Source organism: Kogia breviceps, chromosome 3 (genome assembly GCF_026419965.1).
Source record: "Kogia breviceps isolate mKogBre1 chromosome 3, mKogBre1 haplotype 1, whole genome shotgun sequence".
NCBI classification, from domain to species: domain Eukaryota; kingdom Metazoa; phylum Chordata; class Mammalia; order Artiodactyla; family Physeteridae; genus Kogia; species Kogia breviceps.
In genome coordinates, this window is record NC_081312.1 from 98,566,840 (window position 1) to 99,470,981 (window position 904,142).

The 904,142-nt window shown below is 41.7% G+C and overlaps 4 protein-coding genes and 1 pseudogene across 14 annotated transcripts; 3 read left to right on the forward strand and 2 right to left on the reverse strand.

Annotated features, from left to right (window-relative positions):
- Positions 1-47,884: 47,884 nt before the first annotated feature.
- On the reverse strand, positions 47,885-85,040 carry LARP6 (La ribonucleoprotein 6, translational regulator). 2 transcript variants are annotated; one of them, XM_067029268.1, is made up of 3 exons: positions 84,978-85,040; positions 53,429-53,639; positions 47,885-49,472 (listed from the first exon to the last, which is right to left on the reverse strand). In XM_067029268.1, the coding sequence occupies exon 3, from the start codon at positions 49,329-49,331 to the stop codon at positions 48,405-48,407; it is 927 nt and encodes a 308-aa protein (XP_066885369.1). In that variant the 5' UTR covers positions 49,332-49,472; positions 53,429-53,639; positions 84,978-85,040; the 3' UTR covers positions 47,885-48,404. The 2 variants fall into 2 exon arrangements, with proteins under 2 accessions (XP_066885369.1, XP_058912903.1); XM_059056920.2 differs by lacking the exon at positions 84,978-85,040 and adding an exon at positions 68,673-68,954.
- A 5,731-nt stretch (positions 85,041-90,771) lies between these two features.
- THAP10 (THAP domain containing 10) lies at positions 90,772-104,639 on the reverse strand. The gene is given in 5 exon segments (XM_059056921.2): positions 90,772-90,953; positions 90,956-91,048; positions 91,148-91,243; positions 91,246-91,291; positions 104,155-104,639. Coding segments are annotated over 5 exon segments (759 nt in total). The 5' UTR covers positions 104,581-104,639; the 3' UTR covers positions 90,772-90,855.
- LRRC49 (leucine rich repeat containing 49) lies at positions 104,640-240,004 on the forward strand. 9 transcript variants are annotated; one of them, XM_059057065.2, is made up of 17 exons: positions 104,872-105,224; positions 105,871-105,927; positions 108,688-108,775; positions 113,226-113,423; positions 113,767-113,869; positions 115,194-115,397; positions 131,360-131,426; positions 136,457-136,600; positions 154,786-154,847; positions 185,037-185,184; positions 203,003-203,086; positions 206,711-206,871; positions 221,017-221,254; positions 222,463-222,648; positions 225,530-225,639; positions 232,724-232,877; positions 239,326-240,004. In XM_059057065.2, the coding sequence occupies exons 1-17, from the start codon at positions 105,177-105,179 to the stop codon at positions 239,527-239,529; spliced, it is 2,256 nt and encodes a 751-aa protein (XP_058913048.1). In that variant the 5' UTR covers positions 104,872-105,176; the 3' UTR covers positions 239,530-240,004. The 9 variants fall into 9 exon arrangements, with proteins under 9 accessions (XP_058913049.1, XP_058913048.1, XP_066885362.1 ...); XM_067029263.1 differs by lacking the exon at positions 113,226-113,423 and adding an exon at positions 105,292-105,390 and having other exon boundaries at positions 105,092-105,224; XM_059057066.2 differs by lacking the exon at positions 113,226-113,423 and having other exon boundaries at positions 104,640-105,224.
- A 90,839-nt stretch (positions 240,005-330,843) lies between these two features.
- On the forward strand, positions 330,844-887,617 carry THSD4 (thrombospondin type 1 domain containing 4). 2 transcript variants are annotated; one of them, XM_059055985.2, is made up of 17 exons: positions 330,844-330,947; positions 343,025-343,094; positions 390,404-390,768; positions 422,743-423,190; positions 436,072-436,174; positions 571,706-571,842; positions 789,987-790,191; positions 854,783-854,958; positions 857,377-857,473; positions 863,327-863,602; positions 869,564-869,693; positions 870,638-870,842; positions 871,413-871,586; positions 873,239-873,412; positions 878,758-878,937; positions 883,775-883,919; positions 884,839-887,617. In XM_059055985.2, exons 1-17 carry the CDS (start codon positions 330,919-330,921, stop codon positions 884,979-884,981), a joined length of 3,057 nt encoding a protein of 1,018 aa, XP_058911968.1. In that variant the 5' UTR covers positions 330,844-330,918; the 3' UTR covers positions 884,982-887,617. The 2 variants fall into 2 exon arrangements, with proteins under 2 accessions (XP_058911968.1, XP_058911970.1); XM_059055987.2 differs by lacking the exons at positions 330,844-330,947; positions 343,025-343,094; positions 390,404-390,768; ... (1 more) ...; positions 436,072-436,174; positions 571,706-571,842 and adding an exon at positions 688,623-688,866.
- Positions 887,162-892,266, forward strand: LOC131752867 (protein transport protein Sec61 subunit beta pseudogene; annotated as a pseudogene).
- The last annotated feature ends 11,876 nt before the right edge of the window (positions 892,267-904,142 follow it).

Genomic DNA, 904,142 nt, shown 5'->3' on the forward strand with positions numbered 1-904,142 from the left:
AGAACAGTTCCTTTGAACCTTAGGAGGGTGTGGTTCATAAATTAGCCTAAGATCAAGGCGTAGCATTTTAAGCCTAAACTAAAAGGCATCTTTCTTCCACTCCTGAGACAGGAAGAGAATAACAAACTCTCAAGATGCAGCAGCTTGTCGGCTCATAAATCTGAAGTGACACTTGTCAAGTCAACAAATACAAATAAGCCTGACAACCCAGAGGGCTGGGATCTGATTAGCTAAGTAAGTCCTAATTAAAGTAACCTTAGGGAAACCACAAATATGAATCACAGCAAACCCCTAACAACAACAAAGCTCACACTACCACATGAACCCTTATGTCCAGAAAGCTCCCATCCAATATCACATTGCTCCAAGTCAACACTAGATGTCAATCCTTTCAATGTTTTCATTTAAATCATACTTCTCTCCAAAAAGAAATGGAGGTGACAGAACAAATCTCACTACCATACTTCCCATAACAAAAGTAGGAAATAAACTAGAGGAAGGCACTGTTAGAACAACTACTATTGCTGTCTTGGGTTTGAAATTTGGCTTTCCACTTCCTAACAGCCAGGGCAAATCAAAAATGGAAACCATTAGTGACAGCTCTAATATGGGGAAAGAAGAGGTACAGCAGGTTCTCCACAGAAGTAAGTTTTCCTGATGCTGCATTCTAGAATACATTTCTCATACGGGTGTGGCATTACATACAGGACAGTGAACAGCGTAGCAGTCGATTTCTCACCTATATTTACCCTTGTAGTATTTAGAAATACCTTGTTAAGTGTCCAGAATGGTCATGCATTCACTCAGCAATTGTTGGTTAGTCACAGGTGATGTGTGAGGTGGTGCAGGGGAAACAAGGGAACAAGGTAGATGAGAGGCTTTGTTGTCATGGAGCTTAATTCTCACAAGCATGGTGGAAGGGAGGAGAAAATGAAAACACACAAATAAGTGACCAAGATAAATTCAAATAGTGGTATGTGAGGAAAACAGAAAGAGTCACGTGTTAGAGAGCAAGAGAGGAGAGGCTACTGTAGAATGAATGGTCAAGGAAGGTCTCTTGGAGAAGTGACTTTGAACTCAAGTCTGCAGGACTGAAAGGAGCCTGCCAAGTGTCTATGTGGAGGCAGAACGCTACAGGCAGAGGAAACAGCAAATGCAAGGGCCCTAAGTGGAGGTCCAACTTAGCAAGTTGAGGAGCACATTGAAGACCAGCATCACTGCAGCATAATGGGGGAAGAATAGGAGCAAGATGAGTTTAGAGAGGCAGGCTGGGGCCAACACAGCCTTGTGGGTCAAAGTAAGGATTTTGGATTGTTTTCTAACAGGAAGCTAGTTAAGGTTCTAATAGGAAGCTAATTAAGCAGGGGACGTTGGGATCTTATTTATATACCCCAAAGACCTTTCTGTTTCTGCAGAAAAAAAAAAAATGATCATAAATGACCAAGAGGGAAAGCGGAAGGGTACAAAGAGGATTGGGTTATAGTCTAGGGATAGAACTGACTTGCTAGTAGATTGGATTCAGAGAGGATAATACCTTAGGCAACTAGGTGGATCGTGGTGCCATTTACTGAGTGGGAATGACTACAGGAGCTGTGTTTCAAAGGGGAAGTTAAGAGTTTTATTTTGGTCATGCTGGTTTGAACTTCCCACTGGGCATCCAAGTGGGGATATATTAAGTAGACAGCCTAAACAGCAACAATGAAACTCATTGGAGAGGTGGGGCTGGAGACACAGGTTGGGGAATCAAAGGCAAAGAAATGGACTCTAAGGCCATGGGACCAGATGAGCTCTGTTATGGAAGAAGAGGGCCAAAGGCCAAGACATGGATCCTGCAACATTTAGAAAACAAGCAGAGGAGAAGGCAAGGAGGAGGAGACTAAGAAGGAATGGCTAGAGAGCAGGCAGAAAACCAGAGGGTGGTGATGCAGCAGCCAAGAGAGGATGGTTTTTCAAAGTTCAGCCCTGCCAAGTAGCACTCAAAGTTGGAGAAGCATGAAGACAGATGAGAGCCCATTGGGTTTGGCATCATGGATGGTACTAATAGCCTTGACAAACAGTTTCTGTCAGTTTGGGCTAAAGTAGGTTAAAGACAGAGTGGAAGGTAATGGGGTGGAGACAATAATCAATGTGGTGTGAAGGGGAGCAGAGAAATGGGGATAGTAGCTGGAGGGTGACAAGAGGTCAGTAGAAGTCTTTTTAAGGTGGGAGCTACTAAAACATTGTTGTAAGCTGGGAGAAGAATGATCCAATAGAGGGGGAAGGACTGACGAAACAGAGAGAAGGGGGATATTCGTACAGATTAAGTCCTTGAGAAGGTGAAAAAGGGGTCTGACTCCTCACATAGAAGCTTGAACCCATCATCTGTAGTAACAGGAAGGAAGGCAGAAAATACAGGTACAGATATGTATAGGTTGGAATATTCAGCAGAAAGAAAAGAAGAAGGTCTCAACTGAGTTGCTTCTATTTTCTCATGAATCATGATCATCAGTTAAAGGAAAGATGGACAGTGAGGAAAGAGGGCTTTCCGACGTTTGAGGAGAAAGGAGAAAGTATGCAATAGCCAATATCTTTCAGTCTTACAGCTCCAAAATATCAACTTGCTCTTCCTGATCTAAGAGATCCTCAGTGCTATTCTGGGAATATGAAGATAACTACTCAACGAATCTCTTTCTATCAGCAAAGGGATCCACTCAGACAGGGACCACCAATATCTAAACCACCAAGCAGAAAATATTGGTTAATTTGTGTTCCTGAGCTGTATAGGGATTGGTCAAAATATTTGTCCACCAAAATACCACATCTCACCTTTTTGTGTGTATGTACCTCACAGCACAAAGTGCTAGTGCTACTGTTACTACATGATAACTAAAATTTATTGAGATACTACCATGTACCAAGCACTGTGCTAAGTTCTTTACATGTGTTATTTCTTTAATACTCCCAACAAGTAAGTGAATAGCCTGTACTATTATTATCTCAGTTTTATAAGTGATGAATCTGAAGTTTACAAAGGCTAAATTATGTCAATATGAGAGACCATGAAGTTGTCCATGAGATGGGAAGGACAGAGAGTTAGCAATTATTAATCATGCCATGTAATTAGAAAAGAAGTTTGTAAATAAATGTAAAACCAAATCCTAATCAGTTATTTATGCTTGTTAATAATTTGCCCATAGAGAAAAAAAAAATCTATAAAACCAAAACTGAAATCAAAGACCTATGCCTGTAGATGGATAGGATTCTCTATAGAAAGTTAAAATACTTCAGAAAGTCCAACACTGAAAAATGGGAATTTAGAAACCCCTGTTGACTCAACAAAGTCTGTCAAAGAGACTGAAAGACTGAATCAGTGGTGTAGTATTGGTAATTTAACAGCTGGCATTTTTTTTTGGTGGGGGAAATCCTGGTTTGCAGTAACTGCCAGTCTCCATGATATAAATACTCCCACCTCGGAGTTCAAGCTAGCATGGAGTTCAACCAGCTCATAAAAATTCCTTAAAATTTACAAATCAGCTGTTATAGGTTAGCTCCGGCACATCGCTAGAAAAAACTAGTATGAGCCCTACTGGCACCACCAGACCTCATGCTTCCTTGGGTATGTCTAGCAATGATAACTTTGAGATCTCAGAATTTCAATGGGTCTGACATTATAGGCCCTCTCCTATGAGCCAAATGAATGAAATAAAAAGAAAACTCTAGGGCTTCCCTGGTGGCGCAGTGGTTGAGAGTCCACCTGCCGATGCAGGGGACACGGGTTCGTGCCCCGGTCTGGGAAGATCCCACATGCCGCAGAGCGGCTGGGCCCGTGAGCCATGGCCACTGAGCCTGTGCGTCCGGAGCCTGTGCTCCGCAACGGGAGAGGCCACAGCAGTGAGAGGCCCACGTACCGCAAAAAAAAAAACCTCTAGCCATGAAGAATACTGATTCTAATGTATTTTTGATATTATGGTTAGGAATGGGTGCAAGAGACCATCTTGTTCCAGTATTTGTCTTTTCTCTCTTTTTTCCAAAATATTGAAATAATGAAGTGAATAAGATATAATCACATATCGAGATTCAGAGAGGTCACTTCCTGTGTTTCAACATCCCTGTATAATTCCAGGCCTATAAAGCAGTAGTTATACGGTTTCCTCAAGTAAGTGCTGAGAAGTTGGTGTTGACTTACTGGATAATGTAAGTGACTGAGTTTTCTGTATGAAAACAATTCACACACAGAGATTTAGCTTAATATCACCTTAAACAAAGGATTCATTGACCTTCTAGTTTCAGGTTTAAGACTATGAATATTTGGTGCATTTATGGGGAGGGGGAAGGGTAAGCTGTGACGATGTGGGAGAGTGGCAGGGACACATACACACTACCAAATGTAAATTAGATAGCTAGTGGGAAGCTGCCGCATAGCACAGGGAGTTCACCTCTGTGCTTTGTGACCACCTAGAGGGGTGGGATAGGGAGGGTGGGAGGGAGGGTGACGCAAGAGGGAAGAGATATGGGAACATAAGTATATGTATAACTGATTCACTTTGTTGTAAAGGAGAAACTAACACACTATTGTAAAACAGTTATACCCAAATAAAGATAATAATTTAAAAAAAAAAAGTCACGGGTGATTGTTATGTGAACTTTCAAAAGTATGTCTTCCCAGTTTCATTCCTGGTTCATGTCAGAACAAGTATGGTTTACAGTCCAGGGCTGAAACAAGACTCTAGGGTGGAATCAAGTTTTCTTTCAGACATGTTCCCCAGATTTTTTTTTGCCAGTGTTCCTGATATTGTAGGAGCACTGCATTCTCTTGTCCACTTTAAACAAAAATCTAGTCAACGCTGTCCAAAATTGAGATGCTAAATACATATTTCAAAAAACAATTGAAATAGCAAACAGCATCATTAAAAACAGGAAAAATTAAGCAACATGAGAGTTTGTGATTGAGAAATTAATTAATTAATTCAATACTTACTATCTTTTTTAAAAGTTTTTTTGATGTGGACTATTGTTTTTTTATAAATTTATTTATTTGGCTGCATTGGGTCTTTGTTGCTGCGCGTGGACTTTCTCCACCTGCGGGGAGCGGGGGCTACACTTTGTCACGGAGCGCGGGCTTCTCGTTGCGGTGGCTTCTCTTTGCAGAGCTCGGGCTCTAGGCACGTGGGCTTCAGTAGTTGTGGCTCGCGGGCTCAGTAGTTGTGGCTCACAGGCTTAGTTGCTCCGCGCCATGTGGGATCTTCCTGGACCAGGGCTTGAACCCGTGTCCCCTGCATTGGGGCGGATTCTTAACCACCGCACCACCAGGAAAGTCCCTGATGTGGACCATTTTTAAAGTCTTTATTGAATTTGTTACAATATCGCTTATGTTTTGGTTTTTGTCCGGGAGTCACGTGGGATCTTATCTCCCTGACCAGGGATCGAAACTGCACCCCCTGTATTTGGAAGGTGAAGTCTTAACTACCGGACTGCCAGGGAAGTCCTATATTGAGTACCCTTCAAGTGCCAGGCACTGTTCAGACTCCTTGAGATTAATCATTGTTCCTGAAGGACAAAGAACAGAAAGTGAGAAGTGCCCATGTGGCTGGAACAGAATGAAAAAGGGCAAGAGATGGATATGAACTGAGAGATGTAAGGTGGAGTGGAAAGCTACATCATGTAGTTCCCAGTAGGATGTTATAAGGGCTCCAGACTTTTCTCTGAGGGACATGGGAAACCACATCAGGGCTTTGCGGTAATCCAAGTGAGAGGCAGTAGTGACCAGACCAGGGTAGTAGCAGTGATCAGATTCTGGATATACTTTGAAGATTAAGCTGATAAAAATTTTGGATGAATTGATAGGAAAGATGAGAGAGAGCCAATTAGGAATTGGAGCACCTAGAAGTTGTCATCACTGAGGTGAGGAAGGCTGTGGGTGGACCAGGTTGTGGCACAGGGACTAGAGTAGGGTGAAAGCCAGGAGGTGGATTTAAGAGATTTTTGGAGAAAGAATTAATAGCCTTTGATGACTGACTTGGATGTAGTGGGTGGAAGAGTGGAAAGTTAACGATGACTTCCTGGTTTTTAACTTGCACACCTGGGTGAAATAATGTTACGTTTTATTGAAAGGGCACAGAAGGAGCAGCAACAAGTTTGTGGGGTAAGACAGTTGCTCAGCTTGGGATATGTTGAGCTAGAGCTGCCTATACCGCATCCTTATCTAGCAGCACAGAGGCTATTCCGGTCTGGAGCTAAAGATAAAATCTCAGATGTTGTCAGCAAATATAAATGGTAATCTGAGCCATAGGAATAGATAAGAAGGCCCAGGAAGGGTGTAGAGTAAGCCAAGCCTAGGGCAGAGCCTAAGGAATGGCAGCTTTTAGAGGATGGATGGAGAAACCTAAGCCAGCAAACTCTAGGGTCACGGAGGCCAAATGTCAGTAAATATTAAGTGCAAGTGATACAGACAGAAGCCAATAGCCACTTTCCTGCTGACATCCTCACGCAGAGCACAGCTTGTCAAACACTCAGAACACTTCTGAGCCACACCTCTGCCCAATCTTCACTCAGGAGAGAGCAAATAAACCCGAGGGGCCGGACACAGCAAGGCTCTGTTTGCACCATTGATCACAATTATTTGGGACATTTATTTGCTTTTATATCTTGGTATTTCAATGAAACGAGGTGCAGAGAAGTTGATTATTATAGCAGCAAATCCTCTATACTAGCAAATGCTCAACCCATTGATATGAGAACCATGGGTTTAGCTACATGATGGGGAAGGTCTGTATAATGACGTTTCCACAAAGAGCTCACATGAGATCCAGTGACTCTTAGAGGTCCTGCATGCTGATCTCCATGGCCTCTGTACTACATGGATGACATATCTGTTGGCAACCGAACGGCTCAGTTCAAAGCTGAGGCTAGCAAATTTGGGGTTGAGGGATCATTAGTCTGTTTCTCATCTGTAGCCACATCTTGGACTATTCTCTTTGCACTTAATGTACAACTTCTGTCCATGGTTCAACATTCTTCTCAAATCTGGCTGCCATCACAAATCCTTCCTTCCTTGACCGTTTCAGCCTATGGATCTTTTTCCTTCCTATGAACTTTCATCACAGTTTCTTTGTTCATCTGGTTCTTGATGATATCTGGTTTGAGATTCACTTTACTCTTGATCTTATTTCACCTCTGAGTTATTTGCTGTCATTAGGAAGAATATGGAAGGCCTTGACATCTTCTATTCATTCCCCTGGAAACTCACATCCACCTCTGTCCTTGGCATAGGTAATAACTAATTACCCATTATATATATAATATAGACATATATATATAATCATGTATAAATATGATTGTGTCATGTTTATAGTGTTAAGGTCAAAAGTCACCCTACTCAGGACCAGTTACAGTCTGAAGCAATTCGTTAATTATTGAGGAAGGCATAGAAAAATAAGCTAAGATCATGTCTAGGCTAGATACAATACAACTGATTCATTTATTTCTTACATTTTAATGTAAAAATTCAACAAGTCAAAGAATCACACATTACATAATTATGATGCCCCAGTTATTGATTTATTGCTTCTCATCTCCAAATCGACCCTTCATTGCCCAGCAAACCAGACGCTGTAAACATTTCTCTTTACCTGATGGCATGATGTTAAGCTTTGTCAGTAGAGGGTTCTGGAGGGATACTGCAAAAAAGCAGGAGAAAGGGACTTCCTTTGCTGGTTCTGGTGTGCTTTCTTTTCTTCTTACTCTTGTGGCTTTCCTGTGGCAGGGGAAGAGGGGCGGGGTTGGTGAAGGCATACTCACCTCAGGCCAGTTTCCATGGCACCCTACAGGCACTTCTGTGGAGTTCCGCGAGCACCTTAGCTGACTTTCCAGTGAGACCAGCAGCACTCCCATGAGCAGCTCCTCAACAAATTTTTCAAGAGCTGCCAGCCCCAGCCTGTAATACCTCAATGGATTTCTGTGCCATCCACTGGTCTTTATCTCAGCCTTGGGAGTGGGGACTCTCCAAATTTGTCCCTTCCTTGGGTACTCTGCCTCAGCCCTGGAGTAGGTTCTAGGCTGCTCCCTGTATCTGCTGTTCCAGTATTCTTCAAAGTTTGCTCTATCCCTGAGTTGCTAGTTCTCTGTTATGAGTTAATAATTCTTTATATTAAACCTCCCCTGTTCCTAGTACCATGTGGTTTCTGTCTCCTACCCTGAATGACAAAGGTAGAAGGAGAGAGGATCATTTCATACAACTCCCTCACTTTATAGGTAAGGAGATTAGACCAGAGGGACTAGAAAAGTAAATGCCTTGCCCAAGTCACACAGCTAGTGAGCAGTAGAATCAGAGGAAGTGACATCACCTAATAGTCCTTCAAGTAGTGACTTCACTACACTAAACAGGCATAATGGATACATTGAGTGAGTGGATTAATGAATTAAGGCTCTGAGAACAAGGCTTTGTTGGGGTAGATCAGGAAAGAGAAAGTATAAAGGCCCAGGAGTGTTTGATAGTAATGAAGAAACTTATCATTGAAACAAGAAAAGTACACAGTTCAGAGAGGCCAAGACCTCTTAGCAAAGAATTTGCTAATTGCTTCACAATGGAACAGTCTAAACCAATAGCTTGACTTCAGGCCACAGATGGCCAGGGGGTTGGCGGCAGTTTCTTTCTTTCTTTTTTTTTTTTCACATCTTTATTTGAGTATAAATGCTTTATAATGTTGTGTTAGTTTCTGCTGTACAAGAAAGTGAATCAGCTATAGGTATACATATATCCCCATATCCCCTCCCTTTTGAGCCTCCCTCCCACCCTCCCTATCCCACCCCTCTAGGTGGTCACAAAGCATGAGTTGATCTCCCTGTGCTATGCAGCAGCTTCCCACTAGCCATCCATTTTACATTTGGTAGTGTATATATGTCCCTGCCACTCTCTCACTTCGTCCCAGCTTACCCTTCCCCCTCCCCGCCCCCTGTGTCCTCAAGTGGGTTCTTTGCCTGTGTCTTTATTCCTGCCCTACCACTAGGTTCATCAGTACCACTTTAAAAAATTCCATATATATATGCATTAGCATATGGTATTTGTTTTTCTCTTTCTGGATTACTTTACTCTGTGTGACAGATTCTAGGTCCATCCACCTCATTACAAATAACTCAGTTTCGTTTCTTTTTATGGCTGAGGAATATTCCATTGTATATATGTGCCACATCTTCTTTATCCATTCATCTGTCGATGGACATTTAGGTTGCTTCCATGTCCTGGCTATTGTACTATTGTAAATAGTGCTGCAATGAACATTGTGGTACATATGTGTTTTTGAATTATGGTTTTCTCAGGGTATATGCCCAGTAGTGGGATTGCTGGGTCATATGGTAGTTCTATTTTCAGTTTTTTTTGTGTGTTTTTGTTTTGTTTTGTTTTGTTTGCAGTACGCGGGCCTCTCACTGCTGTGGCCTCTCCCATTGAGGAGCACAGGCTCCGGACGCGCAGGCTCAGCAGCCATGGCTCACGGACCTAGCTGCTCCACGGCATGTGGGATCTTCCCGGTCTGGGGCACGAACCCATGTCCCCTGCATCGGCAGGCAGACTCTCAACCACTACACCACCAGGGAAGCCCTAATTTCAGTTTTTTAAGAAACATCCATACTGTTCTCCATAGTGGCTGTATCAATTTACATTCCCACCAACAGTGCAGGAGGGTTCCCTTTTCACCACCCCTCTCCAGCATTTATTGTTTCTAGGTTTTTTGATGATGACCATTCTGACTGGGGTGAGGTGATACCTCATTGTGGTTTTGATTTGCATTTCTCTAATGATTAGTGATGTTGAGCACCTGTTCATGTATTTGTTGGCAATCTGTATGTGTTCTTTGGAGAAATGTCTATTTAGGTCTTCCGCCCATTTTTGGATTGGGTTGTTTGTTTTTTTTTGATATTGAGCTGCATGAGCTGCTTGTATATTTTGGAGATTAATCCTTTGTCAATTGCTTCATTTGCAAATATTTTCTCACATTCTGAGGGATGTCTTTTCATCTTGTTTATGGTTTCCTTTGTTGTGCAAAAGCTTTTAAGTTTCATTAGGTCCCATTTGTTTATTTTTGTTTTTATTTCCCTTACTCTAGGAGGTGGGTCAAAAAGGATCTTGCTGTGATTTATGTCATAGAGTGTTCTGCCTATGTTTTCCTCTAACAATTTTATAGTGTCTGGCATTACATGTAGGTCTTTAATCCATTTTGAGTTTATTTTTGTGTATGGTGTTAGGGTGTTCTAGTTTCATTGTTTTACGTGTATCTGTCCATTTTTCCCAGCACCACTTATTGAAGAGACTGTCTTTTCTCAATTGTATACTCTTGCCTCCTTTATCAAAGGTAAGGTGACCATATGTATATGGTTTTATCTCTGGGCTTTCTATCCTGTTCCATTGATCTATATTTCTGTTTTTGTGCCAATACCATATTGTCTTGATTACTGTAGCTTTGTAATATAGTCTGAAGTCAGGGACCTTGATTCCTCCAGCTCCGTTTTTCTTTCTTAAGTTTGTTTTGGATACGTTGGATATTTTGTGTTACCATGCAAATTGTAACATTTCTTGTTCCAGTTCTGTGAAAAATGCCATTGGTTATTTGATAGGGATTGCACTGAACCTATAGATTGCTTTGGGTAGTATAGTCATTTTCACAATATTGATTCTTCCAATCCAGGAGCATGGTCTATATCTCCATTTGTTTATGTTATCTTTGATTTCTTTCATCAGTGTTTTATAGTTTTCTGAGTACAGGTCTTTTGCCTCCTTAGGTAGGTTTATTCCTAGGTATTTTATTCTTTTTGTTGTGGTGGTAAATGGGATTGTTTCCTTAATTTTTCTTTATGATCTTTCATTGGTAGTGTGTGTATAGGAATGCAAGAGATTTCTGTGCATTAGTTTTGTATCCTGCAACCTTACCAAATTCATTGACTAGTTCTAGTAGTTTTCTGGTGGCATCTTTAGGATTTTCTACATATAGTATCATGTCATTGGCAAACAGTGACAGTTTTACTTCTTCTTTTCCAATTTGTATTCTTTTTATTTATTTTTCTTCTCTAATTTCTGTGGCTAGGACTTCCAATACTATGTTGAATAATAGTGGTGAGGGTGGACATCCTTGTCTTGTTGCTGATCTTAGAGGAAATGGGTTCAGTTTTTCACCATTGAGAATGATGTTTGTTGTGGGTTTGTCATATATGGCTTTTATTATGTTGAGGTAGGTTCCCTCTATGCCCACTTTCTGGAGAGCTATTATCATAAATGGGTGTTGAATTTTGTCAAAAACTTTTCTGCATCTCTTGAGATGATCGTATGGGTTTTATTCTTTAATTTGTTAATATGGTGTATCACATTGATTGTTTTGCATATATTGAAGAATCCCTGGGATAATCCCATTTGATCATGGTGTATATCTTTTTAATGTGTCGTTGGATTCTGTTTGCTAGTATTTTGTTGAGGATTTTGGGGTCTATGTTCATTAATGATATTGGTCTATAATTTTCTTTTTTTGTGATATCTTTGTCTGGTTTTGGTATCAGGGTGATGGTGGTCTTGTAGAACGAGCTTGGGAATGTTCCTCCCTTTGCAATTTTTTGGAAGAATTTGAGAAGGATAGGTGTTAGCTCTTCTCCAAATGTTCGATAGAATTCACCTGTGAAGCAATCTGGCCCTGGACTTTTGTTTGTTGGAAGATTTTTAATTACAGTTTCAATTTCATTACCTGTGATTGGTCTGTTTATATTATCTAATTCTTCCTGGTTCAATCTTGGAAAGTTGCACTTTCCAAGAATTTGTCAATTTCTTCCAGGTTGTCCATTTTATTGGCATAGAGTTGCTTGTGGTAGTCTCTTATGATCTTCTTTATTTCAGTGGTTTCAGTTGTAATCTCTCCTATTGAATTTCTAATTTTATTAATTTGAGTCCTATCTCTCTTTTTTCTTTAAATTACATGAATGAATCAACAGTTTTAAATTTTTATTTATTTATTTATTTATTTTTGGCTGTGTTGGGTCTTCGTTTCTGTGCAAGGGCTTTCTCTAGTTGCGGCGAGTGGGGGCCACTCTTCATCGCGGTGCACGGGCCTCTCACTATTGCGGCCTCTCTTGTTTCAGAGCACAGGCTCCAGACGCTCAGGCTCAGTATATGTGACTCACAGGCCCAGTTGCTCTGTGGCATGTGAGATCTTTCCAGACCAGGGCTAAACCCGTGTCCCCTGCATTGGCAGGCAGATTCTCAACCACTGTGCCACCAGGGAAGCCCTCTTTTTTTCTTGATGAGTCTGGCTAAAGGTTTATCAATTTTGTTTATCTTCTCAAAGAACCAGCTTTTAGTTTTATTGATCTTTGCTACTGTTTTCTTCATTTCTATTTATTTTATTTCTGCTCTGATCTTTATGATTTCTTTCCTTCAACTAACTTTGGGTTTCCTTTGTTCTTCTTTTTCTAGCTGCTTTAGGTGTAAGGTTAGATTGTTTAGTTGAGATTTTTCTTGTTTCTTGAGGTGAGCTTGAATTGCTATGAACTTCCCTCCTAGACCTGCTTTTGCTGTGTCCCATAGGTTTTTGGATCATCGTGTTTTTGTTGTCATTTGTTTCTAGGTATATTTTTATTTCTTCTTTTATTTCTTCAGTGATCTCTTGGTTATTTAGCAATGCACTGTTTAGCCGCCATGTATTTGTGTGTTTTACATTTTTTTTCCTGTAATTGATTTCTAATCTCATAGCGTTGTGGTCAGAAAATATGTTTGACATGATTTTAATTTTCTTAAATTTTCCAGGGCTTGATTTGTGACCCAAGATGTGATCTATTCTGGAGAACATTCTGTGTGCACTTGAGAAGAAAGTGTATCCTTCTGCTTTTGGGTGGCATGTCCTAAAAATATCTATTAAGTCTATCTGGTCTATCGTGCCATTTAAAGCTTGTGTTTCCTTATTTATTTTCTGTCTGGATGATCTGTCTATTGGTGTAGGTGGGATGTTAAAGTCCCCCACTATTATTGTGTTACTGGATGGTTGTTAGCATTTGCCTTATGTTTTGAGGTGCTCCTCTGTTGGGTGCATAAATATTTATAATTGTCATGTTTTCTTCTTGGATTGATCCCTTGATCATTATGTAGTGTCCTTCCTTATCTCTTGTAACAGTCTTTATTTTAAAATTTATTTTATCTTATATGAGTATTGCTCCTCCAGCTTTCTTCTGATTTCCATTTGCATGGAATATCCTTTTCCATCCCCTCACTTTCAGTCTGTATGTGTCCCTAGGTCTGAAGTGGGTTTCTTGTAGACAGCATATATAAGGGTTCTGTTTTTTTATCCATTCAGTGAGCCTGTGTCTTTTGGTTGGAGCATTTAATCCATTTACCTTCAAGGTGATTATTGATATGTATGTTCCTATTATCATTTTCTTAATTGATTTGGGTTTGTTTTTGTGGGTCTTTTTCATCACTTGTGTTTCCCACTTAGAGAAGTTCCTTTAGCATTTGTTGTAAAGTTGGTTTGGTGGTGTGAGTTCTTGTAGCTTTTGCTTGTCTGTAAAGCTTTTGATTTCTCAGTTGAATCTGAATGAGATCCTTCCTGGGTAGAGTAATCTTGGTTGTAGGTTTTTCCCTTTCTTCACTTTAAATCTGTCCTGCCACTCCCTTCTGGCTTGCAGAGTTTCTGCTGAAAGGTCAGCTGTTAACTTATGGGGATTCCCTTGTATATTATTTGTTGCTTTTCCCTTGCTGCTTTTAATATTTTTCCTTGTATTTAATTTTTGATAGTTTGTTTAATATGTGTCTCGGCATGTTTCTCTTTGGGTTTACCCTATATGGCACTCTTGAGATTCCTAGACTTGATTAACTATTTCCTTTCCCATGTTAGGGAAGTTTTTGACTATAATCTCTTCAAATATTTTCTCAGAACCTTTCTTTTTCTCTTCTTTTTCTGAGATCGCTGTAATTCGAATGTTGGTGCCTTTAATATTGTCCCAGAAGTCTCTGAGACTGTCCTCAATTCTTCTCAGTGTTTTTTCTTTATTCTGCTCCCCAGCAGTTATTTCCACCATTTTATCTTCCAGTTCACTTATCTGTTCTTCTGACTCAGTTATTCTGCTACTGATTCCTTCTAGAGTATTTTTAATTTCATTATTGTGTTGTTCATCACTGTTTGCTCTTTAGTTCTTTGAGATCCTTGTTAAACGTTTCTTGTATTTTCTCCATTCTGTTGCTGAGATTTTGGATATCTTTACTATCATTACTCTGAATTCTTTTTCAGGTAGGTTGCCTATTTCATCTTCATTTATTTGGTCTTGCTCCTTCATCTGTAACATATTTTTTGTTGTTTCAGTTGTTTTTTTTTTTTTTGATGGGTGGGGCTGTATTCCTGTCTTACTGGTTGTTTGGCCTGAGGCATCCAGCACTGGAGTTTACAGGCAGTTGGGTGGAGCCAGGTCTTGGTGCTGAGATGAGGACCTCCAGGAGGCCTCACACAGATTAATATTCCCTGGGGTCTGAGGTTCTCTGTTAGTCCAGCAGTTTGGACTCAGGGCTCCCACCACAGGAGCTTGGGCCCGACCTCTGGCCTGGGAACCAAGATCCCAGAAGCCATGCGGTGCGGCAAAAAAAAAAAAAAAGAAAAGAAAAGAAACAAAGGAGCAGTACAATAACAAAGAATACAAAATCAAATAAAATTAGAAAGATAAAAAATATATTAGGAAAAATAAAAATATAACTGAAACAACTGCAACAAGGTAAAACAAAACCACAACAGAATAAAGAGAAAAATAAAGGAGGGGGAGCAAGCCAAAGGAGCAGAACAAGAACAAAGTATAAAGAATAAAATAAAATTAGAAAAATAAAAGATGTATTAGAAAAAATAAAAATATAAATGAATCAACAACAACAAGGTAAAACAGAACCCCAACCTAAAAGAAAAAAAAAAAAAAAGGGCTGGGGCTATGGTGGGTGGAATTTAGGCGGGGGTGGAACTTAGGCAGGGGTGGGGTTTAGGGTGGAGCGGGACCTAGGCGGGGTTGGGGTGGTGGGGTGTGGTGGGGTGATGTTTAAGTGTGGGGCGGGGCCTCTGCTTAGGACCTGCACCGAAGGGGAGAGGCAGCACGTCCAAAGGGGGGCTTCCGGAGTGTGGAGTTCCGGAGTTTGGCAGTAGGGCTCTGGGTGAGGGTGTGTGGGTGGGGTTCAGGCCCAGCACAGTTGGAGAGAGGGGGTCTCCGAGTGTAGAGGTGGGGCCCTGGTTGGGGGTGTAGGGGCGGGGCTTGGGCTCTGTGCAGCAGGAGGGAGGCTCCGAGGGCAGAGCATTAAGCCAGGTAGCCCAACAGGCTTCCTGCTGCCTAAGGGGACAGGGAAAGCACTGGCCGCATTCCCTTCCGTTCCTTAATACCCCCCACTGTCTCCCCCAGAGTCTCCCCCATTGCCGCTGGACCCCTAACTGTGGGTGGGTCCCACTGGGTGTAGGAATTCCTCCCCTCCCCCAGCCTCCCTTCAGGGGCGCCAGTCCTATCCCGCCTCCACTTCTCCTCCCCCCTCACTTTCCCCCATGCCCCACTTCCTACCCGGTCGCTGGGGGTTCTTCCCGTCCCCTTAGGTGTCCATGGTCCCCCAACGGTGCCTGGTAGGTGCCCTCGTTGTGAGGAGACGGGAAGTCCGTGTCCACCTAGTCTGCCATCTTGACTGTGCCCCTGGAGGTAATTTCTTAAGGGCATTTGCCTTCCAGGTTCCTGAGCCTGGAGCATCCTTGGCCAAAAGTCATGTCTGTGTATCCCAGTGCCTACCCACAGTCTTTTCAGATCACCCAGGCTGTCTGAATCTGTCACCCGATGGTGACAGCTTCCTGGAAGGGTCCCAACCTAATTGGTCTGTGGTATCCTAGAGAAGGCAGCTCTCTATTGTAGGTGAAACCTAATGGCACTGGAGAGGGGCCCTCCAGAACCACCCCCATCTCCCACAGACACTCGTGAGATCCCCACAGTCCAATCCACAAAGCAATGGTTTGGATTTTGTAATTAATAGTTTGTCTTTTATAAAATGGTTTTGGCATAGGGGGTGCCAATACACAGTCCTTTGAAGCATTGGCTGGGGTCCAGGAGTTGCTTCTAGTTTCTAATTAGGGCATGTTTGGATAGCAAGAAAAGAAAGGCCTGTCTAGCATGGTGATTAGAATAAGAAGGCGGTAGGAAGGGTTAGCCTCAGGGAAACTTATTTTATACAAGTTGTTTTGGCAAGTTCAATAAAAGGGAGGGAATTCCAGGGGTAACAGGATAGAGTGGAAAGTACACTAGCCTGGAAGTCCAGCTCCCACATGCCAAGTCCCGGCTCTGCTACTAAGTGGTTGTATGATCCTGGGCAAGTCACTTCACCATGGGAGCCTCAATACTCTCCACTATGAAAGGTTGAACAAAATGATTTCTAGACCCCAGCAACAACATTCTACGAGACTATGGGATTCAGAGGCTCCTGGAAGGAAATAGGAAAGCCCCCCTCCTCTTCATCCACTGCTCCCTTCAAGAAGTTGACGACTGTGTGTTGCAGAGTGAATGTTATTCTTTAAAAGAATGAGGATTTCGGAAGAGATATGGGAACATACGTATATGTATAACTGATTCAGTTTGTTGTAAAGGAAAAACTAACACACTATTGTAAAACAATTATACTCCAATAAAGTTGTTTAAAAAACAAACAAACAAACAAAAAAACTAACAAAAAAATAAAATAAAATAAAATGCTAGAACCCTACATGACAGTAGAATTTCAGTCTCTGCAGAAAAATAATAAAACTCAAGATTTGAAAAGAAAAAAAAAAAAAAGAGAATGAGGATTTCACTTGTATCTATCTAGGAACAAATGGCCCAAAATGCTTTTTGTGCCCATTCATTCATTAAATTATTCTCTGAGCACCTTCCGGGGTTGAGGGAAGCCGGCAAGTCTAAATCATCTTTCAGGTTCACACTCAAAGCTCTCCTCTACAAAGCTTTCCTGCTCATTAGCACACTTCCCTTCTCTTCTGTAGTCATAGCATTTAGCATCTGTTCAACTCATTTCATAATTCATCCTATAACCCAGAGTTTACCAATTAAATTGTTACTTTATGTATCTCAAGCCTTGCTCTCACAGCCTTACTTCATTAATTCATTAATCAATTTATAGAGACATTTGTCATGTCTCTGTAACTAGACTGTGAGAGCTCAAGGGTAGGAACTGGATCTTATGCTTTGTATCTCCCAGAGTCAAGTTCAGTGTCCTGTACACCGTTAGTGCTCAATTAATGATCCTTAACTGATTGGTTCATTAGCACTGTGGATGTACAAAGGCATGTAAGAGGAAGCTCTTGTCTTCAGGAAGGATTCAGTGTAAATGAAGGATACAGTCTAACCTGAAGAGTTACATGACAATGCAAGCAATATCCCTTGGCCTGTGATTCATTGTAAATAAATGCAATAGGCCAGTGATTCCCAAACTTTGGACTTTGAATCCCTTGTAATTTATGGGTTGAACTGAGCATCAAAAATCCATATAAGATGACTCAGACACATCTCAGAAAGTGCATATATTTGCTGTTCAAATATATATTATGATTGGCAAAATATATAGTTACTTAAAAGCCTGGGATTCTATGCTATCCTTTGGTCATCATGAATTTTTATAATAGGTTCTAAAAGAACAATTATTGTCACGTGGGTTATGAGAACACTTTTTTGAAGTTAAAAAAGAGAAATTATCATACCCAAATAGGTTTGTTCAAACCACTGGCATAGACAGCCAAAATTTAGAAAAGAAAATGAACACATTAGCCTAGGTGGGTCAAAGGATGTTTGTTGTTTTTTTTCTTCCTGAAAGAGATGGGATTTGAATTGATCCTTGAATAATGATTAAGTTTTTAACAGCAAGGGCATATCTGAGGTTCAACCCATTTCATGTGTCCCAATGTATATAAAAGAAGAAAGGCCACAAGACTCATACCTACATGCTACAGTTCTCTCCATGACAGGTCATGATACTTCAAGAGCAGAAAGTACAGAGATGAATTGGATCATAGGTGGATGTAGACCTCACGTTAATTAACTTAAAGAACATCCAGAAAATTAGCAAAGACATGAGAAACCATTCACCTTAGCAATGTATACCAATCAATCAGACTTTAAAACTTACTTGTTTCTGATTTTTTAAAGTGCATCTTCTAAGCACTGTAGACAACTGTACACATCCTCAAAAGTTAATAAGGGAGGGGCTTCCCTGGTGGCGCAGTGGTTGAGAATCCGCCTGCCGATGCAGGGGATACGGGTTCGTGCCCTGGTCCGGGAAGATCCCACATGCCGCGGAGCGGCTGGGCCCGTGAGCCATGGCCGCTGAGCCTGCGCATCCGGAGCCTGTGCTCTGCAGCGGGAGAGGCCACAACAGTGAGAGGCCCGCGTACCACAAAAAAAAAAAAAAAAAAAGTTAATAAGGGAAATGTGTACAAGGAATTATGTATACAGGATTGTACTGAAATACAATGGCTTTTATTTGTCATCAAAAGTGGATGGAGAAATGGGTATTAGTCCAAGATTTTCCAACAAACTAGCTGTGAATCACTTCTTGGGCACAAGTCACATCATTTTTCTAGGCTTTGATCTGATATAATGAGGGGTTGGACCAAAGAATCTTTCAGGTCTCTTCCTTTGGGCACGTTTCTGCCTTTTGGTTGATGACTGTGGTAGGAAGAGCCATCTGTCCGCAGGGGAGCTGGCTGGTACCACTGCTCAGGCCTCTGTCCTAGGGGAAGTGGACAAGGGAGTTACCCAAAATGGTGAGCAGAGGAAAAGCAGATGACTTTCCCAACGCATCTGCAAAAAGTCCCGAGAGGCTCTCATTCCTACAGTAATCCTTTTGTGAAAGTTGTTCTTTTTGCAAGAGGTAACACTTCACGCTCTCCCTTTCTGACTTTTTCCTTTAGGTTAAAATTTGCCAGGGAGCCCGATTTCTTTCTTTCTTTCTTTGAACTTGGTTTCACTCACATCAAAATGCTGCTTGTTCATTCCCCTGCACTCTGGGAGGAGATCACATAAATTGACCTAGGTCTTTTGGAAAACTTTTCTGCATGAAGGATCACAAGCTTGAAAATATTCATCACCCTTTATCTTATAATCCTAAGATAGCAATCTTAAGGAAGTAATTCTATAATAAATGTCATTAAACATTCAGGCATAAAGATGTTCATCATCAAGTTGTATAATTTATAATTGTAAAATATTAGAAGCAACCTCAGAAGAAGGGGATGGTTAAGTCATAGATTATTGAAGCAATGAAATATTGTGTTGACAAATGGTCTTAAAGAGTTTGAAATAAAAACTTAGAGACTGCTTATTTTCCAAAGTGATAAGTGGAGAGGGTGGGAGACAAAATTGATTGTATACTATGATTTTAACTCTGTAAACCAAAAAAATGAATTAAAAAATCCAAAAAAAAATCAAAATGTTAGCAGTGGTATTTCTGGAGGCTGGGATTCTTTCTGGCTCATATTCATCTATTTTTTTTTATCAATAAGCTTTTATTATTATCAGAATAAAAATATGATTCAAATATAAAGAAACAAAATGGGACAAAATATTAACAATGAAACCTCCTAATGAAGGGAATACAACTGTTGTTTATTTTCTTCTTAATATTTTTCTGCATTTTCCAAGTTATATATTATTTATATAATCAAGGAAAAAAAGTTTAAGACAGCCCATGGTGCAGGAGACCCTCCCAGGCTGATTCTCATGGGGCTCCCACACCAATTCCCCACCTCCACGGTGGCCCTGATGAGATGGTGGAGTACAGCTCATCAGCAGCTCAATGGCCTGCCAGAGTGACCCAGGCCAGAAGGTGCTCTCCTGTGCTTGTCTCTAAATTTAGACTACAGGTGGCAGGAAGGACACAGGAAGAAGTATAAAGATCCAAGGGGGTGGCTGCTTAGCAACTCTCAGATACTTAAATCTGGGTTGTGCTGTTGAATGGAAATGGCACTTCTAAACATCTTGGCCAACCAGTGCTGCTCGTTTATCCTGAGAACTGGAGGTGGACTCACCAGTCCACATGAATGCCCAGCCCATGTACCACCAGCAAGAGTCAGTGGAGGTCAGTGGCCAGCTGGACGGGTGACTCCATTAGAGATGTAGGGGTGTGCTCTGCCCCTTCCCTCTCTGCTGCTCTAAAGACAGGCGGACTCCAGCTGCTGGGAGGCCAGATTCCCAGCAGATTCCAGGCCGGACACAACCCAGGAAACACCCAGGGGTTCTGCCCTTCATCGCAAACATCTGGCTCTGCGGTGGGAGTCACATTTGTCTTCCAGCTCCTCCACTAACTAGTGGGGGGACCTTGGACAAGTGGCATGATTTGTGCCTCCATTTCCCCCTTTAACCTCGAGATGGGACCCGGCATATAGCTGATGCTTGATAAATGATGATAAAGGGTAAGATAGGGTGGGTCTCATCCAGCAGGCCCCTGGGGAAGGCTCGTGTCAGCTTCTCCTCCTTGAGAAGAGACATATGGTATGGCATTCCCTTGCCCTACCACACCCATACCCCACTTTCCTCTGACCAGTTCTCTTCTGCCCAAGGAGGCACTTTTCTGGCTTTCCTCTTGGTAGGCAGGCACAAAATGGACAACCCAGCCTACAGTTAGACATTACTCAGTCTTGTCTCCAGTGTCACCAGCCCAACTTCATTCAATACCTGTTCAAACACATGTTAAAGAAATAGGTAGACTTCCCTGGTGGCAGTGGTTGAGAATCCGCCTGCCGATGCAGGACACACGGGTTCGTGGCCCGGTCCGGGAAGCTCCCACATGCTGCGGAGCGGCTGGGCCCGTGAGCCATGGCTGCTGAGCCTGCGCGTCCGGAGCCTGTGCTCCGCAATGGGAGAGGCCACAGCAGTGAGAGGCCCCTGTACCGCAGAAAAAAAAAAAGAAAGAAAAAAGAAATAGGTAATAAGCAGAGCTGGAAACATATATGAAAGACCCAGTACTTGCCCTTAAGACCAAGCTCACTGTTCAGCCAGAGGAGAGAGAGCTAGTTATGATGGAAAGTGCTAGGTATAAAGAAGAAGCCTGTACCTAGTGCTCCCTGGGGGCCTCGGGTTGGGGGAGGGGGATGGAAAGGGTGAGACAAATCTTCACCTTTGAACGGATGCTGGAGGAGGTGCAATTTTCCTGACAAATGGTTCACAGTTGAATGAGAACTAAAGGAAGAGGACCTGGTGCTGAGAAAGGGAAAATTTGCCTGTTCCAGGGATAGAGTGAAGGAAGCCGGGTGCCGGGAGTGGAGACCCTAAATGTCAGCCAGAGAGTGTGTGCTGTCGGGGAGAGGGGCTGGAGCACCTGTCCGGGGGGCCAGGCATGGGAGACGGTGCAGAGATGCTGTTAGGAAACCAGTGGAGGCTGAGGTGAGCCTCTAAGTTGTCATGGGGTTAAACAGAGACACACTGCAAGAAAGACTGCAGGTGCGGGGAGCAGAGGAATCCTGGGAAATAAACCCCAGGACTCTTAAGAAATCCCAGGGAGAGCTTTGTTGTCACAGGCGGGGGGGCTGGGGGGGCTGGTCAAGAGCTAAGCTGGCAGGAGCCCGCCTAATGGCAGGGTTGGGGACAGCAGAGCTGCTTTTCTCCATCTGGCTTACAATCTTGCTTCCTCTAATATATTTCTGTCCTCGTTGTAAGTGTGATGTTATTACGTTATCCTTAAAGATCTGAAAAGGCCCCCATCCCCATTTCCCACCAGCCCTACCCTGCTACACTGCCTCTGGTCACACACAGTGGAGTCCAGGCTTGAGCCAAGTGTAACCAGCCCACAACAGCCAAGGGGACCCCAGGGGACCTTACACATAAAAGGAAAAATGACAGCACATCAAGGCATTCCCAAGGGGCCAGCCAAGTGAATGTTGAGCCCATGCACACTTCTCAAAGCACACGAAGATGGATAGGCGAGCTCCCCTTGGATGGGCCTGAGGGAAAAGATAAACAGAAAGGACAATCAGCATTCAGGCGAGACAAATGCAGGGAAAATGTCAGAGCGCCCTGTGAGATGGAATAGTGTGCCCACAGCTCTCTGTCACTCTGGATCCAAGGCTACAAGTGTCGCTGGTACCACAGGGGCTTCCTTTCAACCACTAGAGTAGAGACAGGGGCATGTCAGGAGCCAGCCCTGGTGACCAGTCCACCCTGGGAATTCAAGCAGAGGAGGGCACATGTCGTCAATGATGCATGGGTTTTGTGGATGTAGAGGGCAAGTGTGTGTGTGTGTGTGTGTGTGTGTGTGTGTGTGTGTGTGTGTGTGTGTGTGTGTGTGTGTGTTTAGGATGGAGTTTGCCTACCTGCTGATCAGGCCCACCAGTAACAACTGCTCCAGCAATTGGGGATTTGGGGGCTTCCTCTGAGCCCATTGTAGCTTATTTAAGTCATCTGTCTGCTGGAACTTAGTTACAATGAAGGTTTAGTAGGATTCTTCCTGTGGCTGCTGTGGTTAAACAGAGATTCCTTTTAAATGAAATCTGAAGAGTACGTCAAAATAAGGCCGGAAAACTAGGGATGAGTAACTCCAGGACGGAGCATGTGAGCTGGGCGGAGAGGATATCTATGTGGAGCACACAGGCCAGAGTCAGGAGGCGGTGGCTTCCTCAGCCCTGAGCCCAGGGTGTGGCATCCTGCCCTCTCCCCATCCCACCACTGTTCTATAGGGAGTGTGTCTTCTTTACAGAATTCTTGAGCATCACTGAACTTTAGTAATCATAGTCAAGCCCCCTTTTTTGTCAAAATACAATTTTTTTATTGCTTTCTTTTTCAAAAGCACCACTGCTCATTAGAGAAAAGTTAGAAAATATAGACAAATAAAAAGAAGAAATGGTAAAATATCCATAATCTCACCTACTTTTAGCAATCACCAATAACACCGTGTTAGATAAATAAAATATTCCCCCTAGATAAATACAGATTTTTTTTACAATTTGTATAACATTTTATACCATTAACACCATGTTTGATAATTAGAATACCCTCCTCAGGAATATATATGTTATTATATATAAGAAATATATATTGTACTATATATAATATATAAGTACTATATATATTATGTATAATATAATTATATACACACACACAAATGTATCTTTTTAAAGCAAAAATGGGTTCATCCTGTCTATACTGTTTTTGTGATTTTTTTTTCCCCCGTCTTTTACCTAACATTTTCTGTGGTTGTAGATACATTTCTCAACATCATTTTAGTGCCTGCATACATTTCTATTACCTGAAGTACTAAGTTTATTTAACCAGTCCCCCGTTGCTAAACACTTAGGTCATTCCAACTTTTTCTCTATTAATAACAGTGTTGTAACGAACATTTATGCAGCTAAATATTTGCATAAATTCTTAATGCTTTTTTGGAATCCATTCCCAGAAGTCAAATTGCTTGCAGCTTCTTGATTTCCATATGTTAGGAAAATGAAACCCAGAGACTGGCCAAAAGTACTACAGAAAGAATAAAAGGTGGTGGGATGGCAGAACAGACAACCCAGGACCAGAGCCCAGGCCTACCGGCTCTTTGCACTGTACGAGATGAGGAAGGGACTCGCCAGATTCCTCTGACAGTTGGTGTCAGAGGATGGGGGCCAGCTGTGCAAATGGGGAATACAAATGTACTACAACTTCTTGTAAAAGCAAAGGCTCTGAATTCAGATTCATCTATGGGAGTCTAGAGACCCAGGTCTGGGGTACTCTTGGGATGTGTACTACATGTATCAGACCTGTCAGTATTTACCTCCTTGGATGTTGCATCTCCATACTTTCTTTCTCTCCTGCTGGCCACCGGCAGGATGAATTGGGATATAAATGTTTTCTGAAGTTTTATAGGAATTTCCTTGCCTATTACAGAGTGGCTACTTCTCACTTAACATCTCTGCCCTGAAGGTATTTGGAGGACAATTCAAAGGCCTCAGAACAGAAAAACAAATTGTCATATTTGTTAGAAAGCAGGGTAAGATTTCTCCCATCCACGACCCCCCCACCCCACCTTCCTAGTACAATTTAAACTGAGCCACCTAGTGACTAAATCTGTAAACGAATGACTGTCCCCACTGAGGAGGGAGGTGGCTGGGTAGGGAAGGTGTGCTGGGTCAGGCAATAGAGGAATACATAGGCGGGGGTAGAAGAAAGGAGAGGGCATGCAGTGAGTCGACAAAGGGTTAGCCTGGGAGTGAGCAGACTGGGCTCCAGCTCTGCCAGTGCTGTGTGGCTTTGAAGAAGTTGCTTTCCTACTCTGGTCCTGTTTCTTCCTCAATTAACCAGGGGCACCAGACCAGATGAGTTCTAGTGTCCCTTTCTGCTTTAGCTGCTCTACTGTTTTCCTCCCTCATTTGATAAATGTGTTTAGTAACATGGTTTAGAGCATTCCTTTTGTGACTTCTGACAATCTTTTGTGTTTTCTGAATCTTATAGATGAGTATTAATCCTGCACTAATGCCATGGAAAGACTCCAAGGCAAACTTTGATGTTCTGATGCCGGTGTCAAAGTCCTTCAGTCACCTCTCCTATAACAACAAGCTCTCGTTTTCTAGTTGACCATGCCCCCTGTATTTAAAACCTAGCACATGGGGGTCCCTAAGAGCGAGGAATGTCCGCATCACACATACTTGGATATTTCCCCACTTCTTCCTCCTTTCTACAATGCCTTTGTGTCACCAGGGACTACAGAGTTGGCAGGGAGATTTCATCCAGCATGGCAGCCTAATCAAGGGTTATACTGAAAAGGGCTCTAAGACCCTCCCATTCTCAACCAGAAAGATCACCATGTCTGCCCTGAGGAAGGAATGTGGGAAGCAGTGACATCACCATTTCTCACCCTCCCCGAGCTTCTCTATGAAAATCAGCATGTTTGCTCCAGTTCCAGCTTTCCGAAGGCTTCCTGTGCTCCACGATGGAGATACAGAAAACCAGCTCTCTCAAGGAAGAGGAGCTAAGGGAGAAGGAGGTGTTGTAAAAGCAGGGCTGCATGGGCAAGTTGTCTCCTATCACCTGTACACTTGATTTCCTCAAATTGTTTTCTCCTCTTAGGTGGTGGCTTATCCTCTCCAGGCCTTCTCTTGATGTTAATTTAAAATTTTCTCCTGTATCACATTTTGCTCTGTGGAGGTAGGGTGGGTACTCACAGAGCGATTGGCTCCAGGCCTCTGTTTTTCCATCAGGAGGATGCTGGCTGGATCATTTATGGCCCGGAAATTGGAACTTCAAAGAGAATCCACTATCTTCTGGCAACAAAAGATTTAGAAGCTGGCACACAGGGAAATGTTTGATATTTCCCCTCATTCTTTCCATGGGAATGCAAAGTAAAGCAAGTTTAAAATGGCTATTAGTGGAACTGTAAGATGTGGAGTAGAAAACCCCAGCAGGGTTTTAAAGCAGACTTCAGAGACCTGGAAGGAGCATGCAGCTCAGTTCGTGGCTGTGTGAGTATCGGACACGCCAAGATCTAGAACTGGGAAGCTGGAGCTATACTTTCAGCCTTGTCACTCACTGAGAGAGTCACTTCCCCTCTCTGGGCCTCAGTTTCCCCATCTGTTATCTGCCCTGACCTCAAAGGGTCTTGGCGATCTAATGAGAGAAAGGATGTGAACATGCGTTGGAAAGAAGGCTCAAGAGCTATATAAACGAAGGGAATGATTGTTTGTTTTCATAAGTGGAGTTGTCTCTTTGCCATCACCGCTGGAGAGCTGTTTGGACCATAAGTATTTGGCCTCTGAACTTTCCCTCTGGACCGGAGCAGCTGTGGGTGGCAGGAATGTGGGGAGGGAGGAAATATCAGAGTTAGCAAGCATGGGCCTCACAGTCTAGGACTTAGCCAGGTTTCTAGGGGAAAAAAAGTCTCAAGTAGCTCTTTGTGGTCATGAAGAACACACTTATGTGATTGTTTTGAATGTTTTAGAGTCTGAAGAAAATCTTTAAGGGACATATCACAATGGACAACAATAAATTTACTCATCCAACCAAGGTTGCACAAAACCACACGAAATAGAGAATAGAAGAAATTATCTAAACAATTCAATACTCCTCATCCTTCTAACATGTACACACACGCAGGTGCAGAGATTATTTCATCCACCATGATTCAAATAGCAGTTTGAATTCTTCCCTCTTTGCACCTACTCAGAGCCTTTCCAGTCTTCAAAGTTCGTCCCAATTTCTTTGTCATTTTATACTCTGTGCCAAGCACAGTATCTGGCACTCAGTAAGTTTCTGATCAATGAAGCACCAACCAGTCTGGGGTATATGGTTACAGAAATGGCCCCCAATGAATCATGCCTCTCTGAATCCATGTCCTTGTGTAGGCTCTTCTACATTGACTCTGGGCTTGGCCACATGATTTGCTTTGGCACCAACAGGACCTTAGCAAACGTGATACAAACAGGGGCTTGAAAAACACATCAGAACATGCACACCATATGAAGTAGCCTGTGCCAGGCGGCTGGAGATGCATGGCCAGTCAACAGCCAGCTCCAAGTACCATTCATGAGAGTGAGGCCGTCTTAGACCCTCCATTCCCTATCAAGCCACCAGATGGCTGCAGCCAAAGTCAGCAGAATGCTTGCCCAGGTGAGCTCAGCCCAAGTTGCTGACCCAGAGAATCATAAGAAAATATAAATGTAGTGTTAAGCCACTGAAGTTTAGTGTTGGCATGTTACACAGTAACAGATAATTGAGATACTACTTCTTTTTTATAGACACCTTTAGATTAGGAATGATAAATACGTTACATCTCACCTATTAACTTTATTGATTCGTAGTGTTTTCCTGGAAGGCTGTGTTGAGAAGAATTTGAGGACAACTTAACGGAAAAGAAAGCCAAGGGCTTCCCTGGTGGCGCAGTGATTGGGAGCCCGCCTGCCGATGCGGGGGACGCGGGTTTGCGCCCCGGTCCGGGAGGATCCCGCATGCCGCGGAGCGGCTGGGCCCGTGAGCCATGGCCGCTGAGCCTGCGCATCCGGAGCCTGTGCTCCGCAACGGAAGAGGCCAACAGCGGTGAGAGGCCCGCGTACTGCAAAAAAAAAAAAAAAAAAAAAAAAAGAAAGCCAAGATTCCAGTAATGTGTGCAGAGAACATGGGTGGGAAAGTGGCAATATGTCTGGTTAGATTTGCCATCCTCGTTCCATATTATCAATCAGAGATCAATGAATAACGAAAGCAGAATAACCAAAGTTAAATATTAAGTGGGCTAACTGGAAATTGGATTTTCCAATGAATTAGGTAACATCTCCCTGGAACAGTGATGAACTCAACCAGATATTATTGACACCACCAGTGAACACAGTTCTGTGACTAAGGAAACCCACAACGTGGGACTCCAGCTGGTGACCCAGGTTTCCCTGGGATAGTCACAAGTGGCTTTATTATGGCCACAAATCTCTTCATCAGCTTCATAGGCCCAGAAACTCAGTCTTGCTAGTGCATCCGGAGCTGACCGGGCTCTTGGGAAGAGATCTACAAGAACCGCATTCATGGGATACTGACAGCAAAATAAAATGTGAGGACATTCCAAGGGTACAACAAAGCTTATCTGCTCCCCAGACTAAATTACTCATCAAAAAGTCTCAGTCCCACGAAGAGGATGGAATGAGAGGAAAGGAAGTGGGAAGGTTCAGAGCGAATATTTCACACGAGTCAGGAAAGGCAGATAAAATATCTTCTGTCTGACAACAGCGCCCTCTCCCCAGCAGTGGGAATACCTCAGACCCTCAGGTCCAGTGCCTGTCTCCCTGGAGAATACTGGAGGCACACTGCCCACTTGTAGATGTTGATTCCTCTTTTGCAACATCTCTGCAGATCCCAGTCCTTCTGAGAGGCATGCTTGCCCAGACAGGTTAATATAATTGACTAAGCCATTGCTCCTTTTCTATTCAGAAGCACCTTCTGGGGATTCAACCTTAATTAGAGTTTGTTTTCCCAAGTTCCTAACTATCCATCTCCACCTGGATTTATAAGGTATCTTGCCCCTTCAAAGATTTCTACGTAATGCATTGATTTTGTCTGTCCATCCATCCATCCAACCATCCATCCATCGTTTCACCAATTAATTCTGTAAATACTTAATATACACTCAGGTGCTGGGAGACACAAAGAGGAACAAGGCATGGGCCCTTCAAGGAGTCACAAAGGTGAGAAAGGAGACAGGAATCCAGGTGGGAGACCAATCTTAGACAAGTCCAGGGAAGACATGAAGAGACTCTGACCAAGACTGAGCAGAGGTGATAGGGAAGATGGGGCAGATATCAGAGGAAGAGAGTGTTAAAGAGAGAAAATGGCAGGTGACTGCCTAGTGGGCAGGTAGTGAGAAGGAGGAGACCAGGGTAATAAAAATGATGGTTAACTACTAAGTATTATTAGTGTCATCATTATTATTATTAATAACCGGTGTTTATTGAGCACATGAACCATGCCAGGTACTACTCTAAGCCCTTTATATGCACGAATTCACTTAATACTCACAATCCAGAAAGACAGGAACTGTCATGATGTCCATATTTCAGGTGAGGAGGTGGAGGCACAGAAAAATAAGTAACTTGTCCAAGGTGACACAGCTTGTAAGTGTCAGGGGTAGGATGACCCTCAGGTGACCAGTTCAGTGTCCACAAAGATAGGAAATATAGGAGGAAGATACACAGAAAAGTTTTAGAAATGGGCAATTTGGGAGGCCTGGGACCATCCCAGTGGAGGCTCCCGTAGGGAGGTGTGTGTACAGGACAGAGGCCAAGGAGAGCGTCTGTGCTGGAAACATGAACTTAGACACCATCAGTGTCTACAAGCAGTGGTGGAAGCCATAGGTGTGGTGTGGAATGTCAAGGACAGGGCTGAGGTCAGGACCTGGGAGAGGCCCCAAGAGTGAGGGGGCATTTGGAGAAAGAGGAGCCTGGTGGGGAGTATGGGAAGAAATGATTAAAGAGTTAGGGTAGGGCTTGCCTGGTGGCACAGTAGTTGAGAGTCCGCTTGCTGATGCAGGGGACGCGGGTTCGTGCCCCGGTCTGGGAAGATCCCACATGCTGCGGAGCGGCTGGGCCCGTGAGCCATGGCCGCTGAGCCTGCGCGTTCGGAGCCTGTGCTCCGCTATGGGAGAGGTTGCAACAGTGAGAAGCCCGCATACCGCAAAAAAAAAAAATAGAGTTAGGATATGAACCAGGAAGAGGGGGTGTCAGAGAGCGTGAGGGAGTGAAGAGTTTCAAAAAAGAGGCAATGTTCCCGAGTCCCAAGCCAGCAGGGAGCATATGAAGAGGCCTGAAAGCAGCCAGTAGATTGGACATTCAGGAGGTGTGACAACTAGCGACCTTGACAAGCACGGTTTCAGTGGCATGGACTCCAGCTCCCAAAGCACCGGGGTTAGTGGTTCTCCAACGCTGGTGCAAAAAACCCTCCCGGTAGTTTATTAAAATGCAGATTCCTGGGAACTACCCCCAGAGAGTTGGATTCAAAAAGCTTGAATTTGGGCCCCAGAGTCCAAATATTTAACAAGTCCCATCTCCCGACCTCTATTCCCAGGTGATTCTGATATGGTTGATTCACAAGCTCTATTTTGATAAGCACTGCCCTGAAGACACAAGCATTTCTTTTCCCATCTGCCCCAGGTTCTGGCTTCCCGTTAAATGGGCCACAACCTCCTGTGAGAGATCAACGTTGTGAGCGACCAACCTTTTCAGTTCACACCTTCCCACAGGGGCCTTGGCCAAAGGCCCTTTGGCATAAATCATATTTCAACACTATAATTAGCAGGACGTTCATACATACTACAGACGCATACACACACACACACACACATTCATATGCACACACAGAATAGGAGAAAGAGAAACGTTTATCTCAGAGACTTATAAGCAAATAAATACACAGGACTAATTCAATGAAGGAAAGGAGGAAACTAGAACAATATAAAAAGGCAATGCTCAAATGAATCAAATACCACCAAAGAGAGCACATAAATGAGGTTATGGAAATTTATATTTACTCTTATAATACATTTATATTTACTCTTAGGAAAAAAGAGCCAAAGGAACACAGAGGAAGGGGTAACAAATTCAGCTTGGAGGACTTGGTTAAGGCAGCCTTGAGAAAGTGACATTTGAGTTAGGCTTTGAAGGGTGAATAAGAGTTCCCAAGGAAGAAAGGGAACAGAATTTCAGGCAGAGGAACAGCAAGTGGGAAAGTAGGGAGGTAGGAAGGAGCACTGTGTTTCCAGGAAAGATAAGATTAGTGTGGCTGGGATAGAGGAAATAAGGTGGAGGGAGGGAGAAGCAAATGGAGTAACAGTGAACTAGGGTGGAAAGCTACCCTGGGCCACCCACCCTTTGGAGGCTCTCTGATACATGCTAAGGAATTTGTACTTGATCTTGGAAGAAATGGAGAGTCCGTGTGGTTTTGAAGCAGGGGCTCTGTCTTTCGTTTCCTGGAGCTGCGACTGTCACAGAGGGGAAGCTGTCAGATCTCGTCCCTTCTGCCTACTACAGCGTCCAATAGAGGGGAGATCTCTGGTAGACAACAGAATCCTGAATTCACATGGTACTTGCAGACAGAACTTTTTTTTTTTTTTTTTTTTTTTGTGGTACGCGGGCCTCTCACTGTTGTGGCCTCTCCCATTGCGGAGCGCAGGCTCCGGACGCGCAGGCTCAGCGGCCATGGCTCATGGGCCCAGCCGCTCTGCGGCATGTGGGATCTTCCCGGACCGGGGCACGAACCCGTGTCCCCTGCATCGGCAGGCGGACTCTCAACCACTGCGCCACCAGGGAAGCCCCAGACAGAACTTTTGAATTTGCTTCTCCTGAGCTGTGGAACCTGAAGACTATCATTTGGGAAATAAACCATGGGGAGTGAGGAGGGAGAAATGGAGTGGGGAGAAAGTACCCTCGATTCCAATTCCCCAAATGGATAAAAAGAGAAGTATAACATCTCCTTGGCTAAACATGGATTTAAAATAATCACAGAAAATAAAGTTTCATTTTTGCAGGATGGGCTAGGGGAGGAGAACTAAAAATGATCAAAGAACAACAAAGTAGAAAAAAACAAGCAGAGGAGGAAAGAATATAAAAACAGGAAGTCAGCAGGCAGTAGTCCTCCATGAGGTCATTAGCACAGGCCCCAGGGGCTGATTCTCTGGAGGTCATGGGGTGGGGTGGGGGGAGAGAAAGCTGGGGTACAGCCCTTTTCTCATAGCTGTGGGCACTAGAACAGGCCAGACATGAGATCAATGCCAGACACACCTGGGAAATTCCACAAAAGATTTATTTCTAAGTGGTCTGGGGGAGGAGTAATCTCAAAGCTGCCCACTGGGCCTTGGCGTGAAGTAGGAGGCAGCAGCCGAATTCAGGTCAGAAACTGAGCCCTGTGTCTGGGTCTCTGTGGCTCTGGGCAAGGGCCTCTCCCTCTGTAGGCCTGTTTCCTCATCTGGAATTTAATGTGATTGGCCAAGCCTCCATGCATGTGGTGGCTAAAGGGCACATTAAAATCCAGCTGTACACTTTGGGGTGAGCTGTGACCAGGAAAAGAGTGTTTTACTTTTCTAATTTACACTCAAACCTCATTCTGCCAGCCAAAGCCAGAGCCATAGGGCTGTGACCACTCAGAGAGGTACCTTTTTCTCATTCATATGTAGGTGCTTCATGGGCTGATGGTGGCCCTGAACAGGGGTGTGAATGGAGGTGCAGTGGACTAGCTTGGAAAAATCGGCTAAGGCCTCCCCGTGGAGGGTCTTGGATGCCATGCTAAGGAACCTGGACTTAGTATTAAAGGAAATGGAAAGCAAATGTGCTCGAGCCCACTGGCCTCCCACCAAGCTCTTTTCCTGGCCCTGCTCAATGGAGAGGCTCTACTGAGGCTGTCACCCACCTCCTAACACAGCAGGCTGCCTCAGCCACCGCGGAGTGAGCCCTGGGTTTGGGCATGACCTTTATTATGTCCCCTGTGATGGGAGGAGCTGAAACAGCCCCCGGACCCATGTCCACCCTGACCTGGACCCACTGAATTTGGCCCCATAGCTGCCCAGAGGGCCCAGCTATACAACCCGTAAGTACAAGAGAGTTAATGCCCCACAGGGTGAATTTTGACCAGAGAGAGACCCACAACAGGGAGGAAGCAGCTGAGAGATTCCTAACTCTTCTCCCCAACAGACCGTTCCACAGTGCCGTGGTTTCATGTGGTCTCCTGGAAACATCCAGCATGGCTGAACCATCCTTTTAATTCCTGTGGTGCCACAGCCCGCTCAGTAATGGACCACTTTGCATCTATTCTGCTCTTTGTCTGCCCTACTTCCTCTTTCTCTCAGTCTCAGCCGTGGGATTAACTCCCCTCCCCATAAAGCTTTACAATATAAGCTTTGCCTCTTGTTTTTTAGAGAAAATGGGCTAAGACCAGGGCTGGTATTGGCCCTCTTGCTGACCCTGGCCAATGAGAACTTGCCAATTAGCACACGACTCTTCCTGCCTCTGAGTTGTTGGAACAAACTCATACTTGTTACAGCGATTTGGGCCGTAGAATCAAGAGGGCATGGAGTCAAACAGACTGGGGCTCAAATTCTGGCTTCATCGCTCACTAGTTCCGTACATAAACTTGGGTGATGACTTCTTTAAGTCTTCGTTTCCTCTTGTGTGAGATGGAGGTAATAAAACTTCGTGGAGTTGGGGATGATTAAATGAACTGAGAGAAGGTATGCAGAATATTTAGCATATTGCTGGGCACATAGGATGAGCTCAGACAATGCTGTTTTTGTTGTAATGATTGGGACAGTTGAAGAGTCAGCATCCAGGAGGCCTTTGAGTCAGCGCTCAGCAACAGCATCTGCAAGAGAGGGACATACCCAGCCTGAGGGAGGGGCGTGACTGTGACACCACCGAGGCCTGTCTGGAAGACTTCCCAGACTGGATTCTGAGCATGGGGGTTCTCTGCTCTTTGAACATGGCAGGTGACATGAACATTAGTCCAAGTCCCCCCTCGCAATGTTTCCTCCACAGGCTGCACGTGCCCATTGGCTGCCCACTCTGACCTCGGCCCGGAGCATGTCCACCCCTCAGTGCTGTTTCTGCTGCCGTTCCTGCCCCCATTTGATCCTCAGACAGGACGGCCTTCTTGCCTGGCTTGTGTCCACTCTGGCCTTGGTCTTGGAGACAGAAGGCACGATTTGGCAGGAGGTGAGGCCCAGGGCAACCTAGGACAGGGGCTCACTGCGCACAGTCTCGGCAGCCTGCAGAAGCCTCTGATGCCAGCTCGGATGTCAGCAGCTCAACCTCAAGGTCACTGTCATTTTTGCACAGTAGTGCTGCTGCTGGGGTCCTGCGTCTACTTTCACTGCTCCACTGCTGAGTGGTAACAGATCACTGGTAGGGTGGGGAGAAGAGGGGAAGGGGCTTCCCCTCCTCCCTCACCCTGCTGTGTCTCTGCACCTGCCCCACGTCTGAAACTGAGCACTTAGGTGTGAGGGAACGGAGACAGGCTGGAGGATGGACTTCTACAGGTTTTGTTTTGTTCATGTTTTGATGATGGGGGAGCTTGCACATGGAAAGAGCCAGAAAGACAGAGAGACATGAAAGTTGGTGGAGCAGAGACCCACAGAACCCTGGGAGGGGTCGAAGGCTCTGGAATTAGGACACAGGTGAAGAGATTCTGGTCTCCATACAAGCGGGACACCTCTGCTCTCCGACGTCGGTGGGAGGATGTAGGGGTGCAGACATAAATACATCTGTAGGAGGGAGCTGGAAGTTGAGGAATTTCATGCTGCGCGATGTCAATTTTCTCTGGGAACCAGGAGGCAAAGCCATCTACTGACAGGGGAGTTGAAGTAAGGGTGGAATTAGAGAGTAGTGGTGAAGATCTGGAATAGCCATCACAGGGAAGGGACGGGATACTTTCTAGAGACATGTCAAAGGATGGCCCCTATGCCCTGAAGACTGTGAATTTACGATTTCCTCTTCAGCAGTATGCAGCAGTAGAGGCCATCCAGCAGTACAAAGATTTTAGTCGCCATGTGCTGTCTGCCTCTTCTCCCCTCCAGGGTCAAGTGACTGGCTTTATGGACAGTGTGGGTATGGCATTGGAAACATGTTTCCTGGAAGAGGATTTATTGGCAGAGCAACCGAACTGGGGCCACTTACTGACCTTATACGTAAAGTAGCTTAGTGCTCAGCCCTGGACTACCTTCCCGAGATACCACGAGCACACAGATGTCAACCAAGGAGCTCAGCCTCTTAGGAGAGAGATGAGTCCTGTGAATTTAGTGTGTTCTCACTTTTTTTAAACCACCTTGAATGTGTTGATCCGCTTATCTAAAAGGATAAAGAACCAAAAACAAAAGTCACCGCCCCCCTCCTTCCCACACACCCATATGCCCACACCTATGCTCCGTTTTTCATCTCTAGGTTCTGCTATTCCTCCCTTTCTGTTTTGGTAGAGTTGAATTGTTCTACAGTGATCTTTCGTAGGTCGCCATCTCGTGGTAGAAGAAGGTAACTGCCCATTTATGCTCTGTTGAAATAACGCGTTATTTCAACAAGTACTGTATTTGTTGAGAGTCCACTCTCTATGAGGCGCTGTATGCTAACTGCAGTCATCTCTTTACATTAAAAATAAGAGTCTGCATATGTGGTGGGAAACTTCCACTGGGGTGGATGATAACTGTCATTCCAGACCCTCCGTAACAGCTGCATCGTAGGAACCCGATATCTCACTCTCCACTCTATTTAAAATTTCACTGAGAATCTTGGACGCCGAAAGGAGCCTGATGGAACAAGGCTGCCTGGGGCTGCAGAATTCATTTCAGGCACAACAAAACGTGACCTTTTCCAGCTGTGATAATTTCCCATCCCTACACCTCAGTGGTTCTCAGCCCTGCTGCACATCAGTATCACCTACAGGCTTTGACAAACAGTGATGCCTAGATCTCATTCTCAGATATTCTGATTTAATAGTTCAGGGGTGAGGCATTGGTATTTTTAAAGCTCTCCAGGTAATTCTAATGTGCATTCAGGATTGAGAGATGATATAAAAATTGGTAAGCACGGGTCAGGCATCACTCTTTTTATTGCTATTATAACCGGGAGAATTTCTCCCTTACATACGCATGCCTTCCTCACTTGCACCCAACTCAGGGAGGAATTGCGAGCAGCAGGGCTCCATCACCTAAGAGTTTCATCTGTCTCTCATATGACAAGGAATATTTCCCAAGTTTCTAGTAGGGATCTTTGACAGGCTACTATTAAAAGTTATATGACCAATAGGACCCCCCCCTCTTTTTTTTTTCGGTACGCAGGCCTCTCACTGTTGTGGCCTCTCCCGTTGCGGAGCACAGGCTCCAGACGCGCAGGCTCAGCGGCCATGGCTCACGAGCCCAGCCGCTCCGCGGCGTGTGGGATCCTCCCAGACCGGGGGCACGAACCCGTGTCCCCTGCATTGGCAGGCAGACTCTCAACCACTGCGCCACCAGGGAAGCCCTAGGCCCTTTTTCTTATTCTTGGCCAGACTAAGGGAGTACAATTTGAAAGAAGAATGGGTGGGGGAAGAGTTGAGAATAGAAGCATATTCTGGACCCCCCAAAGAATGTAAAGTAAAATTTCAAGGGGGCAGCCTTGCAAAGTACAGGCAGTTAGGGGAAAACAAGTTTTTCTTTTCTCCTTATGGGTCTAAAATTACTCTATGCTATCCTGTGAATTAATGTTTGTCATTGGCGGGGGTGTGTGTGTGAATCAACTCTTAATCCACGGGTATTTGAAAAATAAAGAGGTCCATTTTCTTTTTAAAAATTTATTAAAAAAATAAAACATAATGGTACAAAAAGGTTGAAAGTAAAAGAATTTGAAAAGATATACTGTGCAAATATAAACCCAAAGGTAATTAGATAATAACAGATACAGTAGACTTGAAAGCAAAAGCGTTACTAGAAATAAACAAGGGCACTTCATATCAACAAGTCCAATTTACCAGAAGTTTTAAATTTGTATGCACTTAACTTCAACTTACATAGAGCAACAGAGCTACAAGGAAAACATAGACAAATTCACTCTCATAATAGGAGATTTAACGTACTGCTGTCGTTCACTGATGGAGGGTAAGGAGGTCCATTTTCAGGCCACGTTTCGGTGGAAGACCTTAAATAGGACCAGGGATGGGGTTCCCACATACCCCACAGCTTACCTGGCTCTGGCGGACTTGCAGAGCCCACGTACAGCTTGGACGATTTGGCTGAGCCATTCTGGATGGAATAACTAAGCCTTGTCTTAAATGAACTCCTGGGGAGTTGGGTTGGGGTGGAGATCCTTGTGTGACAGACCAGTCCCTATAAGTGGGAGGTGGTATTTCTTAAACATGGGAAGGGATGCACACCCCAGTGTCGGGAGGTTTGCAGAGGGAGGCTGTCTCTTCGAAAGGAAGGCAGATATAAGATCAAGGGAGCAAACTTGGGTTCTGGAGAGCCCGCACAGAAAGAGTTTCCTCCTATGAGACATTTAATTTCTTGGATTCTTTTCCAAGAAAAGTGGTATTGATGGCTGCTTAAAATTGTCTCTCTAATTTGTTGTAACTTTAGTATTTCCAACCTTTAGGAAAGGCTGAAACATTTATTTATTCCTGTTTGGTGATAACATTGTGAAGAGAAAAGAGACGCATTCGTCTGCCTTCCCCTGCACGTAGGCCGTTATTCAGGAAGCGGCAGGATGCTGGGGGCGCCTGCCCAGTGTTGACCTGAGTTGTGACCCACACAGAACTCAGAGTCACCAGGAAGAGAGCCGGACTCAGAGGGACAGAGACCAGGGAAACTCAGACATGGGAGAAGGGAGACAACCCTTACTTCTCTCCCAAATATAGAGGGAGGAAGGGAACGCTTAAGAAGGAAAACTATCATTTAAGTTGTACCATAAATTCCTTCATCACTGAGATAAAGGGGGAGAGAAGGATGGCTGACTGAGAGCGCTGATCCAGAGATGTGATTTTAACTTAACTGGTTTGGGGTAATAGCAGGACATTCAAGTAGAGACTTCCCAGAGACATGAGGACATATATGGTAAATAGAAGGTGAAAAATTTAAGACCAAAAATACAAATTGGACAGTTTAAGCAGTATGGAAATGTTCCAGGCATAAGAGGTTTTGGAGATACAGACCAAGTCGTAGCCCTTTATTTTCCACCTGAGGAAACTGAGACCCCCGGAAGGGCAAGGCTCACTGACATCTCCAAAGCTACAGTTATTTGACCTGAGATCCATGCCATGGACCCACCTCTCTTGACTCCCAGTTCATGTCTTGTTTTTGTTTATTATTTTCCCAGGTGTCATCTTGGTCCGGGTCATTTTAACGTCGAGGCTGATGAACACATGAAAGGCAATGTGTTGGATGTTCTGGGGAACTCACTGACCAGTTCTCCTTCATTGGGTTTTCTGGTGTTAATTAAAGGAAATTTTTAGTTTGTTTTTTTAAAGTCTATTTTTGCCTTGTTTTGTTTTTAGTAATTACCAATGTTTGTGTAGGCAGAGAATTAAATCCCTTAGTCAGAGTCTCCCCTTTGTTTTCAGTATACACAAAGACTAGGATTGCATGGGCAAAGTGTATCCGATGGTCCCATTTAAAAGGGAATTTGAAATTGAGCCACAGAGCTTGGCTGTGGTCCTCACGCTAAGTGATTTCAAGAGGAGACATTCGCCCCTGACCAAGGTGACCAGGGCTTTGAAGAGGAGAATGAAGGCAGGAAAGAGGTGCAGAAACAACCCAGGAACCAGATGAAATGCTTCCTTTGAATGGGAATTGGCTTCCTTGGGGTGGCAGAAAGGGAGTCAGTGATTCTCAGAGCTCAGGCTTAAACCTCTCTCTCTCTCACACACACACAGGATTAATATCTGTATAGCCATTTTGTTGGCATTTGGTTTGGCATTTCTGCCGCCAGCCAGAGTCCAGCAAATAGACACCTCTGTTGGTGCTCAAGTATCATCTCTTTTCTGCGTTAAAAGAGAAGGCATTTCAAGTAGTGACTCATGGGCCTCTCAGTAGCCTCATTTTCCAGTGTTTTCTGAGGCTAGAGGTGCTAGCCCTTCCCGTGATGCACTGTGCTCCGTGGTTGAGCCTCACTTGTCCGTGAAGAGTCGAGATGGCATAAAAACGAGTTCCAGGAGGTGTTCAAACTTGCCCCGAGTGGTGTGTTTATAGCAACAGGACCCAAGCGGTAAGCTGGCCATAAAGCTTCTGTGGTCTGGATCGGGTCACCCTGTACCTGGGACCTTCAAGAAAGCTTGGAGACACCATGTTTGTTTATTCTGAGGCAGAAAGCCAAGAAAACACATTGGGAGGAGCCCTGACCCTTCGTCATCAGAGTTAGCCAGACATGGAAATTCTCTCTAACCACAAGAAAAAAAAAACATTTTTAAATGCAAACTGTTTTCTTGTCCCACCCAGTCCTCAGTCTCAGTTCAATGTTCCAGTTATTTGGAACTCTCTTCTCAAAGAATGATTACTTTCCTCTTGAATTAATCTTCTTTTTTTTTTAATGAAAAATCCCTTTTTCCGTTATTCACTGTTACAGACCCATTTTCCACCTAGCAGCCAGGACAGATTCCTTTCCAACTCTTTCTATGGCTCTACATGGGCTGGCCCTGCCCTTCTCTCTGACTTCACTGTATCTCCTCCCAGCCCTTAGCTCCAGCCACACTGACCTTTGTTTATTTACTAAGCACTTCAGGTTTGGGGGACTGATACATATACACTTGAAACCACGCATCAATCATTTTCATTACTTTTTAAAAATTTACATACGGTAAACTCCATTTTTGCTGTTGTTCAGTCCTATGAGGTTTTACACATACATAGATTTTTGTAATCACCACCACAAACAGGATACCAAACAATGCCTACACCCAAAAGAATTCCCTCATGCTGCCCCCTTGTAGTCAGTTTCTGTCCCCACTCCATGGCAACCACTCATCTGTTTTTATACTTTTGCCTTTTCCAGACTGTGATGTGAAGCACACCATGCAGTATATTATCTTTTGAGGCTGGGCTCTTTCACATAGCACGATGCATTTGAGAGTCATGCACATTGTTGCATTGTAGCAATAACCCATTCCTTTTTTTTTTTTTTTTTTTTTTTGTGAGTAGCATTCCATTCATGGATGTATCACAGTTTTTTTTAAAAATCCATTTACTCATTGGAGAATATCTCAGTAGTTTCCAGTTTGGGGCAATTATGAATAATGTTGCTATTAATGCTGCTATTAAAAATTAATGTACAGGGGCTTCCCTGGTGGCGCAGTGGTTGAGAGTCCACCTGCCGATGCAGGGGTCGCGGGTTCGTGCCCCAGTCCGGGAGGATCCCACATGCCGCGGAGCGGCTGGGCCCGTGAGCCATGGCCACTGAGCCTGCGCGTCCGGAGCCTGTGCTCCACGACGGAGAGGCCACAACAATGAGAGGCCTGCGTACTGCAAAAAAAAAAAAAAAAAAAAAAAATTAATGTACAGGTTTTTGTGTGCATATAAGTTTTCACTTCTCTATAATAAATGAATACCTAGAGGAGATTGCTCCATCAAAAGGTAAATATATGTTTAACTTTTTAAAGTATATTTTTAACTTCGTAAGAACATATCAAACTGTTATCTAGAGTGTCTGTCCTGTATCATATTTCATTCTCATCAGCCACGTATGAGAGTTCCCTTTGCTCCATATCCTTGTCAGCATTTTGTATTATCAGAATTTTTATATTAGCCATTCTGATAGGTATGTAATGGTATTTCACTGTGGTTTTTAATTTACATTTCCCTGATGACTACTGATGTGAATAGCTGTTCATATATTTATTTGCCATCTGTATATCTTCTTTGGTGAGGTACATGTTCATCCTTTTGTGTGTTTTAAAAAATTGGGTTGTTTGCTTTCTTACTGTTGAGTTTTGAGAGTTCTTTGTATACTCTGGATACCAGTCCCTCTTAATGTGATGCACAAGGGATGAACAATCAGCTATGAAGTATTCTTGACAAAAAATTGAACCTGAGACTGACCAAGACTCTAGCCAGAGCTGATACTAGGGGATGCCAAAAAAGTCAATGATCAAGATAAACAACATTTTAATGCAATGGTTTTGTTTGTTTGTTTGTTTGTTTTGCAGTACGCGGGCCTCTCACTGCTGTGGCCTCTCCCGTTGCGGAGCACAGGCTCCGGACGCGCAGGCTCAGCGGCCATGGCTCACGGGCCCAGCCGCTCCGCGGCACGTGGGATCTTCCCGGACCGGGGCACGAACCCGTGTCCCCTGCATCGGCAGGCGGACCCTCAACCACTGTGCCACCAGGGAAGTCCTAATGCAATGTTTTTAAAAATAGAAATTAATGCAAAACATTTACAAACAAAATATCAGAAATTTACATAAAGACAGAATCAGAATTACTGGTTTTTCCTTTGCCCCAGGTTCCATTACGGCTCAGCTGTATTACTGATCTTGACCCTGGTCTACAGTCTGGATCTAATGACCATCTTACAGAAAACATAGGAATAGAAGAAAGGTTGAATGAATCTGGTATGTGGGAAACAATAGGATGATGATAAATTTATTCAATAAATAAGGTGCAAAACAAACAAACAAAACCCTGGAGTGCCAGAGTGGTAGTTACACAGATGTGTTCACTTGAGGACACTTCAGCAAACTATATAACCTTATGTATACTTTTCAACAGTCTGTTATATTACAATAAAAATCTTTTTCAAAAGATGGAAGAAAAAGCACCTAAATTCAAACAGTTACTAAGTTTGGGTGATTAGATTATGGCTATTTATACATATATATATTTTTTAAATTTTTATTCAAGTATAGTTAATTTACAATGTTGTGTTAGTTTCAGGTGTACAGCAAAGTGATTCAGTTATACATAGACATATATCTACTCTTGTTTAGATTCTTTTCCCATATAGATTATTACAGAGTATTGAGTAGAGTTCCCTGTGCTATACAATAGGTCCTTATTAGTTATCTATATAATTTTATTTTTAATGTTTTATAATGTTTAGTAATCGTTTTATAATTTATAATTTTATAATAGTATGTTATATAATTTACATAACTATAATTACTATTAAAATGTCAGGTTATGTTGTATTCTCATATATTTATAATTTTATAATTTACACAATTTTTATGAATTATAACTTTATTTCAACAAAAGTTTAAAAAAAACCTTACCTAGTTCTGAATTACTAGAGATGCATACTGAAGTATGTAGGGGTGAAGTGAATGAAATCTGGAATTTGTTTTAAAATATTTCAGAAAAAAAAAAGAAGAAAGGAAAAGGGTCAAATGAAATAAATGTGGGAAAAATTGAAAATTGTTGAATCTGGGGAATGTCTTAGAATCATTACACTCTACTTTTGTATTTGCTTGAAATGTTTTCATTATAAAAAATTTAAAAAAATAACCTTGCCTTTCACCCTTAGCTGTTGTCATTTTCTACTCCATTACATTGTTTTATTTTTTAAAACTATTATCTGAAAGTATCTGTTTATTGGTGTATTGTCTCCCTCTTCAGAGAAGAATACAAGCACCATGAAAACAGGATGTACCTGAGCCATGTTCACTCCTTTACTCCCAGCAACTAAAACAGTTAAAAACAATGAACTTTACCAGCGTCTGACTTCTAATATCATTTCTCAAATAGCTGATGCGTTGTAGTTGACGGGTATTTTATTTTTGATATTATGTAAAGAATAAGATCTCAGGATAGCCTCACTTTTTGTCTCAAAGGGATCCCAGCTCTTCACATATATGTCCCAGCTCTTTTCTCCTTGGATGGATGGCAAGATTTTGATGATGCAGAGACTATATCCCCTCCAGGAGTTCTTCACAATCATTTCATGGCCCCCAAATCTGGTTATTTGCCAATATGTAAAGGCTACAAACCCCAGCACTTTAATTTCACCTACTGTTACATTCCCTTGTGAAGTTGTTAATATCAAAAATGTTTGGGTTTTATAGGCTCCATCTTCCTTACATTATTTTAAGGCTATAAATGAAGAACAGATGGTACACTCTATAAATCTTGCAATTACCAGCTTCTAATCAGTTCTCAAGGTCAAAGTCAGCTTCCCCATCTTGTGAAGGGGCTATGCAAATCAGAAAAAGTACGTTTCTCTTCCAAAATTTAGGTCCTTAAAGGTGAAAACACAGTTGACATTTCTCGCATACTTTTTGTGCTTAAAACTAATCTATTTGTTGGTCTCGTTTGTTTTCTGTTCTGGGTTGTGTCTTTGTGGACTTGGGGTATTAGAAGAATCACTTTTGGATAAAGAAAATATTCATGTTCCTAACAGTTACTGTCTGTTCTCTCTGAAGTCTGCCCAAGATGACATTTAAAGACGCAAGTACATTTGTATAATTGAATTCATCTAGGTGCTTGTTAATTGGGTCGGCCCTTCAGAGTGTACTCCAGGTGCTTCAGGGTAGGACCATCACCCTCATTTTATGTTCAAGAGAGGCAGCTTGGGTAGTCTCTTGGTCCTGACTTCCAAAAATCTCTACTCCATCATTCCTAAATTCTTCCACATTCGTCCTAGGTACTCATGTTCCTTTTCAGATTCCTCGGTGGTTCAGAGCTCAGCGGTCCCCATTCTAGACTTAATCTTGCAAAATATGCTTTTCCATACTTTATGATGGGATGTATGGACACTCCAAGGTGGATTCCAGGGCCAGAGAATTTCAGGACAAGGTGAAGTTGTCAAACAGTGCTGAATTATAGAGCCCTTAGAATCTATATGGCCTACTTGGACGTTTGGAAACACTAAATTTACATCACAATGTATGGTATTTTTAAGACTGAGGAAAATAAGTTTTTATTCAGTATCCATTCAACAATTATGTCCTGAGTTCCAGCCATGGGCAGATGCTATAAGAAGTGTTGGGATAGTGGTTCTTACCTCCCGGTTCATAATCCAGCAAAGAAATGGTGCATAAACAATCGCTATAATGCAAACTGATTAGTACTATAAATAAGCCTTTCCCATCCTTCTTTGAATGAGTTTATGGCCGGGAGTTATAATGACGATGTATTTGGGGGAGCTATTTCCTTATGCGGGAGTACCTTCCACGTATTACAGTATCCCCTTTAATCCTCACAAGAACACTGATGTTGTAGGTATTATCATTCTCATTTTACAGGTGAGGAAACTGAAGCTTAGAGAGATGAGACAGGCCCCACAGTCTGACAAGTGGCAAGTCTGGTATTTAGGGTCGTTCTTATTTCCCAACCACGGGAACATAAGCTGGACTCTGCAGGTACCAGGTTATGGTCCCTCTAGACAGGGCTGTGTCCCAATTTGGACACTAGAGGGCACTAAGAGAGTAAGGTAATGAGAAGAATTTGCCTCTGGGCGATCTCTCTGAACAGCCACAACAAATTGACCTCCCTAAATTCATCTTTGAAGGTGGATTAACTATAATTGCAATGGTGAGAACCTACTGCACATTCCAGTTACAGAAAAGGGCAAGGGTCACTTAGGAGTCATCATTCATCCAAAGCCCTTCAGCCTGCTGCTCCTTTTACCCATATTAGGGAACGTTTGTGGAATGTATTGACGTCTGTGGACAGTCACAACACATAACTCACTTGCTTCTGTTCATCCTATAGCTGATTCCAAACCAGGGCTGCTGTGCAACCAGCTGCTCAACTAGAAACGGGTCCAAGTGAAAGGAGCGCGGTTCACCGGTGGGCTGCATACACACTCCTGACACGCCCCCCACGACCCCGTTTATTCCAGCTCCCAGAGCAGTGAGTGGCTGGCATGGCCCCTGCTCCATTGGCTCCATTGGCAGGAACGCAAAGGACTGATCCATCCGCATGACCATCATCCTGAAAGATGCTTCACGAGGAGGAAGTTCCCAGGCTGTCACTTACAGGATTACCTCTTCACTAAGGGAAGGAGCACTCAGCAGCATCAGATGGCTTTGGAAACAAGAAGTCAACCCTCCCTGCTGTTTCAATCCTTTCCTCCTTAGAGTTTTGCCATTCGTTTCTAGGTAGCTTTTCCAGCATGTTTTACAACTCATAGGGAATAGAATATGTAGCTGAGAACTACTGGAAAAAACGAATTCACATTTTAGGGAAAGTATTTAAAAATAATCACTGACCAGTGTGTCTTCAAAAAGTACTTTCTCGGGCTTCCCTGGTGGCGCAGTGGTTGAGAGTCCGCCTGCCGATGCAGGAGACACGGGTTCGTGCCCCGGTCCGGGAAGATCCCACATGCCGCGGAGCAGCTAAGCCCGTGAGCCATGGCCGCTAGGCCTGCGCGTCCGGAGCCTGTGCTCCGCAACGGGAGAGGCCACACAGTGAGAGGCCCGCATACCGCAAAAAAAAAAAAAAAAAAAAAGTACTTTCTCACGTGGTTCGGACCCACATGAGACTAACCATGTTTGGTTAAAACCAAACAGAGCCTTTTCAACCTGGCCACACCCTGGGGTGATGCAATAGTAAACACGATACAGGCACGGACACGCTTCTGGACGTGAAGCTGGCCTGAAGCTCAGGTCACCCTACGGTCGAACAGACTGTGGATCAACCGAGCTAAGGTTCAGAGAGATTTCCCTCCAAGATGCACTGCACGGAAGGAATTTGAGGCAGTTTGGCCCTTATTCTGTGTTTAGGAAAGGGGCAGCCAGCAATTTTTTTTTAAGTTAGGAAAGTTATGCAAACAGAGCTCTGCTTTAGTAAGATGGGTTTGGTGGCATGATGGGGGATAGATTAAAGACGAGGATTGAAGACAGGGAGGAGGGTGTATGGACATAATTAAGCATATGGGGAGGAAAAGGACATGTAAGGAACATTTCAGGGCTGGAACTAATGGCTCTGAGTTGTTGACTGAATGTGGGAAGAAAGGAAGAAGGTATAAATCTGACAACCTCACATTCTTTGAGCTTTTACTATGTTCAGGTTAGCAAGCAGTTTACAAAAATCAACTCATTTAATTCTGACAAATTGGGGGTAGGAATTATCATCATCCACCTTTCCTGGGACAGGAAACTGAGGCACAGAGAGGCGTCACTTGTCAGAGGTCACTAGGATTTGAACCCAGAGAGTCAAAGTCCAGAACCTCCATTCGTCACATATGCTACAAGGTCTCTCCTCCAGTCTGGGGGATGCGGAGGACGGTGACGTCACTGGCTGAGATGGGAAGTCAGGAGCAGCAGGTGTGTGTTGGGGGGGGGGTCAGTGGGGGTGGGGGAGGGCGGACAAGGTGGTGTTTTGGATGTGTGTGGAATGTGGATGTTCTACCAGCACCACAAGTGGAGATGTACAGCAGGCTTCTGGTGCCCACATGGAGAGGGAGCTGGTTTTCATTAAAAATAATGAAACATCTGTAAAAAGACTGTTGTCTAACTTTCCCAGTCAAACTATTCCAAAAAGTCCTGCTGTGCTCACAAACAGGAATTCCATGCCCCAGCTAAAGGTCTGGCCAGAGATTTAGGAAGATCAGGTTCATCAGAAGGTGCTCAGGGTCTCTGGGCCACACCGAGGTCTACAAAGGAGACCACACCCCAGCCTTGAATAAGGAGGAGGGATCGGTGTCTCTGAGACTCCCTCAATTTATCCCAAGTCCCCTCCTCATTCCAAGGAATCAGTGCTTCTCAGCACTGCCCGCTCCTCAGAATCACCCAAGGAGCTTTAAAAACCACCAATGCCCAGGCCACACCCCAGAACCAATTAAATCAGACTATGTCAGGGTAAGCATAGGCAGTTTTTTTTTTTTCTTTTCTGTACGCGGGCCTCTCACTGTTGTGGCCTCTCCCGTTGCGGAGCACAGGCTCCGGACGCGCAGGCTCAGCGGCCATGGCTCACGGGACCAGCCGCCGCGCGGCACGTGGGATCTTCCCGGACCGGGGCACGAACCCGTGTCCCCTGCATCGGCAGGCGGACTCCCAACCACTGCGCCACCAGGGAAGCCCAAGCATAGGCAGTTTTGAAAAGCTCTCTAGGTGACTCCCATGTGAGGCCCTAGTTAAGCACCAGGGCACAGAAGGAGGATTTGTCTTTGGAGATGATCAGAGAGCAAGGTAATGACTAACACCTATAAAGTACTTTTCATTTCACAGGGCACTTTCACATACATGGCCTTGTGGCCTTATTTAAGGAGCATCTTACCATTATTCACTGAATGGAAGGGGAAACCATGACTCACAAAGAGAAATGACTTGCTCAAGGACAAGCAGTTACTTACCGGAAAAGCCACGACTAGAATCCAGATCTGCTGACCTCAAGTTCAGGGTTCTTTCATAAGGTCACATGGGGCAGTGCCACGGACGGAAGGCCAAGCTCATCTGTATTCACATAGAAAGGTGAGAGTGCAGGTACTTTTAAAAGTAATTATGATCCACAGGAGAGGATCTTAAAATAGAGCTGCAGCTGTGTGCCAGGGTGTAAAGGGGTGGAACACCTGGAACGTAGCCAGGCCAGTAAGAGCTGGTGAAGCCCAGGTGTCCCATTGGCAGGTGGCTGTGGGAGGGACCAGGCAGGGGGTGAGTGGGACTAAGGGTAAGAGAGGGAGGCCCAGGGCAGGACCTGGAGTGGCACTGCTTAGGGTCAGAAGGCCTGGGCTCCAGATATAAGCCTTTGGGCCACCTACAGTTGTAGTGGTGGAAATAGCAAATCTGAGTAATTCCTGAAGGCTTTTACCACTTAATAGGAATTCTTCTGGGACTTTAGGGACACACTATCTTACTAACCAGATAACAATCACCTGCTAATTTGTACAGAGCTGTGTAATTAAAAATACACTCTCTTTTCCTGTTTTCACAATGGCCTGAGGTATTATCCTACCTCAGCAGCTTCATGAGTAAAACTGGTACAATAATACCTCACAGGGATAATAAGAGGATAAATGAAAGGATGTGTCTAGCCAAATGCCTAGCACATAGAAGGTGCTGCATAAATATTAGCGCCACTTAGCGTTTCTTCTTTTTGGAATGTGGATGGTGAGGTTCCACATTCTGAGACCCATCTGGTGTTCAGAGTGTGGGATCCAGAGCCAGACTGCTAGGTTCAAGCTCCACCAATCATCTAGCTTGTAAACCTTGGACAACTTAGTTACCCAAACAAAGCTTCTGTTTCTTCCAGTGTGAAACAGAAATAACATGTGAACCTTTCTTGTGTGGTGGTTGGGAGGAGTACATGAGATAATGCATGGAAAACTCTTAGGATAGTCCCTGGCATCCAATCACTGTTCAACAGTTATTAACGGATCCCATTAAACGTGACTTGCCTAAAATCCCCCAAGGTTCAAGTGGATAAGCCAACCCTGGAATCTAGGCCAGTACACTTTCTGCTCCACCCAGGCAGCTTCTACTGAAAAGGAGCTAACACTGATGGAGGGCCAGCTGCATCTCAGAAACTGACATCAAGGCAAAGCACTTCACAGGGATACGACGAGGCCGAGGGAGGGCGGGTAACTCTCTTAAGGTCACAGAACTAGTAAGCTGGGGATATGGGAGTCAAACTGTCTGACCTCAAGTCCCACAACCATTGTCCATACCAGTGGCTCTCAGATTCGAGAGTGCATCAGAATCACCTGGAGGGCTTGCTAAAATCCAGATTTCAGGCCCTTCTCCCAGAGTTTTTGACTCAGTCAGCTGATGTAGGGCCTGAGAATCTGCATTCCTAACAAGTTCCCAGATGGTGTCAATGCTGCTGGTCCGGGGACCACATCTAGAGAACGTGGTCTATACTAAGCTGCCTTTGTTCGGTATGATTCATTGTGATGAAAGACTGTAGTGCTGTAACATCTGCATGAGCTCTGCTGACCTCTCAGGCTGCCGGGAGCCCCAAGGAGAGCCCTGGAGCACACTCAAGAAATGTGTCCCTGTTAAGCTCCTCGGAGCCTCATGACACCACCCACAGCCTTGTCAGATGCACACAGATTTTGTCAGGCACAGTCTATGGGGTCAGAGCCAGCACTCCCAGTTAGGTGTTTTATTATTTATTCACTTGACAGGAAACATACATTTGGTTGTATAAAACACCATGCTACTGGCTTAACTAGTTGCTGTTCTACAAAAGAACTCCTCTGGACTTTCAAGAAGCCCTTGCATGGCCAACTGAGGATGATGGCTCAGTCACTGGAGAGAAGAACCCTGCCACGAAGAAGAGACCCACTGCCAGGCCCTCTCTGGGCAGCCTCTGTCCCACAGCCCTGCAGAGCCATTCACACACGTTGGGCATCATCAAAATAATGGTCATGCTGGGAGGAATGGGTGCTCTGAACTAGAAGAGGGTCTTAAAACCAGAGCATACCAGGCAATTCATATATATTACAAACATATAAGTTAAGAGGTCTACATGTATACAAAATCTTTCAAAGGGACTTAATTTCATTCTGTGTCATGCCAGGCATTTGTCAGAACCTTGAAAACAGAGGAGGTTTTCAATGGAGCTGGTATTAAAAATAGAAGGTATTTATTTATACACAGGCCCTGCTCCTCTCATGTCCACTGTGGAATCCTCTGGTGTTGTCAGGGCCTCTGGGCAACCTCAGCACCCCCACAGGTAGCCTATCTGCAGTCTGCATCTTCCTAGAGAGCAGGGGACTCACTCTGGGGCTCTTCTCCTGCGTCCCCATCTCAGCCTGGCGGCGCCTCCGAACCCAGGGGCTGCCAGAGGGAGTGACACTGCTGTCCGAGGAATAATCCATGCACTTGCGAAAGATCTCAGGACTGGCGCTGGAGTTCGGCCTACCTTCTTCGGCCAGCGGGGATTTTCTGGAAACGCCTTTTCGTTGAGCCAAGGGGCTGCTCCAAGGACTTGAGCACGGGGAGGCATTCGGGCTCAGAAAGAGATTCTGGTGGCCAGAAGGGCTGAGCTTGTTGGTGACTGCATGTCGCCGGCCAGCCATAGGGGACGTGGGATTGCTCTCGGGGTCGGAGGAGCTGTTGGCGGAAGACTCATCCCCCACGTACTGAAGCTCCTCAACTCTCCTGTTTAGGGACTTGTTCAGGTGGATGCTTGAAATGGGTTCTTCGTCCTGGTTCTTCTCTTTGGTTGGTTTCTTTTTGGGTGGCTTCATACCAATCAGGACAGCTTTCATGCTCTCCCGGCCCTGAGATTCTGTGACCATGAACTCATGGGCTTTGATGGCCGCTTCCACCTCCTCGAACTCCACAATGGCACACTCTTGTGTCCCCACCTGACTGTACCGGCTGCTGATCCTACGGATATCAGGGGGCAGCTCTCTCCCGGGTTTGAGGATTCGCACTGACGAGATGACTCCAAAGGTCCCGAAGAGCTTGAGCAGGTGTTCCATCACCTTCTCCTGCACCCTTCCATTCTTCTGGGGGGTGGCCACGGCCCACAGCTTGGGGGACAGGTAGAGGTCATAGACCAGGAGCATCTTGCTGGGGAGGTTCTCGCTGGGGAAGAGTGGGACAGGGGTGGTCCTCCTCACCTTCCGGTGGTCCTCATTCAACTCGAGGGTCACTGAGTACTTCAAGGCATGTGCTGTGGTTCTCCAGTCCCGTGTAAGGTGTTTCACCTGAAGAACACAGAGCAAATCAGAGATGGTACCTATTGTCCTTGTCCTCCCGGTGTCCTCTAAAATCTCCCTCCCTCCTTTCCTTACCCCTGGAACATCAGTAACTAGAATTATACCTGGTGTGTGCAGGCACTCAAAAACCTAGTGAGTGACTGAATACACTTTCTACACTTACAAACAAGGCAGCACGGTTTAGAACAGTGCTGTCCAACAGATCTTTCCAAGGTATGGAAATATTCTATTCTGTGCAAGTTTAAAGGTTAAACCCACAGGTTCTGGAACGAGGCTGTTGGAAACACAAATCCAGAGGCCACCTCTAAGAGTTATTCAGTCCCTCAGTACCTCAACTTCCTCATCTGTAAAATGAAGACATTAATAGTGTCTACCTCATAGAACTATCATGAGGATTAAATGAATAAAGAAATATATACATATCTACCCCCAGACACACATTTTACATATATAAAACTTAGGACAGTGTCCAGCTCACAGTGAGTACTCAATAAATATTATGTGCTATCATTGTTTCAAATATTACATGCTACCATTTTGACAGGATCTGGAGATTTTAACATTCAAATCCTTCTCTGAAGTGGTGCTTCCACATTTCTGCATTCAAGACACAGAAGGTGCCAAAAGATCTTTCAATATCTCCTGAAGATGATGTGGGCTGTTTCAACTTGGAATTAAATGCAACTTGGGTGTCAAGGAGAATGATGAAACGGTCCCTCACTCCTCCTCCTTTAGTGGAAATTGTGTGTATCAATGTCGCAGCACATGGAAGCTATATTTATACTGTAAAACAGTAATTTTCGAGAGGCCCACTTCTGGTGAAGGGAATGCCATGGAGAATGAGTCATCCCGAATAAATGGTGGACGTGGGTGGGTGGGTAACCTGAGCCAGGAATGGCGAAATCACCCGGAGCCAGTGCAGCTGCTCTGCAGAGGCACCCTGACCCAAACAGGAACTTGCCAGAACTCAGAAGGGAGGGCTCCCAAACAGGGCGGGGTGGGGGGAGCCCTGGCAGAGCTCTGAGTAGTACCGGCAGGCTCCTGGAGAGAGGGCACTCTCCACTCTAGGCTGTGGCCTCTGGGTGAAACAGCCCAGACTGGAGCTTAGGGTATGGGAATCACAATTCACCTACACACAGAATCAGTGGGCTGATTACCGTGGCATGAGCCAAGGGCAGAGAGAAGCAGGTCCCGGCAAAGAGTTGGACTGCAGGTGGACAGGGTCAATGAGGGATCCAGAAAGGGTGAAGAAGATGACCACAGGACAATGGCTCTGTGGGGGTGAAACATGGGGGGGTCCTTCTCCATTGCCAGTCAGGGAGGGAGCACTCAGGAGAGGAGGGGAAGACTGGGCAAGGAGTGCCTGGGGGAAGGCCAGGGCGGCCTTACTCAGAGGGCCGGAGAAGCTGCTGGAAGGCCATGGCCAATCCAGAGAGAAGCAGGACCCAGTACCCCCCGCCCAGAGCCAGGAGTCAGGGCCACTGGGAATCTCTGTTAGGTCTGAGCATCCCAGGCCTGGGTCTGTGAGCCTGGGGAAGGAGTGTCCAGGCACCACCCAGGAAGAGGAACCATACAGCTGTCATCTTTGTGCAATTACTAGAACTTGGTAAGATTTTCCAAAACTCTGTGATGGCCCTGGTCATATATGTTTCCTATTATGATTAGCAGGAAATGCTTTAGAATGAAAAGGGTCTTTGCTGTCATTTTTGGAGGTGTTGGGGAGTCTGTGTCTACTCTGCAGCCAGTTTTCAACAGAGAACTCACCTAAATAGATCCAGTAAGTGGCAACTTCAACAGGAAAGAAAATTAGGCTCACTTTTAGGGTCCCTGGGGAGGAATAAAGGAATGTATAGGGAGAGTCCACTGGCTGCTCCATTCTGGGTTCCCCCACCAGCACTTCCATGTGAGGGCTTGCTCACTGCTCTCTGCACATGTGTGATACTGTGATTTATACTAAGAAATATATATATTTGGTCTTCATTCCTGTCACTGGCACTGAGTTCCTAAAACCTTTGTAAACTCCTGAGCGATAAGAGCAGCATCTTTTGCTCTAATGAGGCAGCTCTGCGTGGGCTACTGGATGGGACCAGCCATGATTTGAAGCTTGGAACTTTTAGCCCTGACATTCTCCAGAAAGGGTAGAGGGGCAGGAAATGGATATAATAATATCCATATTATTATTATAATATAATAAGATAATTATTATAATAATTGATTATATTATAATAATTAATATATAATTATATATTATATATAATTGATATAATAATTGATATATAATAATTGATCATAATTATTATAATAATTGATCATCATGACAAAGACTCCATAAAAATCCCTAAAGTACAGGGTTCGAAGAGCTTCTAGGTTGGTGAACACATCCTAAGGAAGGTGTCACACCCCAACTTCATGGGGACAGAAGCTCCCGCACTTGGGACCCTCCCAGACCTTGCCCTATGCATCTCTGCATCTGGTGGTTCCTCTGTATCCTTTATCATATCCTTTAATAAACTGGTAAGCCTAATTAAGTCTTTTCCTGAGTTCTGTGTACAGCTGTAGCAAATAATCTAATCCAAGGGGGGCGGAGGTCACGGGAACCTCTGATTTGTAGCCAAATCAGACAGAAGCTGTGGATCCCTGCAGATGTACTACTTGTGATCGGCATCTGAAGTGTGGTGCAGAACCCTTAACCTGTAGGGATCTGATGCTATCCCCAGGTAGACAGTGTCAGAATTGGGTTAAACTGTAGGACACCCAGCTGGGTGTCACAGAATTGCTTGGTATGGGCAAAAACCTCCCCCACATCTGGTGGCAGAAGTATTGTGAGGAAGAAGAGTAGGTTTTTCCTCTACAACATGAAATGCCCTTTCCCTTCTCCTGTACCTTGAAAACTCCTATTCATCCTTTAAGATCCTATTTCAATGTCACTGCTTCTGGGAAGACTTCTCAATTCTCCAGGCAGGGTTAGTTGCTCTGATCAATTAGGTCCAAACAGTACTTTGTTCTTGATGGTCATATTGGGATCCTTCACTGGTCTGTGTCCCTTATCGGACTTTGCCAGGGCAGGGGGGAATGCCATGTTCATTTTGTATATCCTGTGCCTAACACAGCACTCAGCATACAGAGCAAATATGTTTGATGAACGAATAAAGCAAAGAAATCAAGAGAAGAGGGCAGAGTATTCCAGCGGGCGAGGCAGAGAAGAGCTCCGGGAAGAAAGCTCTCCTCCAGCGCTCTCTGACAAAGCACACAGACAACTTGGCTGGGACCCACTCATTACACATCCTGTTATGCAACAGGCCACATGGGCTTTTCCATTCTAGTAAATACACTTTCCCCAAGGGAGACACAGAGCTCTTACTCCAACCAGCCTGTTAACTCTTCAAGAAGCAGGGAATTCACAACCCAGTTGCTGGATCTATACAGCAGAGACATGCAGTAGATATCCTACATCTCCATCCTACAGGTTTAGATGTTGGCATTACACAGCAAAGGCGGCTGGTGTCTTGGAGGAGGCTCATCTCCCAGAGCTCCTTCCTCCTCTTATTTATTCAACTTGGCAAATGAAAAGCTTAGATTTCAGATAATTCTAGGCCTGGTAGGTGTCTCTCAAGGTCACTGAGCCCCCTGTCCTGGCACAGCATCCTCCTGGCCACCCACTTGTCCGGCAAGAGTGCCTGAACTTTGCTAAGAACAAGTAATGTCATTTCATAACTGCCACCAGCTGAGACTTGTCCCAACACCCAGGACCCTTTTAATAGAGTGGGAGGATATTCTTAATAATGATCCTAAATCTCTTCTCTTGATCATTTTTCCATGTTTCAGGGCTTGGAGGAAATAAAAAGTTGTTAGTCATCAGGTTTCAAGGGGGTAAAAACTATTGAGAACCACAACCCAAAGCACCTCTGAAATCCTCATAGTGGCTTCTGAGAACGAAGCCTCACCTTTTTGAAGGATGTGAGTAGCTTGACACTCACATACCCCAGCTTGTTCCTCCTCACGTGCTTTAGCAGGAAGGCGTCCTTCTCCAGGTTTTCATCAGAAAAGTAGAATTCGATCTGATCCACCAGTTTCCTGATTAACCCCTCGTCCGGGGGCCGCCACTCCTGCTCTGGGTCCTCGTGCTCGTTCTCACCCCCACCTGTCGCGGTGCCACTGAGACCAGAAGGGGACACGGAGTATTAGGGGTTGAACGGTAGCCCCCAAGTTTCATATGTTGAAGTCCCGCCGCCCCCATATGTCAGAGTGTGATGGTATTCGGAAAAAAGGGCTTGCAAATGTCATTAAAGATGAAGTCACCCCAGAGTAGGGTGGGTCCTAATCCACACGCACACACGGAGAACACCACGTGAAGATGAAGGCAGAGGTGGGGTGATGCGGCAGAGGTCAAGGAATGTCTAAGATTGCCAGCCGGCAAACCATCAGAAGTTAGGGGACACTCCTGGAACAGACCCTTCCCTAGCACCTCAAGAGGGAGCAAGCCCCTGCTGATATCCTGATCTTGGACTTCCAGCCTTCAGAACTGTGAAGCAATAAATTTCTGTTGTTCTAAGCCACCCAGTTTGTGGCACTTTCTTACAGCAGCCCTAGGAAACTGTAATGGGTCACGTCTGAACTAGGCTCCTCAGAAGTGAGAATCACATGGCCACAAGGGGAGAGATTTTTGCCCCCAACTAGCTAAGAAATCAAGCTTTCATTTTTTAAAAATTTAATTTTATTTATTTTTTTATACAGTAGGTTCTTATTAGTCATCCATTTTATACACATCAGTTTATACATGTCAATCCCAATCTCCCAATTCATCACACTACCCCCCGCCCCCCCACTGCTTTCCCCCCTTGGTGTCCATACGTTTGTTCTCTTCATCTGTGTCTCTATTTCTGCCCTGCAAACCGGTTCATCTGTACCATTTTTCTAGGCTCCACATATATGCGTTAATATATGATATTTGTTTTTCTCTTTCTAACTTACTGCACTCTGTATGACAGTCTCTAGATCTATCCACGTCTCTACAAATGACCCAATTTCATTCCTTTTTATGGCTGAGTAATATTCCATTGTATATATGTACCACTTCTTTATCCATTCATCTGTCAATGGGTCAAGATTTCATTTTTAACAAGAACAGAAGATCATTAAAAAAGAAAAACAACACCCTCTATTAACATTTATGTTGCTCTGCCATTGACAAGATGCTTTTCACACATACTCCCATTCTCCCCTCCCCACAAATCCCGATTTCTAGAAGATAGTTTAGCAGAGTAACTAAGAGTCCTGGTTCTAGAGTTAGGCTGCCTGGGTTTGAATCCTGACACCACCATTTATTAGCTGAGTCAACTTAGGCAAGGAACTTCACTGCTATACTTCAGTTCCATTAGCTATCAATTGGGACTCATGATAGTCACTTTCTTGATAGACTTGTGTGAAGATTAATTAATTCATGGAAATATCTAGAAGAGTACCTGACATACCCTCAGGGCTCAGTAAGTGATAGACACACTCATTTGTTCAGTCATAAGGGGCAGATATAGGTTTCAAACTCAAATTTTCTGTCTCCAAAGTCAGCACACATGATACCGTCCACATTTTGTTGGGACACTGCTGGAAATTTGGAAACAATCTCATTCACTGGGACCCTTCTAAATGAACCCCCCTGCCCCCCAGCAGCTCCACCTGGACATACTTCCTCTCCCTCTCTCCGAGAACATTGGGACATGAGAACAAGGCAAAGAAATCCTGGGCAAAGCTTCTTTAGGAAGGCCAATCTTTCATGAAGAGATTATAAAATCTTCAAAACCATAAATATTTAAGGAATTTGTGATTATCCACATCATAGTTGACACCATTATTAGAAGTTATCAAAGGTGAGTTCCCTTTTGTATATTTAATTACCAAATTATGTATTATATAAATACTATTTTATTATTCAATAAAAAGTATTGGTTAAAAGTTACTTCCAGAGAAAAGAAAAAGAACTACTTTCCTTTGTGGCAGTTTGATGTCTAATAACATTGACTATCAGACCCAGAGCTTCCATAAACATGTTCCAAGCAGAAAGAGCATCTCTTGGGACAGATGCACAAACCTAATCCCCCTAAAGCATTCTAGTCTTCCTAAAGCATCCAAGGTACTTCCACTGTGTTGGGAGAACTTGCCAGGCTCCCAAAAGGGCTCAGAGAGTTTATATAAATAACCAATTTTTAAAAAAAGGGCTCATAAAGTAAAGGATCTATGAATGTAACAGTTTAAAGCCGGAAAAGGCACATACATTTACGTTCTTCAACTCCAGCAAAAATTTCACTGGCTCACAACCTTTAAAAAAAAAAACAATTGTGGGCTTCCCTGGTGGCGCAGTGGTTGAGAGTCCGCCTGCCGATGCAGGAGACACGGGTTCGTGCCCTGGTCCGGGAGGATCCCACATGCCGCGGAGCGACTAAGCCCGTGAGCCATGGCCGCTGGGCCTGCGTGTCCGGGGCCTGTGCTCCGCAACGGGAGAGGCCACAACAGTGAGAGGCCCACATACCGCAAAAAAAAAAAAAAAAAAAAGCAATTGTATAAGAGTCCAAATGAGAAAAACAATCGAATATTCTGGCAGGAGAAAAAAACCTAAATCTATCTCACAATTTTTCAATTTCAGAAATTATATTTAGCATAAAATACAGGCATTTGTAGATTTTAAAAATGAAGAGTTTTAGTTATTTGCCTGTAGAGAGTCTGGAAATGGTTTTTAAAATACCTTACTGATGTCACAAGACAAATGTGTATGTACTAAAGGAAAAAAAAAACAGTCTGAGAGACTAACTTTAAAAGTATGTTTCTTCAGCGCATCCCTGGTGGCAAGGTGGTTGAGAGTCTGCCTGGTGGCGCAGTGGTTGAGAGTCCGCCTGCCGATGCAGGGGACACGGGTTCGTGCCCCGGTCCGGGAAGATCCCACATGCTGCAGAGCAGCTAGGCTCATAAGCCATGGCTGCTGAGCCTGTGCATCCGGAGCCTGTGCTCCGCAACGGGAGAGGCCCACGTACCAAAAAAAAAAAAGTATGTTTCTTCAAAAGGCTTTTTAAAAATGGGATGATAGGGGTGAGGCGGGGGGAGGGGGACAGCAAAAAAAAAAAAAAAAGGGATGATAAACTAAGGGAATATGTTAAGGCAGCCCATTAGATATAACAGGTCAAGTGCAACTTAAACAGTAGATAAGCTGAATATTTTATAAGTCCCTAAAAGGTAGTTGTGGCAGACACCAGTCTGACTCACCCAACACCTAATAGCAAACTCTTTCTCACTTGCCCTCCTTTACTATGGAGGTTATAAAAACTAAATGCTCACTTTCCCAGTCTCTCTTACAGGTGGTAGCCATTTGTCATGTTATGGCCAATAACATACAAGGGAAAATCTCTTGGCCTTGGCCTTGCCCCTTCCCCTTTTATCTGTTTTTGAGTGTGGATGAAATGGTTGGAGCTGTAGCAGCTATTTTACTACCATAAGGAAAAGGTCAGGAGAATCAGCTTGGCCTAATTTATTGACATTATTGGTTCAGATATTACTGAGTTGCTGAACCAACTACTATAACTACATACTTGCAGAATTATGATTATTACATGAGAAAGATAAAATCCTATTTGTTTAATTCACTGGGTTTTCTACTACTTACAGCCAAATACTAGGATAGTAACACTACACTGAGAAAAGAGGTGCTCAAAACATGCCAACGGAAAAGTGTCAGTGGGAAAATCAATGAAATGAAAAAGAAAATGCCAGATGGAAAGTACAAATTTTCACTTTATTACAGAAAGTGTACACCCTAGATAGTAGTTAAAACTGATAGGTTGAATACACCAGATGAAATAACTAAGAATGCATAGGAAATTCTGGGCCCAGCTGACAAGGCTGACAATAGCAGGGGATGGGGTGAGGTGTGTGATAATGACCAGTGAAGAGCTTTGGGTGGACTCAGAGGCATAAGCAAAATGGCCCAACTTACTACAAATGGCTAGTATATCACAGGTGACCAGACCATTAAAGGGGCCCACAGACCAATAAGTCCTATTTCCTAACCAGATCAGTTGATACCATCACTAAAAGTAAACTTACACACAAATAAAACATAATGGAAGGAAGATGATGCAATTTCTCACTTTCTCCAGTGCCTATTCCAGACCCTCCCATTCTTCCCAAGGTCAGCCACGGGAAGACTTTACTCCCTGCAGATGATTCTACCTCAGACTTGATTAAGAAAATCAAGTTCATCCAATCAGACTTGCCCAGACCTTCCTCAGACTCGTTCTGTGTGTCTGGACATCCACCAAAGAATTCATTTGCTATATCTGGGCACCTTTTCTCCATCTTGGTCTCTTGCCCCTGGCTGCAGGATGGGACACAATTGATCACCTTCTTCTTGATATTCTCCCCCTGGGCTTCCATGGGTTGTTCTTTTCTGGGTTTTCTTCCCATCTGACTGCCCTTTCAGGATCTTCTTCCTCCTCCCATTTTGAAATGTAGGTATTTGCCAAGGGTCTTTCCTTGGTTCTTTCTCCCCTGGCAACCTCTACACTTCAGCCACTGGTTGGCCTACTCCTCCAGCCTGCTCTCACTCCTGAGTCCAGTCCTCAATTCCTAACTGCCTGCTGGACGTTTCCACGTGGATAGCCTGATACTGCTTCCATATCAGTATGTCCAGAATCAAGCTGTCACCTTCTGCGGAACTCAGCCTCAGGTAGGACCAAAGCCTGGGCCTGTTTACCAAGAGACATTCTACCTGGGAAGCTCATCTTCTTTTCACACAATCGCTCAGTAAATAATCCATAATGTGTTGGGAGGTGACTCTGTGTCAGTATTTGCACCTGGTGAGCAAATAACCAGAAATTCCAGAACAGGTGGGTAGTACTGGGAGGTGACAGAAAACCTCTGTGTGAGTGCAGAGGTGAGCTTCTTGCACCCAGAGGACCCCTCCCTCTGCATGGGTGCTGTCAGCAGCAACTGTGCATCTCTCCCAAGGGGAATCTTGGAAGATCAGGAAAGCCTGTTTTATATAGGGGAGCCTGCTGCACTGTTTCCTGGTTCTTGTAACAGCCTTTGAACACAAAAGACCATGTATCCTTCACAAACGTTAAAGAAGTTTATATTCTTTATATATGAACATTGACAACTTTTTGTCAATTACAACTATCCTATAATAACCACATTATCTTCCCTCCCATACTGTCCCACAAATGACTTTCCCTACAGTCTCTTCTATGTGCTTAGACTCAAAACCTAAGATGCATTTTTCAGCCTTCTCTTTGCCCCCACATTGAGTCAGTTATCAAGTGCTGATTTTATTCTGCACTGTCTCCCATCTGTTCTCTCTTTTCCATTCCAACTGTTCTCATTACTTCTCCCTTGGACCCTATTAATAGCTCATCAAAAAATAATTCTTAAAAATTAAAGTAATACATACACATAGAACCAACTGAAATAAAATAGTAGAAAACTTATAAAGAGAGCAATAATCCCCCTCTCCACTCCTCTTTCCTAGATGCAACCTCTATTCAACCATTTAATTCCTATGAGAGTTGACGTATAGGTCTATAAAATAAGTTCATAGCTCTATGTATCACTTGCCAGTTTCTGAAATTCTTTGTTGATGTCCTATTATACAAAAGAATGATTTGGGGTCACTGAAAAACCTCTTCTTTTAACTTGTAAATTTTTATATTATTTTTGGTTTTTCTATTAGCCTTCTCTATGTGTTTTAAATAATATACTTAAAATTCTGTTTCTTATTCCACCAACATTAAAAAATATTTCCCAATTCCTCACAACATATGATCTGCATATTATTACCCCTCCTTTTCCTTCATCTCTCCTTACATTTCCAACTTCCCAAATTTTATCAGATGTGCCTTTATTTCATTATGTCATGGCTCATAATATTTACAGTCTATTCTGGAACTACTATTTCATGCTTTGTCTATAGATAGATACTAAACTCTGAAAGTCAATCAGTTGTAGGTCATTATTTTTACTATATAAACATTGGTCACTGCAGGGAGAAGGCATTTGCTAAGATTACAGTTGTCTTCTTAAAATACTGTCAGTTGACTGACCACTTGGACTGATCCTCTATGCCTATTATTTTCTATCACATTGTCTGTCTGTGCCTTTGTCTTTGATTTATATGCTAAGAGATTTCCTTGACATTATCTTCCAACATTTTCCAGTGAATTTTTAAAATTTCAGTAATTACTTAGTCTTTAAAAATTCTTTTATGTCTTCAGATTGTTCCTCTTTAAGAGCAGCCTGTTCTTATTTTGTGGATACACTATCTTAAATTCTCTCAGGGTACTAACTGGAGTATATATAATTTTTAGCAGTCTATTCTGTTTCCAACAGTGTTGGCTCTGTATCTTCTGGGGTCAGTTTTTCCATTTAATTTTCATGTCACTGATTTTCTTCACATGGCTGGTAAACAAGTCATCTTTTTCTTTTTAAAAATATTTTAAAAATAAACTTATTTTGTAATAGTTTTAGATTTACAGAAAAATTGTGAAAATAGCATAGAGTTCCCATATATCCCACACCAGAATTCTTCTATTATTAATAGCTTGCATTAGTATGGGACACTTAATGAACTAGTATTAATACATTATTATTAGCTAAAGTCCATACTTTATTCAAATTTCCTTAGTTTTTACCTGATAGCCTTTTTCTGTTTCAGGATCCCATCCCATGTTACATTTATTCATTGTGTCTCTTTAGGCTCCTCTTTTCTCTTGGCTATGACACTTTCTCAGACTTTCCTTGTTTGTGATGACCTTGACAATGTTGAGGAGTACTGGTCAGGTATATTGTAGAATGTCCTTCAATTGGGATTTGTCTGATTTCTTTTCATAATTAGAATGGGGATATGAGTTTTGGGGAAGAGGACCACTGATGTAAATTTCCATTCTCATCACATCATATAAAGGGTCCATACTGTCTAATGACTGATAATTGTGGATGCTGACCCTGATCACTTGACTGAGGTAGTGTCTGTCATACGACTCCACTATAAAGTAACTCCTTTTTCCCCCTTTCCATACGGTACACCTTGGAAAGAAGCCCACACATAAGGAGTAGGGAACTATGGCTCCATAGCTATTCATTCTGAAGAATGAAGTCTGGGTTGCTTTTTCTTGGTGGTTTGTGAGGGCTCCCTAGGAATATGTACACTCCTATTGTTTTTCTTCCTTAGGTGGCTCTATATACATGGGTGGGGCATGCCAATTGGCAGGCTTCACTTCAGAGTGAACTGGAAGGGAACCATTAAGTAGGAGCCCTACATCAGGTACCAGCTCTACCTTAGCAGCCCTAGATCACCACTTAGTTCACGCAATTCCTTTAGGAAATAATCTTGTTTCTTTTTTCCCCTGGGAAGTAAAGGGTATATTGTCTACTACCTTTCATTGGCAGGTAGAGAGGCTGGGCAATTGTTCTAAAGGAAGAATTTAAATTACCTCTCAGATATTAGCATCCCTTTTCACTCTTGCCTCCGTTGCATATTTCCCAACCACAGCCTTTCTAGGGTTCTTTCTTCCCACCTCCTGTAACTTCCTGTTGTATTTTGGGCTACAGTCTCTTCTGTTCTGTGCCTTATTACACGTTTTCAAGAACAGCTATAAAATGCCACTGCTCTGCTTTCATACTAATAATGTCTTCTATTTCCTATTAAATAAAATCCAAAATCCTTAGCTCTTTATTCAGATTCACTTAGAATCTGGCTGTAACCAGCTTCCAAATGCATTTCTATTTCCTTGCAGATCCTTTGCTCCAAGCAAATAAAAGACGTATAGTTCCCCATATCACAAGGTTTCTGGACTCTATGCCTTTGTGCATGCTGTTCCCATCTCTTTGAAAGCCTTGCCCCTCTCTCTCAGGTCCGAATCCTAGTCACACATCAAGGCCCATCTCAAACGTAACTCTCCCAGGAAGGAAATCATTTCAACTTCTCTTAATACTTGCCTCTATTTGTATCAGAGCTACTTGTGTGCATATCTTATTAGTGCACTGAACTCTAAGTTCTGGGAGGGTAGGATTCATATTGGTTTCTTTCATTCTACCCAGAGCGTTGCACGTAGTAGGAATTTAAAAAGCGTCACCAAGGTAAAGTGAATTGTTTCTGTATGGGCAAATCACACCTAACAGAATTCTTTTAGGGAGAAAGTATGGTTCCTGGTGAATATGTTGCCAGTGGCCTTTCAAGAGGACTGTGAAAAAGTTTTACGTTTGCGTTACTGTTTTGCTTTAAATGAAGTATTATAAATTGGGAGTGATGATGAGTTCTTTCGTTATGACTGTAAACTTGCTAGAAATGGAAACAAAGCATAGAAATAAGGGGTATATTTCGAAACAGCTAATTGGGCTCCACAGACCAGTGTTGAAATCATCTATTATATTTGTAAATGATTTGGAGAAATAAGGGCAGGGTAAGATCTCCAAGGCTGCTTTTCTCATAAAATTTCAAGCTACTTTGGCTGTTAATTGAGTGGTTAATCAGATGATACCTTATGAAGGAATATACCCAAACTAAAATGGTGGAGTAATGAGCTCCTCACTAAGACTTTCAGTACAGAAAAATTTTTGGACTCATCATCTATCCTTGCCAATGGTCTAATATATGTTGGTTGGGTCACCAAGGCCAGGAAAATGATGGACAGCAACATGGAGGATAGTGAACACAAAGGAGAAAATAACATTTATGAAAAACACTAGGGTCCAGTACCATTGTGTGAAGTTCCCTTTGACTCGTCTCTAGAAAAAGATAATGAATCTGAAAAGGTTCAAAAAGGCAACCAAATTGATAATGCAATATAAAAACATGAGGGAAGATTCAAAAAATAAAGGTTCAGGAGGACAGGTTGAAAATATATATAGGTATGTACCAACTCTGGAAAAGGTATCACGGGAACAACTACATTTTGGATTCTACTAGCAGAGGCCATATGCTGTTTGGTTGGTCCATGGCTTCCTCCGTATTTATTACAGAGATCATGACCTTCCTCTCTAATCCTGTCTTCTGCCATGCTGTTCTGGCATATTTCCTAGGGCCTAGGAAAAGTACAACTAGTGGATGTCTCTCCAGGTCTACATAATGGTTTGTGGTGTGGAGCAGAGATAATGTACACAAGGTACTTAGTTCTACATACGGCACATAAATGGCATTAATAAATGAAAGCTTTCATTATCATCATCCAGAACAGGGAAAGGATGGCCTAGTGCAATGGCCCTGTAAAATCAGGAAGAGAAAGAAACCTAGATGTTTTTGTTTGTTAAATGAAGAACAGATGTGCTCAGTGGTTTTATCATTCATACTAATATTTAGTATTATAGTTTTAAATCATTTTTACACACTGTAAGACAAAGTAAATAAGTAAATGTGTTAATGTTATTAGGAATCAAGATTTTCAGTATAAAAATAAAAGAAATAAGGCAAATCCCCTGAAATGTCAAATTTGAATTGGAATTATCAACATAAACTTATTATTATTATTATTTTTTCCGGTACGTGGGCCTCTCACTGTTGTGGCCTCTCCCGTTGCGGAGCACAGGCTCCGGACACGCAGGCTCAGCATCCATGGCTCACGGGCCCAGCCGCTCCACGGCATGTGGGATCTTCCCGGACCGGGGCACGAACCAGCGTCCCCTGCATCAGCAGGTGGACTCTCAACCACTGTGCCACCAGGGAAGCCCAAACTTATTTTTTTTAAAAATATATTTCTTAGCACTGTCTATTGAAAGGGCCTGAAAGAAATGATGCCCCAGCAGAAATTAGCACTTTTAATTCCAGGTCTTGGTTTCTAAATGCCTTCCACCTAGCATTTGAAAAACCAGGGATTCCTGTGGGAATGGAGGGATTCCATGACAAAAGTACAAATTAAGCCTAGAATATCTAGTATCAGAAAGTAAAGAAGACATACAGATGGCCAACAGGCACGTTAAAAGATGCTCAACATCAGTAATCATCAGGGAAATGCAAATCAAAACCACAGTAAGATATTACCTAACAGCTGTCATTATGGCTATTGTCAAAAAGACAACACATAACAAGTGTTGGCGAAGATGTGGAGTAAAGGAAACCCTCATGCACCACTGATGGGAATGTAAGTTGGTGCAGCCACTATGGAAAACAGTATGGAGATTCCTTAAAAATTAAAAATAGAACTACCATATGATCTAGCAATTCTCTCCTGGGTATTTATTAGAAGAAAATGAAAATATTAATTAGAAAAGATAAATCCACCTCTATGTTCACCACAGCATAATTTACAACAGCCAAGATATGGAAGCAACCTAAGTATCCATAAACAGATGGATGAATGGATAAAGAATCTGTGGTGTGTGTGCATGAATATATATATATATATATACACGCACACACACACATATACACACAATGGAATAGTACACGGCCATAAAAAAGAATGAAATCTTCTCATTTGTGACAACATGAATGGACCTAGAGGGTAGTATGCTAAATGAAATAAGTCAGACAGAGAATGACATATACTGCATGATTTCACTTATATGTGGAATCTAAAAAACAAATGAACAAACATAATAAAACAGAAACAAAGAACAAACTGGTGGTTGTAGGGAAGTAGAGGGAGGGGACAAACAGGTGAGGGAGATTGAGAGGCACAAAATTCCACCTGCAAAATAAATGAGTAACGGATATGAAATGTCCAGTGTGGGGAATAGAGTCAATAATTATGTAATATCTTTGTATGGTGAGAGATGGTAACTGGACTTATCTTGGTGATCATTTTGAAGTGTATAGAAGTATCGAATCACTATGTTGTGTAACAGGAACTAACATAGTGTTGGTGGTTAATTATACTTCAAAAACAAACAAACAAAGTCAGAAAAAGAAATCAGGGCTTCCCTGGTGGCGCAGTGGTTGAGAATTCACCTGCCAATGCAGGAGACACGGGTTCGTGCCCTGGTCTGGGAAGATCCCACATGCTGCGGAGCAACTAAGCCCGTGAGCCATGGCCGCTGGGCCTGCGCGTCCGGAGCCTGTGCTCCGCAAGGGGAGAGGCCACAACAGTGAGAGGCCTGCATACCGCAAAAAAAAAAAAAAAAAAAAAGAAAAAGAAATCAGATTTGTGGTTACCAGAGGTGGAGGATGGGGGAAAGGAGGAGGAATTGGATGAAGGTGGTCAAAAGGTACAAACTTCCAGTTGTAAGATAAATAAGTACTAGAGAAATAATGTGCAACATGATAAATATAATTAATACTGCTGTGTGTTATATGAAAGATGTTAAGAGAGTAAAGCCTTAGAGTTCTCATCACAAGGAAAAAAATTTGTTTTCTATTTCTTTAATTTTGTGTCTATATGAGATGATAGATGTTCACTAAATGTATTGCGATAATCATTTCATGATGCATGTAAGTCAAATCATTATTTTGTACAACTTACACTTATATAGTGCTGTAGTCAATTATAGCTCAATAAAACTGGAAGAAAATAAAAATAAAAATAAACTGAGGGGAAAAAAATAAACTGAGGGGGGAAAAGGCAAGGAAGTGCTCATTTCTGTTTGCCTCTTTACGAGGGACTCTTGTTCAGTCCCAGATGATCAGGGAAAGCTCTATTTTACATACGAATGTCAGCTAATAAATGTACAAAGAATGATAAAATGAGAAAATCACCAATATGTAATCCCCGATGAACTGACTCAAGCAAAGATCATCAGTGGATGCTAACACCATTAGGTGAAAGGTCGTTGGTGAAACAATATTCACAAGAAGACCAGATGTTACTTGTTAATCACAATGAAGGGATCACCTTAACCAAGAAGTCAAATTTAGCATCACTAATGGAGGATGCTGCCTGAGGTGGTGCAATAAGTTTATGGCAGTGCCCAAAGAGTCTTCTTGCCAAAATGTTTAACTGAATCTAATCAAGCCTTCTAGCTAACTTGAGTTTTTGGGAAACACATGGTACAAAGGAGCAAGTTAAGCTAGAAGATGAGAACATAACCAGACCAGTTCAAACTGTGAAACATTCCAAAAGACATCTGGGCTCTTATCTAAAATAGGAAAGCGTTAAAAAAAAAAAAAAAAAAAGTGGGGATGCTCTAGATTAAAAGATTCTAGGGCTTCCCTGGTGGCACAGTGGTTGAGAGTCCGCCTGCCGATGCAGGGGACACAGGTTCGTGACCCGGTGCGGGAGGATCCCACATGCCGCAGAGCGGCTGGGCCCGTGAGCCATGGCCGCTGAGCCTGCGCGTCCGGAGCCTGTGCTCCGCAACGGGGAAAAAAAAAAAAAAAAAAATTCTAAAGAGATATATAATAGACAACTGTCTCGATCTGGGGTTCTGGTTTGAGGTGAAAAAGAAACAGCTGTAAAATACAATGTGGGACAATTGAGGGAAACATGGATGTGGAACTTGACTATTAGATTATTTTAGGGATTATATTAGGGAATTGTTAATTTTCTTAGTTGCAGCAGTAGTAGTATGATTTTATAGGAGAATGTCATTATTAAGAGCTACAAAATGAAGTACTTAGGGTATAAGTCTTGTGTACAACATACTTTCAAATAGTTCAGGGGAAACCACACACATATATCCATCAAACAAATATGGCAAAATACTAACAACTGTTTAGTCTAGATGGCAGGTTAACACAAATGCTCAGGTTACTACTCTTTCACATTTTATGTCTGAAATTTTTTATGTTAAAAAAGGTGAGAATAAAAGAAAAGACATCTTTTTAGTGAGCAAGATGGGGGTAAGACTAGAGAGATGGGGCTAGGTATTGGAGATATGGAGAAGATTAAGACAAGGTCTCTCTGCCTTCAAAGATCTCACTGTCTAGAAGAGGAGAAACACACAAATATTTCAACTTGATGGAGTGAGTGCTATGTTACAGACACACATTCATTCAACAAATATTTATAGAACGCCCACTACGTGGCAGGTGCTGTGTTGGGCACTGAGGATGCAATGAAAACAAGGTAAGCAGGGTCTCTGAAGTCATGGATCTCATTATTCTTATGAGGGAGACAAAACTATAGAATTACAATTGTGGTGTGTACAGAGTACTACAGCAACATGGAGAAGAGAAAACAAACTTGGCTTTGGGGTAGGGACTGAGGATGGTGGGGAAGAGGCAGCGAAGTTTTAAGGCTACTAGAAATTAATCAGAGGGATCTGAGGTGGGGGCACAAAGACATGTGGACACAAAACAGCACCCTGTGTTCAGGGACCTAGTGGGGGTCAGCACTGGGGGAGCACGAATTGTTAAAACAGACAGGGAAGGAAGCAATGGGCTGAGCAACGATGCGGGTGGATACCCATCTCAACCAGCGGGTTTAGGAACCTGGGCTTTCTCCTGCAGGTTCTGGGAGCCCAGAAGTGTCCACACAGGGTGGTGGCCGCTGCTGTGCCAGGCTGGCTCAAGCAGGGGGCGGCGTGGTTCCTGTTCTTGGCTGCACTCTCCCTGTGCTCTGGATGTTTGCCCGCTGGGGTCTGTCAGCTCCACCACCCTGAAGAACCCCAGGGATTTTTCTGGGGTCAACTCTATGCCAGTGGGCAGCAGGAAAGGCTTCAGAATGAATGCTCCATGAGACTCCAGCCCCTGGAGCTGGGAGAGAAGGGTAGCTCTGGGGTAAGAACCACCCCATGCCCAAAGAAAGGATCGTGTTCTTCTAGATCTCCATAGGGGTTCCCAAGAAATAAGTAGGGCTTTAATCCCTGCTACCGGTACAATCTCAAAATGTAATCCCCGGGATAGGGGACAGCTCTTTGCCACAGTTACAGGCAAATAGATTCAGCAGAATAAGCCACTCTGGACTATTTTACATGACCTCTGAAATGATTTGACTAAGCAACTGCCTTCTCAAGATTGAGATGTCAGTGACTCATTATTTTTATACTTTCAATACCTCAGCACACAGGTGAGTGAATGAATGAATCAGACTTTACAGTAAAGTGCTGATATTATGTACTAATGTACACAGTTATGTACTAATGTCATCTGCTGTGGCCCAGCTTTCCTGCACTAAACCACTGGGCTGGACATTCCTGCTCGAATACCTCTACCTGAATGCCCTGAAACTCTGGGTCCTTAAATCTAGACCTCTTCCACTAGGGAAGGGTCAGGCAGTGAAGGGGAATGGCTCTAGCCCCAGGATCCTCATGCCCTTGAGTTGAGTGTTCTCCCAATGAAGTAAATATATGCCTGCCACGGAATTATCCTGCAGAGCTCTGACAGCTCAAAGCATGTGCAAAGAGGACTCTTAATAGATGCCTCTTGGGATCTCCCATTATTTGCAAGTTCTGTCACTGCCCTACTCTTATTGCTATGGATGCTCCATACTGCATCTCCTTTCAACAGCAGGAAAAAAATCACAGTCCTGAAAGGCCTGGGTGTTAGTGGACACAAGGGTAAAGTCTCTCTCTGGCTGATAATAAAGCTCAGGGCCCAGAGGTGAGGTTAGACAGGTGGTTTCTTGTGCTAGACTACCCATTACCCAGGAACCCAACGCCAAGGCAGCAAGATGATGATGTAAGCTTAGAAGTCAGATGGAGAAGGGGGATGAAAATGGGAATCCCCATCCTCCCCAGCAGCGGAGGATGAAGCAGCAAGCCCTGAACTGATCCCAAATGGGGCAAATGAACTCTCTACGTGGTGAAATCACTCCTCCTTGGATCCCCCAGCAGCAAGTGTCAGCTGTGCCTGGCTGGCCCCCCAACCCCACTTGGACTGATAAACAGGCAGGGAAATGATGGCAGTGAAGGCTAGGTGGGACCACTCTCATGGGGAGGTGGGCCTGCTTCGGAAGTGAAGACAGGGCTGGGCTAGGCTTTTGGGAGGGTCTTTGGGTGAGCTCAGGGAAGGAGAGTCTCCCTCTGGGGAGGAGATGGTGAGGATGGCCCAGGAAGGACTTTCCCCTGGGTCCCAGAGCATGCCCTCGTCCAGGCCCCTCAGATCCTCGCCTCCAGTTCCGAGAGCCTTGGTGGGGTTAAAGGCTGCGGACCCGGGCACCAGCAACCGCCAAAAGCCAGTTCTGACTCCGTGGGACGGCTCAGAGCAGCCTCCCGGGGCGCGGGGAGGCGGGGTAACGACCCGCTGTGCCCGCGGAGTTGTGCTCCCCCAACTCGGGTTCGGCCGGGACTCGGGGTCGGCGGCTCCCACCTGGGCCAGGGCCCTGCCGCCGCGCTTACCTGTGCCCGCGGCTCGGCTCCTCCTCGCTGGCGCTGCCCCAGCCTGGGCTGAGGTACCGAGAGGGGTCCCCCGAGCCCCGCGCCTCCGCCCCCTCCTCCTCCTCGTCCTCCAGCTCCTCCACGTCCTCGGCCTCCTGGATGGCGACGCGGATCTGCACCGCGGTCTCGGGCCCGGACAGCGCCTCCTCGCCGGGCTGGGCCATGGCTCGCGGGCCGGCCGGGTCTGCGGCGCCGCCGGGTCCCCGCGCCGCGAGGCCGAGCCAGCCGGGCGAGGACTACGGCGACGAGGGGGTGGAGGCGACGCGAGCGGCTCTGCCCCGGAAGGACGGGGGTCGCGGCGCTCCGCCCCGCGCCGCCGTCGCCACCACCCCGACCGCCTACCGAGCGACAGCGCTGACGGGGTCGCGTAGGGGGAAGGTTCCTTCCTTCGCTCTCCTCCTGCAGAGCCCTGTCCGGGACTGATTCCCTGACCCCCCGGTCCTAACAGTGCGCGCCCGCTGCTCACGCAGCCCAAGCCCGAGTGATGTGCCAGGGCTCCCTCCTCCCGCCCGCTCCTTTCCAGACGGCCCCCAGGAGGGCAGGGGCGTGGCACATCTGACTTCACAGTTTGTGGATAACTCTGGGGGTGGCAGGCACAGACAGCAGCTTAAGGGGCTTCTGTGCCCCCTGCGCGTCTACCCTTCTGACTTGCACAGAAGACCGAAATCTCCACCGTAGGTCTCTATGGCATAAGCACCCTACACTGTGCGTCTTGTGACGTCAGGGACTTGGCTCTTGCCGTGCCTCATTCTAGTGGTTCCCAGAGTGTGGTCCCCAGACCAACAGCACCAGGTTTACCTACGAACTTGTTAGAATTGCACATTCTCAGGGCCCACCCAGACCTCCTGATTAAGAAGCTATGATTCAGAACTTTGTGCTTTACCAAGCCCTCCAAGCGATGCTGAAGTTCACTAAAGTTTGAAATCCACTGCCCTCTATGCCTCTTAGAATATGCCCTGCACATAGTAAGCATCCAAATATTTGTTGAATAAATAAAGGGAGCTATTGAAATGCCAGTATGTTTGAAACCCTGCCACCTTTTCACATTTAGCTTTATATTGAGTTCCATCTCAGCCCTTCAAATGTGACCCAGAAACTAGGGACAGGGGCATAGAAATGAATAAAACTTCCACCTGCTTTCATGAAGCTCTTGATTTAGCGCCTTATGCATAATCTGTTGTGTTAATTTGCCACAGTAGGGCTTCAAAAGAATGGAAACCTGGACCAACGCCTTTTGGCTCAAGAAATGGGGTCTTGGAAATCAGTATGCTTGTAAAAAGAACACCATGCACGGGGCTCTGGGCACCTGAGCTGGGCCAGGAGAGACCCAAGTGGGCAGTAAGGACAGCCCCTCTTTTTAAGGTTTGACTGGAATCTGCATCCCTTTCTTTTTCAGATCCTTCTTTTGAAAGAAGAGGTCCTAGAATGAGTAAGTGAAGGAAGAAGTAGACCCTTGGTGTTCTGCCCTAGAACAGCTCACAGCCTGGAGTGAGCTACTAGGAGGAAGAGGCAAGAAGTCAAGAGGATCTGTGCCTCCCTCCAGGACTACAGTGGTTATAGGACCTCTACACATCTGGTCCACCGCTACAATACAATGAAGAGCAAGAGGAGATAGATTTGCAAGCCCCTCCACGCCTCCTGATCTAATAACTTTAGTCCCTAAATTCACAAAACAATATGTGTCATCTCATTTAAACTGTTCTGTGTGGCAAAAACTACAGGGATTATTATCCCTACCCAGGATAATGGCTCCATTGGTACCAGGTTTTAATTTACGTAGAATTCATACATACCTTATATCAGGGTTTCCAATTGCCTGACCGTAAGAGTCCCCTGGGGACTGTTCTGAAAATATAGATTCCTAGTCCCCTATAGTTTGAAAACTGGCAGTTGGTGGGTGAATCTGATCTGCAGAGGTGTTTTATTTGGTTGGAGTTTTGAAAATATAAATTGAATTTATATGCCCTTAGATTCAAATATTTCTACCTATGCTGATTCTGGTATTATTTATTTCTGACTCCGTATAAAGGAATTTTGGATCTAGAAAGGATACTATACACCATCCAGCACTAAGCTCTTCCTGTTCTGGATTGGGTACCCTCAAGAGTACAAACCTTTCTGCCAGGGCCCCACTGAGAGAATCAAATGCAAAATTTTCATGAAATTTTTAAGGCAAGTTCACATTTCATTTGATTAGTTCTACCCACACACCTCATCATCTGTGTCACTGATGAAGGAACCAGGCCTTTTAAAGGGCCTCCTCTGGTTTCCAGCTCCTTCCTACACTGGCTGTGGACAGGGAATGAGGCTGCTTCCACCCAGGCCTGTGTTTAGCATCATTGCAGGGAGTTTGCATCAGTATGGGGATGATTAGCAAAGCCTCCTTCAACAAAATCATGACCTCAGCCCACAGTTGGCCTCGTTTGCTTTCCCTGGAATCTTGAGAGCTCATTTTTATAGTAAACTCAAACTGGGACATGGCTTTTTTCCATAGTTTCTGAGTATAAAACAAAAGGAAAAACACTGACAAGGCATCAGGATGGCCTACGGTTAAGTTAAAGCAAAAACTCAACCCTGGAGACTGCTCCAATAACTGTAGGTGAAGGAGGCATTTTATTTACTCATTTAATCATTTGTTTAAGTATGTAACAAATACCAGGCCCTGTGCTGGCCTCAATTTTGTAAAGTGACTAAGACATGATCCATGAATACCAGGAGATGGAGGGAGCCTGGAAAAGAGAGGCTTCAATAATAAGAATGTGTCCACTGCAATAAATGTTGTAGCAGAAATCTGAACAAAGAGGCACAGCCTGTAAAAACATCACCAAGGATGTCTTGACACTTATTAGAATAGCTTCCACCTAAGTAGCAGAGTATAGTAGAAAAAGCACCTGCTCTGGTATCAGATAGACCTGGAGTCAGACACCAACCTTGCCACATCTTAGCTCCATAACCTCCTGCTGTTGTTTTCTTACCTGTAAAATGGTCTGAATGATCCTTACCTCATCAAGCTGGAGACGTGGATCAAATTAGATAGTTTGTGGAAAATGTCTAGTACAGCACTTGGCCTAGATTAGATGCTTGGTGTATGCTGGTATACACTGTGATGTGGACTAAGTGCTTGGTGTATGCTGGTATACACTGTGATGTGGACTAAGTACTTTCATACCAGGAAAGGCTTAGCCTGTGTGGGAACACAAACACTAGCTGCTGCATATGTATCTTCCTCCATTGTAAATCAAGAAATTGGTATTTTTTTGTCTAAATGCAAAAAACTTTATAAATTGAGGTAGCCTTTCAGAGCCAACTTAATTCTGCATACACTGACAAAAGAGAACCTCTCTGGGCAGGAAATCAGCATCGTTCTACAGTTCATTTTTAGCTTCAGTAAGAATCAAGATATCCATCCACAGATATGAGGTGTTTTATGAGACTTGTACATTAATATACATTCTCCCTTTTATTGAATAATATCAATCCCCAATAGCCACCTAACAAGAAACACACTTCCCAGAATGCTTTGCATATTGTTCCAATCATGTGACTACATTCTGGCCAATAAGATGGGAGCAAAATGTTTACTCCCACTTCTGGGCTGTGCTTCTAGAAATGCAGATGTGCTTCCCTGGACTTTTACCTTTGCCCATTGGCAGGAGCAACCACGTTAGCCCCAAGGATGGAAGCCACACGTTAAAGATGGCAGAGAGAAACCCTGGACTTATTTAGTGAACCATAATCTGGATCATCATTTGAGAAAAAAAGAAAATCACACCTTGCTTAACCCTCTATTTTGAGATATCTTTGTTACAGCAGCTTAGCCTGTATCCTAACCAATACGTGAGGATTTACTAATATTGGATGAAATAATGTATGGAAGCAACTAGCTCAGGGCTTGGGACGTAGTAGCTACTCAATAAATTGGTGCTAAGTTTTAATTTTAAAAATTTGGTATATATTTAAGTCCATACCACTCTCTCAGTTCGTCCCAGCTTACCCCAAATGTAAAATAGATAGCTAGTGGGAAGCAGCCGCACAGCACAGGGAGATCAGCTCAGTGATTTATGACCACCTAGAGGGGTGGGACAGGGAGGGTGGGAGGGAGACGCAAGAGGGAGGAGATATGGGGATAAATGTATATGTGTAGCTGATTCACTTTGTTATAAAGCAGAAACAAACACACCATTGTAAAGCAATTACACTCCAATAAAGATGTTAAAAAAATCTGGCAACTCAATAACATTTATTGCATGACAAAAGTATACAAATTATGTGGTAAGAATGAAGCAGAATTCAAAAAGGGATAGAATATGGTCTCTCTTTCTAGGAGCTCACCTTCTAACAGGGGACTTGAATCCTTTATTCCTTCTTGTAAGCCGTTTGCAAGAATAGCATCACCAGCATTACTAGTGGAAGTCCAGCCATTTTTGCAAGTGGCAAAAACAGTGGGGGCTTCCAGAAGGCTCTCAGCTACTGTCTCCTACTCCCTTAAGTATGAGGTTCCCTCTCTCCAAAAAAGCAACATCCCAAGTTTGGGTCCCACCATTTAAAGATAACACCTTGCTGTTCTAACATTAATTTCTTTGTGGCATATTATCAAATTGTTTTGGCACATATTTCAGAGAGACAGTGTTTAAGCTTTGCCTGCCATTTATGCCTTGTAGGAGACTAGTTTATCAAACTGATGGGGAGTGCAACACATTAAAAACAGATGGATTTTACTTGGGGGGAGGGAAGTGAGAGGAGGGCTAGTTCTAGGAGAGTGTTCAGAAATTTCAGGGGTAAAGGTGATTGGCAGAAGTGCCAAGAAGCATAAGCAGAGGCACTCATTGAAGGAAAGCCTGAAGAACTTGCACAAAGCTGGATTACACAGAGCAAGAGAGCCAGTTGCATTCTCTGGTCAAAGAGGTGAGAGTAACCCTGGTCCTCCAATTCTTAGGAAGACACACAGCAGCCAAAGCTTCAACCTGGTCGGCGTGGGAGTTCTATTAGGTCTGAGATTCTGTACACTAGTCTCACCTAAGGAGCTCTTAAAAAGTCTGATGTCCAGGCTGCACCCCTGTCAATTAAGTTCTGGGGGTGAAACCCAGGCCTCAAAATCTTCCAAAGCTCCCAGTGATTCCAGTATGTGGCAAAGGATAAGAACCTCTGCATTAGATCTTTCAAGTTCATGTTCCCCAGACCCCTCTTAAAAGGTCTGGAGACTGGCTACTGGCTTGCCTGATCTCCAGGTGCAAGTAAAGAGCCCAATTCAATCCCAGCAGTTTCCTACAGTTTACTTTCAGACTAGGTGACAAGAAGGTGAATTTCTCAAGTGACTTCTCAGCAAAAGCAGACTTCTGACCAGGTTGCTGCAAACGGTTGTGCAGGTTGTACATAGTACAAGGATGCTTGGTAAAGGGGAGGAAGGGACTGAAACAACAGCCTAAACTCTGTTCACCAAGCTGTCGCCCTGCACTTGAACTTGATGCAACCTGAAGGAGAAGAGGTGCCTATTTCTAATTCTCACGAAGGAGCTAAAGGGCTAATAGTGTCTCTGTTTCAGGCCTGCTTGAGGTAGAGACAAAGGGAGATTTAAGAACCATCTGCATTGGAATTACCTGGGATCTTACTAAAACACAGGTTCCTGGACCCTTGTTCCAGATCTAATGAATTAGATCTCTGGGAAGGGGCTTAGAAATCTGTGTTTTAACAATATTCCAAGTGGTTTCCATCAAGCTGAAGTTGGTGACCACTGGCCTAGCGTATGGGATGGTCTTTCAATAAAAATAAATTGAGCACCTCCTACATGCCAAGGATACAAGTGCAAATAAGATCCTGTCCCCTCCTCAAGCATCCTGATCCAGTGGGAGTCACAAAGTGTGGGTCCCAGGAGGAGCCCAAGCTATGAGCTCTGCTGGGGTTCAGATAGGTCTGGCACATTCAGAGAACCAGTGAGCAGACCCAGAAATCTCTACAAGAGGAAGCTCCTCCCAGGAGAATAGTCATCCCAGGGACATAGGAGCCAGGCACCACAAGCCTGACCCACTAACAAAGCCTCAACTGTCAAAAAGGAGTGATTTGGAGGACCGCTTAGTGTCTGATGTATGTTTGCTCATGGCCCAAGGCCCTGTTACTCAACCCTGTTTCCGCCCTGTGGTTATATATCTGAGTTCCATGGAAAGCTGGGAACTTGTGCATTAAAACTGAAAACAGCTGTTTTTCTATAACCAATATAAACCATTTGGGCAGAAAGGAAATGACTTTGGGACTCTACTGATTGAACATACACATGAAGGGGGAGGCGTTCTTTGCCACTGAGCAGAACAACATCTCACAGCTTTGGCACCTCCTGTGCCCATCCTCAGCTGCAGGACGGAGACGGTGGTGCCTGGTGTACACAGCTGGGCCCAGGGGAGAGGGCACTGTCTAGCTGAGAAGTGCTGGGGCAGCAGAGAAGGGATGATCTACAGACACCAGGTGATGACTAGCTAGACTTGTCTGTGAACACATGTGAGACCTCTCTCCCACAGATACCTGGGGAGTCTTTGGGGTGGGTGGGTGTGAGGATCATGTATTAATAGCATTGGTGGGCAAGAAGGGACAGGTGGCAGGAGATTCAGAAGATTGGCCTTTCCGTCATTATCATCCCCTTTGCAGAAGGAACTTAGTGCCCAGTCAGAGTGACTTCTAATCTGTAGCCCAAACCAAGCACTCCAAGGAGCCCTGAGGCATAGGCACTGGCACTGGGCAGGGGTGTTGAGACAGAAGGACGGACCCTGGCGTTCTGGAGGTGGGGAAGGTGTGCGTCATTTCCTTTGCCCAGTTTGGAAGGTATAGCACATCCCGGCCCCTGCCCACTTTCCCACCCTTATCTCATGTCACCCTGGCCCTAGGTCTCTGCTCCAACCATGTGGAGCTTCTCTCAGTTGATTCCAAGGCACCAACACATTCTTTAGCTTCTGGTGCTTGAAGCACTAATTCTCCCCCCTTTCACAGGCCAACTCCTACTAATCTGTCAGCCAAAATGTCACTCACTCAGGTGGACCTTTCTGGAGTCACCAGTTTAGTGTCTAAGGCATTCAATGCAGCCCATAGACTAAGATGTGGAGAAAATGTAGCTCTTTGGGGTGATGGAAATTGAATCTCAGTTTTAGTTTGCACTCTTCCCATAGAAGACTTTTCGATCAAAATTCCACACTGTCATCTGGTCACCAGTCATCTGTTTTCCCAGGAATCTATCTACCAAAATGTCTATATCATCAGTCAGGGGGCTCTCTTGGCTGCCTCAATGCCAAGCTTGCTGCTTCAAGGCCAAGACTGGAACATGGGGAACTTTGCTGGGTTTGCCATGATACTGTGGGCCTAGAATCAACACCACTGACATACAACCATTTTCCTCCTTTTTCCTCTTGCTTCCATTCTAGAGGAATCATTTTCTGGTTCCCGGAGAAGTTACTCCCATCTCAAACCTTATTCTGCTCAATGGTTGCTAACTTCTTTCCCAAAATTTTTTATTATTTTCATAGATACAGAAAGGTTGAAAGAATAATAAAATGATCACCCTTATAAATTCTACTGGATTAAAAGATTGTTAATATTTTGCCATCATTGCTTCCTCACCTCTAAGTACTCCAGACTGTGTCTTCTAAAAATAAAGGCATATGCCTACATAACCACAACACCATTTGTTAGGTCACACCTAACAAAATTATCAGTATTTCCACAAAATCATCTAAAACCGAGTTCATATTTGATTCTCCCCAAATGTTCCATTCCAATAATTTTTTATGCTTAAAAACAAAAACCAGGGCTTCCCTGGTGGCGCAGTGGTTGAGAGTCCGCCTGCCGATGCAGGAGACACAGGTTCGTGCCCCGGTCCGGGAAGATCCCACATGCCGCGGAGCGGCTGGGCCCGTGAGCCATGGCCGCTGAGCCTGCGCGTCCGGAGCCTGTGCTCCGCAACGGGAGAGGCCACAACAGTGAGAGGCCCGCGTACCGCAAAAAAACAACAAACAAAAAGAACCCCAGCATCCAATTGAGTCACACATTGCATTTTCTCTTTATACCCTTCTAGAATATAGTTTTAATCTAGAATACTTTCTCTGCCTTTCTATGTTGTTGCTGTTGTTGCTTAATGAAATTGACTTTTTTGAATGATTCCCGTCAGTTAACCTGAAAGACTAAGGCTTTTGTAAACAAAAGTCAAAGAACTCCGCTCCAAACTTTCCCTAAGGCAAGAAGTGAAACCAACCGTCCTGGTTTGCTGGGCATTGAGGGTTTTCTCTGACCATGGAATTTTGTGCCAAGCCAAGAAAGTCGTGGACAAACCAGGATGAGCTTATCACCCTAGAGGCAAGGAGGCACAAAACTGGATATATGTTTTAATGGTTGCAAGGTGCAGGATAAAACCCTAAAAATAATAATAATCCAATGTTATGCAGCCACACTTGATTGATAAAGGGTTTCATAAGCTCCTATGGTTATACTTTTGCAACACTCATCATATTTTTGACTCTGTTTCATGTCTAATTTTTCAGTCGATAGTAAACTCCATGAAGGCAGAGACATGTATGTCTATCTCATTACTCTAATCTCATTGTATCCCCATAGTCCTGATACATAACAAGTGTTTATTAACTATTTGTTGAAGAAATAATTTAATGATGTCAAGGTACTTCGCAATTGAATAAAGTAGAATTTAGCATATATTTTATGAATGCCCAGCGAAGACAACATTAAACAGTAAGATTGCAGCCCCGGTTGGTAATCTCCATACCCCTAATCACCTAATAGTGTCAGGTTATGTTGCCTGGTGGAGATCTTAACAAGCATCCTGTGCAATTCCGGGTAAGACTCTCGAAGTTTAAATAATCTTCAACATCAGATTCAGACCTTACTTAGCTTCTAAGTCCTCAGAGGCTTCATGCAGTGAGGGTACAGATAAAAGTAGGGGGTATCTGGGAATCTGGAGATACTTAATCCAATAATAAGCAGCACTGGCCCAAGTACTAGGGTCCTAAGGAAATCAATTACACTGCAAGACAATTAAGTTAAATCAAGTAGAAATTAAAATAATAGTTCTACTCAGTCTTTGTCCCTTTCTCCAGAGTTGAACTCCTCAGGACCATTAAATGATTGGTCTCTGAGAGACCAAGAAGGAGGTGTTAGGGTTGGGAGGGCAGTTAAAATACTGTATAATTCTGGACCTGGCCTGAACTTCTGGTGGACTCAAGGTCACGTCTGGCCTTTGGGAAGTCTTCTGGCCTGGAGATTTGGTGACAGACTTGAAGTAGCACTGGATCAGTTGGAGGCTGATCTGAAGTAGAATCTTGAAGGCCCAGCGCCCTTGGACTGGCAAGTCCATATGGAAGACACCACAGCTCAGTGCATGCTCTCTCACTTTCTCCCTCTCCAGAGGAAGGTCTGGTTGGGACCCAGGCTAACTCATAAAGTGATGACTTAGTGGCAAGAATCCTTAGTTTAGATGCTCACCAGAGAAAGAGGTGTGAGGGATGCTATGAAGTATCAACTAAAGACTGATAGACAAGAGTACTTAGAAAAGAACTGCCTAACTGTGAAGGAATTTTTGAAGTGCATGATAAGATTTGGTTTTTTAAGCACCAGCAGAGTACTTTTCATGTGTCCTTCACACTAAAGTGGGGGACAGAGGTACTGAGAAGACACCAAAGTACGGTAAAGGAGATAAAGGGAATGACCATTTAAGGAGCAAATACTGTGTACTGTGACATGACCTTGCTTACTCCTGGTAGCAATCCCAATGAGGTGCTTTTCAGGGAAACTGAGGTTTAGCAAAATTAAGTGACCTTCTAAAGGTTACATGGCTGAGATGTGGCAGACGTTAAGAGTTATACCGGTACCGCCTGACTTCAAATCTACACCTTCCCCACTGTACTACCCTGTATTCTTCTGGAGATGCAATGGGACTAAGGCCTAAACAGTCTTAGAAATGGGGGAATTATTAAATCTGGGTGAAGAACACTCCCTACTGGGTATGAATCCAAACACGTGTAATAATGTGATTACACTGTTATAGCTTACATTTCAAGGTGAACATTTTTCTATATCGTTTAGCCCAAATGTGACACTGGAAGGAAGTTTTAAGCTAAGTTACCCCAGATGCCATATTCTATTTGAAGGGCACTGGAAAGACTCCCCCCCCCCAACTTTCTCTACCACTCTTACCACACTGCCTGAAATCTTGGCATGCATTGTTTCGAGACGAATACTGGGGTCATGGTGTTCAGACATTCTAAATGAACTAGTCTGATCCATAGGTCATAGCACAAGGTGCTCTGTATTCCTCCTCTCTGTCACCTCTATTCTGATACGTTCCAGATGCTCCAGCAGCTCCACTTCTCAATATTAGCTGTGAACTTCAGAGCACTGTGTTTTTCCCTTCTCTTTGGTGTGATTGTCCTTCGCCCTTGGGGGAGGGAGAGGGGTGCTAATAGCCTGGAGGGTGGCCAGATTATTCCATTTTGCAATCTCCAGCCACAGCTGCTAGAGAAAACTTATATTGTGTTTTCATTCAGTGGGGAAAACATGTTTTGTTTTGCACTCTTGCGTAACCATGAAACATCTGGGGTAACTTAGCTAAAAACTTCCCTCCAGTGTCATATTTGGGCTAAATGATATGGAAAAATATTCACATTGAAATGTAAGCTATAACGGTGTAATAAGGTGACTGGACCTGAATAGACACTTGACCCAAGGTGAACCTATCAGAGGCTCCAACACAAAACTGGACTACCAAACCCAGGAACTGTGGTTAGGTAGCTGAGGGATATATATATGTTAACTTAGGACTGGTGACCATCTCAGGTTGTGTGCAGGTAGAAGAGGCTGGTGCAGATCTGTTGTTCTATTGGGCTAAGCAGCACATGCACGCACACACAAATCCTCTTTAAAAAGCATGGGTGGGGAAAAGTTGTAAATATTAAACTGTAACACTTTTGTCCCTGTTACATTTCCAACAATCTCCCTTTTTTGCCTTGACCTAATCAGACAGGGTCTTAAATTAACAGGTGACTTTTGTTTATTCATGTGTATTTGTTTTTCTTAATCTCCCACACTCAATGTATTGTTGCTTTTATTAACAGGAAACTATTCTTAAAATTGAAACACTGATCTGCAGCTGGAAAAAAATTATTTACTGGAATGTTTCCTAGTTGAGTACTCGCCCTCACCCCCAAACCTTCCTATTTTTGACATGCTGAGCTTCAGCATTTTGAACTTTGGTTCAAAATCCAGGGGACAGTTTGTTTGGAATGTGTCCATGCAAAATTCTTGTCCTGTGCAGAGCGAAGCCCTGTCATTTCCCTCAGCAACTCTCTGAGGATTCCAACAGCAAAGAGTGATGCTGAATCAAAGATGCCGAGCATGGTTTTCCCCATTGATTTATAGACTCAAAGAATGGAAGGGGTGAGTCATCGGCAAATTGAATTGGGAGGCCTTGTTGCAGAACAGCCCACACTTTGTCATAAAATTCCTGCTTCAATATCACCCTAGCTCCACTGTGGTTTTTCATTTTTAGAAATATGAGTGAATGCTATATAGTTAGTTACCACTTTTTCATGACACATCAGATTCATGTGAAGTTGCATCAACCCCAAAGGGTAAAACAGTTCAGGACAGAACTATTTGGAATAAGCCTATTAGGTAATTCTTATCCCTCTCAAGGTCATCATCTCATCCTCTTCCCCACTGGGAATCAAATTCTAATTAAAACATGATTGGAATTGGTTTTAGGAATTTTTAGATATGCCGTAAGGTCTTTAAGGGGAGGACTACTTCTGTCATGTTTGATTTTATCCTCAGTTTGTTGTAATGTGTGAAGAAACATTCATATAGTGCTAGGAGATGAACCTAGGGGATGAGTACTCAGAAGTAACTTCCTGAGTGGTCCGGTTTGGGGATCTAGAATTGTGGTTTAGAAGCCTGGGAAGATGCTGGGGATCAAGCTGTGATACAATTTAGGGTTTCCAAAAGTGTGTGTATTCTACAAGGATGAAAAAATTTTCAAGGAGAAAATTACTGCCACTTTAATAAAAGAGGAAATTTAGACCAGAGAAGTTCCATAAGCAGAATCCAAGAAAGATGTTGTTTCCATCAGGAGAGTAATTCTGATCTGAAACCATGGAGTGGATCTATGCCTAGAGAGAAAGGGGACCTTATTTCCCAAGAGATTCCAAGGCCTGAGAGAGAAACAACTCTTAATGATGGATTGACAAGCAGAGGTAACCAAGTCTAAACCTGCAGTTGACCCAATTTTAAAACCAATTGTACTCCGCTATTCCCTCACTGAGGTTAAACATCACATACAGTCAAAATAGCTAACTAAACGATAGAAGAATAGGAGGATAAGGGTTAAGAGGAGGAGGAAGAAGAAAATACTGATTGCCTTTTCCTTAGGGAACCTTTATCAGGCTATATACATCAGGTGGTGTTTGTTGTATAGTGTGCTACCCCACAATGTAATGACTTAAAAACACAACCAATAATTTAGCTCACAATTCCATGGGCTGGCTGGGAAGTTCTTCTGTTTGGACAGTCTTGACTGATTCTACTGGACTTACTCAATCTTCTCCAGTCAGCTGGCATGTTGGCAGTGGCTGGATGATCTAGGATGGCCTCACTCAGGTGTTTGGCATTTACAAGGCTCTTGGTAAGGGTCTGGTTTCTTCTGCACATGGCCTCTCATCCTTTAGCAGGCTAGTCTGGGCTCATTCACACAGTAAGGTTAAGGTTCCAAGCACAGCACGAGGACATGCCCAATACTCAAGTGCTTTCAAAGCCTCAGCTTGCAACACTTTTGCTAATGTCCCATTGGTGAAAGTGAGGCATACGGCCAAGCCAGATTCAAGGAGTGGACAAATACATTTTACCTCTTGATGAGAGTAGAATTTATGGTCACTTAAAAAATCTACCACAACTAGATAGTAGGGTTGGTAAAGAAATAAACCAATCAGCCCTTAGAACTTATAGAGAAAGTGTTGGGATATCAAGGAAACAGTTATTGGATATAGAAAATTTTCCATTTCCTGGGTGGTGTTAGTAAAATAGTACCTGAGTGTCATTTAGTCTAGCTAGGGAACACTCTGTTTAGGGATTGCCCTGGGTTATGTCATCACAGAGCCCAACATAACTTTTGCAGCTCTAAATAGAACTACAAAACACTATCTTAGAACAGTCCTGGAGGTGTCCTAGATGTCTGCAATCTGTCTGTTCTGAAACTAACAAGGTAGGGACAACCTCCTTGGAATATCTGAAGACCCAACCCTACTCATTCAGGTGCAAAAGAGGACCTACTGTTTCTTTTCAAGGGCAGGGATTAAGATCTAAGAGGTGCAAAGGGTAGATGGGTGAGTAACAACGATAGGGTAGGTTAGTCGTTTGAATGGAATAAGGATAAGAAAGGATATGAATGGCAAGCCTGCTCCCAGAGGGAAGCAATCAAAAAATTGTTTTTCAAAATTAATAATAAGCTGGAGTCTATGACCTGGAGGAAAGGTGAGGGAACATTTAAAGGACAGGTGCAAGAAATCTGATAGTCTCCTGAGGCAGCTGAATTTTTTTAAGATGATGAGTTGGGTAAGATTCTCATCTCGGCTCTGCCACTAACCAGTTAGTTATATGACCGTGGACAAATCACCTTATTTGGTTTTCTCATTGACAAAATGAGGGATTTTGGCTGGATAATTTTTCCAAACTTCTTTCCAGCCCTAACATCTTCATGGAAGCTAGACAAAGAAGGATTGACATTTATGTCAAGGGAATGAGGCTGTGTCAGGGGAATCCACTTCAGAGAGCATTGGAACAGGTATTGAGGAAGATCTGAGATCTCTAGAGCTTTAAAAACAGGATAGATCCCTATCATTCATTCAACAAATATTAACTGAGGATCTACTATATGCCAGACAGAGCAGTCAGTGAATGACAGCAGCTTGGTCCCACCCCTGTGGAGCTTACAGAATCACTTGGGCTTGATCAAATTATTTTAGAGAAAAAGTTGGATTTGTAAACACATCCAGCTTCATTATTCAATCATTTCTGATGAAGAATGGGATGGGGTTTGCCAGAAATGGAGAGACTGGATTGCTGAGACAATTGCAGGCAGGGATTACATCAGATAACTACTCTGATCTTTAATTTCTTCATCTGCAAAATAGAAAAGGCAGACTGGATCATCCCTAAGGTCTCATTCAGCTCCAAAATTCTGATTTGGCTGCCCAGCCATTCTTAGGTGCTTTAGCTCAGCAACCCCACCTAGTGTCACTGTGTGGAGTTAGGAGAAAACCTCCAATAGTCCTATTGACTGATGAGAGGCCACTAAAGAGACTGGACATAACTGAAGATGGGCTTGAGAATCAAGATATACGAGTAAAGGGTTGATGGCGATTACAAGTCGTTGCCTATGACTGGGGCAGGGAGGGCACTACCCGCAAAGGGGAAGAAGGAAGTGTTTGTGGGCTGTGCAAGCATTATATATCCTGATGTGATGAAAGTTACATTGGTACACACAGCTGTAGTTGTGTAAATCATACCTCTGTAAAGTTGACGAAAGAAAAAGGCAATACGGCTAATTACCAAATGACTAATACAAGCAATACATTCTGTAGTTTTTTAAGGTAGGCTTCCCAGAATAGGCACAATAAGAACGGCCCTTGAGGAGAAACAGGATATAGATATGCTATATTTTTTGCATCCAGGCTGCTGCCATCTCCCTAGAATTTTTTCTCCTATTTTCTCAATGTCACTGCTTCATTATTCTTTTTTTTTTTTTTTTTTTTTTTTTTTTGCCATACGCGGGCCTCTCCCTGTTGTGGCCTCTCCCATTGCGGAGCACAGGCTCCGGACGCGCAGGCTCAGCAGCCACGGCTCACAGGCCCATCCGCTCCGCGGCATGTAGGATCTTCCCGGACCGGGGCACGAACCCGTGTCCCCTGCATCGACAGGCGGACTCTCAACCACTGCGCCACCAGGGAAGCCCATTATTCTTGGCATAGAAAGGGAAGAGGCAAGCGTTTTTTGTTTGTTCGGTTGGTTTTGTTTTGCCAGTTTTATCTGAAGAGCCAATTCCTGAATACTCAGAAGTTGTTAATTCGATTAATAGATAATGCAGGCTTGTAAAATTTTCTTGGTCTCTCCTGCTTATTTTGGAGCAATACTGCCAGGTAAGTAATGAAGACATTAAGTGCCACAAGAGGGTTACAAGTTCTCCTTGAGGGATTCTACATCATGGCTTCAACTATCACTTTTATGTAAATGCCTCCCCAGGCTACATCTCCCTGCCTGACCACGCTAATTGCCTAAGAACCGCATCTGCTTTCCTGTTCCATTATCCTCTCAAACTCAACATTCAGTATTCATTTGGCAAATTCTTACAAGCATGCCAAACACCTATGCAAACCCCTTAGACCTTTAGAACAGTGCTTGGCACATGTGAATACTAACGAAAGACAATCCTCACTTTCAAGTTTTATAGAGTCTAGTGGAGGGGGGAGAGTCGTAAACAGGGAGCAATGACTGATTTTCTTTTCTTTCTAGTTTTTTCTCTTTTCCAGAATTTCACACAAATGGAAATACTGAGTATGTACTCTTTTTTTTTGAGTCTGGGTTTTTTTCTCTCAGAATTAATCCATGGTGTTACATATATGTAACATATGTGTTACATATGTTTGTTCTCTTTTATTGCTGAGAGAATTTCATTGTTTGGATATACTACAATTTGTTTATCCATTTACTTGTTGATGAACATTTGGGTTGTTTTCAGGTTTTGACTCTGAAGAACATTTGTGTAAAAGTCTTTGGGTAGACATATATTTTAATTTCTCTTGGATATATACCTAGGAATGGAATTGCATGGTTGAATGATTTGGGTGTTACCTTTATGAAAGTTGGCCAAACTGTTTTCCAAGGTTGTTGTGACATTTTATGTTCCCATCGGCCATGCATGAGAGTTCTAGTTGATCTTTCTCTCTCCAACACTTGGTTATTATTCTAAATCCTTTGCACTTCCATATCGCAAGTGGTATGGATTTTTTCTTTATTTTTTCCTTTGGCTGCACCGCATGGCTTGAAGGATCTTAGTTCCTGACCAGGAATTGAAACCGGGCCCCCTGCAGTGGAAGCATACAGTCCTAACCATTGGACTGCCAGGGAAGTCCCATGTAAGTAGTATGGATTTTTAAAACTTCACTTTCCAGTTATTTACTACCAGTATATAGAAATACAGTTGATTTTTGTACTTTGACTTTATTAACTTACTTATTGGCTCTAGTAGCTTTCCTGTAGATCCCATAGGCAGTTCTATGTATATGATCATGTTATCTGTAGAAAAAAAAAAAGAGATTTGTATCTTCCTTTTAAACTGTGCATTTTCTTTCTTTTTTCTTTTTGCCTTTATTGCACTAATTAGGATCTTTAGCACAATGTTGAATAGGAATATTGAAAAATGGATACCCTCGCCTTTTTCCTGATTTTAGGGGTAAAGTTTCATCATTACCTATGATGTTATAGGTATATACTTCACAGCTGCCATTCATCAGATTGAGAAAATAAGTTCCCTCCTATTCTTAGTTTACTAAGTTTTTTTTTTATCATGAACGGATATTGATTTTTGTCAAATGTTCTTTCTAAATCTAATGAGATGATCATATGATTTGTACCTTTCATTCTCTCTTAATGTGGTGAATTACACTGATTGATTTTTTAAGGTAAAGCTAACCTTGCATTGTTGATCTAAACTATACTTGGACGTGATGTATTATTCTTGTAATATATTGCAGAATAGGTTTGCTAAAAGTTTGTTAAAGATATTTGCATCTATGTTCAACAAGGGATGTTGGTTTGTAATTTCTTATAATGCTTTTGGCCAGTTTTGGTAATAGAGTGATTCTGAATTCATAACATGAAAAGTGTTCCCTAGTCCATTTATCTTGAGAGAGCTGTGTAACATTGGCATTTTTTTGTTTGTTTGATAGAATTTCTAAGTGAAGTCATCTGGGTCTATAATTTTCTTTGTGGAAGGATAATAATTACAAATTCAATTTCTTTAATAGCTATAGAGCTATTCAGATTTTGTTTCTTCTTGTGTCCGTTCTAATAGCTTGTCTCTTTTCAGTTCTAGAACTTCCATCTGATTCTTTTTTTATAGCTTCTTTTTCTCTGCTGAGATTCCCCAACTCTTCATTCAGTACTGCTATATTTTCCTCCTTGAACATATTTATAATAGCTCCTTTAAATTTTTTGCCTGGTAATCACAACTTCTGGTTATCGTGGGGTTGGTTTCTTTTGATTCCTTTTTGTCTTTATTATGAGTCACACTTTCCAATTTCTCCACATGACTACTAATTTTTAATTTTGCACTGGATACTTTGGATGATAAATTGTTATCTTCTTCCAAAGCATGATGGATTTTGTTCTAATGGCCAGTTAACTTGGCTGGACCCAAACTCCTGTTTCCACTATGATGGATAGCAGCTAAGCTAAGGCTTCCAACTGCTGCTTTCTGCTGGGCCCCTTGAGGTCTCTCCACAAAACATATGTGTGTTTCAGTGATTAGTCAAGGATTTGGGTGGAGTTTGTAAGCAGATTTTGGTCCCCCTCCCCAGTGGTTTCTCTTTTTCCATGACTTGCCCCATCACTTTTCATTCTGATAGCCCTTAATTTTCACCTTTGACTCCTCAAGCCAGTAAGACTGCAGCTTTCTGCTTGAGTTCTACTGCCCGACACAGCATGGAATGGGGAGTGTACTCAGGTGGAAAGGCCCATAGAGGACATCTCACCTACTGAAGTTCAACTCTTTCAAGGTTGACTTCATGGTCTGCTTTTGATGCTCCCCAGTCTCTCCAAAGTTGTCTGGTATATTTTTCCCCAGAATGTATACGTGTTATCCATGGGAGGATTAATCTGATACAAGCTTCTTTGCTACTAACAGAGTAGGAACTGCTCTATTTGTTTTCATGAAGAAATTTGGGGAGATTAAAAAAAAAATGACACCATTCACCACTATCATCTTTCCAGAATTCCCATAGAGGAATATTTTTGACCAAACTTTATATTTACACGCTCTTGACATATCTCTCTTCTCTCACGTAAGTCTAATGGTTTTATGTGTGTATCCAATTAAGCTTTTTAAGAATAAGAAGGAAATACTGGCAGATTAGCCAGCCAAGTAATACATTTTAAAAAGAATTTAAGGGCTTCCCTGGTGGCGCAGTGGTTGAGAATCCGCCTGCCAATGCAGGGAACACAGGTTCGTGCCCCGGTCCGGGAAGATCCCACATGCCGCGGAGCGGCTGGGCCCGTGAGCCATGGCCGCTGAGCCTGCGCGTCCAGAGCCTGTGCTCTGCAACGGGAGAGGCCACAGCAGTGAGAGGCCCGCGTACCACACACACAAAAAAAGAATTTAAGACCAGAATAAGATAAAAAAATGTTTGACTGTGACCTCAAATGTCTTACAAGGTACGGTCCTATACATCACTCCAATCTCATCTCTTATCATTCTCTGCCTAGTTCATTATCTCCAGCTACATCTAGCCTTCTTGCTATTCCTCAAATACCAGAGCACATGCTGTTCCTATCATCTGGAATGCTCTTCCCTGCGACCATTACATGGCTGCTCCTTCTGATCATTCAGGCCTCTGATCATATATCATATCTTCAGAGAGACCTTTTCTGATTACCCTCCCTAAAAGGGCACACGTTCTCCCCCCACCCCAATTATGCTCTAACATTTTACTCTGCTTATTTTGTTCAAAGGACTAATCACTATCTGAGATTATTCATTCATTTCCTTATTTTTTGTCTGGCTCCCCACTAAAAGGTAAGCACCAAGAGGGCAGAATCTTTGTCTGTCTTGTTCACCAATGTATCCTTAGTGCCTAGGACAGTTGTCTGGCACAGAGTATGTTTAATAAGTATCTATTAAATAAATAAATGAAGAATAACACGGGAGACCCCCCCCACCACTAAACTCATCTGGTAACAAAAGAAATTCAGATAAACAAAAATACGTATGCAAAAAGTAAACAGTAATATATAAACTATAAGTTCCCTATATTCAATTTAAAATAAAGCCACAGCTTTGGCACAGCAAAGAAAACTATCAACAAAACTAAAAGGCTGCCTATTTAATGGGAGAAGAGATTGGCAAATGATATATCTGATATGGAGTTAATATCTAAAATATAAAAAAACTCATGTAACTCAGCAACGTCAAAAAACAAACAACCTGATTGATTGAAAAATGGGCCAAGGATCTGAACAGTCATTTTCCCAAAGACATACAGATGGCCTATAGGCACATAAAAAGATGCTCAACATCACTAATCAACACGGAAATGCAAATCAAAACTACAATGAGATATCAATCACCTCACACCTGTCATTATGGCTATTACCCAAAAGACAACAAATAACAAATATTGGTGAGGATGTGGAGAAAAGGGAACCTTCATGCACTGTTGATGCAATGTAAATTGGTGCAGCCACTATGGAAAACAATAAGGAGATTCCTCAAAAAATAAAAAATAAAACTACCATATGATCCAGCAATTCTACTCCTGGCTATCTATCTGAAGAAAACAAAAACACTAATTACAAAAGATATATGCACACCTATATTCATTGTAGCATTATCCATTAATAGATGAATGGATGAAGAAAATGTGGTATACACACACATACACACACACACAAACACACAATGGATGTGCTCGGCCATAAAAAATGAAATCTTGCCATTTTCAGTAACATGGATAGACCTAGAGGGTATTATGCTAAGTGCAAGAAATTAAACAGAGAAAGACAAATACTGTATGATTTCACTTATATGTGGAATCTAAAAATAAAACAAATGAACAAACATAACAAAACAGAAACAGAATTATAGCTACAGAGAACAAACAGGTGATTGCCAGAGGGGAGAATGTGGTGGGGGAAGGAGAGAATTGGGTGAGGGAGATTAAGAGGAACAAACTCCCAGCTGCAAAATAAGTCAAGGGTATGAAATGTATGGTGTGGGGAATATAGTCAATAATTACGTAATATCTTTGTTTGGTGAGAGATGGTAACTGACTTATCCTGGTGATCATTTTGAAATATAGCAAAGTATGGAATCACTATGTTGTGTAACAGGAACTAACATAGTGTCGGAGGTCAATTATACTTCAAAAACAAACAAAAAACACAGAAGAAGAGACCAGATTTGTGGTTACTGGAGGAGCCAGGCCAGGGGAGGGGGAATTGGATGCAGGTGGTCAAAAGGTACAAACTCACTGACCAGATAAATAAGTACTAGGGATACAGTGTACAACATGATAAATATAATTAGCACTGCTGTATGTTATATAGGAAAGTTGTTAGAGAGTAAATCCTAAGAGTTCTCATCACAAGGAAAAATTTTTTTTCTATTTCTTTAATTTTATATCTATATGAGCTGATGGATAGTCACTACTTACTGTGGTAAACATTTCATGATATATATGTCAAACATTATGCTTTACACCTTAAACTTATACAGTTCTATATGCCAATTATATCTCAATAAAACTGGGAAAAAAGCATTGACATGTTAAAAAAATAGATAAGATAAAAATAAAGCTATTATTTCATTTTACTTTAGGGCAGTGAAACATTACACAATTCATTATAAAATCATCTGAATCAACCAACCAAATCTAAATTTTCAATTGATAGGAAAAATAAAATTAACTTATCAGTAAAAAAAGAACACAAAGTGCTGTTACGGCTGTCAAAGTTGTTTAACACACAGAAATGAAGCAAACCCATGGCAGTGAAATTTGGGGATGAATGGGCATATAACATTCATTATGACTTGAATTAAGGACATACACTGTTTCAAAGTTCAAGGCAAAACAGGTACCCCCCATCCCCCGATAATATTTAGTTCCAGAAGATTTATATGCTTAATTTTAAAATATAACATTCTCTTAAAACATCAAATAGTTATCTTAAATTCAAGCCAAACCAGCAATAATAATAATAATGCTATGTGTTTATGTAATCGTTGTTCAGGCTTACAACTTCTATTAATACTTTATTTTATTGTTTTTTTAATTAAAATTGTACTGTTAAAATTAAGTCAGACATGAAATTAGCTTTGGAAGAAAATCACTTTGGTGTATTATTTAAACCTTTGAGGATAAAATGCATATAAGTTCTTCCAGTCATGCAGAACAGGACATGTGACATGTAAAATGGACATTTATTTTTATTATTTTCAATACAAGATCAGAGTTAAAATAAGTTTCTCAGAAACTATTGTAATAAATTACCTCATGGTACAAAACCGCCATAGAAATTTTCCTGGTGAATGGCAGATGGGGCAGCTAAGTTTCACGTGCTTCTCTCCCAAAGTGGTATTGGTAGAGGAAAACCTAATTTCTAAAATGGGGATATGTTAGAAATGTAATACTTCTTTTTGCATGCTGTTAATAATTTCTAACTAAATTAATCAAACTAATTAATTTGATGTAACAGGAACTGATGCAAACGGATTTCATTATCAAGGTAATCTAAGTATATAAAATTCTATCTCTATTTAAATTGATTCCCTTTGAAATTTTTCTGTAAATGACATAGCTTCACCAGAAATGCTCACAGGGACTGATTCATAGATGTAATAGTATTACAACTGGACAGACTAAAAAATAAATAACATAGAAAATAATAATCAAGGGTAAATGTCCTGGTTCTACCCTCAAATCATTGAGTAGTATCAGACCTAGCTGTGCTCACTGTTATGCTCTTCACCTTCAAATTATTTAGAACAGTGACATTCTAACTCATGAGTGTCAAGTAAGTCCCATATCAGCGTTGCTTCTGAACTAAGCTTAAATAGTCAATGCTTAATCTTGATCTGGCAATGCTATTGTGGTTTTGTTTTATGACTTGATTTGCACCAAAAGTATAAAAAGTAAAAAGAAAAAAAGGTGGGGAGGTGTGGGCGGGACTACCTTTATTATCTTGGCAGACAGGCAAATTTTTCCCTTAGAGTTAAACAAATTCTGCATACTCAACTGTCAAGTTATCTTGAGGTGAAAGATTTACAAGAGCAAAGAGGTAATTATGTGAGCAAAGATTTGAAAACCTAGAGCACATCAATCAATTTGATGTTGCATTAACAGGTCTCTTCTTTTACCTGTACAGCTATGTAAGACAAATCACTCTGTTCACTCTTGATATCCCAGTCCTCATCTGTTTCTGAGTCACTGGAGTGTCAAAGAGAGGGGACGTTCTAGACCACAATTCATCAGTCTGAGTAGTTGCATTACATAGTCGTGTTCCAAACACTTTCACTTTGGCCAGAATACCTGAAGGAGAATAAACACAATTACCTATGAGTTAGAATTTGCTTTTCATATACAAAAGACTAGTTCAATTGATCAATCAACTGAAAAGTCAAAACTTACCCACACTGTAGTGAGGGGGTCTCTTCAGAGGTATCTGTGTACTTTTGTGCACTGGGCCTTCCTCACAGTGAGTAGGTACTGAAGTGACATCATTAGATTATCAGCATGGACTTGTGTTTGTATGGCTTGATTTTCATGTGCAATCTAAAAATATAAATCAGAGGAGAATTATACTGAAGGTAAGGCCTTCTTTATATGGTTTTATCTCCTAAAAGTTACAAACAATGAAAGAGTATAGATAATACTTTTCAAGGTCACATATTAGGAAGGCTAGAATTTGAACCCAGGCAAGCTGGCTCCATAGTCCAAAATCTTAAGAAGTCTGCCATACTGTCCTTTACTATTTCTAAGTCTATTTCTAAGCATTGTGGTCAAGCAGAAATCTATATGCTATTAAGCTATTTGCTGACAACCCATTAAATTTTCCCTAAATCAACAGCTGGAAGAGATAATACTACTAGTATTAAATGATTATAATAGTATTAAGTATATTACAGCAAAGCAGTAGCATCATTCTAGAAAACCTAATCATCAGTCCTTTATACATGACAGAGAAATAATTTAAGATAATACGCTTTAATGTTTTTATGCTTTCCTGAGAAAAGTTACAACGTGAAATGGAAATTTTGATTTACGGGAGTAGTAAGAGGTAGAAAGGAGGAGAATTTGGATATTCAGAAGGTAATGTACGACTGAGTACCTGGAAATTATGTGGAAAAGGCTAAGAAAAGATATCTGGAAAATGTAAGAGGGCCTGAGGGAAGAAAAAATAAGTGACAGAGAAATGAAAAAAGTACTTTGTAATTTTACCTAGACCACTGAAAAAAAATTTTAGCAAGCATCCTTGGTTGCTGTAACTCAGGCTTTGAATGCCCAAATTAAAGAAACTTTATGAAGAAAATTTTGTGAAGAGCCCCTTTGTAACATGAAGAATTACAACTAATATTTTTGAGGATTTAAATAAAAATTGAAATCTTTATCTTTGTGTTTATAGTTATGACTAATTTTTTTTTTCCCACTAGGTGGGCCTCTCACTGTTGTGGCCTCTCCCGTTGTGGAGCACAGGCTCCCGACGTGCAGGCTCAGCGGCCATGGCTCACAGGCCCAGCCACTCCGCGGCATGTGGGATCTTCCAGGACCAGGGCACGAACCCATGTTCCCTGCATTGGCAGGCGGATTCTCAACCACTGCGCCACCAGGGAAGCCCAGACTAATTTTGACAGCTAATCTACTTCTACTTTTAAGCCAAGCATTATAAAGGTCTAGAGTAAGTATTTATTTCTTTATAAAACAGATGTACTCCTGATAAAATGGAGTTTTAGGAATTTATTCAGGCTTTAAAAAATAACTTTTGTTCCCTTTATAACAGTAATACATTGTATCACTGAGGAAAATTTGCACTATACAGAGAAGCAAAAAGAAAAAAAAATTAGCTGTAATCCCATCATTCATAGCTAACAACTTCATATTTTGGTATCATTTTTGTCTTTTTCTATGTATTTTTAAAAATTGGAAACGTGTTTTATAATCTTGTTTTCCTCTTTAATACATCATGTTTCCATGTTATTAAATATTCTACATATAATTTTTATGGCTGCATACAATCTGTTGTACAGATATACTGTAATTTATTACAACAATCCATAATATTAGAAATCTTTGAACAAAAATTTTTGTGTACATACACGATTATTTCTTTATATTAAAAATTTAAGAAACAGAATTTCCAGATATGTATTAATCAACTGGAACATGAATCAAAATAAAATTTTTAGAATGAGGCAGAGAAAGACAAAATGATGAAGGCTATAGAAAAGGTCATAAGAGATATAGCAGAAAAGATGAAAAAGCATAATATATAAGTTGTAGTCCCAAAGGAAAAGAAAGAAAATGGGACAGAAACAATATTTGAACAAATAACATCTGAGAATTTACCAAAATTAATACAGGAATTAACACATGGTTTTACAAAAGTACTAAATGTATTCACTAAAATAAAAACAAAGGAAACCATATCTTTGCATATTACAGTAAAAATGGAAAACAAAGAGAAAAACTTAGGAGCCAGAGGAAAAAAGATACATTGTCTTCAAAGGGGCAACCATAAGACACAGTAAGGCCTAAACTCTTAAGGATACACAAAGATTAAAATAAAAGGGTGTAAAAAAGATCTAATACGTTAACACTAACCTACAGAAAGCTGGTGCTGCTATATTGGTGCTATATAATAACACAGCTTCAAAATATATAACACAAAAATTGTTAGAAGACTAAACATGTAAATTAAAAACCGAGGCGGAAGATTTTTAACACACCTCTCTCAGTAACTAACAGGCAGGCAAAGATTCCATAGGGATATAAGAAATTTAAACATGATTAACAGACATATGTGGAGAAATGTACCCAACTGCAGAACACACATTCACCTCAAGTACATATGGAACATTTATAAAAACTAACCTACGTTAGGCCTAATACAGTTTCAATAAATTTCAAAAGATTAAATCCATATGATGTATATTCTCTGGCCACAGTGTAACTGACTAGAAGTCTATAACAAAAATATAACTACAAAATACCTGCATGTTTGGAAATTTCTAAATAAGTATATTTAAAAATAAGTAACCCATGATAAAATTACAGTGGAAATTAGAAGATATTTTACACTAAATAGTAATAAAAATATTCAAAATCTAAAACTTGTGGGATTCAGTTAATGTTACACTTAGAAGGGCATTTATAGTCTTAAATGTACACAATAGTATAGAAAAAATTAATTAGTCCTAATTTAGATTACAATTTTAACACCATTCAAAAAATTATTTCACAAAATATTTCTAACGCATCTTCATTTCAGGAGTTTTCCCTCAAACAATAAACTCTACTGAATTCTACATTTGGGAAATAAGCATGTCAAACTTAGCTGTCTTATCTGCCATTCACTATGAAAATTCTGGAAATCAATGATCCAATTTAATGCTCAAAAAGTTAAAGAAAGAATGGTAAATAAAAATTGAAAACATAGAGAGATGAGAGAGTGAACTGTAATCTAAATGATGGACTTCGAGTTATAACGATGTGTCAGTGTAGGCTCATCAGTTATAACAAATGTACCACTCTGGTGGGGGATGTTGATAATGGAGAAGGCTATGCATGTGTGGCATAGCAGGGGGTAATTGGATAATCCATCTTCCCCTAAATTTTGCTGTGAACCTAAAACTTTTCTAAAAAACTAAAGCCTTAAAAAGTTAAAGAAAAATACTGGAAATCTTTTATTATGCAGCTCAATGTTCATAGCAGCATTATTTAAAATCGCTAAGACATGGAAGCAACCTAAGGGTCCAGCAACAGAAGAACGGATAAGGAAGATGTGGCATATAAATATATAACATTACTCAGCCATAAAAAAGAATGAAATCTTGCCATCTGCAACAACATGGATGACCCTGAGGGTATTATTCTTAGGGAAATAAGTCAGACAGAGAAAGACAAATACTGTATATTTTCATTTATATGTGGAACCTAAAAAATAAAACAAATGAAGGAATATAACAAAACTGAAACAGACTCTTAGATACAGAGAGCAGACTAGCAGTTAACAGTGGGGAGAGGGGTGGAGGGAGGGGCAAAATAGGGAAAGGGGATTAAGAGGTACAAACTATTGGGAATAAAATAAATAAGATACAGAGGGCAGACAGCATAAGCAAGAAGAACTACAATCCTGCAGCCCGTGGAACAAAAACTACATTCACAGAAAGATAGACAAGATGAAAAGGCAGAGGGCTATGTACCAGATGAAGGAACAAGACAAAACCCCAGATAAACAACTAAATGAAGTGGAGATAGGCAACCTTCCAGAAAAAGAATTCAGAATAATGATAGTAAAGATGATCCAGGACCTTAGAAAAAGAATGGAGGCAAAGATCGAGAAGGTGCAAGAAATGTTTAAAAAAGATCTAGAAGAATTAAAGAACAAACAAACAGAGATGAACAACAATCTTTGAGAAGATAAACAAAAATTGATAAAACATTAGCCAGATTCATCAAGAAAAAGAGGGAGAGGACTCAAATCAATAAAATTAGAAATGAAAAAGGAGAAGTTACAACAGACACTGCAGAAATACAAAGCAACCTAAGAGACTACTACAAGTAACTCTATGCCAATAAAATGGACAACCTGGAAGAAATGGACAAATTCTTAGAAAGGCATAAGCTTCCAAGAGTGAACCGGGAAGAAATAGAAAATATGAATAGACCAATCACAAGTAATGAAATTGAAACTGTGATTAAAAATCTTCCAACAAACAAAGTCCAGGACCAGATGGCTTCAAAGGTGAATTTATCAAACATTTAGAGAAGAGCTAACACCCATCCTTCTCAAACGCTTCCAAAAAACTGCAGAGGAAGGAACACTCCCAAACTCATTCTATGAGGCCACCATCACCCTGATACCAAAACCAGACAAAGATACTACAAGAAATGAAAATTACAGACCATTATCACTGATGAATATACATGCAAAAATCCTCAACAAAATACTAGCAAACAGAATCCAACAACACATTAAAAGGATCATACACCATGATCAAGTGGGATTTATCCCAGGAATGCAAGGATTCTTCAATATATGCAATTCAATCAATGTGATACACCATATTAACAAACTGAAGAAGAAAAACCATATGATCATCTCAATAGAAGCAGAAAAACCTTTTGACAAAATTCAACACTCATTCATGATAAGAACTCTCCAGAAAGTGGGCATAGAGGGAACCTACCTCAACATAATAAAGGCCATACACGACAAACCCACAGCAAACATTATTCTCAATGGTGAAAACCTGAAAGCATTTCCTCTAAAATCAGGAACAAGACTAGGATGTCCACTTTCACCACTATTATTCAACATAGTTTTGGAAGTCCTAGCCACGGCAATCAGAGAAGAGAAAGAAATAAAAGGAATACAAATCGGAAAAGAAGAAGTAAAACTGTCACTGTTTGCAGATGACATGACACTATACATAGAGAATCCTAAAGATGCCACCAGGAAACTACTAGAGCTAATCAATGAATTTGGTAAAGTTGCAGGATAAAAAAATCAATGCACAGAAATCTCTTGCATTCCTATATACTAACAACGAAAGTTCAGAAAGAGAAATTAAGGAAACAATCTCGTTCACCATTGCAATAGAAAGAATAAAATACCTAGGAATAAACCTACCTAGGGAGACAAAAGACCTGTATGCAGAAAACTATAAGACCCTGATGAAAGAAATTAAAGATACCAATAGATGGAGAGATATACCACGTTCTTGGATTGGAAGAACCAATATTGTGAAAATGACTATACTACCCAAAGCAATCTACAGATTCAATGCAATCCCTATCAAATTATCAATGGCATTTTTTATGGAACTAGAACAAAAAAATCTTAAAATTTGTATGGAGACACAAAAGACCCCAAATAGCCAAAGCAGTCTTGAGGGAAAGAAACTGAGCTGGAGGAATCAAACTGCCTGATTTCAGACCGTTCTACAAAGGTACAGTAATCAAGACAATATGGTACTGGCAAAAAACAGAAATATAGATGAGTGGAACAGGATATAAAGCCCAGAGATAAACCCACGCACCTATGGTCAACTAATCTATGATAGAGGAGGCAAGGATATACAATGGAGAAGACATTCTACTCAATAAGTGGTGCTGGGAAAACTTGACAGCTACATGTAAAAGAATGAAATTAGCACACTCCCTAACACCATACACAAAAATAAACTCCAAATGGATTAAAGACCTAAATGTAAGACTGGACACTATAAAACTCTTAGAGGAAAACACGGAATGAACACTCTTTGACATAAATCACAGCAAGATCTTTTTTGATCCACCTCCTAGAGTAATGGTAATAAAAACAAAAATAAACAAATGGGACCTAATAAAACTTTTGCTTTTGCACAGCAAAGCAAACTATAAACACGATGAAAAGACAATCCTCAGAATGGGAGAAAATATTTGCAAATGAAGCAACTGACAAAGCATTAATCTCCAATATTTACAAGCAGCTCATGCAGCTCAATATGAAAAAAACAAACAATCCAATCTAAAAATGGGCAGAAGACCTAAATAGAGATTTCTCCAAAGAAGACCTACAGATGGCCAAGAGGCACATGAAAAGCTGCTGTCACTAATTATTAGAGAAATGCAAATCAAAACTGCAATGAGGTATCACCTCACACCAGTTAGAATGGCCATCATCAGAAAATCTACAAACAATAAATGCTGGAGAGGGTGTGGGGAAAACGGAACCCTCTTGTACTGTTGGTGGGAATGTAAATTGATACAGCCACTATGGAGAACAGTATGGAGGTTCCTTAAAAAACTAAAAATAGACTTAACATATGACCCAGCAATCCCACTACTGGGCATAAACCCAGAGAAAACTATAATTCAAAAAGACATATGCACGCCAATGTTCACTGCAGCACTATTTACAATAGCCAGGTCATGGAAACAACCTAAATGCCCATCAAATGGATAAAGAAGCTGTGGTACATATATACAATGGAATATTACTCAGCCATAAAAAGAAACAAAATTGGGTCATTTGTAGAGACGTGGATGGATCCAGAGACTGTCATACAGAGTGAAGTAAGTCAGAAAGAGAAAAACAAATATATGTGGATATATGTGTATATATGTGGAACAGATAAACCAGTTTTCAGGGCAGAAATAGAGACACAGATGTAGAGAACAAAAGTATGGACACCAAGTGGGGAAAGCCGTGGGTGGTGGTGGTGGTGGTGGTGGTATGATGAATTGGGAGATTGGGATTGACATGTATACACTGATGTGTATAAAATGGATGACTAATAAGAACCTGCTGTAAAAAATAAATAAATAAAATAAAATTCAATAATTCAAAAATAAATAAATAAATAAATAATATACAAGGATGTAATGTACAGCACAGGCAATACAGCCAATACTTCAAAATAACCTTGTATGGAGTCTAATCTATAAAAATATCGACTATGTTGTACACCTAAAACTAATATAATTTTGTAAGTCAACTGTACTTCAATTAAAAAGAATACTAGAAGTCTGTTAAAAAATGTAAGCAGTTGGGCAAAATTTGAAGTATTTGGTAATTCAATATTTTGTCTTCACATAAGCAAGTTAGTTATCCTTAAGGTCTCCTTTGTTTGAAATACTACATCTGAATATGTAAAGATATCCTAGTGTTTAAGTGAAGTTTTCACATTTTAACAAGTTTGTTTAATGTGAAAACATATAGGAAAAGGTCTATGTTAATCATTTTAGCTCAGTAATGCATAAATCTAGTGTATCAATTAAAAATCAAAGCTGAACAAAATAATTTGAAGGGAAGAAATAATAATAGAAATAAAAAGAAAATAATATCAGAGAGAAGATCAAAAGGCAGAGTTCATTCTTTGAAAAGACTAATAAAAATCGATAAAAAGAATGAAAAAGCAAAAATTACTAACAGATCATAAAGAATTTTAAAAGATAGAGTATCATGAACACTTTTGTGTCAATACGTTTAAAAATTTAGATTAAACTGACACATTTTTTGAAAAATACAACTTATCAAAATGGATATAGAAACAGAAATACTCTGAATAACCCCATAACTATTAAAGAAATTGAATCCATCATTAAAAAATCTTCTCATAAGGAAAACTCCAGGACTAGGTGTCTTTTTCAGTGAATTCCACAAAATATTAATATCAAATTTATTAGTGGACATATAATGCCAATTTATATAAACTTTTCCAGAGAATGATGAAAGAGGGGACAACTCCAAACTGTTCAGCATAATCTTGAAACCAAAACCTGAAAAAGGCATTTCAAGAAAGAACAGGTATAGACCAATTTTGCCTATGAACACATATGCAAAAATTCTAAATAGAATGTTAACAAATGAAATTAAACAATACCTAAAAGAATAATACACCTTGGCCAAATTGGGTTTGCTTCAGCCATGCAAGTTTGACTCTATATTTCAAAACCAGGCAATAAAGTTCACTACATTAACAGAATAATAAGCAAAATACGTGATCATTAATAGGTTCAGAAAAAGCATTTGAAAAAATTCAACATCATTTATGATTTAAATCTGTAGCCAAAACTTGGAATAGAGGGGAATATTTCTTTTTATGGTAAGAGCAGCTACCAAAAGAACTATAGCAAAAATCATATCAAATGGTGAAATATTAATGACTTTTCCTTTGAAAATAGGAATGAGAAAAGGATTCCCCATCACTTCTTCTGTTTCCCATGCTGTACTGGAGGTTCTAGCTAGTGCAATAGGAAGAATAAGAAACAAAAGCATAAACATCAAAAACTATATGCATATATTTTTTATACATGTAGAAAATCCAAAAGTATCTGCAAATTACCAGAATTAATAAATGAGTTTAACAACGTTTCTGGTTACAAGGTCAACAAAAATCCATTTATCCACATACATTTATAGAAAATAAAATTTTAGATAATACTATTTATAATAGCAAAATCAAATAGGAACAAATCTAATGAAATATGTACAAGACCTCTATATAGAACGCCATAATGTTTTTAAGAGAAATGTAAAAACCCAAATAAATGGAGGGATACATTATGTTCATGGATTGGAAGAATCAGTAATGTCAATATGCTCTTTCTCCCTACATTCACTTAAAAATTCAATGCACTCTCAGTCAAAATCCCAACAGATAATTTGTGGAAATTGATGAACCAATCCTAAAATATATACGGAAATTTAAAGAGCCCAAAATAGCCAAGACATCCATGAAGATGAACAGGTAAGAGGAATTAATCAACTGGATATTAATTTTTTTTGGCAGGGGGCTGTACAATGACCATGTGCTTTATTTCTTCTGCTCTGTGATTTTTAATTTCAATAGTAAACTCCATATACAGTAAAACTACTTGATTACCTCAACTTTGGTTTAGATTAAGGTCTCATAAAGAATTTTAGCAAGTACTTTTAAACTAATACCATAAAACACAATCATTATTGAAAATAAGCATCTGTCACAAAAACATGCCAACTGGATATTAATTCTTAACATAAGCTATAGTAAAGTATTGTGATAATGGTGTAAAGATAGGCAAACATAAATGGAACAGAATTTTAAAATGTCAAAACAGACTAATGTGTATATGAAAACTTGATTTATGACAAAGCTGACACTGCAGGACAATGAGGAAATGCTAGCCTTTTCAATAAAAGATGCTGAGTCAATCGCGTATCTATATGAGGAAAAAATGAAACAAACTCCACTTCATACACAAAAATCAATTCTGAATGGGTTGTAGATATGAATGTAAAGACTAAAAACAGTAAGTTTATGGAAAACAGAGAAGTAGCATGCTTTAAGCATTAAGTACACAGAAAAAGATGGTTAGGTTGGCCTACATTAAAATTAAGCACTAAGTACACACACACACACACACACACACACACACACACACACACACACACAAGAAAAGCTCAGTACATCAAAAGACACTATTAAGAGTGAAGAGAAGGTAGTTAAAGCATATTTAACTGACAAAGGACTTGAAGACAGAATTTATTAAGAACTCTATATCAACAAGAAAAAGACAATCCAACAGAAAAATCGGCATATTGCCAAAGAAGCTATCCAAATGTTCAATTAACATTTGAAAAGTTGTTCCCTTACTAATGTCATTTATGAAATGAGAAAGCAAAGTAAACCACCATTACACACCCTTCAAAAAGGGTCAATGTGAAAGACCGACAACCCAAGTGTAGGCAAGAATGTGAAACAACGTAAACTCTGATTATGCTTCTAGTAGTGTAAATTAGTACAACTATTTTAGAAAATTATCTGGTATTATTTACTGAAGTTTAATATAATAATATGTCCCAGAAATTCTAGGTATATATCATCAGAAACGTGTTCACATATGAAAAAGACATGTAGAAGGATGTTTACAGCAGGATTACTTCTAATAGCCCCCAAATGGTAACAACCCAAATGTCCAACAACAGAAGAGATTAAAAAATTTTTTGGTATATTCATACAATAAACTGCTATATAGTAATGCAAACATATTACTACTATGTGCGACAATATGGATGAATCTTACAAATATAATGTTGAACAAAAAAGCCAGATGCAAGAAATGCCTATAGTACGATTCTACTTACATCAAGTTCAAAAGAAAGCAAACTTGGTTGCTTTGAGGATGGAGGAGGAGTTAGGCTTGGGCTCTTGAGTTGCTAGTAATGTTCTAATTCTTTGACCTATAGTTGTTACACTTGTTCAGTTTCTGATAATTTAATCATTTAAGTACTTTCCTGTATCTTGCTATATTTGAATTAAAGTTTAAAAAATACAGTTGGGTTAGAAAAACAAGGATGCAAAATTAACAGTTAAGGAGAGACAATAATTCTAGCTATATGAAGCAAAATATCAGTGTATGGTGCTCATCAGAACCCCCTTTTTTCCTTGGAGGTGGCCCCTAATCTTTCCTCAAGCTCCCTAAAGATAGGCTACATTCATACTTCTATTTATCTACATATAGCACAAAACACCCAAAACAGTGTTTACAACAGCTCCTCAATAAATATTGTAGAGTGATTTGAAATTTGCTGTTTAGTCAGTTGGTCTTGGAAAGAAAAAGTGAGTGGGGGAAGGAGTGAAAGTTGGCACAAGTAAACCTTCTTAGAGATGCTATTGGGGTTCTCAATCCAGACCAGCTAAAACTTTATTGCTATCAAGTCTAAATAAACTTTTTAAACTTTATATAAAGTACTATTATTAAAACTTACACATAGTTTCCTAATAACTCACCATGTATATTAATGTAATATGGATTGTTAGAAGTGTTGGCTGGATATATTTACTAACTGGAAAACAGAGTTGGTATCTATTCTAGATTTCTCAATAGTTAGCCTTTGTTGTATTTTAAGATCTCTGGTTGTTTTATGAGCCTGGCTTTTCTTCTCACAATTTTTGATTAGATGATAGAATTATGAGGAAGAAAAATGGTGTAAGGGTGTGTGTGGCACGTTTAATATTTACCTCTTTTACTACATATTTATATATATCTATATATAGATGTACATATATGGGCTTGGGTGAAGGTTGGCTAGGCAATGATGGTGGATAGATGGTTCAAGGAAGAGGCAGATGTCTTGACTGGTATACAGCTTGGTGAGAATGGAAACTGGCAGAGAACTGAAATTCTACTGTACTAAAAAAACTGTTCTCATAGTCACATAATCATTCCACAAATATTTATTGAATTCCTTAAATTTGCAAAATATTGTTCTAGTTGCTGGCAATACAATAGTGAACAAATCAGATAAGATCCCTACTCTCACAGAGCTTACATTCTAATGTGAGGACAAACATTAAGCAAATTATACAATTATTTCATGACAACTGTGATGAGTGCAACTGAAGTATATGTGCTAATGAAGTGTATGAAGAATGAGAATACATAATTAGGGAAGCAAAAGGGAAGGATGTTTGAGCAGATTTTTTTTTTTTTTGTGGTACGCGGGCCTCTCACTGTTGTGGCCTCTCCCGTTGCGGAGCACAGGCTCCGGACACGCAGGCTCAGCGGCCATGGCTCACGGGCCCAGCCGCTCCGCAGCATGTGGGATCCTCCCGGACCGGGGCACGAACCCGTGTTCCCTGCATAGGCAGGCGGACTCCCAACCACTGCGCCACCAGGGAAGCCCTTTGAGCAGATTTTTAAAGTAAAAGGACTCAATTGATGATGATGGGAAATGGCAGGGGCATAATTCCAGGGCAGTACATGAAATAATGGAGAAAAGGCTTATTGGTAGGGAAGAATATAGTATGTTCAAAAATTGAAAAGATCAGCATGACTGGTACACAGTGAGCAACAAGGACGGTGGACTGGGATAGGATTGGTGTGGTAGGCAGGGGCAAACAGCATGCAGAGACTTGTAGATTGCGTTAATAATGTTATTCTTCATCCTAACAATTGCAGGTGTCATTAAAGGGTCTTAAGCATCCACCCCAATGTAGGAAACAGGTTGGTATGGCAGAAGAGTTTCTGATTGGCAATTAGACCTAGAGAAAAGGCTCTTGAGGAAATTAACCTCCCGGACTCGCTTCCTTGTGCATAAATATTGAGTCTGAACTAGATGAGCACTTAGGTTTCCTTCAGCTCTAAAATTCAACGAATACCTCTATATATTCAAAGTCAAAATGTCAGTTACAAGTCACCTGACTTCTTGGTGAATTCTTCCTATCTCTAAAACTGAACACAATTTAGATCCAATTAAGAGTCATAATTTAATCTATGTTATGGTGATACGGCTGAAGTTTGACTAACTCAAATTAGACTGAGAAGTCTTCTTTCAGATGGGAAGTGGGCAAGGCAGTAGTTACCAGATGCAAAATAAGTGTAATCGATGCTTATGAGTATCGAGGAAGTAGGCAGAAGAGAGCAAGCTAGGAAAATTCAGCTCATTGGAACGATTTAATTTAAAGGTAGCCAGTCAAGAGGTAGTTTAGGAGAGGGAAGGGATCGGTTATCAGCAAGCCCCATCCTCATCAGCATCTCGTATCCCCCTTCCCCTGCCATTTTGACAGTATAATTGATAATTCCTCAAGCTTATGTAATACGGTATGCAGAAACAGTTTCAAGCACCCCATTCCTTGAGATTTGCTCAAATTAAACACTTTCTATTTAAAAATTCAGGAGCGGAGAGTGAAGGCGACTCTATAATCTGAAGAACGAGAGAGAGAGAGGGAGAGAGACAGAGAGAGAGAGAATGAGTGTGTTTTGGGGAAGAGGAGGTAGAAGAAACTGTAATTCCAGAGTGTTAATGCTAAATTGGCTCTTAGAGATCACTGAGTAAACAGGAAGCTTCGAGGTGAGGTGACTTTCCCAAGACGACACTAAGTGGAGGAGCCTAGCCACAGACCCGGGGTCCTCCAACGACCCTCGGGGACTCCGGGGTGGCCCTTTACCTGTGAAGCTGCAGCCCTCTTCCTGCCCCGGAGGAGTGTACAGCAGGCTGGCCCCGGGGCAGTCTCGGGCTGCCTGACTGCCTGGGGCTCTCCTCTCTTCTCGGGTCCGCCCGCTCCGTCTCCCTCTTCTTGCCCCTTAGGTGCCGGGGAGGACACCCGGTGCACGGTGGGCACGTCGCCCGCCACGAGCCTCAGGCGCCGGGAGAAGCGCAGGTTCTTCTGGATAACCGAAGAGACGTCAAAACAGGCGGGAGCAAAGTGGTCGGAGCAGATGACCGACCTGTTGCCCTCGTACCAGTCGGCGCGGCGGCCCCGCACGAAGCGGTCCCACAGCACCCGCACGGCCCGGTCCTTGGGGAAGCGGAACAGCGACTTCCCGGAAGTGGTGGTGTTGCCGTAGTGCGCGGCCACGCAGCGGGCAGGCATGGCAGCTGACTCCGGGTTGGGAGATGAGAGCCCTCCGCACGGCCGCGCACTCCCTGAGCACTCACCTGCCGGATTCCGCTTATACCTTGTCTCCTCCCCCAACCTCCGGCCGGCGGAAGTGCCGAACTGCGGCCCCACCTGGGAAAGTACCCGGCTGTCGGAGATGATCCTCCTCCTCCTCCCTGCAGCTTCCCCCTGAGAGCAGGTGTCCACAGGCAGAGGGATACAAATTTCGCGCGGGCCCAGCTGAGGTGGGCCGTAAAGAGGGACGGACCGGAAGTGGTGGTTGTCATAGCTACCGAAGTGGCCGGCCTCTTCCCTGTCTTATCCTCCTCTCCACACTCCCGCTCTGTTTTTATGAGGCCAGGAAAATACTACTAGGAAGTGCTGACGTTTTGGGCCCCCCAAGTATAACCAGAGGCTCTAACGAGGGCATCGGCCAGTGATTTGGTGGAGGACCAGACCGGAAATGGTAGTTTCCATGGTAACTCCTGAGCGGGTTGCCTGGGAGATGACCCCTTTCGCTCTCTCTGAATCTGTGCTGTAGCGTCACTTCTAAGGCAGATCTAACTGATCTTCTTGGACTGTCTCCTGCCATGATTCCCGGGAAATACCGCTCTGTTTCTGGCCGGGCTGCGAGCAACGTAGGTTGGGTCTCCTACTGTTTCTTCCCATTCGTAGCGTCCTTTCTGACTGGCGTCTTTGTCCTAGGTGATGGGCTGTATTATTGGAACCAACACCTCTGAATCTACGCAAGCTATTGTTTGACCGAGGCTTGAGATTCCTGGACTGGACCAAGGCACTTGGAGGGTATTTAATATTGTGTGATGGGTATTCAAAGTCTTGTCCAGGATCTGGGCTTCCCAGAAGGTGGAGCTGGTCTGCTGTGAAAGGCTAAGCTTCATTTAAATTTCTTTAACCGGTCAATTCCTTTTTTTTTTTTTTTAATTAAGAAAATATTAACTGGCACCGCCACCTCCTTCACCTGCCTCACTGAGCTATTTACTTAGACCTGAAATAGCAAGTGTCAAAAGCTTTAGGTGCTAAGTAGAGGGTTAAATTGCTGCAGACATTTTGGAAGATAAATCACAGTGAAACCTTTTAATTCTTAGTTGTGATTTTATTGTTTTCAGCAGATCCTCAGAACATGATAATTTACCAGAAGCAAGCAAAAAGCGAGCATTCTGTTTTATTCTAATTTTTTGTTATATCTTTGTGTACTATTTTGGGGAGGTTTGTGTGTGTGTATAAGTTAAGAGCATATTTTATGGTTTAATTTTTACATTGTAGGTGAACTGTGGGCTTCATCTGGTAATTCAAACATCATCGCTTCCTGAAAAAAACAAAGTAAGATTCAAGCAGATTTGTATTTAAATTGAATATAAATTGTTTTATATTCTGCAAAATAGCATGATTTAAAGAGCAGAGTCTAAACTGGAAAATTTAAGTATATTTACTTTGGTCACTAATCTAAAGGTAATTTTTATTTTCTGCCTACACAAAGCCAACTAGTGGTTACCAAAGAAGAGAAGGAAGGGGGAGGGGCAAATTAGGGGTATAGGATTAAGAGATACAAACTACTATGTATAAAATAGATAAGCAAGAAGGATATATTGTATACCTCAGGGAACTATAACCACTGTTTTAACTTTTAATGGAGTATAATCTGTAAAAGCACTGAATCGCGATGTCGTACACCTGAAACTAATATAATATTGTAAATCAACTTTACATCAATTTAAAAACTCAAACAAAACAAAGCCAAAAAAACCACCACCTCTTTAAAAAACTGAATCTTATTTCATCCATTACAAGAGGTAAGGTTTTTTTAAAAATTAATTAATTAATTTATGGCTACATTGGGTCTTCACTGCTGCACGTGGGCTTTCTCTAGTTGCAGCAAATGGGGGCTACTCTTCATTGCAGTGCACGGGTTTCTCATCGCGGTGGCTTCTCGTTGCGGAGCACGGGCCCTAGGCACGCGGGCTTTAGTAGTTGTGGCTCGCGGGCCCCAGAGCGCAGGCTCAGTAGTTGCGGCAAACGGGCTTAGTTGTTCCACGGCACGTGGGATCGTCCCGGACCAGGGACTGAACCTGTTTCCCCTGCATTGGCAGGCACATTCTTATCCACTGCGCCACCAGGGAAGCCCAAGGTGAGTTTTTTGGGTTTTTTTTTTTTTTGCGGTACGCGGGCCTCTCATTGTTGTGGCCTCTCCTGTAGCGGAGCACAGGCTCCGGACGCGCAGGCTCAGCGGCCATGGCTCACGGGCCCAGCCACTCCGCGGCATGTGGGATCCTTACAGACCAGGGCACGAACCCTTGTCCCCTGCATCGGCAGGCGGACTCTCAACCACTGCGCCACCAGGGAAGCCCTTAGGTGGTTTTTTTTTGACATCTAAACATTTCTTAAATCAGGACCCTTCTTAAAACTGATGGCACATCATTGTTTAATTGGGAAAGTTTTTCCTTCTTAGTAGTGTGTAAAATGATGTCATGTCTTACTACTGATGGAATCTTATAATAGATAAAATGTGATAATTTGGGGGCACATATCTAACATTCCAGAAAAAAATTGATTAGCAGTGGAAATATATTAGGCCAAATGCTACTTAGAAGTTAAGATTTGAACATGAAATTCTTTTCCCCAGTTTGCCCTGGCATTTCCATAACTTCTGGCTTTTGATTTGATATGTGAGATACTCATATTCTCCCCCACAGCCCCAACCTCAGCTCTCAGATATACTCACCCACCTCCCACACAACCGTGTTTCAAGACACAACACAAATTTTCCTTCTTTGACCAATTTGGACACCTCCAACTGGCACAACTCGGGTTTTTCCTAAAAAGTTGTTAAATAGATGTCACTGAAGGAAAGTGAAGGGCAGAATTTACAGATAAGAACCTGAGAAGGCTAAGGAGGGGCATGAAGAAGGTGGATGGAAGGACGCCATTGGTCAAGGAGGCAGCTGTGGATTACATTATGTATCTGGAAATAAACACTTGGGAAATAGGCCATTTGATTATCTTGAATAAATAGTAGTTAGCTAGATTAATTGAAAATATTCTTTATTGTAATTGGACCTAATGGATTCCTTCCAAAGCTTTGCTGATTGATTTCATTGGATGAATCCTATTCCACTATTATACATAGTATGTTTCTAGGAACTATGTGCCTCATCCAGATTCTTTCCAAACCATTCATTTTCTCTTGTGTGGACATGTATTCTGAGAAAATACCTTAGCTCATATAATGCATAAGGATATAATGTAAATGCTATTATAATTTTAATAGTAGCATGAGAAACATCATAATTCTTTTATGATATGTATTTAGGGGTTTCGGTAGCTAATCGTGAGAGGTTGTTTTGGTTTTGTTTTTCTCAGTCCTCCTATCAAATAATTTAAAATAAATTTAGAGAAAACCCTTCTTAGAAGGTTTAGATATATAATATTATGTTATAATTGGACTGTTAAAGTTCTAATGATAAGAACATTGTGATATTTTTAAACAGAATTTAGTTTCTATTGTATGTTTTTTGCTTTTCCTTTTGAGAAAATGATTCTTGTAATCACTGAATTGTGGTGAGAGTATGGAGGAATTGCAAGTGGCTCAGACTGGAGCCTGGTTTCATCTGACCTCATGAGACTGACTCTGATTTGTGTGTGCGTGTGTGTGTGTGTGTGTGTGTGTGTGTGTGTGTGTTAAAATACACATCACATAAAATTTACCACTTTAACCATTTTAAATTGTACAAATCAGTGGTATTAAATACATTCACAATGTTGTGCAACCATCACCACTCTCTAGTTTCAGTTTTTATCACCCAAAAGGGAGTCCCTATACCATTAAGCAGTCACTCCACATTCCGCCTTCCCAACCCTCTTGGAAGTCACAAATGTGCCTTCTGTCTCTATAGATTTTTCTATTCTCAGTATTTCATAAATGGAATCATATAATATGTAACATTTTGTGCCTGGCTTTCTTCACTTAGCATGATGCTTTCAAGGTTCATCTATGTTGTAACATATATTGATTATTTTATGTTATTTTATAATTATATTCATTACTTTCTCCAAAAAATATTTTTCTTAAATAATGTTTTTTAGGTTGAATTCAAGCTAAATAAAGAAACGCCATCATTCCCTGGTCGACTCTTACAACATGATCTTGAAAGAAACTACTCAAGTAGGCAAGGTATTGTCAGAGAGTAGAGATCAGATATAGTTTATCTTCTTTAAGTAATATTGTTTAATAATGTTGAATTTCTAGATCCAAAGAGACTTGAATTAAAAATGACATCATTCATTGGTTACCAAATTGATTGGGAATTTGTTTAAATCAGAATTGATTTTATATACACAGCATAGTAGATTATTTCTAATACAGGAAAATCTGTTGTGTTTTAGTTTGGTGTGGGCTCTGCACAAGAGAATGGGAAGGAATCTTCCAAATAATGTCTTAGAACTAGGAAAATAGCTAATTAGTGAGGGTAAGAGTATGGGAACACAGATCTTTAGGGAATAAGGAAACAGTGGAAAGAATGGAAAGTCAGGAGTGGAAAAGAAGCTATCTCTTTCCCTTACCAGCACATATAATTATAGATATATTATATCAAAGGCCTTAAACTTTTGTGTGCATCCCCCAAGATCTTGTTAGAAATGCAGGTTCTTAGTGCTTCCCTTCCCTTGTGCCCATCCCCATTCTGATTTTGTAGGCCTTGGGTGGGATTTGCAAATGTGCGTTTTAGTAATGCCTCAAGTGATTCTGATGGATGTGGTTTGTGGACCACCTTTTGAAACACAGCCTCATATGATCTGGTTATATTTCTGAAATGTATTTTTCCATTCAAGGAGAGATTTTCTTTGGAACATTTGAGTTGTTACTTGGTTGCCAACAACTGTTAGCTATCTATAATGTGCTAGTGTTAAGCACTACAGAATCCTTACATACAGTACTGTCCCCATCTCCTAAGAGTTTATATGAGAGAGCTGATCAGTATAGGCCTGTCTAGATTGTTTATCTCACTACTGCATGAACATGTGGCGATTTTGAATATTTTATTAGTTTTCTTTTTTTGTTTTGTAACTCTGGACTTTCCTCTTGGGCCCATCTAATCTGACATGACTTTTCTCTTTCCTATATCCTATACTCTTGTCTTGGTCAATCGCTGGACGTGAAATCAACCTAACTGCTGTTCCACAGTGTAGGAAGCATGTGTCTTGCCTTTTTTGGTTCGATTCAGTACATATCTACTGAGTGTGTACTGTGTGCCAGACATTGTATTAGGCACCGAGCTATAGATGTGGACCTGAAAATTCTCAAGTAGGAATTTTTTTAATGTTTGCATTGTGAATTTCCTTCACATTTTTGATAATAAATCTTGAATTTGTTTTCTCAAACTTAAATACTTTTCCCAAGGTATTCTTGAGTTAGAGGAGGAAGTTGGTAGACAGATTTGTGTATGTCTGGCTAGGTAAGTTTATTTAAGTGTTAAAGTATTGCTAGATATTTGCTAATGAGAAAATAATATGGTAGCACTGAATTTTGTGAACCTGAAAGATGAATAAACTTGTACATAAATAATGACCCATAAAATACAAATTAATTCTTTAGGGAAAAATAAACGTATTTTTTACATTAAAAGATTTTATTCAAACTCATTCTCTGTGACATTTGTCCCTGATTGTTTCCAAATGTGCCTCCTTCCAGTCAGTTTCATGCAGTGAAGGCCACACAGTGTGTAGCTGTTTTCTTGACTTTTGTACTCAGTGTTCTTCTTCCAAAGGCACAAAACTTTGGAAAAATTGTAAGTAGCAGTTTATCAGGAAAAGTTGAGGAATCTCTATCTAATAGACTGCATCCTGATACCCAATTATTATAATTAATTTCACCTCATTCTTATTTTTTCTATTTTTCAAAATTAATTGGACATATATAATCACCTGTCACCATAAATGAACCAGTGGTACTCTCAGTCCAAAGTAAAGAAACTCTATGTTTTAGTTAGGCTACTTAGTCTAAAACTTGGAATGTGATTTTTTTAGGCTTTTTATATTAATGTTAAGAGTTAACCCCTGTATCCTTGAGATTTTGTAAGAGCCAGGGACTGCTATACAGTGAAACCTCAGTTAACCAGACCTTAATTGATTAAATCCCTTAATTAAGAATTCTAAAATATGTATATAGAGAGGAAGAGGCAGTGCTTGACTCTTAGGTCATGATAAATCATGAAAAATAGAGAAACAGGATTTTGGTTACCAAAACAATCTCAAAGGTAAGGCTGAGTGGACACATATATGACCGTGTACTGTATTATCCATCCAGCCAGCCAGCCATCTGTCCATTTCACTGCCCATCTCTTCATCCATCTTTCCGTCCATCCGCTCACCCATCCATCCATCCATCCATCCATCCATCCATCCATGTATTTAGAGTGCCGTGCAGTGAAGACTCTTACCAAACATAGACCATTATGCCTCTAAACACTTTGAGGTCCTAATTATGAAAGTATCCATTCAGCATTTTTATACTAAAATGCAAGAATATCTGATTTTCTTTTTTAACAGAAATAATATATGTAAAATGTATTTTGGATTTACTCTTAATAATGGAAAATCAGTTAGTTAATTTACTGATTGCCTAGTAATTTAGATTCTACAAAGAATATAAAGACTGTAAAATGAGCTCCATTTCTCAAGGAGCTTACAGATTTAATTGGGAAGACAAAAGCTACATATCTGGTGAATTAAATAGTGATATATGAAATCACCAATAACAGGAAATGCTGCAATTAAAATTTTGCCGCATAGCAGTGAAGTTTATATGCAGGATGAAACATTCCACATATAATGTGGGTGTTTGATACACACATATTTGTATATATATGTGGGTGTTTATATATCCACATAAATATGTGAATGTTTCAATTGCAGATCACTCTGGTTCCCAGTCATTTAGAGCAGCGCTCCCCAACCTTTTTGGCACCAGGGACCAGTGTTGTGGAAGACAATTTTTCCACGGCCAGGGTCGGGGGTGGGGGCATGATTCAGGTAGTAACGGAAGCAGTGGTTCACGTGGTAATGCAAGCTTTGCTCTCTTGCCCACTGCTCACCTCCTGCTGTGCGGCCCAGTTCCTAACAATTGAGGGTTGGGGACCCCTGATTTAGAGTATCTTGTTTGTGGATTTTAAGGCCTTTCTATCTAATCATTCTCTTATCCTGCTATTTATTGTATGATGTATGTCATACTGATCGTGATAGTAAGCTCATCATGCAGATAGTGATTTTGACTTCTGTGTATGATAAGAGCTGAAAAGTGTGAGGATGAAATTCCTTTATTCACTGAAGTAAGTGAAAGTTACTCCTTGATATTGCCTCTATACCCCAAGTCTTATTAAATTTAAATCTGCCTTCTAAATTGAGGAATGGCTTGAAGCCTTAACAAAATAATTTTAAAAACCTAATTCTGATGCTAACAAGGGAAATCAAGGTTGTCTATTGTTTGAAGTTTTTCCTTTATCACAGTTAGCTGACCAGTTAATCCTTAATCAGTTAATCCTTACACTGGTTTTTGTTCTTTTAACCATCCAATTTTTGATTTCCAAATCAGTTTACTGACTCGTGGTTGCTTGGGTACCTTGCTAGCAACTGGTCATGTCACAAGACCAGTTCATTTATGAACATGATCTCAATTCTGAATGCTTGTACTCTAGAACATCATTATTAGTTATCTGATATTTCATGATATTCAGAAAAGTGGGATGTGAGCAGTGATTATTTTGTTCAAGAAGCGAGGTATGTGATACTTTGGTTTATATCTTGCATACCTGGAGAAGTTAGCAAATACCACTGCTTTACAGTTCTTTAGTATGATATATATGGAACTTGATTTTAAGATGGCTTCCCAAAGAATATGTTAGCTTCCTATATTTGGGTTCATCTTTTTGCTTTATTGGTCAGTTTAAGCAGTAGAATTCTGTGGTGCCTTAAGTTCTATTTTACTGCTTATCACTCCCATCAGCATCGATGGCTGCTTTTAGGAAATTTTCTCTTTATAGAAGGAAATAGAGTTGATTTCTTCTGGTGTTCAAACTGGTACCTTTGACCTATTGCTCAAGTGTTACTTCATTTCTGGAACTTCCCAGCATCTTTTATTAACTATTCTACATTCTTCTAGGTCTTTAGAATATATCGTAATATCCACCTCCCCCAAAACTCATCTGTGACCATCTTCTTTAAGTAAAAAAATAACCAGACACATTTATGTGTGAAATTATAAATAGATATTGTTTTTTTATTCTGCATTTTGTGTACGTTGTTCTGTACAGTTTATTAATTTCATATGTGTTTGTCCACTAGATTGAAAGCTACTTAATGGCAGGGACAACATGTAACCAGCAACCTATAAACCTTACGGGGTGTCACATACCTTGTGGACCCTAACTACGAGCCTAACTACAAGTGTACAAGATTTATTGACATCCACTTTGGTCTCTGCAATATTCTCTACCAATAGTAGCTGAACATACAAAGAAAAATGGATGATGCGAGGTTTACATTTGTTATCCAAAACTACTTTCTCTGTATTTCCTGTAGCAAAGTCATGTGTTGTGTAGCTTTGTGATAAATTTTTTGATATTTTGAAGGAGATGGAAGAGTAATAAGCCCTTCACCTCGTAATAAATCATCCTGCATCTCATCCACAACAAATGTGACAGAATTATGTGGGCTGGAAATGAAAACTACCATGAGCTCCTTATCAGCATTTGGAGATTCTTCCATTCAGACACCTTCAGAGTCCAGAATCCGGCTGGGCTGTCATAGTGCTGGCCCAAATGTATCTGGTAATGAGGGACTATCATCTCAGTTATAAGAGAGTTAAAATTTAGTATTAGGAGTCAGGATTATAAAGGGATATAGATAGCACTAGAGTAGTTCTATACTTTCAACCAATCTATAAGGCAAGGGAAAAATTATTTGGTATACACAGAGCACATAGTTTTGGTTTGAGGAGGAAAGAAATGAGCTCAAGTTAAGTAACTAATTTCAAATATGAAGAGCTATGGAAGCTATATTTTCTAGAAAGGATATTTGTAGGTGCCAGAGTTCTCCAAATATAAGGTGACTTTAGTTTCAAGATTTTAAAGGTTTTTCTTAATCAAGTAATTTGTATATCATTTTCAATAGGTGATCATATTAATTTGGTGAGCTCATCAATGCCATCATTTCCCATTCTCCAACGTTCTTCTGAAGAGAAAATTCTTTACTCAGACAGGTTGACCCTAGAAAGGTGAGGACAACTTACTTTTTTGACTAGATAATTTATAGACATGGTACAAGATTTGAAAGGTACAAAAGTGTCTCTCCCTCCTCTTATTTTCCTGCTATTTAGTTCTCCTACCTAGGTATAATCACTGTTACCAGTTTTTAAATTTATCCTTCCAAGGGTATGTGGAGAAATTTTATATCTATATAATGTAAAAGAGCTTGACTATACTCTAAAACAGTACTATAGATAAAACTTCAAAATATAGTCCTCACATGGGCTTCTCTGCCCTATCCAGTTGAGTTCCCTTTTACCTCATTGGCTCACAGCCTCCTAATCTCTCCTTCACTCACCCTGCTACAGCCATATCTGCCTCCTTGTTGCTCCTTGAATACACCAAGCATGCTTAAACCTCAGGCCTTTTGCATTTGCTGTTCTCTCTGCCTGGAATGCTGTTCCACCACATATCTGTAGACTCACTGTCTTTACCTCCTTCAGATCTTGAGTGTCATCACCTAGGGATAGCCTTCCCTGGCCACTCTCTCCAAAGCTGTAACTCCTTCGACCCTGACTGTCCCCAGCCCCTTGCTCTGCTTTATTTTCCTTCTTAGCACTTATCACCCTCTAACATATTAAATATTTAACTTATTAAGTTTATTGTTTGTCTCCTCCCACTAGAATATAAGCTCCACAGACACTGGGAGTTTTGTTTAGTTCTGTATTTCCAGCACCTAGAACAGAGCCTGGGACAAAAGAAACTCAAAAAATTCTGATTGCATAAGTATGTTTAGGACTTGATCCCCATCTTTAAATCCAGGAAAGTATCAGCAGTAGAATGGTGGATGAAGGATTTCAACCTTACCTTAGCACTATAACCAGCAGGGAAACTGTCTCTGCTGTGCATACCTTTAGCTTAGCAGTGCATATCTAACAGCAAATGGTTAAGCAGACTTCCTAGCTTAGCAATGCCTGAGCAGTGGATTGATGGCAAATGCACTTCTCTGGCTATGTGACATGGTTCTTTGAATCATCTCAACCTCTATTGCAGAAGGCAATTACATTGTGTTTTATGATGTTAAGTTAATTTTATGTGAAATAATTAATGTTGGAGTTTTTATGCAATTAGAACTAGACTTAATTTTAATAATTACCCTGGCCAAAGTATATTGGCTTTTATATGAGTGAATTACACTTAGATCTAGAATGCTTAGTTCATGGAGGCAAGGAGTGGTTCTATTTATCTTTTTCTCCTCACAGCATGGGAGCATGAAGATACTATTATTAATATTTGTAAGAGGAGGAAGACTGCTAAATCAGAACCTTATTAACTTTAAAAAATATTTTCCAGGCAAAAGCTGACTGTATGTCCTATCATCGATGGGGAAGAACACCTTCGTCTGTTGAACTTTCAACACAATCTTATAACTCGGATCCAAAATATTTCTAATCTGCAGAGGCTAATATTCTTGGATTTATATGATAACCAGATTGAAGAAATTAGTGGGCTTTCTACTCTGAGATCCCTCCGTGTCCTTCTGTTGGGGAAAAACAGGTAATCTTTGCAGATCAGTTTTTGTTTGTTATACTTAGGACTAATGTTGAATCCTATGGTGTTTAGATGGCGACTCAAAATTGAATAATACTTAAGAAACTAATAGACTAAAGTTTTTGAAAGATTATTTAAATGGATTAAGATTCAGTCATAATTTGTTTTATGAGATTCAGTCTGACAATTATTCAAACCAAGTAACATTTATTAAGTGCATATTTTATTATTTCTGTTGCTTTCCAGTGCCATATCTTATGCGGAAGTAAATAGCAGACTTTGGCCTTTATGTTTTTTTTAAAATTAATTATTTTATTTATTTTTTATTTTTGGCTGCATGGGGTCTTTTGTTGCTGCGCGTGGGCTTTCTCTAGTTGTGGTGAGACGGGGCTACTCTTCACTGCAGTGCATGGGCTTCTCATTGCAGTGGCTTCTCTTGTTGCAGAGTACGGGCTCTAGGGCACAGGCTTCAGTATTTAGTGGCACGGGCCTTTATGTTTTATTAGGTTATATTTTAAAAGTGTATTCACATTAGGATTATGTGTTTCATTTGTGATTCTTCTCAGTGCTTGACTGAGGGTAGACATTTGATACTTTGTGATTGTCGAATTATAGTCAGTCATCTGTATCCAGTTTCTCATCCATGGATTCAACCGAGGATCGAAAATACTTGAAAAAAAATATTCCAGAAAGTTCCAAAAAGCAAAGCTTGAATTTGCCATGCTCCTGGAAACTATTTATATAGCATTTACACTGTAGTACATATTATGAGTAGTCTAGAGATGATTTAAAGTCTGCATATACTCTGCCATTTCACATAGGGGATTTGAGCATCTGCAGATTTTGATATCCATGGGGATCCAAGAACCAATACCTTGTTGATATCCAGTGACAACTATACTGATTGATTGTTGTTCAGATGATATTCTCAGTACGTATTTGATATTACATCCTACATCAACTTCCCCAGTTCCTTTTATAAGGCTCTATTGTGTAGTGCAGCTACATAATTCCTCACTAATTTCTTTGGGATTTGTTCAAGACTTTTCTTTCCATTCTTTTTTACTAGATAGCTTTTGCAATGCCTACAAAGAAAGACTGTTTAGCAAAATCCAAGAATGATTTTTATATTATCATGAAGTTTAGATATAGCATTATACCTAAACTTGGTTCCTTTCCTCCCAATTTCCCCCGCCACAGCATAGACCTTGAATTACCTCTTTATTGTTGCTGGCCAATGGTAATATAAGATACTTTTTCCAAGATCATGTCCCAGGGTTCTAGGCTCTTGTCTCTTTTCTGCGGTTTCCTGAAAGTTCCCATCAGTGTAGTTTATCATCTACAGTTGGTTCAAGTGTTAAACTAAGCATTATGGTAGCATGAGGGAATTTAGAGTAATTTTAGGATCATTGAGTATTAGAGTTTGGAGTGACCTCAGAGATCAACTCTCTTATTTACAGATGGAGAAATGGAGATGTGAATTGACTTTAGCGAGGTTAGACATGTCCAAACTATACACACTAGGAGTATGCCACCAGAGCATTCACTCAGTAAAGTGAGAAGTAAACTTTTCGTACAATTAAGGCATTTCCTTCTAGGTGCTCCCGGTCATCTGTCCCGGAGACTTCTTTACTAGTTTCTGATCCTTGGAGTTTCTGACTTGTTTGTCTAGCTTCCATTTATTCTTTAGTATCGTGGCTTTTAGGTCCTTCTTTTAGTCCTTGAGTAAGTAGTTTTTTGTTTGTTTTTGTCTTCTTCCAGTTTTCTTGAGATATAATTGACATACAGCACTGTATAAGTTTAAAGTATACAGCATAATGATTTGATTTACATAAATCATGAAATGATTATCACAATAAGTTTAGTGAACATCACCATCTCATATAGTTACAAAATTAAACAAATAGAAAAAAAAATTTTTTCTTGTGATGAGAACTCTTAGGATTTGCTTTCTTAAGAACTTTCATATATAACGTACAGCAGTGTTCATTATATTTATCATGTTGTACATTACATCCCTAGGACTTATTTATCTCATAACTGGAGTTTTGTATCTTTTGAATGCCTTCATCCAATTTCCCTTCCTCTCACCCATCCCCTGCCTCTAGTAGCCACAAATTTGATTTCTTTCTCTGACTTTGTTTTTCAAGTATAATCAACCTTCAACACTATGTTAGTTCCTGTTATGCAACATAGTGATTCGATACTTCTATACATTTCAAAGTGATCACCTTGATGATAAGTCTAGTTACCATCTGTCATCATACAAAGATATTACATAATTATTGACTATATTCCTCACGCTGTATATTTCATACCCATGACTCATTTATTTTGCAACTGGAAGTTTTTGCCTCTTAATCTCCCTCACCTATTGCTTTCCTCCCTAACTCCCGTCCCCTCTGGCAACCACCTGTTTGTTCTCTATATCTATAAATGTTTCTGTTTTGTTGTGTTTTTTATTTTCCACATATAAGTGGAATCATATGGTATTTTGTCTTTCTCTGTCTGATGTATTTCACTTAGCATAATACTCTCTAGGTCCATCCATGTTGTTGCAAATGGTAAGATTTCACTCTTTTTTATGGCTGAGTAATATTTATATATATACACAACAACATCTTTATCCATTCATCTATTGATGGACACTTGGGTTGCTCCACATTGTGGCTATTGTAAATAAAGCTGCAATAAAATAGGGGTGCACATATCTTTTCTTATTAGTGTTTTTCTTTTCTTCAAATATATACCCAGGAGTGGAATTGCTGGATCATATGGTAGTTCCATTTTTAATTTTTTGAGGAGTTTCCATTATGTTTTCCATAGTGGCTGCACTAATTTACATTCCCATCAACAGTGCATGAGGGTTCCCTTGTCTCCCCATTCCTGCTTCTTTTTAGCTTCTCTGTCTTCTTGGAAATAATGTTTTAAGTTTGTTTTTGTTCTGTTTTGTGTTTTAGTAACGTGTGTCTTGAAGACACCAGTCTATCTTTCTTTTGCTACTCCTCCATCTTTTTTAAAATTTAATTTAATTTTTAATTTTTATTTATTTATTTATTTATTTATTTATTTATTTTTGTGGCTATGTCACACAGCTTGTGGGATCTTAGTTCCCCAACCAGGGATTGAACCCAGGTCCTCAGCAGTGAAAGCACAGAGTCCTAACCACTGGACTGCCAGGGAATTCCCCTCTTTTTGTTTGTTTGCTTTTCGCTCACATTTTATTTTATTTTTTACATGAAGAAAATAGCTGTTTTATTTTTTACATGAAGAAAATAACTGTTTTATTTTATTTTTTACATAAATAAAATAGAACTGTTAGTGTTCTTGAATAAAAAAGAAAATGAGTCAGAAGACTACTTTCCACACTGTCCCAAATTGCATATTTCTAAAGTATCAGTACAATGCAAATCTGATCTCTAAAACATGGGCCTACTACTCTCCAGCCAGCTGACTTTGTCACAACAAGGGGCCTGTGAGCCTTGAAGATGCAAATCTATAGTAAGGCAGTACTTTAGTGAATATTAGGCAAACCTGGCTGAGGAATGCTAGAGAAGAGAGAAGTACACTTGCCACCCCTTGTGTTTGTCTTGGATGACTTGTTGCCCCCGACTGGTTAAATCCAGAAAGCACTGTAGTCTTTTAGTCCAAGGCAATGGAACCACATATGAAAATCCAATGGAACCATATGCCTTTAAATTCAAGTAGATCCAACAAAGATTTCTGCTCAGAAGCTAGAAAGATCCTGCTCAGATTTCATATGTGAAGTTTACATTGCTACCAAAGAACTCCCAACCCCTCTGTACCACTTTGCTATTGAAGTTCTTACCATCTAACTCTTCTGTTTTCTGTATCCCCTGTTTATTCTTGTGAGATCTTCTGATACCTTGATCACCACAGGCTAATGAATAGAACTTCTCTGGATTTTCTTTTGATCACCCAGGACTATAGATAACAGAATTCTCCACCAGATGCTGGGATTCCATATTCCCTTCCTTTTGATTTCTTGAAGGTTCCCACTTAAGGATTTGTCTTTGACACCTGAAAAGCCAGGCCCCGTATAGATCCTGTAGTGGGGTCCTTATTCTGGCATCAATCACATAATGTGGCCTGCAGAGACAAGCTGTGATATCCCTAGATGTCTGTATCTGCTGAGTGATGAGTGAGACTTGTCTTTTTCTAGTTCAGTTCTGTTTAATGGGGGAACTTTTAAAATTTAAAACCTTTCAGGTCACATTGGTATCAATGTAAAAATCTTAAGCTATTTAGGAACTGACTAGGATTCTGCAAATTCCTCATATCAATAATTAATCTGACCAGTAACCTCCTACGTCAACTGATGCCTTCATCTGCCTCTGAATTCCTTAGAATTAGATTTGTTTTTACGTTACTTCAGGTACTGGAGGGTAGGGAAAGAATCTATGGCAAAGGCAGTTCATGAGAACAAGAGAGCAAGATATTTGGCTGGTCTTGGGTTTAACCGACTGAGCAACTTGTCTATTTTTCTTCCTATTCACCTGGGCAATCAGAATCAAAAGTGAGAGTCATAAAGCCACTATGTGTCAAAGCTAAGAGAATGCTTGAAGTCACAACAGATAGTGACTGTTTTACTGGATAGCTTAACAGTGTGTGTGGCCCTGGTGGAATGCTTTGAGAAGACATATTACACATGAAGGTTTTTGTGATTGAAGTGCCTTAAATGTGCCCAGAGTTTCTGATAAATACAGAAACAGATTACATTCATCCTCCAAATCACAGAAACTTGGACTGAGACAATCTCCGTATCTTATGTATAATTTTCAAAATATTAAAAATATAATTCTCAGACCAATAGATGGTAACTACAGGCCAAAGTTTTAATTAACTCAATAGTGAGGGAACCAGTGGGATGACAAAGCTGGTTCAAAGGAGGATAAGAGACACTGATATATAGTCAATGAAAAATAAATAATGCTGGAATAAGATTAAGTTATTGAGCAGGTTAATATCCTACAAAGCACTAAACTCATAACACTGTGGGTTATCTTTTCTATTAGAGAGAACAAACTACATTCCTACTTGGCAAAAATTATCATTACATCTTATTAGTTTTCCACAATTTAGTATGTAATGTTACAGAGTTTGGGCTCTAGTTAGTTGTAAACAGTCAGATGATCCTTAGGTAGGTTTGTTGACAGTACTCTGATAGGACATTGAAAGGACATGCAGTCATCCCTTTGCCTTATTTCCAAGTTTTGGTTATCAGCACTTGAGTATACCCTTCATTCTATAATCACGTATCACAGTTTTACAAAACTGGTTTTTATACTATGTGTTTTTTACTTGAATATGTTTTATTATTTACTTCTTCTCATGTCATTAAGGGTTCTTTGAAAATACAATTTTTAAGAGCTACATAATATATATGGATATATATAATAATTTACTTAATAGTTCCCTTTTGTTAGACTTACATTGTGTCCTTTGTGTATGTGTGTGTGTGTGTGTGTTGTGATGAATATCCTTGTCTATAAATCTTTGTCTGCATCTCTGATTGTTTCCCTAAGGAATTCTAAGATAGGCTTTAGTAGATGAGTTCACCCTCATAAAGCTTATATGAGGGGGGAATTGAGATTTGATGAGGAAAAAAGTCTATATTTTAGGGTAAAAGTCTATATTTTAAGGTAAAAGTCTATATTTTAGGGTCTGGCTCACAGTGTGATTCCAGGACCAGCAGCATCAACACCACCCAAGAACTTGTTAGAAATGCAAATTTTTAGATGCTCTCCCAGAAACTCTGGACGTAGGACTCAGCAATTTGTGTTTTTAGCAAGCCCTCTAGATGATTCTGATACACAAGTTTGAGAACCACTGTTTTAGGGAACGTGAGCTTGGCAGTATAAAAGAATTGAGTAAAAGTCTTCTCTAATGCCTGTGAGGTCAAATTACTGTTAGAAAGCATCACTCTGTCCTAAGCCATATTTTTAGGGTACTGTAATTTTCTTCAACCATTCTAGTTATTTCAAAAAAAAGCAGACAGAGGAATTTTTTGTTCAAAATTTTGTCTATTTTCCCATGTGGTTTAGCTGCTGTTATTATTATTTTTATTATTATTAATATTCATTATTATTGTTAGATTTAAGTGTAAGGTGAGATAATATTAAATGCCTGAATGCCTGACTCTGGATGAAGGTTAATGAAGGTTTCGCATGAGTCCAGAAGGATGTTAATGGTTTGGATGAACTGACTTAGGGGTGTTCAGGGGTAGAGTGCTTTCTAGGAAAGGAACAGATTCTGCCAGTGTTGTGGTGTGAGAAAGAGGACTGATGAGGGGGTTGTGGTCATAAGAGAGTGGTGTGTGTGTGTGTGTGTGTGTGTGTGTGTGTGTGTGTGTGTGTGAATGAGAGAGAGAGAGAGTGATAAGGGAGAGGGGAAGAACTATAGTCACTCTGTGATGGAACATAATAGGTGTATAATAAATATTTTTATAAATTAAATTAGATTGGATTGGTTAGGATAATATAAGTCTGGATTTGGCTATCATGTAAGATGGCTGAGGTTAAATGGAGATAGAAATTCATGACATTTAAGTGTGCGTTATCTTTACATAGTGATCAGCGTATATGAAGCTTCAAGGTATGATCCAGGTTCTGGAAATATTTAGGAAGGTAGAAATGGTTCTTTGAGGCAATAAACAATGACAACAGAAATAAATAGTGATAGACAGATGATGATAAAGATGGATTGTATGAACTTCACTTTACCCTTTGTTTGCCATTGCTCCTTTCCCTCTACTGAATAATGGTAGTAGGAGAAAGAAGGATCTGTAGGAGGGAGAACAATAAAAGGGAAGTGGGGTTTTTTTTGCTGATGTTGTTTTGTTGTTTTGGTTTTGGGGTTTTTTTTTGCGATACATGGGCCTCTCACTGTTGTGGGCTCTCCTGTTGTGGAGCACAGGCTCCGGACGCACAGGCTCAGTGGCCATGGCTCACGGGCCCAGCCACTCCGTGGCATGTGGGATCTTCCCGAACCGGGGTACGAACCCGTGTCCCTGGCATCGGCAGAAGGACTCTCAACCACTGCACCACCAGGGAAGCCCTGTTTTGTTTTTTTGTTAGAGGAGAGTCCAGTTGGAGGCAGTTGGACAGGTAAGATAGCCATCGAAGATAGGAATGAGGGAGACAGTGGGTAGGCCCTAACCATTAGGGAACTTAAGAGGGGGTGTTTCATTTTATTTTATTATTTTTTAAAATATTTATTTATTTGGTTGCATTGGGTCTTAGTTTCATCAAGTGGGCTCCTTAGTTGCAGCTCCAGGGATCCTTAATTGCAGCACATGGTCTCCTTAGTTGCGGCTCGTGGGCTCCTTAGTTGTGGCCTGTGTGCTCCTTAGTTGTGGCATGCAGACTCCTAGTTGTGGCATGCATGTGGGATCTAGTTCCCTGACCAGGGATCGAACACAGGCCCCCTGCATTGGGAGTGCAGAGTCTTATCCACTGCACCACCAGGGAAGTCCCAAGGGGGCAATTTAGAGATAAAAATTCTGTGTTTTTAAATATATAGCAACATTTTAGCTTTCACAAGATGGCCAATCAAAAATTCCAAGTAAATATTCACGAATGGAGCAAACCTAGTAGAAAGCATTTAGGTGGTATCCAATTTTTCTCAGTGATAAATAACCCTGTCATGAATGCCCTTGTACATAAAACTCATCCATTTAGTCAGTATGGGCATTCATTGATTAAAAGAATATTTATTGGGTGCCTACTCGGTGCCAAACATTATCATGAGTGCTGTGGATACAGCAGAGAGCATATCAAAGTTTCGGTCTTCTTGAAGGTCACATTTTGCTTTGAGGAAGGAGATATAAAAAAGTATACAATACATAATATAATTTTAGGTAAGGATAAATACAATGAAGTCCATTAAAATAGGGAAAGGAGAGAGTGATGGAGACAGGAAGGGAGAGCTCTTTTTATTTTTAACATCTTTATTGGAGTATAACTGCTTTACAATGGTGTGTTAGTTTCTGCTTTATAACAGTGAATCAGCTATACATATACATATATCCCCATATCTCCTCCCTCCTGTGTCTCCCTCCCACCCTCCATATCCCACCCCTCTAGGTGGTCACAAAGCACCGAGCTGATTTCCCTGTGCTATGTGGCTGCTTCCCACTATCTACTTTACATTTGGTATTGTATATATGTCCATGCCACTTTCTCACTTCATCCCAGCTTACCCTTCCCCCTCCCTGTGTGCTCAAGTCCATTCTCTACATCTGCATCTTTATTCCTGTCCTGCCCCTAGGTTTTTCAGAACCATTTTTTCCTTTAGATTCCATATATATGTGTTAGCATATGGTATTTGTTTTTCTCTTTCTGACTTACTACACTCTGTATGACAGACTCTAGGTCCATCCACCTCACTACAAACAACTCAATTTTGTTTCATTTTATGGCTGAGTAATATTCCATTTATATATGTGCCACATCATCTTTATCCATTCATCTGTCAGTGGACACTCAGGTTGCTTCCATGTCCTGGCTGTTGTAACTAGAGCTGCAATGAACATTGTGGTACGTGACTGTTTTTGAAATATGGTTTCCTCAGGGTATATGCCCAGTAGTGGGATTGCTGGGTCGAATGGTAGTTCTATTTATAGTTTTTAAAGGACCATCCATACTGTTCTCCATAGTGGCTGTATCAATTTACATTCCCACCAACAGTGCAAGAGGGTGCCCTTTTCTCCACACCCTCTCTGGGATTTATTGTTTGTAGATTTTTTGATGATGGCCATTCTGACTGTTGTGAAGTGACACCTCATTTTAGTTTTGATTTGTATTTCTCTAACGATTGGCGATGTTGAACATCCTTTCATGTGTTTGTTGGCAATCTTCCTTGAAGAAATGTCTCTTTAGGCCTTCTGCCCATTTTTGGATTGGGTTGGTTTTTTGATATTGAGCTGCATGAGCTGCTTGTAAATATTGGAGATTAATGCTTTGTCAGTTGCTTCATTTGCAAATATTTTCTCCTGTTCTGAGGGTTGTCTTTTTGTCTTGTTTATGTTTTCCTTTGCTATGCAAAAGCTTTTAAGTTTCATTAGGTTCCATTTGTTTATTTTTGCTTTTATTTCCATTTCTCTAGGAGGTGGGTCAAAAAAGATCTTGCTGTGATGTATGCCATAGAGTGTTCTGCCTATGTTTTCCTCTAAGAGTTTTATAGTATCTTGCCTTACATTTAGGTCTTCAATTTTATGGTGTTAGGGAGTGTTCTAAATTCATTCTTTTACATGTAGCTGTCCAGTTTTCCCAGCACCACTTATTGAAGAGGCTGTCTTTTCTCCATTGTATATTCTTGCCCCCTTTATCAAAGATAGGGTGACCATAGTGTGTGGGTTTATCTCTGGGCTTTCTATCCTGTTCCATTGATCTATATTTCTGTTCTTGTGCCAGTGCCATACTGTCTTGATTACTGCAGCTTTGTATTATAGTCTGAAGCCAGGGAGCCTGATTCCTCCAGCTCCGTTTTTCTTTCTCAAGATTGCTTTGACTATTCGGGGTCTTTTGTGTTTCCATCCAAATTGTGCAATTTCTTGTTCTAGTTCTGTGAGAAATGCCACTGGTAGTTTGATAGGGATTGCATTGAATCTGTAGATTGCTTTGGGTAGTATAGTCATTTTCACAATATTGATTCTTCCAATCCAAGAACGTGGTATATCTCTCCATCTGTTGGTATCATCTTTAATTTCTTTCATCAGTGTCTTGTAGTTTTCTGCATACAGGTCTTTTGTCTCCCTTAGATAGGTTTATTCCTAGGTATTTTATTCTTTTTGTTGCAGTGGTAAATGGGAGTGTTTCCTTAATTTCTCTTTCAAATTTATCATCATTAGTATATAGGAATGCAAGAGATTTCTGTGCATTACTTTTGTATGCTGCTGCTTTACCAGATTCATTGATTAGCTCTAGTAGTTTTCCAGTAGCATCTTTAGGATTCTCTATGTATAGTGTCATGTCATCTGCAAACAGTGACAGCTTTACTTCTTCTTTTCCAATTGGATTCCTTTTATTTCTTTTTCTTCTCTGATTGCTGTGGCTAAAGCTTCCAAAACTATGTTGAATAATAATGATGAAAGTGGACATCCTTGTCTTGTTCCTGATTTTTGAGGAAATGCTTTCAGTTTTTCACCATTGAGAACGATGTTGGCTGTGGGTTTGTCCTATATGGCCTTTATTATGTTGACGTAAGTACCTTCTATGCCTACTTTCTGGAGGATTTTTATCATAAATGGGTGTTGAATTTTGTCGAAAGCTTCCTCTGCATCTATTGAGATGATCATATGGTTTTTCTCCTTCAGTTTGTTGATATGGTGTATCACATTGATTAATTTCCATATATTGAAGAATCCTTGCATTCCTGGGATATACCCCACTTGATCATGGTGTATGATCCTCTTAATGTGCTCTTGGATTCTGCTTGCTAGTATTTTTTTGAGGATTTTGCATCTATGTTCATCAGTGATATTGGCCTGTAGTTTTCTTTGAGACACCTTTGTCTGGTTTTGGTATCAGGGTGATGGTGGCCTCGTAGAATGAATTTGGGAGTGTTCCTCCCTCTGCTATATTTTGGAAGAGTTTGAGAAGCATAGGTGTTAGCTCTTCTCTAAATGTTTCATAGAATTTGCCTGTGAAGCCATCTGGCCCTGGGCTTTTGTTTGTTGGAAGATTATTAATCACAGTCTCAATTTCAGTGTTTCTGATTGGTCTGTTCATATTTTCTATTTCTTCCTGGATCAGTCTCGTAAGGTTGTGCTTTTCTAAGAATTTGTCCATTTCTTCCAGGTTGTCCGCTTTGTTAGCATATAGTTGCTTGTAGTAGTCTCTTATGATCCTTTGTTTTTCTGCAGTGTCTGTTGTTACTTCTCCTTTTTCATTTCTAATTCTATTGATTTGAGTCATCTCCCTTTTTTTCTTGATGAGTCTGGCTAATGGTTTATAAGTTTTGTTTATCTTTTCAAAGAACAAGCTCATAGTTTTATTGATCTTTGCTATTGTTTCCTTCATTTCTTTTCTTTTTTTTTTTTTTTTTTGTGGTACGCGGGCCTCTCACTGTCGTGGCCTCTCCCGTTGCGGAGCACGGGCTCCGGACGCGCAGGATCAGCGGCCATGGCTCACGGGCCCAGTCACTCCACGGCATGTGGGATCTTCCCGGACCGGGGCACGAACCCGTGTCCCCTGCATCGGCAGGCGGATTCTCAACCACTGCGCCACCAGGGAAGCCCTCCTTCATTTCTTTTTCATTTATTTCTGATCTGATCTTTATGATTTCCTTCCTTCTGCTAACTTTGGTGTTATTTTGTTCTCCTTTCTCTAATTGCTTTAGGTGTCAGGTTAGGTTGTTTATTTGAGATGTTTCTTGTTTCTTGAGGTAGGATTGTGTTGCTATAAACTTCCCTCTTAGAACTGCTTTTGCTCCATCCCATAGGTTTTAGGTCATCATGTTTTCACTGTCATTTGTTTCCAGATATTTTTTGGTTTTCTCTTCGATTTCTTCAGTGATCTCTTGGTTATTTAGTAGTATATTGTTTAGCCTCCATGTGTTTGTATTTTTTACAGATTTTTTCCTGTAATTGATATCTAGTCTCATATCATTGTGGTCGGAAGGGATACTTGATACGATTTCAATTTTCTTACGTTTACCAAGGCTTGATTTGTTACCCAGGATATGATCTATCCTGGAGAATGTTCCATGAGCACTTGAGAAGAAAGTGTATTCTGTTGTTTTTGGATGGAATGTCCTATAAATTATCGATTAAGTCCATCTTGTTTAATGTGTCATTTAAAGCTTGTGTTTCCTTATTTATTTTCATTTTGGTTGATCTGTCCATTGGTGACAGTGGAGTGTTAAATTCCCCTACTATGATTGTGTTACTGTCAACTTCCCCTTTTGTGGCTGTCAGCATTTGCCTTACATATTGAGGTGCTCCTATGTTGGGTGCATAAACATTTACAATTGTTATATCTTCTTCTTGGATTGATCCCTTGATCATTATGTAATGTTCTTCTTTGTCTCTTGTAATAGTCTTTATTTTAAAGTCTCTTTTGTCTGATATGAGAATTGCTACTTCAGCTATCTTTTAATTTCCATTTGCATGGAATATCTTTTTCCATCCCCTCTCTTTCAGTCTGTATGTGTTGCTAGGTCTGAAGTGGGTCTCTGGTAGACAGCATATATATGGGTCTTTTTGTATCCATTCAGCCAGTCTGTGTCTTGGTGGGAGCATTTAATCCATTTACATTTAAGGTAATTATCGATATGTATGTTCCTATTACCATTTTCTTAATTGTTTTGGGTTTTTTATTGTAGGTCTTTTCCTTCTTTTGTGTTTCCTGCCTAGAGAAGTTCCTTTAGCATTTGTTGTAAAGCTGCCTTAGTGGTGCTGAATTCTCTTAGCTTTTGCTTATCTGTAAAGCTTTTAATTTTCCACTAAATCTGAATGAGATCCTTGCTGGGTAGAGGAATCTTGGCTGTAGGTTTTTCCCTTTCATCAAATATGTCTTACCACTCCCTTCTGGCTTGCAGAGTTTCTGCTGAAAGATCAGCTGTTATCCTTATGGGGATTCCCTTGTATGTTATTTGTTTTTCCCTTTCTGCTTTTAATATTTTTTCTCTGTATTTAATTTTTGATAGTTTGATTAATATGTGTCTTGGCATGTTTCTCCTTGGATTTATCCTGTATGGGACTCTCTGCGCTTCCTGGACTTGACTGAGTATTTCCTTTCCCACTCTTGGGAAGTTTTCAGCTATAATCCCTTCAAATATTTTCTCAGTCCGTTTCTTTTTCTCCTCTTCTTCTCGGACCCCTATAATTCAAATGTTGGTGTGTTTAATGTTGTCCCAGAGATCTCTGAGACTGTCCTCAATTCTTTTCATTGTTTTTTCTTTCTTCTGCTCTGCAGTAGTTATTTCCACTATTTTATCTTCCAGGTCACTTATCCTTTCTTCTGCCTCAGTTATTCTGCTACGGATTCCTTCTAGAGAATTTTTAATTTAATTTATTGTGTTGTTCATCCTTGTTTGTTTGCACTTTAGTTCATCTAGTTCCTTGTTAAACATTTCTTATATTTTCTCCATTCTGTTGCTTGGTCTGTTGGGTTTTTACCTTGCTCCTTCATCTGGTGTGTGTTTATCTGTCTTCTCTTTTTGCTGAACTTACTGTGTTTGGGAGCTCCTTTTCCCAGGTTGCATGTTCGTAGTTCCTGATGTTTTTGGTGTCTGCCTCCAGTGGCTAAAGTTGGTTCAGTGGGTGGTGTAGGCTTCATGGTGGAGGGGACTGGTGCCTGTGTTTTTGTGGATGAGGTTGGATCTTGTCTTTCTGGTGGGCAGGACCACGTCTGGTGCTGTGTTTTGGGGTGTCTATGACCTTATTATGATTTTAGGCAGCCCCTGTGCTAATGGGTGGGGTTGTGTTCCTGTCTTGCTAGTTGTTTGGCATAGGGTGTCCAGCACTACTGTAGCTTGCTGGTCATTGAGTGGAGCTGGGTCTTAACGTTGCGATGGAGATCTCTTGGAGAGCTTTTGCCGTCTGTTATTACGTAAAGCTGGGAGGTCTCATGTGGACCAGTGTCGTGAACTCGGCTCTCCCATCTCAGAGGCATAGCCCTGACACCTGGTTGGAGCACCAAGACCCTGTAAAAAAGAAAGAAAGAAAGAGAGAGAGAGAGAGAGAGAGGAAGGAAGGAAGGAAGGGAGGAAGGGAGGAAGGAAGGAAGGAAATAAAGTTATTAAAATAAGAAAATAATTTAAAAATTAAAAAATTAAAATAATAATAAAAAGAAAGAAAGAAGAGAGCAACCAAACCAAGAAACAAATCCACCAATGATAACCAGCTCTAAAAACTATACTAATTAAAAAAAAAAAAACAAAACAGACAGAACCCTAGGACAAATGGTAAAAGCAAAGCTATACATATAAAATCACAAAAAGAAGCATACTCATACACACTCACAAAAAGAGAAAAAGGAAAAAAATATATATCAATATATAAAAATAAAAGCAAGAGAGCAACCAAATCAATAAATGAGTCTACCAATGATAATAAACTGTAAATACTAAACTAAGATAAACATAAAACCAGAAACAAATTAGATGCAGAAAGCAAACCCCAAGTCTACAGTTGCTCCCAATGTCCACAGCTTTAATTTTGGGATGATTCGTTGTCTATTCAGGTATTCCAGAGATGCAAGGTACATTAAGTTGATTGTGGAGATTTAATCTGCTGCTTCTGAGGCTGCTGGGAGAGATTTCCCTTTCTCTTCTTTGTTCGCACAGCTTCTGGGGTTCAGCTTTGGATTTGGACCTGCCTCTGCGTGTAGGTCACCTGAGGCTGTCTGTTCTTTGCTCAGACAGTATGGAGTTAACATAGTGGCAGATTAGGGGGCTCTGGTTCACTCAGGCTGTGGGGAGGGAGGGGTACGGAATGTGGGGTGAGCCTGCAGTGGCAGAGGCCAATGTGGCATTGCAACAGTCTGAGGCATGCTGTGTGTTCTTCTGGGGAAGCTGTCCCTGGGTCATGGGACCCGGGCCATGGCAGGATGCACAGGGTCCCAGGAGGGGAGGTGTGGATAGTGGCCTGTGCTCGCACCCAGGCTCATTGGTGGCTGCAGCAGCAGCCTTAGTGTTTCATGCCCATCTCTGGTGTCCGAACTCATAGCCGCGCCTCGCGCCTGTCTCTGGAGCTCGTCTAGGCAGTGCTCTGAATCCCCTTTCCTCTTGCACACAGAAACAATGGTCTCTTGCCTCTTAGGCAGTTCCAGACTTTTTCCCAGACTCCCTCCCAGCTGGCTGTGGCGCACTAGATCCCCTTCTGGGATCTGACCTCCGAAGCCCAAGCCTCAACTCCCATCCCCCCTGCCCCACCAGGTGTGCAGACAAGCCTCTCAGGCTGGTGAGTGCTGGTTGGCACCGATCCTCTGTGTGGGAATCTCTCCGCTTTGCCCTGTGCACCCCTGTTGCTGCACTCTCCTCCATGGCTCTGAGGCTTCCCCACCCCCACCCCCACCCCATCTCTGCCAGTGAAGGGGCTTCCTAGTGTGTGGAAACTTTTCCTTCTTCACAGCTCCCTCCCACTAGTGCAGGTCCTGTCCCTATTCTTTTGTCTCTGTTTTTTCTTTTGCCCTACCCAGGTACATGGGGATTTTCTTGCATTTTGGGAAGTCTGAGGTCTTCTGCCAGCATTCAGTAGGTGTTCTGTAAGAGTTGTTCCACATGTAGATGTATTTCTGATGTATTTGTGGGGAGGAAGGTGATCTCTACGTCTTACTTCTCCGCCATCTTGAAAGTCTCCTCAAGAGCTCTTTTTGATAGGGTCATCTGGAAAGGCTGCTCTGAGAAGATATTTGAGCCAAGAGTTGAATAATGTGAAGGAGTGAACCATGTTAACTTTTGGGGGAAGAATATTAAGGAAGAAGGAACAGCAAGGGTAAACACCCCAGGCAGAAATGAATTTGTCAAGTTAGAGATGACAAGAAAGTTCCTGTGGCTGGAGCAGAGTGAGTGGGTGCACTGGAGTCTCGGTAGGAGATAAGCTGGAGGAAGAGTCAGTAGTCAGAGTTTAGGGCCTTGAGGACTGAGGTAAGGAATTTAGGCTGTATTCTAAGATGAAAGGAATTGCCTTGAATAAGTGCCTTGTGCTAAAGTTCCTAGAAGTAGAATTGTTCTTTCCTAAAGATAGGACTTTCAAGCTGACTTTGGGACATTTCCCCAATGGGACTGTATCTTTAACATTATAATTAAATCAATGAAAAAAAGGTTTTAATATATAATTTTATATAATTTCTCTCTATATATATTTCTATGTCTGTCTGTCTATCTGCCTGCCTGTCTACCTATCTGGAAAGAATAAATGAAAATGAGTTATGCCTTAGAGTTTTTGATTTACAATAGATGTGGTACATCTGTATTTCTACACTACTTACTCTGATTTTCAGAATCAAGAAGATCTCAAATCTGGAGAATCTAAAAAGCTTAGATGTCTTGGACCTTCATGGAAATCAGGTATTGTTAAAGCCCTTTCATTTCTTTCTTATTTGAAAAAGCTCTAGGAAATTTCATATAAAAGTTTTAAGAATTATACTTTTGTTGAATTTTTCCAGAGTTACTTTACTGATTCACTGAAATTAGCTATGGTATTAAGGTATTAAGCTCATTTATATAAGGCTTGGTAATTCCTCAGTGGTAAGTGACAGATAAAACTTGTAAAACATTTAGAATTCTTATAGTTATGACAATTTTGATTCTTATTTAGTCTTTTATTAACTTATAGCCAACCCCAACCCAAGAACTAGAATATTACTAATGATTTTCTTCTACTTAAGTGTTCCTTCTTTATTCCAAGACAACACTATTCTGGATTTCACATTTATCATTCTTTTATTGATGTTTTTAGTTGGTTTTATCACATATATAAGTGTCTAAATAATATATTGTTTAGTAGTATTGTCTTTTAATGTAAAAAAAGGTGTCAAACTATATATTGTCATCCAGTGCTTGCTTTTTGGATACAACATTATGTTACTGAGGTTCATCTATTTTGACTACATAGCTGTAGTTTATCTTTATTGTTCTATGTTCCATGGTTTGATTACACAAAAACCTTTTTTTCCATTTTATTATTGATAGACATTTGGGTTGATTCCATTTTGTTTGGTTGTTTTTTTTTTTTCCTATTAGGATAATACTTCTAAGAACATTCTTGTACATGTTTCTTCCATACATCATATGTACTCTAGGGTATATATCTAGGAGTGAAACTGATGGGTCACAGGTTATTTAAACGTGTAACTTTAAAAGTTAATGCCAAATTGTCTTCCAAAGTGATTGTACCAGTTTATACTCCCACCAGTAACACAAAATAGATCCTGTTGCCTCACATCCTTTTCAACATTTGGAATTTTCAGACTTCTTAATTTTTGCCAATTGAATTGGTATAAAGTGGTGTCCCCTTATGGTTTTGATTTATAATTCCCTGATTAGTATATAACCTGGGATCATTATTCCATTTGATTAGTTTGTCTCCCCATATATTTGTCTGTCTTAATTTCTCTGTCTGGTTTGTTATGTTCCCTCTCCTTATATAATCTTCTCTTGCAGAGCATCTTGGCTGTTTTTTAACCCTTTGCTCTTACATTTAAATTTTAGTCTTTGCAATATGAGTACTTATTTATAAATAGCTACATGAGCTACATACTCATGCAGAAGGTAAAAACCTCTCCTGAATTGGTAAGTGTACATGGTGGGGTGATCTGGGAGTCCCTGCCTATTGAGAACAAATCTCCCACTTGCAGTTGGTCAGGCATAAACCTCAGTGCGATCTCTTTAGGCCTTCTAATAGCTGTTAGTCCTAATCATTTTGTTGAAAAGCTAACATAATTAATAAAATCTTGATAGATATATTAGATAGGCCACATCTGCTAGGTTCTAATCTCATCGCAGCCCCATCTATATGTCTGCCTGTGTGTGCACTCAGAGAGAGGAGTGTTGATGCCTGGGAATTGTCCAGCTCTGCAGGCTGGTTAGTATCACTCTAGTAGAGGGAAAGTTACCCAGTTAGTTAGATGGTGGTGGAAGAGGAAGAAGAATTAGAGTCTTGTCAGTAAGAGAGCATCATATATAAAGGCACTGAGACTAAAAACAACATAATAAATATGTTTTACTGCTGGAGAATTTAGCACATCTTGAGGGATGGTGAGAGATGAGGCAAGTGAGGTAGGTTTTCGGGCTTCCCTGGTGGGGCAGTGGTTGAGAGTCAGCCTGCCAATGCAGGGGACGCGGGTTTGTGCCCTGGTCCGGGAAGATCCCACATGCCGCGGAGCGGCTGGGCCCGTGAGCCATGGCCGCTGAGCCTGCGCTTCCGGAGCTTATGCTCCGCTACGGGAGAGGCCACGGCCGTGAGAGGCCCACGTACTGCAAAAAAAAAAAAAAAAAAAAAAAGAGGTAGGTTTAAGGCCAGACTGTGGAAGGCTTTATATGCCATAATAAGGAATTGCTATTTTATCTTTCTGTAACCCACTATTTTAAATACCATTCATCAGTGTAAGTGAAACATTTTATGGTAGCAATATTTTTCTTAAGTTTATTTTTAAATGTATATATGAGAAATAAGTATTTATGTGGTTTTTATATTATAATGTACCTTTAAGAATTCATGGACATTACCCAAGATCTATAAGAGCAGCTGGTAAATGGATAATGTATCACTTGGTCTATTAGACCAAGTCACCTTGTTACCTTGTTAGCCGACCTGTGTTATGTGTATGTGTTAAATGAAAATCTGAGTCTTGTTTCAAATATTTAAATCCAATAAACAAAAATTTGGAGTATTTCAAAGCAAAGAGAGTCTTGGTGACCAAAAAGTCAGGAGATACACTATTCAAGTTGAAACAACATGCAACTCTAAAAAAATAGCATCAGGTAGTTAAAAAACTAAAAGAAAATGAAGTGACTATTTTTTGTTTTGAATTTACTTCCATTGGAAATAAAAATGATACGTGGTGTACATTGTAAAATGAAATATAATTGGTTTATGGATGTGAAATCGTTGATAGGAATAGTGATAGTGTTCAAGAAACAGATTGGGGAATGTAAAGAGTTGAGGGGAGGTGAAACTGGAGACAGAAAACAGCTGAGAGACTAATTCAGTAATCTTGGTGAGAAGTGATGGCAACTTAAAGTTGTAGCTATAGGGATATAAATAACAAGGGGGCAGATTGGATAAATATTTAAAAAGTAAAAACATTAAGATTTAGCAATTGATTGTATGTGAGTAGTAAAGAATACAGAGGAATATGAGAGGTTGACTCTCAGTTTATGACCTAGATTTTTTTTTTGTCTACCAGAAAATGTTCTCTTGGTAAACGCTTGCTTTAACATGGGCACAGGTGTGCTTCAAAAAGAATCTGTTCTTTCAGTGACATGTTTTCCTTCAGGGAGAGCTGGCTCTTTCTGTGGTTGCTTGCCTGAAAGCAGATGTCTTTCCTATTGCTGAGTAGGAAGGTTGTCTTCATCCAGATAGAGCAGTCTGGGTTACTAGTAAACACATACATAAGACGGGAGTATCCAGCTTTCCTAGACGTACTAAAAAGCTCTGCTGTCTACCTTGAGACTCTCTCTTATCAGTGTGACCCGAGATTAGTCTTTTGAACATTCCTATCATTTCTTCTTCTGGCTGTGAAATTTATTAACTGATCAAGAACTCTGCTCTCACCCTACACCACCTTTTTTCTGAAATTTCTGTCATTTACTCTATGCCTGTGACTTTGTCCATGGCTGCAACAAGTAACAGACTATTCTGTCAGAGATGTTGCACACAATTCTGACCTGTCTGATTGCAAACCAAGAAGCTGAACAATATCCCCAGTGACTTTTTTTAAATTACAGATTGATACCTATATATAAGAGTTAACAACATTTCTTTTCAGAGTGACCAAACTAAAATGTAGGCATTCTAATTATATGTCCCACCAGGACCAAATAGAATTGGAGAAAGTTAGTTTTCTAAAAGAAATGTCCCAGGATTATTAGCAGAAGGGAGAAGACACCATATACAGGTTATGTACCCCTTCATTCTGTATATTTATCTTTCTTGAGTTCAGAAAAGCTTTACGTAACTGTATAAACTTATGTATACATTTACATATTGCTTTTCCATATACCTATCTCTATTTTTTTAGTATTTTAGTAGAATTTCTCAAGTTTATGCTGTTATTATTGATTTTCTACAGTGTCTATTTTACTTTTTTCTGATTCTATGCATTTTAAATTCTATCACCTATTTAGTTTTGAAATGTTTTTCTCTATATCTTACTGTACAGTTCTGTAATCTGAAAATACTGATAACCTTGTTTCTTCTTTTACAGATTTTATTTTCATTTTACATTAGTTACACCAAAAATCTCAGGATAAATTTTAAATCATGGTCATATATTATCTTTATATATTATTGAATTTGTGATAAATATACTTAGGTTTCTCCTCTTGAATGTAGATGAAATCTAGATGGTATTTCTTGAATATAAGAGAAGGTCCAAACAATATCATAGAAAACTGGATTATAAATCTTAAAAAAAGGCTATTTTAGCCAATATCTGCTTTGAAGTGTTAAGTAGAAAATTTCAAATAATATTGTGATGGCAATACAGATGAGAAAATTAATCTTCAGTGATTGTGAAATTTGTTTTAATGTTCAGAAGAAAAGTGTTGTGTATAACTCATTGTTACGTAAGTACATTACATTAAAAGGTTGAAGCCCTCTGCAAGAAGCCCTATTTCTGGGTCATGTAGAAACTCATCCCGTTGTGCTACGCTTACTGTATTACAGTAGTGGGGCTGAAAATCATGTTGAGCTCTCATCATTTCATAGGCTATACCCTTTAACATATCCTTACTTGTGCAACTCAGATTCAGTGCTTATGTGCATGTGTATATTCCATAATTCAAGTCCACCATATTGTACCTTGCCTAAACATTATCTGTATCCTCTCTTAAGCAGTTTCACTAATAAAGAATATCCATCCTCACCCTCTATTGGGGATCCTAGTTCCTTGAATCTTTTCCATTCAGACTCTTGATTGCTCTCAGGATCCTGCAGTATAAATGGAGAATTAACAAGGGGAACTTGGTATCATTCCTTTTCCTTGCCTTTTCTCTCCGAAGGTAGTCTTGTTTGATCAACACATTGTGAGCTTATTCCTTGGGCTCACAGTTTCTATTTCACAGCTAGTACGTATATTTCTCTTCACCTTCATGGGACCTGGCACAGTGTTGGGCACTTAGAGATGCCCAAGCAATGGACTTACTGATTATTTGATAAAATATACTTACCATGGTCAAATTATAAAATATGTTCTGTTAGTTAATCTTCACAAGTTAAGTAACTTCATAATATCTACAACAGAGGAAACTGGAAATAGATTTTGAAATGTCTTCATATAAACTTGCACTGAATTCAATGACTATGTCTTTTATTTTTATAACATGCACATCTGAGATTTATGCCTGCTAATCATCCCTTCCTCATTTTTTAACAGATTACCAAAATTGAAAATGTCAATCATTTGTGTGATTTGAGAGTTTTAAATCTTGCCAGGAACCTTTTAAGTCATGTTGATAACCTTAATGGGCTGGATTCACTAACTGAGCTTAACCTGCGACACAATCAAATCACTTTTGTGGTGAGTATTAAAATGGAATCAATATGTGATTTCTGGCTTTTCTTTTAAGGGAATGAAATAAATGTTATAACATTGCTTTCTGCAAAGTAAGAATCTAAAGGACTTTAGTTTTTTTCCTGAATTTAAATTGCAGATATAATTGTTAAGCTTTATAATATTTTAATTTGGGAAATGTGGTGTTTTCCATTCTAAAAGATAAATGTAAAATTAGGAGCACAAGTGTTATCAGTAAATGAATCATTCAGTAAATGAATACTGAATCCTTTCCTGTGTTGTTATAGGAATAGAATTAATAAGAAAGAAGGTTATTGTTGACTGAAGTTGATAACTTGTTGCACCGAGAGGGAAAAGGCACAGAGAGGAGTGGTTCAGGGCTTTGAAGACATGCATAAATATCATATTCTTTGCAGTTTTTCAAAGGCAGCTTGGTATGGTGGAAAGAGCATTGTTACATAGGACATGAGAGGCCAAGTGCAGGTCTACTTCAGCTCTCATTATCTGTGTGACCTTGGGTAAATCACTTTAACTCTGTAAGCCTCAGTTTACTTTTCTCTAAAATGAGGACATTGGGCTAGATCATCTCTAGAATCCTTTTTGGCTTGCTGGCTCTGAAAAAAGATATAAATATGGTAGAAATCTGGTGTGTGAGTAGGAGGAAGAGTTGGCATTATGGGGACAAAACTATAGAAAGGCTACTCTGGAACTCTGAGGATGAAGTTCATTAGATTTATAGTTTTATTCAAGTTTAGCAACTAAATAACAGCTTGATGCTCAGGTATTTTGAACTTGTGCATATATGAAGAGCTCTAGAAATACGACTGTCAGCTGTATGACATGATACAGGCCAAGAAGACATCTGAGGATTTATAAAAACATTTGTTCTTTTAACGAGTTTCCTTTGTTGACATGCAATAGAAAAACTACATTAGGTTTTCTTTGGGTATTGTTTAAGCACTTTTAAAGGTAAAATCTGATTCTTAACTTTTTCAAGACATTGAGTTCCTTAGTAAATAGTTAAATGTACTGTAAGTGGTACACTGGAAAAATCTGGGAGACAGATGATGCCTTATCTCTAGGCCTCATTTTACAGATTGGTTTCATTTTGAAATTTTCCCAGAAAGTCTGAGCCAAGTAATGCTCATATCTTCTAGGAGGTTGGGATAATTTCAGAGCCTTCTCTAAGACATGGATTTATCCCAGAACCTCTAAATTCTGCCAGCTGTTCCCCCAGATTGGATTTAAATATTGGGAATGGCTTGTTTATTTTAAAAGACACCCATATTGGGGCTTCCCTGGTGGTGCAGTGGTTGAGAATCTGCCTGCCAATGCAGGGGACACGGGTTCGAGCCCTGGACTGGGAAGATCCCACGTGCCACGGAGCAACTAGGCCTGTGAGCCACAACTACTGAGCCTGCGCATCTAGAGCCTGTGCTCTGTAACAAGAGAGGCGGGGATAGTGAGAGGCCCGCGCACTGTGATGAAGAGTGGCCCCCGCTTGCTGCAACTAGAGAAAGCCCTCGCACAGAAACGAAGACCCAACACAGCCAAAAATAAATTAATTAATTAAAAATTTTAAAAGACACACATATTAATCTGTTACATTGCTGTCTCTAGAACTGTTCAGACTGGACTTAATCTGCCCTAGGGACATTGGGTATGGTAAAAATCCAAAAAGCTTTGATAGAGTGGAGTACAGAAATCTATTGGCCTTAGCATATTCCTGTCTATGTTTTGTCTTTCATTTGGAAAATGTATAATACACATCCAGGAATTTGCTTACCGAATTTCCCATTAAGTATTATGTCTAATCATTACTGTTATAGATTAGGCAGCAGTAAACATCTTATGGAAAAGGAAATTGTCTTAATTTCTAAAAGTGAAAAAGATTTATTAAGTATTATGCATATGGTATAATTATCATTATAATAAGTATCATGCATATTAATTGATTGGATATTGTTAATATATGTGTAAGAAAAGATCAGAAACTTTTCCAGCTCTATTTCTTTTTTGAAGCAGCCTTTTCCTAAAAGAGCCAAGAGACTTTTAAATCTGAGGATTCTTTTTTTTTTTTTAACCGTCTCTTCTTTTTCCCAGGGTCAGTTATCATACTAATTCTTTTTGCTTTATTTTCTCTTATGGTTTTGATTTTCCTCAATAGCTGGTAATCCTTAAATGAAGGACTATGTTAAGGAGTGGCTGGCTCTCCTGTGCAGCTGAATAGGTCTTTTCAACCATAAAAGCTCTCCCTAGAATGACCACTAGATTTGTGTAAGTTGTTGAATCCCACACACTGGCAGGCTTCCCTTTAGTGTGAGTGGAAGGAAATAGGCTGTGTAACTGCCAAAATAAGAAAAACTACTTTGTGTATGTGTGTGGGTGTGGGTGTGGGTAAGGAGGACTTCAGTAACTTTTGCGCCAGCTGAAATTGCCATTCCTTTTCCCCCTCTGGTTCTACTGTAGCAGTTATTAACCATCTCCATAGATAAAATACCCATGCTGTCCATCCTTCCTTGATACTGTTTTGTTAGAGAACAGTTCCTGAGGCTCTAGATGAGGTTTTCTTCAGCCAGCTGCTGTGTACCCGGTTGCGTGTGTGCATGGCAGGGATGGGAGTGGGCTGGGGGTGGGGTGGGTTTGCTGGTGTTCCAGGAATGGCTGTTGAGTAGACAGATCTTTAATAACACATCTACTTGATTAGCCATAGTTACCCATAGTCCACGCCTGTTCTTTGTATGTACTGACTCTGAGCGTGGAAGATGGCATTCTTTTGGAAGGAATTGCTGCATTTGCAGCGCAGCATCTCTCCTGCTGGTTCTGAGCCGCAGTTTTCTCTGTTCAGGGTTATCTCCAGTAAGATCCTATCTGCTTTCCACCTTCCTGAAATTCATCAAAAATGTTGATCTATTAATAGCTCTCTTGTTTTTATCATTTCCATGGATTCACTCATTTTGTGTATTTTTTGTTTGTTTGTTTCACTCATTGAATCTTGGGAAGGAGATGAAACAAAGGCATTACCTACTTTACCATCTTATCAGAAACCTTCTTCACTGGTATTTTCGATATAAAAAAAATCATTGTTTATTGTATTAAATTCACTGATCTTTTTCTTGGAAATTTTATAAATTTCTAACCAAATGTCTTTAAAGTTTATATGGTATTTTTCCCTTTTAAAAAACTATGAAACATTTCGGACATTCTCAAAGAATAGGAAATAATATTACAAACATTTGTATGTCCACCAATGAACTTAATAAATAAAAACTTTATAAATATAGTTGAGGCCTACTATGTAACCCTCCTCCAACACATTCCCTCCCTCCTTTGCAGAGGTAACCACAATTACGAATTTGATGTTTACTCCTATGCACGTCTTTTTCCTTTTCCTGTATATATCCCTAAACAATCCCATATATATACCCCTAAACAATGAAGTAATTATTTTGCATGCTTTTAAGTGTTCTGTAAATTATATCATCAAACTGTACATATCTTCTGTAAGTTACTTTTATTATGCTTTGATCTATGTTGATACCTGTAGCTCCAGTTCACTAATTTCCGTTGTTATATAGTATCCCACTGTGTGATTGAAACTAAATATTTATTCTTCTCTTTATGGACATTAATATTATTTCTAATTTTTTGTCGTTAAGAAGAAATAACATTTTTGTACATGTCTTTTTGTGCATAATTATAACAAATTTCTCCAGGACAGTGGCTTTCAGACATTTTTTAGCCATAATCTATGGTAATAAATAAAATTTACATTGAAACCCAGTAATTAAATACATATTTATATAAGTACATTATAAATAATGGAAACAACCATTTCATGACTATACCTACCCTTACTGCAATCCACTCTGGTATATCCTAGTCTATTCTATCTCATTAAAAAATGTTGGTCTCCTGGAGTCTGTCATACAGAGTGAAGTAAGTCAGAAGGAGAAAAACAAATACCATATGCTAACACATATATATGGAATCTAAGAAAAAAGATGTCATGAAGAGATTAGTGGTAGGACGGGAATAAAACACAGACCTACTAGAGCATGGACTTGAGGATATGGGGAGGGGGAAGGGTAAGCGGTGACGATGTGAGTGGCAGGGACATATACACACTACCAAATTTAAATTAGATAGCTAGTGGGAAGCTGCCGCATAGCACAGGGAGTTCACCTCTGTGCTTTGTGACCACCTAGAGGGGTGGGATAGGGAGGGTGGGAGGGAGGGTGACGCAAGAGGGGAGAGCTATGGGAACATATGTATATGTATAACTGATTCACTTTGTTGTAAAGGAGAAACTAACACACTATTGTAAAACAGTTATACTCAAATAAAGATGTTAAAAAAAATAAAAAATAAAGTTCAGAGAACTGAGAAAAAAAATTTTTTTTTTAATGTTGGTCTCAAAAAAAGTTAGTCTCAATCTACTGAATTGATTTCTTGATGAATGAAAAATTGGTTGCAACCTGCATTTGAAAAATAATGCTCAGTGGTGGATACTTGGGAGAAGCATTACTGGGTGCCAGGATTATGCACATCATTTCATTTTATCAGCTAACACCACGTTTTTCTCAAAGTGGTTGTACCAAATTACATTCCCATCAGCATTACCCGAGGGCTCCTTTAACCTCACAACCTTAGTGACACTTGATGTTGTCAGACCTTTTCATTTCTGCCAGTCTTGTAGCTATGAAATTGTATATAGTATATTGAGATTTTAATTTTAATTTCTAGTGAGATTGAATGCCTTTCATCTTTTTTTCATTTTTGATATTGAGATTGCCTCTTCTGCAAATAGCCTTATCCTTTGCCCACTGTAATAACATTTTTTTCTTTTTCATATTGATCTGTAGTGTTTCTTTTGTTTCTGCTGTCTTTTGAGAAACAGAAGTAAAAATCATCAATAGTTTCCTTTATTGTTTCTTCTTTTTGTTTGAAAAATCCTTTCTTATGGGCTGAGGACATAAAGATATTTTTCTGTGTTGTCTAACAAGAGTTTTAAAGTTATTCTTCACATAGAGGTGTTTCATCTATTTGGAATTGACTTTTGCTTGTGATGTGCAGTTGAAATCCAATTTCTTTTTTTTTTTTCTCATGGATTACCAACTGTCCCAGCGCATTTTATTGAAAAGTGAATTCTTTTTGTTCTTCCCTCTCCCCTTGGCAGTTATCTTCCTTTAGCAAATTAAATATCCACACATGCATGGGTCTGTGCCTGGCCTCTGGTCTGTTTATTTGGTCTTTATCCATGTTCCAATATAACACTGTCGTAATAACTGTAACTTTCTATTATGTTCTAAGAGCTAGTAGAATGAGGTCCCCAATCTTCCTTTCCCTTTCCTTCCTTTTCCAGCCTTCCTTCCTTTTAAAAAAAATTATCTTGGTCTTTTGTTTTTCTGTATATACTCTAAAAATAGCATGTTGAGTTTCATGAATAACCCTACTGGTCTGTTTGATTGGACTATCTTTTAAATTGAAGACAGCTGACGTTTTTATGACATTGCAGGCTCAGTATCATAATGTGAACATGGTATATTAATATGAATGGCATAGTATGACTAGAGCGCATTTCTCAATTCATATGTCTCATTTGATGATTTTTATGCTTTTCTCCATAGATCACTTATTTGTTTTTTGTTAGATATCTTCCTTATATCTTAGACTTTTTTGTTGTCATTGTAAATTTTTTTGGTCAGAAATAGATTTCTTACTGTTACTAGTATATGGAACCACAGTTGATTTTGGTTCATTGACCTTAAATCCATAAACCTTGCTCAGACACTTAACAATTCTAATAATGTGTCTGTAGATTATCTTAGATTTTCTGGTTAGACAATTATAATTTTTTTCGAACAATGATAGTTTTTCTTTAATCATTATATATTTTGTTTCTACTTATTTGACTGAGCTAGACTGAAGTTTGATTTAACCTCTAGTACAAAGTTGAATCAAGAAACAAAAGTGGTCATCCTTGCCTTATTCCTGATTTTAAAGGAAATGCATCACTGTCTATGTTGCTAAATGCCATTTATCAGTCTGAAGAAATTATCCTCTATTTTTAGTTTGCTTAGAGTTTATATTATGAATGGTTGTTGGATTTTATTCAATAATTTTTCTACAATCCTTAGACTGATCATATGGATTCTTCTTTAATCTTAATTTTGAAAATTATATTACAAGATTTTTGTAATGATAAGTCATTCTAGCATTTTGGGTTGTTATGTATATTGTGGGCTATATATCATGCACATTGCTTTTTTGTTTGCTAATATTTGATTCACAATATTCACAACTATGATAATAAATGATATTGGCCTGTAATTTCTTTTTATTATTCTTTTCTGCTATCAAGGTCATACTAGCCTCATAAAATAAGTTGAAGAGTGCTTCGTATTTTAATATTCTGTGATTGCCTATTTTGATTTCCCATTTGGTATAAATCTCAGCTTATATGAGATAAAGATTATCTGTTCCTTGAATATTTTGGTAGAAGTTTTCCTGTAAAATAGTCTGCATAGTTTTAAACTGTTGATTCAGTATAATAGTGGACATCAGTTTTGATACATTGTAGTTTCCTTTCATCTAAATTCTTTTTTTATTTTATTTTTTGGCTGCTCTATCGTCTTGTTCCTCTTGTCACTTCTAATAATGCTTATTTATACTTTCCTTTTTCTTGATCAGTATTGTCTGAGGTTTGTTTATCTTACTAGTAGTTTCAAAGAACCAGCTTTTAGCTTTCTTGAACCCCTCTTACAGCTTTTAAAAATATTATTTTCTTGACTTTTGTTCTTATCTTTCTTATTACCTCTATTTAAAAAATAATTTTTCTCTCTAAAGTTTTGTGTTAGGTATTTGATACATTGGTTTTCAGTCTTTTTTATTTTTTTTTATTATTTTTGTGTGTGTGGTATGTGGGCCTCTCACTGTTGTGGCCTCTCCCGTTGCGGAGCACAGGCTCCGGACGTGCAGGTTCAGTGGCCATGGCTCACGGGCCCAGCCGCTCCGGGCATGTGGGATCTTCCTGGACCGGGGCACGAACCTGTGTCCCCTGAATCGGCAGGCGGATTCTCAACCACTGCGCCACCAGGGAAGTCCCAGTCTTTTTTATTTTTTGACATAAGCATATAAGGCTATAAATTTCCCTCTAACTGCCACTTCAGCTTCTTCAAAGAAGTTTTGAAATTTAGTATTTTTATTATTATTTAATTCTAAATATTTTCTAAGTTCCATTATTTCTTCTTTGATCCAAGTGCATATTTAAAAGTGTATTTAAACTTTTTGATATGTATGGATTTATTACTTTTTTTGTCATTCTTTTATTGCATTGTGGCTAGTGAATGTTGATTATATGTAATTGGTTTGTTAAGGTTTGCTTTATTGCCTAGTGTGCAGTTACTATTTATAGTCAATACTTACTATCAGTATATTTGCCTAGTATGTGGTCAGTATTGAAAGCTATGTTTCTAGGTGCTTACAAGATTTAAATTGATGTATCTTCCTGGTAAATTGTTTCTTTTATAATTATGTATTAACTGCCTTTATTACTAACTCCTTCATTTTGTAAGTATATTATCAGCATGGGCTACATGCCAAGCACTGTTCTAAGTATGTAGTATATATCATGAAGCTAACAGTACTTCTTGCCTTAACAGTTATTTAGTCTAATATTAATATCAGCTTTCTTTTGGTTGTATTTTTCCTGGTATATGTTTTTGATCCCTTAACCTTTTTAAAATCTAAAATTTTGACATAATTTCAGAAACTGCTGCACCAATAGTATAAAGAATTCCCAGTACCCTTCACTCAGAGTCCTTAAATGATAACATTTTAGTACATTTGCTTTATCCTCTCTCTTGATCATTCTCTTTCTTCCCTTCTCTTTATAGCTACCAATCTCTCTCTCTATGTATATATTTTATATACATATAAATATATATGTATAAAAAATATATATATTTTTTCTGAACCATTTAAAAGTTGTAGACATAATGCTTCTTTATTTTCATATACTTTAATGTGTATTTCCTAAAAACAAGGAATTATTTTACATAACCATATTATAATTATCAAAATCAAGAAATTAACATTGATCTGATACTAATATCTAATCTATAGTTCCCATACAGATTTTCCCAATTATCTCAGTAGTGTCCTTTATAGCAAAAGAAAATCCAAGATCATACATTGCTTTCAGTTTTTATGTCCCCCCTAGTCGTCTTTAATCTGGGATGGTACCTGAGTCTTTCTTTGTATTTCCTGACATTGACATTTTTGAAGAATATCAGTTTATTATTTTGTAGAATGTTACTCAATTTGGACTTGTCTAATTGTTTCCTACTGATTAGGTTCATGTTATGTACTTTTGGCAGGAATATTAACAGTAGGGTTGTTGAGCTCTTCTCAGTGAATCATTAAGTGTCCTTTAACTTTCAACCTTTTTCTTATAAAGAATGCACACTCCTTTTAAAATTTAAAATCTGAGGATCTGTCTTCTGACCAGAGACTTTTGTCTGTTACTAATTGTGATTACTGATATATTTACATTTATCACTTTGATGTTATTTCATGCTTTCTATTTGTCCTGCTTTTCCTGTGCTGTTTTTTTTTCTTGTGTCTTATTTCGAGTTGATGGAATTTTCTCTATTCTTCTTCACTTTAATGGTTAGGCTTACAATTTAAAATACACACTTGTCTTAAATTATAGTGTTAATACACATCCCTAACCTCTTCTCAAATAAGGACCTTAGAATCATTTAATCCAGTAAAGTCCTCCCATGTGGCATGCTTTTGTTGTCTAGTATTTCCTTTTTATTTTTTTACTACCCAATTTAGATATTTTAATTCCTATGTTTTCAGTCAATGCTTATTTGGATTTATCCACATGCTTGTTTGGGTTCACTACTCCTCCCCAAATACGTAATTTAGATAAAGTTCCTATGGCTCTGGTGGTAGTAAGTTCTCTCAGTTTGTTTGTCTAATAATTTGTTTATTTCATTTTTACTCATGACTGATTTGGTTGAATCAAACAAAATTGTTTGGTGTTTTTGTTGTTGCTGTTTTTCTCCCAGATGTTTGAAGCTCATATTCCATTGTCTTTGGCTTTTTATTATTGTAATTAAACTGTTTACTATCATTTTTTATAGGCAGTCTTTTTCTTCCTCTATTTTAAGATTATAAGATTTCCTTTTGAAGTCCTTCAGACTCACTATGATGTGTTTAGATGTTGAACTACCATATTTGACCAATTTGAGACATGCATTTTTCTGTATGTCAACTCTCAAATCTGAATATGTCTTAAAATCTACATATGGCATCTTAAAATCACTATTGGACAGGCTACAGCAATTTCACTGCTATATATGTGTGAACTTGGTTATAACTGTTTATATTGTTGTGATTTCAATTGTTGGTATTATATGTGTTGAGTTTAATTACTCTTCAAAATGTATTTTAAAAGATTATACAATGATTTGGAATTGAAATATTACTCTATTCAAAAAGGCATGGAGGGCTTCCCTTGTGGTGCAGTGGTTGAGAGTCCGCCGGCCGATGCAGGGAACACGGGTTCGTGCCCCAGTCCGGGAAGATCTCATATGCCGCAGAGCGGCTGGGCCCGTGAGCCATGGCCACTGAGCCTGCGCGTCTGGAGCCTGTGCTACACAACAGGAGAGGCCACAACAGTGAGGGGCCCGTGTACCGCAAAAAAAAAAAAAAAAAAAAAAAAAAAAAAAGGCATGGAAATAGAACAGCAAAGACCTAAATTTAATATTAGTGAAACATACATTGGAGGAATGACTGCAATTCCACATTTTTTGCTAATTAACAATCAAATACTTTAACAGGAAGATAACCACGTTTGACAAAGCTGTGTTACATTTTGCTACTGAGATAGGTTCAGAGAAGTTGCTTATCACATGCCAAGCAATATAACTGAAGGCAGGAGAAATTGAGCAAACTCCTTGGAATAGGTGAAAGAAATTTGAAAGCAACAGGAAGCTGTATGGATAATTAATGCTTGTGTCTTAGTCCATTTGGGCTGCTATAACAAGATAACCCAGACTGGGTAGCTTACAAGCAACACAAATTTACTTCTTACATTCTGGAGTCTAGAAAATCCAAGATCAAGTTGCCAGCATGGTTACATTCTGGTGAGAGGTTCCTCCTGGTACATAGCTGTCACTTTCTCTCTGTGACATCACATGATGGAAGAGGCTAGAGCTCTCTGTGGGGTCTCTTTTATAAGGCACTAATCCTATTCAAGAGGGCTCCACCCTTATGACTTCAGCACCTCACAAAGGTTGTACCTCCTCATACCACCATTCTTGGTGGTTAGGATTTCAACATGTGAATTTGAAGGAAACACAAACATTCAGACCATAGCACTAGTGTTTCTTTACCTTAACAATATCAAAACATAAGAATGGTTGTCAGCAGCTTGGAAGAAGCTTGGTAGACGATAATAGAGCACACTTTAGGATATGTTGCATCACCAGTGTTCTTGATGGCACAGAAGACAATATTGTGTGAAAAGCATGGACATTATTAGTTAAATAGGGATTCAGAAGTTCAACTCTAAATATGAAAACTTTCCCTCCATACTTTATTGAAGTATACTTAGATACAGTAAAATGCACAAATCTTAACTATACAGTTAAAAAAATATATTTTTTATGTAAGTGTACTTTCATTTGCCTACCACCCAGGTTAAGAGAGAAAACATTTCTATCACTCCAGAAAGTTCCTTTTGCCCCTTTCCAATCAATGCCTTTCCCTGCCCCAGAGGTTTCCTGACTTTTATCCCCATGGATTAATTTTGCTTGTTTTGAAATTTTTATTTTAAATATATATATAAATATAAAGTGTGTACACTTTTGTGTACTAAACATGATGTTTTGATATTCCTCCATTTTGCTGTGTGTATCAGTAGTTCTTTTTACTTGTTGAGTTGTATTTATTGTGTAAATACAGTTTGCATTTTCATTTTTCTGCTCACAAGCATCTTCGGTATTTCCAATTTGGGGCTCTTACAAATAAAGCTGCTATGAATATTCTTGTGGTCTTTTACTTATATATTTACTTTGGTGGACATATACTCTTATTTCTCTTATGTAAATATGTAGGTGTATCTTTACTGAGCCATGAGGTAGGTGGGTGTCTAAATTTATTAGAAACTGCTAAACAGTTTTATAAAGTGATTATACCATTTTACACTCCCACCAGCAATAAGTGAGAATTCTAATTGCTCCACATCCTTGCCAACATTTGACATTGACAGTCTTTATAAGTTTAGTGATACTATGATTTTCATTGTAGTTTTAATTTGCAGTTACTTAGTGACTAATGATATTGAGCATCTCTCCAATTACTTATTGGCCATCCTGGTATATCTCTTTGTGAAGTATCAGTTCAAGTCTTTTGCCCATTTAAAATAAATGGGTTATCTTTTTATCCTTGAGTGTGGTGGATCTTTATTCTAGATTCAGTCCTTTGTTTCATATAGGTATTGAATGTATTTTCTGCATGGCTTCCTTTTTGCTTTCTTAACAATGTTTTTGATATGTAAAAGCTTTAAATTTTAGTGAAATATAATTTATCAATTTGTTTTCTTTTATCATTAGTGCCTTTTTTGTCTTGTCTAGAAAGTCTTTGCTTCCCCCAATATCATAAATATGTTCTCCTCTGTTTTCTTCCAGAAGGCTTATAGTTTTACCTTCATTTTATGTCTGTCATCCACCTTTAATTAAATTTTGTGTATGGTGTGAGATGTAGAGATCATGATTCATTTTTCCCAAATAAGGAGGTCTATTTGCTCCACTGCCTTTTATTCAAAAGACCTTGCTTTCCCCATTGAATTAAATTGGTTTCTTTTTCAAAATTGAGTTATAATCAAATGAGTCTTTTTCTGAACCTTCTATTCTGTTACATCTACTTGTCTACCATTATGCCAAAACTATACTGTCTAATAACTCTAGCTTTATAATACATGGAGATATTTGGGGAGATCATTAATTTAATGAATTTGATTTGCTTAGATTTTATGTGTGAATAAGAATATTTGGTTAAAAGTATGGTTAAGTAAATCTAAAAGAGCTCTTTCAGTAATAAAGAAATAAAAATTCAAAGTGATATTTTATTATTGGTTAATCATAAGTTTATTTTCACCAGGTGTTACATAAAATAATTGTGAGATGGTATCTTAGATTTGATTAAATACAGTAATTTTATTAGCATACCTAATATTTGTGTTTTATGAATCTACAGATTCATTTCTTTCACTAATTATGGTAACATTCTGAGCCTTTATATTTTCAAATATTGCCTTCTCCCACTTTCTCTTTTTCTGCTTCTTACACACCTGCTAGACATGGTATGGACCTTCTTGTTCTAGTTTTGTTTCTTAAAATTTCTGCCATTCTTATTTTTCTCTGCTACATTTCTGCATGATTTTTACTTCTTTAATGCTATCTTTAAGTTCACTAACTTTCTCCTCAGTTTTGTCTAATCTGATTTTCAGTCCATCCATGAGTTTTTAATAATGACCATAATTTTTTGTTTCTAGAAGTTCTGCATGGATTTTTTAAAAAACAAATGCCCAGATACTTTTATTCATAGCATCTTTTTTTCCCTCATGTTTTGATTCATTTTATTTCTCTAATAATTTTAAACATAGATATTCCATAGTCTTTATCAAGTTATTATATTTTCTTAAGTTTTTGGTAATTCTACAGTTGTTGCCTAAAATTTATGCTTACTCTTGCTCACAGTAATTTTTTCCCATAACTTGATCATTTGGGATCGTCCAAATGCTGTAAAGTCTGAATTGAGTTTGTGTCTTTCCAGTGAGTTTTGCCAGGAGTGGTGGGGGCGAGAATGCCGGGGACCCTTTTTATGAGGAGTCTTGTTAGATCATGCATGTGATGTAAATTTGAACTACAAATTCAGACGTGGAAATGCCTATGATTGTGAAATTGAGACTTTTTTAATTTTTCCTCATAGCTGTTATATCTAGCTCTCTTAGATTGTAAAGACTGGAAATCTCTTAGTCAGAACATCAGTGCGTGTTTATTATTAGCTCCTTTTTATTTGGGGGGAATTACAACAGTGTATAAAAGAAAATCAGACTGAAAGAGTAGCTTGCAGCTAGGTTGACTGATATCCATTGTCATATAATGAGTAGTAAATAAATATAAAAAGTAGATACACGTATTAATGCCCTTGAATAATAGAGGCAGATAATGTACTTTTTTCATGGCAAATAAAAGTATGATGAGTTTTTGATATGATGGCTTACACATATTATTCCTCATATAATATGTGTCTGTGTTACAAAGTGATGGCTATAGCAAGTAGTTATTTTGGAATTAATTTTATAAAGCTTTTTATAGAAAAAATACTTTTTTCTTTGTTTTTTTAAAACTTATTCAGTGCTTTGTTAATAAATCTGTTTTTACTTCTCAAAATTAAAATAATTACCCATACATATTTTAACTCTGACTTTTTTGTATAACAGAATAGATAACAAAATGAGAGTAGCCATGATTTTATTATCGTCATCTTTGTGCTCCTTGATGCATGCCAAAGCCTCTATCTCTTTACCCTTCTTCTTCCTTATTCCTCTGCAGGAGGCTGCTCTAAAAATAGCTCCAGTAATAGATGTTCTACACGTAGTCAGACTGCTGAATCATTTAGTTCTTTTGTGAAGTTTAGGAATATGGAAAACTCTCTGAGTTGAGTAGGACAAGCATGTTTCTAAAACGGCAGGTCATTATTCTTTTGAAAAATAAAGAATTATAATCCTCTCATAATCTTGTAGTAAGTAATTTTTAAAGTCTATTTTTTTTTTTTTTTTTTTTTTTTTTTTTTGTGGTATGCGGGCCTCTCACTGTTGTGGCCTCTCCCGTTGCGGAGCACAGGCTCCGGACGCGCAGGCCTAGCGGCCATGGCTCACGGGCTTAGTTGCTCCGCGGCATGTGGGATCTTCCCGGACCAGGGCACGAACCCGTGTCTCCTGCATCGGCAGGCGGATTCTCAACCACTGCGCCACCAGGAAAGCCCTAAAGTCTATTTTTAAAGGATTATATTTTTTAAATATATAAAATGTTTTGGGGGCTTCCCTGGTGGCGCAGTGGTTGAGAATCTGCCTGCTAATGCAGGGGACACGGGTTCGAACCCTGGTCTGGGAGGATCCCACATGCCGCGGAGCAACTAGGCCCGTGAGCCACAACTACTGAGCCTGCGCGTCCAGAGCCTGTGCTCTGCAGCAAGAGAGGCCGCGATAGTGAGAGGCCCACGCACTGCGGTGAATAGTGGCCCCCCGCTTGCTACAACTAGAGAAAGCCCTTGCACAGAGACGAAGACCTAACACAGCAAAAATAAATGCATTAATTAATAAACTACTACAAAAAAAAAAAGGTTTTGAATCTTACTTTATTTTTTTTTTTTTTTCTTTTTTTTTTTTTTGGGGGGGGGTTGCTACGCGGGCCTCTCCTGTTGCGGAGCACAGGCTCTGGACGCACAGGCTCAGCGGCCATGGCTCACTGGCCCAGCCGCTCCGCGGCATGTGGGATCTTCCCAGACCGGGGCACGAACCCATGTCCCCTGCATCGGCAGGCGGATTCTCAACCACTGCGCCACCAGGGAAGCCCTGAATCTTACTTTAAAACATATTTTGAATGTGATTCTGGAATCGTGTTCTGTTAAATATAATAAATTTGACACTAAGGGAAGGTTAACAGAGGAGCTATAAATATTCCCCTATATGTAAATATTTTATTTCATCTTCTTTTTCTTATCTTAGGTATGTTATTGCCTCTTTGCAATAGTTTCACTGCCTGTGAAATAGTTACCTCCAGAAAAGAATTTCTGGTAGTGTTTGACACTTGACAGTGAAATAAATGTGCTGACTTTTTCTCAAAGTTATGAGGATTTAGCTTTCTTAAATTATCTTTAACCCCTTATTTCTCCTTTTCCCATTATTCCAAAATAATTATATATATTTTTGATAAGCAAATTGTTGAGTGCTGGCTTCCCTAAAGTAGTACCAGAATAACCTGCTGATAAAGAAAAACTGAGATTATTACTTATTGGCAAGAAGAGCACATTTCCCTGACATAGTCTTAGTCATGTCTTTAAGGGCTAAGGCAAGATATTTATTTTTGAGATTTCTTGGGGGTCTGGTTTAAGGTGGGTCTTTCAGTGCAGTGGCTTCACATTGATGAATTTATGATATAATAGATTAGGATTGTCTGGCACAGCAAGATGAGCTTTTCAAAGTGAATATTGGACCATTATGTTAAACTTTTGTTTTCTCTGGCATTAATAACTTTCTCACTTCTCCCATTAATTGAAGGTTCTATTTAAGTACCATTAATTAATGTCCAAACTCCCCAAGAGAACTCTAAAATTCTCCGTATTGGCAAAGATCTCAAGTAATCTATGTTTCATTTTCTCTCTTCAAAAATACCCCTTCTGGAGCCCTCTGTCCTCTGTCTCTAATGTAGACTGGTTGCCCTTAGGCCTGCTATGGAGATGACATCCTTGGATTTCTCTTGCCTCCCTCCAATAGTGAATCAAATTCCTGGATCTTATGTTTCTACATCTTTGGTTTACTCTCATATTAGAGCAACCATCTTCTAGTAGCTTTTTTTTTTCTGTAAATAACTCATGCATAGATAATTGATACAATAAATAGGATGTTTTCTTTTTGTCTATTGTAATGCTAGAAATTCATTACAAAGTATATTTTAGAATTGCTAGAAAAATTAAAGTTACAGTTTTCTTATAGGAATGAAATTTGGAACAACAAAAATTACTGTGGGCAATTATTTTGCTTTTTAAAGTTCTGGAAAGTTTATCTACTAAAATGGTTTTGGGGTATGTATAATTGAATTCTGATTTTTAGTTTTTCAACTTGTGAATATTTTTTATAGCTCTATCAGGTAATGAGAGTTAATATTTTGAAAATTTGATAAAAACTTCTGGTAAAATTTTGTTTCTTAAATGAAGATAAGTACAAAACACTATAATCAAATAAACTTAAAAACCCTTTTCTCACAATTTATACCTGATGTAATTTGAGTTTATATTTTAATAGCAAAAAAATTACATCTTGAAAGGTATCTTTGTGTCTGTAGTCTTTGAAGGTAGTAGGCTGGAGCTCAAAGAGACAAGTGTATTTTTTTTAAGGTGCCTTGATTCAAAGGAGATTCCGGCTACTGCTTCTCAGTTTCAACCAGTTAGATGTCAGCAAACAATGTTTATGCCCAGAAATATCTCACGTAGGTTCCAGGAGAAATTTAGGAAAAGGGGGATTCCTCAAACAGAGAAGGCTTTCAATCTGGCTGTGACTCTAAACTTCTAGAGACCAGATAGGAAGCAAGCTACCCTTTCCTTTGGAAATTAGGGCCCTGGAACAAAAAGAGGTAATCCAGCTCTCCTCCCCTCCTGCACTCTACTCTCATTTCTGGGAATATCAGAGAGAGGTAGTTGGTGGAGATGATTCAAGAAGTTTGCCAATATATAGAGCCTATCACCCAGTGAGGCAAATTTGATTGTCTTACTGTTTTCTGAAGATTTATTCTTTGACCATGGTTGAAAAACCCTCAGAATCACTAACTCACATCTGTGGAACAGGCTTTTCAGGGGTGGGCCTGAGAATGGTAATGCCAAGTGAATGGTATACATAGCCAGTGTTTTGATCACTGGTAGTTGTATTGCTTTTACATGGATTAAGGTCTAAGGGGTTGAGAGAAGGTTGAAGAATGGTACACAAGGGAAGCTCTGTGGGAGAATGTCATAAGCCAGATTCATTTCTCCTATGTCCTCTCAAAAATCAGTGAGACGTGGCTCTGCCACAATTCTATCACTTTTATGTTTTCTTGGTATAACAAGCTTTTAAAAATAAATAAATGAACTGTTTTTGGAAAAGCTGATCTTGTCTGTAATTTTAATGCATTGCCTAAATTTTTATTGGGTCTTGGAAATAATGGTAGTTTTAAAAGGGAAGAAGAAAAGGAGGGAGGGAAAAAGATGATGACTTACGCAAAAGTAAAACAAGTTTTGATTGGGTTTAAATATTGATCACAATACTTTTAAAAATGTACATACGTTTATTAGCATCATTCAATCTCATATAACTAGGAATTATTTTAAACAATATTGCCCTTGAAAATGAAAAACATTTAATATGAAAGTAGCACTGTGTGTAGTATTTTAAAGAGCAGAGCATTGGAAGTCAGGATAACTGGAATCTTGTCCTTTCTTGGCTTCTATATGTACGACAGTGTGTGTCCTGGGTCACCTTTCCACCCTTCTCCCACACTGCCCCTGTGACAACCTCAACTGTTTACTTTTTCTCATGTGAATAATATAGGTAATTACTAAGCTTCCTCTCAAGATTCTGGTATTCCAGAATATGTCATACTTTTCAGAAGGTTTGTGTCTTTTCGCTTAATAAAATTAGTAAAAAATCATTTGGGCCCAAACATTTCAATATTGCTAAAGGTAACTGTGTTTAAACAGCAGTGTTTTGCTCAGGGGTGCTGCACCTAAACAGAACAGCATAGATTTCCAATTGTGAGAGTCTCTGATTCTTGCTTACATTGGAATTTGTCCTTAACGATGCCCTCCATTGTCACTTATTATGATCTACTTTTAATGTTACAGGGGAATTGTCAGTGTACTGGTTCATTTGTAACTGAGTGGTATATTTCTGTGGGTTTGAGAATAGTGAGGTAACTAGCTTGGAAATTCTCAGTACCGTTTGGAAAGCTGATTGCATAAATTTAAAATTTAAAGCATTTGAGCAGCTTCTTTTTAGAAGTGATGTTTAACAAATGTTTGATCATACTGTATTTGTGCTACAGTTGAAATGCTGAAATAGCATTTTGGCTCCTTTCCCAAAAGCATGCTTGAAGCGGCTAGCAGCAGCAGCATCTCCCTCTGTTCTCTTCAGTGCTTTTTACCTTGTGAGTGGTGCAGCTTGTTCTGCGGATGTACTGAAACCCTCCCATTTAATCTGCAGTATAGAAGAATGGAGCTCAATCTCCAGTAGAAGTCAGTGGTCTATCAAGGTTGCAGTAAATAGAAATGACTATATATTTCAACAGCTGAGCAAGAAGACATTTTAAAATATTTTTCTTCTTTCAGCTGGTAAATTTTTACTTTCTGTTTCCTTCTAGAGAGATGTGGATAATTTGCCCTGCCTCCAACGTCTGTTTCTCAGCTTCAACAGTATATCTACGTAAGTGGAAACTCCCAACCTGTCATTTATTAATAACATGATTGTGTGGGTTCTAGTGCTTTAAATTAAGATTGTAAATACCTTGGAGTAATTTATTGGCATGTAAGATTTTAAGTTGGAAAATGATAGGGCTGTCTGTGACAAAGTTCATTGTGGAAAAACAAAGCTTTTGTGTATATTAGTGACTCTGATGCTAAAGTGATGAAATTAGTATAACATGTTTTTTATAATTATACTTTAGAGTTGTTCCTTTGTAAAACATGTACGTGGAAATTTCAACATATATTGTGCTGTCCTTTGTTTGACACTTAACTGCAATAGTCAGTTGAATTAGAATTTCTTTCATAAATTATCATCTACAATCAGTGTAGCTACTAAGCAATTTTGACATAGCAGGCTATATTTGTCACTAAGCCACTTGCATATTAGCCCATAACTTCTAACTTGGTATCCCTACTTAGAGAACTAATGCAGCTAGAAGACTGTATATTAGAATATATAAATGTATAAGTTTTGTTTTCTAAAGATTTGAAGCATATCATCCTTTCTGTTGTGATGACACATCATTCAGTGTCAATATGGAAGGTTTCAGAACTGGAGCTGAGACGGGCAGTCAGACTTTTCAATGCAGAAGGAGTAGCTACCCTTCCCTAATTCTCTCCTTCTCCTCCTTCCCCGTTGCCCCTCAGTTCTTTAGTTTCACTTCAAGACTGTTCTCTGAACCTACTTTTATAGGAGGGTCAGAACTAAGTATAAAAGTGTTGAAAGCACATCTTTTCCTGAGCTCTAGGTCTATGTTTCTGATTATGAAAAAACAGTTGAGCTTTTGCGCATTTTCTGTTTGCATCTTTTTCCTATGTTAACCCCACATCCCTGTACTATATCTCTAAAAGGTAGAGATTAAGTCTGGATGGTGACTTTTGCATATAGGCGTTGTTTCAAAGGAAATACCCATAATTTTTCTCTTATTACTCTTCTAAAGTTTTCTGAAAAACTTTTAAATATTCTCTTCAGTTTAGGTTGAAGGCTGTTCCAGGGCTTTCATATTCTTACTGATTGCTTTCTTTGTGTTTCTACATAGGCTTAGCCCTTTACCCTCCTCTAGTGCTTCCAGGTGATCTGCTTCTGAGGTCAAGTACATTTTCTGCTCTGTTCCTGTTGATGCCTATGGCCCAGGAGATGGTATAGAGAATATATTGGATCTGGGAGGAGAGTGCAAGCCTTGAAAACATTTCCATGAGCTTTACTTAAGGCATAAATATCTCAGATAGCTGGGAAAGTAGATGATCTGTAGTGATAATTATGGTATCCTCATGTCCCAAGTGTCCTGCTATAGTCCTGGCATGATACAGTTGCCTAATTTTACAGTTCAGTGACCCAGGAATAACATACAAGAAGAGTAGAAATAGCAGTATAAAGGTAAAAGTACCTTTTAGGACTTTCTCTGGATAACTCTCAAATATCATCCAGCAAATGAAAATATCCAACATTATATCCATTTTGGGGAGACAAAAATGTATTGACTGTTACATAGTAGGGCTTTTTGGTTTTGACCAAGTTGTTGGATTCTTAGAGGTCCATTTGCATAAACTATTACCTGGTGGAAATTCAGAAAGTTCCAAAATGTGATGGCACCCTACTGCATTCAGAGAGCTTCAACTTGGGATAAATAGGTACCTATATTTAATGGTAGGTTGACCATGGCCTTGGTGGACAGAACCATTTTTGTATGTTTTCCTGCAGATATTAGAACAGTGCATTTAGTTCTGCTAGTAGGCATGTAAGATATATTTAGAGAATGAATGACACATATCCACGTCTATGTATCTGAATAGAACCAGTGCCTCTGGTCAAAATATCCCTCAGAGCGTGAGGAAGACAGAGACACGAATAGGTACTTATAATACAGTGAGTTAAACTTAGTCGTGGTAATAGGCAGAGATACTAAAAAATGTAAATCACTGTGGTGAAGGGAAGTAAAGGAAGCCTTCCTAGAAGGAGATGGTCCCTGGGCTGAGCTCTAAAGCTCACTTTACCTTTAGTAAAGTGAAGGGTACTTGGACATTCCAAGTAAGGGCACAACCTGGGCAAAGTAGATGCAGAAGGCTCAGAGTGGACTCACTTGGTCCACCCTCTGGGCACCTGCAGTGAGATGCTTGCCCTCCTGCTCCCCTACTCCTATACTAGCCTCAGGTCTTCCTCCAGCTCATGGAATGCTGGAGGGACCTGCCAAAGTACATTTTATAATGACTACCCTGAGAGAAATATTCTGTGGCTAATCAAGAGGATTGGTTATATCTAATTCATTCTTCATATGTGTTCATTTCATTATTCAGCTCTTCTGAGGTGCTGTTGTCTGCTTGATTTGTTTTGTTTTTCTTGGCTCTCATGATCTTAATTTCCAAGTAGTCTGCATTTTTTTCTCTAATGGCTTATTCTTGTTTTATGAATGAGATAAATCTTTTCTTTTAATTTCTAGAATTTATTTTTTTCCCCTGTTACCTGTATTTGTTCTTTAAACAAAACAAAAATGCTTTCTTTCTTTTGTTCATTTGTTCTATGCTTATTTGGATGGCAGTTCTTATTTATAAATGAGAATCTGGATGAATTTGTTTACTCAACATAGGTTAGAAATATCACTGTGAATGCAAGTTATAAGGTCTCTGTCTGCAGAGGATATAGGAGGGAGGAGGAAGGATATCCACCCAGTTGGACTTTCCTTTATAATGTCCACAAGAAACTTGCCTTCTGGGAATGGGTGCTCCTTTTACATCTTGGCCCAGATGCACTTACCCAAAGCACTGCCCTTCTTCTCTCACCATTTTCAACCTGCGGACAATTCAGGAGTCAGCTGCTTTGAGGGGGAGAGGCTGGCAAATTGTTACCAAACCCTCCGATAATTACTGGATAACTGACCCACATCTGCTGGCAACATTTTCTGCCTCTGATCCTAGGGAATATTCTGAGGTTCTGCTGGCAACATTTACTTAACAATGATCCTGTTCATTTCAGGTTTTACTGATTCCATCTGCTTTATATCTTCCAGAAATTCCTTAGTGTTCTGGTCTCCTGATGGAACTCTTCCTGGTTTTCCAGTATTGCTAAGGATATTTTCATACTTTTATGTTTAGTCATTTCAAAGAGATTTTGAGAGGGTGGAGAAAGGTTAAGAGCATGTGCTCAGGCAGCCATTCTCATAAATGTCCTTACTTTGGTGATTTCCCCAAATAGGCTACACATAAAAATATCCTTGGAAGCTTTAAAAACACATTGTCCTTGGTTCACTGCTGGGTAACCTGCTCCAGTAGATTTGGAGTGGGGCCAGAGAGCTGTATTTTTTTAAGTCTTCTCAGAGAATTCTGATGTGCAGCTTGATGCTAGATTGGGGAACCACTGAGTTATGGCACCCCCCCAAATAAGAATATTTGTTAACTTAAAGATTACTATTTTATGTAAAATTTCCTTTCACAAGGAAAAGCTTTTAGACAAAAATATTTTTCAGGGATAAATATGTACTACCCTCAGGAGGTAGTTTATGATCTGTAGCGAAAACCCAGGGTGTTTCATCTCTTTTCCACAGAGGCAATGCAGAGTTCTGCTCTTCATTACTAGGTTAAGTTGTAACTGATTCTTCTTTCCTGTCTCTCTTTTCTTTCATTCTCCAACCCAGAAAGTTTTTACAAGCTTTTCTTTTTTTTAAAACAAAAGAAGATGCATTTATAATTCTAGTGCCTTCCTTGCCTAAAAGGGAATGGTTACTATTGCTTCCAGAACTGAGGGGATGTTAGTGTCATTGGGAAAGGAGTCAAATACCAGGACTCTTAGTCTCATATATTCCTTTTTTGAATTGTGGTAAAATATTCATAAAAGTACCATCTTAACCATTTTAAAGTAGACAGTGCAGTGGTGTTAAATACATTTACATCCTTGTGCAGCCAGTCTTCTGTTGCGTAGAACTCTTTTCATCTTGCAAAACTGAAGTGTAATACCCATCAAACAATAATTCTCCATCCCTCCCTCCCTCCCCAAGCCCCTGGCAACCACCATTCTACTTTCTGTCTCTATGAATTTGACTACTCTAGGGACCTCACATAAGTGGAATCATGCAGTATTTGTCTTTTTGTGACTGGCTCATGCCACTTAGCACGATGTCCTCAGGGTTCATCCATGTTATAGCATGTGTAAAAATGTCCTTCCTTTTTAAGGATGAATACTCATATATGATCCTTGAGGTGGCATGGAACTAGCTAGGAGAGGGAGCTGGCAGAATGAACCATGACTACCTCTTCATCCTCATTGTCCTCCCATAGTGCCCTGTGAACTTGCCCTGTTCCGCTGAACTTCCCTAAACATCATGCTCCCCCTTGCCCACTCAGTCTTTGCATCTACTGTGGCTTCTGACAGTAACATTTTTTTATCCTCTGCCTGTCTGAATAACACCTGAGGATCCTTTAGATCTCAGGTTCAATGACACCAAGGGTTCTCAAACTTTAGTATGCCTAAGGATCATCTGGAGAGCCTGCTAAAATGCCATGCTCGGGAACCCATCTTCCAGGGATTCTAATTCAGTAGTTTTAAACGGGGCTCAGGAATTTGTATCTTTAGCAAGTTGTGCAGGTAACTTAAAAATACCGTTGGTCTGTGTTTTTCAGACTTTGAGTCAGAACCCATACAAGGATCCTAAAGTCGATTAGTCAATTTTAGTTCAAGACCAGAAAAATAAAAACAGAATAGAGAATATCAGTTTGTTATGCATTGTAAGGGTGAACACTGTCTCATGAAAAAGTTGCAGTTTTAATATACGTGGGTGTATCTATGTATGCGTGTGTGTGTGTGTGTGTGTGTGTGTGTGTGTGTGTGTATTATTTTACTGTAGATATTTGGGAACTGGGTTGCATTGTAAATATATTTCTCACTATGGATTGGGTTTAAAAAGTTTAAAAAGTACTGTGGGGTCTTGCTACATTCTTTCATAGCTTCCTATATTTCTACTACTATCGCAGTGTTCATAATTAATTGTACCTTCATTTTAAATTATTCTCCCTGCTAGATTGTAAACTTGACGAAGGCAGAGGAATGTCTGCTTTGCTCACTGCAGTGTGTCCAGCATCTAGCGCGTATGTGCTCTTAGTTGAAAATTTGTAACAAGAATTTAATCCCTCAAATAGAAATATTTCTGTGTGTTTGGAGGGCCCTCTTTCTTATCATTACTAAGTCTTTTGGACTGCTTAATGTCTGGGTGTGTGAGGTTTAAAGGCTTAAGCAGTCAAAATTATTTTGATAGTTGTTTCTGGCTTCCAGGTCAATATACTGATTTGCCAGTAAGGATCTTGCCAAGAACTAGATATGAGACAAATCTATAGAAACTAAACCTTCCTGTTAGACAGTGGTGTATTAAGGGTAGGGTTGTTGATATGGTTTGTCCCAGGGAACAGGCAATATGGAGCTGCAGTATCTGCAGCAGTAGAGCATTTATATGGTCATTTATACTTTGAAAACAAATAGACAAACAAACCCATAGGAAGAGAGATCAGATTGGTGCTTAGCAGAGGCAGGGGGTGGAAGGAGGAGGAATTGGAGGAAGGCAGTCAAAGGTAGAAACTTCCAGTTATGAGATAAATAAGTACTAGGGATGTAATGTACAACAGTCTAATGAACACTGCTCTATGTTATATGTGAAAGTTGTCAAGAGAGTAAATCCTAAGGAAATCACAAGGAAAATGTATATATATTTCTATTTCCTTATTTTTGTATCAATATGAGATGATGGATGTTCACTAAACATCATTGCTTCTTCTTATCACTATGTACTGGAAATTTTAAACAGTACTCCTTCCTGCCAGTGTAGACCTCTCATATGTCCTTCTTCCCCTAGTAAGACAATCGTATTTGGACTCTGCTTTCTCTTTATGATGTCATGGAGAATTTTAAACTACGTTTCCATTTTCTTTTTTGAGGAAGGAATGCTTTTACACGTTGTCTAATGACCTCTTTTAGTAATTACAGTATAACTAAAGGTCAGTGAACTACAAGCTTTGGGGTGTGACTTTTCCTTTATTACAGGGCAAGATTATCCTCCAGGCTATTTTCAAAATTTTACTGAAAATGGTTCATGGTTTTACCTTTATCAGGAAGTCATTTTCTTTGCATTTTTCTCAAACTGTACTTCAACTTGGTAAGTCATTCTGTGTGAATTATATATTCAAAAAAGAACCTATGTTAGGCAAGTCAGAGAAAGTCTAACTGCCTTGCAGTTATCTCTTTTAGTACTAGTTGATATTTTGAGGAGTGAATTATTTCACTGACCTTCAGAATGTATTGATATTTGTTGTGAACTCAGGTTGTTACATAAAGTAGTCCTATAGTTGAGATGTAGGACAGTTGTTGCTATGTCATTTTGGCTTGAAGGAAATTAATTTTCCTTAGTTCTAGTATCCAGCAAACTGTTAGAATACTTTCATTTTTTTTCCCTTTGTGACTAAAATTAACAGGTAACCAACAGTATAGGAATCTTCTTGCTAACTGAATAAAACACAGGAAATCACCTATTGACAGATCTTTTCTGACCGCCTAGTAAGAGCTTTAAATTTGAGAAATAATTACATACTTATTGAGGAAATTTCCTTATCAGTATCCATTTAACTACTTAGCTTCTCTTGAGGTGTTTGCCTAATGGCTGACATGTGATTCACCTTCAGACAAACATTTAATTGCATTTTTCTAAATATGAAGACCTTCATCTAAAGAGAACCTACAGGAGAAAATTCTAAAAATAGTTGTTTTTTTTTTTAATCCATTGCTGTTTTACTCCTTTACCATGAGCAAAACCCCCAGACTATGCTAAGGCATAGTCCCTTAGTGGCTGACAGTCAAGCCTAGCTGCAGCTTTTGAATTCTTTCAGAAGGAAAATAGGTGAGAAGATATGTCTCCACAAGTAGTGACAGATTTTTTTCTACTACTTCAGAACAGTAGACTTTGAGGTACGATAAATTTGTTTTATCATTCTCATAGTTGACGTAATTATTTGATCTAAATTTAATTTATTTAAAACATAAACATTTTACTAAAATAATTTTAATGTAATTCTATTATATACCTGATGCCAATATCACGTTATTACAGGCAACTTTTCCTTTTAGAGATCAAAAGTAGAAATTATTCTAAAATATAAAAATGTTTAAAATGGACCAACTTCATTTTCTTCATTGTTTGTAGGGCACATTCAGTTTGTTAGATGACTGTGCTGTCTGAAATGCATTGCGTTCTAATACAAATGCTTTGAATTTTTCTATACTAATTTAATTAGTTAATTTCCTCTGCCTTTGTTTTATTTTTGTAATCAAAATGACTTTGTATTTCTGTTAGTTTTAGGTGTTTGCTGATCTCCTGTTAGACTACTAACTATGCAGATGGAATATGAACACTGTGATACTGTGTACTCTTGCCAAGTGGCAGTATTTATTATTGAAGACATTGGAGGTTTTTTTCTGATTTAAGGGAACTAGCATTACTGCTATTCACACAGTAAAATTGTAAGATTTGAAATGTAAGATTATCCTATTAAGTTCTGTAGATGAATGAGCATTAGAAATCAACAGCTTTCTATGCCTCGTACATGTTTATAGTATTTTGTACAGTTATAAAAACTAAAAGTGTTTTGCGTTAAACTGGATTTTAAAGTGTGTAGAATACATTTGCTTTATATCTTCTAGTTTACTCAGTTGAATATAGAATTTACTGTCAAGAGAAAATTACTGAAGTGACATGACAAAAGGCTAAAGGCTTCAGTCAGAGATGTTGTCAGGGAGCACCTGAAAACCAGGTGACTGACTGCAGCAGGGTCAGAGCTTTTATAGGACATTTGGCAAGTTGAGTATGTAATCTTGTGGTTTACCATATGAAGCAATTTTCAACTTTAACCTCCATTAGAGGTTGTGGATTATTCTTGTTTTCACGCCTCTTGCTTGAGGACTCAATAATCATTAGAATAGTATTTTTTGAGGACTGTTTTTGCAAGCCTTGTGGTTTATTGACGAGTCAAAGTTATAGGGCATGGGTGGTAGATAGTAAAAAGGAAAGAAAGGGGGGAATAGGTACGAGGCTATGGGGAAACTGGGGATCCTCTATCATATTTGTTTTATTCTTTTTGTGTTATCTTTGAAGGAGAGAAAGGCAGGAAAAATCTGTTGGGTAGTAGTTACTTTTTATTGTTATTACAAGCCGATTTTATTATCTTTCTTTCTATCAGTATCTGTAGTCATGTAAAACATTAATTCTGTAGGTACAATAATTCATACAAATGCTGTTATGGATTTTATTTATATCATTATGAAGGAACTTCACAGGAAGTTTTCTGGATATTCTTATTATAATCATAAGGTTTCCTTTTCATTTATGTAAGGGCAATTTATTTGTGTGTGTTTATGTGTGAGTTTTTCTAAAAGGAAGGATTCTTGAACTAAAATTAAACTAAGACCCTGTGAGCAGGCTGTTTGCACACATAGGCACATACTGACTTCACACATACATAGTTGAGAGGCTGATAGCTATTCATAGCAGTAAATTAACATTTTAAGGCACTGATGTGTCAAAGTCCCTTTTGGGCTTTACTGATGTGAAGGTTCTAGAAGTTGCAGACATTTTTGGTACATATTACTAAGGGGGAATTTTGAGTCTTAAAATTACTCATGATTATATGTTATATTGGGAGATTGTTTCTAGGTGTTCAGAAACACAATTATGGTAAATTGAGACCAATGTGTGTTTTATGATTTCCTTTTTGTTTTGTTCTACAAATTCAAGGTATAAGTAGATTAAATCCAAAATGCATTTAGAAATAAACTTAACGTATATAGGTAACTTCCACTGGTGCTCTTCCTTGTACTTGTAGAAAATACTTCTAAAAGGGGTTTGAAGTATTTTGCAATAAAAGTCTCAAATACAGTGAACATAAACATTTAAAACAAAGACAAGTGGCTGTAATAGTCCCTTCTTGTCTTTGTCTTGTTATGTTATGTTTTGTTTTCATTGCAGTATGGTTGATTTACAATGTTAGTTTCAGGTATATAGCAAAGTGATTCAGTTCTCATGAAAATAGAAATTCTAAAAAAAAATGTTTACATATCTGTTATGGGTTAATTTACATCCATTCCACCTCCCAACTCCCCCACCCCAAACCAAATTCCTGTGTTGATCTCTTAACCCCCAATACCTCAGAATGTGACCTTATTTGAAGATATGGTCTTTACAGAGGTAATCAAGTTAATAGGAAGACATTAGGGTGGACCCTAATCTAATAAAACTGATATTCTTATAAAAAGGGGAAATTTGGAGACAGGTATACAGGAAGAGTGCCATGTGAACATAACAATGGCTATCTACAAGTCAAAGAGAAAGGCCTAGAACAGATCCATCCCTCACAGCCCTCAGAAAGAAGCAACCCTGCCAACACCTTGATTTCAGACTTCTAGCCTCTAGAACTGTGAGATAATAAATTTCTGTTGTTTAAAAAAATAAAAATAAAAAATAAAACAAAGGTAAGTGAAAAGACACTGAAAGGACTGAATAAACTGGTTAGTTAATTTCAGGAAAAAAACAACGTTAAATTCAATCACGCCAAAACCCCAAGTATGTACTGCTAACCACAAAACTTTCAAATTTGATCTACTGGAGGAACTTTTGTTCATCCTTTATAAATCAATTCAAACACTAAACAAGAATTATTTTCTTCTTCTATGATCTCTACCATACCTCTTAGAGTACTATATATAATATATGTTTTGATGTATATCCAGTTATAACTTAATCATAGTATCTGTCATATTTGGCACATAGTATGCATGTAATTATTATTCTTAATTATTATAAGAACTGTATGTTTCTATAAAACCTGCTGACTTTTGATGTTTGAAGGGTGATTGATAATCATAACCTTTCTCTTCTGCTCTAAGTTTTGAATCAGTTGAAAGACACAGGAATCAGACAAATGGAGTATGAAATAGCAGAATGCAGTTTAGATATGCACCTACAATCAGGCTTCCTAATATATCTCTCCTGGATTGGATTTTCAACTCACTGGCAGAGGAATTGGAAAACTGAGATCTCCCTCTCTGGGAGGAATGGAGCTAAAGAGAACAGTCCCATCCTGGAGACTGGGTGGCCTGAAAGAAAAATAAGAGAATAGTATTATGGTATTCTGGTACTATTATGTATGCACTTCTCCTTTTGAGAGTTTACCTCCTAGGAATTCTGTGTGTGTGTGTGTGTGTGTGTGTGTGTGTGTGTGTGTGTGTGAGTGTGTGAATAGGTTATCAGATGGGGTAAATTACTTGCTTTCTCCATATTAGTTTTTAGTATTAAAGATGACTTTTATGAAGGGCTGAAACTTAGCTTGGTCAGGAAGGAAAATTATTGCCTGATCTTGATAGTCACTGAACTTCCAGTCAGGCCTTGGTTAAAGAACAGGGCTGGGCTTCCCTGGTGGCTCAGTGGTTGAGAGTACGCCTGCCGATGCAGGGGACATGGGTTCGTGCCCCGGTCTGGGGGGATCCCACGTGCCTCCGCGGCTGGGCCCGTGAGCCATGGCCGCTGAGCCTGCGCGTCCGGAGCCTGTGCTCCGCAACAGGAGAGACCACAACAGTGAGAGGCCCGCGTACTGCAAAAAAAAAAAAAAAAAAAAAAAAAAAAAAAAAAAAAAAAAAAAAAGAACAGGGCATTTTCCCCTTTAAAAAAAATCTTGCTTATATCCAAGTAAGGGAGTTGGGGTTCTCTATAAATAGGGAAGATATTTCTGGATTCTTGCCTTGAAGGGAGGTGAGTCAGTTAGGCTTGTTCTTCCTGAGCACCTAAAAAGATATCACAGTGGTGTAATTATATACTCCAAGATACCTTAATGGGTAGTTCAGAACTGTTGACTAGCATCTGGGAATTGGTTTTTGACAAAACGTCCTTCTTATGGTTTAAAAAGAAGTTGACAATGTCATTTGTAGACCCCGTGTTAGAGACCATAGTTTTTAGTTTAGGAATCTCCTGGGAAGCACTGAATAATGTAAGCCAAATTAATAATATTTTTCTGCTAGTTCCTTTCATCTTGTCTTTGGGGTTTGTTTTTTGCACTTCTGGGGTATTGGCTTGTGCATCTCCAAAATACCCCCCTTGAGGGATTATGAGAGTGTTTTTCATAGCTGCATGGGATTAGGATGTAGGACTACCTTAGAGATATCCAGAGGATGGTAGCTAATAATTGACCCTCATCCTTCACATCCTCTACCATTTCATTAAAATGGCTTCATCTCTTTCATTTAAAGAATTTAAAACTTCTTCCCAGTTGGTTTCTAAAGAACGTTGTTGATACATTTCTCTACGTAAAACACCAAATAAGGCATTGTGGGGAGTGACAGAGGATAAATATATGGCTTCTTTTTTCTATGAATGTATAATCTAATGACAGAGAACACACAAAGACACAAACGTAAAACAAACCACCACTGCTGCCTGTAGAAAAGCCAACAGCCCCAGAATCACAGTCTATCAGCTTAGAAGCTCTGATGTAAAGAGCACTTCTTCCCTGATAACTCTGGCAAAAAGGTGTTTGGGGGGGGTTGTTTTTTTATTGAAATATAGTGTTATTGAAGTATGTTGTGTTAGTTTCTGGTGTACAGCAAAGTGATTCAATTATACATATATATATTCTTTTTCATATTCTTTTCCATTATGATCTATTACAGGATATTGAATATAGTTCCCTATGCCATACAGTAAGACCCTGCTGTTAATCTATTTTATATATAGTGATTTGTATCTGCTAACCCTAAACTCCTACTTTATCCCTCCCCCACTCCCTTTCCCCTTTGGTAACCATAAGTATGTTTCTATGTCTGTGAGTCTGTTTCTGTTTTGTAAATAAGTTCATTTATATCATATTTTAGATTCTACATATAAGTGATATCATATGGTATTTGTCTTTCTCTGTCTGACTTACTTCACTTAGTATGATGATCTCTGGGTCCATCCATGTTGCTGCAAATGGCATTATTTCATTCTTTTTTATGGCTGAGTAATATTCCATCATATATATCTATATATCACATCTTCTTTATTCATTCATCGTCAGTGGACATTTATGTTGCTTCCATGTCTTGGACATTGTAAATAGTGCTACTATGAACATTGGGGTGCATGTATCTTTTTGAATTAGAGTTTTCTCCATATACATGACAAAAAGTTTTTGAAGAGCCCTAAAGTTCAAAAATGTGGTCCTGGACCAGTAGTATCAGCATCACTGGGAGCTTATGAGGAATCGAGAATCTCAAGCCCTACCCTAGACCTACTAGATCAGAATCATCATTTTTAAAAGATCCCTGGATAATTCAGATGTGCATTATAGTCTGGGAAGCACTGTCACAGAGGATTCTGATTGTGCTTGTTTGTTATTTAGGTCAAGTGCCCAGTTGGAACTAATCACTCTGGCCACAGGCATATAGGACATGCTGAATGCTCAAGGCTGGGACATATGTTCTCTATTCCCTAGCACGATATGCATGGGATCAGTTTGTGGATTGGGTTTGCTACAGAAAAGAAGTGTTCTGTTACCAGGGGAAGCAGGGAGATAAAAGATATCCGACAAACTTATTTCCTCTTTCAGATCTTAGCTGACATTAATGTTAGGGCCATCTGTTTACTAGCCTGTTCACTTTGGGTCATTTTATCCCATTTCCTCTGTGTGTGTGTGTGTGTGTGTGTGTGCACGTGAGTGTGTGTGTGTGCGCGTGCGCGCGTGCATGTGCATGCGCAGGCACGCGTGCTACTCCCAATCTCCCTCACCTCACAGTACCATCTGTCTGGCTGACCTAGATATCACAGATTCTTGCTTCTTCCACAGCATGGTTCTTCTATCACCTCTCACCGTCGTATTTATCAAATACATATGAATACTTTAGGATAAGCACACACAGACCTGTGCCTAAGTCTGAGTTCACTTCCTTGTAGTCTTGGTAAGCATGTATCCCTCACTTACTGTCTTTCATCTTTGCCACTAAGGAATTAATCCTTGGAGTCATGCCTTTTCAAGCTATGAATTGTTAAAATGCATTTATATTTACTAGAGGGAGTCATACTTTTAGCCCTCAGGAATTATAACACCTAGTGACTAACTTACAGAAAGTTTTCCAATAGGGAAAGAGAAGGTTATAATCCTTTACTATTGTTATTTACAGTTGACCCTTGAACAACACAGGGGTTAATCCGCTGATAATTTATAGTCAGCTGTCCTCATCTGAGGTTCCTCTATATCCTCGGATTCAATCAACTACACAGTACTACTGTGTAGTACTGAAGTATTTACTACTGAAAAATATCTGCTTATAAGTGCACTGTTCAAACTCACATTGTTCAAGGCTCAACTATATTTTGATGTTCATATTTTCTTGGATTTGTTAAGCTGTCTCCTATTATCTTTTGATATGTCCTCATTCTTTGAGCACTTTCTTACTTTCTGGCACCACTAGATGTTCCAGGCTCATCTTTTACAGGGGTTCTGATTCCTTTTAGTGGAAAACAGTATTTAGACATCAAGATTTGAGTGCCAGGTATGTTCATGGTTACTGGGATATCATTGCTTCTAGGCCTCCTCAGTGGATAGAATTAGGAAATGTGTGTGCCTGTGTGAGTGTGTGTGTGTGTTTCTATGAGTTATATACATTTATCTATTTGTCTGTCTGTATACATTTAAAACTATGGCTTTATACTGACACCTTCATGAATTCAATAATGAAACTTTCAATTACAACTCAATTCCACAGGGCTTATGTTAGCTTATGTTAAGTTTTTCTATACCTTGATACTTGAAGGACAGTTTGTCTAAATATAAAATTCTTGGTTCATTCATTCTTTCTGTGAGTTTTTTAAAAAAATATATTGCTATTGTTACTTTGCATTGTAAGTTGTGTTTAGGGCATCTGGTGCCAGTCTGATTTCAATTGTCATCTTTATGCTTAGAGGTCTTGAGGATTTTAAAAAAATTTTTTTTTAAGTCTAACAGTTTTATTAGGATATGTTTTCAAATTGATCATCCTGGTTCAGTTTTCCCAGGTACCTGTTGGTCCTTTTCAATATGTACATTTTGGTCTTTTCTTATTTCCAGAAAGTTTCCTTGGGTTATACTTTTAAGTATTAGTTCTGTTCAATTGTTCTGTTTTTATCTTCAGGATCTCCTATTACACATACTTGTTTTCTTCTTTGGTTTTCTTCTATTTCAACCACTTTACTTCTGATCCATTTTATTTCTTTGCCTTGTTTTCATTCTCTTGGTTGTTTTTTCTGGCTTTCTTCAATGTCCCTTAGTAAAATTTTATTTGGATCTAGTCTCCGTTGGGGACTTTGTAATTTAATCTTTGATTCTGCAATGATTTTGTCTTTTCCTTTCATTTCTTTCCTAAGTTCAATCAACTCTATTTTTATTTCTTCCTGTTATTGTCCATTTCTGCTTTTAATTTTTGAATTTTATATTCAAGGTGGTTTTTCATACCTTCAAATGCTTAGAGGATAATTAATTCAGTGTGGAATATCACGTTATAGTTTTCTTGTCCTTCATATTTCTTTTCGAGGTGGGAGGGAATTTTCATCAGCTTAAGTGGGTTTGATTTTGTATTCTTAAAATACTTGGTATAGATTTAGTCTGTTTTTGCCAGTTTATTTTGTGAGTTTGGGTGATTTACAAGAATCTTAGGTCAAGGGTATCTTCTGTCAGTGTAGCAAAAGCACAGTGCATGTGTGTGTGTTGGGGAGAAGGGGTTGTGTATCTTCTTTCTAATCTTTATTTTTGGGGTTCTCTTTTATCTTGCAAGCCTCTACATTTCCCCCTTTTGCCCCTTTGTCCATATTCACCTTCACCATCCAATTTCCAAAGACCTCCTTTACCTTCCTTTCTATCATCTCAAGAGCAATGAATTTTTGAAGACTGCCGCAGCGAATCATGTGCTCTTAAAAGTTCATTCCATGTAGTATATGCTCTGATCTAATGGCACTCTCCAGTATTTTTGCACCTAGTGTGGACTTTCTCTTTCTGGTGGTGATTGTAAATTAGTCTTAGTCCCACTACTAGTTCCCCTTTTCTCTCTTGGGCAGAGTTTTTTTTCCAAAGTGTCCTTCTATATTTACCTCCTTATAGGTAATTTGATACTTGGGCATTCTGTGTCTTTTTGTTATGTTATGGGCATTGGTTTTATGTGATTTGTCTGTTGTTCTTGTAGTTCTTATATTGTTTTTTGGAAGATGGACTGGGACATTCAGTTTATGCCCCTGCATTTACCTCACATATATGTGTATACACGCATGTATGCATGTATATACTTATCTCTCCTATCAGAATGTAATTTCCTTAAGAGTAGAAATTCAGTTTTACTCATCCTTCTGTCCTTAGCAATAATGCCAGTGCCTATCATACACAATGCCCTTTAAACCTTTCTTTTCCATATTAACAATGAAAACAAAATTCTAGTACAACATGTCACTCTGTTAATAAATTATCTATCCCTTTCCCAAAGGCTGCAGATAGCTAAAGGTTTGTAATATGAAGTGAAAACCCTTCTAACTGTGTGCAACTATGCCCATGTGGGCTAGATAACCAGCACAGGGAGTTATTATTTGAGAACCTGAATATATAGAAATTGCCATGTTCCTCATGAGTGAAGGAATATGATTTATATATAGTACTATAAGATGATGCTATTCAGTTTAGAGGAGAGCCCCAGGGTTCCTGAATGAATACATTATTGTTATTATTCTTGTGACTTGACTATAAAATGAAATGAGAGATTTCAGGAATCTTTTGTTCAAATGAAGAGATAAGTAGCAGTGTTACATTATGCTACTGTAGTTTAAATTGGTTGGGAAGGTCAAAAGTGCTACAGTGGGGGCTTCCCTGGTGGCACAGTGGTTGAGAGTCCGCCTGCCGATGCAGGGGACCACGGGTTCGTGCCCTGGTCTGGGAAGGTCCCACATGCCACGGAGCGGCTGAGCCCGTGAGCCATGGCCGGTGAGCCTGCGTGTCCGGAGCCTGTGCTCCGCAACGGGAGAGGCCACAGCAGTGAGAGGCCCGCGTACCGCAAAAAAAAAAACAAAAAAAAAAGTGCTACAATGAATATTTAATGTTCTGATGAAATCTTAAGGGAAATGATGCTGTCACCAATACCAGTTTCACACTGAACTCTTCCTTACAGTCATTCTGTCTGGATCATGTAGCAAATGAAGTTTAATGTAACTGCCATTTGAATAAGAGATAGATACTTTTGGCAGTTCATGATTCAGAAAGAGAAGTAAGTGATGGATAGGAATATAGGGATCAAACCTAAGAATATGCATAAAGACTTATATGGGATTGCTATGGGCTGAAGCGTGTTCTATCCTCCCCCCACCATTCATATGTTGAAGACCTAATCCCTGGTACCTCAGAATATGACATTATTTGGAGACAGGGCATTTAAAGAAGTAATTAAGGTAAAATGAGGTCACATGGGTGGGTCCTAATTCTGATGAGCATAGGACACCTCTACACACACACACAGAAGAAAACCCATGTGTGTGAAGACGGGGATAAGATATGGCCATCTACAAGCCAAAAAGAGAGGCCTCAGAAAAAATAAACCCTGCTGACACCTTGATCTTGGACTTCTATCCTCCAGAACTATGAGAAAATGAATTTCTATCATTTAAGCTACCCAGTTTGTGGTACTTTGTTGATAACCCTACCAAACTAGTCCTACAAGGATACTCATTACAGAATTGTTTAATAGTTCAAAATGGAAACAACTTAGGTATCCAAGAGTGGAGGCACAGATCTATTCTTATCCAAGTTTACCTATCCTAACCCCTCTGGCAGTCTCTTTGATGGCAGCAAAAGACAGTAAGAATCGTCAAGGATGCAGGCTGCCACCATCATAAGTAACCCAAGCCAACTCATGAGAGTTACCAGTAGAATGAGCACCACTATCTTTCATTCTATGGTTTCCTCTATGCAGTGGATAGTGTAGCAAGGCCCCATGGATTAAAACATTAGTTTTATTGATGCTGATCATGAACATGCCAGAGAGAAAAAGAAGACAGGTACTATGCCTGGAAATTCTAAGCACACAAGCTCAGTATATCACTTTTTAACAAAATGATTTCATTATTTGTTTTCTATACAAATTTCCTCCAGAACCTCCACTGAATTAAGCTTTAAACTGCTCAGTTTATTCTTGTTTATTATCCCTAATCTCAAATTACTATGCCAAGACCAAAATATATTTGCTTATATCTGATTAAATATTTCTGTTTTTTTGCCAACTAAACCTTACAATATAGTCCTCAAGATTCATTACCACAAACAAAAATCTTTCAAGGTTTATTTCTCATATGTATTATTTCTTGTAATTTCTCTCCATTTTAATATAGCAGATTTGTTCCATAGATGACTAGAATTCAGCAGATTAAAAAAATTAGGACATTCTAAAAACATTGAAATACTATGCATTCATTAAAATAATAATTTTAAAATAATGACATGCAGAAGTGTTAGTAGAATATTAAGGAAGCAGTATACAAAGCTATCTCATATAAAATGCTCTCCATTTTGTATATCTATCTATCTATCTATCTATATCTTTAGGAGGAAAGATTTCACATGGTTTTTTTTTTGTGTGTGTGTGTGTGTGTGGTATGCGGGCCTCACTGTTGTGGCCTCTCCCGTTGCGGAGCACAGGCTCCGGACGCGCAGGCTCAGCAGCCATGGCTCACGGGCCCAGCAGCTCCGCGGCATGTGGGATCTTCCCGGACCGGGGCACGAACCCGTGTCCCCTGCATTGGCAGGCGGACTCTCAACCACTGCGCCACCAGGGAAGCCCTTCACATGGTTTTGTTTCTTTTCCAAATTTTGTTTTTATACTTTTCCAAATTTCCTCATAGATTATGTGTTACTTTTATAATCAGAAAAAAAAGGAAGGCAGAAAGGAACAGATATGGAGAAGACTGCTGAGGTGGAGTGAGGTGAGGTTTATGGAGTGAGGTGAGGTTTTCAAAACAAATTTTTTTAATGCACGGACACTGATTTGGTCAGAATAGGTGCTAAACTGGATCTCGAGGCCCCTTCTGTGTCAAAGGTTAATCTTTTTGCTGCCAAAATAATAGGAAGTACAGGACACCTCAGGGCTGAGAGTGGAGCAGTGAGGAGGGGCATTTAGGTATTTTGAGAGTAGTGGTCTTTATCACCTGGCATGGAAGTATTTCAGAATTTTAACTAAGGCAGTTAGTTATACGAAGTGTATATCAGGCCTGCATGTACATCTCATTCTCTTTAATGGCTACATTTAATTTCATTGCATGGATTAATCTTAATTTATTTAATGAGTCCCTTATTGATGGTCATTTAGATAGTTTGCCATTTTTTGACATATTATATTTGTGAACATGGGCCAGTATATCACAGTGTGACTTTGGAGAAGTCATCTTTCTCCCTAGAATTGTGAATCCTTTCTTAATTTTAGCAAGGAATTGTGAAGTTCACATTAGAAATCTGTAGTTTTAAGAGGATATTGAAGTTTACCTCAATGGTCTCAAACCTTGACTTTGCATTAGAATCACCGATTAGAACTATTAGGAATTATTCATCTATGACCCTGCTCCTAGAGATTCTAATTTAGATATGGATGGGTTCTAAGTATTTGTATTTCTCAGTAAGCTCCACAAATGATTCTGTTGCCCAGCCGGTATTAGCAGCTACTGAAATATAGAAGAATTAATATTTTAAAAGAGGACAAGATTGTATGATTTGTCAATGTCTAACGTATTATAAGAAGCATTGGTGAAGATGTGGAGCTACTGAAGCTCTCATACCTGCTAGTGGGAGTGTAAACAGGTAAAATCATTTTGTAAAACTGGCAGTATCTATTAAGTTGAACTTAATAGCATACTTTATACTCAGCAGTTCTACTCCTAGGTTTATACTCCACAGAAAAGGTTAATATTCTTAGTTTCACTATTTATAATAACACCAGACTGCAAACAAGTGTCCACTAATAGTAGAATAGAGGAAGTAAATTGAATGCTATTTTTATATAATGGAATACTACCCAGCAATGTGAAATCATCAAACTACAGCTACATACAATATGGATGAATCTCAAAAAAACAAAACGTGTAGCAAGAGAAGCCAGATTCAAACAAATGCATATATACAATTTTATCTAAAACAGGCAAATCTATATCTATAGTGTTAGAATTGGGATAGTGGTTACCTTTTGCAGGTGTAATGGCTGTAAGGGGACACAATGGGAGGCACCAGGGTGTCGGTAATATTTTGATCTGGGTACTGGTTACATGGGTACGTTCAGTTTGTGCAGAATCATCAAGTTGTGTACTTGTGATTTGTAGTCTTTCTATGTATTACATGTTGATAAAAAGTTCAAAAATGTTGTAAAACCATCATTAGGAGGAAGTTCCTCCAAATAACAAAATTTTTTCATGATAGAGTAATAGCTGTCCTTCCATTAACTGTAAAAGAGGAATTTGGTCTGCAATGGTGTGCTGAGGCCAGCTTGTACTGGCTCACTAGACCAATTTGGGTGCATCTCCTCACCTCAGCAACATCATCTTCATAGCTTAAAATTGGCCACGTTGGAAATATTTACACCATGGAATTGGCAAATGCTACATCAGGCTGTTGTTTTCTCAGAGAGCTGCTTACCTACTTAGTACTGAGTTTGCATCTCTTTGTATTTGGGGATATTATTTAACCTGCTTTATAGCTCATGGAATTAGTAAACAGTATAAAGGTCTGAAGTGGCTAAAATGATCATGCCTTTTAGAATTATCATTATCATATTTGAGACTGCAAAGAATCCTTTTTTTCTTCTGTAATTCACATATCAATCCAGTAAGAGGAAATATGTCATTAAGAACTCACTTTGTCATTTTAAGTTTGGTTTCAGTGTCACAAATTAGCATTACAAGAACATTATCAGGGCCTGAAATCTACCCTCAGTAATCAGAGTCATTGTGAATCACCTGAGACTGCAGCTATGTTGTTTTTTTTTTCCATTTTTTCTGCTAGAAAATGATCATTGTAGCCTGGAGAAAGCTAATAGAATTGTCATTTGCAATTGAGACACTCAACTCTGTGCTGGTGTCTTCTGTCAACCAGATGCATACAGACATAGTAGATATTCTCTTTATTGAATCGTAGTCATGGCATTGTTGTAGCAAGAGATATGTAAACAGACAGTTTAACATTTTTCTCTGTTACTTCTGTTCAGCTCTTTAGGTCTCTATCTTCTCCTTTTCACTTTATTTTTGATTCTATCTATATCCACAGTCTTCTCTTTATTTCTCTCTGTTGTCACTTTAGCTTCTCAAATATTAAAATCTTTTAAATATTGTGATGAATGGGTTAAACTACTAATAGTTTCCCCAAGGGAAATTTGGAGTTCTTTTTCATGCAGTGTGAAAATTTTTTTCCAACATATTTTTGCTTTGTGACAAAAACATAATGACTTATTATTAGAAGGTATCTTGAGATTCTTTAGAACCATTCATTTCTAAGTACCCCCTACTACCATCATGTACTAAAAAGAATTCTAGTGACTAACATTAATTAACATATATCAAACACAGATGGTTACTGGTTATGGAGCACCAAAAGAAGCGGGAAAGTGAAAGAAAATGTATATGGAGAAAAAATATATATATGTATATACCTATACATATATATTGGGTTGGGCAAAAAGTTCGTTTGGCCACCCAATACATATATACATATATATATATATATATATATATATATATATATATATATATATATATATATGAAAAAATGCATGTTGGTTTTGCTTACTATAATGCTAAAACTGATTATGGGGTTCAACGGTTGTTAGCCTATTCCATTTTTAATAAAGTTCCCCATCATCTTTTCACCTAAGTATTTTAGTAGTTACTGATGATCGTTGTCTGAATCCATTACTTCTTTGGGGGTTACAAATGGTGATATTCTATCATTCTTCATTTTTTAAGCTATGTTTCTTCTATAAAGAAAACTTTTACTAGCTTTTTGGTTTGTGCAAGGAAAATAGGATAAGTGCTTGATTCCCTTTATCTCCATCCACTGCCTTTGACTTTTTAACTTTAGTTAAAAAAATTTTTTTGATCTCTAGAAGTTCTGTGCCTTTTCAGCTCTTCTTGGAGTTTACTCACATTTTTAAACCTGTTTTTATTTCTTGGAATATATTATAATTTTTATATTCTGCTTGATGATCCCATTATATGAAAAGTCAAAGCCAGTTTGACAGTGTCACCTGTTGTTTCTGCTGGCTGTTAGAGTGTTTTATTTCCTTTTGAACTGTGAACTGTTTATTTATCTTGGTACCTATCTTTGGGAATTCTTGGGGTCTTGTATAAAGGTAGGTTTCTCCATGGAGGAGTTTCATTTGTTTTTGTCAGATGTCTATGGACATAAGAAGCCTTCGACCTCTTCAAAATATCAATTCTCCTCCTGAAACATTTTAGACCACCCATTTAGTGTGGATTCAGGTTGCAAATTGTGGTTTGTGGTTACAAGTAAACAGGGAAGAATTTTCCTCCAGTTCTTAGCCCCAGGTTTTGAGATAGGCAATATTCCTGGGGTAGTAGGTAGAAAAGTTTATAACTCACCCTATATTGAGACCGTAACCCTTGGGGTAACAGGGCTATGGACAGGTCTCCAGTAGACTCTCCAACTTGGGTGGCCCCTAGGATTTGTCTTCTGTCCTCCAGCTTTGAAGATCATGTAAACCAGAGCTCAGGTTCATTGGGTTCAATAAGTACCCTCACAACAAAAAGGTCAGTTTCAACATTCTGCTTACCTCTCTGGCTTCCCACCTTTACTTTTTTTTTTTTTTTGGCTTGCGTATTTCTTTCTTTTTTTTTTTTTTAAAACAGGTTATGGATGCATTTGAGAAGATTTTTAAAATTTATTTTATGCAGCATTTTTAGTTGTTTTTATCAAGAGCCTCAGTCCGCAAACTTAGTTCATCATTTTCTCAGAAATACAAACACTGTCATTATATGCTGTTTTCTTTAACTGCGCTTCATTCTTTAAGACTTAGATATTATCTTATTGATCTTTCTAGTTATTTTATGTTTATTAATTGTGTATATTTCAGTTCTTGTGAGCACATTTGATTTATTCTACTGTTCCATTTCATTTTAGCCTGCTAGACACATAGTAACTATTCAGTAAAATTCTCACTTATCTGTATAAAATAAGTGAGCTTTTAATTAAGATTATTCCAGAGTACTTGATACTTCATTGGTATGAAAGAGTAAAACACTTTTTACTAGAGTACCTATCTTACTTTTGGGGAGAACTTTCTAATTGGAGAAATTTGATTTGTATTTAGGAATTCTTAGTTAAATGTCTATGTGATATACATGCATATATGGGAATTTTATATTTTCTCAGTATTTTATTAAGTAAGCATAAAATGGACTGAAATAGTTCATTTTCCTTTTGAGATGAAAGTTTTTTTGTGTGATATGCGGGCCTCTCACTGTTGTGGCCTCTCCCGTTGCGAAGCACAGGCTCCGGACAGGCAGGCTCAGCGGCCATGGCTCACGGGCCCACCCGCTCCGTGGCATGTGGGATCTTCCCGGACCAGGGCACGAACCCGTGTCCCCTGCATCGGCAGGCGGATTCTCAACCACTGCGCCACCAGGGAAGCCCAAATGAAGGTTTTGATCAGTAGGGACAGATTGTTCCTCTATAGGTTCTTTAGCAGATAGGAAGCAGATGTGGCATTGGGAAGAGACTGCTAGGGGAAGAACAAATGTAGGAGTAATCTGGAAAATGATTAAAGTCAAATTATGAGTTAAATGTCAGCCTTTGGACCAAAACCTTTCCATTCTTGGTACTTTGAAGAGACAAGCAACTGAGTGTTCTTAATAAAGGAGAGTCTGTTCTTAAAAGCCAGTACTACCCCATTATACTTAGTGTTGTATTTACAAGTGTTTTTGTTTTTTAACAATCTGATTTAGACTTTCTTTGTTTAGGTAGGATATAACCCTTCATTAGCCTGACATTTGTACTTAAGGAGTCTGGTTTTATTTGATTAGAGAATGTCTTTAAAATCATATGCACTTTGTCAGTGCATTTCTAGGAATGTCTGGCATGTTTACTGGTCAAATGCCTTGCAGATGGAAATGAAATTTTGTGAGGAATCTTCTGGATCAAATACGAATCTATTTTTACTTTAATAAAACTATTCAAAGCATAAAGACTTCAGTCTGGGTGTAAATGCTAGCTGCTGATCTGGGAAGGGTTGCCAGGAAAGTACCTGCTAAGGATTGAAATGATTTTCCCATTCCTGGTGCCTCTTTTTTGGTTGTGCTTGAATTACAGACATAAACCAGATGGGCATCAACAGGTCTTCTAGATCTCTGAAGTGCTTCATGATGACTACATTCACTAGGCATAATGTTTTCTCCTATATAGTATTTGAATTCAGTGAGGATACTGTTTAGTTTTGTGTTTAACAGCACCCATTTAGAAATTATTAGACTAATTACATTCTCCAGGGGAATACTTGAGAGGTAGAGCTGGGGACAGTTATAATCATTTCAGTTTAAAATTATACCTGCAAAAAGAAATAAATCATAGACTCTCTGCAATCCAGCTTGTAAATAAATAGTAAATAACAATAAAATTAGAATATATCTACAATGAATGAAGTTTTCCAGCTTCTCTGTGCTTCTGGACATATTTTTCCACTTTTCCGTGCATCTACCTAATTAGTGACAGATATCAGGTCATAGTGGTCATATCTGGTCATAGCTTACAGTTTAATTCTGTTCAGATATGCTGGACCATTGAAGAAAAATGCTCTTCAACACAGAAGAGCTATGTTGCCTCTGCTTCTCACATTAGTTAATATCTTAATGTTGAAATTAAGTTATCCCACCCTGTGGTAGTTGGAGGAAAATGTAATGAAAGCCTTTTGGAAACATGTGCTAATAGCCACTGGCCACCAGTGTAGCATAGTGTTCCTCATAAAGGAGAGCTGATAGAGGAAAAGGTAATCTGTCAGACATGTAGTTTTTAATACTTTAAGTTTCTTTGTAAATCAATTTATTGAGATATAATTTACATGTAATAAAATACACCCATTTTATGTGTAAAGCTCAGTGAATCTTGACAAACTGTACACCCTTGTAATCACCGCCTCAATCATTAACCCGAGAGAGAAACCTGAATGTTTTTCCAGATTCCTCACAGCCAAATAATTACTAATTTCTGTTCATACTACACTCTGAATTTCTGTAGAACCTATTCCCTCCTCTTTACTCTCATAGCTACTACCTTAGATATGCTTGACCCTTACTTTTTTCACCTCTATTACTTACTGCAATATACTTTATAACTGGTTTTTTACTCTTTAACTCTTTTTTTCCTTTATACCTTCCATAATGTTACTAAGTTATGATTATTCTAATCACATTAGCCCCCTACCTTGCTTAAAATCCCTTGATGACCCTTCAGAGTTCCCATTCTCAGTCAATTTCTAAGTAAGAGATTGGCTCATAGTGGCAACTGCCTTGATGACTTAGTCAGTTATGAAATATGCGTGGAGAAGCAGATTTGTGAAGGGAAGGTGATGAGTTAGTTCACTTAATAATGTGAAGGAGTAAAAGTTTGCCTTGTGTTTCAGTTTTAAAGTTATCAGAAGCATTTTATTTGATTCTAGCTTTACATAAAAAACTACGAGGGAATGAGAGAAGCATCTTTCAAACATTCATCTAAAACACTATAAACTGTTCTGAGATATTTTATATTGATGATAAAAAGAATTTTATCAATGCCAGGTAGGAAAAATTACAATGTTTTTTTCTCGTTTATTTATACTCAAAGCGATTATTAAGTCTAAATTCATGAACACTCATTTTATTTGCATATACTAGCCTTTTAAAAAGTGCCTTCCCTAATTCTCAACTACGTCTCAAAAACCATAATGTGTATATGAATTATGAGATTTACCTTTTAGGTTGGTAAAGATAAGCTCTGAGGTAAAATAATTGATAGCAGAGTATCTCTACCTTGAATGGGAGGAAAGCATAGAAGACATATTTAAATATGACAATAAAGAAACATAATGAACTTTATTTTTGCTACAGATATCAGCTCAACCTTAATTGTCAAGCATATAGGTTATTTTCTATACCATAAATATTCTATATCCTCTAGTTTTTTTTTTTCTTTTGTTTTTTTGTTATTGTTGTTGTTTTTCGGGGTACGCGGGCCTCTCACTGTTGTGGCCTCTCCCGTTGCGGAGCACAGGCTCCAGACGCGCAGGCTCGGCGGCCATGGCTCACGGGCTTAGGCGCTCCGCGGCATGTGGGATCTTCCCGGACCAGGGCAAGATCCCGTGTCCCCAGGGGACCCGTGTCCCCTGCATCGGCAGGCGGACTCTCAACTACTGCGCCACCAGGGAAGCCCTCTAGTTTTTCTTAACACAGAAAGATATTTAGTATAGTTCCTAAATATAAGTAAAGTAGTCCTAAAGTACTTTTAGGCCTGTTTACATTAGTTATTTGAATAGTCATTAAAGAGAGTGATTCTAATTTAAATGAGTTTTATCACTCTGCTCTGGGGTATTATTTAGAAAAGTGATTATTCCCTTCTTTAAAGAATGAAAGTCCTCAAAAATTAAAAATAAAACTACCATGTGATCCAGCAGTTCTTCTTCTGGGTATTTATCTGGAGAAAATGAAAGCAGTAACTCAAAAAGATATAGGCACCCCCATGTTCATTGCAGCATTATTTATAGTAGCCAAGACATGGAAACAACCTAAGTGTCCATTGATGGATAAATGGATAAAGAGAATGTGATACACACACACACACACACACACACACACACATACACACACACACGTGCACGCACAATGGAGTATTATTCAGCCATAAGAAAGAATGAGATCTTGCCATTTGCAACTGCATGGATGGACCTTGAGGGCACTATGCTAAGTGAAATAAGTCAGAGAAAGACAAATATCGTATGGTCTCACTTATATGTGAAATCTAAAATAAATAAAATGAAATACCAAGCTCATATATATATATAAAATAGATTAGGTAAGGGGTGGGTTAAATGGGTGAAGGGTATCAAAAGTAAAAACTTCCACTTATAGAATAAATAAGTCATGGGGATATAATGTACAGCGTGTCAACTATAGTTAATACTGTATTTCATATTTGAAGATTGCTAAGACAATAGATCTTAAAAGTTCTCATCACAAGAAAAAATATTCTGTAACTATGTATGGTAATGGATGTTAACTGACTTAATCATGGTGAACATTTTGCAGTATATACCAATATTGAATCATGTGTATACCTGAAATTAATACAGTGTTGTATGTCACCTGTACCTCAATAAAAAAATGAAAGTCCTGATCAAAATCCCAGCAAGCAGATATTGACAAATGGATTCTAAAGTTTATATGGAAAAGCTAAGACCTAGAATAGCAACATGATACTGAAGGAGAACAAAGTTGGAGGACTGACACTAACCTATTTCAAGACTTACTATAAAGGTATAGTAATCAAGGCAGCACGGTATTGGTGAAAGAATGGACACATATATCAATGGAGAAGAATAGAGAGTCCCAAAATAGACCCACACAAATATAGTCAAGCGATCTTTGACAAAGGAGCAAAGGCAGTTCAACAGAGAAAGAATAGTCTTTTCAATAAATGGCACTGTAACAATTGGATATTCATATAAAATTGAATCTAGGCATAGACCTTATACCTGTTGCAAAATTAACTCAAAGTGGATCATACCTAAATATAAGACACAAAACTATAGAACTTCTAGAAGAAAACTTAAGAGAAAATCTAGGCAGTATTGGGTTTGGCAAGTTTTCAGATACAACACCAAAAGCATGATCCATGAAAGAGAAAATTGATAAGTTGGACATAGTCAAAATAAAAAACTTCTGCCCTGTGAAGGACGCAATTAAGAAAATGAAAAGGCAAGTCAGACTGGGAGAAATATTTGCAAAACATATATCTGATAAAAGACATATTTGTGATATGACAAAAAAAACCTCTTAAAACTCAACAATAAGGAAACAAAGAACCCAATTTAAAATGGGCCCAAGAGCTGAAAATGCAGAGAAGATATACTGGTAGCAAATATGCATATGAAAAAAATGCTCAACATCTTTGTCATTTGGGAGTTGCCTATTAAAACAATGAGACCGGGCTTCCCTGGTGGCGCAGTGGTTGAGAGTCCGCCTGCCGATGCAGGGGACACAGGTTCGTGCCCCGGTCTGGGAAGATCCCACATGCCGCGGAGCAGCTGGGCCCGTGAGCCATGGCTTCTGAGCCTGCGAATCCGGAGCCTGTGCTCCACAACGGAGAGGCCACAACAATGAGGGCCGCATACCGCAAAGCAAAAAAAAAAAAAAAAAAAACGAGACCACTACAGACCTATTGGAATGACTAAAATTTTTTAAAAACCTGACAAATATGAAATGCTGATAAGAATGTAGAGCCAGTAGGAATGCAAGATGGTACAGTCACTTTGGAAGACAGTTTGGTGGTTTCTTAGAAAACTAAACATAGTCTTACTGTACAATCCAGCAATTGCACTATTGAGTGCAATTCAATACCCTATTGAGATGAAAATTTATGTTCACACAAAAACCTGCAGATGAATATTTAAGCCGCTTTATTCATAATCACTGAAAACCGGAAGCAGCCAAGATGTCTTCAATAGGTGAATGGACAAACAAACTGTGGTACATATAGACAATGGAATATTATTACTCAGTGATTTTTTAAAAACTAGAAGCTATGAAGCCACGGAAAGATACAGATGAACCTTAATTGCATACTGCTAAGTGAAAGAAGTCAGTCTGAAAAGGTTACAAACTATAATATATGATTCCAACTATATGAAATTCTGGAAAAAACAAAACAATATAGACAGTGAAAAGATCAGTGGCTACCAGAGATCCAGAGAGAGAGGAGGATGGTTAAATAGGGGGCTTTTTAGGGCAATGAAACTATTTTGTATGATACTTTCTCGGTGGATACATGACATTATGCATTTGTCAAAACCCCATAGTACTTTACAGTGCAAAGAGTGAACTTTAATGTATGCATATTAAAAAAATAATTTAGGAGGCTGGAGGATCCCAGGAAGAAATGAATATAGACTATGACAGGAGATTGTAACTGTATTTCAATTGTATGGAACAGCCTTCTTCAAGGTATGAGCAGGGAAGAGTAGGAGGGGAAGGTGCTGACCTAAGTAACTTTGGAAGTGAGTCTGTAAGACTAGATGCAAAAGGAATTGTACATTATCATTATGCTTTTGTTAATAAAGTTATTTCCCATGGGGGTACAAATTGAAAATTCTGATACCACTATACATATGTTCTGGAATTAATAATTAACAAAATGGATGAGAGATGGTGGGAGCCAGATTTCTCCTTGTTGGAGTAGAAATTTACAGATAAGTAAGGAAAAGAGGCTAGGATTATCCCTTTGGTAATAGATTAGACTTGGAGACATCACTTTGAACTCATGGTTAGCTTAATGTAGACACAGATGGTTTTATAGAGAAATATCGATATACGTATACGCACAGGTTGGTATACACACATATATTTCCTTGCTCTGTCATCAGAGGGCCTAAAAGAAATGACACCTAGTAGTAAATAGTACACCTAGCCACTAGATCTTTGTTTCTAATGCCATTACCCAATAAAGGGAATCATGGCTTCTTGAAGAAATGGCTGATTCTAGGACTGGGGTAGGAAATATATGAGTCTAGAGAATCTTACAATGCTAGAAAGTAAGGAAGTGCTTACAAAAACAAAACATCCATGTTAATAGGGGTATGTCAAATGGACATAGGAGCCAACTGAAAGAGGTCCAATGGCCAAAGCCGGAACAATTTGAACAATAAAATAAGTAAACTAGTACTGGATTATAACCCAAAGAATGAAATGAAATGTCCATGAATCAAAACTGAATAAAATTGAATCTAGGCATAGATTCTTTTTTTTTTTTTTTTTTTTGCGGTATGCGGGCCTCTCACTGTTGCGGCCTCTCCCGTTGTGGAGCACAGGCTCCAGACGCGCAGGCTCAACGGCCATGGCTCACGGGCCCAGCCGCTCCACGGCATATGGGATCTTCCTGGACCAGGGCACGAACCCATGTCCCCTGCATCGGCAGGCGGATTCTCAACCACTGCGCCACCAGGGAAGCCCTCAGTTTTAAGTATGATAATTTTAAATATGACAATAAAGAAACATAATGAACTTTATTTTTGCTACAGATAATGAACTTTATTTTTGCTACAGATATCATCTCAACCTTAATTGTCAAGCATATAGGTTATTTTCTGAAAAAAAAAATTATTTATATATAAATAAATATACAGGGAAAAGACAGACTCCCTGGGAAGAAGAATTCCAAATAAATTATGTAGATACTGTGCCCTCAATGAGAGGAAACTGAACTTTCACTCCTTAAGTATGGGCTACACATAATGACCACCTTCCAAAGAATTCAGTATGGAAAGAAGGGGAGAGAAGAGTAACTTTACATTGGAGAAACCTGACAAACACTGTTTCAGTTAGGTGATCAAGGTCAACTTCAACAGTGATAAGTCATATTAATTAATAGTATGTACCATAACCCTAATCTCATGAAAAAAAATATCAGACAAATTTCAATAGAGGGGCAGCCTACAGAATAACTGATCAGTACTCCTCAAAACTGTCAAGATTACCAAAAATAAGGAAAGTCTAAGAAAATGTCACAGCCAAGAGGAGCCTAAGGAGACATCACAACTAAATGTAATGTGGTATCCTGGATGGGATCTTGGAACAGAAAAAGGACATTGTGTAAAAACTAAAGAAATCTGGATAAAATATTGACTTGAGTTAGTAATAATATATCAATATTAGTTCATTAATTGTAAAAAATGTACTATACTAATACAAGATGTTAATAATAGGGGAAACTTGGTGTGGAGCATGTGGGAAGTCTGTACTATCTTCTCAATTTTACTGTAAATCTAAAACTGTTCTAAAAAATAATGTGTATGAAACAAAACAAAGTACTATTTGAAGGTCTCACAGTAATCCAGTGGTTTCTGTCTTTCCTGCAGTTTTGAGAGTGTTTGCTGCCTTGCTGATTCTACTTCTCTCTCAGACATCACTTTTGATGGCAATCCAATAGCTCAAGAGTCATGGTACAAGCACACTATCCTTCAGAATATGATGCAGCTGCGCCAGCTAGATATGAAGAGAATCACAGTGAGTGAGAACTCTTCTAAAGTGCTCACCATATTGTTTTAGTTAGCATGGGTTAGAACATTGGGGTGCATAGTCTTTGCTTGAAATGCTTCTTATTTTTAATGAACTATGGATTATCATGACTATATACTTCATAATTATAATGATAAGTTTTTTACCTCCTATCCGTATTCCCAATTTCATTGAATTAAATCCCTAGCCTTCTTTTAAAATTAGTCATCATGCTTGTTTTTCATTCTTGCTTAATATCCAGCTAATAATTTACTTTGAAATAAATGAATAAGAATTTCATTGATAAGTTATATAGTGTAATGGTCAAGAACATGGGTGCTGGAGGCAGACTGCTTGAGTCTGCATCCTGGCTTGACCATTTTCTAGTCATATGACCTTCGACAATTTACTTAACCTTTCTATCTAATTTTCCTCAAGGTAAAATGGGGATCATAATTATATTATGTCATAGGGTTGTTGTCAAGATAAAACGAAGCACTAAACCTTAGAACAGTGTGAGGCTCCCAGGAAGCATAATATGGAGTTATCATTATTATTATTATTACTATTGATGCTATACCTCTCAAAGTAGCTATCTCTTTTTTTATTCATTCTGTCTCCATGGTAGACATTTTCTACACTTAGTAGTTTCGATATGGCTCCTGATCTAAGTGAAATGCCGCATGTAATAATACCCCTCCTTTTAGGTGTACAATGCACATTAGCATACTTTAGGCTCCAAGAAGTTCTGTAATAAAGAAACTTGCCTTAATTTGTTTCATTGCATCCCAAATTTATTTGAACATTTTATTATCTCAGAAAATATCTGTTAATGATCTCATTTTGATAATCTCTGACCTAGAAAAATATCCTAAACCTCCACTCTTTTCTTACTTCTAGACTCCGCTAATTTTGATGTGGATTCTTTTTTTTTTTTTTTTTTTTTTTTTTTTGCCACACCTCACGGCTTGTGGGATCTTAGTTCCCCAACCAGGGACTGAGCTTGTACCCTCGGCAGTGAAATCTCGGAGTCCTAACTCCTGCCAGGGAATTCCCTGATATGGATTCTGACTGATCAGCTAGGTTTATTCAATTGCCAGTTGACTCATTGCCTGTCCACTGGTTTCACACTGTGGGCCATTCAAATTTCTACCTCAGCAATATTATGGATGTCTAAGGTGGCTAACAGTCAAAGTGTTGATGAATTTGTAAATACCAGCAGTCTTCTAGGGTTCTACCTCTCTCTGCTCCAACATAGAGGAAAGGTTCTTTGTCCTCTCAGTTTGTTTGGATCTATACTGGCAACCCTGTCTTGTACTTTTACCCTTATTTCCAGGTCTTTCTTAATTAAGCATCTTTGGTACTTCTAATTGATCTTCCTGATGAGGTTGCAAAGAACAGGGTGAGAAAAGAAGCTAACCAATTAAATAAATTAGTAATTATATAGTATGTTTCTCATGTGAATTTATGCCAGTCTTGTCTACTCAACTAATATACATAGTCCTTGAGGGCAGAGGCCATTCTTTGTCTTCCTTGCCTGATACATGCAGATGTTCTATACATTTTATTTCCTTTCCTTCTCTGTCTCACACAATGCTGAGAATGTAGTAATGTTCAGTAAAGTCTTGTTGATTGAGTAAAGTTTACCGACTTCCGTGCCTTAAATAAAGGAGAACAATACTGTCTGTAATTACTGTCCTTGTACATTCCCTAGGGTGTGTTTGCTTGGCAAGGAAATGAGGAAAATCACCTGGGATGGGAACAGGGCCAGCTCTTCTGCTAATACAGAGCAGTAATCCTTGCACATCTGCTCTTCCACTGTTCAATTTTAGAAATTAAAAAATTTTTTAATGGAAATAATCTCAAAGTTACAGAAAAGTTATAAGTACAGGACAAAGGACTTTTGTTCCTGAACCAATTGAGAGTAAGCTGCTGACTCAATTCCCCAACCACCCTGAACACTTCAGTATGTATTTCTTGCGAGCAAAGACATTCTCTCATGTAAACAAAATATAACCAACAAAATCAGGAAATAAACATTGAATAATTGCTAGTGTCTAATCCTCACACCACATTCAAATTTTACCAGTTATATTAATAATGTTCTGTGGGGCAAAATGATCCAGTTTGGAATTATACGTTGCACAGAGGTACATTTTATTGTCAGGTCTCTATTGTCACCATTTTTCAGGAACAGTTCCCTAGTCTTTCCTTGACTTTCATGACTTTGACATTTATGAAGATTATAGGTCAGTTATTTTGTAGAATAACCCTTAATTCGGGTTTTATTTGATGTTTCCTGTTAATTATTTGTTACAGATTTCTGGCATAAATATCACAGAAGTGATTTTGCATTCCTCTCACTGCATCCTATCAAGTGATACATAATTTATATTTATCTCTTTATTGATGTTGTTCACTTTAAGATGTTGTCTGCCAGGCTTCTGCACATGAAGTTATTCTTGTTCCCTTTTCTTTTGGTGTTCTGAGACTCAATTTCCAACGGGGTGGAGGCAGGGTTCCCCACAGCTCCAACGAGAAATTCTCAGAACACCATCTCAGTGTCTAAGAATTCAATTCAGTTCTGACACTGTCTACCTGGAAGATAGCACCAGATTCCACAGGTTGAGGATTCAGTCCTGTAAGACTGCACACGCACCCTTCTCCACCCCCCGCTCTAGACACCAGTAACAAGTCCAGGTTGTTAACTGTACTTCCGACCCCCTGGCTATAACTCAGAGGTTCCCACAACCCCCTCTCCTCAGGTTCGATTAATCTGCAAGAGCGGCTTACAGAACTCAGGGAAACATTTTACTTACTAGGTCACCAGTTTATTGTAAAAGGATATAACTCAGGAACAGCCAGATGGACAAGATGCGTAGGGCAGTGTATGTGGGAAGGGACACGGAGCTTCTAAGCACACCACTCTCCCCAAATCTCTAGGTTTCACCAACCCCGAAGCTCTCTGAACCTGTCCCTTTGGAGTTTTTATGGAGGCTTCATTACATAGTCATGATTGATTATATCATCGGTCATTGGCAATTTCTTTTTCTTTTAAATAAATTTATTTTATTTATTTATTTATTTATTTATTTATTTTTGTCTGCATTGGGTCTTCGTTGCTGCGCGCAGCCTTTCTCTAGTTGTGGTGAGCAGGGGCTCACTCACAACTCTTCATTGAGGTGCGTGGGCTTCGCATTGCGGCAGCTTCTCTTGTTGCAGAGCATGGGCTCTAGGCACGCGGCTCAGTAGTTGTGGCTCACGGGCTCTAGAGCACAGGCTCAGTAGTTGTGGCTCACGGGCTTAGTTGCTCCATGGCATGTGGGATCTTCCCAGACCAGGGCTCGAACCCATATCCCCTGCATTGGCAGGCAGATTCTTAACCACTGCGCCACCAGGGAAGCACAGCCATTGGCAGTCGATTCAACCTCCTGCTCCTCTTCTCTCGAAAGTTCCAACCCTCTAATTGCCTGGTTGGTTCTCCTGGCAGCCAGCCTCCATCCTTAGATGGGGTCCAAAGTCACCTCATTAACAAAACAAAAGACACCTTTATCACTCTCCACACTTAGGAAATTCCTAGGGTTTTGGGAGCTGTGAACCAGAAACTGGGATGAAGACCAAATATATATTTCTTATAATAAATCACAATATCACACCTTTGTAATTCCATACCTCATAAAAATTTCAATTTATTAACTTATTCATATCGGTATAGACTCATGGTGTTCTGTCTCACCTTTTGTTTATACCTTTTCAGTAACTTTAGTTTGGAAAGAATATACCTTTTAAAAGGCTTTCTATTAATTTGCCAACATGGGCTAGTGTTGACAAACAGTAGCCCATGAGCTGGCCACCTGTTTTTGTAAATAAAGTTGTGTTAGAACACGGTCATATCCATACATTTATATATCATTTGTATCTGCTTTGATGCTACAGTGGCAGAATTGAACAGTTGTTAAAGAAACTATATGGCCTACAACCCTAAAATATTTACCACCTGGCTGGCAAATTTTGCTGATACCAGTTCTATAACTATTTTCTCTTTAAAGATATCTTTTGATTAAGTTTTATGTAATTTACCGTATGGACATTCTAGCTGGGGTGGATTACACAAATATTTAATGAACTTTTATGCACTGGGGCTATGGTTCCCCAAACGGCATGCCAAGGATACTGCAGTGAACTCAGGGGGGCACTGTGGAATATTTATAATTTTCAAGCAGAACACAATGATATTTTATATCTGTGAGACACAGAAAATTACTAGCTTAAGGTAGTTTACCATTTCAACATTAGGTCACAGTATATTTCTCTCTATGGCATTATATACTGACAAAGCTGATCTTTCAGTGGTTGCAATGAAAACCAATACCATACCAAAATCAGTATAGAGCAAGGAAATGAAGGCGACAGTGTCCAATTTAATTCTAATGTTTGAGAACTTGTGTAATGTCTTACAGACACACACATTTCATTAGTAAGTAATTGTGGTTATTCAAGCATGGTATTTTTTAATTGAAAAGTATTTTTTCAAATGGCTACTAAGTCACTAGAACATGAATACTTACTAAGTTGTTTACTAACTACTTAGTAAACAGAGCTGTAACATATTTCTTTTGACCTAAAGTCACCATGAAAAAATTCCTGAGACATTCTTAGGCACCTTGAACTGAAGTTTCTGCACTGGGGTATGTATTACACTCTAGAGATGACAAGATCAGAATCATAATTCAGACCCTCAAGTTACTTACAGTCGAGTACAGAGGCAGGCATGCAGCCAGATTATAATGCAAAATGACAAGCTAGTTCGATGAGCTCGATCAATAGATATGTATGTGTTTATACACACACACACACACACACACACACACACACACACACACACACACACGGCACAATGAAATCAAAGAGTAAAGCCCACCTATGTCTGCTAGAGAAAAAGGAAAAGTTCCAAAGGAGAAAATACTTGACTTGAGACTTGAAGAGGTTCAAGAAGAAGGAGGATGTATCAGTGGAAAGTGTTCCAGGGAGAGAGAAGGCGTGCAAAATGCAGATGGGTGTGAGAATACAGCAACTGATAGCAGTTCAACATGGCTGAGCACTGACTGTACATGGGGGAGAAGAGCAAGAGGAAAAGGATGTATGACCAGCAAGGGCTGGGTCATGAGGGCATTTTATGCCTCAGGAAAGAGTTTAGATTTTTGTGTTGAACATAGGAAATCCTTAAAGAGTTTTAAGATACTTAAATTGGATTAGTCTCTTGAAAAGTTTATCTGAGTAGCAGCCCAGATGATGAATTGTGGAGGATAGGATGGGTGATAAAGTGAGAAGCAGGGAGGTTAGTCAGGATAAGAGCTTCTGGGGTCTGATCCAGAGTAATGGCAAGAGATAATATGATATCAAAAGATAATGTGACTTCCTGGCCTCAATTCCTATTTTGCTTTTGTTATCTCTGTTAAGAAGAATGGCTTTTAGTCAGTAAAGAGAAGAAACAAATATTTATAAAGTGAAAGTAAAGCCTAGGATAGGTGAATTAAAAGTTTGAGTCCAGACCCATTTAGATCAGGGACTGGAAAACTTTATCTGTAAAGGACCTGTTAGTAAATATTTTAGGGTTTTGGGGTTATACAGTCTCTGATGAAAACTATTCAACTCTCTCATTGTGATGTGAAAGCAGGCATGGCCAGTACATAAATGAGTGAACATGGATCTGTTCCAATAAAACTTTATTTACAAAAAAAAATGGTGGCATACTGGATTTGGCCTGTGGGGTAGAATTTGCCAATCTTTGATCTAGAGCAATGGATAAATGTAGTGAATAAATTGCTGGGCCTTTGAAAATTATATCTGGAAGCAGTATAGAATAGTAGAGTAGCTGAAAGATAAGATGAACTAATCTGTCTTTTTATCATGGAAAGAAAAAATATTGTGACAATAAACTTAAATGTAGATTATGAAAGAAATCTAAATTGGATTATTAGAAGATGGGTTGTGAGTACTTAAGGAATTGATCAGCAGGAGGCAGCATTAGTTACAAAAAACAATTTGTGCCCTACAAAATTAGGTTACTATTTTAGATATTATAAACAGACCCTCTCAGAAGAGTGCTATAGAGAGACAGTGTTTTGTTATTTAAGCAAAACATTGGACAGAGTCTTTTATGATAGCATGTTGAGTAAGTTGTATGACAACATGGTTAAGTGGATTTGTGATTCAGGTATACCTACGGAACAGAAAGTAATGGATTAACGCCAGCCTGCAGAGAAATCTGTACTGGAGTGCTGTGAGGTTTTTCCTCAAGCTTATTCTCTTCAACATTTTTGAATGTTGACTAGTTGAGAACATTAATATTATTCTGATAAAATATGTAAATGACAAACTGGAAAAGTTAGAGATCCTGATGTACTGGTTGATCAAATCAGAATCCAAAAGTAGCTCAATAGTCTAAAACAAGGTTTGGCAAACTACAGTTTGTGGGCCAAATCCATCCCACAGCCTGTTTTTTTCTTTTTACGGCTCTCAAGCTATGAATGGTTTTTATATTTGTGAAGCATTGTGAAAAAAGAAAAAGAATATGCAATAGGGATTTATATGGATCACAAAGCTTAAAATATTTACCATCTGGCCCATTACAGAAAAAGTTTGCGGACTTCTAGTCTACAAATATAAGCAGAATTTAGCAAGATAAAAAATAGAGAAATAGAAAATTCTGGACTTTACTTCACAACAACAAACATAACAATTCTCAGCCAAATGCAGTGTTTTGGGAAATGAGACTTAGCATATTTGAAAAAGACTTGCACTGGAATCAATAAGTTCAAATTGAGTTAATTATGAGATATGATTGTTAGAAGTTAATATGGTTTTAAACAATATTCATTTATAGAAATAGAGAATTCAGAAAAATGGACAATAGTCCCCTTGTTTTCTTTAATGGTCAAATTACACCTGAACTATTAGTTTTAGAAGGGTGATCACAAACTGGAAGTATTTCCAGAGAACCTGGCACAATTCGTTGACAAAGGAGAAGGTATTACAGTAGTCTTCAAATATTTTTACAACTGTCCAAAAAAGGAGAGAATAGACACATTTGGAGGGGCTAGAAGAAGGACCACTGTATAGAAAATTCCACCTCCCAGAATTTTTTATTTCCAAGGCAGTATTTTGTGAATGCAGGTGCTATTCTCAAACTTCTGAAATGGACACAGTGTCTAAAGTTTTCACCTCAAACTCACATTTAGTTGGCTTCATATGAACTTGTTAACAATTTGCCCTCCAAAACATGCAGGAGCCTATCTGAGATAGAGGTGAGTTTCCTGTCATGCTAGCCATTACTAAGGCTCACCGATGCGTTCTGGTTCTCCTCCTCTTTTTAACAGGTGGAAAGATGATATTTCCCTTTCCCTTGGAGTTAAACGTGGTCATGCAGCTTGCTTTGGCCAATGAAATGTGAGCAGAAGTAATGTACATAATTTTCAGACAGAAGCATTTAAAAGCTAAAGTGAGATTTTCCATGATTTCTCCCATGCAGTGGTCACTGTGGAATCATACATTGAGTCGAACGTGCCATCGGGTCATAGTACCCAGGAATACTTAGCCACTACATGGAGAACAGTTGCAGTGTTCTTTGCATGATCAAGAAATAAAATTTTCTTATTGTAAGCTAGTGTGAGTTTTAAAGTTGTTATGACAGTATAACCTATCCTGTTCTGGCTCCCCTCCCCACCAAAGTATAATATAGCTATTATCCATGGGCCAGTAGAAGTCAGGTGACATGGCTTCTAATCTTCACTCTGACATTAACTATGACCCTGGGAAATCAGTTTTCTCTGTTAAAAAAAAAAAAAAGATTGAACGAAAAATATGGGCCATTCTCTTCTAGACAAGAACTCTGTAATTTTAAATCTGTTTTAATATTTAGTGTAGTCAAGGAAAACAATATTTTGTATAACTATCTATTCTAAAGTATATGGTTAAAACCTCACATTGCCATTGTTTTTAAAATTCCACATAATAAATTGCTGCCTATATTAGGACTGCTATTATTTATTTGCAGCAAAATGTCTTCTCATATAATATATGCATTGTTTTAAAGCCTCAATAAGCTGCTAACAATATATTCTAAGTTATTAAACACCTATTAAATCACTGCACTCCCTAATTAATTAGAAATCATTTCTGTATTGGGTCTTCACGACAAACTGAAGTAAGGAAAAAAGTGTATGTATATTTTTAGTCCCAGATAGATCTGTTTCTTTTGTTACATAAAGGATATGGCTTTTGTCCCAGAAGTTGGACTATTATCATGAAGATACCAGAATTTTACAATTTTTTCCTTCTTATAAACAGATTTATAGCTTATCTTTACAGTTAGAGGTTTTTGTTTCTAAGTTAGGTTACTCTATAATTATTTGGGCTGAAATATAGTCATCAGATATATAAGTTTTTAAAAACGCTCAATATTTGAATTGATTTGGCATATATCCAGTTTTCCTAGGTTTAGCTTTCCTTTTAAAGTCGTACTGCCTTTAATAGAAGCTCAAATTCTTTCTGAAAATCTGATGAAATCATCTCTTAAGTATGTGTAGTACGTGATCCATACAGTTTCTAGTACTGTTTAAAATTGCTCTTTGAATAACCAATCTGTTTCTAGTTCACATTCAATACATGTGTCAGCAACTGAACATCAATATATTTTGTTCTTTTAAAAAGTTTTTTTCTGAAACAGGTTATACTTAACAGGTACTAAATAAGCATTGACTGAGCAAAAGAGTTTAATATGCTTATTAATCCAGCGATTATATAAAGCTAGTAATCAAGGTTCTGAATTTCATTCTTAGTTTATTTTTCCTCATTATCTCTATTCAGCCTTTAAATATTAAGAATAACTATTTTCCAAATTGGAAAATATACTTTATTTATTTATTTATTTAAAATCTTTATTGGAGTAAAATTGCTTTGCAATGGTGTGTTAGTTTCTGCTTTATAATAAAGTGAATCAGCTATACATATAAATATGTCCCCATATCTCCTCCCTCTTGCATCTCCCTCCCACCGTCCCTATCCCACCCCTCTAGGTGGTCACAAAGCACCGAGCTGGTCTCCCTGTGCTATGTGGCTGCTTCCCACTATCTATCTATTTTAAGGTTGGTACTATACATATGTCCATGCAACTCTCTTACTTTGTCCCAACTTACCATTCCCCCTCCCCATATCCTCAAGTCCCTCCTCTAGTAGGTCTGCGTCTTTATTCTCATCTTGCCCCTAGGTTCTTCATGACCATTTTTTTTTTTTTAGATTCCATATATATGTGTTAGCATACGGTACTTGTTTTTCTCTTTCTGACTTACTTCACTCTGTATGACAGACTCTAGGACCATCCATCTCACTACAAATAACTCAATTTTGTTTCATTTTATGGCTGAGTAATATTCTTGTATATATGTGGCACATCTTTTTTATCCATTCATCTGCTGATGGACACTTAGGTTGCTTCCATATCCTGGCTATTGTAACTAGAGCTGCAATGAACATTGTAGTACATGACTCTTTTTGAATTATGGTTTTCCCAGGGTATATGCCCAGTAGTGGGATTGCTGGGTCATATGGTAGTTCTATTTTTAGTTTTTTAAGGAACCTCCATACTGTTCTCCATAGCGGCTGTATTAATTTACATTCCCACCAACAGTGCAAGAGGGTTCCCGTTTCTTCACACCCTCTCCAGCATTTATTGTTTGTAGATTTATTGATGATGGCCATTCTGACTGGTGTGAAGTGATACCTCATTGTAGTTTTGATTTGTATTTCTCTAATAATTAGTGATGTTGAGCATCCTTTCATATGTTTGTTGGAAATCTGTATATCTTCTTTGGAGAAATGTCTATTTAGGTCTTCTGCCCATTTTTGGATTGGGTTGTTTGTTCTTTTTGATATTGAACTGCTTGTAAATTTTGGAGATTAGTCCTTTGTCAGTTGCTTCATTTGCAAATATTTTCTCCCATTCTGAGGGTTGTTTTTTCATCTTGTTTATGGTTTCCTTTGCTGTGCAAAAGCTTTTAAGTTTCATTAGGTCCCATTTGTCTATTTTTGCTTTTATTTCCATTTCTCTAGGAGATGGGTCAAAAAGGATGTTGCAGAGATTTATGTCATAGAGTGTTCTGCCTATGTTTTCCTCTAAGTTTGATATTGTCTGGTCTTACTTTTAGGTCTTTAATCCATTTTGAGTTTATTTTTGTGTATGGTGTTAGGGAGTGTTCTAATTTCATTCTTTTTCTTGTAGCTTTCTAGTTTTCCCAGCACTATTTATTTGTTTGTTTGTTTGTTTGTTTGTTTGTTTTTGCGGTACACGGGCCTCTCACTGTTGTGGGCTCTCCCGTTGCGGAGCACAGACTCCGGACGCGCAGGCCCAGCAGCCATGGCTCACGGGCCCAGCCGCTCCGCGGCATGTGGGATCTTCCCAGACCGGGGCACGAACCCATGTCCCCTGCATCGGCAAGCGGACTCTCAACCACTGCGCCACCAGGGAAGCTCTATGATCCTTTTAATGTGCTGTTGGATTCTGTTTGCTAGTATTTTGATGAGGATTTTGCATCAATGTTCATCAGTGATATTGGCCTGTAGTTTTCTTTGAGACATCTTTGTCTGGTTTTGGTATCAAGGTGATGGTTGCCTCGTAGAATGAATTTGGGAGTATCCTCCCTCTGCTATATTTTGGAAGAGTTTGAGAAGCATAGGTGTTAGCTCTTCTCTAAATGTTTGATAGAATTCGCCTGTGAAGCCATCTGGCTTTGGGCTTTTGTTTGTTGGAAGATAATTAATCACAGTCTCAATTTCAGTGTTTCTGATTGGTCTGTTCATATTTTCTATTTCTTCCTGGTTCAGTCTCGGAAGGTTGTGTTTTTCTAAGAATTTGTCCATTTCTTCCAGGTTGTCTGCTTTGTTAGCATATAGTTGCTTGTAGTAGTCTCTTATGATCCTTTGTTTTCCTGCAGTGTCTGTTGTTACTTCTCCTTTTTCATTTCTAATTCTATTGATTTGAGTCATCTCCCTTTTTTTCTTGATGAAAAAAAGGCTGGCTAATGGTTTATAAGTTTTGTTTATCTTCTCAAAGAACAAGCTCATAGTTTTACTGATCTTTGCTATTGTTTCCTTCATTTCTTTTTCATTTATTTCTGATCTGATCTTTATGATTTCCTTCCTTCTGCTAACTTTGGTGTTATTTTGTTCTCCTTACTCTAATTGCTTTAGGTGTCAGGTTAGGTTGTTTATTTGAGATGTTTCTTATTTCTTGAGGTAGGATTGTATTGCTATAAACTTCCCTCTTAGAACTGCTTTTGCTGCATCCAATAGGTTTTGGGTCGTCGTGTTTTCCTTCTCATTTGTTTCCAGATATTTTTTAATTTCCTTTTTGATTTCCTCAATGATCCCTTGGTTATTCAGTAGCATATTGTTTAGCCTCCATGTGTTTGTATTTTTTTTTTTATTTTTATTTTATTCTTTGGTGGTACGCGGGCCTCTCACTACTGCAGCCTCTCCCCTTGCGGAGCACAGGCTCCGGACGTGCAGGCCCAGCGGCCACGGCTCACGGGCCCAGCCGCTCCACAGCACGCGGGATCCTCCCGGACCGGGGCACGAACCTGCGTCCCCCGCATCCGCAGGCGGACTCCCAACCACTGCGCCACCAGGGAAGCCCCATGTGTTTGTATTTTTTACAGATTTTTTCCTGTAATGGATATCTAGTTGCATAGCGTTGTGGTCGGAGAAGATACTTGATACGATTTCATTTTTCTTAAATTTACCAAGGCTTGATTTGTGACTCAAGATATGATCTATCCTGGAGAATATACCATGAGCACTTGAGAAGAAAGTGTATTCTGTTGTTTTTGGATGGAATGTCCTATAAATATCGACTAAGTACATCTTGTTTAATGTGTCATTTAAAGCATGTGTTTCCTTATTTATTTTCATTTTGGTTGATCTGTCCATTGGTGACAGTGGAGTGTTAAAGTCCCCTACTATGATTGTGTTACTGTCAACTTCCCCTTTTGTGGCTGTCAACATTTGCCTTACATATTGAGGTGCTCCTATGTTGGGTGCATAAACATTTACAATTGTTATATCTTCTTCTTGGATTGATCCCTTGATCATTATGTAGTGTCCTTCTTTGTCTCTTGTAATAGTCTTTATTTTAAAGTCTCTTTTGTCTGATATGAGAATTGCTACTTAAGCGATCTTTTGATTTCCATTTGCATGGAATATCTTTTTCCATCCCCTCACTTTCAGTCCGTATGTGTCCCTAGGTCTGAATTGGGTCTCTTGTAGACAGCATATATATGGGTCTTGTTTTTGTATCCATTCAGCCAGTCTATGTCATGGTGGGAGCATTTAATCCATTTACATTTAAGGTAATTATCGATATGTATGTTCCTATTACCATTTTCTTAATTATTTTCGGTGTGTTATTGTAGGTCTTTTCCTTCTCTTGTGTTTACTGCCTAGAGAAGTTTCTTTAGCATTTGTTGTAAAGCTCCTTTAGTAGTGCTGAATTCTCTTAGCTTTTGCTTGTCTGTAAAGCTTTTAATTTTCTGCCGAATCTGAATGAGATTCTTGCTGGTTAGAGGAATCTTGATTGTAGGTTTTTCCTTTTCATCAAATATGTCCTGCCACTCCCTTCTGGCTTGCAGAGCTTCTGCTGAAAGATCAGCTGTTAACCTTATGGGGATTCCCTTGTATGTTATTTGTTGTTTTTCCCTTGCTGCTTTTAATATTTTTTCTTTGTATTTAATTTTTGATAGTTTGATTAATATGTATCTTGGTGTGTTTCTCCTTGGATTTATCCTGTATGGGACTCTCTGTGCTTCCTGGACTTGATCTACTATTTCCTTTCCCATATTAGGGAAGTTTTCAACTATAATCTCTTCAAATATTTTCTTAGTCCCTTTCTTTTTCTCTTCTTCTTCTGGGACCCCTATAATTCAAATGTTGGTGCATTTAATGTTGTCCCAGAGGTCTCTTAGACTGTCCTCAATTCTTTTCATTCATTTTTCTTTCTTCTGCTCTGCAGTAGTTATTTTCACTATTTTATCTTCCAGGTCACTTATCCGTTCTTCTGCCTCAGTTATTCTGCTATTGAGCCCTTCTAGAGAATTTTTAATTTCATTTATTGTGTTATTCATCATTGTTTGTTTGCTCTTTAGTTCTTCTAGGTCCTTGTTAAATGTTTCTTGTATTTTTTCCTTTCTATTTCCAAGATTTTGGATCATCTTTACTATCTTTATTCTGAATTCTTTTTCAGGTAGACTGCCTATTTCCTCTTCATTTGTTAGGTCTGGTAGGTTTTTGCCTTCCTCCTTCTTCTGCTGTGTTTCTCTGTCTTCTCATTTTGCTTAACTTACTGTGTTTGGGGTCTCCTTTTTCCAGGCTGCATGTTCATAGTTCCTGTTGTTTTTGGTGTCTGTCCCCAGTGGCTAAGGTTGGTTCAGTGGTTTGTGTAGGCTTCCTGATGGAGGGAACTAGTGCCAGTGTTCTGGTGGTTGAGGCTGGTTATTGTCTTTCTGGTGGGCAGGACCACGTCCGGTGCTGTGTTTTGTGGTGTCCGTGACTTTATTTTTTTTTTAGGCAGCCTCTTTGCTAATTGGTGGTGTTGTGTTCCTGTCTTCCTAGTTGTTTGTCACATGGTTTCCAGCACTGTAACTTGCTGATCGTTGAGTGGAGCTGGGTCTTAGCGTTGAGAAGGAGATCTCTGGGAGAGCATTTTCCATTTGATATTTTGTGGAGCCAGGATGTCTCTGGTGGACCAATGTCCTGAACTCGGCTCTCCCATCTCAGAGGCACAGGCCTGACACCCGGTTGGAGCACTAAAACCCTGTCAGCCACACAGCTCATAAGAGAAGGGAGAAAATAAGACAGGAAAAAATAACAAAGTTATTAAAATAAAAAATTATTATTAAAAATAAAAGAAAAATTTAAAAGTAATTTTAAAAGAGCAAAAAAAGAAAGAAAGAAAGAAGAGAGCAACCAAGCCAAAAAACAAATCCACCAGTGATAACAAGCACTAAAAAGTATACTAATAAAAAAGGAAGAAAAAAAAAAACGGACAGATTGAACCCTAGGACGAATGGTAAAAGCAGAGCTATACAGACAAAATCACACAAAGAAGCATACACATACACACTCACAGAAAGAGAAAAAGCAAAAAATATATATATATGTGTATATAAAAAGAGGAAGTGAGCAACCAAATCAATAAACAAATATACCAATGATAATAAACTATATACTAAACTAAGAAAAACATAAACCAAAAACAAATTAGATACAGAAAGCAAACCCAAAGTCTACAGTTGCTCCCAACATCCACCCCCTCAATTATAGGATGATTCGTTGTCTATTCAGGTATTCCACAGATTCAGGGTACATCAAGTTGGTTGTGGAGATTTAATCTGCTGTTCCTGAGGCTGTTGGGAGAAATTTCCCTTTCTCTTCTTTATTTGCACAGCTCCTGGGGTTCAGCTTTGGTTTTGGCCCCACCTCTGAGTGTAGGTCGCCTGAGGCCATCTGTTCTCTCAGACAGGAGAGGGTTAAAGTAGCAGCTGATGAGGGGCTCTGGCTCACTCAGGCCAGGGGGTGGTTGGGGGACAGAATGCTGGGCGAGCCTGTGGTGGCAGAGGCCGGCGTGACATTGCAACAGCCTGAGGCGCACCATGTGTTCTCCCGGGGAGGCTGTCCCTGGACCACAGGACCCTGGCAGTGGTGGGCTGCACAGGCTCCTGGGAGGGGAGGTGTGGATAGTGACCTGTGCTTGCACACAGGCTTCTTGTTGGCTGCAGCAGCAGCCTTAGCATTTCATGCCTGTCTCTGGTGTCCACGCTGACAGCCACGCCTTGCTCCCATCTCTGGAGCTCATTTAGGCAGTGCTCTGAATCCCCTTTCCTCGTGCACCCTGAAACAATGGTCTCTTGACTCTTGGGCAGTTCCAGACTTTTTCCCGGAGTCCCTCCCAGCTAGCTGTGGCGCACTAGCCCCCTTCAGGCTGTGTTCATGCAGGCAACCCCAGGCCTCTCCCTGGGATCTGACCTCCAAAGCCATAGCCTCAGCTCCCAGCCCCAACCCGCCCCAGTGGGTGAGCAGACAAGTCTCTGAGGCTGGTGAGTGCTGGTCAGCACCAATCCTCTGTGCAGGAATCTCTCCGCTTTGCCCTCTGTACCCCTGTTGCTGGGCTGTCCTCCATGGTTCCAAAGCTTCCCCGCTGCCATCCCCAGTCTCCGCCAGTGAAGGGGCTTTCCAGTGTATGGAAACTTTTCCTCCTTCACAGCTCCCTCCCTAGGTGCAGGTCCTGTCCCTATTCTTTTGTCTCTGTTTTTTCTTTTTTCTTTTGCCCTACCCAGGTACGTGGGGAGTTTCTTGCCTTTTGGGAAGTCTGGGGTCTTCTGCCAGCATTCAGTAGGTGTTCTGTAGGAGTTGTTCCACATGTAGTTGTATTTCTGATGTATCTGTGGGGAGGAAAGTGATCTCCACGTCTTACTTCTCTGCCATCTTGAAGGTCTCCAACCATAAAATATACTTTAAATTCATCAAAAATCACATAAATTTTCATTCCCTTTAAAACAACTAAATCATATGGCAGGTTGCTACTAAATTTTGACCTCACCTTTTTCATCTCTCTAAAATCAGTAAAACACATTTAAATATATCCTTATTATAAAATTACAAACTGCATTTCTCACAAATGATTTCTGGTCCTGATCCTGGCTTTGTCACTAGCTGTGTGACCTTGTATAATTTACTAAACTTCTCAGAGTATTCATTTCCTCATTTCTAAAATTAGAGTTTTACAGGAGATGCATTCTACTTTCCTTTTAAACTCCATGATAGTTTCTTTTAGTGCATTTTTTATTTACTTCTTTAGTCTAGGTCCTTTCTTTGTTTTCAGAAGCATTTGTAATGGCTCACACCCTAGAATACATATTTGTGATCTCTTTGACCTTCCTTAATTCTAATATAATATATATACTGATCATGATAGGCTAGATTATATTACAGTAACAACTTCTGTAACCTCGGTGGATTAAATCCACAAAGTTTATTTCATGCTCATACTGTCAGTCTGCCCATCGTATGTGATCTGGGAACTTTACTCTGTGTTGTCCTCATTCCAGGACCAAGGCCTTCAAAGTACCCAACCTCTGGAGCTTTGCAAATTCTACAGTAGAGGTGAGAGAGAGAATAGCTATGTCATCATTGTCTGAAATGTTCCACCCAGAAGTAAACACATGTCACTTTTGTTCATATGACATTGGCCAAAGCAAGTCACATGACCTCACCTAACTTCAAAAGGGCATGAAGTGCTATTTCACAATGTGGTCAGGATGTGGGAAGACACAGGACTATTTGGTGAACAACTCTTATGACTATCCATTATATTTTAAATCAAATGTTAACTTCTGGTAGAAGTGTCAATTAGTACTACCTTTATGGAGGGCAATTTGCAAACATATCAAAAGGTCTAGAAATATGTCTACTTGATTTAGTAGTTACAGTTTTAGGAAATTATTGAACAGATATATAGAGATGTACATTCAATAATTCATTCCTTGAATATATGTTTATTGAATATCTACTATGTAATGGGGAGCTGACATGGTCCATACCTTCATGGAGCTGTTTGCAGGAAAGGGGAGAGATAGTACCAGAAATAATTTAAATGAAACAGGTTAAATGCTATGATTGGCAAGTATAGGCTGGTATGAAAGCATACAGGAAAATTTCTTCTGACCTGTTTTCCAGTTGACTGATTCTCTCTTCAGCTGTGTAAAATCTGCTCTTCAACCCACCTCCATTAAATTTTTCATATCAGTTTTTGTAATTTTTTATCTCTTAAAAAGTTCTCCTTCAAATATACTGAATTACTTTTTAAATTTTCTATCACTGAAGATATTTTCAAGTTTGTCTTTTATGAAGAAATTGTTTTCTCAAATTGTGACATCATTTTGAATGCCTACAAATCTTTTGGTAATAAAAATTAAAACTTACATGGTTATAATTTACTTTATTAAAATTTGCTAATTTTCATGATCCAGATTTCATTTAAAATTTGCTAATCTTCATGATCCAGATTGTGTATACAGATTGCAACATTTAAAAATTTGCTCATAGTGAGTATTGTAAGGTGATACAGAAATGATAATATTTGAGTTAGGGTGTTAGGATTATGACTGATTTTAAAATTTTTTTTGTAAACTGCAATGTTATTACAGTAATATTATTTCATAGTTTTTAGAATGGAAGAAATTAGACTGGGCCAAATCAACTTAAAAACAAAATAAAAGTAATTATATTAATGGAGAATAATTTATTAATATCAATGGAGAGTTTTTAAAAGCTTTCACAGCTGTTTTGTCATTTTTAAAAAGCCTCTGATTTGCAACCATAAATTAAATAAAGATTGTTAGGAGTATAATTTTTATCCTTTTTATCTTCATGATAGCAAGTTTGTTAAGTCTCTCCATGTAGAACTACAGTACAAAGAAAAATTATATAAACCTGCTTCCCCTTTCTTTTTTCTCTTCTCATTCTTCTTTCCTTCTTGTATTAGTTAGATTTATCTCACATCAAGAGTGCGGAGCAGAGTTAAGAATGTACAGGTTTCTTTTAGAATTAAGACGGAAGAAGAAAATAAAGAGGAACATACTAACTTTTTCTTTGAGGGCATATTTTCTATTAGCAAGTAGTATGCCTCTCACAAAGAAAATCAGACTTGGAGAACTGAAGATATTTAGTATAAAAAAGGTTAAATAGTTAATAATACTTTTTTACATTTTTCTTTTAGGAAGAAGAAAGGCGTATGGCATCTGTTGTAGCCAAAAAAGAGGAAGAAAAGAAACGAGAAAGTCATAAGCAATCTTTGCTTAAGGTATTTTCTATGATGCCTACATTCATATATGTGCACATGCACTCACACACACTGAAGCTAGCTAGCTAATCAGCTAGAAAAGTAGTTTCCAAACTGTAAATTTTTCATTCCTATCAAGAGTGTTTTTAATAAACAAACACCCTTAAAACTTTATAAGTTACTACCTATAAACAAACTTGTACTTCTGAAATACAATATAATGTATATTATAAAACACATGCAAAAGATAGAAATTGTAAAAGAGATTAAAAATAAATATAACAGAAGTTATAATTTTTTCCACACCAGTACATCACCGTATGTATCCTCATGGCATGTGCATTTCATTTTGGAAACCACTGTAGTAGACTGTCATCTTTAGTGATATATTTTAATGAGCTCTGCTACATGGGTTTTTTTATTTTTTTTATTTTTTTTATTTTTTTTTTTGCGGTACGCGGGCCCCTCACTGTTGTGGCCTCTCCCGTCGCGGAACACAGGCTCTGGACGCGCAGGCTCAGCGGCCATGGCTCACGAGCCCAGCCGCTCCGCGGCACGTGGGATCTTCCCAGACCGGGGCACGAACCCGCATCCCCTACATCAGCAGGCGGACTCTCAACCACTGCGCCACCAGGGAAGCCCTACATGGGTTTTTTTAAAATGATGGCTTTTTGCATTTAAAAATTTCTCCATTAGCTTCTCTGATATAGAGGTGGTAAAGGTTTTGAGGAGTATAGGAATTAAAGGTTTTTTTAAACTGGTTTTAAATTATTTAACATATCAGATGTTACTTTCCTTAAAATGTTTTCTTTAAAAATATTTTATATTACCATAACAATGTATAATAAATAAAGACAGCTTAAAGTTTATAGTTCTTATTATGATTCTACTATGTTCTGAAACTAAGGATATCACCCTGATTATCATTACTCATTCTTGTCTTGTGTAGATGCTTTTCTTTTTAAAATTAAAATGGAATTCAGAATTTTTTAAAATGACTAATAGGGATACAAAGTTGTATCTTAGGGAACTTACTGGGGTGATGGAAATGTTATGAGTTAACAGATATATGCATTTGTCAAAACTGATCAAAGAGTACACTTGAACCTGTGTATTTTACTCTATGAAAACTACTCCAAAATTAACAAACAAAACAGAACAAAACAAACTTGCTCCCAAGCCCTCTCAGCTCCAGGCTGCTACTTCAAAAGTAATTAGAACTGTTACTCAGTATGCTAAAATTTTCTCACCTGCTGTTATTGGTGATTTAACTCTAAGGCTTCCAGTGTAAGTAGACCTAGTATAGGCAACAGATCACACTTGACTCCATCTTTGAACTGAACATTTTTTGTTATATACCCAATTCAGCTGCTTGTAACCATCAGTATTTTTGGAAATATGCCATTAAATTTTTAGCTAACATGTTTTTTAGTTGTTTGGAAAATTTTTATGAAAACTTCAAAAAATACCTAATGCTTCTCTTGAAGTTGCTAAATAGGACTCTTTAATTATGAGGGTTATTTAGTTTTAAAATTTTTTAGTAAGAGGAAAAGTATAGGAAATCAGGAATTCTAGCTCTAGCTCAGATTCAGGGTCATGATATTAAAGAGCTTCAACATTTACTGGAGATTGTTTCATGTGACAACACATATTGATCATTAAGAAAATGGGATGGGTGGTTATAGAGGGACAGGAAGAGTGTATGGACCTGTATCTTCAGCCTTATCGCTTTTCCATCTACCTATTTTCTTTTCAAACTTGGAAATGAATGGAAGTGATAGTTATGGGATATACTGGTGTGGTATTGCTTGGACTATAAAGAATAGACTCAAGTGGCAGAAGCTGAAAGTTGGCATCTTCTAAAATAATTGTCACTTTAACACAGACTTGGCAAATTGCCGTCTAGCTATAGTCATGATTGTACTAATATATGCCAAATGCATCTATGATCTTTGAGCATGAAATTTTGGGGGTGTACCCCCTTTTGCCTTACAGAATCTCTAGGCTTTCTCTTGCTTCTCTTTTTTTTGCTCCACAGACACCTAGAGCCCTTGTTTGGCCCCCTGGCCAACCAGCAATCCCCACCTGACTCCAGACTGCACTCTTGTTTTAAAATATGTCTTCCCTTTTCTTGGCCTCAGTAAAAATATCCATGCTCTTAGTCAACCTGGTGTTGATCTGATTTTAATAACGCAGTTAAAGAAAACTTAACTTTGGGATTGGTATAGGAAAGTGTTTGCATTTTCAGAGTATCTTGTTATAAATTTGTTAACATACTCAGTGGTGTAAACTTTTGTGCCTTTTTTCTAAGCATCACTATATCTATCTCATTTAGAATATTTATTTTTGCCTACTCCAAGTCAGCCAGAAAACCAAATGCATGGAAGCCAGCATGACAGCCATCCTCCATTTACTCACCGCCCCTGCCTCTTTCAAAGTAGCCTTGGTACTGAATAAAAATAGTGGTATTGCTTAGATTAAGAATTGGTTTGTCCCAGTCATTTGCAAATAACTGAAATAGAATTCTTTAAGGTAAGGTGCCTTTTTGTCGTAGATTTGGGGGAAAAATTTATAGTAGAATGGCAGATTCCTACTTTCTTTATATAAGAAGGACATACGTAAAATGTCAAAAAGGCTCAGAAGTATATACATATTAAGTATAACCCATTTAATTATATAAACAAATTTGAAATTCCAAGCAATAGAAAAAAGAACCCATGCTAAAAACATTTTTAAATGCCGAAATCGAACTTTTAAAATGTTTAGTTTTAATTAAGCTTTGTCACCACTTTTCATTCCTATCCAATGCCATTTCTATATCTAAAATTTTAGACAGGCAAAGAGGTGGAACTAAACATAAGTATTCTGCATGTGTGAATGCACTGAGGGAATGGGCAAAGAATCTTCCTAACAGCCTTCACTGGCTCCAGAGAGAGCAGGTGAATCAGTATCACACAGATGATTTTTCACTGGATGATTGTTCTCTTAGTAAAGAGAAAAGGAAAGTGTCCATTTTCAGCACTCTGATTTAATCAATATGCCATTTAAAAATGTTAACTTTTGATAATGGATAATCTAGGATGCTACTAGTTATCTAGAAATATTTCAGCCTAGTACAATTCCATTTAGTAGTCTATGTATGATTATTAATTTTCAGACATTGTAATTTATGCTGTGAAGCTTGGAACATTGATCAAACTCTCTCCTTCCTCCCTGCCCCCCCAAAGAATTCCACCATATTTGCCGTAATTATTGAGTAGGAAAATTAAAATATCATGAGTTTTTTCTTGCTGTGTTTAAACACAAAGGCATAATTTTCTGTCTAATTAAAACTTCACATAACGCTTGAAAATATAAATTTCTGTCAAATTAAACTTTCAAATAGTGAATTTTCTTATCTCCAATGGAAGTAATTATTATTTGTATATAATTTGTTAAGGATGATAGAGCATCATTGAGATGGTTGATTGCATAGGTTAAATAAAGGCCACTTATACTGTGTTTTAGAATACATATTTGGTAGCTACTTTTAAGTAACAGACTCCTTTTAAAGGTGTGATAAGTAGTACAAACAATATGCTCTTTGGACTCTCCTGCTACAAAAATTGCATTATGTAATTCTTGTCCCAATGAACTTTTTCATAGGAGAAGAAAAGGTTAACAATTAACAACGTAGCTAGAAAGTGGGACTTGCAACAACATCGAATTACCAATATTGCTACAAACCAAGATATAAAAGATTCAGACTCTCAGGACCACTGTCAGAACGATGGAAGCACCATCTCTGCATTTCCAGAGGAAACAGGGTAAGCAATGGTATTCTTTCCAGATACTATTATCTTTGGAGAACTGAATTTGGAGCAGAAACAGGAAAACATTTGACATATAATTATTTTAAGATAGTTTTCTTAAGAAAACCTACTGAAATTAGCAATAAGTTTTAAAAGTTAAGATGGAAATATTGAAAATATAAGCTGACCCCTAATTTAAAAACCCTTCAGTAGTTTCTTATTTTTCATAGGAATAAATCTAGATTACTTAATATAGCCTATGAGACCCTCTACCCACCTCACCTATTTTATCCCATACCATCAGCCGCTTTATTCTTGTGCTACAGCCTCAGTGATTTCCAGTTCAGTTACTTCCTACTTCAGAACGCTTCTTTTACAAACAGTTGTATTCTCCCCTGCCCTACTTCCCTCACCCTACCCTGGCTAACTACAACTCAGCCTGTAGGTCTTAAATTTAAACCTCACTTCCCCTGAAAAGCCTTCCCTAACGACTTCCCGGAGGCTAGGCTAGATCAGATACCATTTTTTCTCCCAGTACTCTGCACTTGCCCTTGTTAGCACTTATCATGACCATAATTAAATAACTAGTGGGTAAGTAGTTGTTTCATAACTGTCTCCCCCACTAGAATGTAAGTTTCTCAAGGAAAAGAATCCTGATTGTCTTAACCTCTGTTGTTTCCCCAGTAGCTATCACAAATCCTTACTCCTTAACTAGTAGTATTAAGCAATTCGGCATAAAATCTGAATAGTTACTCCAGTTGTGTTCTATAATATCTGTCTATTCCAGTGACTCACAGCCTCTTTTCTTCTATGACACATTGGTCAGATAACACATATCCCTTGATTTATGAGCGAGTCTGAGGATGCTTTCTAGACTTCACATATTTCTTTTCCTCTCAAGAAGGTATATTAGAATCAAGTAAATAAGAGGAATATAAAACATATATATTGGGCTTCCCTGGTGGTGCAGTGGTTGAGTCCGCCTGTCGATGCAGGGGACACGGGTTCGTGCCCCGGTCCGGGAAGATCCCACATGCCGCGGAGCAGCTGGGCCCGTGAGCCATGGCCGCTGAGCCTGCGCGTCCGGAGCCTGTGCTCCGCAATGGGAGAGGCCACAACAGTGAGAGGCCCACAAACTGCAAAAAAAAAAAACAAAACCACATATATATCGTCATAGTTTATTTATAATTTAAAAACATATACATATAATTTTTAAATAAAACCTAAAAATCAAAGAATGCACTGCAATTTTTTTTTTTTTTTTTTTTTTTTTTTTTTGTGGTACGCAGGCCTCTCACTGTTGTGGCCTCTCCCATGTGGAGCACAGGCTCTGGACGCGCAGGCTCAGCGGCCATGGCTCACAGGCCCAGCCGCTCCGCGGCACGCGGGATCCTCCCGGACCGGGCACAAACCTGCGTCCCCTGCCTCGGCAGGCGGACTCGCAACCACTGCACCACCAGGGAAGCCAAGCCCTTGCACTGCAATTTTGTTTCACTTGATGCACAGTTATCTAATGACCAAACCAAATTCTGGAACACATTTCAAACTAAATATAATATAGCTTTTATTTCAAGTTTTCAGCCAGTATTTAAGCTTTCCATATATGAAGAATGCAATAAAGTCATTTAAGAGGAATTAGAATAATATTTTGGAAGTTTACTGGAGTTAAAGAGTTTGACATGTATTTTAAAGACAAATATACTTTTATAATTTTAGTTATAAGATTAATTTATATTGATCAATGTACCTCCTTCAGCTCACTTGGGTATCCACATGATAAGAGTTTCTCAGATATTTTAGCTAGAAAAATAAGGAAACAAGAATTAAAATTCTAATTAAGTGATGATTTGTATAACAGATATATCACTTATATTAGCCTGGAGCTTTATTTAATATTATTTAAATGTCAAAATATAATTTTACTTGGCTAGAACTATACTTTATAGAATTAAAACTTTATATCATTGGGCTTTAGATTTATGAAATACTATACAAGTCAGTTCTACTTCTGATTTATCTTTTCTTAAAAAATATTTTTTCTATCTTCCTTAAGGTTTCCTAGTACCAAGTTTATCCAAATGATCTTTTAAATTTTGTTCTAAAATTTTAATAAGGTTTTAAAATTACTCCTTTAATACGTCAGATTTATTTTTATACATGGTGTTAGGTAAGAGTCTAACTTGATTTTATTTCAATTGACTAGTTAATTTTCTAATAGCATTCCTCAATTAAATTATTGTCTTTTTTAATGCAAATGCCATTTTCATGTTATAGTAGGTTCCCATAAATATTGGATATATTTATGGACTTTCTATTCCATGTCACTAATCTACTTTTATGTCTTAATGCCAATACCAGACTCTTTTGATTATTGTCATTTTATACTGTTTTAATATCTAGTAAGGGAAATACACTTTCACTATTCTTTTCAAAGTTTCAGTTCTCACACACTTGTTCTTACATATGAACTTTAAAATCATTTAATCTAAATGGAAATGTTAGAATCTTATTCAAATGGCATTTAAGTTGTTTATTTCAGTAGGATTAACATTCTTAAGATAATAAATCATTACTTTAAAAATCATGGTATATCTCTCCATACTTTTCAAATATACTAGGGAGATAATGGGGGAAGTGTTGCATTACTGAAGGAAAATCCTGAGGAACTAAAGGAGGTTATAGACCATGAAACTGTAGCAACTACAGTCTGAATTGTTGAGTGAGTATTCCAGGAGCACAGAGTAGAAAGGTGTATCAGTAGAGAAGCTAAAAGTCTTATAAAGAATAAGGAGATAAAGGATCAAAAATAAGGAATTTTAAAATTCAAGTATAATGACAAAAGGAAGAAATGATGGACCATATGGTCTAGGTTATTTTTTTTAATTAATTGCTTTTTTATTATGGTAAGAACACATTATGAAATCTACCCTCTTAACACATTTTTAAGTGTGCTATGCAGTATTAATAAATATAGGCACCACATTTTATGGCAGATCTCTAAAGTGTAACAGAAACTTTATACCTGTGAAAAACAACTCCCCGTTTCTCCGTGCCTCCCCCCGGCCCCTGACAACCACCACTGTATTCTTTCTTTTTTTTTAACATCTTTATTAGAGTATAATTGCTTTACAATGGTGTGTTAGTTTCTTTTTATAACAAAGTGAATCAGTTATACATATACATATGTCCCCATATCTCTTCCCTCTTGCATCTCCCTCCCTCCCACCCTCCCTATCCCACCCCACTAGGTGGTCACAAAGCACCGAGCTGATCTACCTGTGCTATGCAGCTGCTTCCCACTAGCTATCTATTTTAAGGTTGGTAGTGTACATGTGTCCATGCAACTCTCTCACTTTGTCCCAGCTTACCATTCCCCCTCCCCATATCTCAAGTCCATTCTCTAGTAGGTCTGCGTCTTTATTCTCATCTTGCCCCTAGGTTCTTCATGACCATTTTTTTTTTAATATTCCATATATATGTGTTAGTATACGGTATTTGTTTTTCTCTTTCTGACTTACTTCACTCTGTATGACAAACTCTAAGCCCATCCACCTCACTACAAATAACTCAATTTCGTTTCTTTTTTATGGCTGAGTAACATTCCATTGTATATATGTGCCACATCTTTATCCATTCATCTATTGATGGACACTTAGGTTGCTTCCATGTTCTGGCTATTGTAAATAGAGCTGCAATGAACATTTTGGTACATGACTCTTTTTTTTTTTTTTTAATATCTTTATTTGAGTATAACTGTTTTACAATAGTGTGTTAGTTTCTCCTTTACAACAAAGTGAATCAGTTATACATATACATATGTTCCCATAACTCTTCCCTCTTGTGTCACCCTCCCTCCCACCCTCCCTATCCCACCCCTCTAGGTGGTCACAAAGCACAGAGGTGAACTCCCTGTGCTATGGTGCAGCTTCCCACTAGCTATCTAATTTTGGTAGTGTGTATATGTCCCTGCCACTCTCTCACATCGTCACAGCTTACCCTTCCCCCTCCCCATATCCTCAAGTCCATGCTCTAGTAGGTCTGTGTTTTATTCCCATCCTAACACTAATCTCTTCATGCCTTTTTTTTTTTTTTTTAGATTCCATATATATGTGTTAGCATACGGTATTTGTTTTTATCCTTCTGACTTACTTCACTCTGTATGACAGACTCCAGGTCTATCCACCTCATTACAAATAACTCAGTTTCATTTCTTTTTATGGCTGAGTAATATTCCATTGTATATATGTGCCACATCTTCCTTATCCATTCATCTGTTGATGGACACTTAGGTTGCTTCCATGTCCTGGCTATCGTAAATAGAGCTGCAATAAACATTTTGGTACATGACTCTTTTTGAATTATGGTTTTCTCAGGGTATATGCCCAGTAGTGGGATTGCTGGGTCATATGGTAGTTCTATTTGTAGTTTTTTAAGGAACCTCCATACTGTTCTCCATAGTGGCTGTATCATTTTACATTTCCACCAACAGTGCAAGAGTGTTCCCTTTTCTCCACACCCTCTCCAGCATTTATTGTTTCTAGATTTTTTGATGATGGCCATTCTGACTGGTATGAGATGATACCTCATTGTAGTTTTGATTTTCATTTCTCTAATGATTAATGATGTTGAGCATTCTTTCATGTGTTTGTTGGCAATCTGTATATCTTCTTTGGAGAAATGTCTGTTTAGTTCTTCTGCCCATTTTTGGATTGGGTTGTTTGTTTTTTTGTTATTGAGCTGCCTGAGTTGCTTATAAATTTTGGATATTAATCCTTTGTCAGTTGCTTCATTTGCAAATATTTTCTCCCATTCTGAGGGTTGTCTTTTGGTCTTGTTTATGGTATCCTTTGCTGTGCAAAAGCTTTTAAGTTTCATTAGATCCCATTTGTTTATTTTTGTTTTTATTTCCATTTCTCTAGGAGATGGGTCAGAAAGGATCTTGCTGTGATTTATGTCATAGAGTGTTCTGCCTATGTTTTCCTCTAAGAGTTTGATAGTGTCTGGCCTTACATTTAGATCTTTAATCCATTTTGAGTTTATTTTTGTGTATGGTGTTAGGGAGTGTTCTAATTTCATACTTCTACAGGTAGCTGTCCAGTTTTCCCAGCACCACTTATTGAAGAGGCTGTCTTTTCTCCACTGTTATCTAGTTGTTTTATAGTTTTCTTCAAGTCTTCTATATCTTTTTTTTTTTTTTTTTTTTTTTTTGCGGTATGCGGGCCTCCTACAGTTGTGGCCTCTGTTGCGGAGCACAGGCTCTGGACGCGCAGGCCCAGTGGCCATGGCTCACGGGCCCAGCCACTCCACGGCATGTGGGATCTTCCCGGACTGGGGCACAAACCCGTGTCCCCTGCATCGGCAGGCGGACTCTCAACCACTGTGCCACCAGGGAAGCCCCCCTCTATTTCTTTTTGATCTGTCTAGATATTCCATCCATTATTGAAAGTAGGGTACTGAAGTCTCCAACTATTATTGTAGAACTATTTCTCCCTTCAGTTCTGTCAGTTTTTACTTCATATATTTTGGGTGTTAAATGCATATATGTTTATAATTTTTATGTGTTCTTGATGAATTGACCCTTTTATCAATATAAAATATGTCCTTCTATGTCTCTTGCATGTCTCCTGTGACAATTTCTTATATAACATCTCTTTTGGTTACCATTTGCTTTGAATATCTTTTTCCTCCCTTTCAATTTCAATCTATTTGTGTCTTTTAATTTTGTAGAAAGCATATAGTTGAATCATTTTCTTAAATCCATTCTGCTAATATCTGCCTTTTAGTTGGAGAATTTAATCTATCAGGTCTTAATGAGAAAGGTCTTACTTCAGTCATTTTGCTATTTTTTTTTTCTTGTATATCTTCTTTGTTCCTCAATTTCTCCACTACTTTCTTCTTTTGTGTTTGATTTTTTAGTGTAACATTTTAATTCCCTTATCATTCCTTTTACTGTATATTTTGTAGTTTTTTTTTTAGTTGTTACCCTGAGGATTACAATTAACATCTTAATGTAATACATTTTAGTTTGCATTAATACCAACTTAGTTGCAATAATATACAAACACTTTGCTCTTATATAGCTCCACAGCCCTCTATGTTGCTGTTATCACGAATTTCATCCTTATACATTGTGTGGACATTAACATAGATTTATAGTTATTATTTTATGCATTTGTCTATTAAATCATAAAGAGAAAAAAGGAGTTACCAACCAAAAATACAGTTACACCAGCTTCTATATTTATCTTTGTAATTACCTTTTCCAGTATTCTTTATTTCTTCATGTGATTTTGAGTTATTGTCTAGGGTCCTTTCATTTCAATCTAAAGGACTTTTAGCAGTTCTTAAAGGGCAGGTGTACTAGCAATGAACTCTCACAGTTTTTGTTTATCTAGAAATGTCTTAATTTCTCCCTGAGTTTTGAAGTACAGTTTTGCTTGATATAGAATTCTTGGTTAACAGGTTTTTTTTTTTTCTTTCAACACTTTAGGTGTGTCATCCCACTGCCTTCTGCCTTGCTTGGTTTCTGATGAGAAGTTGGCTGTTACTCATATTGAGAATTCCTTTTACAAGACTAGTCATTTCTCTCTTGTTGCTTTCAGGAATCTCTCTTTGTCTTTGTCTTTCCACAGTTGGAGTTGATTGCTTAGGGTCCTCTCAGGTCTTTTCTGAGCATAAATGTGGACATAAATGTTGCCCTCTAGATTCCCTGGAGTACACAGGAGCTTCTCAAAGTCCCTCTTCCCCTAAGTATCTTCTTCCCCAGCCTCTTGTTTCTCAGTCTTTTTGGTCTGTTTATGTTTGCCCATGTGGCAGCAGCTAAATATGTTTTTGCCTTTAAATACTTTTGAGGGCTTTCCTGGTGGTGCAGTGTTTAAGAATCCGCCTGCCAATGCAGGGGACAAGAGTTTGAGCCCTGGGCTGGGAAGATCCCACATGCCACAGAGCAACTAAGCCTGTGCGCCACAACTAAAGACCCAGTGCAGCCAAAAATAAATAAATAAATAAATTTGTTTAAGAAAAAAAAAAAAAAAACTTTTGAAAAATGCTGCCCGGGAAGCCACCTCAGCCATGAGGAAGCTCTGAGTCAGGAAAACAAAGGCAATCCCTTGAGCTGATCCTTTGGGGAGCTATTAGATGTATCAAAACACATAACAACAATTTTTTGATAGTAAGGTAGGTATGGTTTCCTCTGGTACCAGCAACCTACACAAGGAATGTGGACTGTCCTCTTCAAGGCTGCCACTGAGCTGGGGAGTGGGGAATGGTAGCAGGGTAAGTTAAAATGCCACAGAACTCTCTTAGTAAAATTCAGCACTTTTTTTCTTCATTAAGCATTCTCCCAGTTGTTGTAATTTTTTTTTAGACTCTTCTCTAGAATTCTGAAAAAGTTGATTCTGACAGTTTGTGCTATCGTATTTGTTGCCTTCTGTAGAGATGGAGTTTCTCTCCTTTGATATGCTAATTTTCCTGTATTCTATGAGCTATTCTTTTACATTTCAAGATCAGTATCATTATTATCTGTTCTGTAACTGAAACATTTGTCAATTGGTAGCATCTAAATATTGAAAACTGGTAAACAGTGTTTAAATTTCTGTGATTATATAACTATCATGTAACTATTTTTTACTTGAGAGTTAAGTAGTATACTATGATTATATCTCATTTTCTGCTTCCTAAACCATTCAAGGAGACTAGTCCTAGCATCAGATTCCAAGATTACACTTCAAAGTTTGTTCAAAACCATGCCACACTTCAGTTTGCTTTGTATTTGAGCCATGCCTTTCTTACATAGTTTCTTTGTATCTGGGGTTTCTGATGGCCTGTTTTGTTGTGTTGTTTTTGTTTGTTTGTTTAACAAAGAAATTTGTGCTGCCTTTACCACATTCCAATTTCTTTGAATTTCTTTTTTTATCTTTTGAATAGAATCCACTCTTATTGAAGCTTTCTATGTCCCTGACCTAATTTAGTCTCATTATTTCCTTTTGGACCATTGTTTACAGTTTATTATTTTACATCATATTATTAGTAGCCTTTGCTTTTTACTTGGATTATGTGTCTTTTTCATATCCTCAAGTACTTCTATCCTCTCAACCTCTAGATGGTAGAATTCCTCTGAATTTGGTGCTGGGCCCTCTTTTCACTCTCTGCTTCCCCTCTGAGCAATATCATATATTTCTTTGACTTTAAATGTCATTTATATTTTGAAGATACCAATATGTTTTATCTCTTTTTTTATGGTTTACCCATTTGGATTGCGTTTAAGGGAAAAAATCTTTTACTACATTGAGATTATAAAAATATTCTCCCATTTTGTCTTCCTAAAGGTTTAAAATTTTGCCTATCATATTTTAGTCTTTATTACACTTGGAATTGATTTTTAAGTTTGAGGCTGATGTCAAATTTGTTTTTCTCCTTAGGAATAACCAGTTGCCCCAGTGTTATTTATTGAGTATTCTTTCCTTTTCCCACTGAACTGCAATGCCCCTCTGACTGTTTTATTGGCAGTGGGAGAAGTAGGTAGTAGGGTCCTTTTGCAGATCTTCAATTAATGCTCCTCCCTCACTTCTCATTCCCATCTCCAATCATATTTCTGTTCTTTCCTTTCCAAAGTTCTACTAGGCAGCTTGGCTGCCATCTTTGTTCTTGTCTCCAGTTCATATTCAAAGCTATGGCTTCCTTTGTCCTTCTTCCTCACTCAAAATTCTTCACCTTCCAGCTTCCAGAAATTTGTTGAAACTTCTTGCTGAAGATTGTCTCCTCCTTTCCTTTTTACTTGTTATTGTGTGTGTATAACATTTCAATTACTTTAATGGGGCCTTAGAGGGAGAGGTTTCAAACACATGTGCTCATTCTGTCTACTTTTTTATCTGAAAGCACAAAGTGAAACATTTTAAATATTAGAAGTTATATTACTACATTCTCTGTAAGTCTTTAAAAATATAATTAAATTTCATCTCTTGAGAATGATATAAGCCTGGCTCTCTCTGAAGGTAGAAAGCTAGTCAGAGGGCCACAAAGTCTCTTCCTTAGGGTTACAATTTGTTTTTTAATGCTTCATAAGATTTTCCATTTTCAGCAATCACATTTATAGTCTTTAGTATTTCATAATGCCAAAAAAGTGGCTAATTCTTGTGTTATAATGTCTGTGACCTTTGGCTTATGGGTGTGTAACTAAACGCGTGGAAATAAGTATCCATGAAAAAATTACAGGCACATAAAGAGAAGAAATTCTGTAAAACTTTGGTATATCCCATTAATGATTTCACTATTCACTGTACTTGGGACATATTGTAGTAAAGTGACATACTACAGGTTTCTTTCCCTTGCCAGAAATGGGAAAGTACTTGGTGTAATGTTTTCTTTGCTTACATTGGATGTATGCAGTGAAGCTGGTTTATTTTTGGTCATTTCCTGTCTAGAACACTGTGGTATTTTAGCCAACACTACTATAATAAAATATAATGCATAAAATGAATTTCCACACCTATGAATGTTGTAATAGAAATTCATAAAATACGTTATTGTAGGAATCAGCACCACTTATTCACTGGGAAAAGAAACTTCTGAAATATTTTAAATCTTTCTGTTCTAGCCTGTTATAGAATGCATAAAGATTTTTTTAAAAACCTGTAGTCCTCTGAAATATTGTCTTTTTTTTTCCATATAGGCGTTTAAGAGTATATTCTCCATTTAGCCTGGCTTTCAGGGACTCATTACTGTGTTGCATTAAGTTAATCACCCTGTCTTAGTGTCCTCTACTAATCAAGAAGGCATGGAATATTTTTCTGATTAATTCTTATATAAAGATTGAGTTGGATAAATGAACATTTGGACTTGGAATTAACCAGTAAAGATCTTGAAGAGAATTCCTATTTGATGGCAAACTGCCAACTGTTATATAAATAATACTTGAGTAGGAATACATGGAAATGTATTGGGCTTCATGGAGAAACAAATTTTAAAGCATAGATCCTCCACAGAGGAATACCACATTTCTTAGAGCATAAATTTAAACTAGACAGGGGTAAAACCTAGACCAGGGTGACTCCATCACCTAGTCTAAAACATTTGAATAACACTTGACTCCTCCCGCTCCTTCCTTCTCGAAAATCACTAAGTCCTATTTTTATGATCTCTTAAATATCTGGTATATCTGTGTTCTCTTCTTTTATTAATAATTATCACTAAAATGTATTGAACTAAACACGGAGTATGGTTTAGAATATGATTTCTAGTTTTAATAACAACTCTGAAAAAATATGTATTATGATCACCATTTTGCATACAAGGAAACCGAAACTGCAAAGAAATTAAATAACTTGCTCCAAAAGTCATCTATTTATCACTGGCAGATCTGGGATTTGAACTAAGCTCTATCTGGTTTTCTTGCCAATGCCTTTTCTACTGCATGATACCCTCTTTTTTGTTATGCCCTTATGTGGTCTAGTTGACACTATTGCACTGGTCTTCCTACTAATCTCTCTCCATTCAGTCTCTCCCTGCTACATCCTCCACAAAGTTCACCAATTTATTATCTGTCTCAAGTAGGTCCTTGAGGGCAGGGAACATATCTTATTCATCTTTTTAATCCCCAGCACCAGAACCTAGCTCCATGCATGGCACATTGGAGATGCTTAAAAACTTGCATTGACTATGCTTCTGTTACTTTTTTATTTAAAAATCTTTTTCTGCTCCTCAACCTTATGGGATAAAATCTGACTTTTCAGCTTCATCTTCAGCTACTACTCCCCCATATGTTTAAGTGTTTAATTTCTATGTTTCAGTGTTCCATACATATTGAAATTGTTCTTAACTGAATATGTTATATATAATTAGGCTTCTGTGCCTTTATTCATTTATTTTTCTTACCTAAAGTGTGCTTCCTCCTTCTACTTCTGATGAAATTCTACTGTTCATCTTTCAAGGACCAGTTCAAATACTACCTCCTTTTGCAACCTAACTTCTCCCCACTAGAAGAATTAATTGTTCTTCCTCTGCATTTCCATAGCATATTGCTCAAATATTCATTATATGATAATAAACATAAATATTATATTAGGATTAATGTATACATTTGTCTTGCTTTCCACCCTCCATCCAGATTGGGAGCTCTTTAAGAACAAATAAGTATTAATTTATCTTTATATCCCCAATGCCTACCACAATGTCTGACATATAATAGGCTCTCCAGATTAACCTATTTGTTTAATGAGGTTGAGGTCATTTCAGTTTAGAAATTATACCCATGTGTTTATTAATTTAACTGCAGAGTATGATTAGAGAAGTTATATTTCTGGGAACATAGCCCAATAAAAGTGAAGAGAGTTTTAATATATTTAAAAACTTGCACATGATTTCTATACTGATTGTCCTTATCAATTCAGATGAGTTGGTTGCCTGTGACAGAATTCTTAGGACAGTGCCCCTGTGGGCTTTTAGCAAACGTTTGGTGAATAAGTGAATGAGGGAGCAAATGAAATAATATGTATGTATGTTTGACTAAAAAGATGTGGCCATATCTATTAAGCACACAGGGAAAACTGGAAGGACAGTCCCCAACATATAAACATGGGGAACAAAGTTCCTAAGTTATTTTTTATGGAAATCAGAGCACACCTTCCCTGAGGAACAGATTCCTCTATTCCATATTGGCCAGAGTTTGAGGCTAACCTCAAGCCTCATTCAGAAAATAACTGAAATGGGTTTGGTCTTGTATGACCTATTTAATAGGTGCTTTGTTTCCTATCTACAGCCCAGCAAACTTGCCATTTGTTGTTACTGAATGTCCTTGTGAGGTCTATAAAAGTTAGAAATTACTTCTGCTTTGTTTTATAACTATACAACTGTTTTGCTGAGGCTAGGTTTGTTTATTTCACTTATTTTCCTAACAGTTTGCTTGACAAACCTTTAAAGAAATAAATAATCCTTTTCTAATAATAGACATTTATTTTGTAGTTTATATTCTTAAACTTTTAATCATATGGAAAGAAGGTAAACAAGACACTTCCAAATAGATGATATAAAACAACACAACTTCTCAAAGGATTTATTCATGTTTTTGGCACATAGCTGTGATTCAACTTTTTTGTTGCATGTCATGACCATCAGCCATCACTACATCAACTAGCAAACCTTTTTCTTGCCTTGACTTTACTTCTTCATTATTTGCCTCACCTGCAGAAACCTTCTTACTAACCCTTAGCCCGTGACTATGTCACTGACTTGTCCCTTTGCTCAAACCACAGTTTATGATTGGAACACCCTTCTTAAGAGTCAATAGATACTCATAAGAAACTTCATAATTGTCTCGTTTCATTAATTCTTTGAAGAAATATTTATTGAGCACAACATGTGCTAGGGAACTGTGCTAGGTGCTGGATCTACTATAGTGAATGTGACAAAGTTTGAGCCCTCAAGCATCACAATGTTTAGTAAGAGAGACAGACAAGGAAACAGGTAATTTCATTGCAGTGTGGTTAAGTGCTGTAAGAGTGGTATATATTCTTTTCATTAAGCCCTCTTTATTTCAGTTGCATTGAAATGTAACTCCTATCCTTTATCCTATTCTAGAAATGATTATATGCTTTACATAGCTCAACACAAAGTTATCACACAAAGCACAATATAAGGAACTCTTAATTCTCATCTTATTTTTGTTCTATATTATCAGCCATTACATTTATAGGATTATCATCTAAGATTATTCACATACCACTGCTCATTGAATGTTTGATTATTGTCATATAATAATCATTGTCTTGAGCACTTGGCTGGCAGAAATCAGTCCTTTTATATTTTCTCAGTTGCATATTCACTTAGAGTTGATTGATGTCATTACCCAGCTTCTTATTGTGTCAACAAATGTGTTACATGTTAACTGGTACCTATGAAATAAGTACAGTAAGTCTAGTAAAGCATGATAAACCAACAGGGTGATGGTTTGTCAGTCTTACTCCCAGCATCAGCATTATAAAACTTTTGAAGATCTTTAATAATGCAGTCATTTACATTGTGAAAGGCCCATTGTGAAAAGGTCATAGATTCCAGAGCTCCAAAGCTGAAAAAATATAGTCAAAATTGTAAACACATAATTATGCTTAAGTATGAGAAGTGATGTATTGGAAGAGTGTACACAATTCCATAGGAGCACAAAGGAGAGCAAAGCACTAGTATATTTAGTAAGGGCAAATAAATTCTGTCTGAGAGCAGAATTCCAGAACGAAAACCCATAGAACAAAAACCAAGCATCGATTGAGTTTTGAGATTGGGTAAAACAAATAGTTATGTCTCTATTCACAAAGCAGAAAATTTGAATTGGATCAAGCCATTTCTTTTCTTCTTCAAAGAACTATCATTTAGGAAACCTTTTATAAAACATATGGCTCTAACTGAAAATAATAACAATGATCATATTCAGTAGATATGTGAAGTTATTTTGTATCTGTATGTGTGTGTGTGTATATATATATATATATATATATATATATATACACACACATAGAGTCAGTAGTGGATTTTTTTATCATTTCTTATTTCAAAATGGGGAGAAAATCTTCATTGATTTTACTGCTTATAACTGTAATATATATACACTTGCAAACTTTCAAACAACATTGAAATATTCAAAAATAGAAAGTCAAAGTTACCCTTTAATCCAGCTTCTGAGAGAGAAACTATTCTTAGCAGTTTTATATAAATTCCCAAGTGTTTTATAAATGTAGTTTTATATTACATGGTTCTTACTATAGAAATATTATTTTGTAAAATACAGTGTTTCTTCAGCCAGACAGTGGAATACTTTATAGATTAGGAAAACCTATTTGTTTTCATATGCAAAGATATCTATGATATATTAAATGGATTGTTTTAAAACTAAATAGAATATCAATTATCTTTCATTGATATAAATAATTTGGGTTTAAAAGTGGTATTTTTGTTGTTTACATGTGCCTCATTTTGAATTAAAGTACATGACTAGAAGAATACAAAACTTGTAGATATTCAATTGAAAATTAGTCTTTGGTGCTCTGGGTTTAATTACTGAAATGAAAAAAAGTGAATATAAAATTTCAAATACCTTTCCAACAGGTCTTTATAATCTGTTATTTACTTTGCATGATAAGACTTTCATTTAAAATTATATGTTGGGTATTCCAGGTCTCTGGACTCAGGACTCACCAGTGCTTTACAAGGTCTATCTGTCACAGACACACACCTTGTCGAAGTGGATGGAGACACACTTTCCTTATATGGCTCAGGAGCACTGGAATGTCTGGATCGGAATTGGAGTGTGCAAACAGCAGGAATGGTGACAACAGTGTCCTTCACTTTCATAGAATTTGATGAAATCGTCCAAGTGCTTCCCAAATTGAAGATTAAGTTTCCTAATTCTTTGGTAAACATTTCCTTTTAGTTGTATGTTTGAATTCTTCTCAGTCATGACTTGTATATTCAGGCCAAAGACCTGTTTTAACTTTTATTTCTGCAGTTTCTATATGGCAAGGAGACTAAGTTCTTGTGTTGATTTTCTGAATCTGGGATTTAAATTAGTATTCATAAATGGCCTTGCAGTCTTCTGTAAATATTAGAAATTATCTCCCTAGAAAATGCTTCTTTATGGAGTATAACGGACTAATGTAATTTTATTCAAATTATATATTTCTACTTTGTAAAACTTTCAACAGGACCTCACCCAACTGTATATTATATATTCATTTATTGTACCTGGTATTAATGGGACATATATATTTACCTATAATTTTTACAGTAGTCTCCTAATAACACTTAAAATAATTTTAATAGCTCATTAAAATTACTTTGAGAAATTAGCCCTTTCCAATTATGGTATTATTGTATTATTTATTCGTATGAATTTGCAGAAACTGTGATTTCCATGAATTCTTTCCTGAGTTTTTATTATCATTGTGTTTTTCTCTGTCAGCCAAGTGATTTCCCTCACCTACCCTTTATTAAGTGTTTTTTTTTCTTTTGTTATATCATCCTCCCTAAAGAAGATAGAAGTGGAAACAGTACGTTTAGAAAAGATCATCTAAATTCACATATGGAACACTTACATTAGCATTTCGGTTTTAGTGATTTTATTTTCTGGTAGCCAGTTTAATAGCCTACATAGTAATTAGCAAGATAAAAGTAATAATGGTTAACTAGTTCTTCTCAGAAGCACTGTGTGAGCCCTGCATTTATAAAATCCTGAAAATTTTACTTCTGATCTTTCCTTTGTAGATTTCATCTCAGTGTAAAGCATATAAAATCATTGTAATGCCTAGAAGAGTCTGAATTATTGTATATTTATATAATTTTTAAGACTCTTAGGTTGTTAATAAATAGGGGGATGTCCTTTGCAGAAGGGAAATCACTTTGAATCCAATATTGGATGGATTAATATATTCCATCAATAATTTTGCATTAGGTGGATTAAAGTGTATGTAAGTTTAATACATGCAGTTGGTTTAACGTAATTGAAAACATATTAGCTAAGCGTAAAGTTTACATTTATTTGGGGAATGATCAGTGAAGTTTAATGTTAATGTTTTAAGATGGTTAAACTCAATATTCACCTCTTTTTTTGTTTTATTATTGTAGCACCTTAAATTCAAGGAAACAAATCTTGTAATGCTGCAGCAATTTAATGCACTAGCACAACTCCGTCGAGTTGACCAGTTGACAATTGATCCTCAAGGAAATCCAGTTGTCAATTTTACACTCTGGAAATACTATGTTCTGTTTAGACTGAGCCATTTTAATATGCAGAAAATAAATGGAACAGAGGTAAGCTAAACACGAAGTCAACTGTAGAATTAAAATATTCCTTTTTAGGGGAAGTAGTCATAAAAATGGCCAGGAATTTATGTATAAAGCCATGATAGAACTTTTGAGAAATAATGTTTTTTTTTTAAAAAAAATCTTGACATTTAAAATGTTGAAAAGCTAAAACTATTTATCTAAAAACTTCTAAGGTACTTGACAAATTTTGTAAATAAAATAGTAACCAGATCATGGTGAATAGTAAATACTTTTTTGATAGTTTGTAAGTATTCAGAGAAGTAAAGTGTTGGTAGGATAATAGTTTAAAATTTTTAAAAAGCCACTTCTGTAAGTAATGTGATCTTTGTATTTTTCAGAGTGCTTTACAGACTGTCTGACATGGAAAATGGTATGGGGAAGTGATACTAAATGTCAATTAATTAGGATTGTGGTAGGGGAAGGGAAGAATAACATGGAAAAAAAGAATGTACATAGGGAAAGAAGAATGATTTTAAAAAGAAGAGATGAGAAGGAGAAATAAGCAAGGAGGAAAGATAAAAGAAGATAAAGTAAAGATGAGTGAAAAAGGAAGTAAAACAACCATAAGTCCATAAACGTCTGGACTGCTTAGTTTGTAGCAGATCCTTTTGGCATATCTGCATTGTATAACTTGGGCCTGGAGCCTGAATAACTGGAAAATTATTAGTAAAGAGTTATTTTTCAGATTGATTCTGCTAAGCTTGTCACAGGGTTAATCCCCTAGCTATCCAAAGATCATGTTCTCTTTAAATATTACTTTGGAAGAAAAGAGACAAACTATGCTTCTTCCTCTACTGTGGAATTCCAGAACTGAATTTAAATAATCCTCTAAAGGAAAAAATCTTTAATATGCTGTTAGTATTATTGTGATTATCTCTTAAAATTCAGACCTCCTTATTGTAAGATGAACTATAATCAACTTTGCTAGCATGGTGGTAATAGCAACTGTATTTCCCTGCAGCTGATACACTGTAAGTAACTCTAGCCTAAAACTCCAAAACTACAGCATACCATTAGGAGACTGGAGGTCTCTGGGTCATTGTACAAAAGCCATATGAAGTTTGCATCAACCATGGTACGCCCGTGACCACAATATCAGCCATCTGTTGAAGATGTAGGGTAAACCTGGAACCTTCAGATGACTACTAATTTCTCTAGCTAGTTCTCAAGAGATTTGTTTCAGCTTTATGTACCCTCTTGCTACTTCCCCAGAGAGGCTGTGAGTCACTGGTCAGATCGAATAATTAGTTCCAAAAGTTTCCAAAGCTAGCCTACACTGGAAGTAGAATAGTTGTTTTTGCTATGGGTGAGTAATTCTCCCTCATTAACGGCCAAATCATTATCTCAATTAACCCTAAACAGTGTACTTACCCACATGTGGATCACTACTGGAGATGTAATAATTATTATAAAACCTTGAGATAGAAAGTAATAGTATAATATAATTGTATAAAGTAGAGAAGAATGAGAAAGAACCAATGTAATTTATTCTGATTTAAAGTTCCAAAAATGTCAATGCCAGGAATACTTGACCCTTTAATAAAAGACCTACAATAAACCTGCTTATCTCATCCTTGACAATACATAATAATGTTATACTATATTTCTACTTCTCTTTGTGTAAGAGAGAATGGTATTGCTTGAGGAGACTTAAATTGAATTATGAGCATCAAGAGGAAAAGATGGAGTAGTGCCCGGCACTGGCCACTAGGTGACTATATTAGACCAAACAACTTAGTTGTCAGCTGAAGGACGGATTCCAGGGAGCAGCAGCCTCATTAACTATGAAAGTCTAGGGAAGGGAAGGGAGTCAGTCTGCACTGATTCATGTGTATAAGATGCTTGTGAATTATGGATTTATTTTCCAGAAATTCCTGTGTAGTGTATTATAGCTAGTGTAAAGACTAAAGTTTTTTAAAATGCAAAATTTAACTATACCAGGGTTTCTCAAACTCAAATGCTCTTTTGACATTTTGGATCAGATAATTCTTTATAGTGGGAACTGTCCTGTGCATTGTAGGACATTTAACGGCATCCCTGGCTTCGACCCACTAGATGCTGGTAGCACCCCTCCACCAGTTGCAATAAACCAAAATCATCTCCAGACATTGCCAAATGTTCCCTAGGGACCAAAATGGCCCCTGATTGGGAACCACTGCATTATGTTGACAATCTAATAGTATTTAAAATGCAAGCAACCTAATTTTATATTAAAAAGTATGCCCAAGTATTAATACAAGTCCTGCTTTTAGTAGTTTCTTGGTTAACATAGGAATGAGCCCTCATGGGGAATATATCTGTGACAGATTATTCCTTGTGGGGAGAAAGGCGGACAAAATTTCAGAACGATTTAGAGTGCCTTTCCTAATCCAATGTTCATTCCCTCAGAAAGGGACAAAATTATCCTTTTAGGAACAAGGTATGAACAACACCTTGTCTTACCTTTGACACATTATTAAAGTCAATCTATTCCACTGACACTTGAGATTTTTCCCCCTAAATCATTCTACTCAAAGAAGCTATAGGATTTTTGAAAAAAATTCATTAAGAATTTAAGGTGTCTCAAGTATAATCCTTAGGAACCATGGCTTCAGAGCTAACTCTGTTAGTCAGAGCTAACTCCTCACTTCCCAGCCATCATCCATCACCATGGACCACATTTGTATCAATACATCTTCATTCAAATCAAGTGCAAGGAAGAAAGAGAAATATCATTGAGAACTCACTCTCCTCTTACAGCCCAGGAGAATGTATTTTTCTGGACTAAAAGAAAATATTTAATCTGGAAATTTCTTTGGAATTATGTTTGTTATATCAAGCTAAGAGGCAATGTCATTTTTTACCCCTCTCCTTCATATCTCTTCAGGTGACGCAAAATGATATGATAATGGCTGAAAGGCTCTTTGGAATCCTAGCACATGTAGCATCTTCTGAATTACCCCAGTACCATCTGATTTCAATTCTGGGTGATGCCAGGTAACCTTTAATTTCTATAGCTTTTATAGAAGTACTGTTGCACTAGAAAAAGAAATATATTCCACACACCTCTTAATTGTGCTATTTATTCATCCCACAAACATCCTAAATTTGTTTTGTGTCTGGCCCTCTCCAAAGTGTTGGAGGTATAAAGATGAATAAGACAAAGTTCTTGCTCTTGTGTGGCTTATAAACTAATAAATTAACTTACTAGCTTATAAGCTAATAAGTTAAAGACATTTCAGATGCTATAAGAGAGGGCTGTAGGAGCATAGGAGACTACATTTTGGAAAAACATTGGTGAAGGCTTCACAAAGGAGGTAACATTTTTCTAGTTCTTCAGGAATGCATAGGAGTTTTTTTCAGGTACAGGGTATGAGGGAAGGAGATCTGCAAAGGCACAAGGAATTGTAAATAGTTCAGTATAATTGAAGCATAGGATGATTGTGAATTGTGATGGGAGATGAAGGTAGAAAGATTGATTGTGATCTGATTTTGAAGAGCCCAGAAATCCATGAAAAACAAAACTGAATACTGTGCTTTGTAATTAAGCACAACAATCTGTGATTAGATTCATGTTCTAGAAAGGCTGCCATTTAAGAGGACAGAGATGGAAGGAATGGAGACCAACCAAGAGGCTAGTCTATAGTCCAGGAAAGAGATTATAAGGGTCTGAACTAAGACAGTGAGAATGGAGAAGAGGATAATTTGAAAAATACTTAGAAGGCATGTACCTGACAGAAAACACAGACTGACAGGATGTGGCATAGATAGGAGAAAAATCAAAGATGGTGTGTTAGTCATGATTCAGTTATAGATAATTCAGTCTGGCTAGAGTAAGGAGAAAACAATTGATATATAAGAAATTAGTTCTCTACAGAATTGTTGGAAGGAATAGGGAAGCAGTCTCTAGACTGGGCCTGGAAAGGATCTCAGAATGATACCATGGAACCAGTCCAGCAAGGAAACTGCTACTTTTGCTATAGTCTGGGAGCTGGGTGATCAGGAGGCTTGTTCTGACCTTGACCTCCAGGATCATACCACGTTTTACTTTGAGGATCAGGAAGTTCCCCATTCCCCTCCCCAAAGCTTGGCTCCAGAGCCATGCTACCCTACTATAATCTATACCAACAAAATGGGTATCTTGTATGCTTACTTCCCCACTTAGTTCAGTTCTGATTGCACTGGTGTGAGGAGAAAAGGAGCAGAGTTGTCTCTAAGAAATTAAAACCAAAGCCAATCTTCAGGTAAATTTGCAGCCTGAGTTTATAATACATGCATAGTTTAAAATAATTTCAAAATTTAAACATTACTATCTCTAGATACCTGGTAAAAACAAATGAACCTTCTATCTGGAGGAAGTTACTCTCATCCTATCTCAGATAATCCCCATGGATAATTTTTAAGGACAATGACCAACACACAATGAAAAGAATTTTTTTTAAATAGCCAAGCACACAAGGAAATAAGGCACCATGTATAAGAACTAGCAGGAAAAAAAATAGACCACAGAAACAGACCCACAAATACTTTAGATTTGGCATTATCACTTATAGATTATAAAATGACTATGCCTAATATATCAATATTTCATGGTATAAAAAACAAGGTTGAGGGCTTCCCTGGTGGCAGTGGTTGAGAGTCCTCCTGCCGATGCAGGAGACATGGGTTCGTGCTCCAGTCCGGGAAGATCCCACATGCTACGGAGCGGCTGGGCCCGTGAGCCATGGCCGCTGAGCCTGTGCGTCCAGAGCCTGTGCTCCGCAACGGGAGAGGCCACAACAGTGAGAGGCCCATGTACCACAAAAAATAAAAAAACAAAAAAAACAAGGTTGAAAATATCTGGAGAAAACAGGAAATTTTTTAAAAGTGATCCATCCAATTTGAAGGAAAACTAAAGGAACTTTTATAAATGAAAAATATAATAAGCATAATTATTAAAGCTTAATTAAGAGGTTTAACAGCCAATTAGACACACCTGAAAAGAGAATCAGTAAACTGGGAAATAAACTAGAGAAAATTTTGCAAAATGCAGAACAAAGAAAAAAGAACAATATATGGAAAAATAGTTAAGAAATTTGAAGATGGAGTGACTTAGAAGATTTAACATATGTTTGACTGGAGTTTCAAAAAGACACAATAGAGAGCATGGGATAGAGATAACAGCAAAGACTTTTTTCAGAATTGATGAAATACACTAACCTACACATTAAATAAACTCATCCATTCCAAATTTGTAAGAAAAGAGTCATGTACCAAAATGTTCACTGCAGCTCTATTTACAATAGCCAGGACATGGAAGCAACCTAAGTGTCCATCAACAGATGAATGGATAAAGAAGATATGGCACATATATACAATGGAATATTACTCAGCCATAAAATGAAATGAAACTGAGTTATTTGTAGTGAGGTGGATGGACCTGGAGTCTGTCATACAGAGTGAAGTAAGTCAGAAGGAGAAAAACAAATACCGTATGCTAACACATATATATGGAATCTAAAAAAAAAGAAAAAAGAAAAAAATGGTCAGAAGAACCTAGGGGCAAGATGGGAATAGAGTTGCAGACCTACTAGAGAATGGACTTGAGGATACGGGGAGGGGGAAGGGTAAGCTGGGACAAAGTGAGAGAGTGGCATGGGCACATATACACTACCAAACGTAAAATAGATAGCTAGCGGAAAGCAGCCGCATAGCACAGGGAGATCAGCTCGGTAGTTTGTGACCACCTAGAGGGATGGGATAGGGAGGGTGGGAGGGAGGGAGATGCAAGAGGGAAGAGATATGGGAACATATGTATATGTATAACTGATTCACTTTGTTATAAAGCAGAAACTAACACACCATTGTAAAGCAATTATACTCTAATAAAGATGTTTAAAAAAAACAAATTTGTTAAGTTAAAAGAAATCTACACCTAGTCACATCACAGAACACTGACTATAAAGTAAAGATTTTTCAACAACCAGGAAAAGAGAGGTTATCTTCAAAGGAGTGCACATCAACAGTTGACTTCATAACAGCAACAGTGGAAGCCAGAAGACAGGGTAATGAATGTGTTCAATATACTGAAGTAAATTAATTGCCAAGATAGAATTCCATACAGGCAGAAAAGTCTTTTAAGAATGAAGGTGAAAGGGACTCCCCTGGTGGCACAGTGGTTAAGAATCCATCTGCCAATGCAGGAGACACGGGTTCGAGCCCTGGTTCAGGAAGATCCCACATGCCGCGGAGCAACTAAGCCCATGCGCTGCAGCTACTGAGTCTGCTCTCTAGAGCCCACGAGCCACAACTACTGAGCCCTCGTGCCACAATTACTGAAGCCTGTGCTCCTAGCGACCATACTCCACAACAAGAGAAGCGCACCGTAACAAAGAGTAGCCCCTGCTCACGGCAAGTAGAGAAAGCCCATGCACAGCAATGAAGACCCAACACAGCCAAAAAAAAATTTTTTTAATAAATAAATTAAAATAAAAACCTTAAAAAAAGAATGAAAGTGAAATAAAGACATTTTAAAACAAAATAATAAAAACAAAACTTAAGAGATTTCCCATCAGTATTCCTGCAATAAATGATAAAGCCTATAATTAAGGCAGAAAGAAACTGATCCCAGATAGAAATTCTGAGGTGCAGGAAGAGCTAAAGAGCAAGGCAAGTATCAAATTTGTGGGAGAAAACTAAATGAACATTGACTATATAAAGCAACAATAATAGTATTGTGAGATTTTAAAATGTAGAATTAAAATACACTACAACAGTAGTATATATATTAGGAGGGGTAGATGGAATTATAGTTTTCTAGGTCCTTGTATTATCTAGGATGAAGATACAGTAATTAAGTTTAAATGTTAGTAAGTTAAGAGTGCATGTTTTAATTTCTTTGGTAACCAAAGAATAAGAGTATATCGCTTCCAAACTAGTAAGGTCAGGGCAGGGGTGAGAAGTGGGGAGAAGAAAGCAAGGAAAAGAAACATAGAATATTTGGTCAAATAGAAAGAAAACAAAATGTTAGACTTAACCTGAATACTAGTATATCATCAATGACACTTGTACCAAGACTCAGTGACTTAAAACAAGAAACATTTTCCCACTGAGTCTGTAGGTCAGCTGGGTGCTTCTGCCCTCAGCTCGGGACCTCACGCATCTGCAGTCACCTGAGGGTTGGATAGGCAGCTCTGCAGATCTTCCCTAAGCTCTGTCACTTTTGGGGGGTCTGAGAGGTTGTAAGCTGGTCTAGAAAGACCTTACTTAAGACAACTTGTCTCTGCTCCACATGGTCTTTCATATACTGGAAATCTTCCTGGGCTTGTTTTCATGGCAAAGGCAGGGTTTAAAGAGAGCACAGAAACATGCAAGGCCCCTTGAGGCCTAGGCTAAGAACTGATACACCATGATTTCCCACATTCTATTGGTCACAGTCACAGGGCAAGATTTAAGAGGCTCCGAGGTATACTTACCTAACTGTGAAATCATATTGTAAAGGGCATGAATTCAAGGGAGCCTTTAATTATGACCAGATCTACCTCAATGATAAAATGCAAATGTACTCATTGTTCTGGTTAAAAGTCAAAGATTGTCAGACTCAATTTTTTAAAAAATGTTCAACTGTATGTTGTTGAAAAGAGACACATCTGAAACATAAGGTTACATGAAGTTTGAAAGTAAAAATGTGGTAAAAGAGAAACAACATCAATACTACCCAAATAAAAACAAAGTAGCCATTGAGGACTAAATAAACTAAGGTTAAAAGCAATACTAGAAATAAAGAGGATCATTTCAAATGATAATAGGTTCAGTTCACCAGAAATATCAATTTGCTAATTTAATTTGTCTGCAACCTATAAGCTTAGCCTTAAAAACTTATAAACCAAAAATTGACATTACTGCAAGCCCACAGCTGCAGTGGGAAGTTTTAATATACCTCTGATTAATTAATAGAAGAAGGATGTAAAAATACTTGAACAACATGATTAACAAACTTGACTTAGCCATTTAGAGAACATTACCCCAAACAACAGCAGAACACAAATTCTTTGCAAGCATACATGGAATATTTATAATAATTGATCAAATACAGTCCAGAAAGCAGATGTCAACAGATTCCAAAGGATTTACATGGACTATGCTCTCCGTTCAAAATGCAATTAGACTTTAACTCAGTTACAAATGTTAACTAGGAAATCCCCATGTATTTGGAAATTAATGCATTTCTAAGCAACCTACAAGTTGAAGACAATTTTATAATGTAATTTTGAAATGACCTTGAACTGAAATGTAATAAAAATACCACATTTCAAAACTTGTGAGATCAAGTTACAGTGGCTCTGAATGGAAATATTTTAGCCCTGAAATGGGTACATTAGGAAAGAATAAAGACTGAAAATGAATGAGCTAAACATTTATCTAAAGAAGTTAGGACAATAGCAAAATAATCCTGAAGCAAGTTAAAGAAAAGAAATAATGACATTAAAAACATAATTAATGAAAAATTGATTATTTGAAAAGACTAATTAAAAGTGATGGATAATTTGTATATTGCTTTTGTAATTAAAAATCAGTAAAATAAATGCAGATAAATACCTATATGTTACTTTCTTCTTCATAAGAGTGAGAAAATTATGCTACTGAAATATCCAGTAAAAGGGACTGATTATGTAAATTGATCTACATCACAATTGAATTTTATTCATTCATTAAAATATTAATTTTAATAACATAGAAAATGCTTATTATATACCATTAAGCAAAAACAGTATACAAAACTGGATGTTTAGTATGATCTTAACTTTTTACAAAAATTTACAGAAAAAGCCTGCAAAGAAATATGTGAACAATGTTAATGATTTACATAGATTTATATGCTATAGACTTATGGGTGATTTTACTCTATTTCTTTATACTTTTCAAAATGCGTACCCCTTATAATTTCTAAAATAGTTGTGTTATACTCTTAAATTGCGAAAAGGAAGACATTTTTAAAAGATATATTCCTTTTCTGCTCCCAATCTTCAGTTCACAGTTCATAGTAAAGTATTTATATCACTTCCCTGAGAGACACACTAAGTGGTAGAAACCAGAAAGTGACCTTCATGAAGGAGGAGTTGCAGTCCTCTGGAATTCTAGGCTTATGGGTTTGCAAGTGATGCTATGAGCACTGTTTCTGTTCTTCATAATCAAATGAAGCTTCCTGTTTCATTATTTACCTCCTAATTAGATCTTACCCTGATATGATAACAGTTAGAGGTTTTTGGTTTATTTGTGTTTTGTTTTTACCTAAACTTAAAGCAGTATTCCATTCCATTTCTTTTTTTTTTCTTTTTTTAATATATAAATTTATTTTATTTATTTATTTTTGGCTGCATTAGGTCTTCCTTGCTACACACAGGCTTTCTCTAGTTGTGGTGAGCATGGGCTACTCTTCATTGCGGTGCATGTGCTTCTCATTGTGGTGGTTTCTCTTTTTGCGGAGCATGGGCTCTAGGCACGTGGGCTTCAGTAGCTGTGGTGCACGGGCTCAGTAGTTATGGCACATGGGCTTTGTTGCTCCACAGCATATGGGATCTTCCCAGACCAGACATCGAACCCATGTCCCCTGCATTGGCAGGTGGATTCTTAACCACTGCGCCACCAGGGGAGTCCCTCCATTCCATTTCTAGCTACGGGTAATACTGCAGAGCTGCATAATGGAATTATGAACTATCTGTGTGCTTTATAAGATGTGTAACTAACATATGTTTTATGGGATATAAAGACTTTGAAAGTTTGGTCTACTACATGTGTAATTAGGGTTGGTCCTCTGTGATTATTTAAGTTTTATATTGTTTTTGTTTTTAGAGTTTTTTCACTTTAGAAATGCTTGAGACATGTTTATGTTGATGATTAGTAGTTGTGAAACAAAAGAATTTGAGTTGTATAGCTTAATTAGTAGAGAGATTGGGGTAGTGAACTGACTTAAAAAAAAACTCAAACTCATAAAACAGATATTCAAAAAAGCATATGCTACCCTCTAAAGTCAACAAAAACTAGACATATTTTCACAAATCAGATAAGTAACTCTCTAAATCTCTTTACTGTCTTTCTACAGGAAGAAGCAATTCCGGTATCTTCTAGAAACGAAAGGGAAAAAACCTGGTATTGTCAATGAAGAAAATAATGATAGCAAGAGACTTGTGGGAGAAAGCACAAATCGTGCTACACTAAATTATACCACTAGAGACTTTTATAATGAAAAGCTAGAGGTAAAACTATCTTTATCTTTGGAACCTATTGTCTGGATAAATCCCAAATGGCTTGAGATTTGGGAGTTGTACATTTCTCTCCTAATCAGTTAGGATAACCTTTTTTTGTTCTGGAATGTTAGCCAGCCTTATATACTGAGCTGGGGACAGTAGGCTCCAAGGCATTAGGGAGAAGTAGAACCCATAGTTTCAATATATTTAAGCAGAAAAAAAAAATGTTCAAAAGAAGTAGGTAACAAAAATCTAGACCAAAGTAGGTCCAGATCTCTCTGAATTAAGAAAACTGATATAGGCTTGCTCTGAGTACTTAACTAGCCTGTGCTGGACTGACAGAGGACACAGCAGAACCTCCATTTCTGTTCTCTTTGCCTAGGTCCTTGATGTTTTAATTCACTATTTTATTCTCCTACACCATTACCTTCTGTGTTCTTAGTCACATAATTTTAACCTATTCCATTTCCACTGTAGCTATTTAGACAGAAAAGCTGGAACCAATTCTTTATTCCTTTATGTATTCAGAAGTTTACTGAGGGAATATTGTGTTAGGGTACTGCAGAACTACGAAGAAGAAAACCATGCAGTGCCTGCCTTGATGGAACTCAGAGAAAGCTGAAGAAACAAGTCATCTAAATAACAATAGAAAGTTAAGATTCTACAAGAGATTTTGAGGGGACTAAGTGATATGTGTATATATATATATATATATATATATATATATATATATATATATATGGTGGATATATGTACATATACACAAAATGGCCAAACAGTTTTCAAATGTTTTATAACAGCAGTGAGATTCTTTATTCAAACCATATTGTAGCTGGAAACTCAGTATTTCAAAAGAAAGCAAAACAGCGGAGCTGTTCTTGTTGTAGATGGGGTTCAGAGCTTTATTTGATTGGATCTTCTATTCTTTTCCTTTCTCTCACCTCACCCCCAGTCCTGAAGCATCTTTTTGGAACCCATAGGGCTCTAAGGATTATAACTTGAAAAATACTTGAGAACTCAGTGCAACAATATTTTTATAGCATCCTGAAAAATGTTCAGATTCTGCTTTAAATTCTTCTGGTGCAAGAAAGATTACTGCTTCATGAGGTAGCTGTGTATCACTGAACAACTCTAACACTGAAGAAATTCTTACCCATGTTAAGCTGAAATCTGCCTCCTAATAACTTTCAGTTAGTGATCCTAGTATTATTGCCTCATGTAGAAAAGAGAACAAGTCTTTCTTATGAAAACTCTTCAAATACTTGAAGTTAGTTCCTTGAAGTCCTCTCTATAGTCATACTTTCATTCATTCAAAAATCATGTGTTGAGCACCTATCACACATAATACTTGGGCTGTAAGAAGTCACTGTCCTTATCCTCACGGATCTCACATTCTAATGGGGGAGATAGGCATGTGCAGGGATAAATGTAAGTCACTACGTCAAGAGAGTAGAAGAGTGATAGCTTATCCTGGTCAAGAGAGGCTTTCTAAAGAAGCTTCCTGAAATCTTAAAGGATAAAATACAGCTATATGATAAAGGGAAAAGGGCATTTCTAGGAAATAGCACAGTATGAATAAAAGACATGGAAGCATAAATTAGATAAGGAGAGGGCCAGGAACTTTAAGCAGTTCACTGTTGTTGAAGCACAGAGACTGAGGTAGATGCTGTTAAAAGATGAGACTGGGAAGGTAGTAAGAGGGGAAAGAGATTGAATTTAATCCCTTGGCAAATGGAGCTTCCTGATGTTGGGAAAAGGGAAAATGAAAGCCAAGCTGACAGGATTATGAGTCCTTGTCTTCCTGAAAGCAGTCAGTTCTAGGAGTCAAAAATTAATACTGATTTCAATAAAGGACATTTAGAAAAATATCAGAGAGCTGCTTGCAAAACAAGAACAGTTTCATAGAGAAATCTACCAACTCTTTAAGGAACAGACAATTCCAATAATTTTTGAATTGTTCAAGAGTATTAAAAAAAAAGGAAAACTTTTTCACTTTTTAAAGTCAGACAGTGTAACATTGAATCCAAACCTTCCAGAACTGCACAGAAAAAGAAAAGCCAGACCAAATACCTAAGAATATTGATGATGCAAAAATCCTTAAAAAATTATATCAAGCAAAATACAGCAGAACATTAAATGAATAATGAAACATTACAGCCAAGTATGGTTTAGTCTAGGAATGTGAGAAATATTCGATATCAGTAAATTATTAATAGATGTAAGGTAAAAATTTGTGATTATTTCTATAGATATTCAAAAGGCATTTCATACAAGTCAACATCTGTCCTTAATTTTTTCAACTCAATAAATAGGATAATTAGAAATTGGATAGATAGCTGTAGTAATTAAGGCAGTATAGGAATAGATACATAGACCCATGGACAAAATAGCCAGAACTATCCCACGTATATAGGAAAACTTTATACAGATAGCAGGTATTGCAGACTAGTACAGACAATCTAATAAATGCTACTAAGGAAATGGAATATCAAATCAGAAATAAATACAGACCCCCTACTTCACACCACACAAGAAAAATTAACTCCATATCAAATAACCCAAGTATGAAAAGCAAAACTTTAAAGTTCTCATTTAAAAAACAGATGAAACTATGACCATGATTGGGTAGGCTATGATTTTCTAAAATCCCAAAGGCACAAACTAGAGGGGAAAAATTTGAGAAATTTGTCAATAAAGTCATTTTTATTCAAAACTGGGATAGTTTCAGTGGAGTCATGTAAGCAGAGTCCTGATTAAAGTGGTTTGAGAAGTAAATAAGCAATCAAGAAGTAAAGACAGGGCTTCCCTGGTGGCGCAGTGGATGAGAGTCCGCCTGATGATGCAGGGGACACAGGTTCGTGCCCCGGTCCGGGAGGATCCCACATGCCGCGGAGCAGCTGGGCCTGTGAGCCACGGCCGCTGAGCCCGCGCATCCAGAGCCTGTGCTCCGCAATGGGAGAGGCCACAGCAGTGAGAGGCCTGCGCACCGCAGAAAGAAAAAAAAAGAAAAGAAAAAATAGAAGTAGACAGCGAATGTTGACTACTGTTTTGAGAAATATCAAAGGGAAAAGAAAAAACCTGAAGCCACATAACATTATAGAAAGAATACTACATCATTAGGAGACTCGGATTTGAGCCCATGATTCCACCACTTATTTATTGCCTGAAAGACCTTGCCCATGTCCCTTAATCATTTTGTCTTGACTCACAACCTAACATTCACCACTTCTTAAAAAAATATTTAAATCACTGCAACACAAAGTGCTCATTCTCTCCCCTCTGTATATCCTCAGTTGCTAAAGGAATTACTTGAAGTAAATTTCTCACAAATCAGGGTAAGCAGACCCTTTCATTATACATATGACATGTATAATTCTGTTGCTTGGTAGTTGTTCATTCAACCTCCTGACTCATTCTAAAAAAGATTTAAGATGGATGGAGAGCTGAAAGGGACTTTAAAGAATACAGTCATGTTCTTAGACAGGTAAGGAAAACTGGAAACTTAGGTGAACTACTGAGGCTCACATGGTGAGATCCTGACTGAACTGCCTCTAGAGCTCAGACCTTCTGATTCCTGACCTTGGCTTCTTTCACAGTATACCATGCTGTTTCCTGAAGTCTTCTTGACCACCCCAGTACAAAGGGCTCTCGCTTCTTTAAACACTGATTGTATTTGCCGTCTAAACATCTCATGTGGCACGTATTTACTGTTTCATTTCTTTCAGTTAAGCTTTTAACATGTGTAGGCCATCTCTCCAACTAGATTGCAGGTTCTACAAGGCCTAGAATAGAGTTTTCTCTAGGTTAGTATTAGTAGATGATGTCTAATCCTGAGCAAGTCTCTCAACCTCTGTTGACCTTAGTTTCCCATTTATAAAATGGAGATATGGATTAAATTCCTATACAAATACCATTATAGTTAACGTAACTCTATAACATATCTACCTTTGACCTACTTATTTTTCTATCTTCATGACAACAAAATTTTAGTTCAATGAAATAATATAAACAATATTGTATAGAGTTCACCTCATCAGGATTGAACTTGTAAAATACTTGATTTATGACCCCGCACAGGGATACTGTGGGCTAGAAAAAAATAAGTATATGAAAGCATTTGAGAATGGAAAAAGCATTATTCAAAGAGCAACAACTTCTTGACAGGTCAGGGCAAGAGAGGTATCTCTAATGTGCTCTTAGCAGGAACATTCTGGACATGCAGAGTGAGTCATCCTGGCAGACACCTGATGAGTTTTAGAGTATACTGTACGGAGAGACAGGGTAATTGGCTTAGAGGAGAGAAGAAATGATGAAGTAAAGATGCTTTCAAACACATTTACTAAATTAAGGGTTATTATAATAGATAAAATTCTGTACCAGCATGTTTATAAAGAAGTCATGGAAGAAACTATAGCAGGAAATTTTACACCACCAATAATTGCACTATGCCAATTATGAAAAGTTTAATGTGTATTATGTATAATTATTTAACAAAATTCATCATTTAAAAATTCTTTAAATTTTTGCTATCCCTTATTACTATAAAATTTTTCCAGCCCCTGCCTCTAGAACTTTTTTTAAAATTCAAAATCATGTTTTCAGAAGCTTGGAAGTCTGTACGAAAGGTGTATTTACTTGTGTAAATACATTGCCCATTGTAAAATATTGCTTATTTCAGTTATTGATCTCTGGTGATTCACATTTGGTCTTTCTTCCTGGTAGTCCCTTTGTAGCCCAGATTTACTGAGTGTTAAAAGGGAGCAGCTAAATGCTGTTCTCATCAACAAGCTAACTTAGTGCAGGTGATTAAGTCCCAGACTATATTTCAGAGTTAGTGAAGTTAGGTTCACCAGAGAAGTCGCCAGCTGGAACCATTTGTTGTTTATCGCCCATCAAAATCTGTACATATTTTTATGATAGGTCAATTCATGACCTATTGTTTTTAGCACATGAACTAAATCAGATTAGCATGTTGATCCCTGAATGGTGAGTGATTACTTAGAGAAATCTTATATGTCATAGGAAAATTTCCAAAATATGCCTCTGTTAGAGGATGTTAGTGACAACTGGGACTCACCGTTAATTTATATTAATTAATCAAGAATCTAAAACATTTATTTTGTTGTTTTATAAATTGTAAAAATTTGGAAAAGGACGAGAAATAGAAAAAAGGAGCAAAAAATACTCCCTGTCTCAATACCCAAAGACAATCTTAATGACACTTCAGTATATTTTTTTATTAATTTTCTATATATTTTTGTAACTTTTAAATGAAAATTTCAAACACACAACAAAGTTGAAAGAATTTTACAGTAAATACCCAAACCTAAATTCTACTCTTAGTATTGTACTGTACAGTGTACTGGCTTTGTCACTTATCTATGCATTTACCCATCCTCTATCCATCAACAATCCACCTTATTTTTTAAATTTATTTTAAAGTAATTGCACACATTACCACACCTCTCCCTAAATAATTCAGCATGCAGATCATTAGAGTTCAGTATTTCATAGTTTCTTATTTTGAGGTAAAATTTATATACAATAAAATGTAAATCTTAGGAGTACCGTTGCTACGTTTTGACAAATACATACACTTGTGTAACCCAACCTCTATCAAAATTTCATTTTGTATTTTTCTTTTTCCGCTTAACATTATAATGTAAGCATTTTCCGGGCCCAAAACTTCCTCTGTTGTGTTTTGAACCCAGGCTTTTCATTTGCAGACTGCCAGACCCAGAAGTTGAGTGGGAGCACTGTCTCTTCTGAAGGCCAAGTTCTGGGTCCCAGGCTTGTATACATGTCCTCTTCCTCCTTGTACACTTTTCCCCAACTTTGTCCAAATGGTCTTGGCCACTTAAGTTAGTGTAATGCATCACTACATGCTTTCCTAAAATACAGAGTGAATTCAGAGTATGGATATTTCAAATATGGATATGGATATTAACTGACCTCATACTAATTAAGAGTGTCAGCCTCAGTGCCCTGATATATTTACTACCAGAAGTCATGAATCTATGCATTCAGTTAATTTGTGCGAAGTAAACTACTTTCACTGAGAAAGGAGAAAGTCTATCAATGAAGAAATAGTTGTTATGACCCAGTGATTCCAATAAAGAAACACTTTTCTTAACTATAATTTAAAAGCTTTATTTCCCCCCACAATTAGCAAATGGGTTTCATATTAGTTCACCTGGAAGTTTTCTTCCTACAGCTGCCAAGAAATACATTTTTAACAGCGCTGTCCCACGGAGGTGGGAGTGGACTGGAAAGAAGTGAGCCCCCAGTTGCTGTCTTTACTCAAGCAGAGCTCTGTGTCCAGAGTGTCTAGGAAAGTCTTCCTGCTATGAGGGGTGGGGGTCAGAATAGATTACTTCAAGTTTCTGTGGTTCAGCTAATTGTTGCTTTGGTTTGGGGATTAATTATGATTGACTGTAAAATGTTCTTTTTTTAACAGGAAATAAAGGAAAAAAAGAAATTCTGCAAGATGTATATCGAGGATCTTGTGAAGGAAGCCACAGAAATCAACATGAAAAATGAAGCTTTGCAGAAGCTTTGGCCACAGATGTTCATTGAGCTTGTTAGGGATGCAGTCATGGAGATCCGCAATAAAAATTCCTATATGAAGCTTTGCCTACAGCAGATAACTGACCAAAAATAGAAATAGCTTTTAGTTACAGTTGATTTTTGCAGTTTTCTGTTTTTGAAGGTTGAAAATATGCAGGTTAAACATGTTAAAACAACAACAGCACTATCGTACAAACTAGAAAGACTAGCATCAAAGCATTATTGCCTACTGTTCTTGTAGTTAAAGGTTAAGAAGGAAAGAAGGAAAGAGAGGGCAAGGGAGGAGTCATTTCCTATGTATGTTGACCAAGCAATCTTCGGGAACTAAGCACTCTTTAGAGGTAGCCTGGGCCTTGAATGGGCCCCGCATCTTCAGTTGTTGCTTTGACTGGTGCCCCTGCTATAGCCCAAAGCACGTAGTGTTTGCTCCTGGTTCAGCATGTGTTGCTTCTGTCTACTTTCAGCTGATAATTTTTAGTTACTTGCCTCTTTATTTTATGTCATTATTTCAAAGCCAAAAATATGTTCTTTTTTATGAGTGAAGAATAAACTTATTAATAAATTGGTTTAAAAGAAAATGTGTTTGCCTCCTTAATCCAGTCAGAATTGTCATATTTATTATATGTTTCTCTTTAGCTGAGTGGGAGCCCTTCTCTTCACTTATATAAGAAGAGCCCTCATTATTCTAAGGATGCATCCTCAGGGCCCCAAAGGGGGTCCTGGGGGGTCACTATAGGCAGAAGATATGAAAATGAGTCAAAACAGGGGCAGGAAGAAAATGCTTTTTCTTAGGAGATCCTGAGTGTATGGAAAATGTGGTGACTAATCATTAAGTCTGCTTCTCTGAATGGTGTTTCTTTCTGTTGTTAGCTATTCTAAGGCTCTTTTTTTAGGTAGGCATGTATACCTGTACCTCAAAATTATTAGGGATTTATGAGTGAAAGTGTCTAATTTTTCTAATTCTAGTTGAAGGTCAAACAGGTAAATAAGATGTAAGCTGGGTGTTGTCATACTTCCTGCTGGTGAGGAGGGTGTTTGGAGCCCATTACCATAGCCAGAAGTGATACAACTTTAGAAACACAATCTTACAGGCCAACAAATAGGAATTCTCCAATCACAGCAGGACCACCAGGATGTGGGAAAATGAGAACAGAAGTTAGGGGACAACAAAGTCCTACGGAAATACTCGGAAGGAAGTGAGGTAAGCTGCCTTTGCAGTTCTAAGAAAGGCCTACATCCTTAATAGCTTGTGGTCACCCTCCCCCAAGAAGGAGTGCTCAAGTTTAGGAGGTTAGCATCATGTTTCAGAACGTGGCCTTTTAAGTCTCACTGTCCTGGGTTTGCATCTCAGCACTTCAGCTCCCCGTTCAGTGACCCATCTGCACCTCAATTTCCTCATAATAGTACCTACCTCATAAGATTGTTCTGAGGATCAAATGAGATAATGCATTTAAAGCACTTATCATAATGCCTGGCACAAAGCGACCACCCAGTAACAGAAGCTGTTCTTCGTCTTCTTCTAGAAACAGGTTGAACCACAGAGTTGGTGCCCCAGGACAGGAAGAACTCAGTGTCTCCTGATAATCCTGTCTCTAAACTGAAACATACGGACCATCTCTCATCTGTCTGGTAAAGGGTGACCTCTCCCGGGGTCTCTGTCTTATTTGGTATAGAAATGAGACCTACCTTGAAGGTGATGTTGAGATGAGAAATAAGAATATCTTGTTCCTGGGCTTCTAGGAAATAGGAGAGGCAAGAACATGTGACTCACCAGGCATGTGGGGAACGGTTGCTCGCTCGAGGCCAGGCAGGTGAATGCCTGGCTGTTTCAGAAATGACCTGTCTAGCTTCCTGAATGCTGCCTCTCTTCCCCTAACCCTCCCACCGCTGATGCTAAAGATACTTTTTTTTTTTTTTTTGCGGTATGCGGGCCTCTCACTGTTGTGGCCTCTCCCGTTGCGGAGCACAGGCTCCGGATGCGCAGGCCCAGCGGCCATGGCTCACGGGCTTAGTTGCTCCGGGGCATGTGGGATCCTCCCAGACCAGGGCACGAACCCGTGTCTCCTGCATCGGCAGGCGGACTCTCAACCACTGCGCCACCAGGGAAGCCCAATGCTAAAGATACTTGACCCTCACATTCACATGAATTCTTGGCCCTCCGCAATCCTGGGTATTTAAGGAACCGAAGGTCAGCACACACTGACTTGTCAGAAAGCCTACATGCACTGCTGCCTCTGCCCAGACCACCTGCTTCTGGCCTTCTCGTTCCTGAAACCAAACCTCCTTAATGCCCCAGCTTAGTCACGTGGTCTCTCATCCCTTTGTACCTGAGCCCCCTCTTGACTACCCCCACTGCCTCATACCGATTGATTTCTATTACTTGAATCCTTATCTTGCCTGGTCCCAAACTCCCACTGGCTGTGTCCTCCCATATAATTCTTGTCCCCTGCAGCTAAGCTTCCTCCCAACCCATGCTTGCTGGAGTTCCTGGGTGAGAATTACACCCAGATGAAAGGACAAGGGGACCTGGGTCTACTGTGGCTGGAATCAACTGAGGGCCCTCTGTTGGTAGTGGTGATCCCTGGAACAAGTTGTCATCTCTACTTGGGGCTTTCCAGGATCTTTGGGAAGGGGGAAGAGATGCACAGCCCACAGTCTGAGACTGTCAAGGCTAGTATGTTCTGAAGGATTGCTTTTTTCCAAAAGGGATCTCGAGCAGAAACAGAATATCACCTCAAAAGCAGAAATGTCCAGTATCTGCCATCTGGCAAGATACTGTCCCCCTGTTCTGGTTCAGCACTTAGGTTGTTACATGTGCTGTTACATCTGGGGATGGCTGCTAAGTGTGCTGTTGGATCTGAGGCTAGCTAACTGTGCTACTGTCTGAGGATGGTGCTGGTATCAGCTCCCCACTTCCAGAACTTCACTCCACTAAAGGCCTGGCACGTGAGACAGTGAAGCCTTACCCTGCTCCTGATCTACTCCTGAGGAGGGCAGGGACTACAGTGGAATTCATATTCTCCTCCACTGACTAATAATAATCATAACAACAACTAAGATTTATTGGGTGGCGTCTTGCATTATTCTAAGCTCTTTACATGCATTGTCTCATTTAATCTCCCCACACTGCGATATACATGTGCTATTACCCCTATTTGAACATTAGAAAACTGAGGCAGAGAGGTTAAAAACCTCACCCAAGGGTATTTCGGCCAGTATATAGTAGATAGGACCTGCATTCATAACCACTGTTAGTCTTAAGCATCTGGCATCTGAGTAAAATAAATGAAAGAATGAAAAGAAAGGAAGGAAAGGAAAGGAAGAGGAAGGAAAGGAGAGGACAAAAGAAGTGAAAAGAAGAACCTGGCTAGTTAGCAAGGCAAAAATGCAAAATAGAATACAGAGGTACTGCTCAGGAGAGTATTAAGTTAAATCTTGAAGAACAAAGGTTAGTTTTCCTAACCTGCTTTTATGGGTCAGCTGGAGATGGAATGGTTACTGTTGCCAAGAAGTTCAGAGCCAAGTTTGAAACTTGATCACGGTGACTGTGGTTAACCAGTATTGGTGGAATATTTGTTATCTTTGATCCTGATTTTCTACTTAGGTTTATGTTTTCCTGGCTCATTGTATGTATCTTTTGTTACAAGCTACCTCAAATCCTTTCTGGAAAGAGGATAAGGATAAATAAATGAGCTAAAGTATACCCCAACTCCAAAGAATAAACTACTCCTATATTTTGGGGCAATGAAATACTTTACAGTTTCTCTTCAGGAGACAATGAAACTATTAATTCCTTACACCAGTCTCTCTAAGCTTGAGTTATCAGAGAGTTGACTTCTTTCTTCTCTTTGTTTATCTTGAAATATATCAACATACAGAAATGCAGGTAGAATAGTATGCTAAATAAATACCCTGTATCCACCACCAAGCATAACAGATATTAATATTTTTCCACATTTGCTTCAGATTTTTAAAATAAAACATCACAAGTAGAAATGGAGCCTCTGTGTACCTCTTTCCCTAGAGGTACCACTATCCTGAATTTGATGCTTATCATTCATTCATGTTTTCATACGATTCCTATTTATGCATACATGCATAGGGAGTTCATTGAATTGACTTATATTTTCATATTTTATACAAATAGTATCATGCAGTATGTATTTTTTGCATATATTTTTTTCCATTCAGTATTCTGTTTCTGAGTAGCTCTACCCAGAAACATAACTGATGGGAGTAATTCTACTTTCTTTTTTACTGCTGTTTCATATTTGGCTGTATGACCAATGCATGATTTATATATCCATTTTCTTGTTGGTGGGCATTGAGTGATTTCTGGTTTATAACTATTACCCACAATGCTGCTTTGAATATATGTGCTCACATGTCTTGAGTTTTGGGGGTACACAATTGGCAGTGGAGTTTCTGGGTCATATGCACACATTCAACTGCATTAAATATTGTCAAATTGCTTTCTGAAGTCATTATCAGTTTACACTCCCACAAGCAGAGAATACAGTTCAGTTGTTTCACATACTCAATGACAATTAGATTTTTTTTTTAAGTCTTTATTGAATTTGTTGCAGTAGTGCTTCTAGTTTACGTTTTGGGTTTTTTTTTTTTTTTTTTTTTTTTGGCTGCGAAGCATGTGGGATCTTAGCTCCCTGATCAGGGATCGAACCTGCACCCCCTGCATTGGACTGTGAAGTCTTAACCACTAGACCACCAGGGAAGTCTGACAATTAGATTTTAACTTTTGCAATCTGATGTGTTAATGTGAAGTATTTGTGTGTACTTGAGTCCTGCCCCTAGGTTCTTCAGAACCACTTTTTTTTTTTTTTTTTTAGATTCCATATATATGTGTTAGCATACGGTATTTGTTTTTCTCCTTCTGACTTACTTCATTCTGTTTGACAGACTCTAGGGTCATCCACCTCACTACAAATAACTCAATTTCATTTCTTTTTATGGCTGAGTAATATTCCATTGTATATATGTGCCACATCTTCTTTACCCATTCATCTGTCGATGGACACTTAGGTTGCTTCTGTGCAAGACCTGTTTTTAAAGGTGAAATTTATATACAGTGAAATGCACTTAAGTGTAAAATCTGATTAATTTTGAAAATATCATCAACATCCCAATTAAGATATAAAACATTTTAATCACTTGAGAAAAGTTCTAGTCTATCCTTGCCCTCCCCTACGAGCAACTATTTTTCTAATTTCATTCACCATTGATTGATTAATTTTGTCTCTTCTAGAACTTCCTGTAAATGGAACAATACAGTATGCTCTTACGTCAGGCTTCTTTTACCCAACATATGTTTCTGAGAATCACTCATATTGTTTCATGTATCAGAAATTGATGATTTTTTTATTGCATAGTGTGAAGATACCACAATTTGTTTATCCATTCTATTGGGTTGTTTCTAACGTTGGGGCTATTATGAATAAAGACATTTTGTACAAGTCTTTTGTTCAGTGGAACTACTGGGTCAAAGAATAGTTTTAAGTTGGACTTTATAAGGAATTGCCATACGTTTTTTTGAAGTGTTTGTATAATTTTACACTCCCTCCAGCAATGTATAGAGAGTTCTAACTGCCCCACATATTTGCCAACATTTGTTGTTGTGAGCCTTTTTTTTAACAATTCTAGTGCGGCTTTTTCAGCCATCTCATTGTTGCTTTAATTTTATTTTCTCTGATGTCTAATGATGTTAATCATGTTTTTATGTGCTTTTTAGTCATTTTTATTTCTTCTTTTGTGAAGTAAATGTTCAGATCTATTGCCCATTTTTAAAATTTGAATTGTCTGTTTATTATTGATTTGTATGGGTTCTATATATGTTCTAGATAAAATACTTCTGTTTTAAATTATGATAAAGTCAATTCATTGATTTTTCTTTTATGGCAAGTGCTTTTTGATGTTCTCTCTAAAATGGTTTGCCTGCCCAAAGTTTGCAAAGATATTCTCCTCTGTTTTCTTCTGGAGGCTTTATAGATTTAACTATTACATTCAGGACTATTATCCTCCTTGAATTAATTTTTGTGAATACTGTGAAGTAGGGGTCAAACTTCATTTTCTTTTCCATATGGAAACCCAGTTGTTCCTGTATAACTTGGTGCAGAAAAGTTCCTTTCTCCCATTGAATTGTCTTAGCAATTTATTGGAAAATCAATTGACTTGTATATGTGTGGGTCTCTTTCTAGACTTACTATTCTTTTCCATTTAAAAATTTTTACATGAATACCATACTGTCATGATTACTGTAGCTCTGTAGTAAGTCTTCAAATCACGTAATGTAGTTTTTTCAACTTTATTTTTATTTTACAAAATTGTTTTAGCTAGTCTAGGTCTTTGCATTTCCATATAAATTTTAAAATCAGCTTGCCAATTTCTACAAAGAAAAGGATTTGGGGCATTTTTATTGGGATTATAGTGGCTCTATAGATAAATTAGGGAAGATAGATATCTTAATATATTGAATCTTCCAATGCATGGATATGAGATATCTCTTCATTTATTTAGATCATTTTTTCAGCAAAATGTTGCAAGTTTCATCAGACTCTACTACAAGGCTACAGTAATCAAGACAATATGGTACTGGCACAAAAACAGAAATATAGATCAATGGAACAGGATAGAGAGCCCAGAGATAAACCCACACACATATGGTCACCTTATCTTTGATAAAGGAGGGAAGGATATACAGTGGAGAAAAGACAGCCTCTTCAATAAGTGGTGCTGGGAAAACTGGACAGCTACATGTAAAAGTATGAAATTAGAACAATCCCTAACACCACACACAAAAATAAACTCAAAATGGGTTAAAGACCTAAATGTAAGGCCAGACACTATCAAACTCTTAGAGGAAAACATAGGCAGAACACTCTATGACATAAATCACAGCAAGATCCTTTCTGACCCATCTCCTAGAGAAATGGAAATAAAAACAAAAATAAACAAATGGGATATAATGAAACTTAAAAGCTTTTGCACAGCAAAGGATACCATAAACAAGACCAAAAGACAACCCTCAGAATGGGAGAAAATATTTGCAAATGAAGCAACTGACAAAGGATTAATTTCCAAAATTTATAAGCAACTCATGCAGCTCAATAACAAAAAAACAAACAACCCAATCCAAAAATGGGCAGAAGAACTAAATAGACATTTCTCCAAAGAAGATATACAGATTGCTAACAAACACATGAAAGAATGCTCAACCTCATTAATCATTAGAGAAATGCAAATCAAAACTACAATGAGATATCATCTCACACCGGTCAGATTGGCCATCATCAAAAACTCTAGAAACAATAAATGCTGGAGAGGGTGTGGAGAAAAGGGAACCCTCTTGCACTGCTGGTGGGAATGTAAATTGGTACAGCCACTATGGAGAACAGTATGGAGGTTCCTTAAAAAACTACAAATAGAACTACCATACGACCCAGCAATCCCACTACTGGGCATATACCCTGAGAAAACCATAATTCAGAAAGACTCATGTACCAAAATGTTCATTGCAGCTCTATTTACAATAGCCAGGACATGGAAGCAACCTAAGTGTCCATCAACAGATGAATGGATAAAGAAGATGTGGCACATATATACAATGGAATATTACTCAGCCATAAAAAGAAATGAAACTGAGTTATTTATAATGAGGTGGATGGACCTGGAGTCTGTCATACAGAGTGAAGTAAGTCAGAAGGAGAAAAACAAATACCGTATGCTAACACATATATATGGACTCTAAGGGAAAAAACTGTCATGAAGAGATTAGTGGTAGGACGGGAATAAAACACAGACTTACTCGAGCATGGACTTGAGGATATGGGGAGGGGGAAGGGTGGGCTGTGACGAAGTGAGAGAGTGGCAGGGACATATATACACTATCAAATGTAAATTAGATAGCTAGTGGGAAGCTGCTGCATAGCACAGGGAGATCACCTCTGTGCTTTGTGACCACCTAGAGGGGTGGGATAGGGAGGGTGGGCGAGAGGGTGATGCAAGAGGGAAGAGATATGGGAACATATGTATATGTATAACTGATTCAGTTTGTTGTAAAGGAAAAACTAACACACTATTGTAAAACAATTATACTTCAATAAAGATGTTAAAAAAAATTTTGCAAGTTTCAGTTTAAATTTTATTCTGAAATAAATTTATTTATGACATTTTTATATTTTAATGTATTTTAAAGTTTCACTTCCAATTGTTTTTGCTAGTATATAGTAATACAATTTATTTTTATATATAGCTAATCCTCATTATTTGTAGATTATGTATTTGAAAATTCACCTATTTGCTAAAGGATATTTGGAACCCCAAAGTCAATACTCACAGTGCTTTCATGTTCGTTCACAGACATGAGCAGGGTGATAAAAAGTTTAAGTCAACCAACACACACCTCCCAGCTAAGGTCACAGAAGGCAACATTCTGCCTTTTTGTTTTAATTGTCATAGTGTAAACAAGTGTCCTTTTCATGGTATATTTAGTGTCACATTTGTTGCATTTTTATCTTTTCTGTTGGTGATGTTGCTGTTTAAAATGTCCCCTAAGGTAGTGCTGAACTGCTCTCTGGTGTTCCTAAGCACAAGATGGTTGTGATGTGCCTAACAGGAAAAATACATGTGTTAGATAAGCTTTGTTCAGGCATGAGTTATAATGCTGTTGGCCATTAGTTCAATGTTATTGAATCAACAATATATATATATATATATTTTTTTTTTTTTTTTTTTTTTTGCGGTACGCGGGCCTCTCACTGTTGTGGCCTCTCCCGTTGCGGAGCACAGGCTCCGGACGCGCAGGCCCAGCGGCCATGGCTCACGGGCTTAGTTGCTCCGCGGCATGTGGGATCCTCCCGGACCAGGGCACGAACCCGTGTCTCCTGCATCAGCAGGCGGATTCTCAACCACTGCGCCACCAGGGAAGCCCAACAATATATATTTTTAAAGATGTCTTTAAACAAAAGCACGCAGTAAAAAAAGGTGCCTATTGATTGACTGTCAAAAGTGTTGTACTTAGGTTCACGAGAATGTAACCCTGCATTTTTCTTAGGAGCAAATGTTAGTATTTGCTAATTCAGTGTTCACAACACCTTTATAGGCTAAAACTTCAGCAAATAATGAGAATCTACCATATTGACCTTGTATCCTGTAACCATGCTCTCCTAATTTTGATAGATTCTTGTGGATTTCTTAGGATTTTCCAAAAATCATTTTGTCTTCAAATACAATGTTACATCTTCCTTTCCAGTTATTATACCCTTTATTTCTTTTTCTTTCTTTATTGCACAGGCTAGGACTGCCAGTTCAATGTCTAAAAGAAATGGTAAGAGTGCTCATCATTGTTTTATTCCTAATCTTACTGTAAAAGTTTGATATTTCACTATTATAAGTTTAGCTGTAGGTTTACATAGATAGCCTTTGTCAGACAGGAGAAATTCCCTTTTATTCCTAGTTTGCTGAAAGTTTTTTTATCGTAAATGAATATTGACTTCTGTAAAATATTTTTCTACATCTGTTGAAATAATCATATGACACTTTTCCTTCATGCTGTTAATGTTATTGATCACATTGATTGATTCCCAAAGGTTAAATGAGCTTTGCATTATCACTAGGATAATATAATGATATCCTTTAACATATTACTAGATTTTATTTGCTAAAATTTGTTTAAAGGTGTCTGTGTCTATGTTTATTAGGAATATTGGTCTATAATATTTTTCCTGTTGCATCTTTTTCAGGTTTTGGTATCAAGGTTAAGTTGGCCTCATAAAACTAGTGGGAAAGTGTTCCCATCTACTGTGTTTTCTGAAAAAAACAGAAGAAGAGCTATACCCTTTAAAATATATGCTAAATTTCCTTGTGATTTATTCTTTGACTTGGAGGTTATTTAGAAGTGTGTTGTTCAATTTCCAAGTAATTGGCCCATTATTTGAATAATAAAACTTTTCATGTCCTGTTGATATGTGTGTGGTATCACCAGTATCAACATCTGAACCAAAGTTTGATTGAGGAGTCTGTCTCAGTTCTGAAAGGTGACTATAACATCTGTATATCAATTTAGGTCAAAATTCTCAGGTATGTTGTTCAAATCATTTATCTTTTTTTCCTGCTTAGTCTATCGATTATTGAAAGACTCAAAATCTCTGACTAGGATTTTGGATTTATCTATTTCTCTTTGTATTCTATTATTTTTTGCTTTATGCATTTAAGGGCATGTTATTAAGTGTATACAAATTAAAAACTTACATATCTTACTGGTGAGATGATGTTTTTGACATTATGAGATAGCTCTTTTATCTCTAGAAATTCTTTGACCTTAAAGTCTATTTTGTTCAATATTAATATAGCTACATCAGCTTTCTTTCTTTTTTACAATTTGAATGAGATATTTTTATATACTTTAATTTCAACCTTTCTATATCCTTATGTTTTAGGTGTGTTTCTTTTAAACAGCATATAATTTATATTTTTATCCAGTCTAACAATCCAGCCTTTTAAATGTGAACTTAGTTCATTTGCATTTACTGTAATATAAAATTAACTGGGTTTAAATTAACCACCTCAATTTGTGCTTTTACTTATCCCACCTCTTCCATGTTTTATTTCATTCTGTTTTTTCATCCTTAATTGCTCCCTTTTGAATTACTGTGTATTACTGGATATTAAATTATGGGTATTTTTTAACCATAATTTTCTCTACATGGATTTAGAAGTTATACACTCTTCCTATTTTTTGAATGACTTCCCTAGAATATATATGTATGATAGTTTTATAATGAACAATGAATTGAGATTTAGAGGTAAAAGCACCACCAGTTCAATAAAACCCAAATTTTATATAGACTTAATAATGTACATTTGTACTTCATATTCACACTTTTATATTTCATCTGTTCATGTCAAATCATCATTTTACACAGTTCCATATGCCCAGCACATTCATTTTCTCATTCTTTATTTACACTGGAATCAGCTCACTATTTAAATTTATATAATTTGCATTAATTTAATACGTACATCATTATTCTTGACCAATAAACCATTTTTGTGAACTGTGGCTAAATACATTATAATAGAAATGAGAAATATGCAAATTAAGGAAACATTCATTCAACAAATATTTATTTGAGTACTTATGAGTATATTGAGTATATGCCAGGCATTGTGCTGTGGCTCAGAATATAAAAGTGAGCAATAATAGATATGGCCTCATAAAACTCATAGTCAAGTAGACACGGTACAGTGTGAATGGTGGGAAGTTATGTTAGCCCAGAGGAACTCGATGACTGATTTTCAGCAGAAAACAACTGTTTGGAAGAAGGATAATCTTTAAGAATAAAAATATAAGAATATGTCTATACTTCTGTGAAAATAATTTTATGTTCCAAATTTGTGGAATATATATATTATATATATATATATATAATATATATATATAGACAATTTTTAAAGTATTTTTGACCTCTCTGAAACTATCAGATTATCTGCAGCCCACTCATTTAAACTGCTGGGGTCCAACAATGGTCTAGAGAAAGTGATTTGAAAAATATACATATAGATGTGTTTTTTAAATATCCCCCTCCAGCAGTGTAGCAGAATTTTGGTTGGTGGAATTAACTTCACTTCCTTGCTCCAGGGTTGAGCCTTGATTGACAAAAGCTGGTTAACATAGTCTCTTATCTCTTGCTACAGTCCTTGTGCAGTGAATCAGATTTAAGCCAATCAACATATGGAATTTCTTTAGCATCAGTAATTGGTTCAGTAGGGCCAATCAGAGAGAAGTACAGTTTTGTTTTGTTTTGCTTTATGCTTTGAATGGTTGGGAATAAGAGAGTTGTCTCTCTCTTGCTCTCAATACAAGATGTACAAATCTGAAGTCTGGAACTCCTGCAGCTCTTTAATATCGTAAAAGAAATCACCCACACCCAAAAGGATTGCTGATAAATTAAAGAGGACTGGAAGAGTCCTGATGGAACTATGCTTGAAGCCCTCTCTACTGCTGAACTTTTTCTCTGCTGACTGATGTCTGAGGCCTCAGGAAGGAAGAGGCATAAGCTGGCATCTGGAACAATCTGAAGGATTATTGACTCATATGTCTGGTGGTTGACGCTAGACTGGGACTCCCCCTGGGGCTGTCACCCACAACACCCACACATGGCTTCTTCAAGTAGCTGATTAGGATTCCTCATAGCATGGCAGCTGGGTTTCAAGAGAAAGCATGCCAAGCTCTATCATCTTTTATGACTTAGCCTCAGAAGTTGCATAGCATCACTCCGAGATCAGAAATCACATTGATCCAGCTCTAATATGGTGGAACATCAAAGTCACATTGTCAAGAAAAGCATGTGGAATGGGAAATAATGTTACATCCATTTTGAAAACTACAATTTGCCACAGTACCATGCTGTTTCTTGTTTCTAAGGCCTTAGATATTTTGCAACATTTTTTTCTACCTTTTTCACTGGCTAAACCATACTCAGCCTCCTCTGGGTGAGAGGGCTCCCTATGAATGTACACACAGCACCCTGTATTTCTTTTATAGAGTTTACTTGTAATTTACCTGTCTGTTTCCTCCACCAGTCTGTAAGGTCCTTGTCTTCAAGTCTTCATTGCTGTAATCCAGCATATTTAGCAAAATATATGGATGAGTAATAAAGCTTTATCTTGCACTTTGTATAGCAAACCAGTTTCATTTAAACTGGTTTCTCATTTTTGAGACAGCCCTCAACTTCAGACTTTTAATATCCTTACATCCTGCATTTTTAAGCCCTTTGCACTGACACCTCTATGCACCTTCCAGATACCAAGTTCAGACTTTTATAAGCCAGGCAAAGAACGTTCTAAGCTACCTCATGGTGGCCATGCCTGGCAACTAATTGTTCGGTCTTAGAAACATTGCTACGTGTGCACAGCAGAGGGAGTGGAAAAAGGAAAAAAATATGTAACTCTGATACTAGTGATAAGAAGTAAAATCTCACAGGTACTATGATAGAGTCAAAGATGGAAATGATTAAAAATGATGAAAGTGCAATAAAGAACAAGAAAAGAACAAAATGGAAAGAACATGTACAAGATGTTGGAAATATCATCAAAGATGGAATCTAAAAGGTAGGATATTACTATGAATTTTATCTTTTTTTTTTAGCTCTCTGAGACTGAAAGCCCCTCATAGTATATAAATTCTTCTGTTGAACTTTTGATTTTCTAGCAGATTTATAGGAATATATTGTACACTAAAAGAGTAGACTGCCTATCCTAAAAAAGATGTGACGCTCATAATTAGATTACATCAACTCTGCAAGTCAAGTTGAACAGTGTATCCAGGCTGTGAACTGATGTTGGAGATGGCAACAGTAGGATATATGGTCCAGGAAGAAGATTTGAAGACTTAGATATACCTGTGCCTGACACAAGCAGAGGATCATACTGTGTTCAGGACTGGCAAGACACCTTCTAAAATGTAAGTAAAGACCTACTGTCATGACACTGGGCAATGTTTCTCAAGGAATAGCATAGGGAGGCCCACATCAGAATCACATTAGGGAGTCTTATCATTCAGATGCCTGCCCTCATCCCCTTTCCTCAGACAAAATCCCTGCGAGTGGGGCTTCCCTGGTGGCGCAGTGGTTGAGAATCCGCCTGCCGATGCAGGGGACACGGGTTCGTGCCCCAGTCCGGGAAGATCCCACGTGCCGCGGAGCGGCTGGGCCCGTGAGCCATGGCCGCTGAGCCTGCGCGTCCGGAGCCTGTGCTCTGCAACGGGAGAGGCCACAACAGTGAGAGGCCCGCATATCACAAAAAAAAAAAAAAAAAAAAAAAAAAAAAAAATCCCTGCGAGTGGATCCTTGCCTTTTTAACAGGCTCCCAGATAACTCGTATACATCCCAAATTTTGGGACCAGTGCTTAGTAGATGCTGATGTTGGAGCCACGAGTCACTTGGCCTATCCCTGCAGGCTGGGAAGGAGTCCACTTTAGTCTCGCCACCATGAGAAAGTCAACCTGGGCAGACTCCAGACCCCAGGTGATATAAGCCCATATTAACAAGAAGAAAAGGTTTGCCACAAGACAATGAGAAGAAGAATCCAAGGAAAGTTTTGGCCATCAGCTTTTCAAATGCTAACTTGATGCATTTTCAAATGTCTAAGGTCTCGGCCTTTGTCCCCTGGCTGACATTGGAATAGCAGAACTGGGTAGCCATTCTTCCAACAAATTTCTGTGAAGTGCTGGTCACGTGGTCTAGAGAATATTAAACTGGACTATGGGAAGAGACAGCGGCTAGTGACGGAGCATTTTGTGAGATTGTGATGCAGAGACGGAAGGCTTTAAGTATTTGTAAGAATAATAACACTTCTGACTTCTGTGCTGTGGTATAGCCGGTTGACAATGATAGAAATGGTGACATGATAGGATTGGTCAACCATGCGTGGGGCAAGTGAAACCTTTGACTTTCAGCTAACCCCAGCACTGAATGTAAGAACACAGAGATATTCCAACTCATGAATTACAGGAAGTTAAATCTAGTAGCTGAGCTTACAAAGCCTAAGATGGCCAACAAGATGAACATGAAGATGCTGTAGGCAAACAATAAGTAGCCTAATGATCAATGCCCAAGCAAAACTGAGAATGGAAATATGTAGCTCCCCCCATAGAGCTTACTTCTTTTTTTTTTTTGCGGTACGCGGGCCTCTCACTGTTGTGGCCTCTCCCGTTGCGGAGCACAGGCTCCGGACGCGCAGGCTCAGCGGCCACGGCTCACGGGCCCAGCCGCTCCGCGGCATGTGGGATCCTCCCAGACCAGGGCACGAACCGGTATCCCCTGCATCGGCAGGGGGACTCAATCACTGCGCCACCAGTGAAGCCCTAGAGCTTACTTCTTAATATGAGTTCAGCTAAAACCATTCAGATTCTGCTGGCTTTTTCCATCAATGAGTCTGTGGCTTGTATTTATGGTCTGGGAAAGAAATAGTACGAGCGAGCTTCTTTCTACTTTTCTTTCTCATCCTGACCATTTTTCTTTCCTTTACTGTCCTCATATCTCTCCCTGCTTCCCATATCTTGCTGTAAATCTTCTCTCAAAATTAATCATTTTTTCTATATCTGTCATTTATTTTTCTCCCTTTATTTTTTGTCCCAAATATTGCTGTAATCATCTTGCTATCTTTCCTGCTCCATTCTCTCAGTACTCTCTCTTTCCCACATTTCTCATCACAAAGACACATCTCCCTCCCTCTCATTCCATTAATCTCTTCCTGTCTTTGTTTTTTTGTTTCTGAGGGTCTCCAGCCACCTGTCTGTGTATCTTAGTCTTCCAAGACCTCTATGGCTATTTTAAAAATCTCTGTGTTGATCTCAATCTCCATCAAGTTATTCTCAGGAGTATTAAGTGCCAAGGGAAGTGAGATATTCTGACAAGCAATGTCTAAAATCCTATGGTGAGAAGAATAGAGACATGTTACATCAAGCTTATCTCCTACTAGACTGTGAATTCCTCAAAGCAGGGCTAGTGCTTAGACCATGTTAGGAGCACATATATTTATAGAACTGTTGTTACTGGGATTAGTCTTGATTTCAGGTGATACCAATTACTATAAGAAAAGTAGGGTACATCAATATAACACCATTAGCAAGAGTGAGGAGCTGTGGGGATATATGTATATGTATAGCTGATTCAATTTGTTATAAAGCAGAAACTAACACACCATTGTAGAGAAATTATACTCCAATAAAGATGTTAAGTAAATATATATATATATAAAACACCATTAATTTGAAAAATCACTGGAAACCATAGTTTATTTTTTAAAATCGCATTTTCCAGTGCAAGTGGCTCAACAGCAGTGTTGAAACTTTTGCCCATCTTTCATATGTGTCCTCCCATGACCACTATTCTAATACTTTTTTCAATTAAAAAAATAAAACAGGACTGCCCAGAGAATAGATAGCTCTTTGTGCTGGGAAAGGGAAAAGAACGATCAGAATGAGACTGGAATATCCTGTTGCCACCAGAAAGCAAGAATCTGATTTTTTTTTAATGTTAGGGGCAATATGAGAATGCCAAAGGACCCAATTTAGGGTTTCCATTGACCAAGCTGTAACAATTTGAGCACAAAATATTATTGTTATTATGGTTACCTGGAGCAAGTTGAGTCTATGAAAGACCATGGATTCATAATATGTCTCAAAAGAGAAAAGTTAAAATAATGAGTACACAAATATAGCTGTAATCAAAAAATGGATAACCAATTATGGATTTGTTTCTTGTTAATGGATTTTAACAAGCGGCTATTATTTATATATGGATGTTTCATTAATTATTGTTTTATATAGAAATGCATAAATATATATGTGCATATTTGTTTCTGAGGGAAAAAAAAGCTATGGAAATGAGCAAACCAATAATTTAGGAAAAAAAACAGTAACTCTATCAAGAGGAGGACAGACTGGTTTTGTTGGTATGAGATTAACATATAATTTAGATGGAAAGAAAGTCCAACACTTAATCAGGATCAGTGATCACACAAAATTACCAAGTAGAAGAAAGGGTCAACAGGGTCTTCCAAAAAGATGAATTAGTCAAATGTCCCAAAGAGGAAGAAACTACAACCCAGACCCAATGCCTCATCTTACAGGAAGTGAAACCACTAGATGGTCCTACTCATTTTAATAAAACACCAATAAGGAATACATATTTCTTTAAAAAGGTAACAGACCAAGTCAATATATCATACTGATAGGATATTGGGTTCTGTAACTCTGGTAAAGTGAGACTTTTAAAGTATGTTATTTCCTGAAAGACATCAGGTTGTAAAAAAATAAAACCCAAGTGAAGGTGTGACCTTAAAAATCATGTTGCAGTAGGGCCAGAAGTTATTGCAGCCTGATGATGTGTCCTGTACCCAGACCAAAAATGGATCAGCCAGTAATCCAGATTTTGCTGCCTTGGCTGGGCTGAGCACGTATACTTTTTCTTTGGGGTCTAGTAATATTACTCCACCCCTGGGAAGAAATAAAAATATATTACTAAAACCCTAGGAAGATATTAAAATAAGTATACTAATATTCCCTCAGAAGGTATAAAACAAGCACATAAATTATCAACGAAATGAATAAGTCCATTGTTCTGAGTCTTTAGAATACATTCAAGTATAAGTATAATAATAAGCTTTGTAGTCACTGCATTTGTGAAAGTTTTATATATTTGAAGTGTTCAAAAAATCAGCCATAATAAATCTGCAAATGCATTTAAAAAGATATAGGAGAAATTAATCAAATTATAGTCAGTTTAAAATGTCAAGATACTTTGTTTTTAAAATATTTTTATTAGGTATATGAGTTCAGTAATTTGAACATTAAACAAAATACAAGTTTCTTGCTCCTGACAGGAAAATTAAGAAACCTGGGCTGTGAGGTCCCGTCCCCTAAATCATCCCAGAAGAAATTGGAAACTTTTCTTGCACATTAAAATTACCCAGGAAGCTTTAAAAACTATTGATAATCAGGGGCCCTCCTTGGACCATTTGTATCAGAATCTTCAGAAGCAGTCTGGGCACTAGAGTTTTTTAAATATTCCCCAGTTCCAGCTAATATGCAGCCAGAGTTAAGGAATTAATAGAGGAGTTGAGAAGGCAGAGTCTGCGGAACTAACATCAACACTTTGAAAATGCCACAAGGAGACCAAAGACAGTTGTGAGTTGGTGTAGAAGCTCATGGAAGTCTGGGATGGGGACACAGTGGAGCAGTAGGTGTAGTTATGGTGGGTGAATTTTGCTCTTACTTATCCCCTACGTTGCTTTGGCGGGATTTTTTTCTGGCCCCATCACTTCCATGGACTGGGAATTAGCAAGAGCAGCCCGGTTATGCATATGGGGGAAATGGAAGGGTTGGGGAGATGGGGAGAATATCAGGGTAGCTTCAAGACCCTCCCAAGTTGAGAACCCTATGAGAACACGTGTATAACATCTAGCTGCCCTACGGCATTTGCTTCCTCATTCCCTTCCTCTCCATACCCTCAATGGCAGTGGATTGCAACCTAAGAAGTTTACCTCCTCTTGGAGATAACCTCCTTTTTTCCAGGAATTTAAGGAAGAGTCTCTGAATGGAGGCAATGCCTGGTGAAGGAACTGGGAATGGAGTTGGTCTGCAGGTTCTGTGATGTGTAATGCTCTCATTCCTAGAGACCTTCCCCAGCCTCCACAAATAGTCCCAAGGATCAATACCATATAGACTATATATTCTCTGACCACAATGCAATTATGTTAGAAATAAATTACAAAAGAATAATTATTGGGAGATGATTCTCCATGGGTCTCTTGTGTTTCTGTATGTCTTCTGAGCAGAGGCATTGTCAGCTTTTGACTACCTTTTCAAGGATGTTTATGTAGCAAACAGCCTTGGAAAATAAAGATAGAACCTCCCTCCATGGCAGAGGGCAGGTGTGTTTGCCCTCTAGTAAAACGAAGGTAATGTCTCCCTCTGGGGCAAAGATTGGGTAGGTTGGCTTATACTCCCTTATGAAAGATTGGAGTTTCCTAATCTCAGGGTCCTTCAACTGTGACTGAAACCTACTTACTACAGGTGCAGCATCCTCCTGGACCCATATATGCATCACTCTTGTAGGACTTAGGAGGCAAGGGGAACCAATGAGAAAATGAAGTCATTTGTCTTTGATCCAGGAGTCTCATGTCTTCTGCCATTGTTTTTGAAACTGACTGGCTACCTTGGTACCTTACAAGCAGGTAAAATCCAAGATTCTGCATAGTTGTTGATAGTAACTTTTTAAAATCCTTCAAGTCTAGAAATGAAATTGCATACAACTAAAAAATCTTTAGATTAAAAAGGAATTCATGAATATAATATAGAAAACAGAATAAACTGAAAGTATTTTAAGCCAAAATTTATGGACATAGCTAAAGCAATATTTGGAGGGAAATTTATACATTTAAATAAATGTATCAGGAATCAAGAAAGATTGAAAACTAATGAGCTAACTGTTTAGTTCAAGAAGAAAGAAAAAGGAAATTAGAGCAAAACTAAAGAAATCAGAAAGGAAGAAATATTAAGGGCAGAAATCAAAGTAAAGAATAAGAAAACAATAATAAAACAAGATATAATAATAGTAAGAACAAACGATACGGAAGATCAGTAAAATTAAAAGCTGATATTTAAATTGTTTTGAAAAGATAAGATGGTCTTCTGGGAAAGAAAGAAAAAGATTGTATAAAGCAAAATGCAGAATGATAAAAAGGGAATAACTGCAGATGCATAAGACATTTAAAAATAATAAAAGTATATTGTGAAAACTATAGCCTAATATATTTGAAATTGTAGATGAAATAGATTCTGCTCTACACGGTAGTATTTAAATAACTCAGCAACAAGTAAAGCTTGGTGGTGTCTAATCAGGATAGGCATGTGCCAATCAGAAAGCGTTCTGCCCGGTTGCCAGGCTGGTGTGTCCTGCCTGAATAACAGCTCTGTATTTCTGAGATGAAAATTAAATTCCCAATTGGTCCAAGGAGAGATATAAATATCAAACAGGCCAGTAAGCATTAAAGAAGCAAAATGGTAATCAAAGATTTCCTTTTCCAAAAAGCTGCAACCCAGAAAGTTTTTTAGATGAAAGCTTTACAAACTTGTAAGGAGCAGGTAATTCCCTACTTCATGTATTCTCAATGGGATCAAAATCCACTGGTTTGGGGAGAAGGGGAAAAATCTTAGGTATTAAAATACTGTGGTCCTCCAAAGGGTCACGGTACATAAACAGATATACAGTGTCTCTATGGTATTAACATTTCAAGGTGGGGGATTAGAAAAAAAACATATCTAAAGAGGCTCCAGGGAGAGGGGGAGACTAATGAAAAAGAAAAAAAAAGAAATTGAGAAACACTCTCTAATTTTAGTCAAGAAAATAGAGAAAGAGCAAAAACTTCCAAAAGGCTAATATAACTGAATACAAAACTGGATAAGAAATGCACACACACACACTACACACATATATATTTATATACACATATGTATGTATTTATATTCATAAGTGAAATGTCCCTCTGTGGATATACAGTCATGTTCAATTATCAAAATGCATGCAAAAATCCTCCATAAATATTCGTTAAATTAATTCAACAACATTAAAAATATATCTCAGAACCAGATTTACCCTCCTGCCTTAAACAATGAGAAAAACTGGACAGAATATGTAGAGCAACTGCTTTAAGATATAGGATGATATGAAGATGAAGACTGTGATTCCAGAGAGAAGGGAAACTAATGAGGTGAGTCCTACCATCACGGTAGCTTTCTGTCTGGAGGTACATTCTGGAGAGCAGAGTGTGTAGGGCATTCCCAAGCAGGACACAGTGTTCTCTCTGAGTTGAGGAGCAGAGATTGGAGTTCTGGGAGTCTGAGGGAGCTAGAAGCTGTGGAGGCAGAGTTCCATAGAGGAGAGAACTACAGAAAACCAGCTCAGTCTTTGGTTAATACTAGGATGTGTAGACACAGAGTGAAACTCTTCTATATACATTTATGTACATTTATATACATTTATGTACATCTATACATTTATGTGCATATATGTAACCAGAATATTACTATTTGAAGGTAGATTGTGATAATTAGAGCTATTTATTATACATGCTAAGACAACTACTGTATTCAAAACAAAGAGTTATAACTAATGTCCCCAAAGGAAAAGAAAATGGGTTCATAAGAATATTCAATTAGGGCTTCCCTGGTGGCGCAGTGGTTGAGAATCCGCCTGCCGATGCAGGGGACACGGGTTCGTGCCCCGGTCCGGGAAGATCCCACATGCCGCGGAGCGGCTGGGCCCGTGAGCCATGGCCGCTGAGCCTGAGCGTCCGGAGCCTGTGCTCTGCAACGGGAGAGGCCACAACAGTGAGAGGCCCACGTACTGAAAAAAAAAAAAAAAAAAAAAAGAATATTCAATTAATCCAAAGGAAGTCAATAAAATAGGAAAAAATTCCCAAATAACAGATGGAACAAATAGAAACCAAATAGTGAGGTAGAAGCATATGAATTATTGCATAAAGTACAAATTGTATAAGCACCAAATTAAAAGGCAGAGATTGTCAGACTGGATAAAAAAACAACACCTAACTATATGCTGCCTACAAGCAATCCATTTAAAATATAAAGACACAATAGATTAAAAATAAGAGAATGGAAAAGAATACCAAGGTATCCCTGATCAAAATAAAGCTGGAGTGGCTATACTAATATCAAACAAAGTAGAATTCATTGAAAATAATCTTAGCAGGGATAAAGAAGATTATCATTTAATAATGATAAAAGGGCCATTTCATTAAAGGACATAACAATGTTTTTTGCACCAAGTAACAGAGGATCAAGATACATCAAGTAAAAAGCTAATGAACTTGAAGGGAGAAATTCGCAAATTTACAATTACAATCAGAGATTTCAGCATCCTCTTTTAATAATTAATAGAACAAGTAGAAAATCTGTTTGGACATAGAAGACTTGAATAACACCATAAACCAAACCATAAAGGTAAACCATATTTATAGAACACTTCACCCAACAGCTACATAATATACATTCTTTTCAAGTGCTCAGGGAATATTGACTAAGACAATATTCTGGGATGTAAAACAAACCTCAATAAATTGAAAACAATTCAACTCATGCAAAATATGTTCTCTGACTACAATCCAATTAAATTAGAAAACAAGAGAAAAATACCTGAAAAACCTCCAAGTGTTTGGAACTAATATACTTCTAAATAGCCCATGGATCAAAGAAGACATCAAAAGTGAAATCAGAAAGCATTTTGAACTGAATGAAAATGGAAACACAACATATCAAATATTGTAGGATGCTAGTAAATTAGTGCTTAGAATTTGTCAGAAAGGTATCAAATTAATGACCTGAGTTTCCACATTAAAAATGTAGTAAAAATAGAGCAATTCAAGCTCAAAGAGAAAACCAATGTAACACTTGGTTTTTTAGAAAAGTCAATAAAATTAATGAATCTCTAGTCATATTGATTAAGACAAAAAGAAGACACTAGGAGAAGGAAGTGATGTAATCACAGTTTCAACAGACATTTAAAGGATAATAAGGGAATATGATGAACAACTCTACAGACATAAATTCAGCAACTTAAATGAAATGGACCAATTCTTTGAAAGACCCAGACAATGAAAGCTTATTCAAGAAGAAATAGATAATCCATATAGTCCTATATCCATTAAAGAAACTGAATTTTTACTTCAAAGCCTTCCCACCAAAAAAACTTCATGCTCAGATGACATCACTAGTGAATTCTATCAAATATTTAAGAAAGAAAACTAATTTTAAATAAACTCTTCCAGAAAATTGAAAACACTTCCCAACTCAGTCTTTAAGTTAACATTATTCTGATCCCCAAACCAAACAGACATTATAAGAAAGAAAATTACAATCCCAAATCCATCAGGAACATAGATACCAAAATTCTTAACAATATTTTAGCAAATCACATCCACTGATATATGAAAAAATAATACATCGTGACCAAGAGGATTTCATTCCAGGAATGTAAGGTTAGTTTAACATTTGAAAAATTAAACAATGCAAATCACTATATTAAGGACTACAAGAGAAAAATGAGATGATTATCTGAGTAGATACAGAAAAAGTACTTTATGCCATCATTCACAGCCTCCCCTGTGGCGCACGCACAAGGGCAGGAGAACATTAGGAGAGAGGATCTGTAACAGCTTTGCGAGTGACGAGAGTCACCCCTCCATACAGACATCCAGATTGCTCCTAAAGCGTTCTTGCCTCTGGCTGGCTCCCAGGAGTGGACAGAGAGGCCTTCCCTTTGCCTAGTGATCAACAATTCCCAGACCTGCCTATGTGATGGCCCCCAACTACTGCCTGATCCATCAGAGTTTTAACCCCCATATTAGACTACTGGTTTCATCCTATGATCTTAGGGTATTAGGTGGCCAGGTGCTTCACCCAATCCCCTCTCTACCAGTAACAGGGACTGACATGCCCACCACCCCTGAGGTACTGACCCCACCCCATTCCCTTGACAATGGTTAAGTGGTCAGTTTAGGGCTTTGCTACCGCTGGTGAATATTGTTTACCATTCAACCCACCCTACCATTTTGTCATCCCGGTTGGGTGATAAAAGTGGGTTTATATTTTCTTTTCTTTTTTTCCATAAAACTCTTTGTTTCTATTCTTAGACTATTAAGTTGAAATTTTAAAATCGTGTTTATTCATTCTTTAAATATTTATTGAGTGACTATGTGGGTAAGTTCTCCATGAATGTAATGTAAATACAGCCTCACAGGATATTTTTTGTTTGTTTTGTTGCCTTTTGGCCCTCTTCACCTATTTCTCCTAACCCTTACCCCTTGCCTCTGACAATGTCCAATCTGTTCTGCATATCTGTGAGCTTGGTTTTCTGTTTTTGTTTTTGTCTTGTTTTGTTTTTGTTTTCATTTCTGTTTCGATTCCACATATGAGAGATTATATGGTATTTGTTTTTCTCTGTCTTATTTCACTTAGCATAATACCTTTGGGGTCCATCCATGTTGTCCCAAAGGGCAAGATTTCATTATTTTTTATGATTGAATAATACTTCATTTTCTATCTATCTATCTATCTATACCATTTTCTTTATCTCTTCATCCATCAATAGACATTTAAGTTGTTTCCATATCTTGGCTATTGTAAATAATGCTGCAATGAACACATGGGTACATATATCTTCTCAAGTTAGTGTTTTCCTTTTCTTTGGATAAATACCCAAAAGTGGAATTCCTGGATCTTATTATGGTAGTTCTATTTTTAATTTTTTTAGGAACCTCCATACTGTTTTCCATAGTGACTGTACCAATTTTTATCCCTACCAACAATGCACAAGGGTTCCCTTTTCTCCACATCCTCACCAACTACTTATTTCTTATTTTTTATAACAACTATTCTAACAGGTGTGAAATGATATCTCATTGTTTTCATTTGCATTTCCCTTTGATTAGTGATATTGAGCATTGTTTCATGTACCCATTGGCCATCTGTATGTCTCCTTTGGAAAAATGTCTATTTAAATCTTTTACCTATTTTTCAATCAGATTATTATTTTTACTTCTGAGTTGTATGAGTTCTTTATATATTTTGGATATTATCTTCTTATCAGGTATATGATTTGCAAATATTTTCTCCCATTCAGTAGATTATCTTCTCATTGTGTTAGTTTCCTTTACTGTGCAGAAGCTTTTTAGTTCGATATAGCTCCAGTTGTTTATTTTTGCTTTTGTTTCTTCTTCATTTGGTGTCAGACTCAAAAAATCATTGCCAAGACCTATGCCAGGGAGCTTACTGCCTTATGTTTTATTTCCTATGTACTCTAAATAGGGCCAATAGCTTCTTGCTTTTACTCTCAAATCACCCATAATTTTTCTCATAATAATCTCCATACTTTAATATTTCCAGAGCCCCCTCTAACCTAAGTTTATTGTTAAGATAGTTTCTTCAATGAGGAGAGGGAGCCTGCTGGCAAGACTGTGGGAGGAGGACTGCTGTTTTACATTATAAACCTTGGAAGCACTATTTGACTTTTAAAACTGTATATATGTAATTCTTTTTTTTTTTTTTTTTTGGCGGTAGGCGGGCCTCTCACTGTTGTGGCCTCTCCCGTTGCGGAGCACAGGCTCTGGACGCGCAGGCTCAGCAGCCATGGCTCATGGGCCCAGCCGCTCCGTGGCATGTGGGATCTTCCCCGACCAAGGCACGAACTCGTGTCCCCTGCATCGGCAGGCGGACTCTCAACTGCTGTGCCACCAGGGAAGCCCTGTAATTCTTATATAAAATTAAATCAAAAAAGAAAAAGAAAAGGTCTAGAATGCTTGCTGTTCTTCTTCATACTGGGCCTACTGCAAGCATCACTAATCTGTAACAGTGCTCCTTTCTACTATCTCACAGCCTCACAGCCCTTCTCAACACAGTACTCCAGGCAGGTACTACCAACCAGAGTTGACATGAAACCAGTTCTCCATTCCTGATCTTTTTCATTGGCTCTCCTTAGAAATTTTGCTTTTGCTTTTCTAGCTCTGAACTTTGTGCCTTTTCCAGAATGAATCCAAGCTTCAGCTCTCCGGTGTCATACACCACAGCCTATGATGTATACTGCTTCTAAACCAAGCCATGCCTCACTGCCAGGGAAGCTTCTGTGGCCTCCCTGCTCAATGTGGGGTGGGGGGGATTTAATAACTATAGTGTACTGGAGCAGATTCATTTAAAGAGGTCCAAACAGCCAGAACCCCTAAGAAAAAACCCCTTTGGGAATAGTGGGTGCAGCTGACTGGACATCTTATTGCTTCAGAGGTCTGCAGTCCCTTTTGTCAATCTGAATCACCCTCGGGATAGAGAGTGACTTCCTACCTTTCAATACTTTCCTCTCTAAGAAGAGTAGCAGCTTCCTACAACGCTTCCAACTGTGGTTGGGTTACACCAGGTAGAGAGATCTTGTATTATATCCTCAGAGAGTGTGGTACAGGAAAATTACAGCAGTGAGAGCTGTTACTCCATGCTCCCTCCCAGTAGGAAGAGCACCGACTTCTTAAGATATTTTCCCTTGCAAATCTTCAGTCTCAGAAGCAGAACAATCAGTCATATTGTCAACACAAATAGGCCTCATAAAATTCAAAGTTAAAGTCACCTCTGACAGTTTCCTCACCCATAAAACGAACGAACGGGGTAGACCAGGTAATCTCTCAGGGTCTTTCCAGCTCTCACATCTAGTGACTTTATGGCTTCAGTCAACAATATAAAATAAGAGTGTAAAGCAAAGGACTCCCTTTAAAAGTTAGCACAGGTTCTGGAGAAAAAGAGGATTGATTTGAAACGTAAGAAGCCAGAATGAATTCTGAAATGAAGTAGAACAATGAGAACGTGCTTGTAAAATGTATCACTACCCAAGTGCCTTCCAATGGGCTCTGGATAACTTCCAGACTGGGTGATTACCGACTGATAAAAATCATTCTTCATGAATGTAACCGTGATTTGTTGTGTTTGCCAAAGGTCAGAAGAAAATTGAGCCAAGAGCTGGAGGCCAGAAGTTCCCACTCCTGCCCTACACATCTAGACTTTGCGTTTTTACATTTTCTACTACATTTCAAGGCAAGTAACTTTAACTTTGCTTCTCTGTCCTCTGTCACTGTGAAATACCACATCTCCATGGGAATAGAGGATGCCTTTAGCTTCAGCAAACCTGCTAAAATCCTTCTAGAATGTGATGTAGCAGGATTTGCTTTTCCCTTGGTGGAGCTTCGGGCCTGTACGAGAAGAATTGCTTGTTTCCAGAATGCAAACTCTCCAAATCCAGAGATACAGGAGATCTCTCATGGAGGAAGCAATGGCTGCAAAAATTAAAATGGAAAATCCTTAGGCAAGAAAAGCTTGTCTTAAGTTCGGCACAGAATTTGGGACCATTGCTTCGGGAGTCAATGACACCCGGATGGGAATGGAAGCCTCCGGCATGGGTGAGGCAGCTCAGCGAGAAAAAGTGTGTGCAGGGGGAAGGGATGACTTGGGAGAGGAGGCTGTGGGATGGGTACTATCTTGGGTCTGTTCCTAAGAGGCATGTTTTTCCAGCCTCTTCATGCCATCACACACCTCCACTTAGTAGAGTGTTGCATTTCTTTATTCACTTATTGAATCCATTCTTTCACTTACTCACTTGCTCATTTATTCAAAAAGCATTTATTCAGCACCTACCATGTGCCAAATATTGTCTGAGTTCACGTGGAGGGATAGGACATTGTCCCTGCCCACCAGGGCTCACAGCCCGGGTTGGGGAGGTAGATGTCATTCAGCATGGTCCATGCCACGGTGGGGTGAGCAGATGAGGCAGTGGAAGCATAGGAAAGTGGCAGCTAAGCCACCTTTGGGCGGGAGCTCAGCGAGCTTTTCAAAGGAGAGCCTACCTTATGGGTCCTGAAGGGCATGGTGTTATTTGAAGGGTCCTGAAGTGGTGAAGGTGTATTCTAGGCTCAGGGGGCAGCTTGCAGGATGCCTCCGAGACAGGGAAGAGCACATGGGGCTTGGAGGTCTGCAAGTGGTTCAGAGAGCTCAGATGATGAACTGACCACACACTTTGTGGGGAGCTGGAGCCCTCATCGTCACTGGAGGGTTTCCTGAGCCCCTCCTGCTAAGAAATCACCTTGTTTGTGCTGGCCACGTGAATTCATGTGGTTTGATTGTATTTGACTCTGTGCGGTTGGGTTCAATGAAAGGTTCCCTCTTCAGAAGGAACATGTGGATTTTTGAACCAGAGGATAACTGAGGAAATTGTGCAGTAATGGACAAGATGATTGCTCGGTGAGGGACTGAAGGGAGAGGCCCTCAGGAGAATCTGGCCGCCATCAGAGGCATTCAGAACGGTGCACACACAGTAGGGGAGGGAAGCAGTGTTAACTTTTGTATCAGGCACTGGGGGAAATGCTATCGACAGGCTACCTCAGCTCCTCACAACCACCTAATGGAAAGGGGTGTTACTACACCCACTTTACAAATGAGGAAGCAGAGGCCTGAAGTTTGTCAAGGCCACTTGCCCTGCATCACTTTGAGAGGTTTGTCATGGTTTTCTGACTTAAGCAGGGACTGAATTAAGTCCGCAGAAGTAAGATCCATGTTGGGGGAAGAAGCAGCACAACTGAGTGTCTACTTAGGTGTGAGCAGCTCAGGAGACCTCCCATGAGCTGGAGGATGTGACAAGTAGTGGTGTCACATACACGGCAGGGAACTCAGGAGAGATGGTGGATTTTTAGCACACAGTTTCAGCATTCTTCATTCTAGCGATTCAGTGAAAGATTTCACTAGAGATGCAGCAGCAAAAGCAAAGAAAAAGAGACAAAGATCTGTGCTATTATGGACCTTACATTCTAGTGGGGAGGCAGATAAACAAGATAAATACATTTACACTAGAGTAGGGTAAATGGTGACAGGCACTGAGGAGAGAAATAAAGGAAAGAAAGGAACACAGAAATGTCAGGGTGGTTATATTTGTTTGAAGGAGTGACCAAGAAAGCAGCGTGTGAGTTAAGACCTGAAGAAATTGAAAGGTGAATGATGAGGATATCTGGAGGAAAGCGTTTCTGGCAGAGAGACTAGCAAGTGTAGTCCCAATACTGGCTTTGAAGTCTGTTTAGTTTCATGGTCACTCCAGGGATCTCTTGGAAACTTGTGGGAGGGTGCCCTGTCCCCTGTATGGTATTTTTATGAGGCATTTATTTTTCCTGCTAAAAATATCCTGTGCCTTTCTGAAGGTGGGGGAGCGGGGAGGGAAGTGGAACGGAAAAATTATTTCAGCATCTTGCTTGCAAATCCGCTCAGTGGACTGGAGTTTTTACCTACTGTGGGTTTGAGCACTTGCTTTCCATGCCCATTTCTGGATGTCCTCACTAACATATTCCAGCCCAGGCCCTTCCTGTTTTAATGAAAGGAAAGCAGTGCAATCCCACCCACTCATCTTAGATACTCCCTCCGGATGGCCTGGCCAGTTTCCATTCCAGTAGATGGCACGAAGCTGAGTTCATGGAGCCCAGAAAGTCTGAACATCTGTTTCTATGGGTCTAAATGATGTCATTTGTCCTGAAACACCCCCAGCCCCACACACAGACAGCCCAGATTCTAAATTTGGAGGAAGAAAAAAACAGAAGGGGAATTCCTACCGGGCTAATGTTCTGGATGAGGAGGGGGCACCCAAATCTGGCTTCCATGAATGGACTGATTGAGCTAGGTAGACTCAAGAGGGTTAATCTCCCCTCACTGCTTCCCTAAACGCTGTCCTTTGAAAAAAGAAAAGAAAAATAAACTGGGAAAAGTCATTACTGTGTGAAATGGGGCTGGGGATTAGGATTTCCACGGGTCTAAGAGCAATTGAGTCATTACCATTGCACAGATTCAAGGTTGTTTTCTGGGTGGCTGAGTTCATATATCTGAGAAACTGTCTAAAAAAAATTTCACTGTGACCCAGCCTGAGCCAGAGTAACAGCTTGCTTCAGAAAAGCAAAAATAAGTAAATAACGTCCCAACTGTAGAAAGAGGTGGGGTAGAGATTGAAACATGGAGAAAGGAGGAAGCCATGTGAAGGGAGCTTTATGTGGCTCAGAAGGGGAACGGCTCCTCTCTGAGCTTCAGGAAAGTCCCTGAAACAGTTCTTCCGGGTGAGGGCTGTGACCCTTCCAGGTCTCGGAACCAGGACTTGGGACCACCACGCTGGTCAGTTTGGGTTTGGGGAAGCATGAGAAAGGGATATTCTGTGGATAGTATATAGCGTTCCAGGTCAGGTGGGCTGCTTTAAAGTCCAATTCGGGAGGGGGTCACAGTGCACAGGGCTGGTAGAAGGCCAGGGCGGGAATGGGTGGGGTATAGCTTAGGTTCTGTTTTGCCAACTTGGGGCACTAGATTCTCGATGGCAGCAGCATATGGGGTCCTCCTGGTAGCAAACTGTATCCACAGCATTATCTGGAGAAGTGCTTTATCTTAGCACTTTAAGAAGATAGCAAAAGATGTGTTTGAACCTATACTTGTGAATAAGAACTTTATGTTGTTACAGTATAGATAATGTAAGTTTAATTATATACACCTGTGCAGAAGGGTTACCATAACAAGCATGAGACTGCTGTCCTTAGAAAGGCCCACTTGTCATGTTGGCCCTTGGCTGGTGTGTGGGAACTTGGCCAGTAAACTGTTCCCGAAACTGATTACAAAACTCACCCTAAATGATAAGGGTAGCTCACGGTGCCTATCCTGTTTGTGTAATGTGGTTTATGCTGAACACCTGGTTTCCTTCTGGGAGTCTGGAATGTTGATACAATAGGGTGTCTGTATGACCAGCCCCCCAAAAAACCTTGGACGCTGAGTTTCTAATGAGCTTCCCTGATAGACAGCACTTCACATGTGTTATTACAACCTGTTGCTGGAGGAATTAAGCTTGTCCCATGCGACTCCACTGGGAGAGGACTCTTGGAAGCTTGTACCTGGTTTCCTCTGGACTTCTGATATGCCTTTTCCCTTTGCTGACTTGGCCCTGTATCCTTTCACTATAATGAATCATAGCCATGAGTGTGACCATATGCTGACTTCTGTGCGTCCTCGCAAATCACTGAACCTGGAGGTGGTCTTGGGGACCCCCGCAAAACACTAAGCCATACATACTATACGGCTGAGTTCTAAAATTAATGACCAAGCAGCTGCATCGCACAGAGAGATCAGCTCAGTGCTGTGTGACCACCTAGAGGGGTGGGACAGGGAGGGTGGAAGGGAGGCGCAAGAGGGAGGGGATATGGGGATATATGCATACATATAGCTGAGTCACTTAGTTATACTGCAGAAACTAACACAACACTGGAAAGCAATTATACTCCAATAAAGATATGAAAAAAAATTAATGACCAGCTTCCTCTGCACTAAAGAATCTGAAAAATTCTTCAGTTAGGTAGGGTCAAAGGAAGGTGTTGATTCCAGCCTGGATAATTCTGTTGACCTATTCTTGGTGACCCCTACTGTTCCTGTCCCGTGCCCTGTCTCACAGAGTAATTGCTTCCCTATACCAGGACCCTACCCCCATGTGCATGCTATTCAAAGTCTCTACTTGCCTATCATGGAGCAGAGGCAGATCAGAGACAAGGAAGGAGTGTGGGGACCTATCAGTGATTGCTGCTCAGAACTCCATGGGTGTTTGCAGTTCAACTCTTAAGCCAGCAGGAGAGTGACGATGATGTGCTGGCCTACAGCTCCAGTTCAGGACAGACCCCTTCAGCAGGGCGTAGATGGGCTTGTCCCAAGTGTGCCTTTCTGACTGAGGTTCTTCTAGATTCCAAGCTGACCTACTTTTGCCTGGTTTCCACACATTTTTTTCTTTAGATATGCTGATGCAATCAGTTAATTAACACAGAGTCATGCACTGGCCCGTGGGCCTCAGCTTCTGTAAGGTGGCTTCTTCTGTCCATAATCCCATGTGTTGATTGGCTCTGAAAGACCAAATTGATCCAAGCTTGGGGGCACTCCTCACTCATGGTTCCTTCCTCCAGCTGCAGTTACCACCTTGTATGAAGAATTGCTTAGAAGCCTGCTGTCATTTCTGGACCATCCCACAGAGAAAAGCAAGTTTTCAGCTTGTATGTGCTGTTCAAGGTCTTAGAAAGCAACTTGCCATGTACCGCATTGTGGTTCCCAGACAGCTACTCATATGTGGAGGCTTTCCTGGCAGGACGAGCCTATTTCTCCAGCATCATTCCCTTCTGCAGACACAGCCTACATCCGTGAGGATATGAGAAGGGGCCTTGGGAAGTACACAGGAGGCATACTGAGAGGATGTCATTCTCAGAAGTCTGGAAGATGTGTTTATCTTATAGACTTTTGACTCCAAGGGCTGGTTTTCTACATTTCCTAGTCCTGATTTGCTTTGGAAGAAAATAGTCCATGGGTCTGACAGGCCCTATAGAAGGCCAAAGAAAAGTGGGGTTCCTGGGTGTGGAGGTGAAGGGAATACAGGAACAGAAGTGTCTCGGTGGACGCAGGACCCAAGAGAGTGGTAGGAGAAGGAAAGAGAGATGTCCATGCATGAGGGGCCAGGAAACCCTAAGAGCTTTTTTCTGATAGAAGTCTTATCACTCCCACTGAACAGTGGAATAGGATCGAGGGACCACTCATGATTGTTGACCCAGCGTGCACCTTCATGGGTTGCTATAGGTGGGTTCTTACAGGTAGCTTCAGATCCAAAAAGAGAAACCACTCAACGTGTTCCGCCTCTGCATGATGGATAGGCTGAGTAACACTTTCGGCTGATGTGCCCCCCATCCTTCCAACATTACAAGCTTAGTAGGAAAATTGGAAAATCTCATAATTACCACTACAGGAAGTGCTAGATGATCAGAGTATATTAGAACTCCCGACTTTCCTATATGGCAGCTTTTCCTCATTGTTAACTTCAAAAGTCTCTTTATCTGAGGTATTTGGGGTCAGAAGCCTTTAAGGAACCATGATGTGAAGAAGGTCTCCTTTCATATCTAGAGGATCTGCTCCCCATCTCCAATGACTGTGAGAAGAGACCCCATCATTTGCACTGACACACACTGGCTGTGCACCTGGGGTGGTTGGGAGAAGCTATAGAGTACTAACTAAGACACAACCTCTTCCTTCAGGGAGCTGACATGGTAAGATCAGTAAGTAGGACTAAGTAAGTAGGACTAAGTAGGACTAAGAAAATGGCATATTATTGAAGAGAGGACAAGTCGACGGACCAATCCCAGCCCACACTGGTGGAGGGTTCTATCCTTACATGTTTCCCATCTGCAGACAGATTGGCTCAGTAGACTGTGGGGGCTATATTCATTCCCCAGAATTAATGGCTTTCTTCAGCATCTGTAAATATCTTTTAAGGAGGTCTTCAACAAGTGTATTTTAGTTTCTCGTAACTCAAGCCAATCTAACATTTATTAAGGCCTACAAGAATGGAAAAGAATGTGGTCTGTAACCTCAAGTCCCCTGGTTTTGCTTTCTTGAGATTGCCTATGAACCCCAAATCACTGCTTGGCAGGCAGCACAAAACCTCCAGCCCCAGCTGAGCCATTGAATAGGTGCTTAAGTTGAAATTTTAGAAATTTTGCAGAGGAAAAAAAAGCAATTTCCCTAAGCATACAGAAATATTTCATGTAGCTGTATTTGTATACTCTGCATTTCTTCCTGTTGCAAAGGATGACCTGTCTCTGCCTCTGCCTCTGCGTCTGTCCAGGGCAAGCCACCATCTGTTGACTGGGTCCTATCCCTTCTTTCCTTTCAAGGACTTTGCATCTTTCTCTGGTATCATTAACTTTCCCATTTCTAGCAGTTTATCCTATTGGCATATCAATATGTTCTAATGTCCCTTAAGATATTAAAAAATAAATAAATCTCTTCTCGACTTCTTTATCTATTCTTTATTTATTTTGCTTTCTTCATAGCAAAACTCCTCAAAACAGCTGTTGCTCCTATCTCTACTTCCCCTCTTCCTATTCTTTCTTTGACCCATTTCAGTCAGGCTCTAGTCTCCACAATAATAATGAAGCCAGAATTCTCACAGACCCTAACAGCTCTCATCTTGCTAAATGCACTGGTCAATTCTTATCTTCATATCAGTTGACCTCTCATTAGCATTTAATGCAGGAGGTCACTTCCTTCTTCTGGAAACCCTTTCTTTTCTTGAATTTGAGGTAGCCCATTCTCCTGGCTTACTTATACACTGATTACTCCTCCATGCCCCTTACTGGCTTCTCCTCTTTCTTCCCTCTAAATGTCGGGGTGCTCTTGCGCTCAGTCATCAGACTTGTTCTCCATCTCCCCTCACTCTTAGGTGATCTTACCCAGTCTCGTGATTTTAAATACTGTTCATACTCTAATGATCCCCAAACATGTTTCCAGCCCTGCCCTCTCCCCTAAGCCACCATGCCCACTTGGACACCTGCTGGGCAGTTCATAGTTTGTATGTCCAAAATAGAACTCTGAATTTCCCACCAAAACCCCTCCTCATGCCTGTGTCTTTTCCAATTTGCCCCTCTCGCAGTCAAGGGCACCACCATTTACCTAGATGCTCAAGCTCCAAGCCTATGAGTTGTAATTGAGTTTTCTCTTTACCCTACATTCCACATCTAAACCATCAGTGAGCTTGGTTGGTTCCATCTGCATAATACATCCTGGATTCAACCACTTCTCACCACTCTTACTGATGTCACCTGTCTGAGCCACGCCCATCACTCTCTGGAGCCACTCCAATAGCCTCAAAACTCATCTCTCTGCTTCCTCTCTTGCCATCCCTCCCCCAGTCTATTCTCTTCATGACCACCCAAGTGGATAGTTTTAAAATGCAAATCAAATCATGTCAACCCCTACTCAAAACTTAGAATGAAACCCAAATCCTTGCCATGGCTGCCTCTCTCACTTCTCTCTCTTGCCCTCCTATTCTCACTACACCAACCTTCTTTCTTTTTTTCAACCCACTAACTTTATTCTCACCTCATGGCTTTCATATTTCCTATACTTACTGCCTCGAATGCTGCCCAGGATCTTTTGCATTCTTACTTCTTCACATTACATAGATCTCAAGCACTTATTATTGCCTGATATTATAATGTTTATTAATTTGTTTACTTGCTTATTGTCTGCCTCTAAATTTCACGGCGAGAATTGAGTCTGTCTTGTTCACCAGTGTGGCACTAGTACCTGAAATAGGGCCTGACACACGGAAGAGGCTCAAGAAATGTTTGTTAAATAATGACAGCTAGAACTTATTGAGCATTTACTATGTACCAGATACTGTGATAAGGGCTTTACATACTCATTTAACTCTCACAGCAACCCTTTGAGACTTTACTGGTATTTTATCCAGTTTTACAGATGAGGAAACTTCCGCGTAAAAAGATGAAGAAAACTTGCCTAAGGTTACACAGCTACAAAGGGATGGAACTGGACCTTGAACCCAGCTTGGTCTCATTCCAAAGCTCCTGCTCCTAACCACTAGATTATACTGCCCCCCCCAGGAAAGCAACTTCCCTACCAGTTAAAGTCCCAATGAAATCAATTTAAGGTCCCCTGCTTAAGAATTCTGCATGTGGGCACCATCAGGTGCTCCTTCCATTGTCTAATGGGGCTGAAAAGAGCCATCATTGCTTAGGAAAGAGTTGTGAGGACTCTCAGCCTCCAATTCTCCTGCCCTGCCCCTATAAATGGATTCATATTTCAAATGCAGGGTAGACGGTGGGGAAGGGGAGGAGTACAGTGGGATGAGAGAGAAGCACTGTACTCCTGGAGGCCCAGGTTTCCAATCTTTCGAATCTAGGCTTTGACATGGGGCAAACTCCATGTGTTCTCCTGTTGTCTCAATTCTCCAGCTTCACTTTTGATGCTCGCCCTTCCTCCTTCTCTGGATGAGAGGGTGGGACTCTCTTTAGGAGATGTTCTAGGTCCCCCAACCACAGCCCCTGGGTCTGCCCTAGAGTTTATTTGTAGACAGGTCCTCACAAGGAATGTTTTCCCAGGTCTCTGCCTAAGGACAATTTCCAGCCCAAGAATGTGCTTCGTTACCAGTAGGGGACAGGCCAGAGGTGCCAGGTGAATTATGTTCCACAGTTTCACAGAGGGTCCCCAGCAGGACTGAGCCCCAGTTGCCCACAGTGGTAACATACTCATTAACACACCTTTCACCAGCTTTCCTTTCTTCCCTGTCTCACCTCCTCTCTCCCTTACATGCTTCCTGAGCTCACCCCCCAAGTAAGTTATAAGTGCTGGAATCCTCATCTCAGTGTTTACCTGACTCATGACAGACCATCTCTCCTAAAACTCTTGAGCAGAACAACATCCAAGAGTCATCGGAAGAGTCAGCCCACCTCCCTCCAAATTCAAGTTAAATTACATTTCAATGAGCTGTACATTGCCGCCAGCCTCGGCGGGTCCTCAAAGTGCAGCAACAATCGACGAGAGGGGGTAGGGAACTGAATGCACCAAGGTATGGGATCAGAAGGGCACAGACAACTGATGGTTGCAAGGCAAGTTTAATAACAAAGCATAGCCATATATACACACCCCTAAAGCAGGGAATTTGCTTAGTCACGCCTTATCGGCATCAGCTGGTTGATTGGCTTCTCGGCTTCTCCCTCAAAGGCACCAATTTCCCCTCCAGGGTTGCTTTTCCTAGCTTTAGGGAACAACCAGGGACTCCCAGTAACTGAGCAGGTCCCTGGAGTGATTTGGCCAAAGGCCATCTCCTTTTTTACGTTCATACCATAAAGTCCAGGATGCATACCAAGGGGAGTACAATCGGGCCCTGAGGCTTATGAGGGTCTTAATGGCGCCTACCTCAGAGGGCAATGCTCGCCACATTTCCCCCTCTTTTATTTTTTAAAGCTTGATAATGCAATTTCAACCCATACACCTCCTGACGAAGAGCAGCTAGACGGCCAACAAAGCGTAATAAACAAGGTAATGCAATTAACATCAACAATACACATGACCCCATGGTAATCAATCCTGTGAGTCCATTTTGAAACCAATGCATTGGGTTTAACCATTGAAGCTGATCCAAGAGTCCTTGAATTAATTGTTGGGGCCCGTCTTCTTGTAGATGAGCTTCTTTTTTTTTTTTTTTTTTTTTTTTTTGCGGTACGCGGGCCTCTCACTGCTGCGGCCTCTCCCGTTGCGGAGCACAGGCTCCGGACGCGCAGGCGCAGCGGCCATGGCTCACGGGCCCAGCCGCTCCGCGGCACGTGGGATCTTCCCGGACCGGGGCACGAACCCGCGTCCCCTGCATCGGCAGGCGGACTCTCAACCACTGCGCCACCAGGGAAGCCCATAGATGAGCTTCTTGAATTGCTTGTTATTTCCGCATTAACTTTTTGTATGTCCATACTAATGTGTCCATCAGTCCATACACTTAAAAAGTGCATTTTTACTTTGTTCCAATCCCAGTCAGTTTCATTATAAGCGTGTTGAGTCACACAAATCCAAGTATATTTAGCATGGCAAATCAAACTCATTTTCAATTTTAAAGCCATAATTTGGTCTCCTAAACCTATGAGAGCATTTTTTAACTCATCAACCTCAGTTTTTAGTTGAGTATCAATATGACTTTGTCATGCTAATGCAATACTGGTATTTTTAGACAATTGATTAACATAATGTGCTTGTTGTACAGTTTTACTTAATGCTAAACCGGCGGTAGCGGCTGTGGCTGTTAAAGCGGCTAAGGCTAATATGCTACATATTAATATTCCAATGAATCGTTTAAGTCTTTTTAAAGCTTCAGATAATTCTAGCCTAGCTTGCATGCTAGTACTATGATACCATGGTTCAGAAATATTTACAGGCAGTATTACATAGGAAGGTTGTTTTAACATCATAACAGAAAGAGTTCCTTTCATAGGCAGAATGCAAGTACTAAAAATACAATTCTGACCAGTTATATTATATCCTAAGGAACCAGAAGTAAACTCAATCTGTAAATCTCTATTAGCAAGGCATATGAGGGTGTAACACAAGTAATAACCGGTTGATAAGAATAAGACAATGCAAACTTCCCAAAATCCCAATGCTTATAAAAACCAAACTATTATTAGTAACAGAAACTGAAGAAATTAAAATGGTACCATTATTATAATTTAAGGTGCACCAGATTTGAGAATTCAAAATCAGATTGGGGAAAATCAGAAGGAAAAAAGGAGGGAAACTTCAAACTTGTAACAGCTTTAACTACCCTTAAACTATGGCCGGCCAGTAAAGTCCCTTGTCCTCCTACATATACTTCAACACAAAGATAGTATCTTTGACTTTGCAGCTTCTATTAGAGCTCCACTTTCAGCTTTATGATTAGACCCATCTTTGTTGCTGTAATTACCAGTCTCATTCTTTCCATTTTTGTTATTGTTGCCTTGTGAAATCATTTTTTCTAGAACAGCAAGAAGATGTAAAGCTTTCTCAGCTTGGTAGGTTAATATATACAGGTCTACAAGCAAAAAACACACTGCTTGGGCAAATTTTTCTTCAAAAGGTTCTATGAACTGATAAAGTTTTTCACCAACGGATATGGCTTCTGTATACTGTCAGACATGATACAGGATGACTGCTTGATTGTAATACAACATACTGTTTTCAACATCATCTAATCCATCCATTTCTTCCTGATTCTTCAACTGGTTAAGTGTCTGTCTTAAACTATCTGTTGTTGTCTGGTTACTTTTGAAAAACTCAGCTACTGCCGTATTCAAAATTATATTATAATCGTCTTTGTTTATATCTTGTAGGCAGGCAAGATGTTGCAGACAGACATCATAATTTCTAGCTGTGAAAGCCTGGAAAACACTGGTGGACAACTCCTTCTCTTGATCAGTAATTTCAGGTCGCTCCTTGGATACTTTTTGTCCCATATTTTTTTACTTCTGACTATTGCCCCGAGTTACCATCAACTTTACTATGTGGCCACACTTTCACTCTTCACTCTGGGGATTCACCTACCGAGATTCAGATGTCCCTCTCGTCTGGTCCCTGTTCGGGCGCCACTTGACGCCAGCCGCGGCGGGTCCTCAAAGTGCAGCAACAATCGACGAGAGGGGGTAGGGAACTGAATGCACCAAGGTATGGGATCAGAAGGGCACAGACAACTGATGTTTGCAAGGCAAGTTTAATAACAAAGCGTAGCCATATATATATATACACCCCTAAAGCAGGGAATTTGCTTAGTCACGCCTTATCGGCATCAGCTGGTTGATTGGCTTCTCAGCTTAGTCACGCCTTATCGGCATCAGCTGGTTGATTGGCTTCTCGGCTTCTCCCTCAAAGGCACCAATTTCCCCTCCAGGGTTGCTTTTCCTAGCTTTAGGGAACAACCAGGGACTCCCACTAACTGAGCAGGTCCCTGGAGCGATTTGGCCAAAGGCCATCTCCTTTTTTACGTTCATACCATAAAGTCCAGGATGCATACCAAGGGGAGTACAATCGGGCCCTGAGGCTTATGAGGGTCTTAATGGCGCCTTCCTCAGAGGGCAATGCTCGCCACAGTACATTTCACAGCTTCTGCCATGATTTCATTTAATGTTTTCAATCATCCTGCAGTGGACACTGGTTGGGGAGTGTCAGCCCATTACACACGTGTGAAAACCAAGGCTCAGGGAGGTGAATTACACACCTGACTAAAGAGACTCCAGGTCAGCTGCGGCTCCCCCTTGGAGGTTTGTGTAAAGATCCAGTAAACTGCACTCTATACCATACCCAGCAGAGAGCCTAGCCCTCAGCGGGTGTTCAACTCATGCAAGTTCTCTTTTCTCTTTTAACTTTTATTTTTCCAATAAAAGGTCTTAAACAATTTTGTCAATGGAGTTTGGCCCATATTTAATAGTCAAAAACAACAAAAAAAATAGACGTACCTCAAGCACTTCCTTCTCCTAGGTGAATATGAGCTCATGTTTCAGAAATTCCCCACTGGAGTTCATCCCCTTATTTCCACAGGCGAGGTTTCTGAATCAGCCCAAACTTGACTCTGGACAAGCTGCCCATTTCCAGGCTGGCATGTCAGCCTCCGCTGACTGCCACCTCTGACCTGACTCCAAGCCTCTTCTCAGGCTCCCAAAGGAGGCAAGCACCTCGATTCTCTCAAGGGCTTAGGTTGGAGCAAAACAGCCTGGAGTGGGAGCTCGGGGCCCAAGCCGAAATGTGGGCTGGTTCCTGATCCTGGCGTGGAGCACGTCTCTCCTTCCGGCATGTCTTTGCTGTGGGTCTGGAGCCAGAGAAGTTGGTGTCTTTTTTTGTGTGTGTGTGTGGTACGCGAGCCTCTCACTGCCGCGGCCTCTCCCGCCGCGGAGCACAGGCTCCGGATGCGCAGGCGCAGCGGCCATGACTCACGGGCCCAGCCGCTCCGCGGCACGTGAGATCCTCCCGGACCGGGGCATGAACCCGTGCTCCCTGCATCGGCAGGCGGACTCCCAACAACTGCGCCACCAGGGAAGCCCGAGAAGTTGGTGTCTTTAATGACCACACTCTGGAAACGTGTCAGCTATCTGATTACAGCTTCCTCAGAGGTGGAGCGTGCACCTTGCCCGCTCACGTGTTTCCCCCATGACTCTTCCTTTGCTGTTCCACAATAAGGCCCATCTGCCATAGCAATGTCTACAGCTAGTGACACCTTGCAGGGTGTTCCTTCTCAGCAGCGCAATGTTTCATTAAAGAAACACACCCCTTGAAGTGGAATTTCTGGAACGATTCTTGGATGGATGTTTTCCAGAGGAACCCTAGCAACATGTGCAAATACCCTTTTATTTTCCAACATGGCGACAAATATTTCCCATCTTTCTTTCTAGTGTGTGGACTGGGCTCAATAAGTACTCAGGTGACACGTTTCTGGGTGGCAGGGGTGGATGAGGCCAAAACAACACCTGTCCGTTCTGGGTCACTTCCACCAGCACCGAGCGGATTATTATTTTAATATCCCCGTGGAGATTACAAACTGAATCCCAGGGAAAAAAAGATGGAGATGAAAATTCTGGAGAGAGGGAATTTTAAGCTATGAGAATGGATGCAATCTCTGTAGAAGAGAAAAGAGAAAGGGTAGAGAGTGATAGGCAGGAGAATATAGGGCCTCAGGTAGCTTGATCATATAATTTGTTGCCCAAACTGGAACAACTTAGGGAGAGGTAGGAACCACTATTTATAATAACATTGGGAACTCAGATGTAAACCAGAATTGTCTTCGGCATGTGAGGACATATGGTTACCCTAACACGAGGGTCACCTCTACTGAAGGGCTGGTGATGATTGCCTTTGCCACAGCCCTGACACTTTCTTACATGACAGCAGGAAGTGGTGAAGAGGTGATCATCTGCTACAAGTCCAGAACATGAGTCCTTTCAGTAGGGTCTCCTGAGGGGGTCATTGTGAACTCTGGCAACTTGTCTTCCCTTGGGGCCTCTAGCCCTTCTCCCGTCCTCACATCCTTCCTTGGGGACAAGTGTGGTGTGATGAGGATAGGACACAGATGTGAGTGTGCTCTCCAAATGCCTCAAGGGGGAAAACTGTAGCTATTGGGAAATTAAAAGAATTGTCAAAAGAATAGAATCAGCTACATAAATCGTTTAACCAAAGTCACAGTGCTGTGATAAAAATTAAAATTGTCTTCATATGCAATTAAAACTGATACCACATCCATATAATTCCCGTCTCCCTCCAATCTAATTGCAACATACCTTTGTCCCCACTTGGTTTCTGACCCAGTCTCTTTATTCTAGGCCCTCCTACCTCTTCTGGGACCTTGATCCATATTTTAAAAAATCATCTCTTGACCCTGAGTCTCCCATTTTAACCTATAAGAGTATAGATGCAATATCTTCCATTCTCTCCCCCACCCCTTTTACTCCCTAACCTATGGGTTTTTTCATCCCCATTTTTTTTTTTCAGTGTTTCAGACTAGACTGAAGAGTTCTGACTTTATCTGAATAAGTGTGGTTCACAGTAGGCTCTGACTAGCTGAGCCTTTTCTGAATGTCAGATTTCTAACAGAAACCAACTTGTTTTCAGCGGTAACCAAAGTAGCAAACAGATTCCATATTGGTCAAAATCAGTTTTTAACTGTTTCTAACCAGGTCAAAACCAACATTCCTGGTCCAAATTGGATAAAGCCAGGTCAAGCAGGATAAAACATTCCAACTTAGGACAAATCAGATTCAGAGCAATTCATGATGATTGAGACCAGATGAGCCTGGTTCTAACTTGTCCTTACTGGGTCAGACCAACATGAATTGAGTCACAATGGTTCAGAAGGAGGAAACTGGATTCAGCCAGGTGACACTGCTTCGTATGAGGGAAAAAATGAATAAAAAATGATTTTCAGCAAAGCAAACAGATTCTAACTAAATTAAACCAGTTTAAAGTCACATTTGTTGGAATGAAATCCAAAAAAGAGGGGATATATGTATACGTATAACTGATTCACTTTACTGTACAGCAGAAACTAACACAACACTGTAAAGCAACTATACTCCAATAAAAATTAAAAGATAAAATCACATTTGTCAAAGTAGCTTGATTCAAGTTGGATCAAATCAGCTCTAATTTCAATAGTGTTGCCCTTGCTGATTAAAACCAGCTTTAGCCAATTTAAACCAGATCTGGCACCATTGCTTAAAAAATATATTATTAACTATTTATGGAGGAAAAAAAGAGATGGATAGGTTATAGATGTCATTATACATTATATCTTATAATTTACATTTTGCTTTCTTAGATCATTATTAAGAGGTATATAAAATCCAAAGCAAGCTCTTTACTGATTCAGCAATCTGTAATGTCCATTCATCTACAGATTTCTCTTGGCATTAAAATTATTTCTTATACTGTTGAGTTTCCCAAGTTTTAATCAAGTTGAGGCAGGTTGTCTGCAAAAAAAAAAAATTTCCCCAGTCACCTAGAGAAGAGATTCCCTCAGTCGAAGTGAACTACATGACCAGGCTCTGACCTTCTCACTGGTCTTTTGGGAGAACGGCTTTTTTCATGGGGACATTACCCAGATTTGAATTGCTTCATCAAAAATAATTAATGAGAAGCTAGACCTACAACAGCAGACATTTTCAAAGAGAAATGATTTCTCCAGATCTGTGGGGACTCTGTCCCAAGGTGGTGCTGCTTTTATGGAAAACATGTTAACTCATGAACTGTTGAACCATCTTTCCATGATCTAAATATAGCTCTCTAATAAAAACCTTTTCATTTTTTTTTCAAATAATTTCTGGATTAAATCATAATTTGATACTGATGGACAGTGCAAAAATGAATAAATTCAGAACTATGTTGGTGACCTAGGAGCCACCTGAACGGATACCTAATCATACTTATTTATCCAAATGGCAAACTAGTACAGAAGAAGAACAAAAAAGGTGTAGAAACTGAATGAGAATACAAGTTATACTACAATTAATAGTAAAACTGAAGTGCAATGGTAATTTATATGAACAACATTTTTAAAACGTATTTCAGAGACTGAAAGTAAATACTGGATTTTGTGTTTCAAAACCAGACACCTACAAACCTGCAGCCCTGGTCTGATCAGATCAGACTTGTTTCAACAATTTTATGCAAATGAATTTGTGCTCTATTCTTTAAGCTGCTTGCAATTGGATTAAAATGAGAACTGCCTTTTCATTTCAAAGTTTGCACTGCCCATGGTCGCACAGTGTCCTCTGGGAGGCTACATTGTGAAGTTAGAAAATGCCTCTCTGCTGCTATACTCTCACCATCCATCACATCTCCATTTGCTCCCTTGGGGAAGAGTTGTTTTGTGCAAAGGAGCCCCCAAATGATCCATGTGTACTTGAAAGGAATGTGTATTCTGCTGGTGGGTGGAGGGGTCTACAAATATCAATTAGATTCCATTGGTTGATGGCGTTGCTCAGTTCTTCTGTCTTTTCTGATTTTCTTTCTACTTATACTATCAATTACAGAGAGAGGAGTTTTGAGGTCTTCAGCTCTAATTATGGATTTGTCATTTCTCCATTTGGTTCTATCAGTTTTTGTTTTTGTATTCTGAAATTCTCTCGTGGGTACATATGCATTTGGGACTGCTATGTCTTCTTTGTGAATTGGCTCTTTTATCATTATGCAATGTAGTTTTCCTTGTACAGTAAGTCCTCTACATACGTTCTGAGGCAGTTCTTAAGTCCAATTTGTTCGTAAGTCCAACGAAGTTAGCCTAGGTACCCAACTAACACAATCGACTATATAGTACTGTACTGTAATAGGTTTATATAATAATTTTCACACAAATAATACATAAAAAACAAACACAAAAATAAAGAAAACATTTTTAATCTTACAGTACAGTACCTTGAAAAGTACAGTAGCACAGTACAGCAGCTGGCATACAGGGGCTGACATCGAGTGAACAGGCAAGAAGCGCTACTGACTGGAGGAGGAAGAGGAGGTGGGAGATGGTAGAGCTGAGGATCGTCAGCAATAGGAGACGGAGGGCAAGCTGCAATTTCACTCACGGCTGATGTTGATGGCACACGTTCTGGTTCCTTGCTGGATTCCATTCTATCTACCCTCTTGAAAAAACGATCCAGTGATGTCGGGGTAGTAGCTCTTTTCTCGTCATCAGTGAATGACACAGTAGCACTGAATTGCATTCTGAACGGCTACTGCAACCTTCATGTATCATTCTATGTTCGGGTCCTGTGCCTCAAAAACTAACAGTGCCTCCTCAAATAAAGAAAATTCCCTTAGATTTCCTGCATCGTGAATCTCTTCAGTTCTTCAGTTACTTCTTCTTCCTCGTGTTGCTCTTCGGCCTTTCTCTGTGCCTCCAATTCCACCAGGTCTTCATTAGTAAGCTCCTCTTGTTGCACAGCAAGGAGTTCAGTGACAGTGTCTTCTTGCAGATCTAGCTCCATCTTCTTGCTGAGGGTCACTAAGTTGCTGAAGACCTCTTTGGACACCTCATCCACCTTCCCAAATCCACGAAAATCGTGAACAAACTGTGGGCAAAGGTTCTTCCAAAGCACATTCAGGGTGAAGCCTGTAACATCACGCCAAGCAAAGTCAATGTTTTTTATGGTCTTGTAGATGTTATAGTCCTTCCAAAATTGTTGCAAGGTTGTTCCTGATTCATCTTTCGCCTTTACTGCCTGATGAAAAGTGTAACGTAAATAATATTTCTTGAAAGTCGTTATAACTCCATGGTCCATAAGCTGGATGAGCGACGTAGTATTCAGTGGCAGATGCACTACTTTGATGTTGGGATGAAAGTCATCCATGAATGGGGTGTGGCCCAGAGCATTGTTGAGCAGCAAAAGAATGTTGAATGGAACATCTTTCTCCAAGTAATATTTCTCTACCTCAGGGATAGAGTGGTTGACAAACCAGTCCTGGAAAATGGCCTGTGTAACCCAGGCTTTGGGGTTACTCTTCCACACAACACGAAGAGAGACCTTGGCTGTTTTTTGTTTTTTTCTTTGTTAACATCTTTATTGGAGTATAATTGCTTTACAATGGTGTGTTAGTTTCTGCTGTATAACAAAGTGATTCAGCTATACATATACATATATCCCCATATCTCCTCCCCCTTGCGTCTCCCCCCCCACCCTCCCTATCCCACCCCTCTAGGTGGTCACAAAGCACCGAGCTGATCTCCCTGTGCTACGCAGCTGCTTCCCACTAGCTATTGATTTTACATTTGGTAGTGTATATATGTCCATGCCACTCTCTCACTTTGTCCCAACTTACCCTTCCCCCTCCCAGTGTCCTCAAGTCCCTTCTCTACGTCTGCATCTTTATTCCTGTCCTGCCCCTAGGTTCTTCAGAGCCATATTTCTTTTTTAGATTCCATATATATGTGTTAGCACATGGTATTTGTTTTTCTCTTTCTGACTTACTTCACTCTGTATGGCTGACTCTAGGTCCATCCACCTCACAACAAATAACTCAATTTTGTTCTTTTTATGGCTGAAAATATTCCACTGTATATATGTGCCACATCTTCTTTATCCATTCATCTGTTGATGGACACTTAGGTTGCTTCCATGTCCTGGCTATTGTAAATAGAGCTGCCATGGACATTCTGGTACATGACTCTTTTTGAATCATGGTTTCTCAGGGTATATGCCCAGTAGTGGGATTGCTGGGTCGTATGGTAGTTCTATTTGTAGTTTGCTAAGGAACCTCCGTACTGTTCTCCATAGTGGCTGTATCAATTTACATTCCCACCAACAGTGCCAGAGGGTTCCCTTTTCTCCACACCCTCTCCAGCATTTATTGTTTGTAGATTTTTTTTTTTGTGTGTGTGTGTGATATGCGGGCCTCTCACTGTTGTGGTCTCTCCCGTTGCGAAGCACAGGCTCCGGACACGCAGGCTCAGCGGCCATGGCTCACGGGCCCAGCCGCTCCGCGGCACGTGGGATCTTCCCGGACCAGGGCACGAACCCGTGTCCCCTGCATCGGCAGGCGGGCTCTCAACCACTGCGCCACCAGGGAAGCCCCTGTTTGTAGATTTTTTGATGATGGTCAGTCTGAACAGGGTGAGGTGATAACTCATTGTAGTTTTGATTTGCATTTCTCTAATGATTAGTAATGTTGAGCATTCTTTCATGTGTTTGTTGGCAATCTATATCTTCTTTGGAGAAATGTCTATTTAGGTCTTCTGCCTATTTTTGGATTGGGTTGTTTGTTTGTTTGTTTTTTGATATTGAGCTGTTGTAAATTTTGGAGATTAATCCTTTGTCAGTTGCTTCATTTGCAAATATTTTCTCCCATTCTGAGGGTTGTCTTTTCATCTTGTTTATGGTTTCCTTTGCTGTGCAAAAGCTTTTAAGTTTCATTAGGTCCCATTTCTTTATTTTTGTTTTTACTTCCATTTCTCTAGGAGGTGGGTCAAAAAGGATCTTGCTGTGATTTATGTCATAGTGTTCTGCTATGTTTTCCTCTAAGAGTTTCATAGTATCTGGCCTTACATTTAGGTCTTCAATTGTTTGGTGTTAGGGAGTGTTCTAATTTCATTCTTTTACATGTAGCTGTCCAGTTTCCCCAGCACCACTTATTTTTTTTAAAACATCTTTATTGGAGTATAATTGTTTTACAATAGTATGTTAGTTTTCCCTTTACAACAAAGTGAATCAGTTATACATATACATATGTTCCCATATCTCTTCCCTCTTGCGTCACCCTCTCTCCCATCCTCCCTATCCCACCCCTCTAGCCAGCACCACTTATTGAAGTGGCTGTCTTTTCTCCATTGTATATTCTTGCCTCCTTTATCAAATACAAGGTGACCATGTGTATGTGGGTTTATCTCTGGGTTTTCTATCCTGTTCCATTGATCTATATTTCTGTTTTTGTGCCAGCACCATACTGTCTTGATTACTGTAGCTTTGTAGTACAGTGTGAAGTCCAGGAGCTTGATTCCTCCAGCTCCGTTTTTCATTCTCAAGATTGCTTTGGCTATTCGGGGTCTTTTGTGTTTCCATACAAATTGTGAAATTTCTTGTTCTAGTTCTGTGAAAAATGCCAGTGGTAGTTTGATAGGGATTGCATTGAATCTGTACATTGCTTTGAGTAGTATAGTCATTTTCACAATGTTGATCCTTCCAATCCAAGAGCATGGTATATCTCTCCATCTGTTGGTATCATCTTTAATTTCTTTCATCAGTGTCATAGTTTTCTGCATACAGGTCTTTTGTCTCTTTAGGTAGGTTTATTCCTAGATATTTTATTCTTTTTTTGCAATGGTAAATGGTAGGGTTTCCTTAATTTCTCTTTCAGATTTTTCATCATTAGTGTATGGGAATGCAAGAGATTTCTGTGCATTATTTTTGTATCCTGCTACTTTACCAAATTCATTGATTAGCTCTAGTAGTTTTCTGGTAGCACCTTTAGGATTCTCTATGTATAGTATCATGTCACCTGCAAACAGTGACAGCTTTATTTCTTCTTTTCCGAATTCGATTCCTTTTATTTCTTTTTCTTCTCTGATTGCTGTGGCTAAAACTTCCAAAACTATGTTAAGTAATAGTGGTGAGAGTCAACAACCTTGTCTTGTTCCTGATCTTAGTGGAAATGGTTTCAGTTTTTTACGACAGAGAATGATGTTTGCTGTGGGTTTGTCATATATGGTCTTTATTATGTTGAGGTAAGTTCCCTCTATACCTCCTTTCTGGAGGGTTGTTTTTTTTTTTTTTAATCACAGGTGGGTGTTGAATTTTGTCAAAAGCTTTTTCTGCATCTATTGAGATGATCGTATGGTTTTTCTCCTTCAATTTATTAATGTGGTTTATCACACTGATTGATTTGAGTTTATTGAAGAATTCTTGCTTTTCTTGGATAAACCCCACTTGATAATGGTGTATGATCCTTTTAATGTGCTGTTGGATTCTGTTTGCTAGTATTTTGTTGAGGATTTTTGCATCTATGTTCGTCACTGATATTTGCCAGCAGGTTTCTTTCTTTGTGACATCTTTGTCTGGTTTTGGTATCAGGGTGATGGTGGCCTCGTAGAATGAGTTTGGGAGTGTTCATCCCTCTGCTATATTTTGGAAAAGTTTGAGAAGCATAGGTGTTAGCTCTTCTCTAAATGTTTGATAGAATTCACTTGTGAAGCCATCTGGTCCTGGGCTTTTGTTTGTTGGAAGATTTTTAATCACAGTCTCAATTTCAGTGTTTGTGATTGGACTGTTCATATTTTCTATTTCTTCCTGGTTCAGTCTCAGAAAGATGTGCTTTTCTAAGAATTTGTCCATTTCTTCCAGGTTGTCCATTTTATTGGCATAGAGTTGCTTGTAGTAATCTCTCATGATCCTTTGTATTTCTGCAGTGTCAGTTGCTACTTCTCCTTTTTCATTTCTAATTCTATTGATTTGAGTCTTCTCCCTTTTTTTCTTGCTGAGTCTGGCTAATGGTTTATCAATTTTGTTTATCTTCTTAAAGAACCACCTTTTAGTCTTATTGATCTTTGCTTTCCTTGATTTCTTTTTTATTTATTTCTGATCTGATCTTTATGATTTCTTTCCTTCTGCTAACTTTGGGGTTTTTTTGTTCTTCTTTCTCTAATTGCTTTAGGTGTAAGGTTAGGTTGTTTATTTGAGATGTTTCTTGTATCTTGAGGTAGGATTGTATTGCTATAAACTTCCCTCTTAGAACTGCTTTTGCTGCATCCCATAGGTTTTAGGTCATTGTGTTTTCATTGTCATTTGTTTCTATGTATTTTTTGATTTCTTCTTTGATTTCCTCAGTGATCTCTTGGTAATTTAGTAGTGTATTGTTTAGCCTCCATGTGTTTGTATTTTTTAGATTTTTTCCTGTAATTCATATCTACTCTCATAGTGTTGTGGTTGGAAAAGATACTTGATATGATTTCAATTTTCTTAAATTTCCCAGGGCTTGGTTTTTGACCCAAGATATGATCTATCCTGGACAATGTTCCATGAGCACTTGAGAAGAAAGAGTATTCTGTTGTTTTTGGATGGAATGTCCTATAAATATCAATTAAGTCCTTCTTGTTTAATGTATCATTTAAAGTTTCTGTTTCCTTATTTATTTTCATTTTGGATGATCTGTGAAAGTGGTGTGTTAAAGTCCCCTACTATGATTGTGTTACTATCGATTTCCCCTTTTATGGCTGTTAGCATTTGCCTATGTATTGAGGTGCTCCTATGTTGGGTACATAAATATTTACAATTGTTATATTTTCTTCTTGGATTGATCCCTTGATCATTGTGTAGTGTCCTTCTTTGTCTCTTGTAATAGTCTTTATTTTAAAGTCTCTTTTGTCTGATATGAGAATTACTACTCCAGCTTTCTTTTGGTTTCCATTTGCATGGAATACATTTTTCCATCCCTTCCCTTTCAGTCTGTATGTGTCCCTAGGTCTGAAGTGGGTCTCTTGTAGACAACATATATACGGGTCTTGTTTTTGTATCCATTTAGCCAGTGTATGGCTTTTGGTTGGAGCATTTAATCCATTTACATTTAAGGTAATTATCGATATGTATGTTCCTATGACCATTTTCTTAATTGTTTTGGGTTTGTTATTGTAGGTCTTTTCCTTCTCTTGTGTTTACTGCCTAGAGAAGTTCCTTTAGCATTTGTTGTAGAGCTGGTTTTGTGGTGCTGAATTCTCTTAGCTTTTGCTTGTCTCTAAAGTTTTAAATTTCTCTGTCGAATCTGAATGAGATCCTTGCTGGGTAGAGGAATCTTGGTTGTAGGTTTTTCCCTTTCATCACTTTAAATATGTCCTGCCACTCCTTTCTGCCTTGCAGAGTTTCTGCTGAAAGATCAGCTGTTAACTTTATGGGGATTCCCTTGTATGTTATTTGTTTTTCCCTTTCTGCTTTTAATATTTTTTCTTTGTATTTAATTTTTGATAGTTTGATTAATATGTATCTTGGTGTGTTTCTCCTTGGATTTATCCTGTATGGGACTCTCTGTGCTTCCTGGACTTGATTGACTATTTCCTTTCCCATATTAGGGAAGTTTTCAACTATAATCTCTTCAAATATTTTCTCAGTCCCTTTCTTTTTCTCTTCTTCTTCTGGGAGCCCTATAATTCGAATGTTGGTGCACTTAATGTCATCCCAGAGATCTCTGAGACTGTCCTCAATTCTTTTCATTCTTTTATCTTTATTCTCCTCTGCAGTAGTTATTTCCACTATTTAATTTCCAGGTCACTTTCCGGTCTTCTGCCTCAGTTATTCTGCTATTGATTCCCTCTAGAGAATTTTTAATTTCATTTTTTGTTCTTCATTTGCTCTTTAGTTCTTCTAGGTCCTTGTTAAATGTTTCTTGTATTTTCTGCATTCTGTTTCCAAGATTTTGGATCATCTTTACTATCATTACTCTGAAATATTTTTAGGTAGACTGCCTATTTCCTCTTAATTTGTTTGGTCTGGTGTGTTTTTGCCTTGCTCCTTCATCTGGTGTGTGTTTCTCTGTCTTCTCCTTTTGCTTAACTTACTGTGTTTGGGGTCTCCTTTTTCCAGGCTGCATGTTCATAGTTCCTGTTGTTTTTGGTGTCTGCCCCCAGTGGCTAAGGTTGGTTCAGTGGGTTGTGTAGGCTTCCTGGTGGAGTGGACTGGTGCCTGTATTCTGGGGGATGAGGCTGGACATTGTCTTTCTGGTGCAGCCCAATTTTTTAATGAAACAAACATGAACCCATGTGTTTCATGAAAATGTGTCTCCTTTCTTGTCCATACAATTGATGTAATGTGTCACTCAAGTTTGCACTCTCAGTAGAATTGGGAAGTAAACTGGTCTATTAACGTTACTCCCTTTCTTCTGGTTGTAACACACAATTTCAGGGTAGCATAGTAACTTCTGGCTATGTGAGGCCTCTTTGGGGTAATGGCAGATTGTTAAAGGCTTCTCTCCCCTCCTGTCTCCCAGATGGTGATGCTGCAGGCTGCATCTCGCACACTATCTCCAGCCCTGGGTCTCTGTCCTAGGGAACGTACTGAGGATGTGCTGGGCTCACCCAGCATTTGGACCCCACCGGGGTCTCCCAGGAGCAAGGGGTAACTTCTAGGGTTTCTTTTAACCAGTTGTAATGGCCTTGTACTCCTAGGCTCTGTTTTTAAGGGCTTTGGGGTTCTCTGAATGATAAACTGACAGAGGCTTCACCTTCATATCATCAGAAGCATTGCCACCAAACAACAGAGTTAGCTTATCTTCTGCTGCTTTATAGCCTGGCATCAACTTTTCCTCCTTACTGATATAACTTCGGTCTGGCATCCTCTTCCAGTGCAGTCCTGTCTCATCCACATTAAAAACCTGCTCTGGTAAATACGTGCCTTCATCAATAATTTCTCAAAGCATTTCAGGAAATTCCCGGGCAGTTACCGTATCTACACTCACTGCCTCACCACTTGCTTTTATGTTGTGAAGGTTGGCTCTAGCCTTGAGCTGATGAAACCAGTCATGGCTGGCATTAAAAGATGTACCTTCGGGGCTTCCCTGGTGGCGCAGTGGTTGAGAGTCCATCTGCCGATGCAGGGGACGCGGGTTCGTGCCCCGGCCCGGGAGGATCCCACATGCCGCGGAGCGGCTGGGCCCGTGAGCCATGGCCGCTGAGCCTGCACATCCGTAGCCTGTGCTCAGCAGCGGGAGAGGCCACAACAGTGAGAGGTCCGCGTACCGCAAAAAAAAAAAAAAAAAAAAAAAAAAAAATAAAAGACGCACCTTCTGATTCTTCACCGTGTTTCTTCAAGTCTTCATAAAGGGTTTTAGCTTTCTTTTTAATTGGCATTAAGCTGAGCGAGACTTGACGCTTATGCTGATTCTGCATCCACACACTGGGAAGTTTCTCCATCTCCTCCATCACTTTTCTACACTTCCTCGATATTATTGTTGACATCATCAACACAGCAGACTTCACATGTTCCATGATCTTGTCCTTGTTCTTCAGAATCATGCTGATGGTTGAACAATTCATGTTATAAGAACAAGTGATGTCTACCATCTTTTTGCCTCGCTCCACTCTCTCAATTATTTTCACTTTTGTTTCCATTGTTATCTCTTGGCACTTCTTAGCAGTACCAGCTACATCACCGCTGCTTTTACACTTGGTTCTGGATACCCTGGGCTTGAACTAAGGATACAGTACTATTGTTCTCTATACAGTACTATACTACTACTACTGTACTACTACTGTACTACTACTGCTAGATACTGTACTACTGTACTCTATACAGTAAAGTACACAAAAGCACAACCACTTGTAGAGGATGCACTCATGTAACAATGTACACCAGACACGTGAACTAACTTACGTGACTGGACATGAGAATGCCCGTTTGTATCTTTGAAAGCTCGCAACTTGAAGGTTCGTATGTATGGGACTTACTGTACTAAAGTCAATACTTTAATTGTTGTACTTTTCAGTTCTAAAATTTCCATTTCATTTGTTTTTATATCTTCCTTTTTTTCCAGAGACCTTCTGTTTTTCTTTTGTTTCAGGAGTGCTTACCCTTACTTCTTTGAGCATAGTTACAATCACTGCTTTAAAAACCTTTGATTATTCTAACATGTGCATCTTCTCAGGGTTGATATCTGTTGATTTTCTCTTTCCTTGTTAGTTGAGACTTTCATGATTCTTCATATGCTGAGAAATTTTGGCCTATATCCTTGATATTTTGAAATATTATGAGACACTGAGTCTGGTTTAAATCTGGTTTAAAGAAACATTGTATTTGTTTGTTTCTTTGTTTGTTTGAAGCAGGCAATTAACCGTGTTGTATTCTGGCTGTAAGTTCCAACCTGCCTCTGTGGGCTATGGTTCCAATACCAGTTCTGTTTTCAAAGTGCAGCATTATTCACATCAGTCCTGTGTGTGTACCACCTAGTAGGCAGTTCTCAAAACCTGTGGTATGCTTTTTAAGGCAGATCCATACATGTTCAGCTTGGAGGTGAACCCAGGAGTTCATACATTAAGTTCATGAATTTCTTTCTTAATATCCCTACTCTCCATGATCTTGCCAACACCTTTTGACTCCTTGGAGCTGTCTTCCTAGTCCTTTAGCCAGCAGGCTTGGTCTATAGTTTGCTAGCTCTGCCACACACTTCCTGTGACTGTCATTGTGTCTGGAGTCGAGTGGCAGGAGGACAGAGAGAGGGAAAAAATGGGACGGAGACTTGCTCACCTTCTTCTGATCACCGCTCCTCTGGTCAAACAGAATGGTTCTCCTTCCTCCCTCAGCGCTTTAGGTGCCTGCCCGTCACCACTGCCACCACCCCCGCTCCCATCCCCCCCACCACTGCTGCCTGTGGGAGAGGCTGAAAAGAAGGAAAAAAAGAAACATAAACCAGAGGATTTCCCCTCTCTTTCTCTCTCTTAGGAGTCCCCTTTCTTAGTTCTTGGACCAGAAACAGAGGACTGACTCTCTTGGAGCTATTTCTGTCGGCCCCTGGGGCACACTTCTGAGTTTCTGGCTGCCTTTGAGTCCAGACTGGGCAACACTAGAGGAAAAAAAATGGCAAACTCACTGCTGACTTAGTGGAACTTTGAATCCTGGTCTCCTTCCCCAATCTGCCTGTTACAATTTATGTATTAGGGCCCTCAGAGAGCTACTCCCTCCATTCTGTCCAGGATTTATAGTTGTATTTATTTATTTTTTTTATTTATTTTTTTTTTTTGCGGTATGCGGGCCTCTCACTGTTGTGGCCTCTCCCGTTGCAGAGCACAGGCTCCGGATGCGCAGGCCTAGCGGCCATGGCTCACGGGCTTAGTTGCTCCGCGGCATGTGGGATCTTCCCGGACCAGGGCACGAACCCGTGTCTCCTGCATCGGCAGGCGGATTCTCAACCACTGCGCCACCAGGGAAGCCCTATAGTTGTATTTAATGTACCCTTCCTTATACCATCTTTTGTGGAATCAGCATGTCATTTAAACCATTGGTCTTTTGCTATGTGGAAAATGGTGTGTATATATACATACATACATATATATATACATACATACATATATATACATACATACATATATATATATATATATATATTGCCCCCCAGAAATTGCATTTTAAAATTTCATTGACCAGCAATAGCTCCTTATTATGGCCTGAAAGAATTAGGCAGTCCATGTCCTACTTTCTGAATCTACAATTAGAGACATTCCCCCCAAACACAAATTTTCAAAGGAACAAATTCGCATTAAGACTGAACCACAACCTTGCCTGGCCTGTACAGTACTTTCAGTTGTTTTTCTTGTTTACATTCTCCCCTTTCACATTAACAGGAAAAAAAGAGAGTGTCCCAAGAGGCCATAAGAATTCTGAGATTTTAAGCCTAAGCGATTGGGAAGACAGCTGCCCTTCACCCAGATATGGAGCCTGCAATAAGGAGACAGCGGTTTTGGTGGTGGGAGGTGATGGTTCCCTCCATCACACACTGACTTGAAGAGTCTGCTAGAATATCCAGGACATGGAAGCCTGGAGTTGAGAAGTTATCAGGGAAGAAAACTACTAAGGAAGAAAACTACTAAGGCAAGAAAGGAGAGACAGGGACCACATAACGAGGTGACCTTAAACTTCCCACTGCCAAGGATGGCCCCTCCCCCCCACCACCACCACAATGCAGGCCTCTTTAGAAATTGCTGCTCTTGGAGACCCCTCCCACTACTGTGTCTGCTCGTCCCTGAGCATGGCTCAATTCCCCAGAGCCTGTGAAATCTCCCTAGGCATCTGCCCTTTTAGAACATCGATTGACCCTTTATCTGGAGCTTATTCAAAGGTAGGTGGGGTATTCTGGTCACCAAGGCAGAACTACTGGGGGAGATTTTTTAAGATTTTCCTGATTCTGGCCCCTGGTGGAGACAAATAGTCTGGATTAAGCTGCAGCTTTCTGTGGCCTGCCTGACGCGTTCCCAGAATTTACCCCTTAACTTGGGCTAATCAGTACAATTACCTCTGGATAGTGAAATAACAATGTTTCTCGAGCACATTGCCACTGCCAACTTGTATCTACAAATACCATCATATTTTATTGTAACAACCACCGTTTCAGTCATGGTATACTAGGTTTTGCTGCATTAATAAATAAACCCAAATCTCAGTGGTTTAACACAGCAAAAGATGCTACACATCCAACAGGAGTGATGGGTGCTCTGCTCCTCAGAGACCCAGGCTAACCAAGGCAACATCTTAACCGTAGTTTCTACAATCATGGCACCAGTGGGAAGGAGATGTGATTGGTACACTGAGACTTAAAGCATCTGTTGCCTTTCCTCCCTCCCTCCCTCCCTCCCTCCCTTCCTTCCTTCCATCCTTCTATTTTTTTCTCTCTTTCTTTCTATTTTTAAAAAGAGAAGTCATATTCCATCAGCCAAAGAAAATCACATGGCCACATTTAACTTCAAGGGAACAGTGACGTTAAATCCTCTCTGGCCCCTAAAGGGGAAATAGTAATGACTGCCCAAACCGTGCCCTCAAGAATTGTTATCTTCTCTTTAGAGTTGAAAAACTCAGACTCTATTAGGGCACTTTTCCAAAGTCACACGGTTAGGAAGTGAGCAGAGCAAGGGCCCAGGTGCACACTTATTTAGCTCAGATGTCTCCTCTTTAGGAAGTCATTATATAGAAGGCGTTTCTTCAAGGGAACTTCAGATGCTGACAAGTAAAAAGCTTGACCCCCAATTTCACGAAGTTAATTTTTCTTTTTTGAAAAAGAATGAAAGAATGAAAAACACAAAAGAACAAAAGAAAGAAAGACAAAAAGAAAGAAATTGAGGGCTTCCCTGGTGGCGCAGCAGTTGGGAGTCCTCCTGCTGATGCAGGGCACATGGGTTCGTGCCCCGGTCCGGGAAGATCCCACATGCCGCGGAGCGGCTGGGCCCGTGAGCCATGGCTGCTGGGCCTGCGTGACCGGAGCCTGTGCTCCACAGCGGGAGAGGCCCGCGTACCGCAAAAAAAAGAAAAAAAAAAAGAAAGAAATTGAAAAGAGAAGAAAAAATAAAAAGCAACCAGGGCTCTTGTCCACCTGCACCAATATCTGATTGCATGTCAGGGTGATTTGGTTTCTTTCCCTCTGTGTGGTATTTTCCATTTGTAGGACTGGCTCAGAAGTTTGTATATTGGTCTACATGCTTGTTCTTGCTTATGTTTGTTCTCTGCTTGATCCCATACCCTTCATTCATCCTTGGAATGTTCCAATGACAATGGAAAAACAGCAATATAGCTAGTCAGACAGAAGGGACTGACCATGGACACAGCCCACCTTCTCTCAGAATTCTAAGAGGGAAGCTAGAGGGCATGAGAGCGCACTCTACACATTTCCCCACTTGAAAGAAGTCAACTGGGAGTGTTTAGTCTCACTCTTCAGATGAGAAAACTGAGGCTCAGAGAGGTGAAGACAGTGTTCAAGGTCACATGGCTAGAACCAGATTAAAACAAGCTGCTACTATTTTTCTGAATCGTAGCTCCAGACCAGCCCACTCTGCAGCCTCCCATCTACTCTCATACTCACGGTACACCTGCCCTGAAATATATTACGCCAGCTGATGCAGGGGTAGCTCTGCCTTGTCTGAAGACTTGCACCTTCACACAGCTTGCTCTTTGAAGGGCACAAGAGCAGGTGCAGTCCTTTCCCAAGGAGAAGTAGAGGTGAGGCAGCAACCCCACTGCTCAGGCTGCCAGCTCTGGAGGTGGTAGTCCTCCCAACACTTTAGAAGAAATGCTTCCCGGGCCTCCGGACTCTTGCTAAACAAACTTGAGATCCATAGATGAGTTCTAGAAAGAGGCAAGGCATGGGTAGTAGTAGAAATTTGTGTCCATACTGCAGGGCCGAGCCTCCAAACAAGCCCATGAGGGAGATCCAGCAGTGTTTTTGTTTTAACACCAAAGAAGGAAAAATACCACTTGATTAGATTAAATATGCTTTGAGTAGGGCCCGAAGTCCTTAGCTTTAATGTGTATGAGATGTGAAACTCAAGATGTTTTTAATGGCTTTGAGAGCTGTTTCTGACACCATGAGACCCCAGTTGTCTCCATGCATGAACTTACAAGGGGAAGGACGGCTCCCTAAAATAGCTCAAGGCCTGGCCCCCATGCGGTAATGGAAAGGGCAGCAGCCCAGCTCTTATCAGGGGCTCTTGCTGTCAATCAAACACACACATACTCATAGTATGAATGTTTGCCACTCGCTTATCTGGGTAAGAAGAAATGCCCTCTTCCGCCTCTAGAACTCCATGATTTGAAATAGGGAAAGGTGACCTTAGGAAGAATCTGGCCACGGACATGGATCCCATAGCCTTTGGACTGACAGCTACCTCAAGGGGAACATCGGAGCCGTTCCAGGGCTCACACACACAGCAGGCCTTCTCTCATCCCTCCCAAACAAATGAGCACAGCAGCTAAGTCAGTGAGTCTTAAAGCCTCAAGACACAGGCTGTGGGGAGTTTTCTCTCGAAGCCATAATGTGGCACTAGAGTTGTGTGGTAATTCTCTACATTGCAGGAATAGAAGAAGGCATTTCAAATGCAGCTTGAAGTTTTCACAAAAGAAGTCACATGCTTCTCTGTGTATGTCATCTTTTCCCAGATGGATCCAAAATGAGCCACAGAATTTCCCTGTTGCAGAGTTTCTGAGAGAATAATAGATCTGAGAGCTGGAAGGGGCATCAGGAGTGGGTGTGAGCCCCTTTTCTTCCAACATGTATAAATATGTTCTTCCTATTTTCTAAATGAGGGGACTGCAGTTCTGAGGTTGGTGATTTTTTTTTTTTTTTTTTTTTTTTTTTTTTTTGCAGTACGCGGGCCTCTCACTGTTGTGGCCTCTCCCACCGCGGAGCACAGGCTCCGGACGCGCAGGCTCAGCGGCCATGGCTCACGGGCCCAGCCGCTCCGCGGGATGTGGGATCTTCCCGGACCGGGGCACGAACCCGTGTCCCCTGCATCGGCAGGCGGACTCTCAACCACTGTGCCACCAGGGAAGCCCTGAGGTTGGTGATTTTGATATTGACACGGCCAGCGAGTGATGCTGGCGTGGAGGTTGGGGTTACCTGCCTTCTTCTACTACGCTCAACTGCTTCTCACAAGGAGAAGATGCCACCATCAGGCAGAGAGTAGGAAACAGGAAACAGGAAAGAAAAATAAAAGGAATGCAGGACCCATAGAAATCTTGGCAGCCAAGTCTGGCCAGATGTCACAAGTGGCACACAGTAGGTCTCTATCTATTGACAATAGAGGCAAGACAAAGATGACTAGCAAAGTAGAGCAATGAACCTACAGACTGTTTGACTTTGTGGTCTGTAGTGCCTGGGATTATGTACAAACCATATCTGGCCCGTGTTCATTGGATATGTGGTATCTCTGAGACTTTATAAAAATCAATTCATTCAACAAGAAAGCCAGTTTGATAAAAGAGGGAAAATTGCCAATGGGCTAAGGTGACAGCAATTTCAGGCATCGTGTAAGCTGATTAGCCTCAAACAGAGACACTGCTCTCTGTGCTGAGACCTCTAACCCTGCGGCCGTCTTAGAGACTTGTGGTGCTGGTCACGAGGGCAGCATGGGCAATGAGTGAAGGCCAAGACCTTATTAGGAGTGTCTCCCAGGAAGCAGGGTGAGGCAAACACAGGGCATTCCTTTAGAATAATGGATTTGTTTTATTTTGCATTTATTTTTGCATTACAAAAGAATTGTGAAATGATGTTTTTACATTACCTTTCTTTTTCTTTCTTTTTTAAATTAACCAAAGGATTATTTTTTTTCTCTCCCTTTGGATAAACACAGATCTGGTCAGGTCAGCCCCTGCTTAAAACACCTCAGAGGCTTCCTCTTGCTCATTTGAAAATAACCCAGCTCACGAGAATGACGCTAAACATCACTGACCTTTAACAGGTTTGCACAGGACAGCTTTCCCTATCGATCACGAGATGATATGTTTTTGGATTGGTTGATTAATAGCCACTACACGTGAGCTGCCCCCAACACTTTTCCCCTCTGGGATCCCTGGACCTTCCCGAAATCCAGCATCTAGGGCAGCAGGGGGGCCCCAGGACCCTGCCCCAGCCTGTGGCTTGTGTCTTTTTTTTTTTTTTTTTTTTTTTTGCGGTACGCGGGCCTCTCACTGTTGTGGCCTCTCCCATTACGGAGCACAGGCTCCAGACGCGCAGGCTCAGCGGCCATGGCTCACGGGCCCAGCCGCTCCGCGGCATGTGGGATCTTCCCGGACTGGGACACGAACCCGTGTCCCCTGCATCGGCAGGTGGACTCTCAACCACTGCGCCACCAGGGAGGCCCTGTGTCTGTTCTGATGGGACATGCCTATGCCTTTGTGGTTGTCAAAGGCTCATTAACCCCTCCTGGAAGATTCAGCACAGTCAAACGTATCCCCTGCCCCACTTCCCCCCTTTCTCTCCCTGAGCCCTGGCCACACAGCCCTTCTTTATATTCCGCAGGTGCATCATGCTTCTCTCGGGGCCTTTGCAAGTGTGCTTCCTTCCGTCTAGAACAATCTCTCCCACCCTGTCCCCTTTTGACTTTGGTTAACGTTTCTCATCCTCCCTTCGATCATTCATAGTCAGCTTCAATACATATAGGTTGGATGGATGAATGAAAGAATGACCAATCATGTGTGAGAGGAGCAGGCACTAGCAAACGGACTTCTTCCATCGCTCTCCATTGTCTTTGCCTAGTTAATCATCGCCAGAAGGAGAAAGGGAGCCTGTGGATCTGGATGCTGTGATGTCCGCCTTCTACTTTGCTCCGCATTGCTGCTCCTGGAGAGAAGCGGCTTCGACCTGGGTGATGCCTCTTAGCTGTGGGTATTACCTCTTGCAAAGAGGGAAAAGAGAAATAATCTGAATATTTAGGATTCCAAAAGTTGTCTTGTACCAGGTAACTTGAGGCTTCCTATCTCCTCTTTCTGGCCATGAGACAAGAAAGAGAACGAGAGTGAAGTAAGAGAGGTAAGGGGAATTAGATAACCTGAAGACTGAAGCCTGAAGACTCCCTGACACTTCATCGGAAACCGACATTCCACTGAGAAGTCATTTTACTTCTGTCCTCTGAGCTTGTGGTATAGCTGTTCTCTTACAGGTCAAGTGGGGGCCAGCCCCAGGCAGGCCCTCGGGAGGAACCCGGTTTTTAGGTCCATACCCTAGATACCCTGGAGGAGGAAGAGAAAGAAGTAAGTTAAGGAGGCAAGCAGGGGAGGGAAGTCTTCTTAACACTCACCAAAAGGTTCTCAGAAGCAGCTTAAAACTACATGTTTCCCAGCTTGCGAGGGACTGTGTTGTGTTGTTTTGTTTTATTTTGTTTTGTTTAAATCACGCTTCCCTTATTTCCTTATTATTCACTGGGAACAAGCTTGCCTTGACTTTACAGTCTACAAATGCCCACAACCAAAAAAATGAAGAGAACAATTTTGCATTGTTCCCGGTACCCGGTACCTCGCTGGAGCCTAAAATTAGGGGTTGGACTACATGTCCGCTTCCCTTCCTCCTCCAAATGTTAGCAGAGTAGGGATAATGGAGGGTTTTTCTTCCCTGCTTGGACACCACCCCCAGAAATGCCATTAGGATGAAAACATTAGTGTTTGTCAAGAGTAGACAGCAGTATTTTTTCAAAGCATAACTTCTGGAACTGTAGCCCCAAGAAATATTCTGCTGGTAAAAGGACTCCTGGTCAGTACTTATTAGTGAAGTGCAGAAGCTGTGTTACTCATATGTTCCCCCCAAAAGGTCCGGTTGTCCCAAGCTGCCTTCCTGCAGTCTGTTCACACTTGGCTCTTATTCCAGTCCCACATGCTCTGAAATCCCAGGAAGCTGCTCTCAGCAGTGTGCCATTGGCTCCCCCAACATTAGGAAGTCCTCACTAGTGCCGACGTTATGCTCCAGGCTGGGGACCTCCAGGAGGAATGGTGGGATGCTGGGCCTGTGGTGCCGGGCAGGGGGCAGGCTCAGTGGGGCAGGGTGGTAGCAGTCTTGTGCAGGATGACCAGGTCGTCTATCATAGCAACCAGGACAGTGGAGTGAAGGGGGCACTAATTATTCCTAATTATACGTGGCAGCAGGTGGAAACTAGGGCTGCCCTATATGTGTGGAGCTGACAGAGGGGTTATGATTTTTGTTTCTCATCTTAGGAGCCACTTCTAAGGCCAATGGGCAGTGGTCACAAGAAAAAGGTTTCAGTTAACAATTAGAGGGGGCTTTGTAACAGAAAGTCTCCAACAACAGTATAGGCTATTTTATGAGCAGTGAGCATCTTGACACTGCAGATATGCACGAGGGTAACTGACAACCTGCCCTCCAAGATGTTGTGTACAGAAGACACTGACATGCCAGCGAGCTGGACGACTGCAGGGTGGCCTGTGACTGGGATCTGAGGCATCCTCTCTGCTTTGTCCTCTTTGCTAGAGAGGGTTAGCTGTTTATACATGAGGACCAAATTCTGCCAATCTGATGCATGCACACACATACACTTGGGTAAAAGTAGAAATGCAACAGGACTGAAAGATTTAAAACTTGTTGATTTTGTATAATTAATATTCTCTTGTGTCTATACATAATGTAAATATCTCTGTTTAAAATGAGACTAGATTTCACAGTCTTGAATTTAAAAAAGAGAACACTCTGTGACATGTAATCAAAATGTGGTCACAACTATTTGAACAAGTTTGAAGTGGATCCAAATCAGTTCTGAAAAGCCAGCTTAGGCCACTTGGATTAAGTTTGGTCAATAAAAATTGCACGCTGGTTATGTAAGATGTTCACATCAAGGGAAGAAGGGTGGGACTATAAGGGAATTCTTTGTACTATTTTTGCAACTTGTCTGTATGTCTAAAATTAGTTTTTAAAAAACTCCATATCCTTGGCTCCTAGGCCCGGCTCATACCATGGCCTGACTGATGAACTTCCCTCATCCTTTAAGGCTCAGCTCAGGCAGAACATCCCAGATTTCCGATCCCCTCCCATGAGTTGGGGATCTGCAGATGCCCCAATTATACTTACCACCTACCAGTATGATTTTCTATTCTGCACCTTTCTCGCCTTACTCTGATCTTCTTTTGGACTGGAATGTTTTCTTCATTTTATCTTTACCTCTGAGTACCAAGGCCCTACTCAGCACTCGGTACATATCTCTTCAATAAATTAATAAATCAGTCAATTTTGAACAAGCTTTATTAGTTATTTTTTCTTTTTAAAAATTGTGGTAAAATGTACACTACATAATCTTAACTATTTGAAGTGTCCAATTCATTGGGACATTAAGTATATCCCAATGTTTTATAATTTTTCTATCATTTTAAATGGTTTAAGCTGGTCAGAGCTGTTCGAGCCACTTAATCTGGACCCAAGGGACTCATGACACTCAGAATTAATTTAATCCTCCAATTTAATTGTGCCTCCAATCAAAATCTGTTTGAGCGAGTATGGAATTATTTCATCCTATTTGAACTAGCTTGAATCAGGAAGAACTGGCTCTGCCCAGGCCCCAGCCAGTAGTCGGCACTCAAAGTTGGTGATTTTCTTTGGCCTAATCTCTTGGGTTGTCACTTCCTCTTTTGTTAATTTTTTTCCCTTGGAGCTATCTGCCCTGCTGCTCTCCTTTCTCCTCCCACATACCACACCCATCCCTGGTTCGGCCTGGCTCTGGGGCAGGGAGCTTACATTCTACTGCCACCTTCATTGTCCCACCCGTGCACCTGCACTTTCAAAACAACTCCTGCAGGCAGGCTTTGGAGGCAGTCATAATCAAACAGGCTGACTCATTGAGGGAGTCTACCTGTATCTGGACAACCTCTTCAAATATTTAAGGTCACCCTTACCCCCTCCTGGGAGAGGAGGGACATTTTCTCACAGTCATTCTGTTTCCTACCTCACTAGCTCTAAATGCCTCCATTTGAATGGAAAGAATGTAGCACTGCATTAGGAACCAAGAAACTGGGCTCTGGTAATTTTCCGGCCCTTAGCTAGCTGGGTAATTTTGGTCATGCACTCTCTGGGACGATATTTGCCAGTTAGTAAAAAAGAAGGGCTTGGATATAGAGATCAAAGTTTGATTTTTATTATTACTGCTTTGCAGCAGTTTTTTTTTTTTTTCTGTGTGTGGGGATACAGTATTACCCTAAGACAAGAAAAATGCCGAATCCTCTGGCTGTCAGAAGCGTGTTTTCTCTCTCCCCCATGCTGTCTAACCCTAGTTAGAATGTGGAGGGCTCTTGTCCTTTGTCCCTTGCCTTTAGAAGGAGCCCAGTGAGTCTTATCTTGTGTGTGAGTGTGCGCGTGTGACTGGGTGCCCTTTACCCGAGGGCTCTTCTTTCCTTATAGTCACTGCCTTCTTCTTGCTGGCTCCCTGCTTCAGCCTCATCCTCACCCTCTTGTAGCCAGAATGGTTGTCCCAAAACGCAAGGATGCCCCCATCCCTCCTGTGCCTCGGTCCTTCAATGGCTCCCACAAACCTCAGGATAAGATTAGCGCGGAATTCAAGGCCTTCCACCATCTGGCCCGAGTTTAATTACCTCCCGGTCTCACCCCTTTTTCCTCTTACTTGGCCAGCCCGGACCGCTCTTCCTTCCAATCTCGCCACCCTCCTCCCTCCTTTCCTCGGTCTAGACTGTCCTCCCCTCTACGGGATAATGTCTGTCCTCCAGGGATCAGTGGCGCTCATCCTTGTTAAGAGGCCCCTCTGGGGAGTGAGGGTGGGTTGGGGGCCGGTGCTTCCCGAGGCGGCCGCCAGGGGGCGTCAGGAGCGTCTCCAGATGACAGCAGGAGGCCGAGAGTGGGGGAGGGAGGAGGGACCGAGAGAGCGCGGATCCCGGCTCTCGGGATCGCAAACTCAAGCGCCAGAGCTCTCCGCGCGCACCCGAGCCTCTGGCCGTCCGCGCAGCCCGACGCGGAACCCGGGCGCAGCGGGAGCCCGTGCAGGACGGGCGCGGGGCGGCGGCGGCGGCCGTCCATGCGGCGCGCTCAGGGCTGCCCGGCGCCGGGAACCACGCGGGGGCGAGGCGAGGAGACCACCGGCTGCTCCGGGACACGGACCGCCAGGTGAGGCGAGCTGCCCGCGCCGCGCGCCCCATGCGCCCAGGCCTCGGGGTCCCGACCCGGCCCGGCCGCTGCCAGCCTTTCGGGCCCCCTCTGGACCGCCGGGCGGGCTGGCGCTGGTGGCGGGGCGCAGTGGGTGTGTCGGGGGCGCCGGGGGGCTGCGTCCGAACCAGACTGGGGGAGCCAGCGCGCGCCTAGTTCGTGCCGACGGCTGCGCCTCCTTCTGTCCTCTTCTTTTCCTGGGGGATTTGCTCTGTCCCAGCGCCAGCACTCACCCCTCCACCCTCCTACTTGGAAACTCTAGGGACAGTCAACCTTGGCCGTCCTGGAGTCGGGGCCCCGAGCTCTCTTGGTTGCGGCAGTTGGGGACCGGCGAGTGAACACCCAGCCCGCGCGACGCCCCGGCAGCCTCGCCAACCTCCTGCCCGGGGCCGGAGAGCTGGTCGAGTCTCGGTCGGCGCGCGTCGAGACCCAGCCTGGGGCCTCGGCCACATCGTTTTCTAGAAAGCCTCACATCCCTGTGTGTGTGAGTGTGTCTCAGCTAAACCGCTGCAACCTAGCGCCTCTGGGAGCCGGAGTGGATGGGCGGTTTCCGCCAACTCCGGACACTTCCTCAAGTGCAGCCCAAGTACCTGCAGTCCCTTGGCGCGCTTGTAGAATTAGCTTTTACAGAACTAGCCCACACTGGAGCTTTAGCGATCTGGAAGTTAATATTTTCTTCTTTGAAATAACATCAGCCGTAAGTTGGGAAGAGGCTTTCAGGTCGTTTTCAGGCCCACTTATCATCGGGAATTTGTGGGATCTGGGGTCTCCTTAAGCAGTCCACAGCCAGCCCCGCGCCCCACCCGCCTGCCCGTGCCTCCACTACTGCCTGGCGAGTGTGCGTGCCTGCGTCTCTTCCTGTCTCCTCTGTGACCCCCACCACGCAGCCCTTTGTCCCTTGTCAGGCAGTAAGTGAATCTGAAGCCTTGGTCCTGGGTAGCCAAAGAGATCATGGGATGCCTGTTGGAATTTGGAAAAAGAGAAATAGAGACCTGAGAGAGGTCTATGGAATCATCTCCTCCAACTGTCCTTTCGCAGCTGAAGGCAGCCAGGTACAAAAGAGTCTAAAGATTTTTTCAAAGATCACACAGCTCTTAAAACCTGTATAACCTGCGTATGTCTTCTACTTCTTTGATAAAAGTGATGCAGTGGTTGGGCTTAATAGGATTTTATTGGGTCTTAAAACACAAAGCAAACATTTAAAAAAGGTGATTTAAATACAGTGCTACTCAATTCCTATAGATTTTTGTTGGCACCATAGTTGAATTCCTTTAGAAAACAAAATCCTAGCCCTGAAATTAATGCAAGGAAGCAGACAGAAGTCCTGGGACTTTCCTATAAACCTCTGCAGGACTGGAACAGGGATTTCCCAGAGGTCCCGGAAACACGTTTGGGTGATCAGAATACTGGAGGCCCTAGTGAACAAGCAACTCGGGTGGCCTCTTGTGGGGAGGGCTGGCCAGATGAGCTTGTGTGGTCTCCTCCATGCCCAGCACCCAGCAGGGTGCCAGCTTGGTCTTATCTTCATTTCAGTCTTCTCTGCCATGTCGAAGTGGTTCCAGTTGGCTGTTCGGAAAAAACAAATAAAATACAGCCTAGAGTTTGGGCATAAGATCAGGATTGGATATTTTGACTTGGAGGGTTGTTGTTGACCTAGAAATGCTTATTGTGATTGTAATCAGTTATCCTAAAGAGAGTCTGGGTACTGATTGCCTATCCTTTTCCATCCCCCAACGTTTCTCTCCATGGTACCACCTTTCTCCCAGTTGGCTAGGAGTCTCTAGGGCACCAGACTCCGCATCCCAGCCCCCTCATTTATAGCTAATTCATTACCAAGCCCCGTCCACGTTCTTTTGTGGTATTCATTCCCTCTGCTCCCTCCTTAAACCATGTCCACGTTACAGTAAGAGTCTCCCCTCTTGACTTCTGGCCACGAGTCCCTTTCTTCATTTTAATCCATCGTTTTTCAGGCTGACGTTAATATTCCTAAAATTCTGATTGCACCACATCACTTCTTTCAAAAAATCACAATGGTTCCCCAGTATTCACTTCTATTTAAATCTTCTCCAGCCAATATTTTTGGGGGTCTGCTGTGTCAGGGAGTGTTACTACATGCTGAGGCTTAAACCAAGAACAAGACAATATCCTTGCCCTTGATTTGTTGACAGGCTAGCAGATGATGTATAGCCACCTGGGAGAGAAAGAGATGTAAAGAAAGAACCACAAAACAAAGCAAAACATTGGGAGCGTGCAAAACATTAAGGAGACACAGATGAGGGAGAAATATTTTCCTGCATGGGAAGAGCTAGGAAAATTTCTGCTGGGTTTTGAAACGTGGGGAGGAGTTCAAGGAGATGGGAAAGGCTGGAAGGAGGGGAAGCATGGCAGGCAAAGGGAAGATTTTGAGCAAAGACCTAGAGATGTGAAAGTGTTGGTATGGACATGGTGGCATCAAGGCCATTCTTCATCTGGATGTTTCACACTTGCCTTAATTTGAGTCTACTCTGTTGATCCAAGAGCAGCCCAACTCTTCCCTCTGTCTGGAATCCTTCACTCCACTTACCTGTTCTTTTTATCGTGGTCTTGTATGTCCCCTACCCCCAGCTCACAAATGCAGATTTCCCCTCTGCTGGTCTAAATTTTGCCAGGAAGTGGACCCCAGCCCTTCTTGCACATGCCCATCTCTCTCTTCCATGAACCCATTTTATGTGTTCCCTGCATTCTTTGCATGGTCTCTGTATTCAGCCTGGACATGTCCTAGTGGGCGAGCCGCATCTCCCCAGCCACCCCAGAGTTTCTCCAGAGCAGCTCCTGGGTTTCTGTTCCTAGGGCCTCTCCCAGGCCGTGGGGCACAGTTCCAGCACGTTGCCAGCACCAGCGAACTTGAAAATGTGACTGACTTTGGCCTTCCATCCTACTTTTCCCTCCTTTCTCTTCTTCTCTCCACTTGTCCCACCTTTTATCTTTCTCTCTGTGTGTGTGCAGAATTGTGATATTTATTTACATATGTGCAGATCTAAAGGTTGCATGTGTGTTTACTGACTGGCTTCTCTTTGAAGGTAATGGTTTAGAAATGCTGTGCCAATTGCTAACGCAGGGCCCAGGCTGCCACTGGGAGGGGAGCTTCAGTGTGAGGTTCTGCCTTGAGGCTGCTTTGCTGACTCTTGCCCTCTTTCAGGATTCCCCCCTCTTCACTCCCCTCTGCTTGACCTGTGCGCTGATGCTGGGCCACCCCTCATCTTGGGCCTGATTTGTCTTCTTTTCTTTCTCCAACCCATCAAAACTGACTTCTCTGGTTTTTGGAGCCTTGCTGGCCTGATGAACTCTTTCAGGTCATGTTTAATGAGCCCTGTGTGTGCTGGGCTTGATGCTTTCATCCTTCCAGCAAGCAACCTGTGACAGAGACAGTATCATCTTCATTTTATGAGGAAGGAAACTCTGCTTACTTGCCTGAGGTCAACAACTCAGGTTTTGAATCTGTCTTAGAACCCAGCTTCCTAAGTCTGGTGCTCTTTCCACTATATCAGTTTCCTGAAAGGGTTGTTTTCAGAACACCTGAATCAGAATTAGGATCTGGTGGGGAAAAGAAACACATTCCAGGGTGGAGGCAGGGCCTGGGGATGAGCATTTGAAAGACAGCCTCAGGTAATTCTGCACGGCTCAGGTTTGAGGACCACTGCCCTAGGCTGCCTTTACAATGAGGTTCTAATGACAGGTGGTGAGTAAATGAGCCACTGGATCCCAAGTAGCACGGTCCTTTTTAACAGAGGCCTTGACCTTGACTCTTAAGGAGTGAGCCATGGAGCAGAGCCCTCTTTTGGTCAAAAGGGTCTTCAGTTCAGTCCTGGAAGCATGCGCCCCACCTCTCCCCATCAGGCTCACTGTGAATGTATTTCTGGGCCTGAGCATGTCCTGAGGGAGAGGGACCAGGGTGGATTGCTTTGAGGACCCAAGTTGCCCGAGGTGACAGTGGACTGGGACTCCTCAAAGAGAGCTGAGCATGTGGGCGTGGTGAGTCCCACCTCCTTCCCCAGAGTGGGGTCTGGTCATTGACACATCTCCATCATTCTACAGGCCTTTATTTTGCACCCTCCCACCTCTAGGCTTGGTTTCCCCATCCGTAACAAAGGGTGGCCACATCCTGGAGGGCTGGTACAGGGACTGGCGCACAGGCACATGGGACATTCAGCAAAGGCCCGGCACCTAGTGGGTGCCCGGTGTCAGTTTTCATCCCATTTAACTGCTCTGTACCCAGTCAGCGCTTGGCAGGCAGCTGGTGCTCAATATATGAGCTCTAGAAAAAGTACGTCGTCTCAGGCCCCCTCAGGTCCAGGGGGTTTGTGTCTGAAGGGCTGAATATTGCAACCTTATATTCAAACCCAGGAGATGAACACCCCCAGCTGTGCAGGAATAATAGTGATGATGATGATAATGATGATGAAGAAGAATTATCCATTCAACATCCTCTTCCCTCTCCATTTCCTTCCTCCAATTTCCCTTTAGTTTCCTCCAAGAAGGACCTAAGAAACAGGTAGGCAGCAGTTTGCTTTTATTGATGGTTGCCTGTCCCGGGAGGGTGGTCTCTTTCTGCTTATCTCTTTTTCTTTTTCCCTAATCCTTTCCCTGAACGTACGGTGCATGCTGTCTTCTCCCCTGAGCCTTACTCAAGCGGATCACTGAGCAGTACCCCGGCCCCGGCAGCGTTCTCCCTTAACCCCTCTCCTCTCGGGCGTGGTCCGGAGAGCCTGCTTACACCACACTTGTCCCAGAAGGGTGGCATCAGGTAGCCCACGACCTGGGCTGGGCAACCCTCCCAGACAGCTGGCCGTCTGCCCTAGGGCTGGCCAGCAGCAAGGACCTAAATAATGAGTGATTAATGGGCGCCCCATCTAATCTCCTGCCAGGGGAAATGAAGGGCCAGCCGTGGGCTGGGGCTCGTCATGACCTGCTCCAGGTGGGCTTGGAATGCACCCAGCTCAGGATGGGGATTAAGGCTTGAAAGATGAGAGGAAATGAGATGTTAACCCTTTAGGCTGTGGCCCTCTGAGCCCCAGCAGGGAAATCGCAAGGGAATTACCTGTAGGCATCTGATGAAAGGGGAGCTTGGCCTTTGATTTACGGCAGGGATGCAGCCACATGACTCTGAGGGGAGAGCAGCAGGGTGAAACAAGTGATGTCTTTGACTTAACCATTTTTCTTGGAGGCTCAGGTTAATTTCTTATGCAAATGGATACGCGGACTGCAGGGAGGCTGCTCTACCTGCTTCCTTCTTGGAACCCTTCTGATCGTATCAGCACGTTACAGATTTGTAGTTGCCAAACAGACTTTTCCTTCTGGAACACAGTGCCTCTGATCCCTTGTCATTTTGAGGAGGATGGAGAAGGGAGTGTGGCACTGGCTGGACACCATCTTCGGCAGTGGGTCGACCTCCTTCCCCGGGTCAGGCAGCTGAGGGTGGGAGCCCTCCTGAGCCAGCTGCCTGAGTTCAGGCCTTGACTCAGCCATGCTGGGGGGCCCTGAACAGTTCCTTAACCTCTTGTGCTGTAAGTCTTCCCGTCTGTAAAATGGGCATAATACATACATACATACATACATACTGTGGGTGAGAGTCATGAGAATGTAAAAAGCTTAAAACAGCCTCAGGCACGTGGATGTGCCATATGAAGGTTAGCTATCACTTTTTTCTCGCCTCTCTGGGAAGGATGTAAGCAGCTTCTCTTCCACACCTCTCACATTTGCTTAGGGTGATTGATCTCGATTGTTTGACCTCTAACCCTCACATGCCTTGAATTCTGGTCCCTCTCGCCCCTCCCTTTGCTACTGGCTCCCTGGCCTTCAGCTGCCCTTTTGATTCCACTCCTTGCCCCCCCGCCCCTGCCTCCGTGCTTGGCGGCCAGAGCTGGTGGACTGGGAAGTGACACCTGCCTGGTCCTGTGGTGACATGGCCCTTCCACACCAGAGCTGCCCACAGCCAGCCTTGCTGTGACCTGACAGCCCGGAGAAAAGTGGCTGAGAGTAGGGAGGGCAGCTGCCTTGAAAGCAAAATTAGGAGCCACGGAGACAGTCTGACCTGGGTGCAAATCACAGCTTTGCCGCTTCTTCTGGTTTCTTTGAGCTCTGGTTGCTTCATCCTTGATTGATGCTAAGAATAGCAACACTTATCTAATGGTCGAGAGGGTCCCACCCGACAGTGGACATGAGGCTCTTTGAGACTGTCGGTGGAGGCGGAGAGTTTATTGCTGGTTATAAGGTGAGCCTTGGGAGTGGAGCTGTGCGTCTTCAAGTTTTGAAGTCTTGTTACAGAGTATGCACTGACATCCTAGCCTCTAGCTCTGTTTAGTGTCTTTTCCAGAACAGACAAGTACTCAGGTCCTGCTTGACTTTAGTGATGTTTTTGTCAAGGCCCAGAGTTTCATTCTTTTTTTTTTTTTTGATTAATTTTTATTGGAGTATAGTTGATTTACGATGTTGTGTTAGTTTTTGCTGTACAGCAATGTGAATCAGTTATACATAGACATATATCCACTCTTGTTTAGATTTTTTTCCCATATAGGTCGTTACACAGTATTGAGTAGAGTTCCTGTGCTATGCAGTAGGTTCTTATTAGTCCAGGGTTTCATTCTGCTTGAAGTTCAAAGGATCTTCTGACCAGCTAAGGGAGATGGAACTGCTGTTTATGGAGCTCTGTGTCAGGTGCTGGGATTTACCTGCATGAACTTATTTAATTCTCTCAACAATCCATTAAGCTAGACAATATTCTTGTTGTACAGCCTAGAAAACTGAGGCTCAGAGAGGTTAAGGAAATTACATGGGCTCACACAGCAAGTGGATGTCAGAGTGATGTTTGAATTCCAAGTCATCTGCCTCCAAAATATGTGCTCTGGGGGAACTACTGGGCCAGTTAGTGCCTCATTATAATTATAACCCACTGAGAAGTCTAATTGTAACCACTTAAAAGTCTAATTGTGACCCACTTGAAAATTTTAAAAATTGAGATTCACCATTTTAAAGTACATAATTCAGTGGTTTTTACTTTATTCACAAAGTTGTGTCACCATCACCACGATCTAATTCCAGAATATTTTCAGCACCCCTAAAAGAAATTCTGTACCCATTAGAAGTCATTCCCCACTCCTTCCTCTCCCAGCCTGTGGAAACCATGACTCTACCTTCTGTCTCTATGGATTCTGGACATTTTATATAAATGGAATCATATAATACACGGTCTTTTGTGACTGACTTCTTTCACTAAGATTAACGTTTCCAGGATTTGTCCATGTTGAAGCATGTATCAGTGCTTCATTCCTTTTTATTGCTGTGTAACCCACTTAAACTAAAAAGTAAGGCTGACTATTTTGCTTAGAGAAGGGGCGGAGTTACAATCGCAAAACAGTTGTAGCACAAAGGGGGGCTCATTTTTTACTGTGGGTAGGTGTGAAAGAACCGTGGATATGGGGGCAGGTGGAGTGAGTACGGCTGCCTGAGTGTGTGGAGGCGGAGGTGGGAGGGAGGTTGGCTGGGTTCCCACGTCTGGGAGTAGCAGGGATGCCCAGCTTCTCTCCTCCAGGCACTCGTGCTGCCCTTGGCTTGTGCCACTGGCAAAGCCTATTGAGATGTGCCCTGGAGAGGCCATGTGGGTGCCATGGACCCCTGCCTGGGAGAGGCGGGCTGGAGGGTTTTGGAGCTGTCTTTGCCACAGTCTGCCTAGTTTCAGTACAGTATGGACAGTTTAGCCCCTGCACAGTCTGCTGCATAGCTTTTAACTCCACGTGGACCCCGGTGTCAAATGCTGTGTGCTGATGATGGCACTAGTGATTTGCTTTTTAAGTTTCTAGATATAACACTTTATTTTTTTCTGATTACAAAGGTAAGATATATTTATTGCAGAAAACTTAGAAAATACAGAAAACACAAAGAAGAAAAATAAAAATCACCCATAATTTCCCAACCAATGATGACCATTATTTTCAATGTGTATCTTCCTGGTCTCTCTCTCTCTCTCTCTCTCTCTCTCTCTCTCTCTCTCTCTCTCTCTCTCTCTCACCCTGCACACACACACTTTCATAAAATTGGTATTATGTTAAACATATTGTTTTGTTCACTACTTTTTTTTTTTTTTTGTGGTACGTGGGCCTCTCACTGCTGTGGCCTCTCCCGTTGCGGAGCACAGGCTCCGGATGCACAGGCTCAGAGGCCATGGCTCACGGGCCCAGCCGCTCCGCGGCATGTGGGATCTTCCCAGACCGGGGCACGAACCCGTGTCTCCTGCATCGGCAGGAGGATTCTCAACCACTGCACCACCAGGGAAGCCCTGTTCACTACTTTTTTCACTTAATAATTCATCACAAACATTTTCCTTCTGTACTAAATATTCGATATTCTTTGAAGACATGATTTTTTAAATAGCTGCAGTGTATTTTTAAAAAATATTAATGTTTGACTTATGATAAAAACCCTCCAGAAAGTAGGCATAGAGGGAACTTACCTCAACGTAATAAAGGCCATATATGACAAACCCACAGCCAGCATCATTCTCAGTGATGAAAAACTGAAACCACTTCCACTAAGATCAGGAACAAGACAAGGTTGCCCACTTACACCACTATTATTCCACATAGTTTTGGAAGTTCTAGCCACAGTAAACAGAGAAGAAAAAGAAATAAAAGGAATCCAAATTGGAAAAAAAGAAATAAAGCTATCACTGTTTGCAGATGACATGATACTATACATAGAGAATCCTAAAGATTCTACCAGAAAACTACAAGAGCTAATCAATGAATTTGGTAAAGTAGCAGGATACAAAAGTAATGCACAGAAATCTCTTGCATTCCTATACACTAATGATGAAAAATCTAAAAGAGAAATGAAGGAAACACTCCCATATACCATTGCAACAAAAAGAATAAAATACCTAGGAATAAACCTACCTAAGGAGACAAAAGACCTGTATGCAGAAAACTATGACACTGATGAAAGAAATTAAAGATGATACCAACAGATGGAGAGATATACCATGCTCTTGGATTGGAAGAATCAACATTGTGAAAATGACTATACTACTCAGCAATGTACAGATTCAATGCAATCCCTATCAAACTACCACTGGCATTTTTCACAGAACTAGAACAAGAAATTTCACAATTTGTATGGAAACACAAAAGACCCCGAATAGCCAAAGCAATCTTGAGAACGAAAAACGGAGCTGGAGGAATCAAGCTCCTGGACTTCATACTGTACTACAAAGCTACAGTAATCAAGACAATATGGTACTGGCACAAAAACAGAAATATAGATCAGTGGAACAGGATAGAAAGCCCAGAGATAAACCCACACACATATGGTCACCTTGTTTTTGATAAAGGAGGCAAGAATATACAATGAAGAAAAGACAGCCTCTTCAATAAGTGGTGGTGGGAAAACTGTACAGCTACATGTAAAAGAATGAAATTAGAACACTCCTAACACCATACACAAAAATAAACTCAACATGGATTAAAGACCAAAATCTGGGCTTCCCTGGTGGCGCACTGGTTGCGAGTCTGCCTGCCGATGCAGGCGACACGGGTTCGTGTCCCGGTCCGGGAGGATCCCACATGCCGCGGAGCGGCTGGGCCCGTGAGCCATGGCCGCTGAGCCTGTGCATCTGGAGCCTGTGCTCCGCAACGGGAGAGGCCACAACAGTGAGAGGCCCATGTACCACAAAAAAATAAAAATAAAAAAATAAAAAGACTGTAATCTAAGGCCAGACACTGTAAAACTCTTAGAGGAAAACATAGGCAGAACACTCTATGACATAAATCACAGCAAGATCCTTTTTGACCCACCTCCTAGAGAAATGGAAGTAAAACAAAAACAAATGAGACCTAATGAAACTTAAAAGCTTTTGCACAGCAGAGGAAACCATAAACAAGATGAAAAGACAACCCTCAGAATGGGAGAAAATATTTGCAAATGAAGCAACTGACAAAGGACTAATCTCCAAAATTTACAAGCAGCTCATGCAGTTCAATATCAAAAAAACAAACAACCCAATCCAAAAATGGGCAGAAGACCTAAATAGACATTTCTCCAAAGAAGATATACAGATTGCTAACAACACATGAAAGAATGCTCAACATCACTAATCATTAGAGAAATGCAAATTGAAACTACAATAGGTTATCACCTCACCCCGTTCAGACTGACCATCATCAAAAAATCTACAAACAAGAAATGCTGGAGAGGGTGTGGAGAAAAGGGAACCCTCTTGCACTGTTGGTGGGAATGTAAATTGATACAGCTACTATGGAGAACAGTATGGAGGTTCCTTAAAAAACTACAAATAGAACTACCATACGACCCAGCAATCCCACTACTGGGCATATCCCCTGAGAAAACCATAATTCAAAAAGAGTCATGTACCACAATGTTCACTGCAACTCTATTTACAATAACCAGGACATGGAAGCAACCTAAGTGTCCATTGACAGATGAATGGATAAAGAAGATGTGACACATATATACAATGGAATGTTACTCAGCCATAAAAAGAAATGAAATTGAGTTATTTGTAGTGAGGTGGATGGACCTAGAGTTTGTCATACAGAGTGAAGTAAGTCAGAAAGAGAAAAACAAATACCGTATGCTAACACATATATATGGAATCTAAAGAAAAAAAAAAGGTTCTGAAGAACCTAGGGGCAGGACAGGAATAAAGATGCAGACGTAGAGAAGGGACTTGAGGACACGGGGAGGGGGAAGGGTAAGTTGGGACAAAGTGAGAGAGTGGCATGGACATATGTACACTACCACATATAAAATCGATAGCTAGTGGGAAGCAGCTGCATGGCACAGGGAGATCAGCTCGGTGCTTTGTGACCACCTAGAGGGGTGGGATAGGGAGGGTGGGAGGGAGATGCAACAGGGAGGAGATATGGGGATATATGTATATGTACAGCTGATTCACTTTGTTATACAGCAGAAACTAACACACCACTGTAAAGCAATTATACTCCAATAAAGCTGTTAAAAAAATATTAATGTTTGCTTAAACAGTCCCCTATCTTGGACATGTTGGTTTTTTCAGTTTTTCGATATTATTTGTAAATAAAACTGCTGCTTTTGTGCATTTCGTGTACATCTATTAATGCATAGCGCTCCTTCTGGGACAAAAGATATAAATACTCTTAAGGTATTTGATACATATTATCAAATTGGCCTTCCAGAAAACTATATAATTCCACAACTGTGCTATATTTTAACTTGAGTTTTACTGTACACGTTACTTTGCCAAAGTACCCCTCTGTTCCCCTCTCCCTCCCTTCTCTGTACCCCCTGGCTCACCCCACATATCAGCATAGTACACTAATTGCTCATATTGTTTTCCCCTTGATATTTGCCTATATTTTAATTTAAGCCTGTCTTTTTCACATAGTATGATTTTTACATTAACATTTCTCTTGACATAGTCGGGGTTCCCATTTTTAAGCTTAATGACCATTTCCATCATTTTGCCCCATCATGGTTTCCTTAGCCATTCCCCATCCTCTGTTAGAGATCTAGGTGGTTTCTAGTTTCTTCCTCATCAAAAAATTAGTACTACCAACTTGAATGTTCAGTTTGCTCTTTTGTTTTGTGTTTTTCTGATCTCTTGTTCCATTTTGGAAATTCAGTTCCTGGTCATGTAATTACCAGGTCCAAAGCAGGAGCTGTTCTAATAACATTAATGCTGCTGAGGGGCCTTCAGAGAAAAGGCACCTGGGAGGCCCAGGTGAGAGAACCCAGAAACAGAATGGATGCTTGTTTTGGCCTCCCTTTTCCCTTCCTTATTAGGTACTGTTCTTTCCTCGGGGAAACATGGGAGGAACTCAACACCTCACTCCTACAAGGGATATAAGAGGTGCTGCAAATTGGGACTTACCGAGTTCCATGCAGGGAAATTATGTCAGTGTTCATACGGTGTCCACATATAAATGGCATCATACGATAGGTGGTCTTTTGTGACTAGCTTCTTTCACTAAGCATGGTGAAGGGGAAGGTCTTGGCGGCTTCTGAGATTGTGCAAATACGCTTTCGTGGTTCTGCATGGGCCTCACCTTGCGTCCATTCACCCTGCTTCCAGTACTTTCCGAGCCCCGGCCACGCATGGCAGCGGGACCCTCCATCGTAAATGGTGTGAATTCCAGTCCTGACTTTGTCGCTTAGTGCCTGTGAACAGCTTAACCTGTTCCAGCTTCAGTTTCCTCGTTTGTGAAAAGGACTAATGATCACTGTACCTGCCGTCAGAGTGAGAGGAGACAGCGTTTGTTCATTCCTTTCTTGAAACGAAGGGCCTTCATGGGCGCTGGGACATCTGTCCGCCTTCAAGAGAAAGGAGCTGGCATTCCTGCCTTGGGGGGCACTTACAGCCTTAGAGGGGCCAGGAGGGGAGGCGATGCATGTGATAAAGAGAAGGCAGGGGCCCGGGAGAAGGGCATCAACTGACAGTGGTGGGAAGTCACAGCGACTTAAGAAGGGCCGCACGCTAACATGGGAAATGGAGGGAGGACGCAGAAGCCTGGTTTATGGGAGGGCTGTGTTCTCGAAGACCTCACAGAATTCAGATCTCTCATTCAGACTGTGGTTTTCCCCAGAGGATACATGTACAGAGCGTGCATGGGTGTGTGGTGCATTCTCAGAATGCATACTTTTGCTCGAAGTTGGCTTTTCACGCTGTCTCTGTTATCACCAACACTGCACAGAGGGCTCACTCATAAACGGCCCACTTGGTATCTCAGGACGGTTGTTTGGCTTCCTCAATAGCCAAGCTGCCAAATGGTGGTTGTTACTGTCATCATCACAGTGTGTTTTCAATCCAGCACCACCACTTGACAGACCCTCTAGATCAGAGGTCAGCAAACTTTTTTTGTAAAGGGCCAGTGAGTTAATATTTCAGCTTTGTAGGGTCTTTGTTGCAGCTAATCAGCTCTGCCTTTTGAGCACAAAAGCAACCATAGACGATACAGAAAAGAATGGGCAGTAAAACCTTATTTACGCGGGCTGCAATTTGAATTTCATGTAATTTTCATGTCGTGAAATAGTATTCTTTTTTTTTTTTTTTTTTTTTTTTTGCGGTATGCGGGCCTCTCACTGTTGTGGCCTCTCCCGTTGCGGAGCACAGGCTCCGGACGCACAGGCTCAGCGGCCATGGCTCACGGGCTTAGTTGCTCCGCGGCATGTGGGATCTTCCCGGACCAGGGCACGAACCCGTGTCTCCTGCATCGGCAGGCGGATTCTCAACCACTGCGCCACCAGGGAAGCCCAATAGTATTCTTCTTTCGATATTTGTTCAGCCTTTTGAAAATGTGACAAGAGCAGGCCGTGGGGCAGGTCTGGCCCACTGGCCAGGGTTTGCTGACCCCTAGTCTAGATGACTATAATATTTGAAAATTGTTTTCAATTGAGTGAATGTTTAAAAAAAAAATAAAAAGAGTGAATGTTAAAATAGCCCTGCAGTCAACAAAATCACTCATAGAAGTTCCAGTGATCATAAGAGTATAGCTAAGTTCACAAGTTCTATCAAAAGATTGTGGGTATTTATCAGCCTGGCTGATACCAATGTAGGCAAGTTATTCTAACGAATTTTAAAATTTAAATCATATTATTTTGAAATGTAGGCATCAAATGACTTTATTAATAGTTATATCATTCTATTTCATGGTTCAAATTGTATCCCATAACTTTGTTCATTACTGTGTACCATCCTGGAATCTAACAACTCTGCCTGCCTCTAGGCAGTCTGATGGTAAATGGTAAGGGGTTTGGACCTTAATTCTGGCTGGAATTGTTGTTGTAGAAGCATGGGAAGGAGCACCAAGGCGTATGTCTGGCACATGGTGAATGTGGGATAAACTTTGTTCTCTCTTTTCCCTTTTTTTTCCTCCCCACCCAAATGTTCTGTATATTTGGTCAGCTCCAAAACATGCTGAGCCTCTTTGAAATTGTTACTTCGGTTCTTTCCACATGCAGTAAAGTCACTAACCTTTTTAAATGGAAACAAAAACAAAGGCTGTTAGAAAGCAGTTTCCCCTCCCGGGTCACCAGCTTTCCCTTGCTGGAGACTAAGCAGTGCTGTGCTGAGACCGCGGCCAGGGCCAGAAGAGAGGCCCCAGGTCCAAAGCAGGCGCCTCCAGCTGGGTGCAGACCCAGCTCTCCAGCCAGGAGGGGGGCGTCTGGTCTGCTGGCTGCTCTGAGGTCCACAGCTCCTGGGTGTATCTTGGTTTCAGAGATTCCAACGGTAGGAAAGCCAGGATCCTCTCCAGATGGGAGACCACCAGCCCCGAAGGTGACTGTGATGCTGTGGTTCTTGGCTCTCGAGTGTGCTTTTGCTGTGTGTGTTGGATGGAAGGCCCGTCTTGAGGAGACGTGTGTTTGTGTTGTTCAGGGGGCTGATGTGCATAACCATGTGTGCTTTCTGGCCTGGTGTCTGGCAGGATGTGAAGAGAGGCAGCCACTATCTTTTAGCTGGTGAGACTTTGCACTGTTATGTTGGGGAGGGGGCTGGCATTCTTCCTGTGCTTTTGGAGCTCTTTGGTTTATAGATGAGTGGTCTCGGAGCCGAGGGCATGGACGTTGAGTCCTGACTTTGCCACCGCTTCGCCATTTGATCTCCAGTAACCCATCCTACTCTGTCTCTGGGCTCACTAATTCCTCACTCCTGAATGAGTGACGATAGCCATTTCTGGGGGTTCATTTCTCAGCTGAGACATGTGGGGAGCCTGGACTTTCACTCCCACCCAGCAGCAGCAAGGCGTCCTTGCCCCTCCCCACTGGGTGGTCAGAGGAGGCCTAGTGGAGAGTCAGGACTCTTATCACCACCCAGTAGTAACGAGGCCATGCATCCCCTCCTGCTTCCTGCCTTCCCCCAGTGGTGCCAGTGGAGGCCTTGTGAGGCACAGTGATGTGGCCCTCCTACCCCTCCCAGCCAGGGAAGTATCCGTGGAGACTTGTTGGGGAGCTGGAACCCTCTCCCCTGTCAGCAGTAGTGATGAGTCCTCCTCCCTCCTTCGGAGGCCAAGTGGGGAACCTGGACTTCTATCCCCACCTGGCTGGGATGAGGTAGGATTCCCCTTCCTCAGCTGGAGCAGTGTCAAAGGGATCCAGCTAAAATGGAGGATTTAAGTAAGTTCTAGAGCCTCATAACGTAATACCTAAAATGTCCAGGTTCTAATTGAAAACCACTCGTCACACCAAGATGCGTGGAGATCTCAAGCTTAATGAGAAGAGACAACGCTGAGGTGACAGGGAAGTGGCAATTATCTGATGAAGATTTTGAAGCAGTGCTCATGCTTCAGTGAGCAATTATGAACATGCTTGACACAAACGAGAAAAAAAATAGAAAGTCTCAGCAAAGAAACAAGAGGCATAAAGAAGAACCAAATGAAAAGTTTAGAATGGAAAAAGACAGTAACCGAAACAAAATCACACTGGATGGGCTATACAGCAGAATGGAGATGACGAAGGAAAGAATCAGTGAATTTGAAGACATAACCGTAAACATTCCCCAATCTGAAGGACAGAGAGAAAATAGACGAGAGGAAGAGAAAAAGAGCAGATCCTCAGGGGACCTGACATTTGGGTCTTTGAAATCCCAGTAGAGGGGAAAGAGGGTAGGACCGAAAAAGTTCTCAATAGACTAATTGCTGAAAACTTCCCAAGGTTAGAATGAGACACAAGCCTCCAGATTCAAGAGCTTGGTAAATTCCAAACAGGATAAACCCAAAGAAATCCATACTGAGATATGTTCTGCTCAAACTTCCAAAAATAATTTTGAAAAAGAAGAAAGTAGGAGGAGTCAGTCTCCCAGGTTTCAAGACTTATAGCCACAGTAATCAAGACTGTGTGGTGTTGGCACAGGGACAGAAGAGAGAACCTAGAGGTGTGCCCATCTGATTTTTGGCAAAGGTGCTTAGGGAAATCAGAGAAACACTTACTGCAGTGATCTGGATGGTGATTTGGAAGAGGCTGGTAGTAGATGGAGAGGAGAGGGGAGGGTTTACCTGAGAGACAGTTACAAACAAAGAATTGACAGCTGGCAAGAGATGGGGTCTAAGGCTCATGGGAGGGGGAAATCACAGAAGCCCAGGCAGGCTTTGAGCTTTGTGCATTGGAAGAATAGTGATACCACCATCAAAGTAGGAAAGCTCGGCAGGAAGAGCACTTTGTGTGGAGCTGGTGACCAGGTCCTTTTATCATTCAGCATGTGTGGGCCATCAGCAGGAGGAAACTAGAAGTACAGGAAAACAGTCTGAATGAGAGGGTAGGCCTTGAGACGTTGGGTTTTTGAGACCTCTGCATGAGATAATAATCAAAGAGGTCAGAGTGTAAGAGTGCTTACCCAGTGTACAGAGCTCATTAGCGGGGGATGGGTTGTGGTTGATATTTTTCTAGTCCTGGTTTGGGTCACAGGGGGAGCAGACAGAGGAGACCGGCAGGGAACAGACGCAAATGGCTGCTGACGATTGGGTTCAAGAAAAAGGGTACGGTAACGGTGTTATTCTTGCTAAACCCAATTGTCTTTTACTGTCTCCCTTGACCTTTGGGTGACCTTTGACTCCAGTGACTTGCCTCTCTTGGTTTCCTTGAAAATATTTCCTAATTCACAAGATGGCTGTCTGTTTTTCATTATCATAATCTTTTAATCATGGCACCCGATTTCAGCTTTACCTAATACCAGCCCATCACAGAGTTGTGTCAAGGAAATAAGACTAATTTGTTGAGTTTTTGCTTCCCTCTGTAAGGATATATGAGCCTTTCAGCCCACACCGCACAGCAGTGATTGCTACAAATCATTGACTAGATTTCTATTGCTTACAAAAATAATGACATAACTCAAATGTCAATGCAGAAGCCCCAAGAGCTGAGCAGGAAAAGGCAAATCCTTCTCTCTGATGTTCAGAAGCACCAGGGGCAGAGTGTGTGGCCGGCTGATTTATGGTGGCCGAGGCACACGGAGCCGGGATGTGTTCTGGACGGGTAAGCGCATGGGGGCACTGAGATGATATGCTGGACTCAAGGCCAAAGCTGCTGTGGAGTGAACGGGGCAGAGCACAACCTCACACACAGCAGCTCCCCTGGCTGGGCCCAGGCTGCAGCCTGCATTGTGCACCCGGTAAATGTGAACTCAGGCAGCTCTCCAGGAAATGTGTACCTGATGCAGTATGTCAGGGGACCTGAGAGGCAGCTTAAGGGCGTACTGACACAAGCCAGGACTCGACAGCAGGTGGGCTTGGGTTCCATCATGCTGCTGCCCTTTACTAGGGGCATATTGCTTCTGGTGACCTCGGACACAGTGCTTCACTGCTCGCAGCCTCAGTTTCCCTCTGTGTAAAATGGGTATATCAGTAGCACCTACCTCGTAAAGTAATGTTTGAAAAGTGTTCAGCGCAGTCTGTCAGGTATTATACACTCAATAAAAATTAAAAATCTGTAGTCTGATGTGGACGTGGTGGGAGGAAGAGGAGGGTGGGACAAATTGGGAGATTAGGATTGACATCTATACACTACCATGTGTAAAATGGATAGCTAGTAGAAACTTGCTATAAAGCACAGGGAGCTCAACTCGGTGCTCTGTGATGACCTAGATGGGTGGAATGGAGTTGGAGGGGGGAGGGAGGTCCAAGAGGCAGGGGATAAATGTATACATATAGCTGATTCACTGCATTATACAGCAGAAACTAACACAACATTGTTAAGCAATTATACTGCAATTTAAAAAAATCTCTAGTCTGAGCTTTGCCTCTAATTAGCTGCGATACTTTGCACCAGTCAGCTTATTTCATTGAGCAATCAGTTTATTCATCTGTGAATCATGATTACAAAATAATGGATTTGGACAGTGGGGTTGGAATCTCCCAGTTTTGTGTGCTTTGTGATTCTGTGATGAGATGTCAATCAGAAAAGTCACAAAGGAAAGAACTGATAGATTTAAAGACAAAATAAAAACTTATCTGCATAAAAGTTACAAGCAAAATTAGACAAAAATCAAACTGAAAGAACTTGACAAAATAAGGGTCAACGTCCTTAATATAGAAACAGCTTCTTAAAAAATCAACTGAAAACATTATGAGCTCTACCGAAAAACTGGCAAAAGAGGTAAAAAATGCACAGAAGAGATAGTACACATGACTAATAAAAATGGAAAACGATTCCAACTTTACTAGTAATTGAAGGAATACAGTTAAAATGATTTACCTTTTTTTTTTTTTTTTGGCCTATCGTGACTAACACACTGAATGCCCACCCTGTACCAAGCAAAGTTATTTACTCAAAGGTTTCCTGGGAGCATGGACAGGCCACATTTTCCACATGCTCATAGAATATGAGTGGCAGCGATTTGTTAACAGCTTCTCAAAGCTGTCAGCTCCATCCCCCATGCTTTCTCTTTTCCCTTGTTTGTTCCCGAGCTGGAAAGTAGAAAAAAACCAGCTGAGGATTCCGAGGCTCTAGACAGTGATGGAGCCGCTAGACGAAAAGAGACTAGGTCCCTGGATGCCTGCATGCCTGTGTGGAGCAGTGTGCCCCTTCCAAGCCACATCAGACAATGAATTGAGCAAAAACTTTTTGTTGTGTTAAGGCTTTGAAATTCTGGGATGGTTTGTTGCAGCTCTTAGCCCACCCTAACTAATTATGGATCAAATTTTGAAAGATTTTAATGCTAACAGTATTGGCTAGTATGTTTATGTCATCCACTACAGTGGGATTTTAAGTGGGTATGCTCTTTTTGAAAACAACCCGTATGTAAGAAGGACCTTAAATAGTCATACCTTTTGGCTTAGTGATTCTGGTTTTAGGAATCTGCCATAAGGATCTAAGCATAGAAACAGATAAAGAATTTCCTGTAAAGATACTTATCACAGGGCTTCCCTGGTGGCGCAGTGGTTGAGAATCCGCCTGCCGATGCAGGGGACACGGGTTCGTGCCCCGGTCCGGGAAGATCCCACATGCCGCGGAGCGGCTGGGCCCGTGAGCCATGGCCGCTGAGCCTGCGCATCCGGAGCCTGTGCCCCGCAACGGGAGAGGCCACAACAGTGAGAGGCCCGCATACCACAAAAAAAAAAAAAAAAAAAAAAAAAAGATACTTATCACAGGGCTTCCCTGGTGGCGCAGTGGTTGAGAGTCCGCCTGCCGGTGCAGGGGACGCGCGTTCGTGCCCCGGTCCGGGAAGATCCCACGTGCCGCGGAGAGGCTGGGCCCGTGGGCCATGGCCGCTGGGCCTGCGCGTCCGGACCCTGTCCTCCGCAACGGGAGAAGCCACAACAGTGAGAGGCCCGCGTACCGCAAAAAAAAAAAAAAAAAAAAAGATACTTATCACAAATTCCAACAATAAGGGAACTACTTAGATATGTTATCCAGCTTCCATGGGGTGAACTATTATACAGTGACTAAATGAGATGTTTATGATTTAAAGTCAAAAATAGAATGCAAAACTGTATAAGTGATTTTGTATATGTAGAATAGACAGCTAAGCATTAAGCATAGAAAAAAAACCAGAAGGAAAAACACCAAAGGCATTCAGAGTGGTTAACCTGGAATGTGAGGCTATGAGTAATTATAGCTTTCCTCTTTATGTTTTCCTGTAGTTTTCAATTTTTCCTCAATAAACATGTGCAATTGTATAGACAGTTTTTTTCTAAAAGACTGTCATATTAGCTATGTTCCACCCAGCCTTGAAGTCCCACCTAGACCTATCTAGTGGATGAATATGATGCTTGCTCTCTGTGAGTTTGTCTTTTAATGTTAGTGCACGTGGCATACCCACTTCCCCGACGTGTGTGTGTGGGGTGCATACATAGATGTACAGATGTTTGCCAGAGTGCCAAGAGGCCATTTGTAGATGCCAGGACCTTATATCGAAAGGAGGGGAAGGTGGACCAGGAGGGGAGCTCAGCCTGAGCCAAAGCTGCCATTAGCCTTATGGCCACCTGCCTTTGACCAAAGGTGGCTAGAGAATATATTGCTTTTTGAAATGAGATTTATCATCACCTTGGAGAAGGCCTGGGTAGCACATCAGAAAATCTGTGTTTCCTGTGCAGAGCTCAGGCTGTGGAAGTCTGATCTTGTTTCCTTTGATGACTGTAATCCAGGGATTACAAATCACTCTTGGCAGACGATGCTGGGGAGAGGTTGAGTCTGAGTGGGGAAGACGGCTGGAGTCTGTCTCTAGTTATCTTCGATTCCTAGGTAGGGTGGCCTGCATCACATCACAGCTGTTTATTCGTGTGTCCAAGGAGGACAGAGAAGGTCAGTGATGATGTTAATTTCAGAAACAATTAGCAGTCACTACAAAACAGGAAAGTCTCTATTCAGATTGTGGGCTGTGCATCAGTACCTTAGAAATGTAGTATGGTCGTGCTTGAAGAGAATGTCCTCTGAGTGAGATTGAATGTTAAGTTCTCTCTGTCATCACAGAACACCTATTGGGCCCCCAGCTGCTGTTCTAGGCACCAGGAATATAAAAAATAAGTCTTTGAGAAAAGTCTTTACTCTTCTGTACTGTCCTGTTAAGGGGAAGAAAGGAAAGCACAAACCATGATGATACACTGTGGCAGTTGCTAGGTTGGAGTTCTGCATATGCGACTTACACAGAAGTAAAGAAATTTAACCAAGTTTATCAAGTGCTGTAAATCAAGTGACTAAGTAATATTTGGAGAAGAGAAAGCACTCTTACTCCAAATGCATTTCTCCCTTCGATCTGCAGTATCATGTCATCCGAAATTGAAAAAGCAACTCTCTACAGAAACAGGAACAAATGGCTCATTTATTGAAAATATCTTGTCCGCCTGATATTTCTACCCTTAGTTTTCCTTAGTTACCTGGGAAGCTTTTTTTAGGACTGAAAACAAATATACACCACATCAATATTGATGACCATGAAAATGATGTAGTTTGCATTGAAATCCTTGACTAATCTGTGCTGATTACCTAGTTTCTCCAGGGAAGAAAGGAGAAGTAAGGTGTTTCCTTTAATGAGTTAGCAAAACCCACTGTAATGTGTTTGCTTAATAGTATCCAGGGAGTTTTAAGATCTTCTTAACATTTTTACCTAATTCAGATTCTCTGGGTTTTCAGGATGCTCTGGGCAAGCCAGCCAGTTTGCAGAATAGAGGTTCAATGGGAAGAAATGAGTTTTGTGGCTGGGTTTGAATGTGATGGGAAAAAAGGATGGGCTTTGCAAGGGGTAGGAGAAAAGACCAAAGATATACAGCAGAGGGAGTGTCAGGAGGACACACCTCTGGCTGGCCTCAGGTCAGTAGGGGGAGACTGGAAAGGTGAGGGGGGGTGGGGCTGGGGCTCCAAGGTCAGCTTTCCTGAATACCCTGCTGCCTGAGGCAGGATTTCCTGAAAGGGCTGTGGCCAGTGATGATGGCCAGCAGAGGGCTTGGGAGGGTCGGACCCTCCAAACTTTTTTTTTTTTTTTTTTTTTCCGGTACGCGGGCCTCTCACTGTTGTGGCCTCTCCCGTTGCAGCGCACAGGCTCCGGATGCGCAGGCTCAGCGGCCATGGCTCACGGGCCCAGCCGCTCCGCGGCACGTGGGATCTTCCCGGACCGGGGCACGAACCCGTGTCCCCTGCATCGGCAGGCGGACTCTCAACCACTGCGCCACCAGGGAAGCCCCATTCATCAAACTTTTATTGCAGGGCCACTCTGTGCCAGGCAAAGATGAGTAAAGAGGAAAAGATGAATAAACTTATCCCTGGCCTTGAGAAGCTCCTCATCCAGTGAGGGACAAGCGTTGACAGAACATAAGAGTGAGCATGCCTGGTATCTGTTAAAAGAGATGATAGATAATCCCTTCTCTTTTAAGCTTCTAGACCCTGTCCTGTACCTCCCATTGTTGTCTGGCAAATTTGCCCATCGTATTATTAATGGTGACTCTTTTGAGAAAGGATATTTCTTTCTCAAAAGAATAATGTAAGTGCCAATAATAAAAGTCCACTGTGCTATTTACTTCCTTGGACTGTTGGCATTCCTTTTGCCCGTACCAGTCATTGGACACTCAGTCTAGGGTAATGTATCGTTGTGAAAGAAATATTCATTTATGTATTTTTGTATTTATTTGTCTGTCTCAGTAAGAGTGTAAGCTTCCCAAGGGCAGGGATCCCCCCCTTGTCATATGTAGTATCTGGCACGAAGCTTCCTAACCCAATAGGTATTGAAAGCTCATTAGCTGGTAACCTGATTGCCCCACATACAAATGTTCAAGGACTTCAGGATCACTGGTCCCAGCCCTACAGGAGACATGGGACCACTCTGATGTGTTGCGACTTGAGGAATCCATTCAACGTATCCGTTGAGACCTAGAGTGTTCCTTTATCTCTAAACTAGTACTCGAGATGACACCTGGGAAAAGATGTCGACCAGCAGCAGACACAGACTCTGTTTTGATCCTTTAAGCCAGCCCTGTTCGTGTGTGGGTAGAAGGCAGTATCAAATGATGGTTAAGTGCATATACTCTGGGCTCAGGCTGCCTGGGTTTGCATTGTGACTTTCCCACCTACTAGCTGGGTGACTTTGGCAAAGTTATTTAACTTCTCTGTACCTCCATTTCTCAGTGGTACCTCCTTCATGGGGTTGTTGTGAGGATGAAATGAGTTAATATAAAGCACTTAGAAAACCATATGACACCTGGTAACTACTCAGTAGATGTTTGCTCGAGTCCCCAGCTACATTATTATTATTATTTTCTGAAATAATAGGTTATTAAATTGCTCATCTTGTCTCACTTTGCTATAGGTGATGTTCATGGCACAGTCAGGTCATGTCCTGAAATATTTCATCTCCCAGCAAAAGGTGAAGTACACCCAGTCCCCTTGGGGTAGCATCCATCCATCCATTCATTCATTTGTTGAGCGTCTAGCTATGATTCTCTACCAGGCGGGAGGTAGTGAGTCTAATAAAGTGTAAAGAGGGGAAGCCCTGTGGTTGGTGGTCTGTATTCAAGTCCAAGCCCTACCCTCCACCTGTTGTGTGGCCTAAGTTTTGCTATGAGAATTAAGTAACATGCTTATATCACATATCAGGTGTGTAGTGTAGTAAAAGTTGATCCCTGACTTTCTTGACTTTTCTTCCACTTTCCTGTTAATGGAAGACAAAGGTAGGTTGGACACACTGAGGTTGGGAGCTGACATCCTGGTACTTTGGTCCACAGACAACTGGACCAGTCAGGTGGGGACGCTGCACACAGTGGGCTGGGGTTCTGAGAGACGATATTTCTGGGGGAAGAAGTCTGTGTGTGACGGCGGGGAGGGCAAGAGGGTGATCTGGGGTCTGTGGTTGGGATGTGGCCGCGCGGTGGTCTTTCTGAACCCAGACCTGAGAGGCTGATCAGACCCTTCTCTTTAGGGTGCACTGAAATCAGGGGGCATCTTCCAGGGGTTCTGGTCAGGCCAAGAGGAGAAGGGGCAGGAAGGATACTCAGAGGTGGCCTGTGGGAAAGGGGCAGCACAACAGCGCCAATGTCCAGGGCACTGTGGCCCCTTCTGGGGTCAGGGAAGCCAGCTCCTGCCCTGGGTTACATCTGTTGTGGCCCCTCTTTCCGTCCCCTCCATCCCAAGCCTTCGTGCCTCCTGTCACATCCTTCCTGTTCCCCAGGTGTGTGGGGACTGTGACTTTGGCCTGAACCAAATCAGGTGACTTGTCCAGCCTTCCTGCAGGGTCTTTGTGGAAAGGAGAGCCGGCAGGGCCTACATCGGCCAGGGAACATATGTTTTAACAGAAACTAGATAGTTCGATTTTTTTGTTCACTGTCAAGAAAGGTTGTAAATCAACAGGAGAAAACCCCCAAAGGTGACTCGCTCCACAGATAGCATGTTTACTCAATCCCCGGCGCTATTGCCAAATGGATTTTTGGAAACCTCACTTTCATCAGGTGCCTCCCTGCTCCAGAACCTACAAGGGCTCTTTCTTCCCCATCTCGTCAAAATTCTCCTGGTGCTTCCCAGGGCTTGGATAGCGTGTCTTCGCCACATCTTCACAGTTGTACTCCTTCATCACAGTGAGAATCCTGCAGTGCCTTCTGATCCTCCAGAGCCAGGGTTTCTAAACTTTTCTGACCGGTAGCCACAATGAGACATACTTACTTAGCCTTACTGTGTGTGATAAATGCTGGTATTTTTTTGTTGTTCTTTTCTATTTCATTTTAAAAAGTGCAGCTCATGACTCACGCTGTTGATTTCATGACAGACTAATGAGTTGTGACCCACAGTTTGAAAAGCAGAGCTGATTTAGCACATAGTAATCATGTTAGCATGTCCAAGCTTGCACTGTTCACTGCAGGACAGGCCAATCAATCGAGAGACGAGCTGTTGGGGCGAGGAATAGCAACTTTATTCAGAAAGCCAGCAGACGAGAAGATGGTGGACTCGTGTCCCAAAGAACCATCTTACCCAGGTTTGGACGCTAGTTCCGTTTATAGAACAAAGAAGGGGAGGTGAGGAGGTAAAGTAAAAAAGGTAATAAGTTGTTAGAAATATTTCCTGGTTCCAGCCAGACTCCAGAGGGGATGTGTTAATTTCTTTCTTCCTGCAGCCATTCACAGGTAGGCCTGGTCAGGAAGTTTCTTGTGAGCTAAACAAAGGTATTTTAACTTAACACTCAGACATGGGAGGCAGGGTTCCTGGAGAATGGGCCATTATGTATACTTTAGGCTCTAGACAACATCCCTTGAGTGATCAATTTGTAGAAAAAGCAATAGAATACAAACGTTAAAGAAACAGATCCAACATGGAGTCCGATTTGTTCTTTCCTATTACAATCATAGAGACCCAAGTGAATATCAGGAAATGGCAGAGCTGCTACCAGCTCTGCCAGAACACGTTCATCAACCATTTCATAAGATAAAAGTGACCACTCAAATCTGACAAGAAGTTGGTCAAAAAACCATTCAAGAGTAATGGCCTCCACAAATTTTTTTTGATTGCACACCCCATCAGTAAAAAATGTTTGAGCATACAACGCTAATCTACGTTTGGTTATTTTTTTAACCTATCAATGTATGATGTGACCACATAAAACATATACTCAAAATATAAATTGTAAAAGGGTGACATAAAGATGAAAGGAACCATATTTTAAAGTGACATGCTAATTGTGATGGCTTCATTCTATTATCAGCAAATATCTGAAGGCAAAATACACAGAACGATTACGGTTCATGGTTATCAGCAGCAGTTGTAAATCTATTTTCAAAATGTTCTGATAATTTAAGATGTTTTTCTGGTTGACTTCTTGTCAGATTTGGAAACCACTGCTTTATAGCAAACCCTCCTCCCTCAGTGTTGCCCTTCCTTTCCTGACAAAACTAAAAAAGCTCAGTTAGCACCTCCTTTTGCTACCTCATTCCACCAGAAATCTGGAGGGGTTAGAGGGAGTCCCCTTTGACACCTCTTTCCCTTGCCCCCCTCACCCATTCATTTTCCACATTCTGGGGATTTTACTTCTCAGTAGGGGGTCAGCTCTTCCTGGGGTTTCCTTTGATTGCTATGTTCCCATCACGCTACTTCCTTCCTTCTTCCTCCCAGTTCCTCACATACCTTTACATGTGCGATTCCCTCTCCCTGGGATGCCCCCCTCCCTCTTCACCTGCCTGACTCCTGCTCACCCCTCAAGGCCCAGCATAAAGGTCTTCCTCAGAGGGACCTTCTCTGACTACTGCCCAGTATACTTTCTGAGGCACCTTGCACTTTCTTCTTGGCTTCCATGGGTCTTATTACAATTCATTTTTATGCTTATTTATGTTTCAGTTTCTTTAACATGTGTAGCCCTCTAGCATCTACATTGTAGCTTGTAATTTCCTTGAAGGCAGGCACCATGCCTGGCGTGTGTGTGTGTGTGTGTGTGTGTGTGTGTGTGTATCTAGCACCTAGGTCCTGGAGTCTCAGTAAATATCTGATATGCACAACAACCCTATGAGGTAGTTATAGACAGTATCCCCATTTTACAGATGAGGAAATTGAAAGCCAAAAGGTTTAATTGCCTAAGGTCACCTGCTTAATAAATGGAGGTAGTGGTCTTAGATCCAGGTCTTTCAGATTACAATGTGTACACTCTTACGAAACACTTTGGATTGTTCTTTTGTAACCCACATAGGCTGAGGGCTGATTTTCAGTCCTATCTTCCTTGCTGATACCTGACCAGCCCTCTCTAGTAATTCTCTTTCTCTTGAACAAGCTTGATTTATGCTCAGGGTCTCTGTATAACACTATTTACCCTGTGTTGTTCTGGATAACACCAACATTTTCCCACACAATTCCATGTCCCTAAATCTTATCCATGTAAGCTAGGTTGTAAAGCAAGACTCTGCATTGCCTCATCTCTTGAATTCCATAGCACCTTGGAGAGGACCTGAGCACCCCACATGAGTAAATAATTACTGATTAGTTGATCATTATCAGGAGCTTGGCAAAGATCTCATCTGACTCCCAAGTTAAATCCCGTCTTTGTGCATATCCGCTTCCCAGCCAAGAGCAAGAAGACTGTGCCTCGGATTCAGAGGAGTTTTAACTGTTCCAATTTGCACTTGTTGGCCTTCTTCCTGGTGGATCTCAGTGTAACTTTTGGCCGAGACCCAAGAATTTAAGGGTCTTCAATACCATGAGTAATTTCACAAGTTGCTGATGGCTAATTAGGGGTGATTACATTCAAGAGGCTTGATTTTCTTAATAACCCCCGGAAAGGGCTGGTGGTAGCTTTAAAAATCTTATTTCCCCCTGCAAATGGAATTTTATGATTCTCCTGACTGTCTTTTCATAAGTCCTTGTAATTTATCCCCCATCTCCCGTTTCTAGTGAGAAGGAAATTTGCAGTCCTGAGAAGAATTTGGAAACCAATGATTTTGGAAAACTCTGGGGTTCAAGCCAGGGATTGAACCCGGGCCACCGCAGTGAAAGCGCCTATTTCTAACCACGGACCACCAGGGAATTCTGCAGAGCTACTTTTAATTGAGCTTCCTCTGTTCCAGGCACTGGGCTAAGCATATGACATGTGTCCATTCATTTAATCTTCATAATGTGCCACAGTTCTTTAGGCCATATTTTTTGAACAGTTTTATTGAGATGTAATTCACATACCATACACTTCGCCAATTTAATGTGTACAATTAAACTTTCTTTAGTGTATTCACAGGGTTGTGCAATCATCATCACAGTCTAATTTTAGAACATTTTTGTCACCCCAGGAGGAAACCTCAGACCCTCGAATTAGCCCCTCCCCACCCTCCAGACCTTGGTAACCACTAATGTATTTTTTGTCTCTATAGATTTGCCTATTCTGGACATTTCCTGTAAATGGAATCATATAATAAGTGGCCTTTTGCATCTGGCTTCTTTCACTTGTGTAATGTTTTCATGGTTCGTCTGTCTTGTAGCATGTATCCAGACATCATTTGTTTTTATGTTAGGCTGTATTTTTACCCCTACTGTACAGTTGGAGAAACCAAGACACAGAGGTAAAATGACTTTCCTGTGGTCAAGTAGCCTTTAATGGATGGCGCAAGATTTCCAACGTGCATTTGCCTTATGCCAACTCTGCTCTTAGCTTAGAATCTGAGGTAGTCATACTGATGGGAGTTTATTAAACATCTTCTATGGGTCAGTCACTGTGCTGAGCATCCTGTAAATTTGTTACCTCATGTTCATACAAAATCTGCTTTCATTTGGGCAATCTGGTAACCATAATTGGGCATAACTGGGCAATGGTATTTTTGTCCTAATGTCTTCCATTTGCTCACTTTCGGTTTAACTGGCCAACTTAAGCTGCAGAGTCTTAAGCTCTAGAATCTTCCTAAGCAAACGATGCTAAAAATAGCACTGTTATTCTTCTGTAGGAGTTGAGGGCCACCCCCATCTGCAGAAAATCGGCAACATCTCTGAGGAGCCCTTGCTTTTCCTGGGATACCCAGCATCATGGTTTCCTGTTTCCTGGAGTCTCTCAGGTAAGTGGAGAACCTTTTAAAAAGAGAACAAGGAAATAAGAAACTTGATATTTGAATTTTACTATATATTTCCTATAATAACTAGCCTTGAGGGCCTGCATCTCACAGATATATATATTTTTTTGGTACGCGGGCCTCTCACTGTTGTGGCCTCTCCCGTTGCGGAGCACAGGCTCCGGACGCGCAGGCTCAGCGGCAATGGCTCACGGGCCTAAGCCGCTCTGCGGCATGTGGGATCTTCCCAGACCAGGGCACGAACCCGTGTCCCCTGCATCGGCAGGCGGACTCTCAACCACTGCGCCACCAGGGAAGCCCTCACGGATATTTTTTATATGCTGTGTACATATGTGTAATAAGTTTGTTATTCACAAAGGCTGCTGAGGCCTGGGGAACTGTGTGCTGTGGTGAGAGGTATTTGGACTGAGATTCAAGTGACTTAGGTTTGATGCTGTGCTCTGCTATTTGCTAGGAAACATCTAGGACTCAGATTTTTTTTTTTTTAAATAAAGATGTCACTGGATTGGTGGATATTTATCATGGTTGCACAATAGAATCACCTGAAAAACTTTAGAAAATATTGTCCTCTGGCTGTATCCCCACAGACTGTGACTTAATTGATCCAGTGTATTTAGAAGGTGACCTCTCTGGTCCCTTCTGTTCAAAACATCTATGACACACCTGTATGTTTTATTTGATACAGATATCAACCATGCAAAGTAAGTAGAACAAGTAGTATCGTCTCTATATGCAAATCAGAAAATCAGTGCTTAATTCTTGGTGCTCATTTCCCTCAGTGCAGAGTCAGGGAAAGGGCTTCATGCTCTAGAATCGAGGCTGTTTTCAAACTTTCCTTAAGATGATAGACCCCTTTAAAAATTCTTCAATCAAAATCCTATGTAAAAATCTCAACATATAAATAGCCAATGGCAGTATTTTATTAAGAGAAATTTATTTTAGATGCTTGAGTTTGTAATATTTACACATTATGAGATTAATGAGTCTGTTTGGATAAACATCAAAATTTGAAATCAGATTTATGGATGATGGCTTGTATATCAGTCTTAGCATCTAGTTTATTTTTTGACTGGTTTTAGCTGCATAGTATTAAGAAAATTTTGATCCATACAGATAAGTAATGGCAATTGGTAACAGTTCTTCAATGCAGCTCATTTTTCAATCTCAGGATACTCTTTAAAGAAATTGATTCAGAATCTAGAAAGGGAAAGGAAGAACTTTTTTTTTTTTTTTTTTTGCGGTACGCGGGCCTCTCACTGTTGTGGCTTCTCCCGTTGCGGAGCACAGGCTCCGGATGCGCAGGCTCAGCGGCCATGGCTCATGGGCCCAGCCGCTCTGCGGCATGTGGGATCCTCCCGGACCGGGACACGAACCCGTGTCCCCTGCATCGGCAGGCGGACTCTCAACCACTGAGCCACCGGGGAAGCCCTGGAAGAACTTTTTGTTTCAAAGTTGAGGCACTCAGGATATCTTGTAGTTTTTTATTCCCCCCTTAACTATATGTTAGTCCCAAATGCCCAGAACTTACACTGAAAAGTAAAACGGTCTGTAATATGTTATTATGATGGTGCCACATGTGATGGCCCAACCAGGGCTAGAGCATTTGCCAGGCAGATGCTCTTAGGCCCATGCCTGGCATTTCACTGAGTGTGGTGTGTGTGTGTGTGAGCTTAGTCTGTAACTGCCTGTATAATTTTACATGAATTGACGTGTGCAGGCCTGCAATCCAAAGAACCATGCAGAGCTATAAGCTTCTTCATCAATGACATAAACAAGTGTGTCAAAAAGAGTCAGAGAAGGCAGGAAAAGCTCCATCCTGAAGCTTCTGCAGAATCCATCCATGAACAGGCAGCCCAAGTCTCTTCAGGGTTAGTCTTTGGTATCTAATCTAAATTAGCATGGGTGCATTTTTTTAGCTATAGTTTAAAACCTAGTTTAAAAGATATTTCAAGACATAAAATATGTATCCAGTTTGTGGAAGCTCCAACATACTGCTGTAAAACCACAGGGGAATGAGAAATGCAGTTGGACCACTGGGTCACTTTAGGACCACAGCATATTTGAACACCAGGACCCAATGGGAGACACAGAAGTGGAGGTCACAGTCATATATTGAACTGGGTTGAAAAGAGCAGCAGATAAAACCTAAGTTTCCCCATGTGGTAAGCAAGTGTAAATCTAGCTGCCATCAGAAAGGCCCCTACGAGTACTGAAGACCCTCAAAATTGTGGCCACCCAGGCTGTACAAGAAGGGCTTCATTTGAGAGAAGTCCCTTTTGCAAAGCTTTTTTTTCCTTAATGTTTGGAATTTTAATTGATGCCCCTGCAGTTAATCTCTGTAATGATCTGTGATACGGAGGCCATCTCCCTTCGAGGAAGGCTTGGTGGGCTCACCTCCAAGCTGTGCATTATTTCAGAGAAATTGCCCACAGATTAGAAATTAGCAGGGTGGGAGTTGTTGAAAGCTAGATGTGGCCTTGCTACCCTCCGGGCAGAACTCTGGAAGTCTTGACAGGCCTCCAGGATTATGGTCCTGCTGAAGGGATTGTTTGAACAGAGCTACTCAGCAGGACGTTTCTCCAACAGTCCTGCTGTAAGGGCTGGGGAAAGAAAATGTGAGTTATGAGGACGGGAGAGTCTTTGGGAGAGCTCAGCTAAAGATTTCCATCAAGTCTCCTTCTTCATAAGCCAGGTACTCATAAACCATTTTGCATTCTGTTTCTAGGGCCACATAAATATATTTTAACCCAACAAAAACAAACAAACAAACAAAAACTAGAGTATCTTTTGTTTAAATGCTTTTCAAAATGTTCTAGGGGAAAGAGCTATGGTTACTTTAAGAGTGAGAGGTCTTTGATAAAATTGGTAGATGAGAAGCACACAGAGAAACACAAATATTAAGGGCTTTTTAATACTTATCAAGGCAACCAAATATATAAAGATCAATAGGAAAAGCTGGAGGATTTCTCTACCTATAGAGAAAACACCAGAGAAAAATTGGGAGTTAGCTGCCAAGAAAATCCCTGAGAGTAAAAAGCATTTAAGGGGATTCACAATTCTGATATGCAGAGATTTTGTTTAAAAATCCCTCCCCAGCTCTTGCCAAGCCACAGGGAAACAGAAAGCCAGCCTCCCCGTCATTGAAAGAGATGGAGAAGCCCTGAGTATTAACACAGCAAGAGTGTCTCTGCCCTCCTCAGAATCTGTAGTAATCAAAAGAACCACAGTTAAACCCAGTAGCAGAAGAGACACTAAGATTTTAACTCCAGATGGAGCTGGTTAAAGAGTTGCCATTGAACCTTGGACAAGACTTGGATGCCGTGCAAAACTCAGGGCAGGTGAAATCCGTTTGGACCAAAGGATTGGTCAAGGCTAGATTAAGGTTTGTCACCTATTACAAGTTAGAGAGGAAAAGGCACTAAGTAATACAGAAGTGTATATATTTCTTAAAGACTTGCTCCAAATTATTCACCTTTTTTTTTTGGATGCACAGTTACATCTATGTGTGTTTTTTCAGTGCTTGAGTGGAAGGAAACTCAGTTTTCTCCCTAGAAGCACTGTAACAAGTGAAGATGGCCACCTACCATGACCAGCCAACAAAGTCTCTTTAGAGCCAGTCTGCTTGGTCAAGGGCTCTTTACCTCATGGAGTGCTTTTGTATAGTTGATACAAGTTATCTTTGAAATGAAAACACAAAGGAAAACAAAACTATTGAAAATGCCAAACAAGTGGTTAAAGTTGATTGGGGGATTCTTATTTTGAATAGCAGTTTTTGAAGAAATGCAGATGTAATTAGAGGGATTACAGGGTTAGATGGTGATTTTTATGGCTCTTATGAAGGAGAGTTCTGGATCATTTTACAGGTTGATGGCCCTAGGTCAAGTGTCTGGTTTTAGTCTTCTGAAAAGTAAGGCTTTTCTTTTCCTTGATACACACAGTAATATTACTGTAATGCCTGTCAGCTACTTCGCTGAGAAATACAACCAGAAGGGATTGAGGAAATGAGAAAGAGAAAGGCGGCTGTTCTTGGGGAACTGAAAAAGATCCTGAATACAAACAACAAGAAGGAGGGGGGTTGAGAAAGTTTACTTGTAAGTGTGAGAAAGAGAATGCCCAAAGTAGTGATAGCTGAGGAATGAAAATTGAGACTCCCCTCGGAGTAGAGAAATATGTGATAATTGGGAAGGGTCATGGGATCAATTAGAGTCCCTACGCCAGTGATCAAGAAATGTGGTGAAGGAGGTGGAGAAATATGGGCAGGAAGAAAACAGGAAAGAGGAGGGGCAGGTGAGAGGAGGAGGGGCAGGAGGAGGAGGGGGAAGAGAAGAGGCCAGGCTGGGATCCTAAGTATTGAACTTCAGGTGTCAATAAGGTGGGGCTGAGTTGGTGTAGCCTGCATCTAAACCACTATCCAGTTGATGCTTAATAAGTATTTGTTGGATATTGAATGAATAAATTAATAATTATCTTTCGTGTGAGAGAAAAAAAGGAGAAGATTCTTCTTTCCTGATTAGGATCTTCAGTTAGCTATAAAAGTAGGTTAAAGCAGAAGATCATACAAATGATACAGACACACACCTTTAACAGTTTATTTTTAACTTAAAACACATGTACATGCACTCACCAAGTTTTTGATATGGGGGTCAATGACTTTTCTTTGAGCGTGAACCCCTGATTGTCTTTCTTGCACAAACCACACCCGTAAGCATTATCTGAGGTTTCCATCTGGGTTTCTTTAAAGTGGAATGGGAATCTAAAGACATTTGCAAAGCAATCTGAGTATAGAATGATTCTGGATTTTTATTATTTTTGCCCCTAATCATTTACAGTTGTCTCATCCACACCTAATTTGCCAGTTTTTTTTTGTTTTTTTTTGGGCAACTTGCCTTTATTGAGTCTTTCCAAAGCATTCAGCTTCCTTTGTGTAGAAACAACTACCAACTACTCTTTCTTTCTGCATTCTGCTTCATGGGCCTCTGTACTATTTGAATATTTTAATGTAATTACAAAGCCCTGGCATCGTCAATTTTGGGACCATGGTTAAACTCCGTATAAACACAACTCATCTGGTGGATGCAGAAGAGTACAAGTGTACCAAGGAAGAACCTGCTGGAATCTTTTATGGGAAGCCCGGTAGGAGCCATCTGAATGGTAGGCATAGAGGCTAGCAGGAAATAAAATAGTTTTTTGGAGGACTGCCCTGGCAAACCCACCCCTATAAAATGATGGCAGGCTTTCAGACAGTATTGATTTTTCTTTATGCCTGGCACAGTCCTGCACCTGGCACTCATCCTCATCACTCAGAACTTGACTGTGGGATTTGCTAGAACCTTCTGTACCAAAAAGGGTTCAATGGAGTCAAGGTGTGATCATTGTGCTGCCAACTACCTGTTCCTTGTATGCTCAAGTGAATTTATATGACTCAGGTTAACATTGACACCCCTCTCATCCGGGGATCAGAATCAATGTCTCCAACTTGTAGAAACCCACCTTTTAGGATTGTCTTTTTCCTTCTGCAAGTTCTGTTTTTCCAACAGAGAGTTCTGGGATGTACTTAGAAAACACTTTCCTGATGAAAGTGTCGGTCACAGCAGCACTTTGTATTTCTTGGTGACTGGCATTTCCTCTCTCTCATTTTTCTTTCTCCCTTCACTTCATTCTCTCCTTCCATTCTTTTATTCACTTGCTATTGATTAGCCCTGAGTTTGGACCAAGATGGCGCTGGTTGTTCTGCTTGCTGCAAAGATGTATCAGAACCGTTTCCTCAAGAAGCCTGCCACGGAGCAGGGGAATTTACCAAAGGGTCTTGTGTCTTAAAAAGCTGTGCTGTGACAGAACACCTCACTTTCCCAGAGACCCCAGTCCAGAAAATGCAAATGGCTGTGAGAATTGAGAACCTGGAAATAAGCAATAAAAACCAATATGCAATTAGAATAGGTGTCCATAAGTCCATGCTCTAAAATGGAAACATTTACTCCACGAAAGCCAGGCAGGCCTTTTCCCTGAGCCTGTTTGATCTTGGTTTGGCTGCAGCTTGGTTGTCTAACGGTTTCCGAGGCCAAGGCGGACCCGAAGGAAGCCGAGTTAAGAGGCGCAGGCTCATCTGTAGGAAGGTAAGCGAAGCCTGCCTGACGGTAGGGAGGAGCCGGCCAAGGGCCAACTGGATTCAGAAAGCCCCAGGCTTCCACGGTGCTCTCAGGCTGCTCTGCTCCAAGGCCGCCACCTTAGGCTGCACAAACTGATTAATACTCACTCTGGTGACTCTGAGCCATCTAAACAAGGTTGCTTAAACACAGCATACTCTGTATGAGAAAGCAGGGCAAAGAAACAGAATGTATTTTTTTTTTTTTAAGTTTGGGGTTTCAATGGTAAGCTTCAATTATTTTAAAATTTAGACTGTTGTCTAGTGAGAGTGGATGCATGAAGTTTTACTGTATCCACTTATTTTCTGATTATTTTTTGCAAGCAGTGACAGAAAGTAAAACAGACGTGTGAAGCCACAGCCTTATACAGACTGCGGAAGAAAAGTGGTGTAATAAAATGGCAAATGCTTGGTTTCAAGGTGTGTTGTGTCCTAGGAGGCCCCAGAGCACAGTGGTTAAGGGTCAAGGCCAAGAATCTGACTTTTGGTATTGAAATCAGGCTTTGCCACTCACTAGGTGTGGGTGCCCTTCAATAAATGACTCAGCCTTTCTGTGCCTCAAATTCCTCACCTGAAAGATGGGTATGATCAAAGTGTCTGATGGGATGGTTTTGACAATTAAATGAAATAATACTTGTAAGCGTTGAGATCAGTGACACCTACGTAGTCTTCTGGCTAATGTCATTTGTAACCCATCTCCTCTTGCTGCCTTTACTCTTTAACTGCTCTCAGAGGAAGGCAGAGGGTTAGTCGAACACAGTAAAATGCACGCTTAGCAAAAATTTTTGATCCGCAGAGTGCAGGTGGAGATTTCACTTCGATGCTAAGATTTTGGCTCTCTTTTGTGAAGGTCGGTATAATTTTATTCGTGATCACATTGTTCCCAAAATATCTCTTGGGTTGTATTAACTGAAAAGGAAAAAAGTGAGGTGTTTTTTTTTTTGCTCTTTTGCTTGTTTTGATATGCTCAAGTGGCATTGAAATCATTGAGATAATCCGAGGTACACAGCGGCTGTGACGTGATCCACCCTCACTGGAGTCAAGTATGATTGGGGGAGGGGGGGGGGAAGGGGTTGGCCCAGGCGAATACACAAGGGCAGAGTCCCAGTTCCATGATGTCAATCTTGTACCAAATTTCAATGGGCATTATTTTCTACAGGAAATGAAATGTTGGAGTGTTTAAAATCTAGAACAGGGCTGGGTAAATGGCATAACTTTTTTTGTTGTTGTTGCTCTGACTGGTGTGAAATGTTGGGCTGCTTCTCCTGCAAGGTGAATTGGAAAGTCTCGCTAGAAATGTGGCTTCCGCCACCGCTTGGAGGGGAGAGTGTGATTTGTTTGCCAAAGGCACTGGTAGCCTTCAATCTGTCAAAACGTTGCAAGCTGGGAGCAGTTTGCCAAAGCAAACTATCAAAGTGGAATAACACTCGAGCTGCACACACACAGACACACACATGCTCTCCCATTCCCCAAACATTAATTTCGAACTGGGTCAGGAGGAACAAGACTTTGGGCCAGATTGTCAGTGTTTTAAAGAGGTGTGGGCACAGCTATGGACTAGCAATTAGACAGGTATGTGTGAGCAGGCTGGGTTGTCCTAAAACGGAGTCTACAGAGTAGGGGTGGGAACCTTACAGCCCTTGGCCGAGTTTCATCTGGCCCCTGGGGTTATATATTGCTCTGGCTGCTGTGATTGCAGCCCAAAGAATAATTTCCCCTCTGGGAGAATTTAGTCTATTCCATTCAGAGCAGAGCCCATTTACTAAGGTTTTATTCCAGCAAGAATTTTATTGGGTATCCCTATGCATTTTAGCCTCACTGGGGCCCAGTTTGATGAAGAAAAGAAGCATCTGAACATCTAAACATAACTTGTGTAGCATTTTTGCAACCAAAGCACCAACAAACATTCTGCTGCCAGACCTTGTGTAAATCCTATGAGAATGAATTTTTGGAAAGTCACGTAGAGACTCAAAAGCACACTGATTTTTATAAATCCCTCATAAAAGAGCTTTGCAAAGCTCCCAAAGTTACTTTGGACATTTTGAAATCCATTCATCCACACTATTTCCACTTATCTTGAAATTTCACAGGTCAGAAGAGGACGAAGCCTCATTCATTCATTCAATGAATTAAGCTCTTCCTATAGAGCAGACACTTTCCTAGGTGCTGGGAGATAAAGTAGTAACCAAACAGACTCCCTGATCTCATGGACCTTATATCCTAGTGGGCAGAGGAAGAAATTTAAGTGAATAAAGACATACTATGTGAAATGGAAAGTGCTATGGAGAAAGAGAAATAGGCTGGGCTGGGAGAGGGAGTCCTGTTTTATGTAGGGTCAGGGAAGCCTTATGGAGAAGAGACACCTTTGAGCAGACACCTGAACGTGGGGAGGGAAGGAGCTGTAACCATATCTGGGGGTAGAGTTGACCAGGCAACCCTGGAATGCAATCCCTCCAAGACAACAGGAAACGTAGAATTTTCCCTTCTCCCATCTTTCATTCCCTTTCCCACTCCAAGTCCCCCGACTGTTATGGAAGTGCAGCCTGGGATGAGTGGTTATGCAAAACAGCTCCTGGTTGCATTACAAATATGTGGCTTAGGTGTGTGCCAAGAACTTTGAGGGGCTGAGGTGTAACGCATTTCTGGAGCTGCTGTTTGTTTTCTTAACAAAACCACACCAATCTGGTTTTCTTTTTAAATGAGTAAACAGTGCCAGAATGTGTTACAAATGATTCAGATTTGTAGGCATGGCTTCATAAGGTGCTTTCTTGCACATGAACTCATTTGAGGTAGGCAGGGCGGGTTCTATTATTCACATGGTACAGATGAAGAAACTGAGGTGCAGAGGTGCTTTGCCCAAGGTCATGTAACCAAGGAGCATAAGGTTGTATCCACTAAGGATAGAACTAGAAAAATAACTGTTCTTTTCCCATCACTCTGTTCACACCCACTCCTTTAGATACCCCTGCCCCGTGCCTGGAAGACAGCTTAGGCCATTTTCTGGTCCATTGCAGGCTTAATGAGCAGTCTCTCTTTCAAGTATCAAAAGGCCCCAAAAGATGTGTGTATGTGACGGAGGGTGTAGCTTTAATGGTTGAATGCCTGTGCGTCCTTCTAGAAGTTTTAGTTTTCCTTCAGTAGCTTTAGTTTTTGTTTTCCTTGAGTACTTTTTGGATGAATCTAAGGCATCAGTAACTTCACCATCCAGGCGTGCACCCTTAGCCCCCTGTGCGCTGAGCAGCACAGATCCGTGTGCCTGTGCATTGGACAGTACAGAGAGTGAGCATTTCCATTGTTGTAGAAAGTTCTCGGACAGCACTGGCCTAGAGCCTCAGCAAGGTATAAATCAACTCTTTGATTCTTTTCACCACTAATTTTATATTTTTCTGAATCGATTCCTTACTTGGAAGGATTTCATGTACAGATATGCTACATTAAAAGAAAGTCTAGTCAGATATAAAATCTTCAGTCTCTCATCCAATTTAAAGGTTCTTTCTTCCCCCCATCCTGGGCCTGGTCTGGCCTCAGACCCCTGTAGTGGGAAGACAGGGCTTGGCTGTTTCTTTGCACTCCTAGTTCCCCTCTGTGCCCACCTCCCTCTGGTCCTCATTAGTTTCTCCAGGACAGAGCAGGGGAGGGGACAGATAGCTGGACAAAGAGGATCTCAACAGCATCGGTGCCCGCTGTCCTCTGGTGTTGCTGTCCTGGCTTGGCTGATGTCTATGTTCTGAATTCTCCTCTCAGGGTCCTTTAGTTGGTCCTTTGGAGAACCGCCCCTTCACTAAGATCTCCTGCTGCGCATACCCTGGTTCAGGCTTTGCAAGTACTGGCTGCCTCTTTATCCCGCCTTCCCCAGCTCCCGGGCCCCGTGGGCACGCACCACACATCACCTGTCTTTTGGTGAGCGGTCTGCTTTGGTGAGGTCCTTGCCAGGGAACCTAAGTCCTGCTTTCCATGGGAGAACCCCAGCTTTTCTTGCACCTGTAAGCTCCAGGTACGTAGGCTGCTCCCACTCCAGCCCTCTCGCACTGCTCTGCCCTCCTAGACACTCCAGCCAGGTTTTGGCCTTTAAATATGTTTCAGGGGAAAATCAAGCACTGCTCCTTATACCCCAAACCCAGGGGGTCCAGATCAAGCTCTCGAATGGTAGCCCTCCTTGTTTGGCTGGGAAGAGCTCCAACTTTTCCTCCCCTGAGGGGGGTGGAATGGCTGTGCTCAGCATTCCTGCATCCCTAGCAAACTTCTCCCATTCTCCAGCCCACACCCCACTCCTTGCTCAGCCTGAAGGTTTAGGGTGAGGGGCTGCGGGACAGGATGGGTGGGGGCATGGGGGGGGACCTCCGTTTCTGGTCCTGAGTACACGGTGCAGCCCTTCTCTTCGGAATGTGTGTGTATGTCATCCCGTTGGTTTTTAGCTTTGGGACCTCAGTGCAACTCTAAGACAGCAACAAAAAGGATGCATGGAACACCTGGGTACATATCCCTTCCCCAGCTTCTTGTCCCACCACAAGGTCTCTAACCCATCCGGCCACCTCCATTCTGTGTGGTCTGCTAGGACCGGGCTCATTTTCAGGCACAGTGAGGGTTAGGGTGGAATTTCGGGTTCTCAGAGATGGTGGGAACTTTTCTAGCTCCACAGGCCTTACCCCCCAGATTCAGACAGGTATTCCTCATGCCTGCCTCTACGCAGTGAGTTTTCCTTGGACAAGGGCATGTTTCACATCTCTCAGTTATGTCAGGGGCCTCAAAAAGGTTGAGAAGCCCTGGGTTACCTGACTGCCCTCAGGGTTAAACCCTTAAAAAAAAGGATTCAGGGCTTCCCTGGTGGCGCAGTGGTTGGGAGTCCGCCTGCCGGTGCAGGGGACACAGGTTCGTGCCCCGGTCCGGGAAGATCCCACGTGCCACAGAGCGGCTGGGCCCGCGCATCCGGAGCCTGTGCTCCACAATGGGAGAGGCCACAACAGTGAGAGGCCCGCGTACCACCAAAAAAAAAGGATTCAAAAGACAACTAAGTAGGACCAGTGGCCTTTTTCCTGGGATGCTTCAAACAATGCTGTTGATGATGTGACCTCAGGAAACTTCAGGCATTTAATTAATTGACAGTACTTGCTTCTCCTCTGACTAACTAGCTGTGCTGGGCGTGTTCATCTCTGTTATCTTCAGTGATCCTTACAGAAGATGACAGTGTGGAAGGCTCAGAGACATTGGCTCACCCAGGATCAGCCAGATGGGAATGCAGAGTTGGGATTTTGGCCTTGATGTATTTGAATCCAAAGCTTCACGCTCTCCCAGCACACCCTGCTGTCTCGGGGGCAGCTGGCTCCTGTTCCTACACCTTCTCTTTATTTGATGACAAGCCCTAATCAGGGCTGGTGACAGTGGGGCTTAACACAGCTAATCCCACCCAGGGAGAACATATGTGACACTAAAAGGCCAAGGACGGGCAGAGGAATGGTTCCGAGGAAAGACTGGAATGCAGGAGAGGAACTTCCCTGGGAGAAGTAGCCCCCCTTCTGGCCTGACCTTACCACCTCCACGAGGACCAGGCATGCACGAGCACCTACTCTGTGCCAGGCACGGTGTGTTATCTTATACAGGCCTCCCCAGACCTCCAGCCAGCTTCTGTATCCCCATCTTACAAGGGAGGAGACTGAGGCTCAAAGAGGTTAAATGTCCTGACTTGGAAACCTTGCCAGTAAGCGGTAAAGTGGGGTTTGATCCCAGGTCTGCCTCGTGCTACAGCCCCGCCCGCAGCTGTCTCCTCTCCTGTGGGGCCCTTTGCATCTTCACTGGGTCACATCCAGGGCCTGGGTTGCACTGTGCTCTCCCTTCCAGTGATGAGACGGAGATGTGCCTTCTGCTGGATGCTGCTGCCTGGAACATACTCACAGCCTTGCCTGTTGCTGTTTTTCTTTCTCAGTGTCCTGGGTTCCCTCCTGCTTCTTGGATTCCAGCTCGTCTGCCCACAGCCCTCCACTGAACACAGAAAGGTAAGCCATGGCCGTTCAGAGGCTTTCCTTCTCTGCCCAAGGGCCTGGGGTTGAACCAGTCATCACCACCTTAAGCTTTGTTCTATCTGGAGGTTGAGTCACCGCTGATTCTCAGAGGAAGCGCCATTTATAGGATGTTCACCAGTATTCCTTATCCTTCTGAAGTTCTTGATCTTCAAAATGAAGCTGGTGCCCAGAGTCAGTCTCTGATCCAAAAGCAGTGCTGGCTTTGTAGCCCGTGTCCATTAGAGTGGGGCGGTTAAGGGGAGGTCAGTGAGCAGACTCTACCTCCCCTAGGGGTGGAAGAGCACCAGCATGGAGCTTTTACCTCCACTAGGGGCACCTTCAGGGGGATGCGTGTGGATGGTTAGAGAGAGAGCTGCAGCTAAAGCTGAGGCCGTAGCCATGTAAGAGCACCCCTCGGAGGGAGCCGTCCATGATCTTCCGTTAGAAGGACACTGCAGCCAGCGGCCAGGCAGGCAGGGAGCAGGGAAATAAGGACCCGGCCCTCTTTTTCTTCCTCCCCTCCATCTCCTGCTGGTGACTTCCTAAACCTGAATCCAACCAAAGGACAGAAGCCAGAAAAATCCCTTAATGCAGTGCTCAAAGGCCAGCCTCCTGGGCAACAGGGCTGGGTGGAGAAGGGTGGACAGAGCATCTGGAGGGACAAACGGACAGTAGCAAGCATGCTTCCCTTCAGGCTCTGTGTGTTTCATAGTAAAGGAATTACTCACTGTTGCCTAAACAAGTCCAGTGCTGTCCTGCAACAGAGCAGTTGTGTGATTAATATTTCCTGAGAAACAGATGCATGATATGACTTTGGGAGGGTCCCTAAAATCCCTTTCTCCTACTTAGGAACTCCTTATGTCTACAGGTAATGAAATGCAGATACTTCTGAGAGGACTGATAGGTCAGTCATTTGTATCTAACTGTGACTGAGTTCGTTGGGACCTTTCCTAGAGGGGCTTTTCAGAGGTGAAGTCCAGGAGAGGAGGGGGGCAAGAAAAGAGTATGTGTACAGATTTGCCTAGATATGCACCTTCTTGGGAGAAGTTCTTGATGTTCTTTTCTGATTAGTCTAATTTATCTTAGGTCTGTGGATTATGTTCTGACTTTGTCTTTCTGGGCCAGATGTGAACCTGTATTGTGTTGTGTCCCCCATCAGGGTGTCAGCTCCATGAAGGTGGGATCTTACCTGTCTTGTTCACTCCCCAATTTCCACCTCCTGGAATACAGCCTAGCCTGTTGTAGGTGCTCAATAAAATACTTGTTGAAAGACTGACTGAATGAATGGAAAACCTGGCCAAGATCTAAGCATCATTTTGTTGGAGTCACTTGGCAATTTACACCCCTATTACTATTACTATTACTATTACATCATCCCCATTCATGATTCCAAGAGTCAGAGAGGACAACTATGATAGATTGAATGTTTGTGTCCTCCCTGCCCCCCAGGTTGGTGTGTTGAAACCTAAACCCCTATGTGATGGTATTTGGAGGTGGGACCTTTGGAAGGTGATTAGGTGTTGGAGTGGGGTCCTCATGAATGGGATTAGTGCCCTTGTTAGCGTTATGGGAGAGCTTGCTGCCCCACCATGCGAGGATACAAGGAGAAGTCTGCACCCCAGAGGTCAGCACTGTGCTGGCACTCTGACCTCGGACATCTAGCCTTCAGAACTGTGAGAAATCAATTTCTGTTGTTCATAAGCCACTCAGTCTATGATATTCTGTTTTAGCAGCTCAAATGGACTAAGACAAAAATCGGCACTGAGAAGTGGTGGTGCTGCTATAACAAATACCTAAAACGTGGAAGTGGCGTTGGAATTGGGTAATGGGTAGAGGCTGAAGGAGTTTTGAAGTGCATGCTAGAAAAAGCCTATGTTGCCATGAATGGACTTTTAAAGGCGATTCGGGTGAGAGCTGAGAAAGGAAAGAGGGGAGCTCAATCTTCCTAGAGAATACCTATGTAATCCCGAATTAAATATTGGTAGAAATATGGAGGTTAAAGGCCATTCTGATGGGGTCTCAGATGGAAATGAGGAACATGTTATTGGAAACTGGAGGAAAGCCTGTGCTTGTTATAAAGTGGCAAAGAACTTGGCTTATTCCTGTTCTGGTGTTTTGTGGCAGGTAGAACTTGCAAGCGATGAAATTAGATATTTAGCCAAAGCAATTTCTAAGCAAAGTGTTGAAGGAGTGGCCTGGTTTCTTTTGATTCCTCATAGTAAAAAGTGAGAAGAGAAAAAATGACTTAAAGATGGAACTGTTAACTGGAAAGGAAGCAGAACACAGAACTTAAAGATTTTGGAAAATCTTTAGCGGATCCATATTGAAAAGAATGGGAAAGCCTGTCCAGGAAATGATACATACTACGGGTGTGGTCGAGAGACCGTTTGATAAGGCGATTAGTCAGTTATCTTGACAGATGCCAGGAGCTATTGTCCAGGACAGTAGAAGAATGCAAAGGGGGCTGCGGTGCCTTCCAGATCTGGCTCATCTCCGCATCACCTTGCTTGGTGGTTTCCACTCTCTACACTCACTCCGAGCTCCTCAGCTGCGCCAGAAGCTGCTCCAGTGGCCCAGGGAAGGGTGTGGGCTGTGCCCAGCAGACCCTTGGGGGCATGACTGCCTCTACCCAGATTTCAAAGGACAAGGCTTGAGCCCAGGTCCCAGGACCCCAACCTTGGAGAACCACAGTGGGAGTAGGGCAGCCTGGAGCTTTGGGGCCCCAATCTGCGCAGGTAGGACCATGGGTCCAGTGAGCGTGGAAGGCAGAGCACGGAGCCAAAGAGGATTATTCTTAAGCCTTTATGGAATTTCCCCGGATGGGATTTGGACTTTCTTCTTTCCGCTTTCTCCCATGTGGAATGAGAATGTCTCTCCTGTGCCTGTCTTACCATTGTATTTTGGAAGCACATAACATGTTTGATGTCACATATTCACAGCAGGAGAGCAATTTGCTTCAGGATGAATCATACATTGAGTCTCATCTATATCTGATTTAGATGACATTTAGATGAGACTCTGGGCCTAGAGTTTAATAATGATGCTGGAACCAGTTAAGAATTTCAGGGTTATTGGGATGGAATGAATGTATTTTGCTTGCAAGAAGGGTGTGAATTATGGGGGCCCAGGGATGGAATGCTATAGACCAAATGTGTCCCTGCAAATTCACCAGTGTGATGATATTTGGAGGTGGAGCCTTTGGGAGGTGATTAGGTCATGAGGGGATAAATGCCCTTATAAAAAGGGTACCAGAGGGATCTCTAACTCCTCTGCCATGGGAGGACACAGGGAGAACATTGCTGTCAGTGAACCAGGAAACAGGCTCTTCCCAGACACCAAATCCACAGGCCCCTTAATCTTGGACATCCTGGACTCCAAAATTGTGAAAAATAAATTTAAGTTTTCCATAAACCACACAGTCTATAGTATTTTTGTTATAGCAGCTGGATCAGACTAAGACAACTGTCTATTTTCATTATTATGTTGTATTATTTATTAGTGTTCAGAGTTAATCAAGGTTGTTAATCCTAATAGTTGAATCAATCTACTTATTCAAATAGACCATCATACCTGAAAATGCTTTATAAATTGTCAATTTGCTTTGCTGTTTCTCTTAATTTTTCAAGTTAGCCTGAATAATATAAATGTAGCCTGAACGAAAGGTTCACAGAAAGGTATTGCCTCCATATTTCTTTCTTTTGCTTTTTTTTTTAATGATGTTTATTCTCTTTACCAAGCTGTACCATAATGTGCTTGGTAAGCCTCCATATTTCTTAAAGAAAGTATCTGTTCTGAGAAATTTTTAAAAATGATTTATGAATTACTTTAGAATGTTGAATTTAAAAATTGAGCAAAAAGTTTCATGTCTTGGTGTATGGTTCCTCCTTGTCAAAATATTAAAAACTTTGCAGTAGAAAGTTAGATTAAAAAATTATTTTTTCAAAATAATGTATAGATTCCTTTACTTGGAAAACATGCATTTTAGGACAGTTCTTCAATATAATTATATGCATTTTAGCTGCCAGGATCATTGTCATTGTCATTCACCCCAGAGAAGAAAAGACTCAGTGCTTTCTTGGGTGGTGAATTTCTTCTTGACGTTTTATTGGAGCTCTGTGGAGATCTGTGACTGTCATCCTGCCTGGCTATACCCCCAAAATCCTGGAGTGCAAGCAGTACTGGCAATAGTAGCATCCATGTATTTCTGCAACATAAGAAATAAGGAGATACTCATTAAAACAGGGGTTGGAAATGTTTTTCTATAAATGGCCAGTTGTGACTATTCAAGGCTTTCTGGGCTACAAAGTCTCTGTCACAACTAGTCAGCTCTGCTTTTGTAGCACAAAAGCAGCAATAGATAACATGTAAATAAATGTACATGGCTGTGTTCCAATGAAACTTCCTTTACAAAAAACTGGATTTGCCCCATGGCCTGCCATTTGCTAGCCACTGCTCTAAAGTTGGGTAGAGAGAGGTTAGCTGTAATTACTGTATATGTGTTTTGAAGTTGGAAATTGTCTCCTCCTGGGACCTTAAGGAACACAAAGGATTTGAGAAAAAGAAAAAGTATACTTTTTCATTAAAACATAAGAATTATGATTGCTATCCAATTGTTTTCATTACTTAGATAAATCATAATTGAATTCCTGCTATTTTGTGGCAAGATCCACTCTCAATCTGTAGTAGAGAGCAGCAGCAAGAATTAGAAAGCCATTTATGGTAAATTCTTAAGGGACAGCATTACTGATTTGTGCATACTGTAGTTTAGTATGCGTATGAAAACTACCCTCTAAAAGACATCTCTTTTTCTTTCTCATTTATTATAGCGTGTCCAACTTTAGCATATGGAAGCATTTCTACAGTGTAAGTTATTCTGAGGAAAAGACATAATTTGTAAATGCTGTCAAGTAAACTATGCATTTCTAAATGCTGCTTGGGTGACTGGATACATCTCTGTAAAAACTGTCCCACAATAGTGCAGGAAAAGAGGACTCGGGTGCAGAGTGTAAGTAGCTCGTTTGAGATGTTTCTAACCAGAAATCTTTCTCTCTCTTCTGCAACATGGATGGCATCAGAAAGGATTGCTCAACTTCTGTTCTTGGTAGTTATTTAATGACACGTGGCAAATGATTTCATTTTTAAAACTCCCTGTGGCTTCATTTGCTGATAAGGTAAGACCAAGAGCAAAAAAAACTTGACCAAGACTTTAATAAAAACCATGTGTTATTAGTACGGGAAAATATGTAGATTGCAGAAAGCTTTTAAGTTAACGAAACTGTTCTGTCTGCTCGACAGACATTCATTGAGCAAGTTGCTTTATAAGTCATAATGTGTATGGTGAACATAATCTATTTAGGAAAGAATCGTGAAACATTGTATTTTATTCCCACAAATGGAAAAACATACATATACTTTAATCACAACTGCTTAACTTGTTTTTTCTTTTTAAGTTTACTTTTTAATTAAAAGTGTGCATGTTTATTACAGAGAATTTAGAAAACAATGAAAAACAATGAAGAAGGAAATAAAAACTCAGTCCTAGGGCCACCAGCCAAAGAGAAGTGCTCTTCAATCTGTTTTTTATAGAAACTTTAAAACAAGCAAACAAACTAAAAAAAACCCAGACACACTACAGAATGAAGAAAGGGTGAAGTAAAATATTTGTTTTGCTAACTGATTAGCAAGCCACAGTGTGAATAGCAGGGGACCTTGTAATGGGTTTAGAGCCTACTATTACTGTGTGCATCCGTTGACTTCAAATTGCCTCTTGACAATGTCCTACAACTGGATATTGAACAGAAAGCCTATAGAAGGACAAAAAGAAGTTTTAGGTAACATAAAATTTCTCATATTATTGCTCCTGTATTCAAGAACGGAGAAAACAGTAATGTTTCCAGAAGAAAATATCTGAAAATATCCTGATGATTTGAGGTAGGCAAGGATTTCTTAAACAACACACCAAAAGAACTAACCATAAAAGAACTGGACTTCATTGAAATTGAGGACTTTTGTTTATCAAAATACACCATAAAGAGTGAAAAGATAAGCCATAGACAGGGTGAAGATATTCACAATTATATATTTGACAAAAGATTCATACTCAGATTGTATAAAGAAACTACTAATCATTTAGAAAAAGTTAAGCAATTTAGTTTTAAAATGGGCAAAAGACTTGCAAAGACACACTTCATGTAAGAGGGTATTCTAATGGTCAGTAAGCATATGAAAAGATGCTCAGTCAAAATAATTAATTAAGTAAATCACTAGTCCCTAGGGAAATACAAGTTAAAATGAGACACCACCAGAATGGCTAAAATGAACAACACTGACAGTACCAAGTGCTAATGAAGATGTGGAGCAACAGGAACTTTCATACATTGCTGGTGGGAGGTTAAATAGTAAACCCCTTTGGCAGCATATCTTAAAACTAAACATAGGCTTTTTTTTTTTTTAACAACCTGGCTATTCTACTCCTAAGTATTAATATTAACCCAAGAGTGATGAGTGCATGCCTCACCAAAAAATACACATTAAAAACGTTCATAGAAGTTTATTTACAATAACTTAAAATTGGAAATAATCCAAAAGTCTATGAGCAAGAGAATGGATAAATAAATTATAATATGTCCATACAAGATAACATTAAACAGCAATTAAAAATTAGACATCTGTTTCCAGCCAAGATGGACCAACAGGGATCGGATTTACCCTCCCATCTAGAATAAGAGCAAAATGGCCAAGATAGAGCAACAGGGACCAGATTTCCCTAATCCTCTGACCTGAAACAACCAAAAGAAAATAAAACCAAACAACCTACATAAAACAGTGTTTTTCAAAACACTGGACATCAGGCAACAAAAGACAGTGATCCCTCAGAGATAAGAAACAAATGAGTTGAATGTGAAAATTTCCCCAGCTAACTGCTGTGGAAATGGGAATACAGGCAGAACCTTTTGGCTTCCTTGAGTTAAGGAGACGGACTTGACAGTCCAGCAAGATCAAGGTGGAGAGAGTCTGCAGGGCAGAGTACCAGAGAGGAGAGAACTACACAAAGGGAAGACTGCAAGAGATCTGCAGGACTTTCTCCTCAAGGATACAGTGCTGCACTGATCAACACGTGTGAGGAAAGAGCCTGAGGCCAGAAGAGAATTTTCAAACAGGATTAAAGGGGAAAATGTCTGGTACTCACGCAGGAACAGGAACAGTGACTCTTCCCAGTAGCCAGGCTTTATAAACTCATAATCCAGGAGGCATTGGAGAAAATACTCAGGAAGCTCTTGCCTTGGTACTGCATTGCTCTGGACATGACAAACAAGTCATGAAAGCACTACTGAAAGGGTCAAACTGTTTCTAAGTAACTTAGCTATCCTAGCACAAGTCTCAAGAATATAGGAATATGAAATATCCAGCACCCAATGAGGTAAATTTTACCAACAAGGTAAAATTCAAGATGCCTGGCATTTAGTCAAAGATTACCAGGCATGCACAGAAGCAGAAAAACATTAGCATTATTCTCCATAATGAGGAGAACAGTCAATCAATTGAAACCAACTCAGAATGATACAGATGTTAGAATTTGAAAATAAGGATATTAAAAGTTATTAAAACTGTTTTCCATATATTCAAAAAGTTAAGTAGAGGCTTGGAAAATATAAAAAACACCCATGTCAAACTTCTTGAGATGAAAATGAAAAATACACTGGATGGGATTAATGGAAGATTAGACAGTGCAGAAGAAAAGAGAACTTGAAGATATAGCAATAGAAACTTTCCAAAAAGAATCTAAAAAAGATGAGGAGTATCAGTGACCTCCGGAACAACTTCAGGTGAGTTTTTATATGTACAATTGGAGTACCAAAAGGAGAAGAGGTGGGAGGGGGAGGGGGTGACAGAAAAATTTTTTTTAAAATATTAGGAAATGTTCCAAATTTGACTAAGACTATGAACCCAAGACTATCAACGAACTCCAAGCACTAGAAACATGAAGAAAATGGTACCCTTACAACATTATCAAACTGCTTAAAATTAGTGATAAAGAGAAAAATTTAAAGCCCTTAGGGGAAAAAACATTATATCCACAGAAACAAAGATAAAGATGATAACAGATTCCTTGTCTGCTGTCACGCATGCAAGTGAAGCAATATCTTTAAAGTACTGAAAGAATACAACTGTCAACCTAGAATTCTATACCCAGAAAAAACAACTTTCAAAAAATGAAAGTAAAGATGTGTTCAAACATAAATGCTGTACCACACCTGTACCACAAAAATTGTTAAAGGAAATTCTTTAGGCAGAAGGATAATGATATCAGATAGAAATATAGACCTATACACACAATGAGATGAACCAGAAATAATAACTGCATGGATAAATATATAAGGTTTTGAAAATTATTTAAATCTCTTTTAAAGATTGACTCCTTAAATGAAAACAATATAATGTGTTGTGGAGTTTATAACATATGTATAAGTAAAATGTATGGCAACAATAGTGTAAATGCCAGAAGAGGATAAATGGAAGTATAGTATTGTAAGGTTCTTATAATATATGTGAAACTGTATCATATTACTTGAAGGTAGACTGTGATAAGTTAAAGATGTATACTATAAACCTTGAAGTAACAATTCAATAAACACAACAAAGAATTTTAGCTCAGAAGGAAACAAAATAGCATCATAATAATACTCCAATAATTCAGAAGAAGGCAGAAATAGAAGGAAAAGAGATGGGACAACTAGAAAACAAATAGCAAGATGATAGACTTAAATATAATTATATTAATAATCACAGAAGCACCTCAACTAAAAGGCAGAGTTTGACAGGTTGGATATAAAAAAACAAGACACTCAACTGTATGCTGTTTACAGGAAACACACTTCAACATAAAGACAGAAATTAGGTTAAAAGTAAAAGGATGGAAAAAGATATACCATGTTAACTCTAGTCAAAAGAAAGCTGGAGAGACTCTATTAATATCAGATACAGTAGATTTCAGAGCAAAGAGTATTACCAAGGGTAAAAAAAAGTCATTTCATAGTGGTAAAGGGGTCAATTCATCAGAGCACATAACAATCCTAAACATTTATGTACCTCATAATAGAGCTTCAAATTACTGAAGCAAAATCTGATATAGCTGCAAGGAGAAACAGAAAAGTCCACAATTACTGTCTGAGATTTTAATACCGCTTTCCTAATACTGGTAGAGCACATAGACAGAAAAATCAGTAAGAATGGAGAAGATTTGACTATGAACATCAATCGACTTGAGCAAATGGACATTTGTAGGACATTCTCCCAAACAAAATCTGATATGTATTCTTTTCAGGTGCATGAAGAACACTTACTAAGATAGATCATATTTGGGGCCATAAAGCAAGTCTCAATAGACAGGATTCAAGTCACTGACAGTTTATTCTCTGATCACTGTGGAATTAATTTAGCAATCAGTAAAAAAGATACCTGGAGAATTCCTAAATATTTGGAAATGAAATAAAACACTTCTAAATAATCCATGGGTCAAAGAAGAGATGAAAGAGAAATTAGAAAGTACTTTGACATGAATGAAATTGAAAACACAAAATATCAGAAATTGTGGGATGCTGCTAAAACAGCATGCAGGGGGAAATTTATATAACTAAATACCTATAAAGACAAAAATGGTCTCAAATCAGTGACCTCAGCTTCTACTGAGGAAGCAACTAAAAAAAGAATGATTAAAATCAAAGTAAGAAGAAAGGAAATAATAAAGATCAAAGCAGAAATCTATAAGGTAGAAACAGAAAAACCATAAAGGAAACCATTTATTCCAAAAGTTGGTTCTTTGAAAAGATCAATAAAATGGATAAATCTTGAACCAGAATCATCAGGGATAAAAAAAATGAAGACACAAATTGTCATTATCAGGAGACAGGCTGGTAACATCACCATAGATTCTGTAGGTATTAATAGGATAATAAGGGAATATTATTAATACTTTATTCTTATAAATTCAACAACTTAAATGAAAAAGACAAATCATTTGAAAGATACAGACTACCAAAGCTCACTCAAAAAGAAATAGATAACCTGAATATTCCTATATTTATTAAAGAAATGGAATTTGTAGTTTAAAACTTTCCTGCAAAGAAAACTCCAGGTCCTGATGGCTTTACTAATGAATTCTTACAAGCATTTAAGGACGAAATAATACTAATTTTACAGAAGCTCTTCCAGAAAATGGAAGAGAAAGAAAACTACCCAACTCATTCTATGAGAACAGCACTACATACCAAAGCCAAATAAAGATGTTACAAGATAAGAAAACTATAGGTGATTATTCATCATGAACAGAGATACAAAAGCTATAAATAAAATTTTAGCAAATTAAATCCAACATTATAAGAAATGATAATACATCATGAATAAGTGGGCTTCATTCCAGGCATAAGAGTTTGGTTCAACATTTAAAAATGAATTGATATATTTCATCATATTAACAAACTAAAAAAGAAAAACCATATGGCTACCTCATTAAATGCAGAAAAGTTCTGACACAATCTGACATCCATTCCTGATAAAAGCTCTCAGCAAAGTAGGAATAAAAAGAAACTTGCTATAACCTGATAAACGACATCTACTAAAAACCTATAGCTAACCATACTTAATGGTGAAAGACTGAATGCTTTCCTTCTAAGATGGAGAAAAAGACAGCAGTGTTTTCTCTCACCACTTCTACATTGTACTGGAAGTTCTAACCAATGCTGTCAGGCAATGAAAAGAAATAAAATGTATCCAAATTGGAAAGGAAGAAGTAAAATTGTCTTTATTTTCTGACAGCGAAATTGTCTGTAGAAAATCTGATGAAATCTAAAAAAGACTATTAGAATAAGTGAGTTTAAGTAAGTTATTGGATATAAGGTCAATATGCAAAGAATCAATTGTATTTCTCTCAACTGCCAATGAGTAATAGAAAATTAAGTCAAAAAGAATATCATTTACAACAGCATGAAAAATATGAAATACCTAGAGGTAAATTTGACAAAAGATGTGAAAGACCTATACACTTATAACTATAAAACATTATTGAGAGAAATTAAAGAAGACTTAAATATATTATGTTTATGAGTAAGAAATTCAATATTATTAAGATAACCATTCTCTCTAAATTGATATATAGATTTAACACAATTCCAATAGAATTCCCAGCAGACTTTTTGCAAAAATTAACAAACTCATTAAAGAACTTTTATGAAATTCAGAGGACCTAGAATAGCCAAAGCAAATTTAAAAAAAAAAAAGAACAAAATTCCAGGAGTTACACTTCCTAATATTTGCATTATTATGAAACTACAGTAGTAAAGATATCATGTTATTGGCATCAAGGTAGATAAATAGTGGAACAGAATATAGACCCACAAATATATGGACAACTGAATTGTGGAAAAAGTGCGATGGTAATTCAGTGGAAAAAGGGTAATCTTTCAATAAATAATCCTGGGACAGTTGGATATCCACATGCAAAAGAGTGAACTTCATACCGTGTACAATATGCAAAAATTAACTCAAAATTGATCATAAATCTAAATGTAAAACCTAAATCCTTAAACCTCCTAGAAGGAAACAAAGGAGAAAATACTTGTGACTGGACTAGACAGAGATTTTATTTTTTAGATACAACATCAAACTCATGACCTATAAAAGAAAGAGTTGATTGATTAAATTTTATCAAAACTCCTAACTTCTGTTTTAGAACACTCTTAAGAGAATGAAAAGGCAAGCCACAGACTGAGAGAAAATATTTACAAATCATGTATTGATAAAGGACTTGTATCCAGAATATATAAGGAACACTCAAAACCCAATAATAAGGAAAAACAACCTGATACAAGAGTAAGCAAAAGATTTGAAATGACGCTTCACCAAAGAAGGTACGTGGTTGGCAAATAAGCTCAGGAAAAGCTTTCAACATCATTAGTCATTAGGGAAATACAAATTAAAACTACGATGAGATATGGCTACGCACCTACTAGAGTAGCTTAAATTTAAAAGACTGATTGAAAAAAATAAAATAAAATAAAAGACTGATTGTACCAAGTGCTGATGGCGACGTGGAGGAGGTGCCTCCCTCTTAGGCTGTTGGTGGCACTATAAAAATGGTAAACTATTCTGGAAAACAGTTTGGCAGCTAAAAAAAAAATTACACATATACCTATCATGAGCCATCATTTACCCAAGAGAAAAGGAAATATATATCCACACACAGACCCGTACATGAATATTCACAGCAGCTTTATTTGCCATAAACTGGAAACAACGCAAATGTCCATCAACAGGCGAGTGGATGGACAAACTGTTGTCTATCCACACAAAGAAATACTACTCAGCAATAAAAAGAAAGGAACTATTGATACCTGCTACAACACTGATGAATCTCAAAATAATTATGCTGAGTGGAAGAATCTATACAAAAAAGTGGACTGTATTAATCCATTTATGTAAACTTCTAGGAAATGTAAACTAATCTATAATGGTGGGAAGAATATCTGTGTTTGTGGGGGATGGAGAAGGGGAGGAAGGGGAGATGACCAAGGGGTACAAAGACACCTTTGGGGCGATGGATATGTGCATTATCTTGATGATGGTGATGGTTTCATGGGTGAATACGTATGAGCAATCTTATCCAATTGTACACTTAAAATATGTATAATTTATTGTGTGTCAGTTATACCTCAATAAAGTTGTTAAAGATAAACTACTCGTATAAGCAACAACTGAATAAATTTCACATGAATTCAGTGAATTCACTGAATACATTTTTCTTATTGACTCTAAGAAACTAGACACAAAATACCTACAGTATGAGTCCATTTGTATTTAGTTCAAGAACAGACAAAGCTAATATGTGGTGAAAAGGAAATCAGCATAATTGATACCTATGAGGGGTGGTGGTAGGATTGACTAGTAAGAGGCATGAGGAAACTTTACAGGATGTTGGAAGTACACTTGATCTTGACCTAGGTGCTGGTTTTTTTAGGTCTTAAAAGTGTAAGGAGTCATACATTTAGAATGAGAATACTTTATGCACTTCATGTGTGTTGTACCTCAGTAAAGAAAAGGAGAAAGAAGACCATGCAGTGCATTGAATGCCAGTACTGAAATGGCAGTGAAAGTCTTTGGAGCAGTGTGGGATTGTCCTTTCAGAGTTACCAGGAAACAAAGATGCTCTTCAAAGAACAGCATAAGGCACATTCTCATTAGTGAGTGTCCAGCCACAGAACCCTTGCAGAATTGGAAGCTGACTCTAAAGCAGGCACTGTGTCTTTTCCAGCTGGTATTTGTCAGACCTTCTGTTTCTAATGGCATAAATACAACTGACTGCTTCTGAAAAATTAAGAGTATTTCTACTCATGAGAAATGAAGAAATTAAAGTAAAAGGACCTTATTAAGAACTGGGAAGAATGTTAATGTTCATTAATTCATGCTGTGCTGAATCTCTTGGATGCAAATCCAGCAGCCGAGAAGTCAAATTTGCTTCTATTACTAATGGAGCAGCAAGCTTTGGACCGTATGTTCGGGAAAGCCCTTTTGACAATGTAGCAGAAAGAGAACATCTTCAGCTTTTATTTGGGACATAATGGGGCATTCCTGGCCTCTTAACCTTTTTCTGGTTTAGGGCCAGGATTCCCTACCAGATCTCTAACTTTTTTCGTTTTTTTTTTTTTTTTTTTTTTTTTTTTTGTGGTACACGGGCCTCTCACTGTTGTGGCCTCTCCCGTTGCGGAGCACAGGCTCCGGATGCGCAGGCTCAGTGGCCATGGCTCAGTGGCCATGGCTCACGGGCCTAGCCGCTCCGCGGCACGTGGGATCTTCCCTGACAGGGGCACGAACCCCCGTCCCCTGCATCGGCAGGCGGATTCTCAACCACTGCGCCACCAGGGAAGCCCTAACTTTTTTCTGAGTGTGCTATTTGCCCATGGGTAGATGGCACAAAGTGGAACACAGAATAAACCACTCTGCCTGGAACCCAGTTTTCACGTTGGCCAGTGCTTGCTGATTTCCTCAACAGCAGACCAGGTCTGCCTTCCCAGCGCCTTAGGACTTCTTTGCCTTCTCCAACCTTGGCTGACTTAACATGCATTGGGTTTTCATCCTCCCAGCCTTGTGGTATCTACCAGGTCTCTCCTGTGGAGAAGGAATCTTGGTCCCATTTATGTTGGTGTCCACTGCCCGTGGCCGGCACCAGGAAAACAGGAAGGAGGTCACAGCCATCCCCTTCCCAACATGGAGACTCTGCCTTTGTTAATCCTCTGCTCTGCTTCAGATCCCTCCTTCTCTAGATTGTGAAAGGAGTTCTTATCTTGTGGGAAAGCTCTAAATCAAGCAATGAAACATGAAAGACCTAGATAAACTTGGGTCACGTATTCTATTTGTAGAAGTCTGTGAAGATGCTGAGGGACCATCAGAGGAAGCAGACACTGGGGTAATGTAAGCTGGGAAAACTGAGGCAACCAGCCCACATTTTTAATGGCAGAAATGATATCCATTGAGGTTTGCTTTTTTAAGATTTACTTATTTATTTTATTTATTTTTGGCTGAGTCAGGTCTTAGTTGCGGCACGCAAGATCTTTGTTGTGGTGCGTGGGCTTCTCTCTAGTTGTGGTGTGCGGGTTTTCTCTTCTCTAGTTGTGGCGGGCAGGCTACAGGGCACGTGGGCTCTGTAGTTGTGGCGCATGGGTTCCAGAGCGTGTGGACTCTGTAATTTGCGGCACATGGGCTAGAGTTGAGGCGTGCAAACTCAGTAGTTGTGGCGTGCGGGCTTAGTTGCCCCGAGGCATGTGGGATCTTAGTTCCCTGACCAGTCATCGAACCGGTGTCCCCTGCATTGTAAGGTGGATTCTTTACCACTGGACCACCAGGGAAGTCCCTCCGTTGAGTTTTGAGTGTTCCTTCCCTATGACACCCTCTGCCCTGTTTTCTTTAAAAAACTATTTTTGGTATTTAATTCGTACTAAGTTCAGGGGCAAAAAAACCCTTTATTTTTCTACATCGTGAATATTTCTTTTGTTCTAAGTGATTTTCCTGCTTCAAACAAACACACACAACCCAGTTTATAAATTCCTTCCTTTGGAAGCTTGTAGTTCCATTTGTAACAGTATTTAAAAATAAATACATTATAAATTTGTTATTATTGTCTGAACAAACTCAGCACCCGTATCTCACATGTGATCTTACTACAAACAAGCAGAGTTCTACAGAATAGATTTTTTGTGAGTTTTGACCCTAACAAAGTGACTTTGAGACTATAAATAGTTATAAGAAAAAAATGACTATTTTATGTACTTTAATTTTTTTCTTGAGATTTCCATTCCCTCCCACACTTATACATACAAAACTCAAACCATAAAAAGGTGTGTTTAAAATAACTTCTAAATTCCCCACTATGTTATGTTTCTAGGCCAGATTACAGTTAAAACAAACTTTTGACAGACAGAATAACTTATCACTTAGGCCACAAATCTTGGTCTTTGGAAGAGAAAATGAATAGTACAGTCTTAAGGCCACTGTCCTTGTGTGTATGTTAGTGGCCCCCCTTCTCCTCCAAATGATGATGTTACCCGATTCTTGATGATGGAGGAATTTGGCAAGTGGAGTCTTCACATATGCCAGCCGGCTTCCATTCCCTGCACAGGATGCTCACTTCTTGGGTAGTTTGGAGAAGTAGAGAAGTCAATGTCCTTTTGTTCCTAATATTATTTTATTTTTATTTTTTATTTTTTTATTTTTATTTTTTTTGTGGTATGCGGGCCTCTCACTGTTGTGGCCTCTCCCGCTGCAGAGCACAGGATCCGGACGCGCAGGCTCAGCGGCCATGGCTCACGGGCTCAGCCGCTCTGTGGCATGTGGGATCTTCCCGGACCGGGTCATGAACCCACGTCCCCTGCATCGGCAGGCGGATTCTCAACCACTGCGCCACTAGGGAAGCCCATGTTCCTAATTTTATTCTGTTTGTATTGTTTCTCATATCTTTGATGCATGATTTTACTTGTGGCCGAGTTCATCTTGTTTCCATTAACTCATCAAACACTTACCAAGTGCCTACTATGTGAATTTGGACTCTGAAGCCAGACTGCTGAGTTGATACCTGGCTCTGCTGCTTACTAATTCTGGACCTTGGGCAAGGTCCTGTGCCTCAGTTTCGTCATCTGTAAAATGCGGATGATAATAGTACTTATTGTATAGGTTGTTCTGAGGATTATGTGAGTTGTATATAAAAGAGTGTAGGATGTTGTTGGACCCAGTAAGTTGTATGTAAGTGTCGCCGTCATTGTTTGCTGTTGTTGTGATGGCAGATGCCAGCTTTGAGCTCCATGCTATGTACCCAAACAGGCTGCTTCTCAAGGAGCTTCCCTTCTAATGTCATAGGCGGTATTTCTACCCAAGCCTGGTGTATCTAGACCAGAGTTTCTAAGCCTCGGCACTATTGGTATTTTGGGCTGGATAATACTTTGCTGTGGGACTGTTCTGTGCACTGTTAAAAGTTTAGAAGCATCTCTGGTCTCTACTCACTAGATGCAAGTATGACGCTCCTTCAGTTGTGACCATGAAAAATGTCTCCAGATGTTGCCAGATGTTCCCTGGGAGACAAAATTGCCTGCAGTTGAGGACTGCCTTTTTAGCTGGGTAAATCCACCCACAGAGGCAGCACTGTGGCTCCCCCTGCTTTCTAGGGAGGCCCCTGGTTACCTGGGGTCCTCCTCCCTCTGAGCTTGTTGTTGAAGATCCAAGTTACGTTTTACAGGTGTCTCTTTACCACATGTTTGGAACCATAGGGACGTTTCCGCTGTGACCACTGTGGCCTCCTTAGTAGGAGGGACTCCTTTTTAAAATAGCCTCCTCCTTCTCAATTTCTTGGGCTTCTTTAGGAAGAAGAAGGAGAGGGGCTTCCCTGGTGGTCCAGTGGTTAAGACTCCATGCTTTCACTGCAGGGGGCACTGGTTGGATCCCTGGTCGGGGAATTAAGATCCCACATGCCATGCAACCAAAAAATAAAAATAAAAAAGAGGAAAGAGAGAGACATAATCTTCCTAGCATTTCAGTTCAGGGCTCCCCATGAAGGCAAGCCCCCTGGCCCTTTATAGATTAAGGAATTTACTGCTTACCAGTATGGGGAACAAGCAGGGGTCGCAGGACCACACACGGGGAATCTCACCATGGGAGTTTGTGTGGCCATGGTCCTTGGTCCTTGCTGATGCTTAACTCTGAAAGAATGCTCACCATGCGCCAGGCTCTGTGCTAAGCACATGATGATGTTCACATTCACCCTCGAAGGCAGATATTTTTATCCCTGTTTTATAGGTGGGGAAACCTCAGCTTAGAGATATTAAGACGGCAGCTGCCAAGTGGCAGAGCAGGATTCAGACCCGGATGACTGAATGCAAAGTGCTTAACCCCAGCGATGCTTATCCTCAGCGGCATCTCCCTCTGGTCTCTAGAAAGGAGTGACTCACTTCTTGGGATGTCCCCTGTGTGTGCCCTAATTAGATTTCGGTTCCTAGAACCCATCCTGGTCATATACAACTGTCCATCAGTAACTTCAGGCTGACCTGAGATGTGATGGGAGTGATTTTATTTGGTTTTGTTTGCGTGGTGATAATGTCACAGCTGAGACCCCCCCACCGTCCCCCGCCCCTATTTCTTGGCTCTGCCTATGCTAAAAACCAGACCATTTTCTTCCCTGTGTTTAGGCTCACTGTGCGCTTCTGCTAAATGACAGGGGTCTCTGTGTGTAAACCAACCTTGTAAATTAGATTAGAACTTTTGAGCTAAGCCCTTCGGTCACAGAACTTACCCTGTTGGCACCAGGTGTCCTAACATCTAAATTTCCCTAAGACGAACCTCTGTAAAACTATCAATACTAATTCTGTAAGCAAAAAGTGATCACTTTTAATATAGCTCCAGTTCTGCCCCAGATACAGAACCCCATATAAGCCCCAAATAAGAACTTAGCATTGAAAGAGAGTTATACCTAATTTCAAGGGCCTTTACTAGAATTTTATTGTATTGAATATTGTTCAAAATATGTTGCCCTTTGAAGGTATGGTGTCTTTTTCCCCCTAGTTTATGCTAACAGGTTATGGTTTGGACCATAAATCCATCTATTACCTGATTTCTCTTTGGCCTACCTTGGTTTCCTTTTGCTGAGGCCACATGGATCTGCTTTACTTTTCCACTTTGTATTAAAACTCTTGGCTTTAAGATCATTGTTCTTATACTTTTAGTAAAAGCGTCAGCATCTGTAGAAAGCACTCAGAGAAAATGAAGGTCATAAAATGTCAGAGCAGAAAAGAATTATGTAGAATCTTTGCCTTAGAATAATTCTGAGTAGCATCAAGAACATCTTGTTCTCTTTCTTTATTCTCCTCCCACACCTTTTACAGGGACACTCCATGTCCATGCACAGAACCACAGGAGGAGGGCGTAGAGTTCAGTCTGGAATTAATCATCGATTTAAAAAAATGCAGGAGGTTTATTGAGCACTTACTGTGTGCCAGGCACTATACAAGGTCCTGGGGATATGATGGTGAGGTACTGGCCTCTCCCTGGAGGAGCTCAGGGCCTAATGGGGGCGACAAAAATTAACGATCACGGTGCAGTTGGGGAGATGCTATGATTGTGTCTGACCATTGAGTTTGGGATCACAGAGGAGAATGGTGATGCTGATAGTGACATCTAACATTTACTGAGCACTTTTTACATGCTTGGCACTGTACTTTCTACACATTATCTATTTTTTAAATCCTCACAACAACTGTGTGAGGTAGAAGCTACTCTTATCCCCATTTTACAGATGGGGAAATTGAGGCTCAAAGAGACATTCCCTAAGCTGAGTCTTAAAAGCCAAGTAGGAATTATCCAAGCGGGAGAAATGAGGAGGTGGAGATTCTGGAATGAGGGAAAAACAAGTACAAAAACACAGAGACGAATGTATGGGATGACCTCTGTGTATCAAGAGAGCATTGGGATCTGGGGTTACACCATGTGGTTCTGCCCACGGTTAAGTGATTTCAACCTTTTGTCTTGTTTTTCATTGAAGAGCAACCTATGCTTCCTCAAGTAATGGGCCGCTTAATTATGTAATGCACCCACGTGATGGGGGTGAACTCCTCAACCTTGACGTGGTTGTTCAAGTGACTCTGATTTTAGGCTTGGGGGAAATAACAGCTGGGCCTCTCTGGGAAAGTCGTAGGGCTGGCAGGATCCCCGGGGGCATTGGGTTCTCAGACTTCCAAGCTGGACTTCAGGTGGACTTAGGCAACTCAACCTCTGTGACATTTGCTTTGTCCTTCAGATGCTCAAGTCTGTATCCCCAGAACCTACTGCACCTGTATAATCCATAAAATGGGGATACCAGTGAAGGCAGGGCATTTCAGGTGATTAATTATAGCTCAGATGAAAGCCTTTAAACCATTTGGTGAAAGGTGAGGAATAAATAATCCCACTTCACAAGATTCCTTCATTAACCAGTCACCAGTGATCTGGGTCCTTATATGTAGAGCTGGCAGATGTTAGATGTACTAGGAAAACTGTCTTGGCTTCTGCTTTGTGCAATTTTAGTTCACAACGGGTGGGTACAAATAAGAGCAAACCAGAGGTGGAATTTTTTTCCATACAAGGAGCATGCCTAGTGGAAAAGCAGCCTTTTCAGCAGGGGAAGGCAGGTCGAGCAGGACAGGCCCTGATTGTGCCTTGTCTGATGGCTTCTCCTTTGCAAGGGCTGATGCCTGACATTGAGTTGGGGGAGGGTGATGATCGCATTGAAATATCTGCTCATAGGCAAGGCCCTGCCTTCCTCCACACCCTCTCTTCTCCTCTAAAGACTTTCTGGAAAACAGAGCAAAAACAATGAGGCAACTCCAAGGGTTGATGAGAAGTGCATTCTCTGTGCAGCCCCGATTACCCTACGCCTTTGTTACCGTGGACTCTGTGAAGGGTTTGGCTGTCAGGTGTCACTCCTCCCTGTGCAGGGTAAACTGCACTGATTGACTTGTCCATTGTCCTTCCCCTGGAGCTAAAAACAAAACAGGAAAGGCTGCTTGGTGGGGATAGAGGGGAGCTTGGTGGCCAAATGCTGTTGCTTTCCCGGCATAGGACACAGGCTCATTCTGTCTGAGAAACTTACATCCAAAGGCAGTGACTTTGAAAGGACCGTGGCTGTGGAATTAGAGACAGATGCTTAGCTGGCCACGAGTAGATATTAAATTGTATTAAACTATGCAAACCGCATTTCTCATGCAAAGCCTGTTTCAACCTTACATCAGCCCTTGGGCTGCATTTGCATCTCTATAGAGAAGGAAATAAAAGCAGCATGTCACTTACTCATTTCTATTCATAACTGTGAGCTGTTATTATTCTAGCTCTTGTCTCCCCTACATAGCACGGGCCAGATTAATCTCTCTAAACCTCCATCAAGAGCTAGCTGCCAGCATGTCACTTTATCAACTCCTGTTTATAAGGCCCAGGAGCTGAGAAGGATATAAGGAGATGTAAGATGGGACTAATTTTAAGGTCACCAGACATCCTGCTTCATCTGGGACAGTCCTTGTTTATGCCTGTTATTCTGATATAATTAGTAATAAGACCCCCCCTCCACTCTCAGAAGTGATCCAGGTTTAACGATGAATTACATGGTCACCGTATCCATGCCTTTCAAGTGCTCATAAACTAGAAGGGGCAGAAAGTATGAAGTGAAATAATTGCAGAACAAGGTAGATACTGGAGGAAGAGGGTCAGAGGAGGAAGGGAGCCACCCCAGGCCTGAGATTGACAGGGCTGCCTACGCAAGCCTAGGCTTCAGGAAGACACAGACAAAGGGGGAAGGAGGCCTTGATGAAGATGGAGGCGTAGCCTGGGGAACGGTACGCGTTCAGGGTTCTCAAGGGGCCACATAGATGGAGGTTTCTCCCGAGGAGAGGACAGAGTGGACTGGAGAGGTGGGAAGGATGCATCTGGAGGGCTTGAAAGGTAGCGGGGATCTTGTGCTTTACCTTGGAGCCTGCAGGAAGCCACAGGTAAGGGCATGAAAGACTCAACGTGAACAGGAGGATTCAACTGCTCCTGGTCTAGGACTGGTCACCCAAGTACCAGCTGCAGATACAGGATTTGGATGGTGGAGGCTGTGCTCTCCGCCGTCGTGCCATTCTGCCTACCTGTCTCCCATGCCCCTCGCGATTAACTAGGCAAATTAAAATTTTCCACACGTGACAGCGTGAGGCAAATGGATGTTCTGGTGTCTTTGGTTTCCTCTAAGCAAAAGTCTCCAGCCAAGAGTTGACATGAGCTTGCTGTTTTAACATCATTTAAAATAATGATTTTAGCATGATTTTTGACAGGAAAACGACCCAAAGACTGCATTTACAGGAGCAGGCTGTGCAGTTAGGACAAGTAGGACCCTTCAGGGGGCCATCAGAGAATGACTGGCCATGGGGTGTTTCTGTGTTCCGTGGGGGTAATCATCTTCTTAGTAATTCTGCTTGACTGTAGTCAGAGGTAAGGTGCCACATGTGCAGCGAAGCTATTTGTTTCATCTGTGTCACTTCTGTCTCATCTCTTCATTCCTTTTTTTTTTTCTTTCTTTCAACTAAAACCATTTATCGGGTGCCCCAGACATGGCCAGACTCTAAGCTGGATGCCCTCGCTTCACTATCACAACAACCATCCAGTCCTCTGAGATCAGCGCGTGCCCATTTTACAGTTGAAGAAAGTGAGATTCGCAGAGGTTAAGAGAGCTCCTCACAAGCCAAACCTATTTTCGTTTGCTAAGCCAGAGAGTCTAACTGTCACTTCCCAAATCAATAATTTAAAAAGTCTCTTTGTTTGTGGAACGTGTGCTCTGTGTGTTCATTAGAGGAAACTCCTTGGGGAGTAAGTGATTGACCTTGGTTGCCCAGCAGAATCACCTAGGAAGTTAAAAAAAAAACCCACAAAAACTACTGATGCGGGGCTTCCCTGGTGGCGCAGTGGTTGAGCGTCCGCCTGCTGATGCAGGGGATACGGGTTCGTGCCCCAGTCCGGGAAGATCCCACATGCCGCGGAGCGGCTATGCCCGTGAGGCATGGCCGCTGAGCCTGCGCTCTGCAACGGGAGAGGCCACAACAGTGAGAGGCCCGCGTACTGCAAAACAAAAGCAAAAACAAAAACAAAAACTACTGATGCTGGGCTCCGTCCCCCACTGCTCAGCATGTCCGGAGGTGGGTCCTGCTCTTGATAGCTTTGTGAGCATCAACCCCAGTGCAGGCTAGGCTGGGAGAGGGGGGCCAGAGGCATCAGCGCTGTGCACAGGCGCCTACTTAACCAGATGCCATGAGGGCTTCTGACACCTGTCTGCAGATTCCCTTGCAGGGCACCCCTCCTCTCCCCGCTCCCCTTCCATGTACCTCTTTATTTTTCTGCCAAACAAAATAGAAGGGAAAGCAGTCAAAGGCCTGCTGACACCCATCACCATCCTGGAGGTTCCCTGACAGGAGGCTGAAATAGGTGACAGCTGGTGACACTGTCCCAGAACAGCAGGAAGGAAGCTGTGTTTCCGGACCAGCGGCAAAGGATCTGAGCTCTGGACAGAGTGTCTCTGCTCACTTTTGTGAATGTTGGGATGCACAGGGTGCCACCAAGAGGAAACACTGCTGCGTGGGGACTCCCCAGCTCTCAGCCCTCTCCACTCAGTGCCAGGTTCCTAGTGCCACCTTCACCAAGACTTACTCCATCGTAGCTGCCCGCTCGTGCTTCACAAAAATTGCTTTTGCTTGAAGTCACCAGGGCCTCCTAAGTGGTACTTCTCTTTCTCTCTGCTCTCCCTGAATCACCTGACGCGGTTGGCCACCCTGTCCTCTCCTGGCACCCTAATAGTCCTGCCTCCTTTCTGTTCCTTCTCTATTTCCTTTACTGGGGTCTTTGCCTTCTCTCGCCCGTCAATGGGAGCCTTTCCCCAATGCCGCCGTCTTTGTCCCTCAGCACTTCTCCCCACACTTTCTTTCTCTTGAGATTCTTCCCCCAGATCCAAGGCACTGGGCTGACATACGCTGAGTCCCAGTGTCCCCATAGCATCTATTCACGGCACTTCCTCTTGTGTTCACCAAATTGGCCCTGTCTCTGGGACCCTCTATTTTTATTTCAGGCACCACTGTCTCTTCTGATTTTCCAGGCATGGGAGCGGAGCTGCGTTAAGCTCCGTTATCCGGTCAATACCCGTGTCTGGTCCACGTTTCCTTCCTGATGCCTCTCGCGATGGCTGTTCTTGCCTGTGCCCCTGCTACCTTGCGCTGGGTGGTTGTGAGAACCTTCCAGGGAGCCAGCCACTTTCCAGTCTCACTCTACCCGCATCTACATGTCGCTCTCAGCGTCCTCCTTCTAATGTGCTTTTACTCCTTGCCCAGCAAACATCTATGGATCTCGCGCCGAGTGCCTGGCATAGTGCTAAGCGTGGTACATCTGTTATCAACCCGACGACTAGCTTATGAATCAGTAAACACTCTTATTTTTCCTCTTTTACCTGCGAGGAGGCAGATTTGGAGATGGTTGGGAACCATACATCCATCCAAGGCTCTTAACCAAGGACAAGTGGTGGAACAGAAATTCAGACTCACTCTGGGCTTCTGAACCAGACTCCGTTGCCTCTTCCTTTGCCCGTGGCCCTCAGCAGTTGCCCAGCACATGCAGAATAAACACCAAGCTCCTTGGATTAGCACACAGGCTTTTCCAGATCTGCCCTAGCCCGCCTTTGCAATCTTTTCTTCTTTCATCCTTCCATGTAGGAATTAGCTCCACGTGAACCGGTTTACTCCTGGGTCCCCGAGTCTCATCACTCTATCCCTCTTCTAGGTTTTTGCCCAAATCGTTGGTGACATACCCCAGGGGCAGTGCCATTCCTGGAGCTTGGTCTTTTGGGCCTCTTCAAACCTTCTGAATTTCAAAAGCCTTTCTTGGTGTACTCTCTTGTGTTTTACATTCCTTTTGTTCATTTTAATGTGAAACTGCTGTGGACTTCTTTTCAGGTATTTCAGTGTTATTTTCCTGGATGGGTTCTAAACCCTGGTGGATAGGACTGTGCCATAAACTTAGTTCCGTGTCCTGAGTTCCCAGCGCTGCATCCTTGGATGCAGTGGTCCCTCAAGTCCGAGTTATTTTGACTTCTGCTCTTGTCCATTACAGCGTCTTGTGCTGCACCATGTAAATGAGGCTGTGGGAGGCCATCCCACCTCCAGGAGCTGTTCTGCTAAGATGCCCTGGTCCGCCTCTGGTCCTCTGCACAGCCGGAATTGCTTGCTAGATTAGTTTTCCATCCTTCGTGGGAATCATTTTTCTTCAAACGTTTTTGTCTTTAAAGTTTGAGTAAAACGGAGACTTGGATGGACACCAGGGAAATTTAGGAGAGAAATGAGCAGTGGGGCCTCCCCAGCCAAACCTGGCTGCAAAGCGCTGACTGCACAGGAATACAAATGACTTCTAGCGGGATGGGTGGGACTCCTGGGGACATGCTGCTGGTCGTGCTTTTGATCAGGGGCTGGGCTGGTGTTGGGAATCTGAGCACAGTTGTCTCTTGGTATCTTCGGTATCTGGGATCCACAGGGGATTGGTTCCAGAACCCCCTCGGATACCAAAACCCACGGATGCTCAAGTCCCTTATATAAAATGGCGTAGTGTTTGCATATAACCTATGTACATCCTCCTGGATACTTTAAATCATCTCTAGATTACTTATAACTAATACAATGTAAATGCTATATAAATAGTTGTAAATACAATGTAAATGCTACGTAAATAGTTTCTGAGGTGGCAAGTTCAAGTTTTGCTTTTTGGAAATTTCTTGAATTTCTTTTCGGATATTTTTGATTCGAGGTTGGTTAAGGCTGTAGTTGAGGAGCTCATGATACAGAGGGCTGGCTGTATTAGTGCAGCCCTCCAATGGGCTCCCTACTCTGTACCTTCTGGGGTGAACTGGGTGTCCACAGTCAGAAAGGGTCACCTCTGCTTCAAATCTGCCTCTTGCCAACGCGCACAAGTCGGTGTTTGGGGCGGCAGCTCATGACATGCCTTATACAGCATTATGTGAATAATAGTAGCATGCTGTAAGACAGAATGACATATAGCACGACAGCGAAATAAACAACTAGGTACGATTGGTACAATTCTGATGATTCATAACTTCTAGGATTTCTAGGTTCTTCCGCCGCCAGGATTATGGTTCTAGGCCAGTGTCAGAGAGCCAGGGTTACCTAAAGGAATAGCTGCTGGTGTTGGTAAGAACGCTGAAGTACTATGAAGGTACCTATGAAGGACATACGAGGTCTATGTCCTGTTTCTTTCTTCCCTTTAATGGATGATGAAAAGTGATCCCCACACCCCTTTTCCACAAGCTCAAGTTGCTTTTCTTGCAGCTGAGTAGCAGTCGCCTCCTCTGGCTTAGCCCCAGCCAGCTTCCAAGCAGTAGCAGCCGCCTGCCACTGAGAAGCACAGCCCACCCATGGCCTCAGCACTAAGAGCCACGTGGAAGGGTCTGGAAACAGTCTGCTGCTTCCACACTCTGGGCCCGGGGGATAAATTTAGGGAGCATAGGGTACAGTTTCCCTATGACAACATCCCACGTGGCCTGTTGCCTTACTGGGCCCCATTCCTGTTTGTCACTCATTTACTCGCTGAAACCAGGGCTTGACCCTGTATGTAGGCCCTGTTTGGAGAGGCCCCACAAACCCAGTTCAGTCCTACCAGTCCAAGGCTGCATCTGCTTTTTAGTATCCTTTAAGTGTCTCAAAACTGGTGCATAAATAAATAAATAAATAAATAAACTGGTGCATATGCCTCTGCTTCCTGGACACCAGCCATTCCTGATCTTCCGTTGCATCCACTTTGGGGTGCTCACATTTGCACTGTGAGATCCTAAGACCCGCTGCAGTGGCTTCACTGCAGAGGCATGGAGACCGTGGCTAGTTGTCACCTGGTGGGCTGTGACACCTGGATTCCCAGTTGGAAACGCTGCTCTGGGGAGAGCTAGAGGCTTCCAGGGGCACAGGAAGAGGAACGAAACAGCCTGGCATGTAGGAGCCCAGGAGGGGGCTGGAACCCTGTCTATCTTCCTTCACCATGTGGGATTTGTCCTCCATGCTCTCACGGGGCACTGCTTTCTTCAATCAGTAAATATTTATTGACTAGTTTTATGGGCAAGGAATTGCATTAATTCATTGTACAAGGTGGAAAAGCAATAATGTTTGTGAATGTGCCTAACGGTACTCAGTCCATGGGAGATGCCAAGAAATGTTAAAATCTTTAAGTATGTATATTCTACTGCAAAAGATAAAAAGACAGCTGAGCATTACTGAGTTCAGTGAAGGGCAGCGTCTCTGCTGGGATCCAGAGGGTTTGGGAAGGCAGAATTGGGAAGAGTTCAATAGATGGAGGCGGGTAGGGAGGACGTGTCTCTTGTCAACTGGAGTGTGTGTAGGGTAGAGGGGGATGGGGAGACACTGGCAGCGGGGAAACCAGATGGTGGTAATAATAATAATAACAACCAATTATTGAACATCCCCTAGGTACTAGGCTCTGTACACATATGATTTCTATCTTACTCCACAACCTGACAGAGTGAGTATGCTTAACTAATGAGGGAACTAAGATTTATCCATATTGAATAGCCCACCCGGAGTCACAGAGTTTGTAAATGGCAGAACCAACATTTGAACTCAGGACTACCTTTCAAAGCCCAGGCTGGAGTAGGTGAGGTGTTTTTATTATGAATTTGGGATTCAAATTAGGGGAGTTATAATCAAATTGAAAAGAAGGGTCAGATGAAAGACATGACTAGAAGAATTAAGAAGACTTGATTAAGAAGACATGAGGTTTGAAGGGCAAAGGACACTCGGAAAAATAATGGCTCCATTTTGTAGCCTCGGATACTGGGAGAGAGGCAGTGCAGCCACCCGACACCAAGTATCATGAGGAGGAACTGATCTTGAGCAGGTGAGGCGAGAAGGTATTGTGATGAGTTTCAGAAATGTGACAATTGATGATATCACTTATGTGTGCAATCTAAAAAATAACGCAAATAAATGTATACGCAAAAAAGAAACAGACTCGCAGAGACATAGGAAACAAACTAGTGATTTTGAAAGGGGAGAGGGAAGTGGGGAGGGGCAAATCGGGAGTAGGATATGTTGTATAACTATAGCCATTATCTTGTAATAACTTTTAAAGGAGCATAATCTGTAAAAGTACTGACTCATAATGCTGTACACCTGAAATGAATATTGTAAATCAATTGTACTTTAATTAAAAAAAAAAAAAAAAAACGGAAGAAATGTGACAATCAAAGTAGCGGCAGACATGCCAGGTAGCAAGTCAGTCACCTTCTCTGACTCATGTTGTAGACAAACTGGGAACATGAATGAATAGGAACATGGAAAGGAGAAAGCCTCCTATGTTAGGGGTAGATTCTGGAGGAAGTTAGAATGAGGAATGGCAGTGGACGTAGCTGTCAGAGAAGCAGGAAGAGGAACAAGGATGGCATCATGGTGTGCGTGACAGAAACCAGCTACAGAGGTGGTCCCAAGTAAGTTGTCCGAGAAGGCAAGATGCATGCTCCTACCTGAACTCGGGAGGGCTCAGTTCAACTCACCATGCACTCAGTAAGTGGCTTCCATAGGCCTGGCCTTGTATTTGGTGCAGAGAATAGAAAAAGGCAAGACCCTGCTCTTGACAGGCTCAGGAAACCTTGAAATGGACCTGACTTGCAATGGGGCTCTTCCACTTAGCAAGATTGCTATTCTCTGAACTTCTGTTTCCTTGTCTATAGAATGAGCATACCCCCGAGCAAGTATTGCTGCTGGGAATTGTTCTGGGATTCAGAACTGATGCATGTACAACGCTCACCCAGTACCTGGAGCTTAATGGTGCTTGCTTGATCATGCTTGGAACTCATAATGACAAACGAGAGGAGAATGAAGGGCAGTTTCTGAGGGTCTGCCTGCCAGTCTCAGGAAAGCCTGCCTTCCTTGGAAAGGCATCCTCTCTTCAGTGGTTTGTGCTGTTCAATCAGGCCTGATTTCTGCTGCCTCATGTGGCTTTTCAGGACTGAAAAGAATCTCCTATTTCTAGAACTTCCCGTCCTTTAATGTGTTTTTTGGCCCAGATGTTCCAACAGAGCTCCCTTTCATTTTTCTTCCCCAAGTTCAGACAGAGACAGAGCCCCCTTCTGTTGGCCGGTGGTGTTCTCACTGGCCACACCCCGGGAAACATATGGAGTGCTCCGTGGCAGACGAGAGGCTCCCCAAGGGCTCTGAAGGTTGACAGCACAGATGAGCTGGATGTACCATGGGCCCAGTGGACTGGCCCTTTGTCCTCTGGGGGCCAGAGGGCTGCAGATCTCTGTGTTTATCTGCTTGAGGGCCTTGCTGCCCCCAGAACAGCCTCTCTGGGGACTGGGAAGTGGGGAGGGGGGTAGGGGTAGGGCTCTACGTGTGTTTGGCACTGTTGGGACACTGCGGTGTAGAGGCTGGAGGCGGGGGGTTGATGCCACAAAGATAAGTGCTCCCGGAGGAATCCGTGTGTGACCTAGAAGTTGGAGGATGTTGGGGGAGGGGGAGATCAAAGAGGGACAGGAAAGTCCAACAGGTGCCCTGTGAGGCTGGCACAGGAAGGCCGCACTGCCCAAACACTGCTTCCTTCACCAGCTCTTCCTGGTAGGCAGCTCTGTCCCCTTTCTTTGCTGTCAGTCACCCCGGGCCTATATCCAGGGCATGGAGATTTTTGCGTGTCAGGCTGGGAGGGCCTTCGGGGGTCACCCATCCCTTCTCCTCCCTCCTCCCCGGCAGTTGACGGTTGCCTCAGTTTCCCAGATGGTTGGAGGAATGTAAATCACAGGTGTCTCAGGGTCACAGCTGGAGCTTTGGGCCTGGAGGGCCGAATGGGTCAGAAAGATGCTCACATCCAGGGTAAGAAACTTGCTAACCTTGCATAGTCTACCTCTTCTACCTGACCAGCTATGCCCGGCAACGGAGAAGGCCAGCTGGGATGTGTGGGCTCTAGGTTGAGTTAACTCTCTTGGCAATGCAGGTAGGGGCACACCACCATCCACCGATGCGGATGACCCAGGTTCCTTTAAATAAAAATTCACTTACAGCCCGATCGTTCCAAGGGCGCTGCCTCAACCATTTAATGAATCAGAGCAGTATTCCTTTTCATTCCGATTGAGCGATTCCAGTCTGGGTATCTTCCCTATTTAACCTCAGTAGTATCAACTTTAGTCAACAGGCATAAGCAGTTCCCCTATTAATAGATTCACTGGAAATCCCCTGATGTGTCATTTTATTTGTGACCTTGTTTAAAATTAGCGCATACCAACATCCACTCGCCAGGCACCAAGAACCAAACTGACCTACCCAGGTTCTTTGCACGGGTGCCGCGAGATATTAGAGGCAGGGCCAGGGATACATCTTGGGGTTCCTCACACGTGCACTCCCCCATTCCCATTCCCTTTGGACCTTTGCTCCCTCTTACTTTGTATCCCACTCGCTTCCTCCTCTCAGTCACAATGCTGATGCTCTGGGGACTGGATTCTTTTGCTCTACACAGGCCAGAGATGGAACTCTGCAGAGAGGAAGGCTGAGTCGTGTCAGGGTATCCCTGGCTTACTCCAGAGCAGGGTTTTTCATCCTCAGCACCATTGACATTTTGGACCAGATAACTGTGAAGGTGTCCGGGGAGCAGAGGGTGGAGATGACTATCTCATGGACTGTAGCATGCTAGCAGCATCCCTGGCATCCACCCACTAGATACAAATAGTGTCCCCCACACCCTCAAATGTGACAACCAAAAATGTGTCCAGGTACTCTCTAATGTCCCCCTGGTGGGCAGAATTGCCCCTGATTGAGAACCATTGTTCAGAAACAATAGCAGCCGTGAGTATTTCAGAGGCCCCTGGAGCTTTCCCCACGTTTCTCTTTCAGTCGGGAATTTCTTTTTTTTTTTCTTTTTTGCTGTACGCGGGCCTCTCACTGTTGTGGCCTCTCTCGTTGTGGAGCACAGGCTCCCGACGTGCAGGCTCAGCGGCCATGGCTCACGGGCCCAGCCGCTCCGCATCATGTGGGACCCTCCCGGACCGGGGCATGAACCCGCGTCCCCTGCATCGGCAGGCGGACTCTCAACCACTGCGCCACCAGGGAAGCCCCAGTCGGGAATTTCGGAGGCATCTCCGGCTTCGGGGAACAGAGGGCATGTCCCAGGTCCCTCCACGTTCCTGGGCCCAGCGCGCTCCTCCTTCATTTCGGTGGCTGTTCTTTCAACCAGAACCCCATCACTCTTCACATTGGTCTGTGGTTTGCTGAGTCCCTGTTGTCCCAGACAGGCTGGTCTGCAGAGTCTCTGACCTTGCATGGCAGGTTGACTGGGGGCTGGGGTGGTGGAGAGAGCATGAGAAATCCTGGACTGGTGTCCTGGCTCTGCCTCTCGCTGGCCGTGTGACTTAGATCACCTTGTGTGGAATGCCAGCACTGGGTCCTGGCGAGCTTGTCATGTCATCCAACGGTATTATGGCCGGAGATGCTGAAAGGCCTGACTCCTGCCTGTGGGATTCCCATGGGAGTGAGACCCCGACAGCAGTAACAGATGGGAGACAGAACATGGTGTGTCCTGTTCTAATGCCTTGGTTACCTCCCTGAGGGGTTTTGTGCTAAACATCAAGGCATCAAAGCCATGTTTCGAAGGAACAAAAGGGTTAAGTGGAGAGTTTCACACTTGCAAGAATAATTTCTTTTTCTGTAAGAATGAATAAAGGGTTATTAGTGGTCACAGAGTATATTTTGGTAAAATGTGTAGGTCATTGTCCTATGATCCGTTGTTATAATCAATAAAGGACGAAACTGAAATAAGATGTTGGGGGTAGGCAGCACCATATCCAAACACAGTGCAGCTCCCTTCACAGCTGCCTCCCTCAGAAGGAGAAGATGCCGTGTTGTTGGCAAACCTCAAGCAGAGCCGTGCCCACCTGGGGCAGCGGTGGCTTCTCCCGCTCCCCTGGCTGGCTTCCCTCGGGAATCTCACATGGCCAACATCCTGTGATGGTGGTTGTGCTCATTTTTAATCATTCCCGTTATATCCAATTTACAGTAAGAGTTATTTTGTGAATAAAATGCCAGAAAACACTTTACCTGGTCAGTGCCTAATGGCTCCCAGTGCAGAGTTCTGACAAAGCCTAAATGGATTATATAGCTTAGATTTGAGGCCTACATGGAACCTGCTGTGTCTGTGAGCCCAAAGCAGTGACAGCACTCTCAAGAGCTTGTAAAGAAAGAGGTGGAGGACCCCATGCTGTGGAAGAAAGAGCCGGAGGATGGAGGCTTTCAAAGTGGTACCTCTGCTTGCCAATAAATGTGGTCCAGGCAGCATAAGGGATTCTAACCAATTAGATTAATGACTGTCCTATGGATGAAAGGTTGATGCTGATCTCCCAGTATTGGGGTGTGGATTAAATGAATTTATACTAATGTAGTATTCTTACCATCAAACACGTCGGGTCTCAAGCCTCCAACAGCTTGACGATCCAAAGGTGCCTCTGATTTCCCCACACCGGAACTGCCCCGAACGTGGCAGAATCTGCCTGCCCTCCCATCGCTTCCTACGGCACCCTTGGTCTCCCACATAATCGACTGTGAGCATTGTAAATAGCTGTGGTTTTTAATACAGTGATATTTCCTCTTCAGGGACTCTAGCCCCTGGTCTGATTTCAACAACTGCTAGCATGGTCCCAAAACGTGGTTCTTGTTTCTTCCTTGTCTAATGGAGAGAGTGTTTGCATTTGCACAGGGTTTTTAATGGGCTGTACGCTGTTGGCTCTGAGAGGGATTCTTGGTTTAGAGCCAGGGAGAGTTTAAATGTTTGGGGAAGCCTACACGAGTGCTGCAGAGGAGGCCCTTCCGGGGCTGTCCACATGACCCACATCCACAGGGTCAGGGAGACATCCTGGTTCCCCCAACAAGCGGGAGGAGCCCACCTCCATGGGATGGGCACTGCTGGAGGTCTCTATTCCTCACCCGAGCAAGGACTCTGGACCAGGTGACCTTTTCTGTGAATGTCTGGGGCAGAAGTTTCAGATCAAGCCAGAGACTGTTAAGAGGGACCCTTTTTTTTTTTTTTTTTTTAACCATTCCAGAAACAGTGGTGGGAGCTTCCAATTTGACTGCCACTGGTGGTCTAGATCATAGTGTTCTCGGGATGGAAATAATTTCCTGAGATTTTCTCTTTCAGGCAGGACCACACCTACACCATCCCAGAAAGACAAGTCTGTTTTATTTTGAACTGCTCTGCGAAGGAGGCTTTGCGACCACCCTTGGACACCCTTGGAGTCTCTTTTTGTCTCTTTTGTCTGTGCTTTTGCCTTGTCACCTAAACCACTTTAGCTGAGGTCTGTTGACCTTTCTCTCTCTAGCACCATCCTTCGTGACCTTGAATATCATTGTTTAGGACAGTTATCCCTCGGTTACTTTTCTCTTTGCTAAATCATTTCAACTCCCGTACTTTTGGGTGGTGGCCAGTGCAGTTTGGGGCTTCTCAAATGTCTCCCCCAAAATGTCCCACTAGAAGAGTGTGAATATTTGCACACACACGCACACGCACACTCACGTTCACGGTCATGCACAATACAGCCTTTGGAGTAGCCCGAAGTAGCCTACTGAAGGCTTAATATTTCCTTGAAGTCTACTTTTTTCTTTAAACATTCTTGGAAATGTGACATTATGTCCCAAAATACAACTGATTGTTTTAATTTTAAAACAATCCTTTAAATTACTTAACATCAGAAAAAAATTCACATACACATACACCTGTTTTTTTTAAACTCTGAGAAAATTGGCTGTTGGGGAAGATGCCACATCTTTTTATTTCTTGGATGTCTGGTGCATGGCTAACAACCCAAGTTAGAGAAGGTTGGGGAGTGGGCATCTTGGCTCCTGGAGCAGGTAGATCTGAGTTTCAATTCTGGCTATATCACTTTCTAGAGCCTAAACTTAAGCAGAATATATTAGCTTCTCAGTTATAACAGAGGGATGATATTTCCTACCTAGAAGGGTGTATTCACTCAGCAACCATTCAGCACCTACTATGTATTAGGCTCTGCTCTAGGGCCTGGGAATAGAGGTGAAAAAGAGACACAAGATCCTCACATATAAGGAGGCATATCTATTCCAGATGGGAGCAACAAACAATAAACAAACAAGCAAATAGCATTTCAGACTGTATGAGGGAAGTGAAACAGGGCAATGTGATAGTGACTCTGTGTGTGTGTGTGTGTGTGTGTGTGTGTGTGTGTGTGTGTGTGTGTATGTGTACATTTGTGCCCATATACACTTGCTACTTTAGATGATGTGGCCAGGGAAACCTCTTTGAGGAGATGACATTTGAATTAAGGTCTGATTGGTGAGGCAGAGCCAGCTTTGAGAATTCAGTGAAATAAATTAGTAAAGTGCCTGGCACATGGTAGGGCCTTAGTAGACATTAATTGCCTCTCTTTCTAGAAGAATCAAAGAAATGCTATTTAAACACAAAGAAACAGATTTTTACAGGTCATTGGATGTGATTGGAAGGATCTCAGCAGGGTAACCAAGGAATTCAACTGGACTTTGGAAATGATATGGTCAGAAAATTTGTTTGCATCCCATATTATTGCACCGCTTTCAGGGATGGCTGCACATGGGTGTTCCTGAGTAAACAGGAGTTTTCTAATTGCATTTGCACATGGGCACCTGATAATCAGCATCTTTTCCTTTGTTGAGAGGTTCCGATTTTCTGCTTACCTGCTCCCATGGAGCATGTAATAATATCTTTCCCTCCTTGATCAAATAATATCAGGTTTGAGTTGTAACCTGTTAACTATATGGAGAGAGCTGATATAAATATTATCTCCTTAAAGAGGCACTGTATTGTGCAAGATAGGACATTTCCTAAAATGTGCCAGTACCTTTTCTAAAGTATTTTCCTTTGACCTATATAAATAAAAATAACCTAAACTAACCACTGTATAGGACTTTATGGCCTATGAAGCTCTTTGGTACCCAGTATTAGCAATCTTGAGAATTAAGCAGCAGGGGCAGAGAGAGGAGTCTGAACTTTGGAATCAGCCCAGCCTGGGCTCAAATCCTGGCTCTGAGCGTCATCATTTTTCTTTAAAATGAAAACAGTGTTTTATAAGCCAAGGACCCATAGCTCCCTGGAATCCTGGGTACATTCTTGGTGAACTGCAACTTAAATTAGATTTTTTTAGTTGAGAATTTTCATTTTGATGATAACCGAAAAATATAAGTCTATTCCGGATCATCTGAATGACAGTTTATACCTCCATTTTAGTGAGAAAAGATTTTTACATTTTTGAATCCATAAAAGGGTGGGGATATCGAGATACCATCTGGGGTGCCAATCTCCAAAGACCCTGTCCTGTAGAGATTCAGAACCATGTCCACATTCAGCTGTATACACAAGTTCTGCCTTTTGTGACCCAGATCATACTAGCTCACTCATAGTAAATACAGTGGTAAATAATAGTGAATTTTTTTCATTAAGCAGCATTTAAATTTTTTTTCAGCCTTGTAGATTGGCCCTTCTAAATGATGGATTGGTGGTGTAAACAAGTTCATTTCTCAAAAGGAAAAAATAACAACTCAAATGATGGTCCATCCTGCTCAAATTTAAAAGAATTTAGTCAATAAGTGAAACTTCAAAGACTTAAATATGTCCTCCATCACACCCTACAATGTCTATTTAGTTTCATTAACTATCTATCCCATTAAATTAATATTGTTAATTTGATTTTGTTGGTGGTTTTCAGTTTTGTACTTATTCCATTTGTAAGTAAGCATAAGAAATTTATACTTGGTTTTGTTTCACAACTTGGGGTATGAGACACATCAAAAAAGAAGTTATAATGGAATATTAGTGAAGTGTGCTCAAAGTTCTGTGGATGCCTAAAGGACAGATAAGCTATCCTTGCCTGGAGAGTTGGGGTCGTCTCTAAAGAGGGTGTACTTCTTTCCAATAGGGTCTTGAAGAATGAGCAGGAATTGATCAGGTGAAGTAAGGGTGGGAGGTGAGGGAGGGCTTTTGAGCCCAGTGGCATGTCATATAGAGGCACAGAGTGGTGTAAAGACTTGGGGTGGTTGAGTGAGAAGTTAAGAATAGGGAAGTGCTAGGCTGCAGGTCCGGGGAGAGGCCAAAGAGTGAAGGGCCTTGTGAGCCAGGCTGGGGGGACTAGATGTAGTTCGGGGGGCAGAGGGGAACTCCGGGAGGTCTATAAACATGGGTCTTGGATGATGTGATTTTTATGAATGAAATTCTGGAAGTGGGGGAAGGGGAGATTGGATGGATGGAGACAAGGTAAGAGCAAATGGGAGTGAGGCTGTGATCCAACCATGGGCCCTGGGGATGGAGGAAATGGGACAGAGTCCAGGGATATTTTTGAAGTCAGACTAGTAGGATTTTATGTCCAGTTGGATGAACCAGAAGATGGAGCAGGCATTCAGGTCCTGGTTAGGTGACATATTGAGTATGAGAAGCCCATGCATGATTCTGGAGAGTATGTCGAGTTGGTGATTTGGAATGTAAATCTGGTGCCTGGGAGAGAGTTTGGGGCTACCCATTAATAAGGGTGACATCAACATGAAAGATCATTGCTGATGCTACAGTATTTCCCTGTAAGAAGGGTTGGATGAGATTGGAAAACCAAGAATGGAACCCTAATATTTGAAGGGCAGGTAGAAGGGGAGAAGCCAGCAGATAGAAGAACTACCTAACAGAAGAGGAGAAGAGAGCTACAAACTTAGGAGGAAAACCAGGGCAATATGGTGTCCTGGAGTCAAGGAGAGAGAAAGTTTCAACAGGCAGGAGATAGCCAGGAGATCGAATACTGAGTGTATTACTTTCAAGAGATAGAACTGTCATTTAGGCACATGGAGCAAGGAAAACAATAGGGGCATCATAGATCACCACCCAAGTGGCTGAACAGCTATGGCACATGCTGCTCTAGGGAGAGGAGGTGTTTGATGTTTCACAGAGCAAGAAACCAAGCAGTTGGTACATTCGTCATGCATTCATCTGTGTGGTCATTCATCCATCCATCAAATACTCTCTGAGGGCCTTGCCAGGCGACAGACTCTGTAAGAGGTGCTGTTAGAGTAGATGGAAGACAAAGATAAATAAGGATAATCCCTGCCTTGGAGGGGTCACGGTATTATTGGGGAGATGGTTGTGTACACAGATAATTATAGTTGCCAGGTGGTGAGTGCTATGGAGAGCGATGGGGGTAATGGCCCTGCAGCATGGGAGAGAGACCATTTGACCTGATTGGGAGAGGTCTTTGGAGCTGAGTAGGAGTTCCCAGGCAGAGGAGGAAGGGAGAGGTATATTTGAAGCTATTTGAGCTTCAGCAGGGTGAAGGCAGGAGGGGGAAGGGGCGTGGCCTGCTTCCCTACTTTGTGCACGCGGTGAGCACTGGGGGTGGGGCTGAGCGCCGCGGAGGAGTTGAAGCTGGAAAGGCAGGGTGAGGCCAGTTTATGAAAGGCTTAGAATGCCACGGAACGGAATAAGTTTGGATCTCATCTTCTGGAGAGTGAGAACTCGAGAGACATTGGTAAGCAAGAGAGTAACGCAATAGGGCTAGATTTCAAGAAACTAGCTGTGGTGGCACGAGGAGGCCTGAGTGGACAAGGGAAAGACTGAATATGGGAATCCAGGTAGGGTCCCGTCTCAGCCCATCTGCAGGCTCCTTCATTCAGCAGAGTGTTTCCAGAGCATCTACTGTGTGCTCTGCTCTGCGCTGGATGCCGCCAAGTTCCAGGGAGTGCTTTCCAATTGCCTTCCTTATAGGGGTCTGCGGATCCCAGCTGCTTCCTGGGGAGTGTTGGATATTGACTCAGATGCAGTTGGCCAAATCACCAGGCAGAATTCTCCGCTAGAAGGTTGCTGTTCCCCAAGTCAACCTCTGGGTCCAGAAGCCGGCACTCTTTGTTGTGTGAATTACTCACTATTTTGACTGTCCTGGTTGGCTTGGGTTGAAGGTAGGGGATTGCTGTTGAGAGCATGAGGCCAAATGGACTAGCCACTGAACAAAAGAACACACCCAGGCACTGTGCACAGAGACATCTGCTTCTGTTTCCTGAGTAACTGCGCAGCAACACAGGGCGGCCTCGGTACCCAGGCACATGCTCTGCGTTATTTTCTAGTTATAACCGAGGATGATTTCCATGTGGCTGGTGATGAAAGAGTCAGGTCCATTTCAGAAGGGGGAGTGTTTCCGATTATGTAGATCACATTCAAATATTTACCTCATTCCATCCTTTTAGCTGGGCCCTGCCTTTGAATATTGTGGAAAGGCATCCAGGCCTCCTTTGCACCGCCTTTAGGGAAGATCTTGTGTGTCGAAAGCCTGCCTTTTGCTGGCAGTGGGGACCCCTGGGCACAACCCGTGCGCTTGCCTCTCAGTTGTGGTACTTGAAGCGAATCAATACGTGGCAAGGAATGTCAGTGATCTTCCAGGAAAAATCCGAGCCTGTTAGCACTGGAAGGGACCCCAGCCCTCATCAATCCCAACCGGCTCATTTTACTGATATGGAAACTGAGGTCCAGAGCCACAGACTGACTTGCCCCAAATCAGAAAGTGAGTAACAACAGCCTTGGGACCAGAACACAGGGGCCAGTCCAGGGTTTCCCACAAGCCTTCCCTTCCCTCTTCTTTCATCTTTCTACAGTTCCTATTGCTGCTGTACTTCTTTTCTTAAAAGTACATTTCAAATGGAGTCTTCTTAGCATGGATCCCATGTTAGGTAGGTATCGTTCTGTGAATGTTTTCCTGTCTCATATGATAAGCTCCAGGTTGACCTCAACTTGAATGGCAAAAGTGGCCGGGGTAGGCCAAAAAGCAGGGGGTTTGAGGGTGATAAAATAATGTGGCTAGAGCATTTGGGGATTAAGGAAGTAGCAGTATACGGTAAAGGTCCAAAGTCCAGAGGGTAAGCTCAGTTGAGTGCTTTCCTCTGAGTTTCACCTAGAGGTATCCGGGGGGCCAGTGATTCTCAAACCGGAGGATGCATTCAAGTCACTGGGGAAGCTTGTTTAAAATGCATATTCCTGGGCCCCACCCCAGAGGTTTTTATTCACTAGGTTTGGTGTGGGATCCAGGAATCTGCATGTCTCAAATAGACGTGAGGTTGATTATGTTGTGGGTACCTTGTGGGTCACACACGGAGAAACAACACAGGACTAGGAGGACGAGGGTATCTCTGTGTTCGTCTCCAGTGTTTGGGTCAGAGTATATACTCAGTACCATAGTGAATGGATATAGTGGAGTTGGATGTATTTGAGATCATTTACTGTCAGGATTCACCAACTGGGAGGACACGGGTATTGAGAGAGGGCCTGAGGGCCTGGCAGACAGAGCTGGAATTGGCAGGGCAACCAGACTCACACTTGCTTAGCTTTTGGGTGACTGTATGTCAGTGGATTTTCCTCTATATGGCACATGCTTTAGCTCAGGCTTGATATTTCTCTTTCCACACATCTCTCTCTCTCTATCTTAACCTCCACTCACTCCTCCCCCTGTTATGGCTTTGTGCAAATGCATCCTTTTAACTGTTCCTGAAATGCATTGGTGAACTCCCTTATATATAAACTACTTTGTGGGAGATTCTGACACAATGGTCAAGGCTGAGCACGTTTTACTCCAGTCCAGTCTCCCATATTTGTGAGGTTCTCATATTCATTTTGTAGCTGCCGGCCTTGACATTATGCTGAGAGGTAAGATTAGGGGCTTTTGCAGTCTGTGTTGTGTCAGAGTCAAGATAGGTGGTGAAGATGTAAGGTTGTATTTGTGTCTCTGAGAAACCATCGTGGAGGTCCTTAATTTAGATCTGGTTTGAGTTTGCAGTTCTTTATCAAGTTGCACCACCTCCCCATGGCTCCTGCACAGGTAACAAATGTCCTAGCTGAGCTGCCGCTTCTATGTGCCTGCTTTCATGTGCTCTTGGAGTTCCAAACCTTTGCTCTCTGGGCTCAAACTCCAAGGTGTATTTTTGTAATGTTTGCTTTAGGGTGTTGACTTGTCATGTGGCTAGAACAAAACCTTTTCCCAGTTTCTTCTAGAATGAGGCTTCAGAATGTCAGACTTTCATGTGACTCGCTTTCTATGAAGAACAGATGGTGGGTTTAATTTTGTAGAAAGAAAATTAGAAATCAGTGAAATCTTACATGATTTCACATTAGTACCAAAACCAAAAACATTAAAAACATTTAGAGCTGTTCCTAGCTAGTTACGGATTTACTGGTGGCGATGAGAAATTCCCAGAGCTTTCTGTGAGGAGGACTCTACCACCAACTCTTGGTCTATTCTGTGCTCCCCCATCCTGCCAGCAGTCTGTTCTGAATCTTTCTCCACTTAATCTATTTATATTTATTTATTGAGCAAGCAATATCGTAACCATGACTGAACTTTTTTAAATTACAAGAAAACTTACCCGGGGTCCAGCTTCAGTAACAGATCGTATGTTTTCATTTTTCCACGTTCCCTTCCAGGCTTTGTTCACATGCCACAGAATCTTTACACTATTATAATCATGGTATAGTTACAAGTTTGTGTTTGGCATTTTTCACTTAGTATTATATTACAGGACTCTTTCCGCATTGCTCTGTATTATTCATGATTATGTTATTTCATTGAGTCATGAAGCTCCGGTTTATTTGACCACCCTTCTATTTTAGTCACATATGTGCATCTTCCTTAAAAAGATGCTGATGGAATAAAACACAGCCACGATAGCTCAGATTGTTGCTTTTCCAATTCCTCTAAGCTCACTTGCTGTCTGTCCCTGTGATCCTCCTATTCATTTAGCCCATCATGTTTCTTGGAGACCTTGGTTCTCTCGTTACGCTGACTGTGGTCAACTGTTGTTTCCATATGAATCCTCCAGCCCTGGACCCCCTTAATCCCAAGTATTCTGCCAAGTCAGGACCACCTTTGGTCATTCCAGTCATTGCTTTCTCTCCAAGTCCTGTGCCAAAGGCAGACCCAGCTTATTTCACACTGTCTTTGTTACCACACTTTATCCATATATTTTAATATTTGCACTCATTTAGATACCATTTAGGGTTCTTTACTGCAAGCCACAGAAACTAACATAAGCAATGGGAAATTTATTGGAACCAGCCTAGGAAGCAGGTGGGCACTGAGACACTCCAGAGAGCAGCAGTGAGGTCAGGACAAAGGACCCAAAGCCATTTGCAGTCTCTCAGCCACTTTACTGGCGATTCAAATTCCAGGGAGTGTTCAGTTGGCTCACATTGCTTACCTTGGCTTCAGCTGACAGGGTCCCTGAATACATTCCTATCACACTTCATCCAGTGTGAAGGGGTGATTTCCTAGAGGACCCAGGGAAAGGGGAATGATTGCCAGGCTGCCCTACACACACATCCTACCGTCAGTATACATTTACAAAAACATCCCTGCCTAACAGTAACTTCCATACAACAGGTCCCGCAGTGTTGTTGGTTACAGCATCCATCTCCAAACCCAGAATCTTTGGGGGATTTTAACCCCCTCTCCAGTTCTACTACAACCTCTTCTCTGGAATGGCCCGAGTTAAATAGGGATGTGACTAATGTGATTCTCCTACTTCTTTGAATACCTTCCTTTTTTTCTGTTCCCTGGCTCATGCCCCACAGTGACTATTTAGAAAAGCATAATATCAAGCAGTCATTTTTCTGTGAGGAAGGGGGCTGTTACAAGGTTTGGAGGATTTTATCCAAAGTATACATTTCCCTTGATCCTAGGCAAGACATATTATAACCTCTGGGGAAAAGGCATGGCATGGTATGTGTACTTTGAAAAGTCTTCTCTTTTAATGCTGTTATCTTGCCTCTACATCCACCCTGCCTCTGTTCTTTAAAACCTCCAGTGGAATGGAGAGAGCACCAATTTTATTTGGGGGCTGGATCTGCTTCTTACACATTATAAAACTTTTGATGGGTGCTGTAAGGTCTTCCAGTGAAGGGACGTAATTAGAGGTCTTCTATGCTCCTGCTTGGTGACTGGTCGTGTGTTTGACGCTTTACTTCATTATTTCATTTCATTTACCCAACAACACCATCAGAGCTGCATTACACTCAATCCTTGGATATGCGGGGGATTGGTTCCAGGACCCCCAGGGATACCAAAACCTGCAGATGCTCAAGTCCCTTATATAAAATGGCATGGTATTTGTGTATAACCTATGTGCATCCTCCCATATACTTTAAATCATCTCTGGATTGCTCATAATACCTAATACAATGTAAATGCTATATAAATAGTTCTAAACACAATGTAAATGTTATATAAATAGTTGCCAAGTCAAGGCAAAATCAAGTTTTGCTTTTTGGAACACTGGTATTTTTTTTTCTTAATATTTTCAATCCAAGGTTGGTTGGATCTACAGATGTGGAACCCGCAGACTTGGAGGGCCAACTGTATTTTGTTTCTTATGTGTACTTTCAAAACCCCTGCTTCATCCACTAGGGCACTCTGAACCTCAGTGAGCATATCTGCAAAATGGAAGTAAAAATCCTTGCAATGAATCTTGTGCATACCAGATGTAGAGCTTACATTAAACCAGTTCAGGCAAATAAAGGAGATTTTTGCTCATCCTAATTACACCTTCTTTCTGTAATCTTCCAGTTTGTCTCTCTCCTTCTTTCAGTGGATCTTACCTCTTTCCTAGAAGGCTGAAGCCATCCAATGTGAACTTCATCACCCACTCCTTTCCTTACAGCAGAATATTGCTTTTCATAACAGAAGATCACATATCAATAATTATTTGTTTCAACCTAGTGATATCTGTAAATAGGTCTATTCTCTAATACTGTTCTACTTCTTGGTATTTTTTTCACTAATTAATGTATTATGGAGAGTAGTCCAATTTAACAGGTATAAATCTATCAATACCTCATTCTAACAGATAAGTTGTAATCCATTGCTTGGATGGATTAGATTTGGGAGGATTTAACCAAGCTCCTATTTGTGGGCATTTAGGTTGTTTCCAGATTTTTTTGGTTTTGTTCTTACAAAAAGTAATGCAATAGAAGTTCTTCTATATACAGTGTTATGCACCAGTTTTGAATGTATCTATAGGGTGAACTACTGAAAGTAGAGCTGCTGGGCTAAAGGGTATGTACATTTCAAATTTGGTAGGTATTGCAAAGTTCCCTCCAAAGAAGTGCCCCAGTTTAGACTCCCATCAGCAGGGAACATTCTTGCCATATCAGTATTGTCAAACTTTATAATCTTTGCTAATCTAATAGAGATAAAATGGAATTCTGTTGTTTTAGTTTGCATTTATTTGATTATATGTGATGTTATACAGTTTTCATATATGTATTGTATTTATTTTCCTGCTGTACTAGTCAGCCTGGGCTGCTATAACAAAATACCATTGACGGTGTGGCTTAAACCACAGGAATTATTTCTCACCATTCTGGAGGCTGGGAAAAGTCCAAGATCCAGGTGCTGGCAGATTTGATTCCACAGTGGGGACTCTCTTCTTGGATTGAAGATGGCTGGCTTTTCACTACGTCCTCACATAGTGGAGAAAGAGAGAGAGTTCTGGTCTTTCTTCCTCTTCTTATAAGGATACGGATCCCATCAGGGGGTCCCATCCACCCAACATCATCTAAACCTAATTAACTCCCAAATGCCCCACCTCCAAATACTATCACATTGGGGTTAGGGCTTCAAGACGTGAACCTTGAGGGGACACAGACATTCAGCCCATAACAACTGTAAACTCCCCATTCAAAGTAGGTTCCCTTTGAACCTACTTCCACTGGGTTGTTTGTCTTTTTCTTACTGATTTGTTAGAACTCTTTATAAATGAAAGAAATCAGCAGTTTGGGGGTCTTTTGAGAAGCGCTTCGTGTTTTCTGCTTCAGTCTTTACATGTCGTGTGTGTCTTGGGGAAGGGACAACAGGCTGGCAGTTGACATGGCTTTGAGTTTCTATTATTTGTTGGTTTTTGTCTCTCAGCATGATTTATTCTTTGGTTTTGCTGTTTGTCACTGACTAACTGAGGTCCTGTGGGTTAGTCCTAATTTTAGGAGTATTATGTCTCAGAACACTTGGAATTTTTCCCATCTTGCCTCACAGAAAACTCCGTGACCATCAGAAAAGAAGGAGGGAGGAGGGTCATTAGGAGGACTGGGAAGGCGTAGAGGGCTGATGGGAGGTTGATGGAACTGGGAGGTTGACACGCAAAGCTCTCCTCCCTTTATTTTTTCTCTGATATTTCTTCCTTTCTTTCTCTGCATTTCCCTCCTTCCTTCCTTTCTGTTTCTCTTTTTTTCCCCCTGGCTATGTACTATAAAAATACAATTCTGGAGCATGGGGTTGGATTCCCACCATGGGGACTGAGATGGAATTTCAAGTCACTCACCATAATTCATCTTTATAAATTAGAGAATTCTTATGAATAGAATAGGATGGAATGTGGTTTCATGTTTTCCTTCCCTAGGGACCCTGCCCAGTTTGGCAATAGGAAACTACATTAAGGGTGGGATTAGTTCTAGGAAGTGGATTTTTAGTCTAGCTGCACATCTAAGCCAAATATTATAGACAGTGCCTTAGTTATCTATGTTCATGAGCAATCAGGCAGTGGTGGGTAACTGAAGTCCCCAAATGTGCCAAAGACATACTTCTGCCTTTGTTTATCCTGATTATCCTCCTACTAGACTATCAAAGTGGATTTATTACTACTCATTTTACTCTTCTGTTTTCCATCAACAACATAGGCAGGGAGGCAACATGCTGCATGAAAAAAAAATGCTAGAGTAGGTGTTAGGAGACCTCAATTTTAGTCCTGTCGGTGTCCCTCACTAGACTGAGACATGGGCAAGTTATACAGCTTCTCAGGGCCCCAATTTCTTCCTGTAAAAGGGACAAAATAACCAACCTCCCAGGATGGCTCAGTGGCCCTGTAAAGTGTGACCTGGAGCTCGTGGTGCCTATGTCATAGAGCCCGTCCCCACGCATGTGAGCTGTTTGCACAGTACCCGGCACAGAGGAGCCCAACAAATGCCTGTCTGCTTTTCTTCCTTGTCCTGGAAGTACCAACAGATTGTATTAGTTTCCTAGGGCTGTCGTAACAAATAACCACAAACTTGGTGGCTTAAAGCAACAGAAATTTATTCCCTCACAGTTCTGGAGGCCTGAAGTTCAAAATCACGGTGTTGCCAGGGCTATGCTCCTTCCAGTAAGTAGGGGAGAATCCTCCTTGCTTTCAGCTTGTGGTGGCTCCCGGCCTGTGGCTGCAGCACCCCAGTCTCTGCCTCTCTGATCACATGACCTTTCTCCTCTGTGTCTTCTAAGGACACTTGTCATTGGATTTAAGGGCCACCCAGAAAGATGATCTCATCTCAAGACACTTAACCTAATTACGTCGACATTGACTCTTTTTCCAAATAAGGCCACATTTACAAGTTCTGGGGGTTAGGGTGTGGACATATACCTGTTGGGAAAGGCCACCATTCAGCCCACCACACACACTCTAGGGATTACTTTATATATCAAGACTATGGCCTGATTCGGCACATTTTTTTTACAATCACCCAGCGAATCCACCATCGGTTTGATATTAAATAAATCAGGGTATGTCAGGGAGGAGAAAAAAGAACAAAAGCTTGGTTTTTGTTTGCTGTGTTTTGTTTTATATTTATAACCCTTCTCTCCTGGGTTCCCAATTTAGTAGTGATGAGTTGAGTGTATTTGCTATTTGTGCGCCCATCTTCCTGCCTGCTGCTCACGTACTGGTGGTCAGGAAACTGCAGCCCTCCTGCCGCGGAAACTTCTGTCCTGCCCTCGCTCCACTGCATCTCCTGCTGGCTCCACTCACGTGACCCCTGACCTCTTGCCGTGGCTCTCTGAACATGGCGCCCATCGACTGGTGGGTCTGACATCCAGCTCTGGGCTTAAACCTCTGATTAGATGCTTGTTTGCTTCCTGGACTCCTCAGCTCTCTCACTCATCCTTCCAGTAGTCACTCCCTGAGCCTTTAGGAACCCAGCTTAAGCTATCAAGGTCATCCAGAGACCCCTCTGTGCCCTGGAATGTATTGAAGGAAGGTGGCCCCAATTAAACAAGCCCCATGGCTTCAGGGTAACTGAGTACCTGGGGGCAAGGACTCTACCCTGGGGCTGAGCCTTGCAGGGCTTTTAGTGACTATAGTGCCATTACAGTGGTGGCTTACTCTTTCTGAGCTCTCACCTCAGGCTCTTGGGGGGGTTTCCTCATCCACACCAGCCTCTGAAGTCATCTTAGCTCCATGTCTCCTTCCCATGTGCTGTGAAGGAGTTTAGCCTTATCGGGTTTGTTCCCCACAAAGCGGAAGACAATCCCTGTACCTTCTCACCTCTCAGGGGTATCGTGGGGACAGAGGAGTGTAACTGTGAAAGGTCTTCAAGCTCTTGGACCAAACAATGCTGATGAATCTCAATATCTTAAAAAAAAAAAAAAAAAAAAAAAAAAAAAAAAAAAAAAAAAGCCAAGGTAATCTGGAGGCAGTTATGCATGTCAGATGGAAGCCTGAGGTTCCCTGAAAAACCCACATTTTTTTTGAATTTTATTTTTTTATACAGCAAGTTCTTATTTGTTCTCTATTTTATACATATTGGTGTATAGATGTCAATCCCAATCTCTCAATTCATCACATCACCACCACCACCACCACCCCGCCACTTTCCCCCCTTGGTGTCCATACGTTTGTTCTCCACATCTCTGTCTCTATTTCTGCCTTGCAAACCGGTTCGTCTGTACTGTTTTTCTAGATTCCACATATATGCGTTAATATACGATATTTGGAAAAACCCACAGTTTTTAAGGAAAGTCATAGTGTTACTCGGTGTCCCAAGGGTAGGAAGGACATTCCAGGGGAAGGATCCAGAAGCGCAAGAGCAGCCATCAGCTGCGGGGAGAGCAGGCAGTGCTGGAGCTGCAGGTATTGGAGGCTGGGGACACTCGAGTCCAAACACTGCTGCAGCCACATGACTAGGGTAGGTCACAGGTCTCTGAACCTCAAGTGGGAAACCCTATCTCTAAAAGGTGAGAATGGTTGTAACCAGGGCTGCTGTGAGGACTAGAAATTATGGGTGTTATCTGGCACCAAGTGGGTGCCTGAATAATTACAGCCCCACCCAGACAGGCAGCCAGTCCCACCCCAGGGAGCCTCCCTAGGCTTGTCCTAGCTACATAAAGCTCTTTGCTGCTGGGCCAGGCCATTCGTGCAACCTGGGGTGCTTTTCTCCTTGTCCTCAGGACCTAGCTCAACATTGGTATATACCTGGTGCTCAGAGCCTGTCTGCATCATGAAGGAACACAGTGTACCCACGCTTAGCAACCTGCTTGGCATGGTAGGTCTCTGTGAAATGACCAGTTAAGTGAATGGGGGTGTAGAGTCACCCTCGGGATAGAACTTTAAAACTTTCTGACGTTTTTAATCTCCTGATTCATCTTGGAAGCAGGAAAGGTTATCATTTATGGATTTAACAAGTATGTGTTTAGTGCTAGCTCTCTGCTTTGCACGTGGACATCCTGACTTAAATCTCCTTACAGCCCTGTGAAGTAGGTAGGTACCATCCCTCTTTAGAACACAGAGCGCTTCAGAAACCTCCCAGTCACACCGGTAGAAGAGGTGGCACGGGTGTGACTTCAGGCATCTGGTTCTAGAGCAGGGACTCTAAATCCTGGAGTTGTGTTGCCTTTACTGCATGGAGACACTGGGACATGGCTTCCTCAGCGGCTTAAGGGAAGCCCTGTCCTTCTAGCCTGGACCCTAAGGACCAGAGGGGTAAGCCCCAGTTAGGAGGTGAGGGCACCACACTGAGCTCTCCAAGGCCATGCCCCCCCCCCCCCCCCCAAAGCCAGGACCACATACAATTTTGGTGAGCCCTATGCACTCCGGCCTTTGTGTGTCCCTTCCTTTATTAAAATATATGTGTGTGTGTATATATGTATGTGTGTGTGTGTGTGTGTACACACATATGTATATATGTGTATCTATATGTATACACATACGCTATATATACTCATTCATTCTATTTTATGACTGCGTCTGCGTCTGTATGAAGACAAGTATAAGCCAGGCCGGATTCTATTTTGTTTCTCAGATCTTAACACAGGCCCTGTGCCAACTTGTGCCTAATGTTTAAGCCTTGCGGGTTATCCAGAGCCTCTGCGAGTGAAGCAGGAGCGGGTGTTGCGGTCCCATAACCGGCCTCTGTCTCCACAGGTCCCGCAACGGATGGCGGTGGCCGAAGGCGCTCCCGAGGACGCCGGCGGCGGAGGCGCCCCGGGCGTGTGGGGCGCCTGGGGCCCCTGGTCCGCCTGCTCGCGCAGCTGCAGCGGCGGCGTCATGGAGCAGACGCGACCCTGCCTGCCCGGCTCGTACCGCGCACGCGGCGGACCGCCGCCCGGAGCCCCCGCGCGCGCCTTCGCAGGCCACGTGGTGTCAGCCGTGCGTACGTCGGTGCCGCTGCACCGGAGCCGTGAGGAGCCACGCGCCCCCGCCAGCCTCAACTCCAGCCGCCAGGGTCCGGCGCAGCGAGGCAGCCGGCACCCGCAGGCCCGGACCCGCGAACCCACGGTGGAGAGAAGGTACAGGCCCTCCCGGCCCCCGCGCGCCTGCCCGCCCGCCACCATCCCTGTCCCTGTTCCTGCCCAGATGTGCCGCGCGCGCCTCTCTTCATGCTAGATTGCGCGGTTAATGCCTTGCTTCTGCCAGAGGGGGAGGACTCTTGGCTCCACAGATCTCCTTCCATCCTTTGTTTATTTTGCAGCCTTTTAAAGCATTGAGGCCACTCCCACCCCCTCTGAATTGCCTTCAAAGTGAAGCTGAGTTTCAGAATGCCTTTAGGCTCAACCTTAGGCAGGCCCTGCGGAGGGTACGGAGCCCGGAGACGGCTGTCCTAGTGCTCCCCTAGTGCTGGGGGAAAGGGAGGTTCCTGGCCGCAGGATGTGTGGATTTGAGCTGAGGACACAAAACAAGGGGCCTTTTAACCCAAGAGCTGACATGAGTTTGGAATCCTTGAACAAGTTAAGTGTCCGGGGTCTAACTTGCTCCCAGGCTGTAGGTTTCGGATTCTATGAACTTTTCTACAAAGTTTCTCCAAAGTATTTTGAGTGAACACACAACTTTGATGATATGTCTAATTAAAGACCTGGACATTTTTTATAGTCTTAATAAAATATGAACTCCAGAAATGGCATACTGGCATCAGAATAGTTGTATAGCTCTCAAAAGCCTCGGGTGGCTAGGCTAGCATAAATATGCCAAAGTAGACAGTGCCCGTGGAAAGGTAGATTTTTTTTTTTTTTTTTTTTGCGGTGTGCGGGCCTCTCACTGCTGCGACCTCTCCCGCCGCGGAGCACAGGCTCCAGACGCGCAGGCCCAGCGGCCATGGCTCACGGGCCCAGCCGCTCCGCGGCATGTGGGATCCTCCCGGACCAGGGCACGAACCCGTGTCCCCTGCATCGGCAGGCGGACTCTCAACCACTGCGCCACCAGGGAAGCCCAGGAAAGGTAGATTGAATGTAGAGTCTAGGAAGAGCTTGGCCGTGAATTAATCAACCAACATCGACAGATTATTCAGCATCCATTCAGCAGTACTTGTTGGACGCCCGAAGTCCATGATAGATTCTGAGAGAATATTCATTGGAAAGCAGTAACAATAACAACGAACATTTACAGGAAGAACAAAAAGTGTAAGCTATGCTCGCTGTGCTTAAGAAATACATAATTTAGTGGCGAAGCCAAATTAATGCCCATCCCAAGCAGGGCACAAACATATCAGGTGGGTAGCCTTGCAGTTCAGACACTAGCACTGACGGCCACCCTTCCCCACTGTGGCTAACGCTGCCTGAATCCTTCTCAGCTGCCAGCCACCTGGAGGTGGAGAGGAGGTGCAACCCATCCACCCTTGCCAGCCACACACACTCTCTTGACCTGGTCATTGGGAGTTTGGAGAGAGAGGATCATTTCACAGAGAAGGTGCTTTGGCCGAATTCTGAATGATAAATCAAATCTGAGTTGATAGAAGGGAGAGTTTTGAGGACTGGCATGGCATGTCAGTGGGAGAATAAAAGAGAGACCAGCTGGGAGAGGATGATTCCTTCTTTCTCTCTTCCTGCGTATAGACCCGAGGACCCTCCAATGTCACTCTGGGACTGAGGGGCTGCTACTCCTAAAGCAAAGGGTTTGACCTGTGTTTTCTCTCTTCATCCTGACCATAATAACATAGCTCCCCAGTCCCTTATCTGAAATGCTTATGGCCACTACATTTTATAATTCAGAACTGTTCACAGTTTAGAAAGGTATTTTTAGGGCAGATTTCACATGTGAATGACATTCCTTCCGTGGCATGGGGCAGCATCCCATCACCAAACACATAATTACTGCTGCAGTGAAACATACGAGCGTTCACATCAGCTAGGATAAAATAAAAGACCATAAAAAGCTTTATGTCCCTTAAGGTGAGGTTTGCTGCCCAATTAGTTTTGCCACCACACTGAGAAAAATGTAACAAGAAAAGGAAAGACAAGGGACTTCCCAGGTGGTCCAGTGGTAAAGAATCCGCCTTCTAATGCAGGGGACGCAGGTTTGATCCCTGGTTGGGGCTCTAAGATCCCACATGCTGCGGGCAACTAAGCCCACGCGCCACAACTATTGAGCTCCTGCGCCTCAACTAGAGAGCCCGTGTGTTGCAAACCACAGAGCCCACACGCCCTGGAGCCAGTGCGTCACAACTAGAGAGAGAAAACCTGCACTCTGCAACTAGAGAGAAGCCCGAGTCTGCAATGAAGAGACCGCATGCTGTAAGGAAAGATCCCGCATGCCTCAACGAAGATCCCGTGTGCCGCAACTAAGACCTGACACAGCCAAAAAGATAAGGAAAAATAAATAAATTTTAAAAATAAATATTAAGAAAAGGAAAGACAAAAACTTGGTTTTCAAAACTTTTGGTTTCAGAATTGCAGATTTATAACAGCTAAAGTTTATTGACTGCCTATTCTGTACCAGGCACTGTTCTTGTCCCTTTGCACTGACAGTCCTATGAGATAGAAGCCAATATCATCCGCATTTTAGAGGTGAGGAAACAGAGTCTCAGAGAAGGGGAGTAACTTGCCCAAGGCCACACAGCTAGTCTTCGAAGAGTTAGGATTGGAACCCAGGCAGTCCTGGCTCTAAGGACCTAATGAAGTATTGAAGTATTGTTACACATGGGGATCTAAGGCCCTAAGAGGCCTAATGACTGCTTAGATTCCTAGAGCCATGGGAAAGCTGAGATTTGAAGGTGCTGCTGATTCCCAGATCCCTGGAGTACTAGGGACTTCTCTTCCAGCCTCTGTGGTTGAGAACCAACCTAGGAGAGCTGCCTAGGGAACAGGCTCAAGTTGGCTGCGGGCCTGGGCTGCAGACATTCCAGCCCATGTGTTTTGGCAGCAGGAATTTTTTTTTTCTTCTAACTTATTGACAAGGGGCCAGTTACTGTTTACTATGAAATTCCTACAAGTTTCTATCATGCTCTTGTAATTTGACAGTTTTAGATGAAACACTCCAAATATTAGCCTGGAAGACCTGCACTGCTGACAAATGTCTAGCTCTTCCTGGCTGATGAAAATCACATTTGCTTATATTTATTAGTCATTAGGAACTTGCATAGTGTATGTGACCCCAGAAGAAATGTCAGTGTGTTCTCTGGATGGCTGTCTACCCCATTCTCTGTTTCAGGTTTGAGATTTGAGGCAAAGGGCTATCGGGAGCTTAGATGTTTAAGAAACTGTTAGGTTGTTATACTAGGCAACTGAAAACCTAGTTGGAGCCAGATAAAAAATAAAACAAAATAATTCAACCTTCTAACAAATATTTATTAAGCATCTACTATGTTGTAAGGCCCTGGACAGACACAAAGGTATAAAAACCAGGTGAGGGATCCTCCAGGCTCTTACTGACAGGCTAGAGCAGCTGTTTGCAAACTTAACTATTTTCTGAAGCATAAGAATCCTTTCTGCAAAATCAGCCTTAGGTAGAGGCTCAGTCTGTCACACAGACAAAAGATGAGCTGCTCTGGTAGAAGCCTCAGATGCATTGCTATAGAAACCCAGGGTCTAGATCCAAATGCAGCAATGGTTTTCAACCTTGGTTGACCATCAGAATCCTTTGCCCATCTTTTAGAAGTCTTGACACCCTGGTCACATCCCAAGTGAACATCTGGATCTCTAAAGGTTGTGCTTGTAGATCTGTATAATTCCAATCCAGCCAAGGTTGGAAGCCATTGATCTGGAAGTATCTCTTTGGAACCTCAAGGCTCTGTGGAAAGTAATTTTGGAATCAGTCTTGTCCAGCGGAATTTTCCAGGTTTGGCGAGAATGTATCAGAATCACTTGCAGTGGGGTGGGGAGGCTTGTTAAAAGTAGAGTTGCCCAGTCTCCACTATCTCCCCTGCCTGATGGGGATTCTGTTCTGTAGATTTGTACTGTGACGTGGGTAGCTTTATTTTAAATGATTCTGATATGCTCCAGAGTTTGAGAACCACTGCTCTAGAAGGTTGGAAAAGACATGTCTGTAAATGCCTTCCAGATAAGGCAGTGGGCTGAAATAGTAATCGTAATGATAATGGCTACCATTTTGGATCATTCTCGTGTACAGGCACTATATCAAATGCACTGTAACGTTTACAGTTCACACAGCCCTATGAGGCCGATGCAGACATTCACATTTTACAGATGAGGAAGCAGACTCAGAGGAATGAAGTGACTCCCTCAAGATAACCCACTTCAGAAGCAACAGAACCAGAGTTTGAAGTAGGTCTGTCAGAGTCCAGCACTAAAGTTCTTTTCTCTGAAATGAGTATTTTTGAAATGGGTATTTTGAAAGTGAGGCTGCTCACTTCCAGCAGGTGTGGTCCAGAGAAGCTGCTCGGAGGTTGGATAGCTTGAGACACGTCTGGAAAAGTGGATGGGATTTGGTCGCCAAGGTTTAAAATGAACTGCATCTTTTCCTTGCAGTGTTCAGCTCTCTTACCCAGGGAAATCTTTGCATTTAGTCCTGGGTACCAGGGCAGTTCAAAAAAAATTGGAAGCCATGGTCCTTGTCCTCGACAGCCTGACAGTGAGGTAGTGGATAAGTGGCAAACTCACAAAACGCTACAAGGGCCAGAAAGCAGTAGACATGTGGCCAGAGTTCAGGAAGATGGGAAATCTTTGTGGCATGGAACAGTCAGGGAATACTGCACAGAACAGGTAGGATTTGAACCTAACCTTGATGAATAAATAGAATTTACTTGTCTGGAATAGATCTGGAAACTTCTTGAGTCCACTTGCTTCCACATCAGACTTTTGTCTCATTAAAACATGCACATTCACACTCTAAAAAAAACCTTAGCAATCATGTCAGTACTGATTGGAGCTCTCCCGAGGATCCTAAAGGTATTTAACCTCTCTGGGGCTTCGTCTTTCAAATAAGGATAATAATACTATTTATCATATGGGATTGTTGAGAAATTAAATGAAATAATATATTGTCTGGTCCATAGTAGGTGCTCAATAAATTGTAGCTTTAATGCCATTATGAATTTAGAGGCTGAGCGGTAGTGTGTTGGAGAGTTCCAGTTGGAACTCTTACTCTGCAGGAAGGATCAGGTGGAGAACTAGGACCACAGAGGAAGACAGGGAGTCGGGAACTGAGGACTAGTCCAGGAGGGCAGGACTCTGGGCAGCACAGCCTGGGTGCAGCCAGGATCCCGGGGCCTGGGCACCCTTCCCTGTGCCCTTTCCTGATGTAGCCTGCTCGGAAAAGGCCTCCACAAAGGTGGCCTTCCCTGGCATTTCGTCAGAGCAGTGGCAGCCCGGGGAGGCTCAGGCCTGGGGGACTGCAGCCTGCAGGTCTTGGCCAACAGATTCCAGAAGCATTGCACCAAGTCCTACCTCTCTCCATGTCCAAGGCTAAAGGGAGAGGGGCGGGCGGGGGAGGCATTTAGGTGAGTTGGGCAGCAGTGCAGCAACTCACACCTGTGAAATTAAAGACATTCCTCAGTAGGAGAGGCTTCCCCCTCGATTTCTGGAAAAGGGTACCCGCAGACTGGAGGGAGGCCCAAGGAGCCCCTGCTATGGTAGGACCTTCCCGTTTGTAATAGCAAAACCAAACAGATTTCCCATTCCCGAAATGTCTAGTGACGGCGGCACTCAAAAAGAGGTCCTGGGCTTCCCTGGTGGCGCAGTGGTTGAGAATCCGCCTGCCGATGCAGGGGTCACGGGTTCGTGCCCCGGTCCGGGAAGATCCCACATGCCGCGGAGCGGCTGGGCCCGTGAGCCACGGCTGCTGAGCCTGCGCGTCCGGAGCCTGTGCTCCGCAAAGGGAGAGGCCACAACAGTGAGAGGCCCGCCTACCACAAAAAAAAAAAAAAAAAAAAAAAGAGGTCCTGCTGCCCGGAGTTCAAGTACATAAGCTTACAGAACCTGTTGCAAATACCTGCTGGCCAGTTTCATTCAGCTTCCACAAAGACAGGAAATGAGAGCAGCATCCACTACTCTTTGAGGACCACTTCAGGTACCTTTGTCCTCGCTCTCGTTGCCAAAGAGCCCGCTAACGGGCTCTAACATTCCTCCCCGTGAGCCAGTTTTCCTGATCATTATGCGTGTGAATCAGCTGGGGAATCTGGGGAATGGGATGCTTGATGGCTTTAATACAGAGATGTTCAAGATAGGGAATGCCGCCCCCCCCCCCGCCCCCCCCAGTGGGCATTGCCAAGTTGAAAACTGTCATCTACTGGAGACCATTGTAGGAGCCTGGGGCTGGAAATTCACAGCTGTGAAAATCATGGTCATTGTTTCCATTGGGTGGAGCATGTCATATCCGTCAGGTGTGAGAAAGAGGTTGTAGAGGGTGGGCTTCCCAGAGCCTCCGAGCAAGTAGAGTGAAGTTTCCTTTGGGAGGTAGTCTGGCTGGATCAGCCATTCTGTTGCCCAGGCTGTGCAGACTGCTCTCAGCAGCAGCCTGTGGTCAGTTCTCAATTTTTTTTTTTTTCTTTGAAATATAGGTCTTTATTTGTTGTCAGTCTTCTAACGAGACCTTCTGATGACAGGGGGCACGGGAGCTCACCCATCCTGAGAGGCTGCAAATTGCATGACGGTGAAGAACTCAGCTCTGGTGTTGACGGGTCTGGGTTCTCTGCCCAGTTCTGCCCCTTGCTTGCTGTGTGTCCTGCTGACACCGCTTAACTTTTCCCTGATGAGGCTAATAACACACCTGCTTTGTTGGGTTGCTGTGAATTGGATAATTCATACAAAGTGTTTAGCATAGTGCAGGGGCTACTCGTAAGCCCTCAGTAAAGGTGTCAGAATGCCTTCCACATGCCAGGCACATTGGCAGGCGTTTTATATGTGGCATTTTATCATATCTTCATCCCATTTTTGTGGGGCAGACTTATATTGTTCCATTTGTGGTAGACAAACTCGAGGGTCAAAGAGAAAATGTCAAGTTCAGGGTCACACAGAAGGAAGGCAAGAGAATCAGGGTTTAAACCCATCTGTACGTACCATGTTCATCTCAGACTTGCCCTTCTAGAGAGCCGTTTTCAAAGTTAAAGGTAACACTCACGAATTAAGCTAAGTTTGATAAATTAATACTTCTCTGTTTGAGATGAAAGACAAAAATTTTCTCCAATACTTACCCCATATATAACATGGACATAGATATAGATATAGATGATATAGATATAGTAACACTGAAACCATCTCCACCATGAACTCCAAAGTCTGTGTGGGATCCCAGGAGAAATACCAACTAGCCACAGTCAACAGCTGGCCATGCAAAACTTTCACATGAAGGTATTTGCTTTTAAAGGCTGCCTCTGGATCCCAGGGCTTAATTAATAGAGATGACCTGGGCATTACCTGTTGTGTTTAGTTTTCATTTTAATTCAGTCAGCATTCCTGTGTATTTGCTGTGACCCAGGCCCTGTGCGAAACACAGAAGGGATAGACAGGTGAAGGAGGTGTGGTTTTCAAGGACCTCCACGCCTAATAAGGAAACAGCTCAGGCATAACCACCAGAATGCAGTGTAGTGAGTATTCTACCTGTGGGGTGGGCCGAGGGCTGTGGGAACACAGAGGTGGAGCTAATTCTTGGGGAATTAGGATGATTTGGTTGGTGGAAGTCCTTCCTTGCAGGGTGAGTTTCGCATTACTCAGGGGGGAAAGAGCCGGGGAGTCGTTGGTATGGATGGGAGATGGCAGCGGTTTGGTGACACAAGAGGAACAAGAAAGTCTCCTTGTCCTCAAGGAGTGGATGCTGGTCGGGTGGGAGAGGAAGACGAGCAAGCAGACATTTACAAGACCAAGTGCTCTCTTAAGAGGGATGCTCAGGGTGTGAGGAAGGAAGGGAGGGGAAGAAGCAGGACCAGGGAGCCAGAGAAACCTTCAGAGAAGCAGTGATGACTGAGCTGAGCTCTGGAGAAGGATTTTAGCAGAGAGGAGGGCATTCCCCAAAAAAACAAACTGCGAGGGCTGACCCCTGGAGGCAAGGTGAGCCTGTCCTGTTCTGGAAGTTCTAAATGGTCTGATGGGGCTGGAGCATAGGCTGTATATGAAGGTGTGTGCAAGCGAGACCAGGAAAGTCCACAGGCTCCTTTCCAAGGAGGGATTATCAAGCGGTCCTAAGGGGATTGAAATAGAATTTCTTCGAGAGAGGCAGTCCCCGTAAACATGGATAACCAACGCTTTTTCATCTTAAAGCAAGATGATGTCTCCATTGTATACTTGGTCTAAATCTCTTCTTAATGCCCTTGTGATTTTACAAGTATTTGGCTCTGCTACTCTCCTGCCCCAGCCCCGTCTCCGTAAAGCTCATGAAGCTGGGGTTTACTGCCTGGGAGCTTGGGCTTGATCCTTGAGTTTTGCAGTAGGTGTTTTCGTAGTTTCCTATTGATGCTGTAACACTGACCACAAATTTGGTGGCTTAAAACAGCCCAAATTTATTCTCTTACAGACTGGAAGTCTAAAATCACGGTGTCGGTAGGGCTATGTTCCTTCTTGGGGCTTCAGGGGAGGATTTGTTTCCTTCCCTTTTCCAGCTTGTGGAGTCGACCTGCCTTCCTTGGCCAGAGGGCTTTTCCTCCCATCACTCCACCCTCGTGCCTCTGTCATCTCACCTTCTCTAACTCTGATCCACCCGATCTCCTCCTTACAAGGACCCTTGTGAATACACGGCACCCACTCAGATAATCCAGGATAATCTCCTCATTTCAAAATCCTTAATCACATCTGCAAAATCCCTTTGCCACTAAGGTAACATTCACGTGTTCCGGGGATTAGGATGTGGGCATCTTGGGGTTGGGGAGGGGGGAGCATCATCCAGCCTACCATAATGTACTTGTGTTTGGGGGGGGCCTTAAGAATACCCTAGTAATAGGACAGTTTCTGTGCTAGCAGGACCACCAGCCACTTCCCCACATCATGTCTGGTAATCGTCTATGGGAAATTCAGCAGTGCCATTTCCCAGTAAAAAGAAGAGGAAAAACCACACATCCCCCGTTGCGCTCTTCTGTGCTCTGCTTTGGACCTGCAGTGTTAATCAAGGACGGTGATAATGAATTTAAAGATAATAGAGGCCCAAGGCAGCTGGCGTAGAATAAAGAGCTCTGTATTCCAGTCCAGAGTCCAGGGTCCAGTCCCCAGCTCTCATGAACGCTTTGATCATGGGGAAGTCACCACCTTTCTCTGAGCCTTAGTTTACATGTTTGTAAAACAAAGGGATTTTATCCATTCATTACGGTCTCTTGCCTGATATTGATGTGTTATTGAGGTCCCATTGCTCTTTTAGATGCTCCCACCAGCCTTCTGCTGTCCCAAGTGATGGAAAGATGCTGTGGCTGGGAGACACAGCTCTCAGACCTGTTTTCCCACACGCTCTGGAATGTGATGGCTTTTTTTCTCTCTAGAACAGAGGGTTACGATGCATCCACATCGTAACCCTCTCTTCAGACTTCTGCCCCATCACATGAGTTTTTCTTAAAAGTGCTGTCCATTTGTCTGACCTCCTCTTCTTGGTCTCCCCCTGGGCTTTGGCCCTTTTCTGTTGGAAGCACTGGCAGTTCTTACCTTGGAAAAGCCCTGGGCTGGGAGTCATTAGACCCCACTTCCTGTCTCATGGCCATGATTTGCTAGCTGGATGACCTCTGGGAATCAATCTAATCTATAAAATCTGGATAATTATTTGTCCTCTGTCTTCCATACAGGCCTGCTGAGAGGGTCAGATGAGGTAACAGCTGTAAAAGTACTTTTAAAATATAAGACACTGTTCAAAACCAACATGGCTTGATTATTTTATTATCATTGACCAGATCACCTTTGCGTTTTAGAGCCTTGAGTCTTTTTCTGTAATTTCTAGCCTATGTGTGTACATGCATGTGTGTGTGTATGCATGTAGTCTAGGTATGTGTGTGCATGTGTGTGTTTTTTGCTTGAAAGGTCTTTTCATTTCGAAACAGGACAGACAGGATCAGGCCTAGGTCACAGGCTGTCCCATCCTTCCCCACCTCCCCAGGGAACTGTCTCTGGCTTGTGGGTAAGAATCATTTGTTTTTTTAGCTCCTCCTTTCCTGCCCACTTTCTTGGCGGCCATTTGCATTTCATCATTAATAACTCTGGAGCAATATGTTATTTTTCTGTCCTGAGGGGCCCTGGAGCCAAGTGGGCGCCTTCATGATGCTGGATAGCAAATTTTGCTGTTAATTAAACTTCACGAGGCCACATGCCATTTTCTTGACCCTCCATCGAAACCTAGGGAGTCTTGTTACATACAGGCAAGAAACCACATGGCAAGAGAAGGGAAAGCTTTGGCATTGTCTGTGTTTCTCCTTGGAAAAACTCCCTGGTGATCCTGGGCAGTTAGCAGAGAAAGCAGGTACATCTGTTTGAAATGCCTACTCTGTGTTTTTGTTGTTGTTTGTTTTCTGCCTGCAAGGAAAGTTTTGTTTCTTTACCTTCTTTTGAAGCAGGATTTCTACTTAGTCCCTGAATTGTTTGACAAGAAGTTACCTGTTGATGCTAACCAGATAAATGGTGTTTTAATATACTTCGGTTTCTAAATCTGAAACCTCAGCATTTGTAGCAGAGCCGGGCTCACTGGTGTGTACACTTCTGCCTGTAGGTTAGGAAAGGTTGGAGCCAGATTTTAAGCCTGAGCGACTCTGCTTGCAGACAAGGCTCCAAAGAGCCCTTGTTCCTCTCTTGTGGCATTTCATTAAGTGTCAGAAGTGTTTCATTAGTTATCAGAACAAAGATCACATTTGCCATAAGAATGCTGCTCTGAACCTCCTCCAAGTCATTCATAACTCCGGGTTCCAGAAGAGAGATGATGGGCTCTGGAAAAAGCCAGACAACAATATGTGTACCCCAAAAAGTGGGTCTCCACCTTGCATCTGGGACCCCTAGGGCTTCTCCTTGGATGCATGCCTGGTGGCAGTCAGAGATGCCTTCGTGTAAGGATGGGAGGGGGGACACATCCTGTACGTGTGGGGTTACTGTCATTTCCTTTACTCACCCCCTCCCTGCACAAATTGCTAATTCAGTCGTAGTGAAGACCACCATTTTTATAGCACCTACTATGTGCCATATCAGTCGCATGTGTATTTCAGCCTTAAGCAGCCCCATCTTGCAGTTGAGAACACTGAGCTGAGGTAGAAAAATCCCCCGCGTCCTGCTCCTGTAAGGGGCGGAGTGGATCTGAGTGCAGTGTCGCCTGACCCCAGCCTCCCCACCCTTCCTACTCCGAGCCTATAAAGTGGATCCAGGTAACTTACCTGTGAGAGAGTTTGGGGTATAAATGTTGTGGCCTCAACTGTTGGTTTTCATGGCAAAGTACTAACAGCCCCTCAAGGGTTTTTTGAGTCCTCGCTTTCTCATCCATCCATAGACCCTTTCCTGGGCATATTGTTCTTTTAGCTCATCTCTGTTAATAGTAACAAGGGCAACCATAACCGATGTTTATTGAGGGTTTACTGTGTGTAACAGGCTGAATAACAACCCCCCCACCCCCCATCCAAAGGTATCAAGTCCTGTTCCCTGGAGCCTGAAAATGCTAACTTACCTAAAAAAAAAAAAAAAAAAAAAAGACTTTGCAGATGTAATGAAGGATCTTGAGATGGGGAGATTATCCTACATTATACAGGTGTAGGCCCTAAATGCAACCATGAGTGTCATTATAAGAGACAGGCAGAGAGAGATTTGACATCCAGACACACAGAGGAGAAGGGGATATGAAGACAGAAGAGAGAGAGATTTGAAGGTGCTGGTCTTAAAAATTGGAGTGATGGGGCCACAAGCCAAGGAATGCTGGCAGCCACCAGAAGCTGGAAGAGCAAGAAAATAAGAGTCTCCCCTAGAGCCTCCTGAGGGAGCACAGCTCTGACAACAGCTTCATTTCAGTCCATTGATACTGATTTTGAACTTCTGGGCTTCAGAACTATGAGAGAATAAATTTCTGCTGTTTTAAGCCACCAAGTTGGTGGTAGTCTGTACGGCAGCTACAGGAAACTAATGCACCATGTTGAAGGCTTTGAGCTAAACCTCTAAGGACTCTTCTTGCATAAAGTAATCCATATTATCCTTTTTTTTTTTTTTTTTAAATACGAGAAGAACTCTGCACTTAGATGAAGTGATGAGCCTTGGGGCCCAGAGCTAGTAGGTTGTAGAACAGGGATTTGAACCAGAGTTTGGCTCTAACCCTCTGCTTTTAATCACTGTGTTGTTCTCTCTTCCTGTCCTCTAGACTTATTTCTTGGCTTAATGCCCCCTACGTCAGGCCTAGGTCAAGATCAGACCTTGCCCCAGAGCCTTCCTTTTCCTCTTTACAGTCTGACTTCCAGGCATGCATTATTTTCTTTTTTCCCTCATGAATCTTTTTCCTATAGAAGCATTTAGTCCTCCGTGGGCCTTGTGGATCCAGCAGCAGTTAGCTGAGATTTCCTTTTCCTTGGTGATTAGATCACATGGGCTAGTGCTGAAAATGTTTTCTTTCTGGATTTGGAGGGAAACAGTAATTTCCCCCACCCTGTTTTCCAATAAATGCTCATTCCAAACAGTCCTTCCCTTTAATCCTTTGTGAGTGGCATTTGTTATTTATAATAAGCTGTGCTCCACTGCAGCTGTTTAAGCTCCTTAAGAGCTTACCATTCATTCATTCAGTAACATTTGTTAATATCTCAGTTATATCCATTCACACAGACTTTCTAGCTTGGAAGGTTGTTTAATATTTTTTAGACTCAGTTTCCTTAGGTATGAAATAGGAATAATGACCTACTTTACTGTTTGCAGGGTTAAATGGATAACATGCATAAAACGTTTGGCAGGTGTTCAATAAATTACTGTGATCTGAATACTGAATTTATTTAAGTACCCAGTGCCATTTTGGGGGATGGAGTAACATCTAGGACAAATCCCTTTTTCCTTCAGTTAACTTAGGATGACAGACTTGTACCTAAAAAACTTCCTCTAACACAAAGAAGAAAGTTATGCATCATTTTTCACACCCGACCATTATAATTGAAATATTTCATATTTATAATAAAGAAAAAATGAAGTGATATATGGCAAGTGGGTACACAGAAAGTGGTATGTGTAAAAGCTCAGACTGGGGAGACATTCAGAATAGGAGAGAAATATCATTGCTTCCTCCATGGGCCTTTCACATAAAAGTTGCTCAAGAAATGTAAGTTGCATTATCATCATTATTACTGTTCCATTAATAAATTCCGCAGAACTTACAGAAAATAGTTCTTCAGTTTGCTTCAAGCTGCTGGGGGGTCAGCCTCTGGGGCAGAGAGCACTGTTTGAGAGTCCCCAGGGGAGAGGGGTTAGGAGCTCACGTTTGCTTAGCACCTGCCTGGCCAGGCACCATGCCCCACTCCAATCTCATTTGGTTTCCCCTAAGCCCCTGAGTCACGCAGGGCCGCTCAGGTTCAGATCACAACACACACCAGCAACAGGTTTGATTCCCAAGAGGGCTCCTCTCAGTTATGCTGGAGAAATGAATGCATTTACTGTTCTTTCATGCAAAGCCAGTGCTGTACCTCTCAGCCCCCATTTGGCTGTCTGCCTCTGCAGTGACCTTCGTGTGTCAAGGTTGCAGGCTGTGTGTCTCTCTCCTTGGCGACAGTGCATCTGTCATGGTAACCACAATTTATGGAGCATCCACAAAGGCTAGGCCCTTTACCTTCATTATTTCATCAACACCCCCTCAATGGCCCTTATTCCACCCCTGGGGGCCCACACTGCACAAGGCACCTGAAGATCAGTCCTGGAAACCCAGGATCACTCAGATGTGCCGTGGCACCAGTGCGCACTGCGGTGACTTGTTCTTAGGGATACTTGGCTGGCTTTCAAACACCATCCTTTAGACAAGGGGAAGCAGCCTGATGGCAAGATCTACATCAAAGTCTAATTCATCTCCTGGGATCCTTGCCCCAGAAGAACTGGGTCCGCTCCGAAGGCTACTTTATATTTCGGGGTGTGTGCGGGGACAGCGCTATGGTCCTTGCCTTCTGGGAGGCCAGCTGTCGGGTTGGGTCACTGAGGACAGGGTCTTCTTGAGACTTGGCTTCCTGGTGCAAAGAGGGCCTTTTAAACTCAGAGTCTCTCCTTTCTGCTTTCTTTGCTAGATTGCTTGCCTCTTGGCTCCTGCTAATGCCCCTGAATCCATTCGTCACTTGCCCCTGTGTCCTTCCTCCCTCTCTCCCTCCTGCCTCTCCCCCCCACCCCATAACCATGTATAAGCCTTTGAGATCCTTTTTCCTTGAAGCTTCAGGGCAAACCTATCAGCTGATTGTTACGCTGGTCTTTAGATCCAGACCTTGAATACTCTCCGGGGAGCAGATGTGGTTAAACCAGCTAATGCGTGTGACAGTGTGTACTGCCAGGTAGACAGACAATCAGGAAAGCTTTTGTTTTCCTCATCTTAATTTTTATTTCCCTAAGTGGTCAGATTTTTGCCTCTTATCTTCTGGAGACACCAGAGAATGTATTGCCTGGAGCAGCTCTGGCAGGACTTTCAGTCTCCTGAACTTCTAAGAAGACGTATGCACTCAACCTAAACCATTTGCTCACAGCCCCTTTGAACTTAGCACATTCTGTCCTTTCTCCCTTTGGCAGGTGATCACAATGGAACAGGGCGAGTTTTAGGAACACAGGGCTCTCTTTCCAGCTTTGAGCTGCGGACTCCTTTCCCTCCAGCTTGCCTTGGATCACGAGGCCCCCTGGTGAACGCGTTTCTGCTCTTCAGCTCCTGTTCCCTTCCCTTCTTCCTCCCCTCGAATTTGAGCATTAAGGTCTCTCTAGGTGGCCACTGGCTGCTGATTTTTAATTTCACCAGCTCCCTTGGCTTCCCACCCAGAAGTGTGGGGCTGCCTTGACTTCTTACTTATTGGAACTTAGAGCCTTTATATCTCTACTAATTGATCCATAGAGGTAACCTTTACTGACCCACTGGTAAGAAATGCTGAGCAATTAAGCTGTGGTCTCTAACAGGTGCTATTTCAACAAATGTTCACAGAGTGCCTCTGGGTCAGACCCGCTGCTAATCTCAGGGATTACACACACAGGAATAAGAAACTGACAAGCCTTGCCCCCAAAGACTGGAAGACTTGTGGGGAAGCCAGACCTTTTACTTAACGTTACCAAGATACAGTGTTAATGCCATGGCAGAGGGCTGTGCAGACTGCAGAGAGCCCTAACTGCATGGGGACCGCTTGGGGGAAGCATACAGGCGCTGATGTTTATTTTGGGCCTGGAAGGCTGTACCAGTTCAGAAGTCGGTAGGTTGGGTAGAATTCCAGGCCGGCCCTTAGAGGCACAAGAGCTCAGTGTGTTTGGGAAGTGATGAGGGATCCTTTATGCCTGGGAAGTGTAGAGTTGGCGGCAGGAGGGGGGGGAGAGGATGAAGACTGGAGTTGAATTTGGGAAGAGAGACTGAGACCAGATGATGAAGGACTTGACGTGGCATCAAACCAAATGTGCCTTAAAACCATCTATGTCTGAACTTTATTTTCTAGGCAGAGATGAGCCATGGCTGTTTTTTGAAACAGAGGGTAGTGACCAAGGGCTGTGTTTATGAAAACAAATCTGGTGGAAAGAGAAGTCAAAAGTGCATGAGGTTCCTGACCCTGACTTGGGTTACCTCTTGGGTGGGGATGCTGTAGACAACCTGGGAATATGTACTGGGTGTTTGTCATCACTATAAATACTGGATTGGATATCACAGAGCCAGTGCTATTCCTTACCTAGGCTACGTTGCCCAAGCACATCCAGATCCCAAAGAAGCTGGGCGCAAGTCTGGTGATGGCCTTTGTTGATCTCAAATCTTGTGGGAATATATGACTTTTCAGTTATTGACAGTGACATTTCAGAAGAATATTTTCTCCCCTAACTTATTTCTGTCCCTTCAGTCTTTGGGGATTACAGCTTCTTTATAATTGGATATTTTGTGTCCAATTGAAATGTCTGCATATTTAAGTATTAAGTTTGCTGACTTGTATTCTCTTTGTGATGTTGTGTATACAGCAGACAAAACCTTTAAGGAGAGTTCTGACTGGGATTTCTGCGTTTGCTTCTTACGATCCTCCCCACATCCGTAAACAGCTACATTTTTAAAAAATTCAGTGGAAAACAGTTTAGTGTTATTCTTTTTGACATCACTTTCATATATCGAAAACGTGCAGAAGACAAAAAATATATATATATATTTTTTTACGATAGTAGCAAAGGGTAAGAAATGACAAAAGAATCTGCTTCAACTCCACCCTGTTGAGTCTGCTTCCCAGAGGAAATCATTGCCTAAAATTTCATTTGTATCAGTTCAGAAATGTATCCAGCATATCTATGATATATTGTATACATTTTTTTCTCTTTTCTTTTTAAACACAAATGGGGAGCATGAATGCTTAGTGTCTTCTGTGTCTTGTTCTTTTTCATTTCCCTGTACTTTGGAGACCATCCTGCATCAGTATATACGCATCTGCCTCATTCTTTTAAGTAGCTTCATTGAACTCCAATATGTACTCTGACATTTACCTTAATTTGCCTAGGTCATTATTCTCCTGTTTAAGGATGTTTAAGTTGAGTGTCAGATTTACAGTCACAACTCAGATATGAAAAAATGCAATTTATTTTTCTACAACTAGGTTTGGTTCATGAGTCTCTCTTTCTGCTGTTGCAGGAAAACTGCCAACTCCAGGACACTCAGATGATTTGACATGTAATGTTAAACATGATCAGTTTGGGGGTTTATACTCAGTTCATTCAGGATTCTCCCCCTTCCTCAAATGCTACCGTTTTCCCTGGGGGCGACCTGGGTCCCCAGATGAGAGACTTCTCTGCAGTCTTTGTTGCTACTCCACTTTCCTGACTGCCTCCCATCCTTTGCAGTAACTGTTGCTGAGGTCTCCACATGTGCTCTAGTCAGTGAGGGCCATGTGCTCTGGGTCCTTCCTAGGACCACAAAGACCCCTTTGGGATGACCTACCAGTGCTCAGGTGGGCCCCTCCTTCCCAAGTCCTCCCACAACAGGTGCCATGTTGGACACCGTCTTCCCCACAAAACTTGCAGGTCCCTTCTGTTCTCGGGCTCCTAAACAAATCTGGAGCTTCTATTACCCCCCAAACCAGGCAGAGTATTCTGGCCTAACCTTTGGTTACTGCCTCTCAGTTGCTCCTTCCTCTGTCTGCTAGCCAAACTCTTCATTTCCTTAGGTTTGAGAAGGTAATTCCAAAGTCATAGCATCTTCTTCGTAGTCTGTGGTGTATACTATACCTCTGCTTTCTATGCCTCAGACTTTGGTTCTTGCCAGACAAAGTTCAGCTCTTCAAATTCTAAAGAAACTTCTTTTCTCCTGCTAACCTTTAGGTCTTCTCTTCTCTGGTGCTGTAATCATCAAAGTTATTCTAGAAGCACTGAGAGGAGAGAGAAGGGACTGCTGAGAGGGAGAAATGTGCTGGCTAATTTCTCAAAACGTTGTCCTGTGAGGGTTGTTTCAGGTGTCCTGCCAGTTCAAGAGGTCTTCACTGAGGACTCCTGAGCTCATGTCTCTTTGTACCTCTATAACCACCTGAAAAGATAATTCCTAGTTATGATTCCTGCTGCCCAGTATCTTTGAAAATGTCTATTAAAACTTCTTTAAAAATGCATTTGGGAATAAATTAGAAGTTTGGGATTAACAGATATGCACTACTATATATAAAACATATAAACAACAAGGACCTTGTATAGCACAGGGAACTATATTCTATATTTTATAATAACATATAGTGGAAAAGAATATATATATATACATATCTATCTATATCTATATCTATATCTGAATCACTTTGCTGCACACCGGAAACTAAGACAACATTGTAAATCAACTATCCTTCAATAAAAAAAACATGCTAGGACTTCCCTGGTGACGCAGTGGTTAAGAATCCGCCTGCCAATGCAGGGGACACGAGTTTGAGCCCTGGTCCGGGAAGATCCCACATGCCGTGGAGCAACAAGCCCATGCGCCACAACTACTGAGCCTGCGCTCTAGAGCCTGCAAGTCATAACTACTGAGCCTGTGCGCCTAGAGCAACGAAGAGAAAGCCCCACGGCGCAACTAGAGAAAGCCCGTGTGCAGCAACGAAGACCCAACGCAGCCAAATATATATATATATAAACCTTAAAAAAATGCTTTTGGTCATACTAATGGATTTTGGGAAATGCATTTCACTTGATAGTAATTGCAAATCACATCTTCCTCCCCTCTCTCCAAGCTTAGAGTGCTGAGTGGAAATGCCTTGTTTTCTCAGTGAGAAGAGAAAGGGAGGAAGAATGTGCACATTTTGGAGGCTGGTGTAGAGGTAACCCTCAGATGCAGCATCCCTGCATCTGTAACTAGGAAACTGTGATTTTAGCTTCTCATTTCCTGAGACCTGTCTTCGATGCTAAGACTGGCCAGGTAAATTTGCCCCCAAACATTGGCTTGGGAAGAGTTTAGTTTTGATATGTAAAAACAGCGCAAGGTGCAAATGTGGAGTAAAGGATTCCTTTAAATCATATGGAGATTTGTTTTCTACATCTGTGACTTTATTTCTGCTTTGCAAATAAGTTCATCTGTACCATTTTCCTAGATTACACATATAAGCAATATTATACAATATTTCTCATTCTCTTTCTGACTTACTTCACTCTGTATGACAATCTCTAGGCCCATCCATGTCGCTGCAGATGGCATTATTTCGTTCCTTTTTATGGCTGAGTAATATTCCATTGTATGTATGTACAACATCTTTATCTATTCCTCTGTCGAAGGACATTTAGGTTGCTTCCATGTCCTGGCTATTGTAAATAGTATGGGTAGATGTATACGTATAACTGATTCACTTTGCTGTACAGCAGAAACTAACACAACATTGTAAAGCAGCTATACTCCAATAAAAATTAATAAAAAATAAGTCATATGGGGATTATTCATTAGATATAGTAAGATGCAACAGGATCTTAGATTTTCTCAACAGCATCTAGTACAGGAACTTCCACCCACCTCTGGTTCTGTGAGCCGTCTCCAGTAATCAGTAATATTCCATCTCGCAAACCTCCTTCCCATCTTCCCTATGGAAGGATTGACTTCTTTCTACCTAAAATTCAACTCAGGTAGCTCGAGCTTGCTGCAAGGGATGCGCCTCTCTAAATGCTGTAAAACCTGAAACCTCCGAGATAAAGCCATGCAGGGAGACTTTCCACTTGAGCAGGAGCACCTGACCTCACTGTCCAGCCCCTGGCTGTCAGGCTTAGGCTCCTAGGGGTCCTTGCAGGCTGGTCCCGGGGGCTGCTGCTCCACTGGATGCTGGGGCCCATGTGTGGTTCATGTTAGCACAGCTGAAAGAGGCTGGACCTCTCACGGAGACCTGACTGAGCTTGAAGGGAAAACTCAAGGGAAATAAACATAAAGAGTATAAGAAATACAATCAGCTTGGTTTCCACAGGCAGGGTTCTCTCTCTGCCCATTCTACTCCGTACTGGAAACTAAGACAGGAGATGGGAAGCCATCCTGTAGTCGCAAGCAGCTGACAGACAACCTTTCCTGGTGGCTCTCCAGCTCTGACAGGTATGCATGGAGCACCTTGACCTCTTCATTCTTCCCGCCTTTTGAGAATAAAGCTGAGTTCCAGCCTCTGTTGGATTCTCCTTTCTATTCCAAGGACCCATGTCTTCTCCAGGTGTTTGATATCAGGAATGGTCTCACCCAACAGATGAGACTTTTATTGCTACATAGAGGGATAATTCATGTACCGGAAATTAAACACAGATAGTAAGGGGAAGGGGAGATTTTCCTTCCTTTGGCAATCATGGTTTGAGCCATTCCTTCATTTGTTATTTCAGTTTTTCAACAGTTATTGAACACCTACTCTATGCCGGCCATTGTACTAGGTTCTAAGGATATAAGACAAATAAGACATACACCCTTCTCTGAAGGAGCCTACAGTCTGGTAAACTAAGGCAGACTAAAGAAATCGGCATAATAAAAGGTTATTGTGCTGTGACAATTACATGGGGTCCAGTGGAAGGACAAAAGAGAAGGACATTGATGCTATGGAGTGAAGGGTTGGTCTGGGGTTTGGACCAGGGAAAGCTTCATGGGGAAATTAATGTTTCAGCTAAGTCCTAAAGGGCGAACAGATTGTTGTTGTAGAAAATGGTGGTGGGGAAGGCAGCCTAGAGGAGGAAAAAGCATAGCCAGAGCATATGGAGAAATAAATTGGGTTGTTCTGTTGGGAAACTCCAAGACGTGTAGTGTGGGTGGTCCACGCAGTACCCAGGGTGTGACGAGCCATGTGGTGCAGGCTGGGTGACTGAGCCAGGAAGTTTAAACTTAATATACAGGGGTGAGGAGAACAGAAGAGCCAGCCGACTTCAGGGTATGGTGTGGTACTCGGGAGTTAAACAGAGCAGTGTGGCCCACAGACCAACAGCATCCCTTGGGAACTCATAAGAAATGCAGATTCTCAGACCCTACCCCAAATCTCCTGAATCAGACTCTTTGCAGGTGGGGTTCAGTGGTCTGTTTAGATAAGACTTCCAGGTGATTCTGATGCTTGTTCAAGCTTGAGAACTACTGAGAAGGAGAGTATAGGAAGAACTAGAAAGAGAACCCTTTTGTGTCGTGGGGTGAAGATGATGAATTTGGGCTTGAATGTGTTGAGCTTGAGATGTCTGGGGGGATGTCTAGGTAGAGCAATTAAAGTGTAGTCCGAGGACCCACAGCATCAGTGTCATCTGGGAGATGGTTACAAATGCAGAATCACACCCCCACCCCCCGACCTCCTGAATCAGAAGCTGTAGTTTGACAAGATCCCCAGGTGGCTTGCATGTACCTCACAGATGAGAAGCAGTGCTAGTCTAGAGGTTAGTTGGGTCTATGGGATTGATGCTCAAACGAGGGGTCTGGGCAGGCAGTAGACATGTGGATGTTTTCAGTTTCAGGTGGTAATTGTAGGTGGCACACTTCAGGGTTCGGGTATAGAGCTGGGAAGAGGGAGGCTAGATGTGGTGTCTTTGCTTGAATCATCACACTGACTGGTCAGGATTAACATCACCAAGCTGTACAACATCACTCATAATGAGCCCCTGGATGGTAGCCAGCCTGTTGTAAGAAAAGTGTTTTATGTGCTTATTACCCTTTCCAAAGTGCTGTTTGCAGCCATTTTCTCAAGAAACAACAATTTCCTCAGACATCCATAGTAGGTCATTGGAAGAACTGGGACCAGAACCTGCTGTCAGAACACTTACTGCCCTGTTCTTGTCATTGTGGGGGAGAGAGGCTCTGCACTTACTAATGTCATCAGGCTTGGGAATGTGAACGAGAAGAAAAAAATATCACACATGATATGCTCATAGATCAATAAAAGTTTGTTAAAGGTTGTTGAAACAAATGATGGAAAATGAATGATAAAAACTGCTTTCAGATTTGAAAAATGCATTCCTGTTGGTAACCTCAATTTGACCTTTACAACATCACTGTAAGTAGATAAGATGGGAATTATTCATGCTCCCATTTAAAAAAAATAACAGCTTTATTGATGTAATTAATGTACCATAAAATTCACCATCTAGAGTGTATAATTCAGTGGTTTTTAGCATATTCACAAGGTTGTGCAACCATCACCACTATCTAATTACAGAACATTTCCATCACCCCCAAAAGAAATCCATACCCTTTAGCAATCACTGACTATTCTCCCCTCCCCCCCAGCCCCTGGTAAGCGCTAATCTGCTCTCTGTCTCTATGAATTTGCTGTTTCTGGACATTTCATATAAATGGAATCATGCAGTACGTGGCCTTTTGTGTCTGGCTCTTTTCACTTAGAATAGTGTTGAGGTTCATCAGTATTGTAATATATATCAGTACTTCATCTCTTTTACGGCTGAGTAGTAATCCAGTGTATGGATATGCTCTGTTTTGTTTATCCAGTCATCAGGTGATAGGCGTTTGGGTGGTTTCCATCTCGTGGCTATTATGAACAAAGCTGTTATGAATGTTCATGTACAAGTCTTTACTTGGACATATGTTTCCACTTCTCTTGGGTATACACCTAGGATTGGAATTGCTGGGTCACAGGGAAATACTGCATGTAACTTTTTGAGCAACTTCCAGATAGTTTTCCAAAGTGACTGCACTATTTTACGTTCCCACCAGGAATGCATGAGGGTTCCAGTTTCTCTGCATCCTCTCCCAACACTTGTTATTATTTGTTCCTTTTATTATAGCCATCCTAGTGGGTGTACTCATTTAATAGGTAAGAAAATTGAGGGTGCATTTTTTTTGCCAGAGTTTGTGGAGCTTGTAAATGGCCAAGCTTGAACTTTTTTTTAAAAGAGCAAATACGTATATGAAGTTTGCTCTGTGCAAGGCATTATTTAAGTCCTTTGCTCTTAAGTCGTTTATGTTTTACAACAACCTGGAAGGAAGGCACTATTATCATCTTTATTTATAAATGCATGCAGGGCCAGGACTGGACTGAGATGCAACATTTAAGAAGACATCGCAACCCTGAGAGTGTCTCCTTAAATGTTGCATCCTAAGTACTTCAAAAAGCCTAGTGACTGAGCCACATTTCATAATTACCAGGTGGCAGAGCTGGGATTCAAACTCAGGAAACCTGGTTTCAGAGTCCAAGTCTAACCACTATGCTTTACTAACATCCATGTCCTTGACTTCCAACTCAGGCTTTTTCCATTTCTTTCTCAAGACCTAACTTTCCAAAATTAGCTAGAACTTTGACAAATGGGATATCCCAAGTAAAATCCCAGAGATGGGTTATGGGGAGACTAAGCCGAACTAATCAACCTAACAGCCTCCAGGGCACCTACCGCGAGCACCCCTGGAAGGGTTAACTGGCTACACAGATCCTCTCGACCACATCTGTGCTTATTATCCCAACTCTGCATGAATCTACCCAGTTCATGTCGGCCCCCTTGCCAGTGGCCAGATGGGCTCTGTCCTGGTGGGGAAGAGGCCATTCTGAACCCTCAGGATGATTAGCTCTGACCAGCCGGCTCTAAGGAAAACACACATTCTCCTGGCCAAGTGGGGATGAATCTGTGGCTTGTCCAAGTGTTCTGAGTCAAGGATTCAGAAATCATCTCTCTCACAAGCACACCCTAACTGGCTGCTCCTTCTCTGTAGTCCGTTTATCAGAATTAACTGGCCGTTTGTTTCTGAATCATCCTCTTTCCGATGGTGCTGCTGCTTGGGTGGGTTTTGAATGGTTCTCTGGTTTAGGCAGAGCCACCCACAAGGCAGTGTGAATACAAAAATATACATGTGCACATGTATCTGTTACCCCCTCAGGGGTGATGGGCAGCCTTTGGAAAGATGCTTACACAAGTCATCAGCCAACTGTAGTAGGTTCTCCTTTTGCATCCACTGCTTTCCAAGAGCAAGGTCAAGTCAGTCTGGGTTCAGCACCTCTCACTGAGCTATAGCAGTGCAGCCCAGCCCAGACCAGCAGATTTTTGTATATGTCACAAACTCAGAGGTTTTTAAAGCAATTTTATACCTGTCTTTCTCCATTAAGCATAATACATTTTATTGTTGAATTCTCACTCTTCTGTTTGGAATGTCAATTCTGTTCTTTGACTTTGTTCCTCAAGTCATGCTGCTGATGCTGGTCTAAAGTCGTTGGTCTATGGACCAGCATCACCAGCATCACCCGGGAGCTTGTTGGAAACGCAGAATCCTGGGCCCCACCCCAGACCTCCTGAATCAGAATCTGACTCTCAGAAAGATCCCTAGGTGATTCCTGTGCACATTCACATTTGAGAAGCATCACTCCATGTGTGTTTATCTCTATAGTACCTTCAGCTGGGGTCTCCACCCAGTACTTACTGTGAAGCTAGAATTTTCATTAGGCTTTCAGATCTTAAAAAAAAAAAAAAAAAAAAGACAAACACACGCGCGCACACACACACACACACACACACACACACACACAGAAATTCTTTCCTTCACTTTTTGTTTTTGTTTTTTTTTGTTTTTGTTTTTTTGCAGTGCGCGGACCTGTCACTGTTGTGGCCTCTCCGTTTGCAGAGCACAGGCTCCGGTTGCGCAGGCTCAGCAGCCATGGCTCACGGGCCCAGCCGCTCCGTGGCATGTGGGATCTTCCCAGACTGGGGCACGAACCCGTGTCCCCTGCATCGGCAGGCGGACTCTCAACCACTGCGCCACCAGGGAAGCCCTTTCCTTCACTTTTTCATGATGTCATTCATTCATGTTACCTGGCCTGCCACAAAAAGAAAAAAGCAAATTACATCCAACATATATATATCTATATAGATATAGATATATATTTGTTTTGAAACTTCTTTTTTTGTTGTTGATTTTTAATCTAATTTATTTCGAGATTGTTATCTTTCTGCATGTATCTTTGCTAGCATTTCTTTTTTTTGACATCTTTATTGGATAATTGCTTTACAATGGTATGTTCATTTCTGCTTTATAATAAAGTGAATCAATTATACATATACATATATCCCCATATCTCTTCCCTCTTGCATCTCCCTCCCTCCCACCCTCCCTATCCCACCCCTCTAGGTGGTCACAAAGCACCGAGCTGGTCTCCCTGTGCTATGTGGCTGCTCCCCACCAGCTATCAGTTTTACATTTGGTAGTGTATATATGTCCATGCCACTCTCTCACTTTGTCACAGCTTACCCTTTCTCCTCCCCATATCTTCAAGTCCATTTTCTAGTAGGTCTGTGTCTTTATTCCCATCTTGCCCCTAGGTTCTTCATGACCTTTTTTTCTTTTTGATTCCATATATATGTGTTAGCATACGGTATTTGTTTTTCTCTTTCTGACTTACTTCACTCTGTATGACAGACTCTAGGCCCATCCACCTCACTACAAATAACTCAATTTCATTTCTTTTTATGTCTGAGTAATTAATATTCCATTGTATATATGTGCCACATCCTCTTTATCCATTCATCTGTCGATGGACACTTAGGTTGCTTCCATGTCCCGGCAACTGTAAATAGAGCTGCAATGAACATTGTGGTACATGACTCATTTTGAATTATGGTTTTCTCATGGTATATTCCCAGTAGTGGGATTGCTATGGTAGTTCTATTTTTAGTTTTTTAAGGAACCTCCATACTGTTCTCCATAGTGGCTGTATATATATTTACATTCCCACAAACAGTGCAAGAGAGTTCCCTTTTCTCCACACCCTCTCCAGCATTTATTGTTTGTAGATTTTTTGATGATGGCCATTCTGACTGGTGTGAGGTCATACCTCATTGTAGTTTTGATTTGCATTTCTCTAATGATTAATGATGTTGAGCATTCTTTCATGTGTTTGTTGGCAATCTGTATATCTTCTTTGGAGAAATGTCTATTTAGGTCTTCTGCCCATTTTTGGATTGGGTTGTTTGTTTTTTGATATTGAGCTGCATGAGCAGCTTGTACATTTTGGAGATTAATCCTTTGTCAGTTGCTTCATTTGCAAATATTTTCTCCCATCCTGATGGTTGTTTTTTTGTCTTGTTTATGGTTTCCTTTGCTGTGCAAAACCTTTTAAGTTTCATTAGGACCCATTTTTTTGTTTTTATTTCCATTTCTCTAGGAGGTAGGTCAAAAAGGATCTTGCTGTGATTTATATCATAGAGTGTTCTGCCTATGTTTTCCTCTAAGAGTTTGATAGTGTTTGGCCTTACATTTAGGTCTTTAATCCATTTTGAGGTTATTTTTGTGTATGGTGCTAGGGAGTGTTCTAATTCCATTCATTTACATGTAGCTGTCCAGTTTTTCCCACACCACTTATCGAAGAGGCTGTCTTTTCTCCGCTGTATATTCTTGTCACATTTATAAAAGATAAGGTGAGCATATGTGCATGGGTTTATCTCTGGGCTTTCTATCCTGTTCCATTGATCTGTATTTATGTTTTTGTGCCAGCACCATACTGTCTTGATTACTGTAGCTCTATAGTATAGTGTGAAGACCAGGAGCTTGATTCCTCCAGCTCCATTTTTCGTTCTCAAGATTGCTTTGGCTATTCGAAGTCTTCTGTGTTTCCATTCAAGTTGTGAAATTTTTTGTTCTAGTTCTGTGAAAAATGCCATTGGTAATTTGATAGGGATCGCATTGAATCTGTAGATTGCTTTGGGTAGTGTAGTCATCTTCACAATGTTGATTCTTCCAATCCAAGAACGTGGTATATCTCTCCATCTATTTGTATCACCTTTAATTTCTTTCATCAGTGTCTTACAGTTTTCTGCATACAGGTCTTTTGTCTCCTTACGTAAGTTTATTCCTAGGTATTTTATTCTTTTTGTTGCAATGGTATATGGGAGTGTTTCCTTCATTTCTCTTTCAGATTTTTCATCATTAGTGTATAGGAATGCTAGAGATTTCTTTGCATTAATTTTGTATCTTGCTACTTTACCAGATTCATTGATTAGCTCTAGTAATTTTCAGGTAGCATCTTTAGGATTCTCTATGTATGGTATCATGTCATCTGCAAACAGTGACAGCTTTACTTCTTCTTTTCCAATTTGGATTCCTTTTATTTCTTTTTCTTCTCTGATTGCTGTGGCTAAAACTTTCAAAACTATGTTAAGTAATAGTGGTGAGAGTCGACAAGCTTGTCTTGTTCCTGATCTTAGTGGAAATGGTTTCAGTTTTTCACCATTGAGGACGATGTTGGCTGTGGGTTTGTCATATATGGCCTTTATTATGTTGAGGCAAGACCCCTCTATGCCTACTTTCTGCAGGGTTTTTATCGTAAATGGGTGTTGAATTTTGTCGAAAGCTTTCTCTGCATCTATTGAGATGATCATATGGTTTTTCTCTTTCAATTTGTTAATATGGTGTATCACATTGATTGATTTGTGTATATTGAAGAATTCTTGCATTTCTGGGATTAGCCCCACTTGATCATGGTGTATGATCCTTTTAATGTGCTGTTGGATTCTGTTTACTAGTATTTTGTTGAGGATTTTTGCATCTATGTTCATCAGTGATATTGGCCTGTAGTTTTCTTTCTTTGTGACATCTTTGTCTGATTTTGGTATCAGGGTGATGGTGGTCTCGTTGAATGAGTTTGGGAGTGCTCCTCTCTTTGCTATATTTTGGAAGAGTTTGAGAAGGATAGGTGTTAGCTCCTCTCTAAATGTTTCATAGAATTCATCTGTGAAGCCATCTGGTCCTGGGCTTTTGTTTGTTGGAAGATTTTTAATCACAGTTTCAATTTCAGTGCTTGTGATTGGTCTGTTCATATTTTCTTTTTTCTCCTGATTCAGTCTCGGAAGGTTGTGCATTTCTAAGAATGTGTCCATTTCTTCCAGGTTGTCCATTTTATTGGCCTAGAGTTGCTTGTAGTAATCTCTCATGATCCTTTGTATTTCTGCAGTGTCAGTTGTTACTTCTCCTTTTTCATTTGTAATTCTATTGGTTTGATCTTCTCCCTTTTTTTCTTGATAAGTCTGCCTAATGGTTTATCAATTTGGTTTAGCTTCTCAAAGAACCAGCTCTTAGTTTTATTGATCTTTGCTATTGTTTCCATTATTTCTTTTGCATTTATTTCTTATCTGCTCTTTATGATTTCTTTCCTTCTGCTAACTTTGGGGTTTTTTGTTCTTCTTTCTCTAATTGCTTTAGGTGTACAGTTATGTTGTTTATTTGAGATGTTTCTTGTTTCTTGAGGTAGGATTGTATTGCTATAAACTTCCCTCTTAGAACTGCTTTTGCTGCATCCCATAGGTTTTGGGTTGTCGTGTTTTCATTGTCATTTGTTTCTAGGTATTATTTGATTTCCTCTTTGATTTCTTCAGTAATCTCTTTGTTATTAAGTAGTGTATTGCTTAGCCTCCATGTGTTTGTATTTTTTACAGATTTTTTCCTGTAATTGATATCTAGTCTCATAGCGTTGTGGTTGGAAAAGATACTTGATACAATTTCAATTTTCTTAAATTTACCAAGGCTTGATTTGTGACCCAAGATATGATCTATCCTGGAGAATGTTCCATGAGCACTTGAGAAGAAAGTGTATTCTGTTGTTTTTGGATGGAATGCCCTATAAATATCAATTAAGTCCATCTTGTTTAATGTATCATTTAAAGCTTGTGTTTCCTTATTTATTTGCATTTTGGATGATCTGTCCGTTGGTGAAAGTGGGGTGTTAATGTCCTCTACTATGATTGTGTTACTGTCGATTTCCCCTTTTATGGCTGTTAGCATTTGCCTTATGTATTGAGGTGCTCCTATGTTGGGCGCATAAATATTTACAATTGTGATATCTTCTTCTTGGATTGATCCCTTGATCATTATGTAGTGTCCTTCTTTGTCTCTTGTAATAGTCTTTATTTTAAAGTCTATTTTGTCTGATATGAGAATTGCTACTCCATCTTTCTTTTGATTTCCACTTGCATGGAATATCTTTTTCCATCCCCTCACTTTCAATCTGTATGTGTCCCTAGGTCTGAAGTGGGTCTCTTGTAGGCAGGATAATATGGATCTTGTTGTTGTATCCATCCAGGCAATCTATGTCTTTTGGTTTAGCATTTAATCCATTTACATTTAAGGTAATTATCGATATGTATGTTCCTATTACCATTTTCTTAATTTGGGGGGTTTTGTTATTGTAGATCTTTTCCTTCTCTTGTGTTTCCTGCCTAGAGAAGTTCCTTTAGCATTCGTTGTAAAGCTGGTTTTGTGGTGCTGAATTCTCGGCTTTTGCTTGTCTGTAAAGGTTTTAATTTCTCCATCAAATCTGAATGAGATCCTTGCTGGGTAGAGTAATGTTGGTTGTAGGTTTTTCCCTTTCCTCACTTTAAATATGTCCTGCCACACCCTATGGCTTGCAGAGTTTCTGTTGAAAGATCAGCTGTTAACCTTATGGGGATTCCCTTGTATGTTATTTGTTGTTTTTCCCTTGCTGCTTTTAATATTTTTTTTTGTATTTAATTTTTGATAGTTTGATTAATGTGTCTTGGGGTGTTTCTCTTTGGATTTATCCTATATGGGACTCTCTGTGCTTCCTGGACTTGTTTAACTATTTCCTTACCCATATTATGGAAGTTTTCAACTATAATCTCTTCAAATATTTTCTCAGTCCCTTTCTTTTTCTCTTCTTCTTCTAGGACCCCTAAAATTCAGATATTGGTGCATTTAATGTTGTCCCAGTTGTCTCTGAGATTGTCCTCAATTCTTTTCATTGTTTTTTCTTTATTCTGCTCGGCAGTAGTTATTTCCACTATTTTATCTTCCAGGTCACTTATCCATTCTTCTGCCTCAGTAATTCTGCTATTGATCCCTTCTAGAGAATTTTAAATTTCATTTATTGTTTTGTTCATCACTGTTTGTTTTCTCTTTAGTTCTTCTAGGTCCTTGTTAAATGTTTTTTGTATTTTCTCCATTCTATTTCCAAGATTTTGGATCATCTTTACTATCATTATTCTGAATTCTTTTTCAGGTAGACTGCCTATTTCCTCTTCATTTGTTAGGTCTGGTGGGTTTTTGCCTTGCTCCTTCATCTGCTGTGTGTTTCTCTGTCTTCTCATTTTGCTTAACTTACTGTGTTTGGGGTCTCCTTTTGGCAGGCTGCAGGTTTGTAGTTCCCGTTGTTTTTGGTGTCTGCCCACAGTGGCTAAGGTGGTTCAGTGGGTTGTGTAGGCTTCCTGGTGGATGGGACTAGTGCCTGTGTTCTCGTGGATGAGGCTGGATTTTGTCTTTCTGGTGGGCAGGTCCACATCTGGTGCTGTGTTTAGGTGTGTCTGTGACCTTATTATGATTTTAGGCAGCTTCTCTGCTAATGGGTGGGTTTGTGTTCCTGTCTTGCTAGTTGTTTGGCATAGGGTGTCCAGCACTGTAGCTTGCCTGTTGTTGAGTGGAGCTCACTCTTGGCGTTGAGCTGGAGATCTCTGGGAGATTTTTGCCATTTGATATTATGTGGAGCTGGGAGGTCTCTGGTGGACCAATGTCCTGAACTTGGCTCTCCCATCTCAGAGGCACAGCCCTGATTCCTGGCCAAAGCACCAAGAGCCTTTGGGAGGTCTGAGGTCTTCTGCCATTGTTCACTAGGTTTTCTGAAGGAGTTGTTCCACATGTAGATGTATTTCTGATGTATTTGTGGGGAGGAAGGTGATCTCCATGTTTTACTCTTCCGCCATCTTGAAGCTCCTCCTAAGACCAACTTCTTTTTTTTTTTTTTTTTTTTTTTTTTTTTTTTTTTTTTTTGCGGTATGTGGGCCTCTCACTGTTGTGGCCTCTCCCATTGCAGAGCACAGGCTCCGGACGCGCAGGCCCAGCGGCCACGGCTCACGGGCCCAGCCGCTCCGCGGCATGTGGGATCCTCCCGGACCAGGGCACGAACCCGTGTTTCCTGCATCGGCAGGCGGATTCTCAACCACTGCGCCACCAGGGAAGCCCCTAAGACCAACTTCTTAATTGCATCTCTCAAAGCAACATTCTGGATCCTCCCATCATTCATAGACTCCTATGTGTTGCCAAGATTAATTGAGAAATGCCTAAAGGCAAAATAAACACTAGCACAGTTTAATTCAAAACTGTATCAGCTAAGAATGAAGGTGCAATTAGTGATAAAGTGATTAATAATTAGTTTCGTAATCTGTTAAATGTTACGTTCAGTGGTTATGTAGAGTGAAGCAAGAATTTCCTCATGAGAGCAGAAATTAATGTTTCACCTTGGTTGCTGTTTTAATGTGCTTATTTTAATGGGGCCATCCTGTAGAAACTCTTGGGCACATTTCCAATTTTAAATAAATGTAGAATTAATTATTATGGAAGCATAAAATTTCAGAGCTGGAACGACCTTCATGGTCATTTAATCCAGTTCAGTCATTTTATAAATAAGTAAGAGTTATATGTCTTACTTAAATCCTTCCACAGAGTGTTGGAACCTTGCTTCTCAATTATCAGACCAGTGATGGTGAAACCTTCTCAGATCCCCACAGACAGAAGGTGGAGAAATTCTGAGGCATTGTCTTGCCTCAGAATTCCTGACGCATTGCTCATTGTATTGCTCCCAAGGCTGTTACCCCACCTTGTGTTATGTTCTAGTTACTTTCAGTTGTACGGTTGGGATCTTGGGAACCCTCTCTGATTCACTTTTATATTTCTTCATCATTCCTAACTCTGTATTTTGCAAACAGTATTTTCACAATACATTGGTATGCAGTGGTGTGCTGGAGTTTTCTTCCCTGCTTGTTAGAGTTGATTGTGTCTTCACATTGATATCTTGAAATTGGCCATGGTGGGCGTACTTACACCGTGGAAATGGACAAATGGCACAAATCAGGGCTTTTTTCCCCATGGAAAGCCAGTTGTTGGAAATTTACATGCACACTTCTGTTTACGTGATTGTCATAAGACCTCACAAGGCAGCTGGTCTTGACAAAACCTAAAGATCCATACCAATGTGAAGATGAGCATTTACTCATTGTTCCGCATGGGTTTCGCATTGTTCAGCCTCCTCTCATTTCATCAGGGATTGAGTTTGACCCAGAGCAAGTCACGCCTCAGGACTGCATTAGTCTTTGGTTGCTTAGCTAGGTTCCATTTACCTGGAAAACTATTTGGGCATGAATGGTCATGGAAACAGGGCCTGAAATATCAGGTACAATTAAGTGAGAAAAAACCCCCCACAAACTGTTATCTGAAAAAAAGTGAATGGGACGTTACTCTGGCTGAAATTACAATTCTATCTTTATTCTTCTCACAAAACCTTCAGTGGCTCCTTACAACCTACAAAAACACCCAAACTCCCTGACATAAATCACATACTGGCTGCAGCTTACCGTTCTAGCCTCATTTTCCACCAGTCACATCACCCACTGTTGATTCCCACCTTCATCCTACATGGCAGCCTCTGTAGAGACTCTGTTCCAGCCTCCAGAATCTTCCCTTCTCCTGGAGAGCCCTCTTTTACCTCCTTGTTCCACTGTAGGCTCTCTCCCAGGTTTCTGTTCCTACCCAGTTCCCTCTCCCATGGATCAGAGCTTCTGGGTTAACATGAAAATCCTCTGTTGTGTGTCTCTCTTTAGGAGCAGGACCCGAGGTCCCATCGGCCCTGGCATGTATGGCTATGGTAAGGCCCCATACATCTTACCACTGCAGACGGACTCTGCACAGCTGCCACAGAGGCTTCGGAGGCAGAGGCCCTCATCCCGGAATTCCAGGTCCCAGGGGGCATCTGGTTCTAGCCATGGATACAACCTTCCAGCCCACCGGGCCCCCCGACATGGACCTCTGTACCAGAGTGACAGTGGCCCTCGTCCTGGACTGCAAGTCTCAGAGGGCTCCATCTACCAGCTGCCTTTGACCCATGACCAAGGCTTCCCTGAAGCCTCAAATCTCTTCCACAACCCAGAAACAAGCAGCAGCCCTGGCCTGGGGGCCCACAGGGCAGCTCAGAGCTTCTCCCAGCCTGCCCGATCTACAGCAATCTCCTGCATTGGGGCCTATCGGCAGTACAAGCTGTGCAACACAAATGTGAGTATACACCGCCTGAGACTGGCCCTGGAAACAGCTGCTACTCTTATCTTTCTGCTGGTTGGCAGTAAACATGATGGAAGACAGAGAGGGCATGGTTTTTTAGGCCACGTGAATGCACCTTTTAGCTTCCCTCCCTTTCATTTCTCTTCATGTGTTCTTCCCATATACTTTTCTTTTTTATAAGGTTATTACTTTAGTAACTAATGGATAACTTCTTGAATCACTTATTGACAATCTGTTGCTGCATATAGCAAACAACCCTCACATTCTCAGTGGCTTTATATCAACAATATTTTTTCTTTGCTCGTGAGTCTGCGAGTCAAGTGCAGTTTGGCTAATTTAGGGCAACCAGTGGTAGTGTCAAAGATGTGGGAGTTTTGGGAGATTTGACCAGCCTGCGTATTATCCAGTAAGTTTCCTGGAGGTTCCGTGCTCTTCAAGGCATAAAGACTTTGGATATTGTACTGTGAAAAAATATGATAGTGAAAAATTGCTGCAGATCCTATAGCTAATGATTCCACAGCAAAGTGAATTATAAATGGAAACTACATAAGATGACCAAATGTGTTTTAAAAAATAAATATCAGTTTGAAGACTTTATATAAAAGAGAAAGGAATGAGAATGTTTAAAGGTTAAACTTCCAAGTTACTATATTTTTCATTAATAATTTAATCTGCCTTAATAGTCTGTTACTGGGTAACAGGACAGCTGTTATATATTAGCTTCAATTTCCTCATTAAAAATATGTTTCCTGCTGTAGAGTCCATAGAAATGACTTAATTTGTGATTTTAATAATTCCTCTGAATGCCTGGATTGCTTTTCAGCTTGTTCTTCCACTGACAGACTTCAGGAATTATTGATTTTTGTAAAGCAGTAATTTTCCTAAAGCCTAAAGTAATTTTCCTAAAGCCATCAGTCAACTAGTAAATCTTAATTGAGCATCATTGCTTGTCTTGTAACGGACCGGGCTCCATGGAGGATAGAAGTCATATTATCTACCTCATGGAGTTGTTACGAGGATCAAATGAGGTGATGTTAAGAAAGTGCTTTATAAATAAAAAAAAATACTTGTGTCCATGATAAGACACAGTCCCTGTTCTGGAATATCCATTGCAATTTTAAAAAAATGAAATGAATTCATTTCTAATGTAGAATATATTCTCCCATTGACTACTATGTGTCAGTTTTAAAGACCAAGTAATCCATAAAGAGAAGGGAAAAGAGAGAAGGCATTTGACATATATGTGGACCTGATATCTACTTAGCATTTCTTTCATTTAACCTACATTTTTGAAGCATGCACTTTTTTCCAGACCTATGCTGCCAACAGCAGGGCTCTCTCTTCCCATATAAAAGCTGTGGCTTCTCCGGGTGCTGGATAACTCCACTACCGAGGAGATTGAATTGCAAGGAATATTTAAAAATTCTTGTGAATTCATGATGTCTGCATCATTTTGGACATAGGTAAAACAATGTCTCACCCATTTTCTTAGACAAAGAAGTAAATGTTGACAGAGGATTGTATAGGTTTAATTCCCTTCTTTTCACTAACATTTTGCATGCCATCACCCCAAGTCACATCCCACTTACCCTTATTGAGAGATAGCTTTCCTTAGAGGTCCCACTACTACATATCTTCTTTTTATAAGCCCATGGCTTCTTGTGACTTGGTCCATGCCCCACGGACACTTTAAAACTCCCTGTGTTAGTGGTCCCCCAAACCACTCCTAGGTTTATTGATTTGCTAGGAAGACTCATAGGACTCAACATATATTTGTATGCACAGTTATGATTTATTACAGTGAAAGGATACAGAGAAAAATCAGCAAAAAGAAAGGTGCATGGGGCCAAGTCCAGAGGAAAGCAGGCACAGTCTTCCAAGAGTCCTGTCCCTGTGGAGTTGCACAGGATGCACTTCGTTCCCTCAGCAATGAGTTGTTACACATGTGAAGTGTTGTCTACCAGGGAAGCTCATTACAGATTCCATGGCCAAAGTTTATATTGGTGGCTAGTCACATAGGCACCCTTTGCCTGCTACATACTAAAGTTCCAGGTTCCCAAAAGGAAAGCAGGTGCTTAGCATAAAATATATTGCTTGTACATATAGTTGGAGCATAGTGAGTCACTCTTATCACTTAGGGAGTGGTGGGAACCCTTTTGAAATCCAAGTTCCTAGACATCGGCCAAGGACCAACCTTGCAATCAGGCCTTTCTAAGGAGAGCAATCTAAGTCTTCTGTGTTGTCTTATTTGCATGTCCTCCACGTGGACCCATGTGCTCCAGCATCTTAGCAACAATGACCTTATGTAGATATGTACGTATCCTCCTCGATGTCCAAATGAGGGGATGGCGTGAGTCCCCCAATTATGTAAATCTTCCTACTCGAAAAGGAAAGAGGTGAAGGGTAATACTGTGAACAAGGAATGAAAGTTATCACGTATGTCCTCTTCAAAAATTAGAAAATAATGCATACATATCGAGTTCTCACCCAGTTATTATCTGGGAGAAGAAAAAGAAGGGAAAGTAACCCAGTGTAGGTTGGAAATATCCACTGATTTCAGAACTTCATCCCTTTAACTAAGTGCCCAGTATATGCAACCCCAGTTCTTGATGGAATGCCCCCTTTCTAAAACTACACCACAGTAAAGGGCTCAGTTCTGAGCTGTGAGGTCATGCTCATGACAGGTGGTCTGAATTAAGGGAAATGTTTTTGCAGCCTTCCAAATCTCATCACTGGTCACAATCCCTCCCTCAACACAACAGAGAAGGTGCTAAATCCAGCTACTTGTAGGTCGTAGCACTTGGTGCTGGAGCACTTAGTGAGGGCGAAGGAGCTCTGAGAGCACAGGGCAGGAGGCCATAGGGTTGGGGAAGGGAACAATTGAGCTGGGCTCTCAAGGATGGCCAAAAAACGGATAAGAGCATTTGGGGCCAAGGAAGCAGCTTAGTCAAGGACAAAAAGGCAGGGTTGTTTCAGGATCTTGGGTGCTGCAGTGCCTGCCAGGTGGTAGGGACCCTCCTTCCTTTCCCTCCCGCTTCCTTCTATCCACTTTAAATAATCACGGTCTTAATGGGAAACTTATGCTTTAACATCTCAGAATACAGAATTATCACATGGTCTTGCTGGACTTTCATACATGAGATTGATGGGTGAGAAACATTTTAAACACAGTGAAAAATCAGAAAGCAATTCTAATCAAATGGTTTAATTGGATGGGACAGTGAGTTTGGCAGCTAAGTTGAGCTGGATACAAACCCCAGCTCTAACACCGGGAGCTGAGTTTCCTTGGACAAGTTACTTAACTCTTTGAGGATCATCTGTGAAGTGGGGAGAATAATAGTACCTGCTCCATAGGGTTGATGTGAGGTTCAGATAAGTCATGTGTAAAAGGAGCTTGGCACGTGCTGACACATTGTTAGCAAATAAACCATTTGGACCCGGATAAGTGAACGTGGCTGGAGATAAGAATGGAGTAAGATGTCTGCATATCTGAACAGCTCCCGAATCCTAAGGGCTGAGTCATCGAACTGTGGATGAAATGGTCAGACTTCCTCAGAGTCCCCTTTTGTCCTTTGGGTTAGCTGTGGTTGAGAGTCCTTTCCCTTTGCCCAAGAATAAAACAAGATTGCTGAGAGACCCAGCATTTTCGCTGTTATGTGGCTTTCAATGTAATGACCCTTGGGTCATGTTTAAAGTGATGAAAGTCAGCCTATAGATAACTTCATGCCAATGAAGCCTTTATACCCTCAAATGTGCATATTTCATATTAAGCCCTACCTTGTGATGTCATCTGGGAATTTTAAGCATGCTAGTTTGTCTTTAGGATTGTTCGGTTCATATAAGATGTCCTCTATGAGATAGTACTTCAGTATCAGTAATAAATGCAGCACTAATGATCCCTGAATATAGACTTTAAAAATAGGGAAGGTTTTCTTTTTCCTTGCCTGCAATGTGTATGAGGAAGTGAAGGTGATACACTCCAGTAAAAATAAAGAATCTGTGGTCTTTTAGAGCAGGCATCATCTTAGACGTCTACTAGGACAACAGTGCAAGTCACTCACTGTTGCAGGTTTTTGCTTGGAGTCCATAAGCACGGCACTGACATTGACTGCGTGGGGTCAGGGATGCTGAAAGTAGAGCAAGCTCTGAGCCTAAGCTCAAAGACCAGCAGGAGAGAGAGACTCATAAATAGTTAATAACAAGCGCAGGGCACAGGCACCACTCCACACGCTGTGTAGGCACTTTGAAATCTCCAGGTAGTGGAAATGAACCTGGCTTGGGTGGAGGCCTCAAAGGCCTCCTGCAGGCGATCCAGCGGAAGGGTGAGTTTTCTAGGAAGAGGGAGTGACAGGGATCCGAGAGCCCCTTTGCGCTCCAGTAAGGGCTGAGGATCAAGAAGGGGCGCTTGGAGGACCTCTCAGTGGAATGAGATGCTTTTGCCATGAGCAGTGGCTTCACCTGCAAGTATGTCTTCAGCAGTGAAGGGGCAACATAGAGGTGTCCATGGTTTATCCACAGCCCTGCACTTCCTCAGCTATGGCTAAAAATTATACCTATTCAAGCAATAGAGGAAATAGATAAGTTTCTTCTTCATGGACTTTCATTGAAGGTTAAGACCTGGGAGCAAAAGAACTAGAGTCTTTATAGGAGTGACACAGGGGAAGGAGAAAACCAAACCACAATCCCTCCTGGTGCCCGTGGAGATGTAGTGAAAATACAGTTCTTTTCTACTAGCTGTTTCTGGGGTTTTGTATTATTTTTTGCAAAATACATGAACCAACCAAGACACCGTATGCCCTTTGTCCTGGAGACCCAGGTGTCTCTCTCTCGCCTTCTTCTCTTAAGCATTGTGAGTTCAGTGCTTCCTCCCTGGAGAGGGGACTGACACACAGGCTCCTTCTGGATCAGGGAGGCTGGAGGGAGTCACCAGGTGCAAGGGGGGGGCAAGCTTTCCAGTTTTTAAAGGGCTTTGCTGCTAAAGGAAAAATGATCCTGAATTTAGACTGAGTGCACTTAACGTTTCAAGGGGAAAAACCTTTGGAGCTAAAAAGCAGCTTTTAGCAAACAATGGCTGTGATGAGTTCTGGTATCAATGACTCTCTAGTAAATTTCCCTGGGGTGGGATTGACTTCTGACAATGGATTTATCCCTGTGGACTTGTTTCTGGCTCAAAGTAAGTGAAAATGGAGGGAAGATGTTGGACAAATCTCAAATATAGCTAAGCTCTCTTTAGGCAGATTCTAATTCTATCCCATTCCTCGTCTCATATGAAATGAGAGGAGCTAACAAACAACTTCCTACGTGCAGTTTAAGGAGAAACTTAGCAAATGGGCCACGTCAAGAAGTCAGTGCAGTTCTGTAAGGTATAAAACATGGGAACATATGTATATGTATAACTGATTCACTATGTTGTAAAGCAGAAACTAACACACCATTGTAAAACAGTTATACTCCAATAAAGATGTTAAAAAAAAAAAAAAAAAGACATGACAGGACCTGTGGGACCAGTTAGCGGATGGACAGGTCATTTAACTAGAGGGCTCAGCGTAGGTTTCTCCTATCATGAGCTTGTCACCAACCTCCTTATCTGGGAAATATATGCTAGTGTCAGTGCTTTTTGCATTATTCTGCTTTCCATCTTCTCAGACCACTGGGAATTTTCCATAGAAAGTTCTATTATTGACTTTCATATGTATATGAAAAGTGGCCTTACATATATATATGAAATATGTCTATGAATATTTTGTGAACATATACATATTAAATATATTAAACACGTAAATATTCAAATAAATTTCATATAGATATATTTCATATGTATGAAATATAGATGTATGAATCATACCCATATATATGAATTGTTCACAACTGTCACTTTTCATGATTATAAAAAGTAGTACAAATAGGAAGAAATATCACAGTGGTAGAGAGAGGTATATCCTAGTCCCTCTCCCGAGATGTAATCACAGTCAATCATTTAAAAGTTTTACTCTCATTCTCTCCGTAAGTCTAAATAGTGTACCAACATCTCTGCTTCTTGATATATCAGCTTCAAATTTTCTCTGACTCCTTACTCTGAAAGATGAAGAAATGATCCTCTTTCCTCCCACTCTGCTGATCTCTGCTAGCCACATTTTATTTTCAGTTATATTTTTATTATATATAGTATATTAACAATTTTTATTGTCTTGGTTTATCAATATTAGGAAGGATCAGTCCTCTCCTTCTTTTGCAGGGTTAGAAATGTAATGCCCAAACAGTTCACCAAATTCTTCTCATTGCATTATGTGTTTTGGTGTATGTTTTATTTGTTTGTTGGGCTTTTTCATTTTTGTTTTGTTTTGTTTTTTTTACGTTGGCCTGTGAAATCCCTGCAAAAGACTGTTATGAGGGACTTTTCTCTGTATCCTCAATGCTTGCAACACCTGACACGTAGCAGGGGCACAGTGACTATTTGCCTTTGAAGGAATTTCACATCCTGCCTCAGCAGATAGCAGAGGGGAAGAAACCAGTCTTATTAATGTGATCCCCGAAGTAGCCACTGAGAAATTTATGCTCCCTGGGGGAGTAGTAGCTTTGAATTTAAGTTTACATTTTACCACATACTTCCTGGTTAGTTAGAAAAAAAAAGATATTCTCTTTCAGACCTTCTTACAGGCATAGAGATACATTCACAATCTAAAGAGAGAGAAATAAGCATTCCTGGGGTAAGCCTAGGTTTGTATAGACATGTGTACAGAGTATTTCTTTATTTATTTATTTTCGTAAATTTATTTATTTAATTTATTTATTTTTGGCTGCATTGGGTCTTCATTGCTGCACGTGGGCTTTCTCTAGTGGTGAGTGGGGGCTCTCTTCCTTGCGGTGCATGGGCTTCTCATTGCGGTGAGAAGCCGAGCACAGGCTCTAGGCGCGCAAGCTCAGTAGTTGTGGCACACGGGCTCCAGAGTGCAGGCTCGGTAGTTGTGGCACATGGGCTTAGGTGCTCCGCGGCATGTGGGATCTTCCTGGACCAGGGCTCTAACCCATGTCCCCTGCACTGGCAGGCGGGTTCTTAACCACTGCACCACCCGGGAAGCCCTGTACAGAGTATTTAAAAAATAGGATTCTCATGGGTGAATGGATGGGCTTAGTTATAGTAATATCCTTTGGATCTTTGATGTATTTATTGAATAAGAGAGAAACTCTTTTCTTTAGGAGAACAGTATGAACGTGGATAGGGAAAAAAAAAAAGTGTTTGAGAACTAAGAAAACCTCAGTTATTTGTTTTTTGTTTTTTAAATCCAAAGCCTTTACCCAGCTCTTTAGAACAAACCAATTCACTGACTGTCTAGAGGGCCCTGGAAGTGGTAGGAGGTGGCAGAAGAGTTTTTGTGAGGTTGCGTTTGTTCCAAGTGACTTGAGAAAGCAGATATTAAACATATTTGAAAACTGTGCTGGATAACTTGTAAGAAATTTTGGTCCATGGTTATATGATTCTATATCATATAACAAGATGATGGGAAACAAAGCCCATCTTCCATCTGTAGAAGAGAAAAGAAGGGAATGTTTGCTCAGAACACCTACCTGTCGGGCACTTAACAGCTTCTGGAACTGCTGGATTCATCTTTGATGTCTTCTTAGATTCCAATTCAGCTAACATTTATTGAACATTACTATGAGCTAGAAACTTTAATATATTACTAGTTTACTCCTCACAGAATTCTCGGGTTAGGGGGTGAGGCGAGTGGCGCAGGGCTTGTTATTGAAATGCAGTCATTTAGGTTTAGAAGAGCAAACTGCTTCGCCCAAGGTCACAGAGCCACTTTCTCATGGCAGTGCAGGGACATTTTCTAGATTTTTTTCTTTAGATTTTTTTTTCACTGTGGTGATGTTAAATACATCATTTGTTGCTATGGTAGCCGGTCTTTTGATTGAATCCAGAGCAATGCAAAGGGTAAAATAAAAAATGCATATTGGACCCAGGCAGACCCCAAGGTCATGTTCCTTGGTGTCATCTTCATCGGGGATGTTACTCTTCAGTCTCCTGGGGAACTGAAAGTAATTAATTATTGAAAGTTAATTGTGTGATCACTGACAGCGGCCTCTTGAGCAGAGTGAAGTTACGTATGGGCAGTTGGCATCTCATATTAACCAGGGTCACTAGAAACATAGTCAGAGTTTCCATAATACTCTTTGTGACTCATAGCAACTCCAGGCAATTGTCTAGATGGAACTTTGGATAGGGCCTGAAGTGCTTTATCAGGATTCAGCTCATTATATTAAAGTAAATCTTTATTCTTCTTCCCATAAGAGACCAGTGGGAATATCCCTCCCTCTTTGTGGTGGAAAGGAGTCATCTGAAGGGAGGTTATCTCCCAGGGCCATTCCTTGGCTATAAAGCTCCCGTCTTAGCTGGCCCCGTCCTGAATGAGCCTGATCTCTATCTACATGGCTTTTCCCTTGTTTCAGTTTTCTGGCCTGAAGATTGTAAGAATCCGTGCCCATGGAAAGGATCGGCTGTCTGCAGGAAATCTGCCCAAAGCCAACTCACAGTGTAATATAGAGACAGTTACTGATAAGGTGAGGGTGACTCAGTCTATGGCATCAGGAAACAACCCACTTAAAGTATAACAAATGTAAAATTATCTGTAACCTGGAAGTTTTAACTTCAGAGAGTCTGTTAAAATGAGAGGAGATCTTATACTGATAATAGTATAAGTACAAACAGATGTAATCTACAAAAGAGACATGAAACAGAAATTCCCCAGCCTTCCTTGGTTTTCATCCTCAATCCACGGCGCCCTGATCCTTGTTGCTGGGGCCACTTCAGTAGACCTCAGAGGCTGAATCTGAACTTGTTCTCCAGGACGTCTCCTGACAGTAGGCAAGAAGAAGTTTACGGCCCTCTTGTCTGAGGACCCATTGCAAATTAACTTTGCTATCCACACATTCTTGAGGGGCACTGTGGCATAGTGGTTACTGTTGTGGGCTCTAGGTTCAAATCCTGACTCCCCGTGTGGCCTTGGGCAGCTCATTTAACTTTTCTTTGCCTTGGCTTCCTCATCTGTAAAATGGATATAACAGTGGTTGTGTGAATTAATGAGCAACTATACATCAATCATATGGTGGAGTGGCTGACATTTAGTAAGTGTCAATAAAAGTTAGCTATTCTTAACACCATCACCATCATTATCACCCCAGGCATCTGTGTTCCTCACCTGTACCATAATTCTGTCTCAGTAGCCCACTTCCATATCTGGACTCTGTGAGGCTTGCATTTCTCTGGCCAGGTCTCTCTCCTCCCCAGGAAGTAGTGTCTTGCCTTTAACTGTCAGCTCACCTGGCGTCTTGTGGGTCCCTGCTCAGGGTCATGCACAGGGAGACCCCCATCTTCCAGAGCACCTTGTTACCTCCTGCTGCACCTTCCCGTGCTAGGTGCTCGCTGGATACTGTAGTCAGCCTCTGGGCTCAGCTGCCTCCTGGCAACTGTAGGTGGATTTGCTGCTTCAGCACCTGATCCCTCACTGTGGGTCTGATGCCACTTTAAGCCCTCTGGCCTTAGGAGGTAACTGGGACACACTCAGATATAAAGAACTTGTTGATGACTGGGGACAGTGTATCCTGAATGACGCATCACAGGTAGCTGGTTGATTAGGCAGATGCTTATGGATATAATAAGAGCACCAGTCATTAGCATTAAAAACACTGATAAAAATGTTATCAGTGTTGAGCCCTTCCAGCTTTGTGTGGCTGTGTGTTTGGAAGGGCTCAATACGGATATATTTTTATTACATAAATGTCATATATTTATTGTAGAGAAATTAGACAATACAAATAAACCAAAAGTTAATTGTAAAAAGAAAACTTCTATAACCAACCCACCTTCCAGAGATAACACTTTTAGTCTCTCTCTCTACACACACACACACACCTCACACACATAATCACTTTTTTCACTTAATGGATTGTGGATGCTTTCCATGGCATGAAATATGCACTTATATCATCAAATATCGAGCAATTCAAAGTGATTCTGAAGGTGTGTTGTTTCGTGGTCCAGCCCATTAGCACTATGTTACTGATGGGTAGAAAGAGGTTAAACAGACTGGCTAAGTTTTTGTGGTCTACAGCTTCTAATTCTGGTAATTGCCACTAGGTTAATTAGGGTGGCTTCTGGCTGGAGCCTCATTCAGAGAAGCTTGGCTTTACGTAGTTATTTGAGGAACGGGACATTTGGCCCACTTGTTCTGGTCTCTTTCCATTACGAAAACCTGCCACCCACCCAGCAGCGGATCTCAAGCTCTAGTGAGGGCCAGGGTGGGTGGTCAGCATTCTAGGCTCTGTCTCCGTGTCACCGTGGGACCTCTGGTAAGGTACCCCACTTCGCCACACCTCTGTTTCCTCATCTTTAAATTAAAGGGGTTGGATTTGCTTTTCTTCTGCTCTCACACTGTGATTTCATGTTAAGTAATTTGGCGTGTGATTGAGGCTTGGGAGTGGCCCTTAATTGCGGCTACATGGTCTGGTGCCAGGCTGGCTGCATCAGAGGGATCACTTAGAGTGTATGTTCCTGGCCCTCTTGCACACCGTCCACTGGGGCGAAGCCCGAGAATCTGTATTTTTAACAAACCCCTTAGCGATTCTTTCTCATCGCAAGGATGGTACTTACTCCCAAGCTGCCCAGCTGATCCCATCCTAGTCGAATTTTGGTTCTGGCCAAAGGGTTGTAACAAGCATCTTAACTCCAAATCCTTCACGGAGGCAGCTGGTATTGCTGGAAGCCTACACGGTTCCGGCTTCAGGACCACCAGCAGCTTGGCTTCCAAAGCCCTTGGAGACAGCCTTCCCCAGCCTTTCAGCTTCTCACCCATCGTCAGAGCTCAGCCAGCCCTGCCCATCCTTCCGGCCCCTTTTTCCCCCCACCAGTTTCCATCACGTTCTACTTCACATGGTTTCTTGCTCCATATGGTTTGGCTCAGGCCGCAGCAGGGTTATGACCACCCTGAGTGTTTGTCCCAGCAGCCTCCCCAAGTGCCCTTGATCAAGCAGGGGATGTTTTTCCTTCCACCTGGTTTCATTTCTCCCTCTGTTCCCTCATCTGCCACGAGACCTGATGTTTCTGATACAGACAGTAGATTTCTTTCTAAATCCTTCAGGATTTGAGCTATCATATTAGCAGTTTATTCCAGAGACTTCTATACAGAGCTTTTAATATTTAAGGGACCAGATGCCTTTCCCGTCTGATTATTAAAACACCCCCTCACCACACACACACTTTACACTTAAACAGAGTGTTGCTAGTTTTAAAAAGCTAGATCCTAGCTTTAAATGAGAGATTGTAATCTTATTTCACATTTATGTCACATTTTGCTCATATGTTTATCGTTTATAAATGGGACTTCCCTGGTATCACAGTGGTTAAGAATCCACCTGCCAATGAAGGGGACACGGGTTCGAGCCCTGGTCTGGGAAGACCCCACATGCCGTGGAGCAACTAAGCCCGGGTGCCACAACTACTGAGCCTGCGTTCTAAAGCCCACGAGCCACAACTACTGAAGCCCGTGCACCACAACTACTGAAGCCCGTGTGCCACAACTACTGAAGCCCGTGCCTAGAGCCCATGCTGTGCAACAAGAAAAGCCACTGCAGTGAGAAGCCCGTGCACCGCAAGGAAGAGTAACCCCCGCTCGCCACAACTAGAGAAAGCCCACGCACAGCAACGAAGACCTAACACAGCCAAAAATAAATGAATTAATTTTTTTTAAAAAATAGAGATATTTGTTAAAAAAAAAAAAAAGAAGGAAAGAAACCAGAGGGAGCTGGATGTTTTCTTTGAGTAGTCTAGTGTATCAGAATCATCTGGATAGTTTGACAAAATACAGATTACAGGGCCTCATGCCAGATTTACTGAATAATAATCCTTGGAGGAGGGATCCAGGAGTTTGCATCTCCCAGGAGCTCTCTGGGTGGTTCTTTTGCATGCCGAAGGCTAGGAGCTCTTGCTTTAGATGGTGGAGAGAATTTAGACCAGAATTTAGACAAGATGGGAGGACACTGAGAGGGAGCCTGGTGGGCACCAGACTTCTAGGGGTTCAATCCAGCCTCTGTCCTCACTGGCTGTGTGGCTGCTTCATGCCTCAGTTTGCTCTCCTGTGAAAAAAATCTAATAATACCATATGAATCACATTGGTCATCGTGAAGATTAAGTTAGTTAATATGTGAAATATGCTTAAAATAGTTCCTGCACCTGGTAAGAGCACTGTACATGTTTGCTGTGAATATTATCCCACGTACAGGAATGGCACGAAGAAAGTCAAACAGATGGAAATGGATGGCCTCTTTGAGGGAGGCGAGCAGACCACTTTGTCAGGAGCAGGTTTGGGTCAGTGGTTCTCAGATTATGGTATGGAAAAACTTAACACGGGGAGCGTGTTAAAACATTAGTGTCGGGCTTCCCTGGTGGCGCAGTGGTTGGGAGTCCGCCTGCCGATGCGGGGGACACGGGTTCGTGCCCCGGTCTGGGAGAATCCCACATGCCGCCGAGCGGCTGGGTCCGTGGGCCATGGCCGCTGAGCCTGCGCGTCCGGAGCCTGTGCTCCACAGCGGGAGAGGCCACAGCAGTGAGAGGCCCGCGTATCACACACACAAAAAAAAACACAAAAACAAAACAAAAAAACTTTAGTGTCCTTCCAAAGTTTCTGATTTAGTAAACTTGGAATGAAGCCTTGGGATCTGCATTTAAAATTTTCGATATAGGTGATCAGCACATTTGTAGAACCCCAGGTTTCGGTGGAGGAGGACTGACATTTAACATTGGAGAGGTCTCCTGGGATTTGGCTGGGGCCATGAAGAGCTATGGACACTAATTGCATGTTTAATATCTGCTTTATTAGGTCTGTCCAGAAAGCAGTAGAAGTATCTGGGAGGTACAATGTGCATCCTACAACAACAAGCCGTTCATGGGCCGGTTTTATGAATGGGAACCGTTTGCAGAAGGTAAGAATAGCCCTAGCCCTGTCCACAGCAATTATTTTCTGTCTGTTCTCCAACCCTGTTGACCTTTGGTTATTGCTGGAGGAATTGGTGTGATCCTGGCTAGAGTGACAATGAGGGAGAAAGTGTGACCCCCCACCCCAGGGCAAGGGGGAGCTGGTAGGGGTCTTTACCAAAGGTAGTGTAGCTCAGATGACACCTGGACCATCAGTCCGATGGATGAAGTATTGACTGAAACAAGCAGTGTCTGAGGCTGGCAGGATGAGTGAGACAGAGCAGGGTTTGAAGAATGGGTTAGAGCGAGTTTCAAGCTAAGGTTGTGAGGAATGAGCAGGGTTGGAGCTTCCCTTTTCCTTGGTTCCTGCTGCAAGCGCTGGTGTGGTGGCTTAAGAGAGCATGTAGAGTTGTAGGGTGGACAGTTGTTTGGCTTTTGTGTTGGGGGAACCTTGAATGCTTTTTCCAAAGATGAAGTGTGGTAGGTAGCCATTGCCCTTGGGACCAAGGTTCCTGCCTTTTCAAAATGATGGAAGATCTGATATTGGTAGAGCTTGTCAGTGCTGTTCTAGATCGTGGAGTCACTTTCTTTTGTTGAAACACAGATGGTAACATGGCTTTGGGGCTGAGAAGTGTTACATTCTGAGATATATCTTCCCATCACAGAGAAAGTAGGCTCCAAAGTGGTGATGGGTCAAGCAAAGCTTGTGGGGTTCAGTACCGACAGCCATGCTGGCCAGAGGAGAGAGTGCAGCTGCCCTCAGTGTCCAGCTGAAGGACTCTGCTCAACATCAGCCCAAGGCAGTGACTGGGGCAGCTGGGCTGGGCCACAACCCAGTGTGTGGAGCACTGCTGTTATGTCCGAGCTCTGGAGAAATTGTCCTGGGGAGGGCTTGATAATGAGTTGTGCGGATTCCATTACAGAATCAATGTCCAAATGTGGAAGGTTGTGCCTAGGTGTAAGCCCTTGAGGAGTAGAAGGCAGGATTGATGTCTGCTCTGAAATGGGATGCAGAATTATTCTTGTCTGTGATTTTCTCAGAGAAGAGTCTGTAGCCTTGATTGGATTCTCAAAGTGGTCTCATAACCACTGCCCACTAGAATCGCTGAAGAGCCTTCTAGAAATACTGTTGCCTGGGCACCACTCCCAGGGATTATGATTTAATTGTTTGGGGTGCAGCCTGGGTATGAGGATTTTTTAAAGATCCCAAGTAATTCTAATGAGCAGCTGGGGTTGAGAAGCTCTAATCCAAGAGGGAGGCAGGATTTCAGAAGAGCTTGTGACTCTGGCTTAAATTAAAGGCACAAGGCTTCCCTGGTGGTGCAGTGGTTGAGAGTCCGCCAACCGATGCAGGGGACACGGGTTCGTGTCCCGGTCCGGGAAGATCCCACATGCCGCGGAGCTGCTGGGCCCGTGAGCCATGGCCGCTGAGCCTGCGCGTCCGGATCCTGTGCTCCGCAACGGGAGAGGCCACAACAATGAGAGGCCCACGTACCGAAAAAATAAATAAATAAAAAAAAAATAAAAAATCAAAGGCACAGAATCGTGGGTGTTTCATAACCTGTGAAATATATTCTTGTGTCAGAACAACAGTACTTGTCAGTGAGCATTTAGAGCATTTTGTCTGAGCTGCACCCTTGCTTTCTTGCTGGCTGTGGATAATAATAGCTGCTTTGCCGTGATTCACTGGGAAAAAAGGCGAATTCCTCCAGCCGTGCCCTGTGCTCCCCATTGTTTCCCCTGGAGCTAGAGCCCCATTGCCCAACCCTCTCTGCTTAGTTCAGGGAGGTCATCTGCCAGCCACCTGATCCTGTCAAGCCTGGTAGACTCATGTCTAATATTAAAAGCCCTTTTCATCCCGCAAAGAAAACTTGTGCTAATATTTTCACCTATTATCAGTATTCCCTGTGGATGCCTGCTATTGTCTGGTTGATGTATGACTCTACCTTTCCTGTTCTTTTGTTTGCCCTGATTTGTGTTGGACTTTAATTGTGAGTCCTGGAGGGGGCAGGGGAGGAGGCTTTTTTAATATTTAACTTTTTATTTTAGAAAATTTCAAATGTACATAAAAATAGAATAGTATAATCGTATAATAATAACCTCCTAGTTACCCATCACTTAGTTTCAACAGTTCAACTCATGGCTAATCTTTTTCATATGTAACCCACCTGCCCTTCCCCATCCAGATATGGGGAGCTATTTGAATTCACATTATAGAGCATAATTCACTGGTGCATATATTAATTAGAACTCTCGGTTGTTAGTGACCGAAATCCAACCTACCTATATATAAACAAGAAAGATATTTTGTTGGTCATGTTATTGGGAAGTCCAAGAGGTGGGCTGGAATTCAGACATGGCTGCATTCCAGGGATTCAATAATATTAGGACCCTGCTTTTCTCTGTCTTTCTCCATCTCTTGGGTCTGTTTACTTACTTCTCAGGTGGATGGGCAGGCTTACATGGCTTTGAACTTGCAATCACAGTGAGAAAGACTCTGTCTTATCTAGTGCTGTGGGTTGAATTGTGTCCCCCAAAAAAGATATGTTTAAGTCCTATCCCTGGTACCTATGAATTTGCTTATTTGGAAACAGGGTCTTTGCATGGTAATTAAAGTGCAAGTTAAGAAGAGGTCATACTGAATTAGGGTGGGCCCTTATCCAATATGACTCGTGTCCTTATAAAAAGAGAAGAGGCACAGAGACACACATACAGGGAACACTCGGGCACAGGGACAGAGGGAAGATGGCCACGTGATGACCAAGGTGGAGATTAGAGTGATGCAGCTACACGTCAAGGAACACCAAGGATTTCGGGAAAGCACCCGAAACCAGGAGAAGGCACAGAAAGATTCTTAACCGAGAGACTGCAGAGGGAACATGGCCCTGCCAACACCTTGATTTTGAATTTCCAGCCTCTGGGACTGTGAGAGGATAAATTTATGTTGTTTTAAACCACCCAGTTTGTGGTAATTTGTTACGGCAGCCTAGGAAACTAGCATGCCTAGTGATGGTTTCAATCTCAGAAAAACCACACTGTGATCTTGTTTGGATCATATCCCCATCCCTGGACCTGAGTTCAGGGCCTGAAGGGGTCATTGGGCTAACTCAGGTCATGTGACCGACCCTCTGGTTGGAAACACATATCCCAGCAAGCGGAGGTAGGGAAGAGAGGATTGTGACAGACAGAAAAACAGAATCTTCTACAGAAATTATTATCTACTTTTTGGCCATAAGCCCTGACAGTTTGAAGAAGGCAATTAGAATCCTGGTATTTTACAAAGAAAAGAAAAATGCAGACTAGCAGCAGACTTAAGAAATCAGCTGTCTTCTACACTGTGTTTGTTACTTTGCCTAGAAAATTTAGCATTCTTTAAAAATATTTATTGACGTTAATATGTCTCACATGCCTAGAAGAGGATCCCGTAGTCACCGAAGCTGCATTTACTTTGGCTTTCTTTAAACAATTCTTCTTGCTGCTAAGATTGTTTTCTTGATTTTGTCCTCTTTCCTCTTAAATGACTCCCAGGCTGACCACTGGGACGAAGACGCTGTTAATGTTTCTGCAGGGTGTTCATACTTTAAGGCTGGATTTTGCATTGGGCTCTTGGTTTTGTTTGGAAGTCTACTGCAGTTTGCACGTGCCTACTTAGGGAAACAGCTGCACTCACTCAGTCCAATGCCACACAGAATAGTAAAAGCAGAGTACACTCTCTGATAAACACATTAATTTCTCCACATGCTTCTTCTTCGGCTTTTAAATGCATTTCCTGGATATGGTGATCTGTCCTAAGATAATGCCTCTAGGAATTTTTCTCATAGACCTAATACCGTAAAGACGATAGAAGTAGAATTCCAGTGCCTCTGCGTCCCCGTTTAGTCAGGATAGTGATAGTTCATGCCTGTCACCCTAGTCCCCCCTTCATTCAAAACCACTTTGGACAATAAATTATATGGTCAACCTAGCTATAATGGGAAAGTCTTCTTTAATAGAAAGACCTTTTTTTAGGGGCATTGGGGAAAATTGTACCTGTTTTCATGACTAGAGTGTTGGGGCTGGGCGGCACTAGAATCTAGAGTTTTTCTGGGTCGCTGTGGGCTATTCAGCAGCAAGCATCAGTCTTAATCCATAAACCAGGGACAGCTTTGTATTGGAATACCATAAGTGCACTGTGTGTCCTCAATAGCTGAACTAAATAGAGTGCAAATCTAGAAGCCAAAAGTGAGGCTGAGTCAGAAATTGGAGGTCGCTAAGTGGTCATGTGACCAGGGCCACTGTATCTGTCAGGGCTTAGTAGCTTATGCTGCAGGAACAAAGATCCCCCAAATCCTAATGAACAAAGAGCCTCCAAATCCCTAATGATGCGAACAAAAGTTTGTCTTATGTTCATGCTACCTGTGTAATGTAGTAACTATTCTGCTCATTCGGGGACCCAGGCTGATAGAAGCTGCACCTCAACTTCTGCTTCCACTGAGGCAGGGAAAGGGAGCAAGTGAATCACACATGGGTTCTTAAAGCTTCCACTGGAAGCGATCCCTGTTGTTTCTGCTCACATCTCATTGGCCACAGCAAGCGGCATGTCACACTTAACTTCAAGGGCAGCAGGGAGGTACCCATCCCACTGTGTGCTCAAAGGAGGAGAAATTGAATATCTGTGACCAGCCCTAATGACTAGCACAGGCAGGAAGCTCCAACAGTGCCTTCCTTCTAAGTCCAGGAGACTTTTATTAGGCTGCTTGCAAGGAGAGTAGATTTTGCTCCAGGAAATATTAAAGGTGCCACATAGTCTCTAACAGCCACAGAGCCCTGAGCCACTGAGACCATTTCTTCTCCTTGACTAAAGCTCTAAGAGGCAGAGGTGGAATGTTGGCACCCAGGTGCCCAGGTGTGCTGCTGACTCCCCCCCCAGTCTGCCCTGGCACAGATACTCCCTCCACTGGCGCGTGGGGCAAGGGCTGCCATAAATATGGGCAGTATTATCCAAACTGTATGACATGAGGAAAGAAGGCTTAGGACCAAGTGCTGGTGAACCTGGGATTAGGATGTTCATGTTTTAATGAAGCACCTTCATTCATTCCTAGGTACCTGCAATTCTCCATCCTCCAGCCCAGCCCTCCTGCACAGACAGTTCATAGTCATCAGGGACCTTTCAGAGTGGACAGGGAAGGCCTAAGGGTAACAAAAGGAGTTTTCCAGTAATACCCACTGCAAGATCCATTTTCAAGCTCTCTTATCCATGCCTACGAATACCTGGCAAGACTAGGCCGTGGTTGCTTACATATGAGTGTATTATTGAGGACAAAGCAAAATCCTGAGGGCAACCTCTTGTGAAAACAAAACGGTGATTTGGGTTTTATATATGTTGAATTTGATGAATGGTAGTGAGATGCCCAGCAGGAAGTTGGGGATGTTTAAGGAAGATACCTTAGGGTTGTAGACCTATATTTGAAGTCATTGGCTTTGGTGTGACAATTAAAGCCACCGTGATGGATAAGACCGTCAAGAGAGTGTAGAATCATGAGGACAAGGGATCCAGGAAGGAGCTTTGGGTTATGTCCACTTTAAAGAAGCAGGGGAAAGAGAGTCAACCATGAAAGGAGCCTGAGAAAAGGTGGCACCAAAGCATTATGATGCCTTATATCATCTCTTACAGTAATATAGTCTATTATGGTTTGTAAAGTGCTCTTATTACATACACCACAGTGAGGAACAAATGAGATAATAGAAATTGCTTGTATTTTTTGAGCACTTACTACGTACCAGGCATAGCTCTAAATGCTACTCATTTGTTCCTCACAACAACCCTGTGAGGTGGGTACTATTATCAGCCTCATTTTACAGAAGAAACAAAGTATATAATAGTTAACTAACTTGGCCAGGATTATCCAGCTGGTAAGTGATAGAGCCAGGTTCAAAACTCAGAATCTGGCTACAGGATCTCTACTCTCAATGTGTATGGAAGCCAGGAGAAAGATGTGTACAGTTGTGAGCATTTAAGACCAGTCTTTGGGTACCTGTTTTCCTCGTAAAAACTGTATGAGTAATTAACGTTTAAATTTTCTTTACAAAATGAAAGGAGGGGCAGTGGGGGAGAAGCAGTCATAACAGCTTAACACAGCAAGAGGTCAAGGAGAGAATGAGACCTGAGAAAATAAGACTAGGATAGGGAAAACCACTGGAAAGGATAGGGAAAACCACTGGACAGAAATTAAAGAGGGTAGCTTGTGAATAGTGCTAGCTCTTTCTTTTAAAAATTGCCGTGACGAAGGCATATGGAGAGTGTTTGCTAGTTTAAGGGGAAAGAGAGAGGTTTGTTTGGAATGGTAGAGAAATGAGGATTCTGTAGACTGAGAGAATGAAACTTATAAAGAAGAATAAAGGGTTAATAGAATGGTGCCTATGAACCTACTCTGTCCTAGAAGAAAAGGTGGAAAATAGGCACTTTTATTCCTCTTGGAAAAAGTATGTTATTGTTTCTCTGCATTCTGTTATAGAAAGCTTCTGCACCATTAAATAAAAATGCATTTATTCAAGAGAAATGAAAGCAATCATAGGTCCATAAAAAATATTTGTCTAAGAATGTTCACAGCAGCTATTTTCATAAAAGCTCCAAACTGGAAACAACCCAACTATCCATAAACAGGAGACTGAATAAACAAACTATGGTACCTTCATACAATGGAGTATTACTCAGCAATAAAAAAGATGGCTCTACTTATGCATATAGCAATCTGGATGAACCTCAGAAACATTATGTTGAGCAAAATAAGCCAGATGTAAGAGTACATACTGTCTCATTCCTTTTATATTATGTTCTAAAGTAGGAGAAATTAGGCTATGGTGACGGAAGTTAGAACAGTGTTTGCCTGTTTGGGTGTGGGGAAGGATTAGCTGGAAAGCGGCATGATAGAACTTTGTGGAGCAATGGTAATGATCCAGCTCGTGACTGGCATGTTTGTTACACAGGTGAATATAGGTGTCAAAACCCATCAACTGAATTCTTGTGATCTAGGCATTTTCTTTTTTTTCTTTTTTTTTTTTTTTTGCGGTATGCGGGCCTCTCACTGCTGTGGCCTCTCCCGTTGCGGAGCACAGGCTCCGGACGCGCAGGCTCAGCAGCCATGGCTCATGGGCTTAGTTGCTCCGCGGCATGTGGGATCTTCCCGGACCAGGGCACGAACCCGTGTCTCCTGCATCGGCAGGCAGATTCTCAACCACGGCGCCACCAGGGAAGCCCCGGCATTTTCTTGTATATAAATGATACTTTAAAAAGTCCATTAGATTCTCTTTCCTCTTCTCTGTCGTCATCTCTGTGTCCCTAAAAGTGAAATTTAGAGCCAGTATAAATTTCACCATTATAGAACTATTCTAAGGCTTGCTAGTTTGCCTCTTTCTCTCTCATTCTATTTTAAATACTCTTTATTACTGACCATGGAGAAACAAGAGGATTTTAGGGAGAATGTACTCAGATGCAGAGTATCATTTTTGGAATCATTTAGAATTGATCATAGGGCTTTGTTGGGCCTGGAAATCCTCAGGTAGGTCCGGAATCTGAGGAAGCAAGCTGCAAGCTGCACATCTGTATAAGTTAGCATTCTTTTTTTTTTCCTTGTAAGCAACAGACACCAATTTTGGCTAAGTCAAACACAAAAGGATTTCATTGGAAGGATATACAGTAGCTCTGAGAATCAACAGGAAGTGTGCAGCACCAGGCTGGATGCAGGACAGAAACTGAGGAAGCTCTGGGGATCCAGGTGGACAGAACTGACAGTCTTACTTGTCTGCTGCTGCTGCAGTGGATAAATTCCAACAGGTTTCTCCATCCAAGAGTCAAAGCCCTGGAAATAAGAGCCCTATTGGCTTGCTACAGGCCCCACATGCCCACTCCTCGGCCGGGGGTAAAAGGGTGGGGGGAGTCCTGACTGACAGTCCCAGCCAGACTACACACAGAGGGGGAGAATTAATTTCCAGAAAGGAAATCCTGGTGCTGAACCAAAAGAAGGAAGAATGGCTCTTGAAGGGCCCCAAATGACCAATGTCCATGACAGAAACTCATGATGCCCATCTGGTTTGTCAACTGTCCTTTCAGCAGTAGGCTCACAGGGCTTCTTGACACCTTTGAGGGATTATTGGAATTAGGATATTACGTTTGTTCTCCTTGTGTTTATGTTTCTGCAGATTTCTACAGATAGGCCTCCTTATGCATGTATGGCATGTGACTGTGTGGGTCCCCTTTGCTTCCACACATTATCAGGCATAATTCAGGTTGACCAGTGTGCATTTACACAGGAGCACGGGAGAGAGGCTGGTGTTCTGTGGTAACATTTACCATCCCGCTGCATCCTGTGTTGAGGATGATGACCTCAGGGGGAAGGGAAGGGGGGTTAGTAATGGTTCTGTCCCTTCCCCCTGATTTCCGTAATCCTGGTCACCCTCCCGCTCCCCAGTGGGATTATCTATGTGAAGTGCACCTAGAACACGTCTAGTTCTTGCATCCACACTGTGTTTCTCTCTGCATCTGAAGAGTACGAAAGATGTAGGGTGGAGCACACGGTGTCACATCTCTGTGAGTGTCTTTTCCCTGGGAAATTTAGGATTTAGAAAGGGAGGGATTGTTTGAGGGAGAATATCGCCCCTGCTCTAAAGTATTCTGGAAGGTAAAAATGAGTCGTTTAAAAGCGATTTCTATCCTGGCTCTTGAACCAGCGTGATTCTAGGTCATAGCAAAGAAAAGCCTCAGGGTATATTTCAACATCTAGTAAGCAGATTAGTCTAAATGTGAGTAATTTTGAGGATTGAAAACCAAGGGTAGAGCTAAAACCCCTTGCAAAATATTAAATAATGAGACCCAATCCTGTCATTTCTGTCTTCTAAGAAGCTCAGCTTTTTTCAAAGGCTACCTCATCTTTGTGGTGTCAGGATGGGCAAGGTCAGATGTCACTACAGTGTTCCTAACTCTACAGATGCAGGAACTGAGACTTCAGGTTGGATGGTTTGCTCCAGGTCGCAGGATAAAATAGAAGGATCAGATTAAACAAGAAGTTATATAACCACAGCCTGCTGATTTCAGAGGAGTCATTTGCCTCAGGGGCTACCAAAGAATTTCTGTCTGTGTGTAACCAAGCTGTGACCAATTCGTACCTTTAAAAACAAACAAATGTGTTTTTTGTTAGTTTTTTTCAACATCTTTATTGGAGTATAATTGCTTTACAATGGTGTGTTAGTTTCTGCTTTATAACAAAGTGAATCAGTTATACCTATACATATGTTCCCATATCTCTTCCCTCTTGCGTCTCCCTCCCTCCCACCCTCCCTATCCCCTTCTAGGTGGTCACAAAGCACCGAGCTGATCTCCCTGTGCTATTCGGCTGCTTCCCACTAGCTATCTATTCTACGTTTGGTAGTGTATACATGTCCATGCCACTCTCTCACTCTGTACATTGACTAAGACTTTTCCAGGAAATCCTGGGACTCTGTCTTAATCCCTTGTCACACAGCTCTGTCACCCTCTGAGCAGAGGCCTCTGACTGTAAATTGGTAGACCTGGGTCCCAAAGGAGTGGTCAGGACATCTGGTTGCACCTTGCATGAACATCGAGACATTAGTGTGGGGCCAACATCAAGAGGTTTTTAGAGTTAGAGGTCTTAGGGCGAGAAAATCAATGAAAATGCAATTTCTGTTTAAACTGTAAATCCAGCCCAGCCTTTTGCATATTTATCAAAGATATTCTCCCTCATCTGCATAGTCTCTCCCCCAAAGCTATTAAATAGCAACCATACCTGTCTGTATCTGCTTCTTAGAAATTCCATGAGTGAGAACATTCCATGAGTCAGTGGGACATGTTTTCAAAGGATTAAAGGAAAAATCTGTTGTGTATCTGTGGTTGGGTGGGAAGAAGGGAGAGAGCATGCTTCAGCGTTCCCAGGCATTCTGCTTCACCTTCGTCCTCACATTGCCTACACTTTGCAATAATGGCATTCTTATAATGCCACTATAATTCACCTTGGGATGATTATTTGTTGCCTGGCTACCCTTTGGAGCCATATTGAATGAAACCTCCAGGTTCCCCCTTCAGATACTTGAAAGCAGCCGTCTTGTCACCCTAAATCTTATTTCACCAGCCTGCTGAATGTTTATATCCTTCAGTTGATTCCTTATAGATTGGAGCATGCAACTTGTTTATCATCTTGGGTATTCTCTTTAGAATCAATACATAAGTCATAACAAGCAGCTCTGGTTGAGTGTGGCTCTGATATGCTGGGCTCAGGAGCAAGGAGTGTCACTGGGATTGATTAGTGATGTCTCGCGCAGGTATGGGAAGGGAAATGGCAGCACATACCCTGCCTCTTTTCTGTCTTCACAGTTTTTTAATATATATTTTAATCTTATTGGAGTAGAGTTGATTTACAATGTTGTGTTAGTTTCAGGTGTTCAGCTCAGTGATTTGGTTATACATATGCATTTATTCATTCCTTTTTAGATTCTTTTCTCATATAGGTTATCACAGAGTATTGAATAGAGTTCCCAGTGCTATACAGTAGGTCCTTGTTTGTTACTTATATATCGTAACGTGTGTATGTTCACCCCAAGCTCCTGGTTTATCCAACCCCACCCCACCCCAACATGTTTCCCCTTTGCTAACCTTAAGTTTGCTTTCGATATTTGTAAGTCTGTTTCTGTCTTTCACGTTGTGATGATATGGGTGCCAATTAACCCTGTTAGTTGTTTGAAAATTTGGGATGAGTTCCTATTTATTGAACAGAGATGAGACTCTTACATGATTCACAAAGGTTGCCAAGCAGTACATAGGTCTTGCTTCAAATGCAAGTATAAAGCTTCTGATTTTAGAATACAGTAATCAAGGAAATGATGCAAATAAATATAATGAACACATCATTGTACTAGTTATGTCTAAAATGTGTTCACATTTAAAATGTAAGTAAAAACCAAATAATGTATAACTGTTTGTAATTTTCCAAGAGAAGCCTTTTAGGATGTGGCTGAAATAGTCAGGGGAAGGCCTGTTTTCCCAGAGTGATCCTTTAAATTAAGAGTTCTTTCAGGGGCCCAGTGTATCTAGAGGTGGAGGGACTAACTCAAGGACAATTTCTAAAAACTGGATTGTCTGATATTGAAGTGTGCAATAGGTTTCTTTCTACCTTTGGAATTGTACTTCCTGTCTGCATCTGAAGCTGTGTCTACTGCAGCAAAACAAAATGAAGTAGTGTCAGGGACTTCCCTGGTGGTCCAGTGGGTAAGACCCCGTGCTCCCAATTCATGGGGCCTGGGTTCGATTCCTGGTCAGGGAACTAGATCCTGCGTGCATGCCACAACTAAGAAATCCACATGCTGCAGCTAAATATCGTGCGTGCTGCAACTAAAGCCTGGTGCAGCCAAAAAAAAAAAAAAAAAAAAAAGAAAGAAAAAAAAGAAAAGAAAAACAGTACAAGGCAAAATTTTTTAAAAATGAAGTAGTGGCAATGATTTATATTTGAATCATCCTGCTTCCAAACCCAGCTATTTTCAGCCTGAACTATGGAGAGCACTTGTCATCATGTCTTGAGTTCACATGCATCATTATCACACCTCTTTCCTGCAAACCTAGGTGACACGAACAGCTAACTATTTGAGGTCCTTTGAACCCAAATACTAAGCAACCGAGTATATATTGGGATGTATGGTTTTCTTTAAGATTACTAATTGTGATATATAGCCTGATATATAAGGCATTAGTTCACAACCATTTCTGTTCATATGGGAGAAATTTCTAGATTGTTGCATTTCCCCTCTCTTTCTTGTTCTGTGACTGTTACTGCTCCATTCTCACCCACGATGGAAACTGGTGATCTTTGGATGGCCCACTGAAGGAGATGTACATTTCTGGCCCTTTCTGTGCTGGAACTAACATGGTGCAGATTCTGTAGCTCCCCCAGGGCAAAGCCGAAGTACTCTATTATATGATTCGTACTGTTCAGCTCACCCTTCTCTGGTTAGTGCTTAGTGTTTTTACTGGATTTTTCCATTCTCTCTTTTTGGGTTACCACATACACACATAAACATACCACCACCACCACCAAAATCCCCTGTGAGGAAAATCACTGTATAACTTTGTTGACAAACACGTGTGTGGATATGTTTAAATAGTTCAGAAGTAAAACAAGGAAAAGCCCCGTATAAATTCTACTTTTGAACTAAAGACTAGATAGTGGTTTTGCAAATGTAAGTGATCAATAACTGATTAGCAGCTTTGGAGCTGGTCAACAGACTTTACAACTCAAGATTGTTATTTAGTAATTAATGACAAGAAAAGTTTAGGAAAACAAAATTCTACATTGTACTCAGTTAATATTTTTCTTTTCAACCTTATTGCAAACGGTTTTCATCGTGGAGGCATGGAGGAGAAGGTGAGTAGACACCGACTGGGAAGGGATTGCAACTGGGAGAGACTGAACTAGAGCAGGTTATGGGGGTGGAGAGAGCCAGGCATTTCAGGGGTCAGAACCACCAGGCAGACAAGCCTTGTCATGAGCTTAGTGAGGCCAGAAGTCACCAACAGATAGGGCAAGAGACTGGCAGGGCAAACCATAGATTTCACATGGTTACCCAATTAATTTTTGCTTTAAGATTTTATCAAGTGAGCCATAATTTATTGGGCTGAGGCAAGTTTTGTTCAGGGAAGCGATTAAAGTTTGGGTTAATCCCTGGAAACAGCTTTCGTCTAAAGTCACGTTCCAGTAAACGATGTTTTTTTAAAAAAAAATATTGAGCAGCACATTAAAAATAGGTCAGATTTAAACAGGACAGTGGAGCTTTTGGTTTGGGGGAAAACTTGCAGTCACTATTAACAGATGTGTCTGTTGTGAGCATTAGGCCTGCCAGTCTTTAGGAAAGGGAGAAAGTGGAGGGGAGGGCTCTGACCCTCCACTCAGTTCATATAACCTCTTGATGCCAAAAATTAGAAAGGAGAAGCGTATCTGATACATACAGCCCAAATTCCATTTGTACTTAAGGTTACGTAACTGCTCATCATGTAATAGCTTTGGCCCTCGCCCAACGAGCATGTAGATATTGGCAGCTTTGCCTGCCTAATAGATCCCCATCAATCAGTCACGATGCCTTGTCCCACACCCAGTTGCCTTGTTTGTTTAAGCTGGCTTTGGAGGTTGTATAAATAGCTTTAGCAACCTGCTCTCCCACTCCTGGTGATCAAGGGCACCTTCAAAAAATCCCTTGGCATGTTCTTAGGATTCGAAGGAGTAGAACTTGACCCACTGATGTTTACCATGGTTATCAGTCTTCTTTCTTGTATGTTCTCATGCATTACAGGCAGGGAACATGGAGGGGCCCCTGGGGTAACTGCTCCCACCCTGGCTCGGTGGACCTGCCAGGCCTCTGCCTTTCAGGATCAGCTAGTGTACTGTCCCACCTGATGGAGCCTGGCAAGGGCTGCACAGGGACTGCCAAATGAAACTGTGCCTCAGGACTGGACAGGTGAGTTCAAGTTTACACAGAATAGAAAGGTGCACTTTTTCTCCTTAAAAAGTGAAAATAAAAGAAGATTGCTACAACATGTTGGTGTTGATTCAGGCAGCCACCTTTTGTTCTGTGTGAGGGATAGCCTTGGGGTAGCAGGAAGGACAGTGGTCAGAGGACACAACCTCAGAGGTACCAGTCGCAGCTTCCTTGGACCACAGTAAGAAATATTTTCCTCCCGTTGCGAAGATCCAGTGAGATGATGTGTATGTAGCATGTGTATAAAGGTTGTAAGTTCCACTATTGGTGACCAGGTGCCTGCATCCTCCAGGTGGAGCCTGGAACGGTGAATAGTATGGGGCATATGCAGATGTCGGGAAAGGCATTCCAGGCAGAGGGAACAGCACAAGCCAAGGTGCAAGGGTGGAAAATACAGAATGTATTAGGAGAAATCAGGGGGTGTCCTTCGGTTGGAACAAAGGGTGTTTAAAGGGAAGAAACGCAGGATAAGGTTGGGCTGGAAGTTTGGGGCCAGATTATGGAGGACCTCAAATAAGAGGCTAAGGAAATTGGACTTCATTTTACAGGCAGTGAGGAGGTATTGGGATTTTTTTTTTTAAAGCAGGGGAGTAACATGATCAGAGCTGAGCTTCAGGAAAATTAATCTGGCAGCAAAATGCTGCAAAACCTCTTTGGAACAAGAAGGGATATAAATAAATAAATAAATCGAAAATTTGGCAGGAGTGTTTTCAAATATGTTCTGAAATGTACATGCTATATATTTTGAAATGATAATATCTTTCTTGTTCTTTCTCACAGCAGCCAAATTCCTTTTTCATTCCCTCTCTTTTCTTTCTTTTCTGCATTCCCTCCCTCTCTCCCTCTTCCTTTGTTTCTTTCTCTCGCTCATTCACTCTGTCACTCCTTCTCTCCTGTCTGCCTGTCATGGTGGGTGTTGCTTTGGCAGGGGTGAAAACCGAGCCAGAGGTTGCGGGTTCCAGCACAGTGCTTCCAGGAGGTCCAGCCTTCTGGGGCCGCTGCGCCTACTGTGATGGGGTCCCACTACTGAAGGCAGCGGAAACACCCAACCTTGATTGTCACCAACCCCGACCATACAAAATATAGGTATTTTGAATGAGCAGGCAAATTCCTGTAATTCATGTGCACAGTGTTTCTATAATCCCATTTTCTGGACTCATCACCAAAAGGTTCAGACGACTTCTGTAATGCTTGGGTTAGCAAGAACGATGGCATTTCTATGGGTTTTATCGGTATGGCCCATGTCCTTTGCTCCAGAAAATTTGATAAATGTGTTTAGATCCTAGGTGTTTCTGGATTTCACTTGCAGGTTTGTGACAAAAGTCTGCTTTGCAAGATGTGTCTGGAAAAGTGTCACTTAGCTTTATTTTTCTTCACCTATTTGTGCATTTGCAACAATGCTCATTAATTAGTTAGAAAAATTTTGCTTGTTTCTGTGAAAAATGGCAATCAAGTGAGATATAAACCTATCATGAGAGGTGAAAGTATGGTTAACTTGTAGTGTGTAGCATAAGGCTATGAACAGGAAATATCTCCATGGATATTTGATTCCTGAAAAAGCTGGGGGCCTCTATAAATATTTTTCTGTTTGTGAATCTGGGAACTCAAGAAGGTTCCAGATATATGCCTCAGGAATGTCAAGAGTCTGCTGTAAATCCAAATTCACAAAACAGATAAATTATTGGATGACTTCAAATTGCAAAACAATTTTACATTTTATTAAATATTTACTCTGCATATTTACCCTAGAAAAGTTCTTTAAGGAAATATAGTTAGTATTTGATTTACAGACATTCAATATATATACAACTGTTTATTTTTTTTTTTCTTTTTAGCATCTTTGTTGGAGTATCATTGCTTTACAATGGTGTGTTAGTTTCTGCTTTATAACAAAGTGAATCAGCTATACATATACATATATCCCCATATCTCCTCCCTCTTGCGTCTCCCTTCCACCCTCCCTATCCCACCCCTCTAGGTGGTCACAAAGCACCGAGCTGATCTCCCTGTGCTATGTGGCTGCTTCCCACTAGTTATCTATTTTACATTTGGTAGTGTATATATGTCCATGCCACTCTCTCACTTCGTCCCAGCTTACCCTTCCCTCTCCCTGTGTCCTCAGTCAATTCTCTATGTCTGCATCTTTATTCCTGTCCTGCCCTTAGGTTCTTCAGAACCTTTTTTTTTTTTTAGATTCCATATATAAGTGTTAGCATGTGGTATTTGTTTTTCTCTTTCTGACTTACTTCACTCTGTATGACTGACTCTAGGTCCATCCACCTCACTACAAATAACTCAATTTCATTTCTTTTTATGGCTGAGTAATATTCCATTGTATATATGTGCCACATCTTCTTTATCCATTCATCTGTCGATGGACACTTAGGTTGCTTCCATGTCCTGGCTATTGTAAATAGAGCTGCAGTGAACATTGTGGTACATGACTCTTTTTGAATTATGGTTTCCTCAGGGTATATGCCCAGTAGTGGGATTGCTGAGTCATATGGTAGTTCTATATGTAGTTTTTTAAGGAACCTCCATACTGTTCTCCATAGTGGCTGTATCAATTTACATTCCCACCAAGAGTGCAAGAGGGTTCCCTTTTCTTCACACCCTCTCCAGCATTTATTGTTTGTAGATTTTTTTGATGATGGCCATTCTGACTGTTGTGAAGTGATACCTCATTGTAGTTTTGATTTGTATTTCTCTAATGATTAGTGACGTTGAGCATTCTTTCATGTGTTTGTTGGCAATCTGTATATCTTCTTTGGAGAAATGTCTATTTAGGTCTTCTGCCCATTTTTGGATTGGGTTGTTTGTTTTTTATGATATTGAGCTGCTTGTAAATTTTGGAGATTAATCCTTTGTCAGTTGCTTCATTTGAAAATTTTTCTCCCATTCTGAGGGTTGTCTTTTCATCTTGTTTATGGTTTCTTTTACTGTGCAAAAGCTTTTAAGTTTCATTAGGTCCCATTTGTTTATTTTTGCTTTTATTTCCATTGCTCTAGGAGGTGGGTCATAAAGGATCTTGCTGTGATTTATGTCATAGAGTGTTCTACCTATGTTTTCCTCTAAGAGTTTTATAGTGTCTGGCCTTCCATTTAGGTCTTTAATCCATGGTGAGTTAATTTTTGTGTATAGTGTTAGGGAGTGTTCTAATTTCATTCTTTTACATGTAACTGTCCATTTTTCCCTGCCCCACTTATTGAAGAGGCTGTCTTTTCTCCATTGTATCTTCGTGCCTCCTTTATCAAAAATAAGGTGACCATATGTGCATGGGTTTGTCTCTGGGCTTTCTATCCTGTTCCATTGATCTATATTTCTGTTTTTGTGCCAGTACCATACTGTCTTGATTACTGTAGCTTTGCAGTATAGTCTGAAATCCGGGAGCCTGATTCCTCCAGCTCTGTTTTTCTTTCTCAAGATTGCTTTGGCTATTCGAGGTCTTTTGTGTTTCCATACAAATTGTGAAATTTCTTGTTCTAGTTCTGTGAAAAATGCCAGTGGTAGTTTGATAGGGATTGCATTGAATCTGTACATTCCTTTGGGTAGTATAGTCATTTTCACAATGTTGATTTTTCCAGTCCAAGAACATGGTATATCTCTCCATTTGTTTGTATCATCTTTAATTTCTTTCATCAGTGTCTTATAGTTTTCTGCATACAGGTCTTTTGTCTCCTTAGGTAGGTTTATTCCTAGGTATTGTATTCTTTTTGTTGCAATGATAAATGGGAGTGTGTCCTTAATTTCTCTTTCATTTTTCATAATTAGTGTATAGGAATGCAAGAGATTTCTGTGCATTACTTTTGTATCCTGCTACTTTACCAAATTCATTGATTAGCTCTAGTAGTTTTCTGGTAGCATCTTTAGGATTCTCTATGTATAGTATCATGTCATCTGCAAACAGTGACAGCTTAACGTTTGCTCTTCTGATTTCGATTCCTTTTCTTTTTCTTCTCTGATTGCTGTGGCTAAAGCTTCCAAAACTATGTTGAATAATGGTGATGAGAGTGGACAACCTTGTCTTGTTCCTGATCTTAGTGGAAATGGTTTCAGTTTTTCACCACTGAGAATGATGTTGGCTGTGGGTTTGTCATATATGGCCATTATTATGTTGAGGTAAGTTCCCTCTATGCCTACTTTCTGGAGGGTTTTTATCATAAATGGGTGTTGAATTTTGTCAAAAGAGTTTTCTGCATCTATTGAGATAATCATATGGTTTTTTCTCCTTCAATTTGTTAATATGGTTTATCACATTGATTGATTTGCATATATTGAAGAATCCTTGCATTCTTGGGATAAACCCCACTTGATCATGGTGTATGATCCTTTTAATGTGATGTTGGATTCTGTTTGCTAGTATTTTGTTGAGGATTTTTGCGTCTATGTTCATCAGTGATAGTGTCCTGTAGTTTTCTTTCTTTGTGACATCTTTGTCTGGTTTTGGTATCAGGGTGATGGTGGCCTCGGAGAATGAGTTTGGGAGTGTTCCTCCTTCTGCTATATTTTGGAAGAGTTTGAGAAGGATAGTTGTTAGGTCTTTTCTAAATGTTTGATAGAATTCGCCTGTGAAGCCATCTGGTCCTTGGCTTTTATTTGTTGGAAGATTTTTAATCACAGTTTCAATTTCAGTGCTTGTGATTAGTCTGTTTATATTTTCTGTTTCTTCCTGGTACAGTCTCGGAAGGTTGTGCTTTTCTAAGAATGTGTCCATTTCTTCCAGGTTGTCCATTTTATTGGCATAGAGTTGCTTGTAGTAATCTCTCATGATCCTTTGTATTTCTGCAGTGTCAGTTGTTACTTCTCCTTTTTCATTTGTAATTCTATTGATTTGAGTCTTCTCCCTTTTTTTCTTGCTGAGTCTGGCTAATGGTTTATCAATTTTATCTTCTCAAAGAACCAGCTTTTAGTTTTAGTGATCTTTGCTATCATTTCCTTCATTTCTTTTTCATTTATTTCTGATCTTCTCTTTATGATTTCTTTCCTTCTGCTAACTCTGGGGTTTTTTTGTTCTTCTTTCTCTAATTGCTTTAGGTTAGGGTTGGGTTGTTTATTTGAGATGTTTCATGTTTCTTGAGGTAGGATTGTATTGCTATAAACTTCCCTCTTAGAACTGCTTTTGCTGCATCCCATAGGTTTTGGGTCATCGTGTTTTCATTGTCATTTGTTTCTAGGTATTTTTAAATTTCCCCTTTGATTTCTTCAGTGATCTCTTGGTTATTTAGTAGTGTATTGTTTAGCCTCCATGTGTTTGTATTTTTTACATATTTTTTCCTGTAATTGATATCCAGTCTCATAGCATTGTGGTCAGAAAAGATACTTGATATGATTTCAGTTTTCTTAAATTTACCAAGGCTTGATTTGTGACCCAAGATATGATCTATTCTGGAGAATGTTCCATGAGCACTTGACAAGAAAGTGTATTCTGTTGTTTTTGGATGGAATGTCCTGTAAATATCAGTTAAGTCCATCTTGTTTAATGTATCATTTAAAGCTTGTGTTTCCTTATTTATTTTCATTTTGGGTTACCTGTCCATTGGTGAAAATGGGGTGGTAACGTCCCCTACTATGATTGTGTTACTGTCGATTTCCCGTTTTATGGCTGTTAGGATTTACCTTATGTATTGAGGTGCTCCTATGTTGGGTGCATAAATATTTACACTTGTTATATATTCTTCTTGGATTGATCCCTTGATCATTATGTAATGTCCTTCTTTGTCTCTTGTAATAGTCTTTATTTTAAAGTCTATTTTGTCTGATATGAGAATTGCTACTCCAGCTTTCTTTTGATTTCCACCTGCATGGAATATCTTTTTCCATCCCTTCACTTTCAGTCCGTATGTGTCCCTAGGTCTGAAGTGGGTGTCTTGTAAACAGCATATATACGGGTCTTGTTTGTATACATTCAGGCAGTCTGTGTCTTTTGGTTGGGGGATTTAATCCATTTACATTTACGGTAGTTATCGATATGTATGTTCCTGTTACCATTTTCTTAATTGTTTTGGGTTATTGTAGGTCTTTTCCTTCTCTTGTGTTTCCTGCCTAGAGAAGTTCCTGTAGCATTTGTTGTAAAGCTGGTTTCGTGGTGCTGAATTCTCTTAGCTTTTGCTTGTCTGTAAAGGTTTTAATTTCTCTGCCAAATCTGAAGGAGATCCTTGCTGGGTAGAGTAATCTTGGTTGTAGGTTTTTCCCTTTCATCACTTTAACTATGTGCTGCCACTCCCTTCTGGCTTGCAGAGTTTCTGTTGAAAGATCAGCTGTTAACCTTATGGGGATTCCCTTGTATGTTATTCCCTTGTATGTTATTTGTTGTTTTTCCCTTCCTGCTTTTAATATTTTTTCTTTGTATTTAATTTTTGATAGTTTGATTAATATGTGTCTTGGCGTGTTTCTCCTTGGATTTATCCTGTATGGGATTCTCTGAGCTTCTTGGACTTGATTATTTCCTTTCCCATATTAGGGAAGTTTTCAACTATGAGCTCTTCAGATATTTTCTCAGTCCTTTTCTTTTTCTCTTCTTCTTCCTAGACTCCTATAATTCCAATGTTGGTGTGTTTAATGTTGTCCCAGAGGTCTCTGAGACTGTCCTCAATTCTTTTCATTCCTTTTTCTTTATTCTGCTCTGAGGTAGTTATTTCCACTATGTTATCGTCCAGGTCATTTATCCGTTCTTCTGCCTCAATTATTCTGCTATTGATTCCTTCTAGAGAATGTTTAATTTCATTTATTGTGTTGTTCATCATTTTTTGTTTGCTCTTTAGTTCTTCTAGATCCTTGTTAAACGTTTCTTGTATTTTCTCCATTCTATTTCCAAGATTTTGGATCATTTTTACCATCATTACTCTGAATTCTTTTTCAGGTAGACTGCCTATTTCCTCTTCATTTGTTTGGTCTGGTGGGTTGTTGCCTTGCTCCTTCATCTGCTGTGTGTTTCTCTGTCTTCTCATTTTGCTTAACTTCCTGTGTTTGGGGTCTCCTTTTCGTAGGCTGCAGTATCATAGTTCCTGTTGTTTTTGGTGTCTGCCCCCAGTGGCTGATATTGGTTCAGTGTGTTGTGTAGGCTTCCTGGTGGAGGGGACTGGTGCTTGTGTTCTGGTGGATGAGGCTGGATCTTCTCTTGCTGGTGGGGTGGACCACGTCCGGTGGTTTGTTTTGGGGTGTCTGTGACCTTATTATGATTTTAGGCAGCCTCTCTGCTAATGGGTGGGATTGTGTTCTTGTCTTGCTTGTTGTTTGGCATAGGGTGTCCAGCACTGTATCTTGCTGGTTGTTGAGTGGAGCTGGGTCTTGGCGTTGAGATGGAGATCTCTGGGAGATTTTCGCCGTTTGATATTACTTGGTGCCAGGAGGTCTCTGGTGGACCAATGTTTTGAATTCAGATCTCCCACTTCAGAGCCACAAGCCTGACATCTGGCTGGAGCACCAAGACCCTGTCAGCCACACAGCTCAGAGGAAAAGGGAGGAAAAAAGAAAGAAAGAAAGAAAAAAATAAAGTTATTAAAATGAAAAATTATTAAAAATTAAAAAGTAATTTAAAAAAAGAAAGAGAGAAGTGAGCAACCAAACCAAAAAAGAAATCCATCAATGATAAGAAGCACTAAAAATTGTACAAAGGAAAAAAAAATGGACAAACAGGACCCTAGGACAAATGGTAAAAGCAAAGCTTTACAGACAAAATCACACAAAGAAGCATACACATACACACTCACAGAAAGAGAAAAAGGAAAAAAATATATGTATATAAAAGGAAAAGAACAACCAAATCAATAAACAAATCTACCAATGATAATAATCTTTAAATACTAAACTAAGATAAACATAAAACCAGGAACAAATTAGATGTAGAAAGCAAACCCCAAGTCTACAGTTGCTCCCAAAGTTCACCACCTGAATTTTAGGGTGATTTGTTGTCTATTCAGGTATTCCACAGATGAAGGGTACATCAAGATGATTGTGGAGATTTAGTCCGCTGCTCCTGTGGCTGCTGGAAGAAATTTCCCTTTCTCTTCTTTGTTTGCACAGCTCCCGGGGTTCAGCTTTGGATTTGGCCCCGCCTCTGCGTGTAGGTCACCTGAGAGCGACCTACACTTTTTCGCTCAGACAGGATGGGGTTAAAGGAGTAGCTGATTAAGGGGCTCTGGCTGACTCAGGGCAGGGGGAGGGAGGGATACGGAATGCAGAGCGAGCCTGCGGCGGCCAGCTAGGGTGGGTTTGGTGTTTGCAATAGCACAGTAGAGCACTTTTAAAATCCATGAATGATGCTGTCATTGGGGATAATAGTAGTATCCCCTCAAAGGTCTTTGAAGAACATTAAATGAGTAATTCATGCACCTTGTGCCCAATAAGTGCTCAATAAATGTAAACTATTACGCTATTACTATTATTACTATTTTTCCGCTCCCCAAAACAAGATCAGTTAACTCAAGCTAAGCAGTATTTTATTTCCAAATGAATGTTTTTTATTCAACTTTTATTCAGTATCTAAACTAATATACATTTTACAAAATGAGAAAATGTTTGGCATCTAACTTAAACTACTGGTGTTTAGCAGTATCAGGAGACCCTACCTTATCTGGTGCTTGGATTAAAGTGTTTTAACAGTTAATCAATTTATGATATCCCTACCCAACTGTACCATAGCCTAAGAAAGAAGTGAAAGGGGAAAAAAGAAGAGGGAGAAGGAGGGGAGAGGGGAGGGGAGGGGGAGGGAGAGGTATCACTTTTATGTGCATGTTTTGTTGATCCCGTTTATTGTTATGGTCTTATTTCTAGCACTATCCCCTTGCTTGTGCAGTGGTGCCTTGCTTCCAACTTAGCCAATCTAATATCTGTGCCTTGGCTTGGAGGATCCACATAGTCAAACACCCACAGTAAACCACGTTTGCTTCCCTACCATTTCACTTCACACACTTTCCATTCTAACCAGGCACATCCCCATGAACTTGCTCATGTGTTGATTCTGCCTAGGATCTCCTCCACTTCCCTTTTGTTTATCCAAATCCCAGCTAGTCTCTGGGACCCACTCAGTGCTTATCAGATCCATGAAGGCTTCCATGACCGCCTTGCTCATCACTGATTTCTTCCTCATTCAACTTTTGTATCCTTTTCAGCCTTGACCCTATCCATATCTGCAGTTCCACATCCACAGATTCAACCAACCACAGATCCTGTTAGCACTGTAGTATTTACTCTTGAAAAAAAAAAAAAATCTGTGTATAAGTGGACCTGCCCAGTTCAAACTCATGTTGCTCAAGGGTCAACTGTAATGGAAATCACAGTAATAATTACAAACCCTCATAAAATTCTCTAGCTCCCAGAACGTTTTCACTTTCATTATTTCTGTAACTTTCCTAACAACCCTATGAGATAGGCAGGTGGGATATTTTTAACCCTTACTGTACATGGTTACTTGGTCAAACTCATACAGCCAGTGAGACCAATAACTTGAACTCACTAAGTCTACCAGCCCTCTTTCCCAAATATGGTTTTATACCACTTGTTTCTTGTATCATCTCCCTAACTAGTCTGTAAAATCTTGATGTTGGGAGGAAATGTCTTTTACTCCTGAACTTCTCAATAGCATTTGGCACTGTATCCAGCACTTACTAAAGATTTGGTGCCTAATAACAGTCATATTTAGCAATTGCTTCCTGTGTGGTAGGCATTATGCTGAGCTTCCTTACAGGAAATATCTCACTTAATCCTCAGAATGCTTCTATAATATGGGTGCCATTATTACATTTAGTTTCAATCTAGGTTCAGAGAGGTTTAGCAATATGCTAAGATCCGATAGATCAAAAAAGTAGTAAATAGCTTTAACTCATCACAAAGATTGCTGTTACCATGGGAGATTTTTTTGTGTTGTTTCTTTCTTTTTTTATTAATTTTTTGGAGTATAGTTGCTTTACAATGTTATGTTAGTTTCTGCTGTACAGCAAAGTGAATCAGCTATATGTATACATATATCCCCTCTTTTTTGGATTTCCTTCCCATTTAGGTCAACACAGAGCATTGAGTAGAGTTCCCTGTGCTATACAGTAGGTTCTCATTAGTTGTCTATTTTAGTGTTGTTTCTTTTTAAACTGAGACTTCTAAATGGAGACTTTAGGAGAAAAAGACCTTCTTTTCTGTCCTGTTTGGATCTTTTATCTTAGAAAAGAGCAGCCTATTGGTCTTTTACCAGAATTTCACATTTTAGTTGGATTGAATTATGTCAGTACCATAATATTCTACTTAAACCAGAGGTACAATGCTTCTGATGCCTTTTCTCTCAAGTGTATTTAATCCCAGAGCAGATAAGTGAGAACCCTGGGTATGTGGCCTCATGTAACACAAAGAAAGGCTAGGAATGTCTATACATTCTTACAAATGCCCGAGGTTTCTCATTGTACATTATAACATATACATATTTGTCTTAGTAGAAAAATTAATTTATATTGCTTACCATTGAGGGAAAATGTGAGATGCTGTTGTTTGGTTATCTTGAAAAATTGGGTTGGTAAAAGAGTACTAATGCTGCATAATAATACGTTCTAGGTCCAGACAGCTTCTCCCTCTTTCCTGGTGTTATAATATTTTGCAAACATTAACTCATACAAATAAGTGTTGGGGCATTGTATGTGGGAGGATGCCCAGAATGTTGCCAAAGAAGTGGTTTCATGCTGTATTTTCAGGCTCCTGAAAATTTATCTAAGTATTTCTTCCTCTGAGAGACCAAGTTACTCCTATAATATGATGGCCCCAAAGCGTTTCTGATTTCAGTAATGAAAAAAACTGGTGTTCTTTGTTTTGGCCATTAATATAAATAAACTGTCTCAAAGACATACAGTTCCTGGGGTCTGTGCTCTTCATATAAGTCAAACTTTTTTATTGCATCAGTCAGTTCTGCCTTGCAGTGGTGGGTTGAGGGATATCAGCCGTGAAAAAAAACTTTCCCAAGGAAGTCAACTTGTGCATATCAAAATAATTCAGTGTATCCAGGTCTTTACCCTTTATTTTGAGAACAGTTGCTCCTCCATTAAGAAAAACAATTCAATAGTCAGTTTAAGAACATTAGCTGAGAGCTGGTCTTTCCTCCAGCAACAGCCAGTATTCAACGAGGTAATAGAGCAAGCTTTTGGATGCACTTTTTATTACAATGTGTCGAAAAAGTTTTAGTAGTCACACACTGTACTTCTTTCCTTTTTTTTTTTTTTGTTTTTTTTTGCGGTACACGGGCCTCTCACTATTGTGGCTTCTCCCGTTGCGGAGCACAGGATCCGGACGCGGAGGCTCAGTGGCCATGGCTCACGGGCGCAGCCACTCTGCGGCATGTGGGATCTTCCCAGACCTGGGCACGAACCCGTGTCCCCTGCCTCGGTAGACGGACTCTCAACCACTGCGCCACCAGGGAAGCCCATGTCCTTCTTTCCTTTTAAGGTGTGTTTTCTGTTGAGGCTACAGCAGTTTTGAGTGCACTCACCAGCCTCCATCCAGGCTGTCATTCTCAATTTTAGCCACTGTCTGTACGTTTTCAGAGATGGGAGCACCATTATGATTATGAGTGGAATGGAATGAATAATCATACCTTACTAAAAATTACTTCATCAGATATTTCACAGCTAAACATTTTGCACATGAAAAAGCCTTTACAAAGATATTATAAACAGAAGCAGCAAAGACCATAAGTGGACTAATAGTTAATACTTCTCAACGGTCTGGAAAGTTCCTTAGATGCTCCTTTACTTGTGTCTGTTGAATAGTTTAAAATGTGTTGTTTGGTAGTAGTATTGATTTTTTTAGCCTATCTCTTTTTGATCCAAACCAGAAAAATTCATGTATACATATCAGGGCTTCACCAGATGTTCTCTTGACTGAACTTTATCTACTAAGGTATTTCTGAAACTAACCCTGAACAAAGCTACAAGCAACTTAGGGCTTCACTAACTGTGTTTTCCAATGGATTGTTCCAAATCCCAACTTTTCTCTTACATTGAAAAAGGTCCTAGTGGTTTTTCTTCAAAAGTTTGCATAATTTATTAATAAATATCATTGCAGGAAACTTTTTTCATGCAGCTAATCCTCAGATTTTTTTTCCACCATAAAAAAAAGTCAGGTTTAGGTTCATTTGTATATCTACAATGGTAAACTCTTTCTTTGATGTATACATAGAATGCATTTTTAAAAATTGGCATTTACATATAAATGCATCCTATGCACTTTAGACAGATTGTGACCAGTTTGCTATAAGTTGGGTTTGGGGTAATCCTATTATTATTGTTGTTGTTTTGCTATTGTTATCATTACTTGTTGTCAGTTTTATAGTGAGGAAATTTCAAAACTTGGGCTGATTTCAAATTATTTTGAATTTTGCCTATTATTGTCCACATTTTTGATTGTTTAAAGTTTATACTTCAAACTTCCACTTTTTGACAAATGGTTACCATTCCTAGCAGTATGCTGACTCCCGTTTGGGAAGGATCATACTTGAGTTAAACGCATAGTCATAAATAAATTAACAATAAAAATTGTGTCTACCTGGAAAATATACCAGAGAAAATGAAATACTTAGGAAGCAAAGGGAAAGTACAAGAGTAGCCTTTTGGGTGGCTGAATACAGCAGTGTCAGATGCTTGTATTTACAGAAGGAAATGGAAGAAAGTTCATCATCTTACAGAATACTGTGTTAATATTTAATATTTAGAAAAGTGTAATAGCATCCAAGAAAAACTGAAAATAATATGCTTATTATCCCATAGTGTTTTTATATAAGCCTACAGACCTAGGTTTTTACCCATTGCACTATCTGTAATCAGCATTATGGGATAATATTAATGTCCTTACATTCTTCTTTGATATGCATGAGAATATTTTTAAATTTAAATGTTTTATATCCAGAGCAGTTCCAGACATTACCCGAAAAAACAATCAAACTTCACGTGGTGAAGAGAAATAGGAATATGTTCCTGGGAAACTGATAGATGTAGACTTTAAAAACAGCTTTGAGTGAGGCAACATAATATGTTCCACAAACATATTTTGTGGAAAATAATCTTGCACGATTTTGAAACTAGGACAAGCCTCCTGCCACACAGGAGTCAAGGACCACCATGGGGTCAAATGCCAAGAGGATGAACTTGCATATTTCGGATGCTTCATATTTTGCTTTTGATATTCTGAGCCGCTGGAGTCGGGTACAGTTCTTCTTGGGTTGATAAACTGTGTTAGGAGACTTCAAGTTCAAGAAGGAATTTTTAACCCTTCTTCATTTAGAAATGAATGACTTCTATGGCTAAGGGCTAATACAGTTCCTATGATACTTGGGGAAAAATTTGAGGAAGAAAACAACTCCTTTTCACATTTGTGCAATTTTATACAATATGTGCAGAATGCCTTGTTAGTACAGAGAGGCTACCTGCAGAGAATTCTGGGTGATACTTCCTGCAGCAAATGCCCTAGTTTATGCCCAATGAGACATATCAAATGTTTAGAAAAAAATGAATCTTAGAGTCCCACATAACTGTTTGCTTGGTATTTACTGAGTTCAAGCCTACATTTAGATGGTAAAAAGGAATCAGTCCTCAGTGAAGATTTAATGTGAAAAGAGATAAAGACAAATCAAAAACTTTCTTATCCTGTCGTTTTGATCTCTTTTTGAAAGAAGACATTCGGACCTCAGTGAGGAAATATCAGCTTGGAATGAATACCTATTTGATTTGGCCGATGTGAATAACTATTCTTTCTGAGGCTCCAAGAAGTAAAAACATGGGACAGTTACTGAAATACACCTCAGAGTCATTCCCCCATTGTACAGATGGGGAAACTGAAGTCTGGAGGTGTCTAATGACATTCTTGGGTCAAAGGGCAGGTGAGGGTTGGAATGGAGAGTCAAAATAAATACCTGGACTCCTCTCATCATCCCATCTCCTCCTGGTCAAGTCCAGTTGGAAGTCAAAGGGCAAGGACTCCCTCCTGAGACACAGAGCAGGTCAAAGAAAGGCAGAGAATGGGTCAAGGAAGGCAGGCAGAGAATGACACATTGATCACATCCATAATGAAGAATGTCTTTGTGAATGCTGATTCAGCTCATTCAGTAAATCACAGTATCTTACTCATCACAACAGCATCTGCATACATTTGAAATGGCGCCTATGCACATGTGTGAGACTTATTAGTTACACAATCTGCTGACAATACTTGGTGCAGTTTCCGTCTTCAGGCGCCCTCACAGTTACACCAGGACCTTCCAGGGATCTGTGATCTTCTGCATGGGGGATTTCTGCATAAAGAAACAAAGAAAACATTTCCGGTGGGCAAATCCCCAACTGGTGGAGGGTTCTATTTATTAGTACTGCTTTTTTTTTTTTTTTTTTTTTTTTTGCGGTACATGGGCTTCTCACTGTTGTGGCCTCTCCCATTGCGGAGCACAGCCTCCAGACGCACAGGCTCAGTGGCCATGGCTCACGGGCCTAGCCCTCCGCAGCATCTGGGATCTTCCCAGACCGGGGCACGAACCCGTGTCCCTTGCATCGGCAGGCAGACTCAACCACTGCGCCACCAGGGAAGCCCTCTTACTGCTTTTTGAAAATGGGAGATGGGTCCTTCCCTGCCTCACGCCCCATACCATTCCTCCTGAATAGAATAGTAGCTCTGCTTCTATTAGACTAAGATAGATACCAAGGCCGTGCCTTTGTGGGTTCCCTCTTGAGGTCCAATTTTCAAAGGAACTAGTTAGGCAACTACTAAGTAAGTATGGAGGACATTAAGTGGACCAATCAGTAATCTAATTATTATGGATAGAGTGTAGAGTTCTAAACTGCCTGATATTGCCTTAGCCTGACACGTTCTCAGCTCTTGTTTGGGGCTCATCGTTTATCACAGGACATGGCTTTGGCTTCCTCCTGACAGGGGAGAAATGACTGGAATTCATTTTCCTATTTTCCTAGCTGGATGATCCCTCCCTGCTGAATAATCCAGAATGAAGCGATGGTGCCAGAGCATTGGCGGAGCACCCACACATACTGAACACCTCCTCACGCACCTTTTCCTAAAGCAGATATGCATCAAACACCAAAGAATTTTTTACCAGTTGTTTCTTTCCCACAATGGATGGGATAGGGAGAAGGGTGTTGGAAGTTTTGCTCTGGATCAAACTGCCTTGGTCCCTGTACCACGTCTTCTTGGTAGTACTGATGGTGCAAGCTGTCGGTGACCATGTGGTCTGTAGCCTTAGGGGCAGGTGCTGGTTCACCATGTCCTCTGTTCCTGGCTGAGTAGCTTCCAAGCTGGCTCTCATGGAGATTGTGAGCTGCCTAATGTCCTTTAAATATATTTTCTGTGTAATCGAGCTAGGGTGGCTTTGGTGTTTGCAATAGCACAGTAGAGCACTTTTAAAATCCATGAATGATGCTGTCATTGGAAATTTTATTCTAAATCCCAGCTTTCATATGTATGTCGTTTAGATTTTCTTCCCTTTTGTCCTATTAGTGTCTCTTTGGGACCTCCACAACTATCCACTTACTAGGTTGCTTTTAAAAATACGATTGTTGGGCTTCCCTGGTGGCGCAGTGGTTGAGAATCTGCCTGCTGATGCAGGGGACACAGGTTCGTGCCCCAGTCAGGGAAGATCCCACATGCCGCAGAGCGGCTGGGCCCGTGAGCCATGGCCGCTGAGCCTGCGCGTCCGGAGCCTGTGCTCCGCAACGGGAAAGGCCACAACAGTGAGAGGTCCACATACCACACACACACAAAAAAATACGATTGTTTACAATAACATCCAACACTTGGAAAAGTTCTTTGCTTCCAGGAAGCTGAATGCATGGTAATTAGATTTATTTCAGGCTTTGATTACTAAGAAGAGCAGAGATACATCATTCACTAGTACTTAATTTAAAAAATATTTTGATTGTATAGATATCTCTTTTGGTCATAATATATAAATTAGTTACCTTTGAATCTTGTTTATAAGTCATGAAACACTTAACTGCATAAAAAGCTGTTGATGACAAATAAGTAACCTTGTCATCACGTGTTACAGGTGGCAGGAAGGTTTGTCTCTACTGCCAATTCCAATTAAGTTACTTTTAACATGTATAATCACACCCTAATTGATCTATCTTGAAAATCTGGTTTCCTTTCTTTTTCCTTTTTTAAATTAACTTTTATTTATGAACATATGCATATAATTTAAAAATCAGATAGTCCTTAAAGGCTTATAATGAAAAACAGTATTCCCCCCAAATCCTATCCATTCCCCAGAGGCAGCTGTCTTCAACTTCTTGAGCTGTTTCTTTTGGCATTTACCTCCATTTTTCTAGACAATGTGAGTTATCCATTTTGAATATTCCTTCTTGACTTCTTGTAAGGTAACTGGATTTAGCATTCTTAAACCAGTCTCTCCCAGCCTTACTACTGCCCCTCCCTCCACCTCCCCCGACTCCCCCCTCCTCCAGCCTTCCCCGTGTAGTTGTAACTGAACTTTTATTTATTTTTTAAAAAAATTTATTTATTTATGGCTGTGTTGGGTCTTCGTTTCTGTGCGAGGGCTTTCTCTAGTTGTGGCAAGCGGGGGCCACTCTTCATCGCGGTGCACGGGCCTCTCACTATCGTGGCCTCTCTTGTTGTGGAGCACAGGCTCCGGACGCGCAGGCTCAGTAGTTGTGGCTCACGGGCCTAGTTGCTCCGCTGCATGTGGGATCCTCCCAGACCAGGGCTCGAACCCGTGTCCCCTGCACTGGCAGGCAGATTCTCAACCACTGTGCCACCAGGGAAGCCCGTAACTGAACTTTTAAATGGTCACTGTTCATATAATTATGACCATGGGAATACTATATGTTACCATTATTTCTTTCTAAACAGTTCAATACATCTGTATTTGTCAGAATTCCCCAGAGAAACAGAAGCAATAGGATGTATGTGTGTGTACATATGTATATATTTACTTATTTATTTGTTATAAGGAATTGGTTCACATGCTTTTTTTTTTTTTTTTTTGCGGTATGCGGGCCTCTCACTGCTGCGGCCCCTCCCGTTGCGGAGCACAGGCTCCGGACGCACAGGCTCAGCGGCCATGGCCCACGGGCCCAGCCGCTCCGCGGCATGCGGGATCCTCCCGGACCAGGGCACGAACCCGCGTCCCCTGCATCGGCAGGCGGACTCCCAACCACTGCGCCACCAGGGAAGCCCGTGGTTCACATGCTTTTTGGAGGCTGGCAAGTCCCAAGATCTGCAGCTGACAAGCTGGAGACCCAGAAGAGCCAATGGTGTAGTTCCAGTCTGAAAGGCAATAGGCTTGAGGCCCAAGAAAAGCTGATATTTCCGTTTGACTCCAAAGGCAGGAAAAACCTGATGTCCCAGCTTAAGGCAGTCAGACAGGAGGAATTCCTTCTTATCAGGGGAGGGTTAGCCTTTTTGTTCTATTCAGGCCTTCAACTGGTTGGATGAGGCCCACCCACATTAGGGAGGACAATCTGCTTTACTCAGTTTATTGATTCAGATGTTAGTCTCATCCAGAAACATCCTTTCAGATACACCCAGAATAATGTTTGACCAAATGTCTGGGCACCCTGTGACCCACTGAGCTGATGCATAAAATTATCTATAACAGTATCTTTCTGACATCCCTTGATTTTTCCAAGTGCTCAAATACATAAAATAACCTACCGTTTATATTTTGTTTTCTCCTGGACATCTTCCCTCCTTATCTCTCTACCCTCCTGCTCTGTCCAGTCTGGACTGGTTGGTTGTGTTCTAGGCTGAGGGCGTAGCTAGCATCCTCTCTTGTGTTGGCCCTTGTCTACTGTGTTCTATATCTTCTGCTTTCTTGGTTTATTCTTTTGTTGGCTGAAGCACATCCTCTAACAGCTTCCTAAGGAAGGGTGCAAGGGAAATATTTTATTTTTAGTTTTTGCACATGTAAAAAATGTGTTTATTCCACCCCATGCTTGACTTATAATTAAACTAGCTTTAGAAATCAATATTGGAAATCCTTTGTTTCTGAGAATTCTGAAGGTTTTTCACCATTGTCTTCCAGCATTCTGCTTGAGAGAAGACTTTCATGCCATTCTGATGCTCTTTGCTTTGCAAGGGGTGTGAATTTTGCCTCTGGAAGCTTTTAGGGTCTTCTCTTAATCTCTGGTGTCTCCATACTTCACAATGAGATGCCTTGGAGAGGACCTTTGTGTGTGTGTCCATTGCATCATATGCATACCTTATGATGGACCTTTCAAGCTGGAAATGCATTCCTGGATAGTTTCTTTTAATATTTCTTTGATAAGTTTGTTTGTATTTTCTCTTTTCTTAATTTCTGGAACTCCTTTTTGGATAGAGTCTCAAATGTTCTTATCTTTCCTCTCCTATTTTCCATTGTTTTGCTTTTTTGGTTCTACTTTTTGGAGAGTTTTCTTGCCTATCTTCTAGATTCTCTGTTGAACTTTAAAATTTTATGACCATGTAATTTCTAAGAGCTCTTTCTTGTTTTCTGATTACTTCTTTAACATAGCATCCTGTTCTTGTTTCATGGATGTGATATCTTAATGTATTCACTTTCTAACAATACAGTAGGATTTTTCAAAGTTCTTTTTATTTGCTCTGCATCTCCCCTCACCTCCAAGTTATTTTTCTGTTTGTTTTGACTCTGCCTTTCCTGTTAGATCTGCCGACCTTTAGTGAGTTTTTATATTTGACAGTAAGTCACTAAGAACTACGTGAAAGTTCTACATACACAGGTGGGGTAGTTGGCTGATGAGCTTTCTTTGGGGAGAACAGATTTATGAGCTGGGCTTTTTGTTGGAACCTCACACACACATGTCAGTATATGGATGTCTTTCCTCTGAGGTTATTCATTTTCTCCAGTGAAGAATTCTTTAATCTCCTGCCTGGGGAGGTGGACGTGTGACTGGTGTTCTGGGAGTCCCTCATCCCTCATTTCTGTTCTCCACCATGTCTGCTTCCTGAGTCTGCAGCCCCTCCTCAGTTTCTCCCGAGAATAAACCTCTTGCGTGCTCAGAGCGGGAGATGGAGAATACAAAGTGGTCTGGCCTCATAAAGTCACAGTAATGCTGTTTTTTTTTTCATTTCCCTGATGCCCATCTTTCATGGAACTTATGCCTCCAAGGCCTGAGATGCTGGGGTTGTCAGGCTGGTTGGCTTTCATCTCAGCAGATCTTTCACGGCGGATTCTGAGTTTAAAACGTGTACTCTATTACCATCTTTGCTGAAACCTTTGATTCGCTGATGTCTTCTCTTTGTTGCCTTTATCCTTGTGGGTTACAGTATTTTTAATTGCTTTACTGACACTTTAGTAGGGTTTTGGGAGGGAGAGGAGGTGAAGGCTGATAGTCACTTCTCCATGTTTAACTGGATGTGAAAATCTTGGCTTTCTCTTCAGGCCTGAGAAGTGCCCGTGGAGCCCAGTTCCTCCCAGTGGCTGCCTGGGGGATTATGGGGCCACCATGCATCCTGGGGTGGGACATTTGCAGCCCCTGTGCTAAGTGTTTGCCATCCCCATTTTAGATGTTTGTCCTCCTACCCTTTGCTTTTCTTCCTATTTATCCTGCCTTAGTCCTCGCCCTCTTCTAGCCTCTCCTGTGCACATTTATGTTCTGCTGCTACTGCTGCTTACATTTTCAACAAGTCTTTGACACCTCTGTGAGCTAAATGCTCTCAGGTTAGGCTTTCTTTCTCCCGGTCTGAGCCTGCTCCGCTGTGGTAAGTGGGGAGCTTCTTTTGTCTTCTTGTCTATCCCGGGAGACGCAAGAGGGAAGAGATATGGGAACATATGTGTATGTATAACTGATTCACTTTGTTATAAAGCAGAAACTAACACACCATTGTAAAGCAATTATACTCCAATAAAGATGTTAAAAAAATTAAAAAAATAAAATAAAAGCACAGACCAGGATATACATACAAAAAAAAAAAAAAAAGAATGCCTGTTAATCTCTGTCTAGTTCAGTTACCAGGAGCCAACTAATCAGTGACACAAGCAGTTTCCTCCAAGAAGTCAGATTCCTCTTAGAGCTAATAAAGCAAAGAAAACGTGGCCTAAGCAAGCCGAGTTGAAGGGGTCCCTTCTCACCTTCGCCTCTGCCACATCAGTGTTCCTGTCTGATTGTCTGATCTCATAGGCTGAGAGATCAGAATCCATTGAGATGGGTTCATTTCAGGAGGTACCAGGGTTTACATTTTTCCTTCTCAGAAAGCATCTTGGCCTAAATGTTCCCCATCCTGACACAGCCTTCCCATCTCTCCCTAAGTGTCAAAGCTGCCATGACCATCTCGGTCCCTTACTATTCTTGGTCTGTGATGTCTACATTCACATCAGCGCTCTATGATTATCCATAATGTAAACGGCTGGCCCCAAAACGTATGGCCTGAGTTTATCCAAGGCCCAAACAATTACCAAACATTCCTTTTAGATAGAAGACAGATTTCTTTCCCTTGGCAAACATTTTCTACTGAGATATATTACAGGATGTTTTACATTCTCTTGGTCTTGTAATAACACCACACCCAATCCAGTATTGATGCATTGGTGGCCACTCGGAAGGTTGTTATTTTAAAATATATATTGTTCTCAGTCTGGGGCTGTCATATCTGTAAAGAAATACAATCCTGTTTCCCCCTTTCCAGAGTTTTATGACACCTGGTGACTTGGATTAAGTCAGGATAACACCAAGATCGGGGTGGGTTTGTGGTGCCTGCATCAGAGAACTTGAAAGGGCCTGCGAGTGCCCTATAGGCTGGAAGGGATGCTCTAGTTGTGGCATTTAGATAAGCAGATTGGGCTGGACATCTGTGGTTTCAGTTAGGCAGGAAAGGAAATCATCTGGAGTCATCTCTTGCCTGGATTATTTAGTGTCTTCCCTATTGGGGTCAGGGTGATCCTGGGAGCGTGATGTTATCAGCTCCGTTTACAGATGGATGAACACGATGAGACTCAGGGAGGTGGGTTAACCTGTCCAGGGTCACCATTAACTCTCAGGGCCAGGATTTGAACTCAGGCCTCCTGACTCCAAGTCTATGCCCTCCAGCTGCTTCCTGAGCCCCTTTCCTGGATCATTCAAGCAAAACAAGCCAGATTCCTGCTCTTTGAGGGGGAAAAGGGTTTAGTGGGGACTGAATCATTAAGGTTGTATATTCCCTTTGGTTCATTTCACCAGGTCATCCCCGGTTCTCTGTTTCCTTTTCCGTAGTCACAGATCAGAGGCATTCTGACTCTGTATAAATTCACTTTGTGACACTGGGTGAATCATTTCCTTCTCTGGGTTTCAGTTTCCATCGTAAGATAAGTATATTGGAATTCAGTGGTTCTCAAATCTGCTGGTGCTTCAAAGTCATCCAGAGAGTTTTTTTTTTTTTTTTTTTTTTTTTAAGGAACAACTCTATTAAGGCATATTTTGGGTATCATAAAATATAAAATTTACCTATTTGAAGTGTAAAAATTCAATGATTATTAGTAAATTTACCCGATTGTGCAACCATCACCATAAATCAGTCTTAGAACATAGAATATATGCACTTTCTATCTGTGTAGCTTTATCTTTTCTAAACATTTCATATGAATAGAATCACGCAACATGTGGTCTCTTGCACTTGACTTCTTTTACTTAACACGTCTTTGCGGTTCATTAATGTATTATGTATCAACAGTTTGTTCCTTTTTGTTGTTCAATAGTATTCCATTGTCCGTATATACCACATTTAGTCTATCTGTCGTCAGTTTATGGACACTTGGTCCAGGTGATGGACTTAGCAGGTAGTGAATAATGCTGCTAAGAAACATTCATGTAGAAGTTTTTGTGCGAATGTATGTTTTCATTTTTCTTGGGTACATACCTAGAAGTGGAATTGCTGGGTCATATGGTAATTTTGTGTTTAACTTTTTAGAAAACTGCCAAATTGTTTTCTAAAGTGACTGTTCCAATTTACATTCCCATCAACAATGTATAAGGGTTCCCCTGGGGAGTTTTTTAAAAATTCTAATTTCTGGGCCTAATTCCCCAGGGGTCTGGAGTGGGGCCCAGGAATTTGCATTTAACAAGCTTCCCAGGTGATCCAGATACATCTGGTCAGTGGATGTATGTTTGGACCCACTAAGACCAGGTGGTCTCCAAAGCCTCCCTGAGGCCAGTTGTTTCTATTAGTTTGTGCCTTTAGGGCAAGATGCATATTCCTGCCAACTATTTCTTGGTGTTTGTCTTTGGATCAGAGAAGCAGTTATGTAGGGTGGGGTTGAGGGAGTTGGCCAAGTTGTATTCATAAATCTGTGCAGCACCTGTCCTTCATTATCCTCAACACAGGCCAAGGCTTTGTGTCCCTGGCTTCATAGACATAAAATTTTATCACAGCTTTTTATGTGTTATCACACTGTAAAAGTGCCATAAAATCAGGGTCCAGTTTTCAGTGCCTCTGAAAGCATCCTGTTTCTTTAAGTTATAATCTTGGTTGCTGCCATTTTAGTAATTTATTGAGAAGCTTCATCCCAACCTTGCCATTTATTAGCTGTGACTGGTTTCTTAATGGCTCTGAGCCTCTGTTTCCTTTTCTGCAGAATGGGACTAATAATATTAACATCATGGAGTCTCTTGTGAGGATTAAATGAGATAATATGAAATGTAACCAGGATGGGCCTTAGTCGTCTTTTCTCCGTCTTTCTTGCCCTGTGCCCTGTTTCATTATTATACATATTTTCATGGGCTTGTTGGCCACTTGTATATCTCCCATTATTTCTTTAAAATTTTATTTTACTGTAGTCAAAACACAACATGAGATCTACCCTCTTAACAAAATTTTAAGTATACAATATACTATTGTTAATTACAGAGACAGTGTTGTACGGCAGATCTCTAGGACTTATTCATCTTGCATAATTGAGACTTTATGCCCATTGATTAGTAACTCCCCATTTTCAGTCCCCCAACCCCTGGAAACCACCATTCTGCTCTCTGATTCTATGAGTTTGACTAGTTTAGGTACCTCATATAAGCACAAACACTCAGTATTTGTCCTTCTGTGACTGGCTTATCTCACTTAGCATAATGTCCTCAACGTTCATCCATGTTACCGCATATTGCAGGATTTCCTTCTTTTTTTAAAAAAGACTGAGTACGATTACATGATTTACCACATTTTCTTTATCCGTTCGTCCATCAATGGACATTTAGGTTGTTTCTACATTTTGGCTATTGTGAATGGTGCTCCAATAACAGGGGATTGCTAATATCTTTTCAAGATCCTGATTTCAGTTCTTTTGAATATATTCCTAGAAGTAGGATTGTTGGATCATATGGTAGTTCTATTTTAATTTTTGTGGAATCTCCATATTGTTTTCCATAGCGGCTACACTATTTTGCAATTCACTCCAACAGCATGCAAGGGTTCCAGTTTCTTCACATTCTTGCCAACATTTGTTGTCTTTTGGGTTTTTTTTGAAAATACCTATTCTAATTTTGTAATAACCTGTAAGGGAAGTTAATCTGGAAAAAAAATAGATATATATGTATGTCTAACTGAATCACTTTGCTGTACACCTGAAACTAACACAACATTGTAAATCAATTATACTTCAATAAATTTTTAAAATTTATTTATTTATTTTTGGCTGTGTTGGGTCTTCATTGCTGCATCTGGGCTTTCTCTAGTTGTGGTGAGCAGGGGCTACTCTTCGTTGCAGTGCACGGGCTACTCATTGCAGTGGCTCCTCTTGTTGTGGAGCATGGGCCCTAGACACGTGGGCTTCAGTAGTTGTGGCACACAGGCTCAGTAGTTGTGGCTCACGGGCTCTAGAGTTCAGGCTCAGTAGTTGTGGCTCATGGGCTTAGTTGCTCTGCAGCATGTGGGATCTTCCTGGATCAGGGCTCAAACCTGCCTGCATTGGCAGGAGGATTCTTCACCACTACACCACCAGGGAAGTCCAAATACTTCAATAAAATTTTTTTTAAAAATAAGAAAAGAAAATGACTATTCTAACAGTTGTGAAGTGATATCTCATTGTGGTTTTGATTGCATTTCCCTGATGATTAGTGGTGTTGAGCATATTTTCATGTACCTGTTGGCTATCTGTATTGTCTTCTTTGTAGCAGTGTCAATTCATGTCTTTAGCCCATTTTAAAATTGTGTTATTAGGTTTTTTGCTATTGAGTTGTAAGAATTTCTTATATATTTTGGAAAGCAGTCCCTTATGTAATACAAGATTAGTGAATATGTTTCTTCCATTCTGTAGTTTGCCTTTTCACTCTATTGTTTCCATTGCTGTACATAAGCTTTTTCATTTGATGTAGTCCCACTCTATTTTTGCTTTCATTGTCTATGCTTTTGATATCATATCCATGAAATCATTGCCAGGACCAATGTCATGAAGCTTTCCTCCTGTTTTCTTCCAGGAGTTTTATAGTTTCAGTTCTTCCATTTAACTTTTTAATTCACTTTGAGTTGATTTTTGTGTATGGTGTAAGATTAGGGTACAATTTCATTTTTTTGAACATGGATATTCAGTTTTCCCAATACTGTTGAAGATACTCTCTTTTCCCTACTATGTATTTTTGGCACCCTTGTTGAAGATCAGTTGACTATATATGTGTGGTTTGATTTCCAGTTTCTGTATTTTGTTCCTTTAGTCTCTATGTCTATCTTTAAGCCTGTATCCTACTATTTTGATTACAGTAGCTTTGTAATATATTTTGAAATCAGGAGTGTGATGCCTCCAGTTTGTTCTTTCTCAAAACCATTTTGGCTATTGAGGTCTTTTGTGGTTTCATATGAATTTTAGTAGTTTTTAAAACTTCCTGTAAAAAATGCCATTGGGATTTTCATAGGGATTGCATTGAATCTGTAGATTTCTTAGGGTAGTGTGGACATTTTAATGATATTAAGTATTCTAGCCCATGAACACAGAATTTCTCTCCATTTGTTTTCTTTAATTTATTTCATGAATGTTTTGTAGTTTTCAGTGTATAAGTCTTTCACTTCCTTAGTTGAGTTTATTCCTAAGTATTTTATTTATTTCTTTATTGTGCGCTTCTAAATGAGATTGTTTTCCAATTTCCTCTTCAGATGGTTCGTTGTTAGTGTATGAAAATACAACTGATTTTTGTATATTGATTTTGTATCTTGAAATTTTATAAAATTTATTTATTAGTTCTAACAGTATTTTGTGGGATCTTTAGGGTTTTCTATATATAAGATCATGTCATTTGCTAACAGACAATTTTATTTCTTCCTTTCCAATTAGGATGCTTTTTATTTCTTTTTCTTGCCTAATTGCTCTGGCTAGGACTTCTAGCACTATGTTGAATAGAAGTGGTGAGAGTGAGCATCCTTACCTTGTTCCTGATCTTAGAGGAAAAGCTTTCAGTTTTTTTTACCATTGAGTATGATATTGGCTGTGCACTTTCCAAATATGGCCTTTATTATGTTGAGGTGAGTTTCTTCTATTACTAGTTTGTTAAGAGTTTTTATCATGAAAGGATGTTGAATTTTGTCAAATGTTTTTTCTGCATCTGTTGAGATGATCATGTGATTTTTATCCTTCATTTTGTTAATGTGGTATATCACATTATTTGATTTTCATATATTGAACCATCCTTGCATCCCAAGGATAAATCTCACTTAGTCATGGTGTATGATCCTTTTAATGCTGCTACTGTTTGGTGAGCATTTTTGCATCTATATTCATCAGAATTATTGGCCTGTAATTTTCTATTCTTGTAGTATGTTTTTCTGGATTTCAGGCTAATGTTGGCCTCATAAAATATTTGAACATGTTCTTTTCTCTTCAGGTTATTGGAAGAGTTTGAGAAGGATTAGTGTTAATTCTTCCTTAAATGTTTGCTAGAATTCACCAGTGAAGCCATCTGGTCCTGGGCTTTTCTTTGCTGGAAGGTTTTTGATTCTGATTCAATCACCTTGCTAGTTATAGGTCTATTAGGACCTTCTGTTTCCTCATGACTCAGTCTTGATTTATGATTTTGGTGTCATATCTAGGAATCCATTGCCAAATCCAGGGACATAAAGATTTACCCCTATGTTTTCTTTTAAGCGTTTTATAGTTTTGTTCTTAAATTTCAGGTCTTTGATCCATTTTGAATTAATTTTTATATATAGTATGAGGTAGAGGTCAAACTTCATTCTCTTGTGTATGGCTATTCAGTTGTCCAAGCATCATTTGTTCAGTCAGTCTATTCTTTCCTCTTTGAATGATCTTGGTACTCTTGTCCCAAAATCAATAGACAGTAGATTCATAAAGGTTTATTTTTGGACTCTCAATTTTAGTCCATTGATCTGTATGTCAATAATACCACACTGTCTTTGCTATCGTAGCTTTGTAGTTAGTTTTAAAATTGGGAAATTTGAGTGCTCCAATTTTGTTCTTTTTCAAGACCCTCTTCCGTTATTCTTAACTGGCCATCCTACTGTTCTGCAGTACCCACTTAAAACACATTCATTATTTTGCTACTAGACCAGGGTATCAGCTAAGTATACTGTAAAATCACCTATACATGTCTGGCCTCACTGATTTTTTTCACTTAATGAGGCTTCATTTCTTCTCTTCTAGGCTAACCTAGATATTCCCTCCTTCAACGTGGCTAGCATTACCTCTATCTTCAATCTGGAGTTTTATGGCTAATTTCTCTTTAAGCTCCTGGTCCAATGCTGACCTTTTATTTTCATCCCCTCCATGGTTGTTGAAGCAGAATTTTTGTTGCTGGGTCCCCAGGATGCCCTTCAGGCCTCAGCTTTCCTCTTGTGACCATCCAGCTCAGCTCAGGAGCCCTCTTGGTGTGTCTGAGAGCCAGCTTGGCAGCTTCTACCTTCCTCACCTGCCCTGATATTGGTGCTCTTTGCCCAGAGTGGGCACCTCTGCATCATATCTCAATGAACCTCTTGGGTTTTATTATAATAGGGATTGTCGTTTTTACTGTCATCGCTCTTGCACCCTCCCATTTCATCAGCATGCATATCATCTCCCCCAAAGAGATTAGGTGCCTTGTCCCAATTGGGAAGAGTTGAAACCCAGGATAGAACACTTGTCTCTTGATGTCAAGTCCAGTGACACTGCCTTCTTCCTAGATGGCTGTGTTTTCTGTCTGTCTCTTGAGAAGAGCATGGATATTGAATTCAGACAAATGTAGATTTGATTCTAGCTCAGGCCTTTGCTATAATGATGTGAAGTTGGGCACACTTCTTAAACCCTTTGAGCCTCAGATTATTCATCTGTGAAGTGGGGATAGCAGTTCTGAATTTACAGAATTAGTACTCAGATCAAATGAAATAAGGAATGAAAACCACCTAGCACAGTACCTGACACAGGTGCTGGATATCTTTCGAAGCCTCCAGTGTCCTTTACAATGATGCTTCCCATTGTGTGCAGTTTCCAAATTCCCACAGATTATTGCATTCCTTCTCAGATGGCTTTCAACTTGGGGGCCACCCGGTCTCGTGCCAGACATCTCCATTGTCCCTTCCTTCTGCACCAGCCTCGTGCTCTCAGATTCTGCCCTGGCTTTTGTGAGTCTCTGGTCTGAGTTGTACTTCATCCTGCTGAGCTGGACAGTGCAATTGAGAAACACAGAGCAGAACGGTAATTAAAAAGAGGAGAGCTAGAGTTGGGTGACTTTTATGGAACTGTTTGAAATGTTTTACCATATTTTGAGGTTTTTAAAACTTAGGTCATCTTGTAGTTTTTATTTTCAAATGCTTTGCTTCTTGATAGGGGCAAGCTAAGCATTGTGGATGCTTTGATAGTCTTCAAATATTTGTTCCACTATTTAGAGAAGCTGTGCAGGGTGATGGGGAGAAGGAGGACCACTGGGGCAGCAGCTCCTTTGTTGTCCTGGGCATTTCACCTCTGGCCCCAAACTTGCATACATCACTGAGCAAAATAAATACAATGTGCTTAACAGGAATCACCTACCTGAGAAAGCATTTTGGTAACTGCCTACTGTCACTCAATCATACCCCTTACAGTTGTCATGACTACCACAGGCCCCTTCATCAGAGGACTTTCAACCATTTACAGAGCCCTCTTTGAAAGGAGTTCTGGCAAATCCTATTTTCTTTCTCTAGTTAGGTTTTCCTTGTATTTTGGCATCTTGGCAGTTTCCCTGCTGGCCTGCCCCTTAATCTGGAACTGGAAGAGACCCTGACCTTTTAGAAAGCAAGTTCTGAAAAACACTGTAGCTGAGGACCCTGGGTAGGGGTGGGGGAATTGTATAGTAAGAGAAAATTGCTGAGCATACATGCTCTCTAGACCCAGAAAGCCCTAAACTAATGGTCAACTCTCACACTACTAGGGATAGGAATGGAATTTTCATAAATGTGCCTTTTGAAGGTTATCAAAAAACCTGTGTGGAGGGCTTCCCTGGTGGCGCAGTGGTTGAGAGTCCGCCTGCCCATTCAGGGGACTCGGATTCGTGCCCTGGTCCGGGAGGATCCCACATGCCGCGGAGCGGCTGGGCCCGTGAGCCATGGCCACTGAGCCTGCGCGTCCGGAGCCTGTGCTCCGCAACGGGAGAGGCCACAACAGTGAGAGACCCGCGTACCACAAAAAAAAAACAAAAAAACAAAAATACCTGTGTGGAATATATTCTCACACTGCCTCAGTCTGGAACATCCTCATAAATTAGCATCCCTCTTGTAAAATGAGGGCCAAGCTTTCATATAAAGTACAGTTTTCTACCTACAGATGTGTTCCCTCCGAATACCTAAAAACAGCTTTTTCTCAAATATTATTTTTTTTACACTGTCCTCAAGGATACACCACTCCTATATGTTTTATTTTTTATTTTTTTCAAAAACTACCTGAGTTAACAGAAGAACATAAACAGTACCTTTAACTGGGAATCAGAGGAGCATCTCTCCAAGATAAGGACTTTTGTCTAGAAGAGGCTTTCAGAGCTGCACAGGGATGGCTGGAAACTTGGGATGGTTTGATTAATATTGATTATTAGGGATTGGTTTAGTTGTTATTTCTGGACCAGGTGCTGTATTCATAGAAGTTTCTTATCACTTTTCCTACTAAATCGCTCAGTCCTATCCTAGGCAGAGTTCGACTTTTTAAAGCCCTAACATTTATCAATTTTCCAAAACTATCCATGAAGATACTAGTCTAAGAGTTTAAAAGTACCAGTAAATATCTAGAGAGTATAATGTGTTCTTTTTAATTGCTTTGTCTGCTTTAAACTCTTCATGTAATGTCTGGCAGTAGAACAGTATATGAGAACTTAAGTTTCAAATTAAGAAATTACAAGCTACATAATAAAATAAACAGATTGTGCTGGCAGGTTCTAAGGGAGCATCAAAGTGCCTTGATAAATATCTTCTTCCCAAAGAACCAACTCCCAGCTTCTGAAACTACAACCAGAGGACTCTTTTGCTCTGAGATTTTACCATTGTCCCAAACGATATCTGTTTAATTGGAAAAATCCCTTTTAGGACATAAGGATTTGCTAAAGGAGAAGATAAAATCTGGACAGTGCTTGTTTTATTTAAAATAATCTGTGCCTTTCCTGCAAGAAAAGGGAAACTTCTCTACCTGAAGGGCATTTTCCTCTAATTACCTAAAACTTGCTTCATTAAAGGTTGGGAGTTTTTGTTGTTTTTGTGTGTACATTCTTAAACAGAAATAAGGACCGAAGGCAAAAGAGAAAAAAATCAGCTCTGATTCCATCACTCAGAAATAACTATTAATTTGTTCTATATGTTATTTAGCTTTTTAACAAAAATTGAGATCATTCTGTACATAATAATATTGCTTACTTAGCCTGTCTTTCTGCACTTAAAAATGTATTGTAAAGAGCTTTTTAGGCCAACAAAGAGAGGCTTAGATCATGATTTTTAGTGGCTTCAAGTATCCTATGTAATGGATGGATCATAATATATTTTATTAACCACCTATTGATTGCTATCTAAGTTGTTTGTAGGATATTACTATTTGAAACAATGCTTTAGTAAACATCTTTGAACACATACTTTTGTGTATTGGGGATAATCATTCTTTTCCATCTTTGCTGTTCTAAAAAAAAATGGTATCTCTTAAGTTCTTTCTGAGTACTTTTCCAGGTCTTCTGGCCATTTATATTTCTACTTTAATGAATTGTTTCTTGATGATTTTTGCTAATGACAACTTCTCTTTAGATTTCTAGAAAACTTTTATTTGCCCTCATTTATAGGGGATAAAAGAAAAGCCTGGTTCTCTTTGGACTCTTTTACCTGGCTCTGAACTCTAGACCAGAGGTTCCTAAACATGATGGAACACTGGAATCAATTTCCTGGGGATCTTTAAAAACTGCTGGAGCCTGGTTCCTAATTCCAGACATAGATTTAGTTGGGATGGGGTGGGACCACTGCTCTAGCCTAGATCAATCATCAAGCTTGCTTCCATAGATATATATTTCCTTCCAGTTTGTCCCATATATATATTTATTTCACTCAGAGTGTCTGTACATCTTTTATTCTGCATTTAAAAATGTTTCATATTACATCACAAGCAGTTTTCCAGACTCCTTCTTTATTTAATAACCATCATTTTAGGCCCACACAATACTATTTTGAGTTAATTGACAATAACCTATTTTAAATGTATACTACAAAGAACATTTCAGTTGATTTTGCTAAAGAAGCAGCTGAGTATAATGGATGCAAACACTGACTCTGGTTTTAGACTGTCTGGATTTGACTTATTAACTCTATGACTGTATGACCTTGAGCAAGTTGCTTAACTTCTCTTGACCTCAGTTTCCCCATCTATAAATGGGGATGATAAAATAGTACCTACTGCATATGATCGTTGTGATGATTAAATGAGTGACTGTATATATATCATTTAGACAATATTTGTCTGTTAGTAAGTAATCAATAAGGGCCATAAAACATCTCTGAGAATAGCTCTTATAGCACCTTATAAGATATGATATATATATTTTTTAAATTTTATATTTATATTTTATAAGATATATTTTTAAGCTGTCTATTATATCCTACTAATATGATTCCATTATAACTCCTTTGTAATATGTATTCATATTCAGAAGGCCTGATTCCCCTTTATTTACTCTGCTTTTTTCCAAGATTCTCTTTGCTGTTCTGGGCTGTCCTTTTCCCAGATGAACATTAGAGTGATTCTTGTGCTTTCTTTTTAGAAGTAGTTTAGTATCTTTTTTATAATGATTTTTCTCTGGGGTATCTGAAGATCTTCTCCAGTAATTTGAGTTTCAAGTTACAACTCCGAGTTTCTAATTTGAGGGTGTGCGTCAAGGTAGTTGAACTTGTGTTCTGCTTGGATACTTGCCAGGTAACTATCCTCTCTTCTAGCCAGTGGAACTTGTTGGGAGGGAAGGAAACATCACTCAGTCTTTTCAGTACATGACATTAGAAAGATGGGGTGCTTTTCGATTCCTCCTGCCAGAGGATCTCATTGGGGTCTAACTTCAGCTGCTTGATGCCCCTGCTGGTGCCATAGCCAACTACAGGACATTTTGATTTTGTGCTCAGACAAGGACTGGAGGGTCTCTCCGTGGGAGCAAGGTTAGGGTTGGTTTATTTGGGGACATATTTCTGAAGACCGAGGTTTAAAGCAGTAGGTTCAAACCCGGAAAATCTTTCTGCACGTAAGAGGTGAGCTGCCAAGTATTGCTGTCGGAGTCTCCTTTCTCTGGCAGGGCTTTCAGTCCTTGTTTGGTGGGATTTCATGGGCCTGGGACTACACAGAGGTTCTCTTCCCCAGGTTGGAGAGAACACCAGAAGTGGCAGAGGGTGAGGGCTGGCAGAGCAGACCTGAGACCCAAATAGAGAAGCCAAACTCTGGTGACCCCAAGAGGGAAGGCCAGTGGGTCACCAGAACCACAGAGGCCGCCAACAGGCACTGCAGCCAGAACACACAACTGGGAAGGCCATAGTCAGGGAGATGAGGAGAGCAGGGCCAGCAGATCCCATCCGACAGAGAGGCTCTGGTCTGCTCCTGAGAGCGGGTCCCATCTCCGGCATGGTGCACCCACCTGCAAAAGGGCCTGCTCACATCCAAGATCCAAGTGGGATGGTTTGGGGGTGTCCATGGGGAGTAAGTAAGGCAGCAGGTAATGAAGATTTGGGGCTCCTGTCTGCAAACACACTCCTACCCACACTTAGCCCACTGGACACATCCCTTCTTTGGGCCAGTGGCAAGTCTGCTTGGCTGCTGCAGAGGGGCAGGTAATGATGTCAGTCACTTCCCCTCATCTGGGGAGATAGTACCCGATTTCACTCCTTCCAACACCATGGCCCCCCAAGCTCTATGCCTTCTGGATTCTCATTCAGCCCTTCTCCCCCTACCTCTCTGCAGGGTGTAAGGGCTCAGGGGGCCTGCCCGTCCCTGTGAAACCTTGGCTTGGCCCCTAGAAATGGCAGCCTGCATCCAGAGAACGCTACATGCAGCTCTAGGTCTCCCAGCTTCTGATGTAACGTCTGCATGTGTACATTGTGTGCCTCTCAAAACCCTTCGCCACTCTCATTCCAAAACTCCCTCGCCCAGGAGGAGACTCTGATTTGCCATGTCTGGGAGAAACCCTGGAATCTGTGTTTATAAAAGCTCCTCACGTGATTCTGGCAGTCAGTACATCTAGCTTCGGGTACCCATACGTTCCCTGTGCCAGCTGGGATGGTGGCCAAACCTCCAGGCAAGGCCCACATAGACTCCAATTAGGGAGCTGTAGGGCAGGAAGCGGGCAGTCAGCATGAGCTGAGTTCTTACAGATCTCTGGCAGATGCTGATGTCTGCTCTGGCTGAAGAGGCAATGGGGAGGCAAATGATAAATGGGCTCTAAAGTTGTAAAGGATAATGTGATATGTGTTTGCTTATAAATGTGGACCTCACACAAGCCACTTCTGTGAGTAAAGCAGTACATTTGAGATGAGGTTTCTGCTTATTTGTTTTTGATTTTGTAGGAAGAACCAAGGTGGTGGGCCTGATAGAGATTGGTAGTGGGTCTCAAATGTGTCGCCTCTTCCAGAATCTTCCCTTTCAGGTTTTCCCATATGACTAATTATACCCCTTCTCTGGACCGTTCGTCTGGGTGATACTTCCTCCTAACTGGGTGCTGTGCTGGCCTTTGGGAGTCCTTGAGGAGGACGTTTTACTGGTGTTCTAGGTTAGTCCTAGCCTGACATTGTGCCTGGTGTGGTTACTCCAGGTAACGTTTACCTAGAGAACACCACCAGGCATACGTAGGTCCTTTAATACTCTCTGGGCGTTAAAGACGCCTCTAAGTTGCTCCTCACGCCAGAAACCCCAGGCTGCTCCACTTTGGTTCACAAGGACCACTTTGCCTGGACCCAGAGCAGGCCCCTTTGGTTCCCTTTCCCTGATTGGCCCTAGTTGTGACTTTCAGGAGCAGAGGACAAAAGTGGAGAAGGACATGCCCCCAAGGAAGGGCACTAGGGGTTAAAGAGCAGAGTGGACCCAAGCTGCCTGTTCCATTTATTCCAGCTGTGGGTAGGGGGCCTCCCAAGGTGGAAGCCCATCCCAGAAACCCCCCAGGATGTTGCACTTGCCCTAGGAGGAAAACTGAAAGGACTGAATCATGCAAAGGCCGGGACCTCTCACTCTTTGTGAAACGTGAGAAAGCCTGTTCCATCTGGCTGTGGCCTGCAGGGCCTTCGGTGGGGACTGTCCGGGTCACCCCTCACCGGGTGAGCCATGAAGAGGGAGGGGGGAGTCTTGTGCTCCCTTCAGAGGTTGAATGGTGCTTTGGCAATTGTTACTTCAGACCCTAAATCCTCTGGTTGGAGTTCAGGGGAGACATCACTTATTCTGAAGTGTGCCACATAGAACATATAGCACATCTATTCCAGTGTATCCCAATTAATTCTATTTCCAGTCTAGTTAGAATGTACAGTATTATCCTGTATATTTAAAAATATGTTTGACAGTAAAATTTTCAGTCTTATCACTAAAATTTTGGCCCAAGTTCTCTTTCCTCCTTTCTGTCTCTTGCCCAATTTGAGGAATCTATCAATGTTTCCCCTCGGGATAACAGAAGAGCATTACCTAAGAACCTTGAAATTATTTTCCAAGAACTCAGGTTCACCTAATTTGTGTGTGGTACGCGGGCCTCTCACTGTTGTGGCCTCTCCCTTCGTGGAGCACAGGCTCCGGACGCGCAGGCTCAGCAGCCATGGCTCACGGGCCCAGCCGCTCCGCGGCACGTGGAATCTTCCCGGACCGGGGCACGAACCAGCGTCCCCTGCATCGGCAGGCGGACTCTCAACCACTGCGCCACCAGGGAAGCCCAGGTTCACCTAATTTGGAAGATGCCTAAAGGGCTTTCCAATGTTCTCCAACCTTGTCCGTGGGAAAAGATATTCCATGGAAGAGACCCGTGCTAAAAAGAAGTAACCAAAATGCATATTTGCCCCATATCAGATAATTAACCTCCCTAACAAGACTTGTCAATTTATGCAAAAAGAGTGGTAGAATATAAAAGATCATTCGTCATCCTGGCATCATGGTCTCATGTTGTTATGGAATAAATATGCTTACTAAATGGATCCAGATGCTATCAAATACATGCGTCCAGTAAAGACTATTTTCTCTCCTTGGCCTGGGCAATAAACACACGAGACTTGTTTGAAACACTTCTCTTCCATCAGTCGCCAGTGGTCCTACACATATTCTTTTAACCACTTTCCCTAAGCACTCTGCTGCTGGTGAAAGGTAGGAAAGTGTTTTCTGATAAGGATTCTGGGGAAAACCCTAAGGAGCTAGGAAACTTTTCCCCATGACCCAGAGCTGATAGATGATAAGGAAATGAAAATCATATAGCCAGTCATCTACCAATCCGGGACAAAACATTTTTCTCTATTCATCTTCTTGGTCAATACATCAAAAGCACAAATTCCAACCCAAGACTGTACCAGTCCCCAGAGGACGGACTTGAGTCTTAGAGGACCCCCTGCAATCTGCCGTGTCAGGATGGAATGACAGAAAGATGGAGACAAATTCAATTACCATTAAACACCAGGTTCTTGACATGGTGAGCTGTCTTCCCGAGACCACCCCCAGGGGTTGACTGCAGGGCTGGAAAGCAGAGGGGGCCCATCATTGTGAGAGAGGATGGTGTTCATAGTTGAGGGCAGTGGCTAACATGGCTTTGGAGCCAGACACATATAGGTTCCAATCTTGTGACCTTCAAAGGTACTCTACCTCTCTGAGTTCATTTTCTTTATTTGTTAACTCTGAGTTGCTGGGAGGATTAATGAGGCTGTTATTATAAACTGCCCAGTAGCTAGGATGAGCCTAAGATGTGGTAGCTATCATGACCTTTATAACGACGTTACGGCGGATGGAGACTCTGGTCATCCAGGAGAAGTATATGAGTATCAAAAAAGCTATTGACTCTAGTAGCAGTGATGCTTACATGTGCTACTAACCACAGGGCCTGTCCTGCTAGGAAAGACCTCTCCTCACAGCTTAGGCTTGAAAACTCCGTGAGAGCCGTGACTTCCTCTGTCTTGCTCACTGTGTATCTCCACTTACTAGAACAGTGCCTGGTGCATAGTGGGCCTCAATAAATATTCACTAGAATGGATGAGTAGATGTAGCTTAAAATTAGTTTTAATATATGGATAATTTCAAAATTTAAAAAAATACTGCTTTAAGGGGAAGAGAGCATTTACCTTTTGGAGAAGAGTTTCTCAGGAGAAGCATGTCTTTTTTGACTTTCAATTTATTGTGGTTACCCCTGCCTCCATGCAGCTGAGGTCTTGGCTGTCATCTATCTACACAAGGCTCCCTTCATTTCAGAAGATTGGTACTGACACCAGGTCGCTGTGGCTTTCATGCCATTATTAGTATCATTTTTCTACATGACCATGTCTTTAGCCAAATTTTCTCTATTAGAACTAGGACTCAGGTTGTCAGAAAAAGCACAGTCCAGGCTTCTACTAACAAAAGCAAATGAAAGCTGTCCTGTAAATGAGCTCTTATGTCTTAATACAGATGACTAGATGTATGGAGGGTTTTTCTGCGGGATTCTTCTGTCAGGAGGGGCTTTGAATACAAAGTTGCTGAAAGTCCTACAGCTTTTCCCAGTCTTTAGGGAACATTGACCCTAAGGAAGTTTCTGAGTGAGTTAGAAAGGATCATTTTAGTCATACGATCATAGCTCTTTTGAAAGGTTTGGTAAGAGTCAGTTTATCGAGAAAGAGATTGAATGTCTGCCTTTGGGTAGGGAGCAAGGAGGACTTATTTGTGTGTTTATTTGTTTTCAAAAGGTGGGTTTAGCTTTAAATGTACTTAATTGGAAATAAAGTTGGGATATTAAGGGAGAGCCATTCAGCAGAAGTTGGAAAAGTGAGAATGAAGAGCAAGATCAAGCCCAGGAGTGGCAACAGAGATAAATCACTGCAGCAGGAGAATCAGGTGGTGTGTGACTTTAGTTATGGCTGGGGCCCTGTCTTGGAAGCAAATTCTCATACGGGCTGAATTTTAGACTTGAGAATTTTAGCAACGTACTGGTAAGATTTACCAATGAATACTTATGTTTGTTATTTTTTGTTCTGTGCCACCAAGGATGATTTCTGCCTGGTGTGGAAAACTGTTGGTTGTCCCCAGAGAGTTTTATCCCCATTTCCAGACTAGTCCCTGCTCGAAAATGGCCCATGAGTCTGCAGAAAGAAACATGAAGTCAACACAAGAGTTACATTTTCACTGTTTTTTTTTTTTTAAACTTATGGCTGCTTTGGGTCTTCATTGCTGCACGAGGGCTTTTCTCTGGTTGCAGCGAGCGGGGGCTGCTCTTCGTTGCGGTGCACGGGCTTCTCATTGCGGTGGCTTCTCTTGTTGCGGAGCACAGGCTCTAGGCGCGCGGGCTTCAGTAGTTGTGGCACATGAGCTCAGTAGTTGTGGCTCACGGGCTCTAGAGCACAGGCTCAGTAGTTGTGGGGCATGGGCTTAGTTGCTCCGTGGCATGTGGGATCTTCCCGGACCAGGGCTCGAACCCGCATCCCCTGCATTGGCAGGCAGATTCTTAACCACTGTGCTACTTTAATCACGAGGTCTTGGAAGAGTCCTTCGGGTTTTAAAAATGTTTGACAACACTTATGCACATGGCTGTAGTTAAAGGAATACAACCTTTATCCAGAGCTGAAACATTGTGGGATGTGTTCAAAACAACTTTCATTTAGAAAGTTCACTTCTAAGTTTCATTCTTAAGTTGGATTCCTCCCTACTTTCCCAGCACCACACTTCTGTTCTATGGGGGAATTTAGGCCACTGCATCCTTATGAAAAACGTTTAGAGCAGGAATCGTATGATACCCGTGCATTATCTTGTACGATTTCAATATGGCCCCATATTTTTGGTGGTCATATTGTAGCCCTTGTTATCTCTGAATGAGTTTTCCAAGAAAGGATTTTATTGAAATACATGATTAAATATTTCCATGATTGGCTGATATTTATATACTACAAAACTTATGGGGCATCTTGGGACACATATTTACTTTGGTTTTTGAACACCTAGTGTTTAAAGATTCTCTTTTTTTGTAATAACCCCAGAGTTTGTATTATAGCTTTTAAATAGATTTTTAAGAATAAAGGGCCATAGGAAGGAAAGAGATTTTTGAGAGCCCACTGAAAATTTCTGGGCTTAATTATCTTTTTCTTATGGTACCAGGGTAAAGAATAAGAAGAAGTGAGCTCATGAAAAAGTCTTTGTTTAACACCTTGGCTGGTAGAAATTGCCTGTGTCAGAACTGGACCTTTCTACTTTTACTCTATCAATAGCTATCCTGTGAAGTTGTTGAAGGAGAAATAAGAGGTGCCTCTTAATACTTGTGCCAAATAATTTGTGCCAGCATCTCTTTGGTTTGCTGAGTCAGGCTTCTGCGAGGCTTGCAAGTGTAATCCAGAAGTGTTTAAGGGCATGTCACATGCTTTACTGGGCTAAATAATAGTATTGTATAATGGTCAGTCATACTCCCTCCTGAGGCCAGCTTCTTCTGTGTAAACCGTGTTCTTTCTCCCGTTGCCTTAATTTTGTAATAAGAATGCTGAAATTGAACAGAGAAAAAAATAGCAATGTCAAAATTGGAGCGGAAATGGGTAGCCACTCCGGCAGCTCCCTTAATGATGGGATGCTTGTCTGAACCCTACATTATAGTCTGGTTCTCCCCTGCAGAATTAGGCGTTAGGGATTTGAATTACACGAGCTTCAAATTATTAAGAATAATAAATGCAGCTACCAGGTGACATAGAGACATGTTAGCTGGTTCTCACATTCTTCTCACTAGAGGAATGTGTATAGGGGAAGCCAGTTATTATTCCAGATGAAGAGCAGTTATCATGATGTGATGTAATGAACATGAGCTGTTTGGCTGGACAAGGGTGACTTGAACATAGGTTGCTAACTCAGCCCTCTGGCTTACAGTGGGTGACTTTGTGTAATCTTAACTAAGTTCGTGGAACCCTAGTTTTCTTACTTGTAAAATAGAATAGTAATCATTTATTCTACTGAATTGTGAGGATTACATGATGTAACGTGTAAGTGCCAAGCACCGTGGTAGTTACTGATATTCTAGTATTTTTATTTAAAGATCATTTGACCATTGAATTTGAGCAGCGGAAGTCTAAGAGGGCTTAAAGTCTTGGAGTCTGATGCTTCCTTTTTCATGATCAGAAAGCATGTGTCCAAAAAATAAATGCTCATCTGATTTGTCCAGGCCAAGTTCTCCCTGGGATATAGCTGGAAATATTTCATGCTCCAAGGGCTTACCCTCTTGAGAATCCAGACAGACAACCCCCTTCTAATAAGTAGTCCTTCTTCATATTATGAATTACTTTTCATAGACAACCTTAAAAAATAAAGCTAGCCAAGTCTTTCTTACCTGTTTTGACAAACTTTCTGCCTTTTAAGGTGACTAATGATTGGTGTGGATCTTACTTTTTGTATTGGCTCTACCAGTTTATGCTCAGGACTGTACTTATAATAATAAAAATAGTACTGTACTATACTTATAATAATAAAAATAGTAATTATAATATCTATCATTTATTGAACAATTATGTGTTTGCATTGTGCAAAGTGCTTTGCATGGATTATCTCATTTAATTCTTATAAAGAAATCTATGAGATAGATACTATCTTTATTCTCAGAGTGAGGAAAAGGAGCCTCTTAGAGAGTTGAAATGACAGCTATTAACTGGCAGAGCGGGTGTTTTTCCAAAGTTGCACTGCGCCCAAGTTTTGGGGACACACCTGTTTTTGCCTTGTACTTTGGTAGCTATATTTAGAAGGCATATCCAGTCGTAGTGATCAGGAGCTTTTTATGCTTTTATTTTATATTATTGTTATTTAAATTAGAAAATTTCAAATGTAGAGAAAGGTGTAGAAAGTAATAAAACATGGTGTATTCACTACTAGTATTGAATACATGCCACCATTTTGCCATATTTGATATAAATTTTTAAAGATACAGAAATAACTAAAATGCATCTCATCATTTCTTCTTATTCCTTAATCTCCTTAGCAGAAGCTAATATACCAAAGGCAATGAATATCCTTCTCTGCGTGTTTTTATGATTTGTGACTTATGTACGAACCTAAACAAAATATGTAATATGTTTTCAATGTGTTTTTAAAATGGTACCATGTTGTATCTTACCTTTTGCAAGTTTTAGCTGAAATTTTGCAGATCTAATTCACTCCTGCTGTGTAATATTCTAGTGTGTAAGCACGTCACAATTTTTTTATCTATTCTCACATCGATGGACATTTAAACTGTTTTCATTTATTAGCCCCTGCAGACAATGCCTCCTTATACACATACGTGAAATGAGCATGCGCTAATCTTTTGTCGGCTATGTGTATTGCAATTACTTTCTTCTAAACCAGGTATCAGCAAATGCTTTCTGCATAGGGCCAGTTAGTAAATGCTTTAGGCCTTGTGGCCCACTGAGTCTCTGTGGCAACTACTCAACTCTGTCATTTCAGCGTGAAAGCAGCTGTAGACATAAACAAATGGGCAAGGCTGTATTCCAATAAAACTTTATTCACAAAAAAACAGGCAGAGGGCCAGATTATGGCCCATGGGTCATGGTTTGCTGAACCCTGTTCTAGATTATTGCAGCTTTATGAAGGCTTTTGTTATACTGAATTTTTATTTGAATACAGTCGGTTTTTCCCAATCTTTTCCTATTTGTTTCTGTTTGGGGGTTCTTTTCAAGATGCTCTTCTCTCCTCTTTGTATTAAATACTTTGTCCTATTTGTACCTCTGAAAGCTTTAAAGTTTTGCATTTTATATTTAAGTTTTCAATTGGCCTGGAATTTATTTTCGTGTGATGTGAACGATGAATCTAATTTTAATTTTCTTTCTATGGAGGGGTTGTCCTAGCCATTTATTGAATAGGCCATCTTTCCTTCACTGCTTTGTCAAACTGCCTCTGTCATATACCAATTTGTTTAAAAATAACCCTTGTTAAATTCTCCAGAAGGAACAGTAAGCTGCTATGTATTGATTGCTACCCATGTGAAGAATTAAGCTAAGTTTGAGACCTTCTAGTTGGGCAAAATTTAAATATTCCTGGGAGAAGCCCCTTCTTAGGATTCTTGCCAGAGAAACACGATGTAATTAGTCAGTCTCATGGAGTATTGGTCAGGGTAGGCTCACTGCTATAGCAAGCAACCCCCAAATCTAGTGACTTAACATAATTAGGATGTATTTCTCACTCACATCACACACCAGTGTGAGTGGGTGGTGGGTATATGGGAGTGCTTGGTTCCACAAAGTTATTTAGGGACTTTAGCTCCTTCCACCTTATGGATCAATGTCCCTTGTTGGCCTTGGCGACCTGCAGTGGGTCCTCTCCCACAGGATTGTGTGTGATGGAAGAGAGAAAGCATGTGGAGTTTTATGGGAGGTAGTGTACATGGCTTCTACCCATACTCCATTGCCCAGAGCTCAGTCAAGTCACATGGCTGCATCTGACTACGAGAGGTCCTGGGAGATGCTGCCTAGATATGTGTTTAGGAAGAAGAAGGAATAAATTCAGTGGACATGGATAAATATAGGAGCCTGCCTTCATTCAGATCCAGAAATGATTCATTATGAGAGCAGGACCATGTTTATTGCACTCCCCTGTCTCCCTAGCACCTAGCACAGTGCCTGGCTTATGGAAAGGGCTCAATGAAAACTAGAAAGAAAGAAAGGGGACTGAAAGAAGGAGGAAGGGGAGGGAAGGAAGGAAGGAGGAATGGAAAAAAGGAGGGTAGGTTGACAAGAGAGTGAACGCATGAATGGGGAAGCCCGAGGCGTTACTGAGGATTGTCCCAGGCTTTTGTGGAATCTATAGGTCAAACACAGGTCTACCTTTATTGAGGGTGAGTGATACAGAACTGTGACTCTGCAGCGGCATTTGGCTCTTTAAATGCAGTAGACCCCAATCTAAGCCCATTGCTGGTAGGGATGGGAACACAGCATGCTTCTATGCTTGGCTCCTAGAGGCCAAAGGACTGAGTAGAAACAATCCTACAGATGCACTTCTTCAGTGCAGCTGCGGAGCAGAGCAGGGCTCCCTGGGCCTAGGGCATGCGGGGCCCCCAGGGAGCAGCAGGAGAAGGCTGGAAGGTTTATGTTCCCAGCATCTCAGTGGAGTTCTCAGAAGACAGTGTAATGGGTGTCAGGGCCAAAATCCGGAGACCCTCATATAAGACTGTTTTTCCTGCCTGTTCTGGGAAAGCCCATGTCGGAAAAATATGCAAAGCATTGTACTTTGTAGTTATCAGTGAGACCTAATAAACCATTGCCAATTCTGACATTTATATTTTTATGCAACACAAAATGAGCCATGGGAACTGCCATCCAAGGTCCCTCAGAAAGTGTTGGCAGAACCCGAAGTTTAGAAAGGATTGGGTGAGATGTAAATGTTTAGACAGATTAGATTGCTTAAGTGTTTGCTTTGTGTAAGAATAGTCTGAATATATATATATATATATGTATAGCTGATTCACTTCGTTATAAAGCAGAAACTAACACACCATTGTAAAGCAATTATACTCCAATAAAGATGTTAAAAATAAAATAAAATAAAAGAATAGTTTGAATAAACTGCTGAGGGATTATTTTCAGGGTTGGATATCGGTGTCTAAGATAGTCGATATGAAAGTGACTAACTCTCTATTCCCTTTACCTGTGAAACAGATTTGTGATTGAGAGAATTAAAAGTGAGGAGTAGCCACGAAAGGAGAAAGGGTGTTTGTCTCCCGTGAACCCATCTCTGTGTACGTCAGGTGGAGTTCTTTGGAAGATGGTAAAGTGTTCCCATTGGGGAAATTTGTTTTTCCTTAAGATTCCAAGGGTGAGGTTGCCTGTGAAGGAGGGTAGCAGAATAGTTGAGGATTGGGGATGGCCTGGTTTCAAATCCTGGATCCACCACTTAAAACTGATATCTGACAAATTACTCAACCTCTTTGAACTTTTCCTCATCAGACAGCATGAGGGTAACCACAGTACCTATCTTCATTGGGTTCTTACGGTGTTTGATGAGATAAGCCACCTAAAGTGCTTGATTAGCAAAATGCCTGGTATTTGGTCAGTGCTCAGTAGATGTTAGTGTCTCTCACTATTGTTATTATCAAGAGTGGAAACAGTGGAGCTTAAAACATATATACCCAGGAGTAGGGTACTTCTTGCCCCCAAATCCACCTGCCAGTGGCTTTTAGGGGGGTGGGGTGTAGAGGGAGGAAAGATTCAGGAAGCATGGTTATGTGTTCCTAATCTGCTTGGGCTTCCCCTGGGGGAAGTTGTTAGGGAGGCCCTTCACAGGAGGCATGCCATGAGCCAGAGACAAGGCAGTGAATTTGGAAAGGCAAGGACTTGAAACAGCCAAGCCTCCTGGTCAACATAGAGTAGGACAGTCACCGTGGATGGCCACCAGCATGAAGGCTGAGGAGATCAGGTGTGCAGACAGACGGGGGAGTCAGGGAGTGGTGGGAGGGATGGGGGCCGGGTGGTTGGAAGCAGGGCTAGTTCAGTGTCTTCGGCACCTGGGCCTTTTGTTCCTGAGCCACAATGAGAGATGGAATCTTAATAGAGAGTTGGAATCCTGGTCCAAGATGAAGGCTCCTGGAATAATCATCCTGATGGGAAAGGCCAAAGCTCTTGGGAGGCCCTCAGGGTTTGGCCACGGAGTCACTGATGGGGTCAGAGTCGTTAAGGTCATTCGGACCAACACAAACACAGAGTCAAGGGCCCGTAGCTGAGGCTGGGGCTCAGCCCATCAGTATCAGAAGGACCCCAGAGATGGCAGAACCACACAGAATCATTTCATTCTGGGTAGAAGCCACTAAGGTCAAGATACCAGGGGCAGTGAATCTAAGACTTAGGGCAGAAGGAAGACAGACATCCAGGTTAACTGGAAAAGGTCAGATGATGTCAGGTGTGAACCTGAGAAGCAGGAGGCAGAGGTACCTAAGTGTAGCCCATGGAGAGAGCGCTGAGCTGGGAGCTGGTACCCTACATGCCAGTGGAATTATCCTAACTTGGTGTATGGCCTCGGACAAGCTGCTTTGTTTCTCAGCCTCAGTTTCCTCATCTGCAAAATGGGCGTGGGCACACCCTGGGTCATAATGTCAGTTAGTGGCAGAATCTGAATTAGAGCCAGACCTTTGGGGGAATCACAGTTAGCACTTGTGCCTGACTTTGGTGCTCGCAAAACCCTCTCTTAAGTGATCACATTTGTTGATATTTGGTCCAGGTCTGTTTTCAGCACAGCATGGTCCTAAGTGGTCTCTTTAGGACACTCCTGCTATGTCTGATCAAGGAAACAAGGAACACTAAAATACTGACATGAAACAAGGATTCCAAAATCTCTAAAATGTCCCAAAGTCCTTAAAATTTCTGGGAAATACTCTTTTACATTCATTCCAGAGTGAAAACACTCTTCCTCAAAGCATTCAAGAAAACAGAACACTATTTCTCCCTCAACATTTTTCTTTGTCCTGGTCCCAGAGTGCCCTGTCGATGGCACCCTGGTAGAAATCAGTTAGGGTGGCCCTGAACATGCATTTTGCTAAGCGATTAATGAAAGCTTATTTGGCGAACAAGTAACAGACATGTGCTTAAACAAAGGTAAGCAAATTATTATAGGACTTCTCAAAGCTTTTACTCTACTAATGGGAATTATAAATTTTCAAAAGGAAGTTACAGTAACCAGGCTTTACCAAAGTGTAAAGGGTCACATTTTTTTTTTTAATTGGGCTATTTTTTTTAAACAGAAATCTCTCAACACTAACATTTCTTAAGAAAGTGCTTTGGGAAATGCTGACTTAAGGATTCATGTTTGCTGAGCTAGAGTTTGCTGAGTCACCCCTAGTGGACCCCAGTTCCCCCAAGCTGGCCTTTTAATGAGTCATCGTCCCAAATCAGGGTGAACTGGGTGAGGTCATTCTGTTGTCACCCATAATAACCACATTGCAGTCTAATGGGATAATTCCATAATACCTTACATTTGGTATAAGACTGAAGTTTATAAAACACTTTTGTATATTTGGAAGGTACTAAGGACCACCAGCTAACCCAGACTGAAACAACCTCAAAACTGTTTGCTGAGTGTCTCTTTATTACAGCAACTCCCCTTCTCCCATGCTCTTTCCTTTGCTTCTTTTCATGGGGATACCGCCTTCTAGAAAAAGGGACTCTCCTTTATATCACAAATTATTCCTCTTCTCAAAGGTCCCTGATATTACTAAGATTTAAAATAGGTCAACTCACATTTCTGGCCTTTTAATACAATGCGATCCATCTTGGATTAGTAAAGAGACAGACAACACATAAAAGAGAAGATCTGAATAGCCACGGAAACCTATTCCTGGAATATCGTTGAATGTTTTGCTCCACCACGTATCTTTCGTCAGCTTTTCAGCAAGTGTGAGACTCACACTGCTGGTGGTAGCACATCCCTTGACTTTAGGTGGAACCAAGAAACCCAATTATGTAACACTGAATCATAGAATGAGAAAGTCATCCTTTTTTAGTTCTTTTTCAACCCCATGATACATCTTTTTTTTTTCTTTAACATTGAGAAAAATGTCTTAGTTGGGTGTTAGTTATCTCCAACAATTCTCAAACTGAGCTAGCCTTTGACAGTATTCACCCAAAATTTAATAACATCATTTGGCTTTCTTTTGTATTTATTTTCTTGCGGCCTTTCATGGATGGAAATTGATGTGGGTTTTCCACTTACAGGGTAAGATGAAATTTCTTTTGAAAATAAATTTTTAAAAATTTGAAATTTTAGTCCATGAGTTGGCAAAAATTTTGAAGGAACTGCTGTCATAACAGTTGCCAGGCCACCTTCCAAAGTTGACCCCACTTGATGAATTGACCCTCATCATTTTACAGATGAGTAAACTGAGACTTGGAGAGGTGAGATGACTTTGACTCAGTTATTTGACTGGACAGCCAGATCTGGGACCAAGATCTTTGGCGGAACTCACCTCATCAGAACTTTTCTATCAGCTCTTTGTATTAAAACATAAGGTTAAAATAGTCTCTTAAAATAATTTTTCCTCTCCCCACAATATTTTGAAATCATATTCCAAGAATAGATTAGAACTAAATAAGGTCTTAAAATATTAAAAGCAGTTATGAATATAAAAGCACTGAAATAAATGTAATTGCATTCTTAAAATTCTGTAACATCAGATGATAATTTTAAGTTAAACTATTTAACCAAAAAACAGCAGAAACAACTTAAGACCTGTTAAAACAACAAATGGGCTAATGTGAGCAAAGTTGAAAAGAATCTTAAAATATTATAGTCAATTTAATAGGGGCCCAAAAATATTACTTAAAACCTTGAAAAGCAGCTAAAACAAATAAAAGCCAGAGTCAACAACTGCAAATGTTAATAACAATCAAAATCCACGAGAACTGAAGGGCAAATTTAGAACTGAGTAAAATGATAACATAGATTTCTTTTGCAGGGTTTAATATGGGTCAAATTAAGTTGAAATCAATCTCAGAGTATATTGAAATGCACCTACTAATAGTTTTTAAAAATTATTAATAGTTTCAAAAAATCCATTGCAGATCAAACATTGTTGTGGAATTCTGCCTGTAAGGGATAGGTGACTCTATAGGAACTTTGAAGAAACGTTCCCCTAGTCTGCCTGATTTATACCTACTGGCTCACTTGCTGGAAAAGAGCATTTTCATGAGGTAAAGAGACTGGGAGGCTGAGATTATAGGTAGGCTGACTGGACAAACTCAGCCCTTGCTAGAGGATATTTGGTTATCAGAACCATCCAGGAAAAGGGGTCAGAAAAAGTGAGGAAATTTAATCCAAGGAGAAGATCAGAATAACTTAATGGGTTTGTTGAATCATTGTGATTTCCTCCTATTTTAAAATTTTCAACTCTATTTCACACAGTATCAATGGGGAGGCAGTAGTAGAATTCTAAAAACACAAATGTATTAGCTGCCTATTGCTGCATAACAAATTATCCCCAAACTGAGTGGCTTAAAAACAATGACAAATATTTATTATCTTACAAAATTTCTGTGGGTCAGGGATTCAGAAGTGGCTTGGTTGGGTGGTTGTGTTTGGTGTTGCTCATGAGGTGTCTAGGGCTAACGTCATCTAAAGGCTTGACTGGGGTGGGAGCATAAATGTCCAAAGCAGCTCACTTGCAGGGCTAGCGATTTGGCACTGGCTGTTGGCAGGAGGCCTCAGTTCCTCTCGACCTGGGCCTTTCCACAGGGATGCTGAGAATCTTCTTGACATGGTTGCTGGCTTTCTTCAAAGCAGGCAATCAAAGAGGCAAGGTGGAAAGTACCACGTCCTTAATGACCTAGTAATGAAAGTAATAGACTGTTTACCTTTGTCATCCTTGGTTGACTATACAGGCTGATCCTGATCCATGTGTGGGGAGACTACACAGAGTGGTGAGTCACAGAAGGCATTGATCATTTGGGGGCCCTTTTGGAGGCTGACTACCACAGCAAAAGATTAAATCATGAAGAGAGTAGAGGAAACCCTGTTGTCCTGTGGCCAGCATTGCAGAAGGAGGCCTAAGAGATAGACAGATGGTGGCAGCTTAAAAGGAGAAAGAGTCAGCTAAACCCCAGTGAGGCCCATTGGAAAGAAGATGAGATTGTTCAGACAGCCAGTGAGGAATTGAGGGGGAGCATAGCAGGAGAGGGGTGGGGAGTGGAGCCCATTCAGTTTTCTCAGATTTCCTGAATACTGGCTATAGAGCTTCTGACTGGTTTGGGTTCCAAGAAGGTCATCCTGAGCTGAAAGCTTTAGGTGTGGTAGCAGTTCCTTACAGTTAAGTTGAATGAGTGTCCCAAGGTTGCAAGAGAAAAGTTGTTGATAGGAAGAAAGATAAAAGATGAAGCAGCTGGACTTCCCTGGTGGTGCAGTGTTTAAGAATCCACCTGCCAATGCAGGGGACATGGGTTTCATCCTGGTCCAGGGAGATCCCACATGCCACGGAGCAACTAAGCCCATGAACCACAACTACTGAGCCCACGTGCTGCAACTACTGAAGACCTTGCACCTAGAGCCCATGCTCTGCAACAAGACAAGCCACCAAAATGAGAAGCCCACGCACAGCAATGAAGAGTAGCACCTGCTCGCCACAACTAGAGAAAGCCCAGGCGCAGCAACAAAGACCCAATGCAGCCAAAAAAAGAAAAAGGATGAAGCAGCAAAAATCAAGGGCTGCCTATATGGCTCTTCTGCTCCCTTTGGTTTAGCACAAGGTTAATAGAAGAATCTGACTCTTAGAAACACACACACAGAGCCCTTTTCCTCATAAAGAATATATTGATGATAGGAACTTTAGAAAATGCAGGTAAGCAAGAAGAAAATAAAAATAATCTGTAACCCCACTACTCTAAGAATACTACTGAAATTATGACTTTTTTTTTCCAGTGATAGTGAATTTCTCACTCTATCAGTGAGTATCTGTTTTACCAAAGCAGTGTCACGCCACCGTTACCTGCTTTTCTCGTGTAGCATCTTTAATGTCGACCCCTGTTGTGAATAATTCTTCTACAGCAGTGTTTCTTGGCCTTCTTTTCATTACTGCTTCACTAAGGAGTCCTTTTAATACCACCATGAAATTTTAATACCACAGATATACTGTATATCTGATTATATATTATGGTTCTTGGGAGGGCTGCAAATAATTACAATATCTAAGATTTTTTTTTATCTCCCAAGAACAAATGTTTGCCCCCTGTGACACTGCATGTACTATAGCAACATTTTATATAGCTTTATGTTATTTCATTATATGAGTGTACAATAATTTATATAACCATCCACCATGACTGAAAATGTGGGGATTATTTCCAGGTTTTACTTGTTATACACAATGTTGTAACAAACTCCTCACACATGTCCAGAAATCGTTTCTCTCATCCATAGGAGTCAGACTCTTATCCGTAATCTCCAGGATGATTCCCTCCTTTCCCTTTGATTTCACGACCATGAGTTTTCTCTCCATTCCTCAGGGCAATAGTCCCTGAGTACCAGGCTGTTGCCAGCCCATCCTGAGTCTGGTACTGGAGAGAGACAGATGACTGAGAACCTATTTCTATATGTGGAAGGAAGGAGGCAAATGTGAGGATGAAAAGGAGGCAGGGAACTTTGATACCAAAAGAGGTCCTCAGTATGGTCTAGGGGGGTTCAAATGTAGGATATGTCATAGCCCCCATCTTCCTTGGTACTCAAGTCAGAGCACAAGATCACATGATTTGTGATTGTTGCAAACCTTGATTTCCACATCTGTACAGTGGGCTAGCAACATTGACTGCACAGGGATTTTTTTCTCCCAAACCTGTGCATTTGGGGCTCAGCTTCTGAAACGCCAAGCCCAGATCAGAGAGGAGCCAGAGGAAGTGCTAAATTAGAGCCCATTTGACTTCTGAGTATGACGTAAATTAAACAAAAGAATCTCCCCTGAATAAGTTTGTCCAGGGGGCCACTGTGGGTTTATGATGACATGAAAGTCAGAAAGAAATAAAAATTTTTACTGGGAACTTTTTTGCTCTCACCACTGAGTAATTCTAATGACATGCATGTAAAATACATTATGGCAAATCCTCTAACAATTTCCGCCTCAGTAATAAATGTTGCATTCTAGTAGAGCAAGAACATCTGCTTAATAATTTCATGGAACTGCTCTGCAAAGCTGCCGGGGTAGAATTTAGTCAGTTGGGTATAGCATGAAGCAGATGGCGTGGGAGAAAGGAAAGATGCATTTTGAACCCAGATTCAGCCACTGTGACCTGGGGCAGGTGATTTAACTTCTTCAAGCCTCAGTTTCCTTATCCACGAAGTGGAGATAATAAATGATATATACCATACAGGTTTGTTGTGAGGATTCTGTGAGTGAATGTGTGTCAAGGGCTTAATGTTATTACCCGATCCAGAGCCGATATCTGGTCCAGTGTGAACACTCAGTAAATGGCAAGTGATGATAATGGTGGTGATGGTCATGATGGTGATGATGGTGGTGGTGATGGTGACGATAGTGGTGATGGTGATGATGTTGATGGTGATGATGGTGGTGGTGATGGTGATGGTGGTGGTGGTGATGATGGTGGTGGTGGTGATGATGGTGATGGTGGTACTTTTGGTGATAGTGATAATGACAATGGTGATGGTGGTGGTGGTGGTGGTGATGATGGGAAAGTGAAAAAATTATTGCTCACATGAATCAGGAGTGATTTTCTGGTTGTATTGCAGCTATAGCTGAGATGCAGAGTCAGGAAAAGAGAATAGTAATTTGGAGGAGGAGTGGGGTGGACAGAATGAAACTATTTCAGAAGAGAGAAAGAGTAGAAAGAACAGAGGTGTGGGAGGCCAACAGACCAAGCAGCATTTTGCCTCTAATCTTCTATAGGCTCTGTGATGTTCAGTCTCCGTGATTCTCGATTGTCCACCTGTGAAATGGGAACAGGACCTTCCCTTCAGGTTGTAGTGATGACCAAAGGAGACAGTATGTGTGAAAGCAGCTGGTGGTGGGCAGGCCCAGTAAATGGTAGTTGTGTTCGTGAAAAGGATATTCAATTAACAATTCAAACTCTCCAATGGACCACACGTTTTATGCCATTTCCTCTTTTTAATTGTTTTATGGTTGCCTTTTTCCCTCCTATGTAATGCATAAATTCCCATGCTTGTGGAGGGGCTCACACTGTCCTGCCACCCACATTTGTTTCAAACAGCTCCTGCCAGTCTAAATCTTAGCCTCCATCTACCACATTGTTGTCACCTCCCTCAGGAAGCCCTCCCTAACTGACCTGACCCACCTAGAGCTTCCTTTCTTTGGACTTCTGAATCATGCATTTTATAAAACAGTTCACTAATGCTTTACTACTCTAAGTATGTATATTTATTTTATATCTGTGTGTGCTTTGTCTCCCTAACAAATTAAAACTCTATTAAGTCAGTAACTCTGTTATATTTATTTTTTGAATATCGTCTGCTTTCTTTTATCCAGATTCCCTCCCCCTAAAAATTCATTATGATACAGAGCTGAACAGATAACGGGCATTCAATAAATAAAGCTGTATTTGGATTTCTTTTTATAAATCCTGCTTTTTCTCTTGTCCTTTTTCTTCACCTCACTCCCTGTATCGTGTGCCTTCAAATATACACAAATACAACCTTTTATGTTTATATATTTAGTGACCCGCCTGTGAAAATAAACCTGTTACCATGTGGGGCCTGGGACACCAGATACCATTTGAGCCTCAGAATATATTAATTAATTCAGTCATGTTGGTGAGAGAATGGTAATTTCTTAATTTAAGTAAGTGTACTGTAGCGAAGGCCAGTATCTTTCCCCACAAAGATACTGAAGTGAGGAATAGGATGAAAAGGAAAGCTACTCTCTTCACTGCCTCGCTGATTGGGCTCTGTGTCCTCTGTTCCCAAACCCCAAGGTGATCTGACTCTAAAAATATTAAAAACCCTGGCTCAGAGGAGAGGCCTCTGGACTAATGTTGCATCCAGCTCCACTGTGACCCCTCTTATTAGCAGTCTGTGTCACTGTATTTTTGTCCTTGTCTTTATTTCTCTTCTTTATATTTCTTCTCTTCTTTCTTTCTTTCTTTCTTTTTTTTTTTTTTGCGGTACATGGGCCTCTCACTGTTGTGGCCTCTCCCGTTGCGGAGCACAGGCTCCGGACGTGCAGGCTCAGCGGCCATGGCTCACGGGCCCAGCCGCTCTGTGGCATGTGGGATCTTCCCGGACCGGGGCACGAACCCGTGTCCCCTGCATCGGCAGGCGAACTCTCAACCACTGCGCCACCAGGGAAGCCCTCTTCTTTTTTAAAATTGAAGTATAGTTGATTTTCAAAACTGTGTTAGTTTCAGGAGTATAACAAAGTGATTCAGTGATATATATATATATATATATGTATATATATGTATATGTATATATATATATTTTTAGATACTTTTCCATTACAAGATATTGATATAGTTTCCTGTGCTATATAGTAAATCCTTGTTGCTTATTTTATATATAATAGTATGTATCTGTTAATCCCATGCTCCTAATTTATCCCTCCCCACTTCCTTTCCCCTTTGATAACCATAAGTTTGTTTTCTGTGTCTGTGAGTCTGTTTCTGTTTTGTAAATAAATTCATTTGTATTTTCTTTTTAGATTCCACATGTAAGTGATATTATATGATATTTGTCTTTCTCTGTCTGACTTACTTCACTTAGTATGATAATCTCTAGGTCCATCCATGTTGTTGCAAATGGCAATATTTCATTCTTTTTTATTGCTGAGTAATATTCCCTTGTATATATACATACACCACATCTTCTTTATCCTTTCACCTGTCGATGGACATTTAGGTTGCTTCCATGTCTTGGCTCTTGTGAATAGTACTGCTATGAACATTGGGGTGCCTGTATCTTTTCAATGTAGGGTTTTCATCTTTTCCAGATATTTGCCCAGGAGTGGGATTGCTAGATCATATGGTAGCTCTATTTTTAGTTTTTAAAGGAACCTCCATACTGTTTATTTCTTTTTCTTCTGGATTCAACCTTCAATCATATAATCTAGCCAGCTGTGTGGATGATAGTGACCATTGGGGTGTTTCAATCTGCCTTTTATTGAAAGATGATGCAAGAACTGTTCATCTAATCCTCCTAAAAGTTATCAGTGACTGCATACTTTGGTGGCAGGAAGGGAAAAGTGTAATTTCACATTATTTCCCTTGTGGCTTTGCGCTCCCCTTCCTACCAAGAGTCAGTTTGGCCTGATGATTCTCTTCCTTATATTTACTCATTTGCTCATTCATTCAGCCAGTCTGCCTTTTCATAAATATTTAACCTTTGTCCACCAAGTGCCAGGTGCTATTCTGGGCTTTGGAAGTAGAGCAGTGAATTACACTGATAATGCCCTGCTCTCCAGAAGCCAGCATTTTAGCAAGGGAGAGAAAACAATGTATGGCACGGACATTTTTTGATTGGAATTTTTTAAAAACCCTGACCCTTGGGAAAAGTCCACTTTCCATGGCTTGTTAAGTATGCTGAACCAGACAGTTAGTGCTGCCGGCTTGAGATCAGGGTTCAACAAACTTCAGGTCCATGACACAGAGCATTTGATTTTATGGTCTATAAAATAAAAAAGTATGGCCCTCCGCGGATGTCACATCTGGTTTGTTCACTGTGTTCCCTAGAGGCAACGCGATGTCATGGAAAAAAAAGCAAGACCAAAGCTTTGTGGCTCCAGTCACTCAGGCTCACTGGGCCTCGGGTTCCCCATCTGTTAAACAGGAGTGGGGGTTGGAAAATATCTATGGTTCCCTTCCCATCTGCAGTCTGATGACTCTAGTCCTACAAGATCAAGATCTTTTTCCTAAAGAGCCGTTTGCCATCTTTTAGCTTCAGGCCCAGCCAGGGCATCTGAGAAATACCAAGCTTTCGTTATGATGTGTCACCATGAAAACGCTGGCTGCACTCTGGACCGAACTCTGCTGGTGCTGTGGCCCAAAGTTAAATTTAGGTAAAAATCAGTTAGGAGCTTAAAATATTCCCAGCTTTCCTGACAGGTCTTATCCATCATCATGGGAGGAAAAGCAAGGGGCTGGCTGCCTGGTGATAGGGAGGGGGCCGGGCAAGTGTGAGCTCAGGCCTCGGCTGGAATCTCGCTGTCTTGAAAGGCCAGATCCGTGTCCTGGGAAGTCAGAGGCAGACCGCGGAGGCTTGGGCCCGAGGAAGGTTCAACGGGAGAGAAAGGTGGCCAGTTGTCCAGGTGACCCACCCTGCCCATAACTTCTAGAAGGTTCTTTTAGGGTCAGGATGAAACCCCGAAACTTCCTTTGCTGATTCCTTAACAACTTGCTTTAAAGGGATTCTTCAGCCAAAAAGCATATTTTAACTCAGTGGAAAGGTGATGATTGCGTTGATCTGTCTCCTGGAAGACACCATGTTGGCAGGCAGTAGTGGGTCTGAGTTATAACTGCAGCTCTGCTTCCAGTACTTGTGCAGCCCTGCCTGTCTGAGCCTCGGATTGTGAAATTGAGGTCATGCCACGTACCTGGCAGGGCTGTGGTTACAATCACATGAGGTTAATATGTGCAAAGTCCTTGGTTTGGTAGTGAGCCCATTGTTAATGCTCAGCCAGTATTCAGGATCATTGCTAGCATAATACTGCCCTCCTGGGCCGTGTGAATAGTGGCTGTGGCTGCCCCTGGGTGCCCACGGGAAGGACTTAGGGTGTATGGAGCCAGTCAGACTCAACTCCAACCTGTGCCCCACCCCACCTATGTGACTATAACTATATGACTTTTACTAAAATTCATCTTTCTGAGTCTTTGTTTTCACTTCTCAGAAATGGGTAAGACATGGACTTTGTAAGGTTATTGTAAGGATTCCATGAGGTCATGTAATTAAAACACCAGGTACACAGTAGGTATTCGGAAAACACAGGGAATCATGCATTGTTTTGCAGGGTAGAGTAAGCTCCGACGGTAGACTGACGTTAAAACCCAGGCCTGACCGATTATTAGTTGGGAGGCTTTGGGCAAGTTGCTTCACCACTCTGAACTTCAGTTTCTTCTTCTGTAAAGTAGAAATAATGATAGTACTGACTGTCTAGACTTACTGTGAGGATTAGATGACGTAATGCACGTAAATCAGTTAGCACAGTGTGTGGCACTCAGCAAAGCCCTCAATAACCATTAGCCCTTTCCTTCCTGCCCTAAGTTCTTCCGGGACCCAGTTGAAGGCAGTGATCGGGCACTGTGTTCCTTCTGACCTAAAATACTGTTTTATAAACCCGCTCACTTTTTCTCACTTTTTCTCTCTGTGTCTGCTGTGGCTGACCCTGGTCCACTGCCCTGTTGGCCGCCAAGAGTAAGAGAGAGGCTAGTTCCGTGAGTAACTTAAAACAGACATCATCAGTTGACACATCAGAGGTGTGAATGGCGTGGACACTAATTAGCCTGTTTACCAGCTGTCCCTGCAAGCTGGCCTTGGCGAGAGGGGAGGAAGGCCGTGCTCATTTGCTCTCCCACCTGTGAGTCTCCCGGGGCGTAGACAGAGAACTGAGCTCCCTTCTGCACTCCCCTCAGTGGCCTTTGGCCGGCAAAGCTGTTTGTCTCCCCTTCCAGTCTTCTGCTACAGTCATCGAGACAGCGTTGATTGGTTTTCCTGCGGTGGTGTTTGGGCGTCTCCCCCAGCCACCTAGGTGTTTGGCCTGCAGTGGTGACGGAGGGGTGGCTGCCCTTCCTCAGGCTCCTCCTGGCATTGGAGAAGCAGCTTTGAAACCTCCAACTGGGGCAGGCCGAGAATATTTGGATGCGAACACATGAACCCCTGGTGTCATCTGAAGACGGTCAGGTCTCAGGCGGCCAGATCACTGGGAAGAAAAGTGGCTTTGCATATGAACTCCACTTTTGGGGAGACTTGGAGTTATCAGTCTCAGCTGGCTCCGACTGAGAGCCGATTAACTTTTATGAAATGATTGTCTGCAAACACACTTACTAAATGCAAAAACCTGCTGTGGCTCCCCGGGAACGACAGAGGCTCGTTCTCTCTGGGATGGCTCTGATGCGGTCTGGCTCTGGAGCACGGCGGGGCGGGAGGCGGGACCCCAGATTCAGATGCTGAAAACCTAGGCTTTGGTCTTGGCCCACCGTTAATCAGTTGTGGGCCTTGGGATAAAGGCATCCAGCTTCGCAGAAGACACCTTAGGCCCTGTCTCTGGGGCTCTTTGTGGAGGGTTGGGCAGTGTCTGTGTCATTTGGATTTCCAAATAGCTAATATCGAATTGCAGCTCTTTTCTCATCCCTTTTGTGACACTGGGCCAGTGCTTGTTTCTTGAACTTCAGCTTCCCCATCTGTAATACAGAGGTAATGAGATTCTGTTTGTCAGGATCTTACAAGAAGCAAACACCAAGACAGGATTAAATGGGCAAAGGTTTTATTAGGGGAAATGTGTGGGCTAGGAGAATGGTCAGACAGCAGTGCAGGTCTGTCCTCGATTGAAGGAGACAGGGAGGGAAGGTTGTGGGGAAGGATCCTAGATTTCCAAGGAAAACCATATCGGGGAGCCCTGGAGTCAAAGTTGGCTATCAGAGGATCCGTGTCTCCCAGGAACAGACTTGCCTCAGTACCCCTGCTGGGTTCAGCCATTGCCTCTGGGAAGTGCAGCTCATTGCAGAGCCAGTGCTGCTGCAGTGATGAATTTCAGAGCCCAGCAGCTGGGGCCCTTGTTCTGTTACACTCCCTGTAGTTGAAGGTCTGCAAAGGATATCGTTCTCAGAGGCGCCACAGATACCTACACTGCAGGTGGCTGGGAGGATAAGAGATCAAAGATGTAGAGAACGGGACATCTTATTTTAAGGATGATGTATCTGTATGCATGGGTACATGTGCGTATGGCAGTTCTTGGCTGTGGAATATGGAGGGAAGAATGCCAGTCTTGGAATCAGGAGACCAGGGGCAGTGGGGAGGCAAGGACTCTACTTAAGGTCCTTCAAATTCCTGCCTTAATTTAACCATCCCCACAAACCCAGGGAAGCTGGGCACCTGAGGTTGCAAAGGTAGAATGCAGCACGCCTGGGATTTGAACCCCAGTTCAAGTCTTGCGAGGTTAACGTTTTATGACCCAGGGGCTGTCACAAGGTTAAGGCAGGGTTCGTTATCCCTGAAGGCAGCTGGGTCTGTCTGTTTATGTCCATGCTGTGTAATCAATACCTGGAATCGTGCTTGGTACACAGAAGGCTCTCAAGTAAATATTTGAGTGATGAATCCATTGATTGCAGACTGTTAGTTTGGTGTCCAATCTAGCTCATCCAGATTCCATTTGAGCACCCCACCCCCATTAGGCCTCCCTAACTGTGGTGCTTCTATGGGAAGACTGGGACACAGGGCTGAGAAGGACATCTTCCCTCTTTGCTGGCTGCAAGGTCATGGTGAAGAGAGCCCCGGTGCATTGTGCTTTCTGCTTGAAGAAGAGGGGTATAATGCAAGCTTTAACAACTCAACCCAAGAGAGTGGGCTTCCTTCCTTTGGAATCTCCAGGCTGAAATTGTGTCAGGAGGAGTTTACGGAGGTTCAGCTTTCAGATCAGGCATGTGTTCTGTGGAGTGGGTCCCAGCCCACCTAAAGCCCCCTCGTTGCTGCCCTTGTGACTGTTAATGTATCGTGGAAGTGGAGAATTGCCCATCAGAACTCCAAACAGCTGCCTATTTTATTTCCCATTTCTGATGTGTGGGCCTCTCAGATTTGAGCTTTCTCACACTCAACATGCTCTAATTAGGTTGAGCCTTTGTTTTTTCTTGGCCAGGAGCCTTGTTGTTTTGGCATCTACAATTCTGGACAGGAAAAGTATGGATTTGAGTGGCTGGCAACTGGTACACTGAGAAGGGCAGTGATATTAGAGGACAATCCCAGGCCATCAAGTGGGGCTTTTAATTGTCCCAAGAATCCACCAGACTAGGATACTAGGGGCTGTGCTTGTCATTAGAGACACATATGAAGTCTTTACTTAATACTTGACTTAATGCTATTTCCCTCTCATTAGAGGTAACACTTGTGTCAAACATCTGATCTTTAAGGCAGTAACAAGCACAGGAGCAAACCTCTCTCTCTTGCAGGGCTTGGTAGATGCTTGTGGACCAAGTGTGAACTTCAGTTGACAAGATAATTCTACCGAAGGTTGTGGTTTCCTTTCCTCTCCTATTCTCTAGTCCTTTATCCTCAAGTCACATTTCTAGCCTGACTCTTTTATGCCAGATATGTGGAACTCAGAGATGAATAAGATACAATCTCTGCCCTTGAGAAACTCACTACCTCCCAGCCTGCTGTTTTTGGTGCTGGTTTGGTTAATGAAAGTATTTAAAGAAAGACCACTTTTAAGATTTAGAATTCACATTATGGAGGACTGTGTGATGAGATACATCCAGCAAACAGGGAGCCAGAGCAGTATATCAACAACCAGAACAGTCATAAACAGAGAACTTAGCTCCTTTCCACAAAATATCCAAAGCATGTTCACATGGATCGTTTTTCTTCAGGATATATAAAATGTGAAAAACAAGGAGAACTCTCTCCTTCTTGCAAATGGGCAGACGGAGTTAAAGGCCCTCTTCAAAGTCCTAGCTTTGAAACCAATCCATGGTTTCTCTAGAACCATTTCTCCAAGAGATAAACGTTAGCAGCCTTTCTGCATGGATAGCTCATAGGAGAGAGTTGGGGCATTAAACACGAGAGTGATGTGTGAAGCATTTGGTATGTTGCAAGGGTGCTCACTGAACATCCAGTAAAACTGGTAGTTCTCATTTTTTACTATTATTTTCATCATCATTCTTATGTTCTCACTCTACAGCTCTGGGAGCAGCTGGTGCAAGGCTGTCACCCAGGATCCAAGTCTGTGTCCAAATGCCATCCCATCAGGGCAAATGACTCAGCAGGCCAGGGTCTGACCCAAGCCCAAGAGAAGGAACACAACAGCTTTCCTGTCTCCAGTTCTTTGAAATGAAGCCTTTGATATCATCTGATTGCTGGATAGGTTTGTCAGCCTCACAGCTCTCAGAAATGTCATCAGATATGATAGATGGAGGAAGGAAAATGTATGTTCTCCATGGAAGCTGTGCTATTCATCTGGGGCAAAGGTGGACTGTGTTACAAAGTGTGCTGCTTTCTGAAGCTGCTTATTCAGAAATATAATGTGGCTAAGTGACAGATTGGAACAGATGTGCCAGGGCTGTGCTGGATTTTAGAAAGGCCCTCCTCCTTGAGCAGAATTAATGGAGATCAGGTCCTGGGAGGCTGAGAGCACTCCTGGCATGCAGCTGTCCTGTGTGACTTGTGCTACACTCATCTGTGAAACATGTTGGATCTGAGAAATGAGTCTTGGATCCTGGGTCATGTTAGCGTCAGAGTCATCTTTTATTAATTAAATGAGACAGTACATGTGAGGTGCTCAGAGCCCCTGGCACACAGCTCATGTTCAGTAAATGCAAACACATCAGCACCAGCATCTTTTAGCTGAAGGCTCTTTGCTTAAATCAGCGTTGTTGGGTTTGGAGATGGTACTTCAACGAAATAGAAAGAATTGAACAAAGGTTAGGAATTGAAGGAAGTACCCCCTTCCTCATGAGGATTTTTGTATAATCCTCACCCTTTCGAACCTAGACTCCAGGATGGCAAATAGAATTAATCTGGTACCATGGATTCTGGCTGTACTCCATTTTGAGAAGAATTCTGGGGTTGATTTCAGGTTCAGAGGAAAAGGATATAGGGATTGATTAGTGATGTCTGTCATGAGTGTGGGAGAGGGGTGGAAGGGCATATGTGCCATGCTTTTACCATCTCTAACCAAACAAAGGAACCTCAAGGCCTGACCTCCTTCAAGATGAGTATGAGGCTCATTTCTGAAGATGTTGCCATTCTGGCAAGCAGCTGAGACCTGAACAGCTGTTTGTCTTCCTGGTCATGTTTCTGGTTTCTGGCTGTTTGTCTTTTAACAAGAGGTCAGTTATTGAGGGCTCCTCCACATCTGCAGGGAGTTTCCCGCAGAATTAGGATGTGTAAAATAAACCTACGAAATCAAAGCCCCAAGCAGATGCTGGAGATTGTTTCCCACTTGAGGTCATCCTTGTTCTTGGAAGGGCACGGGGGTGCGTTGTAAAGGAGTGATGTGGAAGGCCAAACTTGAGGGGCTGGACTGCAGCAAAGCACAATGAATTTTAAAAAATTCTCAAACTGGGGAGAAATCACCTCAGTGGATGGCCTTTCAATTTTAATTCATTAGGGAGAAGCACTATAGTGACGGCTGCCATACCCTTATGTGTGAGACATGCATGCACTCTCTTTCTCTCTCCCCCAAATGCTCATACTTCTAGAACCTATTTAAACAATTAAGTGATTTAGGGCAATAGTTTTTCAACTTTTAATATTACAACGTTGGTCTGAGTGGTGTTATCTCTCCATGATGCGTGGAGAGAAGAGGCATCTAATAAATATATGAATACCCTTTTATTAAAAGTTTGTAATATTTTGTTGAATCTGAAATTCATTTAAACATAAAACAAATTCAAATTCAAGTAACCGAAAAGTTAAAATTTCTATTAGCAATATTTGAAGCAAGGAATTCTTTACTTCGTCACTTTAACATGTAAGGAAGAAAGTAAAGTGGTCATTCGGGTGTGATTGCTTTTCTTAAAGTTGATGATCAGTATGTGGAACAGTTGGTGTTACCACTAGTCATTCATTAAATTCCACATAGAACCATGTTTTAAAGTATCATATGTGCAGAGAAACAATAGATCTCACAGAATTAGACTTCTTCTAAAGGCATAAAGTATTAAATTTCTGTAAGACATGCATTCAAAACCCTTATCTAGCAACTCATCATTTCTCTTTCTCAAAAGATTTTTTAAAATTCATAACATATTTTCTCTTATTTGGTCATTCAGGTACAGTTTCCGAAGCAGCAAACAGGCTGAACCGCAATCTAATTTTTCTGTAGGAAGTGGGTGAAATTCTAAGAATGATGCACAAACCTGTCAAAATGAGTGAGGTGTTCACACCATCAGGGAAAATGCTATTTATTAAAGTCACCTGGAGGTGACTTTGGTCATATTTAAGCATATGCCTTAGGGAAGCAAGGGCGTTATTTGCATGGGTACCATTTGCTTGAGGGCCTTTTGTTATCTGCCCAGCCCTTCCAGATCTTAGGACAGATCAGATTGTGTGTGTATATGTGTCTGTCTGGTGGGGAGGGGGAAGAAGGGCTGGAATGACCACCTAGTCCTGGACTAGGCGGAGGACATCCGTGGATATGGATGTGGCTCGACTGGATGTAGCACTCAGTTGCTCTCTAGTTCCACCCATAAGAATGGCTCTAAAGCTGAGTGGCCATTTCCCAACCCAAGAGAGAACTGTAGGGGGTGGTCGTCCCTGAAGCTACCAAGCCTGAGGAATGGACGGTGGACCCAGCCTGGAGGCCCAGAGAACCTGGCTGCTGTGTTAGGGGCCAGGTGGATGAGTAGAGCCAGGCCCCATGGCCCCTGGTGGCCCTAAGAGGGAGGAGCAGGCTGAACCCAAGGGAGCTGGGAGGAAACCTGACCCTGGAGGGCCTGGCCCCAGTGATTCAGTGTCTGTTGCCCCAGGAACAAAACCACAAATACTTGCCATGTGAGCTAAACCTTACAAGAATCAACTAGTTAACAGGTAAAGAGTCATCCTAAATAGGAACTGGATAAACTGGTCTGGCCTGATAAATAGCAAAAGGGTCTCCCAGCCAGGAATGGGGTGAGAGAGCCCTCGGACGGACGTTCTTCCCAGGCAGGCCATCCATGCAGCAAGTCTCTGTTCAACCCTGGAGGTCTCAGAAGCCTGGGCTCCGGGCCAGAGAGGCCCCAGCCAGGCTGGAAGATAAGGCTCTGCATGTTGGGTGCCCCACACGGGCCTGATGGAGGGCTGAGACACCCGGAGACATGCCTGGAAGGCTTGAGGGTTAGTAAAGTGACTCCCGGATGCGGTGTGATGTAGGCAGAATGCTCATTTGAAGGTCAGACTGAGTTCTAATCTGGACTCATTCACTGACTGACTGTGGTCCAGTCTCTGAGCCTCTCTCAACCTCAGCTCCCTCCCTGGATAAATAAATCGTGGCCCTGACGACCTCCTTGAAGGATTGTGAGGATTAACAGAACTGTTTTAAACACAGTTTATCACCCAGCAGTACCCAGCAAAGGCTGGGGTCCACATTTTCCCTTCCCAGTGCTGTTCTGAAACTCCCCCATCCTCTCCTCCTCAAATGCTATCACCTTATTTCCCCAAGAACTGGGTTCAAAGTATGGTTTTTAACGTTGAAGAATCAGAAGTTTGGGCTTTGAATCCTAGCTTCCCTCCTTGGCTGAGCAACCCTGAGACAGTCCTGCAATCTTGGTGTGCTTTTTTTTTTTTGTGGTACGTGGGCCTCTCACTGTTGTGGCCTCTCCTGTTGCGGAGCACAGGCTCCGGATGCTCAGGCTCAGCGGCCATGGCTCACGGGCCCAGCTGCTCCGCGGCATGTGGGATCTTCCCGGACCGGGGCACGAACCCGTGTCCCCTGCATCGGCAGGCGGATTCTCAACCACTGCGCCACCAGGGAAGCCCTCTTGGTGTGCTTTGAAATGTCAGGATTCCTTGGTGGTGGCTCCGGCCCTCCTGCCCTGACCTCTCCGAGCTCTCTGCAGTAGCGCAGGAGACTCCAACAGTAGTCTGCTCACACGTTGCATGATCAGTGTTCTTTGGACCTGTGTCTAAGCCAGCCTTGCACATCAGGTCGCTTCATGCCGCTTCAGTTCCTACTCACATGTGGAACCTAGAATCAGGCCGTGAGTTAATGCCAAGAGTATGCGGACTGTATAAATTTATATGCTGGTCTCCTCCACAGTGAGGTTCTTTCGGCTCTGATTTCTCCTTTTATGGTGTCTCTTTAGAGAAAGGCAGGGAGGTTTAGGAGGCCGTTGACTGAGGGGTTACCGAGGCACGTGCCTTTGGCTTGAAAGGGCTGGAGTTCAGGTTTTTGTTTCTGAGCAAATTCTATCGTTCGGGTTTGCTTAATCGTTGATGGAAAACTGAGATTATTAGAAGGAAAAGGCACTCATAACCAGCCTCTTGCAGTAACCGACACTTCGTGGGAGGTAAGAGAAGAGGTAAATGGGACAAAATAGAAAAGTACGTCCAACCTGAACCACCAGAGTGGGCCTGGTGAAGACCGCAGTCTCCAGTTTGGTGTGGCCAGAGCTGAGGCCGGAGTCCAGCCACTGTCTGGAAATCAGGATCTGGGTTCTGGAGCTACCCGTCTGTCCTAGGGGTCACCCCTAGGCCTATGTGGCCGGTGTTTATAGGATAAGCTTCTTGCAGGGAGGTCACCCTGTGTTGCTCCAGCCGCTGGCCGTCTCTGAGGCTTGCCTCCTTCCAGGCCATCTTGTCCCGATCTCATCCTGGATCCTGGATCTTTTTGTCAGCCTTGTTTTTAGCCCTTGAGATATCACTCCCTCTGTGTGTGCACTGTGCCCTGCTCTTCATAGCATTTTAGCATTCTTAGTATGTTTCATCGCCTTAAACTTTTTCAGTGTTCTGTGCTGTTTCTTGCTTTTTTTTTCTTTTTTTCTTTTTTTGCCTCTGCCTATCCAAACTCTTGCTTCTGCCTCCTTTCGATTTCTTTATTTTTTAACCCAGAAAATCTTCCATTCATCCTTCAAAACCCAGATTGAGTTTCATCACTCTTAGGAAATCTTCCTTGACCTTCTCAGATATTTTATTATTTCCCCCCTGGGTTAGCACACATGTCATTTTAAACTGATCACGGTGCATTATTTTATATTTAAGTGCCTTGTCCCTATCTAAAAATGTAACCTCATTAAAAATGAGAGCCATATATTATTTATTATCAAGTAGGCATAAAGTATAGTGTGTGAGAGATGGATTACTTAGATTAAAATCCCAGCACTACCGTTTGCAAGCTTTGTGACTTGAGGCGTGTTCTTAACTTCCCTGTGCCTCAAATTCCTAATTTATAAAATGGGAACAATTAACGAACCCACCTCCTAGGCATGTTGTGAGGGTTCAATGGCAAAGATGTATAAAGCACATAATTGCTCGGTGTTGTGGTTGCTCTGTTTATTATTGTTGACGTTGATCTGATCTCTAGGCTCCATTACAGCTGTGGAGCTTAGCATGGTCTCAGTAGATGTGTGCTGATCTGCTTTGTGTTATGAGTCCTGACCAGGCTGAGTTTGCTGAGGAAGGGCAGCGTGACCTGCCTGCTAAGGTACATGGTGGATTTGGCCCTTTGCTAGGATGGGTCTCCTATCCCTGCTTCATAGATGAGGAACCTGAGGCTCCAAGAAGTTAAGGGACTTGTGGAAGGACACTTTGAAGTCCAAGGTATGGTAGAAGTCCTGGAACTCTGAGAGCTTGAACCAGAGAGTCTAAAATGTCAGCCACCCTGAAGTTGAAAGGTCCTGGCCTCTCAAAACTAAATCCTCAAGGGGATGAGCTAGAGGAACCAGGACGTGTGGCCCTTTCCTCGCGGCATGGGAAGCTCACCGTGCTGCCCGCCCTCTGGCTGGCCTTGACTATGGCGGCCTCCCGTTACCCTACCACCCAGTCTTTCCTTTGCAGGAGAGGTGGCTGGTGTTTGGGGCTTAATGAGCCTGCAGAGACTCTTCCATAAGCTTTCCAAGGGGGTTCACTTGTGAAAATGGGACAGGAGGGCCTACACTGGGACCCAGGTTTCTAAGGTGGGTATCTAGATAATGACATCACCATTTCTTCTGAGTGGGTCTCATTCTCTCTGTCCCCAGTTTCTTTACATTTCTTTTCTTTTTTCTTTCTTTCCCTTCTTTTTTCTGTCCTCTCTCCTGTTTCCTCTCCTTCCCTCCTTTCTTTCTTTCTATTTATTTCCACTTATGGGAATTTTATTATATTTCTTTTAAAATAATGACCTGAATGCCTTAATTTTTTTTCCTAAAAGTAGCATGTGTCCAATGTAAAGAATTCAAACAATCCAGATGAAAGCCAAGAAGAAAGTAAAAAAAATCACTCCAGATTACACCACTGAGGATTAATTCTTGCTAACAGTAGGTGAACATAATTCCAGGTATTTCTGATGCATCACACACACACACACACACACACACACACAGAAGGATGGATGAGTGGGTTGGTTGATGGATGTCCTGATAGAGAAACCAATACATCAATTGACTGAAATGCTTTTTATAAAAATGTGACAGCAGATGCTATTTAGCAACATCTACTCAGTTCCATTTTCTTCCTGGAGTTTAAAAATAATGCAGCTGATGAGGGTTTTTTTGTTTTTTTATAAATTTATTTATTTATTTAATTAGTTAGTTGTTTGTTTATTTTTGGCTGTATTGGGTCTTCACTGCTGTGCTCAGGGGCTACTCTTCGTTGCGGTGCGCGGGCTTCTCACTGCAGTGGCTTCTCTTGTTGAGGAGCACGGGCTCTAGGCGTGCGGGCTTCAGTAGTTATGGCACGTGGGCTTAGTAGTTGTGGCTCATGGGCTCTAGAGCACAGGCTCAGTAGTTGTGGTGCATGGGCTTAGTTGCTCTGCAGCATGTGAGATCTTCCCGGACCAGGGCTTGAACCCGTGTCCCCTGCATTGGCAGGCGGATTCTTAAGCACTGTGTCACCAGGAAAGTCCCTGATGCCTGATGCCTGATGAGGTTTTAAAGTATGCTTTGGGAAGCTGGAACGGAGAGGCTGTTTGTGTTACAGAGACTGATGTAGGAAGTGTGAACTATGCATCATGTACACGATGAATCTGATAAAGAAGTGGGGGTGTGTCCTGGGCTCAGGCCTGTGGTCCTCTCGCTGCAGACACTCTGGAGGGCCCTGAGTCAGGGGGTAGCCTGAGAACAAGAGAGAAGAGACAACGGAAGTGCAATCTCAGCATCAGTGTCTCTCCTTCTCCAACTTCCCATTGAACTGACCTCCACATGGTGCAACACCTTCCACTCTCTAGACTCCCTCACCTGGCTCCCCATGTCTTCTTCTGCCCCTGCCCTGAGATGCTGGCAGGGACGGACCCCTCAGGGCTGCAGAGTGACCCCTGGGTGCAGCCCACAGTTGCAGCCTCTTTGGCTGACTCTCACATACTTTTCTCTCAACACATGAGTGCTGTGCCAGGTCCTTGTGTTGGAGGGAGCCCCAGTCGTAAGCAGCACCTGAAGCGGCCTTCCCCACCCAGCATCACAGATGGGGGCCCAGGACACCAACTAGATGCCCCTTTCCTCATGGTGGATTTAACTCTTGGGGTCTTTGATGTCAGGCCCACCTAGACCCTCTGAGAAAGTCAGGTGCTGAGTCTCAGAAGGTGTTTGCCATCCTAGTTTGTTTGAGGCTCTCTGCTATCTCACCATCTACTTCTGTACCCAAAAGGATCTTCAGAGAAGTAACCTTTGCCACACCCTAAAAAGTTCCATTTCATTCTTATGCCAGAGCCTTTGTGCCTGCTGTTCTTATTTTATCATAACTAGGAGTGAAAATGATTTATTCTCTGGACAGAGCCCACCCCTAAATGCCCTGCCTTGCTCACCATATGAGTTTCCTAGGGCTGCTATAACAAATGACCACAGACTTGATGGCTTGAAACAAGATAAATTTATTCTCTCATGGTTTCAGAGGGCAGAGTCTGAAATCAAGGTGTTGACAGGGTTGGTTCCTTCTGGAGGCCCTGTGGGAGAATTGTTCCTTGCCTCTCTCCTAGCTTCTGGTGGCTACTGATAATCTGTGGCTCTCCTTACCCTGTAGATGCATCCCTCTAATCTCTGCCTCTTTCTTCATATGGCATTCTTTTTGGTGTGTCTAAGACTCTGATCTACCTCTACCTCTCTCTTATAAGGACACCTGCCTTTGGATTTAGGGTTACCCTAAATCCAGGTTGGTCTTATTTCAGGATCCTTACTTTCATCTGTAACGACCCTTTTTCCAAATAAAATCACATTCACAAGTTCCCAGGTTAGGATTTGGATCTATTTTTTTTGGGGGGGGGCGGTCACTCTCTACTATTTAACACTCTACTCCCTCCTGATTATCTAGAAGCATTGGCTTCTAAACACGTTTTGGAGACATGTGTCTCCAAAACACGTGTGAGCTGCCTCTCCAGGCACACGTGAGAGGTGCTAGCTAGCTGGGTGTCTGCTTAAAAAACCTCATCTCCTTTATCCTTTGTGGTGTCCTCCTTGACACCTAGCATTGTGCTGTAAGCTTATCTTTAGTTTCTTGCCAGACATGATAATTTAGGAAAGATAGTAAACAGTGTGAAAGTTTCTCTGGGCTTAGGGTACAGGCATTATTTTCACACTCAAAAAAAAAAAAAAAAAAAAAGCCATGGAAATACTGGGTTGTATCGCAAGCATTCAAAAGGATTTCTCGTGCTTGCTTTGTGGATTTTGTGTTCATATGCACGAGGTCAACCCAACAAGTTGACCTTGCTCACCAGAATCTGTGGGGTCATGGGAAGGATTTGAAAAATGGTGTGGTATTAACGTCTATTTCTTAGTTCCAACCAGTGAGAGCTACCCAGGTGGGAGATGCCCTTTAGTTGTGATGGCAGGAAAGTGAGCCAAGAATTCTGAGTTATGGATGTAGTCATAAGGGAAAAGTGTGGAAAGAGAGGTGCAGATTGCACTAGGCAAACTATTCAAAGGGGAGGGCCTGAGGCTTCCAGTCCAAAAGAAGACCGTTGTCACGTTTCTTCATCTTTATCCTTGACCTTCCTTAGTCTAAACGGGGTCTGTGACATTGGCTCTAAATATATATGTGACTTCTCATTTCTGTAAGGTACATTTTTGTTCTGTTTCAGTGGGCCATTTTATCTGTGTGTGTGTGTGTGTGTGTGTGTGTGTGTGTTTGTGTGTGTATGTGTGTAGGGTGAAGGGAGGGACTGACTTCGAGTAAGGAGGAGTTGTACCCTAGCAGCCTGCCAATAGGAAGCATATTTCATATGTTAGCAACTCCAGTCTCAGGCCAGAGGAGGTGGAGGATGGGAAGCTGAAATACAGAAGGCAATGATGCAGGGCCAAAGGTAGCTGAGCGGCCTATAGAAGAAGAGAGTCCTGAGCTCTTTGATGGACCTCTTTCTTCAAACAGGAGAACTAATGCTACCTAATGGCAGATTTTTTTTTTAAACTTAAACAATTTTGAATTTGATAATAAATCACTCATAAGAAATCTGGAGGTAGCTAGTTTGTGGGCTTGCTAATTTAGCAGCTCAACAGCATCAGTCTCTGAGATGGTTTCTCTGAGTTTCTAGTGGCTTTTCCCTATTTGCAGGATGACTGCCACAGCTCCAGGCATCAGTATCAACACATAAATGTCTACCTTAGGTGGAAGGGAAGAGATTTCCTGCACACTGTTCTCTTTCTGCTAGAGAAGAGCATCTTTCTGAGATGTCTCCAAAGAGTTCCCATTACAGTCCATGGACTCCAAATAGATAAACATGTTTTTTTTTTTATTTTTATGTTGAAACAGTCTCAAATTTACAGAAAAGATGCAAATCCTGTACCCAGAATTATTTTTTGCCTGAACTATTTGAAAGTAAGTTGCCAGCGGGATGTACCATTACCCCTGCATGCTGTATTTCCTATAAACAGAGACATTCTCAGACATAATCACAGTAAGTCCATCAAAATCAGCAAAGTAATATTGATATATTGCTACCATCAAACATCATTCACAATTTCATCAGTTGTCCCAAGAATATTCTCATAGCGAAAGTATCTAGTTCAGAATCACATGTTATATTTAGTTGTTTTATCTCTTTGGTCTCCTTCAATCTGGAATAATTTCTCAGTCTTCCCTGGACTTTCAGGGCCTTGACATATTTGAAGAGTGCAGGCCATTTATTAGGTAGGATGGCCCTCGGTTTGGGTTCATCTCATGATTAGATTAGATTAGATTTCTCATGATTAGATTCAGGTTGTACATTTTTAGCAGGACAATCACAAAAGGGATGGTGTGTTCTTATTGTATCCTAGCAAGTGGTACATGATGTCCATTTGTTCCTTTATTCAGTCATTTATTTATATCAGTATAGACACATGGCTTTCTCTAAAAGAGAAATGGTTTATGATTTGTTACTATCATTCCTTATTTTTAGGCTCAAATTGTCCTAATTTAGCCAGTGGGAATCCTGTCAACTTGTGTCTTTTTTGACATGCCTCCATCATTCTTTGAGCACTTCCTCACTTTCTGGCACAATAAAATATTCACAGCTTATGTTGTGTTTTTCCAATCTATGCCTGGGAATCAGCCATTTTTCCAAGGAGGCTTGGTTCACTTAAGTGGGGAATGGAAGTTAGAAGCCAAGATCTGGAAAATGGGTGTGCCTATTGCTACTGGGGCATTGCTGCTCCCAGGCCCTCAAGGTGGACAAAGCTAAGCAATATGTATGTATATACATACATATTTACATCCATATCAATCTATATTAATTTCTGTCTCTCTCTCTCTATATATATATATATATAAAATTGTGAGTTCACACTCATATCTCAAGTTTCAATCCAACATCATAAGGTTCATTCCAGTTTTCTCTCTTTCCATATTTGTAACTGTTTTCTCTGATGATGAGAAATCCAGCTCCCATTATGCTTTACATGTTTATTTGCTCAAGCACCTTACATGTAATTAATTTTCCGTGGCTACCATTACCCCTGTCCTATGTAGATGTCCACTCAGTGCCCGATCACCCTCCCACATGAATGCCATCTTTCTCCCACTGGGGCTCTGGCACCTTGCTCAGGCCACCACCAGATGGACATCTCCCTTGCTCAGCCCCCTAAACACACACTTTTAAAGGCAAAGAGTTTGACTTTATCAGGGTCTACATTTTCTGTATGTGTAAATCTACTCATTCAATCCTTTCTCCTTCCTTGATTGGTACCTTTAGTGCCCCACTAATGACCCTTCCCTAAGTGGGGATTCTGCTGGTCATCCTTGGGCCCAAGGCAGGCTCAGGGGCTGGTTTCCTAGCCATAGTGTTTAAATACACTTGTGCTGTCCAGTATGGTGGCCAATAGTCACATGTAGCTTGTAAGTTTAAATTAATTAAAATGAAATAAAATTTAAAATTCAGGCTTCTTAGTTGTGCTAGCTATTTTCTAAGTGCTCAATAGCCACATGCGACTAGCAGTTACCATATTGGACAGTGTCGATATAGAACATTGCCATTGTCACAGAAAGTTCTATCGGCCGGCTTTGTTATATACTGCATAGACCCACTCTTTTTTTCCTCCTAATTTGACATGGATACTTCCCTGACTGCTCTTCATCCCAACTCCAGCTTAATTTTTCATTTTCAGATGATCAGGTTGATCAACCAAACACTTGGCAGTCCTCCACGCTAACTAGCCTGGCTCCATACCCACATGGTAACAGCTTCACTAATCTCACCCCTAAGCACTCATTCACAGTACCCATCAGTCCATCCATTGTCCCAGACTGTCCATAATATGTGGTCTGCAAATAGAACAGAGTATTTGAAACTGAGACTGTCTTAGAAACTCTTGGGCTTATAGTTACAGTAGTTATAAAATGAGTGGAATCAAATTCCTGCTTGCCTGAGCCTTTGAAAAGCATGCTTTTTAGGTTATCTGTGGGAACCTTGATTCCGTTCCTCAGTACCCAACCTTTGGCATAGGGTCTTCTCCTCCAGATCAGTGCTTCTCAAACTTTAATATGTAGCAGAACCACATGGAAATGTAAAAATGCAGATGCTCTGATTCAGGAGGTCTGGAATGGGCCTGAGATTCTGCCTTTTAATGAGCCCCAGTGGGTGCTGGTGTTGCTGGCCTGAGGACCACAGCAGCAGGTCCTGGATGTCTGAGATGCTGCATCCCAGAAGTGTTAACTGTCTTCTCTATTTTTCCTTTGTCTTCTCTCAGAACACCTGCTCAGCAAAACTTGATATCTAGGTGAATGTTGTCTTTCAACAGAGATACCTCAAGAGTCTACACCCCGGTGTAGATGGTCTACCACCATTTCAGAAAACAGCTCAGAGCTTAGCTCTTGCTTGTGTTCAGAGACAGGCAGGGCCATAGAAGATGTAGTATCTCTGTTTTATAGTCACACCAATTTATAATGGCTGTTTTTGCCTTTAATTAATATTTACACTTTCCCATACAACCTTTTGCTTCAGATTTGGTTCCAAAAGATGAACACCTATAACCACCAAGCTATTTAAAGGAATGCACCACATGTTCTATAACTCCATGTAAATAAGGAGTCATATCAGCATTTTGAGTAACAGTATCATCTTTGAAATAAGTGCCAAGTCTCCAGGGTGAGCTCCTTGAAAAGGGGGCAGTGCTCTTATTTGGAGAGGTGGGTTTTCACCTTTTAATTATGAAATTCACTTTCCCTTACAAATGCATCATGTACTGCAATAGATAGAGATAGCTATCCATTCTGACTTTCAGACATATATTCTCTTTTTCTGGATGATCCTCCTATCTGTGGCCTCAGATCTAGCTCATCCTCCAGGGCTGTGCCGCATGGAGCAGTGGGGAAACTGGGACAGCAAAGTCAAGCTAACCCGGGTTCAAATCCCATGTCAGTTCTTCTTAGCAGCAAGATCATAGACAAATTACTTAACTTCTCTGAATTTCAGTGTTTTAATTTAAAATGAGGCTTCTCTGACACTTGGGGGTTGAATTAAACATAGTGTACATGGAGGAAAAATTGGATACAGAAGTGCCCAGCCCAGAAAAGCACCCAAAAATGTTTCCCTTTTTTAGTTATTTCTCTCTTTTGTTTTGACCTCTCTCTTGCTCAGTTCTTTCCTTCTTCATCCAGTTGTGCACATGTCTGCTATCGGGAAAGCAGTGACATGAACCTGCTCCTTTCTCTACATGCTATTCCATGTCCTGTCCTCCCTCCACTAACAGGTTCCTTGAAGACATGGCCACTGGCTGTTCTCATCACTTCCCTGTCTGCCTGGCCCCGAGAGCACGTGGCCTCAGCCTGGACAGTCCTGTATGTTCTCTGATCCGCTCCCTCTGGGAGCCAGCATTTCCATCTTTTCTTCACTCCATGGTACTTTCACAGGTAAAAGTGGGCCACACCCAGCACTAGTCAAAAATCACTGCGGCAAGAGGAGGATTGCTGAGCGATTAATCAATTTTCTTTTTGTTTTGCTTTCACGTGTTTTGGAGAAATGGGATGAGGCTGTTGTGTGCGTACATTTGTGTTTGAAATAGGATGGGATCCTTACTCTTAGAGGTTTCGGAGGCTTTGTAATTGAGTGGGAGATGGAATGTGGGCCCAGCCAGGGTAGCTGATAAGCAGCTGGTCTCAGGAGGGAGGTGAGAGCAGGAGGGAGAGACACGGTATGTTTCTCCAGGAGCCGAGGTTTACAGCCCATTAATTTTAACGTAATGCAAATCGGTGTATGGAAGTGCTGACACACTGTTATTTAAAAAGCATGAGTAGCATGATAATTAAATCTCCGTCTATATTTTATTCTAACACATTTATAGTGTATCCTTGCCCAGCTGGTGTGATAGATTTCCAGTCTTATAATAGTATAAACTTCAAAGTAGAAAAAGAAAAAATAGTGAATTGTGATGCCACAACCACGGAGGAGTGTATTAACTTGAGCTTCATTATTTTAAGCTGAATTTTGTTTTGTCCCTGAGTTTGATGACATTTACTCACTAAAAATATCCCAAAGTTATGCTTTCCAGTGTCTAACATGAGGGGATATTGGGGTCTGTTCAGTGTTTCTTTTCGGCACCTTCATTTTGAAGCGTGCATTCTTGGTGGGGAGCCGAGTGCCCTAGAATTCACAGTCATTCCCTGCTGAGTGGAGGAGTGGAACAGGAACAAGTTCTTTGCTGGGAATCAAGAGCCCTGAGCTCTGCTTTGGGGCTGCCACTGACTCATGAAGTGACTACCCCTCTGGGAGCCGAGGTGCTGTAACTTCTAGAGCGAACATTTTGTGACTCGAATTTTTCTTTTTCCTTCTTCCTCTCTTAAAATAAAAATCTCCCAACACTGCCGTTAACACAACTCTGAAGTCAAATTTCTTCAATTCCAAAACATTCAAGTAGAAAGAATGGCCAACAAGCTTGAGATGTCCACGGACGATTAGGAGGAAGGTGGGGAGGAGAGCCAGGGAGATAAGCTGAGACCTTGGGGGAAGGGCAAATGGGAAAAAGAACAGAGTTGGTGACAAGGGTGTGCCACCCCCAGGTTTGGGAGTCTCCTCTTTATAAGTTGCAGGCAAAGCATGTGGACACACCTCTAACCTCTTCATTGCTTTAAGCCTGTTGGTAATTCTAAGAAACACCGCTGGGAGGACGGGTGGTTTTTATTACCTTTAAGCCGAGCTGATACGTGAGGCCACTCGGGCCCCTGTGTTCAAGGAACACAATCAAACAAGTCTGACCACAAGCTGCGGTTGGAGCAGCTTTGCTTGAGCTCCAGCTGGGGTACCAATTACCTCTGTTTGGGAAATGCTTTCCAGGGCCAGCTGTGGTCCTGGGGTATCAGGTGAGTGGTTGGGGAACCACTGGGGAGTAGTAGAAGTCCCCGTATACTCTGTAGAAAAAAGGCCCTGCATCACCATTAAATGTTGCATGGTAAATCAATCACGGGACGTGAGTACTGTGAGAGGCATTAGAGAGCATCTGGCCCAAGCCTAGAGGCCCAGACTCAGCTAGTAAGGGGCATGGCCAATCAGCTACCTGATGCTGAGCTGAGCTTTCTGCGTTTCCCACTGTAACACACTATATGTATGTCATTATTACAAAAAAAAAAAAAAAAAAAAAAAAATCCTTTCTTTAGGAAAAGTATGCATAAGTAATACAGACACATAAAATAATAGGTCCTTAAACTATATTGCTTCTGTTGATTGATTTTACCCTATAAATACTGTTTCTTCTCCCAACTTACAGATTTCATGAGACTTCTAATCTCGTTCCCTCTCCCAGCTGTCTGCTCTTAAATTCCTCCCTGTACCAAAACTAACCAACCTTTTATAACTTCAAAATAATATCTAAAAGCTTCTCACACGTGCTCTTGCTCTCATTATCTGGCTCAAGACTGCAGGCTCTTGGCCACAGCTATTTCTAGGTTCTCACCAGAGAGTGGAGACAGCATTTGCCTGGTCCCTCTCCTGGGCTGGTGATGGTTTTCTCTGTGGCCAGATTGGCCTGGAAACAACATGGAAACCAGTTTCCCTTCTGCAACATGTCTCCCAGCTTGGTCCATGCCTTTGCTGCTGTCTCCTTACTCCCTTCCAGGAGCCATATTGGTTAAGAAGTCAATTACCAACTCATGGTAACTTGCTGACTCTGGTCTGCATTTAGGAAACCCATTGCTTTCTGCCATTTAGCTTTTCTACCCACAGTTTGCCAGCCTTTGGCTCTTTTTAAAACTTCTCAGTACATGTGTGCAGCTACCTGATAAAAGCCCCATTTGAGGAATCATGACAGCCCTGTACTTCTCACTTTGGCATCCAAAGTGGGCCTATTACTTAAACAAAAGAAAAGATTACAATGTTCCTTTATATTTGGTGAGTTGGTGATTTGAATTAGTTGATACCTTCCTGGTCCCTTTTCTTTTTCCTTTTCTTTTTTAAAGCATCCTTTTCCAACCAGGAACATGTTGAATATTCATTTGGAAAGATAGAAACTTCCAGGACAGTCACTCCTGGTGTTACTGCTGCTATTACGTTCAGTCCTCAGCCAGGTTAAGGTTTGATGATTGGTCTACAAGTTAAACTTCTGACTGAAGACACATGGCCTGAGTTTATCCAAAGCCCTGATGGTTGCCAGCCATTCTTTCTGAGAAGCAGATGTGTTTCTTTCCCTTGGCGATGGCTTCCTATGGAGATAAATTACAGGATGTTTCACATAGTCATGGCTCCATAACAGAGTAGCAGGCATTACTGTGTCTGCTGTGTCGGTTATGAATGGGGTTGAAAGGTATGGATCTTTAAAAACCAGGTAAATTGGAACATACTTGAACTTTTCTAAAGCTTCTAGATACCCTGGGACTTCAAAAGAGTTTGAGAGGATTTGCTAGTGTAGTTGAGGTCATTCCAAAGAGTATTTCTTGAGAATTTCTGTGGTCTGCTAGGGATACAAATGTTAAAGACATGGGTCCTGTCCTTAGGAGTTCCGGGGAGTTCGAGATACCAGGAGGAAGAAGGGAATACTTGTAACCCAGTATCATATGTGCTATGATAGAAGTTTAGCAGCTATCATGGCACTTTATGAGCCCCGCCCCTGAAAAGGAAAGGAATTCCAACCAGAGTTTGGGTGGGGGAGGGGTAATGGAAAGCTTAACTTTTAAGCTGGATCTTTTTAAAAAATTGAGATATAATTGACATATAACATGATATAAGTTTCAGGTGTATGGCATAATGATTTGATATTTGTGAATATTGCAAAATGATCACCACAGTAAGTCTAGTTAACATCCATCACCAGACATAGTTACAATATTTTTTTTTTCCTTGTGATGAGAACTTTTAAGCTGGATCTTGGTGGAATTCTCCATGTGAACACATCGATGGAAGGGCAGGCTAGGAGGAGGGAACAGCATGAGTGAAGGTCCAGAAGCCTGAAAACTCTGGAAAATACTGTTTTCGTCTGTGTGGCTTGTCTAGATGTGGAAGAGGTAGGAGATCAGGAGATGAGGCTATAAAGGCAGCTGTGGCCAGCTCTCCAAGGACCTTGCAGGCAATAACTCCCATTTGTTCAACACCATCTCCTGTACCAGACACTTTGCTGAACACTCTGTGTTTGGTGCTTCATTTAGTTATCACAGTATATCCATCAGACCTTTCTGATATCAACAGACACATGCCACATGAAGCAGAAGCAAGGTTTCTCTGTTTCCATCCAGGAATGTCACACCTAGAAGAGCAGTGGAGGATGAGGAAAATAAAATCTTCATGGGACACAACATCTTTAATTCGTTTGGCCCTGGTGCAATTTTTGACAATAAATAATCCATGTCAATAAAGTGTCCAGTTATTCATTAGAAAGCACTTAATCTGTTTGCAAAACAATCCATGATGTGATACAGTTTTCACTTTGCTTTCGAGAGGCAATTCAGAGCAGACGAGAAAGAACACCTAAACCGTGGATTTATTTAAAATACTTCAAAGATGTTTTCTCTGTCTTTACAGGATACGTTTTTAAGTTTGAGGTTTCTGACCCAGACTGAGTTACTGATGAGCTTCAGGGAGATCCAGGACACCCTTTAAATTGCATACAAATGTTTTCTCTACCAATACAAAGCTATGTCAGGTCCCATGGAGAAAGTCCATGCTTTTATACAATTCTAAAAAGGGTCTGTTAGTCCCCCAAATAATAGGAGCCGCTAATGTATAGGTTATCTACAGAATGCAATGTCCCCACCACTTCTTCAAAGCCTGGATGATAAAATCTCAGCTTCTTTGCATTGAAGGCATAGATTTGAGCATCAGACTGACCTGAATTCAAATCCTATCCCAATCCTTCGCTGCTGGTGTGACTCAGCTTTCTTTTCCTCCTTTGTGGACATGGAAAGTTATATGGGAACAGATAATGAGATTCACACATGTGTAATAGGGAGAGCAAATGAGATTGCCAGGTGATTGAGGATGGAACCCTAGGGAGCATCAGGATCCAAGGGGCTGTCGAGAAAGGGGAGCCGATGAAGCAGGCTGAGAAGCAGAGGCCGGGGAGCCAGGACAGAAGACAGAGAGGAAGAGGGTCCAGCAGGGAGGCATCAGAGTGGCCTTAGACTGATCCAGTTAGGTAAGGACTGAGGCGACACCTTTGTATTTTTTTTTTAAAGATATCTTTTTTTAAAAAAATTATTTCCAATTTGTTTATTTATGTACTTTTGGCTGTGTTGGGTCTTCATTGCTGCGCGCGGCTTTTCTCTAGCTGCGGTGAGCGAGGGCTACTCTTTGTTGCGGTGCACGGGCTTCTCATTGCAGTGGCTTTTCTTGTTTCAGACCATGGGCTCTAGGTACACGGGCTTCAGTAGTTGTGGCACACGGGCTTTAGAGCGCAGGCTCAGTAGTTGTGGCACATGGGCTTAGTTGCCCTGCAGCATGTGGGATCTTCCTGGACCAGGGCTCCAACCCATGTCCCCTGCCTTGGCAGGTGGATTCTTAACCACTGTGCCAGCAGGGAAGTCCCGAGAAGACACCTTTGGTTCTTCATTTTAATCCCAGATTATACTTCTCAAAAGTGTGGCTCAGAGAGTACTTGATGAACTAAAGACTCCTCTCTTATTAATGTAGCATCAATTTACTGCATGCGTATTATGTGGTAGACAAAGGCAGTGGTGTCTTGGAGCTCGCTTCATGCGGTCTCACATTTAGAAACTTTAGGCTAACATGATTTCCACCCCTGCGGTTGCTAATGAGCATTGGATGAGATGACCAGACAACATATTGGTCCACTGAGTGGCCATGGGCAGGCCACAGGATCTCTCCAGGCCTAAGGGATGGGGACTAGATTATCTGTCAAGTTAATCCAATCTATAGTGAATCCTACATCACTGCCCAGTCAAGATGGGGGCAGGAAGTGGTAATCAATGAATGCCTTTCACATATAGAACTCTGGTTATACCCAGAGCACATCATCGTGTAGGATGTCCCTCTGTCAACTTCATAGCCCTCTTGTTCTTCCTTGCGTCTCCTGGGCCTGTGTGGTGTCTCTGCCCACATGTTTGGTGGGTGGATAAAGTATTGCAGGTGAGGAGTTTTTCCTCCCAGGGAATCCTGTTGTTTTCACACGAAACCAGTACAGATGTTTTATAAAACAAAAATAACATTGCTGAACGCCAACCATGAGCTGGGCCCTGTGCTAGATTTTTTCATATACATGACCTTGTTTGGTGTGAGAGTCCTCTTTATGGAGCTTACAATGCACTGCAGATCAATTAGTGTTTCAAATAAAGGTTTTCCTGGAGCAAAACTGCAAGCAATCAAAGAGTGATATAACATGCTAACTGCATAAGGTGAGTGTTAATCCTGGCCTCCTTACACCCAACTCACCAAGGAGCTCTTCTTTATTTGAAATTACCTTCCAAACCTGATGACTTTCGGAGCAAGACATGCTTTCCTCCAGCTGGTTTGAAATTTGCCTCTTGTGTGTGTGCACACACGTGTACACACACAAAATAGAGACTCTAAATGAATGTCTCGCAGTTGATTGCCCTGACTTCCCAGAGGTTTGTTTCTTGTTTCTGTTGCAAGTGTGGACCGGAAGCTCAAGTACCAGATTGTGTTGTTCAGTGGTGCCTTGAGAGGAGAGGAAGGATCACCAGGTGAAGGGGACTGTGCTGGGCTGGTCGGCATTTGGGGGAGGAAGGAAGCTGCTGGCCCAGGCCCTGCTGAGCTGGGAATGTACTCTTGGGCAGCCAGGTCTGGGCCTCGGGGAGCTGAGCTAGTGGACGGCAGGGCCCCTGGAGGATGCTGGTGCATGACTGAGTTTCCATCAGTAGGACCCAGTGGCAAGTAGTAAGGCATGACATGTAGTATTTTCTTCATGTGTCAAAAACGGAGTATTCGCCTTTTCCAAGTTGTCTGCCAACTTCTTCCACTTAGCTCTAAGTAGTTTTTTCCCCAAAACATTCTATTCTGTTTCTTCTTCCAATGAGGTTGATGATTAGTCTCTGCACATGGTTATTTCTGGGGCCCCAAGACCTTCCGTGAGCACCTAGAGCAAAGTGGCCATGCCGTCAGTCCCTACCTGGTCCCCCCGTCTGGTTCTCCCCATCACACTTTCAATCCAAAAAGGAGTCGGGGTAGCTCTTTGTTTGCTCATTTATTTATTGTCTCTCACCCCCTGCCCCCCACAGTAGAATGTAACTTGGTAAGAGTGGAGACCTAGCAGCCTCATTTCCTGCTGCATACCCAGAGGCTAGAAAAAGTACTTGGTGCGTAGTAGGTGCTTAACGAAAATGTGTTGAATGAATGAACAGAAAGCAAAGGAAAGGAAAGTAAGAGAGGAAGGGAGGGAAGGAAAAAGGGATGGAGGAAAGAAGGAAGGAAACTTCAGTGGGGATACTAACTCTTCTTGTATTAAGCAACCTGGGGTGAGGAGGCCACGGTCATCAAAGCTCACGAGGGGTACCCTGCTCCCAGAGTACGGCTCACCTACCCCCTTGGAGCTCACAGCGCTCGCTGTCTTAAGCCAGATAGGAGTCTGCCGTGGCTATTCCAGCACCAAGGGGGCCTGGAATACCCTCACAGCTCCTTCTTTAAGGGGAGTTCTTTTCCCAGGACATTAGCAGCCCTGTGCACCCAAAGACACCAAGGGACAGGGACAGGAAGGCAGTCAGGTCTAGCCTGGGGGACAGCAGAGAGGGACAGGGGCTGCCCAGCTCAGCCTCTGCTTCTCCCCATCTTACAAGTGTGCAAGATATTTTCTTTGTGCATTTGGGGTAAGAAGGGCACATCCATGTCTGTGCTTCCAGAGCTTAGTAGGTGCACAGGACATGATGGCTGCCCCATTTGTGTCCTGCAGCATCTGGGCCACGGACCACTCCTTCCCAGATGCTTGCGCTCATTATTGTATAGCTGGTGGAGAGACAGCAAAGGAATGTCCCCTCCTCCTCTCTTCCCACCTTCCACCCAAGCGCTTACTGCGCTTACTTCTCTCCGTCCCTTGATTTGGCGGCTGCCACGCTTGGGACGGGCAGTGTGTGGTGGCACATCTTTGCTGCCCTGAGGACCCTGTCGCTGTCCCTGAGATTCCTCAGCTGCGAGGCTTGCGTTTCCTCGGCTACCACTCCTGGCCCGGGTGGGAGACGACATGCTTTTGAGTGTGATTTTCAGCAAGTCGACCCGGTGGGACTCTGTGCAGGATGGCTTCTCCGAGAGGGCGTGAGCTGTACTGCCAAGTGCGGTGAGGGTGGTGGCCAGGCTTTGAGAAAGTATTTGAGGCATGGAGGCAATGCGGGGCCCCATGCCCTTGCTTCCTCTCCCCTCCGGGCTCTTGGTCTGCAGTTTTAACATGGGCGGGGGCTGGATTAGGTATCTTGGCAGAATCTAGCAACTGGAGTCCTTTCTGGCCGAGGATGGAGAGTGTACTTCAGGATCACATTCCAGATGCAGGGACAGAGATTTGGGAAGGATAAAGGAAAGAGAGTGACAAAATTAAATGTGGCGAGAAATGGATTTTCCCTTTCTGCCGTCTGAAAATAATTGAGTTATGTTATTTTTCAAAATTATCTGTTTGGGGGTTTTTCCTGGTCCCCGTCATCACTACCGATTGCCTTACTGATTTGAAGAGGGGAGAAAAAAGCATTCATTTTGGCCCTGTGCTGTGGTTCCTACCAAATACCTCATACTTGGGCCACATTCTAAGATGTGGCTCTGCTGTCTGTTAATACTGTGGAAACGAGAACCCAAGGCCTGGCCTTTTAGGGGAGGGGTGGCCGGATCCCCTATGACTTCTCCCACTTATCCAGACAAGTGCCCATAGCACGGACTTCCCCTGGGCCTTCCCTTTCTCTGGGCTTTGAAGGGCTTAGTCACCTTTGGCTGGAGACCCTCAAAGGTGTCTGTCTCACCTCGTGACGTCCTGGCAGAGTAGCCCTCCCCTCGTTCCCAGCTGTTCCTTGAATTCTGCTCCTTGCCTCTCTTGGTGGTGGCTAAAGGGAGAGTTCCCACATCAGGGTTGCCCTGACAGTGAAAGCTCTTCATTATCAGTCCAGGGAATATTTACTAACTGTACTTTAATTGTAGACGGTGATCAGGTGGAACTTCAGGCATCTCTCCAGCTGAAATCCCATTAGGTAGGTGTTCATTTAGAAGCAGCCTCACTGGGTGACAGGAACAGGCATGGGACTTTCAAGAGCTTCAACTCTGGAGCCAGATTTCATAAATTCATATCCTTCCTTAGCCACTCATCAATGGGATGGCCTTGGACAAAGACGTAACTTCACCGTGCCTCAGTTTCCCCAGCTGTGAAATGGATGCAAAAATAGTATTTACCTCTGGTTGCTGGGAGGATTCAATGAAATCATGAACATAAAGTGCGGAGAACAGTGCCTGCTACTGCTCAGCTCATATTACTTAGCGTCAATGCCATTGTCATCATCATCTTTACTTACTATCTGGTGGCCTTTTGTAAGTTACTTTGATTCTCTGAGCCTTGGCTTCCTTATATGTAAAATAGCTATAACACTAATAGGATTGTCAAGAAGATTAAGAGAGAATGTATGTAAAGACATTAGCTCAGGGATTGACACCTAGTGAAGACTTGGCAAAAATGAGTTCCCTTGTCCCTCTCCAGCACAGCCTGCCTCTGTGTAGCCTGTCAGCTATTTGGATAGAAGGATCTATTTTATTATAGTGTGGCTGGCTGTGTATGGCAAGTACAGTCCTTGTCACTTGTTTTAATATGGTAGAAGTTAACATCATCTTCAGTCTAAAAGTCAACTCCTTTTCCCATCCTCCAGTTCTCTCCTTTGCATCTTCTCTTCTGCTGTGCATCAGTCATGCAATTAGTTTTGAGGGCCTTGTACATATCTAGGATAGTGGCAGGAGGCCCAGAGCTCACTGAAGGTGTGGAAGAATTTCTCCTTGGAAATCAAACTCAATATGCCTAATACTCTTTCCTGACCCCCATTGCATCATTCATATCACCATTCTCCCATTAATCTCGCATTACCTTTGTTTCTTCCTCTATTGTTATAATACCTTCCATTCAGTAAAGGCCTATCTATAGTCACCGTACTATGTGTCTTTACTTTGTCATCTCATTGATTTTCACAGTAACCCTAGGTGGTAGGAGCTATAATCATCCCATTTTACAGATGAACAAACTGAGGCTTAGTGAGATTAAGAATTTTGCCAAAGGCCACTCAGTAGTAAATTAAGCTGGGATTGAAACCCAGGTATGTGAGAATCTATCTTCTGCATTTCCCACTCTCTTATTTTGTATCTGCTGGTTCCTTTATGTTTTGGCTATCTATTTCTATGTAACAAACCACTGAGCGGCTTAAAGCAACAGCTTATTATTTTTTATTATTACCTCTCATTATTCTGAGTGACTGCACTCGGCTGGGTGATTCTTGCTCATTCTCTCCTGTACTTCCACTCAAATGGTGACCAAAGCAGGGGTCATCTAAACGTTCCTTCACTCAAATATTTGACACCTGGGCTGGGATGAGCTAGGGGGCTGATCAGGCATCTCTTTCTCCCTGTGTGATCCCTCCATGTGGCTAGCTTGCACTTTCTCACAGCATGGTGGTCTTAGAGCAGTCAAATTTCCTACATGGCAGCTGACTTTCCCCAGAGCAAGCATTCTAAAAAATCCACTGAAAGCTGCAAGGCTTCTTATGACCTAGCTTTAGAAGTCCCAGACCTTCACTGCCACCACATTTTATTGGTCAAGAAAGTTATAAGACCAGTTCAGATTCAGTGGAATGAGTTATTAGGCTTGATCTCTTGTTATGAGAAGAGGCATGTGTGTGTAGAGAAGGAAGGAATTGATGGTCGCCATTTTTATCTGATCAGCCACCAAGACCCATCAATGTTTTTGCTTTAAAAAAGTCCCTAGGGCTTCCCTGGTGGCGCAGTGGTTGAGAGTCCGCCTGCGGATGCAGGGGACATGGGTTCGTGCCCTGGTCCGGGAAGATCCCACGTGCCGCGGAGCGACTGAGCCTGCGCGTCTGGAGCCTGTGCTTCGCAACGGGAGAGGCCACAACAGTGGGAGGCCCGCGTACCGCAAAAAAAAAAAAAAAAAAAAAAAAAGTTTACAAAAAAGTCCCTCTTAGCTGTTCTATTCTTAAAAAAAAATTTTTTTTATTGGAGAATAGTTGCTTTACAGTGTTGTGTTTCTCCTGCACAGCAAAGTGAATCAGCTATACGTATACATATATCCCCTCTTTTTTGGATTTTCTTCCCATTTAGGTCACCGCAGAGCATTGAGTAGAGTTCCCTGTGCTATACAGTAGGTTCTCATTAGTTATCTATTGTATACATAGTATCAATAGTGTATATATGTCAATCCCCATCTCCCAGTTCATCCCCCCTTCCCCCCTTAGCATCCATACATTTGTTCTCTACGTCTGTGTCTCTATTTCTAGAAAAATGGTATAGATGATCTTATCAGCTGTTCTATTCTACTGCTACCACCTTTGTAGAGTTCTGTTTTGTTGTGCTTCATTTTTGGTTCACTACAACCGTCTCCTAACTGGGTTTTGACACTCTCCCCAGCTCCTAATCGACTGTGTATTTCAATAGCATACAAATTCTCATGAGATGCCCCTTTCAACCATCAGTTCATATATTCATGGATCTAATGAGGACCTTAGAGTCATCCAGTATCACCCTCTCATTTTACAGGTTAAGAAACCAAGACCCCAAGAGAGCATATTCAAAATCATATGGTTAATTTTTTATAAAGCTTCAGGTCGGTAAACACTTACAAACTGTCCTCCTTAGGCTAGAAGAACAAAGAGGGAGAAGACCCAGTTCCTGCCCTTGAAGAGACTAGTTTAATAAGGGTGATGGGTACCTTAGAGATAATTTTAATGGAAGTTTGCACATGGTCCCATATGAGTACAGAGGAGAAGCATGTAACACAATTTGGGCTTCAGGGAAGATTCCTTCCCTGAAGAATTTCCTTGAACTGAATCCCCAAGTTTATAGAAAGAGTTATCTGAGCAAAGTAATGTGGGAGGATATCGGGACAGAGGGAATGGCCTGAGAGACAAAGGTAAGAGGTGGGAACTAGGGTGGGGTATGTGGTGTAGCACAAGGTATTTGGTGTTTCTAGAGCATGAAGGGCCCTGGATGTCATACTAAGAGGCCTGGACTTGATTCTATAGGTAATGGGGAGGCACTGATGGGTAAGACCTACACGTGGTCCTTTAACATGTTCCACTTATCTGGGAAAGAGTTTAAAAGCTTACTTACTGCCTTACTTCTCTGTCCCCCGACTCCATCGTGGCCATACTTGGATGGATTTTAAAGGGTCACTTCCTTCCCCCTTAAAAAGACCAATAGCCCAGAAGAAGATGAACCAAAAATATTTGAACATACAGTTCTTAGAGATGCAAATACAAATGACTTAACTATATGAAAATAGTTATAATTATAATTATAATTAATAATAAGGAAAGTGCAATTTTAAGCTACACTGAGATACTATTTGTCATGTCTTAGAGCAGCAAAGATCAAAAAGACTAATAGCACCTGGTTTGGTGAGGGTATGGGCTTCCTCATACCTTGCTGGTAGAAGTATAATTTTGGTCCCCTCTCCATGGAAAACGACTTGGTGATATCTATCAAAATTATAAATGCCTGGGCTTCCCTGGTGGCGCAGTGGTTGAGAGTCCGCCTACTGATGCAGGGGACACGGGTTTGTGCCCTGGTCCGGGAGGATCCCACATGCCGCGGAGTGGCTAGGCCCTTGAGCCATGGCAGCTGAGCCTGCGTGTCCGGAGCCTGTGCTATGCAACGGCAGAGGCCACAGCAGTGAGAGGCCCGCGTACTGCAAAAAATAAAAAATAAAATAAATATATATATATAAATGCCTATATTATTTGACCTAGCAATTCTACTTCTCAGTGTACAGTTATTCTTACGTTTAGAGGAAGCAACAAATGCACGTGATTATTGTAGCATTGTTTGTAATTGCAGAGGATTGGAAATAACCTAAATGTCATGAAAAGAAAACTGGTCACATAAATTATAATCCATCCATATGAAGGAATGCTATGAAATTTTGAAAAAAGAGAATGAGAATTTCTGTATGTGCTGATCTGGATGGCTTGTCAAAACGAAGTATTGGGTGAAGAGAAAAAAATTGTAAAAAGAAAGTGGAAAAATAAATATACATACATATTTGCTCAAATATACATGAAATATCTCTGGAAGGAAAGATAAGAAACTTTCGATATTGTTTATAGTAATGAGTAACTGGGGAACAGAAGTAGGAGGAAAATATTTCATTGGTTACTTTTTTTGTACCTCTTGAATTTTGAACCATATGAATCTCATTTTTTTTTAATGGAAAGGAGACAAAAGAAAAGCAAGAATTTCAAACAAGTAAACCATGAATACTGGGACTTTCTTCAGATCTAGAGTAGACTAAATACTCCATGGATCTCCTTCATTATATGGTCAATTAATGAGAGAGGAAACTTGGCCTAATCTTCCCAAATTAAAGACTATGAAAATAAAATCTTAAGCAAAACAAATATGACAAAATAGTAAAGTGAGTTGAGTTGAGCACACAAGTATTTCATACTGCCTTTCCGTATGCTTAGGGTTACTTTGCAGTAACAAAGAAAAATTGTGACAAGTAAATAAGTAGACAAATTAATAATTTGCATGGCATGGCTTTGGTGTTCTACTGTGAGATTACTGAAGTTCGTTAGCCATTTTCAGCCATACTCAGCGCTCCCATCTGAGTTTCATTTCTCCCCTAACCACTCCCATCCATGGAGACTCTATTTTATTGTCATTTTTGTATTTTCATCTATGTATACTCATTACTTCCCTTCACAAGATTATGAACTCTGTAGAGGGTAAAGATTGTGTCTAATTGAGAAGTCAGCAAACTTTTTCTGTAAAAGGCCAGATAGTAAATATTTCAGGCTTTGTGGGCCATATAGTCTCCATCTTAACTACTCAATGCTGCTGTTAGTGATATCACAAAGGCAGCCATAGTTAACGCACAAATGAATGCATTCCAATAAGATTTTATGTACCAAAGCAGGTGGTTAAGTCAGATTTAGCCTGAGGGCCATAGTTTGCTATTACCTAATTCCTAGTTTGCTATCATTGGATTTTGCTCTGTCCCTTTCCCTTGTCCCCCTGGCAAAGGGCTGAAATTCCTGGTCTGTGTGCATGTGTGTTTGTGTACGTATATGTGTGCATTTGTGGTCCCTGGGAAGGGAGGAACTGAAAAAGAAAGGAGAAAACAGACTGTATTTCTAAATTAGTGAGGAATTCAGCCCAAGTATCTCAGGCAACAGTGTTAAGGAATAGTTTTTTAGGAAAAGGTACAATCATGACACGCTTTCAAATATAAAATGAACATGTGTCGAAGATTTTATTTAACTCATTAACTAACGAGGGAACCAATACGATGTTACAGCTGATTTGAAGGAGAGAGCAAGCACACATAAAGGCCAACCGGGGTGCTGAAAGGAATTGGCTGTAGATGAAAAACTAGCCTCTGGGGAAGCAAGGGGGCTTATCATTTGTGTCTCCACAAATGACAAAAATCATTTGCATTACTATCAGTTTTCTACCATTTATAGAGTTGTAAAAGAGCTCAGCTAAAGACTATGAAAGGCACTGACCTATAAAATTAGGTCATCCAGAAAAGGTTATTAAACAATGCCTAATTTTACCAGAAAACATACTCAAAAATCTTTTTTTTTTTTTGTTCTTTCAAAGTTTTCCAGTTTTGTGTGATAGAAATAACATTCAGTAAAGTCATGATACTCTAGATTATAGAAGATCTTGAAATCTAGGCATGCGGTTTTCAAATTCAGACCGTGATGGGCAGCTGCAGCAGATGCTTGAGCCTGTGGCATAGAAGGTACAGGAGGGACATACATTTACCAGCAGTACTCTAGGTGAAGACTGATGTTTGACCAGTGAAAGCAAATGAAGTGGACAATTCCAGGGACCATTTCAGAAGAGGCAGTGTGGTGACATGGAATTGCACAGTACTGGAATTAGAAAACCCACATTTGAGTCCACGCACTTCACACCCCTCTGACATGGAGCAAGACTGGGCCAGTTTGCTCATAGCTGGTTAGGGGGTAATAATAACTGCCTCACAGACCATTGTATCAAATGAGAAAGCACATACTTCATACTTACCACTTTGCCTGGCCCCAGCAGTTAGCTATAGTGTTATGGTATAATGTTAATTTCCCACCTTCCATCTGAGGTGCTTACTAGACACTACCTTGTGTGCCCTGGGCAAGTAGCTTCAGCAACCTGAGCTTTGGTTTCTTTATCTGTTCAAATGCAGAAGATGATACCTACCTCTCAGATTCACTAAAAGAACTGGCAGGTAGTGGTTCCAGAAAATACTAGTTTCCCTTTGGGGGTTCAGGAGGTTCTAACAGAGATGACCACTAAGTCAAGTCTTGATGGATGAGTCGATGTTTTTGCTTGTCAGCATTTCCAGTTTTTGTAACATTTCCCAGCACGATAATTAGTGTTTTTGCAACTCAGTTTTATTTATTTTCGCCACATCACTTTGGCCCATTTGTGTTTTCTTTTGGGCCATCACATGGCACCGCATTTTTATTTATTTATTTATTTATTTATTTATTTATTTTGCGGTACGCGGGCCTCTCACTGTCGTGGCCTTTTCCGTTGCGGAGCACAGGCTCCGGACGCGCAGGCTCAGCGGCCATGGCTCACGGGCCCAGCCGCTCCGCGGCATGTGGGATCCTCCCGGACCGGGGCACGAACCCGCGTCCCCTGCATCGGCAGGCGGATTCTCAACCACTGCGCCACCAGGGAAGCCCCATGGCACCGCATTTTAATGCGTGTTATGGTAGGGGCGTGTGTTTTGGTCGTAGCAAGTACAAAACGGTATGAAATTGCTTGCAGCTTATTTGGGGATGGATTGTAAATGGAACATATATTGTACATGTGAATTAATGGTTATGTAAAGCCCTATTAAATTGCACTTTGAGGGGACAGCCCTAATCACAAATATTTTCACCCATGGTTTCCACCTAAACAATAAAATATCTTAGGAATTCTGTTATTTTGGCACCTAAACTACATATCCCAGAAAAAAATACAAAAAAATATCAGATCGTTGGAAATCAAGCTCACTTAACTTGTAGTTTATAAAATTGTGTTTGTTTCTCTCCCTACCCATGTGTGTGTGTGTGTGTGTGTGTGTGTGTGTGTGTGTGTGTGTGTGTAGAGAGAGAGAAGAGAGAGAGAGCAAGTCCACCAGCCTTGACCCACTTGATTGGCTGGATGCTGCTTAAGGAATTTGCATGAGGATTTCCAGGGGAAGCAGAGAATGCTCTAGCTCTGACTTTCCCGGCTTTCCGTCTGGTTGTCAATCTTCTATACCTCACATCACTGATGCTGATGTAACAGTAACAAGGCCGCCAAAGTGGTGGTTCGGGCAGGACTCCAGAGGAGGAGCCTTAACCCCAAGGGCACCGTCTCCACTCCATCAAGTTCTCTTTCTGCCTGCCTGGGATTCCTACCCTATATTCCTTGGGCTGTGGTTGCCCTAACTCTCCCCTTCTAGTAAAAAGCCTCCTTCCATCCTTTTCCTATCTCTCAGAATCCCTCTATCATGTATTTCCCTTTCTCAGCGATAGCCTTCAACAGCACAATCTGCTGAAACTTTAGAGATGTATGGCGGAGTGGGGAGGGGGACAAGGAAGAGATTTTATAAACTGAAAGGAGGTTTTGGGCTGCCTTTGGAGCCCTTGGCATCCCAGCATCCTGAATGGAGATGGATGGAATGGAGATATAACTTGTAAGTGCAGCCAGTAAATTGAGCAAGAAATTCATGGGATGTAATTACAAGCAACTTTTCTTTTTCTCTCACTGCCCTTTTAAAAGTATTTCAGTAGAAGTTTTTCCACTGCCGTTGATTGAAAACTCAGACAGTCCCATGACTTTTCTCATCACTCTCAGGTAATGTAAATTCCTTGGACCACTGGAAGTTGACAACACAGCCTCAATTTAGTTTTTAAGTGACCAGTCTATGTAATAATTTCCAACTTGTTTTAAAGTTAGATCTGCTCCCCTTTCTAAATTAGAAGCTGATGCAGGTGAGAAGAGGACGAATTTCCTTTTTGCTCTGCTTTCACACATCCTCGCTCATAACTGTGACCAGCGTTGCTGGCTCTGCTGGGTATATGGACTGGGAAGAGGAAAAGGCAGGAAAGCTCTGACTTGACAAGTCCTGTTTGTTGTAAGGTGTCCTCACTGGGTGGGCCTGGAAGGTCTATAGAGCCAACTATTTCCCTCATGCATTTTTCTGTGGGATCTTTTGAGACGCTTACTGGGAACATTGACCTATATGTTCCCTGACACACATGTTGCATTTTCTTCCAGCTAGCTCTCCTTTCCTCAGCTTTCAGACCCATTCGGTTGGGCTTCTGTCACTTTCCCATGGAATCCTCTTAGGTGGGATTTAAATAGATCCTGACTCACTCTCTCCCCAGTATACCTTCTGGTCCACAAGAAGCTCTTACAGAGCATCTGCCCAGACACTCTCTAGGAGAACAGTGCTCAACAGACACTTCTCCTTTGCTGGTACCAATAGAGCATCTAATCTTTTAGATTTTCCAGGCAGGAATTAGACCCACTGCTCTGTGTCCCACTAATTGTAAGGAGACCCAATCAAAGCATCCAATGATCTCGCTGAAGTTCCTTTCTCTCAACCTGAAGAAGAGCCCCACCCTTTCCCCTGGGGAGGGAGAAATGCCAGCACAGCTCTCTCCAAAGATATCCTCTATTAAGCTCCATTTTCTCAAAACTCTTCTATGCTCACTGTGAGTAAGGGATTCAAGTCATGTATTTGCCCTTCAACTTTGAAATTTTGTGTTGTGTTCCCTTCAAAATGTAGCATCCACTGTCTTCCTATTTTAGCTGAAAAGGGGACAGAACAGGCCCGTTTTAACATCCAGTTACACAAGCTTGGCCTTAGAGCCGGCATTGCATTTGTTGTCTATGCTAGACCCCTTTTCATATTATCTCTTTTAATCCTTGTCACAAACTCTTTCTTGAGAGAAGGAAATTGAGTGGTTATATGATTTGTCCAGGAGTGTTCAGATAGTGTTAGGGCTAGGCTTGGAAACAATTCTTCGAAATAGTTAATAATTTTGGTTTTGATTGCCTCTTTAATCAAAAGAGTTATTTCAAGGAATGTCTGCAACTTGCAAGTGGATAGATTAAAAATAAGCCTTCTAGAATCAGTTTCTAGTTTTATGCTTTGTTTCTTTTGGGAGCAGAAAAATAGCCCTGAGTTCTAACTTTTAGACCGTAGTGAGGTTTGTATGGTGGCCTAATACATTGGCAGTTTTTGTAACTGTTCCATGGATATTTGAAGATTATGTATTTGCTTTTTCGTTGCTGGATAGGGCTTTCTCTTAACTTGGCTCCTAGTTCAGGGTCTTACACACAGGAGATCCCAGAGACTGAAGCGAAGCCATTTTGAGTGCTTGTGACCGACACAGCAAATTTTCATTGAAAACATTAGCATACCCGAGACTCAACTACATTTTTGTTATCTCATTCTCAAGAAAGCAGGAGGTCTCTTCTAGATCCATAAGATCTGGTGGGGAGGCGTTCTCCACTTCTAAAACAACTTTGGATGGTGAGGCAGGACATGTGAGTTTTTGGCCCAACTCTGCCACTAAACTTGCCCCTGGGTGAATTGCCTCCCCATGAAACACGGCGGTCGGGGCAGATGTTCTCACGGTCAATTCTGCTTCTCAAAGTCTCAGACTCTGCACAGTGGGCCTCTGGCTTTCCATCCTCAGGGTCATAGGCAGTTCATGAAGCAGGGTGTTTCCATCGCAAATGAGTGTTTCTTGGAGAAAGCATTTTGCACAGGCAAGTGCTACACACTGGTCCCTGGGAATTGCGAAACCATTATTTAAAAAGTGTTGGAACTGCTAGTCTGCAATCAGTTGTAAAATCACTGGGGTAACCCTTTCCTCAGTTTGTTATATGAACGCTGGGCCAAGTTCAATGACAAACTAGGTCAGAGGGCAGACCTGGAATGATATGCACACTCCTGGCTTGTGTTTTCTTTGTCTAGAACAGCTGCACATGGCCTGGGTGATGTGTGTACTCCCTGAAGGGGGTGCAAGCACATGTTTCCAGTGCTCACTGCTGTACTGTTTCTTCCCAGATGCCCTTGACTGTGGGGTAGGTGAAGCTCTCAAAAGGGGGAAGTGGAGGGCGTGTAACTGTCTATGCAAAACACATGGGTCATTTTCTTCATTTCAGATGTCCCCTTGAAACTATCTTAATTATTTCATTCATTTTGCATCTGTTGAGCATTTAATACGTGTCAGGTTGTGCTATCTTCTGCAGAGACAAAGATGGAGTACAGACCAGAAGAGTTTAATGGATATCTGTCACTTCTTATCCCACCTAAAGTAAGGCATGAGCTAACCACATTCTACATAAGAATAAATGGGTGTGCTGAGATAGAGGATGTGGTAAGAAAATATCCATCTACCTTTCCAAATCAGAAAGGGACAGTTTTGGGGAGAAGGTGGCAGCGTCCTCATTCAATGGTCAGAAAAAGCTGCCTTGACCTCATCAGAGCACTGGGGCCTCCCTCCAGCTTCCTCAGAGGCTGCTTTGGGGAATGAAGCTTGTGGGTGAGCAATGGCCCTGACCCTCAAACTTTGAATTCTAATAATGAGGTCGTTTGCAGGAATGAGCTCAGCCTAATCACTTGAAATTAAGACAGCAGAGAAAAACGCCCCATCTCTGTTTATAAATGTGGAAAACAATTTTCGAGACAGCTATTACTCAAGCAAGAGACTGTTCACAGATGGTGGCTTGGGCTGGGAGTGGACACAAAGGCTCGGATGATGGGCCATTAATCACCGTCTGCAGATATGCCGCCAGTTGTAAGCGGCATACGGGGCTGAGGCAGGGTTTTTAGTAGGGCTTGGTGTTGAGCCCCTTGTCCTGCAGGTAATTAGAGAAATCCTCACAGCCACAGAAAGCACCAAATCACAGGGGGGATTTCAGCCAAACCCGCATGTCCTCACATTCCCCGCTCCTCCTCTCCCGTGCCTTCCTAAATACAGAACAACTCCAGCCTGTTGCAAAAGTATGCATTCCATCAATGAATAAAAACATCCACGTCTGCTAGAGCCCAGCTTCCTAAGGAATGCCTGGGTTGATTAAAAATCAGCTCTTCATCCAGATTGGTTACTGTCTAGACGTGGAGATAAGGTGGAGTGTGTGTGTGTGTGTGTGTGTGTGTGTGTGTGTGTGTGTGTGTGCATTTTAAGCCCAGGAGAAAGGACTCCAGCTGGCCCCGAGAGATAAGAACAAGACGAGAGATGATACGGTTTTACCTAGTGCAGTGGTTCTCAAACTGAGGTCCCTGAACCAGCAACATTAGCATCATCTGGGAACTTGTTAGAAATGCAAATTTCTGTCCTCACCCCACACCTACAAAACTAGAGACGCTGGAGGTGGGACCTGGCAATCTGGGTTTTAATAAACCCTCCAGGTAATTATGATGCACATCAAAGTTAGAGAACCACTGACCTAACTCCCTGCAACTCTGTCTCCGTGTTCTTTACAGCTGAGCCAGTGAACTCTCACATACAGATTTGACCCTACCTGTGACTTTGGGACCAGGCATGCCACATAGAATGTATCTCATGTGCTACTTTTGATTGATTGACAGTGGCTGTTTGGAGATCTTGTATGAAGGATTCTGAAGTTATTTCTGGGCCCAGAGGGAAAACGTGCCATGATCAGTTATTGACCTCTGCCATGTGTGCAGGAGTAAAAGGAGTACTCAGGTCCCTTGTGTCTGCCATTGTTGATCTGGAGCCAATCCTGAATTTATGCAGGACAAGATGAAGACCATGTTTAGGGCTGACAGTCTGGCTGCAGGTTCTGTTCTGACCTTCATACTCTAGTATTCTAGGACCCACCCTCCTCTCTTGTGCCCCAGTTTGGGAGTCCTGCCCCTTGACACTAGTCTTGCCGTAATTGGGTCTTCAGTAAGGGCCACTGGACCTCCCCCATACTGATCACCACTCCTCTGGGTCTTGGTTGATGGCCTTCCCTGTCACTGTTTGACCAGCCCCTCAACCCCTCGTTCTGCACTGGGACCTTTCTCTAGCTGCCCTCATGACCTCCTTCTGTGGCTGGGTCAGATTATTTTGGATCTACCCTTGAACATGCATAATTTTGATGTGCCCTGAGAAAAACAAATCTTTTCCTCCTTGTTCCCATTTGCAAACACTTCTCCCAATCAAGACCAGCTAATCTTCACACACACCTAATCCTGGCTGTCTCCTCAGCCTGCCCCACTTATCAACAAAACAAATATCATGTGTTACACATGCATGTGGAATCTAGAAAAATGGTACAGGTGAACAGGTTTACGAGGTGGATATAGAGACACAGGTGTAGAGAACAAACTTATGGATGCCAAGGAAGGAAAGCGGGGTCGGGGTGGGGGGCGTTGGTGGTATGATGAATTGGGAGATTGGGATTGACATGTATACACTAATATGTATAAAATGGATGACTAATAAGAACCTGCTGTATAAAAAAATTTAATTTAATTTTAAAAAAAAGAAAAGAAAAGAAAGGGATTCCAGGTGGTAGCACCAAGTACAAATAAAGGCACAGAGGTCAGAATGTGACAAGTGATTGGGTCCCCTTAGAAGACCAGTCTGGCTTGGCTAAGAACCCATGTCAGAGTTTGGGATTGACATAAACACACTATTATATTTAAAACAGATAACCAACAAGGACCTACTGTATAGCACAGGGAACTCTCCTCAATATTCTGTAATAACCTAAATGGTAAAATAATTTGAAAAAGAATAAATATATGTATATGTATAACTAAATCACTTTGCTCTACACCTGAAACTAACACAACATTGTAAATCAACTATAGTCCAAAATAAAATAAAAATTAAAACATAAAAGAACCCATTCCAAGGCACATTGGATTGAAACACTGGCAAACAATTGGTAAGATCAGATTATGGAAGGTCTTAATCCCCCAGCTCTGGAGTTTGGACTTTGCGCTGTAGGAGCCAGCCATCAGTGGCTCTGAGTTGGAAAAGGTGGTGACACTTGAAAGAGGTTCTGGAGGAGTTGTGACGTAGAGCAAGTGTGCTCAGGGTGATGAGCAGGGCGAGGACCAAGAGGAGACTGCCACAGTTACCCAGGCTTGATGTGGCACTGGGTTCAGGAGTGGAAAGAAAGTGACATGTGAATGAAACACTGGAGACATTCCCGAGGGGGAATGAGTTGGGTTGGATGGGTGACTTCATGCAGGAGGTAAGGGCCAGAGAAGAGTCAAAGATGACACTGTTTTGAAGCTATGTGACTGGCATAATGGCAACCCTGACACGAAACAGGAAGTCCAGTGGGGAAGAACCGAAGAGGGAGGAAGTTGAGAGCTTGAGTTTAGCTATGAAGTGAGTTTGTGGTGAAGTCAGGATGTCCCAGTGGGAATGCTGTGCAGGCATATGGAGAGCCAGGACCACAGGTTATGTGCAGATTGGGATGAACAGGCATGTGGGTGCTCTCCATCCCGGGAAACAGATGAAAAGGGGAGAGTGGAGAAGGAGATTCAGACCTTCAGAAAATGCCTATCCGGGGTGGAGGAAGAAGAACCAGGGGAGGAACAGCCCAGGAGGAGGGCAGCCTGGAGACTGCAGTGCTAGGGATGCAATGGGACAGGAGAGCACCGAGGGAGGGCTGGTCGTCTGCAGTGTAAATCTGCAGAGAAGACAAGGAAAGAGAACAGAACTGATGAGTATACCTGTGGGTTGATGGACAACACCCAGAGTGCTGTGGGCCATTCCATGTCAGGACAGCTATTTGGTACCTAAACTAACAGTGTATTGCCAGGGAATTCCTTTTGTGGACAAGTTTACAGATCGAACTTGCTGGGCCTGAGAACTTTGTAATGGAGAGAAGTCATTCTTTAGATTCCTTGTGATCTAACTTGTGATCACTGCTTGCCCCCTTCCCAATTCCCTAACGCACACACAAACACACACAATCCCACCTCTTTCTGTCAGTGACTCTTCTGAAGCCAACATGAAAGTAGCAGAACATAAATAGTTCTACCATTTGCCACCACCTCATAGGCTCGGTTTTTCAAGACTAGTCACATAGATGCCTGAAAGAAATCATCTGCCTTGCACAGTTGTTCAGGCTGTGCACTGAACAGGTTACTGCATCTCCAGGGTCAGTATTTACATTGTAGGTATCTTTTCTTTTTGAATTTTATTTTATTTATTTTTTTATACAGCATGTTCTTATTAGTCAGCAATTTTATACACATCAGTGTATACATGTCAATCCCAATCTCCTAATTCATCACACCACCCCCCCACCCCCACTTTCCCTCCTTGGTGTCCATATGTTTCTTCTCTACATCTGTGTCTCAATTTCTGCCCTGCAAACCAGTTCATCTGTACCGTTTTTCTACGTTCTACATATATGCGTTAATATAAGATATTTGTTTTTCTCTTTCTGACTTACTTCACTCTGTATGACAGTCTCTAGAACCATCCACGTCTCTACAAATGACCCAATTTTGCTCCATTTTGTGGCTGAGTAATATTCCATTGTATATATGTACCACGTCTTCTTTATCCATTCATCTGTTCATGGGCATTTAGATTACTTATTATTTATTACTTATTACTTATTATTTAGATTACAGGTCATTACCATGACCTGGCTATTGTAAATAGTGCTGCAGTGAACATTAGGGTGCATGTGTCTTTTTGAATTATGGTTTTCTCTTGGGTATATGCCCAGTAGTGGGATTGCTGGATCATATGGTAATTCTATTTTTAGTTATTTAAGGAACCTCCATACTGTTCTCCATAGTGGCTGTATCAATTTACATTCCCACCAACAGTGCAAGAGGGTTTCCTTTTCTCCACACCCTCTCCAGCATTTGTTTGTAGAGTTTCTGATGATGCCCATTCTAACTGGTCTGAGGCGATACCTCATTGTAGCTTTGATTTGCATTTCTCTAATAATTAGTGATGTTGAGCAGCTTTTCATGTGCTTCTTGGCCATCTGTATGTCTTCTTTAGAGAAATGTCTGTTTAGGTCTTCTGCCCACTTTTGGATTGGGTTGTTTGTTTTTTTCATATTGAGCTGCATGAGCTGTTTATATATTTTGGAGATTAGTCCTTTGTCCATTGATTCATTTGTAAATATTTTCTCCCATTCTGAGGCTTGTCTTTTCATCTTGTTTGTAGCTTCCTTTGCTGTGCAAAAACTTTTAAGTTTCATTAGGTCCCATTTGTTTATTTTTGTTTTTATTTCCATTACTGTAGGAGGTGGATCAAAAAAGGTCTTGCTGTGATTTATGTCAAATAGTGTTCTTCCTATGTTTTTCTTTAAGAGTTTTATAGTGTCAGGTCTTACATTTAGGTCTCTAATCCATTATGAGTTTATTTTTGTGTATGGTGTTGGGGAGTGTTCTAATTTCATTCTTTTACATGTAGCTGTCCAGTTTTCCCAGCACCACTTATTGAAGAGACTTTCATTTCTCCATTGTATATCCTTGCCTCCTTTGTCATAGATTAGTTGACCATAGGTGCGTGGGTTTATCTCTGGGCTTTCTATCTTGTTCCATTGATCTATATTTCTGTTTTTATGCCAGTATCATATTGTCTTGATTACTGTAGCTTTGTAGTATAGTCTGAAGTCCAGAAGTCTGATTCCTCCTGCTCCATTTTTTCCCCTCAAGACCACTTTGGCTATTTGGGGTCTTTTGTGTCTTCATACAAATTTTAAGATTTTTTTGTTCTAGTTCTGTAAATAATGCCATTGGTAATTTGATAGGGATTGCATTGAATCTGTAGATTGCTTTGAGTAGTATAGTCATTTTCACAATATTGATTCTTCCAATCCAAGAACATGGTGTATCTCTCCATCTGTTGGTATCATCTTTAATTTCTTTCATCAGTGTCTTATAGTTTTCTGCATACAGATCTTTTGTCTCCCTAGGTAGGTTTATTCCTAGGTATTTTATTCTATTTTTGCAGTGGCAAATGGGACTGTTTCCTTAATTTCACTTTCAGATTTTTCATCATTAGTGTATAGGAATGCAAGAGATGTCTGTGCATTAAGTTTCTATCCTGCAACTTAACAGATTCATTGATTAGCTCTAATAGTTTTCTGGTGGCATCTTTAGGATTCTCTATGTATAGCATCATGCCATCTGCAAACAGTGACAGTTTTACTTCTTCTTTTCCAATTTTGATTCCTTTTATTTCTTTTTCTTCTCTGATTGCTGTGGCTAGGACTTCCAGCACTCTGTTGAATAATAGTGGCGAGAGTGGACATCCTTGTGTTGTTCCTGATCTTAGAGGAAATGCTTTCAGTTTTTCACCATTGAGAATGATGTTTGCTGTGGGTTTGTCGTATATGGCCTTTATTATGTTGAGGTAGGTTCCCTCTACGCCCACTTTCTTCAGAGTTTTTATCATAAGTGGGTGTTGAATTTGGTCAAAGGCTTTTTCTACATCTATTGAAATGATCATATGGTTTTTCTTCTTCAGTTTGTTAATATGGTGTATCACATTGATTGATTTGCATATATTGAAGAATCCTTGAATTCCTGGGATAAATCCCACTTGATCATGGTGTATGATCCTATTAATATGTTGTTGGATTCTGTTTGCTAGTATTTTGTTGAAGATTTTTGCATCTATATTCATCAGTGATATTGGTCTATAATTTTTTTTGTTTGTAGCATCGTTTTTTGGTTTTGGTATCAGGGTGATGGTGGCCTCATAGAATGAATTTGGGAGGGTTCCTTCCTCTGCAATTTTTTGGAAGAGTTTGAGAAGGATGGGTGTTAGCTGTTCTCTAAATGTTTGATAGTATTCACTTGTGAAGCCATCTGGTCCTGGACTTTTGTTTGTTGTAAGATTTATTTATTTATTTGGCTGCATTGGGTCTTCGTTGCTACACACGGGCTTTCTCTAGTTGCGGCCAGCGGGGGCTACTCTTAATTGTGTGCAGGCTTCTCGTAGCAGTGGATTCTCTTGTTGCAGAGCATGGGCTCTACGCACATGGGCTTCAGTAGTTGTGGCTCGTGGGCTCTACAGTGCAGGCTCAGTAGTTGTGGTACACGGGCTTAGGTGTTCCATGGCATGTGGGATCTTCCCGGACCAGGGCTCGAACCCGTGTCCCCTGCATTGGCAGGCAGATTCTTAACCATAGCGCCACCAGGGAAGTCCCTGTTGGAAGATTTTTAATCACAGCTTCAATTTAATTACTTGTGAGTGGTCTGTTCATATTCTCTATTTCTTCCTGGTTCAGTCTTGGAAGCTTATACCTTTCTAAGAATTTGTCCATTTCTTCCAAATTGTCCATTTTATTGGCATAGAGTTGCTTGTAGTAGTCTCTTAGGATGCTTTGTATTTCTTCAGTGCCTGTTGTAACTACTCCTTTTTCATTTTGAATTTTATTGATTTGAGTCCTCTCCCTCTTTTTCTTGATGAGTCTGGCTAATGGTTTATCAATTTTGCTTATCTTCTCAAAGAACCAGCTTTTAGTTTTATTGATCTTTGCAATTGTTTTCTTTGTTTCTATTTCCTTTATTTCTGCTCTGATCTTTATGGTTTCTTTCCTTCTACTAACTTTGGATTTTGTTTGTTCTTCTTTCTCTAGTTCCTTTATGTGTAAGGTTAGATTGTTAATTTGAGATGTTTGTTGTTTCTTGAGTTAGGATTGTATTGCTATAAACTTCCCTCTTAGAACTGCTTTTGCTGTATCCCATAGGTTTTGGAACATCGTGTTTTCATTGTCATTTGTCTCTAGGTATTTTTTGATTTCCTCTTTGATTTCTTCAGTGATCTCTTGGTTATTTAGTAGTGTATTGTTTAGCCTCCATGTGTTTGTGTTTTTTAACTTTTTTTCCCTGTAATTGATTTCTAATCTCATAGCATTGTGGTCAGAAAAAGATGCTTGATATGATTTCAATTTTCTTAAATTTACTGAGGCTTGATTTGTGACCCAAGATGTGATCTATCCTGGAGAATGTTCCATGTGCACTTGAGAAGAAAATGTAATCTGCTGTTTTTGGGTGGAATGTCCAATAAATATCAATTAAATCTATCGAGTGTATTGTGTCATTTAAAGCTTGTGTTTCCTTATTTATTTTCATTTTAGATGATCTGTCCATTGGTGTAAGTGAGGTGTTAAAGTCCCCCACTATTATTGTGTTACTGTCGATTTCCTCTTTTATAGCTGTTAGCAGTTGCCTTATGTATTGAAGTGCTCCTATGTTGGGTGCATATATATTTATAATTGTTCTATCTTCTTCTTGGATTGCTCCCGTGATCATTATGTAGTGTCCTTCCTTGTCTCTTGTAACATTCTTTATTTTAAAGTCTATTTTATCTGATATGACTATTGCAACTCCAGCTTTCTTTTGATTTCCATTTTCATGCAATATCTTTTTCCATCCCCTCACTTTCAGTCTGTATGGGTCACTAGGTCAGAGTGGGTCCCTTGTAGACAGCATATATATGTGTCTTGTTTTTTTATCCATTCAGCGAGCCTGTGTCTTTTGGTTGGAGCATTTAATCCTTTCACTTTTAAGGTAATTATTGATACGTATGTTCCTATTACCATTTTCTTAATCGTTTTGGGGGTTGTTTTTGTAGGTCCTTTTCTTCTCTTGTGTTTCCCACTTAGAGAAGTTCCTTTAGCATTTGTTGTAGAGCTGGTTTGGTGGTGCTCAGTTCTCTTAGCTTTTGCTTGTCTGTAAAGCTTTTCATTTCTCCATCAAATCTGAATGAGATCCTTGCCAGGTAGAGTAATCTTGGTTGTAGCTTCTTCCCTTTCATCACTTTAAATATGTCATGCCAGTCCCTTCTTGCTTGTAGAGTTTCTGCTGAGAAATCAGCCGTTAACCTTATGGGAGTTCCCTTGTATGTTATTTGTCGTTTTTCCCTTGTTGCTTTCAATAATTTTTCTTTGCCTTTAATTTTTGTCAATTTGATTACTATGTGTCTCGGCATGTTTCTCCTTGGGTTTATCCTGCCTGGGCCTTTCTGCACTTCCTGGACTTGGGTGGCTATTTCCTTTCCCAGGTTAGGGAAGTTTTCGACTATAACCTCTTCAAATATTTTCTCGGGTCCTTTTTCTCTCTCTTCTCCTTCTGGTACCCCTATATTGCAAATATTGTTGCATTTAATGTTGTCCCAGAGGTCTCTTAGGCTGTCTTCATTTCTTTTCATTCTTTTTTCTTTATTCTGTTCCACAGCAGTGAATTTCACCATTCTGTCTTCCAGGTCACTTATCCATTCTTCTCCCTCAGTTATTCTGTTATTGATTCCTTCTAGTGTAATTTTAATTTCAGTTATTGTATTGTTTCTCTCTGTTTGTTTGTTCTTTAATTCTTCTAGGTCTTTGTTAAACATTTCTTGCATCTTCTCAATCTTTGCCTCCATTCTTTTTCTGAGGTCCTGGATCACCTTCACTGTCATTATTCTAAATTCTTTTTCTGGAAGGTTGCCTATCTCCACTTCATTTAGTTGTTTTCCTGGGGTTTTATCTTGTTCTTTCATCTGGTACATAACCCTCTGCCCTTTCATCTTGTCTATCTTTCTGTGAATGTGTTTTTTGTTCCACAGGCTGCGGGATTGTTGTTCTTCTTGTTTCTGCTGTCTGCCCTCTGGTGGATGAGGCTATCTAAGAGGCTTGTGCAAGTTTCCTCTGTAGGTATCTTTATTGTTTTGATTTTCTTCATATTTTTATTATGACTCTGTTGACTCAAAAGATGAATGATTTGCATATTTACTGTGACAACTTTCCAGCAGATGGCAAAAAGTGGCTTTTTCTAATGGTATCAATACATTATGACAATTTTCTATCAGGAGGAAGTAAAGTGTGTTGAGGAAGGGACACGTATTCTAATTCTTGTAAAGGCACCATGAAGGAGACCTGGAGAGCTCACATCAGATGAACAAGGGGCCAGCACTTTGGCAAGTAGATCATCAGCCATGTGCCCTTCATATGTGGAGGGACCATTAGAACAGGCTCTGGTTGGTCCATTTCAATTTGACAAGCATTTATTGAATACTTGTTGTGTGAGAGGACATCTGTCTATGCTACTAGGATGAGAAGACCAGGTTCCATCATCCTCAAGGAACTCCTAATCTAAGTGAGTAGGAAAACAACATAGTGCAATAATCATAGTTATAAAGTGCTGGGGGCTGGAACTCAGTCCTGCCACATCCACTGTTCCACTCCATTATGCTCTTGCTTTTAATGGAATAAGCTTACATATTAGCCATTAATTAAAGCATCAGTTTTATGTATCTTTTATTGTTGTAAGTCACTGCTTAATAAACCCAATTCTTTCTTCCAGGCAAAAGAAGATAACATGTTTTAAACCAGTTGTTGAGATCAAAATTATTTAGGCCTTCTACCTCCTGTATTAGGCAGCTGTGGAGAGAGAGACAGAGAAAGAGAGGGAAGGCGTTTTTCTTTAGCTTTCCTCATTTTCTCCTTCTCAGGTACATTTTAGCAGATGGTCTTGGAGGACAAGGAAAGGCCTGCCTTTCTGTTCAACTCTACAGTTCTAAGTTCTCTTTAGGTAGATGGAGGAGGGTTGGGTCCTCTTGGGCTTATCTGACTCCTGTTTTCTTATAGTCAGGTATTCTCATAGCTAGCTTGTCCTTCACCAGCTCTCCTAAGAGAAGGACAAGATCAGCCTAGCTTTTATTTCCTTGCCAACCTTTGACTCTCAAGTTTGTCGTCTTTGAGAGGCTACTGAAGCAGGTGGCTTCTTTACTTGCCTGGGCCTCTTTTTCCTCTGACCATCGTAAATTGCATGGACTTAAGGGATCAGTCCCACTTCCTTACTGTACAAATAAAGAGATGGAAGCCCAGAAAGCTGCTCAGGTTCAGGCTGGGAGTTTAATACCAGGAAGCAATAATTTATAAATAGAGTTTCACATTGTTTACTTTAAAGAAAGGAATGGCAGAATGGAGACTAAACTAAAGGCATGGAGGAATTGATTCTGAAAAGGGATGCTAATGATGAAACAGAAAGGACAGAGAAGTAGTCGTGTACACAGGCAACGTGCTCTTGTACTTCCTGGGGCTAATCCCTGAGTGGGTGCCTGGCCAAGGTAGAATCCACACAAACGTACAGAAAAGCAAGAGACTTGAAGGCACCAGAAACAAGAGAGGGGCAACCACAGCCTTGTCCTAATGGCCCAAATGTTTGTGTGTTTATTTATTTAAAAAAATCAAAGACAAAACAGGCAGTTATTGAACAGTTTTGCCCAGCCAAATAAAGGAGCTCATGCTGTGAAAAGCTAAGATCATAGTTCAAAGGACTGCCAGCCCGGGGCAGGGGCGGTGGCGGGGTGTACGGGAACCACTGACCTCCAGGTAAACAATATCCAGCTTCAGAGAAGGGTTTCTGGACTAACCTAAGGATGTACAGTTCTAAAGAAAGACTGATGGGGACCTGCCCAAACCGTGGGGAGGGGAGTGAGCAGGGGTTAGGAGAGGTCCTGCAAATGCCACAAGGATGAAAACCATTGGGGACCTCGGAAATAAGGAAAAAAGCCAGACGTTTCAAGTAAAATGGCAAGGCTTATGAACGAGAAAGCGGGAATGTAAATTTGACCTAGATTTATAGGACAGTAAAACTAACATTATCTGCCTTTAATGCAGACATCTAACTTTCCAGCAGATGGAGATGTTACCATGTGAAAGAGAAGTTTGACAGGTGGGCACAGCCCAAGCCTTCCTACTTTCCAGAACGGGATGGCTTGTTTCTTAGGAGGGAGACACAGAGTCTGAAATATGTAGACTCCGATCACTAAGTAAATAACACTTTTTAAGAGAAAATGTGGGTGTTAACCTAGGTTCCAAATTCAGAGGTCAGCTTTTAAAATGAGGAAAGTCTTCCCCAGTTATTTCCTTCTCTATTTGGAAGAACTTGGAGAAAATCAATTGTTTTCCAAGCTTTGTGTTTGGAAACCAGAGGCTGAAAAGGGTTCTATTTGCCTTCTAATCAACATACATTTGCATTATAGTACTTGCCACTTTAGGAGTCAAGGTTTCAGGGTTTTCTGTTTTTGTTGTCTTTTCTTTCTTTCCTGGGCCCTGGAGATTCCCTTGCAGCCATGGGCATGGGAGTCAAGTTGTTTTCACAGCTTGCTTGCCTTTTGTTTTAGGCTTCTGAGGACTTGGGCAGGATGCTTTTATCACCCGTTTGAAGAATTGAATAGCTGCGCACTGCAAGCTAGCTGCTAGGCATAACTCATTAACATTAAAAAAAAGAAAACCTGTCTGAGTGCCTATAGAATGGGATCTTTTTGACGGACAGTGTCGTCTGGGTGATCTCAGGTGTTAGAGAAGCATTTTCAGATCTGCTCAGGATGCTGTGGTTGGTGATTGTCTCTAAATCAAGGAAGTGGTACCCATGAATCAGGGCTTATATAGGGGTTAATGTGGCCTTAGGTGTAATGGGGATAATGTTTTATCTCCCCCAAAGTCTTTTTCCTAACGAGTTTTTTTAAAAAGGAACTCAAAATTCATTCAAATACATTTTCAGGAAAACTGTAATATGTTCTCTTCTTTTAGATTTTAGTCTTAGAATAAATTCCAGGAGGGGGATGAATACATCCGTGGGTATGAATTATGTCACCTGATACCTGCATTATTTTCCCCAAAGTATTGGACCAATTATACAAAGATACCACTTTCACCTGGAACTTGCTTTATGTGCCATCATTTTTTAAAAAAGAAAACAAGACATCTTTTTTGTTACTTGTAAGTATATGTGGCAAAGGCTTAGAAGTGAATATTATGGTCAGGTCAGGGAATTTCAGGCATGTAGCTCAGAATTCTGGTCTGCACAGCTTAGGAGAAGCATCTTACAGATTTTCTTCTCAGCCCAGAACCCCTTTTCCACATTCCTCTAAGTTCAAGCAAAGGTTACCCTCCCTTGGCCAGGGGACCTCTTGCTGCCTGCCAGCCGGGAAGCCTGGATCTTCTTTTGATCTTCTATTTTTTTCTCAACCCAGAGCTATTTAATCTCTCTGGGGAGAGGCAGAGACATTTGTTATTTGGCCATCAACAGTTAACTGCTTTTGTGGTTTACACACATAAACAGAAGACAAATCAAAACTGCGCTCAGGATATAACACATTCCCCGTAAAATCTGAGACTTTAACAAGAACCTACTTTACCTTGTTCCACATAAATCATCCCTCAGACTTGTCCACAAAGAGCAATCAATTTGTGTTTTTAACACTCTCAAGGGGTTCTTACAATTCTGTCATATAGCTGCTGGGTTCATTCCCCTTTAGCCTTTTAGTGACTCATTAATTTGTTCACCAAACCCATATGGAGTACCCAGTATGTGCCAGGCCCTTTAAGGAGGAGAATGCGGGTGAAAGCGATGGAAATGATGTATCCCAAGTAATGGAGAATGAAGCAACCTTCACCCATGCTTTGCTGGTTTGGAGTCAGTAATGTCATCTTTGTTTGCAAAGGACAGCTGATGCTCACTTCACTTGACGAGAGCAGACAGCAAATCTCTGTGGGGCAGGGTGGACTGGTGGATCATCCCAGCTATTGGAATTTGACCACCAATTTTAGGTATTGTTTCATTAGAGTGTTGATTTGAGCCTTGGAATATAATGGGAGGAGGGGCAGTCTTTTGAATGTAAAGACTCTAGTTCCATTTTTTCAAATTTGTAGCAAAATACACATAACAAAATTTACCATCTAAACTGTTTTGAAGTATACAGTTCAGTAGTGTTAAGTACATTCACATTGCTGTGCATCCAATCTCCAGAACTCTTTTATTCTTGCAAAACTGAAACTCTGTACCCATTAAATAATGTCTCCTCATTTTACCCTCCCCCTAACTCTGGCCACCACCATTTTACTTTCTGTCTCTAAGAATTTGACTAGTCCAGGTGCCTCATATAAGTGGTACCATACAGTGTCTTCTTGTAAGTGGCTTATTTCATGCAGCATAATGTCTGAAGATACATCCATGTTAAAGCATGTGTCAGAATTCCCTTCCTTTTTAGTGCTGAATAATACTCCATTGTAAGTATATACCACATTTTGTTTGTTCATTCATCTGTCGATGGATACTTGGGTTACTTCCACTTTTTTGGCTCTTGTAAACATTGCTGTTATTGTTGTAGGAAAAAAATGAGGTGTGAGTGGATGGGCCCAATGGAATCTAGGCCAAAGATTTAAAAGAGCTTATATTACATTCCCTGTCTGTTTATGTTATTTAGTTTGATTTTCATGGGACTATCTGTTTTTGGTGAAATCTTTGTATGGCTTTAACTGGACAAGGAAAACAGTGGGGGAAGAGTAGAGAGGACTTGGAAATATGGTTAGAACTATTGGAAGATTTCTGCATTGCAGAGAGAGCTATGGAAACTTTGACTTTCATATGTCTACAAGGTTGAATCCAGCTTTGTATCTCACATCTCCCTCTGTCTACTCTGTCACATAACCTTCCCCTGACCTCCAGCACTCTGAACCCACAGAAAGACCTTGAGTGTCCTTTATCTAAACATGTGCTTGCCCATTTGTCACAGTACCTTGCGTTTACTATGTTGGATGATCCAGGAAGTTTTCCTGGAGCCTGATCTGCCTAGTACAGTGAAGAGGAGAGTAGACGATAAGCTGGATTACTCAGTCAAAAAGATCACATCCTTTTATCTCAAATCTACTGGGCATTTAAAGAGAATTCTCTTTTTCTGGCCCCCTCCCCCAATTTTCTAGGTAATTATGGCTGGCTAAATCTTTCCAAAGGAATCCAGAGCATCAGGCTATGGCTACATAGTCAAGGTGAAGTAGGGGACTGGGTCTAGGAAAAGAACCAATAATCTCACAAAGGTATACTGGCTGTGACTATGTACTGTTGGGAGTATGGGGAGAGGTGCCTTCTTTCCAGGCATCCCGGTCTGTCACATGCTTTTCACTGAGGCAGAGTATGCTTGTCGATGGGAACTTCTGCTGAAGGAAAAGAATAGCGAGTCCCTCACTAAGATCTATATTTGTCAGTGGCTGAGGGTTGAACTGCAGGGGATGCTGGCCCTTCAGAACATAGCAGACTCTCAGAAGAAAGATTAAAACCGTTTCTCTGTACAGATCCAATAACGAAATGAAACTTGCAGGTGGCTATTTGCAAGAACCATAAAGGGAAAGAAAATAGAATAATGAGATCTTAAACAGCATTCCCAAGGTTTGGCTACTGAGCAGCTTGGAGTCCTGAAGTGCAGCCAAAACACCATGGGACCGCTCTCCCTACTTGTCTTCCAGGCTTATTTTAACTTGGCCACGCTGTTTCGGCAATTATCAAAGAATATGCAAAGAACAGGCAGCTCCGCAGAGCTTTGAAGACAGCCTAACGTCAATTAACTACCTACTGACAAGGGAATACTTAATAAAGCGTTGAAACTAGGGGGGGACTACCACCTAGCGCATCTTTTTACCTCCAGCCTCCAAGGGTTGCCGCATTTCAATAAAGTCAGATATTTCCATGTCTGCATTTCTTAATAAAGCTTCCAAACACTGACTTCATCACTTCCCTGGGCATCTAGTTTCAGGGGAGAAGAAAGGAAGTGAACAAATATTTGCACCTGTGCTTTTACAAGCATTCTCTTATTTGATTCTCAGACAAGACTGTGAGATAAGCATTAGCATACCCATGTTAACAGATAAGGAAAGCAAGGTTCATAGACCTAATTAGTCCAATGACACAAGCTTAGTAAGTGGCAGAACTCAGATTCAAACCTAGGAAAGGACATAACAGAGCCAAGCTCTTTCTCTTTCCCTTTTATGCCTTTCAGTGGATTCGTGAATGCTGCTAGGTGGTTTGTTTAAAGGTCTAACCAGCATCTTTTCTGCTGCATTTCTTTAGATACAGTTTTTAAATTGCATTTTGAAGGTGCTAATGGACCCTGAAGGCCTTGGCTAGGGAGCCACAATGCTGGCAGCAGCTAGTTCTGCAAAACGGCTTTGGGTATCTGAGATTGAAAGGAAGGCTGCACTTCATTTAACTCAATGGCCGCCATCCAAATCGTCCCAACAGTCAAGAAGTGGGCTGCTTTTCATGCCTCTTCTGTACACATCCTTTTTTTTTCCTTTTTGTCTTTGTCCATCCTTTCCCCCAGATATCACAAAACACTGTTTCAGCCTGAGGTTTCAATTAGGTTCTGGCGTGATGAGCTCATGCCACGCTTTGTGTGGCCACGGCAAGAACATCCTTCTCAGTGCTTTCTTAGAGAGGGAGCCGGGGCTGCTGAATTCCCTATTCATGCCTCCACAAGGGAGCCTCCGTTTCTCATTTGTCCAAATCCTTGTTTGTCTTTGGGAAGTGAAATGCTTGCATTTGATTGTGATTGGGATGGATTGACGTCTTTTCAAGTCCTGTGGAGGAGTGAAAGCCAAGCTTACTCAGAGGGATTATTCCCCTGCTTTCAGTCGGGTTGAATGTTGCATTCGTTTGGTAAATAGTGGTGGAGGGTCCCACCCCCGCCTTTTTCTCTGGGTGGTTGTGCATATTTGGACAGAACGTGTTCTGCCTGCAGAGAAGGCCCGAAAAAAAGTCTCTTAGCAAATACTAGGACCTGAAAGGGACAAACGAGGCTGGCTGGTGAGGCCTTTCAGTGTCACAGTTCCCATCTTAAGGTAAAAATTATCCCTTTCCACACTTGTCATGTCAATTCCATGGGCCACCATGCAAGAGTAAATTCACCAAGCCAGCAAGGAGGAGATCCTTCCTGGTTCCTGGCTCTTATAGAGCCTCTGGAAAAAGGCAGGAGTCTAGGTGGTCAAAGCAGCTGCTGGCTGGGGTTCTTTGTGTCTTTCCCTGTGTTTGTGCATGTGCAAGTGGCCTCTGCTCTGTCTGGCTATTTATTTTGTTTGGAAAACTCCTGGCTGTCTGGGATTGTATCTATTCATCCCCCTCTGTACAGAGGCATGTAAATGAGCTTGTTAATTCAATCAAACAATTGATTAGGCTGTTGTTTTAATGTGCTCAGCGCTGTCCTAGGCTCAGCAGGAGAGCATGAAAGATGCCTCAGTGGGGTCTTTATCTGTGACCTTGAGCAGCTCCAGAGCCTTTCTGAGCCTCCTGTTCTTTTTTTTTTTGTTTTTTAACATCGTTATTGGAGTATAATTGCTTTACAATGGTGTGTTAGTTTCTGCTTTACAACAAAGTGAATCAGTTATACATATACATATGTTCCCATATCTCTTCCCTCTTGCATCTCCCTGCCTCCCACCCTCCCTATCCCACCCCTCTAGGTGGTCACAAACCACCTAGCTGATCTCCCTGTGCCATGTGGCTGGTTCCCACTATCTATCCACCCTATGTTTGGTAGTGTATATATGTCCATGCCACTCTCTCACTTCGTCACAGCTTACCCTTCCTCCTCCCCATATCCTCAAGTCCATTCTCTAGTAGGTCTGTGTTTTATTCCTGTCCTACCCCTCATCTCTTCATGACATTGTTTTTTTTCTTAGATTCCATATATATGTGTTAGGATATGGTATTTGTTTTTCTCCTTCTGACTTACTTCACTGTATGACAGACTCCAGGTCCATCCACCTCACTACAAATAATTCAATTTCATTTCTTTTTATGGCTGAGTAATATTCCATTGTATATATGTGCCACATCTTCTTTATCCATTCATCTGTTGATGCACACTTAGGTTGCTTCCATGTCCTGGCTATAGTAAATAGAGCTGCAATGAACATTTTGGTACATGACTCTTTTTGAATTATGGTTTTCTCAGGGTATATGCCCAGTAGTGGGATTGCTGGGTCATATGGTATTTCTATTTTTAGTTTTTTAAGGAACCTCCATACTGTTCTCCATAGTGGCTGTATCAATTTACATTGATACAGTGCAAGAGTGTTCCCTTTTCTCCACACCCTCTCCAGCATTTATTGCTTGTAGATTTTTTTTTTTTTTTTTTTTTTTTTTTGTGGTATGCGGGCCTCTCACTGTTGTGGCCTCTCCCGTTGCAGAGCACAGGCGGCTCCGGATGCACAGGCTCAGTGGCCATGGCTCACAGGCCCAGCCGCTCTGAGGCATGTGGGATCTTCCCCGACCAGGGCACGAACCCGTGTCCCCTGCATTGGCAGGCGGATACTCAACCACTGTGCCACCAGGGAAGCCCAACCTGTAGATTTTTTTTTTTTTTTTTTTTTTTTTTTTTTAACATCTTTATTGGAGTATAATTGTTTTACAATAGTGTGTTAGTTTTCCCTCTACAACAAACTAAATCAGTTATACATACACACATGCTCCCACATCTCCTCCCTCTTGCATCACCCTCTCTCCCACCCTCCCTATCCCACCCCCCCAGGCGGTCACACAGCACAGAGGTGATCTCCCTGTTCTATGCAGCAGCTTCCCACCAGCTATCTAATTTACATTTGATAGTGTATATATGTCCCTACCACTCCCCCACTTCGTCACAGCCCACCCCTCCCCCTCCCCATATCCTCAAGTCCATGCTCGAGTAAGTCTGTGTTTTATTCCCATCCTACCACTAACCTCTTCATGACATTTTTTTCCCTTAGAGTCCATATATATGTGTTAGCATACGGTATTTGTTTTTCTCCTTCTGACTTACTTCACTCTGTATGACAGACTCCAGGTCCATCCACCTCATTATAAATAACTCAGTTTCATTTCTTTTTATGGCTGAGTAATATTCCATTGTATATATGTGCCACATCTTCTTTATCCATTCATCTGTTGATGGACACTTAAACCTGTAGATTTTTTGATGATGGCCATTCTGACTGGTGTGAGATGTTATCTCATTGTAGTTTTGATTTGCATTTCTCTAATGATTAATGATGTCAAGCATTCTTTCATGTGTTTGTTGGCAATCTGTATATCTTCTTTGGAGAAATGTCTATTTAGGTCTTCTGCCCATTTTGGGATTGGGTTGTTTGTTTTTTTTGTTATTGAGCTGCATGAGTTGCTTATAAATTTTGGAGATTAATCCTTTGTCAGTTGCTTCATTTGCAACTATTTTCTCCCATTCTGAGGGTTGTCTTTTGGTTTTGTTTATGGTATCCTTTGCTGTGCAAAAGCTTTTAAGTTTCATTAGGTCCCATTTGTTTATTTTGGTTTTTATTTCCATTTCTCTAGGAGGTGGGTCAAAAAGGATCTTGCTGTGATTTATGTCATAGAGTGTTCTGCCTATGTTTTCCTCTAAGAGTTTGATAGTGTCTGGCCTTACATTTAGGTCTTTAACCCATTTTGAGTTTATTTTTGTGTATGGTGTTAGGGAGTGTTCTAATTTCATACTTTTACATGTACCTGTCCAGTTTTCCCAGCACCACTTATTAAAGAGGGTGTCTTTTCTCCACTGTATATTCTTGCCTCCTTTATCAAAGATAAGGTGACCATATGTGCGTGGGTTTATCTCTGGGCTTTCTATCCTGTTCCATTGATCTGTATTTCTGTCTTTGTGCCAGTGCCATACTGTCTTGATTACTGTAGCTTTTTATTATAGTCTGAAGTCAGGGAGCCTGATTCCTCCAGCTCCATTTTTCGTTCTCAAGATTGCTTTGGCTATTTGGGGTCTTTTGTGTTTCCATACAAATTGTGCACTTTTTTGTTCTAGTTCTGTAAAAACTTCCAGTGGTGGTTTGATAGGGATTGCATTGAATCTGTAGATTGCTTTGGGTAGTAAAGTCCTTTTCACAATGTTGATTCTTCCAAAGAGCCTCCTGTTCTTATCTATGGAGCTAGAAGTTCAGAATACCTGATTTCTAGGACTCTTCCTGCTCTGAGGTTCTCTGATTGAGGTCATGAGAGATGGAAAAAACTGAAGCCAGCTAAAAAATAAGACCTGTTGTGGGAGAGAATACAAATGAGTTATGTAGAAAAATATGTCCTTTGGTTGTATCCAGTGTAAGGTTGCTAGCAAATAAAAATAAAGAACATCCAGTTAAATTTGAATTTCAGATAAAAAAAATAATTTTTTAATGTATTTAGCCTAAGTATGTCCCATACAACATATCTTATGCATCTGAAAAATTTAACTGGGCATTCTGCACTTTATCTGGCAACCTCGATCCAGAGAGATCATGAGAACTGTGGACTTAAGGAAGGGTCACCTCTCCAGGCTCACTCCTCTCCAGGCTGTCTCTCCAGCCACACTGGCCTTCTTTCCACTCCTCCTACCACAGGGCCTTTGCACAGGCTGGTACCACTGCTTGAGATGGCTTCCTCTCCATCCCCTCTCTCATAAAACTAATTCATTCTTCAGATTTCAGTTCAAAAGTCACTTCCTCGGTAAAGCCTTTCCTGATACCCTAGACAGAGTGCATTTCTCTGTTCTATATTCCCTGGGAGACTCTGCCTTCACAGCACTTGTCACAGTTTTTATGTTTGTGTATTTCACAATCATATGCTGGAGGTAGGGTTTGTGTTGGTAGATTGGAATGTCAAGGACATTCTGGAGAGGTGAACAAAAGAAATAGAGCCACAGAGGTGAGATGCCCATGGTGTGTTTCCAGAACAATGAAGAGAGTAGTTGAGTTGTTAGTTAGTGAAAGACCCACTTGTAGAGAACGATGTCCTCGAGCCCCATCTTAGGGGCTGGACATAGATGTTCTGAGGAGAGTGACGAACTCAGGATGGCTGCAAGAAGAGTGGTAACGTGATGAAAGTCATTCTTCAGCGGGTTTTATGAAGCCCCAGAAGGGAAAGCTGAGTCTGAGGTTAACTGGGGCTCCTTGAAGTTCTCCCCTGAATTCTGAGAATTTGTCATACTAAGCCATCAAATGGCTTTTGATGGCCTGAAGCCATCAAAACTTTCTTCCTGATGAAACCTTCTTTTTCTAGTGTCTTACCATGTCTGCTCTTAAATGTTTAGAAGAGAGAGCCTTTGTTAGAACCACTGATTGGTATGTGGATTTGCTACATCTGCCCACACATTCATGCAATAAGTTTTATCACCTTATGGATCAGCTCATGTTGTGTTCTTATCACTGTTGATTGCTTTGGTCTGGCACCAACAGACTCCAGAAGATACATGTGTGCATACACACTTATATACATGAATACACATAATGCACATGTAAATAAGTACACATATACACACAAATATATGCACAGGCATTCCTATACCCAGATTCATGCAACATTATACATACTACACACATGTAAACATACCCACATACACACACATATACACGCATACCTATACATATATATATTTTTTACTATGATAATGGCAGGAAGTGGGAAGTCAAACCACCCTCCTCTGGGTATTGCCTGCAGAGATGGTATCATTTCCTCTGCCTCTGAGTTTCTCTGGCCTCTGAGACTTTTACTTTACATGTCAGTTTGTACCAGAGTTCCCTTCCCTAGCTTTCTTCTCGGAGCTCTCAACAGCCTCAGTCCTTAACAAGAAAAACCCCAGCCACATTGTTTTGCTGCAGGATATGTATATATGCCATATTTTAATATATCCACATCCACTCAGATAGATATGTATTTTTCCATAAAGAACTGGTTATGACCTCCCACTTCTATTGAAGCTGTCAAGCTGCTTTCCTGACAGTTGGCCTAACTGGCTTTCTACTCACAGAACCCCTTTCACACTTCCATTTTTTAATTAAATGTAACATTTTAAGATGTAGCACTACATGTCACACAGCTTGAAGAGTTTTGAACAGCATGATTTTTTTCCATAATGGTATTTGTTTTCAGTCACTTTTTCCAGCTTTGGATTTACTATGACATGAGAGAAAAAGAACACATTTCAGAAAAAAGGTTGGGTAACTTGGACAAAGTTGGCTTAACCAATTCCTGTGAAATTACGTGTCTAGGAATTTTCTCCAAATGGGAAGCTCCTGCTCTTCCACGTTCTGCTATCTGGAAAAGTGCAAGGAATGCTAGCCTTGCACTTGGTGCACTTGGTGCTTCGTAGAACTCAAGACAAGTGTGTTCATTCTTTCTACAAGAATGATGGTCTTGCATGCCCTGGGCTGCTGATCTGCCTCTGCAGCCTCAGCTCATCTTCCCTCGCTTTCTACTTCCACCATGGAGGGTGTCTCTCACCCCTCGAATGGGCCATGTGCAGTGATGAGCTTGCCTGAGCCTCAGGGCCCTCATCCCCCAGGGGTGAGGATTAGCTGAGTCAATGTACATAAAGAGTCTGGCACATAGTAGGTTCTCAGTAAACAGTAGACATAAAAATTTTAAAAGGCAGGAAGAGGTTAGGCAGCCAGAGGCAAATGCAGATGCTAAAGAAAGAGAAGTTCCTTTTTCCTCTCCATTTCCTGCATAGTATGGACCGTACCTGCCAGCTCAGAAGGGAACTTCCTCCTTGAATGGCCTCTTGATTACAGTCTCGACTGGCTGGCTTGCATGTATAAAACTGTAACCTTTGATTTAGTTAGCTGAACATTATTTTGTGTGTCAGCTTTGGCAGTGCATTCCCAGGGTGTCAACTAGTGGTCTGGTTGCTGGGTGGGTCTCCTTTCCCCATCCTGGTTCAATAGCACCAGTTAGAAGAATGGTTCTCAAAGTGTGGTTCCTGGGCCAGCAGCATTAGCATCACCTGGGAAGCTGTTAGAAAGGCAGATGCTGGGTTTGCCAAGAATCAGAAACCTAATGAATCAGAAACTCTGGGGCTGGAGTCCATCAGTCTGTGTTTTAATGAAACCTCAAAGTGATTCTGAGTACACTAAAATTTGAGAACCACCATTAAAGTGTTACCTACTAGAAATGTGTGTAAGTGTGAGCAGTGCTAAGAGGAATTTAACATCTGTGCAACATTGAACCAATGATTTTTCAGGATTTAAAAAAGGCATTTTGGGCTTCCCTGGTGGCGCAGTGGTTGAGAGTCCGCCTGCCGATGCAGGGGATATGGGTTCGTGCCCCGGTCCGGGAAGATCCCACATGCCGCGGAGCGGCTGGGCCCGTGAGCCATGGCCTCTGAGCCTGCGCGTCCGGAGCCTGTGCTTCGCAACGGGAGAGGCCACAACAGAGAGGCCTGCGTACCGCAAAAAAAAAAAAAAAAAAAAAAAAAAAAAAGGCATTTTGTGTACTGTTTTTAGTCCAGATCTCCAAGTCTGTTAAGACTGTCAATTAAATAAGATTCAAAGTTTAAATTACATAGTTGCAGTGTGTGATAGAAGGTTAGGGGTATTATTGTCCATAATTGATAAGCTGTAGCTTTTGTATTTAAGTTTTTATAATGGAATGCACGCCCAAACAATTTCCTTTTCAGAACAGGAGAAGCTAAGAATTAGTCTTGCCCCTCTTCTCTACTTTTTCAAACAGTTTTCTAATTCCAGAGAAGAGTCTGGGCTCTTAGAAGCATTCTTCTCATCTTATTTTCCATAACTTTGTCCTGGAAAATACAGTCTGGGGGAAAGCAGTTTATATAGTAATCATCTGTGTCTAGTGCAGAATTTGGTGTCCAAGGGCAGGCAGATCCTTTGTTATAAACAGGAGGATTAGCACGTAGATAATGTAGTTGGCAGAGGTCAAGCCCGGCATGGCTATGGCTCTGGCTCTGGCTGCCCTGTAGGACTTTGGGCAAACACCTTTTTATTTTATATAAACGCTGCATACACAGTTAAGACAGTGCATCCACATGTTTCTAATTTGTTTACACTTCACTCATCAGCATGTGTTGGGTGAGCACCCTGCCACGTCTGAGTTTTATGAGCTGTGTTTACGAGGCTGCTTTTCTTGAACAGGGATATCACATATTCTACCAAAAAAATGGAACTTGAGCCTGGGAAACGAGGGCTTCAGTGTTAAACTTGGAGTGAACTTGTGAAGTTTTAATGGATCCGAAACTAAGCACAGATGTTATACATTCTCCAAGAATAGTCTCACGTATTTATTCACAGAATGTCTCTCTTTTCTTACCTGAAATTTTCTCTCTACTTAAGGGAAGGCAAAAGAATGTGCATTTGTGGGGAAAGCTTGAACCTCATTTCCTGCCACTTTGAGGAGTCTCCCTCTTGCTTACTAAGAAATAATGCAAGCCTTGGTAGTAGCAAAGCTGGCTAAAATCTAGAACCTTCAGCAACGTGTTGCTTTCTTGGAAAGCAACATTTTTGCTCTCCCACTTATGCTGAGTTCCTGAAAAGACAGCAAGGAGTTTTATAGTTTTGTGTTAATTTTGAATAGAGATGGAAGGGACTTACCACTGATAGAAACTGTACAGGATTCCATTTCTCAGAACCCAAATTGTTGGAGTTATTTTTTAAATTCTTTTTAAAATTATTTTTTATTGTTTAATCGAAGTTACCCATGCATGTATCTTACAGAGTCAAATAATTCTACAAAATTTGCCCCCTCCAGTATTTTTTCCTCCCCAATAATTTTAGCTGTTCTTTTGATATTTACCTTCTTATCTCTGAATAATGTTTATATTGTTACTTCTGGATTTTTCAGTTTCAGGTATTTTCTGTTGAAGGTGATGATGTAGCCCTCTTTCATCATCCTCTCCCTCCACCTCACCACACATACACACTTCCCATCCCACACTGTCTCAATGTAATTATGTTGTAATTTTGGTTAGATTAATAACCATTGCTTACAGTATGACTGTGTGCATGCACGTCACAGCTGAGCCATAATAGTGTATGTATTAGGTCAGATCTCCAGGATGCGAATCCTGAGGCAGAGATTTGTGCCCAGTGTTTATTAGGCAGTGATTATGGAACTATGCCTGTGAGGGGTGTGAGATGCAGGAATGAACAGCTCTGAGCTGGGAATTACCCCAAACTGAGACGGGATGGGTCATTGTACAACCACACGCACCCGTCCTTGGACAGGGGCTATCCCCGGGAAGGAGGTTGGTGAGGCAGCTCCCTTAGGCTGGGGGCAAGTTCCAGAAAGACACAGCTGTGAGCTAACAGCAGGCAACACTCCCAGCTGCTGGGGGAATCCTGACTTGGGTTGGGATGGTAATGGTAGATAATCTGAGCACCCTGACACCCTGGTCCTGGGCACTTGGTGAGCTCCTTCAATCTGTAAACAGAAATTTTCTTGTTATTTATGTGATGATTTCTTGGGGATCTAGGAAGCTAACTGCTGCTGCTGCTTCCTTTGAAAAAAATAACAGCTTTAGGACTTCCCTGGTGGCGCAGTGGTTGAGAGTCCGCCTGCCGATGCAGGGGACACGGGTTCGTGCCCCGGTCCGGGAAGATCCCACATGCCGCGGAGCGGTTGGGCCCGTGAGCCATGGCCTCTGAGCCTGCGCTCCGCAACGGGAGAGGCCACAACAGTGAGAGGCCCGTGTACCGCAAAAAAACCACAAAAAACAAAAAACAGCTTTATTGAGATAAAATTCACATACCATAAAAGCCACCAATTTAAATAGTACAATTTAGCAGCTTTTAGTATAGAGTCATACAGCCATCACCATTATATACTTTCAGAACATTTTCATCACCCCAGGAAGAAAGTCCATACCCATTAGTAGTCACTCCACGTTCTCACCTCCCTCCAGTCCCTGGCAACCACTAATCTACTTTCTACCTCTATATGTTTGCCTATTCTGAATATTTGATATAAATGTAATTATACAATATGTGACTTTTTGTGATTGGCTTTTTTCTCGTAGCATAATGTTTTCAAGGTGCATCCATGTTGTAGCATATATCAGTGCTTCATTCCTTTCTTTTGTCACGTAATATTTCCTGTATGGATATACCACATTATGTTTATCCATTGATCACTTGAAAGACACTTGGATTGTTTCTACTTTTTAGCTATTATGAATAATGCTGCTATGAATTTTCATGTACAAGTTTTTGTGAAGATGTATGTTTTCGTTTCTCATTGGTGTATTTCTAGAAATGGAATTGCTGGCTCATATGGTAACTCTACATTTAACGTTCTGAGGAACTGCCAAATGTATTCCAAGGAAGCTGTTCCATTTTACAATCCTATCAGCATTGTAAGAGGGTTCTGATTTCTCTACATCCTTGCCAGTGCTTCTCGTTGTCTTTTTTTTTTTTCAGCCATCCTGTGTGTGAAGTGGTATCTCATTGTGGTTTCAATTTGTATTTCCCTAATGACTATAATGATATGAGCATCTTTTCATGTGCTTATTAGCCATTTGTATATCTTCCTCAGAGAAATGTCTATTTAAGTCCTTTGTCCATTTTTAATTGGAATCTCTTTTTATCTTTTAGTTATAAAAGTTCTTCATAGATTCTGGCTACAAGTCCCTTATCTGGTATATGATTTGCAAAAGTTTTGTCTCATTCAGTGGGTTGCCATTTCATTTTCTCAATAGACTTCTGTGATAAAGTCCAATTTATCTTGTTTTTTCTTTTCTCACTTTGATGTCATATCATCTAAGAAACCATTGATAATCCAAAATCATGAAGATTTGTGCCTATGCTTCCTTCTAGAAATTTTATAGTGTTAGCTTTTACATTTAGGTTGATGATCCATTTTGAGTTAATTGTTATATATGGTGAGATAGGGGTCCAGCTTCATTCTTTTGCATGTAGATATGCAAAGTTCTCCCAACACCATTTGTTGCAAAGACTATTCTTTCCTCATTGAATTATCTTGGCACCCTTGTCAAAAATCAATTGACCATAAATATAAGGGTTTATTTCTGGACTCTCAGGTCTCTTCCATTGATCTGTGATCTAGCCTGTGATAATATCACACTGTCTTCACTACTGTAGTTTTGTAGTAAGTTTCAAAATCAGGAAGTATGAGTCCTCCAACTTTGTTTTTCTTTTTCAAGGTTATTTTGGCTATTCTTGGTTCCTTGTATTTTCATATAAATTTTAGGATCAGCTTGTCAATTTCTGCAAAAAAAGACAGTTGATATTTTGATTAGGATTGCACTGAATCTGTAGATCAATCTTGGGGAGTATTGCCATCTTAACAATATTGTCTTTTGATCCATTAACATGGAATTTCTTTCCATTTATTTAGGTCTTCCTTAATTTCTTTCAACAGTGTTTTGTATTTTTCAATGTGTCTTACACTTCTTTTGTTAAATTTGTTCCTAAGTGTTTTCTTCTTTTTGATGCTATTGTAAATGCTATTTTTACAATAAAAAATAATGCTATTATTTTAAGGTTGTTTTATTGATAGTGTATAGAAGTATAATTGATTTTTGCATATTGATCTTATATCCTGTAACTTTGATGAACTTGTTTATTGGTGCACTTAACAATTTTCCTATACACAAGGTCATGTCATCTGTGAATACAGATAGATACTTTTACTTCTTTCTTTTCAATCTGGATGCCTTTGCTTTTTCTTGTCTATTTTGCCCTGGCTAGAAGTTTGTTTAGTTTAGTTTTGTTTTTGTTTGTTTTTTGTTTCTCTAAAATCAGTAGTAATGTCCCCTCTCTGTTCCTAATTTTAGTATTTTGAGTCTTCTCTCTTTTATTCTTGGTTAGTCTATCTAAAAGTTTGTCAATTTTTTTCCCTTTAAAAAAAGCCAACTTCAGTTTCATTGATTTTCTCTGTTGTCTCTCCCTTCTGTGTTTAATTTATTTCCATTCTAGGTTCCTTCTTCCTGTTGGCTTTGAGTTTAGTTTGCTCTTCTTTTTTCAATACTTAAGGTGGGAGATTAAGTGATTGATTAGAGATCTTTTTTAACATAGGTGTTTATAACTATAAATTTCCCTCTAAGCACAACTATAACTGCATCCCATAAATTCTGGTATGATGTGTTTTAATTTTTATTAATCTCAAAGATTTTTCTAATTTTCCCTGAGTTTTTTTTCTTAATCAGTTATTTAGAAGTATGTTGTTTAATTTCCACATATTTTTGAAATTCCTAAATTTCTTTCTGCTATTGATGCCTGATTTCATTCCGTTGTGATCAGTAAACATTACTTTGTATGATTTCACGCCTCTTAAATTTATTAAAGCTTGTTTTGTGATCTAACATTTGTTCCCTTCTGGAGAATGTTTCATGTGTACCTGAGAGGAATGTGTATTCTGCTCTTCTTGGGTGGAAGGTTCTATAGATATCTACTGGCTCTAGTTGTTCTATCCATTATTGAAAGTGGAGTATCAACGTTTCAAACTATTATTGTTGGATTGTCTGTTTCTCCTTTCAATTCTGTCAGTTTTTGCTTCATGTATTTTGGGGCTTCATTGTTTGTCTTCCTGATGGATTTTATCATTGTAAAATGCTCTTATTTGTCTTTGGTAAAAATGTTAGTCTGAAAGTCTGTTTGGTCTGATATTAGTATAGCCACTCCAGCTTTTTCCAATGTTCTCATTGCTTTTATGAAGGAGCTGATTTTCAAAGGCTTTTAGCTAACCATTCTGGAAAGTAATACCTCTGACTAATTCTTAAATACGCTTATAGATAATTTTTCTGTTTTTAGGCCTGCTCTCTCCCCTATTTCCAAAGTTACTTTCTGGAGATGGTACAATACTAGGTAGCTTCATTGCTTCAATTCCTGCTTAAGATCCATTTTGCTTGGGTCTGTCTGCTAAGTCATTTCCATGGGTCCTTCTTCTTCCCACCTTCCAAAATTATATAACTGTTAGCTCTTTTTCTATATTCTTTGCCCTTTATCACTTAAAAATGTCTTTACTCTTAGATCAATGGATTTTCCAATTAAAGAGTTCAATGAGAGATTTAAACATTTAACCTGTATTTGAGGGTAAACCCTTTAGCTGTTAGTCACTTTATTCTAAGCGACCTGAATTTTCTTGTATATTCTCCAGAATTTTAAAAAATGATCAGAGAGCTGTTTTACTATCAAGGATCCAGGCAATATCCTAAATTAAAAATAGTGCTTGTGTTAACTTTTAAATTTAGGCATGGAATTTGAACACCTTTGATTCAATGTAAGAATAATCAGCTGCTTCCAGGTCTATTCACTACTTGATTTTTCATAGAGCAGTTGTTCCCAAACTTGACCATGCACTAGAATCACCCAGAGGGCCTGTCAAAATACAGGTTTCCAGGCTCCATCCCCAGGGTTTCTGATTTAGGAGTTGGAAGTAAGGCCCAAGAATTTGCATTTTCAACAAGTTCCCAGGTGATGCTGATGCTTCTGGTCCTGGGACCACACTGAGAGTCACTACCTCTGTGGTGTGGGGAGGACTTTTAGGAAGCAGATGAGAGCAGAGAGGGAGAGCAGTAAGAGGGAGATCAGCACAGAGGAGAAGGATGTGCCCACTTGCTCTTATCCTGTTGTTCTAGCTTGTGCTCTTCTGTTTTGTCCCCTCTCTCTGCAAGGAGGGAACCATGACAAAATCTGCTTAGAGAAGAGGCTCTTGACATCAGAATTGTAATTCTATTCAAGGGGAGAAAAAAGGAGTGAAGTGACCATCCATGAAAAACATTAAACTGTAGCCCTGCAGATGTATTTTTATGTGGCATTTTAAAGTGGTTGAGGAGTATGAGCAGGGTCTGGAGAAGTCAGGGCTAATGTAATTTTATGAGATGCTCTACATGCAGTATTGCTAAGGCAGCAGGATTCTGGGCAATTTTGTCAGGTAGTCACTTGTCCCCAGGTTTCAGTTATCTCCTAGGATCCCCCTTTTCCTTGTTGCAAGTCTGAGAAGGCAGGGACACTGCCTAAGCCACATAGGCAGAGGGTCAGACCTAGTAGCTGGTTTGGGCCCCAGGTAGGAGAAACCCAGACTTAAGGCCGTTCCTCTGGGTTATTTTCATGTAGCCATTTGCTGTCATTGTCTCATGTTTAGCCATCTTTTTTTGTTCTCAGAATGTTTTTCCATAGTATGGTTGCAAATATTGAGAGTTAAAGCTGTGGCTGCCAATGATAGTATTCCAAAGGATAGAGGTAATTGGGAAGAAGCCCAATTACCTTGCTCCCTGTGAGGCTGCCTTTCAGACACTTTTATTGCAAAATGCAATGTACCTGGATAGTTCCTGCTATCACTTCCCAAAGTAAGGAGCTGGGAGAGAGGAAACAGGGTCTGGATTCATAGATGACATGAGAAAGCAGGTTGTAGGAGACTAGTTTTCCCGCTAACTTGTCACTTCCTTTCTTAGGCCTGGTGTGTGTGTGTGGAGTGTGTGTGTGTGTGTGTGTGTGTTTAATCCATAAAATGATGGTTTGGTTTCAGACAGTCCCAAAGGTGCTTTGTCTCTGGTAATCTTTGACTTTTCCAAGATCACCTCTTATATCTTTTGGGCAGCCGGCGTAGGAAATCAAGTCTCTTGACTTCTCCAGTAGAGCTCAGAGTACACAGAAGATTCAATCTTCCCTAAACCATATGGTCCCAGAGGTTGCCTGTGATTTCCTGTTAGCGGTTTTCAATGGCTTTGGAGTAGAAGGAAGTTCGTTGCTATGACAGTCAGGCAGCCACACTGGGGAAAGTATGATGTATTGTGTTATGTAGGAAAAAGTTAGTATTATCCAATGCAGTAATCAGATTTTCAGACAAAGGCATGACCCTGGAACATGCTGTTTATGGCTGAACATAGCATTAGTCTTGTCTCCAAAAACAGTTAAATAAAAATCAGTGTGGGGCTTCCCTGGTGGCACAGTGGTTGAGAGTATGCCTGCCGATGCAGGGGACACGGGTTCATGCCCCGGTCCGGGAGGATCCCACCCCATGAGCCATGGCTGCTGAGCCTGTGCGTCCGGAGCCCGTGCTCCGCAATGGGAGAGGCCACAACAGTGAGAGGCCTGCATACCGCAAAAAAAAAAAAAAAAATAATTATTGTGTACTTGGCCTATCTTTCTCCCTTGGATATGGAAATATATCTCTCCTGAACATTTTTCTCATTCTTATTGTGGAGGCAACTAGATTACTCTGAAAATATTAGTTGTAGCAGTAATTAATTTAGCATTTATTGAGCACCAGGCTTTGTGCTGGTGAAGTACTTTTTGTGAAGTGACAAAAAATTTAAAGAAACACCCCGAGGTAGGGGAATCTATCCAGTGGGGAGAGAGGAGAGAAAGGCAAAAACAAAAACAAAACAAAAAAACCCCCAAAGGCCAATATTCATTGATCTATCCCTCCTTTTATTCCTCAGGAATTTATTGAGCATCTGCTATGTGCCCAGCTCTCTACTGAGCGTTGGGGATATAAAAGTGAATAAGATAGACACACCTCTGTGGTCCCTCAAAGCCATGCTTCAAATGAAGTTTGTTTAACCTTATAGTAGAGGAGGCTGGGTCAGCCTGTGATGGATGGACATATAGAGTAGATCAGGATCTGTGGAGGGCTTCCCAGAGGGGGTGACCTGGGAACTAAAGCAGAGTAGAAACAGGTGCTAGCCAGAGGAGCAGTGAAACAATGGCTGGACAGAGGAAGTGCTAGTTGGGGATAGAATGCAGATTTAAGTAGGAACCGGAGGAAATGAGACTATAAAGGTAGGCAAGGTTCGGCTCCTGAAAGATGTTTTATCCCTTGCTGAGGACTTTGGACTCCAAACTAAGGTGATAGGGAAACCACTTAAATATCTGGCAATGGAGGAATTATTACAGGAAACTCAGCCATTTTAAAGAACATAAAATGATATAATTGTATAGATTTTAAATAATAAAAAGTAGAACATAAACATTGTGTGTTCACTGTGATTGCTGATTTATACGATATAATTTTGACTATGTTAAAGCATGGGAGGATGTCTAAAAGTGGAGTCTATTATTTGCATCGTGAGATTCTTTAAGAATTCCTTTACAGTATTCACTCAGCATCGAATCTCTACTATGTGCCTGTAGATCAAGATACAACCCCTTCTCTCTACCATCAAATAGAGAGAGATCTAATAACTTTCATGCTTTTTTTTTTTTTTTTTTTTGCTGTATGCGGGCCTCTCACTGTTGTGGCCTCTCCCGTTGCGGAGCACAGGCTCCGGACGCGCAGGCCCAGCGGCCATGGCTCACGGGCTTAGTTGCTCCGCGGCATGTGGGATCTTCCCGGACCAGGGCACGAACCCGTGTCTCCTGCATCGGCAGGCGGATTCTCAACCACTGCGCCACCAGGGAAGCCCATTTCATGCATTTTTAAAGGTGTGTGACTATGAGATGTCCAGAATAGGCAAATCCATAGAGACAAAAAATAGATTTGGCGGTTGCCAAGGTCTTGCGGGTAGGAGAGAATTGGGATTGACAGCTAACAGGTCCAGTGTTTCCTTATTTGGGGTGATAGAAATGTTCTGGAATTAGTTCATGGGGATGGTTGTACAACACTGTGAATATGCTAAAAACCACTGAAATGCAAACTTTGGTTTAAATGGTTAATTTTATGTTATGTGAATTTTATCTCAATAAAAAATATAGAAAAAAAAAGATGCTTATTGATTATTGGGTTGTGTTTTTCTTTTTCGGTAGCCAAGGGCAATCGGAAGTGTGAGCTGAACTGCCAGGCAATGGGCTACCGCTTCTACGTACGGCAGGCTGAGAAGGTCATTGATGGTACCCCCTGTGACCAGAACGGCACGGCCATCTGCGTGTCTGGGCAGTGCAAGGTAAGTGCCCCCGGACTGGCGTATCTGGAGTGGGTCTCAGATGTTTGATCTGTGCCTGCCGACTGCACTGTTTGCCAGGCTGTGGCGTGCTTCCTCCTCACAACTTACGGTCCCCTCCACTCTAAACCATAAGCTCTGGGAGAAGTGCGTAAGACAGGGTGGCTTGTTTTGCTCCGTGTTTTCGATCTTTGGGAGTTGCCAAGTCTCACTCTGGCATTTCAGTTATTAAGTGACTTATGCATGTTTATATCACGTGCGTCGTAAGAAACTCAGCGATCTTTCCTCGTTGGATCCAAAGCTTCTTCCTTCCCTCTGAAGCAGAGGTTATGAAAGGGGCACGGCCGGATCAGTCAAGAAGCAGTTGAAGTCACAGGGTGGCATTTTAAGGGCATGGCGTATTTTATCTTGCCTCCCACCAGCTGGGGCCAGCTTCCAAATGAAAGTTGTCTAGTGCCTTTATAGCTGAAGTTGTACTTTCAACAGGAAGTTTTTAGCCTCCTTGTACTTCTGAAGTCTGTTCCAGGAACTCCCCGCCCTGCATTCTGCAAACATTCTGGTCTGTAGAGAATCCCTGTGGGATGCTACCCTTTGACAGAAAGCACCGTGTGGTTAAAAATAGGCACCCCAGAGGAGATGGCACCAATTCCACAGCCACATTAATTGGAGCCTGGATGTCGATCCTCCTTTCATCTACAAATGTAAGAGTGGAGGTCTGACTCTAGCAGGTAAATGACTCTTTGGAGCCCAGACTAAGATACTATCTTAATTAACAGTTGCTGGCAGGACTGAGTTGCATCAGAGGAAGAGCTCTTTGGCTATCACGTCTGAAAGTTCCTGTTCTACTTTAAATGTAAATTGCCACTGTGTTTAGTATTAGAGCTATTTGAGTATGATTTATAAGCACCCCCCCTTCCCCTTCCAGCCTTTTTCTTAATGAGGTTTTAAATAGGATACAAAATAATTTATCAAAGCAGTATGGATATTCCTGGATTGTGAATAAAAGAAGGAAAAAGCTGTCATTTGATATCTGATGCATGTGAGGTTGTCTTCGGATGAGCAAGAAACCCCCAGAGCATTGATGCAGTACAAAAGAGCTAGGGAGTATGATGGGAAGCACCCTGAAGGCTGGGACCTATCTGGGCCTCCAATTTCTGCTTGTTTGGAAAAAACTGGGTTTCACGCATATCCCCTCTATCCTTACTGTCCTCAGATAATACCCAAAGGAGTTCCGTTAGTGTTTTGTGGTTTCCGGCTCAACTAGTCCCTGCTTCTAAATGCTACTGAACCTGAAATAATGCACCTTATAGCAACCTAGCTTTTTCTTTCAGATCCTGAATCAACTGTTCTATTTCCTGAATACAGGTGCACACTGCTGGGAGGGGGTGTAGTTGAGCGGTTAAAAATATGCCCTCTGGGGCTTCCCTGGTGGCGCAGTGGTTGAGAATCCGCCTGCCGATGCGGGAGACACGGGTTCGTGCCCTGGTCCGGGAGGATCCCACATGCCGCGGAGCAACTAAGCCCGTGAGCCATGGCCGCTAGGCCTGCGTGTCCGGAGCCTGTGCTCCGCAACGGGAGAGGCCACGGCAGTGAGAGGCCCGCATACCGCAAAAAAAAAAAAAAAAAAAAAAAAAAAAAAAAAAAGCCCTCTGAAGTCAGACTGCTTGGGTTCAAATCCTACCTCTTCCGTGATTGACTGTGTGACCTTATGCAAGTTCCATAAGCTCTCTGTGCCTGTACATCATTTACAACACGAGGAGGATGGTACCTACTTCCTGCATTGTAGTGAGAAGTCAGGAGCCAATACACATAAGGTCCTCATAACAAGTCTGGCACTTAGTAAAGCATGCTGGCTTTTCTTAGTATTATGTTTGCTTATGCCCACATATGTCCTGTTGTATATGAATTTTCTATGTGAAAGTATTTGCTTTTTTTTTTTTTTTTTTTTTGCAGATTGGAGATTTGTGAGATTCACATTATCTTTTGAGACAGTGTTCTTACACTGTAGTGTGAATCACAGAGGGATGGCAGATTCTACATGGGTAGGTCTAGGGAAGGGCCTGAGTAGTCTATTTTTTTAAACTTTAAGACTCTATCTTATTTGACCTAGTATATCCAAATTATTATCATTTCAACATGTAATCAATATAAAAATTATTAATGATACATTTTTACATTCTTTTTCATATTACTTCTTCAAAGTCTGGTGTGTATTTTACTTCTTTCAGTGCAACTCAGACTAGCCACGTTTCAAATGCTCAGTAGGCACATGGGAAAAGGTGCTAAACCTCACATGTAATCAGGGAAACTCACCAGATTGCCCAAAATTTAAAGGTCTGACAATGACATGTATTGGCAAGGATATGGAGGACTCTTTTTTTTAACTTTTTATTTTATTTTAGAGTAGAGTTGAGTAGTCTGGTTTTCCAACAAGCTCCCATGTGTTGCTGATACTGCTGGTCCATGGATCATACTTTGAGTAGCAAAATCTTAAAGGACACAGTGATTAAAATATAGTTCACAAAGAACCAGAAATGTAAATATACAGTGGTGAGATGAGTTGGAAGGAAGAGGAAATGTGGTCTCGTTCCACTGGGGGAGCTTGTTTTCTTAGTGTTGCATTAAGTGCCTCTAAGCTGATGATATGAAAGGAAAACAAACACTTATAAGGACATGGGTATGGATTCTTACTAATTGATGAAAACCAGTGGTGTGTAGGACAACACAGTTTGAAGATGATAATTGCTGAAAGACTGAGACAGACATTCCCCAGGATGTGAGTAGATGAATAGGAATTTAATGTTACAAGGAAAACTTTGATATTACTTCGTATTTGTTCTCTGTGCATTTGCCTGAAATTCGCTCATTGATGTTGTTGGAACCACTGACTGTCGCGTCCTCTTTAGAACTTCAGTTTAAATAATCAGAAGTACATTTGCTTCCCAGGCTGAAGTTCTGTTTAGTTTGCAACTTTCAAAGGGTAAAGTGCCCTTTTCTGAATATTTGATCGGAAGCCCAGAATGCAAGTTGCTATCTCTGCCTCGCTGACCTGTGGCTGAGAGAGCTGTCACTCTCTCTGACAGGAGTGTCTACATCTGAAATAGCTCCAGAAAGCCTCTGCTGGACACAGAGAGTTGAAAGCAAACCCGGGCCTGCCACAAAAATTAATGAAAACTGACAAGCATTAAATAAGAATACGAGCTAAACCTACACAAGAGTAGCTGAGGGAAAAGGTCATCCTCCTGACACCAAGCCACTTCCAAGGCACCCCAGGCCCACCCAGAGCAAGCTGGAATGCTCTGTTCCAGCTCCTGGCAGAGCGCTCCCTGGCCAGCCTGTGTTTACCCTGTTGCTGGAGCTCCACTGGGGTTTTAGATCCAAGAGTTGGAAGAGGGGCTTTAAGAATGCAGAAACCCTTGAGCTCGGGGCTGGATAACATGGGAATTCCTCGCCTGTCCCTCAGACTGGGTAACACTTCCTTTCTTGACAGGGAATGAAGGATCCTAAATGTTGGCCTCAGACTAAGGACTGCATATCGATAGCCAGGCTTTGAAGGGAAAGAACTCTAGCCCTGACTTTTCCTAAATCAAGAGGGTGTATCTGAAGCCCACAGAGATTCTGCCTTCCTCACCTTAAACTCATCCCTCTAGACATCAGATAGGAACATCTGGCCAGTCTTCAGAGAAGTCTCTGCCTCACCCAGTCATGATTGTCATTGATGGGAATGAAATAGCATTTATGTCTAAACAGAGAGCCCAGTAACCATTTCTATCATTAAGCATCACATTAAGTGTGCTTTGAGGTTTTTTTCCCTTGATCTCAGTTTCAAGCTCTGCAAAATTCTGGATTTTCATAGTTTGATAATGTACATATTATTTTTGCTGACAACTTAATGCAAATAGATGGAACTTTGCCTTCAGAGGTATAGCAGCCATTTGAAAGAACAGGGTCCCTTGGATAAAAACTAAAAAAAAAAGCACAAAAAACAACCTTAGCTCCCTGGAGATCAGGCTTTCAAACTTGAATGATCCTGAAAGAGTCAGACTCACCCCAAGACCTACTACCCTCCCACCAGAAAAAAATCCCTGATGGTGGAGAAACAGTCCTTGAGTAAGTGTCTTGAAATAACAGGCTGATGCAAAACCTCCATGCAGGAAGGGGTTGAAGCTGATGCACACAGCAAAGAGTTGCTTCTGAGTGTTTACCCTGTGCCAGACACTGAGATGTGTGCTGTTCATACAGAAGGATGCCTTAAGCCATTCGTCTTCACAATAACTCAGTCAATATGCATTATTAGTCCCCATTTCACAGAGAGCTGTTACGAAGAAAAAATGAGTTGGATAATATTCATATTGGCTTTTTAGGGCGAATTGTTCATAATGGCTTTTTAGGGTGAATTGTTAATCAGAACAGAAAGAGTAATTTAAATGGGACAGGTGGAAACTCTTGTGCTTTCGGTGTCTCCCCTATTCTGATTTTATTTTCCTCACTACGCCTTTCCAAACCAAACTGTCTTTCAAAAACACACATTAGGATATGCCTCTCTTTTGCTTAAACTCCACCTGTGGCTCCCCATTGCCTGTGGAATAAAGTCCAGGCCCTTCATCGTCTGGCTCCTGCCAGGCCTCCTGGGGCCCTGGTGCTGGCTGGGCTGGGATGTGTCGCTCTCTGAGCCAGGGCGCCTGCAGGGTTGTGCCTCCACGAGAATGAACGCACTGTCTGGTAGCCTGGAGAGCCGTTCCACGGCCACTCTTGGGCCACCCGGTGGACTCGGCTCAAAAGCCACTGGCGGACCCCACTGAGCACTGTTTCTGTTCTTCTGTTCCCACTTCTTGTGACTGTTTGTCCCATCACCACTGCCTACCACCCATCCAGGCCAGGAGCAATTCCAGGCACTTTGCTTTTGAATAGGTACTTAAAATAAATGTGTAAATGAATTGAGGTACTTGGTGACTCAATCTGTTGGATTTCAGCAAATGAAATGAGTCTTGAATCCAACACAGAGCTTTCTCTTTTGGCTGGGATGGGTGGTTGAGGGCTGATAACACAAGGACATGAAGCCCCCTTGGCTAAATCCCCGGAACCCAAGGCTTTGAAGGTCAGGGAGAATTCTTGGCACCTCCCCAGGCTCCTGTCCTGTTTTTAATTTTATTCGCGCTGAATTTCTTGAGTCCGGTCTGAGCTAATGACAGGAAGAAGCTAAGCAAGGGTGAGAGCGCAGTCTCCCATGGTGCCTTCTGTTAAGGGGAAAAGACCCCCTTCTGCCACCCAGCTGCCCTCTTCATCCCTGGTCAGCCAGCATCTGCCATGAGGGGCCCACCATCCGCGCCCCTCCCCGCTCGACGGGGGACTTTCATACCTCCTCTCCCAGCTGGGTCACTGCTCAGCTTCGACCAGGACACATCAGCAGACATTTTCCTATTTATTCAGTAAAAATTAAAGCAAGGTAACTCTTTCCACATGTTCAGAGATAAGCTCTGGACCAGCATGTTGCCATGACTGGGAAGGATGACATGATGGGCGTGTGCATGTATGTGCTCCTGTGAGTTCAGGCGCCAAATTTCCTCCATCCTCTATAAACTGCTGTTGTGCTCTCCTGAACCAAACAACCCTGTTCATTTCTCTGCCCATTTGCCCTAAGTTGCTTTTTTTTTTTTTTCTCTTTTGGTTACTGGCTTTATTGTGTGGGCTTTGTTCATTTCTCTGCCCATTTGCCCTAAGTTGCTTTTTTTTTTTCTCTTTTGGTTACTGGCTTTATTGTGTGGGCTTTGCTTAGAGTTCTGTTGTTACTTGAATGAAACCAAGAGAATCATTGCTTTGAGTAAAGTGTCCTTGCCTGTGCCAGACATGCGCGTGAATCAAGCCTTGAAACAGGGTGGAGAGCTTTTACTTTGCTTGAATTCTGAGCTTTTGTGACACTTGGTGGTCTCCCCGTTGCATCCTCACCCCAAGCAAACCGTTGTTCTAAGAGTACTTTCTGCTTGTATTAAAATGCTTATCATGTTATGTTACAGTTATTTTGACATGTGTCTGAGCTCCTAAAGCAGAGGGAGTGTTGTTATACATATTTGTATCCTCAGTGCTTAAGGTATTAAGATTTTTCAATAAATTGAATCAGTTTTTAAAATGTGTAAATGAACGAACCGAAGAACAAGTTAGAAATTGGCTTTCCTAACCCCTTTTCCTAAAAATGATCAAGAATAGGATTAACTAAGCATTAAAATTTTAGAGCCCAAGCCCTGCCTGAATGTTCACAGGGCCTCTTGAAATCTTAAACAGAAACCTAAAGTGAACTTGATGAAATTTGCCAGATTCTGTGTACTTCTTTCCCATGATCTACGCTTTTTCTCATTTTCAAACTTTGGGACCACTACCTAACAAAACTCAGTTTGGATTTCTTAATATGTACTTATGAAATTATTAACTAATCATTAATCAATAACCCAAGCAATACACATAATTAACTCAACAAATAGTCTTCACTGCTCCCAGCCATACACTGGGCTAGGCGTTGGAGAGAAGAAAATGGAAAAGATTAACAAGGTTCCTACCCACGTTGAGCTTAATTTAATGGAGAAAGTAATAAAGAGAAAAAGCCGGTTAACAAACAAAAGAAAGACAAATTTTGATGAGCACTTTGAAGTTAATAGGGAACTGAAATAGTGAACAGTGGTGAGAGCACATGTTAGATGGGGTGTCAGGGGAAGGTCTCCGAGGCAAGCAGGGGTTGGGAGAGCAAGTGGAGGCTACACTACCGGCCATGCAGCTCCAGGGACTGGAGAAAATGTGTGCCACGTCTCCAGGCAGGACCCAGTACATATGCGGTGCTCAGGAGCTGATCGATACCAAGGTGATCATTTTGTGTTTTCTTCTGCTCTCTGCCCTTGGGTGAGTCTGGTCTCCCCCTGATGGTGCCATTCTTCTTTCCTCCAAGATACCCACACATCTTCCTGGGGGCATGCTGGCTTTAGCAATAGAAAGCCCTCCATTGGGTCATTCTCTAAGCGGAGAAAGATTGCCCTGGAAACTGGATGATATAATGAGTCGAGAACAGGTTTGGGGGTCAGCCAGGATCTCTAATATCAAAACAGATGAGAGAGGGTTTGCTTAGGTAAGATTGGGGTAGGATGTCCAGAACCTCCAACCCGCCCTTCCTGGTGGTCTGTCCTATACCAGAGTGTCAGAAGAGAGAGAATTTTTAGGGTTCCTTTCCCCTGGTCTTCTGAAGGAAGGGGCAGCCTTCCCCCAAAGCGGACTTAAAGAACTATTCTATCCAAATCGGCAGGAGTGCTGACAGGCACTTGTAACTGAGAAATGAGAGGAAGCTTCAGCAAAGTCCCCACGGCCAGACAAATAGTCCACCTTTGCCCCAGTCCATCTCGATTCCTACCCTGAACCAAACACAGGCTAGAAGCACTGCCTGAGTATGACCTGTTATGATACAGACGCTACAGAGTTATGTAACGCTCATTGTATATAAGCTCATCTGCAGATACTTTTCCACAAGGCACGTTATAAAAATTTCAGGGATGCAGAAAACTGTATTGCATATTGAAACCCCAAGGCAGTGTCTGTTCAGACTAACAAAGCCAAGGAGAGCAGTCGCCCCGCCCCTTTCCCTTTGGCCCCTCTGCACATTCTTGCTGAGTCAGCTCATGTTCTTAACTGATGATATTGACAGAGGATCAGACTTAAAAAAAAAAAAACAAGTAGGCTGCTTAGCCTGATGATGACTTTGGTAGAGCCTGAAAGCCCATCACGCTGACACAAAGTTTGGGCATCTTTTTGTAAGTCAGGTCAAACCAAGTAGTGAGTAGCACTGCTAGTGTGTTAGAAAAGCTTCAGAAAGTGTCCTGTGGTGTTGTGCATCTAGGTAGAAATAGATATTTGAGGGCAACAGTGCCAGAGGAAACGCATTTTTTATTTTGTATTTGTAATAGATAATAATATATTACATGACTCCAGTATCAAAACATGTGATCCCCTGTCTCCATCCACCCAGTTTCCCATTCCCCAACAGGAAATAACCACTCTCTGATAGTTCCTTTTTTAAGGCAGATGCTTTCATGCACTTACCAGCTGATTCGTATTATATTAGTTTCCCTTCTTCTTGGCAAATATGGTCTGGACCTTGCTTTTCTTTTTTCTTTTAAAAATTATTTATTTATTGGTTTGTTTGTTTATTTTATTGAAGTATAGTTGATTTACAATGGTGTGTTAGTTTCTGCTGTACAGCAAAGCAATTCAGTTATACATATATATATCCTTTTTTTAATTGGAGTGTAACTGCTTTACAATGCTGTGTTAGTTTCTGCTGTACAACAAAGTGAACCAGCTATATGTATACATATATCCCCACCCTCTTGGACCTCCCTCCCTCCCCATTCCCCCATCCCATGCATCTAGGTCATCACAGAGCACTGAGCTGAGCTCCCTGTGCTACAACACAGGTTCCCACTAGCTATATCCGTTATGGTTTGTCACAGGATATGAATATAATTCCCTGTGCTATACAGTAGGACTTGTTGTTTATCCATTCTATATATAATAGTGGACATCTGCTAATCCCAAACTCCCAGTCCATCCCTCCCTCACCCCCCCTCCCCCTTGGCTACCACACGGACCTTGCTTTTCTTACTTAACATATCTTGGAGAACTTTCCATTTTAATATCTAAAGCACAGCCCCCTTCATTTGACAGTGGCATGGTACTGCGCTATATGAACTAACCATAATTTATTTAACCGTGATGCATGTTCAGGTTGTATCCAATCTTTCACCGTTACCAGCAGTGCTGCAATGAATACTCCCATGAGTGAGTCATTTTATGTTTGCCTGTATCTGTAGGATAAAGTCTTAGAAGTGAGTCAAGAGTCCATATGTATCTGTGATTTTAATGCCCAGTGGGTGGCAAATTGCTCTCCAGAGTAGTTGAAACAACTAACCTTTCGACCAGCAATGTCTGAGGGTAGTGTGTTGTCCAACATTTGGATTTTGGCCAATCTGGTAAGTGAAAAATTTTATCTCGGGTAGTTTTCATTTGCTTTTATTTCGAGTGAAGTTGTGCATCTTTTCATATGTTTAAGATCCCTTCAGGGCTTGGAGTAGGATGAGCGAGGTGCCTTGGATGCAGAATTTAAGGAGGCACTGAATAAAATTAAATTCTCAGGGTCTCCTTAAATGTTGTCCCTTAGGTACCTCACCTGTCCCACTCCAGTCCCAGCCCTGCACTGCACCTTGATCTCCTGACCTGGGAACCATTTATATTCCTCTCCTGTGATCTGTTTTTCTATTGGGTTATTGATCATTCTCTTAACTTGTAGGAGCTTTTCATACATGAAATAATGTTTTATGATATAAATTGCAAGGCTTTATTCTTCAAATAGCCTTTTGACTTATGCCTTTGCTCATGCAGTTTTATTTATTTTTTTGCCAGGCAGAAGTTTTACATTTTTTAAATGGTGAATTTAGTAATTTTCTTTTGTCTGATTCTAGATTTTGTGTCATGGAAAGTCTTTCTACACTTTGAAGTTAAAAAATTTCTTCTGTGTCTTCTTTCAGTAATTTATAATTGTATGCTTTTACATTTCATATTAATCCATTTGGAACTTATTCTAGTGTATATCATATGAGGTATGGATTCAATTTTACTTTGTTTCAGATGGCTACACAGTTATGCCTTTATCATGACGGAATAAATCTTTCCCCCACTATTTTGGGGTTCCCTCTTTATTACCGTATGTATGTATGCATACATGCATGTATATATGTAGATATGTATTTTGGGCTTTCTAGTATATTCCATTAGTCTCTATGTCTATTCATAAATGAATACCAGAATGTACAATTTGAAAGAGAAATAAAATGGACTGGCATTTAAACTTATGCAAGGTAAGTTTGGTCTTTGCTTGGAGCTAATGCACTTATGGCCTTCAAATGGAAACGTTTGTTTATCTCTTGGAAAAGCCATCTGCATTTAGGGGCCTTAGTAAGCCTTCATATTTACAATACATTTTTACTTGATTGAAAACCGTATGTTCCGTGACTTTTAGGACTGGAATAGCAGAAGTTGCAATCATGAAAAGTACTCCAGGTGGCAAAACCATGGCAAAAAAAAAGAAAAAAGAAATTAGATTTATGAAGATTCATTGAAAAGCATACAATAAAAGTTCTAACAGCTACTTGCTTTTAGAATAAACTGGATTTGACAGGGAAAAAATGCTGTCCCTAAGAGCAACTCAGCTCTTGGGGTTCCATCTTCTGTCATTCAATAAATAGGAATATCTTCTACAAATTTTATTTAATATGTTTATGGATCCTATCAATTTCTGAAAGTTTAACAATTCATCTCATGATGGTGGGAAATTTACTATTTTCCTACTTACTTTTCCTGTGCTTTATTTTCAGCATAATGCTAGTAATTGTAGTAATTAATACCTGGTGTCCTAACCAAATCTTGAGAGGGTGCCAGGAGAAAAGATTCTTTTTTGCCTTACTGCCAAAATCACTCAAATTGGACTAAGGAAGGAAGATTAGTTGTGGCCCATGATTGTCAAGGGACTGAATATAATCATGTGAGTTAAAAGACCTTGGATTCAAATTTTGGTTTCCAGATACCAGCCTTGTTTTCTCACAACTGTACTTGACAAAACCTCAAAGTATGTTTGTCTCCCTTATGAGAGCTATGATGAGCTTTTCCTGGGTGAAAGATTTTTGTATGCTTTGGGTTTCAAATCATGTTCTAAAAGCCGAATCTAAAGACCTCACACATGCAATGGGAGGTTTCAATTCCTGGTCTTCCAGTGGTGCTTGATATGATTTTATTATTATTTCTCACTTGGGGAAAAATAGGCTTTTTTTTTTAAGCCCCTCAAAGTGAGCCTAGAGAACATGCAGTATTTTTAATGAAAGTCTGTCTTATTGCCGTGTTCCAGTTTTTATAGATTAAGTAGCACAATACCACGTAAATGTGAATTTAATAATTCTTGGTGATGACGTTTTCCCTGGTACTACTTTATGAAGGGTGGTTGTGTAGAACTGGTTAACAGTGACATCTAGTGTCCAGTATTGAAATTACATGTCTTTTGGGGAAGCATGGAATTTGTAGCAACATGGATGGATGGATTTAGAGATTAGCATACTAAGTGAAGTAAGTCAGAAAGAGAAAAACAAATACCATGTGATATCATTCATATGTGGAATCTAAAATATGACACAAATGAACCTATTTAGGAAACAGAAACAGACTCAGACATAGAGAACAGACTTGTGGTTGGCAAGGCGGGGTGGGTGGGAGAGATGGATTGGGAGCTTGGGGTTAACAGATGCAAACTATTATGTATGGAATGGATGGGCAACAAGGTACTACTATATAGCACACTGTATAGCATTCAGTGTCCTGTGATGAACCATAATGGAAAAGAATATTAAAAAGAATGTATATATATATATATATATATATATATATATATATGACTGAATCACTTTGCTGTGCAGCAGAAATTAACACAACATTGTAAATCAACTATACTTCAATAAAAAAAGGAAATGTTGGTGGAATTGATGAACAGGAGAGGGAGCAGAAAGAAGTGGAACAGAGGGAGAATACAAGTGTAACAACTTGGTCACTGAATCTAGGGGAAGGTCGTGTGGATGTTAATGGAACTCTTCTTGCAACTTTTTCTTTAGGTTTGTAATCCTTCAAAATACAAATTGGAGGAGGGAAAAATGAAAGATTTGCCCTGTTTTCATTTTTGCATTCAAAGCATTTCTTTGGGGGGGAGACAGGACCCATCTGCTGTGTGTTTCCCCCTTCCTCACCTGGCCTCCCTGGGCTGCTCTGGCTGCTCATAAATACTTTTTGTGTCCAAAGGGAAAAGCTGTCCTCTGCCCACAAGTCTCTACCTGACTTGGCTCTGCTCAACCGGGGTTCCACCTGTAATTAAGAGAAAAACAGGTTCCTCTCTTTCTAGATATAAACACTTAATGTTGCTTGGAAGCCACAACATATTTCGGAATTGGAGATGAGGAGGAATAACGTTAAATTTTGCAAAGAGGAAGCGTTGAAACAACCCCTTGAAAATGCTTGTTCATTTCAGAAGCAAGCAAACAACAAAACTGTACGTTTTCACTTCTGGCTCCCCCTGCTGGGCATTTTCAGAACTGCGGCATCCCAGATCACTGGTAAATTCCTTGTGCTGTACTTTTGAAAGGCATGAAAGGTGCCACGTTCAAAGCTATATCCCATCCCATTCCCTTCTGCAGCAAGCATTACTTGAATCATTAAGCTCTGTACTGAATTAAAGCAGAATGGGCAAATCTCATTTCAAAACGAAAGCCGCGTAGCAAACACTCTTCCAGTGCTTCTTTCGTTTTTGTTTTTTTTTTTTTTTAATAAATTTATTTATTTATTTTTGGCTGCATTGGGTCTTCGTTGCTGTGCGCAGGCTTTCCTCAGTTGTGGCGAGTGAGGTCTACTGTTCATTGCAGTGCGCGGGCCTCTCATTGCAGTGGCCTCTCTTGTTGCAGAGCTTGGGCTCTAAGCGTGTGGGCTCCAGTAGTTGTGGCACTCAGGCTCAGTAGTTTTGGCTCACGGGCTCTAGAGCGCAGGTTCAGTAGTTGTGGCACACGGGCTTAGTTGCTCCGCGGCATGTGGGATCTTCCCGGACTAGGGCTTGAACCCATGTCCCCTGCGTTGGCAGGCAGATTCTCAACCACTGCGCCACCAGGGAAGTACCTCTTCAAGTGCTTCTATTTTATTTTTTAGAAGAAAGGGCCTGAGGCCAATCCTAGAAGTAAAGACTGTCACTCATCCCTTCTGTTACGTGGGTTGCTTGAAGATCAGATGCTTTTTCTTAAATGAAAATCTGCCTCTCCTAAGGCTAAGGGTACTTTCTGAGATAACAGACCTTTAGTCAACATTTTTAAAAAAATTCCTAAGAAGTAGAATTTTCAAGCAATGGAATCGCCCTTTTCATGTGGTACACTGCCTTCCCCATCAAAAATGGTGTGAATGCCTGTTAAATGTGTGTTGAACCGGGTGGGGTGGGGGTGGGCAGGCAGGCACGTAGAAAGATGCACAGGCAGAGCATTGACAAACTGATGCACTGGTGCTGGAGAACGGATGTCTAAATTGAGTGCAGTCTTTCCATCTAAGATATTGCAAATCCGCCATTCTAAAGTATTAAATGGAGAGTTTAAAGCACTGAATCAATCTGAAGTGTCTTAGACTGATACCACCTCTTCTGTGACCACAAATGACATTCCTAACTTGTCTAGTCTTTTACCAATTTAATTGTTGGTCAGAGACAGAAATTCACCAAGAGAATCAGTGTGTCCTCTGTAGCTAGGCCTCTTTTTGGAGCTCCAGACTCATACTCATTCACTATTATGTATTTCCACCTGGAAATGTTCAACTTGATCAAATCTGAACTCATTATGTTTCCCTCCCTCCTTGTTCATGTTCATGTTTCTGACTTTGGCAAGTGGCGCCTCCATTCTACTGGTCTCCCAAACCAGAGCAGCCGGATGCCTTCCTCATTCTTGCCTCCCCACATCCAGTGGTGACCAAGTTCTGTCCATTCTACATCCTTGAAGTCTCCTGTGTCTGCCCCTTTCTTGCCTTCTCGAAGCCATTGCCTCATTTCAGGTCTTCAATCATTTGGACCATTGCAGGGGTCTCCGAACTGGTCTTCCTGCCTCTTTTCTTGTTTTCTTTCATGGAAGTTGAGCTTTCACTTTGCTGCCAGAGGGATTTTAAAATATAAATCAGAGTAAATTTACTCTCTTTCTTCTGTGCCTATGATCCCCACCCCTACTGTCCACAGACAAAGTCCAGACTCCTAGCATGGCATCCAGTAAATGCACCAGGATGTAGTCCCCGCCTACCTCTCCACTCGGAAAGCACTTACCCCAGCCATACCGAACCAGGTACAGCTCTCCAAATAGGCCATGCCTCTGCTTTATGCTTTGACCCTCCTTCTTCTGCTTGGAGTGTCTCTTCTTCCCTAGACAACTGGCAAATAGCCGTAGAGCAGGCAAGACTCAGTTTAGTCGTGATTACCTCCGTAACACTGTTACTCTTGGTCCCAGGAGAGGGTGGATGCCTCTCCCAGTGTGCTCCAAATAGACTTCTATCAAGACACCTGTAATTCACTGTTGCCTTTTTGATTTACATGTCTGCCTCTCCATGGATGCCCAGAAACACCTTGAACCAGTGACCAACCTTGTCTTTCTCATCTTTAATCCTCCATTGACTAGCCCAGTGAGTCAGCACATGGTACTTACTTTGTTCAACCAGCCATGAGATTTTTCAACACTGTTCATTTAGAGCTACTGGATTCTATGATCTATTCATTCTTCACCAGGTCTTAACTGGGTATCTCTTGACCTCACAGTCACATTTATAACAGGACCCGCAGTGTCCATGTTCAACTTGATCAGCAGGAGCTTCTCTCTTTTCTCAGGTGATCATTTTATTTCAATGGTGCTATCAGGTAGGCAGCTGGATATCCAAGCCTGAGGCTCAAGGTTTGGTCAGGATCATTGTTCTGGCTGACTGGAAAGAAGTGATGGTTTAGTTTTCTGACTAAAAGCCTCAGAAAGTTCTTTTCAAGGTTACAGGATGCAAATGTTAACCCATGAAAGTGCATGGGCTCGTTACGATTTTGTGCTTTTCTTGTACATAACATGAAGCATGGGGGAAGTTTGGCTGAGTTCAGTCTTGGAAACGAGTCCCTACTTTACCCCCTTTAGCAACTACATGCAGGATGGCTCCACCTAGATGTCCAACAAGGACCTCAAACCTCAGGATAATTAAAATGGAATATTTCTTATCTTTCCCCCCAAAGGAAATAACCTTATCATCATAGATGCCCTCTCCTGTGTCTCCATGAGTAGCATCCAACTAGCTCTCCAGGCCAGAAATATGAATGTCATCCTCAAGTCCTTTTTCCTTCCCCCCACCACGTCCAGTGGTGATTCAGGTCCCGAGGAAACTGCCTCAGTGAGTTTCTGTATTTTGCTCCTTTCTTCACGTCGTCATCATCGCTGGTGTAGGTAAGTAAAGCAGCCACTGTCATGACCTTCCTGTCTCTGGCATTGCTCCTCCTTATACAGAATTACCAGTGTCATCTGCTGAAAAAGTTCAGTAGTTCTTTCAGGGTCTTTAGGTCTCTGCTTAATTGTGCAGTGTCATTTCATCACACTACTCTTTCACCTTAGACGCGGGTAATACTGATACTTCTAGATCTTGAAACAGGTCATCTTCTGTCATATCCCTCGTTTCTTTAGTACACGCTGCTGCTTCTATCTAGAATGCCTTCACAGCAGGATGTTTTTGGCTGCAGGTAGCAAAGAATCCAGTCCAAAAGACTTAAACACTAAGAGGATTTATTAACTCACATAGCGTAAGCCTGGGTACCTGGTGGTCCTAGGCTTATGATGCTACTGAGGACAAGGTTCCCTTCATCTTTCCACTCTGCCAAACTCTGGGTGGCTTCCTCAGGGTTACTTCCCTCATTTTCAGGACACCTGCCATGCGTCTAAGCATCTCGGGCAGACATGAGGTCCAGCAGAAGAAAGAAGAGTCCATTCTTTCTTCTTCTTCGAAGAGTGAATAAAGCTTTTCTAGACACCCTCACAGCAGAATTTGCCTCCTGTCTCATTAGAACCGAGTCTCATGCCCCTCCTAAACCAATCACCAGCAAAGGGATTTAACAAAGTCACGAAAAGGAGAGGAAGGGAGGGAGGGAGGGAGAGAGGGAAAGACATTGGAATGAAAGCCAAGGCATGTCAGCATGGAGGTTGTGTTGGCAAACAACTGTGTCTGCTGTAGCCCTCTTTCCCCTTCTTTAGCAGGTTAATTTTACCAGGCTAATTCTGAATACTCAACTAAGGAGTCTCCTTGTGGGGAGGTTTTCCTGACCACCTCCCTTCCTTCCAGTGCCGTCTGATGAGTTACACTGCCATAGAACCTATCCCGCCAGACCACAAGTGCCTCGTGGTTAATTAGTACCTGGCACAGTTACTGTTACGTGGTTACAGGCATGTACTCTAATGTTTGTTGAGTAAGGAAATGAATGGCAAAACCCAAGTTGTGGTGTCAGTTAGGAATGACTTTCTGCTCATAACAGAAATCCAACAATAGTGATTTAACCAAAGAAAGGTGTGTTTTTCCCACGGAACAACAACTCCAAAGGAAGAGGCCCTAGGCCAATGAAGATGCTCTTGTCAAGGACCGAGACACCTTCTGGCGCCTTAGCATGTGACCACGTGTCCCCATGAGCACCGGGTGACCGTTCTGCCCCACTGAGTTCCACGTTCCAGGCAAGAAGAAGGGTGGAGGGTGCTTGTCAGCCAAGTCTGTGTCTTTTCCTCAAACGATGGCTTTCTCAGCAGCAACACCTAGTTGACTTCTGGTTACATCCCATTAGCTAACCTGGATCTGGTCTTCCGGGGACGTTGACAACATTGCCAACCCATTGTCAGGGTTCTGTTAGGAAGAAGGGGAGGTGGGAGAATGTGCGTGCGCTTAGGTAGCGCCTGTCTTAGTCACCTCCAAAGGGTCTCAAGATAATTTATTCTTTACTTATTGTCCCACCTGCCAGCTTGAAACAAAATAGCAGCCATTCAAAGCAGTCACACAGAAGTACCGTGTTATATCCTGGAACTGGGCCTTGTAAGAATGGTTTATATCACACTATCCACCAGCCTCATTGAGAATATTGAGAAGATAATGTGGAGAGAACTGAGGCCCAGAAAGATGTCGTTTGCCCAAGTTTGATGAGAAATTAGGTGGTAGAGATTGTTTGGGAGTAACCTATCCTCATCTCCCTTAACATGCTGGCCATTTAGTGATTTCAGCGCATATGATCCTGGGGTAATGGAAATTAAATTTATTAACTTCTTTTTCCAGTCTTACATAACAAAGTCTTCAAAAGCAGAAAGTGCATCTGTATGATTTTCTAGGTATCATGCTCAGTATCGAGTCATGTAATGAGGATCTTCATGTAGTCCTTCCTTCCCACTCTCTCTGCAAGGGCTCCTAGAAAGATCTATGAAAGAACTGTGCAGGGCCGACTGTGGCCTGCAGTTACCCCCATTCACACCTAGGTGGCACTCATACATCGATCGGGAAACGGATGACTGATCATGGTAACCGCCTGGTAGGAACTGACAGACTCTTGGATCAAGGTGGTGAAAAGTTAAATGTAGGTGGCTTTCAAGCACGGCTGGGTGAATGGATTGGTTAAAGGAGAGGTGGTGAAAACTGGGGCCTGGCTGTAAACACATTTGATGATTACATAGAACTCTCCTTGCCTTCTGTTCATTCTTCTTCAAATCCCAGGTCCCTCCTGGGCCAGCCACAGCAGGCAAGCCCAGAAACTGGCTGGCCGGTCTCACCTGCGTGTGCCTACCTGACCAGAGGCAGCCTCAGCACTGCCCCAGAGGATGCAAGGAAGCCTATTCACTTCGGTCGCAGACTCTAAGGTGGTCATCACAGAGGAGACTAGGTGGCCAGGCCCTGTCTTCACTATTCAAATGGAGAAGGCTTATATGTTGGGTTGAGTTAGCAACTAGGTGATTGGCTTTTAAACTACTCTTGTAGACTTAAACACACATGTCCTTATTCAGTACCGCTGGTGTCAAACTCTTGTGCTACTGACTTAACTAAATTATCTGGAGGTATATTGGACACTGTTTTTCTTTGTTTTTTTTTTTTTTTTGCGGTACGCAGGCCTCTCACTGTTGTGGCCTCTCCCGTTGTGGAGCACAGGCTCCGGACGCGCAGGCTCAGCAGCCAGGGCTCATGGACCCAGCCGCTCTGCGGCATGTGGGATCTTCCCGGACCGGGGCACGAACCCGCGTCCCCTGCCTCGGCAGGCGGACTCTCAACCACTGCGCCACCAGGGAAGCCCTGGACACTGTTTTTATGTGGTAGCACAGTAGCGTGGTGAAGAACGTGGGCTTTAGAGTTAGAAGGAGCTGGGTGCTAGTCTCAGTTCTCTCATCTACTACTCTGTGGCCTTGGGTAAGATTAATTAGCCTCTCCTCTCAGAGAAATGGAAGTAATACTAGAATCTATTTCCCAGAGTCATTTTGAGGATTGAGTGAGATAATTCTGTGTGAACCACCTAGCACAGTACCTGCTACACTGAGTGATCAAAAAAAATTAGCTACTATTGTTGCCATTATCCAAATTCATGAAAGTCACAAAGGACAGTGATGTCTATTCTGTTTTCCCATTCAATACAGGCATTTTATAATCAGTTTAACTTGAGTTGTAAAAAGTGCTGAGAGCAAAATCAATAGTATTTGACTGTAAAATCTATTACTAGGTTCAAGTTAAACTAGCATTTTAGAAATAAGTAGATTTAATTAGGGGGAAATTGATTTGCAACGTAAATTCAGACCCCAAGCTACTAGAAAACAAAAAGCAGGTATAACCTACTTTTAACCAGTTTAATCCCAACTGGTATCTGTAAGATTTGCTAGCCAAAGTTAATGCCTAGTTCTCTGGGTAGCTTTCGCCACAGATGTAGAGTAGGGTTTGAGACACTTAGAAAAAAATTTTCACTTTAAACGTAGGACAAGAAACTATTCTCCATATTAAAGCAACATGGCAATACAAAGAGATGGATCAGGGCTCTGATGTAGAATGACCATCCAGGGTGGACACGGATGGCCCTAAGGGAGGTGTGAGGTGCAAATCTGGATGGAATCCAAAGAAGGGACAGAGGAAGGAAGGTGTTGGTGTTGGACAGATATTTCAGTCCAGCGATGTGTGTTTGAACACTTGAAGGGGATGGCAGACCTGTCTCTAAACCAGGTCAGATCGGGTCATTGTAGCTAATGACTTGGGTAGCTGCCTGTCCCTCTGGTCTCATATGGTACACTAACTGGTTGGCGTTTCTGCCTGGAGGAGACGTGGGCTCGGGAGAAAAGTGTAACTCACCCCATTGGTGCCCTGTGACTATGGGCCAGAGAAAGTAATGCAGGCAGCTGAGGATCTCTTGTCTTGCCTTCTTTTCACCCGGGAGAGCTGAGCTTGCTCAGAGAGGGTTGGAAGAGAGAGAACAGGGAACAAACCCAAAGCACATTGAACTTAAGCTCAGAAAATTCAAGATCACACGCAGCTTCCCTCTCTTACAAGCTGTGTGCCCATCGACCAGTTGCTCCCACTCTCTGATCTTCCGTTTTCTCACCTGCAAAATGGAAATAGCAAAGCTTACAGCACCCAAGATAATGAGACACGTATAAAGTAAACAGCCACAAAGGGGATCTTGTGGAGGTGTGACTTCGTTCATAACCGAGTTCAACTTATTCACAAGGCCCAGTTTCCACTAAACAGACAGAGTTGCTGGGGCTGGGGAGGGGATGGCATTTAATCTTGTCAGTTAAAGTTAGTCGTTTCTGCTTTAGAAATCTCTTCTGTACTAACTCAGTGTCTTTGGAAAAAATCCTCTATCTCTCAGAGTTCCTCCCTCTTTCTTGAGGGTCCCTTCTCTGACCCTTGGGGAGGGTCGAGGTGAAAGAGGACATGTACAAAGCCTGGTGGTGCTGGGGGCCGAAGCCTTGGCCCCCTGTGGGCCTTCCTGCTAGCTCCTGCTGACTGGTTGACTGGAGTCCATATTGCCTGGTCTTTGGGTGTCCCCTCCATCCTCGCTGCATCTGCTCCAATAGCAGTGGATGGAACTGCAGCACAGTTGAAGGCTGGTAGACTCCAGTCCTCCCTCACGCCCATTTTGGCCACTGATGCTCCCAGGGCCCCCTGCCTGCCCTGAGGCTTCCAGTTCTGGGCCATCCACCTACCTCATGCCTCAACTCCTCATGCAGCCACGCAGTGGCCTGGGCTGAGCGGGTGCATCTCAGCTCCTTTCTCTGCCTAGACCCACCACACCACTGTTTCTTCTCTCCTGCAGCTTTCCTGTGTTGCTGGGGACACAGGGAGGGGGTCTTCCAGTTCCCACTTTCCCATGTGGGAAGGTTGACACACATCCCCTTGGCTTTGGGTTCCCAACTATTTCTGGAGGTTTCTATTCCCACCTCCAGTGTTTCTATTTCTACCCTGGGCTGGATGAGGGGGAGGTGCTGCATGTGGTGAAGGAACAGGTCCCACACTTGAAACTTTACCCCCCCCCCACCGCCCTTCTCCCAGCTTTCAAGGGCATTTATGCCTGTTCTAGACTGAATTTTTGCCCCCTTTCCCTAACATGCGTATGTTGAAGCCCTAACCCTAATGTGATGGTATTTGGAGGTGGGTCATTTGGGAGGTAAGTAAGTTTAGGTGAGGTCATGAGAGTGGAGCCCCCATAGTGGGATTAGTGCCTTTATAAGAAGAGACCCCAGAGAGCCCTCCCTCTCTCTCTCTCTTTCACTTTCCCCTTTTTCCTCTCTCTTTACACAAACACATGGAGGAAAGGCCATGTGAGGTCATAGCAAGAAGTTGGCATCTGCAAGCCACAAAGAGAGTCCTCACCAGAAATCAACTCTGTGGGACCTTGATCTGGGATTTCTACCCTCCAGAACTGTGAGAAAAATACATGTCTGTTGTTTAAGCCACCTGGTGTGTGGTGTTTTGCTGTGGCTGGGGGAGCTAAGACAGCCCCTGCCCCCCTGTGGCAAGACACTGCCCATGCAAGAGCTTGCCCTGTCATTTCCAGTCACAGCCTGTGCTCAGACCTAGCTTGGGGTGATCTTGCAGGCCAAGCCCTTTAAAAATTCAAAACGAAACTCTTTCGCACCGAAGCATCTAGCTCTTGCAAGTCAAAGGCCTTCTGTCTGACATGGGCTTCAGGAACTGACCTGTGGTCTCCATTGTGCCTCAATGGATGGAGGGCTGTGGAACAACTTGGTGTTACCGACCACAGGTGAGCAATACATTGGATAATGATTGTAAATAATATTGGGGGATATGAGCAGATGTGAAATTGTTTACTATTATGCCTGGTAAACAGTTAGTGCCCAGTGAATGCTTCCTAAATTTTGACATTGAGTAACAGCTGTGAACTGGAGTATCCTAAAAAATAAAGCTGAACTGCATTAAAACGATGGTTGTCTGCTTGTTAGCAGCTTTGTCCGCTGGAGGCATGATATTCAGACCTGGAGGGATGTGGTTGTGTGCAGTTGTGAAGATGCTCTGATGGGCATCTAATGGGTAGTACATCATTAAATCCAGTGTGGTGGTCATTGCCTTCTTATGTCATGACCATCATGGCCACACCTACTGGCAGCCCCCAGAGGGGAGGAACCCCAGGCTCAGGAGCATGGTTTATTTGTTGCAAATGAACCTTGGTGTCCATGGTGGGTGAAACGTACATTTAAAACCACTCTTTCCTCTCTTGCTCTTCTAGGAAAGAAATGGGGTGGGGGGAGGGAGGAATCAAACTTCATGTTTAAGTCAAACAAGGCTGTTCCTGTACATTGATGTAACTGGATAGCTTTGAAAAGGAGGGTGGGATCATCCCTGGCCTGCCAAAGAAAGAGGCAGCCTGGCCCCTCTCCCAGCTGTGGGGCTCCGGGGCTGCGGAGCCCGAGGCCCCATGTGTGACACCTCGTTCTTAAGATACTCTAATTTATAGTTAACGCCTTTTAAGCAAACAAGAGGGAGAAAAAAAATCTGGTTCTTATTATGGCAACTTGCAATGAAGAGAAGTCTGGGAGTTCAAAGAAAAATGTCCCAGGAAAAGCACAGCCCATTAAAATTCATTCTAAGTGGTCGAGACGGTAATTGGAAAGAAGCCTTTCTCAGTGCGAGGTTGGCAGCCTGGTCCCCCTCCCTCCAATCATTTCTCCCTGACAAGAGGTCATTCCAAAGAGGAACAAAATTAACAAGGATCGGTTACTAAGACAGGCTAAATTGACTGAAGAAATAAAAACTCCAGAGCTCAGTTGAAAGGATCAAGACGGGAGGAGTGAGTATACTCTCCTTCCAAAGCCAGAATCCACTTTGGTTTGACTTGAGGGTCACAGAAGCTCCCTCTCCCTTCCCACACTCACCTTTGCCGTCCAGTAAAACCCCTCTCACCTGATGATCCTCTGGGGCTTGATTTTCTACCAGCAGTAAGTTCCTAACTGGATTCTCTGAGCCAAGGCATCTTTTGTGGCTCTAAGTGCTTGTTGGAGGTCTGCGGGGCAGGAGGGATGAGAGCCAGAAGAAAGCAGAACTTTGCTTCACCCTCTGCTCCCCACCTGTGCCCTACGTTGAAGCCTTGGGCCTCTCCAGGCTGGAAGGTTTACATATTTGATGTAGCGGTGGCACCAGAATGACTAAATCTGAAGGGCTTGGGGTGGCGGAATGGTTGGAAGGCAGTGTTAGGGGGCTCATCTATAGCTGTGCTTACTGAGAAGCCTACCGTTTGGGCTCACACTATCTGCTGAGTTGGTGGTTTGGTGGGTGGGTGGGGTTTGAAGGAGAGCATGGCGGAGGTAACATCGTTCATCCCCGTCAGCTCTTCCATTGGCCCTGATACTTCATGAAAGGGGGCGGCCCACCTCATAATAAACAGCCATCATTCAACCCTCCGGGGCAGCCCGTCCCTTCCGGCGAGTCCATATGCCATCAGCCCCATGCCCAGCATTGGGTATTCATTCCTTTGACCTAAGGAATTGGCCTGTAATCAAATGCTCTTGTCTCCCCGGTCTGACACCCCTGCCTAGTGGGAAAGTGAATTGATGGATGTAATCTGTTCCAGATGAACCCCAATTTGGTTGAGAGGCAGCGGGCAGGAATTAGGAGCACTGAGGAAGGGGGCAGAAATTTGACACAGTCGATGCTGAAAGGGAGGTGGGAGGTGTCAGAGACAAAATTGCCCTTTTCACCTCGGGGTGGCCCTGGATAGCAGCAAGAAGGAGCACCGTTCTTTGTGCTTTACCCCACAATTCTCATGGGTCCTATTGTTTTTCTTGAACAACAGAGGCCACTGATGCCTGCCTGTTTCATCCAGGTCAGTTTCCTCTCTTTCTGAGCCTGCCAGAGAGTCAAGGGTCAAGCTCAGCCCAGTTTGACCTGCTGACTTTTTAGACTGAGCCCCTTTTGTAAACAAAGTCAGGCTTTTCCTGCCTTAATTAGAAGCCCCTAGTATGAATGGCAGTGTTATTTGGTGATATTTGGTTTGGGTATGAGGAAAGAACTTTTCTCTTCCTTTCTTTTCCTCTTGTGGTTTGCTTTTAGATTACTCAAATGGAGGAAAATGTCCCCAGGTAATCATTCAAGTAGTGCCAAGGTAGCACTCCATGTTTACTCATATATTTTCCACCCTGTGTATTCCTCTTCACCTCGGATTCTAAGGCAATCTTACGCCTTTCTTTTTCCTGTGTAATTTCTTCCATTTCCAGAGAACATTTTTGCCAGTAGCTAAAAGGAGCTGCCTTTAAGTATCAATGAGATAGTGGAAATGCTGAAATGCTCATGCTTGCTGAAATAAAAAGAGCTAGCATTGTTTCATGCATTGTGGAGATGAGTGAAGCTCTCTGCTAAGCACAGTACCTGCCCATCTCAACCAATCCCCAAGCAATGTTACTAGGTAGGTTCTGTCACAATCCTCAGTTTACCCATGGAGACCTGGTGCACACAACAGTGTGACCGAGGTCTTATACCCGGTTGATGGCCAAGTCAGGAGTCACACCTCATCTGAGGGGCTTCTGAGTCTGAGAGCCCCATCCCGGGGCTGCACTGCTTCCTTCTCAACAAGGCCTTGTTAGCATTTGAAAGAGTTGGGGCAGAATGGGGAGGTGAAGCAGATGAGGAACTTCCGTGAGTATCCTTTAGACAGGGATGAAGTCCCCATGGGTGTAGAATTCCATGCCAGCCTATGAAGGAACTGGCCTCGGAATGATGGTGGTGCTGGTCTTTCCAGCCTGTACATTCAGCCTGAGGTTAAGAAGCAGAGGTTCATCACCTGAAATAAAATCGATACTCCTTGCTGTGGACTACAGGTTCTCTATACTCTGGCCCCTTCCCGCTGCTCTACTCTTCTCTCTGCTACTCTCACTTAGCATCTGCTGCCTCACCCTTCTTGTTCTTGGGTGTTGCCAAGCTCATCCCAGCTCAGGGGCTTGGCACTTGCAGTGACATCTGCCTGGAGCACTCAACCCTGGGATCTTTGCAGGGCTCGGCTCATTCCTTCGCTTCTTTCACATTCCTCTGGAAGGATCCTCCTCTAACCAGACTAGCTCCACCCTGTCTCTACCACCTTGCTCTCCTCCTTTGAACGGCTTGTTTTCTCCATAGCACCATTGCCTGAGACGACAATATTTATTTAGTTACATGTTCATGGCCTGCCATCCCCACCAGAATGTGAGCCCCACAAGTGCAGGGTCTTTGTCCACCTTGCTCACCACTGGATTCCCTGCAGCATGACAGTGCCTAGCACATATGTGTTGAATGAGCAGATGAATTCATGGAGTCTGTGGCATCTGCCATTGTCAGAATCTCTATCAGCTGATTTCTGGGCTTTTCCAGTTCTAGGATAAATTATTTAAAATGACACAATCCTGGGCTTCCCTGGTGGCGCAGTGGTTGAGAGTCTGCCTGCCGATGCAGGGGATGTGGGTTCGTGCCCCGGTCCGGAAGGATCCCACGTGCCGCGGAGCGGCTGGGCCCGTGAGCCATGGCCGCTGAGCCTGCGCGTCCGGAGCCTGTGCTCCGCAACGGGAGAGGCCGCTGCAGTGAGAGGCCCGCATACCACAAATAAATAAATAAATAAATAAATAATAAAATAAAATAAAATGACACAATCCTGTGAAAATGTAATCTTGTTATAATAGATATCTTTTACATATGCATTAGTTTAGTTCTTTAATGACCATGGATAAATTGTTCTAATTGATATCAATATTTCTGTTTCATGGATGGTAAAACTGAAGCTCAGAGAAATGCATTGACTTGCTAAAAACCGTATAAGCTTTGAGCAAGAATTTTATCATATAAATACATGTGGAAATTCGATTTGTGTATCTATTGTTATAGAGTAGAAAGAGCCTAGGATTTGGAGTCAAAAGTTTTATATTTTATATTTTGTATTAGTTTGCATTTTAGCATGTTTATCACAATACTATCCCAGACAACAGACTTCCTTTTCTAAGCATCAGTGTTCTTATTGTAAATGAGGATAATACATTTTTAAAAATAGGACTTCATTCACAAGACTACCTGTGATAGCATATTTAGTATTTAGTAGAGTCCAGCATACCTGTTAGGCACACAGTAAATATTGGTTGACTTATACAAACCTGTTTCCTCACCTGTAAAATACTATGCCCACCTCTCGGGGTTGTTATTAAGCTCAAATAAAGTAAGGTGTCAAAAGTACTTCATGAACTATAAAAAGCATAATGCAAATGTTAACTGATTATATTATTGTCATTTTTCAAAACACTGGACATCCTAGAACTTTCTAAAAGAGAAATAAGTGTAATGAAAATATTCTTTTCATCCTAAGACATAATTGGGAAAACCATTCAAGACATTTATGTTACCAAGAGAGAGTCCTTCTTGTCCTGTGAGGTTTCCACAACTTTACAGTTTACTCTTTTTTAAAAAAAACAATTTAATATATTTCTTTATTTTTGGCTGCGTTGGCTCTTCATTGCTGCACGCAGGCTTTCTCTAGTTGCGGTGAGCGGGGGCTACTCTTTGTTTCAGTGCTCAGGCTTCTCATTGAGGTGGCTTCTCTCATTGCGGAGCACGGGCTCTAGGCGCACGGGCTTCAGTAGTTGTGGTGCACAGGCTTAGTTGCTCCATGGCTTGTGGGATCTTCCCGGACCAGGGCTCGAACCAGTGTCCCCTGCATTGGCAGACGGATTCTCTTTTTTTCTTTTTAATTAATTTTTTTTTTCTTGCGGTACGCGGGCCTCTCACTGTTGTGGCCTCTCCCGTTGCAGAGCACAGGCTCCGGTCGTGCAGGCTCAGCGTCCATGGCTCACAGGCCTAGCCGCTCCGCGGCATGTGAGATCTTCCCAGACCAGGGCACGAACCCGTGTCCCATGCATCAGCAGGCGGACTCTCAACCACTGAGCCACCAGGGAAGCCCAATTATTTATTTTTGACTGCGTTGGGTTTTCGTTGCTGCGTGCGGGCTTCTCATTGTGGTGTCTTCTCTTGTTGCAGAGCATGGGCTCTAGGAGCGCAGGCTTCAGTAGTTGTGGCACGCGGGCTCAGTAGTTGTGGCTTGCGGGCTCTAGAGCGCAGGCTCAGCAGTTGTGGCACATGGTCTTAGTTGCTCCACGGCATGTGGGATCTTCCTGGACCAGAGGACCAGGGCTTAAACCTGTGTCCCCTGCATTGGCAGGCGGATTCTTAACCACCGTGCCAGCAGGAAAGTCCCATTTATGGTTTACTCTTATGCACAGAATTTTTAAAAGAAGCTTCAAAAAACTTGACTCTGTTATTCCTTTACAGTGGTACTAAGTGTAGATAGTGCTTTCACAAGTTTTGTTATTTGCTGGACGCATGGGAACTTCTCTGCTTGAATCCTTGCCTATGCTGCCATTAATATTTTACACGTTATTTGAAAAGAGTTGGAACTTATCTTTGAGGGAACCGGAAGGGGTACATAAGACAGCTTTCTCATGAATCCCTAACTGTAACTTTGTCAAATCTCTTTGAGTCTTCAGTACTAGTCAGCCTTTTCATTTATTCTTGTTTTCTGTCTGGTTAACGTGCTTCTGAGCTGGTCACTCAGCAAAGCAACCAGTGCTGTCACAGGTGGGAGTTTTAGTCTACTCACCTTGCTTGGTTCAAGGTAGACGGAAACATTTCTCCTGAAAGTTTTCTTCAAAAAGTGTATCTCTTACCGTAAAATAGAATATGTGAAGCTGGCTTCCCTGGTGGTGCAGTGGTTGAGAGTCCGCCTGCCAATGCAGGGGACACGGGTTCGTGTCCCGGTCTGGGAAGATACCACATGCTGCGGAGCGTTTGGGCCCGTGAGCCATGGCCGCTGAGCCTGCGCATCCGGAGCCTGTGCTCTGCAACAGGAGAGGCCACAACAGTGAGAGGCCAGAGTACCACAAAAAGAAAGAAAGGAAAAAAAAAAGAATATACGAAGCAAGGGTTATTTAGATTCCTTTTTAATTTGAAAATTTCAAAAAGATACACATATACCCTCCAAGTAACACTCACACATAATCCTTGAACTGCAGCAAAATATAAATAAAATAAGTGAATACATGTAAACTGAGTTATATCATAACTAATGTTATTTCAGAATAACATTTTAGCTTTGTGAAGGGTTAGCCCATTGTGGGTAACTCTGAACTAGAGAGTAGCAAATGAATTGATAAATCCTAGGGAGGTATTATTATGCCAGTAGGCTTTACGCTTTTTAATCTTCTGCATTACGTTCCCTCTTACAGCCTCGATAGTGAGTCTTCCACAGACTGAGTCTACATCTTGTCCCCTGCCACACTCAGCAATACCTTTTGTGGCTCTGGAGGGACCAACACTCTCTACCTCTGGTCCCGTCTCCAAGTTTCTACCCATGAGAAGTGCCATGGCCCCTTTTCATTTTTCTCTGGAGCTGTCACCTCTCTCCCCCTTGATTCAATACTGATGGTAATTTTCTTTCTCAGGCACATTCCCTGAGGATCCCTTAAGGGAATGGCTAAGAGGTTGAAACCTAGGCCAGTTGTTCAGAGCCAATGCATGCTAATAAAAGAAATAAATCACCTACCAGCATTCAAAAATATATAGGTAGATAAGCAAGAGGAGAAGAAATACAAGCCACCTGTTTTTTTAAAGCATGCCTTTGGTCCCAGATAACTCCAGGAATAGATTAAATGGTATATTAAAAGGCACTTACGTATCATGCCTGCTCTTGCAAAAGTAATGGATCAGAGTACATTCCACACGGAGTTTATTATGCCTGCCATCAGGGCTGGATGGCATGTGGACATATTTGCACATTGTGGAAACAGTAGCTTGGTTTATGACAACTCAAGTCCTGAGCTCACATCAGAATCTGACAGTTATGCCCATGACTCTATGGGAGCTGATTTATCCTGGACCATTTAAAGTCAGCAGATACTTTTTGCTATCTGAGTCCTGCCCTTTCTGTCTCTGGGCTGGTGGCTGTCTCTTTAGTGAAAATAGAAAGGGGCTACCTTGTGACAATGATGAATGATCCCTGTTTGAACACAGTTCAGCCACCTTTAGTGTTTAAGGCCAAGGTCATTTTTTTTCATGATGGTGTCTAGTCATTGCCACCCAGCTAGATGGGACTGGAAGTTACCAGATCACTGCTTGCTTAACTAATCATTCATTGCCTAGGGAAGTCAGTTCTGGGAAGACCAAATAAAATCTGTGTCTTCTGTATAGTTTCCTATATCCTCATTTTATACATGTTGGCCCCCTAGTGAGGTCCCTACTATTTAACAACTGAAAAGAAAAATGGAGTTTTACTAATTGTAGCTCAGTATTAACTCTCCTGTGTTAGTTATCTCTTGCTGTGTAACAAATAACTCCAAAACTTAGTGACCTAAAAATAATAATCAACATTTATTTTCCCACAAAGTTTCTGTGGGTCAGGAATTCAGGAGCAGCTTAACTGGATAGTTCTGATTCAGGGGCTCTCGTGAGGTGGCAATCAAGATGTTAGCTGGGTCATCCTGCTGCCATCTAAAGTCTTGACTTGGGCTAGAAGATCTGCTTCCAAGATGGCTTACGCACATGACTAGTAAGTTGGTACTGGCTATTGGTAGGAGGCCTCAGTTCCTCATGGATGAGTCTCTACAGGGCTGCTTGAGTGTCTTTACAATATGGTGGCTGGGTTCCCCAGATGATCCAAGAAAGCACAAAGTAGAAGCCCCAGTACATTTTATGACCTAGCCTCAGAAGCCACACTTCATCATTTCTGTAATATCTTATTGGTTACACAGATTAGCCTCATTCAGTATGCAAGGGAACTACAAAAAGGCATGAATACCAGTTGGCCAGGATTATTGGAGGCCATCTTAATGGGGGCTACCACACTCTCTATAGCCCTTCAGAATTTGAATCCCCTCTAGGAGAAAATTCTAATAATGTTATTTCAAATAAAGAACCAAAGGTGCTCTTAGGATCTGTAGGTTCCATCAGTATTAAATATGGCTACCAAACAGTGTCAGTATTATATGTAGTCCTGTTAAAAGAAAGATTTAATTCCAAACATCTGATTTGATGTTTGTTAAGAAACAAAACAGTCCAGAAAAGTCAGGGTTACACACTTTTTGATCACACTTTCCAAACAGGATTTTCTTCTACCATGATGAAACCATATGGGCACTATCAGTTTTCTTTTCTTCCCCAGTGTTTGCATTGAGGAAAGTTAAACAAACAAATCAGAACTGAACCCTTTCACAAAGTTACCATTGTCATGGATAACCATCCTGGAGTGCAGGCCAGTTTCTTTTGTTAGCTGCTGCTTTGAAATCCATAGCCAAGATTGCCTGGCACAAAGTTTTGCGTGTTGGCAAGCCAACCCCGGTGAATTGGAAGTGCATTCAGAGCTAAAGGAATAAGACCAGAAGTGTTGTAGAATCATATCTCTGATAGCCTCACGGTTAGACAGAATCTACAAGATCCTCCAGGCCAAACTTCCAATGTATGCAGGTATATATTCTGAAATACTAAAGATGTGAAGATGATCATCCTGCTTCTGCTTTAATATCTTAAGTAAGAAAAAGCTTAAGCTACCACTCCCTTTAATTGTCAAAGAGTTCTAATTTGCTGCTTAAGCCACATTTTTATCTCTGTGTATCTTCTGACCATTGACCTTCCCCCCTACCAACCCCTGGAACAAAACCAAATGTGAAATTACTTCAGATATTTGAAAACCACTCTCATGTGGGTCTCCTTAGTCTTTTCCAGGTTAAATAGTCCATGTTTGTTTGGCCTCCAAATCCCTTGCCATCTTAGTTTCAAGGTCCATCAGAAAACGTGGTGTCCATTCATTTGTGCGACCAAGAATTTGTTGAATGCTGTCTGTTGGCAAGGCACTGTGTCAGTCCAGATGTCTGAAAAAGACACAGTTGAGTGGAGCTGTTTCTTCCAGTTAACTTAGATGTTATGTTTCTGTTGATGTCACCAAAGATTACATTAGTTTTTTTGTAGCCATGTCAAACTATTGGATTATTTGGGGCTGTGATCAACTAAAATGATCAGTTTTTGTTGAAGGGAACTCTTCTCAGTTGTCTTCCCAACCCTGTAATTGGTTTTTTAATTTTTTGAATCTAAATGAAAGACTTCACGTTTATCTCTATCCAATTACATCTCATTGGTCCAGCTCATCATTCCAGTCCATCGAAGTCATGTTGATATTTGCTGACTCTTAGATCTTGACTTCATTGTATTAGTATTTCTTGCTGCTTTGTGTATTCATCTGCAGTTTTGATCAGCATTTCTTCTCTCTTTGCGTCCAAGTCACTCCTAGTAATGGGGAGTAGAATAGGACCAGTGACAGAGTCATTTGGTGGGTCATTAGACCCCTCCCTTCCCCCTTCCATCCCCTCTTTGTGAACAGATTTTCAGCCAACTGTGAGTTGCCCAAATTATACTGTCATCTGGTCTGCATTTCTCCATCTTGTCCACAAGAATTTCCTGAGAGACTTTGCCAAATGCCTTGATTAATCAACACATGCTGGGTCTCTGACATTCCCAGTTGTCTGTTGTAGTGACCTGCTTCTTGCTCCAGAGGCAGAGAGGGAATGGGGCAAAGCTGGGAACGGTTCTATCTTCTGCTCCAACTCCCTAACCACTGAAGTCCTAGCTCAAGCTAGGGGACTGCCAAGTTCATGAAGATGTATCTATTGACTGACCCCTTGACCTGACTCTTTAGAACCAAGACATACCTTGTTGCTTAAAAGTATTATAACCTTGATTAGAACCCTAGTCTCTTCATTCCTGATCAGCTGTTCTTTCTATCTTGGGTTCACGTCACTCTCCCCTTTTGACCTCATTTGTCTGTTCTCTACCTTGCTTTGATCCTCAGGTTCATGGGTTTTCATAATTCAAATCACCAAATATTATGAGTACTTAGTGTATGTCCCTGTACAAGATATGGCCATGCCATGTCAATACTTTTTTTTTTTTTTTTTTTTTTTTTTTTTTTTTTTTTTTTGTGGTATGCGGGCCTCTCACTGTTGTGGCCTCTCCCGTTGCGGAGCACAGGCTCCGGACGCGCAGGCTCAGCGGCCATGGCTCACGGGCCCAGCCGCTCCGCGGCACGTGGGATCTTCCCGGACCGGGGCACGAACCCGTATCCCCTGCATCGGCAGGTGGATTCTCAACCACTGCGCCACCAGGGAAGCCCTGTCAATACTTTTTAATGCACCCTACACAACTTCCCAAACAACAGTCCATAACAAGCCACCCTGGTCAGCTCTGCTCCACCTTAGGAAGTCCTGCAAACTCACACCTGTCCCCACCATCCTGGACACCTAAGATGGTGTCTCCATTATTTTTGGCTTCATGCCCTGCCATGCACATTGTCTTTGGGTCTTAGTTTTGGTAACTGGGTTCAGACAGTGTACTCTGGCTCAGACCTTGTTTCCCACCAGTATATGACTTCTATTGGATAAAGCACTGTAGGTAGGATGCATATTGCCCTGCCCCACCCTGGAACCTCCGTCACAGAACTTGCCCTTCACCTGTCAGAAAGATTAGAAAGACAGTGGACAGAAAAATAGATGGAAAGACTGGGTTCCAGTTCCCAGTCCAGTACTGATAATCCAGTATAGTGTATTGCCTGTTAATTTTAGATAAAGCATACTTTTGCAGGGGAGGGGTGCTGATTTGTAGTAATGAGACCCAACCATCATTCTTGGTGATAAGAATGAAAAGGTACCCACCATCAAGGGTCACAATTCAAGTAACTGTGTTACCCACAGTCTGTCTCTTCTAGAGTCTATAGGACCTTTAAGTTGTGAGCAACATACTCAATAAGTTTGACCTAATTTTTTCATGGAAAATATAGAGCTTTGGTGCTTTTTTCTGGGACACACTCATTGCCTTAGTATAGAGTCATAATCTCATCTGGACATTTTCCTCTCTAAAGCTTAAGCTTTTAACCCTCTAGATCAAAAATCCTCTGCCATGTTTTCTGCAGTTTGGGGAGATGTATATTGTTTCTTTTATTTCTTTGTCTTAGAGTTTTTGTTTTTCCTAATTTTATTGAGATATAATTGACATTTAACATATTTTTAAGATGTACAACATGATTTGATATATGTATGTATTGTGAAATGATCACAATAAGTTAACATCCATCACCTACTTACAAATATTTTCCTTGTGATGTATATATTTTTAAGATATAATCTCTTAGAAACTTTCAAATATACAATACAGTATTGTTAATTATATTCAACATGCTGTACATTACATCCCCAGAACTTATTAATCTTATAACTGGAAGTTTGTACTTTCTGATCACCTTCACCCATTTCCCCCCATCCCCTACCCCCTGCCTCTGCCAACCACCAATCTGTTCTCTGTTTCTATGAGTTCAGTGTTTTTAGATTCCACATATAAGTGAGATCATACAGCATTTGTCTTTCTTTGATTAATTTCATTTATCATAATGCCCTCAAGGTCTATCCATGTTGTCTCAGTGGCAGGATTTCCTTCTTTTTATGGCTGAATAATATTCCCTTTTATACATATGCCACATTTTCTTTGTCAACTCATCCATCGATAGACACTTAGGTTGTTTCCATGCCTTGGCTATTGTAAGTAGTGCTGCAATGAACATGCAGGTGCAGATATCTCTTTGAGGTAGTGATTTCATTTCCTTTGGGGTTATACCCAGAAGTGGAATTGCTGGATCATATGGTACTTCTATTTTTAATTTTTTGAGTAACCTCTATACTGTTTTCCTTAGTTGCTGCACCAACCTACATTCCCACCAACAGTTCATAAGAGTTCTCTTTAATTTACATTGTCACCAACACTTGTTTTCTCTTGTCTTTTGGATGTTAGCCATTCTAATAGGTGTGAGATGATATCTCACTGTGGTTTGGATTTGCATTTTCCTGATGGCTAGTGATGTTGAACATCTGTTCATGTACCTGTTGGCCACTGGTATGTCTTCTTTGGAAAAATGTCTATTCAGTTTATCTGCTTGTTTTTTAATTGGAGTGTTTGGTTTTTTTGCTATTGAGTTGTATTTTTCTTTATATATTTTGGATTTTAACCCATTATCAAATATATGATTTGCAAATATTTTCTACCATTCTGTAGGTTCCCTTTTAATTTTGCTGATGGTTTGCTTTGCTGTGCAGAAGGTTTTTAGTTTGGTGTAGCCCCACTTGTTTAGCAAGACCCAACTTGCTTTTGTTGCCTTTATTTTTGGGGTCAAATCTAAAAAATCATTACCAACATGGATGTTAAGGAGCTTACTCCCTATATTTTTTCCTAGGAGTGAGGTGTACACTGTTTCTGCCCAAGAAATCATAGAATCCTTATTTGTAAACCCTGCCTAGGTAGCCAGCTACCAATTTCCCATGTATTCCATGATCTTCCAAATCTATGGCCTTCAATTGGAGTAAGAGATGAAAACATCACCTTTTTCCTTAAATCAGAGGTCCCCAACCTTTTTGGCACCAGGGACCAGTTTAGTGGAAGACAGTTTTCCCATGGATTCGGGGGGCTGGGGGGTGGGATGTGTCTCAGGAGGTAATGTGAGCGATGGGGCCTGGCAGGTAGATGAAGCTTCGCTCGCTTGCCCGCCGCTCACCTCCTGCTGTGTGGCTCTGTTTCTAACAGGCCGTGGACTGGTACAGGTCCATGGCCCGGGGGTTGGGGACCCCTGCAAATCTTTAATTCCCTACTTAGGAAAGTGAATATATGCTTTTTTTTTTTTTTTTTTTTTTTTTTTTTTGTGGTACGCGGGCCTCTCACTGTTGTGGCCTCTCCCGTTGCGGAGCACAGGCTCCGGACGCGCAGGCTCAGTGGCCATGGCTCACGGGCGCAGCCACTCTGCGGCATGTGGATCTTCCCGGACCGGGGCACGAACCCGTGTCCCCTGCATGGGCAGGCGGACTCTCAACCACTGCGCCACCAGGGAAGCCCAATATATGCATTTTTAACATCAATTTATATCCTCTAAATGATAAGTGAAAATGAATGTTTAAAACTTTCCAGATTAAGTAAAATTTGTACTTGTGTGTGGCCCTTACCTGGGTTATTTATTCCCTGGTTGGGTGAGTGACAATAGCACTCAAGCCCCTGGCTCTCCCACTAAACACTAGGAAATCGGAGCTTTTAGCCACTGAAATTCTTTACTAAATGAGCCTGTTTCTACTCATTTTCAAATGTATTAATCGACTCTAACATTTCACTGTGAAGAAAACAAGGTTTTTATTAATTGAAGCGGGATCTCCCACCGGATGTTCGGTGTGATTGGCTGCATCATTACATAATAGTAACAAACAAATGAGCCCCCTTTGAACTCAGCAGTTCAGGCTCCTACTGTATCTTGGCTGTGGTTCCATAGTTTGACACTTATGCTGCAGTTAATTAGGGTGACTGTGAGAGGTAGACAGAAGCAGAGAAAAGGCAGGATTTAAAAGCTGTTCCTGCTACCTTTTGGGGAGTTTTAAGTTCTTTCTACATTATAAAGCTAAATGATAGATTTATGCTTCATTTTCTCCCTGGCCTCCCTCTTTGGCTTCAGATTTAATGAGCCCAAAGGAAAGGGGATTCATTATTTAAAATCTGGGTGACGTGCATTTAAATTTAAGATTTGTATTTGCCTAGACTTTTTATTCCGGCAACCCCCAAAGTTACCTACATATAAATCAAACTTCATCAGTTACATGGTCGGTATTCATCTCCCCAGTTGGGAAAAGCTTAATCTAATAGGTTATTTCCCAAAACTTGCTTTGTTGCTTTTTTATTTGTGATGCATATAGTATCAGCTGGAGGAGGGAGGAAACTGGAAAGAATGCTTCGGTCACTTTACATGAGTTTTTAAATAGGGGCAAATAAGGGAATGCCTATTCACAGTGCTATTGGCAATTCCTTGGGGGGTCGGTGCTAACGTTTCCTGTGACAACAGAGTGAGATGTCTAGAAAGCAGGGCCCAGGATGAAATTGATGCAGGGAAGAGGGCCTGACCTACCCTTCCTTGAGAATTCTGAAGGATATTTCTTCTTCCTCTTCCAGCTTTTCTGTTCCTCTTGTACTTTAAACACAGGGAATAGAGGCCTGAGGAGGAGAAGCTGGACCAGGGAAACAAGGTCAGACTGGATGTGCCATAGACCCTCACTGCCCGCCTGCTCCCCAGGCCCCCCAGTCTGAGGCCCTATCGTGCTTTAAAAGGTCCTTTCCTTTATCTGCCAGACCTCCTTCTCTGGCCCCGTGGAAGAAGCCTCTAGGTAGACTCTCCCTAAGTTCCATTCTGCATTCCTCAAGTGTTTGTTCCACTCTCTGGATCTCTCTCAAATGCTGTTCTCCTCCCTCCCCTGGTAGAGGCGATCGTTACCTCCTGCTTAGATTGCTGCAGTGACTTGGAAATTGTTCCCTCGCATCTTGCTGACTCGTCCCTGATCCTCTTTCTGTGTTGCAGCCAGGGCTGTCTTTCCAGAAGGCAATGCCAGTCTCGAGCTCCTCTGGTTAAATCTGGAGGGACTTCATGCTTGTGGCCCTGAAGATGAAATCTCCACCCCCTAACAAATCTCCGAAGCGGTTCATGACCTGACCTCTGCTATCTCCCGTTCCTCCCCTCTTGCCCTGCTAAGCTGTATTCCAGCTACACTGGACTGGACATGAGCTCTCATGCCGCTGGACCTAGTGCCTCAAGGTCCTCTGGTCTCAGCTGAGACAGACTTCCTTACCCAGACCCTTAATCAAGTGTCTCCTCTCAGGTATTGCTTCACATTTATAACCAGAGCCCCAAGTTTCCCCTCCAAGAAACCCTATTAAATTCTAAGAAAGGCCTAGAAGCTCCAAAGCATTTCCCATGATTTCCAGAGACTTCCCAGCCTTGCCTTTTCATGCCTCTCTCTGCCTCTTCACTTCAGTATCTTCATGTGCTACCTTGGTTTCTGTCCTCATTAGTCAAGCCCCCAAATCCATTTCCTGCAGAAATCCACATGGTATGAGTTTACTTTCATGAATTGACTATCTTTACTGAAGATTGAGGTGATCATGAGAGGTGACTTTAACAAGTGATCGGTCATATGTCCCTTCACTGGCTCAATCCTCATTCCACGGTCTTTTTCTTATTCCCCTTTACATTAAGTTCAACTCTAATAGAAATAATAATAATAATTGCTGTGATCTAAAGGAGTTTATTTCCGTCTCACATTGAAGAAGTCGGAGAGTGTCAGGGCAGTTTTGTTGTCCTCAGTATGAGTCCTTCTTTCATTTTATTTCTTCATACTTGGCGGTTATTCCTGAGGTCATCTCACTATCTAAAATGACTGCTGCAGCTCTAGCCATTACTCATACATTCTAGCCAGCAAGAAGGGCATGCACTCTCCCTTTAAGAATATTTCCCAGAAGTTGCATAGACCACTTCTGCCTCCACCCTATTGGCCAGAAGTTAGTCATATGGCCATCTCATTACAAAGTAAGTTGGGAAATGTAGTCTTTATCTGGGCAGCCATGTGCCCAGTTAAAACCTAGAGGTTCTATTACTATGGAAGAAAGGGAGAATAAATATTGTGGGGGCATCCCATAGACATATAACACCTATAACAATAAACACCCATCCACTTTTCTTGCCTTGCCTAGTTTGATGTATGGTCAGGTTTCCTCCAAGCTTCACATTTGACCCAGGAACTTGTTTGGGTATATTTCCCAAACACCTATAGCTTACTTCCAAAGAGGGTGCTGCTGAAAAAAATTTTTCTTCATCTTATAAACCATGCTGACTTCTCTGTGTCCTGCATTGCTCAGACACCCTGTGATTGTCATGGGTCTGTACCAGTGGGGTTCCTTGGGTTGCACACATAGGCCTGGTCTGTACACATACGTAACAGTTTCAGTCGACTCAGGTCACAGTTTCAGATTTACCAGTTCTCAGAATGCAACAGCAAATTCACAGATCAACAGCCATGGTGAACAGTAAAAGAACAATGTGAGAATGTCCTTGGTATGGCTCCCTCATAGCTGCAGGTCCATGGACACACACTAATGTCTGGGTTCAAGGCTGAGAAGCTACCCACCAACTTCTTCTGATAGCTCCCTTCTGGTGAGGTGAGGCACAGGTGATATTTCTCTACTAAACAGCACCCATATGAATACATTTAGCTGGATATGTATTCAACTTATGCTCAACACATCTGCATCAAATATATCTTTGGAAGACTGCCCTTTTTGGGGAGGAAAGCAGGAAATTCATAATCTGGTTATCTCCCTCCCCATGTTCTCCACTGCACTGGTCTTGCTCACTCTTGACTCCTTTTTCAGTGTTTCACGTGGAACCTGACATAGAATAGGCTTTCAATAAGTATTTGCTTAAAGAATAGATGAAAGAACACCAAATGCTAAACGATGAAGATGCAAAGATAACTGAAACATGGTCTTTATCCTCAGAGCTCAAAATCTAGTGGGGGAAGCCAAACATAAGCAATCATATTGGGCTTCCCTGGTGGCGCAGTGTTTGAGAGTCCACCTGCCGATGCAGGGGACACGGGTTCGTGCCCCGGTCCAGGAAGATCCCACATGCCACGGATCAGCTGGGCCTGTGAACCATGGCCGCTGAGCCTGCGCATCTGGAGCCTGTGCTCTGCAACGGGAGAGGCCACAACAGTGAGAGGCCCACGTACCGCAAAAAAAAAAAAAAAAAAAAAAAAAAAGCAATCATATTATAGAGAAAAGTATACAGTGTAAGTACATGCACAGTGTTGAAGTAGCACAGGGGAGATGTCTGAGCTGGATTTCATTGTATGAATATGAGTTTGCTAGGCCCATGGAGGTAGAGAAACCAACTTGTACAAGGGTCTAAAGGGACAAAACAACCTTACATGTTCAGGCAATAAGTATAAGAGGTCCCCGAACTTAAAGACCTTATAGTTTTTAAAGTAGCTTTTTGTAAAACTAAACTTTTCCTCTTTTTTTCTAGAAGTGATTCATAATTACTACTGATTTATCAAAGTTCAGAGCTTTGATTTAGAATGATGATTTGCATCCATAGAACAGGATCTGGTCATTTGTTAGAGTTCTATCTACTCCCCACCTGGGGGCACCAGTAAAACTGAAAATTTTGCTTTCTTTCCTAGATTTTGAGTACTTGGAGCCATGTGAATGCTACACTTCAGTAATTTCAATATAAAGGTCTTTTAAAACCCCATCAATCACCACAACTAGAAAACAGCAACAACAACAATTGCTAATATTTACATGGCAGAGTGCCAGGTGCTGTTCTAAGCAAAATATATGTGTTGACTCATTGAATTTTTATAATAACCTTATAAGGTAGGTGCTAGTATTATCCCCATTTCATTGATGAGGAAACCAAGTCACCAAGATTTAGTGACTTGCTCAAGGTCACAAAGCTCAAGGTCACTCAAGTGACTGAGTTAGGATGTTAAACTCTTACACAGTTCAAAAGTTTTACAGTGTATTTAAAGTTATCAGGCTGTTTCTTTTATTATTTTACTTTTTGAGCTTTTCTGCTAGGCAAAGAAGTTTTTTTTATGAGGAAAACCAGAAAGAACTTGCTAGGTTTTAGATAACCCCTTGGGCCCTGACATCTCGGGAGCATTCCCTCACCTCCCTGTGCTGTGGGCCCCTCTCCAGCATGGCTTCCCTCTCTGGCTACTCCCTCTGGGGCTGGTCCCCACCTCTGTGCCCATGCCAGCTGCTCTGAACATGAGCACCAGCCCTCTGCATGGGAAGATTCAGAACTAATCACTAGAGCAAGCAGGTGGAGGTATCCAAAAATCAGATCCATAGAACAGTTTCTAGAACGTTCTTACAGGGGGCCCTGCCTCCCTCTGAGACTGTGAATGTACTTAATCCTTTCTGTTTCATCCCTTGAGAGCAGGGTATACCACTCTCACCTCTTCAGTGGCCCTTCTTGCACACCCAGGCAGCCCTGAGGTAGAAGACTGGGTCTGCAGTGTGCAGTGTGCCCCTCTGAGGCCGTCTGGCCCACTGCCCCCCGTTCCCCACCTCTGGCCTGGCCCATGCCCCTTTGTATCACCTCAGTCAGATGTTTGCCTTTTGCAACATAAGGGAGAAGTATAGTCAAGTGGCCAGGAGCAAGGATGGTCTGCTCAGACACACCCGGGTTCAAATCCTGGCTCAGGCATCATACTAAGTATGTCACCTTAGGCAAGTCCCCCAAACTTGTTATTCCTCAATTTCCTAAGCTATAAAATGAGGGTGATAATACCTTCCTGGCAGTGTTGTCCTGAGGATTCAAGTAAGATGATCCCTAATGCTCAGTAGCAGCGGCTCTCAGAGGCTGTCCATACAGTGTCAGAGCCTGGGCTCTGGAGTCCCACAGTGGGTTTGAATCCCAGCTTGGCCACTGTCTAACTGTGTGACCAGTGACTGTGTGACTTCTCCTCCTCTGTAACATGGGGCTAATAGCAGTATCTACCTTATTAGATTGTTGTAAAGATTTCATGCTTATCATATGGTGAAGTGCTCAGTGGGGCTGTCTGGCACATATTGGGTGTTCAATAAATACTAACTACTACTGTTCGTCATTTATCATCATCATTACCACCAGTTGAAGTTAACCCATTCTGGATGAATGATCCATAGTGGCTGTGAAAAGGCTCATCTGAGTGGGGGTCCTTTCCAGCATAGGTCAGACTGTCCCTGTAAGCCTTACTCCTGCTCTCCCTCCACGTTCCCAGTTAGAATCTTCCCAGCTGAAGGTTTCTTTGCTTTTCTTAGTGGACAGCGGCTTGCCTACCCTAATGGGCCGGGTTCCACAGCAGACAAACTAGGAATTTCTCCCTGAGGAGTCTTCCAGAACACTCATCTTTCTCTCAGTGCATCTTTGGAAGTCCCGCTCGCTGACCTGCTTGGAAACTGGAATCTTGATTTTAAGAAAGGTTGATTTCACAGGAGTTTGGCTGTCTGTTATTCTCATAAAGCACATGTCATCTTAATTGAAACTGTGTGAGTGGTAAACTTTGCATTCTAAATTTAGAAAAACGGCATTGGGAGGGAATGTAACCTTTGAAACAGTGGAGGAGACAGTGTGAGTTGTTTTATGTAACTCTGGTGGAAAGAATACGTGGGTCGTGCAGGCTGACAGCTGTTATTGGTGAGGTCTTTCTGAATAGCACGTTTTTAGGGTTTTGTGGGGTTTTTTGTTTTTTCTGACGTTACCCAGTCTTTTTGCAATTGTTATCGACCATATGCAGCTCTGTGAATCTTAACCTGTTTTACTTCATTCAGTACTATTTTAAGAGCTACAACCTTTTTTCTGGGCCATGTCCCAAATAGGACTCTACAGACTAGATCACTCAGAGTTGTTACTGTTTCTGAGTCTTCAAATCCACAAGGTGACCTGTTGGTAAATTATTATTCTCTCTAATGATAGTAATAGCCTCAGTACTAATTCCTGGCATGCTCGTGTCGTTGTAACAAGGTGGTCTCACCCCTCTCTTCTCAGCCCTACATACAGAAGAGAGGCAGGACGCATCCCCTCCCCATTGCCGCTGCTCCTGGTGGGCGGGGGAGTGGTGTCAAGGACCCTGCCTCCTGTTTTGGGAGGCTGTTGACAGTGAGGGACTTGGAACCTAGAGGAGTCTGAATGGGGCCAGCAAAATCCCCATGCATGTGCATGCTGCAGAGATGTGCAGGTCGCCACCAGTGGAGGGCGCTCATGAGAAAGCAACCAGCCCAGTGCAGCATGACCCGGGACTTTCTTACTTAGCAGCCTAGGCTGTTCCAGACCAGTTCAGTAAGAACACCTGGGGCCTGTGTGGTAGTTTTCAAAGCTTCCCAGGTGGTTCAGATGTGCATCCAGGCTGAGACCCACCCTACTGAGGTCCCTCTGGTGATGAACCTTACTGGGCAGTCTCTTGATGCTGACTCCTTCTCATGAGGTTCTCTGGTTAGGCTCACCCGCTGCCCCTCTGACCTCCTCCGGGGTCAGGCCTTGCCCACTCAAGGAATCCTAGTGCCCCAGGGGCAGAAGTAGCCACAGTTCATAGCCTCTTGTGCCCTTACAGAGATATTCTGCAGTATTTGTGCACAGAGGGCAGCATCGCAGTACACACTGTTCGACATTGGCTGCTTTATTCTTGTTCCTGACGGCAGAGTCCTCGATGGCTTCATGCAACCAGTCTGCTGTTATGCCAGATATTTTCCTCTTGACCCTCCAGACCCTTTGGCTGCCCTTTCCATCCCACTGTCGGCCTGCAGGAGGCTCTATATGGATTGTATCATCAGGGCTCCCTCCTCCTGGTTCCCCCATTGGGTTCAGCCAGGGGGAAGCTCAACATGAGACAGGAAGGCGAGAGGAGAGTGAGGTTGGGGTATTTATTCCCTTGCCTCACTTCTTACTTCTTAGGTGCTTTTTCTACATGACCGTTCCCTTTCGGGTTTCAGCAATCTCTCCCTCCTGTTGTCCCGTTGGGCCAAGGGCCTCTCCTTCACTCTCAAGTCCTAAGTTAGTACACTATGCAAGTGATCCTCAAAGTGTGACTGCTGGACCAGCAGAATCAGCATCACCTGGAAACTTAGGAACGTAGACTCCCAGGACAGCCCCAGACCTAGTGATTCAGACACTCTGGGGATGGGGGTCCAGCAGTGTGTGTTTTAACAAGTCCTCTGGGTGATTCTGATGCACAGTTAAGTTTGAGAACCACTGCCCTAAGCCTTCTTGTTTTGCCTTACCCACAACTTTGCTAATAATCCCTTTATTAAGCCCTCCTCAAATTGTCACAATTTGAACCTGCCATCTGTTTCCCTGCCTGATGTACCTGTTTGTGGACACGCATTTAGGTTTGCTTTTCCACACAGTTGTGATCTTTGTTTATAGATCTCTGCACCTATATATGAGCTTATAAGTAGAATAAATTCCTTCACATAGCCTAGAATGTGTATTTTAAATTTCAATAGCTATTGCCAAATTTGTTCCCCCAAAAGGTTGTCCCAATTTGCTATTTTCTAAACTGGTCTCTAGTTATTTCACATTGTAGTACCTCTTCCAGTGGCTGTTAATTGACCAGACGGGGGCAGTGTGTCAGGGTCATACTTCTCAGACTTGGGTGCACACAGATCACCTGTGGATCTCGTTCAATGCAGATTCTGATTTGGGAGGTCTGGAGTGGGGCCTGAGAGTCTGCATTTTTAACAAGTTCCCAGGTGATCCAGGTCTGTGCTGGTCCTGAATAACAAGGAGTTAGAGAGTAAGCATAAAGTAATGGCTGAGAAATAGGCTTTGGGTTTAAATCCCCAGTCAACCACATACTGTGACTTTTGGCAAGTTTCTTAATCTCCTTGAGCCTCAGTTTCTTCATCAATAAAATGGGGATTGGATCATAGGTTTTACGATGATCGAATAAGGTAACACATATATGTAAACTAAAGTACTTAGCAAAAGGCTTGACACATCACTGACATTCCACAAATGGGAGCTCAGATTCTTCTTTGCCCCACCCCTGCCTATTCCTGATGGTTATTTGCCCCACGTTCTGTCTGTTGCTGATACTTAGCTGCCCTTAACTCCCCTCAAACAGCTTCCAGTGTCCCAGACTGGCAGCTTCTCCAGAAGGTTCTGCTTATCTTCAAGTCAGCCCCCGGATCCTAAGCGATAGCTGGAACCCAGTACTATTCTGCTTTAGCATCTTTAGAAGGGAGCTTGTGGCCAAGTCACTGCCAAACCCTCTGCTGAGCCATTGTTCCACTAATTCAAGAAACGTTGGAGACATTCGCTTTTAGTAAAGTGAGTCTTAGGAGCACCAGCTGCCCCAGCAGTCTCCCAGGCAGACATCTAATCCATCTTTTTCTTTAGAATGATCTTAATCCTAATGAAAACCTTTAGGAAAGTTTCTAATCCTTCTTTTCTTTTGGATGAGCTTAAGGGAACCCCCCCCCAGTGGCATCCTCCCATTTGGAGCAGAAGGTAGAGCGCCTGAATTACTCCCAGCAATATCTAAACTCTGCTTTCTAGGGAACTTGGCCATATGCAATCTTGCCTACAGATACCACTCATAGCCCGTGGGGATATATCTGCAAATTGTCCCCTAAAATAGCGCAGTTCACCCAGGTAAACATGTAAATCATTTGTAATACAGATTCTGGTTTACAGACATTTCAAAAACCAGAGCCATGAGTTCATGGCATTGAGGAGAGGGCTCAGACCTGCACAGGGCCAGCCAGAGCCAGCTGCCCGAGAGTGTGTCCCTGACGGGCTTGCCTCATTCTTCTGTGTGATGTGGAGTGTAGTAAGAGCATGAACAGACAGCCAGGAAAACTGCGAGCATGTGTGGAAATGGCTTTGAAGTTGCCCAGAGGAGTCCAGAAGTGGAGGAAGTGGGTGTGCTGCACCACAGGCCCCGGGTCTTGAATTCATTTTCCCCACACTGCCCGCAGCTCTTGTGCCAGGAGGGTGAACGGACGGGCGGATAGTTCCAGGAGGGGTATGGAGGCCACATTGGGAGCCTCACGCTGCAAGTTACAGAAAAAGAAATAAAAGCTGCTGCTTCCGGTACTTCTTGAGCAGCTCTCTTATCGGTGGGTCCTCGGCCCCTTCCATTTTCGCCCCCTTGGCTGGGTCCGCTCATCCTCCACTGTCGTGCTGCTGATTCTCCAGTCTTCATCACTAGCCCAGATCTCCCTCCCAGTCTCCTGCCCTACGTCTCCAGCTGAACGTCCCTCCAGAGCCCCGCCATCAGCATCCCTAAGGCCGCTCTCCAAACCTGCTTCTCTTTCTCTGTTTCCCACTCCCAAGTAAGGCTTCATGTGAAGACAGTATTCTGCAGCTTAAAAAATGATTACAAACAGTCATTCTGCTTGCTTCCAAACCTGTCCCTGGATCAGGTGCAGTGCAGCAGAGTTGTGTGACCAGATCAAATTGTTCTGGTCCCCAAGGAAGAGGGCTTACACTCTCAGCCTGCTTTGAGGGCTGTTGTTAAAAACAGCCCCATGAAACTGCTAGCTGGCTTTGTGCAGTGTTTTCTTGAAGATGTTGTTCATTACATTCCACAGCAGCCTCTTAATGAGGACCCAAGGAAGAGATTTCCCTCAGGTTTAGCTGAGTAGAATTAGCTGTCTTGGTACTGAGCAGTCAGCCTACTCTGGTCCTGTGAATCCTGTGTCATATTGCTGATCACAGCAGAAAGTTAAGAGCTTACCTCTAGCAAGTACATGAGAAGGTATAGTGTGTTGTGTGCTAACTCCGCTCCTGGCTTTGTTATGTCTTCATCTACTTATTTTAATTTAAGTGATCTTGTATTATAACATATATTTATTTAAGATTAGATATGAAATATAAAGGATTATACCTTCCATTCTCATATTTTTATAAATGAACATGCACATACGGTGTCTATAGAGAGGTATTTATTAAGTAGAAAGATGTAGCTTTTAGTGGAGAACATGATTTGGTGGATTCTTTCCAAACGATGTACTGAATAGTAACAAAATCAAAGTAACAGCATTTTTAGTAACCTGTTATAAAATAGTGCAGCATTGTGAGGAGAGATTTAGATCTCGGACTTCAATTGGAGAGAATGTCAGTTGTAAGTAGCAACCAAAATTCAAGTCCCTTTTATGTGGCTTAAAGCACACACACTCACTTTAATTATGTAACATGTAACAAAAATATTGGGGACCATTTTCTGATAATGAGAGGTCCCTGGCAACCAAATGAGTGTTTGCAAGGGACATGAACCATATGGACTTTCTTCCAGACACTGGGCAGTGTGGCAAAGTGCTCTGAGACCTGTCCTTCCCGTGCTTCCCTAACGGGCCATTAGAGAAAAGGACTATTTGCTGGTTAACAGAGATGAAAGTTTCTGTCATTTTCCTGCAAGTGAACAGGTCTTTAATATATCCTGAAACCACAGGTCTGCTTCATGTCTTGTAACTGAAACAACTATAATCCTTAACACCAGAGAGCAGTGGGCCCCCAGTAGTACAATGGCAGTCCAAGGGAACAGAAACACCTACAGAAAAATTAGGCAGGACATTTTTTGCAAGCCATGTCTGGGATCTGTAAATGCTAGCTGATCACTGGCAGGTTTTTTTGTTTTTTTCTTTTGTTTTAGTCAAATGTTTGCAATGACTCTGCTGTACCGGAGTGAGGTATTTGATGGAGATATTGCACACGAATTCCCAGGAGACTTAAATACCATTCTCCACATCCATTTGTCAGTGTTATTTATCATGTTCACAGCTTCTGTTTCTGATGCCAAATCTTAGTCCTCTTAATTGGGTAAGCTGTCTTTTTCCCTGACACTAATGAACTTATTTTTATTAGAGTCTGCCCTTTCCCAATCATTGCTTCTGGATTTGGGGTTTTACGGACAGATCAAGGGCAAATCATCAAGTTAGAGGTGGAAGAGAAGGTCAGCCTTACCTTTGGGAAACCGTATGAAGACTAATATACAGATATGCTACTCAGAATCTGAAGCAACGGCTTTTTATCAGTTGAGGTAGGAGATGGAAAAATTTGAGGAACAACAGGTTGGGCTGTTTTTAGTACTTTGATGGGAATTTGGTTTAATTTTTGAAACACATTTCAAACTTTAGTTGCCAGATATTTTAAAAACATACCTCTAACTCTCTAGGAAAAGAAAACCTTTTTCCTCTGGAAGGCCAATAATACCTGACAAATTATATCCAGAATTCTATACAAGCTTTAATTGATTTTCTAAATGAAATAACTTTTTGTTTTAATTCTGACTTAAAATTGCTATAAGCTTATTTTTGATACAAAAAAATCAGATGTTCATAAAAAAAATAGTGAAAATATTTCTATTCTTACCACTCAGAGAGAAACACTGCTAACATTTGGTATATTTCTTTTCAGGCTCTTTCCTATACATGTAAACACATATATGTATATATATTTTGTATAAGAAAGGATTCATGCTATACATAAAATGTTTATAACTTGCTTTTTTCTTAATATGTTTTAGATACTCTCCATGTCAATGTGTACATAGGTCACTATCATTAATAATAATGACTATCGGACTTCCCTGGCGATCCAGTGTTTAAGACTCAAGGGGGCATGGGTTTGATCCCTGGTCGGGGAACTAAGATCCTGCATGCCGCGTGGCACAGCCAAATAATAATAATAATAATAATGATAATAATAATAATGACTGTTGAATGCTCCATTATATGTATCACAATTTATTAAATTCCTTAGTTTTTGAAATTTAAGTTGTGTATCAGTCACCTATGGTCATAATAATACTGTGTAACAGACAACCACAAAATCTCAGTGCCCTGTAGAAATTACTTCTTACTCATGAGTTTACAGACTGCCTGCGCTGGCACTGGTGGTACATAATGAGGTAGATGGGGAGGCTCTGATCCATGAGTCTGTCATTGCCCCTCCTGGGATCTTCTCACACTGATGCCAGCTAGTGTTGTATGTTTTCTCATAGTGATGACAAACGTGCAAGGGTGAAAACCCAGTCGCACAAATGCTTGTCAAGCCTTGGGTTGCATCCTGGTCATGAATATTTCAGTCACCAAAGAAAATCACTGGTCCAGCCTGAATTCAGGGGGCAGGAAGTACACTGGGTCCACAGAGAGGGACATAGGAAGAGTATATATTTCCAAACATGAATCTAATATACCACATTGGCTTCATTTTTCATTATTGGAAGCACTGCCGTGAACACTCCTATGCTTACAGTTTACACACGTGATTGATTTTTTTTTAGGATAAATTCATAGAACTGAAAATTGGTCAGGGGTCAAAGTATATATAAAGTTTTGATTTTTATACATGTGACCAGACTGCCTTCGTTAGACTTGTTTAAAAACAAAACTGTTGTCTAGGAATGATTATTTTTACTGATGTTTGTGAGATTGTTTTGGGGAGAGGAGAAAGGAGGATATTCACTAAGCCAAAAAACAACAACAAAATACCTGTACTTGATTGAGAGAAAAAAAGCTCCATTGATGACAAATTTTGCCTTTTAATATAACCTTTAGACTTTGTGAAATAAGAAGCCCCAGTTAGATCCAGGGCAAGGTAATCTGATGACTTCGGAATATCATATTGTTAAACTCGTATGGAAAGTACCGAAAGATATCTATAACTTCTAAGTATATTATAGAATTTGAGTTATTCCTTTATGTATATATATACATATTTTTTTCTTGGTGTTTCTAGCGATTCTTTGAAAATGCATCCTTTTAGCTTTTAACACCAGAAAAGTGGCCCAGAACCATGGGTGCCCTTCCCAAAGTCCAGCATCAACATGGGGTTTAAAAAAAAATGATCCCTACTCCTTCTGACGATACTCTGATCACAAAAGGGCCTAAGATAACAGCCATATCAATTAGTAATGTGTTTGGCTTCAAGTAATAGTAACCAACAGTCACTTAAACCAAGAGGGATTTGTTTTCCTCTCATAACAAAAAGTCTAAAGTTAGGCAATAACCAAAGTTGTTGTTCAGTACTTTAACAACCATATCATCTCTACTGATTCCCTTGGGCTTTCTCTCATGGTCAGGGATGGCCAACCGTCATCTCTGAGATCAAGGCAGAAAGAAGGATAGAAAGGGCAGTACTGTAACTTTTAATAGGAAAGCAAAACTTTCCCATTACTTCTACCTCCAACTAATCTCAACTTATATGTCATTGGCCAGAACTGTTGGCGTGCCCATCCCTAGCTATGGGGGAGACTGGGAAAGTGAAGATTTCTGATGAAGACATCAAGAAAAGAAGAGGGTTGAGAATAGGTATTGGACTGCCAATAAAAAAATGTCTTACACAACAAGGAATACAAAATATTAAAGAGCTATAAAAGCACCATCCAGGGATAGAGAGGGAGCCAAGGGAGAAGGTACACTGGCCAAGTGGGGCTGACTGAAGTCTTGAGTCCTTCAGCCTTCTTCCAAGGTATCAGATACCTCAATTCTTCTTGAATACCTTCTTCTTAAACTTCCCAAAAACTTTATATGTTTGAATATTTGTAAATGTATGGTTTATATCTTATTTGATATATTGGTATCAAAATGGGTAAAAAATTACTAATTACTAATGCTAATTACTGATATTTGGCTTTTGACTGGACATCTTATTTAAGTGAGAGTAATGTTCTTAAACTTTGGTCAAGTGGAGTGAGAGGCAGCGCCTGTGTCCTGAGAAGAGCATTTGATTGTTGGCAATTTGCTTAGGAAAGTAACTTGAACTTTCACAGCCTCAGTTTCTTCTTCTGGGGAAGGGAGACTGCAGCCTTTTTGCCGACCTCATAGTGTTGTGAGCAAAATGTAACAAATGAGAAAGTTCACGGTAAACAATTATGGGCCCTTCCAGTGTGTCCCTGTCTATTTCTCAGTGGGCCCATCAAACAGCTCTTCCCTGAGCCTGGACCTCCTCAAGATTTGAAACTGTGATGGAGACCAGACTACTCCCCAAAGGGAGCTTTTGAAGTATTTTCCTGCAAAATTCCTAAAGCTCTGACCACTAGGGAAATCCTGCTGATCTCACTGGTTCCACCGGCAAAGCTGAATCGTGAAGAGCATCCCTGGAGAATGGTTCTACTTTTCTAAATTAGCTCTCAGAAAGGTCCACATGCTGTTGTTTCCATGAGTAACATCAGAATAAACTGGCCGTGGATCTCTTCCTAAATTGTTTTTTCGATGAAATGGGTACTATTATTATTCCAAATTTAAATTCGAGGAGACCAAGGCTCAGAAAGATTATGTGTTTTGACCAAGATCTGGCTTTTAAACCAGATCTGCCTTATCCAAAGGCAGAACTCTTAGCCTCAGCTCCTGTCAGGGATCGGAGGTAACATCAGCAATATCAAAATTCTCGTCTTCCTCCTCCTTCTCCTCATTATCCTTTAAGCACACCGTTTATCTTACATAACTCTGTCTTCTCACCTCTGAGGTTGGTTGAACTGTGAGTTTATTAGCCCCAGTTTACAGGTGATGAAACTGAGGCTTAGAGACATGAAGTGATCCATCTATGATGCTACAGGGAATTCAGGATTGAGGGAGACCTTGTGATGGAGTAAGACCTGGAGTCAAGTTTCTCCTTCCCAGACAGTTGGAAGCATTCTAATTTAAAAGAGGTCCTGGAGAAGAGAACAGACTAGTGGTTGCCAAGGGGGAGGGGGTTAGGGGAGGGATGGAGTGGGAGCTTGGGGTTAGCAGATATAAGCTTTTATATATAAAATGGATAAGCAACAAGATCCTATGGCATAGCACAGAGAACTATATTCAATATCTTATTATAAACCATAATGGAAAAGAATATTAAAAAAAGAATGTATGTATATGTATAACTGAATCACTTTGCTGTACATAGGAATTAAGACAACACTGTAAATCAACTATACTTCAATTTTAAAAAATTGAAAAAATAAATAAATAAAAGAGGTCATGAGTTTCTGACAGAAGGTTTGGTCCCGGTTGATAAAATATGCAATCTGTTTGAATTCACTTAAGATTTCCCATCTTCTCTGAAACAGACGTCTGGCCAGTGGCCTCTGCTCTTCTGACTCTTGCTGACCTGCTCAATGACATTCAACAAACGTTTAAACCAATCTGTGCCTTCCCGTATGCCATTTCTCCAGTTTTTCCCGAGCTCCACTAGAAGCTAGTGCTTCCAGATTTGGAAGAAAGAGGGAAGGGCTGGGGAAGGGTGTTTTATGAGTAACCACCACTGCCCCTCCTGCTATCCTCATTAATGTTAATGGCTTTTTCTAGGCCTCACTGGCTCAACATATATATATATTTTTTTCTGCCATTATTCAGCTGACCTGATTCTCATCAGCACAGTGTAGAGCCCTAGATGAGGAACCGGAAGACACAGGTTCTAGGCCAAGGTCTCCATCTCTGGACCTCAGATCCTTTTCCCTGAGCTGACATGGTTGAACTGGAAACCCTCTAAGGAATTTCTCTGTGATTCATTTCCCTCCTTGGGCAGAGTTACAGTTCACCATCATTGACTATTTTTGGCTCAGAATTATTGTGATTCAATGGTAGGAGAGGACCTTATTGCAAATTCATCTTTAAAGTGTTTTGAGATCATTAACAGAAAATTGAGCTCACCGTTGCTTCTAGAGCATTTGATTTTACCAACCTTGCCAGGCAGAGGGAATCCTGAGTAAAGTGGAATTTGGAGTCAGAAGTGCCTGGAGATCCCAGACTCCTCCTCCTCCCACCTTCTATGAAGGGGAGAACACAGCCCAGGTCCAAGGTCGCCCCGCTTTTAAGAACAAAACAGAGCATACAACTGTGTTTTCTATATTATTTTATGATGACTTTCATAGAATGGCAAATCTTTATTAATATATATTTTAGTGTTATTCCTATAAAATTAGTGACCATGTGTATCAGCAATGCATACCATTTTCTTTGTGGTCGAGCTCAGTTACTACTAAAGTTCAGTGACAAGTTCTTTTTTCAGCCTGTGGAAATAATTACATTGTCAAATACCACTTCATGATTAAAAACTTTTCTAACCAGGAATAGCTTCCCTTTCACAGTAATTACTTGTGGCAAGTATCCTTTTTTTTTAAGAAAATAAACGCTGAACAAACTGAAGTCAGATCATTTTTTCCTCTCCTGCTAAAATAATTGCATGAGTAAGAGGTGATTCCAGTTTGGGGGATGTTTGTAGCTTTATATATTGCATGGTATTCAGTCTTCCAGCACCCTTAGACACCCTCCTCTGCAGCTTGAAATGTTTCTCTTCCTCAGAGTCAGGGCTGAAATGGATACATCTTCCTTTAAAATCAGCTCTCTTTAATCCTTCCTTCCTGGGTGATATTAAGCCCTCGATTTTACACATTTTTCTTTAGCAGCTGTAGCTTCTCCCCCTTTACTATTTTGAGGTTCCAAATCCAGTTCCAGTTATGTGACCTTGGGGAAGTTAAACTCAGGCTCAGTTTAAAAAACTGGGAATAATGATTTTACCCCACAGGCTAGTTGTGGGAATTATATGAGAAATTTACATTTTCGGAGAGTGGCTGGAACATAATTAGCTCAGGCAGTGTTCATTCTCCCACTTACTTATTGTTTTTCTATTTTGGCTTATGGCATACAAGTGGTGCTCACATCCTACCGTGAGCATTGGAGCCAGTTGCCTACCTCCCTGATACAAAGCTTCCTTTCTAGTTTTTGTTTTTATTTTTTCCTATTCTTTCCTCTATTTCTATAAACATTTTAGAAAGAGTTTTTAAAAGTTTCTTTCAGACTGGCCTCTTATCTGCTATTCCTGGGTGTGAATTCCCTTGTTTATTTTGAGTACTAATGCCAGCTCATGGTTGGATATTTCTCCCATGCTTTGCAATTTTGGAGTCGAGCTGGTTCAGCAGGAATCAGTTTTCCCTGAACAACCCATTTGTCCTGTGTTCAAGAGCAGTACCTATGGGAAGATTTTGAATTTACCTTTCTGGGGTGCTACAGATTTCTCCATGGGCCATGTTTTATGTTAACTTCTGTTTTCCAAGACAACACCAGTTGAGTGGTTCCCCACTAGTTCATAAAACTTCCAGTTTATGCTGAGAAAACCCCTCAGGTCCAGCTTCTTTTCTGCCTAGGAGGAGGTTGGCTATAGTCTCAATTGTGGACAGTTTCAAAATTGTATTCGTATCTCATCCCTGCAGGGTTTATTAGGGTCTGGTACCACTGCAAGACTTTCAGCTTTATGCCAACATGACATCCTGACTTTGTGTTTCCTCTTTATTTCTGATGCCTCAGGATTTCCCTTTCTTACTCTGAATGTGGCTGTGTGGGATTTTGTGTATATATGTATTTTATCCAATTTAACAGTGTGTTTGGAGCAGGAAGATCAGCTTTTTGCATCAGTTCACCTCCCTGTAATCAGGTGAGAAGTTCTGTGCCTCTCTTTGGGCACTGAAATGAGTGGCTTTTGGTTAACAGTTGCTGGCTTGTTTTCAGACTCACTTTTCTATGGAAACTGCTTTCTTGAAGGTCAGCAGTAACCTCTTTGTTGCTAAATCTAGTTGCCTTTTCAGAGTCTCAGTATACATAGATTTGGGAGAGTATTTTTATAGTAATTGCAAGAAATTGTCAACCAGCATATGAGGTCACAAGTAATATGGTAAAGAACAATTCTTGTTTGACTTATGGTTGCAATCCTCCTGAAGCCCAGCACAGAATCTTGTACGTAGATATTTGTCTAGTTCCAAGGAGGTAAAACCATTGATACTTATATTAAGATCATGTTAAATGTACACAATCCAAGAACACGGCATGACTTTACATTGTTCAAGTGTTCTCTTGGAACCTTCGGAAATATTTTAAATATTTTTATAAGTAACTTTTACACTTCTTAATTTATGTGTATTTTAATCTTTTTATTGCTGTTGTAAATGGAAGCTTTATTTCCCCATTATATCTTCAGTCTGGTTATAATTTGTAAATATGAAAGTTATTTAATTCTGTATAATTTTTCTACTTTATTATCTTCCTAAATTATTTTATTATTTCAGTAGTTTTAATTTTTTTTTTCCTTTTGGATGTTCAAAGTATGTAGCCGTATCACCTGCAAGTAATGGTAATTTTGCCTCCTTCTAATCAATATTTTTAGCCCTAATTTCTTTTTCTTGTCTAATTATATAGGCTACTACTTCTGGTACAGTTAAATCCTTGTATCTTTGTCTTGTTCTTGACTTTACTGAACATGCTTCTTGTATTTCTTTCTTTAGCATGATGCAGGCTCTTGGGCAGGAGTAGATTTACTGTTAAGGGAGCATTCTTATACCATTGAGTATTTTAATAAAAATAGATGTTGAATTATGCTTTTTCTTCTTAAACTTATTAATATGTAAATTGTATTAACATGTCTCCTAATATTAACTTGTCTCTATTCCTGGCATAAGCCCCACCTGGTTAGGATGCATTGTTCTTTGAATATTCTGGATTCTGTTTGTGTTGTGATGTCTTTAAATTTGTTAAGTGGAACACAGGGTGCTGGATGGTGAGCACCATTCAACAACACATCACAAGAAAAATTGAAATAGAGAAGTTAATTACTCACAGGTCCTGGAGAAAGTACACAGCATACCTTGAGGGGCCACATGGGAAGCTCAACGCACAGTACAGACAGTGAGAGGCAGGACTTGGAGCACATGCCTTTATTAGGATCTGTGGGTAGAGTGCTTTGGGGTTCCCAGGCTGGGGCCCGATTTGTTGATTCAGACCAGAGGACTGGGTTTCTGGTAAGCCCCACAAGGGTCTTATCTAAGGGGCTCAAAAGGCATACAGGCCCTGGGAGATTGTTGATCACAGGGGGTATTGGGGAAGTCATATCAGGAACTTACATTTGTGTGTGACTGCAGCTGCTGTCTAGGGCATGTGCTTGCATTAGGGGGCTAGTGTCAGTTTAAGGTCCATGAAAGCTGCTTAGCAGAACAAAATAGATGCTGAAGCAGTAATATCACAGAGTAGCTAAGCTAACCTCTCAACACTTTGTTAACATTTTATTTAGGATTTATGCATCAGTACTCATAAGAGATGGTTTGTGACTTTATTTGTGAAATCTTTGTTGCATTTAGTTATTGCTCACAGCAGAAAATTTGGAAGTATTCATTCTATTTCTGTGTTCTAGAATAGTTTAAATTACATTGGAACTGTCTATTCTTTGAAATTTGGTGGAAATCCTATATGAAACCAGCTGGATCTGGTACTTTCTAGGAGATGAGGCTCTGTCAACTCTCCTCATTTTTTTCCCCCATGGAAACTTGTCTGTTTAGATTATCTCTTTTTCTGCAGTCAGTTTATGTAAATTATGTTATCTTCAAAAATTGTTCATTTGTCTAGGTTTTCAAATGTATTTATTTTGAGTTTAGCAAAGTAGTCTTTTATGGTTCTTTTAGTTTGCTTAGATTTTGTTGTTATTTCCTTCTAACATTTCTTACTTATATATTTACTATTTCCTCCCTTTTCCTGATTAAGTTTTAGGTAGCAGATTAACTGTCTTTCTCCCCCCAAAAAGCTTTTAGTTCTATTTATTCTGCTATTTTCTATTTTCTAACTCACTAATATCTGCTTTTATTTCTATTAATCTCTTTCTTCTGCTTCTCTTCAGTTTATTTTCCCTTTTCTAACTTATAATGCTCAAATTTGTTGTTGTCTTAGATGTACAGTTAAGTGTATTCAGAGTGCCCTACCAGTCCTTTTGCTGCAGTTTCCCCAGTCATCTTTTGGTGGGCTGTAGTGCACCTTCTAGAAATTTCCACAGAAAACTCATGGGGTCAGTGTTCCCTGAGTTCTTGCATATTAAAAATTATTGTCCTATGAAGAGGTGATCAAGGACTATTCAATCAAAATATATACGGAAAGAAGATATTTAGAGGTGGGGCATTATAGAAGAGGGGTTTTATAGAGGTGGATCAAGCAGATAGTTGCAGTTTTTAGAAACATATTATTTTTCTGGATTTTGGTGGTGTGTGTGGAATTTATCAGCTTAAAAATTTACATGTATTACCCTATCTTTGCTCATTCTAAATAAATATGTTTGTGCATAATTCTGTATTTAAAATGTATTGTTTATCTTTAAAAGGGGCCCCCAAATTGTATAAGCTTCAAGCCCACAGCACTGGATCTACTTCTGACTGCTGCCCAGCTCACCCCCATCTGCAAACCCTCTCTTACAGATGACGTCTCTGCCTTAGTCTCCTGAGTGTGTCCATCACCCTGCAGAAGTGCATTATTTTTAGGGCTCTATGAGCTCTGCTGTGCCTAAACTGTCTCTCCTCCTCTTCTTTATACTTCCTCCTCTGGAGCTCCAGAGAAAATTTGTTTGCCTTTTGTATCCCTTTAGAAAGTTGATGTATGTTTCTTGGTTCTGCCAGAAATGGAAGATGGTATGTTTTTTCCTTTTATCCTCATTTTTGGACTATTTCCACAAGCAGGAGGGGGAGAATGCTGACTTATGCAACTATATTCACACGAGAAGTCCATTTCTGTCATTTTAAACATTTCTTTCTATTTTAAAAATAAAATACATATATATACGTTATAGAAAATTCAGATTCTGAGAAGTATAAAAAAGAAAATTAAAACCATCACTGTTAAAATCCTTGTGTATTTCTTCTAATCCTTTTTCCATGCCTACATATTTTCTTTCCCTTAAAAAACTGGGCTCATTCTAAACCTGCATGATAAAAAAAAAAAATCTTGATTTTTTTTTTTTCACATAAGCATTTTCCCAAATCACTAAAAGGAAAAAAGGGGTTATAAAAGCTGCATGAAATAAATTATATTATCATTTCCATGTTGTAAGCATTAAGTGATTCTATATTTTTTATTATTATAAATTGTACTATACAGGTTGGAAAACTATGGTTCATGGGCCAAATCCAGCCTGTGGCTACCTGCTTTTTGTTTTTTTTGTTTGGTTTTTGTTTGGTTTTTTTGCGGTACGCGGGCCTCTCACTGTTGTGGCCTCTCCCGTTGCAGAGCACAGGCTCCGGACACGCAGGCTCAGCAGCCATGGCTCACGGGCCCAGCCGCTCCGCGGCATGTGGGATCTTCCCGGACCGGGGCACGAACCCGTGTCCCCTGCATGGGCAGGCAGACTCCCAACCACTGCGCCACCAGGGAAGCCTCCTGTTTTTATAAATAAAGTTTTTTTGGAACACAGCCATGTCCATTCCACTATGTATTGTTTGTGACTGGTTTCTCCCTACAGTGGTAGAGTTGAGTAGCCACAGAGACTGACTGGCCTGTGAAGCCTAAGATATATGCTATCTGACCCTTTATAGAAAGTTCCCTACCCTGTTGTACTGCAGTGAACATCTTTCCATGTTCATTTTTTATATACATGTCTATGTATATACATGTTTATTTTCTCAACATAAATTCCTAGAAAAGGAGCTATTTTGATCAAAGGGATATGAACATCTTTATGACACTTGACAGATTGTCCACCAGAAAAGTTTCACTTTTCTGTAAGATCCACGCTTACATAACTAGAAGATGAAAGTTTGCCCTTATCCCCACACCCTTGAACAACACTGGGCATAATCATATTTTGTAACAAATTTTGTAAATTGATGAAAGGTGTCTTATTTTCATTTGCCTACCTTTGGTTACTAGTGAGGTGGAACATTCCTTCATAACTGTCACTACTGTTTCATTTCTGAACTGCCTGTTCACCTCCTTTGCACATTTTCCTGTTGGAGTGTTTGCTCTTTCTTCGTGACCTGTTAGACGTATTTAAACGTTACTGATATTATACATGTGATGCTTTGGATGTTGGCAGCTTTCCGTTTTCTCAAAATAATGTGCTCTCAGTATCCATAGCAAGAATGGATGGTGTACCATGAGTCTGAAGTCATATGTCAGTTCTTTCCAGCTTAGGTTTTGTTTAGAAGGAAAGTACATGTGTGTGGGAAAGCTAAGGACCTGGCTTCTTCTCCCTGAACCTAAGAGAAAGAAAGCTTCCATAAAAGAAACCTAGCAGTTTAGGAAGCAAATACCTTTTTCCTTTCTTTTCTCAGGCCCGGAGTTAACCCAGGATCTTCTTCAAAGCAGAAAAGCGCCCCCCCTGCCATTGTTCCTGTATAAGCCACTAAATCAGTTCCATACTCATGGAGCCTGGTAGAAGGAATGGATGTGTGTGTGGCAGTCATTATAGCTGAAGCATGCCACGTTTAAACCTTTTGCCCTCCATGAAATATCTTTTTTATGTTTTTCAGAAACGGCTTAATGAACTGTTGAAAAAGGGTTAATCGCTGTAGTGCGGAAAGTAGCCCCTTGAAAAGCCACACCAGCCATCACACTTTCCAAATAAAATTTTGTGAATTCAGGTGGGTGTCTTGGCTGGGAGAAGGCAGCAAGAAGATACTTCAGAACCATATGGTTGTCCCTCATGTCTTAAAATAAATAAACCTGCTTGGGTTACTCAGAGTAAAATGGTTTGGGAAGACCTTCTCAGGTTGGCATGAAAGCATGCAAACTAAGCCAGCTTGCCCCTCATTGCCCTCTCCGTGCTCTGGGATAATGAGGTGATAGCAGGTTTTTTGAGCAAGCTGGAGGGTCTAACGTTTAACTGTGGGACTGCCTGTGGCCTCTTCTGAAGTTTGGCTGGCAAATCAGTGCTCCATCCCTGTACCTCTCACTCTTATATTTCTTTGATTGTTTATAATATTTTATAATTTCCCCGGAGTTAGGACTGGAGCCATGTCAAACTTAATAATAATGTATATTTTTGTATAGCACCCCACAGGTTCAATGAGCTTCCTTCGTGCGATCTTTATCATCTGTGAGGAAAATGTAGCTGACCATTCTCCCCGTTTTACAGCTGAGTAAACTGAAGCTTCAAAAAACTTGATGGGTTCTTGTGTGTGAGTCATACGACTAATGTGCATCAACATTCATGTATGAACCTGGGCTTTATTATTACTCCAGGAACTCCATACACTTCAATGTGGACAAAAAACACAATTGGATTGCCCTGAAAGTGCCGGCGCAAACTCTCTTTGTCTTGGGGATAGCAGCTTCTTTCACACAGAAGGGAAATACTTATGCCGCTCACACTATGTACCGTCCGTTCTGGGAGGTGTTTTACATACAGTATATTGCATCGGCCATAGGTACCCTGTGAAGGAAGGGCTATTGCCATCGTTAGAGCTGGGGAAAGGGAGGCTCAGAGTGGTTACCTTGCCCAAGAGCACAGCAGAGGTTGCGCCGGGTGTGAACCCCGGCCCGTGCAGCCCGGCTCCTTGGTGTTGTGCTGGCCTGCATGAGGCTCGGGTTGTGAGTAGTGGCGAGGGCACGTCTGTACCTGGCAGCCTCGACCCAGACCTTCCTAGTTCACAGCACTGCTCTCGGTAGCATCTGAGTGATAGAACACCCAGATGTAATCCAACTTTAATTTGATTCAGGACTGCAAAGGTCAATTTCATAAGGAAAGTATGCATACCAATATGGGGAGGTTTTTATAAAATTTATTTTATTTATTTTTGGCTGCGTTGGGTCTTTGTTGCTGTGTGAGGGCTTTCTCTAGTTGCGGCGAGCAGGGGCCACTCTTCGCTGCGGTGCATGGGCCTCTTATTGCGGTGGCTTCTGTTGTTGCGGAGCACGGGCTCTAGGCGCTCAGGCTTCAGTAGTTGTAGCGCATAGGCTCAGTAGTTGTGGCTCGTGGGCTCCGGAGCGTAGGCTCAGTAGTTGTGGTGCACGGGCTCAGCTGCTCCGCGGCATGTGGGATCTTCCCGGACCAGGACTCAAACCCGTGTCCTCTGCATTGGCAGGCAGATTCCAAACCACTGCGCCACCAGGGAAGCCCTATGGCTTCCTTCCCTATGGGGAGGTTTTAAAATTACACATGAACCTTTGTAAATGAAAAAATTTAGGTAAAACTGTTTTTTCAGTTTACACCTACTGTTTTTATTTGCAAACTAAACTTGTTGGGAGGAGGATTTTTTTTTTTAATTACAGTGAGATAAATGAACATCAACATAAAAAGAAAGGATTGCGTTCATCTCTGTCCCCATTTTTTCCTTTCTAACCCCACTTTCCAAGCTGGGAAACCTTGTGCCCTAAACGTGTCAAAGGACCCAAGTCATGATCAGCCCTAGAGTCTCGAGAATTCCAAAGGCTGACACAAAGCCCAGGCAGCTTCCAGATCCAACAGGACACGGATTTTTAATTAAATATTTTCAAAAGCCTTCAAGCAGCCTAAGTATGTATTATGCAAAGTTTCCTCTTTCCTCTTCCATATTCTGACCCCTCCCCCGCCCACCACCACATCATGGATCCCCAAAGAAATACTGTCTGGATCCTTGCCCATTAGAAAATTCACTATTTTTCTTTTAAGTTCTGTTTCAGTTCAGGAAGAAGAGTGGCTTTATAAACCATTACCAAATCAAAGCCCCATCAGAGGAGGACAGAAGCCCCCATACGTTGGGATGAATTATTTTTGGTGCTTGATTTTATGCCAGTGCTAGTGAAATTTCACAGCTGGTTATTAAAAAATCCTGGGGTCCGGGTTTTGTGTTATTTATGTCACAAGAAGCAGGAGAAATAAAATACCCTAAAGATATGAAAATATTTTGTAAATTGACATATTTGGGGCATATGTTTCTCTTTCAGGGCCTAGGAAGTGATTTATGTGCTCTGATGAAGTGCTGGTAGAAAGACCTCCACTGAATCCCTGCTTAATGGTCCACGCACCTTCCAAACTATTGATACAGCTGACCTGAGTAAGGCCCGTGGCGGGTGAGAGGAGGGAGACTGAGGAAATGGGGACAATTTATTGCCTTTCAGAAAGAAATGGTGCGAGTGACCTAAGTCACAGTTTCCTCTAAAGGTGGAAACTGCTAACAATTCAAGTTGACAACTGCCAATGGCAACCCAGCTTTGCTTTTCTCCCTATAAACTTGAATCGTTGGGTTATTTGAGAGAATGCAAAAATGGAGTGCCCCCCTCCTACTGCTTGGATCACTTCTAGCCCTACCCTCAAATGCAAAGATCCAGACACCAAAGTCCCTTTTTCTAGACATGAAGATGGCCCACTAGCCAGCCCCTCCCAGAGCAGATGTATGCCTCCATAGAGGAATGGGCTTCAAATGTCTTATTGTGATTACCTAATGGTTCCCAATATCCAGTCCTCTGAGAATAGCACTCTAAACTAAACAAAAATACGAAAAGTGTAGTTTCTCTTTGTTAGTTAGAAATATGCTATAGGAGAAAAGGAATCATTTTTTTCTTTGCTCAGGAGATCTGACACCCAACAAATCAAACAGGACATGCCCAAGCTGCTGGGTCAAGAAAACTGCAGACTGCAGAGTTTGGGAAGGATTAAAATGAGGGTCGATATTATTATCATTGTAATGAAAAGGATTTGGGTTTAGAAACTTCCCATGTGGGCTGTAAAGGAGGAAGTCTAAAGCTATATTTCACAGACACATCTCACTGCCCCTCTGGGACACTCCCAAGCACCCAGTCCATCTTATTTTTAGCTTCTCCATGAGGCTTCACGTCAGGAAAAGAGCGTGCATCTCATTTAAGCCCATGGTAGAGTCACTAGAGGGGCTGATTACAGCTTCAGGCTTTGGAAGCATTCAGGACAAGGCCTCCTCCGTTTGTCTCAGGACAGTCAGCTGAGGCTCACACTTATTTCTTTTCCTACACAGTAAAGCACCAGCTCAGGTGCTGGCCCGCCTTGGAGCAGAGGCTTCTTTCTTGGAGGGAATGGTGGATCACAGCTAAGTACCATCCTTTGGTTTCTTAAGTTACAGATCAGTTTGGAACCTCACTTGTCCTGCATGAATCTATTCCTTGATTAAGCTGAACTGAGATCACTTAACGATGTTAGTGAGACCCCTCTGTAACTTACATGAACTACAGCTTTTGCATCCTAATGTTACCTCATGGTATAAAAAAGACAAGTTTTTGATATTAAAATTGACTTAGTGTACAATAGAAAGCTGTCAGTTTGAAGCATTACATTAATTAGGATTAGAATCTGCTGCACAAACAGAAGACTCAAAATAACCATGGTAGAGGGGGTTTTCTTTTTCTTGCACTTGAAAGAAGTCTATATGCAGGCAGTGAGGATCCTAAATTCCTCTGCTGTTTTGTTCTGTCCCCTCAGTAAGCAGCTTTCATCCAGGTTGCCTCAGGGTCCAAGGGGCTGCAGGAGCTCCTGTCAACAGAAACGCATTCCAGGCAACAAGATGAAGGAAGGAGAGAAAGACAAAAAGTGTACTCCTGCTTGTTCCCCTGTTAGGGAACTTTTCCAGAAACTCGCCCTACAACTTCCACTGACATCTCATTGTACACCCCTGGCAACAAGAGAGGGTAGAAACTATAATCATTTAGTTGGGCTCCCTGATGCATGGACTAAAACCAGGGTCTGTCCTAAGGAAAAATGAGAGAACAAGTAAGTGACTCAGCGTCTCTGCCACAAGCAGTACTAGAGAAAGGAGAAGACTGTGGCACAGCCCCTGCCCCCTTTCCTCTTGGGGTGGCAGCAGCTGAAAATGAGAGAAACCACTCTGGGAGCATTTTCTAGAAGTTTTGTGCCCTGAGCAAAGTGATGAATCAGTTACCAAACAGAGAAGGAAATACATGGGCACTGGGCATAGTCTAGACTTTTCCATCCAAGAAATGAAAATGCCAGTACTGCCGTTGCTCTCCAGCCCCCAAAGAGTATTTTGCAAAAGGAAGGATGTTTTACAGATTCTGAAGTTGTTGTACCCCAAAGTAGACCTTTCTGCAGTAAAGATGTAATTACACAAATTTGAATATTTTTCAAAATGCTCTGTTAATAAGAAGAGAAAGGGAGTATGGCCATGTGTATGAAGGTATATATGTACATGAGGTAATATATGTGCGTATAAGAAATATATAAAAAATACATTTAATTAAATTCATCTTATAGTGCTTACTACATTGCATCCTTATTCAAGGGGTCTTGTCTACAGACATAAAGTTTAATCTCTTAAGATGGAAATTCCCTGGGGAAAAGCATTGCTTGCCAGGCAATCCTCACTGGGTTATAAGGTCCCCAGGCTACTGCAGTCTTTGCAGTTGTTTTTTCTCTGTTAATCAACATACGATTGTCCATCTTTGAATACAACTATGGAACTGTAAAGATTTCTCTTTGTTGAATAAGCAGGATGGGCTTTTAATGCCATGGTCTAATAAAAAAAAAAAAAATGGTTTCAGTGCCCTGAAAGGTAGTATATTGCTTCAGGATCATCAACGCAATGCACTTGGTGGATAGAATGTCTGGTACATGCCAATGGAATTTTCAAACGGAGGAATTAAACATGTTTGGGTTAAAATTATATTTAAAGGAAACTGAATTCTTTGCAAGGGAAGGGAAGAGTCGAGTGTAGGTTGATTCTTCTAATGATTTAGGCACTTGTCCTAACTGGGGGTGGCATGGAGCCAACGTGAGTTGGTGATAGAAATCTAACACTTGAATTTAATGATTGAGTAACTTTTAACTAATAGAAACCCTGCTGTTGGATTATGTTACTCAAAACAATATTAAGTTTTGTAACACTGTCTAATCAGAAAGAATCCATGGAAATAATCCATATAATATCGTCATTTATCATGCTTTATGGGGGAAACTACTCATTCTTCTGGAGAAAGCTGATTACTTCTCATCTAATTAAAATGCTAACATTTTAGGGGACATTGCAAGTTGACACCCACAAAACCTTCCTGCTGTGTGCAAGTACCTTAAATGTATTTTAGAATATTTAAAATTTTTTTCACCCCAGTTGTGCTTGTTATTAATATCTTACTGATACATAAGAGTTGGGGAAAAGTATTTTCTTGTTTCTCGTTCTCTTTTTTTTTTAATCCCATGGCTGCCTCTCCTAACGTCCCTCATCCTTAGGGTTTCTGTAGAATCATTCCTCCCTCTCACTGCCGTGACCACCTCCTCAGTCCAGGCTTCACTGCTGGTTTCCTAGATGTTGAAGTAGCCACCACGGCTGCTCACTCTGCCTCTGTTTCTACCTTTTCCATTGATCCTGTACAGAGCGGCCAGATTCATCTTCTGATGACATGACTTAGGTCATCTAATCACCAAGCTCAAGTACATCTATTCGTATTGAGTTGATGCCAGATGAAGCGCTGTAGCTTGGCATGGATCAAGCGCATCCTACTGGTCCCACCCTGTCTTTCGTTATTTTCAGACATAAACCCTTCACCTTGGTCTAATTGGTCCCATTCCTGATGTTCAGAGTTGCTGTTTCCTCTTTGCAGTTTTGCTTCACACTATCTTCTCTACCGAGGATGTGTCTCTTTACTGAGTCTGATCCGTCCCTCAAGGCCCAGGAGGAAGCCCATCCTTTGCTTTGACTACCCATGGAGCAGTGGTCTCTCCAACACCAAGTTTTCAAAGCACATATGGTCCCTGATACTATGTCACGTGAGATACCACATACTATGTTGTCCTTACATTTGTGCTCTAAGCTACTGCAAAGCCAGGCTTATATATCTTAGAGGCTTAGCACAATTCTTTATGTATAATAATAAGATTGTTGTTGATGATGAAAGGGTATGAAAATATCACCACAGCTAGGGGTTTTTCTTTCTTTTTTCTTTTGGAGGAGGTAGGAAGAATGAAAGAAAGCAATTAACACATATTTGGCACTTTCACTCTATCAAACACTTTCTACATATTATTCTTAGTACAAACTCATGAGGTAAGTGTTGGTCTCCTTATTTTGCAAAGAAAGAAACTGAGACTCACATTTAAGAACTTCGGTTATTAAAGGTTCATGCAGTGAGTCCATGGCAGAGTCTGGGTTTGCCCAGAGTGGACTTGTCTGACTTCCAAACCTGTGTTTTGTTTATTCCCATTCTCCTCTTCAGTCTCTTCTCCATTTCTCCCCTCACTTTGTCTCTCTTCCTCTCCATGGTGGTGTTTTCCAACTCTGCCAATGTGAACTGTTGACTGCCTTCATACCAGAGCTAGGTAATGCCAAGGTCAGTATTAGCCATCCTTTGGCAAGTGTATTTCATTATGGCAAGGGAATTTCATGGCTGAACTGATGGAATAATCCAGTGTGCTCTGGCTTAATTCAGTAACCTTGTGAGTCTCTTTTGATCAGCTAACAGTTGAAGGCAGATATGAATTTAAAGATGCAAATAACTCTTTCCATTCTGACACCCTTGTGTTTCTCCAGGACCATTTTCATTTTGGTGTCGTTGAGTTATCTTTGTGCCTTCCCTTTCCTATCTCTGCCTCCTCTGTTTAGTACATGTTACATAATTTCTGCCACCAAAGAGAGAGCAAATCACGCAGAGAACACACCTATTTAACTATGCTTAAGATCTGCCCAGGAATGTAGAACATGTTTAAATATAAAGCTGAGAATGAGGGCTTTGACATTGATTGATTTTAGAAATAAAGTAGGACTAATCCACAATACCGATCTTATAGAGAACTATTTTCACAAAATTCCAGAACATTTGTGGGAACTGGACCTTAATTAGAGCCCCATTGTATGGGGATAAATTGCATGATCCTTAGAGGTGATATCGCTACTGAAAGGAATGGCACATAATCAGGGCAAGCTGGTACCTTTAGATATTACAGATGTTTAGAACTACTTGTATATAATATAGGGTCAGTCCAGAAAGCATTGAAAAATACATCTCAACACTTTTTATGGGCTATTGAAATTAACTAGGAGTACAAAAGTTCAGCAAAATTAGGGTGAGGAAATGAATGAAAACAATGGGATATGCTTTGTGAACTTCTGTGGAAAACAATTTAGAGGTCACCATGGATCACAGATGAACAGGAACACAATATCTTATCCAAAAGCAAGCACAAAGGATGTTTGAACAATTATAGAATCTATTAAAAATCTTCCAACTTAACATTAACTGTGTACAACAATAATGTATCAAGTTTTATGCTTCACAAGCTAGAGAAATGAAACTCAAAGGAATTCAAATATGATTAAAGTAATGGAAAGTAAAATGTAACAAGAGTTGAAACAGTTGACTTGAAAAATAATAGAGTGGATCATCATATATTATATATTATATATTGAATAGAGGCAAGAGGTTCTACAGAAGATAATTTCAGGCTCCTGTCCATCTTTAGATAGAAAAAGGCTAGAAAATGTTGTAAGTGAGAGTTGGAGAAAGAAAACAAATCATTTAAATGAGGTCTTTCTGGCATATGGTCAAATATTGGATCCTCACTACTGACCCTACACATGCTGTTGCTTCAGTCCTCATGTATGCCAGGTGCCACATCAGAGGCTGTCATCTGACTCAGGGAATTTGCAATCAAGTGTACTTACATACTGTTGAACTTGTATAGTATATACTGTATATCCATATATATCCATATGGGTATAGATATACAGTATATACTATATATATACACATATACATATACACTGTATATATACTAACATGTGTAGTATATATAAGTGAACTGATATAGTGTAAGAATAGCACAGGGTACCAAATACTATAGGAGATGGAAACAAAACCCCACCCAACCTGCTAGGGGAGAGCCTTCCAATCAGGGTGCTTTTCTTTTTCTTTTTTTCTAGTTTTTATTGGAGTATAGTTGATTTACAATGTTATGTTAGTTTCAGGTGTGCAGCAAAGTGAATCAGTTATACATATTCATATATCCACTCTTTTTTAGATTCTTTTCCCATACAGGCCATTACAGAGTATTGAGTAGAGTTCACTGTGCTATACAGCAGGTCCTTATTAGTTATCTATTTTATATATAGTACTGTGTATACGCCAATCCCAGTCTTCCAATTTATCCCTCCCCACCTCCTTTCCTCCCTGGTAACCATAAGTTTGTTTTCTACATCTGTGACTCTATTTCTGTTTTGTAAATAAGTTCATTTGTACCATATTTTTTAGATTCCACATATAAGCGATATCATATTTGCCTTTCTTTTCAAGTGTTACTGAAAATCAGGCAAAACAGAGCCCCAGAACCAGTTCTCTTGTAGGATCCACTGTTACAGTGTTGGTGTGAACACACCAGGTTTATGGAGGGCCCGGCTTCTGTCTTTTCACATGAAACCTTATCCTTGAACCTGGACTTTCCATGGTGCTGTTCTGCCTGGGGATCCTGAACCCACCCATTAGGAGCTTGTTTGGTCCATAGGTGAAAACAAAACAAGGCAAACCCCGGGACCCATACACGCTAGGAGCTGCTGCAGCAAAGGGGGTCTGGGCAACACCTCTCTGCTTACCTCCCGACTCCCCCCCCCCACCGCCACCAGTGTCACCCTCCAGGGTCGTGGCCTAATTAGTTTGCTCTTGAGCCCTGAATTGAAGGTTTTGATGGACAGTCATCACAGTAAAGCCAAAAGAAGCACCAATTTCACTCCTGGAGCCAACCCTCCCATCTTTTTCAATAGATGAAAATCATGCACAAAACAGGAAAATGGAAAACAGGAACCATTGTCTGTGCTGTAATTTTCTAACTCAAGTGACCATGAAGGACCAGTTCATACTGGCACTTTTTATGCAGACAGCCTCTGGAACCCAGTTACTCAGTAAATTATGATTTTAGAGGGTATAGAGCATGGTGGGAGGAGAGAGGTGGAAAAGAATGGTGGAAAATTAAGGCTTTTCAAATAGCATGGCAAATCATACCTTTCAGATTCAGCAAGGCCCCTGGGATATGCCCTTGTTCTATGATGAGCAAGTAATGAAGAATTTCATCTTTCTTTATCTTGATGACTTGAGGGCTGGGACTGTAAGTCAACAGAGAATCTTGAGGGGTAGCTCAGAGCCTGGCTTGTTATAGGACCTTCAATATATGTTTGTTGAATGAATGCACAAGGGAATGAATGAATATATGCATGCAAGGTTATGGAAGCTGAGACAATTAAAGCTGAGAATGGTCACCTCTGTTGATTTACACAGAAGAACTGATGAAAGATTAAAGGACTTCTTAATTAAGTCAGATGACTTCAGAAGAAACAATTTTAGAAGCATTAAAAACTAAAGCCACATACTCCACTCACAAAGTACGCAAATAACTATAGAAGGTGGAAAAAAGAAAAGATACAAAATGGAGCCAATGGCTAAAGCCCCAACTACAAGGAATTTGAGAATAACATATTGTTTGGATTAATTTTTTTAAATAAAGTTTTTATTTTGGAATAATTCTAGATTTACCCCCAAATTGCAAAGATAGTTCAGAGAATTCCTGTGTACTGCTTTAGCTAGTTTCCTTTTTGCCTAATATTAACATGATAAATTACCAAGGTACATTTGTCAAAACTAAGAAGCCAACACTGTTCAGACACAGTGTCAGGAGTTGGTCCCCCGCCCACTGGGGCATCTCTTGTAACTAAATTCTAGACTCTATTCAGATCACCAGTTTTTTCATTCTCGTCCTTCTGTTCCAGGGTCCAAGCCAGGATCCCACATCACGTTAGACCAGCACATCTCCTTAGTCTCCTTTGGTCTGTGACAATTTCTCAGTCTTTTCTGTTTTTCATGCGCTTGACATATTTTGACAATTTTGAGGTGTGTGGTCAGGTATGTTGTAGAACATCCCTCAAAAATGAGTTTGTCTGAGGTTTTCTCGTGGTTAGACTGGGGTTATGGGTTTGGGAATCCCCTAGTAGTCCACAAGCTAACTACCACAAAGGTGAAGTGCCCTTCTGGACATGTCATATCAGGGGGCACATGACATCACTAGGGATATTAATCTTGATTAATTTTTTGGACCACAGTTCTTGCCTTTACCCCAACATGGTCCCATCCTGTGGCCAACCTCCCACCCTTCCAGCCTCACATTAAGTAGCATGGAGTCTCCTTTCAGACATCCTCAGAGCCCTGTTCCTTTGTACCGTAACTGAGACCCTGTTGTCACATGTACTCTCTTTTGCTTTAGCAGCAATGAACTCTCCCTTTATGGATGTTTGTTGAGTATCTGTTTAAACATTATCAAAGAGAGTGAATGAAACAGACATGCACTTAAAGATGTTCTTAGGGCTTGAGGAAGGACATGAAAGCACTGAAATGCAAAATGAGATATAAACAAAGAACAAGACAGGAGAAAGATGGCAGCCAAAAGTAGACAGCCAAATCAAACGAGCAAAATTTGTGATGAAAATAGCAAATGCAAAATGGAATAGTGGTCAAAAGCAAAGTTAAAAAAAATCAAATTTACCAACTTTAAAATTTTGCAGGACTTCCATGGTGGTCCAGTGGCTAAGACTCTGTGCTCCTGATGCAGGAGGCCCTGGTTCGATCCCTGGTCAGGGAACTAGATCCCACATGCGTGCTGCAACTAAGAAGTCCGCATGCTGCAACTAAGACCCAGTGCAGCCAAAATAAATAAATATTTTTTAAATTTTGCAAAAGTAGAGGAAATTTAAGGCGTCTGGGTTTGTAGGGACCAAAACATAGACAAAAAAAATGTTTCAAATAGGTAAGGCAAATTTTAATGAAAAGCAAAATAATATACTTATCTGATCTTACAAAAGGAAAATACGGCAATCTGGAGAGTGCAAGAACCTTTTGACAACACTTAAGTGATAGTAGCTATCAGCTTGAGCTTAACGAAGGGGTCTGGGGAGGACTGTACCAAAGGCTTAAATTTGGGCCTGTTTTCTTTATATAAACAGAATCATTTTGTTTTGAGAGGCAAACAACAAAGGAATTTTCAATCCTTTTTTAAAAATTTAGCTTGGTAAATAGTCTTTGTTTGTTTATTTTTGAGGAAAAAATGCATGAATATGTTTTCTAAATGTGGCTCATGCCCATGGTGTCATATTAAATGTTTCCTTTCACTTAGGAATTTATTGTGCATAGTCTCTGTTCAGACACAGTGTCAGGAGTTGGTTCCTGCCCCCAGGGACTTGTGGTCAGGTTAGTATATGCTCATTTTATTCCTTACCTCTCATTTGCATTTTTGCTGGTTTTGAGCTTGGGAGTCAAATCTCTTTTGCAGGCAGGGTTTTGGTTTTGCTTTTTCCTTCTGTAGCCCAGGCTATGCACCATGTCGTTTAGGAAAGTGTATTACACATCAGGATGAGTGACCTGTTTCAGCACCTCTCTCCTCCCCCCTGCTCAGGTTAAGAACTGGACTGTTGATGCTCTCACTCTCACTTCCCCATGTGCTTGCAAGAGGAGCAACCCATGCACATGGTAGAGACAGTAAATGTGTCTCCATAGGTTGGCTCTACTGTGTATACTCCCTTGCCAACCAAGCCCAGGTTTTTTGCAAGTGACCTGCCTTGTCCAGCCTTTCGTAGCATCCAGCACAAGTGCCACACACCGGGCATTCCATCCCAAATAAGAATGTCAACACAAGGTTATGAAAATCCATGTAATCCACACAAAACTATGTAACACATTAAACCTTCAGGTTGCATATAGGAAACAATAATCCTACTATATTCCACAAGCCCAATTATTTTTTAGTTTTTTCAATTCCATCACTTATGGTTGCTTGAAGAGGAAGTTGTCTTTCTCAGCCTGAACTGGCCCAAGGCCTCTGCCATGGCTGGACCTTTCTGCCAGCTTTATAGGGTTTGTGTTCTAGGCTCATCTGTCAGGTGCTGTTCTGTTCTAACTTGGGTTCATGTCACATTGCTTAGTTCACAAATGCCTGTTAAAAGGAGGAATGCTATCTATATACCATGTAAATTAAGTCGATTCATCTGTGATTTTCTAAGGTAGAATAACAGAAGTAGAATTACAAACTTCAACAGCTTCAACAGGACAAAACAAAGCAAAACAAAACAATACCTCAGTTGGGTGCTGCATAGACTAGAGCCTTTACAGATGTATCTTAAGCAAATTAAAAATGAGTGCAGTCAGGGAGATCAGCTCGGTGCTTTGTGACAACATAGAGGTGTGAGATAGGGAGGGTGGGAGGGAGATGCAAGAGGGAAGCGATATGGGGATATATGTATATGTATAGCTGATTCACTTTGTTATAAAGCATAAACTAACACACTATTGTAAAGCAATTACACTCCAATAAAGATGTTAAAAAAAAAATGAGTGCAGGAAATTCCCTGGCGGTCCCGTCATTAAAATTCTGTGCTTCCAATGCAGGGTGTGTGTGTTCGATCCCTGGTGGGGGAACTAAGATCCCACATGGTGCATGGCGTGGCCAAAAAGTTTTAAAAAAAATGAGTGTCTACCGAGGGCTCCAGCCTCCAGAAGAAGCACACCTCCTGCCTTTTAGGGCTGTAGGGCTGCAGTTAGTTGTGCTTCCTGCTGTGCCTTTAATGGCTACCCTGTAATTAGAGCTCTGCTTCCTCATCTTGACTCAGCACCTGCAAGCCAGTGCTGCCACTCTTTTGTCTTTGTACATTTTTAATATTCCCTGAGGTCGACCCCAGAACTCTAAACTTCCTGCTTGGGGTGTTAAATTATATCCCAGGAACCCATTATTGTTTTTGTCTGGCTTCTGGTTACAAAGTTGCACAGGTTTTAAATGGTTGGCCCTTAGTTTTCCCCAAAACTCTACATTTTTAGGGCACTATTTCATAGAACAAAAGGTTTTTCAGGGGTCCATATTGAAAGGCCCATACTCATCTTTGTTTTCCTTTTAACCACACTCAGATCTTTTCCCTTTCATATGTTCTTAGCTGGGGACACTGCTCCTTCCATAGTCCCAAAGTTTGAAAGGTGGGGGCTGAAGAGAAGAGGGGTGGAGTCACATAGTTCCTAGCAGTTACCTCAATGTATTGCCACTGCAAACTCCACTCCCTCTAGACCCCAAACTCCATGAAGACAAAGACCAAATCTTTGGTCTCCACATCCCTCATGCCTGCAGAAAAACCTAGACTCAGAGTTGGAATATTATCTCGAATTGTCTGTAACAGGTGTCAGAAAGCCAGATGCCCTCCCCAAATACATTCCCCATGGAAGCAGGGCCAGAATTACACTGCAAGACTTTTAGGGATAAACCCCATGATGCTCCAAGGGGCCCACTCTAATTCAACTAAGCAAATTGACCAATACCTCAATTAGATCTTTTAATAACTTCTATTGGGCTTTTCTCCTGAAACAGGGAAGAGCAAAGTAATTGCTACCAAAAAGTAAAATAAAAAGTACAGTGGTGCAATAATGTCATTTGAAAATAATAGTGGGAGAAGAGAGAGATAAGTGTATGACTGAAAAAGACATGTTACATGAGTTGTGAACATGGCTAAGGGAGTGGGAGGACCCCTTAATTATCCAGTGAATTGGGAACTGTCTAGACAAGTAATTCAGATAGCTCAGGCTGAAGCCAACCCTTCAGGAGTTTGTGCCAAAGCCCAACCTCAGTCCTGCCTACTGGAGTCCCAGGGTTTTGTTTTGCCCTGGGTTAAGCCGCATCGCAGTTGGCTGCCAGCTATTAACAATGAGTGACTTACCATAAGAAGCTCATGCCTAAGAGAATTCTTCTCCCTCCTGTCCACTGTAGTAAGGGGCCGGTGAACTAAAATGCAAAGAACTACTTCCCCCAAGTTCAGAGGGTCATTGTTACCTTGGCCAGACCTTCCATACCCCGCCTTGCCCTGCTACCCCTTGCAGATCCCTAGAGGAGAAGGCATAAGACATAACACTAGAAATCAGAGAGCTTACATTCCAGCTCTGCCGAGGACCTGCTGGGAATCTGGGGGAGGTCATTTAACCTGTCTGCTTCTTAGTTCCTCATCTGTGAAGTGAAGGGGCTGAATGAGAATATTGCATTTTTTTCTGAGTAGAGAAGTGATAAAGCACATTTTCATTGTTGTAAAACATGGAAAAATATCATGCGTATGTAAAGTATTTTTAGAGATTATAAATACAATTTGGGATCCTGTTTCTTCCCCTAACATTATATGAAGCACTTCTCCATTCATTAAAATAATTACATATCATTATTAAAATTTCACAACCGTTGGGTTTCCAAAATGCCTTGCAGCTCAAGCATTTTAGGATTCTTTGAGTGATGATACAAAAAAAAAAAAAAAAAGGATGAAACTTTATTTAAAAGAATGCCTTGGGAGGACATTCAAGATGGTAGAGGAGTAAGACGTGGAGATCACCTTCCTCCCCACAAATACATCTACATGTGGAAAAACTCCTACAGAACACCTACTGAATGCTGGCAGAAGACCTCAGACCTCCCAAAAGCCGTGTGGCTTACAGGGTCTTGGTGCTTCAGCCAGGTGTCAGGCCTGAGCCTCCAAGGTAAGAGAGTCAAGTTCAGGACATTGGACCACCAGAGACCTCCCAGCCCCATGTAATATCAATTGGCAAGAGCTCTCCCAGAGATCTCCATCTCAACGCTAAGACCCAGCTCCACTCAACAACCAGCAAGCTCCAGTGCTGAACACCCCATGCCAAACAACTAGCAAGACAGGGACACAACTCCATCCATTAGCAGAGAGGCTGCCTAGAAGGATAATAAGTTCACAGACACCCCAAAACACACCAGTGGACGTGGCCCTGCCCACCAGAGAGACAAGATCCAGCGTCATCCATCAGAATAAGGGCACCAGTCCCCTCCACCAGGGAGCATACACAACCCACTGAACCAACCTTAGCCACTGGTGGCAGACACAAAAAACAATGGGAACCTGCAGGCTGCAAAAAGGAGACCCCAACACCGTAAGTTAAGCAAAATGAGAAGACAGAGAACTATGCAGCAGATGAATGAGCAAGGTAAAAACCCACCAGACCAAACAAATGAAGAGGAAATAAGCAGTCTACCTGAAGAAGAATTCAGAGTAATGACAGTAAAGATGATCAAAAATCTTGGAAATAGAATGGAGAAAATACAAGAAACATTTAACAAGGACGTAGAAGAACTAAAGAGCAAACAGACAATGAGGAACAACACAAAAATGAAATTAGAAGGAATCAGTAGCAGAATAACTGAGTCAGAAGAACAGATAAGTGACCTGGAAGACAAAATAGTGGAAATAACTACCACACAGCAGAATAAAGAAAAAAGAATGAAAAGAATTGAGGACAGTCTCAGAGACCTCTGGAACAACATTAAATGCACCAACATTCGAATTATAGGGGTCCCAGAAGAAGAGAAAAAGAAAAGGACTGAGAAAATATTTCAAGAGATTATAGTTGAAAACTTCCACAATATGGGAAACGAAATAGTCAATCAAGTCCAGGAAGCACAGAGAGTCCCATACAGGATAAATCCAAGGAGAAACACACCAAGACACATATTAATCAAACTATCAAAAATTAAATAAAAATAAAAAATAGGGCTTCCCTGGTGGCACAGTGGGTGAGAATCTGCCTGCCGATGCAGGGGACACGGGTTCGTGCCCCGGTCCGGGAAGATCCCACATGCCGTGGAGCGGTTGGGCCTGTGAGCCATGGCCACTGAGCCTGTGCATCCGGAGCCTGTGCTCCGCAAAGGGAGAGGCCACAACAGTGAGAGGCCCGCGTACCACAAAAAAAAAAAAAAAAAAAAAAAAAGAAAAGAAAAAGAAAAATATTAAAAGCAGCAAGGGAAAAACAACAAATAACAAACAAGGGAATCCCCATAAGGTTAACAGCTGATCTTTCAGCAGAAATTCTGCAAGCCAGAAGGGAGCTACAGGACATATTTAAAGTGAGGAAAGGGAAAAACCTACAACTAAGATTACTCTACCCAGCAAGGATCTCATTCAGATTCGACGGAGAAATTAAAACCTTTACAGACAAGCAAAAGTTAAGAGAATTCAGCAGCACCAAACCAGCTTTACAACAAATGCTAAAGGAACTTCTCTAGGCAGGAAACACAAGAGAAGGAAAAGACCTACAGTAACAAACCCAAAGCAATTAAGAAAATGGTCATAGGAACATACATATTGATAACTACCTTAAATGTAAATGGATTAAATGCTTCAACCAAAACACATAGACTAGAAGAATGTATACAAAAACAAGACCAATATATATGCTGTCTACAAGAGACCCACTTCACACCTAGGGACACATACAGACTGAAAGTGAGGGGATGGAAAAAGGTATTCCATGCAAATGGAAATCAAAAGAAAGCTGGAGTAGCAATTCTCATATCAGACAAAATAGACTTTAAAATAAAGACTATTATAAAAGACAAAGAAGAACACTACATAATGATCAAGGGATCAGTCCAAGAAGAAGATATAACAATTGTATATATTTATGCACCCATCACAGGAGCACCTCAATACATAAGGCAAATGCTAACAGCCATAAAAGGGGAAATCGACAGTAACACAATCATAGTAGGGGACGTTAACACCCCACTTTCACCAATGGACAGATCATGCAAAATGAAAATAAATAAGGAAACACAAGCTTTAAATGACACATTAAACAAGATGGACTTAATCAATATTTATAGGACATTCCATCCAAAAGCAACAGGATACACTTTCTTCTCAAGTGCACATGGAACATTCTCCAGGATACATCATATCTTGGGTCACAAATCAAGCCTTGGTAAATTTAAGAAAATTGAAATTGTATCAAGTATCTTTTCCAACCACAACACTATGAGACTAGATAATCAGTTACAGGAAAAAAAACTGTAAAAAATACAAAAACTGTAAAAAACACATAGAGGCTAAACAATATGCTACTAAATAACCAAGAGATCACTGAAGAAATCAAAGAGGAAATAAAAAAATACCTAGAAACAAATGACAATGAAAACACGACAACCCAAAACCTATGGGATGCAACAAAAGCAGTTCTAAGAGGAATGTTTATAGCAATACAATCCTACTGCAAGAAACAAGAAAAATCTCAAATAAACCTAACCTTACACCTAAAGCAATTAGAGAAAGAAGAACAAAATAACCCCAAATTTAGCAGAAGGAAAGAAATCATAAAGATCAGATGAGAAATAAGTGAAAAAGAAATGAAGGAAATGATAGCAAAGATAATAAAACTGAAAGCTGGTCCTTTGAGAAGGTAAACAAAATTGATAAACCATTAGCCAGACTCATCAGGAAAAAGGGGAGAAGACTCAAATCAACAGAATTAGAAATGAAAAAGGAGAAGTAACAACTGACACTGCAGAAAGACAAAGGATCATGAGAGATTACTACAAGCAACTATATGCTGATAATAGGACAACCTGGAAGAAAAAGCAGGCATAGAGGGAACTTACCTCAACATAATAAAGACCATATATGACAAACCCACAGCCGACATCGTTCACAATGTGAAAAACAGAAACCATTTCCACTAAGATCAGGAACAAGACAAGGTTGCCGATTCTCACCACTGTTAGTCAACATAGTTTTGGAAGTATTAGCCACAGCAATCAGAGAAGAAAAATAAATAAAATGAATCCAAATTGGAAAAGAGAAGTAAAACTGTCACTCTTTGCAGTTGACATAATACTGTACATAGAGAATCCTAAAGATGCTACCAGAAAACTACTAGCACTAATCAATGAATTTGGTAAAGTAGCAGGATACAAAATTAATGCACAGAAATCCCCTGCATTCCTATAGACTAATGATGAAATATCTGAAAGAGAAATTAAAGAAACACTCCCATTTACCAATGCAACAAAAAGAATAAAATACCTAGGAATAAACCTACCTAAGGAGACAAAAGTCTTCTGTATGCAGAAAACTATAAGTTACTGATGAAAGAAATTAAAGATGATACAAACAGATGGAGAGATATATCATGTTCTTGGGTTGGAAAAATCAACATTGTGAAAATGACTATACTACCCAAAGCAATCTACAGATTCAATGCAATCCCTATCAAACTACCACTGGCATTTTTCACAGAACTAGAACAAAAAATTTCACAATTTGTATGGAAACACAAAAGACCCTGAATAGCCAAAGCAATCTTGAGAAAGAAAAACAGAGCTGGAGGAATCAGGCTCCCTGACTTCAGACTATACTACAAAGCTACAGTAATCAAGACAGTATGGTACTGACACAAAAACAGAAATATAGATCAAGGGAACAGGATAAAAAGCCCAGAGATAAACTCACACACATATGGTCACCTTATCTTTGATAAAGGAGTCAAACATAAACAATGGAGGAAAGACAGCCTGTTCAATAAGTGGTGCTGGGAAAACTGGACAGCTACATGTAAAAGAATGAAATTACAACGTTCCCTAACACGATATACAAAAATAAACTCAAAATGTATTAAAGACCTAAAGGTAAGGCTACACACTATAAAACTCTTAGAGGAAAACATAGGCAGAACGTTCTATGACATAAATCACAGCAAGATCCTTTTTTGACCCACCTCCTAGAGAAATGGAAATAAAAATAAACAAATGGGACCTAATGAAACTTAAAAGCTTTTGCACAGCAAAGGAAACCATAAACAAGATGAAAAGACAACCCTTAGAGTGGGAGAAAATATTTCCAAATGAAGCAACTAACAAAAGATTAATCTCCAAAATATACAAGCAGCTTATGCAGCTCAATATCAAAAAAACAAACAACCCATCCAAAAATGCGTGCAAGACCTAAATAGACATTTCTCCAAAGAAGATATACAGATGGCCAACAAACACATGAAAGGATGTTCAACATCCCTAATCATTAGAGAAATGCAAATCAAAACCACAATGAGGTATCACCTCACACCGGTCAGAATGGCTGTCATCAAAAAATCTACAAACAATAAATGCTGGAGAGGGCATGGAGAAAAGGGAACCCTCTTGTACTCTTGGTGGGAATGTAAATTGATACAGCCACTGTGGAGAACATTATGGAGGTTCCTTAAAAAACTAAAAATAGAACTACCATATGACCCAGCAATTCCACTACTGGATATATCCCCTGAGAAAACCATAATTCAAAAAGAGTCTTTTACCACAATGTTCCTTGCAGCACTATTTACAATAGCCAGGACGTGGAAGCAACCTAAGTGTCCATCGACAGATGAATGGATAAAGAAGATCCATTGTATATATATGTGGCACATATATACAATGGAATATTACTCAGACATAAAAAGAAATGAAATTGAGTTATTTGCAGTGAGGTGGATGGACCTAGAGTCTGTCATACAAAGTGAAGTAAGTCAGAAAGAGAAAAACAAATGCTGTATGCTAAGACATATATATGGAATCTAAAAAAAAAAAAAAAAGGTTCTGGAAAACCTAGGGGCAGGACAGGAATAAAGACACAGACGTAGAGAATGACTTGAGGACACGGGGAGGGGGAAGGGTAAGCTGGGACGAAGTGAGAGAGTGGCATGGACATATATACACTGCCAAATATAAAATAGATAGCTAGTGGGAAGCAGCCACATAGCACAGGGAGATCAGCTCAGTGCTTTGTGACCACCTAGAGGGGTGGGATAGGGAGGGTGGGAGGGAGACGCACAAGGGAGGGGATATGGGGATATATGTATACATATACTGATTCACTTTGTGATTCAGCAGAAACTAACACACCATTGTAAAGCAATTATACTCCAATAAAGATGTTAAAAATAAATAAATAAACAAATAAAAGAATGCTTTCTAAGAGAGATGGTAGCGTCTTTGGCTACCATGTTGTAGGCACTGTGGAGCGTAATCTAATCATGTTATTCTTGGGACACAGTCCTCTATGGGTCTCTCGTGCTCTCACATGTCTTCTTGAGTATGCCAAGAATATGAGGCCATGACTGCTTTTTACCCAAGCCATTTTTCAGTGTTGTGTTTTTGGCAAGCAAACCTGAGAAATGAGCTAAGATCTACCTCCAGAACGAAGAGGAGGCTTGCTTATTGCTCGCTGTAAAAGCAGTGCCTCCCCCAAGCTCAGTGTTCCTCAGCTGCAGTGCAAACCCACTACATGTACAACATCTATGTGGACCCCTCTGCATTGGCCTCAAGGACTTGGGGAAAAAGGTAGCTGATCTAAATGCTGATGTCCATGCTGCTTGCTGTGCTGTGAGTAATGAAGTCTTTAGCCTCTGACCCAGGGGGTCTCATATCTTCTGCCAGCAATAGATTAGCTCATTAACTTATAAATGGGGTCAAATCAACCCTTAGAGAAAACAATAATTACATGTTAGTTAAATGATGACAGTTGAGCAGAAAGGATATTCAGACTCCAAGAAGGAAGGCATCTTGCTTAACTTTACACAGCTGATGATGGCAGAGCTAGAAATCAAACCTGAGTCTATCGGATTCCAAACCCCATATATTTTATTGGTTGCTTTCACCATGTCAGACACCATACTGAATCCTCTAGTCGGTAAGAACCATTTCTTATGAAATTAACTGAGAACTTCAAATGGATTCTTCATTAAGAAAAATAGCTGATCCTACTTAGATGTTAAGTCTGAAGTGACTTTCCGTGGAAAAGCTTACCAAATGTTACCTCTTTGGAGGGTTCGTCTACCAAGCTACACCACTGGTTTATTTAGATTAAATGAAAACATTTAAATCTGGTTGTTGTGGTGTTTTATTGGTTTTAAAAAGAATTTTTTATCCAGCAGGCTCCAGTTCATAAATATTATGGATATTCCTGCAAATGAAATAAACACAGTAGGAATCATTCTACTACCCATGTTGGCAGAAGTTATAAGCTTTCCATACTGGAGTGAAAAAAAGGTAATGAGTAACCCTAGTGACATGTGTCACTGCTATGCTGGGACAAGAGACCTGTTTTTTTTGGATTTGGGGGTTTTTAAAAATTAATTAATTAATTTATGGCTGCATTGGGTCTTAGTTGCTGCGCGCATGCTTTTCTCTAGTTGCGTCAAGTGGGGACTACTCCTTGTTGCAGTGCATGGGCTTCTCATTGCAGTGGCTTCTCTTGTTGCGGCGCATGGGCTCTAGGTGCACGGGCTTCAGTAGTTGTGGCATGCGGGCTCAGTAGTTGTGGAGCCCAGGCTTAGTTGCTCTGCAGCATGTGGGATCTTCCCGGACCAGGGCTCAAACCCATATCCCCTGCATTGGCAGGTGGATTCTCAACCACCGCACCACCAGGGAAGCCCCAAGAGACCCTTTTTTAAGACTTATTTTTTTTTAAAGCAGATTTAGGCTCCCAAAAACACTGAGAGGAAGTAACAGAGATTTCTCACATCCCCCTGCCCCTACACATGCATGTCCTCCCCTTTAACAACATCCCCTACCAAAGTAGTACACTTGTCACAACTGATGAACCTACAATGACATGTCATTATCACCCAAAATCCATAGTTTATATTAGGGTTTGCTGCAAGAGACTTTTTATTGATTAAAAACAGTATATCGCCTATTGACAGAAAATCCTTATGTTGCTAGAACACCCAGTGAGCTTGCTAAAAGTACTCTCTGCAGTGTCTGGTATCTAGGAAACACTCAGTAATTGGTAGATATTGTGATTAGATGCTTGGTAAATGCCTTCTCAATGAATGACAGTTATTTGTTCATCCGTTCATGTGTTCCATAAGTGCACTGGTGATACAGCAGTGAACAAGACAGACGTTCCTGCCCTCATGGAGCTTATGTTCTAGAGCAGGGGTCCCCAACCCCCAGACCACAGACCGGTAGCAGTCCGTGGCCTGTTAGGAACCGGGCCACACAGCAGAAGGTGAGTGGCAGGTGAGCGAGCGAAGCTTCATCTGTATTTACAGCCACTCCCCATTGCTCGCATTACTGCCTGAACTCTGCCTCCTGTCAGATCAGCGGTGGCATTAGATTCTCATAGGAGCATGAACCCTACTGTGAACTGCGCATGCGAGGGATCTAGGTTGCATACTCCTTATGAGAGTCTGATGCCTGATGATCTGAAGTGGAGCTGAGACGGTGATGCTAGTGCTGGGGAGCGGCTGCAAATACAGATTATCATTAGCAGAGAGGTTTGACTGCAGAGAGACCATAATAAGTCAATTGCTTGCAGACTCATATTAAAACCCTATCAGTGAGTGGCAAGTGAAAACAAGCTCAGGACTCCCACTGATTCTGCATTATGGTGAGTTGTATAATTATTTCATTACATATTACAATGTAATAATAGTAGAAATAAAGTGCACAATAAATGTAATGTCTTTGAATCATCCCCAAACCATCCCCTCCCCACCCCCTCCAAGTCCATGGAAAAATTGTTTTCCACGAAACCAGTCCCTGGTGCCAAAAAGGTTGGGGACTGCTATTCTAGAGGGAAGACTGATAATGAACAGATACACAAATCTAGAATGTCAGTGATGATAACGGCTCTGAAAAACGTTAAATGGGAAGAAGAGGCTAGAGAGACATAGCGTGGCTGGGGCTCTTTTAGATTATGTGGTCAGGGGAGGTCTTTGCATGGAGATGATATTTGAGTAGAAACCTGAGTAAGATATGGGAGCAACAGCGGGAAGATGTGGGTAATGCTACCTGGATTACGAGTAGACATGAGAGTCACATAAAACAGTTCTTTCGCAGCCCAGCCTCATTTCCTGTTTTGGACTATGGCCTCTCTGTGGGACTCAACTCACCGGTAGCCTGTGGATAATCCTTATGCATAGAGACAGCAAACAGAGCCTTTGGCATTGTGAATGGATGATCAGAGTACTCATTTACTGCAGGTGGCCATCATAGAAGTAGAAATTTTTATTTTTATTTAAACTTAACAAACATTGGTGTTTCTCACAGGCCAGGCTCTGATCCCAGAGGCTGAGTGTGATTGTGCTTGGTGGTGTGACTGAGCTGTGTTTTGTTATCAGGATCGTGGGGAGAGCAGTGTGAATGGGGATTAGGAGAAATAAAAAACATGGCTTCTGTTTCCAGTGGAGCCAATCAGATGGATAAGATGCCAGACCATGGGAAGCAGGGAAACGAGGAAAGGGAAAGAGAGTTGTTCTGGTTATGGGCTGTTTATGGACCTGGTGTCCAGGTTGGTCTCAATGGGTGTTTTCGTGGACATTTGGTATTGATCCAAGGCAAGGGTTGGAGACACCAGCCTCTTTCTCTCAGCTTTTGGCTTAAAAGGACTTAAAGAAGAATAGGTTCTCTTCCCTTCTTAGCTAAAGTTGGGCATAAAGGTGGGAGGATTAAGAGATTTTTGAAGACGTGAGTCTTCTCATTGAGTCGAATAACATAAATTTTATTGTCATTTTTTTCTTCCTCCCTGGAAAAAGAAAAAAGATTTACTCCCATTGCAAATATTTAAGCATTTGTAGGGTTCATTTTCACAAAAGAGTTAAAACGTGGGAAAACCAAACATTCCCCCCTTCACTGCTTTCATTTTGGCTTTTGCTTAATTTTGTAACATTAATTCTTTGATCCTTCCAACCATAAATCATTTAAGTGACTTTGATTAAATAACTGCTTAACTTTCAAAATTCTTTGGATAATGACTCTGTTTCTTGTCATATTCCGTACAATTATAATGAGGTTTTTCCATAGCAGGTTCAAATGCCAACGCACCTGGACTCCTCCTGGCGTGCCATGATTTAAGGCAAGTTATTCACCTCTCAAAGCTTAGCTGTAGCATTGGTAAGAAAAGTTTGGTATTTAATATACATCCCCCCATGGAGAAGGTGTCGGAAATTTTATTCAGTTATTGTTTATAAAGGGTCTTTATTGGAGACCCCAGGGAGGGTGATGCTTTCATATGCAATAGGAAATCTGCTCTTTGGACCATCTAACCGATGTTATATAATGACTTGTTTTTTGGCTCCACATTTCCTACTGAGACTTTCTTCTGGCTTCTCTGGAGACTGAGTTTTGCTGTTTTCCCAGTGGCTAAGAAATCAGGGGTGTGGCTGCAAGTTGAACACATGCCCAGCGTTGTCTTCCTTTGGTGTGGACGCCCTGATTATGTCTGCATAGGATCAGCAGCAACTGCCAGTGTCTCTAGAGGGTATATGCAGATCTGTGAAATGCAGGACCCCTAGCTCAGCTCACAAGGTTTTATCCAAAATTCTAGCAAATTACTCTTAATTTTGCTCACCTTACAGCTTTATTAGCAATACCAGTTGACCCCCACTGACATTTATGGGTTGCTGTGTTACAAAGGTTGAGCCGTTTCAGTCTGTTGAGGTTTTCCTGTGACCCCTACGTTTACCGTAACTATTAAAGACGACAGTAAAACGTATATAATGGACATGGTTCAAATATTTCCCACTGCTTCTGCAATGATTATTTCTTTCCAAGAACAGGAGACTAGTGAAATGTGGGCTTAAGGAGAGACAGCAACAAAAACCATGGGTTTTCAAGTTTAAGCTAATATTTAACATAGGATAAAGACTACTGGTAAATATTGATTTATCTTCCCTCCTAATTCCCTAGGGGCTTAATCTCACAGCACAGAACATTAAACAATTGTTTATTATTCCAGCAGTATTATAAAAATGATATTGGAATTCTTTTCCTTCTTTCTTTCACTCTTTTTTTTTTTTTAAGAAATAAAAAGCATCCAGTATCCCTGCAGGGCGGCAGAGCAACTGCATAAAACGTCACACCCATAAAGGAATAGGCCTCGCTGGGCTCTGTCCTTCACAGGCCTCTGCTTTTCTTCCTGGCCTGGATTCTTACCTTCAATGATACTTAAAAGAATTCTTTTAACTCTAGGCTTTAAAGAGAGCAGAAAGGATTGGTGGTAAATGATTGACCCCCCGGGAGCCAGGTGAGCCATCCAGAGCAGTGCTATCTGATAAGAACGCTTGGAGATGATGGATAGATACGTTCTGTATCTGTCGTCACTGTGTGGTTACCATGGACCACACGTGGCTACTGAACACTTGAAATGGGGCTGGTGCAACTGAGGAACTGAATTTTCAATTTTGTTTCTTTTTGAATAATTTAAATAGCCACATGTAGCTAGTGACTACCACATTAAACAGTACAAATTTATAGGTTCTCAAGAGGTAACTTAATAGTACATATACTCCCACATACATACAACAAAAGTAGAACTGAAATGCGGGAGTGGTTCAGATGTTACCTTGAACCCCACTTCACCTGGAGAATGGCACATCCTGGGACAGTCGCCCTCCCTTTGTGGTTGAACTTTGTCCCTGCCTCTCTTCTGTATTCCACCTTTCCTGCTCTTTTTTGAATATTTAACAACTTGATTGAGATATAAGTCACATACCATATAACTCATGTTTTGAAATTGTACAGTTCAGTAGTTTGTCCTATATTCACGAGGCTGTGTAACCATCACCCCTATCAATTTCATAACATTTTCATTACCCCAAATAGAAAGCCTGTACCCATTAGCAATCACTCCCTATTTCTCCCCAAACTCTCACCCCCCAACCCCTGGCAACCACCCATCTACTTTCTATCTCTATAGATTTTTCTACTTTGGAAATTTCCTATAAATAGCATACAATATATGCTCTTTTGTGTCTGGCTTCTTTCACCTAGCATAATGTTTCCAAGTTCATCCATGTTGTAGCATGTGTCAGTACTTCATCCCTTTTTGTTGCTGAATAATATTCCATTGTGTGGATGTGCCAATTTGTTTATCCATTCACCAGTTGATGGCCTTTGGGTTGTTTTTGCTTTTTGATCATTATGAACACGGATGCTATGAATATTTGGGTGTAGGTTTTTGTGTGAATGTATGTTTTCATTCCTCTTAGGTATATACCCATGAATGAAGTTGCTGGTTTCACATGGTAACTCTATGTTTAGCCTTTCCTGGAATTGTCGGACTGTTTTCTAAAACAAGTGCACCATTTAACATTCCCATCAGGAATGTGTGAGTGTTCCAGTTTCTCTACATCCTTGCCAACACTTGCTATTATCTGTCTTCTTTATTATAGCCATCCTAGCAGGTGTGTGAGGGTATCTCATTGGATTTTTATTTGCATTTCCTGATAGTCAGCAACTCCATTCACAATTATGTAGGTCCTTGCCACAGGTAGGTTTGCCCTGGGAATGCAGGTTTGCAAGAAAAGAGCAAGTTCCATTGGCGTTTCTTTGGAAATAACAGAAGTTACTTCTGTGGCACAGTTACAGACTGAAACCAGGGGCGATCGTGTTCAACCGTTTCATGCCCAGCTAGATGTTGAATATATTTATACTTTTTTGGGGTCAAATTCCTAGGCAGGACTTCTTCCCCTCAAAACAGTCTCTGTAAGTAAAAGTGGCTTGAGGCAATCCTAGGGGAAGGTTTTTTAAAATTTCCTATTACAAAAGAATTTCCCCAAAAGTCCTTTCTCAAACAGGCACAGAATATTCTAAGACCACCTCCAAATTGTCATGGTTTAAATGATGCAGAGCAAGAATCAAAATGCTGACACAGACTGGAAATGGAAAGATAGCAGTCCAGGTGTGGAAGGCCTTGACAGGCAGGGTGAATGGTCTGCCTGCAGAAGCCACACTGCCCTCTGCTGCCTTGCATTCAGGGTGTCATGCATCCATTTCTTTACCCAATATTGAGTGCTTCCATGTGCCAGGCACAGCTCTCGGAAAGAAACAGTGAGCAGAATGGGCCTGGTCTTTGTTTTCACGAGGTCAGGCTGATCTTAGTCAAGCAGTCAAACCAGCCAGAGTTAGGAAGGCACAGTACAGGGCACTCTGTGACTGAGACCATCTATTGCTTGCTTGTTTGATTTCTTTCCATGTACTCAGACAGTACTTCAGTGGGAGATTCACCATACGGGCATGACTTACCTAGGTGTCATTTCTTTTTTTTATGGTTAAGTAATTGATACTTTATTTCTTTCCTTTCACTTTCCCTCTCTTTTTAAAACATTCTTTTTAGCTAATGTAATTTCTATAACTGAGTTTTTTAGCATCTTGAGAGGTTAAAAGTTTGGAGAAATAAGTTTCTGTTGATACTCTTCCCTGTCTTTCTGTCATATTTCTACTTATCCTTCAATGCACTGCTTGAATACTACCTTTTCTGTGAAATATCACCATCACTGTCAGTCCTGATGGCCTCCAGGGATAAGTATTCCATCTCTCCCCTGAACTTCTGTAGCACCTTGTACCTGCATTATAATGCTTGCCATGTTGTAGAAGGAAAGTTCTTTACCTGTTGGCTTTCCTCACCACTCAGTGAGCATCTCAGAGTAAGGTTTTATGTATGAGTCTTGTTTATATTTTCAGCTACAAGCACAGCAACTCAAATCTAGCAGGTGATCTGTAAATGCTGAATGCTGAATGAATGAATGAATGAACCAACATATAGAAGAGTCAAAAAATCACATGAACCCGGATTCTTTCTTCTAGCTAGCAATAATCTGTCACTGAAACAGCAAAGAATTATCAACTCTTGTGATCCCTGCTTATTATTTTCTATTGATCTTTTAATTTAATAGGGAAAAATATAAGTACATTTTCATATTGGAAAATTTATTTTTAAAACAACAAAAACTGGATGGGGAAAGATGATAAGGAGTCAGTTGTTGAAGACTTTTAATGCTAAAGCGAATGCAAATATTTTATTCTGGGAAACAGAATCCACCTCTTACCACACAGAGAATCCTGGCAGTATTATTTCTCGGGTAAGGAATGAGGAACCAAGTCTAGCAGACCGTGGGCACACCCAGATATGCAGGGAATAAAGTAAGCTGGACCCGGGACAGAACCGAGGGCCTGAAGCCACATAAACAAGCCAGAGTACAAGCACCTTTTGACCCTTGGAATAAAAGCAAGACCACAAGTCAGAGCCAGGAGGGCAGGCAGGAAGCTGGGCTAAGGACAGGATTCAGGAAAAGCAATAAGTCACACAAGAAAATAAAAACATAAATCTTAGTTGCAGGAAGTTCAAAATCCAGTCTTTCAGGAAAAAGAAAGGCAATTAGAGATCAGAGCAAATAAATTGATCCAAAATGTAAGCAGAGTCTAGGGAATAATAATGATGACACAAGCTGATGGGGAAGCAGTGTGAAGGAAGACAGAGAATCAAGAGGATCGGGGGTAAAGTATACCTTCCAACACGGCCAGAGGCTTCCCAAGATGGTGAGGCAGAGCTAAGAGCTTCCTGCCATCTCTGTACATGAGGATGTACCATCCTCGCAACGCTTTTAGCTCCAGTTATCCTGTTCCTTACAAAGAAAAGAATTGTGACTTCCATTAAGAAAGGCTGTCCTTAATTATAGCCTGTCACAGCGTTGTCTAATTTGCGCTTTACCTTGAATGTCTGAGGTAGGTAGGAACGTACTTTTTAAACCATTTTACATGACAATGGACTTGTATCCAGAATACATAAAGAACTCAATCCTAATAAGACTAACAACCTATTAAAATGGGCAAAAGGCTTAAACTGACACTTAGCAAAAGATGATACATGAATGGCCAATAATTACGTGAAGATGCTCAACATTATTAGCTGTTAGGAACATGCAAGTTAAATCTCCCACACACTACCACGAATACCACTTCACTGGCAATACCTCATATTGGTGAGGATGAAAGACGAATCTTCATCCGTTGCTGAGGGGCACAACCACTTGGAAGAACTGATCCAGCAATTCCATGCCTAGGTATTTACTAAAGAGAAATCAAAATGTGTACACACACACACACACACACACACACACACACACACACACCTGCACACACATAGGACTTGAATAGGAGTGTTAATATCACCTCTATTCATAACAGCCCCAAACTGGAAACAACCCAAACATCCATCAATAAGTGAATGGATAAACAAATTGAGGTATGTATATTCATGCAATGGATATATTCAACAACAAAAAGAAACCAACTACTGTTGCTCACAACCACATGGATGTATTTCAGAAACATTACGTCGATCAAAAGAAACCAGTCACAATCGGCAAGATTCCATTCTACGTGGTTCTAGGACATGTGGGACTAGGCTGTGGTAATGGAAATCGGAAAGTAGATGCCTCAGTTTAGAGACGGGGCAGGAAGGAGCTTTCAGGGGTAAATGGAAATGTTCTATGTTTTGATTAAAGTGGTGGATACATGAGTGTAAATAACTGTAATATTTGTAAATGTTTGTCAAAACTTAGTGAACTGTACATCTAAGAGACGTGCGTTTTGTAATGTGTAAATTGTACCTTTACGAGAGAGGAAAGTCGGGTTCAGAGAGAGGATACTTGCTTAAAGTGGGGCAGCAAATAAATGGCAGAGTCGATACTTGAACTCAGGCTAACTGATGTCAGAGTGAGGGCCCCTTTGGCTACATCATTCTCTCAGCCTAGAAGGAAGGAAGAGCAGAAGGGAGGCTCCCTTGTACCAGGGGAAGGGAGAACAGTAGTCACAGAGGTCACATTTCTGTCTTAGGCATAAGGCTCATAATGGTGCCTGTGATGGAAAGAGCCAATTCCATCTGGCCACCTGCAAGAGTAATTAGGAGGGCTTGAAAGACATTGGCGCAGAGATAAGCATCACCATCTGATTCATGGAACCTGCCAGTAGAGAAAGTATTAAGGTTATTCTTTTGCTGGTATCCACCTTCAGTAGTAAATAATAAATGTGTTTCATTTTTAAGACCTTTCTAAAACTCTTCATGAATTAATCAATACATTTCCATTGCAAAAAATAGAAAAATAGGCAAAATTAAAACTTCCTAGGGCCTATTGTCCAATGATAGTCTCAGATTTTTTTAATTGTTTGCTCATAAATAAAAAGACTTCAGCTTAACCAAAACAGGATCATACTAAATGTGCTGTTTTACAATGTGCTTTTTAAACAACATATCATGAACATTTCTCTCTGTTAGAGGATATAAATAGATATCCTTTCTATTGAATACATAACATTCCATGGATGGCTATATCCAAATTTGTTTAACCAAGCCTTGCTGTTACATATTCAAGTTGTTTCCAGGTTTTTGCTACTACCTACTAACCTCCTGCAAGAGAAAATCTTGTAAGTGATGTTTGCTCACTTTCTTAGTTATTTCTTCAGGCAAAGTTCCTAGAAGTGGAAATTCTGGGTCAAAATTGAGGTTTGGACATCTTTAAGACATTTAATTCATATTGTCCTTTTTTACTTTTATTTTTTTGGCTGCGTTGGGTCTTCACTGCACGCGGGCTTTCTCTAGTTGCGGCGAGCGGGGGCTACTCTTTGTTGCAGTGGGCAGGCTTCTGACTGCAGTGGCTTCTCTTGTTGCGGAGCACGGGCTCGAGGCATGCAGGCTTCAGTAGTTGCAGCACGTGGGCTTAGTAGTTGTGGCTTGCGGGCTCTAGAGCGCAGGCTCAGTAGTTGTGGCACATGGGCTTAGTTGCTACGCATACGCAGCATGTGGGATCTTCCCGGACCAGGGATCGAACCTATGTCCCCTGCATTGGCAGGTGGATTCTTAACCACTGTGCCACCAGGGATGTCCCTATTTTTTCTTCTTAGAATTCACCAGCAATGAATGAATGAGTCACCCTGTGTCACCCCAATGCATAGTCTGTAACCCAAATCCTCTTTTGGATTCCTCTAGCTTGAAATGAAAAATATTTCTTTTAAAATGTTAATTTGAGAATATGATTGGTATTTCAATGTAGTAGAAAAATTGGGAGAGTTAGAAGAAGTGATCCTGGGGTCAGAGTACCTTGGTTTCAGGGCTGGCTGTATCATCATCTGTTGCTGTGTGTTACATCTGGCACGTCACTTGCTTACTCTGCCTGGGCCTCAGTGGCCCCATCTCTAAGATACAGGGTTGAAGAGGATCCCATCTTTACTTTGCCTTCAGTTATGACATTCTGTAAATCTTTGCCTATTTAAAGCATTCCTTTCTAAGGTTAGGCTTGTAAATTGAGAGTGTCAGGCCTTTAAAATGCAGCTAGTGTGGGAAAGGAAAGAACCCAGCAGCTAGTTTGCTGCTGGATCAGAATTCTATGTTCTTTGTGAAGTAATAAATTGTGTCTTGGCTCCCAGATTATTCCGGGTTGCCTTGGGTTTTGCGGAAGTGGCTTTTTCAGGAATTGTTCCCATTGCTGGAAAGTGGATGTTAATGTGTGCCTTGGCTGTTTTTCAGGGCACAGTCTGGCAAAGTCCTGGCAGCTTTTTCAGAGAATCAGCAGATGCCATGACCTGGTTGTTGCTCTTCCGGCAGGATGACACACACTCTACATGAATAACCCAAAACAGACACATATCAGAGACCTAGACCTAGACCTATCATGGCCCACTTATCCTGGCCTCTGAAGTGTTTTCTAGACCAAGTGGAAAAACTCTGATCAACATACCACAGGAAACAGGATAGCCAAAAGCATAGTATTGGTCAGTATTCCTTAATAAAGATCTGCATCTGAGATCCATGAAATGAGGTCCAGGTGGTGTACTGGAAGAGGAGATGAAGCTAAGGATAGTGAGGAAGGAATAACCTTGAGTAACATTTGTATTTGGTTCTCTACAGTTTGCAGCCTATGCTGACCTACTGTATTTTTTTTTAATGAAAATTTATTTTTTAGTAGACTTTTTAAAAAAAGTCTTATTGAGATGTAATTCATATACCATACAATCCACCCAATTAAAGTATACAATTCAACACTTTTCAGTGTATTCACAGATCTGTATAACCAGAGTCAATTTAAAAAAAATTTTCATCACCTCAAAAAAAACCTTCTATACCCTTAGCTGTCATCTCCTTATCCTCCCCACCTACCCATCTCCCAGCCTTAAGCAACCAGAAATCTATTTTCTCTATGGATTTCCATTCCTTGGGAATGGAATCATATAATGTGTGGTCTTTTTTTTTTGAACATCTTTATTGGCATATAATTGCTTTACAATGTTGTATTAGTTTCTGCTGTATAACAAAGTGAATCAGCTATATGTATACATATATCCCCATATCCCCTTCCTCTTGTGCCTCTCTCCCACCCTCCCTATCCCACCTCTCTAGGTGGTCACAAAGCACCAAGCTGATCTGCCTGTGCTATGCAGCTGCATCCCACTAGCTATCTATTTTACACTTGGTAGTCTATATATGTCAAGGCTACTCTCTCACTTTGTCCCAACTTATCCTTACCCCTCCCCGTGTCCTCAAGTCTATTCTCTACATCTGCATCTTTATTCCTGTCCTGCCCCTAGGTTCATCAGAACCATATTTTTTAATATTCCATATATATGTGTTAGCATATGGTATTTGCTTTTCTCTTTCTGACTTGACACTGATGAAAGAAATTAAAGATGATACAAACAGATGGAGAGATATACCATGTTCTTGGATTGGAAAAATCAACATTGTGAAAATGACTATACTACCCAAAGCAATCTACAGATTCAATGCAATCCCTATCAAACTACCAATGGCATTTTTCACAGAACTAGAACAAAAAATTTCACAATTTGTATGGAAACACAAAAGACCCTGAATAGCCAAAGCAATCTTGAGAAAGAAAAACAGAGCTGGAGGAATCAGGCTCCCTGACTTCAGACTATACTACAAAGCTACAGTAATCAAGACAGTATGGTACCGGCACAAAAACAGAAATATAGATCAAGGGAACAGGATAGAAGCTCAGAGATAAACCCACGCACATATGGCCACCTTATCTTTGATAAAGGAGGCAAGAAAAACAATGGAGAAAATTTTGACAGCCTCTTCAATAAGTGGTGCTGGGAAAACTGGACAGCTACATGTAAAAGAATGAAATTACAACATTCCCTAACACGATATACAAAAATAAACTCAAAATGTATTAAAGACCTAAAGGTAAGGCTACACACTATAAAACTCTTAGAGGAAAACATAGGCAGAACATTCTATGACATAAATCACAGCAAGATCCTTTTTTGACCCACCTCCTAGAGAAATGGAAATAAAAATAAACAAATGGGACCTAATGAAACTTAAAAGCTTTTGCACAGCAAAGGAAACCATAAACAAGATGAAAAGACAACCCTTAGAGTGGGAGAAAATATTTCCAAATGAAGCAACTAGCAAAGGATTAATCTCCAAAATATACAAGCAGCTTATGCAGCTCAATATCAAAAAAACAAACAACCCAATCCAAAAATGCGTGCAAGACCTAAATAGACATTTCTCCAAAGAAGATATACAGATGGCCAAGAAGCACATGAAAAGCTGCTCAACATCACTAGTTATTAGAGAAATGCAAATCAAAACCACAATGAGGTATCACCTCACACCGGTCAGAGTGGCTGTCATCAAAAAATCTACAAACAATAAATGCTGGAGAGGGCGTGGAGAAAAGGGAACCCTCTTGTACTCTTGGTGGGAATGTAAATTGCTACAGCCACTGTGGAGAACATTATGGAGGTTCCTTAAAAAACTAAAAATAGAATTACCATACAACCCAGCAATCCCACTACTGGACATATACCCTGAGAAAACCATAATTCAAAAAGAGACATGTACCACAGAGTTCCTTGCAGCACTATTTACAATAGCCAGGACATGGAAGCAACCTAAGTGTCCATCGACAGATGAATGGATAAAGAAGATCCATTATATATATATATATGTGTGTGTGTGTGTGTGTGTGTGTGTGTGTGTGTGTGTGTGTGTGTGTGTGGTACATATATACTATGGAATATTACTCAGCCATAAAAAGGAATGAAACTGAGTTATATGTAGTGAGGTGGATTGACCTAGAGTCTGACCTACCTTATTTATTCCACACAGCATCCCTGGTATCTCTTCATTGCCATTTTGCCCTGATTCACCCAGCAAGCAAATGCAGGAGCTGGCGTAGTGATGGCAAGTGGCCCAATTGCTTCTGCAAGCAGAGAGCTTGGCTTAAAGTCCCCCAAGTCTCTGCTTTCTTGGCATATTTTTGAGGTCACACTCCTTCCTCTTCTGTCTTACTCTTCTATGACAATAGCTGAAAAACAACTCTTCTTTCTTGCTCTGTGAGTCCACAGGAACAAATCAAAGTCGACTGCCCATCTTAGTATGATGTGCTTAGAAGACACTGTCTAGTCTAGTATTTCCCAGACTTTAGTCATTTAGCCTTCACGATTTATGCCATGTTCATGTACCTCGTGTACTATTATTTACTTAATACTCGTCTTCAAATAAATACGCTATTTCATTTTTTCTTATTCTAAGCAATACAATATCTGTGAAATCATCAGTTAGATATACTGGTTGTAGTTTTCTAGTATACCTTAAAAAATTACATAGCTATTAAATATTTTGAATAGTCATTTGTGTACTGTGTAATGTATTTCACTTTTACCCCCTTTGTTATACACACCATACTCTGAGAAATTCATTAAAATTAACTAAAATTTAAAATTCAGTTCCTTGGTTGTATTAGCCACATTTTAAATGCACAGTAGCCACTGTGGCTACCATGTTGAACAAGGCAGAGAGCAGCCTTATCATCCCAGAAAGTTGTAGTAAATGGCTCTGCTTAAGGTTTGCCCAAGGCATGTTGACTGCTTTCATTGGCTAAAGCTAAACCAATATAAGGTAAGATTACCAAAAGAATTGTGAATAATGATTAATTTAGGAACTGCTAGCAGAAATGTCCTCTCTCCCAGTCCGTCTCTCTCCCTTCCATATGTGTCTGGGCGTCCTCTGCTTTCCTGCTTCTCTTCCTCTTGCTCCACCTCTGTTTGTCCTAGCTCACTTTCTTTTTTTTTTAATTGAAGTCTGGTTAATTTACAATGTTATGTTAGTTTCAAGTTTACAGCAGAGTGATTCAGTTATACACAAATATATATTCTTTTCCAGATTTTTTTATATTGTATGTATTACAAGATATTGAATATAGTTCACTGTGCTATATAGTAAGACCTTGTTGCTTACCTATTTTATATATAGTAGTGTATATATATTAATCCCAAACTCCTAATTTCTCTCTCCCCCACCCCTCCCTGCTGTCCTCTTTGGTAACCCTAAGTTTGTTTTCTATGTCTGTGAGTCTATCTCTGTTTTGTAAATAAGTTCATTTGTATCATTTTTTTAGATTACACATATAAGTGATGTCATATGATATTTGTCTGACTTACTTTGCTTAATATGATACTGTCTAGGTCCATCCATATTGCTGCAAATGACATTATTTCATTCTTTTTTATAGCTGAGTAGTATTCCATCTTCTTTATCCATCTTCTTTAACCATTCATCTGTCAACAGACATTTACGTTGCTTCCTTGACTGTTATAAATAGTGCGGCTGTGAATATTCCTAGCTCACTTTCATTCTTGCCCTTAGTCCTTTCTCTCCCTTTCTGCCTATGTTCCTTTTACCTTCTCACCCCAAAATCTCCCTAATTCAAAATGCGAAGATATTTAGATTTTGTTTTTTAAATTATTCTTCGACTACAATAATTTCAGGCCAGAGGACATTCTCAGTTGTAACTTGTGTAAGGGATACCTTCTAGCAGAATTCCTTAGGCATGTGGTCAGTGGCACACTGGACATCTCTACTTGGAAGTCCCCCTGACATCTCAAGGTCAGGATGCCTAAGACTGAGCCGTTTCCCACTCAAACCCCTGCCTGCCCCTCGCTGATGTAACCATACCAAACTACTTGCTTTACCTACTCCTCATCCAAAGCCACCTTTAAAAGAACAAGAGAATTTTTGATCATGCTTCTCTTCAGGCCCATGGAAGAGGGGCCCAAAGCTCCCTCTTTGGCACTGGTTACCTTTATTGAGCAGGCAAAAAAACAGGAATTGCCTAGAAGACTTGATGCAACTTCTTTTGAAATAAAAAATGACCCTGCTAGTGCTTAGAAAGCCTCTGGAGGATCCCCAGAGGAAAGAAAGTGCTCTATAGACATATGTATGCTTTGTCTGTTGGCCATGAACATTGAGGAGTAGAACAGACCAGACCCCTCTCTCCTTATTTTAATTAACCAGAGACCCCAGACAGGAAAGTAGAGGAGAAGTTGGATCCAAGAGCTCTCAGAAGAGCAGGATGCTCTTCTGAGAACATATATGCATTGTTTGCATGAACTAGACCCTTCCTTAGGAGAACAAAGTTGAAAGTTTCCCATGCTCCTTGCAGGAAAATGTGTTCTTTTTTTTCCATTCTAAATGCATTCAGTTAGGCTATGGAAAATTTAGTTCCTCTTGCTAATTTATACAAGGAGTTATGATACCTTGGGATCTTCATCTGTCAGCTTTAAAACCTTAAATATGGCATTGATTAGTCTCAGGAAGGTGATGTGATGATCTGCTCTCTTTCTCAGAAAAAGAGAGGCAGTTGTCCAAAATGGGAAGTCCCTACCTGGGTGGGAATGAGAGAAACTTCCTTCTGGCTGGGTTCTGTTCTGCTGCACTCTGAAAAAGAGAAACAGATCCAAGTTTAACTACCCTTAATCTTACTAAGGTTTAGGGTCTGTGTTGTCCCCTGGATAATAATAACTTTAACAACTGTTTGTTGAGCGCTTGGTATTTTCCCAGCAGTGTGTTAGGTGCTGTAGACGCAATCTCATTAATCCTCATCACAGCCGTGATGGTGGGGACCACCACTACCATCCCCCCCATATTTTAGCTTGAGGAATTTGAGTTTGGGAGAAGTAAATAATTTGTGAAAGATCATACAGCCAATACATGGCAGAGCTCAAATGCAAACCTGGGTCTGTCCAATGCCAGAGCTCTGTTTCCTTTGGACCCTGTAGTTTTGTGTCTGTTTTTTTGTGAAGTGTTTATTGATGGTTACTATGGGCCAGACACTATTCTAGGCTCAAAGAGACATCTCTGATCATATGCATCTTATATCCTAGAGAGAAAACATAGGAAAAGAATAAGTTAAAAAAGAATCTAGATCATTTCAGATGCTGGTAATGCCATAAAAACAATAGATGGAGTAAAGTGATAGTGAATGTGGGACTGCTTATGTTGGGAGCTCTTTGAAGGATTTTCTGAGACGGCCTTTGAACTCAGACCTGAATAATATGAAGGATTATGCAGGTATTGAGGGCAATGGAAACAGCAAGTGCAAAGGCCCGGGGGTGAGAGTGAGTGCCCTGTGTTTCAGGAACAACAAAAAAGCCGATTTTTCTATGTGGCCATAGTGGGTGAGTGATACAAGGTCAGACATGTAGGCAGGTTTTGGGTTTTGTTCCAGGTATAAGAGGAAGCCACAGAAGGGTTCTAAGCAGAAGAGGCATATGATCTGAATTAAGTTTTTGAAAGATCCCTCTGGTTTTTGTGTGGAGAATAGTAGGTACAGGAGCAAGACAGGGAGTAGGGGAAATGGTTAAAAGAACGTGAACTTAAAGGGGGCTGGAGATTTTTGAAGAAGATGTAGGTTTGGTTTTGGGAACTGCCAAAGGAGTGAGGGCAAGAGGGTACTTACCACCATCTAGGCCCTGAGATACTTGAGATGTGAGGAGGGAGCCTCAGGGGCCAGCCAGGTCCAGTTAGTGGGCAAAAGGGAAGGGGACATTTAGAAACGAAAATGAAGGGAATTTCCTGGCGGTCCCGTGGGTAGGACTCCGCACTTCTGCTGCAGGGGGCATGGGTTCGATCCCTGGTTGGGGAACTAAGATCTCCCAAGCCGCACAGAGCATTCCAAAAAAATAAATAAATAAATGAATTTTTTTTAAAACGGGAAAAGAGGAGCTTCCCTGGTGGCGCAGTGGTTGTGAGTCCGGCTGCTGATGCAGGGGATGCAGGTTCGTGCCCCAGTCTGGGAGGATCCCACATGCCGCGGAGCGGGTGGGCCCGTGAGCCATGGCCACTGGGCCTGTGCGTCCAGAGCCTGTGCTCCACAGCGGGAGGGACCACAGCGGTGAGAGGCCCGCGTACCAAAAAAAAAAAAAAAAAAAAAAAAAAACACACACACACACACAAAAACCAAACCAAACCAAAAAAAAACAGGAAAAGAAGATGAAGCTATAGGGAGTCTGCTTCAGTGTCAGTGCTGGCAAATCATAGTAATAACAGCTAGTTTTCTTGAGCATGGACTGTATGTCTAGGGGTATTCTGAGTGCTTTTCTTGAAATAACTTCTTTAGTCCTCTCAATAATCTTAAACCCCAGATGCTTCTTTTTTTTTTTTTTTTTTGGCTGCGTTGGATCTTCGTTGCTGAGTGCGGGCTTTTCTCTAATTGCCACGAGCCGGGGCTACTCTTCGTTGCGGTGCGCAGGCTTCTCATTGCGGTGGCTTCTCTTGTTGCAGAGCACGGGCTCTAGGCACGCGGGCTTCAGTAGTTGTGGCACGTGGGCTCAGTAGTTGTGGCTCACGGGCTTAGTTGCTTCGTGGTATGTGGTATCTTCCTGGACCAGGGCTCGAACCCGTGTCCCCTGCATTGGCAGGCAGATTCTTAACCACTCTGCCACCAGGGAAGCCCCCCCGCCCCAGATGCTATTATTAGCCCCATTTTACACAGGAAAGTGAGATGCAGAATAGTTAAGAAACTTGCAGCTACTATGTGATATGAGTACTACTAAGTGGATTGGCAGATTCTTAACTTTAGAAGTCAGAGTGGTAAGGTTTGGGGCTGTCAGAGAGAGTTGGAAAGTGACCTAACTAAGGGCGGGGCAGACTGGTCTGGAGATGAGACCCAGATGACAAAGGGGATCTGAGAGGGAGTGATGAAGGTAAACAAGTTTGTCCCATGATGCCACTCATCCTGACTGACTCTAGAAGGAGGTTCCTGATCAGTGCAAACTGGAAGCATGGAGCCCTGAGTGATGCTCTTTCCTGCAGCTTCCTGTGGGTGGGGTGAGCCAGGGCCCCCTCCCTGGGAATGCTTTCTTTGGCAGCTTGTGGGAGAAGAGCAGTTTCATCTAAACAAGACAGTGTCTTGACTTCTTTTATCCCACTGCTCTTGGGTGGGAGAATGCTCACATTTACACATTTCTGAGATGGTTTACGGTGACTCTCATTTGGAGATGATAATCACTTACTATGATTAATTAGGTACTTACTATGTTTTAAAGTTCTGTGCTGAGCACTTGATGTATATTATTCCTTCAGTAGACACAAGAATCTTGTGATATAGCTACTAGCCTTGCTCTCCTTTTTCTGATGGACTACCTGAGCTCTAGATGGGTTACATAACTTGCCCAAAGTTACAGTGAGTGATGGACCTGAGATTTGAACCCTAACGATCTGGTACCAGAAGTTAATCCTTAATCACTCTGGTACAAGTGAGGAACGTATGTATGCTGGGTTGAGGGGTACTGCTTCCTGAGAAATCTTTGTAACCCCCCCCAAAATGAGTGAATGTAGCAACACAAAGTTGGAAGAAAGGTCTTGGGAGTGAACAGCCAAGGTGTTCCTTGACCACATTGATTTCGAAATGTCGGTAGACCAACTATCAAGATCAGGGAGCAACCTGAAGGTGGTGGACTTGAGGGAAACATGGGTTGGAAGGGAGAAATTGATATGAATAGAGAGAAAGAAATTATTGCTTTACTTACTTGTCTTCTACCACTAAGTATAAAAGTGACACTACTCAGGGCTTCCCTGGTGGCGCAGTGGTTGGGAGTCCGCCTGCCAATGCAGGGGACACGGGTTCGTGCCCCGGTCCGGGAAGATCCCACATGCCGCGGAGCGGCTGGGCCCGTGAGCTGTGGCCACTGAGCCTGCGCATCCAGAGCCTGTGCTCCACAACAGGGGAGGCCACAACAGTGAGAGGCCCAAGTAATGCAAAAAAAAGTGACACTACTCAAATAGTACTCCCCCCCCACCTTTTTAAAAAATAAATTTATCTACTTTAATTTTTATTTATTTTTGGCTGCGTTGGGTCTTTGTTGCTGCATGCAGGCTTTCTGTAGTTGCAGTGAGAGGGGGCTACTCTTCGTTGCAGTGCGCGGGCTTCTCATTGCGGTGGTTTCTCTTGTTGCAGAGCACGGACTCTAGGCACGTGGGCTTCAGTAGTTGTGCCTTGCAGGCTCTAGAGCGCAGGCTCAGTAGTTGTGGTGCACAGGCTTAGTTGCTCCACGGCATGTGGGATCTTCCCAGACCAAGGATCGAACCCGTGTCCCCTGCATTGGCAGGTGGATTCTTAACCACTGTGCTACCAGGGAAGCCCTTTTTCTCCCTTTTAATTCCACTAAATGAACACCTAAAAAGCTGTCTACTTCCCCACCCTCCCCACAAGACAAGTGGTGGGATTATGAATACTGTTTGGTAAGGTATTTTAGTTTTCCATGATTTTTTAAAGAAAATAAATATGCAGGGTATTTTAAGAGGAAATCATTTAAATAAATGAAATAAGATTCTTTAGGCATCATATTTAATTGATTCCATTTCATCATTTAAAAAATATATTTTCTTTGACTTTCATCTATTCCTATCCAAAAACATGGGTGGATAATCTGATCTCAGTTTTCTTAGGCTCCATGATCTTGGCAAAGTCATTTTTAATCGTATGTCTGACTTTCTCTAACTTGAAAATACCTAGACTCACAGGACGACTGAACTTCTGTGGAAGGGCCATGAACTTCTCTGCCAAAAGGCCATGAGTAAGGAGATGGCCTCTTAGATAGATCTCAGTCCTTCATCTGTATTCTAAAAGAGTTTATTAACCTGTAAATCAATTTGTTTTCATTTGATTTACCTGGTGGACAAGCAAGCCCAGAATCTTTATTTCCTTTCTGTGTGCCTCCTGGAGTATATAATTTAACAACTGTGTATCTCTGAGTGGAACCAAAAGGTTTGAGGGGCAGAGTTTATGGATGCCTCTCTTCAAATGCTATTTAGTGAGACAGCAAGCATTGTGGTGGTAAATCTGAGAGGTAAAAAGAAAGATCTAGTAAGTTCCAAAGCTGGAGATTTCAGAGCCAGCAACTTAATGAGACTCCTGTCTGTAACCTGGAGCAGGGGCAGTCAAGCCTTCAAGAAGGCCCCCTTGGGCTTCCCTGGTGGCGCAGTGGTTGAGAGTCCGCCTGCCGATGGAGGGGACATGGGTTCCTGCCCCGGTCCGGGAAGATCCCACATGCCGCGGAGCGGCTGGGCCCGTGAGCCATGGCTGCTGAGCCTGCGCGTCCGGAGCCTGTGCTCCGCAACGGGAGAGGCCACAACAGTGAGAGGCCCGCGTACCGCAAAAAAAAAAAAAAAAAAAAAAAAAAAAACGAAGGCTCCCTTGCACAGCAACCTCACACGTGGAAGTACCACCACATGGCGACCACACTTTGTTATCTGATCACGTGATGGGAACAGAGGAGTCAACCCTTTGGGGTAAATTGGCTCAGGTTGCTTCGTTTTTGGAGATGAGTATAAAGATGTGATGACTATTCATTTCCTATGACTGCTATAACAAATTACCCCACACTTCTTGGCTTAAACCAACAGAAAGTTAATCTCTCACAGTTCTGGAGACCAGACATCCAAAATCAAGGTGTCGTCAGGACTGCACCCCTTTTAAAGGCTCAAGGAGAGAAATAATCCTCCCCTCTTCCAGCTTCTGGTGATTCCTTGGCTTGTGGCTGCATCACTCCAATCTCTGCCTCTGTTTTCACATGGCCTTCTCCTCTTCTCTGCATCTTTCCTCTGTGTGTCTCTTATAGGACACTTGTCATTGTATTTAGGGCCCACCCAGATCATCCAAAATGATTTCATCTTGAGATCCTTAATGCAATTACATCTGCAAAAACCCTTTTTCCAAATAACGTCATAAAAGGGAGGAAAATTATCTTTTCCTTCTAAGTTCTTGGCTGAGATCCTTGTAACAAAAGACAGATTAACAAGAGAGAATCATTCACATTTATTTAATATAAGTTTTACATGACACGGCAGCCTTTAATGAAACGAAGACCCAGAGAAACAGTTAAACCTGAGTGTCTGTATACTAGGTTTAGTGATGAATGGAGAGTTGTGGGAAAATGTGATAGGACAAAAATGGGTCTGAGCTGAGAGTAGTAAACTGTGGGAAACTTAGCAACCCTGTTCATTTAGATTCTTCTTGACGTCTCTCCATCTTTAATATAAAGGTGCATCTTTCCTCCAGGTATAGGGAGGGCACCTCTCACATGAGGGTCTTGTGACCTGCCTCAGGGAAGATCAGAGAGTCCTTCCTGCACTTGGCATTTCTCAGATCCCTTTAGCCCAAAATATGCCAAGGTGCTATATTTAGGGGTAGCATGTCCTGAACTCCATTATCTGCAGTCACAGGTTCTGGGGATTAGGACATGGACATGTCTGTTGGGGAAAACACAATTCAACCCATTACACAGACTTTGATGTATTAAGGAGATAGTCTGACAAGGAGAGTAGGATGGTGAGGGTGAGTGAGACGCTAGCCTCCCTGGCTGCTCTGGCCTTAGTCGAGGACTGAGGAAATGAGGAACTGGATGGGGGAGAGGGCATGAGAGTAAAGCAGAGGAGGTGGAATCAGGAGACATTTGATGAAAGAAGTAGCCAGGACTCGATCACTGCATGTGTGGTGAATAAGGGAAAGGGAAAGCTTTCATTCGGCACTAAAGCATGTTTCCCCAAAACGTGCACCGTAGAATATACTGGATCTCGGAATGTCGGTAGGTATTATGTGCAGGAAGTGGTTCTATAGACAGACGCTTCTGGGAAACACTGGATCAAACAAGGTTGAACCGGCTTCTCTGCAGTGCTTCTCTAAGTCTTTGGCGTGCTTATGTGCACTGTGGTTCCTTACAGGGAGGTTCTGGGGGACAGCCTTTCCCAAACTTACTTGACTGGGGACCTGTTTTACCTAGATTATCTTGAAGAACAAATGATCCACACACCTCTAGAAAGTATTGCTCTTAGGCTCCCCATCCACTGAGACAGGGATGAGAGAGAAAAGAAAATGTGACGGTTAGGAGGATGGAATGAAGAAAAATTGAGTCAGGTGGTCTGTGGAGGGCCAGGTTTGTTTTCCAAGACGACTGCCAGCGATAAGAATAGCCACAGAGACTGACAGCGGTTGGCAGAAGCCACTTGAAAGCTTGCACAGCCCTCTTTGACTTGAATAGTCTGTGGGACTATCCTGTGGTTTGGGTTCTTCTTTCTCTGGTACCTTCTTCTCCATAGAAGAAGCTTTCGCTTTAAGAGGAGGTGTGGCACATCAGTTTCAACCATTGTGACAACACTGATCCATTGGATGGCAATGCTCATGCTGCCTGGAGTAGGACGCCTGGAAGAGTGCTGCAAATGATTAGTGATGTCTGCCATGAGCACAGGAGGAGGGTGGGGATGGATTTGAGCCCCTCTTGCTTTATACCCTGAAGAACTGCCTTTCCCACCCTCCCCCACCCTCCCTCTCCATGCATGAAAGGAGCCATCCAAGAGCGCAACTGAAGCTCCCACCGCCACAGTAATCCTGGACCCTCCAATCTTTAACACTCCCTGCCCCATGTAGAGAAGAATGGTTGGTACCAATGACAGAAATATAGACATCAATTTTGCAATGAATAGTTAAAAAAAAAAAAAAAAAAAAAAAAGTAGTGAATGTTTACTGAGCTCTTCATATGCATCAGACACCACATTAAGTGTTTTACATGCAATATCTCATTTAATTCTCATGACAGCCCTAAGGGATAGGTACCATCAATGATCAGATTTTATATATGGGAACACAAGGACGCATAGCTGGTGTGTTGTACAGCCAAAATTTGATTCCAAGCAGTCTAATGTTAACACTAATGTTCATAACCACTAGATTTGAATTTAATTGTAGATGTTTTAGAGTTCAAATGTTGGTAAGACTTGCAGATGGAAATATGCAGAAGGCAGTGGAGGATATAGAATTGGATAAAGTCAGGCCTGGGCTCAGAGCCATCCTGGCAGATGGTGGTTGAAAATTGCCCATGGATACATTTATTCAAACTATGAGGTCAAGAGTTGGTTATAAGATTTACAATGCAGAAGGGACTCCATGCAAAGATTTTATGTATTAAAATGTTTTTAATTTTCCCAAGCAATGAGTTAGAAATAACTGGCTACTGTTATCACAATCCATGGACAGAACACTCCAACTGTGAGGAAACAGGACCCAGACACAGAAGTCTATATCCTAAATCATGCTGAAAAGTCAGAATCAGTTGGGAGTTTTGAGAAGCAGAGAAATCTCACTGGTCCCATAAGTGCAGTAGAAAACCATGGTCCTCAGTGAAAGCCAGTGAGGAGATCTGATAGACCACGGCTCTGCCTTGACATCTCACCACAGACTCAGTACCCTCCCCATTCCCTGGAGCCCCTGGGGCACGGGACTGCATCTCATTTGTCTAGAAGCTCGTAACACCAGGCACAATGCAGACACCCAGGAAATAGTCGCTGAGCTGAGGAAATGAGAACCAACCCTGTTTGGCTGCATTCTGCTCCTGGACACATTATCCAATATTAAAGTGTTTTCACTGATCCATCACTACGCCATTGCAGATGCCTGAATTTGTCCACATATACTGGGGACAAAGCCGCGATAAATTGCTACCTACTTGCACTGAGTTTCATTTTGTTCTGATTCATTGCCTACTTCAGAGACATGCTAAAATCACAGTTTATGGACTCTACATCCTGGTGGTTCCCAGAGAGAAATGAACCTAGATTCCAGGGAATGCAGATGTCTTCAAACTTGCAGCAAGCTTCCAGGCTCCCTGCAAAGGTTTCTTAAGCCCCTAAGTATTTCCTCTCTTAAATCACACATCACTGGCACAGGCAGAATATTTGTTAGGAGACAGTCACTTAAAGGTCTATGGAGTAGACAGAAATGCTGTCATTCTTGGCAATTTTATTGAATTGTTCTTAGGTTTAATTTAGTGATTCTTTTTTTCAAGTTGTGTTTGTTTTTTTTCTGTTCCTGAAAGAAACTACTTCTTCAATGCTGCATTTGAAACATGATGTTGAATCTCTCTTGGCATGTTTATGGGCTGGGTGAAGGACTGTATACGTGAAAGGGAGCTTAATATTTCACTTGTGCAAATGTCGTGACTTTTATTTGACACATTTCTAATTAGGTGATGTGAATCCCTGCAGCCAGTGATATGGGTTACTGCATCGCTGTGGCACCTGGGGTACTGCCAAATTTTGATCTGGTTTAATGGATTTATTTTTGCTTCAACCTAGAATAGATTCTCTTATAGTGTCTGGCAGGTGGTGTGTTGAAGAGAACAGGTTATGGGATGTGGCTCAGAGGGAGTCACAGTTTTCTGTCCCCATCAAGTTAGCACATACGGAGAATGGCTGTTTATTGAAATATGCAAACGCTTCTCGTGAATATAAAAAAGCACGTGGTCAGGGCAGCAAACAGTTTTTCTCGAATGGGGGGGTGACGAAAGTGAATAATGTTACACAACTGTGGGAAGTTTTTGAAACTTCCTGAAGCCTTTTTTTTTTTATATCCAGTGTTCACCTTTAAAGTTCTTCAGGTGTACAGACCAAAATTTGAGTATCTGAAATTGTGCTACAGGCACACACAAAAACGTTGCAGACCACTGATCTATTCCCAATGACATCAATTAGGCTCTGATACACACACTCACACTCACACTCACACACACACACACACACACACACACACACACATACACACTTCAGTTCACATTTATGATTCTTCTTTTGTTTTTGTTTTTGTTTTCGGAACGCGGGCCTCTCACTGTTGTGGCCTCTCCCGTTGCGGAGCACTGGCTCCGGACACACAGGCTCAGCAGCCATGGCTCACGGGCCCAGCCGCTCCGCAGCATGTGGGATCTTCCCGGACTGGGGCACGAACCTGTGTTCCCTGCATTGGCAGGCGGACTCCCAACCACTGCGCCACCAGGGAAGCCCTGATTGTTCTTTTGAATGTTATTCAAATTTTGCTGCATTTCTTCATGGACATTATTCTGATTTTGTTGATTTCCACCCATGTTTCTGTGTATACTATCATATTTTGCCTGAGATATCCTAGGTCCAAGCCTAGGAAAATTGCCTTAAGTAAGAATGAAGAATACCTTGCCGGTCTGGGAAGATCCCACATGCTGCGGAGTGGCTGGGCCCGTGAGCCATGGCTGCTGAGCCTGCGCATCTGGAGCCTGTGCTCCGCAACGGGAGAGGCCACAACAGTGAGAGGCCCGCCAAAAAAAAAGAATACCTTGAAATCTCTTGCTCTCAGATATGTACCCAACTTTCCAAAGTGATTATTACTGGAAACCACAAAAGTTGAAAATGGAGCACAGCTAACTTGGAAAATCCCCTCATCCCTCAACCTTTGCCATTGTCAGGGTCAGTTATTAGGATTCGAGGCAAGTGCTCTCACCCATGTGTTGTGCATGTCGTTGTGGTAGACAGTCTCCTTGACTCTGAGAGTCGTGGCCCTTAAGAACGTCAGGAGCTGCCACAGAGAGCGATTGTCAGGAACTTCCCGTTCTGGGCACCCCCTAGTGTCACCTAAGAGTGCTTGGCTCTGTGGGAAGCAGTGATATGAAGGAAAGTATTTGGACTCAGCACCCAAACTGGGGTCCACTTCTTACTACTACTGTGACCTTGGCAGAGCTGTCTACTCTTGTGAGCCTCAGCCTTCTCATCTGGAAAGTGGAAATAAAACTACTTTCTCTATACAAATACTGTATGTTACCACTTATAAGTGGAATCTAAAAAATAAACCAAACAAATGAACAGAACCGAACAGAAACAGACTGACAGAGAACAAACTAGTGGTTACCAGCTGAGAAAGGGAAGAAGAGAAGGGCAAGATAAGGGGTAGAGGATTAAGAGGTACAAACTACTATGTACAAACACTATATACAAGGATATATTGTACAGCATAGGGAATATAGCCAGTATTTTATTATGACTTTAAAGGGAGTATTATCTATAAAAATATTGACTCACTATGTTGTACACCTGAAACTAATATAATATTGTAAATCAACTATACTTCAACAAAAAAAGTCTTCTCCACAAATATTAATAAAAAGCTTTAGCCAGGTAACCTTAACTTGTTCTATCTGCCAGGGACACAGTTTGGATTCAACTGTTATTTATAAACTAGTGAGTTTTGTATTGTTGTACCTGATTCATGGCTAAAGTTTTGGAACAAAAACTATAGGGTGTCTGTGTCCTTCTGTATGTTTATGCATGTCTATGGATATGTTACGTATATGTGATTTTTTTTTACCTCGACAGGGTATTGCCAAAATTATATGTAAAAGAGCTCTAACTAATTGGCTTGAAGAAAAATAATCTTTAATATCAATAGTATATTTATGTAAAACTCAAACAATTTTCTTTCACCTGCTAAAATGAGAAGATGAAACTTCATCTTGGATTCTTGGTCTGTCCTACATGAGATTCTGAAAGGTTTTTCTTTACCTTCTAAGTAATCAGCCAAGAAAGATTCTGTGTTTTATCAAAATGGTTTCCTGTGCCTCATGTCTCCTTTAAGAGGTCTTCGGTGATTTAACAAAACTGAGTCTCCACTATTAAAAGAGCGAAGATTTCCACAACTAAGTAGCTTTCAAAAAATTCCTTTCTCCATCGTTAGTAAAAGTAAATAACATCATGTCTGTCAAGTGCCAGCATAGTGTAGGCAATTGATAAATGTTCATTTCCTTGCCTCCCTGCACCTCATAATTTAAGCAATAATTCCCTCTGCAGCTTCTGTTTCTGAAACTGAAATATCTGAGCATTAACCGGTGGGATGATGAGACATGCTTCTTCAGTGAATTCCTCAGATTTCCTGACTGGACTGAGATGAAGCAAAGGCAGGGGGAAATCTAGATATAAAACAGACATTTAGGCCTCATAGATAGCATGAAAGAAGCCTGGGCTATCCAGGGTCACCTTACTACAAATATACATCACACGCTTTTGCAACACGGGCAACGGCGATGAACCCTCCCCGTCAGAAGATCCTGACTGCTATGCCAGACCTGTGATTCTTCTCTCTTGGGCCCACGGCCAGGTCATATTTCCTAGCCTTCCTGCAGTCGGATGTGGCCAGTGGAAGGTGAGAATCCTCCGCTTTCTCCCCTCCTCGTCTGCCAGGTGGATGTCAATGTCCAGGGTGACCCTGAACAGCATGTGCTGAAGCAGGCAGAGCCTCGGGCAGCCTGGATCTCTTAAGTGGCCACGTAGAGCAGAGCGCCGCCTGCCCTACCATCTGTCCCACCATCTGGACTTTACCCAAAGAAGAAATAAACTCTTCATTAAGCCATTAAAACCTCAAGGTGTATCTGTTACAGCAGCTACCACTACCTTAACTAATGAACTTGGTGAAACACGAGGTGAATTTTTAAAACTTTCTCCTTGTGATGGCACTTGACACTTTTCTGAATATGACAGCGCCATTTTATATTTTGTTACTATGGGAAATCAAATTTCATAATTGCTTAAAAACTAACTATGTGGTCTATCTATTCAAAAATATGCTGTGTATATTGATCATAAGAAGTATGGCACAAGGTTCTCTTGTCAGAAAGAAGTCCATTTGATTTTTTTGCCTAACAGTTTCGCTGAAAGCCAGGGTTAGTGATTAACTACTTTTATTGTGTTTTAAATTAGATTAAACATTCCTGATGCCAGGTGCTGGGCTGACAAGGGAGAGCTCAGTAAAACAGGAGAAATAGAAGTGATTATTAGAAATTCAGAAATTAGAGAACTAAAAACATTTCTCGGGTATTCTATATACTTGTATGTTTTCTTAAACTATACAGAAAATAATTTTACCTTTCCAAGTCTTCAGCCTCATCAACCATAAAATGAGGGATACTTAATCCATAGGATTTGAGGATTAAATGCGGATCGTGTCTGCCTCCCCGCCTAATGCCTGGCACAATAAATATTAAATAATGCACACAATAACTGTTGAAACCTTGACGTCTTTCTTAATGATTTGGTTTATTGGATTTTGCTTTGGAATTATGCTTAAGAACATGACTTACACCCTCAGAGGCTTGTAAACTATATGGCTGCTTACCTCAGCATCAGTTGGTGCTAAATAGCAGTGGTTTTAGTTATGGTATCTACTTTTACAATTTATATTGGCTTCTTCTTACTACTTTTTACTGGTAGCTACAGCCTTGAAGTTATCTTCGTCAAATCCTTTTTATGGGAAGAAGAAAATAAAACACCCCGGTAGAAATTATTACTAAAAAATGAACAAGCTCTATATCCAAGCTGGGGAAAATACCCCAGGCAGAGCCGATTACCAGCCTTCAGAGGGCTGTTTCAACGGCTTGGGGGTCCATTACATTCAATGCCAAGATTGTTGCTGGTTCCAGCAAGCTGAGCTTAACAGAAGTCAGAACTCCCTGCCTAGGTATGGCCTTGCTGCACTTTCAGCTTTTATGTCGGGAGGAAGGAAAGAGAGGTAAAATGTAAAATAAGATTGGGGATTGAAGGTGGAAAGCTGGCTGAGGGTAAGAAGTAACTTTGGTTGCTCTTCTGTGTACACATCAAAAGTCTGAGAAACCCAGCTCTTAAAGCACCTGTTCTGATTTACATTCTCACCAGCCTTATGTCGGACTACCCGCTTCTCTGAACTCTTGCCAATAGTGGGTATTACCATTCACAAAAACTCTTTTCCGGTGTGTCAGGTGAACATGGTATGATGTTATTTGGTTGTGTAATTCTTTGGTCACCACTGATGTTAAATTGCTTTTCATCTTCCATTTTCATATTGCATTTGTATATCTTCATTTGTGAATTTACTATTCATGGTCTTTTCCATTTTTATTGTTATAGTGACCATTTTTTTTTTTCCAAATGAAGATAATTTTGTTTTTCTTACTACATTTATTCCTCTGCTGCTCATTGTAGGAAAAAATAACTAAAATTTTAAAAACAAGAATGTGATTCATCTTTTATGTTTGCCTCAAACAGAATTAAGGATGCCATATTATGGTCTACTTTTTAAAAACAGCTTTATTAACAGTAATGCACGTATACTAGTCACTCATTTAAAGTATATAATGCCGGGCTTCCCTGGTGGCGCAGTGGTTGAGAATCCGCCTGCCGATACAGAGGACACAGGTTCGTGCCCCGGTCCGGGAAGATCCCACATGCCGCGGAGCGGCTGGGCCCGTGAGCCATGGCCGCTGAGCCTGCGCGTCCGGAGCCTGTGCTCCGCAACGGGAGAGGCCACAGCAGTGAGAGGCCCGCATATCACACAAAAAAAATAAATAAATAAAATAAAGTATATAATGCCATATTTTTAGTATATTCAGAGTCATACAACCATCAGTACAATCTAGTTTTTAGAAATTTTCATCACCCCAAAAAGAAATACTACCCATTTCTTCTCACCCTCCTCAGGCCTAAGAAACTACTAATATACTTTCTGTCTCTATAAATTTGCCTATCCTGAACATTTTATATTAATGGAATCAGTTAATAAGTGTACTTTTGTGACTGGATTCTTTTACTTAACATAATATTTTCGAGGGCCATCATGTTGTAGCATGTATTAGCACTTCGTCTCTATTGCCAAATAAATACCATGATCTTGTTTGGGTATTTTTATTCATTCATCAGGTGTTAAACATTTGAGTTGTTTCCATACTTTGACTATTATGAATAATGCTGCTATGAGCATCCGTCCAATGAAAACATTGTATGGACATATGTTTTCACTTCTCTTAGGTGTATAACTAGGATTGGAATTGCTGGATCATGTGGTAATTCTACATTTAACTTTATAGTGAAGCTGCCAGATTGTTTTCCAAAGCAGCTGCACCATTTTACATTTTACCTCCAGCAGTGTATGAGGGTTTTGATTTCTCCATATCCTCACCAACATTTGTTATTACCTGTATTTCTGATTAGCCAGTAGGAAGTGGTGTCTTATTGTAGTTTTGATTTGCATTTCCCTGATGACTAATGATGTTGACCATCTTTTCATGTGCTTATCGGCCATTTGCATATTTTGGGGGGAAAATGTCTGTTCAAGTCCTTTGCCTACTTTATAATTAGGTTTTTTTGTTTGTTTTTAAGTTTAGGAATTTTTCATATATTCTGGATATAAGTCCCATATCAGATATATGATCTGTAAATATTTTCACCCAACCTGTGGCTTGTGTTTATCGTTAGCAGCACAAAAGTCTTTAATTTCAATGAAGTCCCACTTATTTCTTCCTTTGTCACTTTTGTTTTTGGTGTCTTATCTAAGAAACTGTCACCTAACCCAAGGTCATGAAGTTACTCCTGTTTCTTCTAGGAGTTTTACAGTTTTAGCTCTAACATTTAGATCTATATATTAGTGTCTATGGCTGCTGTAAACTAACACAAACAGTAGCTTAAAGTAACACGAATTGATTTTCATACAGTTCTGGAGGTCAGAAGTCTGAAATGGGCCTCACTAGGCTAAAATCAAGGTGTCAGCAGACTGCATTCCTTATGGAGGCGCTAGAGAAGAATTCCTATTTTGTTGCCTTTTCCAGCTTCTAGAGACTGTCCACATTCGTTGGCTCATGGCTCCCTTTTATCTTCAAAGCCAGCGATGGCAAGTTGAGTTCTTCTCACATCAAATTACAGTCAGCCCTCAGTATCCACTGTTTCTGCATCTGTGAATTCAACCAACTGAAGATAGAAAATATTTGGGAAAAAAATTCCAGAAAGTTCCAAAAAAGCAAAACTTGAATTTGCCACATGCCAGTAACTATTTACATAGCATTTACATTTTATTAGGTGTTATAAGTAATCTAGAGATGATTTAAAGTATACAGGAGGATGTGCATAGCTTATATGCAAATACTGTGCCATTTTATATGAGGGACTTGTGCATCCACGGATTTTGGTATCTGCGGGGTTCTGGAACCAATCCTCTCAGGATACCAAGGGAAGGACAACTGTACTCTTGATTTCCTCTTCTGCCTCACTTTTCCACATTTAAGGAACTTTATGATTACAGTGGGCCCACCTGGATAGTCAAGATACTACTCCTATTTTAAAGTAATCTGATTAGCCACCTTAATTCCATTTGTTATCTTAATTATCCTCTGCCATGTAATGCAACATATTCGAAGATTCTGAGGATTAGAACATGGACATCTTTGAGGGACTATTATTCTGCCTGTCATAGACTGTAATCCATCTTGGGCTAATTTTTGTGTGTGGTATGAGGTAGAGGTCCAGCTTCAATCTTCTTCCTGTGGACATCCAGTTATCCCAGCACTATTTTGTTGAGAAGACTCTTCTTCCATTTAAGTGGCCTACTTTTGTCTTAAAACAATATAGTATCAAAATGTACCCATATCAATAAATATATGACATAGTCACTTTAAATGATTGGATGGGATTTCACTTTTTGGATATACCCTACTTTATTTAGCAACTTTGCTATTGGACATTGCTTTTAGCCTTTCCCTATTAAAATAGACATTATCTGATTTATGGGTTTTTAAAAATATATTATGGACACAAACCCTTTTCCTTTATAGATGTTGTAAATTACCTTTGAAATTGGTCACTTCTTTTCACCATCCTGGTTTAAGCTCTTATCCCTTTCAGCTGGACTCCAGCCAGAATCTTCTCACTGGTTTCCCAGCCTCCACTGTTGCTCCTCTTCAGCCCTTTCTCTATAAACAGAGTAGCCTTTGCAAAATGCAATTCTAGTCCTGTAACTGCTGCCTCTGCTTTTAAAACAGATTCTCATTAGGAAAAGGATGGAACTCTTTATCGTGGCTCCTCCCTTTGTCTTCAGCCTAATCTGATGCTGTGCTCCCCACTCTCTCTGCATCCACACCTGCTTCCTCTCAGGTCCTTGTGAAAGCCATTGTTGCTCCTGTCACAAGCCAATCTCCCTAATGAGGACAAGCCTCTTATATCACCACATATCTTTTCTTTGCAGCCCTTTTCACAGTTGCAATTTTTAATTTACTTATTGGGTTTCATTAATGTTGGCCTCCTGCACCAGACAGCAAGCTCCACAAAGATAGGAATTGAGTCTGCTTTTGCTGATCCCTGTCTCTCCAAGTCCCAGCACATGATAAGTATTGATATTTTAAGTTATTTACTAGTGAAATACATTTTCTATTGTGTATTTGACTTTATGTCAATGGTATATAAATTTTTGATTTACAAAATCTTAAAAGTACATATAAATCTTTCTTCTGTGATTTCTGCCTTTGTTAGAATTATGCTTAAAAGTCCTCCCCCACTCCAAGAATACAGAAATATTGACCTATTTTTTTTTTTTACTGCTTTCACACTTCTATTGTTTGCATTAAAATCTTCAATCTACCTGCAGTTTATTTTTAGCATATGGTATAATTTATGGAAATAACTTTATTTACTTCCCAAATAGCCATTTTCCTAACACTTTTCCATCCTTTCCTTGCAGATCTGTAGTGATTCATTGCTTGCTTGCACCCTAAATCCTTTTCCATGTTTAGTTATGTAAATAATGTCTATTCTTACACTGGTAGTATTTGCCACTGTTTTCATTATTATAGCTTTATGCTATGTTTTAGTATCTGACAGTCACATTTTCTAAGAAAATATGTTTTTAATAAAATAATACTTTCAAGTTATACAATTTGAATTTAGGTTACTAGACAGAGAACTGTTGGGTAAAGCAACACAAATCCTTGAGACCCACCCCCAGAGTTTCTGAGTCAGTAGGTCTGGAGTGGGGTCCAAGTATTTACATCTCTAGCAAGTTTCCTGATGATGGTGATGCTGCTGGTCCAGGGACCACAATTTGAGAACCTCTGCCTTAGGGTAAATAATTGAAATAAAGAATGTGGTCAACATGAGAATGGTCCTGATGTCTGCATTCATTCCCTGGTGTCCTCTCAGACTTAGGAGGAGCCTACCCCCTGTACTTTGTGTGAGCATCTCCCTGACGGTGTCTCTGGCCCTGCTCCTGGCTCAAATTCAAAGGCGAGCCAAGAAGCATAGCCCTCCTTTCCGTGACCCTGCAAGGTGCTCAGCCGAATAGCACAGGTGCCCTACTGGTTACAAGAGTCAGGCTTTGGCCCCTCATAAGCAGAAACTAGAGAAAGGGAAGGACCTGTGACTCCCTTTGCTGGAGCTTCTCATGATTTTCCTTATGTTTAAGGGGAACAGAGCTGAGAACTCCCCTTTGCTTTCCGCATTCCCACTTCCTTGGCTATTTAATGGCTCCATGGTCCACACAAAGGGACAGTTAATTACTAACACCTGCTCCCGGACCAACAGCCAACTTCTTGGCAAAGATTTTTTTTCCACCTAATTCCATACAATGTAAGCATATTTAAGGAAATAAAAGTAGTTTGACCTGTTTAGCCATATAGTATATACCTCTGTGGAGAAAGTGGCATCTTACTTCTTCCTTCATAAAGGGATGGACATTCTTTGCAGGAAATAAAATGGCCTTAAAAGTGCTATTTGCATTTGTTTTCCCTGTTTTTTGTTACTCATATTTCTCCCACTCACTTATATTTTCTCTATCTAGGTCACACAAAAGTTAGGTTGGAAATTGTCTGCATTTCCTGGAGCGATTCAGTTTCTGGAAATTTCTCCTTTTCATTTTTCACCTCGTAGTATCTAAAATGTGCCATTAGAAGACCTCTCCTCCCATCACAAGCAGACGAGAGTTTCCTATAGGACACTTTCTTGCATTTATTCCCTAATCCAATGCACACTGAATGAGGCAGTGAGTAGAGCCATGGGAACACAGAAAGATACATCTCCTGTCATCAAGGCCTCACTCTCTACTGATGAAGGCAGATACATTAGCTAACAATTACAATAAATATTGCACTGGAGGAAATCAGAGGAGGCCTGGGGACAAAGGCCAGGGGCACTGCCCTCAGCTTGGTGGGGAACCCGTCAAGGCATAACTCCCAGGAAGGGTGACATTTAAGTGAATCATTGATGGAGGGGGTTTATGTATGTATTTATTTATTTCTATTATTAACTGTTATTATTACCTCATTTTTATTTACTTGTGGAATAGCAATACACTCACATGTTTGACAATTCAGTTAACATGAAAGGGATATAGAAGTGCTGCCCCATAGAAATACGTGATTTAAAATTTTTCTAGTAAAATTTCTAGTAAAATTTTTCATTTGAAAAGTAAAACAAAACAAGTTGTGTAATACCATACTTTATTTAAATCAACATATATAAAATTATCATTCCAACATCTAATCAGCAAAAAAACATATTAGTGAGATATTTTACATTCTTTTTTCATACCAGGTCTTCCCACTGGACAAAGTATATTTTACATTTATAACACATCACAATTTGGAAAAGCCACATTTCAAGGGCTCAATAACCACATGTGACTAAGTGGCTACATAGTCATAAGTTTCAACCCCATCTCTGCCCTGAAGCTACTGAGTTCCCCTCCCTAGAAGCAGGCACTGTTGGTAGCCTCAGGTGTGTTCTTCTGCAGATAGTTATTATGTATACCAGCAATTATAAACACATATTCACAAATAATAGGATAATAATTACACTGTTGTGCATCCTACTTTTTTTCACTGAATAAATCTTGAAGATGTTTCATTATATGGGAAGCAAGCTCAATCTTTACTGCTGCCGAGTATCCTATTTTATGGATGTCACAAGTTATTCATTTAGTCCTTATCGATGGGCATGTAGATGGTTTCCAGTATTTGGTGCTTATTTGAGCTGGATTTTCAAAGAGGCAGAGGGCAACAGGTCCTAACCCACTGAGGATGAGGGAATGATATTCTAGAGAGACTAGCATGAAGGAAGGCACGGGGCACAAGGACACATGGCATTTAGGGATAATTTCTTGTGGCTCAAGACGTCTTGGACAGTGGAGTGTGTGTGAACAGAAAAGAGGATGAGGAGGCTGGAAGGGCAGGAAGAGACCAGATTGTAAACAGCCTCACCAGTGTCATATTAAGGAGCTTGGACTTCATCCATAATGGAGAGTAATCAAAAGGTTTTCCAGAAGCAGGGAAGAATTAATAGATGATTGAATTAATAAATAAATGGAGCAGGAGGGACAAATCTTCCATACGGATGAATTCTGATTAATAGATGTAGATGGGAAACAGAAAATAGCCATTTAGAGGACTATAGTAATAACTGCTTCAGGCAAGATCTACCTATGAATATTCAAATTAGTGAATGAAACTTTGAGAAACAGAATATTTGCATAGCCTCAAATATCTCTCCCAAAATATGTATTAATTATTGTGATGGTTTTAACATATGTCCAAATATTCTTTGATACTCCCTCTCCAGGAAGTGGAGCTTAATTCCATTGGACTTGCTCACTCACTTCTAATGAATAAGGTATGGAAAAGGAAAAATAGTAACTTTACAGTGGACAAACCTGACAGACACCACCTCAACCTAGTGATCAAGGTCATCATCACCAGGAATGTTGATATAGGGGGCCCCTGACAAATGTCATGAGAAGGGCACTTCACCTCTGTGGTATACTTCCTCAAAACCCATAACCAGGTCTAATTATGAGAAAACATCAGATAAACCCAAATTGAGGGACATTGTACAAAAAAGCTAATCAATATTCTTCAAAAGTGTCAAGGTCATAAAAAACTAAGACTGAGAAACTGTCACACACCAGAAAAGATCAAAGAGATGTGGAATCCTGGGATGGGCTCCTGGAACAGTAAAAGGACATTGGAGGAAAACTGGGGAAATATGACTGAAGTCTTTATTTTAGTTAATATCATTGTACCAATGTTAATGTCTTAGTTTTCGTAAAGGTACCATAGCTATTTAAGGTGTTAACATTAGAAGGAGCTGGGTGAAGATATACCATGATACTCTGTGCTATCTTTGCAAACGTTCTAGAAATATAAAATTATTTCAAAATAAAAGTTTACAAAAAAAGAATCAGGGGAGTGACATGATTACATTCACATTTTAGAAGAATCCCAGTGGTTGCAGTGGGGAAGACGTTTGGAAGGGGAGAGACCAGAGTAGGGAGGTTACAAGGTCTTGCTACAAAAAGTCAGGAAGGGATAGTGGAGGCCCAAATGGGGGCAGAGGCAGCAGGAATCTGGGGCAATGGACAGATTGGAGAGAGCTCTAGAAGGAAACTCAATCAGATCTGGTGATGGTTTGGTAAGGAAGTACGAGAACTCAAGATAACACCCCGTTTTCAACCATTAGATGGGCAACGATGTCATTCATTGAGATGGAGAAAACAGCAAGAACAGGTTTCAGGGAAACGTTAGTTCAGTTTTAGACCCGTTGAGTTTGGAGTACATTTAATATATCCAAGTGTCCATCAACAGATGAATGGATAAATAACATGTGGTATATCCAGCGGTCCCCAACCTTGTCGGCACCAGGGGCCGGTTTTGTGGAAGACAGTGTTTCCTTGGGGGGGGCGGGGATGGATGGTTCAGGCAGTAATGAGATGGGGAGCGATGGGGGGTGGCAGATGAAGCTTCGCTCGCTAGACAGCTGCTCATCTCCTTCTGTGCGGCCCAGTTCCTAACAGGCCGCGGACCACCATTGGTCTGTGGCCTGGGGATTGGGGACCCCTGATCTATACAGTGGAATATTATTCAACCTTAAAAAGGAATGAAGTTCTGACGCATCCTACAACACGGATGAAACTGGAAAATATCATGCTAAGTAAAATGTCAGATAGTTGAGTAACTGAGAGCAGGCCAATTCATAAAGACAGAAAGGTGAATAAAGGTTACCTAGAGTCGGGAGGAGGGAGAACTGAGGAGTTATTATTTAGTGAATACAGAATTTCTTTGGGGGATGATGAAAAAGTTCTGGAAATGGATAGTGGTGATGGTGGTACAACATTGTGAATATACTAAAATGCCTCTGAATTATACACTTAAAAATGGTTAAAGTGGTAAAATTTTATACTGTGTATATTTTACCACAATATTAAAAAAAAAAAAAAAATAGAAGGCCATGGTTAATGCTGCAAAGAAGCCGAATACGATAAGCTCTGAAAAATTATCCTTTGCAGTCTGTGCCATGGAGGCCGTTGGTGATATTTCCAGAGCTCTTGCAGTGGAGAAAAGGTGTTAGAAATCAGATTGCTGTGTGTTGAAGGATGTTTGGGAAGCGTGTGGACCAGGCACTGGCAAACTCTGGCCAAATCTGGCCCGCTACCTGTTTCTGTAAATAAAGTTGTATCGGAACACAGCCCACCCCTTCCTGTATGTATTGCCTTCGGTTGCTCTTGTGCTACCCCAGCAGAGCTGAGTAGCTGCCACAAAAAGCATGTGATCTGCAAAGCTGCAAATATTTTTTATCTGGCCCTTTACAGAAAGTTCCCCAACCCCCGGACTAGACAAGACCCCTGGTCTTTCAAGAAGTTTGGTTTTCTTAGACAATTCCTGCATTTCTGGTGAGGTTATTGAGTAGATGACAGTGCCCCTTCAGTCACCTAGCATAACAGACCCCATGCTAAGCAATAATAATAATGAATAAGCAGGAGAAAGAAGAGGAGGAAGGGGAAGAGAAGAAGTTCATTCCTTCCTTTCTCTGATGAGATATTATCCTCACCATTACCTTCTGTCTCTTACAGTCCTGGAAAAAGGGATTGAAAGTCCCTTCATCCAACCGCCAAAAAAACTCCCCTCTAGTATATTGTCACATGACTGGTGATAATAAATGTTCTGAAATGGCTACAAACTGCAGTTTGGTTTAAAGTTTCCTCATTAATGCAAGAAAATGCCCACAACCTGAGGCTTTTCAAGTGTTTATTAATTTACTTTCTGGGACTGAGTGCCAATACTTATTCAGATCAAAGAGAAAGCCCATGTCTTTAGCACTTACTGTGTATCAGGAACTATGCCAAGTTTTGTGCCTAGGTGACCTCACTGATAATCATCAAAACCCAGCAGATGGCCTTTCCCCATTTGACCAGTGGAACGGCTGGGGCTCCCTGTAGGCTTTAGCAAGACCTACTCCCCAGCCTGCTCCTGTGCTCCTTCTGTCCATAAGCCCCACTTTGATGGTCAATGTGATTCTGCCCAGAGGTACGGCTCTAAAGCCATCCTGCTTTCATGCACTCTGCCAGTGTCATCCAATACCTGGGTTTCACTTGTTCCCACCTTACCGTTTATTTTTACATCGTCTGCAATAATTCCTCAAGCTCTTGGTTAGACACAGAGACCCAGTCAGGCAGCAGGAGGCGGTTATAGTGGCTTCCTCAGTTCCCATCTATTCATGTCCAGGTGATCGGCACATAAACGCATAGCAGTCAAATACATATGGTGTGACTTCTTTCCTCCTCGAGGCTGCTCTTAATAGCACAGCCTTTGACTGCCTAGGTTTCTGCAGACATCAAATCAGAACTAAAAGGGAACTCAGAGGTCATCGACCCAACCCTTGCCTGTACCACTGAGAAAACCAGCCGAGGAGCAGAGAGGGTTGGCAACTTATCCAGGCACACACAGCTTGTCAGTAGCAGATCCTGGACTAGGAAGGCCCCAGTTGTTCCAGCTCCCAGCCTAGGGCTTATCCTGCTGCAGTTCACTGCCTCCTGCCTGCCTCAGTTGATGAAGCAGGGGCCGTCTGCCTGCCTGTGGAGTGCTTACCTTGGAGCCCTTTTCATGAATGAGACCAGATGCGGAACTCCACATTGATCATTTCTGTCCCTCCCCTTTCTGCTTTCGGTTAAAGGCAGCCCCCCAGCTCCCAGCTGGCTCCTGTCCCCTCCCCCAGCCGGGAGAAGTTATTACATGAAGAGATCAGCTTACCAGTTTTCTTCCGAGCAGAGGCTGAGCTCGGAGCTCCGGGTAGTACAGTGAGCGAGAGCCGAGGGAAGCAGCGCGGAGCCTAGCGGAACTCCAGGGCTGGAATCCCGAGACACAAGTGCATCTGCTAGCTGTTAGCACTTGGCAGACGGACTTCTCCTCTAGGGTAGTTCTAACGTTGGGTAATAATGTTTGTCAGCTACCTGATATTAACATTGCTCCACGTTCAAACAGCAGTGTTAGCAAGACCTGGGGGAGAGGTAAGCCAAATAAAATATCTTGTCAGAAGTTGTATTTTCGTCGGCATTATATTTCCTCTTCTATCTACCAAGAGGGATTCAAGGAAGGGGTTTTTATGGTGTGTAAAGAGTCATGCTTGATTTTGCTTTTTTAGACTTGCCTTGCCTTTTCTTATAGGAAGACTTCTTTTCTTCTTGAAAAATCCTGTAATTTCTAAAATCTTCTTCTGGTACAGCTGCCACACCAGGGCATTGGCATGGTCTTGGTGACAGATGCCTGGAGCATGTACGTTTCTAGTTCTGCTGTTGCAAAAAAAAAAAAAAATTGTACATGTCAGATTCCAATAGAGACTATTACCTGTTGTGAATTTTTCTCCAGTATTGCATATGCATGCTAGAGGGTGCATACTAGAGGAATTGCTTTTCTTTGCTGCTTTTGCATTACATTTTCCTCCTTTTTTTGCTTTGATGTGCTTGGAAAAAATCTGTGTTTAACTTTGTATGATAGGTTTGAAGAAGGGTAGTGATACATAACAGGGCTCAGAGTGTTCCAGATCTACTGATCTACCATAGAAGGGAGGCATGTTTAAGACCCATGAGGATGATTTTTTCTTATTGGTTTAGCTCATATGTTTGCTGGATACATTTTTGAACATCATAAATGCCTGTAGGAGCCAGTTTTTGACACAGTGATTGGAAGGGATGATCATATGGGCTGGAGAGGGAAGCACCTAGGTGTATCCACCCTCACCTGCAAATAAGCCTGCAACAAATTTACCTCGTCCACTGCTTTTACTCCTTATTCTGATGAAAAGTATTGGAGACTGATGGCTGAGTAATGAAAGGACAGCCTTTTTCCTGAATCCATCTTCCTCTTTGAAAAGCCAAGTGAAAAGTGTATCTCCTAGAAAGGCCACTGGGCCACTGCACAGCTCTGCCTTTTGTTAGCATTGTGGGGACGGAGCAAGCTCTGAAAGCCTCCTGTAATGACTTTCCCTTTTCTAAGAGGAGTGGAAGTGAGCTGCTCCCAAATCCAGGCTGCAAGGAAGCTATGGTTGCAGCAGGCTCTTTACTCTGTTCAAAGCAGACATGGTACAGAGGCGTGCAGCAATGGGTCATTTGTTCTAGGCTTTTAGCCTATTAGTTACCCATGTCTTCTGCTCTGCAGATATTTTCTGGGCCTGTTGGGTGGGAGGAGGCGGGGTCTTGAATGGGAGCTGGAGGAACTGAATGGGTTAGTGATGCGGAGGCGGAAAGCAGACCATTACCCTCTAGTTGCAGTTGAAGTTCTCAACTTCCCTGTTGATTTTTTAGTGGAGTAAATGACAAATGGGCCGGCCTGACTCAGCCTGGAGCGCTTAAGCATGTGAGAGGAGAGCTCATATGGAAAATATTTCTATCACCGCTGCATACGCATATGGTCTGGGGAGACCCCCATACAGAGCAAATCACAGCGCTCCAACAGCCCCTCAGCGGCGTGCCAATTACTCTTATTAACAGCGGGGCCAAGGGCAGGCTCCAGTTACCTGCACACAGCTGGCTCCCAGGGAAGGCCACTCTGCAATGCATGTGCTTCAAGCCTTGTGTCACATGCGGAGAGGCCAGTGGCTGTTTCACTTTACAGTCAGCACAGCAGATGAAAAATTCAAGGGGATTACATGGGCTCATCCAAATCTTGACTGTTCAGACAGCACTTAGCACTCAGGAGAGGAAGGCAGAACTTCTGTCTTTTGAATTAGAGTGTGTGTGTGTGTGTGTGTGTGTGTGTGTGTGTGTGTGTATGTGTGTGCCTAATACTCAGAAAAGCCAATCAGAGGTGATGAATGCCTGCTGTCTCTTCCTTTGTTCTACCCTGCTATGCTAAATAAAGACCCTCCTGTGCCTTTTCCTCTTTTCTTTCTAGTTTACCTTCCTTCCGTGTGTGTGCGCGTGTGTGTATGTGTGTGCCGCTGCAAAGCCTTGGCTCCATAACTACTGTGCAACTAGAAAACTGTACAATTAAGATTCCCGTCCCCTTGTTGGAAATGAAACGATGAGGAAGAACATGAGTATGAACTGCTCCCCCTCCCTCCTTAAAAAGAATGTCGTTTATATGGAGCTTTGGAGAATGTGGCATTTCTTTATAAGAGCCTCTTTTTTTATAACCATGTTACTTACAAAACGCACCCGTAAACATGTGGTGTCATCCCCAAGTCACCCGGATTTTCATTTTCTCAGCCAGCCGGTTTTCTTGAAGGTTTTAATTACCTTCCCTTTAGATGTTTATAAAAGCACATGAGGAAAAAGAAGGAAGGGGAAGAGAGTGTCATACACCTCGTGGTGTCTGGCTGGCTGTGTTCTCAGTGTGGATGGACGCCAAGCAGCAAACTCTGAGCGGGAGCTCACAGACTCAGTTTTCTAGGGTGTGAGGTCCTTCCAGATAACCAGGGGCTGGCAGGTGGTGGGAAGAGAGGGTGAGATTCAAAGCAAGTCTTATTTAGCGTCCTGTTGCTGGCACTGTTGCGTTGGTGACTGTCAACCAAGGACAGAACAACCCAGTATGGGGTCGGTGCATGGGTTGGAGAACAAACACAGAGAAGGACTGTTCCCTCTTTCATTTTCTGGTTGCAGGAGCATTAAACTAAGAACACTGAGGGCCCTAGAATGCTTTTGCCTTTGTCACAGTAGGACAGCATTGGTGTTCACTTGTATAGACTGTGTGCATCCCTTGAAAGAATGTAAAGGACCGTAAATCAGGCTGGACCTTGGGTGCATTTTTCAGTGTGGGAAGAGTGCCAGGATCCAGTTTCTTTGCAGGTTTCAAGAGAATGGTGTTTGGGGATGTGTGTGTACATTTCCTGAACTTGGACTTAACCTTCTCAGATAAGACCAATGCGATACAGTTATATGTGCAGAGGGGGTGGGAGAGGCAACTGGAAACCTGTATAGTTGGTACACTGTGGTGAGACAGATTCCTAGAAGTGAGCCAAAAAGACGTTAGTTTATTTTAATTTTGATGAAGCAATTTGGCAAAACGTATCAAAATTAAAAATAAATATCTCAGCTGCTAACAGGTACGGGCTATCTTTTGTGGTGATGAAAATGTTTCGGAGTTAGTGGTAATGGTTGCACAATCTTGTGATTGTACTGAATCGTACCTTTTAAAAGAGCACATTTTATGGCATGTGAATAATATCCCAACTTACTTAATTAAAAATAAATAATAAGTATCTCTTTGATGCAGCTCTTCCATTTCTCATACTTTATCAAAGAGATCTACTCTGAGCGTGCAAAATGCCCTCTAAACCATTTTCCACTATGTAGCTGTTACAGCAACCTCAATGTCCCTCAGTAGGGGACAAATGCACCCAAAGTCCAGCCTGACTCACAGCCCTTTACATTCTTTCAGGGGATGCTCGCAGCCTGTGCAACTGGACACCAATGCTGTCCTATTGTGACAAGGGCAAGGGCATTCTAGGGACCTAGAGTGGACCTAGCATCAAACCTCTTAGTTTAATGCTCCTGCAGCCAGAAAATGAAAGAAGGAATAGTCCTTCTCTGCTTGTTTTCAAACCAGTGCACCGACCCCATGCTGGGTTGTTCTGTCCTTGGTTGACAGTCATCACCAAGGTGTTCAGAAAGAATGGGGTAGCTCTACACGAACTGATGCGAAATGACCACCAGGATGTGTTGTTAGGTAAGAAAAGAACAACGTGTATAAAATGCTACCCTTTTTGTAAAATGTGTTAACATATTTGTCCATCCTCTCTCTGGAAGGATATATGAGAAAATGAGGGAAAAAATAGAGTGGCTGGGGCTTCCCTGGTGGCGCAGTGGTTGAGAGTCCACCTGCCGATGCAGGGGATATGGGTTCGTGCCCCGGTCCGGGAAGATCCCACATGCCGCGGAGCGGCTGGGCCCGTGAGCCATGGCCGCTGAGCCTGCGCGTCCGGAGCCTGTGCTCCACAACGGGAGAGGCCACAACAGTGAGAGGCCCGCGTACCGCAAAAAAAAAAAAATAGAGTGGCTGGGGAAGGAGAGCCGGTGAGACTTATGATTTACTATATACCTTTCGTACCTTTTGAATTGTGTGCAGAGAGCATGTCTTATCAGTTAAAAAAAAAAGATAAAATGCATGATGTAATAATAAATCACTTAGTAATAAAATATGTGATATAATAGATAACATCCTCAGCAATTGCTCATAGCAGGTGCCAAGGTGACTTAATAGGCATAACACAAGTTCAGGTCAATGAAGTGATTCCTTAAGGGCTAAAATGATGTTCTTTAGGTGGCTCATTCATTCATTTAACACCTACTTAAAACCCCTCTGTTGTCTCATTTGACGATGAGGATAAAAACAGCAGCTATTTTAAGGGTGGTTGGAAGGATTGCCACCAATCCACAGACTCACAGATATGGAGGACAGACTAGTGGTTACCAGTGGGGAGAGAGAACGGAGAGGGGCAAGATAGAGGCATAGGATTAAGAAATACAAACTACTATGCCTAAAATAAATAAGCTATAGGGATATATTGTAGAGCACAGGGAATATAGCCAATAACTATAAATGGAGTATAACCTTAAAAAATTGTGAATTACTGTGTTGTACACCTGAAATGTATATAATATTGTAAATCAAGTATATCTCAATTTTAAAAAAAAGATTTTTAAAATGTGATCATATGTGTAGAGGTTTTAGCTTGGTGTGTCAGGCACAGAGTAAACAGCACTTATTGGCTATTACTACAATTACTATTGCAAATGCTACCAGAGTATGCAACCTCAGTGCTGAAAAAAAGAAGGTAAAAAAATAAGGTCTGCTGCCGCATAGCACAGGGAGATCACCTCTGTGCTTTGTGACCACCTAGAGGGGTGGGATAGGGAGGGTGGGAGTGAGGGTGACACAAGAGGGAAGAGATATGGGAACATACGTATATGTATAACTGATTCACTTTGTTGTAAAGGAGAAGCTAACACATATTGTAAAACAGTTATACTCCAATAAAGATGTTTAAAAAAAAATTGGGAAATGTTTAATGAGTGAATTGGGATGATGGGTTGCAAAAAAAAAAAAGGTCTGTGTCTTTGATGAGCTTATACTTTAAAAGGGGCACAGAGTGCAAACAATTAATGATTATGCAATAAGAAGGTATCTTTAATTGCAAGAGCAGAGGCAAAGAAGCAGTGAAATCTGCCTAAGAAAGTGAAGAAAGATTCCACAGACAATGTCAATTTGAAAAACTCAAAGTGTTTTGCATTGGGGCTCTTCAAGACAACCCCCAGGTTCAGTGATTCACAGTGATTCTATAAATCAGCATATAGTTGCACTTACAGCTGTAAATTATCACAGTGACAGGATACAAGAAAACCAACAAAGAAGAAGGTGTATGGGGGTGAAGCTCGGGGGAAACCAGATGAAAGTTCCAGTGATGTGGAGTCACACAGGGCCCACTTCATTCCCCCAGCAATGTGTTGTGACAACACGTGTGAAATATTGCCAACCAGGGAAGCTTGTAGACACTCAGCACCTCAGGTTTTTGTTGGGGGCTGGCCACGCAGGCACTCTCTGCCTGCCATGTGCCAACATTACAGACTCCCAAAGGGAAACAGCTATTCAGCATAAACCGAATTGTTCATACAGTACATGCAAGTGAGCCACTCTTACCCGTTCTGGGAATGGTGAGCACCCTCCCCAAATCCAAGTTCCCAGACACCAGCCAATGGCCAACCTCATAAGCAGGTGTGTTTTTTTTTTGTCTGGGTTGGGTCTTTGTTGCTGCGCGTGGACTTTCTCTAGTTGCGGCGAGCAGGGGCTACTCTTCGATGCGGTGCGCGGGCCTCTCATTGCAGTGGTTTCTCTTGTTGCAGAGCACGGGCTCTAGGCGTGTGGGCTTCAGTAGTTGTGGCACCTGGGCTCAGTAGTTGTGGCTCGTGGGCTCTAGAGCCCAGGCTCAGTAGTTGTGGTGCACGGGCTTAGTTGCTCCGCAGCATGTGGCATCTTCCCGGACCAGAGCTCGAGCCCATGTCCCCTGCATTGGCTGGCGGATTCTTAACCACTGCGCCACCAGGGGAGCCCCATAAGCAGGTATTTTTAAAGGAGAGTAGTCAGGTCTGCTATGTTAACTCCTCTGCACAGATGGGTAGGCAACTTAAGGGGAAAAATAGGGAGGGAGGATGGAACATCCTGGAACAGGCAGAGGGAAAAGATATGAAGAGACGCAGAAATAAGAAAGAACGTGGCATACTCTGGAAGCAGTTCAGCTTACACAATCATATTGTGAGGGATGTGTCAGGAGAAGGTTTGTCGGTCACCTGGATCCTGAGGGTTGGAGTTTTTTTCTGTGCCTTTGGAAGTTCCAGAAATTCTCTATCTACAGTCTTAAGATTATATTTTTATGACATCATTTAGATTACCATTGTGGAACATTTTCTTGGTCATAAATTATTGAAATTATTTCCTAAGGGTTAAAGTAAGTGAAATAGTGAAGGTAAGGTTGTTTTGTAAGCGGTGACAGACTTTATAAGTAGCTAGCCATCATTTTTCGTCCCTGGAGTGTTATTTGTGGCAAATAGGAATGAAGGATCAATGTAATGCCCTGAGTGACTGATTCTTTGTGCACAATTCTCAGTGGTCCCACCTTTCTTTCACCTTCTTATGAATACAGTTTTCAAAACCAACTATGTGGAACTACCTTGATAATATAAGACCTGAGTTTGAGTCTTGGGTCTACCATGTTTAGCCATATGACTTTTGACATTTTTAATTGTTCTTATTCTTTAATTATGAAAGCTGTTGTTATTGTAAAACAAGTTAAAGCAATAAAGAAATGCAAAGAATAAAAAATTAAAGGTTCCTCTTTACCCTCACTTCCTACCCTATCCATCTTCCGTCCCTGGATGAAACCATCAGTAACAATTTGGCATTTGTTCTTCTAGAACGATTCCTACACATTTACAAGCATAAGCGTGTGGGCATATGTGGATATGTGTGTCTATGAGTATATGTGTGTATATGCCTAAGACTTGCAAATAATGACAGTTTTGCTTCTTTTCTGATACCTGGTGCCTCTTGTTTCTACCTCTTATCTAATGCAATTGCTAAGATTCCCAGGATACAATGTTGAATTAGTGCAATGAAAATGAACATTCTTGTCTTCTTCTAGACTTAAATGGGAAAGCTTCTAATATTTCATCACTAAGTGTGATGCCTGCCAATTGTTTTAGGTAGATAAATTTTATCTAGTTACAATTTCCCTTCTATGTTTTTGTTGAAAATGGTTGTTGAATTTTATCAAACCCTGTTTGCCTTCATGAAATGCTGATATGGAATTCTCCTTTAATCTACTTAGATAAGGAATTATATTAATAGATTTTTTAACGTTGGGTTCTCTTTGCATTCCTGGAACTTAACTTTCTTAATCATAGTGATTTATTCATTAAATTTGCTGATGGATTTGATTTGTGAATATTTTATTTTGAAATTTGTCTTTTTTTATAAAAATGAGTACGATTGGTTCATGGCTCTCTTTTACTGGGCTAGGCTGGGGTTTTGCTAGTTTCGTAAAGTAAATTCAGAAGTTTCTCATACTTTAGCGTGCTTTGAAATAGTTTAAACAACAGAGGAATGAGCCTTTTCTTGAAGGTCTGTTGAACTCAGTCATGAAACCAGCCCTTTTGTGGAGTGGTAGTCTCTGAGTACCTTTTTTGCCTTCTCTTTTATTTCTAAAAAATGTGTAATATTTAATATATATGATAATACATATAATATATAAGCAAGTTATAAAGTAAAATAATAAAACAAACACCTATGAGCCCACCACCCAACTAAAGAAATAAAACATTTTCAATAGTGTATGCTGCTCCTAGTTTTGTCCCCCTCACTTCTCTCCCTCAGAGAGAAACATCATCCTGAATTTTATGATTATCATTTCTTTGCTTTTTTAAAAATAATTTTATCACATATGTATGTATCTTTAAAGAATATTTTGTTTGATTTTGTTTGGTTTTGAATTACATAGACATGGTATCTTGATTTTTTTTAATTCAACTTGATTTTTTATTCAACAGGTGGATGCATATAGCTGTATTTCATTTATTTTCACTGATACCTAGTGTCCTTCTATACGAATATACCATTTTTTTACTGTTGATAGATATTTAGGTTCTTTCCATGTTTGCTTTTATTTATTTTTTTATTATAAATGATACTGCTGTGAACATTTTGGAGCATATCTCTTCACATATATGTGCAAGGATTCCTTTAGGATGTGTACCTAGGAGTTGAGTTACTGGGTCATAGAGTATGTGTTTGTTTAACTCTATAGTATAATGTCAAATTGATTTCTAAAGGGTTCCATCAATTTTCACTCCCACTAGCAGTGTTTAAGGGTTCTCAATTATCTATCCCCTTGTCAATGTTTGGCAGTATCAGACAGGCTAATTTTTGCTGATACATTAGGTATAAAACGTTATTAGTATATGTTAATTGACACTTCTCTTTTCACTAACTCTTGCAATATAGTATAATTTTTACATGTGTACAAGTTATTCACATTTTGTTTTCCATGAAATGCCAGTGCATGACTATTTTCTGATTTTAAATTTGGTGCTTCTTTTTTCACCACTGACGTAAGAGTTCTCTATGTATTTTGAATACGAATCCTCTGCTTGTTATTCCATGCACTATTTCCTCTTTCTTTGTGTTAACACTTTCTATGTCTTGTTTAAGAAATTATTGAGCCCGAGGTTATGGAGCTATTATCCTATGTTCTTTTCTAAAATTATTGAAGTTTTGCATTTCACATTTATGTCTTTAATACACTTAGAATTGATTTGCCTGCTTATTTGCCTGCTTAGTGTGAAGAGGGATCTAATTTTTTTTCTCATATTGGCAATCAATTGTTGCAGGACCATTTATTGAAATCTCTCTATTCTTACTTTTGGGGAGTGTCTCAGTTATTCTTAGACATTCTTTATGAAATTTGAAGTTAACTCATCAATTTTCCTTGAAAAATCCTTTAGAAAATTTAATCAGAACTGTATTGAATCTATAGATCAATATAAGAGCACTAACATTATCCCAATATTGAGCCCTTATATCCATGAACATACTCTAAACCTTACATTTATTTAAGTCATCTTTGAACTTTTACAATAAGGTTTTATAATTTTCTACATAAAGGTCTTGTACACTTTTAATTTTAGATTTATTCCTACCTACCTTGTTATATTTTTGTTATTGTAAATTATGTTTATTTTTAAAGTTATTTTTAAAATTTTGCTAATGCCTTGAAATGCAACCAGACAACTTGCTAAACTCTCTTATTGATTTAAATCAATTGTCTGTAGGAACCTTTTTGATTAAAAAAAATTTTTTTAACATCTTTATTGGAGTATAATTGCTTTGCAATGGTGGGTTAGTTTCTGCTGTATAACAAAGTGAATCAGCTATACATATACATACATCCCCACATCTTCTCCCTCTTGCGTCTCCCTCCCACCCTCCCTATCCCACCTCTCTAGGTGGACACAAAGCACCAAGCTGATCTCCCTGTGCTATGCGGCTGCTTCCCACTAGCTATTTATTTTACATTTGGTAGTGTATATATGTCCATGCCACTCTCTTACTTCGTCCCAGCTTACCCTTCCCCCTCCTAGTATCCTCAAGTCCATTCTCTATGTTTGCGTCTTTAACCTTTGTGATTTCTAAGTACATAATCATGTCATCTGTGAATAATGACTTTGAATAATGACCATTTGGGTTTTTTTTCCTTTTTCAATTCTTTTACCTTTTGTTTCTTCTTATTTTTATTGCACTGGCTGGAACCTCCAATAAAATGTTGAATAGAGGCAATGCTATTTTGTTTCTGATTTAAAGGGAATGCTTCTAACATTTTGCCATTAAAAATGAAGTTTGTGGAAAGTGTTTGGTTGTATTGAGTTGATAAATTCTCTTATATTTGTTAAGAGATTTATTCTTTTTTTTTTTAAGAGATTTATTCTTTAATCATGAATAGGTATTGAATTTTATCTAAGGCATTGCCTCTGTCTATTGAGATGATCATGTGGTTTCCTTTAATCTGTCTAATTGCAGAAATAGGCATTATAATGTTAAACCATCCTTGCATTCCAGGGATAAATCTGACTTGGTTGTGATGTATTTTGATTTTTATTAAATTAATTCTACATGTGACTATTTTTTCTAGAGGATTTTTAAAAATCTGTAGTCAAGAGTATTGAATTGTATTAAATGGTTGTAGGAAAATTAAACGTTCCTATTTCTTCTTGGGTAATGTTTGAAAGTTATATATGTCTAGGAATTTGTCCATTTCATTTAAGTTAGCCAGTTTTTTAACATAAACATGTTTATTATATCCTCTAATTATCTTTTCAGATGCTGCAGATGTCCTTAGTTTTTTCCTAACATTGTTCCTTTATGACTTCTATTTTATTGACCATTCTCACCAGAGGCCTGTCAATTTTATTAATCTTTACAAAAAAATCAACTTTTGGCTTTGTTGACCCTCTGTACTGAAGCTTTGTTTTCTATTCCTTTTTAGTTCTGCTCTTCTTTTTACTTCTACTTTCTTTGAATTTATTCATTTGATTTTTTTCTTTAGCTCCTTAAATTTATGTTTAGCTCATTAATTTTCAGCCTTTAATCTGCTCTAATGTAAGCATTAAAGATGGTACTTTTTCCTTGAAATATCACTTTTGTTGCATCCTTAAGTTTTGACATATAGTATTTTTATTATTCAGTTTTAGTGGTTTTTAAAATTGTCATTATGATTTTTTTGACCCATCCATTATTTAATTATATTTTCACAAGTATGACCCATGCTCATTTATAACTTGATTGCATGGTGGTCAGAGAATGTGGTATCTGTAATACTTATTCTTTTAAATTAGCTGAAACTTGCTTTATGGCCTCATATGTGGACAGTCTTTGTAAACATTCTAAGTGTGCTTGAGGAAAATGTTCATTCTTGATAACTGGGTACAGGGACTATTTATATATGTATTCAATCAAGATTGCAGATTGAATTTTTCAAGTCTGTATCTTTGCTAATGATTGCCTGCTTCATCTATCAATATTTGAAAGAGACATGTTGAAATCTCTCACCAGCTGTTCTGTTGGCCTGTGGTGGGGATGGGGCATGACTGACCTCACTGTTTTTCAGGGAGTCCTGAACTTGATATTAATGACCACTCTTGCTCAATGGCCCCTCCTGCTCATTGTACCTGTGGTTTCTGTGTTTAGAATTTTTCCATCTCAGCAATAGTCTGCTTTAGTAGTTTTTTTCTGCTGTGGTTTTTTGCCGACATAAAGTTTCTAATACTCAGAAATAACTCAAAAATTGTTTATCTGCTGATTGTATCCTTACTTCTTTTGTAGTTGTTTTTATAACATGTGTATCTTTTCTGCCATCTGAATGGAATTTTGGAAAGTAAATAGAAAAACAAATACTTTTGCTCAGTCTACCATCTTGACCTTTGTAAGATACATTTTTATCCTTTCTTCTTTTCTTCCTTTTCCTCTTTCTCCCAACATGTGTTTATTGGGCAAAGAATTTTTCTAGACCTCTGTTTCCTCATCTATAAAATTGGGATAATAGTATATTCATCTCAATGCCATATAAGGAACATTAATAAGATAATGTCCATGTAGGTGCTTTGCAAACTGTAAAGATCTATACAAATGCAAACTACAACCTTTAGCACCTTTCCTTAACTTTCCTTTCCTTTTGTATAGCTAATGTTATAAAGCAGCTCAGCTACATTAGAGGGAAGTGATTCATTGTGGTTGGCATATCATGAGAGCCTCAAACAAAATTTTATTTGCCACTTTTTGAGAAAATTACTCGCCAGGAAACTACTGGGTGCCTTAATAGAAAGTCACAAGTTTGATAAATGGAAGTATTTATTCAGTCTAAAAACTAATGCCATAGTGGGTGTCCTTTTCCCCTATTTTCTTGTACTGTATTGTTGGCATGCATACTCAAATTAGGCATTTCTTCTTTAAAAATATTTTTTTTTACTTAAAATACTTATTTGCTGATTCAGCATATTATATAAATTTATTTACTTTAGCTTAGAAAGTTAATATGAACTGACAGAAAGAATGCTAAAATTTCAACCCAGGAATATTTAAAAGACAGAATGAGTAATTGATGTAAAAGACCAAGTGGTTTGTATTAGAATGTACTGAAATCTGCCTATCTACAATTATTTTTTTTCACATTCCTGTGTTGCACCACGGCAAAAGTAAACAACTCTCAATTAAATTCAACAGCTCTGTATTGAGTACTATTTTGTGTATGAGGTTTGTGCTAAGTGCTCTGGGATTCATAAGGAAGTGAGAACCACCTCTACCTCCACTGTCCTCTAAAGGTAGGCATGAACAATTAGGTTAGTTAAAGCTAAAATATAAACTACTCTAATAAACACATTACACCCTATTGTGAGGATCAGGACCAGCCTTATGGAAAAAATAGTATTTGAGATGAGATTGAAGAATGCTTAAGCATTCTATAGACAGATAGTGGAGGAAGCCATTCCCAGCCTCAGGAACTATATGAATAAAGAAAGGTCTTAAATTGGGAAAGGTAAGGGCATATTTAGACAATGGCAAATAATTCTTTTTTTTTTTTTTTTTTTTGGTTCGCTTTGGCTAGAATGTCAAGTACACGCACGTAGTGGGAGACAATGCATGCGAGACAGCTTGGGGACATATTGTACACAATACAATTCCAGCCTTAAAGAAAGGATTGAGGCTTTCTTTGTGGTCAAATATTACAATTTTTGTAAATGTTCCATGGCAGCTTGTGAAGATATACTTTACATTTTTATTATAAATATAGATGTATATAATACGTGTGCATTCTTCCATGTAATTATATCATTCCTTCCCTCTGTGTGGGTATGTTCTTATATTTCTGAAGTTCTACTAGAAGTAACTAAAACTAAATGATTTATTAAATATGTTCCAACTTAAAAACTCTCTGAAGCTAGAAGTGACCACTAAACTACAAATGCATATTGTGAACCCCTGAATAGCATTACTGTCTTTAGTAGAATGGAGAAGACCCATGGGCTTTGAGGCACGTGGGCCTGAGCTTGAATCTCCAGTCCTGCACGTTCTTAACTGGGCAGGGTCAATGACTTCCCTAAGCATCTTTTCTCTCATCTTTAAAACAGGGAGGATTGTGTCAACATCATAGTTTTAGTGAAGATTAAGGAGGTAATTTCCATAGAGTGTTTGGTACACAGCCGATGCTTGATGGCTGGCAGTTTTCCTGGTTGTAGACGTATTTGATCTCTCAAGCCTAATGGAAAGGGATTCTTCAGTAAAGCTTCAAGGAGATATTTGTCATATTAAAGCAGAATATAAAGTGAGAGGAAGGAGAGGGAGTGAACGTGGATTTGGGAGGAACGTCCATGGGAATAAAAAGAGAAGATCCTACAGAGGGGAGGTTTATGGTCAAGACACCGCAATGTGGCTCCAAATTTCTCAACCAAATATTATGGAGGCAAAGGCTCTGACTGAGAGAGAAAGGAGAAGAGAATATCTAGGATGCTTTAAGATGGGAAGGTAGGGATGGCCCATTGAAAGGCCAGAAAGAGCAAAACTAGGATTCTTAAAGCTAGAACAAGTCAGCCACACCTTCCCTGTGGGTGAAGGAGGGGGCTAGGAGGTCACTGTGGTTTTCCCAGCAAAAGGGTGGAAAAAAAACACCCTGTCTTCCCTAGAGCCAAAAAGTGGTGTTAAACACCAAATTCCAATCTCTTAAATCATTATTTGAGAAGGAACCTCAGAGATAATCCAGCCCAACCCATTAATTTTGCATAGGAGGAAAATGACTCTTTTAGAGGTTATGTGGCTTTCCCAAGACCACACAGTTGCTCATCCCAGAGCTGGAGGGTGAATGGTCTAGAAGCAACATGATCACTGTGGGCCTAGTTGTAGCATCTGAAACCTTTGGGCGAGTGAAAGCTTGGGGGTAACTTGAAAGACGGTGGTTGTAGCTTTAAATCTTTGTGGCTGCAGCAGTCAAACCAGATGCATTAAATGTGTTCAAAGCTATTTGTAAGAGACCTCAGCTGTATACAGTTTGTTCCCCAAGTATGCTGACCCGTGGGATGGTTAGATTTGTGCACCAACCATCTGAGTCTGTTGGAAGTTGGTGGGGAGGGAGGAGAAAGGGTGGAATCCAGGTCCCCACTGCATTCAGCAACACATTATTTTTGGAGGGCCTGCTATGTGCCAGGCACTGTTCTAAATGGTTGGCATACATCAGTGAATCAACCAGACAAAGGCGCTGACCTCACATTCTAGCTTTCTGGCCCAGGAAGTGTAGCAGCAAAGCAGGGCTTGGATGTGGTGCAGCTTCCATTTCATCAGACCTCCCGCTCCCTGCTCATTCCCAGAGTCTCACACTTCCATGACACCCCTAGTGTACCATCTCTGGTCCTAGAGCACCCTCTGCTTTGACACATAACGTAACATCAAGCCTTGGATCTGGTTTGACCTCCATTGCTCTCTTAACTAGTTTCCCCCATGAGCAGCTGGTCTCAGGGTGAGCCTGTAAGCGCCGGAGGCTGGAAAACCACCCCTACCTCCTGCATCATCCTGTGGTACACAGTGCTGGACCCCAGGTGCATGCAGGTGGCATACATTTATAGAGGCTTCACGTAAGACTGGAGCAGAAAAGCTGTGTCATGACTGATGAGGACACCCTTCAAAGACGAGAAGTCAGCAGAGTCTTGCTGGGGGACCCACTCCCAGGACTACTCCAGGAATCTTCCCTGTGAGGTACAGGTAGTGAAGACCCAGTTAGTGCCCTGGGGGCAGCTCCTTTGGAACCATATCCTCTAAATGCTCTGGAAAACCCATTCAAAGGGAATTGAAATCCCAAATGCCACTGAAAACATCTAAGAACCATGAGTAAGCACTGTGGGATTGGCGGATGAAGGGGGACCTCTAATCATGAAGCATTTTGATGAGTAACAGAATTCTAAGCCAAAACTTGAAGCCAGGTACACACCATAATGGTTAAGCCAAATAACATTTTGGCTCTTATTCCTGGAGAAACAAAGCACACTGAAATAGAAAGGTAGTACATTTTTTTTTAAAGGTCCACTTATTTTTATTGGGTTCAAATAACCTAATTCTAAGTACTTACATGGCCTCTGATTTCCATGTTTCATAGCATGTCTGTCAGTAACCTCAATAGAGGTGGCTTTGTCTGGCCTCAGAGAAGGTTGTTATCCAACCAGGACTCCCTACTTCCCGGTTACTGTTTCCATCTCCCATAAATGTATCCAGCTGATGAGTAAAGTCTTAAGCCCAAGTGGCAAATGTGTATCAAGGCCCCCACCATTCACCAGCTCCCAGGGCTGTCGTTTGACATGCAGGTCTAAGGCAGCCCTGACTTGTTAGTGGTGGGATGCGTTGGAAGTGATGGGAGAGATCACTCCAGTTTCTGCTCCAGGACTCTCTTGCAAGTTTAATTGTAAACAAGCATTGAATTGGAAGAGGGAACAACAGACAGATTTTCCTGGACCTGAATGAACCTCTGAGACCACAGGACATAAATTACTGGGGTACAGTAACAAGAGGAAAGACATCATCCTGTACTTTATTGACAAGGGAAGAAAAGCAAAGGAGTCATTAAGGTTTAGATGTTCTCAGACAGCTTCTGAGGTGCTCGGGACACAAGTGTGACAATGGCAGACAGAAGTAACTCTTTATGGCCACACAAAGGCCTCAGTCCTCTGTTCTCCCAGGGCCACTAGAATGGAGACAGACCAAAGACCCAAAAAGGTTATGGGAAATCTGAGGTTCAGGGAGAGGAATAACTTGATAAGGTCACAGCTAGTACTTAAAGAAAAGTAATGAGTAAACCATTTCATTTGGTTTTGTTTTAGACATTTTTTTGCTGAAATTTAATAGTGAATTCAAGTACCCTTCAGGCATTGTTATTCTGTAACAGTGCACCATTTGAATGTTGTGTGCGTTTTCTCTTTATAAGAATGTAATCAAATAAAACAAACTAGCTGTGAATTAGCCGTGAGTAAAAATACCCACTTTCTGAGGGTTGAGAAGTTTGTGGTCAGAGGTGTCCATGCATTTCTTTAATTCAGGGTCGGCCAACATTCCCAAACCAGTATTTAGGGAGCATCTACTTTGTGCTCAGGTGCTCAGGCTAGCAGAGCTCTCTGTGATAGAGATTATTATCCCATTTTTTAAATGAGAAAACTGAGCGAGGCAGATAAGGAACACTCTGACTGTAACTTGTTAAAGGCTGTAGGACTCCTCTTAGTTCCTCAGCCACGCTGGGGGATACCTCCCATCCTGAGTTTCTGTAGTACAGACCCTGATCTCTCGGAACGTTTTGCCACATAATTCCCCATTCCTTCCTACACTGCAACCAGATCTTGTGGGTTATAATTGACTCACCGTGCCTCTAGAGAGCCCTGTCATTTCCTCTCTTGGCCTCTAAACTGTCCTCTTAGCTCTTGGGCCTCCCTTCCTCCCTCCTCATGCCCTCCCACTTCCTTGGTCACATCTCATGGACAGATGTGATGGCTGCTCCAGACCCTAGCTCTTCTCTCCACAGGGCCACCTCCCCATCTCCAACCCTGAAGGCTTCTGCTGAACAGACTGGGATGCTCTGAAAAACACCTCAGCAGAGAGCACTGTGATTTTCTTTTTCCCTGAAAGCTTAAACTCACGTAGGTATGGCATATTTTACGTCAAGGAATCTTAGAACCGGAGGGGACCAATCGACCAGCCCTCTCTTGTTAGAGATTAGGAATCTGCAGGCCAGATAAAGTTATTGGCTCCACTTTATTGGCTCCAGTGCTAAAAGTTAGTTCTATCAAGTGGACCCCTCACCCCGAGCAGTGAGCAGGTGGCCATGGCATTGATTATGTGAAACTGTCCGTGGCTGTGCTGGACGTCCTTATACGAGGCAGCAAGTGGCAATCATCATGGTGTTTACTACATTTCACTAGATCTCACAGCATCTAGGTTTTGGTTTGGGTTCCCCCAGACACAGACTCTGAGCCAAAGATCCTAGTGCAAGTGGTTCATTTGGCAGGTGGTCACAGGATACCCCAGTAGGGAGTGGGGAAGTAGGGCATGGAGGGAGGCACTCAGGACAGGTGTGTTGTCAAGCCAGTGACCATGTGGGCACCTGGGGCTCCATCTGGATGGGGGTCTCTGAGAGTCATTGTAGCACATACCTCAGAATTATTCAACAGAGGAGCAAGGAAGCTGGCATATTTGCCCACCTACTTGGCCTCATCTTTTTAAGGACCTACAAGAGGAAGTACATCAGCCATCAGAAGCAGGAACACCAGGACACCTGATCTCTGTGTGTGTGTGTGTGTGTGTGTGTGTGTGTGTGTGTTTGACTTACAAACACTGATTTTGATGACTCATCATTCTTGCTTCTCAGTCTTTGCAATTTGGAAGCTCAGAACCAATTTATAACCCACCTCTAGCTATTGGATAAGACCTTATGGGAATACAACCCTTGTACCAACCTTACCTTTTTATTTCCCTTCTCTCATTTATTTTCCTTCTGCCCCAGTTTCTTTGTAAATTTATTCTTACCCTATTTGTGCATGCCTTTAAAAGGCTCCTGGAATCTCTGTGTTGGTATAAGTTGGGTACAAATAAATACAAAACCAGATTACACAGTTGAAAGAGACAAATCTGGGACTGCCAGGTTGCTGCAGGCAACTGCCAGGCTGCTGACTGGTCTCTAGCTTTACCTCAAGATTTTTTATCTGGGCTTCCTGGTCTTCACACAAAGGTCTTGACTGCATGGGGAACCACAGAATTCTTACACATGCATCGAGTTTGTAGTGAGTCACCAGAGAACTGCAGATAAAGGAAAATGCATGTGTTCTTCAAAGTGGCTGCAGAAACAGTGCTATAAAATAGGAGACTCCTGCATCACATGGGTAATATGACCAGGGTTCCTGAAGGCCAAATCAGAGCCCACGAGTCTCAGTTTTGCTGAATCAGGATTCAGGACCCTTTTGATAACATGGAAAATAGAAAAATAAATGAAGGCAAGTACTAACAGAAGCGCCCTCCAGAACTTCAATAGCTGTGATCTTACCTCTCTTTTTTTAGGCTAATATTTAAAACATTTCCTCCCATGCATGATTTTTTGCTTAATATTTTTTACTACTTGTCTGTATGGTATACAACAAATTTCCTTTAATGAGTATGTATTACTCCTAAATGAAGAGAAGATGAAGAGGTATTTCCTCTCATAAGAATATATTTTAATCATGACATCCCCTTAAATATCTTGATTTTCTAAAAATACATGTTTTGCTAAAAGCATCCAAGGCAAAATGTGGCCTGCTGGTCAGATAGCCAAGGTTTGGGTTGTTTTCTTTGCTGGTCAGAAGCCCTGAAGAAATGAAGATTCTGCCCTCTGATATTCATGGATGTGAGTACAGACCCATGCTAATCTTTCTTTGCCATTTGGTTTCACGTTTCAAGGAAAATATTAAGCCAGATGTCACAGTTAAAAGGAGCGGGGAAGAGGGACAGAGAGGAAGGAAGGAAGGAAGGAAGGAAAGAAGGATTGAAGGAAGGAAGGAAGGAAGGAAGCAAGGGAGGAAGGGAGGAAAGGAGGGACGTTGCAAACCTGGACTCCACTCTTGTTTCTTTCTCTTTCTTTTGTTCAGCAATCAAGAATGTGAATTGAGCATCTCTCCAAAGTTATTTATTTATGACTCCTTTATTCTAAAAAGTGTTGTAAACAACCATAAAAAGTGTAGTGAATGTAACATACATGGTAACAAGTAAGGGAGGAAAATGGAGCAAAGGGAACACTTAGCATAAGAAAAAGGATAAAAACTAGTGTCTAAAATCCATGCCATTAAGTCCCGCTGAGTATGGGTCAGAAATTTTACTCTGCGCTTCATGGTAGCCAAAGCAAAGAAGGAAACACAATCAAATATGTGACTCATAGGTCGGGGGAGAAAAATGTAATTCATTTTGGATGGGGTACTGAGCTAAGTATTTTGGAGAACATATAAAAAGGAGATAAGAGATATTAGCCCTTGGACTCAAGGAGTCAGTGCCACTACTTACGAGGACAAATAATAATACTAACTACCATCAACTGAGTGCTTCTTTTTTTTTTTTTGCGGTACGCGGGCCTCTCACTGTTGTGGCCTCTTCCCGTTGCGGAGTACAGGCTCTGGACGCACAGGCTCAGCGGCCATGGCTCACAGGCCCAGCCTCTCCGCGGCATGTGGGATCCTCCCGGACCGGGGCACGTACCCGCGTCTCCTGCATCGGCAGGCGGACTCTCAAACACTGCGCCACCAGGGAAGCCCAGAGTGCTTCTTATATGCCAAAAGCACAATCTCAGCCAATGTACTCATGGCACAAGAATACCATGCATTAAGTACAGCTGCTTTTATTTGTAAAAGTAGAATTTGTGGTGTATAAAAGGCTTTCCCATTTGTATTTACTTAATTACTCAAAATAACCCTTTGAGATATTGGCCAGGAAGACATTGTTTTTCCACAAGGAAGGCAAGGTCATATAGCTAATAATTGGTGGACCTGGCATGCAAATCCAGATTTTTCTGATAGACCGTTTCCACTACCTTGTGATCTAGGCGGCAAAACTGTGGTGATGGAAATAGGATAGTTGGCTCGAGGATCTTAAGCTGAGTTTATGTGAGGTGTCTACTCCCAGGCCCGCCATAAACAGGCTGTGGGGTATTGAGAAAAAGTCCCTTTTCTTCTGGGACCAGCAGTATCTTCAACTGGAAAATTAGAAGGTTGATGACTGTCCAGGCAGATTCATTCCAGCTGCAACAGCCTGTTCATCTCTGGGTTTCTATGGCTCCAGGCGGTTTCCCAGACTACACTCCAGGGTGTTCCTAGTCATTTCTGCATTAGCAGTTACTCTGTGGTACAGCTTGGCTGTGCCTCTGTGGGCCGTTTAACCTTCATCATTGTCCCAGCCTGCTTGAGGGCCGAGCTGGGCTTTCAAGCTGCATGTTAAAGGCAGAGAGAAGCCAGAACTCCCTTTAAGCCTGAGGTTTCCCACGGGGTGTTTCCACGGCATCACCAGGACAGGTTTTGTTGTTTCTGATTGATGCTTCATCTTCCATACATCTTCTGGGAAGATTCAAGGTGGAAAGTTCCTGAAGTTGAATCCAGACCTAGTAAAGAACTCACTTTTTTCCCCCCTTTCCTGTTTAAGCCTCTTCTGAGCCCAAAGATCCCATGTACACATCTTGGATTCTTACAAGTTAGCTGTGTCTCTGTGGAGGGCTTCCCTGGGGGCTAGAATGTTGTGTGTTAGTTTCCTGTGCCCAGATAAATAAACCCTATCCTAAGCTGTAGGCTCCAGGTTTGCTTCTGGCATCCCTTTGCCTCAAAGTTTCTGTATTGAATAAAACAGAAATGTTTAGCAAATCCCAAGAAATTCCTTGTTTAATGGAAAAAAGAGATCCCTGAGTTTATATTTCAAAATGTGATTTCCATGTTCCCACCATATTAAGGCAAGTTCACCTCACCAAATCCCCAGATGTCTGGTATGCTTTTCTAAAAATGCCTGTATTTAGTCCCTAGAATGCATTTCGAGTACCTATTGTGGACAGGATTCTCCTCTGAACCCTGTAGGAGATAGACTCCCCAAGTGAGACTCAAACCCCACCCTATAATTTAGTTGTAAAGATTGCATTAGAATCTATAGGAAGTGTCAGCTCTAGCCTGCAGACCGGCTTTCTCCCTACATGTTGATCGCCTATACTATGCAATATAGCATCTTCATGTGGCCACCTGTCCTCCTTCCTGATAATGGTAAGTTTAGCTCTGGGACTGGCCACAAATAGCTTATCTCACTAGCTAAGATGCCATCTAGCAACTGCCTTGGCAATTTCTCTACAAGTTATATTTTCTTTCTTCCAGCCTCTTTGAAGAGTGGGTTTTTTTCATTTGCTACGTGCTTCTGCCAACCCTAAACTGCCCTCCCTCCTAAAATGTTTATCTTTTTTCCTAAAAGTAATTTATATTTATTGTTGAAAGAGAGACAGAAACAGAAAGAGACAGCATGCAGAGAGAAACTTAGAAAAAGATAATAAAGAAAATATAATCCCACCACAGCAAATTTACTGCTGTTAATATTTTGGATTTCCAAAAGTTTGATTGCCTGTGGTTATTTATCCTCAACCCTTGCCAATTATGTGAATTTCGAGTTGGTGGATAATAACTATATTATATAGTGAGAAGTTTTCCTCTGTCATTAAATCGTCTTCAAAACCTTATTTGTTAATAGCTGCACAACATTCAGTTGTACGGGTGAAGCTGTCATTTTAACCATTTCCTTTGTGCTGGACTTGTAGATGGTTTCCACCTTTTAACTTCAAACCTACCGATGATAAGGTGGTAGCTGTAGCTTGGTAGCCACTTACAGAGTGTATAGCTCACGTCTGGCACTGGGCTAGCTCTGGGGATAAAGGAAGAAAAGGCACTGGCTTTGCCCCCAGGGAGAGGGGTTGTGAGCACTGTTTCTGGGTGTGTATCATGTCTACTAACATGATACTTAATATTAGGGGCCCTCCCTTGTAGCATAGCAGAGTCTGAAAGGGCTTGCTGAGTCATCTAATGCTATGATATTCAGTATAATCTCAGAGTTATGTATATTTCATTATTTTCTAAGTCTGAAAAGTGATTTTCGGGGTGGCAGTGGGGAGAAAGTTCCCTAAGAGAAGTTAACCCTTGAGCTACTTCTTGAAGGACAAAGTGACAAGGAGGAAGGAGGGAAGGTTGGGGGCTGAGGGTGGGAGAGGTCATTGCAGGAAAGGCAAACAATGCTGAGAAAGGGAGCTTGGGCAGGGTTGGATATGTGCCAGGGCTTTGTTCTGGCCTGAATTTAGGATGCATGACAGGGGCTGCCACTGGAGAGGTTTGCAGGACATGTGCTGAGAGGCTTTCGATGGCCCACAAGGGGCATCTTCAATCAAAAGCTTGGTGAACCGCTAAGGGTTACAGATAGAGGTCTGAGCTTGGCGGACATGCAGGACGTACAGGATGTCTAGGAGAGTCACTGTAGCATCCGTAGCGGGGACAGGAGACATGGGGGTTTCTGGGGAGAGGTAGCAGGTGAGGGGCACAGGAATTGTGACTTTTCTTTACTGCTGGGTGCTCAGTATTTGTTACATCTGAAAGAGGCTGTTACAAGATTCCAGGAGGAATGCTGAAGGTGGTAGCTTTGAGAAGGGTAGGGTGGGGTCCCATTAGAAAGACATTTAGGAAGGGACATGGATGAGATTTACTGACCGTAAAGCCAAGGATCCCAACAGACCTTACTTTTCAGCCCTCAACAAAATCTAGAATGTGGCTTTTGAAAAGGTAGTTGACTTCAGGAACCAATAGGCCAAGGGAATGTTTCTAGACCTTTTGAAACTCTAATCTCTGCTTTGTGAATTACATAGTTTGGTTCTATTCAGTGGGTCCCTTTTTCCCCAAAGATGCCACCTGTGAAATAAGTTAAACACCACACTGTCTTAATATAAAAATATTTCTTCAAACTCACTGTATAAATTAATTACTCTTTAGGGAATAGAATAATCTAATTTTCCTTATACAAGGTACTCCATTCACACGTTCTACATTGCTGTTGGGGTAGGTGATGAATCAACTGTTTCTGAAGGATTGTGAGCAACAATAAATGTCAGTCTGAGCTCTGATGGATTTCCTTCAGTCTCACTAGTTGTGACTTCATTCGGTAACTTAATACTAATTGTGCCACTTTGATTACCTTTGATTTTCACTGTATTCCCAGCACGTGCTAGAGTACCTGGAACAAACAAGGTGCCTAGTAAATGTCTTCTCAGTGGAAGACAACTCTGAGTCCTTTAAAAACGCTCGTCTGGGGTTTCCCTGGTGGCGCAGTGGTTGAGAGTCCGCCCACCGATGCAGGGGACACGGGTCCGGGACACGGACCCGGTCCGGGAAGATTCCACATGCCGCAGAGCGGCTAGGCCCGTGAGCCATGGCCGCTGAGCCTGCGCTCCGCAACGGGAGAGGCCACGACAGTGAGAGGCCCGCGTACCGCAAAAAAAAAAAAAAAAAAAAAAATTGCTCCTCTGGGGAATTTTAGAGAGGTCAGAGAGAACTGCAGTTCAGGGGGACATTCACTTAAGAGGTGAAACCAGAATTTGGTCCTTGATACAGTGACACAGACTTGCTCTAACCCCTTGATCCCACTACTTTGGAGGCACTCAGTGAATATCAGCTCCCTGATCAACCCTGCCGGAGCAATGTCTGGTGCTGAGCCACAGCCATCAGTTCAAGCTTGTGCCTCAGGTAATAGCGCAACTTTTCTTGCATGCATTCAGCTTTTATTGAGCACCCGCGGTGTGCCAACACAGTAGCAGACATTCATGGTGTTCCTCGGATTCCAAAGAGACTTCTCCTTTTGAACCTTGCAACCACCCTGGTAGATATTATCGTCCCCTTTTGCAGATAAGCAAAATGAGGTTGGAAACACTAAAGTTACTCATCCAAGGTGGTATAATCAAAGGGGAAGCTGGCTGTCTCACCTCCCTCTTCATGGTACCAGAAACTGGTTTCTGGCTCTCCTTTTACCAGCTATGTAAGCAGTGGGGGCTATGAAGTAGGGTGTCAGGATGTCAGAGGGTTTGAAGGCTTCTTGCCTTTCTGCTTTGTGACCCTGAGCAGTTCCTTCCTCTCTCTGGCCCTCAGTTTATAGTGCCCAGGTGAGAGGTGATGAACTGAGGGGCACCAGAACAGATGGAGAGGTGCAGCTGGACACAAGAATGTTAACGGGAAAATCACCTGGACAGGATGATCGATGCAATGTAAGGCAGGAAAGAGTGGCTTAAAATAACAGCCATTTATTATTGTTCCTGAGTCTGCAGGTCAGTTGGGGTGTTTCTGCCAATGTGGGCCATGCATGGCTGACCTTGGCTGGGCTGCATCTGTGGTTGGTCAGGAGCTGGCTGATCTAAGAGAGCCTCACACACATGTCTGACAGTTGCCTGGCTATCCACCAGGGTGACAAGGGTGAATGGAGCACGCATCTCTCATTCTCTACAGGCTAACCCAAGCTTGTTCATGTGTCCGTGTTGGAATTCCAACCCTATGAGCAGAAACGTGCAAGACCTTCAAGGGGCTAAGGAGATAGACTCCATCTCTTCATGGGGAGGAGCTGCAAAATCACATTGCCACAGGCTTGGCTACAGAGAAATGTGAACAAGTGCAGCCATAGTGATTGCCTGAAGCTGATATTCAGACTAAGCCAGACTGGCAGAAGCTGCATAGCTGAACCATAGCATTCATAGCCCTCAGTAGAATTACCTGTACTAACGGGGCTTTAGTGATGCATCAGTCTGTACACGAGGGAAGTTACAGGACACTGGACTCTTCAGCTCATTGTCATATTTACTCCCAGTTTGTTGTTGAAGACATTGTGCATTTTAGTACACGGTGGAGACGTTCCTGACTTGTCTCCATACTAGGCACACCTGGGTTTCTCTAGAGCTGGGCTGTTTTTAAATCTTACAAATTTGTGACTCATGAAGTGAATGGATTTCTCTCTCCAACTGTCTGCTAGAAAGTTTAGAGCTGAATAGTGACCCACTACTAACAAACATGGAGACCCTGTGACATATATTTTGGTACTGATTTCACTTTCAGCTCCCTCATTGTTCCTTTTAACAGGTCTCCTCCCTATTTACTTTAAATCTTATTTTGTTTGATTGCATTGTATATTTTTGTAAGTGGTTAAGTTTGTGTTTGTGTTTTTGTTTTTGCGGTACGCGGGCCTCTCACTGTTGTGGCCTCTCCCGTTGCAGAGCACAGGCTCCGGACGCGCAGGCCCAGCGGCCATGGCTCACGGGCCCAGCCGCTCCGCGGCATGTGGGATCTTCCCGGACCGGGGCACGAACCCGTGTCCCCTGCATTGGCAGGCGGACTCTCAACCACTGCGCCACCAGGGAAGCCCAGTGGTTAAGTTTTGAATAAAGTAGACGATAAAAATAATGACTGAATGAATAAGCAAGCAGAATGCCTTCATATACCCAGCAATGTACTGAAAATCAGTGTGTTTTTCATTAATGTTTATTTTTAATAAGATGTTTTTTGAAGTCCCACCTTGAGGACTGGAATTTCATACTTTGAAACTTTACAGCTTCTAAATTTTATTTTGGAAAGACTGCAGTTACCCTTCTCACCACTAGGTGACACTCTGTCATTATCTAGGTGGATAATAGTTGTACGGACTCTGCTGTAAGGACTGCGGGATATTTATGCACGACCACTCTAAGGCATAAAATCTATGTCTCTTTTATATAGGGTTGGGTGTACGAATATTTGGCAATGGAATGGAAAAGTTGAGGGCATGGTACCCTGTACGTGGGCTAGCCCCTGCCTGCAAGACGCTTACAATCAAGGCCAGAGGTTTCCTAACCCTCCTAAACGCAGTTTTCAGTGGCCCTGAGCAAAATGTAAATGAAAACTAGTGTAGAGAGCCTTACATGAAGCTAAATATATTCTTTTTTAAAAAAAATTAATTTATTTTTGGCTGTGTTGGGTCTTCGTTGCTGCGTGTGGGCTTTCTCTAGTTACAGCGAGCAGGGGCTACTCTTCGTTGCGGTGCGCAGGCTTCTCATGGCGGTGGCTTCTCTTGTTGTGGAGCATGAGTTCTAGGCACAGCAGGCTTCAGTAGTTGTGGCACACGGGTTCAGTAGTTGTGGCGCACGGGCTTAGTTGCTCTGTGGCATGTGGGATCTTCCCGGACCGGGGCACGAACCCGTGTCCCCTGCATAGGCAGGCGGATTCTTAACCACTGACTTCCCTGGTGGCACAGTGGTTAAGAATCCGCCTGCCGATGCAAGGGACACGGGTTCGTGCCCCGGTCCGGGAAGATCCCACATGCCGCGAAGCAGCTAGTCCTGTGAGCCATGGCCGCTGAGCCTGCGCGTCCAGAGCCTGTGCTCCGCAACAAGAGAGGCCACAACAGTGAGATGCCCGCGTACCGCAAAAAAAAAAAAAAAAAAAAAAAAAAAAAAAAGTCTTTTTTTTTAATGAAATGATAGTAAGAATAGATGGAAGACAGGTTTTTTTTCTTTTTGTAAAAAAATGTTTCTACTTGACAATAAAACGGGAACAAATCCATAGAGACGTCAGAGTTCTTCAGGGGAATTTAAAAATTTTGGCCCACAAATCCAAAATTCTGGAAAATGTGCAGTTGTATAAGAAAGGAAACCAATACCAAAATAGTCAATATAATACTTCTCAATACATTTGTATATATCAGGCCCTTCATAGAAAATATGATCTCATATCACTTACAGTCCAGCTCCTATTATAAACCATGTTTTTTTAAAAAGGTGGTATTTAGGAAACAGTCTAAGGAATATTCTCCTTCCTCCCCTCCAGCTAGGAATTCTAAATCTACCCTTTAAGCATGTTATAATACTTGGCCTCAATAATTACGTTCCACTGTCATGTTCTTAGCTTTCATAGAGATTAAAAGATGAAACAACCTATTAAAATTCTGTTTCTGCCTTTGTTTTACTTTAAAGCTATTATTAAGGACACCTTCGCTTATATTACACAGTAGACTTTAAAGTTCCATATAAGGAAGTTTTAGGGTCCTTTCTAATGTTCTGTGGATCTATCTTTTCTTTTCCTTTCAGATAACAAGATAGCATGTTACCTTTTTGCCTTCTCTGAGAGTGGCCCGGTTCAGATTTTATGCTCAACCAGAACAACTTTGTTTACCCTTAAGAGTGATAACATTTTCTGTTTCCTGGTTTCTTCTTCTATTTTTATCAACCTTGTAATGTCTTTTATTATAAACCCTCCAAAACCTATGTTGGAGTGATATACAAATACTTCCAAAATAGAAATTGATTTCTTTATATAATAAATGGTATATTTTGGAAAGTACTGAGTTCTTCAGTATAAACTGTGAATGCCTCCAGAATATGTTCCAGCACTGTCCTAACAAAAAACCTTTAGTATTCTCTTATTCAAAATCATTTCACATATTTAAACCTTCTTTCCTGGACTAGAATAGAATCCCTGTTGTGGGAAGAAACTTTGTTTTGAATCCCTCATAGTTTCTAGATCAATGCCACGACATAAGAAATACTCAGTGAATACTTGCTGACTGACTGATCCACTGATCTGTGTGTTCTGGGAGAATCAGAAAAGCTTTCCTAGAAGGGGTGCAAGGAAATGCACAGAAGGCATGACATTCACCTCCCTAATCCTTGGCTACTCTAATGTTAACCGTGATGGCTAAGGTCTCTTTTTTTTTTTTTTTAACATCTTTATTGGAGTATAATTGCTTTACAATGGTGTGTTAGTTTCTGCTTTATAACAAAGTGAATCAGTTATACATATACATATATCCCCATATCTCTTCCCTCTTGCATCTCCCTCCCTCCCACCCTCATGGCTAAGGTTTCTAACGTTCTGGGACTTTACAGTTGTTAAGTAGGACAGGAGACTGTGGAAGGTGGTGAATGACAGTTTTCAGATTCATGGGGGCAGAAGTAAATATGGTATTGTGGAGACACTTTCAGGATGGAGGAATGTTTTGTAAACTGTAAAGTGCGGTGAAATTACGCCTCTTTGGTTTACAACCATTTGGCTTTACTACAGCTTTCACTGCGTGCTCCTGATTTAGCTCTGAGAGGGCTGTCCTGGTATTCATGAAAACCGGTTTGGACTGGTGCTCCGGCCTCCAGGTGGCCATCTGGGCAGTGGTGCAGGTCACACCAACATCTGGCTTGGTCGCGCTCCTTTCAGATGACTCGTGGTTTGCTGGTTGTAGCAAGGATGCGGTTTCATTATGATGGCAACTTGTTGGATGAATATGGTGTCATCCGCACTGTGTTCATTGATTCTTTTCGACTTTACTATTTTTTTTTTAATTGAAGGTTGAATTATTTAAACTTTCAGTATCAAATACACGTTTTATTTTTTTAGTATAAGGTATACAGGGGGGGCATAGCCTAAGGAGAACAGGTAAACGGCTATTAGATAGACTAACTAATAAAGAGAAAAGACTTGGTTGGGTTATATCACCATACCGATGTTGTCTAGTAAAGTAGTTAAGACCATTTTAGTGATATTTGGTGTTGTCTTTACGTACATTGATTTAATTGGGGGTTCTGGATTAAACTAACTTTTTTCTTATGAAATTAGTGGTAACTATGTTTTCAGTTTAAGGTAATTTGCCTTCATAAAGTGGGGATAAACTGAATTTAGGTAAGGGGATATTCTGTTATTCCTTTTGTATTCTCCTTCAGATCTGGTTTCTTTACAGATGTCCGATACCTGTTACTGTTAAGTTGCTAGAGGCTGGCTGGAATTTCAGAGAGTATTACCTAGAGCTAGCATGGCCTTCTGAAGAGGGACCCGTGCCTGTTCTCATGATGATCTGACTATTGCAAATCTATGGAGTTTCTGATGAGGAAAGGAATTAGAAATACCTCTGGGTAAACAAGTCCCCCAAAGAAGGAAAGCACACATGTGAAAAGTAATAATAATTCAACTATCAGACTTGACATGGTTCAGGAGGTTTGTTATTTTAGCAAAGTAGCTTCACCCAGAAAAGATTGTTGCTACACTCTTTTTTTTTTTTTTTTTTTTTTTTGCGGTACGCAGGCCTCTCACTGTTGTGGTCTCTCCCGTTGCGGAGCACAGGCTCCGGACGCACAGGCTCAGTGGCCGTGGCTCACGGGCCCAGCCTCTCTGCGGCATGTGGGATCCTCCCAGACCCGGGCACGAACCCATGTCTCCTGCATTGGCAGGCGGACTCTCAACCACTGTGCCACCAGGGAAGCCAGGCTGCTACACTCTTAAAGGATGATTCCAATCTACTCTGCAGTAATTGGTAGATACCTCTCAAATTACTTCCTTTATCTCTCCCTACCCTCAACCTTGGTTTTTATTTTCCATTCATAACATTTAAAGGATCTGAGCCACCATAATTTGCAAGGTAAAACAACAGCAACAAGAGACACCAATTTCACAGAGAAATAAATAGAAAACCTAGCTAGTAACAAAAATCTGCCAAATTCTATGTATAACTAGTTTTCTATTGCTTTGTAACAAAATACCACAAACTTAGTGGCTTAAAACAACACAGCTGTATTATTTCATAGTTTCTATATTATATACGGGATGCATACATTATATTAATTCATATACATCATCATCATCATCATTTCTGTAGGTATGAAGTCTGGGCACAGCATGGCTAGGATTTTTGTTCAGGGTCTCCCTGGGCTGAGATCGAGGTGTTTCTAGGGCTGCCATCCTCACCTGGATGGAGTCTGGAGTGGTGGTCCAAGCTCCCTGCTTGTTAGCAGAATTCATTCCTGAGGTCCCTGTTTCCTTGCGGCTATCAGCTGGGGTCACTGAGCTCTGCGAGGCTGCCTACTTTTCCTCGCCATGTGATCTCTCCATCTTCAAGCCAGAAACAGCACGACAAATACTTGTGTTTCAGATCTGCAACCAACCAGTTTAAAAACTCTGCTTTTATAAGGCTCGTGTGATTAAGCCAGGCCACGCAGATAACCTCCCTATCTTAAGGTCAACTGTGCCATTTAACATAACGTAATCATGGGTGTAAAACCCATCACATTGGCAGTCCTGGAGAGCATCCAGGGCATGAGGCTCATCTTAGAATTCTGCTTAGCCCTGAGGAAAACTGCTTATCAGAACCAACAGGTATCATGCTTACTGTGGAGGATATAAAATGCCTATAAGTCCTTTTCTGCCCCTTCACAGTTTGCAAAGTACTTCCACAGCTGTGATCTCATTGCCTCTTAAAAAAAAAAAAAAGAAGAAGAAGCTCTACCACCTTTTCATTTTATATGCGAGGAAACTGGAGCTCAGAGAGGTTATAAGATTAGCCCAAGGTAAAAAACCCAGTGACTTGCAGCTAGCTGGGACTTCTGAGTCACGGATGAGAAACTCTGCTCTAAGATGGAAACTTTCACTGTGACATATTTCCAACCTCAAGAATGTTGTCATTGGGAAGACCAAAGACGGGAGCCAATGCAGAAAGCAGTTGCAGATTAAGGAGTAAACATCCTAGTGGTGTTTTTAACACAGATTAAGTTGAAGGGCAGTGTGAGGCTGGGGTAGCTTTTGATACTTGATGGGGAGATGGGCACAGGTATGTAGAGGGCAGAAAGAAAGGGCAGGCAGGGGGCACAGTCTGAGTAAAGGCAGAAACAAGCAGGGGGAGGGGGGAAACCTGTCAAAGTGTTAATGACCTGTCAGAGACCCAGGAATTTGCGGTAAGGTACGTTAGATGTTAGGGAACTGTTGTGTTTGTTTAGCTGGAGAGTGATTTAAAAGAGCAGTCTTTTAATGGGGAGTTGAAGGTTCACATAGCCTTCCATCCACTCAGCAATTCCACACCTGGTTATATACCCTAGACCCATATATGGATCATGAAATCAGTTTGGTGGGTTTTGAACAGCATTGAAAATATAGAATAGGATGGAATGAAATATACTGAAGGACAGAGGATGCAATAAGGGTAATAAGTATTGATTCTTGAAGCAGTTCCATTATGTGTAAGTATGTGGACATATTTTGTGTTTTGTGTAGCATACTGTGATAGAAAATATATTTCTTACTGTGGGTTGCACTCAAAAAAGTTCAAAAAACACTGCCTAGAGAAACTATTGCAGATGTGTACATAAGTACAGTAATGTTGGTAGCAGCACCGTTTATAATCGCCAATAATAAGAAACCCCCTTGATGTTCATCCTCAGGAGAATAGATAAGTTGTGGATTATGCGTATAATGAGGCACAGAGTAACACTTAAAAAGAAAGAAACTAGAGATACATCATCATAGCCAAAAAAACATCAAAGCTGAAAGAGGGGAAAAAAGGTCTCTGAATTATAAATGTATTATATCATTATAGAGACCTTTAAAACATACAAAACAATGAAATGCATTATTTATGGAGGAGTATAAACATGCCTGAGTATGATAACAGCAAATTGAGGGTAGCAGGTATGGCTGATAAAGGAGACAGGGGAATGGCATCAGAGAGAGAGACTCTCCCCTGCATCTGTTTGTGTTAAATCGGGTGATGGGAACTCAAGCGTTTGTGATAACATTGCCTATATTTGTCTGCAGGCTCCAAATATTCTGTAGTACATTTGCTTAGAACAGAACCGTAGGATAATTCACGAGCCAGCACTGGGCAGAGACTGACTTGGAGACTTGCAATAGTATAGATTTAAAGGCAATGGTCCTGGACTAGGGCGATGACAAGAATAGGCTGTTCTCATACAGTAGGATGTGTGACAGCAGTGATAATAATAGCCTATATTTTTGGACGGGCTTTTCAAAATAGAAAAACACTTCTACAGACATCTTCTCATGTTATGGTCACCAGATAGGCAGGTGACCTCAGAAAACTGAAATTTAGAGAAATGAAATGACTTGGCTGAGACAGGTAAGGAGTAATGAAGTGCAGAATTAAATCCAGTCTGCCCATGTGTTTTTGGTCTTTCAAGACATATATATACACTAATGTGTATAAAATATATAACTAATAACAACCTGCTGTATAAAAAATAAATAAAATAATATTCCAAAAAAAAAGATTAGTGTATTAGGTCCACCTTTGACTAAAGTCCAAGTGTTGTTCTTTAAGTCTCTGGTTTTCACTTATACATATCACAAACATATGATATAAAGACTGTGATTGTGGGGCTTCCCTGGTGGCGCAGTGGTTGAGAATCCGCCTGCCGATGCAGGGGACACGGGTTCGTGCCCCGGTCTGGGAAGATCCCACATGCCGCGGAGCGGCTGGGCCCGTGAGCCATGGCCGCTGAGCCTGTGTGTCCAGAGCCTGTGCTCCGCAATGGGAGAGCCCACAGCAGTGAGAGGCCCGCGTACCACCAAAAAAAAAGACTGTGATTGTGGAGACATCGTCAGCTCTCATGAAGCAGGAACATTGCTGTAACTCACTCACGTCTTCAAGATGCAGGAGCAGATCCTCACCTGGGCTTCCCTGTTGGTCATGGGGCACGTTCCCTGTGTGACAAATGACACTGAAAGGGAGAATTCAAGGGCAAATACCTGGTAGATTCTTGCTGGCTGAGCTTCAGAGGATGGCAGAGGGCAGCTGGTAGGGGAATGAGGCCTGGTACAACCTTCTGCAGAAATGTTTGCAACCAGCCTATGTGTGGCTAGAGATTCTTAGACTGGAGCCAGATGTTCTCCCTAGCAAAAAAAGAAAAAAAAAAAAAGGCAACAAACCCAGACATCTTCCATAGACTAGGAACTAACAAACAAAAATGTGGGTGTGTAGCAAAAAGGCAGCAGGTAACTGTGAATGACATTGTTCAGATGTGGTTTCACTCCATAAATAACAGAAGAAAAGACAAAAACAAATGTCTCTGGGTCTAAAGTGTAGGTTCAGGTGTCAGGTTTTGATGAACACATTATTCTCATGTAATTTTCCCAACAACCCTCTGAGGCAGGTGATAATATCCTTCCATTTAAAGACTGGGAAACAAGAGCTAAGGCTTTAGCTGGTCTGCCCAGGGTCATTGGCTAGTAAGTGATGTAGCCAGGGTTTGAAGTCAGGTTTTGCTGCATAGCTCACAGTGTTTCCTCTATATCATGCAGTAATAAAATTGATAGGGAAAAAGAAAACACGTTTATAAGCCAACATGTGGTGAGCATGGAAAGAAGTAGATTTGGGGTGGGGGGCTGGGATACTGGAAGAGGAAATTTAGACCTTTGGGCTGGGAAACTAGTCTAGGTTCTTGAGCAGACGACTGTCTAGGTGAATGCTCTGTTCTGGCACGTTCCATCCAGCAGTGAAGTGCACGGTGGGCAGGAGCTACAAGCAGCAGGGGCAGAGAGCAGATAGGGCACTGTTGGCAGTCCCCCAGTGCCCCACTGGCCCTACTCAACAGCCACATGTCCTGCTATCCCAGGAGTTGAGCAGATACCTCCCTGTAGAGGTGCAGCGAGGAGATGTCTGTCTGGGCTCACAAGTCGGAATGCAGAACACATCTTCCCACGGAAAGCATGTCCTCCTTGGTATTGGGTTCTGGCCTGCAGAACAGTGACAGAATCCACTGTGGACTAGATTGGCTTTTATGGGCAGGTCTGGGAGCCCAGTCACCACATATCACACACATTCTGTAGGAAAATGTGTTCAGAGTTCAGCTTTCAAATGGACATTTGGCACATAGCCTGCCTTAAGCTGAGGATGGCCTACCTTGGAAGAATGCTGGGATTTGAGGTGTTAAGTGTCTGGGTTCCAATGTTGCCTGAGGGAGGTGACGGAGAGTGACATTTAGTGGGCGCTCACAGGGACCCAGGGCTGTGCTGGGGTTTCTATGTAACCTCTTGTCCTGTTCCAACTCTAGTTCTGGGAAGTCAGTAGGAGCATCCTCATTTTTGTGCAGGGGATTAGACTCTCAGAAAGGTTAATTAACTTTTCCAAGGGTTTACAGCTAGGGAGAATTGAGGTCTATAGTTCAAGTTCTTTCCAGAAAGAGATCAAATCACTTAATCGGAGGTTCTCTTCCTGCCCCAGCCTTGCCCCTTACCATCATTGTGATAAAAAGAACCCATACGAAAGTCTCATGGGGGCCCTTTAAAAACACACTAAGGGGTTTCCCTGGTGGCGCAGTGGTTGAGGGTCCGCCTGCCGTTGCAGGGGACGCGGGTTCGTGCCCCGGTCCGAGAGGATCCCACATGCCGCGGAGCGGCTGGGCCCGTGAGCCATGGCTGCTGAGCCTGCGGGGCCGGAGCCTGTGCTCCGCAACGGGAGAGGCCACAACAGTGAGAGGCCCGTGTACCAAAAAAAAAAGAAGAAAAAAAAAAAACACTAAAGTTGCTGGAGACTGTGTGACATGGGCAGGATGGTAACACCCCTCATAGCTGCTCCTGTCCTTTCCCGGACCCACTGTCTCATCTCCCTTTCTCTTCTCTGTGTCTGGCTGGAAATTCTTGCTATCAAATCAGTGGCTGTTTATAGTCACCAAGAGAGGAGGCCAATGGGAAAGGGGGCAGAGGGGAGGCGCCCAAGGACAGGAGGGAGCTGAGAAGGTGGGAGGTTAGGAGCAGAAGGATGTGAGTTCCATGAGGGGCTAAGCATATAGTATGGGGTGTCTTTTCCTGCCAGGTGCCTCCCTCTGCACCTTTTGCCTCACAGCCCAGGCACCCACTGGATTGCTGGCACCATTTGCTCCAGTCCATTTCCAAGCCTGCGTGGATCTCTTTCAAGCTAGGACTTCTGTTTCGCTGTGAGCCAGCTTCTGCCCTAGCCCAGGAGGATCCAACCTGACTCAGGTGTGACCAGGTGATTCAGACTTCCCGAATCCAAAAGTTCACCACACTGCCTTCGGTGGAGACCTTGGGCCTCCCCCTCGGCACTGACAGCAGACATGTGAAGGCAATGCTCCAGGTCACTCGTACTCTTGCCTCTAGAATGTCCTTGAGGTATTCCATGTTTGTACTTTTGTTTCTTATGAGTATTCATTCCATCCTTTATTAAAAACATGTCTTTAGAGAAATCACTGAGTAAAAGGCGACTTTCTATTTTGCCGACCGGTTTGAAGGGAGAGTGGCCTTCCACAAATGACATGGTGTGTGCCACCCCTCTGTGGGTAGAGATGTAGTCAAAATCATGACATCATTGTGGCTTTCTCCCTTTCTCTTTTTTCCAAGTACAAACACAAGGTAATTATCTAAAGACTCTTTTATGAAAAAAGAAACATCTTCTACCCAGTTCCAGAAGTAGCCATCTGTTTCTCTAACCCAATAAATGCAGCAAGCACCCACCTCCCAGGAGGTGCTGTAAAAGCTTATTGCTGAGAGTTTTGTATTTTGTGAACAGTGAGTTACCACTCAGATTGTCCTTAGCAACCCAAGACTGGTTCCATGGCAACAAACTAAGATACTTAGTTTTATCTGGTTACTCCAGATCAAGACACTTGTTGGGCCTCTTTGAATTCTAAAGTTTCCTGGTGTTGAAGAGGCCTAGGTTGATCCTTTCATGGACAGTGCTCTTCAGGCTCAGTTTGGTCAACCTCTTCATGATGGGATCATTGTCTGCTTGTTTCCTGTTGTGCATGGTGGGGTGAGACTCCTGTAGACTTCCTACCTGGGGAATGATGTCCTGTTTTGGGAGCGCAGAAACAGAGCGAGGTGGAAGGGTGATGGTGGTTTGCTGGGCCTTGGGTTGACCCTGGCCCTCCTGGCTTGGAATGCCATTGTTTAAGAGCTGCAGCCAGAGATGGGGTGGGGACGAAGGAAAGCAGCCAAGAGACACCGAAGCCGTAAGCTTTAGGGAACTAATCTGGGTGAGGCAAAGAGGAACTATTGCTAAACCAAAATATTTGACTAGATTTCACTTTTTTCCTTCAGTCCAAATTCTTTGCTTGAAAGTTTGGCTTTGAAGTTGTTTCTTTTCTTAATGTTCCAACAATATTGTTCTTTTAATCTTGTTTTTTGGGGTGGAATGTAGACTCTTTAGATTATTTCTAAATCATAGCATCAAATTTCTCAAATTCCTGGGTATGCTTTCAGTCATAGGCCTTCTTTGGTGCGACCCAGAATCTTCTTTCTCAAACAGGCAAGAATGTGTAAAAACAGCCTGGCTAAAACCGACAGTGGATCTTTAGTGTCTGGTATTTTGCAGATTTTCAGAGACATGCTAAATGGATTATATGTTCTTATAATCTATGCAGCTCTTTCTGACGTCTTGATACAGGATACTTATGCCAGTGCTTCCGACAGACAACACACACTGTAAAGAGCATCATAATAGAAGTCATTAGAATGATAATAAGATTTATAGAGAAAAAGTTTTTCACCAAAAAACATGTTTACAAGAGAACACAACCTTTTTATTTTACTTGGAAAAACAAGATGAGACGTTCCCTAGTCAAATCACTGAGCTTTGATGGATTCATTTCCCTCGCGTACTGTACCCACTTCTCTTCCAAGTCACTGGATAGCGCTTATGGTTTTTTAACAAGCTCAACGTCCCAAGTGAGAGAAGCCTCTTCCATCCACGGCCTCCTGGGATTGGAAAGTAGATCCCACCACCCAAGCCCCAAGCACAGCTTCTGAGCCCCCAGGGTTGTACAGGGCGTCTCATCAGGGTAGCGCCTGTGTCAGCCCCAAAGGAAGTGAGTTCAAGCACCCTCTCGAATTGCTTTTCATTTCTCCCTCACACATTTAGCGAGTGCCTGCTCTGAGCCAGATCCTGTGCTGGACCCCAGGATCGCCCAGATGAATTAACCATGATTCGAGGTGCTCCCAGGGGAGAGAGAAGTGCTCATTGGTACAGGCTAAGCTGAGTAAGGAGGACAGCAACAGAGAGAGAGATAGGAAGGGTTGTATCGGAGGGTAGAGTCACCAGGTTTGGCAAAGTTTCACAGAGCCAGTCACTTTTAGCTTAGACCTTGGAAGACTGGTCAGGTAGATGAACAAGAGGGGCCTTTCAGGCCAGGGGAACAAGAACAAAAATCAAGTGCAGAAAGTATTCAACCCATGATATGTTTGGAAAATGCCAGTGTGGCTGATGTGGCTACGTCAGGAGACTTGAGAAGTCAGCCAGGATATACCCCAAAGCCAAGAGTTTGACCTTTAATCTGAAGGCATTGATGGGAGTTGAGAAGAGGAGGGCCTGCATGTATACATGGTATCAAGTATAAACACACTAGAGGATTCCTTGGGAAGACCAGGATTTGACAAAAGGTTGGGGGGAAGGCTCTCTATCTTGCTGAGTCTGTTTTCCCCCTGCCCTACTGCACTCCTCCTCCTCCTCTCCCCCAGGCTTTGTGCTGCAGTCTGCTACGCACAGCCAAGGACTCGGGGCCGCTAACAGTAACTAAGATAGTCTTTTGAGGCAGAAACCAGCAGGCCTCACAGGTTTGTGTCTGAGAGAACCCCACCACATGCCTGAGGAGCTCGTGTTTTCCCACCAAGCGTTCTCTGTAAATCCATGTCATTGCTAATTGAATTGTTCATATTCTTCAAGGCAGCGGATGCCCCAGGCTAATGCCAAGAATGGCATTTCCATAATTAAGCTCCCAGGTGGGAGAACGAATCTCCTTCCTAGGTTCTTAATTTAGTACCACTGCACAATGGATTAGAGTCCTATTGAAGGCTGCTTTTCACTCTTGGTACCCCCCAACCACATAATGTGTGCATGATCCAGAAAAACCATACTATTCTGAATATGCTTCTGAAAGAACCATTTTATTTTATAATATTTAAAATGAGAATAGGGCTTGGGCAAGTTCCACCATACTTGTGTTAGCTGTGGGAGGTTCAAGAACAGAGCTGGGTTCGAATCCCTCCCCACCTCTGACAAACCAGATAACCCCAGATGACAATTATCTCACAAGATTGCTGAGTACTTAAAGAGATCTAATAAAGAATGCTCTTTCAGTTTCTCTGAAAAGTTTTTTTTTTTTCATTTTTTTTTCTATGTTTCCTTTTTTTTTTTTTTTTTTTTTTTTTGTGTAGGCTGGACGCACAGGCCCAGTGGCCATGGCCCACGGGCCCAGCCGCCCCGCGGCATGTGGGATCCTCCCAGACCGGGGCACGAACCCGCGTCCCCTGCATTGGCAGGCGGACTCTCAACCACTGCGCCACCAGGGAAGCCCTGAAAAGTTGTTTTTTAAAGACTGATGAAAGTATGGGTCACCTATGTTAGGAGCAACCCAGGGAAAGTTCCACCCACTTCATGACTCCCTTTTTAACTACTCATACTTGCTCTGACCTTTTTATATTCTCTGAACCCCACTTGCACTCACAGTCAATATTTACAGTTGGGACCACTTGAAAACCTTAGTAAAACCCTAAATGAGGTTGGGTACAAGTATTTATTTCATGTGGCTTAGTTTTGTCTCCCAAACTAAATGGTAAACCTTTGAGATCAGGGGGCATGTATTATATTTCTTTGACTCCAGCCCTCTGACTCTAGCATGATGCAATGCTGGTTACACCGTATGTACGAGATAAATAATTGATTGATGGATTTGCTGTGGCTTTTCCCATTCAAGTGGAAATATGGATGTTTGTCACCTGAGGAGGATCCAAGTCCTCTGAGCTGACATCACACACGGAACTCACTTTCCATCAATATATTCATTCACATTGTCACATTCCAACTGGACACAGACTGAGTCCCAGCTATGCCAGACCCTTTCCATACACATCATAATGTCTTCTCTTAGTGCCAAAATTTGAGGCTCAGACTTACGTAAGCTATTCACTGTTCTGACCAGAGCTTGGTCACCTGCGAGGTCAAGGAAATGCTGTGGAGTATCTCAAGGGTGGAAAGGACCTAAAACCAGGAACCCTGCCCAACACAAGGTAATTAGACTCCATCAATCCGGTGGCATGCACCACCTCTCCCCGCCCCCTCAAGGTCCCGCTCCATTTGCTTCGTAAAACCTGATGAGGAGCAGTTTTTTTTTTTAAAGTAAGAACTCTTCCATTCTGCCACTCAGCTGCTATGGTGGCTGCTGGCTGCGGCCCTGAGGAATGTGTGTGCACTCAAGGGCAAATGTCATCTCCCTGCATTGTGTGGAGAGCTCGCTTTGTGCCTAAAGACCGGGAGCTGCATAAAGCCCCAATGTCTTCCCCACAATGCACCCCAGTATGCAAAGTTCCTTTTCAGCGGCAGAGCCACAGATCTTGCTGAGATGCACTTTGACTCTCTGTCTTCCTGTAAGCTCTCACGTCTCAAATTCTGAACCATCCAGGCTTGGTTAGTGTCATCTTTCTGTTATGACTCCATCTGGTGAAAACCTATTTAATTTCCCTTCCAAAGTGACTGATATGAGCACCAAAAGCTTTTTTTTTTTCTTTAAAGAGTGAAACAGCAATTAAGATTTTATAACAGTGTGACCTTGGGAAAATACCACTAATTAGCTACAGTCAATTCTGTGGATTCGAGAGTATTCTGTGCAAGACTGCCACTCACACAAAAAGTTCTGTCTGGATTTCCCAGCTTTGTCCTGTTCCTGGAATGCCTGTCTCCTAGTCTTCCAATGGTCAAATCACTTCACTGTCATCACTTCTCTAGCTCAGATATCACCTCCTCCAGGAAGCCTTCCCTGATTTCATTCTTCCTCTGAATTCCCATAGGAATTCAAACAAACAAACAAACAAACAAAGCCATAGGGCTTTGTTTCCTCTTCTCTTGGAACTCTTTTCATTTTTTTCTTTGTCTCGTCTTAATAAGAGCATATGCTACTTGTATTCTTCTCTAAGATCCTTGAGGAAGGAATCTGTGTCTTCTTAATCATTATTCTTCCCACATAATACTCAATAAAATGCCTTACACATACATGACAATTTCTAAATATTTGGTGTGTGGGCATAGAAAAGGAATTATTGGAAATTATTTGAATGAATCGTAGTTAACCATTTTTTGTTTTGTTGTTTTTTTACAGTTTTATTCAGATAAAATTGACATATAACATTGTATTAGTTGATGGTATACAGCATAAAGATTTGTTATGTGTGTGTATTGCAAAATGATTACCAGTCAGTTTAGTTAACATCCATCACCTCACATAGTTACAGTTTTTTTTTTTTTTCTTGTGATGAAGAACTTTTAGGATCTACTCTCTTAGCAACTTTCAAGTATACAATACAGTATTGTTAAGTGCATGACATCCCCAGGACTTATTTATCTTATAACTGGAAGTTTGTTCCCATACTCAACCATTTTTAATGACCTCCACAATCAGTTGCTAAGAATGTTGTCTGATGAGGATGATAGTGATGATGGTGATGATAACTAAAATAGTAAGAGTGGCCATCATTCATTGAACAGTTGCTGCATTCTACATGCTACAGAGTAACAGCACTTTACATGTTACTATACTCAACTTAATAATGAGGAAATGTGGTTTTAGAGAGAGCAACTAACATGCCCAAAGCCAGGATGAATAAATGATAGAAGTGAGATTTGAACCCAGCTCCATTTGACAACAGAGCAAGAGCCATGAACTGTTGTGTTATCCTAAAGAGTATCATTAAAGAGCGATTTCTGCTGCTTGTAAGAGCAGTCTCTTTCCCTTTATTCCCTCAAGGCTTGGGCTAGGGCAGTGGGGAGAGTTGATGCATTTGTGAAATCAAGCTCGAATGAAAGCATTTCGCAGCTTAGAAAGAAGAGCATTACAGGTTGTCTACGCTTATCCCAGCTCCAGCAATTGCCCGCCTGGTCTCCACAGTGCTTCCAGAACAAGGGAATGGAAAACTGGGTGAGCATCCCCAGGCGGCCAGACTTTGGGAGGCACTGTCACGGACCTGCCAAGCCTCTTTTCATGTTGGCTACTTTATAAATGACTATAATTGCACCAGGCTTTGGGGGAAGACTTTGAGCCTAATAAAAATGTCAAACTCATTAAGAAGGTTTCCAAGACCAAATAAACTCTGAAGAGGCTGTAATCTTTGATGGCTGTAAATTTGCAAATCACAAGAATGTGGAAAAATATAACTGCCATGTACAGAGCTACTGAAATGTCACTGTTTATTGCTTCAACATCATCTCATAATGGCGGTTTGGTTGCAAGATCAGAAATCTCTCCTGAAAAAACTGTAGCACTCTTTTTCTTTATTGTAGCAAAGCAGCTGTGTGTATGAGCTGTCCTGGGTGTGTCACAAAGCAAAATCTAGAATAAACACAAGTTTGATTAGCCTGGAGTCATGGGCCAAATCTCATTATGTTGGAAATGTTTAAAGTCAGGCCGAAGGGCTTTTTTTTCTGTCTTCAGGGTAGCTTAGGAAAACCATGGGAAAAACAGAAGTTACACCCGAGAAGTTTCACAAGTAGGGGTAGAATTTCCAGCTGGATCTTCAGTGTTGAGTTTGGAGAGGCAGTGATCTAGGAGACAGGAATGAGCTGAGGGTCAAGAACAGAGTGTAAGGTGAGGATGGTGATAAAGATGATGGGTTGACTGGAGCTAAGCGTTTCATACTGGGGACTCTGAAGAGTTTAGCAGTTTATTAAAGTCCTCTTAGATGCCAACACTGAGCTAGAGGCTTAGCAATCCTCACATTAGTCGTATAAGCTAAGTAAGTGTTACATTCAGCTTAGAGTTAATTAAAACTGAGGCTAATGCAAAGCCATAGAGGACAGAAAGCTGATTGGTGGTTGTCAGGGGCTGGGAGAGGGGAAAATAGGAAGTGATTGTTAATGGATACAGGGTTTCTTTTTGGGGTGATGAGTGTTCTGGAATTGGATCATTGTGATGTTTGAACAACTTTGTGAATATACTACTGAATTATCTACTTTAAAAGGGGTGAACTCTATGGCATATGAACTGTATCTCAAAAATAATAATAATGAGCAGAAAAAAACTGAGGAACAAAGAGATCAAGTGACATTCCCAGGGTCATGAAGCTGGTGGTCAATCGGCAAACCGGGATTTGAAGCCAGTGCTTCCTGACTCCAAAGCTTGTGATCTTTCCCCCTAGACCATGCTGTCTTCTGTCCTTTCAGGACCTGTGAAGGCTTAGCCATGAAGATGGTCACAAAGTTTGATCAATGAGTAAAATGTATTTTTACAGATGCAATGATGCTGTCTGACAGATACAATGTAAAACCTAGTGGGTCATGAGACCCATAGTAAAGTTTCTAGTAGTTACTTAGTTTCTAAGTAACACACCAGATACTGCCTTTGAAGAGAGCAAGACCAATTCTGGACTCCACCTGAGGTCAGGATGGGGGATGCTGGGGTGTTGGCTCCCAGGGTTCATTGACCAACTGAGCCTGGTGATGGAATATTTTTGTGCACACAGCTTGTGGGCTGTGACAGGTAAGGTCTGCAGGAGGGGATCATATTATGAAAGACTTGAAATGCCCTCCCCTCTGGTGGGGAAATTTTAATTCGGGGCAGTGGGCAGTGGTGCATTAGGGATATTATTGTTGTTGGAAGGTTCTTCTGGCAGTGTACAAAGGGTGGGTTAGTGTGAAGACAGAGTGGGTCAGGGAGGCCAACTGTAATCATCCAGGTATGAGTTGAGGAGAGTTTAGTTCAAGGTTTTGGTAGTAGAAATGGAGAGGAGGAATGAATCGGGGTAAGATTTAGAAAAAATAAATAATAGCCTCAGCCACAGATGGAGAAGGAACAGTTATAGAACTATCCTAAGTTTCTCTTCTTTTTAACTCTAGGTTTTGCACCTGGAAGGCTGGAAACTTGAAGGTGCTAGGGATAGAAATGACATAGAAAGGAGGCTTAGTTTGAGGAGAAGATAATGAAGTAAGTTTGCAGCCTAATGAGTTTGGGGTAATGACACTGGAACAACAGTTGTGCTAACTCCCTGCCCAGGCCCTCATCCCAAACAGATGCAGCCTTTTCCTTCCTTGCACTTGAGGAAAGTAAGGTCTGATTGATATGCCAGTGAGAAATATAAAAGAGTAGTAACACTGGCAATCCAATGCATTTTCATAATGCTTTGTAAAATCTACAGATTATTTTGGCATCTTTTTTTCTACTTAATGTGACACAGTTTTATCATAATTCTTCCACAATGGAGAATTTGCCCTGCACAAAACTACTGTTGGATTTATTATGGCCTTCCATTCAGCAGTTTGAGTGACAGAGGAAGTTCAAGGGGAAGAATCAGAAAGGCCCTGAATATTTGGATGCAAGATGAGACACTCCCACCAGTGCCTGGTGAAATGTGTGTTATCTGCATCAAATGAAACAAATACCCCATTCAAACTTAGGGGAGCTCCAGGAATGCAAGGAGCTCCAGGAGCTCCACTGCAAGCAGGTGCTGAGAAAATGTATGTGTATTAACTGGTATCAATTATTTACCATTTCAAGGTATATAAATGTCCATTGTAATAGAAAAAGACAGTGGAATGGTGTCTTTAAGTGCTGAAAGAAAAAACACTGTCAACCTAGAATTCTATATCCAGTGAAAATATTCTGTAGAAATGATGGAAAAAGAAATGCTACGGAGAAGAATAAAACAAGAAATGGGGCTTCCCTGGTGGCGCAGTGGTTGAGAGTCCGCCTGCCAATGCAGAGGACACGGGTTCGAGCCCTGGTCTGGGAAGATCCCACATGCCGCGGAGCAACTGGGCCCGTGAGCCACAACTACTGAGCCGGCGCATCTGGAGCCTGTGCTCCACAACAAGGGAGGCCACGACAGTGAGAGGCCCATGCACCGCAATGAAGAGTGGCTCCCGCTCACCGCAACTAGAGAAAGCCCTCGCACAGAAACGAAGACCCAACACAGCCAAAAATAAGTTAATTAATTTAAAAAAAAATAAAAATAAAACAAGAAATGTCAGTAAGAAGTGCAGGAGTGGGGTCTCAGTTTTAAGTAGAATGGTCAAGGAGGACCTTTCTGGGAATGCAACGGTTGTTCAGAGACCCGAAGGTGAGGGGGTGAGCCATGTAAACAAATGGGAGAAGAAGTTACAACAAGCAGAACATGCACTGAGAAAGTGCATGTCTGACGTGTTTAAATAACAGCAAGGAGACCAGTGTGGCTGAGGAGGAGGATCAAGGAAGAAAAGACCAGAGGATGACTTCATAGAGCTGACAGGGGGCCAGACTGTGTAGAGGATTATGGGAAGGATAAATAGATATCTTGTTGGCCTGGGACAATCCAAATGTATACTTATTGTCCCGATATTATTTTATTAAAAACATGTCTTAGTTTGGATGAGAAACTTTATGGTAACCCTAAGTATAGGTCATTTAAAAACTTTGGCCTTTATGCATATTGAGATTGGAACCTCTGGAGCTTCTGACCAATGATCTGGCTGTAACATGCGTCAGACTGTCATGTGGAGAATAGATGCTAAGCGGGCAAAACTGAAAAGAGGACACCAATTAGTTAAACTATTGAACAATCCCAGGTGAGAGGTGAGGGTGTCTTGGGTCACAGGGCGGTAGAGGTGATGAGAAGTGTCTGGATCCTGGAAGTATTTTGAAGGGAGAGTGCCATACCTCTTACAGGGTGTGAGAGAAAAAGGGTAGTTTAGAGGGTGACATCAAAGATTTTGGCCTAAACAATCGGAAGGATGAAGTAGCCCACAGCCGAGATGGGGAACAGATCTGGGAGAGGAGATCAGGAACTAGATTTTGGATTGTGAAGTTTGTGGTGCCTTTTGGACAGCTAAGTGGAGATGTTGGAGCCATGGGTATAAAAGTCAGAGGTTCGGGGAGAGCTTCAGAGTGGAATATAAGTGTGATATTTAACACCAAGAGACTAGATGAGCTTGGCAAGTATAGAGGAGAGAAGATGGTCAAAGAACTGAGCCCTAGGATGCTACAATGTTTGTAGTCTGTGAAATGGGGAGGACAGCAAATAAGACTGAGAAACAGCAACCAGGAAGTTCGGAATAAAACTAGGAGAGAGTGCAGTGCCAGAAGACAGCTGAGGACGGTATTCTAGGGAGGAAGGAGTAAATCATTTGGGTCAAACGTTCCTGTTGGGTACGGTAAGATGAGGACTCAGAATTAGTATCAGGGCAGTCACTGGTAACCTTGACGACGGAAATGTCTGTACCTAGTGAGGGCAGAAGCCTGACTGCAGCAAGTTCAAGAGAAAATGCTGTCTCTGTTTTTGTGGGAGGTTTTTTTCCTTTCATTTTGTTTTTTGTTGTTTTCTTTTCCACACTCTCCTTGGTTGGTCTTTGTGAAAAGCAAAAGACAAAGGAAGTTTCTCCGAGAGACCTCTTCTAATATACTTTGCACAGTGGCTGGGCAGAGAGACCACAGAAGCTATATGGTTTTCTGTTGCCATCATCTGGCTCCTTTTGGGGTTGGGGGCATTTTGCAGCAGCATGATAGCTCATTTTATGTTCCTTGTCACTTAAGCTCCTGCGGCAAAGGGAATGCAGTTTGGGAGCTGCAAACTCCAGCAAGGCGACGGGATCAACAGCTCAAAGGAACAAGACCTCCCAGAAATAACATATTTCTAGGGGCAATTGTAATGTGGTTGTCCTTAAAATTGGGAGATGAAATCTGAAAACATTTCTGAGGGGAAAAAAGACAGGGCTGGATGACAGCTTGGCTTTGGGGGGATGAATTAGGGGAGAAGAAAAAATTTGTCAAACCTTTTGGGTGAGCCAAAAGCTTAGCAGTGCTGAGCAGAAATGTGTTAGTAGGAAAAGAGGGGCCAGCTGGGGGCAATGCAGTACGTTCAATTTGGGACTTTGCAGGAGATACAAATGGAGATGATCTAGCACTGGCTAGAAACTGACACCAGAGAGTCAGAATGGGTAAATGTGGATCCAGGGGTCCCTGAATGGGAAGTGGCAGAGGAAGTCCTGTTTCATAGGAAAGGTGGGATTTAGGAGACATTGCAAAAGTTGGAAAAGGCAGGTTGACCGTCTTGGGAAGAAGTGGTAATGGGGAAGGTCACAGGCAGATGGTCCAGCTGGCAAGACAGCTCAAAGGTGAGGAAGGATGGCATTTTGGCATTTGTAAATGACCAGGACCTTGAGAGGTGACTTGTGAGTTAAGGTGCTGGAATAAGAGTCTCTCACTTCTGTATTCATTGACTCACTGCTAAGACTCAGGCATCATGCCCAGCACTGAGAATTCAGAGGTGAGCAAGGTACAGTGTCTGTACTTGCTGTAGTCACCCTCTCTGTTGTGGTGAAAGAGCAGTGTGTGCTCAACACAGCACAAAGCATAAGAGTTGCAATCAAGGCATGAGGAGGTGGACCCTTACCCACCCCGAGTCTCAGTGCAGGTGTGCAGATAGAGTCATACTGAATAGGGTTTAACTAGGTCTGGGGAGGAGAGACCTGTAACTTTTTCCAACACGGACAAACACTAGGGTGTGTGGAAAAGCATGAAAGGTCCTGGGAGGTACAGGGAGTTCAGAAGTATGGAAGGGCCTGGAGTCCAGAGGAAAGCAGGAAATGAGGTAGGAAATTGACGAGGGCAGATCAGCAGCCACTTAGTAAGCATGCTAAGGGACTGGAGTGGGGGGAGGGGACTCACACTTAAGTACCTATTATATAGCAGGCCCTTTGTTAAGGCTTTCATATTTTTAAGTTTAGTTGTGATCTTTCCATTTTTTTAAAAAAAATATGCTCATTGTAGAAAAATTGTAAAACACAAAAAGAAACAAGACAATAACCCATCCTGATATACTTCTTCCTGGCATTTTTATATAATGTCTCTTCCATCCTTTTATCACTTAGCATTTTAAAGGGGATGTCACACATTATTAAAAATTCTTTATAAAAATCATCTTAAGCAATGTCTAATATTCCATCCTGTGAATGCACAGTCATTTATTTAATCATTCTCCTAGCACTGTGTATTTGGGGTTGTTTCCAGTTTTACATAAATATAAATAAAGCTGTGATCAGCATCCTTGTATGTCAGTCTTTGACCTTGTTTTTGATTATGCCTTCACAGTTAGTTCCCATAACTGGAATGACTGGGTCAAAGGGCAGGAGCATTTTCAGCCTCTTGATCCCTGTTGCCAAATGGCTTTCCAAAAACTCCTTCCAATCTGTGTTTCAACTGGCAGCGTTTCACTGCATACTCTCCAAAAATGAACACTGTAATTTAAAATTTGATATCACTTAATCCTTATGATATTCTCATGCCATGAGTATTATCCCCAGTTTACAGATAAGAAACTGAGGTCGACAGGTTACTTCACCAGCTCCGAGTCACATAGCTAGGAAGGCACAGAGACAGACCCAACACGGGGTTTGGCTCAGAATTCGAGAGCTGCATTGCTCTCTCCCTGGACAGCTAAGGGATCCCACTGGAGGATTTTAAATACAGAGAGTGACATAAAGGACAAGGTCCTCTTGGCCTGCTCTTCTTAGCCCTGGCTTGTATATTGGTGATGGGTCTATAGAAGATTAACTACCAGCTGACACGAGAGAACCCTTTCTTGTTCTTTGGGATTTATGAGCTGAAGACTGATTATGTGGAGAGGGGCGAAAAAAACAGAAAATGTAATGTAGGTTATTAATGTTAATAGGTAACATATATATGAGTTCATACAAATTAGTTAACAAATGTGACCCACTGCAGTAATTTCTAAACGGTGTTGTATAGTTAATAATTGTGGAAGGGGTCATTTCACTAGGAATTAAGTTGAGCTGTTCTCAGGTCGGCCACGTCTCTGAAACCTCCCACATCTCTTCAGCTTTTCAGGTCAGAGGCATGACATCCAGGTCCAGGGTCACCTCAGGGTTTAACTCAGGCTCTGGCCAGATTAGCCACATGGGTTTGATTTGCTCTCTTGAAAGATCCAAATTGGCCAATAATCTCTCTTGGCCGCACATAGGGAGTCTAAGAAAAATAACAGTCAGAGCTACCATTTATTGAGTGCTTACTGTATGCCAGACACATAGAGAAAATGAACTCCCTTGGGCACATTTGAGACCCAATAAGCAAACCAAATTAAAGACAGACTCCCTGGCATGGAATCCAAGACTGTCATCAGCAATAAAGAAGTGAAAACTGTTTGCAAAAGGGATTTAGCTAATCTGTTTTAGAGCACATTGAATCATGCATATTCCTTCCCTAACTTAAAGAAGAATACACTGGTGTTAAATAGGAGAAAGTGGGACTTCCCTGGCGGTGCAGTGTGTAAGACTCTGCGCTCCCAATGCAGGGGGTCCAGGTTCGATCCTGGTCTGGGAACTAGATCCCACAGGCCGCAACTAAAAAAAAAATCCTGCATGCTGCCACGAAGACCCAGTGCAGCCAAAGCAAATAAATAAGTATTAAAAAATATATAAGAGAAAGCATCAGATTGACAAGCAGTTGATAGTGGCAACCACTCACGTGTCCCGAAGGAAATGAATGCTGCAGAGAGGAAGGAACCGTGTGGCATTCTGCCTGTTGGGATGTGTCACCCCCGCTGCAGGGCCCCTCCATCCACCTTCTGCCCTGTCCTATCTTCCAGCCCTTCGTTTTCTGTCCGTTGCTCCTGTTAGTAAGAGAAACACCACATTTCATAAGCATGTGTAAACTGCAGAGATCCACTATCATCCAGAAAATGGCACCTTTCGGAAGACACTGGGGCAGACTGAAGGCAATGCTAATTTTTTCACAACAGAACTCCTGTGAGAACAGGGCTCAAATCAGCAAGGACTGCCCTTGTAGAAACAGTCTGTCTCGCCACAGGAGGGAGATTACAGTGGGAGCAGGGTTCCACTTAGTAGGGACGGATGTGTGAGACATTCCTGGTTCCAGTAATTTACTCTCTGTGCTCAAGTGATTTATATACATTCATTTACATATTTACTGGAAGACGCTCATGCATTAATACACTCTCTTTCCCCAGATTGAATAAAATGCGGTCTTTATACTTCTTTGCTTATGTAAGAGGAGGTAACACTCTGACAGTCATTCCTCAAATACAAGTTGGAGGCAAACAGAGCACAGAGCAGACAGGGCAGTCATATGATGGCAGTGGGGGACTCGAGGGGTGCCCCTTGGTGAGTTGGCATGTACGTATACTTACATCCACACGTGTATGTATGTATATGTATGTGTATGTATGTATGCATTTGTGCGTATGTGTGGGTATGTGTGTGTGTAGAAGGAGAAAGACAGGCTAGGGTGTGGAGAGGGTTACATGAATGAACACCATGCTGACCTCTATTCTTAGCATACAACTATTTGCGGAGGCCTTGGCAGTTTTTAATGTGCATTTAGATGCCTTCATAGAAAAAGCATTGCACTTATGGCTGCTTGGGCCCAAACCTCAGTTATGCCACCTTACCAACTGCACAATCAGTAAATACAAGAAGTGTCAGCGGTAACCAGTTCCAGTCAGTAGATTACACATTTCCCTTCTGTATCCCTGACCCTTTCAGTGTCCTAATATTGCTGTACTGATCTCCTGTTTCCTGTGTCTGGCATTTGGAGAGTCCTGGGGTTTTCATTGGAATATTAAAGTATTGCTGTTTCCTCCTAGACATAGATTAAGGGTGGTCTCAGGCTTGCCTTTTCCATTTCGTGCTGCCTGCTTTCCACTGCCAGTGTTTCCTATGGAAGCTACTTCCCCTCAGAAGCCCTGTGCCCGTCCGCAGCCGAAGCTCAGCACGCCTCCTCTTTTCTCAGTGAGCGCCCTGCGGACACCTGCTCTGTGCTGGGGACCCCCAGGAGCTCACAGTCTAGACATAGAAGAGACGATCAATAACAACTAACCATTGTATAATATGACAGGTGAGCAATTAATGTTATGTGCAGAGGAGAGAGAAGGATTAACCCAGCTTGGGGAGGTCAGAGAAGGCTTCAGAGGAAATGACATTTCAGTTGGAACTTGAGGGGTGACTTTTGTTTGGCAGGCCGATGAGGACAATTAAGGCAGAGCCTACGGCATGATAGGATTAAGGGACAGGGAGTAGTCTGGAATACCTGGATCAGGGGGCAGGGGGCGTGCTGGTTGAGCATGTAAGTTGTGGAATGGGAAATGGCTATAAATAAGGTTGGAAAATTGGGCAGGGGTCAGGTCTTACAGGCTTGGAGCTGAGCAGAATTGGAGTGAGTGCTTTTTGCCCGGAGAACTGCTGCTGTATAGAGGCATTTAAGTCAGTGCGTGTACCATTCGTAGCTAAGGCATTTGGGGGCCCAGAGTACTGGGTCACTTGATAAGACATCCCCTGTTAGCCAGTTCTGTGGAAATGGACAGCCCTCAAAGACTTGGGAAACACTAGCTGTGTGGTCAGGGAGGGGCCAGAAGGCCTGGGAGACCTTTGGAATAGCGTCATGAATGACCAGTATCTTTGTGCTTTTGTCAGTTTAATCACTAAAGGGGAATTAAAGTCTTTTGTAGAAGGGGTAATGAGGCTTTCCAAGGTTGGATGAGCTCACAGTTTCAGCTAATCACCCCTCAGTGAGGCTGATGCCAGACTTCTGCAAACTTCTTTGTAAGATGGCTCCTTGACTTGAAGGATTTCTGAAAACAGATAATTCATAGAGGAAGTGGTTTCACAGAGATGGAGGATCTGGAATTCAAAGGGCAGACGGCAGGAAGGCAGAATGGTGTCCCAAGCTCTGTGAGGTTACTTGGATTGTTAGTGTATGAACTGTACAAGGTTGTCCATGGCTGTTTTCACCCGTGGAAAGGAGTAGGTTCCATGGCTGCAGCTGTTGACAGAGACAAGAGGGATATGCAGCTGCTTGAACTTTTGACACATTGCTGTGGGACTGCAATGGGAGGCCATTCAACTTCCTCTCCTGTCTTCTTTGCCTTCTGAATTCTGCAGTTGGAAGGATCACACTCAGACAGAGGCCCCAGCTGTGAAATTAATTCCCAACAGAGTCAATGCATTGATAAGTTTCAAAGGCCCAATCCAGGGTACTCCAATGAGCTTAGAGCAAGGTGGGTGATTGTGGGCGCTTTCCTGAAATTTCTGAGTGTTGCTAAACGTGACTGAAGTCAGAATGCTATGGCCATCAGTAGGAAAGAGTTAGCAAATTCACAAATTGTGCTTTTGATAATAGAAATTCTATCTTGAAGGGTATTGTTTATTTAATAAAAGCCTTTGTCACTTGGTCACATGAATAACCAAGGTAAAGCCTTTGCGGAGTCTGCTTCCTTAATGAAAAAGCATTGTGAAATTCACTTTGACTTAAGGAAAAGCAAATGCATTTTCATTTGCTAATGGCCAGACACAGGCATAGTGTTTGCATAAGCAGAGCTGGTGAAGAGCAACACTTCCCAAAGTGTGTTCCAATACCTTTAGTCCTTTGAGAGTCCTGCACAGGAAAGGGTTTATATGCGAGTAAATCCAAGAAATGCTGTGTGTTATATGCTCCTCTTGGGAGATTCACAAGGCCCACCAGCATAGTAAGGACACTGAGGAAATCTGGTTGACTTTGTACAGTTTAGCATTTCCCAAACTTGTTTTTCATGGAGCCATTGTTTTGGGGTGTTGTTTTTGTTTTCTTTTCCTATTTTTAACATCCTTTAAAGTCCTGCATATTCAGAACGACTTTAGGAAATGCTGCTTTGGATAACTAAGACATAAATAGGAGGAGGATTTATTGATTTAAATTGTCTTTGCTCACTTTTGACAATGTTGAGCCAGTTAATCATTAGCCTGGAGATATGTATCGAGCCACATATATAAAATGAGTCACAGTCTCTCTCTCCAAACCCCTCTTCCTTATCTGAATCCTCTCATGTTCATAACTCCCCACATCCACCCAAGCAAAACTGGCCTGAACATGTCAATTTTCCTCTACACCCTGTTTACGAAGCTATATCCATACCAACTGTTGTGCTCCGAAGGGTTCTTCTATCCACATACGGGATCATATCCCATGTAAACCACTAAATCCATGCAGAACCTCTGTACTCCAATAAACCAGTCCTGCTTAGGTGGAATGTAGCATCACATTTGGGCCAAATTCCCAGCTGACCAACCAATACGCCTCCTTTCTTGTGGAGTGTTAAGTATAACTCATGTAAGCTTGGAGTATGTGTAACCGATATCCATCTATGGTCTGAAAGGAGATTTGCTGCATGTTGACCAGACTGTACACTCACTGAATAAATAGACCCTTTTCCCTGTCCTCCCCTCACTACAGGGTATGTTTATTAATTCAACTTTGAACCGCAGAAGCCAGCTCCAGACATGGAGGCTTTCTGGTTAGAGCTGGGTCATCAGAATGGTAGCATAGCGACGCACGTTCCCTAAAGTACCTTATCTTCTTTTAAAAACTCAGCTACTCTGTTTCGGCTAAATATTTATCTGTCTTCCCCAAATAAATATTTGCCAGTGTTTGAGAGAACTCTACCCACTTCTTGCATTTCCTTGCCACCTTTACTTTGTGCTGTTGCCCATCCCAGTCTGGATTCAGCCACCTTTACTCCTGAGGACACTGGTAACTGCCTAATTATCATGCCCATTTGGCATTGTCACAGCTTTATTTTTTCCACCTCCTCAAAGTTTTCTTGAGGACCTATTCTCCTGACTTACAGGATGCTGAATTCTCCTTGTTCTCACATGCCCTTGAAGTCAGCCCTTCGAGTCTCTGTCTTCTGTGAGGAATGCTTCCATCCATTTAACTCATTTATCTCCAACCACCTAAGGTTGCTGGCCCACCTCTGATTCTTTTGGAATACTGCAGGGAATAAACAAGTAAACTGAACCTGTTGCTTCCTCCAAATATTTCTGTTTCTCTAAATGAAGTCATAAACTTCCCAGGTCAATTGAATTTAAAACATCAGGATTAGCTTTGACTTTCCTGTCTCCCTGACCTCCTGTGACATTTGTGACCGTGTCATAAATTTGGAGGCATGAGGGCACGTCTGTGAAAGATATTTATTTCTTCTGTTTCCTGCTCAAATACACAGAATTTATTTCATCCATTTTATTTTATGCTGAGAAGTTGTCCTGCTCTCTAACATCCTCATACATTAGTTCAAAATGCTCCCTGGCTTTGTTCCTGTGTATGTTATTGTCATCTAAAAGTTGTATGTGTTTTAACAGAGCCCTCTATTTATTTACAATTCTGGTGGCTGCCTTCTGGTGAATGGTCATGGCTGTTAATGATTTTGTAATCATTAGATCAGAGGTTTTACTCACTGCCTGGCTCAATCTTGTACGGGATTTTTGGAAATAAGGGGAACAGTGAAATTTCGTTCCATCTTCATAAAGCATCATCTCACTGGACAGGAAAGCCATAAATCTGAAAGGTTTAAATAACAGTTTCTGAAAATATTTAATTAAATCAGAAATGCTGGGCTTCCCTGGTGGCGCAGTGGTTGGGAGTCCGCCTGCCGATGCAGGGGACGCGGGTTCATGCCCCGGTCCGGGAAGATCCCACGTGCCGCGGAGCGGCTGGGCCCGTGAGCCGTGGCCGCTGCGCCTGCGCATCCAGAGCCTGTGCTCCGCAATGGGGAGGCCCGCGTACCGCAAAAAAAAAAAAGAAAGAAATGCTTAGTTGGAAAACATACTTCAAGTATAGGAAGAGAGGGAGAGATTAGTGTTGGTGAGAGTCAGTATGGAACATTTCAAAGAAAGATAAGACTTTGAGTGGAGATGAAGAATATGTAATACTTGAAGAGAGTAATAACTGGAGACAAGGAACTCAGGGACTATTTCTTCCTCCTTTTAAAATGGAGAGAGGCAACGAGCTAGACCTGGCAGGGGAAGAAGCACGCCACGTGAGTGTAGGTGAACCCCCTACACCAGCAGTTCACATTTACTGAGTCTGACTCTAGGCTGGGTGCTTTTACAACCAAAAGATGAGGCCTGCATGTGAGAAGTCTCCACCAGCTCGGGATAGGAAGATGCCACCCTTCCTACCAAACCACTGCCCTCAATTCAAAAACAGGACCCGAGAAAGGACTGGCCTTTGGAGTAGTTCTTAGATTACACTACCTTCGATGTAAATCAACTTGTACAGATTTGCTTTTGCAAATGAAAACAGTGGGCCGGTGTTTTATAGCTCTCTACTTCTGCCCTCAGCCTTGTTCACTTTTCCTTTTTAAATATAAATGGAAAAATGGAAACGAGGGTTCCATGATGCACAGAATCTCTATTTTCAGAAAAGATAAACAGGATCTCCTGGTCAGAGACTCCAAAGAGAAATATGGCTCCCAAAGGGGTGGAGGACAAAATAAATGAAAATGTTGCTAGATAGGTAAGTGAATTAATAAAATGAGACAACCAAACAAAAACTCTAAACTCAGTTCACTTTACCATTGAAAGAAACACCATTGAAAGAAAATGAGAACCAGGGAAAGGAGGGAAACTTCCAAAGAAACCCATGAAGCTGTCTCTAGAGATCTCACGAGTCAGGGTTTCCAAAAGTTTGGTCACGTGGGCGGAAGGGGATCACGCACCCAGATGAACACACACAGCAGTGAAACGTAGGAAAACAGGGTCAGGAAGGCCAAGGCTGGAATCAACCAGGACTCTTGAAAAAAGGGCCTCTAGATCATTTGGATGTCTTGTTGGCCTTTAGGTAAGCAAGGCATCAGAAACAGTGGTCAGGGTAATATATGCATTTAAGGTACAGGAATCCTGGGTTTGGGGCCCAGCAAGCAACCTCATTTCCACAGGTGTCCGGTCAATAGTTCACCACTGAGCTACTGACAGGTGCGCTCATTTCCTAATAATGTGACACCGGACATGTTACTGAGCCTGTTTTCCCAGCTGTAAATGAGGATAAAAATACCTCATCAGATCACTATGAGGATTAGAAAAGACTGAGGGAGTATATATGAGATATATATAACATGTACTTTATACTGAGTGAATGTTCAGAAGAAACAGTAGCTGCCCCTTCTCTACATCATCATCATCATCCTTTAGAGCAAGTAGGAACAGAGTGCAGGGTCAGGCCTACTCCATAGGGTCCCAAGAATAATGTTATTAAATAGCAAAGAGAAACAAGGGCTGTTCCTACGTGGATTCTGTGTTTTCCTGGGTGGACACTGCTCTTTATGTGAGAAAAGAGAAACAGGGTAAAGAGGCACCTGCAGCCCAGGGTAAGTGAGGAGTTGGAGCTCTTGAGATGAATTTGGGCTTCTGGCCAATCCTAATTGTTTGTGGATTGACCCCAGAACCCCAGGGAGAGATACTCCTTCAGTGTGGATGAATGTGTGTTCCCATGGCAACTTGCTCCTGGGCTGTTGGAACCTTCTCATCACTTACGTGACTCTCCCCACTGGATAGAGGCTCCGCAAGGGCAGAGATTGTGTCTCATTCACTGCCATTCCCAGCTCCCAGTACAGCATCTGGCCCAGAAGAGACACACAATACAAATGTGCCATTTCAATGTGCCAAGACTAGAGATAGACAAATGTCTACATTTTCAAAATGAAGAAGGGTACAATTTGGGAACTACAAATATCTAAGCTTGATGGTAGTTCCCCCCCCAAAAAATCTGGAAATAGCTTGTTTGAAAATCTGCAGTTCATCTAGAAATGATCTGGAAATTTGAGCTGACTTTCTTTAAAAACCACTAGTGCAATGAAAAGATGTTAACAGCGAATCTAATTATATATTGCATTACTAGAAATATAGGGTCCTGAGTAATCATAGTCCTCTTGTGAATTGCTGGTCAGACCACACTATGTTCTGTTCTAAGCAGCTCACTTTCAGAAGGGCTCTGATAATCTTTAGATTATCAGAGGGAGGGTGGCCAGGACCAGTCATTAGAGTCCCTATCAAATAAGTACAGTTGAGAGAGCTGGCATGGTTTAACCTGGAGAATATTGGTGGAGGTAAGCAGGAAGAGGCAACAATGCCATCTTCAAAGCTCTGGAAAATAGGTGTAGATCTCCTTTGTTCTACTTACAAAGACAGAACTGGGACCAATGGGTAGAAGTAATAACGGGACTGTATTTAATCCACGATAAAGAAGAATTTCCTAGAAAATAGAATTGTGCTGCCCCCAGACACAAAGACCAAATGTTCCACAGAAGTGCCTGGATAACCTGTTCAGGGAAGGTGTACCTGGGATTCCTGCATTGAGCAACAGGTTTGAACTGGGTGGTCTTCAACACCAGGAATTCATGATGGTGAATTAATCATGAATAGGATTGGCTCTCTACAAGGAACCTTTCCAGATGAGGGCCACTGTGCAGCAAAGCCCCTTGGAGGCTCCATTCACATTATTTTCCAGGTCAACTGCTCACAGTAACCCATATCTGTCATAGGGATTCAAAAGAGTTTAGCAATTAGTTTAAAGCAACTTCCTACCTGTCACCAGGGAGTGGCCAATCTATAACTAATTCTAGTTGTTAAAAGATAATTTGTAAGTTAGAACATTGATTCACATCACATCATGTGATATCATGGCAAATGTCAGCAGAAGTTTCTAGTGATAAATCAACTAACATGAACTCCACTCTGAGAGTTCTTGAATTCCTCAAATTCCCTATCTCAAATTCCTCTCCTCCAGTTGTTTTTAGAACATTTAATAGCAATCCTTTACTTTTAAAATAAAATCACATAAAAGCCAGAAATAAATTAATGGAAGTACATAAAATTAGACTATAATCTTTTTCTTAAATTATTTTAGTTTAAATTTCTTCCACCATCATTTAGGTTTCACTTCTACTTTTATAAGTAATTTCTTATTGTCTGCCCCTTTTCTTCTTCCTGCCTTTCATTTCCTTTCATCTTCTTTTCCTCTAAAAATTTATATATATGTATTTTTGAATTTTATTTTATTTTTTTATACAGCAGGTTCTTATTAGTCATCCATTTTATACACATCAGTGTATATATGTCCATCCCAATCACCCAATTCATTACACCACCACCCCACAGCTGCTTTCCCCCCTTGGTGTCCATACATTTGTCCTCTATATCTGTGTCTCAATTTCTGCCCTGCAAACCGATTCATCTGTACCATTTTTCTAGGTTCCACATATATGCGTTAATATGCGATATTTATTTTTCTCTTTCTGACTTACTTCACTCTCTGTGACAGTCTCTAGATCCATCCACATCTCTACAAATGACCCAATTTCGTTCCTTTTATGGCTGAGTAATATTCCATTGTATATATGTACCACCTCTTCTTTATCCATTCATCTGTCGATGGGCATTTAGGTTGCTTCCATGATCTGGCTATTGTAAATAGTGCTGCAGTGAACATTGGGGTGCATGTGTGTTTTTGAATTATGTTTTTCTCTGGGTATATGTCCAGTAGTGGGATTGCTGGATCATATGGTAATTCTATTTGTAGTTTTTTAAGGAACCTCCATACTGTTCTCCATAGTGGCTGTATCAATTTACATTCCCACCAACAGTGCAAGAGGGTTCCCTTTTCTCCACATCCTCTCCAGCATTTGTTGTTTGTAGATTTTCTGATGATGCCCATTCTAACTGGTGTGAGGTGATACCTCATTGTAGTTTTGATTTGCATTTCTCTAATAACTAGTGATGTTGAGCAGCTTTTCATGTGCTGCTTGGCCATCTGTATGTCTTCTTTGGAGAAATGTGTGTTTAGGTCTTCTGCCCATTTTTGGATTCGGTTGTTTGTTTTTTTAGTATTGAGCTGCATGAGCTGTTTATATATTTTGGAGATTAATCCTTTGTCCGTTGATTTGTTTGCAAATATTTTCTCCCATTCTGAGAGTTGTCTTTTCCTCTTGTTTATGGCTTCCTTTGCTGTGCAAAAGCTTTTAAGTTTCATTAAGTCCCATTTGTTTATTTTTGGTTTTACTTCCATTACTCTAGGAGGTGGATCAAAAAAGATCTTGCTGTGATTTATGTCAAAGAGTATTCTTCCTATGTTTTCCTCTAAGAGTTTTATAGTGTCCAGTCTTACATTTAGGTCTCTAATCCATTTTGAGTTTATTTTTGTGTATGGCGTTAAGGAGTGTTCTAATTTAAGTCTTTTACATGTAGCTGTCCAGTTTCCCAGCACCACTTATTGAAGAGACTATCTTTTCTGCATGATATATCCTTGCCTCCTTTGTCATAGATTAGTTGACCATAGGTGCATGGGTTTATCTCTGGGCTTTCTATCTTGTTCCATTGATCAATATTTCTCTTTTTGCGCCTGTACCATATTGTCTTGATTACTGTAGATTTGTAGTATAGTTTGAAGTCAGAGAGTCTGATTCCTCCAGCTCCATTATTCTTCCCTCAAGACTGCTTTGGCTATTTGGGGTCTTTTGTGTCTCCATACAGATTTTAAGATTTTTTTGTTCCAGTTCCATAAAAAAATGCCATTGGTAATTTGATAGGGATTGCATTGAATCTGTAGATTGCTTTGGGTAGTATAGTCATTTTCACAATATTGATTCTTCCAATCCAAAAACATGGTATATCTCTCCATCTGTTGGTATCATCCTTAATTTCTTTCATCAGTGTCTTATAGTTTTCTGCATGCAAGTCTTTTGCATCCCTTGGTAGGTTTATTCCTAGTATTTTATTCTTTTTGTTGCATTAGTAAATGGGAGTGTTTCCTTATTTTCTCTTTCGGATTTTTCATCATTAGTGTATAGGAATGCAAGAGATTTCTGTGCATTCATTTGTATCCTGCAACTTTACCAAATTCGTTGACTACCTCTAGTAGTTTTCTGGCAGCATCTTTAGGATTCTCTATGTATAGTATCATGTCATCTGCAAACAGTGACAGTTTTACTTCTTTTCCAATTTGTATTCATTTTATTTCTTTTTCTTCTCTGATTGCCATGGCTAGGACTTCCAAAACTATGTTGAATAATAGTGGTGAGAGTGGACATCCTTGTCTTGTTGCTGATCTTAAAGGAGATGCTTTCAGTTTTTCACCATTGAGAATGATGTTTGCTGTGGGTTTGTCATATATGGCCTTTACTATGTTGAGGTAGATTCCCTCTATGCCCAATTTCTGGAGAGTTTTTATCATAAATGGGTGTTGAATGTTGTCAAACACTTTTTCTGCATCTATTGAGATGATCATATGGTTTTTATTCTTCAATTTGTTAATATGGTGTATCACATTGATTGATTTGCGTATATTGAAGAATCCTTGTATCCCTGGGATAATCCCACTTGATCATGGTGTTTAATCCTTTTAATGTGTTGTTGGATTCTGTTTGCTAGTATTTTGTTGAGGATTTTTGCATCTATATTCATTAGTGATATTGGTCTGTAATTTTCTTTTTTTGGTAGTATCTTTGTCTGGTTTTGGTATCAGTGATGGTGGCCTCATAGAATGAGTTTGGGAGTGTTCCTTCCTCTGCAGTTTTTGGAAGAGTTTGAGAAGGATGGGTGTTAGCTCTTCTGTAAATGTTTGATAGAATTCACCTGTGAAGCCATCTGGTCCTGGACTTTTGTTTGTTGGAAGATTTTTAACCACAGTTTCAATTTCATTACTTGTGACTGTGTCTGTTCATAATTTCTATTTCTTCCTGGTTCAGTCTTGGAAGGTTATACCTTTCTAAGAATTTGTCCATTTCTTCCAGATTGTCCATTTTATTGGCATAGAGTTGCTTGTAGTAATCTCTAATAATCTTTTGTATTTCTGTGGTGTCTGTTGCAACTTCTCCTTTTTCATTTCTAATTTTATTGATTTGAGTCCTCTCCCTCTTTTTCTTGATGAGTCTGGCTAATGGTTTATCAATTTTGTTTATCTTCTCAAAGAACAAGTTTTTAGTTTTATTGATCTTTGCTATTGTTTTCTTTGTTTCTATTTCCTTTATTTCTGCTCTGATCTTTATGATTTCTTTCCTTCTGCTAACTTTGGGTTTTGTTTATTCTTCTTTCTCTGGTTCCTTTAGATGTAAGGTTAGATTGTTTATTTGAGATTTTCTTGTTTCTTGAGGTAGGCTTGTATAGCTATAAACTTGCCTCTTTGAACTGCTTTTGCCACATCCCATAGGTTTTGGATCATAGTGTTTTCATTGTCATTTGTCTCTAGGTATTTTTTTGTTTCCTCTTTGATTTCTTCAGTGATCTCTTGGTTATTTAGTAACGCATTGTTTAGCCTCCATGTGTTTGTGTTTTTTATGGTTTTTTTCAGTGTAATTGATTTCTAATCTCATAGCTTGTGGTCAGAAAAGATGCTTGATATGATGTCAATTTTCTTAAATTTACTGAGGCTTGATTTGTGACCCAAGATGTGATCTGTCCTAGAGAATGTTCCGTGTGCTCTTGAGAAGAAAGTGTAATCTGCTGTTTTGGGATGGAATGTTCTATAAATATCAATTAAATCTATTGGGTCTATTGTGTCATTTAAAGTTTGTGTTTCCTTATTAATTTTCTGTTTGGATGATCTGTCCACTGGTGTAAGTGAGGTGTCCCCCACTATGATTGTGTTACTGTCGATTTCCTCTCGTATAGCTGTTAGCAGTTGCCTTTTGTATTGAGGTGCTCCTATGTAGGGTGCATATATATTTATAATTGTTATATCTTCTTCTTGGATTGACCCCTTTATCATTATGTAGTGTCCTTCCTTGTCTCTTGTAACATTCTTTATTTTAAAGTCTATTTTATCTGATACGAGTATTGCTACTCCATCTTTCTTTTGATTTCCAGTTGCATGGAATATCTTTTTCCATCCCCTCACTTTCAGTCTGTATGTGTCCCTACGTCTTAAGTGGGTCTCTTGTAGACAGCATATATATGGTTCTTGATTTTGTATCCATTCAGCAAGCCTGTGTCTTTTGGTTGGAGCATTTAATCCATTCACGTTTAAGGTAATTATCGATATGTATGTTCCTATGACCATTTTCTTAATTGTTTTGGGTTTGTTTTTGTAGGTCCTTTTCTTCTCTTGTGTTTCCCACTTAGAGAAGTTCCTTTAGCATTTGTTGTAGAGCTGGTTTGGTGGTGCTGAATTCTCTTAGCTTTTGCTCATCTGTAAAACTTCTGATTTCTCCATCGAATCTGAATGAGATCCTTGCTGGGTAGAGTAATCTTGGTTGTAGGGTCTTCCCTTTCATCACTTTAAGTATATCATGCCACTCCCTTCTGGCTTGTAGAGTTTCTGCTGAGAAATCAGCTGTTAACCTTATGGAAGTTCCCTTGTATGTTATTTATCATTTTTCCCTTGCTGCTTTCAATAATTTTTCTTTGTCTTTAATTTTTGCCAGTTTGATTACTATGTGTCTCAGCATGTTTCTCCTTGGATTTATCCTGTATGGGACTCTCTGAGCTTCCTGGACTTGGGTGGCTATTTCTTTTCCCACGTTAGGGAAGTTTTTGACTATAATCTCTTCAAATATTTTCTTGGGTCCATTCTCGCTCTCTTCTCCTTCTGGGACCGCTATAATGCGAATGTTTTTGCATTTAATGTTGTGCCGGAGGTCTCTTAGGCTGTCTTCATTTCTTTTCATTGTTTTTTCTTTATTCTATTCCGCAGCAGGGAATTCCACCATTCTGTCTTCCAGGTCACTTATCCATTCTTCTGCCTCAGTTATTCTGCTATTGATTCCTTCAAGTGTATTTTTCATTTCAGTTATCTCTATTGTTTGTTCTTTAATTCTTCTAGATCTTTGTTAAACATTTCTTACATCTTCTCAGTCTTTGCCTCCATTCTTTTTGCGATATCCTAGATCATCTTCACTATCATTCTGAATTCTTTTTCTGGAAGGTTGCCTATCTCCACTTCATTTAGTTGTTTTTCTGGGATTTTATCTTGTTCCTTCATCGGGTACGTAGCCCTCTGCCTTTTCATCTTGTCTATCTTTCTGTGAATGTGGTTTTTGTAGAAGTGGGTCCTTTAAATACCAGAAAACCAGAGCTGCTCTGGAGCTGCTGGGAGAGCACTACAGGAGCCTGAAGACCCTGGGGTTTGCAAAGGATCTTGCTGTTACCTTGTTTTACTTGTTCATCACTCTTGGAGATGTTTGCCTTATTGCAGTAAGTTTATTTCTTGGTTTATGACAGTCAGCCACTTTTAAGACTATTTCCAATTGTGGGAGAGGACTCGTTTGGTCTGGTGATATTGAGCCAACTGGTGAATACGGATCTCAATCAGAATCAGATGGAATGTAGCATCTTTATCCTTTCTGTTTCTCTCGAGATGCTTTCAAACAGCAACAGCTTCTTAATTAAATGATAGAGATCCTCAGGAAGATCAGGAGCAAGTCCTTTGGACTTAAGAATTCTCAAGATTTTATTGCCTGTCACAAAATGTACTTGTGCGACACCATGTGAGTCTCTCAGTATCACACCAATTTGTGAGGGAGTCAGGCCCTTCTTGGCCAGTTTGTAGATCTGCTCCTTCATGTTGTCAGACGTCAGCTTCAGCCAGGTGGGGACACTGTGGCGGTAGGGCAGAGCCGACTGGGACAGGCCCTTCCTGGGAGCATGCGTGCAACCAAATTTATACTTTTTAAACTTTCCCAGGACTCAATTAATATCACTTAAGAAAATTTTTGTGGGACCAGTGAAGTCTTGGGGCTGCTGCATTTAATACTCAGCCGAACCCTGGAAACCCAATCTGTAGCCAAACATTTGGCTTTGGTTTAGAGGCAGGAGTCGAAAAGGGGAATTGATATGCAGGTGTGGTACAAAGCTGGTCTTAAAAATACAGATGTTATTACCTCTGGGCCCTAGGGACCTGGAACAAAATACAGCGAGCCACCCCCAGAGGTGAAACAATGGTCATAAAATGGTTTCTCGATTCATGAGTTTTGCTGAGCTCTCTCTTTGCAACATTTAGTGACTATTTAATAACACTAACAGCTCTTTGAGCTAAATTGCTAACATTTGGGGAGCAAGGTTATGTAAAACAAAATTGAATTATGAAAACAATTTTCCAGTTAGCCCTGGCATTTCTTTATTTCTGTTTATCTTTGTCCTCAAAGGAGCCATTTACCAGTTCCTACCCGGCAGGCATGAGCTGATGTCCACAGACCCCAAACAATCAGCACACACCTCGGAACAACAAGCGTTCTTATTTTCCATCTCTGGTCCTTGCCCAAAGCTTGAAAGTACATTCAGTCATGGAAAGCTCTAAAACCAAAGAAGTACCCAAAGTAGTCTTTTGAAGAAAATTATGATGCCTATTTAACCTCACTTAAATTTTCATAAGACTCTCTTAGCCTAGTACTGTTGGAGGTTGTCTTACTTAGATGTAGAAACGGTGTGTATTGATACCTGAAACTTAAAAACAGAGGCACTTTCTAGTAAAACTGAAAGCACGCACACCATAAAAGCAAGCAGTTCCACTTCTAGGTATATACTTCAGGGCAACTCTTCCACATGTGCCCTCTTAACAGCAGTTAAAATGAATAAACCAGATGCACATGTGTCCACGTGGATAGCTCTCAAGAACACAGAGTGAAGAAAGCAAATTACTAAAGATACATTACCATTATGCAAATATTTGAATTAAAAACACAAAACAGAACACTATAAGAGCATGGATGTACCCCAGCTTCAGAGACTGCCTCTGGGGAGAGGATGGAAGTAGGGAGAGATACCAAAGCCTCCTCAACATTATCAGTAATGTTGTGTTTCCCTAAGAAAGAAAATATCTAAAGCAAATTTAACAAAAAATTAATTTACTGAGTACTTGGTATTATTTTCTATGCCTTTCTGCATCTTTACACATTTTTTTGATTTTTTTAAATTGAATGAACAATTCTTTACATTCTACAGTGATTTACAGTTTTCAAAGGTTTCACACATACATCTTTATACATTTTACAAATTAAACATAAAGCCCAAACCAGGATTTAAACAAAAAGAGTGGATGCACTATCTAGCACCCAGGAGGGTTTCTCTCCAAACCCAGCAAAGCAAGGATAGTTGGCATCTGGTAAAACAAGCTGAGGCCCCAATCGTCAGGAAGACAGAAGTACCGGCAAGTTGTGTTCAAACTAGTTCATTCTTTCTCTTTCAGCAGCCTGCTCTTAAGACTCCATAGAAGCTTGTTGTTTAATGACTTAACTTCCTGGTCACATTCTTCTTGCCTGGCACAAATTTATAATCCCACCTGGTGATACTATAAATCTAAATTTCCATTGCTGCTATTCATTCTATTCCTTTGTGGCTCAAGTTCCTCTTCTCTCTGTTCATTATATTCAAATGCATACACCCAAACAGGACCTAGAGGTGGATGGCACAGCTTGCTCTCTATTCCACATAGAACTTTATTTAATAAATGGAAATAAATATCTACAGGTGGAGGGAGGTCTGATTGACAGTAACAGTTCATTTTTCCAACTAATTCAGTTAACACCTGACTGGAAATCCTGACCAAGGTTTGAAGTTCTTTGCTCTCTATTCCACATAGAACTTTATTTAATAAATGGAAATAAATATCTACAGGTGGAGGGAGGTCTGATTGACAGTAACAATTCATTTTTCCAACTAATTCAGTTAACACCTGACTGGAAATCCTGACCAAGGTTTGAAGTTCTTTCAATGTTACTTAATATCACTTCTGTTCAGCCAGTATCTATTCAACATCTTCTCTGTCAAGGGTGACCAACCTATAAGACTGGAATTACATGCAGCTCTTTAGAAAATCATTTGCAGTCCCAGAAGGCAGTTTGAAGAAAAATATACAATGCACTGCCCGTTGCATTGATGCTGTGATTAAAGGCCTTTGAGAGTCCTGAGAGGGAGGCATGGAGGAGCCAGTGCAGTGTTTGGGATCAGACAAGTGGAGCTCTGGATGGCAGCTCTGCCATGATACCCCTGGTGAGCCCTTGGAAAAGTTACTTAACATCTCTGATCTTCTATTTTCTCATCCAAAACATGAGGTTAGTAATACCTACCCTCTGGGATGGCTAAGAACTGAGTGAGGACTTCCGTGGTGGCACGGTGTTTAAGAATCCACCTGCCAATGCAGGGGACATGGTTTTGAGCCCTGGTCTGGGAGGATCCCACGTGCCATGGAGCAACAAAGCCCGTGCGCCACAACTATTGAGCCTGTGTTCTAGAGCCCGTGAGCCACAACTACTGAGCCCGCGTGCCACAAGTACTGAAGCCCGCATGCCAAGAGCCTGTGCTCCGCAACAAGAGAAGCCACCGCAATGAGAAGCCCACTCACCACAACGAAGAGTAGGCACCACTCACCGTAACTAGAGAAAGCCCACGTGCAGCAATGAAGACCCAATGCAGCCCCCAAAAATTAAATAAATAAGTAAATAAAAAAGAACTGAGTGAGATAAGTAATGTACAATGCTTCATACAGTGCCTGACATATTGTAGGTATTTGAAAGAATAGTTGTAGTTTCTTCTTCCTTATTCCTGACGCAAGACACAGGGAGAGACATGTAAATGCTGCACATTATCTATGAAGATATGATTTGCATGTAACGCATCAATATGGAAAAAATATTGGTCAAGCTTTGGTCAGATTGCCATAGCAAGGTTTTGCCTAGGGAACTGTAACCATCCATATGCCCTTGACCAAACAGAGGTCATCTTCTCGCATGATAGTCTTATCATCAGGAGGGCATCAGGATTAGCTCATTGTGAAGCAACGCTACTGATAATTGTGGTATCAAATAACACAATTAGGTTTTTGAATTCTGTGTGTAACCTTGCATAAGCTTGAAGTGAAACCTTGGGTGGATAAAGGTGATGTAAATGAATGTTGCACAAACTGTGTTTCTGATACTTTTTGTAGTACTTTAGGAAACATTACACATTCTCAGAAGCTCTTGATATCGCTCTAATTAGGAGGGAAAATGCTGTTAATGAGAACAGTCATAAATTTTTAGCATATAATTACAAGAGCAGCCTATGGATATAATCACTTAAATAACTTTGTGGAGATTTGTGCCACTACATTTTATTTTTTTTTAATTTATTAAAGTAAATGCATTTTTCTTAAAAAAATTTTAAATGTCTGTGTATATCCCATGTCATCCCTCCAGCCTGCACTTACTGCCCTAGTGACCACTGTTACTGGGGTGAGGGTTGAAAAGGTTAACAACCAGCAGGTCAGTTTCAGGCTGGGAGTCCAACCTATTTTCCATTCTCCCCATCAGCTACCCCCTATTATGTCATCTTGAGCAAATAACTTCCTAGCTCTGAATCTCTTGGTCTTTAAAAATGGGGATGTAGGATGTTAGATGAAATGATTTCTGCATTCCTTTGCTTCAGAATTCTGCATGTTCATGACTTCTTGTTTTTTGCATGTATGATTGCACCCTAAAATGACCATGTGTTTTCACATTTTTTTCACATTTTACATCCCCCAAATTACAACTGATGGTAATTTAGATTGCTGTGAAATACAGTGTTAAATACAGAAGTACTGATAATAAGTACTATTTTATCAAGAGTTTCTACAGGAAGATGGAAAATTACTGTCAAAATACTGACTGAAAATGAGAATGTACAACTCTTGTAACTTAATGGAGATTTTTAACATAAAAACAACCCAGAAGCTGTAAGGACAATTGTCCCAGGGGAGGGATTGCTTTGGGTGTCCCTGAAGGTCCCTTTCGACCCAGAGATGCTCTGACACACTAACTTTGTTTCACTTATTTGGTTATCTTGTGCACTCGTTATCTTGTGCACTCATTAACTATAGAGAATTTTGGAAAAAATAGAAGATGGTTTATGGGAATGACATAGTAATATTGTACGTATTAAATAATTACATGTAAATTTCCATTGAAGTGTTAAATTACTGATATTCTGATCAGTTGATTGTTCCTATAGCTGTCACACATTGATTATCTTCAAATATATATGTTTGGAGACTGAAACTGCAGTGAAAATAATTTCATATTTGTTGATGGCTTCCAAGGTTCTTTGGATTCTTGTAGAAACTCAAGAGTTAATTGCTATGAGCACAGTGCTGTATAACAAAAAATATTTTTTACTTGTGCTCTAGACAAGTGGAACTTCCATGTTAATTCTTACCCTAGTAATAGAGGAAATATTACTTTATTATAACTGCTAATGACTTTGGTTGCTGTTGAGCTTATATGCATAAAGGGAAGCAATTATTACTTATGGATGACTTGTTTCTTGATTTATCAAGTCTTCATAATAATTACAATGCATGTTGTTATAGTCAGTCTCACTGTGGCTCTTAGCATGAATTCATGAGAATTGAAGCAATTTTGAACCTGACTATAGCAGGAACAAAGCCCAGAGCTGTGGTGCGGTTGATCTTGGAGGAGCTGCTTAGAAAGTGGTTCCAATGCCAAAATCTGGGATCAGTTATCCAAAGAGCCGTATTTGAGGGCTGGGTTTGATTTCTGGGTTTCCCTAATTGACAGTAGAAATCTCAATTTATCACATGTGCCATGAATTTGTTAGTCTGAAGGAATTAATCAAAATCCTGTTTCTGTAAACATTTTTATTGATTCATCATTTCTGAAATCATGCAGTTTATGAGTTGGTCCTATTTTGGGTAATAGCAATTACTTATGAAAGCTGCTAGATAGTTTCTGTCAAGCTTAATTAAACCTTTTCTGCTGGGAGACAGACTTTTTAAAGAGTTTGTAAACTGCCGACTGTTGATACCATGTCCCAAATATTACTCATAAAATGGAATCTCTACCAGTAAAAATAAGTTGGAGGCATCAAACCTCCAAATCTGGAAGCCAGTTGACTTCTTTTAGACAAATTCCATATGTCTCATTACCTCATCACGGCTCAGCATTTGGTCTTGTGTGTTATTTGTGGGTGGGAGTCACTATTTTTAAACCTTTTTTTTCTTTTTTGAGACGTCCACTCTAGTTTTTAGTACTATCCTTTTGTAAATTTTAATGATGTGAAAAGCACCTAAGGACTGATGGAGATTCTCAGAATAGCACCCTTTGTAGTCTGTCCTGATGACAAGCTTATCAAGGGAGATTTTTTGACTCATTTATGAAATCAGAGGAAAATGTAGAACTTTAAGGCTGCCTTTGACTATACAGTATTAGAAACGTGGGAGGATGTTAGACTCAGGACAGAGGTAGCTATTGACTTAGATAGAGCGGAAGTTTAATTGATGGGGTCCACTTTGATCTGGGCAGGGTTTGGATTGATTTTTTTAAAAAGGGAAAGTAATTCAGACAGAGCAATGGTTCAAAGACAATGAAGAAGAGTTTTCTCCATTGGAAAAATGGTTGGATGACTACAGAAGAGCCAGTTTTTAAAGGTCTTGGTAATCAGGAGTCCCTGAAGAATTTTGAGTGGAGAAGTGATATAATGAAAGCAATGTTAAAAGAAAATAATTCAGTGGCATTGGATAAAATTGGAGGGAAGGAGTAAGGTGAAGGAAAACTAAGAGGCAGGAAGACTAGTTTCTATTATAACAATCAAGGAGTAAAGTGATGATTAAAGTAATAATAACTAAGGTCACCAGAGTGGTGCCAGTGTTATGCCGTTCATAACAACAAAGCTACCATTAATTGAATGCTTATTATGTGCCAGGCATAGTGCTAAGTGCTTTACATAGAGTATATCATTTAATCATTATCACAACGTTATGAGATAAGTACTATTATTAATCCCATTTTGCAGATGAAGAAACTGAGACTTAGAAAAGTTAAATGATTTCCCCCAATTGGTAGAGTGAAGATGTCAGCCTAAGTTATCTGACAGCTGAACCCACGTTATAAAAGAGAAACGTTAGAAGTATTTGAAAGGTAGAAATGAAAAATAGCCAATATATATTTTGCTTAGCACTGTACTTGATATTATAGCATCTTAAAGTAGTTAAGACCAAATATTTTATCATAAGAGTTTAAAATCTAACCATAAAATCAAGTTGTAACATGAACCAAATAGATGTCATAGGTTGGATTCCCCAGGAAATAGACTTTGAGATTTGTATGCAGAAGGTTTATCAGGGAGAGTGCTTGGGAAAAATATCCCATGAAAGGTGAGGGATGCAGGAATGGGCAGATGCAACAGAGACCTCAACTGATCTTATAGGGAGTTCTGGAGCTGGAATGGCCCTTCAGAGTTGTCCCAATAAAAGCAAGGAGGCCAGGCCCTTGTACCCCTCCATCGAGCAATCAGTGGATGCTGGCTGCCCCCAGGAAGGGAGGGTAACCTTTGAACAAAGCAGCTTCCTTCTCCTGAAGACAGGTCCTAGGGAGGGACTCAGCTGTATCCTCAGTCCTGAAGGGAATCTGGACAACATACTACAGCATTCACTACAACAAAATATAAGAACATACTTATATTTTTAAAACTATCTACTCTTTAATATAAACACCTTAAGTCACATTTGGGCGGAATACTTTCCTTCCAAAGTACTATTTTGGTGGGGAGGAGACACCCAATAAATCTATCAGTGCATTTCTTTGCTATAGAGTGGTAGCTTTAGTTCTTGATGAAAATAATCAATATGGAAGGCATTTGGTGTGTGACTTAGTTGAAACACTGTGTTTTGGACCCATTTGGTGTTAATGTGTAAATCCAATACTGTTTTCACACCTGCCCTCTTTTTATGATGCCTTTTTCAAGTGGCGGCCTAGTATGGATTTCTTGCTTCAGACTAAAGAAAGGGCATGGACTGTCTTCACTGGCCGGGAATCCAAATCATATGGTGTCATGAAGTCATCCTTCATGTTCATCAAAAAGACCCTGCCAGGCTTGCCTGCAGAGAGGAGCTGTCTGAATAATGTCTTGGGCCAAAGTCACCCAGCGGACACTTCATTATACCACAGCTGATCTTGACTAATATTAGGCACAAACACACAAAATACATACATACATACCTGGACTTCACCTCCCAGAGAATCTGATTCCTGGTGGCTGGAGTGGGATCCAGGAATACTTATTTTGTAACAACCTGTAAGATTCACCAGAGTTTAAGAACCCCTTTCCAGTGAGCCAGTGGAAGCCTTTGATAAATCAGTCTATTCTGTGGTAGTCTTTGAGGATAATGTCACCAATTGGATATGTTGGGGCTCTCCAAAAGGCTGAATCTCAGAAAGATCTTCTTAGAGGAAGTGGGGAGTACCATCTAGAAGAAAGAAAGAAGTTGAAAAACTCTGCACTCAAAAGAGCAAGAGAACACAGGACAGAACTGGGAACTAGAAAGTAGGGATAGGGATTATGAAAAATCTCTAAGATTCATAGATCTTTTTGAAGTTCCTCTTGTTTATTTTTATTATCTTATCCATTGCTTTTAAATGAAGATGATCCTTGTGTTTATCTTGAGGGATAGCAAATAAGCGGGAGCATATAAGCAGGGATCTGTCTTTTATTTATTCACGCAATAAACCTTAGTTGAGCAGTTACTATATTCCAAGCACTGTGCAAATGTCAGCAGTGCAAAGACAGGAAGATTCAACCTCTGCCTTCAGGAGCTCACAGCCTGAGGGAGCGGGCTGAGACTGACAGGTAATAGAGCACAAACAGAGAGAGGCACAGGAACTGGGAGAGCACAGACAGGTGGCCCCTAAGCCCTCCCGTGAGAGTCAGGGAGAGCTTCCTGGTGGAGGTCTAGAGGACTCTGCAGGATTGGAAATGCATAAGTCAAATGTGGTTTTTCCATCCATAATTGTGTCACATATTTCCACCTAGTTAGATATTCTTTTTTATCCTTTAAGAGGATTTTTATGCATTTTCCATAAAGATCTCTTATTTGTCTTTGAACTTAATTCCTAAATAATTCATCATCTTTGATGCTCTTGTGAAGAGTATGTTATTTTTTATTCTTTTTTTGGTGGTTCATTGTTGGTTATAGAGAAGTACAATTGACCTTGACATAGTATCTTGTATTGTGCAACCTCACAGTACCCTGTGACTAATTCTAAGAGTGTTTGGATTTACTTGGGTTTTCTATGTAGACAAACATACCATCTGCAGACAAAGACAGTCTTGTCTCATCTTTTCCAGTCTTTATATTTCTTATATCCTTTCTCTGTGTTACTGCACTGGCCAGGACATCCATAAAGAAAGAGCAGCAGTAATTTGGGCATCTCTGCCTTCTCCCAGACCCTAAAAGGAATATGTCTTACTTTTCTCCTGTGAGAGTGATATTTTCTGTGGGTAGGTTTTGGTAGATTACCATTTTCAGGTTTAGGAAGCACCCTTCTACTTCTAAGTTTTTCTAGGAACGCTTTATCTTAAATACGAATTGGACTTTAAAATGCTTTATTTAAATAGCATCTTGTGAAATGCCCATATGATTTTTATTCTTTAGTACCAATGATGGAATGAATTACATTGGTATATTTATCAGATTGTACCATCCTTACATTCTGAGATAAAATCACTTGAATATAATTGTTACCATTTTAATACACTACTGGATCACATTAGCTAACATTTTAATTCAAGATTGTGGCATGTTAAAGTAGGGAACATTGGCTTATTGTTTTCTTTTCTTTCACTGTTCTTATCCAACTTTGGAATCAGAGCTATTCTAATGTCATTAAATAAAATGGGAAGCTTTCCTTCTTTTTCTGTACTCAGGAACAACTTGTAAAGTGGGGATTATCTGTTCCTGGAACATACGATAGAACTTACAAAATCATCTAGGCCCAGTGCTCTGGGGGAGGAAGGTGAAGCATAAGAAGATTCTTTATTACTATATCAATAACCATGAGGGCTGGCGGATGTGAAGGAGCCACCATGGGTCCCAGAATCAGCCATCACCAGTCACAGAGGGCTGGCTTTCCTGGGAACCAGAGGAACCAAACTCCTGTGAGCTGGGGCTGCAATCGACATATCTCGAATGAGGAACGTGCACAGAAAGGCTGCTTGAGCAGCTGCCTACAGGATGGATTTTATTGGGGATGGGGACAGGGGACATAAATAAACAAAGAGAAACTTCCAGGGAGGCTGATGCAACAGTGTAGGTGTGGGCTGTGGGGTGGCGTGGGGCGCGGATGAGGAAAAGGCAAGTCTATGAGTATCGCAAAGGAATAACTGGGAAGCCCTGAGCATTTTCTTATGGATCATGTCCTCTAGAGCTGAGCTTCTCAAACTGTCCAAACACACAAGTAAGAAATGATGGTACAACGAGGGAGGTGATAAGAGTTAAGAAGAAGTGAAAACATGGACATGTGATGGGGAGTGCTGGGGACACGCGATGGGGAGGATGCTTTCACTTAGATCAGGGAGGGTGACGGTAGTGTGGCCTGAACGACAGGTGCCATCCCTTGAGGACTGTGGAGGGAGCACAGAGGCAGAGGGACATCCGGGGAAGGCCCTGAGGTCCCTCGCACCCTCTGTCTTGAAGCAGGACCTGTAACACTTCCAGCTCGTTCAACAGTGCTTGGTGTGACGTGTTCAGGTCTCCTCCCCTGTCTGGCCACTCTCCCTGGATGAGGCCCCATTTGTCACAGTCCCCGCTGAGACAGGGCCCAGAGACCTGAAGCCAGTTGTCCAGCTGCAGGCTGACTGGGCAGAGGGAGCTGGTTTAGGACACTTCTATTCATGCAGATGGAGCCTCCATTAGTTTTCTGGCAGTTCCACAACATTTATTCATATCGAGCCAACCTGGTGACAGACTGGACATAGAGGCTGACAGAGAGAGAAAAGTCAGGGTATTTCAAAGGTTTGGGGCCGGAAAACTGTAAGTTAGACACGTAACCAAACCCCATGATAACTGTTTTGGTTTAGGCTCACTCCACCGGATTATAAAAGTGACTTGTTTGTCTTTCCATCTCAAGCGCCTAGAGCAGTCTACAGGTCTCTGTGAGCATACCTTGGAGATATAGTGGGATTCATTCACAACCACGGAAATAAAGTCAATATCACAATAAAGCGTGTCACACTAAGTTTTTGGTTTCCCAGCGCATATAAAAGTTACATTTACACTGTACTCTAGTCTATCAAGTGTGCAATAGCATTATGTTTTTTAAAAAAATACGTTATTGCTAAAAAATGCAAATCATCACCTGGCAACACAGGGTTGCTACAACCTTCAGTTTGTAAACTAACTAAATAAACAAACAAGCAAGCAATACCTGCAAAGCAAAATAAAGCAAAGTGCAATAAAACGAGGTCTGCCTGTATTGAGAGTATAGATGATCCTGATGTCCTTGATTATAAATGAATTTGATGACTATATTTCTCAGATGAGAAAACTGAGAAAAAGAGATGTCCCCTGATGTCCATGCACATTTGGGATGTATCTACTTTGACTCACAGCCACTGCTTGTCCTACTGAGGCATCAGACAGGCTTCCCTGGGAAACAAGAATGGGGCTGGCAGTGAGGGAAATAGGGTTAGTCATCCGGTGGTTCAACTAATATTTATGGGGTGCCCACAGAGACCTGGAGACTGTTCTAGGCACTTGAGATGGAAAGATAAACAAGTTCACTTTTATAATCCGGTGGAGTGAGCCTAAACCAAAACAGTTATCATGGGGTTTGGTTACGTGTCTAACTTACAGTTTTCCGGCCCCAAACCTTTGAAATACCCTGACTTTTCTCTCTCTGTCAGCCTCTATGTCCAGTCTGTCACCAGGTTGGCTCGATATGAATAAATGTTGTGGAACTGCCAGAAAACTAATGGAGGCTCCATCTGCATGAATAGAAGTGTCCTAAACCAGCTCCCTCTGCCCAGTCAGCCTGCAGCTGGACAACTGGCTTCAGGTCTCTGGGCCCTGTCTCAGCGGGGACTGTGACAAACGGGGCCTCATCCAGGGAGAGTGGCCAGACAGGGGAGGAGACCTGAACACGTCACACCAAGCACTGTTGAACGAGCTGGAAGTGTTACAGGTCCTGCTTCAAGACAGAGGGTGCGAGGGACCTCAGGGCCTTCCCCGGATGTCCCTCTGCCTCTGTGCTCCCTCCACAGTCCTCAAGGGATGGCACCTGTCGTTCAGGCCACGCTACCGTCACCCTCCCTGATCTAAGTGAAAGCATCCTCCCCATCGCGTGTCCCCAGCACTCCCCATCACATGTCCATGTTTTCACTTCTTCTTGACTCTTATCACCTCCCTCGTTGTACCATCATTTCTTACTTGTGTGTTTGGACAGTTTGAGAAGCTCAGCTCTAGAGGACATGATCCATAAGAAGATGCTCAGGGCTTCCCAGTTATTCCTTTGCGATATTCATAGACTTGCCTTTTCCTCATCCGCGCCCCACGCCACCCCACAGCCCACACCTACACTGTTGCATCAGCCTCCCTGGAAGTTTCTCTTTGTTTATTTATGTCCCCTGTCCCCATCCCCAATAAAATCCATCCTGTAGGCAGCTGCTCAAGCAGCCTTTCTGTGCACGTTCCTCATTCGAGATATGTCGATTGCAGCCCCAGCTCACAGGAGTTTGGTTCCTCTGGTTCCCAGGAAAGCCAGCCCTCTGTGACTGGTGATGGCTGGTTCTGGGACCCATGGTGGCTCCTTCACATCCGCCAGCCCTCATGGTCATGCCCGCCATGTGCTCCGAGCGGGGCCTTCATCCCTCCTAGCCGGCTTTCCTTCTTCTGCCTCACGTTGAAATCGCTCAATAAAAAGGGAAACAGTTGCCAAGCATCAAGCTTATGTCCATGTAAGCTGGCTCTCGTGCACTTTCTTTTTTTTCTTAAAAGTTGTTCCTATCTAACCACGTTCTAAAATTCCCCCAATAAGAAAGAAAACAAACAGACACACACACACAAAAAAACCCCTCATTTAATCAATGCTTGCTTAAGTAGTGCTTCAGACAAGCACTTCTTAGGCGAATGGATGACCACAAGGATTTTCCAGGGAGGGTTGGGGAGATGTGAAATTGGCACAGAGCTCTCTTCTGTCTCCTTTGATCTTTAATTCGAGCCATTCCAGGCAGAGCTCAGTACACTCTGAAAACACACTTTGTGATTTAAAAATGGGTGGTACATCAGCCAAAACATTTGTTTATATTTTACCCCCAATTTCAGTGTTCTTGTTTCTTGTCATGCTTTCCTTGAGAATTTTCTTCATGTAATTAAAGAGGTGTGAGCGCTCTGAGCATGACTGTAATAGGATACAAAGTGCAGTTTCCTCCCCTGAAGACAGAGCAGGGTTTCTCCCCACCTTCTCAGGCACGACGTCCATAAGGATATGGCAAAAACAACCTTCGCTGTAACGTTTCCAGAACGGTAATAACAGGCAGGCTGTCCAGGAAAGAAGGAACCTCACAAAGACTGAGGCCTTCCAAATTGGGCCTCTCACAGTCCCGGGAAGCCCCTCACAGGTGCGAGGGAGTTTGAATGCACCAGTGTGTGTCTCTAGGTCCGTTAGAGAGGGGTTTCTCAACAATGGCACTGATCACATTTTGGACCAATAATTATGGCTGTGGGGCTGTCCTGTGCATTGTAGGATGTCTAGCAGCATCCTTGGCCTCCACCCACCAGGTGTCAGTAGCACATTCCCCCTGCCTCCACCGATTGTACAATCAAAAATGTCTCCAGACATTTCTAAATGCTCCCTGAGGAAAGAAAAAACCTCCCCCCAACCCCCATTTGAGACCTGCTGCTTTGGATGGACTTGGAAAGGGATCCTTCTAAGACGCAGCGTTTATGGGACCCCAAGTAGTGAGTCACCTGAGACACTTCAACAAATGACCATGGCCAGGCCTGTGCCTGACCAAGTCAGAGTCTTGGGGGAAAGACCCAGGCATCAATGGCTTTAAAAGGCCCCCAGGGGCTTCCCTGGTGGCGCAGTGGTTGAGAGTCCGCCTGCCGATGCAGGGGACACGGGTTCGTGCCCCGGTCCGGGAAGATCCCACATGCCGCGGAGCGGCTGGGCCCGTGAACCATGGCCGCTGAGCCTGCGCGTCCGGAGCCTGTGCTCCACAACGGGAGAGGCCACAACAGTGAGAAGCCTGCGTACTGAAAAAAAAAAAAAAAAAAAAGGCCCCCGGCCCCCAGGTGATTCTAGTATACACTCAGTGTTGAGAAAGAGAGAACTTTGAAAAGAGGGACTATTTCATAACCTCCATCAAAGGACTAAGAAGAAGAACACGGACCTTAGAACATCGCCATTTCATTAATAATGGGAGTCAGAAAGGAAAGACCAAGAAGGACAAATGAACAGCTTAAGCTCTTGTGTTTGCTGTTTTCTTCCTTAGTGGTTAGAAGAACCTTGAAATGAAGAAGCCAAGCCCTGTGCTGGGAAGGGTCAGGGAGACCCAGTTTCACCTCACAGACAGGCTGTGAGAGAGGAGGAATCCTAAAGGGGTAGAATGTGTCTCTTGGAGATACTAAAAAGAAAAGTTGGCTGAGCCTCTGAGGCCTCAGGGAAAAGGGAAAGAGGGAGAGACAGACCAGGAGGGGAAGCAGCCCTGAGGCTGAGAAGTCATTCCTTCTTGGCCACTTGGTTCCAATTAACCGAGGGTTAGGAAATGGCTTCAGCAGTGTTGGCTTAGGGGTCTTGTGATGTTCCTCTGTTTTCCTCTGTGGTAACATAAGTCCTATACTAAAGGGATAAGAAAAACAGTGGGACGCTTTAGTGTCAGACTTCCGGGTTTCAGTTCAGGACACTACCATCCCATCTCATATCCTAAGCTAGAAATCCTCCTGTCATTTTGCACTCAGATTTCTACTACTACAGCAGAGAGAGTAAGAGCATGGAGTCACTAGAGTTGTGTTCAGTTCTTGAGTCCATGTCTTACTAGTGGAGAGATCTTAGAGAAGTAGGCTGCTTGACCTACCTGGGCCTCAGTTTTCCATCTGTAAAATGGGGATAATCATCATGCCTATCTCATAAAGCTGGTAGAAGAATTGAATGAGATAATCCATGAAAAGCAATAATTACAGTGCTTGCTAAATATTAGCTACTATCATTATTTATTCTTTGGCCACAACATCCAGTGGGTCAAGAAGTTCTGTTACCTGTTCCATGGAAATGTCTTTTGAAAATATGGCCCCCAGCTTCCCATCTTTGTTGGTATTACCTGAGTTCTGTGTCACTAGTCATACCCCCTGTAATTCTACCTTGCTGTGTCATGAAGTGACATCTCTCCAGGTGTTACTAGGGTCATGTGACTCCTGACTAAAATTTCCAGAGGTTCTCTGGAACCAACAAGGTGAAATCCAGAAGCCATATGGCCAGAATCTACTTCTTTGGACCCCCTGTGGTCTCCCAGTGTGTCAGAATTGTTCGTTTTGGTTCCCACCACCAGAGAGCCTGGACTGGCTTACTTTGCTTGGGTTTTAAATGTCTGTATGTTTTCAAGTCACTCTAAGTGTTGGTCGAATGAACTCCCCATCCACAGTTTATATGTCTTGGACTGAAGTGTTGCACACTTTTTTCCTGTTATGTTTTAAATATAAAGTTTTGTTTTCCCAGCAAGTGCTGTCAGTGATTTGGAAATATTGCCTGGTCCTGGTTAATTTCTTTTCTGCATCTCATGTAGGGTCTTGTTTACTTACATTAATAAAAAGACGATACAAACAGCTTACATGTGAAATTTTCTCCTGGGGGCACAGAGGTCAATGATAGGGGCTAATTCATGAGTGAGGAGAAGTTGAATTCTAGGTCCTTTCAGCTCTTGTCTGACCTATTGCTGCAACAAATCTCCCAATTACTACGACAGACCTTGTCTAAGGCAGTTATCTTATTACAGGTCTCCCCAGTTTGGCACCTTAGCTAACAATATGTCCTTTTTTGGGGGGATCAAGATGAGACAGGAAAGAAAAGAGTTCCTAAAGGAAAAAAACAACTAAAAGACAAACTGCTCCAAAATCAAACTCTTTGGAATTCCTAGGCATTGGTTGACGCTCAACAGGAAAATTGCTTCCAGGAATATTTTGTCACATTGCCCCCAAATTTAGATTCTTCAGATTCTTATTCTAAGTCAGCCCCCATCTATTGGGTGGACAAATAAGCATCCCCACTTGTGAGAATGACTCTACTGCGTGAAGACAGGGGTAACTAGGGAAAGATGGTGACTTGAAATCAAGAGCAGTATTTCTCCTGAAGGGATAAATTTTGATTCCTTGAACATGCAGCTCCCATGGGTGTTGGTATAGATTATTAAAATTTCCTCCTATTAGTTCTTTTCCCTGCTGGGTTATAATTATCAATGATGTTATAATTATCAATGATCAATGATTGTGAACTTCTTTGTCTATTTCCCTCCACTAGACTGGGAAGCAAATGACCAGAAAGGAAAGTCAGCATAGCAGAAGGGATAAGGGCATGAGACCTGACAACGGAAAGCCTATTCTAGTCCTAATTCTGCTGCTTACTGGCTCCCTAGCTTGGGGAAAGTTATCTGATTGCCCTCCCACTCAAAATTCAGTTTTGTCATCTGTCAAATGAAATAATAATAGTAGCCACTTCACGGGGTTGTTCTGAGGGATAAGTGGGATCATATCAGTAGAGCACCTGGCAGAGTGCTTGGTATACCCAGCCCATGTCAGTTGCTGCAGTGACAAGGAGGAGGGTTTTTAGAAGTTCCTTGAGAACACAGAGCGTTCTGTGTGCATGGCCAGCTTCTAGATCTGTATCTGGAAATGAAAGTGTCTGAAATGAATGAATGAATGTCATACTCACATGTTCAGGTCTCTGCTGTCTTCAGTATAAGTATTTAGGTAACGTGAGCACATCCACAACCCAATGACACACCCGGTACTTTGGCCACAGCTGAGCAAGTGACATTTTAAAATCCTTATGTGATTTGGGAGGAGTCTCCCCCAGGGTAATCAGTCTCATGGCAGATGTGGACAGAGAAGAATTGTAGCTTGGGGACTAACTCATTGAGGAGATGGGAGGAGCAAGTTGGAGATAGATTGATCAGAAATGAGAGGAAAAAACTGGCCTCAGGGGTGAAGGGAAGAGTTTCTTGAAGGCAGTGATGCTCCTCTGTGCCCAGGGTGGCAGCAAGGTCAAAGGGAAGCCCAGTCCCTGTAAACTGTACTGACACTCATTTGGGCACCCAGTTTTGTTACAGTTGCATGACCCCACAATTTCATTGTTCCGTTCTGATTAGCAGTGAAGAGCCTTTCCACACTGCCACAAATGGAAGCTATTCTAATGGCTCTCAGCAGGCTGTGGTTTTGCTCGCCATTGTTTGCACACAAAAGCCTGATCCCATTAAGATGGTCAGATATTTCCTGCCATCGAATGGCCTCCTGCTCACAAACATTTGATGCTATTTAAAGCCTCTTCTCTGCAAATATGCTTTGGTCACATTTGTGTAGTGCCCATTAATTAAGGCCAGATTTGAAGCTCCCACAGCTGTCACTTCTATTAACTGGCTTCAGGGAATGTAGGACTTCATTTTTCCAGGAGATAATTTGGACATCAGAGAAAAGCCAAGAGATCCTCGAATCCATGTGGCACTTACCTTAACTTCCAGGCTTCTAATGAAAAAGCTTCTTAGACAAAAAGGGACACAAAGACCCTTTCACAGAAACCATCAACACTCCCTGCCAAGTGAGAGATTTATTGGGTGGGAACACACACACACACACACACAGAGGCTTTATTTGAGTCACCCTGGAAAATGAAAAGCTATCTGGGAAAAGTAATCATGTGAGAAGATGGTCTTGAAGATAGCAGTTGAGTTTTCTGTGAAAGTAAAAATGGACCAATTGACAACTGTGAGTCTGCTGGAAGGCTGAAAGAATGGTCTATTTTCTCCTCTATCTTTCTGTAAAGGAAACACATGGTGGATTGGTTGGGACACGTGATCTTCTGGTTACCAAATGCTTTAATTAATAGGGAGTCTAAAACATATTGTACAAAGATTGCCAATTATAAAAGAAAGAAAATACTATTCTTTCCCAGCAGCATGATTTGGAACAGGAACATGGTGGCAGAGGTGATACTAAAAAAAAAAAAAAAAAAAAAAATCACAATCATAATTAAAAAGGAGTTTATGTTTATTAGGTCCTTAGTCTGTGGCACTTTCAATGTATGCATTTTCATGAATTATCTCATTTGACTCTTGAAAACCTATGAGGTAGGCACTATTATGCGTCCATTTCATAGATGAGGAAATTACAGTTTCGCAAGCTTGAGAAACTTACCAAGGTCATCCAGCCGGGAAATGGCAGAGTCAGAACTCAGATCTCAGTGAGGTCTGTCTGTCTGTCCTGAAGCTCTTGCTCATCACCTTCTGTTATCCTGGTTCAATGGAAAGTACATGGGCTTTGGAGGCAGACCAGAGTTTTGTCCAGGTCTGTCATGTGATCATCAACAAATTGATTAACTTTTCTGAAACTGTCCTTCAACTCAAGTAAAATGGGAAAAAATAATAGCTGCCTCATAGTATAAAAAATAAATGAAATAAGGATAAATGAAGTACAGAGATATTCAACAAATGTCAGTACCTCCTCCTCCTCCTCCATTTTATTTCATTCCAGTTACTTCTTATTTCCATCCCTGGACTGAAGCTCCCACCATCTTCTTTTACATTGTCCCTGCATTCTTGGCTTCTTGGCTCTCTATCATGGGTGGGGACCAGCACAAAGAAATCTTTCTTTGCTTAACTCTTCCTAGCAATCCTGCAGCTGTGCCTTCAACTCCCCTGACCCCTGCCGGTCCGCCAGGAATCACAGGCTCCCACCTCTCTCCTCAATTCCCATGACATCCTGGAACCACAGGAGGACCTGTGAGGTGAGAAACCTGCAAGTTTGATTACTGGCCCAGCATTCCCTTCTATTCTGGAATTTGAATGACATCTGTTTTCACCCTCCAAACTGCTTTCTAGATTCAGATTTTATTTCCTTGAGAAACTTGGGCATTCCTGCCTTAGTATGGTTTCTGAATTTCCTGGAGGATGAGTGAAAAAAGAGAAAAGACAATAATTAGCAGAATGCTTTTCAAATATAGTCCATGGACTTCAGCTGGAAAACACAGACACCTAAAGAACTAGTTAAGATTGTGGTCTTTTGTATTAGGAATTTAAGTGAGAATAAGTAGATGAATTTACTGATGGCAACAGAATAAATAGAAAACTGAGAGTGAACAATTCTCTTGAGAGAACACCCACTGTTAGGAGGTAGTAGGGAATCAGTGATCAGTGCTAGTTTCAAGTCTGATTAACTCTTTTTAAGCATTGTTTACAGATCTTTAACTTATTGTTTACTTTCAGAACACCTGTTTTTGAAGTTTTAGATGAAAACTAAAGTTCCTTTACTAACAAATTCTTTAAAAGATTGGCTTTCACACTATGGAGAACAGTATTGGAGGTTCCTTAAAAAACTAAAAATAAAACTACCATATGATCCAGCAATCCCACTACTGGGCATATACCCAGAGAAAACCACAATTCAAAAAGACACATGCACCCCAATGTTCATTGCAGCACTATTTACAATAGCCAGGCCATGGAAGCACCCTAAATGCCCATCAACAGACGAATGGATAAAGAAGATATGGTACATATATACAATGGAATATTACTCAGCCATAAAAAGGAACGAAATTGGGTCATTTATTGAGATGTGGATGGATCTAGAGACTGTCATACAGAGTGAAGTAAGTCAGAAAGAGAAAAAAAAATATTGTATATTAACACATGTATGTGGAACCTAGAAAAATGGTACAGATGAACCGGTTTGCAGGGCAGAAGTTGAGACACAGATGTAGAGAGCAAATGTATGGACACCAAGGGGGGAAAGCCGTGGGGGGGTGGGGATGGTGGTGTGATGAATTGGGCGATTGGGATTGACATGTATACACTGATGTGTATAAAATTGATGACTAATAAGAAAAGAAAAAAGAGATTGACTTTCAGAAAACATCCTGGGCTGTATAGATTGAGAAAGTACAGTCAAGAACTGAGCCTTTGGCCCTTCTCCCTACCATCCCATGTTAAATATTTGCAAACACGAATCTAAAGAGTATTAAGAATCGAACTGAGACTTTGGAAGCCCACAGTTAGGAAACAAGTGGAGGAAAGGAAGAAAGGAGAGCATGGAGGGCCAAGGTGGGTACAAAGGCAGAGAATAATTCAAGAGGTGAGGCATGAGCAGTGCTCTTGGGAATGAATGAGAACTCAGAAGACCCCATTTGATACAGGGTAAAATGAAGTCATTAGCATCTTCAAGGGGGAAAATCTCAGTAACTAGCAAGGGTGAGAGTCCGTGGCTAAAGGTTAAGAGACATGATTGTTTGAAAGTTGGTGCTTGTTTGAGATATTTGGTAGTGAGAGGATAATAGCCAAAAGTGGAGGCAGCACCATACTTGGGGCAGCAGTGAAGGTCAGGATTGTCAATGTGTAATTTCTAGTTTTTTGCAGGACATGGTTATTCTTGTGTAGTATCATGTTGAGCTGATAGTATGCAGTGGGTACAGATGAATGCAGGATTCTCCAGGTTGTATTTTCAGAAGGCTGAAGGCCATTTGGTTACTTGTGGACCTCTGTTTTTCTCTGGTTTTGTGTGATACATAGAAGTTGTGATGAAATGTCTTGTAGATTCCTTACAGGGACCTTCATGGAGCTTTCCAAACTATATCTCATAACCCAGAAAGGCCAAGTTAAAGTCTGAACCCTAGGAGACTAAAAGTATACATGAAAATCATGAACTGCATGTGGAATTGGCAAGTAGCATTGTGTCTATTAACAGTTTGTCTTTTCAGTAAATTAAAATGTTAATTGACAAAGAATTATGATCGTTATCCTGTGGCTTTATGTAATCCTGACCGACTGCCAATATATCCCTGGGCATTCTTATCTGCTAATTCTTATAGGATGGTCTAGGTCAATTACAAGTAACCCATTTAGCAAAAAGAGCAAGCCAGAAAAGCATTAAAATATATTCAGGTATATTTTTTCTTATTCAAAATAAAGTTTACTTTAGTGTCATGAAGAATAATACATCTCACAATCTATATTACTAGCCTTTTTTTCAGGAGAGACAGGTCAAGAAGAAAATGGTACTCTTTGTTAGCCACCAAATAGTAGTATTTGAAAAGCAGTAAACAAAGCAACTTTCTAGTCTGGTGTAGTGAAGTTAGAGGGCAGACAATAGCAAAACCTGGTGGGTAATTTATGGCAAGAGGGCCAGGGTTTGCCCAGTACTGGTCTTGAATTTTCCATTGTTAGGTTGATTTCCCTGATACAAGTTGAGGCCACCAAACCAGGTGACTCCTTCAGAGCCAAGAGCAAAAGGACAGCATGACACAAAGACCCAAGTTGTGCTGACTATCATTTAGACATTCCAGGCGTTCCCAAACCTGCAGTTGATCTCTTGTTTATTTTGCTCACAGATATCATCCCCCGGGCTAGACACTAAGCCCACTGAGAGCAGAGACGTGACATACCTCACTTTTGATTTTTCTAGAGGATTGTGTCAGTGCTGGGCGCATGATAGGTGTTTAATTAATTCTTCGATAATATAGTAACTCACCTGATGATTTAAACCTTTCTTTCCAGACGCTTCCATCCTCAGTCTATTCTGACTATTGATGTGGAGCATAGCTAAGATTTATTGAGTGCCTACTATGTTCCAGGCTCAGTGCTAAGTCCTTTATACAGATTGTGACATCCTATCCTCACAGCAATCTTATGAGGCAGGCATTCACTGAGACTCCATTTTGGGACCAGTAACGTGACAGGTCTTTGTGTACAATCCCCCTCTTGGTCCCAGTCCAGCCTCTTGGGACCACAAAGAGGACATCTTTCTTCTATGTGACAAAGCCTCCAATATTTAGAGCCATCTAGCATGTCTGTCTTCTTTTCTTCCTGTTAAAACACTCCAGATCTTTATACTGTAATTGTTAACAACAATCACAAACTCTTATTCCAAGTACTGAGAGAAATGCTTTCCTCTTGTGGCTTAAATTACTATAATTTTTTTATTTAAGCACCTTGCCTAAGATCACACAGCCAGAGTGGCCAACAGGATTGGAACCCCAGGAGAGCATGATTCCAAAGACAGAGTTTCCAGTTATTACTCAGTGTCATTGCTATTTAATAGTAATTTTATCTTTTTTCACAGTATAAAATTTCTTATGTCATCTTTTTAATAGAAGAGTGAAAAGGGCAAATACTTTGTCATAGAAAGAAGATTCACGAAAGGGGTATTTTCAAGCCCCTGTTTTCTCTGGAAAACCAAATGCTAGAAAAGGTCCGATACTGAAAATATATTTTTGATACTGTACATCAGTAAAGTTATTCTAGGTCATTCATCTTTGGAGCTGGAAATCTAGGGCTTTCCTTGCACCAGAGTCTCATCCCATAGTCCTGACAAAGAGGGGATAATGTTGAGGAAAAGGACTGTTTTAGGCAAAAACGTCAAACCAAATGGAAAATATTAGAAAGGAAGTGGGACAGGCCAGTGTCCAAAGGTCTCCAGAGATCAGAGTAGAGAGCACTGGTGGAGGGTACACAGAGGGTGGTTTCCAAAGGGAGGATTTGTTACAAGTCAGAGTGTTTCAGGGATGAATGGCCTCCTCGGCAGATGGGGAGCTCCCTGACAGTGGAAGAGGGTTAAACAAACGGGGTTCTTGCCAAGAAGGGAAATGTCTTACAAAGTTAGGGTCACCAGGCACCCATGAGGTCATCAGGAGATGTAGTCAGAGTTGGAGTTAACAGTCCATGTTCTAGAACCAGACTGCCCAGGTTACATTCTAGCTCAATAGCTTGCTAATCTAGGACAATTTTCTCAACCTCCCTGTGCCTCAGTTTTCTCATCTCTAAAATGGAATTAATATCATCTACCTCTTGGGGTGTTGGGAAAATTCAATGAGTTAATTTATGTAAGGCATTTTATAAAAATAAGTGCTATGCTTGTGCTAAATTATCTAATCTTATAGTCTTCCATTTTTAGCAGCAATGCTCTTTTTTCCAAACAAAGTGGTATGAGAGATCCTAATCATAAAATAAAATGTTTAAGACTCGATGTGTTGTGTTAGTATTAATTTTATTTTATTTTATTTTATTTTTTTTATTTTTTTTATTTATTTATTTTTTTTTTTCGGTATGCGGGCCTCTCACTGTTGTGGCCTCTCCCGTTGCGGAGCACAGGCTCCGGACGCACAGGCTCAGCGGCCATGGCTCACGGGCTTAGTTGCTCCGCGGCATGTGGGATCTTCCCGGACCAGGGCACGAACCCGTGTCTCCTGCATCGGCAGGCGGATTCTCAACCACTGCGCCACCAGGGAAGCCCTAGTATTAATTTTAATTAAAACATTAGCATCTAACTGTTATAATAGCAGTTAGTGAGCATGTGGCTATTTTGTTGAGTAGAAATTTTAGCGCATAGAATATGGAAAATGATTTTAGATGCCTGAGCATCCAATTTATTTCTGAATTTTATTTTAGCTTAGAGTTATTGAGGCGTTCCTGATTAAGACAGACAACAAATTGCGAATTGTAGACAGGCAATCTCTATGATTAAAAATGGGAGCAGTTTGGGGCTTCCCTGGTGGCGCAGTGGTTGAGAGTCCGCCTGCCGATGCGGGGGATGCGGGTTCGTGCCCCGGTCCGGGAAGATCCCACATGCCGGGGAGCGGCTGGGCCCGTGAGCCATGGCCGCTGAGCCTGCGCGTCCGGAGCCTGTGCTCCGCAACGGGAGAGACCACAACAGTGAGAGGCCCGCGTACTGGAAAAAAAAAAAAAAAAAAAAAAAAAAGGGGGGGGGGGGAGCAGTTTGTCCTGAGGGGCTGCATAAGAATGAGTTAATACAGCAGTGTCCAGTGTGTTATAATTAGGCACATACAATGGTTAAAAAGGATGTTTATCAAGTTCTTCATATTTTACAAACATGTTTTAAAGATTATGAAAACATTAAAATAGAACCTTAGAATAGCTTGAAAGCCTATTTAGTCTAGCACACACATTTTATCAGTTAAATTAGCCCCAGTGACCTGTCCAGGGTCTCAGCAGGGAACAGTAGTAGTTCCTAGGCTGGCACCAGTATGGATCTTGGCCCCTTACATTACCTCCTCTGACCTTGGTTAGACCAGATGACTTCTATGGTTTCTTCCACTCTAAGTCTGTGATTCTAGCATTCTTTATTTAGTGGGAATACTTGGTAATAAGACTGATTTTACTATGATAAACCTCCTCCTCCTCCTATGGGTTGGACCATTTTGTTCTCTATATTACAAAAATCTGTTAGGAAAAGAAATTCAAAGTTATATTTTTTGAAAAGGACATCCTTTGCTGAAAATCCATTTTGTTATTGTTCCTACCCACTTTAGTGATGTTTGTATAAAATAGAGAACTGTGGTTTTCTACAGCAAGGAGAGATAGTGGGGTATTTGCTAACACTCACCGGCAACTGCAAGGTCCAAATTTACAAAGAAATCCAAATTTGCTTTTCATGACCAGCTAGGTCAATGCCCTATGCCACCCTTGTTTGTGTTCTGTTCCCTGACATTTTAGCTTTTATTAAAAAAAGGAAAAAAACCCCACCTGGTTCAGTTTGTGGATGACTTTGAACAACAGCAGAGAGGAAGACAAACATCCATCTCCTCTATGCTGATGATATGGTTTTCCAGCCGTCCTAAGAAGCAGATAAGTCATTCTACTAGTTACCATCTGAATGGCTTTGTGTCAACAATGTCACTATTCCCAACTTATTTGAGGCAAAGATTTTTCCGGTGTTCAAGTAGACACTTCCAATAACTCTGGAGCACTCCAGTTCACTCCTCATCTCAGGGGTAAAATCTTAGTTAACAACTCAAAATCAATGTTCTACCAAAGCACCTATTAAGTTATAGGTTTATAGCCTTCCTCTGCTCAAGATCTCTAGAAGTTTCTGTATCTTAAAAAGAGCAGGCTGTTTCCTATCATTACTTAAAATACAAGTTGAGCAAATTGAATCTACAGGGATTTCTTCGTAGCCCTCAAACCTATAGAATACAGTCTCAAAAGAGGGTGACCTTAGGTCTCAAAAGGGAAGCCCCAGGATTGCTAAGATGACTCAAATACACTCAGAGAAAAGGTGGTCTTGGAGAAATCCTGGTCTATAAGCTCGTGATGCCATGATTTTAGCTTCCCTTTCCACTCACTAGTCAAAAGAGAACATTCTGGAGGCTTGAGGCAGAGTGAGTCTAATAGGAAATAGAGGCTGTCCAAAAGATTTAAAGACGCTTGGGTCTGTACTGGAGAGAAAGCCTCCATCAGATCCTTTTGTTACAACAGGAAAAAGTGGTTGGGAAAATTTTTCGTGCCAAGGCTTCAGGCAACACATGGAGACAATGCATAAGAGAGAACCCAAAGATTCTGAGAAATTGGAGCTTTCCCATGAGTATAAAAAGGAAGTCCAACACAATATTAAAAGACTCCCTTGGGCTTCCCTGGTGGCGCAGTGGTTGAGAGTCCGCCTACCGATGCAGGGGACACGGGTTCGTGCCCCGGTCCGGGAAGATCCCACATGCCGCGGAGCGGCTGGGCCCGTGAGCCATGGCCGCTGAGCCTGCGCGTCCGGAGCCTGTGCTCCGCAACAGGAGAGGCCACAACAGTGAGAGGCCCGCGTACCGCGCAAAAAAAAAAAAAAAAAAAGACTCCCTTCTGTGAACTATCAGGGAAGAGCAGGCAGTCAGAAGCCATTTTTCTCTCCGTCACTGTCAACCCCAGGCTGCATGTCCTCATCCAGAGGACACTTGCCTTTGTGGGCACTGCATTCACCCATTTCCAGAGCTGTTCTCACTCCCTCTCTTGTAGCTCCTGCTTTTCCCCCTTAGTGTGTGCTGTTCACCACTGTGTTCACTGTCTCAGTCACTATTCACCCCACCTGTTTGGCTTCCACCCTATCATTCTGTTTCTAAGAGTTTGAGCTAGATAGCTGTGGGTTCATAGCCTGACTCTTAGCTATATGACCTCTTTCCTTCTCTGTTAAAATGGTAGTAAATATTGTCACCTTACTAATTCTCAACAAGTACCAGTTTCCTTTCTTTCTGTTGCTTTTCTTGGCATCCATCAGCACTCTATGGACTCCTTTGAATAATGAGAACCTGCCTTTCTTATAGGGTCCAGAGAGTCCATCAATTGTCAAAACTGAATTTTTGACTCTTTTTGACTTTGGCTCTGGCTCTCTTTTAACTAGGGTTTCTTTTACGCTGCCAGAGAAATGCTTTTCTTTTTACTTCCATATTTGCTGCCATTCCACATTCCTTAAAGTATACGCAGTCCGGCTGTTCTCTAGCTAAGTAACATTCCAAGGCAGCTATTGTTTAAGCTAGGAATGAATATGATTTGTTTGTATTTCTTTGAATTTGCCCTCTATGTTATCTTTAACTTGACTTTAAATAAAACATAATATGTATTGAGTTCCTCCCCTGTGTCAGATGCTTTTTACAAACTTTGTCTCCGTTTATTATCACAAAACCAACCCAAGAAATTAGAGCAGAATTAATAATTAGCATTGCTAATTAATATGTACTGTCACTTTAACAAAGTATTTTTGCTGTTGAAGTGTAATGATGCTGGATCATTTTCAAAATTTCTACTTTCACTCAGTTATCACACCTGGGGTAAAGCTCACTCTTGAGATACTATAGCCCCAGGCACTCCTTTCCACCTGGAATCAGAACTTAAATATAGGCATAATGCCTAGGAGAAAATAATCAGCTTGTTTAAGTGACAACTGACATCAGGAAGCCTTTTGAGCCAGAGGACTGACATGATGACAGCAGTATTTTGGGAAGATAAATTTCACAGCCACATGCAGTATAGATTACCTGAAATCACAACATTAGCCTTTCTTATGCTTATACATCTGGGGGGCATGACTTAAAAGCTCATAAATATGATCTGTTTAAAGAAGGAACTGGTGAAAATTAAGAATTTCAGGGTTCCACCAAAGATGGTGAAGAATCAATGTTTATCCAACTGGTTTGCATGTCCTAAATATTTATGTACACAAGTGCATATAAGTAATGCAGTCACTTGGAAGCCATGTGTGGGCATCCTATCTGCCATTGCCCTACCTTAAAGTTGGTTTAAAGTTGCAGAAGAGGGTTTAAAGTTGCAGAAGAAGGGAAATTTTCTGCAAGCGTGAGAATTATTCATCTGGCTGCCACCTGAATTATTGTTATGGAATACATTGAGTTTGACAGATAACCCTGTTCTTAGACATCCTTCAAAAGAAGCATGAGGGAGCCTTCGTGTTTAAATAGTTCAGCCAAATTTCTTCCTGCTGAGCATGCATGGAACACAATGTCTTTCTTTCTTTTTATTTTTTAAAATTTTATTTATTTATTTTTGGCTGCGTTGGGTCTTCCTTGCTGCGCGCGGGCTTTCTCTAGTTGCGGCGAGCGGGGACTACTCTTTGTTGTGGTGCGCGGGCTTCTCATTGTGGTGGCTTCGTTTGTTGTGGAGCACGGGCTCTAGGCGTGTGGGATTCAGTGGTTGTGGCACGCGGGCTCCGTAGTTGTGGCATGTGGGCTCTAGAGCACAGGCTCAGTGGTTGTGGCGCATGGGCTTTGTTGTTCTGCAGCATGTGGGATCTTCCCGGACCAGGGCTCGAACCTGTGGCCTCTGCATTGGCAAGCAGATTCTTAACCACGGCGCCACCAGGGAAGTCCCCTTTATTTCTTAATGAAATAAATATTCACATTGGATGCACCTCTGGTTAGGAGAGAGAATAAGAAGGAATTATCTTTATTTGATTTCTTGGTCAGTCTAGCCTTAAAGAGCAGGCTCTTGGATTGGGTAATGATATCTCTCATGGAATGATGTTTTTCCTTGAGTCATAAATATTTCCCAGCTTGGTGCACCAACAGCGTCCATTCCCAGCAAGACAAATGAGAAAGCTAGTTACTATTTCGGTATATAAGTTTGGACCTGTGAATTTGTTATGAAAGAAAGGATGGTGTTATAGATGTCTCCTCCCTTAGGTGAATGAGCGCTGCATGAGGGGAAAGAGACAGCATGGGACTTTGGGGGGAACAAGAGAACAAAGAGAAGCTATAGGAAGGAGATGCGGAAACAGTTCAGTCAGCCCTGTGGGAGTCCTCAGACCGTAAGTAGCGCCCCATGAAAGGGTCTTGGGAAAAGCCAGAGAGCAGCCCTAGAGGTAGAACAATAAGAGGGAATTAGCCTTATTTGATTTCTTGAACATTCTAGCCCTCGGTATATGTAGCCCTTGGTCGGCCATCTACCAGGCTCTGTTCCTAAGGTAAAGAAAGTTTTCCACTGGGCTAAGGGACTATGCCAGTAGCAAAGGAGAAAAAGCCAGAAGTCCCTTCATTCAAACCCACCATCACCACCTCTGTGTTACACATTACTTATCTTCTGTGAGCTTCGATAAAGTAGGGATAGTCAAGATAATTAAACAGGATAACATGTTAGGTGCCTAGCACGTGGCCAGTACTCTACCCATGACAGCTATCAAATATATATGTGGGGCTTCCTACTGCCTGAATCCCTGGAAGTCGCTTGAATCCCCATTTGCATCTGTTTTCCACCTACAGTCCATGTAAGAGAGTGCTCCAACATACCTGAGCTGTGAGCTCCACCCACAGCTTCCCGTGCTCTGTTTCTGAAATGAACATAACCTCTTTACAATGTCTGAGGCTTTCCATAACTGGGAAAGACTAACAAAACAAGCAAACCCACACTTTTTAAAAACAGTAGAGAGGTAACAAAGTTATAAGAAAATCTCTGAAATTCTTGATCCCCGTTGTCCCAGAATGTTATTGAAATGCAAATAGATCATAGCAGTTTGCCTGTTACAACCCTGGCTTGGAACACCACATGAGAATCGTGTGTAAATAGAAGTGGGGTTTCTGTGGACAGTGCAAACAGAGCAACCTCCTCTGTTAGAGTAGAAATGTGTGTGCCTGGTGTGAGAGTAAGGATTCCCATGGCCACGCCCAGGGACAGGTCATTGAAGGGAGGCAGGTGCAGCCTCAAGGAGAAGGAAAGCATGCCAACATTTTTCCAGCCCCAAGTCCGAGCCAGTTCTGAACTAGGTGCCTTCATCTGCATGTTTTCATTCAATCTTCACAACAGATTTGAGAAACTATATTTTAATACCCTTGCTTTACAAGGAAGGAAACTAAGGCTCAGAAAGATGATGTCACCTGCAGGAATACATTAGGGATGCTCTCAGGTGGGCATCCCTGTGTCTAGAAGAAAAACTTTTGAAGATGTGGGAACATAGAAGAGAAATGTTTATTTCAGATTATGGAAATGAAGAGGGGTTAAAGGAACCTAAACTAGGAATTTTCAAGGCAGGAAAACAGGCATAAGGTAGATGTTATGTTAAGTCTCCAGTGAAGACTTGGGAAGTCTGGGAACAAAGGGAGGTTTAAATCACAGCAAGCACACTTCAGATTCAAGGTCAGTGTTAACAGTGCTCCCAACAGCTCAGGGCTTCTCATTGACCCTCCACAGTCTCGTAACTTCTCTCCTCCTTCTCTTTTCTGTCCCTTTGTTCTGTCTCCAGCTCTGGAAGCAAAACCAGACTCTTCTCCTATTTAGCTATATCTCAGTTTAGCCATTATCTCTTGTTGCCCTGATTTCTGCTGACCCCCAGCCTTCAAGGTCCCATCTCCCAGCCCATGCAGTTTATCCAAGTATTTTCACAGAGACAATTTACTTTCCAAAAGGAGTTGCTATTCTAGCTGGTAGACAAAACCTTTTTCACATGGTTACAGGGACGTGAGAAGAAGACCATTTAAGTGAGGAAACATTAAAACCCTGCCTCAGAAGGAGCGGGGGGGGGGCATCACAGTATCATGCAAAGGAGTCTCTAGCCTGTAGTCTCTAGACAGAGGAAGTCCTCTCTCTGCCACCCTGGAGAAATCACTTCCCCTCCTGAGACTTTGTCCTTCATCCCTGGAGCAAGGGGGTGGGTCTCCCAGAGCCCTTCCTGCTGTCCAGTATTGGGATTCTCAAGAGACTGTGTTTAGGAATGTGTGTCTTGCCTCCACCCCATCCCTATTAAAAATGTCACAGAGAAAAGCTTCCCAAAGGCATTATTTCTTTTTAATTTTTAACCTAGAGGGTGATGGTATTGTGTTGTCTTTGTTTGGACCGGGTGGGAGAGTTGGTTGGGCAACTTGGGAAAAGTAGAAAGAACTCGGAGCGAACAAAAAGTGATCCGGAAAGTCAGATAATCTCAGATAGCACAGGAGTCACCTGAGGATGCTAGTCAAATGTAGACTCCGATTCATGAAGCCTGCAGTGGGCCCCAGGGTTTCTAACGAGCTCTCAGATGATGCCTATGCTTCTGGTCCATGGGCCACACTTTGGGTAGCAGTGGGGCTAGAGAAGGTCAAATAGTGCTTATTATTCTTGATTTTAAAAAACAAAAATCAAAACAGAGGAGTGAAAAATATAGTTTGGAAGGATTCCTATCCAAAAAGCTAAAATTTAAAAAATGTTTAGTGTTCTAGAGGAAAGTTCCAGTGAAAGAGGGAGAGAGAATTAATATAACTAAATTTAATGAATGAATTAGTGATTATCAAGGTGTACACTCAGACGCTCGCTCTAAGATGACTCCATCAAAGGCCTACTTCCCTAGGAAAGCTTCTGCCTGAAACAGGCAACATTACTAATCTTCCAGATTCCAAAGCCACGGACCTCCAAGTCTTCCTTACTTCACGTTCAACAGACCATCCTTCATCACTGTGCCCTGGCCCTCTGTTCTAATTCCATCTCTCTAGTCCAGGCCACCATCCCTCTGTGCCCAATTTTAATGTAGTTGTCTGTGTGCTTCTCAATCTCTAGTCTCTTCCATCTCTAATCCACTGCCTGTGTCTGCCAAGGGTCTTCCGACAACAGCGTTTCAGTGTGCCCTTCCCCCACTCAAGAGCCTTGGGATTCGAGCCCTTGTGCTTTGGTAACCAGCTTTTCTTCTCATCTCCTGCCCCCTCACCCACCAACCCACCCACCCATCCAGTCTTCTCAACCATCCCTGGAGAGATCACCCAGTGACATCAAAAAAGCCCACGTAACCCCCAAAGTTTAACTCACACAGCTTTTTAAGCACTTTCTTGAACATTCTGGAAATACAAGGCCTGAATATCCCACGCACGTATTTAAATGCTCCACAAAAACATTTTGAGAAATGAACATCACATCTTAACAACATGTCAGCAACTTGCACATGAGAACACAATAAACATAGTCACCCTGAATTTCTGAGTCTACCCTTCTTGTGTTTCCCGGCTGTCATTCCTTTTAATGTTTCACCACTGTTTCCTGTCCCTAAACTAGTTGCTTCTGTGAGTACCCTTTTACAAAGGCTTATAGGTGCCATCTTGTGGAGAAAAATGCAAACAGGCAGGTCTAGAGATAGGCTGTGAGTCAAGGAAATGACAAGGACAAGCCTGAGCCTCCCTCTTTGCTGGTCCCTGGATTCACCCACCGTCCCCCAAGGGCCTTTTGATTGGACCCGTGGATCCCGGCTGTCTGCACCCAGGAGGCCATGTAAATTGGGCCGGTGTGCAAGCAGCCTCCATCCTAGAGCACAGTTCATCCGCCCAACTCGCTATTGCCTTTTTGCTAGTAATCTGGCTTCCAGAACTTTGCCCTGTAGAGTGTAGACAAGTATCTCTCTGCTCCTTTCTGCAAGAAACTTCCTAATCCTGACCCTTGGCTGCCCAAACCACAACTCCTCACAGACCCATCCCTCCTGAGGCCCTACAGAGTGAAGATACAATCTGACCAAATACTTTAAACAGAATTCTCTTTAAACAGAGAATTTACCAGTCAGCCTTACATTTTAAAAGTAAAGTGGAAGTCCAGAGGTTTCTACTATTCTGTATAAAAATATGGACACCTTACTTTTATAATAGAGCAGTTGTCATTGTTGTAATTCATTCACGCCCACCCCACCCCCCGCCATTTCAGTCCATCAGGGAAGAAGATCATGAAAGCCAAGCACTGAAATTTTAGAGTTTGGAATACCCCTACTCTCCAGGGAAAGTCGACCCTAGTGGGAGGAGGGGTAGTAATTCTCTCATTGCATATCAAATGTTTCCCTCTCAGGACTACTTCCCTCAGATTTGTAAACACTCATGTAGTTGATTCTCACCCAATTTTATCCTAGGAGAGCACCAACATTTTCTTCCAGTGGAGTCACTTGGTAAGGTGCTAGTCTCGAATGAAATAAGATGAGGTACTGAAAAGGGACAGCCATAAGCTCGATTAAAACCAGATTGCCAGCTTCACAATGACCTTCTTTAAGGAAGCCAAAATACTTTTTATCGCATGGACCATTTCTTCCCTCCAAATGAATGACATTGTCAGTTTGTTTCCCGTTGATTCCTGGTTCCAATTTAATTTTGTCTACATGAAGCAAATTCCTCTGACTTTAGACATGGCAGGATTCTTCACATCAGGGCTGTATCTTTTATTTTTTCCCCAGAAACAATTTAGCACCAGAAGAGACTTAGAGATGATCCAGTTCAAGAAGCAAGTTGGTTCCTATAATTTTGATCTCTTGATTCCTCAACCAGCTGCTACTTCATTCAACACTTACTATGCACCTACTGTATGCCAGGCACTGTGCTCTTTCCAGTACATAACCCTGCTCATATTGAAGTTCAGCCAAAAGACAAGATTCAAGAGCTCTAGAAGGCTACTGGCTAGCCTGATAACAGTGGGGGAGTGTTTTTTAAAACTGGATAATTAAATATTCTGTGCTCATTAGCTTCTGACACTTACAGATGACTGTTTTTGCACTTCTAGGAAATTGCCATCGTTTTAAACCTTTTTTTTCCAGGGGATCTATGCTCCTAGGTGTTCCGTGAGCTGTGGAATAAGCTAGAGCAGTGCTTCTCCACCGGGGATGGTTTTGTTCCCAAAGGGACATTTGGCAATGTCTGGAGACATTTCTGTTTGTCATACTGAGGGGGAGGGTTGCTACTGGCATCCAGTGGGTAGAGAAGCCAGGGGTGCTGCTAACCGTCCTACAATGCAGAAGACAATCCCCACAACCAAGAACTATCTAGGCCAAATTGGCACTAGAGCCGCAGTTGAGAGACCGTGGCCGCGAGGAAGAAGAGCCAGCAGGAAGGTGAGACGCAGGCTTCCAAACCCTTCCAGCCCCTCTTCAACCAGGACAGTTCTGCTTTTCTCATTTTACGTATTGGAGTTCTCTCTGTTTCTGCGTGAGGTTTTGTTTGAAAAGTATGTGTTTTCTGCTTAAGGAAAAGAAGAAAACGACTGAGGTAGAAGGTAACTCTTTGCCTTCCGTATTATAGTTGAGACACATTGGAACGAATCAAGTGGCCAGCAGGATGAGGACCAGTCAGGGGCAGACTGGAGCCTTCAACCTGAGCCTCAGCCTTGTCTGTGCAGGGCTCTGCATGCCTCCCTCTGAACATATACATGCCATATTGAAAGATGGCGTCGTGTCTGCCTTTTGATTTAAACCAGGGGTTGGCTTTTTTTTTTTTTTTTTTTCTGTAAATCACTAAATCATAAGTATTTTAGGCTTTGTGAGCCATACTATCTCTTTTGCAACTACTCAACTCTGCTGTTATAACACAAAAGCAGCTCTGGACAGTAAGTAAACTGTAAGTAATGGGCATGTTTGTGTTCCAATAAATCTTTATTTATAAAAACAGGTGATGGGCCAGATATGGCCTGTGGGCGACAGTTTGCTGACCCCTGATTTAGACCATAAGTAGGAACTGTGTTGGTTTTACCTTCGTGTCTCCCCTGCCTAACACCGTATTGGCACATAGTACAGGCTCCTCAGGAAACATTTACCAAACTATATTGAGGGTCAATCGTGCTGGCACAAATGCTAGAAGATTTTCATGAGAAAAACAACTGGAAAAAGATCCCTCCAGTGTCTCCCAGAGGGTTTCTGTATATTGTTTAACTATTTCCCTATGTTGGACATTTAGGATGTTTCCATTTTTTCAGTAATAATAATACTATGATGAGCTCCTTCATAGAGAAATTGTTGGCCTCATTTCTTATAATTTCCTTAGTGTAAATTCCTAGAAGGATTACTGGGTCAAACAGTGTATATTGCTAAATAGCTTTCCAGGAAGGTGGTATTGATCTACATTCCTGACCGTAATAAGAGGGAGATATTTATCATAGGCAAAAGATTTCTTTCAACAGGGTGTCATGAATAAAAGTTTTGGCATCCGTATGTATTTCCACGAATTAGCTCACCGTAAATGTAAGTAAATTGGTGTTAGCGACTAATCATTTTAATAATAACATTCTCCCACCCTGCTGGGAAAGCATGGTTATTAAGGCACATTGTTTTACCTGTCGGTGTCATCTAGCCAACCAGTTGAGTTTACCCTATCTGATGTGTTTACTGAGCACACACAGAAACATCTGCTTCCCATCAGGGAATCAGAAGCTCCACTATCTGCACGCCTGGCACCAGCCTACCCTGCCATGACGTACAGAGGCCCCCTCCCTGTGAAATTCACCACCAGATATGTCATCCAGCTTGCTCATTTCCCACAGGAAATTTCATTTAGGTTAATTCTGGCATACAATTGGAGGCAATTGAGCAATTTCTCCCGTGATGGCTTACAACATATAAAATTTTCCTACAACATGTTGCAAAAATCACTGGAAGAGTATAAGGATATATGATAGTTGTCCAATTGCCTTTGTAACATCAAGAAATATCTCTTTTGAACGACAGTACATGGTGAGCAAAAAAAAAAAAAGAGAGAGAGAGAGAGAGATGAAATATAGATCAGGGGCCAGGGACCAGACGTTTGTTCTATCCTTTTTCACTCAATGCTATTGAAGCAGTAAGGGTGCAAAGGAGCCATGTAAGCTGTCTTACCTTTATGGAGAATTTGGCCTTTTCTTAGCCCTTCACACTTTTCTGAATTTCTCCAAATGAAGAAGAGAATATCTGCAACTGAGAAGTAATAGAAAGTGCTATAGAAATAAGAGTGAGTCTGAACACTTATATAAGGATGGGATTTACTTTAAAATGGATGGATTCCAGATGAAACCAAGTCTACGAAAACAATGATAAACCCAGAGTTGCCTGAGAAGCCACCCTATCCAGCATCCTGCTAAATGCCTTCCGTGTTTACCTCATCTGATCCTCCCAATAGTGCTATGAGGTACCACCCCAGCCATAGATCAACTGAGGCTCAGAATGGCTGATCAACAGGTCCAATGATGCAGCACTCCTAAGTGGCAGAGCCAGCACGAGACCCAGGTCCAGCAGTGTCACCTTAAGTGCGCACTTTGGTGGTGCCTCTTAAAGAGTTTAGAGACACAGACCAGCACTAGTAAGTCAATCCCATCAGAGACCAATTGACCAGACTTCTGATATGCAAACCAGAATTCAGGTCAGATTCATTTCTGAGCACTGTCCCCTGAAAGATCTGCATGGTGGTAGAAATGTTTTCAGCACCAAGCCCAGAGAGAAGCAAGCCACCCAGCATCACACATAAATCAGGGACTGAGCCAGGACTATGCTCCAGGTTTCCTGATTCCCAGTGCAACGTTCTTTCCCTCATGCCGAACTGCTTTTCCTGCTAAATGATGTCAGCTCCACTTATCAACTTATACCTCCATGTTTTAGAGGAGAATACCAGCTGCTTTAAAGAAAGCAACAAAGCACATGAATCTATATATGTGATAAAATTGTGTAGACCTATACACCAAGAAAAAGTGCAGGTGAAAAATGGCAAAATCCAAATAAGGTTTATCCTTGAGTTAATATGTTATACTGATGTCCATGATATGCATGGTTTTGACTATATGCTGTGCTAATGGTGAGATCCTGTCATTGGAGGAGCCTGGGTGATGGGTCACTGAAATGCTCCGTACTGTTTTTGTAACTTCTTGTGAGTCTGAAACTATCTCAAAATTAAAAGTTAGAACAGTAAGAAAGTTATGTGACAGTAATGTGATGGGAAGATGAGCTAAAATATTTATTCACTTACTGTGTGTATAATGGTAAAACAGTCAACGTGAGAGAGATACAAAATGTGCTTGGTGCTTCTTAATATTGGAAGAGGAGAATGCCAGAGTCACTTCTGGACCAAGCTCTCACAGTCACTATAGTAACGGTGTCTTGAACTTGCTCCTCTGCACCTAGGTCACAGCCACCATCCACTCCTTCGACAAAGCTAGAACCCTCAGTGTGACCTCTGATCCTTTGGAGGGGGACAGTTTTTACATAATGGTTATAAGCATGGGATTTGAGTTCAAATCCATCCCCACCTCTTATTAGCAGCATAGCCTTGGGCCAGTTACCAATCTCTCTCTTAAGTCTTAGTTTCCTAGTTTTTCAGCAATAGCACAGATTGCTTTTAAGATTAAATGAGGGCTTCCCTGGTGGTGCAGTGGTTGAGAGTCCGCCTGCCAATGCAGGGGACACGGGTTCGTGCCCCGGTCCAGGAGGATCCCACATGCCGCGGAGCGGCTGGGCCCGTGAGCCATGGCCTCTGAGCCTGCGCGTCCGGAGCCTGTGCTCCGCAATGGGAGAGGCCACAACAGTGAGAGGCCCGCGTACCGCAAAAAAAAAAAAAAAAAAAAAGATTAAATGAGAAAACTACATATTCAGAGGACCTGGAATATGACAAAGACTGTAAATGTTAGGTTTGATGATGCTGAGGGGGAGGAGGAGGAGGACAATGATTTGAGTTCCCTTCTACCTCACAAAGGCCTGTCCATTTTGCTTCCTAAGCATCTTTCAAATCCTCTTCATGCCATCATCATTCCCCTAGTTCAGACTGGGATCTTGCCACATTCTCCAGACTTATGCACCCCATTGTTAATTATCAGCTTTCTAAAAGAGAATTGATCTGGCCCAGCATGACATAGAAAATGCAGGGACTCCTCGTTGCCTAATAGCCTGTGATTTTCTGCATGTGTGTCTAATCGCCCCAGTTAGATTCAAATTTCCATAGTCAGGACCCATGTCAGAGTCAGCCTGGGATTTCCCAGATTTCGCCCAGTGCAGTCACTCAACAGCATTAGTGATAAAATGTGTGTTTACATGTTTAGATCTTGCCATGGTTGATCCTTCTTGTGCTTCAGATTCTAGCCCAAAGGTCACTTCCTTAGCCATGCCCTGCCTGGACTCCAAGTCCAAATTTTCCCTCATTACATCATCTGATCTTCATAATAGCCCCATGCAAGAGAAGGGACAGTTGTGAGATATGTAATTTACCTATGCCCTCAGTGCTAAAAATAAAGGTCTTGAAAGCACGTCATCTGCCCAGTTCGCATTATGGGGTTGTCCCTCCTGCTTTGCAAACTGCCTGTGGGACATTTAGCAACTCCATAGCAACGGAGCCTCTTGGAGACCCTGGCTAGGCACTAGAACACTAGAAGGGTGCTCTGTTAGCCTTTTGTCACCCCTCAAGGAAGGTTCACACACTCCTTGTTCTGACTTCTCTCTTAAGGAGTGAATCCTGGGTGCTCAGAGTCCAGAGATGGGCTTTGAGGAGGCAGGATGTTACCTTCAGTTCTTGGCATCACTTGTGCAGCCACATGCATCATTGAAGCCAACCTCCAGGCTCTTAGACATCTACCAGGAAAAACTGCTGCAGCCCTCCCTCCCCATGTCTAGATTCATCCTGAGTGGCAGTGTGGTGCCGGAAATCTGGTGTGGGATCCACTGGGATGTGCAGAGCATTTTAATATAGTGTCTATTTCCAAGATAAAATGGTGTTTTGTCTGTGCGTGTGGGTGTCTGAAGCAATCCACGGCTGTGGAACTTCCCTGTGATCATCCCATTCTAACTGGGCTGCGGGCTGAGGATTCATGCAAAGTCAGTCCCTGTCTCCGGAGGCTCTTGTTCCTTCCTGAAATATCCCATACACCCCACTGACAAAAGAAAGACTCACTGGACTGCCTGCTCTCCCCTCTCTAAGATCCACTCCTCACTACAGCTAAAGTTATCACCTGAAAAACAAATCTGAGGATGGCCCCCACCTTCTTCAGTGGTGGTTGATATGATAGAATAAAATTCCGATTCTTCACCCTGGCAAACAAGATCCTTAACGGATTCAGCTAAATTCTCCAGCCTCCTTTCATCCTTAGCAGCAAAGCTACACTTCAACCATGTCTGTCTATGAGCATGCTTTCCTACTTCCTCAGTGTTCTTTCCTACTTCTGTGCCTTGGTACACATTGTTGCCTTTACCTGGAGTGCCCCAAGGGAATGAGGAGCTCCATCTGGGTTAAGTTGAGGCCAGGGGCAGCAAGAATGGATCCTGCAGCGGGGAAGGGAAGAAGTTAAGATTTTGCTAGACAGGGCAGGGTGTGAGCGCTGCTAGCTTTCCTGTTCACCTTCCCCTTCAGTGAGAATCAGAGGCATCTCCATTCAGTTAGAATCTTTCTTTAGTAACATGGGATCTACTTTCCCAGACTTCTGCTGATGGTGGCCTTTTTGTTTGTTTGTTTCAAAGCAAAGGAGAATCTGGAGCAGCAGTGTGAGCTAGAAACCGTGCACAGAAAGCGTTTTCCTTATTTTTCTGCTAAAACGTACACAGGGCAAGGGCAAGAAATATTTGGGGGAGGAGAAATTCACAGCAAACATGGCACTTTGAAAGGCTAAGTGGATGTGGAGGAACATATTGAGATGATGTTCTGTTATTGTCAGAAATAATGTTTTCCAGAGAAGCTATTTGTCAAGAGACCAGTTATTATTGATGGACTAATGTGCACTCACGAATATGGAAATAATAATGCAGACGTACAGTGCCTGCAGAAGGATGTCAGTCAAACATGAAGTCGGAGGGGAAAGAATGAACACCTTTTGATCTGACTCTGCCTGTAGGATTTGGCCTGTAGGACCCACGTGAACAGACCCAGGATTGTTTAACAAAATCAAAAGTGGACTTCGAATGGTTTGCTGAGCACTTTGCCCCTGAGGTAGGGTCTGACGATTGCTCTTAGAATTCCAGAACCAATACAAACCTCTGATTCAGCAGACATGTGTCTCAAGCTGTAAAATACCAGTCTGATTTCAAGTATCATTTCCTGTCCCCGTAACCCAGTGAAATAATCCTGTCATCCCAATATTTCATTGTCCAAACTATAATCAACTCACTTCTATCTGCCAACAGAAGTGTGACAGAATCTTCTCTGTTCAGACCACATGTCCCAACTTTAAATTCAGGATACACGAATGTGAGTCCTATGGACTCAGCTGCAGACGTGGAAAAGGATTCCGTGAAGAACATTCCATTCGGTCCTAAGGTTAAATTGCCTAAGAAACACGTAATAGGGAGGGGGAAGATAAAGCAAAAAGATCTTGGGATGAATAATGAGAAGATTCACTGGGGGAGGAAAGGCAGGAAGGTCAGAGTTCCTTTAAACTCTGATGTATCCCGTTATTTAGATGCATATCATCCAGTTTGCTGATGTTTCTGGTCCTTGCTTCCCTATACCCTTCTGCCTTGGGGAAAATGCTCTAGACGAGCCAAGCAAAAGTCCCGACTGCTCAGCTTTTCAGAGTCACAGTGACCAGTGGGGACCCAGATCTCAACCAATTTGATTTAATTTCCTAAGAAACAGGGCCGTAGAACACTCCTGTTGTGGGGTACTTGGCTAAGTGTTTGTATTGTCTGTTATTTAGGGCAGAAGACTTGAGGACAAACCCCAGTTTTAGGTCCCAAAAAACTTCCAACAGGGGGATGGATTTTCAGGACAACTTCACTGTCCAACCTGTTTAATAAATGTCCAGTCCCCACACCCTCCTTATGTATTTTCTCTGTGTTATTTTTCTCCTGATTACCAAGTGTGCTTGTTTTACTTACTTGTTTACTGATGTGGCTTCCACCTCACCCCTAGAACGTACATGTCACACATAACCTAGGAAAGAAGTTCCTTGCCCAGAGTAGGTGCTCAGTGGAAATCTGTTGAGCAAAGGGAAGAATGAACTTGCTTATCTATAGGATCTGGATGGCGGCAGGAGGAAGTTCAGGTCGAGACCCACCAACGGATCTTCAGTCGTCCCCTCTCCCCTTCTTCCCTGGGATGCTCCTGACATATGCTACAAGAGTCTCTTGTTTTCCACCTCTTTGCAGAGCATTGGCTGTGATGACTACCTAGGCTCCGACAAAGTCGTGGACAAATGCGGGGTGTGCGGAGGCGATAACACAGGCTGTCAGGTTGTGTCGGGTGTGTTTAAGCATGCCCTCACCAGCCTGGGCTACCACCGAGTTGTTGAGATTCCTCAAGGAGCCACAAAAATCAACATCACCGAGATGTACAAGAGCAACAACTATTTGGGTAAGCTTGATCTTTTTCCAGAGGAAAACAGCTGTCCCAACAAGATGATTTATTCCTTCCAGGACTGTGACATAGCAGTGTCCAGAGGTCCTTGGATCTGTAGAAGGTGCCACTGGGGAGTGCCAAAGCGCTACGTGGCCTCCCCTTGAAATGATATGGAGAAAGTAAAAAAGTCCTTCTTGCGAGGAAATGTTTAATATCTACACATTTAAACCAGCCTTTGTTCCTTCCAAGAGAAACAAGGCTATGAAATCAGGAATGGCCTAAGTTGTTTCTCTGAAGTGGGGGGGGGGGGGGGGCTCTTTGAAATGCCAAGAGATCTGCAAGTCTTTTTCTGTTGGAATTTCAGGGGAACAGGGGCAGTTGATGTTCCTGTCCGGACTGTCACTCTGCGGGGGTCTAAAGCAAAAGCCATTTTTCTCTTCCTTCTGCTTCATCAGCCTGAGGCAACAGTGTGTGTGTGTGTGTGTGTGTGTGTGTGTGTGTCTTTGGAACAGCTGCAGAACCCGTCAGCGATCATTTTGGGCTATATCATCAATACTGGGAGACCATTTTTAACCCATTTTCCCACAAAAGGAGATCTTTGTTGATTCTTCCTTCTCTGTTTCTGGCTGATTTTATGCAAAGCAAATCAGGTCCTGCAAGTTACTTTTTAGCAATTCTAATTCATCTAAACATGGACAAATCAGTTAACAAAATAGTATAAGGAAAGCAATTTCTTAAAAACATTTAATGAACAGCAATATACATTTTTATTTTTTTGATTATTTATTTAACAGAAATTTAAATAGCACAGACTCTATGCTAGGCACTATTCTTGGTGCTTTACAGGTATTAAATCATTGAACCCTCTCAACAACCCTAGGAGATGGGAGCTATTCCCCTCCCCATTTCATACATAAGGAGACAGGCACAGGGCGATTATGTAACTCGACAAGGTCACACAGCAAGGAAGAGGTGGATCTGGGATTCAAAGCCAGGCAGTCTATCTCCAGGCGTGGTAGTCTACCAAGAGATAACACCCATGAGCAGTTCTGGTACACGATTGGCCATGCAGCAGTCAATGGCCGTAGCAACTGAGAGATCATTAGTTTTATAAATTCGAGTACCAGGATCACCCCAGAAGATAACTCAAGAACTCTAGATTCTGCAGCTCTTCCATCTTTGTCTGGGCAAATGCATCCAAAATTAGCTTCACTTGGTTTTATTGGTGGGAAGAGGAAGGGATGGCAGATGGGACTCTGAAACAAACCCAATTAAGGTGGAAAGCTATTACATTTGCTCTGGCAAACCCAGGAGCCACCAAAGTGGCAATAAGGCTAGTTTCCCCCTGAGTTGTTTGTGTGTTATTTTTATTTGCAGGAAAAAAAAAATGGTCTTTTTGCTTCCTTTCTTTTGTACTATTAAAAGAGCAAATCTTCATAAACATCCTGTTCCTAGAATGGAAAATGTTCTTTGAGGGATTGCTTTAACTGTAATTGTGTTCAAATGCCCCAGCAAACAATGCCACTTTTTGTGAGCTTTGTGTAGTTTTTAGTAATTTCCCTGGCTCGAATTAGTTCTATTCAGTAAGTGGCTTTTCAGCTGTGCCTTCCGAAGGTAAAATAGATAACCTGGGTGATGACACACCAGATGTCTGAGTGGAAACTGCTCTCAGAGCCTCAGTGTTTTCATCTAGAATATGGGAATGAGAATCTGGACCTTATAAGTATTCATGAGAATCCATAGGATAACAGATATTCGGGACCCCACCGAGCCCCTGGCACTTATTAGCAGTTGACAAATGTTCAATCTCTTTCTTTTGTCTCAGAGAGCTTGTCAGTATGTCAAAGCTTCATGGAATACAAATCCCCTAATTCCCTGAAATTCCCTAAAAAGATGAAGAGGAGGTAGAGGAGGATGGAAGTACCCAGAATCAATGGAAGGATGATTCAGAAAATCATGTTCAACTTCTTATGCCCAGTGACCAGTGGGGTGCATGAGAAATCCAGAGTCCATGGCAGTATGACGTGATGCCATGTGGCCAGAGTGGGGAGAGTAGAGATAGAACAGGCGAGAGTGAAACGAGTTTCCAGAGGTGATGAACAGGGCTTCCTGTTTAGGGCACTTAAGCATCACTTGGGATGTAGCATCACTCAGAAGCCTCTTTTTGTTTTCCTTCTTTCCTTCTATTACGAAGATTTAATTCGCCTACCATAAAGTTCATTCTTTTAAAGCGCACAGTGGATGGGATGGTCTTTTTCTCATCACAGGTGTTCTCTTCCCCTATTCCACTTAATCCTATGAAATTTCCTGTTCTGGGAAGCCTATATATGTTCAAAGTTAAACTGCATGCAATTGTTTGAGATTATGTGTAAGCTATTAGAGCACAGGTCTATCGAGCTATTTTTGAACTTTCCAATGACTGTATTTCACATTATACATTTTCAAACATTGAAACATTTTTCTTTCTTTTCTTTTTTTCTTGAAACATTTTTCAAAGAGGTATGTAGTAGGGTTCTCCACAATCTTCCAGGTCTTGATAAAAGTTTTGGTTTTCTTACCTTGTGATTTCCGGCTATGTAAACTGTATTTTGTACAAAAATTTGACTTGATGCACAAAACTGATTTGGCCATCTGCGTACATTTGTTCTGCAGAATACACAATGTAGAGGAAATGAATAGTTCAAATGTGTATCATTTCTTTCAAAAAATGCACACCTTTAACAAGTTTTTTCAGTTGCCCTATGGTTTTCCTGAATGGCCTGTGGGTTATTAGTAATAAAAATCAAACTTGCCTTGTGAAATACTTGGAATTGTTAAAATGACTGACTCTCCAAACTGGATAGAGATTGAAAGTAGATTTCTGTGAAAACAGAAGGACTTGTATTATTAGTGCTGGAGAAGGTGGTTTAATCACCTCATTTTTAAAGGTTTTTTTTAAAACCCACAATATTTAAATGACTTATTCTAGGCTATTTGCTTAGTTAATAATAGTAGTCGTGCTACATGTGTAGTACTTTAGTCTCCAACTGTTTTTACATGCGTGGTCTTCTGACTTTTAAAACTGGACATTCTTTACTTTGCTTGCTTCAGAAAAGATCTGCAGTTATTTACTAAAGATGCAATTATTGAGTTAGTATGTGAAAATTGAAATTTAAAAATCAAAAACTTTGGAAAAATATCTGTTCAGGCCCTTTGCCCATTTTTAATTGGGTTGTTTGGTTTTTCTGATATTGAGTTGTATGAGCTATTTATATATTTTGGATATTAACCCCTCATTGGTCATATCATTTGCAAATATTTTCTCCCATTCAATAGGTTGTCATTTTGTTTTGTTGATGGTTTCCTTTGCTGTGCAAAAGTTTTTAAGTTTAATTAGGTCCCATTTGTTTATTTTTGCTTTTGTTTCCTTTGCCTTAGGAGACAGATTCAAAAAAATATTGCTACAATTTGTGCCAAAGAGTGTTCTGCCTATGTTTTCTTCTAGGAGTTTTATGGTTTCTGGTCCTACATTTAGGTCTTTAATTCAGTTTGACTCTACTTTTGTATATGGTGAGAAAATGTTCTAGTTTCATTCTTTTACATAGCTGTCCAGTTTTTCCAGCACCATTTATTGAAGAGACTATCTTTTTCCCACTGTATATTCTTGTCCCCTTTGTCATAGATTAATTGATCATAAGTGTATGGGTTTATTTCTCTGCTCTCTTTTCTGTTCCATTGATCTATGTGTCTGTTCTTGTGCCAGTACCATACTGTTTTGATGATTGTAGTTTTATAGTATAATCTGAAGTCAAAGAGTGTGATGCCTCCAGCTTTTTTTTTTCTTCTCAAGATTGGTTTGGCTATTCATGGTCTTTTGTGATTCTACATAAATTTTAGGAGTATTTGTTCTAGTTCTGTGAAAAATGTCATGGAGAAGACATAGAGATGGCCATAGAGATGACATTACTAATCATCAGAGAAATGCAAATCAAAACCACAATGAGTTATCACCTCACACCTGTCAAAATTGTTATCATCAAAAAGACCACAAATAACAAATTTTGCAAGGATATGAAGAAAAGGGAACCCTCCTACACTGTTGGTAGGAATGTAAATTGATGCAGCCACTGTGGAAAACAGTATGGAGATTCCTCAAAAAACTAAAAATAGAGCTACCATATGATCCAGCAATCCCACTCCTGGGTATATATCAGAAGAAGAGGAAAACACTAATACTAAAAGTTATATGCACCCTAATGTTCACAACAGCGTTACTTACAGTAGTCAAGATATGGAAGCAACCTAAATGTCCATCAACAGATGAATGGATAAAGAACATGTGGTATAAAAAAATGGGATATTACTCAATCATTAAAAAAAAGAATAAAATCTTGCAATTTGCAACAACATGGAATGGGAGGGTATTATGCTTAGTGAAATAAGTCAGACAGAGAAAGACAAAGACTGTATGTTATCACTTATATGTGGAACCTAAAAAATGAAACAAATATATGTGGAATCTAGAAAAATGGTTCAGACGAACCTATTTGCAGGGCAGGAATAGAAACACAGACATAGAGAACGGACATGTGGGCACGGGGGTGATGGGGAGGGCGGGATGAAATGGGAGATTAGGTTTGACATAAATACACTACCATATGTAAAATAGATAGCTAGTGGGAATCTGCTGTAGCACAGGGAGTCAGCCCAGTGCTCTGTGATGACCTAGATGGGTGGGATGGTGGGGGAGCGAGGTCCAAGAGGCAGGGGATATATGTATACATTTAGCTGATTCACTTTATTGTACAGCAGAAACTAACACAACATTGTAAAGCAATTATATGCCAATTTAAATAAATGAATGAATGAATGTAACAAAACAGAAACAGACTTACAGATACAGAGAACAAACTAGTGGTTACCAGTGGGGAGAGGGAAGGGGGAGGAGCAAGATAGGGGTGTGGTATCGAGATACAAACTACTCTGTATAAAATAAAAAAGCAACAAGGATATATTGTACAGCACAGGAAATGTAGCCAATAATTTATAATAACTTTAAATGGAGTATAATCTATAAAAATATTGAATCAGTATGTTGAACATGTGAAACATATAATATTGTAAATCAACTATATTTCAATTTTAAAAAATCAAAAACTTCACAGAAGAAGTAGGCATATATACCAAAAGCCTTGGCTAATATGTAAATGGCGATGGAGCATTTGACCTGACTCTTGAGTTTATGGCTTTCTTTGGTTTGGCCATCAAGAACTGGACCTGCTGGACTCAGATTCTGAGAGCCTGAGTTCTGGCTCTGGTCCTACCATAACTCACAAGGGGTTCTGGCCCATGTGTAGATGGGAAGACAGGCCAGCTCAGCACCTCGTGATGCTTACTATTTATCTGAGCAAAGCTGAAGAAATCACAACGCTTAATGATGCACAGATTTCAGGAGATAGGATGTTTATCTGTCTCATTTTAGGTTGGAAACCAATGAAGTTCTGCAGAAATGAGCTCCACTTTTCAGTGTTTAGTTGAATTTTTCACATGCTCCAAAATATAGACTAGCTGGGAGATTATAGATTCCCAGATCTTTTTTTTTTCATGGAAAGTACTTTAGAACCAGTTTATCTATTGTAAACTATGTAGTCTCCTTTTCCACTTGAGTTATTCTGAACCCTGCTCTTTGGAAATAAAAAGTTAAATCTAATTTTATTAAAATGATTGACATTTTATATTACTTGCCTCTTCCTTAATAAGATGTTGTGAAATTATTTTAGCTGAAATATCAAAGTTTGGCATAGTTCAGCCAGCTCAATTTACTAATGTCATTATGTAACAGTTAAGAAATCAGACATAAAAGCATACCAAGTAAAAATTGATTCTACAGGACATGTTCTACCTGCCAACATGTTTACACTGTCATAGAGCTTTAGACTTAGAAGGGATTTTTTTGTTTTTGAAGATTTATAAACTTTAAAAAATAAACTGGCAGACTTCCCTAGCAGCGCAATGGTTAAGAATCCGCCTGCCAATGCAGGGGACATGGGTTCAAGCCCTGGTCCAGGAAGATCTCACGTGCTGTGGAGCAACTGAACCCATGCACTGCAATTACTGAGCCTACGCTCTAGAGCCCAAGAGCCACAACTACTGACCCCGCGTGCTACAACTACTGAAGCCCGCATGCTTACAGCCCGTGCTCCACAACAGGAGAAGCCATCACAATGAGAAGCCTGCACACCGCAACGAAGAGTAGCCCCTGCTCACTACAACTAGAGAAAGCCCACGTGCAGCAACAAAGACCCAACACAGCCAAAAATAAATAAATAAATAAAATTTTTTTTAAAATTAAAATAGGGTTTCCCTGGTGGCGCAGTGGTTGAGAGTCTGCCTGCCGATGTGGGGGACGAGGGTTCGTGCCCCGGCCCGGGAAGATCCCACACGCCGTGGAGCGGCTGGGCCCGTGAGCCATGGCCGCTGAGCCTGTGCGTCCAGAACCTGTGCTCCGCAAAGGGAGAGGCCACAACAGTGAGAGGCCCGCGTACCGCAAAAAAAAAAAAAAAAAAAAAAAAATTAAAATAAACTGGCAATACCTTTACTTTTAAGCACGTTTTCTTAAAAGTTTTAAACAATGAAAGTAGTGGTCAGCATTTTAAAAATCAAGTATCATGGATCATCTGTAACTTGCAAGCCTTTATTTAATTTGTTAGTTGAGCAACTTTCTATGTGGGAAAGACTAGAGTATTTAAATAATATGATGGGGCTTCCCTGGTGGCGCAGTGGTTGAGAATCCGCCTGCCGATGCAGGGGACACGGGTTCGTGCCCCGGTCCGGGAAGATCCCACATGCCGCGGAGCGGCTGGGCCCGTGAGCCATGGCCGCTGAGCCTGCGCGTCCGGATCCTGCGCTCCGCAACGGAAGAGGCCACAACAGTGAGAGACCCGCGTACCACAAAAAAATAAAATAAATAATATGATACCTCACATTTGTATACTGATTAATTCCAAAGATTTAGTCACATGCATTGTAAAAAATTTGAACAATACAGATGATATGGAGCAAAAAGATGAAATTCTTTTTCCATGCCAACCTCACACTTGATCCACCAGTTTCAAGTGTAAAGATGGAGATAAAGGACCACTCTTAACAGTTCAGTGTATACCCTCCAGTTCTTTGTGGAAATACACATACATATTTTCTAACATTCATGTTAGAATGTCTGCAATGTGCTCCTTTATTTTAATGTTATATCATGATAACTTTTCATAGCGATGCATATAATAAACAAATTCATTATTTTTGAGTAAAGAATATTCCATACAACAGATGTAACCTAATTTATTTAAGCATTTTCCTACTGAGGAATGTTTAGACTGGCTCCAGTTTTCTAATATTGCAAATAATACTTTCGATTTGTGGTTCAAGATGGCAGACTGCATACATGAGTTTTTCTTTCCTTCCTCCCAAGGTTGCATCAAAATGACACTAAAGGAATAAGAGAAGGAATAACCTACAACCACCAAAAAAACGTGGGGGGGCATCTATTACATGATTTTAACAAATTTCTGGAACAAATTCTCAAGGGTAGGTGGAAGAAAGTTCACTAATAGAGCAAAGGAAATCACAGCCTAGGTAGCAGAGGAGACTGTGATAAAGTGGGGTTGACCTGCATGCAGAGCCCCATGAGCCTGTGAGTCTGGGGGACAGCAGGTAAAATGGAAAGTGGGAGGGGAGAATGGAGCTGAAAAACAGGGAAACAGTGAAAAAACTTGTATGTGAGCAGGCAGACCCCACACACACGTTCAGAATGCTGGCGCTGACTTCCTCATTCAAAAGGGCGTGGGTGGGAGGATTAGTGCTCCAAGATCTCAGTATTCATTCTGGAATTGGAAAAAGGAGCTGCTGAGTGACTGGTACCCCATCTCCTAGAACTTGGCCTGTTAATAAGCTCAGCCAATGTGTACAGAGTTCTCAGGCAGCCTTCCCACTGCTTTTGTCTTAAATATCAATGGATGATTGAAAATAACATGAATGGACAACCAAGTATCACTAGACATTTTTTAAAAGCCTGAAAGAGAAAACCCAAGATAAATAACTGAAAAAGATGTCTCTAGAAGAAACAGAGCAAATTCTTGGAGAAGAAAACTTGAAGAATGGTTCTTTAACAAGTAGTGCTTCCATGAATATCCTAATACATGTATCCTTTCATACTTACATAAATATTTCTATAGGATAGACTCTTAGAAGTAGAATTTATAGGTCAAATGGAATGAACACTTAAAATTCTGAAAGATAAAGGAAAATTCCTCTCTACATTTAGTTGTATCCATTTATACCCCCACCAAAAGTTCATGAAAGAACCATTTCTCCACACCTTTACCAACACTAAATATTATGAATGTTCTTAATTTTTAGTATACCTTTTTAATTTACATTTCCCTGACCACTCATTTTTGTTATTTGTACTCCCTTCTATGAATTTGCTATGAATTGTATTTGTAGTTTTCTTGCTCATTTTAAGAACTCATATATGTTATGAATAATAACCATTCTCTTCGTGTATGTTTATTCATCTTTATCTTGTGTTTCAACTCTGCTTATGATATCTATTGCTCTGTGGAGAAAATTTTAGTCTTTTTTTAGTCAAATCTATCAATCATATTTTTATGGCTAGTGGATTTTGTCTTACATAGGAAGACCTGCCCACCTCCAACATTACAAAATTATTCTCTAATATTTTCTCCTATTACTTTTATAATCTCTTTTTGTATTTAAACGTTTAACCCATCTGGAATTAATTTTTGTGTGCAGTGTGAGGTAGCGATCTGTCTTTTTCCTAATAGATAGACAGTATTGTCCCAATACTGCTTATTAAATTTCCCTCACTAATTTGAAATGACACCTCTACCATATATTAAATTTAAATATCTATAGATAGACCTGTGAATTCTCAGTTCAGGTCTATTGATCTATCTGTCTCTTCCGCCTTTAGTACCATTTTTTTTTCATTACTGTAATTTCATATGTTTTAAGTTTTTGTAGGTCAACTCTCTGACTCCTCCCAAACGCTTTGTTTTTTCCTAAATTTTCTTGGGTCTTCTTGTACATTTGTTCTACATACACTTTACAAATCAATTTGTCAAAATCTATAAAACTTCTGGTGAGATTTTAATTGAAAGTGCAATAAACTTACGGACTAATTTGAAGAAGAAGAAATTGTCTTCACAATATTGACTTTTTTGATTCCAGAGCATAGTATATCTCCTTGTTTTATGTTCTTTAATAAAATGTCTTTACCTAGACTTTGCTTATGTTTTATTAGGTTTATGCTATAGTTTTTCCTAATATGGGATAAGATTTTTATTCCATTATATTTCCAATTACTCATGCTAATGCATATTAAATCGGTTTATTTATTTATTTTGTACCTGTACACCTGGCTAGACTCTTTTAACAATTCTAATAGAATTGTTTTTCAGTTATTTAATATGGATTTTCTAGGTGGAAAATCGTGATATCTATAGATGATATTAATGTTATCTTCCCTTGAAGTATTCTACCTCCTATTTCTTTCATATGTTGTTGCACTTAGAGACTCAGACCTCTAAAAATTTTTGGAATAACCATACTTATAGTGGACTTCTTTATCATGTTTCTGACAATGGGAATGCTTCTAATAGATGTTTGCTGAAGATTCTGATAGATACCTCTTATCAAAGTAAGGAATTTTCTTTACATAGCTAACTTTTAAGAATTTTTATTGTAATTTGCCCTTGTTTTTGTTTTTGCTCCAGTGACTGATTATCCTTAGTTGTCTATTTACTTTTATAAAGTTAATGAATATTTGCTTATTATAGGTATATTAAGTGGTTTCCTTCAGTTACTGCAGTAGACTGAATGCCCACATCCTTCCCAGATTCATTTGTTGAAACCTCCAAGGTGGTGGTATTGGGAGGTGAGGCCTTTGGGAGATGATTAGGTCATGAGGGCAAAACCTTCATGAATGGGATTAGTGCCCTTATAAAAGAGGCCCCAGAGAGATCCCTGACCCCCTTTCTGCCATGTGAGGTTACAGGGAAAAGAGTCATCTAGGAAGTAGACTCTCATCAGTCAGTGAACCTACCAACGCCTTTATCTTATACTTCCCAGCCCCCAAAACTGTGAGAAATAAATTTCTATTGTTTACAAGCCACCCAGTCTATGATATATTGCTCTAGTGACCCAAACAGACTAAGACACTTACCTTTCCTTAAAATGGAACAAACCTCAGTATGCTGTCAGTCTGCTGTCTGAGAGGTTTCCTCTGAGTGTGTATGGGCAAGTGGCAACACGGAGTAGATACAAAACCACTACCTCCTAGAGGTATGCAAGGATTCAGCAGGATAATAAACATAAAGCTTCTAGCATGGCAAGGGCTTAATTCATAGTTTCCCTTTCTTATCTCAAGGTTCCAATATTTATCAATGACTGCTTAACAAAACTCTACTTTTCCTTGTAATGGCTAAATAGAAAACAGCCTTCTCTTCCACCCATTGCCAGAAGCCTCTAGGATTATGCTGGCTCAAGTGTAAAAATTTGTACCTTTCTTCTTAGACATCAAAAGCCTACCTGATTTAACTTAATTGCTCTAGTTATGTGTGCTTCTGCCCCACCACCCAACAACTGTCTCTCTAGGAGTATTTCCTTCTTCCCAGCAGAACAAAGAAAGAAATGCAAGTGAACACGTGTGTTCAGCATCTCCCCTGTGATGACCTCATTCTAATCAGAAAATGGTTTCCTTTAAACCCACAGACATAGAAAACAAATTTATGGTTACCAAAGGGGAACGGTGGGGGGGAGGGATAAAGTAGGAGTTTGGGATTAACGGATACACACTACTGTATCTAAAATAGATAAACAACAAGGACTTATTGTTTAGCACAAGGAACTCTACTCAATATTCTGTGATAACCTATAAGGGAAAAGAATCTGAAAAGGAATAGATATATACCTGAATCATTGTGCTGTACACCTGAAACTAACACGACATTGTAAATCAACTATACTCCAATAAAAAGAAAAGAAAATGGCTTCTTTGTGGTATAAGCTTATAATCACTTATTTACTCCTTCTACCTCCACCTCAGACTGCATCCAGTGCTTCGAGTGACATTTCTCTGCTCTTGTTCCTATGTCATCTCCACTTCTTGATTTGTCTTCCATTCAGTCCAGCATTGCCCATTGAAATTGCCCTTTGCAAAGCTACCATTTCTGACTGGGATGCTTTTGGACAAGTTTGTTAATGTTTCTGAGATTCCGTTTCCTCATAGGTAAAAGAGAGAAACAGTTCTAATTTCATAGAGCCTTTGACTTCAAATGAGATGTATGTAAAATACCCAGCATCTTAGAGGTACTCGGTAACTGTTAGTTCCTTAATCTTCCTGGGTTACTGGTTCTCACCCTGGCTGCACAATGGAATCACAGGAGGTATAATATTTGAGGTCTATTTGAAATATGCCCATGCCTTCTCCCACCTGCAGTTTTAATAGATCTGGGGCACGGTTTGGGTATCAGGATTTTTTAAGCTCCTAGGTGATTCCAGTGTCCTTTCAGGGTAAAAGACCATTTCCTTATACAGTGGGTCTCAACTGGGGACTATTTTGCCCCCCACCCTGATACCCATACATGTGGCAATATCTGGAGACATGTTTGATTGTTACAACTTGGGTAAGGTTGGGGGTTGCTACTGACATCTGGTGAGTAGAGGCCAGGGCTGGTGCTAAGCATCCTACAATGCACAGGACAGCCCCACAGCAAAGAATTATCCAGCCCTAAGTGTCATTAGTGCTGAGATGAGAAACCCTGGCCAATGCAACCACTAAGATCTCTTTTGGTGCTAAGGTTTCATGGGTCACTTATTTCAGAGTGGTGTCTTAATGATCATGATAAATGTCTAAGGTGCTATTGGAATGACTGTTCTATCTACCATTAAGTTTGCGTTTGTCAGCTCACTCTGAATTCTTAGTTCCCAAATCCAAGCCCTCTCCTTCATTTTACCTTCAGTCTTTCACTCGGTCTGTTGGTTGTGGGGCCCTGGGTTACAGCCCCGTCAACAGAAGTTCCAGCTTAGAACACCTTCCTACACCTTACAACACCTGCCTTTCTGGAATCTGTAGTCCTTGCTTGCTTTCTTAATACATGGCAGAAGAATAAAAGACAGATAGATAAAAGGAAAAGCAAAGAGAGGTTTTTCCTTTGGACTCCCATAGGACTTTGATCATATCTCCAGTTTGGCACTCACCATATTTTATTTTATTGTAATTAATCTATTGTAATTTGTCTGTGTTCTCCCTGTGTACTCCTTGAAGACAAACAGTCCAGACTTAGACCCTCCTTCCCTCAAGTACCCTCCAAGTTCCAGCAACTGGGATGAGTAGTGGGGATACAGAAATCAAGGCAGGCCTTGGCTCTCCTGAAGCCATTTTGGGGGTCTATGCTCAGGCATCCTTAGCCCACCTTGATCACGAGACCTCACTTATGGTACTGGGGTCGTGTGTTACTCGTAGACTGTAGGAATCCTGGGTCTGCCTGCTTCGTGTAATGCAGCACTCTCACAGTGGTGGTGGGCTGGTAGTGTCCTATCAGCATCTGCATTTAGAGCTGAGGATACTGAGCTCAGCCTGGTTGAGAGACTCGCCGAGGGGAACAGTTCGTGAGTGGTGGAGTCAGATCTCAAATCCAGGCTCAGTCCTTGTTCATGACCTACGTATACGCCCGTGGCCATTGGCAGGAAAAACGTATCTGGGGCGTGGAGGAGGACCTGTGCCTTCTCTGCCTCCTCCCTACCGCCATGGGAAGAAAAATATGTTCTAATTCCTCACAGCCTTTTGTCCCCTCCACACTGTTCCATCCCTACCCCCACTATTACTTCAAACTTGCTGACAGTCATTTGGCCTACCCTCATGTTGAAAATCCCTGGGCCAGCTTGCCAGAGTTATGTCTTAGCCACTAGACTTTCACCATCTGCCTCAACAGCGGTCTTCTGAAGCTAGCATCTAAAAGAATGTTCAGCTCTTAAAAAGTGTGGAGCATTTTGGAGAAATGAAACACCATGTAGTTTTTTTTCTCCTTTTTAAAAAATTGTGGTAAAATATATATAAACATAAAATTTATGGTTTTAACAGTTTTAAGTGTATTCTTCAGTGGCATTAAGTACATTCATGATGTTGTCCAACTACCACCACTTTCGGAACTTTTTTATCATCCCCAAAACTGTACTTAATAAACACTAATTCTCCATTTTCCCCTATTTCAAACCCCTGGTAACCTCTATTCTACTTTATGGCTCTTGAATTTGCCTATTTTAGGTAACTCATACAAGTGGAATCATACAGTATTTGTCCTTTTGTGTCTGGATTATTTCACTTAGCATAATGTTGTCAAGGTTCATCCATGTTGTAGCATGTGTCGGAAATTAATTCCTTTTTACGTATCTACCACATTTTTGTATCCACTCATCTGTTGATTGACATTTGGGTCGTTTCCACCTTTTGTCTATAGTGAATAATGCTGCTGTATAGGTATCTGTTTAGTCCCTGCTTTCATTTCTTTTGGGTATATACCTAGGAGTGGAATTGCTGGGTCATGTGATAATTCTATGTTTAACTTTCTGAGGAATTGCACAACTGTTTTCCACAGTGGCTGCACCATTTTCTATCCCCACTAGCTACGCGTGAGGGTTCCACGTTCTCCACATCCTCACCAACACTTCAAGTGTGTTTTTAAAAGGGTATTTAAGCAGGTGATATGACATAGTCTGCTTTCAAGCATCAGGAAAGGCTGCTGAGATGGGCTTTGTGACCCTTCTTGGTTACCTGTTACAGGTAGTGGCAGCCCCAAGAAACATCTCAGAGTGATATCCTGATTCGCGGCTGGAGGTTCCTCATCAATGCTGGCACACAAGAGAGGGTGATCCTTGAGCATTTGGTTTTTTATTTGGATTCAGTTCTTGCCTTCTCTTCAGCAACAGGCTTTTATGATTCCTGTCTAAAACCAAATCTTGGCCAAAGATCCCGTGCCAGAGAGACAGTGGAAAGATGCTGTTATTTGTTTGAGCACTCCTAGACTTAATTTTGCATTACATACTTTCCACCTGGTGTCTGACAGCACTCTTCCCTTTGATTTAGGAAAGCTCTGATGTCCTTGCGTCTGTTTACATGGGCTTTCTTTTTACTTTTACAGTCGCTCTGCCTTGAAGAGCTTTCAGAGATGCTGGAACCAATTCTGCCCCACCTCCTTATGCTCCTTGTGTTTTCACATTTTCTACTTTTTAGTTAGTACCTAGTTGCCTGGAAATGTAAGACTGAGTTTGCCTCTTTGTACTTGGATTTGCCTTTTGTTTTGTGGGGAGGAGTTAAGCTGAGATTTGCCTTTGTTTTTAATTATATCATCTGTCTCAGACATACGCAAAGCACCCACACGTGCTTTTTTGCACCGAATGGGATGCTTTCCTCAAATGCAGGAAACAGCTGTCGAGCAGGCTGGGTCTTAGATTTTTATGGAAGTGGTTTGACAGCCCTGTCCCTTCAGGGAGAATAACATTATCTCCCAGCAGCACCTGCAGACAGCATCTTCAGCAGGGCTGCTAATCGCTCCAGGTCTCCTACCTGGATTAGGGTAATAGCTCAGAACCCATTATCTGTGCATCCAGCATCGATAAAGCTGTCCTCAATCCATCCACTCCCTAACCCACTTGGAAGTGCCTCTAAGCCTTCCCTCTTTGAAGCAGAGTTTGGCTTTTTGCGGTGTGTTAGATCACTGAGCTTCCACATTAGGGAATTAATACAAGTTAAGCCTCAAGAAGAGATCTCTAAGGTTTAAACGACATTTAGTAAATATAGTTGACTTAAGGAAAGAAGCAACAGCTGAGAAAAACCATAACTTCCAGACTTTCTTTCTTTTTTTTTTTTTTTTGGTGGTACGTGGGCCTCTCACTGCTGTGGCCTCTCCCGTTGCGGAGCACAGGCTCCAGACGCACAGGCTCAGTGGCCATGGCTCACGGGCCCAGCCGCTCCGAGGTATGTGGGATCTTCCCGGACCGGGGCACGAACCCGTGTCCCCTGCATCGGCAGGCGGATTCTCAACCACTGCGCCACCAGGGAAGCCCCAGACTTTCTTAACCAGCAGCTGAGGCTGCCCATGCTTTGCCGCTCCATTGTCAGCACTGTCTTCGGAAGGTCCCCTACTTTCTCTCAAGAGAAATGGGAAATCTGCCTTCTAGGATGGTCCCCCTCTACGCTCCAGGAGAAACTGAGCACGCTTTTCCCTTCTTGCATTAAGTAGAGCTCCAGTCAGATTCTGCTCTTTCTTTAATCATTTAATTCTTGCTAATAAATCCCTGAAGGGGTGAGCTTTGAAGATAAAGTTCTTTTCTGCTGCTAGTTGTGGGCTGCCTCTATTAGCTCCCATCCAACTGTTTTAGCTAAGCTTCAACAGCTCTTGAAAGAACTTTCGGCATCTCCTAATTCTATTCGATCCTTTTCCCAAGCCAGACACTATTCCTTGAATCAGAATCATGTACATGTCAGTGTGGGAGAAGTCTACTTCTGTCTGAATTGAGTCGATATCCATGTCCTTAGAAAATATACATAGCCCTACTCTTCCAGCTTCCTTTGTGCCTGAGAGTCATACTAATATTTATTTTGCTTTTCGGGCAAACTTTGTCTCCTTGATCAATATTTGTTTCTTCCTTAATCTAGTAGTTCTATAATCTGATTAAGTAAAACATTGCTCTTCATCTGACTTGATATTCATGCAAAATAATTAAGCATTTTAATGAATATCTATAAAGCACACCCCCTCTGTGCAATGCAATACAGAGATGTGAAGCTGTGGTCCCTGCCCCCGAGGCATTTACAGTCTGTTTGAGAATCCTTTGAAGACTTTGATAAAGAGACCCACTAGAGCATGGACTTGAGGATATGGGGAGGGGGAAGGGTAAGCGGTGACGATGTGAGAGAGTGGCAGGGACATATACACACTACCAAATGTAAATTAGATAGCTAGTGGGAAGCTGCCGCATAGCACAGGGAGTTCACCTCTGTGCTTTGTGACCACCTAGAGGGGTGGGATAGGGAGGGTGGGAGGGAGGGTGACGCAAGAGGGAAGAGATATGGGAACATATGTATATGTATAACTGATTCACTTTGTTGTAAAGGAGAAACTAACACACTATTGTAAAACAGTTATACTCCAATAAAGATGTTAAAAAAATAACTATGTCAGAAAATGAAAGTTGCAAAATTTAACATTCTATTAAAGTAATTGTATATTAAATATATATTTTTTAAAAAAAGAGACCCAGCACTACGGGAGTGCAGAGGATGGAGACATTACTTCTAACAGAATAATCTGAGGAGGAACATGGAGAGACGCTGTTGAAACTGGGCTTTTAGTACAAGGGTTGGCAACCTGTTTTGGGAAAGGGCCATTTAGTAAATATTTTATGCTTTGCAAGACATTTGGTCTCAGGTGCAGCTACTCTGCCATCATGGCAAGAAAACAACCATAGACAATAGGTGTTTGAGTAGGCATGGCTCTGTTCCAATAAAACTTGATTTACAAAAAAGGCAGTTGCCAAAGTAGGCCTCCATGCTGTAGTTTGCCAACCCCTGTTTTAGAGAATGAGTAGACCTTTATCAGAAGAAATAGGAAAAAGAACATTCAGTCCAAAGAAGCAGCATGAGCTAAGGTTCAGAGAAGGAGGTAATGTGAGACATGTCTGGACGCAGTGTCTTCTAAGAACGTGAGGGTGACATTGAATTTGAGGCTGCAAGTGTAGGATAAGGCCAGACCGTGGAAGACCTTTCATCCCAGACTCCATCCTTTGGATTAATGTTTGAGCAGTGGTCAGCCACTGAAGATGTGGGGCTAGAGGAGGGTTGTGACAGGATCATGCCTCTATTCTCAAGGTATTTTGTGGGGCAGCAGGAGGGAAGGAAGAGAACGAAGAGCAAGCATTTCAGAAAGGCCAGGTCTATACCAAGAGCCATAGGACAGGAACTGACTAGTAAACAAAGATATTGGTGTATATCAGTGGACTCCATGACTCCAAACAATAAACTGAACCTTAGAAAACCAGAGCTTATGTATGTGTGTCTTTAACAATGACTGTAAGTGTCTCATTATACAAAAACATACTATCCACCAAAGCATTGATAGATCCTGGAATGATAAAGTGCATTTGGCATTTTGAGATGATCTGGAGCAAATGAGAGTAGAAGGCACTGATGAGTAATTTCAGGAATTGGAAATTTAAGTGATCGATCCTACTTAATAAAAAGGAGAGCGGGGACAATACACAAAGGGAAATATAAGTTGCATTTGAGAGAAGCTAAGTAAGTCTCTTTTCTTGTCTCTAAAGCATCTCTCTTGAAACAGCCCAGTCTTTCCTTCCTTGTTGGTGAGTTCTAAGGATACCAAAGCCTAATGGTTATCTAGCTCTTTACCCATGACAATGACCTGATCCTCACAGCCAGTTCCCATCGGGCAGCAGAGATCCTGTCCCCATCCTTCATTAAGGCTTTGCTTAAACAGAATTCCTCTATTTTTAATGATCCCTCACAAGTCATATATTCCATAAATTCCCAAAATTGCTGCAAGAAGACCAATATTAACCCTTAAGATAAAATTTTGTTAGTTCGCTGGAAATCTGTTCATCAAAGAAAAAGGAACTAATCAACTAACTTAAGATTTCTTCTGAATGAATACTCCACATTATGGTTAGCCTTTCCTTTACTTACAAACATGTGAATGGCTAAGACTAACTTGGAATTTTCAGAAACATTCATAGTTACCGGTTTCACTGGCAAAAGTACCCAAAGTACAAAGTCGCAAACATTTCAATACGAGCAGAATTGTGCAGGTTGTGAAATGCAACTTTCTGGCTCTGTGGCCTTTCGTCGGTTATCTGACCTCTCTATATATCATTTTCTTTATCTGTAAAATGAATGGACAATAATGTTTATCTCCTAGGACTTTTGGGAAAATTAGGTAAGATACTACCAGTAAACCACTCATCACAAGGAATGGCACAACATACTTATTCAACAAGTATCAGATGTTATTATTGCTATGCTTATTGTTGTTACTATTATACAAACTAGTCCAGAATTATATGATTATATATTTGCTCTTTGAGATTTTTCTGGACAAGAAATACCCTTCCACAAGCAAAGACTTTTTTTCTAACCATACCAAGCCAATAGTGGAGTCAAAGTTTTATGGCACATGCTTTTATAATAATTGACAGTGAATTAGATCTTAAGGGCTGTTTGGATTGTATCCAGCCCATGTGATGTCCCTCATGGAGCTCATTGGCTTGAGGTGTTACGAAGATGTTCATAGATGCAAACAGAAGTTGATCAACACTTATATTTTTTTTATTTTTATTTTTTTTATTTATTTTATTTTATTTTATTTTTTTGTGTGTGTGGTATGCGGGCCTCACTGTTGTGGCCTCTCCCGTTGCGGAGCACAGGCTCCGACGCACAGGCTCAGCGGCCATGGCTCACGGGCCCAACACTTATATTTAAGGTCTGGGCAGGGATCAAGGGTTGGGCTTATTTATTTATTTATTTATTTATTTATTTATTTATTTACGGCTGCGTTGCGTCTTCGTTGCTGCATGCGGGCTTCCTCTAGTTGTGGCGAGCAGGGGTCTGCTCTTCCTTGCAGTGCGTGGGCTTCTCATCGCAGTGGCTTCTCTTGAGGCGGAACATGGGCTCTAGGTGCGCAGGCTTCAGTAGCTGTGGCACGTGGGCTCAGTAGTTGGCGCACGGGCTTAGTTCCCGGACCAGGACTCGAACCGTGTCCCCTGCATTGGCAGGCGGATTCTTAACCACTGTGCCAGCAGGGAAGTCCGAAGGATTGGGCTTTTAGATGTTCTGTTTTTAGTATGAATGCTGACTTTCTATTTTGTGATGTGTTTTTTAAAATGTTCAGCCATGGCTCAGAGACCCACAGAATAGTGAAATGTCTGCTGTGAGCATAGGGAACTCTCATAGAAACATAAACCCTCAGTGCTGGTCAGCATGGGGGACCTCAGAGCCGCTGTGACACAGATCCCTCGTGGAGGGATGCAGACGTGTTTCAACCCAAGGTCCTTTCGGACCTGCTTAATTGATTACAATGAAATAAGTTTAGCTTTTCACCACAGACCTTTATTCCATCTTCTCAAAACACAAATGGAGAAGAAATGCATGTTTAAGGATGGAAAGCCTGACCTCTGGCCAGAACCATCAGCTGGCCTAGTACTTATTTTTTGTTAAATAAGCTTTTTATTGAAGTATTAAGTGTAAATATGTAGGAAAAGTCCTCAGTTCAGATTTGTACAGCTTTGATGAATTTTCACAAAGTGGACACACACTCATGTAACTAGTACCCAGATCAAGAAATAGAACTTTATTGGCGTTCCAGGAGGGCCCTGCCCCCAGTCACCTCCAAAGGAACTACTACCTTTACTTAACACCATAGATTAGTTTTGTCTGTTTTTTTTAAAGCCTTATATAAATATGGAATAATACAGCATATACTCTTTTATGTCTGGCTTGGGGGCATAGGGGTCTAAACATTTTTACACTTAACTTGGAGAATAGTATAAAATGTGATTATAGATTTTTTTTCCCCCTAATATTTAGCCAATTTTCCAACCCAACATTTTGGATAATTTATTTATTTAACATTGGAATGTTTAGAATGTGCTACATCCTCATATTTATCCTAGGTCTATTTCATGGCTGCTTACTCTGTTCCATTTATCTGTCAAATAAACTCCGTACCACATTTTGACTGTTGCAGCTTTAAAATGTGTTTTAATATTTAGCATGGCAAGTCTCTCCTCTTTTGCTTCTTTTTTTAACACCATTTAAGATAATCTGGGGTGTTTGTATTCCAGGTGAATTTTGGAACCATTTTGTCACATTCAAAAAAAAATACTACTGGTGTTTTCTTGTGATTGTGTTAAGTTCACTTGATAAACATCTATTGAGCACTTACTGTGTGCCAGGCTCTGTTCTAGGCGCTGGGAATACTGCAGAGAAGAAGGGCACACCCCTGCCCTCATGACAGTTACTTTCTAGTGGGGGAGATGGGAGACAAAAAAGCAAAAAGATCATTTCAGATGGAGATATGTGCTATAAAAAAAGAAAAAAGGGGAAGTGGAGAACAAGTGGCTGGCTAGAGGAGCAGGGTGCTGTCTGAGTTCAGTGGTCAGAAAAGGTCTCTCAAAGGAGGTGACACTTGAATTGGAACCTGCATCCTGTCTAGAATGTACCAGATCTATACATCAATTTGAGAGTAATAGACATAATTAAAACATCCAGCCTAAGAACGTAGCATTTATTTCCATTTATTCAAATAGTTTACATCTGCCAGTAAAATTTTGATATTTCTCATGTAGATTCTCTGCATTTCTTGTGAAGATTGGTCTTAGGTATTTAACTGTATTTTGCTGTGGTATAATGATGATGATGACGATGATGGAGAATGAAATCTGTTCCTAACCTATCTTCAAATTGTTATTATCAGTATTCAGGAAAGCTATGGATTTCTTACGTTTACTGGCCACTTTATGAACTTCTGTTAATTCTGAGTATTTTCAATTGGTCCTCATGATTTTCTAATGATATAATCATATCAGATAGAAATAATGACGATGTTGCCTTCTTCTTTCCAACAGTCATACCTCGATTTCTTTTTCATGATATATTACCAAAAGTTTACCAAAACTTCTAAAACAACTGTTAGTGAGTGATAGCAGACATCCTTCACCTATCTCTGACTTTCATGCGAATACCTCTAATTTTCACTATCATGAAAGATAAATGTATGCTCAATAAATATTTTAAATTAATGTATGATTACATGCTTATTATCAGGTTGAGAAAGTCTGTTTCTAATTTTATAAATGTTTTTTTACCAGGATGAGTTTTAAATGTCATTTTTGGCAGCTATTTAAATTATTTTTTCCTAAAAATTTCCTATATTAAATCATTCTTGCATTCCTGGCATACAACCTTCTTCATCTTGCTCGGGGATTCTTTTACTCTTCTGTTGAATTCAGTTTGCTGGTACCTTACTTAGGACTTTTAAAATCTATAATTCATCAGTAAGACTGGCCTATTGCTTTCATTTTGTGCCACTTCTCTGAAACTTAGGTTAGATTAGCTTTCCAATTTTTATATTCTCTGGAAAGGTTTATAACATTACCTAGTCCTTTAGGTTTTGATGGAAACGCACCAATAAAAAACATCTGGCTCTGGAATCTTTCTAAAAGAAATTATTTTTGGTAACTCTTAAACATTCGTTTACGGTTACTAGACTGTCATGAGTTTCTTTTGTTCATCTTAAGTCAATCTGGTAATTTTTTTCATATAGATTTTTCATGGAGAGCTTCGAATGTCATAGTATAGAATTACATATAGAATTCACTCATTATTTAAATGTCCCCTGATGTATTGTCTATTTTTAGTTGTGATACAGTTTGAGGGGCTTTATGGCTTTTTTCTTTATCAAGTTTGCTTATTTAAAAAGTACAAACATCCAGTTATCAAATAAATAATTTGTGAGGAGGTAATGTACAGCATGGTGGCTGTAATGCCTGGCACACCTAAAAAGTGGCTTACTCTTTACCCACTGACCATGTTAAAGGAAAATTCTACCAGCACACAGATGAACAGTAATCAGGACAATGAATAGTCACATGCTGTGCCTATTAACAGGCACCAAAGCTGGACTCATTCCTCATTCCAAAATTTAGTTGAGAAAAGTTTCATAGTCAATTATGAGCATAGTGCTAGATGGTGGCTAGTAAGCCCTAGGGAATAAAAATTAAGCTACCAACTTCTTACTAGGCGTTCATTTTCTATAATTGCATGTTCTTTAGAAGTATTTATAGTCCACCTCTTAATGTTTGTTATGGTCTGCTATTTTATTTTTTTATTTTTATTTTTTTGTGTGTGTGGTATGCGGGCCTCACTGTTGTGGCCTCTCCCGTTGTGGAGCACAGGCTCCAGACGCTCAGGCTCAGCGGCCATGGCTCACGGGCCCAGCCGCTCCGCGGCATGTGGGATCCTCCCAGACCGGGGCACGAACCCGTGTCCCCTGCATCGGCAGGCGGACTCCCAACCACTGCGCCACCAGGGAAGCCCATGGTCTGCTATTTTAAATAAGAATTTTATTTTATATGAAAATGTATGCTGATATGCTTTAATTTTTCAAAGTTGTGGGATCTTGGCTGTTTGGGCCAAGAGGCCATAAGCAGGGCATCATTGCTTCCTTCTGAAAGCACTCTCTGTTTAGGAAAAGCCCATCAGAGACAATGAGCTCGCAAACTAACCTTAAAAACTAACATCTCAGAAACTGATCTGTGTCAACCATCAATCGGTCAAAAATACTGGAGTGCTTATATACAAGTTACACTTATTCATTCACTTTTCTTTCATTTATTCACTCATTCAACAGACGTTTATTGAGAGTCTGTTACAAGCCAAGTCTGTTTTAGGCTACAGTTGTGACTTCAGTTACAGCTTCTTATAAATGTTTGTTTTGTTCACATGTGCTCGTAAGTATTCTATATAATTATTTCTTCTACCTTCCCTTTTGATAATAAAAGCTCCTTGAGTGAAAATCTGGATTTTCCCTTTTCTTCATGTTGCTCCACAGTTCCCAACTGGACACTCCACATGGAAAAAAGTGCTTGGCTCATGACTTTGATTTACTGACTGGTGGGAGGCCTTTATAATCCAGTCTTCTGTCTTAAGGCCTATCCAGAATTCCTCCCTTAATTTTCCTATCATTTCCAAAGGTTGCAAAGAACATTTTCCTTTCTGCCTTTAAGGGTTTGTGTAGAATTACCAGGACCCAGACTTCACCCTAAAGATGAGTGTATTTGCATACTCAAATGAAGTGATCCTGAGGTAATATTCTGAATTGCGTCCTAACTTTTAAAGAGGCTCCGTATTGCATTTGATTCATAAAACTGAAAAGTAAAATGTTAATGTCTAAAAGTGTTATTCCAGGTAATAAAACCTGTTCCCAGCCTTGCATAATCACTTCCAGCCCAGTCGACAAGCTTATTAGCAGAAATAATGGAGGGGAAAGGGAAATTAAAACTTTTATAATTAAAAAGAATAACGCTTTTATTAAGTTACCTGTTTATTACCCATGGTTGTTGGGTTTTCTTTTTTTCTTTTTGTGAGCTGCCTATAATTTTTAAAAACCTACTTTTGAGGGCAAAATGTTAACATCTTGGAATAATCATTGCCCATCTGTTATTATTTATTTATTTTTAGTCATTCACTCTGACATTTCCATTCCCAGTTGTGATGTTCCAGAGCCCCGTGCATCTGACTCTTCTCGGAGCAGGACCGTTTGTTTACCTGCTTCCTAGCCATCTCCACCCACGAGATAACGCCCCTGAAAGTCTTTTGTCCACCTTTGGGTGTCAGGCAAGTGCCAGGGATCCTCTGCTCTGAAGCTCTGCCCATTAGGCCCTGCAGGGATCTTCAGTTTACTTCTTCCTCACTGAGATTCTGATAGATAAACAGTAGGTCTAAAATGTGACCCCAAAATAACCATCTTCCTGCTGGAAGTTTCTACAGAGTGTTTTTAACCCTCAAAAAGCGTTTTATCCTCATGTGGGTGTGTGTAGTCAGACCAAGGATGGATTTCGGAGCTGGCGTGCCCTTCTGGCTCTGGAAGCCACCACCCGGTTCCTCACGGTGCTCGGCACCTCTGGGCTTCTGCAAGCAGCATCCAGGAAGGGGCCGTGGAGAGAGTCCCGGACTCGGAGCCTCAGTCAATCTTTGAATTCCGTGGCCACCACTGGGCAGCTCTGTGATCTTGGGCACATACTGTGAACTCTGTGCATCTCCTTCTCCTGACATATAAAGTAGGGATGACAGAAATGAGATAGTTGTATAAAGCTGCCTCCAGATACGAAGTAAGCTTCGTTTTCTTGCCTCTGCCCTCAGAATTATCATAAAGTCACTGACTTCCTGAGCCAGGAAGGGGAGCCAAGAGCATCCAGGCTTCCCAATGAGAGAGTTATGTGGCCTGAGCACCAGGAACCTGGGTTATCCTCCAACCCCCTGCCTTGGGCAAGCTCTGTTACCTGGGGTGAGTCTCTGTGACTCACCTGTTTTCTGATCCATAAAGTGGAGCTAATACTGTCATCCTTGTTGAGGCCAGTGAGTGTCTATAAAAGGACTAGCATCTCATCTGGACCAGGGAAGGGATTCTCCAGCTGTTATTTCCCTCCAGGTTGGGTTCAGAGTCCAGAATCCTATCTGGAGCTCTCTGGACCACTCTCCCCAGCTTCCCTGAACACAGACAGAGCCAGAGTGACTTCCTCACGGGGCTGGCTCCTCCACCCCAAACAGTTCTGATTGCTCAAAAGTACTTTCTATTTAACCCAAATCTGCTTCTTCAAACTTCCCACCCGTAATCCATAAAATGGAATAAATGCCCCAAGCCTTTCTCCAATTAAGGTGTTTTGTTTTTTTTTTAAATCCCAATGGAATCAGGTTCAATTAAGCATGGAAGTCGATCTTAAAAGGAAAAAATAAAAAGCCAGCCAGAGGGATCTTTGCAGAAGACCATCCTTGCCCTTCATCTTGGCCCTGGTGGTGTAAATGGTTTTGTGATGGATGGGCAGTTACTTCTGTGTGTTCTCTGAGCCTCCCATTTTCAAGACTACTTGGTGGAACTGACCTCTTCGGAGTCCCTCTCTGGAATTGCTGAGCATCAGTTCAGAATCCTTGCTGAGAAGCTGGGGTCCCAGAGGAGCTGTAACTCCCACTCCTCCTCTCCTAGGATGGTGCTAGAGTCTATATTTCTAGATTTTCACGAAGTTGCTTAGCAGGGTGGGAGCCAGGGGTCAGCACACACGTCAGAGGGGGACACGGGGACTTGAGTGCCACCATCAGCCAGCTTCAAGTAAAATTACAAGGAGGCAGAGTCGTGTTGATACTTTCCTGTGGTAAGCAGAATAATGCTGTCCCCCAAAGAATGTTCACATCCTATTCCCTGGAACCTGTAAACATGTTAAGTTACATGGTAAAGGGGAATTATGGTTGCAGATGGAATTAAAGTTTCTAATTAAAACCTTGTGATGGGGAGATTATCCAGGTAGGTCCGATGTAATCACAAGCGTTCTTGTAAATGGAAGGAGAAGGCAGAAGAGTTGTAGTCAGAAATTTGAAGGTGCTTCATGGCTGGTTTTGATGATGGAGGTAGGGCCACGAGCCAAGGAGTGCAATGAAGACAGCTCTAGGAAATGGCAAAGGCAAATGTAATCTCCCCTAGAATTTCTATAAAGGGACATCTGCCAACACCTTGATTTTAGTCCAGTGAAACCTATTTCAGACTTCTGACCTCCAGAACTGCAAGAGAATAAATGTGTGATGCATTAAGCCACCAAGTTTATAGTAATTTGTTACAGCAGCAGTAGGGAACTAATACACCCCCCTTCTTTCATTATCCTGCTTCCCGCTGTGGGTGTATCGTACTTCACTGTCACCTGCCTGGAGACCGTGACTGCTAAGGTGTTAACTCATCATTAAGAGGCAACTTGCCTGGAGAGGAAAGAGCACAGACGTTGGATCCAGGCAGGACTGGATTGAGTTCCAGTGCCATCACTTCCTGGTTGCACAGCCTCAAATTGCTTCATGGGCTTTATTATCCTCATCTATGAAATGGACATCACGAAAGGATTAAACTGCTGAAGGTTCTCTTTGTGGAGTACCTGGCACCTAGTGGACTCTCAGCATATGGCCTCTTTTACTAATGACTCTGGGAAGCGTTTCTCTTTATTTAGAGTGTAGGAGATCAACGTTCTCTCCTCTGTACAGCACTGGGGAGCCTGGCTCCAGGGATTCCTAGTGACACCACTGGAGGTAGTTGGACTCTCGCAGCTGGACACTGTCTTCTCCAAGGACAGCTAATACGTGAAGACTTGGCACAGCATGTCTCCTTGGATGTCAGAACCAACCAGCCATCAAGATTCCCAAAGATCACGCCAGCCAGGTGAAAGCCTTGAGTAACCTAAAATGGCAGTGTGGTTGGGCTAGAAAGTTTAACCTCTCCACGAGGGACCACAAAATTCCAGCTGGGACGTTCACCAAAAGTAACAAGAAATCACAGGGGCGTGTTCTCTATTGAGTGACCAGAGCCTCTGTAGGGCCAATTTCTCATATAATTTTAAGACTGAAAAAATACCAGGACATTGATATATACAAATGAGGGTTCCAGAACATTCAGGCACAAACTGATAAAAGACACATGGGGATAGATGCACATGGAAGAGAACGTTTGAGTCTAATTTTGATTTTTCCATTATTCTAAACTGAATCGCTGTTATGGGTTTCAAGAATTATAGAGATTATTAGGTCATCTTACTGGAATTTTACTCCCAGGCCATCCTTCAAGATAGTTCAGGACTTTTTTTTTTCCCCCCTTTTTACTTTGCTGGATGCCAAGGGGATTTACCTAGACAAAAGCTGTATTTTATGGCAGGACACATATTCTTCCACTGGAGATTTTTTTCATTCACTGGGTTGTAAGATTTAGCTCTGCAGTATGCTGGGAGCTACCAGTGAGCTGGAGGTCAGGAGCCGGCCATGGTGAACTCAGCTCAGCTGTCAGAGCCTGTCTTTCCAGCTGGCCACCCCTCAGTCTCCTGGTCTCCTCTTCTGTGCTTGGGGGATTGGACGGCAATATCCCTGAGTTCACGTGTTGCTCTGACATCTGAGGGTATCTTAGAGAAGCAGCAGGAGAAAGTGGGAAGAGGAGGAATGGCACTGAGGTGCCTGCAGATAAGAGTCACTGGCTCTATTACTGGCAGTAAGAAATCCTGCACCACACCCTGGTATCTGGTGGGACTCATGTTCCAGTGAAGACAATTTGGCAAATGCTGACCTGAGTGATATTTAATATTTAAAAGTATCTTTGAAGTCATTGAGTCAACTTTATTTACAAGTCACTTTCCTGGAATTACAATTCCATAAAACTTCCGACTGGGCCAAGAATATAAACGTCAGGAAGAGAGAGCAGTGTCCTAAACGGGTAATGGGAGTGAATCCAAAACTGGTTTTGAAGAGACACAAAAATATCTCAAATTTCTGGCTGTGGTTCTAGACGTTTAGGTTTGTTTGTAGACTGAATCAACCATGATGTTAACTCACTATTAATTTCAGGATATGGGGATGGTGGAGGGAAGTCCAGCCTATGGAAAAGGAAAAATCAGGAAAACCTCTTAGCGGGTAGATATTTCTCATTGCTACCAAAGGATCAGAAGGCGGAAAACATCCCTTAGCAGGAAGTATTTGTGGGGTGGTCCAGACATGTTCTCTGGTGGGGCAGCAGGGCAAGGAAATCCAACTTCCATGATCTGTCTCCTTGTGTCCACTGGCAACAAAAGATCTTGAACTGGAGGGAGAGGTGGAGGAGCAAAGCTTGGGTTGAAGGTGGGGAGGAGAGGGGCATGGGAAGAGCTTTCAGATGAAGCTTGATCCCTGGTGAAGAATCTGAGGACTCTTGAAAAGCCATCAGCCACTGAATGGATTTTCACTTATGTTCTAGTGACTTGATCCTTCTTGTATTATCACAAGCAATTAATCTCTGAATGTTTAGATCTCTCCTCTGTCTGTTTTTTCTTTGTATTTTATTTTTCCCCACAATAGAGATTTCCATCTGGTTAGCTTTTCATCAGTTGCCTCCAGATCACTGTTTCTGATGACTTTTAATAAAAGTCTGATGTCCTTTAAGCATGACTTCGGGTCATCACATTTTCTTTTAACATGGTTAAGCTTTTCAAGAATTATGCGTTTTCCTTCAATTTGTTCAACATGTTTCCTAGCGGCTTATTTTTCCCTTCCTCTCTATGGTTTAACCGAAATTTTTATTGAAATAATTGTGGATTCACATGCAGTTGTAAGAAATAATACAAATATTATTTCAGGTTTTAACTAAGTGAAAACTTCTGCTCCCAAACAAAGGAGCCATTAAAAACTTTTTTAAAAGTCTAACGATGGCTGCCCATATTATGGTGTCCCAAGAAAAAGTGCGGATATCCTAAATTTAGGTTTTCAGGATGTGCTACCACAACTGTGTATAACTTCGTCAGGAGAAGCCTGAAGCACAAATCTGAGGACGTCCATAGCCCCGTCCTCGTGCCAAGGACCACCCCAGTAGACCCTGCAGGACCACAGCAAACCACACAGAACACCCACGGCATCCACCTGGGACCCAGGTGCACCTGGCGGCCAGGAAAGCCCATAAGTGGAGCCAGTCTAGAGAGGCAGAAAGATACAATATAGAACGAGCATGTGCATAGAAATGGCCAGGTACCCTTGTCTCTTAATTTAAACTTTTCCTTTGGTGCCTCTTGAGTTCATATCCCATTCACTATCCTCATATCTCCCTTCTTCCAAAATCCCATGAAACACATGTATATCTTTTTTTTTTAACATCTTTATTGGAGTATAATTGCTTTACAGTGTTGTGTTAGTTTCTGCTGTATAACAAAGTGAACCAGCTATATACATATGTGTATCCCTATAACTTAATGAGTTATTACAAAGTAAAGAACGGTAAATCTGCCAGTCACTAGAAGCCCCTCCACATGCCCTGTCCCAAGCTCTGCTCCCTCCCTCCCCCTCCTAACTTGTAGAGAAATCACTTCCTTGCACTTATTTATAATTTTATTGCCCAAGTGGTCATCCTTGGATCTCATGGTTCAGTCTTGCCCACTTTCAATTAGGTCCTTTAAACCTCTCTTCACCTGCGGATTCTCTCTTCTCTTCTTTTCTTTATGAGTTACCTGTTGAGGACGCAGGGTCATTGATTGTCATGTAAGCCGTGGTGGTGAGTTTTGGTGATTGCAGAGTCACTCTGCAGTTTAGTATGTTCCTCTGTCCTCTCTATTTTCTGCCAGTTGGCAGTTGGATCGGAGGCTAGATCAGAGTCAGGTACAGTCCCCCAAGTGAGACATTAGTCCATATGTTGATCTCTCTAGAGTAGATCAAGGTCAGTAAAGAGGATGGAAGACTGCAGCTTCTCGCCTTCAGAGACCCCCTCCAATCCCACTCCTGAGTCTGCTGCCTGCCCTTGTCATTCCAGGAGAGGGGCCCTCCTAGACCTGGAATGTCCTTGCCCCAAAAGAAGGCAGACCCACAGCTCTGTGAAGGCAGGGGACAATCTCACAAAAGGAAGATTGGGCCTCTGCTATCCCTCCTGCCATCCTGGGGCCCCCTCATGAAGGGAGAGGTGGTGGCGACCACAACAGAAGCAGTGAGAAGGTGGCCTGACCTCCACCCTGCCCTAGGGTCACAGCCCCAAGTCTGGGAACAACTTCAGCCCCTCACACTCAGGAGCCAGCACACATGCTACATTCCTCTTCCTTCACAAGGGAGAAGAATAGCTTTGGAACCAAGTTCAAATCCCTGCTTTGCACCTTGGTAGCTCTGTGACCTTGGGCAAGTTACTTGGACTGTCTGAGCCTCTGCTTCTTCATCTGTACAGTGCAGCTAATAATGCCTACCTGGAGACATTATGAAGAGTATACATGATAATTTGTACATATTGTGCAAGTTACTTAATTTCTCTATAAAATCTGAGTAATAGAGGTACCTACCTGATAAGGTGGTTATGGTAATTAAATGAGTCATTGCAGGTAGAGCATTTATCATACAAGGTGAATAGTAAGTCCGCAATAAATGTTAGTTCATTTTACTGTTACTATGTAAGGTATAATGTATGGTCTATTGAAAAGCTCTATTATGGTAGCAATGATCATTTAAAAGAAGAACACAGGGGCTTCCAGGTAGCTGAAAATAAGGACAGCAGCTGGGTGCCCATCTCCCGATATTTCTCCCACAAGCAAGCTAGAACATCAAGAAAGGGGAAAGGAAAGTGCACAAAAATCACACCCTTGGCATAACCTGAGGCCAGAGAATGCCCAAACGTTAAAGTAACTGCAATTAAAAAGAAAAAGAACACCACATCCCAGCACACAAAGATGCACACGTCCTCCCACCTCACCTGCATCCCCACTGCATGGCCAGGGGAAGCAGAGACGTGCAGAGAATCTGCAGGGAAGGGAGAAGAAGGCTTCAGATTGATCTAAAACAGCTCCTGGCAGAGTTAAGTCTGCTCTAAACCTGAAAATACTAACCCATGTGTCCAGGGAGATCAGTGTACAGACTCTGGGGGAGTCACATGTACAAGTGTCTTGAACGGGCAGTCTACGCAACACACAGCTTCCAGGGGAGGAGAACAGGTGAGGGAGGGAGAAGTGTGATGGGGTGGAAAAGAGGGAGGGAAATAAAGGGGGAAAATAGGATGGCCACTGTTAATGGCACACAGATACCAATTATTATGTGGAAAGGGGAAGTATGAGAAGAGCTGTGTCCAGGAGAATTCCAGAAGGAATCTTAAGTTGGAGAGCTTCAAAAGGGGAAATGAGAAAATTAAGTGGAGGAGCTGTCCCAAAGTGTGGGATGGTAGAGCAGAAGGGGGGTGTGGAGGACAGTGACATGAAATGAAGAAGAGGTGCATGACATCAGGGAGCCGGGAGCCTGCCAGTGGGAGGTGGAATGTGCTGGAATGCCAGCTTCGTGAAGCAAACTTGGAATTCATTTCAGGAAAATGAGGCGAAACACCTGCTCAAGAGAAGTGGGCACAGAGACACAAAGACATAAACACACCTGTTCTGCAAGCTGCCTGGGCCAGAGGATCCCAGGGCCCACAGGCATGAGAAACGGGGATGGGGAGTGCCTCCGAAGGCTCTGCCATAAAGAAAGAGTATGGTTTTGGACCCAGATGAAAAGGAGGGAGGGAGAAAGTGATGATTCTGGCACCATAGACTAGGAATGCTGTAGAATTCAGGTCACCGAGTCTAAAATGTACCATATAAAATGAAAAAAGGAAGATAGAGCCACCTTCATAACACCTGATTAACAGGGTTTTGCAAATTATGGTGTTCGCAAAATCTGCATTTGTGTTCTCTGTGTGTTGGGGGAGATATTATTGGATATTTGTATAACGTCACATCTTTCCAGTTACAAAATGTGAATTCATTTTTGGGGGCACAAGACGTGGGGGTCTCCTCTTTGAAGTTTAAAAAAGCTAGATAGCTAGTATTTTCTCTAGAATATGTACAGAACAGGGCTTTGGGTGGAAATGTGAGTTTTTCTTATTTTTATGGCAATGAAACTTTTATGGATGAAATTTTGCACAGAACCCCCAATTCAGTATGTGAATAAGACACAGGGCATTTCTCTCACAGAATAGGGGGTCAAGGACCCCCTAGCCTCATCAGCTCAGCCCCTACCTCACTCTGCAGAGTCCTTCATATTTCACTCAGGACCTTAGGGCTCTGTGACATACACTTTGAAAGCTATCTGATGCAGCCACTTCCTGCATACACCGTGGTAGATATGGGAGACATACAGATAAATAAGTATCGTACCCTGCCCTTGGAGAACTCAGAGTTTAGAGGGGAGACAGAAGATTAAACAGCTCTCTGGAACACAATGCTGAGGTAGACTCAGAGAAGGAACAATCAACTCTTCCCAGAGGGTGTGCAGAGGAGAGAAAGAAGACTTATAGAAGGCCTTCAGAGGAGCTGCCTCTGAGCTGGATTGTGAAGAATAAATCACGTTCTCCAGGTGAGAATAGAAAAAGAGCTTTGAAGGCAAAAAAAAAAAAAAAAAAAACCCTGTAAATCCATGAAAGTATAAATGTACATAGAATGTTCTGGAAGTGTTATTCTAGAACACAGGATGATGTAAAAGGTAATGGGAAATGAGACTGGAAAGGCTGGGTGAAGTGAATTAGGAAGGCCAGGAGCAAAAAGGGAGGAAGGGGACCTTGCCAACAAGATTTGCCAAATTGACTTGAACGATCCATGAGGTGGCAGGATTACAGACTGGTCATCCTCACAGGATTCAAGATGACATTTGGAATCATAATCTCTTGTGAGACCTTCCATAAACTCCAGGGTTATGAAATGTTTCCTTTGGGAACAGCAAAGCTAGATACGTAGATAGTTTTCATAGCTAAGAATGTATATACTGTATCTTGTCTGTCTTCTGATCTGTTATTTTTCCCCAGCTTTCAAAGCAAAGTTTCTGCCAATATTTTATTCCAGTATTTAGTAACGTTATTAGCTGTTAGTGTCTATTATCTTCTCTCTTCTTGAAAATAACATTGTCAGTCCCTTTGTTTCTCTGTTTTGGACATTTCACATTTCACTTGATAGGTTCAGCCTAGGGTTTGCCAAAGCCACCTTCAAACTGGGTCTATGCCCAAATCTTACAGCTAGACATACTGCACCTTCATCGGGGCCTTCCAGGCCTGAAAGCACCAAACACATCAGGAATTGGTTAAGAGGTGGCAGGTCCAGCATTCTGGAGGGTTTTCCATGTTAATATGACAATCTTTGTTGTTTCTAATGGAAATCCCATTAGAAAGGCATGTTGGGGAGGGGATTGTCACTTAATTTCAAAAACCCAAATAATTCTGGGAATAAAAAAGATAGCTAATATTAGGAAATCTGTTACTACACCAATATATTAAATGAAAAAGTATTTTAATAGATGCTAAAAAGTCACTTGATGACATTTGCCACCCAGTTTGTATTTGAATTCATCCATTCCCTCTTTTTTTTTTTTCTTTTTTTTTTTGTGTGGTATGCAGGCCTCTCACTGTTGTGGCCTCTCCCGTTGTGGAGCACAGGCTCCGGACGTGCAGGCTCAGCAGCCATGGCTCACGGGCCCAGCCACTCCGGGGCATGTGGGATCTTCCCGGACGGGGGCACGAACCCGTGTCCCCTGCATTGGCAGGCGGACTCTCAACCACTGCACCACAGGGAAGCCCCATTCGTTCCCTCTAAATAAGCTAGGAATCCCTTAATTTGATAAAGAATGTCTATTGGAATCCAACAGTATCCATCGTACTTAATGGTGAAAGTTGAAAAGCAGTCCTATTTCAGAGAAATAGCAGGGATACCTACTATCACTGTGAAGATTCTGACCAATGAATTAAGATGAGAAAAATAAACAAGGTATAAATATTGGGGGAAAAGAGATAAAACTCTCCTTACTTACATATTACATTACTTTTTATCAATTAAATTATTGACAATTCATGTAAAGTTCATTAGACCTAATCATATGTTCATTACAGGTAAATTCAAAAATCACTAGCTTTCCTATACATAACCAATAACCATATAGAACATGTAATTTTTAAAAGACGCCATTCAATAAAGCAACAAAAATTTTAAATATTTAGGAATAAATGAAGCAATAATCACACAAGAGCCATATGAAGAAAACTGTGAAACTTTACTAAAGGATATGTAAGTAAACTTAAATAAATTTAAGAATATACCATATTTATGTCTGACAACTCCATATTAAAAAGTTATCAATTTCCCCCAAATTATTCCACAAATTCAATTTTTTAAAAACCTCAACATTCTAGTAGAATTTTAATGATGATCACCTAACTGATTCATCTGGAAGAACAAATGCGCAAGAATAACCAAAAATTTTTGAATAAAGATGAAGTGAGGACATGTCCTAGCAGATATCAAAATACTGTAAGCCTACAGCACTTAAAACAGTGTGGAACAGACACAGGGATACCAAAGAGATTGCAGTGAAATGAAATAGTCTAGAAAAAGACTGTGTATATAAAAACATAGTATATGATAAAAGATGCATTTTTTTAATTTTTGAATTTTATTTTATTTATATTTTTATACAGCAGGTTCTTATTCGTCATCAATTTTATACACATCAGTGTATACATGTCAACCCCAATCGCCCAATTCATCACACCACCATCCCCAACCCCCTGCGGCTTCCCCCCTTGGTGTCCATACATTTGTTCTCTACATCTGTGTCCCAACTTCTGCCCTGCAAACCAGTTCCTCTGTACCATTTTTCTAGGTTCCACATACATGCGTTAATATATGATATTTGTTTTTCTTGTTCTGACTTACTTCACTCTGTATGACAGTCTCTAGATCCATCCACATCTCAACAAATGACCCAATTTCATTCCTCTTTATGGCTGAGTAATATTCCATTGTATATATGTACCACCTCTTCTTTATCCATTCATCTGTCCATGGGCATTTAGGTTACTTCTATGACCTGGCTATTGTAAATAGTGCTACCGTGAACATTGGGGTGCATGTGTCTTTTTGAATTATGGTTTTCTCTGGGTATATGCCCAGTATTGGGATTGCTGGATCATATGGTAATTCTATTTTTAGTTTTTTAAGGAACCTCCATACTGTTCTCCATAGTGGCTGTATCAATTTACATTCCTACCAACAGTGCAAGAGGGTTCCCTTTTCTCCACACCCTCTCCAGCATTTGTCTGTAGATTTTCTGATGATGCCCATTCTAACTGGTGTGAGGTGATACCTCATTGTAGTTTTGATTTGCATTTCTCTAATAACTAGTGATGTTGAACAGCTTTTCATGTGCTTCTTGGCCATCTGTATGTCTTCTTTGGAGAAATATCTATTTAGGTCTTCTGCCCATTTTTGTATTGGGTTGTTTATTTCTTTAATATTGAGGTGCATGAGCTATTTATATATTTTGGAGATTAATCCTTTGTCCATTGATTCATTTCCAAATATTTTCTCCCATTCTGTGGGTTGTCTTTTTGTCTTATTTATGGCTTCCTTTGCTGTGCAAAAGCTTTTAAGTTTCATTAGGTCCCATTTGTTTATTTTTGTTTTTACTTCCATTACTCTAGGAGGTGGATCAAAAAACATCTTGCTGTGATTTATGTCAAAGTGTGTTCTTCCTATGTTTTCCTCTAAGAGTTTTATAGTGTCCAGTCTTACATTTAGGTCTCTAATCCATTTTGAGTTTATTTTTGTGTTTGGTGTTAGGGAGTGTTCTAATTTCAGTCTTTTACATGTAGCTGTCCAGTTTTCCCAGCACCACTTATTGAAGAGACTGTCTTTTCTCCATTGTATATCCTTGCCTCCTTTGTCATAGATTAGTTGACCTTAGGTGCGTGGGTTTATCTCTGGGCTTTCTATCTTGTTCCATTGATCTGTTTCTGTTTTTGTGCCAGTATCATATTTTCTTGATTACTGTAGCTTTGTACTATAGTTTGAAGTCAGGGAGTCTTATTCCTCCAGCTCCGTTTTTTTCCCTAAAGACTGTTTTGGCTATTCGGCGTCTTTTGTGTCTCCATAAAAATTTTAAGATTATTTGGTTCTAGTTCTGTAAAAAAATGCCAATGGTAATTTGATAGGGATTTCATTGAATCTGTAGATTGCTGTGGGTAGTGTAGTCATCTTCACAATATTGATTCTTCCAATCCAAGAGCATGGTATATCTCTCCATCTGTTGGTATCATCCTTAATTTCTTTCATCAGTGTCATAGTTTTCTACATACAGGTCTTTTGTCTCTCTAGGTAGGTTTATTCCAGGGTATTTTATTCTTTTTGTTGCAATGGTAAATGGGAGTGTATCCTTAATTTCTCTTTCATATTTTTCATCATTAATGTATAGGAATGCAAGAGATTTCTTTGCATTAATTTTGTATCCTGCAACTTTACCAAATTCATTGATTAGCGCTAGTAGTTTTCTGGTGGCATTTTTAGGATTCTCTATGTATAGTATCATGTCACCTGCAAACAGTGACAGTTTTACTTCTTCTTTTCCAATTTGTATTCCTTTTATTTCTTTTTCTTCTCTGATTACCATGGCTAGGACTTCCAAAACTATGTTGAAGTTCCCTAGGTCTGAAGTGGGTCTCTTGTAGACAGCGTATATATAGGTCTTGTTTTTATATCCATTCAGCAAGCCTGTGTCTTTTGGTTGGAGCATTTAATCCATTCACATTTAAGGTAATTATCGATATGTATGTTCCTATGACCATTTTCTTAATTGTTTGGGGTTTGTTTTTGCAGGTCCTTTTCTTCTCTTGTGTTTCCCACTTAGAGAAGTGCCTTTAACATTTGTTGTAGAGCTGGTTTGGTGGTGCTGAATTCTCTTCGCTTTTGCTTGTATGTAAAGCTTTTTTTTTTTTTTTTTTTTTTTTTTTTTTTTTGTGGTATGCGGGCCTCTCACTGCTGTGACCTCTCCCGTTGCGGAGCACAGGCTCCGGACGCGCAGGCCTAGCGGCCATGGCTCACGGGCTTAGTTGCTCCGCGGCATGTGGGATCTTCCCGGACCAGGGCACGAACCCGTATCCCCTGCATCGGCAGGCGGATTCTCAACCACTGCGCCACCAGGGAAGCCCATATGTAAAGCTTTTGATTTCTCCATCGAACCTGAATGAGATCCTTGCTGGGTAGAATAGTCTTGGTTGTAGGTTCTTCCCTTTCATCACTTTAAGTATATCATGCCACCCCCTTCTGGCTTGTAGAGTTTCTGCTGCGAAATCAGCTGTTAACCTTGTGGGAGTTCCCTTGTATATTATTTGTCATTTTTCCCTTCCTGCTTTCAATAATTTTTCTTTGTCTTTAATTTTTGCCCGTTGATTACTATGTGTCTCAGCATGTTTCTCCTTGGGTTTATCCTGTATGGGACTCTCTGCGCTTCCTGGACTTGGGTGGCTTTTTCCTTTCCCAGGTTAGGGAAGTTTTCAACTATAATCTCTTCAGATATTTTCTCGGGTCCTTTCTCTCTCTCTTCTCCTTCTGGGACCCCTATAATGTGAATGTTGTTGCGTTTCATGTTGTCCCAGAGATCTCTTAGGCTGTCTTCATTTCTTTTCTTTCTTTTTTCTTTATTCTGTTCCACAGCAGTGAATTCCACCATTCTGTTTTCCAGGTCACTTATCCGTTCTTCTGCCTCAGTTATTCTGCTATTGATTCCTTCTAGTGTAGTTTTCATTTCAGTTATTGTATTGTTCATCTCTCTTTGTTTGTTCTTTAATTCTTATAGGTCTTGGTTAAACATTTCTTGCATCTTCTCGATCTTTGCCTCCATTCTTTGTCCGGAGTTCTGGATCATCTTCCCTATCATTATTTTGAATTATTTTTCTGGTAGGTTACCTATCTCCACTTTATTTAGTTGTTTTTCTGGGATTTTGTCTTGTTCCTTCATCTGGTACATAGCCCTCTGCCTTTTCATCTTGTCTATCTTTCTGTGAATGTGGTTTCTGTTCCACAGGCTGCAGGATTGTAGTTCTTCTTGCTTCTCAAAAGATGCATTTTAACTAATGGAAGAAAACTGGGACAAGTCAATAATCAGCATGGGATAATTAGTTATCATTATGGGGGAAAAATAAAATTAGATTTCTGTGTTACAACCTATACCAATATAAAAACTATAAACATACCAGAAGAAAATACAGGAAAATAAAATGAATAAAAATACCTGGGGAAAATATTTGGAAATCATGTGGTGAGGAGAGACTTTCTAACAAGATGGTAAACCCTTTTGGCCTTTGTAAGCATTAATAAGATTTAGAAATTTGATTTATTAAAAATTAGAGGCTTCCCTATATCTAAAAACTCTATTAAAGACAAATGATCTACTGAAAGATAATAGTTTTGAACATATAACAAAGGACTAGTGACTAATATCTGAAAAAAAACAATTCACTAAGAAAAGATAAAACAGGCAAATGATATAAGCAAGTAATTCCCAGGGGAACCATGCCAATGATCTAAAAATATATGCAGAGATATTTAACCCCATCAGTAATCAGTAGTAGATTGTAGAAATAAATGTTGGTAAAAACATGGTATGGGAAGGGAGGCAGAAACAGTTGGCAACTCTCATTAAGTGCTGTAAGTATATAATATCCCATGGTATACAATTCCACTCCTGACTGTTTATCCTACCAATATACTCCTTTAAGAGCACAAGCACCTGTGCAAGAAGGTTTTTTGCAACCAGTGTTATAAGCTGAAAAATATGAAATGCAATCTAACTGCCCAATGTTAGGAAAATAACTCAATGTTATGATATATTCCCATCTTATGAAACACTCTTCAGCATTAAAAATAATGAAGTCACTCTATACTTCATGACTTGACATGAAGATTCTTGAAGGGACGCTGGGCTAAAAATAATAATAATAATAAGTTACAGTAGGGTCCCATTTTTGTATTTAAAATGCCACATAGGAAATTATGTATAATTTTATATATGTCTGTGTCTGAACATGCACAGAAAGCTTTGGAAGAATACACACCAAATTGTTAAAAATGGTTATCCTCATGGAGTGCAGTGAGACTGGAGCTAAGTGGAAAGAAAAGTGAGAGCTTCCACTTCTTACTTTTAAGACTTTTAATTTTTTTAATGATCATGAACAACTTCTATGATGTTAAAAAGAAATTCAAATTGTTCTGATGGAAAATTAAAACTGCCAGAGGTAACACTGCTGTACAGTCAACTCTGAAAAATGCCTTTGGACCAGATGTACACTGCCAGGCCTCCTCCCTGACAAAGGTATTCTGAACCGACTGACCAACAGTCTTTAAAAACTCGGCTGTCGGCAAATCACTCAGTGACTTTCCTGCAGGTGTCAGGCTTTCCCACCGGGTTGCTCTACCTGCTGCTCAGAAGGCTTCACTGAAGGTGTTGCCTCATCCAGGGTCTCCCAACACCATTGTAACTGCAGCCTGCAGTGTTGTAACAGGACCCGGGAGAGGCCACCACCAAGTCTCTGGAGCTCGTCATCATATTTAAACTCCTGGTTCACTTCTTCATTTTACCATTTCAAATTCATTATTTTAATTAAATGTAATACTTTAAGAGAATTTTTCACCTAATGGGACCTTGGAAATCTTTTTGCTCAGTCCTAACATTTTAGGGATGAGGAATCAACCCAGGGAAAGAGCCTTCATAAATTGTATTAGATTTCACACCCATAATTTAGAGGCTCAGCCTTGTAAGTTAGTTTCTTGGCTCTTATGAAAGCCACCTCCAGCCCTTTTGCTACCACTTGAGAATATTATTGTCATCCTCCTGCCCGTCCACCTCCAGAAGGGGGACCATTGTCCCTTCTCTTCACGAGGACAAAAGTCATCAGCCAGACCTCCCGTCATTTCTTCAAAGCAAGTTCTTCTGACCTTTGGGCCTGTGCACATGCTGTTCCCTCTTTCCTGGATGCAGTTCCCTGCTTTTTGCAAGGCTGGCTCCTTCCCACGCTCAGGCACCTCCTCCGAGAGGCCTTCCCTGACCTGGTGTAAATTAAATCCTCACCCCATCATTGTCCCTTTCAGCAACCTGTTTCCCTCTAAGAAGGCAGATTCCATGTCCCTCCTGTGTGTCCTTAGTGCCCAGCATGACAGGACACATAGTAGGTGCTCAAAAGGAGTTTGTTAAGTGAATGAATGAGCAAATCTGACAGCTATTTTTAAAAGGTTTCTGGTCCCTACTCTTATGTGATTGTCTCCTTATCTAGTCCATAAAATGTGTATTATCATGTAATTTTTTGTAAGCAAAAACATGATACAGCTTTATTATTTTAATTTGTGTAGATTACAAGGGAGATTGAACATATCTCCATTAGCTTGTGTCATTTGCTCAGCTGTCCATCAGCATCTGACTCTTTTACTCAGTTATTCCTGGGTCAGCGAGGTGGGAACCTGTGAGTGGTTGTAACCTGAGGCACGTGGCAAAGAAAAGGGATCGATTTCACCTAGGTCTTAAGTTGCACCAGGGAGGGCCTCAGGGGCTCTGTGCTCTCATGGACACCTAAAGCCAGCCCTACCCTTTGACCTCTCTCCCCAGAAGATAGCTCATCTGCGCCTGCAGTGCATGCATGCATTCATTCATTCATTCAATGACTATATCATGGTTGCCTACTCTATTACGAGGAGGATGTAAAGAAGAAGAAAAAGAACTAGGCATGGGCTTTTCCCTCCAAGAGTGTGTGGCCACTTAATCTAATGGGGAAGGTAAGAAGTAATCAGTGATAAATCCCTAAAAGAAATATATAAAGTGATACAGGAATCCAGAGGAGGAGACATTACTTCTAGTTTGGGTGCAACAGGGAGGAAGTCAGGGAAAATTTAGGAAGGAGGCAAAACTACCATGAATCTTGAAGGATAAATAAGCTGTGGACGTGCAGACATGGTGAGAATCACAAAGTTTTAGAGATTGTCCATCTAATCCCTTATTGTGCGTATGAGGACACAGACCCAGGCTGGTAGGAGCAAGTCTGGAAACTGAGCCGTTACCTAAATGCAGCGTCTGTCCACACAGTGCCCTCCTCACCCAACACACAGTGCGGGCCAGTGCCTGGAGGTGTGGAAGTTCTGACTGTGGATGGTGGAATGGAGATCACAGTTTGCTTGGAAAATAGGATTTTGTAACTGATTAGACACCAGGGATAAAGAAAGAGCTGGGGAAGAGCAGAGGTTTCCAGCCTGATGACTGGGAGGACTGGGCCAGTGAACAGGCGAAACAGGGCTGGGAGAGATCATGGGGTGTTTGCTTTGGGACATGTTGAACTTTGGGGGCATGGGACATGTTTATGAAAGGTACAGAGTAAAGCTCTGGCAAGCCTTGGAAACCTGGTGCTGGAGTGCAGGAAGGAGACAGGAGCAAAGATATAAATTGCAAGTCATCTCTTCAAAGTGGAGAACTGGAGTTGTCGCGGGGGTGGGAGGAAGGCAATAGAATGGAAAGGAAATAAAAGCCAACCAAAGAGGGCTTCCCTGGTGGCGCCGTGGTTAAGAATCCGCCTGCCAATGCAGAGGACATGGGTTTGATCCCTGGTCCGGGAAGATCCCACATGCTGCAGAGCAGCTAACCCCGTGCACCACAACCACTGAGCCTGCTCTCTAGAGCCCACGACCCACAACTACTGAGCCCACACGCCACAACTACCGAAGCCTGCACGCCTAGAGCCCGTGCTCACAACAAGAGAAGCCACTGCAGTGAGAAGCCCGCGCACCTCAACGAAGAGTAGCCCCCATTCACCGCAACTAGAGAAAGCCTGCGTGCAGCAATGAAGATCCAACTCAGCCAACATTAAATAAATAAAATTTATTTTTTTAAAAAAGCCAACCAAGGACTGCAGCCACAGCTCCCTTTGGACAGGAGAAGGTAGAGGAGAAGCAGAGGTGCACAGAGATAGGCAGGAGTCAGGGGATGCAGCAGCCTGGAGGTGAGGGGTGAGAGAGATGCACTGGGGAACAGTCTATGTCCCAATAAAAAAGGGTTAACATTCCATAGGCAGGAGGCCTGAGCAGAGAGGCAGCTGGATCTAGCCACTAGACCGCTGCTCCTGACCTTCACAGGTGCAAGTCAGCCAGAGTAAATGTTATTTAGGAAGTTTGACAGTGCAGAGGAGGAGGGAGATTAAGGGGTGCCAGGGCTGAGGCAAGATGTGGTGTTTCTTTTCTTCTTGAAGGCTAGGGTAGACTTAAACATGTTTCTTGGAAAATGGAGAGGAGCTGGCAGAGAGAGAGGGAGATAAGAGTTGGAGGGGAGAAGGAATGCTTGCTGGCGCGTGATCTTGAAGGAGGCAGGAGGGATTAAGGTCAAGGACAGGGCCCCTTGATAGTTGGAATGGAAGTGTCTGAGCTGAGGTGGGAGGGCCGGGCTGGGCTGAGCACTGAAGCTCCCAGATGGAGTTAGTCACGCAGGAAGAAGAAAACCAAAGGGCCAAGGCTTGAACATTGGGAGAAACCCAAAGGTCAAGGTCAGATAGGCACCAAGAAGAGGACAGCCGGAAAACACAGTCATGATGTCCAGAGGCCCAGACAAGTCAGTCCATGGTCCATGGTACCCAGCCCCTAAGATGGGGCTAAAGGAAGAGGACCAACAAGAATAACGTTTGCTTTGGAGACAGGTTAGAATGATAAAGCTCAAGTCCATTAAGCCACATAAACACATGCATGATTTCTCTGCTTGCACTGGACTTCAACTTCCAAATATTTTAATTAAACCAATATGTGAGTATTGAAGATATCAAAAGAACAAGGGCATTATTAATGTGAGAATCAAGCAACTAACCACTTGATCCTTTTAAGTCATTTCCTCATTTAGGTCTAATCTGAGTAACAAACATTCCTGTAGCTCCACAATAATGTTCCTGCATTTAAAATCACAGCTTGGTTTTTTACCCCCTCAGGGGCTTATTTCTTATCTCATGGGTCTTTTTGAAATAAGCAGTTATCAGATTAACCTTTAGCTCACTGGCCTTGGGTTGAATAGGTAATTTTTCCCCTGAATCATAGGCTCGTAAGAATTCAAGCCAAAATTCCAGGCTAGCTTTAAGCAATAAATACTGTAATTAACTTCTAACCAGGCAAGCTAACATTTTGCTTGGAGAAAGCATCGTTTTCGCAAACAAATGCCTCTTAAATAAAAACAATTTCATGCCCTTTTTCCAGCGTGATACTTTACAGGGCTTGGGAATAACCAGTGCGTCGTGTGAGAGCATGTTCTTAGAGATTTTTAAAATCCAGTTTTCTCTGGTGTATCTGTCCAGCCGAGGAAGATGCACTATCTTCTAGGGGTCTATTGTCCCTAACAGAGTTCTTTTCCATCTGAACTGTTGGGCAAGTTCTATGGAAGCCCTATCGAGCCTGGTTAGATGTGACTTCCATCCTGCCCAAAAGACAGGGCAGAAATGGAGCCCAGGGCTGTAGCAGGTTGAGATGGACATTTGTGACTGAATGTTACCAAGGTGAGGGGGGAGGCGGCAGTGGGAGGATTATTTTATCATGGTGATAATAAAAAGCATAGACTGCTAGACAGTCATTACCATTTTTAAATCCTCTACAATGTACCTCCTTATTCCCTGTACTCAGGACAGACCACGCCCACTGCCCAGACAGTGAATATGACACTGTCTTTAGTTCAGTCAGTGAAATAGGTGAAATTAAGACCCAAAGTAGTGTCAGCAATGGGAGTCTGAAATCAGGAAGTCCCGAGAATATTCCAAATGTGCAGCCAGAAAACCAAAGCCCAGGGTCAGAGCTGAGCTGGAAACTAAAAGGGTATATAATTAAGGTGTCAGTTGTTAGAAGGGATTTTTTTAAGTCCTAGGGCAAACACAAGCCAGGAACCAAAAGGAGAATAAGGCATCCCATGTATATGCAGGAAGGGATCCATCGTGAGATGAATTATGAATTTTTTTCCAAACAGGTTGCCACTGTCTGACCTGGTTTTTGTGATTTGGTTCAGCCATGCACACGGCGGCCTTTCTCCAAGGAGGTTTTAAAGTAACCACGTAATTTCTGTCAGCGTTCAGAGTGAGGGGCGTGTAATGTGGCCTGAAACCTGGCCTTATTTTCTCAACACTGTGGCAGAGACTCCTGTCCTGTGGTTATGGTGCCACACACACACAGTGCAGAGAGCTTGGGTGGCCCTGGAACACGGCCACATAGAGCAGCAGCAACAACCAGAGGTCTGTATTCCGTGAGGTCCTGTCCCTGGCCTGCCACGGACATTCAGTTACGTGGGAGGTGGTGTGACATAGTGTAGGAATTTAAATATGGAAGCACGAGCCTTACATTCCACTCCCAGCTCTGCTACTTGCTAACCTCGTGGTTTGGGGCACAATTCTTTATTTTAAAACCAGCTTCCTCACCTGAATAATGTGATTGGAATAAGAACAGCTGAGGAGGAGGAGGAATTGAAATAAGGTGTGTGAATTTGCTTTGCAAACTGTAAAAGGCTAAGGGATGTGAGAGCGAATTGTCTCCAGGCTCTGCTGATTTGGTTTTCTGGTTGTCATTGGAAGTAATTTTTCATTCGTACCCAAATTCAAGGGGGGAAAGGAATTGATGGAAATCATCAACTCCATCCGAGCACAGTGCACTCACTCCAGGGGAGGTACCTCACTTTCAGAGAAATGCAGACCAGCCCGATCACATGCTGCTGGAGGAGACATCGAGGGAGCGCTGGGATTTTCGTTGGAAGGGGAAAACTCTGTGAGGAAAGTGAAAGCTGTCTCTGGATTTTAAACATAAAGGTTCTGATGTGGAAGACAGATTTGAATTTTTACACATGTCTTCAACAGGAATAAGAGCCCTAGGTAACACTTCTAAGGTACAGATTTCAGCTCATGTAAGGCTACGATTCCCAAACTTTGCTGCAAATTAGAATCACCTAGGAAACTGTGAAATTACCCATGGCCCTGGCTGCACCCCAAACCCATTATATCAGAATCTCTAGGGGTGGGGCCCAAGCGTCAATAATTTTTAAATCTCTCCAGGTGATTTCAGTGGGGAGCCAAGTTAGAGAAGCGTTGATCTACAGAAAGACTGATGGCATCAGAACTAAGCAAAAAAGTGAACTGCTAGAGACATGGAGATTCCCCGCCATTGAAGCTGCTCAGACCCAGTCTGGGTGTCATGTAGTTGTGATGAATGCAAGCCTTCCGTGGACGGTCAGACTGAAGTTCACCGACCTCAAGTTCCCACCCATCCTGAGAGGCTGAGTCAATGCTCTGAGGTGGAGGTTTTCAAGTTTCTTTAATAGTTCCAAGGAACTATTTGTTCAAATAAAATATTTAAAACAAAAGAAGAAGGAAGTGGCTTCCTCCCCACCTAACCCCTACACACACCAAGTCCATTCTACCCCCTTCTCCATGATGACCCATGAGGACACTGTGGAAATCTAGAAAGTTAATGAAACGCTCTAGGACTCCAGGGAACACAGTTTTTAAAACCACTAATTTAAGGGAAGGGAAATAGGATTTCCACAGAAATGAATTTTGTATTCAGCCATCTGTAGTTGGAATCCTGATTGTTTTGATGAATAGAAGTAGCAAATCCCAAATGGAGAAGAGCCAACGTAAATGGCCATGGACTGAAACTATCTGTTAGTTGGGAACATGAACAGCATCAGCCAGTCTGTGGTTCATCCAGTGCCTTAAAACTTAGACCCAGGTCTATTTCTGCTTATTATCTTGGTGGCACATGTAGGATATAAGAGCTACTTCCACCAGGTCACCATGGTGTTTCCAAAGGGAAGAATGCTTACATATTATTTACTGACACTTCCCTGGCTTTGCAGTCACTTATTGAGTGTTCTCCCTGAATGAGCTCTGTTGTTATGTCCTGCAATGTGCAAAGCATGTCTTGAACCCAGGTGTTGTCATTTCCAATATTTTTTTGCAATTTCATGGCACCTTCTGTGCCACACAGACTCTAGCTTCTGTACCAAAGCCATAACTTACATATATGGCAGCCAAGTAACAGAGAAAGGAATAGGAAGTGAGAACAAATAAGTCGAGTCCTAGTTCTGCTATTAGCCAGCTGTGTGAATACAGACAAGTCACCTAACTTACCAGTTTCCTCTCCTCAAAAGTGGAAATCATAAAACCTGCTACCTATTTCATAGGATTATCATGAGGTTAAAAAGAGCCAAGGTTGGGACTTCCGTGGTGGCGCAGTGGTTGGGAATCTGCCTGCCAATGCAGGGGACATGGGTTCGAGCCCTGGTCTGGGAAGATCCCACATGCCGCAGAGCAACTAAGCCCGTGAGCCACAAGTACTGAGTCTGCGTGTCTGGAGCCGGTGCTCCGCAACGGGAGAGGCCGTGACTGTGAGAGGCCCGCGCACCGCAATGAAGAGTGGCCCCCGCTCGCAGCAACTGGAGAAAGCCCTCGCACAGAAACGAAGACCCAACACAGCCCTAAATTAACTAATTAATGAAATTTATTTTTTTTTAAAAAAGCCAAGGTCATCCTCTTAAGTTATATGCACTATGCATGATTATTGAAAGCAAAAATAACACTGGGAGGATTTCAATGTAGGTAGATGTAATACATATGGCAAATATATCAATAATATAAATAGGGGAGTATAAAAGGACCTATATGTTTTTAAGACTTTATGTTTTATTTGAAGTGGTAAATATTAACATTAAACTGTGACAAATGAGGTTTGTGTATTATAATCCCTAGGTAACAACTTAAAAAAGTACAAGAGCTATGAACAAAAAGCCAATAGATAAATTATATAGAATACTAAAAATTATCCAAATCCAAAAGAAGGAAGGAAAGAGAGAACAGAGGAACAAAAAACAGAGGAGACAAACAGAACACTGAGAAAATGGTAGACCTAAATCTAATCAATAATTATGCTAAATGTAGATATTGTCGAGTTGGGTTTTTTTTTAAAGACCCAATGATATATTCTCTGTGAGAAACCTACTCTAAATTTAATGATAAAAATAGATTAAAACTGGGCTTCCCTGGTGGCGCAGTGGTTGAGAGTCCGCCTGCCGATGCAGGAGACACGGGTTCGTGCCCTGGTCCGGGAAGATCCCACATGCCGCGGAGCGGGTGGGCCCGTGAGCCATGGCCGCTGAGCCTGCGCATCCGGAGCCTGTGCTTCGCAACGGGAGAGGCCACAACAGTGAGAGGCCCGCATATCACAAAAAAAAAAAAAAAAAAAAAAAAAAAAAGATTAAAACTAATAGGATAAAAAAAAAGATATGCCATGGAAATACTAAACAAAAGAAAGCTATGTTATAATTACACAAAGTAAACTTCAGAACAAGGAAAAATTACCAGGGACAAAGAGAGAACTTACATAATAATGAAGAGGAAATTAACCAGAAAACATAGCAGTCGTAAATGTGTATATATCTAAACAGCAAAGTCCCAAAATACATAAAGCTAAAACCGATAGCACTGAAAGGAAAAATAGACAAATCCACAATTATACTTGGAGACTTTAGTGTTACTGTCAAGATAATTAATAGAATAAGAAGACAACTTGATCTAATCAACATTTATACAACAGTCCACCCAGCAGCAGCAGAAATACACACTCTTTCCAAGTGCACATGGAACAGTCAGCAAGATAAACTGTATTCAGAGCCATAAGGTAGACTTTAACATATTTAATATAGTGATAATCATATAAAATAAGCTTTTTTTCCGACCATGATGGGAATTTAACTAGAAATCAGTAATCAAAAGAGATCTGGAAATTTCCCAAATATTTGAAGTTTAACAATACATGGAAATAAAATGACAAAAATTTCATGTGAACTTAGAAAATATTTTCAACTGAATGAAAGTGAAAATAAAACATGTTGAAACTTGTGGGATGTAGCTAAAGCAGTAGTTAGAGGAAATTTATAGTGTTAAATGCTTATACTGGAAAAGAAGAAAAATTCCAAATCAGTAATTTAATCTTAAACCTTGAGAAAGTAGGAAAAGAAGAGCAAATGAAACCCAAAGCAAGCAGAAGGGAGAAAATTATCAAGATAAGAGCAGAAATCAGTGAAATTGAAAATAGGAAAACAATTGAGGAAATCAATGTGCTTATATACAACCTGTATATTTCTTTGGTAAGTTCTCTGTTCAAATCCTTCCCCCAATTTCTAAGTGGATTTTTGTTTTCTTACTGTTGAATTTCAAGAGTTCTTTATATATCTTAGATATAGAATAAATACAGAGTCTTTCACAAAGCAAAACTTTTTAATTTTGATGAAGTCCAGTTTATCAGTGTTTTCCTTTATGGATACAGCTTTGGGTATAATATCTAAGAACTCTTCACCTAACCCAAGATCATAAAAATGTTATCCTATATTTCTTCTAAAAGTTGTATATTTTTACATTTCACATGGAATTCTCTGATCCATTTTGATTTAATTTTTGTATAAAGTGAGAAGTATAGGTTGAAGTTCAATTTTTTGCATATAGATAGATGTGCAATTGTTAGAGCATCATTTGTTTAAAAGACTTACCTTTTCTCCATTGAATTCCTTTGCAACTTGGTCAAAAATCAATTGGCCATAGTTGTGCAGGTCTACTTTGAGACTCTATTCTGTTCAATGGATCTATGTGTCTATCCTTCCTCTAATACCACGTTGTCTTAATTCCTGTAGCAGGCATGGAGGGAGTTTCAAGATGGGTTAATATATAAAATGGGTGAGCTTCAGCGATGTCCACTGCCTATGACTTATAATAAAATTTAAAAGCAAAATTAATAAGATTAAATATAGCAACAAGGATGCTTATGTTTTGCCTAGAGATTTTCATTTAATATCTTTCTCAAGCTTGTATCCCATTTTTCAGGTAGAAATAAGTTTTAGGCTATTTTAAATAAGAATATGCTTATATGCAAGTGTGTTAGTGTGCGGGGGTGGGGGTGTGTGCATGTACACACACACACACACACACACACACAGGCATTCGGAGAACACAGATTGGGTATCACATCCCTGATTCTTACAGTTGTCCATGTCTCAAGTTGACCTAACCTCTAGAGTGGTGATTATCAAACTTGAGTGTGCAATAGAATCACCAGGAGAGCTTTTTAAAACACCCATTTCTGGGCCCCACTTCCAGGGATTCAAGTTCAGGAGGTCTGATATGGGGCCTGAGAGTTTACATTTCTAACAAATTCTCCGATGCTGCTGCTGTTGACTCAGGATTCACACTTTGAGAACCATGGCATTAGCTCTGTGCTGCCCTAACTGGACCCCATCATCACTTGGTGCTCAATACCCCAAGTGCAGGAACTGTGCCCAAATGGGGTTAATTCCATTCTGAGCTCCACCTTGCATTCCTTAACCCAATTTGGAAAGGGAATTAAATCAGAGAAGTAAAAAAAAGATAAATCTGCTATATTCTTGAAATCTGAATTGAGTGAATACTTCCAGGGAAAAGAACAAGTCTATCTCCCCTAACAGAAGGGTTGAAAAGCAAAAAATATAAGGAAGCAATCAGAGAGGTATAATGAAGAATGGCTGAATGTTGATAATTCCTGAAGCTTGATGATAGGTACATGAGAATTTATTATACTGCTTTGTTTACTCAATATTATATGTTTGACATTTTCCATTTTTAAAAAAGTTCTTTTTAAGTAAACTGAGATTATAAAATAGAGGAGCGGGCTTCCCTGGTGGTGCAGTGCTTGAGAGTCCGCCTGCCGATGCAGGGGGCGTGGGTTCGTGCCCCAGTCCAGGAGGATCCCACATGCCGTGGAGCGGCTGGGCCCGTGAGCCATGGCCGCTGGGCCTGCGCGTCCGGAGCCTGTGCTCCGCAACGGGAGAGTCCACAACAGTGAGAGGCCCGCGTACCACAAAAAAATAATAATAATAAAATAAAATAAAATAGAGGAGCCTAGCAGAAGACGGATGTGTGTTAGAGAAAATTTAAATGCTATTTTCAAATTCTCAAGATGATTTAGAGATAAATCCAATTCACCAGTGCTTCTTAGACTTTCCTTTAAGCCCCCAGTACTGAGGAAAGTTAATACTTACCTGACACTAACAAAGGTAGCCCAAGGTTGTTCTACTGCAAGTCCAAATTTCTTTAAAATTTTGTGTTTTATCTCCCAAATGTGGTTTTGCATCCTAGTTAGTATCCATGTGGTTTCATCTAAAAATGTTTTAAATTATTATCATGGGAAAATGTTTCCTACCTGTTCACCTAATGGATGGACAAGCTGCCATCATTAGCTGTATAACCCTTATAACTCCAAAGATGTAAGTGGTTCAGTCTCAGGGGAGTATCAAGTGCAAGAACCATAGCTCAACAAAGTAATTAAATAGGAATTTTTTTCCTTGTGTTTGCTTTCAGAGGACATTGAAACTGATATGCATTTATCACTCAGTGTTCTCATACGCAGACAACAAAAGGGTTTGGGTTCATTTGTGTCTCTGCAATAAAACTCTTATATTACATTACATCTAAGTACATCCTATGCTTTTTAGATTTATTTCTGTCATTACCAATTCACTAGTAAGGATTGAATTAGTACCATCATCTTGGAACCCTCAGCAAAAAAGTAGGGTGTATGTGTTAATCCCAAACTCCTAATTTATCTCTCCCCACCACCGAAAGAATCTGAAAAAGAATGTGTCTGTATGTGTATACATATATATATTATATACACATAACTGTATCACTTTGCTATACACTTGAAATTAACACAACATTGTGTTTTAGTTTTTATGGTTTGGCCACACCGCGCGGCATGCAGAACTTCCCCAACCAGGGACCGAACCGGTGCCCTCTGCAGTGGAAGCACAGAGTCTTAACCACTGGACCGCCATGGAAGTCCAACAACATTGTAAATTAACTATATTTCAGCAAAAAGACTTTTAAAAAGAGAAAAGAATAAAAGGGGTGAAATGCTATTAGACTGGTTGTTTGGAATTTCCCACAAGATCTTGCATCTTTTCATTGGATTCAAGTTTATGCTTGAGTCTTAAAAACAAGTTTGTTGGAAAAAGAGTAACATGTATTAATATTATACACACACATATGTATCACATTAGTGTAGGTGCTGGTTAGGACAGGCAGGGGGTGATGTCAGTGAGAATCCAGTATGAAGGGGAAACTAAAATAAGACAAGAGAGGTAGGCCTTGTACAGCAAAAATGTCCTGAGCTGACGAGACTGATTAATTCAACTTTCTGCTCCTGAGGTTAAAAAAATCTTGGGAGCTTAGTCGCAGCATTTAGAATAGTAAAACAATCAAGACAGCCATTGATTGAGCCTCAAAAGAAACAGGGCATGGACACTAAGATTAGGGTTAAGAGGTTAGAAGCAAGAGAGAGCAGCTCTTGAATAGGACCCTCAGGATGAGAAGGGGATGCTAGCTTTATTCAACAACGTCTACTGAGTGTCCTTTTGTCACATACTAAATAAGACAGGGCTCCTGCCCTATGAAAAATCACAGTAGGATTTTTTTAAATCTCAGGTACAAATTAACGACATTTTCCATACTTGATTGAAGAAGAAAAGGGGGCTGTGCAAGATGGTTGAAGGCAGGGTCAAATCACAAAAGGCATTGATTGTGAATCAGGGGAGGGTGGGCTTTATCCTTTAGGCATGGGGGTATTTTACAAAGATCAATCTAGGGTAGCATGCAGGGAGATCCATGATCAAACTTCTGCCGTGGTCCAGGGGTGAGGCGAACCGAACTTGAATGTGGGGAGGGGACTAGGCAGGAGGAAAAAGGAGAGAGAAAAACAGGGAAAAACCAAAGATGATTGCCAAAACTTGAATCTGAGTAGTGGGAGAATAATTCTTTTTTAAAAGGAAGAGGAGTTAGGAAGCAAGTTCATTTAGGGTGAGAAAGATATTGGGTTTACCTCTACATGAACTGAGCTATAATGAGACCTGTTAGAGTAACTAGGCTCCTGAAATTCCTTCTAAAGGGCAGGGAGTTCCTCCCTGCTCGTGGGGAGTAGACAGTTCAGCCTAGAGAAGAGAGGTGGCCCCAGATGGCTGCAGTGGCAGAGCTGGGGCTGCCCATGAGGCATGGTGGACGCTCAAAAACTGTGGTGGTCATGAACTTTGGGGCCTCTCCTATTCAGCAGCCAGTGTTCTCTCCTAAAACCAGATCTCAGCTGTCCCTCTCCTGATCAAAAACCTTTCATGGCTCCCCAGTGCCCACGATCCAGCCCTCACAGTCCGCCCACAACATTCACTTCCCACCTCACCTCCAGGGGCTCTCACTCCACACCCCGCCCTGCTCTACTCCAGCCCCCAGCACCCCATGATGCCCCTTCTCTAACCGCACCAGACTGTCTCCCACCCCTCCAAGGTCAGGCCTCTTCTGGTCTCTGCCTTTGTCCATGTCCTTCTCTGTTCTCCCATGAATTCCTCCCCCCAACCCGCCATCCTCTGCCTGGTGAACTGCTTCTCAGCCTGCAAATTCCTGCTCAGACACCACCAACACCCCCTGCTGCGATCCTCTGCACCCCATGGAAATTTTACCAGTCTCTCTATTCACATCATATTAGTATGTGTCTAAGCTCCCAAAGTTGTGGGCTGTGTCTTACCTTTACAGCCCCCCAATACCTCTTTGCTTAGCTTATTTTCTTACTTAAACCATAGATGGGATCTATTTCACACACATTATTTGGGGCTTAAAAATACACAGACTTTCTTTATAGGTAGTAAGCATTCAAAGGAAATTTGGAGTCAAAATAAATCAAGTGTTAATATTGTAAAGAATGAGAATTAGCTGTACTTAGCCATAATTTAGCAATTAAATAACAGACTTGGCAGTTCCCTTTATTCAAACCCCTCACAACCTGTAATCACACAGTGCCAAAGAGAAAGCCAACCTTCTTTCTCTGATACTCTGATTTTCAGTCCAAATGTGTTACATCATGTTGTAGAAAATCACACAGGTTCAATTCTTTCCAAACTCAAAATGCCAACGTAATCTGAACTGAAAAATCAGTGTGATAATGTGTGTATATTTGTTTAACAGAAACCATAATCTGGACATTTTATCAGACTGGACCTGGATGTACCCAAAGAGAGATGTTGCTTTTTTCTTGTCATTTTTTTTTTCAACAGAATCTTTAAGCATCACTGAATGTATTTACCATTTTGACCAGGAGGAATGGAGGACATTTTTGAGATTGAAATTCTGAAACAGGAACATGTAGATAAAAGCAGGACTTTAAGGAGTTTTCAAAAGCCTCTTGTCTGAACTCCAAAGTTAAAATAAGATAGATCGGAACAATACAAGGACTTCCCTGCTGGTCCAGTGGTTAAGCATCCGCCTTCCAATGCAGGAGATGCCGGTTCCATCTCTGGTTGGGGAACTAAGATCGCACATGCCGCAGGGCAGCTAAGCTCATGCACCACGACTACAGAGCCGGTGTGCCGCAACTACAGATCTCACATGCTCTGGAGCCCACGCGCCACAACTCTAGAGGAGTCCGCATGCCCCAACGAAGAGCCCACATGCCACAACGAAAGTTCCCACATGCTGCAACGAAAGACCCGATGCAGCCAAAAAAAAAAAAAAAAAAAAAGGAACAATACACCTCATAATTTACTTCTATTCAATAAGCATTTATTGAGTGCCAAGCAAGAGCTAAGTAGTGGGGCAAACATGTACATGTCACAGTATCTGTCTTTAAAGCACTCACCTTCTATCAAGGGAGGCAGGTATATACACATATAGTTCAGGGAAATAAACTTAATAATAGAAACCAGCCATAACATATATTTATGTATAGATGCTACTTCTTTCAAAGTTGCATCGACGTTGCACTCTAAGCCTTCTTCCTACTCAGATCCTAAAACTTCTTTTGGTCTTTGGCAGTTCCATAGAGCATCACAGTGACAGAATGTTTTGTGTGATCTGTGCACATGGTCTCCCTACAGCATGTTTTTTAAATTAATTTTTATTGGAGTATCTTTGATTTACAATGTTGTGTTAGTTTCAGGTGTACGGCAAAGTGAATCAGTTATATATCCACTCTTTTTTAGATTCTTTTCCCATATAGGTCATTACAGAGTATCTAGTAGAGTTCCCTGTGCTATACAGTAGGTCCTTATTAGTTATCTATTTTATATATAGTGGTGTGTACATGTCAGTCCCAATCTCCCAGTTTATCCCTTTCCCCCCAGTAACCATGTTTGTTTTCTACTGATACATCTGTGACTCTCTTTCTGTTTTCTAAGTAAGTTCATTTGTACCATTTTTTGAGATTCCACATATAAGTGATATCATATGATATTTGTCTTCCTCTGTCTGATTTACTTCACTCAGTATGACAAACTCTTACCTATCACTAGACATTCAAAGCACATTAGAGAATACCGGGGCTTTGTCTGGACTTCTTGTTTGATTATACACGTTGTTTCCCCTTCATCACATTATGTATTTCTAGAAGTTATCCACTGAAAGTTAGTTCAAAGCTTTAGAAAAATAGATGGGGAGGAACACACTTGTGGTTCAGGATGCAGGAAACAGGGGCACCTACTTCTGCTTTGGAAATTCTGTTCTCTAATCCAGTCCTGGCTATACATTAGTATCACCTGGGAGCTTTTACATCACTCGCTGTGCAAGCTGTACCTCAACCAATTAAATCCAAATCAATGGGGAGATGCGACCCAGGTGTGAGTATCTGGGGGCGAAGGAGTCATCTTGCGTTTTTTTTTTTTTTTTTTTTTTTTTGCGGGCCTCTCACTGTTGCGGCCTCTCCCGTTGCGGAGCACAGGCTCCGGACGCGCAGGCTCAGCGGCCATGGCCCACGGGCCCAGCCGCTCAGCGGCATGTGGGATCTTCCCGGACCGGGGCACGAACCCGTGTCCCCTGCATCGGCAGGCGGACTCTCAACCACTGCGCCACCAGGGAAGCCCGTCTTGCGTTTTTTAAAGAAGTTTTTAATGTGGAAATAATTTGAATTCAAATTATTGAATAAATGTTGAAAAAGTTAAAATAGTACAGAGAACCCCTGTATTTACTTATTCAGAGTCACCTATATGTTTTCCCTCTGAACCATTTGAGGGTAAGTTACGTGTACCACAGCCCTTTATCCACAAATACCCCAGTTTCAGTGAATATATGCTAAGAATGGGAATACTGTCTTACGTAACCACAGGATAGCCTGCAACTTCACACATTTACATTGACACAACATTTACAAGTATTTAATTTACCGTCCATACTCCAGTTTTGTCAGTTGATCTAATAATGTCCTTTATAGTGCTTTTCTTTCTCCAGTTCAGGAGCAAATCTAGGCCAGGTACTACATTCATTTGACATTTCTCCCTCTCCTCATTTAATCTCCAATGTTTCCACAGACTTTGTCGTTTATCATATTGACATTTTTTAAGAATACAGTCCCCAACCCTTAAAAAAATTAAAATGTTCCTGGCTGTCAGATGTTTCTCGTGACTAGATTAAAGTTATACACTCTCAGCTGAACCCTGGGTTAGGGGTGGTGCGCCCTTTGCAAGGTACACGTCCGGAGATAACACAGTGTCTACCTTTTCTCACTGGTGCTGTTAATTTTGATCACCTGGTAAAGTGTTGCCCAATTTCTTCACTGGATAATTACTCTTTCTTTTTCTCCCTTGCAACTAATAAGCAGTCTGGGGGGCTGACAAGACCACTGGAATATCTCGCTCCACATGAAAATTTCCTCCCAAGGTTTAGTGTGTGTTGATGATTTCTGGCTGATCCAATCTTTACCACGACGATTGCAAAATGATTTTCCAACTCCAGCACTCTCTCTATATTTACCAGTCGGCCCTTGAAATTTTTCATAAGCAAGAGCCCTCGCTTCTCCCCTGTGTATTTATTTATCTACTTATTATTGGTATGAGCTCATGAATTTCCTATTCTTTCAGTAATTTGTAATTTGTTACCATACTTACTTGGGTGCTCAAACTGTCTCAGATGTGGCCAATAGGAGCTTCTTTAAGGTGACTCCTATGTCCTTGTGACATGTCCCCGTCATCTTTGTGAACACTTCTTTACTTCCAGGCTTATCTTATACCTACCCTGCCCCATCCCTGAAACTAGTCATTTCTCCAAATAAGGGTGCCTTTTCATGGGGAATAGTATTAGAGACCAAGATTAAGGTGCAGGGTATGCTTATTGCTAGCGGGGTTGGCTCTGCTTCTTAGCCCTCTTAGCAGACAGAGCTAGGAAGTATATGCATGTATGTATACATATGCAAACACATAACAAAAATACACACACTCACATACGTATACATATATAGGGTGTACATATAAACATGCACATATACCTGCATATACATGATTTCAAAATTATGAATTCACACAGATATCTTAAATTTAAATCCATGCCCCACAGTGTTCTGTGTTGCCTTCCCGCATTCCATGTTTGTATGCCTCCTTTTCCACGCTGAGATCCCTGGCTCCCAACAACAAGTCCATCCACTTTGGAAAAATGTTTGGCAGTGCCTACTGCAACGAAGCATACATATGCCTTTAACACAGCAATTCTACTTCTGGGTATATTCCCAACAGAAATGAGAACTTATGTCCACCAGAAACATACAAGAGTGTTTTATAGCAGCTTTACCCAAAGGAGCCAAACACTGGAGACACCCAAAAGTCAATCAACAATAGAAAAGTAAATCATGGCATATTTATATGATACTAAATTGCTATGAAAAAGAATGAACTACTGATAAATGCAACAAACTGGATGGGTCTCATGGGCATCAAGTTAAGTAAAGATGTCCAGTGCAAAAGAATATGTATGTTATTATTCCATTTATATGAAATTCAAAAACAGGGAAACTGTGACTCTAGACAGCAGGGTAGTGGCCAACATTCGAGACTTGTGAGGATGGGGTGAAGACTCTGAGGGGACAGGAAGGAGCCTTGTGGGGGGCTGGAATGTTCTGTATTTTATCCAGGTAGTAGTAACACAGGCGTAATACAAATATAAAAAAAATCATCAAGCTATAAACTTATAATTCAAATACTTTACTATATGTGAGTTATATCCTACTTTTTAGTTTTAATACAGCTATAAATTGGGCTGCCAATGCAATTAACTCAACTGAAATGACTTAATCGGACCAAATTCACATGTGTTCAGGAAATGACAACTCTATCAGAGCTTAATCATCTGCCTGACAACTACTGCTTTTCTGTTGTAATACACATCCAGTGTCAGTAATGGGAAAGTGGGAAAAAAATGGCGCATCCAAGGATTTAACAGTACAGTACGTGGGCTTCCTCAGTGTCTTGATGTAATTTTTTGTTGAGTTGAATTGGACTGTCTTCTACACACACACCCCAAGGGTTAATCACAATCCAAACCCTTAATGGTTTATGCTTTGTGTGTAAAGTCACACGATGATAGGTGTCCTCTGGGATTGCTTACTGGTAACTTGAAATCCATGGGAAAGTCAGCTCTGGGAATCCTAAATGCTCGAAGACAGGGTGGGAGAGTGCTGTGGAGAGAGCTTCAGTGGTAGGGTGGAAGGAACATAGGTCTCAACCCCCCAGACTGGACCTTTTGCTCCCCTCCTCTCAGTGTGGGCCCTTTTGCCAAGGCAAAGCCAGTATATGAGAAGTGAAACTGTTTCTCCCTCGACTGAGAATCCTTCTCTTTTGATCAGGACTCAAAAATAAAAGAGGACGGGGCTTCCCTGGTGGCGCAGTGGTTGAGAATCCGCCTGCCGATGCAGGGGACACGGGTTCGTGCCCCGGTCCGGGAGGATCCCACATGCCGCGGAGCGTCTGGGCCCGTGAGCCATGGCCGCTGAGCCTGCGCGTCCGGAGCCTGCGCTCCGCGATGGGAGAGGCCACGACAGTGAGAGGCCCGCGTACCACAAAAAAAAAATAAAAAAAAAAAAAATAAAAGAGGAGAGCAAGAAGATGTGTAGTGCTTCTCCAACTTTAAATGTACCACAACCACCTGGAGGGCTTGCTAAACCTGAATTCTGGACCTCATGCATGTTTCTGACTCAGCCGGCCTGAACCTACATATCTACCAGCTTCCAGGGGATGCTGGTCCAAGGACCACACTTTGAGAATTACTGGTGTAATTGCATGAATGTGGAATTAGAGCATCAATGTCCAAGTCCTAAATGCTACCGAATAGTCTATGACCTTGAGCAAACAACTTAATCTCTCTGAACCTATTTCCTCATCTGTATGATAAAGATAATACGTGTTCTGCTTGCCCTATAGGATTGGCATTCATATTATGAGTTCATTTGTGTTTTGAAAACCATAAATCACTGGACCAGATGTTCTTCACTTTTATGTGCCGTGGACTCCCTTGGCAGTCTATGGATACCTTCCCAGAATAATGTTTTTAAATCCATAAAATAAGATACAGAAAAATCCAAAGGAAACCAGTTATAACTAATTATCAAAACACTTTAGAAAACCAATTTTTACTATACATATTAACATGCTCCTTTAACATTAAAATAGGCGATCTCATGGAGGGTCTAATAACTTTTGTAATTCTAAAATAGTGATGAGTTATTTAACAATATTTCATTTGTGAATAGATAAGTGATTTCTACTGGTGACAAAGCCACAGTACTGCTAATACTGTTATGGTTTGTTGCCTACATTTATAATAGAAGGAATGCTAAATTTCAATTGGAAGCTAGTGAAAATAAAGATGTAATTGACAGACCCCTCCATGGTGGTAGTATGACGTGAATAGTTGTGTTCCATTTTCAGGGTATCTAGATTAGCTAAAATATTCTGAGACTCACTTGGGATCATGCCCATAATGTGGGCTTCTGTGGAAGCTCATAGACCAGACCGAAAATGGCAGGACTACAAACCTTCAGCTACATCATGGCAGTGGCCAGTGATGTCTGGCCCCTTCACCCTTAAGTTTGATATGCTGCTTCCCTAATAGCTTCTAAGAATGGGTGAAACATTAAGAAGCTTGGAATTTTGTTAATAGGAGGAACTTAACCTTCATTTCCAAGGGAAATGAAAAACAGACATCTAGATCACAGTGATCTGTTTGCTGTAAGGAAACCACCTTCTTTATTTGATTGTGGGAGCCAGTGTTTGGGTCATCAACAGCGGGCGTTAAGATGGTGGTATAAGGCTTCCCTGGTGGCGCAGTGGTTAAGAATCCGCCTGCCAGTGGAGGGGACACGGGTTCGAGCCCTGGTCCGGGAAGATCCCACATGCCGCGGAGCAACTAAACCCATGCATCACAACTATTGAAGCCTGTGCGCCTAGAGCCCACGAGCCACAACTACTGAAGCCCGCGCACCTAGAGCCCATGCTCCGCAGCAAGAGAAGCCACTACAATGAGAAGCCCGCGTACCGCAAGGAAGAGCAACTCCCGCTCACCGCAACTACAGAAAGCCCCCCACGTGCAGCAACAAAGACCCAATGCAGCCAAAAATATATAAAATAAAATAAAATAAAATAAGATGGTGGGATAAGGTATATGAGAAGCAGGGCTTGGACATATTAGCAATTCCTATATGAACCTTGGAAAAAAGCATTATTGGTGCAGATAGTTTAGGCCAAATATATATGCTCAGCATTGACAGGTAAAACTGGAATAAAACCCAAACGTCTAACAAGAATGGAGATTTCCTTCCTCTTATTGACATAGTTGTGAAGTTGCCTTTCACATAGGCTTTGCCAAAGCTTGACCTTCAGTGAACACACCCATTAGCAAGGACCATGAGTCACCTGCACCTTTTTGTGGGCTAGTTCTGGACACCATTAATAGCTCTGGAACTGCTTATAGGCACAGAAATTGTAGATGCAGCTGTTTTCAATATGCAAGGCCAGACCAGATGGGGGCTAGTTTGGGAGCTATTTCAGAAGCTAACCTGTGGGCATATGGAATCAGGACTATGTTTACTAAAAATCTGATGTGGCGCTTTTTTTTTTAATGCTTTGCTATTATGTGATTAAAGATTCATCTAAACCTTTAGAGGGAATGTACAGGTAACAGTAGTGGATGGTAAAAAGATTCAGGATCCCAATGTTTTATTTCCTGGGGGGCCTTTGATGCTCTCTCCCGTACAGTACTTCAAATGTTCTTTAATGGACTTTTTGGTTTCCGGATAATAACTTCTTCTACAATACTGCCATTAAAAGCAATAAAATCTTAGCCAGAACCTACCTTAATTCTGAGCTCTTGATGCTCTGAATGGTCTTTTAAGGAGAAGCTATAATAAAAGGGAAAATCTTTATATCCCTTAGTAGTATTTCTGTAGTACCTTGTCCTTTATATTAATTAAAATTAATTTAAAATTTTAAGCTTTAAAGAAAGTAATATATGCATATGGTAAAAAAAATTTTTTTTAATTTTTAAATGGTAGTAAAAAGATATAAAATGGGAAATAAATGTCTCCCTTCTAATCTCCCATCCCAACCTAAGCCCCATTTCCTGTCCCCAAATGTTAACAGTTTTAGAACCATCTTTCCCTGAAATGTTTTCTGTGTGTGTCTACATGTTTTATGTGTATGTTTTTATTTAAAAGCATATCATAGGGACTTCCCTGGCGGTCCAGTGGTTAAGACTTTACGCTTCCACTGCAGGGGGCGCGGGTTCGATCCCTGATAGGGGAACTAAGATCCTGCATGCCCACTGTGCGGCCGAAATGAAAAAAAAAAAAAAAAAGTATTCAAGTAAGAAAAACAAAAAAATTTTTTTAATGTATCACAGAGTTCTTTTCATACCCACGTACACAGACCTGCCTCATCATTTTTAGGGCCATGTGATATTCCATTGCATGATTATCTAAGGTGGCAATTTACTTAAGCAATCTTCTACTAATGGATATTTAGGTTGGTCTTAGTTTTTCTCAAGTTAAAACAGTCTGCAGAGAATATCCTTATTAAAAACAGTTTTGTTGGGGCTTCCCTGGTGGCACAGTGGTTGAGAATCCATCTGCCGATGCAGGGGACATGGGTTCGTGCCCCGATCCGGGAAGATCCCACATGCCGCGGAGCGGCTGGGCCCGTGAGCCATGGCCACTGAGCCTGCGCGTCCGGAGCCTGTGCTCCGCAACGGGAGAGGCCACAACAGTGAGAGGCCCGCGTACCACAAAACAAACAAACAAACAAACAAACAAACAAAAAACACTTTTGTATACTTAGAAGGATAGCCCTCAAGTAGTTTCCTAGAAGTACAATGCTCAGGTCAAAAGGATGAGCATTTAAACATCCCCTTGACCTAAGAACAGATTGTAACCAAACTGCCCTCCAAGGCTGAATCGGTTTACATTCCCACCAACAATGTCACGGGTGCTTGCTTGTTCACACACATGTCAATTCTGGCAGTATTAAATTTTTTTAACATTTGCTGATCTGGTGGGTCAAGAATATTTCATTGTGGTTTTGACTTGCATTTCTTAAATTATAAGTAAGGTAGAGCATCTTTTCATTTGCTTATGGAATTTGTATTTGGTTTTCTGTGCATTGCCTATTTATCATTCTTTGCCTGTCTTTCTTTTGAGCTGTTGCCTTTTTCTACTAGATATTTTTGCATTCAGTAAGTATTAAGTTCCTGGTACATTGTGAGCAGTATGCTGGGCACTAGAGCTCACCATTGTTGGTGAGGAAACACCACTGTCTTTGCCCTGTGGGAGCTTACAGTACTGGGACACAAACATAAACCAAGTCGTGCTCTGAATGGGTGTATGTACAGACTGAGTTAAGTGCCTGGAAGGAAAGGCTCTTGCATCTCTTAGAGCATGTGAGAAGAGAGAGACCTGGACTGAGGGTAGGAGAAGATTACCTGAAGGAACTGACATCTAAAGAACAAATAGGATTTGTGGTTAGGGAAAGCATTTCTGGAAGAGGGAACAGCATTTTGGAGGGAATGTGATGTATCAGATGAGATAAAAGAAGGCCAGGGATCAGAGCACAGAGAGAAGAATTAACAGTGACACAAGATGAGGCTGGACTACATTACCTGGGCCCTGATGCCATTGATGACTGAAGGGTTCTTCTCCTAGAGAAACAGAAAGTATTGAAGGATTTTGAGCCACAGTTGGTTATCAAATCTGCATTCTGAGAAGATCACTCTGGCTGAAAAGAAGGTAAACAGGAAGACCAGTCAGAAGGTTTTTGAGTTAGTCCATATGAAATCTGATGGTACCTTGGCCCTAGATTATGGCAGTGGACATGAAGAGAAGTAGATGAGTTCAAGAAATATGGAGAAGGTCAAATAAAATTTGATGTTGGATTGGATATAGGGGATAAGGAAGGGAGGAAGTGTCCAGGATGATTCCTAGGTTCCTTATTACATGGATGGTGGTACCATTTACTGAAATAAGAACCACCATATGATCCAGCAGTTCTACTCCTGGGTATACATCAAAAAGTACTAAAACACTAATTCAAAAAGATGTATGGACATAGCAGCACTATTAACAATAGCCAAGATATGGAAGCAAACCAAGTGCCCATCAACAGATGAATGGATAAAGAAGATGTGATATATATATATATATTCCATTACATATATATATATATAATATTACTCGGCCATAAAAAGAATGAAATTCTTCCATTTGCAGCAACATGAATGGAGTTAGAGAATATTATGCTTAGTGTAATACATCAGACAGAGAAAAACACTATATGATATCAGTTATATGTGGAGTCTAAAAAAATTATATAAATGAATGTATATGCAAAACAGAAATGGACTCACAGACATAGAAAACAAACTAGAGGTTACCAGAGGGGAGAGAAAAGAGAGTATAATATGTAAAAATACTGAATCATTATGCCATAAACCTGAAATTAATATAATATTGTAAATAAACTATACTTCAATTAAAAAAAGAAATACTGGAAGAGGTCAAGGATGAATTCAGGCTTACACAACATATCTGACTGAAGCTGTCAAATAGCTAATTAGATATAAAAGTCTGGGACCAGGGAATTCCCTCGTGGTACAGTGGTTAGGACTCCACACTTGCACTGCTGAGGGCCTGGGTTCAATCCCTTGTCAGGGCACTGAAATCCCATAAGCCTGGGACCAGAGGAGAAGTCTGGACTGGAGATATAAATATGGAAGTCACTGGAATATAGTAATTAAAGCCATGGGCAAAGATGCAATCACCCATGAAAGGAGTACAGCACCCAAATCAGGTCTATTCTGAAGCCTTAAGGAACACTAACATTTAATGGCCGAGTAGAGAAAGATGAGACAAAAAAGAAAGAACAGGTGAGCAGCCCAAGAGCAGGAGGAAAACCAGCTGAGGTGTCCCAGAAACCAGTGAAAGAAAGCTTCAAATAGAATGGAGCAGCCAGTAGTGCCAAATGCTGCTGAGACATCTACTAAGAGGAAGGCTGGAAAATGCCCATTGGAATGGGCAACATGGAGGTCCTGGTGACGTTCATTTGAATTGTTTCATTGAAATAATCGGGGCAGGAGTCAGACTGGAGATGACTGAGAAATGAATGGGAAGTGAAAACACAGAGACACCATATGGACCACTCTCAAGAAGTGTGGTTTTAAGAGAAAACAGCCCCAAACCGATTCCTCCTCAGTCTCTACTCTTGACCCCTCCTTGCCACTCAGTAAGCTGAAATGATTTTCTAATTTGGTATTTGATGTTCCACAGCTGTGGTCTCCCAGGAGCCATGGCAACAAGCCAGCCAGGGACAGAGTCTGCAGGGGAGGCCACCTCAACCTTGGGGGCTCTTCCACCTCTCAGAGCAGCTTCTGATTCTGCAGGCCTGGGAAGGCCCATTGTAGAAAACGCTGCTGAAACTGGCTTTAAGAAACAAAGAGGGCTTCCCTGGTGGCACAGTGGTTGAGAGTCCGATGCAGGGGACACGGGTTCGTGCCCCAGTCCGGGAAGATCCCACATGCCGCGGAGCGGCTGGGCCCGTGAGCCATGGCCGCTGAGCCTGCGCGTCCGGAGCCTGTGCTCCGCAACACGAGAGGCCACGACAGTGAGGGGCCCACGTACCACAAAAAAAAAAAAAAAAAAGAAACAAAGAGTCCTTATATTTTAGAGACACCTACTGAAAAATGTAAGGATAAATAGTGTCTGGGATTTGCAAAGTGAAACAAGCTAAGCCAGGAGTTGATAATTATTGAAGCTGGGTGATGGGATGGGTACATGGAGGTTTATTATACCATTCTCACTACTTTCGTTTATGTGTAAATTTTTTTCATAATACATTGTAAAAGAATTAAGTTTAGTAACTATGTAAATTGAAAGTACACAGAGCCAGTGACTGTCACAGGCCCACTGTTGACCATGCCACTTAAAATGGGCATTTGCTTGTGGGTTTCAAGGTACCAAATGTCTAAGGGAGTCAAGTCTGCTCTCAGATGCTGACCTTTCTTCTCTCAATAACCCTAACACCTTGTTCCTTGCCCCTCTTCTCCATTCTTACCTTCCTCCTGAGTCCACTGTTATTGGACTCCAAATAACAGTTCTGTCACTTGTCTTCATGAACTTGAACAACTTCCTTCTCAGACTTGAACCATGTTCTGAAAGATGAGGATGCACATCCGCTTAGCAATGTTGTGAAGATGAATTCTGACAGTGTATGTGGGAGTAGGTAACATAGCTACATCCTCAAAAGTCCACAGAAGTCAGGTAATACAAATGAATGAAGATGACCAAGTAGGAGAAAGTCCTGTGACCCTTTTAGCCTGTCTTTAGCTTTACCACTTTTAGTAGACATACCAGTAGGAAGAATTGTAAGAAAATTTCTATTCTGTAAGGAAAATATTAATTCAGCATGATCATAAATGGAATAAATAATCTATATTCATAACTAAATGGGTAATAAACTGAGATTTAGCCTCAGTGTTGGGGATCATTAGGGAGCGGTGGAGAGTAGGGCAAGCCAGAGCACGCAGGCCCCATCTAACAGAGGCGTTCCTCCTCAGCTCCATGACTGCTGCCATGAGAGAATGTGGAGCCAAGGTTAACATGTCTTCTTGTTTTACAAGAGAAGCTAGAACTCTAAAATTTTTATGTGAAATCTCCCAATTCTTAAATTTGCTTTCAATTATTTACCAAAAAAGAACACTACAATGGCTAAACTAATTCCATTTGTGGGCCAAAAGCAGCTCATGAGCTGCCAATGTGCAACCTCTCACCTAGATAATGGGATAGAACAGTTTCCCTTCCCCACCCCCTTATCTTCCACCTCTAACTTTCTCCTTTCTCTCATTTTCCACATTCTTCTCTCCTAACCACTCCCACCCTTCCTTTCTAGACTAAGTCCAAGTGGTAGAAGGGATTGAAGTGGGTTGAAGAAGTGATGAAGCCCAAAGGGCTGTGATCTAGATGCCTCATCCTGCTCCAGGGCCTAGGCCAGTGCCCTGCACATAGTGGATCATAATGACAAACCTGATGAATGAATAAGCCAGCAAGTAGGGGGCAGTCAGTTTCTTGTGCACACCTGGGCTTACCTGAGGACTCTCGTTTTTCTCAACAGCCTTGCGAAGTCGTTCTGGCCGCTCCATCATCAACGGGAACTGGGCTATTGACCGGCCTGGAAAATATGAAGGAGGAGGGACCATGTTCACATACAAGCGACCAAATGAGATTTCGAGCACTGCCGGAGAGTCCTTTTTGGCCGAAGGTCCCACTAATGAGATCTTGGATGTCTATGTGAGTTTGAACTGTTTCCTGGATTTTGTATCTTCTTGCTTCTCAGGACCACACTTAGAACAAATAAAAAACAAATATTGCCCCTGCTTAATAAGACCATTTGAGCGGCGCCTTTTGGGGTGCCCTTACATGCTTGGCATTCATCTTTGCCCCTCACCTCTGAATGTACCTAGCTCATAGAAACCTTAAACTCTCCCAGATGCTTATTACCCTCAGCGTTTATTGAGCCAGTAAAACCAATTTTACTTGTTGAACCAAATCAGAGGCAAAACATATCCTTTATTTCATGAGCATTGGCTCTCCTCCAGGCACTTTCCTCCTATGCTAATTTGGCGTGTTTTCTTTTTATGGGAAAATAAAGCAAATGCCTAAAGCAAGACAAGACCACTCACAGATCCCATCCCTCTTCTATTAAATTCTATTAAAGCAAGTGAAGAAACAAGAACTCCAGAGTACTCTAGATGACACAATAAAGCTTGGAGTAACAATATAGAGATTTACTAGTCATTCCCTGCTTCGCAGAAGACAGAACTTTGATTTCTTTGACAAGAAACTAAAGTATTAAGTTGCCGCAGAGTTAAAAATGGCCCTTATTTTTTAAAAGAAACCACTAGAATCCAATCTTCTTTAGAAGATCAGGAAATAAAAGGTGACTGGAAATAAAAGCTCAAGATCACGTTTTGATAAAATGAATGCATTCACCCATAGGTATATATTCTCTCACCAACTCCAAAGCCATGCTGGTCTACTCGATATTTGCCGAGTTCGAATTTTATAAATATTACTTGTCCAACTATACAGTTACATGTTCATTCCCTTTGGGCCTAGTGGTTCATGGACTAGAAACTACAAAGGAAGTCTTGTTATAGCTCATTTTGAATATTTTTTTATAGACTGTCCAGCTGGTGTTGGACTCCGGGTAAGTTTCAAATGGCATCAGGGGTAAAAACTCAGGTTGTTAAAGGCCCACTGTGGGTGGTCTGGGATGTGGTGGCCAGTAATAATTTCATAAATGGGACAAGGTTTGCACTGGCAGAATGTTCACACAGAAGAGGCACAGTAGAGGGGGAAAGGCTTTCCGGCCCCAGAATGACTGTTGGATTGTGTGAAAAGAGAAGTGAGGGGATTAGGAGTAGACAGCAGGGACCTGCGGTCACACCACCGTGTCCCTCGCGGGTTCTCTGCTCCCCACCATGGTTCCTGGATGTAGGGGGCCCAGGGGTTCTCATGTCTGCCTTCTGTTGGGTGATTTCTAGACAGGAGGCCACATTTCACATGTAGGGAAGGGTTAAAGGCTGATGGTGTAACTGGATGGAATAAACACTCTCGTGGACCAAACAGGACCCACCCATGCAGGAGTGACTCAGAGAATGCCTGTAGCTAACAGGACCTCAGAGATCAGCTGGATTCTCACCTCCTGCTTCTCCAGATGAAGAAATCGAAAACCATGAGATTGAGGGACTTGCTCTAGGTGACCCAGCGGGTAAACAGGAGAACCCCTTCGTAAAGCAGTAGAGATAGAAATATCACAGCGTGACCTGTCTCCTTGCCTGGCTCGTATTTTCACTGCAGATTTGCATTCCGCAGCTCCGTTTAGCCCACCACTCTGCTTCCCTCCAGGAAAGCCATGAGCACAAAGGATTTTGTGCTCCAAAGCCAATAGGGAGGGATTTATGCTGCTGAGCCATGCTGGTTTGTTTTGTGTTTTTGTCCCAGACAATGTTTGTTTAATTGCTGACTTCCACAGCCCTATGCAACTTTTGTCATGGGTCCCTGAGAGAATAAGACCCAAGGAGACTTATACCTGTTTTCCTCACCTCATCTCTCTGTGGTTCTGGAACTTTCCATGGATGAGAGGGATGGGACCCAGAGAGTCAATGAGGGAGAGGGTTGGGTCAGACCCTTCCTGAGCCAGCGTCCCGGGCCAGGTAGAGGACTTGGGAGGAACCTAGGGGATCTCGGGGAGACGCTGCCAGAGGTCTGGCCCTTCCTTACATGACTCTGTCTCGCCACCTAGTGTTCAAACGGGTTCTCTGTAGTGTAAACTTAAGTGTCTATTTTGGATATTTTGAGGGCCATGAGCAAAATCTAAGCAATGGTAGAGGATGGTTGAGAGCCGACAGAAAGGTTCCCTACCATTGCTCCCATCTTCCTGTTTAAAATTTATAAAATCTTGACTTTCAGCCTAGTTTTCTTCTTATTCTCTCAAAGAGTACGTTCTTCATTCTTCAAAAGCAGGTAGCAAAAAGCCATCTGGAAATAGCTTTCGTTTAGTGTGTCACCAGTCCGCTAATATTATTAGATGTAAATCAGTCCACTCATTTATAGTTAGTGCCACTTACACCATTGAGCCCAAAGCCAGCAGGAAGGGGATATGCATGTGTGCCAGTGCAGTGACATTGACCTTTGTGTTGTCAGATGATACACCAGCAGCCTAACCCAGGAGTCCACTATGAGTACGTAATCATGGGGAACAATGCCATCAGCCCACAGGTGCTGCCTCACAGGAGACCAGGTAAAATTTCTGGTTTTGCTGACGGTCACTCTGTATCATTTCCTTTTAATGCCCTTTCTCTCTTCTTCTTGTGTATCTGCCCTCTGTCTCTCGGTCAACACAGAGAAAACCCACAGACACATATTTCAGAGTCAATGGGCCTTGATATCAGAGGATGCTTCACCATTTGCCTGAGCCTTCACTGATAAGAGTGTTTCATTCACTTGATTCAAAAATGAAGTGAACATTCTCAGTCTGTCTTTCCAGTTCAACATTTTGAAATGTCTTTTATATTAGTTTCCTATCACTGCTATAATAAATGACCTTAAACTCAGGAGCATAAAGCAACACACATTTACTGTCTTATAGTTCCAGAGGTCAGAAGTCCAAAATGGGTTTTGCTGGGCAGGAATCAAGGTGTTGGCAGGCTGTGCTCCCTGTGCAGGCTCTGAGAAAGAATCAGTTTCCTTGCCTTTTTCAGCAGAGGCCACCTTCCTTTCTTGGTTCATGGCCCCTTCCTCCGTCTTCAAAGTCAGCTGAATAGCACCTTCAAATCTCTCTCTGTCTCTGACCCTCTTCTTCTGTCATCTCTCCTTCTCTGACTCTCGCCATCCTGCCTCTTTCTTATGAGGACCCTTCCAATTACATTGAGCTCAGCCAGATAATTCAGGATAATCTCTCCATCTCAAAATCCAGGATAGGGCTTCCCTGATGGCGCAGTGGTTGAGAGTCCGCCTGCCGATGCAGGGGACACGGGTTCATGCCCCAGTCTGGGAAGATCCCACATGCCGCGGAGCGGCTGGGCCCGTGAGCCATGGCTGCTGAGCCTGCGCGTCCGGAGCCTGTGCTCCGCAACGGGAGAGGCCACAACAGTGAGAGGCCCGCGTACAGGAAAAAAAAAAAAAAAAAAAAAAAAATCCAGGATAACTTAATCACATCTGGAAAATCCCTTTTGCCGTATACAATAACACATCCCAGGTTCCAGATATTAGGACACAGGCATCTTCAGAGGGCCATTACTCTGTCTACCACATGCCTTTTCTCTTGGTCCCCTTCTGATTCTGCTAACACAGCTTTCACCTATAAGAAAAGAATAATGAATTCACACCTCACAATCCACCTCTTCCCTGTGGGCTCTGCTGACAGAGCCAGCAGCTTTGCTTGCCTCTGCTGGATATAGCACAGCCCCTGGCTGATATTTCTTTACCAAATGGTGATAGAGCCCACCACCCAAATGGAGACTGTCTTTTCCATCTTTCAGACAGAAGGGTCTGCAGAAATATTAATAATAATGACTAATAATCACTCACACGCACAGTCCTTGCTATGTGCCAGACACTGCTGAGCCCTTCACATAATCTAATTCATCAAATTCTCGCAACTATGCTCAGAGGGAGGTACTGTTATTAGCCCCATTTTAAGAGTTAGGAAATGGAAGCTTAGAGAGATTGAGTTATTTGCCCAAGTCCCACAATGACCTCAGGTCCGCCTGGGTCACTAGCCCCTGTGCTTATTACACTGCCTACAGGTGACCTGGTCCAACACCTGTCCTAGGAAGTGAGGGGACAGATGAGAGACCTGGCCGTACATCCTTCTTTGGGCTGCCGATTGGATAACCAGGTTATCTGACTGTTACAGGTCAGGGAGGAGCCACCTGGCACGTGGGGTGCATGTGTTGTCCAAACTCCAAGTCAGCACACTCAGCCTGAAAGAATTTTTAAGCCATTTCCAGGAGCAATATACAGTCTGAGAAACCAAGTTCAGATGGGGAAATATTGAGATTGCTGATGCTGATTTATAAGGGCAATTGGACAGACTGTTTGAAATCATATAGGATGATGATGAGTGATAGCAAGCCTAATGGATCTCAGCTAACGGGTAGCACGTGGTTCTGGGATCAGCTGTCTGGGACAGGGCAGGCCAGAAGGGGTCAGCTGTAAAAAATTGGTGAGGAGAGGCAATCTGGACCAGGCTTCATCCACCGTATCAGTGGAGTCAGGAGGCCAGAGCTTGAATTCAATTCTGCCACCTTCTTGCTGTGCACCCTCAGGCAAGTCAGTAACTTCTCTGAACACATTCACAGTCTACAAAACAGAGAGGGAAAAACATACACTCAAAGGTTTTATTTGGGAGGGAGAAGGTATTGAATAAATTAGGTGTCCATCCTAGCACAGTGCCCAGTACATATAAGGTACATAAAAGATTTTAAAATGTTTTAGCTGATAACATCTTGGACAGTTTCATTTATATCAGTATGCTGGTCTTGATTCTATTAGTTTAATTTGCATATAATATTTTAAACCATGAAGTATTATAAGTAGCCAACTAAATAAGAAAGGGCTGCTGAAAGGGTAGAGAAACCTCTTAAGTTTTAACTGTATTTTATAGTAACCTTAGAATTTGCCTCCTTATTTTATATTAAACTAATGAATGCTTGAACACTATTCAATCAAAATGCAAATATGTAAAGTAAAATGCAACTGCTCCATAACTGCCAAAACTTGGAAGCATCCAAGATGTCTTTCAGTAGGGAAATTTGGATAAAGGAACTGTGGTATCCAGTGTTAAAAAGAAATGAGCTATAGGGCTTCCCTGGTGGCGCAGTGGTTGAGAGTCCACCTGCCGATGCAGCGGTCCGGGAGGATCCCACATGCCGCGGAGCGGCTGGGCCCGTGAGCCATGGCCACTGAGCCTGCGTGTCCGGAGCCTGTGCTCCGCAACGGGAGAGGCCACAGCAGTGACAGGCCCGCATACCGCAAAGAAAAAAAAAAAAAAAGAGCTATCAAGCCATGAAAGGACACATAGGAATCTTAACTGCATATTACTAAGTGAAAGAAGCCAATCTGAAAAGTCTCCATATTGTATGATTCCAAGTATGTATGTACGGTATTCTGGAAAAGACAAAACTATAGAGACATGAAACAGATCAGTGGTTACGAGGGATTAGAGGGGAGGGAGGGATGAATGGCAGAGCCCAGAGGATTTTAGGGCAGTGAAACTATTCTGTGTGATACTACAATGGTCAATAGATGTCATACATTTGTCAAAACCCACAGAATGTACAACACCAAGAGTGAACCCTAATGTAAACTATGGACTTTGGATGATAAGGATGTGTCAGTGTAGGCTCATCAGTTGTAACAAATGTACCACTCTGGTGTGGGATGTTGATGGTGGAGGCTGTGCATGTGTGGGGCAGGAGAGATACGGGAACTTTCTAGACTTGCCACTTGATTTTGCTGCGAACCTAAACTGCTTTAATTAATGTACATATTTTATATTATATATATGTCTATTTTTAAAAAAAAAGCAGAATTCCCAACCTCAGCCCTCTCCCAGCTTCCCAGAGGGAATCTCTCTTTACAATTTGGTGGGACCCTACCCAGCCCTTTCCGTGCATATACAAACATGTATGCGGCCAGTTTGAATATTTGTCTACAATCTAAGTGTGCCAGGAACATCACGTGCCAGTCTTTTCCATAAGCCAACATAAATCTAACCTCAGTTTGAAACTTTTTTGAAACTGGTAGAATACTCAATCTCAGTCAATCTGGGGGCTCCCACACACACCCCAGATAGAGGAAAGATACCTGCCTGGTAGGTCTGTGGTGCTGAGGAAACCCAAGACCTCAAAACCTGCCTCTCCTCACTTTGGAGATCTCTCTCTCTCTGTCTGTCTCTCTCTCTCTCTGAGAAAGCGCTCTCTCCACTTTTCCCTCCTCCTTTCCCAGGGCTGGCCCCTCTGGGACCTGTTATCCTAACTGGGAGCTCAGGCTTTCCCTGTGGGAAGGAAGAGCTGTTAACTTCCTGCACCTTTCACTTTCACTCCTGCAAAAATCTCAGACAAGAAAATCTAAGAACTTGGCCACTTGGACTAGGAGAAGAGGAGGAACAGAGATAAAAAACAAAACACAAATTAATCTCTCAAGGACTTCCCTGGTGGTCCAGTGTTTAAAACTCTGCTTTTCTAATGCAGGGAGCATGGGTTTGATCCCCAGTCAGGAAACTAAGATCCCACATGCTGCACAATGTGGCCAAAAAAAAAAAAAAAAAAAACAATTAGTCTCTCAAAAAGTGTCCAGCCACATCTGTGTATGTGTATACAAACTGAATTCCGCTATGCTTTTATCTTTCACTAAACAACCTATGGGTCATATCTCCATGTCACAACATGTATTTGCTTCATTCTTTTAAAAAATAGCATAATATTTCATTCTTGGTTGTAGTATAATTTATTTGAACCACTACCACTGGTAGACATTTAAGTTCATTTTACTGTTTTGCTGTTTCAAATTAGTAACCATATTTATACATACCACTTTATTATATAAAAGAATGAGAATATTTGTATGACAATTGTCCTGGAAACTGAATCCCTAGGTCAAAAGGTATGTGCATTTAAAATTTAGAGAGATATTGCCAAGTCGCCCTCCAAAACTTTGCGTGTATTTGCAGGCTCACCCAGTGTGCAAAAGTGTGTTTTCCTGCACCTTCAGCGCGGGGTTTAGGGATTTAAGAGTTTCTAAAGTTTCTCATCTTTATTGTTAGGTAAATAGAGTTGCTGTTGTTAGTTCCTTCCTCATGTAGTTCTTTTTTTTTTTTTTTAACTGATATATTACGTATGATTTATATGGAGGAAGATACAATAAGTTCTAGAAAGACAAAGAAAGATCATGAAAAACATATTACATAAAAGAAATACGTAGATATTAATGAAAACTGGGGTATGTGGCAAGTATCAAAGCGTAATGAATTTACTAACAAACGATATTCTGTACCATACATGCAATATTATGAAAGTGAATTTTGCCCACTCTATTTTAGTGAATACTATTAACCAAAAACACGATAGAAGGTGATTTTGAATGAATTCCTAGCCAATACATACAGACAGAGAAGATATATAAGTAAAAATACATAACAAGCAACAAAATGCAATAAATGTGAATGTATAGGTAGCCACAATATATATAGACAAGTATTTCAATGAAGACTGATACAAAGCAGACAGCAAAATAATAAGTGTAAAGAATTTCATTATTCTGCTCATTCATATTTTTACCCAGCAAGTAACAGGTATTAAGCCTAGTATTAATATATATTTCAAAGAATAGAACTATATAATAAGCAGAAAGGAAGCTTTTAAAGTATCAGGAAGGTTTTTGTATTTATCCTAAAACTTTTTTTTTTTAACATCTTTATTGGAGTATAATTGCTTTACAATGGTGTGTTAGTTTCTGCTTTACAACAAAGTGAATCAGTTATACATATACATATGTTCCCATATCTCCTCCCTCTTGCATCTCCCTCCCTCCCACCCTCCCTATCCCACCCCTCTAGGTGGTCACAAGGCACCGAGCTGATCTCCCTGTGCGCTGATCTCCCTGTGCTATGCGGCTGCTTCCCAACAGCTATCTATTTTATGTTTGGTAGTGTATATATGTCCATGCCACTCTCTCACTTCATCACAGCTTACCCTTCCCCCTCCTCATATCCTCAAGTCCATGCTCTAGTAGGTCTGTGTCTTTATTCCCGTCTTACCCTTAGGTTCTTCATGATCTTGTCATTCTTTAATTAGGAAGGAAGTTGAGCGTTGTTGTGTGACTATTGACTGTGTGTATTTCTTCTCATGTGAAAAGAAATTGCCACTCTCTGTCCCTTGCCCACTTTCCCTACTGTGATGTTCATCTTTTTCTTCTTCGTTTTTAATAATGTTTTTAATATTAGGGAAATTAACATCTACCTATTTTAAATATATGTGCTATGAATTAGAAATGATCTCATGCTACCTAATTTCTAGTGTTGGAGCCATGGCTTTTTTACAACTCACCGTCCAAACTCATCTTCTGTGGTGTGTGCACTTACTTCTCCTAGGGGAGCCCTTCAATGGCCAGCTGGTACCAGAAGCAGGGAACCAGCAGGAGGGAGAAGGGAAAGAGGGGGACGAAGAGAAGGCAGACGTGCATGGCGGGGCACCTGAAATATTCACCTCGGAATCAGCACAGACCTTCCAGGTCAGGCATCCTGATAGATTCTCTCCCCACCGGCCAGACAATGTGGTACCACCAGCACCACAGACCCCACGGCGGAGCCGGGATCACAACTGGAAACAGCTGGGGACGACAGAGTGCTCGACAACCTGTGGGAAAGGTGAGCTCATGTGCGGGTTAGGAGGGTCTCTGCAGATCCCCGAGCAGGAGTGGGGAACATGCAGGTAGGCCCCAGGCACGTGGCAAAGCTTCCCCTTCTTGAGCCTGGCTGTGAGATTGCTTGTTAGTGTGAGGCTGTGTTGGGGGATCCCCAAGACCACCCTCAGGCTCGGTGATCCACCGGAAGGACTTACTCAGAAAACCTGCTGTGCTCATGGTTACAGTTTATTACAGTGAAAGGCTACAGATTGGCATCAGCAAAGGGAAAAGCACATGTGACAAAGTCCAGGAGACATAGGCGCCAGCCTCCAGGTGTCCCCTCCCAGGAGAGTGGTACAAAGATGCACGTGGTTCTCTCAACAATATTGTATATGAGCCAAGTATTGCCAACCAGAGAAGCTCACTCCAGCTTTGGTGTCCAGGGGATTTATTGGGGTTCAAACACATAGGCATGTAGCTCCCACATTAGCTACTCAGCCTTTAGCACCCCAGAGGTCAAACTAATACAACATGGCCTAAGGCCTCAGGCATGCAAAGACAGGCATTCACAGAAATCACACTGTTGGAATAAACTAGCTTGTCAAACTGACAGAGCGCAACCCAAGGTCTCTGGCATAGAAAAACTCTTATCAGCAGAATATTCCAAGGGCTCTGAGGTTATCTCCAGCCCTGGTCAAGGACCAGTCCTGAATACAGGTCTCTCTTTGGAATATGCAGGGTCTGAGCAACCCAGGCCTGCTGAGTTAACCCTTTCCTGCACAGGATGTTCATTAAGAATCAGAGAATACACTCACCTAGTTCAAGATTTACAAGCTGACGTAGAAGTCAAGGTTGTGGAACACTTACACAAATGCCAGTCAAAAGTCATTCTCAGATCTAAGGATTTCAGAAAAAAAAAAATGCTTTGGGAGCTTGAAGTGTTAGTTAGCTAGCTTTTACACTCCACAACTACATTCTTCCTCCTCAGTAAATTCTTAATCCTGTATTTGTCGCATTATCTTAAGACCAATCAACTCAGACCACCAGGAACAAGGCTGTAGCCTAATAAAGTCAGTTTATGCAGCAAAGGGGACCACACACCACTGGGAGCATAAGGCATCTCTCCAACAGAAAGAAAAGATCCAGTAATAGGATTTAGGGGGAAAGGTGGAGTCTAGGTGAAATTTAAATAAAGCAGGGTTGTGGACTTCCCTGGTGGTGCAGTGGTTAAGAATCCATCTGCCAATGCAGGGGATACGAGTTCAAGCCCTGGTCTGGGAATATTCCACATGCCACGGAGCAACTAAGCCCAAGCGCCACAACTACTGAAGCCCGCCCGCCTAGAGCCCGTGTTCCACAGCAAGAGAAGCCATTGCAATGAGAAGCCCGCACACCACAACAAAGGGCAGCCCCTGCTCGCCACAACTAGAGAAAGCTCGCGTGCAGCAACGAAGACCCAATGCAGCCAAAAATAAAATAAATAAATTTATAAAAATAAATAAATAAAGCAGCAGAGTTGTGATAGGCTTGAAGCAAAGCCTGGCTGTGTGTAAAAGGGTCAATATCAGTATCAGTCTGGACTGTGATGTGGACTCATAGTCCTGTGTCCTTGAACACTCAAAGGCAAGATAGATGTGGGATGTGGTGTCCAGAAACCCCTGACCTGATGTTCTGCACCTAAGTTGGAAATTGATGCTGCTTTTCTGTTCCAGGTGCCTTAGATCCTCATTGTGAGGATATGTATAACTGTGCAGTTATGATTTCCTTCATATACATGGCGATAGCCTCCTGCTTGTAGTAAAGTGCTATTTGTGACTGTAAAACAGCTGTTCTTCGAGGGGAGGCTGCCATAGAAACAGAGGCTGTATCCTTGAGGAGTTAATGCAACTGGGAAACTGACACCTCCAGCATATTGGTTTGGGGATTTTTTTTTTCCTTTTCTTCAAGAGACTTGCGTCTGAGAGTACAAAACGGAAATGATGGCATAATCAACATATGGAAAAATCTTTCACAACCACCTTTAACGCTTTTATCTTTTTCATAAGAGCACTGACTTAGTGGCTTTTGAGAATCGAATTTAAGTCTTTGGTTCCTCTTGGGGTCTGGAGCCCTTGCTGCCTGGAATCTTTACTGGTTCCATGATGCCTTCATAACTGGAGTGCTGATTTATGGAGGTTTTATTGTGTTTATACTTAATACTTGTGCAGAGAATGTGAACTGGAGAGTCACTGTGCCAACTTCTCTTATAAGCCTTATGAGGGAAAGTTAAATGCCTGTTAAGTGTGTCTTAAAAGAGGCAGAAAGCTAGAGATAATTATGCATTAAGGCCAAAATCAGTTTAGTGAGGATCTGTCCATGACGCCATAGAGGTAAGCAGTGTGAAATGAAATGTACTTGACATAGGAGCCCAGGATCGAAAGGTATTTTGATAGTGCTGAAATAGTCTACCATTTAGGTAGTGGTGTGATGCCTGCTAACGGAAACAGATACACTCAGAACTAGGTGAGATCAGGTGAAAACAGATACACTCAGAACTAGGTGAAAACTAGGTGAAAGGATAAAGATTGTTGTCATGTGTTTGATATCAAGGGTGGCACGTGTAGAAGAGTCTCCTCCATTTCATGTCTTTAAAGACAGTCTGGCCCAGCCTTTCCAGTAGGATGAGATGTAGGCCTGTCTGGAGACCATAAGGCATTGCATTGTGGACACAGTGGGACAAGGACAAGAGCATGTGCCATTTGCCACACACCCTGCGTGCTGCTCACCCGGCCTTGTGTTCACTGGTCTCACCCAGGTGGTCATGCAACGGTCTGTATCTGTTCTGTACCAGGCATGATGGAGGGACCCCTTTGCTCCCTCTAAGGCTTGCTCCCAGCCAGCGAAGGCCTCAGAGACGTCAGGGCAGGGAGGCAGTATGGATGCACAAAACATTTAGCTCATCTCGTGGTTGTCAGTGGTAGTGACAAGTGTGCCATGACCAAGAAATTCTGAGCCTGCCAGGGCTGTCCATCTCTTTTCTGCACAACCCAAGTCCACTTGCCTCGTGATCTCATCATTTTCCCCACACAAACCCTCTCCCAAACTCTCCTCCAGTCCTTCCTGGCAACACTCACCAGACCACACATTTCTGTGCCTCTCAGATTAAAATTCCAGCATCATGATAGCATGATTACAGGGAGGAGCCGTGTCACTGGTGTACAAGAGAGACCCACACTCTGTCCAGTCACTGCCCGGACCTCTGTTTATCTGGTCAAACTCCTGGCTTGGCCCAGTTGATCCCTGACGTTCCAAGACTAGAGTCATTTAATTTTTTCTTTCTTCTTATTTTGTCCATCTCTCCACAATGCCTCACTGACCTCTACACGGTCCCCTGAATTCACTGACTTACCTCATTTAATGTCCACTGATTACCTGTGGTACAGTCACCCCTCCAACGTAACATACTTCTGTTTAGATCAACACGTTGAACGTACAGCCCAACCAAACTGATCCCAGATTGTTCCTGCTACCTGAAGCCCAGCCAGCACCTGACCTCCCCACCCCATTCTTGCTGGCTAGCACTTAGAGGGCTAATTGTGTGGCATGCTTGGACAATGAAGAGGTGCCCAGGTACCATTTTGAGTGATAGTCTCCCTTTCTGCAGAAATATAATCTGACCCAGAGAAAGAAACCCTTTCAGTCATTGGAGTCAAGAACTATAGATCTAGTGTTTTCTCACCGTCAGAGACAGAAAGAGTACCTCTGAGTTTATTTCCTTGGCTAAACGCTGGAACTGGATCGGGGGGAAGGCAGGCAGTGGCCAAAGTGCACACAGGTCCAAACAGGACCCATCTTTCCAAGGCACAGAGCATTCCTAGGGTAACTTGTATCCTTTCAGCTAAAGATACTCAATTGCCCCCCTCATTAGTGCCAAGCAGTTGGGGTAGTTACTTTTGCCTTCCAATCCACAAACGTGTAAGTAGAAAAGTTAAACCCACATGGTCTGATGGGAAAGGGATGGGCTAAATAATAAAATTTTTACTAAATCCCTTAATAGCTGTGTCCCAATGAGTATCCTGCAAGCTGTGAACTGAATCTTATTCATCTTTGTAACTCAGCACAATGTCCTTAATATTTGTTGAATTTCATTAAAAATCTCTTCTTAATGGAAGCAGATATGTTACTGGACAAAATTTAATTCCACAAAAGTTTTTGCTTCCTATTAATTTTATAGCCAGTACTGCTTTTTTTTTAACATCTTTATTGGAGTATAATTGCTTTACAATGGTGTGTTAGTTTCTGCTGTATAACAAAGTGAATCAGCTATATGTATACATATATCCCCATATCCCCTCCCTCTTGCGTCTCCCTCCCACCCTCCCTATCCCACCCCTCTAGGTGGTCACAAAGCACCGAGCTGATCTCCCTGTGCTATGCGTAGTACTGCTTTTTACTCAGCTAATAATTATGCTTAATTGCAACATAATTTTTAAATAATGGTCTCAAGTTATAGCTGCATTGTAAATGTTTATGCCCATAGTAGTTTAAACAAACGATTGTTTCTGATTCAAAACTGTCTTACAAACTGTCACGTTTTTTCCAAGAGCTACCTTCTGGCTCGCTGTGTCCCACAAGATCAGCTTAAAGAGGTATTGGAACACTTCGTGGCTGCTGAAATATTTAGAGACACATTCAAAGTTATCCCTCTAGTTACAATTAAAATTATAGCAAGTTGAAGTTGAGAAACTCTAAATGCCTGGCCAATTAGCAACAGAACTGAGACAAAGCTGTAGGCTAAATGCCAATGTTCGGCCCAGCAGGACTCAGCTACTGGTCTAGACTGGGGCAGGGGGTGGGTGGAGTGGGTGCACAGTTATTTATGAAAAAGCATCTAACTCTCCAGACGCTCCGGTTGTGCCTTCCCCCAGTTATGGTTCTTTGTAAACACCCAGTAGTAATACTTCAGTGCTGCCACCAGTGGGTAGCAGAGAGAGAGAGAGAGAGAGAGAGGCAGGCTGAATTGAATCAGTTTTTGTTTTGTTTTTTCCAGTTGAGAGCTAGAAATTTCACTGAACAAACTTTGACTTTTTCTCCAAAATAGATTATGCCTTATTAAGTATGAAACATGAGGCTGTGCATTTAAAACAAACAAAAAAACTTGGGCAGTCAGTATTTTTTTTTTTAGCAAAGTAACAAAAACAAATGTTAGACCTCTGATAAATATTCACTCAACAAACTTTTATGGAGCACTTACTCCCCTGCTGTACTGGGGTTACAGGGCTGAGCAAGCACTAGTCCTGTCCCCTAGAAACTCTCCATCTCGTAGGAGGCAGACATATACTCAAATAACTAAAATTCCACTGGATCAGTACTTTACTGGGGGAATGTGTAAAATGATTTACAAAGGCGAAGCCAGCTGCTTTTCTAGCCTCTCTTGAATATTCTTACCTCTCTGCCCCAACCTGACTGTTGCTTCAACATACCTGGTGCTTGCAGGCCAGTTTGCCATGCACTTTTGTTCCAGTTCCGCGGCCTGGACAGAGACCCCCCTCCAAGACACACGTGTGCACAGCTACCCAAAACCAACCCTCTCTCTGCAAAACCCTCCCTCTTTCATGTCTGCGGAAAACCTTCAAGAAGTTATTATTTGTGTTCATTGTATAATCATTCCCCTGCCTATCGATCTCTCTTGTTGTCTTGAACTCTTAGGGGAATTGTTTTTACCTGCCTTTGAACATGTTCAAACCATGTCCACAAATAGATTATAAGGGCAGGAACTATTCCTGCTCTTCTTTGCCTCGGACAGTGCCTAGGAAAGCCCTTGTGCAGGAGCTGCGTGTAAACTCGGGAATGGAGGAGTGTGTGTGTGTGTGTGTGTGTGTGTGTGTGTGTGTGTGTGTGTGTGAATCGTTCTGTTTCTGAGGCTTTTCTTCATCAGCACCCGGATCCCTGCGCATCTGCATTCATAGCCCAGCATTAGAGTGTGTTCTCCTTGTCCCTGCAGGATCGCAGTACCCTATTTTTCGCTGTGTGAACAGAAACACTCACGAAGAGGTTCCTGAGAGCTACTGTGACCCGAGCATGAAGCCGACCCCGGAGGAGGAACCCTGCAACATCTTCCCTTGCCCAGCCTTGTAAGAGGGCCTCTCTGTTTCAGTTGCCTGTTTTCAGCTCACTTCTAGTTGCTTGTGCATAGGACCCTAGTAGTAGATGTCATCTAATTTTTAAATCAGCCTACATCTGATTTAGAAACAGGAGACTTAGTCTATGCATAAAATGCAATCTGTTTAGCAAGCGCACCTGTCTTTCGGGATTAACACAGGAGCTCATAGCCTTTAACTGGTCAGCACACTCCCAGGAAGCCTTTGGTGAACTGGAGCAATTAGGTTTTAGCTGGCAAGGAAAACAAAGAGGGAAGCAAAGAGTTACAATCCAGTGCAGTCAGTGCTCAGGTGAGCTGTGTACAGAGAGAGACTAATCTAAGTCACAAATACATCTGCTTGGGGAGTGTCTCAGGAGAGGTCTTGGTTTAGTTATTGAATAATAAATAGGACACTTTGAGAAGAACAAGGAGGAAAAGCCCTAAAAGGGGTCAAAACATCATTCTCAAACTAATAAGAACATAATTCTCATCTGAAGACATAGTGCCCATGTGCCGATGTCTTATTTAAGGAAATGACAAAGCAGGATAACAAGGAGAATATGTGAAACTGATGTGTAAATAGTTCATGAAAAATAACAAAGGTTGGAAGAAGATTTCTAAGTTAGTTCCAAAGTGGGTTAATGTTCTACAGGGTAATAAAACTCATCTTTGGAGTTATTTTTCTGACTAGATAAAAATCTTTTGTACCTTCTTGGTTTTCTATCATTTTACGGAATCTGGGCCCTAATCACTGGTAAAGAGAATATGGAACAGAGCCACATTCTTTATGGAGTCAGACGGCCTTAAGCAGACTGCCAGGCACTGCTCTGGGCTGGGGGTCACCCATAACAATTCTGATGCTTCTGTGTAAGTAAGTTGCTCTCTTCATGTTGACTGAAGTGACCGGTCCCTCTCGATCTCTCGTTCCTGAGCTAGCTGGGACATCGGGGAGTGGTCTGAGTGCAGCAAAACCTGTGGCCTGGGCATGCAGCACCGCCAGGTTCTGTGTCGCCAGGTGTATGCCAACCGCAGCCTGACGGTGCAGCCCTACCGCTGCCAGCACCTGGAGAAGCCCGAGACCACCAGCACCTGCCAGCTCAAGATCTGCAGCGAGTGGCAGATCCGGACGGACTGGACCTCGGTACGCAGCAGGCCAGCCTGCTCTGGAGCTCCCCCTCCCAGACCTACCACCACCCTCCTGCCTCCCCCCTCCAAGACCTGACGTGGGAGAACCCTAGGTCCTCCAGGAAGACCCATCCTGTGGGGTTCTGGAAGGACTGTTCTGCAAACCATACGATGTGCCGATAGGGCCATCCTATCATCCTGATAGACTTAAGGGCCAACTTTCAGGGTGAGCCCATGGGAGCCGTGTGCACACGGGTGTCCTCTCTCTCCTGTGTCACAGTGGAGTGAAGGCTGGCGAAGGCTGCTAGAGCCAACTCCTCCTTCCAGTCGTGCTCTCCCATTTTATAGATGGCAAAACTGAGGCCCAGAGGATCAAAGTAGGCAAGACATCCAAGCAGATCTTAGAAGGCGTGTGACCTTTTCAGGCTGGGATCCTCCCCAGGTAGCATCGCTTGAGAGGGGACCCGGCAACCCAGGGGTCTTGCCCCATCCCGTCCTCTGCTCAGGTGGCGGGTAACGAGGATGAGGGCACCCTGACCAGAGCTGGCACTGCCCGGTGCACTGACGTGCGCTTGCTGTGTTTTAGTGCTCGGTGCCCTGCGGAGTGGGGCAGAGGACCCGCGATGTGAAGTGTGTGAGCAACATCGGGGACGTGGTGGATGACGAGGAATGCAACATGAAACTCCGGCCCAACGACATTGAGAACTGCGACATGGGACCCTGCGCCAAGAGCTGGTTCCTGACGGAGTGGAGCGAGAGGGTGAGCGTGGCGGACGGCGGGCGGGTGGGACCAAGTCTACAGGGCTGATGGGCAGGAGCCGTGCATCACGAAGTGCCCCAAACCACACAGAGACGAATCACTAGCTTGGAATCCCAAAGGTGATTTCTGACTTTGGGGAAAAACCCAGAGGTGAACTACTGTAGGCTTTCTATCCTTCTATGAAGACTGAGGGCCTCCAAGATCGAGACGTGGGTATGAAAGAATTCATTTAATTCTCCTTAGCACATCACACGAATTTTAAATAATGAAATTCTAAATAAAGCGAGGGATCACATCACACCTTTCCTACATCTTGGGCGTACCTGGCATAGAACAGGCGCTCAGCAAATGGCAGTCCCCCTTCCCTGCTTCTTACAAGCTCAAAACCAGTCCCACCATTCCCCTCCCCAGTAGCCCAGCTGCCTTAGGGTCCCTGGTGTCAGGTGTCAAGGATGAACTCAAAGGCGTATATAGTTCCTCATTAGCCCACCAGTTACCTGTGTACAAGGGAAGCCATTAAGAAATTGAATTCATCTATCAAGGCAAAAATAAGAGTTATATCAGAAGAGAGAGGGATTCTGGAGTTGGATGGTGGTGATGTTTGCACAACAATGTGAATGTACTTAATGCCACTGACCTGCACTCTTAAAAAATGATTAATATGGTAAATTTTATGTTATGCGTATTTTACCACAATTTTTAAAAAATGTTAGGGAAAAATACTAAGCAAAATTCGAGGATGCATGTTGGGGTGGAGGAGCGAGCGGGGAAGGAGATAATGAGTTTTGCCTGCCTTTTCTTGTGGAAGCTGCTGATTGGCTGGCAGTAGGCATAGTCTGACCAGGGCAGCTGGACCGCTCATCAGATGAACAGTTTCTGGGTTTCTGGATTCTTCAGAAGACCTTGGAAGTTTAACTGGGACGGAGACATTAGTGGCTGCCTCTGTCCTTAATGCCTCCCTCCCAATTAGGCCAGGTCTGCACCATTTCCCTTAGCAGAATCCCTCAGGGTGCTTCCAAACTGTAATGTGCCTACAAATCCCTGGAAACCTTGTTACAGTGCAGACTCTGAGTCATCCTGCCAGGAATGTGTCCCTGTACCAGCTGTCCAGGTGAGCATGGGTCACACAGATAGCAGGGATATTAACACTGATGTGTCCAGTTCCCAGGCCCAGCTCTCCCTTTATATCAGGCCACCTCCCAATAGCTCCCATAGCTGTGGCCCTCGGGGACTGGAACCATCTGCCTTAGTATCAGGCAGCAATGTCTTGTGACAGACTTCAGCCGTCCTTTCCCAGGCCAGTCCAGACTCAGCTACTAGCAGGCAAGATGGTGTGCCCGAGTTTTCGCGCTCTCGCTATTCTGCTGCTGAATAGACTTTCGAAATCGAAAGCCCAAACAATAGTCTGACGAGTGTAAGTGTGTTCATCACAGCCGTGGGACAGGCTATTTGGAAAGAAGACTGTCCCTGAAAACCTAGGACGGGGTGCCATACTGATATCCCGTAATGGAGGAAAGCGTGCCTGAGAAGTGGTCAGAGGTTTCCAGGGGAAAGAGGTGGTAGGGAAACGCGACGTCGTTCGCGTCCTTTGAGAGTGACTTCAGAACCTGCGGGGAGGCCTCCCCTCTAAGGCGCCCCTTGCTGTCTCGCAGTGCTCGGCAGAGTGTGGGGCTGGAGTGCGGACACGCTCGGTCGTGTGTATGACCAACCACATCAGCAGCCTGCCGCTGGAGGGCTGCGGGAACAACCGGCCAGTGGAGGCCACGCCGTGTGACAACGGGCCCTGCACGGGCGAGGTGGAGTGGTTTGCGGGAAGCTGGAGTCAGGTGAGTGGCCAGAACCGGGTGTGTCTGTCCATCCCCTGACCTGTTTCTGGGTCAGGGAATAGGGCTCGGTGTATCCCGGGGGGTGCCGGGTGGGTTTGAACCCCAGCTGTGCTACCCATGGCCCTGGAGAAGCTACTTATGCTTTTGGAGCCTCATTCAGTCAACAGTAGTTATTCTTGATTAATTTGTGAAAGCCCTCTCTCCAGATAAGGTCAGATGCTGAGGTACGTAGGTTAGGATTTAAACATATGAACTCTTGGGGGACACAGTTCAACCCATAACTAGTATATAGTTCTATCATTATTGACAAACATTACTGTCATGTAACTACCACCACGATCAAGATATAGCACAGTTCCATTACCCCCCAAAATTCTCCTGTGCCTTTGTGGTCAACTTTTTCCTTCAAACCTGGCACCTGGCATCCACTCATCTGTTTCTGTCCTCATAAGTTTGCACTTTCCAAAATTTCATATGACTGTATATAACAGTATGTAGCCTTTTGACTCAGCTTCCTTTTGCTTATATGTAATACACATGCATTTGAGATTTATTCATATTGTTCCATATATCGATAGTTCATTCTGTTTGTGGCTGAGTAGTGTTCCATTGTATGGGTATACTACACTTGTTGATTCCCAAGTTGAGAGGCACTTCAGTGTTTGGTGATTTTGTATAAAGCCATTTTCACTTTCATGTACAGTTTTTTATGGGTGCATAAGTTTTCATTTCACCTGGGTCAATGCCTAGGAGTGGAATTGCTGAGTTGTGTAGTAAATGGTTTTTTAATTTAATACAGAGCTCCAAGCTCTTGCAGAGCGGCTGTACCCTTTTGTATTCCTGTGAGTAATGTCTAAAAGTTCTAGTTACTCTGTATCATCAGATCATGGTATTGTCTGAGTTGTTTTTGTTTTTGTTTCTTTTTTGCCATTTTAACAGATATTGGTGATATCTAAAAAAAAAAAAAAACAACAACCCAGTAGTTATTGAGCACCTACTATGTGCTCTTCTAAGCCCTTGAGATACATCATTGAGCAAAACAAATATCCCAGCCCTCAGGAAGCTTATGGTCCAGCATGGTTTCCTTGTCTATAAAATGCCAATAATGAAGCACATTATGAGGTTATTTTTAGAAGAAATGAAGTAATGTGTACAAAGTATGTAGTACAGTGCCTGACATACAATAAACACACAATAAATTGTAGCTTCTAGTGCTGTTACTGTTAATGAAGTCAGTTTTGTCTGTATTTGAGTGTCAAAAGCAGAAATAGATGTGATCCAGCAATGCCACTTCTGGGTATATATCCAAAGGAAAGAAAATCATTATCTGGGAGAGATATCTGCACCGCCCAGCCCCCCACCATGTTCATAGTATTATTCACAATAGCCAAGGTATGGAAATAATCTAAGTGTCTGTCGACAGATGAATGGATAAAGAAAATGTGGTATTTGTTTATAATGGAATATTATTCAGCCTTTAAAAAGGAAGGAAATCCTGCCATTAGCAACAACATGGATTGGAGGGCATTATGCTAAGTGAAATAAACCAGACACAGAAAGGCAAATACTGCATGGTATCACTCATATGTGAGATCTGAAAAAAAAGTCAAACTCAGGAAAACAGAGTTGAATGATGGTTGCCAGGGGCTGGATGTGGGGGGTATAGGAAGAGGTTGGTAAAGGGTTCAAACTTTCAGTTATAAGATGAATAAGTTCTGGGGATCTAATGTATAACGTGGTGACTATAGTAGATAATACTGTATTGTATACTGAAATTTACTAAGAGAGTAGAACTTAAGTGTTGTCACGTATACACACAAAAAAGGTAAATATGCGAAGTGACGGATGTGTTAACTTGACTGTAAGAATCCTTTTGCAATGCACATGCATACCATATCATCATGTGCGTACTTTCAATATATTACAATTTTTTTTTCTTTTTTTTTTGCGGTACACGGGCCTCTCACTGCCGTGGCCTCTCCCATTGTGGAGCACAGGCTCCGGACACACAGGCTCAGCGCCATGGCTCACGGGCCCAGCCGCTCCGCGGCACGTGGGATCCTCCCAGACTGGGGCACGAACCCGCATCCCCTGCATCAGCAGGCGGACTCCCAACCACTGCGCCACCAGGGAAGCCCAATATATTACAATTTTATTTGTCAATTATGTCTCAACAAAGCTGGGGGAATGAAGCAGAAACAGAAAAAGTTATGTTTGTTCATTATGAAGAACCAATAATACCAAATGCTTCAATAAAGTAACTGAATTGATTAATTAATTTTTCCTTAGGGTTCCAAATTTGAACATGAACCCCCTAAAATCATTCCCTCTTTGCCCCGTTATGATTACGATCAGTATTTTGAGTTCTTGGGCCATTTAGTATTTGGCTCCCCAGGCTGGCTGGTTCTCCAAAGACTTTTTGGCTGATGATCATGATTTACACATTATCTGGACCTCTGGCTCCATACAGAATTTTATTTCTTTAAAGTAGCTTTAAAAACAGACCCTGAAAAGAAATGGACTGCCTTGTCCTTGTAAATCAACACAAACCCTTTGGAAAGCAATTTGGCAATAAAAGTCAAGAACCATAAAAATGTTCATTTGCCTTCACCCAGTCACCCCACTCCTGGGGATTCATTTTAAGGAAATAATTAGCAGGAGAAAAAAAAGTTTTTTCAACAGAGATGTTCATGACAGCACGATGGTTAGTGATATTATGGTATATCGTAACTCATTAAGATACGTAACAAGAACAATGATAATTAAGAAGATGTGGAAAGTACATATAATATAAAGGCAAGCGAAAAACAGAATATGAAAATATATGAACCCTATCTCAACCTCTTCAAAGTATAGTTTTTTATATAAACAACATGGGCAAGTGTTTTCTTCTCAAATTTCCTTAATATTTTTATAATACAAAGTGTAAAATATTTAAAAATTCAGAAAAGAAAGAATTCAAATACTTCCAATGCTACCCAAGTCGATATCAGAGTTAGACATACTTGATAACAGATCCCAGTTCTGCATCACCTTACTTCTCTGAGTTGGGGCAGGTAATTTAACCTCTCTGAGCCTGTTTCCTCATCCAAATATGAGGATAATGATACCAACTTTTTAGAGTTGCTATTGGGTTTTCATGAGACACTATGTATAAAAGGGTCTTTTGCTTAGGACGTGGGGGAGTACTTAAAAAATATTAGTTCCCTTTCTCCATGTTTATTATTTTTTCTGCCAATGTTTCTATCTCATTGTTGGTAGCAAAACACTTAGGATTTCATTACACCAAGTATTCATGGAAACTGAGGCAATGGGAAGAGTCCTGTGTGAAATCGTAATACTGGATCATAACAGCCTTCACACCGAGAAGATAAGCAGTGCAGTTCGACTCACATGCCCACCAATGTCTGAGGAAGAAGAAAGGGGAGCAGGATTCAGGTCCTTTTTACCCGTGGGCATCCTATTGACTCCAGACCTACTCAGAGAACTGAGAGTCGCGTGAATCCTGGTGAAGGCAGCGTTTATCTCTGCTAAGATTAGAAACAAGGAATTTATTGCCTGTCATCCAAGGGGTCAGGACATGATTGATTGTGGACAAGGTTTTCGTTCTGAATTTATAAGACTATCAGAGCCTGCTGGCACCTCCCTGCCTTGGGAATTTGATATTATCCCCAAAGAAAATGAAATAGAGCATGCTTATTTGTTGAAAGTAAGTCTTAAACATTAACTGACTTCAGGATATAAAAATAAATGTTCCTTCCAGACACGTGGTTTGAATGAGAGTTGGCCTCTTGAACACCCCAGTGGCCCAGTCACAGTGATTAGTCCAGGATGGACATGTGACCCAAGCCGAGCCAAATGGAGTCCTTTCCTGGGACTTTTCATGTGGACTTAGGGGAAGAGTCTCCCTGGGAGATTGTGAGCACAGGTGCTAACAGTGGCCCTGTTGAGGCTGGTGGAGAAGCCAGCCCAAGAGAATGAGACCTGTCAGGCTTAGGGAGTCTTTTTCTACTCTGGAGACAAAGTAGCCCAACTCTTATTCATAAGATATTCCACCAAGTCTATTATTCATGTGCAGATGCTTTCTTTCTTCCCTGTCAATTCTGGGTTTACTTCACCCTTAGATTGTCTTAGTTCTTGCGGGGGATTGGGGGGATGATTTTTCACAGTTGTTAGCTATTAAGAGCAGCCTTCTTGTCTGCCCCTGTGTCTGGATCACATTTACTCTCTAACATCTGAGCAGACAGTCCCAAAACTAAGAAGCCTTGTAGTTTTCTGGATGTCTGTGAAGATGGCAGAAAAAAGGCACAGAGTGGAAATTGCTGATGGAGATGTTTATTATGCCCTTTGTGAATAATCCATAGTCTGTTGGCTTGGGTTTGGGGTACTTTTGCCGGGTAGTCACGTGGGTTTTTCCACCCTGTTTTTATTTCACCGTGTGCCTGAATACAGAAGCAAGGATCATACTGAGTTTCAGCTGTAGACATTTTTACAGTCTATTCATAAAGGCAATAGCTTCTTTAAAGTCTTTAAAAGTATATAGATCACAGCTTGTAAAATTTTGTAATCAAAAGGTATTAAGAGTACACCAAACATGAACAAAAAACATTTTACGAAGTAATAGATACTAAACAGAATAACTTACAGGCGGTTACATGCATCGTATTTCCATAACCTAACACAATGAACCAAGACATGTAATTATCTGACTGGCTTCTTCGTGGCCGCAACCCCAGCGAGCTTTAGCTCCAAGTGAGAAGCCAGGGGATTGGACTCCGCAGACAAAGTCTTCCCGCTGGCTGCCTTGTTGAGAGTGGAGGGCTGAACAGGGGACATTGTCCCAAGTCTGTGGTCTTCCCAGCTTTGTGTGTCCCAAAGAATTTTAACGTAGCCCTTCATCCAGAGGCATGCAGACTCTGGGAAACGAATTCATTCCCAGTTTCCTCCCCTAAAAGACAGACAAACTAGAATGTTAGTTCATTGTTTTACAGTGAGAGGTGTCAAGAGTCTACCAGACAAAACCAAATTGACTGGCTGGTATGTTCTGTGGGAAAGCCTACGGGACACGATCTCACTCATATTTCACCGAGGGTGCCAGGATCTCAGCAGCCAGCATCCTCAAGCTGTGAGAACTCAGGGCACCCACTCTCCATTCCAGACACAGAAGTGTTAGGAAACTTGGAATCTGTGTGTAACTTTTCCTCCAGAAGTGTTTTCCGGGCACCCTAGGGCTCTTCTTCACTGAATCAATGATGGTAAAGCTCTGGTAAACATCACTCAATGAATGGTAGTTCTCTTCCCCTTTCCGTCATGTGACACCCATCTTTCTCTGCTTCTTTCTCCAGTGTTCCATCGAGTGTGGGAGCGGGACCCAACAGAGGGAGGTGATTTGTGTTAGGAAGAACGCTGACACCTTTGAAGTGCTGGACCCCTATGAATGTTCCTTCCTGGAGAGACCCCCCAGCCAGCAATCCTGCCACCTCAAGCCCTGCGGAGCCAAATGGTTTAACACAGAATGGAGCATGGTAAGTCCCGGAGCTTTGGGTAGAGGTTGTGTTAGTACATCATTATGCTTCCCCCCTCCCCGCTCACTGTTGGGCCACTTATTGGGTACCAGGCGCTGGGCTCAGCCCTTGAGTAGATTCCCTGCAGCAATCGGCTCTACTTGGTCACAGCCAGGGTGCCCTGGACTCAGCCTGCTTGGCGGGGAGTGGGGAGCCTGAGACTGGGACAATCTTGATTTCTAAACTATAGAGGCCATAAAATAGTGACTCTCAAATTTTTGTGTGCATAAGAATCAGCTGGGGGGCTTCCCTGGTGGCGCAGTGGTTGAGAGTCCGCCTGCCGATGTGGGGGACACGGGTTCGTGTCCCGGTCCGGGAAGATCCCACATGCCGTGGAGAGGCTGGGCCCGTGAGCCATGGCCGCTGAGCCTGTGCTCCGCAACGGGAGAGGCCACAACAGTGAGAGGCCCGCTTACCGCAAAAAAAAAAAAAAAAAAAAAAAGAATCAGCTGGGATCTGTTTGAAACGGCCGATTCTGGGTCCAGCGTGGCCAAGGAATTTGCTCCTTAGGTGAGTTGGCTACAGGTATAACCAACATTTTGAGAAATACTGCTGCAGAGGATTGATGGCTGAAAGGATTCCGGAATGCTGTTGAGAATACAACATCATGAAGTGATCTCGTTATAAATCCCACTGGAGGAATTTCTGTCAGGCCTCCATACCTGTGTGTGTGTGTGTGTGTGTGTGTGTGTGTGTGTGTGTGTGTGTGTGTGTGTGTTGTACACTTTTTAAAAATCCTATAGACAATGTGGATTATGGGACTGATCCTGTTTTTCTCTTTGAATTGGCTACTAGGAAACTCAGAGCCAAAACTGTGGCCCGTCTCTAAGAGAGAGTTTATCAGAATATACAAAGTGACTTATAGGTGCTAATGTTCTCTGGCTTCTCTTTCTCTTTCCTACTTTTATATTCTTTTTACCCCAGTTTCCTCACTTATTTTTTTTTCTTGTGGCCCTCTTATGTATTTCTTAAGCCATCTCAAATCCTTTTTGTACGGAAGGAGGGTAAATGACGAAAGACAGGGCTACAGAGAGACAGAGTGAATAGAGAACTAGGTTAGTAAGGAATGAAATGGAAAAGGATGGAAACAGTGATAAAATTCTTTCTTTTTCAAGTGAAAGAGTTTATTGTTAAGAAACTTCCTAAAACAGAAAAATTCCTCAGGGGTCATCATTCCCAGTGACCATTTCATATGACTTGGACACAAGGGGACCAGCGTTTGTTCTGCTTTTTGGTTTTTCTTTTGTTTTTTTTTTTTTTGTGGTACGCAGGCCTCTCACTGCTGTGTGGCCTCTCCCGTTGCGGAGCACAGGCTCCAGACGCGCAGGCTCAGCGGCCATGGCTCACGGGCCCAGCCGCTCCAGGGCATGTGGGATCCTCCCAGACCGGGGCACGAACCCGTGTCCCCTGCATTGGCAGGCAGACTCCCAACCACTGCGCCACCAGGGAAGCCCTGTTCTGCTTTTTGTCAGGGAAGATCGTCAAGCAGTGGCTGTAGGTGAGTCCAGAGTAGAGACCAGAGCCTTCCTCAAAATCATTCAAAGGTGATCAAAGGGATTTTCTTATAAAATATGTGGATAAAAGCTGAGAATTCTGTTTTCAGACAGTGTATGACAGCCATTTGGGTATGTGGTGAACCACACCTCGGATGCCAATGGGAATAAAGGAGGTGTTGAGTTTCAAAGATGTTTTGCCAGCTTCTGGGAAATACCATTTTATTATTTTGATATTGGCCAAGGCCCTTGAGAAAGCAGGAACAGATCACTATTTTCTTCTGCCATTCTGCTTAGAGAGTCTAGACAGGGCCAAACTCACCAGGCCACGTCAAAGGCCACCAACTCCAAAGACACCTGCCTTGCCTGGGAACAACCCAGACGTCCTTCAGCAGGTCAGTGGATAAACAAAATGCAGTGCGTCCAAACATGGGGTACCACTCAGCAACAAGAACGAATGAACTGATGCCCCCCACGACTTCAGATGCATTTTGCAAAATGAAAGAAAGACCCCCCCAAAAAAACCTGTATGTTGTATGATTACATTTACATAATATTCTGTAAAAGGAAAAACTATAGGCACAGAGACCAGATCAGTGATTGCCAGAGGATGGGGCAGGGTGAATCTCACTACAAAGGGACAACACAAGAGGATTTGTTGTGTGTGATGAAAGTTCTGTCTTGTTTGCAGTGGGAGATACATGACTCTCTGAATTTGTCAAAACTCAGAACTGTGCACCACAAAAAATGAATTTTTCTGCATGTAAATTTAAAAATAAATAAGTGAACTGAAACTATTATGAAATATATAGTTACTATAGTAGCAAAGATGATGGAAGCAAGACATTTTTTAGTTTACCTTGTTTTATAAATTTGAGTTTGGAACTAAGTAAATATTTTATATAATTATAAAACAGGGACTTCCCTGGTGGTGCAGTGGTTAAGAATCCATCTGCCAATGCAGGGGACACAGGTTCGAGCCCTGTTCCGGGAAGATGCCACATGCCACAGAGCAGCTAAGCCCGTGCGCCATAACTACTGAGCCTGCACTCTAGAGCCCGTGTGCCACAACTACTGAAGCCCACGTGCCTAGAGCCCGTGCTCCACAGCAAGAGGAGCCACCGCAATGAGAAGCCCGTGTGCCGTAACGAAGAGTAACCCCTGCATGCCACAACTAAAGAAAGCCCATACACAGCAACGAAGACTCAACGCAGCCAAAAAAAAAAATTTTTTTTTAACAAAATTATTCTTTTTAAAAAAGAAATCCCTAAAAATGGAAAATGCAATGAAACAAATTAACCTAAATATGTATGCAGTTGGTGGCATCAGCACTCTTGCATGTGGCTGTAAACTACAGTAATTTGACTGTCCATCCCTAAGGACAAAAAGGACTGCAGAAAAATGTTGGTATTGTTTGCAATAATCACATTTTTAGTGATAGCTGTTTTCCTGTGTTCTGAGATGGTTGGGCCTATAACGGGTGATAAAATAAATGAATAATCTACTTTATGGTGCTGTGATAATATATGTACCAGTAAATATGCTAGTATGATAGTATAGCTCTCTTATTCCCAGTATCCTTGAGAAATAGGATTCTCAACTTAGGAGAAAGAAGATACAGACCAAAAGTAGAAGAGATTTAAGTGAAAATCCTGTTGTCCTGAATTTGATTTAGAAATATCAGTATGAACTCACAAATTAATTTCTCTTAAAAAATTTTTTTCCTTGTTTTATCCACTGAAAGAGCCTGGAAACAATGACCAACCCAGTAGCAAACAGCATGCCTATAAGCCAGAATATGGTTCCAAAATACCACTCCCCACTAAAAGGAACCAAGAATTCTTAGAGAAATGGCTGATTCCAGGTCTGTGACTGTTATAGGTATAAATTAGATCGTGATGTCTTTTCATACCAGGTAGCAAGGAGGTTCTCAAAGATGAGTTCATGTCCAAAGGGCTCAAGAACCAACTTTTGGGCTCCTGATAGCCATTGATGGGGCATCAGTGAGCATCAGTAAAAATAATAACTACCATGGATTTAATGAAATACATCACATATGTTTAAATCCTTCCATCTATAATAAGTTTGTAATGATAAAAAACAAACTAATTAGAGGTTCCACCACTGGAGGATGTTAGGGGAACCAACTCATTATTCTGAAAATTGATAAATAAAAGAAAATAGTCTCTCCTAAACAAGCCATACCACTGGGTAACCAGAGAGTAAATATATGTGAGGAAGGGGTGGGGATTCTTTAGATTCTCAGCTTATAAAAGAAGAAGAGATGTTAGGATATTATCACCATTTTCAACCCCAAATGAACTAATGGATCTGCTCATCAGTGGCTGCTGACCCCCTCCAAAGAGAGACAACCATACACATCCTATGAAGTAGTCTCACCACAAAAAATCAAATCTGCACCTGTTAAGGCCTCTTCTGGATCGAATTTCCAATTTACAGGAAGACAGAGGAACATGTCAAACTGTAGCATGGGGATGCAGTCAGCAAAATCCTGACTATGGGAAACTCTACAGGACAAATGACACAGTTCCTCCAACAAATAAAGTACAAGGGGGAAGAAACACAGGGGAGGGGAACTCATGGATTGAGAGTCGTAAAAGGCATGTCAACCAGCTGCAATACACAGACCTGATGTGGATCCTGATCCCTGCCAAAAAAACTCTATTAAAAAAATTGAGGGCTTCCCTGGTGGTGCAGTGGTTGAGAGTCCGCCTACCGATACAGGAGACACGGGTTCGTGTCCCGGTCCGGGAAGATCCCACATGCCGCGGAGAGGCTGGGCCCGTGAGCCATGGCCGCTGAGCCTGCGCGTCCGGAGCCTGTGCTCCGCAACGGGAGAGGCCACAACAGTGAGAGGCCCGCGTACCGCAAAAAAAAAAAAAAAAAAAAAAAAAAAAAAAAAAAAAAATGAGATTCACAAGGCAAATGGAAATAGGAACACTGAATATATCTTTGAAGATAAGGAACTATTCTCAATTTCTAGGTGTAATAATGGTATCATGGTAATTTTTTAAGAGTCTTTGTTTTTTAGAGCTACAGACAGAAATATTATGGAAGAAGTGATATTATATCTAGATTTGCTTCAAAATAATGGACCTCGGTGGGTACAGACGAGACGTGGCTAGCCATGAGTGGATGTGTGTTGAAGCGGGTTGTTAGGTGCAGGGGAGTTTAATACTCTGTCTCCTTTGGTAGATGTCTGAAATTTTCCAGTATCTGTCTTCTCCCGTGTGCTGAGCTAATGGGCTGTCAAGAAATCTAACTTTCTTCCTTTTCCCGGGCAGTGTTCCAAGAGCTGCCAGGGCGGCTTCCGCGTCCGGGAAGTGCGCTGTCTGTCTGATGAGATGACCCTAAGTAATCTCTGTGACCCTCAGTTGAAACCAGAAGAGAAGGAATCTTGTAACCCTCAGGACTGCGTCCCTGAAGTTGGTAAGTAGGGAGTCCTATCTTGGAGTAAAATATTCACCTTTCTTAAGCTCTGTCCTGTTCTCTGGTATGAAAATGCCAGATTCATCTAGGTCTCTCTGTGACCTTGTGCCTAGTCATGGAGTTGAAGGGGGTCAGCATCCTTTTGGTATATATTTCATAGTTTAAGGTGCCTGTTGATAGCACAGATGGCGATCCAAGCCACCCATCAACAGATAAACTTACATGGGAATTGATTAAAATGGCAATGCACTCAGAGACTTGGTTCCAGCATCCTTATGGCCAAAGTAGATAGATTTCAACTGCATGTTTTTGTTTTTGGTCTTTTTTTGCAATACACGGGCCTCTCACTGTTGTGGCCTCTCCCGTTGCGGAGCACAGGCTCCGGACGCGCAGGCTCAGCGGCCATGGCTCACGGGCCAAGCCGCTCCACGGCATGTGGGATCTTCCCGGACCGGGACACGAACCCGTGTCTCCTGTATCGGCAGGCGGACTCTCAACCACTGCACCACCAGGGAAGCCCTCAACTGCATGTATAAAGAAGAAAAATATATAAACTCTCAGCCCACACTCACACCTCCCATCAATAATAAGCAGCAGGGGGCTTCCCTCGTGGCACAGTGGTTGAGAGTCCGCCTGCCGATGCAGGGGACGTGCGTTCAAGCCCCGGTCCGGGAAGATCCCACATGCCGCGGAGCGGCTGGGCCCGTGAGCCATGGCCGCTGAGCCTGCGCGTCCGGAGCCTGTGCTCCGCAGCGGGAGAGGCCACAACAGTGAGAGGCCCGCGTATCGCAAAAACAAACAAACAAAATAATAAGCAGCAGGACCCGGATGAAGAGCCACACCCACCGCCCTTTTTCCTTCCCTAAGTCCAGGCTGCCCCTCATGCTCAGAGAGTCTTTTCTGTTCTCCTCTGCTACAGATGAAAACTGCAAGGACAGGTACTACAATTGCAACGTGGTGGTCCAGGCCAGGCTCTGCGTCTACAACTACTACAAGACCGCTTGCTGTGTCTCCTGCACGCGCGTGGCCAACAGGCACTCGGGCTTCCTGGGGAGCAGATAACAGCCCGCTCCGCAACCGTGGGCAGGTCAGGGGGTCTGTGAGCAATGGGGCTGGCTGACTGCTGCCCCTCCTGGGGGCTCCCTGGCCTGTGGAGCTGCCAGCCAACTTAGCACCCCACCTTCATAAAGTGTACACACGGTGCCCAGGAGCAAGGCCACAGTTGTCCTTTGAGCATCAACGTGAACTGTTGACCCCTCCTTCAGAAACCTGGCACCTGCGCTCTCTGCAGAACGAGCGGTGGGGACTGCATGCAGCTCTCGGCCAACTCCCGTCCTGGCACTTTCTAAGTCAGCAGTCAGGCCCTGTCTGGGCACTGCCTGTCTGGCCTTTCTAATACCAGCGCCGCCCCTTGGAGAATCAGAGGAGACAGTCCCCCCACCCCAGAGCCCTGCTAAGCCCTGCTAGGATGCCTGCATCCCTCTGTTACCTCAGCCCGGCTGTGCCTATTTTTACTCTCAAAGACATTGGGCTCTTTTCCAGCCTGTGACACAGATATCTCATGCCAGTTTAGAGCTTTATTGTTTTGCAGGTGTATTCAGAGATAATAGCTCATTAGCGGCTGTGAGCACAGCGGCCCCAGAATGGGAGTCAGGGAATGAATCATTGTCCCCATTTTACTGACAAGAAAACTGAGACTAAACTTAGGTAACCTACCTGCCACGTTATCAGGTAATTGACCCATTCAGTGACAGAGCTGAGTCCTGACCCCAGTCTCTGACCACAAAGCCCTCACCCCGAGGCCTGTCCAGAAGGCTTAGGTCTGCAGGATGTGGCTTCATTTCAGACCTAGAGCCTGAGAAGTTTCCCATTCAGCAAACAAAGCCCAGACCTTTGAATTCTTTCCTCGGGCCAACAGTCAAGTCTTTATCTCCTGCGCTCAGTTGTTTCAAGAGTCTGTTTCTTTTTTCTCTTCCCCCACAAAGCCACAGGTCCTGGTGACAGGACCCTGCACAGTTTCTTAAACCCCATCCTTAATGGAATTATGTCATGAGGTAAGAAAGCCATTGGGGTAGAAAGGTGATTGTCTGAAATTCTGATTCCTCTCCCCAGTGGTACACGCCACCCATGGAATCCTACATCGTGGACCCTTTGGCCTTTTGTCTCCCAGAACAGATTTCCAGAGCACACAGCTCTGTCCCCTGGGCTCTCACCCCTTTCTCATCCATCTCTCCTGGGTCCTTCCCCACACATCGCCCAGTGGAAAGTCTAACCAACCTGTCCCAGCAAAAGCCCTATGTTTATATTAGAAAGAGTCTCCCTTGGGTCTTCCTGGTTTGATTTGCAGATATCTCTCTGTGACTTTGCATCCCTCCCTTCCCCCATGACTCACAACCCATATCTCCCCCCCCCAAGATGTGAACACTAAGATCTATATTAATGCAGCCAGCCTGGGAAAAGGGGCTGTGAACTCCTCCACGATGGCCGCAGCGGCAGGGTCTTCCCTGATTCACTTCACATAACTCTGTAGTTCCCGAGGCCTCTGGCTGGAAGGGGAATGCAGTGCATATGAAAGATGAGCTATCTGAAAAATCAGTGAGGATAAAGAAGGGGGGACGTATATATATATATTTTTTTTTTCTTACACCCACTAAGAAAAATAATCAGGCTGAACAAATTGGAAGCATATAGAAAATTTATCTTATTTAGCACTATGGTCCTGGACATATTTCCCTTTCAAAGCAAGCATTTGCTTTGAAATTCATAGCAACTGAATTTCTCCCGTGAGCCCTTTAACCCAAAAATCTGCTAATTTGATGATGATTTGCAGCTTTTGGAAGCAGTATCACCAACTCAGTCTTACACACTCCGTTAGGTTCCCACTACCCGTGAGCTTTCAAAAATTCTATTTGGCCTTTTTACGTGTCCTTCTCTTTCTGGAGAGCCCCAGCCATCATTTCCCCAAAAGCACCCTCCTGATCCTTACGTAACTCATGCAATAAGCAGCAGGACAGAGGCCCAGATTCCTGTGCCCACCAAGCAAAAACAGACCAGAGAGGCCAAGCATATGGCTGGTTTCCATCCAGCACCCAATCTTTCCTTCTCGCCACTTGTCTTTGCTTCTTGTCCCAGGGGAGGGTTTCCTTTATGCAACTGCTCTCAGATGTTGCTGTACAAGCCAGTCATTTGAAGGATTCTTTGGAGGAAGCTTTCTTTACCTGCTGGAGGATAGAGCAAGATTAATGGTTGGAAGAGCAGAAAGGCTGACTTCAGCTCAGATTGCGGGAAATCCTTCTAGCCATCCAGGCTGCCCAGCGCAACAGAGGTATGGTGTCCTAATGAGTGAGCTCTCCAGCCTAAAAGGGATTTCTCCACCAAGTGGGAGGTGAGCATCCTGGGTCCTTCCAACTCAGGATTCTCATGACTGGGCTGGGGCAGTGATGGCTTTGTCTCTTTGACATACAGCAGCGTCCTGTGTCTCCTAAATGTTACTTTAAAGGGACAATGGTCCTCTCATGAGAACGGCCATCCTGCCAGTTGTGGAATTGGATAGGAGCAAATAAATCAACCCCATGTCTTCAGGGGAAAGAAGTACTGAAACTAGGGGTCTTTTTTCTCTTGCAACAAATAGTTGAGTTAATCTTGGAATTCATTTATGTCTGGAAAGCTTATAAATTGCTAGATGAGGGGTTTTATCAGCTTGACTTGGAAATCCAATTTTTACTAATCTCCTTGTTTCTTTTTTTTTTTTTTTTTTTTTTTTTTTTGGTGGTACGCGGGCCTCTCACTGCTACGGCCTCTCCCATTGCGGAGCACAGGCTCTGGACGCGCAGGCCCAGCGGCCACGGCTCATGGGCCCAGCCGCTCCACAGCATGTGGGATCTTCCCGGACCTGGGCACGAACCCGCGTCCCCAGCATCGGCAGGAGGACTCTCAACCACTGTGTCACCAGGGAAGCCCTCCTTGTTTCTTATATCAACGTCTAAATGCCTTTGTTCTTAGCACAACACACATGATAATGTCCTTTAGTATTTTCAGCGACAGTGTTCCTTTCTCCCTCCAGAGATGCCTCTTTCTCATTTTCTTGTTCCCTTACCTCACCCTCTCCTTCCCACATGACCCACCATCTCCTCAGTCCTCTGCCTCGTCCCTTAACTGGCCACGATGCAGAAATGAAATTTACATTTTAATACAGCTTTCTGTTTTCTGCATACAAGATTGCCTCAGTCCCTGCTCTGAATTTTGAAATTAGATAAATTAAAGCTGTTCTGTGTTTTTCTCACAAAAAAATCAACAAAACTGCAAACAAATAGTTTGCTTTTTTTACTATCACTTATTAGAAAAGGAAAGTGTGCCCCTTGCAGCCTAGGCAAAAGTCATTCAGTGCAGCCCATCCTTCCCATCCTCAGGTGGACTCACCTTTCTCCCCTTAGAAAAGGAACAGCGTAAGAAATAGGGCATTAAAAAAAAAGCTTGTAAACTTGGCCACTAGATGGCGTCAGTTCATTTCATTAAAGGCTTGTAGAGTACCCCCTGCTTGCGAGCTGGTGGGGAAGCCAGATGAGCAGGGCCAGTTACCGCCCTAGAGGAGCTGCAGTGTGACAGAAGCGCTCAGAACTGACCCCATCTGTCCCGTTGCCTTACTTCTCTGGCCCGGGGCTCTTGGGGTGTGTATCATTTACTCACCCTCAAAGTGTTTAGCATTCAACACTCTTTCCTTTAAAAAGAATGACCTTCCAGAGGGATTGAAAATGAGGGACACTGGCTTCATTTCTTTTTGTCAAGCTGTGTGGTAGGGAGAGAAACCTAGATGTTATTAGTAACTTTCTAAACCAGTGGCTCTCTTTTTCTTTAATATAGCCACTTCAGAATTTGAATATCTGCTTTCTAATGTCAAGGACACATATAAGTGGTAAAAAGAAACATGACTGCCCTTGAAACAGGCTGAATAGTCAAACCTGAGGGAACCTCTATCAGCCTGGCAGGTGGAAGCCAACATTTGATCCTGCCACATGAAACACTTTTTACGTGGCTTAGATGGAAAATTAGACACCTTCCTGATGAAATTGGTGGATGCCAAGAAGCTGGAGAGCTAACGCTTGAATCACACGTTCTAGTACCAAAAAAGTCTGGGAGACTAGAACAAAACCTGGGATCTTCAAAATTCACCAGGAAGCAACATAAAGTCCCACCTTTGGATTTAAAAAAAAAAAAACTATACAAGTACAAGGTGGGGGAGATGCAAGAGTTTCAGTGGATGAAGCTCAACGTGAGTCAAGAAAGTGGGATGGAACTACCCCAACACACACACACACACAACACACACACAACACACACACACAACACACACACAACATTTAGGCTACATAAGGAGAAAATGTTGGTGAACCGTATTTGTGATTGTTGGAAACTTTAAAAAGAATATTGGTAACATATAACATTCAGATGAGCACGCCCAATCCTGTTGAGGGGCGCAGACTCTGAGAAGTAGTGGAAAGGACTTCATGAGAATGTTTAGCCCGGAGGAGAGCCATCCTAGGACCAGAAAGTAAAAGCTGCAGGGAGACACATTTTACTTCTTGCAGAAGAACCACCTTTCTACAAGTGAGAGCCTTCAGAAGGTAGAGCGCTCTGTGGTTGGTGGTAACTGACCCGTCCCTGGAGGTCTCAGCAGAGGCTTAATGGCCATTTGTCATGGATGCTGAAGGGGGGATTCGAGCACCCAGCTGGGGCAACAGGACTTTTCAGATTCTCTCCAATCTGGGCTTTGGTGACTCTGTAAGTAGAACAGCTTCAAGTGATTCACCTGGTCTGGGATGGCAAGTACACGGCACACGTTCTTCCCACTTCTACCGTTTTGAACCCAGTGGCGCACCCCTCTCCAGGGCTGAATGTGGCCTCATACCCCGAAGAACCACTAGCCAATTGGTCACAACTGTCCTGTCTGGTCCTGCTTCATAGATGAGTAACCAGTTGCCCTGATGGCTAGTTCCCTGCCCAGGGTCACACACCTTGATGGGGGCAGAACCTCGACTAGACTAGCACCCTTTGAATACCATCTCACTTTCTCAACTCACTTTGCTTTCTTGCACCTTTGCTGGAGCTACGTCATTCTCTCCCCTCTCAACCACACTCCTGGTTCTTTCTATTCAGTGGGTAACAGTGGGAGATTGCCATCGTGCTGAGGAAAAGTGATCCCCACAGGGTGGAATTCTCTAGCCAGCTTTCTTAGCATCTTCCAGACGTTGAGCCCCTTGCCTCAGTGAGAGGAAAGCCATTCTGTTACATAATTTCCACCTGCCTTGACCCCCAGATCCCCCCCCATTCAGTTTGACAGAAGGATATACTTTGTTATAACTTATTATTTTGTCCTTTGTAAATACAAGATGTTTATAGGAAATGTGTATTCTGAACTCTACCGGCAGAATGAGTCACTGCACCAAAATAGTTCTATTATTTAGAATATGTTAATTTTAAAGGGACCTAATAGGTATTTATTTACATATTCGATCCACATTTGTGTAAAATTATTTGATCCTACTAACCCAGCTTCCCGGAAAGTTGCTGCACGTGATGTCTTATTCCAAGTCCATAGTTGCAATTTAGTATACACTGATTAGCCAAATTCCTGGGTTTTAAGATTGAATATAAATGACTCTGCTTTTCGACTCATTCAGGGGTTTTTACTCCTCGGATTATACCTGAAACAGGGTCTCTCTGGATTGCCACCTTTCCACCTTGAATATCATATTTGCTCATGTAATCTGCCATCTCCTCATCCTCAAACATTTGAAGAAGGAATTAGGAGGGTCTTTTTCATCCCTTCTCTTTGTCTTGCCTCGTTCCTTAGAATCACCAGCAGGAAGTTGTTTGGGAGGCTGGCTTAGAGCTGTGACGGAGGCAGGGTCCCCTGGCAAGGGCAGGGAGGGGTGTAAGGGAGGTGATTCATTCACTGCTCTGACCACGCCTCCAGGGCCCCCGCTGGACACTGCTGAGTGGGAGCTCTGGGTTGTCAACTGCACAGCCAGGAGCAAGGAACCCACAGAATACCCCATCCACCCCAAGTCACCCGTACGGTGTCAATTATTGCTTAAAGAGGCGGAGGCGAATTATATGAGTAAATAATCTGTTTTCTCTTCAGCAAAAATGACAACTATTTTTGTGTATGACTAATTTATTTTTATTATTGTAAAAATACAATAAACTGGTTTTTAAAAGTCAGCTTTGTTAACACGGCTGTGCTTTCTCGGGCCTTATTCCATTTCTCCTCACGTTGCTTCACACAGCCCTCTAAAAAGAAGAGCCGAGCCCTTTAGAGATCGGTTGGTCTGTGGGACTTTGGCTCTGGGGGTGCCTGGACCCCTAAGAGGACAGGGAGTGCAGGACATCATCCTGCTGGTACACTGGTCCTCAACCTTGGCTGAGGAGCTTAAGATAAAATATTCAGGCATGTGCACTTCTACAGGATTTCATTTTTGTTTCGTTTTGTTTTACAGGATTGCACTTTTACAGGTGTTTCTTTAAACCTCCCCCAGGAGGCAAAAAGTGTTGGGACCCACTGAGCTGATTCGTGCGGCTGCATCTCTCAACTTGAATACAACTTCTTCCAACTCTCCTCGGGCTGACTTTACCTTTGGGCTTGAGCTTAGCAGAGCGTTTGACACAATCTTTCAGGTTATCTTGATGCCTAATAACGTGAAATATGACTTAGGTCATAAAGCCCATTGAAAGTCACCCTGGACGAGAGAGTCTCTAGTGGAGTGCCTACAGCCTCTATCCTTGACGCTGGCTGCCCTGCAGCAGCAGCAGCAGCAGCAATAACTCTCAGAAAATGCCTCAGATGTGCTTCCCATCCCTCCCATCCGCCTTTTCTGCCTGGAAAATCTTCATTTACTCTCTTTTTTTTATTGCAATAAAATTCACTTAACAAAATTCAGTTTTAATCATTTTAAAGTGTGAACCTGCATCAGTCTCTCCGGCCGCCGGGCTCCACCGCTTCCCTGCTGTCCACTTCAGCTTCCTGCCGCCCTCCTGTCTTCTGCGTGCCCGGTCCGACCCCCAGCGGCACTAGCGTGGTCTCCTCAAGGCGCTCTCCCAGCAGAGCAGTGGCCGCCGGGGCGGCGAGATCTACGGTCTGGCAGAGGAAGAACGCCAGCTGCGGAACGACGAGCGCAGGCCGCACGACCCCAGCCGGCACGGGGGTGGGGGGTGCGGGGATGTGGCGATTCTACACGGAGGATTCACCGGGGCTCAAAGTTGGCCCGGTTCCAGTATTGGTTATGAGTCTTCTGTTCGTCGCTTCTGTATTTATGTTGCACATTTGGGGCAAGTACACTCGTTCATAGATTCAGCTGCATCCATCCATCCGTCATCTGAAGAGGAAAGGAAAAAACCCCAACATATCTTGGATCAAAAGCATGGTGATTTTCTGTTCATGAGAAAGAAAGTTTTCTGTAAGCTAACTGTTTTACAGGGAACTTAATGAGAATTGATTTTAAGGTATCAATTTTTTTTCTATGGCTCATAAACGTTTTAATTCATAAAAAAGTGTGAAATTCAGTGGTATTTAGTACACTGTTGTGCAACCATTGCCAGAACGTTTTCTTTACCCCCAAATTCCATTTATTCTTCAACACCCAAGTCAGAAGTCTACTATGTGCCAGACACTGTGCTGAACACCTTCACACATGGTGTCTTATTAAATCTTCACGGCAGACCTAGGGAGTTGGAATGTTGTCCCCTTCTAGAAATGAGGATGTTGAGACTCAGAGAGGTTTCGTGTCCAGCTAACACTTGGTGGCACTAGGATTCTACTGTCGGCTTCCCCTAGAGGCTGGCCTGTGTCTTTCCCATGTCCATCTCCCCAGGGCCTGGCGTGTCACATGTTCTCAGCATATGTTAGTTCCAGTCTCTCTCTCCACATTGATTCCAATCAATGACATTAATTGCTCAAGGACTGGATGGGGTGCTTGGCTGTTGATGAGAAAGTGCAGTGCTGTTTAGTTTACCCATGCTCAGTATGACAGTGTGAGTGGGGGCTGCATTTGAAGATGTACAGTTGCCCCTGAGAGGGAGGCCAGAAGCCCCTGTTCAGGGGTCAGACCCAAGCTGGACCCCTCGGTCTCCAGTTCTGGGAACGACACGTCGTATTTAGTCAATTGGCCACGAGGAAAGAGCCCAGAGGATCAGGATGGGGACCGGGGTGGGGACCGGGATGGGGGAGGGAGGATCTGGAGGGGTAACTGTCTTCAGCCACCTCCAGGCATCTCTAGGGACAAACAACAAGATCTACCTCCAGCAGATCAGAAAGAGAAGGGCCCGTGAGTCACTTGGTTCAAAAAACATGTTCCCGTAATAGATTCAGCGACAGTGACCCTCAAAAAAAGAGTGATCCATGATATCGCTTATATGCAGAATCTTAAAAAAAAAAAATGATACAAATGAACTTCTTTACAAAACAGAAACAGAGACTTAGAGAATGAATTTATGGTCACCGGGGGGAAGGGTGGGGGGAGGGATAGATTGGGAGTTGGGGACTGACATGTACACACTGCTTTGTTTAAAATGGATAACCAACAAGGACCTACGTTAAAAAAAAATTTTAATTAAAATAAATAAATGAGTAAATAAATAAGAGTGATCAGGAACATTTGGGCAGAGAGAAAATTTGAACATGGCCTGTACTTAAGATGACACAACTGAATCCACATAAAACTTCTTCTTGAATGTGAAGGTGGTGTTTGGTCGGGCAGGAGCAGACACTGTGGCAGTCCTAGGGATGAAAGTCACAAGGTCTGCAATTTACTTTCACGTGGGTCGTCAGTAAAATTGTGTGTGTGTGTGCATGTGTATGTGGAGAGAGAGAAAGAATACGTGCAAATAAGGTAAAATGCACTTTGCTGAATATTACTGAAGGGTATGTAGTGTTCATTATATTATTCTTCTCTGAGGTTTGAGGTTTTCTAAAGTAAAAAAGTTGGAGGGAATAAAGTACAAAAAGAGGACAGGGGAAGGGAAACTAATATTTTTGGCAGCAGCCAGAGCCAGTCCCGGGTGATGTTTATCATCACTGAGGCTGGGAAACCCTAACTTATTGAGCACCTACTATGTGCCAGGTGTCCTCTAGGTCCTTTTACATCATTTACTCTTCAAGATAACACCTTCGAAGCAAACACTTCATTTTGTGGCCATTTTATGGATAAATAAATTGAGATGCAAAGAGAATATAGCTGGGAAAACCAGGTCTCAGCCGGATGAAATATTTTGATCACACAGGTCCTTAAGTGGCTGAGGAAGTGGAACACATATCTGTCTAGTCTCAAAGCGTGTGCTTGTTCCTCTGCGTGGCACTGCCTCTCCACAAGAACTGCATAAACCCATGTGCAAGACAAAAACTCCCTTGAAAACTAACTTAACCCAGAACGTACTCCCTGAGCAAGTAATACACATTACAGCAGATGTTGTTGTTGATTACTGTGACTTCACAAAGATTCTCATGCGGAGGCTGGCCAGGTGGGAGGGGGAACAAGAGCAGTGGGACCCAAAGGATCAAATGCACTTGAATTTGATACCAGCATCAGCCTCTGCCTCGCTCTGCGGTCAAAGCCGATCCCAGGGAAGGGAGATGCACAGATCCCTCCGCGGGCTCCTGCCCTCTGAGCTCTGTCGCCTCAGATCCCAGGCATTCTCGCTCAGGGTTCACTGCGCGTCACCAGGCTTTGAGCCTCCCCAGTTGTGACAACCGTTCACGCACTCGTTCCTGTGCCTGATGCTCCGCTAGCCCTGAATACGCAGCAGGAAGACTGCCCTCGGAGCTTACATTCTAAACAAAGATGTAGACAACTCGCGTGTGCCGGCACGTCAGGCGGTGGTGTGTGTTAGGGCAAACCGCCGAGCTGAGAAGGTGGAGGGCCAGCGGTGGAGACGGGCAGGGGGTGCGACTTTAAATAGGATGGTTGGGGCGCGGGAGGAGCCGGCCACGTGGATAGCTGGGTAAGGGTGCCGGGCGAGGAGCGTGCCAGAGTCGAGGCCCCCGCGGCGCACACAGGGCGTTCAGGAACTGGAGGAGGGGGGCAGCGCGGGAGGAGATGAGGTCAGACCCTGGGAGCCAGGGACAGGCTGTGGTTTCACCGTGAGATAGAGGAGAGGCCAGCCGGGGATCTGGGCAGAGGGGTGACAGGATTCGAGTAAGGCCAGCAGCTGGACTTGAGCTGCCATTTCTGCTCTTGCAGGAGCTGTGCCCCAGACACGTATTTTCCTGGGTTAAACCATGAACCTTGAAGGCAAGCTGAGAAATACCATCTCAATGAAAATGTTGATTTATGAAACTCCACTCAGTACAATGTAACAAGAGCCATAAAGCTCTTCAGCTTTCACTTAATAATTCCATGCCTGGGAATTCATCCTGAGGAGAGAATTTAATAAACCAGTGTTTTCTCAGAGTGTCTTCAATAATAATTTTTTTTCATTTTGTGGTTCCATGTTAATAATAATTTTTTTTTTTTTTTTTTTTTTTTTTTTTTTTTTTTTTTTTTTGTGGTACGCGGGCCTCTCACTGTTGTGGCCTCTCCCATTGCGGAGCGCAGGCTCCGGACGCACAGGCTCAGCGGCCATGGCTCACGGGCCCAGCCGCTCTGCGGCATGTGGGATCTTCCCGGACCGGGGCACGAACCCGTGTCCCCTGCATCGGCAGGCAGATTCTCAACCACTGCACCACCAGGGAAGCTCTAATAATAATTTTTTTAAACTGGCATGAACATGTCATTGTAAGAGCCGTGTGACTGTAATGAGATTGAACATTCACCTATGCTTAGAAATTTTGCTTTATCTTCACCTTTTAAAAATTATAAATAGTACTGCCATTAAAATAATTGTGCATTAAAAAATATATATATAGGCACGGGGCTTCCCTGGTGGTGCAGTGGTTAAGAATCCGCCTGCTGGGCTTCCCTGGTGGCGCAGTGGTTGAGAATCTGCCTGCTAATTCAGGGGACACGGGTTCGAGCCCTGGTCCGGGAGGATCCCACATGCCGCGGAGCAGCTGGGCCCGTGAGCCACAGTTACTGAGCCTGCGCGTCTGGAGCCTATGCTACGCAGCAAGAGAGGCCGCGATAGTGAGAGGCCCGCGCACCGCGATGAAGAGTGGCCCCCGCTTGCCACAACTAGAGAAAGCCCTCGCACAGAAACGGAGACCCAACACAGCCAAAAATAAATAAATAAACAAATGTGGGGTTTAAAAAAAAAAAAAAAAGAACAGGTCTTCCAAACACCTTTGAAGATAACAGGGAGCAGGAACAGCATATGTGAAGCCCGTGTTTTGGGGAGGAGTTTGCTGTATTCAGGGATGCAGGAGACCTTTGTGGCCAGAGCATGGAGCAGGGGCAAGATTGCAGTCCAGGCTGAAAAGATGGGCAGCAGCCAGTCCACCCCGGGACCCTTCCTGTACCATTCACCTTAGGGAGAATTGCTTTGAGCATATGCATTTTCTAAAATGTCATCCTAAAAAACATATCCTCCATCCCTGTGGAGAGGCACTGGATTTTTGCTACCTCAATTTACTGTCTTCACCAAATTAATAAATGGAGCTAATAAGGAATGTCATTAAACACAGCTAACTTCAATATCAGCAGTCAGGAAGGAAAATATGCCAAATGTGACACGTCAACATTGCTCATCTAAACAGTTCAATTTCGGCGATTTCTTTACGCCCATGCAGTTGTCAGGATGTTGTCTGGATCTTCAACAAGAAACTGCAGTAGACACAGGCAGAGCTGGAGTCTTTGTGGCGACATCTCAGTTAGCCCTCCACAGTCACGAGACAGATTCTCACCACACACACACACACACACACACTCACATCTACACACACTCACACCTACAGGTAATTCCCAGTCATACCTGGTGCAGCCCCAGAGCCCTTCCCTTAAAAGCAAACACAGAAAACAAAGGTTCCTACAGAGTAATCTTTTCCCTTTCTCTGTGTAAGTGATACTGTAGCTTGAGTCTAAGAATCTGCATTTTGTAGAAAAACTGAGAACAGAAATGCCAACTCAAAGTCACTTTCCACAGCCTAGAATATCTGCTTTATCCTTTTAATCTACCTGGAGACAGAATGTGTCTGGAGGAGATTTTCTTTATTAAACGTATGAAGGTGATATTTTAATATGGTATTCCCATTTTTTTTTCCTCCCTACCCTTGGGCAGATACATTCTCCTAAAATAACCAGCTTATCTGCCTGGGTTTGAATCCCAGCTCTGTCTCCTACTAGCTGTGTGACTTTGGGGAAGTCACTAAACCTCTCTGTGAAAGGAGGATAATAATGATAATGCTTATCTGATAGTGTTGTGAGGGTTAAGAGAATTCACGCATGTAAACACATAGAACTGTGTCTGGCATGTAACAGTTTCTTAAGTAAATATTTCCAATTATTATTATCATTTGAAGTCGTATTTATTTCAAATTAGCTAATCTTTTTTAAAAAGACACAAAAAAGCTTTATCTTAATTATAATTATGACACATGTTCATCATTAAACATTCAAACAACACAGAAAAATGTAAAGCAAATGAAAGAGTAAAATTCTCCTTCAGAGAAAACTGCCGACTTTGAGCATCCTCGCAGACAGTTCCTGAGTCTGTATACACACGACACCGGAGATAATGTTACATGCCTGATGGCCTGGGGCGCCTCCGGGACATCTGTCATGGGAAGTGCTTCCTGCATCTGTGAAAACAGATTGGTGACCTGTCTCCAGGAAAGCAGGAAATAACACGGCTCAGGCCAGTGGTTCTCCACCAAGGGCGGGTCTGCCCCTCAAGGGGACATTCGGCAATGTCTGGAGACATTTTTGGTTGTCACCATTGGAAAGAAGGGGATGCCACTGGCGTCTAGTGGGTAGAGGCCAGGGAAGCTGCTAAACATCCTACAGTGCACAGGACAGCCTCCATGACAAAGAATTATCTGGCTCAAAATGTCAGCCGTACCTGGGAACATATGTATATGTATAACTGATTCACTTTGTTATAGAGCAGAAACTAACACACCATTGTAAAGCAATTATACTCCAATAAAGATGTTAAAAAAAAAATCAAAAGAAAATGTCAGCCGTGCCCAAGTTGAAAAACCTTGCTTTTTTTTTTTTAACATCTTTATTGGAGTATAATTGCTTTACAATGGTGTGTTAGTTTCTGCTCTATAACAAAGTGAATCAGCTATATGTATACATATATCCCCATATCCCCTCCCTCTTGCGTCTCCCTCCCACCCTCTCTATCCCACCAGGTGGTCACAGAGCACCAAGCTGTTCTCCCTGTGCTATGTGGCTGCTTCCCACTAGCTAGCTATTTTGCATTTGGTCGTGTATGTATGTCCATGCCACTCTCTCACTTCGTCCCAGCTTCCCCTTCCCCCTCCCCGTGTCCTCAAGTCCATTCTTATACAGAGTGAAGTAAGTCAGAAAGAGGAAAACCCTGCTTTTAGGTTGTTTCATTTCTAGGAGATAATAAATATTATAACCCGGAGGGTCAGCCAACTAGAATACACTGGTATGGTTGTGCCTGTAGTTGAACTTAACATACATCCTTACTGGTTTTCAAAGAGCTCCCACCCCACCCGGCCCTCATTGTCCCAGCCTCTCCCTGATCTGCAGAGCTTCCCGGGGTCCAGCACTGAAGGGCTGACACCAGGCGCAGCAAAAGGAAGGGGTGGGTCCAGGACCAGGCCTCCATCTCTGCAGCTGCAGCTGTTCTGATTAGCTAAGGCCCGGCCTGAGCCGCTGCTAGAGATTTGGGCCTTCCCCTTGGGTAACGTGGGCGAGAAACCCAGAACATGAGAAGCTTTTCATTCTCACACATTGAAACACTGAACCATTTCTTCATAAATATTTCCTCTGATTATTATTATTATTGGTAATATTTATTTCAAATTAGCTCTTTTTGAAAAACTGAAAAGACCTTTGCTTTATCGTAATTATAAGGTAACACGTGTTCACTATTAAACATTCAAAGGAAACAAAATTTTCTGAGTGTGGTGAGAATTTCTGCTGGTCGTAGCTCCGCTAAAGGGTGGAGAAGCCCACCTCTCCGCGCACCAGGGAGGAGAGGTTAAAACAGACGTCGTTCACTGTCAGTCATCACGACACGGAGGAGGGTAGTCTCCCCACAGGTCCCCGGCATGCAGCAGCAGATCGGATGTGTCCTGCACGGCCTGCCTTTTGTCTGCTCATCCTCAGATGGGGCTGGGAGCCTCTCGTGTTCCTCTCAGACCTTTGAAACGATTCTAGGAGAGAGACTTCAGCAGCCAAGAGCTGGGAAACTGCGTAGGGAATATCTGATTATTTCTAAGTGTTATCTTGAAGAGGAGATAAAGAGGCTTTGTTGAGAAACTTTCCTGCTGGCGTCGGCCCCTTGGAGTCCTGAACCTTCCACTCACTGCTCTAGAAAAAGAAACTATTCATTAATTCAGGTCCTGCCAAGGAGAAAAAGAGTCCCGTGATCTGTGGCCAGAAATTCCTCTGAGACACATGAAATCAAACTGTGCATGCTGTTTTGCAGCTGGATTGAGGTTGAAATACTGTGGTCGTATTTCCCTGGAAATGAGCTTGGGAGCAACGGGCTGCATAGCATTCCACTGTAGGGATGGAGCATACTTTCTTTACCCAGTTGTCTGCAGATGGACGTTTTACTAAAATCGCTACAGAGAACAGCCATATAATTAAATCTGTGAGAGAGTTTCCTAGAAGTGGAATTGCTGGGTCCTGAGCTCCAGAGCCCATGCACTCGCCACTAGCTATCCTTTCTCAGAGATAGCGAAGACCCTCGGATGGGGAAAAAAGAGAGAATTTTAAAGAAATCCCAAAAGACATGTTCCCACATGCTGTGAACGAGGTTTGCCCCAAACCAGAAGCCCGTGGCTGCCACAATGGCAGCCATACCACCCAGCCTAAGCAGGCCGACCGGCAGCTGGGTCATCCCAGGAACCACTGTCCCCACCCCCACCCCCCGATGGTGGAGCCCAGTGCTTCTCTGAGGTCTGGGACCTGATGACACAGGGGATGACAGGCCTCAGACAGGCTGGAGCAGGCGGCTTTACCCGCTAGGGTCTTCAGGGTCCGGAGGGAAGTCAGTTCCGCAGCCTTCATCGTGAACCCATCTCCCCACCCGCCCCAGCCCCCCTCCACCCGGTCCCAGACTTCCAGGGAGTCAGAAGGAAGTTGCTGACCTGTCCCCTGGGGGAATAATTGTATTAGAGATAAGGTGGCCTCTGGCGGCTTTGTCAGCAGATTCAAGGCTTTGGGCTGAGTAATCCTTTGGTGTCTGCCCCAGCAGCTGGTGGTCACAGATCGGGAGAGACCCCCACCCCCACCCCATCCCCCGGCCCGGCTGGGCTCTCATCTTTTCCCCCAGCACAGTCACAGCTCTGGCTGGGCCTGAACTGCCAGAGAACCGAGGGCCAGGATGAGAAAGGAGCTCGGCTGGAGAGCCAACAATGACATAGAGAGCCAACATAATAAAGTCAAAACCAACAGTGTAAGAACAAGCAGGTCAAACACTGCCGGTGGCTTTTATTCTAATGGATTTATTTATTTTTTATTCTATACCCACTCTAGAGTACCAGGAAAAGAAGGACAAGTTAAAAATGGACTTCTGTCCATTAACTGTCTTGTGATCCACATGCCCAGCTGGCCTGAAATTCTGAACCTGACCCTTGGAATCTCCCATCAACTGAGGAGAGAAAGTTGACCTGCCATGAGGTCAACATTAAGGACAATATCTGGCCCTGGAGGTGCCTCTAGAAAGAGAGGAGTCAGGGAAGACTACCTGGAGGAGGTGAGCCCTGAACAGGCCTTGAAGGATGGGATTAATTGGGCAGGGAGAGCAGGAGGGGCAGGGCAGCTCAGATGGAGAACAGCAGAGAAAAGACCCGCCAGGGGAAAGAAGTGCCCTCCCTCTCCGCTTCCTCACTCAGCTCTCCCCTCGACACCTCCTCCCCATGCCTTCAACTCCTTCCTCGCCGCCCTTCCGGAACCAAGCCTTGGAGCAATCCTGGTGTCCACCTCCTCCTCCCAGTCTCTGCCACCCTGCTGGGGGCTCCAAAGAAAATCTTATACCTGCCCAGACTGTCACCGTCTTTACTCTCAGCTGCCCCCAACTCAGAGCTTCCCCCAAAGTCCCTCCCTGAGTCCCTTCCCCAGCGCGGCTGCTTGAGACCTCACCTGTGCAAGGTGTTCCCCCCAACCTCTGCCCTCCGCCCCGGTTCCCTTCCCCATGCCGCCTCCCTCTCACCTTGGACTGTGCTAATGCCTGTGGTGTCACCTCCTCTGATCCCACCAAACACCCCAGGGCACTAGCCTACCCAGTTTAGAGAGGGTGAGACAAAGAGAGAGGCAAAAATCATTTGCTCACACAGCCAGGAAGATGTAAAAGCAGGATCCGAGAGGAGGTCTGCTGACCCAGAACCTGCCCTAAGCCCTGGGTTCTCTCATTCCTTCCCGGCGACCCATCTCCAGGCCATCGCCGTCCCTCTACCTGTGCCCTGTACCCCCCAGGCTTGCTTCAGGGATCCGGTGTTCGATTCACACCCCGTCTCCAGCTTTATTCTCTCTCTCCCTGCCTCTTTCTCCTCTGTGTCTCCCATTATAAAAGGAACTCTGGTTCTCAAATATTTTTCTTTTAATACCTCCCTCCACAAGAAAAAAAAAAAAAAAAAAACCTTTCTGCAGTGTCACCCTTCCTACAAAGCCCTTAGGAGGGGTTTGTCTCCTTCTCCTCTCAGCTCAGTGCTCTGCTTCCAGGTCCTCCCCACCAGCACCCCACCCAGGGCCATCTGCTGTCCCTTCGTGTGGAATGACTCTGGCCAAGGGCGCCAGCTACCTCCTGCTGCTAAAGCCTAGCAGAGCGACTGCTCAGACTCTTCTTGGAGAGCACCATGGTGCAAAGTGGGAGTCTGCGGATCACACACAAGTTTGAAACCCCCATCTCCATCCCCAACCTCCTCCTCCACTCTGTAGCTGTGTAGCCTGAAGGGAATTGCTTAACCTCTCTGAGACTCAATTTCCTGATCTGTGAGTTGAGGGTAATAATGATAACTCTTTATAGGGATGCTGTGAGGCCTGGATATATTGCCAGCATTTGTGGAAGCACTCTTCTTGCTTACTTGCTCATCCTTACTATTGGGGATACAAACGGCCTCAAAGGACACTTGACCTGGTGGATGCCTCCATCCTTGAATCCTCCCCAGCCCTTGCTCCCGTGACCCACGCCGTCCCGATTTTCCCTCTTAGCTCCTCTGCCAGCGGATCCTCCTCAGCCCGGGCTTCCAGGACTAGAGGCCGTCAGCTCGGCCTTGGGCACTTTCCCACCACACAGGGTGCTCCAGGCAGTGTCTCAATCCCGGGGCTTCAGGGACCACCTCTTTGCGGACAAGTTGGGGATGGGTTGGTTGAGGGTGTGTGGAGTTGGTCCGGGGGTATCTGTGGGTGGAAGCTCGGGGCAGAGACGCAGGCAAGAATCTGATGTGAAGTGGTCGTGGAAGTCGTGCAGGTGTGCCAGATTACCCAAGCGGAGAGTGGAAAGGTCTGCTGGGGCCCCGGAGGTGCTCCGGAGTTCAGAGGGGGAGGAAGATAGTTAAGACAGTTCCAGAAGAATGGAAGAGATAAGCTTCGGGAAGGAGGGATGGGTCACTCGAGTCCAAGGAGATGCCCTTGGCTTTGGAGGTTAGGTGAAGCAAGAGGCCTTGGCCGTGGAGGGTCCCGAGGGCCTGCCCATCAGCAGAGCGGTGAGGGCGAGGACAGAGGCAGAGAAGCCCAGATGAGGGGCCTCAGCTCGGTGGCCTCGATCTTCTGAGGCCCCAGAAAGCGGATTACCCTGCAAAGCCCCTCGAGCTGACTTTCCAAATCCCCAGTAGTGCTTCTCTGTCACAGGGAGGGTTAACCCCACTTACAGAAGGGCACTGCACCGCCCCCTCTGTCCCCTTAACTCCATGATTCCTTCCAGAAGCTTCACACTGTCCCTCCTCTCCCTCAGGCTCTAAGGCTGAGCCAAGCCCTGCCCCAGGCTCACCCAGAGGTGAGCCCAGTTCCGCCGAGGATGCGTGGTCCCCTCCAGACCAACATGGGGCTCTCTGCTGTGGCCTGGGCATGGGGTGAGAATGTGGACGGGGGCCAAGGAGCCGGGAAAGGAATAGCTGTTTGCCGAGGATTCCTCTGGGATCTTCTCCACAACCCTGAGAAGCAATCAAAATAACAGCCCCCATCATTTATTACATGCCTACTAAGTGCCAGGCCCTGGAATGCTTTGAGAATCATCTGACTTAGCTTCCCCAGCTACCCTACAAGGCAGGTACTTCTTCCGTCACCCCTTTTTACTGGAGACTGAAGTTCAGACAGGTTAAAGCACTTGCTCAGGGACGCGTGGCTGGCTGTGAGGGAGCGGGGATTTGAACTTGGTTCTGTCTCGGCTGTCTCCACCCACCCTTGGGGTCAAAGGAAACACAGACGCCTCCTCCCGCCTCCCCACCTCAGAACCGTCACTGGGTTCGAGCTGGGAAGACTGGATCTGGGGACGCTGAGGGACCAGCCTGCCTGGGAATGTGAGGACAAGTCAGGGAAGGGCTGGGAGGCCGCCTGAGAGCCCGTACGTAGCCAGGCTCAGGGGCTGCGTCCTCACCCCCTCCAGTCCTGCAGGAGACCCTCCACGTGGGGACCAGACCCCCACCTGCAAGCCGGCCTCAGACCCTACATTGGACCCATTTGCACATGTGATGGGAGCTGCCTCTGTGCTGGGCATCTGGGGGCTGCTAGCCTTCCAGGAGTGCCCAGACCCTCAAATCCTGGGCCCCAAGAAGTCCCTTATGAAGGGATTAGGTGAGAAGCGCCGGGGCAGACAGCAGTACCCACAGTGAGCCCCCTGTGTGTGGAGCCACACCCAGACACACACACACCTCGGCCACACACTTGTCCCCAGACCCCTACGGTCCTGGGGCCAGTGGAGTCCACACCTCCCTTCACGATTTGGTCAGCTTGAGAGCACAGGGACCCGGGGACACTGAGCAGCCTGGGAGGCGGTGTGGGCGCAGCAGGCCCGACCGGCTCCCGGGGGCACCTTGGTAATGCTGCAGGTGTGGCTGGTTGATCCCCTGTGGAGACAGTAAAGATTAAGAGGATCATAAGCTGCATCCAGCGCTGCCCTGGGAGAAATCTCCCCAAGCCAGAGCCGCTGCTCTGA

Excerpts from the sequence above, each read along its gene's own strand:
- LARP6 (XM_059056920.2), bottom strand. The coding sequence starts at position 68,875 with ATGGCCCAGCCCGGCGAGGAGGCGCTGTCCGGGCCCGAGACCGCGGTG. Across the intron at positions 53,640-68,672 it reads GAGCCGAGCCGCGGGCACAG|TGGCACCGCGACAGGTGGGG; the intron begins GTAAGCGCGGCG and ends TTCTGGTCTCAG. Across the intron at positions 49,473-53,428 it reads TACTCACATCCTTCAAAAAG|GTGAAACACCTTACACGGGA; the intron begins GTGAGGCTTCGT and ends TGTGTTCTTCAG.
- LRRC49 (XM_059057065.2), top strand. The coding sequence starts at position 105,177 with ATGATTCCCGGGAAATACCGCTCTGTTTCTGGCCGGGCTGCGAGCAAC. Across the intron at positions 105,928-108,687 it reads CGCTTCCTGAAAAAAACAAA|GTTGAATTCAAGCTAAATAA; the intron begins GTAAGATTCAAG and ends AATGTTTTTTAG. Across the intron at positions 206,872-221,016 it reads GCATTTCCAGAGGAAACAGG|GTCTCTGGACTCAGGACTCA; the intron begins GTAAGCAATGGT and ends TGGGTATTCCAG.
- THSD4 (XM_059055985.2), top strand. The coding sequence starts at position 330,919 with ATGGTTTCCTGTTTCCTGGAGTCTCTCAG. Across the intron at positions 343,095-390,403 it reads CCTCCACTGAACACAGAAAG|GTCCCGCAACGGATGGCGGT; the intron begins GTAAGCCATGGC and ends CTGTCTCCACAG. Across the intron at positions 871,587-873,238 it reads TGACGGAGTGGAGCGAGAGG|TGCTCGGCAGAGTGTGGGGC; the intron begins GTGAGCGTGGCG and ends GCTGTCTCGCAG.